General features: G+C 42.1%; 1 protein-coding gene and 1 long non-coding RNA gene across 30 annotated transcripts; both read left to right on the forward strand.

The window, feature by feature from the left end:
- The first annotated feature begins 92,977 nt into the window (after positions 1-92,977).
- LRRTM4 (leucine rich repeat transmembrane neuronal 4) lies at positions 92,978-819,960 on the forward strand. 29 transcript variants are annotated; one of them, XM_039527426.1, is made up of 13 exons: positions 92,999-93,194; positions 116,154-116,267; positions 154,075-154,127; positions 157,007-157,146; positions 157,846-157,960; positions 158,273-158,428; positions 198,248-198,307; positions 205,451-205,517; positions 409,348-409,631; positions 409,877-410,080; positions 412,183-413,729; positions 765,383-765,442; positions 818,653-819,960. In XM_039527426.1, the coding sequence occupies exons 10-13, from the start codon at positions 410,077-410,079 to the stop codon at positions 818,875-818,877; spliced, it is 1,836 nt and encodes a 611-aa protein (XP_039383360.1). In that variant the 5' UTR covers positions 92,999-93,194; positions 116,154-116,267; positions 154,075-154,127; positions 157,007-157,146; positions 157,846-157,960; positions 158,273-158,428; positions 198,248-198,307; positions 205,451-205,517; positions 409,348-409,631; positions 409,877-410,076; the 3' UTR covers positions 818,878-819,960. The 29 variants fall into 29 exon arrangements, 27 of the variants coding, with proteins under 27 accessions (XP_039383360.1, XP_039383359.1, XP_039383362.1 ...); XM_039527425.1 differs by lacking the exon at positions 158,273-158,428; XM_039527428.1 differs by lacking the exons at positions 158,273-158,428; positions 205,451-205,517.
- LOC120399300 lies at positions 604,888-606,839 on the forward strand. Its single transcript, XR_005595076.1, has 3 exons — positions 604,888-605,162; positions 605,678-605,792; positions 606,749-606,839. It is a non-coding gene; the product is annotated as an uncharacterized LOC120399300 (long non-coding RNA).
- Positions 819,961-823,794: the final 3,834 nt, after the last annotated feature.

The raw sequence follows: 823,794 nt of genomic DNA on the forward strand, positions 1-823,794 counted from the left end.
TTTTATCAATAAAAACTCATTAAAACACAAGATCACATTACATTAATTAGCTTTTTGTAACCTTAAATTGAGTTGCATTGACTCAGCCTAATGAGTGCAATTTAGGTATGCCAAGGCTTTTAAATTTTTTTTATTACACTGGATCGCAGATCATTTTACAGAAGAGCAATAATTCCTTAGGATGCTTAGATAGGAATCCATTCCTATGATTTATTCATAGAGGGAAGATGTGGGACAAAATCCTGCTTTACTACAGAAGCCAGACCTGAAGGGAAGTGATTTCAGAGCCACAATGCAAAGAAAGCAAAAGAATAACAATGCCAAGAAGGCTGTAAGACTTCCATTCCACACTCCTATATTAACACACACAAACTATGTTAAAAGAACATTATGAAGGTTGCAAAGTTGGGCATTCAAAAGTTAGGAAATACCAGAATGAAGGTTGCCTATGCAAACTAAATTCCGACCCCTTTGTATATATGCATAAAGATAGGATAGTCTGCGAAACAGACTTGTCAGATGTCACACAGCATGTCTCCTGAGTCCTATTCTGGTTCTCCCTCTGTTAGATCAGACTGTCTCTCAGTTGCCTCCCATAGTTGTATGCAGTTCTGATTCTATGCTATAGAAAGCAGAGGTACACATGAGCACTTGCTGATTCATTAGCGTGTATTACAAAGCTGTACTCAGACCCCTCTACCCTACCTGGCTGATCTTGAATGCACACCATACAACATAAACACTAACCCAGGAACCTATCCTTGCAACAAAGCCCGATGCCAGCTCTTTCCACATATCCATTCAAGTGACACCATCATAGGACCTAATCACATCAGACACGCCATCAGGGGCTCGTACACCTGCACATCTACCAACGTGATATATGCCATCATGTGCCAGCAATGCCCCTCTGCCATGTACATTGGCCAAACCGGACAGTCTCTATGCAAAAGAATAAATGGACACAAATCTGACATCAGGAATCATAACATTCAAAAACCAGTGGGAGAACACTTCAACCTCTCTAACCACTCAGTGACAGACTTGAAGGTGGCAATTTTGCAACAAAAAAACTTCAAAAACAGACTCCAAAGAGAAACTGCTGAACTCGAATTAATATGCAAATTAGATACAATTAACTCTGGCCTAAACAAAGACTGGGAATGGTTGGGTCATTACACTAATTGAATCTATTTCCCTATGTTAAGTTCTCCTCACACCTTCTATTGGCCATCTTATTTATCACTTCAAAAAGTTTTTTTTCCTCCTGCTGATAAGAGCTCATCTCAATTGATTAGACTTTTCCTGTTGTTATGCATACTTCCACCTTTTCATGTTCTCTGTATGTATAAATATCTCCTGTCTGTGTGTTCCATTCTATGCATCCGAAGAAGTGAGCTGTAGCTCACGAAAGCTCATGCTACAATAAATTTGTTAGTCTTTAAGGTGCCACAAGTACTCCTGATCATTATCCACATCAACTTTCTAGATCTGGCAGTTTCCTTCTGTAGCCGCAAGGGGGAAAATATGTCAGGTTTTCTGTTTGCTGGTAGCTGCCTGTTCTCATCTTTGTTTGCAAAGAAAACAGGTGGCTTGACTGTGGCCAGTAAAAGAATTGGTTGTGTTTACCAGTTTGCTAACCACTGTGGTCACCAGCAGTCCCAATAGGGAACAGCTCAGCTTGGAACATGGAGGAATTGCAACAGACATGCTGCAGCGACAAACCATGAGCTGCATGGCCTGTGAATAGTTTTTATTATTATTATTATTCCTTTTTAGTACTTTAGGGGACTTCTGAAACAAATCCTGTGTGTGTATGTTTCCCTTTGGCTAGCAGCATGCTGTCAACCTTGGTTTTGCTCCATAGAAGCAAGATTAATATTTGTTCCCTGGATTTAAATCTCCCCCCCACACCTCCCCAAAGCCAAAAAAGGCTTTGGTCTAATTTGTAGAAAGTCTAGCATTGCAGCTGATTTTATTTTACCCTTCATGAGGTGAAATGGTAGTCTTTGGTATTCATAGTTTAATGCTACTATATTTTTTATAAGGTAGATAAAACACATGTAAAATGTATTCACTTGATGATGAAATCAATCTTAATACCTCCCCACCCCCCAAAAGGAAACCTAAGATTTGCCATACTGGGTCAAACCAGTGGTTCATCTTGTAGTCCCCAGCTCTTTTTGTCAATAGATCTCAAAGCAGGTTAGCATCATTATATACATTTTTTTTTTTACAAATAGGGATACTGAGGCACAGGGATGGGGAACGACTTACCTAATATCACCCAGTAAATTGGTGTAGAGCCAGAACTAGAACCCTGAACACCTGACCCCAGTACTCTATTCACTAGGGAACACTGCCCACATTTCATCCAGTATTTTATCTCCAACAGTGGAGCGATAGGCACGTGTGATATAATCAGTCCTCAGGGGAAGTTTCTCTCTACCTTCCATTTATTAGATGTTTGCTTATGTCCTGAAGCAAGACACGTCTCTTCCAAACATCTTGATGATAACAGGTTATGAGTGTTTGCCTGAAACAACACACACCAATTAGCAAATTGTGGGAGTGGTTCTCTAGGATGTGGGCTGAGATGTGTTGAGGGAGGAATGACTCAGAGAGCCAAGCCTAGGAACAAGATTTGAGCTGAACTTAGTTTTCTGACTGTCAATTTCTTTATTGTTTGGGGGCTTTGCTTTCAGGCGGTGAGCTTGGGCTTCTCATAGCTGTGTAGACTGTATTTATAGAACAGTTTGGGAAAGGCATGGGCTCACACCCATATTAAGTGTCTCTCTCTTGGACTCAATTCTGTTCTCTAAATACTAGAGAGATTTCATGCAAGGCAAAGTAGTCCTGTTTATGAGGTAGTGAGTATGGTGAAATAGTAGTAAATACTCACAGTTTATGACTGTAATTTCAATTCAAATTCCAGGTATGTTACTCATGCCAAAAATGTACATAAAATCACTATTACAATCAAAATTTGAATCAAGGCTCATAAAGCCAACTTGAATCTTTAATGAAGACTTCTTCAAGGGTTTGATGTCAGTGTAACAAATCAGCATAGGCTGCTTTTCTGCATTCTAGTGAACAGCCTGCAGTTATAAAGAATGCTTGCCAGTCTCTGTTCTCGAAAGGGTTCACTGTAACACAGATATTGTTTCTGCTGTGTTGCTTACTGCAGGTTTTGGATAGTGATGGACAGTTCAGAGTAAAAATCTGGTCTAGGCGCTTATGTAATGACCAGAGCTCCCCCACAGGCCACTGCTTGTAAAGATGCCCCTGACTGAGCTATGTGGGGAAACTGAACTCAGGACCTCAGGTTCTATGCACGTGAGCCTCTATGGCTTGAGCTAAAAAAATTAGCCTTAAAGGTAATAGCAAACTTGATGTGGGTCAGTCACTAGGGGGAGACAAAGAGAGACACTTTTAGTATTGGGTTCCATTATCCAGGCTATTCAGTCCTATCGATTATGTAAAATGTCAGTGGAGTTCTTAGGATAATAGATTTTTTAATAAGCTTTCTGGTATTTCCTGTATTTAGAAAAGTTGGAAGCTAGCACCAGAACTCAGTGCTTTCTGTGAGTGGTATTCTGGCAGGACCAGCCCCTGCAAGAATTCAAAGATGCAGAAGGGCAAGTGAAAATGACAATAAATGAAACCCATGTTGTTAACTTCAGGACAGTTCAGTCACATTCTGGAAACAAACATAGCAACATGGATTCTCCAGACCAAAGTCCAGATTTTTTTGAATGAAGTGAGTCCTGGGTCCCTGATTTTTGCATCCACTGTGTCTGAGTGAATTAATGAGAACACTGCTAGGGTCTTGGGTAGAGCTAGCAAAGCACAAAAACAAAACAAAACTGTGGCCCCCACTGGTAAAAGGGCCTACCAGGAGGTCTTCCAGAGTGCTGCGAAAGCAGAATCATGACCTTACCCCCAATACATACACCAGATTTCACAGGAGGAAAATAGAGGAAAAGACTTGGAGGTTGGAAAAGGAAGAAAAAGAAATACCAATTATTTGTGGGGAAAGAAGGGGAGAGATTAAAGGATTGGTGGGTAGAAGAGAGTTGGTAAAATATAATAATAATCATTAAGCTTTTGCACTGTTCTGGGTGCTGTTAAAGAGTCAGAAGAAGACAGGATCAGACTCCTCAGTTGTAAGTCAGAGTACTTCCACTGAGTTCAGTGAAACTACGCCTATTTACAGCTGCTGAAGACCATTCCCAGTGTCCCTGCTCCAAGGAACTGATTGTCTCAGTAATCTTTTGCAAAACTTCCATACAAACTCTTTGAAAAATATCCTGCCGCTTGAAAAGCACCCTTACAAGTTCTACTCTAGAGCTCTACAATCAAATAGGCAAACCATGTTCCATTGAAATGCCTGTTTAATATCTTTGAACGGAACAGAGATTCCAGTAAAAGCAGCAAAGAATCCTGTGGCACCTTATAGACTAACAGACGTTTAGCAGCATGAGCTTTCGTGGGTGAATACCCACTTCTTCGGATGCAAGTAGTGGAAATTTCCAGGGGCAGGTATATATATGCAAGCAAGAAGCAAGCTAGAGATAATGAGGTTAGTTCAATCAGGGAGGATGAGGCCTTGTTCTAGCAGTTGAGGTGTGAAAACCAAGGGAGGAGAAACTGGTTCTGTAGTTGGCAAGCCATTCACAGTCTTTGTTTAATCCTGAGCTGATAGTGTCAAATTTGCAGATGAACTGGAGCTCAGCAGTTTCTCTTTGAAGTTTGGTCCTGAAGTTTTTTTGCTGCAGGATGGCCACCTTAAGATCTGCTATTGTGTGGCCAGGGAGGTTGAAGTGTTCTCCTACAGGTTTTTGTATATTGCCATTCCTAATATCTGATTTGTGTCCATTTATCCTTTTCCTTAGAGACTGTCCAGTTTGGCCGATGTACATAGCAGAGGGGCATTGCTGGCATATGATGGCGTATATTACATTGGTGGACGTGCAGGTGAATGAACCGGTGATGGTGTGGCTGATCTGGTTAGGTCCTGTGATGGTGTCGCTGGTATATCTCACTTCTAATAGGAAGCCAAGGCAGGAAAAATAGTTAAATTTCTTCATTGAAAGTAAATACTTTCCTTTAAATACCTTGCAGGGCAATAGCATGAGTCATCTAAGGCTGAAAATATTATTCTTGGTGAAAAAGTTCTGCGGACATTCAATCCAACACTAATATCCCCTGTTCAGGCCCAGTGATGTTGTCACTGTTGTTGGCAAACAGAACAGTCGTTGTTTTCTGTGAAGATCATGTAAAAATCTATTAAATGGCTTGACAGCTGGAACAGAAAATTGCCTGATTTGCATTTTAAGGGAGCAGAAGATGTGCCGATCTGCATGTGCTTCCTCTGCTATATTCTTGATAGATGAATAAACGCTAGATGTGACTGGGAGCATCCAGACTTTATTTGTGCACAGTTAGCTCTTCTGAAGAAAATTCAGATACATCTCAGTGTTTAGCAATCCTTTCTCATCTCCTGCACTTGTCTTCCCTGCTCCTGTCTGACAGATTTCTTTAGGTGCTTATTTCCAACCCCTCTCACCCCCAATTTGGTTATGGCCTAAGCTCCAAGACTTTCAAAATGGAAATCGAGCTAACAATTGTTCTTGAATAATGCTTTTTTCACAGACTAAGGCAGTTACCTTGTTGTTTTTAGGAATAATAGATGTTTGAAACAGGAGGACAATTAATCTGGGATGGAGAGGATGAAAAGAAGACTCTTTAGGTCAGCAGTGAATATGGGTTTTTACTGAGTTAAATGGTGGATCCTGCATCTGTTTGGTCATTCAGGGTTTATGACTGAAGCATTTAATTATTTTTAATATTCAGTGAATAAAGGTGTGTGGGCGGGGAGGAGAACACTCTGTTATAACTTTAGAAATGCTCTTTTCTGGGAATAAAGAAAAATCAAATGAGACCAGGATGAGACAATAAATTGTCTTCCCTTAGATATTACTTACTTGCAGTTATTTTCATTAAATGTTCACAGGCACAATTTCAGTTATTTAAATCAACATCATGACCTAGTTTAAAAAATCAGTTTGGTGGTAATGTAGTTTATCTTTAGTGATTGCTTTATAAACCTTACAAAATACATACATGTAATTTAACATTAATGTAAGGCTGCCGTGTCAGCAAAACAAACAGAATGTCATCTTCTTTTATTTAAACCAAACACACCTAACTTTTACTGAATGGAGAGAGAGAATTCTGTGTGTGATTAATGTTACTTTATACACTGAAGGCCCTTTAGAAATGGGAACATGACAGACTTTTAGCCTTCTATAAATTTTCTACAGTTTTTTTCCAAATAATGTATATAACTCATATGATGGTAGACATTAACAACTTCCAGCAGGAGACTACATATATAATATTGTTATGCTGGAAACTGTTAATGGTTAAATGGGTCTGTGATCCAAAGAGAGTCACAACTCTGAGAAAGGTGAGGGGTGTGCAAGCACTTTTCTTTCAGGTTAAATGAAGGAGCAATTAAGCACCTTTTATGTAATAAAACAGAAGGGAACAACAGAAGCCACTGACCAAGACAGGGTACGTCTACACTACGGGACTATTCTGAATTTGCATAAACCGGTTTTGTAAAACAGATTTTATAAAATCGAGTGCGCGCGGCCACACTAAGCACATTAATTCGGTGGTGTGCGTCCGCGGTCCGAGGCTAGCGTCGATTTCTGGAGCGTTGCACTGTGGGTAGCTATTCCCTAGCTATCCCACAGTTCCCGCAGCCTTATTTCCGGGTTGAGATTCCAGTGCCTGATGGGGCAAAAATCATTGTCGCGGGTGGTTCTGGGTTAATGTCGTCAGTCACTCCTTCCTCCGGGAAAGCAACGGCAGACAAGCATTTTGTGGCTTTTTTCCCTGGATTGCCCTGGCAGATGCCATAGCATGGCAATCATGGAGCCTGTTTTGCCTTTTGTGACTGTCATCATATGTGTGCTAGATGCCGCTGACAGAGGCGATTCAGCAGCGCTACACAGCAGCATGCTTTTGCTTTTGCATGACAGCAGAGATGGTTACCAACCATACTGTACCATCTACCAATCCATAAATTGGTAAAAAGATGAGCATGGTTACCAGTCCTTTTGCACTGCGCCATCTGTTGCTGTCATAAGTGCCCCTGGCTGCTCTTAGCCAGGGGCGCAAAAGCCAAAATTGGGAATGACTCCCTGAGTCAATCCCTCCTTTATGGTATCAAAAAACAGAATCAGTGCTGCCTAGAATACGGGCAAGTGTACTAGAGAACCACTGTATTATAGAACCAGAGAGCACAGCTGCTCTGTGTCAGATCCTGCAGGAATGATGAGCTGTATGCTATTCACAGGGGGTGCTCCTGCAACAACCCCACCTGTTGATTCCGTTCTTCCCACAGCCTTCCTGGGCTACCATAGCAGTGTCCCCCCACTTGTGTGATGAAGTAATAAAGAATGCAGGAATAAGACACAGTGACTTGTTAGTGATAAATGAGTGGAAGGCAGCCTCCAGCTGCTATGATAGTCCAGACAGGACATTAAGGAGTGTGGAGGAGAGGAGCCCAGCATCCTGCTGCTAGTCCAGGGGCAATTGAATCTTTTCTTTACACATGAAGGGTGGGGGCTGATGAAGCTCAGCCCCCTGTTGCTATGATGAAGACGGTTATCAACCATACTGCACCATCTACCATGAAAAATTAGGTGCACATGACATTGGGGGACCTGACAGATGCTAGTCGGCATGGTTACCAGTCCTTTTGCACTGCACCACGTGCCAAAAAGCTCATGATGATGAGGATGGATACCAGTCATATTGCACCATCAGCCACCCATAGCGGGGGAGGTGGGAGCAAGGATGTTGGTGTTGACTGCTGCAGCATTGCGTCTATCTGCAGCATTCAGTAAAGATAGAGTGACATGTTAAATAGTCACGAGAGGATTTTTTCCCTTTTACTTCTGGGGTGGGTGGGGGGGGTGTACATTGCCGAGCTATGCCCTGAACCACCATGGACACTGTTTGTTTGACCCTAGAGGCACTTGGAGCTCAGCCAAGAATGCAAATGCTTTTCGGAGACTGCAGGAACTGTGGGATAGCTTGAGTCCTCCAGTCCATGAGCGTCCATTTGATTCTTTGGCTTTCCGTTACGCTTGTCACGCTGCAGTGCGCTGAGTCCCTGCTATGGCATCTGTCTGGAGAATTTTTAAAAATGATTCTGAATTTTGTCTTCTATAACGGAGCACTGATAGAACGGATTTGCCTGCCCTTACTGTGATCACATCCGCATGGTCCATGCTGGAGCTCTTTTTTTATTTTGATTTCGGACTGCATCGCCACCCGTGCTGATCGGAGCTCCACGCTGGGCAAACAGGAAATATTCAAAAGTTCGCGGGGCTTTTCCTGTCTACCTGACCACTGCATCCAAGTTCAGATTGCGGTCCAGAGCGGTCAGTGGTGCACTGTGGGATAGCTCCCGGAGGCCAATACCCTCGATTTGCGGCCACACTAACCCTAATCCGATATGGCAATTCCGATACTAGCGCTACTCCTCTTGTTAGGGAGGAGTACAGAAACCGCTTTAAAGAGCCCTTTATATCGATATAAAGGGCCTCTTGGTGTGGACGGGTGCAGCGTTAAATCGGTTTTATGCTCCTAAAACCGGTTTAAACGCGTAGTGTAGACCAGGCCACAGTCAGCCACATGGTAAGTCCTGAGCAAATACAAAACCAGATGATTTAACAGGGTTTTCCCTTAGATTTATTGAAAACACAGGGGCTACAATTTTGGTTTTGTGTGTGTTAGAGATAAAAAGCCAGCAGAAGGTAACAGATGCAGGTATGAGCATGACCATGAGGAGAAGGAGAGAGAGTCTACTGCAGTTTTACCAGAAAGCTGGTGCCTAATACCCTAGAAAGCGAAGTAAACAGTTATTAAATAAGAAGATATACATATGAAATTTCCAAAGCCTTTTTGTAAATAATCAGGGCTGTTTCAATAACTCTGGGCATGTCAATGATAACTACTATTTTACTACTTTGTAACAAGAAGACTACTCTAGTTGTAGCTTGGGACAGACTTAACTGGTTCTGAGTATGAATGTTTATGACTTTCAAAGTTCTCAGGTAAAGCCTGTTGCTTGATTGCATACATTACTAATTTTATTTGGTTCATTAATTGTCTGCCAATGTATTGCACATTTCTCATAGAGATTCATGATTAGATGATATTGGCCAGACTTTTTCTATTAATAATTCTTGGGTGAGCAATTTGTTGCATGTATTTTAAATTTGAGATGCTTTAACAGGACATGGTCATATGGTATTTTTCTGTTTCTTAACTGATTCAGTAATCCATCTTAAGGACTTGCTCTTCAAAGATTTACATGCATGCTTAACTTCGCACACTGTAAGAAGTTACACTGAGGTCCATGGGACTACTCATGGGATATGTCTATGCTGTCAGAAAATAGCATTATAGACATTCCTGCTTGGGCTAGAGTTTGAACTCCGAGACCCACCCCGCTCTAACCACTCACCCCGCTCATCAGGTTTGAGTCTGAGTCCAACCAAGGTTGTCTATAGTGCTATATTGAGCACTGCAGCGCAAGCCTGTGTCTGTAGACCCGACTCTTGGACTTCCTGCTGCAGGTGGTTTTTTGCCCCATAGACATACCCACAGTGCTTAAGTGAAATCCTTGCCCCCTCCCCCGGCCTATTCTGGCCCTGTTGTGCTTGGCAAGAGGGGTGGAATGATGTAAAGGGACCCTAAAAGGCTTGGTTTTGGCAGGGGGGAATATTTGTGGGGCAGGAACTATGGAGGACAACCGTAAAGCTGCCTTAAGAGTATCCGCTCACCAGCCAGGATGGAATTCAAGAATGCAGTTCTTGTAACCCTGGGAGGCTGCTGTATCTTAGACAGGTCCCCAGGGCAGTTACACTGGGGCAGCCCAGGTTTGGGAGGGCACTAAGATGACTTCAGGCAACCTCTCTGCCCTCTTCCTGGGCTGCAGGTTCTAAAGTGCACATCTTAGAGGCTCAGCACAGTATCTCACCTAATGTGTATAAGTCTTTGAGAGATTGAAACCTTTTTCAGTAAGACACTTGAGCACATACTAAATCCCATTGACTTTAAGAGTTAGGCACATGTTTAAGTGTTTAGCTAAATATGGATGGATTTAAATCCATGCTTGAATACTTGGCTGAGTTTGAACATGGATGAACTTAACTTTTAAATGAGATTTTTAGTGTGAATACTTACAAAAAGGACTTTGAAACTTGCTTTCCATCAATATTTTAATTTAAAATTTCTAGTACTGGCAAATAGACATTGCATCTAATACAATTATCTGCTAGCATATTCATGGAAAATGAACACAGGAAGGACACAAAACACAGCAAACACAAATTTATTTAAAATGTCAAATAGATTCTTGGCTAACCTTTTGTATTGTTATCCTGGCTTGTTTTGTGTATGTGTGTGAGAGATTATGTATTCCATTGAAGTTTGACTTTAGAAGGGAAAATATTGTAGCCAATTGTGTCCACCTGTAGCTGTTGTTCACAAGATATTGTTTTTCTGAGCTGTAACCTGGCTGCAAGTAATTGCTGCCGAGTTGGAACTAACGAAGTTGTAGTTTTGGTCTGGAAGTAAAGTTTTCTATATTCAGATGGGAAAAATATGTGGAGCCATTTTTTAAGTCAAGAAAACCCAAACAAAACAAACACACAAATTTAAAAAAAATAAATAAAAAACCACTTAAATAATAGAGGTTTTACAAATCATGGATGGAATTTTCAAAAGTGCTCAGCTGTAGTTTAGATCCACTACCATGAAAATCATTGAGAGTTTTACCATTGACTCCAGTGGGTGCATAGTTTGGTCAAAAATGAGCACTAATGACATTTGTAAGGATTCAGGTGTGACGGTGAGATGGGGTTGCATAAGAATAATGTAGGGTTTCTCAGGGTTCAAAGTGAAACCAGATGAAATTCTAACCTTGAGGGGGGTGTAAATCCTTTCCCCACAATAGACTGACACTAATGAAATGCCTTTATGGATTTCTGCAAAGAGAACCTTGAAAAAGCTGCACAACCGTGGTGACTAAAATGTCCAGCAAGAAAAGAGAGGTGGAAACTCCCCTGATAATGTCTATGGTCTTCACACTGAACCATACAAGAGGTTTTCTGTTGAAGGAGAGTGCAGTCATTGGTGGACTTCTTTTTTTTTTAATGTTTTCACTGTCACTGTATTGCTCCCAAAATATCCAATCTTGCTGAACGCCATAAAATGAAAATACTATCCCTGAGCCTCAGTTGGCATAGCTCCATTGCTGTCAGTCAAGTTATGCTGATTTACATGGAGAATCTGTGTCTCAGAGTGTTGAATTATGTCTCTAGAGTTAAGGATCTCTCATCAAGCACTAGTTAACCCAGCCCACACCAGATTCATTCCCAGCAGGTTATAGCTGACTGCTCATTGGTTAGTCCATTAGAATGTGTACATAGAAGGGCCATGAAGTGACAGCACTCAGAAGAGGGCGATGCTGTTGCAAAATGCCATTGATAAGGTGGAGTTACTGAGGGATGTCCTCAAGAGAATTGGTTCAGGATCCAGATTAATGTATTTTTCAAGACCCTGAATGTCAAACTGTAGCCCCAGATGTTCATGAAAAGCTCCTATTGCCTTCAACTGAGTCATGCCCGTGCTTCTCTGGAGACCATCCTAACCTACACTCCACACGAACTATGGGGAGAACGGAATGAGATGACCTTCTCACCTTTTTCAAATAAGATTGTGCTCCTACAAAGATTTACACACATCCTTAACTTTATCCATTAGAGTAGTCCTATGGAGGCCAAGATCCACTCGTGTGTTTAACATTAAACACATGCTTAACTCTTTGGCAGGATTAGGGCTTGAGGCTCCAGGGCCCCCTGGTAATAGAGCACGTACACACATGCTTAACTTTATGGTCATGGCCAGTCCTGTTCACTTCTGCTTCTAGCTGCACTCTGGGTTTCATTATACAGGCAGATCCAACAGTCATGAATTATTATTAGCATTTATTATTTGTATTGTGGTAGTACCCCAAAGCCCCAGCCACAGACCAGGACCCAATTGTGCTAGATACTCAGCAAACACAGAACAAAATGACAATCCCTTCCGCAAAGAGCTTACAATCTAAGTATAAGACAAGAGACAACAAATAGATGCATATATACAGAAATGACGAGACAGAGTTAGACAGTATGGCTGAATAGACGTTCAACGGTTTAAAAAGAAAGAGTTCTGCCATGTGGAGGAAATAATGACTGCAGAGTATCCATTTACCACAAACACTTATTTTTAAATAGATATTAGTAACTCAATTTCTCCCTACAATTGAAGTAATCAAAGCCGTCTGTAAGATTTCTAATGAGACAACAAGAATTGGCAAGTCACAGGTCATGTTTCTTAATAACAAAATTGAAAACACACAATTAGATCTCTTCTTTAAAAGCATTTGGAAAGGCAATGCTACCTAGGAATTAAGACTCTAGATAATTTATTTAAATTAAATTGTATTTCATTAATGCATGCAAAAGAGAAAGATGATAACAGATGGATGGCTATCCTGCTGTCACTGGATGGGCAGATTAAGTTGGTAAAGATTAATATCTTGCCAAGGCTATTGTATCTGTGTCCTACGAATCTTTTTTTTAAATGTATTTGGCTTTCATTTTAAAACATATTTGCCCCCAAATTATATATAATTCTTTAAAAAAAGGAATGCCCTTATCATTGTGATACAGAATTCACAGTGTGTTAGGCACTGAACAGAAATAAGTGAAGACATGGGTGAAATCCTGATTCCATTGAAGCTGATGGCAAAACTCTCATTAATTTCAATGAGGTCAGGATTTCAAACATGTTCCTTGCTCTTGAAGAATGTGTATTATAAAACTCCTGATCCTGCAGGGTCTTCTGAGGTTATCAGGATGATATACACATGGAACTTGCCCTTGCAAGTTGCTGAATGCTCTAACCCCAACCTGGCACAACATTTAAGTTTATATTTAACTTTAATCGGGAGTAGTCTAATTGACTGAAGTTCTTTACTAGATCAGGGCCTGAGAAGTCCCCATGGGTTCTCCTTAGCACTGCTTGAACTCCCTCCTTGATGATGGAAGATAGGAAAGTGTCTGCCTATCATGTCTCAAAAAGTCATGCTATCTACTTCAGTGAAGATGGAGAAAAACTCAATATTTTGGGGGTGAGGTGTTAAGAGGGAGGTGTGAACAATATAAGCCAGTGTTTGTCACGGTTTCATGTATCTGGATTAATGTTCAGGGGTCCAGATAGAAACCAAACTCACCCTTATTGTGGGTGGGTTCTGGCTTCCAGCTGAGATGATCTTCCTAACTAATATCACCCAAACGTTTCAAACAATCCTGTTTTACATTGCACCAACTTTCTCCCTTTCCCGCCCCACCCCTTCCATTGACCCGGTAACAAAACATCATACTAACAGTTTGTGACCGTTCTGCTTTCAGCACTCAGTGACTCACATCCCAGCAATAAGGCATTCAATGAACCGTCCTTCCATTTCTAATGTAGTGTGAGGATGGGGTATTTATTTCCTGTGTATCATAGAATCTGGCAGAAGCAACCATGGGATTATTGCATGCAAGTGTTCTTTGCTTAGGTTTGCTTAGATTCTTGGCAAACACTAAATCTTGGTTTCCTAATGCCCAATCATATCCTGCTGTAATAAATGTTAAAACAAATGAAAAATAAAGATTAAAGTATACTATAGTTGAATTCCTCAGATGTATTGCAACAGCATTTTAGCTTACACTTCAATTTCCACAAATAGCTTTCTGTCTTAGGTGCCATGCATTGGGGGGGGGGGAATAATAAAATAAAATAAATAGTTCCACTTAGATTGAAGATTCAAGAGTAGCAATATGCAGCTAAATTACTTACTGTCATCTATTTTTTATATTGCAAGCTCTGTTGTTGGTAATCCATGTCAGTTACAAATGAAGTTGCATGGAGGTATAGTCCTCGATAGAAATCAATTTTCAGCACAAAATGCCTTATTTGCAGTTTTATGGCTGAAAACTACTGAAAAGAAATGATTTACTGTTTGCATGGTGAAAAAAGGTATTAAGGGGGTTACTGTTTGAGTTTGACTTTTTCAGTCTTTATTGGCAGTCTTTGCCTCCAAATTCTTAATGTACAGTAATAGGCCGTTTAATTTAAAATCACTCTCTGTCAATAAAGTGTGCATATTGTCATAGAGGAATCTGTGTAATATGCAGGATTTTGTCCATTGAAGGGCATGATCTTTCCCAAATTATGCCAGCAATATTTCAGACTGCCAAAACTAGGAGAGGTAAAGAGCAGAAGTAATTGGGGTAACTCAGTGCGAAACTTCATAACTGTATTTATTTTAACATGGTGATGGATATTTATGTCTGCTAGACTCTCATAAAATGGTTTCAGGAGAGCGACATCATTTGGCTTCAGTGGACTTCACTGGAGCTGTGTCAATTTATAGCACCCAAGGATCTGTCCCATAAAGTGTGTCTACAGTCAGAAGTTGAATTTGATAAAGATAATGTCCCAGATATATTGTATTTTAACATGATGTTTTTTTGTTGTTAATCCAAATTTCATTTTGCAGAGTAAGAGCTAGGTAGCTCTTTGGTGTTGTTTAATATAGAAAGACCCATGAACAGTTATAAATTCAGTTCTTTTATAGCACTAATTTCTCCACAAATTCATAAATGTCATCATGTATACTAAACAATTCCAGGGCTGGTTTTCCACTCATTCCCCTCAGTATAAATCTGGAGTAAAGTCTTTGAAATTACATATACTAGTGTGAAAAAAGGACAAGGCACAGTATCACAGATCTGTATTTGTATCTAATAGGAATGATAGGAACTGGGGGATGGATTAGAGCTAGGACATTGATGTACATTTGTGTTGTTTTTGTAGCATTATACATGCACTCGTTTGGCAAGTGGTTATGCCATTTTGCCTGCGTTGACCAGAATTTGATCCTCTCACTGACAATACCACTGTTCTGCTGCGGGGTTTTGGCTTAAAGGAGGCTTTTGCATTTAATGCTTGGCTTCTCAGCAATTTTCTAATCTGTTATTTCCTATCTTAGAGTTTGTACGACAATGTCTAGTTGCATTATACCTTGTCAGAATATGAGATGTGGCAAAAGCAATGTGTAGCAGAATATAATGGGGAACAATGTACTGGATGAAATATTTGTTAGTCTACCATGATTGCTTATTCTCATACAATGTAGCACACTGAGGGAAAAGTAACAGCTGCCCATAGCCTTGCAGGTCTCACAATTTCACAACGCTGTATTTGGAGTGTTCAGAACTTCCTTCTGTTCCACAATCTAATACTATATAATATCCAGCTTTTAAAAAAAAAAGACTCTTCTGTTCTCATCATAACTGATACGCAATACACCACCGATGCAACAGAAAAAACTTTCTACCTTTAACATTTCTACTTTTAACAGTCTAATTCAACGGCTATTCCTCTGTGTCTTCTAACACTGGGTCCTATCCTTCCATCTATCTATCCCCCACATATCAGAGTGATATTCTTGAAAGACAGAGATGGGTTTGACTTGCTTCATCCACCCCTGCGCATTTTCTCTCAGATCCACTGAATCGCACTGCATCACACTGAGGTCCTATAGTAGAGATCTTTTGTGCAGGACAGAAGAAACGTTAATGCTTTATGGGCCAGATCCTCAGCTGGTGCAAATTGTCATAGGTTCAATTCAAGCCAATGGGAACTGTGCTGTTTTACACCAGATCAGGGGCTGGCCCCATATCTGTAGTTATGTATGACCCAACTGTAGTTCCCGGTTTCACACAATGCACATTACATGGTGACTGAACTTTTAGAAATTCTTAAAAAAAAATAAAAAAAAATAAAAAAAAGTTTACCCAACAAGATGCTATAGTGTCAGCCTCATGGGAGGTCTGTCTGGGAAGGGAACAAAGTGGGAAGGAGAGATTTAAGAGCATTCTACGACAAGTGCAATCAGATGCTTCCTCTGTCACTTTACAGGGTCTCTCTCTCTCTCTCCTATACTTTATGGTGGAGCATGGGAATGACTGTATTGAGGAGTGAGTGCTGAGCCCCCATGGCGCCATACAAAACTGGCAGGCACTCAACTTTTTTTTTCTACTTTGGTTACATTTGTCAGCCTCTGAGATTTGCTTTCTGTTGTTTACAGGATCTGTCTTTTCCTCGTTCTTTACTTACATTTTATTGTCTGCAAAGATAGCGTGTTTCAAAGCCAAACACAAAAGGAAGCTGGTGACAGACAAGCTGGTTTTTATCATCCTTGGGGAATAACTGTCCTTTGCTAAATACGTTGCCCTCTTTCTTGTGTTCTCTTTGCATCTTTGAGATGAACTCGGACTGCAACTGGGGAACTGAAATAGTTGCCCCACAAAAAGGAAGCTGCTGCAGTGGCCCCAACTCTGATTGTCCAACTTCTCCCCCCTCAAAACAATCACTGTTCCTGCCTTTATGGATCATGCATTATGTGGCTAGTGCATTTGATGTAGCAGCAGATCTTCAATTAGTATATTTGTTCTGGACTTCAGTGGAGTTATGCCGATTTACACCACCTGAGGCTCTATCGCTTAGTTTGTCTTTTCCACACCCTTATCCCTGGAGTATTAGAAATAATTTCATGAAGGAAGCACGAGCCCCAGCTTACAAAACATCTGCAGGCAAAAATCTCACAGCATTCCAATGGGAGGTCTCACTACAGAGGACTTGCAAAATGGGTGGTTAGAATCGTAATATTCACTCTATATAAAAGGTGAATCAGTTTGTTCCTGTTCATAGGTGAGCAGGAACAATAATCCTTATAACAGCTTGAATCAATGGATTACAAACAAAAAACAAGAAAAAAAAAAGCCAGACAAATGGAACATGCAATGTACCAAACAGTATGACCCTCTCAATATATATACTAAGACTAGTCAACAGGTAACAAAAGGCCTGGGACAGATGTACAAGGTACCTAAATTATTGTTATGAATTATTTTGTATTGCTGTAGTGCCTAAGAGTGCCATGGACTAGGACCCCATTGTGTGAGGTGCTGTACAAAAAGATGATCTTTACGCCGAAGAATTTACAGACTATGAAACAGGAGACAGCAGAGGAACACAGAGAGAGAGATAGAGTACATGGAATCAGTAAGATCACATTGGTCAGCATGGTAGACAATGGTCTCAGTACATGAGCAGCCTAGCCATTGTCAAGTGTTTTGTAGGCACTGTGGGAAAGAGTTTTGAGGAAGGTTTAGAAGGTTCACAATTAGGTGGCTTTGCCAATGTTTACTGGGGACTCCTCCCAAGTATGAAGATGCTTCTTTGGAAATGGAACAAGTGGGCAATATAGGCTGGCAATGACCTCTCAGTAGAGAATAAGAGATTATAGGTAGCATGGGGACAGGCTGTGAAGGTCCTTGAAAGTTAAAATAAAGTAGGCTCCAACATGGATTTACAGAAGCACCCAAACAAGTTAGTCACCTAACTCCCATTAAAAGTCAATGGGCGTTTGGCATCAAGCATGCTTAGCAGCTTTTCTAAATCTCACTAGGTGCATATCTGCATCTTTAGGAGTCACAATCCCTTTGTAAATTTGGCCTTTGATTTTGAAAACCCTTCCTCTATCACACTGAAGTTGATAGGAGAAGTCGTGTGATTAAGGGTTTCCAGAATCAAACCCCATTTCTATCTAATATTCCCAAATTAGGGCTCTACAAAACCTTTACACATTCTGATCATAATCAGGGGTAGAATGGCTAGGCAGGACCTGAACATGGCATATAAAATAGACCAAAGTACTAAACTGGTAGAGTAGAAGGGACAATGGAGAAGTTGGTGGGGGAAAGAGGAAGACTTAAAGGAGAACTAATGGAGACACATTCATTCTCACTGTGTTTCCACTATGTCTTGCTGTGTGCCCATTGGCAAGTTGCCTAACCTCACTTTGTCCTTCTGTAAAATGGGAATAGTGGTACTTGCCACCTCCCTTACTTAACCCCTTTAGACTCTCTTGAAAATCCAAGTCTTAAGGTTTAATGTCAGAAATATGCATGGATTGTGCTTATCTATGCCACTCCTGTATAATCTGTGGATAATCCTTATACTTTTGCTAGAATGATTCAAAGGGGACCTGAAAGATTAATTTTTTTGGATGAAAAGCCCCATCATGGGTAATATGAATAGTTGTAATAATAAAGAAATAGAGTGCATATGTCAGAGTGAGAAGAAAGGGCAGTTGAAGCCACTGTTATATTGCCAAACTATAATCAGTTGCTACAAATTGATGCTGAACGAGCCCCAGAAACAATGCCAGGCAGTAACAGAGAACTATTCAGTGTCACTCTCCACAAGCATTGCCTGATGCCACCAACCATGTCCCAGTGAGACTCCACAGTCACTGTGAAGAAAGTTTTGACATTAACTACAATGGCACCTGCTCTTTGACTTGGACTTTCTGTCGCTGGAGTTTTAGCTGACAGAAGGAACTGAGAGGTTTTCTTTTTAAACTGCTTAAACAAAAAGCCCTGATCATCCCATGTAGCATTTATCCAGAGTGGAAGAAAAGGCAACCAAGGTAAAGATAGTGGGTGGTCCCCAGGAGATGCCAGGAGGAATTTAGTGTGACTCATTTAGGTTGCCAACAGCTGCAGCCAATCCAGCTCCCCTCAGGGCATCCAGGTCCATAATTCCTCCCCCACTTTTTGCTTTTAGTTCAATATATCACATGCTCAGTCAGGTCTGTTGCCTGTTAAACTGGATCCTGTTTTGCTACATTCTCAAAAACTTCCCTGCTCTGCAAACCTGATGGCAGAGCATGAGCTGAATTCAAAGTCAACATGCTGTAAGGAGATTACTGCATTAGGAGATGGAATGCAGTTGCTGCTATGCAATCTACCCATGGATTTTGCTGTTCACACTTGCCTTCAGTTTAAATCACAATGACTTAGTTATGCCAGGTCCTGAGCGTTCCTGAGAACCCTCAACTCCTGTTGAAACTCATGCTCAGCTATATTCTCAGCTATGTGCAGGACTCAGCCCCAAGTCGCTTGTGCTAGAAGCAATGCTAATCAGGTCAGTAACCAATTGATAATGTTTCTGACATTGAACATGCATCTCCGCATGGAAAAATATAATCACAGTTTCTATTAATGCCACAACAGTGCCTACATGGCCTGGAAATGAGATGAGTGTGGATTTCACTAGGTGCTGAGCACACACTTAGTGAGAGACAGCCCCTCCCCAATCAAAAGATGAGACAAACAATGGAATTATTATTATTATTATCCCCATTTTACAGGTGAGGCATTAGCACAGAGAGATCCAGTGGCTTTTCCAAAGTTACACAGGAAGTCTGTGGCAAAGCAAGGAATGGAATCCAGTTCTCTTGAATCCAAGTTCCATGCCATAGACACAAGACCATGTTTCCTTTCTATTATATCAGTTCCTCTTAATAACCCTAACACCTTCAGTATTACACTGGATGAACATCTCAAGCTGGCCCTGTCAAAAGGAGGATATGTTTTTGCCCCTTCCATCTCATTGTATACTCAGACATACTTACGTGGGTTAAGTTTGTTGTTGTCTGTTCTGATAAATGACTCTGTCCCTTGAATTGGCAGACTGCAAAGCCCATTGAAAAGTGAATGGAACACAAGGGTATCCAATTATATTTTCCTCTAAACTTGCCCTTTAAAATCTATTTACATTTGATATTTTTGTGGCTCACTTTTGGGAATTTAGGAGGTCGTCAGTGACAGAAGGTGTAAGGAAAAACTAAAATAATCTTGTGCTCCGGCGGGAATTCCTCTGGACTTTGAAGCTCAGGAACTTTGGACCCTGTGACTTTAACAAACGAGTGAATTTAAGATGCTTTATCCATAAGCTTGCCCCCTTACTAACTCAATGCACTTCTTGATGTACGGTACAAAAGAGAACACCAGTTGTACCCTGGCTTTGAAATGTGTTTCCACTTTACCTCTTTAATAATTTTCAGACCTAGTATTTATTAGCAGCTGTTACTGTCTTCTAACATCACAGACTGTTTTAGGTTTTTGACTTTTTACTTCTATTTAGTGGTCTTGAAGTTGAGTTTGATGCTGGGTAAGAGCCATGTCTCTTGTGGAAGTTCCCTGTATTTCCACCTCCTCTGCTTATTAACTTGGATACACATCAGAAAATGCAGTTTGTTCTTCTGACAGTCCAAAGGAAGAAGAAAAGATATATTGACCATTTCACTTTTGGAGATGCAATCCGCTTTTGCACAGCTCATGCTAACATTCTTCTCCTGCAGACCTCTAACCAATAGAACTGCTATTTTTTTTCTTTTTTTAAACCCACAACCTCCTTTGGTAAAGTAGCAAAGGGATTAGATTCTTTTGGCCTGATTGTCTTTTACATGGTTGTCCCTTTACATCACTCTAGAAGTATAAAGGGGTCACTTACAGTGGATATACATTACGTTTACATTGACTTAATTCCCCTTTATACTGCCAGAGTGGTGTTAGTCTTAGTGTAAATGAGAATCGGGCCTTCTGTGGAACAGCATTGGTCTTACTATGGTTTCTGTGGTAAAGCTAATTCATGCAACCTGTCCTAGCAATAGGTCACTAATATGGATAAGTTCATGGAGGATAGATCCATCAATGGCTATTAGCCAGGATGGTCAGCGATGGTGTCCCTAGCCTCTGTTTGCCAGAAGCTGTGAATGGGCAACAGGGGATGGATCACTTGATGATGACCTGTTCTGTTCATTCCCTCTGGGGCACCAGGCACTGCCACTGTCGGAAGACAGGACATTGGGCTAGATGGACCTTTGGTCTGACCCAGTGTGGCCATTCTTATGTTCTTATATTACTTGCCCAATTTACGTACTACCTGAAACAATGGTTTTTCACACTAAATGCAGCATTCTGATACAAGAAAGGGCAACCCCAAAGGCGTTCAGTTGAGATACATTCATTCATTCATTCATTCATGCCCGTCACCCCAACCGGGGTATGGGCCGCCAACCACAGATCTCCATAGTCTTCTATCCTGGGCCATTCGCTCTAGCTGGTTCCAGGTATAGCCAATTTTTTTGCTATCAACCTGAAGGTCGCGTCGCCAGGTATTTCTTGGACGGCCTCTTTTCCGCTTGCCTTGGGGGTTCCACTGCAGTGCCTGTCTGGTGATGTTGGTTGGCTGCTTGCGTAGTGTATGTCCTATCCAGCCCCACCTTCTCCTTCTAATTTCTTCCTCTGCTGGGAGTTGATGGGTCCTCTCCAAGAGGTGGATGTTACTGATGGTGTCTGGCCAGCGGATCTGGAGAATCCTTCTGAGGCAGCTATTAATGAAGGTCTGGATCTTCCTGGTGGTTGTTTTGGTTGTCCTCCAGGTTTCAGCTCCATACAGTAAGACTGATTTCACGTTGGAGTTGAACAGTCGAATCTTTATTGCCAAAGACAGCTCTCTGGAGCTCCAGATGTTCTTGAGCTGTAAGAAGGCTGCTCTTGCCTTACCAATCCTTACTTTGATGTCTGCGTCTGTGCCACCCTGCTGGTCGATGATGCTACCTAGGTAGGTGAAGGACTGCACTTCTTCCAGGGGGCTTCCATTCAGTGTGACTGGGTCGTTGCTGATGGAATTGATCCTAAGGATCTTGGTCTTGTCCTTGTGGATGTTGAGGCCAACCTGTGATGACGTGGCTGCCACTACGTTGGTCTTCTCTTGCATCTGCTGTTTACTGTGCGAAAGGAGTGCAAGGTCGTCGGCAAAGTCCAGGTCATCAAGCTGGGTCCACAATGACCATTGGATTCCATTCCTATGCTTGTAAGTGGATGTCTTCATAATCCAATCGATGACGAGAAGAAGAAAGAGAAGTGGTGACAACAAGCATCCTTGTCTGACTCGGTTCGCACCTGGAAGCTGTTTGTGAGCTGCCCTCCATGGATCACTCTACAGTGTATGCCGTCGTATGAATTCTTGATCAGGTTGACCACCTTTGCTGGGATGCCATAGTGCCGAAGGAGCTTCCAGAGGGTCTCTCAATCCACGCTATCGAATGCTTTCTCATAGTCAACAAAGTTGATGTACAACGAGGAGTTCCACTCCATAGACTGCTCGACTATGATGCGGAGCGTTGCTATCTGGTCCGTGCATGATCTGTTCTGCCGGAAACCTGCCTGTTCATCTCGTAGCTGTGGATCGACGGCATCCTTCATTCTCTCTAAGAGGACTCGGTTGAAGACCTTCCCTGGCACCGACAGGAGTGTGATTCCTCTATAGTTGGCACAGTTACTGAGGTCTCCTTTCTTGGGGATTTTGATGAGATATCCCTCTTTCCAGTCAGCTGGAATCACTTCTTCTTCCCATATTTTCTCAAAGAGGGGGTACAGCATTTCCACTGAAGCATTCAGGTCTGCTTTCAGGGCCTCTGCTGGGATATCGTCAGGTCCAGCCACCTTTCTGTTCTTCATCATGGTGATGGCTTTTCTGATCTCGTCTCTGGTTGGTTTATCGCAATTGATTGGGAGGTCCTCGTTGGCTGGGTCGATGTCTGGTGGATTTGGTGGTGCTGGTCTGTTCAGGAGTTCCTCAAAGTGCTCCGCCCCTCTGTTCATCTGTAGTTCTATTCCTGTTATAGACTTTCCCTGCTTGTCTTTAACGGGACGTTCTGGCTTGCTGAACTTTCCAGACAGTCGCTTGGTAGTATCGTACAGCTGTTTCATGTTACCGCTGTATGCTGCCTGCTCTGCTTCTGCTGCCAGTCCATCCACATAATCTCTCTTGTCCTTCCTAATATTCCTCTTCACTGCTCTGTGGGCTTCAGCATACTCTTTTTGAGCTTTGGCCTTTGCTGCTCTAGTCCTGCTGTTGTTGACTGCTGCCTTCTTCTTCTTTCTGTCTTCTATCTTTGTCAAGGACTCTGCTGTGATCCACTCTTTCTGCTGGTGTTTCTTAATTCCAAGCACTTCCTGGCATGCTGACCTAAGTGTGTCTCTCACTTTCTGCCATCTGTTGAGTACACTGTCTTCCTCTTCTTCAGACCGATCCTGTAGTACTGAAAACTTATTCTTCAGCGTCAATCCAAAATCTTCCTTGGTCTTATGGTCCTTCAGAAGGTTGACGTTGTACTTCGCTCTTCTGTCTGACGCGTCTATCCAGTTCTTCTTCAGCTTCAGCTTCAATCTGGCCACCACTAAGTGATGGTCAGACGCCACGTCTGCTCCTCTTCTAACTCTAACGTCCTGCAAGGATCTTCTGAACTTCTTGCTAATGCAGACATGGTCGATCTGGTTTTCTGTCATGCCTGCTGGCGATACCCAGGTACTCTTGTGGATCCGCTTGTGAGGAAAGATGCTGCCTCCTATGACCAGGTTGTTAAGTGCACACAGATCCACAAATCTCTCTCCATTCTCACTCATCTCTCCCAGAGCATGGGTCCCCATGACTTGTTCGTATCCTGTGTTATCAGGTCCAATTTTGGCATTAAAGTCTCCCATAAGGATGGTAATGTCTTTGTCTGGGAGAGTCTCTAATATTTTCTGGAGTCTGTTGTAAAAGTAGTCTTTGTCCTCCTCTTCACTGTCATTGGTTGGAGCGTAGCACTGAACAACATTCATCTTAATCCTCTTCATTTTAGTTCTGAAGGATGCTGTGATGATCCTGGGACCATGTGCCTCCCAACCAATCAGTGCTCTCTGTGCCTGCTTGGACAACATGAAGCCTACTCCCTGTGTGTGGTGTGCGTCGCTCTCTTCATGTCCTGAGTACAGCAACAGCTCTCCTGTCAACAGTCGTCTCTGTCCAGCTTGCGTCCATCTTGTCTCGCTAATGCCTAGTAGGGTCAGGTTGTTGCTCCTCATCTCTGCTGCAACCTGCGCCGTCTTTCCTGACTTGTACATGGTCCTCACGTTCCATGTGCCGATGGTAATCCTCCTGGCTGCAAGAAGGGTGATCGGCTTAGTGGCTTCCTCGCGGCTTTCACCACCCAGCGTCATGCATCTTCGAGTTGAAGACCCTTCTTTTTCTAGGCTAAAAGTCTCTGTTAACTCTATTGTTGGCGTTTCTGTAGCAAGCTGATTTTTACAGGGTGGAGTTGCTAGCCCCACGCCCAACCCTCCTCCTTTACCCTGACTTGGGACAGGCAGATGGCCCCAAAGGACCTCTCTGGTGGAGTTAGGTGAGATACAATCTATACAAATCTGTGTACTTGACATACATAAAAACCTTATTCAAGGCTTAATCCAAATTCCCATAGACTTAGATGGGGCAGATTCAGGCCCTCTCACGTTAACAATATATTCTTGAAGTACTTGAGTAAGCTACTACCTATTTCCCCTGGGGAAATCCACTCCTGTGCAGAAAGCCCACATAGTATCCGTTCAACACTTGCATCCCATTTCATCCTGATGAAGTGGTGCCTAGACTTTTCACTAGGTTGACCGTATTTCCCAAACGGAAAATGGGACACCCCAAGCCACTCGGCCAAGCCCTCCACCCTCATGTGGTTGTTGCCAGGTGGTGGAACCCTTCTGACCCTCTGTATGCTGGAATGATGCCTCCCCCCTCCCCCCGCAGCCATGCCTCCCCCCACGTGGGTCTGGCATCTGCCCCATGTTCCTCCACACCGCACCCCACTTTTTTAAAAAAAAGTAAGCAGGGGGTGGTGGTGGGATAGCTGGGACAGGGCTTAAAAAAGGGACTGTTCCAACCAAAATGGGACGTATGGTCACCCTACTTTGCATGTACTCTTTGTAAAGGGGAGAAATCCACCCCTAATAATTTGCCTAAGAGTGCTGGTTTGTCTCTGTTGTCTGTCTCAAAGCTTTGGCTGTACTGATCCATTAACAGAACCACTAACCCCGTGGAGTAGGGTCAAGAGGGAAAGCTTACGAATAAGTGGAGTGGTGATTTTTATGATAAGGATGCCTGCCCACAGGGAACTGGGGTGAGACCATCAACCCTCTTTGCCTAAGCCACTGAACACAACTATTTAAAGCCTGAAGTCTTTAATTGGCCAAAGTCCTCACTGGAAAAAAATATGCCTCACTTTATCTGAGGACAAACTGAATAAAACTTTAGGATTTGTCCAAACTATCTCCTGCAAAGTGAACAGGAGTCAGTTAGAGGCTAGTGCTGTGGTGTAATACTATGCCTACGTCTACTCTTGGACCTGTGATTCCCAGCTTGCATAAGCATACTCATACTAGCAATCACTGAGCTAGTGTGCTAAAAATAGCAGTGTAGCAATGGTGGCTCAGACAGTAGCAAGTGTCGGCATGGGCTAGCCACCCCGACTATGTAACCATGGGCTAATGGCAGGTTTGTATTCGGGGTTGGTAGTTGTGTATACTTTTTAGTCATTTTTGAAAATCCCACTAGGTGCCTATAAACATTTTTAGATGCCTAAAAAAATCTTTGAAAATCTGGGCCTAAGTATCATGTTATATATTTGGAGACAAAATAGATACATTAGTAATGTCATCCTATCTTAGAGAACCTAAATTACTCCACTATATAGACACATAGAATTGCCATCAAACTACATCTGAATGTAAGTACACAAAGGACAAGATAGAAGAAAAGAAACAGAAAAGAAAAGAGGTGTTGTTGCTGATCATGTGGTTTGCACATTGGATCCTTTTATACATATTAATTCTTAAAAAGTAAGGGATCATTAACTACCTTTTTCTCCCCACACCTTGTACTGTTTGTAATGCTATTAATAATATGCACAGTCCTATTAAGCAAACTATCCAATTAATAATCCATTAGCAATTATAATACACAAAATTCATTTGTGATGTCTCGTCGATAGGCACGTACTTGACAGACTGTTTTTTATTGTCTAATTATGATTTAAAAGGTCATCTTCCCAAACTTAATGAGGAATTAATGAATTGTATTATCCCATAGTTTGCTAGGAGAACCTGCTCACAAATGAACTGTAATTCCTGTTCTCTGCTTTGAAAACTCATCATAGCCTGTTTAAGTTTACTAGGTGTTGCTGCCCTTTTTTTGAGAGGAGCTGGAAGGTTATGTAATAAATGGCAGCAATTATGTTATTACCATAAAGAGAACAATTAGCACAGCGAAACCCAAGTTGTAGTTGAGATGCACTCAGATGTCATTTGAGAAGGTCTTTGTGGCATCTTGCATTTACCTTCTGATTGTTTTAATATTCTCCTTTCTGCTAGTGGAGGTGTGTACTATCTGACAGCATTCAGCCATGAAAGTTTCTAAAGTGACTGTGTGGAAAAATAGCTTTGTGGTTAAGGCACCTGAGTAGCACTCAGGAATAGGGTTAGGAATAGTCAAACATTTTCCATCGAAACTTGGTTCAGATGGAAAATTGGGGTTGGATTAAACAAAAATCTTCATAGAAAGTATATGCTCTCTTCAAAAACTTTTCATTATTTAATTGGAAAAATCCAAAAACCTGAAAAAGTTTGGCTTAAAAAGAAAATGTCAAAAACTTCTGAAAATTCATTTTTAGTTTACAGTTTTTTGATAAAAAGTTGAAAATTACAGTGTTGAGGGCATGGGGAAAAATACATTTTCTGTCTAGCTTCATTGAGATTCTGGATTCAGTCCCCAATTCTACCACTTACTTTCTGTGTGACCTTGGACAAGACAGAAAATTTTGTCGTCTCCCAGTTTCCAGTCTGAAAACGGGGATCATAATACTTCCTTCCTCAACAGGGTGTTGTGAGGATAAATTACTTGTCAGGTGCTCAGGTAGTCTGGTGATGGGGGTCATATAAGGTTTGAATCCAACAGAGGATTGACGTGAAGTGCTTTGCTAGGTAGATGAGGCAATGGAGAATGCTTTCAAAGAAAACCTCTATTTTTTTGATGCTCCATCCCCTTTCTTTCCTGGAAAGAAGTCCTCGTAAATGCTTATTACATTTTCCTTTTCCCCGCATTCCGTGTAGTTATCAATCCCTTCATGAATGCTTAATCGCAGGCCAAGATACAGGGAGAACCTTTGTATGTGGTGACACTAAGCAACGGGCTTTTTTATGGCTACATGGAATGGTGTGGGGGGAAGGGTCAGTGTCCAAAACTTTGTCTTATTGCAACACAGGGTCACACTATGGGAAAGATTGAGAACCTATGGTGCAATGGCCCAGGAGTATTAATTCTTATGGGGGACTGTGTTGTCTAGTGGCCTTAGAAATAAGAAGACCCAGGCTCTATTCTTGGGTCTGCTGTTTGACCTTGGGCAAGTCTATTTTTCTTATGGGTTCTGTTTCTGCCCCAGACTCATTCTGTGGAACTTGGGTTTGTTATACTTCACAAGGGTGGTGTGAGGCTTCAGCCATGTTTAAGGTGCTTTGAAATCCTTGAATGAAAGTGTAGAGCAGGGGTAGGCAGCCTATGGCATGCGTGCCGAAGGCGGCACACCAGCTGATTTTCAGTGGCAGTTATGCTGCCCAGGTCCTGGCCGCCCATCCGGGGGGCTCTGCATTTTAATTTAATTTTAAATGAAGTTTCTTAAACATTTTAAAAATCTTATTTACTTTACATACAACAATAGTTTAGTTATATATTATAGAGTTATAGAAAGAGATTTTCTAAAAAGGTTAAAATGTATTACTGGCACGCGGAACCTTAAATTAGAGTGAATAAATGAAGACTCAGCACCCCACTTCTGAAAGGTTACCGACCCCTGGTGTAGAGTGTATTCATTATTTGGATTTTTCACTATCAGAGCTTAAGCACTTAAGGCGATGCCGGCAATGTTTTACTTGAAATAACTTACACCCAGACTGAGTGGCATGCATTTCATATACAGCTTCAGATGGTGATTAACCATTCGGACTTTGAGGATTTTATGTTTTACTGTTTCACTGTCTGAGTTGCTAAGATTAATAGATTGTTCTCCACTTTAAATGACATTCTATAACTCACTTAGGATATTAAAGGCACTGTGTTATGTCTTCTGCTTTACCGTCTGAAGCGTTTTGTTAAGGAGACCTAATGGTTTGCTAGGAATTTCATTTTCTAGTCTTATTAGTCACAGGTAAATGGAAAGAATACCCATGTCATTTTTAACAGTGTATTCTCATCACTACTATCCCGCAAACACTCCAGTTTGTAGTGCTGCCCATTTACAGTGTTATATTTGGTCCCAGCAGAGGAGGAGATGGACACAGGAGTAGCTCATAGAAACCCAGCTGTTTGTTGCTGTGTCTTTATAGAAACAGGATACAAAACCAAAGCCAGGTTTTCACTAAGGAGGGGGGCTACAGAGCAACCAAACATTTAAAGGGACGGGACATCACAAAAAGTTGTTCCTTTTCAAATATGTGCTGCTTGTGCAATTAAAATCTTCCAAGTACAAATGGTCACACTCAGAGAAACCAAGAATTAATATTTCATCTGATAGCAGTCACTAAACTTATTGGCAGCTTCTTATTGGAAAAGAGTTTTGTTTTGTTTTTTTAAATCCCCCCTAACTGGAGGAATGGTTCATAAGATATGGGGAGATAATTGTTATGGGAAAATTAACACATCCAGTTCATGGCAAAGGAAATAGAGGAGAATTAAATACCTAGATATCTCTACTATGTGTCAATACTCATTGTATACACTCATTGAAAAGAAACCATCACGTGAAAATGTTTGAATATTAATCACTATGGTAGGGTTAAGTGAGTAAAGACAGAATTGTTTTTCACTTAAAGAAAATCCCCAGGTCAGAACATCATGGCTGGTGTAAGGAAGTTCCTCCTCTGACATGGCAATACCCTGCCCAATTCTTCTTAGTGTAAACACAACGTGCTTCTGGTGGCATGTGACCAGGATTCATCACTGAATTTGGTCCGCTGATTGGATCATTAGCTTCCCCAGCTTGGTCCAGGTACTGATGGGGAGTGCGACATGAACACTGATCCGTGCCCTCCACTCTGTCCAATAGATAAACATGGCTGTATCACTGCATAATAGAGAGACAAAGTAATATTTTTAATTGGACCATGAGACCTGAAGAAGAGCTCTGTGTGACTTGAAAGCTTGTCTCTCACCAACAGAGGTTGGTCCAGTAACAGATATTACCTCATCCACTTTGTATCTCTAATATCCTGGGACCGACATGGCTACAACTATACTCCATCACTGCATAATGTCACTCTTAAAAAACAATCAGTCGATTGTTATATTTGTTACTATTACATTGTTGGTAGAGGTATGGATGATGATTTGTAGCACTGCATATTCTTTCCTAAACACTCAATAAAATTAACCTTCAACCCCTCTGTAGATGTAGAAAACAATTCATTTGAGGTTGGATCATGCCCTAAAGCCAGGCTGGGCACTATTGGAGGAGGAAGGGAAGTAGGAAGGGGGACATTTGCCCCAAAATGATCTTCAAGGTCCCCACATTATTGTCAGGCGAAAATATGTACAAAGTTGTCAAGTTAAGCAGTGTAATAGCAACAAATCAGAGAGTCCTCATCACTTATATAAAATATCAATCAGCAAAATATTGACACAGTAGCCAATTTTTACTCTTTTAAACTCTAAATATCCAAGATTTTCCAGGGGTCTAACTAACCTTGGAAGGTTATTTGTTTTAAAATAGCAACACTAGGGCTCTAAAAATAACTACTTGCCCTCCCCATAATGGGACTCTAGAGCCAGCCCTGCTCAATGCATTAAGGTTTCCTAGCCTTTCCAAAACTTGGCACTTTTGAAAATCCTGCTAGGGGTCAATCTGCATCTTTAGGAAGCTAAATACATTTAAAAATTGGGACCTTTGCAATTTCCTGTGACAATGAGTTCCACAGGCTAATTATAAGATGTGTGTGGGGAGGAGAGTATTTTCTGAAAAAAAAATTGAATTTGACACCTTTTGGTCTTGCAGAATTCCAGTTGTGTCTGGGATGCCATGAGGTGGGCTTTATTGTGAACTGGTAGGTTTAATTGATCATTCACTGCATTTTGCACCTACGTCATTATGTAAACAAATGGTCACGCTAATGCAAATATGAATGCTGGCATATTTGTCTCCTAGAATTTTAAAGATCTAATCTTGTGTACCAGAGTTAGAAACTGATGCCAGTTGCCAGAAATATGATTCATCAGCTGCCATCTCCAAACATTTAATTAGAAGTCGAGGCATACCAGTAATAATTTATCAGCATTATAGGGTAATTTGTCATATATTTACAAGCACCTGGGGGCAGGAATGGGAGGGGTCATAGAACTTCACCTTGCTGAACAAAAAAAGGTTTGGTTTAGTGATCACTGATTCAACGTTATTTAAATGTTCAGCTGGAAAAAATAATGGAATGTAACGGTACATAAATTCTCCAAGGAGAAAATAAAGTGTATATATACGTCTATATTTTATGTCCTGAATGTTCTGCACTTTGACAAGGACATGGATGAAGTTATCTTATGCCAATGGCAGTGGAACATTGATTAAGAGAGTAGTAGCAATTGTGAATTGGCTGTTGCCAGCAAACTATTATAGTTTACCCGTGTCATGTGGATGTGTTATCTACATCTGAAAATAACCAATTTGCAGCAGAAAATGATTTCCCTCCCTTCAGTCCAGCATTGTAGCTCTTTTTTTTTAATTGCTTTTTGAGGGTGTGTTTTCCTTTTTTATATCACAGAATTTTATATTCAATATATTTTCTTAAGTTTCCTGGTGTTTTGATCATCTCCTAGATAAAGAAGCAATTACTCATAACTAGAGAGAGAGCTCCTGGGTTCCAGTCCTGGTTCTGCCAAGAATTTACTGTGGACCTTGGGCAAGTCACTTACGCTACCTCACCTCAGTTTATCCATTGCCAGCTCTGCTATTTTGTCATGAGTCAAATAATATTTGATGTAATCAGGTGACTCCTGGACAAAAAGCCAAAATCTCAGCATTTTCTCAAAATGAAATATTCTGAAAATCATTCTAACCTTACTATAAGGTTATATTTTATAGTCAAATGCTAAAGTTGAAATGAAACATTCTGATAGATAATTGCCTGCAAAAGTTTCAATTAATAGAATCATAGAGACTTAGGGTTAGAAGGGACCGCAGGGGTCATCTAGTCTATCCCCTTGCCAAGAATCAGGATTTGCTGTGTCTAAAAATCAATATGTTAAATCAATAGGTACCAAAAACTGTTTCAATTTTGTAAAATCTGGATCCAGTTCTGTTCAATATCTTCATCAATGATTTAGATAATGGCATAGAGAGTACACTTATAAAGTTTGAGGACAATACCAAGCTGGGAGCGGTTACAAGTGCTTTGGAAGATAGAATTAAAATTAAAAATGATCTGGACAAACTGGAGAAATGATCTGAAGTAAATAGGGTGAAATTCAATAACAACAAATGCAAAGTACTCCACTTAGGAAGGAACAATCAGTTGCACACATAGAAAATGGGAAATGACCGCCTAGGAAGGAGTACTGTGGAAAGGAATCTGGGTGTCATAGTGAATCACAAGCTAAATATGAGTCAACAGTGTAACGCTGTTGCAAAAAAAGCAAACATCATTCTGGGATGTATTAGCAGGAGTATTATAAGCAAGAGAGAAGCAGGAGAAGAAATTGAAGAAGTGGAACAGTATGTATATTTGGGCCAAGAAGTTAATATGCGCCCAGACATGAACAGCGAACTCTCACGAAGGATTCGGGCAGGATGGTGTGCGTTTAATTCCATCAAGGACGACCTCAAAGGAAAAATCGACAAGACCACACGTACAAATATCTTCAATTCAACAGTGCTGCCAGCCATGCTGTATGGCAGTGAAACCTGGGCAGTGACGAAGAGAGAACAGTGGCTGTTGGTAGCTGAAAGGGCAATGGAACGAGCTATGTTGGGAATTTCCCTTCTGGATCGTATCCCAAATGAAATTATTAGAGAACGCAGTGGTGTGAAAGATATTGTCATGGAAAGCAGATATAATAAGATACAATGGGTGGGCCACATAGCACAGTTCATGGACAATAGGTGGTACCTGCGAGAACAGAAAAGACAACCTGGGTGGCCTCCAAGAAGATGGGAAGATGACATTGTTAAACGTTTCGGACAAACATGGAGAAGAAAGGCAAGAATGGCCAATGTGTTGTGACTGGCGCAGTCTTAACGACAGCTGAAGACCAATCGATCCAGGTGATTATAAGCAAGACACAAGAAGTAATTCTTCCACTCTACGCGCTGATTAGGCCTCAACTGGAGCATTGTGTCCAGTTCTGGGTGCTACATTTCAGGAAAGATGTGGACAAATTGGAGAAAGCCCAGAGAAGAGCAACAAAAATGATTAAAGGTCTAGAAAACGTAACCTATGAAGGAAGATAGAAAAAATTGGGCTTGTTAATCTGGAGAAGAGAAGACTGAGAGGGGGCATGATAACAGTTTTCAAGTACATAAAAGGTTGTTACAAGGAGGAGGGAGAAAAATTGTTCTTCTTAACCTCTGAGGATAAGACAAGCAGCAATGGGCTTATATTGCAGCAAGGGCGGTTTAGGCTGGACATTAGGAAAAGCTTTCTAACTGTCAGAGTGGTTAAGCACTGGAATAAATTGCCTACGGAGGTGGTGGAATCTCCATCATTGGGGATTTTTAAGAGCAGGTTGGACAAACACCTGTCAGGGATGGTCTAGATAATACTTAATCCTGCCTTGAGTGCAGGGGACTGGACTAGATGACCTCTCGAGGTCCCTTCCAGTTCTATGATTCTATGAAATCAGCATTTTTCTACAGCACACTGTTCTGTCAGAAAGTTTTTGCCCAGCTCTAATGATAATGCTTGTCTACCTCGCAGATACAGCGTGAGTTAGGTGACCAGCATGCACATCAAGCAGAGAGTGCTCAAAGTAATACAGGCAGCAGATCGGTTGTGAGCAATCCATAGGTTGAGGTATGTTCATATCAAATACGTTGTAACAGGGTGGGCTGCCCCTTTGGGGGCAAGAGGCTCAGGGTCAGCTAGCCCTATCAGTGATCAGATATAACTGAGGAGGGGGGCTTTTGTCAGTAAGGAAGGGGGAACAGGAGCAGCAGGGAATTGCCTGAGAGGGGCTACCAGAATTGCCATTGAAGGGTAGGCAGTGGGAACCTGCTGGGGAAAACAGGATCTCCCAGTAGAAAGCCAAAAAGCTTTCCAAAAGAGCAAAGAAAAATTCTGCAGAGCCAGGGCATAGCAGCAAAGCGCTCACATAAGGGGTACTCAGAAAAGGGGCAAATGTATGTTTTCTTATGTTTAGTAAGGACACGTTGGGACCATTGCTGAAGGTCATAACTGAAGAGGATCCTTGATGGGGCAGACAATCCTCTGTTTATGATTTTTAGTCCATTGGGAATTGTCAAATTTGGACTCTGAGGACTTCATCAGAGATTCTAAGGCCAGAAGGGACCATTGTGATAATCTTCTCTGACCTACTGTATATCACAGGCCATAGAACTTCCCCAAAATAAATCCCAGCGCATTTTGTTTAGAAAAACATCCAATGTTGATTTTAAAATGGTCAGTGGTGGAGAGTCCACCATGACCCTTGGAAAATTGTTCCAGTGGTTGGTTACTCTCATCGTTAAAAAATATTCCTTATTTCCAGTCTGAATTTGTCTAGCTTCATCTTTCAGGCATAGGATCTCTACTAGGTTGAATTGTCCATTATTAAATATTTATTCCTCATGTAGGTACTTATAGACTATAATCCAGTCACCTCTTAACCTTCTCTTTCACCTCAAATAAAGTAAGTCTATCCATATAAGGCATGCTTTCTAATCCTTTAATCATTCCCATAGCTCTTCTTGGAACCCTCTCCAGTTTACCAATATCCTTCTTGAATTATGGGCACCAGAACTAGACACAGTGTTCCAGCAGTGGTCACACCAGCGACAAATACAGAGATAAAATAACTCGAGATTCCCCTTTTTATGCATCCCACAATCACATTAATTCTTTTGCTCACAGCATCACACTGGGAGATCATGTTCAGCTGATTATCCACCGCAACCCCCAAATCTTTTTCAGAGTCACTGCTTCCCACGATAGAGTACCCCATTCTGTAAGTATGGCCGACATTCTTTGTTTCTAGATGTACACATTTACATTTAGCCATATTAAAATGCATATTATTTTCTGTGCCCAGTTTACCAATTTGCTTGGAATCAGTAACCGGACATCTCCATTATTATTACTCCTGTAATTTTTGTGTCCTCTGCAAACTTCATCAGTGATAATTTTGTCTTCTTCTAGGTCATTGATAAAAAGTTTTAATAGCATAGGATCAAGAGCTGATCCCTTTCAGGACTCCACCGGAAACAGACTCTTATCAAAATGAGGAGTTTGTGAGGTCCCTGTTCAAGAGTCTAAAGGGGGAAACTGAGGTAGAGCACCGCAATGTTGGGTCTTGCTACCAGGTGGTGCCATGGGATGAGGCATTGTGTGACATGTCTAATTGTTTGGAATCAGGAAAAAATTCTTCAAAAAAATAAACCTGTAGGCAAATAACTTGTTAAAAGAGAAAGAACTCAATTTGTAAAAGAAGGCTCAGATTTACAAAGGAGCCTAAGTTAGGCACTCAAACCCGGCTGAAATTCAGTGTGAGTTGAGCATTTTACTCCCTTAGGGTTTACTGAAAATCTCAATCTAGATGATTTCCTGTTCATGGTCTCTTTCTACTCTCAAACAATCTATGGGCTGAAATATGTTTTTCAAAAAAAGAAAAAGGATTAAATACATCTGCACAAAACATAAATCAAGTGTTTCACCAGATTCATGGAAATAGTGGTCAGTTTTCAAATGGAATTTGCCCAATGAATTGTTCACTACGGTCACCCAGCTCTGCTCACAGGGGAATTGTAAAGCTTAATGATGTATGTATCTTAAAGCACATTGAGATCTGCAGGAGAAAGATCCTTTAATGTAAGAGCAAACCACTATTTTTAATTTCAGGGATATCTCTGTTACTTAAGTATTAAGTCTGCCTGCAGGCACCCCATGCCAATTAGAAGTGTTCTTTCCTTTAGTTACTGCATTTAGTTGAGTTCATGCCATCTGTTCCCGTGGTCAATAGTCTTTTATTGATCCTTCTTCAGTATGAGAAATTCACAGGCTGAGCCGTAAAACAACTCTCAGACTGCTCTTAGAATCTTTCCTCACTGTAACTCAGCTCACAACACTTGGCACTGGTAAAGTGCTGCAGAAAACTTTTCGTTGGTGGGAGTTTTGCCATTCACTCCAATGGGAGCAGGATTTGGGCCTGGGGCTGCTTGAGTTCTTGAAGTTAAGCGTGTGCTTAAATGCTTTGTTGGATCAGTGCCTGAATCTATTGCCTGGTGTCAGTGTAGTTTGCAAGAAAACTTCCTTCCTACACCTTCAGTGGGCATATCTATAATGCAGTCTAGCTATCTCGCGTCCCAGAGCAGTGAAACTGTGGCAGAGAGTACTTCGGCTTGGGCTGGCTGCAGGATTCCAGGCAGGCTTGTCCACCCTGAGCTGAAGCCCATGTGGCTGCAGTTTAACTCCTCCAGAACCCAAGCAAACTAGGTTAAATCTAGCTTTGGTATGTCTACTTGAGCTATAATTACATTACAGACCTACCCTGGGTCACCACAGCATTACGTTTTCATGGACTAGCCTCCTATCTTTGAGTTGGTGCATCATCGTTGCCTTTCTAAATGTTCTGTGTCTTGAAGCTTATCTCAGGTCAAGGGCATGTCTGGTGTGAGGAGGAATCAAACATCTTGGGAAAGTTGTCTGTGATTGGTAATAACTCATAAGAACGGCCATAATGGGACAGACCAATGGTCCATCTAGCCCAGTATTCTGTCTTCCAACAGAGACAATGGTAGGTCCTTCAGAGGGAACAAACAGAACGAACAGGTAATCATCAAGTGTTCCATCCCCTGTCACCCATTCCCAGCTTCTGGCAAACAGTGGCTAGGGAATGGGTAACTCAGGTAGCAAAGAAAAAAGGAAGATAGGGTGTCTTTCTTATAACATCCATCCTTCTCCCCCATATCATCTCTTGCATGAATCAGAGCATGGCCTTTTATCAGGAAGCTACAGAGAACACAGCCAGATGGTAATTAAGCTAAGTTCCGTCAGCTTGATTTCTCAAAGGGTTGCGGTGTTTTGTTTTTTAATTTAACTTCATTTCACACTGGTTATAAATAGGAAAGACATTCAGAGAAACCTGTTGCAAGAGGACAGCATCGGTGATGAATCACTCCAAACTGCCTGGTGGGGTCTTTGGTCTGACAGCAACAATGATATTGGTGTGAATCTAGTCCAGGATGTGGGATTCCCTAAATTACTCACTAGGGTAGTCATGTAATTAACTATGATTGAGTTCTCTTGCCAATACAGTAAACTCAGTCCATCTCCTCAAGCCCCAGGAATGCTGTCAGAACTTCCTACACAGATGAATTTTTCATAGATAGTCTGAGATTTTGTTGCTGCTCCACTTTAAGGAGACACAAAATTCAGTGCACAATTCACTGTTGCGCCACACTTTGTGCAGACGTGACACTAGTAGGTTACACACTTCCGCTGCTCAAAGGAAGCTCATCTCAACCATTGGAGACTCTCAGTGGTTCAAATGCTGGATGAGCTGCTCTTTTGACCAACACAGCAGGGATTGAACCAGGGATCTCCAGAGCTAAAAGCATGAGTTGCTATAGCTTGAGCTGCAATAACAAGGCTTTGTAGCTGGGGACTGTAATAGCTCAAATCCTCTGTGGATCAATGCAGTGAGGGACTTGTAACACTAAGTGAGTTACATGGTCACTTACAACAGTGCAAAAAGGGTATAAAGTCTGTAATTCTTACTTTGCACTAGTGCAAATCACTGCACGTGTACATCTGCTCTAATGTACATCAGGGCTGCGCAGGCCTCTGCCCAGCCCTAGAACATAGGGGCCCCTGAAAGTCAATGGCAAAACTCCCCGAGTGCAATAGGCCCAAGGTTGCACCCAGGGAGTGCAATAGTGGTTTAAATCTCAGGGCAGGAGCAGAGTAACTGAGAGTCTGGTGCACAGTTCCAATTAAGTGGAGAAGAATTAATCTTTGACTCAAAAATATAAATAAATCAGTCATGTCTACATTTTCCCTCTGGCCTTTTAACTTCTGTGTCTCTCAACACTGCACTAGAGAGAGACTTTACTAACCCACAGTACACAGACACTGGACTAAGTAAATGAACACAGAAATGATGTCTTGTTGGCAGATAAATAATACATCAACCAAAAATTGTTAGTATTTTATGACGAGGGCTTACTGAATTTATGAACAGTTGCAAGGCTATTAGAGAATGTTGTATTATAGATTAAACAGATGTTAGGCACCACTCTGTTCTGTTTTCTCTGTATTCAGAAATCAGTCTTTTAGAGGGGAAAATGTACCTCTTCTCAGCAAAAACTTAATTATTAGAAGCATTCGCATTACTAAATAAAAGTGTAATCAATTATCCCGGCAGAGTGGTATTTTCAGGTAGCACAACAGCTAGAAGAGAGGAAAGAAGTTCTGTTCTATTCTATTCTATTCTATTCTATTCAAGTTTTATACCAAGCTCATAACTGTAGTATCTGAGCGCCTTCCAGTAACGCATTAAGCAATGTGACTGTCACTGTCACATGTGGATTGTTCTTTCATCCTTTCCCCAAGGGCATTGTGCATGCAGTGGAGGGCTTTGTTTTGGTAGGGGTTATTTTGTTGTTTTTATCTACATGTGTTTATGTTACAGAAGGGGTTCAGAGAAGTGAGCCTTGCACTTGAAGCAGAAGGGATGAACTCTGTGATGGTCCTTAGTTCCCCTGGGAGTTCGTTCCACAGGCACAAACTGGCCCCAGGGAAAGCTCTGTCTCCCGCACAGATGAGCCGTAAACCATAGTTGAGAGACAGGTGCAGAGAGATCTTGAGCTTAAAACAAGATACGGCCCAGCTTGAATGCAAACGGTGAATGTATGATGGATATTCATGTCTTCTCCCCTCCCCTGCACAGAGATTTCTTGCACTAAATGACACCAATCACAGCTATGAAGGAGGAAGGGGACAAAAATAATCTGCTGTTCATAAACATGTAACTTCTGAATATAGCAATTTAATAGCAGAGTGATTAAAACTTTGTGTTTCATACAGATGTACTGCAGTGTGGGGCTTAATTTCAGGACTCACTGTGCTTTTTGAATATCAAACATATTTCACAGTGGTACCTGCCAAGAAAGGATTGGAAAATGATATCTATGCAAACAAAAGCAAGTCTCCTAAAAGTAAAATTGGGGAATGAAATGGAGTGGGCTTTAGGTTTCCTGGAATGAAAAGAAAATGCTGCTGGATGAAGCAATTTTAGCTTTGGTTTAGAGATTAAGGAACCTATATGAGTAACCCATTACCTTCTACTGCCACTGCTGTGTCAGCCAATCTTCTGCTTGCTGTGCTTGAGTATAGGTTTCTCATTCAAACAAATAAAACTTGGAAGTGGAAATATACTCCCAACCTTGACGGGCTGTTTCTTGAAATTAATAATCAACTTAGTAAAGCTATGGTGAGGGGCACAGTTTGTGCAGGCCAGTTTAAGATAGACCATTATTGGGTCTTTTTTAATGGAAACAACACAGGTCTCCGTTTAAAAAGGACCTCATCCTGACCTGATTTTGTAGGCTCAATTTCATGCTTGAAGTCTTGAACCCACAATTAATTGTGGACTTGTTGTGTGGCATGTTGGACTGAACCCACTGATCAGGTAGAAAATCATGTAAATGGAGCAAGTATATCGCTAGGAGTCATAGATTCATAGACTTAAGGTCAGAAGGGACCATTATGATCATCTAGTCTGACCTCCTACACAACAGAGGCCACAGAATCTCACCCACCCACTCCTGTAACAAACCCCTAACCTATGTCTGAGTTATTGAAGCCCTCAAATCATGGTTTAAAGACCTCAAGGTGCAGAGAATCCTCCGGCAAGTGACCCGTGCCCCATGCTGCGGAGGAAGGCGAAAAACCTCCAGGGCCTCTGCCAATCTGCCCGGAAGGAAAATTCCCTCCCGACCCCAAATATGGCGATCAGTTAAACCCTGAGCTTGTGGGCAAGACTCACCAGGCAGCACCCAGGAAACAATTCTCTGTAGTAACTCAGATCCCACCCCATCTAACATCCCATCACAGACCATTGGACATATTTCCCTGCTAATAATCAAAGATCAATTAATTGCCAAAATTAGGCTATCCCATCATACCATCCCCTCCATAAACTTATCAAGCTTAGTCTTGAAGCCAGATATGTCTTTTGCCCCCACTACTCCCCTTGGAAGGCTGTTCCAGAACTTCACTCCTCTAATGGTTAGAAACCTTCGTCTAAAACTTCCTAGTGTCCAGTTTATATCCATTTGTTCTTGTGTCCACATTGGTACTAAGCTTAAATAATTCCTCTCCCTCCCTGATATTTATCCCTCTAATATATTTATAAAAAGCAATCATATCTCCCCTTTGCCTTATTTTGGTTAGGCTAAACAAGCCAAGCTTTCATAAGACAGGTTTTCCATTCCTTGAATCATCCTAATAGTCCTTCTCTGTACCTGTTCCGGTTTGAATTCATCCTTCTGAAAGATGGGAGACCAGAACCTCATTCCAGATGAGATCTCACCAGTGCCTTGTATAACAGTACTAACACCTCCTTATCTTTACTGGAAATATCTCGCCTGATGCATCCTAAAACCACATTAGCTTTTTTAATGGGCATATCACATTGGTGGCTCATAGTCATCTGTGATCAACCAATACTCCGAGGTCCTTCTCCTCCTCTGTTACTTCTAACTGATTTGTCCCCAATTTATAACCAAAATTCTTGTTATTAATCCCTAAATGCATGACCTTGCACTTTTCATTATTAAATTTCATCCTATTACTATTACTCCAGTTTACAAGGTCATCCAGATCTTCCTGTATGATATCCTGGTCCTTCTCTGTGTTAGCAATACCTCCCAGCTTTGTGTCATCTGCAAACTTTATTAGCACATTCCTGCTTTTTGTGCCAAGGTCAGTAATAAAAAGATTAAATAAGATTGGTCCCAAAACCAATCCCTGAGGAACTCCACTAGTAACCTTCTTCCAGCCTGACAGTTCACCTTTCAGTATGACCCATTGTAGTCTCCCCTTTAACCAGTTCCTTATCCACCTTTCAATTTTCATATTGATCCCCATCTTTTCCAATTTAACTAATAATTCCCCATGTGGAACCGTATCAAATGCATAGATCAAGTATTTAGACATGTAAATGGATCTCGTACTAGACTAGAAGTCAGGGGCCTGGGTTCTATTCACTGCTCTACCAGTGACTTATTGTATGGCCTTGAGTAACGGCTGGTCATCACTTAAAGTGACTGAGCTACATTGCTCAGAGGTGTGAAAAATTCACAACCGTCAGAGACTTAGCCCTGATCTGCACTATAACCTATGCCAGTGTAACGGTGTTACTCCGAGGTGTGGAAAATCCCCAGCCCTGTGTGACGCAGTTCTACTAACCTAGCTCCTGGTGTGGAGAGTGCTATGTTGACAGGAGGGCTTTTCCCATCCTCGAGGAGGAGGAGTACCTACGCGAACAGGAGACTCTCTCCCGTTGGTACAGATAGCATCTTCACTAAGCACTACAGTAGTGCCACTGGAGCACTCTCAGTGTAGACAAGCCCATAGTTAAACCAACCTAAGCCCCAGTTTAGACAGCATTAGGTCAATGGAAGAATTCTTCTGTCACCCTAGATACTGCCTCACGGAAGATCCCCTTCCATTGCTTTAGTGCGTGTCTGTGCTCCAGCCATGCAGCTGTACTGCTGTAGAGTTTGTAGTGTAGACGTACCCTAAGTCACTCCACCTCCCTAAGTCTCAGTTGCCAGTTATATGCAGCCTTATACTTTGTCTATATAAAGTGTGGGGGTATGGACTATCTGTGACTGTGTGCACACAGTGACTAGCACAATGGGGCCCTGATATTGAGTGGGATCTCTCAGAGCTACCGTAGTGCTAGTAATAATTTCCAACAATAATATAAGTGCTGTGAATTGTGCCTATTATTACCTGCAGGTGGAAAATGTGCTCTGGAAAATCAGATTCTGCCTCTTACACTCAGGCCAAAAGAGGTCATGTTTGTCCTTTAAACATTATGGGACAGATTCTCATTTGATATAAACTGGTGCGGCTCCATTGAAATAAATTGATGGATGCCAATTTACACCAGCAGAAGATCTTTTCCTATATAATGAATCAGGGGTACTTGAACAATTTGCATAGTGGGGGTGCTGAGAGCCATTGAACCAAACTGTAAACCCTGTATATGATGGAATCCACTTCAAGCCAGGGGAGAGTGGCACCCCTACTTCCAGCACTTAGGTAATGAATCCTGACAATGTAATAATCTCCTGCCAGGGTCAGCAGCAGGGTTTGAATGCCATACCTTAGCACAGAATGCTATCATTTGAGTTAAAGGTGTAGCTACATTATCTGACAGCAAGAGTAGGCTAGTATCAGAGGGGTAGCCATGTTAGTCTGGTTCTGTAAAAGCAGCAAAGAATCCTGTGGCACCTTATAGACTAACAGACGTTTTGTAGCATGAACTTTCATGGGTGAATACCCACTTCTTCGGATGCAAGTAGTGGAAATTTCCAGGGGCAGGTATATATAAGCAAGCAAGAAGCAAGCTAGAGATAACGAGGTTAGATCAATCAGGGAGGATGAGGCCCTGTTCTAGCAGTTGAGGTGTGAAAACCAAGGGAGGAGAAACTGGTTCTGTAATTGGCAAGCCATTCACAGTCTTTGTTTAGTCCTGAGCTGATGGTGTCAAATTTGCAGATGAACTGGAGCTCAGCAGTTTCTCTTTGAAGTCTGGTTCTAAAGTTTTTTTGCTGCAGGATGGCCACCTTAAGATCTGCTATTGTGTGGCCAGGGAGGTTGAAGTGTTCTCCTACAGGTTTTTGTATATTGCCATTCCTAATGTCTGATTTGTGTCCATTTATCCTTTTCCTTAGAGACTGTCCAGTTTGGCCGATGTACATAGCAGAGGGGCATTGCTGGCATATGATGGCATATATTACATTGGTGGACGTGCAGGTGAATTAACCGGTGATGGTGTGGCTGGTGTAGATATGTGGGCAGAGTTGGCATCGAGGTTTGTTGCATGGATTGGTTCCTGAGCTAGAGTTACTATGGTGCAGTGTGCAGTTGCTGGTGAGAATATGCTTCAGGTTGGCAGGTTGTCTGTTGGCGAGGACTGGCCTGCCACCCAAGGCCTGTGAAAGTGAAGGATCATTGTCCAGGATGGGTTGTAGATCCCTGATGATGCGTTGGAGGGGTTTTAGCTGGGGACTGTATGTGATGGCCAGTGGAGTCCTGTTGGTTTCTTTCTTGGGTTTGTCTTGCAGTAGGAGGCTTCTGGGTACACGTCTGGCTCTGCTGATCTGTTTCCTTATTTCCTCGTCTGGGTACTGTAGTCTTGAGAATGCTTGGTGGAGATTTTCTAGGTGTTGGTCTCTGTCTGCGGGGTTAGAGCAGATACGGTTGTACCTCAGTGCTTGGCTGTAGACAATGGATCTTGTGGTGTGTCCAGGATGAAAGCTGGAGGCATGAAGGTAGGCATAGCGGTTGGTAGGTTTTCGGTATAGGGTGGTGTTAATGTGACCATCACTTATTTGCACCGTGGTGTCTAGGCTGTTATCTTGGAGTGGACCAGGCACAAGGCACGTACTTTTTTTCCAATAAGGGGTAAGAGGAGGAAAGATGGGCCAGAGGATTCTTTGTGACATGGATCCTCCCTTCCCCTCAGGGGTGCACCATTAGTGGCCATGGAGTGGTTCTGGAGCTGCTCTTGACCCCACAGAGAGTATTTCTCCTCCATGCATCTATCCACCTTAGCTTCCCTGTCTGAGTGTTAGATTCAGAGGGCCAGATTCTCCGTTGGTATACATTGGTGTGTCACCCTGCTAAAGTCAATGGAGCTACGTCAATCTATGCCAGCTACAGATCTGGCCCAGAACTTGGCCTTCACTGACTGGGAAGCTGAAAATGTCCAGTATGGCATTTGACAGGTTTTCTTAATATCCCCATTTCCCAACTTCTTGTCTCTTATTTCTGTCTCCTTCAACTGCCAATACTTTAGGAAGTGTTCTTTCTGGCTAAGATGTCAGGGCAATCCCGCTGTGCAGTATTTCTGTCACACGACTTATTGTGAGACTATACTTATTGTAGGACAGTGGGCAGCTAAACAGATGGGCCCATTAAGTTAATTTAACCCCCACCCTCTTTGAAAAGGGAGGGGATGTTCCAGTCCCTGCCGTGGTTGAGTTTCCCCTGAAAATAAGGGTAATATTTTGTTCACCTTCCTTTGCTCTAAGCTTTGATTTCTCTCTCTCTCTTAGGCACTTATGGTTCCCGTTACCAAAATATTTGTACACCTAACAATTTCTAATGTATTTATCCTCACAAACACCCCTGTGAGGTAGGAAAATGCTATTATTTTCACTGTACAGATGGAGATATGACACAAAAAGACTAAGTGACTTGGCCAAGGTAACAAAGGGAGTATGTAGGGAATTGAATCGAGATCTCCTGAGTTGTAGGCTAAAGCTGTAACCAAAGCCATCCCTTGGGTACAGCGAATCAGGGCGACGGCTCCAGGCCCCGCACTCTGGGGGACCCCACGGGCCGCTAGTGCAGTTGGTCAGCGCCGGTCCTGGGCATGACAGATACGTCACTTTTGCTCTGGGCCCCGCTGTCACGGAGTCCCTGGGCGATGCTCTGGAACTGCTCCCCACAAAGCCAGTCAGGACTTTGGGGAGCCTCCTCTCCCTGGAGTAGACTTTTTCAGGGCAAGAAGCTCACACGTCTTCACTTCCTGGGTCTCTCCTTGGAGCATTCAGCATCCTCTGCCCCTCTGTGCGCTTCTCACAGCGAGCCTGCCCAGGCGGGGTCCTGGGGAAGCCACAGGGTCCTGAACCCCCACTTTGCAGTCTCTCAGCCAGCCAGTAAAACAGAGGTTTATTTGATGACAGGAACATGGTCTAAAACAGAACTTGTAGGTACAGCGAACCGGATCCCTCAGCCGGGTCCATTCTGGGGGGCAGTGAGCCAGACCCCCACGTCTGCACTTCACTCCTCGTCCCCAGCCAGCTCCAGACTGAAAACCCCTCCAGCCCCTCCTCTTCTGCTCAGCTCCTTTCCCGGGCCAGGAGGTCACCTGACCTCTTTGTCTCCAACACCTTCAGTTGGCACCTTGCAGGGGAGGGGCCCAGGCCATCAGTTGCTAGGAGACAGAGTGCCAGGCATTTAGGTGCACTGGCCCTTTGCTCTGCTAGATACTTAAGAACTGCATAGGGGATACTGAGGCACCAACACAGTATTCAGAGAAAACATTAAGAACATTCCCAGTTCATCACACCCACATCCCCTTAGGGACGGCCCTGGCTGTAACCATTGGACCAACCTAACATTTTGGATGGGTTCATACATGGGGTGCTAGCCTCTCCTGCTGCTCTTGCTGCCCAGGCTTCTCTCACCGTTTAGCGTGCAATCTCATTCACAGCTGGCTTGGGTATGTCTCCTCAAGCTGTGAGTCAGACCTACAGCTTGAAGTGCAGATGTGCCCGCAAAGAAATGCTTGTGTTTGACCACACATTGTTGAGTAGCGACACGAATCACTGGGTGAAATCCTATGGCCTGCATTATGCAGCAGGAAGTCAGACCAGATGCTCATATGGTCTCCAAAAATGTATGAATCTAAATGGAGAAAAAAAATCTGTCTCGACCCTGTGCTCGCCAGTTTATGCCTCGCTGAATGTGATTTGATCATTCCATATTTAGAATCTATTAACACAAATATTATTTCTGGTTGTAGTAGGAGATGTCTGTGTTGTAAGTGTATCTTCAAGCAACCCTGCAATTCCTGCAGGATGCAGTAGGTACTCAGCTAGTGTACATTGGTGTAGCTCCGTTGACTTCAATGCTGAAAATCCTGGACCTAGGAAACAACTAGGCAGAAGTACATTTTTTTACAGCTCATAAACGGAAGGGATTGCATGGCTCCAAGGACTGATAATGGGCTATGGCCCTGATCATGCTCAGTTCACCGGTTGGAATGAAACCCAGCCATGGATGAGGTAGAGTACACTGGTGGGGACAGTGTGAGGGACTTGGGCACTGCTGCCACCCATGCTGTACTTGCTCTGAAAAGAAACAACTAATTTATTTCCCATGGCTGCCAGTTCAACACCTTTCAGAGCATCATAAGGGATAATAATAAACTGGAAATTCCCTTTTATGTTATTTGAGTGTAAAAGCTGCAGAAATGAGGGAAGGGGCTGAGCCCTATCGTTCAGACCCCAATCCAGATTTTGAACAATCCAAAATTCAATAAGGGCGAAATTGCGACCTGCTTTAAGAACATAAGAACATAAGAACGGCCGTACCAGGTCAGACCAAAGGTCCATCTAGCCCAGTATCTGTCTACCGACAGTGGCCAATGCCAAGTGCCCCAGAGGGAGTGAACCTAACAGGCAATGATCAAGTGATCTCTCTCCTGCCATCCATCTCCATCCTCTGACGAACAGAGGCTAGGGACACCATTCTTACCCATCCTGGCTAATAGCCATTTATGGACTTAGCCACCATGAATTTATCCAGTTCCATACATGCTCCATATTCCCCTGCTTGGGCTGCATGCATTGTGGGTTACAGCACAGGCTGGGAAAGGAAAGAAGTCTCCATGGGGTCTACTGCTCCCTCTTGCATAAATATGGGAGGGGAGCAGGTAAAATCCAGACTCCCCATTGCACCTGCCAGCACAGCTGAGCTGAAGTTGAAGGGGGAATAATCTCTACAGGTTATTTCTCCCTGGAGAAAGGACAGAACCAGTGACCAGCCTGTGACTTGGAGTCACCATTCTGCCCCTGCCCTACTCCTGGAGCAGCCCAGCTTCCCCTTACTTAGGGTTTATGGTAACTATGCAGTTGAGCCCTAAGGGCAGGGGTGACAGTGGGCCGGTACGGTTCCCTGCCCCTTTTGCCTCCCTCGTCGGTGGCCCTGCCGGTAGGGTCTGTACTGGCAGGGCTGCCGACGGGGGGAGGGGAAGAGGCAACAATGTTAAAGGGCTGCCAAGGCAAAGGACCCTGCTTAAATCGTTGCTTTGGTGGCACTTTAATGCAGTTGTCCCTTTTGCCCCTCCGGCTGCTGACGGGGGTGGGGGTGGGAGGGGAGGCAAAGGGAGTGGCTGCCCTGGGGCCGGACATTTAAAAGGGCCTGGGGCTCCAGCCGCTGCTGCCGCAGTAGCCCCGGGCCCTTTAAATCACTGCTGGAGCCCCAGGTGGCATGGAAGAGCTGGCTGGGGGACACGCACCTCCATCTTCATCCATTCTGCCCAGGGCCCCACTCCTTCCAGGGGCCAGAGCTGGACCCCATACTGGTAAGTCTTCGGAGTTACTTTCACCCCTGCCTAAGGGCTCAGTTCTGCAAGGTGTAGAGTGCTTCTTACAAGGGGATGAGCAACACGTAACTTCCCTGAAGTCAAAAGGAGTTAAAGGCATTCAGCCCATGACAAGATAAAATCCTGAGGATCCTGTTCTGCCTTGCCCTACACCTCGTGGAGCACAAAACGGGTATGAAGCACTACCAAGCACTGACTTTGGTGCAAATGACTCCTTGTTGTACAAGGCAAGGGTGAATCAGAACCTTGTTGGCCAGTACGTTTCTCCTGTGTCTTGCTGAAAACCAAGGTGGCAGTAGCAGCTAAACACTCGTTCTCTAGCTGATAAAGTTTGGGATTTTTTTTTCCCCTGCAAAACTTCCAACCAACCATAAAACATTCAGGGGTGTCAGTAAAAAGATCAATGTCCTAATGAAGAGGGATATCTCCTCCGCTCCGAGCTCTATTGGTTGCCAAGTAACTACTTTTGCAAGTGTGGAAATCTCCATCCACTCCTAAAATAATTGACTGGATGGACACTGGGTGACCTAGCTGCTCTCCAACTGATTTCCTGGAACAGGCGCGCAGGCACCAGGGTAATGCATGCAATGTAACTGCCTAGAGAGAGAGAGACTGCCAGCAAAATGGATGCCTTTAACTAAACGGATTCAAATCCAGTTTGTGCTGGAGAAGTGACATAGTTTAGTGGATAGCATGCTGGACTGGAGACCTACCTGCTTACACTGGCTCTGCCATCTTGGGCAAGCCTACTTCACCGTTCATTCCCCTCTCACCCTGTGACACTCTCTCTAAGCTGTACATTCTTCAAGGGATTGTCTCTGACTAGGCGTACATCTGCACCAGTGGTTCTCAAACATATTTGTGGCTCCCTTCTTTGTGTCTGAAGTAGTTTTAGCCCCCCCCCCCCCGCAAGTACATATACCAATTTTTAAAAAATGAACATGTGACTCTCACTAAATATTAAAAACAGCAAGCCATTGATTCAAATAGAGGCAACAATCCATTGTAATAAGAGCAAAAGCAAAACTGCAGTTGGGGTCAATGCTGACAATTAAATATGCACACCATACTGTAGCAAACAGATTCATGTACAGATGGTGACGACTTTGTATAACGCTATGCAAGCTTAGCAGAAATCCATCAAAAAGCACAGCGCCGTTTGAGGACCTGATATATCTGGAGGAATCAGCTTTGCTAGTGAGTCATTGCTGAGGGGTAAAATGTATTCAGTTGACCCCTAATGCTTTTCACCCCCCTACCCCGAATATATTCCATGCCTCCCAGGAGGACCCCCTCCCAGTTTGAGAACCTCTGGTCTACACTACATCTACAGTGCTGCAGCTATTTCACGGTTGTGCTGCATGGCAGGAATTAGGGCCTGCAGTAGTGCTGGTTCTGGGCAACCTGACAAGCACAGCTGGCCTGTAGCAGGCTGCCTGAGTAGCTACCATCCCTGTTCAGTTGGAAGAGTCAGGAGACTGGCCCTTAAGCCTATGGCTGTGATAGGACCTGATTGTATCCCGCCCTGCTCCTGTCTTGGCCCCAACCTCACTCCTGCCTTACTCCAGGTAATTCAGTTCTGACCCTCAGCTCTGGCACTGGGGCCTGACTCCAGCTCTGCCCCTGGGCTCCAATTCCTGGCTACCAACTCCTGGTCCTAACCACTAGGCCTGACTTCTGCTATGATCATTGAGCCTGAGTCCTGCTCCAGGCCCCAGTCATGTGACACAGTAGCATAGAAGCTTTCTTCATCGACGGAAGGGGTTTTCCTTTCACATAGTTGATCCACCTCTCCAAGAGGTAGAAGTGTAAGATTTTTTGTAAGATTTATTGTTGGACCAGACAATCCATTTCACCAGCTAACAGCTAATTTACATGGGTCTACACAGCTCATACAAAGGTTTTGTTTACTTCTAAACCACTCTTGGCCAGTGGTTCTATACGGTTCTTTCCACTGATCCTCATAAAACTAAATTTGTGAACTGTCTCTCTTAAAAGCTCTCCTGGTTTCTCATACATAGCTTAATTTTTTCTTCTGTATTTACAGAACACAGTTGCCAAATTTCAAGCAGTAAATAAGCACCCTGACTTCCACAATAAGACAAAAATCAAGCTAATCCCATTTCAAAACAAGTCCAAAACAAGCCAGTCCCTAAGAACCCCTACACTTTATGTGACTAGATCTCCTCGTTGTGCAGTCCGGGACTGTGGTGGACCCGCTGTGCTCCCCTGACTCTCTTCCCTCCATTGCCCCTGCTTGTCCCTTGCCCCCACTTGCCGGAAGCTGAAGAAAAAAAAAGTTACAACAAGCTACTAGCCAAACAAGCTACAAGCCAAAAACTAGCCAACAAGCAACTCACAACCAATTAAGCCAAAAACAAGCCCAATGTCTGTGTTTTTTTTGTGTGGCTTTGGCATGTCTATTACAGAAGATTAAAATCCAATGGAATGGCTATTTAACAAATCAGAAAACCAGATCAAGGCATATTTTTGCAGTCCTTTCTTTTCAAGCCTCTGATATTCAGGAATCAGGAGTTTGGAGGGTTAACAGATTTCATGGTCTCCATAGTCTAGTGAAGTCATTTTGCAAGCACTGCTGCTGCTGTGTTGATCCCCTGCCCTCAACTCTGTGGTGTACGAGGCTCCATTTTTTTTAGAAAGCAAAAGCAATTTTACTGTAGTCTTTGTGATTTAAAGCTTTGTTCCCCGGTAAAACGCAAAAAAAAAAAACCTCTGAAGATTTAAAAGCTGTACCACCAGGTTTTACAACACCCTGAGCTCCAGCTTGTAGTTGTACTACACTTTTGTTGTTGTTGGCCAAAGTTGTGTAAGAGGTATTCTTAGTTGAGGAAAGGTTCTTGGCTGAGCATGGGTAAGAGGAGTTCTACCCAGACCTGACAGCAGTGGAACTATTCACAGGGCGTAAAGTTAAGCACATGCATAAGTCTTTGCAGGATGGGGGTCAAAATAGGTAAGAGACTAAGGAGGAGGAGGCTTATTCAAGGTCACGTAGCTGGTTAGTTAAAGAGCTGGGAATAAATGCAGGTCACTTGGATCCAAGTCTGCGTACTAGCCACTGGACCAGACTGCTTTTTGTATCAAATCTGTGACCGTGATGTAACTCAGTGTCACAATACTAATTATTCAAGACTGTAGCATTTCAAATCTCAACACAAATAACCTGACTCGACTGTTCTAAGTTTTTTGTGATAATAAAAATTAGCTTAATGAGTATCATAAAGTAGCTGTTGTGAATAAAAACTGTCGTTACTGCTCTGCTTCGGCCCAGTTTCTGCAGGAATGAGTTATCGGCATTAGTTATCACTCTCTTTTATAGTTATTGCCTGTAATTTCAGACTTTAAATACTCTAAAGCATAAACAATGCTAATTTAATTATGATGCTAGAGTTGCTGGAATTTGCATGCAGAGGAAGAAATAATTAATAAAGTTTATACACAGAGAAACTTATAACAACAATTAACATTTTCTGCATTCCTAGTATAGTGGAGTTAACGGTCTCTTCTTAGCCAAGGCCAGGACTTAAAAAGATGCCAGGCAGATCAAGCTGTGTTAATCGTTCTGAGCTACATCAAGCCAGAGAGAACCACAGAATCTGTCCACACCAGCCGTTAAAGAATCTCCTTTTTGTATTCATTACAGCCAAGTCCTGTCTCCTCTTTACCTTGAGGGACTTTACACATGAAAGTGTAGAGATGGATTTGAACATCTCCAAGCTTTGGAGAAGTCTAGCTCTTGAGCCTATCCCTGTGGCACATATAAAACTGCCCTCAACAACACATAAAACCTGTCCCCAAATACACCCTCCCAGCTAAATCTTCACATCTCCCTCTTCGTTCTTCATACCATTGTTTTACTTTAATCTTGTACATTTCACCCACTGTGGGGTCTTTTAGATAAGTCTTGCACTAAAGGCTTATTTCCTTCCTTGAACTGTGGCCTTTTCTATGGAGGAGTAAATCAATTTTGGCAACAACAGGCTGAGGAATTGTTTGGTTTTGTTCATTTTTGCTTGGAACTTGCCCAAACCAGAAACTTCCCAGTACAAGCTACTTGGTACCATAGATTTAAGCATATGCTTCCATCCCTGTTCAGCAAAGCAATTAGGTACGTGCTTTGTTCTAAACATGTACTTAAGATCCGTATTCAGCAAAAGCACTTCAGCACATGCTTAATTTTAAGCATGTGTTTAAGTCCCATTGAAGTCAAAATGTCAAAACCAGAAACACCCAGTGCTGGCTACTTGACCTCTTGACACTGAGGCCGCAATTCAGCAAAAACACTTAAACATGTATTAAGTTTAAGCACATGCTTAAATCTTGTTGGAATCTTTGGACAGGGACTCTTATTATGTGTCTGTTCAGTACTTTAGCACAGGGGGCCTGATCTTGGTTGGCAGGGGGCCTCTATGCACTGTTGTAATAAAACTAATAGTAACAATAAGAGTAAATGTCTTGGAAGTGATTGAGGATGTTGAATTGTGATAAGAGGCACATTAATATACCCCATGCCTCACTTCTCCATCTGTAAAATGGAGATAATGCTTCCCTACCTCACCAGGTGTTGTACTACAGCTTGTGAGGCGATGGGATTCTTTGGTGATTAGAGCCATGTAAGCAGATGGATAGATAAATAGATTGCTGGCCAATATTGTCTTTGGGCTCCTCACACCTGTCTGAGGGTACGTCTTCACTACCCGCCGTATCGGCGGGTAGCAATCAATTTCTCGGGGATCGATATATCGCATCTCATCTAGACGCGATATATCGATCCCCGAATGAGCTCCTGTCGACTCCGGAACTCCACCAACCCGAACGGCGGTAGCGGAGTCGACATGGGGAGCCGCGGACGTCGATCCCGCGCCATGAGGACGGTAGGTCATTCGATCTAAGATACTTCGACTTCAGTTACGTTATTCATGTAGCTGAAGTTGCATATCTTAGATCGATTTCCCCCCGTAGTGTAGACCAGCCCTGAATCAGCCAGTTGTATACACTTAGATTGTATATGGGGAGGGACCATCTTTTGGTTTTGTGTTTTGTACAGTGTATTGCACAGCAAAGTTCTGGTCCTTGACTAGGGCTCCTAAGCACTATGATAATATACATTTTATTATATTGTTATTTGCAGCACCTCCCTCTCCTTCAAGATATTCAGTATGTATCTAAGTAGCACAGAAAGATCTCCTCACTAAGAGAACAGATGAAACTAAACTCCTTCCCTAACTCAGCTGGTTTCTCTAATGCACCAACCTTTTGGGAATACAGAAGGACATTGATGATTTGCTGCTAAATGCTCTCTCCAATTCACTTATTTATTTTTTATTTATTTTGGCTTATCCCAGGCAGATCCTAAAATGGGTTAAGGCATCCCCATAAACCATTCACGCTCTCCCAGAATGAAACGAAGGAGTTCACTTCAATGTTATGATAATTCAATTTTCCAGGGATTAGCTGTTCTTTAATACATAAATCTCTTTATAAATACAGTTGTTTCTGACACAATAAAATGCTTTTATGAATCTGAGAGGAGGCAGAGCGCTAGCTGCAGCCATACAGCCAGCTGAATAAACCTAGCACGGGCAAGACCGCTCCCAGCTTCCCTCCATGCAGTGCTGGGAAAGTGCCATATAGACCTAGCTATAGCACTTCTCTGCTGTAGATCTCAAAGCACTTTACAAAGGATGTCAGAAACCTGATCCCCATTTTACAGATGGAGAAAGTGAGGCACAGAGAGTTGAAGTGACTTGCCCAAGGTCACCCAGCAGGCCAGTGGCAATGCCAGGAATAGAATCCAGGGTTCCTGAGTCCAAGGCCAGCGCTCCATCTGCTAGGCCATATTACTTTCCCATGAGTATTTACAATCACAAACATTCAAAAATCCCCAAATCGTGAGCTTGGCTTTAAAATGATGAGATTATTTTTTCAATAACGTGTCAATTTTTATTTGCCCTTCTGGCGTTTGAGACTTTAGGGTTCAATTTCAAGCTTTTCTCTTCAAGGATGAAAGCTAGAAACTTTTTTTTAATGAAAGTGTAAATACTTACCTAATCAGAGGACTCCAGGAGCTGGGGCTTTAAGAAAAACACTGAATATCACAAGAACGTTCAATGCTTCATCACACAGCAAGGCCAAATGGAACTCTCCCCATCTGGGGAGTGACCAGAAGATGAGTGTCCAACCCAGGTGCTCCATTTGTCTTCCTTGCTTGACCTACCTTTTCCCGCCCCCCTTGTCACTAACCAAATGCATTAAAAACAATACAATATGCTGCATCCAGCTATGCTACTACTCAAAGATGAGATGGGTTTGAGATCACTGGTCTCATCTTCCCTTCAGCCCTTTTGTGCCAGCTAGGCTGGTACAAAGAATCCTTCGGGTAGGCGCCAGGAAAGAGCATCAGCAAAGTGGGGCACAGAGTGGGCTCTGCCACTTTTGCAAGTGCTGCCACTATCTCCCAGCATGAGGGTAATTTGTGGATGGGTTGGAGACAGGGCAAGACAGAAGGACAGTCAGTCAGGGGCTCAGCTAGGATGAATCTTCACCCTGGTGATTCTGCACCACTCCAGCAGCTCATAGGAATTAACTGGAAAAGGCTACATCTCAGGGCAGGGAGTAGGAATGATGCAAGCCACTTTCTCTGTCTCTGCACGGGTGGATCTGGCCCTGAGATTACAATGTGGTGAGGGTAAGTGCTGAGGCCCTGATCCAGCAGAGCACTGGGGACTGCTCTGTCACAGGTTTAAGCATTTTGCTGCGCTGGGGCCTGAATAATTATATTGCCGGTGGGATAGCCCAGGCCCGAATGTCTACACAGCTATTTTCAGTGCTGTAGTGTGAGCCCTGCAAGCCCGAGTCTGTAGACCCAGGCTCTGAGACTTGCTGCCATTTGTCATATAGCTGTACCCTAAAAGTCTCAGCACTGGGTTATCAAGAAGAGGCAGGCAAACATGTAGGTAGGGTGACCAGACAGCAAGTGTGAAAAATCAGGACAGGGGGTGGGGAGTAATAGGAGCCTATATAAGAAAAAGCCCCAAATATCAGGACTGTCCCTATACAATTGGGACATCTGGTCACCCTACATGTAGGAGACAGTGTTCCTACCCATTTTTAAATATGTGTAGTTTTTTATTTTTTTTTTTAAAGAAACCCAACAAATTATAATCTGAGGTTTCTCTAACAAGTATGGATCCTGGAAATTATCAGTGACTCAGCCCTGTCTTCAGCACTTCTTGGCTTCTCCAGAGTGGAGAATTTCTGTCATGCCAATTTTTTGCAGTGGTTTTAGTAGGATGGAAAGATAAATTATGAAATATGTATCAGGATTGCCCCATACTGTAAACAGGTCCCTCTCTAAGCAGATCACAGCATAAATTTTGGATTAGACGTCGTGTCAGTTTTAGCTATGCTTCAATTGGGAAGAAGTAGATGCTGCTCTTGAATGTTTTCAGACAGACTTTCACCTCTAATATGTTTCGCTTTTGCAGATATTTCATGTAAGCATGAGACGACATCTTCCACTCAATTTCAAAACCCATTGGTATTGCCAGAAGAGACAGGCACATTAATGCCTGCTTGATACAGTTTAATGATGATCTAGTAAATAAATAATAATGCTTAGCACTTAGAATAATCCTTAGCATCCCCAGAGCATTTTCCATCTTCCAAAGATTAGCTAATCATAATACTTTATAGAGAACCCTTTATCTAGAAGATTATAACTAGTATTTGTATTATAGGAGAGCCCTACAGGCCCGCACAAAGATTGGGACCCCATTGTGTTAGGTGTGGTACAAACAGTCCCTCCCCTGAAAAGTTTACAGTCTAAACAAACAAGGCAGACAAAGATTGTGGGGGTGGGGAGAGAAGCACAGGGTGACTTGCTCAAGGTCAGCTGTTGAGCAGTAGAGCTGGGAATAGAATCTAGATCTTTGAGGTACCAGTGCAGTGCTATAACCATTGGACAGACTGCTTATTGCCAAAGGGTTTGTGAAAGGCTGCTCTTGAATGTGACAGGCAATTTTTTTTCACTTGAAAATGAGAGAAACATGACCAAAGTCATACAGCGAGTCTGTCGGAGAGCCAGGAAGAGAATCCAAGAATACCCCATCTCTTGATCATTGTATTTGTATGGGAGTAATAACTAGGAGCGCCAATGATCGACCAGCACTCCATTGTGCTCAGCACTGTACAAACACAGAACAAAAAGCCTGTCATCTATTGTCTGTGGGAATACTTAAAATTTGATCTTGTATTGCAGGAACTTTCCCATTCTTGTCCTTCCCCTTCCCCCTCCAAATTTCAAGAATATTAGTATATAACACTTTTCATTATTATGGTTTAATATGAACATGAGCATAGTTCCCAGAGGCCACCCACGCACCCAGTGTGCTGGGTGCTGCACATCCACATATTAAGAAACTGTCAGAATTTGGAGGCAGGGACTCTTTGGGAGACAGTGTTATCATTTGCCCTCATTTACAAATAGAGAACTAAGGCACAGAGAGATTAAATGACCTTTGTAAGGTCCCACAAAGTCTGTGGCAGAGCTGCAGTTTGGTTTCAGATCTCCCAACTCAGCACATTAACCACAAACCCATCCTTTTTCTTTTCTCTGCACCCATTCATTTCTTGGGAGCGGGGATCTATCTCAACTGTATGATAAAAACCAAAGTGCTTCTGACCTATTATATTTTCCAAAGTTTTTTGACGTGATGGATAGTTTGAAAACATCTTGAGTGGATTAAAGGGGAAAGTTTTTATCCCTGAGTGATTGGGGAGATGCTATTATTGATGGCAGTTGAACAGCCTGTGACTTGGGTATATGTTTCTTGTGGAAGACATGTGCACGTTCCTAAAGTGGGCAACAGGCACATTTTATATCTCCAGTAATATAAACCAATCTTGAGATGGCCACACTAGAAATGCAGAAGCATCACCAGATTGAATTTCTGTCAGCCTCTCTGGTGCCTCATCCTGTGAGATGCAGAGTGCTCCCTATTCTGGTTAGCTTCAGTGAGTTGGGAGGAGTAGACCTGGACCCCTGGTGGATATTGGACTTGCAGTATAAAAACATCTCAATGCTGATGCGGATTTTGAGGTGATGTTAGTTGTTACCTTTTCTTTGTTTTTTCTCTTAGTAGCTTCTCTGTGAGTTCAAACCAAACCAAACCAAAAGCAGAATTTCATGCTGGGCACAGGAATCAGCTTTACAGATCTCCACTCTCATAGCTGACATCTTGCCACAGAAAAGATGCAGGTAGTGTAAGAAGTGGCAGAACCCCAGCAGTGTGTGATGATACCGCCAGGGCTACTAGTTTCTTCATGTCTAATTTGGGCCTGATGCAGCTTCCAGCAAAGTCAATGAGAATCTTTTTATTGAATCCAGTAGAGGAATTGGATTGGCTTCTTATTACTGGGCCCCTCAGTCCGCATGATTGGTGTTTGCATTACAGTAGTAGCTGGAGATGACATCCGAGATTAGGGCCCAATAGAACTAGGCACTGGTACAAACAGGTAATAAGAGACAGTCCCTGCCCCCAAGAGCTTACAATGTAAATACAGAAGATGCACAAAGGATGGTAGTGGAAACAGAAGCATGGACAGGGAAACTGAATTGCTCAAGGTCACACATAGATGGTCAATGGAATACATCTCACGTCCCCTGAGTTCCAGTCCATTACTTTAACCAGGGGCCCATGCTACATCTTGGATTATATGCTAATGTATAATTTAGAGTCAATTCTGTTTATCTTCAGTATTTCCAAGGTGCCTCTCACCTTAGTGTCTAATTTTGATGTGGAAACCTGTCCACACTCAGGATGCGTAACCACTGTAAGATAGTAATGACTTCCAGCTGCTATCGACATGTGCTGGCTTTGAAATGGCAGCCCACAGATGAAAGGCCTCCTTTGCTGTCTGGGCCCTGAATGCATATCCCTTGGCTCTGAATACAGAGATAGGAAGAAATGTACTTTTGAGGGGGGAATCCACTGGGACTCTTTCTTGTTTATCCTTATTTATTCCTCCTGTCTCCAAAGTCCCTGCAATGGACTGAGCTGTCTTGTACATCAAAGGATGGCTGGTGTGAATCCATTCAGCAGCGCTGACAGGCCACAGGCCATCAGGTCCTCACTTTAATTTTCAGCTGCAGCAATGCAGTACATATGATAGGTCAGATTTTTCCATGGAGGGGCAAGCTTAACCCCTTTGGGACCATGAGTACCTAAGGGCATAATCTGAATCAGTGGTCCAAAGTTTGTATTGGAGCTTCCACTAACTGGACACTGGATGGTGCTCCAGAGTTCAGTGAGGTTTGTGAGGCTGATTTTCATCCCTGTGCATTGTGCAAGGCCTATGAATCCCCTGGCTTATTTTGAGAAATCGGGCAGTGCTTGGACTTGGCCTGACTGTCTGCACTGGGGTGAACTTCAGCCAGGGACAGTAGGCTGCAGCATTATAACCATCTCCTACTGGAGAACACTGGAGTGGGAGGAAAATGCATATCCGCATACGGTCCCCCATTTGTCTGTTGAGCATTTCCATACTGGGACAGCCTTAACTTGGGCCTGTGTATGCCACCTTGAGAATGGCAATTAAAGGCTTGATGCTGCCCAGTGCTGAGAACTCCAGCCTGATCCAGCAAAGCACATTCCCAGCTTTAAGGAACGTTGAGTTATGTATCTTCTAAAGCATAAACACTTGCAAGAGTGCTGAGCACATGGCAGGATGGAGTCCAGGGATCGTGTTTCCACTGAAGCCAATGGCAAAACTACATGAAGTGTCCCTAGCATCTGTTTGCCAGATGCTGGGAATGGGCAACGGGATGGATTACTCAATAATTACCTGTTCTGTTCATTTTCTCTGAAACACCTGGCATTGGCCACTGTTGGAAGACAGGATCCTGGGCTAGATGGACCTTTGGTCTGACCCAGTATGGCTGTTCTTATGTTCCCATTGACTTCAATGGTGCAGGATCAGACTCTATAGGTGAAATTCACCCCATACAAAGGGTCAATATAAAGCCCATCCACTACAGTGGCCTCGTGGATAGAGTACTATACTGATACACAAAAGACCTGGCTTCTAGTCCTGGCTCTACCCATGGCCTGTTAGGTGACAAGTCACTTCACTGCTCAATGCCTCTATTTTCCCATCTGTAAAATGGGTATAATGATGCTGACCTCCTTTGTAAAGCACTTTTTGCTCTACAGATGAAAAGTGCTGTATAAAAAAACCAAGTGTTATGATTCAGTCCTAATTTGACAGAGAACTGGCACATAAGCCTATGAACCAGGCCTTTTGCACAGGGTGGGAATTTGATGCTGTGTCAATGGATTAATTCCTAAAAATATATATATCAAGCATCTGTTTATAAATATGCCACAAGGCTGAATTTGAAAACAAAAGGGCATCTGGGTGCTTGTAAGCTTTTGGCAGACACACTTAACTGGCTATGAGAATGCCAGGACTGCGAGACAGGGAATGCAGCTGCAAAGCTTGCTGTTCCCTGAGCTTATTGAGACAGGCAATCAGGTCTGGTTATGAAGCACAAGCTCAAATTCTTCTTTTTTTACACAGAGCTTTCTGTCTTATTCCTCTGTGAAAAATGCTTAGCTCCTTAATTCCACTTGGCTGAAAGGGGACCTGTAGGTGGCTTCCTTTATAAAGCAAGGGTAATATTGATCTCCACTAATCACATGTTGCTACATCATCTTTCTGTTTGCTACAGCAGAGAAACAGGAATTGCTGACACACGTTTCTTGCTGAGCAGCAGGGTTGACAAATGAAGGAAGGTGGCTGGTGTCACGCCAGCTGACAAGATCAAGCATTGTTCTGTTGCTGAGGTGTTTTTTTGAGGGAGGCAGAATGATCACAGCAAGAGATACAGGAGCTGCTGGTTATTATTGATATTCAGCTGCAATGAAAATTGAGCCGCAGGGTTCAAGCAGGGACAAGAATTGCCACCACAAATGAACCCAGGAATTGCCAGACTGGATCAGACCAAGGCTCTGTCTAGTCCACAGTCCTATTTCCATTACTGGTCAGAATCAGATGCTTCAGAGAAAGCCACAAGAAACACGGACATGGGGAATTATGGAATAACTTGCCCCCAAGGAAAACATAGACAGGGATCCGCAACCTTTGGCACGTGGCTCACCAGGGTAAGCCCCCCGGCGGGCCGGGCCGGTTTGTTTACCTGCCGCGTCCACAGGTTCGGCCGATTGCAGCTCCCACTGGCCGTGGTTCACAGTTCCAGGCCAATGGGGGCAGCGGGAAGCGGCACTGGCCAAAGGATGTGCTGGCCACCGCTTTCCGCTACCCCCATTGGCCTGGAACGTTGAACCGCAGCCAGTGGGAGCTGCCATCGGCCTAACCTGTCGACGCGGTGGATAAACAAACCAGTCCGCCAGGGGGCTTACCCTGGAGAGCCGCATGCCAAAGGTTGCCGATCCCTGACGTAGACCCTCATTTTATTATTAATTTGTATTCTGATGATATGAGGCGCACCAGTCATGGACGAGGATCCCATTGTGCTAGGTGCTGTACTCATAGACTCATAGACTTTAAGGTCAGAAGGGACCATTATGATCATCTAGTCTGACCTCCTACACAATGCAGGCCACAGAATCTCACCCATCCACTTCTATAAAACCGCTAACCTCTGTCTGAGTTATTGAAGTCCTCAAATCGTGGCTTGAAGACCTCAAGCTGCAGAGAATCCTCCAGCAAGTGACCCGTGCCCCATGCTGCAGAGGAAGGTGAAAAACCTCCAAAAATCTGCCCTGGAGGAAAATTCCTCCCCGACCCCAAATATGGCGATCAGTTAATCCCTGAGCATGTGGGCAAAACTCATCAGCCAGCACCCAGGAAAGAATTCTCTGTAGTAACTCAGATCCCAACCCATCTAACATCCCATCACAGACCACTGGGCATACTTATCTACTGATAATCAAAAATCAATTGCCAAAATTAATTGCCAAAATTAGGCTATCCCATCATACCATCCCCTCCATAAACTTATCAAGCTTAGTCTTGAAGCCAGATATGTCTTTTGCCCCTACTACTCCCCTTGGAAGGCTGTTCCAGAACTTCACTCCTCTAATAGTTAGAAACCTTTGTCTAATTTCAAGTCTAAACTTCCTAGTGTCCAGTTTATATCCATTTGTTCTTGTGTCCACATTGGTACTAAGCTTAAATAATTCCTCTCCCTCCCTAATATTAATCCCTCTGATATATTTATAAAGAGCAATCATATCCCCCCTCAACCTTCTTTTGGTTAGGCTAAACAAGCCAAGCTCTTTGAGGGTATGTCTACACTACGGTATTATTCCGATTTTACAGAAACCAGTTTTTTTAAAACAGATTGTATAAAGTTGAATGCACGCGGCCACACTAAGCACATTAATACCGAGGCTAGCGTCGATTTCTGGAGTGTTGCACTGTGGGTAGCTATCCCGTAGCTATACCATAGTTCCCGCAGTCTCTCCCACCCATTGGAATTCTGGGTTGAGATCCCAATGCAAAAACAGTGTTGCGGGTGATTCTGGGTAAATGTCGTCACTCAATCCTTCCTCCGTGAAAGCAACGGCAGACAAGCATTTCACGCCCTTTTTCACCTGGATTGCCCTGGCAGATGCCATAGCATGGCAACCATGGAGCCTGTTTTGCCTTTTGTCACTGTCACCGTATGTGTACTGGATGCTGCTGACAGAGGCGGTACTGCAGTGCTACACAGCAGCATTCATTTGCCTTTGCAAGGTAGCAGAGATGATTACCATCCCTATTGCACCATCTGCCATTGTAAATTGGCGATGAGATCATGGTTATCAGTCATTTTGCACCGTTTGCATTTGGAAATTGGTGATGACGGTTATCAATCCTTTTGTACCGTCTGCTGCTGTCATGGGTGCTCCTGGCTTGCCTCGCTGAGGTTGGCCGGGGGCGCATGGACAAAAATGGGAATGACTCCCTTCTTTCTGTTTTGTCTAAAAATAGAGTCAGTCCTGCCTAGAATATGGGGCAAGTATACTAGAGAACCAGAGAGCACAGCCGCTTCGTGTCAGAGCCCCAGAGATCCCACAGAAATGATGAGCTGCATGCCATTCTAGGGGGTGCCCCTGCAACAACCCCACCCGTTGCTTCCCTCCTCCCCCAACCCTCCTGGGCTACCGTGGCAGTGTCCCCCCATTTGTGTGATGAAGTAATAAAGAATGCAGAAATAAGAAACACTGACTTTTAGTGAGATAAAATGAGGGGGAGGCAGCCTCCAGCTGCTATGATAGTCCAGGCAGGACATTAAAGGGGGGGGGGCTGGTGGAGCTCAGCCCCCAATTGCTATGATGAGGATGGTTACCAAGCCTTCTGTACCGTCTGCTGGGAATGACCAGGAGTCATTCCTATTTTTACTCAGGCGCCCCCAGCCGACCTCACCGAGGCCGGCCAGGAGCACTCACGGGCTGATGATGACGATGGATAGCAGTCATATTGTACCGTCTGCCACCGGGAGGGGGATGCTGGTGTTCAGCGCTGCAGCACCCTGTCTACCAGCAGCATGCAGTAGACATAGGGTGACATTGAAAAAAGTTGAGAGACGATTTTTTTCCCTTTTCTTTCGGGGGCGGGGGAAGGGTGTAAATTGACGACATACACCCTGAAACACCCGGGAAAATGTTTTTGATCCTTCAGGCATTTGGAGCTCAGCCAAGAATGCAAATGCTTTTCGGAGACTGCGGGGACTGTGGGATAGCTGGAGTCCTCAGTACCCCCTCCCTCCCTCCATGAACGTCAATTTGATTCTTTGGCTTTCCGTTATGCTTCTCATGCAGCACTGTGCTGAGTCCCTGCTGTGGCCTCTGTCTATCATAGGCTGGAGATTTTTTCAAATGCTTTGTCATTTCATCTTCTGTAATGGAGCTCTGATAGAACAGATTTGTCTCCCCATACAGCGATCAGATCTACTGTCTCTCGTACAGTCCATGCTGGAGCTCTTTTTGGATTTGAGACTGCATCGCCACCCGTGCTGATCAGAGCTCCACGCTGGGCAAACAGGAAATGAAATTCAAAAGTTCGCGGGGCTTTTCCTGTCTACCTGGCCAGTGCATCCGAGTTCAGATTGTTTTCCAGAGCGGTCACAATGGTGCACTGTGGGATACCGCCCGGAGGCCGAGACCGTCGATTTGCGGCCACACTAACCCTAATCCGACATGGCAATACCGATTTCAGCACTACTCCTCTCGTCGAGGAGGAGTACAGAAATCGGTTTAAAGAGCCCTTTATATCGATATAAAGGGCCTCATTGTGTGGACGGGTGCAGGGTTAAATCGGTTTAATGCTGCTAAATTTGGTTTAAACGCGTAGTGTAGACCAGGCCTGAGTCTCCTTTCATAAGACAGGTTTTCCATTCCTTAGATCATCCTAGTAGCCCACATGTACACACACAGTCCGTCCCTGTCCCAAAGAGCTCACACTGTATTAATATTACAGGAGCACCTACAGACCCCATTGTGCTGTACAAACAGTCCCTGCCTCAAAGAGTTGACAATCTAAATAGACAGAGGGACCGGTAGACCTGTAAATAAGCTGCCTCTCTGGTAGAATTGAATTAGAGGAAGTGATTCTCGCTTTCCCTACACCAGTGTCAAATGTGGGAGTAGATTACTACCCACTTTGTACTGGAGTAAACAACTACGCAGGATGCAGGGCAATGCTGAATTGGGTCTTTGGGCCCTCATATAGCCAAGAAGTCTATGGGGGCTAGAGTTGAGTGGAAATTTTCCAGTGGAACATTTTTCCATCAGAAAATGCTGATACCAGAAGCTAAATGTTGCATGAGAACAGACTGCTTTTGACAAAATGTTGTTTAGGGAAAATATATGGAATGGAGCATTCCAATATGGTTGAAACATTCCATTTTGACCTTTTTGGAAAGGAACACAGCACTTTTTCATTTTAAACTGATTTTTCATTTCAATTTTTAACATTTTACATTATACACTATAATATATACATTTTTTAAAAAGTCAAAATCAGAAAAAAACCTATTAATTTTGTTTAAACTAACTCTTCTAATCAACCTGAAATATTGTTTATCCCTTCCTCAAAGTTTTATTTTGCAGAAAGTGTTAATGTTTTTTGTTTGTTAGGTTTCAGAATGGGGGAAATCATCATACTTGTGGAAATTCCCTTGAAACTGAAATTCTGGTACCACCCAGCTCTAATGGACTTTGAATAGACTTCTCCATTTGAACACTTATGGCCCTATTTTGGTCAGTGCTGTAGAGCAGTGGTTTATTTTTCATTTGTGTACCCCTAAAATATTTTGAATGGAGGTGCTGGATCCCTTTGGGAATCTTAGCATAGCCTGTGAACCCCCAGGGGTCCGTGGACTTCAGGTTGAAAACCACTGCTATAGATTCTGTAGCCTGCCACAGATTGGTGGCTATTAATAATACATTTGATTATTTTTTCTTGTTCAGTGCAGTTATGGAATATGTTTTAGGAATAAATCCATACACATTCTTTCACCATCTACGTGTGTCTTGGACTCTTTTGGATTCAGAGTAGGTACTTTGTTTTTATCTGACATCCTTTTATTGCAAGGGAAAATACTACCTTCTTTGTGACCCAATGGCCTCCAATGCTGTTGTGAGTTTTTCTCTACCGTGTACTCAGATCAGATCAAGAGTAGTTGAGGCTATTAACGCCCTGTCAGATATTGCTGATATGGCATAAATGAGATTTATTTAGTCTATTATTTTTAGAAGTACCTGGGTCAAATAATATTAGGTCTCGCATGAGAAAATAGTGTACAATCCATTAATACTTCACCGTGTGTGTGTGTGTGTGTGTGTGTGTGTGTGTGTGTGTGTATATAAGCCTCAGATAGCATTATCAATAGTCATTTACACGCTCAGGGGAAGCGCCATACGATTAAATTGCTCAAGAGTGCAGACGGATTCTCTGGGATGCGAATTCCTGAATTGGCATTGCTTTCTTGAATATCCTTTGTGCTTTTATTTCCCAGAAGATTTCCGCTGTTAAGGCCCAATCCTGAAAGTTGCTGAGCACCCTCAGCTCTCATTAGTCCGTAGGAGAAGACTGCAGATAGAACCTCCTAGGATGCATTTAGGAACACCGAAATTGCCAGGAATGAAAATTGCCAGGTGTCCTGATAGAGTTTAATGCCTTATTCACTAGACCTTTATGAGAAAAGGCATTATTTATGCTACCATAGCACATCCGAGACTTAATCATGGACCCAGACCCCATTGTAGTAGACACTGTCCCATGCTCAACTGCTATTTTTACCCTGATCCTGCAAGCACTTATGTGCATGCATCACTTTTAGCACACATGTAAGTGTTTGCGGGATTAGGGCCTAGGTTATTAGCAACCCAGGGCAGACTCTGATTAGATTTGCTGGATCTGTGACCAAGCACAGCTATCCTCTGTAATAGGTAACCAGCCAAGAAAGAGCAAAATCAGATCCTGAGAGTAGATAGGGCAACCTCCAAAGAGGGAAGGCACACAAGTATTCTCCAGAGGGAGGTGAGATTTTCTTTTCAGTTCTAGGTTCTATACCTCTCCTTTCCCCTCCCCAGTAGCATCAGATCAAAATACTCTCTGGCGGAGATTTTCAAAGCCACCTAAGGAATCTGGATGATTTGGTGGCAAATTCCATAGGCAGCTTGCCTCTTCGCTTCCAGAAAGACTTTCCATGTCAATAGTTACATGGGAAACATTTAGAAAACATTGTTTTTAATGTTTTGGGTTTTTTTGGTGGGGGGGGGGGCGGAGGAGGAGGGCTGTCAGACACCAAACTAAGCAACCCCTCCCAGCTCTGGTTTTGATGGGATTAAAGGAATTCCATTTTACGATCAGAGGATAGTGCTGTAATCTGTCTTTCTTCCCATGCCTAGCCTTCCTTTAAAAATATTGTCTGTTCTATTAATGTTCTTAGTGGAGCAAAAGTATCTTGATAAACAAACAAGTTTGACTCCCAATTGCTAGATTGTGCCTATCTGATAGGGTGGTATGTATATAGACTGCACTTTAGGGAGGGATTCATCTTGAGTGGGAAATAAGTGGTGCAGAGGTCTCACACTGCCCCTCCACAGTTGTGAATTTCAGCCTCACAGAGCAAAATTATCTTCTCCAGTCATCACAGCAGCAGCTCCCTGTTGCTCTATCTTCAGTGAAATGTCACCGAGGATAGGATTTGGCCTCTAGAGTAATTACACTGACACTATCAATGTGATTCACTTATAAGTTATTCATGTGCCTTTCTCACACGTGATTAAAACTGTGGAACGCGTGACCATGGGAAGTTGAGCCCAAGAACTTAACAAGATTTTAAAAGGGATGGCATAGTTAGATGTATATCAAGAACATCCAGAGCTGTTATTAAAAATAACAACAAATAATGACAACAAACTGGAATGGATGTTAAATCTCAGGCTTCTGGGCCTTTCAGGTTTTAATCTGGTCTCTAACTCTTAAGACGCCACTTCACTACAGTGTTGGCTTGAGCTAAAACTTGAGTTTTCACCCTTACTTGACTCCTGTCCACACACAAAAATCTCTCTTTTAGGTTAACAAGTGCTTTAAGCTCAAGCTAGCTGGTTTGAAGCTCGAGTGCTGCTGATGCTGGAGATGGTAATGCAGTGGGTATGCTGCTGCTGAGTTACCAAAAAATCAACGGCTAATGCAACCACTTTGTGCTGCTAATGAAATCACTTTGCATAGCTTCAGTGTTGTTTCCCAGTTTGATCACTCTTACTGGCGCCAGGCTAGAACAAATGGAGTAACTTCTGTACTTATCTGATCTAACAGTTGCAGTGAAGACAAACTCCCAGAGATCAGGATGATACCCATGTTGTTGAATTATCCCACATCTGCCTACTGTGGGGTTCTGACCCCTTCTTCTGAAGCACCTGCTACTGGCTACTGTCAGACACAGGATTCTGGACTAGATGGACTAGGGGTCTGATCCAATCAGGCAATTCCTATCTTCCTGTGTGAAGCTATACTTAACTGTACCCTACTTTGCTGATCTCTGAACAATGGGTGATGTTACGGTTTATTCAGATGGCATAATCTAGATGCAATGAAGTGCTTTAAATATAGGTCTTTGATTCTTTTAAATCTGTTCAGGCCAATCAGCTATTTATAAAGAAAAACACTAGACACAATTAATGCACAAACATGGTGAAATCAGTGGGATTTTATGTATTGTTTGTGCAGGATATTTGCATTACAGCAACCTCTAGAGCTGTAATTGGGGTCCCATTGAGCTAGGTACTCTCCAGGTACTTCTTAAGAGACAAGTTCCTGCCGTGAAGAGTTTATAGTATAAGAGCTTGCTCCAAAGCTGTAGTCAGTGGGAGTTTTTTTCATTGTTTGGATCATCCCCCTAAAACAGATACAACAGGTGGAAGAATGGAAGGATGATTATTCCTAGTTTACAGATGGGGAACTGAGTCACAGAGACTGAGTAATTTGGCCAGTCTGTAGCAGAGGTAAGAATGAAATCTTTGTCTCAGTTTCACATTTCCATCCAGTGCCTTAACCGTAAGACCCCATCATTTCTCTCCAAGTATAGTGCATACAATCAACCAAATTCTGTTCTTTGTTATTCTAGGATAAATACCAACTAAGCCAATGTCACTGCTGTTCTTTCAGAGTGACACCGATGTACCAGAAAGCAAGGTTTTGGGCTGGTACAGACAGAACCATGGGAATAGCTCACTATCATAATACTTCTCTTATCATTTTATGGGGTCCTTCACACCCAATACAATGTCAATAGAACCATTACACTGCAAATGTAACTATGCAAGCTCCCAAGATCCCCATGATAAAATTCATTAGACTTGTCCAGCTTCAATATGGATGATCTTGCTTGAACTTCAGCTAATCCTATACATTTATGTAACTTGTTCCACTGTAAAACCATTGCAAAAATTCATGCATGTCCTCCAAATTTGACCTCTTTTCATTTCCTATATCTGCTTACAGAGCCTATGTGGTATTTTATTCTTTCTCTGTGAAGAGAAGCTTCCGTGTGGTTTTTATTCTTTAAAAATAAATAAATAAATGAAGAAAAAAATCAATGCCAGACGCCACAGTACACATGAATAAACTGCTGGTAATGAAGAAGAGAATCTGCACCATGGAGGGGGGGGGAAAGTCAATAAGGGAATTGATTTTGCTTTCAAAGGGTTGTAATATTTTTTGTTTACAATATTATGAACAATATGTTTACTGTCTTTTTTAATTATTTTTTCCTTCTTTGCAAAATACAATTTAAAAAAAGAAGAAATAATATGCATGCCAAAATATCAGAGAATTCCTACTAAGAGCTGATTGGATTCCCCTCTTCCCCGTCTCACCCAGAAAATTTTGACTTTTTGTCAAAAATCTCTGAATGTTGGTGAAATTCCTGTTAAATGTTCCATTTAATCAAAATCCCAGTTATCTCTTGAGAAAAATTTAGATGGAAACATTTCTACTGGCCCTGTTCCCAAGACAAAACTCAAAGATCTTCTCATTGGTTGAGTCCACAAACCAAGGGGATAAGAATGGAGATGGACAACCATTCATCTAGACCTGATCCAGCATAGTCAACTTTGAACACATGAAGAGTCCTACTAAAGTTTGTTTGGCAATGAGTCACTATCAGATGGTCATTCAATGCAAAATGTTAATATTAAATATTCTGATATAGAGTACCCCTCTTAATATTGCCTTTAACCTGTAAGTCCGTCCTTGCATTGAAATATTAAATCCATTGAGTTTTTACTTAATTAAAAGAGTAACAACAAAACAAGACCATTCTTTGCTGAAGGAAAGATTGGATTGGAGGATTGATATATGAACTGAATGATGATCTCTGAAAATCTTCCAACTTTAGTTTAAACTTTATAATTAGCATTGCAACAGCAGAATTGCCAAACTCGCATGATGTATTGTGAGTCTTGTGATATTTGATTTTTTTTTTTTGTATTTTTAAAGTCACAAAACCCAGAAGGCCAATTAAAAGAGCAATTATTTCTTTGGCTTAAAAATCATGAGGTTTTTTTTTTTTTTTTAATGTCATAAGTTGTAGGGGGCAGACTTGTGATTTTTGAATGTTTGGGCATTCCAAGATGGTGGTCCCATTATTCCAGATACTATTCAGTCACATAGTGAGAGACACTCCATAACCTAAAGAACCTATAATTAAATAGACAAGACAGACAAACAGGGGGGTCAGCTGATGTGCCCAAAGTTACCCAGCAGGGCAAAGGTAGAGATTGGAATAGAACCCAAGGGCCCTGACTCTCAGTCATGTGGTCTATGCACCTTTTGGGGGGATGAAGTTTCAAAATGGAAGAGTGATTACTTATTTTATCTAAACAAGTTTGATCAGGCTTGCTTATCAAGAACCAATTTCAATTTTTTTCCATAGAAATATCCATCCCAATTCATTGCTCGTGTAGGTCTGTCAAAGTCAACACAGTTATATCAGCAAAGAACCTGGACCACCTAATATAAGATTTTTAAGGAACTTTGTGGAAATCTAGTCACCCCTTTCCTCTAAGAGATGGAAGTGTTTTGTTCTACTTTGCTGTGCACCTGAGTATTTTCTTACAACATAAGGACTTGCCAGTGATATTCCCCAGTTGTGTTTGTTGTTTTTCCATTTCTGCTTTTCACACCATGAAGTTGTTAACCTTGCAGCTCTCAGAATCTCTCTGCATTTGTGGGGTCATGAAGAAAGAAAAGTGGAGAGTTAATGACTGATGCAGTTGATGCTGGAGGGTGTTATAGTTTTTAGTCTGAATATTCACAAAGGAAAATGAAGGTTGCATGGGAACATTTTCATGAGTGGATGGGCAGGGGGTACTATTAAAAAGAAAAAGAGCTTTCTGATTATGATTTGTGGCAGATTGTAGGCAGTTAGGAATCAGGTCAAAGCAAAACATCAGACCCTCAGAAATGACATCTGATAAATTTTCATGAAAAGCAGCAAAAACAAGTTGATTTATTTATTTAATTTGTGTTGGTAGTTGGGAAAGAAATGGAGGCTAGATATTCTCGTTCTGATCTTGGTGCACAACCCAGAGAATATCAAATAGCCTTACAGAATCACAGGCTAACTTTATTCAGGGCTGGAGCAAGGTAATGACCCCACCCATGCACAGGACCCCAAGCCAGGGGCTCAGTTGTAGTGTGCGTCTCCCTACCACGGAGCAGCACCTGGGACCTCTTTTCTGCTGGTGATGGTTATGAGGCCAGGTGGCTGCTTCTTCCCTGGTTATAGCAACTGCTGCGCCTCCCTTTGCTCAAGTAGAAGTCACTGCCTTGTTAACATTCTATAATTTCAAGCTCTTCTAGAAACACACCCATGTATATAAAATGTGAAAGTTGATATTCTGACTCCATCATGTACTTCTGGGAGCAGGGGCTCATTGTGCCCAGTCACTACTCCAGTCCTCTCTTTATGCGTTATTATTATAAGATGATAAATTAGGGCTAGAATGAGCCTTAGAGGAAGTTATTTTTCCTTCCTTGGTATCCTGCTGTTAATTTATTTATCTCATTAGACTGACCTAACACTTGGTAAAACACCCCCATCCTTTCATGTATTTATACCTATTCCTGTATTTTTTACTTCATACATCCAATGAAGTGGGTTCTAGCCCACGAAAGCTTATGCCCAAATAAATTTGTTAGTCTCTAAGGTGCCACAAGGACTCTTTTTTTTTTTCCTGGGAAGAACTGTGTCTCAGAGACTCACAATTTCCCCCCTGCTCTCCTCTTGCTATTGTGCCCAGGGACGGGGGGGGAAGAGAGAATTACCTCACCCATTTCTGATTGTTTTTATGCTAATTTTAAAACTATGTGATACTAGCTCTGCTGAAATGCCAATAAAGTGCAACAATCAAAGGATACAGTTCTACTGGAAGCTTAAGGTTTGATCGTGTGAGTATCTGAGCATCCACGCAACTCACTGATTTCAACTGGAGTTGAGCATCTCTCAAGGATCAATGTCTTAAACTGCAAAAGGAAAGAATTCTTATAATTAATTCAGTATTTCTCTTCCATTAGCACCTAAAAAGATCCCAATTGAGATCCAGACCCCATTTTGCTAGGCAATGTACAGAAACATAATGAGAGAGACAGTCCCTGCCCTGAAAAGTTGTACTATAAATGAAGATGACAGAAGAAGAATTAATATCTTTAGATTACACATAGAGCACTGATGCAGAGATGGAGAGTGATTTATGCAAGGTCATCCAGAAAGTCTGTAGTAAAATTAGCATTTGAACCCATGACTCCTGTATCCCCATTCACTGTTTTTTAACTCATCCTTCTGTTGCATGGTAACAGGGCATGATCACTCATTTCCTACTTCTTTTCTCAGCAATTTTATTTCCAGTTGGGCAAAACGCTACTTCCACACTGGTTATATTTATGCTAACTATGTGATTCAGTGGTTCGATCACTGGATTTAGAGACAGGCGGTCTGGGTTGTACCCTCAAATTTGCATTACTGTGAACAAAGTACTTAACCTTTCTGTGCTTAAGTTGTAATCATTATCAAATAGGCACGCAGGGAATGTAAAACCATGGTGGTGGTTCTTCCTTTAAGGTTTTTATTCATGCTGATACAGAGAGATGCATCAGAGGTATATTATGGAGGCAGTGCAGTCTAGTGGCTAGAACTCTGGAAAACAAGGGTTTGTTCCTGGTTCTCCTACTGATCTGACCGGTGACAGTGGGCAAATTGCTTCTCCTCTCTGTGCCTCATTTTCTCCATTTATAAACTGAGGATGACGCTACTGACCTCCTTTGTAAAGTGCTTTGAGACCTATGGATGAAAAGTTCTGTATAAGAGATAGGTGCAATTTGCACCTAGTGTCTGCTGTTGCCCAGGCAGCATTTGCCTCCAGAGGAGAGCAGGTTGTTTCCATCACCACTGGCAATGGAACAACTCTCTTTAACTTCAGTGGATGATGTAACACTGGGAGGAGTGGTAGATACGCTGGAGGGTAGGGATAGGATACAGAGGGACCTAGACAAATTAGAGGATTGGGCCAAAAGAAATCTGATGAGGTTCAGCAAGGACAAGTGCAGAGTCCTGCACTTAGGATGAAAGAATCCCATGCACTGCTACAGACTAGGGACCGAGTGGCTAGGCAGTTGTTCTGCAGAAAAGGACCTAGGGGTTACAGTGGACGAGAAGCTGGATATGAGTCAACAGTGTGTCCTTGTTGCCAAGAAGGCTAATGGCATTTTGGGCTGTATAAGTAGGAGCATTGCCAGCAGATCGAGGGACATGATCATTCCCCTCTATTCAGCATTGGTGAGGCCTCATCTGGAATACTGTGTCCAGTTTTGGGCCCCACACTACAAGAAGGATGTGGAAAAATTGGAAAGAGTCCAGCGGAGAGCAACAAAAATGATTAGGGGGCTGGAGCACATGACTTATGAGGAGACACTGAGGGAACTGGGCTTGTTTAGTCTGCAGAAGAGAAGAATGGAGGGGGGATTTAATAACTGCTTTCGGCTACCTGAAAGGGGGTTCCAAAGAGGATGGAGGTCGGCTGTTCTCAGTGGTACCAGATGACAGAACAAGGAGCAATGGTCTCAAGTTGCAATGGGGGAGGTTTAGGTTGGATATTAGGAAAAACTTTTTCACTGGGAGGGTGGTGAAGCACTGGAATGGGTTACCTAGGGAAGTGGTGGAATCTCCTTCCTTAGAGGTTTTTAAGGTCAGGCTTGACAAAGCCCTGGCTGGGATGATTTAGTTGGGGATTGGTCCTGCTTTGAGCAGAGGGTTGGACTAGATGACCTCCTGAGGTCCCTTCCAACCCTGATATTCTATGACTCTATGATCAGTCAGGCCCTCAGGTTTCAGCCGGAGATTCCACTGATAGAAGCTGCTCAGGGAATGCAGCGAACCAACATATCTTCTACATGTGCCAGCCATGGCCCCTCCCAAGTCAAATTGTGGCAGCACTGGCAGCTTACCTTTGGACATCCTGATGGAAGAGAGGCTGCTTTCCATTAGCGGGTTCCTTCTGCCAGGTTTTGCCTTAACTTCCTTTGGTACCTGGAGTGAGCCAGGCTTGTAAATTTCATTGCTGTTATAATTCTTTATCTTGTTAAGCATAAGAGAAGTAAAACAAGGGCAGAATAAGAGGCGCAGACTCCTAGGGAGAAATTAGCATGTAGTTTGTTCCCCATGAAAATAAAAAAAAACTAACTCATTTGCTTGCTTCACCTAGAGGAACAATTAGCTGCTAGGCACACAAAACAACTGACAAATAGTTTTTGTTAGTAGCAGCTGCTTGTTTCTAAAGGAAACAATCAAAATTTGTTAGGTGCGGGAGACCGTTGTTTTCTAGCATTGCCATTTCAAGGTGTGCAAGGCCATTTAAAGAAAAGAGCAGGGTGGCTTCAGAAGGGCAGGATGGTCCAGTGGTGAGGGCATCAGTCTAAGCTGTGGGAGACCTCAGTTCAATTCTTTGCTCTGCCATGCACTTCCTGTGTGACTTTGGGCAAGTCACTTCTCCTTTCTTTGTGTCTCAGTTACCCCTCTGTAAAATGGGGATAATAATACTGCCCTGTCTCACAGAGGTGTTTGTAGAGATACTATGGTGCAGACTGGTGTAGCTCCATGAGTCCAGGGGCACTATTCCTGATTTCCATCGGTTTCACTTAGAGAAGAGCCTCTGCCACATGACAAGCTGCTTTACTCAGTCTGTCATCCACTTAACAGCAATAGGGCTGTCACACACGTGTAAATCCTGAAGCACTCCTTCCGAGTCTGTCTATATTTGCAGAGGTTTTGCGCTGTAAGTTTCACCAGTGATAGGGAACTGGTGAGAGTAAAGTGCTGGTTTGTGTACTCACTTAATTCCTCAGGCATCAGAGTGTGTTTACACTAGCAGTACATCCATCGGGGATGACAGCAGCACTCTAGGGCAGCTATCCCACAGTGCAGCACTCTCCATTTTGACGATGGGTCTTGTAGGAAGAGGGCAGTGCTGTTCGTGGGGCATCCTGGGTCCCTGCACAGCCTCCTCTCTCCCAAACACTGATAAACTTCAGTAGCTCAGCATTGCTCCAAGCAGGGAATCCTTTGCTCCATGGAGCAGGCATTGTCACCTGGCCAGATGATACGTGAGCACTTGCCAAGAAAACAGGAAGGGCTGCTGGGCAGAGTGGTCACCTAGGCACTGTGGGATTCCTCTGGAGGCTAAAAGCTGTGTAAGCAGGAAGAAAGTGTCTTCACTTGCACATCACTGCAAAAGCATCACCGGTAAGAGCTGTATGCCTTTCGTGGAGGTGGTTTTCCTTTTGCAGTGAAACGTCCGCGTTTCACTGCAAAAAGTCATTGGCAAGGGTAGACGGTCCCATGGGTTTTGCACAAAAAAGGGACTTTTTCCGCTTTAAATGGCAAGTGAAGACATGGCCAAAGTCAATTCAGCTATATCTGTGTTAAACTGCTATCACTGCAAGGAGTATCAGCCCTAGGAGGAGTGAAGTAAGACTGATTTCAGCCTAGAGAAAGTGTCTGGGGTGAGATGGGACGTAAGGAGTGGGGAGACAGTTGGTTTTGTGTGGTGTTGTTGGTAACTAGGGCCTCAGTTCAGCAAAGTGCCTAAGCACATGCTTTATTTAAAGCACATGAGTAATCTCATCCATGTTTACCAAACCATTTAAGGCCAGAATGTTAAAGGATTTAAACTGTCTAAAAGCATAGAAGTTAGGCATCTAAATACCTTTAAAATATGGTCCTTAACACATACATTTTCCTCAGGGAAAAGTGCTCTTTAATAAAGAACAAAATCCTTTGTGTATGATTTTCAAATTTATAGAACTAAACGAAGAATCATCTCCCTGCCATAGGATTCAATAGGATGGTTCCAAACACCTCTAGAAAGTCTCTCTTTTTTGCTACAAGACTTTAGAGCCATTACTTTAGAGTCCTATTAAAGTTGTATAGAACCCTGTTGGCTTCATCCCTATTAAATTCTGCAGGACGCTTCCTTCTGGGATGGAACAATAACAGGTCAAGAGAAGAACTGAATTTGTGATGCCTCCGTGTAGAGCAAACCAAAAGTGACGTGGTGAGAGAGGAGCTCTGCTCCTAATATTAATCCCCCGATCAATAAAGACAATAAAAGCAAGAAAGAGAGGGAGTTAATATCCTCCATTTCCTTTTTATTATTTTTTTCCAATTGCAACAAGCCTGGGCACTTGAAATGTAAGTACCTGGCTCTTTGTTTTTAGGAGACAGTTTAAGCCTGGGTAGCAAATCATTTTACCTGACTGAAAACTATAACAGCAACATGAAGTCCCTGTGGGTGCCACAGTTTAGAGAGCCTGCTTTAACACTGAGAAATTTTGAAGTGAAGCATTGGAGAACAGCTTGGTTTTTACAATATTTCTTCCCCGGCAGCAGAATTTTGTTTCCAGGCTTTCAGAAGGAATAATCTTTTTTTCTATGCCGTGTTTCTGAATAGCAGAAAGCCCTTTCCTTAAAGTCATTTTTTATTTACAGGACTCCCTTACACTAGGTGTTGTGCAAGCACATTAAAATACACAATCCCTGCCCCATAGAGTGTACAGTCCAACATGATTGATATTAGGGTTATTTTGCAGCTGAGTGCAAGGCCCCCATCTCTTAGGGTTTATCGTTCCCTTCTGGAGAGGAAGGATAGTTTTGTGACTAAGGTACATGACTAGAGAGACCCGAGTTCAATTCCCTATTCTGCCACACAATCCCCTGTGTGACCTTGAGCAAGTCACTTAGGTCTGGATTCTCAAATTTAGGATTTGGGCAGGGGTGCTGGAATAATTTTTATGACGGGGGTGCTGAAAGTCATCAAATCAAACTGTAAACCTTGTATATAATGGAAACCACTTCAAGCCAGGGATGCAGCAGCACCCTTAGTTCCAGCACCAATGCCTTTGAGATTCTCGGCCTTAATCTTTCTGTGCCTGAGGTCCCCATCTGGAAAGTGGGAAATGGGGAACCATCTAACGGAATGACACACTCTGCTTCCCCTTCCAAGCCATGGTTGGTGTGGAGGTTATGGCTTTGCTTCTTGCTTAGTCCATTTGGAGTGGTTTGCTCCCACAAGGTTGCATGCAGAGAGTAGTTCTTGAGCAAAAGGAGTATGATTGTCCTCAACCCGCGCAAGGAGGGACATTGAGCAGGGGCAACCCAGGGTTCTTGAAATGTAAGTACCTGGCTGCATGGGCAGTGGGTATGAGAGGCCACGGAAGGCTCTAGCCTGGATGGCGTGGCTGGGGTTGCTTGGGTTGGTCGGCCAGCTGGGGCTGGCGTGGGGCTTCTCTGGTGGTGGGGGAGCTCAGGGTTCCGGCTTGCCCACGGCTTCTCCAGCCACGGGGGAGCGAGGGGGGGGAGAGGCTCATGTCTCCAGCCATGGGGGGAGGAGGGGCTTCTGCAGAAGGGGTGGGGCTTCAGGGCTAGCCTCCCTGAAGGGGGGTCTACCCACCGCCCATGCCTGGCTGACCAGAATGCAAAACTGCTTGAGTCTTCCCCCACCACCACACACACGCACACACATCTGTGCACTGGAACAAGGGCCAGGCTCATTCTGGCTGTGTACAATGACCAGTTAAAAATGGGGAATTTAATGAAGGAATAAGATGTAAGTTTTCTACCCTGTGTTCACTTATAAGACAAGCCACAAGTCAAACAAACCATTTCTCTACATCATGGGGCTGATTTTGGCCCCGCTCGATCCTGCAATTGCAGACTCTTGTGGCTGCAGCGACTGGAAAGCAGGATCAATTTGTTTGTTCTTTGTTTGGAACTCCCTCCCACCCCCCGCAACACTATAACTAACCTCGCCTGTACGTAACCTATTTTACTCAACACAGCACTGGGCTATAATGGAAAAGATGCTTCTGCAGTACATAGCTTTCAAGTTGTAACAGGGCTTTAGAAGCTACAATCATCTTTTATCAGAGGAATCTATAAAATAGAAGCCAGCTGAACATACCAAATATTAGTTTAACTGCCTGTTTACAGTTTCACCATAAAAAGAAAAAATAGTCTATAAAAAGATCTCCTGAAGCAACACTTAGAATAATGGAGGAAGGGACCTATTGTTTAACCAGACACCATAAAGTTAATACAGTTACGTTATTGCCACCCAGGATTTTATTGATTATATTTTTTTCAAGTTACTTATCTAGAAATTTATTGTGTCAGTTCCCAATTTTAGTTTTTTAAACTGTGATTTCCAGGAAGAAACTATTAATGAGCTATTATCTGAGAAGTGAAGGGGGAAAGGAAAGTGATTTAAATAAACGGGAGCTTCAGCTGAACACATATCAGGATGAGTTATTGTTTTTGAATGCCCTAATGAAGAAAAATCTATTGAGAACCAGCAACAGTGGCATGACTGCACCATTTCCACATATTTCCAGATTACTTCTGCTAGAAGCTAAGTCCCTTTCAGTTCACCCACCTTCTGTTAATGAATCCCTGGCTAGGAAGAAAAATTCAACATTTATAAGAAGTCTGAGTTCTGACTGGACTACCCTAGAACAGTTAAATTGAATAAAGACCCTAGAACAGTTGTAGAGCACTGTGGGCTACATTGTTAATTAAAGCTCAGCCCTCTGCAAGGCGTAGCATGTAAACTGTCCTGTCCCCAAGAGTACTCCTGGGAGGCATTCTCATTCAGACATCCCTCAACCAATTCCTTTCCTGCATCCACTTTGCTCATGGAGGCTGGTGATTTACTGCTGGCCTGTGGTGACACAGACATGCTCAGAAGTGTCTAGGCAGGTATATTACATCTATGTCCAATCATCTCCTTGATATTTTACCAAAGGAGGTTGTGTGTGGTCTAAATACTAAATACCATCTGGTTATCATGGTTATTGCGGGATATTTGAATGGGAAACATTTTTAGAGTTAATGTAACATGTAGAACATTTATTTCCAAAACTGGTGGAAGTGAGACTTGTCCCCTGAGGCAGGTGGTTCTCGGAGCTGACTCAATCAACATTGGGAACATCCACCAATCCAATGGAGCCCTGTGTTTACAGATTGGGGAAGATGTTAGGACAGACCACCTCTCAGCTGGTTTAATAGCCAGTTAAAGCTTAAGCAGCTGAGTCTAAAATGGTTACATTGATTCTCTCAATTCAGTCCCACAGCCACTCGTAGAGGCTGATTCTTCAAGCCCTTTGCTGCTGAGCGCAGAGCTTACTCTGAATTGTCCTCTTGAAGTCCTGGGCAGAGTTAGGCAAAAAAAATTGGACAAAACTTTTTTTCAGTGGAAAAAAATGCAGATTTCGCGACACTGAAATGTTTCATGAATTTGTGTCAATTTCACCAAATGGTTTTGAAAAAAAAACAAAAACAAAATTTCTAAAACAACTCAAAACATTTTGTTTAAAAAATTTTTTGGGGAAAAAGTTGTGAGTTTTTGTTTGTTTATTTGGAATGTTTTTTCATGTCAAAACTTTCTTAAAATGTATTTTTAAACATTTCAAAAATGGTCAAAATCAAAAAAAATTTCAACTTTGTCAAAATGAAACATTTCACTTGCCCTAGAAATATTAATATTATCGTTATTATTTTATTTTACTGGAAATTTCCAAAAATGTCACTTGGAAATTTGGGTTTGACTTTTTGAAATTGCCAGTGAGCCAAAACCAACAACAACGTTATTTGCCCAAGTCAAGTCATGAATCATATTCAAACCCAAGGGAATTCTCACAGTAGTAATCCTTGGGCCCAATAGTGTGTGGATCAATCCCTTAATGGTGAGAATTAAGTGTTCCAAACATTGCAACAGTATTGTCTGCTCTTCAGAGGGCGGTGGAAATGTTAATTTTCTTTAGTTGCCCGCTTAATAAATCACTGATTGTGTGTTCCACTCCCGTGACCACGATAAAGCAATGAGAGAGGAAATTGCCCAGAAACTCCTGTGGATATTTCTGTTCTTGGCAGTCAGTGAGAACACATGGCATCTTGACAGAGATCCAGGAAGGAGAAGGAAAAAACAAACAAAGACAGCACCTTAATCCAGATGTGAGAATATAAGGTCAGCCTTGCTGGATCGGGTCAATGATCCATTTATCTACTCCAGTATCCTGAACTAGGTGCTTCAGAGGAAGGTGCAAGAAAACCCTGTAATGGACAATTAGGAAATAACCTTTGACCTCTCTGTTGTGACAGCCAACAAGGATGCATCTTGACCGGAATTTGTAAAGGGGACATTAGTCTGCACTGACAGATACCACCCTACTTCTTTGATTAAGCCACTTAACATGAGCCAGATTCTCAGCTGGTGTAAATGAGAGTAGCTCCATGGAAGTCAATGTTGCTGCACCCATTTACATCAGCTAAGGATCTCTTGGTCCAATAATTTTAGGTCACTTTGGCTGACCTAATCCATATTAGAATGAATAGTCTAGGGATAAATTACTGACCCCATGGCCCTCCGGTACTCACTACTGTCAATCTTTTCTGGATAATGGAGTAGAAGAATAGGCTCTTCAGAGAGATTTTACTGTTTTAAATGCAAATGAATAGGTTGGTGATATTGTAGTCATTGGATTTGGATGCTGAGAATTCAGCATCAATTCAGAAACAGAAAAGTAGGTATGTTTTGCCAGCCTAAGAAATAGGGCACAAGAGAGCCATAAAACATATGCCTCTAGTTCCTATTTCATAGTCACTTTAGTAATGATTTTCTCAGAGCTATGTCAAGACATCCAAATATCATTAGCATCTGTGTTGCCTAGTAATTGTCCTATCCGGTGTCCTGTATGATGACAGGATTATCCATCATTAGGTTTGGGTTTTTTTGTTTTGTTTTTCAATATAGTCAGTGGGGTCTGTGCCTCTCAAGAGAAGCATCTTTTCAGTTGCTCAAACATTAAACAAGTGTCTTGTTAGGCTCACAAATGCTGCATTTTCCTAATCCACATTTCCCAAGAGGAAAGAAAATTGCTATGCTCAAAAATACAAAGGGGGCTTGTAATTGCGTGTCTCTGAAATAGGGACAGAGTTAGCCATGATTGTGGATACACCTCTGTATGTTCCACCATATACATGTCCAGTAGTTCAACATTATCAAAAATCAATGATATAAATAAGGGTCAGGGAATCATAGGACACAGAATCTTTCATTGCTAGATTCTATCACTGCCAACCTGGGTTGGATTTGAACTGGTGGCAAATTTCTTCCAGTGTGAGGGCTATTTTGTGTTCTGTGGGAAGTGAGCCAGTGTTTTCAGTACATTTCCCAATGGTCAGGTATCTATATCTTTACAGCTGTTGGAAACTAAGGGCCTGAGCCAGCTCCTAGAGGAGTCATTTTGCATACACTTTCATGGAAGTTGGATCAGGTCCTATATTGGGGTGGAGACGTGACTCTTCTCTCTCACCCCTAAAAGTTGTATTTTCAGGCCAAGTTGGAGGCATAATGGGAACACTTGCCCTGCAGCTGGCTGGGTCGACACTTGCACCACTATAGCACTTCAGCGTAGACACTACGTGTGCCGATGGTAATCCAACTCCTCAAGAGTCAGTAACTAGGACAGTCGACCTAGCTATCTCCTCTCAAGGCATTACCCATTAGTATAGGTAACGCGATAGGCATAGAGAGATTGCAGTTTGCCCAAGGTAGTCTGCACCAGAGACAAGAGCTGACCTCATATCCCATGAGCCCCAGCCTACTGCCTAAACCACAAGACCATATATCCTCTCAATCCAAGCATCCCTTCTAAACCAACCAATGTGGTTCACATATTAAATATTTACAATGAACCACTCTCACATTTGTGATCTTCAAAGAATTATTCACGAAGTAGTCAGTGAATCATTTTTAATAGCGAGTAATTTCTAGAAAATTGTAAATGGCTCATAGAAAATGCAACTAAATCTGCTGAGTAATTTTTTCCCTTTGAATTATTCACCCATTTCCACCATCAACATTCATTAACAGAAAACTGACTTACAGTAGAAATCTTTCCAATGTGGAGAGCTCTCACAAGATTCTATGCATTTCTTAAACCTTCAGTTTAGGCTGGGATTTTCAAAGGAGCCTAACAGAGTTAGACACTCAACTCCCATTGTATTTGAGTACCTCACTCCTTGGACACATTTGAAAATTCCAGCCTTAATGGTTTTTTAAAATTAAATATTCTAAATTGGAGCAAGACTTTGACATATACACTAATGTATGATCATTTGCAAGTTACTCATAGTCCAAATGAGATGTCAGGTACAGTGCCTATTGCTTTTCCAGCCCAGATTGGTATAACGTTTTCGTTATCTAGTATATTTCAGCACTGGGTGAGTTAATATGAGAGCTTGCAGGCTGCTGGCTTTATCTGAGGTGTGCTCCTGCTCTGTTTCCTTGTTCAATTTTGCTGATGTAATATCTCCCATAAATCGAGAGATAAGAGCTTGGGTACGGTGTGTCCTTTTGATAAATTTATTGTGATTCCTTGGAGAACAAGCTAGTATTGTACTTCAGCATAGTTACAACATTTGTGGCCTGCTCTCTAAATAAGAGGGACAAAGTGCCTCAGTTGTATGGTTAGGTACGTGACTAGATGTTTATTTTCTATAGTAGGTGATGCTTATCTTGGAACTCAGCAAATATCAAATAGGTGAACTAAATATTTAGGGTCAGAGTCTCAGCTTGCATAAATCCACGTGGCTCCACTGAGATCAATGCAGCTGTGGCAATTTACACCTGCTGAGGATCTGGTCTGCAACGCTGGAATCTTCGCTATCTTAACATCAGGATTTAGCCCATGGGCACATCTTAGGAAGTACATATTGGGTTCCCAATAAGAATTTACCTAAGGGTGTTTTTAATCTTTTCCATCATGGTGCTTTAAAGTTTGTCTGAAAAACAGCTCTATAAAATTGTCAGCAGGGTGAGAGGGGTGTACGTGTGTACATTATAGGTATCTCCTGTTATTGAAGATATTCATTATTGCTTGAGTTCTTCAGTTTCAAATCTGGTCTCCATTGTGCTAGGTCCTGTACAAACATATAGTGGGCCTGTGGACCCTCAGCAATTTAGGTCTCTCCTGAAACCTGACTGTTTTTCTTCAGTTCCACTCACCAGACTCTACTGGCAATGATTTGTACAGCTTAATAGAGAAGTTGATGGTGGTGTTGGATTGACTCTGCCAGATGGCTACTTATGACTTCAGTGGAGTTACTGCTGATTTATACTGGTGTCACTGAGAACAGAATCTGATCCTAAATAAATAATGGGATTCTCTCTTTCAAATAATTGTGTGAGGTGGGAACCCAAGGGAACTTAGTCCCATTTTGTGAAGGTTTTTTTTTTAAATATATACTTCAAATGAATTCCATCTCTTCCAAAATGTGTGTCATATTTTGTGTCTTAGCAGGAATGATTATTCCTATGGTAACATCTCCTCCTCTCTAGTGTGATTTTATTTTGAACCCATAAGTGAGCAAATATTGTAGCATTTACTATGGTATTGATTAGTTTCTTTGAAGCAAGTAAATGGAATTGGAAAGTTATTTCACTGACAACATAAATATTCACACGAACAGAAGACAGATATTAAGCGGAGTGTACACATTCCCTAGACGTACATCACAATATGAGCTTCTGTTCTGCTATTATTATACAAGGACACATTTGGGGGGATAAGCAGACCTTCAAAGTTCAGAAGCCTGCCTTGCATGAGGATGGAACAGTCTAATGGCCTGATTCATCATCATGTCACTCCAGTGGAATGACAGGATGTGATTCCAATAGAGTTGGAACTCTACACCATTATAAAATACAAGTGCAATGCAGTGGCGAATCAGGCAGAGATGTTTCACCCCTCCTTGGTGATCTGCATGTCCATTTACCATCAATTTCCTGTTGACAGTTTTAAAAAGTTCAGCCTGTATATTTAGCTGAAGTTAATTCAAATTATCCAAGATTCCATGTAAAGTTAGGCCAAGAATTTCAGAAGTGACTAGTGATTTTTTTGGAGGGGGAGCTTTAGGTTTTTCTGTTTGTTTTTTGGGGGGGTCACTTGAAACCTCAAAGGGGCTTGATTTTCAGTGGGTGGGTGCTCAGTTCTGTCTGAAAATCAGGCTCCTCTAATGCGACAAGTTGGGTCACCCCCCCCTCCAAAAAATGGCATCCCACTCTTTTCCCTCCCCTCAATCGCTCTGGTGACTGTTAAAAAACTTGGCTTTAGGTTAGAAATCTGGTAAGAACAGACCCAAACCCAGTGCTGAACATAACAGCTTCAAACTTTGGGCAAGTCTGAATACCTAATAAACTTAAATTGCAGCTAAGGATGCCTCTGCTTTCCTATGCATTAGAGAAACAGACATATTCCTACACCGGGGGTGACTGTTGGACGAAAATCAATGTCGTGTTTCTATAGTTTGCATAAGGTTTTTCAGATCCTCACTCTCAAACATACAGTTGCTATGCTTTATTTATTTCCCATGCTTGGCATTAAACAGTCCCTGGATGTTCATTACACCACTATGAAAAATGAATTTAATTGATTAATGAAGTCCTGGTTTGCCACTACTACCTATCCATCTATCAGCTCTCAGTCTGTACATAGCCAAAGGACGAATTTTTCCATTATTCACCAGTTCCCTTGAAGCCTGATAACTGTCCCTTGCCATGTAGTTAAGACTCAGAGTTTATATCATTGCTGACCTTATAAATAATGGGTAAGGTTGTAAAGCAAAGTCTGTGTCTACTGTATTTTTCAGTTATACTCCTATAATATCAGGACAGCTAAAACATGGTGTAACCCCATACCTCCTGGGTGTGGTGTTATGTCCCCCTCTAGTGGCACCAAGACCACTTAGATATTAATGAGTCTGCTACAGCCTTAGCTAAGAGGCATCTCGTTTTTAGCTCATGCAATAAAGGCTCATGCATTTAGCTCCACAGGTCCCAGGTTTGATCCAGCTCTAGTTACTAATCTAATCAAGCATGAGAGCTCAATTGACCTTGCAGTCCAAGTTCTGGATGTCTGTCCTTGGGTGTAGAATGCAACATATACTCAAGTCGCTTGCCAGATGTGGTCACAGATGTTTTTTTACAGACAAAGCAAGTTCTGCCAGAGGATACACATCAAAACATAAGAACAGCCACACTGGGTCAAACCAGTGATCCATCTAGTCCCATATCCTGTCTTCTGACAGTGGCCAATGCCAGGTGTTTCGGAGAGAATGAACATGTCCTTCAGTAAAAATATATGTGCTAAATTCCTGCTGAAAGCCAGTCGCTTCCCCTCTGTCCCCAACAAACTCCTCTAGTTCCAGTCTGGGAAATGAACATTTTTGTTTTAAAAAGGGTGACTTCTCTTACGCACAGGCAGACGCAGATGGAGAGACCAAATCTCATTAATCTAAAATCCGCTGGAAACATGTCCCTGTTTCATATTACAGAGGCATAGTGATAAGCGAGGTTCATATAAGCAATCTTCGACTGAATCTTCCTCCTAAATGAAGGGATGATGGTCCAGCAGTTAGAGACTAGGACTCATAAGACCTGGGTTCAGTTCCCTGCTGTACCACAGACTTCCTTTGTGACTTTGGTCAAGTGACTTACCAGGTTTGCCTAGTGTGCTTTATAAAAAGACCAAAGCAGGATAGGTGCTTACGTCCAATTGAAGAGGCACATCAGAGAAATGGAAAGCTTTTGTTGTTGACTCATACCAGGTAGGCATTGCCGAAGAAATGAGTCTTTAGGAAGATTTTAAAGAGGAGAAAGTGGTTTGGCATATAGCCCATTGGATAGAGTCCTAGATTGGGTGTCCTGACTTTGCCACAGACCTGCTGTGTTGCCCTGGGCAAGTCACTTAACCTCTCTGGGCCTCATTTTCCGCATCTGTAAACCAGGGGCAATGATAATGACCTTCCTTGATAATGCACTGTAGATCTCTGTAAGAGCCAAGCACCCACAATCATTCCATGGTTAGGAATTATCTTCCAGCAGGCCACCAGAGCACACGAACCTGTAGCTGAACCAGAAGTAATTGGATATTTATCTAATAGCATTGTGAGTGCAGTTTGGTCATCTAACCCACACCCACTCAGTGTGGTGCCCTTTCCTCTAGTGGTGTCTGGGCCACATTCCGAGGTTGATGAGCTGGCTGCATGCTTGGCTAAGAGAGCTCAGTCTTTCAGCTCAGCTGTGTTTTGATCCAGAGGTCCCAGGATCAGTCTCCATTGCCGACGACACACCCAAGGATGTGACGCTACATTGGCATGATTCAATATATAGTGGATCCCTTCCAAAGGAAAGTCGCATTTTTCACAGAATGTCTGCTCCATGAAGACGGACACTACAGCTGGCACATTGTGATGGCTTGAAACAATCCGAGGCTACATCTCCACTGCAACCAGGAGTGTAATTTGCAGCTTGTGTAAACATACTAGGCTGTCTCTAAACTATTCTAGTTCACTAGAAATAGCAATTTTTAGCAGGGCCTGGCAGCGTGGGCCAGGGCTGCCCGAGGGGGAGGGGAGGGAAGTGGGGCAATTTGCCCCAGGCCCTGTAGGGGTCCCCGTGAGAATACAGTATTCTATAGTATTGCAACTTTTTTTATGGAAGGGGCCCCCAAAATTGCTTTGCCCCAGGCCCCCTGAATCCTCTGGGCAGCCCTGGCATGGGCTAGCAATGCCCGGGAGGACCGGGTGGGCTTGTACAGCCAGTGCCACCCTATCTTCCCCGCTACGTTTATTGAGCTAGCTAGATCAAAGCTAATGCAGGTACATCTACGTGAGCTACAAATTATGCCACCACTTGCACTGTATGCATACCCTGAGATTTTCATTCTGCTTCAGTATAAGGGGAGTGCTACTGTGTTTTTTGTTTTTACTACATTTCAGCTGCTTTGTGGGTGTACCCAGCTATTGTGGAATCCCACAGCCTTCGTCCATTTTGTTACACGAGTGTAACTCCATTGATATTATTCTGGATTTACACCCATGTGAGTGAAAGCAGACAGAGGCCTTTAATCTTTCCACGAAAGCTGCTTACATAGGGTTTTGTGTTGCAGCAGATGATTGAAATCTCCATTGCAAGAATCTGGCTTTGCTGTCTGAACTGCAGCCCATTTAAGCAGCTTTAATGGTACCTGCTTTTGAAGTAAGGGTCAAGTCAAGGTCTTGGGAAAACTCTCATTTAAACAGAAAACTTCAGACTGGATTATTCCAGTGCACTGTACCCTTGCAGAACACACAAAGCCTTGTTCCAGCTTGCTCAGCAGAATCAGTCAGAGGTCTGTTAAGGCCCGATCCAAAGCCCATTTCAGTCAATGCAAAGGCTGCTATTGACTGAGGAGGCAGCATAGTCTGGATATTGGCTTGGAAATCAGGAGAGCTGGGTTCTGTTCCAAGATCTGCCACTGACCCGTTGTGAGACCTTGGGCAAGTCACTTCACCTTTTTGTGCTTCTGTTTCCTCCTCCCACCCTTTGTCTGTTTTGTCTATTTAAATTGTAAGGCCTTCAGAGCAAGGCCTCTCTCTACTTGTGTTTGTACAGAGCCAACGCCATTCTAGTTGGGGCCTTTTACTCGCTATAGTAATATAAATAATACGACTGGGCTTTGGCTCATGCTCATATACATCATTGCCCCAAAGAGTGCAAATCAAGGTGTTCATATTGCTCTTAACAGCCCCCTCCAGCTCCCATTCCAGTGGTGCAGGATCAAGCCCTTATGCCCTGTGTGGTTTAAATTCTGATTGTGAAGCTCTTTCTCGTGCTCTGTGCATGCTGTCCCAACAGTTGTGATGAGCTCGTATGCTTTCACTTACAGCCCCTAATTCTGAAGATCTGGGATCTGAGGCAGGATGCACTCAATGAAGGACATTCAATGGTGAAATTTGCTTTGTGGCTCCTCTTGTCCCAAAAGGGCCTGATCAAAAGCCCATATGATGTCAATGGAAGTCCTTTTGTTAACGTCAATGGCCTTAAATCATGCCCCAGGTTCTGCAGGCCATTCGTACCATACCTCATGCCTTTTGGTCACAGAAGGCCTTTATTTCTTTGCACATTTAACTCATGGTGGATACGGACAACTCATCCTCTTAGAACAGTGGTTCCCCAACTGGGGTTCGCAAAATGTTACAGGGGGTTCTCAAGAAAAAGTTCCCTAATGGTGGACAGAGATGTCCCTAGGGATCCCAGGCAGCACGGGGCCAGCAGCTTGGAGCCCCTTGACTTCCAAGAGCTAAGCAGATCAAAGCAAGCATATCTATCACACTGATGAGATTTAAACTTCAACTCCTTATAAGAAATGGAAAGGGAGCCTGACATTTTTTGCTGTTTTAAAAATTAAATAGGCAGCTAGTATTGTTTTTAAGCTTTGTTGTAATGTGTGTTGTTTTCCTGCGTTGTAGGAGGAACTCTTTGAGTTGGCTTCTTAAATACCTTCATGCTGTTTCACATCTGATACTCCTTGATGAAACATAAGCCTGGTCTACACTGCGGGGGGATCGATCTAAGGTACGCAACTTCAGCTACATGAATAACATAGCTGAAGTCGACGTACTTAGATCGACTTACCATGATGTCTTCACTGCGGTGAGTCAACTGCTGCCACTCCCCCATCGACTCTGCTTGCGCCTCTCACAGCGGTGGAGTACAGGAGTTGACGGGAGAGTGCTCGGGGGTGATTTATTGCATCTAGACTAGACGTGATAAATCAATTGCTGCCCGCTGATTTGGCGGGTAGTGTAGACATACCCATAGGAGCCTTGTCTTATAACAGGTTTATTTAAAGTGATACAATCTACGAAAGTGAGATCTTGGAAGAGTATTGCCATTTTCATAATGTAATAAAAATATTGTAATGATAAATAGTGTGTAATAAGCATGTCATAAAAACAAATTTTACATTTCCAAGATCACTGCTTTTATAATTTATACTCAGGTAAAGGAGAAAATCCCTGGAAATATTCATTTTTAGAAGGGAGTTCACAAGACTTGACATTTTAGTGAAAGGGGTTCACAGGTTAAAGTTTGACAACCACTGTCCTAGAAGATCTTAAAATGTGTAGATCAGACTGTACCTTTTTCTTCTTTCTTTACAGTCTTTGACACTTGAATGGATTAATGTTCCATCCTTTGCTCTTTTTATTCTCTCTCTCTTTTCAGAAGTGTAAGATATCAAAATTTTAATACATAATATATTCTAGGAGCTCAGGTACTGTGCTGTATTATGTTGACCTTTTTAGTGTTCTGTATTTTGATTATCTGGTCATCCTTCCCCTCCTTGCAGGTTAGTGAGCTTGCGAGCAGGAGAGGGATGCAATGAACAGGCAGAATAAAAACAACATCATAAATGGGTCAGAGTAATACAACAAAACTACTGTTGTAATTTACAAAATATATGATACATCCCAATGTTTGATATATCACTTCTGTTACCAATGAGAGTGTTGGCAATGTGACTAGAATAGATGGCAATGCCAGAAGGACCACATTGCTAGAGGGAACTCGGGGAAGGGTAGTGAAGATGATTCAGGGGATGGAGAGCTTGATTTACAAGAGCTGAGATTAGAAGAACTCAATATGTATAGCTTGGTTAAATGATGACTAAACTGGGGGATATCATAACCGTCATTGTGTACTTGAAAAGTGGAAGCATCACGGAGGGAAAAGGATTATTTAGTGTGCTCCAAGGGAAGGTAACTAGGAGTAATGAAATGAAACAGAGCAAAGGAAAAATCAAGAGCAATATCCATGCAGAGTGCTGTGGTTTAGATTGTGATGTGATCTATGCAACTGAGTAACAAAGGAGTAAGAACTCCCCTACACCTCTGTATGGGATACTGCACCTTGGAGTCCTGATGTGCAGGAGAAAATGGAAGTGAGTGGGGACTGGGAGAAAACTTTTCTCAGTCCACACTTATTTGATGGCCAGCACAGTATAGCATGGTAAAGGCTAGCCATAAATTACTACCCCTCTCTAGAGCAAGAAATAATTTTATCTCTGGAGGGAGGAAAAGTAGCATAGGAAATATTACTGGTCTGTGCCACTGAAGATTGTCTCTGTGCTGGGCTGATCTAGACCAGCTAAGCCAGCATCTTCACCTCTGGCTGTGGCTTAGGCCAATAATATAGTCTTGTTCTTCCTAGATGTTTTGATGCCTTCCTCAAAGTAAGCTTCTGCTCTGACAACTGCCCTCAATTTCCCTTCCATTAATGTAATATTACATTTTTCCCATTTGGCCTACCACATTTCTTCCTGGCTAACAGTTGTGTTCATTCACAGATAGGGTTTTAGACTAATGTTTCTGCCTGATGGAACTTGAATCTTATCTGTCAGGTGTTTTGGAATCTTCTTGAAAGATCAATTCTTCTGCATTAACCAGAGTCCAGAACAACTGCTAAATAACAAGTTGGGTAAGGATTATCTTGAGTGTTACAGAGTGCAATTCAGCAATTGCCTTTATAAACCATGTATCTGGGGGACGTTTTTGTGATAAACACACACACAACTGTTGTAAAATACCACCGTGTGATCTGTAAATAAAATGTTATTGTCCAGAGAGTAAACGGCATTTGATTTGTTGTTGGTGTATGATATTTCATTGAAATATTGGTGGAAGGAAATACAATAAAATCTCTCAATGAATGCTCCACTCCACCTCTGTGCATTTCAATTTACTGGGCCTTATTTTGAACAGGAACTAATTTTACCCTACTATAACTCCACTGACTCATTACCACCTGATTTACATTGGTGTAAGGGAGAGCAGAATCTAGCCAACAGAGTCAAAAGCTAATTCAACTGGTGTTGACCTTTGGCTCTGAAGATACTGTCCCATGGGGTGAAATTGTGGCTCCCATTGATTTTACTGGGGCTAGGATTTTACCTATACAACAGATGATGGCCTCCCGCTGATTATTCAAGCCACTGCATCCAGGTCTGTCTCCTGATGTTCCCAGATCATGTGTCAAAACTTCTTCAACTTCAGTCTTTGAAACTAATGCTAAATAGTTTATATGAGCTTGAAGATACTCTGGGCCAGATCCCCAGGTGGCATAAACTGGCATAGCTCCATTGACTCAGTAGAGTTTTGCCAATTTATACCCACTGAGGATATGGTCTTTTTTCTTGGTGGATAGTGGATTGATATATGATCATGGCTATAGCCAGGTCCTTCCTCACCCATTGATAGTTTTGAAAAACAACTCCCAGACCTTGAACTGGCAAGAGATGGGGACCTGGCAGCCAGTGGATGTTAAACAGAAGAACACAATTTCATTACAGTACACCTGCCACGCAAAGAAACAAAACCACTTTTTAAACCTTACTATGGACTAGATTGAGACTGTAGGCACTAGCCTGAGCAGAGGGTCATGTAAGATATTTCACTTCAGGAGTAGCCCCTAGAGGCACTGTATCTCAGAAACATCCCTGCTTCCTTGTTCTGAGTGGGAGGAGGAGAGTCATTTTTTTGGGGCCTATATTGGCTCCACTGTGCCGGCTTACGAGTCAATGGTATTGAGCCAAGATACCACCGACTTCCTACCCACTTCCCATCCATCTGGTCTGGGGAAGTAGTAAGCAAATGGATAGCTTCACTTGCTTTTGCCTGTCTGGTACTAAGATCCAGGCAGTTTAAGTACAGTTATAAAGCTGGCTTTTGTTTCCTTGCACACATGTATAGTCAAAGTCACACTCTAATCCTGCATCCAGTGACATTCTTCCCTACCCATCAGAACATTATTTTTAAAGACATGCACAGAATTGCATGTCTGTTTTGCTTTTGTCTGTAGTTGGAGCGCACTCTGTTCAGTACACGCTTTGTGGTGCAAAATGTTATTGGAACCACTGGAGTGACTCATGACTTACACAGGTGTGCATGAGAGGGAGATTCAAGCCCTAAGGGTATATCTACACTGCCCGCCAGTTCGGCGGTCAGCAATCGATCTAGTGGGGATTGATTTATTGTGTCTAGCCTAGATGCAATAAATCGACCCCCGAGCGCTCTCCTGTCGACTCCTGTACTCCACGGCCGTGAGAGGCTCAGGCACAGTCGATGGGGGAGTGGCAGCTGTCAGCTCACCGTGGTGAAGACCCCACGGTAAGTTGATCTAAGTATGTCGACTTCAGCTATGTTATTCACGTAGCTGAAGTTGCATAACTTAGATCGATTCTCCCCCACCCTTGTAGACCAGGGCTCAGAGTGCATCAGCACAGTCTGCTTAGCTGGCAACTCTGCAAATGCCTCCACTTGAAGGAAATGTTTAAAAAGGAGACGTGAGCCAGGCTTTCCAGTTTTCATCCAGTTTGGTGTCTGCTAATTAGCTGCTCTTCTTATAGAGAAAGAGGACTGGAAAGCAACAATACAAAACAGCCTACTGTATAATGTGAGATATTGAAGTGAATGATTTAGGCTATGATAGAACACACACAGGATGAGCCAGAAGCTCAGTGGATGTAAATCAGAAGAGCTCCAAGGTAGTCAATGGAGAACTGCCAATTTGCACCCGAAGAGGAGCTGTCCCCATTTTTCTTTAATAGGTTTTCTTACACTGTACTGGTAAAAAATAATCTGGTGCCACAAAAAAGCTCAAAGGCACTTTCCGCACATTCCTCCTTTAAAGATCATCTTTATCTTTCCCTTTGCCTCTAGTTAATTCTTGGCTGTCTTTCACAAAAGGAAGGATGTTTACCGGCAGCATAATATTTGCAAACACCAAAACATCAACAGCTCTTTTAGTTGTAATTATTTTGTTTGTTTGCTTGCATTATACATGATTTGTTTTTGCTTTTTTCTGGCAGCAAGTAAAAAAAAAAAAAAACTCACCACTAATTCAGGCCAGTATATTTGTGCCAAAATATTTTTTTGACCTGGTAAAAACTTAATAAGGGAGCAACTTGGCGTGGAGCTGCGTGGATGGTGCTATAGTTATCCATGGAAGAACAGCACAGGGCTTGCAAGGAAAATGATCTGCTTTGTAAAATATACTTCATCTGATAACTATCTAAGGGCTTTTGCTTGCTTAGAGCTTTCACTCTGTATGTCCCTGTGGGACTACAGGGTCGAATGAGGGGGGGGAGCTATGCATGACTGAGGCCAAAATAAGACTCTGTGGCTCAAAATTAACATGGTGAGAATTTAGCTTGTATGGGTACCACCGAGACAATTATCTTCCTAGGTTTTACCAAAAAAAAGTTGGACCTGGTCATTACTCTCCTGGAAGACATCTAAGAAAAAGTCAGCGTGCTATAGGAAGTGGTGTTTTTCAGGATCCCAGCTGTGGGGTATGGGTCAAGGCCAGAAGCCACAGTCAGTACTGGCATCGTACCAAAGGGTCAGGCTGGAGCCCATGAGCTGTGCCAAGTCAAAAAGCCCCATAGATCTGCCAAGGTGTGGGTAGTGGAGCAGAGACAGGGTAAGGGCCCCAGAGCTAGACAGGGGAACCCACTGCAAGGCCAGATATCAAGAAACATGGCAGGGTCTGCCTGCAGTAATAAGCCAGCCACTATCTATTTAGTTGCACTGACAGCCTCAAGTTGTTTCCTCCAGCTGTTAAATAGCTTCCCTGAGCCAATGAGGGGTCTCAGTATCACTGCCAATCAGGGCCTCTGTGGGTGGGGCAGCCTATGAAGCCTGAGTCTGCAGGGTTCTAGGCTGCTGTTCACTGCTCTATCCTGGTTCCCTAATGGAGGTGTGGACCCAACAGCCTCCCATGAGTCAGTAGATGTGGGTTTTAGACTCATGGCTTGCAAGTGTTGGTAATTCATCTTAGAATGAGTGCTAAACCCGTATGCTGGTAGGGTGCTGTAGATGGCCTCTTCCTTTGGATGATACATGAAATTCTTGTCCTGACCACATATGGATAGTCAATCAAGTTTCGCATTTTGCAAGAGTTCACAGTAGGGGTGTTAGCACTAGGGCTCTGGGCACATTCCATCTATGCCAAAGTAATTTCCCGCTCACCTGCACCAGATTAATTTATCTTCCTTTTCTAATCTGTTTAACTCCTCGAACAATGTATAGCACCATGCAAATGAACATCCTCCAGTGTTGCATTAAACTATGTGATTAGCATCCATCCTGAGTTACTATGATGTGAATGGTTAAATACCTGACTAGCTTAACCCCAAAACGAGCTGGTAAAAGTGATTTCAAGGGCTTTGGTATCCCTTGTGTACCTTTTGGCTAAGATCTGCAGTAGAATTAGTATGATATTCGGGGAATGCAAATTGTGCTTGCCGAGGATGAAATGGATGATCTAACATTTCTCCCTGTCTCTCTCTTTCCTTATCATAGTATAGCTCCCAGATTTGCACACACTTTCTCTCAGGTGTAGTGATTACTACCATGAAATAATTTAGACTACTTTTGCTAGTAAGTGCTATGCCTGTTAAGAGCTTGCAATATTGGTCCTATAACTTATCCCAAAATGGTCAATTTGTTCCATAAACTTGTGTTGGGAATAAATATTAACAATCATGTTCCCTGAATACGGAGTCTCTTGTTCCTTTCTCTGTTACTGCTGTGGCCTAAAGGAACTTGGGCTCAAGAAATTAAGCTCAAACACAAGGAAGTTTCTGTTTAAATACATGACATGCCCACCACAAATGTTTTTTGCTATTTGTCTTCACCAGGAAAATATGCTGTTGTGTTTGCATTAGATACATACTGGTGTATTAATTTGGAGTGATGCATGTCTTGAAACAAATAATGAATCACAGCCGATTGAGAGCATTACCCATTCAGTTTCCAAAGGAACAGGTTTATCAGCATTTTTGCAAGAACACTGCATTTCCATTAAAGGGTACTTTCACTGTAATTTATCAGCTTACTCAACAGCATAGTGTATATAAAACGATAAAAAGAAGAGTATGTGCTTTCTCTTCCCCAGCAAGAGAGATTTGCTGCAGAATAAAGACAATCTGAGTTTTCTTTCATTGCCTTCATTTATGACAACTTCTCCTGTTCCTTTAAAGTGTAACCTAGTGGCAGTTATGTACAATAAGGTATATTATATAGTTACCGTGTGCAATTTGAACTAAAAATTAACTTTGCAAAGCCTCTGAATTGAGCTGCCATTTGCCTCTTTCAGTAATGTCTTTGATATTTGCAATTTATTTCTCTATCTCCCTTTCCACTTTAATTTTCACTCTGCAAAGAAATGATTGTCCCCCTCTTAGGTGCACTGAACTGATTGTTTAGAAGAGCTGCTGGCACCAAGTCCCAGGTGCTGTGATTATGCAAAATGAAATGGGGAATAAGAGAATTGAAGCAACTGGTACTTTTACCTATTAAGCTCTTGGTCTGTTCACCAGGTACAGTCTTTACCCTCTAATGAATGGCTGACAATAGCCACCTTCATGCCACTTTTATTCCTTTTTCTTTTGGTTCTTTTTCCCCCCTTGGGATCTCAGAAACTGGCAGGGAAGGGATTAAACCTCCTCCTTGGGTGACAGTAATGGCCACAGCTGTGCTCCCTGTAGCTAGGTTGAGCCAGCTGTGGAGAATTAATTAATTAAGAGGGAGGCTGTGTTTGGAGTTGGGGTTTGAAGCTGACATTTGGTGGTCACTGAAGAAAGATATATGGGAATAAACCCAGAGCAAAGAGAACTAATCAGGCTTTGTTTTCTTCTGAGAATGTTTTGCCAAGGTGAGGCACAATTTATATCTTTGTTTTTGGGAGTCTGGCTGAAGAAAGCCTGGTTATATTTATGTTTGGACCTTAAAAGGCAGCCCCCTTTTTTGCTGTGGGAAGGTAAATCACACCACCCCAACATCCAAACTCTGGTGTACAGATTCACTGCTGACCTGAGTGACTTGTCACACACTTATTCTGGGCCTTAACCTTAGTATTTCATCTGCTCACCTCGCATTCTTCACTCTGACTCTCTCATCTGTTCATCCATTTTGTTCTCCAGTGCACTGAATGTCAGCTTGCAGTAACTGGGGTCTTGTCTCTGTGTTCAAAGCTCATCCACTTTTCTGGGTGGTTGAAGTGTGCCTGTAGTTCTCATGGTGTTAGAACAAAAAATAAACCAGCAAAAAATGAAGGGGAGAATGAAGGATCATCTGAAATACAATGAAGCAGTGAATGGGATGAATGTGTCCTTGAACCCTATCTTATAAGACATTTATCTCTGGCTATAATCTTCTCTACCATTTTTGTGCTTAACCTTGATGTTTAAAGAAAAAGTGCTACCTTTTTATAGTGGTTGCTTTTGTTTATGTTCCTCAAATGCTGGGGTTTTCTTGTTACGTATTGATTTTGAGATTTCATTTTTTTAAGCTCCTGTCCACATGGTCTTAGCTAGATTGCCTAGCTGAAAGCTGCAAAGTTTCACACTGTTAGGGCCTGATTTTCATTATTGATTTATTTTATTTTATTTTATCATCAATTCAGTGCACCTAAGGGGGGACAATCACATTTATTTGCAGTGTACAAGGTGCTTTCTGGACATAAAAGAAGGTACAGAGAAAGGCCAAGAAAGGGGCATGCACAAAGGGATTGATTTATACAAATCATCAGGATTCACTGTAGCAGTATGAGTGATTTTTCAGAGGTGCTGAACTTCAGAGTGCCAATTGGTATGTGTGTGGTCTGGTGTAACCTGGGTAACATCCTACAAAAAATGTTCAGAAACACCCCCTGAACATATCAGGGTTTGTTTCTTGAGTAGGTATACTTTTAAAGATTTTTTTTAAAGCATGTTCATTTCAAGCTAAAGTAGTTGAAATATGCTATATTAAGAGAAACTAGTCAATAGTGAGATGTCTTCTTTTAGCTCTACACCTGCAAGAGCAGGCCATGCATGAAATCTGAACATAGTAATAGTCTATCAGCTCACTGAGAGCTAAATGCTTTGCCCTTGGTTCTGTTTGTACTGCATTTCAAAATGGAGGGAGGGGTGGAAATTGAAGACAGGTATGTATTAAAGGTTTTAATGCTGCAATTAATATCTACCTGATTCAAATTGTCTTGTGTGTGCTGTATGCAAAACTTAGGAACTGTACCCTTCACTAGCATTACTGAGCAGTTAGACAAATTTAGGGTGTTATGAGTTTTTCTAGTTACAAGGAGAAATTGACAATAGAGCCAGGAATTTTCTTTGTGTATAATCTTTGTAAACTACATCAAAGTCCTGTTTCCCCTGTACATAGTAGGAATCAAACAGCAGGAGGGAATTTTTTTGCTTGCTGTTCCAAACCTGCCTTTCCAGCCAGCACCCTGTGCCCTAAAGCACCCTGCTAGTTTTCTCTCAGGGCTATCTGCTTGGCTTTTTGTTTTTGTCTCTCTGTCCAAGCCTCTGTTCACATAGTTCATATTCCTGAGTGGCCTGCAATGTGCCTGTCTTTGGCTAGAGACATAAGCCTGTGTTTCAGGTGGAGGCCACTTAATTGTTTCAAGCTGTCTGAGCACAATGGCTTTATTATGTTGATCCTGAATGTCAGGTTATGCCTGACCTGTTTATAGCAAGATTTAACATGATCTGTAACAATATCCTCATCCCCACAGTGTGTACTGTTGGGGTTTTCTAAAGAGGCCTGTGGGGATTGGATGCCCAACTCCCATTGACATGTCACGGGTACAGTCAGATCCTTCCATGAAGTGCAAATTTTTAGTGAACATAATGAGCAGAACTTTAAGAGGTGCTTAAGTCAGTTTGACTTTCAGTGGAACTTAGACTCCCCCATCACGTAGGCACTTCTGAAAATGTTAGCCAATATCCAAGCTGTAAATAGCAATGCAATTTAATAAGAGATGGCGTCGTCTATGCATGTAAACATTGAGATTTTCCCTGCTTGGGTTCAGCTAACTGCCATTCTCTGTTTCATTTCTTACGTGCACTGTTTCTCTGAGGCTTCGTATAACTTTTTTTTCTTTCTAATAGCTAGACTGAAACAGATGATTATCTATTTGTGTTTTGATTATATTTATTTGATTTCCGTATTGCAGTAGTGCTCAAAATATGCTGGGTGCAGTACAAACATTTAGGAAGACATGGTCCATAGTAGATTCAAATCTGGAATGGTTATAAATAGAGCTGGTTGAAAAGTTTTCAAATGAACAGCTCCAAATCTCTCCTTTCAGTGCAATAAAAATGTTTTAGCTTTGACTTCATTTCAATTCATTTTGGGGTTTCATATTATATTAAGATATTTTTATTATAGCATATTCAATAGAATATATATTACGTATTTAAAATATGTGTGTGTATTAAACTTAACATTTTGTATTATATTTTAACAATTCAACATTATCAAAACAAAATATTTTGATGGTCCAGAATCAAAATCTTTCAGAATTTTTGTTCCTTGGGAAATTTTTAATTTTTTTTATTCTGATCGCAACAAAAGTAAATTTTGAAATGTCAGAATTTTCCCACTGAATAGTTGGTATGGCAACACCCATTTTTTCATGTTCTGTGTGTGTGCGCGTGTGTGTGTATGTATGTATGTATGTATATATGCATCCGATGAAGTGGGTTTTAGCCCACAAAAGCTTATGCCCAAATAAATTTATTAGTCTCTAAGGTGCCACAAGTACTCCTGTTCTTTTTGCTTATACAGACTAACACGGCTACCACTCTGAAACAGTGTCTGCATTTTCTGAGCACTTCTAACTGTAAACTATGTGAGGAAACTTAAGAGTAATGTTTTTGTTTTATAGTGAGTCTTTTTTAGTGTTCAGATATTCTTTTTGCTACTGTGGATCTGCTATCAAAACTATCCAGGGTGTGATTCCCCTCCCTCTTCCATCTCTACACTCTTCCCCCCCCCCCCCCACACACACAATATAAGCTTCCAATTTGGGGCTTATATATTTCATAAGCCTGCCAGTGCCAGCTTAAATTAATGTCTCCGAAACCTTATCCGAACTTGGAGAAAGTCTAGGTTTCTCTGTCAATCTATATATGTAACTGCAGAGGCTAGCTCCCTGTGTCTAGATTATATATAGATCCAATATAAACTCCTGGATCCTGCATGTATCTAGGCCCAAACTTTGCAGCTGTCTTTTATCTTAAAGGCACTAAACAAAAACTCAGGATCTGACTAAGGGGATCCAGATCTGAATTTTTTGCAACTTTAACTGCTCTCTGTAGTTCTCTATGGTATGGCTTTGATTACATTGCACATGCTCTTACATAGGAGTGATCCTAGAAATCTCAAGATAGTCACCAAAAGGCCTCTTGTACCTTGTTCTCCTTACAGACTATTGAAACCACTTATTTTAATATTCATCAAGGGCTTATTACCAAGAAAATGGTACTTATGGGAACATCTTTATCCAAGGATCTCAAAGTGCTTTACAAATATTCAGCTTCCCAGAATGAGTGCTCCGAATGAATAACAGAGAGGTTAGGTGATTTGTCCAGCTGTGTTAGTGGCACAGTCCTGGAGTCCTGGATTTCAGTCTCTTGTTCTCATTGGCTGACCATATGGGTATATCTACACCACTACAGATGCCACAGAAGCACAGCTGTAGTGCTGCAGCTGTGACACTACAGTGTAAATGTGCTACAGCGACGGAAGGCGTTTTTCTGTTGATGTAGTTAATCCACTCCCTCAACAGGTGGTAGAATTTGTCCATCGACTTAACGGTGTCTATACCGGGGCTTAGGTTGGCTTAACAATGTCTCTCAGGGGTTTGAATTTTTCATACTCTTGAGCAATGTAGCTATGTTGACCTGTATTTTAGGTGACAGGCATGGTCACAAACTAAACAAACATGCTTTCCAGTGACTAAAACTTTGTGCAAGTTACAATATTTGCCTAACCAGTTTTTCCTCTCATCAAAGTACCAGCATCTTGAGGCCAGATGATCCAACATTCCCAGAATCAAAGGATGCTATTCCCTAAGTGATGGGTAACTAAAATGCCTTTTTGCTCCCCTTCTGTTACCCTAAGTCCATTGTCTCTGCCTCAAGAGCCAGGAAGGATTCCTGAAGTGCAGACTCTGTCCCCTGGTGTGCTCTCTAAGATACTGCTTGATAGATAGCTTTGTGTGCCATATACATAAATGTACTTTTTGTCCTTCGCTACCAATCAAGCTGGTCGGACAGGTAAATACAAATTCCTTTGTCTAGTGCAGGCTGGGTTCATGCACAGCCCCAAACACATGTTAAGAATATGTTTCCAGCACGTGTGACTCTTTGTACACAATCCATATATACATAACACAATGATTTTTAGGATCAATTTGTCACCGGTTTACATAGAATACTCTACATGACACCTTTTAGTTACCTGTTAGGCAATAGTGTGTTCAGGGTAATGAGTGTGTTGGCTCTGATATCAGTTACAGTATGGTGGGCCCTCTTTCAGTTTGCACTGAGGGGTTTCCAGCTTCACACCATCCAACACTAAAGTGTTAAACAAGATTTGGTATACAGAGCCCTCAGCCTGCCTAGTAGCATGAAAAACACCATTAAAAGTCATTTTAACATTCTATTAAAGATACAGGAAAACAAGGGAAAAACAGTTAGTGTTAAGTAAGGCTTTAATTTTAAAGACATCCCTTGTTCCCTTTCCTTTTAGCTGGAGAGAGTCTTGTGAGAGGGCAAATACGTTTGAAGAGACTGTCAACAAGGGTATTGATGATAGCAACTGTCTTTCGGGGGAAAAGAGAAGAAGTTACTTGAGATGGGCTGGGGCTATTGTTAAAATCTGATCCCATTTCCTAAGACGACAAAAGGAGACAAGCACACACACAGAGATATCTCCCTGTGGTCCCTGGTTATGGTTCGTTACCAACAAGTGCTGTGCCAGGCAGAACTGTAGGAAAGATCTTTATTGAGTGGTGGGTGTTAGATGGTGAGCCTCTAGCTGTATATCTGCCTCCCCAAACAATGCCTCTTTGCAGTGCTTTTCCTTTCTATTTAAAGGCTTCCATCTTATTATTTTGTGAGTTTCCCATTTTGACGTATGTCAAGTGGCCTTGTATTTGCACTCATCATTAAAGTACATTTAGCCCCTATCGTGCTGTAGCCCTGGCTTGTATAGACAGACACACTCAGGACTGCCCTTTGAGGAATGGTAATTAGTAATATTATCCTCATTTTACAAATGAGAATTGTGGTAGAGAAGCAAAATGACTTGCCCCAGGCAGGGCCGGTGCAAGGATGTTTCGTGCCTTAGGCGAAACTTCCACCTTGCGTCCTCCCCCCCCACCGCCCCTGCCCTGAGGCGCCCCCCGCCTGCTGCAGCTCCCCCCCTCTGCCCTGAGGCGCCCCCCCCACAGCAGCTCCCCACCCTCCACCCTGAGGCACCCCCCCACCCCAGCTCACCCCTGCTCCGAACACGAGCACCCCGAGCATGCCGTCGCTGCTTCACTTCTCCCGCCTCCCAGGCTTGCGGTGCCTAAGCTGATTGGCGCCGCTAGCCTGGGAGGCAGGAGAAGTGAAGCGGCCACGGTGTGCTCGGGGTGGAGGCGGGGCAGGGGTGAGCTGGGGCAGGGAGTTCCCCTGCGTGCCGCCTCCTTCCCCTTACTTGCTGCAGGCGGCCCTCCGTGCACTCCCCTGCCCCAGCTCCCTCCGCCTAAATGCCGGCGGTGACCAGGGTGGCCAAAGAAAATGGCGCCTCCCCCAAATGCCAGCACCCTAGGCAACCGCCTGAGTTGCCAAATGGTTGCACTGGCCCTGGCCCCAGGTCACAAAATGAATCCATGCTTTAAGCAGAGATCAGAACAGACTTTCTGGCCTGTGCTACTACCTCTACTCCAGGCTGCCCCACACAATCCAGGTGACTCAGAAATGTAGGTATCTCTAAGCAGGAGATTTCTCTCTGAGGAGCTGAAGATAGAAACATCTTGAGTGCCACCACAACAGTTATATGTAGTGTCAATCTTGAGCCATGATTTTCTTCTGGTAAGAAAGAATTACTATTTATAATTGATAGAGAGAAATCTCACAGTACCATTGTGCTGTGCATTCTAATCATTAGTCTATCAATATTTCATATACATAGCACAGGCACAGGATTCAGTTCTGAAAAGTAGCATCTGACTTTGCATGCTCAGCACTAAATGTCCAGATTGCTTCGGGCAAGATGTCCATAGATTCTATGTGACCACAAGGGAATAAAAGGGGCATAAGATGTTCCCTACATGCTTTCATAGGCTGCACACATTGCTGGACTGAGTGTGGAGGGGAGAAAAAGCAGGAGAAAGTAGTAATCTGCTGATGGTGTGGACCAGTAGCAGTTTACTCCCCAGCTGAGCCAGGGGAACCAGCGAAGGGTATATGATCCTCAAAGGCACTCGGATACCACAGTGATGGGCTGTGTTATTAAATTGTTGATAGATGGAGTCACAGCTGCTTCGTTAGTCTGGCCTGGGGCAGCACAGCTACTTGTCATCTCTTAATCTTACTTATGGGTGAAGTCATCATCTAGCCCTTGGTTGGGCACAGAAGATATCTAATTCTGTGTCAATTTGGCTGGATTCAGGCAATGTTAGAAATCAAGTCCCTTTTATGTATATATCTCACAATAAATCTGTGACTGTTGATTTGTAGATTCCTACATCTGGAAAAAGCTATAGGGCCAGTTTCTCAGCTGGTGCCAAGTGGCAAAGGTGCACTGCACTGGTTTGCACTAACAGAGGGTCTGACTGATAGATGCTATGTCTTAGAAATAAGCCAGTGTGTTCCAAAGGGAATAGGAAAACTTCCTCTTTCCTTGTGGTCTCTTGTTCTGAAACAATCTTATCTAAGTGTATATATTTTTAAACATGTCTTTAAGAATATAATACGATTTTCAGAATGAATTTAGAGGAGTTGCCCCTGAGGGGACAAAGCCTTTCTAATCCTGTCAGGATATCCCTGCCCTCCACTTTTGCCTCTTGTAGGTTCTGTGTTCTATTTTATGTGCATGACTGCTCAACCATGCCCCCAGCATGTGTCTCCAATAATTCATTATTGTCTAAATATAAAACTGAGCAGGGGAAAGGGAGGCGGAGAGGGAGGTCTCGTGGTGTTCAAGGCATACAGTGTTCCTAGCAATATGCCTGTTTTAGAAGCAGTGGCTTGCTGAAGAGATTTCTACTGTGTAATGGCTGTTGGGTAGCCTATGTGAAATGGGGCTGTGACCTCAGGGCAGTTCCTTGGTGGACAGTTGTGTCTACATAACATTTGTCAGCAGTCATTGCTGAGTGGCCAAATGAATGGGGATTGAGAATGAAGGATGTTGCTGTGCCATAGGGTGAGAAAACACTACCTGTTGCATTTATTTAACAATTATTTTTTTAGAGAATTACAGGTCTCCAGGTCTATCCCTGCAGCTCTTACAGTGAAATCAACAGTGTTTCACCAGGGATGGATTTGGGTAATGACATCTGCAAATGTTTGTTTACTTACGATCAGCTGAGGAGTTTACCACATTTGTGCTCCAATTCTCCAACTGGGATCTACTTTTTGTTTCTTGTACTTAGCAACAGTTTATATTCAGGATAATTTGTGGAATGAATCATTACAATCCAGCAGTGTGTTTCTTTGTGGCTTTAATGTGGCTCTCTTCCATTATGCTTTTGAACAAACAAAGCAATAAGTTATTACAGTTCTCACACAACTACACTTAAATGGCAGCTCGATGAGTAATATTTGCAAGGATCATGGGTAATGGTATGCCAAGCCCCATAAAGGCAAATGGCAATGCAAGCAGCCAGACAAGGCAACAAGTGACAGTTAAGGTCCTCCTCAGCTGATTTGTCAAGTCTGAATCAGCAGACCCCGACACACATCTAGCCCCTCTACGGGCTCATTGGAGTTCTGCAGCTGTTTCCTCCATCAAAGAAAGTGTCTCTTGGAATTACTTAAGCTGGCAACTGTTGGCACCGCTTCAGTGTAGGATGGAAGCCTGTTTTATTGCCTGCTTTGTTAATGGCACTTTGCATAATATTACTGAGAGGTTCTAGAGATTTCACTTATAGCTCTCGATTTTCAGAAGTGGCTCCAGTTTGTCCTTCCACCTGCAAACAACAGCCTATGTGGTTCTGTGCTCATGTTTCTTGACAGCCTACTTTTCTTTAGTGCCTCTAATGTGTAACCTGTAGCGTCAGATATGCAAAAGAGCTCAGGTCTCCCTTCCAAATACTATACCAGTCTGACTCTTCTTAACTTACATGACTGGATTGCATTCCAGAGCTGTAATGTTCACATCACTTGAAATGGGTACAAGTATCAGAGGGGTAGCCGTGTTAGTCTGGTTCTGTAGAAGCAGCAAAGAATCCTGTGGCACCTTATAGACTAACAGATGTTTTGTAGCATGAGCTTTCGTGGGTGAACACCCACTTCTTGCATCCGAAGAAGTGGGTGTTCACTCACGAAAGCTCATGCTACAAAACATCTGTTAGTCTATAAGGTGCCACAGGATTCTTTGCTGCTTGAAATGGGTAGATTCAATGCCCATTTAAGTCAATTGGAGAAGCTTGTCTGCTGATTTCTGCAGCCTTTAGATCTTTGCATTTAGCATTTGTTGAGGTTCAAGGAATGTGTAATGGGATCACTAACTGTTTGCTTTGGTCTCATCTTTTACAAATGGTGGGCAAAATCTTAAAGCCAAGAGGAAGGAGAGTCCTATTCTTTCTACCTTGGATCATCCAGTGCCCCGGGGGAAATCACATGCAGTGTGGCTAATAAGAATGCATTCAAAAGGCTATTACTTGCAAAGGACTGGCTGTAACATGGACTATTATTTTCAGTGTTGTTGCTTCAAGGATGCACACCAGACCTCAAGGTAAGAAGCAAAGCACATAAAGTGTATGTCACGTATCCATCTATGGATGTTTTAAAAGATTGTGAGAATATGACTCAAGCAAAAATTATTTCAGCAAGAGGAAAAGTTTCCTCTGAGCTTAGAAAAATGCATTAATGAAATGTACACAATTGTTTTAGATACCCAACATACTGGGATTTTGCAAGTAGTATCACAAACTGAAACCCAGATCATCTTGAGCTTGTGGGTATGTTGCTCAAAGATTTATAGATGCATATAAGAATAACATTTACAATTCTATTCAAAGCATTCATTTCAAGAGTGTTTCACAGATATAACTGCTATCATTAGTGTCACCACTTGAAATAATGAGACCACCCATTGAAAACTCTATCTCATGATGTCCATTAATTCAAAACATTCCGTTCAATTTTTTTTTCAGCACAAGAGAAATATGAAATATCTTACTATTTTCTGCTTTTCTGTAAGGATTTTTTTGACCACAACCTGATATCCTGAAATGATGTCAATTCATAGCTTGCGGCAAAGAGGTTTCATTTCTAAATATGTGCAAGACCTGCAAGTTTGTCATAAGTACAGTATATCAGCAGTATCAACTGCCCTCTCTGTTACATTCTATTCTTCAGTTCTGGATTTATTTACTTTAAACCCTAATTTCTCAAACTCTATGAAGTAATTATCTTTCCCTCTATCCTAAATCATGTGATTAATTGCATTGTATAAGAATAACTCTTCATGTTATATTAGTGTTTCCTCTTTTTTGACCTGAGCAGCTAGTGAAAGTTCAGGGCCCGGGAGATTTTCTTGTTGGGAGTAGAAATGGATGAAGTTTGGTATCTTCTTTGACGCAATCTTGTGTGTTTACAGGAAATGTACAAAGTCCTGTGTGTCTCAGCGTAGAAGTAATCAAGAATAAAAGAAGCAGGAAACAATGTGTGTGGTGGTTATTAAGTAGAAAAGTTGATGATGATAAAGTAAAATCTATCTTCAGTGACCATCAAAGGAACCATCACAATTTGGTTTTCTGTGTTAGATATTTTTAAAAGGTCAAGCAACATTGCACTAATTTATTGATTATTCCAACTGCATGTGTCTTAAGTGTCTGTGAATTTCTGATTCGGCCCTGAAAGAAACATATTAAGAACATAAGAATAGCTATACTGGATCAGATCAGTGGTCCAATTAGTCCAGCATCTTGGCTGCTGATAGTGGCTGGTGCCAGATGTGTCAGAGGAAATGAATGGAACAGGGTAATTGTCAAGTGATCCATCCCCTGTTGTCCAGTCCCAGCTTCTGGCAGACCGGGGTCTTTCGGTATAGTTTCCCTTTTTGAAGTTAAATGCTGCTGTGATGGGTTTCTTTGGTATTCCCCCTCCCCAAAGAGGTTAAATTTAATTATATTATGGTTGCTATTACTGAGTAGTTCAGTTATTCTCTTGGACTAGATGCTGTGGACTGCTTAGAACTAGATCAATTATTGCCTTGCCCCTTGTGTGTTCCAGGACTAGCCATTCTAAGAAGCAGTTATCAATAGTGTCTAGAAATTTTACCTCTGCATCCTGTCCTGAGGTGACATGTACCTAGTCAATATTGGGATCATAGAAGTTGTCCATTATTATTGAGTTTTTTTGGTTTTGTAGCATCTCTAATCTCCCTGAGCATTTCACAGTCTCCATCACTATCCTGTTCAGGAGGTCAATAAAATATTCCTACTTCTATATTCTTCTTATGTAAGGATGCAGTTTCTATCCATAGAGATTCTATGACACGGGTTGACTCATTTAAGATTTTTCATTTCTGTTTCTCTTCAGTTCCTATCTGTACTTTATCGACTTCTATCCTCTCCTCTTTACTAGGATATAGAGTATCCTCCCCTAAGGGATGTCTCTGTCCAAACCGTGTGCTCCTCCACACTTCTTGGCTTTACCCCAGCCTTATTTTAAAAACTTCTCTATGACCTTTTCAATTTTATATGCCAGCACTTTGGTTCCCTTTTGGTTTAGATGGACTCCATCCTTCCTAAATAGGCTCCTCCTTTTCCCAAAGGCTCTCTACTTCCTAATAAACCTAAATTCCTCCCCCAAACACCATCAATCTCATCTGTGCATTGAGAGCCTGCTTGCAGTGAATGCACACACATGTCGCCTGCTTACAATGCAGGTAATCGTACATGCTGCATTCAGAACAATAAACTGGATAGCTCCCATTCCGCTCATGGACTCAACCCACATTTTTATTTATTTATACTCTTGCTGGGATGGTTTTGTTCTTTGTTTTTTGGGTAGGGGTCTATTGACCTAAATTTAGAGATGGTTTGTTAGGTGTATCTGGCTCTCTCACTCCTGCTCTAAACTCCTTTCCAAAACTCCCCTGCTAGCTATTCTGATGGTCTCTTAGGAGCTGGTTTTTAAACTCCTGTTCTCCCTGAGTTAGCGCTGTTCCATTATCAAGGGATCCTAAAGGGAATAGAGATCAGAGGATGGCAGGCTCGAGTCTCTCCTTAGGAAGTTCTCAGCCTTCCCAAGCAGGTTGCTAGGCTCAGCACACAGGCCCCTCCTCCCCTAACAGACCACACTATCAACTTCAGTCAAGCAGGCAAATGGCAAGCACACAATGCCAGACAAACCAACAGACAATAAACTCACCCTAAGGGTCATGTAGTTGCTCCTCCTTCACCTGGAAAACTCGCTTGCAAAAGTCCCGTTTGTTGTTATGATCCAGTAAAACATGATCATTTTTTGTATGCATGGATGGTGGGTAATGAAGGCTGGAGGAGGCTAACCTCCCCAAACCTATGCTAATGCTCCCTGTCGCAGCCCTGGGGCCGGGCTGTGGTGGGACTCACAACTCCTTTGGGTGGCCCAGGTTCAGGGCTCAGCCCTGGGGCTCGGGACTGCTGCAGGCGCTGGCAGGCTGGCCCAGGCTCGTGCCGGCCGGGGTTCATGGCTGCATTGGTGGTCCAGATGGTGAGAGTAGTGGGGGTGTGGCTTTGGGTGGAAGGGGCGGGGTGTGGTGGGGTCTCGGGTGGATGGCTAACCTCCCCGAATGGGGGGGGCGGGTGCATGTTCTGCCCATATTTGTATGGGTTTTAGAGCCATCCTATGCAATTTGATGAACAATGCTGTCTCTGCTACAGAATCCTATAGGATACTTCAACCGAACTTTTAGAAAAGATCTCATTCTCTGTTCAGTTCTATGGGTGAGATTCTGTACTGAGTGTCTTAGCTAGTGCAGTATGTAGGAAGGCCAAATCTGGCTTCACTTTAGTCTCACAAGTAGCACTATCAACTTATGTAGGATTTCCTTCATGAGTAAGATGGACTAGAATCTTTCATTCAAACTTTAGAAAATGTTTCATTGAAGAAATGGTTAACCACACTAGTTTTTTTTTTTATTTTCACTTCGAATAATACAACCCGTATGTGTATCTTCTTAAAATTTCAAAACGGTATTATTTTTATAGGTTAATAGCATGTCTTGCTCTGTGTATATATTTTAAAAGTTGGATGATAAAACAGGTTCCATCAACTGAAAGTGACAATAGATCTTGTTGGAGACAAATTTATAGCTATTACATTTTTGTGCTTGTGTCAGCTAACCTTGGCAGGAAAAAATCCTATTTGCTATTGGGATGAAACTTGTTAATCTTTTTTTTTTTTCTTCCTTTCATTCCTCCTTTCTCTGCATTCCCCTCCCATCCTGCTGTTGAAACCTTGTCTTAGACCTTGTCTCTGCATTTATTCATGGCAGCAAGAGTATCCTATGGGTTGAAATTTCCTCAAGGACCAAGGTGTAATATTTCACCCATTCTTTTTGTCTTTTTAGGTTTCAGAAAGTAAAGCCTTTATACACAGAGAAGCTTATTAAGACAGCTGTGTGTTACACTTTCCCTTGGTGAAACAGCACACTTTCTAACAACACAAATAAAGTCAAGTGTGCTGCATATAAATATGAACTCTTCCACTTAGGGAACTTTTCAGACGTTCTATAAAATAATTTGCTCCTTCTTCATTTTCGTTCAAGAATATCCAAGTCTTGAAAGCCTTAGAATCTTAAAATATCTTAAATGTATTAAGTAAGTTATCCATCATCACATATGAAGCAGGGTAATTAGTAGAGTTGGTCAAAAATGTACTGATGGACACTTCGCCATTAGAAAATGTTGTTTTGTTAAACTCAAAACTTTTGCATGCGGATGTTAATTTTGATGAAATTTCATTAAAAACATCAAAATGAAGCATTTTCAAGGTGTTTAGACATTGTTTTCACATCTTCAGAACCAATCATTGATTTTTCATTTTGAAATTTTATATTGTTATGATGTCAAATTCATTTTGTTTCTGATCATTTAAAACATTTTGATTTTTATCAAAACCAAACTTCAATTGATGTGAAACAATTTTTTCTTGAAAATTTCATTCCACATGAAATTTCTGAATTCTTTAGAATGAAAACTAATTTTGAAATCATGGTATTTTCCACCAAATGGGAACTGATTCTTCTTTGAGTGCTTGCATATTCCCATTATGCTGTTGGTGTGTGGGTATCTCTTGCCAATTCTGGACAATATCTTGCACCTTCAGGAATCAGGTGTAACCATCAGTTCCATTAAGGGACATGTGGTGGCCATTTCACTGTTCCACCCTGGCATAGATGGTAAGACTGTTTGTTTTAGCTCATTTTATTGTGACCACGTATGTGAAGGGTCTGGATAGATTGTTCATGACTGTCAGTGACCAGCTCCTTCTTGGGATTTGAATTTAGCGTTGTCTGCTATGATCAACCCTCCTTTCAAGCCTTTAGCACCATGCTTGCTTCTATGTTTGTTGGCAATGTAGCTTTCTTTGTGGCCCTCACCTCTGCTAGGAGGGTGGGAGAACTGCACTGGTCACTGATGTGCCACACACAGTTTTATACAAGGATAAAGTTCAGCTTAGACTACACCCTAAGTTCCTCTCAAAAGTGCTCTCTGATTTCCATCTGAATCCGTCTCTGTATGTGCCAGTTTCCTTCCAAAAGCCACATACTCACAGGGATGAGGGAAGGCTCCATACCCAGGACGTTTTTCAAGCTCCTGCTTTTTACCCCAATAGGACAAAACATTTTTCAAGTTTCTTCCCAGCTCTGTTTCTCTTGTGCTGAGCATATGTGCGGTCAACCAGTTACAACTCAGACTCTCAAAACGGATTGCCATCTGCATCACAATGTGTTATGCTGTCAGATAGGGAACGCCTCCTGACAAGCTGACAGGGCACACAACCACACTGCATTCCCCCTCAGCAGCATGTGTGTAGCACACATCCCGATTATGGACATCTGCAAGGTGGTGATGTAGTCTTTCATTCATGCTTGCACTAAACATTATGTACTGTCTCCTACGTTCCTCTTCAGATGAGACTCCAAGTGGGATAAGCACTTGGGAGTCACCTATGGTTTGTTGAAATTCATTCCTGCTCCCTTGAAGCCCACTTCTTCAGCAATGAACTCATCATTTTGAATTTGTAACACAGTCTCAGAACCTCACAGGTTTATAGAATTAGGAGATTTAGCTCTCTTGGCCGGTGCTGGCCAAGACCTTCATTTTGGGTAGCACCATAGTAAAATGTGGTAACCTCAGGTACTTAGTGTCACCTTTCATTCAAAGAGACCATCTCCCACAGTGCAATTTTCCACAAATGCTGGGTTGGGAGTGATTCAGAGGAAGAGCCTTGTCTATTGAACCTCCTCCTGCCCCATTTCCAAGAACTCATCAGGCATGACTTTGCTTAGCTTATGAGAAGAGACAGTATCACAGCCTGAGGTATGTGGCCACAGGCCCCATTCATTTCTGATAACTCCTTCTAGTTAAAAGCAGACAGCCTCCAACAGATCGATTCTCCCCTCCCCCACCCCCACCCCTTCACTAATATCCCTGAACAAGATCATTGGATAATTCTAGTTTCCTGCTTCCAGTCTTGGCAAATCCTCTTTCTACACAGGCAGACCAGCCCTTCATGTCAGGACCCCCAATCTATTTTCAAGTCAGAGAAGTCCTTTGTATTTATTGGAATACATAATAAATTCAGAATCCATGACCCCAGGAATCATCTCTTAATGAATGTCAAGATAACTGAGGCCTTTCAGGCACACAGAGGAGTTTAACAAGTCTATGGGATCTCTGAAGGACAATTCCCTTCATTTTTCCTGGGTATAAATGCATTTTAAAGACTGAGGTGTTTGCTTCAAAGGCATTTCGCTTCAGGTGAGAGAGTGTCAGGCAAACATCCTATTCTATATGAATCATTTGGGGTTACTACTAATCATTTTCGCAGTCAAACAGCGTATCCATGTCTCCTTCAGTCTGCTCACATTTAGGTACCTGTTCATCCAAAACTGCCCTGCACTGTTGAGTCATTAATTCCACCATTTTTACACAAAAGCCGGGCTGCTTGCACTACAACTCATGAGATTCATAAAGCCAAATGGCAGATTTACACAAGCAGGCAACTGTCTATGTGCAGAATTATAAGCCATGGAAGAAATATGCAGATGTCAAATACAACCATGCAGTTTTCTCTTTGCAAGTCTACCCTAGGAATTTACATATAATAATGATCAGTGGGGGGAACTGAAGCAAAATACTGTTCAGAGAAGGCACAGATTCCATACAGCCCTTCATATTTCTTCCTGTCTGGCAAGAAGAGTGTTTCTTATAAGATAATCAGTGTTTGTTCAATGCAATTCCATAGAATCATGGAATACAGAGTTGGAAGGAACCTCAAGAGGTCATCTAGTCCAACCCCCTGCTCAAAGCAGGACCAATCACCAGCTAAATCATCCCAGCAAGGGCTTTGTCAAGCCTGACCTTAAAAACCTCTAAGGAAGGAGATTCCTCCACCTCCCTAGGTAACCTCCATCCTTCACCCTACAGGATAAGAGGAGTTTTAAAGGAATAGGACTATTAATCTTTCCCCAAAATTTTTGGGGATGAGAATGTAGAAACCAGTTCTTTCCTTCAGTCCTTTTGAGAAGCAAGTTCTTGATGAACTATGCTAGATACCCAAGTGAAAGAATATTTGAAAAGCATGCAGGTATGTCTACATGTATACATAGTACGTAGATGTTCATTTTTATAACAAAGATCTCAGATCAGACAGTTAAATACCAAGGATTGAACTTTCAAAACTGTGCAAGTGAGCTGAATGCACGACATGCACAACCACTTTTACAAACTAGGTCAGTGAGCATATAGCTCGGAATAGTTGACATTTTCAATGATTAACATGTAGGTGTGCAGACTCAACAGGCCTTGTGTTACTGGATTCAGAGCCCCTTGACTGACTATGGGGATGAATTTGTCCCGAATTAGAGAGTATAAATAAGTGGGAAGCGCTGGGGGTTTACTAAGTGTTTTAAGTGCACCAGTGCTTTCTTTACCCTCAACACAATCAAGCAGATTTTAAACCTAAATGTACTGTAATTATATTTCTACACTTTAAAGAATGTGTCTACCGGGGCATGCACACGTCTGTGTGTGCAAAATCTTAGATGTATTTAGATTTTGTTCTAGGCACTTGCTCTCTTTTAAGTGTTGGGGTGTACAGTTCTGTGCAAGAAGATTGCAAACTGCTTGTTTACTGCACACCCTTCACCACTGATGTTTCCACTGTCACCTTAGGTCAGTATAGATCATAACCTTAATTTCTCAAGAATCTGATGGTTTGTACTGCAGTTCATATCCTTCGGTTGGAGCGCTGTCTTACTGAGACTTTGTGTCTGTGCTGTCTCTTGATTGCCCCAGCTTTTGTGTCTGGTTGGTTTTACCATTGTAGGGTTGTTGTTTTTTGTTTGTTTTGTTTGTTTTAATTGCTCCAGTGGCTGGAGATACGTTTTGGTTTCCTCTCTTGGGATAATGCTGTTCCAAAGATCTCAGCATGCCTGTTTGATACAGATGTTTGTGTACAGCTCTTACTGTCCCTCAAGTGAAGTGAGAAAAAGGAAAAACATATTTGTTTTCCACCTACTGAAAATGCAAAGGAGAAGCACTGCGCCCTTGTGTTCTCATATGCTGAAAGACGCACACAGTGAATTCCATGTATTCAGTGTATTCTGAGACCAGCATTCTGTGCCTTCCAGATAATTTCTGCGTCTGGCAACAGCAAATGGTGATTTCCTGTCTTGCTTTTTTCTTGACATTTTGTTCCTGAAATCATAATTACTACAATCTTCAGCAAATTTGTGCATTAAATGAAATGTTCAGTGCCTTTATAAACTCATAAGGAAAATGTTTCCAAGTTCATAAATAGTGCTGTCTACATCTCTAGGCACTTTGCATTCTAAGTAGAATAGGATGTGGCTTATGGAAATAGGCTCTGTGTTTTGCATCAACATTAGCACAATTTGAGTATCTTTCACCATTTCTAAAAAATTATACCCACCTGTATCCAAGCATCCATGTCCTGGAAGGCATGTTTGAATGTGCATGTTAGATGATCTGTCATATTGGCATGGTAATTTATGTACTGTTAGCAGGTGGCATTTTGACTCTGGTCCTAATATTACATACACAGTGACTATGCTCCAAATTTACCTCCCTCCAGGAATTTTCTTTATGGTTCGTTTGGATTACAAAAAACACAAAGCTCAGCCTGATCTTCCTCCTAAACAACTACCTCAGCCTCTACCCTTAATTCCATCTGCCTTAGAGCTTTTGCCTCTCAACCTTTTGCTAGTAAGGACACCTGATCTGGCTACCAGTGTGAGTCAGAAGAATGTCTCTACCTCGTAGTGTAGAGTATGGAACCTGACATGTCAAATCAACAACAAATAAGAAATGTGTAGAGAGTGGGTATATCCATCTTTTTATTGAACCAACAAACCTCTTGAGACTCAAAGAGGTTCCTCCTTTTAGTGTTGCTGAAGAAGAGAGAAACAATAAAAGATGAGGGCATACATTAGTTAGTGATGGGAAAAACCTCAAAAGATCATAGTCTCTGAGGTAGGGAAATGCTATTATTTGCATTTGACAGATGGGGAACTGAAGCACAGAGAGGCTAAGTGACTTGCCCAAGGTCACACAGGAAGTCTGTAGCAGAGCAGGAAATTAAATAATGGTCTCCTGACTCCTAGGCTGGCACTTTAGCCCATGGGATGCTCATTCTTTGTTGGCATTAAATTCATGCTAAGAAAGAATTTAGAAGGAAACAATAGGCAGCTTGCTGCACTGATTCACAAGGGGGCTGTTTGTTTGCAATACGTCCTGAAAATAGGTCCATTGCTGTCCTGGCATAACGAATAAAAAGCCAGTTGATGAATTGCACTGATGGAAAAACATATTAAAAGTTCTCTGTTACACCACTGTTGCTGGAAATACACTAGCTCCTCTGGGAATTGAATACTATGCAGCTAGGTTATCAAATTATTTCCATATATTATCCTGGAACCTCCAGAGGCTTTGTATGAGAGGCAAGCAGGCAAACGCCAATTGCAGAACGGGGATAAAAAAAACCAACCAGACATTAATGCTTCCACTAGATTTTTAAGATTGCCACTCTATTTATTAAATGCTTTAAAATAATGTTGCAGGAACCAGGTATTGAATTAAACTGACAGCAGCAACAAAATTTCCAAATCTGTCTGTTAACTCCCCAGTTGTATTTCATCCATTTGTGCCTAGATAATAAATTTCCTCTAGCCGCAAAGTGTAGACACCCCTGTGACCTCTTACCCACTACATATATTTTAATTCTATTAGCAAGTGACACATAATCTTCTGCTTTATCATTGAGATGTAGTAGTTATTTGGATGAGGAATAATAATAATGCCATCTCCAGAGAATCAGGGCACTGAGAGTGGAGTAGATAGAGTTTTGTATTTGCTTGTACATATTTATGAGAGCTAGCCTTTCTTTTTTTTTCTTTTTTTTTTTTTATTAAATCGGTGATGGACTCCTAACTAGATTAAATGCAATACTGTGGATATTCTGCATGGATGCATTGTATAGTCTGGTAGATGGTTAGCAGGCTGAAACATAGGGTAATAAACTCCTGTACAACACAGTTTGGCTTGTTAGTGTCCGACTCCACTCCAGCCATGGCAATGAGAAGATAACAAATAAACGCTGAAAGGTGTGTAATAAAAGTACTGCAGTATGGTTTTGATTCTTCACTCACTCCTGGGGAAGTTTTGCAAGACTGACGATCTCCAGATATTTTGAACAAGGGCAAACAGTGTTAAAGTTAAAAGTGGATTGAAGAAGATTAGGTGAAAGGTGGTATAGGTGTGATGCTAGATTTCATATTTTGGATTTCCTCTCCCCTGGCATGAAAGAGGATACAATCCTGTACTCCTGAATCCCTCCTGTGTTTTCGGAGGAGTCCGAGGGACTACCTGATTTTTTTTAAAGTAATATTATTTGAATTATAGTAGTTCTTAGAGGCTCCAACAAACATCTGGGTCCCCCTGTGCTAGGCACTGTACATGCACTTGTGATTTGTCTACACTGTATTTGGGGTGTGTGATTGCAGCAGTTCATGTAGACGTACCCAATCTAGCTTTGGTCTAGCTAGGGTGGGTACTGAAACAGTGAAGCTGCAGCAGCATGGGCTTCATCATCGGCTTCTCTCCTGAGTAATTACCCTAGCTTTAATCTGGGTATGTCTACAGATGCTGCAATCACACCTGTAATTGCAGAGTAGACATACCCTACGTAGGAGACCATTCCTGAAAGGAATAACTCATAACTGAAGAGACAAAAAGGTGGGAGAAAGGGAAGTGTCATTTAGTGGACTGAGCACTGCACTGGAGATCAGGAGATATGGTTACTATTCCTGATTCTCCCACTGACATTGGGTTAGTCTCGCTGCACTTCTGTTTCTTCTCCCAGCCATTGCTTCTCTTTGCTATTTAGACCGTGTGGTCTTCGGAGCAGGGACACTCTCATTATGTGTGTGCACGTGCATTGACTAGCACAGTGGGACTGTAATCTTGGCTGGGGAATAGAATTACTACTGCAATAGGACTAATAAACAACGTGTTATAATTGTATAATACTGTTAAAAGCACACAGTAGGAACAGTCTCTGCTCCACAGAGATTAAATGTAAATAGACTAGACAAACGGTGGGAGAAAGGAAACATCATTTTTCAGTACTTTATCTCTTCCTTGTTTGTTTTTATTTTAAAATAATTGTTTGGTACCCTGAGTTGATGGGCAGGGTCACCTAATGGAATTATTCTTCTGTCAGTCTCCTCATTCTGGGGCAACATACGCTAGCAAGACACAGCCCAACACTTGCCTCGTTATGCAAAACAGAACTCCAGGCATCATTATTTCACTACAGAGAATTAATGTTACTCTGTTTTACAACCTGGATTTTAATGCAGTCTGGCATATTGTGCTTGTATTTCTCTGCTAAATGCACATCCCGTTATGGCTGTCCTACTGCTGATGTAATGATAGTCTAGGAAAGAGTGTTCCTTAGGATGCTGATGTGAGAGATGGGCTACATCATTTAAAGTGGATATACATGGATCATAATGGTGTACCCTACTTAGCTGCTCTTTCCCTAAATATGTCCCCCAGTCAGAGGTTTACCATTTTTCTCTCACTGCTACTGAGAGCGAAAAATTCAAAATTACTCTCTGTCCAGAGGTTTTGAAGATGTTTTTTTCTCTTTATTCAAAAGGATTTGGTTTCCCCTCACTTGCCCTTTTTAAAACATTTTTGTCCCTGGAAAACAGACGAGGGTGCAATAAGCAAAAGAAGAGAAAACACAAACAGAAAACATGAAAAATGAAACCTGTGAATTTTTTGTACATTTTTTTACTATTTTTTCCCTTCAATCTAGTGTATTTCCTCTTTCTTTTGATCTTTACCAGCTGTAAGTAGAGCTGGCCTGAGGACAGCAATTCAATTTTGCAACAACTTTGGGGGTCTTAAAATTTTGTTGAAATGCCCATTTTTGGATTGAAAAAGTCAAGTTTTTAATCCAAGTGTCTGTCTGTCTGTCTGTCTCTCTCTGGTCATAAGTGACCATCCTCGAAACCCCTGGCTCTACTTCCTGACCAAGTCTCTGGCTCACCCGTTGGCTCTGGAATTCGACTTCTGATCACTGGCTCTGACCCTCAGCTCTGTTCCCAACTACGTTCCCGGGTGTCCCTTGGCCTTGATCCTAGACTCTAGCTCGGCTCTCTAATCTCCAGGTCTGCCTACCCGAAGAGCTCTGACCATTAAGTCTGACTGCTCATGTTCCGGTCATGTCCCTGAGAGAAATAGAGTTCCAAGGGAGGTTGTAGAATCTCCATCATTGGAGGCTTTTGAGAATAGATTGGGCAGACAGCTGCCAGGGATGATGTAGGTTTACTTGATCCTGCCACAGTGCTGGGAGCTAGACTTGATGACTTCTTGAGGTCCCTTCCAGCCCTACGTTTTTATGATTTTTTATGAAAATCTTGAGGCATTTCAGAGCCTATGGTTGGGGCTTTCAAAGGAGCCTAAGAAAATTAGGGCTTGCCTACACTACAGAGCCTTTGCTGTCATAGCTATCCCGGCAAAGCCCCCTGGTAGAGGCGCAATGTATGCCGGCAAGAGGAGTTCTGTTGAGATAACTATACCACCTCCCTATACAACATTAGCTATGCTGGCAAAAGCACTTTGCACAGGATAGTTGTCCACACTGAGTGTTTTGATGGCATAACTATGTTGGCTAATGGGTGTGAGGATTTCAGATTATTTTTTGTCACGCTCCTAGCCAACACAATGATGCCAGTAAAACTGTGAAATGTAGACCAAGCCTGGCATACTTAGAGTCCTTTGCAAATCCCAGCAGACGTCTCGCTGAAAGTCAATGGGACTTAAGCACTTCTGGAAAATGTCTTGCCTTTTGTGCGGGCTTTCAAAGACTCAAAGTGAGGTGTCAGGCACCAGATGCCCTTTAACTTTCATTGGGAATCAGGTACCAAAATTGCCCTTTGTGCCTTCAGTAACTTCCCCCTTTATGTTGAGCAGCCTGGCTGTGCTTACTAAATCTAATTATAATTTTTACGTGAGTATTCGTGAATTATTCCAACCCTCTATTAGTGTAAGAAAGGTCTCTCAACTTTTCAGCCTTGTAAGAGGCTGGCTGAGTCCTACTTTGTACCTGGTACAAGGAGGTTGTGAGATTTCTGCCAAAACCCTGTTTTAGGCCACTGGGAACCACCTCTTTGCTGCTGGGAGAGACTGCACAGGAGAGTCATCACCAGAGACTCTGTGGCTCAGCAATCAAGTAGTTTAATCCCAATTGACAACCAGAAACTGGTTCCTGTGAAGGTGCTGAATACATAAACCAGCAGTAGGGAGAGGGCAGGATGAGCGAGATGGACTTTGGCTAAGAGAAGCCGTTTTTTCATTATGAACGCTCGTTAAGGTTAGGATAGAAACTCTCTTTTGCTGCCTGAGCCTATCCCTTGTTTTTATGTGGCTCCATAGCAGAAAACAGGCTTCATATTTTCTTCCCTTTGTTAAAACACATGTCATTTAAAAAAAATGTTATAAGGAGAACTTGTATAAGAAAAAACTTTGATGTCCTAGTGTTTGGAGAGTAGTTGGAGATGGGATTATTTTTTATTTCCAACATGACTGAGATAAAAGAGCACCAAGTCTCAGCAGGTCAAGTGGAAAAAAGGAATACCAGCAACAAACTCTACCAAGATCTTAATTTGTTTGCTTAAAGATTAAACCAAGGCATTGGGTTTGTGGATGTGAATGTATTTGGGTATGTACATATATAATATATATGAAAATCTTTTTTTTTTTTATTGGACTTTATTCTCCTCTCTCCTCACTGGAGTAAAACACGAATAATCAGTGGATTTACACCAGTGTAAAATTTGAATCAGACCTTCTGTTTTCTTTCAGGCGAAGGAAAATGGATCTTCTTTCTCTTTTGATGCTTCAGCCTACCTACGGAAGAAGGGGCAGCTGCAGTGAAGAAAATGATACAAAGAGAAAGTAGAGGTTGAAGGTTTCAAGGTACTAACTGTTTCTTTGTTAGTCTAGCACACAGCACATATCACAGCATAATAAATTATAGGGCACTGTCTGTATTCTCTCTGTGCAACGGGCAAGGATTTTTCATTTCATGCTTCATTCACAACCTGCTAAGTGATTTCACAGAGCTGGCACCTATGCTTAGCACAAAGGGAAGAACAACAATATATATATTGCTGTTAAGCAGATTTGTCACAAATTCTATTTCCACTACAACATCAAGACACCGAGAACAGTCTCTTTTCCTTGAAAGAAAAGGGAGATGGGGAGAAATGCCATGTGTTGAAAGGGTCTACCTAGGCACATTTGTGTCTTATTTATGGCACTGCATTTCCCATTGTAGACTCTCACTTAACCAGTGCTAATGGTTTCTGCTGTTTGTGCTTCAATATGGACTGGAATAGCAATGTTTGGAGGCAGATTCAGAGCTTGCTTTTAAGTAACAGGATTTTGGAGGTAGAGGGAAGAGCCAATTTGTAAGTTCAGAACTTCCTCTGCATACACCAGAAGAAGAATTACATGTGGTTGAGTCACCAGACTGGAACTCAGGTGACCTGGGCTCAGTTCCTGACTCGGTGTGGTGCTCAGATACTAGTTATGGGGACCACATAAGAACCGAAGTAGAAAGAGTTGGGGATTGGGCTCATTTCTAGTTCTGCTTGTAACACTAGTGGGAACCACCAATGGTGCTGTTCCAGATGTTCTTGCTAGTTATGTTTATCTCAATGCATATCAATTAGATCTTGGGGAAAACATTATTATCAACTGTGATGACCTTAGATTCTAAACATATTAGCCAGTAAAGCCTGTTCCTCTTCAGTATCTCTCCAGGAAATGTACCCTGAAGTTCTGTGTGCCACTCTCTGCCTTAATTCTCCAGTCCATGCCTATGGTCTGTTGATACTCAATATATTAATAAGATTAGCTAGTATGTATCTGCCTTGTTCGCCTGCCACATGCTGTAGGATGCAAATTCCCCTGGAGACTGAGAAAACTAATGGTGAATAGAATGTCTGATTTTTATGACTGATAGTACCATAAGGAATATGCCTTTGACTTCTTATGTAATCTTTGGTTGCAATGTGGAATTGCATTCCTGGGGCTGAACACAATTGTTTTTAGATATGAAATGATCAGTCAACAATTAAAAACAATCAACCATCAGGTAGAAAAATGGTATTGTACACGCAGCTTCTCCAACAGATAAACTGGTGAGTCACAGAGTGCATATCTACACTACAGTAATTGCTGCAACGGGTAAAAATGCTCTAAGCTGACGGGAGAGAGCTCTCCCATCAGCTTAATAATTCCACCTCACACGAGAGGTGATAACTATGTCGGTGGGAGACCGGCACTTAGGTCACTGGATTATTCACACCTTGAGCGATGTAAGTCATACCGAAGTAAATTGTAGTGTAGACATAGCCAGAGAAGTTAAGGCCCCAACCTTGCCAAGATTTAAGCACATGTTCCACTTTACCCACTCTTTATTAATGGACCTACTCAGATTGTCTAAAGTTAAGCACATGCCTAAGTCTTTGTAGAGATGAAGATCTAAGTGGGCAAAGAGCCAGTTAGTGGTAGAGCAGAGGGTAAGACCCCCAGGAGTCCTGGCTTGTTGCTAGACATTATCTCTAATTCTGATATGCACACATGCAAACCAACTATTAGCTTGCAATGATTTATGATGCTCTTGAACTAGAAGAGATAGTTCAGGAGATTTGATATTGACTGCCTTTGTTACCACAGAGATGCAAGCAGCTGTAAATAGAGAGTTCAGAATACCTGAGAATGTGCACGCTTCATGGATTTGATTTTCATTTACACTGAAGGCCCTTTACACCAGTCTGGCACTGCAAAGGGGCCATAAAGTAGCTGTGGAGAACACACAAAGGGGACAGATTTGAAAGGATTTATCATACCAAACAAACAAACTTGGAGAACCTCAAATAGATCAATAAAACATTAGGATTTAAGAGGCATCTTTGTAATCTCTTGCTACGGACCCTGTCCCTTTGTATTACTCCTGATGCTTTGTTTCGTGATAATGGGATCTTTGCAAATAGGCAAAGACATTGTTTCACTAAAAGCAAAGAAGGAAACAAAACTGGTTGTGTGTCATTTTGTTTGACTAGAATGGCTAATATACTTTCCTGACAGAATGAAGTTTTCCAGTTGCATTAGGCTGCCTATGATGGGCACTGTGTCCAAGAGGGAGGACTTATTGGTCCTTAACTTCCTCCACTTTGGAGTTTGTCCTGTTAAAGGGACTCTTTCCCAGTAGCTTGGTGCCCCTTTAATCTGACAGAACCAAGCAGCTATCACCGAATCCATTTTGAACTGGCTGCTGTGTCTCTCTTCTTGCTGGTAAGTGCCTGCAAGGGGGGAGGGATAGCTCAGTGGTTTGAGCATTGGCCCACTAATCCCAGGGTTATGAGTTCAATCCTTGAGGGGTCGTCATTTGGGGATTTAGTTGGGGATTGGTCCTGCTTTGAGAAAGGGGTTGGACTAGATAACTTCCTGAGGTCCCTAATAATCTATGATTTGGGAGGAGGGATAGCTCAGTGGTTTGAGCATTGGTCTGCTAAACCCAGGGTTGTGAGTTCAATCCTTGAGGGGGCCATTTAGGGATCTGGGCAAAAATCTGTCTGGGGATTGGGCCTGCTTTGAGCAGGGGGGTTGGACTAGATGACCTCCTGAGGTCTCTTCCAACCCTGATAGTCTGAGTCTTTCCTTTCTTATTGCTGAGGAGATGGCTATCACACAAGTGTTTGATATCTTTGTGTGTGTAAATAGGCTAAATGCCAGAAGATGGCATTTAATATATAGTATAGTTCTTGGTAGGCCTGCAGAGAAAATAACACTGCTGCCTTGTCTTGTCTTGTCTGGTTCACTAATTTTTTTTCTGAATTGTTGGGCTGGGTTGGATTGGCTCCAAACCATGGTGGTTTTATTTTTTGTTTTGTTTTTCCCCCGATTTCCCAGAGCTGTCAGTGAACTGAAAAATCAGGTATTTATCCAGCTCTAGTTGGCAATACTGGAATCTAGCTCTGAGACTTCTGCTTCTCAGTCCTTGTTCGCATTCCCTCCGCAGTTGTATCCATTGTCCCATTCCCTACTTTAGCTCAAAAGAGTGAATTTAAGATGGTCTTAAAGACTACAATGCCCTTGTGAAGTTCAATTTCTACCTTTTTATTTTTTTATTTTTCTCCTGGCAGATATTTTCTATTCATACACCTCCACTGCCCTGTTCCTCTTTCTTTCTTATAACCTGCAAGTATTCAGAATCTAACCTCTATTTGGGAAGAACAACTGGGTTACTTTGGTGTACAACATCAATGCTATTTTTTTTTAAAAAATGCTCTCTGAATGTGTCACTCAGAACCCGTTTCAAAGACCGAACTTTGATGTCTGTCTTATCTGCTCAATCCACCCTCCACTTAGCTCAAGGAGCCAAAAGTTCAAATCCATTCTTGAAATAACTTTTTCTCCCCCTACTGCTAGAGCTATTTTTTTATTTTTTATTTTGAGGGGTGAGGGGGGGGGGAAGGGAGGGAGAGAGTTGTTTTTTTTTCCTCCTGGATTCTGAAAGGTTTTTCTCTGGCATGTAAACAATTATCTAGAGAAATGTGGCAGAGTGTTCTCATAGGAAAGGCAAAGAATTGAGTATTTTCAGCCCTAGTATAAATAAATGAGTTGCATATGAAGTTTTGAGCAATCAGATTTGCATAATGAACATTTTATGCCACATTATAGGCACCTGGTTTACAAATTCACTGAGCATTTCACCACTGTTATCAGCCATTATAGGAGAAAGTTAAGCATTCAGAAGAGAATATTTTGTGAAGCAATATAAATGGGATTTATTTATTGTATTTTTAACAGATTTTCATGAAGCATCTCTTCCTTCACTGAGGGTTCTCTCTATGGACCGATCTCCAGTTTTCTTAGGATTTGTATCCGAGCCTTTTCTAAGGTTACTGTACCTCAGGCAGTATGAAAGGCAGTTTGGCTTTACGGATTGGATATCTGATTGGATATCAGGATATGCGACATCTGTGCCTGGCTCTGTCACTTGCCTCTGTTTCCCCTCCCACTCGTTGTCTATTTACATTGTAAGTTCTTCAGTTTTGAGATGGGTTCTTATGTGTAGTATGGCATGTAGCAAAAAAGGGTTTTGATCTCGGTGCCACAGGGCACTATATGTGGGAGATTTTCTAAGGCAGAAATGGGAGGTAGGTGCCTTTACTCTCATGGACTTCAAGTGAGGGCTGGGCACCTTGCTGTCCGCTGACAGTCTCTCCAATAATATACTATTTAGTCACCCAATCAAAATATCAGGTTTTATTAAATACAAGGTAGTTGTCCATTCCCAGAGGGGCCAATTAACTTGTATCTGACCTGAGTCCCAGTACCTTAACTACATAAACATCCTCCTTTCCAAAGTCTCTTCACTTAACATGTAGCAAATTTCACTGTTGTCTCTCTCTCCTCCTTATGCTTCACTCAGTAAATCAATAGCTGCTGCAGAGATGCATTCCATTATCTCTGCAGTTCCATTCTATGGCTTTTGATATATGGTGTTTGCTACTGTGATTCATGTTGTCATAATGTCTGTTCATGAAGCTTTTAAATTTGAGGCCTTTGCAGAATAGGCATTTACAAATTACAATGCAGGATGATGCGTAGTGGATACTTGGATTTTCAAATAAATGTGGTCACTTTACTAGAGAGATCTTTGAAGACTAGTAGCCTCCTGCCCATGAATGCACTCATTTCAAAACAATTAAAGGCCAAGGTTTTCAGAAATGTGTAGTTGCATTGGATGTCTCTTGTCTAGATAGACAGACAGACACCTTTAAAGAGGCCTAATTGTCAGAAAGCGCTGAGCCTGCCCTCTGAAAATCGGGTCCGTTTAAGGCATTTCAAGCTCAGCATCCAAAATCACTAGTCATCTTTGGAAAACCTTGGCTGTAGCAGCAACACCTGTTTAATTGTCGGAATTGATCTGCACTGCATTGTTTGCATTCACCAGATCTGATCTCATGGTTTTGTATTCGGTCTCATTCCTTATATTCAGAAGCACGGTGCAATAAATTTTAGAGCACCAGATCTGTATGCTGACCCGTGATACTCCATCTCCTGGGAATAGTAGCATTTTAATTATACATTAGGACCATTCTAGGACATTCCTCCTCCTCCTCTACAGGCAACCTCCTTTTCATCTCCTGGAAAACTGTACATCACACACACAACTCCTTGTGAGAAAGCTGCTACAAAGAGCTATGCCAGTAGCAGCAGAGGGTGTGACAAGCCTTCCCGATGGGTATAAATACAGAGCAACCCACTATGGTGCTGTGTGCCAGCATTCACAATTCTGATGTTTCATGCTTTCCTTACTAAGGACCATATAAAATTGATTGTTTTAATCTTTTGTAGAGTGGTCTTCATGATATAGAAGAGATTTGAACTTTTCATGTAGTGAATACAAAGGGACTTTTTAAATTAAGTTTGCTGGACGACGACACACCTTGTGCCTCTCTAGCTCCTAGACTTTAAACACACACTGTCTTGTTTGTTGTCTCCTAAAATCCTGACCTATATTACACAGTCATGGAAGAGGTTACTGACTTAGTATTAGCAGGCAGTATGGTCTAATGGTTAAATGGGCCCCGGTTTTGCAATAGAATGCAGGTGGGCTTTTACATCAGCAAAGGATTCCACTGAAGTTGGTGGATCTCTGTGATAGTTTAAGGGCCTGCACATATAGGTCCTGTTGTAGGACTGGAGCCAAGACTGGAACCTGGGAGCTGCCTTCTGGCAGCGGGTAGTTGTGTGGATTTAGACAAATCCCTTAATCTTGTGGTGACTAACTTCATTTGTCTATAAACTGGGTATGACAATTTCTATCTACTGTAATGTTCTGTTGAGGGAGTATACGTACCCTTGGTTTCTACCCTATGATAGGTCAGCCATAGTTAAGTGTGTGAGATATTGGCTGTAATGAATGGCCCACAGAAGCCAATAAATCATATTGTTACAACAACCAAATGAGATCTGGCACCCACCTGACCTTTATTTGACATAGCATCTGCCTGCCTCTTTGGAAGAGGAGGTTCCAGTTTTATTCCTGGTGATGACATGAAATCTTTTGCCATGGAATCACTACACTATCCAGTACGGGTGATGAAAGGCTCCGTTAATTAATGTTTCTCAACCAATTGGGCTCCTCGGTCAAGAGAGCTGAGCTATTCAAAACCACTAGTTCCCATTCTCTTGAATTCCTTTTTTAGCTTTGAAAATGTAGTTGCTCTAAACCACAAAGTCACATAGGTTATTTTAAAACTTGACCCATTCTGCTACTATTTTTAGCAAAGTGATGCAACTTGCTCCAGTCCCAGTTTGCACGTGTGATTCTCAGCACTTTTTAGATGACCTAGATTGCATGTTTCATTATCAAGAAAATGAGTAATCATGTGGAAGTTAGAAACTAAAAGGCTACTTAAGTGAATAATTCAAAACCTTGCTGTGAATTTGTACAGCGAATAACTACTTGAACAGTTGAAATGCTATAGGCCGGATCCTCAGCTGATGTCAGTCAGCTTAGCATTGTTGCGTAAAGCTGGTTGGAAAAATTTCATCAAAACAGTTTTCCGTTGGAAAATGCTATTTTGGTGAAACCAAATTGGTTTGCCAAATTGTTACAATTTCAATGAAATGTTAGTCCTAAAAAAGACTGGAACTTGTTAATGTCAAAACATCCCATTTTGACATTTTCAGAAAGAATAATTTTGATTTTATTCAAAACAACTTCACTTCAACGTTTTATATAAAAAAAAAGTTGGAGTCAAAATCAAAATGAAATTTTTGGATTGACCTCAAACTAATCTTTTGGGGTTTTTTTTGTTTAATTTATGAAAAAAAAATCAGAAGTTTGGCTTTTCATCTCAATTCAGGGTGAATGTTAGAAAATGTCCATTTTTCATCAGTTGGAAAATCTGTTCTCTGATCAGCTCTACAACTGAGTTCAACAAAGCTATGCTGGTTGATGCCATCTAAGGATCTTTTCTTATGTTCTTTCATTGCCATCAAATGGTGGAACAGAAATTTGACATTCCTTACAGCATTTTGATGTTGTGAACAGGCAACATTTCAATCAGTCTGGCAATGTTCTAGGTGTTGGGGATTAAGTTACAATGAAGGTCGCCTGGTGGGGAGAGTGTGTGACTTCAAGAAGCATGTGTTTGCTGTGGGCATAGTAAGATGATGATGGGTGTGGCATGAGTAGCTGGAAAGAGATGACTCTGGCTGAAGCCTCTAGAAGAGATGGTGACCTTTGTATGGTACAATGAAGCTTTTTATTGTTGTGTTCCCTGTAACTTGAATGTGATACTGTCGTATAGGGCTGGTGCTCAGCACCTTTGCACTGGAATATTGCAGCTGTCACTATACTAAGTCTAGGTCCCTCTAAATCCGATAGATTTCTGAATGGGAAAATACATTTATGAATTAGTTTCCCTAATGCTTTCTGAATTTTGAGAAGGGGTCGGGTGAAAATGGCAAGCCAAAGGCAACATGCTTTATGAAATGTGCATCTGTGCTTACTTTATTTCAATAAGTGTATCTCAACAAAGGGATGTGGGACAAGCAGAACAAATTGGAGTATCTAGACATTTCTGTGAATCTGGCAAACGGTTGAAGCACTTCAATTAAACCAGTGCAACTTTGTGCATGGACACTCACATGAGTTTAAACTTGGTTTATATCACTTTAGCTTTCATTGGTAAATTTACAGTAAGAAGCTTAACTATAATATATTAGTTTAAAACTAGCATAGAGAGTCTACATACAACTTGTACCACTTTATCTAAACTGATTTAAATTAAGCCAAGGCAACTTCTGTGGGTAGACAAGCTCTTAGAGACTATAAACTATGCTTAATTATTCAATCAGGTGAATTTAAACATATTGTATGCACCTCTCATATAGATAGAATCTGAAAGCTTTTAACACCAGAGATTGACAGCCGAGGTTTAAGAACACGTATGTGTCAGGTAATATTGAAAAAACACTGTTGACTATACACAAACCTTCACAATTAATGACTGACTGGAGTATTATTTGTTTAAATTTGATCTTTATTTGAGATCAGACAAGTTTCTTTGTCTCACTACCAGTCCCAACATAACATGGCATCCTTTTATCTCCCAGCCCCCAAACAGTTATCTCAGAAGAATTTGTTAACCAGCATTACCAAAAAAGAGTAAGTTTGTCTTGATTTTAGTCTAAAAAATTAATTGGATAAAAAGGCATACAGTAGATTTCTTGAGCCTGAGCCTTAAAGCTTTTTCTAGATGGTTGCTTCCATTTACAGTCTCTTGAAGAAGTTGCTTACCTACATTTTAATGCTCCTCTAGCCTGGTTGTAGCAAAGAACGTGATTGCAAACTTCTTCCTATATCCTATCAGCAACCTCAAACATTGCAGGCAAAGGCTAAACGTCTTAAGAGGGACAAAGTGGGCAGTCTCTAATCAGCACACACATGGGATTTGATGGCCATAACCTTCTCTTATAATTCAAACCAAAATTGGCTTTTTAGTTTAAGAAAAAATCAGTGATTTTTAGTGGTGCTGGGCACCCTTTATCTTTGAAATTAATGGAACAGCAGATGCCAAGTACCTGAGAGTCAGTCCTTCAGCTTTCATATGCCTTTCACTGCACTGACTAGAAGCAGAAATGCAAGTACAGAAGCCAGTCATGCCAATATTTCTGAGTTATTTATCTAACCTGGGGCAATTCTGCAGCCCTCACACACACAACCTGTTCTCACAAGATTCCCGGTATAATTCTCAGACTAAATGACTTAAGTATTCAAACTTCCTGGTATCTAATCACATAGTCTGTAGTTTAGAAGGTTAATATCTGCAGTGTAGTGGGCTAAAGTCAGTGCAGGTACTCCAGAACTACACTGATATGAGTTTTGAATCAGATTTAAGATCAATCTTAGAAAAAGGAGCGAGGATGCCATCTTCTTCTTCTGCAGTTAGACAATGGCAGACTGTATACAGTATAATTTTATTCACACATTACAATGGACACAAGATGATTTGTCATATGGTGAATTTTTTACGGATTTATTTTATTCTATTTTTTTTACCTTATTCATTTTTTGCTATGGAGTTAATTCTCATTAAAACACATTTTTTCATGTATATTTGTTTTTAAGAACCACAAAATGCATTGACAAATAAGAATAATTTCCCTTCCTATATGGTGCTTGGATTGGTGTACTTTAGTCTTCTGGTTGACAATAGCTTTCTACTATAAGCTTCAATTCCTCTTTTTCTTGTGCGCACAAATAAGAATTATTGAAAAGACAAGCTATACATACATTGCCAAAGTATAAAAAAGAGTCTGGTCCCTCAGAGATTTCCCAGAAACAGGTATGATATGCCTAGGAGTAGTATTATTGTGTATTCCTTATCCAGAGGAAGAATGCTATATAGTGCAATACTGATCCTGGATGATGATAATACCTAACTCTTGTATTAAACTTTTCATCAATGGATTCCCAAGTGCTTTACAAAAAAGGTCAGTATCATTTCAACATTTTACAGATGAGAAAACTGAGGCACAGAAAGAAACGTTCAAGGTCTCCTAGCAGGCCTGTGGCAGAGCTGGGAATAGAACTAAGATCTTCAGAGTCTCAGTTCCGTGCACTATCTGTCAGGCTACGCTGCCCCTCTATTTTAGCCCACATTACTGTAAAACATCCCCAAATGTATGGAGCAGTGTTCTTTTACCTCTGGTAGAATACGATCTCCTTCATGCAAATTAATTTTATAGCTCCCTTATGTGATTGCTGCAGAAAAAGGGTTAGTGTGTGTTTGTATCTGTCTGTCTATCTAAAGAGGTCGAAAAAGGTAGTAAGTGCATACAAGTGTGGGAGGAAAATAATCTTTCTGAATTCACTCCTCATCCACTTTAAATCTACCCAATTACATATGCAATCAATAATGCCATACAGAAAATAGGCTCAAGTGGCTGAATTATAGTTTAATGTTCTGTTACCTGTCTGACAGCAAAGGGAAGGCTAAATCAATGAAGTAGTCAATCCAGCAACAGTATTTATATTTCACTAGCCCAAAGAAACAACATTTACTAACTAGTCATGCAGCCTCTATTGTGAGAACCCCTGCAGCCACTTCAGCAATCAAGTGATGTATTGCTGTTAGATAGTGAGGCTCAGATTCTGCTCTGAGCTACAAAAGAGTAAATCTGCAGGATGCTATCTCCACTGAAACTATTCTGCATGTGGATGGTGCCAGCTCAAAAAGAACCAGTCTCTGCCTTGAGGGGCTTTTAGTATAAATAGACAAGACAGACAAAGTGGAAAAGGGGAAGGAGAGACTAAGGTTTACTCTTCCGTTCAAATCTCCTAACTTAAGTTTTTGGGGGAAGAGGCCATATCGATCTGTGTTTTTGTACAATGACCCTGATTCATGTCTCCAAGTGCCTCCACATTATAGCTATTGAATAATATGCCAACCACACATGTACCCTCCTTCACCTAACTGGTGATGGTTCTAAGAATTTTCTCAAGGTTCCTGAGATAATGAAATAGCCTCTTCTACCTACTTAGTGAGTCCTATGCTATTCTGTCCTATCCCTTTGCCTCTTCCTGAGCCTTCCTAGACATCCCTAGAGAATCTCTTTGTAGTTTTATTTTTGTAAATGTCAGAGGCATACACACCCTTGAATCAACTCCTGCACTTCCTGTTGAAGCCAGTGGGGAACTTAACCTGTGTGTTGGAGGTCACAGCCAGAGCTGAGGTTAGCAGTCCTTACTTTAAAGTTTTTGAGGATAAAACTCAAGGAAGCTAGCGTAGACCTGACTTAGAGCCAAAAAGCTTCAAAGTGAAGGAGGAGGATGTTTTCAACCTTTCAAATCCCAAATGGTCGGCTGCAGTTCTAATTACAGTCTCCCATCAAAATAACCTCCCATAGAGAACATGTTGAATTGTGTGGGGGGGTATTTCACTGTACAAAGATGAGACAATTGATTGTGGTCTATAAAGCCACCATTTATAGATGATTTGCTGCTGTGTTTTTTGCATATTGGGCCAATGAAACATTCTGCCCCCTTCCTTCCCCACTCACAAATGCTAACGGTAGGGACCATATAAATCAGTGACTCTCAGTTGCTGGGTCTTGATCCCTGCCAGAGGTCATGAAAGGCAACGAGTGGGGTTGTGAAAATGTTGTTACACTGTAAAGCAAAGAAAATCTCATTCCCTCCATTCCTTGTGCAGCTTAATCTTTTGTGGTCAAGTATTCTGTCAGCCCCTTGAAACACACACGTGCACATACATACATGCTCTGTAGGCTTATCATGGCTATATTATTTACTCTTCTAACCAGAGGCCGTGAACATATTTCCTTATGGATAAGGGGTCACCAATCTGAAAATGTTGAAAAACATTAATAGAAATCCTTAATGCATCATTCTTGGGGTCCCTGTATATCTTTATTGTTTTGTCCTCTCAATTTTTTAACGTTAGCTGGGGAAAGGTCCTATTGAAATTAATAGTTCTACCCACCCTAAAAAAATGATTTATTCCCCACTATGTTGCCTTCACTTCCTCACAAGTATTGCAATTTAAAAAGTCAATTATGCCTCCCCTGTGTTTCATCTGCCCATTAGATGCAGGACTAGAGTGGCTGACCTTCTAAATCAGCTGGTACAAGTAACAAGGCAACAGTGGGAGAAAACAAACTGGCATATTTTAACCTGCCTACAAATTGTCAGGATGCTGGGGTGTTTCACTAAGAAATCAGACTCTCTTGTAATGAAGTCTCCAAGGGTCAGAGCGCAGATTGATAACTTCGCCCCTCCTGCTGTGTGGATTGACAGGTGTTCTCACATTATGAGATTACAGGGTGTTTTGTTGTTCAAGTCAACATTACGCTTCCCCACCCTAACCCCCTCTAACATTTTATTCTTTCCACTGGAGTTTTCAGCTCTCTTTTTCCTTTAGGATTCATATCACATGCTGTTTAAAACTATAGAGGCTAATTTAATCAGGTAGTCTCTGGAATAATAGGAGAGTTATGCTAATTTTTAGATACTAAAGTGTATCTGAGTGATTTTTTTTCTTTTTTTTTGTTGGCTGGTGAAATAATGTGCTTTTATTTTATGAGTAACTTGCTCTTTTTAATGGGGTTGAAATGGTTTCATTAATACATTACAAGCTCATCAAAAAAGGATCAGACAGAATCAATCCTGTGAGCAAAGGTAATTGACACTATTGCAGCCAACTTTCATGCATTTCAGGAAAAGCCATGTACGAGAACCTATTTATGTAGAGGGGTCGGGGCAACTGGACAGGGAACAGAATGAAACATTACTGAGGACACTTAAAAGAAATGTACAATATGATAATTTTCTATATTGATGGTTGCGGCTGAGGGTTGACTCTTCTTTGCTGAAGCCACAAATGTGTACAGGGGCTCACCCTTACATGGTTGACAGCCATGTAACCTTATTCCTGCATTATTACTCTGAGCCATTGCAAATCTGCCCCAATGTGTTGCAGTATTTTTTTTAATTTACAAAAAACGGCTGTAAATTACATGTTAGGTATCCATTCTTTGTTGCTGAGCTATAGAAGGTAATCTTTACCTGGATGCAGTAGCAGACAGCTAAGGGTAAAATTTTCAAAAGCACCTAAGAAACTTAGTGTATGTTTACAATATAAAATATATATATTTAAAAAAAACCCCAAAACACAGCAAAGAGTCTGAGCCTGGGATTATGGACTTGGGCTCATGGGGCCTTCTCTATTGGCACTAAAAATAGCAGTGTAGACATTCCCTCTCGGGCTCTGAAACCCAGCCAGTGGGGTGGGTCTCAGAGCCTCAGAAGGAACACCTACACTGCTATTTTTAGCGCTGTAGCATGAGTCTGAGTCTGTACACTCAGGCTCTGAGGCTTGCTGTTGCGGGGTTTTTGTGTGTATTTGTATTATAGATGCCCCCCGCCCCCAAGGATCCTAAATCCCACTGCAAGTCAAATGCAGAATGCTGCCATGCCAGATCAGCTGTACTGCATGCTTATTTGACACTGGTTGAAATGACTGCACAAAGGGCAGGACTATTATTTTTTTATTTGTATTGTCCTAGAACCTAGGACTTCTAGTGGCGCTAGGTGCTGTACAAACACAGAACAAAAAGAGAGTCCCTGCCTCAAAGAGCTCCCAGTTTAAGTATAATGCCCATCAGCAGAAACAAAATAGACATCCCACTCTTGAGCCTTTAAGCTATTGTGTTTAAGTCCTCCTTTCTATGTGACGTTAAAACCGCATCATTAATTTCGAACCATGTACACCATGGCTTCCTATCAACAAAGGTAAGTCTCACCAGTCTCTCTTGGCCTCCCAAGTATTTATTCCTTAAGTACATAGAGGGAGCTTGTCACTGTGATGCTTGTAGGACACCGGTAACACTTGTATCTTTTAATAAACAAACATTCATGTGTGTGTTCAAAAAACATCGAGTTAGATTCCAATGATAAACGGTACTGAGCGGCTCTTAATACTTGCCTTCAACAGAGTTGGTTGTAAAGCCAAGTGATTTACCTTGCCTGAGGTGAAACAGAGAGAGAAAATTATGGAAACAAGGATAGGAATATTCATGGGCTTCCGTTGAGCATCGTGCTGTGCAATGTTTCGTACTAGAATTAGATCTTTTAGAAAGATTGAAATTAAATGCCAGTCCAGCATAGAACTTCAGATCAACTGAATATGCCTGGGCTTGGAAGGGAATGTTTTGGAGTCTGAATCTGTACTGAAGTGATCCAAAGCTGCATCTGCTGGATAGGGCACTGGATTGGGACTCAGGAGACCTGAGTTCTAGTCCTAGTTCTGCCACTGAACTGCTGTGTAACTTTGGACGTATTACCTCACCTCTCTCTGCTTGTGTTTCTCCTTATGTCTTTTTTTATTTACCCTGTCTATTTATTCTGGAAATTCATTGGAGCCTAATGGAAAGAGTGCTAGCCTAGGACTCAGGAGACCTGGCCCTGCCACTGGCCTGCTAGGTCATCTTGGGCAAGTCACTTCTCTGTGTCTGTTTCCCCAGCTGTCAAATGCAGATAAAGATACTGACCTGCTTTGTAAAGTACTTTGAAATCTACTGATGAAAAAGAGCTAGGTAATATTGGTCAGAGACTGTGGCTGTGGTCTGCACAGTGCCTAATACAATCAGGTCCTGATAATCTCAGATTAGCATAATTCAAATAATAATAATAATCACTTCTAGACTCAAACCAACCCTGCCAGGTGAGGTGGGAAATCAGATGTGGATATAAACCTAGATCCAGACTTTACATCTCATCTCTAATGAAAACTAAAATCTGTATATTTCTGTGAAGAATTATTTGGGCTCTATGGTGGAAAATCAGCTCCTCACAAAACGTCACCTCTGCTAATCATCCTCTGGCTCTGCTTTCTGTCAGCAGGCGATAGTGCCTTCAAGCAGTCCTTCCCACATCTGTTGTGTTGTCTGTCCAGGGTCACATTAGTTGTAGCCATTCTCTCATCACCACCCCCCTTCTGGAATTGAACTAGTTCAGCATGGCTCAAGGAAACAAGGACTATACACCAGAACGAGTATGTTGAGATGGCCAGTATTACTGCTGCTGTTTAGCCATCTCTCCCTTTTACACAAGTGAGCGGGTATAATCTTCTATACCACACCAATCCAATTTAATATTCAACAACACAGAAGGCTCTTACTGCGATCTGGAGCTTTTCACCTTTAGGTCACTGTGTGGCTTCCTTGGGTACCCAGGGTTATGAGACACCTTGCGAACACCTGCCCTCAGTGTGAGGAAATCTTGTCTGTGCATGCTGTAGGCCAAGCTCCACTGGCCATGGGCAATGCAAGCACTCCTCTCTAGGCATTGCTCTTACTGTACAAATTAGCTATAGGCACATCTGAGCCTTCCAAGCATCTCCCTGGAGTGTCAGTCCCTGGTCCAGTGGACACTCAGTATTCACAGATTCGCTGCTTCTAAAGAAACAGTACAGCCCAGTTTACCAAGTCCATCTCAGATCAGCTTCACTTTACACACAGCAGTTTAGATATGTTTATAGTGAAATAATGTATACAGTTTTCTAACAAAGCATAGAGATTCAAGAAATATCAAGTCGAATATGGAAAACAGTTACCTAGCAAATAAAATTGTACCACAGTTCTAGAATGTAGACTTAATTAACAAGATACTCTCATGTCTTGCAGAGTATTGCTCACCCAAAATCCTTTTAGTGTTTAACAGACATGAGAATAGCAGACTGCCAGTTGCCTCCTATGTAAAGGATTCCATGTGTTTCCTTTCACCCCAAAATATACCATAACAATAGTTGCTTTGTTCATGAACAGGACACCCCCATGTTGTGTGTTTCATCATGTAGATTTCCTTTCTTGTAGATCTTGAAATCTCTTATTTAGCCCCTGCTTCAGCATGCAAATAGCCATACATTGTGAAGCATGCAGTACACCATACGCACATGGTCAGATAGATAAGTATTTGTTACCTCCCGCCTGAAAGGAACATCTGAGGGGTGTTGTCATCTGGTGACCTGCCTTAACTCCAAGACCTTAAGAACATAATTTTTAGTATAGATACTTTTAAATTATTATCTGTACATACATTTCACAATGACTGATGACCACTGACTCTCAATAGAGATATAAGAAAGTAAGAATGTCCATACTAGTCCATCTAGCCTGGTATTCTGTCTTTCAACAGTGGCCAGTGCCAGATGCTTCAAAGGGAATGAACAGAACACAGCAGTTATCAAGTGATCCATCCCCTGTTGTCCAGTCCCAGTTTCTTGCAGTCAGAGATTAAGGGACAACCAGAGCATGAGGTTGTGTCCCTGACAATCTTGGCTAATAGCCATTGATGAACCTGTCATCTATGAACTTACCTAATTCCTTTTTTGAACCCAGTTATACTTTTGGCCTTTACGGCATCCCCTGGCAATGAGTTCCACAGGTTCACTGTGCGTTGTGTGAAGAAGTACCTCCTTATGTTTGTTTTAAACCTGCTACCTATTAATTTCATTGGGTTGACCCCTGGTTCTTGTGTTATGTGAAGGGGTAAATAACACATCCCTATTCACTTGCTCCACACAATTCATAGATGTCTGCCATATCCCCTCCTTAGTCATCTCTCTTTCTGTCCTATTATCTGTGCCTTTCCTAATGATTAACAACAGTGTTAACTTTTTATGTCTTCTACTGCACATTGAGTGGCTGTTTTCAGAGAACTGTCCACAACGACTCCAGGACTACTTTCTTGAGTGGTAAGAGCTAATTTAGGCTCCCATCAGTTTTTGTGCTTAGTTGGAAAAATGTTTTCCAATGTGCATTACTTTGCACTTATCAGCATTGAATTATATTTGCCATTTTGTTACCCAGTCCTCCAGTTTTGTGAGATCTCTTTGTAACTGTTTGCAGTCTGCTTTGGACTTAATTATCTTGAGTAATTATGTATCATCTGCAAACTTTGCCACCTCACTGTTCACCCCTTTTTCCTGATCATTTATTAATGTGTTGAACAGTACCATCCCAGTATAAACCCTTGGGGACTCCACTATTCACGTCTCTTCAATGTTAAAACTCACTGTTTATTCCTACCCTTTGTCTTCTATCTTTTAACCAGTTTCTGATCCATGAGAAGATCTTCCTTCTTATCCCATGACTGCTTACTTTGGTGAAGTACTGTTACTGTTTGCCAGAAGCTGGGAATGGGTGGCAGGGGATGGATCACTTGATGATTACCTGTTCTCTTCATTTCCTCTGGCGCACCTGGCATTGCCACTGTCAGAAGACAGGATACTGGGCTAGATGGACCTTTGGTCTGACCCAGTATCTTCTTTCTTGTGTTCTGATGAAGGACCTTGTGAAAGGCTTTCTGAAAGTCCAAGTACATTATATCAACTGGATCACCCTTTTCCACCTGTTTCTTGACACCCTCAAAGCATTCTAATAGATTGCTGAGGCATGATTTCCCTGGACAAAAGCCATATTGAGTCTGCTCCAACATATCATGTTCATCAATGTCTGTTAATTCTCAGAGGGGTAGCCATGTTACCCTGGATCTTTAAAAGGTGACAGAGTCCTGTGGCATCTTATAGATTAATAGACGTATTGGAGCATAAGCTTTCATGGGTGAATACCCACTTCGTCAGACGCATGTGGTGGAAATTTCCAGAGGCAGGTATAAATATGCAGGCAAGAATCAGTCTAGAGATAACAAGGTTAGTTCCATTAGGGTGAGGCCCTCTTCTAGCAGTTGAGGTGTGAACACCAAGGGAGGAGAAACTGCTTTTGTGGTTGGCTAGCCATTCAGAGTCTTTGTTTAATCCTGAGCTGATGGTGTCAAATTTGGAGATGAACTGAAGTTCAGCAGCTTCTTTTTGAAGTCTGGTCCTGAAGTTTTTTTGCTGCAGGATGACTACCTTTAAATCTGCTATTGTGTGTCCAGGGAGGTTGAAGTGTTCTCCTACAGGTTTTTGTATATTGCCATCCCTAATGTCTGACTTGTGTCCATTTATCCTTTTACGTAGGGATTGTCCAGCTTGGCCGATGTACGTAGCAGAGGGGCATTGCTGGCACATGATGGCATATATAACATTGGTGGACATGCACGTGAATGAACTGGTGAAGTTGTGGCTGATCTGGTTAGGTCCTGTGATGGTGTTGCTGGTGTAAATATGTGGGCTGAGTTGGCATCGAGGTTTGTTGCATGGATTGGTTCCTGAATTGGAGTTACTATGGTGTGGTGTGAGATTGCTGGTGAGAATATGCTTAAGGTTAATTCTGTTTCTTACTATAGTTTCAAGCAATTTGCCTAGTACTGAAGTTTTTGTGTGTCCTTGCATGCAACCCTTTGGTGAACTATTATGAATATATATGACCTGGGGGTGTCTCTGTAAAACTCTGTACACCTCCTCGGTCGTCTGCCAGTTGGCAATGAGGTGTCTGTGACTCTGTCACCAGTTCAGATCGATCCCATATTGGTAGCAATCAAAAGTTGTTACCAGTTAATTGCTCCTTGTTGCCTATGGGAAATGAATTGATTGGATTTAGACCAGTTCTAGTCCTGTCCTGTGGATAAACATGGGATCTCAATCTCAGGGGGCCTGCTCCTCTCCTCCTAACACCGTTGGGAGCAGGATGGGATTTAAGGTTTGTCAGTTCTGTACCTTTCATGAATGCTGAAGTAACATTAGGAGCTGAGCAAATGAGGGCCTATTTAAGTCATGGATTGGGATGCTCAATGCCTTTGAAAATCCAGGCCAATATATATTTATGGCAATATGCCTTTATAAAACATAGTTGGGCCAGTTCTTATTTTCCAAAGAGATCTTAAATGAATTGTAAAAGAATTTTAAAATGGGTGTAAATTCATGCTCACTTTAAGTGCTCTTTTTACTTGCATAGTGATGTAGTGGACATTAGTGTAAATGAGAATTTGGCCCATTTATTTATTTATATAATTTTTTAAAAGTGTTTTCTAACTTGTATAAGTTTGTCTGACCTGATCAAGTAATTCTAGAACATAAAACGCCCATCTAGATTACTCACTTTGAAACTATAAACGTTGTGGTTTGCTTTTTGTCCTTAATTAGTAGAGTTGACCTGCTCCAGGCAAAACATCTTTAAACCTTGAGAAATGGGTTAAGAAAGTTTGACATAGCAAGTTGCAGCAGATTTGCCTCTGCATGTGTATAATTGTATAATAAAGATATGGAAACAAATGAGCCATCTTTACCAAAGGTTGTCTAATACAATACATGCCCTCGAGTATTCGTCATCACTGAAGATGGCTCAAGAAATAATCACAGTATTGTCAGGTCTCCCTTCCCGTGTTTTACCTTCCAAATTTAGCACAACTAGAATCCTTCTAACTGTGTGTTTAAGGATGAGGATTTGTTGGTATATACTTACAAATCTACTTTTCAGTTACAAATGAATGTTAAACTGTTTGATAACATTTTATTTTTAAAGAAAAATTGGGGGATTTCAGCCTTATTTAAATAAGTAAAATCTCATTTCAAATCCTTTGAAATGAAACCTTTTTTTTTTTTTTAAATAGAGGATTTGGGTTGTTGACCAGCAATATTTTCCATCCATTTGAAGGCTCCCCCACACTGGTAGGGCTGTCTAAAAGGGCATAGAGTAAATGATGATCAGGCCCCTGCTGTTGGGAATTCAAATGAATGGTGAAATCCAGAGTCTACTGAAGTTGATGGATGTTCCCATTGATTTCTATAGGGGAGAGATTTTACTCACAGTCTGTATCTGGGCGAAATCAAAATCCTGATTCCAAGCATTCTCAGTGTTAGGAGCCAAGCTAGAATTGCTAAATAAATAAATACATTCAAAATGCTGCTGGTGGGGCATTTCTGCTGACAATTTTATGAAAAAAATTGTTTAAATCTATATTATCTGTGGAAAACTGAGTTTCAATAAAAAAAACTGGATATCAAAAAAATTTAGTTTTCAACTGACACATTTTGAGATTTGGGTGCTTGATTTTTTTTTTAAAAAATAAAAAATACCCAGAGTTTTCCAGGGAAAACAATCAGTCGTCCTTCTCCTCTCTCCTCCCCCCCCCCCCGCCCCCCCAAAAAATTTGCTTGGTCAAACTCACTTGTCTGTTGTAAAATAGTTTTGACAGAAAAATGTTTGGCCCAGCTCTAATCCCAATTTTGCACCTCAGACCCATATTGAACTCTCAAAAGATGCACCTAGAGGCTAGATGACACAATTAAGTAATGCTAAACTCCGACTTTGGCATACACTATATATTATGCCTTTATCTTTTTATCCACTTGATTCCTTGCTGTGGAAGGTCTGTCTCTATTTTTTCCATCAAGTTGCACATGAATAAATAATACAACATGTACTGTCTCCTCAACAGCTGCTTTTCTTCCCCTCACTCTGCCAGTAATGAAGAAAGTCACCATACATTTACATATGAAACACCAATTCCAAAACACATTTGTTCATCCTGAACCAATACACAGGAGAATAATGAAACGCCAAGCAGTGTTTTTAGATCTATCTGGGCAATATAACTTATTTAAATGTGGTGCAGGTGGTGGCCTATGAAAATAGCTTCTTTTATTCAGACCTAGTTTAATTTTAAGCAGCCGGCACATCCTGCCCTTCGGAACTATCCACAGAGCATCACAAGCATTTTTTGTAAGTGCTTTCCTTTGCTAATGGAAAGGGTTTGGATCTAAACCACAGCAAGTTCCTCATGCTTTAAACTGAGAGGCTTGTGAATTGGAGCCATTTTACAGAGTAAAGAGAGTAAAGCAATATATTGGTATATTGTAATTGCTGGTTTGTATTATGGAAGAGTGGAAATATCTGAAACTGAAGTTTAGCATAAACAATGTGCATTGGGCGCTTTTTGAAAAAACAGGATCAGATTTTCCCAGCTGCTCAGCACATTGGGTGCACTTTGAGTGCTGAATGCTCTTGAAAATCTGGCCATAAGGGTGACAGTGGGAACTGCTGGGTGCTAAAGGCTTAGGAAAATCTGGCCCTGATCTCTTTGGAAAGTATTCCTGAATTAGAAGAATTTATAATGCATGATAATCAAACTGAGTTTAGCAAAAGGGACGATATTAAAAAGAAATGTCCCAGTAAGACTTTTCATTCTAGGATAGACCATCTTACAAGCCTGGATCTTTCAGTCTACATTATGTCAGCTAACTCCTGCACCCATGGTCTATCAGAACATGAAGGTGGTACATCCATTTAAATTCATCTGGCAGATGCTGTTAAAAAGAAACACACTAACATTTTTGCCTCTGTAATATTCAATGGCAACAAATGTCAGTGTCACTATTGTTTGTATTATCTTTATTTTGTTTTAATTTTCTTGTATGAAATGGTAAATAGCAAGATCCAAAAATAACTTGCACAGCTTTAAGAGGCACTTTCATGGCAACTTTCAAATGTGCATGTTTATGCTGTGCAATGTATGTAGAGTAGAGGTTTAAAAAGTAAAGATTAGAAGTCTTAGAATTCCCTTTGTACTGCAGGAAAGGAGTGACATGTTCGGTTTCTTTCGATATTACTTGTTGTCCTCTTATCCCTTATCACAGGGACTTAATTTTGTTCAAGGGAAATACAGCCTTGATTTTTAACAAAGCTGATCTAGGTTATGTGTCTAGCTCCCAAACTGTCAGGCTCATGTGGCTATAGGTTTGGTTGTGAGAAGTTCTATCAGGAAATCTCAAAATGCTCTGCAAACGGCAATGAAGTAAGCCTTACAGTAGTTCTGTGAGGCAGATAATTATCCCCTTTCTATTCAGTGGGGAAACTGAGGCATATTAACTGCAAAAAGGCAAGTCATGTACATTACATCTAGGCAGTGGGGATAGCACACGGCTTCTACTCTTGCATTTTAAATGGACCATTCTTTCCTTCTGATCAGCTAAAGTGTGGTAAAGTTAAGAGTTAGGCCATTGCAAATGCCTATCTTCAATAAATTTCTTCCCATGTCTATATAATACAAAAAGCATTTTACCTGGTTACTTTATATCCAGCAAATGGCCAATTGAAAACCAACATGTTTCTGCTTAAATAATGCCTATTTCATCCATTGCTATGTGTAGGAAGCACAGACCAAATACCCAACTTGTTGATATTCCCTAAACACAGTACTTTACTCGTCTTATTGAACGTGATGAAACTTTTATTGCAATAAAATGTTTTCCCCAGTATTTATGCAGAGGGCTCGTATACAAATACCATGTTTACTGTAAGTGCATCCAAATGATTCTAACCCAGACTGTAAAGCACATCCAGTTGGCTTTATCTCAGCCAACAAACATGGTACTTTAATTAAAAGTCTACATGGAAGATTTATAGCAGAGGAGGAGAATGTTTTCCCAACAGCATGTCTGCCAAAGACAATGAGCACAACGTTGAAGCCTTCAAAGTGAATCAAAAACTTGTACTTAATGCTCATCTGCTTCTTCCAAACTCAAAGGCCCTGAATGGCTGTCTTGGTAAATATGTTTGCTGTAGTTGAACCACAAGTTGTTGGGTTGAATGCAGGAATTACTAGATGAGATTCTGTGGCTGTTATGCAGGCGGTCAGACTCAATGATCATAACGGTCTTTTCTGGCCTTAAAATCTATGTTCCGTATCTAGCGTAAATCGGTGTAGCTCCATTCAGTGCAGCTATGGCAATTGACTCCACTTGAAGATCTGACCCAAAATCTGTCTCTAATTGTTGGGGTCTCTTGCATTAAAGTAATTTGCCAGCAGTCTTAGTAATCCAAAATAGAACAACACCTTGCTTTTATCTGCAGATCTCAAAGCACATTACAAAGGAGGTCGGCATCATTATCTCCATTTTGCAGATGGGGAAACTAGCACAGAGAGATGAAGTGGTGTCAGGACTGGGGCATGGGCGGTCATGCCTATTGGCTGGAACCAGGAACCCAAGTCAAGGGTCAGAACCAGAGTCAGAGATTCAGCGTCAAGCTGAGCCAGGAACGAGCAGGAAAGCAGGGCTAGAGCACACAGGGATAAGGCTGAAGTAAGGAAGGCACAGGAGTGATTACTGCTCCAGACATAAGCATTGGGTAGCCAGTTACCTGTTGCTGCTGCTGAGCTTAAAAAGCAGTCCTGCTCCTCCCTTCAGTCAAATAGGAGGTCCTCCCAAAACCCATCTGACCCCATTAATTTGTCTGGAGGATGAAGTGGCTAATCTTCAGGATCAGCTGAAGGAGCTTGCTCCTGATAACAGGGAATAGAGTGGAAGTTTTCTGAATGGTAGTCCTGTACTCTATCCACTAGGCCACAGTTTGTCTATACTATATCCAGAGTGTCTGATGCATCATGCATTGTGGGCATCTATGGATATGCTCGATAATGCCCTGTTCACATGAGTTACTGTGTGCTCTCATCACCCATTGACCCCACTGGCAGTTGAGGGTGGTAAGCAGCTTGTAAGAAGAGGCAATAAGAACCTCCTCCAAGGGAAGCCAAGCCTGAAGCTTGGACCGTGTGTTGGCCCTGTGCTCTGGGAAAACTAGCATGGTGCACATCTTGTGAGTGAACTCTGTGGGGTGTTTCATATATTTTTCACTGGAGAGAAATTCAGAGCAGAGGGGGAAATTCGGCTATTAGGTTCACACCACTATGAGTGAATATCGCCTACGAAATCATCTGTGCACTTGGCCTTTCTCTAATTCCATTGTTTGAAGCAGCACCTCCAGAAACTGCTATTTAGAGCATGGAATATGGGGTCGTTCAATTCTCTATGGGCAGCATTCAATTCACAGTTCAAGTGCTACTTCAGGGTGGTTGGGTGAGGTGTATCAAAGGCTTTTACAAGGTTCTCCAGCCAATGGGAACCTTTCTATAGGATTTTTAAACCAACATAGAGAATTCCAGCTAGAATTCACAAAGGGGGGCCTAAGAGATTTAGACATCTCACTTAGGTTCCTTTGTAAATCCTAGCCTAAATCCCTGATATAGTATTCTGTAGCAAGGATCCTATATAATTCTAAGCCTATAGAATTCTGTAGCAAGGATTTCATTAGTTATGAAACTCTGTAGGAAAGGCTTTTATGTTTTGAATAATAAAATCCACAAGATTTAGGGTATAGAATGCTATTAAGCTTCTCCAGAATCCTTAAAAGGCTTCATCTCCATTAAATTCTATAGGAACTGTCTGTGAGAACTAATTCGAGTGGATTTAAAAATATTTGTGTGACTTTTGCTTTAAACGAAAGTTAGAGCCAGTTGTCAGAGGCAAACCATAAAAGTTCCCACTTCATGAAACAAAATGTACCAGAATTAATATTTTAAAAAAAACTAAGCTGCTCAGCAACACCTACAGCAGTATACTGCATTGCACAATTCTCTTGCAATGAGTATATCCTGCTTCCCATATTTTTAGCAGGGAATACATCGACTCTGATAATACATCGACTCTGCTGCCTTCCAGTATAATTACAGCAGTTAGCATCTTGGTTCCAAGAGAAGTGAAATAACCAAGTTAACTTTCCTTATTTGTAAGGAGTTCTTGAGTTGTCTCTTTGGGAGTTTGTTTTGGCTTGTTTGAGGAGTGTGGGGGGGGGGAGGGGAGAACTACATAGTGACTATGGAAAGCATTAAGGGGGCTGATCCAAAGCTAAATGAAGTTAATGGGAGTCTTCCTGTTTTCTCCAGTGGGCTTGGAATTAGGCCCTATTTGCTCAGTCAAACTCCCACTTAAATCAAGAGACTGCCACTGATTTCAGTGGGGATGAAATGAGGTCTTAACCAAAGCACTTGCTTTTAAGAATCCTAGCAGCACTCCTCAGCTTTTTACAAGCCTGGCAGTTTGAGGTTTTGGCTAGACCCCTACTTCTGCGTCTGCTGGTAGGACAGTGGAGATAGCACCCTCTGCTTCTCTTGTGAACAGCAATGAGTTCAGCTGACCGTGCTGCCTCCAAATGCCCCCCCAGCTGAGTCAATCTCCCTGCATCTGCCTTGTTATCAGGAATTGTCTGCAACCCAACAGTGCAGGATACGGAGGAAAAGGAACCCTTTGTATGAATATTTGTGTTTACACAGGTTGAAAGAACAGCAACATTAGTATGGACGGGGAAGGGGTTTCACTCTGTCTTCATGATTCCAGAATTTTCTTGGCATCTGCAATATGCACCTTTTAATGTGTAGCCCCCCAATAAATTCAGAATGGTTGGTTTATTTTGTGTGAAATACCAGAACCTTCCTTCCTCTGTCTTCATGGTCTATGAGATCTGAATTTCCTCTCGCATCTACTTCATGGCATCCTCTCTTATGAGGTTACACTTGCAATGGCAATCAGTGAAGACTGAAATGAGAACGCATGGGGGTGCATATCTGATGTGTATTCAGACTAATCCAGATTGTGGTGCACAGTCAGCACCCAGTACTTAAGGTGCTTGCAAGAGATCAGTTTTATTCTGTGGCCCAAAGGGTCTGTCTCACCATGTTCCAGCCAAACTGTCTGAGAATCTCAACTCTTAAATGCACAATTGCCAAGACCACACAGATATTCCCTGTGTGCTGCACAGCTGGATCACTTCTCTTCCTAGTGCTAAACACAGCCTTTTTCCTGAGCCCAAGAGTTCTCTATCTCCTGCCTGAAACCGACAGCAGAGAAATGCAGAAAAGCATTTCCTCTTAACACAGGCTTTTTTGGGAAAAGAGGAGAGACAATTTGTTCTTGGATTCAAAGACTCAGTGCCCATTAGTCAGGATGGGCAGGGATGGCATCCCTATGTGCTTCACTTACTCTTTCTTTTAAAAAAAGTTTCAATGATCTTTTACTCCTAAATATACGCCATTGCTAGCTGCCCCTGCATTCAAAGTCATGATATGATAAAGGGCCATTGTTCACAGCACTCACAGGCATCTACAGAACAGTAAAGCCTCTGTTTGCCAGAAGTCAGGAATGGGTGACGGGACGGAACACTTGATGATTACCTGTTCTGTTCATTCCCTCTAGAGCACATGGCATTGGCCACTGTCGGAAGACAGGATACTGGGCTAGATGGACCTTTGGTCTGACCCAGTATGGCCGTTCTTGTGACTGTTTTTGGTGCCAAAAAAGGTAGTTACACTTAAAACGCCCTCCATTCTTCTCCCATGAGAAATCTAGGAACTGAAGCACCTTAAGGACATGTTAAGTCTTTAAACTGCTATCTGGATACATGCTGTGAAATACACTGAAATGAAAGGAAATATACAAATGGGAAAACTCCTCCGCAGCTAATGCCATTTTACCATAGAACTAAATCTACACTTCCTTGTGTTCCCCACACTGAGGCTAGCTCATTATCTGCCCCAGTGGATCAATTAAACTTTTCTCCACCATCTGCCTGGATGGCTTTTACTTCCCTCAATGCCGCACCTCTTTGATGGCCTTTGACAACAAAAGGGCATTAGAAAGCTGGAGAGGCAGCAGGTGAGAGGATGCTAAGTGTCAGTGGTGTCCTGGCATGCATCTACTGTGCCTGGTTTCAACAGGCTGTAAAACCTGAGAGAAAACTTCTTCTCAGATGACAACCTTGCTGGTAGTGAACAGAATACCCGGTCACAGAATCATATGCTCTTGTAACAGAAGAACAGTATCATTTTGGAGGGTTATGTGCTTCACTTATTCTTTCTTTAAAAAAAAAAAAAAAAAGTTTCAGTGATCTTTTTACTTCTAACTATACGCCATTGTTAGCTGCCCTGGCATTCAAAGTCATGATATGATAACAGGCCATCGTTCACAGCACTCACGGGTATCTATACAATAGTAAAGCAGTGCTAGCGCCAAAAAGAGAAGAAAAACTTGAGTAACAAAACTGATTTACACTTTACAGTGATAATCCCCTCAAAGTTTAAAGAAAGGGGAAAGGAAGAATTAAATCATGAAAAAGATGTCAGTATTCTTTTAAACATAGATTCATAGCTATAACACTTTATGCCATGCTAAATAATTGAACTTCTACCTTGATTCATTCCTCAAATATTTGTCAATGTCCATTGTCATTTCCTGAAAAGAAAACCTTAATTAGAAGAAGCATACAGGTTGCAAATTTAAGCACTCAAAAGTTATGCAATGCCAGCATTAAGGCTGCATGCACAACCTTAATCTGATCCCCTTGTGCATCGGTGTTATGGTACAGTCTTTAAATACATGATCCAAACTCCTCCGCAGCTAATGCCATTTTACCATAGAACTAAATCTACACTTCCTTGTGATCCCCACACTGAGGCTAGCTCATTATCTGCCCCAGTGGATCAATTAAACTTTTCTCCACCATCTGCCTGGATGGCTTTTACTTCCCTCAATGCCGCACCTCTTTGATGGCCTTTGACAACAAAAGGGCATTAGAAAGCTGGAGAGGCAGCAGGTGAGAGGATGCTAAGTGTCAGTGGTGTCCTGGCATGCATCTACTGTGCCTGGTTTCAACAGGCTGTAAAACCTGAGAGAAAACTTCTTCCCAGATGACAACCTTGCTGGTAGTGAACAGAATACCCGGTCACAGAATCATATGCTCTTGTAACAGAAGAACAGTATCATTTTGGAGGGTTATGTGCTTCACTTATTCTTTCTTTTTAAAAAAAAAGAAAACTTTCAATGATCTTTTTACTTCTAACTATACGCCATTGTTAGCTGCCCTGGCATTCAAAGTCATGATATGATAACAGGCCATCGTTCACAGCACTCACGGGTATCTATACAATAGTAAAGCAGTGCTAGCGCCAAAAAGAGAAGAAAAACTTGAGTAACAAAACTGATTTACACTTTACAGTGATAATCCCCTCAAAGTTTAAAGAAAGGGGAAAGGAAGAATTAAATCATGAAAAAGATGTCAGTATTCTTTTAAACATAGATTCATAGCTATAACACTTTATGCCATGCTAAATAATTGAACTTCTACCTTGATTCATTCCTCAAATATTTGTCAATGTCCATTGTCATTTCCTGAAAAGAAAACCTTAATTAGAAGAAGCATACAGGTTGCAAATTTAAGCACTCAAAAGTTATGCAATGCCAGCATTAAGGCTGCATGCACAACCTTAATCTGACCCCCTTGTGCATCGGTGTTATGGTACAGTCTTTAAATACATGATCCAAGCAATTTTTATTCCACTGTGCTCCTGCCTCAGTCTGTGCGGAGGGTGGACCTGCTTTGGGGATGAATCAGGGGTTTGCAGTGAAGAAGGCAGTTGTGTAGAATTCCCGCCTCATTTCTTGCAAAAGTCTGGAAGGTTTGTAATATTTACAGGGACCTGCAGGAAGAGAACGGATGGTCTCATGGTTAAGGCAACTAATGCCTCTGGAGTACTGGATTCTGTTCCTGCCTCTGCCACTAAGTTCCTGTGTGATGCTAGGCAATTTATCTAAACCAAAACTTGCACAGATGACCACTACATGTTCCTCGTTTTCTGGGTATCCAACTTGAGATCCAGAAATTCATCAGTTACAGGAGGTTATGTAGTCCTGTATGTTGCAGGCCATAGAACTTCCCGGAAATAATTCTTGTTTGAACTTGAGTGTATGTTTTAGAAAAAAGTCCAATCTTGATTTAAAAATACCTGGGGTTTGATTTTTCTGACCACTTGCAACTGAACTCACTGGGAGTCTGCTCTGAACATATGAAATATGATACAATGCAGTAAGTACTTCTGAAAAATCAGGCCCTAATCTTCTTGAATTGGACACCCAAAATTAGTTGGCATTTTTGGGCCTTAATCTTTCTGTGCCTCAGTTCCCCATGTGTAAAATGGGGATTATATCACCTCATCTCACAGGGATGTTGCATAGATAAATTCATAAACACATGTAAAGCACTTGGAAACTATGATGACAACACCATAGAAAAGCCCATTTAATGATGAGGATAACAAGAAATATTGAAGAGCCACCCATTCAGTGAGCATTACCCATCCTGTGTACTTAATGAGGTAGGGCTCCTATGCAAAAATGATAAGATCATGCAGTTAGTATTTCAGCGTATGTATTATTTACTGCACAACGTTCAGACCTTGCACTGAATTCAGAAAGCTTTTTCATAAAATATAGAGCTAGATCTGTCTTGCTATTTAGATATTTTAAAAAACAGCCTTTCCTGAGCAGACTTCAATGATATATTATGCCAATTTTTTTGTCCCGCAATCTAAGAATTCTGGTGAATTTTTTTTTAAGAAGGAAAATCTGAGTATATGCACAGTAAATGACTAAAAGAAAGAACTTGGGTTCTCTATTTTTTCCCCACAATAACAAAGTTGACATTCTACATTAAGTACTAAATCACCTATACAATTGTAGTTGAGATAAAATAAACCTATTTTTATCAAGGAAACACAAATCTGAGCTATAGCTTTAAAAACATTTCTTCTTAGTCTGCTATTGAGACTTCAAAATTGAATATTGTCTTCCTCAAATACCATTCTTCGTTTTGTTTTTAAGAAAACTTATGGACTCTGAGAAGAAACATAATATGACAGGTTTCATTGGGATGTTTCCATCTTCAAGGTATACCTTCTTGAAAAATGTTGTTTCTCAGATGCTTGCTTTAAAAATCATTTCAACTGAGAATCAAAAGAAATTATAAACAGAAAAAGACCTCTAAGTACCTGGCCTTTTACTTCCATCCTCATGCTGATAGAAGATGGTTCACTATGATTTTTTTTTTAAATGTTCATGCAATACCAAAGGTTAGTCTTTGGAGATGCTGAATAGCATTCAGAACCCATCGATTTTTAGATGGAGTTGAGTGCCAAGTTTCTCAAAGCAAGAGATCAGTGTTTTGCAGCAATGGGGTCTGTCTTGGTTTTCTTTTATTATTTGTATGATAACTAGGCCTGGGCCTTATTGTGCTGGGTGCTGTACATGCACTTAGTAAGAGACCTCTAAGTAAACAAGACAGACAAAGGCTGAGACAACTGAAATATTAATATCCCCATTTTATGGATGGGAGACTGAGGCACAGAGAAATGGACTTGCTTAAGATCACACAAGAAGTCTGTTACATAGCTGGAAATCAAAGCCAGATCTGCTGATTTACATGTTAGTTCTTTCTGCCTCCTTAAACAACCAAGCATACAAAATAAGGCCTGCCCTTGGCAAGTGTTGGGCACCTGGGCCTGTTCCTCTTTGACGTCAGTGGCAGTGGATGTTCTTCATTTCACAAAGGCACAAGCCCGTAACGAAGATGAAAATTTCCATTTATCCCCATAAGCATGTTTAATTTCAGAGAGACCACTTTTAATTAGTTACCTATCCATTAGCTGCAGGTGCTCTATGTAGATCAGACACTTCTCTGTGATACTGTGGCAACCCAACCTGCAATAATACACAAACTAAGGCTAAATTTATTTTAATAAATGAAGATTCTTCTGTGAATTTAGCATAGGTAACAGGCACTTGCTTTGATAGTCTGGGAGTCTGAAATCTTTCGTTCTTCTCACATGGTGCTGTGTGGAGCTGTGATGCTCTTCACAATGGGAATAAGAACGAGGAGCCCTTGTGGCACCTTAGAGACTAACAAATTTATTTGGGCATAAGCTTTCGTGGGCTAAAACCTACTTCATCAGATGCATGGAGTGGAAGACACACACACACACACATATATGAAATACAATACAAATCAATTAAAGTGGGCTATTATCAGCAGGAGGAAAAATTACTTTTGTAGTGGTAATCAGGATGGCCCATTTCAAACAGTTGACAAGAAGGTGTGAGTAACAGTAGGGGGAAATTAGCATGATAATAGCCCATTTTAATTGATTTCTCTCGTTAGAGTTGGTAAGGTAACCCCCATCTTTTCGTGTTCTCTGTATGTGCGTATCTTCCTACTGTATTTTCCACTCCATGCATCAGATGAAGTGGGTTGTAGCCCATGAAAGCTTATGCCCAATAAATTAGTTAATCTCTAAGGTGCCACAAGGATTCCTCGTTCTTTCTGCTGATACAGACTAACACGGCTACCACTCTGAAACCTGTCACAATGGGAATAGTTACGTTCTCAGCAGTATTCTTTGGTCCCGGTAACCGCAAGCAAATATCATCCCTGATTCTGAAATAAGCTCTATGCAGTAAATACCTCCACAGAGCCCCATTGACTTCAGTGAGGATCCATACAGACAGACAGATATGCAGAATTTGAGCTCGTTGTTGGATTGGGGCCTTATGTAGTATAGATATCCAATAATGCACATCTACGATGTATTACCCCTTCTTGAAAATCCTGTATATTTGAAAATTATTTAGTGTACCATCAATCATATTCATCTGCTTTGTATGTTATCATTTGTTTTTCTGTCATGTTTAATATTTACATAGGAAAATAATACCAGAAAGCTTTTCATTTATTCTGAATCTCTTTTTAAAAGCTCCTTTTGATCCAAGCCCCACAGAGTCTAAATCTTCCCAACCCCCTTAGCCCATATGAGGAATAATGCCGGTTCATGACTGAGCAAAGGTCACTGCACAAATGCTGTGATCTCTGGGTACGTTTTCATGTGCTGAGAGATAAGTGAAGTGTTTATCTGTGAAGAAAGCCCAAGAGTTCAGTTTACTAATATCCAAAGCCTCATAATGCGTCTTTCATAATGCCATTAATAACACAAAATAAAAAAAAAGAAGCCCAGAACAAAGCTCCTCTTCTTGGAACAAGAACCTGATAAACAAATACAATAACAGAAGGGCACACTGATTTATTCCCTCCACCCCCAATGTTACATAACTATATTTCTCAACAGGCACTACAGACAGTAAAGCAAACCTAATGCTTCTGGGTGTCTGCTTTTCTTTTTCAGGAATGAATTGATATTAATCACATTATGCTTTTAAGTAGTAATGATGCTTTACTGAGTTGCTGTTTCCCTTTAAAACGGAGATAACTCACCACCACAAAGATCTACTTGGAACCTCTTTGACAGGCCATTTTGCACAATGCACCTGGATACTTCAGTAAATCCTAGATTATATCAGATTTTAGCCAGTCTGCAAATATTACAGCCATGCATTTGTGTCACTACAGTTAATGTCCTGTCAATGCTTCCCTTAGAAATTCCTATTTTCTGGGGACTATAAATTAGCCATAAAAACTCATTGTTGGCTGAAATTTGGCATACTTGGGCCATAGTCAGAAATAAAACTGTCTTTAAAGCTATGTAAACTGTGTGACAGACTCCTAAGGGAAAAAGCAGGAGCCCCATTGCTTGAAATGTTTAAAACTAGTTTGGAAGGAATGCTGTATAATGCCCTATAGGGAACAATCCTCCACTGGCAGGAGACTGCAGTGTATTTTATTTTTATAGTAACAGGAGTGTGCAGCAAGAAAACAATAAATGGCACAAAGTCACAAGTAAGCAACTAGTAAACAGCATGCATGTAAAGCAAATGTTTGTTTTAAGAAGAGAGATTAAATTATTAACAAGGATGGAACTAGGTGATCTATTAAGAGTTTGCCATTACAAACTTCTACGATATGATGCCAGAAGCTAGCCACTTAGTGCAGATGAATAAAATATAATCGGGGAGCAAATATTCCAGCATTTGTTTTTGTTTTGTCAAGGAAGTGTCACAGAAGATGCTTGGGTATAAATACTAACCCACTTATGATTCCAGGCAAGGATCACTTCATGTTTCAAATATGGCTTCCATGCTCACTCCTTCCTGTTTCAAAAATGAATGTAGTCTCATGGACTAACAGTAAAAAGAGCCCAAACTGTATCATTAGTCTTTTGCTGTAGTGCTTGGAGGCTAGAATCAGGGAATAGGGTCCCATAGTGATAGGATGTTTCTGTACTGTCTTTCTCTCTGTCTCTGTCTCTCTGATGGTGTTACAGCATCCAGGTTTAAATTCATTGCATGAGGATTTTGAGTAAGCATTTTTAAAACCAAAAACACCTTGGAGCTCTCTATTTTCAGAACAGCTGTACAAGCACCGTCTAATTATCCCCACGCCCCTGTGAGGTGGCTGTTACCGTGCAACTGGTATAATTCAGCACCTGCTTATCGTAGTATAAAGGGTGTTGGCTCCACGTTTATTTGTATTTAAATTATTTTCATATTCACCCATCCTCAGCCTTTCTCTAAAATGATATTTTCTATATGAAAATATTTCTATTTTTCTGCAGAAAACTGCTCCCACCCCCACCTGCCAAGGATAGGACAACAAAACCATTAGGAAATTAAATACATGTGCTGCTGCTTAGAAACTATTGCATTGTGAGCTCTTTGAGGCAAGGATTGTCACTTACTATATGTCCGTTCAGCACCTTCCACAAAGGGTCTTAAGCCAGTTGGCAGCAAAATAAAGTGATGATCCTGCAAATACTTGAGTACATGCTTAACTGTATGAACATGAATAACATCTTTGCAGCCAATGAGAGACACTGAAGGCTGGTGGATAGAAACTGGACTGAGACATAGGAGACCTGAAATCTCTTCCTGGCTCTGCCACTATGCCCTGTTCCTCTGTTTTCCTAGCTGTAAAATGGTGGTAATTATACTGATTTCTTTTCTAAAGCACTTTGAGATCTACTGATGAAAAGCACTAGGTAAGAGCTTGGTGGTATTGTTGTTATGGATTAATTATTAGACAAACCATGAAAGCCATTTAGCACGTTTAACTTATGTTGTTGAAATTAGTAGTAAGAGAGGGCTGTCGGTATTTCTCGGGATTGGACCTTGGTTTGTCAGCTTTTCTTATTTGACTACAACACAAGAATAGAATTGAAGGGTCCCAACAGAAAAATAGGTTTTTGCTTCTGTTTTAAAAGTAATTAACATTGAAAAGAGATTTGTGATTCTAATTCCCTCAGTTTGATCAGGGGAATGAATAGATTATTAAAACTCAATATGCTTATCATCTCCTGCCATCAGTGAAGGGGTGCAAAGTGAAGTATACAAATCACTAAATTGCTTCATAGCTATTTGACAGCTGCAAATTACAAAATTGATCATCAGACTAATTTATATTTCTCAAAGAAGAGAAGAAGGAAAAAACATTTGGGATTATCAAAAGAAATAAATCCTTTCGCAAGCTACATTTTAAAAGCCTCTAGGCTCCATCAGAAAACCTGTGAAATCAAAGCCATTCCAATATAAGAAGCCACTTCTCTTCGTTTAGCTTTGTCCTCGTCATCTCATATCAACCCTGCCACATGAGTTTAGGATAAAGTATGAATGTAATCTGAGTTCTGCTGGCTTCATCTGTAGCCAATCAGATTGTCTGGGGCTCTGATTTATGAGAGATTGTTTCCCATGGGAAGTAAAGGGGTATATCTTTTCCCCAGCTGCAGCAACCTACATGGAGCTTGAAGGGAGGAGCATGGGTTGCAGGAGGGAAGAGTTTGGAGGAAGCATCAGGAAGCCAGTCTGTATACACATGGCTAGAATGCTAGCTCCAGTTGTCACTTCCCTGAAAATAGTTTTTAATGAAAAGCCAGTTTAATTTTAGGAACATGGAGCCCTCTTATGTTGTTACCCATCATGTGATACAGTACATGCAAGACCAGCTTGTGACCTAAGTCAAGACCTGATCCAACACCTACTGAAGTGACGGGAAAGACTCCCATTGACTACAATGGGCTTTGGCTCAGACAGTGTATGAGCTGGGGAGGTCTGAAGGGATTGTAGAGGAAGGTTCCTCCTGGAAGCCACTACCATAGTGAGACTTATTACAGCCTCACATGTGCTCCTGTATCCCTTACAGAGTGAGAATGTCTGGTAGATCTGCAACTAAACCCCTCTCTACCAAATATTCTTATATGCTAACAGAGTTCTGCTTGGTGATGGATAGCTCTGGGGTGTGCTCTCCACTCCCTTTTCAGTATTGAGGCTTCTTGATCTTTCCATACACAAAACAACTGAACTGCTTTCAGGGAAGTCAGCGACCCTGTGCCTCTTTTTGAAGCTGAGATTATCTGAGTTGTTATGGAACTGGATTGTGGACCAGAGTGCACTTGCTTGAGTAATAATTTACTCTGCAACATAACCCTGTGTACTTGAGGGCAGGGGAGGCTCCAGGCCCCAGCATGCCAAGCGCTTCTTGGGGCGGCAAGTCACGGGGGGCGCTCTGCTGGCGCCGTGAGGACTACAGGTAGGCTGCCTTGGGCAGCTTGCCTGCGGAGGGTCCGCTGGTCCTGCGGCTTCGGCGGACCTTCCACAGGCACGCCTGTGGGAGGTCCGCCGAAGCCGCGGAACCAGCGGACCCTCCGTAGGCAAGCTGCCCAAGGCAGCCTGCCTGCCGTGCTTGGGGCGGCAAAATGTCTAGAGCCGCCCCTGCTTGAGGGGAATTGCAGGGTGGTGAGCAAAGGCATTGCAATCTAGCCCGATGGGCCTTCACTATGCAGTGCAAAATCAACAGAGATTATTCCATCTTTTGCCCTGATTCAATAGGTTAACTGTGTGTGCACATTAGTATTTTTATAAATGTGGATTTTATGCCCACTGAAGTCAATCGCCAAGCTCCCTCTGATTATCATGGGTCAGATCCTGCCCCATTAGGGTTCTGATGATTTTGTCCTTTACTCACTTGAAATTGTATTCTCCTATTGAAGACAATGGGAGCTGGATTTAGCCCTGATGCCCTTACCAAAAGCTTCACTTTAAGGAGGGTTGGTATTTACACAGCTAGAATACAATGAGTGTCGCATTTGAACTAGTAGATGAGCATGCCCTCTAGTCAGATATCTAAATACCAAATTCTTCTAGGTGGCAGCATTTTATTGAACGCTTTTTAGCTCATTTGTACTTCTTGGCATATTCTGAATAGTAACTTGGCTTATTTCTCCCCATTAATTAATTTTTAATGGGGAGCATTTGTAGTACGAGTCTAATATAGGGATCTATAAAATAATCCTCTAATTCTTGTGTCCAAAACTCTCTATTTTCTCTGTCACCCAAAATGTCAAGTGAGTTTCAGTGTGTTAACCAATGCCATATTATCACCATTAGAGGAACTGCACTTACAGTTCTTGTAATTCCCAGAGATGGCCCCATCTCTACAGTTATCACATGCTTTTCTTTCCCCTCTCTCTTTGACTCGGTGATAATTATCCATGACTCAAGTTTCCAAAGAGGCACACCTTTCCCTAGCCACGCACAGTCCACAACGTGCATACACAAGTAAAGCATAATTAATATACACCTATGCCTTTGTGCACTGAATGTTTTATCCACATGCAAATCCATGATTGTGTTTGTGCAACTCTGCCCTGCCTGCAGACATTGGATCTCTGTGTGCACATTAAGATTAGGTTTAAGCTAATGCAGCTCTGCCTTGCAGGCATATAACAAGGGTTGTGTTCTTATGACTGGGCATACGTAAAAGCAGGCACGTGTTCCTTACTTTTTGTCTGTTTTTTCCATTGTTCTCTTTAGCATTTTTCACTTTGTGAAGAGGGTGCCTTCTACACTGAATCATCCTTAGTGCTTGGTACATTAACTATGTTTTAAGATTTATACTTAATACAAAATGTTGGCCTTTTAAATTCTGGAAGCTTTTTTAATTATGATAAAACTTAAACTGCGTGAGCGGCAGTGGCCGAGTGATTAAGGCGCTTGACTACAGTCCTGAAGGTTGTGCATATCACTTGATCCCATACTAAAAAGCCACCTCCAGTTCACCCAACTGCAAAATGGGTACCTGATTTACTGGGTTTGGGCAGTCAAAGATAGCTGAACATGACGCTGACCACATCACTCTCTTGCATACCATTGGCTATGAAACTGATGTGCCTTAACCTTGTCAGCCCAATGAGCCATTGGCACAGTGGGTCTCTGACTTGCATAGTGCTTTACATCGTTAATGTGCTATAGAAATAAGAACTGATGCTTTATTAAGGCCCAGTCTCCTTACTGGTAGGGGATGGGAAACCAAGAGGAGCTGAGGTTGCTTTGCATCTCCTTGGGTCAGGCATCAAGACTTTGGCTAAGACGTCTGGTTTGTATTTTTTAAAAGTTGAAAATTCAGTGGAAAACTTTTCTGAAAATTTAATTAAAATCAAATTTCAGAAAGTTTTGATTGCTTCTAGCTACCATTATATATGGTCGCTGTAGGTTTTTTCCCATATTGTTCTCTGTGTGAAGTACATATCTAGTGGTCAGAGTTTCAGAAGGGCTAGTTGAAAACTTTAAGTTGAAACTTTTTTGGAAGTAAATTGGATGTTTGATTAATGTGTGTGTTTGCTTTCCAAGGGAAATTTAATTTAAAAAAAAATGAGAAAATTCTCTCTCAAAATATTTTAATTGAGTGTAGTATGGTGCCTCATGGGAGTTGTAATTTGTTTTCCTCATGTCCCCATTTTCTTCCATGGGTCTGGTTCCCCAGCAGGATTACATCTCCTATGATGCACCATGCTCATCAACTCCTACACTGCAACCAACTCCCCTTACCAGGAAGGGAGATGTAGTCCAGCCAGGAAGCCCTTAGAAAGGACAATGGGAGCAATAAGGCATTTGAATTAGAACTCCCATGAGACATGGCAGCATTTCTGAATGGAAAAATTTCAGTTTTTGGTTGTTCACAGAAATGGTGACATTTTCCGTGGTGCAGTATTCTTGGATTCTATTGCCAATTCTGTCACTCACTTGCTTTATTTCATTTAAGGTGGTGTTCTCAGTCTAGTTCCTGGCTATTCTTTTCATTGTCTGCCTCTAGAACACCTCAGTTTTCTCAGCAGCCATCTCTCTGTCTGCAGTCATTTTGCCGTCCTCACTAGTTACATTTTTCTTTCAGACTTAAAAATTTGTTACTGTGTACGCTTCTTTCATTTTAGGATTGGCTCTAATATGTCTCTTTTTGGAAGCTTCGAGTTATGATGCTTCAGTGCACTTCAATTCCCATCTAAGCGTCTTCTCACTGGGTATCCAAATCAAGGTAATGGTCCATTGCCAGACTCCCATGAGTGCATCTGCACCGGGCCCTTGCAAAAAAACAAGAAAACACGTAGGCACGTGTACTAGTTGATGACTCCGCTTTCATAGAGCAATTCCTTTTTAGCTCTTATAAGTATGGGCTTATGATTTCATAAAAAGAAGTTGTCTTTGTTTATGAAGAAATAAAGAGTTCCTGTGTTAGGATGAACATAGATATCTTATAGGGTATTGGAGAATTCCTCATGTAGGAAGCTCAATGGCAGCATGTGTGGAAATACTTTACAAAAATACTTTTCTTTTTTTTTTTTTTTTAACGGTAGTGGCAAATGTTGATTGATGACTACACTGACTAGGCTGGTGTCCCATGCTGAAGGTAATATTATTTCTTAAGTGGTTTATTTCACTTTCCTATATCACTTAGTGCCAGTGCTTTATGCTATTTGGGTATTTATTATTTTTAGATGTATGGTAACATGCCACTATTCTAAAATCTTATTACTATTTCAATTGATCATGAGGATAAATTAGTTCAAATAGCAGACCTTGAGATCGATTGGTATATTAATCTTAAAATAAATAATCTGTTTTGTTTGATGGTTGAGCTTATCCATATGTTTGGATGTATGGATGTGTTACATATATGAAAAATAAAATGTCTGTGTAAGTACACGGCATACACCCATTTATCTGAAACCCTACTATCTGAACCTGTTCATGATCCAATTCCGTTCCATGTCCCCCAGCATGAGATACATGTCCTCTGCAGCATATATCTCATACTGGGAGTCAAGGAGGGGAGTTGGATAATGTGGAGGTTTGGATAATAGAGCAGATGCTCCCGGCCAAGACTGAGGAGGAGCTCCTCCTGGGTGCTAGGGAGGCGGCCATCCTACTGCTGAATGACGGCTGTGGCAGTGCAGGGAACTCTCTGTGGCCCTACTGTCGGGAGTGAGGGAGCAGAGATGCAAAAGGCTCCCTGTGCTGCTGCAGGACTGTTGACACCAGATCCCTGCAGGTGTGGGGTCCCTGCAGTCCTCGTGGGGCAGGGCAGAGTCCTGCCAGGGAATCTCTGCTTTGCCCTGCACCTTACGCCTGCAGAGATTGGATGTCATTGGCCCTGCAGCAGTGCAGGAAGCCTTATGGAGTCCCTTTGCAGCCCAACAGAGACCCCTGGCCGGGGCAGAGGAGGATGCACACCCATCTGCCGGGAAGCCCACTTCACTGCTGAATGGCTTCTATTCCTCTCAATTATTCAAACTCCTGTTGTATCCAAATAAAATCTGTCTTCCATGCTATTCAGATAATTGGGAGTATGCCACATATTTCTCTGTGTGTGTGTGTGTGTGTGTGTACATACATTATAAAAATGTGTGTTGCAGCCAATATTTATCTTATGTAGCATCCAAAGACCCCAGTCAGGATTAGCCCCCTTGCGCTAGGTGCTGTACAAACACAGAGATGAAACAATCTCTGTGTTTATCAGTGTGTGTTTAAAATAAGAGCTAGTATGATACATACATACATCAGGCTACATTGCTTTTGGAATGAAGGGTAAGAGGGTGCTGAATTAATTCAGGAAGGGAGGAAAGATGAAGAAAAGGAGCCAAAGGTGAAATGACACAGGACAGAGCTAGGAAAAAATACAAGTTGAACTGACTGGAGTTATGTGGAGGTTTTTTTTGGGTGTAAAATAGGAATGAAGCACTGGTCAATCCAGGCCATTATGATGATTATTTTTTTATTATCATCATAACATGTAGGAGGCCTAGTCATGAACCAGACCCCACTAGGCTAGACACTGTACATAGAAGATGCTTTTTCTATTTTTTAAGTAATATTATTTGGCCATGGGTGTAGTTTGGAGTGGTCTGGGAGGGGCGCCCCCTCCCAAACTGCAAGGCTCAGACAGGCATGGGATTTGGCATCTGCGTGGCCCCGTTGGCCTGACTGAAGCTCCTCCCCACCCCCTGCCCACCGAGCAAATATACAAGTCAAACTACACCTACACATTTGACTAATTCTGTGTGCTGTTTTGTAGATCTGGTTGGAAACTTTCTGAGGGAACATTTTTGCCATTTGAAAATACTGATTCAATTCTATCAAAATGTTTTGACCACAGATGTTTTGGGGAGATGGAAGAGATTTCCTTTCATGGGAAACTTTGAAATGTCAATGTTTTGTTCCGGGTAGGAATGAATTTTTTTTATTTATTTTTTTCTCTGTTCTTCAGGAAATTCTACATTTCAGTCAGCTCTACTATTTTTGTTTTGAAAACAATCAATTTTTAAAGGAGGCTGAGAAATATGATTGTAAACTATAATTCATGCATCAAAACTGCATTTAAGATAGAGAGACTTAGAATGTGATGCTGTCTATATTTACAAATGCAGCTTTTCAGACAAGCAGTGGCACAACCAAGAGGTCCCTCCCCGTCCTCCCCCGATTTCTTCCTCTTCATTTTTCTTTTCCCACAAGGTCTGTCTAGGAACAAATAATTTTTATTTTCTGCATCCCTCCCCCACATCAGCCAGTTATCTTTGCAATCAGAGCCTCAGGCTGACATAACTCCCCGTTATGTGATTTTGTTTGTACAGGTTACTTCTTCATTAGGAAGTGTTAACTATTGAGAGGGACTCCAGTGTCATTACATAGGGCTACTGAAGTCTGCAAAATTAAATTGAACCACACTTCGCTGTGCTAGAGATGTTCTAAATACTGGGCCATATTGTCTTGTGTCCATGGGGAGGTGCGTGTAGGGAGCCCTTATCCTTCCCACCCCACCCCAGGAGGCAGAGAATGCTTCCCCTGCTTCTTCCCTGAGCCTAGGTTTGAAGGTGAGTAACATTTAAAGCCAGATCCCTGTGTTCCCTTCCCGCCTGCCACTACCTAAGGCAGGTATAGAGGAAGAACATTTTTTTATTAGAGATGGTTGGAAAATTGATTTTCTGTCCTGTGAAAAAGTTGGAGATTTAAATTTCTTGAATTGGGATGGAAAGTGAAAATTTTAAAATTATTTCCAAGGTGATAGCAAGCAGAATCACCTGGGTGCTGTTTTCCCCCAGCAGTTGCCTGCCTTCAGAAGTCAGTTAAGCCTGCTGTATCTGCAGACCAATTTTTTTGACTCAGCAGGCAAGCACTTTATATGGGCATTTTGGGATTATGCAAAATAAACCATTTTTTTGCAAGCACTTAGCTCGTCATTGTTGGTTTTTTTTCACCATTCTTCTTTGTTGACTAAATTTTTTTTTCCAGTTGTGAATAAGGAATAATGGAACAAACAAAGCATTGTACGATCAGTAAATATTGTACTACATGGAAGAGAGAGCAAATAGAAAAGAAAATGGAATTACATAGCTTTACAAAATGCAGATATGCCAGCAGTGGTGTCAGGCGTAAGTGGCAATATTTTCTGTCATTTGTGTTTGGTTTCTAGGGTGGACTGATGTCTTTTGCTTTAATTCCCTAATAACTTGTTATTGAACTTGCCGTCAGTCATGGAATCCATTGCTGTACATCTTTGCTAAGAGCCTCTGAGTCATTACAAGAAGTTCTTAATGCAAACACTGTATTTATGCACACAGTACAAGAGGTGGCAAGATACAGCCCTCTTGGATCAGAAACACAGTAAAGGTGCACAACTTGTGCATCTCAAAGGTAACTTTAACCCCGTGCTAAATTCCAGCTCATTTTGCAGGATATTTGAGGTGCAGCAGAGAAAGTAGAGTCTCTCTGCATCTGTCATCTAGGTATTTAAATAGCCTCTCTGCCTTTGTCTGGAAGGAGGGGTTTAATGTGGGCCTGTGGACACAATTGACTCTGTCCCACTGCACCTGAAGCAGATACCGTGTGTGGAGAGGGGTGTTAAAAGGAGAGGGCCCAGCTCAATTTGGAGCTGATCAGGAGGTAGACCAGAACTCAGCTTCTTCCTTGCTGAGGGAATCCTGGTTTCAAGCAAGAGTTTTAGAAAGCTTGTTGCCCGGAAGAGAGTCCTGGCGGATGGGACGACGGGGCACAAAGAGGCGGACTGAAGGCATGTTTGCTTGAAGACAGATGGCTCTGTTTTTGAGTTCTTATTGTTCCTTTATTTTTAGAATTTAATACCCCAGAAGGGGTGGGTCTCAAGCATGCCTTAGCCAGAGAACTAGCGCATCACTGCATTGCACCCCATTTGAGGCAGCAACCAACCACCAGAGATGCTGCCACACAGTGAGTAGTACCCTGTCGGTCCACAAGGGGGCACCGTGGATGTGGGCCCAGTAACAGCCTTCATCACCATAGTAACTAAGCCCTTCTTATCAATTTTGCCCTTAAAATAGTAGTAGTGTCCCCATTTTGTAGAGCTAGGTAACCGAGACACGCTGAGATGCAGTGACTTGCCCAAGGAAGTTTATTTCAGAGCCGGAAATTGAATCCAGACTCTTTAGGTCCCAGCCTCCGCCGGCCGTAACCTTAAGACTCTGCTTGCTATTCTTTCCCTCCTGTCCTGTGACATTGCTCCCATTTCTGCACCTGCGCCAGGTTCCGACTGCTAGTGTAACATGCTTTGTACAGCGTGAGTCGCGTCCTCCTCTAGTGGTCCTGCTCCTGCTGCCAGCTAGTTGAGTTCTGCCGCTTCAACAGAAGGAATAAGTCTGTACTACGTGGTGCTGAAGATCCCAGGTTTGCCCCCTGCAGGTGACCAGTGGCAGGATTCATTTGACTAGTGTTTCTAGAGCTCTGAAAGTTAATATGCCCACCAAGTGAGTCTGGCAATCCCTAGCCCTCCAGCACAATTCAGCTGGCATTTGGCAGTAGCAGCAGGGGAGTGAATAACATTCAGCCACTTGGGAATGACTGAATGTACTGTATCAACTGGCCTCTCTTCTCATTATGTCTGTGCAACATGCTGGCTAACTGGGTGGTTGGTTCACTGTCCACACTGGAAAAAAGAAAATAAAGCTTCCCCTCTCCCTCCTCTTATTTTAACATGGATTAGCTCACCTGTGATACGATATGACATGGCAACTCTGGTTTTAACCTGGGTTAGCAACTCCAGTGTAGGGAGACCTGGGATTGAACAGGAGCTGCTAACACAAGTTAAAAGCAGAGTTGCCGTATTGTCATTATTTTAACATGAGTTAACTGGCTGAATGCACCTTTTTTTCCCCCTTCAGTGTAGGTACATAAAATCATGAGTGATGTGGAGAAAGTGGATAAGGAAAAGTTATTTACTTATTCCCATAATACAAGAACTAGGGGTCACCAAATGAAATTAATAGGCAGCAGGTTTAAAACAAATAAAAGGAAGTTCTTCTTCACGCAGCGCACAGTCAACTTGTGGAACTCCTTACCTGAGGAGGTTGTGAAGGCTAGGACTATAACAATGTTTAAAAGGGGACTGGATAAATTCATGGTGGCTAAGTCCATAAATGGCTATTAGCCAGAATGGGTAAGGAATGGTGTCCCTAGCCTCTGTTTGTCAGAGGATGGAGATGGATGGCAGGAGAGAGATCACTTGATCATTGCCTGTTAGGTTCACTCCCTCTGGGGCACCTGGCATGGCCACTGTTGGTAGACAGATACTGGGCTAGATGGACCTTTGGTCTGACCTGGTACGGCCGTTCTTATGTTCTTATGACATACCCTTAGGAGGCAGGGTCCTTTGCAACTACTACCCAGTTAAGAGTTACTCCTATAGCTCACTTGCTGTGCTGAAGGTCCCGGGTCTTCTATCTACTCATAATGGAGATAGTTACATATGTCCTGTGCAGATATGACTTAGAAAAGCTACTATAAGCTTGGTCCCACTCATCCCTCCCAGCACTGCTCTGGTGGGGAGAAGGGCTAGAAATTGGCCCATATTGAGTGTATTTTATTTAATAGTTTGGTGGTGGTGTTTATATTCTCTCAATAGTAGCTCAGAACAGATGTATTGCCACAGAAGTGGAATCTGCTTTGGACTTGTACGTTGATTCTGGAATACAGGGATTCTGTCAGGTAAACATTTGTGAATTCGCACAGCTCTCAAGATTGCTGCTATCATCTTGATGAAATAAATACAGGACTTTGATTGGTGCCTCCTGGGAGTCAGGAGGCTGGGGAAATGACTTGAAAACTCTCTCTCCATTTTCCATGAGTGCCTCCATGAGGTGAGAAGACACAGAAGCAGCTGTCCCACAAACACTGAGCAGCAAATTTCCCTGACAAATTTCCCATCCCTCCCATCCATGTTCCAATGACCAGAAAATTGGAAGGCTGTACTAGCTGAAGAGGGAGGAAAAGAAAAAAAATGACTGGCTTGAACCATAGAGCCTGTACAGTCTTGGACTTTTAAAATTCCACCTATTGCAGGAAAGGAGTGAAATATATGTGGCAGTATCATCCAGTGGATAGGGCACTGGACTGGGATTCAGTTGGTCTTTAATTTCCAGCTTTGTTACTGACCCCTTGGGTGACCATGTGCTCCTAACCCCCTTAGGCACTTTCAGAAAATTGTCCTTATATGGACTGCATTTCCAAATGTTTAGTGACTTTGGGTGCTTCCATGTTTGGGAGCCCAGCTTGAGACACTTACAAGGAGTCTGATTTTTCAGAAGGTGAGAGCTCGGTATTTATTAAAAATTAGGCCACTTCAAGGTGTCTCCTGTTGAGCACTGAAAATCACTAATCGTTCAAGACCTCTGCTTTTTCTCCTATGCTGTGTATCTATATTCCTGGTCCCAGGAAGCTGATGGTGGGTCCAGCCCACAGATAAGAGTGAGTGTGTGTGCTATGTGTATATAGATATGGGTGTATATAATACACACAAACATACACATACATGCACAACATTTGCATTTTTTCCTGATATAAAAATCTGTGATAAGCTCTTGTGTTATTTTTTACATACTTTCAAGTTATCAAATATATCTGTAGAGAATTTGCAATCTGGATGTTTTTTAAATCTGTGGAGGTTAAGGTTTTTTGTTTGGTGTTTTAATATGGCTCAGTCATAATAAGCAAATGAAAATCTAACTAATTCTCTCTTTGCTATCAATGTTTGTCACTAGTTGGCAGTGAGATTTCACTTACGTTGTCCACTTAGTGAGTGGCAGTAGGAAGCGCTAAGACCTGGCAAATATCACATTGGCAAAATAATGCCTGACTCCTTTTTAATGCAAATTAATGATGCACAACAGCAGTGAGAAACTTGTAAATCTGGAAACAAGGAATGCAGCACATGAGCAATTAATGGATATGCTTCTTTTATTCTCAAACACACGTGTGTTATTCCATGTAGCACATTAGTCAGAGAGAGGGAGGCTGGTTAGCAGTTGAAGTATCCCACTTGGAGAGTGTGGGATGAGTTAATGCCCTAAGGTCATTCAAATTCAGAGAACCATTATCCTTTCTACTGCCTCTTAGCTACTTTAAAAGCAAAAGAACAAGTTGTCTTTTATTTATATATAGCATTGAATTAAGGAGTGTCAAAAAATACCAATAAGTGAGCCCAGAGCGACGAAATACAACCTGTATTCCATACACCTTTAGAGGAGGAATTCTGATGAGAGATCGTCAGTTGTACCTTACATTTTTCTTGCATAGTTTGCACAATTGCTACAGTATAGATGAGCAGGTGTATTTTAGCCTCTGTACTGCTGTTGTCCATAGGAAATACAGAACTGGACAAAATCTGTCTATTTGTTGTTGTTTCTGTGCTCTAGACTTCTAATGTCAGACCCTGTTGTGCCTCTGTAAACTGCCATAGTCCCAGTGACCCAGAGTCCCAGTCCATGAGAAATGCCAATTTTTGAAGATTTGTTTCTGTTTTTTTCTTGAGGCAGGAGGACAAAACAAAGAACCACACAATTAACAAAGTTTATTTGGTTTAGTTGCTGCAAACTGGAAACAAGAACTTTTCAATTTTTTTATTAAAACTAAAAAAAAAAGAGTAGAAAATTTTCAATAAAAGAGTATTCATTTTGTTTACATTTTTCATGGAGGGGGGGAAATCATGACAAGTGGTAGTTGCAATTGTTTCTCTTGATAACTAGCACTTGTTAAGTACACTCTAGCAGTTAACTGGTTGGCCAGATATTACCTTTCTCCAACTCATTTGGACTTCTACCCTTTGACTTTCCTCTGTGCAGTGTCTTCCTGTCTCTTTTTTCATTCCTTATTAAAAACCTGAAATAAAGTCAATTGAAATCAATGGGAACATTCTGGCTGTAAGGGATCATTTCTGTGAATCTTTCATGTGTGAAACTTCCACTGACCTCACTGGGCATATTGCTGCCAGGGAGTTTGCAGGATGGGACCCCACAAGCATGTCACATGTTCATCTTATAAAAATCTCAACTGCTGGTGTGCCTCAGTTTACCCAAATGCATAGGAGGGGACAATGATTCTTATGTTCCTCATGTTGGCGTGTGACAGATATACCAGTTTCCTGCAGTATCCTTGGGAGACTTTACTGAATTAAGTTTGAGTATTTTGGGGATCATTGTATTAAATGAATATGTAACCTTTCAAGGTGGGAAGTATGATAGATCTAGGGGTTCAAAGGACTATACTGAACAATATGCCAGACAAGAATGGACTTTTGGGACTGTGGATAAGTGATTTTCCTGGGGATACTTAGGAGAGGGTAATGCAAATTCCTCACCTCTGGTTATGCAAAAAACAACCTTTTGAGGCTTTGCCCTGAGGGGAGAGTGATTGCCGATTACCTGTTCCTGAATGTTGGAGAACATAGGCCCGAGCTGTCTAAATAAACAGGTTGTTTTGCCCGGTCTGTGTTCTAGCTCTGAATCTGAGACGGCCATGAACTTGTAACAACAAGGAAAACGCAGTTGTGGGTTTTGAAGGACTAACACCTACCGGAACCTGAGGTTGAAGTTGAGGGTTGATGTTCATTAAGCTTTGTAGTTTTTTCTTTGTTTTTAAGATGTTTTCTCCGTAATTCTTTTGCTGTAAGAATAAACATGCTTGCTCCTAAGGATCTGTGTGGTAACTTGTTACTCCTGGCAATTGCTCTGTTCATAGCCTTTAGAGAAACAGCAAAGTGCAGGTGATAGCCTGTTCAGGAAGTCTGGCATGCTGGGGATGTCACAGTGTAGGCAGGGAACTTGTGCTGCCTGTTAAAAACCCTGGTCAGAAGGGAGTGAGACATGGTCTTTGCCCAAGAGAGGTGACCGATGAGGAGCCGGGAGCCTAAAGTGGGTGCCTGGGGTGGATACATGTGCAGTTGCCGTGAAACTGTGACAAGGTGATGTGAGACTTCGTTATTCTTGGTAAAGTGCTTTGGGAACTTTAACTACGTGATGCTATAGGAGTGGAAAATATGCAATTCAAACATGGGACACCCCCTCCCGCCCCGATTAGGACGGAAGGGAGTTGGGAACATCTGTGTGTGTAATACTGGACAGTCGCCACCCACTTTTTTCATTCGGTAAGAGGTGTTCTGCAAGCTCTTTTAGTCCCTCGAGAGCCCCTACTATTGCAGCAACAACCACCTGGCCCTTGGACTGTGCAGAAAACCTTTCGGTAACTCCTGCTGTATTAAAAATAACAGAGGTCACCAAGTCAAGGGTTTCACTAGGTTAAACACTAGGTTTAAACACTAACTACCCTTCCTGCAAGGAATGAAGCTCTGCTTTCCAAAACCAGTCCCTGCTGAATCCTTTAAAATACCTTCACTCGGGTTTTTCTCCAGCTAATGTCAGACTGAGAGCTCTGCAGTTCACCACTGTAACACAACAGACTTTCTCTCTTCATTAATTGGCCTAGGCAACTCCCTAGTTTCCTGAAATATGGAAAGATACAAAAATTCCTTGTATTCATAAAGTTCCTCTTCTCCTAATGGACCCCACGTCAGTTTACAACCATCTATCTATCTAGATTTTTATTCGCTTACCCATCCCCTTGGTATGTGAGCTCCTTCCATCAAAAGTAAACACAAACATCTCTCCCCTTTCAGCTCTGAGAGCACAAACAGGCCTATGTTGTTGTTGTGTGACTGTTTTTAATATTTAAAGGCTGAGGATGCTGACGTGTTTGGGATGCTTATTGCTTATAATCTAAGTAAAAAAGATGGGCTTTAGGTTCTGGTTCTAGTTGGTGGGTTTCATAGATTCAGGCAGGAAGAGACCATTAGACCACCCAGTTTGATCTACTGTGTAACACAGAGCACCAAATTTCACTCAGCTGCCTCTGTATTAAGACAAAAAACTTGTATTTGACAAGTTCTATAGTCCTGGTTCAGATCCTGTCAAAATTCTTTTGTCCTGCAGATATGAGGGTTTCCCCCCCTGTTTATTGATGGCTTTTCTTCTTCCAGTGAAGCAAAGCTGTTATGGGAGGGCCTCATCAAGGGATCGGTGATTGCTAAGGTAACTGGAACCAGTATTAGGCAGCAATTTGAATATCAGTGCTGTGCCCTGGACCTGGGCTATGAAAGACATCAGTTGTCTTCAGTGGGCTTTGGGTCAGGTCAGGTCCTTTATGCTTGCATAACCAGTGAAGTGCAGAGCGCTCAGAGAGAGCTTCAGGATGCCATTCTGAAGATGTGATGAGCTCCTATCCATCTTTTTTATTTATGGACCCTCTAATAGAGCAGATAACAGTTGTCCCATCAAGAAAGGGTTAAATAACTCCCATGGTCACAATCAGCCCTAACCTGCAGCACCTGTGTGACTTGTCAGGCCGTGGGGTGGGCCCTTAAAAAGGAGACACTCAGGTCAGATAGTATGGTGCTCTGAGACATGCTGAGCTAGAGCCAGGGTGCTGGGTTATTTGCTGAAGAACAGCTTGAGAGTACCGCCAGCCTGAACCCCCTGAGGAAAGAGGATTTGTGTCTTTTTTTTGTTGAAATCCCCAGGGCTAACTTTTGGGCTTTTCCCAAGCAGAAGGGAGGGGAAAGAAAAGACTGAGAGACTCCTTCCCCGTCCTTTGCATGAGGGAGGGAGACTGTCCACTCGCAGGCTGTGACACTATTGTCCTCTTTGTTTTGACTGGCTTATATATCCACACGTACCCAGAAAGGGGTAGACTTGGTAGGAGGTACAGCTAGAGGGCTACACCTCATGACTGGACCAGGGTCGACTCTAAGGAATGACATACGAGGTAAGTGAGCTGCCTGCCTTCACCCCCAGGGGGCAGCCTTGAGACATAAGCCTTGACAGGCCCAATGACCATAGTCGCTGAGCACTTCACGGTAATGCATGTGTTTATCCTCACAAAACTCTTTTGTGTGGTAGGGCAGTGCTGTCATCCCCATTTTACAGCTGAGGAACTGAGGCAGAGAGAGAGAGAGAGACTGAGACTCATCTACATTGTGATAAAAGAGCAGTGGCACTGCTGCAACTGGTCCATATCAGCTGACTTGGGACCAAGGGGCTAAAAATTGCAGTGTAGACCTTTAGGCTTGAGCTGGAGCCTGGGTTCAGAAACCCCTTGAGAGGGCTGGGTCTCAGAGCCCAGGCTCCAGCCTGAGCCCGAAACTGAACATCTCCACGGCAACATCTACATCAACCCTGCAGCCCACACCCCAGTCAGTTGACCCAGACTCTGAGATTCAGTGCCACAGGTTTTTTTATTGCAATGTAGACTTACTCATGGAGCGTTTGTGGTGGAGCTGGGAACTGGACTCAGGTCTTCTGTTGCCTGGCCCAGTGACGTATCCACAAGACCTTCCTTCTTTTTAAACCAAACCTCGACTGACCTTTATAGAAGCTCTCAAAAGTTCTTACCCTGAGGGTGTTGCAAAACTTAGTTTGTAAAGCGTCTTGAGTTCCTTGGGCAGAAGTGCAAGGATGATTATTATTATTACTAATAACAGATGAGCCCCTGAAACAATCTAATACAGTAGAATGAATTAGCATGAAGGAAGCAATCAACAACAACAAACCAAACCAGCAAAGCCGTTGTTGCCTTGGGCAACATATACAGCTGGTGGTCTGACAGATGTGACAGATGAATCCACTGATATTCCTCTGTCATTTCCATTGCAAATTAAACTGTCTCCCATGTCCTCATAACAGCCATCTCTCTGCCAGAAATCACCTGCAGCATTAACTTGCCTGTCCCGGTTGAACTGTCTTTTCCCACTTCTACAGGCCAAGTCCACGCTTGATGTAAACAGGTGCAATTCCCACTGAAGATTTGGATTCTCTTCAAGGATTTATCTGTGGAGTAGCAGATTAAGCACCTGTCCCATTATTGCACTATCACACACAAGTAGAGCTGAGCGAAACTTTTTGACCAAAATGTTTTTCACAGAAAAAAGTAGATTAAGTGACATTGAAACTTTTCAGGATTTTTTTTCAAAATTGCCAAATTGTTCTTGTAGTAATAATAATTAATAAATAATTAAAAAAAAACAAAAGTAAATGTTTTGTTTCAACGTTTTAAAAAAAATAAATGTTTCGTTTTTTTCAATTTGAAATAACTGTTAATTTTATTTTTTTTAATTTAAAATGTTAAAAAATGCTGAAAATCAAAATGATATATGTTGGGATTTTTTGACCCCAAATGAATTGTTTTTCAACATTTGCATTCACTGAAGCTTTAGAAAAATCTCATTGTGGTTTGACCCCCAATTTTTTTTTTCAAGTCATTAGTTATTTCCAGGGAACTGAAAAATCTGTTCACCCAGTGCTACATGAAATCCCAAGTGAGATCATGGCCCCATTGTACTAGGTGATGTAAATAAACATGATGAGACAGTCCTTGCTCCATGGAGTTTACAGTCTAAGTTAGCAAGACAAATGATGCGAGTAAAACAAAGGCACAAAAAGATTAAGTGAATGTCAATGTCACTGAACAGCTCAGAGCAAGAACTGGGAATTGAACTTCTGATTTCTAGTCCAGTGCCCTATATACTGAAACACGTTACCTCTCAGTAGCTAACTGCCTCCCGTTGATCTGAGTTCTGTCAGGAGGAGCTTGCTGCCAACAGAATTTCATATACACAGTAATCTGGGGAGTGAGGCACCTCTGGAGAAGTGTTGTAACAAGTCACAGGAACTGGGAGATCAGATGGGGCCAAGGTTGATCCCCACCTAGCCTCTAAGGTTGCTTGTATTTTTAATTTACATTCAGTGGGGTTTCACATGCTTTCCACCAGGTCTGAAATTGGTTCGTAGCCTGTAAATGGTTTGTGGGATGGTGCTAATCTGATGCAGAGTTTGAACTAATTTTCTCTTGCTTAGCAATGCTTGACCACTGAGTTACCGTTGCAGATGTTTAATAACACTGTGACCAAACTGAATCTAGAACCTTTCCATTTGAGGATGCAGGGATTAGAGACATTAATTCAGCCTTGTGATAACCCATTTGCAGGAAAGGGTTAAGACATCCTTTTCAGAGAAGGGATAATCATGTCACAGAGACTTGAAATGATTTGCTTATGATCACACAGCAAGCCAATGCTGCTGTTAGAAATAGAACCCAGAGGTCTTGACTCCAAGTGGCCTGTTCCAACCACTATTCCCCATGTTCTTACAAACAGAGACCCCAGTTCCTCAGTTACTCCATCCTTGTGCACGAGGAAGGAACAGAGAAGTAGGGGAGCAAGGTGCCTTTCCACTATCATAGTGCTCACCCGTATGCTGAGGCAGCCTTAGGGCTGTTGCAAGTTAAGCTCTGCTTCCCAAGTCTCCTTATGGGTTCTAAAAGGCAGAGAACAGCTGTAGTGTAGTGCGTTCTGCTCATGCCCTTTACTCCCTCACTTATGTCCCTCACTCCAAGGGCTGAGGTGGAAACCTGCTGCAGACTGGATGGAGCATTCTAGGGCGCATTCCCCCATCATTATTTTTGGCCCTTTTTCCTGCAGGGTGGCATAAAAGGACTTTAGTAATTGATAATTGGATCCAAAGTGTCCAATGTATATGAGCAGCAAAGAATCCTGTGGCACCTTATAGACTAACTGACGTTTTGCAGCATGAGCTTTCGTGGGTGAATACCCACTTCTTCGGATGCAAGTAGTGGAAATTTCCAGGAGTGGATGCTGCTTTGCAGCAGCAAATAGCTGTTTGAGACATCCACATTATTTATTTTGTTTAAATCTTTCTCTTAATTATCGCTCCTGCTAATAGACAAGTTATTTAATCCAAATTCAATAAAGATGGAAGACTAGATAGGTTCCTCTAGCTAAGTAGATTCTAGCTTGAAAATCTACAAGCTGTGGTGCTCTGAGTGGGCCATAACAACACACCTATTACAGAGGAAGCTAGTGATGAACAAACCTCAGAGAGGTTTTCTTCAAGTGACCTTCACCATTGTGACAGAGTTGTGAAACTTCCACTCTCCTTTGGTTAGAAGTCCATCTGGCAATGTTTCTGACATGGCTGGGTCTCCCTCTTCCTGGTTTGCCTACTAATATGAGTACTGGAACCTCGTCGCTCTGAGATCAACAACATCTTTCTTGATGCTGCATACTGCCTGCGTTTGACGAAATGGGTATTCACCCACGAAAGCTCATGCTTCAATACGTCTGTTAGTCTATAACGTGCCACAGGACTCTTTGTTGCTTTTTACAGATCCAGACTAACACGGCTACCCCTCTGATACTTCATACTCAGTTCAAGCGTTTGTTCAAATTGCTGCTTTCTACCCCTCCCCTTTCAATACAGGCTTTTTGTTTATTGTAGGTCTTGGAAGTCAATACTAGTTTCTTCAAGAATATGCATCATCTTGTCATTTTGGGTTTAGTAAGGTTTAGTTCAGATAAACACATAACATGATTGGATCCAAGATCAATTGGCCAGGAGACTTAATGACAATAGGCAGATTTCGGGCACTTGATAAGCTACAAAGGAATGGAATCTGAGCATTTTCTTGGATATGGCTTGGTTCTAAAGTTGTTGAACATTCAGGAGAAGGGGTTTGTTAATCTTGCGTGTAATCTCATTGGAGACAAGGTCTGTCTTTATAATAGCAGCAAATGTCTTTATAATACATTTTATGTACAGTGTCTAGCATTTTGGGGTCTTGGTCCTTGAGGGGCTCTGAGTGCTACCATAATATATATATAATCAAATTCCTTGTTATCCCAGTGAGTTTCTAGCCTTCAGAAAGACCACTTCTGTTGAGTGTTAATATGTAAGACTCAGGCTGAGGTTTAAAAAAGGAACCTTGGGAACTTAGATGCCCCACCTTTAACTCATCAAGGATGTGATCCCATACTTTGCTGAACAGCTTCAGTGCTTTACATGACTATCAGGAATATCCAGAGTTATAAATGACAACATACGTTTGAGAAGCAATATTAAACCTACTGCTTCAGGGCTTAAGCCAATCTCTGACTATCAGAGACCAGATGAGACGTAATCTGGGCCCAGATTCTTTCGTATCCCCTGCTGTGGGCCTCTTGCACCTTCTTCTGAAGCATCTGGTGCTGGGCGCTGCTGGAGAGAGGAGACTAGATAGACTGTGGCTGTGACCCATTGCAACAATTCCTGTGTTCCAGTGCTGAGCACCTTGCAGGATCTGAACCCGGGTTATGGGATTTATTTAAGATAACATGCATGTAGGTGAAGTGACTGGATGCAAATCAAATATTGGATGGAAAAACTTGTTTTAACCTTCTTGCCTCCTGCCTTCTCAACCGTATGCTCCCCAGATACCATGAATATTCATTCTTCAGCATGGCATGAACACTGCCTTTGTCTTTTTAAATGCTGACTGGTTGTCCTGGTTTTATGCATTTTCAGTTATTCATGAAAAGCAAATACTAGATACCTTCCCCCACCTGCATATCATTTAAGATCATCTCAACGCACACCCTTTCCTCATATTCTGGGGGTGGAATATCAATATTTGGCTAATTTTATTAAATATATTGAAAGCTTAGTGCAAAAGCTGGGCCTAGCAGGTAATATGTAGAGGAGGCTGGAGTGAATGGAATGTGCTCCTTGAGTTTAATTGACTCTGATTCTGGAGATTGAAGGCCAGGTTATGGGCTGCATATCTCCACAGATGCAGCTGAGAGGGCACAGCCTTGAGCTGGATGGCAAGGAAGGAGTTAAAAGTGACTTCATGCCACATTTGCATCTCCTTAGTTCTAGCTCCCCAGGAATTGCTCTAATTTATGGCTTACTGTGGGCTGCCCCTCACCCCACAATAGTTGGATTGCAAAGCACACCGGCCACTCCCTCTCCCACCCAATTTGAGCTGTCCCCTCCTGGCTCTCACCCACGCCAACAACTACTCTGCAGGATAGAGTAACATTGTCTACCCTGCCCCGTGTGCTTTGAAAAATCCTTATTCCAGCCCCTCTGCACTGCTCTCGAGGCCAATATCCAGACCTCAAAATTTTAATCCTTCCTCCCAGTGTTTTCTGGTGTGAATTAATCTCCTTATGGACATGTGTGGTTGCTTATTTAGTGAGACGGGGCAAGCCCTCTCTTGGTACATTTCACAAACCGTCTGAGTGGAAATAATAAAGTCACTAAAGAAGAGTGGCAAGCCAATAAACCAGCCATTATGATAATGCTGAGTTTCTATAGACACCAGTACTGGCAAGTGTTTGAACTTCTCTGTTCAATATGATTTCCAATTCCTTCTGAACTCCAGCTCTATCATAATGCACTGTTGAGGGTTATTTCCATAGACTGCTTTGATCTCATCTTTAGGTGCACAGTGCATTTTTTTCCTTCTTAATTAAAGCAGTGCACTGCAAGCATCCTAGCTATTTTTTTATTTGCTCTAATTTCCACTGATTACATCATAAACTCTCAAGATTTTTTATTGTTGCAAACAAAGCTGACAATGGTGAAAGAACTTTTCTTCCCAAAGCTTTTCTGTTACTACCAGTGCTGTCCTTCCAGCACCTAGCTGTCCAGAAAGAGGAGCCTTAATAAGGAAATTAAGAATCGGTGCTGATTAGCTGTGATAGTTTTGATTCAATCAGAAAGGTTCACTCATGCTACTTCCTTGACTTTGGCGCACACAAAGAAATATGCTTCTGAATTTTAATTTAATCAAACACATAGCTGGTACTTAAATTGTAATTATGTGACAACTCTTCTTGGGCACTGCAATATCACACTTCTTGCTTTAGCATCTCAAGTGGTTTGATGCCCAAAAGTATTGCTACCCTGTTCTACAAATGCAGAAAGTGATCCACAGAGAGGCTATTTGGGTTGCCAAAGGTCACATGGTGTGTATATAGTGGATTGGGATGAACTCCAGAGTCCAAAATTTGAGAGACTAGATTCAGCCTAGGTGTAACTCAACTAAAGTATGTGGAGTTATACTGGGGATGAATATGGCCCTAGAAGTTTATCAACCTGCAGTAGTTCAGATACATCTGATCTTCATCCCCTGACATATTCCATCTCTCCTTCCTATCCATCAAGTCTGTTCCCTGGAGTCATCTAATCCTATTTCTCGTCAGACCGTTCCTACTAGTGCTCAACGTTTCTCATAATCACACACATCTGTTACCCCACGTCACAGTCCCCCTTATCTGGATAGTCTAGTCCAAAAGTGTCATAAGGTTTCCAAATCTCTCAGCTGGCTTGACCCAGCATTGAACAACCATAGAAGATTAGGGTTGGAAGAGACCTCAGGAGGTCATCTAGTCTAGCTCCCTGCTCAAAGCAGGACCAATGCCAACTAAAGCATCCTAGCCAGGGCTTTGTCAAGCCGGGACTTGAAAACCTTTAAGGATGGAGACTCCACCACCTTCTTAGGGTACCCATTCCAGTGCTTCACCACCCTCCTAGTGAAATAGTTTTTCCTAATATCCAACCTAGACCACCTCCACTGCAGCTTGAGTCCATGTTCTGTTTTACACTACCATTTTTTCTTGCTTTCTTTTAGTTGATGCATAGCAACCATTAGCTTTTGTCTTTTCATTTTATTCCTGTAAGAGTCACCAAATTGTAGTGACTTAGGTTCCCTGTAGAACTTTATATCTATATTGTGTGGTGGTGGTTTTTTCATCTGCTTTATGCAAATTAGTTCTATTTCCTTTGAGGTCTTGCCTTATTCAAGGGGAGAAAAAATAATTCAACGTGTTTTGTTTCTTGTCTTGCAAAGTTACCAGTCATCATCAAACTTGAGTTCAACTAGATGTACAGCACTTTGCAAATTCAGTTCAGATCTTCAAAGACTTGATAAAATCTCTGGAGTCTATTAATTTTTTTCTTTGAAACAATCCTTTTTATATTATGTTTTGGCTAAAATTATAAATAAAGTGAACAGAATGATAGAGCAAAGTTTTAAAAAGTCACTTGCATTGATGAGAGAGCTGCTTTTTTAAACTTAGGAGCCAAGATTTTTTTTAAGTGACTTTGGGTGATTGAGGATTTGAGCTTCCAGCCTGAGACAATTTATAAGAAGGCTCACTTTTCCAGAGTGTGGAAGATCAGCAATTTTTTTTTTTAATGCTGAGCTCCCACACTCAGAAAAACTCAGCCTTATAAATTGTCTGAAGTGGCGCACACAATTTAAGGCACCCAAAATCAGTATTGCATTTGACACTCTAAAAATTAACGTTTAAAACAAAACTCTGCAAGCTGTAGATTTGGTCCTGTGCTTTAATTATGCTCCAGACATAGGAAATTATTAGATCAGTGACCAAAACTTTGTACTGGAACTTTAAATAACTTCCCTTTCAGCAAAGGAGCTTCACTCATATTCTAGGTAAAATGTTTGTTTCTTCCTCTGTTAATATTTGGAATGCGGCAGCAAAATAAAGTAGGCTTGGAAGTGTCTGATGTCAGAAACGTATCCCAGACCTTCAATTTTGTGGCAAATAATTGGGCCCTGAAGGAATTGGCTATGAAAGTTGTTCTCCTACTTGTGGTATGTGTATGTTGGCACTATTTCTCTTAGTTGCCTCACAGCAATACATTTTGACAGAAGCCCCAAGGACTCCCACCTCAAAGGGGTAGTGGGGGTACGGCTATAAGTTAAAGGGATCAAGTTAAAATGATCCAAAGCTTCATTCAGCTAAGATATCCACAAGGGGATAAACTCTAAACAGCTTAGAAAATTCCCTTGCACTTTTAAGAAGGCAAATTCACTGGTAAGCTTTCATCATTCATCCTGTACATTGTCTGAGACATCTCACTTTTAGTAGGCTTTAAACCATACAGAGAGGTTGTCATTTAACTACACCTATCCAGGTATGTGGTGTTATAATGTATATTTGGTTAAGCAGTATGTATTTGGTCTGCAGCAGTATTTGGTCTGTTGCAGCATATGCCATATACCGCTTCCTTTGTATTTCTGAAGTCTGTGATCCTTTAATGCCACTGAATAATGGAGCGTTCCTGTTAAAATGCATTTCCTGCAGGACAAATAGAATTGAAAGATATAACGGAATTATTGGTAAAATTTACAGGTGTACCCAAGTGATTTAGGAGCCTAAATCCCATTTTCAAATGTGACGTAGGGATCTAAGAATCTTGGAGAGGAAGGATGGTCCAGTGGTTAGGGCACTAGCCTTGGACTTGTGAGACTTGGATTCAAATTTCTCCTGCACTACAGACTTCCTGAGTGACTTTGGGCAAGTCACTTAGCCTCTGTGTGCCTCAGTTCTCTATCTGTAATATGGAGAGAATAGCACTGTCCTACCTCACAGGGGCATTGTGTGAGTAAATATATTCAGCGATTGGAAACATGCAATAATCAAAGATCACTAGGTTACTCCTGCTTGCTTTCAGTGGGACCTAGTTTTCCAAGTACCTAAGTCACATTTGGAAATTGGACTTGGACTCCTAAGTCACCTAGGCATTTTAAAAATTTTGCACTCTGTATGTCTATAGTATAGCTCAGATCCACGTAGGCAAATCCTTGAGCCGATGCATTGTCCCCTTGACTTTAACGTGACTTACAGTAGCCTAAGGGTCCAACCGCATGGATTCGAATTCAGGATTGAAGTGTGTGTTTAGAGCTATTCCAAATGATGGTGCCCATCATTGTACAAACTAATCTTCAATGCACAAATTGGGCAAATATCCCCAAATGGTCACACCCGCTACCCAACCCACCCAGCCCAAGGCTCTGATTCAGGAAATCATCCCTGTTTGGACAAGCATGTGCTGATGTCACATTGAAGTCAATGCACTTGATGCAATTGAAGTTCTATTGACTGTAATATACTTAAGGTGAAGCACATCCTTAAGTTCTGACATGGAAAGATGGAATACGCATATGTTAATATGTTTTGCTGAATAAAGGCTTCCCTGCCTTCCCTCCCCTTCACCTTTCTAGAAACATCCTGGTGAATGAGGTGAACTTTGGGACCTCTGCTTCAGGCTCTAAGGAAACAGAAAACTTACAAGTCATGATGAATCAGTGGGATCCAATCAAGTGTGAGTCTGGGACATGATAAAACTTTAAATGAGCATGTCAGCATAATAAATGGCAAAATATATCATTCTCTTTCCCAAATAGATACATACAAATGTTGTATGGAATAAACCTATCCTTCCAGGAGGGCATTCTGTGGCACTTAACTAATGGCTTTACTACAGTAATTCTGAGTGCTCACAAAATGCACACATGGCCTGCACATAAAAAGACTAGGACACAAAGAGATTGCTAAATCAATTACAAATGTTATAGATCAAAACCTTTACCAGGTGCCCAAATAGAAATTTACACAAAATAACATTAGCATGAATTGGATTAGCAACTTAATGGACTAAGGCTTTCATGTTGAACAGCTTGCTGGGTTCAGAAATCTTACTGTCAATTGCGGACGGCTTCAATCAGTAGCAACTGGCTCTTGCTACAGAGCAAAAGAAATAAAATACTGTCAAATTTTCCATTCTGTTCACTTAGCTAAAGAAGCATGCAATGGTTTCAACCCCTGTAAATTTGTGGATTGTCATAATTATGGCCTGGGGAACAAGGCCATAGTCTTCTAGGGCTCAGTCCTGCCAAGTGTTGAGCGCCCCATCTCCAGTCCAGCAAAGTCCTTACGGACAGATTTACAAAGATATTTAGGGGCCTAAACATGCAGATAGGTGACTAATGGGATTTTCAAAATTATCTAAGTCCCATTGACTTTCATCCTATGTGTTGTTGTAAATCCTACTATGCACCTATCTGCATCTTTTGGTGCCTAAATGACTTTGTAATTCTGGCCCTTAAGCACATACTTAAGTTTCATTTTCAATCAATGAGACTTAAGCACATACTTAAGTGTTTTACTGAATGCAGGCTATGCAAACGAAGGCAGAAGAACCATATAAAGGGTCTGATCTTCTAAGGTATTGAGTGCCTGCAGTAGCCATGGATTTTAGTGGAACATGCAGGTCCTCTTCACTTGACAGGATCACAACCAAAATGAGTAACTATTGTATCATATGAAACTCTTATTGTGGATGTTACTGAGGTAATCAAAGAAAGGGTTTCAAGATCAAGCCCCAAAGGTGTGAAGTGCTAAACACTTCCTGTGAGATGGTAATCTAATATTGACTGTGTCCAATTCATATAAATTGAAATGTGCATCAGAAAATGTGGTTGCATCAAAATCAAAAGATTTTGTGGGAACATATTCATTTCAGTTAATTTTTGATAGTCAAAATTGTTTTGATGTTTTCCGTTTTCATTTCAATAATGTCAAGGGTGGTTTTTTTAATTTAGTGTCTATTTTGTATTAGTCAAATATTCTAATGTTATGTAAATTGTATTTAACATTTCATATTATTTTTAACTTATTAAATCTAAACATGTTGATGGTTCTGAATCTAATTTTGGGATATTTTTAGTTCCATGGGAAACTTTGGCTTTTCTTTCTGAGGTGGAATGAAAACTAATTTCAAAACATTGGAATTTCCCAGGGAAGAGAGAGTGCATTTTTTTGACCAGCTCTAATCAGCTGCCAGTGATGTCTATAGGGAGCTGAGGCTATTGCTAAAGACACAAAGCAGCTCATATAAATGGGACCTTACTTTTCTGTCTCTGTGCTGGGACAGCCAACAAGGGGACTGGTTATGATGATTAATAGCACCTCTTAATATTTACTGGGACCCCCAGCTCATTTAATTTAGAGCACTGATCCCCATGAGATTGGATGCATCTTTTGGTCACTGATTTTATGGACTGAATTTGAAACATTGACTTATATATAAAAGCCTCAGTTGCCAGTTGTCTGGGCCTATCCAGTCCCTCTACTTACTTATATATTTCAACATCTTGTATATTAAACCTTTCAAATACTTTGGTTTTACACTCCCTGTTCCCAGAGCTTCTTGGAATTTCAGTGTGTTGCATTAGTGTCCATTTGCAGTAGCACTTACTGTGTACCCTGCTACTCAATTGTCAGAATGAGCTAAATATTTCTTTCTCTAGGAAGATCATAAAGAAGTATGAGCTATGTGGCTCTGATCAGGGCTTCTAGAAAGGGGAAAGATTTATCCTTAAGAAAGTAATACATTGTGAAGTCTTATGAAAAGCAAAACGAGGGGTGGGAGATAAAACGAGGTCCTGTCAAAGGTTGGTGCTGTCATTGCCCTGTGAAAAATCCATCTGCTAAGTACAGGGCCACATGGCCTCTAAAACTGAGTTCAGGTGTTTACAGGTTCAGCAGCCGCTTGAGCAGGGGGTTTGTGAATCCCCGTGGCACCTGATTCTGGCATTTAGGCACCTTAAAGCAGCAGTTAGTCATCAGGTTGCCAATTTTGGTTAGCTGTATTCCTGGAGGTTTCATCAAATGACAGAATCTTTAATTAAAGATTAATCTTTGATTCCTGGAGACTCCAGGACAATCCTGGAGGGTTGGCAAGCCTAGTTAGTCACCTAAATCCTTTTGCAAATCTATCCCTTGATGTCTAAGTCACTTCTGAAAATGGGCATTTAATCTAAATCATTTAGGCCTCGCAATGCTGAACAGAGTAATGTCTAAATACCTTTTAAAAAAAAATCTGAGTCAAGGTGAGTGAGGTAATACTTCTGTAAGGGAGAGAGACAAGCTTTTGAGCTTACACAGAGGTTTTCTTCAGGTGGAGCTCCATGTAATCTTGAAAGCTTGTCTCTCTCACTGACAGAAATTGGTCCAATGAAAGATATCACCCCCACCTTGTCTCGCTATCGCCCTGGAATCAACATGGCTATAAGAACAGTGCATTTAAAAAATCTGGACCTTACTTACCACAGTGCTGAGGCATGGCTACTCATAATAAATATGAAATACCTATTATTACTTTTAGTGCCTGACATTCAGCCCTGAGTCCTAAAACTTTATGGTTTGCTTTTAAAATCTTGAAATCTCTATAACCATACAATATTCAATAATAATTTCAAAATGATTTATTATGATTTAAATACATGGCGCCTCAGCGGTTAAAGATGAAGAGCGCATTAACAGAGCATTCCATCTTGCCCCATCATTATTATATTTAAAGCACACAATCTAGAATGCTGTTGATGAAAAGTTCCTTGCTTAAAAGGTTATTTTCCTAAAAATAAAAAGGACTCGGGTATTGCTCTTTTGTGACAAGGCTCATTTCTCCTGCCTACAAGGGACAATAACATGAAATTTGAAAGGTCGTTGGTCCTTTTGTATGTTAATAAACAATTAATGTGGCCGAAGGGAAGATGTGGCATCCAGTTCTCCAGTATAAATTTTGGAGAAAATTAATCATTCATGACAAGGGAAGAATACTTAAACCAACATGTCCTGGCTCATTTCTCAGCCATCATTTCAGTCTCTTTTATATTTATTTATTTATTTACTTTACAATTTGATATATTGTTTAATCAACTCCAGGTAATAATTATTTTTCATTAACAAGCACCCTCTGGGTCTTCTGTTCACCCCTGAGATTATTTCTTGTATTGCAGCATTTCATAAGTGATAAGGCAAAGGGGACTAGAAAAAGAGTGACTGAGTGAAAATTCCTTCCAGGCAGTTATATTTCATATGCATACACTGTCCTATGTGCATGGAATCTAAATATGCTGCTACTTCAGTCATTTTATAGCAGTTGTAGCAGCAGAATTTCACACACTCTCGTAATTACAATCCTTTTTTCCCCCCCATCTTATTGCTACTGCGCAGCAACTGACCATCTGGTCAACATTTTAAAAGTAAAGTTGCCAGCCTAGCAAATGCAAGCACCTTGTCTGCTTAATGGTAAATTTTGCAGTCTACGTGCTACACACAAAAAGGTTTGCTCTTAGTGTTTCACAATAGCCCACCAGCATCTGCAGGCGAGCAATCACTTTTCTAATAATTAGGAAACACATTTTATATTTATAGAATGATTTCTACCTTGTCTATCACTTTACTTGGCTGTCACAATATTTCCCATTGCCTCTAATGAAATCTGAAGTATTATTTATTTGGGATGGCAAGGGGCACTGTTTATTAACCTTCCACCGCAAAGAGGCTTTTGGGCCAGATTTTGAAAGGTAGGTGCTTTTGAAAATCCCACTAGGTGCCTATCTGCATCTTTAGAAGCCTAAATAGCTTTAAAAACCTGCCTCTTCCAGATTAAGGACTGGACTGACCGTATCAAAATACACTAAGATTTTAAAACATAGGAGCAGTAAAGTTAAGCTCCTAAATAGGGATGTATAGTAGGATCTTCAAAAGTACCTAAGTTGTTATTTATTTAATTATTTATCAGTACCCAGGCACCCCAGCCATGGACCATTGTGTTAGGGGTTGTAGAGACCCACAACAAAAAGACACTCCTTGCCTCCAAGACCTTACAACCTAAATAAGTGCTTTAGGAATACAGTTCCTGTTGAAAGTCTCATTGAATTTCAATGGGCCTTGTACTCCTAAAACACACAGATGCTTTTGAATTTCCCATCCTCAACTCTTGCCTGATATTTTTCCAGCATGCTGAGCACCCACCAGCCTCTGTTGAACTTTGATGATATGTTGGTCATTGGGTGCTGCTTGGTGCTCAGCACTTCTGAAAATCAGGCAAATGTTCCAATATGGCCTTAGGAATCTAGTGTTTAAATGTGGACTTGGGATCCTAACTTTAGGCTCCTGTCCTTGAAAATCTTGGGCAACCGGGTGGTTGGTGACAGACAGCATGCAGAGTACTGAAGGAGCAATACATTTGTTCCAGAAGGTTTAAAATAGAGGTTTGTAATTGTATCTATTATACAGGCTCCTTGTAAACTCGGAATGCACTCTCTATCACAGCATCCTCGTGTTGTTGTTTGATGATCATCCTAAGCAGGTGGTATTCTGTGCTGTAGACATATTGTGGTGCTCCCAGATACTATAGCAGTTCACCTATAGAAAAGAAGGTAGTCCAGTGGACAGCATGCTCGATTGGAAATTGGGAAAACTGAGTTCTGTTCCCAGCTCAGCCATTGTCCTGCAGGCAACTTTGGTCAGGTCACTTGTTCTCTATGTGCCTCATTTTCCCTACCCACCCCGCGTCTCTCTAGACAAAATTATTTGGGATGGAGACACTCTTACCATGTGTTTGTAAACATGTATCAAAACTGGACCCTGATCTTTGTTGGGAGCCTCTAATACTATAAACAAATGCTGTATGATGAACTAGGAGCAGATTGTACCAAGTGACTACCACATAGGCTTAGGCAATAGAACTCAGGGGCCAGATCCTCAGCTGGGGTAAATAGTCATAGATTCATTGACTTCAGTGGAGCTACAGCAATTTACACAATCTGTGGATCTGTCCCTTCGGTCGCTGTCTAGTGCCTTGTCCCCTGGACCATGCTTCTTCAGCAATGTGGGATAGAATGGATGTTGTCATCGGTGATGTTTCACGTGTGGTCTCTTTGTGGTGCTAGTTTGTTGAGGAAATGAGAAATTTCAGTGGGTGCTTGGATTAGTATTAAGTTGAATGTCATATCTTTTATTTAAGTTTTTGTCTTGTGGGAACTCTGTGTCTGACACCTGGACAGCCTTTGAAGTGCCTGTAGCCACTTTCATTGTGTTGGACCTTTTTGGTTTATAATTACATGTTGGTAGCGTTTTAGCTTTGTTCCATTTTTAATTAACGTTTTAATGTTTTTTGACATACAAAGATAATCAAACTGCAGCAGTTACAGACCATTAGTGAGGGGGGATACAACCTTCTGTAAGCAGTAAACAATGGATCACCGCTTAGACAAGGCTTCCATCACTTGAACTATGATACGTGAGAACATTATGCTGCACTTAGGACGTGATTGATGGCAAATAAGGTACACAAAAAAGATCAGCTAATGGCAGGGAGAAAAATGAGTCTTTTTCAATAAACAGCATAGCATAAATCAGCTGAGCTTGCAAAATGTGATGAGCATGAAAAGCAAAGGATTTGTTTAAAACTTCATGACATGCTTTTTTTTTTAACTATATGGTTTGCTTTAATACTGAAGTTCCATTTATAAATAGTTGATAAAGGATGAATACACAATTACTAGATACCTTAATAAATTCTTAATTATATATTTGTAGACTGTAAGGCCAGAAGGGACCTCTGTGGATCATCTAGTCTGATGTCTTGTGTAACACAGGCCAGAGAATTTCACCCTGCTACCCCTATATTATAGAGTCCAGCAGGCCAACAGGTTTCTTATAAGCATGTTATAATACCCATAACACCTTTTATCAATGCACTTATATTCATCACTAACATGTCTGTAACATGCTTTCAACATTTACTGATCATTAGCCTTTTATAAACCATTTATAAACCTTTTTTTTTAAAGTGAATTTAGTGCTGCTAAAAGGTGTTGGATTGAACCTCAGACACCAAGATTATGTCTACACTGCAATAGGGATTGCAGCCCTGCTTGCCCAGGATCCTGGGTACATACTCAAGCAGCCACTGTGGTATGATTGCAGCACATGTAGACACCCAAGCTAGCTTTGATCTAGTTAGAACAAAGTTAGCTCAAGTAGCAGTGAAGTTATCACCACAGACTAGCCCCACCTACACAGGAATCTGGGTATATATCTGAGTAAAACAAAATAATCAGAAATGTTTTATTTCTACCTTATAAGAATTGTTTTGTAATACAAAAGTTAAAATGTTTCAATTTTGACCTTTATAAAAATAAAATGTTTAGATAATTTCCAGTTGAACATTTTGACAAAATCAGTATGTTTCTGTGAAACTTGAATCAGCACTTCCCATCAAAAAAACATCAAAAAAATTTGACCAGCTCTAACTAGAGGTCAAAAATGCCTCTGAATTGCTTTCTGGAGGACCAATAATCACCAGGCCGGCTTCTTTACGCTGTCCTGGCCAGCTCATCTCTACCTTGCTATTGGGAGGAACACTTGCAAGGTTGAGAGGTTAGTTCAGCCTCTACGCTCACTTCAATTCTTGGCCTATCTGATGAGAGTGCTAACCATGGGTGCCTGGACTGGCCAGCTGGAGTAGTGGCTGTATGGATGTTAACACTGGGATGTATGTCCACTCAGAACTTGACAGAGACCAATGAACTTATTTAATATGGGACACTTACAAGCCATCAGATGATGGTGTCTTCTGCTCATCTTCCTACCCGAGCTCAATTTGATCTGGCCAGTTAGTGTTTAAAAGCTGTGTAGTCATCACCAACCTCTAAATCATCCATGAAAAACAATCTAAAAGCAACTATTTGGGTCACTCCCCTATGGCCTTTTTCTTTCCTTAATGAGATATTTTGTGTTGTGCTGATCACATGGGCTATCAGATTCAGGTGGAGCTCAAATGCCATGGAAAAACCTATATTATACCCTTTGGTTTCATTGAGCAGGGAGCAGTTTTCAATTCCAGTGCATGCTGCAAAACTTAAACATGGCAAAGAAATTATTATTTTAATGATGATAATTTACACTTGCATAGCAGCTTTCATCCAAGAAAATTCCATATTAGAATTTTCCATTTATAGTCTCTTCAAGATGGGTAATTTCACCTTGGTAAGTATTTATATTATATTCTCCTTTGCTGTGTGGGAAGGAAAAAAATGTTATGGTTTGTACCTTTGCATATTTATTATAACAATATTTTGCATTTATATAGCCTTTTTTCCCCCAAGGATCTGAATGTGCTTTAGAAATATTAGCTTAAACCTCACAATACCCACATATGACGTATTATTATTCTACCACTTCACACATGGGTAAACTGAGGCACAGAAATGTTAATAGGCTTGTTTTTCAGAAGGGTTGTGGACCTACAACTCCAGTTGAAGAAAATGGGATCTGTAAGTGCTTGGCACCACTGAAAATCAGGCCCTCAGTGTCTAGGACAAGTTCACATCCCGGTGGTTTAGTTCAGCAGTCCATTTTAAAGCCCCAAACTGTAAACCCCATTCACTTCAATGGCTTCAAGTTAATCATGTGCTTAAACGCCATGCTGAACTGGGGCACAAGTTTGTCACAGAGCTGGGGATGGGACCTTAGAGTCCTTATTTTTGGCGTCTGATCCAAAGCCGCTTGAAGTCAATGTGAGCTTTTCCACTGAGTTCAATGGGATTTGGAGCTGACTTTTAGTACCACCTCCTGCAAGCAACACTGCATAACTTTTCACTCTTATATACCTGGCAAATAAAGCCAATTTTACCTTTTTAGATGTGCAATGAATTCCCCACATAGCAACTCTGTTCTCTGTCAGGTATTGTATTTTTGGGGGAAAGGCTAAACGTTAATATAGAAAAGCCTATTTAAAATCCTAATTTTTCCTATAATTTTCTATGTGCTATTTACTTGTTTAAGAAATGAAATTGCATTCTCCCTCCCCCAACACACACTCCCTGAAAAGCTGTAGGGACCCCTTCATTTAAATAAGTGCAAGTAGCATAAGGCAGACTGATAACACAAAGTCAAAGTCATTTAATAGAAAGTGTTTCATAAATGCTAATTGAGCTAAAGGAGGTTAGCAAGCATTTTATAGAAAAAGTATCCAAAATACAGGATGAATAGCAAGATTCATTCCTTTAATAACATATTACTGCAGTGTTCTGCTGCTAGATTTATAGATCAGTTTTAACTACTACTCTTGATTATGTCATAAAGAGCTCAGGTTATTTTGGGGGGAGGAGGTAGTTCTGATGGTAATCTACTTTATTAATATTAACTGGCGGCTGACAGTGACAAATTTTGATTAAGCTTAAACTTTTAATGTATTCCAATTAGCAGATGGCTGTGACATTATGATGTCCACGTCAATCATTGTCCCAAGTGTTTCGCTGCTTTTTTTTTTTTAAACCATTTTGGCTCTGCAGAGTATAGAAAACACTGTGCAGCTTTCATTAAAGACAAAACTGTAAAGATGATTGATTATTTCAGTCACATTCCATTTTGCTGCATTCTTTGAAATACATTTTTTAATATTTATTATTTCAGAGGCACTTAGTGAATAGATGCATAAAAATGCATGCCAAAATGTTCCTTTGTGTATGTGCAAGGATTCTTTTATGGCACTCATCCCCATACTATGTTAACGAGAGCTGGGCAATTTTTTTCATACAAATAGTTTTTGACAAAAAATGAACTTTCAGTTGACTTGAAACTATTCCCAAGTTTGACATGAATTCACCAGATAGTTTTGGGTTGGATTCCACAAATGGCCAGTGGTGCTGATTCCCTGATAACCTTTAGCCCAGTGGTTAAGGCACTAAACTGGGAGGTGGGAGACCTGGCTTTGATTCCTTCCTCTGCCTGATGTGGAATAGGAACTGGAATGCAGGGGTCGCCTCCTCCCAGAAACTGAATGTTTTGTTTTTGGGTTAGCTTTTTCCCTTTGATTAACCACTAGGCAATAAAGTTCTCTCTCAGCCAATGACTATGCAAGATTATATATGAAGTGGAACAGCTGTAATGGGAAATAAAATAAGGTTTTGTTTGATCCAAGACAAAAATCTGTCTGCTTTTAGATTCACCAATATTTTTTGTTGGAATTTTCACTTTGTTCGGATCAAAATAATTTTTCCCCCCTCAGTACTGATGATGAACTGAAAAACTAGTGATTTGTGCAGCTCTCATGTTAATATCTCAAACTAAGGAATGTGCTTTTGCAATGATCCAGTGAGGCAGGGAAGAATTATCTCCATTTTACAGGTCACCTCAATGAGCACCTCAAAGGTTTGGATGTTCATCTATACTACTTGAGCCTGATGCGCCGCACTAGAACTCATGCGAGAACCAACTTTCTCCCTCATTTAGTCTGGTCCTGGTCCCGGGGCTAAAGCAGCAGGAATGAATGGATTTGTGGGGGCTCTACATTGTGGGGGAGAAGAGGGACAAGCGCCAAAGAGACCACGGGTCAACATCATGTTACAGGGCATTTTTTCCAGAAGATCTTTCCAGTGGCTATGGGAAATTGAAACAGCAGGGGGAGCTTGCAACACCGCTGAGCGGGGCGGGGTGGAGCACTGCTTACTCAGACCAGGCACAAGAAGGAGAACCATTTTTCTGATCACTTTTACTTTAAGTCTCTCATTCCCTGCTTCTCTCCATGGCAGAAATGAGGGCATGATGGGAACTGGTCTGGAGCAGGGAAGAAGAATGGCTGGTAGGTTTACTACAAAGGGAACCTACTGGTTTATCCATCCTGTGCTGGAGATGTGTAAAGGTCTCCTTTGTAGCTGCTGTGTTTGGGGTGTGATAGGATTCCAAGGAGGGGAGTGAGTTCAGGAGTTCAGAGGGGGAAGGATGTTTACTCTGTGCTGTTTATCCCTGCTCCCATCATGCTCTCATCTCTGCCATGGAGAGAAGCATATCTGTTGGGTTCCAGTGAATCACCTCAGTGATTTCATCCCCGGGACGAAGGGTCAACAGGGGCCTGTAACAGAGCCACGGACATAACCTTAACTACAGCTTTATGGTTCCCACAACAGTTCTGTAATGAAGCTTGCTTCCTCAATCCATCTCTTTCTTTACACCAGTGCCCTTATTAATGAACTGTGAAAGCTGACATTTCCAATAAGGAACAATTAAATCTGAAACCAAATTTTAATGAACTCATTCATTTACAAAATAATAGCTAACTAGCATAAGGATGGCGAAAAATGATTGCAAGCATGGGTAAAAAGAGTAAATTAAGTCTGACTCTATTAATGTTCTTTAAATACTTTCATTGCTTTGAAAATTACAACAGGAAACATCTTATTAACTATTGTACATATAGGGTAGTAAGGTATATATTCTAAATAGCAAACACTGAGGGCCAGAAACTCTTCAGAGGTCCCAAAATGGACAAGGTATTAATCAAGTATCTAATTTTAAAATTGGAAGTAGTCCCTTTAATTGCAATGGGACTATTCTTGTGCTTGCATTTAGACAAGTGCTTTAGGTGCTTTTCTAAATCAAAGGTCTGAGTTATGACCCCTTTTATACTTCTCCTGAGGTATAAGGAGGCCACAAAGTCAGTGGACCTGCTACTGTGGGAATAGGAGGAATACCTGGATGGCACAGAGTAAACATAGGCCCAGATCCACAAAGGTCATTAGGCTCCTAACGTCCATTGAGTTTAATTTCAGTTGACCTCAAACTGCATTTTATGGTGAAGAAACCATTTGCTATTCCCCCCCGATCCTCCAGCTCTAGTTATAAGTACACTCCCTGAGGTATGCTAGATGGTTATAAGTAACCTAACAATTGATTAATCATATATTAACCCTTTATGTGCTATGTGTAAAGGTACCCTTAATATAAAGTGTTGTACTCATGAGAAACTGTGTAGCAATAAATGAAGCCAAGTCCGTCAGTCTGTTCCAGTGGAGCGCCCCGAACGGGGGTTTTCCACGTCCTTTTATTATAATTGATTACATAAATCATCCTATCATGCGCATGTACTAACTCAGTCCAACTTCTCGCCCCTTCTCCTGATTGGTGCTTTATGCACTGCGTGTTCCAGTGGTAAACACCTGGTCGGCGCTTAATCAGTGTGTCTCCTGACCGAGTGTGTGTGTGTGGGGGGGAACCACTTCAGCCGCTCTAAATTCGGGGGCGGTCTTCCTACCCCCTTAGTGCTTAAGAAGTGTAAAGTTCCTACAAACTGAAATAACATTGCTGTTCTGTGAAGATAATGGCTATAAAGTCCTATTTTAAATTATCTTGAGATAATTCTGTGGGGGGAAAAAAGAGGATGCTTAATCAAAAGCGGCCCCACTGTGAAGCCCTTAATCACAGTTGTCAGGACATACTCATATGAGTAGCCCCATTGTGCAGTCTAATGAGAGTAATGACTTCCCCATCTGTTCCGTAGCTGTTACTTGGACATGGAGGGGAAGGAAGGTTTAGTGGATAGGTCTGGGACTTGGGAGACCAGGGTTCAGTTCTCTGCTATGCAAATTCTCTGCTATAGGACCCTGGGCAACTCAATTCCCCATTGGTAATAGGCAGATAATAGCATTTCCCTACCTCAGACAGTGTTGGGAGGATAAATATATTAAAGATATAAAGAGACTCAAATACAGTGGCAATGGGGGGGCATATAAATGACATAGATGTAGGATTGTGTGCCACAGGATCATGATCCCTTGATACAGTTAAATATCTTGTATATTATATCCTGTATTGACAGGTCTATTGTGTTGTCATATGTCCCTCCTTGCCTTGCTCTGGAGGTTTCTGCCTTGCAATTGTGAGAGCAATTATTTCTGCCGATTGGGCTCCATGGTACCATCAGCTTCTGTGGGCAAACAGTGACAGAACCCAGTACCTCAGATCTGTGAGTTCACGTAAGCACTGGCTATGCATGTTGTTCTCCACTTCCTCCTTCAGACAACAATTCAGATTTTTCAGGAGCGTTCCTTGGAGTTTAGCCTCCATGGTGCTGAAAGTGAGGATAGTCCAGAGTTGTGGGAGGTGGATAGGAATTCTCGTGGGATAACTCCTTTGCTAAATGCTGCAGCGAATAGAACATCCTACGGTCATTGGATATTTTCAGGTAATGTCTGCAATATCTCTCCATAGGGGTGGAATTCATCCCATGCCAAGTACCATGTATAGTTTATGTACATTGGAAGTCCCTTTTAAGCCTCATTAAAATTGGGTTTAATTGGGATTTTAGTGGTTGCAAAGACTTGTACTTTTCTTCTACGCAGGTGTAAATTTCACCCCATGGCGAAATATCCAAAAGAGCTCAGTTTTCACTTAAGCAGTAGATTTACAAAAGTGTTTAGGACCCAGCAGATCCCATTGTGACCCTGTGCCAGATTTTCAAAAGAGCTCAGCATCTAAAATGCACTGAACATGCTGAGCTCTTTAAATCTGCAATGAAAATAAATGTGCAATCAAGCACTCCTGGAATGTCATGAAATATAATGCATGTTGCTTGCTGTTCAGGGAATTCTTGTTGATTTGCTATGGCTGATGTCAGCTTTAGGTTTGCCGTGGCACTTCATAAAGTTCCGTTTTATTTAAAAATGTGCTGTTTTTTTTAATGTATCTGAGTCTCAACAGGCCAAAGTTAATTTTACAATCAATTGTTCTTCAGAATTGTGGAATTCACAGCATCACCATAAGGATTTGAGTTGTGTCTGAATTAATCTAGAAGCTACCTACTCGTATGTACTCACACAACCTCCATGTCTTTCCCCCATGCTCCCACCCTCCAAGGACTAAGGAATATTTGAAAAGGGGAATTAGAAAGAGATTTGGACCCAGGTCGAAAGAAGCCTTGATTTCCTCATTTATACTTAGGGCATTTTCTTTTTGTAAAACAAATAACCTGAATAAACATGCCAAGAGAGATTAAAACCTCATTCAAAAGTGTAAACAGAATTAAAATAAAAAAAAATCCCCCCACACTTGCCTGAATTGAATAATAAATACTACTAATAAATTCACTAAACAACACTAGTGGTAGTTAAAAGTCCTGTTAAAGTGAATGTTCCATTCAGAGGGGAAGCAGAGCTGCTGTTATCTAAGTCTCAGGATGGAGATTTCTTTTCAATAACTCAATAATGTTTTAATGAATAAATTAATAACATTATCTGGGAAATGAGGTCCATACATAATGTTGACTCCTTGCAAGTTTCCAAATATAATCAGAAAAGTTTGGCTCTCGGAAGGTCAGCAATGACATATGTGCTCAGCAAAATTTTTCCTTGCCCACCTCCAAGTAGATTTGAGTGCTGAAGCTATCCTCATGGCACTGCATGACTAATAGGGTTATTTCACCAAATAATGCAAACAGCGGTTTAAAGTCATTAACAGCTGGGGGTACTCATTTTGTTGATCTTAGTGGGATTGTTGCATCTACTTGTTTAAAGACAAAGAACCAAAACAAGTCTCTGACATCATGAATAAAACCTTTTTTTTTTTTTAAAGACAGGTAAAGATGGGGAATATTACTTATATTACATGACCCAGCTGAGAGCAGGTCCCATTCTGCTATGTGCTGTGCAAACCCATGGAGACAATCCCTGCCCCAAAAAAGCTTGCCATGTAAATACAGTTGTTACTGGACATTTTCTTCCCTGGGCTCATTGGCTGTTTGTTCCAACCGTCCTCGTTTCTCTCAGTCCCTCACCTCACCTCACCTTCATTTCACTCCTGCCCCCTCTTATGCTCTTCTGCCCTGACATATCCTCCTCACACCTCCTTTTCAATGTCCCCTCCCTCTTCTTGTCTTTCCATTTAGCTTATTTCCTCGGAACTAAACCCTCTTAAAAATAATTTTAAAAAATGTGGAACTAGTATGCCATTTGCTGCCTGATCTGTATCCTTCACCCTGTATCCTGTGCTTGCAGTGAGACACACTTGTTTGATCTAATAGGACTTTCCAGGCCAAATTCAAGGAGGACAGTGTGGTATGCAATGGTATCAATTACTTATTAGTACAGCAAGGGCTTTTCTAGATGAAGGAGATCTGCAGCGGGGTAACTATATCGATACAGCTGCAAAGAAACAAAACAAAGCAAAACACTCAATATAAATAGGGCCTAAGTGAGTGCAAGATAAAGCATCCCTACTTCACACTTTAAATTTTTCTGTTCTTGGTTGCTTTCCCTGCTGCAACACTTCCAAGCCCTTGGCACATAATAGTGGTAGTCATTCTTAGGCCTGGACTGCACTACAGAGTTAGGTCAACATAAGGCAATGGCTGCACTAAAATATAGCTCCAACTGATGTCACTCACTCACTGCTCAGAATTAATAACTCCACCTCTGCAAGAGACGTAGTGCTTAGGTCGATGTAGTTAGGTCAATGCAGGGTCAGTGTAGACACTGCGTTGCTTCTGTCTACTGTTGCTGTCTTTCAGAGGCCATCCCACAATGCTCCACACTGACAGTTAAATCCATGCAAGTGCTCCAGGTGAGGACATGGACCGCCAATACAAGGAACGTAGTGCAGATGTGCAAAAGTTATTTAATTACTGCAGTGGCTGTATGTGGACATAACTTAGATTGACTTAATTTTGTAGTATAGACTTGCCCTTAGCATTGTAATGGTAATTGCTACCACCTCTAAGGTTGAAATTTCTTTAGTGGTTTTAGGCCCAGATTCGGCAAGGCAATTTGAATAACTTTCAACATGTGAGTAATTGCACTGAAGTTAATGTGATTCCTTGTGTGCTGCTTGTCAGAGAGATGCTTAAATATATAGTGTGGTCCCTTTTCAATTGTAGCAGCTTCTCCAAGTTTGGGGCCCCGTGGCCCTTCATTGAAAGCAGAAATTGGGGATAGGTATTTTTGATGTAGTTTTGTTTGATTACAAAGAATATACAAAGTCCCATTTATCTGAACGCAGAGGGAATCAAAAAGCAGGAAAGAGCTTCTTTTGCTCACAGCATCAAAAGCAGTATTATCAGCCTGTACCCCAGACCCAATATACTTCTCCCCAGGTTCAGGGTCACCCACACACTTGCAGCTGCTCCATAATTCTGTCTCCTACTCAGTCTTTTCTCAGTTTCTGTGGCTTCACTCCCCACCCAACTTGGTTACAATGCCCGGTTGAACCCGTCTCCCACATGGGCAGATTCTATTAGGCTTTGTGTTAGGTGTGGCCCATTAACTGTCTTTCCTTCAGTTGATTTAAAGCAGACTTGAAGAAGAGCTCTTTAAAGCTTGAAATTTTGTCCCTTCCACCAATGGAATTTGGTCTCATAAAAGATATCACCTCCCCTGCCTTAGGAATCGTAGGACTGGAAGGGAGCTCGAGAGCTCATCTAGTTCAGACCCCTTGACTTGTGGCAGGAATAAGTATAATTTAGAACATGCTTGACAGGTGTCCAACCTGATCTTAAAAATCTCCGATGATGGAGATTGCTCAGTCTCTATAGGCCATTTATTACAGTGCTTAACCACCCTGACATTAAGTTTTCCCTAATGTCCACCTTAAACTGCCCTTCCTGCAATTTAAGCCCATTGCTTCTCATCCTATCCTCAGAGGTTAAGAAGAACAATTTTTCTCCCTCCTCCTTGTAACAATCTTTTATGTACTTGAAAATTGTTAGCATGTGTCATAAACATAGAGCTAAGGGTAACATAAAATCCCTCCTTTACCTGTAAGGGGTTAAGAAGCTCAAGTAACCTAGCTGGCACCTGACCAAAAGGACCAATAAGGGAAGAAGGTCCTTTCAAATCAGGGGGGGGAGGGGGGGTTGTTGGGCTGTCTTTATGTTCTCTCTCGGACAGAGAGGGACCAGGACAGGAAAAAAACATCTCCTAAAACCCTACCTGAAATAAACATCTAAGATTACAAAAATTGTAAGTAATAGCAAAGAAATGCGTTAGATTATCTTTTGTTTTAGCTTGTGAATTTTCCCTATGCTAAGAGGTAATTTTATTCCTGTTTTGTAACTGGGAAGCAGAATCAGAGGGGAATCTTCTGGGTTTTCATTCTTTTTATTTACCTTGTAAAGTTATCTTCCATCCTGATTTTGCAGGTGTGATTCTTTTACTTTTTTTTTAATAACATTCTTTTAAGAACCTGATTGATTTTCAGTGTCCTCAAAAATAGGGATTTGGTCTGTGCTCACTTTGTTAACCTAACGGTTGGTAGGAAAGGGAGTGAAGGGGCTTGGGGGATATTTTTGGAAGGATAGGGCTCCAAGTGGCCCCTCCCTGAATGTTTGTTTAAATCACTTGGTGGTGGCAGCAATACCATCTAAGTACAAGGAAATGAATTTGTGCCTTGGGCAAGTTTTAACTTAAGCTGATGGAATACAAGTTTGGGGGTCTTTCATGAGGGTCCCCACATCTGTATCCCAGAGTTCAGAGTGGGGAGGGAACCCTGAAAGCATGTCCCCTCTGTCTTCTGTTCTCTTCAGTCTACACAAACCCAATTTTTCAATCTTCCCTCATAGGTCATGTTTTCTAGACCTTTAATCATTTTGTTGCTCTTCTCTGGACTTTCTCCAATTTGTCCACATCTTTCCTGAAATGTGGTACCTACAGTCCCATTTTTCTCTCTCTCTTTTAACTTTTGCTTTAATCTAACTCTTGGTTTTATCTTGCCCAAGCCAGCATTCTCGCCTATCTATTGGCTCAGCCCTCCTTGGCTCTTGCCTCCCCTCCCCCCCTGGCTCCCCCCCTCTCTCCCCGCCCCCGCCCCCCCCGCCCCCCCCTCTCCCCGCTCCCCCCGTCCGCCCCCTCCCCCCCCGCCGCCGCCCCCCCTGCCCCCCCCCCCCCGCCCCCCCGCCCCCCCCCCGCCCCCCCCCCCGCCGCCCCCCCCCCCCCCCCCCCCCCCCGCCCCCCCCCCCCCCCCCCCCCCGCCCCCCGCCCCCCCCCCCCCCCCCCCCCCCCCCCGCCCCCCCCCCCCCGCCCCCCCCCCCGGCCCGCCCCCGCCCCCGCCCCCCCCCCGCCCTGCCGCGCCCGCCCGGCTCGCGCGCCGCCTCCGCCGCCCGCCCCCCCCCCGCCCCCCGCCCGCCCCCCCGCCCCCCCGCGCCGCATACCCCCCCCTGCCCGTCCCGCCCGCCCGCCCGCCCGCCCGTCCCGCCCGTCCCGCCCCGCCCCGCCGCCCCCCGCCGCCGCTCGCGCCCCGCCCGCTCGCCGCCTGCGCGCCGCCGCGCCCCCCTGCCCCCGCCCCGCCCCCCCCCCCCCCCCCCCACCGGCCCCCCCCCGCCCCCTCCCCCCCCCCACCCCTCCGGCCGCCCGGTCCCCCCCGGCGGTCGCCCCCCGGCCCGCCCGCCCCTGGCCCCGCTGCGCCGCGCCCTGCCGCGCCCCCCCGCGCCCGCCCGCCGCCGCGCCCCGCGCGCGCCCCGTCCGCCCCCCCCCCCGCCCCCCGCCCTCCCCGCCCCCCCCCCCCGGCCCCTCCCCCCCCCCCCCACCCCCCGGCCCCCGGCCCCCCGCCCCTCCCGCTTTGCTGCCCGCCTGCGCCGCCCCGCTCCGCTCCGCCCGTCCCCTCCGCGCCGCGCCCCCCCCCCCCCGCCCCGCCCCCGCCCCCCGCCGCCCCCCCCCCCCCCGCCCCGCCCCCCCCCCGCCCCCCCCCCCCCCCCCCCGCCGCGCCCGCCCCCCCCCCCGCCCCCCCCCCCCCCGGGGCCCCCGCCCCCCCCCCCCGCCCCGCCGCCGCCCCCCCCCCGCCCCGCGCGCGCCGCCCGCGCGCCCTGCTTCCCGCGCCTGCGCCGCCCGCCCGCCGCCGCCAGGTCCTGCTTCTTTGGCTGCCCGGTCCGGTCCCGTCCACGGGGCGCCGCTTCCCCCCCCCCCCCGCGCCGCCGATCCAGCGCAGGCACCGCGTAAGGGGGGGGGAGGGGAGGGAGAGAGAGGCAGGGGAGTTCAGGGGGGGGGGGATAGGGGTTTATCTCGATCATCGGTTATCTGGACTATTTTTGGCAAACCCCTGGGCCGGCGACATAACAAGGTTCAACTGTATAAATGGACAAAATACTCTCTGGGAATGGTTTTTCAACTAGTTATGCACCTGCCTTATAGTATCTCCATCTAGATTGTATTTCCCAGTTTGTTTATGAAAAGGTCATGTCAGACGGTATCAAAAGTCTACTAAAGTCACGATATACCACATCTACCACTTCCCCCCCATCCATAAGGCTTCTTACCTTGTCAAAGAAAGCTATTAGGTTGGTTTGACACAATTTGTTCTTGACAAATCCATGCTGACTGTTACTTATCTTATTATCTTCTAGATGTTTGCAAATTGATTGCTTGCTTAATTGCGCCATTATCTTTCTGGGTACTGAAGTTAAGCTAACTGGTCTGTAATTCCCCAGGTTGTCCTTATTTCTCTTTTTATAGATTAGCACTATGGTTGCCCTTTTTCAATCCTCCAGAATCTCGCCTGTGTTCCATGACTTGTCACAGATAATTGCTAATGGCTCAGATATCTCCTCAGTCAGCTCCTTGAGTATTCTTTGATATATTTGGTGACTCTAAGGCATCTAAGTTGTCTAAGTAATTTTTAACTTGTTCTTTCCCTATTTTAGTCTCTGATCCTACCTCATTTTCACCGGCGTTCACTATGTTAGATGTCCAATCATTGCTAATCTTTCTAGTGAAAACTGAAACAAAAAAATCATTTAGCACTTCTGCCATTTCCACATTTTCTGTTATTTTTTGCCCCTCATTGAGTAACAGATCTACCCTATCCTTGGTCTTCTCTTGCTTCTAGTGTATTTGTAGAATGTTTTCTTGTTACCCTTTATGTCTCTAGCTAGTTTAATCTGATTTTGTGCCTTGGTCTTTCTAATTTCATCCCTAGATACATTTATCCTTTGTCATTTGACTAGTTTCCACTTTTTGTAGTACTCTCTTCTGAGTTTCAGATTATTGAAGATCTCCTGGTTAAGACAGGGTGGTCTCTTGCCATACTTTGTTATTTTCCCAACAGATATCTGAGTAGTTGAAGTCTCCATCACCACCAAGTCCTGTGCTTTGGATGATTTTGTTAGTTGTTTAAAAAAAGCCTCATCCACCTCTTCTTCCTAGCTAGGTGATCTGTAGTAGATCCCTACCATGACATCACCCTTGTTTTTAACCCTTTTATCTTTACCCAGAGACTTTCAGCAAGTCTGTCTCCTATTTTATCTCAACCTCAGTCCAAGTGTATACATTTTTAATATATAAGGCAACACCTTCTCCCTTTTTCCCCTGCCAGTCCTTCCTGAGCAAACTGTACCCTTCTATACCAATATTTCAGTCATGTGTATTATCCCACCAAGTCTCTATGATGCCAACTGTGTCATAGTGGTGTTTATTAGCTAGCATTTGAAGTTCTTCTTGCTTGTTCCCCATACTTCTCGCATTAGTATACAGACATCTGAGATACAGATTTGATTTCCATCTTATGCTCTCTCTTGTCTCTCCCTTATCCTTTCTATAAGGCCCATGGTTTCCTGAGATTATGACCCTTCTCCCAGGTCTCCATGCTTTTGACTTACCTGTGGGCTTTGGTCACTTACACCTGTTGAACCTAGTTTAAAGCCCTCCTCACTAGGTTAGCCAGTCTGAATCCAAATATGTTCTTCCCCTTCCTTGATAGGTGGACCCCATCTCTGCTTAGCAGTCCTTCTTCCTGGAACAGCATCCCATGGTCAAGGAAGGTGAAGCCGTCCTGCTGACACCATCTTTTCAACCAGGCATTTATCTCCAGGATGTATCTGTCTCTGCTGGGGCCCCTATTCTTGACCAGAAGGATCGAAGAGAACACCACCTGCACCCCCAAATCCTTCACCCTTATTCCCAAAGCCCTGTAATCACTTCTGATCTGCTCAGGGTCATACCCTGAAGTATCATTAATGCCCACATGGATGAGTAGCATGGGGTAGTAATCAGAGGGCTGGATGGTCCTCGACAATCCCTCCATAATATCTCGGATACGGGTCCCTGGCAGGCAGCATACCTCCCGGGATTCCATGTCAGGTTGACAGATGGGTGTCTCCGTCCCCCTCAAAAGAGAGTCACCAACCACAACTACCCTACATTTCCTTGCCTTTCTTAAGTAGGGCATTTATTCACACCAGTTCAAAGAGCTTTTAACTCAACCCATAACAAGGTTTCACCCACCTCATAACAATGCTGTGCTGAACTGGAGCTTCAATCAATAGTTCTGAAAGCACTTCACACAAGCAGGTAAATGGAGGAGAACTATTGAGGCACAGGCTGGCTAAGGGATTTCCCCCAAGTCTCACAGATAATCAGTGCTAGACCTGGAAATCAAACCCAATCTAATGATTCTTCGTCCAGTGCCTTATTCTCTTGATCACACTTCCCAGCTCCCTTAAATTATGCCAGCCTGCACTCATGCTGATGCACATCTCCATTTCTAACTGCCATCTCCTATATGACATGACATATAATTCTCCATAAGAATAATCATATTTCCAGTCCAGAGCATTCAAGCTTGCATTTTACTCCTTTAAATGAACTCAGTGTGGAAGGACATTCAGAATATTTCTCTTCCCAGGCATAGAGAAGTGCACTTGCCTAATCATATTATCAAAGCATAGTCTAATTCCCCATCTGAGGGTGTCTATTTATAAATAAAAGACATTTTCTAGCCTCCAGTGGTGTAAATTAATGTAAATACTATTGTTATGCTTATGCCTTATAGTGATGACTACAGTATATTCAGAATGTTCTCTTTGTGCATGTGAGAGAGATGGTTCTAATCTTGCCAATGACAGAATTAGATTCCTAGCCTTGCAGAATCTGCCTTTGAAAAGTGTCCTCTAGAGATTCTTGAGAGCACTGTTGTTTCCTGCTGAAAGGCCACTATCCTTAACACATGGTTCAGAAGTTTTATATGGATCTAAAGCTGCCAAATCAGAGTTGATTTGCAAGTATTTTGAGGGGGTCTGATCTCACCATGGGAATAGGGAGCTGCCAGTATCTAACTTGCAGGACAAGTCCAAATGATTTTGTCATGTCCATTAAAAAATGAAATAAAAATAATAGCCCCATGATGAAACTGTTAGGGCAAAAGTCCAAAGTCCAGTCTGTATGTCAGGTGACTCAGAAGGGAGGTGCAAAAGCAGCTGAAGGCTCAACTTCACATTCTTTTTTCCTGAAATGCCTGGTTGCCAGACTTGTCCCTGACAGTTGAGCTAATGTAGGCAGCTGCCAGTGGCCCCAGGCGGCTGTTACTACTGCCAGGGATTGTTGGGTTACAGGATTATGTTAACTCAAAGACTTTCTCTCCTTTTCTATGCCAGAAGCCAAAGTAACTCAACAGTGAGTGTGTCTTAAAAGTCCAGTGCTGTTCTGGTCTGCAGAGGACGTGTGTTGTTACAACCCCCAAGTCTGGCTTTCTAATGCAAGCTGTAGCAGCTCATACTTTTAGTTCCCTGTTCAATCTCTGGTCCGTTGGCCAAGACATCTGCCATTACACCTGAATTTTGGAGTGGAGGTTCTTAGGTGTGTTAGTTCTCTCTGGGGATTTTGTGCATGTGTGTGCCTGCAGCCTCGTAGTGATTGGCCTTCAAAAGACTACTGCAGTGGAATTTCTCTAGATTGAGTGGATCTGAGAGAAAAATGTGGCCTGGTATTACAAGCAGCTGGGCAATATAGCCTCTATTCCAGCTTCTTCCTCTGACTATACGGTGACTGTTCTGTGTATGAAGTGGTATCTGTCGACGCCTTAGGAACAAAATAAAATTAAAATAAATAATAAATAAAATAAAACATTATTTTATCAGCTTTTTGGTATTGTAGAATAGAGCAGCAAAAGGGGTGGGGAAGAAGGGTGTCCCAACGTGAGCTGGTCCTTTAAAAGGTTTTCTGCAGTTGTAGCTTGCCTTCCTAGGTGAAAAGAATGTATAGTGCGGGGGTGGGTCCCATGATGGGACCATGTGACTCAGAACCTGGCTGCCTGGGAGATGATAAGGCATGGAGAAAATTTATTTGCAATTCTTAAACAAGGGAGTGTAGTTTACAGGAGCTAGTGAGAAAGGGTGGAGTTCAGGGAGGAAGACTACTAAAAGAGGGCAGGTGATATTCTCCAGAACTAATGGATGAAAGATCTTGGAGAGGAGGGCCTTGCAGGAAACAGGAGCATGCTAGGTGAGAAATCCCAGCTGGGAGTACTGTAAAGGACTGTGATCCTGGAAAGAGAGTTAGCAGGAAGGGGAAGCTGGGCTGGAAAGACTTTTGAGTCAAGAGATATATGAATGATTAAAGTACTAAGCAAGCCAGAGAAAGAGGCCTGGCAGGCTTTGAGTGTTAGTTTCTGCTAATAAACCACATGCAGAAGGGCAGTATGGTGAAAACACAAGTTGGTGGTGGTTGGTTTGATGTGAGATAGAAGGTGAACTGAGACAGCAGATAAGCCCTGGTGCTGAAGTCCAGTTCATTGCTGGTGTAACTCTACTGAAGGCAAAGGAGCTAAACCAGGGATGAGTTGTGCCACATATTATGGAAGCAGAGGCAACCTGCATGTAATCTGTAGTCTTTTAAAAGCCAGTAGAGATTGAAATGGTGAGACACATCAAGATAATGGCTTCCATACTCAAGTCCTCAAATGCAGATCAATAACTTAATAAAACTGATCTGTTGCACTGGCATCTATTGCTTATCCAGAAATTCTTTTGGATCTGACCTAAATATACAACTGATGGTAATTCACAACATTCTTCTGACGCTGTCAGCTTGGACACTTTGGAATTGTGTTAGCAATGGCCTTGGTAGGATCTCTCTTTAAAACAACCTTTACTTCCTTGTTGGTGGGGATGCTCTAGATTTGTGATACCTAACAACCTCAGCCACCATTTATTAGGTTGTGTTAGGCAACGTGTCTGATACTCGGAAATGCAGAGTAGTAGTTTTGTGTTTAGCAGCAGAAGTAACACTGCTGGAGTCAGCAAGCCAACTTGCCCTCTCTAGTAAGAATTGCCCCCCCCATTCTGATTAAACATCAAACTTTTCCTGTGGGGGTGAGGGAGTGGTGGGGTGGGGGACTCCAACTATCTCCAATTCTACAGCAAGCAGTAAAACAGGCTAAAGTTCGGATCCTAAAAATGAGTTCCATGCTGATGCTGAGGCAGTTTTGCAAATTCTGATGATTTTATCACAAGTCTTATGAGAGAGTTTTTCTTTCTTGTTCTTAATATCTGAGCTCCTGTTGTCATGTGAATGAGAAACCAAGTTTTCAGGTTTAAATAACATGTTTCTAGCCTTCGTAGTTGACAGGAGAAGCTTGAAAATGTGTCCCAGGTGCACCCCTCAAGGCTTAAAAATCAGAAGACAAAAATAAGACCTGATATATTGAATATTTTATCGTTTTTATGCAAATCTCATGATTTTCGAATGCTTCAAATTGGCAGTACTGCAGAGGTCTGTCTGAATGGAATTGAGTTCAGCCTAACATCGATAAGGGGACATGAGACAGGGTAGCACCAACCATTTTGGGGAAGCAATTCTATGTCCTAGTACCATGGTCTTAATCAGCAACTAAAGAAATGTAATTCATGTCTGGAAGCATCAGATCCTGGAGTCAGAAACCTGACTATGGGATATTTGGAGAAAGGCAAATCTATCAGCTGTAATATATGGTTATGTGAAAAAGCAGGTGACAAGTAAATAGAGGAACTGTGCTAGGAAAAGATGATAGCAACAAACTGGGAGAGCCAGACTACCATACATAACGTAGCGCAGAACCATGGGACGCTCCACTTTGCATTGGAGCTCTGCAACCTTGTTGGAGCTGGGACTGGAAAATCTGCAATGGTTGGCAAAACGTCACTGACGTTAAGCTTTGTTTTGCAGCTCCTCCTTGCAAAGAACTTGTGATACAGAGAGGAAGTGGAAATGATACTCCTAGATCAGGTAGGATGGCTCTGACACAGAAGGAAGGGGAGGGGGAATTGTGGGACACTTATTCCATTATAAACTCCCAGAGTTGAAATACTTGGAAGCGAGTGAAACTTGATGTTCCTGATCTAAAATAAGTGTGATTTGCAACAGGGTGGAGAAATCCTTTGCTTTAGGTTGATGATGAATACTCATATTTTAGATAGAAATGAGGTGTGAGGCTTTGTAGATATGTGGTTTGTTTGTTTGCATGATGATTCCTATATGTTTGTGCTTCACTGGGCTTTTGTGAACATGGTCTTCATTGGAGGAAGGCTGAGTGGTGTCTCGGGGCCAGATTCAGCTCTATTTTATCACTATAAACCTGGAGTAACTCAACTTGAGAGCAGTTCATTGGGGTTTCTCTAGATTTACACAGAAGCAGGAAGGATTTGGCCTTGAATCTTGATAGTTTGTGTTGATAAGAATACCAAACCATCAGTGCCACCTTTTACTTTTTTTTTTTATCCCTGTGTTTCACCTTAACAAAGATTTATTTTGCCATCTTTAAGATTAGTGATTAAACTTGAGCTGGCGTAGTACTTATCAGCATATCAATGCGTCTAGTTGTGCTAAAAGAAAGAATACAGGTTGATAAGCCAAACCAAAAGAGCCAAGTGTTTTTTGTTTGTGTGGCTGTCTAAAATACATGCATTTTATTAATGTTGAGGGTTAAATAAGTGGGACAGCTTTTGACTTGGAGGAGATGCAAACTATCGGTCAAAAAAGCCACTTCTTAAGTGGAAAGTAGGGAGCTTTCAGGAAACTTCCCCAAAGGTACCTAAAGAAGAGAGCAGCATTGAAAGAACCTTTATATAAATCCAGTTCATAAAATACATAAATTGAGTTCAAGCTTGGATATTAGTATTGTATGTGAACTACTACATTTGATCTAACATTGGCATGGAATTGCTCTTGAAACTGTGTGTGTATCAGAGATTCAAATTGATAATCTTCATATTGGTTCTTAGAAATTTGGTTGTACTGAGAGATTAGTTGGGGAAGCCAAATTACTTGCTGGGTGAGCAAGTTGGGAGTGGTTCTCTGAAAATATGCAGCATGCAAAATAATTAACATATTTATCTCACAATTTGAGCCATGCATTTCAGATGTTTCCTATTCAGCAGTCCCAGATTTTTGCTCATTTGTACTTCTCTGGAAAATTTGTATGTGAGGATTTCACGTAGTATCAGAAATGTTAATTAAGCCTTACAACACTCCTGTGAGTTAGGTGCTGGACATGGTGTTATACCTATTTTATCTTCTGAAGTAACTCCCACTGAAGTTTTTCTATTGACTTCAGTGGGAGTTAGATTGGGCCCACATAGGATTAGAAATTTGAGGCACAGAAAAGTTGTTTTGCCCAAGGACTCGCAATGAATCAGTGGCAGAATTGAGAACTGACTTGAACCCAGGAGCCCTGATCCAGAGATGATATGTGGCTTATTTAATGTTAGTAGAAAGTTCTTAGATGAAAGGTGCTTTAAAAATGCAAAAGCAGCTGCTGTTGGTTATATCAGTCTCACTGCTGTAAATTCTTGGTGCTTTTTTCCCTTAGTAGAAGATAGGGGAGATAAAGTAATGCATTAAAAAACAACAACAAAAAAACCCCTGCATTTCAGTCATGATTAGAGGTTTGCCTTAAACCAAACATTGCAAACTTCTAGGAAGTTTGAATCCATATCCAAATGGTGTGGCTTAACCCCTCTCTCTAGCCTTTTATTGACCAGATTTTTAAGTGTCCAGCATCCACAATTGGGAACAGATTTTTCACCTAAATGAGGCCCAGATTTCCAAAAGCAATAAGCACTTAAGTCCCACTGTTACATTTATAGCCAGATTTTCAGCACCCTACATGTTGAGATCTCTCTTGAAAATCTAGCCATATGAGACTTGATCTCATTCCTGCTGATGTCAAGAAGGAAACTCTAACTTCACTGGCTTCAATGAAGCAGGATCAAGCCTTTGTTGAGGCTTCTCTACAGGAGTTTGAAAAATCTGGTTGGACATGCATATACATTTCTGTACATTAAGATGAGGCTCCAGTGTGAGCACAAATATTTCTTGCATAAAATATTCACCATTCTCTGTATTAAATATTTCAGAACAATCATACATTTCTATCAGTCATTTTAATTGACACAAGCTCCTTCAGGTCTTTTTTTGTTTTTAATAATTAAATCTTTCCATCTTCATAAAGGGCAAGAGGCGGGGGGAGACAAAACGTGATTCTGTTTTGCAACGTTCAGTCCCTCGGCAATTGCTTCTCCTTGGAGTTTCTCTTTGCTTTATGGCCCAGAGTGAAAATTCCAATGACTACTTTCCAGAAGTTGACAGTTCTCGCATAACTTTTATCCTCCAGCAGTCTCTTTCCAATGGTAATTCATACTTTGAACCAATAAGACAAGAACACTCTTACTTTAGCATTAAACTTAGATCTTCTCACAGTACACAATTTCTGTGACAACAATAATTAGCAGTAACCTTTAGAGCCACATGAATCCTGCACAACATGCAAGGAATTGGTAAAGAATCAGATCCACATGATTTATGTAGTGCTGGAGGGTCTATAAAGCCTTAATAAGGCTGTCGTTCTGCAATTGGATCTATGAGCATAGGACCTTGGGCCTCGAGGGGGCCCATAAACTTCATTGGGGTCTCTGCTAGTGGATCTAATTGCAGAATCAGAGGCTTGGTGTGTAATTTATTAGTTGAGATGAGGACAAGTAAATTTCTGATACAGGCTACAAATCTATTGCTTATTTGCCTGCTTTTTGTGGCAAGGTCTGTATTTGTGTTGTGTGTTTGTACAGCACTGAGCACCACAAGACCTTCCGCAATACAAATAATAAAGAATATATGTGAAGGCCTGGAAACTACCTGGTCCCAGTGAACAGGAGTTTCCACTCAGTTCAGCTTTTCCCCTCCACCTGGAGCGATGCTCAGGGGAAAGACTACATAGTGATGGCTTTAATACTTGTGGGATATTAAGGTTTTATACACGGGCGATTGGTCTGGGTTGAGATTCAAGCAGGGGAGTTATTTTTCTGCTCATGTTAACCTATTTTGCTTTCTCATTCTGAACATATTCCCTGGAGGAAAATACTTTCTCGCCTTTTAATTGTATTTATCTTTTCATCACCTGATATAGTGTAAACCAAAGCCCAAGGTTTGCGGAAGTCTTATTTTTGGCTCCAGATCAGACCCTTGGTTATAGGGGTTACCCATTGTAGGTAACCAGGAATCCTGTTCTCAATAAACCTGAATTAATGAACCTAAAGTTTGGGTTCAGAATCGGACCAGAACTTTATAGCTAGAGCCCATCTCTTTATCAACAGAGAGGTCATAAAGTGACTTTGAAGATCTGTGAGATGTTAAAAGAAGATTCTGCTTTGTGAGGAGCAATAATTTTTGGTCCCCATACATATCAGGAGTGCCGTGCTGTAAATAGTTACTGGGTAGTAGGTACTTTCCTAAAAAAGAAATATGGAGAGAATTCAAAGAAAGTATTTTAAAAAATGATATAATTGGAAGGCAGACTAAAAATAATGGGAGGAAAAAAAAAAAAAAGCCCAGCAGGAACAACCACTAGCACTAGGTAATAAATACACTGTGCTATGAACACATGCCCTATCACAATGTCAGAGGTGCTGGGGGTGCGGCAGCATCCTCTGGCTTGAAGTAGTTTCCCTCATATACAGAATTTACAGTTTTGTTCAATGGCTTTCAGCACCTCCACTATAATGATTGTTCCAGTGCCCCTGCATGCGCCCTGTTTATGTACTTGTAGGTTGTAGCCCTTCATCTACTGTCTAATCTTGTTTATACTCGGGAATCACCCACATTCAACAGTTGATGGCCACCAATCAGAGTAACTGCATTGAAGTGAAGACAAGGCTCAAACGGGGTGTGCAGAGATTGAGCTAATCGGGATTTACCTCAGTTTGGAGCATGGTAAAACTCAGTTAGCTCAATAGGAGCAAAATATCTCAGTTGTCTGCATTTGGGGGTCAGTGACATTAGTTACTCACTAGGGAGCTATTTGCAAATCTAGACAAGGCCTGAGTTTCTGAGGCCTAAAAAATTAGTAAAAGCAGCAAAGAATCCTGTGGCACCTTATAGACTAACAGACGTATTGGAGCATGAGCTTTCGTGGGTGAATACCCACTTCATTGGAAATTTCCAGGGGCAGGTGTGTGTGTGTGTGTGTGTGTATATATGTATATGTGTGTGTGTATATATATATATATATAATATGCAAGAAACAAGCTAGAGATAATGAGGTTAGTTCAATCAGGGAGGATGAGGCCCTGTTCTAGCAGTTGAGGTGTGAACACCAAGGGAGGCGAAACTGGTTTTGTAGTTGGCTAGCCATTCACAGTCTTTGTTTAATCCTGAGCTGATGGTGTCAAATTTGCAGATGAACTCAAAGGATTAAACAAAGACTGTGAATGGCTAGCCAACTACAAAACCAGTTTCTCCTCCCTTGGTTTTCACACCTCAACTGCTAGAACAAGGCCTCATCCTCCCTGATTTAACTAACCTCGTTATCTCTAGCTTGCTTCTTGCTTGCATATATATACCTGCCCCTAGAAATTTCCACTACTTGCATCCGACGAAGTGGGTATTCACCCACGAAAGCTCATGCTCCAAAACGTCTGTTAGTCTATAAGGTGCCACAGGACTCTTTGCTGCTTTTACAGATCCAGACTAACACGGCTACCCCTCTGATACTAAAAAATTAGATTGACTTAGCTATGTTGCTCAGGGCTGTGAAAAATTTCACACACTGTGCAATGTGAATAGGTCGACCTAACCCCTTCTGTAGATGCAGCTAGGTCAAGAGTTCTTCCCTTGCCTAGTTACTGCCTCTTGGAGAGGTGGATTAACTACATCAATGGAGAAATCTCTTCTGCCGGTGTAGGAAGCATTTATGCTAGGGTGCTACAGCGGCACAGCTGCAGTGCCATAACTCCAGGGGGGCAGAGCAGACAGCGGCAGGCTGCAGTTTACAGCAAGCTCCAGTTTCTGTGATTTGTAATACTTGGACGAAAACAATACAGTTAAATAATAATTCACAGCTCTCCTATGGCATCATCATCATCCCCATTTTACAGATGGGGACACTGAGGCACAGAGAGGCGGCATGACTTGCCCAAAGTCACACAGCAGGTCAGTGGCAGACTGAAATAGAAGGCTGAACTCTCATGTCCCAGCCAAGTGGTCTATCCTTTAGGCCATGCTACTTCTATAGAGTAGAAGCTCTCATTGGTGCCATGCATACAACATCACACCTTGCATGTTGTGGATGCAACTGGAAATAAGGAATATCACACTTACTTCAGTGAATCCGGTATTCTGCATAGAAGTCTTCAGACTTACTCCTCTTCCCTAAAGCCATGAGATGTGCTGGCTGCTGAAATGTCCATTTGCACCCTGCTCTCCACAGGTTATGGGACAAAACCAGCCCTTCATAAATAATTAGCAAGCCACTCATATTAATGAGTAGGTGACGACTTTGCACTCTTTGGCTCCATTTATCTTAGTCTGTGTATACTACAGTACTCTGCTAAATGTTTTGCCATGCATAAAGTAAGCACAAATAGTCCTTGAGTGCAATATTAAACATTCCCTATATTCAGTATTTCAGACTTGCCTTAAATTACATCAGAGATTTCAGTCATGGGGAGGCCCTTTTGGTTCTTTTTGTTTGGAATCATAAAAATGTTTTCCATCTGATACAGTCTAAGAGTTCTTTGTTGGTCATTGTTTTACTTTGGTCATGTGATGCTGCCCTACCTATCCATCCTTACATACAACCACACTGTCATGCATTTCCCAAGTCCGGCACATCCCGTTATGATTTTTTTTCTATTGGTGCTGTCTCTCCAGCCTAGTGAAACAATGGGTCATCATTATTTTTTCAATGTTCAGCTCCAGTTAGACCTGGGGGATACAGGAGGCAGGGAACATATTCTCAAAGAAAGCAATGTGTTTAACAAACATATAGTTCATCCAATTTCTTCAGCCAACATTATAGGACCACCTCTGACTCAGACGCTGTGGAGATAGGGTGCCTTAGAAATACCTGGATTGATGAATGTATAGTAAAGAACAAGGCTCTGGGGACTCTAGCTCTTGAAAATTTTCCAGCGGAACGCTTTTCCATCAGAAAGTGTTTCCTCAGAATCAAAACTTTCTGTGGGAATGTTGATTTTAACAAAAATTGATTTGCGGGGAGGCGGGGGGAAACATTTGAAACCAAGTGTTTCCATGAGGACCTTATCCAAATGGAACATTTTGATTTTTGCATTCAAAATGACTTTTCCACCCAACTTTATTTTATTTTTTATCATAAAGTATAATGTAAAATAAATTCTAAATCAAAATGGAACATGAACTGGAATCTTTTAATTGGAAACTAATTTTTTCAACAATTTCATTTCCTGGGCAGTTTTGAACTTTCGATTGGGAACAAAAACAAATTTTAAAATGTCAGAATTTTGCATGAAGCAGAAACTCCACATTTCAAACAGCTCTGGTTAGAACCTGACATTTATTACTCAAACAACTTTTCAATTTCTGGCTTATTTTTCAGAAGCATTCGGTACCTCATTTAAACTCCAAATGAAGTTAATTTAAATCAACACAATTCAGTCTAAGCCTCATGTAAAGGGCCCAGTCTTGAACTCCTTACTCAGGCAAAAACCTCAGTAGCGTCAATGGGAGTCTTGCCTGAGCAAAAACTTCAATACTTTACTCTTGTACTGCTCCCATTGCAGTGGTATCTGAATGCACATGGGATGAATTCCTGGCCTGGTTGTAGCCAATAGTTTTGCTATTCACTTTAATAATCATCATGGATGAAATCCTGGTCTCACTAAAGTACCAGACTAGTTCATGTTGAGAAATGCACTTACTATCCCTATTCATTCCTGTGTTACCAATATTCCACTCCCCAACCCCCCCCCAAAAAAAAACAAAGCCCCCCCCCACCACCAAACAAACAAAAAAAAAACTATCATCCACAAAAATAAACAAACACGCACATTGGCTTTGGGAAGCTGGGAAACAAACATATTCTCTGCTGGATCCAAAGTGCTTCTCTTTCCTTATCAGGCCTGTAATGACAGTGCAGTGATATCAGCTTAATGATAGCAGCCCGGATGACACCATTCAGAACCAAGTAAGTGAAGATTACACATTTATTTTGGAAAATAATCATGCAGTTAATTATAGCACTTGACTTTTGTCCTTCCTTTGCCTGGATTCTTGGGGAGGTTGGTTCGCTCAGCTCATAAAATACTGCACCAGTTAGTCTAAAGGTCAAAAGACTCTTGTATTATGATTTGTAATTGCTGGTAATATTGAATACAATAATTGCAGCATCATTTTAGGTTTTTTTAACTCATTGCTTTAGTTTTCCTATTAGCATTGTAAATTCTATTCTATTGTGGGCCTACAAGTGCCTCCTTCCTATTCTATTGGTAGGGAGAGACATGAACCAAGAGCCAAGACTCAAAAACCTTCTCAAGCTATTCAGATTTTGATCCAAATTTTCTCAGAAATTTGAGGCTCAGGTTCATCATTATGAAGTAGTCTCTGCCTGTGTTGTGTGGATTGGGAAATGTTCCCTCACTCCTAGCCCAGTACGGGATCAAGTGCAATACCCTTCTAAACTGCCCCCATTTCGGTGTCTTGGCAGAATTTCAATCCAGGACTTCAAATGCTAAAATCCAAACCAAACCTTTGAACCTACCGAGGTTCTCTTTCACGGCTACCAATTAGAGAACCACAAAATTTAGAGCTGAGTCTCGAAATGCCCAATAGTTCAGGGGTGTTTGAATCTGACATTTTTGTTCATGCCCATATCTGTTTCTCTGATGGCCTTTTTCTATCCATCTATGTACCTTATGGTTTTGTACTTTCAAATATCACTGTAGTACCTGAGCACCTGTGATATAAAATCGATTGGCAATAGTGCGGTCCCTAATGAACTTTAACAGTCTTTGGTTACAGAAAGCTCTGCTTGGGGAAGTATTTTGTAATATTGTTAAGGTGCGCCCCTGTATGAGTTGCACACTGACCCTTATGCTATCTTGCCTGCTACCACATATACACTGGCAGCCTTTTTTCAGACAGGAGGTGTTTATTAAAGGAAAGAGTTACAACTGCAGACACGCTTCTACCCACCTTGAGTTCTAGCATTCTTTCTGTTTACCAGGCATCACCTTCTATTTGGAGCTATCTCTAAAAGCACACAGAGATATCTAGTGGCTAAATAGTATACTCCAATTAAGTATACATTATACTGCTCTGTACAAGCAGGATAGTTGAGGAGTTCTTCACATGAGCTCTAACTTTCTCCTCTCCTCAGTCAAGTCCATCATGCAGTTGTAAAGGGAGAATTTTTCCCTTTGTCTGCATATGTATTCACTTTTTTTCTCCTGTGAATGACTATCTGTACAAAATGCTTCAAAAGGATTCTTTCAATTCCAGTGTTCCCAGTTCTTATTTTGTACTCATCTACAGTAATCCAACCTACAGAGAATGAAACCTAAACTGAATGTATGCGATATCTTGGAAAAAAATGTGCAATAAGAAATTACTTTTCATGCAAACAAGTCTCTTTGCTACAAAGATGAGCTAATCACAAAGCAAAATTGTTGTTCTAGTCTGTGAATGCAACATGACCGTCATAAAATGAATGACATGTTTCTTAAAAAATAATCCCTAGAGTTTCTGATGAGATGCATTTAAGATTGCTCTATTGTCATGTTATATACCATTACATAGTTTTGTCTCATACATATTACCTGTAATTTTTTTAATCGAACATTATTTGTTACAAGTGGCAGGAGAGGGAAGAATGACAAGGCCAAAACAACTGAGGATTTAAATGGCTCACAAGAAGAAAACTAAAAGGAATCAAATCGCCAAGTAACAAAGAAAGATTAAAAAAATGGAATTTTTGTTCTATAGGAGATTTTTAAGTTATTTGCTTTCCAAATAGGAACAAAAAACTAAAATTTTGTAACTTCCTGCAGAATGAAAAATTCTTGAGGGGGGGTGGAACTCTTCAATTTGAGGCAATTAAATCATTTAATTTCAGTAACTTTGAATCATTTGGTTTTGACTTTTTGTTTACATTATATAAATATAGTATACTAAATTCAGTATTTTAATATGTCTACATGAAATATTTCAACATTACCAAAATGAAACATTTAAACTTTTCCTGTTGAAAATATTGTCAAAATCTACCTGTGAAATGTTTCAGGTTTGACAAAACTGCACTATTCAATGGAAAATGGTTCCATCAATTTTTTTTCAATCAGATCTAGAAATAAACCCCTCAGACATGGCTGTTCTTGACCAGTCCTTTCTGGGCTCCATGCAGTTGCACCCTTCCTAAGGACATGGACTACAATGATCAGATTAATCTGTATTGTTGCATTATGCCCATTCAGCTCCCTGCAGCAAGTAAATCCCACTTGCCTAACATAGCAAGCTAGCCTCCATTGTGAAATGCCTCACACTATATAGTCCTTTGTGCCTCGCGAGTGAGATGTTTAATTCCCCCTCTGGCCACTGGTTTGTCTCGGGCTTAACATTTAGGGATAGAAATCTGTCCAGACACTTGCAGTGCACGCATGCTATGTCTCTCCATTCCTACCAATTAACTAGTCCAGGGGTAGGCAACCTATGGCACGGGTGCCGAAGGCAGCACGCGAGCTGATTTTCAGTGGCATTCACACTGCCTGGGTCCTGGTCACCATTTCGGGGGGCTATTCATTTTAATTTAATTTTAAATGAAGCTTCTTAAACACTTTTAAAGCCTTATTTACTTTACATACAACAATAGTTTAGTTATATATTATAGACTTATAGAAAGAGACCTTCTGAAAACATTAAAATGTATGACTGGCACGCGAAACCTTAAATTTGAGTGAATAAATGAAGACTCGGCACACCACTTCTGAAAGGTTGCCGACCCCTGAACTAGTCAGACATACGGTAAAAAATCTAGTTTTTAATTTGTCTTCTCATTTGTCTTTCATTCTTCCCTCTTTTTGCATTGCTGACTATGGAGATGGTGGCGTAAGAATTGAGTGTTGCAACAGGAGGGTGGTTGTGAGCACATAAAAAAATAGTTACCAACTGAGAAAAGGGCTGTTATGTATCTCAGTGCCTCTAGTGCTTCCGTGATCCTAAATTCTCATGACACGACCCTCAGGGAGCTGTATATGTTAAAGCACTCAGAAGGCAGGTTGGTTGGAGAAAAAGCATATTTATTAGCTGCATGAGCATTCAGCTCAAACCAGAACTGCTCAGGTCTTTGGAAACGTCTGTGTGGAGTAACTTGTATTGTTGTGTAAGCATATGGGATATGACTACACAGGCCAAGAAGAATACTTTCTCTATTGGTAGGTGGAGCTCTGGAGTGCAGGGCAGGACGGGGCTGCAACTAACAGGTTCCAATTTCTGTAATGTTAGGGTTAAAAATAACATTTTAAAAATAGTTTAAATACAAGCTCTCCTTCATACATTAAGAACACAATAGGCATACTCAAAGGCCTAACACTATTAGCTCCTTTAAGGATAAATAATTAATTAGCATGGGAGAAATTATGCTATCATGGTACAATCACCACTGTTGCAATTTAACCCTCATGTAAGCAGCTTCAGCTCTCCTGGTTTCAGTAAATCTGCACATGTTTACTCATGAGCTGGATATTAAAGGTATCATATTCTCTTTAAATTGTTATACATTGTAAGTGACTTGAGGCAGGGGCCTTTGTATTTCTTTGCTCCATGCAGTGGTCAAAGCACGGTCAAAGCCATCAGAGATTAACTAATATTAGGAAATGATCATTCTGGCATATTAAATACACCTGGGAAACCAGTGAAAACTTGGCTACTACATACTTGAGATCTATTTCCTTTGGAAGAGAATTAGCCAATGCAAGAGGCTGTTATGGCTGAGTTACCACTTCTGCAAAATGTCTTTTGTGTCTCAGCAGCTGAGTCCTTTGAGTAGGAGTTTAGTTTTATATATAAACAGAGGAGCATAGGACATACTACATCAGAGAAGAGATCCATCTAGTCTGGAGTGACTAAATAGCAAGTGTGAAAAATCTGGATGGGAGAGGGAGGGTAATAGCTAATAGGCACTGTAACGGGGTGCGTCCGGGGCTCAACCCTCTGAGGGGAGGAGGGGAGCCACACCGGCCCGCTGGTCTCACGTAGGCTCTGCCCTGTCCCTTTAAGGCTAGACAACAGAGTTAGAGTCTACTGGGGCTCCGGCCTTTGGCTGCAAGGCGGAGCAGGAAACAGTACAGGGGAGCTCAGGCCTCTTGGAGCAGGGCTGAGCAATAAACAGTACAAGAGGGGAGCTCAGGCCTCTTGCAGCAGGGCTGAGCAGTAAGGTGAGGGGGATAACTGCCACCCGTGAATGGGGTGGCAGGGGGGGACACAGGCCCACCCACTCCACTGTGTCCCGGCCCAGGGCCCTAGGCAGCGGTCGTTACCGCTGACGGTCAGTGGGGATCCTGATCGCAACACACTGACATGGGTATTGTCTGGTCAGCAGCCTGACTGAGGTCGGCTGCCCCCGGGGCCACTTTTGTCCTAAACCTCATTGGTTACTGGTTGATTTAATGCTTTGAAGTATCATGGTTTATATCTCCGATGCACCTTTATCATGTCTACGGATGTTCACTTTAACCATATACACGTCTATTGCTTTATTTTTAATTCTATTCAGATTTTTGTCCTCAATAATAGCTTATAGTTCATTACAAAATATTATTTGCATATCAAATTATATTACCCACTTTATTCTGTTGTGTGTACACCTGTGTAATTTTTCAATGCAAGTATTGTACCTCATTAAAAATATATATATATATATATATATATATTCACCTACTATGGAAGGCTTTGAGTATCAAAATACTTCAGATACTATATTTCCCTGCACTAATTAAAACAAGGGTCCACTGCAGTAATAAACATCTCATACCAAATGCGGTGGGACAATTTATAAATGCCTTTATTCTATTAAGTGTTTGTCTTCATAAATGTGATCCATAGTAACAATAATGTTTTAAGACTTCACTATAGCTAATATTTTTCTGCCACTGTAGAAGTTAGCTTGTTGATAGCTGATGCACTGCTGTTACTATTTAATAGTGTTATGAAATATTTACATTAAGATAATTGTATGGCCTAGAGGCCCCAGTTGAGATCGGGGACCATTTCCTTAGCATTATAAAAACACAAAAGGAGACACAGTTTTACTTACTCTCTCTCTCTCTCTCTCTCTCTCTCTCTCTCGTGTGTCAGGAAAGTAGTTAAGCACAAGCTTAAATTTGTCCCTGGTCAGGAAAGTGCTTAAACATGTATTTAACTTCCGCTGAAGTCACTGGGACTTAAACACATTGTTAGAGTAGTAGAGCATGCACTTAAATGCTCTCTTGAATTGTGTATTTTTTGAATCTTGCAAATATTCATGCATATGAGTCATCCCTTTGAATTCACATGTGTAAGTGCTTGCAGGATTGTGGCGCAAGATGTTAAAATGTATGTTCCTACCTAATGTTTCAGTGAGGAAACCTTTGTTGGACTGCAAAGTCTTGCTTTATTGTAGTAATATGCTCAATGTGGCTTTGGATACTGGTAGTGTAGATTGCTAATGTAATCGTAAATGTACCAAGATCAATGCTGGAAAATTTGTGATACCTATATCAAGACTGAAAATTACATCCTCCTTATTATGTAGTACTGAAAGGTCCCTGTCAGGAAGATCAGGGACCAATTTGCTAGGGATAGTAAAACATGTAGAGAGACCGTCCCTGTCCTAAGTATCTTTTATAATGTAAATAGGCAAGACAGACAATGGAGGGTGGGACACACAGAGCATGGCAAAGAGACTTGCCTAAGGTCACATAGAAAGTCAGTAGCAGAGCTGGGAACAGACTAAAGGTCTTCTTACTCCCAGTCCAATGCCCTATTCACTGATTAATGTTGGGTCATTTAAGTTTTTTCTGTTTGTCTAGGTAGCTTTTGAAACACATCCAGCCTTGGCGGCTTTTGGGGACAGGATTTTAGAGGAGGTGGGCCATTGCCCTTTTCTTTTATGGGAATAGGTTTTGTCCTTATCACGTCTTCCTGCCTACTACTGGTGTTCAATTTCAAGATACTGGACTGGCTGTTTTGAAGGTTACCGTTCTAAAAGAGCTTTTATTTAATTGGCCACCTCATTTTTGTAATTTCAGTCAAATTTCTCCCAGCTAGGAAGATCAGTACATGGTCTGAACTGCGTGCATGTAATGAAGCTCAGTAAATGCTAGAACTTTCAAAGGAATCAATGGAACTTCAAACCCTTTTTAAAAGATGGCTTCCTAATTTGCACACTTTTAATATAAGTAGCTCTCTTAAAAAGGCCTATCTCATAATATCATCTCACGGATACCTCGTGCTTCTATCTATTCAATCAGCATGTTTCCTCTCATTTTGTACTTGGGTTATAAGATCAGTGTCTACCACAATAGGGCCCTGATCCCAGTAGATCTCAAAGCATGTTACAAGGTAGGTCAGTATCATTATCCCCATTTTACTGATCGGGACATGGACGCACAGAGAGCGGAGAAGCATTTTGCTAAAGGTCAGTAGCAGAACTGGAAATACAACACAGATCTCCTGAGTCCCAGTCTAGTGTGCTCTCCACTAGGTCACACGGATATTTTGGATTTGCTAGAATAGTCCTTTTTGAGTCAATGTTCAGAGGCACAATATTTAACATAGCAAATAAAATAGAGATGACGCTTCAAAATCTGTAGCAGCACCTACAGGTCCCAATGATGCTATGTTAGATATTCTATAGACATCTAGTGAGAGACGGTGTCTGCCCTAAAGATATTATTAACTATATAGACAAGACACGGGGTAAGAGGGGGGAACAGACAGAGCAGTTCAGTGAATTGTACAAGATCACAAAGAAGGTCAATGGCAGAGTTAGAAATAGAACTGTCTCCTAATCCTGCCTCCGCTGGACCCTATTTTCTCCAAAATGTTTGGCTCTAGCTTTGGCAAAGCGTCTTAGAGAGAGTGTTTGAATAAGAATATTGTTGTGTATTTGGTTGTCATGGGTTTTGTTACTATGGCAACTGAGTTAGACTATTAAGGGATAGCTCAGCCGGTTTCAACCGGCTGAGTGAGCTCTCTGTCTCTGTAAATAAAATTGAGGTTTTGGTTAGCTGTCTGCTCTCTGGCCTCAAGTGATTGCTTCCTACACCGGCTGCCCCAAGGATACAACAAATATCTTGATCAGAGTTTAGACCAGGGGTAGACAACCTATGGCACGCGTACCGAAAGCGGCACGCAAGCTGATTTTTCAGTGGCACACTCACTACATGGGTCCTGGCCACCAGTCCGGGGGGGGGGCTCTGCATTTTAATTTAATTTTAAAATGAAGCATCTTAAACATTTTAAAAACCTTATTTACTTTACATACAACAATAGTTGAGTTATATATTATAGACTTACAGAAAGAGACGGTCTAAAAATGTTAAAATGTATTACTGGCACGCAAAACCTTAAATTAGAGTGAATAAATGAAGACTCGGCACAGCACTTCTGAAAGGTTGCCGACCCCTGGTTTAGACTGTCCAAATCTGCAGTGGGGGGCAGTGTTCAGAGGGCTTGGTTTGGGACTCCCCATTCTTTATGCTATGTGAACTAAGTGTGGGCCAGATGGAGTTGGCCTAGGCTGTATATCTCTGAGCCAGTATGGGCCATATTGTGATTGGCCCTTGCATGGTCCTCAGAGCAAATCCCTTGGAAAATGGCATAGGAACCAGCACACAGTGATCTAGTGGATGATAGTGTGTTCAACCCTCCCTTTCCCGCCACTTAGCTGCACAAAGCCAGCCCTAAGAGAGACTGCTTCCTGAGGAATAGTGCGGCCCTGCACCATCCCTGTACAGAGCCTTGTGCAGACTGATCCGATACACAGTTGCCCTGTGTGACTGCCAACAACAGGGACTGAACTGGGGATCTCCGGTGATAAAAGCATGAGTCTCTAGTGTTTAAGACAAATTGGCAGCCTTTTCAATGGAGAGCTGTATAGATCCATATAATCTGTGAATTGGGCCTAGAAGGAGACATATAAATATTTATAACCATTGGTTATACCTGCACCTTGTGTTGTCAAATTCACATGGGTGTAAATGACATCTGGTATCAAATCAGAATGGTATCATTTAACATCCATTTGCACTGGTTTAAATACCTACACAAGGTGCACAACAGAAGTCAATCTATCCGTCTGTTAAGTTCCCAGATACCTTGATGATGTCTGTAATATGAAAACTTAGATCTAAGTTGCCCATGAAATACATGGGTGCATTTTGTGCTGGAAAACTCCTGTTTAAAATCTCCAAGTAATGCAATGAAACAATACCGGAACCCTTAATATTTAGTACAACCCAGCATGGGGAACAATGCAATTTCCCTGTAAAGTTCAGTTTTTTAAAGTCGTCTTATCTTCCCGCACTGACGTCAGTTGTGAACAATAATAAGAATTCCCTTCCTAGCTCTACGTAGTGATATGAAATGTCAGATTTTATTATGTACATCTGTTTGAGTGGTTTTAAAATGACAGCTTTAAAAATGAAAAAGGGGATCTGGCCACAGCTTTCAGTAGCACTAGGCAGGCATTAGTCTTGACTGAATATGTACTTTTTATAATGTGCTAAACTGGGAGTGTTAATGGCTCTTGATTTGGTTTTATTTTAAAGAGTAATTGAAGGTTAAAATTCAGTGCAGCGGTAGATAAGTGATTCCAGTACTAATCCTGAGCAGTACCTATATTCAGTGGAAGTGGTGGACACTTAGTGTCTTTTAGCATCACTTTCATCAGGAGTTGTGGCCAAGTAGCTATTACTGTGAGAGTAGAGGAAATATGGTCTGGTGGATAAGGTGCTGGATTATGACTCTGGGTTCAATTCCCTCCTCTCTGATACCTTGTCTGACCTTGAGTTAAAAGCTTTTATCTTCCTGTTCCTGAGGACCCCACCTGTAAAACAGGGATGATAAATCTTCCCTTTGTCTGTCTTGTCGATTTAGATTGTAAGGGCAGGAGTACACTGTGTGTTTTGTATAGTGCTGATCTTGGCCTCTACTACAAGTAATAAATAGTGAGGGAGGGCACTACTGACAAAGAAGAGAGTATTGTATATTGTGCCCTAGGTGTTCTTTGTATTAAGTATGGGATAACATTCAAACAGTTATAGCATTCAAAAATATTAAAACATTGAAAAATCAGTCGGAGAACACATCAGCCTCCCTGGTCACTCAATTAAAGACCTCAAAGTCACAATACTCCAACAAAAAACTTCAAAAACAGACTTCAATGAGTAACTGCAGAATTAGGATTCATTTGAAAACTGGACACCATTAAATTAGGCTTGAATAAAGACTGGGAGTGGATGGGTCATTACACAAAGTAAAACCTATTTCCCCATGCTATTTTTCCCCTACAGTTACTCACACCTTCTTGTCAACTGTTGGAAATGGGCCATCCTGATTATCAGTAGAAAAGTTTTTTCTCTCCTGCTGATAATTGCCCACCTTAACTGATTACTCTCATTATAGTTAGTATGGCAACATGCATTTTTTCATGTCCTCTGTGTGTGTATATATATCTTCCTACTGTATTTTTCCACTGCATGCATCTGATGAAGTGGGTTCTAGCCCATGAAAGCTTATGCTCAAATAAATTTGTTAATCTCTATGGTGCCACAAGTACTTCTCGTTCTCTTTGTTCTATGTCTTGTTCGGATGCTCACGTTCAGTGACTACTAATGAGGGTGAGGTGAGGTAACGATACCAAGGGAAATTAGAATTAATTAGGTTGATGCTCTTTGGGGCTCTTTCTGTCCTATTTGTACAGCACCTAGCGCAGTGGGGTCCTGTGCATGAGTGGAACGATATTCCCACATCTGCTTGCTGTTGAGTTTCTTGCCCCTTCCTCTGAAGCAGCTGCTGCTGGCTGCTGTTGGAGTTGAGATACTGGACTAGATGGATCTTAGGTCTGATGCAGTCTGGCAAATCTTATCTTGATTAAAGGTTCTACAAAAGGGGGAAAAATCACAGCATCCCCTCCCCCCAAATCAAGCAAGTATAGAGCTGATTGAATATTTCAATTTTTGAAATTAAAAGAGAGCGAGAATCCTAGGTATATTTCTCTTTTTATAATCAGCTTTGATAGCTGTACCATATTAGTCTCCCATAGCTTCATAGAGTTTGAAGCCAGAGGGGACCATTACGATCACATAATATGACGTCTAGCATAACACATGCCATAGATTTGACGCAGTGATTCAAGTTTCCAGCAGCTAACGTTAAATCATTTTCTTCCTCCTCCTAGTGCTTAGGAAAATTGATCTCAGCTGTGCCTATTACAAAGACTTCCTCCAAAAGAAACCTTCATACAAGGAGGTGTGTTAATTTAGATGGAATAAATGGGCCAAAGGTGTTAACATAACCCAATCACTGGCCAACATTAAACAGTGTCAAACAAGGTTTGGGGTTCGGTATACAGAGACCTCATCCTGTTTTCTGCTGTGACAAAGCACCAGTAAAAAATCATGTTAACCTTCTTTTAAAGAGAAATAAGAGAAGGAAAAACAGTTAAAGCATTTGAAATGTAAAGCCTTAATAAGGCTTTCATTTTAACAACATGTCTTATCCTCTTTCCCTTTAGCTGTAGAGAGATTTGAGAAATAAAAAAACTCCTCGATGGACAGTTTCTTTGATGGTATCAAAGACGATGATAACTCTCCTTTTGCAGAAGAGAGAAGAAGTTAGTTGAGATGATCTGGAGCTGTTGCAGCTGCCATTAAAGTCCAAACCTGTTTTATCTCAGGTGGTGGTTGGGATTCAGCTGGAGTTGATAGGGGTGGCTGTGTCATCTGGATCCCTCTTTGGCCTGGTCTGATCAGAATGAAGATGGTCTGGGGTCTCAGGAGATGGTGGCCAAAGAAGATATCAAGAAAGATAATGTCACCGAGTTAGAGGAGGGTGGTGGGTGTACATTTAGTACTTCATAGATTCCAGGGCCAGATGGGACCATTGTGATCATCTAGTCTGACCTCCTCTTTAACAGGCCATAGAATTCCCCCTAAATAATTCGTACAGCATAGTAAATTGCCCACCACGTGTCAGAGGTGCTAATGAGGGAACTGCCTTCCAATTTCAGATGAAGTTCCTTGAAATCAGTTGTGCAATGTACGTGGAGTGAACTTATTAAATAACACTTAGGAGGGCTATGTTAAATGTAATTGGAATCCTATCTAGGTTTTTGTGTTGGGCTCCGATCCCCATAGTATCTGAGTGCAGGATTCTCCATTGTTTTGCAACTCATACTGTCATTTACTGGAGTGTAAAGTGGATGTAAAATGCTATCAAATGAGAGGGTGTTAGTCACTTTGCACCAGTGTGAATGTCTCCGTAAGTTGTAGGGCAATTGAAATATTAAAATATACTGTAAAGACCAGTCCTGCATTTGCAGGGAGAAGATTTGGTTGATCTAATAAGTCTTTTCAGTCCAGTGGGAATCTTACTCAAGTAGTCTTCAGATTTGCTTCCCGGCATATAAGCTATACTGTAGAGTAACTATTGGAAAATAGAAGTTGCAACACTGCTTGCAATGATTCAAGATCGTGAGTACCAGCCTCATGGCAGTCCGTTAGGAGCCAGGGCACACACCCCAAATTGGTTGTGAGTTCTGTACTTAAATTTCACCAACCAGTTATCAAGTGGAAACTCCTCAAGCACTGTAACAGCCTTAATGTGGAGTCCCACACTGTACTTTTGGGTACTCCAATATTTCTTGCCACCCTTGTGATAGAGGGTCTCTTATATTAAGAATCACAGCAATATTCAGGTTACTCCCAGTCCCAAAGGACCAGTCACTTTCCCAAGGTCACCTGCACCTTAGATCTCCTACTAAAGGCAACGCTTGTTGCCAATCCTAAAACTAACTATGTAAATATTTATTAAATATGAAAATTAAATTAGAGAGTTATTTACAAGGTTAAAGCAAGTAAACGTAACTTGTGTATTAATCTTAAGTGTCAAAAGGTAAAAGAAGCTTCTATAATCAGCAAGTTCTATCTGTCCTTTAGGGCTAACCCAGGCTAAGCACTGGGGATCTTAAGCTTCTGCCTAGAAACACCTTCCCCTCAGAGTCCAAGCATCAAGCAATAATCAGTTCCTTCTTGTCAAAGGTTTTATTCTCTTCTTCCCACATGCTTTTGGCTGCAAAGCTCAGCTGATGGCAGGAGTCCTTTGCGTGACTCATCTTCACAGAGAGGAGGCAGAACACCAACAGAAGTCTTTTGTCCTCTTGTTGATGTACATACGGAAATTCCAGTTGCAATGTCCCACAACAATCTGGTAATGATGGACCTCTCCTTTTGGAAAGGGTGTCACACCTTTTTGTTGAAGATGAGCTCTTCACACTTGTTAATGTCTCTCTCCTGTCTGGTGACTTACACACAGAGGCTAACAATACAACTGCTCAAATATTAGCTTACACCAAGGGATACAGATATTGTAAGTGAGATTAATGCATGCAGCAACTCACAAGCATTCAATAGTCTTATCATTCTAACACCTATTTTAACAATACTAACACACAGGTGAGCCAGACTGGTTCCAGCTGTGTATTTGCCAGTGTTCAATTGAGACAGGGGGACCTTGGCATGAGCTGGCACCTGGTCTGCCAGCATCACAGAAGTATTATTAGATGTAGCTATTGAAGTCCTCCTGGCATGTAGAGGCAATAGCAGTGTTGATAAGTACCCTCTGTGGCTTTGGTCTAATGCGTCCGAAAGATAGAATAATGATGGAGTTAAAACGGTATAGAAAAGTGACACTGAATCTCTGCAATTGTCCGGGGAGGTCACTCATGCCACAAGTGAAAGGATCTATTTGAAAATGAGAGAGAAACCAAATGCACAGATTAAAGTAAGAACTGTTTAGACAGACTTAATGCTGAGAATGGAGGAAGAAAGGGGATGGGAATAGACTGAAATGCCTGGTCACTGCAGGACTTTTTGACCACTAAGGATAGTTGAGAGACGGGTAAGAAAATAAGGACACAGTCCTGCATTTCCCTAAATTTCCAGACAGCAAATGTGAAAAATTGGGACAGGAGGTAGGGGGTAATAGGAGCCTATATAAGAAAAAGACCAACAATCAGGAATGTCCCTATAAAATTGGAATATCTGGTCACCTTACCTGCATTGAGCCCTGTTGACTTTGGTGAGATTTTATGTACACACAGGGTTTCAACAGCATGGGGGTCACTGAAGGATTGGGACCTAAGAAATGATACTGACAGAAAATCTGGGAGAACTCCACATATAGTATTTGAATACCTCACAATACCCCTGTGAGGCAGGGCAGTGCTATTATCTAATTTTTACAGATGGGGAACTGAGGCACAGAGACATTAAGTGGCTTGCCCAAGATCACACAGGAAGTCTGTGGTCGAGCACAGAATTGAACCTAGATCTCCAAAGACCCAGGTTAGTACTGTAACACGTGGTCAATCCTTCCTCTCCAAATAGGCCTATTAGCACTTATCTCACAGGAATGCTGTGACTGCGGAACTCAACTCTTCAAAGTTGGCTGAACTGCTTGGAGATCTCTGAATGGAAGGCATTAGAGAAGTGGAAAATGCTATTAATTAAGAGGAACATTGCTGTAGCTGTGTATTAGAATTCTCAGGCGTGCAGTTCTATGGTATGAAGTTAAGAAAGATGTCTTATTTACAGTATAAATAATCTTCTAATTGCTAATTGCTCCAGCTCTAGAATACTGTACGTTCCCTCACTCTGTAGGTCAGGCTTTGAGACAGATTCATTTCAATTTGCATAATCTTTTCAGCCCACTATATCTCACTTAGACACCAAAGATTTAGCTTGGCTCTAGTTGTGTGTCATTTATCATTCACTTGTCTTCTCTTGGAGTTTGATTTAATCCCCTTGGTTTACTTCAAAAGGGTAATTTCTCATCCACACAGTAGTCTCTTTGAGAAATTTGTTCCACTGTAATTTTTTGGCATTTGTATATCCTGGGTCTTTTTTAATTGTGATATTTATGTTATGCCTTCATCTATGATCTGGTAAATCTCCTCAATTAAAAAAAAGTACCATCCAGGCCGGAACCTAGATGGGGCATCTTCATGTACTGCAGGCATCTGTGCTGGTGCTCCTGTCTCTATCCTACTTCATTGTCACAGGATAGCTGGGCCCTGTGCATACACCAGATATGCGCCCAGTTGAGCTAATTAAAAGGGGGTAGGGCTACAACTGGAGATATAAATGCTTCTCAGAGGACATGAAGAAGAGGAATTATTGGCACGGGCTGTGCCTGGGGAGAGAAACTACATAGGAGTAGAGCCAACTCCCATGGTGGGTCCCTGGAGCAAGGGCCTAGGTGTTCAGGAAGATTTCCCTGCAGCTGCTGTTTCAGAAGAGGAGCAGAGCTGGCTGAAAATAAGGACTGGCTTAGAAGGGAGATGGCTGGGGCTGGGAAACTGAACAAAACAAGATTAACAGAGAACCCCTAGGAGGGGAGGCAGTGAAACCCTGGGACAAATAATGAGCTGTTTGTTTTATTAGCTTATGTTTGGACAAATAAACTTACTTAAATGAGACTGGGTGAGGCAGTGTGCAGTTGTGTAGCAACATTTTCAAGTTAACAGAGAGGTCTGAAATCCATTTGAGGGCTTCAGGAGCTGTAGCATGTATCTGTGCTGGATCTCCTGGAAGTAAAAAGATGGGGCACTTGTTCGCAATATGCTTGCTGGCAAATCCTTGGTTCTCCATTCATGCATCAGGGGTGCTTATCTTCCATGTAACATCCTAATACAGTTGTTGGTCGTCCCCTGTCTTTGGCAGAGCAGGACGCCGGGCAGTTCAATGGCGGGATCATCTGTGAGGTGCTTGGTTAGGTCAGAGCTTGCCCATTGCATCTGCCACATATCGTCTGGGTTGAAGTTGGATGAAGGAAGAGCTTGTCCAACTCCCAGGATAATCAGCAGGACTTAAGGCGGGTGCAGGGCAGGTGAACAAGATTGTCAGGGAGCGAGAGCTTTTGGTCAGTGAGAGTTTTCTTGTACTCACGCAATGTAGCCATCTCTTGCTGGATGGTTGGAGGAAGGATGTTTGCAAGGACTGGAAGCCAAGGCAGCAGAATGGACTTAAGGGTCATAACCCATGATCCCTTCTGTCTAATGTCAGTCAAGTTGGAAACCTATCACCCTGGGTTCTTTTTGCCAACATATTCCATCTCACTTTAAAATCCAGTAAAATCTGATTCCTTATAGTCAAGAATGAATGTGAGCTAAGTACTGAATAACTGATCTGTTTGTCTATACTGTCCTGGCATGACCAGTATCTTCATTACAGTGAAAAGTGCTTTGTGGCATCTGCAGTATTGGAGGCTCCATCTGAAATCGCGTGTGTGTGTGTGTGTGTGTGTGTGTGTGTAAATTAAAAAAAAAAAAAAAAAGGTACTGCAACTTTGAAAAGTTTTTGGTTGATGCTCACAAATTGAAATATTTCTCAATAGCCCTAAGATAGCAAACTGTATTTGTTCTGGCAAAGCCATAAACATATTGATGTATAACCCCTATTCTTAACAGGAAAATGAAGGATTACTCCAAGATGACTTGCAGTCTACTTTATAGACAGGGGAAAAGCCTCTAGATGACTGCCTTATGGAAAACCACACAGAGCCCCAATTCATAAATGTTTTATGATGCACTTTAAAAAAAAAAAGATTCCTTTGTATTCCAAAGAGAGAAAGGAGCCTTCATTGCTTTTGTAAGTTAACTATATGGCCTTGGTGTTCAGTGAGGTCTTCTAATGCCTTTTCCCATGCAAACGCCACAGTGACAGGTATCACTCAAAAATATAGGAACATTGGAAACTCAGGCCAGAGCAGAGGTCCACTTAGTCCAGTGTCCTGTCTGGCTAGTACCAGATCTTTCAGAGCAGAGTGCAGAAAACCCTGTAATGAGCAATGATGCGCCTTGCTCTTAAACATCTGGTACTGGCCAGACAAGACACTGGACTAAGTGGACCCTTACTCTGATCTGTGTGCCTGTGTTTTGTCCTATCTCCATCAACTGGAGGTTGGCTTATGCCCTGAAATATTAAGGTTTATATTCTTTCTAAATTAAATATGTATATATATATATTTCCTATCTGATGTAACTGGATAGTCTCATTGGGTGAAACTGACATTCTTGCAGAGGGCCAACATAAGGGCTATGCACCACTTAATCAAACTAAAGCTTAAGCGGTGCATGAGCCTTGCACTGGTCCTCTGCCTGTGGGATGAATATCACCCTTGATCTACTGAACAAGAATAGCAGGGACAGTGCGGTTCCCCACACTGCTTGTTTGCTTATGACTATGCTCCATTCCTGCAGTGAGAGAGAAACTCTGTCTCCATGCTTGGACTTTGATGATCGCAGCAACTGGTTAATTGTAGCAATGTTTTCTTCTTAAAGATCAGGAAGTGATTTGTCTGGCCCTCATCTGAAATATCCATTATAAAGGTTGATAAGGTCTTAACTGGTTTTATGGGCCAAATGGACCATGGGTGTAAATTGGAATATCTTTACTGATGTCTATCCTTGTATGCTTAATACTGTATCAAATCCATAGCCACCTAGACCTTCCCAATTATCAGTATTCAGTAGCCACTCAGAATTTATATCCTCCTGCTTGACAACACAGCAACCTGCTTTTAGCAGCACAGGGCCTATGATATACAGTTGGACAATTCTCTTCTCCTCCAGTAAATGGCAGTGGTGCACAAACACAATAGCCAATTTATTACAGCATGTGACAGCTGGCCTTAAATATTTGATAATGTTAAAATATATGCATCCCAAAGAGTTGACTTTGAGTATTTACACAAGATATTGACCAAGTACATTTTTTGGATCTGACTAGCTACCGAGGAAGTCACTAATCAATAAAAATAAAAAAAAATGGAATACTTATTGTATATAATTCTCTTTGTAATTGGAAAATACGCTTATAATATCAAGTTGTCAAATGTATATGTTAATCATCTGGACATTCCACCCCACCACTCCAGTTTGGGTGAGCCGATATCTATTAATTGTACTAATTTTCTAACTCTAGTGAATCCATGGTAATATAAGCAACATTAAGAAACAGTTGCCCTATTTTAATTCACATCTCAGATGGACATTATGATCAATACATAATGTTTAGGACTAAAAAAATTGTGAATACAATTCTATGTCTTTCTGAAGCTCATGATCAGCTAAGGTGGCTGTGAGGACTGCATTATGGTAAGGCTCACATAAAAATGACACTAATAAAGAGGAATTATATTATATTCCTCCTACATTATATTTCTCTCTGTTAGTGGTACTGTGAACAATGACTAGTGCTTTCTGTGCAGGCAGCTGAGAGTGATTAAGGACAGGCTATGTATGCCTTTGAGAATTTTGTCTTCCTGGGCCAGATGTAAATCACCAAAGCTCCCACTGAGTTCCATGGAGCTATGCCAGTTTATACCAGTTGAGGACCTGATCCAATATGGTCGTGTGTGGCTGTTGATTATAAATGTGTTAGTATAAATGTACATATAAATGTTTGTACGCAAGTCAAGCTCTGAGAGTAATGGGGTGTGTGTGTGTGTGTGTGTGTGTGGTTAAAAAGAGAACACCTTTTAAAAGGGTACATGTGAAAAGAAAAAAAAAATAGGAAAAAAATATAACCTGAAACCAAGTCTACTTAACTTGGATTTAAAGGGCACACATTGAGGTCAAGTCAAACTTATATTGATCGCTCAATTTCAGAAACACAGCATCATATTCACTAATGGCATAAGCTGAAACAACTCAGTTGCAGTCCGTGGGTCACATACTTGGCTAGTGTAAATCATTTCACACCAGCTGAAGATTTGCACTGGTTTTAGACCAACGGTGAACCTGGTTTGTGCAGTGAAGATGACATCACTATGCATCAAAAACATAAAATGGAATGATAAAATTGTAATTCTCCCCCCCCCCCCACACACACACACACTCAGTGAGGTGCTGTGTTCCCTTTTAACTACACCGCATGCTTCTTAGGGTGGCATGCAAAGTACATACACTACATGCTCACCTAGCATGGGTCTAAATAGCCGTGTAGTTGCTGAGGCCCTGCTTAGGTGAGTAAAGATACTCCTGTGGCCTGTACCCTACATGGCTCTCTACCTACATAAGGTTGATAAAGAGCCTGCTACAGTCTTGGCTAAAGGAATGGCGTCTCTTGGATGAGTCAGTACAGGCGTATGCATTTAGATCCAAAGGTCACTTATTCGGACCCACCTGGGGCCGAAGTTAAGAAACTGAAGGGGCTGGTATTGCTGTATATGGAAACAACTCGCTCTGCTTGTTGTATACCGTATACTTCTAAATAGTGTTCAGGATATTTCTTGCATCTTGAGAACACTGATTAATTTCCTAAGTCTCCAAAAATTGCTTCGCCTTGGTCCCCATTCCAAACTGTCTGTGAATCAAGCGTGTTTGTGTAATAGTGAATAAGACATCTCTGCTTCAACTCACGTTTTGCCAAGAAACATGGTTCTTATGCAATTATTAGAGCTGATCAGATTGTTTGTGCAAATGTCATTTCCAATTATTTTAGCCCCTTTTCCCCCCACCCTGTTTGCACCCAATGTGGAATGGACTCTGGTCTCTTTGAATGTATTCAGTATTTAGAATCACATCTTCTGTTTATGGGTGAAAGTTAGCTCTGAGCTGAGGGGCCAGTATCACCTCAGTGCATCACTTAAGCATTGTTTTGTAGCTGACGTGGGACTTGAGTAGTGTCACTCTGTCTCCATAAATGTCAGACTATTGGTTGGTATCAGATTGTTCCCTGCCATGGCCAGGGCCTCAGACATTCGTGTACCTTGGTCCCACCAGTTCTCTTCTTGTGGTAAACACTGAGTCGCTGTAATACTTTGGTCTCATTCTGGTGGTTGGGCTGTTCTACATGAGGTTGAGCTGGTGGTTTCTCTGGCTTTAAACTCAATGACTTTGTTTTGCTTTGACTAGCAATAACAATGTGGCATGTAAGTCACATGGCATTGCTTTTACTCCCTAACTGAATGATTTTCTCAATAGTACGATGAAGATGTAGTTCCCCACAAATACTCTTACCTGCATGCACTATGGCCTTTCCCCACAGGGTATTACGCATCCCTGTGCAAAGAGTTGCACAAGAATTATTCTGAGGACTTAAGTGGTACCTCAGCCCACGCTGGCTTCTTGTACAGCGATGAATTTTGAACACAAAAGGACTTGCATTCCCTAAGCAGGCAAACAAAAACTCCCATGTATGACTGTTCGAAAATAGCAAATAAAAGGGCATGAACATAATTGGAGTGAACGGTTTTCATAATTCAAATGAATGCCCACCGGCACTTTCCAGAACCAACTCGTTAATTATATATTTTTTTTGTTCTTTAGCGGTAAATGTTAGTGGGGTCATGAAAACTTAAATCATAATGGCTTAGACCATCTCTTCATTTCCATTGTTCATTGAGCATCTAGTCAAACTTTGTAGTGTTTTTCCTCAGTACAAAAGCCCTCCACACACACCCCCACACGTTGCTCTTTGACTAATTTATGGTGGCACCTGTGAAGTAGAGTGTGTTTCTATCTTTCTTACTGTCACTCAAATATGATATAGTGGGTTTGCATTTCTTTTCTTTTCTTTTGGATCTGGTATATAGCCAACATCATGTATTAAAAAATCAGTCCAGTCCCCCAAAATCATGAGATTATCTTAAAAATGTTGAGACATCAAAATAATAATTTGTGGGTTTTTGTATTTGCCTTTTGGTTTCTGAACCTTTCAGGTTCACATTCTTTGGCTTTGCTTTGCTACCAGGAGGGAGACTTACCTTAAACAAAAACAAAAATAAAGCTGAGATACTCACCTATTCACATGATTCCAGGAGTCAGGGCTTCATTAAAAAAAACCAAAATTGTGAGTCTACTGATAAAATCATAAGAGTTGTTAACAGCGGATTAGTATGTAACAGTGAAAAGGGACACCTTTCCAATGCTTTAAATGCTTCTGCTGTGAATGAAAAAAAGGACAATAAACTCAAACAAGCAGCATACACAGCTCCTTTCCCCGCCATGGATCAGATTCTGCAGCAGCTCACACAGAGGGGGGTGAATCAGTGACCCCTGAAAGTACAAAATCCATGGGTCATTTGTTTCAGAGCTGAAGTCACTCTTGGAGAATTCTTTTCTGCTATCCCCCTCTCTTTTAAATTGAGTGGAAATCTTGCTTGAGCCTATCACAACTATACATTCTCTCTCTCTCTCTCTGTCTTCTACTGTAAACTGGGTTGTGTCCTTGTTGTATCAACCAGGCAAGTTACTAACAACTTCAACAGGACTTTATTTTTACAGTGGAAATCTCTGTACCAAGCTGCTGCTACACCCTCTGTAACTCTCACTCTGCCTCCTCAACTCCTCCCCTCTCCTTCCTGTTTCCTGTCCTTTCAGACTCCCAACAGCCAGTGCTCCCAGTTCTAATTACAAGCAATATCTAAACACTACAGTCCTAGAAAGAAAAAGAAAGGTGTGTTCTCTTTGAGATCAGTGCCCAAGAAAATATGCCCATAGCATCCTGTCTATAATAATTCAATCTCTCCTAGTCTAGATCATTCCTCCTTTTTAACACTGAGGTGTATACGAGGCCTGGATGCTTTTCATTCTGAACTGACAAAGCAATGTGTTGTGCAGAATGGCTTATTCCAGTGAGCATTTGTAAATGGGAACATTTCAAAAGCAGACTCCTGCTTTGTCACTGTCAGAGTATACAAGTTCCCCGTAATAAGCTGACAGTGTGGTTACAATTTCTTTGGGATAATTGGTATGGTGTGCTTAGTCTGTCGAATACCAGCCTCCTTTATCTTTGACAGTGTTTTTCTGTTTCTGTTGTTAACAAATCAGTCACATGTCTTGATAGGGATGGATTGGACAATTTTGCAGGTATAGGATGCTCTTGTATCCTGTGCTGGAAGATAGGTATAAGCTTTGCTGCTTTGTTTCCAAGCTGTCTCAACTCATTCTGTGTGATATAGATGGGAGGTTGTTGGTCACAAATCAATTTATAGTGCTAGTATGTAAACAAATAATGGCACTGTGCTTGTACATTGTTAAATGGAACTAAACAGGGGACAGTCGTTCTTGGAACGGGGCTTTATTAATCATTGAACCACAGGACTTTTATCCATGGTACTTACATTTCAGAGGTGAATGAAATTCTTCCCTACGTGGAGGGCCAATACAAGGCCTGGTATAGCACTGCACTCCCACTTAAACATGAATTTTGATCCCAGAGTTGAAGCTTAATTGCATTTCATTTTTAGTGTGGAATGAAACGGAGGTCGGATAAAAACTTTGTTCCTGTATTGTACAAACATGATTTCTCATGACTACCTATATCCTGGCCATGTTCTTCTAACATATGGTTTGGTTGGGTTTGTATAGATTTGAAATAGGATGCCAGACTTCTGCACCTCTTGCAGTGCCTTATAAGAGGTTTTCAACACATCAGTATTTATCATCCTCCTGTTAGAGATGGTAAACTGAGGTATAGCGGGTGAAGTCCAAAGATTTCCAATTGGGATGGCTTAAGTTGATCAGCTAAATAATAGGGGCTTGAATTTGAGGTGCCCAACTTCAATTACCCAAATTTGACTTAGTGTTACAGAGCGTGAAATTCACCCTGGGCAGAGGGCCAACACAATACCTGTGCACAACTTAAGTCCTGAGTAAGCTCTCTTTTGAAGGCTGATACCAAAAATAACCTTCTGTAACTGCCCTGTGACTCAATCCTCAGCTGGAGCTATAAATAATTGCCAGAGGAAGCCATTTGTAACATGCAATGATAAGTTTTATTGGTCCAACAAAACCCAGGAATTATGCTATGTATTGTTGAGTGCCATCTACTGGCACCTGATTCATTAATGATCTATCTATCTATCTATATAGCTCTGCAGCACATTTGTAATAGCACTGAGCTCATGCTTCATGTAGCTGAATGGAAGGGAGGCAAAGGTTGTCACATTACTCTTACCTGTTCAACCCCAAGGATCAGAGAAAGAGTAAATGACTGGCTTCTTTTACTTGCATCAGCTAGAACAGTCCCTTAGGCAGCATTCTGCTAGCAAAACATCTCTACAGTCCTGCTGTCTCCCTGCCAAAGCTTCCCCTGAGTTCCAGGATCTGCCCCCCAATACATACATTTTTATTTATATTACAGTGGTACTTATAATCTCCAGCTGAGGCCAAGCCCTCATGGTGCAAGGCACTGTCCAAACTCACAGTAAGAGACAGTCCCTGCCCCACAGAGCTCACAATTTAAATAGATTAAGAGTCAAGAGGGAAAATGACTTGGACAGGTCATATAGCAGGTTAATGGGAAAACCGGCAATAGAACCTATGTCTTATTCTTCATCCTACCTGCTGCCTCAGGCATAGCAAATAATGTTTTTTCCTTTACTATACCATCATTTCTGAGCCCAAAACATTCCCGTACATCACGATTCAAGAAAACAAAGAGCATAAATGGGGGAAAAAAACCCACGATAGGTCATTTCTGAACGCCTACAGATAAAATAAAGGAAACAAAGAAAGTTACTATGTTGCCTAAATGCATCATGTTTGGTGGATGAAAACTACTGTTAACAATTTCATCCAAGCTCTTTGGCAAGACAAAGTTTGTCTGAATCAAACCTTTTTGATTACAAGCATCTGGTGGATGTGTATGCTAGCTTTCCAGCCAGGTTCCCTTAAATATGCACCAGAATTATTGTATTTGATATATATCAACTTTTAAATCTGTTTCAACACAACCTTGAATGCCTTTCTGGCAGTATATCACTTCATCAGTCTAGCTTAACTAGAGCTGCTTTTTCATTTTTTATTGCCCTCATAAAATCTGGGAATGGAACACTTCGATTTTTCTAGCAGTAATTTTTATTACTTTTAGCCTTTTTTAAGTACTTGTCAGTGAGATACAGTACTTTGTATAGAGTATATTTTTCAGCCCTGTATTATATTTTTATTTCAATTTATTTTAGACAGATTGTGTAAAATACAGCTAAATAATACCTATGCTATATCAAATGAGTTCATTATGAATATAATTAGAATGGATATAAACCCACTTCGTCCGCCAGGATATGTATATTTCAGTTGCCCACATCTAGTCATATAGCACTTTGAAAGTAAGGAGATAAATGATAACTCACGTTGTGACTTTAATGTTACACATAAAATCATATTGCAACACAGGTAGGGAAAAATGAGTTTATTGTAATTTTTATGTTTTTATTTTATTTTTTAGGGCCATCTAGATCTTTCCCTAGAGTGTGTTCTCACAGAACGTGTACATCTTATACAGTCAAATTATTTTAAATGGGTGCTCTTTTTATTCCCCCTACTAAAAACATAGGAATTGCCATTCTCCATCATACCAGTGGTCTTTCTAGTCTGATATCCTGTCTGTAACAGAGACCAGTACTAGACACTTAGGAATGCAGCAGTAGGCAGTTATGGAAAAATCTGCTCATTGACAACATTTTCTCCTAATACCCACTAGTTAGAGATGGGTCTATGTCCTGAAGCATGAGACTTCATATCCCTTCCAAAACAAAATGTGTATGTCTGCCTATTTCTCCTCTTCACACCCCTGCCCTTCTCCCCCCCCCCCCACCTCCCACTCACTATGGCCCAGTGGATTAGAACTCTGGAAATCTGGGTTCTGGCCCTGCCACTGACCTGCTGAGGAACCTGGGGCAAGTCACTTCATCTTTCTGTGCCTCAGTTTCTTTATATGTAAAATGCAGTTAAGGAGCCTGACCTCCTTCTGTAAAATGTTTTGAGACCTATACATGAAAAATACTATATAAGGTCAAGGAGGTGATGGAAGATTTTTTTTTTAAATTAATCCTTACTGTTGTAATGCTAGATATTCTGACTATCTATATACATGTCCAGTTTTGGGGGGAAATCTTGCTAAGTTCTTGCTGATGCCATGTGGAAATGAGTTCCACAGGCTAATTGTGCATACTGTGGAAAAAACAATGTCCTTGTTAGTGGAAGTTATCTGGTACTTCTCAAAAAGCTTAGGGAAGAAGGAAAAAGGTTTTGTTTTTCAATTTTGGGGTGACGTATATTTAGCAGCTACCCTTCAAATTAGAACACCCAGTTAGCTCTTTAGCTTTTCCCATTAATCATGATAAATATAAACCTGTATACATAAGCTTAATGTTTCTGTAAGTAGAAAAGAAACTGTGACCAGAAATGTATAAACAGAACTCTTTAACTATATCATAAATACTCCCTAGTTATTCTGCTTCCACTAAATGAATATTAATAATACATTTTAATAATATCTATAATAATACAGAGTGAGTGGAGAACAGGAACACCTCTCTACCTAATTAGAGCTGTTGAATGACATTGGGGAAACGGTTTGAGGTTAAATCATTTTTCCTCACACTGTGTTGAATTAGCATAGATTTAATGTCAGTGATAATTTTATGCAATTGTGAGAACAGTAGTTTAATGCATCTGGCAGAGAGACAGGGATTTTCTTTCTCTGACAGCACTGAATAAACCCCTATAATCCTTTTCCTTTAGCACTTGCATCCATCTAGGCTTCAGTTTAATAATAGGCCAAAGAAATCAGGATTCTTCTGAGATTCCATGGCTCAAGCAAAAGAAGAATGAGATGTTACCTCAGGGTGGTTGTGGTCAGAATCATTAAAAAGACTAATGGTTGGATTGGAGGGCTAAGTTTACATTTCCACTTGCTTGTCTATTTCTGAAGACTCCATTTTTTAGTCGAAAAGTGTACATAGTGACTTCAATCTAGCAACTGGTTGCAAAAATTAAAAAGAAACTAGAGAGAACCTGGGATCATCATGACTTTGGGGGTTTAATTGTCTGGCATTTGAGTATGTTTGTATCATGCTATAGCTGGACCAATCCCATAAACTGCAATCCAAATCCCTTTCAGTTTTAGGGTGTTAAAGGTTTGGGGTATGCTGGGTGAAGAGTTGTCTGAGGAAGCTGTAGTGGACTCCAGTACAGCAAGTTTCAGGGAGTTTTGTTATATGAACAAAGTTAAGCAGATGCATATATGTTTGCAGGATTGTGTTAGCCTATCTTGTGAAGCAAAATTCTGAATAGCTGCATGTTGGTTTGCTTAATTTCAGTGAGATCTGTGCACAAGAATTAGAGCCTTAATATAATTTTTTGTTAGGGCTCTAATGTTGTATTTGTGTTGGGTGTGCAAACTTAATGCAACTATCTTGATCTTTTAACAGTCAATTAATTGGGTTTCCCTGCATTGCTCGTAAATTGTAACCTAATGATAATGCTGACCCAAAACAGAAGAGAGCAAGTCATAAATGTGTTGGGTTAATTGAAATTCATTTTAGAACTATTGTTTTATGGTCTCGGCTGGCTGAAATTTGAATTCAGAGTGATTTTTTTAAGTTAAATAGGATGATGGCAATGAAGATCTGCATGTAAATTGAGGTGTATTATTTATCTTCTGTTCATCCCATAGTACATGTGCTGTGGTGCATATCAGGAATAAATTGCTGCTCCTGAAAGTTTTCATAAGCCGAATCTGACACATCGCAGGCAGTAAGAAATGTGCTGAGGGGAGCGGGGGGAAACATAGCAAGGTGTAAGTAAAGATTCAGGTAAAAAATTTTAAACGAGTTTTTAAGGAAATGAGTCCTAGGTACCTAAAGATGCACATAGGTGCTTAGTGGCTTTTACAAAAGTGCCTAAGGAGGTTAGGTGCCTGCCTGTCAATTGGGCTGTTGGTGCCTAAATCCCTTTGGAAGTAAGTCAGGGTAGGGGGTCTAACTTCCTTTGGCTCCTTTGAAAAATCTCAGTCTTTGTGCTATAGATACTGAATAACAAGTTCAGAGGAGATGTGCAGAAGAATGAAAGTTAGACATTAGTGACTCTAAGGGCATGTAAACTGGTGGTATGTGCACCTAGAGTAGGGTTGAATGAGGTTTTAAATCAAACCAGTTTAGACTTCCTTAGACTTAGAGCTGGTTGAAAAATGAAAACACTTCTTTCTGTGAAAAATATGTCCTGCTCCCTCCCTCCCTCTCTCTCATTGAAATTGTTTTTTACCAGCTCTATTTAGAGCTGGCTACCTGGTGTGGCAATGCATAGCAGAGGAGCGTGAATTGCAGAGCACTTTCAGGTGTTATACTCTGCCCTGTGTATATCCTGCTGACACAATCTAAAAAGTTCCTTGTGCGTGTTAACGCAGTCCTGTTTGAAAAGGAACTACGTCAATATGCACTACATACCCTTTAGAGCATGTTAGCAGGGTCTACCTAGGGGAAGTTGGAGCACTCTACAATTTAAACCCTTCTGGGGTGCATTCCATACTGTGAATGTGTCCCTGTGTATCAAAAGCTAGAAGGGCCTGTTTTTTCAGGGTTGATCTCTGACTGTAAGAGTTTTAAAGTGTAGCAGTGAGGGACGTGGCTTCAGCTCAGGTGCTGCTGGTGTGGCAGAGGGTCATGAGCAGAGAGGAAGCCCCCTAACTGTGTAGTTGTAGCATGTCAAAATCATTCCATTGCTATCTCTCTTCATTTTTGCTAAGTTAGTTGACCAAACAAGAATTCTCCCCCTTGCCCACAGCTCCTTTCCAATAGCCATTGCAATCATCAAACAGCAATATTTCTTTCCAGATAATTTTCTCCTTTTTCCCTCGTACAGTATGTAGTCAACCAACATGAGGATGAAATTAACATTAATCATTAGCGCCTTCGATCTAAACTGTGAAATGTCTTAAGGCAGAAGCTGTTGGGCTCCTTTCCACCTCTGTGAGCTTGAATGTCTAGCAACAACCAGGCACAAAAATGGACAAAAGTTAGTGAAGGCTCCTCTAGAGAAGGGCTCTGCAGATAACTGATTTTTTAGTTCGCTGACTAATCAAAAAATTGTTTTAGGTTGACTCAACCCACAAATTTTTGGTGAAACAATAAGCCTTTTTTTTCATTTTGAGCTATTAAAACATTATTTGATTGAAATAAAATTGAAGTACTTTTTGAAACTAGAAGTAATTTCAAACAGAAAATGTTTGTCAAATGAAATGTTTTGATATTTGTGAATTTTTTTTCCCCCAACCAGGGCAATTTGGTGAACTCAACACTTCATTAAGTGTTTCAGTCAATCCAAATCTGCACTTTTAGTGGAAAATTGTGCCCAGCTTTACTCATGAGCTGAGTCGTTAGCCAGAGGTTTGAAGTTGATAACTCAAAGACCCTTGGAGCTCTTGAGAAATGTAAATGGCGTCTCTCAGGTTAAGCCATTAGATTCTGGATAGAGCACAAGCTGCATTTTTAGCCATTTTGACTGAGATTTTCACAGCTGTCTCGATTTAGAGACACTGAAATGAATGGTAGATTTGACTAAATGTTCTTCATGGATCTGCAAATCTCTACCAGTATCTGAGAGATCACACCTTTCAACTTGCTCCACTGAGGGAATGAAATGCAAAGCCTGTCCGATTTTGTTAAAGTACTGGATTGGGGTTCAGGAGAGAGAGGTTCATTTCTTGACTGTGGCATAAACTCCCTGTTGTAGCCCTGAGGATTAATCTGTTGGTCTGTTTAAAATGTTTTTTGATAAATTTAAGTATGTAATAGGCTTATAGATTTGCAATAGCTGAAATGCAAGATACCTACAGATCAACATCCTGTATGACGCTAAAGGCAATCTTTGGGACCCTTACTCAGAAAAGTAATAATAAGACAAAATACCTATGCAGATATCTGGAGACCTTTAACTGAACCAATAACAGTAAAGGGTGGAAAAAAGGGATTTTTGCCCACAAATCTAACAAGGACACCACAAATGCGTACATAACTGTCACTCATAGGCACACACGTTAGCCTATGAGGCAGGTGTACCCTAACATTTCCGTGGGGGAAAGATGAAATTTGGGCATAGGAGGAAGGATTTCCGAATAATGCTCTATAAAAGGTGAAACAAATCACCATTAGGGAGGTGATACACCCATCTATCTGTTCCTGTCTACACTCCATAGCCTCCACCCCATCTACGTATCGATGCTACCCATCTACGAAGACTATTAACTATTAATAGGCCGTAGTATTATTTCTTTTCAAAACTGTAAGTAAAAAGGAATCTAATTTCCCTTCTGCTTTACCTTCTAAAGCACCTAGTTTATGTAGGGTTAAAACCAAAACGCAATCTTAAAATAGCTTCCTCTATCAGAGGTGTGAAAAACACCCAAAGTGCTGCTGCACTACAGAGCTTATAACAGTGTATTATTATAAATATATCTCTTAAAGAACTGTGATATTTTGTAACTTTGTAATCTTGAACTGTTTTAACATTTACTTATTATTTCATTGATTTTAATAAAAGGTCTTTATGACTATATCTGTCTCAGTGTAAGTTCCTGTCATATACCCCGAAGTTCCTTTTATAAACTCTGTGAAGCCTGATTCAGGACGGACTTTATCTTCTGATCATACACATTGGCGAGCCAAACCCATACTATTAACATCCAATAATTATTATTAATATTACTAATTAATCAGAAAATTAATCAAATACAATTAAATTAAGTGGATAAATTCCACCAACCCTACTAACCCACCCCAAATCAGGCTACACTGTGCAGCGCTGACCAAGTCACTTCAACTCAGTGCTCCAGTTCTCCATCAGTAAAATGGGGATGTATTACTTATTTAGACTGTAAGCACTTCAAGACAGGGATTGTCTCCTGTTATCTGGAGGGATAGCTCAGTGGTTTGAGCATTGGCCTGTTAAACCCAGCTTTGTGAGGTCAGTCCTTAAGGGGGCCATTTAGGGAACTGGGGTAAAAAATCTGTCTGGGGATTGGTCCTGCTTTGAGCAGGGGTTTGGACTAGATGACCTCCTGAGGTCCCTTCCAACCCTGACATTCTATGATTCTACAACGTATGGGTCAAAAAGCCATTAGACAGAAGATGACATGGTAGCAATGAGGCAGCATGCCTTTTTCCCCTCCATCCCTCACTCTACCATCTCTGAGCAAATGGGGGCCTATGGTTGTGGAAACGAGGCTGGATGGGATGGAGGTTGATGGGAAAGGGCTACTCTATGGGGTATATTTGTGGGGAAGTGCCTGTGGGAATGAATTCAGATGCTGTTCCAGTTTAGTCCCTTGAATCCTTTCCCTCTGGAGGAGGAGTGAGGGTTGTGATCCAGGCATAAGCAAGTAGCATGCGGGACAGTAACTCCTGAGAGGCATCCCTGAGATCTAGCCCTCCACAAAATTAGCACTTACAATGTCTCTGAAATTTGACCACCCCTGGGTTCATCATCCCTGCATAGCATATATCCTATTCAATCCAAATGAGTTGATTTCAGTGATATCTAATCCTTTTTTTTAATCAATAGATCTCAAAATACTTTGTTTAGATAAGTGGTCCCCAACCTTTTCGTCTGGCTGGCGCCAGACAAAGGACCATGGTGGCGGTGGACCATCGGACGAATTTCTGTGGTGTTTTGGCAGCAACTCCTCTCGATGATGTCACTTGCCACCAACAAGTGACATCATCGAGAGGTGTCGCCGCCGAAACGCCGCAGAAATTTGGCGGCATTTCGCCGGATGCTCCACCGCCGGCCAGGACGTGGGCGCATTTAGATGATGCCCCTGCGAGCGCCATGGCAACCCCTGGTCTAGCTGATGAGTTAGATTTATACCTCAGCGTTTACATATACTATCTCATCCTGCCATGCCACACACTAACAGACCATGTGAACCCTACTGCCACACATTAAAATTCCTCCAGCATGCTTGGATCTACTCCCAGTTAGCGTGTAGTACACTAGCATGCTATACATTTACACCCCAGCTTGCTGTGTACTAACTCACCAAAGAATCTCAGGGTTGGAAGAGACCTCAGGAGGTCATCTAGTCCCACCCCCTGCTCAAAGCAGGACCAATCACCTAGAAAAGCACTGTGGCTTAAGACAGGGTTGTAGGATACTTCGTGGTGAAGAAGGGGTAATGAAGACTTGAGACCTTAAACAGAATAAAGCTTGAAATCTCCCCCTTGTTCCTCAGTGTTCAAATAATATCATGTATTTTATTAAAGGACTCAAGAATAAAGACAATTTTGCAGACACAATTGAAGCTATTGTTAGCTGCCAGTACAGAAGCAGCGTTTTGATGATTATATTAGACTTCGATGTTTCACGTTGCTTGTTTAGCCTCATTCTTAAGGATAAAAGAAGCTTGCTCATGCTGAGGTTTATTTATTTACAAGGATTATACTTGTTAACTTGCAGTTGAATAGGAATTAAAATGTAGTTAAATTGGACTCCAACATTGATACTTTAGCATTATGTAGATTATTAAATATTGACCTTGGATTAAATTAATAGAATATCAGGATTGGAAGGGACCTCAGGAGATCATCTAGTCCAACACCCCTGCTCAAAGCAGGACCAATCCCCAGACAGATTTTTGCTCCAGATCCCTAAATAGCCCCCTGAAGGATTGAACTCACAACCCTGGGTTTAGCAGGCCAATGCTCAAACCACTGAGCTATCCCTCAGAAAGCACTTCTTCCTATCCATTGATCTAGAGGACATTGGGAAGTTTAAACACCCTAGTATAAGTGAGCCAGAGACTGCCTTCACTGTGTGCTCAGAACTCCCATTGAAATAAATACACCTGTGAGGCCATACAAATTGTTTGGGGGCTGATCCTGCACTATTGGGACAATGGGACTTTCGCCATTGATGTTAATGCAAGCAGGACCAAGGCCTTTGTGAACAAAGAACACAGGATTGATTGCTTCCAGTATTTTGCATTCTGCTTCCATCAACAGTCAAGAGATATTCTGCCATTAACTTAAATGGAATTAGGATGGTCTCTAGTGTTATATACAACCATGCTCCTAGGATGCAAGATTTGGTATGTAAGACAATGGCTGGGTCTCAGGAGTCCACCAAGGGATTTAAACATTGGTTATTTTAAAGCAGGGGTGGGCAAACTTTTTGGCCCGAGGGCCACATCTGGGAATAAAAATTGTATGGCAGGCCATGAATGCTCATGAGAGGGGTGAGGGCTCTGGGGTGGCACCAGAAATGAGGAGTTCAGGGTGCAGGAGGGGGCTCTGGGCTGGGGCAGGGGATAGGAGGTGAGGGCTCCAGCTGAGGGTGCAGGCCCTGGGGTGGGGTTGGGGATGAGGGGTTTAGGGCATGGGAGGGTGCTCTGGGCTGGGATCAAGGGGTTCAGAGTGCCGGAGAGGGATCAGGGCTGGGGCAGGGGGTTGGGGCATGGGGAAAGACTCGGGGGTGCAGGCTCCTGGCAGCAATTACCTCAAGCAGCTTCCAAAAGCAGCAGCATGTCCCTTCTCCGGCTCCTACATGGAGGCGTAGCCAGGTGGCTCTGCACGCTGCCCTGTCTGCAGGCACCACCCCTGCAGCTCCCACTGGCTGCGGTTCCCAGCCAATGGGAGCTGCAGGGACGGTGCTTTGGGCGGGGGCAGCATGCGGAGCCAAGCCCCCTGACTGCCTCATGCATAGGAGCCAGAGAGGGGCCCATGCTGTTGCTTCTGGCAGCAGCATGGCACAGCCCCCAACCCTGCTCTCTGGCTGGAGTGCCAGAGCAGGGCAAGCTTCAGACCCCACTCCTCAGCGGGAGCTCGAGGGCTGGATTCAAATGGCTGGCGGATTGGATCTGGCCCACAGGCCATAGTTTGCCCATCCCTGTTTTAAAAGCAGTCTCATTATTTTTGTGGGACTTGACTTTATTTCAATGCTTGGGGTTGGCTGAGTATTTCTGATCAAAATATAAATATACAGTGTGGCCTAGTGCATAGAGGGCTGGGACTTAGGTGATCTGGGTTCTGTTTTCTGGATTTTGCCACTGGACTTCCGGGCAAGTTGAGCTGTGCCTCATCTTTGCCATCTGTAAAATTGGGATTGTGATACTTAGCTCCTTGGCAAAGCTCTCTGAGATGTACTTATCAAGAGGTATTATTAGTTTTAGCATGGCATTAAGCAGAAAGATTCAAGCAAATCTAAATCTAAAGGTGGAGGTGACAAACTATGCCAGATGAGAACCAAGTACTACAAGTTTGTCATAAATAGTAAGAATAAGTCAGTCCTGCGGTTTTCACTGCAGCATAACAACTGCCAGCTGGGATTAGTGAGCAAAAATGGCTTTGGAATGGTTCCAAGATAGGCTGTGATATTGAATCCTGCATTTAAAGAACTATTACGATGTTAGACAGATGATAATGGAGTCTCTTGCCACTGGTATGCCTTGAAGTCTGTCTCCTGTCTGTCATTCTTGTGCATAGTGTCTATCAGAAATAGTTGTAAGAGATTAGGCAGCTTGGGCCGTTTTATTCAAGCAGGGCTTTTCTTGGCATATAGCGAAAGAAAGCTACCTAATGCTCTTAATCCTTTGAAAATACATTCCTGAAGGGAGAAAAAATATATATAATTTCCGTGCTTGTCTAGAGACCTTTAAGGGAAAAGTTTCTATAAAGGAACAAGCAATTCAGATAATGCAGCACGATCTAATTATTTTTAAGTTGACAAGACTGACCTTTCTCACTTTAAAAATGTCACTTTCTTGAGACCTAATATAAGCCACAAATGAAAAATGCAATCTGCCTTATTCAGGGCGGGGGTAAGAAATGCACCTTTTTAATCCTTACACTTTTCTAAATCCTTGACACCAGATAAAGCACAGAATTAGGGGAAGGAAGGGAGAGGGAGCCATTCCAGGAGACTGTGACCATTCCAGGAGGGGAACCATTCCACAAGACTTATTGCATATAAATATAGTTTAGTTTTCAGCTGATCAAATATAATTCTGTGTATAAATTATATGATGAATTTACCTGAAAGAAATATTTGACAAGTATATTTTTTTTATGAATTACTCACCCAGCGTGGAAAGAAGTTCTGCACAGACGGAGCAGGACAAGACAGAGAGAGGAAGGGTTGTGTAGAGTGGTTAGGGCACTAGCATAGGTTTGGGGAGGCAGAGTTTTGTTTCCTTCCTTGGGCAAGATATATACAGAAGGGAAACAGAGGTATAGAGAGACTAAAATTAGGATAATAGCATTCACCTATCTCACAGGGGTGTTGTAAGGACAATACGATAGGGATGAATTTCATGGAAGAGGTACATCACATATCACAGAATAGCAACCCTGCCCCCCCGCCACACACACATTCCCAATATGCTTAAACTAGAGGAGGGACGCACCTTTAAGAATCAGAGAAGGAATCATTCTCTTTGAACTGAACCAAAATTCAGGGTTGGAATCGGCTCATTGTTTCCCTTCTACATTCTTTGTTCAAGTGAATTTAATGTTGATGAAGGGTGATAACTTCGCCACACATGGTGCTTAGTCTAACACCTGTGCAGAGGGATAGCACAAGGGCAATATACCACTTAAGCCCTCATTTGAGCACTTTTGTGGGACTTAATAGTGCCCGGTGCTTTGTGTTGGTCCTCTGAGGAAGAATGGTCCAGTGCTAGTCTAGGACTCAGGAAATCAACATTGAATTCCCTGCTCTGCCACAGACTTCCTGTGTGACCCTGGGCAAGTCACTTAGCCCTTATGTGCCTCAGTTTCTCTTCTATAAAATGGGGGTGGTAACACTTTCCTACATCACTGAAGTTGAGAAAAAGACTGTGAGGGATTTGGACACTAAGGTGGGGGCTGCAGATAAATAACATAGGCCTGGTCTACACTATGCGTTTAAACCGGTTTTAGGAGCGTTAAACCGATTTAACGCCACACCCGTCCACACTAAGAGGCCCTTTATATCGATATAAAGGGCTCTTTAAACTGGTTTCTGTACTCCTCCCCAACGAGAGGAGTAGCGCTAATATCAATATTACCATATTGGATTAGGGTTAGTGTGGCCGCAAATCGACGGTATTGGCCTCCGGGCGGTATCCCACAGTGCACCACTGACCGCTCTGGACAGCAATCTGAACTCGGATGCAGTGGCCAGGTAGACAGGAAAAGCCCCGCGAACTTTTGAATATCATTTCCTGTTTGCCCAGCATGGAGCTCCGATCAGCATGGGTGGCGATGCAGTCCGAAATCAAAATCCAAAAAGAGCTCCAGCATGGACCATACGGATGTGATCGCTGTATGGGCAGACAAATCTGTTCTATCAGAGCTCCGTTACAGAAGACGAAATTCCAAAGCATTTTAAAAAAATCTCCAGACAGAGGGCACAGCAGGGACTCAGCACGCTGCTGCGTGACAAACGTAATGGAAAGCCAAAGAATCAAATGGACGCTCATGGAGGGAGGGAGGGGGGACTGAGGACTCAAGCTATCCCACAGTTCCTGCAGTCTCCGAAAAGTATTTGCATTCTTGGCTGAGCTCCCAATGCCTGTAGTGTCAAACACATTGTCTGCGGTGGTTCAGGGCATAGCTCGTCAATTTACCCCCCTCACCCACCCCCAGAAGTAAAAGGGAAAAAAATCCTCTCTTGACTCTTTTAAATGTCACCCTATGTTTACTGAATGCTGCTGATAGACGCGATGCTGCAGCAGTCGTCAGCAGCATCCTTGCCCCCCCTCATGGGTGGCTGATGGTACAATATGGCTGATATCCATCATCATCATCATCATCATCAGCCTTGTGGCAGATGGTGCAGTGGAAAAGGACTGGTATCCGTTCTCATCATCAGCCCGTGAGTGCTCCTGGCTGGCCTCCGGTGAGGTCGGCTGGGAGCGCCTGGGTAAAAAACTCCTGATCATTCCCAGTAGATGGTACAGAATGGCTGGTAACCATCTTCATCATAGCAACAGGGGGCTGAGCTCCATCAGCCCCCGCCTTTCATGTGTAAAGAAAAGATTCTGTACTGCCTGGACTATCATAGCAGCTGGAGGCTGCCTTACCCTCATTTTATCTCACTAACAAGTCACTGTTTCTTATTCCTGCATTCTTTATTACTTCATCACACAAATGGGGGACACTGCAACGGTAGCCCAGGAAGGCTGGGGGAGGAGGGAATCAACAGGTGGGGTTGTTGCAGGGGCACCCCCTGTGAATGGCATACAGCTCATTATTTCTGCGGGATCTGACACAGAGCGGCTGTGCTCTCTGGTTCTCTGATACACTGGTTCTCTAGTACACTTGCCCCATATTCTAGGCAGGACTGATTTTATTTTTAGATACCATAAAGGAGGGATTGACTCAGGGAGTCATTCCCATTTTTGTCTTTTGCGCCCCTGGCCGATCTCAGCCAGGGGCACCTATGACAGCAGCAGATCATCTTCTTCCTCTTATTCACTCCCAGTGGAGCATAAGGCGTCAACCATTCTCCTCCATTCATTTTGTTCTTGAGCGAGGCAGCAAATTTCATCCCCATTCATTCCCATGCCTTTCATTTCCTCTTCAATGGTCCTTCGCCACGTCCCCAATGGTCTACCTCTCCTCCTTCTTCCTTGTGGTATCCATCGTAGGGCAATATGAGGGTGTCTGTCAGCACCCATTCTCAACTCATGCCCCAACCATCTCCATCTTCGTTGTTTGGCTTCATCCACTATGTTGTTAATGCCCGTTAATCGGCTCACTTCAACATTGGTGATACGCTGCGGCCAGTGTATGTTAAGAATTCGCCTAAGACACCTTCCTTCAAAACCCCGAAGCCTACTTTCTATCTTCTTGTTGGTCCTCCATGTTTCCGCCGCATAAAGCAACACAGAGCAGACGTTCGACCTGTAGATCTCTACCTTGGTTTTCATTTGCAAGATGGCCGACCTCCAAATGTTCTGAAGTCTATAGAATGCAGTTGCTGCAAGACCGATTCTGGTAGATATCTCCTTCTGAATATTACCATCAGCCGATATGTAACTACCAAGATATTTAAAATTGTTCACCTCCTCCAATTCTACGTCACATACTACTGTCGTCGTCGTCGAGCTGGCTGTTTTTACTTTCATTGTTTTGCTCTTACCGGCGTGGATATTAAGATCTCTGATTCAATCCCATGTCGTCACCAACAGGTCCGGCTCTACCATTTTTGCCGCCCCAAGCAAAAGGAAAAAAAAAAGCCGCACGGACTGTGCCACTCCAAGAATGGACGGAATGCCGCCCCTTAGCATGTGCCACCCCAGACCCGTGCTTCCTCCGCTGGTGCCTGGAGCCGGCCCTGGTCACCAAGGAGGTAGTTGCCGTACAAACACTGTAGTTTCAGATTATTCTTATAAGCACCTGAGTTTTGAGGTGCTTCTTTGAACCAAGCAAACAATCAAACTATTTGAAGTTCACTATATCCTTGAGTCCTGAATGTGCACCGATGCTTATTGAGAAGTGGTTTGGCATCTAGTCATTTGTTTCATCTACATTTTAAAGTTCTTTTGACTACATAGCCTTGGTGCTGAAACCGCAATAAATAAATCCCAACAGAGACTGTTCCATTGGAACTCTGCTGCTCACATTTGGTAAATGGAAGATGGTAGCTTCAGCAAATCCTCATCCTGGATGGTTTAGGTTTTTTAGACAAGTGTCATTTGATTGAAACATTTCCCAATCTCCCTAATTTACTTGAAATCCTATAATTTATCTTGACTATCCCTTCTCTACTAACGCTGCATTGCCAAAGTAGCAAAAAAAGAACTTCTATTCATAAGCAGTTTCATTTATTTGCAAGGGGGAAAGTTAGTTGCAAAGGGACATGTTCTACTACTTTGAGGTAATTGTTAATTTAATGGTGATATTTTTAGTCATTTTTTATCGATTCCAAGACTAGAAGGGACCACTGTTATCATCCAGTCTGACTTCCTGTATAACACAGTCCATACAACATCCTCAAAACAATTCCTAGAATATATCTTTTATAAAAACATCCAGTCTTGATTTAAAAATGGTCAGTGATGAAGAATCCACCATCATCCTTGATAAAGTGTTCCAATGATTAATTACTCTCACCATTAAAAATTTACACCTTGATATTCAGTCTGAATTTGGTTAGCTTCAATTTCCAGCCATTGGATGGTGTTATACCTTTCTCTCTTAAGCCTGGTCTACACTACGCGTTTAAACCGGTTTTAGGAGTGTAAAACCGATTTAACACCACATCCGTCCACACTAAGAGGCCCTTTATATCGGTATAAAGGGCTCTTTAAACCGGTTTCTGTACTCCTCCCTAACGAGAGGAGTAGCGCTAATATCAGTATTAACATATCGGATTGGGGTTAGTGTGGCCGCAGATTGACGGTATTGGCCTCCGGGCGGTATCCCACAGTGCACCACTGACCGCTCTGGACAGCAATCTGAACTCGGATGCAGTGGCCAGGTAGACAGGAAAAGCCCCGCGAACTTTTGAATATCATTTCCTGTTTGCCCAGCATGGAGCTCCGATCAGCATGGGTGGCGATGCAGTCCGAAATCAAAATCCAAAAAGAGCTCCAGCATGGACCGTACGGATGTGATCGCTGTATGGGCAGACAAATCTGTTCTATCAGCGCTCCGTTACAGAAGACGAAATTCAAAATCATTTTTTAAATATCTCCAGACAGACGCCATAGCAGGGACTCAGTGCACTGCTGACCGCTCTGGACAGCAATCTGAACTCGGATGCAGTGGCCAGGTAGACAGGAAAAGCCCCGCGAACTTTTGAATATTTCCTGTTTGCCCAGCGTGGAGCTCCGATCAGCACGGGTGGTGATGCAGTTAAAAATGAAAATAAAGAAAGAGCTCCCGCTTGGACGATGCGGACGTGATCGCTGTAAGGGCAGGCAAATCTGTTCTATCAGCGCTCCGTTACAGAAGACGAAATTCAAAATCATTTTTTAAATATCTCCAGACAGACGCCATAGCAGGGACTCAGCGCACTGCTGCGTGACAAGCGTAACGGAAAGCCAAAGAATCAAATGGACGCTCATGGACTGGAGGACTCAAGCTATCCCACAGTTCCTGCAGTCTCTGAAAAGCATTTGCATTCTTGGCTGAGCTCCAAATGCTTCTAGGGTCAAAAACAGTGTCCGCGGTGGGTCAGGGCATAGCTCGGCAATTTACGCACCCCCCCACCCACCCCCAGAAGTGAAAGGGAAAACAATCCTCTCTTGACTCTTTTACATGTCACCCTATCTTTACTGAATGCTGCAGATAGACGCGATGGTGCAGCACTCAACACCAACATCCTTGCTCCCCCCATGCTATGGCTGGCTGATGGTACAATATGACTGGTACCCGTCCTCGTCATCAGCCTATTGGCACATGGGGCAGTGCAAAAGGACTGGTAACCATGCTGACTAGCATCTGTCAGGTCGATCAAGGGTGCCTGGTCCTAATTTTTCCTGGTAGATGGTACAGTATGGCTGATATCCATCGTCGTCATAGCAACAGGGGGCTGAGCTCCATCAGCCCCCACTCTTCATGTGTAAAGAAAAGATTCAAGTGCCCCTGAACTAGCAGAGGGATGCTGGGCTCCTCTCCTACACACTCCTTACTGTCCTGTCTGGACTATCATAGCAGCTGGAGGCTGCCTTCCACTCATATCTCACTAACCAGTCACTGTGTCTTATTCCTGCATTCTTTATTACTTCATCACACAAGTGTGGGGACAATGCTATGGTAGCCCAGGAAGGCTGGGGGAAGAATGGAATGAACAGGTGGGGTTGTTGCAGGAGCACCCCCTGTGAATAGCATACAGCTCATAATTTCTGCAGGATCTGACACAGAGCAGCTGTGCTCTCTGGTTCTCTGATACAGTGGTTCTCTAGTACACTTGCCCATATTCTAGGCAGGACTGATTCTATTTTTAGATACCAAAAAGGAGGGATTGACTCAGGGTATCATTCCCAATTTTGGCTTTTGCGCCCCTGGCTAAGAGCAGCCAGGGGCACTTATGACAGCAGCAAATGGAACAGTGCAAAAGGACTGGTAGCCACGATCATCTTATTACCAATTTATGGATTGGTAGATGGTACAGTATGGCTGATAACCATCTCTGCTGTCATGCAAAAGCAAAAGCATGCTGCTGTGTAGCGCTGCTGAATCGCCTCTGTCAGCGGCATCTAGTACACATACGGTGACAGTCACAAAAGGCAAAACAGGCTCCATGATTGCCATGCTATGGCATCTGCCAGGGCAATCCAGGGAAAAAAGCCGCGAAATGCTTGTCTGCCGTTGCTTTCCCAGAGGAAGGAGTGACTGACGACATTTACCCAGAACCACCCGCGACAATGATTATTGCCCCATCAGGCACTGGGATCTCAACCCGGAAATTCCAAGGGGCGGGGGAGGCTGCGGGAACTATGGGATAGCTACGGAATAGCTACCCACAGTGCAATGCTCCAGAAGTCAATGCTAGCCTCGGACCGTGGACGCACACCACCGATTTAATGTGTTTAGTGTGGCCGCGCGCACTCGATTTTATACAATCTGTTTTACAAAACCGGTTTATGCAAATTCGGATTAGTCCCATAGTGTAGACGTACCCTGAGTCCTGATGATGGGGGAAGGTAACAGAGCCAGCCCAAGTCTGAATGCCTCCACTGCAGGTTTTATCCCCTGGGCCCGAGTCAGTTGACCTGGTTTCTGAGACTTTGTGCCACCGGCTTTTTTATCTCAGTGTAGACATCCCCTGAATGATTTTTTGCTGCTTTTTTCAAACTTTATCAAAAACACTATTTCAGATTTTAGAAAAAATGGCTACTGGAATATTTTTCGATCAATAAAAAGCCCAGTTTAATAACATTTCAACATTTTTATATTGAAAGGGGCATTTAGAAAATGCAAGAATTTGAGTGTGGTGGTAATTCGGTGAAATGTTTGTTTTTGAAAAAAAACCACTGCTTTTCAATTAAAGAAAAAAAGTGTGTTGAAAAGTTTCAGCCTGCACTTGGAGGAAAGGAGGTCTGAGTTCAATTGTCACAGCAAGGCTCTTTGACCCTGGCACTAAATACCCAAAAAATGTAGGCCTGCAAAATATTTTAAAACACAAAGCTAGTTTTAATGGACGAAAACATAAGCAAACCCAAGTCTGCCATTATTTTGAAATGCCCGTGGATACAAATGTATATATCATCATAATAATAATAATAATAAATTTCAAATTGATAGAAATGTATATGTCAACCTAATAGCTTTCAAATGGAGACCTTGTATCCTGTTTTGGAGTATGACATGGATATGTATCACTGGACTGTTGAAGCCATTCAGAATAAGGGTTTGTAAAGGAAAAGTTGGCAGTTTATATAATCAGATTTACATAAATGGGGCATTGATCTATAACTACAGGTTTTGAGTTATTGATGCACCAATATGGCAAATATTTAATCTGAATATGGGTGGTGAAACCCGTAATAAAAACTGCTGCTGCTGGAATGGTACATTTAAAAATACTTGGTCATGTCTAATGCTTTTGACTTATGTGTATACTAAGAAAGTCTCGCATTAAAATATTAATATTAAGTAGCATGTTATTGAGTGTGTGACAAATGTGATATTGAAATTAATGGGAGTACTCTCTCAGTGAGGAAAGCTGCATTGATAACTTAGGGCTTGATATAAAGACCATCAATGGGGGAGTCTTTTAATTGATTTCAGCATACTTTGGATCAGGTCCATAGTCGCATTAACCAACTAGACCTCACCAGGTACCTTACAAGATGCTCTAAATTCTCAGAATGTTAGTGCACAGTTGGAAATGGTTAACCTGAATACTGCAGCGTCTTATGGGTAATCAGTAGGAGATGGGGGAATTAGTCTTTGAGCCAGACGGTAAACTGTCCGGCTGATCTATCATGACTGGGCCAGTTGTCCTGAATCAGAAATTTGTAAGAACATCCTGTAATAAATAGCAGGAAGCAGATTTTTCCCCAGGCAGCAATTCCTGGAGCACATACGATGTGTGCATTGGCTTTAAAAATAACATGCCATGTTGTGCAAATTAATCTAAAAATAACACTAAGGTCACAAAGTCAGCGTACTTCGTGTGTATTAGAACTTGGCCAGGATCTTTGAAGTTGCAACCTCTGAAGAAACCATACCTTTTCCCACTGTTTATAATATTGTCTAGCTCTTCTTTAGCAATTTTTATCCATAGACCTCAAAGTGCTTTGGAAATGAGAACAGTATTTTCATCACCATTCTACAGAAAGAGGCACTAAGGCACTGGGAGGTGAAATGATTTGCCCAAGGTCACCCAGAAAGCCAGTGCCAGAGACAGGACTAGAACCCATTACTTCAGTGCCAATCCAGTGCCCTACCCATTGGACAACACTGCGTAGTGATGAGAGAATTTGAATATTTAAGGGTTAACTTGGATGTGATCAGATTAACATTATGTTAATATGAAGCTATTTTGTAGACTGGGGGATGGAGAAGAGAATGTGGTGGGAAAAGGATCAGTGAAAAAGCAGGATGGATAAGAGAGCATGGAGCACATGGAAATAAATAAAGGGAAAAGTTTGGAAAAATAAAGAAGCAATAGTCAATGTACAGAAAGTTTTATAAAAGGTTTGCAAATCTCAAAAATTAGTAGGAAAAGTTTGCCCATTATTATTAGGAAATGCTATTTCACTAAAAGGGTGGTGAAGCACTGGAATGGGTTACCTAGGAGGTGGTGGAATCTCCGTTCTTAGAGGTTTTTAAGGCCCGGCTTGACAAAGCTCTGGCTGAGATGATTTAGTTGGTGTTGGTCCTATTCTGAGCAGGGGATTGGACTAGATGATCTCCTGAGGTCTCTTCCAACCCTGGTATTCTATGATTCCCAATCCACTACTCTGTTACGGTTTCATCCTGAGCTATCCACCCATCGAGATAGTATGGGCAGGGGAGGAAAAGAGAAGACATACTCTCGGATTATTAATAGTGAAGAACACAATCATAATGGCTTTTCACCGCACTCTGGGAGGGATCTCCCAGTGCAAGAAATGTTTACAGCCTATGGACATCTTACTAACTAAATCACACACCCCAATGGGGATGTGGGATGAGATAACACTGGTCTTTCTGCCGCTTGAGGTAAGGAGAACTCCTTTAGTATTAGTGGGTCCTTTATCATCGCCATGGACCAGACACTACATGGCAACATCATTTGTTAACTCATATACACATAACCAGTGAATAAAATTTGGGCTGACCATATGTCCCATTTTGGTTGGGACAGTTCCTTTTTTAAGCCCTGTCCCAGCCGTCCCACCTTTTTTGACAAAAGTGGGCATTTGTCCTGTATGCTCTTGTCGACTCGATTGATTGGCAAGAGCAAAGTGGACAAATGCCCACTTTTGTCAAAAAAAAAAAAAAAAAAGGGGGTGTGGTGAAGAGGAACATGTGGGGGGAGTGGCAATGCCAGTCCTGCGTGAAGGGGATGCAGGGTTTGCACGGGGGGCAGGCGGGGTGCGGATGGCAGGTGGGGCTTGGGCGAGCAGCTAATTAAACTATCCCGGCAAGAATTTGGCGACTGTGACAATGCTAATCAGGAGAGTAAGTTAGGATGAAAAGGGTTAAACCTTATAGTTTATATAAGTATCTAGAAACTATATAGTATTTATATACTGTATAGATACTATATAGTATCAAGAAAAATGGCTATTTTCCTTTACACACTAAATGCTTAGTTTTTATTTATCATATCTCTAAATACTTTCCTGGTGGGCAGAGGTGGAGAAATGATCTGTGAGATTCTGTTACTTTTAAAGTATAAACTGCAATCTTAGCCACAGTGATCTTATCAACCTGATGAAATCTAGTGCTGTATCTTCTTTCAGTGGTCTCCATTTAAATGCAAATTTAGGCCGTTTCCGACATAAAATGAACTTCTCAAGGAAAACATGATTTTTTTTAATGCAAATGTGGTTGTTTATTCCCAAACACATTTTTTGCATTCTTTTCATAGCACTGGGGGTTTTATCTTTCAAAAGGGATAAAAGGAACAGATGTTTCTCTGGAACATCCATATAACTTTCCATAAGGGGACATTTAACTAAGAGAGAACATAAATAATAATAATAATAATAAAAACTTTTAATAGAGGAATGTTGCAAACTTTAGCTCCCAAGGACCACATTTCCTCTTCCATTGCTAAATTTAAATAGGTAGCAGTGACTGTATTAACAATCCCAAATGCTGTTCATACCGGATTTGAGTCCCAGACCTTGAGCCCTAAAGCACACACCTCAGTCACATAAGGAATAACCCCATTGGCTGGCAGCAATACTCAGTTGTTATCCTTGTGTGGTTTAACATCTCAAGAGGGACACAGCAGATACTTTACAAGAATGCCACAACTGCATTGTGCTTTGGCGTGAGTGGAAATATTCACCAGGCCAAAGGGAGTTAGGTGCACAAATTCCCGTCAGAATTCCTTAGGATTTCAGCATCTAACCCCCTAAGGCTCATTTGACAATACGCGCCTACACATTTTTTTCATACATTTTAGAGACAGAGTCCCCAGTTCATGAGCTTGGATCAAGTACCCAGTGTAAGTATCTAAATGACTCGGGGGGGTGGGGGGGTGTATACGTATCTTTGAAAACAGAGATCATACTTTAGATTAATTTTTCTTTAAAGTCAATATTTCAGTACCTTCAGCCTTGTATTTTGTGAACGCTTGTTCTATATCAAACTAGTGTGTGCTAGTGTTTTTAAAAATTCAAATGTGGCGGTACCTCTTCAGTAAAGCAGGTAAAAAACAAACGTGGAATTGTTGAGGAAAGCTTTGAATGAAAATGCAGTTTTGAACAAAACTGCCATCCAAAAATACTGACAGATTTATGATAGGAGTTTTCAGAGTTTATTGGTTTTGTTTTTTTTGACCAACCATAGAACTAGTTGAAATTTTGCAACTGAAAAAATTACATACTTTTCTGAATTTCAAAATTTTGGAAAATGAGTGACTTCCTGTCAATTTTTTAAACTTTTATACTTTTTTAATCCAGCTCTGTTTTTCAGTCCCTGTCCTGAAAAGATTCATACACATGCTCAACTTTGAGCGTGTCAGTAGTTTCACTTAGCCCGGTCTATACTGGGGGGTGGGGAGGATTGATCTAAGTTGTGCAACTTCAGCTACGTGAATAACGTAGCTGAAGTCGATATACTTAGATTGACTTACCATGATGTCTTCATCATAGGGAGTCGACTGTTGCCGCTCCCAGGTTGACTCTGCTTGTGCCTCTCACAGCGCTGGAGTACAGGAGTCGATGGGAGAGGGCTCGGGGATCGATTTATCATGTCTAGACTAGATGCGATAAATCGATCCCCACTGGATCGATCTCAGCCCGCCGATCCGGCGAGTAGTGTAGACATACCCTTAGTTTAGGGTGGGCAGCAGTGGTAAATATACTATTGAGTTTAATAAGACTACGCACATACTTAAAGTTAATCATGTGTGAGAGTCTCTTCAGCACTCAGGTCCTAGAATATATGTATTTCAGGGCAGGTGGACTTTCTTTTTCTTTGTATTTTGTAAAACACCAGGAATATTGATGGCACTAAACTGCAATAGTGCACCACAGGTGTTCAGCTAGTATGTTGATGGGGCCATATCCTTACATGGATGGAAGAAATAATATTATTTTGCTCCTTGTAGAGAAGACTGAGGACATAACAGTCTGCAAGTACGTAAAATATTGTTTATAAACAGCAGGGTGATGAATTTTTCTCCTTATCCACTGAGGACAGGACAAGAAGTAATGGGATTAAGTTGCAGCAAGGGAGATTTGGGTTAGACAGTGGGAAAACCTTTTTATCTGTCAGGATAGCTAACCACTAGAACAAATCACCAGGGGAGGTTGTGGACTCTTAGTCACTGGAGGTTTTTAACAACTGGCTAGAGAAACACCTCTCAGGGCTGGTCTACATAATACTCAGTCCTGTCTCAGTGTAGGGGACTGGACTAGATGACCCCTTCCAGTCCTACATATCTATGAGTCTATGATAAAAGAAAACTTCTCTTATTTCCTTTAATAATTTTAGTTAATGCCTAGAAGCCCCATAGTACGAGGTGCTGTACATAAGCATAGAAAGAGTTAATAGCTTGTCTACTTGGTGGGTAATGAGCTTGGCGAGAGGGATTTCTAAAGTGCACTAATGTGTTGCACATTAATTGGTCCATGCAAATCCTGCTGGTGTGTTGTAACATAGTGTTCTTTGAAACAATGCACCAGAAGTGTCCACATGGATCAGTTAATGTGCAAGATGTTAGTGATGGTTAGAAATCACATCTCTGCACAGTGCATTAAGGGCTTGTCTACATGGTGGAGGTAATCTCTGTTCCAAACATCTGACAGTCTATATACAGAACAGAGACAAAGGAATTGTTGTTCATCTTTTACAGACAGGACCTTCAGGTTCTGCAAGCCCTCCTGGAAATCTGTGGTGGAACTGGGAATTGAACTTAGGTCTACCAAGGTCCCAATCTAGCTCTCTAACCATTCGGAAATCCTTCCCCCATTCCTTTGTTGTTGTTGTTGCCCCATCCAATGGGTGAAACACAAGATCTTGTAAATCAATATTATTTCAGTTGTTGAACTCTGTTTTGTAACTTCAGTGCCAGCACAAATGTGATAATCACTTGGACAGTTCCTCCCTTTGGTGCCCACATGACTTCAGTGCCAGCACAAATGTGATAATCACTTGGACAGTTCCTCCCTTTGGTGCCCACATGGATTTTTTGTTTTTGGATTATCAAGAGATCCCGAGGATGTAGCAGCAGTGTGAAAAGGATGTGAAGTGGCAGAATCGAAGCTATGCACTCTTTTCTGCTATGCCACAAATCCAACTTGTGTCTGGTTTTCATGCACAGTGGAACGTGCAGAGACAGTTCCTGAGTTGGTCAGTACAGCATATGTTGTCCATTTGCATAAATCAGTCACACGTTATATTAAGGTTCCATTTATAAGGTGTTATTAAAACCTCTATAAATGGTTAATCTGATGTTGTAGATTGTTAAAGATGAAAGGTCAATAAGTTGATTATAGCCATAGCTTATAACCATCTATAGCACCTTCTACTGCTGTGTTTATAACCATCTATAACACATGCAACTTATGGCTGTAACATCTATTGATCTCTTATTAACAAATCTTAAAGCATTTATAAAGTGAACCCAATGCAGTAAATCTGGAATAGCACCGACGTCAGAATTGCTTCTATTTTACTAAGGTACTTACAAAAATATATTATGACAGTATCTGAGTACCTCACAATCTTGAGAGAGTTCAAAAGCCAGAAGGTAATTAATAAAATAGGTTTTGGATTCTTTTTTGGTTTAATTTTACGAGTTTTAACCCAATCTCATGGATTTTTTTTTTTTTAGGCTTGACTCATAAGTTTTGAATGCTTGTAGTTGGCTATATTGAAAATCTGGCCTCAATCTGAAAATATTGTCCAGATAGTATGTTTTCAAGTGAGAATTGTGGCAGGGATAAGACACCGAGATACAAATGTATGGCTTTGCGCTGTGGTCAAAAAATATTGGGTTTGTGTCCCTTTTAAGAGTAAGAATTGTTCTGTATCTTTCATACCGGTTGTCCTTCATGTCCTTGAAGTGTTGATAAGTCTAGCTGAACATCTCAATCTAGCATCAGTTAGGAGCTTTGCCTGAGAAAGGCATGAAGGATTTGGCCTATGTGCCCTCTTGAAATCAAAGCTAAACTTTCTGCTGTTGCGTCATTGTAGGCTCTAGTAGAACCAAACCCTGGGCATCAGAAAGGAATATGCTACCAAGTTAATTCCTGTTGAAGGTGGGGAGGTGAATTCTGTTCATGAACAGATCTGAGGACACCAAACCCTTGAAAATGCAGAGCTGCTTTGATTGTTGTATTGATTAAAATTCCCTTAGAACTAGAGTATATTACTGGACCACTTGTAAAGCAGAATTTAATTTTGAAAGATAAGACAATAGGCTCACTTCAGAGTTGGCTTAAGGGGGTGAAACTGCACATACTTTAACCAGTTATGAATTTGGCCCTGTAACTGTAAATGTTGGACCTGATCCAATGTCCGCTGATATCAATAGTAGTCTTTTCATTGAATTCAGTAGGCTTTATCCCAGGCTTCATGTGAACAGCTTGGATGCTATCATGAATGTGGCCACAATGGCCTCTAGTTTTGCAACTGCAATGTGGTGGATGCTGTAAGTTGTGGGTAGAAAGTTATGGGCGTGAGCATTAGTGTTTAGACGCGGATGTGATTTGTTCAAACAAAGACCGTGTCAGCTCATGCAAATCAGATGTCTTTGTTCTACTTGTGCCAACTATTCAGATGTGTTAGAGGTCTTTGTTCTACATGGCACAACATTTAGAGACCCTACTGGTCTTTAGAGATGTTGGCCTGATGTGCAAAATTAATATCCCTGATACTGTATATTAATATAATAGTCCTCTGTGCTGCACAGAGAAAAGGTCAAGCAGTCTCCACTAAGCATAAAGATGAATATGAAAATAAGAGAATGAACAAAACACCCTAAATTATCATGTATGTCAAGTTAATGCAAGTTAGGTTGGTACAATGGCTAAGTAAGAGTCTCTAACAACTCTATCAAGGAAAATAATCTTCTCAGAGTCTTTTTTCCTGATTCCTAAATTGAAAAGTGTCATTAAAATAAAAGCAAGACCAGATCTTTTTCTTAAGCACTGAAATAACATAATCAATATGTTCCTTTAAATTGTAATAAAGGGTCTAAGAAAACCTCAATCTGTAACACTTGTTCCATTTTGCAATGTTCTTTTATCCGCTGTCTATAACTGTTAGACAGCAAATGCAATTTTTGTCAGAGAATTGCATTTACTCAATGGGGTGTTAATAGTGAGCTGCCTTTTCCCTCCCTCCCTCCCCATCCCCACCCCTGGCAAACCAGAAATACACACAACTCTCTTTCTGAGAACTGTGCATTTGATGTGCAATTGTCTAAACTGATCCATTGTGGAGGAAGATCTTAATGTTTTACTGTGGTGGGGAAGGCAGGGACTATATATGATCAAACAGACTCTGTAAGAGGGGAGAAAATAAGCTAAATACTCTTGTAACTGCATAACGTAATGGCATACTTACTTTGCTGAAATGCCATAAATGGAGGAAGTGATGCTGTCAATCATTTTAAGATTGAAAACGAGAAAAGTGGGAAATAAAAAGCCCCATGCATTAATGTCCCTTGAGTTTCCCTATTGCAGAGGTGTTCAGGCATAATTAAAAGTACCTTTCTTTATGAGTAGTTCCATAAATATTGATGGTGTAATTTACTCCTTGGTTTCCCAGATTCTCATTTACACTTAGGTGACTTTACTGAGCTCTGGCAATTACATTTACACCTGATTCAATGCCCCTTGACACCGCTGAAGTGGTTTAAAAACAATAAATGAAGAAACGGGTTGATGTTTTGTGTATTAAAGGTTGGATCCTAAGTATAATGAAACTAATGGCATAATATGGTGAGCTGAGGCTTCTGGTTTCCTGCTAATGCTTGTTCAGTTTCTTATCTCATCTTTCCCTACCCCTCTTTGTCTATTGCATCCACCTATTACGTCCTGTCTACAACCAGATCTGTAAGCTCTCTAGGTCATCTTTATGTCTGTACAGTGCCTAGCACAATGGGATCTTGATCTTTGTCTGAGGTTTCTAGGTACTACCATGGTACAAGTAAGTAATAAAACTCCTATTGATTTTAACAGGAGGAGGATTGGCCCCTAATTTTCAGTTTAGGGTGGCATTGAAATGGCTTTGGCTGACCTACTAAATCCTGAAAATTGACATTGATAATGGGGGGGGTGGGGAAATCTAACTTGACCTTAATTATAATTCTGCTACAATGTGCCACAAACCCATTCCTGATATGCTATAGCGGCTCAGGCTGGAAGCATTAGAGATGCACTTCTGTGGAGCCTAGTCATTTTCACCCAGTGTTTGAACTGACAGAAATCTTTTTTTTCCGCATACCGTACAAAGAATTTACCAGTTTTGCTGTGCTGCCTCTGTATTACAAAAAGAATGCAAGCAATGTGATTTCCAGGAAGTGTAATTACATTTATAACTGAAGGTAGGCTTTCTTATAACATTTGACCTTTCTAATAGGCTAGGCAGGACATGTAATGCATGCTTATGTTTTAATCATCTTAGAGAAATGAGCAAAAGCTGACCTTTAAATAGGGATCCTACTTAGTGATTGCACCAAGAATGTATTTGGCGTAGGAGAATTTTATAATAGGGATCCAGCATTTCCCTCCCCCCTCATTAAAGATGTGTAATAGGAGCACTAAAATACCCAATGAGAGACACGTTGGCTGTTTGCCATCTGGCAGCCTGGGGAAACCCAGGCATAGGGGAATAAGTACCCAGCGCTTGAAATGAATCCAGTTGTATCAAGTCCCCAGAGTACAAACTTTGTGACATCCTCATGGCTTGCCTGTATGGAAGTTCTGGCCCTGAGCCCAAAGACCCCATTTCAGACAAGGAATTCCAGTGCAAAATCTGGGCCTGAGTCAAAGTTCTTGTCCAGTCTGGGATATTCCAAGCCGGGAATTTTAGTTACGGTGAAACATTTTGCAAAGACGTGCAGTTGGAAGCAATATATATGTTCATGCATAATGAAATGTTGCTTCTGATTTGTTCATCATGAGTGTACAAAGCACTGTAAGGACAGTGAACAGTGCTAAATGGACAGGAAGTCCTTGCCCAGACAAACTTACAGTCTAAACAAGGCCAAATTCTGTGCTGATATACACACTATTAATCTCAGTAGAGTTGTGGATTCAGCACTGAGTTTTGCCCACAGCCTACACAAAGCAGATACAGTTCTATTTAGTTTATGTAGGATCATTATAGTTGCAATCTTGGCTTCTGAGTTTCTTGAGCTGTTGGGTGGACTTTCCTATTTTGGGAAGGTTTGTCCACAGGCACAGTCTAAGTAGGCTTATAGTAGGCAGAGATGGTAAAGATGCATTAGAAGAATGAATCCATCCTTTAGAACTGTCGGTTATATGTCCCACATAAAAGATGGCTCAATTACTAAACTATCTTAGCCTACATATAGCTTTTACCATCTTTGCTGTAGGACAGAAGGGATGGTCAAAGTGGCTAGTGGTTAAAGCACTAGCATTAGAGAGCTGGAGATGTGGGTTTGAGTCCCAGTTTTGCCACAGACTTTGTGAGCATGTTCAATTCATTTAATCATTCTCTGTGCTTCAGTCTCCCATCTGTGAGACAGGGTTAATAAGTTGCTCACGCCTTTTGTCTGTCCTTCTCTTTGTAGAGACTTACCATTAGACCATTGCCCTAGGATATTGGAGATCTGGGTTCAAATCCCTGTTCTGCCATAGACTTCCTATGTGACTCAGGGCAAGTCACCTAGCCTCACTCTCTGCCTCATTACCCCCATTTTTATAGGTGGGAAACTAGCACTGCCTAGGGTGACCAGATGTCCCAATTTTATATGGACAGTACCGATTTTGGGGTCTTTTTCTTACATAGGCTCCGATTACCCCCCACCCCTGTCCTGATTTTTCACACTTGCTGTCTGTTCACTCTAGCACTGCCCTACCTCACAAAAGATGATGTAATTATGAATATGTGAAAAAGTGTGAGGTACTCAGATGCTGTGGTAACAGGTGCCATAGTTAGTATGTACAGCACCTAACACATTAAGTACTCTGAGAACTACTCTAATATCAATAATAACTCTTAAAAATGGAATGAATCAGTGTTCGTTTTCATTGCCAGTACTGCCAAAGCAACAACTGCTAATAAATAAATAACAGAATAAACAAACAACTCCTTCTCTGAAATATTAAGTCAGTGACATTCCAAGGCTTCAGTTTTACTAATATCAGCAAGCCTCACACATATGGAAGGTACAAGCGCTCAGAGACCTGTCGTATGCCACACGACAGGGAGATTACTTGACACACATTTTATTTTAGAAAATGTCACCAGCTGAAAATTAATCAGACCCATAATGTGTATTTGAATTCATTTATATCGCTGTTGGAAGCAATATCTCAAGAGCCTCAGACAGATGTGTGAAATTTGTTAGCAGGCAGAGCACTCTCAATGGATTAGAAAACGCATTCCTCCTCTCCTCCTCTTTCCACTCCCCCACAGCCAACTCCTTCCGGCTTTTGCCTCCCTGGTCTTTCTGCATATGCTGAACATTTCAATATGCAAAAATTTACAGAGTCAGCCACCTCTGGACCTTAGCTAGATTATCCATATTTGGGTCCATATTTGCTTCCGGCCTACATGCACTGATGCAGCTTGTGTGATCTCTGGTCACTGTTGCTCCCTCCTCAGTAGAGCTGGAGTGTAATTGAGTTTTCTGCCTGGTGAAATCCGGAGATGGCCCCATATGTTGATAGAACATAATACTAGGAATTGCCATTTGTAGAAGCACCGGAGTTCACCCTTGTTAGAAACGTGAGCACAGTAGATGGTTATGATAGTGTGCAATGCTAGATTGCAGAAAATCAATTATTTGGACGCATTCCAGCGTTGCAATCTTGTCAAGGTCAGTCCACATGCAATTTCCTTGGTGTTTCCCTTCGGGGGGGGGGGAGGAAATAGGTACTCTCCTTTTTGTTCATTTTTTGTTTAAATCATCAGCAAGTCATACATGTGTGCTTTAATTTGTAGCCTTGCTTAAATTATCCAGAGTCCTTCAAAAGAGAGAGAATCAATTTGACTTTGGCAGCTTTCTCTACAACACCTGCCAATCACCATAGTATCTTGGCTATTTTTAAGTCTCCTGAAATCAGTCTGCATTAAGGCAATAGCTGTGCTTGGATTTAAGCCCAGGACTCTATCAATATAAAATGATTTGTTGCAAGTTTGAAGTTGCTTCATCCCTATTCTCTCTTTTCATTTACATTTTAAGCCTTCATCAAAATGTGGATCAGCAGTACTAGCTAATAAAGCTTTTTGTTTTTTCCTCTGTTCTTTTATAAGGAATGCATAACACTTCACATGCTCAAATTCGTTCTCGTTGTAGTATGAGTGCCTTCATTCAGGGATCCTGAATGAAAATATCCTCCCCAGCCTTGTCTGTCTTACACAATTGAAATACATGGTTGCCTGTGTATGGGGAATACTCTGTGTCACCCATATTCTAAATGGCATTACTCTTCCATAGCTGAATTACAGCTCACCACCACAGGGCTGCATCCTGAGGGCCTTACTCTGTTGTTGATCAGTCCTTACTCCAATAAAATGCCATTGAAGCCAATGGAAATGAGCAAGAGTAAGAAAACCAGGATTCGATCCCTACAAACAGCTGTCGTATATGTGCATCAATTGTCTAGCTCAAGTTTTATCTAGCTGCATCAGTTAGACTCAAAGTGCGAATTCAACCCCATTAGTAAAATTGGTGCAAACCACTGTCTGGATGCTCTGATTTCAGTGTACGAGTGACTTATTTTGGCTTCATTTAAATCAGCTGCGAATCAGGCCTGGGCTACATTTAAAATTTAGGTCAACATAGCTACTCCACGCAGGGTTGTGAAATATCTACACCCCTGAGCATTGTAGATTTGCTGACCTGCCTCCTGGTATAGACACAGCTGGGTCGATAGAAGAATACTTGCGTCGCCCTAGCTACTGTTGCTTGGGAGATGGTGTTCCTACAGTTATGGAAAAATTCTTTCCATCAGCATGGGCTACGTCTACGTTATGGGGTTATACTGGCATAATTATTGCTCTGTAGTTTTGCCGCTGTAGTCCCCATGGTGTAGACATGACCTCAGTTAAGCTAAGCTGAAATAATTTCCTCTTGAAATGAAGAAAGAGTATCTATCTGTATGAGTTTACACCACTTTAATCAAATCTGTTTAAAATCTGGTTGAAGTTGAACAGCTGCAAATTTTTCATGCAAACGAGGCCTGAGTTACATTACAGAACAATTCTGCATGCAGTGTTGTAACTGTATCAGTCCCAGATGATTAGAGAGACAAGGTGGCTGCGGTCATATCTTTTAGAAGTTGGTCCAATAAAAGATATCACCTCACCCACCCTGTCTCTTGAACACTTCTGGTTTATCTTTCTTATCTTGCCTTCAGTGAAGCTGCACCAGTTTTACACCAGCTGATGATCTGCTTGTTGATACTGTTGGAAAATGAGGGTGCTTGGCAGCTCACGGAATCGGGTTTCCTAAATGGTGGTTGAGTGTTGCTGTTAAACAGAAGCTACACATCACGATACCTGTGTCTCTATGTCAAGAATGGCTTAAGAGGGGAAATGTCTTGCCCACAGTCACCACCTAGGCCATGGTGTTGGAACAATTTGTGTAGTGGGGGTGCTGAGAGCCATTGAACCAAACTGTAAACCCTGCATACGATGGAAACCACTTCAAGCCAGGGGGGCTGCCACACCCCTAATTCTAGCACCTATGTCCCTAGGCCATTGGCAGTGGGAACAGACACCAAGCCTCCTGAGTCAGTTCACCGTTCTATCCACTAGGTTACCCTGCCTCCCCATATATGTGTTTAGATACCGTTCAGCCTTTTAGAGTCACAGTGTGTGACAGACATGCTGGTGATTTTATTTCACTGTAAGTATCTATCTCTTTGCAATGTATGCTCAGAGCTTTTGTGTCAATCACACTGCATGCTTACCGTGAATTTTCAATGCAAATAGTCATGCAAAAAAAGTGTGTGTGAGAGAGAGAGAGATGGGAAGCAGATAAGATTCTCTAGTGGCGTATAACATAGCCTACCCCATGAATTTTATGTAGTATACTTGGCATATGACATGATTTGGTACATTCCAAAGGCCAACTTTTATTTGCATGTTTTGCAGAGGTGAAAGTAAGTGGGTACAGGCCAGTATGGAGGACCGGTAAGAAAAAGTGCAGTAGCTACCAGCAAGAAAATGGAGCATTCTCTCCCTCTCTGACTCCACCTCTGGGATCCAGCAAAATTGAGGGTCTGGGAGCCCGGCTCCACGAATGTTCGGGGCTGGGTCTCCCCCCTGCTGCCCCCTCACGCCTTCCCTGAGTGTGCCACAGCCCCCCTTTGCTGCCCCCATGCACCTCCCTGGGCCCCGGGGCAGAGCGTTTGTCTCTCCCGTCCCCTGCAGCTCCATGCTGCCTGCCTGCACTAACTGCCGCCACAGGGTCCTAGTGCCCCCCCCCATTTTTGCCAGAGCAGGCTGCCCTTCCCTCTCGGACCCTTTTATTTTCCAGTGGGACCCTCCACCGGTACAGCTGCCCCCCTGCCCGCAGTCACTGCTCTTGCCCCATGCTGGGCAAGGGGCAGCCCCAGTGAGGCTACAGTGAGGGGCAGCAGCAGGGGAGGAGGCGCACATGTGATGGCAGACCCCCCCCACCTCCAACATGGCACCCACCACAGGGGAGGCGAGGGGGATTCCTGGACCTGAGAGGGGCCCTAGGAGCACGTGCAGTGACCGTGGGGGAGTGAGTGTGCTGCTGGGGCAGGGGGAGAAGGGGGTCCCTACCCCAGAGCTCGCTGCTGCCAACAGGGAGAGGGCTGGGGGGAGTCCTTCTCTCTGGCTCCAGTCCCAGGGGAGCCTGCCTGTACCCCAAACTCATCCCCAGCCCTGCCCCACCCCAGAGCCCACACCCCAGCCAGAGCCCTCATCCCACCCCGTACCTCAACCCTCTGTCCTAGCCCTGAGCCTCTCCAACACCCCAAACCCCTCATCTCCAGCCCCAGCCAGAGCCCTCATCCCCCTGCACCCTAACCCTCTGCCTCAGCCCTGAGTCCCCTCCCACACCCCAAACCCCTCATCCCCAGCCTCACCCCACAGCCCTCACCCCTGCACCTCCTCCCTCCACACTCCCTCTTATCCCCAAACTCCCTCCCAGAACTTGCTCCCCCTCCCTGCACACTCCCTCCCATCCCCAAACTTCCTCCCAGAGCCTGCACCCTGCACCCCTCCTGCACCCCTGCCCCAGCCCAGGGCCTGCACCCCAGACCTCCTCTCCCACCCAAACTCCCTCCCAGAGTCTTGGGCAGGTGGGGGTGGAGTTTAGGGGGGCAGAGTTTAGGCAGGGGCAGGTTCTGGGCACCACCAAAATTTCCTCAAACCTGCCACCCCTGCCGGCAAGAGCTGGTGTGCCATACCGGGGTGGACCGGCTTCCTAAGGCAGCAATTTAAAGGGCTGGAGCCCAGGGCCCTTTAAATTGCTGCCAGAGCCCTGGGGTAGTGGCTGTGGGGCTTGGGTGGCGATTTAAAGGTGCCCAGGGCTCCTGCTGCTGCTACCGCCCCGGGTCCTTTAAATCACTGCTGGAGCCCCACTGCCGCTATCCCAGGGCTCCGGGGACAATTTAAAGGGCCAGAGCCCTTTAAATAGCCCCCGGAGCCTGCCGGAGCCCTGGGGTAGCGGTGGCAGGGCTCTGGCGGCTGTTGAAAGGGTTCGGGGCTCCCGCTGCCTTCTACCACCCTGGGCCTGCCGCCGTTACCCCAGGTCTCTGGCAGCAGGGCTCTGGAGACGATTTAAAGGGAACTGGAGGGTAGCGGCAGCCGGAGCTCCTGGCCCTGCTGCTGGAGCCCTGGGGCTCCGTCGGCAATTTAAAGGGCCTGGGGCTCTGCTGCGGTAGCAGCAGCTAGAGCACGGGCCCTTTAAATCCCCCCATTTAAATTGCTCCTGAACCCCAGGGCTCCCAGCCACCTCTGCAGCTGGGAGCTCGGGGTGATTTAAAGGGCTTGAGGCTCCCAGCTGCTGCTACCACAGCCCTAGCCCCGGGCCCTGTAAATCCTGATTTAAAGGGTCTGGGGATTTAAAGGGTCCGCCTCTTCCGGTGGAGGCCGCGCCCCTCCTCAGGCTTCCAGAGTACCAGCAAGTCCTTTAAGTTACTTTCACCGCTGATGTTTTGTGGCAACTGTTCTGCTACTGTGAAGCATCAGAGGTCAATAGTAGTTTGGAGAACAATGCAGGTCCAAGTCCTTGATCTCCAGAAGTGTTTCTGAGCTAGAGATAACGGACTCTTGGTGTGATGGTTTAACAGAAACCAAAGAGAGATAACAGAGCTGCACAAAAGGCAAGACAATAAGAGCTGGTCATTATTATTATTTTTTTCACTGAAACATTTTTTTAATATGATAATAGCTTTCTTTTAAAAAGCTTGACAGTTTTTGGTTTATCTTTTTTTTATTTTTTTTTATAGAAGACCTGAAGCTGATAACATTTTAGTAAATGTTTTGAGGGTTTGGTTAATATTTTAATTTGTTGATGAAAACTTTTAGAAATTGGAAAGGTTTACCAAAAATGATTTTCAAAAATAATCAAACAAACCAGTTTCTGTTTTCAGTCCAGAACTTGGGGTTTGTTTTGTTTTAAATTCCTACAAAAGCAATTTTTTTTCCTAAACTTTCTGCAAAAAACATTTTTATTTTTCAGCCATCTCTCTAGAAAATATCCTTCTTCATCTCTTTTCAGTTCATGCACTAGGTATCGGGATGCTGTACTCCTCTGGACTGATTTTCAGAGGTGCTGAGCACCCGGGAATTCACTATGAGCTGCAACTGCCCAGTGCTTCTGAAAATGTATGATGTATCATTCCTATGTATGATGTGCAATCCCTGTCTGCAGCATTTGATTCAAAGATCCCTGTTGTCAGTATCTGAAGTCTAGGCTCTGTCTTCATGTTACCTTTAGTTCCCCAGTTTACCAGCACTATAAACAAAATCTTCCTGGAGACTTTCCATCAAGTCCATTTGTTGATGAAGAAGGGAACGGCTTCTCCAACACTTTAAAACATGTCCTGATGTTTGCTGTGAGCAGATAGTGCTCCTGCTAATCAAAGTGTCATTATTTTAGCATAGCCAGAACCTTAGTGGAGTGGAGGGAAGATGTGATGGAAACACACTGTGAATGGACACCTCACACAAAATTGAAGGATTATCATACAAGGAATGTCACTTCTACAGGATGATCCATGCACTGATCACTACAGCTATGGAATGGAGAGACTCATTTAGCTGGCATACTTACTCTTGAATTGAAGCTACTATAGCTCAGGGTTGCTTTTCTCTTCCTCCTTCTCCAAAAAAAGGCCAATTGATAGTCTTAGTAGCAGTCTGATGCTGCCACACAGGGACAGGAGTATGAATTTGTGTTTTGCTGCTTGGGCTAAAGAGGAGGAAAGTGCGTCAGCTGCCATCTCTGCCCCACTTTTGTTCCACAGAGCCATATCACCCCCATCTAGCACAGAATTTTCATGCCCAAATGGCCTGAATCTTGATCCCAAACCAGCACATTTTATTGGAAGTCAGTCTCCTCCGTGGAAAACAGTGCAACACACTCTACTCAAGAGGCACCACTAAGTAGGTAGGACAACACATTCTCTGCTGGGTGGAGTATGAATGATAGCTTCACATAGGACCAGATTAACATAGCTCCACTGAAGCCCATACAACTATGCTGATTTACATCAGCTGAGGATCTGGTCCAGATAATGAATTGCAATGATACAACTGGGAAGTGAATGAGACTGGGATAGCTGTGGGTGGCAAGGTATTTTGTAGGGTAGAAAAAAAGTTCTGCTACTGTGAAGTTTCCTGGGAAATGGCTCTGATCTGAAAACACTATTATTCTGCACCATTCTGCCTTGACCTTTTAAAAACAGCCTTGAATTAATGAGACGCAAAGGAAAAGGGAAGGAAAAAATAATAATTTGATGGCACCCTAGAGGCAGGTGCCCACCAATTGTCGCCATAAAAATAACCATAAGAATCTGTTTGATCATAAAAGGTTCAATTATGATGTTGTGTTGCAGAACTAATAAAAAGGTATAAACAGAATATAACCTTGAGATGAAATAAATACCACCCAATCATCAGAACACAGCATTGAGAAGGATAGTCACTTGGGATTGGCACCAGGCAATTAAATGTCAGGTTCTAATTGATAGGGATATATATATATACTGAACCAAGTATCCAATTCCAGCTGTTCTTCTAACCTCATAATGTTCCTGCTGACAGTTGGCAGGTGTCTTTTCATTTATCATTATAATTATTTACTAACAATAAAATATCTTACATATATAGGCTCCTTTTCATGCCAAAGGATCTCCAAGTGCCTTCTGGAAAAACTTTATCCTATCACTGAAATGCACTTGGCTCTGGTGTGGAACGTGGCAGCTGTTTAACAGTGCACAGCAATGCCACATAAATTGTCAATGAATTGAACTGACCAAACTTGGATTTGGTCAGGGCAGTGGAATTAACAGCTCTAGTGTTGTGAAAAGCACCTTTTAATAACCATATTTTTGAGGAAATGTTAGCTTTTTCTTGTTTTTTCTAACAGTATAAAGGTCCAAACATCAATGAGTGCATATCTGAGTCAAACATAAGTCCCAAATCTTTTCAGCAGAGAGAAGCCGCAATCTCAATTTTACCTGTTCTACCACCACCACGTCTAAAGTTCATAGGGTTCAGATTGGAATCTCTGAATCTTTTCTCACCACTATCAACGTGGTCGCAGGTTGAATCAGAAACCGCAGAAGTCCTATGTTGATAAATCTGATGTGTAAATGCCATAATGTGGCAGAGTTCTCACGAACACAGCCATTTGTATAAGACTTTGCTTCAAACACTGTAAGCATATGAAATGGTAGTAACGGGCTCATCAGTTTAGCAGATAAAGGTATAATAAGGTTAATAGATGCAAATTGAAGCTTGAGAAATTCAGACTGGAAAAAAGATACAAATTTTTAACAGTCAGGGTAATTAAATGCTGGAACAACTTACCAAGGGCTGTGATGAATTCTCCATCGTTAGAAATTTTTAAATCACGATTGTATTTTTTTTTTAAAGATCTGCTCTAGTTTAAACAGGAATTACTTCTGGGAGGTTCTATGTCCATCCTATACAGAAGGTCAGACTAGAAGATTACAGGGGTTACTTCTGGCTTTACAGTCTTTGAATACGTGGGATTTAAATGGCATGAAATACAAACGTTTGTGCGGCCCTTTACAGAATTTTTTTAAAGACATTTACAATTTAAATGGGACCAACGTAGGAAAGGATTATGCTGAATGGATGGAAAGGGAAAGGAAGAATGAGGATTAAGACAAAGCCAATGGCTGAGATTTGAAAACCCCAGCTGATGTGAATTGTATTATGTTGAATATGGAGTATGCAAGTTGTTGGTTTTATTAATAAACTGAGACTGAGGTAGAACTGTGAGTGGGGGTATATGCAATATAGTTGGCAAAAAAGTGCATTTAGGGAGTAAAAGTGAGGGTGTGTGAATGGATGGGGGTCAGATTCTACATGGAAATCAATGGGAGACTTTCTAGTAATTTTAATGGGAGTCAGATCAGTCCCTTGAAGAGAGAGGGTCTTCCAAGTGTTGTGCAGTGGTGTGAAAAAAGTCATAAGTGGAGGGAAGAGACAGAAAGAGCTAGGAGATGAGAATGGTCAGAACATAGGATAGAAGATGGGGGATCATGTGGAGAACAGTTTGTTTTTTCAGAGCCATTGAATTCTAAATATTAGCCTTGCTTTGGCTTTGAAACCTGTATTCCATGCCTGAGCTAAAACCTAAATACAGCGTGAAGAATGGAACCACCATCTCCTTGACCCATTTCTGCTTATGACGTTCAACTATCACTAGAACACAATTGAGAAGCCTAGGAGGGAGATGCGCTGAATTGACCAGGACAATGAAATTAATTACATTAAATGCTTGCAGGCTGACAATGCAGTTTTCACTCTATGCTGCTCCATGAGATGCCATTAAAGACCTAAGCCATGCTGATTGCTGGGCGCATACTTAACTCTTGTAGTAAATTGTTCTAGTTGCACTAATGCAGACATAGTTGAGCCCCTACATATTTTGCTGACCACACTGCTGACTTTTAATGTCTCAATGCTTTTACATTTAGTTAAGCTGCACAATTTTCAGATGCAATTGCATCTGACTTTATACATTAGGCTTTTACTGATCAAGCTGCATTACAGTATTCCACTAACCAACAATTACAGTACATATTATTGAATGACATACATAATTTACTCTGAGATGTTACATGTGCCAAAAGACCTATGTTTATTTTGACTCAATCTCCTATTCTGATGGTCTGCCAGGATTACTATAATAGATTAATTTTTGATGCATTGTCAATTAAACCATCCATACCTCTGTTATGGATGCAAAAACATATTTGCACTGTGACAAAGTTCAGGATCTATCAAATGTGTGTGCTACCTGTATTGCTATATGGGTCAGAAACTTGGACCTTTCTACAGGCAGAGATGGAGCAGCTGGAGGCGTGCTATATGCCTGTCAAAGCCACTTCCTGAGCATAATGTGGTTTGACTTTGTGCAAAATGTCATCATTTCACAGAGGACTGGCCTTCCTTCAATCGCTCAATATATTCAAAAGTGGCATTGCATGCTTTCAACCATGTCACCAGCATGGACAAAAACACCCCGGCACACAATGCTCTCAAACTCTTCATTGATGCAGAAAGCCGTGCATGCCCTGAGCTTAACCGGTGCCACCTGGGGGACTTGTAGATTCACAAGATTGAGCCAGAGCTGGGAATTTGGCCACACAGTGCCTGGTGCAATGCTAGCAACCATGGTCAATCCAGCTGGCACAACAGTCCTCGGTAGAGTGTGTTTGTTGTCAGCTAAACATCAAACTTGACTGACTGGGCTAAATAGTTGCCAAATGCAACTGCAGAACAGAGGCTAAAAAGTTATACAGAACTGTTATAACTATGATCCTCTGAACACAGAAGGGAACACAGCATGCACAGACCTGGGTTCTCTTCCTGGTTTGGCCACTGACTTAGTGTAGTTTGGGTTGTTGCTTGTTGTACTTAAACAACCTTCATTGTTAGACATAGCAGAGTGATTTTTAGTTTGTTCATTTGCTGTGCCAAATTAGCATTACTATTTCTTAGATTGCAAGCTCTTCTGGGCAGGAGCGGTCTTTGTTTGCAATTTCACAGTGCCTAGTATTGTGGGGCTCTGCTTCTGACTGGGGCCTTTGGGCTCACCTGTAACATAAATATTTAATAACAGCATTAAATGAACTGTGCAGGGGTGAGTGAATGTATATGTGCTTTGGAAAGCTGAAGAGGAAAGTCAGTGTGAAGATGAAGGTGAAAAAGCTCTTAATTTTCAATAATCATAATTAGAAAAATAAGTCTAATCTCTACTGCCCACTATGCTCTCTTTAGCCAAAACACATCAACTTTCCAAATCCAAACGCATGCTGCACTTAGGATCCAGTTACACATGGCAGCTCAGGTTTTATCAGCTTTTGCTAGCTTGGATGCTCAGCTCAGTGTACAAAATAAACATGATGAGGATTAGAAATTCTACTGCCTTCTCTGTATCTAGAATGGCAATAGCAGGAGGACTGGTCTTCCCTTGGAAATCAGAGAGAGGTTATGGAGCCGGATCCCTGTAGGTTATCAGATTTGGTGACTGAAAGTCATCTGACACCTGGTCATTGAGGCTGAGATTTTCAAATGAATCTAAATGAGTTAGACACCCAATTCCCATTGACTTCTGAGTCACTGAGGCACAAAGGGCTGGGGTTTTCAAAATTGCCTTAGCTCCCTTTAGGGGCCTTTGAAAATGCTAGCCTGCAAGTTTTTCACATTTTAAAATTAATTGACTTTGGTCCTTTTATGTACACTTTTAGTTTGCTTGCTGTGCACATTGAGTGATGCGGTTCACAGGCACAAGTGTCCTCAGAAAGCCAGTCTAGAAAAGTGTTCAGAAGTGCTTGTGCTACCATCCAATTAGGGAACCGAGCCAGTGACATATGACTCATTAAGACTGAGCAACACAGCTTGGTTGCAGAATATTCCTGATAAACCCACAATATAGAGTAAAACAAATACATAAACATATATTTGACTGAGTCACTGTGAGGAAATGGTAACATTTAATTTGATGGTCAGTCAAACTGACTAAAAAATGTTTCAAAACAATTTTGATGACTTGATACGCTGCCTGAAAAAAAAAAACAAAGCATGACTTTTCTTTCAAACTTGTATGATGATTCAAATTTTTTTTGCCAGTAATAATGGTAAGCTCCTTGGGTCCATGAGTGTGTTTGTGTTTTTTGCCTTGCATAATACAATGAAGCCCCGTTTTCGTAAGGGTCCAAGTACTGCCATAATACAAACAACAATGATAATGATATGTTTATAATCAGAAAAAGAGGCTTAATGAACACACTGCCAGCTGTTAATTATTTTCTTCACCATACTAAATATTATCACCCCCATTTTACAGATTGGAATCTGATCTCTAGAGAGGCTAACTGACTTGCTGAAGGAAAACACTTAAGTTCTCTCTGTTCTGACATAAAGCAGTGACCACTGCAGGGAAGCAGTGTGACCTAGCACTGGACTGGCACTCAGGAGTTTTGGGTTCAATTGCCAGCTCTGCCATTTGGCTGCTGGATGACCTTGGACAAGTCACTGCATTTCCTTGTGTCTCAATTTCTCCATCAGTATACTTTGTAAATCCGTTGTAAAGAGCTTTGTGATCTACTAATGAAAAGCACTACGTAAGACCTATGTATTATTTCCCTAACCATAATTCACTGTTACATAGACACGGTTGAAACGGGTCTTTATTTTTTCTTCCCATGAGAAAAAACAAACAATTTCCATTCCAGATATATTTGGGTGTTTTTGGAGAAAATTTCAAAATGAAGGGTGAAAAAACACCTTCTCTCATGTCTTAAATATTTTGAAAACTGGCAAAAAAAAAAAAGTCTGTTATTTCATGTAAATTTGTCTCCCATATATAAAAAGAGAGTTGAAAAGTGAGTTTCCCCCTTTCCGCTTTCTCTTTACAAAAAGTGCTGAAGGGGACGTATTAAAAAATGAGAGGGTGAGCAGTTTCCCACAGTTTAGAAACACAAATATAATGTCAAAATGCATGGAAAAAATTGTTCTTCTGACATTTTTTTTCAAAACATGAAAGATTTAGTTAAACATATTTTGAAAAAATTTCTATTTTTGACCAAAAAATATTTTTCACTGGAAAAAAATCGACCATTCTGCTGTTACCTTGTGTTCCGTTCTCCCTTTTTGTTATATGCACGTTGCATCTTACACTTACGTTGTAAGAGCTTTGGGGCGTGTACTTCATTTTCATTGTGTGTGTATGGTGTCTAGATCAATGGGTCTCCAATCCCTGATTGGGGCCTCTATGCACCACCACAATACAAATAAGTAATAATAATGCAAGAGAAGTCTGTTCTAATATTGATTCTAAACCTGGCAGGGTACAATTGTATAACAACTGGTGAGTCAGGGGCAGTAAAAGAAAACATAATAATATTCATCCCAGACTTAATTTTGCAAATATGCACAGCTCTAATGAATGCTCAACAACTGGAATATTTTGCTTGATTAGTAAAGAATGTAAAATCCCTTCTACAGTGCAGATGATTAAACTGAATCAGCAGGTGATGGTGCTGGGTCTGGGAAAGAAGGGAGGGAAATAAATAAAAAACAATGAAACTAGATCAGTGCATCTTAATTAAAGCTATATGCTAAGACAAGGTGAGTAAATCATGCATCTGTGTAACTCTGCAACGATATCCGCCAATTATGCCACTAGACTTACTTGAGGAGTGTGTCATTAAATCAATGAAATTTGCAACTCAATCAGCAAATAATGCAACTTGATCATTATGTTATGCAACTTGATCACCGGATTCAGTAGATGAAAAATTACCAACTCAGTTTGGTAGATTGAGGGGAGGGTGTAGGTATGTGTTTAAGTATATATTTCCCCCTCAAAGTAGTGGGGGATTGGGAGTGGATGTACACCTGGGAATGAGATTTGTCTTGATTTTAATATTGCAACAGATTGGCAGTGTGCGTCTGACACCAATCTCTTGCTAATAGGTTTTGATCCTGACGAGAACGGGATAGCTGGGTTCTTCCTACTCACTGAGGTGATTCATTATGCTAACCTGACAGAAAGGAGATGGGAGTGGCTCTCGGGAAGAGGGGTGTGTGTGTGTGTGTGTGTGAGAGAGAGAGAGAGTGTAAAAGGAACTCTCTCTCCACATACACACACCCACCCACCCACACACACACACACAGAGTTGTAAGTAGAGAGTTACCCTGGGACCTTTAAGACCAAAACCATAAGCCTCTACCACTTAAGCTAAAAGACATCTGGTTCTGCTATGATATAGTAACACTGTTTTATCATCTATGCTGGCCAGAGTTTGAGGAGACATGAAAATAGATACTTAGCCAGTGTATTACATATGAAGAATACTTCTCATTAATATTGATGAGGAGAGCAAGAATATTTCTCTGTCTATTGAGAATCCTTGGAAGCAAGAAAATTAAAAATGGACTCCACCTACAAAATTGAGATTTGATTTCAAATACCCCAAAGGTCTAATTTGATTTCAGCCCATTGTATAAAGATATGTGCCATTTGCAAATTATGGATCTGGATTTATATCGCAAACCCTTCAGAGCTTGAAGATGTTTGGGTCTGAGGGAAGAGGTGGGTCTCGATTTGTGCTTATCTTTAAATAAAATTGATAGCTCATTAGTAAGGAGTCCATTCTTAACTGCCTCCTAGGGTAACTAAGAGAAGGATCACAGTTCAGCAAGGATACTTCTATATGTTGTAGTCTTGCTCTCATTCTGCCACTCTATAACAATCAGTCTCATTAGTATTTAAATCAGTTCATAAGTATTTTGGCTTAAATAAGCTTTATTTCTGATCAATGTAATGCCATGTTTTTATGTCTCTTTTAAGTCTTTTTAGCATAAAGCAGATAGGCTTATGCTAAATACTGTAGATGTGGTCAGAAGTTGATTAAATTAGTTGTAGAAAAGTACGGTAGGCAAATATGGCGGGGGGTGGGGAATGAAGGAGCAAAATGAAGAACAGAGTCTGAAAAATCCCAAGTCACCCTATTAATGGATTCAATCTGCTGCCAAAAAGAGATGGAAGTCTTAAAATACTTTTTTTTAAGAAACTCTGGATTAGCAGAGAAAAGAGATTTTTTTTCTTCCTCTCCCCCAAAGTCTGAGAGCCACAAATATGCTGTGAGTGATTTCTCGCTTATCTGCTGATGTGATTTTATTTTTGGAGTTGGAATAGCAAAACAAAGCAGGAGAATTCAACAACAACAAAAAAGCCTTTTAAAACTATTTTATTTCTTATTAAGAACATACTTAGAAAATATGTGTTCAGAATATTTTAGCACAGGGTGAGATGAAAGTTATGATTTAAGGATGCACAAAGGGATTTGAATGAAAAACATAAATTTTCACTTGAAATCTGAAAGCAAACCATATGGGTTATTTTGTTTTCTTTTTGTTTTAAATTCAAAATAAATGTGTGTTCTTTCCACTATCCCATCTCCATGCTTCAGGGTTCTGAGTATTGAAGTACAACCAAGTACCTAGTGATGGTTATATCCAGTTCCCACCCAGATGTAGGAAGCTTTTTCTTGCACAATGTCCAATCTACGGCTAAATTCTGGCTGCCCCTAAGTTGGTACGATAAAGCAAATGAGTGTGCAGGTGAAACTGATTCCATATGGTCTAACGGTGAGATTTGAACTCAGGGCCAAAACAGTAGCTGAGCTAAAGAATTGACAGGTAGTAACAACAGGCTGATATCATCTTATGTTGCTTTTTCACCAGATGGGGAAAAGACCCACATTGTCTCTTACTATGGGTTGTGTAGAAAATTTCTTCTTGACCCCCTGCAACCACCAAACCAAATACAAGTTCAGATGTGCAACCTCCTTCCACAACATGTGCAGAATTGTTCCAATCCAAGGGTTTGGTGCAGTCCTATCTTTCGTATCAAAACTGGAAGCTGGGAGTGTTTTAATCTAGTTTCACTTTAAGTCCTACATTTTCGTATAGAAGTTAATAGGCAGGGATATGATTTTATGGTCTGGCACATACAAAGCTAATGACCCGGGAGATGGGTTGTGGTGTCTCAGAAGAGTTACTGCTGAGAAGTACAAATTAGTGGTCAAGCAATGTGGGGATAAGTAAGACCCTAGCCAACTAGGCAACAAGATGGTTGTGAGGTGTAGCAAAAGCAAAATGGTGGCATAAGAAAGCCTGGTTGTTGAAATAGAGTAGAGACCTTAAGTGTTTGGGCCAAATTCTGCTCTTGCACCAGTTTAAATCGAGAGTAACTCCATTAACTTGATGAATTAAATATGTTCAGCCAGTTATACACGAGAGCAGAATTTGACCCCCTCTAGTCTCATTTTGTCTCTATTGTGATATTTTCCTGGAAAGGCCTGAGGACAATTTCTCTCCCTTCTGACTGCTTCCAGAGCAACCCAGTGACTAATCAAAGACAAAAGCCAATGCACCCGCGTGAACATGCACACCCTAATATAGTTGCCCTCAGGTTGTTGTGTTTTTTTTTCCTTGTTGTGTCTCTCTTGCTTGTTACATTTCTCTTGCATCCCAGTGGATACACCTCAGCCCTATACTGGCATCCTAGTCCTGGGCCACTCTTGAGCAGAGATCGACAGTTGTGAAAATGCTTTAGTAGATTTTGTGCTGTGAATAAATTGCCATCAGAGTCTAAACACTAGGAGACCCTGGAAATAAGCCTTGGTCATCAGATAAGCCAGTCTTAAACACGAACCTCCAGCAGAAAGCCCGCTGAGTCAATTAGGCCCTTGGTATATCTCCATTCATCTTTGATGTATCTTACCTGAGTTACATCTGGTGTTCATTTGGTCCCTGATGTTAACACTCTGATACTGCCTAAGCACTGAACATTGAAGTTTACTTTTACAAATTGAATTCCATTGGGCCAGATTTTTAGCTGGCATAAATTGGTTTAAACTTCAGTGGACCTAGGCAAATTTATAATACCCGAGGATCAGGGCCTATGGATCTATCAGATGTTTGATGAGTTTACACCAGCTGAGGATTTCAATCAATTGAAGATCCAAGCTGTTATTTTGTAATGGAGGCAATCACCTTTTTTGACACTGAAATAACATCACAACCCAAGCAGTTCCAGGATTCTACACACTTACAAATCTGTTCTTCCTCCATCTTAACTGTAGATCACAAAGGGCCAGATTCGCTTACCATTTCTCACTTTGAACAAAACCTCACTCCACAATAAATCCCACTAAAATTATGGAGCTACTGGAGGATTATTGTGTGACATGATGATAGAATCTGACCCCAAATCTGAATGGAACAATATGATTGTGTTACATATGGAAGTGTTGGTAGGGGTCATTATTAATTTCCCCTCGTTACAAAAGTACTCTAGATCCGTCTGTATGTAAACAGTTAATAGATAAGGTGTAAGTAGAGCACACTCAAAAATATTCAGCGTAGTTTCTGGATATTTTAGGACCAATATAATTAGTTGCTGTTAGGAATTGTGAATGATTTCTTCTGTGCAGCTCTTTACATCAGCTCTTAACTAGAGCTGGTCGGGAATCATTTGAGGAAATGTTTTGTTTTTTTTTTAATCAGAAAAAGCAAATAAATCAAACTGAAGCTTTCTGTGGGAAAGGGTCAGTTTCAGCGCATTACCTGTTCTGTAAGATTTTAAAAAATAAAAAGCTTTGAAATTGTCAAAACATCCCATTTAGACAGTTTCAAAACCAGAAGTTCTATTTTTGTTCCAAAATCACTTTCTGCTTTGAAATTTAACCTTTTTATGGGGAAAAAAGTAAATACAATTAAAAGATCAATCTAAACAAAAATTTTAAAATTAGCAAAATGTTGAAATTTACCTTATCCAACTTCCTTTCCCACAAAAAAATTCAAGATTCCAACTCTTCGTCCTGATTTGGGATGCAAAAAATGTCCAAAATGTCAAAAAAACTTACATTTCTCTCCCAGCTCTGTTCTTAATATCTCCCCTCCCATGCTGCCATTTATAGATAACTCAGTATCTTTCACAATACAGCAAACATGAAGCACTTGGACTGATCAGGTTTCAGAGTAGCAGTCGTGTTAGTCTGTAGCCACAAAAAGAACAGGAGTACTTGTGGCTGAAGTGAAAAAACAAATTGACAGAGCCAGAAGAGTATCCAGAAGTCACCTACTACAGGACTGACCCAACAAAGAAAGTAACAGAAAGCTACTAGCCGCCACCTTCAGCCCCATGTATTGTGACTTTTAGGTCTGTAATCGAGTGACCAGGGAGATTGAAGTGTTCTCCAACTGGTTTTTGAATGTTATAATTCTTGACGTCTGATTTGTGTCCATTTATTCTTTTACATAGAGACTGTCCGGTTTGGCCAATGTACATGGCAGGGGGGACATTGCTGGCACATGATGGCATATATCACAGTGGTAGATGTGCAGGTGAACGAGCCTCTGATAGTGTGGCTGATGTGATTAGGGCCTGTGATGGTGTCCCCTGAATAGATATGTGGAAAGAGTTGGCAACGGGCTTTGTTGCAAGGATAGGTTCCTAGGTTAGTGGTTTGATGTGTGGTCTGTGGTTGCTGGTGAGTATTTGCTTCAGGTTGGGGGGCGTTCTGTAAGCAAGGACTGGGCTGTCTCCCAAGATCTGTGAGAGTGAAGGATCGTCCTTCAGGATAGGTTGTAGATCCTTGATGATGCGCTGGAGAGGTTTTAGTTGGGGGCTGAAGGTGATAGCTAGTGGTGTTCTGTTACTTTCTTTGTTGGGTCTGTCCTGTAGTAGGTGACTTCTGGGTACTCTTCTGGCTCTGTCAATCTGTTTCTTCACTTCAGCAGGTGGGTATTGTAGTTGTAAGAACGCTTGATAGACCTAAAAGTCACAATATTACAACAAAAAAAACTTCAAAAACAGACTCCAACGAGAGACTGATGAATTGGAATTAATTTACAAAGTGGACACCATTAAATTAGGTTTGAATAAAGACTGGGAGTGGATGGGTCATTACACAAAGTAAAACTATTTCCCAGTGTTTATTCCCCCCCCCCACACACACACACTGTTCCTCACACCTTCTTGTCAACTGCTGCAAATGGACCATTTTGATTACCACTACAAAAAGTTTTTTTCTCTCCTGCTGATAACTCTCCTTAGAGTGTGTATGGTAACACCCATTGTTTCATCTTCTCGGTGTGAGTGTGTGTGTGTGTGTGTGTATATATATATATAGATATATAGATATATATAATCTTCCTACTGTATTTCCCACTGCATGCATCTGATGAAGTGGGCTGTAGCCCACGAAAGCTTATGCTCAAATAAATTTGTTAGTCTCTAAGGTGCCACAAGTACTCCTGTTCTTTTGGACTGATCAGAAGCCCAAAAGCCTAGTCACAAGGCCTTCACAGACCAAACATCCCAAACACGTAATTTCCCATATTTCTTATCTCCAGGTGTATCCACAGCTGCTACACAGATGCTTTTTCTAATTTTTCCTCAGTATCTGAGCAGATGTAACATTTCATTTATGAATGAGTCCTCCAGAAATTATTTCCTTCTCCCTTTTGAGTACCCCCCCCCCAAAAAAGGAAAAAAGCGAACTAAAGGCTAGATTCTACCACCCTGACTTTTGCTGAGAAACACTTTTCAAGTTATGAGATGTCATGATTTGATTTCAGTGGGATGTCTCAGGGTAACCTACTTCTCAACATAAATGAATGTGTCCAATTCTGGCCCTAAATAATATTTGCCTACAATTTCCTTTATTTTTAATTAAACTAAATCACTTTTATATTGTGTAGATGGGCATACAATACTTCCTGTGTCAATCTCCACATTAAACCATATTGTAAAGCAAGAATAACATATGAACTATTACACAAACTATAGGTAATATGTGTGGCTGAAATTGATACAGTAATAGGAGTGAATCAATCAGTGGATAGGTCAAAATCTGCCAGGGCTTGCTCTAGGTCTTCATCATTTTCTGGATGTATGCTAAGCAAAACGGTTCCAGAAAGGCAACTGTAAGTCAAGTTCTTGCTTAGCTAAATCTTTCCCTTTGTCAATAGTAGTAGGTCATAGATAAATTCATTCCAGTGGGGTTCTATTTATCACAATATTTTTCTGATGAATGTGTATTATGCTCATATATTACATTATACACTCTCTCTCTCTCTCTCTCTCTCTCTCATCTTTGTGGTTAGATGGTGGTTCAGGATCCCATGCTGCATTAAAATCTATGAGAGGGTATTCTGAGGACTCAAACCAATGGGGATCAGAACAGGATACTGATACCAATAATGATTATTGGGTATATTTCCAAAGGTATAAATGGCCATTAGGTGCCTAATTCTCAAAGATTAACAATAAGAGTGATGTGCCCTTATGCTTCTGAAAATCTCCCCCAATGCCCATACATCTCCATTAGTGCCACTTATCCAGAAGGATACCAATGTGCTTTAAAAAAAAAAATTATCAACAGATTTTCAAGGGCTGAGATGTTTCAAAAGCGACTAAAGATTTTGGGGTGTGCCCCTATTTGGTGTCCAAGCTGAGCACCCAAAAAGGGTGAGGCATTGAATATCACTTAGTTACCTTTGAATATCATAGTTCTGGGGTAGAACACAACAGACTTTGTTTAATGGAGCAAAGTGATACACATTAGTTTGAGACTGGAAGCAGAGAAGAATCATATATAAGAATTGTGTATCCAGTTGAAACTACAAGAAGAATTTTAAGTAAGCAGGATATATCTACCAATATTTGGCCTAGGGATCCAGGCTAATACCCTGTACAAAAAGTCCAATGGATTTTTAATGGACTCAAGTGGTCATATCTCCACAGCACATCTTCTCCATAAGCTGGCTTTATTTTTTGTTCATATTTTTATTCTGCCTGCTACTTTACCATGAGACTGTCAGAAGGCACGATTATGGCTAATAGACTGGTAACATTATTAAGTACAAAAAAGAAACTTCATCATAATGAGAGTGTTGCTCTAGTTAGCTGGGGAAGGTTTTTATAAGCATAGCTCATCTGATGCATAAGTGCTTTCTGCTCACACCTATAACTCAAAGTAAAACTCAGAGGTGTGTAAACCCCCACAAAACAGAGCCCCGCTAAGTTTTTCAGCGATCTAGTAATGAGGAGACATGTTCTGTGCCCTTCCTCATTATTTATCTCATTATTTACTGACTTTCCCTTAAGTTCTATAATTATTCAATCTTGAAAGAAAATGGTAATGAAAAAATAAATTCCTCTTTCAGTTCTTCTGTGGTTGGAAGGTAATAATGTTCCTTTCAAGGTCTCTCTTCTTTTTTAAAATTTTTCCCGTACATGCTCTGGGGAAAGAAATGACACATCTAAGCTCTCAGTACCTGAAAGAGGAAAAAAACAAAACCTTTTTTTCAAAATTTAGAGATGTGCCTGAGTGGATTGATGGATCCAACCCACCCTGATTTCTGAGCAAGTTCTGCTTCTGATCTGAACTTCCTGGATTTGGCCTCTCTCTCTCAAGAATATTATATTGCAGACTACCACAGAAGCAACATGATCAAAAGAAAGTTCATGTGATCCAATAGATAAAGCACTGATTTGGGAATTGGAAGACACAGGTTATATTCCCAGCTCTGCCACTGATCTGCTGTGTGATGTTGGGCAAGCCACTTGTATATTTTTTAGAATTTAAATTTCTTAATGCTCAGGATACAGGTTCAATGTTTTGTTTTTGACCTTAGCAGATCAGTGGGTAAATCTTTGCAAATATTGTGAGACTGACTTTTCCATTGCCCTGTAAGTTGCCATCACTTAAACCAGTCCAAAGTGAGTGTAAAATGGTACCCTTCTGCTTTTGGTGGCACCTTACAACAACTTTGGATGGATGTAGATGGCTTCACAAGGTACAGAGGAGACTCAGGACTATTCAGATAATTATGTCCCTGGTGCAACTTCATGGATTGAGCAGTTACACAATGGTCAGATTTGTCTTATGTTTCCACCCACTGTGTTTTATAGTGCAGTTGAGTAAAACACATCTCTGTCTTCACACACACTCCTCCCAATTCACAATGAACGGTGCTCTTAATGGACTTCATCATTATAAGGGTTTTCCTTTGCTGCTTATAATATCTTACCTTTTGGCTATTTGGCAAGATTTTCAAAAGTAATTACTAACTTTGTGTACCATTATTTTGGTGAGTCCTACTTCAGATACTGAAAATTAGGCCCCTTTAAAGGTAAGTGCTTGTGACAGTCATGCAGCTGCTATATATTAATCAGTAGGTGGGAGGGATAGCTCAGTGGTTTGAGCATTGGCCTGCTAAGCCCAGGGTTGTGAGTTCCATCCTTGAGGGGGTCACTTAAGGATCTGTGGCAAAAATCAGTGCTTGCTCCTGCTAGTGAAGGTAGGGGGCTGGACTTAATGACCTTTCAAGGTCCCTTCCAGTTCTAGGAGATAGGTATATCTCCAATTATTTATTTATTTTTTATTTTTTTTAGTATGTAATAATTGAATTAATATTGTAAGTGACTTGGTCAGTAAGGTAAAATTGCTGTATAATTATGAAGGCTTATTATAATGTCCTGTATGGATATGTTCATCTAACTTAAAAGGAGGCTGTGGGAAGAGCAAACAGGATAGCCACAGAATAAGGACACTAAAGAATTTAAAAGCCTTTCTGCAGGAGAGAAGGAGTCACTTCTCAGCAGCTGCTGAGAGAGACAGACACACAGGGAGTCTAAGCAATAGCTCCTTCCCAGATCCAGGAAATGATAATCTTCAGGGGAAAAGTAAGCGTTGTGTCCAGTGTATTCTATTGTTTATAAAATCTGTTTTCTTTTTGAGTACTTTGGCTCTAAATAAATAATACTTTGCTTTAAGGAGTCTCTTTGGTCACTGGTTTCCACTGTCATTGTCCAGGAAGGAACAGAATTTTCAGGGGCTTGAGGTAAAACACAGTTCACGCACCAAGGACTGCAATCCAAAGCCTCGTCTGAGAGCAGGAGTCTCACATGATTCCACTCTTAGAAACAAGTAACTGCTTGAGGTCTGGGACCTACAGAGCATGCACTTATTCAGACCCAGAGGGATCAGAGGTGCAGGGCTCATCTGGTTGCTGTGATGACGCTGAACTCTCCTTCTGAAAATCACTCCCCTTTTAAGGTATGCCAAAGTGCACACTCAAAACCTGAGGCACCTAGAGTCAGTAGTCACTTGGCTGCAATGAAGTACTGTGCACATGAATGATTTAAACTGCATCTACCAGTGCTGCATTATATTTAGTAACTTAGTGTCATTCTACTCTGAAAAATGACTGTAAAAATGGCACCTTCTTACTCAACAGATCTGCTCAGTAGGTCAGATCCTCAGCTGCTGTAAGACAGCCTAGGTCTATTGATTCAGTGTAGCTAGCCTCATATCTTCCACATGAGGATGCAGTACCTTATGTTTATTCAGAATCTTATCTGCTTTCTTTTACAAGAAAAATGTTTTTAATTCATTTCACTTTAGTTAAACCTTAAGACTCTACACACCTAGGAGAGAGATGGATTCTGTTCCATCTTGTGCATCATAAACAGGATTCTAACTATCTTAACTATTTCTATGGGCTCCATTACAGTAGCATCTGAGCTCCTTGCAATCTAGAATGTATTTATCCCCACAACAGCCCTGTGAGGTACGGAAATGCTATTATCCCTATTTTAAAAACAAGGAAGGTAAGTCACAGAGATGTTGTATAACTTGCCCAAATTCACTCAGGAAGTCCGTGACAGAGCAGTTCCAAGTCCTAGGCCAGGGGTCGGCAACCTTTCAGAAGTGCTGTGCTGAGTCTTCATTTATTCCCTCGAATTTAAGGATTTGCGTGCCAGTAATACATTTGAATGTTTTTAGAAGGTCTCTTTCTATAAGTCTATAATATATAACTAAACTATTGTTGTATGTAAAGTAAATAAGCTTTTTAAAATGTTTAAGAAGCTTCATTTAAAATTAAATTACAATGCAGAGCCCCCTGGACTGGTGTCCAGGACCTGGGCAGTGTGAGTGCTGCTGAAAATCAGCTCGTGTGCCACCTTTGGCACGTGTGCCATAGGTTGCCTACCCCTGTCCTAGGCCAATGCCCTAACAACTGAGCTATCCTTCTCTTTTTAACTCACTTATACATATGCAATCCCAATGAAGACAATGGGATTTCAGAGATGTAGTTGAGAGCATAATTTTGCTTTTGTAACCGTTTGTTACTGGTGGTAATGTGTGTGAAAGAAAGAACCCATGGTTGGGCTATTATAGCCCCGGTTGAGTTTATAGGGTTGACATGCTGGAAAGATCTCTTTACCTATGTAAAATTGTATGCATTCAGGAGAGAAATTGTAGAAACATGCTATGTAAGGAACTCTGTAATGTTATTTTACATATGCTACTCTATATGGAAGCCTACTCTGTGTGTGTGTGTGTGTGTGTGTGTGTGTGTGTGTGTGTGTAGTTAGTATATTAACAGAATATATAAGGTATATAATATATCTGTAAACACACACACACACACTGTAGGATACATATATACTACAATATGTATTTATAGATATAATACACACACACACACCATTTCTAGGGAATCATTCTACAGCGTAGTACTGTCTTTTTAGAAATGAAATGCATTAGGGTTTGGTGTTTAAAGAGGACTGGCTGTCACTTTAATTGCTGAGAGCCCACAACCTGCAGATAAACCGTATTCAGGTTAAACAATTGTTACCGCTTTAGAAGAACTGTGGTATCTTTATGCTGGCACTTCCTTCAGCTTACAATAAAATGTTCCCGAAGGTTAGGTCCACTGATGACTTCTGCAACTAAGTTAAAGGCATCCCATACCCAACAGGAAATGTATAAAGGACTCAATCATATTCACTGTCATAACGCCACATGAGGGATTTGGAAATCTTATTTACAGCATCTATTCAGCAAAGCCGAAGTACTAAAGCACAGCCCAAAAATAGCACAGCATCTCTGCTGCATGTTGCATTTTATTGTAATGTAAATTTCAGGTGTGATAGAATATTAGGGCTCGGCAATAGGATGTGAAAACCAATCGGAATAATTTTGACCAGTGTCGTACAGAGAGAAGATAGTAAAGGACATGGATGTAAAGCAACAATACAGCTGAAAAATATTTTCCACATTAATGTTCACTGTCCCGTAATTGAGTGAACTTCTTAAGGAAAAAAAATAACCTCTCTCGCGCCGCCTCCTGTTTTCACCGGTTCTGCACTCTACAGATAAAATTGTTTTTGTTCATACTCAGTACTGGAAGCAGAAATGCCAAAAAGACTGCAAGGTAGGCTTTCCCAGTGCCACTCCTGAGATATTCAGTCCAATTATAGAGATTCAAGAGGTTCAAATTAGGTATGGAACAGCATCTGAAACAAACCTGTACTCAAAACCTTTTGAGATTCATACATTAGTGTTTAGCCACCTGAATGTCAGGAGTTACTCTGGGTATGTGCGCTTAATACGTTACAGTCAAAATCCAAATGGACTGGGTTCATAAGGTCTGACCCCTCACCATTCTCCCGCTACCAGTGACTCTACATTCGAAGCACATACTCTGGCCAGGAATAGTGGACCAAGACTGACTTAGGAAATTCCTAAAGTCATAAACCCGAATGTATCATCACTCATGCATGAGCAGAGAAGTTTTTCTGTTGTCATTTGGAGCTGGATTAAACAAAGCAATGTATGCTACCCAGACCATCCTATATGGATGAGGAATGTTTGATGTTCTAATAGGTCTTGCTCATTTCTTATCTCTTCTGTGATTCATTGATCCTACGGCGATGAACATTTGCAAGATGAGAGAATCTTGCTTGTTGGGATGTCTAGGGTTGCTTCTGCTATCACCCATAGCCTCAGTACTGGTCTGATTCACCCATAGCCTTAATGCAGGTAAAACTCCCTATTTACAGTGATTAAAAATAACAAAAAGGGCACCTGTCCACATAATCTAGGTGCCCTTGGCAAATCTTAAAATGTATCACAAAGAATGCCAAAGTCCAGCAGCACAATTTAATATTACTCATCACTCATGAGTAAGCCAGGCATTGAACCTAGTTCTTCAGTCTCAGTCTGATTCTGCAGCCTTATCTGCTAGATCAGCCTTCTTCACTTTGGATCAAGTTAGGATGCCATGGGGCCCTTCCAGGGAATGCCCAGGACTGCAGGATGATTTACTACAGAGTGTACCATTTTACCTCTGGCTAAGCAATCTTAATGGTCTGTCTACAGACATTGGTTCTATTGGCATAGGATGGGAAGGGAATGACTTGGGAACTAAATTCTTCGAAGTGCTGAGTTCACTTCATCAGCTAATGGAAGTAAATGAGAATTGAAGGAAATCAACTCTTTTGCGGGATCAGGATGATCACTTTGAGATGCTGGGTTATTTAGTGGAGTGAAGGCTGTAAATTTTTCCATAGCAAGGAAACAAATTTAATTTTAAGCAGGGGACTAGAGCTCAGAAGTGTTTATGCCAATAACATTCAAGAATTGTTACAAATTTCCTAGAGAGGACCTTTTCCCCCCTCTATTGAACATTGATTAGACTCTTTCATGTTACTGCCTCTGACGACTATAAACAATTTAAGTTATAAGGGTGGGGAGGTCATAAAAGATTATTCTTCTTTTATATTTGCATTTATGGTGGTCGAACAACTGGAATAACTTACATTTTAGATGTTCAGCAAATAATGGTTTAAAACTTTCATTTCAATGTCTCTGGATGTTCACAGTTTAGAATAAAATTGCAATAGGAGAAATAGCTTCTTAAATACAGATTGCTGTGAGTTTTTGTGAGAAACAGTCAGATTTAAGTGACTAGAAGGAGTGCAAGGAATACATATGTTGTGGATAAGGCCACCCTTTACCAAAAAGCTTGAACTCAGCTATATTATATGAAGCTTCGTATAACTAAACAATTAAATAGTGATAACAATAGCAAAGCTATTGATTGTACAAAACTTTCTAGCTAGTCTAGTGGATACTCTACAGGATATGTCATTAGTCCTGGTTGGTACTTATTAATGAATGGGTAAATCTCAAAAGATGCCCATAATTCTCAGTATGCTATTATTATTATTATTATTATTCTATTTATTTGTGCTAGGTGCAGTACAAACAGGACAATCTAAGTATAAGACATTAAAAAACTGATGGACACAGACAGTAGGGAGACCACAAGAAAAAATTGCGTGAAGAGATTGGACGGAGTTCTGTATATAATTCCTTTATGTAGTCATGCCACCAGCGGTGGTGGAGAATGGATATGGAGAATCTGGCCCTGGGAATGTATGGGGCATGTGCAAGGGGGGACAGCATCCCCAGTCAGTGGGGGCACAGAACTTCTCTGGGGTGGGGCAGGAGATGACAGCTCCTCTGGCCCTGGGGCTGCCAGGAGAGCTCTGCCTCCTCCGGCTGCTGGAGAAGAGTGAGCTCCACTGGCTGAGGTCGGGGGAGAGCCAGCTCCGCAGGCCTCAAGGGAGAACCAAGTCCTCCGGCCACAGTGGGCGGAGGGAGCCAGCTCCTCCCATCGCAGGGGGGCACGGAAAGTGCCCCTCCCGAAGGAGCTAAGTTTTTATTCCTGTGTATGCCCCTGTATGAGAAATGGAAGACAAGTCCCTAAAAGGGATTCTTCAGCTAAATGCGAGAGGATAGAATTGGAAAATAGTGTCTGAATTTAAATGTGTGGTGTGTATGTCAGGCCGGTTACAGTGTCAGTGTTGAAACTCAATGCTGTCAGCCTGCATTAGTTCCTTGGGTATGTGATGATAATGGGGGGAACTAAACCCAGTGCTACTAAGCAAAACAAGAGATTGGGAATTAAACTCTTCTAAACTCCTTTTTTTTTTAAAAGAGAGAGAGAGAGAAAAGGTTATTTAAAGAACTCCATGCACAGCAACTTGTGTCCTCTGAGTGTCCTGTTGGAATGTTAGAACCAAATGAAGGATCTGATTCAGAGCTGTGCTCATCTGAAGTCAGTGGAGTTACTCTGCTGTAAAATCAGGAAAAGTGACATTAGACTCCATCCCAAGCTAGTAAAATTCTTCCACATTGTATAAGTAGAAGTTTCAATGTGGATAGGATTTTCTCCCTGTGGGATTTTTGCCATTTACCTCAGTGAGACCAAGACTTCATCCTTGCTATCTTGAATAGCTTGATTTGACTTTCAATATGACAGTAATTTGCAAAGATAGTATGTGTCTTCAGATGTTCGGCTGTGTGTGTGTGTGTGTTCTCCCTGTGTGTGTCCCAGCTCTGCGCAGACAGCTGGCACAGCAGATCTCAGGCGAACCACCTGATCCGGTGAACCACAAAATCCATTAAGGTGCTTGGTTAGGTTTATTGTTAGCAAAGCACAGTCCTAGCTCCCCTGATCAATGTCTACAGTTACATAGCAGCTCAGTCTGTGGCGAGACTTTCCACTGCCCCCTCTGCTGGACAAAGACACTGTCTCTGACATACCTCTATATACACCAATAAAAACGGGTTACGTATCACCCTTGACATATTAGGGCATCACCCTCTGATGTGTTAGGGCACCACCCATTGCCTTGTACCTGTAGATTCGATCAAAACATCTCTATTCATCATGCTGTCATCCTGACCCTGTCCTTAAGTTGGGTCAGCATGTTCCTGTTACCTTTGGGGAATGTGTTTATTGGGGTGTTCTGGTACCACCCTTCTGGAATGTGCTTGTGTGAGTGTTTTGTGCCTAGCACCTCTTAGGGGTATGTGTTTTTTGTTCTTTTTTGCAATATCAGCCCTATGCTTGCCAGGGCCTGCCTCTTGCTTGCCAGGGCCTGCCTCTTGCTCACAGCTTAACTTTGCTTTATATCAGCAAGGTTTTAACTTTAGCTCAGGCATCACACCAGGCCTCTGATACATGGGTTTATGTTTCAGGCCCTCTTCCCACTCTACCATGGGCATCTTTCAGGAGTTTCCAACCCAAAATCTGTGGAATTTCTATGATGTTCGGATGGAAGATGTATAAATGAATAATTAGAATTTTTGGATGAATAGGGGATTGAGGCAAGGGGAAAATCATGACAAAATTATGATTTCCCACATGCTTTATTTGGATAAAATTCAAAATCCATAGACAGTTTTTGGTTTTGGGAGTGTTTGGTTGCCAAAATCTATTTTCTTTTCCTCATGTTTTTGATGAAAACATGAAAAATTTAGATAGAAATTTAAAATTGTTTTTGTCAAAAATTTTCACAGAAGGAAGAAAATAATGTAACAACCAGTTTTGTTTTTGCGGATTGTTCATTCATTGTTCTATTATCCTTCTGGACCAAACTCTAGATTAGTGACAGGAAGCGTCATTAAAATCCATGTTGCTGTTCATGAAAAGTGAAATTCATCCATGATGTGGAAGGGCAGCACAAGAATAACTTCCTGTTCACACATCCCTTAGAGTAATGCACACTCTCCAACTCACAGGTGAAAATAGTTTAAACAGTAATTCATCTGAGAATATAATGTGTTAAGAAAGCTACACAGAGTTAATTAAGCCTTGGAAGCTTTCAGGACAAATCCTTAACAGGTATAAATTGACATAGCTCCATTGACTTCAAAGGAGCTGTGCTGGTTTACACCAGATGAAGATCAAGCCTTTCCTTTCTAAGTTGGAGGTTTTAGACTTGTAATGCCTTAAAGTAACATGTACAAATTCTTTATTTAAAAAGATTATTAATTATTCAGTATGTTGTTATGAGACATGTTCCAGCATGTAAAGAGGTGTCTTAATAAGTCTGAAGACCTAATAGATGGTACAGCAACCAGTTACAAAGCATTTGTAAACTTAAATACGTAGACCTCTCCATTCTTCATTGTATCTGGAGCAAAATCCTCCAACCAAGCCACATGAATAGGTTGGATGGGTATTATAATGTTCCCCTGGGTACATCAGTGGCAGTGGGGATTGACTTGGGACTTCTGAATCTTAACCTGTCAATGACCCACCCGGGGGCATAGTATTGCTGGTGTGTCTCTGATGTGCAGAGACTAGGTAGAACTTGATGTAAATGAACATTGTGGGTTATCTATTGAGGCCTTTACATACAGACAGGTTTCTGTTGTTTTCTCTAGCTCTAACTCTAGCTCTTACTTAACACATCCTGTTCTGCAGCATGTCACTGCAGAGCATCTTCTTGAGTCATGACCTGGAAAAACAATCATGAAAGGCATCAGCTGCAACATTCAGATTTGCACCTGGGGCTTGTTTCAGGCCCATTTCTGGTGTTTATATTGAGGAGGGTGTAAACTGTATTTGTCTTGTCTCTCTCTGGGTTTCCTTTTAAAAACAAAAACAAAAAAAAACCAACAGGATATACTAAGAGATTCTGGTTATTGATTCCTTTGAAATAGGCCTAGACAGTACCAGCTTTATCCCTCACCTTCATTTTTATGGGTAATGAAAAACAGTTTAATACTATTATGTTGATCAGATAATGTTTAAAAACTCACTAGGGTCTGAAAGAAAGGCCTGAATAAATTGTGAGACTTAGCTGTGTGGATGGCTCTGTCCCAGGAGGCTTTGTAATTCCATACTTTAAATCACAAATGGTGCTTTAGAAGGTTTAATGTTATACATAATTCTGAGCCAGAGCCTCTCCTGTGCCAAGATCTGTTTCATCAGAAGAATATGGGGGCACATTAGAGAGCCAGCTGCAGAACCCCAATTTTCACCTCTGTGCAGCTCCAGCCCCAGCCTCAGCGTTTAGGTTAGACCATCCTATTGAGGAATTCAACAGTGATTTGGCCATGCCTCCTTCCCACCACTCTTGCTCCCTGCACTGGGCCTGGAAAGTAGAGTTAGCTATGCCAGCTTTATAGAAGATTAATTTACTTCCCTATTGTGTGTAGGGAGATGGGACGAATTTTTCACTGGCCAGCTGTGGCGAGATTCCAGTTGCTTTGTGAAGAAACCACACTGAGGGAGAACATCCATCTCTCTCTCTCTCTCTCTCTCTGAAAATCCCTGTTACCCACCTATAGATGTACAAAATACCAAATCTACCTAGCACATGGACACTTCTAATTGTCAAGTATCAGAGGGGTAGCCGTGTTAGTCTGGATCTGTAAAAGCAACAAAGAATCCTGTGGCACCTTATAGACTAACAGACGTTTTGCAGCATGAGCTTTCGTGGGTGAATACCCACTTCTTCAGATGCAAGTGATCCAAAGAAGTGGGTATTCACCCACGAAAGCTCATGCTGCAAAACGTCTGTTAGTCTATAAGGTACCACAGGATTCTTTGTTACTTCTAATTGTGTTATGAGTGGTACCTGTTGCTGATGTGACTCAGTGGTGGTATTTATTTTAATAGGTTATATAAACTAGTCCTAATTACTCCTCAGATTTTTCCTTACTAGTCAGCTCATTTCCTTTAGGCAACATGGCAGAAGTGGGTCTTCAGGAGGGGATTGGATGCAAAGTAACCTGTTTGTCTAGGTTCTTAGATGGCAGGTTCTAGGGGCCAAATATCAAAGGTATTAAGGCACTTAAAGATGCAGAAGGTGCCGAATAGATTTTTGGAATACCTAACAAGTTAGATGCTTAAATCCCAGGAGTCTCTGGTACCTAACCTACTTAAGTGCCTTTGGAAATCCCACTGAGTGAGTATCTTAAATATCTGCATAATTAGCTCGGAGTGCCTATGTTAACTGAGGCTATTGGGTATTAATGGTGTGCCTAAGTCTTTGACACTGTAGAAGCCAGTAGAAGTTGCATGTGTTCATGCCAGGGCTGAATTTGGCACAGGACATTTTAGAAATATCCCCACAGCTGTAATTAAAACTCATTCATTACCAATATCATTTGCAGTTTCAGAATTGGTAGGTTTGTTGCTTTCCCTTTGAAATCCTTAAATAAAGTAGGAAAGGGAGACTTACCCTTCCTATTACAGTGCCTTGTGATTTAGAATTTCATGCTATAATATGAATAATTTATTTTTATGACAGCTTTAGCTAAAAATGCAAGTGCAAATGCCAACATTTTAATAAACCTTTATGGCACAACACCTAGGAAATGGAAAACAGTATCACAGAGACTTCTGAAAACTTTATTACATAATTAAAGAATACGAATCAAATGGCAATGGAATTAAAATGTACCATTTTATAGCAACACCATTACAAGTGTATGTTACTATAATTAAAGAAAACCTAGCGTGCTCCTTCATAGTTCATATTTTTAATAGGACTTAGGGAAAGACGCCAGATTGCCACTGAGGACTGAAGTACTTTACTCACACAAGTCCTCTATATACAGCATGGGAAGTGGCGATGCAACTTTTCCTGCCAAAGTGTGTTCTCCCTTACTTTAAGGGACCACTTCCAGGGTAAGAGGATAGATCATTCTTGGATCATAATGAGGTCATGATCTTCCATAAGGAGGTTATGCAGACCAGATGATGATAATGGCCCCTTCTGGCCATAAAACCTCTTCATATATGAAGGGTGTCTTTTTGTGATGGTGGCTTTTTGAGAAATGGAAAACTGTCTGCTGGAGACTGGAAAGACCACCACCTCCTTTTTTTATATGGGTTGCTGAAAAACCATTAGATAGACAAGAACTTGTGGTTAATATGGGCTGGGTTTGACCTGCAGATGAATGACAATGAAATTCTCAGCCGTGGAGTCCCCCGTTAGCGATGGCTAATATTTTTTAAAATGCTTAGGAAAAATGGATTTTTGCATTTATTCAGTAAAGAGGGAGTCTATGAGAAATATGTAGCTGCACAGTTTTCACTAAATCTGGAAGGCTATCACAGGTTAAATCTACAGCATATGCTCTCCAGGGGTAAAATCCTATCCTTAGGTACACCTGTGCCACCACATGGAAGTCATCGTAAGCAACCACTTTGAAATCATTGAGCCTACTTGGCCCTTGGTTACACAGATGTCACTCCCACTGAAAACAGGGGTTGCATCCATCTGTCAGGACACTTGACCTTCATTCAAGTAGTCCTTTCTCTCATGAGGCCAGATTCCTATCCCATCTCTCATGCCAGTTAGCAGCTGACTCTGTAATTAGTTGTACTGATTTCATTGGGACTGTGTGCGGAGTTAGGTGCTAGTCAATGTGAGTAAAGGGAGCAGAATCTAGTTGAAGCCACTGATTTCAGTGGGACTACTCATATAAGTAAAGGTGTATTCGGCCAAGTAAGAGTTCCAGAACTAGGTCTCTTAATTTATTTGTATTTGTAAAGAAACAATTTTTGCCTTACATGCAAAAGCTAAGTCCCCTGAATCGCTAGTTGACGACAAGTTTTGCAAACTTAAGTGAAACATATTCCAGGATGTGATTTAGGGCAGATTTTAGTGATAGATTTCAAAACAGAAGTTTGTTAGAAAAACTCTTTCAGTCTCTTTATAAATCTTTCATGAGTTAGCTCCCGTCTAATTTATTTGGCATGTATTAGCATACAATTAACCCAAGTAACTTCAAGTATGGCACAAAAATAATAATAAAACATAGAATGAATACTGATTCAAACAACATTCTCATCATGGATAGTTGCAATAGTTACCACATTTATTTCATTACAGTATGTCCAAAAATACAAATTAATGGTGCTTGTCTTGAGCGGTATACAGAACTCTGTACTGTTTGCACTTAGTCAGTAGCACACCATTGCATTGTAACACATATGTGGCTCCTTAATGTGACCTTAAGAGCCACTCAGTGCCAACTGGCAAGAGGATCACAAAAATATCCTGATCCTCAGTATGTACTTTCTGGTTCAATAGAGAATATCATATGAAGTCTTAAATAAAAGTAGGTTCACACTAGTAATTAATATCATTGTAAAATGTATGTACAGATACAATGTTAGGAGTTAAGTATGTATACTGCAAATATGTTCCTAAAGTCTCTATCAAGGCAGAGCTGACAAAAAAGTTTTCTGTCAGACAAAAGATCTTTAATCACCTGTCTTTCTGGCATGTAAATTAGACCCTGTACATTAGCACACAGGAGAGTCATTTACATACAAAGCCAATGCGGGGAAGTGGAATCAACAGGGAGGCAGTACACCGGAGAATAAGCCATAGGTCATCCTGACCCTGAGGTACAGACAATGAACTTGGAGGAATATCAGTAGAAGGCAAGAAAGACCCCCCCCCCTTTATCCTTCATCTAGGAAGTAATTGGGCAGTGCATTATATTCATGAAAACATGATTACAACCAACCTTGGTTGAGAAGCTGCAAGGGACATTTGGGTGAGATAGACTTCTTTAAGCAGAAGGTTAGCCTATTAAATTTAATCTCTAAAAATCATGGTAAGATTTTGTTTTATATGTAACCTTTTTGTTTCCATTATCCTTTCTCACTGTTTCTTAAATCTTGAACCTTTGGTAATAAGCTTATTGTTGTTTTCGCTATAAATATATCTCTGTTCTGCGGGATTATAATAGGAGCTGACCCTGAGTTGAATCATTCAAACTAGTGTGTCTACTATTCTCTTGGGGACAGCAGACCTGGTATTAGTGTGAGTGTTCAGTGGATAAGGGACTGGACTCTACAGGAAATGCTTCAAGGGGGCCTGGGGAGGGAGAGCGCACCTATTTTTAACCTGCAGGGCAAAGGAAGGGCTGACATAGCCCAGAGGAGAGGGTTTGGTTGGCTAACAGGCTGGAGTTAAGCACAAACATATATCTCTCACTGGAGTCAGGAGGAGAACAAGGTGATTCTCAGTCTTGGGTACCCCAAGAACGCTCACATTTTGATCTTCAAAGTTGTGTCACTGCTGCACTATCTAGGCTACTTGGAATCTTGAAAGGGGGCTAAAATTTGTATCCTTTTGTCCAAAACCCACCTATTCAGCTAAAGGAGACTATCCATTAGTGGGCAGCAATATGAGGCTTAAGACACAACTGAACAGGACTGATTATATCGTGTAGAGAGCAATGCTACATACTCTGGTTAGCTCACTAGTTTCCATGTAAAAGATGACTGAAGAGTTTGTGTTATTTTTTTCAAGTTTGTCAAAAATGTTGTGTGGAGGGTTATAAAGTAGAATAATAGTTTGATCTTGTGAATATATGATTTGGATAAAATTCCTGGTGTTGGTGAGGATTAGTTATTTAGGTAGTCGAAACTAGAGATGATGAGGTTTGGATCCAGGTCTTGTTTTGGTTAGGCTGAGCTTTGGAGTCTGGATTTGAAAATGAACCAGTGTCAAGATTTGGTTTTGATGGCACCTGAATCTCGTGAGATTTCAATTCCAAGTGGCACATATATCACAGGATGAGCTATATATACGAGAAGTCCACTCTTTTGAAGTAAACAAGTTCCAGTGGCACTTTTTTTGAAAAAGAAGGGAGGTTAGCCTGCTCTTACAGCCAAATTCCTACTTAAGAAACTTCATTCTGCCTAACATAATTCCCCACTCCAGTTTCCACTAAGTGTAGTTGCCACTAAAAAGTCAACATTTGCCTACAAGATATGAGATCTATGTTTTCTTTTTCTAAGGCGTGGAACACAAATACCACAGTGAGCAAATGTTAAGTTTCCAGTGGTGGCTGTAGTTTAGTTTAGCACAAAAATGGAAGAAAACCAGACTTCAATGCAGGGCAGAAAAGTCAAATAAAATGGGGCCATTTAAGATCCAGGTACTTACTTTGGAAAACAAAATAAATCAGTCTTGCAGGTTATTTCGTCAGCTTTATGTAAACTGGTATGTTTTGAAAAAGGAGAAGTTGTCATGACTAGATCAATCATTCTCAGGCAGGCAGTCACCATTTGATGAATATTTAAGAATGACAGTCACAATGGAAATGCTTGTGAATTTACAGTGTGATGGATATGGAATTTTAAAACACACATGTCAAAATGTTAAAAAATCAATACCAGGGCTTTTATTGATCTGAATGAAACAGCCCATAGGTGATGAGCTTAAAATGCAACTCAACTGTAAAAATGGGTAGGAATTCACCATTGTTTCTCTACTCCCCTCCTTTGAGCAAAACATGAAACTTGAGGACATAAGCACATGTGGTGAGAGGACTTTTAGCAATGGCCACGCATGAGTTCTCATGCCAGTTTTCGAAGCGAAGGTGCATTAGCTCAGACATTCTGCAACAAATGTTGATGTGTAAAAATAGTTTCTGGCAACCTAAAATTCTCCCTGTGCTGTCAATTCCATGATGGAGGTAGCTGCATTTAAATTACCGTAATAGTTGAAACAATTCTGATTCCTATAAAACCTTACATGATTGATCGATATCTATATATATACTGAAATTCAGTGTTTCTGAATGAAAGGTGACCGATAAGCCAAATGTTGTTGTTGCTGGTTTGGTGTTTTTTTTTCTATTGATTCAGATGCCATGGAAAGGGATTAGGGAAACAGGGTGGACCCAACTTCTTGAGGGACCCACATGGCTACAACATAATTGCAAAGAATATGTAAAGTGATTTGTTACCAAAACCATTAAACCCCTGATTCACCCTTGTTACTTAAGCACATGCCTAACTTTAAGCATTTGTATGGTCCTATTCAAATTTATTTAGTGAGTAAGGCCTTGACTTCAGTGGGGCTACTTGCATTCTTTAAAGTAGCCATGTACATAAGTACCTTGATGAATTGGAGCCTACCATATGAACCACCTGCTAGAAGATATTCGTGAACTCAGACTTCTCTAAAGTATACACTACAATGGATGTGCATAAGTGCATTTAAGGGAAAGCAGAGCCTATGGTTTACCCCAGAATAATTCATAAGTGTGATATGTACAGTATGTATATCCTATTTCTGGTCTGACTGTGCATGACCACTTCCCAGTTTGTCAGAGCGGTAGCTGCATACTGGAGTCTCAAAGTGCAGAGTCATTGTTACAGCCATTGTGTAATTTATCTAACAATTTAATTTTTTTTTTGTTACTGAAGTAATTAGACAAATCAGTGAGAATTGTTAACAGCAAATTTCACAGTGAAATATACAGTCTGAATTTAATTCTCAATGCCATGTTCAAACATCTGAGCTAAAAGTTTGATTTATGGGGTGAAATTCACCCCTATACAGCGAGCGAACAGAAAGCGTATGCACCATTTATGTCCTTAAAGCAGGGTTTAAATGAGAGTTAAGTGGTGCATGTGTACCCCTCTTGTTTTGTGTGTTGTTTGTATTGCTGATTGAGGTGCTCCAGAAAGGACAAAAATCATGCCTTCTAGCTAATGGAGTTACTCCTTTAGCTTAAGTGGTAGAGTGATTCTTCACTGTCCTAGCAGTGTAAAAGGGCCCAGAGTGGGTGTAAATATAATTTTCTCCTGATTTAACTGCCAAGGTCATGTAACGTGGCCATAGTGTAAATGAGAAGCAGCATTGGAGATTTCCAGGTTCAACTGCTGCTGAAGACACATGGGAGGCTGCTATTATATATCGTTAAGACAGCTTAAATGAATTTGCCTTGCTGTGGTGGCTTCAGCACACCCAATGCGTTGCAATAGAGATTGCAGTGCTCTATGTCTCAGTGATGGCATCAAAGCAACTCTTATGCTGCCTTCATGGTAGGCCTTATTTCACCCTCTGTGAGTATTCATGCTAATCAAACTTTAGTGCTTGAATGTTGATAGATAACACAAGTGAAAGGGTTGAAAACACAGTCAAATAAGAATTCTCTGTTGAATGCAAAGCAAAATTCACAGTGCTTTTTACACTGTTTTCTCAGCTCTGCTTCCTTTAAAGGGATATTGCCCCTGTGGTACTGGAATATGTCCCATTTAAGAAACAGGGTACGCTGACAAACACAGATTTACAATTTGCTTCTACTGGCGGATTCCTTTTTAATCAGAGGTTTTATAAACCTTTGATTGCACAGCTGTATAAGTATTTTTGACATGATGTCCTCCTGAGGTCTCTGTTACTGGGGCTCATATTTAGAATTTCAGAACATAAGTACACAGTAAAACAGATTACCATCTAATCTCGCCTCCGAATACTATTAGAATAAAGTATCATTCTAGATATATGTAAGAAATACAGACATGCACTTATGCTAAAAGGAGAATTTCTTTTGTACAGTCTTTGAGACACATGCATTCCCAATGTAACTCTGATGACAACAATAATTCTAGGAATGTATTTGGCACAATAATTTTTACTGTTGAGAATTTGGAGTAAAATGTAAAAACACTCTTAGGCAGAAGCTAGTGAAGCCTTAGGCTCTGGTATAGAAAAGCAGACTTGTTTGAGACAGTGTGGACTAGTGGATATGACACGTGACAGGATCTTAGAAGAATTTAGATTCTGTTTCTGGATTTGATATATATTTGCTGCGTGACATTGGGTAAGTCACGTTCCCTCCCTGTGCCTCAGTTTCTCCATTTTTAAAATAGGGATAATGATACTGACCTCCTTTGTAAAGTGTTTGAAATCTATGGATGAAAAGTTCTGTATAAGAACTAGATGTTGTTATTTCTTCTTATTTGTAAAATGGAATTTTTATCGCATAGGAAATTTCAACATTGCAATATCCAAATTGGAATGAAAAGTCAAAATATTAAAACATTTGGCAGAAAAAAAAAGCCAAGAAGTGTTGCATCAAAAAATGCTAACATGAAAATTGTCATTGTGAATTGACTGACTGACATTAAATGTTCAAGCTATGTCAGATAGGGTTGCCTACCTTCCCGGTTTCATTGGGAGTCTCCCAAAATCGGGTTCTATCTCCCAGAGGCTACTGAAGACAAACTGGAAGATTTTTAGGCCACTAAAAGTCCCTTGGTGCAGTGAGGCTAAGCCTGCCCTGGCTCCGCGCCACTCCCAGAAACAGCTGTTATGGCCCTGCGGGCCGGGGGGGGGTTGGGGGCAGGGGTCTTCGCGTGCTGCCCATGCCCCAAGTGCCGACTCCACAGCTCCTGCTGTCCGGGAACTGCAGCCAATGGGAGCTGCAGGGGTGGTGCCTGCAGGCAGGAGCGTGGAGTCCCCTGCCCCCCACAGGGACTTGCTGGCCTCTTCTGGGAGCAGCTCGTGGAGCCCCTTGGCCACTCTTACCTCGGGTGGCTCCCGATCAGTGGCACTGTGGGGCTAAGGCAGATTCCGCCTCCGGAGCTCCCATTGGCCACAGTTCCCGGCCAATGGGAGCTGTGGAGTTAGTGCTCGGGGTGCAGGGAGCGCACAGAGACCTTTGCCCCTCCCAGGGGCCTCAGAGACATGCTGGCTGCTTCTGGGAGTGGCGCAGGGTCAGGGTAGGCAGGGAGGTAAGCACCGCCTGGCCGGAGCCTGCACCTGTCACACCCTCCTGCACCTCAAACTCTGTCCCAGACCCCGTACCCCAACCCCCTGCCCAGTGGAAGTGAGTGAGGGTGGGGGAGAGCGAGCGATGGAGGGAGGGGGAATGGAGTGAGTGGAGCAGGGCCTGGGAGAAGGGGTGGGGCAGGGCAAATATGTTTGGGTTTGTGTGTTAGACAGTTGGTAACCCTGCTATCAGACCAAGAGGAGAAGTTTATCCAATTAACTCTTCTGAAACCAAGTATAGGACAATTTCTGTCTTCAATCCATTTTTCAAATGTGATGAGTTGGTTGTGCAGTATTAGATCAGTAAAGGTCTGGTGGTGTTTATGCAATCAGTGATTCTGCCACTCTTTTTTTCCTTTCTGCCAGGGACTGGTTGCCAGCAGGGGAAGACTCCATAAAAAGTTAGGAGCACTATTGAGGGGAGTAGCTCACAGGGGCCTGGGTATCTGAGTCCCTGAGAGGAGCATGTTGTGGAGGTAACTTGAAGTAGTGTGTAATGATGCACACCATGCATTAGAGCCTTAACTGAAATTCTTACAGCACTTGCCTCAGCAGTGATACATCAAGCAGGCTACCAGGCAAAGTTTAAAGACAAAGGCAGGTATCACAGAACTCTAGGGTCTCAGCTGAGGATGGATATTATTAAAGAAATCTACAGCTATGGGAAAATAGTGTATCCCTACCCTGTCCCCCCCCCACCCCACTACACTCTCCTCCATGGACATATTTATAACCCAAAAATAAGAAGCCAAATTTTCTCTACCTTCTGATCAGCACAAACTTCCTTTCATATTTTCAGTAAACATGTGACCAAGTGCAGAAGACAGGTTAAAAAAGAGTCCTAAAGTTGTGTTCACAAGAAACACTTGGTGGCGATTATATGTTTAAATACTCCCCCGCTGAAACCAGTGATGGTCATCTGTTGAGAACCATTAACCTTTTCATCCATATTTCAAATGGAACAATTACCAGCAGTGATTCAATGAAAACTATTCTAAATTTATGGGTTGATCTTGCAGGCTGACTGTTGGATGCCTTACAACATTTTGCCCATTAGCAGAACAAATGACACTAGAAACTGCATGGACAAGACATTCAGAAAGTATGGGCTAAACATCTTTAAAATGTTGGATAGAGAAGTGTAACATTACCTGAGAAATTATCACACAGTCACATATATTTTTTTTGACCTTCAGATTGGAAGATTGATTCACACTCCAGTTAGCTCTCTTATTATTTTTGATAGCTCCCAGCCAAGGTCTGGGACACGTTGCTATCTGTACAATACAAACACCAAGTAAGAGAGAGTCTCTGTCTTGAGGAGCTTACAATCTATGGTAAAAAGGTAATTTAAAAAGGTAATAATAATTGGAGATATACCAATCTCCTAGAACTGGAAGGGACCTTGAAAGGTCATCAAGTCCAGCCCCCTGCCTTCACTAGCAGGACCAATTTTTGCCCCCGATCCCTAAGTGGTCTCCTCAAGGATTGAACTCACAACTCTGGGTTTAGCAGGCCAATGCTCAAACCACTGAGCTATCCCTCCCCGCAAAAAGTGTGTGTGTGAGAGTGTGTGTGAGAGAGAGAGAGCGCTATTATCCCTATTTTCCACATGTGAAATGAGCTTACGTGATTTATCTAAGATCACTCCACAGCCAGGAACTGAATTAAGCTCTCCTGAGCCCTATTCCTGTTTCTTAATCACAAGAATATCCTTCCTGTCAAAGAATGATATTCATGGTTCTGACTCAGAAGTCCATCGTAATTCAGCAAAGCACGTAAACAAGCGGTTATAGTGAAATATGTGCTCCAAGAGCAATGTGGGGGAGAGGGCTTAACTTGTGCGTACATACTTTGCTGACTGGGGCCCATATAAACTGAGCCTGAAACTGACATCCGTAGGATTTGTGCTAGAAAAGCACTGGTGGAAAGCTGGTATAAAGTGAGGTGCCTTTCCTTTTGAAGTTAAGGTTTTAGATGGGCATAGATCTTTTATAAAGCATTGCATTGCTGACAAAAATTCTCTGAAGAATAATTTAAAAAAAAATACCCGGAGCTGCTGCTATTGTCATGGATCATGGCAGCACTAATTAAAACAAAGATAGGTTGAATACCACGGATAAATCTGAGAAGCACAGGCTTCTTTATGATAAAGTGAGAAGCAGTATTTCTCTTCTCTGAAAATGCTATGTAGGTTAAGATAGGTCAGCCTCTGTAGAGCAGTACGGGAGGAATGAAGATAGAGAATGACCATAGAAACAAATTTTGTAACAGCAAAAGGAATTAGAAATTAAATCAGTTCTCAATACTTCAGATGAATGAGAGATACAATTGCTTTGTCTGAGAGTGAGGGAGCTGCTTTATTAATAGTGAAAGAACGTATATTAGTGCCAACAGCCAAGAGTTATTGACCGTGTTGTAAAGAAAATAGTTGAAGCAGGACAAATTACATGGAACCAAAGTGCCACTGCTTTCAGTGGATGTATCACAAAATGACAAGCATGTGATGGGTGAATGTTAAAGGATAGAGATACAGGCAAAAATAAGTTCAAGTGACATAATTTAGATCCAGTTCTGGATTTTGAACATCCCAAAATTCAGATTTGTTTCAAATCTACTGTTTTGATTCAACCCCATCTTTAGCTATAGCAGCTGGTTCATTTCAGCTCTAAAAGTTCAGATGCATAGTTGAACCTCTTCCAACCACTGAAGACTCTTGAGCATACAAAATTGGGCCCTAAATCTTGAGTTCTCCGTCTCTCCCAGTTCTTGGTTAGAAATACACCAAAACCAAGATGTGAATGCAAAAAGAAGGGAGGGAGGAATATATCTCATCAGCTTCAAATGTCAAAAAGAAAGGTTTGGTTTTGTGTTAGGGTCTGTCTACACCACAGTCACAGGGATTGCTAGCATCCCGAGTAATGTCCCCGGGTTCCGGGCAGACTTGGACAGCATGTGCTGGAGCCTGTGCTGCTGCAGCTCTGCTACTCCAGCACCTGAGCGAGCGAGATTAAAGCTAGTGCTGGCATGTCTACACGAGCTGCTCTCATGCCCTGTGGGTGTAGTGGAGACATAGCCCAAGTTGGGCACAGGATCATGGAGGATACAGTTTTTTATTTAAACCATTTCACCCATTCCTAGTTGTTACCAACCAATTTTTCTCCATCAACCCAGTAACTCATAACCTTGTAAGCTGTTGTTTTACTGAATGTGTAACCTTAATATTTATTTCACATTATTATTATTACTATATTGAGTCACACATAACTGTTTTTCCAGATGGTCACAACTAAATCGAACAATAATTTCATGATAACATGAGGAGCATTAAAGCAGTTCTTGTGCTGCTTTAGAAAGATTGGGGAGGGGTGGGAGGAAGCCTGTGTGTTTATCTAGATGAAATTTTGCTGATCAAGCCCCTATTTTTCATGTTTTCTTCTATTGTTGTTAAACTATGAAAAGGATATTTAAAGAAAACTGTCTATATTTCTTCAGAGGTAATCTGCACCTGAGGCTTCTTTCTGTTAGAATGCAAGCTGTTTGGGTCAGCAACAGTGATTTACGCATCTCAGCACTTAACACTGAGATGTGGACAAAATGCTGAACTCAAACTCACAACACTAGAATTCCATTCCTGACTCTTGTCACTGACCTGCTATGTGACTTGGGACAAGTAACTTCACTTCTCTGTGCTTCTGTTTCACCTCCTGCCACTTGTCTATTTAGACTGTAAGCTCTCTAGGGCAGGGATTGTCTCTTACTATATACTTGTACAGTGCTTAGCACAATGGGGCCCTGATCTCAGTTGGAATTGGCTTCTATGTGCTACCATAATAAAATTTAAAACACCAGTGTGGCCTAATGCTGGCTTATAATTTCTCCCCTGGTATTGCAGCTCTGCATTATAAATTCTCCCCAAGCTGTTGCAAGGAGATTTATAATGTTACGAAATTTCTGATGAGACCATTTTTTTCTCTTAGTTGCATTGCTGTAAATTGGGAAGACTTTAAAAGAAGCCAATGGGCCTGCATATAGGTGTGTGTTAGTGATAGCAAAATTTGGGACCCTAAAGCCCAATTGCAGTTGATCTTTTTTTCTCCAGGGTAATGAAAAAATAAGTCAGACCTTTTTATTTGTCCCCTCTCCATTATTCTTACCATCAAATATAAGGGCAGCAAGAATATTCTAAACAGCCTGTATATCACACACTGGATTGTGTTCCACAGCACAATGGAAACTGGCTTTAATCTATTGAGTATGCAAACATTAAGGATGAGATTTTGTGCTGACAGTGAGGTACCTGCCACTTCTGTTTATGGATAGGAACAGCAGCTGTTGTCCCACACTTCTCTTTATTTTTTTATTTATTTGATCACAAGCAGAAACTGGAAATATTTTTCCCCCTAATTTTGGTTCAAGTTCAGTTCTAGAAATTGTGAAGTTTTACTGTGTGAGTTAGAGAATTAGCTAGAGAACTTGTCACTTTTTTTCTGAACAAGACTGAACTGGAGTAGTGCATATTTATATCACAAAAACTTAAAAAATAGTCATATTGGGCCAGACCAAAGATCCATCTAGCCCAGTATCCTGTTTTCTGACAGTGACCAATGCCAGGTGCTTCAGAGGGAGTGATCAGAACAGGGGAATTATTGAGTGATCCATCCTCTGTGATCCAGTCTCAGCATTTGGCAGTCAGAATCTTAGGGACAACCCCGAGCATGGTCCCTGACCATCTTGGCTAATAGCCATTGATGGACCTATCCTCCAGGAACTTGTATATCTCAAAGACAGTTGATCACCTCAAATGCAGTCCATTGGGTTCCGTGTGTATTTGAACAATGATCTTGCTGGATGACTCTTTGTATTCCTATGTGCAATATCCAGAAAGGCAGGGAATTTCTGCTTCTGTATTATCACCCTTTCAGCAATCAGTGCTGCTCTCAGGAGGAGCATTTTTATATGTGTGCATCTGTATGCACTTGATAGTCCTTGTGAATGTTAAACCAGTCTTAATATGAAAATCAATGGGTCCCAGGGTAGATATGTCTTCAGTACTAGATCTGTTCCATCTGTAACCTCCAGGCAAAATGCCTTAACATATGAGCAATCTTGAGGCATACAGAGCAGCATTTACTCAGTAATATTGTGTTTGCAGCAGCAGAACTGTTGTTTCATTTTATTCCATCTCTCTCTGCATTCAAATTGTTAATTAATTTTGTTTAAAAGTATTGAAAATTACAATAATAGCCTGACAGCAAAATACAAACAATGGGTTGCCCCAGAGAATCGCTCCTGTGGGGATATTCCTGTTGAATAGAGGCAAATTCTGCTCTCTCATTAATACCTACACAAGGGAGATGAGAGGTTAGAAAATAGTCTGAATCCTCCTGGCATCACAGGGCGGGATGTGGGACCCTGAAGCTGGTCCCTTATGGAAGAGACTTAAAAAAAAATAGAAAATGAGAAACTTTTCTTTGAAATTATCCTATAGAATGTAATATAATTTAATTCCTATACAATCCTACACAACAGTTGAAAAAACCTATAGAAAAGATTTCATTCCCTATTCAGTTCTGTAGGTGATGGGCAATTGCTATAGTATCTTATTTTGACAGGGATTTTCAAAGGAGCTTAAGGGAATTAAGCACTCGGCTCCCACTGAATTTCAATAGAATTTGGGTGCTTAATTCCCATGGGCAATTTTGAAAAACCCACCCCTAATGTCTATAGAATGCTACTGGCTCCACTACTATTAAACTCAGTGGCTATTTACCACATGAAGTTTTAGGAAGGGAGTGTGCAGTGCTGAAGTCGGGGGGGGGGGACCCGGGGGGATCTATACACTTTGGCTCAGGCCCTAAATAGATAGTAACTCCTTTGGATTTATACTGGTGTAACTGAGAGCAGAACTTGGCTCCTTTGCTTGAATACAACTGGGAAGCCCCTTTAGGATTGTTTTTAGTGGTTACTACGCTAAATCTGAGCATACTCTATATGACAGGACTGCGCTTAAATGGAACATTGCCCAAGGATTGTATATGAAAGTAGAAACTGGCCCATTAAATATGTTGAGTAATTTTGAAAACGGTCCAGATGACTTAGAAGCACAAGTGCCGTTGACTTTCAATGGTACTTGGACTCCTAAGACCTGATCTACCCACAGTTTGTTGCCAATGTAACACTGGTTATGGATGTCATTTTTTACTGATTCGAGTTACACCAGTAACTTCTAGAGTGGGTGGAGTTATACCTATATAAAAGGTATTATATACCAATATAGCTTATTTTCCTTTCCAGGAAATAGCTATACTAGTATAATTGCATCCATACTAAGGTCTGTACCATTTTAACTATACCAATTGTGAGTACAACTCTCTAGTGTAGAAATGGTCTAAGAAACTTAAATGCTGTGAAAATTCCTCTAGCATTCTTTGTCCTCAGTCTTAAAGGCTGCATGATTCTACGAATTGTTTCTCCAAATTAAATAAAAACTTAACAATCATCTAATAATGCTCAGAAAATGCAGCTTTGACATTGGTTTTATGTATGGCTTTTCCCATGTTGTCATCCTAGACAGTTCAGTACTTTCCTTTATTCTTAAACCTTTTTTATGTTTGTTTAATATTAGCCCTCAGATAATTACACAAAACATGGTGGGGGGGGGAAGGGGGAGAGGAGAGCGAGAGAGATTCATACCTTGAGTCACCACTATTTATGGAAGAATCCAGGCCCCAGAGCAATAATTGTGTATTTGTGTCCACATAATGGCTCATAAAATAGGAGAGGTTTATAAATGTGAGGCATATTGATAAACTTCATCATGCTGTGTGAGATTGGGGATTTTTTTTTATCAGAAGTTCTAATGAAGCTACTCTGGCTGGGAACTAGGTTTTTTTTTTAACTTTACTAAAGATATTACAGGCCTTGTGGCCTTAGTAGAAGTGCTCTATAGACCTTCTGTAGAAGGGCAATCTAAATTCAGGAAGAAGTCTTCACAAACAGTCCCTCACATAGCATCATGAAAAGTCTTCTAATGTTATGGCTCTCTAAACTATATATCTGTAACAGCCTCATTTTCCACGGAGTTATAACTCAGATATAAGATTTCACTCTGGTCTGGAAAGTTGCATCTAAGTTCACAACCTGGAGGTAGGTGACGCTAAAAACAAAACCAAAGTTTTCTAATTCCCAGGATTTTTTTATTAAATTACACTTATTTTGAAGACTGGCCTATGCATAGAATTGATTTTCAACCACTATTCTCTATAATAAGCCCTACAAAATCCCTTATCCAGTTACCTCCAAAAATTGCCGCTTCTGAATTTTCTGACACAACTTCTTTTGTTGGAAAAATACCTATTTGGTAAAATGTAAACCCTTTTGTGGGAAAGTTTCAGTGAATGTCCTTATTGGAAAAATGTTTGGGGATAGGGGGAATGAAATTGTCTAAACAGCTGGCTTCGACTTTTTTAAATGAAAAGTTTTTTGTTTTTTGGTTCAAAATGAATTTTCTTTTTGAAAGTTTGGTTAATTTATACTTAAAAAGAGGTTTAGAAGGTCAAAATTGAAATAAAACATGTTGACTGAGTGGATCAGAGGGTTCTTTTTTCCTGGATTACCAGTTCACAAAATGTTTTTATATTTTCACTTTTCATCCCAGTGTGGGACAGGACAACCATTTCCTGCCAAATTTTATTCCCAATCTTTGATGAAGCAAGGATTTAGTGGGTTACGGTCACAGCATAGTTTGTATCACATTTTGTGTATAAATGTATGTATTTTGTATCCCCCGTTCTTAACTGCCCCCCCTTGTTTTTCACAGTAATAAAACATACAACTGTATTCAATAAATAATGGCTACTTAGAATCATAAAGATTAGGGTCGGAAGAAACCTCAGGAGGTCATCTCGTCCCAACCCCCTGCTCAAAGCAGGATCAATGCCAACTAAATCATCCTGGCCAGGGCTTTGTCAAGCCGGTTCTTAAAAACCTCTAAGGAAGGAGATTCCACCACCTCCCTAGGTAACCCATTCCAGCGCTTCATTGCCCTCCTAGTGAAATAGTTTTCCCTAATATCCAACCTAGACTTCCCCCACTGCAACTTGAGATCATTGTTCCTTGTTCTGTCATCTGCCACCACTGAGAATAGCCGAGCTCCATCCTCTTGGAACCCCCATCAAATAGTTGAAAGCAGCTATCAAATCCTCCCTCACTCTTCTCTTCTGCAGACTAAATAAGCCCAGTTTTTGGCTAGGGGACTTACTTACCCTTCTGTTCAGATTTTTATACTCTGACCATCACTATGGTAACTGGGTGCCTTCTCCTCCTCAAGGTAAATCAGTTGGAGGAAAGATCCGAAATAATGTTCACACTTAGTTTGGGAGTGTGGGCGTTGACACATTATTATTATTATTTTATTAAGTGTATTTGTATTGTATTAGCACTACAGGACCCAACCTAGATAAAATACTAGTTCATAAACATAGTAAGAGTCAGTCCCTGCCCTGAAAAGCTCACAGTCTCAATACACAATGCAGAGTGGAAGGAATACAGATGGAAAACTTTGACACAGAGAGATTGACTTGCGCTAGGTCACATAGGAGGACAGGGACAGAACCAGGAAATGAACGTGATCTCCTTACTTGTAGTCTAGTGCTTTCATCATGACACCATCTTTCCACTCAACTGGAATGTGCTATTGTTTTCAGTGCTATTAGCTAATCCGTTTAATGTCATAAACCTTGTCTTAAGGAACATTAAGTTAAAAACATTGCATTATGATTTTCTTGTTTTGTTTTGATATATCTAAAATAGGATAGTATATTTATATATAATATATTTAATATTCTGTTTTGACATTATTGAAATGAAACAATTAGATGTCTCCAAGGCAAAATTGTTCAGAATTTAAAAAAATAAAAGTTTAGATTTTGAACTTCCATTCCAATTCAGAACAAAAACAAACTTTGAAATATCAGAATTTCCCACAGAACAAAAAATCCATTTTCCAAGCAGTTCTTCTAGCCTGTGGACTGTATCATGCCTTCTCAGGCATTGGTGTATTTCTTGTTAGAAATGTTGGGGACATTGGCTGGTTGTAACTGGAAATGTAAATAGGAATTAGAGTACAAGATATTCATTTGTATATGAGTGATGCTATTCTTCAGGCCATACCCTGTGAATAAGTACACATCAGTAAATACTACTTTTTTAAAAAAATGATGCTTTTCCCTTTGTCAGCAGCTTTCATCTGAGGATTGCAAAGCATTTCACACAGATAATTGAGCCCTATAGTACCCCAGTTAAATAGGCAACAATTATTACACTCCTGTTATGGCTGAATGCCACAGGATTGCTGGCTCCTTTGGGTTTGTCTACACAGCCTATGGCAGTGGTGAACACACTAGGGCTAGCAGAGCTCAAGCTAGCGCTTTAGAAGTAGCTGTATAGACAACACTTTGGAGTTGCAGCTTGGGCTGAAGCCTGGCGGATGGGGACCGCCGTGTTTAAGCTCAGACCTGAGCAGCAGTTTCAAAGCACTGTCCCTACACAGCTGTTTGCTGCCACTGGCTGAGTAGATATGCCCGTTAGAGGAGGCTTGGGCCCAGACTACCTGTGAGCAGCAAATTTACAGCACCCATCTAGACAATTGATTGGATAATGAGTGCTTGGGCCTGATAAAAGACGAATAGGGCTCAGTCACAGGGAGGTGCTCATAGAGAGACACAGGCTTTCCTAAAGGACAGGCGCTCCCAGGATTGAGAACCGCAGGTCTGAGGCGGAGAACCGCATAGCCAGTGAGCCAAAGAGGAGAGACTGTAGTTCAAGTTGGATTTAATAAAGTAGAACCCCAGCAGGGGAATTTTTCCTTATTCGTGGTTGGACCGAGTAGAGTTCCTACAGGGCCCCGAGAGAAGGGAAACTGAGGCAGTGAGTGTCTGCAGTGCCAGACTAGTTCTGCAGAGGGTGCTACAAGGCAGGCACACCCTACGACAATGGGTAAATGAAAGCATACAGAGGTCAAGTGACTTGCTCAAGGTCACGCAGGGCCGGTGCAAAGATGTTTCGCACCCTAGGCGAAACTACCACCTTGCGCCCTCCCCCCCCCGTGCCCCTGCCCTGAGGAGCCCCCCTTGCGGCAGCTCCCCCCCGCCACCCTGCGGCACCCCCCCACACCCCAGCTCACCCCTGCTCTCAGCACAAGCACCCTGAGCATGCCGTGGCTGCTTCATTTCTCCCGCCTCCCAGGCTTGCGGCGTCAGTCAGCTTAGGCGCCACAAGTCTGGGAGGCAGGAGAAGTGAAGCAGCCACGGCATGCTCAGGGAAGAGGAGGAGCAGGGGTGAGCTGGGGTGGGGAGTTACCCTGCATGCCGCCCCCCGCCCCCTTACTTGCTGCAGGCGGCCCTCCCCGCGCTCCCCTGCCCCAGCTCCCTCCGCCTAAATGCCGGCAGCGACCGGGGCAGCCAAAGATCCGTCCGCCGCGGTCACTGCCGAAGAAAATGGCGCTCCCCAAATCCTAGTGCCCTAGGCGACTACCTAGGTCGCCTAAATGGTTGCACCGGCCCTGAGGTCATGCCAAGTCAGTGAAACAGTTAAGCATTCATATACCCCAGTGTTGGGTATGGTGTAAGAACCTGAATGGAATAGCTAGCTAGGAATTGAACCGAGTAATCCTAACTTTGGGTACGTCTACACTACAGGATTATTCCGATTTTACATAAACCGGTTTAGTAAAACAGATTGTATAAAATCGAGTGCACGCGGCCACACTAAGCACATTACATCGGTGGTGTGCGTCCACGGTCCGAGGCTAGCATCGATTTCTGGAGCGTTGCACTGTGGGTAGCTGTTCCATAGCTATCCCATAGTTCCCGCAGCCTCCCCTGCCCCTTGGAATTCTGGGCTGAGATCCCAGTGCCTGATGGGGCAAAAATCATTGTCGCGGGTGGAACTGGGTAAATATCGTCAGTCCCTCCTTCCTCTGGGAAAGCAACAGCAGAGAATCATTTCGCGCCCTTTTTCCCTGGATTGCCCTGGCAGATGCCATTAGCATGGCAACCACGGAGCCTGTTTTGCCTTTTGTCACTGTCACCGTATGTGTACTAGATGCCGCTGACAGAGGCGATTCAGCAGCGCTACACAGCAGCATTCATTTGCTTTTGCATGATAGCAGAGATGGTTATCAGCCGTTCTGTACCATCTACCATGCCATTGTAAATTGGCAATGAGATGACGGTTACCAGTCCTTTTGTGCTGTACCATCTGCTGCTGTCAAGGTGCCCCTGGCTGAGATCGGCCGGGGGCGCAAAAGACAAAAATGGGAATGACTCCCTGAGTCAATCCCTCCTTTATGGTATCTAAAAATAGAATCAGTCCTGCCTAGAATATGGGGCAAGTGTACTAGAGAACCAGTGTATCAGAGAACCAGAGAGCACAACCGCTCCATGTCAGATCCTGCAGAAATGATGAGCTGCATGCCATTCACAGGGGGTGCCCCTGCAACAACCCCACCTGTTGATTCCCTCCTCCCCCAGCCTTCCTGGGCTACCGTTGCAGTGTCCCCCCATTTGTGTGATGAAGTAATAAAGAATGCAGGAATAAGAAACAGTGACTTGTTAGTGAGATAAAATGAGGGGAAGGCAGCCTCCAGCTGCTATGATAGTCCAGACAGGACATTAAGCAGTGTGGGGGAGAGGAGCCCAGCATCCTGCTGCTATGATAGTCCAGGCAGAACAGAATCTTTTCTTTACACATGAAGGGTGGGGGCTGATAGAGCTCAGCCCCCTGTTGCTATGATGAAGACAGTTACCAGCCATTCTGTACCATCTACTGGGAAGTAGTAGCACTCATGGGCTGATGATGAGGATGGATACCAGTCCTTCTGTACTATACCATCTGCCACAAGGAGGGCGGGCGAGGATGCTACAGTTCAGTGCCGCAGCATCGCGTCTACCAGCAGCATTCAGTACACATAGGGTGACATTTAAAAGAGTCAAGAGATGATTTTTTTCCCTTTTCCTTCTGGGGGTGGGTGGGGGAGTAAATTGACGAGCTTTGCCCTGTACCACCGCGGACAATGTGTTTGACCCTACAGGCATTGGGAGCTCAGCCAAGAATGCAAATGCTTTTCGGAGACTGCAGGAACTGTGGGATAGCTTGAGTCCTCAGTCCCCCCTCCCTTCCTCCATGAGCGTCCATTTGATTCTTTGGCTTTCCGTTACGCTTATCACGCAGCAGTGTGCTGAGTCCCTGCTGTGCCCTCTGTCTGGAGATTTTTTTAAAATGCTTTGGAATTTCGTCATCTGTAACGGAGCTCTGATAGAACAGATTTGTCTGCCCATACAGCTATCACATCCGTACGGTCCATGCTGGAGCTCTTTTTGGATTTGGGACTGCATCGCCACCCGTGCAGATCAGAGCTCCACGCTGGGCAAGCAGGAAATGATATTCAAAAGTTCGCGGGGCTTTTCCTGTCTACCTGGCCACTGCATCCGAGTTCTGATTGCTGTCCAGAGCGGTCAGTGGTGCACTGTGGGATACCGCCCGGAGGCCAATACCGTCGATTTGCGGCCACACTAACCCTAATCCGATATGGCAATACCGATATTAGCGCTACTCCTCTCATTGGGGAGGAGTACAGAAACCGGTTTAAAGAGCCCTTTATATCGATATAAAGGGCCTCTTAGTGTGGACGGGTGTGGCGTTAAATCGGTTTAACGCTCCTAAAACCGGTTTAAACGCGTAGTGTAGACCAGGCCTCAGTCTCTTGCTCTAGCTATCAGACCACATTCTCTCCCAGAGCCAGGAGTAAAATCCAAGTATTCTGAGTCCCAGATCCCTGCTACGACCTTTAGAAAATGTTCCCTCAAATAGGTGTGGGAAAATTAACCAAGAATCCAGAATCTTAGGCATGTCTACACTGTCCTGTAGTTTGGACTAAAGGGCAATTATGACGTGCCCTTAGTTTTATAGTCTAACCACTCGATTGCACTGGTTCCCTGCTATCAGCCCATTAAATGAAAGTGGGGTTTCATTAGTGGCAGCTAGTTCTTGCACTACAAAAAATAAATGGTGTTTCTAGCAAGGGCAAGACTCACTGGTAATGTCAGGTACATTATTAGTTTCTGTTGAAATATTTTAAATAATTGAATAAGATTTTTTTTAAATGTACCTTCAGTAGCTTCTTAAAACCAAAAATACTTTATCCATGTTTTAGTATCTCTAATTGAACTGCATGTAAAATAGTAAGAAGGCTATAACTTCGTTGTAATTGTTTGTGGGGTTTTTTTTCCCAAATCTGCCCATTATGGAATTGATATTTGCTCTCTTTGTCTTTATACTAGAAGTATGGGCCTGTGCTTCTCCATAATCAGCATTTATTCTAATCCTTTACCCTCTAATGCCTGAAAATCCAGATGTGATCTGAAAGTGTGCAAAAATAAATCTGACTGGGAAGATGGAAAAGGTCACATGTGAAATGAGTTTGAACAGTGTGAGCCAATTTTAACTTTCTGAACACAGTTTCAATGTGATAAATTAGAGAGGTGTGTTCAGGTTAGTGACATTACCCTGTGAGGATTCATTCTTTGTATTTTCCATCTCGGTTTGATTTTGAATACGCTTTTATTTTTCTCTCATTAATTCAATGTGAAATATCGTGTCCAAGAGGCCACCTTTACTAGGCAACATGCTGTTTTAAGTGACCACCCTGACGTATAAGTAGAAGCAATGAGTAAATTTTTTTAATCCTTTATTACAAGAATACTTCCATTAAGAACCAAAAACAGTTGCTTCAAGTGGTTGCTTAAGAAAGCTCCCGAGAAAAGTTATCAATCCTAATTGAGCCTAATCTATTTCACACATTTGGCCTTCCCTTTGTTTTGATCAAATGTATCCTTGCTGAAATCCATGATTGATATTAGTCAATAATGTTGTGTTTTAATAAATGTATTAAGAACATAAGTGTAGATTTTGATTCCAGGCACAGCCCTGAGCAAGGCATGGTGCGTAAAACTGGTTGAAAATTTTCTGATGGGACACTGAAATCCTTGGTTGAAATCACAGTGTTCCACGAGAACATATCAGTTTCAACAAAACTTCAATTTGAAAAAAAAAAAAGAATCTTGCAAAGGTCAAAATGTTCTGTTTTGACCTTATTGGAAGGATTTTTAGAGCATTTTTTTTGTTTCTGAACTGTTTCAAAAATAGTTATTTATTTTAGTACATTTTTCTTTTGGGTTTTGTATTTATATTATATCACAATGCTAAAGTTATTAATCAGTTTTAAAATACAATAAATATTAACTATAAGTATAACTAACTAACTAACTATATATATATATATATATATATATATATATATTTAGTTAGTTAGTTATACTCTCTCTCTCGCTCGCTCTCTCTCTCTCTCTATATATATATAACTCTATATAAAACTAAATCAAAACACAGGTTTTATCAAAACAGAATATTTTATTTGACCTGATTTTTTTCAGAAACTTAGTTTTTGTCAGAAATTTTCAAAATTTTGATTATTGAAAGGAAGAAATGAACAAAATTCAAAAAGTCAGAATTTCCTGCAGAACAGAAATTTTGAGTTTTGACCAGTTTCACCAAGATGCACCATCCCAGGAATAGCCCTGGGAGGTAGTGTGCCTCAAGAGACACCCTTCTTGAGGCCTTGTCTACACTAGGGGGATTGTACTGGTATAGTTTACCATTTTAGCTATAACCATAAAATCCTCTATTGTGGACACAGTTATGTAGGTATGAAAGTGCTTATACTGGTACAATTTATGCTGGTTCCCCCGACTGGCATAAGCTGTAACTGCATAAATTCAGTTATACCGGTATATCTGCGTCTATGCTAGGGATTTTATTGGCAAAGCTATGTCGGAGAAAAATCATATTCCTAGCTGATGCAGCTTTGCCTGTTAAATTCTTAAGTGTAGACCGGTCTTCGTCATAATGCCTTCCCTTGAGCAGCGTAAGGGGGGTAATTTGCTGCTGACCTGTACTATCAGCAAATTATAATACTCCACAAATGCTTAGTCAGTTCCACCAGCCAGCAAATGATAAGGAGAGGAAAGTCACGGTTCTCTCTCTTTTATACACTCTGGCGGCATCAAGGGTCCCTAAGTGGTTAGCTTCATTTATGCCCACTTTAAGTCCCTATGCACTACCAGGACTTTGATGCGGTCCTCATATAAATCAGGCTCCATAATGTTAAATTGAAGTGAACTACTTCATTGTCATACGAGTGTGGTCTCCCTTGGGCTTTATTTCTGGATATATTTCTTAATTAAATGTCAGCTTCAAAAGACACCAATTGAATTATCTAATAATCTTAGTGGTGACGCTGATAAAATCAAATTAAATTAAGGTTTAAAGCCTCATGTCCAAATGTAAATGTAGATGGTGGTGTGTATAGGAATGGGGTAGTATCCCTTTAAATAGGTTGGGTGTCCTCCCTGTCAACTACTGATGAAGCCATGAGAACCATGCCAAAGCAGCAGTTAGAGAGCAAAGATATGACAGCTTTAAGCAATGCTTCATTTCCCCACACAACCACCACTTTCCTCTAAATCATAAGATATTGGCCCATAGAACCTGACTCAATCAGTCAGTGGTCAGATCAATATCCTGCATTATTGGCATAAGTAAAGGTCATAACCAGACACCTCTGTTTCATCTTGCCGTGCCCGACATCCCCATACTTTAAAATGATTGTTTTGCAGATTTGATGATACAAATGAGTTTCCAGCTAAAATTTTGCATCTCGAGATTTTGAGCCCAGATTGAATTTTCATGACCACATAATAATAAACCTATTGTCGTGGTTAGAATGCAAACACTGACAGGATTTAGTGGTAAAAACCAGGCCCTGTATGATTTTTTCAGCAGGTTTTTTTTAAAGCTGCTCTGACAAATGGCTTTTGAGTGGAACAAATTTCTTAATCAAATAAGATCTTAATTTTGCAATTAAGAAATTGACTAATTAACCAGATTTTTCTTTGTCAAAAAGAAAATAGATTGTTAAAAATCTACCCCACATGCTGTCATTTAAAAAACAGATTAACAGAAAAGTTAAGGGACAAGGGAAGGCTGTATAGTCAATCAATGGTAACCCTTGTCAATGCAGGAAATGTAACCTAGTATCAACCCATAGTTGATTATCTTAACCTCAGAAAGACTAGATTATAAGGCCAGAAGGAACCACTGTGATGATCGAGTCTGACCTCCTGTGTAACATAAGGCCATAGGACTTCCCTGAATTAATTCCGGTTTGAACTAGAGCATACATTTTAGAAAAACATCCAATCTTGATTTAGAAATTTCCAGTCATGGAGAATCCATTACAACCCATAGTGATATTCTGTCCCCTTCCAATTCTCCCCAAATGGTATATGGTTCTTGGACAGATTAATTTTGCATATAAAGTACAGTATTTGTAGTGCTGACTTTGATGCTATGTATGTCTCATAGACTTTAAGATCAGAAGGGACCATTATGATCATCTAGTCTGACCTCCTGCACAATGCAGGCCATAGAATCTCACCCATCCACTTCTATAACAAATCCCTAACCTATGTCTGAGTTATTGAAGTCCTCAAATTGTGGTTTGAAGACCTCAAGCTGCACAGAATCCTCCAGCAAGTGACCCATGCCCCATGCTGCAGAGGAAGGCGAAAAACCTCCGGTGCCTCTGCCAATCTGCCCCGGAGGAAAATTCCTTCCCGACCCCAAATATGGCGATCAGTTAAACCCTGAGCATGTGGGCAAGACTCACCAGCCAGCACCCAGGAAAGAATTCTCTGTAGTAACTCAGATCCCAACCCATCTAACATCCCATCACAGACCACTGGGCATACTTACCTGCTGATAATCAAAGATCAATTGCTAAATTAATTGCCAAAATTAGACTCTCTCATCATACCATCCCCTCTATAAACTTATCAAGCTTAGTCTTAAAGCCAGATATGTCTTTTGCCCCCACTACTCCCCTTGGAACGCTGTTCCAGAACTTCACTCCTCTAATGGTTAGAAACCTTCGTCTAATTTCAAGTCTAAACTTCCTAGTGTCCAGTTTATATCCATTTGTTCTTGTGTCCACATTGGTACTAAGCTTAAATAGTTCCTCTCCCTCCCTAATATTTATCCCTCTGATATATCTATAAAGAGCAATCATATCCCCCCCTCAACCTTCTTTTGGTTAGGCTAAACAAGCCAAGCTCTTTGAGTCTCCTTTCATAAAAACTTTTCCATTCCTCGGATCATCCTAGTAGCCCGTCTCTGAACTGTTCCAGTTTGAATTCATCCTTCTTAAACATGGGAGACCAGAACTGCACAAAGTATTCCAGATGAGGTCTCACCAGTGCCGTATATAACGGTACTAACACCTCCTTCTCTTTGCTGGAAATACCTTGCCTGATGCATCCTAAAACTGCATTAGGTTTTTTAACGGCCATATCACATTGGCGGCTCATAGTCATCCTGTGATCAACCAATACTCCGAGGTCCTTCTCCTCCTCTGTTACTTCCAACTGATGTGTCCCCAATTTATAACTAAAATTCTTGTTATTAATTCCTAAATGCATGACCTTGCATTTTTCACTATTAAATTTCATCCTATTACTATTACTCCAGTTTACAAGCTCATCCAGATCTTCCTGTATGATATCCCGGTCCTTCTCTGTGTTAGCAATACCTCCCAGCTTTGTGTCATCCGCAAACTTTATTAGCACATTCCCGCTTTTTGTGCCAAGGTCGGTAATAAAAAGGTTAAATAAGATTGGTCCCAAAACTGATCCCTGAGGAACTCCACTAGTAACCTCCTTCCAGCCTGACAGTACGCCTTTCAGTACGACCCGTTGTAGTCTCCCCTTAAACCAGTTCCTTATCCACCTTTCAATTTTCATATTGATCCCCATCTTTTCCAATTTAACTAATAATTCCCCATGTGGAATCGTGTCAAATGCCTTACTGAAATCGAGGTAAATTAGATCCACTGCGTTTCCTTTGTAACAGATTTTTTAGACCTTCTCAAAGAAGGAGATCAGGTTGGTTTAGCATGATCTGCCTTTTGTAAAACCATGTTGTATTATGTCCCAATTACCACTGACCTCAATGTCCTTAACTACTTTCTCCTTCAAAATTTTTTCCAAGACCTTACATACTCCAGATGTCAAACTAACAGGCCTATAGTTACTCGGATCACCTTTTTTTCCCTTTCTTAAAAATAGGAACTACATTAGCAATTCTCCAGTCGTATGGTACAACCCCTGAGTTTACCGATTCATTAAAAATTCTTGCTAATGGGCTTGCAATTTCATGTGCCAGTTCTTTTAATATTCTTGGATGAAGATTATCTGGGCCCTCCGATTTTGTCCCATTAAGCTGTTCGAGTTTGGCTTCTACTTCGGATGTGGTAATATCTACCTCCATGTCCTCATTCCCATTTGTCATCCTTCCATTATCCTTATGCTCCTCAATAGCCTTATTAAAGACTGAGGCAAAGTATTTGTTTAGATATTGGGCCATGCCTAGATTATCCTTAACCTCCACTCCTTCGTCAGTGTTTAGCGGTCCCACTTCTTCTTTCTTTGTTTTCTTCTTATTTATATGGCTATAGAACCTTTTACTATTGGTTTTAATTCCCTTTGCAAGGTCCAACTCTACATGGCTGTTGGCCTTTCTCACTTTATCCCTACATGTTCTGACCTCAATAAGGTAGCTTTCCTTGCTAATCCCTCCCATCTTCCACTCCTTGTAGGCTTTCTGCTTATTCTTAATCACCTCTCTGAGATGCTTGCTCATCCAGCTTGGTCTACAACTCCTGCCTATGATTTTTTTCCCCTTTCTTGGGATGCAGGCTTCTGATAGTTTCTGCAGCTTTGACTTGAAGTAATTCCAGGCCTCCTCCGCCTTTAGATCCACAAGTTCTTCAGTCCAATCCACTTCCCTAACTAGTTTAGTTAATTCTTTAAAGTTAGCCCTTTTGAAATCAGAAACCCTAGTCCCAGATCTATTTTTGTTTAGCCTTCCATCTAGTTTGAACTGAATTAGCTCATGATCACTCGAACCAAGGTTGTCCCCTACAACCATTTCTTCTATGATGTCCTCACTACTCACCAAAACCAAATCTAAAATGGCATCCCCTCGTGTTGGTTCTTCAATTACTTGGTGAAGAAATCCATCAGCTATCACATCCAGAAAAATCTGAGCCCTATTATTATTACTAGCACTTGTCCTCCAGTCTATATCTGGGAAGTTAAAGTCTCCTATGATCACACAATTCCCATTAGTGTTTACTTCATTAAAAACATTAAAGAGGTCTCTATCCATATCCAAATCAGATCCTGGCGGTCTGTAGTACACCCCAAGCACTATCTCAGGGGGAGGCTCTAGTAGCTTTCTTTCCCAGTGTGATTTTTGCCCAGAAAGACTGTTTTATCCATTCCATCACTTCTTATTTCTTGACAGTTAACCTCATTATTGATATACAGTGCTACTCCACCAACTTTGCCTTTATTTCTGTCTTTCCTAAACAGCACATAGCCTTCAATACCTGTACTCCAGTCATGACTACTATTCCACCATGTTTCTGTTATCCCTATAATATCGGGTTTCACTTCCTGCACCAGTAGCTCTAGTTCCTCCATTTTGTTACCTAGGCTCCTCGCATTAGTGTACCAATGTCTTAATTTTTGCCGTTTGGTTTCACTGACATTCTTTACCTGGTTAGGCACAGACATGCTACCACCAGTATCACCAATTAGACTGGTTTCTATACTACCATTCCTGCTTATGTCCATTCTCCTGCCCATGGCTGCATCCTCTCTTACTTTGTTTTCTTCCTTCTCAATGTTAAATTCCAGCGTGGCGTTTACCTGGACATCTCCCAACCATCTCCCCCAAATTCCTAGTTTAAAGCTCTCTTAATCAGTTGTGCCAGCCTCCATCCTAGAAGTCTATTTCCCTCCTTACTCAGGTGAAGTCCATCCTGAGAGAACAGTCCTCTGTCCATGAATGCTTCCCAGTGGCCATTCATCCCAAAGCCCTCCTTATAGCACCACTGCCTGAGCCATCTGTTGATCGCCATAATCTTGTCACACTTTTGGTGCCCTTCTCTAGGAACAGGCAGAATCCCACTGAAGATCAACTGAACCTCGATTTCCTTAAGCGTCTTCCCCAGTCTAGCATAGTCTCCCTTGATACGTTCCAGCGAGAATCTAGCCGTTATCATTTGTTCCCACATGAAGGACAATCAGCGGATTCTTTCCCGCTCCCGTTAGGATCCTTTTCAGCCTCAAATCCACATCCCATATCTTAGCACCCAGCAGACAGCACACCCTTCTGTTCTCCGGATCAGCTCTAGTTACAGGCCTTTCTATTCTTCTCACTAAGGAGTCCCCAATCACAGAGACCTGCCTTTTCCTGGTGACAGTGTCATTCTCTGATCTATCCCCTGTTCCCACTGGGTGCAAGTCCTCTGGATTCCTATTCACCTTTGCAATCCTCCGCAACCCATCCTGTATCCTCCTGGGGCTCGTATTTGGTGTTGTCTCCATTGACTCTTCCCCTCTTCCTGTAGGACTAGCTGCCCTTCTCTTTTTCCTTGCCCTCTCACCTTCAGCAACCACCTGCTGTGCCCCTTCTTCATTTTCCAACTCTGCAAACCTGTTCCTGAGCTCTATTTCTCCTTCACTGGCCCGTCTTTACTTCTGCCTGGTTCTCTTAGTCACATGCTTCCACCGTTCACTTTCCTCACCCAGCAGTCTCCTCTCAGAATTCTTTGGTCCTGTTTCCATCTGCAAGTCTGAGCTTATCCCTTCGGCCTCCTCATGTCTTTGCTCCACCATCTGCTCGAACCCCCTTCTAAACTCAGAGTTTCCACCTGCATCTCCAGTCCTCGGATCTTTTCTTCCGTCAGCTCTATCAGACGGCACTTCATGCAGACAAAACTCTTTTCAGGTACCCCCTCCAGGATCAGGTACATGCCGCAGCTTCCACATCCAGTCATCCTCATTGTGTCTTTCACTGCTGCCTCTGTATCGGTCATAGCCTTCCCACCTAAAACCTATGTTGGGGATGTCGCTGAAGTACAGAATGGATGTGGAAGTGGTGCTGTTTTATTATAGTCTAGCTCAAAGTATTAGGCCTAGAGATTAGGGCAGGGAACTAGCAGCTCGGGTTATTGGTACTGTTCCTTGTTCATTGACATAGTGTGTGACCTTTAAGAAAGTCTCATTACCAATATGTCTCTCCATCAATAAAATAGGTATAAACAAAATCACGTCTGTAATACCTCCCAGGGTTGTTTTGAACCTTAATTAAGAGCCCTTGGGCAAAAGACATTACACTCTTCTCTCTGGCAACAGAAGTCAGGGATGCTCTGTGCTTCCACATTATGGACTTGCATGGACTGTCACATTAAGCTACGAAATGGAGAACTGTCACTGGATGCACTGAATTGGGGTGTTGATTATTATGCATTTTTATTGTGGATGAGATGACTGTTTAGGAAAGAGGAGCTGTCCATTTACATTATGTATTGTTATACATATATGTATTGAGTGTGCTTCTCAGCCCCGGTTTTCCAATAGTCAGTCTGGAGCCACTTAATCCTCTCCCTGCTCTGGTTGCTGGTCTGGTTATTCCCAATGCTGCCAGCTTCTTTGCTATTTCCTGGTACCTGTGGTCATTCCTGGAACTCTTGCTAAAATAGAACTTTTTCCTTGCCTCACCCCAGAGATTCACCAAAATCTGGCTGTGCTCCTGTGACCACCAGACAGCACATCTGGCGTCAGATTTTTTTCTGATCAGTGCCATTGCAAACACAGGAGACGTTTCAATGTGTTTGCAGCTAACCAGTCAGAACCAAATGGAAGGGTTAGACACTGAGCAGCTGTGCTTGAAAAAGGAGGGTTGTTTCCATTTCTTGGGAGTCAATTGAGGACTCCTCGGATAGGGAAGGCAAAGAACACTGTCCTGTGGGATTGTGGGATAGCATTGGCAGACTCTCAAGGCCCAAGTTTGGGGGGCCCACTCCTGAGCTTTCTCCAGACTGCAAAATGATGGAATTTGTGTCCAAGCCCCTATGGGACCCCAGCTCAACTTCTTCATCCCTGCAGCCCAGGCCTGAGTCGGACAGATTAGTATGTAGATGGAAGTGGGGTTTGGGCTTGAGCCTGAGCTTACATTGTCATGAAAACATACTCAATGCCTACACAAGATGCAAAGCAAGGGGGAATCAGGCCACATTCATTCCTTTACTTTTAAGGACCGGCCCTGTTAGTTGCATTTCAAGAGATCTAAAAATCCCAATGTTCCCATTAGCTTCAGCTTGTTTGGTTGCACTCTGCATTGAACTTCCAACTGCTGTCAATTTTAAACCATTTACTGGGCGGAGATTTCAGAAGCAAATAATAAACACCTGAGACCATTAAAAGATACTTTCCGTACCATTCAAAAATATACTGCCTCCTAGACAGAGCTGTCTCTTTATTTAGCAGCAAAGACAAAAACGCAGATAATTTGGCTACTCTTTTGTTAGCAAGCTACAAGATGAGATGCTTTTAAGAGCTCTACCAAGGAGGCTACTTATGTTTCATGTGGTTTTTAAAAGTTGGATGCAAAATGCAAACTTGACCTGATCTGTTGCTTAGAATTCGAGTGGAAGAAAGAGGACCATACCTGGTCACAAAACAGAACACAGGTATTACAGGTTAAATCTTCATGCCAGGGCATGAATGGAGCAAATAAACAGCCTATGCATGGAGCAAATAAACGGCCTATGGGCATGAATAGGTTGGGTGGGCTTATGGAGAGCATCAAGGTTGCATTAATTGTTGGGGCTTCTGCATCCCGCGGGGCTGTTTGATGAATCTGGATATTCAGAGCTGCCATCTTTCAATCAACCATCCCTTGTTCCTTATCTCCCCTGGTGCATTTGTACAGTGATATTGTGTCAATTTTCCAAATCTGGGTGAGCCCTAAAACCAAGAGAAATGGGTACGGTAGTTGATTTGCAAATTCACTATTTACTGTGGCCCTTGATTACACCTTCCTTAGTCTGATTAACTTCAGGCACAACATGTGCATGCACAGGGTGAACCAGATCCAACCTTGCTTTTATCCTTGGCAGTTCAGGCTGATGAGCCTTAAGCTTCACAGGGTAGTAGCCCAGCAGGGATCTGCTCTGTTTAGCAGCAGGATTTCCAACTGTTTCACAACACTTCTTGATTTCTTCCCATAAAGAGGAGTGTAAGAGAAATGTAGAATTGCCTTTTAAATCTCTCTCAGCCATTTGGCAGAAGCAGGTAAAGATCTTATTCAAATCAGGGCAGGATGTGTGCTGCCTCCCTCCCCTCAACGATATTTCCCTTGCCCTATTTTTTTTTTCATTTACACCACATTTTCTTCTAATTAACAGACATGCACATTCACTGTTGAAATAACCCTTATACCTGCCCTTGGTCAAATTAAATAAGTGCTACAGGCCTGAGTGCATCACCTTTGCTATATATCAAGCCTGAATTTCACACTGCTCTTAAATGTTTATGGAGATCTTTGTCATCAGATATACTGGCAGCTGAGTGTGGTCTGTGGTGGTCATTCAGTGACTGATCTTTCCTTTTCTATCAGATTGCAGTTTCTTTTTGGAAGAAAGAAATAAGTGAGCAGTGTGAGAAATATTTTAACCCTTGCAATACTAACAGGGCCCTTTGGGCTTCAATACAATTCTTTTTTCCTTCCAGTCTCCTGAATATCTAGACTAGTTTTAATTTGGAAGGGGTGAAATTTAGTGTGAACCAAATTCACAACAGAAGGTTGTGTCTCATAAGGCACTTGGAATCAGTAGCTCCCTTTGCAGGTGTGTAGGGTTTCCTAAGTATTTTGTGTGGAGGTCTACACTGAAATATTTCCCCCCTCAATATATGAAGATAAAAATTAGTGACTGAACCAAGCAAAGAAGGTGAGGAGTGGGAGCTTCATCTTATAGTTCAGGACAAGCTGCTGGGAGTCAGGCCTCCTAGATCCTATTCTTGGTGCTACCCCTGACTTACTGTGTGACCTTTGGGGAAGTCACATAGCGTAAAATTTGTAAAGGGTGCCAGACTGTTAAATGTATTTAGGCATCTGAAAATGCAGATAGGCACCTAATGGGATTTTCAGAAGTGCCTAAGTACCTAACTCCCAGTTCTGAAAATTCCTGTTGGGTGCCTATCTGCACCTTTGGGTCATTGGGAGCCTAAACACCTTTAATAATCTGGCTTAAGTACCATTTTCAAAAGGCACTGAGGCACTTGTTGACTTTTGCTGGGACTTAGGTGCCTAAATCACCTCTGAAAATGGGACTTTGGCTCCTTAGGCACTTTTGAAAATGTTACCTTTCATCTCTTTGTTACTCAATTTCCCCCTCTTTAAAATGGCTGTAATAGGACCTGCCTCATATAGGTTTTGTGAGACTTAATGGATGTGTGTGTGTTAATCCCTTTTGGGTATGTCTACACTGTGATAAAATACCCCCAGTAGTGAATCTCAGAGTTCAGATGAGTTGATTTGGGCTTGCAGGGCTTGGGCTGTGGGATTAAAATAGCAATGGACATGATTGGGCCTGGGATCTGAGACCCTTCTCCCACCTTGCAGGGTCTCAGAGACCAGGATCCAGCCTAAGCCCAAATGTCTATACTGCAATTTTATAACCCGCAAGCCTGAGTCAGCTGACCCAGGCCAGCTTTGGTCATGCCCTGGGTCTTTTGTTGCAATTTAGACGTACCCGTTGAGTCTCAGATGGTAGGCAAGATATGTGGAGCATATTATTTATTATCAAAAGGAGACGGTAGTTCCAAAATGTGAATAAACAGGGCTATTTAGATAGTAGATACGCTGACACTTAGCAAGTTGGATAATGGGGTGCCTCTAATCGACAGTAGTTCCTTGTGTGTTCATACCCAACAGTGTAGCTTGTTTCTCTCATCTAGTTGTGGACTCTTGCGAAGGCTTGTGATCTAAGGAGACAGCAAAATATCTTGGGCTCCCGAAGCATGTAGATATCAGATACTCGTTTGAGTAATTGAAAGGGGATATTATCGAGGTTAACTTGCCTAAACTTTGGAGAGATGCTGGCACAAATCCAGTGGGCACCAGACACTCCCCAGTACTGAAGTGTTCCGGTTCAGTACTTGGAACTCTCTGGTCTTTCATGCGAGCCTATCTGCAAACTACTCGGAGCGGAAGGGTTGGGCACACATTCTGAGCATTTTTCACAGGATTTTTATTGCCAAGGAAACCAGATTCCTTTGTCTCTTGTTTTTAGAGCCACAGTGATAGCAGGAACCTGATTCTCTCAAATGGTACTGCCAACCTTACTATGACTTCAGAGATTGAAAAAAAAGAAACAGCGATGAAATATTGCTTCTGAGCCACTCGGGAATGGCAACCCAAGGGGTAGACTCCACATTCTTTGCTCATGAGGGGAAAGTTTGGGAGCCAAAAGGAGGTGAGGGGGGGCAGCCTGAAAAGCCTTCTGGGAAATCCAGGCCCATTCCTTCTGGGATTTCAGGGCATATGTGCAGACAGATGCCACATATGGTGCCCTTTCTTCATCACAGGACGCTGTGCTATCAGCATCCTTCACTTCCCAGCTCCTTGCTGCCCATCCCCACAGCCAGACTAGACTCTGGGGAGGCATTCCTTTCAGAAATCCCCTGGCTTTCCAGGGGAGGGTGCTGCATACAATATGAGGGATTTGGGATTTTATTCCGAATATCAGACATCTATGGGATGACTTCCCTCGGGTCTTTTGGGTGGGAGAGTGGGGTAAGGTGGTTGCTCTCCAATTGTTGTTGCTTCGAGGAGCATTTCAAGGCTCTGACCCCTCCCCAAATCCATAAGCATTGTCCACTGGCTTTGGAGAGAATGTGGACACCCTGCACCTTCCAGACAACAGGAGAGGGCAAATGCACTCTGCCACTGCTGGATTGACCACATGAGCATGGGTATAAATGGGTTTCAAGCAACCATGTACGAACTGGGACACCTAGTGTGTGCAGTTGATAGGTGTTTGCTAGCTATTGCAGGCTGAGGTTTATGTCAGTGCCCCTGGAGTCATCAGCTAATGCGTCTGTCTCCCCTTCAGCTCAATCTGTGGGGAGAAAGGATGGCCTTTCAGTTAAGGTACTGGACTAGTATTGAGAATACCTGGGACAGTTCTTGGTTCTACTGTCTACTTCAGTGACCACTTTGGGCAAGTCATTTAATCTCTTCATCCCTTAGTGCCCCATCTGTTTTAAACACACACACACACACACACACACACACACACACACACACACACACACACACACACACACACACACACACACACACACACACACACACACACACACACACACACTTTACTGTCCAGCAGTGTTATGAGATAATGTGGTGATGGGAGCCGTACAAGAACACACTGTCACTCACAAAGCAAGCCCCTCAGAGTTCCTTCACTGCTAGTTGGCTACCTTCCGATACCTATAGATGATTATCATGTTCCTCCTCTTAATCATCTGTTAAATTTAAACAACAAAAAAATTTTACTCTGGGAAAGTCCAATGCAATACCAGTTTGTTTTTTATTTTTTTTGGGGGGGAGGTTTTGTTTTTGTTTTTAGTAATTCTGTTAAGAAGTCCCCAGTGAAATGCAAGACACCTTATCACAAATCTGTGGTCACCTTGGACTAGACAGATGTCCCTCTTTGCTGCAGGTCACAACTACACAGAACTCCTGCTCCAAGAAAGCAGATCCCTGTCCCTGAGCTACAAGAGAATCTCCAATAGTTTTTGGCAATATAGGCCAATTTTGATTCCATCCAATAGAGGACAGTGGTGCACAGATGCAATAACCAACTGATTATACACTAGGGCAGCAGTTCTCAAACTGGGGGCTGGGACCCCAAAGTGGGTCGCGACCCCATTTTAACGGGGTTGCCAGGGCTGGCATTAGACATGCTGGGGTGGAAGATGAAGCCTGAGCCCCAAGGCCGAAGCCAAAGCCCAATGGCTTTAGCCCTGTGTGGTGTGGTTCAGATTACAGAGCACCCTTCCCCACCTTGGGCTGAAGCCCTTGGGCTTTGGCTTTGTACCCCGCTGCCCGAGGTGGTGGGGCTTTGGCTTTGACAGGGCTCTGGCGGGCTCCTGCTTTGGTCCCCCCTCCTGGGGTCGTGTACTAATTTTTGTTGTCAGAAGGGGGTCATGGAGCAATGAAGTTTGAGAGCCCCGGCACTAGGGATATAATGGTTGGTCACTTCTCTTCCTTGGGGCAAGAACCAAAGGGGGTACTATAGCCTTACTCTTTCCTGTATCAAAATATTCCAAAAGCTTAAGGCTCCCTCTTCATACAAGACAAATATGGTCTGCTTTTGACAGGGGCTTTGGGACCACAGCTCCTCTGAAGGCCAGGCCAATCCCAGGTATAGTACTTAAATAATAAGTTTATGAAAGAATGTACAAAGTATTTCAATGAGTGCAAATTGGTTTGAATTTCCAACCTGGCAAATAATATATATATATATAATATATTTTTAATATAATATATTAAAAATCAAACTAAGTATCTCTTTATACCTGTCTTTTCCCTATCTGTTTAATTTTTCTCTTCAGCCAGTATGGCAAGTAACTATGGCAACCATGTCTCCGTGTCTGTCGTCTCCCCCCCCCCCCCCCGCCACCCCCAATCCTTCTACTTCCTGAACTGGCTTAGTGGAATGATGGGGAAGCAGCAGACTATTATATCTTGATTTTAGTAAATGTTTTGACATTGTCCCACATGGCCATTCTCATAAGCAAACTAAGGAAATGCAGTCTAGATGAAATTACTAGCAGGTGGGTGCACAACTGGTTGGAAGACCATATTCAGAGAGTAGTTATCAATGGTTCACTGTCAGACTGGGAGGGTGTATCTAGAGGGGTCCTGCAGGCGTCAGTTCTGGGACCAGCACTATTCAATATTTTTATTAGTGAATCAACTCATTCACCTTGAATTAATCGTTAATCTTGTGGCTAAGACAGTACCTTATGATTGCACGAGGCAATGGAAGTACAAAGGAAAAATTCCCTTCTGAGACTGCTGAAGCCAATATACATCCCCGATCCAAAGTTCTGGTTGAATATGTGCTTAACTTGTGCTTTGTGCTTTGATTTCAATCATGTTGCATCAGCACAATTGATGCAGTCATATACAGTTGCTATATGTATGTTTGGTAAGTGGTTTAAGCTTGTTTATCACTGATTTCAAGGGTGACATCTGAGACATTAAAAAAAAATTGGAGGCAAAATAGATTATAAGCTAAGGCCACTTCAGCCATCTTGTAGCAGCTGAAGGAAATAACAGCCAAGCCCAGGAAGTATTAACCTAAGCACCACAGTATTAACCTAAGAAAGAAGTTCCAAATATCCTACTCCCTGGCCACCCATGACCAGGGGCAGCTCCAGGCACCAGTGCAGCAAGCGTGTGCCTGGGGCAGCAAGCTGTGGGGGACGGCCTGCCAGTTGCTGGGAGGGCGGCAGTCAGACAGCCTTCGGCAGCACACCTGAAGGAGGTCCGCTGGTCCTGCGGCTGCGGTGGCAATTCAGCAGCGGGTACGCCAAAGTTTGGGACCGGCAGATCACCCGCAGAAACGCTGCTGAATCCGCGTGACCAGCAGACCGCTCACAGGCGTGCCGCTGAAGGCTGCCTGACTGCCGTGCTTGGGGTGGCAAAAACATAGAGCTGCCCCTGCCCATGACAGACTCCATTAAGGCTGTTGAAAAGCAAGGCATGCATTTGTGTGCCTATACTTTATAAAGGAATTAAGTGAGCAGCTCTGTACTTGCAGCCATGCTGATGGAGAGCATGTAACAGACTCGCTATCTAAGAGGCCTGTATCTCTGATGGTAACTCTCACAGAGGATGTCAGATAAAGCCAGAGCAGTATGTTTACTCAAGCCAGATAGTGAAATGGCGTGTGCAGTTCTTATTAGGCTGATCTTGCCGGAATTTCAGCAAATGTTGCTAGCTGGAGGGATGAAAGAGCTTGCTAACTCACCGCTATACATTTAGGGCCTGGTTCTCTGTTACCTTGCATATTCTTGGGCTCTTTACATCAGTGCAAAGTGAATTCAAAATGATACCAGATCAAAATGGCAACTATTTACATGCACTTTGCATTGATGTAAATGACTTCACAAGACACAGAGCAATGGAGAATCAGGACGTTACTATTGATTTGGGATGGGAGATGCCATTTATTCTGGCTCAGGCAATTCTCCAAACTAAACTCCTGGAGGAGTGGGGATGTTTTGGTCTCCCTGCCCTTGACGAGATGGAGATGCTTTTGACTTGAGTGAAATTAAAGGTCAAATTCTCTGGCTTAAAGTTCATAGTTATGCTACTTTTGGCTGTGATCTCTTCAACTCCATAAAGCTAATCAGGTTTAGATCAGAACAGGGGTTAAATGGGCGACACTCCAGTGATGATTCTGTATGTAAGCAGAGTCAGGATGAGCTCTACCCTGACATCTGGTGGTAAATTATGGAAAGTGCAGAAAGAAGTTTCGAGTATTCGCATTAGCATTTCAATTATTTGCATTGGCACTCCCCCCCACTTAGCATACTGCACAGCAGCCTGGGATGGTTATTTTCACAGCTGTGGGAGCCCCAATTTCGTTGTTATTGGGGCAGGAGCAATAAAATGTTGTCACCCCGATTAAGTAAACGAGGAACTACAAAACTGTCTTATGATAGAAGGTTTCATTGTCAGCTGGATAGCGCTTGCTAGACGGGGGACATGGGTTCCAAAACCCATTGAAAAGAGAGAGGCTTTTCAGATATCTGTACTTGGTGGTGCAGGCTCCTTGTGTGAGCCAGAAGCACCAGTTCCACCTGTGCCTCTCTCCACTGTGGAATGTCAGAGTTAATGTTTGATTCCCTTAAGAATCTAGATACAGGTTACTGAGCTGAACTCACTGGCGCTGGGGCTCCCCCACTATGAGCTGGAATCACTAAGAGCTGAAATCACTGAAGAGCTGGACTTGCTGAGCTGAGAGCACTGAGTACTGTGCTAATGAGTGGGGGAGCCTGAAGCAATACCGCAGAGCAGCTGGCAGAGCGGAGCGGAGCAGTTTGTGCAGCCACTGGGTGAGTGGAGCCAAGCAGCTCGCGAGGATGGCTGGAGCGGCTCGCAGGACAGCTGGTGGACCAGAGCAGCTGGCAGAGCGGAGCAGCCCACAGAGCGAGCGGAGCGGAGCTGTTTGCGGGGACGACTAGTGGAAGCAGAACCCCACGAAGAGCCAGGGCAGTTGGGCCCGAAACCACGTAAGGTGCCCCTTTCTACCCAGGCTGGGGAGGGGGCCTCTGTAGAGAGACTCTTGAACTCTGGGGCTGCACTGACCCGGGACAGAGACTTTTGGATTGTGGGACTTTTGGGACTGTGGGTGATTTGGGGGTTGCTGGACTCAAGGGCCCCGAGAGAAGGACACAGCCCAATTTGCTGGGGTGGGTCTTTGCTCATGGTTTGACCTATGAACTCTAACTGAGGTATTTTCCCAATTTAATGCTTGTTGTTTATCATGTAATTAAACCTTTTCTGCTACACCAAGACTCTGTGCTTGCGAGAGGGGAAGTATTGCCTCCTCGAGGTGCCCAGGGGTGTGTGTAAGATTTTCCCAGGTCACTGGGTGGGGGCTCGAGCTGGTTTTGCATTATGTTTTGAACCCGGCCCTTGCTGCTATCGTTTCGGCCCGGCAGAAGGGTTACATGTAAGTAGCATTCTTTCCTCTTAGCTAGCAGTGAACCAGTTCCCCTAGGCCCCAGGGGTCACCATCTTGTTAGATGTGCTGCTTTTCTGATCATCTGGATTGTATGATGTTTGTTTTAAAAGTTAATGATACACTCAGACAGAATATTTGACTTGATGTTAAGAATCCTTGTTGGAATATAGCAATCTTTGATTAAGAATGTAAGAAACTATGGAGATGATTACATTTCCCAGGTTGCACTTTATTGTAAGCTCTTTCCTGCAGGGAACATCTTTTTTTTCTGTTTGTACAGCACCTAGCACAATGGGATCTATGACTAGGGTTCCTAGATTACTGCAATATAAATAAGAATTCATTCAGGGTTTTCAAAGCACTCAATGTTTTCATACCTCTGCTCTTATGGAAAGTCAATCATAAAACTCCCATTTGACTTCCATGGCTACAGAGTTAGACCAACACCGAGTGTCCTTGAAAATCCCATTTACATTATTAAAATATTGTATTCATTTTCTCTTAAACTCTCTCTAGTGCACTTAATGTTCAGAATTGTTGCATGCCACTTAAGTTTGTATCACTGTAAAATATTGTACTTGTCATTTGCCAGTCTTTTCTACTAGTTAGACATTATTGCTATACCAGAATATGAAGAAATAAAGGGATTCTTTATCCTTTTACTAAGGATGACTCAGGATCATTCTGAAAGATGACTAACTGTAATAGATTGGGTTTCATATTAGTTATGTCTAAATGATTTCCTGATCAAATTTGCTCAACTTGTATGTCTAAAGATTGATTTTTTTTCCTAACCGAGCCCTGCAGACTCTCACGTAGGGCTCTGAGAGTCAAGCTGGGTTGTTTCTCATTCATGCCTCAGCACTGGTAATAAATCCTGCAGTTCCAATTCTGCCCTCGTGTACATGCCTGTGATGTATCTGTCTTCTACATCTTTCTTGCATTACATTTGTGCAACACAGGGAAGTCAATGGGGTTGCACAAGTGTAAGTGGAGGGAAATTGTGGGTTCTGCAGTTGAAACTTTGCTGCCAAATCTTTAGCAGAGTTCATCTTTCTGCAGCTGTTTTGATTTTGTGCAGCACACAGTGCACTAAGATTAAAGGCACACAAGGATCCAGTGTTAAAAGTAAGACACCATTTTTACATAGTAATTTTTCTAAGTAGATCCACTTTATGCAACATGCAATACAATGGCTAAGCATGCTATGTCCCCCTCTAATGGCTGATCCAGATGAAAGATAAGAAGCTACTACCACCACCAGTTGCTCCTTTAACTCAGGAGGTAGCTCAGCTTTGAAGCTGAAAATCCAGAGTTGTCTCTGCTAAAAACTGTGATGGAGGGTAAGCTGGCTGCATTTTTGTTAGTCGTTGCATTTTTATTATTTTAACAACAACAAAAAAGGAAAATTTCATGAAATGTATCTGATTTTTTTCACCATTTTGGTAACTTTATGGTAAGCATTTTTCATTTTTTTTCAATTTTTATTATTTGAATTTTTGGACTTTCGTGAGGAAAAAACATGAAAAAATTATACCGTTTCCTCACCCTGTTTTGATCAATTCCAGGCATTACACAGACTTGATCCTCTTAAAAGATGGTGTCGATACAGTAGTCTAGAGGCTTTATACTGTACTGACAAAAAGTTAACATAGATCATGCTTCTAACAGGTACAGACATTGACTGCAAAACAGAGTGGATTTGGAACAACAAATAAAACATCATCTCCTCTTTCCTGAACAGGTTAGTTAGGGTAACAAGCATGTTCTTGAATTTGTAATTCATCATTTTCTTTTTAACCTCTTCCTAATCTGGGTATATTTACTGAAACTCATGAGACTTAAAACCAATCAATCAGACCAAATGTGAAACATGAAAGGATTGTCAACTGGAGATTTAAAATTCAATGCAGTCTGCATTACCTCTTCATTTTGCATTCACCTTCAACTGCCACATAAATTGTACAGCCTGCTCCAGAGTTAGAGCAACATAATGACAGGAGAAAGTAGAGGCAAGAGAACTTGAGGCCTGATCCTGCAGAGGCTTAAACATGTTTTCACATGTACCTTTGCAGGACCAGGAAATTAGGAATTGCATGCAAGAAGAGATGGGAAAATCCAAGAGCACTGGGCATGACAGCAGAAGCTGCAGAGGTTAAGGCTCTTGAGCCAATAGTATGTGTTAATGGGCGTGTTCAAGGAGCAATGATTGACAGAGGATGGGGAGAAGGTGTGGGAGTGTGGGGGTGAATTCAGCGGATGACCAGATATTTTATACCTCAACTTGTTTGAATAATTTTTTTGCACCAGTAGTCTCAAAATAGTTAGAAATGTTGAAATGGGCAATGTCTGAATAGTTCTGTCTCTTTCTTTTAAAACAAACCAATTATCTACCATAACGAGAATAGAAACAGAAGGTGGTAATTTTTTTACACTGCTTAATTGCCTCCCAAAGAGGGTAAAGCGGTTACTTAAAAAGACTATATCTTCATCTGCAATGTTGAAATAAAGCCTTTTGAGGATAACTTAAAAGGACAAGTGAAGATCCTTGGTTTATTAAGGAAAGCTGAGTCTAAATTAGCTACTAGCTTCAACAAAACTTGCCCATCATTATGCATTCCTTCTGTGACAAAAATATTGGGGAGCTGGCCTTTCAAAAGCAGTAGGGAACTTTTCCAGGGGCAAAAGGATGTTTCTGTGATTAAGGCACTAGCCTAAAACTCTGGAGACCTGAGTTGTCTTCTCTGCTCCTCCATAGAATTTCTGTGTGACCTTAGCCTCTCTGGGACTCAGTTTCCCATCGGTAAAATGAGGATGATAGAACAGTGTTTCTCAAACTGGGGCCGCCACTTGTGTAGGGGAATCCCGTCTGCAGGTCCGGCCAATCGTAGCTCCCACTGGCCGCTCCAGGCCAATGGGGGCTGCTGGAAGTGGCAGCCAGTACATCCCTTGGCCTGCGCCACTTCCAGCAGCTCCCATTGGTCCGGAGCAGTGAACCGCGACCAGTGGGAGCCACGATCAGCCAGACCTGCAGACGAGGCAGGTAAACAAACCTGCCCAGCCCGCCAGGGGCTTTCCCAACACAAGCGGCAGCCCCAGTTTGAGAAACACTGTGATAGAACTTCCCTATCACATAGTTGTGTTATGTACATTAAAGATTTTGAGGCACTAAGGTATTTGGGTATAGAAGTACCTATGGTCTTCTAACTGTAGCTTGCTTGCACGCTCGCTCTCTCAAGCACTGGTTTCAGAATAGAGTTCTATGTTCAGCAACACAGGGCATTTCAAAGCTCAGACTCCAAAGGGTATATTTTGACTCTCTTCTTTGCTGTGAGTGAGATGAAGGGACTAATTCTCTGGAAAAAGTCAAAAGAACTGTTTCTGTTTACATCAGCAGATAATTTTGGGCTGGAATGTTAGAATTAAAACATCAGTTCCCATTTATATGAATAGGCGGTGAAGGTTACCCAGGAATCTCCTGGTGCCTAGTATTTGCAATTTGAAATCCCTTTGTTTCCTTCTTTTGAATGAGCGTTTTAGGACTCTAAGCCTATTTGTGGACAGTGGGGCAAGCGCAAAACGATATGCAATTGGGCTGATTTGGAGTAACTAAAAGTGGGGCATCTGAACACAATTCATTTTGATTTAAAAAGCTATATCAATGGTCATGGAGAGTGATATATTGAGAACTCTATAGGCAGGACAATGTATATACAGGAAAGATACAGCATGGGCACCAAAACTGCTTGATCCCTCTGTACAACTGTATGTATGTGACTCAGTCCTGACCAAGATCCTGGTCCAGTAACTGCTGGATGTAATTTTGGGGAAATTTCCATTGACTGGAAGGGTCTTGGGATCAGAACTAGGGCTGGTCAAAAACGGGAAGTAAAAATAAACAAACAAATGCAACCAGCTCTAATTAAATCTTAAAATGATTCCCTCTAGGAACTGTCTCTATTCCCTAATTCAACTCTGGTCTGCTTCACTAAAGCATATTCTACCCTAGAAAAAGTTTGCCAGCACAGCTATACCAGCAAACCATTCTAATGTAGATACAGCTTGTATCTGCAAAAGAGTTCAGGGACCTAGTATAAGACCACGTCTACACTGGGAACACTTTGCCAGTGTAGGAATACCGGTCTAGTATACGGGCAAAGCGTTCCCAGTGTGATGCATCTTATATTGGCATAGCTGAGATTGTATAACTGCATTTAAAGAAGGGGCGTTTAGCAGCTGCAGCTTTGTTGGTCAGGAATCACACTTTAGCCATGGCCTAAGCTATACTGGGAAAAGCAATCTGTTGCCACTATAGTTTATACTGATTCCTAGAACAAAATAATCTGCACCAGCAAAAGGACTTTTTTTTTTTGCTAGTATAACTACATCTATATAGGGGCTTTTGCTGGTATAAAAATGTTATAAGAAAATCACACCCCTAATTGACATTCCTGTACCACCGTTGCTAGATCTGTCCTAAGGCTGCCAATGCTGCTGGTGGGTCTTTGTATGAAGTAGACATCTGCTCACTAGGAATTGAGCTGGTACCACTTCACATAAGCTGCCCAATAATACATACACACCCACACCCACCCACTCATATTGCCTTTTCCCAGCACAGCGTGCCCCCTCCCACTCAACCCATCCCATTTCTTGAGCTGCTGGGCTTATCGTACTTATCACCTGGTGTGATGGACTCAATTTTCCATCCTTTGTTGAACAAGTTATGCCCTGTCAATTTATGAAGCAGGACCAACAAAGACCAAACTACTGAGAAATGCTGACTGGCCAACAGGGCTGGGCTGGGGAGAGGGGGGACAATTAGTTGTAGTAAACAGAGTGGTTCCTAATGCACTTTTCAGTTTTATATTCCTTACTGCCAAGACGCTCTGAGTAGGACCTTTATGCTTTCGTTCTCTGTCTCCTGATACAGCTGATTGACATGTGAACTGTGAGGCAGCAGCAGAGTTTGGAGGATATGTGAACATAAAAAAATTAAAGGAATACTTTCCACCTTATGCGTTCAAATACAAATATTGCCACTTAATCATTTTTTTTTAAATTCTAGTTATGTGTAACATTTAATCAGAGTAGGATGTAGAGAAGGTATTTATTTTGGGGGGCTAAGTTAGGTTATCCTTTGTTTTATATATTCTAACTCTGTTGCATAAAATAATGTTCAGTATTTCTAGGTAGTGCAGGGAATCATGCATGATTATTGTCAGAATAAAACAATTTTGTCATTTCTAGCAAGGCACAGTAATGAGTATATTTTGTGATCTAACTTTTCCTAAGTGGCTAGTGATTTAGGATTTTCAGTGTGAGTCTATCTCCCTTAGACCTATTTGGAAATTGCAACCTAAATGGGCTCCAGTTTTGGGGTGCCCAACTTAAGGCACCTCAGAAAGGTTCTGATTTTCATAACTGTGGAGTGCACAATGAAAATGAAGCTCTTTAAGTGTGACAAGTAGGGTACCTTCAAATCACCTATTCTATTCTGTATGGGTTCTTATATTGCCCTCATCATTAGAAGCTGAGCGTCTTCTAGTAGTGAGATGAGTGATGTGACTAACATGGTTTAAGCACCGGTCCTCTCTGGGGGGAGGGTTATGTGTTCAGTGTAGTGTTTTGTTTTGGTTATAGCAGAGACTGCAAGAAGTGCACCTTGTACATGGAGTGGAAGGTGGTGATGTTTGGGATGGTGTTTAGTCTCTGTAAGAGTTCATCTCACAGTCTGGGGTTGACCCCCAAGAGTGTTCTGTCTCCTGCACCAACAAGCTTTACCCTTGTGGTAGAAAGTTCCATTGTGCCTGAGAACAGGAGTTTATGATTAGGGTCTTCATTCAGGAGCTTTAGGTGAGATCGTAGATATCCTGGGCCGAAACTATCAAGTACCTTGAGGGTAAGGACAGAGAGCTTGAACTTGATTAGCCACGTTTGAAAAATTAGGCCAATGAGTATGGTGGGTCTCAGTACAGTTTTTAGGTACAAGAATCCACAGCAGTAGTTATGCTAAGAGTGAAGAATCGTTCATACATAAGATCCAAGGTGAATGCACATAATAGGTCCTTACCTAGAAATCATATTTGTATATTCTTTGCATTAAACCTTGAGTTATACTTGTATTTTTTTGCTGGCATGGGAGACTCTATAAACATATATTTTGGGTTGTCTTTTAGCTTATTGAATTGCCACCTGATTAATTCTCCTCACGAAATATAAAGTGAATTTGATAGATATTTTATATTTACCTCATCTATTCTTTGAAGGGACTACAAGCCCCCACCTAAGTCGCACATTCGTTAACGCACATAAGCATGTGCATTGTTTTCAATGGGGCTACCAACATGCTGAAAACTAAGCAAGTGCCAGTGCATTCAGCATTCTGTAGTGTCAAATTCACTAAGAGTACAGGGAATGTAGGACTTGGGTTTTTCATTGGGTTTTGTCATTGAATTGCTATATGACTTTGGGAAAGCTACTCAATGTCTCTTCCTCTATTTAGCCATCTGTAAAATGGGGATGATAATATGTATTAGACCTGGTTGGGACTCAGAATTTCCATTCCATAGGAAATTCTGACCATTTGAAATGTCCTTTCATCCCAAATCAGAGTGTATAGTCAAAATTTCCCACAGACTTAACCTTCAAAAAATTTTATTTGAGAAATATCAAAACATTTCATTTTGATAAGTTTGAAGTGTTGTGTTCTCACTTTTATATAATGTAACAAGTCAAAACATTAGTCAAAATGAAGTGGAATGGCATCAAAATAAAGAGCTTGAATAATTTTTTGGCAAATTTCAACAACATTGATACATTCCCATCAAACATTTTGATTTCTTCAAACCATCGTTTTCCAACAGAATCATGTTTCATTGGACATTTTTTGACCTGCTCTAATATTAATCTACCTTGTAAGGATGTTATGAGATGTAGTTAATGAAGGTATTTGAAGTGCTTTGAGATCCTTGGAATGAGTGATGCAATACAAGTGCAATGTGCTTTTCTTTATCATTAGATTTTATATTCTGCATCTCTATTGCAAATACCCAGGATATGTTTTCCAGTCTTAGGTTTGTATGATAATTATATGCCATATCAAGATGGGGTGACTATTATTTTAGATAGTGTAAGTCTATTGAGTGCCTCCTATATAAGTAAATGCTTTCTGAGGGAGTGAATATCTCTGGTTGCCAATACATGGGACAACTTTGTTTTTTCTATGATATCGACATTGCCAAATGGGAACTGGACTGTGTCATTTATTTAACATCAGCCACAAAACCACCAGATAACTTACAACCAGAATAGTTAGAAACAGAAGGGGGCGCTCTCACTGCACCATTTGAGAAGGGGAGCTGGAGGACCATTGATTTATCCAAGTTGGTTAGCGAATGAAGAACTCCACTTTGCTTTTTAGCATAGGAGGGGAGCTGTATTTCCATTCCTCCTTTCCCCTTAGTGCTTAAAGCTACTAATGACCTGGATTTGAACTGGAATCCTAGAGGGCGAAAGGCTCTATATCTCATTACCAATCTCCTGAAGCACGCAGTTGCTTCCAAGGCAGATTTAAAACAAATCCTGACCCGGAGTCATCAGCCTTAGATTTAAGTTACTCTGCTGATAGATGCAATTTAAAGATTTTGCCCCACTCCACCCCATCTCATTCTTCCTTCAGTTATATAAATTCCAGCTAAATCTTCTGAAAGAAGATTACGAAATGGTAGATTCTAAATGATGTGGATTCAAAAGAAAAGAAAAGGTAGATATTCCTATCCAAAGCTCTCCCACTCCCCACCCTCCCCGTCCCTATGTCACAAAAGACAGTAACATCCAGAGATTAATCTGCTTCTTCAAAGGAAGCTTCAAAACATAGTCCATCTTGCACTGGATAATATTTCCTTCTCCTTGGTACTAGTTATATCAGATGTCTAAAGCTGCTGTTGTATCAGGTGTTTATTGCTATATTCTACCCTGAATTGCTTTCAAAATTATCATTGACTTAAGTGGGCTTTGAATCGAGTAAGATATGAACTGCAATTTTTTCTACCTTGAATGATCAGTGACACTGGATTTACCCCCACTTTGCACTCCCCAAGTAAAGAAGACTCAATAATCTAACTAAGAATCAGGATTTCACCCTCCATGCAGAATTCTTGTCCCCGTCTTTTGACTTTGGAGCAGGCTGTATGGCATTTATTGTTAGTTTCTCCTGCACAGTTTCTGCTCAAAACTCCCAGTGACCTCAGTGGGAGTAGTGCATGATGAATGAGAGCAGAATATAGCCACCTTGCTTACAGATCACTGCCATCTGGCACTGGATAGGCTGATGACTGCCTAGGGCTGCCGAGATCACTGAGACTAATCACTTACTCAAATACACCTGTCTCTATGGAACCTTGTCTTCCCAACCCCACTTCACTGGGTTTTGGTTTATACACTCTTTGCATATTGTCTAAATCCTAGATTGTGAACTCTCTGGAGTGGGGGGATTGTCTTCTGCCATGTCTACTTTACAGGTGCTATGGTGCTGTAGCTATGCTGGTATAGCCCCTTAGTGTAGACAGAGACTACAGTGACAAAAGGAGTTTTTTGGTTGCTGTAGGAACTCCACCTCCCTGAATCCAAGCATTCTTCTATCAACTTAACTGTGTCTACAACGAGGGTTCGGCTGGCATAGCTATGGTGCTCGGAGTGTGGATTTTTCATACCCCTAAGCGCCATAATTATGTCAACTTATGTTTTAAGTGTACACCAGGCCTTTGTGTTGTTTACTTGGACAGTATCTAGAACAGGGGTCGGCAACCTTTCAGCAGTGATGTGCCGAGTCTTCATTTATTCACTCTAATTTAAGGTTTTGCGTGCCAGTAATACATTTTAACGTTTTTAGAAGGTCTCTAAGTCTGTAATATATAACTAAACTATTGTTATATGTAAAGTAAACAAGGTTTTTTAAATGTTTAAGAAGCTTCATTTAAAATTAAATTAAAATGCAGATCTTATCAGTTTAGTGCAGTGGCCGGTGCAAGGATATTTTGCACCTTAGGCAAAACTTCCATCTTATGCCTCTCTCCTCCCCGCCCCCTGCACATCGGTTCATTGAGGGGCAAATCCCAACGAGCCTTTATATGCCCCAGAGGTCAGCCTGCCCAGGGGCCAGCTGTGTCCAGGGGCTACTCCCCAGACCAGGTTCCCCCCTCCCTGAGCCCTCCCCTCCCCACCCCCACCCCAGTGGCCCCCACTCCTCCAGGGGGGCTCCTGCAGCGGATGCATGCGGGCGGCGGTCCCCATGCACCCCCCCAGCTCCTCCCTCGCCGTGCTCGGGCTCTGAGGCTCCCAGGAGTGTGAGCTGCTGCCGCTGCCCCTCCCACAGCAGGCTTAGGGCCCCGAGCCCCAGCGGCTCTCACTCCCAGGAGCCGCAGAACCCGAGTGTGGTGAGCGGGGGGCGCACCTGCTGCCAGTCTGGGGTCCCAGCCGCCGGATGAGTGATCAGAACCCCCGGCCAGTAGGACGCTGAGCGGGGCCGGCGGCCAGGACCCCGGCCGGCAACAGCGTGCCAGGCAAAATCTGCTCGTGTGCCAAAGGTGGCACGCGTGCCATAGGTTGCCGACCCCGGATCTAGAACAATGGGGCCCCAATTCCTGTTTTGTCTCTCTAGAAATGACACCAACCTTTATGGGCCAAATTAGAGGATTCCCTGGGATTTTTTCCAGTCTCCAAACCAGGAGGGAGGCCACTGAATGTGCAAGGGTTACTTTTCCCCCAACATTGAGTTATAGCCAAATTGTGTGGCATGTTCAGTGAAGTTCTATCAGACTTATAGACCAATATTTTCAGAAGGCAGTAGTGATTTGATGTGACTTAGTTTTTGGATGGCCTAGCTTGAGACACCTTAAAGGAGCTTGATTTTCAGAGGATGGGTGCTCAGTGGACTCTTTCAAGATGTCTCAAGTTGTTCATAAAAAAAAATAGAAAACAATAAAAAAGTAGGCTCCCCAAATCACTGGTAATTTTTGAAAATCTATGTAGTGTGTCTTCATTAATAGATTTTAAAGCCAGGAGGGACCATTATAGATCTTCTCATCTGATAACGTGTATAATATAGGCCACAGACTTTCACCCAGGTATCCCTGTACTTAGCCCTATAACTTGTGTTTGATTTAAATCATCTCTTCCAGAAAGGCCATCCAGTCTGGATTTGAAGACTTCAAGAGATGCAAAATCCACTTTCCTGAGTAGTTTGTTCCAATGGCTAATATTGTCAGTATTAAAAATGTGTGCCTTATTTTTAATGTGAATTTATCTGGCTTTAACTCCCGGCCATTGGTTCTTTGTATGCCTTTTTCTGCTAGACTAAAAACCCGTTCAGGACTCAGTATGTTCTCCCCCTGGAGGTACTTATTCACCATAATCAAGGAAGCTCTTGATATTATTTTGGATAAGCTAAACAAATGGAGTTCCTTAATTTTCTCACTGTAAGGCGTATTTTCCAGGCCTCCAATCATTTTTACGGCTCTTCTCTGCACTCTCTCAAATTGAATCATGTCCTCAGCAAAACATCGCTTTTCTGTTGGCAAAAGGAAGGAGGACATGAGTAACATCACTAAGGTTACCCAGTGAAGATCAGCACACAGCATGGCAGAGAGGATTTTTTGTAAAAACATGGCTATGACCCCAATTCTAATAGGAAACCATGTGGGTGGACCTTGGTGCCTTCATTGACTCCCCTAAAGCTCCACACCAGCCCATCCAGGTATTTCTCCTTGCCAGGAGCTAGGGTGACCAGATGTCCCGATTTTTATAGGGACAGTCCCAGTTTTCAGGTCTTTGTCTTATATAGTTGCCTATTACCCCTCCACCCTTGTCCCGATTTTTCACACTTGATATCTGGTCACCCTACCTGGTGTAAAGTCTGAATTGTCTAAATTCTCACAAGTCTTGTGATGGAAGTGCATCTTGAGGAGCTATTTGGAATGCTTAATCCAACTCGCGTTGAAATCCAGGGGTGTCTTTCCAATGACTTGAGCTGAATTGGGGATCGAGGCCCCGATTCAGCAAAGTACATAAGCACGTTTTAAGCACATGCTTTAATTTGAATGAGACTCAAGCACATTTGCTTAAGTATTTTGCTGAATAGGGGTGTACATAGTCACATACTTAAATTCATGCATGGGGCCCGAATGAGGAGAGGTTAGTGGCCTTATGTATTTATTTTTAATATGTTAGAAATAATATCAAACTACAGAGCAATGAAAGTGCACCTCTGTCTTTTGTGACTGGCTAATTTGTTTCTGTTAGTAAACTAAATTTTCTCAAAATAAACCCTGTCTGGAAGATAAAAGCACTATCAAGAAGAAACATTACCTGTGTCAAAAAATACTAAATAATCCAAACCAGGAAGACAAAACTCCCAATAAGTTTGTTTTTTAAATTCTTGCTTGGGCAATGCTGGATTGAAAACTCTTGTGACTCTGGGTATGGTTTCTCTCTCATTTGCACCAATTTTACATCAATATAATGCCTTTGTCTTCAACAGAGTTATTCTCAATTTACAGTAGTGTAAATCAGAGCAGAATCAGGTCTATAATATAGTACTTGATTTATACACAGCATAAGCACTGGGCACTGCCAACTGCATTCTCCCCTAGCCCCCTGTGAATCCCTGGCCTATAGGGATTACTTTAAGAGGTACATTAGCCTCCGTTCAGTCCTCGGCCCATCTGCAGAGGCTAGGAACAAGGGGCCTAATTAGTGCTTGTGGCATTTTTGGTATGGATGCTGCTCCAACAGAAGTTGGACTGAGACCATCAGACTCATTTCACTTAGGCCCCAGAACCATGTGTGTTAATATTGATTTGTAATTAAATAAATGAATAAATAAAAAGCCCAGCAAACTGCAAAGGCCAACTGAGTGCAAAATGAAATCCTCATTAGGATAATTAGCGTAAATCATTAATTTCTAGGTACCCCAGTTGGACATATTTATTTTAAACAGATGCCACTGGTATGAGTGAGAATAGCCATAACATCTGCCATTGGGGTAGTGGGAGGGACAGGGTGATGGAAGGAGGACAGAGTGCTGTTTGCTACCCAGGGCTGTTTATATGTTCTGGCTCATGCGACGTGAAATCCCATTAAAATCAGCATAACTAATTCTCTTTTATGGCAATAACAGTTATCTTTATTTGTTTGATAACTCCACTGCAGTAAGGTTACATGAATCGCTTGAAATGTCACTGGCATATCGTACCAGAATGTTCTGTGGGGATCACTAGAAGTTTTGATGGGGAAAATGTCCCCTAGTAATATCGTAGCTTGTTCATAGCCTCCTCAGTGACTGAAGGACCTCTTGTATTTTTTTTCCACAAATGGTTTCCACCACCACCCGGCTTCTTATATTTATCACAGTTGTTGTAGGCCTCAGCTGAGCCTGGGGGACACATTGTGCTAGGCACATATTAAAAGGCTGGTGTTAGGTCTTGCACCAAAGAGTTTTCAGCCAAAATAGATAAGGTGGAAGGAGTAACAGAGAAGTGACGTGACTTGCCCAAAGTCACACAGCAGGTCAGAGTGGGACTAGAACCTTGGTGTTTTGATTCCTAGAGTAGTTCCCTATGCAGTAGACCACACTATCTCTCATACTTGGACTTTTCTCCATCTTCTGGATTGCTGTTCCCCCACCCCCTGGTCAATATTGTCTTTTATCTGCTTTTGTACAGCACTCAGTGCAATGGGGCACTGGGCCTGATTGGGGCCTTTGGTGGTTGTTATAAACAAATTATTATTAATGACAGCACCCCTCACCATGGTTGGTTTATGGATCCCAAACTAATGCTACTTCCATCAATAGGTGGGGATCATGATCATGATCATGCTCTGTGAACCCAAGTTTTGTAATAAGTGTGGGGGAGGGGAAGCGGCATAGCCAGGCACAAGTGGTGGGAAGTGGCTATGAAATTCTACAGATTTGGTATAGACTGCAATCCTTTCTAGAGATCTTTTAATCATCCTACAGAATTCTAAAGTAGGGGTATTATTCTAAATTAAATTCTATAGGACTATTGACCAAGCAAAGTATATAAGTTAGCTCTCCTGTATTTACTATTATTTGTATTCCTGTAGAACTGAGAGGCCCCAATCAAGATCAGAGCCCTATTCTTCTCTGTGTTGCACAGGGTAAGAGACAACCCCTGCCCTGAGTAGCTTACAATCTAAACAAGACAAAGTGTAAATGAAAAAAGGCATATTCTCCAGATTTTAAAGAGGGAGGACTTAGACACAGAGAAATTAAATTTCTCGTCCAAAGTCATGCAAGAACTCAGTAATTGAACCCAGATCGTTTGAGTCCCAACTGAACGCCTTACTCATCCTTGCATAAACCTCTGGTCAATGTGTTATGAACCACTCAGGGTTGCTTCCATCCTAACCGGTATTGTTCCCTTAGCATTCATTTGTTGAACTGAAGGAAAAATGCAGGACTCTCTTGTTCCTTTTCTAGAACTAGCTCTGGCCTGTGAATAATTTATCTTGCTGCAAGGGAGGAGGCATCAATAGGTCCCATTGGTCCAAAGTGTTTAAGCAAGGTGTACAAAGTTAAACTGTGCGGAAGATGAAATAGAATGCTTGGAAGGTTACAAAAATATATGGATGCTGGGAAGTTATTTATTGTATTATTTATGTTGAATACACTCCATTCTTTGTAGCAAACAAAAGTGATATTTCTTAAGGCTATCATGCTGTCTTAAACTCTTAAAAGACAAATAATCTTTGTTCTTTTACTTAGAATAATAAAGAAATGTTTTATTTAAAAGATTTAATACTTTGGCTTTTCATCCAGCCAGAGAAAATCATTCTCTCGAAGATTAAAAATACGTAAATTACTTCCTTTCCCCATTCCTTGACTGCTTATTATGGATTGGCTGCCTCTTTCCCTTTCGTAATAGAAGTTACAGTCCTGAAGCCAGAAACTTTTTGGCAAGACAAAGGCAGAGCTATCACAGCAAGGAGAGAGGCAAATGTGAATGTCTTTAATTGGATGAGATCTTTTTTTTTCCCGTGGGGAAATAGACGATTTGCAATGTATCCTTCCCCCTGGATTTCATAGAAGACGACTACAGTAGCAGATAGTCTTTAAAGTAATGTCTTGAAGTGTTTCTATCTATGACAGAGTTTCATACAAAAGACAAAACTATGTTTTATTTACTTCCATTTTTTTCTTGTATGAGAGATGGAAGGATGGTCTGGTGGTTAAAGCACTTTTGGATTCAGTCCCTGGCTTTGCCATAGACTCCCTGTGATACATTATCCCTGTTCTATAGATTGGGGCAAGGAGCATCTTTTTGTTTTGTTCTGTTTTGTTCTGTGCATGTAGTAAAGTGGGGCCTTGGTTCATGACTAAGGCTCCTAGGAGCTGTTATTACAAATGATGATAGAGCTGGCATTTCTGTGGGAAATGTATGTTTTTGATTAATTTTTTCAGGGTTTTGTTTAAAAAAGGAAAATTTGAAAACTAAAAATGTCTGTTTTGGGCTGGATTTTTTTTTCAGTTTTTGAAAACTGGAGGTTGGGGGGAACAGTTACTGACCCCCCCCCCCAAAAAAACGCAAAAAATTGATGAAAATTTAAATTGTTTTGTTTTCATCATTTTTTTCTGAGCAGTTCTACCTTACTCAAGTTGTCATCCTTCTGTGCCTCACTTTTCCAACTGTATAATGAGGAGATATTTTCTTTCCCATATATTGTATCTACTTTGTCTATTTAGATTGATAGTTCTTTGGGGCAGAGGCCATCTCTTATTATACGTCTGCAGAGTGCCTAGCACAATGGGACTGCAGGTGCTACTGTAATACAGATAATTAACAACAGTGGAGACAGAGAGAAACCAAATGGCTTAAGTAGCGGTAAGAATAACTATAGTTTTTAGAGCTAATTGACCAGGTTTTATTTTCTGTTTGGTGCTGCTTTTAAAATCTTTGATTGTTATACAAGAAAAGAGGAATTGTAAATTTAATATGATCACGTTCAGGAAAGAAGGTCTAAGTACTCTGTGTTGACCTGGAGATAAAATGTGTCAAACGGGACCTTTCAGCATCTGGATGTGATAAAAAAGAGACCACACGATGTAAATGAAATCTGTCTGCTCTAGATGAATAGTTAATGTGACCTTCTTTATTCACCGCTTATGAAAAGAGATGTGAAATGTAGTCACAATTAAGTCTTCGTACTGTTGTATTTGTACGAATCCCAGTGCTTTCAATGTACCTAAATGGAGGTATTACGGTAAATGATCTGTTGAAGAAGGTTAGCGGCGCTTCCCAGCAGGAGCACATGTAACTGATGTTTTGTGATCTGTATTGGCTACCTATTCGTTTCTAGGTGGAGTGTAAGATTATCTTTAATTCCTAGAGCCCAAAGAGACAGATTTTCCAAATAGCTTGTGTCATGCTTACCACTGACTACAACTCACATAGGTGTTTGGGCCTTGACTTTTTCCTGAGGTGGAATTCTGCTATTTGCCTAGCTGGGTTACAGTCCCCTATGAACCAACTTTGATTAGCTCAGTGGATCCAACTGACCTTGCAAAGGTTACTCTTTGGGAGCCTTTGACAGCAGTTGATTAAAGTGACTTAAACAAAGCGTTATTCATCCATCAATACACAAAGCCTTTGGCAAAAAGGGCACCCACAGTAAAAGGACTATACTGATGTGTATTGTACCATCAGTAAAAGGCATGGATATTCCTTACACCTTTGTAAGTTCTCCTCAACCCACCTAACTCCATCTCTATCAGTGTGTAGCAGCTGCTCCTGCTCACAGCATCTGTGTGTCTCAGTCAGACTGTTTTTTTTTTTCTTTCTTGTTCTGGCTAGCTAGTCTGATCACTTCTCCCTCCCTTTCTGCCAGGGGCACCTTTTTAATGAGTCAAGGTCTTTTGATTTCTAGCTTAATTTAGCTCTGGGAAGAGTAACATATCCCAGCTTGAATGGTGCCAGTGAGATGAAATTCTCTCACCAACTGACCGTCCAGCCATTGTTGTCTTAACTCCTTGTTTTATCTTCCCTGCTTGGTTTTATCACAAGGCCATTACAGCCTCCTTTGATTTAACTCTGTGTGTTCAGTCAGGCAACAATATTGTACTAGGAAAGTGAGGAACACAAAATATTCATAATAGATAATAGATGTTTCCCCATTCATCACAGCTCAGCTCCTATTTTAGGCATTTAAATGAAGTGACCCGATTTTCAAAAGAGCTCAGCTTCCAATGGGGATTGGCCCTAAATGACTTGAGATCAGCCTTAGTCTCCTGGTGCCAAACTTCACAACCTTGAAGAGCAAAGATTCAAAAGAGGTGCAGCTGAATCAGAGCATTATCCTTACCCTTTCGAACCAGCTTCCCCAACTTTGTCTGTGCAATGATATATGTTAACTTGCAGTATATTGAGCTGTCAGGTATCTCTGTGTGAGCAATAGATTTCCACACAAGATGTGGTCCCTGGTAAACAATATGAGACAAAGCTGTGACTCGAGATGTGTGGATACTGATTTGCTTTTATACTCTTCTTTAAGAAGGATTGTAATTCCATGTATCTTGACAGTCCGCAACATTCTAGATTTCTCGACCTGCCTGGTATGTTGCCAAGTGTATATATTTACTGTGGTTTTTGAAGAGAATGAGGGTTGAAACTTGTCTGAGGATGGGAAATTTTGTGGCTGTGTCAAAGGTGCATAGAGTCTCAAGAAAAATGCCTTTTTGTTTAATATTTTATAAACTGATATAAATAAATATACAATCTCTCACTTCTGAAGTTATGAAATGCTTTTACATAATCAGCCCTATGACCACAGTGACAACAGTTGCATTCTCAATTCAGATAAATTGCTGACATCAATGGAGTTATGCTGATTTAGGCCAGCCCTCAATGTGAAATGGATAGCTGTTCTGTGACTGTCAGAAATTAATCCGCTCCTAGTGGATAGCTGTTTACATAGAAAACTCCTATCAATGGCAAAGAGTTCAAGGACTAAAAAGACTGAATAATATGATATCAGATTGTTGACTCCTTCCTTTGTTACAAGAGAGTCCTTTTGTATTCAAGTAACAACACAGATCCCTCATTCCTCCTCTCCATAAGCTTATGCACCATGAGGCATTAATCAGAACCTAAGAAGGCAAAGTACTTGTGGGAGGACCTTGTTAAAATGCTGGTAGATCGCTGCATCTTTGGTGAATAACTTGGTAACTCTCTGACATGTGTCTGACGAAGTGGGTATTCACCCACGAAAGCCTATGCTCCAATACTTCTATTAGTCTATAAGGTGCCACAGGTCTTTGTCGCCTTTTACGGATCCAGACTAACACAGCTACCCCTGTGATACTCTCTAGAATTGTTAACTTGGTACCTTTCTTGAGCACTAAGAATGTGGCCCAGCAAAGCACTTAACTCTGAGCATGTGTGTAGTCCCATTGCCTTTATGTGCTTAGAGTTGAGAATATGTATGAACGCTTTGTCGGACAGGAGTCTATATGCACTTTAGGGGACTGATCCAAAGCCCATTAAAGTCCATGGAAAAACTCCCACTGGCTTTGGAACAGGCCCTAAAAGAATGTTTAGAGGCGTTGACTTCGCTATCGTTTGTTCCTGCAGTCACAGTCCAGACAGCTTCATGTCAAAGCATTCCATTAGCCAAACCATGTACCTACAAGGATTCAAAACAAACAAACAAAAAAAAATCGTTCCTTCACACAAGAGCCCTTTCCTGCTCCGGATCAAGATCCTTCTAGCATTGGCAAAGCAATCAGTGTAATTCTTCTGCAGCATAGATTATGACATAAAAGCAAGAAAACAAGCAGCATTGATTGGTTTTGTAATAAGATGACAAGTTTGCTTTGATCACCGCTTTCAGAGGTGATGAAAATGCCCTTTCCACTTTTTTTTTTCATTTGATGGTACATCAATATATGTCTCTAACTCTTTTGAACACACTGCAGGTTTTTCTCTATTTTGACCTCTAGGAAGGCAAGTAGGTGGGTGGGGAAAATATGTCTGCCATCCAAAACCAGTGCTACTCCTACTTGTGCCCCAAACCCTCCCCTATTCAGTTGCATGTATTTTAATTGTGTATACATTCTGTTAAAATGCAGCTGGACCAGGGGAATTGGTGCAAGGATGTCAGTTCCTGGTGCTGTAGTCATCTGTATGTATGATTATTTCTCCATGGTCAGACAATGGTTCTATCTACTTTGGGTAATGTACTATCTGAGCACTTGGCCATCTTTTATGTATTTATCCTCGTAACACCCTTAGGGGGTAGGGGAATTCTATTATTTACAGATAAGGAACTGAGCAACGGCAAGGCTAAGCGACTTGCCCAAAGTCGCACTGGAAATCTGTGGCAGAGCAGGTACGTTAACTCAGGTCTTCCATGTCCTAGGCTAATTGCACTAGTTACTACTTCGCAGAAAAAATGGCAACTCAGTAGGCATTGCTCCAACAGTGATTTCCACCTGAAGCCAAGATGTGAACAACTCCTTCCAGCTGTAGTCCGCATGCTGAAACTTCACCGAAGGTGTAATGAGGGGAAGATCAGAGGTGCCTTGAACCACTGAAGTTGCCCACCCACAGATAAACCTTTATAACTGTTCACTTTGAGAAGCCTGCATTTCGGAGGCAAGTCTGAGTGGGAACATACCTCTTAGTAGGCTGAAAGTGAATCCTAGCCTGAAGTAAAGGTTAAAATATTTCAAAGCTCCAAGGTTTCTGACCATTGGTTCCAGCAGAGCTGCTGAAAGAAAATGTCATGTTCAAGAAGACCAGGGTGCCGTAAGCACATACTGAATGTTGTATATTTGTGTATGTGTATATGAAGTCAGGACAAGGTGATCCAGAGGCCAGACTAGTGACATCAGTAGAAAGACAACTAAGAGGAGAAGGAAGGAGCAGGCAATTTTAACTCAGCTCAGGAAAATTTCCCTTCTGCCTTCCTTTAGAAGACAAAGGGATAGAGCAGAATGGGTGCTAATTTCTTTCAGCACTTTCAGTTTGTTCCTAATGTGTTGGGGGTGATTATTAGATGTAGTGACAAAATAACTCCCCCTAATACTGTGAGGATATATAAGAAAAGAAGGGATGGGAAAGGCAAAATAGGTATGTCTAGTGATTTTCCCTTTTCTCAGTTGACTTTCACAGACACTTAATTTTTGCATCACTGTTGGCCATTGCAAAGGGCTCGTACATTGGCTCCGTGGAGGTTGGGATTGCATGCCATGCAAATAGAAAGGAAGTCTATGGTCTCTAGCTTTGGGTTAATCTGCATTGGTCTTAATCATTTGTAATCACTGCTGTATCCCAAACTCTTGTTTGTGCAGATCGTAAAACCACCATACAGTTTGTGAAACTGATACTTAAGGGATTTGCCAACCTGTTTGGATGAAGAAGGAACAGGCTTGAACTCTCACTGAAAATTCTTACTTATATCCAGAGTGGTCTTTTTGTTAATGTTAAAAATAATAGGATAACTCCCCCCCCCACCATTATGTTTCAGTTTCATGCAACAGGATTGTTGCTTCCTATTATCTTACTGTGACCAAATAAAGAAGCCCCAAAATACCATACAAAAGACTTCACATGAAGCCCAGCTCTTCAGACTCGAGTTCAAATAAGCGTCCAGATCTTTGGATGTGTATCCACACTGAAGCTCCATCCAGACTTTCTGTAGTTAACCCATCAAGTGGCATTTTCAAAGATGGTTGAACTTCTCTCCTGTTGAAATCAGTGAGAGATCTACCATTAACTTCAGTGGGATCAGTGTTAAGATAATATAGACTGCTTTTGAAAATCTAGTGCTGCCAGTTTTCATGATTTTATTGCTTGTCTTGCATATTGTGTGTATGTATGTATTGGTTTTTTTAAAACCCCAGCTCCTGGAGTCATGTGATTATATGAGAATCTCAACTTTCATTTTTTAAGCAAGTTTCTAGTCCATATAGTTGCAGAGAGAAAAGCCTAAAAATGTGATACCTAAAGGCTCACAGAACACAAGGCAAATTAAAAAAAACCCCAAGTTTATTATCCTTTAAAATATAAATTGGGGGAGGGGGGTTGATTCATGATTTTTGCACACTTGGGGTTGGCAAGATTGAAAATTCCACCCATAAATATAACACATTGGCCAGGGAAGCTGAGTTGCATTAACAGGCCTGTGTGAAGGAAGTCTGGCTAACACTAGTGCGGAAAGCTCACTTTCGTGAACAGTACGCTCACTCTGATGGATGTATCTTTTGAAGAAACGAAACAACAAGGAAGCTGAAGTTGTTGGAGAACATATTCATTTTTAACAGAATGAAAGCAGCAGCCTCTTCCACAAGGCAATTTTTTCCCCACGGTTTATTGACAAGAATTTCAAAAAGTAACTTGTGAAACTTTAAAAACTGAGCAAAAATGCAGCTTGTTGTATATCCGTTGCTCTACAAAACTTTGTCTGCTGCAGGGATGTTGAGATGAGAAAGGTTAGCAACTGATGTAGCTGAACAGTGTTACAAGAAAAATAACCCAGTTATGTCTAGAGTATTCAGATCATTAACAAGTTCTAAATTGGTAAGAGATAGCAGTGTGGTCTAGTGGATAATGTAAGGGACTGGGTTAAATTGTGTTCATAGAATCATTCCTGACTCCATTACTGTGACTTTTAACATGTCCCTTAATCTCTTGAGTTTCCCCCTCTACAAAATGAGGTTAATATTTGGGCCCTCTATAGACTAGGAAAATGAGGTGTGATGGGTAAAGTGCCAATTAACAAGTTTTAAAATTCAATTTAGCACCTAGTGTAGACAAAAGTGGTGGAGTTGAAAATGTGTAAGATGGCCATAGTTAATGCTTGGTGTTTAATTATGCATTAATGAAGATGTATTGTTCAACATTTGCTGAATAAATATCCTTCATTCTCCTAGTCTAGACAGTGCCTTGCAGTGTGTGTTGGATGGAATTCATTAAAGGCCAAATTCTGCTACCGTTACTGTCATTGAATAGTATTTTGCCCTGGAATTCAAATCCTGTTGGATCTAATTGGCCTTCATCTTAACCATACTTTGCCAAGAAAATGATGAATTCAAGTGTCTCAGGTGAGACAGCTTCCCCGTCTCAGGGCTGCTTGCTCTGAAAATTCTAACCATCTCTAGCTGCGTTTTCATGGTCGTTCAGTGCTGACGCAGAAGTTGAGGGTGCCATTTGTTGAACACATTCATTGTGCCACCACTACTTGCATCGCTGAGAGATTTGCCAAGCCAAGCCTGAGCCAGCCTAGTGCCACTTAGCTTGTGAAATCTGACAGGAAGGCAGCAGGTAACAAAATTGCTATGCTCTAACAGAGCAGCTTTCACAATAGGATCTCCATGAGTTTTACAAACACTGATTGACCTAGTGGTTTTAACTAAAAATGCTTGCAGACCACAAACGTTCTGAAAGTTTGTTAGCTTGAAATTGTGCTTACAGGGTCAGAGCCTCAGCTAGTGTAAATCAGCATAGTTCCACTGAAGTCCAAGAAGCTCTGAGGCTCTCTCTCAAAAAGATGTGAAGGAGCTTGATGCCATGCCAAAGAGTGGCAGGTCTTTGAAAGATGCTACATGCTCTTTCCAAATTTATTTGACTCTAGGGCATAATAGATCTGAGATCATTGGTGGAGTTGCTGTTTCTGGGATTGCTTCGAAATCTAAATTTTGGCTTGGATTTTGCAAGATTTCCAAGATTTATGATGGGGATTCCACAACGTCCCTTGGTAACTTTCAGCACAGGACTAGATGGCCTACTGAGGTCCCTTCCAGCCCTACCTTTCTATGAGTCTGTGGTGCTGAGGTGGGAGGAGAGTAGGTGAGCATAGTGCTGGCACAGTCCCCAGACACTACTCGGAAACACTCACTTTTACAGGGTTTGGCACTGTGTGGTCTCCATATATTCCTGTTGGGCTGTTGAGGTGGACCACAGCAATTGCCTGTTTGGAAGATTATGGTCTTCCACTCGTATGAGGACAAGGACTGGGACTGTGCTTGTCCCCTGTACAAAGGACCAAGGGGGCGAGAAGAGACTGCTTATGTTCTCCCTCCCCAGTCGTCATGTGCTGGGAAGTCAAGAACTAGGAGTCTGCAGCAGGGCAAAAAGTGAGGGAGAAAAGGCTCCTTCTGGCCGGCATCACCCACTACATACACCTGTGCACAGCAAGGCACATTCTACCCATTAGAATGAAACTAAGTGCAGGGAGTCCAAGCCATTTCCTCTCTGTTAGGTCTGAGCTGAGAGAAAGGACTGTCTCAAGTTCAGCAGATCTGCAACAATTCAGGTCAAACTTTGTGACGCTTCGGGCAAGACACGTAATCTCTCTGTGCCTCAGTTTCCCATCTGTTAAAAAAGGGGGGGATATAACTTATTTTCCTTTGTGTTGTGTACTTAGACTGTGAACTTCTCATGGCAGGGACTCGCTCTTACTATGTGCTTATTACTATGAGGCCCTGATCTCAGTTGTAGTCTCTAGGTGCTACAGCAAAACAAATAATAATAATAGGTAATTACTTATAAAGAACTGATTTCCCATCCCTGTTCTTTTTCACATGCCCTGTATGCAAGCCTTAGATATTCAGTAGTGCCACCGTGCTTGTTCATATTTCTTTGGGTCCTGTTTCTGAACTCTCACCAACTTTTCCCCATGTAACTCTTTACTTCAGTGAATTTTCTCCAGTTTTACACTGGTGCAAGTGGAATCAGAATCAGGCACCCAGCCACCAGCTTTTGTAATTACCACAACTGATCTGTTGGTCTCTTTTACTTTAAACACAGAGGAGCAAACTCTTTTTTTAAAATTTATTTTAAATCTTTAATGAAGATTTCAGAAAGAAATAAAAAGGTGGTGGCTTCACAAGTGAGCCAGATCTCAAATTCTTCCCGAAGGGTTGAGCTTTTCTTTTGAAACCATGCAAAATTCCTCTCTTACGCTCACACCTCCTGCCGACACTGCACTACGCTAGGTACTTTAGGGTGGCCGTTTGTTGTGCCTGACCATTGACTAGATGATTTACAGCACTTCCTTTGACAGCCATTTTTGATTTAATTGACCGTTAACTATTTTTCATGTTGTACAAGGCTACTGCCAGAGGAGAGGAAAAAGGGACCGGCATTGAGGATCCTTTAGCAGTTAAGAGTGAAGGGAGAAGAGACTGTGCTGTGAATTTGATTCTGAGGTGGTGGTGGTGGTGGGGAATTCTAGTTGAAATTCAGGCATTTGTTTTGTGTTCATGTCACATGTTGTTTCTGCCACAGTTGCTCTCCTTCCCCCCACTGAGCAGCAAACTAAATAAAAGGAGCTTGTGTAAGATTCGGCTCCGTTGGCCAAGTTCTGTTCCAGTGCCAAATGTCTTAAAGGTGCAGCAGCTTTTTGGTGAAATCCTATAAGCACTAGCTGTACTACTCCCAGTGCTCAGATGTACCATCTCTTTCTATCCCTGGCATTTTTATCTGTCAGCAAGCATTTGACTGAGACTGAAATGCACAATGACTGCTTAGAGATTGCTGTAATTTCACTGAATGCGCAAACAAGGATTAGCCAGTGTTGAAGCGATCAGACTGGGGAGGCACAATGGTTGGGCGAGGTAAGACCACAGTAGAATAGAAACTCTTTATCAGCATTCAGCCTGAACTCCGAGAGCCTATGCTGCTGAAGAGCCAAGTGCAGAATGCTTTGCGTGAAATGATGTAAGAATGAGCCACTTGCAATCTTCCTCCAGTCCCTCTCCCGGGGGTGCACTCTGATAAATCCTGAACGCTCTTTCAGCAGGGGCTGAATTTTATGCTGTGTCTTTTGCAGCAGTGAGTACATTGTTGGACATCTCCACAACATGATAACAAAATGTAATGTTTTCCGATGTGCCCAAGTTCCATTTTCAAAAGTGACTGACATGTCTACCACTGAAAGACATTGGGCTCCAGTCCCTAAGTCACTTAGGCTCTTCTGAAAAGTTTACTTGGTATCTTTGATCCCCGTCCATTGCTCCAGTTATATTGTCTAGTGGTTAGAGCCATGGAATTAGTCACATTCCCTGAGTTCTGTTCCTGACGGTACCAGTGAGTTAGACAGCCTTGGGCAAGTGATTTGACTTCTCTGTGCCTCATCCGTAAAACAGGCTTCATATAGGTATTACACCTAACTAGCAGGTACGTGGAGGACAAGGATTACCTCCATCAAAATCAACAGCTCTCACCACTGGAACAAATTACTTGTTATTCTTCAAAGGACAAAGTTACATTTGTAAATAAAGGGACCCACATTTTAAAGGTTCTCAAGTTCAACTCAGTACTATTCCTGTCTTCAGTAGAACACCCTCTGACCAACTGTTTCAGTTGCATTGCTGTCTGGTCAGAGAACTTATCAATACGAGGTATTTTTCTGTAATAAGGTTATCATTTCTCCTGCAGTCTTTTTCTTACATAAAAAGTCTTCTCTTTCTCTTCTGTTGAATAAAAAAAATTGACTTAATGAGAAGGATGGCTTTGCGGTTAAGACACTGGAGTGGGACAGAGGAAATCTCACTGTAAAGCCTGGTGCGCTCTCAGACTTCGTGACCTTCAGGAAGTCAGTTAGGAGCAGGTTGTTCCTATTGTTCAACAGCTACAAGTGGGATCAGATTTTGGCACCAAATAGTGGCCAGATTTTCATAACTGCTCAGTACACAGCAGACAGAATATATTTTGGAGACCACTTCTGAAAGATCACCATACGCAGCAAACAGCACAGAGCTTTTTCAACTAGGGATGATGAGAGCTAAGTTCACCCTACTGGGACCTGAAGCTGTGGTTCTAGAGAATCGAAGCATTTCAGAACCAATGCTTTATACCCGCTTTGGCCTTATGATGTTGCTTTACAGCTAACTTATGCTTAGTGTCAGTAATGACTATGGTGTTTTCACCTTGGGTTAGGAATGAAATATTTTTATTGAATATGGATCTCATTTGCTCATGAGTTTTCTCAAATTTTCAATTAGTGTTAAAAAGTTAAAACACATTCACCAAAGTGTATTTTTGCGGCAACATTTGCTAAGTGTAATCACTCTCTCCCATGTCCCTGATGTCTAGTACTATCAAAAACCATGTGTACAGCAACGTCTGATTCTATCAGCTCACCTCACTATTTGCCTGCTGCAATGACAATGGAGCAGAATTGCACTTAAATACAATAATGCCACGTGGGGGGGAAAAACACTATATTCTGACTGAATAAAAGAACAAGATTAAAAGGAGAGCAGCTATTGCTAATAGGGAAAAAATAAACATGGCATTTGGAGGTAAGACATCATATTTCATATATTTTTATAGAATATAATGAAGTGTTTAGTAATAGCAGCACTGACAAAATTCTTACCCCCTGGCAGGGTTTTGAGGGGATGCCACTTCAAATTCATCTTCCTTGTATACCAACTGCATTAGTATTCTTTACCCACATCAACCCAGCCATCATCAGCTTGGCATGCTAATTAGTATTGTCCCTCTCCTTCTTTTTCTTCTTTTTTCTTTCTTCTCATTTGCTTTCTAACACTGCCATCCACTACTGTATGGTTTATATCTTCTTAGCCATTATGCTGACAAGCCAGGGCAGCACCTGCCACTTTTGATAAACTGTGAGATTATTTTTGGAAAGTCCACATATGCTTTTCTGGAGCTACAATTTAGCACTATGATAATCTACTAAATTGTTTTCTGTGCTATGCCAGCTCTTTAGTTGGGCTGCTCTTTTTAAGGCATTAAATCCCCAGATTAAAATTGTGTCCAGCAAATCTTAGGCAACACTCCACTCTACAATGAGACGGGGATTTATTTTAGAGCTGACTGTTTATGAACTGTAGGATGAAACAGTGCCTCAGATTACATCTATCTATGGTGCGTGCGAGCATGCATATGGCTTGGAAAATATAACCTGTTTTACATCCACAGGCACATTTTTATATTTAAACAATAGTAAAAATAAAACACCTGTATAATAAGCTCTAGGCAATTAATTAATCTTACAACAACATAATTATTAACTGACAATCTTACAACATAGTAATGACTACCAAGCATAGTTTTTACGAGAATACCTCATAAACTCACATATCTACAATATTAAATTTAAAAAATGTGGATAGACAATGGATATCTATAGATAGAAATGCAGATCTATTTTGTACTGTGTAAAGAGGTATCTACTCCCAGCAGGCATGTTATTAGGTTTGGCAGAATTCAGTTTTTATTTTCATAATTTTGGTGGATAATACTGTCGAAGAAAAACTTAGTTCTCGCTTTTTGTTTGGGTGCAGCAAAATTAAATACTTTATTATTTCTCCAGTAATTACCATGGAGGGAGAGAGTGCCATAGGACACAGGGTCACCCCAGTCCTGGACAGGTCTCTCAACTGGTAAACAATCACAGCAAGCCTTTATACCTTTTACAGACAATTTCTAACAATAATACAGACAGTAAAAAGCAACAACTACATTTTGTTTATACATAGCAAAAAGGCTTATCTTATTTGTCTCAATCCTAAAAAAAGCAAGCCTGCATTTTGGTTAGTGATTGCAAGGTCATAATAACTTTGTACACAGTTCCTGTCCTGTCGCCTCGCACTATCTTTGCTCCTACAAGTCTTTCGTCATTAAGGTTACAGTATGGCCTGACTCTTGCTAACTAACATTCATTAAGATCTCTTCAAATCCTTGTTAATTATTTACTGGCTTCCACAATACTGAGGGTTTGGTAGTATTTTTTAAGGTTTTTATGTATTTAAATTTTACAATTGTGGGAAAGCTCGGGGGGAATCAGACAGTAGCAAGGTTAGCCAATAATTAATGACAATAGACACTGAGATACAAAATTTAAAGCTGAATAATGATTAGCACATTGTGAATGTCACATCCTATCTATCTATCTATCTATCTATCTATCTATCTATCTATCTATCTATCTATCTATCTATCTATCTATCCCCTAAATCAAACTCTAATTCTAAAACAACAATTTTTAAAAACTAACACTCTGTAAATTTTGAATATTATCAGTGGAAATGTTTTTTTCATTGGTTTGTGTGTTTATGGTGAAACTACAGTTACCAACATTTACTGATACAAAATCTAGTCCTTCCAAGTCTACATATTATACACTATATTTTATAGGTGAGTTGGCCCTAAATTTCCCCAGGTTTTATGCTATAAGACTTAAAAAACCAAATGCACACACACCTTTGGAATATTCAGAGATTGGGAGACATGAGGAACTGGGCAGCAGATTTTAAAGAATCTTCATTCTGGTTAGTCTAAGAGCGTAGTAAAGTAATGCCAGCTGGCTTCAAAATGTTTGTGCACCAAGTGCTCAATCCTACAAGCATTCTGGCCCTGATCCTGCAAAATGCTTCAGCACTTGAATGTTTCAGTGTCCTTAAAGTTCAGTACGTGGTAAAATGTTTTGCAGGATTGGGGCCAGAGTGCTCAACTTTTCAAGACTGAGCCCCAGATTTCACACTAAGGGGCCAACTCTGCTCCCTTCTAAATCATTGGTGGCAAGATCCAGCCCTGTTTCTGCCGAACAGGCAGTTTTAAAGGAATTCCACAAGCTGAAGTTGAACTGAATTTTAGTTGATAACTTTTGCTTAACTGAAATTTGGTGGTTTTGTGTGTACAATTGTGTAAAAAGCCAATGGTGTTTGACCAAACTCCCCACCTCTTAGTAGGTGTTGGCTCCAATGGGAAAGGGTTCTGCTGCTCATTACCCCATGTGGCTATAAGAGAACAGGCAGTGACTCTTTGGAAAGAGAGGATCTAGTGTGTGGGCTGAGCAGAGCTGAGAGGGGAAACTCTGGAGCAGCCAAACTTAAGATTCTTATATTTGTCAACAAAGAGCTGAGTCTAGATTTTGCACAGTGTGTGGATTGTGTTGTTAGAGCAGATTCATCAAGATAGTACAATAGAGATCAGAACTCTGACCCCCATGTAAAATCACAGAGGTTGGGATCTGAAGTTTTTGGATGGCTCTGACTTTATCAAATTGTGTAACAATTTTTCATCTATTGTACATTTCTGTCTAATAATTTAGTGCTACAGAACATCCAAATATCTTGAAAGACTTGGGTTTTTTTTTAATAGCATTAGGCACAAGCTTTCATTTGGTTCATTTCATGGAGGGAAGGGAAATGGCTGACCTAAATAGAAAGACTAACTTTGATCTTTCAAAGATTGAGCTGTTAGCAAAAATTAATAAAAAAAAAAATTTACACGTGCAGCATCCTTCCAGAGATTAAACTATATCTTTTAATCAAAGAATCTCAGTGCAGAAGAAAATAGAAAGCTAATTTCCTAAACGGTTGTGCTTTTATGAAAAGAGGTAGACCATTTTAAAATTAAGTAGGTAGGAGTTTAATTAGGTCATTAGAGTCTTTAGAACTGAAGCTGTTCTACCCTGTATGGTCATGGAGTCTAATTTCACAAGCTAAGTAGCGTTGGAGTGGTCACTACTTGGCTAGTGACTCTCCCAAGGAGAAGTTATATGAGACGGAAAGAATTGTGGGAGATTCAGTAGATGACGTTCTTCCTTTCCAGTCAGTATTCAAGATGATGGATGGTCTTGTAGTTAAGGCATTTACTGTAACTCAGGAGATCTGAATTCAGTTCCAAGCTTTGTGATAGGCTACCTGCATTACATTGGGCAGGTCACTCATGAGATTTTGAAAAAAACAGGGTCCTAAATGTAGGACCCAAAATTCATATTTAGGTTCCTAAATCCATGGCCAAATTTTCAAAAGTGCTGAGTACGCAGCAGCTCCCATTGAAATGAGTGAATGCTCAGCACTTTTGAAAATCAGGCCACTTATGAGCCTAAATATTAATTTAGGAGCCTGCTATTTCCCCCTGAAAAAAAAGTTGGCTTTATTCTCTCTTTGCCTCAGTTCTCCATCTGTAAATTGGGTAGTATCATTTCTTTTCTCCCATCCTTTATCATATCTATTTAAATTGTAAGGTATTTGGGGCAGGGACTGTCAATTACTACTTATATGCAGCACCTAGCACCATTGGCCTCAGCTTCAACTGGGGCCTTTAGAAGGTCTTGTAATACAATTAATAATAATTAACCTGAAAGTTAATAGTTATAAAATGGTTGTAATACACTGGTAGCAGAAGGCTTAAATAGTTGAAGTTAGTTTAGTGCACTGAGGTCCTTGGATGAAGGGCATGATAGAAATACAAAGTATTATTTATTATTCTTGTTATTACTTATTTAGCCAACAGATAGATGATAATTTCAGATTGTGGCTCCAATTTACATGATTCATACATAAAATGGAATTCCCTAAGAAATAATTTGACCTCAATTTCCATTTATTGACAGCGTGGCTGGCTGACTTACTCTGTTTTGGCATTCTGGTGTGAAATGGGAGATTAAATTAAAGAAGCAATCAATTTGATTCCTTCTGCACACTGTACCTGGTTTACTATGAAACAGCAAAGATATTTTACAGTGTATTAAGACGTGACTCATCAACAGGCAATTCCTCATATACTCTAGCACTGTGCTACTTCCTTTTGTTTTTTTATTTCACAAGGATACACACAGGGCATTAAAATGAACTCTATTTAATTTCCCTAACGTTTGGATTAAAAACATTAATATAAAACTCAAGAAACTAAACTAGGCAGTGATGTTAGGTCCTGGTCCTGAAAACAATTGTTAGATTTGTACAAACTAAAATAAAAGAACCATCCAGTGATCTGGGTGCCCTTGTCAATCTTTTAAGAAATGCACACCAAAATTAAAAGACCTAGCAACTCATTCCCAATCAAATTAAATAACTCACCAACAAAATGAGCATAAGAGAAATTAATCGACCCCCCCCTTTATACACACACACAATCCCACACTACTGCCACCAGCCCTACCCAACATCCATCTATCCACAGGTGAGGGAGAAAAGGTACAGCACATCCTAAATGCTAATAAAGAGCCTGAGTTTATGGACCTGGGTTGGAAATGAGCACCAAGGATCCAGCATGTGGATAACATATGTTTTGACAGGAGCTATTTTAGGTACAAAAAGTTAAATGTGTATATTTGTTGCCAACTCCCTCGATATCTAGGATGGAATCTTGGTGGATGTTTTGCCATTGACTTCTGTGGAGGCAGGATTTCACCTTGAATGTTTTTTTCTTAGAGACCCACTGCTGGGATTCAGGGTGGTTATATGAGAACATCAGTTTTATTTAAGTAAGGTTTTAGTCTGGAAAGTTTCACAGAAAAGCTTGAAAACATGAATCCTAAAGCTCAAATGGAAAATAAAGTGTGTGTGTGTGTGTGTGTGTTTGGAAAATTTCATCAATTTTCTAGTCAGTCTCCTGTCTTAAGGGGCTTGGGTCATGATTTTTAAACACTTGGTTGTTGGCAATACTGGGTCTGGTCCAGGTTTTTTTTTTTTTTTTTTTTTTTTTTTTTTTTCAAGTGTGTAGGATCAAGGAAAATTTTGGGTTAGTCTAAACTCTGTAAACTGCATTTGTGAGGCTTGATTTTCTCCACCAATTTAAATCTAGAAATATATTTGAGACTTAATAAAGCTACAGAAGTCTGAGGTCAGCCAAGAGTAGAATTAAGTCCCTGGTTTCTCACTATGCTAGATGGGAGGAGAAATGAAGATTTGGTTTAGTGGTAAATAGATATGCTGCTTGATACCATTGAGGAGAACAGGCTCTAGAAAGTCCATGCATTGGAGTCCCACCAGAATCTTATTAAGAACTTCTGTCAGGTGTCCATTTCCAGCAAAGCAGAAGCAAAGCTCCCCATGGCTTTCAGATCAAAGTTTGAATCTGGTTCCTGTTTTAGCACTGTCATGTTTCATAACTGAATAAATGATTTCGTTTTGCTGCAGTTGAGCAGCACAGCTATCCTCACAGTGTGAAAATAATTGAACTGCAATTTAAATCAATAGAATGCTCATATGAGTAATTTAATTTGTGTTCTCAATCTACTCTTAAAAAAAAGAAAAAAAGTTGAAATTTGAACAATTTAAGGTATTATTTACACATTAGGCTAAAACGGCCTATACAATTTCAGTCTTTTATGGTTTCAATGACTTGGGGAATAAGTTAATAGTTGTCTATTTTTTAAACAATTTCTCAAAAACTGTGATCTTTAATTCTTCTCGATCTATAGGACGAATTAGAACCAATTGACACCTATAGAAATTACTCTAAACAGCTGTAGAATTTAATAGAGAGTGGTCTCCTTTCCAGATTTTTTTTTAAATGATCCTGAAGAAAATCAATAGCAGGGGTGTTATTAAATTCTGTGGGATGGTCCAAAATATTATAAGAAAATGACGCATTTTCTATGAGTTCCCATGGGAAAAGAAAAGGCATAAGAATATAATTTTAGGCTGCTTCTACCTGCCATAGTAGTCTGAGAATGACTGCATCTAGCTGGTTCCCATGCTATCATTATGTGGCATGTAAATGTATCCAGAATAGCATGTCCATTCAGAAGATAAACACATGCCCGCATTGTGTTTGAGAACTACAGGCATTAACTTGTCTTTACCATTGTGGGTATAACTGTACAGCATAGATTTGTTTGGAAAAAATGTAGTATGAATTACTCTGCATCTGCTCATGATGCTAATCCTATTAACAGCTCCAGAATTAGCTTATAAACAAAAGGGCCATCACAGTCCGTTCTACAGATTATTACTAAAATCCAGTGGGGTTTAAATACAGTCATTTCCCCCTCTTTTATACTTATCACCATTCCCTACATAACAGGTGCTGATACTGATAGCTGTTCATCTGAGAATCTACTACCGCTAAGCTAGAATCATGCTGTTATGAGATGCTGATTCTAAATATAGAGTTATAGATTTTGTAGACAGAAGGGACCACCAAATCATCTAAACTGACCTCCTGTGTATCACAGGCCACCAACACCACTCAGCATGTGCACACTAAACCCAACATTAGATCAAAGTACCATAGCCCACAGGAGACTGGACTGTTACCTGCCACGTGCTGCAGAGAAAGGCAAAAAAAAATCTGACTTGGGGGAAATTTTTTTCCAATCCCACGCAATCAGTTAGACCCTGACTATGTGAGAGAGAACTAAATATATATATATATATATATATAGGCTTAGTGTTGGCTCTTCAAGTGATTGCACATGTCCTTTTCACTGTCAATGTGTACACACTTGTCAGCGATTTATCTCTCAGCGGTAAAGCTATTGGGGCAGTGCAAGGGCCCTCTGGTGCCTTGTGCCACTGTATGCTGGGATAAAGGGCAGCGCTGCCCCTATCCTCACTCAGTTGCTTCCGAGGACCAGCGACGGTTGTTGGAGCTGAGATTCTTGTATTTGCAACTCTTCCCCCTTTTAGTGTATACAGTACCTACAGCATTACTTTTTAGTTTAGTGTAGTGTTTTGTACATAGGTAGATATAAGAGTAAGTTTAAAGTAGGTATTTTTCTGGAGTTGGGTCACCAGTTCCCTTGTGGGTACAAGACTCGATACCGAACTAATGCCTTGTTCTCCTGGCTTCAAAGCCTATTGCTCATGTAGCAAGTCTATGCTACTGAGCGACCCACACCTAGAGTGACCAGATGTCCCGATTTTTACATGGACAGTCCCAATTTTTGGGTCTTTTTCGTATATGGGCTCCTATTACCCTCCCACCCCCTGTCCCAGTTTTTCACACTTGCTGTCTGGTCACCTTACCCACACCCCCGCTGCCTCAAGTCTCTGGGAGAGGTGCATGTGAGTGACAAATGTCACATTTGTAGAGGGTTCAAATCCTGATCAAAAAAGGACAGGGCTCCGGACTCAAGTACCTTCTTATGGAGTCTGCATTTTGCCAACCCCTGGAGCCTTTCTGTGCGGAATGGATACTGAGTACATGCAAATCGGTTAGGAGTGCTCCCCCAATCTGACTGAGTCAAGAGGCTGCCCTTGTTGCCGGTACCTAAGAAATAACATAAGTCGCCCGAAGACTCAGTACCGTGGCCTTTGAAATCTCTAGCAAAGGCACCGAGAAGAGGCATGCTCAGAGGAGATGCACCCCCAGACACAGTCTGTAAGCCAGGAGGGATTCCTTACTCCAGAGACCAGGAAGGGTCCATTAAGACTAAGCCCTGAAGTGCTGGTGCAACTTTTGGCACTGCAGGATCGTGAATCCTTTCCAGGTCCGTCTACACCTGAGGAGGCTTTTGAGGCATCCCAAGAGTTGCTGAACCTGTCACTGTCAGCTTTACCTGCTGTACAGGACTCCCTCTTGGTACCGGGATTGAAAGTGATCATATAGTCCTGACTCCAGCCCCGACCGTCGTACAGTACTGGTGACTGTTACTGCTGCTGCACCTCTCTGTCTGGTTCTGTCCAGGGAGAAGCCAGCGACGATTTTGCCAGTATCCCTTTCTCTGGATTCAGAGCTGGTCTCCTCAGTACCAATGGGGTGAGCTCCCCCATGGTCTGAGGAAGCAGACTCCTTATCAGACTCTGAGGTCAGGTCATATGTGTCTTGACCCAAGCGTGCTCAGCAGCCCCAGTGGGGTGCCTGCTCACTGTGGTATTGGTCACAACGTCAGCAGTCGAAGGATCAATAGCCTGCACATAGCTGAGTCCCGCCTCCATATCAATGGCCCACATTCTGGAATCTCTCTGCTCCCTTTCCACATTAGCTAGGCTCTGGGAGCATCTGCAGCAGGGTCACCCTCTTCCCTCCCCCAGCCTGGGATGGGGTCCTTATGGTTATCTTCCACAGCGCCTGGAAGGGGCTTATGGGGCCCCTTTATGCTACTTTGGCCCCTTTATCTATCATAAAGAGGTCCAAGCAGGGTGAAGACCTTTACCCAGATCTGTACATTATCAATTTCAGTGAGAATTGGAATCTTCATAAATTCTGTAGTCATAGAATATCAGGGTTGGAAGGGACCTCAGGAGGTATCTAGTCCAACCCCCTGCTCAAAGCAGGACCAATTCCTAACTAAATCGTCCCAGCCAGGTCTTTGTCAGGCCTGACCTTAAAAACCTCTAAGGAAGGAGATTCCACCACCTCCCTTGGTACCCCATTCCAGTGCTTCACCACCCTCCTGATGAAGGCATTTGAAAATTAAATCTCAGACTAGATCAAATTCAATCCTGCCCAATGCTAGCACAGCTCCCTTCGAAGTCAATAGGCGATGTGCCAACTCATCACAGCTGAATTTGGCTCCAAGTGTATTGATATGTGACTTTGTGTCAATTGGGTCATTTTCCTGAAAAATATCTTTGTTTAAAATGGATAGAGAGCAGCATGTTTTGACTAGCATACTTGGTTAGGTTTTGAGGGTCATACATGTTATGGATCTAAAGTGCTGTCGTTAATTCCAAAATATAGTACATAAATCAGGTTTCATGAGTAATTAAACATCATATCTAAGTTGTAGCCAAGACTGCTGAATTTAAAGTAACATTTGCTGGTATGCACTTATGTAACATGCATTTTCAGCACTCTATCTTACCTGTGTAAACAGCAGCCCTCCCACACTGTGAACATTGCCAAAGCACATTCTGGCTGAAGGATTCTGACAAATAATGCAGGCATCCCATTGGTTTTGAGAAATTCTATGCAATGACAAATCACTGCAAGGCTTGAACAATTGTTCAGAAGGCTGAGGTGTAGCATTACTCTCTTATTCTCCTGGGAAGAGGTGAAAATATCCTTCTACCAGTGACGACACGAGCCTAATGTGAGAGAAAGCAGCCTCAGTGGATGTTGGACCAAGGAATATTAGCAGATGGCCTAAACTATGTTGCTATTTCAAGCCAAAGGGTATGCCCCCTTTGGTAGCAGCCAGTAGGGCATTTTACAGGTGTCTGTTGTTGCTCTCTTCCCAGTCTGAGTTTTGCATATATTTAAATTGGCATAAGAATCAATTGAGTTCCGGGAATAATGTTGGAGATGCACTAAATCTTCCAGTGTTCTAATAAGAGAGTTCTATTTCAATCTCTGCTACTGACTTGCAGTGTGAATTTGGGATTAACTTCTTTGTGCCTTCATTTAGTCAATTTATAAATGGGGATAATGATATTGAGCCACCTTTGAAGTGACCTCAAACTCAGTGCTAAATATTACTGTTAACATTAGTTTGGGGTTAGGTGCAAGGGGGGAAAAAAGTATGAAAACTGAATTTCCTTTGGTTTGTTCACTTTGATTCATAGTATTTGTTCTTATTTTTCCTGAATGGGGATGCGGGGGAAGAGGAGGGAGGTAGTGGATTACAGAGGCTGGGTCCATAAGTAAAAGGAAACCAAAACATTCAAGCTATTTAAGTTCAGGTGTAAGTGGGTGGTGTGGAAACCTTTAATAGACTCATCTGGATTATACATGATCCGTGTCGGTATCCAAAGGAACTGTTTGATACAAACTGAAGTTTAAAAATATGCTGACCTTTGGAAAGACGAAATACTTGCTCGAGGAATTCTAATGCAGAAGTCACTTGACCTTCTTCTCAGCTTTTGGATTTTCAATGGATTTGACTTGGCCAGACAGGTCTGGGAAAAAACTGAATTTAGGAGCAGATGGGATTATGAAACAAGCTCAGTAGCAGATGGTGGTTACAGACATTTATTGGCATGTCACGCATTGTAGAAGGGTTTGGTTTTTTTTAGGGGTACATGGACATTCTTTTTTACAATTATCAACTCTGAAAGACCTAAGCTAAAAACTGAAATTAACCCAGTTATTTTTGAGTTCAGCTTGATTTAGTACCTGATCCAATGCCCGCTCAAGTCAGAGTTTCTCCATTTACTGCAGTGGGCTTTTGATCAATTCCCTAAGTTCCCAAATCACGAGATTTTTCCAAATGAAGATTCACTTCCATATGTGGGATTGATGTGCTTAGATAGCCACTCTGGTTTGTGCTGTCAAAGTAAGCTCAAAGGCCCACAGCATCTGCTGAAGAAGGTGCAGGCATAGCTGCGTGGAAAATTTTCAGGAAAACAAACCTTAACAAGTAATTAAAATACATTTCGTGCTTTCTGATGCATGTCAGTATATGAAGATGTACCGGTTCAGTGCTTGAATAGGCCCCAATCCAGCAACGCACAGAAGCATTTATTGAACTTTAAGCACATAAGGAGTTTCAGACAAGAGAATTGGGCTATTCACTTACAGATAAGCACCTGCTTAATTCCTTTGCTGGATCTGGTCACACAGTAACTGTCAACCAAAAAATGAATAGCATTTGCTATTAAGAACCTGCAATGTAGTTAGCAAACTAATATGGAAATTACAGTCCAGTATCTCCAGATAGTGCTGGAACCTTTCTGAGCTTCCATCAAATTGTAGCCATCGGCTGACTCCCCACAACTGAAAGCCCCATTCTTTCCCTACTTGCTTAGCTGGGGTTTGGTTCAGGAGAGGGGGACTGAACCAGTTCATCCATTCCAATATCCCTACTGGGAAAATCTTCTCCCTGTGTAGGACAGACACAGCCCAGGATATATGCTAGAACCTGCTGGTGTGTGCCTTGCCATAGGCCCTTGGCATGAAGTCCACCAGGAAGGTTGTGGCAGCAACCTCTCCACCACTGGGGAGCCATAGTAGCTCAAATAGTGCACAGAACTGACCCGTGAAGTGGATGTGGCCACAGTGGCTGGACCTTCACTTTTTCAATACATCTGCCTCAGCAATTTCTATCATCAAGACCTTCTATGAAACATTGACTGCAATTTAAAGCAGCTCTCCCCCAGTAGAAAAGACTGAAAGAAAGTAGTGGAGGAAAAACCACAGTGAGTTCCCATTGAGATATGTGGCACAGTGAGATGTGTTGTGTACTTCCCTGACTCAGCCTAGATGGATCTGTCCCAGCAATATAATCAATGCTTGCTTAAATCCTTATTTTGATTCATCATTCTTTATTAAGTTTCTTCCAACCTCTCTCTTCCACGTCTTGTGATTTTTCATCCGCAGTAAGGAAGGAAGTTCTCCTGGAATAGTAGGAGGAAGATAAATTAAAATTGAAGAGCCAGTGAAGTAGGCTATAATACGGCAAGTTAGTGCTTAGGATTTTTTCTCTTTAGAAATACAAATGGTTTTAAAATATAAACAAGGATATGTCTGCTTGAGACAGGACTGAATAAAAACCACCAATCTAAAGACCTCCAGACACTGGTGAAGTGCAAGTTGGTCCCTGTTTCAAGAGGTCAATGCCTCTGGGGTGAAATCTTGATCACATTGAAATCAATGGCAAAACTCCCATTGGCTTTGATGGGACAGATTTTCACTCTTGGATCCTAACATTTCTGAACTTTTGGGAAGGTTCTAAACAATGCACAGACACTCCCCAGGTTACACAAACCCGATTTATGGAAATCTGGACTTAGGGAAAAAGTTCGGTAAGCTTTCTCCCGCCCCCCCCCTCGTAATTGTCGGAGATACATTCCCGACTTAAGCAAGGCATTCCGGAATGGAAGGTGTTCTGGAAGGAAGAGGGAGAAAAATTGTTCTCATTCACCTCTGAGAATAGGACAAGAAGCAACAGGCTTAAATTGCAGCAAGGGTGGTTTAGGTTGGACATTAGGAAAAACTTCCCAACTGTCAGGGTGGTTAAGTACTGGAATAAATTGCCCAGGGAAGTTGCAGAATCTCTGTCACTGGAGATTTTTAAAAGCAGGCTAGACAAACACCTGTCATGGATAGTCTAGATAATACTTAGTCCTGTGCTGAGTGCAGGGGACTGGACTAGAAGACTTTTCAAGATACCTTCCAGTCCTACACTTCTATGATGCTACTTCTTTAAATTCCCCCTGTAGTTTTAGCCTAGTGAGAAGTACTTGCACTTTCCGTCCTGTACTGTTGCTGTATGCTGCTAAATTAAATAGCCACCATGCTCCCCCACAAAGATGGCTGCATTACAGAACTTTGTGACTCATAACTTTCTCTCATTGACTGTGTGACTAAATGTTGTGACTCAGCCATTTTCACTAATATAAGGCCGTTGGCCTGATCATGCGGTTGATGGGAGTTTTTCATTAGAACAGTTAGATCAGGTACCAGTTTTTCATAAGCCTCTGGATGGAATGAAAAAAACAAACAAAAAACCTCCACACATTTGTAGGAAGAATCTGAAGCATTTTTAGAAAACCGGTGTAGCATTTTCTCTGTAGTATCATGGCACTGTCTTCCTTAAGTCCCAGTGATGAGAACTTTAACTCCATCAGTGTCTAATAAAACTGGAATGAAATGGTGAATTACAAGATTTTGATCCTAGAGGGTTATCATTCTAGGAATAAATAACCTTATAGGATTTAGACTCCTGAACAGTTCATTCTTTTATTGAAGTAATCTCCCCAGATTGCAAAGTCCAAACAGATTTAGAGGATGGAAGCTTTTCAGCTTGAAGGTATATATTATTGGACAAGTTTTCAGAGAACCTGGTGGGAGTTTGACGTGTGAATGAGAGAGGTGGGTTTTTTTCTTCTTTTTATTTTAAGGGGGAGGTGTGAGTTTACTTTGTGACTAAAATTGCATCGAAATAGAAAAAGGAACAAGCAGTATATTTAGAGTGTTGTTATGTGTAACACAGATTTTAAAGTAAGGCCATTCAATGCTGTTGAAAGCCAAATGGAATTAAAGTCAGTTGGCCTGATTATGATCTCACTTACATCGCTTGTAAATCTGGAGGCACTCAGTGGAAGTCAATGAAGTTACATCATGCAAAAGTGGTGTGAGACCAGAATCAGGCAGTGTTACCTAGTGATTAAAGCATTGAGTTGGGACTCAGGAGACTTGGGTTCTATTCTTGGCTCTGCCACTGGGCTGCTGGCTGATGTTTAGTCCTCTGTGTGTCAGTTTCTCCAGTGTAATATGGGGACAATGATACCTTCTATCTTTGAGATCTACCTACGGAAATTGCTATATAAAAGCTTGGTTTATATATTGTTTTCCTTCCACTGTTTCATGTGACATTCTGCCACAGAGCTAATATCATTTTGCAAATAATTTATTTGACACTTTCCCCCCATCCATCCTCAAATAATTGATACTTTTTTAAATTGTTCAGTCAGCTCTAGATTATACAATGTTGTTACTTTTAAGCGTATCATTGGGCTTGTTCCAAATCCATTAAGGTCAATTGAAAAGACTTCCACTCACTCCTACTGGCCTTAGATTAGGCCCTAATCATTATTCCAAACAGTCCCTAAGTAAGATAGCAGCGTGACTAGTGAAAGGTTGGGGTGGGGGGAACCTGGATTGGGTTGTTTCTGGCTGTTTTGCCCCTTTGAGTGGATGATCTGCATAGACTATAAGAGTCAGCTATTGCTTACTTGCTACCAACTAACAAGTATGGTAAAGGCCTGAGTTTTGGGGATAGGGGGAGCTGATTACTGTCCCCAGAAAAATCAATAGAAGCTTTACCAATGGGAGTAGGTTTCGGGTTTTAATGCTAAAGATCACAGGTTCAGTCTCCACTGATGGAGTGTTTAGCCTCTTTCATGAGTTCATTGAAAATTTCGTGGTATTTGGTGACTTTCTTAAAGCTCCATCTACCAGATATATAGGAGAATCCTATCTTTTATTTTTATTTTCATTAAGTTACTAGCCTTTATGGCAGCGGAGAAAAATCTTGAAAGTGTGACCCAAATGAACCTAAAGGATCAAAAACCAGAATACAGATAAAAATCAGCACCCAACATTGATTATTTAAAAGAAAAGAAGGAACTCATCTTTTAAAAACTCTTGGAGTTAGCAATACTGCTGATAAGCCATCATATGTGGGGAGGTAGGATTGTGACATGGATGTGTAGGGTTGTGATATGGATGTTTCAGAGCTGGGTACAATTTTATCCAATCCTTCTTAAATTTAAAGCAGGTAATTTTAGTTAAATGATCTTAAATCTGCTCTCTTTTTTAATTAATTATGATTACAGTGGTATCGACTGAGTCCTCCAAGGTATTTTCTTATGTATTTCCTCAGTCACTACTAGTTTTTTGGCTATTGTTTCAGGTTAACTTTTTCCTCTTCACTATTCCAACTTGACCTCTTACACTGTCAGTGTCATACCTAGTGAAAGTAGCAGCTTGCTTTTCCCTGTTCCTCCTGCATTATTGCATCAGTACACACTGCAAAGACAGTGCCTTCTGCATTCTAAGCTAATAAAAGGAGCAACATTAATTCCACTACAGCTGCTGCAGATATGAACCTTTCATCTGTCTTGTGAAATAGCTGTGAGCCTTGCATGTAACTAGAGGCTAAGATGCATAAACAGGCAGGGAGGTCCTTTAGGTGAGGGTCAGAGAAGAAGGCGTGCTAGACAAGTGGATAAAAATGGCTGGAATTTGGATGATTAAAATGTGCTGAATTAATATTTTACTGCTAGAATCAACCCTGTTAGGACACCCACTGCATTTGTAACAAGGACATTTCCCCTTGTTTGTCTCTAATATAGAACTAGTTGGGACAGAGTAACCATTATTCTATTATAGTGTGTTAGAAAGAACAATTAACCTACACATGGAATACATATTCAAAAGCCTGTGTTTTCCTAACCGTGTTCGCTTTATACTCTGTTGGAAGACATGCCTTAGAAAATCGAATTAAGGGTTTCCCATGTATTATGGAGTGATCAAGTATAGTCTAGTAGCGAGAGCAGGAAATTGCAGAACTGGCTTCTCATCCAGAAAAAAATGTCAAGAGTTGAATTTTTTTTCTGTCCTGAATCAGGATGCAAAGTTGAAATAATGGAAATGTTTGAAAACCAAGAACCTGGAAAAAAAAATCAGTTTGGGTCAATCAAAATCTGTCATTTTGATTTTGACTCTTTCTTTTTTCACCTTTTTGGTCTCATTAGCTTAAATTTCTAAATAAAAAGTCCTTTCAATCTAGAAAAGACCATTTTTTGTTTTAAAAAAATCTAAATTAAATTAAAACTTGTTTTCTTCACATTTTTGCTTTAATTGGGAGGTTTGTTGAAGCAGACCATGTTTTACAAGCAGTTTCAATTAATGGGAATTCTTTTTGTATTTGAAAAAAGGTGGTTTTGAAAAATTTCGGATCAGGAGTGAGTGGGTGGGTGGCTAAGGAGAGCCAGATCCAATCCAGACATATCTAATGAGACCTCAACATTTAAAGTATGCTTAAGTCCATCACTTTTCAGCAAAGCATTCAAACATGCATGCTTCAATCTCAGCGGTTTCCTTGGGATTTAAAATTAAGCTTGTTCTTAATGTTTTGATGAGTCAGGCCTAAATGAAAGCGTTGACAAATCTCTGATCTTCCTGGGCACAACTGCTCCATTTTTAGAAATGAGAAACAGGAAACAGAGGAAGGGGTAAGTGTGATAGTGCAGTGTGAGATTTCTCAGACCTGCACATGCAGGATGTCACTTTCAACAAATGTCATTTGGTGCTAGTGGGAGCAGCAAGAAGCTGAACTTTGGTTTCTCCTTGTCAAGAGTTTTTTTAAAGGAAAAACACATCATTATACATGTGTATTTGTAAACAGCTGAGCTGGATATGAACCAGATTTTGAATTTTTTCAAATGCTTCCAGTCTCTGGCAGTTAGAATCCACATCTCAACCAACCATGTCCATCTCTAGGACATGTAAGGATGATAAAACTTTTGGATTAGGGTTTACCAGTTGCATTAATGTAATAAGATTAGTTTATAGTAGAAAAGCAGAAGGCATGAAAGTAGTAGCCTTGGAGATTATGAGGATCAGTCTAAAATTGTTTTCAGTCCAAATCTTAACAAAACCAAATATAGAAATCCTCTGCACAATGGAATTACACAGTAGAACCAGGCAGAAAAAATACACAATTATATTGTATATTATGCACTTTATAATTACATACTATTTTATATAGTATATGAATTAGCACTTAGATCGTACAATGATAGATTTATTTTAAATACCATTGATAAATGGTTAAAATAATACAGGAGTGTGATTAGGTATATAAACATCACAGAGGTTAACCATGGGTTATCAGGAGCTGGAACCCGATTAGGCAGTGAGTGGCACCTAGAGGGGTGTCCGGTATAATTGATGACCAAGTGCAGCTGGGAAGGAGCTTGGTCTTCATAAAAGATGGAGTCCAGGGTAATGGGAGGCCTGCTTGAGAGGGCAAGGGAGGAGACCCAGGTGAGAGGTAACTAGGTACTTCCTCTCTTGAGCTAAAGTCTGAGAGGCTGGAAGGCAGAGGATCTGGAGCTGAGGGAGAGCCTGGGAGATGAAGGGCAGTGAAACCTAGGGCCAGAGGCAAGTTGTCCTGAGCCAGGGGAATATTGCAGGAAGTAAAGTCTAAGCAGCAGTGACGTAAAGACTAAGGTGCATTTGAACTGGAGTTGCAGGGAGAGGGAAGAGTTCTGCAGTCACTCGCTGAGCAGTAGAAAGTAATGATGCATGGAGAAAACAGGATTGGAGCAAGCTCCTGTGGCTGTCCCTAATGCAACGAAAGGAAGCAGATCTCTGGGGAGAAGTCTTGAGAATTGCTCATTACAAATCACTCAGAGGGGAAAGGCTAATTGTGGGAAGGAGTCCAGGGGAGGCAGTAGCAAGATGACCGATGGAACAGACCTTGGCTGTTTGTTCTAGGGTCCCACAACCAGAGCTCAGTGTAAGGAGTGGGCCTGGATTCTCCTACCAGCCACTGGGAAGGTGCCATGAAACCCCCCCAGTGTAAAGGGAAAAGGACAGATCAAAGCCCGGGAGAGAGGTATAAGAACCACTAGGCCCAGGGTCAAGTCTGGGAATTATTTGTTAGACTTGTTTTTTGTTGGATTTTGTTACCCCAGAAGGGGTGGGACTAAATGTGACCTGGCCAGAGTCACAAGAAAAGGCAGGAGGATTGTAGTATCTGTTGGCAAGTGCAAGTGCTGTTGGAGAGGAGAGAGCCTGCTACACCATGCACAGCAATGAGGAGGTGCCCCAAGAGAGAGTCCACCTGTTTACACGGGAATATGTTATTCTATAGAATAGTATTTGTGAGAGTTGACTGTATATCTTGGAAGGTGTTAACTAGTTGGTTTTCTTTCCCAGGATTTATGTGCATCATTTATGGGCCCATTTATGGGGATGGGGTTTTTGTTTTGTTTTGTTTTGTTTTTGGTGTACAGGGCATGTAAAATGTCTGTCCAAAATATAACCAGAAATTATATTTAGAAATAGCAAGCATGTGTGTGTCTGCGGTTTAAGTTTCCTGGTCCAGTTCATTAGCAGAGTATATGTGTGTCACACCCGTTTCTACCTACTCAATTGAAACTGCTACCTTGGAATGATACACAATTACAGATACAAAATGTCTGGGTATGCCCTGTCTCTGGCCATGGATAGGGAACAGTAAGAGAGCTTGCCCTTCAGGTGTTACTCGGGGCTCACTGCTCTTTACTCAGGCAAAACTGCAAGGATGGAGTCAATGTGAGTTTTGCTGGAATAAGGACAGAATCAGGCACAAGTGCCATGTGATAGATGGGTTAACTATTCTTAGCTCTTCCAATCCCTTCCACTGCTGATGATCGCTAGCTGCCATATAGCACTTTGATTTATAGCTTCCCAAACACTTTGTGCAGGAGGAAGGTGTCATGGTCCTTATTTTTTCAGATGGGGAAACTTACACACAGCAATACCAAGTGACTGTCATGGGAAGTTTAACAGTAGAGCTAATAGGACCTAATGGGAGCCAATGGGAATAGAACCTATGACTCCCCTCTAAACTAAACCATACATAATATTTGTGGCAGGGGAGAGTTATTGGATATTAGACCATATAATAAATGCCATATCCCTGATATATTTAGTTATGCTTCTGTGCATCCTCAGCTCAGCTGGTGGTCAGCGTTTGCCGTATTGGATATAAATAGCTCCTTTCACACTATAGCAAGTGGAGGGAAAGTGGGACCCTAGAGTGGCTAATACTGTAATACATACTCTCTGCACAAGACAGACCAAAGCCGTTCTGGGAAGCCATTTGAGTTTGCTTGTTAAATTATGATTATAAAGGCGAGATTTAGTTATTTGTTCTTAACAAATATGTATATATAATACACATCACAACCTTTTGGGGCTTTTCCAGTCTCCTAGGTAAATAAAATATGTTCACAAAGGGTGTTTTCTTATGCGTTACGATTTTGTGTTTGTAATGTGTGTTTAGCTAATAGACCAAAACAGCCTTTTTGGAGTTATTCCACTCTGGTGGGTAAATATGTATTTATAAATGCTTGTAAAAAATGTATTGCTTACCCAATAGACTGTCCTTGCTCCGAAAGAGCCTTTATGGTTTCTCATATGATTCTGTGTTCAGCTCCCTAATAAACATCTTCTCTTACGGTTACTGAGCACGCACTGTACCACAGAGATGTGCAAAACAGTTCTAATAAAATAAAAGCAGACAAAACCTTTGCCACAAATTCAAAGTGGTTATTGTTATTATGCGAGCACCGAAAGAAGGCTGCATTGTGCCAGGCCCTGCACAAACACTTTGGCTCCTGTCCCAAAAAGCTTACTTCTTTTTTTGTTGTTCTGTATACAGGGTCCTGGTCTATGATTTGGGTTATTAGGTGCTACTGTGACAGTCGACCTTTTGGCTAACAGCACCTAGGATTGAACTGAGACCTCCAGAGCTAAAAGCATGAGCTGCTACAGCTTGAGCTAAAGAGCAAGCTGGCAGTTATGACAACTCATAGCCTCTGCAGATCAACACAGAGATGGGTCACACTATCATAATAGAAATAAATAATAACCATAATAGTAAGAGACAGTCCCTCTCCCAATTAGATGAGAGAGAAAAAGGGTAAGTGCCCCAGAGCGAGGGGAAGTAACGTGCCCAAGCTCACATAGCAGGTCACTGAGAGAGCTAGGAATAGAATCCAGGTCTCCTGGTTCCTCCCATTTTTAGACACTGTCCACTCTACCATATTGTTGCTATAATGTTTTTTTCCGCCTTTGATTCCAGTTCACTCCCCTGCATTTTATACGTGCTGCTTTGATTCCTGTTTTCCACCTACCCTAGGGTAGGTATTTCTGGGGCACTCATTGATTATAGTAAGCAAGGGTTAGATAAGCTCCATCTATGTGTAGCTGCGATAGAATAGGCAGGCTCAAGTGGTGGCATGGGCTAGCCACCTTGGGTACAAATCCTCCTGGACCTCGTGGGTATGTAATCGGGGTGCCTAGCCTGTGTCACTGCTTGCCACTACCATTGCTACACTACTATTTTTAGTTGCTATTATTTATATGATGATTTTACAAGTTACATATCTGATTACTCATCACTAAAATCCAACTCATCAGTTTGTCCTGGTTCCCTAATTTGTTCTGTTCTTTCCTGATCTTTGTTTTGGATGCTAACATTCCAGGTTCTGGTCCATGAAGGGACTTACCTAGCTTGTACTGAGACGCAGAATGAATGTTTCTTGATTTTGGCAAGTTTCCCATATGCTTATGTCTTCAGCAAATGCAAAGAGTGATGGGATACTTAGCATGATTGAACAGGCTTATGGTATAGGCTAGTTTAGTCTATCCCACTATTACAATATTTGTGCTTAATGGTATTGCTGCTTATACACATATATATGTATGGTGTGATAAAAGATTATTAATAGAATATTATGTTAGTCAACCTATATCATTCACCATCGATGAGAGTTAGAACATGTATGTCTATGTGAGCAGGGAATCACACCCCTAACGCCAAGTGTGGACATACCCATTGAGTTGCCCAAAGTAGGATCAGCTTTTTTTTTACCTCAAGCACTACTTCCTGAGCATAGTCTTCAATCATTGTAATCATATTATGGAACAGATTTATCCCAAATGATAGCACTGTTGCTTGACTAAAATCTGAACGTGTATGTACTGCTTCCAGAGTACAAGTAAACTGGGATTTTCAAGGAGCCCAAAGAGAATTAGGCACCCAACTGTTATAATGGGAGTTGAGTACCTAAATCCCTTAGGGCTCTTTGGAAAATCCCAGAGTGAATTCTGAGTCTTTCGAGTGAATGCACCAAAATGAGCAGTGGTGGTCACCTTCCAGGAGTAAGGACCTGCAGCTAGCCTGCTTACCGGCTAGCTTAATGCCAGCCAATCTAAGAAGTGCAGCCAGGTCCCAGCTGAGATGCCTGATGGGTCAAACTGCCTGATTGGCTGAAGAGGCTAAGCAGACCCAGTCTTAAGGCCAGCAGCTGCCACAGCGCTTGTACCTGCTTGTTCCCCATGTCCAGGTCACTGATATCATCAGAGAACATAGGCAACATTCCTCTCTGCATGGCCTTCTCCTCCTAGGGGAATGGTCTTAAATTTTGTCACTTCATAATTCAAATGCAGGCTTTGTCATGAGAGGATGCCTAGAAAACCAGCACTGCGGGGAATAGGTGAAACAAGCTCAGCATCACTGTGTCACATTCAAAGGACAAAGAGCAGCTGCAGCAGTTCAGCATGAAGCCTGTCAATTCCAGCATGCTTGTTAAAGGGAAAGAATATCAAAGGCAGAAGAAGGGAAGATCAGATGCTGCAAGTTTTCTGTGGAAGCACTTCATGTGGACAGCACCCTGTCAACCAGCTTCCTGATTAATACTGCACAGTGTCAAATAACAGGACACCCCAGTGAGGTCTCTTCTCTGGTTTTTCGAAAGGCTTTAACCCAAGCGTATCTCTTTCCTTTGCTGAATCTCTCCTCATCGGCCAGGATCCAAGCCTAAGATGCAGTTGGCATACAGCAAATCAGATCGATAGTTGCACTTCCCCACACCTCTTCTGAGAACGGTACTCCAGGGGAGGTTCCCCAGAGAGGGCAAAATAAAAAAATGCTGGCAAGCAAAACAAACATGTTGCTTTCCTCAACACAAGGCCACTGCCAGAGTCCAATTCCTCTACCACAGGCATCACACGGAGACTCATCAAGAGGAGACCGCAGCCAACAAATCAAAAAACAGAGTGGAGCCTTTAGACTGAAAGAACTGTTTTTAAAAGGTTCTGTTCCTGTGATAAATGTGTCCAGCTAAATGGGGTACTGTAGCAGTTAGAGTTGCCTACTTCCATAAACTAATTAGAAAAAGGATACAAAAATATTTAGTGTGCAGTAGCAGGGTCCACATGCACAATTTAGTGTTCATATGCCAGTGAGCTATAGATTTTTACACCCCAGCCTGCAGTGCATTAACTGTTCATCTAGACAGCCTTTAGGTAAGTCACTTAGCATCCCTGAGCCTCGGGAAAACAGACATGGGTAGATCCGGTCAAAAAATTGTTGACAAAAGAGTTTTCTGTCTGAAAATGCAGTTTTGTCGAAATGAAATGTTTCATGGGAAGTGTCAATTTCAACCATTTTCAACAGGAAAATGTTTGAAACGATTGATTTCAACCTTCTAATTTTGATGTCAACATATTTATTTTCTTTTAAACTTTTATATATTGTAAATATAACAAAAACATATGATCATATTTAATATTTGAGATGTGCGTGTGCATAGTTTTTTGAGATCAAAACAAAATGTTTTGTTGTTTCCTAACTGAAGATTTGGGGAATTTTCAGTTCCCTGGAAAATGTAAACCTTTCAGCCCAATTCAGGATCCTCCCTCCCCCACCCCCCAAATGTCAAGTTATCAGAATTTCCCATGGCATGGAAATTACATTTTCTGACTGGCTCTAGACTATAGCATCTCCTACCTTGTAGAGGTATGGTGAGGATGAATACATTAAAAATGGATGGATACTATGGCAGTGCGGGCCTGGTAACTACCAAAAATAGACAGATATACTAGGCTATAAAAATGGTTGTTTTCAGACATTGCGCGCATAAGATATTTTTAAACAATCTGACATAGTGTCCCCATATGTCAAACCTCGATGCACTTTCCTCTAAAGCTATCTGCAGAGTAGAGATATAAGCTAGTGGTTTATTTTATGATAACATCCCCCAGTCCAATAAAACAGAATCCAGGATAAAAATTACTAAAGAAACAATAATTGGCCCCTTGAGTGTAAAGATTCTGTCTGGTTTTTTTTAGAGAACACTTATGTGTGTTACAAGCAACCTATTTCCTCAGCTTAAAAAAAATATATTCTCTATGCCACCGAAAATGGAATAATTGCCAAAGTTATCTGTGTCACAATAACTTATTACTCTAGAAAGATGAAGCCACTACCCAGAGGTCATGCATGACCCAGTAATGAGCGCATCAAACATTACTATAAATAATTAAACCAGATACATTACTAGGCTCCTGATCGTTCTTTTCTCATGGAGACAGAAGTCCCTTCATTATGTACAATTTGTATTACTGGTGAGTGCCAATCACAAAAACTGAAGAGTGCCATGGGCTATGATTTATAAAGGGATTGAAATTAATGAAGGATAAATTAGTAGGGGTGAAATGGGTGGGAGAACCAACCAACTAACCCTCTGCCCATTTTTAGAAGCAAGCTTCAAACCAAACCTTTCAAGCTTCTTGTTAGGCCTGATTTTGTTTCTTTCTGGTTTTAGGCCAGGATCAAAGATTGGAATTAAGTGCCTCTTCCCCAAGAGTTTGGACTAAAATCTTCTGTGTTGCTGTGGTGTGAATGCTTCTGATTTCCTATTAACAGAGCAGCCCTACCCTTTCAGCTGTAGTAATGGGATGGGGGTGGGGAGGAATCTACACAGAACATCAATGAATTCTCCAATAGAGCGAGTCTAGGGGGTGAGTCTCCTCTGTACCAGCTCTGAGAACAAAATGCCCATTATCTCTGCCCACAGGAAGATCCTTTTATGTTCTGTCTGTGTCTGCCTTTAAATGTCTGAAGTGCATCATCATAGCAGCACATGTAACCCACTGGTGAGTAGATTCTACAGGTCCTCTTCCATGATCTACAGAAGATGAGACTCTATTACAGTTCCATTCAGGGAGACTGGGTTCTTTAGCTTAACCTGTAGCAACTCATGCTTTTAGCTCTGAAGGTCCCCAGTTCAGTCTCCAGTGTGCCAACCAAACATGGCAGCCATCACACAGAGATTAAAGGAATAATTGCTCTGAAGTTAAATTACTTGTGCTTTACCCTGTTGTAATTGAGACTAAATTGGTCCTGTTGCCTGAACCTGTTACATGTTCTTCCAGCATTCTATCCTTTTCACCAGGAATACATTTTATATGATATATACATATAGGTGGTGAGAATTTTTTTATCCCATCCACAACTGATACAGATGATTCTTTTCATTTATAATGTATGCATTGGGAAATTGCAAACTCCAGCAAAGGACATTAGTCAGTCAAGCCCTTATCAGAGCTGGGGAAAAAAACTGTTTTGTAAAAGTCCAACAAATATCCTTTCACCACCATTTAATGCCATTTGTCCCTTAACAACAGTGATTGATTTTGTTTGGTCTTGCAAACACAAATTATCCCATAATCATCTTCGCCTGCCAGGCATTCTTACATTGACTTGTTTGTATTTTAATGGGGGAAATGCAGTGATTGCCATGAAAAATGGAAGAGGTTAGAGACAAGCACATTTTTTCTTTTTTCCTTGGCTAAGGGAATGCACCCATTTTCATTAATTTTCACCCTGGTGGTGGTTTTAGTTCAATGGAAAAAGTGACATAAATTCAACAATTAAATAAATTACAAATTTTTGTTTGTTCCTGATTTCTGCTAAATAGTTGCTTCAGGATTCATTAGTGACAATATCCTAGATTGTCTGATTGTTCTCACACCAAACAAGAATACACAGCAGGACACTAAAAAAACAATATTTTCTAACTACGTATAGTTCTGCACAACTGATCATTTGGTTATTTAGTATCAGCCTCAGTCCTGCAGGGTGGAATTGCATGGGCAATTTCACACTGTTTTTGAATAACGGAGTATTTCCTCTAGCAACCTCATTTCGTTTTCCTAATATGTCTTAGTAGTGATATTTTTAATGGCTCCATCCCCTTTCTTTTCCTCCATACTCTTGTCTGGAGCCCTAATTTCCTCTGTGTGTCATGAGTATAAAGAGCAGCCTTTCCTTAAAGTACTGTACTGATTGAAAATATATGTCTGTGACCCAAGATCCTCTTGATGCCAAGTTGCAGTGGTCTCAGAAATGCATAAAAATTACAGGGATCCCCCAGGCCTCTATATACATTCTAGTTCACTACAAAATGTGTCATGTCAGGTGTCTATTAAAAGCCTGTCTCTCACAGGTCAGTGTAATCTTTGTGAAATGTATATGTGGATAATATTTAAGAATTGTATTCTTAAGGCCTTGCAGTTAATGACAGGTTACCCAGAGGTAGAGATTCCACTGCGACAGCAGGTGGGAAATACTTGTATTCCTAGCTGACTGTTGTGTGTCTTACAATAGAAGTCTATTTGCGCATTGAGTCTAACACTAATGAAGAGATTGTGGGGACTTCAGAAGGAAAACTACAGTAATAGGAAGAGGTTAAACAGCAGGAGGGAGGGAGCTTGTTTTAGTGCTGGGTGTCAAGCGGAGCTGTGATTTAAGATGAAACTAGCAAGCTGTGGTGTACTGTTCTGGTGGAAACTGAGGATCTGGTCATTCTGAGTGTGTGTCCAGTGGGTAAGGGGCTGGACATGCCATGGGGATGCTCAGAGTTCTCGGGGGTTGGCGTGTGCCTGTATTTAGCCTACATGCAGGACGTGCTTGGTGTGCCTGTGGCTGGGAGAGTTGTGGAGTTGACCCCTTGAAGGGACTTAAGTCTTCCACATGCTAAGGACATAGCAAGGTGCCTCCCAACCCTGAGCACTCCCGGGAAGTGTCACAATATACTCAGCATAAGAGTGTAATGATGATGACACTCCCGGATGGGACATCTGAAATGTCTGAGACGACAGCATCTAAAAGCATGAGACTGTACTGCTTACAGCTCCTGTAGCTTTGTGGGCCGTAGAAGACGCAAACCTGTTACGTGGATTAGTTGGGGACAAAGAGCCCCATTACATTAGTATGTGTTTCAGGATGATGGTTGGGTAGACGGCGATATAGTTCCATAAACCCCAGGGGGGTTAATCCAAAAGTGCCCTGTTATGAGGGAACAGGAGGACTTAAGTGGTCCATAGACTTTTCCCCAATTCTCTCTACAGGGGGTGAATTTCATCCAAGGTGCGTTCGCCTAATGCCTTTCTCTGTATTTAGGTAGCTATGAGTATGATATTAAATTTATAACAGTTTTCTTTCATTCCAAAGGGTTGTAAAACAAAACACGAGCTGATGTAAAAAAGGGGGAAAAAAGTAAAATATAGACACTGATCCTTCCATCTATCAATGAAACGCAGCTCCCTCTGGAGTGAAACCCAGCAGCTGTACAGCAAAGCCATGAAACAATTTCTGGCATGAAGCATAGAATAAGAAACAATTAAAACTGCAGAAGGAATGTACATAGAGCACTTGACTAGGAGTTAGGGGAAAGGATTTCTATTCCTGGTTCTGCAACGGACCTACACTGTGACCTTGGGCAAGTCACTTCACCCATTTGTCTTTGTTTCCCCTCCTACCCTTTCTCTATTTAAATGGTAAGGTATTTGGGGCAGGGACTGTCCCTTACTATATGTATATACAGTGCCTAGCACAATGGGCTAGCCCTCCACTTGCTATTTTAATGCACAAAATAAACAATTAGTTAGCTAGGCAAAATTACCTCATTTGGATATTTACAGTAACTGTTACTACAGTCTCATAATGTGTAATCAGGATAGTTAATGATCACATGCAATAAAGTCTTTGTGCTGGGATGGCTGCCCTCTTGGCCGACACAGCAGGGATTGAATTGGGGCCTCCTGGGCTAAAAGCATGAGCTGCCAACCCAAGTCTCTGTAGCTCGGGGCTATAACAATTCGTATCCTCGGTGGATCTGCGTAGATTGGGACCTGTAACACACACTCACCAGTGGGTTATTACATCTCATACAAGAGGCAATGTACCTCTGGTGTAACTCTGTTGCTAGTAGTAGAGTTCCACCAACACTGAACCTGCCCCAGCAACACAGTGCCATATAACATGAAGCTGGGGCATTGGGTCATTACTGACTATGAGCAGCCTCTTATAATGGGGAGGAGTTATTCACCTGAGTAGTCCCATTGGCTTCAGTGAGGATCCTCGGATATGTATCCTCCTCACAAGTGTGAGTAAAGGGGTTACAATCTAGCCCTCAGAAGAGTGCCAGCAACCATCTGTTTGAGAAGTCTCTCATTCAAATAACTGACCTATTCCAACCCTGTTTAGCTTATGACAGGTGATAGGATCAAATCAACAGGTGGTTTTGCTGTAAGCCCCAAATGAATACATGTAATATATAAAGCATTATGTGTTTCATACAATTATAGATATTTAAGAAGGCTTCATTCTGAAACGTCCGTACAAGAGAAATGAGGAAATACAAGCCTGGAGGAAGGGCTAATCCCCTGTCTGTAACATAACTGGCTGCTGCTGCAGCAATAATTATGATGTCACAGCCAGAGAATTATGACTCCAGGAGGGGAATGAGCAGATATACTCTAAAGAGCTTGTTTCCATGCCAGTGTCATTAGTAATGAGACTGCAAAATGGAGAAAAAAATCATGCTTAAGTGGGAGGAGTTGTTCCTAAACAGGTGGTTTTCTTGTTTCACAGCTCTTTAAAAATGCAGGGCCAAATTTATTACATGCCTTTACACTGGCAAAAGTCTTGAGTCACTGCAGTGGAGTCCCTTTGGATTTACCCCAGTGTAACTCACAGATGATCATTTGGTCTGCATTGCCTGGCAGTGGCAATTCCATTTGCAAAGATAGTAAGTGGTGATGCACATCAAGCAATACGCCATTATATGGGTTTAATTTTCATTTCTGCTCTGAGAACATAAAGGGGCTTTAAAGTGAGTGTAATGTAAGGCCCCTTTGAACTGATGTAGCCATGTAAATCGGAGATGGTGTAAATGAGAATTGGAATCTATGAATTTTAAAACATTTCTATAAAGAATCTTCCCCATGTAATGTGTTAGCTTGTTTAAGTACAACTTGTGCTGACATAAGAGGCCTCATTAGTGCTCAGTTACTGGAAGTGCTGGAAGGGAGTGCTCAGTTACTGAGGTGCTGAGTGCCCTTAACTGCCATTAATTACAATCAGAGTTGAAAGCACGCAGCACCTTGTGGGAGTGCTGAAGATCCGGTAGCATATAGCCCCTAACCTCTCTCTTGATCGGCAGAATAGCTCAAGCAATGGGAAGAAGCAGTGCAACCTTCCCTTATTATTGCATTCTTTATTTATTTTGCATTTGACAGCCATTGCCACAGGGTTTCTCACTTTACAGGTTGTGATGACTTAGGGATTCAAGCAAAGCGTTGGAGAGGAATTTACGAAATTAGCCCCAACTCTTGGGTCCTGGCTATTGGCGAATCAGACTCTCCACCAGGAAGTGCCATGGCAGTTAAGGCCTACAAGGTAACTGAGCCTAGATTTAGCCAGCTGGTTACAGGGCATTCTCAGTGGAAGGTTCTTGACTGGAATTCACTGACTCCACTGATACAAAAAAAGCTATGCAATAGGAATTATCATAATGGATCAGATCAATGGTCCAGCTACTTTAGTATCTTCTCTCCATCAGTGGCTACTAGCAGCTGTCTTACAGGAAGAAATCCTGCAATGGACAGATAAGGGATAATCTCCCTACTAGGAAGCTTTCTACCCAACTCCCATTAATTAGAGGCTTGCTTATATCCTGAAGCAGAAGAATTTCAATCCCTTCCAGAACTCTTGGTTATTTTTTATTCCTTACTAATTTTGGATATTGTCCCCATAAATGTCTAGCTATTTTTTAATCCTCCTGCTAAGCTCTTGGGCACTACGATATCCTGAGGTAATGAGTTCCACAGGTTAATTGTGCATTTTGTGTGTTGAGGAGGAAAGTATTTCCTTAAAATTATCCTTTGGGGCATGGTCAGAACATATCTCTTATCCCAGGCCAACACCTTAAGTGAGGGAGAATGAGCTAATGTCAGTTTATTTGAAGGAGCAATTCTTTCCTTTCTAGTGCTGATAGCATGTGTGTCTTTTTTTTTTTAAAGAACACACACCCAGCCCATGATGTATAACTTGGTACATTTTCAGATTAAAGAATGAGAACCCTGCCTTTCAAGCTGACCAATATTGTTTCATTGTTTCCTTGCAGACCCCACTCCATCTGTCTGTCTCCTCCTGTTACCTCTTGTTTTATACTTTGATTGCAAGCTTTTTGAAGCAGGGACTGTCTTCTCGTTCCATGTTTGTACAGTACCTAGCATAATGGGCCCTTGATCTTAGAGTCTCTTGGCACTACGATAGTACACATATTAAACAAATAGCAACATTCTGCCAGTGCCAAGAAAATTTCCGATGGGACATTCCTAATTGCTCTGCCTGAGAGGAAATGAGTGAGAGTAGGGGTTAACTTTAATCTGCATGTGCACTACAGAGGTCAGAAACAGGAAGCTTTCACACTGCAGAATTCTTCAGTATTGTTCCACTATTGTATAACCAGGGAAGGGAAGTTAATGATGCAGGTAAAAGACCAGCTGCTGCTGCTTGATCCTGCTACTAAGCCAGTGGCTTCTGCTAATGTCTTCAGCTGGGGAATAGCTTTTGCCTCCTCTCTATCAATCCCCCCCTCCCCTGGCCAAAAACAAGAGATGGGGGTGGGGTTAGGAAATAGCTTGCACTTGGACTTGAAATGCTGAAGGTAGAAGAATTTATATAAAGGTAGATTTCACTTTATTGTCCCCTTTGGGGGCTGATCCTGGGAGAACTCCAGGTGTGGAGATCCCACCGAAGTCAATCATTGCAATGGAAATTCAGTGTATGGAGGGCTTACAGAATTGGACCTGTCTTCTGCAAATTTTTCTAAGCCCGCTGTACATTTCTCTCTCTCCTTCTACCACCACAGAGCTCCAAAAGTTTGGATGTTGATCTGAGACTCGTCTACACCCACAGCATGTGACTTACTCTGGGGCCAAGCACACTCCACTCCCATTGACCTCAATGAGAAATAAAACTGACACTGACATCAGCAGAGATTGTGGTTGCTCAGCACCCCAATAGGAGGCATTTATCTCCCTGATCTGTCTATTTCTGGATCTGCAAAACTGGGTTGGCAACATCACAAGAGCAGCCTTTGATGTAGTATTTTGGCTTCCAGTCAAGTTGGAACCAGGAAGGTCTGAGGGGCATGAGAAGTAACAAGGGGAAGGGAAACTTAGAAAGACTTTGAAGTCCAAAGAATACATTTATTTCAGGAATGGTTGGGATTTTTTTGTGTGACACTCCTGGACAGGTTAGTTGCCTGAGATACAATAAATCTTGTGAGATTATCAGAATCTCGTCTCATGATAACAGGTTAAGTATGGATCTAAGCAATGATCAATCTCCCACTGAAGTCAATGGGAACCTTTCAATAGGCTTTGGATCAGGAACTTGGACTTTTAGGTAGATGTTAAACCAGACTGAACCCTGAACCTAATGCATGTTGCCCACCACTGTCTCCTGGATTAATTTGTCATTTCTAATCAGTTAAACAGACACTTCTAAGTGACATCACCATCATTTGGGATGTCACTAGGTCTACGCTAGAATTTTTCAGAAGGGCTTCTGACACGCAGTAGGGGACAGATTTTTCAAAAGAGCTCAGTTCCTGTTTTAGGTACCTAAATAATTGGTCAGATTTTCAGAAGAGCTCAAGATAGAGACCTAACTCCCACTGGAAGTCAGTGGGACTTACTTAGGTACTTTTGAAAATCCCACTAGGTACTTCTTTGCATCTTTAGGTAGCCAAATACCTTTGTAGCTCTGACTTTTAAGCTACAACATTCAGTCTGACCCAGAGTTTGGGTGAGCGGAGTTTTGGTTCAGTCCAGTATAAAGAAAGGGGCACTTTGCCAAATCTGGGTCCTGATCTGAATTTGGATTTCAAATGTTCCCCACATTTTGGAATGTTGGTGTAAGGGAAGAAGGCTGGTTGTAGTTAAGCCACTGAATTGGGTCTCAGGAGATCTAGGATCAAGTCCAAGTCATACACCAGATTTCCTGTGTGACCTCAGGCAATCATTTATTTTTCCTTTGCCTCAATTTACCCATTGGAAAAATGGAGATAATACTCCCTTTCTCCCCACCTTCGTCTGTTTAGATTGTAAGCTCTTGTCCATTGCTATCTGTTTATTTAGAGACTAACACAATGGAGTCTCGATCTTTCATAGTCTGTATAAGCTGCTTTGATATGTATAGTAAATAACAATGGCCTGAATCAAAATCCCAGCCTTACGTACTCAGACACACACACACATTCAGGAACCCCCAAAAGATTCTGCAGCAAACTATTCCCACCATTAGTAATGCAATAGGTCGAAGGCAGGTGGCCAAGAAGTGATGAGGATTTAAATAATTTGGGTCTGTGGAGTTTAGATTTGTGCTAGATCTATAGATTCCCATCAACTATAGAAAGTACATTAAAACCTCAATGTTAAAAGCTCCTCCTCCTCCGCACAAGCTGACAATATATTAATGAAATGACTCCAGCCATTTCACTCCAATTGCTAATTTATTCATAGTTTACTAGAAAAGCAAAAATAAATAAATTAAAACCCAAGGTCTGTGTTAAATAGTCCTTTCAACTCCCCTATGCAATTCTGATGCCTACCGGTTTTATTTGCAACCTTTTGGATATATATCATGTTGTCTCTCTCAGCTTTGGTGAGAGTCCAAATTGACTCAAGAGGAACACTGTACTAAATCATTCCAGCAGAGCTACTTCTTAACATAAGTCCTGTGTCCAACATGACATGGTAAATCCCGATTTCTCCCCATTCCTCCAAAAGGTTCGTAGCGTTTAATCCAGTATATATGTCCCTCGCCTCCACAGAAGCGAAGTACCTGCCATGAGTTATAAGATGACAACATTATTATTATTCACATTTATTGTGGTAGTTTTTAAGGATCAACGAAGAACAGGCCCTATTATTCTAGGCACAGCACAAACACAGAATAGCAGACAGTTCCTTCCCCTTCTTTCTATGCCACTGAGGCCTGGTCTGCACTAGAAAAGTTTGTCCAGTATAAATGTGTAGGTTAGGGGTGTGATTTTTTTTTAATATAATTATACTAGTACAACCCCTAATGTGGACATAGATATATCATTATAAAGGTGCATTATACCATTATTCCACTTTCCAAAGTGGAATAAGCTATACTGGTATAAATACATTTATACTGGCATACATGGGTCCATGCTAGGATGGGAGTTCCTGCTTTAACTGTGTCACTACCTCTTCAAGAGAATCAATGACGACGACGACGAAACAGATATGGGAGTGAAGAGGAAGAAATGACAAGCAAGAATGGGATGCACAAAAAAAGTCTAGGAGGTTCCCAGGGTGGAACAGTATGAATTTGTGTATGCAGTAGATGCTGGTTTTCCAGGATGCCCTGGTGGATAACTATTTATTCCATTTTAAGTAGCAGTTCTAGTTAACAGAAGAGCCCCATTTCCACAGCAATGCTGATGCTCAGGGAAATATGATGAGTCTCTCAGATGCCCATGAAGCTGAGTGAGGGCAATGTAGGACAAATTCACTGCTGGTGTGAATGGGCACAATTCCTTAGAGGGCACAAGCTAGTGGTGGATTAACCACCCATTAACCATGGAATAGGATTTGAACTTGCCCAGTGCTGGTAGCAGGGTCAGCTGCAAGCGGTTTACTGGACTGCTCCTTCCATGCAGGGCTAGTCAGCAGCAGGTGCTAAGGGAGCAGTTCATACACATGTCAAGCAGTTAAAGAGGGACTGAAACCTGCTGATGGATGTATGAATCGAAGGAACTCTGAACTTCATGGTGCAGCACAGTACTGTGTAGATTTGGTCCAAGGTATAGGTAGGAAGGGGTGATGTAGAAGTAAAGGAAGAAACATGAGCATCAATATTAGCATGCTCAAGTGCTAATCAAGACACACTAGAGCATGGTTAGAGAGCATCAAGGATGGCAAGCCCTGTTGTGATGCTGCACTGGAGAATTAGTTAGTCAGTTCCTCCAAGATTGTTGTAGAGCACTGCACCAGGACTCGGGAGTTTTGGGTCCTGTTCCCAGCTCTGCTGCTGAGTGAGCTTGGGCAAGTCACTTCACCTCTCTGCTCCAGCTTCCCCACCTGTCAAATGGGGATAATGATACTGCCCTCCTTTGTAAAGTGCTGCGAGATCTATTGATGAAAATACCCTAAGGCCTGGTCTACACTAGGAGGTTATGTCGAATTTAGCAGCGTTAAATCAAATTAACCCTGCACCCGTCCACACAACAAAGCTATTTAGTTCGACATACAGGTCTCTTTAGTTCGATTTCTGTACTCCTCCCCGACGAGGGGAGTAGCGCTAAATTCGACATGGCCATGTCGAATTAGGGTAGGTGTGGATGGAATTCGACGCTAATAGCTCCGGGAGCTATCCCACAGTGCACCACTCTGTTGACGCTCTGGACAGCAGTCCGAGCTCAGATGCTCTGACCAGCCACACAGGAAAAGCCCCGGGAAAATTTGAATTCCTTTTTTTGTCTGGCCAGTTTGAATCTCATTTCCTGTTTGGACATCGTGGTGAGCTCAGCAGCACTGGCAACGATGCAGAGCTCTCCAGCAGAGGTGTCCATGCAATCTCAGAATAGAGATTTGGGAATCCCATCGCGGCGAAGTCATCTATGATGACCTGAACGTTTCCCAGGGTCACTACCTTTGAGAGCAGTAGCTCAACGATTGCGCTGGCTACTTGCATCACAGCAACCCCCACGGTAGATTTGCCCACGCCAAAGTGGTTTGCTACTGACCGGTAGCTGTCTGGCGTTGCAAGTTTCCAGAGGGCTATGGCCACTCGCTTCTGCACAGTCAGGGCTGCTCGCATCCGGGTGTCCGGGCAGGGGACAGCAAGTCACACAGTTCAAGGAAAGTTCCCTTATGCATCCTAAAGTTTCGCAGCCACTGTGATTCATAGAATCACAGGGTTGGAAGGGACCTCGGGAGGTCATCTAGTCCAACCCCCTGCTCAAAGCAGGACCAAACCCAACTAAATCATTCATCCCAGACCTGCAGCACTATGTGGTCCCACCAGTCCGTGCTTGTTTCCCGGGCTCAGAATCGCCGTTCCACAGCATGAACATGACCCATTGCCACCATGATGTCCACGGCGCGGGGTCCCGTGCTTTGTGAGAGGTCTGTGCCACTCTCAGACTTCATGTCCTCACCGCGCTGCCGTAGCATCCTCACCCGATTTCTCAGCATCTGACTGTGAAAAAGGTGGACGATAAGGTGCGAGGAGTTGACAACGGCCATAACTGCAGTGATGATCGCAGCGGGCTCCATGCTCACAGTGCTGTAGCGTCCACGCTGTCACTCACCAGAAAAGTGCGCGAACTGATTGCCCGCCAGCGCTTTCAGGGAGGGAGGGCGGGAGTGATGATTGAATGAGGACAGTTACCCAAACCACCCTCGACACATTTTTACCCCCAGCAGGCATTGGGGGCTCGACCGAGAATTTGGGCAGTGGGGACTGCGGGAACTGTGGGATAGCTGCCCACAGTGCACCGCTTCCAATGTTGACGCTTGCCCCGTTAGTGTGGACTCACAAAGTCGAATTACTGTCCTTAGTTTGGATACACACGTTCGACTTTGTAATATCGGTTCCACAAATTCGATTTCAGTAGAATCGAACTACTCTGGTAGTGTAGACATACCCTAAGAGAGTGAGGTGGTATTATTATTATTGCTGGTTCAGGTCAGTCCCCCTGTCCTTTTTAAGGTAGGAGGTTGGGTTTTTATGTTGAGGTTTTTGTTTTTGTTTTTATAATTAGTAAATCTTGCCACCAGTTCCCGGACTATAATGCAACCTCCTTTGACGTTTCAAAGCTTTCCTTTTGAATCAAGAGTGATGCTGGATAGCTTAGGAAGCCATTCCAGGTGCCACCCAGTTCAGGATTCAGTAGCAAAACTTTGCTTAAAAACTACAGAGCATTTCTAAAGCCTCTATCATGTCTTGAGATTGGGTAGAAATCCGAATATTGAAAGTAGAAGAGCAGTTGGCTGTTCACCTCAAGCTACAATCCATTCTGCGTGTTGGCTCCACTTGTTTCAATAGAGACAAATTCTGGATGTGACAGACACTTATGATAAATTATAGTCCATTGTACTGCTTTTTAAATCTAAAGGTGTTACTTATTAAAAATAAGGACAGAGATTATGGAGTGAGACTCCAATCCAGCAAAGAACATTTAAGCATATGTTTAACTTTCAGCCAATATTCCAGTCTCATGATTTACATCTACTTTCTGTGTACCACACTAGATTTATGTGCTGCAGGCAATAAACACCATTACTAAATAAATAACACACACCTGGAGGACTAGGATGGGAACCCTGACCCCGCCATTTCTAAAACCAGTCATTAAGCACTTGAATGAAAGGAGATTTTACTTATTTGATATTAGTCCCTTAATTTCCGTGGGAACCAGCCACTAGAGAGTGTTATTGGATAGGCCAGCACATAAAGCCAATGTATTAGTGTGCATGTATGCATATAGAGTGAAACAGGAGTTAAATGAGCTGGCCCTCTGCAGAAGGGTGAATTTCACCTGTTAAAGCTTCCTGATCCTGGAGGCCACTCTATGCTGGCCCTGGCATGAGTTAGAGCAGCCTAGAGTTTGCTCTTACTTGCCCCATTGGCCTTGGGTCCCCATCACTGCAGCGTAACTCTGCCATGTCTTGTTTCCACCTTTGACACTTCTCGTCAGTGAGTATGGGAGGGGTGGCAGTTGGTATTGGAAACAGTCCTTCCAACATCTCACCAGTCCCCCTGCCACCACGGGAATTTTCTGGCTATTTGAAGCGAAAATCTGGCCCCTTTGTGCTGATTGAGTGAGGGAAGGAGGTGGATCCTAAGTGAGAATGTGGCTGTGAATTTAGCATAAACCTGTATAAAATGCATCTCTGAACTATATGGCCATGATCTATACTAAAATAACCTCATTACAAAAGATGCAATTAAAATAGCTTAGCCACGCAGAAACCATCCATTCAGACTAAAGCCAGAAGCTTTGTGTTCATGCTCGTGTGTGTACGCGCGTGGATTTGGCCTGCGAAACGCTAGCAAGTGTTTCATTGCACACCTGATAAATGCAATGCCAAGAATATTGCTTTTGATTTCTGTAATTACGAAAGCTAATATGAATTTAAAAGGTTTAACCTTCATTATTTTCTTTGTTTTCAAATGACAATATTGATATTAATTGAGATTAGGAAGCTATATTTAGGTTTGTAAAAAAAAATCATTACTTATTGGCACTGAATTCAATTGCCTCTTTGAAAAGCTTTTATTTTTTACTTACAACCCATTATACATTCATATACTTCTTGCCCCTAATAAACAATTAGCCTGTTCTTTGCTAGGATTTCTCCCACACCATTTGGCGCAGGCTATACTTACTCATAAATGTATGAAGATATAATAGATGAGATAACAAAACCCAGTGATTAAAATAAAAAATAAAAATAAAAAAAAATCCAAGCAAGCGGAAGTCAGTTGTGGAATACTCACAATGGCAGTGTTAGAGAATCTGAAAGACAGTAAAGATGGAATAATGAAGATCCTTGCAAACAGAAAGCCCACAAAGCACTTCAGACTCTGTTTAAAAAAAAATCATCAGCATACTTTGCTCTTTGGGTGAAATTCACCCCCATGCAGAGGCACAAAGCAAGGACTATGCAGCACTTGCATTCTATTTGGTGGGTGCACAGGGGTGAATTTCACTTGCATACCATATTCCATCCAAGGATCTTGAAGCACTTGGCAAGTGTTAATTAATTAAGTCTTGCAATGTGCCTGTGAATCGTTATCCCAAATTGCCCCTTCTGCTCAACTAGCAATTCCAGCCTCTGGGCCCTATTCAAAGCCTTCTCCCAACGTGCCTCCCCCGTTTCCTCTGCCATGTTCGAAACTCCCCCCTCCCCCTGCTCTTTTTCTTTATAATCTGTTTTCTACTGCTGCCCATCACTGTATGAACATGTCCCACGTAAAATCAATAGCAATAGTGATAACTCTGGTCCTTTTCCTTTCCGGGGTCAAATCTCTGCATGGGTAGGGCTTTGGAGTGTCTTTTGGGTTAGCTGTAAGGGTTTGGGGAGCGGGTGTTGGTATTGTGAATTTCACTTGTGGTGAGAAGGCTGTCTGAAAGAGGATGGTCAGACACTGGATTGGCCTGATCTCCTCTGGAAGATGTATCCATAGCTGGATCCCCTCACTCGGGAATGCTTTGTCCTCAGCTCCCACCCTCTTCATCCTGAGCTATATCCGGGCTTGTTTCCATAAAATCATCACTAATGAAGTCTGCTGATAGTACTATGATTGGGGGAGTAGTAAGTAATTTAAAGGACAGGTCATTGATAGCAATTGGATCCCTTGGTGAGCTGGGCACAAAAAAAAAGATGTGCTTTAATATAGATGAATGTATACAAAGAATACAAAGAAGATAGAGTCGTCCTCTCAGTAGGGCCTATCCTGGGAAGCAGTGACTCTGAAAAACATTTGGGGGCCGTGGTGGATAACCAGCCACTTCCCCACTCAACACTGGGGGGACCCGGGCCCGCCCACTACTCTGAGTTGCAGCCCAGGCACCCTGTAGATAGGCGGCTCCTGCTGCTTCTCCTTTACTTGTCCGCCTATGCTGCTTCAATTCCCTGGGCCACTTCCCAGTGGCCCCAGCACCTTCTTCACCCTCTTCTTGGGGCTTCCAGATAGCATGTCCCAGCAGCCAGCCAGGAGCTCCTCTTGCTCCCCAGTCCCTGCTAGCAACTGCCCTGTCCAAGGTGCTACCTTCAGACAAGCTGCTAGGTACTCCTTGGGCTCCTTGCAGCAACTGACTCTGCTCTGCCCTGCAGCTCTTCTTATATGGCCCTGTTGGGCCCGGACTGGCTGCTCCTCATAGCACCTCTCCTGCTGGCTGCTTCCCATGCAGGCTCCCTAGGGCTCTATTAACCACTTCCATGCCAATGTAGGGCAGATGCCCTATCACACTCCTATCATCAAAAAGCTGACGGAGTATCAGTTGAGATAGCTGGGTCATGTGAGACAACAAGATGTGGGATATGGTGGCCAGAGGGTACGACAACTAGTAGTTATGGGACAAAGACCACAAGGAAGACCTAGAAAAATGTGGTTTGAGATTTGAAGAAGGTTGATGTTGGCTTGAAAGAGGCACTTGACAAGAACACTTGGGGATGAAGAACAAGAGTTGCCAACCCCAATTTATGGGACAAGACAAAGACACAGTAGTAGTAGCCAGTTCCACCAGTTAGAAATCCTACAACCTTGATTCTAGCTTTTATCATGTAAACCAGAAGTGATTCCAATGCGGTCAGTTACCCTGGTTGTAAAACCGGCATGGAAATAGAATCAGATTGCAAGAGTCAGGGCTTGTCTGCATAAGAAAGGTAATTCAGGTTAACTAAGGGTGAGATTTTAAACCTGTTTTCAGTCAAACCGGTGCAAAAGGCTGTTTGAACATTCTTACTGAACCTTAATGCAGACTCATGTTGGTTTAGTTTAAATGGATTAGGAACAGATTTAAGTTAACCCAAGTAAGTCATTCTTAAACCATGTCCACACAGAGAACTTGCACCAGTTTAACTACATTGTTTTTCAAGTTTATGTGTAGACAAGGTGTTAGGGGCAGGTTTAAGCTAAAACAAAATAAGGCCTGGCCTACACTTAAAACTTAGTCAATGAAGCTGTGACATTCAGGGATGTGAAAAATCACATCCGAGCGCTGTAGCTATGCCAGCCTAGCCTCTGATGTACACGTGGCTAGGAAGAAAGCTTCCCTTGAGCTAGCTGCCGTCACTCGGAGAAGTAGTGTTCCTACTGCAACAGAAAAACCCGTCTACGCTATGGCTGCATCTATAACATGGGGTTATGCTGGTATAGCTTTAGTCCCCAGAGTGTAGACATGGACAATTCCACTCTTAAATTGAAATAGGAGTGTCTAGATTAAGGTTTTTACTTACTGAAATAAACTTATTTGACTAAATCCGTGCAAATCAGTGTCATAGACAAGCCCTTAGTGACATTTGTGAATCTGTTCCATCACCAGTGGAAATCACATCATACAGATGGTAAATCTAGACTATAAGCTCTTTGGGGTTGGGATTGTCTTTGTGTTCAGTATTTGTACAGAGTTTAGCACGATGGGGTCCTGGTCTGTGACTCAGACCCTTAGGCACTACCGCAATATAAATGATAAATTATAATAATAAATATATCCTCGCATGATGTAATTTATTTAAAATGTCTCAGGAAATGTTATCTCACCGGTTAGAGCGTTTGCAAAAAATGTTCTTGGTTTTGGTTTGTCTCCACAAAATGTTCAAACCCATCTCTCTTATGGAGATTGCTTTTTGAACAATTATAATCTCGTATGTATGAAAACTTGCACTCATGTTACATTTGTCAAAATCTAGTTCCTTGGGGCCTGGCCCATCTTTTTGTTCTGTGTTTGCAAAACATCTAGCGCAATGGGGTCCTACTCTATGAGTGGGGCTGCTAGGTGCTACCATAATACACCTAATGAATAATGTTCAGACATAAAACCTTGGGGGTTCTGGTCTGGGACTATGGCTCCTAGGCACACAGCCACAGTACAAATAATAAAGTATAACAGTAAAATAAGATCACTTTCCAAAATGTAGAGTGAAATTCACTCCTATATAGAGGGTCCCAGGCCTATAGACCACAGAAGTTCTGAAAATAGAACTCAAGTGGTAAATCACCATTTAATTGACCCTCTGCATAGGAGTGAATTTCATCCTACCTCTTAAAAATGAAGCAGTTTTAATATAGAAATATGTGTTTCATTTTGGTAATTCAGCTGTAAATAGGAAAATTTCCATCTCTTTTTTCAGTTTAATTAGCTGGTTATTTCTCTTGATCTTTGTTACATAGTTTGAAAAATTAGTGATGCAATAAATAGGTTTTAATCTTTGATTTGGTACTGATGATTTCATTCTATGCAAAAATCTGTGCTAATGCAGCATTAAGGCTGAGAGTTCAGTTAATTGCACAACAGTCTTGAAATGCAGAATTAATGTAACGCCAGTCATCCTAACTTTGACCCCAGTTTAGTAAAGCATTATGCACTATCCCTGTTCAGTAAAGTATTTAAGCATATGTTTAACATTAAGCACATGCTTAAGTGTTTTGCTGAATAGATATGGACTGCTGAGTCAGAGACTTGGGCAGATGAGAGTCTTTCATTATGTGGTACCACAACACTAGTCAATGTGACTTCATGTTGAAGTTCCAAAAAATGAAGAAAGCTGCTGCTATTTTTGAGCTATTTACAGCTATCTCTGTCCTCATCAGCATACCCTGTCACCAAAGGGATCGTGTGTCATGCATAGGATAGTGACAGGCCTGTATTGCAGCAAAACCGTGAAGGTCTATGGAGCTTTTGTGGGTCAGCAGCTATGTAAACAAATTTTGACTGGCTCGGGCCCTTGCTGTCATTCAAGCACAAGGAGAGTTGTTTATGTTTGAACAGAAATATGTGAACTCTTTTGTCTCTTTGTGTGTTTGTTTTGCTCTGTCTATTGCTCAGTTTGCTGGGAAACTCTCATACATTAATTTAGACAGACGGGGACTGATTTCCAGCCTGTTCTTAGCCAGGTCTCCTTTGCAGGTGCAATCAGCTACTTAGTGTAGACAGAAAACTGACCTCTAAATTGTGCCCCCAGTTAAGATTTGTGCCAGTATGTTCCAGGTGCATTGAGGGAGGATTTGCAGAGACTACTGCAACTTGGCTAATTTCAATGGGGGCATACATCAGGGCAGAACTTTGTTTATAATCTGGTTTTGTGTGTGTGTTTATGATCTATGTATACATCAATAGAGTTAACCCATATTTGTAAAATAAATAGGGGTCTAATAGTATTTCTCACTGTTTAGTGTCATGAACGATTCAAGGTCAAATTCTCCCTGTCACTCCAATGTAAAACCAGAGCGATTCCACTGGCTTCTGCTCCAAACTAACACCAGTACAACTGAGGGTTGAATCAGGGCCAGATTTAGGAGCAGACGACCCAGGCAATCGCTGGGGGTGCCGAATTCGGAGTGCTGTAAGGTATTCAAAAGTTTAACAAATGGGGGGGTCAAATGGGCAGCTGAAGATGCTCCTCTCCTGAGGTGCCATTTGATCTAGGGCTGGCCCTGGTTAGAATGTGGCTTCCTACATCGTAATGCAATAGATGTACACGCGGGCAAGATTCTAGAGAGCGGTAGAATGCCTGCATAAGTAGGCTTTATGCAGGTGTAACACTGACAGACCCTGGTCGTCGGTGGGTGGGATCGAACCAGGGACTTCTAGAACTTGGGGCTTGAGCATCTACTGCATGAGCTAAAAGCCAACTGCCTGTTAGCTAACACTGTAGAGCAGACTCATTAATCTCTTTCTCTCTCTCTCACTGTAAGTGGTCTCGGTGTCACTAGAGGGGGCAGAACACCACACCCTGGAGGTGTGTGGGTTATACAGGTGTGCTCCATACTGGAGGAAGGGAGGCAAAATCCACCCCACAGGCCAACCTTGAGGGGTGCTGCAACTCTGAACGGGGTTAATGACCGCTGTCTGTCTGTGCTTCTCCCTGCGGCTCTCTGGAGGATCCGGTGATCCTACCTCAGCTCCATGTTCATGTCCACACTTGCCTACACAGAGCACAATGGAACTCAGTTGCCCAGCTTAACAAGCCTGAGGGGGCTCATATGGGAAGTCAGCCTGCCATACAGGGCTATGATGATCCATCCAGTGCTGCAAGGCTTCATGCAGGACTGCTGCAAAGAGTCAAAGGTCACGCGAGGTGACTTGTGATTGTAATACTATCTCTTAATGAACTGCAGTTGTATGGCACTGAATTGGATAACTGTCCAGTTGGAATTCTCCCTGGATCCTTGTTATTTTGATTAAATATCTATCTGCCTAGATAACAACAAGGAAATGCATCGACACAGCCTGTCTCCCCCAGGTCATTGGTTTGAATCCAGCCTGCTGTGAACCCAGCCAAGGCTGGCTAGTGGCTCTTTTATGCTCTGTGTAACAATTAGTTGGTGGTCCCAGTCCAGATCCTAGGAAACTGATGCACACACCACAAAACCACCACCATGACTGGCACCACTAAGCCACCTCATTGACCAGCTTAGCAGAGGTGCCAAGAGTTTGAGATGCACTATGGACACTGAATTGTCTTCCCACTTGTACCCACTCCACACCAGGAATAAAGCACATGGGCGGAACAGCATGGAAGAAGCTTGCATTATTTCTGGCCATGCCGTACCTAGTATCTGGATAAATAGACAGGACCATTCTCCAAGTTGATCAATCTGGCACCTTTAGTTAACACTAAGTATTGGAGACAAAAAAAAATGCATGCACACAATATTGTGCTGTGAATGCTGCTGATGCATTAGGAAATCGGGAGGCAGATTTTCAAGAGTGCTCAGCTCCCATTGAAGCATCAACATCTGAGGTGAGATATTCAGAATTGCTTAGGATGTTGCATACATATAGGGGGCTGAGCCCTTTTGCAAATCTGTCACTACTTGTGGGTGATGAATACAGCCGGATGAAAATTTTCCATCTAAGCTTTTGCTGCCTCCCCCTCATTGAAAAATTATTTTTTTTCCTAAATGAAAATGTTCAGAATTTTTTTCATTTCAAATGTTTCATTTTTTTAAATAAAAAATCTTTTGTATATTCGTTTATTTTACCAAAAACATTTGTTTTTCAATGTAAAACTGAACGTTTTTCGTAGGAAATTTTGAAGGAAAAATAGATTATTTTTTTTCTGAATCTCCCAGGAAAAGCCATTGGCATTTTTTTGACCGACTGTAGTACTGAACACTTGAAAATGGGCCCTTATAAAAGCTGACCCTTTAAAAATAGATATTTTGAGAGTCAAGCCCCATTTCTTCTTTTTAGCCTGCTCGCTCTCTCTGATCTGGCCTTGTACTCAAGCTGTGGCCCAGGAATTGAGCTGCTGCAGAGGTCGGTAATGCAAATTTCACCCCCCTGCTTTTCATAGGCTTTGATGGACTTGAACATTGGTGAATATTGTGTGTGGAGGTAGAAGATTGTAATGCAAATAACAGAGCTAACCTATTGCGTGAAGTTGGTTGCATTTCATATTAAAGGTATGATACTGTAGTTATAGTTGATACTGGGTTAATAAGTGATTAATACATATGACAAGCATGAGTTGTATATGTTATATGGGGTAATAATCATGTCAGATGCAGGTGTTCTAAATGGTTGCAAACTCATTACAACCAATCTGTTGAACTCTGTAGCAATTGAATAACTGTGCATTGAATAACAATAATACTTGGCTTTTATACAGCATTTTCGTCAGCAGATCTCAAAGTGCTTCATAATCTTTAATGTATTTAGCCCACCTGGAAGAGGGAAGTGCCATTTTACAGATGCAGAATCGAGGCACAGAGAGGTTAAGTGACTTGCCCAAGGTCACACAGGAAGTGTGTGGTGCAGGAGGAAATTGAATCCAAGTCTCACAAGTTCAAGGCTAGTGTCCTAACCACTGGGCCATCATTCCTATTAATCAGTTATTAACCTTTTATAAACAATTTACAAATGTGCCCTTCATAAAAAGGGAAACCAGTTAGTTAGCCAGAGCTTAGGTGAAACTGTACGAGAATAGAGAACATGTTCTTGGAGCTGCAGTGAGAGTACCAGTAAAACGCAGGAAAAAGGAGTGACTGTTACACTCAGTCAATCAAACACAGGTAAGGAGTATTATGTTGTCATGATCAAAACCTCATCGGCTTCCCAAAGGATGAAGGCAGGACCCTGTCACCTTGCTACTGCTGGATGAAATTGTCTCCTGTGCAGAGGTCCAGAGCAAGGCTTTTTTATACCACATAAGCCCAGTTTTGAGGGGTTAAGTGCTTCAGTGGCCTTGTACTGGCCCTCTGCACAGAGGGTGGATTCTCATCCACTCTTACAAATTAACCCTTTCACATTAACCCGTGGTGATGTATTTACCAAGCCTCTGGCTAGCAAGTTGCTGCGGTGGTAATTCTTATGCCACCATTCCCCATTACCTAAAATAATATAAAAATGGTTCCTGTCCTCGGAGAAATCGGCCAAAAAAGGAGTGTGAAACTGCTCCCTCTGTGGCTTGTAAAATGGCCTGTGTTACGACATTATAAACATGTTTAGTAAATCTTGTCTTGATTTAAAAATTGACATGGCTGGCATTCCCAAATGCCAGCACTCACATTTTCTACTTGGGAACATAAATGACCATACATTAATGCGCTAACCTAATATTGCCGGCTTAGACATTTCCTTCTTTAATAACATTAGGAATAAAGACAAGTGACTTTTTAGCCTGTTGAATTGTTCCAAGGATGAAACGAATTGTAGGGCTTTAAATTTATTAACAATTGCCAGGTTTGAATTATTTTTATAGAGCTTGAGGCCCAATTAACTAACTCAAGGATGATCTTCAATATAAATGCTAACCTCCAACACAATTACTGTGCCAGGGAGGAATGGAAAGTGGGCAAATGGCATATTATGTCTCAGCATCATTTTGAACTTAAAGGGTGAGATTTAATTTAAAAGAGGGAGGAGGAGTGTTTCATTAGCAGAAATTGTTTTTTCTTAATACTTTTTCAAATTGAATGCTGGTCGTCTCCCCTCCCCCTTTAAAAATACACTGTGATAAACAACAGGTGGCTTCCACAATAGTTTGTAACCAAACTGAGTTTTAACATATTTTGGTGATTTTGAGGGCCAGATCCACAGCTGGTGTAAACTGGAAAGCTCCTCTGAAGCGCAATCTTTTAAGTTTGCTTAGAAGCCTGGACCTCAGAAGATGAGGTTTCAATTCCCTGCTCTGCCACAGACTTCCTGTGTGACCTTGATCAAGTCACTAAGGGCTTGTCTATATGAACATTTAGTTGTGGTGTGAATCTAGTACTCTGCATGATAACTGTCTATGTGGCCCTTGCTGATGTGCATTAATAGTTCCTTAGAGATCTTTGAAACTGGATTAGATCAAATCACATTAACAACTTGTTAATGTGAATCAGCAGGGTCCACAAAGACCAGTGGAATGTGGCAGGGTAGTGCAGAGCAGGCACACACCTCAGCTCAAGTGAGCTAACTCTTTGTGCTTCAGTCCCCTGTGTGAACAATGGCTCTTTCCTGCCTAAAAGGGGTCACTCCATACATCCAAGATTGTGAGGGTCTCATGTCATGGGGGTAAATAAGTGCCTAAGATTATACACTGCTCTACAGCCAAAATGCTTCTGAAATAAATGTAGTCAAACTTTACTAATTCTGGGTCACTGAGAACGAAAATGATGCTTAAAATTGTTGATTGGCTCTAGTTTTCAAGTTATGCTATTGGGTCAGTATATACGACCCTTGACTTGGGAATGGCGGAGGATAAGTGAGTTACAAAGGGAAGGGATCTCAATTTAAACCAGAAATGACTAAAATACATCTTTGACTGGATCTATGAATAAATCTATGACTGGGTTTGGACAGTACTTGCTTTTTAGGCAAAACAATGAATGATGCAATTTGAAGCTGGTATTGCATCATACATGATATGAATTGCATCATGTTATTCCTAGAAATCATGGATGATGCAATCCTAACGAAGCTTACATCACTCTGCTGAACAAATTGCCCTATATCAGCTCTAGAAATCATACAGTGTCGTGCTCTCTTATTTGTCAGTGTTTGATTTTGCAAAGGGACACATTTCTGTTTAGCCAAAGTGAGCAGAGATGCTTCGTACTTGTGTGAACAGTGCAGATAACTTCTGCTATGTTTGTGGTGAAGTGACTTTTGCATCACAAAAGCCCAGTATAACCACTATGGTTAAGAAAGCCTATCACCTTTATTTTGGCTGCAAAATTGGAGATCAGGACAAGAGGTGGGCCCCACACATATGCTGCAACACTTGTGCAACAAATCTTCGCCAGTGGTTGAACAGGAAAAGGAAATCTCTGCCTTTTGCAGTGCCAATGATTTGGAGAGAGCCAACAGATCATACCAGCAATTGTTACTTCTGCATGGTGCCTCCAGTTGGGAAAGGTGTGTCAAAGAAGAAAAAGTGGACTGTGCATTATCCAAACATTCCATCAGCTATACGCCCAGTACCCCACGGAGAAGGACTGCCGGTTCCTGATGCACCAGAATCATTCTCACTTGAGTCAGACGAGGAAGAGGATGAAACTTCTGGTCCTGAACCATCAATGTCACAGGACCCACATTTTCTCCCATCCTCCTCCTCTGAACCACACCTCATAACACAAGGTGAACTGAATGACCTTGTCAGGGATTTGGAACGACCCAAGAGTAAGGCAGAGCTGTTGGGCTCCAGACTACAGTAGTGGAATCTCCTGGCAGGTGATGTTAGGGTTTCCATGTTCCGTGACCGTCAAAAGGATCTTGTCCCATTCTTCTTCACAGAAGGTGATCTTGTAGCCTGCAACAACATAGATGGTGTGATGTCAGCCCTCAACATCGTTCACGATCCAGATGAGTGGAGACTGTTCATTGATTCATCGAAGACGAGTCTTAAAGCTGTTTTACTGCATAATGGCAATGTTTTGCCATCAATTCAAGTTGGTCATGCAGTCCATATGAAGGAAACCTATGACAACATGAAACAACTTTTGAGGTGCATAAACGATGACCAACATCAGTGGCAGCTTTGTGGCGATTTGAAGGTTGTTGCTCTCTTGCTTGGTCTGCTGACTGGATACACAAAATACTGCTGTTTTCTCTGCGAATGGGATAGTCGTGCAAGAGATTCCCACTACATCAAGAAAGATTGGCCACTCCGACAGTCATTGGAGCCTGGGAGGAAAAGTGTTCAGCATCCACCACTTGTTGAATCAAGGAAGATTTTGTTACCACCCTTACACATCAAGCTGGGTCTGATGAAGAACTTTGTCAAGGCCATTGACAAAACACAAGCAGCTTTCAAGTACCTCCGTGGAAAATTTCCAAGATTAAGTGAAGCTAAGATAAAGGAAGGTGTCATTGTTGGTCCTCAGATTCGTGAATTTCTTCGAGATGATGTATTTGACCATGCACTGCGTGGCAAGGAAAAGACGGCATGGAAAGCCTTCCAGTTAGTGGCAATAAATTTTCTCAGAAACAACAAGGCAGACAACTACAGGTTGTTGGTGGAAAACCTCCTCAAGGCATACAAAAGCCATGGTTGCATCATGTCACTAAAGATACATTTTTTGCACTCTTATCTAGATTTTTTTCCACTGAACTGCGGAGCAGTGAGCGACGAGCACGGCGAGCGATTTCACCAGGACATTGCAACAATGGAGAAACGCTATCAGGGCAAATGGAGCCCATCAATGCTTGCAGACTATAGATGGACAGTGACAAGAGATGCTCCATTTAATGAATACAAGAGACAAGCCAAGAAGTGCCGAGTAGACACTGAATAGGACTAAACTATGTACATAATAGTTTTTTGCCTTTTGTTTCATAATAAATTTTATTTATATAACCCTTTTGCTGATTTTTAAAGTGTTAAATAAACAGGACAGGTGAAATATTATCATGTAAAGCAACCATAAACACATGAAAAGACCTAGGTTTACAATTTATGATTAAAACTCTACTATCTACACAATATACATAGACATAAAATGTAAAAACTTAAATAACTTAGAAACAGTAGCCAATCAGTTGTTTTAATTGTCATATTTGAATTCAGCACATCAAAATACATAATAAATAGCACATTTTATCTCTGAAGCAGACGACTTCTCAAAAATTGTAGACCAGTGTTATCTATTTGTTAGACGAAGCCTCAGGATTTAGCCAAAGAAAAATATACCCTGGTACATAACATGTGCCCAAATGACCCTGTGGAGGAATTCATTCATTTAAATCCAGGCTGTTTTAATTTTTTTGCAGCTACCGTGAAACCTGTCTTATATACCCACTCAAGTGATAGCCAAAAAACAGCTGCCTGACAGAGGTGGTCTAACATAGATACTTCAGAATTTGATACTTTGGAATAGTTTTAGGAGACTGGAGCTAATTTAACAAGAGTGGTTTCTTGTGCAGGTTTCAGCGTAATTCCGTGGGCTTCTGAATATTTGAGCTGCCTGTTTCCAGGCATAGTTTGGGTTTACCTGATTGGCTGAAGTTTTTAGAGAGGCATCAGAAGCATCTGTACTTATGTGGGTTGCAGTTTTCCAAACCCATCCATCTCACATTTCTGCTGACTTCATCAAGTCAATCTCAAGCCAGCGACACTCTCCGGGTTGACACTTCTGAGTGGATGACATTCCTCAGATATTTTACAGGGGAAAGGAGTGGGAAGGAGTAGGGAATAGAGCCCAGATCACCTCATAAACAAGATGAGTATCAGTCTAAAAATAAGTCTGATGCCTAAATATCAATTGATGGGCACATTCTAAATCCTGGCCAAGTTTTCTTTTCTTTTCTTTTTTCAAATCGGAGCCTGAAGCTAGGCTCCTCCGTCCACAGGTCAAAGAGAGCCATTTTAAAATCAGGCAAGTGCCTACTTAAAATTTTGGCTGCAGTATCTAAATGGAGGAAAGAAGCAGAGGTGGTTATTTGAAGGGACATCCATTCTTTTAGCCCCTTCTGTATTCTTAATAGCATTGTAATGCTTTAAGAAGGAATATATATAATGGGTAACAATGGTTCAGTTTCACAGTGACTTCTGTTCAAGTCAGAACTTTATATCATAGAATATCAGGGTTGGAAGGGACCTCAGGGGGTCATCTAGTCCAACCCCCTGCTCAAAGCAGGACCAATCCCCAGGCAGATTTTTACCCCAGTTCCCTAAATGGCTCCCTCAAGGATTGAACTCACAACCCTGGGTTTAGCAGACCTGCTTTGCACTGTGATGTCTGATACCCACAAAGGCAAGAATGCAACAGGAGCTCAGTAGAGCAGGTTGGCAAATGTTTTTGTTTAATAATTTTTACAGGAAAAGAAACAAACAAAACCAGATTTTTCATTTTTGTCAAACATTTTCTGTGAAAATTTTGGGGTTTTGTTGAAAAAATGAAACCTCCAAATTGAAATTTGTTTTTTGGCTAACAAAATGTTTTCCTTTGAAAACTGGAAATAAATCATGGTTTGTTTTTGTGTGTGTATAGGGTGTTTTACAAACACCTGAATATTTTTGTCCAAAGCTTTTTATTTTTGGTGAAAAAAATTTGTTCTAAAAAAAATCTGTCAATGAAAAACTTGTGTTAGGCAAAAAAATGACCATCTCTGGTGCTGATTCATAGTTAACTAAAGGCTGATGGGTGCCTTTAGACCTTCCTTTCTAAATGATGAATGTGCATTTTTTCAGCACCACCACAGCAGATATAAAGTCTCTAGCCCAAAGGGCTGATAAACTGATTCAGATTATCTGAACTGGGTTCACATGATTGTCTCTTAGATTTGACTCAGATGAGTTCTAGTGGCACAAACTAAATGCATGAAGGTGATGCAGTGTCTGAAGAACTTGGATTTCCATGTGTTAGGAAGAGAAATAGTGAGAAATTGAGGTACTTATAACGAGATTCCAGAGAGTTCTGGCAAATGCAACTGAAAAAGAGGCTTTGTATCTTGGGTATATTTTGAGGATATTCTTTCAAGCAATACAGTATTTTTAGAAGCTGTGGGTGTATTCCAAGAAGGCGGCATTGACTCATAATCAAATTGATATTGTTGGGGGGGAGGGTGAGTTGGTTAATTTCCCCTCTCTTGATTCACTAAAGAAAAAGTGCCTCTTCATCCCCCATTATATAGTTTTCAATCAGAAAGATAGAGGAGACATTGAGGGTCATATTTTCAAGTGGTCAAGTTTTTTTTGTTTTTTTTTTAATTGAATGTTTTGTGTGTCTAAAAATACTGGTTCATCTAAACCGAAACAGGTTCAGATTTGATAGATTTCCTGACACAAAAAGGTCGGGGGGGGGGAGTTCAAAATTGTGAAAACATTTAATTTTGACTTTTTAAAATGAATAATTCATTTTTTTCTGATTTGAAGTAACTTTTTGATTCAAAATTTTAAGCTAGTTAGACTGGGAGGTTGAAATCAAAATAATTTGACCCAAACCAAAAAATCTTTTTTTGGTTTGTGGATATTTTTGAGATTTTGATTTTTCTTCCTAATTGGCGATGGGGGAAAAATGGACTTTTGAAAATATTCAAGGGTTGAGAAAACCATTTCCCACCTTACTCTTCCCAGCTGTGTCCACCATAAGGACTGGAATTTCAGAAGAGTTCAGTTCCATTGAGGCATCTAAGTAACGTCCAGATTGTGAAACATGCTCAGAACCCAGATGGTCGGAAAATGTTGCCACTCATTTGATGTCTAAATGGTTGATTAGCCCTTTTGAAAATACACCCCCAAGTGGGGGGCATCTGAATGTTTGAAAACAAGACCCTGAGGCCTGAGCACTTTTGAAAATCTGGTTCCAAGGGTTCAGTTAAGCTCTCTCGCGCGTGCTCTCTCTCACTTTCATACTGCCCCAGCCGACAGTATCCTGTTACATTTTGGATACAGTCAGACCTTCAGAAGCATGACCATATATTTTTGTTTGTACCTAGGCAGTATTTTTCACTGCCCTTGAGGTGGAGAGGAATATACAGAAATATTAATAAAAGAAAAAGACCTTGTCTAGCTTCTGGGGCACAGATGCCATCAAACAAACTTATTCAATATCCAGAGAAGGAGGGAGAGGCGGTCTGAAAAACCTTTTTATAAAAGAGAAAATCATAGTTCCAAAATGAGTCTTTAGTTCGGTGTTCTCAGACGGTAGATACTAAACTACAGAGAAATCCAAGAACTGCTCATTGCAGCTTTTTATACACTGGAAAAATGTGGCATACTAGCAAATGTGCTGGCTGAAATGTTTTAACTAACACAATTTTAAAATACAATTATGCCCTTAGTGTGGACAAGGAGAGTAATGTTAGCTGGTCATGGTTAACCCAAGGAAAAGCTGTTTATGTTTTCAGCGTGACCACCTGTTGCTGTCTACACTAGGTGCTAATATTTTTAACATTTGTTTTATTTGTAATGTGTCATTTAATATATTTTTATTATGACTTGTTTTCCCATTGAAGATATGGCCAATAAGGATGGCACCCAACAAAAGGTCAACAGGGTGTCAGAGCAATTGTATCACCCAGTGGTTCATAATGTCTGAATCTGCTGACCCTTATGGCATGTTTCTAAGACGAGCTATAGTCACATGCTTTTACAGCCTGATCTGAAGTCAGTGGGAGTATTTCCATGGATATCACTGACTTCTGGATCAGACCGTTTGTGCTCAGGGGTTGATGTGAGGATGGAAAAGTGTGTGTGTGTGTGGTGAAATTTGGTTAAGGGGTAAGGATAGGCTGCTAGAGTTGTGTCATGATGGACTATATTTTTGTAGCTACACTTGGGCTTCTTCAGTTTTGTGTTAAAAGCAGGCAGAGCTGAGGTTAGGCATTTATAATTAATCAAATGAATTTATAAATAAAAAGCAACTGCCTAAATAGATAAGCAAAGTTTAAATTAAAAGCTGCAAATAAAAATTGAAATAATAATACAAATGAATATTGGTGAATGTGACATAACAGTGAAAGTTTTGGTTTGAAATAGGCTCAGAAGCAACTAGAAACAATGCCCTTCCTTAGTGGTTTGACCAAAGGTGGAGCATTCAGGCACTACAGGCTTAAGTGTTGCATTCCTCTCCTAATCCAAACTTCAATTTTAAGACAGCTTCCTCCATGCCACACCTGGCTGGTACTAGTATGATGACCGCCATCTTATCCAGCACATGTGGGACTGAACTAGAGACCTCCAGAGATATAAGTGTAACACCAACAGACCAGCTTGTTGGTGGGCAGGAGTGAACCTGGGACCTCTCTGGAGCTTAGTGCATGAGCTTCTACTGTATGAGCTAAAAGCCAGCTGCCTGTTAGCTAAGGCTGTAGAGCAGACTCATTAATCTCTCTCTAAGTGGTCTCGGTACCACTAAATGGGACACAACACCACACCCAGGAGGTGTGTAGGTTACACAAGCACAAGCTGCTACATGAGCTAAAGAGCCAAGACTCAGTAGCTGGGGGCTGTATCAGATTCAAATCCTCTGAATGGGCATATTGTGGGGGGAGCTGTAACTCACCCTCACCGGTGGGTTACACTAACTCCAGACAATAAAGCAGTCATGTGAAATGTGTGTGTGTGTGTGTGACTCTGATCCTGTGCCCCTTGAAGACAATGGCATAGCTCCTATTGACTTGAATCAAGCAGGATTAGGTGCTTAGGTCATACCTGTGTGTGTGGTCATTTCTGAGTTATTCAGATTATACCACACCATGAAAATATCTACTCATGGGCTTGAGCCACAAAGTTCTAATCTAAAACAAACTTTTCCAAAGTCTGAAGCGTGGTAATATTTGGTGTTCGAGGGCATTCTATTATAGAAATAGGGTGCATGGTGCACATGACGGTCGTAAATAACTGCTCATTAAGAAGTGTAGTGAATGGATGGGGTAATGGTGGCTCATGATGGAGACAAGTGAATTCCACCCATGCACTTGGAAAATAGATGAAATAGTATTTGTTTGAATATGTGGGCTGAAAGAATAAACACTAGCTTCCGAAGTCCTCTTAGCCAGAGCTCTGACTCTCAAGCTTTTAAACACTGAAGGAAATGAACCATTGGAACAATTTACCTAAGGATGTGGTGGATTCGCCATCATTTGCCATCTTTAAATCAAGACTGGATGTCTTTCTTAAAGACACCCAATAACTCAAATGGAAGTTATGGGCTCAGTACAGAGATTTCTGGGTGAGGTGCTTTGGCATCTGTAATGCATGAGGTCAGAGAAGAGGATCGTCATGACCCTTTACGGGCTTAAAATCTATTAAATGAATCAGACAAGGATCTGGCCAAGGCCTTCACAATTAGGCTATATATGTTCTGTTTCTGCACATTAAATTACTTATGTGAATGTAAAGACTGGTATACAGCCAGGTAATCTGGATATTTATTTGAGCTGGTTGAATTTTTTTGAATTTTGAATTTTGATGAGATATGAAAATGAACAGGGAAGAACTCCGCAAAGTTTTCTGTGATTTTTTTTCCCCTCCACTGGTCAACCAATACATGGTTGGGATTTTCAAAAGCATGGAAGAGAGTGAGCTTTCCAACTCCTATGTCTCTGGAAATTGGATGCCCAACTGTGCTTAAGTCCTTTAGAAAAACCTCACCTGATGGAGGTATTTGAAATGTTTTGAATTTCCAAAAATCAGAACAAAAAAATCCAAACCATTTTGATGCAGACAGTTTTCCAACCAACTGTTTCTCCCTTGTCCAGGTATTTTTAAAATCTGAATTCCATGCATTTTGCCAAATATAAACAATGTTGCCAGAACTCAAGATTTAATTTGGAGTCTGAACATATTTGGGGTGAAATCCTGGCCTCACTGAAGTCAATGAGAATTTTTCCATTAAATGATCATGATTTCGCCCTTTGTATTTTCCTTAGAGCCTCAGCTGGTGGTGTCTATGTGGCAATCTCAGCTTTATTATTATTTAAAAAAAAAAATTTGTAGCTTTGTGGGTGTGGAAAAAAGCTTGGAGAGTTGACTCAAGTGAACCTCAAAGGCTCAGAACCAGAAGGCAAATACAAAGAACCGAAAATGTATTATTTGTCTTTTCATTCTGGTGATTCTGAAACCAGCCTCATGCTATTTATTTATTTATTTATTTATTTATTTATTTATTTTGTGGCCTGACTTGTGAATTTTGAACACTGGGTGCAATCCTGTGTAAATGTTCTGTCTTTTGTAAAGGAGGCCACGAAGAGATAGAAGGCCCAGATACTCCGCAGGCTGATTTATCTTTTCCTATTCATAATGTTGTTGTAGCTGTGTTGGTCCCAAGATATGAGAGTCACAAGATGGACCGTCTTCAAAAATGCTCTGTGTAGCTCGAAAGCTTGCCTATTTCACTGGTCCAATAAGAAATATTACCTTACCCACTTTGTCACTCTCATGTCTCTTGCTATCTCAGTGGGAGTCCCTTCCCTCTTTGAGAATTCCAAGGCCCCTATTATTTTCATCAGGCTGCATAAAAGCCCAGCAGGGAAGGACAGAATGGTGAAGGGGTTGAAGCTGACTGAGTAAAAGAAAAAGACAGTTGAGGAATATGGAGGTGTGTGGAGATGACATGATCAGAAAGATGAGCAGAGATCATGTGTTCATCAGCTGTGTTCTGAATGGACAGGGCAGGGATGGTAAGAGTGCCAGAGAAGAAGAGCTCACAATAGTCAGATCAGAAGGTTCTGACTAAGGCTATGTCTATACTACAGCTGGGATCGACGCTCTGAGATCGATCTACAGCGGGTCTAGTGATGACCCACCAAATTGACAGCAGATCTCTCTCCATTCGATCCCTGTACTCTTCCTGCAACGAGAAGAGTAAGGTAAGTAAATGGGAAAGTTTCTCCCATCGATCCCCTGTGGTGTAGAGCCCGTGGTAACTTGACCTAAGGTATGTTGACTCCAGCTACATTATTCACGTAGCTGGAGTTGCGTAGCATAGGTCGACTTAGCGCGGTAGTGTAGACATAGCCTTAGTCCTGGTCTGCACTAAAAAATAAGGTTGACCCAACTATGTTGCTCAGAGATGTGAAAAATCCACTTCAGGGCATGTCTACACTGAAGCACTGTGGTGCTTCTGTAGTGGTTTAAGTGTAGACATAATCAAAGAGTGTGAGTTGACACTTTTGGGGCAGTGTGATTGGAGGTGTACCTAGAAGAAGTCAGGAATTTTTTGCCCAAACTGGTTTTTGGGGTTTTTTTTGACTGACTCGAAAAAGTGTTGGCACAAGGGGGAAAGGCTTTGAAATTGTCAAATTGTGCTGTTTCAACATTTTCTAAAGGAAAAGTTCTCTTTCTGGTCCAGAATGACTTTTTGTTTTGAAATATAACTTAATTTATGCAAAAAAGAAATTAAAAACATACCAAAAGGTCAAAAGCTAAATGAAACGTTTCAATCAACCCAAATGGAATTGTTTTTCAGTTCGTTAGTTTGCAAAAAAAATTTAGATTTTAGCTTTTTGTTTCAATTAATGATGGCAAATGTATTCAGAAATCTCAAAAATTCTTGTGGGACAGGAAAACCGTTTTCCTGTCCAGTCCTAGTTTTATCCTTGATGTCACTGCGAAGTTCCAAGTTGCTGAAAGTTGCAGCATAGTGATAGGTGTGGTGGTGTTGGTGGCCATAGATTTGTGATGAAATTTCCCTCCCCTCATAGGCATGTTGTAAGGGTTATTAGTGTCTGTACAGCACTTTGAAGATGTAATGTGCCATGTAAGTGCAACATATTGTTTATTCTCTATTTATTATTATCATTTCTTTATGAAATGAGATACAAACCATTAAGTTTAAAGGCTCAAGGCCAAACCTCCATGCGCCCTGACAGAATGACAAAAAACCCTAATCACAGCTATTATATTGATCAAAAGCTTAACTAAACAAATACAGAGTCATCAGTCTGGATGATAAAGAGTAGATCTCAGTGTAAACAGGCTCATTGCTTATTAGTATTGATAATTTCTGCAGATTTCTGATAGCAGCAGGCAAGAAATCTTGCCATTTGGATTGGGATCAGCTGAGTCCCTGAAACTTTGTGTAAACTTTCTATTTCTTGGGTAGAGAATGGGAACACATAGAATGGGACTAAAAACAGGCATTTTCAACTTTTTCATACAACTTGCTTCCTTTTGGGCTAGCTTTTAGGTCTGGTCAAAAATTGGGGTTTTGACACAATTAAAATTGTTATGGGAAGTGTCAGCTTTCCTTGACATTTTTGGATTTGATTTTTTGGCGGGGGAGAGGGGCGGAGAACTGAAACATTTTAGTGCAGGCCAAAAACATTTTGTTTGCAACTGAAAACTGTTTTGGTTTTGGCTGAATTCCCAAAGTTTTCAAGTGGGGTTTTTTCAAAGGAAATCTAAAACGGAAACAAAATTATTTTCATTTTTGTGGAAGTTTTCAGCGGAAAACAAAAAAACATTTTCCAACCACCTCTACTGCGGTATAGAATGTGGGACAGCTTCTGGCAGTTGGGCTTCTGGTCTCATATAAAAGTGAGAAATACAGACATCAAGGAAAAAGAAAACTATGGGGAAAGTTTTGTAGGTATTTTAGATTTCTCCCTCTATTCCCCTCTCCTCCTCCCCCCCCCCAAAATAGATTGAGTTTTTGGCAAAGTGTTCGATAGGTTTTTCTTAGAGAATTGTCTCTACCCAGCCCCAGGGCCCGAGACTTTGGCCTTGTCTATATTAGACATTTTTATCATGCTTAAAAATTACCTTTAACAATCAAGTTTGCTAACACGATGCGGACCATGACCTTGTTGTGTGTGTAGACATGGACAAATTGTCTTTAGCATCATGTCACCTCTTACAGCTAAACCATGAATCCAGTAGGGTGGGTCCCAGCATCAGATTAGCTTACTTGATTGTTAGAAATCAAACATGGTAACATTTGCTAATGCAGATTCATCTAAGGTCAGAGCCTGAAAGGAGATTTGTAAATCGCCTCATATCCTTTATTCCAGGCCAGAACTAAAACCTGGATCAAAACTCCCCTGAACTTTGAGAAGTTGGACCTGGATCAGAAACTTATTTGAGCCCATCTCTAGTCCTTACTGGAGCTGTTTCCCCATCCCTAGTTACTGAGGGCCAAATCTTGATATCTTTAATCAGGCCTAGATCGTGCACTTGACTCTGTGTGAAGTGGGGGAGAGGATAGTAGGAGGGGGGCAGCCCCTTGACTTCATCTGGAGTTGATTGCAGGATCGGAGCCTCAGTTTTTACTCAGGCAAAATTGCCATTGGAGCCTGTAGTCAAACTGGAATAAAGAGCTAGGGGTTTGAATGATACCTGAATTTTATTATTGTTAATAGTAGTGGAATTGCTAATAGCAGCATCCAGAGTCTCCAGGGAAGATCAGGGCTCCATTGTGCTAGGTGCTGTACAGACACATAGGCCAGTATTTTGAGAAGACTTCAGCTTCTACAACTGAGGACAGATTTCTATCAAAGAGCTTGCTCCCCATTCAAGTTCATATATAAGTGGCCAGATTTTTCAGAAAGGTATGCAGGTTAGGTAATAAGCTCTTTTGAAAATCTGTCTGAAAGTGGTCACAACGGGGGATACCGGGTGCTGGGCACTTGTGATAATCTGGGTTTTACAGGGGTTTCTAAATGGGAGCTGAGCGCCTTTGAAAATCTGGCCCATAGCACGAGATTGTCTGTCTGTTACAGGGTGACGTTGGTCCTTAAGAGGGTAGAGGCCAGCACATCTGCGATTGTTCAGTTGACCTCCAGTTAGGCTTAAGTGAAGGCACTTGGGGGACCTGAGAAGGAGGAGAGCCTGATGACAGAGTGGGTCAGTCCAGGAGATTGGCAGATGAGAGATGCAGGAGATTGGAGGAGGTCTCTGGGGAAAGCTGCAGAGAGCAGGAAGAAAGAGGAATTATGAGGAAGCCAGTGGAGGGCTAGGCTGCTGACCTGCCTCAGCTCGAGAGCCAGTGCCAGGAGGTTGGGAAGATCTGGGGGCTAGGAGGCCAGAGGATGGCCAGCCTGCTGACCTTCCTGAGCCAAAGAACCCAAAACAAGAGGGTTGGTGCTGGAGGGTGGATCCCAGGAGCAAGGCTAGGACTCCCAGGCAGGGAGTAACACTTTAGGAACAGGGCCGGTACAAGGATGTTTCGCGGCCTAGGCGAAACATCCACCTTGTGCCCTATTCCCCCACCCCCCGCGGCCCCGCTCTGAGGCACCCCACGGCAGCTCCCCCCTCCACCCTGAGGCACCCCCCTTGCGGCAGCTTCCCACCCCCCCACCCCAGCTCACCCCTGCTCCATGCACGAGCACGAGCACCCCGAGCACGTGTCGCTGCTTCACTTCTCCCACCTCCCAGGCTTGCGGCACCTATGCTGATTGGCCCCGCAAGCCTGGGACGCGGGAAAAGTGAAGCAGCCACGGCATGCTCGGGGACAAGGCAGGGCAGGGGTGAGCTGGGGCGGGGAGTTCCCCTGCGTGCCACCCCTCCTCCCCCTTACTTGCTGCAGGCGGCCCTGCCCCAGCTCCCTCTGCCTAAGTGCTGGTGGTGACCGGGGTGGCCGAAGATCTGGCCACTGCGGTCGCTGCCAAAGAAAATGGTGGCCCCCAAATCCTAGCACCCTAGGCGACTGCTGCACCACACTGCTTTTGAATCTGAAAAAGATATGGGGATGGGGGATAAAGTATCAATAACTATGCATCTCCATCCCTGCACTGGATAGTGAACTTTATATTTTTCTGACAAAAAGCAATTAACCTAGTTAAGGAAAGAAAAAAATTCAATATATTTACATTGTAATGTGGCACTTTTAATTAAATTCCCTTTATGTGGATGATTGATTTGTATATTTCACAGCCCCTGCCTGGCCCCTTTAAAATAACTTTCATTTTAAATCTGCAAGTATCCCCTCCCCTTCCCCGCCCCCCCTCCACCTCTTCCCTTGCTGAATAAAGAAAATAAAACAATTTATAATTCGCACAAGAAAAAGATTCAGGTTAGAAGGATTTTTTTTTAGAGCATGCAGCTTGCTAAATATGCAGGAAACAGGTGTTTTATTTAGTCTTTTACAGTCACTGCAAGAAAACCATGGCATCAACATTTAATAATCTAGGCAGGGAGATGAGGTGGGGGGCGAGAGGAGGGGAGAAGCAATCTGTGTCTTTAATTTTCTTTTCTGAAAGGGGAAAGTCTGCATAGCAATGACAGGATCACTTGTTCATGCCTTTAATGTGCGATCTGTTTTCTCCAGTGGAGGGCACTCAGTGTATCGCAAACTAGAACATTATCACCAACAAGCTCTAGAGCATCATCACTTGCTGGAAAGCCTTCTGAATTAGACAAGAGCTGCCTCTCAGCCCAGCTACAAAACACTTTAAACCTGACCAGCTAAATGGATAAACCTATCCTGCATAGCTTTTAAATTGGGCTCGGCTTATACAGCGCAGGAGGCCTGTCTGCTTCAAGAACTGGAGAGCTGGAAGATGGATTGCTGTGTCTGGGAATGGCAAAAGGCAGCAGAATAAGGGATGCTAGGTACCGGGGAAGATTTTCTTCTTCCTCCCAGAGAAGTTGGCTTACCTTCATGGTGTGCTATCGCTTTTACATGCAGATTGCCAGTTAATGCTGTTGGTTCTCTAAAGACTTATACAATGGCTCTGAGAGCTTAGGGTCCCCCCGTCTCCTCTGTACCCCCATCCCTGGTCCTGTCTTCCCCACCCCCATCCCCTTCCTCATCCCTTCCTTCCCTCATCCCCAAAATTCTTGCTTGTCCTCTCTAGGGAACTTTGTGTGGGTTACTGGCATGCACGCCGGATGGTGGTGATGTGACTGGCAGCTGTGCTGTGACATGAAGCTTGCAATGGTTTAAAGAAATGAGACCAATTTAAAAAACAAAACAAAACACAAAAGCAAGAGTGAGACAGAGAGGAGAAAACAGCTGGAGGAAGAAAAAGGGGATACATTTGTGGATGACAAAAGGATGGGTAAGTGAACTTTTGTTGAATCCTTCTTAGCACAGTTGTAACTGTACAGTATATTTTTCAGTCAGATTATTAGCTGTTATGAGAGGGAGAACAATCTAAACAGCAGCAGTGCATTTCTTTGCCAGGTGACTCACTGTACTTGCTATTATATTTTTAGATCATGTTTCCCCCTTCTTTCCTCCTGCAGTGTTTTTATATGTAATTAATTAAATGCATGCACTGAGTTAAGGACTGTGCAAAGTACATTCACAATCTATACAACCCACCCACACACCTCTACATACATAGATATGTACATATATATATATCCATGAGAGAGTCACATAGGATTTCTTCTGGGTTTATATTCATATTAAATAAGCCTGTAGATCTCTTACGCAGGCTGTCAGGAAGGATGTTTAACACTTTGCAGCTTGTGAGGAGCGTGTGTGGGGGGGAGGGGTAATGGATTTTGTTGTTTAGGTGGTTTTGAAACGGCTCACTGAATATCTGAAAAGATATCCCTAACGTAGCTGCTAGATTTCCAGCAGTCATTTGCCAGTCTTATTTTTTCAAGTGTGACAGGTTTATCACCCCACCCTCACTCTCCAGTCTATAATAGCTCAAACATATTTCTGTGCTGCTGTTGGCACATAAGCAATAGTGAAAGATCAGGATTTAAATTAAAAACCTAGCCATTAAAGTGAAAGGCAGAGACACATAGTCAGGGGCTTTTTGGATTAAAAATTCTTGCTCTGATTGCCTCTTGGTTTAAAATTGGACCATAAAAGCAAATAAGTGCAGCACTGTGTGTGTGTGTGTGTGTGTGTGAGAGAGAGAGAGAGAGAGAGAGAGACGTGCACACAAATAATAAAGCCACTATTTATAGAGGAGATAAATTCTCCTGATGGAAGAAAGCAGCCTAATTGTGAGTAAGATTACAACTCTGGAGAGAGCTGGTGGTCCCAAAATTATTACAGTCTTTGAGAAAGTGTGCGCGCCTATGTGTGTGTGTGTGTGTGTTGGATTTTCTGAGACCTCTTCTCATGATTATTCAGACAATGTAGAAAATGTGACTGTGCTCACATAACAGCATTAATACCAAATAACCAATCTGACATCTGAAGTGCAAAGGATTAAAATCAGCAGCAGTGAGGAGGGGGATTCAGATTCAAGTTTCACTCTTTAAACTTCATAGTTTTTGCTGCTCTTAAGGCAACATTCCAACATAAGTGTATATATATTTACATACAGTGTATACAATCTACACATATATAGTGTTATCTATTTATATATAGATGTTAGCTATGCGTGGATAAATATGTACATATATTTTAATCATGATAATTTTATCATGACATATGAATGTTAATGAAACTATCAGCATGATATCTTGGTCCAGTACAGACATTATATGATATAGATACACATATATGTTTGTGTTATATGTGCATGTATGGAAATGAGAAGTCACTGAAATGCAGTCTCAGAAGTATTATTCAGAATGCTGTTCGGTAATGCTTACATCTAATGTTCCATTATGCAATAAAGACACATTTTAAAGGCAGGGGACAAACTTTATTATATATTGGCCTGTTTGCTATAGCTCTTATTGTATATTAATTGTTTGGGATTGGACTATGAAAGATTTACATGCAGTTGGGTTTATTAAGGAACATTTTACTTGTTGAACTACCAGAAGCTCTCTCTCATTTCCTTTTCCAATAGTACAGTGAATTCAGCACAGTGACTTGACAAATATGTGTTTTGCTAAATCCTCAAATTCTAATGATAAGGCTATACCAGCTACGAAGAGTGCTGATGTATAGGAGAACAAGTGACTAGCAAATGGGTTCCCAGTCATCCGAAGGGGTCATAAATCACACAAATGTAATTGAATAACAAGAGTGGTGGGGGTGTGAGGAAAGGTAGAATAGGAACTCAACCCCCCCCCCCCCCCGACATTTATACAAGGAACATTGCAAGAAAGGAGCCAAACAGGTTGTCTTCAAATCAACTATACCACTAATGCCTTAGCAGAAACCCCATTGACGTTAGTAATCTGATGATGATTTATTTTAATAGCTTTACAATGGACATGTGTCTTCTTTTTAATATTGTAGGTTTCCATTTAATTAAGCAGCTGAGAGGCATGAGTGTGGTGTTAGTGCTACTGCCTACAGTGCTGTTTCTTATGCTCGCAGGGGCTCAGCGAGCTTGCCCCAAGAACTGCAGATGTGATGGCAAAATTGTGTACTGTGAATCACATGCATTCAGAGATATCCCTCAGAATATTTCTGGAGGTTCTCAAGGCTTATCGCTACGGTACAACAGCATCCAGAAGCTTAAATCAAATCAGTTTGCAGGCCTGAATCAGCTCATATGGCTTTATCTTGACCATAATTACATCAGCTCCGTAGACGAGGATGCGTTTCAGGGGATCCGTCGGCTGAAGGAATTAATTCTGAGCTCCAACAAAATTACCCATCTGCACAACAAAACATTTCACCCGGTCCCCAATCTCCGCAATCTGGACCTTTCTTACAACAAGTTACAGGTGTTGCAATCTGAGCAATTTAAGGGCCTTCGCAAACTCTTGATCTTGCACTTGCGGTCGAACTCATTGAAAACTGTGCCAATCAGAGTTTTTCAAGATTGCCGAAATCTCGATTTTCTGGATTTGGGCTACAACCGTCTGCGGAGTTTATCCCGTAATGCTTTTGCTGGCCTCTTGAAGCTAACAGAGCTCCACTTGGAGCACAATCAGTTTTCGAAGATCAACTTCGCCCACTTTCCACGCCTCTTCAACCTCCGCTCTATTTATTTGCAATGGAATAGGATCCGGTCTATTAACCAAGGGCTAACATGGACTTGGAGTTCCTTGCACAACTTGGATTTATCGGGGAATGACATCACTGGGATAGAACCTGGGACCTTCAAATGCCTGCCCAACCTGCAAAAGCTGAACTTGGATTCCAACAAACTCACCAACATCTCTCAGGAGACTGTCAATGCGTGGATCTCGCTAATATCCATCACTCTGTCCGGAAATATGTGGGAATGTACTCGAAGCATTTGCCCTCTTGTTACTTGGCTTAAGAATTTCAAGGGAAATAAAGAAAGCACTATGATATGCGCGGGCCCTAAGCAAATCCAGGGCGAAAAGGTGAGCGATGCTGTGGAAACATATAATATCTGTGCCGAAATCCAGGTTGTGGTCACTGAAAGATCATACCAGCCACCTAAAACTCCCCAGAGACCTCTCTTTATCCCCAAACCTACCATTTCCAAACTGGAAAACAATCAAATGACCTCTGTGATGCCCACTCCTTCTCCAGACTTACCAACACCTGGAGCAGAACCAGAGTATGAGCATGTTTCCTTTCATAAAATCATTGCTGGGAGTGTCGCTCTCTTTCTTTCAGTGGCTATGATTTTGTTGGTTATCTACGTGTCTTGGAAGCGGTACCCAGCCAGCATGAAACAACTGCAGCAACACTCTCTCATGAAGAGGCGCAGGAAAAAGGCCAGAGAGTCCGAAAGGCAAATGAACTCCCCTTTACAGGAGTATTACGTGGACTACAAGCCGACAAACTCTGAGACCATGGATGTATCAGTTAATGGATCTGGGCCCTGCACATATACCATCTCTGGCTCCAGGGAATGTGAGGTATGAACCATGATCCTCCTAAAACCATTTCAGCTGCTGAGAAGGAGAGGTAAATGTTTGAAGCTCTTGAGGTGTTTCTAATCACTAGAAAGATTAATGAGCCTTTTTGTTTTTGGGTTTGCTCAGTGTGAAAGGTTATTTAATTAAATTACAACAATCTCGGAAGTGACGGTGGCTATTTTCAATAGTTGAAACTTGAAAGAAGTTCATTCAAGGGTGAGATTAAGTTGGAATAAACAGCCATGTTAAAGGCATCTGAGGCCCGATTCTCCTCTTGCATGTACCCCTTTTACACTGGTGTAACTCTATTGGCTTTACGGGAGTCACTCCCTAATTTGGAGGGGATTAGGGCCCCTGCTATTTAAGAGAGGGCAGATAGACTAGCACTATTAAAAAAGTGTTTATATCCGAGTTTATGCCAGATCACATCACAAATATGGACTCATAAAGATGATGCTGTTTAAACTTGTTACTAACATTTACACATTTGGTCCCTAATGCAGCAAACCACATAAGCACAATGGCACCATTATAGTTAAGCACTGCTTAACTGCTTTGCTGAATAGTGATGGATTTAAGCACTTGCTTATGTGCTTTGCTGAACTGGGGTCATGAAAAAGACCCAAGTCAAAAGATACATTTGCAAGAGCCTGCTATTTTTGCTGTAAACTTTCAGTGGATACACCTCAATTGTGGTCAAGAGAGTTCTATCCTCTTACGCCAGGTGTCACTTTGCTTCTGAGTGTTTGGTAGATACAGGCAGAATAGCCATCATTGTCTGTGTCCCATGTTCTTAAACTTTGTCAGCTTAAAGTTGAGATGTCATAGACATTTTCTGTAATTATTTGAACGTGGATAAATAAAAATTTGATCACCACTGCTCATTTATACTTGGTAAAAAGGATTTAGGCAATTACAGTGTGTCCTATTAGCAACTAATACTTGGTAACTTAATGTTGTGTGAACTCTACTGGTATTAAAACAATGGTGGACCACTGTTGTTGTGTAGACCTGAACAGGAAATGTTAAGTGTGTATTGTGCCTGATTCGCATCCCTCATATTTCCACTGATGTCAGTGGGTCAGGTTGAAATCAGAATAGAGTTTGGCCAGTCTCTTTGGCAACCAGACATGTTTAAAGATTAAGGCCAAGTATTTCTAAAAGTCGATAGTGATTTTGGTGACCAACTAGAGACACTTTCCAAAGCCTGATTTTTAGAGGCTAGTTATTCTGCACTTTCTGAAAATAGCACCCCTTTATGATGTCAAGTTGGGCATCCAGAATCACCACTTGCTTTTGGAACATGTTGGCCTAAAAGAGGCTGATGAGAAAAAGTGAAAGGCTGTGATTCATGGTGGTTTTTCTTAGGGCAACATCCCAGTTGAAAATGAACGACCTGTTATATCTATCATTGCCATCAAAATTAATTGAGAAAGCAAGTGCAAATTCTGCTATCAGCAACACCAGTGGAAAACGACTGAAGTCAGTGGAATTACTCTGGGTTTGCACTGGGATTACTGGGAGTGCAATTTGACTCACAAGGTCTAATTCTGTTCTCACACAAGTTTTATAGCAGTGTAGTTCCATTATAATAAAATAAGTAATAAAAATAATAATTGGAGATATACCAATCTCCTAGAACTGGAAGGGACCTTGAAAGGTCATGGAGTCCAGCCCCCTGCCTTCACTAGCAGGACCAATTTTTGCCCCAGATCCCTAAGTGGCCTCCTCAAGGATTGAACTCACAACCCTGGGTTTAGCAGGCCAATGCTCAAACCACTGAACTATCCCTCCCCCCATTAACTTCAGTGACGTTCATTTTTATTTACACCAGAGTAACTCAGAGGAGAATTAGGTTCCTTTAAGGCATGATTCAAAGCCTATTGAAATCAAAGGAATTACTATAATGGCATTAGTGCATAGCAGATGCTATAAGTCTGAAGTCATTTTAGGTTTGAAAATAAATTATACTGGTGTGAAATCATGGCATACAAATTGAAAGGTGTGGGTCTTCTCTGGCAATTAACACAGGGTTTATATGGCATAATTTCTTCATGCTGAAGTTGATCTTAATGCAAAATTAAAGGCTGAGAGAATGTCAGGCCATGGTGAGGCTGCTATAAACCAAACAGAGGTCACCTGCTTGCAATACATTGTTTTAGTATCTGGTTGATACAACTGATTGCTTTGCTAAGAAAAATAATTTAAGCAAGATTTTAAAACCATTTGCCTTTCCAGTGTTTGTTATAAAAGATGGCAAATGCAACATATTGACATTTTGACAACACATTTTCAAAACTTATCCTGCATTTAGAAGGCTTTGATAACTGATAATCAAACTATAGACATTCAGATGCATATAAGCAGTGATGACATTTAATACAAATGCATTTAACTGCAACATTTGCACTCTCTTTAAATGCAGTCTCACATAGTGAGCTAGATTTTCAGCTCCTGTAAGTCAATGCAGCTCTACTGCCTACAGTAGAACTACATGCATTTCCATCAGCTGAGGATCTGGCGCTGTAATTCCTGGAAACCACTTTTGTGTTTTAGGTACTAGAGAATGTTCTGAGTCCTAAATGTGTGCACTGGAAAAGTGTAGATTTATTGGATCAGTTTCTGGATCTGACCTATAGTTTTCCCTTTAGATATAAGATAGGGTAGGACCTTTATGACTATTATGCTCTTCGGGCTGAATTCTGTTCTGTTACACCATTGCAAATCTGGAATAACCAGTTAGTTCTGATTTGAACGTATGTAAGTGGGAGCAGAATTTGGCCCTATATATTGAGGACCATTTAAATGGAAGTCAGGGCTTACGAGGCCAAGAGGGAAAATGTTAGCCAGCGTTTCCTGCTTAGCTGCATGAGTGATATTTTTTTTACCACTAAATAACAATCCAGTCTTGAAGAATATTAAAGAGGACAATGTCAGAGGAGAATCCACGGTCAATTTGGTAGAGGAACTATCAACAGGCCAGACTCTAGCTGATGTAAATTGGTGTGGTTCCATTAACTTCAGTGAAGCTAGGCTGAAAATCTTGCCCTACATTCATGATGAGACTTGTTATTTCAGCCATCCAAAGGGTTGACCGCAGTTAATCACATGGGTCATGCTCTTCCAAAGACATTAATAACCTTTGTTCATGTGAACAGTTCTAATCTCAATCTCTCCTTAAAGCTCACTTGTGTTGTGATGCCAATAACACACCAGACAATGGCTGGGCAACCGGTGTGTAGCAGCCGCTGCTTTTCCTGCTAATCGCTAATGTCTTGCTGTTTTCATGGGCTCTAGCTCTCTGTTTCTTACATCTCTTCTTGTAGCTATCGTCTCTCGTCTTATACTTGGATTGTAAATTGTTTGGGGTAGGGACTGCCTTTTTGTTATTGCCTATGTAGCACCTAGTGCCAGGGAGCGCTACTCTCTGACTTCAGGTGAATTTGCTTTGGTGCTTCTGCTCATGTGAGTAAAGCATGTGAATGTTTGCAAGATAGACTGTGTAGTCTATGGGCCTGATAATCAGCTGGTGTTAATCAGTGAAGCTACACTGAAATCCATAGAGCTACTTCAGTTTACCGTTGCTGGGAATCTGGCCCTGTATTTGCGCAACAACTTACTGAACATTAGTTGTTTTAGTACAGAAGACTCAGGGAGACATTAAAGCACCTGATCATTGAAGACACATGTAGCATCCATAAGTCCCTGCTGAAATACTGTCCTCAGCTTGGATTGAACATTCTTTGTCTCCATAGCTACCAGGTTCCACTTGTAAAAGGGTGGATATGCACCATGCAGTACTTATAAATTGGAAATAAAAATCATAGTATCTTAAGCAATAAAATGTTTCATAATTGGGGGGAAATGGGAATGGAATATATTATTAATAATTAAATACTCAGGCAGATATACTTCTGAAAGGACTCATATTTTGTAAGGGGGAGAGAGTCATAATTCAGGGCTATCATTTCCCACAGGTCTGACTGGCTCATTCCTTGTGCTCAAGCTCAGCTTTCACAAAGAAGAAAGATTTAGAGGAAAAAGAAGGTCAAGTTCTCATAATAAAGTGCTAGTATTTTTAAGGACACATTGAAGTTGCTCAACTTTTTATATTGATTTTACTATTTTTTTTCTTTAAATCTTTGTCTGCCTCCAAAAACCCTCAGAAGCAAAAGCAACCATCTCCGCACTGGGAAAAAATGTGTGCGTTGCGGGAAGGAAATGCTGAATTAACTACCTCATTGCATTATAACTTGAGGAATGTGCTGGCATGTTCTAACACTGGGTGGGAGTCAGTAGATGATTTCCAAGCCTGGGCTAGGGCTGTATAGGCTCTGCAGGGTCACCTGTTGCTTTTGCTGTATGGAGCCCATAATTAGACATATCCATCCAATCTACGGATACAGATTCCATATTTGCTCATACATAGCTGGCACTGACACATGGCACCTGGATACTCCTTTAGGCCCTAATGTAGCAGAGCAATTAAGCAAATCAGGAGATGCATTGACTTCAGCAGGACTATTCATATGCTTAAAGCTGTTAGGTTGACCAAATGTCCCAATTTTATAGAGCCAGTCCCGATTTTTGGGTCGTCTTCTTATATAGACTCCTATTACCTCCCACCCCCTGTCCTGAATTTTCACAGTTGCTTTCTGGTCACCCTAAAAGCAATGCATGTTCTTAAGTGCTCTACGGAATCAGAAACATATCTTGCAAATAGGGGAGTAAATTGCACAGCCACATTTTCAAAATGGTCTTTGTTTGTTTGTTTTAAGTGAAACAAGGAGAATTACCTCTAGTTTTACAAATATAGAGTCAAATTCAAAACTGTTATAAATGGGTGCAACTCCACTGGGATCAATGGCATATAATTGGTTACACCTGGCCCAAAGTGTTCCATGTAGCTGTCTGCCAAGGCTTATAATTTTGGCTCATACCACTCTGTTAGCAGGCTGCAGCTAGCTTCCTTTGGCATTTGCAGTGCGCACCTGTGTGTGCACATACTTCATCTCTCTCATTTGTACGCTACTGTTCACACCTCTACAGTGAAAAGGCAATTTGATCAGCCACACTGTATTATGATGCACGTAACGTGTCCCATGCAAATATATTTTGAGATGGAACCCTGCTACAAAAAACAAAACTAAACAAAAAACCCACTTCTAGCAGACGTTTCTTCACCTACTGCGCCTCATGCCCTGTGCAGGTACTTAACACAAGGCCTGTGTACTAGTTAAGTTGCATTTTAGCCCTGGAAATAGGCCATCTATTGGGACATAACATAAGTGATGTATGCAGGCCTAGTGCAGGATTTCTATGCAGGAATAAGTTCATGGAGGGATAGGTTCATCATCTGCTGTTAGCAGGGATGATGCCCCAGCCTTTGTTTGCCAGAAGCTGTGAATGAGCTACAAGGGATGGATCACGTGATGATGACCTGTTCTGTTCATTCTCTCTGGGGCACCTGGCACTGGCCACTGTCGGAAGACAGGACACTGGGCTAGATGGACCTTTGGTCTGACCCAGTATGGCTGTTCCTATGTTCGTATGAATGAATTTAACCTTTAATAACCAACTTAATTCTGGCTAGCAAAAACCTCTGTAAAGAGTAAAGAACCTTATTTTTAAAGATAAGTTTAAGTTCTTATGTAAAAATAGCCGCCTCAGGTCTGCCTCCCCATGTGAGAGACCTATCTGCTTGCTTTGGTGACAAAACCAAGACTTTACTGCTTTTTACTCTTGTTAGCCATGCAATGGTAATGCAGCTATCACTGAGTGAACTTGAGTCTATTCATTCTTGTGCATCTTCAAGAAAGATGTTCCTGGAGTTCCAGTGAGGTAGATGATCTTATCCCATTCTTCTTCTTAGCATGTGCACAATGTGCCTCAGGCGGCACGTGACCAGGATTCCTCACCAAACTTGGTCCATTGGTTGGAGCATTAGCTTGACCGGGCTGGGTGGTGATAGAGGGAGTGCAACGTGAACTCTGATCCATGTCCCTCCTTAGACCATTGAATGCACACAGGACTGCTTAAGTGTCACAAGGGGAATACTTTAAAGATCCTGGGGTCACATGGTAGTAAATAAAGGCTTCATTTGGCCTGCACAACATATGGTGATGTCTGAGAAGGGAAGAACCCAACTTGACTTATGAATTTCAGGGCAAGTTTGGGAGGTGGCAGTTTTATATATATTTTCATTTTAAACTGAGCACAGCTGATGTGGAAAACGTTGAGACATAATTGACTTAGAACCCCACAGTGCCACTTTTACACATTCTCTTTGGAGTCTAACCACATTTCATCAGTTGACAAACAAGCCCACCTGTTCAGATAGAAGATCATCATCTGCATTATGCTCCTGTGCCTTTCACTGTGGTGAAAGCCCAAGGCATTTGTCATTTTCAATTATACATACTAAACTATTCACATTAAATAATACCCATCCAGAATTTCACCTCCTCCTCCTCTCTTGCCATTGGAAAAGGATAGATTCACTAAAAGAATCCTAATGTATGTGCACAAGTTGAGACACTATGGGCCTGTGCCTTTTAAGCCTAATTCAGAAGGAAACTTTGACATTTACTATCTATTTATTTAAGCACCAACAGTGTTTTATATAAAACACAAATATTAAGGTCCTATTACAGTCTGAGGTCGTAATTCTGCAGAGATTTTAATGTGTGCTTAACTTGGCATCAGTGAGATTCCTCACATATATCATGGGAAAGATGTGCCTTTGTAGGATCATGGCATAAAACAGAAAATGGAACACGATGGAAAACCCCAAGAAGGGAATAACTTGTAGAGCTTTAAACAATTGTTGCTCTTAATTCGTGTTTGTTTGCTTCTTGTGGAGGGAAACTTTAGCAAGGGCTTGACTGCAGAGAGAATAGTGGCTTGGGGAAATGGGACAAGAAGGGTATTGCATACCTAGAGAACGGCATAGAAATGAGAGGGGCAAGAGATGACTGGGGCAAAGATTTGCATAAGGAAATCAAATGAGGAGAAAAATAATGTGGTTTTCTTTAATGAAATATTTCCTGTGGAAAATGTTTCAATGTATAAGTGCTGGATTATATGAAAGAGGTGAGAATTCTTAATTTCGTATGCAGGCAGATGACCTCAAGCTCAAACTGATTGGAAGTTCATCTGGGTGAGGCTAGGGTAAGCCTTGGGAAAGTCCTCAGGATTTGGCCTAGTTGTAGGAATTAGTGCTTTGAGGTTGGAAGTTTATGCATTAGAATGTCAACAACACACTAGGGAGGGATCTGTAGTTATACATGCTCTGGGCCAGATAGTCAAGTGCTCTGTGTTTACAAATGAGGCCATGTTTTTAAATGAGCTCAGCTCCTGCTTAAGCATCATAGTAAGTGGCCAGATTTTCAAAAGTGCTCAGCATGCTACTGACCATCTGGCCATATGTCCCACATTGGCAGCTCCTGGGTGTAGAACTCTTTTGAGAATCTTATTAGGCCCTTGTTGAGCAATTTAAGTGGGAGCTGAACCTTCTAAAAATCTGGCCCAAACTGTGTGCACTGCTGAGCCCCTGGAAATCCCACTCTGTCGTTTTACCTTTTGTATAAAGCTGAATGAAAAATGCGAGTCTGAAATAATGGGGCCTTCAATTGCAAGAGTTTCTTGGGTTTTTTTAAAGCATAAATGCATGAGGAGAAGTTGCTCAAGATGGTGTCCTATGGCAGACACCTCTCTGCCTCTTCCCACAGGAAAAGGCCTGATACTACAGATATCATCCAGTAGAGAGACCATCTCTTAGTGCTCTGGAGAGAAGACCACGGCACTTTACATGGGCCCCATTAGCGAGGTATATGAGCACCTCATGATATTTAATCTCACAACACCCCTTTGAGGGAGGCTAGTGCTATTCTCCTCATTTTACAGATGGGGAATTGAGGCACACAGTGACTTGCCCAAGATACTCCAAGAAGTCTGTGGTGGAGCAAGGAATTTGAACCCAGGTGTCCCAAGTCCATGGTGGTACCCTGATCACTGGGCAACCCTTCCTGTCTAACAATGTTGCATCTGATAAGCTCTTGCCAATATTTATCAATCAGAGGTTGACAATTAAATAACATGCAGCTCTCAAAGTGTGCCAAATCCTACGCTACTTATCAAACATTCCTGCAGTGGTCAGAGGAAAATCACTGGTGCGGTTTCTCTTCCTATAATCATCTACCCTCTTAGTACTAGAAATGCCACATGTGTTTTATACATGGTAAGGACTGATGAAACAGATAGGACACTGTATTGGAAAAGCTTTGTCCAAGAACAAAAATACTTGCACTCCTATTATAATCACTGCATGGGACCCATGAAAAATCCCTGTGTTGGTGGAATTGTGCAGCTTGCCCTCTTCATTTCTCACATCCTTTTCTCTCTTGCCCCTTCTTCCTCTCCCTCTGCTGCGGCCTGTGATGTGCTGCCAGTATTTTAAGTCATTTTTTTTCCATTTTAAGCCCATGATGCAGCTCAGGCTAGAGGGAAAATGTTCACAGAAGAAGGGTGACATTTGTGGAATCTGTTTGTTTGTTTGTTTTTCCCTTTAAAAATAAAAGTGCTTTCTGTAAAGAATGCACACAAGCTCATTAGCACGTGTCCTGTGGCTGGAAGTACTGTTCAGATGTAGTTCTTGAATAACATACAGGGCCTGATGCTTGCTGATACTATGTCCCATTTGCTCCGCATCGCTCCTGCCAGTGTGAGGTGAATTTAAATGTAATTTACACCCATTGTATGGCTTCTGTATGTTGCTAGTGAGGTGTAAAGGGGGCTCGGTGTCAGTGAGAATGAGGCCTATTGAAAAAAGCGACAAAGAGTCCTGTGACACCTTATAGACTAACAGAAGTATTGGAGCATAAGCTTGCATCTGACAAAGTGGGTATTCACCCACGAAAGCTTATGCTCCAATACTTCTGTTAGTCTATAAGGTGCCACAGGACTCTTTGTCGCTTTTTACAGATCCCGACTAACACAGCTACCCCTCTGATACCTGAAGGCCTATTGAGTATAGCTCAGAGTTTGACTTCTGGAGTGAGGAGATGTGGCTTACAGACCTTGTAGGAGGATCAGGAGAGTTGTCCTTCCCAGGAATGTTTTTGAGAACTCTCTACAGCCTGTACCATGCCAAAGGCTAACATTTGCTTCTCATAGCATGGCAAGGATGATTGTGTATAACAGACTAGACATCCTTCCTTTTTTTGGTTGGTCCACTGGAAGAGAAGTCTACTACGGTTTCTGATTGAGAGAGTTAGTTCTGTAGCTCAAGTGGTAAAGATCTGTGCTACGTTGCTGAAGGTTCAGGTTTCAGACCTTTCTCATGATCCATGTAGGGTGGGTCATTAGTATCCAAACTGAGGCTGCGCTCCACCAGCGATAAAGAAAGTGCCCAACCTTGCCTTCAAACTAGTGGTGAAATTTTAACAGGGGCACATTTCTGATGATGCCCTTAACATCAAGGACTGGAACATGGACAGTAATGTCCTGCTGTTGGCATTACTGGGGCCTTGCCTTTCTCAGGAAAATGAGAAAAACAAACCCAGCTGAAGTTTGCTTCATGTTATTCCCATGTACCATTCCCACCTGATGATTGCAGAGTAGTTCTTCCAAATGAGGGATGCAGCAATGGTGTCCCAGATACATGCACATTCCAGCAGAGGTCTCCAGAACAGCAGGCCACTTGGAAACGAGCTGTTAACAGGTTAGTATTTCTGACTGAGACAATTTTGAGATCCCCATCTAAAACTCTGATTCTGAGCTACTGTTGTGCAATGTGCTGTCTTTCTGTACATGAATGAGTGATGTTGTCCTAGTAGATGGGTCCCTTATCCTCTTTGTGGATCAACAGCTGTGCCCAGCTAAAAAACCTTTCTTCTAACTCAAGTAGTAGTCATGTGACTTTTGAAGCTGAGACCCCAGGGTTCAAAACTCAGCTCTGCACATGTAATAATTATCTATTGATAGATATCTGTAGATCATAACCTGTATGACTTACAGGCAAGAGTTACGTAATATAAATATGTGATCAGTTCTCCGTATTATAGATAAACATTTTGACATGAAAAATTCCTGTATCCTTTGTTTATAGCACCATTGACTTCCTGGTACTTGGTCATTTCAAGCCAGGTATTTTAGGACTGAACACAGATGGGTTGCAGTGGTAAACATTTTAGACACTAATCAGCTTTTATCACATCTGTCTGTGCTGCAGCCAAATAAGCTAGATTGCTTGTAGCCCTCTCTGTGTATACAAAAAAGCAAAATGGATCAATTCCCAGTGAATTCCTAGGAGCTCCTGCCACTTTACCTAGCAGCGAGTTTACAGCTATCATTGGGAAAGGAAGACCTGAAGTGGGGGGCTGGGGAGTACTAGCCTATGTGGGAGGACTCTGTAATGAATTAGTTTTGCCTTGTTACCACGAAGCTGCATGGGGAGAATGCAGGGAAGTGAAAAGCTCTAACTGGTGAAGCTCTCAGCAGTATTCTTGCCAGGCTGTCTTTGAAAAGAATGCACTGTGTATGAATATCCAAGATGAGGGGGAGGATGGAAAGGCCAGGGGATGATGATCTATAATCAGCTACCATGCCTGTGGTGTAGGGCCCTGGGCAATTGCCCTGCTTCCTAATGCCAGCCCTGGCTTCTGATCTTCTGAATGTGCAGAAAAACTGTTGTTGTGGCACAGGTGGGCCATGGCATTTTTATAGTATGTTGGGATTGGGGGAGGGGAGAGGTCAGAAATAAAAAGGTTGAAAACCTCTGATGTAGCCCATCTGGTAAGCTGAAATGTCATTAGGTAGGGCACTGGAAGTTCATAGTGATTAAAAATGCACTAAATCCTCTCTAAAAGCTTTGTGATTTAAGTCAGTATCTCTGATGTCAAGATTACTTCACCTAAACAACGGTTCCTAATAGCATCATCTGAACTTGTTGGAAAGTCCCCTATAGTTTAAAGGGAAAAAAAACCACTTAAAACTGGATTAGAGAGATGGTTTCTAAGCATTGCGTTAAAGTGGTTTCATTAGAACAAGGTACATTAAAAGAAAAAATACCTCAGTCTTAAAAGTATGACAGCTACAAATATTCAAGTCCCTGGGAATAATGAGGACTAAATATATATTTGCCATGTAGACCAGTGGTTCTCAAACAGGGATCCGGGGTCCCCTGGGGTGCTGCAAGCTGGTTTCAGGGGGTCTGCCAAGCATGGCTGGTGTTAGACTCGCTAGGGCCCAGAGCAGAAAGCTGAAGCCCCACCATGCAGGACTGCAGCCCAGGGCCTGAGGCTAAAGCTGAAACCTGAGCAACTTAGTTTCACAGTGCCCTTTGTGGTGTGGGCTCCCAGACAATTGCTCTGCTTGCTACCCCCAAATGCCAGCCATATCTTTTATACGGAGAAAAACAATTGTTGTGGTATAGGTGGGCCATGGAGTTTTTATAGCATGTTGGTGAGGCGGGGTGGCTCAGAAAGAAGAAGGTTGATAGCTCCTGATATAGACAGTCTCAGCACAGAGATCAAGGACCCTGTGGCCATGAAGTCTGAACTGCCTGTGGCAGGTGACCCTTTTGAGTCAGGCAAAGCACATGGTTGGCAAGACTTTTGTGTGGATTCTTGAACTAGTTGTTGCCCATTTTGTATCTGTTCTATAGCTATAAAATACCTACTTTTTATACAGTACTTCCTATTTGTAGCTTTCAAAGCACTTTACTTTACGTAAGTAGCATTATCCCCATTTTATAGAAAGGAAAACTGGGGTGCAGAAGTGATACCGCTTGCCTACTCTTACGGAGCAGGCTACTGGCAGAACTGGAAATAGAGCTCAGTGCTCTTCGGTCATAGACCAGAGCCCTATCTACCACCCCATACCACCTCCTTAGTCTCAATGCCTGTCTACTTGGCTCCTTTCACTAATTCTGTATTCAATTAAAAATAAAGAAACAAAGAAAGGTATTTCTAAATTATTTCTTTTATCAGTGATGTACAAAACAAATTCCTTTTCAGTTCAATAACACTGGCATATATTACATCTTCCTAATAGAAGTGGTTCTAGGCCAAATCCCTACATTCAAGTGTTCCCAAACTATGGGCAGTCTATCAGGAAGAATCAAGAGTTCAGGTCATGGGCATTTTACACTTGGATCTGCCATTGACCTGCACCATAAGCCACGTCTTGTCCATGCTTCTGTTTCTCCTCCCACCCTTTGTCTTATCTATGAAGACTGTACGCTTTTTGCAGCAGGGACTCTCTCATTGTGTGTTTCTACAGCACCTACAACAATGGGGATCCAATCTTGGTTGGAGCCTCTAGGCACTACTGTAATACAGATAATAATAATCATCCAGACCTGACCATGTCAGACTACTGACTCCTTGTTCTTCATCCAAGGGCGTGCCTGCATTACGGTTAGACATCTGCGGCTGGCCTGTGAAAGCTGACTCGGGCTTCTGAGGCTCAGGCTGCGAAGCTGTTGAGTTGTAGATGTTCGGGCTCAGATTGCAGCCTGAACTCTGGGACCTTCCCATCTCGCAGGGTCCTGCAGCCCAAGCCTGAATGTCTATGCTGAGATTAAACAGTCCCTTAGTCTGAGCCCGAGCCAGCCGCAGGTTTTTAATTGCAGTGTAGACACATCCTAAAATTCTTGTCTTCACCTACAAAGCCCTGTGCAGCTCTGCTATTCCTGTATCTTTGATCCGGCCTTTCATAGCGTCAGCCTCCACCCCTATACGCTTTCAGTTATGACACAGTCAATGCTGCATTCATCTGCTTCTGCCACAATTGTCTGTCTTTGAATCAGTTTATCACCTCCCTCACCCTTCTGTAGGGTGACCAGATGTCCTGATTTTATAGGTACAGTCCCAATTTTTGTGTCTTTTTCTTATATAGGCTCCTATTACCCCCCAACCCCTGTCCTGATTTTTCACACTCGCTGTCTGGCCACCCTACCATTCAACTGCCCTAGCTGTGTCTGCTCCTGAACCAGTGCCACATGAATGTTAACCTGCACTGATCCCCTGTGAGCTATTGAGGAGGGATTAGGGCCCTTTGCTTCACTATAACCTCCATTCATTTCCAACACCTGGGTCTGCATTTGTGGACAGCTGCACAGAACCTGGACTGAATTTTGCTCTCGGTACAGTAAGCTATTAGGCAAACAAATACCCAAGCAGCTGAAATTAAGCAAGAAAGCTTTGAAAAGCCGACCTGTCTCATATTTATCTCATTGCTTCTCCTTCGATCAAAGCATATGGGTAGGAACAACCTGCTCATTTTGATTCAACAGCCTGCTTTTACTTTACACTACCATCTGCTGTAAAGAGATAATGACTAGTTTTAAGTCAAGCTTGAAGGCAAAAGGCTCCTGGGGGGTGGGGGGAAGTTAACTGTTACATTCCATCCTCTAGTCCCCTCTGCTGAAAAAAGGCAAGGAATTGGCAAGATGCTTCCTGATGTTCATTCATTCAGTATGGTGTAGCTGCACCATCTCCAGGTACAGCATCTCTGAATGCTGATCTCCAGTGGGACCCTACTAGTCCAACTACTCTCCAACTGCTAACTTTGCTTACTTAAATCATGGCTAACTGATATGAGATTTTTTCCCCTATCCACTCTAAGCCCCTTATTTATCTGAGTGCTTTTGACATGAAGTATAGGGTTGAACTTTGAGAATATGTGTATTGACTGTGGTCATCCTTAAAATAAACAAAACAAATCTTTACAGTTGCTCGATAGATGGATCGAGCCTTCATTACAAAGGTTTGCTGGGTAATATTCTATGGCCTGTGTTATGCAAGAAATTAAATTAGATTATCCTAGTACCCTTAAAAATCTTTCTTTTTCTTTCTTTAACTAGGTGAAATGAAGTGCACAGAGCATAGCCATGTAATCCTTTTTTTTCTTTCTTTCTCTTATTTAAATGTCTCCCTTCTCTATAGTATCTGAGTGTTTCCTAAGGATTTAAAAGTGGAAATTAAAATAACTATCTTCCTTCTTTGTCAGCCTGTGGGAGAAAGAGCTTCATTTGTCTGTAGGGAATTTTATTGTTTGTCATGTGTGTGTGCATGAAAATAAGTGTTCTCTGTGTGAGAAGAATTAAATGAGGGAAAGGTAAACTGAACAACTGAGTTTTGATTTTGATTCCAGAATTGTCGAGTTCTATTGTCATTACAGTAATAGTTAAAATTTTCTCTATCCAAGTTTAAACAACACTACAGAATGTTGTTAGACTCGTAGACTTTAAGGTCAGAAGGGACCATCTAGTTTGACCACATGCACATTGCAGGCTAGAGAACCTCATCCACTTCTAACCTCTGGCTGAGTTACTGAAGTCCTCAAATCATGGCTTAAAGATTTCAAGTTATAGAGAATTCACCATTTAAACTAGTTTAAACCTGCAAGTAACCCATGCTATAGAGGAAGGCAGAAAAAAACCCAGGGTCTCAGCCAATCTGACCTGTGGGGGAAATTCCTTCCCATCCCCAAATATCAATTAAACTCTGAGCATGTGGGCAAGACCCACCAGCCAGACACTTGGAAAAGAATTCTCTGTAGTAACTCAGAGCCCTCCCAATCTAGTGTCCCATCTCTAGCAGTTGGGGATTTCTGCTACTGGCAGTTGTCAGTGGGCTACATGCCATTGTAGGCAATCTCATCATACCATCCCCTCTACAAACGTATCAAGCTCAGTCCTGAAGCCAGTTAGGTTTTTTTTGTCTCCACTGCTCCCCTTGGAAGGCTGTTCCAGAGCTTCACTGCTCGGATGGTTAGAAACCTTCGCCTGATTTGCAAGTTTTTAAGTGTCCGTGCTGAATATTACATTTATTGTGGGTGTGTTGTGTGTCCTTGACTTCACTGCAACAGGCAAAACACAGAAATTATCCAGCGTGCAAAAATGTTCAAGTACGATCAATAGATTTAACACAGTGGTTTTCAACCTTTTTTTTTCATGTATGGACCCCTAAAACATTTTGAACGGAGGTGTGGACAACTTTTGGAAATCTTAGACATAGTCTGCAGACCCCCATGTTGAAAATCACTGATTTAAGATATTGTCAGAAAAGCACATTGTATGATCTTATATAAAAGAAAGGCCTTCATCCTGAGTTTATGCAAAAGATAATGAGACAAAAAATAATGAAATTTCTGCCCTAAGCCTGGTTATATCTGACATAAACTCTAGCCATTTCAGTAAACAAGCCACTGATGGATTGAGATTCTTTAGTTCAGAAGACAGAGACACTTCAGATGCTATTTAACAAGCCTGCAATAGAAAGTTAATAAAAGAAGTTAGTAATGAGTTTAAGCACTGGACAAAAACTCAGCTTAATTATACTATTATTATTTATTTATTTATTATTAAGGTACTGACTAAAAGCTCCAACTGAAATCATTAAACTAGGCACTGTACAAACATATAATAAACCATCCCTGCAATGGAGCACTTACAATCTACATACACAAGAATGACACAGGATGGGAAGGGAAACAGACACACGAGGTAACATGATTTGCCCAATGTGACACAACAGCTCAGTGGCAGAACCAAGAATAGAACACAACTTTTTAGAGACCCTTTGCAGTGTCCTAGCCCAGGGGCCACGCTGTTCTTCCCACTTGTATGTCCATTTAACATGTTTAGCTGAAGATCCATCCCACAATTGCAGAGAGCCAGCACAAGGGCTATTATCACTGGAGTGGTGCCTGTGAAGCTCTCTTCACAAAGTGGAATTTCACTCACAACACCTTGCTCCCCACTTTACCTTAATCCTGATTTTTCCAAATATTACAGCTACGTACAGCACCTTTGCTGGATTTGAGTGGTGGTTTCCCTATTTTTCAAACTTGGTTCTCATTTTTTAAAAATAGCTCTCCCTTATACTCAATGACCTTCAAAATCCCAAATGCTTGTTCATAGCTCTGATTCGTTACTACCCATCCATCTAATTATCATTGTGCCTTGATGGATGATTTAAAAGAAATCAGGGCCAGCAAATTCCTGCTCTGATTCTACTAGCATTTGTTAATGTTTTAAATTATCATGAATCTGAAATGTGCTACTTTTAAAATGTAGAGTGATGTGATTGCCTGAAGCCTCTCCATGTGTTAATTAAATCATCATAATTGTAGTTTCTAGAGACTGACAGGTTATAAATAGTATATACCCCCCTCCCCAAAGCAATTTGGTATGAATGACAAGCAAAACTACTATTGTTTAAACTGTACATCTGACACGAGTCCTTCCTATTTCAGACTCTATATCTTGACTGTTATTTCATTGTCCTGAAATAATCAACAGTGCCTTTCTTAAAAGCTGGGCAATTATATTGTTCTTTATGGACACTATGCAAAATGAGGCAACTTGTGTTCAGGGTCAGCGTCATCCATTTAATTTGACAGGTTGCATGATGAGAAGAACTGAGGATCAGGATTTCACAGGTAGGTTCCTCTACCCAAGGAGGGACCTAATCCACCCTGTTGTAAATGGCAAAGAAGGAACCAGCATTCTAACCATATTAGTAGAGAGAAAGGAAACAAGTAGGAGCTGCTAGCATCCTCATCCTCTTTTCCAGCGAAGACAAAATGGTAGAGTTACATGAAACCCAAGCAGCTTTGGTTGGCCTGGGATCTGTGCAAAGTTTTTTCCTTCACTTCTGATCAATATTGGTTTTCACCATATCATTCTATCTAGACTAGAGAAGAAAGCATTGGAAAGTATACTTGCTTGGAACTTGAGCTTTCAGCACATGTTCTATGCCTTGCCATCCACAGACATTTTACAAATGCCAGTTAGAAACTCTTGGTATTAACACCTCCTCATCAATTATTGGGAGTGTACCACATCCACCCTGACTAATGGGGCCTTCAACACTGGTTCTCCACTTGTAAGGTAACTCCCTTCTTTTCATGTGCCAATATATATTTATGCCTGTATCTGTAATTTTCACTCCATGCATCTGAAGAAGTGAGGTTTTTTACCCACAAAAGCTTATGCCCTAATAAATCTGTTAGTCTTTAAGCTGCCACCAAACTCCTCATTGTTTTAGTTAGAATCATAGAATCATAAGACTGGAAGGGACCTTAAGCGGTCGTCATTTGCGCCATTTGGTTGTAATGTGTGAGGTGAGTCTTTAACTGAGCATGGTGTAGGCTGCCATGGTTTTCTTCCGCTGGCATGGGAAGCCAGAGTTTTGCAGCTGCACCAGTTCGGCTGTTCCACCTAAATCCAGCCCACAGTGGGGTATTTTTCAAAATGTGTGAAACAGTAAAGCCCCTGCTTCCAGCCACAGTGCTAAGCGCTATGGATTAGGTGGGTGATGGCAAAACTGTTTTGCTGACATGACTGCTGAACAGTATTGTACAGATACTCATACCCCATAGGGCTAGCTTGCCTTCATTATAATCTGCCTTTATTATATTCAGCAATCATGGAAGGAACCTAAAGGCCTGTATCCTGTAAGACATTGGCCTCAGCACTTGGCATAAGGCTTGAGGCCTATGGGGTTTGGCATAGATAAATGACTCAACGGTAACCCCTAAGTTTTGGAAAACTGGAAATAGAGTGTAAGGGAAATTTTGTGCATAATGACATCATCCAACTACAGAAATGTGAGTGAACACCAGCTTTTGGAAAGTTTGGGAAAGAACATCCAACCGCAAGCATGCCATGGCAATGAATTGATATATATGATAAGAAGTTCAGATAATTAATATACTAGCCTATCATATACAAGTTGCATCCCAGCCTGTGGGCAGTAGGGGAGAGAAATGTAGCCTGTGGGAGGTGCTAGAATGACGGCCGATGGTGGTGAGGGGGAAGGTGATGGGGATGAGGAAGATGATGGCTGACATTTCAGTTTGTGCTGCAAGGGATGGTGTGAGGATATGGAGGTGCAGATGTACATTCTGTATCTTTACCTACCTTCCTGAGTCGGCGTGTTTGTGACTATGCTAAATGTATTAATCAACTATTTGTAAATATAGAAGAGTACCTATAGTGTGAGTGTTGCAAGTGTGCACATTGGGGTTCCCAACTATATAATAATTTTAATAATACTGGGCCTGATCTTGAGCTGTGAATCTGTCAAGAATCAAAGTGATAACTGGGGATTCTTAAGTAAGCAATACAATTAATACATAATCTGTAGATCAGGCTACAGTGGACAGATAAAAAATTGCAAAGAAAAACAAGGCAACTTGCCACGTGCCTCTGAAATACATTCTGAGCTCTAGGTTTGAATTCATGGAAGAACTTAGGGTCAGATTTTAGCGCCCTGATATGGCCCTTTTTGCCATTCCAATGATGCAAAGTAACCATAAAACTGGCTTAATTTGCCATTTCAGAGTTTACCCACTCAGGGGCATGACCAGACCATCTTGCCTGTATAAAGGACCATCCAGGGACATTACCAGCCAGCATAACTTAGAACAGCAAGGTAGGAGGAGGAGGATGGAGGGATGAAAATAGCACATGCATCTCCAGCTCTGTAAGGGTTAAAGCCCTCCATTCAGTTACCTGTGCATCTCTCATAATGTTCAGAGTATTATAAGTTTCCACAGCTTTACCTCCAAACCAGGCACAGGGTTAGCTGTAGGGAGGGAGCAGCGATTACCAACAAAGGAGAAGTGATATGATGGAAGGCACATGCAGTGAGGCTTTTGGTCTGCTGACTATTGTGATATTGAAAATACTGGGAGCAGATACGAAAATAAACCGTAGTGTAGCTCCCCTTCATTTTATCAAGATAAAAATTAGTGAAGGTCTGTCGGAGATCTCTAAGCTGTCGTGTTCTATGCACTCTCATTCTGGAAGAGAGGCCATTGAAAGGATCTTCTGACTGACTGAGCCTTGCTTATTACAGCTCTGACTAGGCCAGTGAACCTTTCCCATCCCCTTGGTCACTTCACTCGTAGAATTGTGCATACGTTTTGCTAGGAATTCTGGAACTTTTACTTGAGTATTATATTCTTCTGCCAAACTGGAAGCCCATCCCTGTGCTGAGTGAACTCAACCTTGGTAATATGTCTCGGCTTCCAGGGAAAGCAGGCACGACATTGCAGTTTCAGCTATTTACACTATGGGGCTGAACCATAGATGGTTCAGATTAGGAGATGATGGGGATAAAGGTGCACAGGGGTGTGTTATCTTCTTTGGGGAAACTTTGTGCAAAGCTGGAGTGGGATGGTGTATGTTCACCATAGCCCCACACCCGTCCCACTAACTCCTCCCCCAGAGCTGCCCAGTCTCTACCCCCTCCCTCAGCATTGATTGTAGATCCTGTGGTGTGGGATCACTGATGGTGCCCTGAGGCAGCATGACTTTTCTGTCCTTGTCCAGAGGATACCCTCTGTTTGTGGATCTGGAAGGCAGCATGGTCTAGTGACTAGAACATTGGCTGAGACCTGAGGTTTATTCCAACTTCTGCCATCAGCCTGCAGTGTGAGTTTGGCCAACTCATGTCAGGGTAAACTATCGAAGGCACAAATGGGAGTTAGGTGCCCAACTCCCATGGTCTTTCAATGGGACTTGGGCACCTAAACTGCCCTTTGTGCCTTTGAATATCAATCCCTTCCCCTCTGAGATTTTTTTCCTCTCCCACCCTTTCTGGGTCTTGTCTATTTAGCCTGCAAGTTCTTTGAGGGAGAGATTATCTTGCTTTGTGCACAAACAGCACCTCACACAATGGGACCCTGATTTTGATTGGGGATCTGTCTCTAGGGTTTAATATAATATAATCTGGACCTTGGATAGATGCTACCAAATTGTTTTTTTGTTCTTGTGGTCAAAGTCTGCCTGATGTGGGCTGCTTTGTCTATGTCTGTTGTTATGGTGCCTATTCAGTTCTTTTTAAAATGTCTACATTGCATTCAGATGTAACCGAGACTGGCTTGCAGCAATTCATTTGCCTTCTCCAGTGACTTTCTGCAGTGCAGTAAAATTGCATGATTTTAATGACTTTCTAATCCATTCCTTTCCCCAACATTATCATTTTCTTTCCCAGAACCTCTAAATCATATGTTAGGCTTTTGATTTAAAAAAGCCTTGTCAATGTCACATGCAAAGTGAAATGGGGAAATAAAGGTAGCTCTTGTGTTTCCCCATTTGGAACATGAACTGTACAAATCAGACCAGGGGTCAAGTTACTGGCATTTCACATCAGCACAAGTTTGCCTCTGTAAACAAACTCTACAGTGCTGTGTTTTTTCCTTCATATTTTGTCTTTATTTGTTCAATATACTGAGAGTCCTAAAGTGCAAAAAACATTTTGCACCCTGCCAGATTCATCTTGTGCTGTTTATTATTGATCCCCATGCATTTATTATATTCATTAGCCTTCAAGAGGTAAGTCCGCTCTTTCTTTTATTTTTTTACTATTATAGATCAGCGATTAGACGTCTCATTGTTGATCCAGATAAGAACTTTTTATATAGACAATAGGAACCAAGAGACATGAATAAGAGAATGTCTTCCATTATCTATTCTATTACAGCTAATGAAGACCAAAAGAGGGGACAATTCACTCTGATAAAGATAAGAGATTCATAGATGGATAGCTCAGTGGTTTGAGCATTGGCTTGCTAAACCCAGGATTATGAGTTCAATCCTTGAGGGGGCCATTTAGGGAAGTGGAGTAAAAATCTGTCTGGGGATTGGTCCTGCTTTGAGCAGGGGGTTGGACTAGATGACCTCCTGAGGTCCCTTCCAGCCCTGATATTCTATGATTTTAAGGCCAAAAGGGACAATTAGATCTGGTCTGACCACCTGTGCGCACAGGCCCTTAGAACTTCACCTAGTTACACCTATATTGAACCCAATGGCTTATATGTGACTAGAGCATATCTTCCCAGAAAGGCATCCAGTTTTGATTTGAAGGAGAATTCACCACTCCCCTTGGTCGTTTGTTCAAATGGTTAATCACTCTCACTGTTAAAAATGGTTTAAACTGTCCATCCTCTTGCTTTTTGTTATGTTGCCACACACCCCCTCCCCCTCAAGGCTGCTTGGGTAGGGGTCCTGTCTTCCTGTTTATACTGGTCTGTAAAGTGCCTAGAGTGCTGTTTGCCCTTTAGCAAAAAGTCCCTCTTTCTAACCTGGATCCCCGCGTTGTACCCCAGCACACAGAGGCAGATTAAAATCTAAACTGATCTGATGTCAGAAATAGGATTTAAATAGTATTTGGTAGCCCAACAATATACAGGAAGCAGGTCATAGGGATACCAGTGTAGAACATTGCTCTTGTAATGCCAGAACTGTAAAGCATTAAATTTCCATGGGCGGGAAGTTGAAGAAAGTCAGAGTTTATGAAGACGATAATTGGAAACGGACTTAGTACACAACTTACTTTCAAGGTTTGGAATGTTTTTAAGAAATAATTGCAGATCTTATAGCATGCATCTACAGGAGAGACTACAAATGTATTTAATATTTTTTCTTTGTTTAAAAAAATGTAGCCTGTCAGGATCTGTGAATGTTCGTGGATTTGGGATTATTATTATACATAATGTATTAGTTTCATAAGAGCACTCAGGACCCAGTTAGGATCCAGGCACCCTTGTTATTTGTATTGCAAGAATATCTAGAGGCCGTAACCAAAATCAGGGCGCTATTGTGCTAGGTGTTGTGTACACACACACACACACGCAATAAGAGACAGTCCCTGCTTCAAAGAGTTTACATCTAAATAACCGACAATACAAAGGGTGAGAGAGGGCACAGAAGTGAAATTACTCCTCCAAGGGCACATAGCAGGTGAGTAGCTGAGCCAGATTAGAACACAGACTTCTTGACTCTCAAGAAAGTGCCTTATCCACTTGGATGCACTGCCACATTGAACATGACACTGTCCAAACAGAACACAGTCCGTGCTACAAAGAGTTTATAATCAAAATGGGAAATTCTTGGCTGGGGGAGGGGAAGAAACAGCCTGTTCCCAGCCTCATTTCATGAGGATTCTGGATTCTAAATGTCTCCTGCATATAGACCTGCTCTAATGACAGTTATTTTTATGTATACTTCTTGATGAAGCCTGCTACATCAAGAAACTAGGATTCAGGATGTTAAGTCACTTCATTACTTCTGAAAAATTTCCCATATATAACATTTACATGATGATGGTGCAGAAACCTTGTTACCTTTATAACTTCAGATACCAAGACACAAGTACAATTTTGGGGCCGGATCCTGTCAGCTGTGGAGCTCCACTGATTCTCAGAGGGAATCAAAGAGGTTCTCATTACAGGATTGGGCCTTTTTCCCATTCATACTTTTATAAGATGTTTTTTGCTCTCTGTTCTTGTTTTTTTTTTTTTTTTTTGCAGATCCACAAACACAGAAAGCAAATGATGCATCAGATATTTGCATATACTTTTCTGGGATTATATCCAACCAAATGTATATATTACATTGTTTTATGGCTTTATTTTTATGGCTTTATTTTTTTTTTTACGCCCACCATGTTTCCTACATAGCTGAGCATAATCATAGTATCACCTGCAACAAGGCGGGCAGGCATTTTTCATCCTCCGAAAACCTATACCAGGGATGATGGAGTTTTCAGTTGTCTCTGTCAATCAGCTGAGTGCTTGTGTGTGTATTCCAGGAAAGCTGAGTTTGGTACCTCTTCTCTGTCACACGTGTACATACCATCACTTGCTTATTTAAGGACAATGGGTAGGTATGTGGGAATGCATTCTGTCTTCTAGCATATCCTCGTCCAAATGGAATTCCCTGGGATGCGTGCAATTAAATGGATCCCCAGAGTGAAATCATACTGATAGGTAAACTGTACTCAGCAAAGTGTGTCCTCAAACCAATAGGTCTTCCTGGAAGCAGAACTCAATGGGATGGATTTGAAGGGCCTGTAAAAGGGGTTTGTAACAAGTGAGCAGCTCTGAAGTGACTGGGGGTGGGACAGGGGTCAATTGGAACATCTGCTTGTGCATAAAATTTCCCATCTTCTCTCTCCCACCTCCTTGCTGTGGAAAGAGTTTTGAGAGCTTTGGAACTTGAGGCTCTTCCGTGGCCTCAAGCAGGGGCAGCAGCATCTTCTAATGGATAAAACTCTAGACTTGGAACTGGCAGACTTAGATTCTATTCCCATCTCTGCCACTGACCAGCTGTGTGAGCTCGGGCAAGTCACTTCCCCTCTCTCTGTCTGTTTCCCCATCTGTAAAAAATGGGAATAATGAGAAATGAGACTTACTCATGGTTCTAAAGCACTTTCAGATCTGCATATAAATTATTATATGTATTATAATTATAATTTTATTATAATTTATGGTTGCTTTCCCTTCAGAGCCCTCTTGAGTATATGTGGAGGCTGTGTGCTGGATAGCAGAGCTGGTCAGAAAATATTTGTTGTTCCCATAAAATTTTCAACAAAAATGAAAAGGTTTTCAACAATTTATTTTCTTCAAAAGTTGTAGATTTTTCTTCAAAGAAAAGGAAACCCCAAAATAAAATATGATTTGGTTTTTAGGAATTGAAAACTGAAAACCCATTTTTTTTCAGTTTCTGTTCTCTAAACAATAATCCATTTTTGTTGTAAAGAAATGAACCTTTTTCTTGGAAATTTCCATTCTGTAGAAAAATCAATCTTCATTTACAAATATATTAATTAAACAATAAATCCTATCAGTTCAGTAGTATTAGTTGGAATTTAAGCCTTGAAAAGGTAACTACCTTTATTTATTTTCATTATTATTTGTAGTGTGGTTGTGCCTCAAAGCCCCAGTCGTAGATGAAGGCTCAATTGTGCAAGGCTTTGTACAAACAAGAACAAACTGGTGGTCCCAGCCCCAGAGAGCTTCCAATCTTAAGTTTTACATTTCTGCTTTAAGAAGCAGCATATTAGTTCATAGCTAAAGAGTAATAGTTAATTGATTCCCCTAAAATGTGTGTCACAGAGACAATACACATGACACAAATGACTCTCCCTCCCCAAGAAGCATTATCTTTTCCTCCTCTGACCTCGTCTCACCCCCCAAAACCAGGGACATATAAGAAGAGCTGTGATCCTTTCTGATACACAAACCATTAGCACAATCGCTTTATATCTCATCCCCTCTGCTATCTTAAATAATTATTAAATATCTATAAAAACTAGTAGGACAATTGAATTCGGCTCAAGGGAAATAAGGAAGCCCCTTGCTGCTGCATCTTTCTTTTTGATAATAGCAATATTTTGATTTATAACCCAGCACGGTACTATTTCCCATCTATGCAATGATAGTACCTTTACAGTGAGCAGCAAGCTTATTATTTCAGGTATAAAGGTTTTTGGTTATTTAATTCCACCTTAGATGTGGTGTAGGATGTTTCTTCCCCTTCTTTCCCATCTACACCCACGATCCTGTCTAAAGCAAGCTTTTATTTTTACCATTGTGTAACTGCAGCTTTCGTCTCCTAGCCCTATGAAAGAAAGCATCTGTGAGGCTTGCAGTTTTGTCCACCGTCCATGCCTTTATGTGGAAGTTTTCCCTCTGCTGAACCATGCCCTCTGCAGTCTCTTCACAGAATGCTGCTACAATTGCAGCAGTACATTTCCTCCAGCACTAATGCCTCAGCAGCAACTTTGACTCCAGGCCAACATTTAAAATATGAAAAGGAAAGAAAGAAAGAAGGATGTTAAAAGCAGCCTGAGTCAAATAATGTTCCATGCTGTGTTAGAGCACCTTTCTCAAGCACAGAGGGCTCTTATGATGGCCTATTAATCAAGGAACAAATACAAGCTTCTGAATGAGCCCCTGATAAACACATCTGAACGCTGTGGGTAAAAGAGTGAGTCCAAAACACTGGGAGTTATTTCACAATGAGTGTGTGTGCGTATTTTTTTTACCAAAAAGCAGCAGAATAGAAATGGGAGGTGAATTTGTGATTTACACCTGCCACTTACATTCAAAAAGTCTAATTTGAAATCAGCAATGTGTTGACTTAAGTGAAAACAATTATTTAAGGCAAACAATGTGTCACCCTGACACATTTGGCACCTGGATTTAATATGTTGCATATAAGGCACAGCATTTGCGAGGAGGAGGAGGGTTGGATATTTTTTTATGACCTTACAAATATTGCTATGGCCATAGAGGCAATCAGATGATACAATAATATAAAGAAGCTACACAGATAGTCATAAGTGCTGGAACTAAGGGGCGGGGAGCTGCCGCACCCCCGGTTTCAAGTGGTTTCCATTATACATAGGGTTTATGGTTTGATTCAATGGCTCACAGCACCCCCACTATACAAATTGTTCCAGCGCCCCTGCAGACAGTCAGGTGCATGGATGGAGAATTTAAATTACTGGTGTAGAGTAAAACAGAATTGAGATTCAATATAATTTATAGAGGGCTAATCCCAAACCCATCAAAATCCAAGGAGAGAGATCCAGTGACTTTATTAGGTTTTGTATTAGGGCCTGAAACCACTGAGTGTTATGTTTACTCTTAGTAAGAGGGTGACCAGATGTCCTGATTTTATAGGGACAGTCCTGATATTTGGGGCTTTTTCTTATATAGGCATCTATTACCCCCCACATCCGTCCCGATTTTTCACATTTGCTATTGGTCACCCTACCTCTTACATGGTTCGAAGCAACAGTATTGCACTGTAACTAGGCATTCCTGCAGGGAAGGTGTGACACTCCATGGTTGCCGAGAACAAGGCTCTTGCACCAAGAGTGGCAATACTGTACAAAAGGAAAGGGAGGAGGCCGGATGTGGATTTGCTGAAGGAGCAGGCAAAGGAGTCAAGAGGTACAATGTCCATGAGACTGGTTAGAGGAGGCCCACAGTGGGTTTTAAAAATGAGGGCAAGTTTGATTTGGATGTGGAAATGAACCGAGAACCACTGGAGTGCTGAGAGACTGGTGGTGTCGTCATATGGACAGAGATTCCTGTCAAAGCTGTTAGCCTTTAACAGCATAGTTGTTCATTTAGACATTACCACAGAGAGATTTCTTGGGGCGGGGGGCGAGACTGGGATTGACCTTTGTTCTACCTATAAAAATTGCAATGGCAAGGCTTCCCAGAGCCCTCTTGAATCTTGATGGTTTCTCCTTGACTGTAGGCAGAGTAATACAAGCAGTAGTGTCTGCACTTTACTAGTACCATGTCATGGAAATAATTCATGGATTAGGTACGGTATGCATTTGCTATTTCCTACTCAAATGAGCACACCACATATTTTTGCTTCTGGATTTCTTGGCCCAAATTTTCCAAACTTGTCAATTAGCTTGTAGGCAGGTCACACCTTTAGGTCTGCATTTGTGTAAAGCATGTCATTGCCTACATATTTGCATGTGCACGTGCCAGGCTTGCAGATGCTGCAAATTTTGCAGGCCAGAATGGATTACTTTTTTCAAAATGAGTTCCATCATGTTTCCAGGCCTGTATTTGCATATCTAATACTCATGTGGAAAACTGTGATCCAAATGAATTATAGGTAGGGTTGTAAAAGCAGCTGGCACTGGTCTAACTCTGCTCCCATTGACATTAATAATAAAGCTTCCATAGACTTCAATGGGAGCAGAGTTAAGCCAACCATGAGCCCTTTTGAAAATCCCACTCTGTGGGATAGGTTCTTTCATTCCTTTAACAATGTATAATATGTTCAGATAATAAAAATTTAAGTGTTCTTGAACAGACGATACTAGAGAAATTGAAAGAATTGTACAAACAAGAATTAATTTAGTTTTTTGGCCAATTTTTTTTTCTGAAAATGGAATTTGGATTGAAAAAAAATTTTAAAAAATGGTTTAAAATTTTTCATGTTTTCAGCATTTGTTTAATTGTTTTTCTTTTTTCCTTTCTTTTGTTTCTCAGTAGAAAAATAGAGAGAAATGATGGTCAGGAACTAAATCCTTTCTTTAATAAAAAAAAAAACAAAAAAAAACCCAGAACAAAACTTTCCATTTTGTTTAATTTTTTTTTCCATTAAAAATGATTTTGAGGCAAAATTATTTTTTAATTTCACCCAGCCCTAGCACAATCATGAATTAAATAGTTCTTGGAACGCCCCTATGATGATGATGGGTAATTTTATCCCCATTATCAGAGGAATCTGAAGTACAGAGAGGCTAATTAGACCAGGTCCTCAAAAGTATGTAGGTGCCTAACTCCTGTTGTGTAAAATGGAAGTAAGGAGCCTGAATATCTTTGAGGATGTGGTCCTCAGTGATTTGCTGAAGGCTGCCAGGGAATATGTAGCAAATCCAGGAACGGAAAACAGCTTACAAGATTCCCAGTCCAGTGTTTTAATTGCTGGAGCATGATTGCTCCTTAGTATAACAGTGTTAACTTTTAAGTTTTAAGTGTGCTTATTATGAGGGAATTGAATTAATAAATGAATGTTCTTCTAGTGGCATCCTAAATTACATTGCTAAATTTCTGCTCAGTTATATCTAGGGTTCCTTGCCAACAGAGACTCTAAACCTTACCTATAAGATGATACAGCCTGGAATGTACAGTTTGCTGCCAAATATCTTCTAAGATACTTGGAAGCTTAATGGTAACAAAGGAGAATTTGATTCCGACTCCCCTGAACTAATTAATTTAAGTTTTTTTAAATTAGAGTTCTGCAGAAGCCGGGTTATTTTCACTTGCATCCAATTAAATTCTCAAGCTTTTGCTTTATCCATATGCTACTGTCTGATAAGCTTTGTTCAGGACTGCAACTCTGTTGAGAGTGATCCTGGGTTTAATTCTTTTGTTTATGCGTAATGTATCCCTTAGTTAAAGTCTTGTTGTCTTCCCACAATGAAGGTTTTTCTGTCATATGAAAAGTGCTTCATAGCAGGTTAGGGCCATATTTAAAGTTTTTACTCTCTGTTTATGAAATTCGTTGTGCTTACAAAAACAAAGAATTCGTATGTCAAAAAATGAAATATACATTGACTGAGAAAATCGCTTTTTTATTCTTATGATCTCCTATGTACAATATTTTGCAAGTTCACCACCACCTGATAAGCACAGAAGCCAGTGTATCATTAACCAAAAGGATGCTTTACTCATACTATATAGCAATTAGCCCCAATATACATTAAGCATTAATAAATGATTTATAGATTTCCTAATATACATGAATAGTATATATTAAAGATGGTAATAAGTACATCAAGAGGAAGATGCTATAGCTGGCTCTAATCCATATAGAATTGGATTCTATTAGAATCTGTAACAATTGATTATCTATTTCTTAAAATATCTATTAATCATTAACCCGGTATAAGGTATTTATAAATGCACCCTCAGTTTATAAAGTATGCCAAAATAATCTATAGTCATAAACAATTGAATGAGCTCACAGAAGTAATGTCTGCTACTGGTTTAGCCAAACTAGGCTGCACCGGCTACAAATTATGCTATATTTCTTAGAGATGTAGGTTTGGATTGTCATTGAAATAGACACAATATAAGCCAAAAGGTTGAAACTTGGGACATAGATTTTCAAGAGAGACTTGCATTTTGGACCCTTCAGTTTTTAGGTTACTAACTTGTAACAACTTAAAGGGAAGCCTGAATTTCAAAGGTAACAATACTATTATTACTCATAAAAATAATAAAAAATATTGAGTATACCGGAAATCAACCCCATTTCATCTTGAGCACCCTACATCATTTAGAATGGAAACTGGGAAGGAATCAGTTTTCCCATCCCAAATTGGGAATTTGAGATTTTGAAATAATTTCCCATCCCAAATTGGGGTGAAAAGTCAAAATCTCAAAAAAATTACACAAAATATTAATCTGGAAAAATGTGTATTGGGACAATTTGAAATGTTTCATTTTGATAATTTTGAAATATTTTCTTTCAATTTTGACCCTTTCTAATTTTGTATTACTTTTAAAATAAAATAACTAAAATTTCAAAACAAAAAGTCATTTTGAACCAAAACTTTTTGTTGAAAAATGTTGAAACAGCATAGTGCCTTAACCACAAGACCATTCATTCTCCCTAATATTAAAGAGAGAGAGAGAGAGAGAGAGAGAGAGAGCACTTTACATGGTATATGTCCTATGATATCAAAGATTCAAGTGAAGTAGTAATAGCCATGAATAAGACCAAAGTGAGAGTTACTGTGTTTAGTCAAAGCAGCAAAGAGTCCCGTGGCACCTTAAAGACTAACAGACATATTGGAGCATGAGCTTTCATGGGTGAATACCCACTTTGTCGGATGCATGTGTGTTGAGTCGGTATGTAGAGATATAAAGCCCACAGAAATAAATCTGTAACCTTTGTAATTTAGATTCAATAGAGCAGTTTAAATTTGGGGGATGGGAAGAGATTTTTTTTTTTTGGTTTCTTATGTTTACTGAGTCAATATTTATACACCCCGTCTCATTGGACACGGATGGCTTAGAGTTTTCCCTGTACATCAGGCTATAGCTTTGTTTCAGTAAGTGGCTATAGTATTCATTTCTGTTCAGGTAAGCACTTAGATTTTTTTCCTTCTCTCCTTCTGTTGATTGCTAATTAGGTGGATGCCAGGTCTGCTTTGTTTCCTTTTTAAAGCATTTACTTGGGACTATTTCATCACCGTCTCTGAATCAAGCAACAGCGTGAATATCAAAGAGAGAGCTGTTAGAAGCTTTGCTTGCCACCTGTCTTCTTTCCAGTGAGTCAGTTTGGATTTTTCATTTCTACTGCTGCATCCTTTTGATGTTTTAGCATCTGAAACATGTCTCTCTCCCTCCTCCCCTGCTCTTTTTGGCCTCTCTGGTTGGTTACGTATGAGACTCAGCTGATTACTTCAGGGAAGGTCCTTGAACCTGCCAGGTTTCTTTATGAGAACGATCCTTAGAAAAGGCAGTTGCTTTGGTGCTGTGTATTTTAAGAGTGCTTGATATGATACCACCCCCCATCTTTTACAAGGCTATATTAAATGTTGCAGCAAAAGATTTCCTACACTTCAAAAGCTTCATCATGTTTTGTATCCAGCTCTTGCTTTGAATAATCATAATGATCATTTTTATTTGCATTACAGTACCACCATGAGGGCCCAACTGAAACTGGGGCCCCCCTTGCACTAGATGTTGTACATACAAATAGTGAGAGACAATCCCTGTCTCCTAAGATCTTACAACCTGAAGAGACAAGACATACAAAAGGTGCAACTGGCGCTTCCTGCTAGCTGTTTTGGGAATTAGCGCTGCATGGAAGTGCGCCCTCTTCAGGTAGTGCCTCGCCACCATCACTCCTGCTTTGAGAGAGACATCTCTCCAAGGACTGCAGCATCCTCTTCAGCGACACAGCCCTCTGGCCGTGTCACAGCCTGTGCTCCCCCCTTCTGGGGGACCTGCAGTCGGCTGTTCAGCCACTTAGAATCATAGAATATCAGGATTGGAAAGGACCTCAGGAGGTCATCTAGTCCAACCCCCACTCAAAGCAGGACCTAATCCCCAACTAATTCATCCCAGCCACTGCTTTGTCAAGCCTGATCTTAAAAACTTCTAAGGAAGGAGATTCCACCACCTCCATAGGTAACTCATTTCAGTGCTTCACCACTCTCCTAGTGAAATGTTTTTTCCTAATATCCAACCTAAACCTCTCGCACTGCAACTTGAGACCATTACTCCTTGTTCTGTCAAAAGGTACCACGGAGAACAGTCTAGATCCATCCTCTTTGGAACCCTCTTTCAGGTAATTGAAAGCAGCTGTCAAATCCCCCCTCATTCTTCTCTTCTGCAGACTAAACAATCCCAGTCCCCTCAGCCTCTCCTCATAAGTCATGTGCTCCAGTCCTCTAATCATTTTTGTTGCCCTCCAATGAGCTCTCTCCAATTTTTCCACATCCTTCTTGTAGTGTGGGGCCCAAAACTGGACACGGTACTCCAGATGAGGCCTCACCAATGTTGAATAGAGGGGAATGGTCACGTCCCTCGATCTGCTGGCAATGCCCCTACTTATACAGTCCAAAATGCTGTTAGCCTTCTTGGCAATAAGGGCACACTGTTGACTCATATCCAGCTTCTCATCCACTGTAACCCCTAAGTCCTTTTCTGCAGAACTGCTGCCTAGCCACTCGGTCCCTAGTCTGTAGCAGTGCAGGGGATTCTTCCGTCCTTGTTGAACCTCATCAGATTTCTTTTGGCCAAATCCTCTAATTTGTCTAGGTCCCTCTGTATCCTATCCCTACCCTCCAGCGTATCTACCACTCCTCCCAGTTTAGTGTCATCTGCAAACTTGCTGAGGGTGCAGTCCACGCCATCATCTAGATCATTAATGAAGATATTGAACAAAACCGGCCCCAAGACTGACCCTTGGGGCACTTCGCATGATACTGGCTGCCAACTAGACATGATCCATTGATCACTACCCGTTGATCCCGATGATCTAGCCAGCTTTCTATCCACCTTATAGTCCATTCTTCCAGCCCATGCTTCTTTAACTTGCCAGCAAGAATACTGTGGGACACCATATCAAAAGCTTTTCTAAAGTTAAGGAATAAAACGTCCACTGCTTTCCCCTCCTCCACAGAGCCAGTTGTCATCATAGAAGGCAATTAGGTTAGTCAGGCATGACTTGCCCTTGGTGAATCCATGCTGACTGTTCCTGATCACTTTCCTCTCCTCTAAGTGCTTCAGAATTAATTCCTTGAGGACCTGCTCTATGATTTTTTCCAGGGGCTGAGGTGAGCTGACTGGCCTGTAGTTCCCCGGATCCTCCTCCTACCCTTTTTTAAAGATGGGCACTACATTAGCCTTTTTCCAGTCATCTGGGACCTCCCAGGGGATCCTGCCCATCAGTTCCCTGAGGGAGTCACAGTCTGCTTTTCTGAAGTCTAGGGTCAATATTCTGCTGCTCTCCTTTCTTCCTTGAGTCAGGATCCTGAACTCAACTATCTCATGGTCACTGCCTCCCAGGTTCCCATCCACTTTTCTTCCCCTACTAATTCTTCCCGGTTTGTGAGCAGCAGGTCTAAAAGAGCTCTGCCCCTAGTTGGTTCCTCCAGCACTTGCACCAGGAAATTGTCCCCTACACTTTCCAGGAACTTCCTGGATTGTCTGTGCACTGCTGTATTTCTCTCACAGCAGATATCAGGGTGATTGAAGTCTCCCATGAGAACCAGGGCCTGTGATCTAGTAATTTCTGTTAGTTGCCGGAAGAAAGCCTCAGCCCCCTGGTCTGGTGGTCTATAGCAGACTCCCAGCATGATGTCACCTGTGTTGCTCACACTTCTAAACTTTATCCAGAGACTCTCAGGTTTTTCTGTGGAGCTCTGAGCAGTCATACTGCTCTATTACATACAATGCAACTCCCCCACCTTTTCTGCCCTGCTTGTCCTTCCTGAACAGTTTATATCCATCCATCCATGTCAGTACTCCAGTTATGTGAGTTATCCCGCCAAGTCTCTGTTATTCCAATCACATCATAATTCCTTGATTTTTGCCAAGACTTCCAGTTCTCCCTGCTTGTTTCCCAGGATTCTTGCATTTGTGTATAGGCACTTAGGATAACTCACTGATCATCCTGCTTTCTCAGTATCAGGCAGCAGTCCTCCCCTCTTGTGCTCTCCTGCTCATGCTTCCTCCCAGTATCCCACTTACCACAGCGCTTTGGTCTCCTTCCCCTGGTGAACCTAGTTTAAAACCTTCCTCACTAGGTTAGCCAGCCTGCTTGTGAAGATGCTCTTCCCTCTCTTTGTTAGGTGGAGCCTGTCTCTGCCTAGCACTTCTCCTTCTTGGAACACCATCCCATGGTCAAATAATCCAAAGCCTTCTCTCCGACACCACCTGTGTAGCCATTGGTTGACTTCCACGATTCGACGGTCTCTACTTGGGCCTTTTCCTTCCACAGGGAGGATGGATGAGGACACCACTTGCACCTCAAACTCCTTTATCCTTCTTCCCAGAGCACGTAGTCTGCAGTGATCCGCTCAAGGTCATTCTTGACAGTATCACTGGTGCCCATGTGGAGAAGCAGGAAAGGGTAGCGATCCAAGGGCTTGATGAGTCTCGGCAGTCTCTCTGTCACATCATGAATCCTAGCTCCTGACAAGCAGCACACTTTTCGGTTTTCCCAGTTGGGACAGCAGATAGATGACTCAATCCCACTGAGGAGGGAATTCCCGACCACCACCACCCGCCTCCTTCTCTTGGGAGCAGTGGTTGTGGAAGCCCCATCCCTAGGACAGTGCATCTCATGCCTTCCAGTCAATGGAGTCTCCTTTTGCTCCTTTCCCTCAGATTTATCATCTAGTCCACTCTCTGCATTAGTACCTGTGGAGAGAACATGAAAATGGTTGCTCACCTGTATCTGCATTGCTGGTACATGGATGCTCCTCTTGCTTCTTCTGGAGGTCACATGCTGCCAATTTTCTTCACCGTCCTTCTGTCTCCACTGTGCAGCCGGGGGACAGACCCTTAGTGGCTACTGCAGCGATTGTCTGGCAACTTTCTTGTGCTTGCCTCTTGCCCTCAGCCTGCAAACCCCAGCAGCAAGCGAGGAGTTGTCTCTCACTCCCCAAGACCCTGCTAGCAGCTCTTCTCTGTCCAGGGTGCTGGCTTTTCTCTCAGCTCTCCAGAGAGACAATCCTTTCTCCCTGGGCTCCTAGCAAAGAACTGCCCTCCTCTGCACTGCAGCTCCCTTTTTATATGGGCCTGCTTGTCCCTGATTGGCTGCTCCCTTCAGCCCTTCTCTGATTGGCTGCCTCCAGCGCAGCCTCCCTAGGGCTGCCTTTAACCCCTTTTCTTCCCGTGGGGGGCAGCTGCCCCATCACAGCAAGAAAAGAAGGATTATTGTCCTCATTTTACAGATGGGGAACCAAGGCATAGAGAGATTAAATGATTCACCTTAGGTTACACAAGTAGTCTGTGGCATAGCCAGACATTGAATCTTCATCTCCTGAATTCCTGTGCAGGGCCTTGTTGCAGTCTAATACTTAACCACAACCACAACCACTTAACCTCAGCCATGTTCTTCCCTGTTTTATTACTACAGAATAAAGGCCCTGATCCTACAACTCTGACAGACGTGCACAGCCCTTCTGAAAAGGACTCCAAACTAGAGCCGGGGTCTACCTATTTATCTAAGACTGCAGGATTGGGCCTAGTAACTGGAATTTAGGTGGGCTCTTTACTCAACCTAATTCACTAATGTCCAAATTTCCCATACTGCCCTTTATGGCCCCATCCTTAACCTCCTCCCATACGCAAAAGTCGCCTAGAATTTAATAGAAAGTAGTTTTGTTTTTGTTTTATATATATATATATATATATATATATATATATACACACACACACACACACACAACTTTGTTTTATATATATATATATAAAAATAAAGTTGCGTGTGTGTGTGTATATAGAGAGAGAGAGACAGAGAGGTGTCTCTGTGTGTACACACACACACACACAATTTGGACTACCGTATTGAATACAATCTCTTCCCCCATGTTTATAGGACAAGCTCCCTCCTGTCTGACATATTGGAATTAAATTGGGCTGATCAGTTGATCAATGTACAGGATCTGAAAAGCATATGCTGTTATCGCTTGGGATAAAGTTCTCTAGCTGGGTGCAGTAGCAACTCATATCCTCTGTGGACCAGCACAGAGAGGAAAACACGGGAAGGGATTCTGCCCTAGAGGCACTGGGGACTATGTCCCACTTCAGAAAGAATGTGGGAAATTCAATGCAATTTATGTTCCGTTCAGTTCAGTGTGCTATTCGTGCTTATTATTTTAGCTGCACTATGTTTCCATCTCTGCTGTGGGGGATGCGCTGCCATGAGGAAGCAGCTGATTTAGTGCCTTGGAGTCTTTCCAACACATATTCCAGTAGGCGTCTCTGCAGCAGCCACAGGACTTCAGTCTTGGTGTCCATTCTTCTTTTAATATCCCATTAGCCCAGTATCCTAGGACAACTTAGGGCTTAGACCTCTCCCTGTCTCCCTTTAATTAATAAGCACAAGCGTATCTTTAACTGGATCTCCACTGGTCACTGCCAGCCTTTGGCATAAAGCCAGGTCTCTCCCTGCTCAGGCTGCACAGCCATTTCTTCAAATACCCAGACAGCAGGCGGTTTGGTAGAATCCTCTTAATTAGCACACCCTGGTGGGAAGTGAAACATGCCAATTAAGAGATTTTCCTGATCCTCTGATGCTCATAGGGATGTGTTGTGCCAGAGAGAGAGGCTTCCTTTTTTTGACTTGTTTTTGTTTTTTAAAAGAAAGAAATAGGGACAAGGCAAAGTATTATTTTTAAAACAGATATATATGGTAAGATTGACTCATTTAGCAGCTATTACAGAACAGAAAAATAGCCTAGGGAGAACAAAGGTCCAGGCACAGTGAGAGGTTTATGTGCCCAATTCTGGAAGTTATTGACAACCTCCTGCAATGCACTGAGTCCCCCATCAACTCCTATTAAAGTCAAGAGGTGTTGGGAGAACTCAGAGGCTGGCAGGGGGCACTCAGCACCTTTTGAAATGGGGCCAGATGTCAGCAAAACACAATTTGTGCTTACGAATTGGCTTGTAGACACAACCACATATTGCACTGAAGCGTAGCAAGGTAGAAGGAAGGATTCTGATCTTACTTTCACCAGTGTAACAGTGGCTGTGGGTCTGGAGAGCTCACATGAAAAGTAATCCAATCCTGATCACTGTATATCTAGTCTGTCAGTGTGAATCCAGCCCTAGTGGCTAGTGACTGATAATTCCAGCACTATGTGCTGATAGAGTTTGCTGTTCTCGGTTTGCTTCTCTATGGACCATCTCTACCTTGTTCTGTGTTTGTACAGTGCCTAGCACAATTGGGTCTTGGTCCGTGACTGGGGCTCCGAGGCACTACTCCAGTACAGGTAAAGAATAGTTTCAGAAACCACTCAGGAAAACAGGTTGGTGCTTCAGCAGAGACACCAGGAATTATAGATAGAGTTTTCCCCTCCCTCTCAGGATTGAACTGCTCTGTGGAGAGGCTGGCACAGCTTTTGCAGCTGGTTGGTGGCTGCAAAGGGGACACCAAGTCCACAGGGCTGTCAGTCTGATAAACTTTCACTAAATCTTCCGCCCCCCACACACACACAAACCACCTGCTGTAGTCAATGCACATTCTGACTTTCTATGCAGTTTATTTAGCTCTGAACTCAATAAAAGAAATAGAGCCCCAAGCTCTTAATACTCTTGATAATGTACAGTAGAATGCACACTCTCCAGCTGTTTGCTCTCAAATATCCTGATAGCAACAAAATAGTTAAAACTTGCCCCCTCAGAATTCTTCAGCCCAGACCCTCTCATATCTCTCCCACCCTGGAAATGAAGGACAAGGATGGGTGTCTTACAGCATCAAAGGGCTTGTCTACATATAGAGTTAATCTGAAATAACTATTTCACTTTAAGTTCACACCCTGCCTTATTCTGGAAAAACTTTCAGATGTAGACAAACCCTTACTAACTTGTGTTGCCAGCTCTTCAGATTTTAAGATCAGTCTTATGATATGTGGTGTGTTTTGTAAAGTCCCAGTTCCTTGAATCAGGTGAATATTTGAGTATCTAACCTTTTTTTTTAAAGCAAGTTTCTAGTCCTCATGGTTGTGAAGAAAAGCTGATAAAAGTGGAAAGGTTTAAAAATGAGAATCCAAAAAACCAGGCCCACAAATGTATATTTTTGAAACTATCTCATCAGGGCTGGTGCAACCACTTAGGCAAACTAGGCGGCTGCCTAGGGCGCCTAGTGGTTGAGGGCGCCTAAAAGCCCGCTCAGGGGAGGAGGTGAAGTGGAGGTGAGCTGGGGTGTGGGGGGCGCGGGGAGGGCCACCCGCAGTAACGGGAGTGGGGGGCGCACAGGGTAACCGCTCCCCGCCCCAGCTCACCTCCACTCTGCCTCCTCCGCTAAGCACACAGCCCCCGCTCTAAGTCTCCTCCAATCGGCGCCGCAAGCCTGGGAGGGGAGGAGAATTAGAGCGACGCTGGTGTGCTCAGCGGAGGAGGTGGAGCCGACCTGAGCTGGGGCGGGCTCCCCAGGCGGGGTTAGCTGCTGCAGGGCCGGGAGTCTCCCCAGGCAGGGTTAGCTGCCATGAGGGGGCTCCCCGGGTGGGGTTAGCTGCCGTGGAGGGGGGGCTCCCCGGGTGGGGTTAGCTGCAGAGGGGGTAGCTGCTGGGGGCAGCGGGCTCCTGGGTGGAGGGCTGGGCTAGCTGCCGTGGGGGCTTCCTCTGGTGGGGAGGGGCGGGTGGGCATGGTTAACTGCCACGGGGCAGGGGGGGTTAGCGGGGGGGGGTTCAAGGTGGAAGTTTCACCTAGGGCACAAAACTTCCTTGCACCGGCCCTGTATCTCATTATTTTTTGAGACAATCTTATGATTCCTTGAGGGTGTGACTCATGATTTTTTAATGTTTGAAGTTGGCAATGGGGTAGAACCTAATTTAAGGGACCACTATTTTTCTTGTTCGTTGGTCTTCCTCTGATTGAATATGTCACACTTACAGAATACTAAGAACTAGTGGTATTTTCAAAATAGCTCACTCTTTGGATTTCAATAGGAACAGTGTATCAGAGGGGTAGCCGTGTTAGTCTGGATCTGTAAAAGCAGAAAAGAGTCCTGTGGCACCTTATAGACTAACAGATGTATAGGAGCATGAGCTTTCGTGGGTGAATACCCACTTCGTCGGATGCATGGGACGAAGTGGGTATTCACCCACGAAAGCTCATGCTCCAATACGTCTGTTAGTCTATAAGATGCCACAGAACTCTTTTCTGCTTTTAATAGGAACAGAGTTAGGCCAACCCTGAGCACCTTAGAAAACCCCACCCATAGTATCTAAGAGTACATCTACATTATTGGGGATTGATTTTATCGCGTCTACGGGGATCGATTTATTGCGTCTAGTGTAGATGCAATAAAATCAATTCCTGATCACTTTGCTATTGACTCTGGAACTCCACCGCGGCCAGAGGCGGAAGCGGAGTCAATGGGGCAGATACACTATTCACATAGCTGAAGTTGTTTATCTTTGGGTATGTCTACACTACAGGATTATTCCGATTTTACATAAACCGGTTTTGTAAAACAGATTGTATAAAGTCGAGTGCACGCGGCCACACTAAGCACATTAATTTGGCGGTGTGCGTCCATGTACTGAGGCTAGCGTAGATTTCTGGAGCGTTGCACTGTGGGTAGCTATCCTGTAGCTATCCCATAGTTCCCACAGTTTCCCCTGCCCATTGGAATTCTGGGTTGAGATCCCAATGCAAAAATAGTGTCGCGGGTGATTCTGGGTAAATGCCGTCACTTAATCCTTCCTCCGGGAAAGCAACGGCAGACAATCATTTTGCGCCCTTTTTCCTGGATTGCCCTGGCAGATGCCATAGCATGGCAATCATGGTGCCCGTTTTGCCTTTTGTCACTCTCACCGTATGTGTACTGGATGCTGCTGACAGACACGGTACCGCACTGCTACACAGCAGCATTCATTTGCCTTTGCAACATAGCAGAGATGCTTACCAGTCATATTGCACCGTCTGCCATTGTAAATTGGCGATGAGATGACGGTTATCAGTCGTTCTGTACCGTCTGCTGCTATCATGGGTGCTCCTGGCTGGCCTCGCTGAGGTTGGCCGGTGGCACATAGGCAAAAATGGGAATGACTCCCTGGGTCATTCCCTTCCTATGTTTTGTCTAAAAATAGTCAGTCCTGCCTAGAATATGGGGCAAGTGTACTAGAGAACCAGAGAGCACAGCTGCTCCATGTCAGAGCCCCAGAGATCCCGCAGAAATGATGAGCTGTATGCCATTCTAGGGGGTGCCCCTGCAACAACCCTATACATTGCTTCCCTCCTCCCCCAACCCTCCTGGGCTACCGTGGCAGTGTCCCCCCATTTGTGCGATGAAGTAATAAAGAATGCAGGAATAAGAAACACAGACTTTTTAGTGAGATAAAATGAGGGGGAGGAAGCCTCCAGCAGCTATGATAGTCCAGGTAGGACATTAAAGGGTGCGGGGGGAGAGGAGCCCAGCATCCTGCTGCTATGATAGTCCAGACAGTACAGAATCTTTTCTTTAGACATGACGAGGTGGGGGGCTGATGGAGCTCAGCCCCCAGTTGCTATGATGAGGACGGTTACCAGCCGTTCTGCACCATCTGCTGGGAATAACCAGGAGTCATTCCTATTTTTACCCAGGCGCCCCCGGCCAATCTCACCAAGGCCAGCCAGGAGCACTCACAGGATGACAATGAGGACGGATACCAGTCCTTTTGTACTGTACCGTCTGCCACCGGGCAGGGGAGGGGAGAGGATGCTGCTGTTTAGCGCTGCAGCACCCCGTCTACCAGCAGCATGCAGTAGACATAGGGTGACATTGAAAAAAGGTGAGAAACGAATTTTTTCCCTTTTCTTTCGTGGGGGGGAAGGGTGTAAATTGACGACAGACACCCTGAAACACCCGGGAAAATGTTTTTGACCCATCAGGCATTTGGAGCCCAGCCAAGAATGCAAATGCTTTTCGGAGACTGCGGGGACTGTGGGATAGCTGGAGTCCTCAGTACCCCCTCCCTCCCTCCATGAGCGTCCATTTGATTCTTTGGCTTTCCGTTACGCTTCTCACGCAGCACTGTGCTGAGTCCCTGCTGTGGCCTCTGTCTATCATAGCCTGGAGATTTTTTCAAATGCTTTGGCATTTCGTCTTCTGTAACGGAGCTCTGATACAACAGATATGTCTCCCCATACAGAGATCAGATCCAGTATCTCCCATACGGTTCATGCTGGAGCTCTTTTTGGATTTGGGACTGCATCGCCACCCGTGCTGATCAGAGAGCTCCACGCTGGGCAAACAGGAAATGAAATTCAAAAGTTCGCAGGGCTTTTCCTGTCTACCTGGCCAGTGCATCCGAGTTCAGATTTCTTTCCAGAGCGGTCACAATGGTGCACTGTGGGATACCACCCGGAGGCCAATACCGTCGATTTGCGGCCACACTAACCCTAATCCGACATGACAATACCGATTTCAGCGCTACTCCTCTCGTCGGGGAGGAGTACAGAAACTGATTTAAAGAGCCCTTTATATCGATATAAAGGACCTCATTGTGTGGATGGGTGCAGGGTTAAATCGGTTTAATGCTGCTAAATTCGGTTTAAACGCGTAGTGTAGACCAGGCCTTAGGTTGACACCGCCCCCCCCATCCCCCTCCCAGTGTAGACCAGGCCTAAGGCTTTGTCTACACCGGCAAGTGAAAGACACAACTTTTGTCATTCATAGGTGCTTAAAAAAAACAACAACAACAAAAAAACGAAACACACAAAAGTTTTGCCCATGACAGGCACCAGTGTGAACAGCGCTTTGTCATCAGGAGCACTTTCCTGCTTACACAGCTAACACCACTCATTGAGGATGGAAGTTTTTTGTCAGCAGGAGAGAGCTCTCGACATGACTGTATTGCTAAAAGCTGCATAATGTAGACATAGCCTAAGCTAGGGTTTCTCAAACTTGGGTCACCGCTTGTGTAGGAAAAGCCCCTGGTGGGCCGGTCCAGTTTGTTTACCTGCCCCGTCTGCAGGTCCGGCCAATCGCGGCTCCCACTGGCAGCAGTTTGCTGCTCCAGGCCAATGAGGGCTGCTGGAAGCATCAGCCAGTACATCCCTCGGCCCGCACTGCTTCCAGCAGCTCCCATTGGCCCGGAGCAGTGATCTGCAGCCAGTGGGAGCCACGATTGGCCGGACCTGCAGACGGGGCAGGTAAACAAACCGGCCTGGCCCCCCAGGGGCTTTCCCTACATAAGCAGCGACCCCTGTTTGAGAAACGCTGGCCTAAGCATTGATATAGAATAAAATAAGAGAAGCCTAGATCCCACAGACAGTGACCTCTGCTCTTCCTCTCCTAGTGTTTTCTATAGTATGTCCTATAGGTAGACTCAGGCTACAACACTTGAATCTGGATCAGGAACCTACCCTCGTTCTCTGTTTGTTTGGTTTTTTTGTTTTTGTTTTTGTTTTTTCCCCCTCTACAACAATATGAGCCACTGGCAGAATTTTGATTTAGCTTTGAGTTCTGTACAGCCCCAAAGTGTGTGTATGTGTGTGGAGGGGGTGTGTGACATGTTTGGATTTCAGGTTTTGGTTTGTCCCCCGGTCTCATGATTGCTTACATAACTTGTCATCTGAATAATTAGGTGTCATTTATTCTGATAGAGAGGAAAGATTGTTCAATGGTTAGGGTGCTAGAGAAAGGAAGGATTGTCCAATGGTTATGGTGCTGGCTTAAGTCTTAGGAGACCCTGATTCAATAGCCAGCTCCACCACAGACTTATTGTGTCACCTTGGGCAAGTCACTTAGCCTCTCCGTGCCTCAGTTTCCCATCTTCAAAATGGCATAATAGCACCGTCCTGCCTTACAGGGATGTTGAGGATAAATACGTTAATGATTGGAGACACTCTGGTATTATGGTGATGTGGGTTACATAAATACCTAAGAAAGAAAGGTAACTTCCAGATACTACAGTATAAAGCATACAGGGTTGTTTTTTTAAAGATATTTCTAAGTAGGAATGTCCTGTATTGGTGACTCATGTTTTTAAACACAAAAGGTTATTAATTTCCATGTAAACCCAGGAGGCAGTATGGTTCCTTGATAGGTCACTGGGTCGGGAATCAGGAGATCTGGGTTCTATTCTCAGCTCTGATACTACCTGTTGTGTCACCCTTGACAAGTCACTTCCTTTCTCTTTGCCTCAGTTTCCATTCCCACCCTCTGTCTATTTGGGCTTTAATTTTTTTTGAGCAGGTTTCAGAGTAGCAGCCGTGTTAGTCTGTATCTGCAAAAAGAAAGGAGTCCTTGTAGCACCTTAGAGACTGCTGAAATAAATTTGTTAGTCTCTAAGGTGCCACAAGTACTCCTGTTCTTTTTTGAGAAGTGATTGTTAGTTGGAGCTTGTCTGGTGTTTAGCACAAAGGAGCCTCAATCTCCATTGGGTCCATTAGATGCTACTGAAATACAACTAATAATAAATCTTCCCCTTTCAAATCAAGCGTCTCTCTCTCTCTCTCCCTGCTGCTACAACTGAGAAGAGAAAAGAATACAAAAGCATGTGAAAAAGTTAGCTCCAAACATCTGCCTTTTCAGTGTTCAATGTGGTCTGATGGGTCGTTGTCCAGAAGCCTATTACTAAGTAATGAGAACCATTTAGCTCTTTCATATGGTCTGATTGCCTGAATCTGCGTAGAGTTAGAGATGGGAGCACAGATCAAATAAACTATACTGATCATTCTCTCAGACAGGGAGGCCATCTAAGTTGTTTTAATTCAAAGGGAAGTAATCGTACAGGGAAAAAAAGATTGTTCTTTAAAAAGATATTCTCCTCTTACTCTGACCATCCACAGCTTTTATGGACCTGAGCAGGCTGGTTTTAAAAATTATTATTATTATTTATTATTTATTTTACTTTATTAGGACTTTGGCCTTTCTTGTAAGTAGTGGCCAATATATTTTAAATAGCCAGTTCTCATTTTCCATACTGCTTAATAAAATGATTCAAAAGCTATCTAAACATAAAATCAGGGGCGTATGCCACTGTTACAGGAATGTTTTTGTCAATTATTTATTTGAGTGTCTTAGACCTTATAGTGCATACCTAGCGGGGCGACCATCATAGGAGTTTAGTTGAGCATGCTTTGGGAAATAATGGACTTTCCAGGACATTCACTGAATCCTGAGTGTTTGTAAGAAAGTACTTTGAGATCCTTGGATGACCAGTGCTCTATCATTAAGCCCCAGTTACCAAGTTGTTTTGGATAAACCAGACTAGTTTCCATGTGAATTGGGGACAGAGGGACCTATATGCTGTTTGGATAACATGAAGTTTAGATAGTTGGGATTTGGTTAATGAGAGTTTGGCTGTGCTAGGGCCTACTCTTGTAAGGCCTGGTCTACACTAGGCTTTTTGTTCGGTTACGAAACTAAAAACCGATAACACACCACAAAACCACACTATTCCCCATTATAATTCATTTAATGGCTTTTTATGGCTTTTAATAACTCCTTAACATTAGATGGATTAACGAGTACAGAGTAGTAATTTATCGTATTAATCGGATGTGGAGGCGTTGATCGACTGACGCTTTGGGCTCTCTATCCTGAGCTATCCCACAGTGAGCACCAGATGGCGCACAAGGGACAGGAAAGCCACAGGGCCACAGGAGGAGGCGAACTTTTGAATATTTCCTTTTCGCCCTTGCGTGGCAGCAGCGTGAATGAGCGGTTGGCGCAAAAAAAAAAAAAAAAAAAAAAAAAGAAAAGAAACCATGCGGATGGATGATGGACGCTGTAAGGGCAGGCAAATTCTATCTATCAAATCAGCACACAGAAAAAAAAAAAAAAGACAAAAAAAAAAAAAATCTCAAGACAGACGCCATAGCAGGGGCTCAGCGACTGGCGCGAAGCAAACGAACGGAAAGCAAGAATCAGGATGGACGATGAGGGCTCATGGACAAGTTTCTCCACAGTCCCTGCAGTCTCTGAAAATTGGCTGAGCTCTTCCTGAGCTCCAAGTCACAAATGTCACACAGTGGTCGGGGTGGTCAGGGGGCTCGCATTCGGCAACCCCCGCACCCCCTACCCCACCCCAAAGTGAAAAAAAAACTTGAACTCTCTCTTTTTAACATCTATCTTTACTATTACTGAATGCAGATAGAGAGCATGCTGCAGCACTGAAGCCCAACATCCCTAACATCGCGTGGGGTGTGGCTGATGGGTGATCGACTGGTACCCTACCCCTCATCATTCATCTATTGGCAAAGGGGGCAAAAAAAGGAACAAAAAAATGATGATGACATGATCTGTTAGGTCATCAAAAGGGTGCCTGGTCTAATTTTTTCATGGTATGGATGATATGCTGATATATAATCATCGTCATAGAAACAGGGGCTGAGCTCCATCAGCCCCCCCACACCCATGTAAGAAAAAGAAAAAGTGCCCTGAACTAGCAGAGAGGGGGAGGGCTCTCTCCTACTCACACCTTACTGTCCTGTCTGTCCTATCTCATCAGCAGAGCTGGAGGCTTCCACTCATATCTCACTAACAAATCACACTGTTATATTCCCATTCTTCTTATTACTTCATCACACAAGTGGGGGGGAATGCTACGGTAGCCCCAGAAAGGCTGAGGAAAACGGAATCAACAGGTGGGTTTTTGAGGAGCACCCTGTGAATAGAATACAGCTCATAATTTCTGCAGATCTGGACACAGAGACAGCTGTGTGCTCTTTGGTTCTATACACAGGGTTCTCTAGTACACTTGCCCATATTCTAGGCAGGACTAGGGGACTTGCCCATATTTTTTTATACCAAAAGGGAGGGGAGGGGATTGATTCAGGAGTCATTCCCTTTTTTGCCCTGGCTGCTAGCAGCAGCAGCCAGCATGACACAAAGCAATGCAGCAAATGCAAAAGGGACAAAAACCAATTTATGTATTTTTAATTATATTTTATGGTATGGTAGATGATGGCCTGCATATGATAAAAATGCAATCATGCAAAAGCAAAATGCTGCGCTGCTGCTGCTGCTGCGCTGCTGAATCGCTCTGTGACCCACATCTAGTCCACACACACAGGCACACACACAGGCCATGATTGCCATGCATGGCAGCATCTGCTAGGCAATCCAAAAAAAAGGCATGAAAAAAAAAGGAATGGCTTGCTTTGAACTGGAAGGAGTGACTGACGGACATTTACCCAGAACCACCGAAACAAAAACCCGGAAACCGGAAATCGGGGGGGGGAGGGGGCGGAGGGAGGAGAGCGGAACTATGGGATAGCTACGGAGTAGGTAGCCAGCCACAGTGCCAGAAAAAGAAAAGAAATAGACGCCTCGACGACACACCACACACCACTTTTAATTGTTTAGTGTGGCACGCACACACATTTTTAAAAAATCTTTTTTAAAACCGTTTTATGCAAAATTCGAATAGTCCGTGAGTGTAGACGCATTCCTAAACCTTGTACTGTAGCCAGTAGGAGTGAGTTCTGCCCTTGGGGTGAAATTTACCACTTTGCAGAGGGCCGGCACAAAGCTTTGCAATAGTGTTTACTTGCAGTATACCCTTTAGCCACTAAATGTGTCTGTGTGCTTTATAGACTTCCCAACAGGTTGTGACCCCTGATAAAAAGCAGAGACAAAGCTGGAACTTAAGCTCTGTGGAAGCATGTCTGTAGTTGCAGTTTTCTTTAGTAAACACTCTTGTTTAGGGCATGTCATTAACACCTCCTATCAAAACCTATACCATTTAAGGCCTGGATCCTATCATCTCTCTGTGACATAATGGTGTCTGAGCTAAAACCCCTTCCATTTAACAGAGAAAGGATAGCTGGTAGAGCATTCTCGGTCAGGGCTATGGGCACCCCCTCTCCAGGTCTATAACAACTCAAGTTTGTCAGTCTTCAAGGCGCTGTGTGAGGCTAATTCCCCTCCCTCCCCGCCCCCGGCACATGAAGAAATAAGTGTTGGATAGGTTTGGCTGTGGGAGCATGGGGATGATGATTATTATTTATTGTTTATATTGCAGTAGTGCAATGGAGCCCCTATGCATAGTCAGGACCACATTATGCTACTTGTTCTACAAACACAGAACAAAAAGACAGTCCCTGGCCCAAAATTGCTTACAGTCAATGCATAAGAGGAGACTACAGGTGGAGACTGACAGGGGAGCACAAGGAAACAATGAGACAATATTGGTCGCCATGATCAGCAGGAGTGTGTCAGTGTAACAGCTACCTAACTGTTGTCAAGTTCTTGTAGGCGTCACCAGTTGTATGTGGGGGAGGGCTGATTAATTTCAACGCCTTTTTTTTTTTTTTTTAATTTGCAGCTTTTCACAGCAGCTGCACTGGGAGGATTGATGGTTCAGCGTATTTCATTGTACTTTAAAAAAAAATAGGGTTAAGGGTGCCCAGAGGACTAGATGGGTGCTGTTTTATTACATATATTATAAATGTAAATAAATCTCTCTCTGTCCTCATTACAAATGGCCAGCAGAGGTGCCTGAGCTGAAATCCCTTTGACGTAAGAGAGGGAGAGATCCTAAGTCCCACTTAAAACACATTGAGCTGGTAAAGTTGTGGCACAAGCAGCATTTAGACCTTGCACTATTCCTGGGAGGAATTTCACCCTCTGCGAGGTTGGTGTAGTAACTGCCCAGTTCTGGATTGTAGGCCCAGTATGACAAACAGCTAATGAAAAGTCTCCATTCACTTAGGCGGTAGGGTCGTTCGCTTTTAGAACAAGCATTCCATCGCCACTGGCTCTGCCTGATCACAATGTGCAACATGGTAACATCTGTGTATTTTCTACTTGGCAACAGATTTGTTGCAGCATTATTTACTATTTGTTTTATTATTGTGGTATTAGGTGGCATGAGAGGGTATGATTAGTTATATTACATGCATTTTGTTTATTCTCATTATTATTATTTCATAAAATACTTAAACTCAATTACAGATAGAATAAGCCATCTGGTCCCTGTCACAGCTACGGTATATCATATACATACAGGGAGATTGCTTATTGATTTAGCCAAGTGTGAACAAGTGTTACTAGGAAACCACGAAAGTATTCATAATACTAGTACATACTATCACAGATCACATGGTCCTCTCAATTCTTGGCTGGGGAGCATTAACTTTTAACCAAGGATCCTATCATTAAAGAAAAATTGAGTTACTTTTTTATAGCAGACTATATCATTAGAGCTTCCTGAAGACAGGAGTATAATACATTTAGAGACAATGTGGTGTGTTTGTTTTACAAATCTAACAGTACTTGATATTCCAGATTTAGGTCCAGATTCTTGAAAAGACTTGAGGACGTGCATGTGAGTAATCGTACTGTAAGCAATGTGACTGCATAAAGCTTTATATAAATCTTTGGAGGATTTGCACTTTACCTGATCAGGTTTGAGCATGGGAGAATTGGGGAAAACTACAAGCAATATACAAGGATCAGAAACATCACAAATGCCTTGAATGATCAAAACAGCCCAGCTTTTGAACATTCACCCAAGTTGCTCTCATGAAGTTGACAGACCAAGAATCAGTCACAATATTTATTTGGGAAATAAATTGGAATAAGAAATAAATTCCAGAAAGTCATGATCTGCTCTTAAAACAAGTTTTTCAGTCAGAAACCAAGACAAAGAGCATGTCTACACTGCCCCACCCTGCAAACTCAAGACCTTTATGTTCACTCTTGGAGCCTTCACATGAGGGAGGTATTGTGCAGTACTTTGCACACTGCTATTCACACCCTTTAATCCAAACTGTGGGGCAGCATAGACATGCTCAAAGGCTCAGATCCTGCAAACACAACCATATGTCCATACAGAGCCCCACAGAAGTGCCTCTTCATGGACATAATTTGCTGAAGAAATCATTAATTAAGAATTAATGGACTCTGATCCACTCAGAGTCAAGACTGGAACTGGGGACTTCAGCTTCCAATCCTGTGCTCAGCCTATCCCCCTTTCACAGGTGTTTCTGTGTACTGGATCCTTCCAGTCTCGGCATTCTAAACACCATCACCCCATCTTGAATTGAGGTCCAGATGTGTTGACATTAAAGCTGGGAGGGAAGTAGGGCCTGATCCTGAATAATGATGGATGTTTGATGGAACATTATTGGTAGAATTAGTGTTAATCCATTTCTATGTTTAAATATTTTAATAAAAAACTTGACAATAAAAATGCACAAAAAATTCAGAAAATACCAATTTTCTAGGATTCCAAGATGTGAATTCAGAGGTTCCAAGGCCAGAAGGGATTTCTGATTGTCTAATTTGTCTTTCCGTATAACACAGACCATAGAACTTCTGTGAAATAATTCCTGTTTGAACTAGAGCATATCTTTTGGGGGGAGGAGAGGTGAACCCTAATTTTGATTTAAAAATTGCCAGAGATGGATCTTTTCTTTTGGTTCAGAGAGGAGGAATTGTTTAAATTGAAAGCAGTGATAGCAATAGTTAATCGTGCCAATTATATACCTCCCTCTTCCTTTTAGAAAACACATATATACTTAGCTGTGACCTGTCCTTTTTCTCGTATTTCATCAGCTTTCTTTGCAATGTCCTGTGGTTGCATTAGAATTTCCTCCAAGCTTGTCATTAATAGCATCTAATCAGATGCTGTTTTCCTCTGAGTCATGTTTAATGTTGGGTATTTGTGACTAAGATATTACAAGCCTCATCTAATGGAAAATAGGTAAACTACCCTGGATCTTATTTTTAATTTAGGAACCAGAGAACAGTGGCTCTTACTCTGAGTGTTTTCTAATCCGTGCCCTCGACAGAATATGATCTGTGTTCCTGCAGGATTTCAGAGGGATTTTACTCCTAATAAATACAAATGTTTAAATAAATGATTCTCTTGGCAGTGGCTAATGAATGTGAATATTGGCCATAAGGTGTGGCTCTTTAAGGAGTGGTGTTAGAGTGGGAGCACAGCTATAGAGAGGAAGGATGGGCCAGAGATTAGGGTAGTCATTTAATACTTGGGAGACCTGGGTTCCACTCTCTGCTTCGCCACAGGCCTGCTGTGTGACCTTGAGCAAACCCCTTAGCCTCTCTGTGCCTCAGTTCCTCATCCGTAAATGTGGATAATAGCACTTCCCTACCTGCCAGGGTGTTGTGAGGATAAATAAATGAAAGATTGTGAGGCACTCTGGTAATGAGGGCCATGTAAGTACCTAAGATCCAAATGTAGGAGTTTATTAAGAAAGCAACTAATCCATGCAGGGGTTGAACTGGGGAAGCAAGGAGGGAAGGTAGTGTTATACTTCTAAGCTCTGGCTACTTAAGATAATGTAATTAGTCCTACCCACTTGACATGCCAGAAAAGGTACTACTCACAATATATTGTGCACTTCAAATTAAGATCACATACACCTCTGGTTTCCATACAGTGGGGGACTGCTGCACACGTGGGTTCTGCTGTGCTCCTTGGGCTTGGTTCGTTCTTGACTGGGCGTGGGTGGAAGTGATGGAACTCTCCAAAGTGCCGCCCACTCGTGGAGCCAAAATAAGGCATCACTCACAGTAGAGGAACAATTTTGACATTTAAATTACCATCTTTGGCCATCTAACTTAATATTGGGAATGAACAGGGGTGCTTCTCGGCTCACAGAACTATTGATCCAGCCTCTTGGTTAATGTACAGATCTCAGTGCATCAGCTGTGCTTGATTCATATTTTGAATGGTTTCTTCCCAACCATAAGGGCTTGAGGTTTTTTATTTTAAGTGAAAGCTTCAATTCTGGAACTCTGAAAGACTGGTAGTGTGCCGTAGTGTTTTGTACCCCCTACCCCAAATTTGGTTCTTGGTTTGGGGAGCGTTCTATTGGCAGAGTGGTAGTCCTGAGGAAACAACTCTCAAGAAGCAACTTGTGAGACAGCTCAGACCCAAAACCAATGAGGCTGTGCCAGGACCAGGAGCATATACACCCTTGCTGCTACAACAGGGAGCTAATGAACAGGGGTCATCCTACCTGCAATGCATCATGCAGTAAAGAGGAAACAAGTGTAGCCAGGGGAAACCACCAAGTTGGTCTGTGTGTAGCAGCCTCAGTATATAATTTTCCCTTTCTTCCCTGCAGCTGAGACACAAGAAACATGCCATTACCCTCCCCTTCCTTTCTGGGAACTGAAGGGGAGTAGCAGTGGCAAGCCCTCTGACAAAGCCTCCTCACAACTGGAGTCACCTGGGGCCCCTACCTGCTGGTGAATTAGAAGGAGCCATCTAAGCACAGCAAATATCACATAGGAGGGATGGGGATGAGGATGGTTGCAAGCCAAGAAACTAAGATCAATAATGGGGGCCTATTGAGATGGAGGATATTGCTTTATGATGATATCCCGGTGAGAATGTGATGGAGGTTGAATTTGTAAAATGCTGTATTATGCTCATCAATATAATTAACTCAATCAAGGTGCTATGCCACTGTATTAAAGGGCTGTGATGTTATTAAATAGAAGCTACATCAATGGCTATAACATATTAATGAGAAATCTGGAGGAAAAATGAATGCAGAGCTGCAGACAGACTCAAGCACAATTCTCTCTTTTTTTTTAATTTGGCCTTGACAATGCTCTATCTCATCTGGTTCTTCTAGTGAGCTCTCCATAGCCGTTACTCATTGTCTATATAGTTTAAACTCCATGTTAGCCATGTGCTGGACGAAACTTATGTGTCTTTGGTAACTATATTTGAACACACAGAGTGACATGAAAATGGAATTACTTCTACTCGTATTGCTTCCCTCTGTAAAATTGAAGAAAGAAAGCCCTGGACTATCTAGCATCATTAGCTGGAGTATATCAATCTGTGATATTTTCCAGTAAGTAACTTTTGTCTTAAATGCAGTGGGCATTTTATTAAATAAATGCCTTTTCCTATGATAATGCTGCACTTTCTAATGTCATTTGGAATCCAGAAGCAGATATTACAGCTTTTTATATTAAATAGCTGCTGCTGCTGCTTTTTATTTTGTGATGGTTGAGCACTAAATTTAGTAGGGGGTAGAATGCTTGTTCCTTCTCAAGGATGCTAGAAGATTAATAAAGCATGAGAGGAGGCAGAAGCAAACTGAAACTTAGATATACCTGGGGTTGTGGCTTTGCCTTTCCTAATAAAAGTAATATCTTACCTATCTCAGGTACTTATCTGCCCCTACTTACCATAGTATTGTGATGTATTTATCCTTGCAAAACATCTCTAGTAGGTCTAAGGCACAGAGAGGCTAAGTGACTTGCCTAAGGCCTGGGCTACACTAGCTGGGGGGTTCGAACTAAGATACGCAACTTCAGCTATGTTATTCGCGTAGTTGAAGTCAAAGAATCTTCGTTCGACTTACCTGGCCAACCCCCCGGCAGCAAGTCGACTGGCGCGGCTCCCCCATTGATGCCGCTTACTCCTCCTCTGAGGTGGAGTACAGGCGTCGATTAGCGGATCGATTTATCACGTCCAGACGAGATGCGATAAATCAATTCCCGATACGTCGAATGCCACCCACCGATCCGGCGGGTAGTATAGACGTACCCCTAAGAGAAAGTCACAGGAACTCTGTGGTGGAGTATGACTTGAAACATGTCTCAGAAATTCTAGTTTAGTGTCCTAAGCACTGGATCGTCCTCCTCCTCTAATATGTCCTGATTTTCTTCAATAGTGTTCTGGTAAGAAGTGTGCACTGATTATAATCTGCTAGATAATCAAAAGTTGATATCCATCCCTTTAGTATTCAACAGTAGGGACCCATCTACAGTAGGAGAAAGATGTGTTTTTAACATGTTTTAACATCCTAATATAGACAAAGCATGTTGAAGTTTTATCACATAGTTGGCCAAGATAAGCCACACCTTGTCTACTCAAGGGGTGAAATCCTATTTGCTCTGTTGAAGCCTATGGCAAAACTCCCATTGACTTCAGTGGACCCAGGATTTCACCCTAGGATTTTAATACATTGTTGGATGACACTGGAACTCAGTGGGTTCAAGTCTTTCTGTCCTGGAACAAACTCCTCAGGAGTTTCTACGTTAATGTGAGCAGTCATGTTAATTATCTCAAGTTCATTCTTGAGTTATTACAGGACCAAAATAGACTGGCAAGGCAATAAAGTGGGAAATTGAGGAATTGAAGGAGACTGAGACAGGATCAATCAATCAGCACAATGTGAAAACCCCAGAGGCAGCTTTAGTCTCTCATTCATACTGTCAGTTGTTATTTGTACTGTGGTAGTGTCTACAAGCTCCAGTGAAAGACCAGGCTCTATTGTGCTAGGTGCTGGCCAACGCCAGAAGAAAGAGACGGACCCTGTCCCACAGATCTTACAACCTAAGTAGAAGACAAGAGACAGCAGGTGGATCCGGATAAACTGACAGGGGAGCACAATGAGACAAAACTGGTCAGCATGATAGGCATTTTGAGTGTCTTGAAAACCTTTAATACTCCCTTTTGTGTTGTGACAGGCAGGGGCGGCTCTATGTATTTTGCCGCCCCAAGCACTGCAGGCAGGCTGCCTTCGGCGGCTTGCCTGTTGGAGGTCCCTGGGCCCTGCGGATTCGGCGGCTTGCCTGCGGGAGGTCCGCCAAAGCCGCGGGACCAGCAGACCCTCCGCAGGCATACCGCCGAAGGCAACCTGCCTGCCGCCCTCGCGGCGACTGGCAGAGAGCCCCCCGCGGCTTACCGCCCCAGGCACGTGCTTGGCGTGCTGGTGCCTGGAGCCGCCCCTAGTGACAAGGAGGTTTTGTGTCCTCCTTGTGTTTTTTTTGCTCTGCTCCCATTTGCAGGTTTAATCTGTTGGTAGTAATATCACTGCAACTGTAATGCAGGAATCCAGTTTGCTCTCAATGCAGTTGCTATTTTGCACAAACACTTCAAAATGATAGCAGTCAGATGAGAATAATTGTAGGGTGCCAGTTGCTTTTTTTGGGTGGTAGAAGAATCCCTGTGTCTTGAATCTGAGGCATAAGGGGTTGAGCCACAAAGATTCAGAGGAGGGTGATTGTGGGAAGTACAGAGCATCTGCAAATCCAGTCTGAAGTCAAAGGAAACTGCTGATGCTCAGCACTTGGTGAAATCAGCCCCCATCTGATCCCGCCTGATTAGCTTGAGCTGGTAAAATCTGGTGGGTATCAGATAAAGGCTACAGCTCTGTATCAAAGAGGGATTTCCTTTAGAGTGACAATAAATCATCTCATTCCTGATCTGCTCAAAAGCAAGGGAGCTGTTAATGCTATTTCCTAGTACCAAATTTACGGTGCAAGTCTTATTTCATGACATAGGATCAGCTGATCATGCCTCTTAGAGAAAGTGTAGGTGATATTGCTCTGAGTTATGTTTAAAAAAATGTAAAACTGAATGCACTCTTCAGTTAATAATAATACTTAAGCACGTTACATTTTACATGCTGTACAAACATTAACTAATTAGTACCCACAACGCTCTGTATGGTATGTAATTATGTATTATTATTACAGCTGGTGGAATTATTCGTTGCAAATAAATTATCCGGCAAATTTAGCTCTTTTTTCCCCCATAGTTAATGAATTTGTTCACAAACTGATCCTGATTTCTATGGAGTTATTTGATGTTTTTGCCCAATAGTTAATAACAGTAACTTGTATGTTCTTTGTAAACTGTTCACTTCAATATTTTGTACTGTGCTGTTACTGTTGCTTGTATTACAGAAGCCCCAGTTGAGATCAAAATCTCATTGTGTTGTATGCTGAACTCTTAAGCCTGACCTACACACGGGTCTTGTCTGCACGAACTATTATATCGGGTGTGAATCTATCCTGAACTAGTCTGCTGCGGAGTAACGTTCCATGTGCACCTTGCTGATGCATGTTAAGACTTGCTTAATGCACAAACTCTAATGCACAAAGTTGTTTCAAAGAGGACTAGATCAGAGCACAATAACTAACTGTTAACACTAGTCAGCAGGGTCCACATGGACAGTTAGCCCGTGGAAGGGTAGTGCAGGGTAGCTTCATGCCCAAACTTACTGTGGTCTGATTGTTCATATAGACAACCCAAAGATTTTGTACTGTTTAAACTCTCAGTCAGGGGCCTGATTTTGTTTTCTGATCATACCTAGCTCTTATACAATGCTTTTCATCAGTAGATTTCCAAAGGTGGACAGTATTGTTATCCCCATTTTATAGATGGGGAAACTGAGGCACACAGAGCTAAAGTGTCTTGCCCCAGGTCACCTAGTAGGCTATTGGCTTAACCAGGAATAGATTCCTAGTTTCCTGAGTCCCAGCCCATTGATCAATCCACTAGGTAATGCTGCCTCCCTACTATACTGGATACTAGCTTTATATCCTCAAAGTTACACTGGTGTAAAGGTACCTTATACTGGTGTAGCTTATTTCCCTTCCTGCATGGGTCTAAGATCTACTGATATAAGCACATGTATACCATATAACGACATCCACAGTAAGGGACTTGTACTTATTTAACCATATCGGTGTAGCAATGCAACTTTTGTGTGTAGGGAAGGTCATAGTGAGAGATAGTATCTTCCTAGAGATTTCAATATAAATAGACTAGACAGGTAAATGGCGGAAGGGGAAATAGAGGCTCGGAGAAGAGAAGAAAGTGTGACAGAGTTAGGAATAGAATTTAAGTCTCTGGACTCCCAGTCCACTAGAGCATGCTCCTTCCCATAATTGTGTCATGAGTAATTTGTCACCTGTGTAAGAGTAGTCACTGGAGTCCTGAAAACCTCAGTTTGGGGGTTGATAATTCTTCCCATCCTGACAGAGGCAAGGCTCAAATTCACTACCATTTGCAAAGCACTGAGGTGGAAGGCAGTATGCGTACTGAACAGAGGAGCTGTGGGTGATATGCCTCTGAGCCCTCCAGTCCCTGAGCTGCTATTTTGGGTTGAGATATTGAGATTGTTTGCCACTTGCTTTACAAACTATTGGTAGATAGCCTATGCTGCTGTCTGAATGGGCATTCCAAAGTGGCGCTGCTCATAGACTTTTGAAGCACTTGCTGCAGAAGGCCTGACATTTTGAATTATGAGATGATATCAATTTCTCATATCAGCACTGGACGATTAGCACAGCAAAATCCCTCTGTTCTTCAGTTGCAAATGCCTATTAATTTCATATCAGCTGCTTATTTTTCTGTTGCTTTACCGGCATTCAGCAGCACTGGATCCCTGCTCCCTAATGCTTTGTCTGTGTGTGTCATTCCCCTGCTCATATACACATGCTTGCACTAGCTCTCCTCAAGCTACCAGGAGTACAAATAGCAGGGTAGCTGCAGTAGCATGGGTAGCAGAAGTGGAGGCACATTTGAGATGTACCGAGTGCATATCTACCTGAAACCAGTGGGTATGTACTCTTGGCTGTGCCTTCACTGCCAGTGTTGCTATGGCAACACTGCTATTTATACTTGGGCTAGCTCAGTGACAGCTGGCGTGAATATGTGTACACAAGCAAGGGAATCACACCCCTGCCTTGGTGTAGACGTAGCATAAGGGTAGGTCTACCCAACAAAATCTGGGCATGATCTGGCCTACCTGTGCCAGCTTGAATCCAGCCAGTGTGGGTGTATCAAAGCAGTGAAGACAGTGCAGTGTGCGCTATTGAGCTGGGGACAGATCTAGGGTCTGTGCTGGGCTTTTACAACCCATGCTCAAGTCAGCACTATGTGGTCTTCACTTCTGTGTTACCCATGCTAGCTAAATTCAGGCTAGCCCGGGGACAGCTTTTGCTGTGTAGACATACCTTTGGAGGGAGAGAGTAAAAAGACTGGGATTGTTTATTTTGGAAAGGAGATTAAGTACAGGAAATGTAATTAAAAATAATGAATGGTCTGGAGAAGGTAGGATTGGGGTCTTCTGTTCTCCCAATGTCATAATATGTGAAGAGCAGAACATTAGATGAACCTGAATGATGGCAAATTCAAAACTAATAGAAGAAAACATTTTTTTTCATACAGACCATGATTAGGCTGTGGAACTCATTGCCACAGTATCTCAATTAGACCAAAATTACCATTAGATTCAAAGAACAGCTGGAAATTTTCATGGATAACAAAAGTTATAATAGATTAATGAAAAAAAATTGGAAAGGGATATAAATCCTCATGTTTCATGCTTAACCCTATCTTTAGTCATAGGGGTTAGGATGAGACATTCACGGGGCAGATTATTGCACATCTGCCAGATGCAGGATTTCTTCCTCCTTTCTCTGAAACAGCTAGTGCTGGTCACTGTTGGAAACAAGATGCAGAAGTAGATGGACCATCAGTCTGAGACAGTATGGCAATTCATATGTACCAACTAAGCAAATTTATCCCTTTGAGCTTTATTTATGGTTTCCCTATCTCAGCCTTCCCTATAGGACTCACTCCCTTCCCTACCACACATTCCCACTTTGCCCTGAACTGGAGGTGTTCAAAGCTGTGTGTTAAAAATCACTATTTTAATTTGTCTGTTGAATGAGGAGGGAACGGAACAACAGTGATAATTACTATATCTGCAAGAAAGTTGTTTCTTTTATTCTCTCCCCTTCATTTAAAAGAAAGGAAGCAAAACAGAAATGTGACCCAAATGCAGCATTTGTGTGGCTGTGAAAGTTCCAGAGATCATTACAGTGAGCACAGGATCATTAGGGTAACCACAGCAACTGGAATCTCTTTTTTTTTTTTTGCACACTTTGCTGTGAATATTTCAGAATCTGTCGTTTTCTTGTCAAATGTGATGAAATTGTAAATATCCGCCTGGAACATACTTTTCAGAATTGTTCCTAGTAGTTTGATGATGATTGATTTTAATGGTGTTCCATTTTAAAATATACACACACATAATTTTATGGAGAAAAAGGGAGGGGGGGAAGAGATGACTGTGATGGTGGAATCCATTCTCTCACTGGATAAATGTATTTAGAAGTCAGATTTTCTAGGAACTTTTCTTAACATTAATTAATCCTGGCTAATGCACTGGGAAGTATTATTCCTCGTCACTGGGTTCATTGGCCCTTTAAGAGGGATGGGGCTGAACCTCACCTGTGCCAGGGTTAGACTCCCTCCTCACATGAAGGGAAATGACAGCAAGGGTCATGAGATGGGAGCATGTAAGTGGAAATTAAGCCTATTTGGAAAAAACAGGCTGGTTATTGGGTTGGTGGAGGTGTGTTGGTCCAAGGATACGAGACCGTCAATGTGGGTGAGATAGTCAAATCAAAGATACTAACTTCTGTGTGTGAAAGAGAAGAGTTTTTGAGCTCCATATTCAGGTCTGCAAAAGGTGATCAGAGAAGGAATATAAGAGCTGCCTGATGTTGAGAAAGAGAGAGTTTGAGAGAGATCTGCAAGGAGCTGGAGACTAGTGTGGGATACGCATCAGTTGAGAGCTTGGAGAAGAGGTGCAATAAATGGGACCCCTTTGGCTCTTGACCAGAGTCAGGTAGCATAATGGCGGAGGCCCCTTCTTGCTGGCATGATGGGGCTGGTAGGCCAAATCTGAGTGGTGCTGCGACCCCATGCACCGGCTTGCTTCCCTCCCTTTTTGTAACATTTCTGGTGTCCAGGGGCACCGGGCACGACCAACCCCTGAAGAGAAGTGGAGCACGGTGCACCAGTAACTCAGCATCCCCAAGGGGTGGGAGGGCTGGATCCAGGCTTTTGGCACTACCTGGAGAAGCTGAGATGCAGGAGGAGGATGAGACCTGGGGCTCCCAAAACTGCCTGCCCCAGGCAGGGATGGTGCTCTTCATCCTGACCACCTCTCTGGGTAAGACTATGGGGTAGGATGAGTTCTGGGCTGTATGTGGGGCAGCCGGAGGGGACTGTGTGTGGATTGGGTGCAGGGGGAGAGTGAAGATCTGAGTGCAGAGCTGGCATGAGACTGCACGGGACTGGGCATGGGGGAGCAACAGGGAGAGAGACCTTAGGTCTGGGTATATGGCAGTGGAGGAAGAGCTCTGGGTCCCCTCCTTAAGAAAAATTTGGTTGTGCCCCTGGCCTGGAGGAAGTGCTTAATGCAAGGCGAAGCCCTGGTAAAGGCTCTTGAACTTCTAAGGCAGAGCCTATAGCCAGTCACTGTTACATCCCCAATTTACAGCCAAGGGAGAAAGGTGAAGGGCTTGATTTTCTGTGATACTGACCCCTACAGCATTCCTTGGCTTCCTAGAATAATTTGTGCTCTAGATCTCTGAAAATCAGACTCTATGGCCAGAATTTTTCCGAAGAGCTCAGCGACTAGCTGGGGCGAGACTTCCAAAAGCGCTTATGTGTCGTGTTGGGTGCTGAGTTCATTTGCAAGTTGAGCCGTTGAGGGTCACAATGAGAGCTTCTGGGTGCTGAGCTCCGCTCCCATTTGTAGGTCCTCGGCAATTAAAAATCTGAGCTCTTCTGAAAGTGACTGTTCTAAGAACCCCTAAGGAAACTGGCAACAGATCTGCAATTAGAATCTAGGGGGAGTTCCTGCCTTCCCATCCAACAATACAGACCACTTTACCACACACCCATCTCTCACTACTTTGAGGAGTACTCCATGTGCTGAATGCCCTCCATTTCTGAGCATTACTGGTAACAATGGGAAATTGTGGAGATCCAGGATTTTGTGGGTACCCCATAGGACTCTGAGCCCTGGATGTGTGAAGAAGGTTCATTGGTGTATGGTAGGATGGCCAATTAATGGGTCAAATATCATGTATTTTTGCCTCATGTTAAGGTGTGATGCTAAGGCCAATGGAATCGACAGGAAGGCTCCTTTTGACTACAATGGGTAAGAGAGATGACAGGGATTTTCAAAGCAGCCTAAAGGAGATGGGCACATCAATTCCATTGCAATTCAATAGGAGTAGGTCACCCACATCCTTTTAGGCACCTTTGTAAATCCCAGCCTATGTCATTTTCTGTGTAACATACAGCACTGAGTCCATTGTTCATGCTTAACTAATAATAGTGTAACCAGTGTGTGTGTGTGTGTTTTGCAGGTCCCCCTCCACTGAGGATATGAGTCACAGCCATTGTTGGAGAGCTGTGGTTTAGCAGCTCATGCTCTTAGCTCTGGAGGTCCCAGGTTTAATCCCTCGTATGCGTCAGCCAAAATGCCAGCCATCACATCAGTACTGAACAGGGTATCTCAACTCTTAATGGCTAACATGAAGACAATCGCTTCATCACCAGGGTCTTGTGCTGCTTTGCATTCCCAGCTAGCAGCGAAAAGCAATAAAGCCAGCAGCGAAACAAACTAAATTAGATTTTGTCATAGTTCATCTAAATAAGATATTCTTCTTAACTGCAATATTTGCCTATTTTCTGGACCATTAAATAATATCCAGTCATATTAAAATATGAACTTAGAGTGGTCAATTGATAAGTGTTTCCTTTCCGAGATGCAATTTGCACCACACATGTCTGAATGGTCCAATGGACAAGGCACTGATTAGAAGATCTGAAGTCAATTCCCACCTTTTAAATAGACTCACTATGACCTTGTTCAAGTCACTTAACTGAGTTATCTAAATTCTGTACTTTTTATGTCCCTTATCATCAGTGAGTGCCTTTCAATGTAATAGCAAGAACAATCAGCCAACAAAACTCCCTCTCTTTTCCACCTGCAGGAGTACTTAAAAGGTGGAATGTGCAGATTGCATGAAAGGTTTATTCTGGAAAAGTTAAGTCACAGAAATGGATGTGCCTGAGTTTCCCTAGCTATAGGACTGGGCTTAACTGTGCATAACTTCTTTTGTACCTATGGAAGAGAAGCCTCAGTATGGTTATTATTTATCACTATCACTTAATAGCTGCTAAATAGAGCTAATCAAAATATTGCAATTTTTTACTTTTGATGAAAATTGTAGGGGGTTTTTTTGTATTTTTTTCTCTTCTCACTGACTATACCGCTAAATAAAAATAACGAAATCTCTAAAATAAATAGACCAAAATCCTAGATCTCCACACTTTCTGAATTAGGAGGTACTTTAGAGTTGGTTCTTCTGTATGGCAAAGATCTATGGCACTCAATAAGGATGAAATACACAGGACAGTACTGACCTCTCTGTCTTTATTTTTCTTTTCACTGCTCCTCTGTCTTGTTTATTTAGATTGCAAGTTCTTTGGAGCACGGGATGTCTCTTACTATGTAGCAGGTGCTGTATGTTTACATTGGGGCCCTGATGGGGGCTCTTAAATACGTGGCTCCTATTACCATAAATATATGAGCACCTCAGTCTTTCAATGTATTTATTCTCATGGCAGCCATGTGAGGTAGGGCAGTGCATTTGTCTCCATTTTACAGATGAGGAACTGAGACAGAGAGGCTAAAGCCCCAAGCGGCAAAGAAGGGGGGTGGGGAAAGGAAAACCCTATTGAGTGGCCACCGAAGTGCTGCCAAAGAGGAAGAGGGAGTGAAGGACCCGCCGCTGAAGTGCCGCTGCAGACCCGGACGTGCCGCCCCAAGAACGGACGGACGTGCTGCCCCTTTCTATTGGTCGCCCCAGCCACCTGCTTCCTTCGCTGGTGCCTGGAGCCGGCCCTGCCCAAGGTCATACAGCAAGTCTGTGGAAGTGCAGAGATTCAACCCCGGATCTGAAAATGCATAAGCTAATGCCCTAACTACTGGACCATTCTTTTTCATCATGCTACCATTTTACCAAATAAAAATAACCATAAAAATGAAATGGGGAAAAAAATAAGGGAAAGAGAACTAAGAAGAGAGGAAAGAGACAAATGTGTAATTCTACATTATTTTTAATGGATATACCAATTTTACTAACAAATCCTTCACTCACACATCCACCCAGGCACAAGGATTATACCCTTTTCCCTAGGAGCACAGAGTTATGTATATTTCTGTTCCATTTTGAATATTGGGTCAAACAGCTTTAACACTCCAGCTTAAAATGCATCATAGTGGAGAGAAGACAATTATCTTGTTTTCTTGCATGAGTCAACAAATAGATTTTATTAAGGGGGCTGGAGCAATTCATAATGTCATGCTACTGCAAAAGGCAAAGCATAAATTCTCCAGTCTCTGTGCTTCGAAGGGCATATTTAATAAAGTCGCCTGTTTCAGTGTTTAAATTTCTATTTGATGTTTTTTGATTTCTTTAACTCTCCTAAAGACCTTTGTTGATCAAAAATTCATAAAAGCGACAAGTGTTGGCCAAGTGGAAATGTAACTGAACAGCACCATTGAAAGGTCACATTAATTAAGAGAAGCAACTCAGCAAAGTTATTTTACACCCTATTCATGCTAATAGAGTCAATGTCATAACAGATAAAGTCATGGCTTTGTTTTTGGTCCGAAGATGTCATATATAGAGAGTTTGGTGTTAGCATGGATTTTTTTCTGCTGTGGAGGGATGGGAAAGTTTCTTAAGGCCAGACCTTAGCACGTCAGGTGCTGAGCATTTTTTAAAAATCTGATCCCAGCTGTGGGTGCTGAGCACTTGAAAATCCGGCCCAGAGAGTGCAACCTTGTGATTAGAGCAGAGCTTTTTCAGCCAACCCTTTTTTTCCCCCAGCAAAAAAGCAGATTTGGTCATTCTGAAACATTTTGTGAATTTGTATTGATTGTGCCAAATTGTTTGGGTAAAGAAACAACCCCTAAAAACATTCAAAGATTTAATTTGAACCCCAAACATTGTTTAAGCCAAAAATTTCAAAACATTCAAACCTAAATTATTCTTGCTCTCATTCCCCAGTTTTCCAGAATAGCCAGTGAACCAGCAAAATCACTTATTTACCCAGCACTACTTGTGATCTGCTGTTGGGGTAGTTTAATTTGTGAATCTATTTTTTCCTCTAGTGGCACCTTAGAGACTAACAAATTTATTTGAGCATAAGCTTTCGTGGGCTACAGCCCACTTCACTATGCATCCTATGAAGTGGGCTGTAGCCCACGAAAGCTTATGCTCAAATAAATTTGTTAGTCTCTAAGGTGCCACAAGTACTCCTGTTCTTTTTGCTGATACAGACTAACACGGCTGCTACTCTGAAACCTATTTTTTCCTCTGAAATTTAATGTACTTTCTTAAAAGCAAAGACGGTTAGAATTGTTTAAGTACAAGAAGAAGCTGGTGCTATGGACTGGGGCTGGAATAACACCCCCTAGCTAAGCTAAAGCTTACCCTATTCATAGTATGTAGATTGTGGCTTTGATTCTCCCTTGAGTTAGGGCTGGTTTTTACCATGCTGGTAGTGCAAAGCAGCCATAAAGGTGATGTAACCAGCAATGAAAGGATAAACTCACCACACAGGGAGGCTCTGCTGATGCAGTACCAGCTCCTTCAATCACTAGACCATGTTTCATTTCACCAAAGGTGTAGTTGCCCACTTCCATTAAAGCAGGAGGTGAGCAAACCAAAGACCTAATGTTTCAAATAAAGTCCCGGACTTGCCTTTTTCTATGAGTGGTTCCTAAAATCATCAGCTGCAGGATTTCCTAGCTAGTCAATCCAAATGTGAAGTCTCTCTATCAATGAAGGTACAAGTACAGGCACATATCAAGGTTGTGTGCATTCTGTTTTGTCTTTTAAATTATGTAAATATGCAAATTATATGAATCCTTCTGGTTCACGAGGAGTTTACAAGGTAGCTCAAAGTGTGGAAGACCTTACACACCAATGTTCTAAGGCTATTGGACTGAGATTTTCAAAACAGCTCATGTGATTTAGGAGCACAAATCCATCAGAATCTCATTTTGTACCTCTTCAGATCTTGTATGCTTGAATTTGGCGTATAAGGCGCTTAGTCTCTGGTTCAGCAAAGTGCTTAAGTGCAGGCTTAACATTAAGCATGGAGTAGCCCTATTGACCTTAAATTTGAGCATGTGCTGAAGTACTTTAATGAATTGAGACTTTAGTCCTGCAGCACGTGAGCCTTTGAAGGTGAAAGATCAGTTGTGTCTTTTTTCCTTCAGTTTCTGCCTGTTCTCTCTGCTTCTCATCAACAGTATCTTTGATAGTGGTTTTGCTCCCCTTTCCCTGTTTGAATGGGCCGGATAATAAAATGCAAAGGCACAAACATGTACACAGTGACAGGTAGGCCTCAGCTGGAATATTGCATCCAGTTCTGGGCACCACATTTCAGGAAGGATGTGGACAAATTGGAGAAAGTCCAGAGAAGAGCAACAAAAATGATTAAAGGTCTAGAAAACATGACCTATGAGGGAAGATGGAAAAAACTGGGTATGTTTAATCTGGAAAAGAGAAGACTGAGAGGGGACATGATAACAGTTTTCAAGTACATAAAAGATTGTTACAAGGAGGAGGGAGAAAAAATTGTTCTCGTTAATCTCTGAAGACAGGACAAGAAGCAGTGGGCTTAAATTGGAGCAAGAGAGGTTTACGTTGGACATTAGGAAAAACTTCCTAACTGTCAGGGTGGTTAAGCACTGGAATAAATTGCCTAGGGAGGCTGTGGAATCTCCATCGTTGGAGATTTTTAAGAGCAGGTTAGACAAACACCTGTCAGGGATGGTCTAGATAATACTTAGTCCTGCCATGAGTGCAGGGGACTGGAATAGATGACCTCTTGAGGTCCTTTCCAGTTCTGTGATTCTAAGTAAGAGAGAAAGCGGTCTTGGAAGAGCGTCATACACAGCAGCTCTGTAGGGGAGTGCTAATCCACGCTACCACACAGAAATGAGAAATTTTGAGGGTTATTAAACACTGAATCCTCACAGTGCCTGAGCACCAAGTTATTTAGCCCAGGTCTTTCTGTAATTGGGATACATTTGAAATAAGCCTGGTGTTCAATGACCCTCAAGCTCTGGCTTCTATCTGTTCTGAGGTCTTTTTGTAGCACAATTAGTTGGCAGTATTAAACAGATTGGCAGGGGGGATATAGGATGGCTAAAGATTGAAAAACGAGTCCATCTGTGCTCTTCTTTGTATTGTATTATATATAAAAATAAGGAACCGTTTCTAAAATGAGTCATAATAAGGGCTGGTCAAAAAATGAGAAGGGGTAGAGAGCAAGTTCTTTGTGAGGGGCACACATTTGAACTCTGCTGCACCTCGGTTTGAAATAGCTCGAATTTGTTGAGCATCTCCATTTATTCATTTCAATCAATTGCTAATTGATTAATCAAATCAACACAGCAGCATAATCAGCTCAGTATCTCACATTCTAATCCCACAGTTGAGCAGCGGAACATGCTAAAAGGCCCATGTATTTTACTTTGAGGTACCTATGGATAGGATCAGTGTTGGTATTCTTGGTAAGGATGTATTTCTGGCATTGATTTCGGCATTGATTAATTATTTTCTGGATTTAGGATGAAGAGCAGGTTTTTTTCCTTGTGTCTCGCTGACACAGTACAGCTGTAGCCTTAGATTGGAACACTTTTATGTGGGAGGGTGCTACTGAAGAAAAAATGTTATTGTTACCATCTTAAAGCATTTTCACATGCTAGGATATTTTCTTCCACTAATTTCCCTTTTCTCTTGTAACAGCTAAAGCTAGCCAGTTTCACTCAGCTGATAGTGTCAGTATTGTACTGTAGTAATACTAGCCTTCTTACACAAAGGATAGGCCCTCATGTGGACAAAACCTACCATGAGGTAGCTATCAGCTTGTGAGCACCTAAACATCTTGTCTACCCTTATGGTCTCTTCTTTTGTTGTGCCTCATTTTGTGAACCACCTGGTGCTATTCTTCTTTGCTTGTCTACCTCCCAGTTTGTGTTTCCCACCTGGTCTTATGCCAGAAGGCCTAACAGAGTCTGCTTTCCCTTTGAGGGGATTATTGTTGTGGGTTTCCAATGTATGGTGAACTCAAGACTACACATAGAAATCCTATTCACACAGAAGTAAACTGGAGTTTTATTCTTGATTTAATTGGGGCCAGGATTTCAACCTAAGTGAGTAGATAGGCAATACTAGTCTAGAAATGAGCTTCCTGCAGAGTCTTATTGTTACAACAAATTGGAAATTACATCTAAAAGGACACAATTATCTGCATGGATACTCTGGAGGATGCTGACTATGACATAACTAATCAGTGAGGCTGTATTATTACATGTTCTACATGGACGATGTGAAATCAATAGTTTGCTGTGGAAAAAAAACATGAAATCTCAGTGAAAAAGAAACTGTACGCCATTTTGGGTTTGTGAAAGACAATGCTGCGTGTATGACCACATACTAGGATCCTGATTCTCATTTATACTAAGGCCCCCTTCCAACAAACATTCCGGCAGTGTAAAATGGCCCTTCCCTGGGTGTCAATATAATTTGCACCTTTGCACTTAGTAATCAAGCCCAAGGGAAAAACATATGGGGTCAGATTCTCAAGTGGTCAGTGCTCACGGATGGAGCCAGATGCTCAAAATAGCTCAGCTTCCATTTAAGCACCTAAATGAGGGCCAGATCTTCCAAAGCACTCAATACCCAGCAGCTCCCCTTCGGATACCTGTAGCCAGGTTTTCAGTTTTTAAACTCTGCCCCCTGCTGATTACTACAGTTTGTGATTTATGTAACCCACCTGCTGAATTTGGGACATATTGCTGGATACTAATAAAGAAGAGCTGCCCACAATCCTTTATTCAGGTTTCAAGGCATAGCCTCAGTATCTAATGCCAATAATCCCAAAGCGAAATATTTAATTTCTTGCTGTTCTCACACATCCAGAACACTTAGATAACACTGCATCTCCTCTGTCATGAAGCTTTCTCCAAGTGACAGTGTTGTTCGTGACATTAAGAAGGTAGCACAGCCTGCAATAGTATTTCTGCAAATGCTTAAAGTATGAAGTGGATCAAATGAGAGCTCACCTTATATTTGACAAGATACTGGATTTGGCTATGAGTAACAGGAGAAGCTTCTCAGCACAGAGCGACAAAAAAACATCATGATAGGTTGCACCCTAGAGCTGTGTGCAGTCACCGTTATCAGCCAGCTACAGAGTTCTTAGAAGCAGAGTCTGCTAGGAATTGGCCTGGGTCTGTGCCGTAAGAGTAGGGAGCAAACTGGTGTATGGTCTTCTAAGACAGATGACCACACCCTAGTAGGCTATATGGTGTGTTCATGTGGGGATTGGTCAGAGAGTCCTTGAGTCTCCTGATTACCAGTCATAAGTAGAGGTGGTCAATGGCCCAGATATTGTCTGCATCTGCCCTTTGATGCATGAGCTACTCTTTCTCCCTTCCATCCCGCTATTAAGGAATAAAATTGTGGCATATGTGCCCTTGTGTTCATTTATGCTTTGTCTTTGTGGTGTCATTAGCAAAGAAATTGCTGCCCTGTGAAACTTGATATTTTTGTTCCATGAAATGGCACACCCCCCCGCCCCATGGAAAGAATAGTTTTACTACTCATTCAGGGTCTGAGTTAGCCCCTTGCTCACATACAATGAGCAGTCCCTTACGCATTGCAATCATTAGGCCTGTTTTCAGAATAAGGTCCTACTTGGCAAGAGTGGCATGGAACTGGTCCCTAAACTCCAAAGAACACAGAGATGCTACTGAAAGAGTTGTGGGTCATTCGATAGATGGTAGAGATCTCTGTCTACCTGATAGACTAGACCATCTCCATCCCAGTGTGTTTCCATAGAGCTTTGTGATATTGGAAAGAATTAGCTTAAAGTGAGACATAAAACCCATGGCGCTGATAATCTATAATCATTAAAGCCTTGATTCAGTTTGACTTCAGTGTGAATGAAGTACATACTCAGAGTCAGAGGCTGCTTGGCTGGCTACAGCAGGCAGCAGCAGCAGCAGGCACACACACACACACACCTCTGCTGCGCTAAAGCGGGCGCGCGAAAGCAGCAGTGTCAGCCAGCCCAGAGGCCCAGCGCTGCAGCGCAGCCCGTCCCATCCCCACAGGAAGGGGAGTGGACATGGAGAGTTTGGAGTTTTCCAGCGCTGGGGCTGAGCACACGCTAGCGCGCAGCGCCGCGCGCGCTGCGCCGCGCAGCGCTTGAAGCGCTAATGTAGCCATAGCCAGAAACTTCAGTTTTAACTATGCAAGCATACAGCACTTCTAAGATTTGTCTATGCGGGTTTCAGTGGTAGCCATGTTAGTCTGTATTTATACCTGATTCAGTATCTTTTTCTTCATACATCTGATGAAGTGGGTTCTAGCCCACGAAAGCTTATGCCCACATAAATTTGTTAGTCTCTAAGGTGCCACAAGGACTCCTCGTTTGTTTGTTTGTTTTTGTCTGTGCAGGGACACTAAGGAAAATTAATCTGAAGTAACTAAAGGTGCAAATTTAAAGTGGATTAGTCACACTGAATTAAACACCTGTGTGGACACACTTATTCAGAATTAAAGTGGACTTCATTTGATTTAGATTAATTTACTCTGGAAGTGGATTAAGATAAACTGAACTAAGGCCACTTTAATTCTGAATAAGAGTGGCCCATGCAGGCCTTTAATACAGTGTGACTAATCCACTTTAAAAAAGTTCATTGGAATTAATTTTCCAGAGGGCTGGTTTACAGTAGAAAATTAGACTGACCCAGCTACATCGCTCAGGGATGTGAAAAATTCATACTCCTGAGCTATGTAGTTAATCCAACCTAAGTCTCTGTGTAGACAGCACTAGGTCAAAGGAAGAATTCTTGCCCACTTAGACAAAAAAAATGACCATTTTAGACACTTCCCTAACAGGAAAGGATTCATTTTTGCCAAATATAAATCATGATTTGCAGTGTCCCAGGCACAAGCATGTGAAAACTTTTACGCTGTTAAAATGATAAACAAGTTACATTTCACAAGCTATGGGAACCAGCTAACATATCTTTCAGCTAAAAACACATTACAACATCATCTTTCACTGCTGACTGTGAATATTGGTTAGTCTATCATTCTCCACCCAAATGTGTGTCTCATATCTCATCCCCTATTAATTTCAATGTGCATTCTTTTTGTTTTGTCATTTTCTTATCGGAAAAAATACCAATAAAAGGGTGAATATTAGAAAACCACAAAATAGAGCAGGATGAAATCTCCTTAGCTTCAGTAGGAAAATAAATATCCCAATAAGAAAGAATTAGATTTGTCCTTTCCAAAACTTGGATTGATTCTGGTTGCTTGGTAGCGTGAATGTAAAGATACTGCTTGTTTTATGTTAGTGCCGAGAGGTTCCATCTGAAATCCAGGCAGCTTTGTGGCTGTTACCACAGTCCTTGCCCCAAAGAGCTCACGATATAAATAGACAAGGAGTGGGAAAGGGAGAGCATTATTGTTTCCATTTTACAAATATGAAACTGAGTCACAGAGAGAAGATGTGACTTGCCCAAGTTTACACAGGAAGCCTGTGGATGATCCAGAAACTGAACCCAGATCTCAGTCCCAATCCAGTGCTTTATCCATGAGACCATCCTTCCTCTACGGATATCTGGAGCCAAACATAACAGGGCTAGACTCCCTTTAGCATTGCTTTTTGTGCACTTGCATAGGCTAGTGTAAAATGCGACTAAATCAAAATGGTAATGATTTACATACAACTTGCACTGACATAAAAGAGAGCCCAACGTGAAAGGCAGTGGAGAATCTGACCCTACAAAAAATATGAATAAATAAAAACCATCTGTGGTTGTTCTGTGTCACAAGTGACAACAGACAAAATACTTTGCATTACCATTGGGCTTGACAGAATTCAGGCTTTTTAAAAAATATCGTTGATGGATAATATTGGTGCCTATTTTTAAGCTTTTTTCGATCTTTATCAATTTAAATGATCACAGTTGCACAAAATTATTGGGGGGAGTGTCAGGTAGTAATTATTTAATGACAGTAGACATTGAAATTCAAATAGGTAAACCTTTATGACTGTTAAAACATCAGTTGTCACCATCCCATGTCAAAATATACAAAGGAAATATCCTTAAAACAAACTTGATGTGCTCAAGCAGCATTTTTCTTGCTTTACCTATCTGTAAATTTCACCAATTATTGATGGAAATTGTTTTTGACTTTGTGTGTATTTATGGTGAAATCAACATTTACCGACACTTACTGATTTATAAATCAAATCCTTCCTAGCCTAATTATCTTCCAATAAATACAGAGGATCCTTGCTGCCTTCTCTGTCGTCCAGAGATAAAATTGAGTCCCTGTATTTTGTTTTATGCTAAGTCTGTAATCAGGCCTGATTATTTTAATCCTGACAGACAGATAGTTTGGGCTTTCGGTAAGAAACGGGCTGTGTTGTGTTATGATACAGATTCGCTGATGCTTAAATATCTATAGCTACAGTTGGAATAGGAAATTGTAAACATGGAGCTGGTGTATAATTGCAGCTTTGAATGATTATGGTTCTGTTAGGTTTTTTACAGTCTCATTTCTTTTTCTTGGTGGAATATCGTATATGTTTACAGGTGTTGGAAATAATTTGGTTATTTATAGGCTTGGAGATAGTTTGGTTCAAAGTTAAATATGCAGGTACCAGTCCTTTTTTAAAAGGGGATAATTTGTATAACAGCCCAGGCAAAGAAACAGATTTAGTTGGACAAAGGCATTCACAGTGATTCTTGAGTTATTTGTTTCTTCATTTAATCTGTTTATTACAATAATTTTGTTTATAAGCTGCAATCCAGTAGTCAAAATACAGTACTCAATTAAGAAGGAGCAGAGGCAGCTGGCGGCGAAAGAAAATTGTAAAGTGGTACAAAGAACAAACATTGAAACAAAGTCTGTCTTTTGTAGACTTACATTTTGATTCTTTTAAAAAGCGGGCAGAGAAAATAAAGCAAGAATAAGGTAATCAATGTAACAGGCAATAATACACCCTTAAAACTGATGGTACTTTGTAGGACTAATTTCTCCAGTTGTTGAGCTGTAAGTGCTTATGAAGTCTGAAAACCTAGGTGGGGGTGTTGGGGAGGGAGGCTGAGAGAGAGAGAGAATGACACAAACGCGCACACAGTCTCTGTTGCTTTGATCCTGCACACATTTTCTCATGTGCTTAACTTTACTCACATGAGCAGTCCCACTGTCATTGAGTTAAGCGTGAACATAAGTATTTGCAAGATTGAGGCCTAATGTTCTGATCCAGAGCCCACTGATATCAGTGGGAGTATTTCCATTGATTTTTGGATGGGCTTTGGCTCAGTCCCTTAGTTAGTTCAGGACTGTGCAAAACTATAAAACAGAAGCCTACAGAGTGAGTGTGTGTGTGTGTGTATAATAGTAATTTCCAGTGTTCTAGCAAAATACAAAGAGAAGGGCATACTTTTAAAGCCATGGCATGACTTAAGCAGTCAATATTCCATTTATCTGTTTATTTCAAAGCCTCTTGTAGTAGCTCTGCATCAAATCAAGGTGTCAGTGGAAGGCTGTTGAACTTTAAATGTAGCATCTCTGGTAGCAGGGGGATTTGCTAGGCGTTGCAGTTGACATCACATTCAGGGAACACGCATTTCTTGGAAGTGTCAGAACTCAGAAAGATGCAGATTTTTGTTTTGATTTTGCCAAGATTATTTAAAAAAAAAAGAAATCTTTTAGAACTTGGCTCTGGTGAGCAGAATATAAACTGCTGCTGGTGGTTGGTGTTTGTATGTAAGGTCTGACCCATGCAGACAGTGGTGCCTCCTGTAAGTGGCTCAGGGCTTTGGGTGGTCTGCCTATGAAGCAGGTGCAGTTCAGAAAGGCTTTGGGGTGCTACATGGTATGATGTATTATAATATACTAGCATATAATTAATACAGGGGTGCCCAAACCATGGCTTGTGAGCTGCATGCATGCTTGCGGAGTCCCCCACACTACCCCTCCCATTCTCCACCTACCAGACTGGGGTGGGGGGAGCTCAGTGGTTCTACCCTGCAGCCGGGTGGTGGGGCTAGTGGCTTCAGCCATGCAGAAGGTGCCTGATGAGGCTTGGGGCTTCAGCAGGAGCGGAGCTGAAGCTGCAAGCCCTGGCAGGTGTGCCTGGCTCTCAAACTTCAGACGATTATTGCATGCGGCTCAGAGGGTCAGTCAGTTTGGCCACCCCAATATGATATGATATAATATAATATTTTATATTTTATTATATAATATAATACAAGAAGGATATCATTTACAAGCTGGACTCTGTAACAAGGACATGACTCAGAAGAGAGATGGAAGGACAGACTGGGTCCTTTGGGCTGCTCACATGGTACAAAGGGCTTGGATATTGGCCAGCTAAGAGTTCCCTGGTTGGAGAGAGCTCTCAGCTGACCTCAAGTTGGCTGAGCCAGCTCCTACATGATTCCTCACCCCAGACTTGGTGTAAGGGATGTGTTGAGGTTGGAAGTGAGCCAAGGAAGGGAGAGGTCATGGCAGATGCTGCTGCATGTTGGCAGTTCTTAGCTGGCATATGTGCCCTTGGAGGCAGTTGCCAGTTCCTGTAGGTTCTTGGAGGAGAGGAAGGTGATCAGGAACAGTCAACATGGATTCACCAAGGGCAAGTCATGCCTGTCCAACCTGATTGCCTTCTATGATGAGGTAACTGTCTCTGTGGATATGGGGAAAGCATGGACATGATTATCTTGACTTTAGCAAAGCTCTTGATACAGTCTCCCTCAGTATTCTTGCCAGCAAGTTAAAGTAGTATGGATTGAATGAGTGGATAGAAAGCTGGCTAGATTGTCGGTCTCAACAGGTAGTGATCAACGGCTCGATGTCTAGTTGGCAGCCGGTATCAAGTGGAGTGCCTCAGGAGTTGGTCCTGGGGCCAGTTTTGTTCAACATCTTTATTAATGATCTGCATGAAGGGATGGGATCCACCCTCAGCAAGTTCACAGATGGCACTAAGCTGGGGGGAGAGGTAGATACACTGGAAGGTAGGGATAGGGTCCAGAGTGACCTAGACACATTGGAGGATTGGGCCAAAATAAATCTGATGAGGTTGAACAAGGACAAGTGCAGAGTCCTGCACTTAGGATGGAAGAATCCCATGCACTGCTACAGGCTGGGGACTGACTGGCTAAGCAGCAGTTCTGCAGAATAGGACCTGGGGATTACAGTGGACGAGAAGCTGGATATGAGTCAGCAGTGTGGCCTTGTTGCCAAGAAGGCTAACGACATATTGGACTGCATTAGTAAGAGTATTGTCAGCAGATCAAGGGAAGAGATTATTCACCTCTGTTCGGTACTGGTGAGGCCACATCTGGAGTATTGCATCCAGTTTTGGCCCCTCCCCCACTACAGAAAGAATGTGGACAAATCGGAGAGAGTCCAGCGGAGGGCAACGGAAATGATCGGGGGCTGGGGCACATGACTTATGAGGAGAGGCTGAGGGAACTGTGATTGTTTAGTCTGCAGAAGAGAAGAATGAGAGGGGATTTGATAGCTTCTTTCAACACCTGAAAGGGGGTGCCAAAGAGGATGAATCTAGACTGTTCTTAGTGGTACCAGATGAAAGAACAAAGAGTAATGGTCTCAAGTTGCAGTGGGGGAGGTTTAGGTTGGATGTTAGGAAAAACTTTTTCAGTAGGAGGGTGGTGAAGCGCTGGAATGGGTTACCTAGAGAGGTGGTGGAATCTCCTTCCTTAGAGATTTTTAAGGCACGGCTTGCCAAAGCCCTGGCTGGGATGATTTAGTTGGGGTTGGTCCTGCTTTGAGCAGGGGGTTGGACTAGATGATCTCCTGAGGTCTCTTCCAACCCTAATCTTCTATGATTCTGATTGTTGTAACCTATTTCAACATTGGTGCTGAAGATACATAGGGCACAGAATCAGGAAGCTGTAGCCACTTCCCAGAGAACCCAAACCATTGCTTGTTTCAAGCAAATCTTGGCTTGAAAGAATCCAGTCAGGAAACTTAATTTCCTGGCCCCAGTCATATTTTGTGAGGCTTAATATCCCTGACACATGACAGGGATGGTTTCTATTGACTTCAGTGGCTGCCACTGCAGATTCAACCTAGTTATTAAACATGTGTGCCCTAAATTACTCAGGTAGACCAGAAAAAGGAAAGAGAGAGAAAATGGACATTGCACAACTTAATATATGGACTGAATTTTCAAAGTCAAAGCTGCTTTTGAAAATTCAAGAGGGTCAGAGAGAAAGGATGGGCCCATGGTTAGGGTAATAGCCTGGGATTTAGAACCTGCCTCCTCTCCCCAGATTCCTTCTGTAAAATAGGAAGAATAGTACTGCCCTACTTCAGATTGAAATTGTGAAGGTAAAATCCATGAAAGATTGTGAGGTGCTCAGGTATCATGGTGATGGAGAGCTATGCAAGTATCTAAGATAGTCTGTAGAGCGTAGTCAGGCATGTTGGAGTGAATCTAAAATAGGAAAGAGAGCTTGAAAATCCTCCTGGATTTAATTAATTTTTCAGGGATGGGATGATATTATTCATGCAAATTTAAATTAATTATTTAAAAATTAAAATCCTGGTGTTTTTCAGAAAAGAGGGGATAAGTTCTGTATAAATCTAGTTTCAAGGGGCAAAATCTACTCCAGGACATGCAGATGTAATATTTCGTGCCTGAGGATGCTACTGGAAACACTGTATATCATTACCGCTGTTTTATGTAATATTACCTACTTTTTCTACCATTATAATAGAGGGGGTAAATATGACAATCCTTAGACAGACTTTTTGCAGAAATCTACTAAATACCAGCCTCCAGTTAGCCGGGATGGACTTTCCATATGTTCTGACTGAGGCAGGCTTTATCATAGAGACTGTGGTGTGTTAACTATGAATACCAAAAGGTATTTGAATACAGCGGTGTCAAACACAACAGTTTCATTTCACAGGGGTTCCTGTGAACACTTCCTTTGGCTGTAATTTATGTGGTATAATGTAGGGTAAGTGAAAGCAACTGCCCCCTAGGGCTTGAGTCACAGAAGATAAAACTCAAAGCCATCATTTTCGTAGTTAGATGCCTAAAGTTAGTCACCTAAATGAATGTCTGATTTTTCAAATGTGTTGAGTATCTGCCACTTCCTCTAATGCAGTGGATGTTCAACACCTCTGAAAACCAGAGTACTTGTTTAGGTGCTTAAATAGGGAATCAGGACATATTTTTAGCAGGGCCGCCCAGAGGATTCAGGGGGCCTGGGGCAAAGCAATTTCGGGGGCCCCTTCCATAAAAAAAATTGCAATACTATACAATACTATATTCTCGTGGGGGCCCCTGTGGGGCCTGGCACAAGTTGCCCCACTTGCTCCGCACCCATGGGTGGCCCTGGGAAAAATAAACCTCTGCATCTCGGCACAAACCCAGTTTTGAGAAAACTTCTTTACAAGGTATCACTGGTTCTCAGCATCAGCTAGTGCTAAAAGGCACTAAAGCTCATTAAAAGGGTTAGACAAATATTTTCCGTCAAAACTTTTTTTGGATCGAAAACTAGGGGTTTTTAAAAAGCAGAAAAAAGTCACGGACAGTGTCTGCTTTCCTTCAAAATTTGTTGTGTTTTTTTTAATTGAAAAGCTGAAATTAGTCTTCCAAAACCTGAACATGGTTTGGGGTTTCAGAAGTGTGCGGGCAAATATTTGCTGCTTGCTGTGTATGATTGTTTAAAGAAACAATAAAAAACTTCTGCTTAAAAAAAATCTAAAACTTTTGAACCACCTCAGCTTGTGACCAAACGCCTGAGCCCATCCAGTCAGAGATTTTTCCAGGTTTCTGATACTTTGCTGGCTTCCTTGACTCATATCTGTCTCCATAACTTTGGGTTCATTTAGGTTAGAACATAAGAACAGCCATACTGGGTCAAACCAATGGTCCATCCAGTCCAGTATCCTGTCTACCAACAATGGCCAATGCCAAGTGCCCCAGAGGGAGTAAACCTAACAGGTAATGATCAAATGATCTCTCTCCTGCCATCCATCTCCACCCTTCAACAAACAGAGGCTAGGGACACCACTCCTTACCCATCCTGGCTAATAGCCATTAACGGACTTAACCTCCATGCATTTATCTGTTTCCTAGAGACTGGCTCCATGGGGTCCCTCACAAACTGGAGACTCTTACTGTGGGTTTGTCATTAGTATAGCTTATGTACATACTCCACAAACTGAGCATTTGAGCTTGTTCCAGAATCTGGGATGAGCCTATGTTGTGAAAACTGAAATGTTCAAAATAGCACATGCATGTGAATGGATACAGGGTGCTAAAATTAAATTAACCCAGAGGTTCTCAAACTGGGGGTCAGGACCCTCACGAGGTTATTACTCAGGGGGTCACGAGGTCATTACTGGGGGTTGCAAGCTGTCAGCCTCCTCCTCAAATCCCGCTTTGCCTCCAGCATTTATAATAGTGTTAAATATATAAAAAAGTGTTTTTAATTTATAAAGTGGGGGTTGTACTCAGAGGTTTGCTATGTGAAAGGGGTTACCAGTATAAAAGTTTGAGAACCACTGAATTAACCCCTCTGGAACCTCAGGAAATATAGGGGGGGGTCTCCCTTGGTAGGGTTGGGAAGGAGGTAGGTGGTGTAAGATATTGCTCTTCTCATGTGATCCCTCCCCCAGTGGCTAATTTTAAATGAAGCTACCCTCCCCTGACATGAATCTCCCTATGGCACTGAAATTAAATATAGACTATAATAGGACATTTGAGAAGTGAAAGGGATGGTAGCCCTAATGGAAAAGCTAACAGCTTGGCTCTTCTGCAAGCCTCAAACTGCTGAATGAGCTTTAGGGTAGGGAAGGCTGTGCCTCCCAAACAGCGTGGCCCTGCCCCTTATCCAACCCCCACCCACTTCTTGGTCCTCGACTACCCGCCCCCCTCAGAATCCCCGACCCATCCTGCTCCTTTTCCCTTCTGGGTGGCCCTGATTTTAAGATGTATTTATATGCCTAAAGATGCAAGTAGGACCCTGTTGGGATTTTGCCATGGATGTTAGGTGCCTAGCTGCTTTTGAAAATCTCACTAGCTAGGCAACTGTCTGCATGTCTGCACCTAAATATCTTTAAAATTCTTGCCCTAAGGAGTCAAATTACTTTGAAAAACTTAATTGCAACTTCTTATCTTCTAATGTAGATTCTCACCAATAACCTAGTGAGGTAGGTATGTATAATAGCGCCGGTTGAACAGATGATCTACAGGTTTGCTCAGCCCTGTGCTGATTGGCTGCAACAACTTCCTGACTCCTGTCTGTCTTGTCTACCTAGACTATAAAAAGGGGGAAAGGGGCAACAGAGACACAGCAGCGAGCATCCCAGCCTGCGTTGACAGACTTGGGCTAGTAGGTCTCGTGCTAGTGCTCTGAAGACAACACTTTGAAGTTGCAGCTCAGCCTGGGCTTCAGAGCCTGACCTGCAAATTCAAAGTGCTTTCTACACAGCTATTTTTAGAGTGCTAGCATCAATACTCGTAACCCAAGTCTGCCAACCGAGGTTGGGAGGCACGTTGTTGCAGGTTAGGAGGCATAAACAGACAGATTGAATGACTTGCTTTGGATTCGGCGGTAGAGTCAAAATTAGGACCTAAAATTCCTGATTCCCATATGTATTCTCTGAACCCCAAAGCAAGGCTGCTATACTTTAAAATCTATGTGAAATCAGTGTCCGCTTCTCTTACTTGCTGCATGTTAAGTTAGTTATAACCCAGACTGATTGCTCAGATAGCATTGTATTTCCCCATTCTGAAGTTGGGAAGGAAGAGCTCAGTGGTTTGAGCATTGGCTTACAAAACCCAGGGTTGTGAGTTCAATCCTTGAGGGGACCACTTAGGGTTCTGGGGCAAAAATTGGTCCTGCTAGTGAAGGCAGGGGGCTGGACTTGATGACCTTTCAGGGTCCCTTCTAATTCTCTGAGATAGATATATCTCCATATATTATTAAGCCTGAAGCCACAAAACATTGTCTCTTTCTATCTTCAAAACACTGTGAGAATTCAGGGTATTGCTACAGCAGCTCCTTTGGGTTTAATATATTTTTTTAGCCAGCTGCTTCCGCCATGTCACCAAATGCTCTGAAGAGACAAGGGTAATTGATATAACGATATTTGAGTTAGGAGTTTTTGAAGAAGTTCTGTGTTTCACTGGATCCTTAGGTCTTACTGAAATATTAAGATATTTTGCTCAAACATTTTAGAAAGGTTTTGAACACATTTTTTCCCTTTGCCCCCAGGGGAAATTAATTTGAATGCCAGAAGAACAGGTTTATCTTCTATATATGTTTTTTTTTCCCCCATGACAGAATACAATCTGATTTTTCAGGCTAGCTCTTCAGAGAGGTCTGCCAAGACTTTGTTTTCTTTCATGGTGCATTGAAAGTGAAAATGAGCCAGGAACATGTCCTCTAGGGAGGCCATAATCATACTATACAGATCAAGATTTTAAGCACTTCTAAATTCAAGGATTAATTGGTACACAGAGTCATAGACCTACTTAAATTGGCAACATTTATTGAAGAAAACTGTCAGACTTCCACAGAGCTTGAGTTCCAGGTCTGCCTTTTGTTTACCAGGGATCACACTTTTTTCTGGAATAGTTGCAGAGCGGGATTTTTTTTTTTAGTGAAATCTTGATGTACCTTCTAATCAAAAATTTGAAAATAAAATTTTTCAACAAGCTCAATGAGTGGTCAAAAAACAGGATATATTTTAATGAAAACATCACTTTATTTTATCAAAATTCAACAAAAAGTTTGTTGAAAAATCGAAATTCAGAAAATTTTAACCAGTGGTAGCCTGGAACTCTTTACAGTGCGCGGAGACATCTAGTGGATGCAGAATAAAATGCAAGTATACTCCTGCCTCAGAGAGGATATCTGTTAATAAACTATGTAAAAGTCTGACTTCTAGCATGTATAGTGAATGGTTACACCTACTGCACAACTGAGACAGAGCTGCTTGGTTTTTGATGTGTTTAAAAGCTTAACAGATGTCTAGTGAAACTTTTGCTTAAGCTTTGCAAACATTTCGAGGAAACTTGTACCCAATTAAACCATCCTGCCTTAGGATGTTTGGGTATTAGTTGGACATTCTAAGATGCCAAGAGTTATTTTTGAGAAGTAATGGGTTAATTTTTTTTCAAAACGGATTGGGGGGATTTTTTGTTTAGGGCCTGGAACTAGGAGTCATGTAGGGAGGACAGGGTTCTGCTTTCTCAGCCAATCAAGACAAATTCTAGGAAGGAGGGCAGGGCATCATATAATCTCTCTTCCCTCATTGTAATGGGGAGAGACACTAACAGGAGGAGGATACCCGCTAACCTCTCTTAGGTCAGGGAGAATGAGGCTGGGATATTTTGACTCTGCCTTCGAACTGTGGAGGAACATCTGGAAACCCAAACCCACCAGAGATGCCTGGGGAGAAAAAGGACATTGGGCGGTTGTGATTGGAGATTTTTGCCCAATTTTTGTTTGTTTGAGAGGCATCACAGCCAGCTAGTCAGGATGTTCTTCTTCAGCTAGTCAGGAAGTTCTTCTTCAGCTAGTCAGGAAGTTCTTCTTCACGCAGCGCACAGTCAACTTGTGGAACTCCTTACCTGAGGAGGTTGTGAAGGCTAGGACTATAACAATGTTTAAAAGGGGACTGGATAAATTCATGGTGGCTAAGTCCATAAATGGCTATTAGCCAGGATGGGTAAGAATGGTGTCCCTAGCCTCTGTTCATCAGAGGATGGAGATGGATGGCAGGAGAGAGATCACTTGATCATTGCCTGTTAGGTTCACTCCCTCAGGGGCACCTGGCATTGGCCACTGTCGGTAGACAGATACTGGGCTAGATGGACCTTTGGTCTGACCCGGTACGGCCTTTCTTATGTTCTTATGATGGAGCTTCATGGATCTAATTTAAAGAGCCACAGCCATAGCCTGCTACTGTGGGTAATGTAACAAACCAGCAGAGCAACAATTGCAAATATTGTGAGCGGTACAAACAAATAAGCAATCTGTATTTCACTTTGGACAGAATATCCTGAAGTTAAGATTCACTTTTTTTCATGAGTATTTGTGCTATTAAAGCACAAGTGTGCAAATATAGGTGGCAAATGATTGTGAACCATGACTGAATCAAAATTTGCTTTTGAATTTGTATGGGAAAAAATGGTGCCCACCCTTCATCTCTCCTTATGACTGCATCTCAATGGAGAATGTTGTACAAAAGGATAGAGGATATTTATTGCCTGCGATAATCAGTATTTTTTAAATATATGACAATATATTGGTTCATATATTCACAATTATTTGAGCTTTGGGCACTTGGTGTGACAGATGTATTGACAAGTGACCACATAATGCAGCAGTTAATAAAGGTCTACATGTTCAATGACATCAGACTTGCTAATTTGGGAGTCCCTCATGGAAATGAATATTTATTAGGCACTGGCTGTTGATCATTCATTTTTCAGACATGATTTGCAGACAAGCTCACCAGATTTAGAGGGCAAGATGAAGGCAATATTATTCTGCACAAATAAACAAGTGGGGTGGGAAGGTTTGGTATCACTGAGTGAGGAATGGATATAAATTCTAACACCACAGTATAGGATATGAAGGAAGCCCCTTTCCTCGGGGCGGGAAGTGGGAGACAGAAAAAGTGCTGAGAATAAAAGTATTAAATAAAGAGACAGCAAACTCAGCCATATACATTCAAACTTAACCATAGGGATTGCAGATTATTTCCTGCTGTTCAGGCTACTTTGTGCCACCCACCGAAACGGGCCATGATTATCCAGCTAAGAATTCTGCCAACACGGAGGAGCTACCTGCTGGAGCAGAGTCATTGCTGGCTCCTATAACAGCTGCACTTTCCTCACACACTGGTGTAGGTGGGAGGAGTATATCTGTGATACAGCAATTCACAACTGGCATGTAGTCTCACAGAGAATATAGCCTGTTCAGTTAGAGCAGTCTCTAAAGTGCTCTGAATTTCCCCGGTGGTCAGATATAAATTCAGCCTGGGAATCAGAGAGGCCTCATTTGCCTCTCCTGGACTCTTGTATTAAGCTTCTCATCTTATCTGGCCCAGTGATGTCTCTAAATGGAGGGGAAAGAGGGAGAAATCAGTGCAAGCACCCCTAAATTTTGAGGGGTTCAGAATACAGAATCAGATTATCTAGCTCTACAATGAGTCAAACTAAAACAATAGATTGGAACATGCCTGAATTTCACTGGAGAGTTTCAGTATCTCGGTCCCCATCCAATCTAGGTATTTATACTACGCTCATCACCTTGATATCTGAAATGCCTTAGGCCCCTCTTTAATTAAGACTGTGTACTGAAAGTGAACTTCCCCAGTGTTCAACCATATCAATGTTAATTTAGCTTGAGACTGGGAATACGATTAGCGCTATGTCCATGATGAACCTCAAAAGAGACTGGATTTTTGAATATTGTTGCCATGGTTTTTTGCATAGTTGCATAGTTCTTTGGCAACAAATCTCAAAAATCCAGTCTCTTTTGAGGTTCATCATGGACCTAAATTCTATCAGGGTTATAGAGGGTGGACAATTTATTAATTTACCCTGTATATGCTTTATAGAGAGTGAAACAGATTTATTTGGGGTTTGGATCCCATTGAGAACTGGGTGTCTGGGTCCTGGAGATAGGTAAGCTGCTGAGTGGTTTTCAGTTAAAGCCTGCAGCTTTGGGGATGTGGTTCAGACCCTGGGTCTGTGTTGCAGCAGGCTAGCATGTCTGGCTCAACAAGGCAGGGTTCTGGAGTCCCAAACTAGCAGGGAAAATGGGCTCAGAGGTAATTTCAGCACCTCAGCTGACAGTCCCAAGGGAGTCTCTGTGACCAAACCCATCGCTGTAGCCTCTTCTGAAAATCAGGCCCACGGTGTGTCAGATTGGGGATCTGAAAATTAACAAACCCAAAATCAGCTTTTGAAAACCTGTACCTAGTTTTGTAACCATTTCTATTTATTTTCCCAACCAATCATCGTGTACATCAGCTTTCTGACCCTCTCCTCTAGTTATTCTCTGACAGTGCTTAAGGAAGAGTCAGCCCTGAGTAATATGGGTCTTCATGGAGAAATAGGGCTAACTTTTTTGAAGAAAAGGAGCCCTGTTTCCATATGAACCTGTGTGCAATCGCTCACCTACATTTGTGCACGTGGTTACTACAAAGTGCATTCATTTGGGTGTTTGCATGTAGAAAGGGACATGTAGATGCCCACCTCAGTTACTTGCATATGCAAATACCAGGTTTAGGTGTGAAATCATATTAAGGCCCAAAATCCTGCACTTAGATTTTTATGTTTGCATTGAGCCTTTTGAAATCAATGAGGCTCTGTGAGGATGCGAATAAAGATACAATTGCAAGATCTGGGCCTAACTATGCACACAAATGACATACAGAATGGTAAATAGCCTTAGGCTTCTGGACTCTTTGAAAATCTGCCCCTTAATGTAGTATTCAGGGTCTTCACTCAAAAAGAATGTTGGGACCATTTAAAAATAAAAGAAGAAAGATCGCTTCTAAGGTGAATCTGCCACTTACTGTAGCCATGTTACTGCAATATACAGAATGCTGTGTGAAAGAAAAGTGCTCACAAATGTTCCATTTAATATGTTCTATTTCATAACTGCTTTCACATTCCTGATTTAAAAAACAACAACAACCCTTTGCTGACTGCAAAGAGAAGCATGGAGTGGGAGAGAGAATGAAAGCAAAGTGGCTTGGTAGAGATAGAATTAGCATAATCAGGCAAAGCACAATAAAACACTTTGCAGTGACAGCTCTTCTGCATAATACTGTCTCACTGAGGTGTTACTTAATACATATTACAATGGGGGGGGGGGCAGGGAGGCAGGGGCCCCATTAAAATGGGGGAGTTTGTGCTGCTGTAATTAAGATTCTGTTGGCATTCCATTATCAACCCTATTTTAGGAGTATAACATGTTGGAAAACTTTAATGGTGAGAAGAATTTTAAAGTGAAATGCCTTGATATTGTAACAAAGTTTTTTTTGTTTTGTTTTGTGTATTTTGGTGTGTGAAAATCTGCTTTTCAAGGCAACAGCCTAAAAAGAAATAAATACAATTAGCTCTTCCACATACTTCATAAGTGGAAATGCATGTCATTATTCAAATAATATGGACTGTGCTTTCAGGAATTTTTTTTTAATAGTTAGATATAAAGCATTTGAGGCCTCAATCCAGCAAGGTATTTAAACACTTCAGTGGGCCTTAAATTTAAGGACTGGTTTAAGGACTCAATTCAGCAAGTTGTTTAAGCATGTGCCTACTCTAAGGCAGTCTTTGGTGAAGTCAGTGAGGCTACTCGTATGCTTAAAGTTAGGCATGTGTTTAAGTGCCTTCTATTCAGTATAGGTTCTTATACCACGCTCATCACTGTAGTATCTGAGCATCTTCCAGTCATGCATTAAGCAACATAGACTCATAGACTTTAAGGTCAGAAGGGACCATTATGATCATCTAGTCTGACCTCCTGCACAAAGCAGGCCACAGAATCTTACCCATCCACTTCTATAACAAACCCCTAACCTATGTCTGAGTTACTGAAGTCTTCAAATTGAGGTTTGAAGACCTCAAGCTGCAGAGAATCCTCCAGCAAGTGACCCATGCCCCATGCTGCAGACGAAGGCGAAAAACCTCCAGGGCCTCTGCCAATTTGCCCTGGAGGAAAATTCCTTCCCGACCCCAAATATGGCGATCAGTTAAACCCTGAGCATGTGGGCAAGACTCACCCGCCAGCACCCAGGAAAGAATTCTCTGCAGTAACTCAGATCCCATCCCATCTAACATCCCATCACAGACCACTGGGCATACTTACCTGCTGATAATCAAAGATCAATTGCCAAAATTAGGCTATCCCATCATACCATCCCTTCCATAAACTTATCAAGCTTAGTCTTAAAGCCAGATATGTCTTTTGCCCCCACTACTCCCCTTGGAACGCTGTTCCAGAACTTCACTTCTCTAATGGTTAGAAACCTTCATCTAATTTCAAGTCTAAACTTCCTAGTGTCCAGTTTATACCCATTTGTTCTTGTGACCACATTGGTACTAAGCTTAAATAATTCCTCTCCCTCCCTAATATTAATCCTTCTGATATATTTATAAAGAGCAAGCATATCCCCCCTCAACCTTCTTATGGTTAGGCTAAACGAGCCAAGCAATTTGAGTCTCCTTTCATAAGAGAACTTTTCCATTCCTTGGATCATCCTAGTAGCCCGTCTCTGAACCTGTTCCAGTTTGAATTCATCCTTCTTAAACATGGGAGACCAGAACTGCACACAGTATTCCAGATGAGGTCTCACCAGTGCCTTATATAATGGTACTAACACCTCCTTCTCTTTGCTGGAAATACCTCACCTGATGCATCCTAAAACTGCATTAGCTTTTTTAACGGCCATATCACATTGGTGGCTCATAGTCATCCTGTGATCAACCAATACTCCGAGGTCCTTCTCCTCCTCTGTTACTTCCAACTGATGTGTCCCCAATTTATAACTAAAATTCTTATTATTAATTCCTAAATGCATGACCTTGCACTTTTCACTATTGAATTTCATCCTATTACTATTACTCCAGTTTACAAGGTCATCCAGATCTTCCTGTATGATATCCCGGTTCTTCTCTGTGTTAGCAATATCTCCCAGCTTTGTGTCATCCACAAACTTTATTAGCACATTCCCGCTTTTTGTGCCAAGGTCAGTAATAAAAAGGTTAAATAAGATTGGTCCCAAAACTGATCCCTGAGGAACTCCACTAGTAACCTCCTTCCAGCCTGACAGTATGCCTTTCAGTATGACCCGTTGTAGTCTCCCCTTAAACCAGTTCCTTATCCACCTTTCAATTTTCATATTGATCCCCATCTTTTCCAATTTAACTAATAATTCCCCATGCAGAACCGTGTCAAATGCCTTACTGAAATCGAGGTAAATTAGATCTACTGCATTTCCTTTGTCTAAATAATCTGTTACCTTCTCAAAGAAGGAGATCAGGTTGGTTTGGCACGATCTACCTTTTGTAAAACCATGTTGTAATTTGTCCCAATTACCATTGACCTCAATGTCCTTAACTACTTTCTCCTTCAAATTTTTTCCCAAGACCTTACATGCTACAGATGTCAAACTAACAGGCCTATAGTTACTCAGATCACTTTTTTCCCCTCTCTTAAAAATAGGAACTATGTTAGCAATTCTCCAGTCGTACGGTACAACCCCTGAGTTTACTGATTCATTAAAAATTCTTGCTAATGGGCTTGCAATTTCATGTGCCAGTTCCTTTAATATTCTTGGATGAAGATTATCTGGGCCCTCCGATTTTGTCCCATTAAGCTGTTCGAGTTTGGCTTCTTCCTCGGATGTGGTAATATCTACCTCCATGTCCTCATTCCCATTTGTCATCCGTCCATTATCCCTAAGCTCCTCATTAGCCTTATTAAAGACTGAGGCAAAGTATTTATTTAGATATTGGGTCATGCCTAGGATATCTTTAACCTCCATTCCATCCTCAGTGTTTAGCGGTCCCACTTCTTCTTTCTTTGTTTTCTTCTTATTTATATGGCTATAGAACCTTTTACTATTGGTTTTAATTCCCTTTGCAAGGTCCAACTCTACATGGCTTTTAGCCTTTCTCACTTCATCCCTACATGTTCTGACCTCAATAAGGTAGCTTTCCTTGCTAATCCCACCCATCTTCCACTCCTTGTAGGCTTTCTGCTTTTTCTTAATCACCTCTCTGAGATGCTTGCTCATCCAGCTTGGTCTTGGTTTTTTTCCCCTTTCTTGGGATGCAGGCTTCTGATAGTTTCTGCAGCTTCGACTTAAAGTAATACCAGGCCTCCTCCGCCTTTAGATCCACAAGTTCTTCAGTCCAATCCACTTCCCTAACTAATTTCCTTAATTCTTTAAAGTTAGCCCTTTTGAAGTAAAAAACCCTAGTCCCAGATCTATTTTTCTTTATCCTTCCATCTAGTTTGAACTGAATTAGCTCATGATCACTCGAACCAAGGTTGTCCCCTACAACCATTTCTTCTATGATGTCCTCACTACTCACCAAAACCAAATCTAAAATGGCATCCCCTCTTGTTGGTTCTTCAACTACTTGGTGAAGAAATCCATCAGCTATCACATCCAGAAAAATCTGAGCCCTATTATTGTTACTAGCACTTGTCCTCTTGTCCTCTGTCTTTCCTAAACAGCACATAGCCTTCAATACCTGTACTCCAGTCATGACTACTATTCCACCATGTTTCTGTTATCCCTATAATATCCGGTTTCACTTCCTGCACCAGTAGCTCTAGTTCCTCCATTTTGTTACCTAGGCTCCTCGCATTAGCGTACCAATGTCTTAATTTTTGCCGTTTGGCTTCACTGACATTCTTTACCCGTAAAAACAACAAAGAATCCTGTGGCACCTTATAGACTAACAGACGTTTTGCAGCATGAGCTTTCGTGGGTGAATACCCACTTCTTCGGATGCAACTTGCATCCGAAGAAGTGGGTATTCACCCACGAAAGCTCATGCTGCAAAACGTCTGTTAGTCTATAAGGTGCCACAGGATTCTTTGTTGCTTTTACAGATCCAGACTAACACGGCTACCCCTCTGATACTATTCTTTACCCGGTTAGGCACAGACATTCTACCACCAACATCACCTATTAGACTGGTATCTACACTACCCTTCCTCCTTATGTCAATTCTTCTGCCCACGGCTGTATCCTCTCTTACTTTGTTTTCTTCCCTCTCAAGGTTAAATTCCGGCGTGGAGATTACCTGGACATCTCCCAACCATCTCCCCCAAATTCCTAGTTTAAAGCTCTCTTAATCAGTTGGGCGAGCCTCCATCCTAGAAGTCTATTTCACTCCTTACTCAGATGAAGTCCATCCCGAGAGAACAGTCTTCTGTCCATAAATGCTTCCCAGTGGCCGTACATCCTAAAGCCCTGCTTATAGCACCACTGCCTGAGCCATCTGTTGATCGCCATAATCTTGTCACACCTTTGTTGCCCTTCTCTAGGAACCGGCAGGAACTGGCAGAATCCCACTGAAGATCACCTGAGCCTCGATTTCCTTAAGCATCTTCCCTAGTCTGGCATAGCCTCCCTTGATACGTTCCAGCGAGAATCTAGCCGTATCGTTCGTTCCCACATGAAGGACAATCAACGGATTCTTTCCCGCTCCCATTAAGATCCTTTTCGGTCTCAGGTCCACATCCCGTATCTTAGCACCCGGCAGACAGCACACCCTTCTGTTCTCCGGATCAGCTCTAGTTACAGGCCTGTGTATTCTTCTCACTAAGGAGTCTCCAATCATGTAGACCTGCCTTTTCCTGGTGACAGTGTGATTCTCCGGTCTATCCCCTGCACCCACTGGCTGCAAGTCCTCTCGATTCCTATTCACCCTTGCAATCCTCTGCAACCCTTCCCGTATCCTCCTGGGGCTCATATTTGGTGTTGTCTCCATTGACTCTTTCCCTCTTCCTGTAGGACTAGCAGCTCTTCTCTTTTTCCTTGCCCTCTCACCTTCAGCGACCACCTGCTGTGCCCCTTCTTCATTTTCCAACTCTGCAAACCTGTTCCTGAGTTCTATTTCTCCTTCACTGGCCCATCTTTTCCTCCGCCTGGTTCTCTTAGTCACATGCTTCCACCGTCCACTTTCCTCACCCAGCAGTCTCTCCTCAGAATTCTTTGGTCCTGCTGCCATCTGCAAGTCTGAGCTTATCCCTTCAGACTCCTCATGTCTTTGCTCCATCATCTGCTCGAACCCCTTTCTAAACTTGACCAGAGTTTCCACCTGCATCTCCAGTCCTCGGATCTTTTCTTCCATCATCTCTATCAGGCGGCACTTCATGCAGACAAAAGTCTTTTCAGGTACCCCCTCCAGGATCATGTACATGCCGCAGCTTCCACATCCAGTCATCATCATTGTGTCTTTCACTGCTGCCTCTGTATCGTCATAGCCTTCCCACCTAAAACCTGTTAGTCCAAGAAACACAAAACAAAACAAATCCCCGAACATGATTATCTTCTATCCCACATTTGTTCTCTCAACCTTTCCCCAGGGGAGAAATATGGACAGTGGAGTCCTATTTTTTTTTAAAAATAGACACACACACACATGTTGTTATATGCTTATGTTAGAGAAGGCAAGGTCAAAGCAATGTCCCTGCCATTTGTAGCAGAAGGTGGTGAGGTTCATGCTGGTCCTTAGTTCCTGGGGGAGTTTGTTCCATAGTCTCAAGCCAGTCCCCTGCTGAATCAGGACCTAAATGTTTTGCTAGATCAGAGAGCAAAGTAACCAAGCTACTAAACTCTTTAAAGACAGGTTAGCTTTCTCTCTTGGTCTATCCCAGCTGCTTACAGAGGAAAATTATGCCATCTCTTGCATGACTACTTCTCTTTGAATGGTCACAGTGGGTACTGGACAGCATTCCTGATGCAAGTCCCCCGTGTGCAACTGTGCAGAGATGTCTTGAGGACAGGATGGAGAGAAAAGGGTACACAGGCTGTTTCACCTCTATAAATTGGCAAAGTGATGCAGGGACGTGTTCCATCCTTGAGGCTAGAGAAGCAGCTGCAGAGGGCCTGATGCAAAGCCCATTGATATCAGTGAAGACCCCGTTGACACCATTAGTCTTTGAACCAGGTCTATAGTGAGCAACTGCACCACAGTTCCATGGTCTCTCTGGGAGAATTTGTTTTCCTCAAGAGTTTCAGAAGAACTGCTCAGAGCACAAAATGGTTTCTAAGGTTGTGCAATTGTTGGTGGCTGCTCATATTACATTGTGTGGTGGATTTGCAGTGTGGGCTGTGCTCCACTAGGGACATAGGTTGAGCCGACTAAACTCATTGTCATTTGGGACTTAAACTAGGACTTGAACCCAAGTTGTCAGAAGGGAATTGTCACTGCTCTCACCATAGAGTTGGGGCTTGAGCGCTTCATGTCCTTGTGGTGCATACAAATTTCTTCCCCCTCTTCTGATTATTTTTCTGTATATGTAGTTTTGCACCATTTGAGTTGCCCTGTGTATCTTGAGTAGCTGCATCCACCATTATCCCTAGAGCCTGGCCCAGGTAAACACATAAACCACCATTGAGTTGTGCATAGTTTCCTGATGAAGCCATAACTCACTTCGGAATTGGACTCTGACTTGCCAGAAAATCTAGGAAACCTACAGTGAACTTCACCTAAGTTTGGAGGTTTTTGTAAAACTTAAAACTTGTTGCTGGACATATATAACCAAAAGTAAACGGTGAGTTTACATGACTCAAAATGGGATTTTTTTAACACTTTAAAATTAAACAATTTTTCTTTTCAAATGAAATTTTTAAAAAATCCAATTTTTAAACATTTCTACATAAAACCAGGAACTTTAGTGTGAGTTCAGGAGTTATAACCAAGTCTTTTTTGTAATTGGCAACCCCCGAAAAGCAGGTCTTTACCCATGCCCTGTTATGTATGATCACAGGGTGTAAAGATTGTTACAAAGAAGACACATCAGTTATCCTATTGGAATAAGAACACCATTCAACGTTAAACAAGAAGGAATCCATTCCCACTTCTTGAACTGGCAGAGTCCAAGCTTGTTGCAGGAGTGATGCACCAGGCCAGTTCCTTCAAAGTCAATGGGAAAACTCCCAGTGGAACTCAATAAATTCTTGGCCCTTAGTTTCTAGGAACCAGATCCACAAAAGTGTTTAGGCTACTAACTTGCAGTGAAATGAATGGAAGTTAGGAACTTAAATACTTTTTGGATTTGTATCTTGGTGCACTATACCAGTGAAATCACTGTGGGTTGAGAGTGCTCAGCGCTTACCAGGATCAAGCCCTAGGTTAGAAGAAACAGCAGAGCTCCTGTCCAAATGAATATTGCTACACTCTTAGAGGATGCTGATCACCCTCTTATGAATGTAACTGCCATGAACAGAAAAGCAAAGGAAGGGGTTAAAGGGATTACATAAACAGCAGTTGAATTTTTACATCTTCTGCAGTATGTTCAAATGTTCTGATTAAAGATCCATTTGCAAGTGGTGATTTATGGTTCATCCACAGAGATTTCATTTCCCTCGGGCAGCCCATGGACAGAACATGTTCATCTGCTTATCCACGGTAGTGTATACGATTACAGGGCCTCGGTGTGAGATGCTTGAATCAAATTTGTTCCATGCATATTACCATAATAGGCCAGATGGGATGCATGGTCAGAACACAGCTGTTTTACGAATTAATCATGGCGAGAAAGACCTTTTCATGGGGAAAAGAATGTGCGTTGTATTTTTAATAGCTTTTTAAAAAAATCCTGGGATCATCTCAAGTGTGCCTTTGTAGGACATAGTCCAACTGATAAGACTCACAACTGGTACAGTCAGCCATCTTTGGATGGAATGAGACTGCCATTTTGACCAAGCCCAGGTCATGACAGGTTCAAATTCTGGGTGAATTTCTGGGCAAAGTCAGCTTCAGGGAAGATGGGCTCTGGTGCATTGTGACAGCATATATCAGGTTTGTACACAGTCGTCCAGTTGATAATCACTGAGGGAAAATGTGTTAGCAGCTTATAAGCCTCTGAGGTGTGGAAATGCCATGAAAGGAAAAGAATTGTTGAGGCTATTTCACTGGGAAGGCAGCTAAGAGTAATAGGATGAGATTAATCCAAAATAAATTTAGTATGAATCGCCTGAAAACATTTCTGAAAATTCTACCCTGCACCACTGAGAAGTGACTTAACGGACTTAAGAGCCTAAGCCCCAGACAAAGTCAATGGGATAATTCTTATACTCTATTTTCAAAAGTGATGTTGTCACTTTTGAAAAGTTTACTTGAGATTTATTAGACTGAATTCATTCACAAAATGAAGTGGTAGAAGCCACTTTGCTTAAGTCAATTAAAGCTGTTCTGGAGACTGGCTGGTTTCCATAAAGCTTATTTTCTCTCAGTGTATTTTATCATCCTTTTTTTCTTAAATATATCAAATAAAAAGGACTATTAATATAGTAGAAACACTAGAATTAATCTAATTTAAATCCCAATTTATAGGTTTCAATTGTGTAGCAGATTCATATTACAATAGAAATTAGCACTGGATTCCCTCCTCATCTGTTCAGAAGAGGATTATTCCCCACAATATTATTATATAACAAACTTTTATTTTTGAAACATATTCTCTCTCTCTCTCTCTCTCTCTCTCTTTCAAGAAGGAGTGTTTGTGGAATTATATGGGGCATAATTCTGAACTCCCTGACTTTAATGGAGTTGTTGTTTATATTGTGTGCATGGCAACCAGGAGCGGCTCTAGGCTTTTTGCCACCCCAAGCACGGCAGGCAGGCCGCCAAAGGCAGCCTGCCTGCCGCCCTCGCGGCAACCGGCAGAGTGCCCCCAGTTGCTTGCCGCCCCAAGCATGCGCCTGGCGTGCTGGTGCCTGGAGCCGCCCCTGATGGCAACCTGGGTTGTAATACCACAGCGCTCAGGCAGGCTGTGCACTAACTGTCCATGTGCACCAAGTACTTGCTTACTAAAAGTTCCCTATTGATTTCAGTGGGTGCAGAGTTAGGCCAGTTCTAGATGCTTTCTACATCCTTGGTGGTCTAACAATAATTATATTTTCAAAAGGCAGTTTGGGGTGTGGATTTGGGCACCTCAGTCTCTTAGGTTAAATCTACATAATGAGCAAGGGGTGTGATTTTCCCCACTTGTTTAGGCATACTCACTAGCTCAGTGAGAATTAGTGCAATGTAAATAGCCCATTTCATGACTTCAATGCACAATTTGCATGATTTATTCCTGTCATATAAGATGATAAATTTGCACACTAAGAACTGTATTTATTCATGCCATATGGAAGCAAATAAAAAATCATTCCCTCTAAGCTTATTCTTAAAATTAAAAAGTTTCTATAGCTGAAATGTACTAAGAACAAGAAATTGAACTGTGCACCAACGTTGGGTGGACCAGTATTAAATAGTGCGACAGTAGGTGACTGCCTTAGGGCAGGTCTACACTATGGGGCTAAGTTGACCTAAGTTACGCAACTCCAGCTACGTGAATAATGTCGCTGGAGTTGACATACCTTAGGTTGACTTATTGCGGTATCAACACCACACTGGATTGATGGAAGAAACTCTCCCATAAACTGCACGTCAATCCCCCGGTAAGTGGAGACAAGCCCTTAGAATATTAACCCTAGTCCTTTAGTTCAAAAGATTCCTTTTCTTGCCTTTGCCCTCGCGAACTGAAGCACAATGTCACAGATCCAGAGATTGGCCAATGGCATTTTCAAGTGATAAAATAGCCAGCAATGTCAGTCTTTCATCGACCATTGTTGATCGAAGACATGTTTTAATGAGCCTGAGCTTCAGAAGTCTTAGAAAGTCATCAAACATTACATGTTAAGCATGGCAAAAGAAGTATTACCTTTGTAGTCTTGCATAGATAGGGGTTTGATAGATATCTCTGGCATTTCGTTAAATATGTTCATTATTTGTTGCTGTTTACTCTCTTCAGGTCTTAAAACACAAGTACATTTTCACAATTACACCATGAAACAAGGTTCACAATATTGCAGCTGGGCTCTCTCTTAAATCTCACTGACTGACTAGTGACGCCCTGCCCCTCTATACCGCGGGGGCATGGCCAGGCCCACCCAGAGGATTCAGGGGGCAAAGCAATTTCGAGGGCCCCTTCCATAAAGAAAATTGCAATATTATACAATACTATATTCTCGTGGGCGCCCCTGCGGGGCCTGGGGCAAATTGCCCCACTTGCTCTCCCCCCGCCCCACATGGGCAGCCCTGGGAAAAATAAACCTTCTGCATCTCAGCACAAACCCAGTTTTGAGAAAACTTCTTTACAAGGTATCACTGGTTCTCAGCATCAGCTAGTACTAAAAGACACTAAAGCTCATTAAATGGGTTGGACAAATATTTTCCTTCAAAACTTTTTTTGGATCGAAAACTAGGGGTTTTTAAAAATTAGAAAAAAATCACGGACAGTGTCTGCTTTCCTTCAAAATTTGTTGTTTTTTTTTTAATTGAAAAGCTGAAATTAGTCTGCCAAAACCTGAACATGGTTTGGGGTTTCAGAAGTGTGTGGGCAAATATTTGCTGCTTGCTGTGTTTGATTGTTTAAAGAAACAATAAAAAACTTCTGCTTAAAAAAAATCCAAAACTTTTGAACCACCTCAGCTTGTGACCAAACACCTGAGCCCATCCAGTCAGAGATTTTTCCAGGTTTCTGATACTCTGCTGGCTTCCTTGACTCATATCTGTCTCCATAACTTTGGGTTCATTTAGGTTAAAACGTAAGTACAGCCATACTGGGTCAAACCAAAGGTCCATCCAGCCCAGTATCCTGTCTACTGACAATGGCTAACACCAAGTGCCCCAGAGAGAATGAACCTAACAGGTAATGATCAAGTGATTTCTCTCTTGCCATCCATCTCCACCCTCTGACAAACAGAGGCTAGGGACACCATTCCTTACCCATCCTGGCTAATAGCTATTAATGGACTTAACCTCCAAGCATTTAGCTGTTTCCTAGAGACTGGCTCCAGGGGGTCCCTCACAAACTGGAGACGGTTACTGTGGGTTTGTCTATAGTATAGCTTATGTACATACTCCACGAACTGAGCATTCGAGCTTGTTCCAGAATCTGGGATGAGCCTATGTTGTGAAAACTGAAATGCTCAAAATAGCACATGCATGTGAATGGACACAGGGTGCTAAAATTAAATTAACCCAGGGATTCTCAAACCCAGGGTCAGGACCCCTCAGGGGGTCACAAGGTTATTACTGGGGGTCGCAAGCTGTCAGCCTCCTCCTCAAACCCCACTTTGCCTCCAGCATTTATAATAGTGTTAAATATATAAAAAAGTGTTTTTAATTTATAAGGGAGGGGGGTTGCACTCAGAGGTTTGCTATGTGAAAGGAGTCACCAGTAAAAAAGTTTGAGAACCACTGAATTAACCCCTCTGAAGCCTCAGGGAATGCAAGGGGGGGGGTCTCCCTTGATAGGGTTGGGAAGGAGGTAAGTGGAGTAGGATATTGCTCTTCTCATGTGATCCCTCCCACAGTGACTAATTTTAAATGAAGCTACTCTCCCTTTGCATGAATCTCCCTACGGCACTGAAATTAAATATAGACTATAATTTGGCATTTGAGAAGTGAAAGGGATGGTAGCCCTAATGGAAAAGCTAACAGCTTGGCTCTTCTGCAAGCCTCAATCTGCTGAATGAGCTTTAGGGTAGGAAGGCTGTGCCTCCCAAACAGCCTGGCCCTGCCCCTTATCCGACCCCCACCCACTGACTGCCCACCCCCCTCAGAATCCCCGACCCATCCTGCTCCTTGTCCCCTCACCGTCCCCCAGAGACCCCCACCCCCCACCCTGGGACCCCACCCCTGCTCCCTGTCCCCTGACTGCCCCAACTCCTATCCACCCCCAATGAGTCCTGACAGACCCCCGGAACTATGTCCCCTGACCGCCCCCCAACCTCTGCCCCCTCCCTGTCCCCTGACTGTCCCCGGGACTCCCTGCCCCTTATCCAACTTCCTCAGCGTGCTGCATCCAGAAGCGTCCCTGAACAGCATTGCAGCGTGGCTCCGTCGGGGCCTGAGCTCCTCCCCGCTCAGAGCCATGTGGTAAGGGGGCAGGGCTGCGAGCTACGGAATTCGTAGAGCCGCCCCTGGCCGCAAGCCTGGGAGGTGGGAGAAGTGAAGCAGCTCACCTCTGCCCCATCTCCTCCCCGAGCACGCCGTGGCTTCTTCACTTCTCCTGCCTTCCAGGCTTGCAGCGCCAATGGGCTTAGGCGCCGCGAGCTTGGGAGACAGGAGAAGTGAAGCAGCCACGGCGTGCTTGGGGAGGAGGCGGGGCAGGGAGGAGGCGGGGCAGGGGTGAGCTGGAGCAGGGAGTTCCCCTGCATGCCGCCCCCCCTCCTTTACATGCTGCAGGCGGCCCTCCCCTTGCTCCCCTGCCCCAGCTCCCTCCGCCTAAATGCTGGCGGCGGCCAAAGATCCGGCCGCCGCGGTCACTGCCGAAGAAAATGGCGCCCCCCCCAAATCCTAGCACCCTAGGCGACCGCCTAGGTTGCCTAAATGGTTGCACTGGCCCTGCCTGGGGCAAATTGCCCCTCTTGCCTCACCCCACCCCCGGGCGGCCCTGGGCATGGCTAGGAGGTTCAAGGAAAATGTGGTTATCAGAAAGTGTGGAAGATTCCACGAGATTCTACAAAGGTCCAGAACATTCTAGGTTAGTGAAAAATATATCCACATATGGAATACCTGAAATATTTTACTTCAAACATTCTATTTCCCCTGTTGTCGCTAACAACAAAAACAGCACCACAAGCCCAGCACCTTAGGTGGTTTCCTGGTTTGTCTGCCCCTAAATTCAGCCCTGAATGTTTCTCTTCCTGTAATACCGTCACTGTGCATTACTCCAGCTCTGCATTTCCAACCTGAATGGAAATAAGCTGTGCATGCCAAATTCCATGACTGTGAGCAGCTCATCAGTGTTGAAATGTCAGATGGCGTATACAAATAAGACGGGCCGTCAGGGCTAATGGAGCAGGTGACTTCAAGGTTGAAAATGAATGCCAATAACTTCTTATGTCTGTCTCATTCTGTTGTGTTTAAAAAAAATAGTCAACAATTTTATATATATATATAAATGGCAGCTTACAAACTGCTTATGGAATTAGTAAACTTGCTCACATGTCAAACAATGTAGTAGCTGCCATTTGTCAGTGGTATAAGATCTAGGGCAATTCTTGGTACTTGTATCTGTTAGCCTTGCAGAATAAGGAAGGAGAACTACCAAGATAGCATGCAGCCTACCCAACAGTGAAGTTATGGTGCTTTACTGAAGGTTAAATACCAAGGGGCCTGTTTCTCCTTTCCAATAAGTCCTATTTAATCACACTGGCAGTGTAAAAGGGCCTGAAAGTGTGTACTGTAACACTGATTTTAAGGCCCATTGACACCTCCTGAATGGTACAAAGGAGAGTCATGCCATTTTATTCACCAGAAATAAAAGATGTCTTCTTACTACACATTAGCTAACATGTGGTAACTAACACAAGGAAAAGCAGCAAAGAGTCCTGTGGCACCTTATAGACTAACAGATGTATTGGAGCATGAGCATTCGTGGGTGAATACCCACTTCGTTGGATGCATTTCCAGAGGCAGGTATATATATGCAAGCAAGAATCAGGCTGGAGATAACAAGGTTAGTTCAATCAGGGAGGATGAGGCCCTCTTCTAGCAGTTGAGGTGTGAACACCAAGGGAGGAGAAATTTTTTTTGTAGCTGGCTAGCCATTCACAGTCTTTGTTTAATCCTGAGCTGATGGTGTCAAATTTGGAGATGAACTGAAGCTCAGCAGTTTCTCTTTGAAGTCTGGTCCTGAAGTTTTTTTTGCTGCAGGATGGCTACCTTTAAATCTGCTATTGTGTGTCCAGGGAGATTGAAGTGTTCTCCTACAGGTTTTTGTATATTGCCATTCCTAATATCTGATTTGCGTCCATTTATCCTTTTACATAGGGGCTATCCAGTTTGGCTGATGTACATAGCAGAGGGGCATTGCTGGCATATGATGGTGTATAATATTACATTGGTGGATGTGCAGGTGAATGAACCGGTGATGGTGTGGCTGATCTGGTTAGGTCCTGTGATGGTGTCACTGGTGTAGATATGTGGGCAGAGTTGGCATCGAGGTTTGTTGCATGGATTGGTTCCTGAGCGGAGTAGTCCAGTCCCGTCCATGCGAGCCTCGCCCGAAGTGTGCATGCCATTGACACCAGAGGCAGCTCAGGTCGCGCGCGATATCTTGGTGCTTCCAGTGCCGGGTGTGCCGCCTCAGTCGGGCCCCTGGTCCCATGGAAAGCCGCCCTTGGGCGCCCATCAGCCCTTCCCGGAGGTGTCAGAGGTCGAGGCAACTTCCCGGGTCAAGGTGCCCAGTAGAGCCCCACGACGCATGTCCACTCTGGTTCACCCAGCTCTTCAGTGAGCAGATCTCACTCCTCCGGTCTTGGACGCCGTCGAGGAGGTGACAAGAGACGACTCCGTTCCTCCTCCGGCCAGTCCGAGAGGAACAGGTCTCGATGCCGTCGGCACCGACGGTCGTACTCAAGCGCCAGCCATTACAGAGGCCATGCTCAGAGTGCGTCCCGAGAGTCCCCAGCACTGAGGCGCCATGGTCGCAGGCGCCGCAGGGAGTCCAGAGATACTTCGTTGGAAATCTACCTTTCGACTTGCTCCAGGTCGAAGTCTCGTGGCAGGAGCCGTCATGACAGAGGCCGCTCCAGTCGTTCCTACGACACTGTGCGTTCCTCCAGGACTTCGGTGTCGGCATGCAGCCGTCTCTCCCCAAGCCGCACCACACCGCATGACCAACCAGCCCTGCCGGCGCCGAGGCGACTCATTTCCAAGCCGTTCCCTGGCAAGGACAATGGTGCCACTGGGCACCATGGCCTCAGGTTCCTGTGCAGCCGAGACCTCGCTCCGTGGCGGGAGCCTCTCAAGGCTGCCCTGCGTCACCTCCCCGGCACCGGGATCAGACCATGGGCGCCGAATCCCTGGCACCAACTCCGGCACCGGACCAGGACTTCGAGCCCATGATGCTGTTGGTGGCTGAAGGCACCGCACCATCCACCTCTTCGGCACCGGGGGATTCAGTTGCGGTACCACCTTCCTCTTCCCAAGAGGATTTCAAGGCACATCAGGCACTGCTTAGGAGGGTGGCAGCAAATCTCGAGCTCTGGGCCGAGGAGATGGAGGAGCCCTCCAATAACCTCTTCAATGTCCTCACCTCCTCGGTTCTGGGGTGTGTGGCACTCCCATTCCATCAGGGAGTAGCCAACATCACCACTGGCCTCTGGCACACCCCAGCCTCCCTTGCGTCAATTTCCAAAAAGGCCGAGAGGAAGTACTTCGTCCCCACAAAGGGTCACGAGTACCTATACACCCACCCAGCTCCTAACTCCTTGGTGGTAGAGTTGGTCCACCACCCATGAGCGGAATGGCCAGCCCGCGCCCACACCAAAAGACAAGGACGCTCGTAGACTGAACACCTTTGGAAAAAAGGTTTATTCATCCGCGAGTTTCCAGCTCAGAGTGGCCAACCACCAGGCACTGCTGAGCCGGTATCAGACATTAGGAATGGCAATATACAAAAACCTGTAGGAGAACACTTCAACCTCCCTGGCCACACAATAGCAGATTTTAAGGTGGCCATCCTCCAGCAAAAAAACTTTAGGACCAGACTCCAGAGAGAAACTGCTGAGCTCCAGTTCATCTGCAAATTTAACACCATCAGTTTAGGACTAAACAAAGACTGTGAATGGCTTGCCAATTACAGAACCAGTTTCTCCTCCCTTGGTTTTCACACCTCAGCTGCTGGAACAGGGCCCCATCCTCCCTGATTGATCTAACCTCATTATCTCTAGCTTGCTTCTTGCTTGCTTATATATACACACCTGCCCCTGGAAATTTCCACTGCTTGCATCCGAAGAAGTGGGTATTCACCCACGAAAGCTCATGCTGCAAAACATCTGTTAGTCTATAAGGTGCCACAGGATTCTTTGCTGCTTCTACAGAACCAGACTAACACGGCTACCCCTCTGGTATAAGTTTAATCTCTGGGGTTCCCTCTCTAAGTTTGAGCCCTTCTCCGGGACAGGGACGGAAAGGAGTATCAGGCTTTGATCGACGAGGGTGCGGCCACGGCCAAAGCAGCTCTCCAGGCAGCTTCAGATGCAGCGGACACAGCTGCTCGTACGATGGCTTCCGCAGTCTCCATGCGACAGGCATCATGGCTCTCGCTCTCAGGGTTGTCAGTGGAATCCCAATCTATAATGCAGGACCTGCCGTTTGATGGCAAGGCCTTGTTTGCAGAACAGACAGATACCCATCTGTACGGGATGAAGGACTCCCACACCACCCTTCAGATGCTAGGCCTGTACGTCCCTCCCTCTAAGGACAAGCCCTGGCCTCAAACCTCTGCTCCTCTCATTCGGGGCAGATACGAGCCCCCACCTAAGCGACAGAGGGAACAAATGCATTGGTCCCAACGCCAATCCCGTTTGGCCCCATGGCCTGCGACCTCTAAGGCCAGGCGGCCGGGGAAGTGGCGTTTTTGACTCGTTGAGGGGGGTCACCAAGCCTGTTGCCAGTGTTACCCCCACCCAGTTAATAAAGTTGCCTTTTATGAACCGTTTATCGGCCTTCCGACTGCAATGGGCCCGTATAACATTGGACCAATGGGTCCTCAGCACCATTTTCCAAGGGTACAGGCTGCAGTTTGTTTCCACCCCTCGCAATTGTCCCCCATCCGGGCAGTCGGCCAGGGTCCCGGAGCATGCCCTCCTCCTCCGCCAGGAGGTGGAGCGCCTCCTCTCCCTGGGAGCGGTGGAAAGGGTACCTCAGGAATACCAGGGCAGGGGTTTTTACTCCAGGTATTTCCTCATCCCGAAAGCAAAGGGCGGGCTCCGGCGCATCCTCAACCTGCGGAATCTCAACCAGTTCCTCGTTCGTTGCAAATTCCGCATGGTGTCCCTGGCCTCTATTATTCCATCCCTAGACCAGGGCGATTGGTTTACGGCACTGGACCTCCAGGATGCGTACTTTCACATCCACATATTCAAGGGCCACAGGCGTTTCCTCCGTTTCATGGTGGGTCAGGACCATTTTCAGTTTACGGTCCTCCCCTTTGGCCTCTCTACTGCCCCCAGAATATTTACAAAGTGTATGGTGGTGGTGGCTGCCCACCTCAGGAAAAAAGGGCTGCAAATCTTTCCCTATCACAACGACTGGCTGCTCGAGGGCCGGTCTCGGTCTCTGGTGCAGCAGCACATGAGCATCCTGCTAAGCACCTTTGCAGCTCTGGGCCTACTGGTAAACGAGGAGAAATCCACGTTAACCCTGGTTCAGCACATAAGCTTTATAGGGGCGCTGCTGGATTCCCGGGTGGCCGTAGCCTCCCTTCCAGAGGACAGATTCAAGACGCTCAAAGCTCTCATCGCCTCGGTCACGGCCTTTCCGGTGACCACGGCACGGGTGTGCCCGCAAATCCTTGGCCACATGGCAGCATGCACCTATGTGGTGCAACATGCCAGGCTTCGGATGAGGCCCCTTCAGCTCTGGTTGGCCTCCCGGTACTCCCACGTCAGAGACAGCCTGGACAAGGTGGTCACGCTGCCACCCAGGGTGGTGGCAGATCTCCAATGGTGGTCCCTCCCGAGCAACATGCTCTGAGGTATCCCCTTCCGAGAGTCCCCTCCATCACTAGACCTAGTGTCGGATGCCTCGGACCTGGACTGGGGAGCCCACATGGGCGATATCAGGACCCAGGGCATGTGGTCATCGGAGGAACTGACCCTGCACATAAATGTCAGGGAGCTCAGGGCCGTACGCCTGGCGTGCATGGCCTTTTGCCAGCACATACAAGGGAAGGTGGTCAGAGTCCTTACGGACAACACGACTGCCATGCATTACAACAACAAATGGGGGCACGCGTTCCCGGGCCTTATGCCAGGAAGTCCAACTCCTGTGGGAGTTTTGTATAGCCCACAATGTACTTCTTCGGGCTTTGTACCTGCCGGGCAAGAGCAACATGCTCACAGACCGCCTGAGCAGGGTGTTCTCCCAGCAGCACAAGTGGTCCCTGCACAGGGAGGTAGCCAGGTGGATCTTCCTACAGTGGAGTGCTCCCCAGGTAGACCTGTTTGGCACCGCCCAGAATTGGCAGCGTCCTCGATTCTGCTCCAGAGTGGGACGGGGCAAGGGGGCAATATCGGACGCATTCCTGCTCCCCTGGTTGGGGCCCCTGTTGTATGTCTTTCCGCCCTTCCCCTTAATAGGCAGGGTCCTACAGAAGGTGAAGTCAGACAGGGCGAGGGTCATTCTCATAGCCCTGGATTGAGCTCGTCAGCATTGGTACGGGTCCCTACTGCAACTCTTAGCGGCCTCTCCATGCAGGCTGCCGCTCTGCCCAGACCTCCTCTCCCAGGAGGAAGGTCATCTCCTCCATCCCAACCTAGCCGCACTCCACCTGACAGCGTGGCTGCTCCATGGTTAAATGAGGAGGAAGGGAGGCGTTCTGAGGATGTGAGGAAGGTCCTCCTGGAAAGTAGGAAACCCTCCACATGTCGAACCTGCCTGGCTACATGGTATAGGTTCTCTAGGTGGGCGAGGGATAGAGGTTCCTCTCCCTCCTCTGCGTCTATCCAGCTTGTCCTGGACTACCTCCTCTCCCTTAGGACCCAAGGGCTGGCGCCCTCTTCAGTCAGGGTGCACCTGGTGGCCATTTCGGCCTTCCATCCCCCAGTGCAGGGCCTGTCTGTGTTCTCGCATCACATGACAGTCTGGTTTCTGAAAGGGTTAGATCGGACATTCCCATATGCCAGACCCCCAGTTCCGCTCTGGGACCTGAATCTGGTGCTCTCCCGCCTCACAAGGTCTCCCTTTGAGCCGTTAGCTACGTGCTCGTGGTCTCACCTGTCATAGAAGGTGGCATTCCTAGTTGCCATCACCTCAGCCCGCTGCGTCTCGGAGCTCAGGGCCCTGACTTCTGAACCGCCGTATATGGTATTCCATAAGGACAAGGTTCAGCTTCGCCCTCACCCCGCGTTTTTGCCGAAGGTAGTCTCAGCTTTTCACAAGGATCAGGATATTTTTCTCCTGTCCATGGATGAGGATATTTTTCTGTCCTAAACCCCATCCCTTTACAAAAAGGCCTATTCAGGAGGTTAATGGAGTTTGGAAGGAAAAGGACAGTTACCTGTTTCCGTAACTGGCGTTCTTCGAGATGTGTTGCTCAGGTGTATTCCACTATAGGTGTGCGAGCTCACCACGTGCACCAGTGCCGGAAGTTTTTCCTGAGCAGTATACATAGTGGGGGAGCACAGCTGTGACCCCTGAAATGGTGCCGACATATCGCACCATAAAGGGGGCTGCGCGCTCCCTCCACCCTCAGTTCCCCTGTAAAAAGTCAGGGGAAAATGGATTCATTGCTGTTGTGTTCACAGATTACACTTCTCTACAGCCAAAATGCTTCTGAAATAAATGTAGTCAAACTTTACTAATTCTGGGTCACTGAGAACGAAAATGATTCTTAAAATTGTTGATTGGCTCTAGTTTTCAAGTTATGCTATTGGGTCAGTATATACGACCCTTGACTTGGGAATAGCGGAGGATAAGTGAGTTATAAAGGGAAGGGATCTCAATTTAAACCAGAAATGACTGAAATACATCTATGAATAAATCTATGACTGGGTTTGGACAGTACTTGCTTTTTAGGCAAAACAATGAATGATGCAATCTGAAGCTGGTATTGCGTCATACATGATATGAATTGCATCATGTTATTCCTAGAAGTCATGGATGATGCAATCCTAACGAAGCTTACATCACTCTGCTGAACAAATTGCCCTATATCAGCTCTAGAAATCATACAGTGTCGTGCTCTCTTATTTGTCAGTGTTTGATTTTGCAAAGGGACACATTTCTGTTTAGCCAAAGTGAGCAGAGATGCCTCGTACTTGTGTGAACAGTGCAGATAACTTCTGCTATGTTTGTGGTGAAGTTACTTTTGCATCACAAAAGCCCAGTATAACCACTATGGTTAAGAAAGCCTATCACCTTTATTTTGGCTGCAAAATTGGAGATCAGGACAAGAGGTGGGCCCCACACATATGCTGCAACACTTGTGCAACAAATCTTCGCCAGTGGTTGAACAGGAAAAGGAAATCTCTGCCTTTTGCAGTGCCAATGATTTGGAGAGAGCCAACAGATCATACCAGCAATTGTTACTTCTGCATGGTGCCTCCAGTTGGGAAAGGTGTGTCAAAGAAGAAAAAGTGGACTGTGCATTATCCAAACATTCCATCAGCTATACGCCCGGTACCCCACGGAGAAGGACTGCCGGTTCCTGATGCACCAGAATCATTCTCACTTGAGTCAGACGAGGAAGAGGAAGAGTATGAAACTTCTGGTCCTGAACCATCAATGTCACAGGACCCACATTTTCTCCCATCCTCCTCCTCTGAACCACACCTCATAACACAAGGTGAACTGAATGACCTTGTCAGGGATTTGGAACTACCCAAGAGTAAGGCAGAGCTGTTGGGCTCCAGACTACAGCAGTGGAATCTCCTGGCAGGTGATGTTAGGGTTTCCATGTTCCGTAACCGTCAAAAGGATCTTGTCCCATTCTTCTTCACAGAAGGTGATCTTGTAGCCTGCAACAACATCGATGGTGTGAATGCAGCCCTCAACTTTGTTCACGATCCAGATGAGTGGAGACTGTTCATTGATTCATCGAAGACGAGTCTTAAAGCTGTTTTACTGCATAATGGCAATGTTTTGCCATCAATTCCAGTTGGTCATGCAGTCCATATGAAGGAAACCTATAATAACATGAAACAACTTTTGAGGTGCATAAACTATGACTAGCATCAGTGGCAGCTTTGTGGCGATTTGAAGGTTGTTGCTCTCTTGCTTGGTCTGCAGACTGGATACACAAAGTACTGCTGTTTTCTCTGCGAATGGGATAGTCGTGCAAGAGATTCCCACTACATCAAGAAAGATTGGCCACTCTGACAGTCATTGGAGCCTGGGAGGAAAAGTGTTCAGCATCCACCACTTGTTGAATCAAGGAAGATTTTGTTACCACCCTTACACATCAAGCTGGGTCTGATGAAGAACTTTGTCAAGGCCATTGACAAAACACAAGCAGCTTCAAGTACCTCCATGGAAAATGTCCAAGGTTAAGTGAAGCTAAGATAAAGGAAGGTGTCCTTGTTGGTCCTCAGATTCGTGAACTTCTTCGAGATGATGCATTTGACCATAAACTGCGTGGCAAGGAAAAGACAGCATGGAAAGCCTTCCAGTTAGTGGCAATAAATTTTCTCGGAAACAACAAGGCAGACACAGGGGCGGCTCTAGGAATTTGGCCGCCCCAAGCACGGCGGCACGCCGTGGGGGGCGCGCTGGCGGTCGCCAGTCCCGCGGCTCCGGGGGACCTCTTGCAGACGTGCCTGCGAAGGGTCCGCTGGTCCCGCGGCTCCGGTGGAGCATCCGCAGGCGTGCCTGCGGGAGGTCCACCGGAGCCGCGGGACCAGCGGACCCTCCGCAGTCATGCCTGTGGGAGGTCCACTGGAGCCGGTCATCCCGCGGCTCCAGTGGACCTCCTGCAGGCATGACTGCGGAAGGTCCACCGGAGCCGCCTGCCACCCTCCCGGCAAAATACCGCCCCAAGTGCGCGCTTGGCGCGCTGGGGTCTGGAGCCGGCCCTGGGCAGACAACTACAGGCTGTTGGTGGAAAACCTCCTCAAGGCATACAAAAGCCTTGGTTGCAACATGTCACTAAAGATACATTTTTTGCATTCTCATCTAGATTTTTTTTCCACCGAACTGCGGAGCAGTGAGCGACAAGCAGGGCGAGCGATTTCACCAGGACATTGCAACAATGGAGAAACGCTATCAGGGCAAATGGAGCCCATCAATGCTTGCAGACTATTGCTGGACAGTGACAAGAGATGCTCCATTTAATGAATACAAGAGACAAGCCAAGAAGCGCCGAGTAGACATTGAATAGGACTAAACTATGTACATAATATTTTTTGCCTTTTGTTTCATAATAAATTTTAGTTATATAACCCTTTTGCTGATTTTTAAAGTGTTACATAAACAGGACAGGTGAAATATTATCATGTAAAGCAACCATAAACACATGAAAAGACCTAGGTTTACAATTTATGATTAAAACTCTACTATCTACACAATATACATAGACATAAAATGTAAAAACTTAAATATCTTAGAAACAGAAGCCAATCAGTTGTTTTAATTGACATATTTGAATTCAGCACATCAAAATACATAATAAAAAGGACATTTTATCACTGAAGCAGACGACTTCTCAAAAATTGTAGACCAGTGTTATCTTATCCAAAACTACTACTACTAAATCACTGACAATAATTAATTCAGTATATCCCACAGGACATCCATTCATGAAGGGGCCTGGTCTGGGGAAGGTCCTCAGCTGATGTATTGGTTTCAGTGGAACGATGACAGTTTATACAGCCAAGGTTCTGTCCCATTGATGCTACCCCCTTTACAATCATTCATAAAATCTTGTTAAATAAAAAGCCAGGTTGTGAATCCTTTATTACCAGTGGTGAACAATTATTCACCCGAGTAGTCCTATTGAAGTCAATGAGACTTCTCATGTGAGGAACTACTCCCTAAAGAGAGTAAATGATTCATAATCTGACCTACATTTAACAGGTTTTTTTTAATAGCACGAGTTTGTTGCCAAACATTTCCAACCTTTTGAAATTGCAGATTTCCAGGCTGAGCAAAAATGGCTGCAATTTTCTTTAAGGTGATAATGTCATCACAGCTTTTGAATTAAACTGATTAAGCAAAACTGGAATAAGCCTCACTCAAATAGCAGGTGTAAACTCCTATTTGAATTATTCTCATAATGAATTTTAAAAGCTCCATTACAAACACTCTGGTTCCACACATGGTAGCGTTGAAAGCTTCTACTTATCCACCTTAGTTTAATTACAAGCAAATTAATACAATTTACTTCATTATATGGGATGAGGGGAATGCTAATTTGAAAGAAGGCAGCATCAATGGCAATTACACCCCAGGCTTGATCAATCGGGAGTGGCCAGTGGTATAATGCTATTGCTAGAAATATGATGGAAGCCATTAAAAAGGCTATATTTGCCAGCCGATATCTCTCTCACACACACCACATTAAAGGTCTAATCTTACAATCTCTCTGTTGACTTCCATGAGAGTTGGATCAAGCCTTAAATTCGGATTTTAGGTACAAGGAAAAAGTTTGGTGTTCCCAGTGCCACTGGTTGGTAAATACTGATTTTGTACTGGCGGCCACTCTTGTACTTTTTTTTTTTTTTTTAAGATGAGACCAACAACTCCTCTCTTTCAGATGGTGGTTTTTATATGCAATAATACTTACTTGTTGCCAACTCCCACATTGAAGTCAATAGCCCTTGATTCTCAGGGAGGAGGAAAATGTTCTGATGTACCTATTTTGACACCTCGCTCTCCATGCCTCATCTAGGTCTTTAAGCAACAAAGAAATAAAAGTAAGTTTATGACCAGGAAGACCCCTCTGTTCTAGCTATGAAAGGTGAAACTGAAATTAATGGGAATTTCACCATTGACTTCAACAGAGCTAGGATTTCAGCCTGTAAGTATAGATAGAGCAGTAGGAGGCAGATATGACTGGCAGTAGAGAATCCTGGAGTATGGCATACTGTAAAAGGAACCTCATTTGAAACATGCCATTTAAAGTGCTTTTAAGATGGCTTTGCATAATTTAGGTTCATAGAAATAATTTAAACTCGTAAAGATATTCATATACATATTGGAAAACCAGTTTCCAACCCTTGTCTAATCCAATGTAATATAAATAATCTTGTATAAAACAATATGGTGAAAAAGATTGTTCCCCCTGATTTGCCTAGGCTAAGATCATTTTGTAATGTCAGCTATTGGTTTCTAAGGCTAAATAGGTTGTCATTACATGAAGAGCAAGTAATATTTTTTTTAAAAAAGAGTGATCAATCTGTTTTCAAATGTTCTGCACCAGATTGTGAGGCATGGGGCCCAATACTGCCATCAGGTAGCTCCCAACAACTCATCATTTTGCAAGATTAATACTACAATATTGTAACTTAAAAAAACCAAAAATCACTGTATTTCTTGGCATGTGACTAAGTATGGACTAAAGCAGATCTGATTGCATAGTAAACTGTAAGGATGGCACTTGGTGGTCTGTTTCCATCACCTCCATGCTAAGTATTGACAGCTGAAACTCAAAAGGCTTCGAGCTTAAGGTCAGTTCACATTCTTATATGAAGCTTAGTCAAACCTCCTCTTGAGTCAACACGCTAGGCTGGAAAGTTTCCGAGAACAGGGTTTCTTGTGGGATTTCTGCTTCCTCCTACTTCTGATTCCAGGAAGAGCCTTCCTTGTGGCACTTCGTCTTTAGCTTCTAGTCCCAGCTGGAAGAGAGCTGATCTCTGGGAACTGAAAAACATCCTATCTAACCCTCAGGAGAAGGCTTGGTTCGAGCTGGGATCTGAAAGTGAAAAGGAGGTTCATGATGTTTATTTTACTTGAACAGCTACACCAATCTTTAATAATGGATTCTACAGTCCTTACTTAGGCAAAATACCTACTGAAGTTATTAGGAATTTTGCCTTTCTGGAACAGTGCACTGGGATCAATATAAAATGAAAGGGCTTTTATTATGTCCTGTTTTGCATTTAACAGTGATTGCAATAATAACTCAGTAATGAACTGGCACATATGTGTGTACAGCAGTGCCTCTCTTTAATGGATGGAATCAAGAGTGTGTGTCATAGTCTCTATACTCACAACAACTAATAGAGATTCTCCTTGCATTTAAGGGCTGAGGTGAGGGTGGGAATGAGGAGGAGTGGCACTGTACACATAGAACTCAGATCTGCTGTTTATGAAGTTTTCATTGGCTATGGTGTTCACCGTAATGATGATGGTGAAATCCCTAGGTAGCTATGGATTTGTTTCAATATCTTAAAAGTTGAAGTCTTCAAAGGACCCAACTCCCCTTGGAAATCAATGGGATTTGAGTTCCTAACTCTCTCAGGCTCTTTTGAAAATCCCCACCCAAGTTATACTATATTTTTATATACCTTCAAGTACAACTATTAACTGCCTTTTCAGGTAGCACAATTCTTGGACATGTTACCATTGAAGGTTTGTTTGTTTTGTTTTAAAAAGGAAGACTCCTCTGTATACCTGAGGCTAAATAATCTGATTGTAAAACTCCACTTTTTCTACTCCATTGATCCAATTTATTTTCATTTTTATCTATGCTGAGTGGACTGAACCCATTAGTCATTTCAGAGAAGGGTGCAAATGATCTTTTATCATATCCGCAAAGCTGCTGGGATGCATATTGTGCCCAAAACTCAGAAAGCGAGGAATAGAAAATATCTGTAGGTAAAATAGCAGCCATTGCTTCTTAGAAAATGGAAACTACTCTGAGACTTGAGTTCAGAGGTGTATTTGAAATCACCTAATTTGATCATTCACAGTTCAGCACACAAATTTACTCCTATTCAGGGATAAATAAAATATGAGCTTCCATTATGCCTAAATCTGTCACTTCTGCTTACTATGTCTGGAAGGATTTTACTTTACTCCCATGCATGTGATTTAGCAAGTCCTGTATGTTAATTACAACATGTGGCTTATGGAATAAAGTTGAAAGAATGTGAAATAATGATGGACTATTTAAGTTTTCTCATGACCTAGTTTGCCCAAAGGGCATTAACATATTGAGCCAGATGTACAACGGGTGAAAAATGTACATCAGCTGAGGATCTGGTCCATCATTTTCAGTGTTCTCAATTACGGATAACTCTCTGGATCAGGAGGACAGTACACTAGTAATTCACCACTTAGGCCTCACTTAAGACCCAAGAACAAGGGAACAGTCAATGAAATAAAAAAGCTGCAGATTTTAAAAATGAGAAACAGGAAAGCTTTATTTTTATTTAGCTTTTGGAACTCATTGAGACAGGAGAGTTTAGTGGGTGCAAATAAAAATGACTGGGTATTTATATGGGTAATGAGAACATCCCAGAGTTAAAATAATAAGGATTGAACAGCATGTTAAGTTTCTTGGGAGGGAAATAAATCCTCATGCGTCAGGGCCAAAATCAATGTCTAACTAATAATAGGGATTTGGGAACACACTTTCCCTGTGGATAGGATATTCTGTACCAGCCTAATGCAGAACACCTTCCTGTGAAGCAGCTGCTATTGGCCACTGTCAATGACAGAGCTGAATTAAATTGAAAAGTGATTGGACCCAGTAGACAGTCCCTGTGTTATGTGTAGAGGTGAATTTCACCCCGAGCTAAAAACACTGGGCTAGATTCTGATCTGAGTCCCTCTGTCGTAAATCCAGACCTACCTTTTATCATTATTACTTATTCTTTGTAAAGGGAGAGCCTAGAGGTCCTGTTCAGGGATCAGAGCACTATATATGTATGTGTTTATGCTAGACACTGCATAAACACATACATAACTAAAAGAGGGTCCCTGCCCCAAAGGTCTTGCCATCTCAATAAACCTGTGTGGATGAGATTAAATCAGTTCCCGCCCCTCATCTGGCTCCATTTTATGCAATTTAGCAATGAATCGGTTCAGCAGTCACATGTCTAGTGCAGAGGGAACTTGATTATCTGCTCATGTTCCTCTTTTTAACATTTTTAATATACAATTTTTTCCCCTAAAAAAACAACAAGGAGTCCGGTGGCACCTTAAAGACTAACAGATTTATTTGGGCATAAGCTTTTGTGGGTAAAAAATACGCTCACTTCTTCAGATGCATGAGTGAAAATTACAGATGCAGACATTATATGACGACACATGAAGAGAAGGGAGTTACTTCACAAGTGGAGAACCGGTGTTGACAGGGCCAATTCGATCAGGGTGGATGTGGTCGACTCTCAATAATAGATGAGGAGGTGTCAGTTCCAGGAGAGGCAGAGCTGCTTTTGTAATGAGCCAGCCACTCCCACTCCCTATTTAAGCCCAAATTATTGGTGTTAAATTTGCCAATGAATTTTAGTTCTGCTGTTTCTCTTTGAAGTCTGTTTCTGAAGTTTTTTTGTTCAAGAACAGTTACTTTTAAATCTGTTACCGAATGTCCAGGGAGGCATTTTTTTCTAACTTCCTGAAGGAATTCCTTGAATGGTGATGACTTCATTAAGCCCTGTGAATCTGCCTCAGGAGCACAGGTAGTAATTTGTGCACATACACATCAGTCTATGTGTTAGTAGCCCCCTAAACAGCATCTGTCTCTTCTCCTGCTATTCCGTGAGACAGATTCTGATTTCCTTGATAACTGGAGTAAAAGGGAAGCCCTCCATATTCACATCTGTTATAGCTGAGATCTGAATCTGGCCCGGTGTGATTGACTGATACAGCAGAGGATGAGGCATCAAGGCAGAGACAGCTAGCAGCATATTTTTATAGGAGATGATATATCAGATCCCCAACCGCTTTTCTTCCCCCTCTCCCAAATAAAAGAGAAAGAAAGGGAAGGAAAGAAGAGGGGGGAACCATTCTCTGTTAGAAATGTTCCCCTGGGAAACAACTGTGTGTCATGAAATACATGGAATGGTTCTGAGTGTACTGCTTATACTGGGAGGAGGGGGCAGGGATGAATTTATGGTTAAGGAATTGAACTGGAATTGAGGAGGTTTAGGTTCAATTCCCCAGCTATGCCACAGACTCCCTGTGCCAACTTGGGTAAATCACTTAATTTCTGTGTGCCTCTGATAATATGCTTCTTTTCTCCCACCTTTTGTCTGTGTTTATATATATGAGAGAGAGAGAGAGAGTGAATTCTTCAGGGTAGAGATGGGCTCTTTGTGTATATACAATGCCTGGCATGATGACACCCTGATTTTAGGGTCTCCAGATACCCACAATCGCTGAGTTTCAGGCTAACTGTACCTGTACTCTCCCTCTGTGGTCCACTCCAGGGGTGTCCAGTCACTTGTGAGGCTTTCACCTGTCTCTGGACAGGGACCTGTTTCCCTTTCCCTTTTTGACCTGTGGTTTTAAGACTACACAGCCCCCTACTATGCACTATGATATCCCCAATAAGCCAGTCTGCCTAAAGGCCAGCACCTGCGCTTTGCTTCCTCTCCAAAGACCAAGATATGCCAGCAATTATAAATTACCATACAGCTCTTTAAAAGCAAGCAAGTTTATTTTATAGACAAAAGCACACAGAGAAAACGTATAAAACAAAAAGGGGACTTAAAACACACTAAATGTACCATAAATCACCCATCAGACCTATGGGGCCATGGTAAGTCAAATGCTTTCCAACCCTTCAGCAAAGGTTGGCATCCCCAAAGGATCAAAAGTCCTGTCCATTTGCTGAATCGAAAGGAAGGCCACAGATCAGTTCAAGCTCAGCTTTTTATACCAAAAGCCTTTTCTTTGTTTGGTTCAAACTGAGTTTTCCAAAGGCTTAATCTCTATAACCCAAGGGCATGGTACCTCTCCGGAGTTTTCTGTAGTCTGAGACCCGCCTTAATCACCCCCTGTTGTTTTTAGTCCCTGGAGGAGCCGTGGTAACCTTCCCCCATGGTTGCAATATCAGTCATAGCTTCCATCACTGATTGGTCCTTGTTTAGAACCTTTCATCGAAGGATCTCACAGCCCTTTATATTTAAGGGACCATATTTAAGGTTAAGGGACCATATTGTGCCAGTTTGCAAAGGGTGACATGAGGCCACGTTGCCCAAGGGGGAGGCCCAGGAGGCACTGTGTGCTGGGCTGCTGCTTATTTCCCTCCCATGCAACCTGCTGGTTCCTGACACTCAGCCATGACCTACCACCTGCCTGCCCGTCGCACCAGGGCACCAGAAAAATACCAACCCCAGCAATTCTGCATGCCCCCCTCAGGTGGGCTCCTTGTATGTACAAAGGCCCTGGTAGCTCCCTGTGAGAAAGGTAAAGATTATTCTCATTTTAAACACAGACATAGAGAGTTGAAGTGACCTGTCCAAGGCCCTCATGTTAGCATATGTTCTGTGCAAGCTGACTGTATCTCTAATTCTAAACTGCTTCCAGATGATAACCAAAAGCTAGGGCTACGTCTAAATTGCAATCCAGAGGTGTGATATGTAGAAATCTCTGATCTAGCTTTAACCTGTCTAACACAGGTACCAACAGAAACGAAGCCACAGCAACTCGGGTGTCAGCTCAGACTGTACAAGCCAACTGGGACCTAGGGTACTTTCTTGGGCAGGTAGCCAGCACTGAAGTCTGTGCCACCACAGACTCACTGCTATTGATACTCTGTTTTCACCTCTCACCTTTTGTCTTGTCTCTTTAGACTGGTAGCTCTTCAGGAAAGGGAATGTCTCTGACTGTGTATTTGGCAAACTCACCAGTGCCTGTATTTTATTTACCAAGGTAAATAGCCTCCTTGCTTTCCCATCTAAGAGATCATGAAAAAAGAGATTTAATGGAGCTATGAAATACTGAATGTTCCTGGTGTTCCAAAAACCAAATGAATATAGAGTGAAAGAATAGGAGGAGGTCCCCTGCTGCATCCTGATCTCATTTATTGCTGAATTCTGCATGGATAAGAGGAGTATTTCCAGTCTTTTAAAGACATTTTCTGTTGTTTCTCCATGAACTCAGAGATGTCAGGCCCTGTGGCAGAGAGAACCTAAAATGAGGGATTTGTTTGTGAGCATAATAAGACTATTTATTTTTCTACTTTTCAAAATATGTCTCTGAGGCAAACACTTAAAGCAAATAAGTACCTCACAGATCCACTGATAGAAGGAAACTGTTGTTTAATTCTTGCATGTTTAAGAGAGAACTGTCAAAAATTGTGCCGGTTGATATTTGCAGAGCAAATTACTAAAATCACTGGAGAAGCAAGAGGCATGAATCCTGTCCGGTCAGATGATACAAATAATAATAGGAACACTGTTTTTCATCTGCCTTCAGGGGATCAAACATTACTTGATTCTGGTGCCATTCCTATGAAGTAGGTATAATTATTCATGGTTTTCCAGATTGAGGAAGAGGGTGGGTGTGTAGCAGAGGGATTAAGTGATTTGCCATTGGTTATATAGTGAGTTCAGTAGCAGAGCTAGAAATAGTATTAGCAGCAAATATGCCCAATGGCCTGTGATGGGATGTTAGATGGGATGGGATCTGAGTCACTACAGAGAATTCTTTCCTGGGTATCTGGCTGGTGAGTCTTGCCCACAGGCTCAGGGTTTAGCTGATCGCCATATTTGGGGTCGGGAAGGAATTTTCCTCTAGGGCAGACTGGCAGAGGCCCTGGAGGTTTTTCACCTTCATCTGCAGCATGGGGCACGGGTCACTTGCTGGAGGATTCTCTGCACCTTGAGGTCTTTAAACCACGATTTGAGGACTTCAGTAACTCGGACATAGGTTAGGAGTTTGTTACAGGAGTGGGTGGGTGAAATTCTGTGGCCTGCATTGTGCAGGAGGTCAGACTAGATGATCATAATGGTCCCTTCTGACCTTAAAATCTATGAGAACACATGATTACTGACTTCTGATCCGACCTGCTCTAATCACTACACATCTTTCCCAAAGCCAGGAACAGACCTCGGGAGTCCTGTCTTGTGCTCTGAACACAAGACCATGGTTCTTCCCAAACAGCTGCAAGTAGCCTAATGGGAATAGAACTTAATCCTTGTTCTCCAACCACAAAACGCACTCTTACTGAATCCAGGGGCTTGTCTCCCAGTCACTCCAGCTCTAATCATTAATCACATTCATCTCCAGAGCACCAGTAAAAGCACCCAGGATTCCTGTTTCTGAGTCACTCCTGCTCTGACTACAAGACAAGCCTTCCACTCAGAGCCTAAAAATAGACCTGAGTTCTATTTCCCTGTGCTACCCACTAGTTCCCACTTCCGATACCATGTTTGGAATCCAGTCCCTTCCTACCTGATCTTACCTGTCTGTATTGTGTTTCCCCATGTAAAAAGCTTGCCTTAAAATAATGAGCTAGATTAAAATAAAAATAAACATATCTCTGTCCTTGCAGATACTTATGCTGTTTAATAGGTGCTTGTAGCTAGCTAGCAGGCAGGTAATCTGTCAAACATTTCAGCTGTCTGCACTGCTGCTGCTCTGTTCATTGCCAACCAGCATACTGCATGTTGTTAAACCGGGCCAAAAAACCTCACAGTGAAGCTGATGAATTAGGGAAATGGCAAGGAGCCAGTTTGACTGTCCTTCATCCAAACCATTTCCCATACCTCTTCTTTCGAAGCAGCTGGCGCTGAGTGCAGACAGAGACAGAATACTGGATTGGATGGGCCGTGGGTCTGGTTCAGAACAGCAATTCTGATGGTCTCATTTTTCAGGCCCAATGTAATGTGAAAGCAAGGTCCTGACCAGACAATGGCCAAGGATGGAAGTTTTGATTGAGACCGGACAGCAGGCTACTTGATAGCTACTCAAAGACAAAACCAGGATTTTAACTTGGATCTGTATTTCAGCCCATTTTCAACATGTCTTTCTTCTTGACATGGGGTGTTGAGAGCTTGGATGCAGAGAAAATTAACAGGCAAGGGCTAAGCATTGATCTAATTTGCTTTAGTTTAATATTCCAGCGATAATGCTGTTGCTTTGCTTTCAGGACTCAGGTAAGGCAGTGGATTTACAGCCCTGTGGATGTGCCTCATTTTGCCCTGTCCGGCTAGCTTCAGCAATGAATTGAGTTCCCTCCTTCTCTTTCCATTGGTCTTGCTACTGAGGTGGCCAACAAGAATGCCAATTAGTGCTATTTGTCCCTTAGGATCAGGAGAAAGACCCCCTACCTCTGATTTTGCAGTGGACTGTTTGGATGACAGCACTTTTCAGTCATTACTAGACATTATCTGTGGTTTCAAATTTAATCCGGTAATTTACAGCTGAATGACTTTGTATCCATTTGCTAATTCCCTGAACCAGCCAGCCTCCCATTGTTTTCCACTGGCTTTTGAAGGCATTTCACATCTCTTGCAACACACTAATGAGCACCTGTGCATTAACTTGGCTTCCCTGTGCTCTGTAATTCATTTTCATTGTCGGCGTCTTGACGCGTTATATAATGTCCAATTTGGGGTGGTATATGTAGCATGTTGCTACTCACTTAGATCTTTATATTTGTGTCATTTCAATGCCTTGTTTAATTTCTCCAAGGTATGTGAGATACTCTAAAGTGCAGTATTTTTTCTGTGAACTAGTGAAAATGCAAACATTGCAGAATTCCAGAGGCTGTCAGAACTGCAAGTGCAAATATCCCATAGGGCTGGATTTTGAAACACTATGTTAATGTTGAGCATGTTGGTTTCCATTGGAACTGCCTAAGGAGTATGGGCTTGATCCTTCAAGGTGTAAGTACTCTGGGTCTGATTCTGCAAAGCTGTGTTGTATTATGTAGATAAAGCCATCTGTTCAGGAGGCCACTTTCTCAGGGGCTGGTCCATGGTTGTGCAACAGACTCCCACAGGAGCTAATGACCAGTAGAAACTTCACCACCGTCTGCTCCAGGCGCGTTTCTTTGGTCTGCCTGCTTTAACATTATTATTTTTAGTGTATTAGTTTATTCATATTGTGGTAGTGTCTAGGAGCCCCAGTCAGGACCAGGACCCCTGGATTGAGCTAGGTGCTGTACAAATGGAAGAAAAATCTGGCACCTGCCCCCCAAAATGGACTATCTAAGTATAAATACAACACAAACACAGAACAATGTGTGCATTTAAAAAAAACCTTCCAAAACAAAATACTACACTATCCAACTCTCCCCCTGGGGAGAGGAAGAAAGAGAGAAAGAACCACGATGACAGATGCTAGTCATGTTGCTTAATGCACTGCCAGAAGGTTCTCAGATACTGTGGTGATGAGGGTGGTACAAAAACCCGTACAGTGTAAAATAGAAGCACTGAAGTACATGCTTATCAGTAAGCACATTAGTAGTGCCATTGACTTCAGAGCATGATTATCAGTATTGTTACACTACAGTTGTGGTGAGAGCACTAGTTAGAAATAGCCCATAAAATCAATCAGTGGGGCTACCACTACTTATGCCATACTAATTTTGCTCCATTGTATATTTGTGTGTGTGTGTACACTGCAGTGGGATTTGGATCAGACCCTGCCTGGGGAAATGTGAGTCAGATGAGGTTAGCTAATAGGAAATCATAGAATCATAGAATATCAGGGTTGGAAGGGACCTCAGGAGGTCATCTAGTCCAACCCCCTGCTCAAAGCAGGAACAATCCCCAACTAAATCATCCCAGCCAGGGCTTTGTCAAGCCTGACCTTAAAAACCTCTAAGGAAGGAGAGTCCACCACCTCCCTAGGTAAACCATTCCAGTGCTTCACCACCCTCCCAATGAATTTTTTTTCCCTAATATCCAACCTAAACCTCCCCCACTGCAACTTGAGACCATTACTCCTTGTTCTGTCATCTGGTATCACTGAGAACAGCAGAGCTCCATCCTCTTTGGAACCCCCTTTCAGGTAGTTGAAAGCAGCTATCAAATCCCCCCTCATTCTTCTCTTCTGCAGACTAAACAATACCAGTTCCCTCAGCCTCTCCTCATAGGTCATGTGCTCCAGCCCCCTAATCATTTCTGTTGCCCTCCACTGGACTCTCTCCAATTTTTCCACATCCTTCTTGTAGTGTGGGGCCCAAAACTGGACACAGTACTCCAGATGAGGCCTCACCAATGTCAAATAGAGGGGAATAATCACGTCCCTCGATCTTCTGGCAATGCCCCTACTTATACAGCCCAAATTGCTTCTAGGCAACAAGGGCACACTGTCGACTCATATCTAGCTTCTCGTTGGTTGTACAAGTAGATATAAGTGTTGTTAGCACACATCCCCAACCACAAATATCTGCCTATTGCAGTTCATAACCAGCACTACCCTAGCACTGCTGAATCCCCACATCTTCTATATTCACCACCCTTGCTTTTAGGACCTGAATTCAATGGAAAACCTTTCATAAGAACCTAACAGCAGCCATAGTGGGTCAGCCCACTGGTCCAGCTAGCCCAGTATCCTGTCTTCCCTACAGTGGCTAATACCAGGTGCTTCAGAGGGAATGAACAAAACAGGGTAATTTATCAAGTGATCCATTCCCTGTTGTCCACTCCCAGCTTCTGGCAAACAAAGCTAGGAACACTCAGAGCATGGTGTTGCATCCCTGCCAGTCCTGGCTAATAGCCATTGATGGATCTATCCTCCATGAATTTATCTTGTTCTTTTTTGGAACCTTGTTACCATTTCCCCTGGCAAAGAGTTCCACAGGTTGACTGTGTGCTGTGTGAAGAAGTATTTCTCTTTGTTTTAAACTTGCTGCTTATTAATTTCATTGGGTGACCCCTAGTTTTTGTCTTATGTAAAGGAGTAAATACCATTTCCCTATTCAGTTGCTCCACACTAGTGAAGATTTTATAGACGTCTTCCATATTCCCCCTTAGTTGTCTCTTTTCCAAGGTGAAAAGTCCCAGTCTTTTTAATCTCTTTTCATGTGGAAGCTGTACCATACCCTAATCATTTTTGTTGTCATTCCATGTACCTCTTCCAATTCCAATATATCTTTTTTGCAATGGGGCAACCAGATCTGTATGCCATATTCAAATTGTGGGCATACCATGGATTTATACAGAGGAATTATGAAATTTTCTGCCTTATCTATCCCTTTCCTAATGGTTCCTAATATTCCATTAGCTTTTTCAACTGCTGCTACACACTGAGTGGATATGTTCAGAGAACTATCCACAATAACTCCAAGATCTCTTTCTTGAGTGGTAACAGCTCATTTAGACCCCATCGTTTCGTGTGTATAGTTGGGATTATGTTTTCCAGTGTGCATTACATTCATGGTTTAATTGGATTTAGATTGGGCTCTGTGAGCCAGCTCCAAACCCCACTGAAGACATCTTTACATTGACTTATATGGCTTTAGATCAGGTCCCCTTTAATAGGGATGTGAGAGAATAATTTGTACTGTCAATGATTCTGTTTGCCGGTGATTTAAAAAAAAACAAACCAGCAACTGAAAGGCATAAAGCAAAACAGACCCTTGAGAGGCGACAGATTACTGAGCATCGTCCTGTCAAATCTAAAGCAACGTTAGTTACATAAACCCACTAACAATTTAGCAGTCATCTAGATGAAGAAACCAGGCAATAAGCTGCTTGCTTAAATTTAGAACCATTAGTCATCTCATCACACTTCCAACTTTTCTTTTTTGTTCTTTTAATCTCTTCTGCAAATATTTATTTTTAGAGGAACTTGCTGCACTTAGGTTCATGCACAGCAACATGGCCTAAAATACCATCTCTCAGAATTAATTCTAGGGTGTTTATTTATTTATTTATTCATTCCTTTTTACAGCAAAACAACTAAAATTATACTGCTTGCTGTGTTCCAAGCATCCTCTCCCCTTTTCTGCCCCTATTTATATTTGAAAAATATATGCAGCCAATGTGCAGTGGCTTGACTGGGCTAATTCTAGTTAATGGTGTTGAAAAGCACTTTGTGGCTTTCATTTACCCTGCACTTCCAAGTTTTGAAATAATTCTCTGGATTAACTATAGCAGACGGGAGGTTGATCTGAAGTGGTTTCAGTTCTCTGAAAAAAATGGAGCCTTCAGTTCTAATACCAGCAGTGATCACGTCTAATTGCTCAACTGCATGGCATGTGGACTGTTTAGGGGACTTTGTGCAGACCTTTGCATACAAACATTTCTGTAACTCAGAAGAGCTAAGAGGATTTTGTGCCTGTGAATCTGTTTAAAAAATCTCTTTTGCTCTTTAGAGCTATTAATGTTGAAATATTTTCTTACATATGCCGCTTACTAACTATTAACCCCTGATACTTTAAGATCTTAAACAATTATGATCTTAAACAAGGTTAGCATATCATTTACTGTACTTTTATTATTAGAGCTGATATTGTTGTTATTAACAATCATTTATATGGTGGTAGCATCCAAAGGCCCCATCCAGGCTTAGGGCCCCTGTGTACAAATGTATACAAGACAGTCTAATTCTTTTATTGAAGAAAGAATCCTGTGGCAACAGATGTTTAGATGATGTTTTTTTTGCGTGTGTGTGTGTGAATGATACCTACTTCTTCGATGCAGCAGGAAATTTTCAGCAGGTGTGTATATAAGCAAGCAAAAAAAAAGAGCTAGAGATAACGAGGTTAGATCAATCAGGAGGATGGGGCCCTGTTCCAGCAGCTGAGGTGTGAAACCAGGGGAGGAGAAACTGGTTCTTCACAGTCTTTTTTTGTTTAGTCCTAAATGGATTTAAATTGCAGATGAATTGGATTGGAGCAGTTTCTCTCTCTCGTCTGGTCCTAAGTTTTTTTTGGGAGGATGATGGCTTAAAAAATCTGCTATTGTGTGGCCAGGAGGTTGAAGTGTTCCCTTTCCTTTTGAGAGAGACTGTCCAGTTTGGTACATAGCAGAGGCAGGGCATATATATGCATATATATACATATATATGATTGTGGTGGTGGAGGTGTGTGAACTGGTGATGGTGTGGCTGATCTGGTTAGGTCCTGTGATGGTGTTGTTGTGTGTAGATATGCAGTGGTTGACGAAGTTTGTTGTGTTGGGTGTGGGTTGGTCCTGAGCTAGGTAGTTGGTGTGTGTGTGTGTGTGAGAAGAGAATATGCTTCAGGTTGGCAGGTTGTCTGTGGGCGAGGACTGGCCTGCCACCCAAGGCCTGTGAAAGTATACAAGACAGTCTAATTCTTTTATTGAAGTTTTTGGTGAAAATGTTCTCTCTCTCACTCATACCCATACACATTAGTAACAGTGAAACAAGGTAGTTATCCCAAAACGCATCTTAAAAAGTTTTTTTAGAAGAGATATTATTTGTCTTGAGACTTTTTTTACGTAGATATATCATCTTAGTGTTATACTTAAATATGCAACCATGGAAAATAACCCCATTGTTAGATGTTGCCTCTAACAGTGGATGTAAAATAAGCATGTTGTCAAATATGCCACATAGTCACATCTGGTTATTTACAGCATTCTCAGTTCTCAAAAAGCGCCTAAAGATTGGCCAGGCTTGGAATCCTGGCTATCGACCATTTTTCAGTCCACCTAAATTCTCCTAGCCTGTCACCTGTGTCTCCTGATAACTCAAAAGTAGGCCACATTCCTGTAGAGCTCCTGGCTTACTTTTAGAAATGGTCCCAGTGCACTTAGGGCCTGATCTTGGGAAAAGCTGAGTGCTTCATTCGACACTTCTACACATTAATGAGTATAAAGCATCACCCCTGACATGTCATATGTCCACTTAGTTAATTTTTTCTTATTATCTGAAGTGCAGGTACCAATTTTCACCTGTAGATTAGTTTGAATGGGCACTTTGGTAATAGTGTAGAGAACTCTTCCTTTATTTAAGAGGATTTTGGACAGACTGAAATAACAGGAAGGTACCTGACAAAAATAAATGTCTTTTAATTTGACAGCAAAGTCTATGGGTTAGAACAGGAATCAGGTTTCAAGTTTTTGGTTTCACAGTTCTGCAAAGCCCATCTTTTTTCCTTGAGATTTGGAGAGGAGATGAACTGGTGGGATGTCTACACAGTAAAGTGAATGGGGAGTTGTTATTATGGAGCTGTTCTATTATTCCTGAAGTAATGCCATTAATGTATTGGCTTCTGACTAGTTGTGTGACACTGGGCAAATCATTGAACACTCCCTGTGCCTCAGTTTATACATCTCAAAACAAGTGGGGTTAACTCAGTTAATGCTTAGAAAACTTTGAGATACCAAAATGGATGATTCTGTGGAAGTGTAAGGTTTCTTTCTCTCTTTCTCTCTCTCTCTCTCTCTCTCCAATCCTGCAAGGTTCTCCATGTAGGTGGACCTCTGAACAGGAAGGAAATCAACTGGAGTATTTCCATATGTTTCTACAGTCACTGGCTTGAGCCTTTAGTTGTCATATCCAAATAAGCACATGCCTTGGATAAAATAAAGTGATGGGACTGATTTCTAGACGAGCCAGACTCTTCTTGTAGTCAGTGAGAGCTGCATGTGCTCAGCATCTCTGTAAATCAGGACCCATTAACTGAATCTCACATACACCTCTCTTAGTGAATTACTTATCTCCTACTTCGTAGAGCATGACCATGCATTTCTCATTGATCAGCTGAAGACGCACCTCTGCAGAAATCCCTGCTACTAAAAATGGCTGAGAAGTATCCATTAATCACAAGTTGCACTAACAGTTTCTTTATGCTCTCTGCTGAACAGAGTCAGAAGCTCTACGTTCCATTACACATTTTACTTGTCAACATGAAATGCATGCAGCACATCAGAACTCTGTCTGCTAGTCTGTAGGGAGAGACAGCTTTTCTAAACCTCATTATTTTTTTCCTGAAGAGTTGTCTCAAGAGTTTGTTCATGGATGGACTACTCCTTTCTTCCATGTCTAGAATAAAACTTCTTGCTATCGCAGTTCAGGGCAACTGCAGCTCTCTTCCCCCTCCATGGCCCAAGAAGGACACCCACTCTCAGGCTTCTGGCTCCCCAGCCATCACTTTTCTTGAGTGGAGATGTATCTCTCTCCCTCTTGATCGGGATTTTTCTAGGGTGCACAAGTTCCCTCCTTACATTGTGATATCCCCAGCAAGACAGAGCACCTAAACAGGCCAGTGTCTTCTGTTTGAAGGCTAGGAACAGGGTAACTGCCCACAGTTAAGTTACTGCAATGTTCTTTCTAAGCAAGCACATTTATTCTTAAGGTAAAAGCATTACAGAGAAAACATGTTACAATCAATAAAGGAACATAAATGCCTGCAAATATGCTTACCAAAGATCTTACCAGCTCCAACAATGGGATTGCTCAGTGTTAGTCCTTCCAACCCTTCCCTAAAGATGGGGCCCCTCTTGGATAGAAGGTCCTATCCATTTGCTGGATCAGAAAGAAGGCCCCAAATCAGTTTAAACTCAGGCTATTTACCCAAAAGACGTTTCTTTGTCTGTTGGTCTTTGGAGAATCCAGTGTGAACGTATATGTGAATCTCCACATGCGGTGGTACCCCTCTGGGGGTGTTAGAACCTGGCTGATTTGCCTTAATCACTACCCATTGTTCTTAGTTCCTGGGGAACTATGGTAGCCCTCCCCCATAGAGTAGAATTCAATCCTATATTCATTTAAAACAATGGAACAAATATATTGTATGGGGTTGCAATATTTATCTCAAGTCCTCCATAGAGAAGTTAGTTGCAATCCTGGCCCACAGTAATACACACATTTGATATCATACAGTCTTTCAAGAGTATTGTGGGAAATTGCCTTATCTGTCACTCTTGCATGATTATTGTTCCAGCGGAGCAATTCATCTGAGCTGGTCTTCAATACAATCAGCAACATGAGTCTGCAGAATCTGATTCTATAATGTTTATGTGGTCATGGTCTGTGTTATTTTACCTGGAAGCGGTGTAGTATGATGATTAGAACTGAATATTATGAGTCAGGACTTATGGATCCCAGCACCGGCCCTGTCGCTAACTTGCCTTCATTACAAGATGAGTCAGGCTATGTGCCCATGTGAGGGAATAGGCCTTCTTTTAAACCCCTACATGGGATACCTGGTTCTTGGGTCTGTGTGTGGCAGGGAGGAGTAGCTGGGGATCTTTACCTGCTTACTCCCTTTCTGGGGCAACTGAGGCAGGGATTGGGCCGATCCTTTGCCCCCACTCCTTATTTGCCAGAGTAGCAGAGCCAGTGCTTGTGGGGAGCAATTTACTGCAGGCATACATGGGCAGAGAGGTATCCGAGGCAGTTGTGATTCACAGGAGTGTCTCTGGGTCCCACAATGGAAGTCCTTGCACTGACTTCAACAGACTTTGGGTCGGGCTTTAGGAGTGTTGGGTTTAGCGGATTGTGCTCTTATGTCTTGACTGTTAATGCCATGGGTACTGAATACAGTTCTGATGACAAGGGAGTGTGATGGGGGGGCGAGGATTATGGTGCTTCAGTCTGTGTGGCATTCTGATACCTGCCCCCTATATGCATTCGCCATTTTAACTCATGCTGAGCAATCCGACACAATACAAAGCGGGTATATCAAAGACACTAAAGTAAAAGGAGTTTTGCAGAATCAGGCCCTTTGTAAGGCCATGCGTGCTATTCAACTCAGCGTCACCACAGGTAATCACAGAACGTCAGTCAAATCCTCCATTTGTCGTATAGCATTCACATAGGCCATAAGGGCCAAATTCTGCTCTCTCGTCCCGTAATGTAAATCAGGATGGAATATCACTAGCTTTAGGGAGACCTAGTGGATAGAGCTCTGGACTAGAATTTAGGAGACCTGGGTTCTATTCCTGTTTCTGTCACTGTCCTACCAGGTGACTTTAGGCAAGTTACTTCACAGCTCTGTACCTCAGTTTTCCCATCTGTGAAATACATTTGTGCCCATCTGATTGAGGGCAGAGTCATGCTCACTCTGCTGCAGCAGCCAAAGCTCAACCATAGCAGCACCTGACTTTTGAAAGGGAAGACATGTCATGGCCACGTAGGTCAGGTGCAAGTGATCAGTTAGCACCCAGGGATCAGGAAATCAGACAGTTGTGGGGACATGGGAAGATATAATTGTGGTGCAAAGGGAAAAGAGCAGGCACTTAAAAGTGTAGCACTGGATTCTCAAATTAAAGCACAGCGTGAGGCATGAGATCCTGCTCATGTTCCAAAAGCAGATCACGTGCCAGGGGGCTACAGCATTGGATTTTTTTTTCTTCCCTTAATCTCTGCTGCTTGGTAACTGCAGTATTTTTGGGACTGATTCTTTTGCTAATTGCTACCCAGAAATAGCGCCTAAGTTTGGCAGGGCTTTCAGGAGAAGAATGAAGGATTTTTTTTTGGAAAAAATAGATACATATAAAAGTTGTATAAAAAAAAAAACCCCACCCTGCTTTATTCCTCTCTCTTTGAAAATTCATCATTCAGGCACATTCAGGACGAGCTGGATTGTGACAAGGACTAGGAGAAGGGGAGTCCAAAAGAGAATGGGCTGCTTTAAACGAGCTAATCCTAGCTATTGTCAGTGTAGGCCCTGAGAGCCCCCAGGGGAAAATAGGCACAGGAGCACTTATCTTTCCTACTGGGCCTGATCAGGTAGGTGTGCTCTGAGCATGCCTAACTCCGCACAAAACTGCTGGGTGTGGGGAGAGGCGTTCCTTATAACATAGAGCCCGGTTGTTAGGTTAATCACCTGGGACACAGGAGGCTCGGGTTCAATTATCCTCTCTGTCTGATGAGAAGAGAGAATTTGAACAGGGATCTGCCACCTCTCAGGTGAGCATCCTAACCAGTGGATGATAGAGGCATACTTACTCTACCTCTGGCCCAATTAATATTTAAATAAAGTGGAATTCAACAGGTGAGATGGAGAGAGACGCACATCGGAATATACCATAATCCAGTAATTAGGGTATTCATCTGAGAGGTGGCAAATCCCTGCTCAAACAGTGAGGCACCCAAGATTGTAGGCTACTTTGAAAAGCACTGTCCTTTGTCTCTGTCCCTCAGTTTACCCAGGGCCCAATTGTTAGACACTTTAATGACAGTGGTGAATATTTGTTCTCACGAGGACCCGAATGGACTTCAGTGGTTAGCAAGAGTTGCACAGTTGAGCCTTAAAGATCGTATACTACTCTGATGATATTTCATGCAAATTAAGAGTAACCTTCCAGAATGGGAGTGAAAATGTGGCATGCTGGGTCCACAATCCACCCAACCCAAGCATCTGTTGCTCCAAAGCTATTAGAAATATGTATTAAATACATAGGCTGAAAGGATTTTATCTGAACCTGTCACTCAGTAGGTAATGCTGTAATTATTTTGTACCAAAAGGTGATATAATACTTATCCATTTTTATTTATCTGAGTCACGTTTTTCTGATGGGATTCTGCAGAAAGAGAAACCAGAGGGAACTGAAAATGCAGGCAACTGTAAGCCACATCTGAAGCTGTATATTTTAAGTGGAAAGCAAGGTGGGGGAGAAAAATCAATGGAGTGGTTTCTGTGTAACATTATAATTGAGAAAAAAAATCAAAGGGCTAGAGAACTTTCTGGTGCAAGGGCCTCTTAATCAATGCAAGATCAGGTGGCACCATTGATTTCTGCAGACATTGCTCATATTGGACATTTTTTAGAATTTGTTGTCACTCCTGGGTATATTGTTGTAAGAAAACTACCACTACGCTGAGTATGCTGCTAATTTTTACATACTTAGTGACAGCCATAACAGTGGAGCTAATCCACCTCAACAGATGCACTGTTTCTCAAGGCTGTTTCGCTGCTAAAGGCTCTCTTGTACTTCTTACTATTGCCAGAGCATTTTGAGACCCCAGTCTGGATTGGGATCTCTTTGTGCTAGGGGCTGTAGTACACTGGATATACCCAGCCCCAAAGAGCTTGCAGTTAAAGCTGCTCAGGAAATGGTTTTTGTTCCTGCAAAAAATGCTGATGAAAACAAAGAAGTTGTAGCTGGAATACCATGGAGATATTCCAGAAGGGACAGTCCCTCGTAGTATAAGGACAGTAGCTGGACATTTGGTAGTATAGATGCATCCTTTTTGCCTGTTATATCTTTGTTATCTTGAGCATAGTTTGGTTGGCAGACTAGTATGGTGATAGAAAGTTTAGCAGTAGATTAAATTGACAGACATCTCTCTGTTTACACTGGTCAGGCAAACTATGCTAGAACCCTGTTAACAATAACATTTAAACAGAGTTGTAGCTAGCATGGTCCTGATCCCAGTGCACATATGATCTTATAACACCCAGCGTTTATCAGTCACACCAGCAGAGATAGCCGAAGCTGTGGAATTTGTAATGTTTTAATTAATCTCACAACTCATGTTGATGATAATGTTATTTATTTGTCTTGCTGTAGCAAGTAGGAAGCTGTCATGGACCAGGACTCAATTGTGTTAGGTGGTGTACACAATGAAAAGACAGTCCCTGCCTCAAAGAACTAACAACTCAATCACAAGTCCACGCAATCACTGTTGTCTGCGATAATCTCCCATGGACCCTGGAATACGGGCATGTGCACAGACAAAACACGGGCCCTTCAAATGTAAGGATGGATGTGGGGAAATGTGATGCACAATGATTTTAATTTTCCAATACATTAATCTTTAACCTATGCCATTAGAAAGAGGTGAGCTGTAATGGTGTCAGAACAGAACTGGGAGCCAGGAAGTCCTGGTTTTTAATTCTGGCTGACACTCTGTGTGAAACTTCATCTTTTTACCTCAGTTTCCCAATCTATAAAATGCAGACATCTTAATGTTTATGTACTTCATAGCTGGGGGGCACGGAGACAATTATTATTTGCACTGTATGGCACTATTAATGAACATAGAGCTGCTTTCTAGCAAAATAAGAAGTCAGATGTACTTTCATTAAAGTACTTTCAAGAGAAAGTGTTTTCATCATTACATAGCTAGGTAATTTAAAAACCAAAACAATAACTGAGCTAGCATCTGTAGCTTAAAAGGAGGCAAATTAACAGGGGTCTATTAGGAACATAACGAGGAGATCATTACTAAAGTGATGAACAGTATAGGGTGTACTTAAAGAGCTGACACCTTCTGAAAATGTTCTGTCGCTCTTTTGTTTTTTTCCTTTAGTGCAAGTTGCTTGCTTTACACTATCAAAGCATTGTGTGAATAGGCAAAATTTACCCCCAAAACACTGAGTTATTTGTTTTTTTGGTTATTGAATTTCATGAAGCAAAAGGAAAGGCTTTGCTGGCATGAATTTCTCCTTCTGTGATATAAACTAACTGAGAGAAATGAACATTTTTTGGAGACCGGGACCAAAGAGCCACATAATCATTTAGGCTGTGATCCTGAAAGCTGCTCCGCGTGGACTGACCCCTGCAGCAATACTTCAATAGAGCCTCATATAGGGTTCTGTCCACTCTGTGCAGCTTGTGGGACTAGGGCTTTAGAAAGTCCATGGCTAACGATGGTGTCCTGAGCTGGTCAACCAATGTGTCAGGAGATGTTATGACACTGGAGTAAAACACCTGCAGCTGGCCCATGTCAGCTGACTCGGACTTGTGGCACTCGGGCTGTGGTGCTATAAAATTGCAATGTAGACATTTGGGCTCAAGCTGGAGCCTGAGATCTGACACCCTCCTCCATTCACAGTTGTACATATCCTTAATGACCTGCTCACATCTGAAGGTACAGGACAAGTGCTCTTCCTCTTTCCTGCCATGTGGATAAAAACCAGTCTGTCAGCTCCTTCTCCACCATCCACCAACCCATATCCCATTCTCACTACTGCCACCCCTCCATACCACCTATAGGCTTGCTAATATCTGTAAAGGGGCTGCCATTTTTACCATCCTTCTTCAAAAACGATAGTGAGAGATAAAAAAATATATACAATTATATAATGGGGTTATCAATTGTATGATGGCATTAGACTTAGTATGGAAGAATTCCATGCACCGCTACAGGCCGGGGACCGAGTGGCTAAGCAGTTCTGCAGAAAAGGACCTGGGGATTACAGTGGATGAGAAGTTGGATATGAGTCAACAGTGTGCCCTCGTTACCAAGAAGGCTAACGGCATATTGGGTTGCATTAGTAGGAGCTTTGCCAGCAGATCGAGGGAAGTGATTATTCCCGCATGTAGAGTATTGCATCCAGTTTTGCGCCCCCCACTACAGAAATGATGTGAACAAATTGGAGAGAGTCTAGCACCGGGCAGTGCAAATGATCAGGGGGTGGGGCACATGACTTATGAGGAGACGCTGAGGGAACTGGGATTGTTTAGTCTGCAGAAGAGAAGAGTGAGGGAGGATTTGATAGCAGCCTTCAACTACCTGAAGGGGGGTTCCAAAGAGGATGGAGCTCGGCTGTTCTCAGTGGTGGCAGATGACAGAACAAGGAGCAATGGTCTCAAGTTGCAGTCGGGGAGGTCAAGTTTGGATATTAGGAAACACTATTTCACTAGGAGGGTGGTGAAGCACTGGAATGGGTTACCTGGGGAGGTGATGGAATCTTCTTCCTTAGAGGGTTTTAAGGCCCGGCTTGACAAAGCCCTGGCTGGGATGATTTAGTTGGTGCTGGTCCTGCTTTGAGCAGGGGGTTGGACTAGATGACCTCCTGAAGTCTCTTCCAACCCTAATCTTCTATGATTCTATGATTTCCTGTGATAGCACTGGACATGATCAGGAGATCCTACATTCCCTTATGGCATTGGGGAACTGCCTGGATCTTTTATCTGTTCATTTCTAGATTTTTGCATCCAGGTTTTATTTTCTTATTGTTTTTTGGAGTGTTAATTGGACTTCACTTAAACATACTTTCAGCCTTTGCTCCTTTCTAATAAAGTTTTGCATTTACTTACTACAATTAATCTGACCTGGAAAAATTTGTAAATTCATGGTTGGCCTGGCACTACTCATATTCTTTGTATCTGAGCAGTGCCTAAAGGTCTCAGCTGAGCTCAGCACCTCACAATGCTAGGTACAGTGTACGCATATAGTGAGACAGGGCAGGGACTGTGAGCAGCTAGCATTGTGGATTCCTTTCACCTCTTGAAGCACTACTATGATTTATTTATAGTGCTGATGTGCCTCAAGGTTCCAATGAAATAGCAGAGCCGCATTGTGCAAGGCACTGTACGCATACAGAAACATGCATTAGGTCCTATCGCATCTTTTACTCACCCTGTGTATGTACGGGCCTGTTGTTACAACATATCCCAATGCACTCTAACACTGAGGCATAATGGGATGAGTTAATGTCAAACCGGCAATTCCAGCTTAACTCTGAACTGTGACAAGAATAGCAAATGACTAATGAAGCTCTTCTCCAAAACACTGTCTCATTAACAACCTGTCCTCATTACAGTGAGCAGTTCCATCCTTTATGCATGCACCTCCGCAGCAACGAGCATGACATACAAGGTTTACCTCCTGCTATCTCTCAGGATATTAGGACTGACTGCTTTTCAATATTAACTAAACTTACCATGAGGCCATCTGACCTCCCAAATTCAACCAAAGCCTCAAAGAAGGAATTTCAAACATCTGTGGCTTTAGCACACTTCTCTTTATCTTTCCTTTGATTTGAATGCCACACACTTCACATGTGCCTTGCCTGATACAAATCAATCCCTTCCAGACCAAAAACGTAATGTGCAAATGTTCCCAAACATGGTGGTGTAAAATTTAGAACACATCCAGCGTTTGGGGTGGTGGTGGATTTTGCGTTCAGATTGGCCCAGTAGGGATCTAGAGTTTAGGTCCATTCCCGTCTCTATCGGAAATACAGACTATGGGTACAATTTTCAAAAGCATTTAAGGACCAGATTTGTAAAAATATTTTGGAACCTAAAGATGACGAGGTGGCTTTTCAAAAGCCCCTAAGTGCTTAACTCCCATGAAAGTTAGGTGTGCAGTTGCTTTTGAAAATCCCACTAGGCACTTATCTGCATTGTTAGGGAACTAAATGCCTTTAAAAATCTCTGTCTTAAGACTCCTAAGATCCTAAGTCTTTTTTTAATGGGACTTAGGAGCTTTTGAAAATTTTACCCCCTGCCTGAATGCACTAGATTATGTATGAAAAGGTCCTGCACTTTTTAAGGATGCAGCAATTTCACATCAAGGTTAATAGAATAAGTCAATCTTTCAAATCAAGTGCCTATATAAAAATAACACTATCTTGAGAATTGTTCCATGTTGGAACAATTTAACTTATTTTACATAAATATAACTATAACATTGCAGGCTTTCAATTATATCTAACCCTCAAAGAAAACTGTGATTCATCATTTCAGTTTAATCATATCATTGGTTGAAAAACCAATACAAGAGTGTATCCTGGTTCCAACTCACAAGCTTGATATTCACTTGGGCTTGTCTACATGGGGAAATTAACCAGAATAGCAGTGTAGTAGGAAGAGAGCCTGAGACATGAGCCCTTGGATCTGAGGCCTAGGCTAAAGTAGTAGTCAGACCTTTACTGATATAAAACAAGGACAAGCTGTGGGCAAGAGGCAGGACCTGCTCACAGAATCTGGCAAGAACAGGGCTGATATTGCAGAAATACACGTTCCTAAGTGCTAGGCACAGAGTACTCATGCAAACACATCCAGATATCAAGTGGTACCAGAACAAGGATGGTACAAAAACCTTTCCCAAGGATAATAGGAACACACTGACCCCTCCTAAAAGGTAAGGTCAGGATGATAGTACATGATAGAGCTGTTTTGATTGAACCAACATGGACAAGGTGATGGGTGATAGTTACTGCCCCCGATGTGGCTAGTTATGTCAGAGGGGCAGTACGTAACTTGTTTATATCAGGGTATAAAGATGCATCTCAGAGGGAATGTCTTTGTCTAGCTTAGGGAGGAACAGAAAGTCCTGCCATTCAGTAAGGTGGTCCATTGTTACAGGCATACATGTATTATTTCACTAGGAGGGTGGTGAAGCACTGGAATAGGTTACCTAGGGAGGTGGTGGAATCTCCATCCTTAGAAATTTTTAAGGCCTGGCTTGACGAAGACCTGGCTGGGATGATTTAGTTGGGGTTGGTCCTGCTTTGAGCAGGGGGTTGGACTAGATGACCTCCTGAGGTCTCTTCCAACCCTAATATTCTATGATTCTGTGATTAGTGGTCCGGTAGAGTCTGCGGGATATTAGTACCATGCTTCATCAACAATAAACCTGACTGGGTGTCTAAGTATCTTAACGGATCTGGTGGTCATTGAGCAGTTCGCTTGAAGTCTACCGTGCCAACTGTCTGAGCAGAGCTGGGACAGCACACAGGGAGAACACACACCCACAGCCGAACATCTGTCAACAAGCTATTCTAGAAAATCTCGCTGTGCAGATGCTTTTATTTCAGAATAGCTATTTTGGTTAATTTCCCTGCATAGACAAGCCATTACACTAAGATCCTGACCACTTCAAGGCCCCTTTACACTGCCAGAGTAGTGTAAAAAGGCTTTGGTATAAAAAAGAATCATGCCTAATGGAATTCTCCCAAAGTGTTATATACAATTTGCAAATAACTAATTTACTGGACAATGATGTTATAATCAGAACATTACAAACGCTTGATGGGACAAGCTTTGTCATGCCCTAGATCTGCTGAAAAGCCAGGGAAGTCTTGATGGCTAATCTAGAGCGTAATGTTTTAAATCAAACTAATAACATCCAGCCAGCTTTGCAGAGGGCTGTGCCTGCATTTAGAAGAAAATGTTGTAATTATCATCAGTAAAGATGATGTGGATGTGGATGATGTAAAGATGATTATCCCATGTAGTTATTCAACTCAGTTACTAGTTTTCTGGGTAATGAACTAGATGACCTATCACCTGTTTCCCATTTCTAACTTCTCTGATTCAACAGCATTTCAGCAAGCTGGGAAGGGCTCCCTTGCTTGCGTGTATTTCCAAAGAAGCAATACGGAACAAAACCAGTTCGCACTTCTACAGAGGCCTCTACCCAAAGGATTCAAAAGCAGCTTGGACAGTCTTGTGGTTAAGGTCCCGGGTACATAGGAAATCTGTTTTCAGTTTCTGGTTTTGCCAGAGACTCCCTCTGTGACCATGGGCAAGTTACTTAGCCCATGTCTACACTACAGGCACTAAAGAGGCACAGCCACGGCACCATAACTATGCCATTGTAGTGCTGTAGTATAGATACTTCCTACAATAATGGAGGGGTGGTTGCTGTTACTATGGGAATTCCTCCTCCCTGAGCAGCGATAGCTAGGTCAACAAAAGCATTCTTCCATTGACCTAGCCAAGTCTACACCAGGGATTAAAGGGGCATAACTACCAGGTTCCGGGGTATGCATTTTCACATCTCCTGAGCACTGTAGCTATGTCAACTTAACTTTTAAGTGTAAACCGGTCTTTAATCTCTATGTGCCTCAGTTCTCCATCTGTAAAACAGAGAGAATAACACTTCCTTTCTCCCACTGTGTCTGTCTATTTAGATTGTAAGTTCTTTGGGAACGGTTCTGTTTCTCACTATGTACAAATCCTAACACAATGGGGCCCTAATTTCATTTGACAGTGCTACTAGACTAAGAACAATAACAACTTTGCTCACAGAAGATAATTATTAGCGCTTCCTGCGTGACAAAGACACTCATGGTGTCCTATTCAGTGCACCTTATGTCTTTCATAAAGAACAAAATAAGCTGGACTTGTAGGAAACAAATTGTGTATTATTAAACCAAGAGATACAGGGCTTAATTTTCAAAAAAAACAGCACCTGTTCTTTCTCTCTCATACACTTGTGAGCATCTGGAGCAACTGTCCTGAAGTCACCAGAGATACTCCAGCTTAATGTTGGTCTAAGTGAAATCAGAAGCAGGTCCCTAGAGCCAGTTATCGCTTTCTCTGTTGCAGTGTTGCCAACTCTCAGGATTTTATTACCCTACCTCCTGGAGCCCTGATTACAAGAGACTGTAAGCTTTCATTTAGGGGGAAAAAATGGTTCCTAGCCCTGGTGGTTGCAGAAAAAAGCTTAACAATGTGAACCCTAAAGTCTCAAAAACCTGAAGACAAGAGAAACTCCAACGTATTATTTTTCAAAATATCATGATTTTAAAGCCAATCTCATGACTTTTTTGCATATGACATGATTTTTTTGTTAACAGTTCATGTTGGCAATGCTAGAATGCAAGGCTGGAGAAAGGGGGAAGTTAAGGAGGTTTTGAACAATCTTTATGCTCATTGTATTCTGGGTTAGCCAGGGTCCCATTGAGCCTCAACCTCAACCTTATAGTCTGCTTCCCCTGGGCCCAAGAACTCAGACAATAACAGGAACGCAGTGTGCTCTGACTGCACCTCCTCTCCTCCTCCATCCCAGTATTCTAGGTGCAGAGCTGGTGCAGTGCCCTTACCCCAGTTCTGTGCTGGCTGGGATAGGCCCTCTGCATGGGTATCTTCTCAAAGGACCATTCACGCCCACTTTAAAGTCCTTTTACACTGCCGGAATGGCATAAAGGGGTCAGGATGTAACTGAGAATATAAAGTTTCAACTGAGCAATATGCTTTTCCCTTCTAAACTGCTTTCCTGTGTGCTGTTAAACAGCTGTCTCATTCTGGCAGTCTGTCATGCCCTTGGGAGACTTTGTGAGGAAAGGTGTTGCTAATTATATACACACATATATGTTCACACACATACGTGCATGCATGGGTGCACTCAGAGTACACTGACCTGCATTTTCTCTGTCAAATAATGGATGTAGCTTCAACCTCCACTCCCTTCCACCCACCCACAGACCACCTCTCCATCCCCCACCCCCCCTTTGCAGGAAAAATGTCAATTTATATAAACCTTAAAAGCCTTTAATTAAAAATCATAAATCGCCCAACCATTTCAATCTAACTGGCTGAATGGGCTGCTCCCTCTCCCTCCCTCTTACACTCCTATTCACCTGGAAGGCAAGGGAAACAAAGGTCAGAAGGACATTCAAACCTCTTAATTGGTTCCATTAACCATCCTTTTCTTCACTGTACAGAACAGGCAAAGCATAGTGCTGCAGTCTTGGCTAGAGCTCCACTTGCTTCGTCATAAGCCAAGTGCTTAAAGCATGTTATACTAAATGAATGAGTGCACTTGTCCTTTTGGGCTGATGATACATGGCCTACCTCTGCCTGGCTTGGCCCAAAATGGTTGCTTTGTGTGTCTCCTTCCTTGCATTCTCTGTGCAGCTCTCTCTTTCTCCAGCTCTGATTCCCCTTGATATGTAGGGCCAGATTGTTTCTGGAAGACACACAGGTGGGTGCACAAGCAAAGAAAACCTCCACTTGGCCTTTGAACTCCTGCACATTCAGTTCGCAGTGCCTGCATTCCCTTGAGCTTCTGCATCTTCCTTGGGATCTCACAGACACATAGCAGAGAGAGGAGGTGAGGGCATAGAGGCAGAACTATGAACTTCCCATTCACGCCATTCAGCAGAGCTATCCAATCACAGCAAGGGAAGCACACTGAAGCACCTAAGGATTGTGCTCTCGGGTACAGAAACAAACCCCCACCCAGAATGATTAACCCTTTGGGACAGTCTACACTAGAAAATTAGTTGCTCAGAGGTGTGAAAAATCCCGACTGAGTGACATAGTTAAGCCAGCCTACGTCACTGTGTAGACAGTGCTAGGTTGACATAAGCATTCTTACATTAACCTAACTGCTACCTCTTGCGGAGATGGATTTACTACAGCAATGGGAGGGTTCCCCCCCCACTGCCCCCATCAGCCCTGCACACAAGTAGACTTTCATGGGACAACACTCTTGTTTAAAGTTAAGCAAGAGTGTAAGTGCAGGAAGGAACGTGAGCTTGTATAGTAAGTGGATCTGGTTGAAAAAATTCCTTCAAAATGCTTCCCTCTTCCTTTCCCCCACCCCCATCATTTTTTTCCCCCATCAAACTGGAAATTTCTGTAGGGAATGCCCATTTCCAATATTTTTGGGGATTTCATAGCAAATCAAAAATGTTGGTTTTCAGCCCAAATCTATCTTTTTATTTATTTATTTATTTATTCATTTCCAGTGACAGCTTTTGAAAAAGGAAAGAAAAAACTTGGAATACCATGGGCATAGACACAAAGAAAGAAAAGAGTTTTTGTTGTTGTTGTTGGAAGTTTTGATTTTTGATGAAGTGAAAATTTTCACACACGGTGTCTGCTTTCTTGGATAAAAATGATTTTTCAAGCAGAAAATCGAAAACCCCCAAATGGTCTGCTTTTTGGCAATTCTGGCCATATTTGTGGGTTTTTGTTAAATGAGTTTTTGTCCAAACAAAAATTGATTTTCAGGGGTAGGGTTTTGCCAGGGTTTTCTATGAAAAGTCACAATTTTTCATGGGGAGGAAAAAAACAACAACACTCTGACCAGGTTTAAAGCTGGTCGACCTAGCTATATTGCTCAGGGGTGTGAAAAAGCCAACCTAAGCCCTGGTATGGACACCACTAGGTTGACAGAAGAATTCTTCTGTCAGCCTAGCTACCACCTCTTGAGGAGATGGGTTTACTACAAGGGATGGGGAAAATCCCTTCCATCACTGGAGCCTGCGTCCATACTACAATGCCGCAGTGGTGTATCTGTGCCATTGTAGTGTTTGTAGTGTATGGTGGGTAAATAATTATAGTTACATCAGAGTCCCTAGTTCCTGTTGTCGTCCTCCTTATTGTTCTCACACCATTGGTAGAGCTTATCCTGGAAGAGAACAATTAAGTGTTTAATGATGCCAGTTAAGAATGGAGAATATAATTCAGGCCTCTTTATCTTGCCCGAAGGTCAGTAAAAAGTTGGGCTTAAAACTGCTAATGCAGCCGCCCCAGAATAAACTAGATGAAGTATGACTGAGAAATGTGTCGTCTTAATAAATGAACGGCTTTAAAATGTTTAATTCAAAGGTCATATGTTGTTTTTATTGCTGTAGGATGTTTTGCAGTTGTGTCGATTGGGTAACGCAGAGCCCACATTATGTGCACTGAAATTAGAGCACTGACGTGCCTGATGAAATGCAGAAGACATTAAATAGAAACAGGCGTCAACTGAAATACAGACTGTGTCCCACTTATTTGTAATACAGTAGCTTCTAGAGGCTCCTGTCCAGATCAAGGCCCAGGTGCTGTGCACTATACAAATACATAATGAGAAACATCCCCTTCCCTAAGGAGCTTACACATCTGAATAGCCAAGGCAGTCTTTAAGGAATGAAGGAGAAACACAGAGGTGTAGCATGCATGATCAGTACTACAGCTAGGCACCCGGAGTTCCAGTCCGTTGACCTATACACTAGGTCACACTGCCTCTTAAATGCAAGGTGGTTTGCAAAACACATGAAAGACAAGATTGTTGCCACCCAAGTGTTTCCAGTCTTTCAGATAAAGACAACCAATGAGGGAATAAATCTGGCACAAGCAGGCACTAAGGTATCATTGTGAGTGTATCTGACTATGTTAATGGGTGAAATAGAAAAAACTTAATGTATGGATGGATGTGGCCTGGTATACACTAGATTTCCAGGGTCATTACCATGGTGGACCAGCAGCCATGGTATTAGGACAAGTGAGAGGTTTCCCAAAAATGTCTAGTGGAACAGGTTTGTGTGTCTATATGTGACTAGGATGTGCATATAGCTATGCATATATGTATGTGCACACCTGCCTAGAGAATACATGTGTGAATCGATGTAACGGTTTCATTGCCATGAATTTGGGATCACCTGCCTAACTCAGGTGTGGTCATGACAGGAGTGGCCTATGCAGGTCAAGGACAGTGTCTCAACATTTAACTTTCCCATTTAGCTCCTCAGTTCGGACTGCAGCTGACATCCCTTTTTGACTGCTGTGTATTTCTCCCTAATATCCAGACATGGGTATTTAATAAGGGATGAGTGCACAGGGTTATCCCATCCTTTTGAATCCATTTAGATATAGCATGCCCAAAGTGGGCTGCAGCTCACCTTTTCCTGATTATGAGATGGGGCTTGCGATGGTATCCACAGAAAGTGCTGCAGTTTAGAACAGTTGTTTGTCTCCATGCAAGAAAAAGGGGATTTGCTCTTGACCTAACTGCTCCATGCCACTCGGGTAGACTTTTTTGAAGCCATGACCCATGGCATAAACCTGCCATAAACTTACTTGTATATAAATACCTGGCACTTTAATCACCCTCAACATCACTGCTCTATGCCAAATAATTTAATGAAATAACACACATTCTAAATAAGATGGGTCATGCACAAAAAGTAATTGCAGTGCCAGTAGCTTTACAAAGTGTTGTAGGAAGCAATGGAGATCATGCAGTAATTGCCACAGTAATCTCTGTCCTCTGATAGGTCATTGAGGGAAGTCTTCAATTTACTCTTCATTGCAGTCAAATGGAATCTAGAAGATATCCTAGCCATCTGGTGTACTGTAAATATGCCAATAACATGGCTCCCCTCACAAAACTTTAATTATTATTCAAACATCCACGACGAGAGCGAAACAAATAGCTCCACACAAGTACCTGTCCCAAAGGAAGGTCAGTTACAGTATCAAGAGGATACTGGGAGCAATCTTCTGAAAGATAAACAGAACAAAGATATGTTACCCTGCAGTGATTTAATCTCCCCTGATGGCTGATTGACATTTGAAGGATGTCACTACAAATATGGCATGTTCATGGCATCTCTGACCTCTCATCAGTCATTTTAATTTATGCTCTCGTATATTTCAAATATGTTCTCAAGGTGACTGGAAAGTGGAAAGCTGTTCAGATTGGGATTTTTTTGTTTGTTTTTTTAAAAATCACAGTAGGGAAATGTTACTGAATGTAAAGGTTTAAATTTGAATTAGTTTTTCTTTTTCTCTCTCATCGAGGGGAAAGAAAAAGCTTTTATGTCAGTGAAATCTTTACAAGGGAGTAGTGTATTATAGTCATCTTCCCTTTCAAAAAGAGAGGCCCATAGCACCTTTCATCCAAGGAGTTCAAAGTGCTTTCTAAACATCCCAGTTTTTCAAAGACTAATTAAATAGGGACTGAACCAATGCCTATTGAAATCCTTGGATCAGTCCCTTTGGCCACAATTCAAGCAAGCCTCCCCATTCAAGAGAGAACTTAACCACATGCTTAATATTGAGCACATACTTAAGCACATTTTTATCGTCAAGCACGTGTGCTTTCCTGAATTGGGGACTTAGTGAAATAAAAAGAAATTTATCTGTTTTACAAATGGGCAAATGGAGGCACAGAGAGGTTAAGGGTAGGTCTACAGAGCAATCTGAAGTGTGATTGCAGTGTGGGTAGATATCCTGTACTAGCCTTTTGTGTGCTAAAAATAGCAGTATAAATGTGGCAGTATGGGCTTCAGACCATGCTGTACAAACACGCTGGGAATGCTGGGTTCCTACTTTCATTGCTGAAGTCTTCACTGCTGCATCTACGCTGTTATTTTTAGCCATAGTAGTATGGGTGTGTCCACTGGAGCTGCAAACAAACCTCCAGTTGCAGTGTAGACATATTCTAAGTGAATTCTCTGAAAGCACCAAAGAAACCAGTGACTAAGGGGGAATATATAATTGGTCTGTCTGTCTTTGTCTTCTTATATCCTGTCTATTCAACATGTAAACTAGAACACAATATGTTTGAATACCAGCCCAGTGCTCTGACCATTATTTCTAGTAGCAAAATTGGGTCTGTTTCTGAATAACAAGAAGCACCATTTTTTTTTGAGTCAAGATGCACAAATTTAAACAAGTGACCATATGTTTCCTGTGCTAAAATAGACATTTTGTCAACATTGCAAATCAAGCCAAGTCTATGGATTGCTAAATGATACAAAGCAGAAGAAATTAAAAAAAATTATAGGAAATTTGCTGAAGCCAACGTTCTGTGATTCAACCACTCAGGAGGAAGGAACTGTTGCAGGAGTGCTCTATTTTTGTATATTCTTAAATAATTAATAGTTAAGGTATCAGCAGATGGTGCTGAAAATCATGTGGGTTTTGTAGAACCAGTAAAACTTAAGTATCAGAGGGGTTGCCGTGTTAGTCTGTATCCACAAAAACAACAAGGAGCCAACAAGGTGGCATTTTAAAGACTAACAGATTTATTTGGGCATAAGCTTTCGTGGGTAAAAAAAACCCCTCACTTCTTCAGATGCATGGAGTAAAAGTTACAGATGCAGGCATTATATAGTGACACATGAAGAGAAGGATCTGTAATTTTCATTCCGTGCATCTGAAGAAGTGAGGTTTCTTACCCACGAAAGCTTATGCCCAAATAAATCTGTTAGTCTTTAAAGTAAAACTTAAGTATTGCAGATTGTTTCCTCTGGTTGTTCTCTACATCAGCTCTTCACTGGAATGTCGGGGCATGGGGAGGGTGGAAAGGATAGCTTGCAAAGTCACTTCCATTACTCCATGAATGATATTTTAGTGCCAGATATTATAGATATCCAGTTCCAGGATGATATGGTGGTTGGAAGCCCCCCGCCCAGTGCTATTAATATCCAGTTCAGATATTTATATTGAACCCAGTACCTCATAAACATTACTTTATCTTCACAACACTGCAGCAGCGTAAGAAAGTGTTATCTCCATTTTAAAGAGAGATTAGGTGATTTGATCTCACAGGAAGTCTGTGGCAGCACAGGAATTGAATCTATATCTCCGATAGGTTTCTGAGTGGTAGCCATGTTAGTCTGTATCAGCAAAAAGAACGATGAGTCCTTGTAGCACCTTAGAGACTAACAAATTTATCTGAGCATAAACTTTCATAGCTATATCTCCTGAGTCGCAATCCAGTGCCATGATTACAGGGCTACCATCTTTTGCCAGGTAATTTTCCAGAGAGCTATCTCCATTTCTAATGAGCGAGTGATTTGTAATGTAGATACCAAAGGGGCCTTACTTTCCCAATTTTACTTCAGGGTGATCTAAAAAACTGAGATGTCATTGTGAAGGCTTGTCACTGAAATGTGCTCCTTTCATCACCTTCTTTATATGTACTGAAGCTTCATTAGGCAATAAGAGGATCATTTATTGTGCCAAGAACAAGACCATTGAAGTGTAACGGTGTGGAGGGCAGCTCATAAAATGTCTGGCTCACTCAATGCTTTCAGTCGCTTCCTTGGGATCACCAAGCTCTGTCTGTCTTTCTCTCTCAACCTTGGCTCTTTTTAAAGCTGTGAATTTCTGAGCTCTGGCTGGTGTGGGCCAGCCTCTCAGCTGATGTAAATTAGTGAAAGCCCTGTTGAAATCCCCCGATGTGCACTGGTTCATACCTGCAGAGAATCTGGCCCAATATGGATTTGTGCTTGAGAGCAGACATATTGTTGTTTGAAGTACTAAAATACAATACAGTTTATTTTTCCCTCTCTGGCCCTTTGACGATGACAACAAACAATCATGCCGAGGCTAGGGTGACCAGATAGCAACTGTGAAAAAATGGGACGGGGGTGGAGAGTAATAGGCACCTATATAAGAAAAAGTCCCAAAAAACGGGACTGTCCCTTTAAAAAAGGGACAGCTGGTCACACTAGCCAAGGCTGTCTGGGGTGGACATAGGAGATGCTTACACAATAGGCATATACATTTGCAAGTATAGGTGCGGGGGTGTCCAGGATTAAACTGAAGTCTGGTTAATTTTCTCCTTATACACTTCACAAGCCCTACCTTGATCAGCAACATGGAAGTCTTTTGTGCATATGTGCCAGATCAAAGGATGATTAAAGAGGAAAAAGGAACTCCAGGATCAGATTCAATGAAAGCTCTGCCAGCCTGTCACACTTCAAACCTGCCCCCGGCCCTCCCTGAAAATCAATTTGGAGGATTTGTATGGATTTGAGTGGTTTTCCACTACAAAAGTTAGACACAGAGGGGCTGATTCTGCTGTCACTTAATACTAGTTTAACTACACTGACTTCAGTGGAATTACTTGTGATTTCACTATGTATGTGAAGGGAGATACAGGCCTACCTGTTTCATCTGGCCCTATATAATGCAAGTGCTGTTTTTCCTTAGAGATGCCCTGGAGCCCCGGATTAGCAAATAAGAGCATTTCCAGACTAAATATCATCCTGTATCAGAAGCGGCATTTCTGCTCTGTAGGAATGTGAACTGAGGAAGATAAGGAAATCTGCACTGGATAATTAAAATCAAAGTGTAGTATTCTCCGTGCAATCTTCACCCAAGCCTCAAACCAAAGCAGACTTGGCATTTTTAAAAATTTTCTCAAAGGTTTGTTAATTCTTCCCCCCGCCCCACTCCATCCTTTTCTCTCTCTCTCTCTCTCTCACCCAGTCAGCAATTTCTGCTTCTACCCAAGACATAAAGTGGCAAAATACAGTAAGTCTGGCTGTTTCTCCTGGTATTTCAGCCAATCTACTATCAGGAAATGTCACAATAAAACCTGCTCACAGGAGTTTTCTAGCCCACAGGCCAAACTGGATAGTGCAGAATAAATAGCAAAAATAGCAAAGGGAATGCATTTCACCCTCAATTCCCCTGTCCCAGCCACTCCCCAATGCAATCTCTTCTTATTAGGGATGGGCCCAAGCCAGACCAACAGATCCAAACACCTACAATCTATCTACCTAAGGTACTTCTATGCCCCCCCATCACAATATTATCTGAGAACCTCATAATCTTTCATGTATTTATCCTCACAAAACTCTGTAAGGTAGGGAAGTGCTGTTATCCTTACTGTACAGAAGGGGAACTGAGTCACAACAAAACTAAGTGACTTTCCCAAGGTCACACAAGAAGTCTGGGGCAAGATCAGGAGACTGAACCCTTTTCTCTCAAGTCCTAAACTAGTGCCCTAACCACAAATTGTGGGTAACTTCATTCCCAAGCTGAACATCACTTCTCAGGCTTGTCTGTGATGAGTGAGACTGGAATGAGAAATCAGAGCACTCATGAACCATAGGTTAGTTAGGATGCTGGATCCTGGTCTGAATTTAGCAGCTTGTGACCATCTGTCATTCCCACTAAGACCCTACTTAGTGAGATAAATGGCAAATGAGGTCACTTGACTATCTGCAGGATCGAACCATGGATGTGAAATTATGGGTGCTAACAAAAAAAATCCTTGCAATCTTTGGACCCATTTCAGGAAAACACTTAAGCATGTGCTTATCTGTAAGCATCATTTCAATGGCTGTTTGTCTGAATTGCAGCCCATACGACTAGCAAACAAATCTGGGGCTATAATCCTGGTCTTGTTAAAGTCAGTGGATGTTTTGAACCAGAATTTTATTCCAGGTGACAAGAAATTTCACAAGATTTCAAACCAGGTAAGGCTTAGAAATTCCATACTGAACTATTGAAGAATGCTCAGGTTGTACAAAAATAAGCAGTTATTCTGAATCACCAATATTGCAGTTCTGTCACATTTTGATCTCCTATACACCCAAATCAACAAGAAACTCCAGCTTCAAAATGCATACTATTTCGACTCCAAGTAAGGGTCTGTCAGAGATCAAGAGAGTCAGAGAGATACTTCTCTAACCCACTTCATTTCCTAGGTAGAAGAGAAAGTGGATAGTGTCAGTGTCAACTCTTGCCCTCTCTACCCATGGAACTGTTTCTTAAAAATAAATAATAATAATAATAGGAGATATACCTATCTCCTAGAACTGGAAGGGACCTCGAAATGTCATTGAGTCCAGCTCCCTGCCTTCACTAGCAGGACCAAGTACTGACTTTTGCTTAGATCCCTCAAGGATTGAATTCACAACCCTGGGTTTAGCAGGCCAATGTTCAAACCACTGAGCTATCCCTCCCCCTTAACAGTGTCTCAAGCCTGTTCTCATTGCCTAAAGGAAAATCATAGACTCAGAGAACTGGAAGGGACCTCGAGAGGTCATCTAGTCTTGTGCCCTGCACTCGTGGCAGGACTAAGTATTTTCTAAATAGTGTGATGTTAGGTGGCAGAGAGAGAGAGAAAGCAAGGAAGAGAAGGGGTGAAGGGTTGGAAGAAGACATTTGAGAGAGAATTGTAATAAAATAAAATAGAAAAAAACAACTGACAAAATAATTGACAGCATCAGGACTCGAATTCTGTACCCCTTATCAGATTCTATTGCAAACCCTTTCTTAAGAGAGGAGGGAATGTGGTGTTTAGATGTTGCTTGTGATTATTAGAACTGGGAGCACTGGCTGTTGGGAGTCTGAAAGGGCAGGAAGGAAGGGGGAGGAGTTGAGGAGGCAGAGTGAGAGTTACAGAGGGTGCAGCAGCAGCTTGGTACAGAAGTTTCCAGTGTAAAAATAAAGTCCTGTTGAAGTTGTTAGTAACTTGCCTGGGTGATACAACACTGTGCCATACTGATGTCTTCATGACAAACAAAGTTTACATGTGGATTGTATATTAAAACTCTTTTAAGCTACAGGACAAATTCTTCTCCAGCTTAAATCACAACAAAATTTTTTAGTAATTTCAGTGTGAGAGAGATTTTTGTTACTGGATCCTGCTCCTGTTAAAGTCAATGCATTGACTTAAATAGGACCAGGATTTGGGCTTTGTGATGTGGTCCTACTTCAATGAAGTCACTAGGACCAACATTGGACCTTAGAGCAACTTGAAATTTTCAGAAAAAGGCTATTAGGAAGTTAGTAAATATTGGTTCCCTTTAATCAATCCAGGCCTGTTTCAAAGCCCACATATATTTTTGTAGTGTGGGTATTCAGGGGTACGGAATTACATCAGCTATCAGGGTCGGCTCCAGGGTTTTTGCCGCCCCAAGCAGCCCCCCCCCCCAAAAGCTGCAATCACGATCAGCTCTACCGCTGCCGCTCCAGTCTTCAGCAACAATTTGGTGGCTGGTCCTTCCCTCCAACAGGGAGAGAGGGACCCGCCGCTGAAGAGCCGGATGTGCTGCCCCTCTCCGTTGGCCACCTGAAGCACCTGGTTGCTGGGCTGGTGCCTGGAGCTGGCCCTGTCAGCTATATAAAGCATTAAGGCAAGAGGGAAGTTGATAGAGAGACAGAAGGAGGAGGAAGATGAGGCTTCAAAAAGCAGAGGAGGATGGCTATTAGACACTCTAGCCCAGGTCTTCCAAAGAGCTCAGTGGGACTTGCACTCCTGAATCCTGTAGGTGCTTTTGATAATTGCAACCCAGATTTTTTAAAACAGTTCAGCCTGCTGGATGCTGTATTTTTGGTACTGTGTTTCTGAATGAGCTGCAAGGAGAATCAGGGAGGCCAGAAAGGAGCAGATTGTAATAGTCAAGGAGATAACCAAGAAACTGGCAAGCATACAAGCTGGCAGACAGAAGAAGGGTTGGATTTTTGAGATGCAAAGAGAAGCAGTTATTACAAACCTAGTTCACAGTATAATTTTTTTGTGGGAAGCCAGATGTAACACGGCACATTTTGTTCAGCTGTAAAGCACCTTAGAAGCTGTGCAGCAACACAAAGTGGTGCAATGAAATTTTTAGATTTGCACTTACCTTTTAGGTAGATATCCGCTAAATATTTAACACCTGAAATTTCCAGTGCCTAGATTGAGCATTTTATGTGCTATACTATCCCTGCATTTTTAATAATCCAAAAGTTAGGCTTTGAGAGACCATTAAATTATAATTTGGTCTCTGTACGACCCTGGAGCCATTGTGCCAGCAGCCAGCAGGGAGTGCCAGACAATTCTGGAATTAGTTCAGGGCCTAGTCCTTCAGAGCCAGTGAGATTTAGGGACAGATCCCCATGCCCAAACACACACACCCCGAGACCGAGGGTTGTGGAAGACCATTCCTTTACTCTCTTAACAAGACAATTCAGAGAAATCTACAAGAAGAGAAGCTAGTGGTTTTCCTTTGTCCTTCTCTCATTTTCCTATAGAAAGAGGTGATGGGGACTTTAGTGGAGAATTGCGACATATATTGTGACTTCTAAACTCTTTCCTTTCAGACAATTAGATTCACCCCAATATAGTGTTGCCGTCTAACAGGCACTGTCCCCTGCATGGCTCTTGGGCATCGGACATTTAAATTTGGTGGAGCCAAATAGCTACAATCCTAAAAGTGGCCACTCTGTAACTGGCTGCTGCTTGCTGTATGCCTCTCCTCGGCAGCTGGTTAGTACTAATTCCTTTTGTTTTCCTTTCTTTCTTATTGTAGAGGAGAAAGGCCCGTTCTTTCAAGTATCATACTGTTTTTATGGATCAAACTCTGTATTACCTGCCTTTCACCTTCCAGCTGTTATATTCCTTTTGACTCAGATCCTTTGTCTCATGTTCATTTGCCAATGCTGTGCAGTAACTTAGGTTCTCAGAATAATGACTTCACCATCATCAAATGCATCAGGCTGTTACCTGTCCTGCTGGTCTCCTTCCCTTCCCTGATTCGTTTAGCATGGCTACCGCTGATTTGGAAACCTGCCATTTCTTACCTCTTTTGTTCGCCTGGAATGGCTTTCCCAGAACATCTGACTTGGATTAATGACAAATTCCAAGTGCCAGCAAAGAGAGTTCCTAGCAAGAGCTTACCTGTGATCAAATGAATGCAGCCGTCTTGCGAGCGTCTGAGCATATAATTATTGCCAAAACATAAAACAAATATATGGGCATGAAATCCAAAGCGTTAATATCTGCATGGAATTTCCAGCTCCATATAAACTGCTGTGAGGGCAGCCGAATCAATGGATGTGTGGCTTGCAGGTTAGTATACCAGCTGTGTGTTGGCAGGCAGACAGAGCCAATTCTTATCAATTCCGCCACCCCTCCCGTAACATTTTCAGAGTGTTATTTAAATGCTCCTGAGGAAGTGAAATCTTAATTATGTACTGTTTTTAATAAGCAAATTCTACAGGATGCTGAAGTTCTCTGTTTAGCCACCACAGAAAAATGACCACAAGGGGCAGTGCAAGTATAACAATCTTCAGTAGGAATTGACCCCAAAACCTTCAACACCAGTGCCCAGACTTTTACCATTAGAGCTGAAGGAGTAAGTCCATTTACTAGCAGCAGTACTAGACTCTTCTCCACTATGTGGATGAACCGGGAGCGGGAATGTGCACACAGTTTACGAGCATGTTACATAAGCTATGCTTGTATTTGTCTACTTATTTAATTTATTTCCATGATGGCCTAGAAAGACTAGCATGAGTGGGGAATTCAGTCTTTATCGGTCCTTCTATCCTTGGTGTTTCTACACTTATAGTAATAGTGGTCTGTGAGGTGGGCTCATGGGCCAGCTGGGAAGGGCACCACGTCATTTTGTATAAGCCCCCCAATAGGTTGTGACTGCTTCTGCTCACTACGAGTAAAATTTTCAAAAATGCCCAAGTCCCATTTTCAAAATGAATTAGACACTAAGGAGCCTAAGTCGTACTGAAAATCATGAAACTTGAATCCCGAAGTGAGGTAGGAGCTTTTGAAAAGGTTCCCTTATGTATCTGTAAAAGTCTCTATAAAGGTGAAATATCTCTTTAGCCCATTAAGCAGTCACTGAGCCATTCAGTCATCTTGTACAAGCTAGTATGGTCCTTTGGTCATTGCTCTTGGTTTTTTTATGTTTTGCTATTGCCATTAGGCAAGCTAGTAGAAATAAAACTTGTCCTCTTTGCCCTCTGTTTAGCATCCTGCCTTGAGCACAAGAGTCATTGAGCTTAATATTCATCCAGTAAATACAAGTGAAAAGGATACTATTCATTTGCAGTTCTATTAGTGGAAGCTACGGTTAACAATTCAAATCTAGGAGAGAGATAATTGCTGGAGCTGATTGCCAGCCATCCTCCTACATTGACTCACAGGGCAAGAGAGAGAGAGTGAGAAAGGAAGGCTAAAATTATAGCACAACTCTCCAAGGAATATTAATGTAATAATTTTAACACAATTCTTCTCACTTTTTATCAAGTAAAGTTAATAAAAAGGATGGCTCTGGTAATTTTTGCAATATTACATTTTCCTTGCAATAATTGTGACTCGCTGTTCACTTTGTGAACTAATGAAACTTTTCCTTTTTTTTTTTTAACTTAGGAGCACATTATCCCTTTGGGCTGGGAAAGCTCATTCTGGAATTTTAATCTTGTTTGCTAAAAATGTATATGCAATCTTCTGGGGATATTGCTGCAATGGAGGACCTCTTGTTGTGACGGCATACTGGTGTGAATGCTCTGGGAGCTTGGTTTTGAATGTAATACCACACATGGTCATTAGGCAGCTCTGTGGAGTAGATTTGGTTGGATTAGGAAAAGATTAATCATGTATATCATCAGTGTTATTTATTTGTATTATGGTAGCCCCTAGGAGTCACAGGTTAGGGGCCCACTATGCTTGGCACTGCACAGGTGTGTAACAAAGACAACAGTCGCTGACCTAGAGGGCTCATAATCTGCACATCAGTCAGGATGCAACAGACAAGAGAAACACACAGATGGCTTTGGGTGGATGAGGCAACAATAAAAACAGTAAAACCAATGGACAGTGTTTTCCCCAGGAATTGAAATTAGGGGGGCATTCAAATTTACAGGGTGTGTGTGTCAGGGCCAATGAGGAGTGAGACTGTGAGGGTAAAGGTGAGCTGTATGGCACCATACTAAAAACTGAAAAATGTTTCATGACCATTTTATTAGATTTAATTCATGTTTTAAAATCATCACTCAAGCATTCTATGAAGCACTACATCTACATCCTTCTTGGTTTCTTGTTATAATTTTGCACAACTCTGTTAATGAACTTCTTGACTGCAATGCGTTCATCTTTGGTGGCTTCTTATGTGTCCAGTACTTCCATTCCTTCAATTGATATGCTCATTGGTTCATTCACATGATCAGGCAGAAGGTGACTTCTTTCAGAACACAAAATTATATTCAGTGATGAAAAACAATGCTCAACTGTAGCTGTTGTTATTGGGAATAGCAAGAGATGAATTCTTACTTCTTTCATTTCAGGAAACATAGCATAAAGATTGGTTCAAGCCATTAGTGATGATAAAAAAGAAGGTGAAGTCAAATCTTCATTCATTTGTCATATGATATTCCACTCTGTGTTCAAATTGTCTATTCTGTCCTGAGTGTGTGGCATCCCCATTGCTGGTAGTGCCTCACTTCACTCAACTATTGGTGTTTTATAGGACAGGGATCTGTAAAAGCTACTTATAGGTTGAGCAGAATTTAGAAGTCGCTGTTGTAGATTTTTAAGGATCAAGTCTGTGTACTTTTTCAGTTTTCATAGATTCATAGACTCTAGGACTGGAAGGGGCCTCAAGAGGTCATCGAGTCCAGTCCCCTGCCCTCATGACAGGACCAAATACTGTCTAGACCATCCCTGATAGACATTTATCTAACCTACTCTTAAATATCTCCAGAGATGGAGATTCCACAACCTCCCTAGGCAATTTATTGTCTTAACAAACACTTCTTGTCCTCTTCACTTAAGGATTCAATATAAATGCCTTCATTAGTCAACTTCTTGACTGAAGTCTTAGCTTCTTCCAGTACTTTTTCAATGGATAGCACTCTGATTGATCCAAATGTAGCTTTTATTGCTGGACAAAGATCTACTACTGTTGTAGCAGATGCCTGGATGGCATTGTGTAATGACCCAAGTGGTTTCAACAGTAGACTTACAAGAGAGAGAATGGCAATAGTCTTCTCTGAACATAGTAGCAAAAGTAATCCACCAGCCTCACTACTTAGATCCATCTCATCTTGATAGATACTTACCAAAGCCAGAAATAACGGCTGGAGTAATTTTAAAACAGCGAAGGATCACTCACGAGAAAGCCAGAGGGTTTTCCCAGGTTGGACTAATTTGAACTTCAGTCCCAGTGTATCTTCTGTATTTTCCAATATATTCAGTCTTTTTGGACTTTTGCTGAAAAAAATAATATAATGGAAACATTAAATTTATAGCTTTTTTTAATGTCTTTTGAAGAGTCTGCAGCTTGTACTAGTGCTAGTTGGAGTAGATGACCTCTGCAGTGTGTACAGGAGAAATTAGGGTTACACTTTTCTCTGAGCAAAGCTTGTACTTCACTGTGTCTTCCAGAGAAGTTTACAGCTCCATCAGATGCACAAGCAGCCATCTGTTTGGGGTCCAATTGATAAACATATAACTCTTCTAAGATGTGGGTTGTCACAGATGCAGCCAATGTGTCTTCTATAACTTGAATATCTAGAAATGCATGTACTAGCCTACAACTGACATCAGGATAATGTATACAATGACTTAATACTTGATACCCATTTGCATCAGTGCATTCATCAGTCATGTATGCACTTTTTTTTTGGAATGTTGTGAGAGAATTCTTCACTTTTTCAACTTCTGAGTCTTTCACAGTTGCACCACATGCTTCTAGCCAGTCAGTTGAGTTTCTTGCAAAAAGAGAGCATTTGCTGATCTTGTTTGGAACCAGTGTTCAACTTCAGGATGAACAAGTGACAATGCACTTAACATTGGCCTCCAGTTTGTAGTGTGTGGGATCTCTGGCTTAAATAGAAAGGATGATGCCACAGCCATGTTTGTCCGCATGAACTGTATTGTGTCTCCAGCATTCTTAGCAGCCTCATTAACACTCACCGGTGTTGTCTTTGGTCAGTGGAGACTCAGAGTTCAGAGGCGCTTTCACATGAGTTCACCTCCCAGGTTGGGGGCAAGAAAGCACCTTGCTCATTCCTCCAGCTGCTCCCTGTTCGCTCTGCCTGCCGTTGTTCGTTGTGCCACCATTCACTCCATCGTTCTGTTGCCAATGGCCCTGTGCCGTCACCTTCTGCTGCCACCTGCCACTGTGACCTCTGTGAGTTCCACCCAGCTCTCAGTGATTTCAGCTGAGCTCTCAGTGGGGGAGCCGCGCTGCTAGGGCAGTCTGGACCATCTCTTCCACCGAAACTGTCCCACAGCAGGTCTAAGCCCTTAGACCTGATTATCAGTGATTTCAGCTGTAGTGGTCACTTAACAAAACAAAAGACTATCTATGGAGCCTAATCAGCTCTGTCTTTAAACAGTGGAGAGGGGCAGGTCAAATAGTACTTGTGACTCAGGCAGAGCATCAAGCAAAACACCTGTCCCCACCCTCTCTCTTGATGCCCTCAATCAGCACAGGCTAAGTACAGTTCTACTGCCCTTTACTCATACAATAAGAACAACAACATTTTTACCCATCTCACCACCCCCTCCCACCCCCACACTCCTGCATTCAAGTGATTTGTAACCCAACCCCAGCCAAAATCTACCACTTGGGCAACACAGCTCTGTTTGCTGGATACTTAGGTAGATTAGGTGTGAATGTAAATACAATCCGGTCCTGAAGCCTTTCCCCCCAGCCCCTAGCTCATCACTAGCTGTCAGCGAGAGCTCATTTAGACTTTGCTTACAAATCATCATTTGAAATTATTAGGTTGGCCAACATCACCGAAATGAATGCCCTGACATTGTCATAAAAAACAACAGCTGTATAAGGAAGCTAGTCTATGTTCATACTTTTCAAATCTATTATACTTATTCAGATACACGTATTTTATCATACACTGTATATGCTTTTAAAGTGTGTGTTAATGTTTCCATTTCAATTCAAATTTCCAAACAATCACTAAATTGGCAACACTGCATGTAACTAGTTAACAAAACTGGGGAGGGGAGGTGAGAAAATTTGGGGGGGGGGTAGGGAAATCCCTGCCAATAGACCTTATCTGAAAAGCAGAAATCTCAGCTTGCCCCTTAGCTAAGCAATGCCAGAGTGATTTGTAGGCATTGTGATGCAGGTAACCTTCTGTTAAAGGCTTTGTGCTTAAGGCAGTTATCTGGGATACAAGTTGTATAAGGTTATTTTACTTCACTTGCGCCAAGACAGAGTCTGTGTGTCCTGTGAAGGGTCAAAATTTTATTTGTGGTGGAACAGAGAGAATAGAGACAGACCCATGTGTTTCAGCAGAGAACCCCCACCGATCAAGAACTCTGGGACAACCCTTTCCTGGCAAGAAAACAAGCAAACAACAAAAGACAACAGAAAGTCCAGTACAAGCATTCTCGCCAGACTTGATTTTTCCCAGCATGGTTCTGCTCAGACCATGCTCTAGGTCGTTGCTGACTCAGGCCCAATAAACTGTGTCATGTCAGGTCATCTTCTTACCCTTTTTATTACCTAACCTGGAGGGCTTTCCTTATCAGACAGACCTCACCTCTATCACTTGAGCTAAAGGAGTAACTCTGCATAGCTGCCAGAAGTAATAGGCTCTTATCCGCTCTGTTGATTAACCACTGTACAGAGATTTCAGCCCTTGCTTCTAGGATAGCCATTAACCCCTTCCTGCCCTGGTGCAAAGTGGGTTTTTGTCCATCCCATCACAATTATATCAACCAAAATATTTTTCCCAATTTCCAATACATTTTTGGGTCCATTCATATTTTAAATGCACTGCATTGCCCACCCTTTATCTTTAAAGCCAACATTTTTCGGGGTACCATTTGCTAGTGGTTCCCCACCACCACCAAGCATTAATTAATTTCAGTTTGGTGTTGTGTATTCTGGGTACACACAAAACCAAACTCAACATTTCCTATTCAACTTACTTTTTCCTTCTATACCAGGCTGCTTAATGAGCCCACTCTAGGATAAAAATATCAGCACCTGCTGTATGCAGCAGCACAGACAGCTAATGCAATGTATTCAGGTTGGTCTTATGTTTTCTGACAAAAGAAAGTACCTCCTGGGTGTTCATTCCTGCAAATGAGATATAAAATAGTTTCACATTTCCCTGGGGTATCAGCACTGCTCACTCCATCAGACTGCAGTGGACTGAGATCTATTAAAAGTTTTAAAACTAATCATCTGCTCGGTTACAATATCCTTACCCCGCTTGGGAAGGCATTGTCAGACTTCCATCACTCTGTCAACACTCCTGGTTGGAGATGGTTAAAAGTGTTGCTATTTTTGCAGCTATGAACAATCTAATTCCTCTAGACTTGGTTCCTACCTGCCACTTCCTGAATGTGTGTTACATATGAATTTGTAAAATGTACAGTCCCCAGATTTTATAATAAATGTGTACTATACATATATAAAATAAACACATCCTTCTTTATCTGGCATAGCAGAAAATGTGCTTCTTGGAAAGCTGGCATGGCAATACATACTCTTTTGTAATTACAACACAGCTGATTGGACAATCCAAAAGCCATTCCAGAGAGGTTCTTAGCTCCTTTTGCATGCCCTCAACTCCAACTGAAGTCACTGTGAGTGGCATTTCACAGGTGCACCCAGGGGTCCGAGTCATGGACCAGGATCCATAGTTTTAGGTGCTGTACAAACACAGGACAAATTTTCAACCCCAAGCATTCAAAAATAACAAGAGGCTTCAAAAACTCATGAAACTGGCTTAAAAATTTACATTTTAAAAACAGTAAATCTTAGGGTCTTTTGATTCTCCTTCTGTTTTAGTCTTTAGAGTTCAGTTTTTCTCCACATCTGTGAGGGCTAGACACTTACTGTTTTTCTCTTAATGAAAGCTAAGAGTCTCATGTGATAACAGGACTCCAGGAGTTGGGACTTCAAGAAAAGAAATATTGCAAGATTTGTGATAAAATTGTTTGGTAACACTGAGATCGGGTCTATATTTGGAATGGCTATGTGGTTTGTGTTGACTTGACAGATTCCTTTGAAAGCTGAAGGATACTTATAAAGAGATAATATTATAAGCCAAGTTCTGCTGTCTTTAGTTATACAAAACTTCCACTGAAGTTGGTCAGTGGATTTGGCCCCACCAGAAGTCTGAATGGCACTTGACATCCTTTTTTGTACCTTCCAGGCCTTTATTCAGGCTACTGCTTCCTCTTCTCATGAGATTGTGTCCTAGTTCTAAAAATCTAGTCACTTTGACCTCAGGGCTGTACATAACACAAGGGACGACAGAGTCCCTGTCCCTGAGGGGTTCACAACACCCACTGAGCCTTATTTCTTCGTGGTTGCTTAAAATAGCCTCTCATTAAAGCAAATAAAATTGGTATGAGACTCCAGTTAGACATAAATTTCACATGCTGCTCCCTACGTTAGCAATCTTAGAAGTAAATGTACTGTGATTCCACTGAGGACAGCAAAACGTCTTGAAAAGAGGAGTGCAACAATTATGGGACCTGGTATTTATAGCCTTTAGGGAAATGATAATTTTTTGGGTGGTGGGAGGAGGTGGAGATTCATTCAGAAGAGGGAAAGTAATCTGTATTTTTGTGGTTCGCTATTATTAATCCAAGCAATCTTGAATCATTCTCAGAGTGGACAGGGGGAACAAGCCCTGGGCTGGGTGTGTGAGAGGCAGCACATGTCCGCATCCTGGAAAATATGTTTTAAAATAACAGGCAGTGGGTGCATTGCAAAGGCATGATGTTTTGAGATCTACTGATGAAAAGAGCTATGTAAGAGCTAGCCATTATTATCATGTAGAAATATCATAAACCAGAAATATATATATATATATATATATATATATATACACACACACACCTCTATCTTGATATAACGCTGTCCTTGGGAGCCAAAAAATCTTACCGCGTTATAGGTGAAACCATATTATATCGAACTTGCTTTGATCCACCCGAGTGCACAGCCCCGCCCCTCCGGAGCGCTGCTTTACCACGTTGTATCCGAATTTGTATTATATCAGGTCATGTTATATTGGGGAAGCAGTATATATTTTTATGATCCAACTTGTAAGGGCATCAAGCTTTTTAGATGTGATATATATTCAGGGATTTGGTGAGCTGAAATAAATGGAAAGTGGTGATTAAAATGAACAGGGAAAGAGGAGAGGAAAAGCAGATTGAGCTATTTAAGGCTCTCATTGTCAGGCATTTTCTCTAACCCTCCGGTTATTTTCATGGCTCTTCTTGGCACCCTCTCTAATTTTTAAAAAAAATTGGATGCAGTATTTCACTATTGGTCTCTCCTGTGCTGTATATGGAAGTAAAACCACCTCACCTCTCAATTCGCGTTCATTACTCTCCTGATCAAACATCCAAGGATCCTACCATGACCAGCTATGGAGGGCTGTGTGTTCAAACACAAGATAGAGTAATGAGCTGGATGGAGTGTGCAGATGAATATGGTTGTGCCTTATTATTTATGCCTAGCCAGAAAGGCCAGAATTTTCAAAATACCTGGGCACCCACAATTGGGGTTATATTTCCAAAGGTGCTCCACATTTTGGGTGCTGAATTCTTTTGAAAATCCAGCCATAAGTATCAGACCAGGAGCTGCCGGCTGCAGAGTACTTTTAAAAATCTGGGTTTTATTTAGGAGCCCAAATAGAAGATAAATTACTTTTATAAACTGGGTGAAATCGTGAGTGCTGACTTTGCATTTGAAAATCTTGTCCAAGGCTCATTTGAAAATGTGGGCTTATGTTACTCCTGCCTAATAGCAGCCATGAAACCAAAGAGAGAAACATTTAGTTAAGCGCTTAATTAGCACAATGGTGATCTCGCTTCAGATCAAATTGGTTCTGTTTACACACTCACCCTTTCTTGTCCTGCTCTCTTTTAAATAATGAAGCTGGCATCAGAGGTATTGGCTTGAGAGTTGCTGCTGCTCAGTACAGTGAACTAGCACTAATGTTAACCGTATTTGCTTATGTATAACATGCACTGATATTTGCAAAGGAGTGCTTCCTGCTCTGAATCACCCAAGGACTAACTGATCTGTGTTCCCCATGGACCCAATCCAGCTCCCATTGGAGTCAGTAGCATTTTTGCCTTTGACTTCAGTTGACACCCAGTATGAGTCCACCAGTGAGCCAGACTATGCAGGAAAGAGAGAGCTTAGATTCCAGCTATGTTCTTGACACCCAAGAATGTTCTAAAAATAAACATGAGTCAAGTCAAATCATCTGATGTGTGGTAGTAACAAAAACCACCACCACTGGGTTGGGCAAGTGTCTGTGTCTGGATAATTAACTTTTCTGGTTGAGCAAATAATTGTCTTCATCCAGCCCTGACCCATTCATTCTCAGCAGTGAATGGTAAAAGGGCCATCGCTAAATGAAGCTGACGATATCGGTTCCAAAACCTAGCAGTTCTGAGTCTGCACCACACAAGTCCGTTTCTGGGCATCAGTCCAAGCCTTTCCCAGACAGGATTTTAGGCCTTGAAATTAGCATGAAGACTTAATGAAACCACTTAACCTTCTGTTTTCCTGACCTCTGCCAACACTGGAATTCCATCCTCCAGCTGAAGCCCTGCACACCCAATTTGCTTAGAAATGGAGAATTGCATTATGGTTAGAATGATTGTCACTGACTGAGCAAGGTATTTAAACCCATACTTTACACTGAGCACATGAATAATCTTATGTGCTTAAATATCTTGCTGAATCAGGAGCATAGTTCTGGAGTCTGCAGGAAGGGGGGGAGCCCATTTTATATAGGAATTCAGTGTGGTTGAATGGAATACACCATCCAGAGTAGGAAATTGCTTTGCAGGACTAGTGTGTTTATTAAGGCTCTATGATTCTAACAAACATATTGGAGAATGAAGGATTCCCATGAGTGTTCACCCAAATGTCAATGTGCCTTTTAAAATATTTATTTTCATGGTTCAAAAGGTTTTGTAAACTTTTATTATTTTTTTTAAAGGCCGTTTCATTTTCCATTCTGTCCTTTTGTGCTGCTTGTTTCTACCTGGAAAAGGAAGCAAAAGAGGAGGAAAAATATCTCATGAGAGGAGATTTTTCGGAGACTTTTCGGAGACTTCCAGCCTAAGCATTTGATATCATGAGTGGAACTGGAGAGAAGATCAGGTTTCAGTAGGGACATACTTTGTTGAGAGGCTAGAGACCGAGGAATGTGATGCCTGGTCTCCGCCTAAAACCTTGGTTGGATGAGCTACATTACTCAGGGATTTGAGAAATTCACACTGCTGAGGGATGTAGTTACGCTGACCTAAACCCCAGTGTAGATATTGCTAGGTTGACGGAGGAATTCTTCCATTGACCTAGCTACCACCTCTCAGGAAGTGGATTTACTAAAGTGACAGAAAAGCCCTGTCTCTGTAGTGCCTACACTGAAGTACTGCAGTTCTACCACTGTAGAACCTGTAATACAGACATATCCCGAGTCTGGAGGTTGCTTCTGGATGTGGCGTAGTGACAAACAGCAGAATCCTGAACATGTAATATTGGCTCTCAGTATCAGGGGCGGCTCCAGGCATCAGCATGCCAAGCGCGTGCCTGGGACGGCAAGCCATGGGGGATGCTCTGCCGGTCACCGCGAGGGCGGCATGCAGGTTGCCTTCGGCGGTATGCCTGTGGAGGGTCCGCTGGTCCCGCGACTTCGGCGGACCTCCCACAGGTATGCCGCCGAATCCGCAGGACTGGGGAGCTCCCGCAGGCAAGCTGCCAAAGGCAGCCTGCCTGCCGTGCTTGGGGCGGCAAAATACCTAGAGCTGCCCCTCCTCAGTATATAAAACACTGCTTCTTACCACTCAGCCTACTTTGCTGTATAACCCCAATATTTAAAAAAAAACAAAAAAACACAACCATCAGGATTTCCTTCATGTATGAACCCCTCACTGCAGGAACAATACCCTCTTTTATGTTCGTACAGTGCCTAGCTCAGTGGAACTAAACAAGCCAAGGTTTTCACATGTAATTTTGGGTCCCTGATTTCAGGTACCTTGGTACTAACTTCTGGGTGTGAGGAGCACATGTATCTCTTATTGACCTCAGTTGAAGTTGAGTGCTCTGCTTTTTGGAAGATTAAGCCCAAGTGGTCTCGAGTTGGACACCCAAAATCACTGGCGACTGTTCAGATGGTTTCAATCATTAGGAAAACGACTTGAGAAGAAATGTCATAAACTGCCTCAAAGTCAGAGGTTCATTTCACGCAGTAAAACATTACCTTGTTTTGATCCACTTTCAGTTTTGAAGGCTGTGTAGTTATTTAAAATAAAACAACCCTAACAAAGAATAACATCTATCTCGGATTGTAAAGACTGAGAACAAAAGAAGAAAAAGGGAGGGAGAAGATATGTCTTCAGAAAACATTTTAGACAAACAAATTCAGCTATAAGGGGATTATAAAGGGTCGGGGAGGATAAAAGCACCCACAAGAGTGAGCTATTTTATGTATTGAAAGGAGAGAAAAACTCTCTTTGCTCAAGAGCATAGACTAAGAAGAGCTTAATCAAAGTCAAAGGACAATTATAATGTCAGAACAAATTATGATAAAATATTAGATCTAGAAACTGGCACAAGAGAAGACAGAGGGGCCTAATGTCTGGCATAATTGATTTCAGGGCTTGGATGGGGAATGCTGCGCATTGTAGAAACATCAGTTGTTCTGTTTTCTTAATCATTTAGCCTGGCTGTTCAGTTGGTAATGATGTTCTGGGCAGCTGTGAAAATAACATTCTGGGTAAACACTGGGGCAAGGCAAATGTAAATACTTGATATCAGTTACAGTTAAAAAAGATTGTACTTTCTGTCAGCCTTGTAAGGGGTAAATAAAAGAATATGCAAGTGCTTGGAGTCCGTTGTTTGGTAATTCTTATATAACCAGGTTCTCAGTTGTTACGTGATTCTGTCTGTCTATTAGCTGAACTGGAGATTTCAGGTGAGATCTGTAAAGCAGCCGTAATAATGCAGAACCCTTTTCATCATAGATTTCATGATGTTTACAAAGGAGGTCAGTGTCGTCATAGCCATTTTACAGCTGGGGAAACTGAGGCACAGAGCAGTGAGGTGACTTGCCCGAGGACACTCAGTAGGTCAGAGACAGAAACCAGGTTTCCTGAGCCATGGTCCATTGCCCCATCCCCTGGACCATACCGTTTTAAAGGACTGCACCTGTGTCATTTTTATTCAAAAATATTTTATGCAATTGTGTCATGCTTGTAAAGTGCTTTGTGTACTCTCCTCCTGTGGCTGATCCCCAGCGCTTAGTCATCTGCTGCTGCTCCCAGGTATGATTTTTAAGATATTTAGGTGCCTAACCCATTGATTTCAGTGTTAGGTGCTGTGACGAGAGCTCCGCATACAACCTAGAACTTCGGGTCTGCTGTGCCCCCTTAAGTCTCCAGCCTGGGCTGTCTCTCATGCTGTTTTCCTAGTGACAAGCAACAAACCTCTCCTGGTGCTGTGGTCACTCAGTCAACAGCGTGCAGGGACACACCCAGCTAAGTTGCATAAATGCTCTCTAAGCCACCCATTAACCATACACAAAAAAACACCAGCAAATCCCCTCAGCCTTGCACCCTTGAAATGTACTGCCTTACACTGCTCCAGATCATCTCTTGAACAATGCAGGCTCATTCATTAGGTCGCCACTTCATCAAAGGATAGTGGACATGCACCAGCCTTTGTAATCTGAGCAAATTCCCCAAGCGCTTTAGAAAAACTCGCTGGTAAGGCTAAAACATTAAAATAAGTTTATTAACTACAGAAAGATTTTAAGTGATTCTAAGTGGTAGGCATAAAAGTCAGAGATAGTTACCTAAGAAAATAAAAAGTAAACATGCATTCTAAATACTAAATTTTCAGATTAGGCAAGATTTTAATCAAACAGCTTTTCTCACATCCCACTGGATGTTCCAGGAAGGTTACAGTTCTTAATATACAGGCTGAATTTCCTTCTCAGCGTGGGACCAATCTCCTGAGTTCAAAGTCTTTGTCTTCTCAGTATTCTTGTTGCCTCCAGCATAGGTTGGAGGAGGAGAGAGGTGGTCTCCTGATGCCACTGTCCCTTACTTTGTACTCTCAGTTCATGTCCCAGGGAAGATACTGGCCCAGGCATATCCTGGTGGGCCTTGTTGAGTCACAGAGTTGAGTAATCTCCCACTGTGTGGTGCTTGTGCAACGGAGTCATAGCATTGAGCAATCCTCCTTGTGTGGTGCTTGCCCAACTGTCTGTAACAGAACTGTAAATCTCTTGTTTACAATTCCCCTGCTGGTCAATGGCTCGTGATAGTCGCTTAATGCCCGTTTGGGTGTGGGTCACCACCTTTGTTGTCACTGGAGAGCGAGCAGTGGGTGTCTCCCAAACTTGCAACATATTTCAATAACAACCATATAACAAAATCTAATCACTTCATACACACTAATGATATACATATTTTGACAGAACAATGAGTTTCAACAGATTGTGACCTTTCATGTGGCACCTTACAAGGCATGCCTTGTATGACCCATCACAACCATATACAAATGACGAATATAGGGGTTAAAGGGTGCTATGTTAAGGTACAGTGTGTCACAGGTGCCGAAAGATTGTGCTTTGGTGCAGAAGGTCCCCGATTCAGACCCTGCTGGTGTGCCAAAATGGAGGTCATTACACAAAGTTGGCTCGTTCCATGCTCATAGTGTTTTTCATGTCTTGTAAGGTTCCTTCTATGTAGACAATGTTCAATAGCTGGTGCATTTTGGAGGCATTTTGAATGAAAGGTGCTATTCGCTATTACTCAGCTCTGGGCCACAGTTTAACCATTGTTCTTCTCAGTAAGGCATGGAGAACTTGTGTGGTCTTGGGAAGAAGGTGAGGGAGTAGCGTTGCAGAGACAGCACTCAGTTTCCTTTGGGGCATGATCCAACCCTAAGTTAAGTGGAGCTGGTGAACAGAAAAGTAGTAATGGAGAGAGAGAGGACCTGTGGAAGAGACAGAAAGAGAGAAGGTACACATATGGCGAAAGAATAAAGAGAGGAGTGAACGTCTGGCAAGAGAGGTGATGCATCTAAGTCTTGTTAGGTGGTATTTACAGGCTACATGTTACTTTGTAGAAACTCCCAGGAGAAAAAGAATTTGTCCAGGATATTGTTTCTTGATCCGCTGATCTTCTCTGTGAAAGATATCCATTGGTTTAAAAGAAGGTCTTGGATCTTTGGAAAGAACTTCACGTACCAGAAGCCTCTAAAGTTTGCTTTTTGGATTGTGTGATATGTAGAGATGTGCTTGAACTGCAGATTGAGATCCAGAGTTGCTGACTGTTTGGAGTTGTTTGAGTATGATGTTTAGGTTTGGATCCATCAGTTTTTATGGGCCAGATTTTACTCAGACTCATGAACGTGTGAAGTCAGTGGAAGTACATGTCAGATAAGGTTCTGCCCAAGAAAAGAAAGGGTGTTAGATTCTGGCTCTATGTAATTTGTTGTCCATGAGACATGGGAATGTCACCACAAATTAATGGCTGCTAATAATAATTCAGGGAGGTTACTTTATTTCCTTTCTCAAATGTTCTGATAAGAATCATTCTTTTCTTTTCTCCTATAAAGTGATCATTTTGAATGACACTACCCTAAACATGTGCAAGCAGATGACACCAACAGCACAATTAATGAAACATATTGGTGCCAGAAGTTCAACATTTCAAGTATTTAGTGTAAAAAAAAAAAAAACCCAGACATATGTTGAGCTATATTTATTAGTGACGCAGACATACAGCCTGAGTCTTTCCCCCACCTGTGATGGTGTAAATCAGGTTTAACTGTATCAAAGTCATGGCATTGCACAGGGGTTGAAGTGGAGTAAGTGAAAGCAAAATGGGGTCCCTGGATATCTGAAAGGAAATCAACTTTCTGTGATGGAGTTTAACCTGCAATGTTCAAATTCAGAATCAAATGCACCTAAAGTTTAGGAATGTTGATGACTTAATTAGGCTCATTTGTATTAATGGGGTTTGGGTGTGAACTTTAAATATGACTTCTGTCCTGGAGTGGATCCTCACCAAAGTTTGGAGAGGTTTGGATTCAGGGTTTCTTTTCAGGCTCTTCTCCATTATTAACTAAAAACAAAACAACCCAACAACAAAAACCCTACGTTCCCATTAGGTAACATTCCAGTGTATGAAACCCACCCTTACTGAATAAATGTGTAGAAAGCATTCTAATTGTCCCAGATTTTTCCAATAAACTGGCTCAGAAGGTAGAGAAATAAAAACCCGTTGGTATATTACACCATGCAACTCTGCTCAATATTGGGTTGCCTGTTGCCATAGCTGCAGCTAGGAAAATGCATTTTTCTCAAAGATTTATAAATGTTAGTAATGTTTTTAGCTCTTTGTGGCGAGACATAATATCCAGTGCTCCCAAGTAGAATATAAATTCAAACACTTGGGAATCATTCAGATCACATTTGAGCCTTGTTATGTGTAGGACAAGAATAGTATCTCACTAGTGTCCATTTTATCCTGCCCGCTCAGAAGATAACTTTCATGTACATAAATACTGGAGACATAGAAAACAGTTTCCTCAAGCTTCCTCTCTGATCCTTCGGATTCAAACCACTTTGCCCAGTGGTAGTCATGTTGGTGCATAGAACTGGGCATCTGGTCTTTGCTGTCTTTGTTGTTAAGAATCCCATGTACATTAGTAATGATCACTACTTTGTAAGATTGGATTCATTAATGAGTCTAAAGTGCTTTGAGATTCAGGGAGGGAAAAAGCCCGAAGGTCCAGGTATTATTTTAATTATTTATTTGTTGCTTTCTTGTTGTTTACTTTTGCCTGAACTGCTACAATGCCTTGTGGGCTTAGGGTGCATGTGAAGGCACATTTGCATGCTGTTGAAAAATCGTCTTCTAATGAACCATGTCTGCTCACATTCAGGACCCACGGGGACCTTCTATCTCTACCACCTGAGTTAAAGAAATAATTCCATTAAGTAGCTAATGTTGTGGTTGCTGGGGCTGGACAGGGAGACATGGTCACATTAAATGAGCAAATTATATTATGGACGAGATTTTCAAAAGTGCTCAGGGACAGATTTACAAGTGCTCCGCAACCAGCAGCTACCACCATGACTCTTATGGTTAGATTTTCAGAAGCTCAGGGTGCACTCAATGTGCAGCTGAACATGCTGAGCTCTTTTGGAAATCTGTCTACTTGGACTGGGATTTTCAGAAGCGTTCAGCATTGAATTATCTTTGCTTCAGTTGAAGCCAATGGTAAAATTAAAAAAACAAAAAAACAAAAAAAAACCAGTAGAAGCAGATTTACGCTATTGATGAGCACTTTTGAAAATCTGTACCAGGTGATCTTTCTGGAGCAGAAGACAGGAGAACATAGCCTTGAATTTTCAAAGGAGTCTTAAGGGAGTTAAGCACCTTGATCCCATTGAAAGTTGTGTCCTAAATTCCATTTGTGCCTTTGCAAACTTCCCTCCCTTTAAAAAAAACCGCTTTATTCCAATATCCTTTGCCAACACAAAGTTCATATACATATATAAAATTAGATTATTTCATTTAAAGCAAAATAAAAAGCCTCATTGTACCTATTCTCAAATCCTTCTGTGAAACAATAAACTTGGACCAAGGGGGAAGAGAAGGTATCCAACAGTATCAGAGGGTAGTGTTAGTCTCTGTCTGTTCTAAAAAAAAAAAAGAGTCCTACCCTAGGCAGAACAGATGTTTATGAGCATGATGTTTGTGGGGTGAATACCCACCACTTCTTGCAAAGAAGTGGTATTCACCACCGAAAGCATGCGCAGCTCATGCAAAAAAACTGTTAGTCTATCTATGTTACAGGATTCTTTGTTGCTTATCCAACAGTAGAATCCGCTGTCTGCTATAAGATAGCATACCTCAAGCCCCACTGATGTTTGTTAGTGTTTTCCTTGGTTCCCTCTCCCTTTAAAGAAAAGTTAATGAACCATAAGGAAAGGCTGAATTATAATGAGATGTTTATTGTCAGGATCATGACTTAGGGGTACAGTGTGCTGGTAACTTGGGGGAGAGAAACATTTTTTGTTCCAGAATATTGTAACATCTTTTTTCAAACACCATCTTTTATATCACTGGAGATGGATTTATTAATGGGCTGTACCTTTAGACCTTCTATATATCTTATTAACAATAGTTTGACTTATGTGTGCTCTGAATGTGTACATTTTAACAATGTGACTTTTTGCTTTATTTCTGGGAAACCTTAAAAAAATGTATTTCTCCTAGGAATTAAAACGTTGCTTGTCTAACTCTTAACTTAGTTCTGAATAGCTTCACCTACTCAGAATTATTTTACTTTTAATAAAAACTAGATCATCAGGGAAGAGGATCATATTGGTCCCAACTGACAATAAAACCTAAGTATCTAAGGGGAAAAATGTAACACCAATATACATGTGACAAATTAAGACCCCGTGGAAATGAGTGAAACTCCATTAACTTCAATATAGTAGCACTTGCTTAAATTCTGGTCTGAATTTGATATTACTTTTACTTTTATTGCGTTTACTTTTAGAGCTGATATGGAAGGTGATATAACTAACATAACAGTAATTGGGCTTCAGTGTAAGATAGTGAAACCTACCTACCAATGGCTAAATTCTGCTTTTAGTTAGTCTGGTGTAAATCTGGAGAAACTGCCAGAGTTTTAAAGGTTCTTAGGTGCTTACCTCCCATTGATTTCAATGGTAGTTAGGTGCCTAAAAACCTTTAAAATATGGCCCTTAATCCACTAAGTGAAAAGAACTGATTTGAGTTGACACAGATGTCACTGATATTAAAATTATCACTTAGAGAAATGTAAGAATGGGAAACTCAGTGTGTGGGCTGGCCAAAATCCCTGATTCCTTAAACCACACTTCTCATTCACTCTCACATAATTAGTTCCCTTCTTTCTAAGGTACTTATATGGCACCATCACTGTAGCATCTGGGCCCACAACAGTTGTGAATGTATTTATCTTTACGGCAACCCAGAACTTTTGTGCCCATTTTACAGATAGATAATAGAGGCACAATGAGACTCAGTGACTTGTTTCAGGTCACACAGGAAGCTTGTGGTAGAGTAGGGAATTGAATATGGGTCTCTTGAGCCCCAGGCTGATGCCTTAGCCTCTGGACTATCCCCTAACCTTTTATTTGTGTCTCACTCGTGTTAATATACCCATTCTCTTCACTCAGGCTACTTGCGTAAGTACCATTCAGTGGGCCTGATTCTTCTGTATCTTGGTGTCATAGAGTTTAAGGCCAGAAGAGACCACCAGATCTTATAGTCTGACCTGCTGGCTAACATCGGCCACCACCACCACCCCACAACCTGCACACTAAATACAACAACCAGAATTAGACCCAAGTATCACAGCCCACAGGAGACTAGACTATTATGTGCCACAGACAGAGAATAGGAGGGACTGAGGTGCACCAAAGCCTGAGGCTCCTGCAGTGGCAGGAAAACGATTAAGTGAGATATACAAGATGTCTTAGAGTTTGATCCAAAGTCACTTGTAGTCTGTGGGAGTCTTTCCATTGACTTCAGGGGGCTTTGAATCAGGCCTTTACATAGTGTAAACCGGGAGAAATCAATAGCTGCATATAAGTGGCATGAGAACTGGGACCAGTGCAAATGAGGGACAAAGAACAATAATAATTAACTTACACTGACTTATAACTTCTTTCTAGTTACTTTTCTTGCTACTTCTCCATCCTCCAGCACCTTGGTGCATGAGTGACACACACTTACTAATTTGTAAGTTGCAACTCCTCTGCATGCCACCTTTGAATGTAGGCCAAGGAGTTTAAAAGTTAAAGTCCTCCTGCTTGCACAAACATGAAAAGTTTGGGAGATTTAAATAATAGACTATTTCAAGGCAAGGGGGGGCAGCATAACAGATGCTTGCATGAGGCTCTCAGGCAGCCATAATTGCAGAACTTAAAAACAATTTTCCCAGAGGGCATTGGGACAAAATAATAATATGCAAGTTATGATGTATATTAATATACAGCTAGTCCTTGTCATTTCTCCTCCTTTGCCTTTTATGTGAGGGCTGGCTGCTTGTATTATCTGGTGGATGCTTGTAATGGCTGTAGAAATGAAGGTGTAATGCAGCAGTCTGTAATATAAATGTCAGTGCCTAGATGCAAGGATAAAGCCTCATTTGGTAGAAATTAGACACACTATCCACTGCCTGTTGTGCTTTTATGGACAAAATATTGGTGATTCATTGAAGTGAAGTGAAGTTCCTCTTTTGGACTCTTACATGAGACTGAGGAGACAGAGAGGGTCTGATTCTGAGCTAATGAAATGTAGGCCAGCTTTGAGATGAGCTTATGCCACCTTTACACTTCCAAGAAATCCATGGCTGTTGCGGCCAATTCAGCCCACGGCATAAATTAGAGCAGCCCTGGGGGCTCCTCTAATTTGGCTAGCATCAGTCACAGAGCACCCAAAGTACAGAGCACTCTAGCCGTAGACTCTCTCACCTTTCCATCACTCCACACTATTCTTTTCCTGGTTTCCTCTTATTCCAGAGAGGAAGTAATTTACTGCTGGGTCACACTGGAAGCAGATTGCCTTCTCTTCCATGTCTGAATGGCTGAGCGCCATCAGGCCCAATGCTCCCAAATCTGCCATGTGCCTTTCACAATGCTGCTTTTACTGTCACTGTACAAATCCTCTACAGCTTTATTTGCCATTCTTTGAGCACCAGTGACAGAGCAGAGGTGGAAGATACCAAGTGGGACAGATGATAACAAATAATCTCATCAGGAGTTTTGCACGTCATTATTATCCCCTTTCCATGAGCCATGTCAGCGCAGGAAGCACTAATGACTCGTCCAAACTGTCTGGGCAGCCCAGCTCTAAGGAAGTTGCAATATTTAGTCTGTACTTTAGGAATGGGGAACAGGCCTCATTTGATCAAGGATGATAGTAGCATGACTATACCATGTGTGGGGGGTCTCTCTCACTCACACGTGCACCCCTACACACCCTTCCATCCTTCTCTATCCATCCTAGAAATAGGAAGTTGTCCCTCTTCAAATTCTGTGTGAAATGGGAACTTGACTGTTATGATTATATGAAACATATATAGCAAGTACAGGACTGAGTTCATAAGGAATCCCTTGTAAATGGAACTACTATTATAGGCATGGTTCTGAGCCATCTAGGGCACAGTCAAAGGTCGCTGTTTAAAAATCTATGATGTGGATACACGTAAACATATATGATTATTCATGTCTAATCATTTTTGTATAATAAAACTGGAAAACTGATGTCTATTGAATATTGCGCCTTTGGGTTTTCCCTGCCCAGTGCTTGCTAAGTACCAGTGATGTTTCTTTATTATTATTTAGTTATCTGTTTTTATAATATCTCAGGGTGCAGTGGTCCAGTGGGAATCTACTCTTGACTCTGCCACTTAACTGCTGTGTGACCTTGGGCAAGTCACTTTAATGGCTCTGTGCCTCAGTTTCCCCTTAACACCCTTTCTCTCGTGTCTATTTGGATAGTAATCTCCTCTGGTCATGGCCAACTTCTTGATATTTGCTTGTACAGTATCTAATACAATGTTTTGACTTCAGCCAGATGCTACAGTAATAGAAGTTTTTGCCAAAGAGCTAGACTGAAGCATTCAGTAACCTGAATTTGTTGCATCTTTAGACTCATTGTGGTGAAATTGTACAAGAAAAATGACAAACTCTTTTGGGAGTGATCAGGTGTTTCCCATATGGTATTTGCATTCAAGTGATATACATAGAATTGCAGCAAAGTGATACAAATGGGTTGCAGTGCAGAGAATAATTATGTATCTTACTAAACGTGTGCATTAGTCTGCTTGGGTTTGGAAGAAGAAGCCAAAATATTTGCTTAACTGCCAAGTGGAGTTAAAGAATTCAGGAAAGAAACTGGTTTACAATAATTTTGGTTCACAGATTTTTCTTGATGTGAAGTTATTCATCATTCCAGCTGTCCTAGGTTAATTAAGCTAGGGGGAAAACGGCTGAGTTTGCACTATGGGGAGTATCCAATGTCTTATAAGTTGAGGATTTACTGTATGGGAACTTATGATTAATGAAATGATATTTCTGAGGGGGTTTTGTACTTTTTTTTATTATTATTATTAAAGGTAGCTCTTTCCTCCTGCTACGTATAATTGGCCAGGGCTGACCTTTGGGAATCACAAAATTGAAATAGCCATGGAAGGAAGTGCCAATTTGCGGGACATCACCAAATTGAATATGGGACTCTAAGATAGAGAAATAGACACTTTTGAGAGATGGGGGTTCCAATTCTCCATTGTTCTGTTCAGCACAGAAATCAGCATATTGCAAAAGGTGGTTCTGCATTCCCCAATTTCTGAACTATCTTGTATTCTCATGGCAACATCCCCCGTGGGCCATTCATCATCCTAGAATAGGTGGACAACCCCATGTTCTGGTCCAGAATCCTTACACCAGGAGGTGCAGTGCAGAATAATTGTGGCAGTTCTAGACAATCAGGGATATATACCCCAGGTGCCATTTTTACCCACTTTATGCCTCTGGAGTAATAAGACCGAGGTAGAATGAAGAATCACCTCCCAGATACTTATATAATAATGTGCATGAATCACCATATATATATATAGAAAGAAAATAAAAGCACAAACCCAGAGAGAGAGAGAGAGAGATGTTGCTGTCACATGCAGGCCTATCACTATCGTATAGACAGGCAATGAACATTTCCCCCCCTTTTTTATTTCCATTACTGCAGCCAAATATATTTTTTAAATGCCATTTCTTTAGCAAAGTTAGCCTTTGTAAAAAGGAGACAAAAAATAAGTAATTGGTGAGGTAAGCCACTGTATCCTTAGAGCTTATTGTGTGGGATTTTGAAAAGCACTCAGCAATGGTCTAACTCTGCTTCCCTTAAAAGTCCAAGCTAAAACTCCCAGTGGAAGGAGAGTTAGGTCAATTTTCCACTCTCTTGAAAATTTCATCCATTATTATTAACTACATCTTTACTTTTTCCTGCTTTTTGTTGAGTGGAGAGCTCCTCCTCCCTGATTGGTCATGTCTAAATGACACAGACCCAAACCAAAATCCCAAGTCTCAGTGCATCCAAGCTCAAATCCTAAACCAGAAACAGAGTTGGACCTATCTTCACTGTCTACAAGAATAAAGAAAATAAGCCTAGGTTAACTATTAGTGCTAACATCATTCCCTACCTGCTAGTGTAGACAGAGTCAACACCTGCTACAGACAGTGATGCTGAGAAAGTGGATAAGGAAAAGTTATTTACTTATTCCCATAATACAAGAACTAGGGGTCACCAAATGCAATTAATAGGCAGTAGGTTTAAAACAAATAAAAGGAAGTTCTTCTTCACGCAGCACACAGTCAACTTGTGGAACTCCTTACCTGAGGAAGTTGTGAAGGCTAGGACTATAACAATGTTTAAAAGGGAACTGGATAAATTCATGGTGGCTAAGTCCATAAATGGCTATTAGCTAGGATGGGTAAGAATGGTGTCCCTAGCCTCTGTTCGTCAGAGGATGGAGATGGATGGCAGGAGAGAGATCACTTGATCATTGCCTGTTAGGTTCACTCCCTCTGGGGCACCTGGCATTGGCCACTGTCGGTAGACAGATACTGGGCTAGATGGACCTTTGGTCTGACCCAGTACGGCAGTTCTTATGTTCTTCTTAACAGAGTTTGAGATATTCAGAGAAGACTAGGAAATTTAGAGAGATTCGGGGGCAGGTTCTCTCTTGCTATGATCCTGCGCTTGGCACAGAAACAGTGGTGCAGGCAAAGGGAACTCAGAGCTGCCTTGCAGCTGATAAACATGATTCTCTGGGTGTAAGAGCTCCTTTTTCTGATCTCTCCTAGAGAAGGAGACTGAACTATCCAAAGCATTGTAGGGAATTTAGATATGTTTTCACTAATTTTGATTAAATATTTATATACAAGTCCCGTAACCTGCTTTGAGAATCTCCCCCACAGTCTTAGATCTCCATTTCTCACCAGGTATCTGCCATGCTGTCTCTAGCAGCTGTAAAACAGTTTGGCTCTGCTACACCAGCAGCAAAACCATCCTCATCCACATGCACAGAGATTCAGGGGTGGCTGACACCTGTTGTAGATCACAGGTGGGTAAAACCCATTTCTGCAGGAGTCAGAGCTTTCTCAGTGCCTGGTCTGAGGCTGTGGAACTAACTCCCACAGGAGCTAAGGACTATAACAAACCTCCCCACCTTCCATTGCAAGTGCAAGGGAAACTTCTTCAACCTGCCTTCCCTAATGTAAACACGTGCGTATTTAGAAAACCGAAACAAATCCCTACCAAAACAAACCCCTGCTCTTCACGTATAATTATCCTGCAGGGGAGAAGGTGAGAAAGAGGGCATGTAACAGATATTAGTCATGTCACTTAATGTGTAACTGGAAGACACTCAGATACAATGGTGATGAGGGTGGTATAAGAACCTATATAGACTATAATAGGTCATTTGCCTACTGTAGACAGGGCTTAAAAGGACTAACTCACTGGTGAAGTTGCCTTAGGCAGTAATGCTTCTACATCTCAGCTCCTTCTTGAAACAGCACTATACAAGGAAAGTATTACAAATTTAATAGCAATGAGGAAAAAGCCACATATCACCCCTCAGAAAAACCAGATTCCATCACCTTCTAAAGAGTTTACGGACATCAGGTTTACACCTTAAAAATCCATTGTGAGATGTATCTTATCTGCTAATAACCCTTTAAGATCTCTACTTGCTTCTGAATGGAGAAATCATTAAACTACATGTAGCCTGTCTGGCTCCAATAGATTTAATGATCACGGGGGTGGTGACCTTTCCAACTTATGGAATTTTTGCCATTTGCCTCTGAAGAAGAAGAAACAGATGGCTATGAAAAGGCATTATTCGCATGTGCTTTGGAAGGTCCGTACGCTTCAAGCAACAGCGTGTGTTTCACAAAATAGCATTATTACTTAAGATGCTGGAGGCTACAGACTCAAACCATAATGGCTGGGCAAGGAAAGGCCAAAGTTGCCTTCCCTGAACGTAGTGTAGCTGAGGATGAGTCAGCTGTGTAGAATTAATTCTTCCCAACAGAGACTGGCCCCAATCCAACAGCCATTTAAACATTCCCATTGACTTCAGGAGAACTTGGGCTGGACTCTGAAAGGAGAATGCCCCCCATACAGTCAAGTCATCCGTGTAGGTATTTACACAGTCTTCATCACCATAGTGTCTGATTTTCCTCAAATTATTAATGGACTTGATCCTCAAAGCACCACTATAATATAAGGAAGTGTTATCCTGAGACACATAGTAGACTGAGTGACTTGCCCAAGGTGATGTAGAAAGTCAGTAACAGAGCCAGGTATTAGGTCTCCTAAGTCTGAATCCACTGCCCTAGCCTCTAGTCCATCCTCCCCCTCTTACCACAGTTACATCTTTTGCTCTGTTTTCCTCATATTGATGGAGTGAGTTCTTTAGTTGTCAGGTACCATAGACCTTGAGAGTTTTTGCTGTTGTGATCATTCTGAATTAAAATATCCTTTGTTAGAGATAGCGTCATAGACGTTGAAAAAGAATTAGCAAAGATCTTAATATTAGTAGGATAGACAAACTGAACGAAAATTGGAAGTGTATTATTTAAATTACCATTTGCAGACTGGTTGATAATAATTAGCACTTCTTTAGTGACTATTTCAGTGCACTTTGGATATGTTAATAAGTTAATTACGCTCAAGCACCACACAAGCATCTTGTAAGGCTTTCATATTCTCATAGTTATATTGTAAGCTCTTTGGGGGCAGGGACCATCTTTTTGTTCGGTGTTTGTATAGTCCCGTGGTCCATGACTGGGGCACCTAGGTGCTATGCCAATACTAATAAAGAAAAGAAGAATAATCTGTATTAGGAAAACTGAGGCACTGGGAGGTTAAGAGACTTGCACTAAATCACACAGCAATGAGTCATTGGCAGAAAAGGAAACGGAACCCCGAAGTTCTGAAGAGCAAGTGTTCTCTCACCACTAGACCACACTCCCCAACATAATTTCAGAGCAAGAAGTATGAATGAGAAAGCATCAGCATAAAAAGTCTATAATCTCTTTAATTCATACCTAGAAACCTTTATTTGACTTTAAATAGCCAAAGCAGTATAATATGTTTTAATATCAGGATTTCTTCCTCATTATTGCTTAATCCTGTCCTCTTGCCATCCTTTCTAATATCTTTTAAAGTGCTATTTTGTACTGTTATTGTAACAAAGACAAATCCTATAACACAAGTAAACACCTGTGCCCATATGTAGTATTAATCTCCTCTGGCATCAACATTAATTCACTCTTTTCTTAACCCTCTTGTGCCCTCAGATACATAGGACATCTGCCAGTTTTCACCTTTTATTTCAATCTTGTTCTGGTCTGTTCAGGCTTCTGAGTGTCATGTTGATGGACTTGGCTTCTCTGTTGTTCTCCTTAATGTTTCTCTAGGTTGCCCTCTTTTCCTCTTTCTAGGTGGTGTCTGTATTATTTTTGCTGTGGAAATTGTATTCATGGCATCCTTAAAACTTATCCTCAATATGTCTATCATGGTCATCTTACCATATTTGATGCTTTAGATTCATTTGCTCTACTTAGAATGCCTGATGTTGAAATGGACTCTTTCCAATAGACTCTGAATATCATCTGTAGGAATTTCCTTTGGCATGAGTTGATCATCTTATCCATTTCTGTGGTAGATTTCCATGACTCTGTTTCCTAAAGGAAGACAGATATGATGATAGAGTTAAAAATTCATATGTTTGTGTCCTTGTCAATCATGCTACATTTCCAGATCTTTTCCACTTTCAACATTCATTAGGGGACAGTAAAGCAAAGCTGTTTGTACAGATGCTGTAGAAGAAGAGTCACTGAAGTTATTTCCCCCCATATTCATGGTTTTTTTTAAAATCTGCAAAAAAAATTATACATATTATTTTGAACAGCCGTGCTCCTGATGAACTCAACAGGGATGAAACCAGTAGGCTTCTATAGAAATAGTCCTTGAATGTTCAGATTTTAATAGAGAGACCAGGTGGCTGAGGGGAATATCTTTTATTAGACCAACTTCTGTTGGTGAGAGAGACAAGCTTTCGAGTTTACGCAGAGTTCTTCAGATTTCAGTAGTGAATGATCTCATTTCTATAGCTGTATTGAACCATGCTGTAGAATTCTGTACCAGGGATACAATTCTTTATTAAATTATACAGCATAGGAGGGTTTGAACAACGTATAGAAAATGTTATCATCTGTTATTAAATCTTGCAGGACTTTTGAGGAGAGATTAATAAGACTGGGATTTTTCAGCTTGGAAAAGAGATGACTAAGGGGAGATATGATAGTGATCTATAAAATCATGACTGCTGTGGATAAGTAAAGTAAATAAGGAAGTGTTATTTACTCCTTCTCATAACACAGGAATTAAGGGTCACCAACTTAAATTAATAGGCAGCAGGTTTAAAACAAACAAAAGGAAGTATTTCCTTACACAACACACAGTCAACCTGTGGAAGTCTTTGCCAGAGGATGTTGTGAAGGCCACAGGGTTCAAGACAGAACTAGATAAATTCATGGAGGATAGGCCCATTTTAATGGCTATTAGCGAGGATGGGCAGGGATGGTGTTCCCAGTCTCTGTTGGCCAGAAGCTGGGAATAGGCAACAGGGGATAGATCACTTGATGATTACCTGTTCTGTTCATTCCCTCTGGGGCATCTGGTATTGGCCATTGTTGGTAGACAGGATACTGGGCTAGATGGACTTCGGTCTGAGCCAGTATGGCCGTTCTTATGTGTTTCCCACTATTAACTTGCCTCAAGCCTGAAAATATTTCAAGTGAATTTTCAGCGAGACTGTTTCACACTCAAGTAAAGAGATCTATAGCAATGACCATGGAGTAAACTTGTTGATATGGTCTCTTAGTAGCTACACTGATGACCCTTTAAAACTTGCCAGTTGCCTTAGATAGTAAATAAGATATTACTCCGTAGACTGGAAAATTGCAGACATAGAGGTAGCTTTATCTATTTGTCTTAAGTAAAACTAAGGCCAATGCTGAAGTAGTTGTCAAATCTTCTTTGTGCAAATGGAGGGGGGAACCCACTATGGAAAAATCCTATAGAATTAAATAGGATTTTGTAAACATGTCTTAGTGTCCAATATAAGTCACTTTAAACATCTATACAGAAAGAGATCTTTTCCACAGGTTTCTTGAACCTTTCTATAGAATTGTATAGCAGGAATGTAACTGTCCATTACATAGGATGGTTCCCAACACTTACGACTGGGATTTTCAAAGGTGTTTAAGAGATAGGGACCCAATCTCTCATTAACTTTCAGTGGGATTTGGGCACCTAGCTCCATTAAGATCCTCTGGAAATCCCAGCCTATAGAGAGATGAACTTATTATATTTTTCCATAAGGATATCTACAGTAGAGGGATTCCTTTAAAAATGCTCTTGGTGGATTTTCCATTCTAATCTGGATCATCTCTCTGCAGGTGCATACACACCTTTTCTTTGCAAGTGTAAGTCATTGACCTTCACTGTTTCTTTCTTTCTTTATTTATTTATTTACCAAGCAAGCACTATGAAGAGTTCATAATGGCTGTATCTTGGATATCGACTTAATCCCAGATACAAGACAAGATCCGACACATAATCTATCCATTATTAATTATTCTCTTATATGTAGGTTCAATTCCATATCTGCTGTCTCTCATGGTAGCCCTTTTTTATTCTTTATCCTCAGCTGCTTGGATTTACAGGGACACCCGTGGTATTCTTTCCCCCTTCTTGCATTATGCTGCTAAAAGGTTTCATTTTAGCTAGTCTAAAATTAATGTCCCATTGAAAGGAAATTGTCGTCCTCTCTGGCTGATTAAGGTGACAGCTCTCATTGTATAATTGCCACTGCTATTCAGCTATTTAAAGCTGGAATAATGACCATTGACCAGTCATAGAGGTGAGAATTATAATTGTTAGATGAGGCTTGCCATAGCAGTATTACATGGGCTTTAACTGCTAGGGGTGGGGATACCATAAACAAGGAGGGGAGGTCATGTTTGATTCAATATGTCCTGTGGGCTAGGGTTTGCAAGAGAATTTGGCATGTCTAATGCACCCATCACTGTGGTATCCATGAGCTGCCCTACTAAAGGTTATGGGAAGGTTTTGCCAACTCAAAGATAAGTCAAGATGAGGGCATTCTGACTGGCATGTGTTAGGGCTTCTCTAGGCTAGGGAAATTGGCGCTCATGTCACTACATTGATGTGGTTATGCCAGTGCAGACCTCTAATGTAATTGCATTGCACCAGTGCAAAGTGGGCCTTGCACTGATCCAACACCCCTTTTCTTACACCAGCACGTTGTCTCTCCAACAGGGGATTGCACTGATGTAGCTACACCGATGTGGAAAAGCCCCAGTAGACAGGTCCTTAAAGTTTGGCAGTTTGGAGAAATTGTCACTGAGCTGTAGGAGGAGCTGGCTCATTTGCTAGAGTGGCTCTCTTTTCTCTCCGTCAGCAGTCTTTCGAAGCAGTACCCCAGCAAGGTTTTCAGGGGCACAGATAAAAATTTAATGGCCCTGACCACTTGTCCTTCTTACGATCTTATGGTAATTTTCACCACAATACGGTGCTAAATGCAAAATCACAGTCAGATTCCAACATGAGCCATTTATATTCTTCCTGACTGAAGTCCCCCTTGTATTTTAAGTTGGATGCAGTGCTTTTCACTTCCTGTCTTAAACCATTGGACTGTGTTGCTGTGCTCTGTTGAACTATTGCCACCTTCCATCCCAGAAGTAATGTTCACTGGAGCCCATTCTACATCTACTTTGCTGAGTGCTGTGTGATCTTTGGATGAAAGGTGCTCGACATGTCAATCACTGCTGTTTAAGATTTCAGTGTTTCTTCTTGCTATGCACTCCCTTTTAAGTCAACTAGCAGTTTAAAGGGTATTCACGGCAATATCCAAGGTGATTTGAATCCTAATGTCACTGTAGCGTAATGGTATACCAAAGAATAGTCTTATAAAATCATGTATTTTATATAATGGAGATAATAGTTTCCTGTCAAAACCCATTGACACATGCTAATTTTGACTTGTTAGAGTCACTCTTGATTGACTATTTTGTTTTCAGTCATTGAACCTCCTGGAAAAGAAGCCACAAAGTCAGAACAGATGTTCTAACACCTAATGAGAAACATTTTGCTCATTGGGAAATGCTTCCATGTAATTATTGACATTATATAGATGCCCAGAAGACGGGAGTGGTTAAGAGTTGTTTCTTTATCCTTAGGTCTATTTTGGTTAGGCTATTGTTACTAGAATTTAGTGGGAAAATTCATAGCCAATTATATATTTAGCTTCCCTTTTTCTGTTTACATATTGTCTGTGACTTTCTCAAATGTATACAGTCCCCCCCATTAGCTCCAGTCTGTAGTTTGTTCACAAACAGTTTATGTGTAACCAAAATTGCCATGAAGGTCACTTAGCCCTGGTCCACACTGGGGTGGGGGGCGGGATTGATCTAAGTTACGCAACTTCAGCAGTGAGTCGACTGCTGCCGCTCCCCTGTCGACTCTGCCTGGCCTCTCGTGGCGCTGGAGTACAGGAGTCGATGGGAGAGTGCTCAGGGGTCAATTTATCACGTCTAGATTAGACACAATAAATTGATCCCCGCTGGATTGATCGCTGCCTAGTGATCTGGCGGGTAGTGAAGACATACCCTTAGTATTGATTCTGTTCACTATTTGAACAAATGTGGCTCTTTGGGTACATCTACACTGCAGTTGTGGCATGTGACTGGAGCTCATGTAGACATACCGAAGCTAGTTTTCATCTAGCTAGCTTGGGGACTAATAGCAGGAAAGCTACAATAGCACTGGCTTCAGTGCAGGCTGCATGGAACCCCGAGTAATGACTCAGGTGGCTAGCCTGCACTGAAGCAGGTGGTGTTGCCATGCCCGAGCTAGCAAGATTAAAGCTAGGTCAGGCATGTCTATATTAGCTGTAGACACACCCCGTGAGTGCAGTGTAGACATACTCTTGAGCTACATCTACTCAAGGAGCTAACGGTGTGATTCCCAGCTTGCATACACATACTTGCACTAGCTTTCACTGAGCTAGGGTGAGTATAAATTAGCAGTGTAGCTGTGATAGTCTGGGCAGCACCACCATGGCTTAGCCTTGCCAAGCAGTTATCCTCAGGGTTTGTACTCGCCATGGCTAAGCTATGCCACAACTGCCCCCACCGATGTTCCCACAGCTGCGCTACCATTTATAGTCGTGCTGTGTCACATCAAGCTAGAATGAGTATGTGTACACAAGCTGGGAATCAAACCCCTAGCTCATTGTGTAGACTGAGCCTTAGAATCAGGTTTCCACTGCTAATGCTTGCATTTGTGAGTTCAGCATTTTTCTTTCTGTATATATTATCATTAAACATTGTTGATTCAATGAAAATTGCAGCTGGTGAAATCTATTGCTATGATTTTTGCAGGTGGTGAAACAAAAAGGTCATGTGTACACACGCACACAGAGACCAAATGTTTTTGGATTACACCAGTGCCCAGTGGGCCCAGCTGAGACAAGGGCCCCGTTGTGCAAGGAGTACAAACTGTGATAAAGTTCTTCCTCTACCTTGGTGGGTCCTGTGCTTATTGGTGGATTTTGCTAGCCTCAGAGACTTTCCTGTGTTGGATCAGGAGTTGGGAAGTTTTGGTGGGAACTCAGGCCCACCCTCTACCCCAGGTTCCAGCCCAGGGCCCTGTGGACTGCAGCTGTCTAGAGTGCCTTCTGGACCTTCCTCCTGATGGCTGTTAATGCTTGTACTCCTCAGTCCTCCAGCAGCACATCCTCTCACTCCCAGCTCCTTATGCACACCTCACTAACTGGAGTGAGAGCCTTTTTATAACAGGTGTCCTGTTTAGCCTTAATTCAATCTAGTAACTTCCCAATTGGCTACAGGTGTCCTAATTAGCCCGCCTGCCTTAATTAGTTCTAGAAAGTTCCTGAGTGTTCTGGAATAGTCCCTGTTATCTTACCCAGGGAAAAGGCACCTACTTAACCTGGAGCTAATGTATCTACCTTCCACCACTCTCGTAGCCATCTGGCCTGACCCTGTCACAAAACACACAGTCCCTTTCCTAAAGGGCTTTCAGTCAAAGGGCCTGACGAGGCCAAGATAAAAAGGTTCACCTGCTAATACATTTTAAAAATACAAATTTTCATCCTAATACAAACAGGGTTTTGGGGTGATTTTCAAAGGCATCACTGGCATTTAGGTGCCCAACTCTCAGCACAAGGCAAGATTTAGCACTTGGTATTACTTAAGACCTGACTTTGGAGCAGAAAACAGAAGAGATTGTGAATTAATTGGGTGACTAGATAGCAACTGTGAAAAAACGGGACAAGGGATGGGAGGTAATAGGCGCCTATATAAGAAAAAGTCCCCCAAAACAGGATTGTCCCTATAAAAATGGGACATTTGGTCACCCTATGAATTAAGCTCATGGTGCTGTATGGAAAAATCTAATTGTCAAGAACCACTTGAATGAAAGATACCCCTCATATATGTTAACCAACTGCTGAGGATTAGTTTTATTGGTATTATAATATAACTTTCCCCTTCACCTCTTCCATGTGAGTGAAAATAACTGATTTGTGACAGTGATTGATTGGTTTCTGTCCAAAGCCAAAATACCATAATTCTGTAATGCAAATGCACACACAGGCAGGAATTAACTTCCATGTAGCCATCTCCCTCTACCAGTGAACCAAGTCAGCAATTCAACACTAAGATAAAGAAACAGCACCTTCTCATGGTGGAGGTTCTCTCTGCACTTGTCTTTACAAATCACTTGCATCTTACCTGGAGCATGGAGGAAAATGTGGACCAGATTGCTTCTTATTGAGTCACATTCTGTTTCCCATTTTGCTCCTGGAGCAGCACAGTTACATGCTGCCCTTTGCTCAGAGATTATGGCAAAGCTATAAATTAGCCCTTGAAGAACAGGCATGGTAATAGAATGAGTTGTGTCAGTGTAAAATCAGAATCAGGACCATTGTTTTTAATAGCAACATTTAAGGCCCTGATTCAGGAAAACATGTAATCTCATACTGAAGTCCATCCTTATCCAGGACAGCACTTCATTAAGTATATGACTTCAGTGGAATTTAAAAGCTTTGCTTAAGGTTAAGCATATGTTTAAATGATTTCCTGGGTATGGGTACTTTCCTGAAACAGAGTCTAAATTTGTAACTGAGAACACAGGGGGAAGGATGCAGACATACTCAGGAGATTAGTAATACTTATCTAAGCTGTCTAACTCTATGTTGCCATTTGAAACTGGCCAGAAGTTGTTACTGTTTGTTGAGTCTCAGATTAAAGTCTCCTGATTGTCTGTGAAATTTGAACTGTAGATATTCCCTGGTTTTGTAGCTCAGTGGTTGTATAGACTGAATGTAGTACTGTAATAAATTAAACCTTTAGTTCTGCATGGTGCTACATAAAACATAAGAGATGTGCTTTCTAATTTGAGTATGTTCCTTTGTTAATTGCAATATCTATTTAGGACATGCATTAATGTCAATATCCTTAATTTAATGGAATAGTTCCTACCCAAGTTCTGATCCCCCCCATGTAAATTAGCACTGTGCATACATAATAGATATGTTAACCAGATAATGTTTTAATGTTAAAACTGCGCAACATAAACTCAAGATTTCTAAGAATCTTGTTTATTTCTATTGATTTATTTCTCAGAGGAAATTAACAAACTAAATTTCTAAGGTGTGTTGCCTCTCTTACCAGTTCACACTATTAAGCCTCCATCAACTCATGATGTGCTGTGAGGAATGAAAAGTTCAGAAAAGTGATAATGAACTATGAATCCTTTAACCTGTAGGCTACACATTTGAATCTAGGGGCCCAATTGCAAACACTTGCCACTGGATGTAGCACCTACCACCATGAGTAGTTCTACTGGTGCCATTCAGTAGTTTTTGCAAAAATGGGATCTATTGGTAGTTACTAAAATTGATTAGGTAACCTCGGTGACATTAGCTGGCCATCTTAGTTCAGTTCCACATTGAAACTAAGTGGTGCTTTCAGAGTAGCCAAAGAATGAATGTGTATGGAGAATGACCTCACAGTCTGTCAAGGAAATCTGGTACTTTCTGCAAAATTAGACTAACAACCCCTCTATGTTGTAACAAGTCTCTGTCCACCTAGAAGCCCATAGCTGTCCCCACATTGCATGCTACTTCATGGTGACAGCAGAGATGGACCCCAAAGCCTCCAGCTCCAGCAACATAAAATCCTATCCCTCAAGTAAAGGCAAATCGTTTACACTATGGGCAATCAAGGTCAAAGGGATTTTTGGTACTAGTTGCACAAAGTATTTCACACCAATATGGTGCAATATGATGCCTTTGATGTTCATTCCATGACTCTGTTAGATTAACTTAGTGAACAGGGGATCTGGCTGTTGAACCTCCAGATTTGTCCGATTTCTTCTAGACTCTGACCCTTAACCCAGGCAGATCTTTCTGCAGCTCAACAAGGAAAAAAAGCCAAGAGACACTATGATTGAGGCCACGAATGATCTCACTATTGCCAATCTATTTTACGTGGGAAGTCTTCAGATACTATGGTAATGGGTGTCAGTACAAAACCCTAAGTTAGTTAGTTAGAATAGCCAAAACACTTAGGAACATATAGCATAGAACAAACTTGCATTGACTGGAAAATAGACCAAATGATCTACTGAATCTTTTACATCTTTGATTTCTCAGAGTCTCTGGAAGCTAATAATGCTGCAGAAAGGGATAGATTACTGAAAGTACTAAAGGACGAAAAGGGGTTTGGTGAAAGCATGTGCTTCTTTCTAGCCTATTCTTGCTGTCTCTCATCTGTGCCTGGAGGCATAAAGGAATGATGCATACTCTGCAATAAAAGTAGCATATGTGCTTCGTACTTACTTATTCTGGGCCAAATTTTGCCTGCATGCCGCACAGTCCTATTAATTTCACTGGGATTGTATGGAACATAAGCATGAGCGGCACTTGATCCGTTGTCTCCAGTGCACTAAATTTTAAGTGTAGCCAAGATCTGGAATGAAAGTGGTTGGCATTACATGCCTTGGTTAGCAGTAAATGTGCATTCAAAAGACTATCTCTGTGAGCAGAGCATAAGAGATTTGTTTAAAATTCCGAGTCTTAAAATTAACAGTCACATAATTAAGTCAAATGTCCTGATGTCTATCTTCAAGTTTTATGTTTGGAATCAGGATTTAACCATGGAGTTTAGTGCACCTTTCACACATACAGCAACTTTTCTTTTTTATGTCTATAGAACCTTGAGACCACAACAGGATTGGTGTTTAGTACAATGGGAACCCATAGAAAGAGACGGTGCTTGGTCCCAAAGAGTTTATAATCTAGATAGACAAGAGAGATGAATAATGGAAGGAAGGGGAAGTAGTATTGTGCTAATTTTATGAATGGAGGACTGAGAAAGAGAGTGATGACTTGCCCAAGGTCACATGGGAAGTCTATGGCAAAGCTTGAAATTGAGTCGAGTTCTCCAGTCACGTCTTTGATCTCAAGATCATCCTTCTTCTTCATTGTAGTCAAAGATGCTGATCACTCATTGCTCACATTGACTTCACTTTGAGTTGTGGGTGCTCAGCACTTTTGAAAAACAGACCATTAAACTTTTGTTAGTAAATAACAATTGAATTTTAGAAAGTACACTGTAGGGAGAACAGTCTTATGTGGGAAGAGAGGCTGCGTTACTCTGCTATTCCAACAGTGTAATTCTATTGAAATCAATGTGATTACATCAACATAAAATTAAAGTTATGCAGTGGTGGGTCAGATTCATGGATTAGATATGTGCCCTAATAGGTCTCTTCCTATTTCTCTCTTTATTTTAGGGTACATAGCTATATTTCTTATATGGCCCTCATGTAGTATCTGAGTGCCTCACAATCTTTGAATGTCTTTTCTCTCACAACACTGCTGTGAGGTATGGACTGTAACTTCTAGTATTAAGTGAAATGAATGTACTCTATGTAACAAACACATTTTTAGCTCCATAGTAAAACCGGCAACTGAATTTTATATATTTGTGTGCTTGTTTTTTCCATGATATTGCACTCTGTGTTCAACAAAACCACCCATTGGTCTCTTCTAGCAACCTTTTCCCATTTTACCACAGAGATAACCCTGCCCTTCCTCAGAATGGACTATGTGGACCCACATCTGCATCTTTACAAAATATAAGTTATGTTTTCTTTCCCTCTATCTGTACAGTAGTATCTAAGTATCTTTCTCTTCACTGGCCTCAAAAAGTCGTGGTGTTTTTTTTGCTATAGGATATCTAATATATGCCAGCTATCCTGCTGTAAAATCCTAGTGAAGACAAGGCTCTGTAGGGTTTACCATGAGGTAGCTAGGCAAGGTCAACATTGTACCACTCCCCTTGTTTGACCTTACCTATTTTCCTCACAGTACAAACTAGTGCCTTGTCTTCCCCTAGGATATTACAGTGGGATAGCTAAGGTATGTTACTTATCCCTCAGTAACACACTTCCTGTGCAAAAGTGCACACACATTTTTTGCAGTGAAGACAACGTAAGCATTGACACATACTTAAAATATCTTTCTCTCGCCTCCTTCCTCACCTTTGGCTTGCTCAGTTCACAAACTGTGTGTGTACATATGGGAGTGACTGAGTATGGTGTATGTTGTGGTCTCACTGAAAGAAAACTGAGTATTTTAGAAAACAATCTCTCTGTTTCAAATTTTAGTAGCCATCTATCATTAAAAAAAAAATCTCAGTGAGTAACTGATTATATTTCCCATAAGTCCGGTGGTTCAAGACCTGTTTGTGCAAATAAAAATGACATTCCTAAACATCCCAATAAAACAAATTAGATTTATTCAGAAGCGTTCAATGAACAGCATTTGAATGGGATCTATAATAGGCTTTTTAATTAAATGAATATAGTCATTTCATAGAGACAGTTCTCATTAGTACAGCAATACTGAGGTGACAATTTCTCTCTAATTGCATTGTATATTTATGTAAGGGGCTCTATTTTAGGGTTGGTTTGAACAGATTTACGTGTGATCATGTCTTGACACCTAATGTGCATTCAAAAGGTAAAATATCCCTGCTTTGCAATTGAGGATGTTAAATATTCAGCAATATAAATTATTGTTTACCATTGCTTGCCTTGAGTGTTATATGTACACACTGCAGTATAAATTACTGTGGCTATTTAAAGGGATTATTTTTGTCCAACAGATTGAATTCTATTGAATTACATTGATTTCCTGTCTTTTAGGAGACAAGACACTTTTATTATCTGCTGCATATTTTAAATTTTAAAGGGACAAGAATATAAATTCCAGTAAGGCTGAGAAAACACCATCTTTGTATCTCTCCACTTCTCTTCCGCTGTGTTTGATGCACAACACAAAACAGTCCTTATATGATTTTATTGATATTTTAACAGCAGTCTTTTCTTCAGTTAAAGGCCCTGTGTTGTATTCTCCATCACTTCTAGTATGTTTAAAAGAAAACAACAGCAAATGATTAGAAGGAAACATATGAGCCCATGAGATCTCTGGCTCTGTAAAGGCCTTGATTTAAGTGGATTAATACACTACTCGCTCCTCTGGAACTGATTGGGAATGTCCTGCAGGATAAGCCGAAGTAGTGGATGCTGAGAATCCATGAGAAACTCCAATCACTATCCTACAAATCCCCAGGTAATTTCAGCTGTGTCTGTCTCACCACAGCAGCCAAGCTGGCCCAGTTGCCACTGAAATCAATGGGAACTCTGAATGCTCAGCATCTTTGAAATTCAGGTCACTTAGGTGTCTGAATATGGATTTAGGTTCCTAACTTTAGATGCCCACATATGAAAATTGTGGGCTTTGGACCAGATCCACTGCTGCTATAAATTGTCATTGACTTCAATAGAGTGGCTTCAATTTACTCCACTGGAGGATTTGGCCACATTACAGAGTGCTAGATACGTAGACCTGACCCAGCACTCTGGTCACGAAGGTACTATTTCCTCTGGAGTGGATTTAATTGGGAGATGGGTGCTCAATGGCTAATTAAGCAGAGGGTTGATGAGATGAGCTGGAAACGGATAAAAGACAGGAGGGACATGCAAGGGGAAGACTAGCAGGGGCCAGGGATACAAGATCTCAGAATGAGACAATCTTTCCCTCCCCCTCTCCAGAGAGTTGGCTAAGGGGGAAGTTTATGTCCATGTTGCTACACAAGGCTGCCTTAATGAACTGATGGAGGGAACCTACTAAATAACACACTGGTGCTTATAAACCTGGAAAGCATCCAGCCTGTTCGTGGTTGTCTGAAGGGCGGAGAAGAGAATCCTATCACAGGCCATTGTACAGAGATTTGAAATTGTAGGGTGGGATTTTCAAAAGCATTTACCATTGACATAATGCTGCTCTCAGTGAAGTCAACTGGAGTTTTACCATTGACTTCAGTGAGAACAGAGCTAAGCCAATGCTGAGCACTTCTGAAAATCCCAACTCTGGTGTTTAATGAAGGCTGTTTTAATTACAGTATTTACACATGCTACTAAATTGATAACTTGTGAATCATTTGCATGTGTCTAGCAGGAAGAGACTGAGCTTACAATATTTCAGTGTTAAAAATGAATTGTTCTTAGCCTTTCATGACATGGAAAATAATATCATAGTGATTGCACTTAAAAAGTTAATTCCACTCCTAATCACTGACTGGATCCTGCAGTGTTTCCCATTTTATGTCTAGGGCAGGGGTAGGCAACCTATGGCGTGGGTGCCGAAGGCGGCACGCGAGGTGATTTTCAGTGGCATTCATACTGCCCAGGACCTGGCCACTGGTCCGGGGGGCTCTGCATTTTAATTTAGTTTTAAATGAAGCTTCTTAAATATTTTTAAAACCTTATCTACTTTACATACAACAATAGTTTAGTTATATATAATAGACTTATAGAAAGAGACCTTCTAAAAATGTTAAAATGTATTAGTGGCACGTGAAACCTTAAATTAGAGTGAATAAATGAAGACTCAGCACACCACTTCTGAAAGGTTGCTGACCCCTGGTCTAGGGAATATCAATGGACCTAAAATAGCTGTAAAGCTAGACTGAACTTTTCAAGTGCACCCATTGTACCTTTGCAACAGGTTCATAGGTACAGGATTATGGAAATTAAAAGGCTGCAATGAAATGAAATCGTTTGCAAACACACCAACTTTCTGTAGTCATTACATTCCTTTCAAGTATCAGGATGTCTTCCCTCCGCCGCCCCCACATACACACAACAGAAGTTGGTCTTTTGATTAGAGCAAATACTTGGAATCAGGATTTCTAGCTTCTATACTGAGAAGAGCTGGTTGGAAAATATGATTTTGTTTCCAGGGGAAATTTTGACAAAAGAAAACTTTTTTCCATTGGCATTTTCTGCAGAAAATTCTGACTTTTAATTTAAATACACTACTACCCTGATATAACGCGACCCAATATAACATGAATTTGGATATAACGTGGTAAAGCAGCGCTCTGGGGGGAAAGGGCTGCGCACTCCGGCAGATCAAAGCAAGTTCAATATAATGCGGTTTCACCTATAACGCGGTAAGATTTTTTTGGCTCCCGAGGACAGTGTTATATCGGGGTAGAGGTGTATTGAAAACTGAAATATTTTGCCCAAGCCCTCCAAATGCTGTTTTTCTGGATGTTTTAAGAAATCAGGTGTTTAAGAAGTATTGAAATTTTCCACAGAAAGTGGTCACTTTTCACACAAAGGACAAACAAAAAAAATCCATCAAATAATCAGTTAAGACAGAATTTTTTTTGAACAACTTTAATACTGAGCTCTGCCACTGATTTGTGTTACCTTGGGCAAAACCTTTCATGTCCTCAGTTGGACCGTAAGAGAAACGGATGTACTAAAATGCACCTAATTCTGCATCTATTGAATTCAATTGTCCTTTATTTGAACCTGGATTGGGTCCTAACAGGGATGTTTTGAGAAGTAATGAGGGCTAGATGTTAAAGTTGTGGGGCTCCACAATCTCTGGGAAGAGGCACCATTTCCAGATTCATATTTCTTGGATTAGATTCAGGTTGCTCCCTCTGATTCATGGGCTCAGTGCCCCCATATTGTATAATATACTCAATAGTGCACGGTGGAGTTAAACAACTACTGATCCCAGGGACTTCTCGTATGATCATATCTTGCACAGCTGTGCAAGGAGAGGGAACATTTGCCCATTTAAGGAAAAAAAGGCACAGCAGAGTGTTTTGACTCAGTTTTATATGGTTAACTTCTGCAGCATCTTCCTCAAAGCCTTTTGCTAACAGTAGTTAGTTAAATAAGAACATAAGAATGCCATACTGGGTCAGACCAAAGGTCTATCTAGCCCAGTATCCTGTTTTCCAACAGTGGTCAATGCCAGGTGCCCCAGAGGGAATGAACAGTGAATCATCGAGTGATCCATCCCCTGTTGTCCCATTTCCAGCTACTGGCAAACAGAGGCTAGGGCCACAATCCCTGCCCATCCTGGCAAATAGCCATGGATGGACCTATCCTCCATGAACTTATCTTGTTCATTTTTTAACCCTGTTATAGTCTTGACCTTCACAATTTCATTTGGTGACCCCTAGTTCTTGTGTTATGAGAAGGAGAAAATAACACTTCCTTATTTACTTTCTCCACACCAGTCATGATGTTATAGACCTCTATCATATCCCCTCTTAGTCATCTCTTTTCCAAGCTGAAAAGTCCCAGTTTTATTAATCTGTCCTCAGATGGAAGCCATTCCATACCCCTAATCATTTTGTTGCCCTTTTCTGAACCCTTTACAGTTCCGATATATATAGGCTTCCCATCTGAACCCAGGGCTATGCTTTAGGTATTAGTATCTGAATTTTAGAATGGGAAATGGAGGCACAGAGGTCCCGGCTCATGAAAGCATCCCTGTTCAAGGAGAACACCTAAGCAGTGCTTAAAGTTGAGTGTGCTTTTCTGAATCAGGAGCAGAGCAGTGAAGTTACTTGTCAAAAGTTACATAAACTGTAATTATCTTAGGCACTGAGCACCCATAGCTCCCTTGCAGATTAATTGGAGGTGGACAGCATCTTTGAAAAACAGAACTATAATGAGTCAGTGACAGAATCAGGACTAAAACCCAGGAATCCTGGTTACCAATCCTCTTTGCTAAACGCTAGCCTCACATTTCTTCTTTCTGGCCAAATTGTCTCAGTGGAACATTTGCCTGAGTTAAGACCTGCAGGATTTGACTCTCGGTGAAATGGCAAAAATCCCATTGCTACCTAATCAACACCCTGCCTCGTAATCCACAACTATTATGCCGCCTGAGGGTTGCATTTTGTAGCTCTGACCTAATAGATGGGAAATGTACAGAGTTTTTATTACGTGCAAGAAGAAACATCAAATTATTTTTATAACCTCTTTGTAGTTCCAATGGCATTGCAAACTATTTAATCTTCAATTCATAATGTTGTCTGAAACCCTTGCTGTGTATGTATATGTAACCTTTATAGCTTTCACCCTCTAGATCATAAATGTGAACAAGTGTAAGTGTACACACACACACACACACACCCATGCACCCATCCTGGATCCAGACATCAGTTCTAGGTGGAAACTCTAGGGCTTGGACCCATCTGTAATAAATATTTGAGAGATAGTCCAACTGGTATTATATTCTCAGTGGACATAGAGAATGCCTGTGGTATAATAATAAAAAAAAGACATTGTTTCTCGGTTATTGTTTAAGATATTGATTCATTAGTGCATTTACACAATATTCATAGTTATTAATAGTAAAATAGGACAAATAAACCTCTGCTAATGGGAATCATTAGTGTTATCATTATACAAATAATTTTAATGCCACTTAATGCCTTTGTTAACAACTGTGAAGGTCAGGAGAATGTTTTCTTTCTTTGTTTCTGCATTCCAAGAGCAATACCCAAGGAAACAAAATGCCAATCTTGTTAGCTGGAGCTGGCTTAAAACAAGTGATTGGGCTACATCTGATAGTATTAGACCCTTTGCTGCCATCTGGAAAGCATTTGAGGGAAACAATCTAATTAGAAACAATTGTCCTCTTTCATCATGTGGTTTCTGTATTACCATCATCACTCTCTTTTTAATTTTAGTTTTAATAAAACTCTGTATTATTACTGAGGCCAGTTGCATTAATAATAATGATGATTGTTAACATCATTCTTTTCTTCCATAGATCTCAGGGCACTTTACAAAGGAAAGTCAGTATCATTCTCTGTGTTTTACAGGTAGGGAAACTGAGGCATAAGGCCATAGAGTGACTTTACCCAAGATTAGCCAGCAGATCAGTGGCAGAGCCAGAAATAAACCCCACATCTCCTGATGACCTTTCCCTTAATAACACTGCCTCCCTGAGATATTGGTTTGTAAAAAATTAATCTGCTTCTTATTTCAGCATAATCTCCCTTGAAATCATAATTATTGGTGACATTGCAACACTTTCCAATGTATCTTTGTTCCAAATACTCTATGGATTTTTAGCACAAAATGTGATGCACGTGCCCTAATAACACCTTGGACAGTAAACTAGAGAGTGAGTGAGTATGTTTTCAGGCTTTCCCCCAGAATTCCAGACTTTTATGATCTATAACTGTGTCCCATTTTAGATATAGGACAAATTGCAAATTTGAGTTCCCAGTTCAGGAGTGTGTGAATGTAGAGATTTTGTTTTGGACACATCTTTCACTTTGATGCCATTCCCAAAGAGACTATTGTGTGAAGTCAGGGGATGAATAAGAACCAGGAGGAGATATATAAACTCTGAGGGCTGAATTGTAACCTAAAAGATAATTGGAGCACTTCACACTCATCTGAAATTAAAGTTTGTCATTTGGAGACAAAAAAATGTCTGTTCTCATGGTGAAAAAATGAAGGAAATAAAAATCAGTCCAGCCCTGCACCACCCCCAAAATAATAAAAGGCATTTCATTCAAAATGTTTGCATTCAAGTCCCCTTAAAATTCTAATATTGAGAATAATACAAGTTAGAGTTGTAAAAGCATTTGGATCATCCAACACATTCCCATAGGGGTAAAGGGATGTTCCCAAAAAGTATATCTTCAAGCGTCTTATCCCAGATTGTAGCCATCGTCAGAATATCCCTGAGGACATGAGATGAGAAAGTGTCTCATGACTGGGAGGGGACAAACTCTTTTAAAATTTTCTCATGTATAAATCTCTCCAGCCGCCATCAGTTATTGCCCTTTGTTGAGCTCCATCTGATTTGCCCGTGTTTCTCCTGGCATTAAGAATGCAGCATCAAAGAGTACGTCTACACTGCAATCTGGGCGTCTGACTGCAGCTCTTATAGACATATCCAAACTAGTTTTAATCTAGCTAACTTGGGTACCGGTGGCAATGAAGCCATGGCAGCATTGGTTATCCAATCCTGCCCAGAACCCTGGGGAATTACTTTGCGGGGGGAGGGGGACGCTAACCTTTGCTTCACTGTGCTAGCATAAACTAGCTAGATTACAGTTAGCTCAGGTAGGTCTATCGAGCTGCAGCCGCATCCCAATGATTGCAATGTAGACTTACCCACGGACCGTCAGATCCCTGTTCTATCACCTGATGACTGTGCCTGACCTTACTATCCTGTGTTAAAATCACTTGAATCTCAAAATCAAATCTGATGTGTGAGAGTATGTGTTTTAGGCCACTGGCCTTGATAATGAGCATTCTGCGGTGTTGAGAATTCTTTAGGTACTTTGAATATATTTCACTTAAGTCATTATATCCCCTCAGTGTGCTCGGAGCTGGGGCTGAATGAGCTTATTGACATATACAGTAGCTTACTCACACATCCACTCAGTTTTACTCACAGCAATAGTACTTTCTAATGTTCCCCCCCTTTCATTATTTCCATTACTTTGAGCTAATGTACATTATTTCTCTCAGCTGTCAAGCCCTTGCAAAGGGTTTCATCCCACTGAGTGTAATAACATTGGGTTTTTTTTAAACTAAGTTGCAGCTTGATATTGGGCTTGCTTTGTTCTTACCGAAGGAAGGGAAAGTACTAGCTAGACTTGCAGTGTGCACATATGTCTCTTAACTGCACTTTGCATGCATGCTTTCAAGCTGTCAAAAGGATTATCAGAAGCAATTTTGGGGAAAAATGTAGTGTGTAAAAATGCATGGTCTCTAGCAAGCCCTGTGCCTTGTTTAATTGTCTAATCATAAAAATCTTTGAAATGGTGCCAAAGAGAGAGAATTAGGCTTTTTACACCATTATTTCGATCATTTTAATAACAATCTTGACTGTTTTGATATGACTTGGGCTATTTTCAAATACACATCAGACCTCAGTTCATTTATATATTTTTAAAAAACTGTCTGCAGCACAGCATTTAGCTATTAATTTCAAGACCTTTACTTCAGTACTTGGTAGGGTAATTACCTTTATTCTTTATGCTCTAGCAGTCCTGCCTTTTACATAAAAGTGTCTCCTTCTCCAAAGGGTTATACCCTTCGCTCTAAAAATAAATTTGTGTAGGAGGGAGAACAGGGGAGGAAATCAGATGAGAATTGTGATGTACAGCAATTTCTTACAGTTTCTGTCGAGCACCTAAGGCCACCAGTTCAGAAAAGCATGAGGGGCTTTCAGTCATATTGAGGGGCAAGAGGAGTGGATAGTGGGCGGTGGGGTGTGTATGTGTGTGTGTAAAATAAAATGTATGTATATTACGGACACACACAGTGGCACCATGGTCATTCCTATGCCATCTCTGTGGTCCTAAAATGTGGCATAGGACCCACTCTTTCTGTAACCTCAATAGTTGTTCCACAGTACACCTATCTGTCCTAGATTTTTTTAGTATGGCAGCCATCACTGAATTCTGTAAGATGTTCAGTTATTATAGTGTCAAGTATCAGGGGGTAGCCATGTTAGTCTGTATCCACAAAAACAACAAGGAATCCGGTGGCACCTTAAAGACTAACAGATTTATTTGGGCATAAGCTTTTGTGGGTAAAAAACCTCACTTCTTCAGACGCATGGATTGAAAGTTACAGATGCAGGCATTGTATAGTGACACATGAAGAGAAGGGAGTTACCTCACAAGTGGAGAGCCAGTGCTGACGGGGCCAATTCGATCAGGGTGGATGTAGTCCACTATATAATAATATTGGGAGTGGACTACATCCACCCTGATCGAATTGGCCCTGCCAACACTGGTTCTCCACTTGTGAGGTAACTCCCTTCTCTTCATGTGTCAGTATATAATGCCTGCATCTGTAACTTTCACTCCATGCATCTGAAGAAGTGTGTTACTATAGTGTGAGGGCCATATAGATATTTTGGAAGATAGGCCCTCGGTCTGCAGCCCTCTGAGCATGTGCATAGGTTTGCTCAACAGATCAGAGTTACATGCATGCTTAACTGTTTTGCAGGACTGGGCCAAAGGTAATATCAACTGCAGGTTTTCATTGCTGATGGACTCAAGCTGTTTTTATCCTTCTCTCCAGAGAGATACAAAAGTGAGCAAATGTGATAGTTTTGGGGCATTTACTGCAGATTAAAAACTTCTGGGGATAAACCCTGCCCTGCAAGTAGAAGTGATTCCACTTCCACAAGATCTGAGGAGTCTTTATCTCTTATACAGCGCATAGCCCAGATGTGCAGAAGCTGCCATCACTTCCAAGGTTGGTGGAGTTTAGATAGGGTGATAGGACAGCAAATGTGAAAAATTGGGACAGGGGTTGGGGGTAATAGGAGCCTATATAAGAAAAAGACCCCAAAATTGGGACTGTCCCTATAAAATCAGGACATCTGGTCACCCTAAGTTTAGAGCTGGGCTTTGGAGAAAGACATAGGGTGGATCAGAGGACAGAGGATCCACCTCTGTCTGGATCTACTGACCATGGAACAGAAATGCATCAGACTCATGGGATGCTGCAGTAGCAGCTTTATAGCAGCCCTGCAGCTACTCATTGGTATGGAGGGCAGATTTCCTATTAGAGCTGGACAGGAATGTTTTTCCTATCCTGGCATTTTGAGATTTCTGAAATGCCTATCTGAAATCAGGATAAAAAGTCAAAATATTTGAAATCTGATAATCTGGGAGGGGTGGGAGTTCAGTTCAATCAAAATGTTTGATTTCAACATTTTTGGAAAATTTTTATTTGAATTTTAACCGTGTTAATTATTTTTTTAAACAAAAAGTCATTTATTTTGAATTGGAAAAACAGACATTTTTTATTTAAAAATATCAACATGGGATGCCTCAACAGTTGTGAAACTTTTTTCCAAGTTGTTTGCATCAAAATAGATGTTTTCCCACAGTTTTGGTTTTGGCAAATTGGTATTTTCCTTCCAAAACGGGAAAAAAAAAACCTGGTATAGAAACATTCCCATTCCCAATTCCTATCCTTAGTCCCCCAGAAAAATTCCCCATCACAAAGCCTCCTTCTCAGTCTGATGGTGGGAGGATTCACCCTTTTGAAAACATATGGGGCCCCTGATTATGCAGCATTCCAGTGCCCTGATATAGTAAACTGGGGTTACAACATATCAAGAAGTTATTTTGTACGGTGGGTTGAAATTATTCCCTGAAAATATTTTCCTGATGAAAAATGGGGTTTCATTGAAAATTATTATTTCATTTGTTTTGTGAGGAAAGGTTGTTTTCAATTAATGCCATTGTTTTAGAATGGGAAATTTTGAATTTGAAATGTTTTTCTCCTCTGGTTTTGAAAAACAGGGTTTGGGTTTGTTTGTTTTTTTCATTTTTTTGGATTTTTCCACACTCTCCCTTTCCCCCCACTTTTTAAAAACTTTCTTTATCTACTCTAACTTTTCAAAACTGCCTCAGCTCTTGCAAAATTTCAAAGTGGCACACTCTTAATTTTTCAGTAATGAAGGGAGAAGATTTTTGGTTTCATACAACTTTTAAGTGACTTAAATCATAAGTGGTGCCTTGAAGCATTTCGTTCTATAATTTATTTATGACAACACAACTATCCCAATTTCATACCATAGTGAATCTAGAGGATTGGCAATCAAAAGATTGTTTTGATGTGATGATTTTCAGTCCTTTCCAAAGGATTCATTCCACTGTCATTGCCTTTTGAGTCAATTAACTAGATGGCTTTTTTCCTCTATAGGGAGTTAGTGTTTTCTAGTGAGTGGGACGCAGGACACCTGGGATCTACCCTCAACTGTGCCATCAGCCATCGACTTACTTTGTAACCTGGGGCCCAAATTTTCTAAAGTGACCCCTAAATTTGAATGCTGCCATCTTTGGGAACCCAGCTTCAGGTACTCAAGTGTGTAAAGCTGAGCACCCAAAAACAGAACTACCCAAAATTGGTGGATAGCTTAGAAAGCTTACTTTCAACCGCTGTGTGCCTCAGTTTACCCAACTAATATACAGGTATAACACCACCTATGTCACAAGAGATAGTAAAAGCAGCAAAGAGTCCTGTGGCACCTTATAGACTAACAGACGTATAGGAGCATGAGCATCCGACGAAGTGGGTATTCACCCACGAAAGCTCATGCTCCAATACGTCTGTTAGTCTATAAGGTGCCACAGGACTCTTTGCTGCTTTTACAGATCCAGACTAACATGGCTACCCCTCTGATACTTGACAAGAGATAGTGTCCACATCAATTGGTGTGTCCAATCCTCCAGTTGCACTGCATGTTTCGCACCCAGAGATACTGTAGGATCGGGTCCAAGGTAGATACACTCAGAGAGTCTCAGAGGAAAGGTACTATGTAAGTAGAAACATACTATTATGAATGACATTGTGGAGTATGGGCATGAGTGACATTATCTCCTGTAAGTCTTTTTTTCCATCATCCCCTTACAAGTAGTAGGCTTGTTTCTTTACCAACTTGCACCTCATTTAGTCACATATGCCAGTACAAAGGGAAGGTAAAACGTTCCCAGAATGGGGATACCTTGCCCTCACTTTGCACGTTGTACAAGGTGCAAGGCAGTGGGGAATCAGACCCTTGCTTTAGAGTGATATACAGATGTCACTAGCTATCCTGTGCAGAGTTCCCAAGCCACGTATCTCTTTCAGCATCATCCACACATCTCTTTTAGACCCTCTTCACATCACTTACCACAGGAGATGATCATAATGCTGCCCGTGTACTAGAAACCACATCCAGATTGCTGCCAGAGGTTTTTCAAGATTATCCAGTTACCTGGCTGTCTGAGCTAAGGGGAAGGGTGTAGTCTTTGTTCTAAAAAGTTAAAATCTCTCACCCCTGGCTACCTCCTAGCTCCCAGATGTGGGCTTTCGACTGCTTGTTCCTTGTATGAGCTACACCTATTACAGAAAAGGGTGAGTGAGGAAAAGGAAAGAGGAGGTGTTATTAATCATTGGTGTCTGTTACGGCTGTGGCAATATAACAATCTGCCTTACAGCACGATGCAACGTACTTGACCAATGTCATAAAACTCAGGTCATAGCTGCCTGCCATTAAAAAGATTTCTCCTCCAAAGGTACTTGCTACTTTCACAGTCGTGTTGAAAACTGTTAACCTTCTGTTCATGTTTATTCACTTTGGTTAACAACATCACCCACTTCTTCCTTTCCTCTATGCTTGCTGAGAAAACAATAGCAGGTATGCTGAACTGGCATTCAGGGAGGAAAAACTGCTGCAAATCTTATTCACAAAAATGGGATATCGTTGACAGGCTTAGATTGTAAAATCTTCTGGGCAGGAACCATCTTTTGGTTATGAACTTATAATTATGCATTAAAATTATACGGTAAAATGCATATTAACGTAGATATTCCACGATGGGCCTAGCACAGTGGGGCCCCAAGCACTATTGGAGCACTATGGCAGTACAGATATTATCACAGTGAAGACAAGGATGAATGTAACTGGGTGGCTTGCTTTATAGGCTGGAGAATCTAGGACTAAGCCAACCCTGATTACAGGATGAGCCCCACCTGTGAGTAATCAGGTGATTCTAGTACACAAGGAACAGGAAGCTGCACTGAAAGGGGGAAACCCAGGAAACTGTAGCCATGTTTGTAGAGACTGCAGCGAGGGAGTAAGAGGGCTCCTGTGGGGTAGGAGCTAACAGGGGAAAAGCTTAAAAAGCAGGAGAGAGTGAGGAAAACTCCCCAGGCAGGGAAGCCTGGGAAAGACTCTGTCCAAACAAGGGGCAGACTGCAAAGGACCATCTGGAAAGTGTGGTGGAATGGGACAAACTCTAGGCAGGTGGTTCTGGGAAGCAGAAATACAGCCCCCAGGGAGGTGGGGCTCTGTCCCTCTGAAGGTGGGATGAAGACTGTGAGTTTGTGTTCTGTTTTTGAAAGACATTATGTTGTTTTGGACTTCTGTGAGAGAGCCTGAATTAGGGTTTGGGGCCTGGAGGGCCAGTATTCACCTGAGGACTGAATAAATGGGACCTCTTGTGGGGAGGGATAGCTCAGTGGTTTGAGCATTGGCCTGCTAAACCCAGGGTTGTGAGTTCAATCCTTGAGAGGGCCACTTAGGGATCTGGGGCAAAAATTGGTCCTGCTAGTGAAGGCAGGGGGCTGGACTTGATGACCTTTCAAGGCCCCTTCCAGCTCTAGGAGATTGGTATATCTCCAGTTATTGAGTGTTTATTGAATTGTTTGAATTATCTTTGAATTGTGAGTTCTTCAAGGGCCCTGAGGAAGGAGGGAGAGATGGGTGGGGAGGGTGCTGCCTGTGAGAGAGGGAGTTTATGGGTAGAGGACAGAACTGGGTGCCATACTTGTCTGTGCCACAGAGTGCCTGTGTGACCTTGGGCAAATTACTTCATCTCTCTTGCATTTCAGTTTTCCCATCTGTAAAATCAGGAAGATGATACCTACCTCAAAGGGACACTGTGAGGCTTAATTCATTAGCATTTGTAAAAAGTGTGGAAGTAGAGCTGCTCAAAAAATGGTAAAGGTGAGAAATGTTTGCAACATTTTAGTAAAGTCTGACTTTTTGTTTAACTGTAGCAAAGTATTTCCAACACGGAAAAAATCTGACCAGCTCAAAAGTGCCCCTGCCAATAAAAAAAATTGCAAAATTTCCTCAAAATTATATTTTTGAAATTAGATATTTTGACCCAAAAATTGTCAAAAAATTGATATTTGGAAAAAATCAACTAGCTCTATGAGGAAGGTTACTTTAATGTTTGTAAAGGTCCTTGGAAGATGATATTGAGAAGTGGGTAGTATTGAAAAGGGACAAACTTTTGATAATGGGCTTACATTTAGGACTGACCAAAGCAGGAAAAATTCTGAAATATCAGAAAAACTTAAGATTGGTTTTAAAAAAAATCCTATTCTTGTATGTTCTTTTTTTCACATTTATATAAATGTGCCTGTCAATCTAAGGGTACTTAAAATAAACAATACATTGGTCAGCAATGAACAGTTGCTAATCCTGTGTTAGCAACCATAACAATTACTCCATCCATCCACACTCTTGAACACTGCTTTTGAGTAAACAGACAAGATTTGCAACATTCTGAGAAGGTGAACAAGTCAGGGGGGATTGTCAGATCAAAGAGTGGAGGAGAAAATAAATTCTGGAGCTCAGAAGCCTAAGTTAATAAAACTTTTCCTCAATCTAGTTCCTTTCACAACTGGGGAGTAATTAAGCCTCTCAACACAAGATGTAGAAAAGCATGACTATAAACATATTGGTTGTGGCATTTTCAAAGCCATTCACCCATTGGCTGCAGCGAGGATAGGTACAACCCAGAGCTGCTGAATGCATTTGAAAATCTCACCTTAAGTGACATCCCAAAGTCACAAGATGAGTAGGTGGCAGAGTTGGGAATGGAATCCAGGCATGCTGGCTCTGTTGGTTGTACTCTAACCACTGAACACACATTCCTTTCTCTATTGCTGCAGATGACCTGCAGTGGAACTCAGCAGTTAAGGGGGGGAAAAACAAGCTACAGATCCACTGAGAGCAATTTGGAGTTTTCCCCTGAAAAGTAGCATTAAGAAAATATAAATATATTACTGAAAAATTCCTCAGTTGGAAGCCAGGGTTTTCATGGAAATGTTTGAGAGATTTTCAGTGTTTGAGTGGAACATGGCAGCTTCAGTTTAGCGAACTGTTTCCTTGGAGAGACCAGAGCTTGCAAAGGAGTCCTATTCAAGCAATTCCTGTCTGCAAAGTGTGTGCAGCCGCTGAGATAATCCTGCCAGCAGGCTTCGCTTTAAATGAGTGGACTTCTGGCAATTTTTTAAAACGTTCTCATGTGTGGATATTTCCAAATTTTGCTTCTGAGTTGAAATCATCTTGTAAGCTTTGATTTACCTTGATCCCCCCAGGTGTCTAGCTAATGCTGGAACAGTTATGGATTATGGATGTTGAGTTTGGTGAGTGGGAAAGCCTTTTTACTGTAGCTCAAAAGTACATATGGCAAGGTTTCCAAGGATGATAAAGGTATGGGGGAAAGTACAAAATTACACCTTAATTATACTAAGCTTTTAAAACACCATCTTCTCTATTTATACTGCATTCACCAGTGTGTGTGTATCTGTGTTTTATACATATATATGCATAACATTTTAAAATACCTAGAGCAATTATATGTTCTCTATAAATAGAATGGAAAGGGAAGATAAAGATACAATATAAGTTGAAAGACAAACTGTGGTATGAAAAATATGAAATTCTAAGGTCAAGACTTGCACGCAGAAATATTTCTACTTTGATTAAGAATGGGCAGGTGGCAAATTATGTGGGAATTGCTATCACATAATTATAGACTCGATTTGATATCTAACAGGATTGTGCATTTTTTTCTCCTCTCCCCATTCATTTGCAATAAAATAAGTGTGTTTTCATTTTTCAACTATGGTAGAAAGGTTTAGTTACTTGTAACAGGCTGGCAGAGTTTGCCTGACACACCAATCCCTCTTAGCAGATGCTGATCCTGCTAAAAAAGGGATAAGTGGTTTTTGCTGAGTCATTGACAGGTGGCTTAACAACAGTTATGGATATAAAAGAGGTGGGAAAGACTGTCTGGGGAGGGAGGATTCAGTGTGTGAGTGGAGCAATACTGAGGGAGGAACCCTAAGGTGGTTGAAATAGTCTTTGTGTGCCTCAGTTTTCTCATCTGTAAAATGGGGGTTTTCTGTTCTTTATACAATAAGAGAAACGACACACCCACATGGGCACAGTTGGGTAATACCTTTTACTACCTACACATAAACATGCCAGATCTCCCTACATACATACTGCTATTCTGCTTTTGTTTCTGGAGGTTTTTACAACATAGAACATGAGGACTACTAGAAGGCTCACAAACTATTTCAAAAATATTATTCCTCTAGTATATAGCATGTGTTGTTGATATCACTTGCCTCTCTGAAAGGGATGTTGAGTGGCTTAATTGATTAATTATTTGTTGAAGTTGTTATGGAAGGTGCTTTAGAAGGGCAAAGCAGATCTTTAGGGTAGGGACTTTCTTTTTGTTATGTTTGTACAGTGCCTAGCATGGTGGCTCCTAGATTCTACTTCAGTGTGAATAATGAAATGTTGTTTTTCCCCTTGGCCAGTGTTTTTTTCTTTATATTTGTGTAAGTTTTGTACTGAAGGAATCTTAAACACTGTTCAGTGATCTAATTTTTAACACCTTGTAGGATATTAAATCTTCACCTTAGTTTGAATTAGTCCTTTAGGGTGAAATTCAGTCCTGTGGGACCAGTACAAGGCCCGTGCACAACTTAAGTCCCATTTAAGCCCTCAAAATAGGGTTTAAGTGACACATTGTGACTTTGTGCTGGCTTTCTATACAAAGGTGAGATTCACCCTGGAAAATTGCAAAAAATCTCTAGGGAAGGCCCATTATAGAATGACCATATTTTATTTTAACTGTGTATCTGGTCTCATTCATTACAATTTTCTGTGTGTCCATTCAGCAATAACCTTCCATGTGGATGTACATGCAAACAGCAAAAAAAAAACTGGCTGGGAAATGGAATTTGTAGGCTCAAGCATTGGGGTCGGTGCAGCAGTGCTGTTCCTTGACTCTAATCCAGGGCTAATATTTGTCCAAAGCCATTGGAGAAAAGAAGTTGGAACAAGACTAGTGCATGTTGGCTGGATGTAAATTCAACCTTTGCCGCTTTTTTTTTATAAAAGGGAGGCAATCTGTTTACTCATGTTTCCATTCAACTCAATGATTTCAGAAATCCCTCCATTCCCTTCACTTTGATGTAGGTTTGACTGTCTACCTGAATGGCTTATTAAATTATACTTGTAAACTTTCAAAGCACTCACAGTAGTGCTAAGTCTGTTTTGCCCCCAAAGAACCTAGTGGCAATATTTTTTTTGAGGAAATGGAGTAGCTCTTTGAGTATGAGCTTAAGCAATTCTGTGCTTAAATAGGCAGTTTTACACCTGATTTTCTCTAAGGATGGAAGTTAAATTCCCTCTTCTAGGGCACAGCCTATTTTAAGCACTTCTAAATATCCAAACACATAGTAAGAGTTAATTTGGTTTGTGGGAAGGAGATGGGGGTTTAGTCCATCACAAACCAGGCAGTCAGGTGCCAGGCAGTCAAAATGGATAGGAAGGACTGCTTCCTCCATGCCAGCTATAAATCTATGTCCAACAAAGAGAGCTGCTTATTTAAACTTCCCTATGTCCTGCTGATTCTGAGCATGGGATGGTGCAGTGAAAATTAGCTGAGAGAGAAGGCTGCACTGTATGTGGTGGTTACAGCTCCTGAGATGTGAAAGGTTCCCACTGACTTCAATGTGCTTTGGTTCAGACCCATAGCTGATGTGAGCTTTTAACAGCTGGACTCTTGAAACTCACTGCTCACCAGAGAGCAGATCCTCAGCTGGTGTAAATGGTCAAAGCTTAGCTGAAGTTAATGAAGCTGTGAAAACTGGCATCTGCCTTCAGATGTCTCAGGAGGTGTGGGGCGGCCTCTGTCCAAGGTGCTGATTGTGCACGTGTAGGATATACTGAAACTTACCATCTCACATAAAGGGTATGAATAAATGTTTGTATATATTCATATATTCATTCAAACATTATACATGTCATATATACACACACACCAGCCTGCAATGATCATGGAGAATACTTGCTGTCCCACATGTAACCTTGCTTATGGTTCTCACATTGATCTGACCTTGCACATATATGTTCACTATAGTGTTTGCTGAATCCTCGTACACACGCATCAATGTGAAACTCTAACACCACTAGTTAACAGCAAGGTCTTTAGGTGGAGCTATGCTGATTTATACCATCTGTGGATTTATCACCAAATTTAATCAAATTATACATAAGCATATGTGTGTATACCTTTTATATATAGGTGTATATATATAAAAGGTATACACACATATGCTTATGTATAATTTGAATTTATCACCAAATTTAATCAAATTATACATAAGCATATGTGTGTATACCTTTTATATATATCGTCGTCTGTTGTCATTTTCTGTAAATAGCTGCTCGCCCGTAGCAGCCGGATCCCCTGGGCCCCGTGCGTCAGCGTGGCCAGGGCTTTCAATTGGTTCACTACCTCATTCAGGGTGGCTCGATCTTGGGCCACCTGGCTCATCAGCAGCTGATTTGTCTCCTGTTGGACACGTACTGAGTCTTGCTGGGCCGCCACCTGTACTCTGGTAGCCTCTTGCTGAGCCGCAGTGGCTTGTATCAACGCCTTCACTACGTCCTCCATTTTTTTTTTTTTGGTGTATGTGTGTGTGATTTTACCTTGCCCTGAGATGGCTTGCCACAGAGCCTCACTCACTATGACATCCCACTTTTGACACCACGTGTGGCAAAGTAGCTGCTTCTCCTCAGCTGACTCAGTCCCTTTTTGCCTTGGAGACACAGGCTTAGGCAAAGCAAAGTCCTTCCCGGTCACGCAGGGTCTGACTGATCCTTTTCTCAGTCAGTCCCTTGCTGTTTTTCTCCCCTCCTGGGGACAGAGCGCAGTCTTCCTTGCTGGAAGGGAGTAGAGTCTTGCTGCACCTACTCACTGGCAGCTGCTCTGCTTCTCTCACTCCCATCCTGCTTCCCAGCCAGGGAGGGTTTAAAAAGGTCTCCAGCAATTGGGGCCAGCTGAACCTAATTAGTTCCCTGGTAACCCCTGTTCCAGCTGAACCTAATTTCTCCTTGGCTATCTCTCCCCACTGGATAGGGAGCGGCCTTTTAACCCCTCTGGGACTAATTACTACCCCTCCCTTGGTAGCTATTTGTCCTGGATTTGCCACAATAGATATGCACGTCCCCCATTACAGGTTAGACCAGCACTTCAGTTTTCTTTAAGGTAGTTCTGAAACCAAAACTATAGACCACATAAGGGAAGTGATCAATTGTAAATTGAATGTCATCAGTCAAGTGAGCAACTAGTGCCCAGTCATCAGCAAACAAAAACTTAATAAGTAAATCTGCCACTTTTTTGTCATGAGTATGGGAACACTGCAGATTACATCACTTTCCATCATTGCGGAACTGGATAAATACTCCTCTGTTAATGTCATGATGTGCCATCCATAAGAATAGCCCAAAAAAAAGGATGTGAAAAAGTGTGAACCAGCATGCAACATTGCTGGTTTAATTTCATCAGTCACTCAGAGGGAGTCAACTATCTTTTGGTTTTCACTACTCTGGCCATCATCCCATCATGAAAGGACTGATTGGCAGAAATTTTGCAGGGCATCCAAAGATGAATGAAAGTTTCCAGAGTCATGGAGTCAAATGCTTCATCTAAGTTAACTAACATCATATAAACACCACAGCTTTGCTCTTGGTACTTTTCCTGAAGCTGATGTACTGTGAAGATGATGCTGTAGTGCCCCATCCAGACCAAAATCCACACTGAGACTCAGGGGACGATGGTTTCCACAAGAGAGGTATGTTAAGTCTATTTAGTATGATCCATGCAAAAAATTCCATGGCAACAGAAAGACGGAAAATGCCACAGTAACTGTCACAGCTTGTCCCATCAACCTTATGGTCTATAGAATGTTGAAATCCTGTGGCACTGACTCTTGCTCCCGGATAATGCAGAAGAGCCACGTGAGATGCCTTGTAACATGATTGCCACCGTGCTTATAGATCACTGCTGGAATGCCATCCAGTCCAGGAGCTTTTGCTTATGACATCGGCTCGTTTGATGTTTATATACAGTGCTTTAAATCTTCAGCACACTTTCAGGCAATAAGGGCCTGATTCACCTATCACTTTGATTATCAACCAGTGTAATTTAATAGGCATCAGTGAAATTACTCCTTATTGACATGCAGCATGGGAGAAAGGAGAATCAGCCCTAATTATATAATCATGGCAATGCTGCCATGAGATAGATGTTAATATTTACCTTTCTTCCTTGATTTAACAAATTCCAGTTTTGTTAAATGTCCAGTCATGCTACAAATCTCACCTATTTTGCTGGGCATTTGGGAAAAGACATGCTGAATTGGTGGGGCACAAAGTATGGATTCAGAGATGATCTTGCTATAGTGTGATGGGTGGTTACACTGTTGAGAAATAAACATTTGGAGTTAAATGTTAGATGCTGAAACTTAACTGGAGTCTGAGAAACTGAGACTAATCCTGTGTCTACTCTGCAACGGAAAGTGTGATTGCATGTCAGCTACTCATACCTGTGCCAGCTTTAATTTAGTTAGTATACTAAAATATAAGATGCAGTGGTTTAGGCTTCAGTGTGAATTATACAAGCATGACAGGAACCTGGGTGTGTATTCACATTGCTAGTCAGTGCTGAAGCCCGTGTTATATTTTCACTGCTTTGTCTTGCTTGTTGGCTAGATGAAAGCTAGGGCAGGTATGCCTACCTGAGCTGCAAATTGTACCTTTGATTGTAGTGTAGAAATACCTAAAGAATCTAAAATTGCTTGCTGGAGTCCACCCACATAACCAGTGTCAGCCAAGATTAAAACTACTGGCATCGAGTCCTATGGTCAGATCAGTAGACTACAGGATAGACTTTCAGAGATGCTGAGTATCTGTACTTTGGTGGGAGCTGTGGGTGCTGCTTGGCACCACTGAGAGTCAGGCCCCAAAGCAATCTCTAGAAACATTTGCAATCACTGGAGTAATTCTGTAGTTATATTCCTGTGCAATCGGTGACACAAAATCATTGGAATGTAGGGCTGGAAGGAACCGTGAAGTCATCAAGTCCCGTCTTCTGCACTGTGGCAGGGCCAAGTAAACTTATTCTATCCCTGACAGGTGTTTGTCCAATCTGTTCTTAAAAATCTCCAGTTATATATTCCACAACCTCCCATGGAAGCCTATTTCAGAGCTTAACTACCCTTAGGGTATGTCTACACTATGGGATTATTCCGATTTTACATAAACCGGTTTTGTAAAACAGATTGTATAAAGTCGAGTGCACGCAGCCACACTAAGCACATTAATGTGGCGGTGTGCATTCATGTACTGAGGCTAGCGTCGATTTCTGGAGCGTTGCACTGTGGGTAGCTATCCCGTAGCTATCCCATAGTTCCTGCAGTCTCCCCTGCCCATTGGAATTCTGGGTTGAGATCCCAATGCAAAAACAGTGTCGCGGGTGATTCTGGGTAAATGTCGTCACTCAATCCTTCCTCCGGGAAAGCAACGGCAGACAATCATTTTGCGCCCTTTTTCCCTGGATTGCCCTGGCAGACACCATAGCATGGCAATCATGGAGCCCGTTTTGCCTTTTGTCACTGTCACCGTATATATACTGAATGCTGCTGACAGACGCGGTACTGCACTGCTACACAGCAGCATTCATTTGCCTTTGCAAGATAGCAGAGATGGTTACCATCCCTATTGCACCATCTGCCATTGTAAATTGGTGATGAGATGACGGTTATCAGTCGTTCTGTACCGTCTGCTGCTATCATGGGTGCTCCTGGCTGGCCTCGCTGAGATCGGCCGGGGGCGCATAGGCAAAAATGGGAATGACTCCCCTGGTCATTCCCTTCCTTTGTTTTGTCTAAAAATAGAGTCAGTCCTGCCTAGAATATGGGGCAAGTGTCCCATAAAGAACCAGAGAGCACAGCTGCTCCGTGTCAGCCCCAGAGATCCCACAGAAATGATGAGCTGTATGCCATTCTAGGGGGTGCCCCTGCAACAACCCCACCCGTTGCTTCCCTCCTCCCCCAACCCTCCTGGGCTACCGTGGCAGTGTCCCCCCATTTTTGTGATGAAGTAATAAAGAATGCAGGAATAAGAAACACAGACTTTTTAGTGAGATAAAATGAGGGGGAGGAAGCCTCCAGCTGCTATGATAGTCCAGGCAGTACAGAATCTTTTCTTTAGACATGACGAGGGGGGGGGCTGATGGAGCTCAGCCCCCAGTTGCTATGATGAGGACAGTTACCAGCCGTTCTGCACCATCTGCTGGGAATGACCAGGAGTCATTCCTATTTTTACCCAGGTGCCCCCGGCCGACCTCACCAAGGCCAGCCAGGAGCACTCACAGGATGATGACGAGGACAGATACCAGTCCTTTTGTACCGTACTGTCTGCCACTGGGGAGGGGAGAGGATGCTGCTGTTTAGCGCTGCAGCACCCCGTCTACCAGCAGCATGCAGTAGACATAGGGTGACATTGAAAAAAGGTGAGAAACGATTTTTCCCCTTTTCTTTCGGGGGGGGGAAGGGTGTAAATTGACGACATACACCCTGAAACACCCGGGAAAATGTTTTTGACCCTTCAGGCATTTGGAGCCCAGCCAAGAATGCAAATGCTTTTCAGAGACTGTGGGGACTGTGGGATAGCTGGAGTCCTCAGTACCCCTTCCCTCCCTCCATGAGCGTCCATTAGATTCTTTGGCTTTCCGTTACACTTGTCACGCAGCACTGTGCTGAGTCCCTGCTGTGGCCTCTGTCTATCATAGCCTGGAGATTTTTTCAAATGCTTTGGCATTTCGTCTTCTGTAACGGAGCTCTGATACAACAGATTTGTCTCCCCATACAGCGATCAGATCCAGTATCTCCCGTACGGTCCATGCTGGAGCTCTTTTTGGATTTGGGACTGCATCGCCACCCGTGCTGATCAGAGCTCCACGCTGGGCAAACAGGAAATGAAATTCAAAAGTTTGCGGGGCTTTTCCTGTCTACCTGGCCAGTGCATCCGAGTTCAGATTGCTTTCCAGAGCGGTCACAATGGTGCACTGTGGGATACCGCCTGGAGGCCAATACTATCGATTTGCGGCCACACTAACCCTAATCCGACATGGCAATACCGATTTCAGTGCTACTCCTCTCGTCGGGGAGGAGTACAGAAACCGGTTAAAGAGCCCTTTATATCGATATAAAGGGCCTCATTGTGTGGACGGGTGCAGGGTTAAATCGGTTTAACACTGCTAAATTCAGTTTAAACATGTAGTGTAGACCAGGCCTTAGAGTTAGAAAGATTTTCCTACTATCTAACCTAAATCTCTCTTGCTGCTGATTTAAGTTCATTACTTCTTGTCCTACTTTCAGAGGATATGGAGAACAGTTTGTCACCATCTTCTTTATAATAGCTGTCAACATATTTGAAGATTGCTTTCTAATCTCCCCTCAGTTGTATTTTCTCAAGAGGAAACATGCCCAGTTGTTGTTGTTGTTGTTGTTTTTTTAACCTTTACACATAGGCCAGGTTTTCTAAACCTTTTATTATTTTTGTTGCTCTCCTCTGGACTCTCTCCAATTAGTTCGAAAGTGTAGTGCCCAGAACTGGACACATTACTCCAGCTGAAGCATCACTAATGATAAGTAGAGTGGGACAATTACCTCCCTTATCTTATATATGGCACTCCTGTTAATACATCCCAGAATAATGATAGCCATTTTCATAGCTACATTTCATTGTTGAATCGTGTTCATTCATGATCCACTGTAACCCCAGATCTTTCTCAGCAGTCCTACCAACTAACCAGTTAGTTCTCATTTTATAGTTGTGCATTTGATTTTTTTTTTCCTGCAGTAAGTGAAGTACTTTGCACTTGTCTTTATTGAATTTCATCTCGCTGAACTCAGACCAGTTCTCCAATTTGTCAAGGTCATTTTGAATTCTAATCTTGTCCTCAAAAGTGCTAACAACCCCTCCCAACTTGGTGTCATCTTCAGATTTTATAAGCATACTCTCTACTTCATTATTGAACTCGTTAATGAAAATATTGACTAGTTGCCAGACCCTGGACTGACCCCCTACTGGACTCACTAGATATGCCTTTCCAGTTTGACAGTGAACCATTGATGATTACTCTTTCAATACAGTCTTTCAACCAGTTTTGGACCCACCTTATAGTAATTTTCACTTAGAACACATTTCCCTTTTCTTTTATGGAAATATCATGTGGGACTATGTCAAAAGCCTTATTAAAATCAAGATATATCATCTCTTCTGCTTTCTCCCCATCCACTAAGCTGGTAACCCTGTCAAAGAAAGAAATTAGGCTGGTTTGGCATGATTTGGTCTTAACAAATCCATGCTGGCTCTTCTTTATAATCCTATCATCATCCAGATGTTTAGAAATTTATTATTTAAAATTTGTTCCATTTTCTTTCCAGCTATTGAAGTTAGACTGACTGCTCTATTATTCCCTCAATCCTCTTTGTTAGCCTTTTTAAAGATAGGTGGTATGTTTTCCCCTCTCCTGTCTTCTGGGACCTCACCCATCCTCCAGGAGTTCTCAAAGATATCGCTAATGGTTCTGAGATAGTTCCAGTTAGTTCCTTAAGTACCCTAGAATGAATTTAATCAGGCCCTGTTGACTTGAATAGATCTAAATATTCTATATAATGAGACTGACGACAGACATACACACGTACAAAATCACATTTAGATGAAGTTATTTGCTATGAAACGCTGCAGTTATGATGGGTGAAATGCTAAATGTTTTGTCACGGTGCTTAAGAGCAATAAAAGAAACCAAACCAAAATAAAATTGAGAGGCTAAAGCATCAAATATGTACTGGAGGAGAAAATGGATTCTAACACTGTATGCAGGACTATTGCATAAGGCCATATTTGGAGTGCTATGTGAAAGCCAGACTACCTTATTATCAAGAGGATATTACAGAAGTAGAAATGGCAGTGCAGATAGAGGGCAATTCAAATGATACAGGCAACTTGCTTATCTGATTTAGTCACAAATGATTAGAGTAGCCAGCTCTGTATTTGGGAAAGATTAAAAGAGGATCTAATGGAGGTATAAGCAGTTCTGAGTAGAACATAGAGGTGAGATGCTTTCTGCTGAAGCTAGTGTCAAATACAGGAGCTGGGGACATTATAGTAGAAGCAAGTGCTGTGTGCTAACTGTGCAGTTCCTCCTCCATCTGGCAAGATGCAAGGTTCTTTTGTGCCAATGAATCCTTGCAATAACCCTGCATGCGGTTGTTAGTGGAACGGCTGGGAGTACGATCTATGCTCCATGGAGATGTGTTTACATTGGCTCGGAATACAGTGGCCTGGTGTAGAGTATTGGAGACAGGAGCAAGGGAAAAGGAAAGCAGCCTCTAGGAATCAGTTGTATAATCCACGATGAGCCAACAAGCATGGGTCACGGATGGAGCTCACATACTCTGTGGCTCTTGCGCAGGAGAAGATTTCAGGAGATTTTCTAAGATCAGGAAATCTTTTATCAATGTATTATTTTTCTTGTCTTAGGTCTTAGGTTGAAATTGCAGAGTTTTCCTCCCTCGGGATTCTGTCTGTTCTTAGCAACTGCATTATTCTCAAATAAATTTAGGGCAATAAAGCCAACTTGCCAGTGATCTCATGAGCATAGCTTTATTTAGAACATGTTAATGTTAGCATTCTCCAACTCCATCTGCAATTTAAAAGGATCTGCTGGTGTTACAGTACATGCACTCCCAGAGTACTGACAACATTATAGAAGAAATGTTGCTCTATTCTCCGTTAACATAGAACTTTCTAAACTGTGGCTTGTGGATCACTGGTGGTCTATGGAGGGCTGGCTGCTCATTTCATACCAACTCCTCTTCCTTATTTTCAGCAGCTAAACTTCATTACAAGGGAGCTAACCATATGTTAGGTACTTTCCTTATGTTACTCTTCCACATAAGCAATTGTTTTAGTTACCATGGGGATGTTGCTTGATCACCAATGAAAGCAGTTTGAAAGATTGTGAAGGGGAGAGGACAGAACAGGGGGATGAGGAATGACATGAGCAAGGCATCCTGGAGCTCAAGCTCTCTAAAATGGGGTCCAGGCTATGGAAAAGACCAAAAGCCCAGGCTCAAAATAAGGACAAAGCTTTTAAGCTACCATAAAATGGGAATGGACCCACCAGCCAAGTAAAAATGAGACTCCACTGAACAAAATTTAAATGGAACTTTTTATCAAGTTCTGAGTTATTCAGAACCCCCTCTCCAGACAGCCCCCAACTTTCCTTTCTCCCTATTTCCTATCCCTTCTGTAGAACTAGAAGTGAAAGCACCATGGCAAATGTCTGTTCTGGCGTAGACCAGAGGCAAAGAACTGGAAAATTCCTGTGGAGATCTCTTTTTTTCTTGCAAGATTTCTATCCTAGTTTTGGAAACCAAAAGCTACTAATATTGTCAGTCATGGACCTTAGGCTAGCCAGCTCTGCTCTGACCTGTTCCAGCTTCCTGCTATATTTGGGGAAAATATATCCTTCGGGGGTTAAATTTTTGAAAAATCCACTATTTGGCGGCAGATCTGTGGACTGAAATGCTGTTGTTTTTATTATTCTTCTGTTAATCTGTAATACCAGACATGTCAGTACTCCAGCCACAATTTGGGCCCCATTGTGCTCAGCATTGTACAAACATAGTTATTATTTAACATTTATATTGTGGTAGCACCTAGAGGCCAACAGGTCAGGGCCCCAGAGTTCTAGAAAATAATAATCTCTGCTTTATAATCTAAATAAAGTAGCCCTGCTGGAGATGAATTTGAAAGGTATTGGGTATAGTGCAGGTAAGAATACAAGGCAATCATGTACATGGCTCTGCCGTCTATTTCTTGGATTCAGAAATAAAATAATGGGTTTCATAAATATGGCATATTGGTTGCCAGAAGTAGCAAAGATCTGAAATTGGAGGATTTATTTGTTCTATTTAAGCTTGGAAGGATTACATTTTTATTGGTAAATGTCAGTTTCCCTGCACACACCTACACACTCCCCTAAAAAAAATATTTCCATTGAAGATCAGTAAAATAAGTAAAATGCTGATTGATTATTTATTAGGCTTTGATTTAAGGGTGTTTGCACATTTTGCCATCTGCTGGTGGCCATTTGGGTGCTAACAGTTTTAAGCTTTAACTTTTTGAATCTCGACATCTACTGTCATTAAAGAGTTAACTACCACCACACCTCCACCCCACAATTGTCCAGTCCTCCATATTTTTTTTCCCTATTTCTCAAACCAATGCCCTGGGTGGGGGTGTCAGCTAGACAAAGATGGTACTTTACAGAAAAATGAGAAGGAAGCATGATTGACTTGGCTATAAATGATGCCATTGATGAATGTACATTTTTGCCATTTTATTTATAAGCAGATGGTCTTAAAAGGGAATCCAGGGACCTTGTAAAATCTGAGCATCATCAGTGATTGTGCAGCTATTTAAAATTAATAGCACAATTAGGCAGCAAGAGGAATTGATTTCAGTGTTTGGTATGAACAGGAAGCAAATGGGTGGGCACTGTTGAGCTTAAGGCAGTGCTGGGCAATACTTCATGGACAGGCTAATAATCAGAGTAAATTATGGCCCCACTCAGTCCTAGCTAAAGGGAGAAAGAGAAATTAAAATCCAAGCGTGTTCTAGAAGTTTCTCCTCATGAGTTTAGCATCATTTTCGGAAGATTTATGAGATTCTTAGACTCGGCAGCGGAATGTACTGCAGGCGTCTTAAGGGGATGGCTAACAGCTTGTAACAAATCTCCCTGCAGAGTGAGTGCTGGTTTGACCCAGGCACTAGAGAATGGCTATGAACAAATTTAAAATGTTCATTAAACTGCCATAGACTCAGAGATGCATTTCTATTGCATTAGAAGCCACATGGTCCTTGGGGCCATCTAGACTCAAAGCTCAGGCATTTTCTCCCCCACTTCCCATTATGGTGTGGCAGCATAAGAGAGATTCTTAACCTGTTGTCCCTTGCCACCACAAAAGCCTGTAAATGCTAGACCTACCCCAGTCCCAGGAACTCATGAGCTTCCTTACCCTGATTAACCTCATGTGCTTTCCATGCCATTAGGAGATGAGTATATCCTGGGTTTACTAGTGTATGCTGTATATTAAACTTGCACACTTGTAAAGGCTGAAAGTCCTCCAAATAGAATGGCTCTGAATCATCAAGGCACAGTTTGATCAGGGCCGGCTCCAGCTTTTTTGCCATCCCAAGCGGCAAAGCGGGACGGGGAGATAAAGCTGATCAGCGGCACTTCGCCAGCAGCTCAATCATGCCGCTTCATTCTTCTGTGGCAAGTTGGCAGTGGGTCCTTCACTCCTCTCTTCCTCTTCAGCGGAACTTCACCGGCATCTCAAAGAGGAAGAGAGGGACTAAGGGACTTGCTGCCAAAGACCCATTGGCCGCCCAAGCACCTGCTTCCTTCGCTGGTGCCTGGAGCCAGCCCTGAGTTTGATAGTGGTGCATGGAATTAGAACATAAGGGAGAAGAGATGCTATCAACTTGCATGTAATTCCAGCCAGCAAAACTTGACTTTTTACTTTAGTGAGTAAAAGGATGATGACTTTTACTCAGGGCAATTATATCTTTTTATAGTTACTTTAGTGTCTGTCATAGCTAATGTATAACTTAGTCACCATCATTTCTAGAGGTGAATACCTGACCATGTGTGCTTTGTCCTATAGCCTATCATCCTATCTGTGATTTTTGAGTAGTTCCAGCTATTCTGATGTGATTTTTGGGAGGTAGTCTTGCTTGTGTAATGATCATGCAGTCGGTAACAGAATAGATTTACTGACTTAACTGTGAGTTTGTTGTATACACTACTACAATATTTTTGTTCTTGCTGTTTTGTAATTGCTAGTAATTTGGTGGAAAATGCCTCTGTACACACAATTATCAACAAATCCAGTTTAATTTAAACAGCTTTAGTGATACAAGTGTCTTAATGAGATGTCCAGTTTGGCATTTAGGCATATACATTTGGCATATGCTAGATCAGTGCAAATCCTTCCAAGCTAGGGCTGAAAAAGGTTCGCAGTTTTTATTTATTTTTCATCGGAATGGCAAATGGCAGCAAATGGCAGCAAAATGTAGTGCTGGAATTGGAGCAGCCCAAAGTTCAGGATGTTCTGACTCACTGGTTAAGTTTGGCCAGTTGCAGGGATAGGAGACAGCAGTAAAATTCAGCCTGGGATCCAGCTTTGAATTCCAAACTGCCCTAGAGTTCAGAAGTGCTGGGATCCAGACCTATCTCTAGTCAAAACCATTTCTCAGTAGTCTGTGGACGTTGACTGCAATGTCCCTTGTGGTACAGAATAGACAGCACCTGATGTAATGGGTTTAAAGAAGATTCTTTAATGAGGCTTCAGGACACAGACTGACCCTATGTAGCTTGTTTTGACTCTCTCTAGCTCCCACGACTAAACATGAACTCTGCAGCCTAGGGTCATCATTACACTGTACCTCCCAATGTCTGAGCAGTCATGCTATGGGTTGATGACTACATTACACTGAAGTTCAGCTTTGAATGGAACCCAGTTTTTCACAGGGTGGAATCTCATTATGAAGCAGTAAGTGTGGTGTGTTCATGTTTGCTTAGATTAGCTGGAGCCAGAAGCAGACTAGTGATATGTTATATTTCCCCAGTATATCTTGAACCTTATATATGCCAGGGTTGACATACTCTGGCAAGCTGACACCTTAGACTATTTCCATATCTCCAGGTGGAACAAAAAGAACCACTGCAGATTGACACATTTCAAAAAGAAATTCATAAGACACTAAGGCCTGGTCTACACGGGGCGGGGGGGACATCGATCTAAGTAACACAACTTCAGCTATGTGAATAACGTAGCTGAAGTCGACATACTTAGATTGACTTACCGTGGTGTCTTCACTGCAGTGAGTCAACTGCTGCTGCTCCCCCATTGACTCCGCCTGTGCCTCTCGTGGCGGTGGAGTACAGGAGTCAACGGGAGAACGCTCAGGGATCGATTTATCATGTCTAGACTAGACGCGATAAATCGACCCCCGCTGGATCGATCGCTGCCCTCTGATCTGGTGGGTAGTGTGGACATACCCCAATTCTCTGTTGCCCTGCTATGTGTGTATATACTTTACCTGTGTAAAGTGAGCACGTGGGTGTCAAATGCTGTCAGATGAGAATATTAGGAATTTGTACATATGTAAATGACTACACAAATAGCCGGGCAAGACAGAATATGGTCCTAGAGTAGCTACTGCTTTTCCATTCTCTTTCATTTTAATAATAATAATAGGTAGCACTTATAGTGACACTTCCAATAATAGATCTCAAAGCACTTTGCAAAGATGGATAAAGTATTATTACCCCAGTTTTGCAGAACAGGTAACTGACACACAGACATTTAGGTGACTCACTCAGTGTTACACAGGTGAGTCCAAGGCACAGTAGGGACCAAGGGACAGATTAAGGAAGATATTTAGATGCCTAAAGATGCAGATAAGCACCTACTAGAATTTACAAAAGCACATAAGTAGGTTAGGCTCCTAACTGCCATTTGAAGTTAATAGGAGTTGGGCATTTATGCATTTGCATGTGAGCTCCCAGTGGCATGCTGTGGTCAAAAGGGTTAATATGATCCTTGGACGCATAAACAGGGATATTGAGTAGGAGCAGAGAGCTTATATTTCCTCTGCATTTGTTACTGGTGTGACTACTGCAGGAATAGTCTATCCAGTTCTGGTGTCCACATTTCAGGAAGGATGTTGAGAAAAATTGGAGCTCAGTCTGTTTAGCTTAACAAAGAGAAGTTTAAAGAGTGACTTGACCACAATTTATCAGTACCTACATGGGGAACAGAAGTTTGATAATAGATGGCTCTTCAGTGTAGGGTGACCAGACAGCAAGTGTGAAAAAATCGGGATGGGGTTGGGAGGTAATAGGAGCCTATATAGAAAAAGACCCAAAAATCGGGGCTGTCCCTATAAAGTCGGGACATCTGGTCACCCTACTTCGATGTAGCAGTCAAAGGAATAATGAGAACCAATGGCTAGAAGTTGAAGCTAGACCCATTCTGATTAGGAACCATTCAGATTAGGAATGAAGTGCAAATGTTTAACAGTGAGGGTAATTAAATCATGGGAACAATTGACACAGGGTTGTGGTGGATTCTCCATCACTGGAAATCTTGAAATTAAGATTAGATGTTTTTTCTAAAGGATATGGTCTAGGGAGTATTTGGGGAAAGTCCTATGGCCTATGTTATCCAGGAGGTCAGATGAAACAATCAGTGTTTCTTTCTGACCATAATATCTATGAATCTTGGTAAATCTGGCCATAAATCTCTGGTATAGAATCTTCCCTTCCAGTGTTAGTCTGATTAAATTCTGCAATACCCTTTCCGGATAAAGATAAAATAATTACCCACGTTTTTGGAGTATAACTGGGAAAATTCGTTCAGCTGAGTATTCACAAGGAGGCTTAGCAAATTCACTACATCTTCTTTCCACAGTACCTGGAACCTTTCCCCCCCCCCCCCCTTGCTAAGGCCTTTTTTTACAGTTACTGTCAACATTCCCAGTTGAACTGAATAATTTACCCTTTTAAACTGACAGCAGCTGTCATTATAAAAATTGCAGGGCCAAGTTTGACAGTATTCACACAATAGGGGGAACTTAAACTTTTAACAGGCTTTGAGAAAGCCCAGACTTTTCAGCACATCTTGTCAGTCTGTACATGAGCTCATCTCTGCCTTGTGAAAACTTGGCAGATTAGAAGATTATATCTGACAGATCCGAAACAGCATTGATGACATTCTCCAACAATAATATCTCTGTGAAAGGATGGCGAGGGAGGCAGAATGAAAAATCATCTTTTGGAAATTTGGTAAGCACTTTACAAATTGAAGGATGCTCCATGGTCATGAGAACAGCCATATTAGGTCAGACCAAAGATCCATCCAGGGTAGTATCCTGTCTTCCGACAGTGGTCAATGCTAAAAGCCCCAGGGGGAATGAACAGAACAGGTCATCATCAAGTGATCCATCCCCTGTCCTCATTCCTGACTTCTTAAATAGAGGCTAGGGGCACCATCCCGGCTAATAGCCATTGATGGACCTATTCTCCATGAACTTATCTAGTTCTTTTTTGAACCCTGTTATAGTCTTGGCTTTGGTTATAGCTAACTATTTATAATTCATTCTGCTCAGGGAGGGTGTATATCCAAGGTTGTTAATTAGGCAGAGACTTCTTATTTCCTCACTGGAAACCAAACATTTCTCAGGTTTTAAGACTTCCTGCATAACAGGAACCTGTGTGGCCTTCATACTCATTAGTAGCTATGATTTGAAAGTAAGGATTAGCAGTGGCACACGTCTATGGCAAGTATAATATGGTATTAAGGTATATCTGGCAGTCTGACACAGTAAACAGTCAAATAGAAACTGCAGAGTGTGTGTGACTGCCGTGCCTAGCCATCATTGTGGATTTGTTTTTACTTTTGTCAAGGTTAGTGTCATAACTACTGTTGTCTGCTACACTGTATTGATTTATTTTTCAGAATGTTATGGAGCTGTCCATCTATCTGAGCTGGCTGAATAATGGCGACAAAAACAAATATACTTTCAAATAAACAGCTTTAATTTTGATTCACATCTTGTTCAAGGCGGGGAGGGGGGTTACTTATTTGTGGCTATCAATATGGGTTGTACACATGAATATAAAGTTACTGGGAGTAGCTGATTAATGCAAAGGGCAGCAGTTGGCCTGGTGAAAGCAATGCATCCATTGGAACTGCTGGAAAAAACCTCAGTATTTTAAAAATGTATTACCTTTTTTATTTTTTTTAATTTCACTGGGTTTTTTTTGTTTTGTTTTCAAAAATTGAAACATTTTGACCATCTGGTCAAAAACAGTGTATCTGTAGTGTGGTCAAGGTGACTGGCCAATCCTATGAAATGTACTCAAGCTCAGTTTGAGATTCTCCAATCCAAGTACGGTGCTTATTAAACCCATTGGGCTATATTGTTCCCTGAGACATAGCCCTGATCAGGGCATCAGCTGCACCTCCTCAAGAGTAACCTCCAACGGCATGGTGATGCAGGGTATGTCTACATTGCAATTGAAGGTAGAATTGCAGGTTATGTGGGTATACCTGTCCTAGCTTGAATCTAGCTAGCATGGCTAAAAATAGCAGCAGAGTTGTAACAGTCTGGATCCTGGTGCAGGCTAGCAAGGCAAGTAATACTCAGGGTTCTGGATAGGCTTGCACAGCTTGTATTGCCTGGGCCGCCCACAGGATTCAGGGGGCCTGGGGTCTTCGGCGGCGGGTCCCGGGCGGTAGGACCCCCGCCGCCGAATTGCTGCTGAAGACCCGGAGTGGAAGAAGCTCCAGGGGCTCAGGCCCAGCGAAAGTTTTCTGGGTCCCTGGAGTGAGTGAAGGACCCCGCTTCCTGGTCCCCGAAAAACTCTCGTGGGGGCCCCTGCGGGGCCCGGGGCAAGTTGCCCCACTTGCCCCCCCCCGGGCGGCCCTGTGTGCTGCTTCAGTTTCTCTGCTATTGTTAGCTGTGCTGGCTAGATTAAAGTTTGCCTGGGTATGCTTATTTGAGCTGCAGTCACACCTCTGATTACAATGCAGGCATACCCTCAGAGGCACACCCGATTCCGAATTCCTCCCCTGCTTCCATATACCAGCAGCAAACTAGTTGCTCTCCATGTCATTTGAACTACACTAGCCTGCAAGTGTCAGGTTGGAGACAAGGCTCTGCCCAATGCCTGCCGCCTCCTCCAAGGAGGGAATAAGTAGGCACTAAGCCCTTCTTAATCCTGCTTGTGTGATCCACTGGTGAGTGTGCTGCAGATCCTCCTCTGGCCTTGCCACATCAGGGATTGAACGGAGCACTTCCAAAGCTAAAAGCATGAGTTGCTACAGTTTGAGCTAAAACTCCCTAGTTAGGATTGTTACAGACTCCGTTCCTCTGCAGATTATGCACACAGGGAAAGACCTGTAACACACACTCACCAAAAAAACTAGTCCGAAAACAGAATTTGGTTCTAAAGGAAATCCTAAAATTTTAGGGGGAAATCCAAATCAGAACCAGAAACCAAAACTTTGCACTCTACCACGTAATGAAAATTCTGATTCAGAATCATTTTGTTTATAATTTTATATTACATACTATCAATATTGTATACAATATATTAACATGTTACTTTTAATATTACTATATGAAAGTGCAAATGAACTGAAACATCATTTTCTTATCAAAATGAAAATTCTCAGCATTACTTAAATGAGATGATTGAAATGTTTTCAATCTTTTCCAGTCCAAAATTTTCTCAATTTACACATTCCCATGAAATTTCTTTTGTGTTTGTTGACTAAACAGTGTTTTCCAATGGAAAAAAAATGTTCCATCTAAAGTTCTTTCAACTGGCTTTACTTACCAATGAGTTGCACTTGCCCTGACCCAAGCTTAGAGGAGTAAGAGGGGAGGAATTCTTACTCCTTCCTCATCTCTTATGTGGGCTCATAGTCTAAATCACTATCGCATTGAGAACAGAAAGTTCTCAACTCCAGCTCTTCCTAAGTATTAAAGAGGACATTGCTTTATCTGGACGGAAAAGTTTTTTTGTGTAATTGCCTATAAGCCCCTGAACTGTATGCCCTGTAGCAGACAGTAATGAAGCTAGTTATTGCCAAGGATCCTGACTGCTGTTTCCATCGTATCTCTCTTCTGTGCTGCAGATCAAAGCTCCCCCCCAGAACCAGACCAGCCTTCATTCAGGCTGATGAATGCAAACGAAATGGCTCTCATTCCCCCAAATGTTGTTCACGTACAAGGTGTTTGCTTTTGTTTTTAAAGACCCTGCATTTGATGCAAAATGATCGTTTGAAGTGCAAAATCCATCAATTATTCAGGCCAGGATGCTGGCTGATGGATCCATTTGCAGTAATTATAAAATCTGAGATATTATTTAGTTCTCCTTTCAACTTTTCCTAAAGAAAATAGAAGTATGAAGGGCACAGCATCCTACCAAGCATGCTGTAGTTTAAGCTGACTGACTTTGCCTACAGATGGTAAAATGGAGTGGCTCATTCATTGTAGCTCACATTTTAAGAGAACTGAAAGCAGTGGAAGTTGGAGGTGCTCACTGCCTCTGAAGTCCATAGGGCATTGGACTGGGTTTTATCCTCAGGTCAGCTACAAGTTCCTTTGGGCAACTCACTTAATCTACCCTTTGCCATAAGTGTCATGCGTAAAACGCCCTTTACTCACAAGTGTGTTATGGGGATAATATCCACTGAAGATGAGGCACTTGGATACTACCTTGATGAGCGTCATATTGGTCCCTAGTTAGGTATGGACATGATTCTCCAAGTTGCACGCTTGTGTAGCTCTATTTGTCCCAAGTCCTCAGCCCCTGCTCATGTCCCTGTGATTGGGTGTCTACACTGCACACATCCAAGCAAGGGTTTAGGTTGGAGACTAAGGGCTTGGCTACACTTACAATTTGCAGCGCTGGGAGTTACAGCGCTGGTCATGCAGCTGTGTAGGGCCAGCGCTGGAGTGTGGCCACACTGACAGCTACCAGCGCTGCAGTGTGGCTACACTTGCAGCACTTTCCAGCGCTGTATTGAGAGGTGCATTGTGGGCAGCTATCCCACAGAGCACCTCGTCCCATTTTGGCGCTGAGTATTGTGGGAAGGGGAAGGAAGTGTGCGGGTCATTCCGCTTCCTGTTTGCCAGCGCCCCGTGGTGCATCGCTTCACATCCCAGCATTCACTCTTTCCGGCAGCGTTTGGCGCCATTGTGAGTGTCTTTCTGTTACTCTCTGTGTGAATCGCGATTTCTGTGGCAAATGGAGCCCGATCTGCTGAGGACTCTGCTGATGAGTGTCACCAGCACAACACGTTTGGCAGTCGAGCTATTCCTTCAGCTCCAAAGTGACAGTGAGGAGTCCGACGATGATATCAATATGGATTTGCCTGCCGCGTGTGACACTACAGTGCTTGTGGCATTCACGGAAATGCTCAGCACTGTTGAACGCCGCTTTTGGGCTCGGGAAACAAGCACTGAGTGGTGGGATCACATCGTCATGGAAGTCTGGGATGACGAGCAGTGGCTGCAGAACTTTCGTATGAGAAAAGCCACTTTCATGGGACTGTGTGCTGAGCTCGCCCCCACTCTGCGGCGCAAGGACACAAGATTGAGAGCTGCCCTGACGGTGGAAAAGCGGGTGGCTATTGCAATCTGGAAGCTGGCAACTCCAGACAGCTACCGGTCGGTCGGGAACCAGTTTGGTGTGGGAAAGTCGACCGTGGGAATCGTTTTGATGCAAGTTTGCAAGGCAATTAATCGCATCCTGCTAAGAAAGACCATGACTCTGGGGAGCGTGCAGGACATTGTGGATGGCTTTGCACAAATGGGTTTCCCTAACTGTGGAGGCGATAGATGGACGCATATTCCTATTCTGCCCCACCTGGCATCAGAGGACGTTAATCGTAAGGGGTATTTCTCTATGGTTCGCCAGGCGCGGGTGGATCACCGCGGGCGTTTCATTGACATGTACACAGGCTGGCCTGGAAAGGTGCATGATGCACGCATCTTCGGAACCGTGGCCTGTTCAGGAAGATGCAGTCAGGACTTTTTTCCCAGACAGGAAGATCACAGTAGGGGATGTCGAAATGCCCACTGTGATCCTTGGAGACCGTTACTGCCTTGGCTCATGAAACCCTATACAGGGAAGCTTGACAGGAGCAAGGACCGGTTCAACTACAGGCTGAGCCGGTGCAGAATGACTGTGGAGTGTGCTTTTGGGCGTTTAAAAGCTCGCTGGAGATGTTTGTATGGGAAGCTAGACTTGGGGGAAAGCAGCATCCTCGCGGTTATAAGCGCTTGCTGTACCCTCCATAATATTTGTGAAGGGAAGGGTGAAACATTCAGTGAGGCATGGACCACCGAGGTTCAAGTCCTGGAGGCTGAATATGCACAGCCAGAGAGCAGGGCTAATAGAGAGGCCCAGCACAGGGCTACAAGGATTAGGGATGCCTTGAGGGAAGAATTTGAGGCTGAAAGCCAACAGTAATGTTTGCTGCCTTGCATGGGAGTGAATTGCACTGCTTACACTGTTATTCTATTATCCATAATAATAATATGATTTGCAGTGCCTCTTTCTTTACTAGGCTAAGGTATCTTTCACTATCTGCTATAATAAAGACTGTTTTCAAAGCCAAGAATTGTTTTATTGAAAAGAAAAAAACTTCCTTGACAGACAGACAGACACACAACATTTCATGAACACAAGAGGGCAGGGGTGTGGGTTGGTGAACTGTACAGTCACAAGTTTGCATATGCCCTGTCTGGATTGCTGTTTAATGAATCCTGCACTTCAGGGTTCATATACTGCATGGTGATGGGGGTTGAATGCAGAGGGTAAGGGTGGTGGTAGGTATCAGGGCTGGTTGGGGAACGTACAGGTGTTGGAGGCAGCTGGTGGTGGTAAGAACCTGGATGCTGGGGAAAGGTGGTTTGAGCTGACATTGGGGCACAAGGCACAAAGGACGGGGTGGGTGGGGGAGTAGCACGGTAGTGCTCTGCTTGCATGGAAACGAGTGACTCTATAGACTCCGCTTGGCGCTCCAGGATGCTTAGCAGCCACTCCGTGCTTTTCCTCTTGGCCACTGCATTTCTCTTGCGGGTCCTGCTTTCTTTCTCTCGCCACTCCTTCAAGTCTTTACTCTCTTGAGCAGACTGATTAAGAACAGTTTTCAGCATGTCCTCTTTGCTCTTTCGGGGATTTTTTCTCAAATTTTGAAGCCTCTGTGATGTTGAACATCTGGGCAGTCCAGTAGTCAAGGTCACTGTAGAAACAGAAATGACAACATTTAACACGGGCAGCATTGTATCCACTATCTCCAGACATGAATTGTTACACTGAGGCAGTTCTCACTTTAGCATTCTTTTCCCCACACGCATAACACAACAGAAGCCACGAAATGGTGAGTGAGGAGTGCTTACTTATATAGGGAGAAGTGGGGCTTGAGTGATAGAGGGGAGCTGGTTGCTTCGGGTAATCTGGAGTGCTAGAGGGGTTGAGTGAAGATGCAGATGCAGGGGTGATCTTATCTCCCTATCTCTTCACTAAAGAGTCTCCCAACATTTTCACAGGACTTAATCCTGGAAGATGTTTCCCTACTGCAGTCACTAGGGAACAGCGGGGCTCTTTTAGAGCAATGTGGATTCCGCCCAGGACCCTATGCGGCGTGCCTGTGTTCAGAAATGGTCCCCCCACCACTGGCAGAAGAGTGGCGCGGACGCGTCACCGTCACTGGGACAAGGGACACAGTGGCTCTGCCTATAAACCTGCGCAGGCATATTGCCCACGCTCTGGATGAAGCTATTGCTGAGATAACTGAAGCAGATTACCGCGACGTGATAGACCACATCAACGGGCTATTCCACATCTAGAGGCTGGCATGCATGCATCCATAACCCCCCTTCCTCTCCAGAAACATTTCACCCAGAAAATAAAAGGCGCTTACCGGTAACCCGCTCCTCTGCTTGTCCTTCTGCAACTGCTGGCTGCTGCGATTGGGTACTTTCCTCCTGGCTTGAGAAGAGCTCCTGGCTGCATGCCTCCAGGAATCTGCGGTTTCTTCCCCATCCCAGGAGCTTCACTCGCGGTTTCTCTCCCCGCAGCCTCCTCCTCCTCCTGTCCCCCAGCCTGCTCAGAAGTGTCCATCATTATCCTGGGATTGGCAGTGGGGTCACCCCCAAGTATCTCGTCCATCTCCCTGTAAAAACGGCAGGTCGTGGGAGCAGCTCCGGATCGTCGATTCCCCTCTCGGGCTTTGTAATAGGCACTCCGCAGCTCTTTAACTTTCACCCTGCATTGTAGTGCGTCCCGATCATGGCCCCGATCCAGCATGGCCCTTGATATCTGCTCAAAGATATCGTAATTCCTACGGCCGGAGCGCAGCTGTGCCTGAACAGATGCCTCACCCCAAACACTGATGAGGTCCTGCAATTCACCAGTGCTCCATGCTGGGGCTCGTTTGCCGCGTGGAGGCATGGTTACCTGTAACCTGTAACTGATTAACTGATTGCACTCCACACCTGGCTGCAGCAAACAGGAAGGAGATTTTTAAATTTCCCGGGGCATTTAAAGGGCGGGTCACCTGAGGCAAGAGCAGTAGAGTGCAAACTGATGTGCAGAGTGGCTGAACAGGAATTCTGGGATAACTCCTTATTCCCTGGAGGACAGGTAAAGCGCTGGTGAGTGTCCACACCTGCTGAGCAGCGCTGGATCACCAGCGCTGCACTCCTTATACCCCTGCCGGGATGGGTTTTCAGCCAGCGCTGCAACCAGGGGGTTGCAGCGCTGGTTGTGCCCTGCAAGTATGGACGGGGTGTTGTTGCAGCGCTGGAAAGCCTCCACCAGCGCTGCAACTTGTAAGTGTAGCCAAGCCCTAAGAAGCCAGAAATTGTGTAGCTGAAACAGGTTAGAGCTCTTATACAAGCAAGTTGGGGAAAACAAAGTTCTCCTGGAGATCCAAGAGGAAGTCTTTCTAATAAGGCCAGCCAGCTGAGGTACTACACCTGTTTGGGAATCTTTTCTCTTGCCTGGGGAGGAGGCGTTTAGGTTAGTATGGGAACAGACTGGCCCAGGAACTGATGGGACCTTTAAGTGGAATTGGAGGAAGCCTGTTTGTTATACATTTTCTTGGCCTGGACAAAATCAAAAATAGCTAACTCTTAAAGGGGTCAGAAGCCAGCTTGTGGGAACCTGGAGATACAATTCCCGCTGACTTCCCCAGGAGTTGAGGGTCCTCAGTATGTTGCAAGAGGAACTCAATATCCTATACAATCAGACTCTAAGTAAAGTACCACATGACTTGGCCTATGTACTCTAGACATGTATCAAGTGACCTGCAAATTTCCCTTTCCAGGGTTGAGACTGGAGAGGGTCCTAATAACAACCCTAATTACCTCCATCACTTAAAGGTAAGAGAGAGAGAGCTCTGCCTGCCAGCTCTGCTTAGGCCCTAGCCTGAAATCCATATGCCTGGAGTTAAGGAATTAAACTTCTGCCCTGTATTGAGTTAAGATCTGAACTAGAATCTTGAGTCATAAGAGCATCACACTAATAAAGTGCTTCAATTTATTTGGACTTTCAGTCTTTTTTAGTGGGCCTGTCACCCTTTCTCACCCCACCCCCCCGGCATAAAATAAAGAAACCGTCAGCAGCTTTAGCTGAACTAATGCTGTAGATCACGATAACTGATCTCCATAGGATGAAGCACATTGTCAGTGCTAAACCAATAATATAATAGAGATACTAGCTTTCTGGTGTATTTCTTTTTCTTCTCCCTTCTCTTCCAGTTTAGCCTGCAAGAATCCTAACCAAACCCACCATCCCATTCCCAAAATTTAGGGGGTGGAGGGTGCTTATTCTTCTTGCGGTCTAAGCTGTGGGCTACAATTGTGAGCCTCTACAAAATCTCTGTGTGATTCAGTATCTGAGGCTTTTTCTGTCACTTTAGGTAAGGATGTATCCAAAGTTTATGGTCATGCCAGTGATTTTCTGAGAAATTCGGGCTCTTTCTGACTTGAAGTAAAAGAGAACTCGTTTCTAGTGTTCAGATCTTAATGGGAGGGATTTTAGTGTTGACCAAACTCTGCTCCTGTTGAAACCATCCCAACCAGAGAGTATTCAGTTAATTCTTCTGATTCACACCCAGGTGTCAGAACAGAGAAGCTGTTAATGACTGATGTAGCTTCCATGTCTTAACTTTCCAATGGGCTGTGAGCTAGTAGTGGGTCTCAGTCTGTTTCTTATAGAGCTCACCAGGAATATCATTGCAGTTCACACTAGCTGAACTACAATCGTTAGTTGCTATGATACTAACTTTTCTACACATTTTATCTGGGCTGGATTGGTACCACTTATCCGGACTGGAAGGGCTTATGTCCCCTGACTGTCTCCTGAGCTATCCAGTGCTGTTTGTTTTCCCTGAAATCTTTTTTTGAAGCATTCCACGTTTTATTTATTTATTTATTTAAATAAGTCATTGGTTCTCCAATAAAACTTTGTATTATTGCCACAATAATGTACCCGTGAGTTTGCCACCAATGAATGTGGTAGTCCAATGAAAGCAATGAAAACTGAACATAGGTATGGCAGCGTGGGCCCCTCGAATTGTAAAAACAAGTCAAAGGCCATTAAACATCTAAAGTCTGGTCTGCAGGCAGGTTTTTGTATCAGCATAACTATGCCAGGCATAGACCAGGATGTCATTATACCAGTATAAAGCAGCTAATACCAATGTGACTTTCTCCTGTATGAGAAGGAGAATAAGCTCCCCTCGTGAAAAGCCCCTTTATAATGGTACTGTGCCCGTATACAGTAGTATCACTTTACCTACACCATTACAGCAATACAACTTTTATATGTAGATGAGGCTTAATCCATTCATAGCTCTTCATTCCCTCATGTAATGAAAGCTCAAAACTCAGATAGCAGTATAGTTAAAGCAGTGCAATTCTACTGTATAGACAAGGCTTCATTCACTCATGATGATGAACAGTAGCTCTGTTAAATTCCCCCCAAAAACCACTTTCAGACATTTGATTCCTCCAGAGCTTCGGGTTAAAAATATCTTGCAAAATAAGTATGTGTGGAGCGGGGGAGAGGTGAGGTGAGACCTGGACTACTTTAATAAATCTCCTAAAAACTTTGCCAAAAAAAGTGGCAGTTAGGCTATTACACACAAGGCAGGGTGGTAAGAAGACATGTAAGTGCTATTTATTTATGTAATTATATTTTTGGACTGCCAAAGGGCTTATGCATTCAGCAATGATTAATCCTACAAGTGGGGGAGGAGGAATTTTTTAACATTGAGGAAGGGAGTGAATCAGTGAAGCAACAACCACCTTAGTTCAAAGGAGTGATTCTCTTCCTTTTAAAAGCAACTTGCTGCTTAAAATTTGGGCCCTGATCCAGCAAACCACTTTGGCGTGTGCTCCAAATTAAGCAGACACTGTTCCACTGAAGTAAATGTAACTACTTATGTGCTTAAAGTTAAGCGTATGTTGAAATCCTTTGCTGGATCCAGGGCCTTGAAGCCTTCACCTTACTTTTCCTCATCTTGCAATAATACATCTCCTTGATAACCCTCCGGATGCCCTTGGAAACTCATTAACATCACTGAGCATTTTTTGTTTGGCAGCAAAGTAAGGATTTTTTCCTACACTGGATTAAACATGTCGCTTTCATTCCTGGAGTGCAGCTCTCCTTTATGTTGTTTTAAGTGAAACTCAACCCTGTCCGGAGAGCCAGCTTAAAGCCTCTGAACAACCTACCCCCTATTTCAAGCCCTGTATTTCTGCCTACCCAATCTAGTACTCTTCACTCCCTTATGGAAAAGTCCTATAAAATTGAATAGAAAACCTTTTAATTGGGTGTTTTGAACCATCCAGTAGAACTTGATAGAGAATGATATCTCTGCAATATAATGTAATATAGGATGATCAATTATGGAGACAACAGTAGCAACTCCATAATTTAATTTGCATTGACAGATATGTATGTATGCATGTGTGTAGCTATAGCCTCTGTTTCCCCTTTCTCTGCTTCAAACACACATTACTTGTCTTTGATTGGAAGGTCCTTTGTGGCCTGTCCATACCCGACTCATCTTTCATAGGTTGTTGAGATGTCTGCTCCTGACTCTACTCCACCAAGGATACCATCTTCCATCACCCACTTTCAAAGAAGCACCTTTGTGCCTTCTCCTATCCTGTCCCTCTGGCTTTGGAGCAGATTCCTGTAGACTTCTTCAAAGCCACCTCATTGTCCACCTTCAAATCCCTCCCAAAATCATCTCTGCCCTGGTGTCTACAGAGAGGATGATAATAGTTAGGCAGCTGGTGAGCTGAGCCCACTGCTTTCCGTGGTGATCAGTTTGGTCTAATTGTTTCTTGTGCTTCCACCATCTTGTTGTCACTATTGTGTCCTGTCTTCTAGTTAGATTGTTCCTGCCCACAAAGATCTTAGTCTTTTTGTGTTTGGACATTATGTATTGGGATGGGGCCATGTGTGTATTTGTAGAAATAAACATGAAAAGGTCATTCTCTATTGAATTCTGTTCGCAGAATTCACAGAACCTCCTATTAACTCTAACCAGTGTCCCATGTTCTCCCTTGTCCATCCTGAGTTCAAAAGGAAAATGTTACCTTCAGAATGCTACTGGAGTGTGACACTGTATGTCAGTCCCTCTGGCCCTCTAAGGGTACTTATACACAGCCCATAGCAGTGAGCATCCGAGCCTAGGCTGTCAGACTACGGCTCGTACTACTGCACTAAAAGTAGCTGTATAGAAGTTGCGGTTGGGCTGAGGCTCAAACACTAAAGCTCATCTCCCACCCTAAGCCACAGAACCTGAGCTCCAGCCCAAGCCATAGTGACTACACAGCTATTTTTAGTATGGTACATGAGCCTGTGTCTGTTGACCCAGGCTCAGAGGCTCACTGCCACGGGTGGTCTCTTGTTGTGTTGATGTACCCTAGTGGTAGTTCTTAGCTAGTATTTGGCTTCATTTCAGTGGACACACATGATTGAATCTATTCTGTGCTGCCAAATCCCACCTGCATGCAGGGTTGCTCTGAATTCCATTTTCTGCGAGATGGTAGTTGCCTTCCTTCCATTTGTTTATTTGTTGTAGCATTAGACGGGGGACGTGTGTTGGGGTGGCAAGGTTGTGTGAGTGTGTGTTATTGAACTGACAGTGTGGGCACACGTTTGCAAAAGAGGATAGGGTCAGAGTTACAAGTGCTCAACACCTGTAATGTGAGGCCAGATTTGCAAAAAGAGGTTCATACCCAGGGGCGGCTCTAGGCACCAGCGGGCCAAGCGCCCGCTTGGGGCGGCATCCTGGGGAGGGCGGGTCCCGTCTTCCCGCGGCTCCGGTTGAGCTCCCGCAGGCATGACTGCGGCAGGTCCGCTCGTCCCGGGCTCGGCGGGAGCTCCACCGGAGCCAAATGACGCCCTCCCCAGGATGCCGGAGCCGCGGGAAGAGGGGACCCGCCGCGGGACTGGGGAAGGGCGGCGCAGCGCTCCGCGCTGCTTGGGGCAGCCTACTTTGTAGAGCCGCCCCTGTTCATACCCAATATTACAACATGCTGAGCTCATGGAAAAGCTGTCCCCTTTTTCTGGATCTCTTAAAACTGACTGCAATTTTGGGTGCTGAGTAGAGCTGGCTGGGGATTTTGCAATGAACTATTTGTTAATCAAAAATATATTTTTGTGAATCCCCAAGCTGTTAGTGAAACAGGGCTGGTTTTGACAAATCTCCCAACTCATTTTTTTGGGGGGGGGGGAGGGGGGGAAGGGTAGATTTGATATAATCAAAATGTCTGATTTTGACAGTTTGTAAATGAAATGCCTTTGGGGGTGAGTCAAAATGTTAGTAAATTTGGACTAAATTGGCGGGGTCGGGGAGGGAGTCAATATCAAAATAAAGCATTTTGACGTTATTGAAAAGTTTCATCTGACCCAATTCTTTTTTAAACATGAAAATTGTTGAGATTTCTACTTTTTGTCCCATTTTTGAGTTGGAGAAAAATTCTCTCAGGATGGGAAATCCGGTTCCTGGCCAGACCTGGAGGTGAGCTCTTCTTACAAATTTGGCTCTTTGTGTTGTGTAGAAGGCCTTTCAGTATATTAAGGTTTGGGAGTGTCATCCTATTCGCAGGTAACATTGTTATGATGCTTTCTCCACCAAGTGCAGGAATATGTTGTTTTGTGAATACATATGAGGGGAAGGAAATACCAGTAACTTTCCCCTCTCTTTGCCCTGACTCCCCTAGATCTTTGAGGGGGTGCTGTTAAGACTATTTGTCTCCATTTGTGATCACCAGGCGAGTAGCCAGTCAGAGCCAATGCTCTCAAATCTCAAAAGGTCATTGTGGAGAGGCAGGAGTAGCTTGAGAAATCCTCATGCTTCAGGGCAACTGCTAAACAAGGGTAAGGAAGAATCTTTCCCCACGTGCAAGTTATCCCATCACTGCCTATTGAGGGTTTCCTGAACCCTCCTGTGAAGTAGCTGATCCTGGCCACTGCCAGAGATAGGACAGTGTATTAGATGAAACAGTGCTCTCAGGGGCGGCTCCAGGCACCAGCACGCCAAGCGCATGCCTTGGGCGGCAAGCCACAGGGGGCGCTCTGCCGGTCGCTGCGAGGGTGGCAGGCAGGTTGCCTTCGGCGGGATGCCTGCGGAGGGTCCGCTGGTCCCGCGGCTTCGGCGGACCTCCCGCAGGCTGCCGCTGAATCCGCGGGACCGGGGACCTCCCGCAGGCAAGCCACCGAAGGCAGCCTGCCTGCCGTGCTTGGGGGCGGCAAAATACCTAGAGCCGCCCCTGAGTGCTCTGACCTGATATGGCAGTCCTATGTTCCTAAAGCCTTACATACCATTATTTCAAAGGAACCAGTTTTTCTTTCCTCTGAGCTTCTGGGTCAAGCCAAGAAAGAAGCGGTTTCCATGTCTAAGGCTAGCCCACTGACAAGAAATCCGTCTTGTCTAGGTAATATAATGAGCTCCATCATATACTCATTGTTTTGCACAACCCAAGCCCATATCATCTACATTAGGCCAGTTTTATGGCCTGATTTTTTTAATAGAGTGTAAACCAGCATAAATCACAAGGGGAAAAAATCGAACATAAAACCCCTAAAACTCAAATGACTTCCTCGAAACCTAACCACACGGGCATTGTGAAATGCTGATGAATGACAAGTAATTACTTACTAGATGTAATACTTGTCAGTCAGCTCAAAGAACAATTACTAAACCTCACCTTGCATTATTCAGCAAAAGAACCACAAAGGGAGAACAAAGTTAAATACCTGAAAGTCTGTTGGCTCAATTCACCAGTAAGTACATTTGTTCTGCTATATTCATTGACTTCCCTTGGGCACGTTGCCAAATTATATCTCCTAGAAGAATATGATGGGAGAAAATTATTTTTATTTTTAACAAAATGTTCTTTGCTGGCCTGGTATAATAGAGTTGTTGCTGCACAGGTGTCACTTTATTCTCATCAGAGGGTCTGATGCTGAGCTGGCTGCACCATTGGGAGTTGTACCTGGGCGGATGAGGGCAGACTGATGGCCCATCAGTTAGGGTATTAGCCTGGAACTCCAGAGACTTGGATTCAGGCACCTCCTCTGCCACAGATTTGCTGCATGAGTTTGAGTAGGTCACTTAATGTCTCTGTGCCTCAGGGTACGTCTACACAACAGGATTATTCCGATTTTACATAAACCGGTTTTGTAAAACAGATTGTATAAAGTCGAGTGCACGCGGCCACACTAAGCACATAAATTCAGCGCTGTGCATCCATGTACCTGCAAAGCCAGGTGAGGAGGCGGCGGCTACGGCAGCGCGGCGATGAGAGTGATGAGGACATGGACACAGAATTCTGTCAAACTGCGGGCCCCTGCGCTTTGGAGATCCTTCTGGTAATGGGGCAGGTTCTAGCCATTGAACGCCGATTTTGGGCCCGGGAAACAAGCACAGACTGGTGGGACCGCATAGTTTTGCAGGTGTGGGACAATTCACAGTGGCTGTGAAACTTTCGCATGCGGAAGGGCACTTTCATGGAACTTTGTGACTTGCTTTCCCCTGCCCTGAAGCGACAGAATACAAAGATGAGAGCAGCCCTCACAGTTGAGAAGCGAGTGGCAATAGCCCTCTGGAAGCTTGCAATGCCAGACAGCTACCAGTCAGTCGGGAATCAATTTGGAGTGGGCAAATCTACTGTGGGGGCTGCTGTGATGCAAGTAGCAAAAGCAATCACAAAGCTGCTGCTACGAAAGGTAGTGACTCTGGGAAATGTGCAGGTCATAGTGGATGGCATTGCTGCAATGGGATTCCCTAACTGTGGTGGGGTGATAGATGGAACCCATATCCCTATCTTGGCACCGGAGCACCAGGCCACCCAGTACGTAAACCGCAAGGGGTACTTTTCAATGGTGCTGCAAGCACTGGTGGATCACAAGGGACATTTCATCAACATCCACGTGGGATGGCCAGGAAGGGTTCATGACACTCGCATCTTCAGAAGCAGTACTCTGTTTAAACGGCTGCAGCAAGGGAATTACTTCCCAGACCAGAAAATAACAGTTGGGGATGTTGAAATGCCTGTAGTTATCTGGGGGACCCAGCCTACCCCTTGATGCCATGGCTCATGAAGCCATACACAGGCAACCTGGACAGTAGTCAGGAGCTGTTCAACTACAGGCTGAGCAAGTGCAGAATGGTGGTAGAATGTGCCTTTGGCCGTTTCAAGGCGCGCTGGTGCACATTACTGACTCGCTCAGACCTCAGCCAAACCAATGTCCCCATTGTTATTGCTGCTTGCTGTGTGCTCCACAATCTCTGTGAGAGTAAGGGGGAGACCTTTATGGTGGGGTGGGAGGTTGAGGCAAATCACCTGGCCGCTGATTATCCAGACACCAGGGCAATTAGAAGAGTACACCAGGAAGCGGTGCAAATTAGAGAAGCTTTGAAAACCAGTTTCATCACTGGCCAGGGTACAGTCTGACTGTTGTGTTTCTTTCTCCTTGATGAAACCCTCCCCCCCCCTTGATTGACTCATTCACTGTAAGCCTCCCACCCCCCCTTCGATCACAGCTTGCTTTCTAAGGAAATAAAGTCACTCTCATTTAAAAATCATGTATTCTTTATTACTTAATTATAAAAAGAGGGAGAGAACTGACAAGGTAGCCTGGGTGGGGTTTCGGAGGAGAATAGTAGGGAAGTAAAAGGCCACTATAAAAAATTCATAATTTCATAATAATGAGAGCCTTTTGGTTGGGCTGTCCACTGGGGTGGAGTGGGCGGGTGCACGGAGCCTACCCCCATGAGTTCTTACTCGTCTGGCGGGTGAGGAGGCTAAGGAACATGGTGAGGGGGGAGGGTGGTTATACAGGGGCTGCAGCGGCACTCTGTGATCCTGCTGCCATTCCTGAAGCTCCACCAGACGCCGGAGCATGTCAGTTTGATCACGCAGCAGCCCCAGAGTTGCATCCCGCCACCGATGATCTTTGTGCCGCCACCTCTCATCTCGAGCATCTCTCCTGTCCTCACGTTCGTCCCGCCTATCCTCACGTTGGTCCCTCCTGTCCTCACGGTCACTGGCATCTTTTCTGTACTTTGCTACCACGTCCCTCCACTCATTCAGATGAGCTCTTTCATTGCGGATCACTTCCATGATTTCTGAAAACATTTCTTCTCGCATCTTTTTTTCCACCGCCTTATCTGAGTTAGCCTTCGGGACGGAGTAGGGATGCTTGAAAAATTTGTAGCTGCATGAGGGAGGGGAAAAAAGGGAGAGAAGTATTTAAAAAGATACATTTTAGAGAACAATAGTCATACTCTTTCACAGTGAACGACACTATTCACCTTACATAGCACATGTGCTTTCACTACAAGGTTGCATTTTGCTTCTTAATATTGAGTGCCTGTGGCTTTGGTGTTACAGATCACAGACGCAGGTCCGGGCATCAGAATTGTGCTTGCATGCGGCCATAGTAAGCCATTGTCTTTCATCTTCTGCAGCCTTCATCTATCCAGCGCACTCCTTTCCCAAATAGCAAGCAAAGCCCATTGAGTGCTGCTTCTTTCCTGTTAACGTGCAGCAGCAGAAACCACCCCGTGGCTGGTATCATGGAAGAGCACTGCTAAACACCCCCCTTTCCACCCCCCCCCCCGAACTGCATGGATGGTAGCAGGAAAGATCCCTGCTAGCCAAATGCGGAAAAGCGCAGCGGCAATCGCGCCCCCGCCCCCTTCCCCCCACTTGGCTACCTGCAGGGAAGGATTTCTTTTAAGCAACAGGCAAACAGCCCAGTAGGAATGGCCATCTCTGTCCCCTTACTTAAATTCCTGAATTTCAACCAGGTTACCATGAACGATATCACTCTCCTAAGGATAACACAGCGAGATAGATAAAGAACGGATGTTGCTTGAATGCCAGGAATCACCGGGACCATACGCAGCTATGCTTTGTCATGCAATGATACCAGATTACTTGCTACATGCATGGCGTGGTCAAGTGTCCTACCATGGAGGACGGAATAAAGCAGCGCTGCCCAGAAACCTTCTGCAAAGGCTTTTGGAGTACCTCCAGGAGAGCTTCATGGAGATGTCCCTGGAGGATTTCCGCTCCATCCCCAGACATTTAACAGACTTTTCCAGTAACTGTACTGGCCACGAATGCATCCCAAGTCCTCAGGCCAAATTAATCATTAAAAAATGCTTGCTTTTAAACCATGTCTTACATTTACAAGGTACAATCACCAGAGGTCCCTTCCATGGCTTCATTGTCTGGGATAGTGGCTTGGGAGGGCTGGGAGGGTAATTCCGTCAGGGTGAGGAAAAAGCTCCTGGCTGTTGGGGAGAATGGACTGCTGTGTGCTCTCTGCAAGCTCGTCCTCCTCTTCCTCCTACTCATCCGCAGAATCCTCAGCCATGGCTGCGATTACCACTCCCACCTCGGAATCCACGGACAGGGGTGGGGTAGTGGTGGCGGACCCCCCTAGAATTGCATGCAGCTCAGCGTAGAAGCAGCATGTTTTCTGCCCTGCCCCGGACCTTCCGTTTGCTGGTAGGCTTGTCTGAGCTCTTTAACTTTCACACGGCACTTTACTGAGTCCCTAGTGTGGCCTCTCTGCATCATGGCCTTGGAAATTTTTTCAAATGTTTTTTCATTTCGTCTTTTGGAACGGAGTTCCGTTAGCACGGAATCCTCTCCCCATACAGCGATCAGATCCAGTCCATGCTGGAGCTCTTTTTCGATTCTCAGGCGACTGCATTGTTACCTGTGCTGATGAGCTCTGCGTGGTCACCTGTGCTGATGAGCTCTCCACGCTGGCCAAACAGGAAATGAAATTCAAAAGTTTGCGGGGCTTTTCCTGTCTACCTGGCCAGTGCATCTAAGTTCAGATGGCTTTCCAGAGCGGTCACAATGGTGCACTGTGGGATAGCTCCCGGAGGCCAATACTGTCGATTTGCGGCCACACTAACCCTAATCTGACATGGCAATACCGATTTGAGCGCTACTCTCCTCGTCAGGGAGGAGTACGGATATCGGTATTAAGAGCCCTTTATATCGATATAAAGGGCTTCATTGTGTGGACGGGTGCAGCGTAAAATCGGTTTAACGCTGCTAAATTCGGTATAAACGCGTAGTGTAGACCAGGCCTCAGTTCTAACTCTGTAAAACTCAGGCAATAGCATTTCTTACCTCACAGGGGAGGGAGGGGAAGGATAAAAACATTAAAGATTGTGAGATGCTCATATACTACAATAATAGGTACCTGAGAGAGATGTGCAGCTTAAAGAGAGTTTAGATAGTGAGAGAGGTTACTAAAAACGGAAAGAGAGAAGAAGAAAATAGGAATCAAGTCTTTTACGTGACTTTTGTTCAGTACCATGCATTAAAGAGTTTGTGCTTACCTGGCTCTCGGTATCCATTGAGGATCTTGGGCTAGCTTTTTCAAAAGTGCTCAGCAACCAGAATTAGCCATATATATATATATGGCCTTTTTAGAAAAGCTGGCCACTTTAGGCCAAGCTTGTCATCATCTTTTAAAATATATATTTTAAAAGATGATGACAAGCTTGGCCTAAAGTGGCCAGCTTTTCTAAAGTATCTCTATAGGGTGAGGATCTCACAGAGGTCAATGAGAGCAGAGTTAGGCCAATGTAGAGCATTTTTTGAAAATCCCAAGCATCAGGGGAAACTGAGAACAAGGGTAGCTGTTGAATTCTGAACTCTTTTGTAAATCTGGCTCCTTTGCTCTTGAGAAAGTCAATGGCAAAAGTTCCCTTGACTTCAGAGGGAGCAGAGTCTAAGCCCTGAATATTCAGTCTGGAGAGCAGCATTGCTGGATGAGATGTAATGGAAATACATGTATGTTCCACTATGATTGCAGAGTGAGAAAAATAATTAGTTAATGGGCCAATCCTGCTCCCATTGAAGGCCCTGGCAATGCTCCATTGATGGAATGTGAGTACGATTAGGTCCAGTGTTTCTATTACTGTGATTTATTGGCTAAGGCAGGCACCTTGAAGTCCCAGCTCTGCCACTGACTCATCTTGTGACCTTGAGCAAGTCACTTCATCCATATTAAATGAGGATAATAATTCTGGACCTACCTCCAAAAGAGTATCATGAAGCTTGATTCAGCCATGGCTATGAAGTGCTCTGCACTCCTCTGGTGAGCTGTGCTGTGTAATTGCAAAGAAAAGGAAAGATAATCCCCTCTGTCTCTTCTGACTGCCACTGTGCATTGTGGGATTTTAAAGCGAGAAATAGTGTTTTGTGGGGGCTCTTTTACGTGCTCTTGCTCTGTCCTCTCCTCCTATCACACTCACAACATGCATGCATTTGAAACCTGTTTTCTTTACACATTTTTTTCCTCCTTCCAGCACGTATGGCTCAAGACTTGCCTTGGTTCTCTCTCTCCAAAAAAAAAAAAATCATACTCCCACCTTGATTATGGATCAATTGATCTCATTACAAAAACCAATTTAATTCCAGGAGCTCTGCTGGGTCGCAATGCCCATTTTCACAGTCTCCTGTTAGACCATATTATTTTTCGAGCTCCTTTTTCATGGAGAGCTTAATGGGCCCAAGTGAATAGCCTGACACCCAGGGAGCCTTGATTTGCCTCTTTGTCAGAGTTCACCAGTGGGGCAGACAATTAATTTCTGAGTCAGGGGAAGTGTGTGCGCAGGCACGTGTCACTTGGTTGATGGACTTTTCCAGTAATCATTACAAAAGCTAAATACGGACCAAGGAGAAGGGATACCTTTATCTAAAAATTGGGTGCCTGTAAAATTTTAAAGTCCATTCTGAATACGCTATGTTATACCCTACCCTATGTTATGAATTGAATTAGATGGTGGGTGTCGACCACTAGAAGCTTTTAATAGTTAAATGCTGCTGTAGTCGCTGGGGACAAAAATGCACTCTTTAAATCAAGTGGGTAATTAAATTTCATGACAAGCTTTCAAAGTGCTCGATTGAGATTTTAGGCCTTACGTATATGATTTGACAGTTTTGAGTTTGCCTCCCCCTTCTGTAGGTGAAAACTGAAAGCCTTGCTGAGTCTCATCGCTAATGTGTACAGAGCTTCATAAACCCAAGAAATGGGCTTATTGCTTAAAACGAAGTATCCACTTTGCAGGGGCGGCTCTAGCCATTTCGCCGCCCCAAGCACGGCGGCACGCCGCGGGGGGCGCTTTGCCGGTCGCCGGTCCTGCAGCTCTGGTGGACCTCCTGTAGACGTGCCTGCGGACGGTCCGCTGGTCCCGCAGCTCCGGTGGACCTCCCGCAGGCGTGCCTGCAGATGCTCCACCGAAGCTGCGGGACCAGCGGACCCTCCGCAGGGACACCTGCGGGAGGTCCACCAGAGCGGCCTGCCGCCCTCCCGGCGACTGGCAGAGCGCCCCCCGCAGCATGCCGCCCCAAGCACGCGCTTGGCGTGCTGGGGCCTGGAGCCGCCCTTGCCACTTTGGCATCTGCTCCTCAACGTGTGTTTTTCAGCCCGTTGTGAATGCATCCGTATTTATCTGTTTCATTCTTTAAAACCTGCTGGAAAAGGCCTTTTATTCAAAAAGAGCTGCTGGTAAAGTCTGAAGCAGAGGAAAGCAAATGGGCTTGCTGATGGGAGAAAAAAGGATATTATAGGGCCAATGACTGCAGGGTCCTTGGTTTAGGATGCCTTAGTAATTCTCCCAGCCCTTGACTGCCCTAGGCTGAGGGGGGACTGTGCTCATCTCAAGAGCTTGGGTCTAGAACTTGATCCCATGTGCGGCTGAATGTTTTCGGGCCAAATTACCTGCTGGTGTAAACTGGCACAGCATCAGTGGAGCTGCACATGCTTATATGAGCTGAAAATTTAGCCCTTCATGCTTTTTGATGGATTTTGTTTTTAAAACTGATTTTAAAAACAAAGGGTCAGATTTGTTCCTTGATTTCACGTGTGATACCACAAATGAACTTGGATCAGTTATTTCTATTGAGAAATGCACATGACTCCTGAGGTCTCTTCCTGTTTCTGCCACTGAGTTACTGAGCTAACCATGAGAAAGTCACTTATCTTCTCTGGGTGAAATCCATCCCTTTGCAAAGGGCCAATAAAAGGCTTTTGGCTCACCCTCTAGGCCTGTGTTTACTCACTTAAGTGGTTGCAGATTTGGGTTTTTTAGCCTTGTAGTAATCTCAGATCCAGTATTGCCAGTCAAACATCAGCCATCAACTCCTATCTTGGCTAATTACAGAGCTACCCTTAGGATCCTAAAGTTTTTTAAGTGGTGTAGTGTCCAGTGGATGTCATAAAGGTGGCACTGTTTTCATAACCGAGTTCAGTATCATTGGGAGCCAAAGTAATTGGCTATATTGTAAAATGGCTTAATAAAAAGTGACATATTTTAATGAGGGTAGAGAGTAATTAGTTGTGTAATTTGAGGGGAAGGGAGGGGAAAATCTCACGGTAAAATAAATTGCTGTTTTTATGTTCATTAAACAGATTACAACCATTTTTCATGTTAAAAAATGACAAATATGTGCTCTGCTGAAGTAAAGGACATAAATGCTTAGGAAAATAAAGCAAAAATGTGCCTTCTGCAAAGTAACAGCTTTTTGAATCAAAAAAATTCTGTGCTGTTTCCTATTAAAAGAAATTGGTTCTTACGGGAATCTGACTCTGGCTATCTCCATTCCTCATGATATATCCAGCTACACTTTAAGACTGTATTTTTGAGTTTTGAATACAACTAGGTGAGTGTTTTAATTACAGATATGAAACATGGCTGATATCAATTGTAGATAGCATGTGCCTTCCCATGACACATAATACATCTTTCGGGCTGCGTCAGCAAGAGAGGCTTACAAAGCAGGTATGGTGGGAAAGGGAGATTGAGTAAGTGAGACTAGATCTGCAATTAAAGAGAAATGCATTGCAGAAGTAGTTGTTAGGTGAAAGCACCCAGATCCAGGTATTTAGGCTCCTAATTTCCATTGAAATAAATGGGAGTTAGGTGCTTAAATGCCTTTGAGGATCTGGGCCTAGATGACAATGGAGACACAGTGTATTGCATTATACAGGTGCTCTTGGGGTGAAATGCCTTTGATTCTTTTTTTTTCTTTTGTATTAGAGAAATGACCAAGAGGTTGGCAGATGCTGTAGCTATTGGTTCATAAATGCCCTTTAGAGTGTATTTGTTGTAAAATGGAACCCTTGCTATATGTAAATCATACTATATCAGGGTTGGAAGGGATCTCTGGAGGTCATCTAGTCCAACCCCCTGCTCAAAGCTGGACCAATCCCCAGACAGATTTTTGCCCCAGATCCCTAAATGGCCCACTCAAGGATTGAACTCTCAACCCTCGGTTTAGCAGGCAAATGCTCAAACCACTGAGCTATCCCTCCCCCTTTAAAGCAATTCTGAAATAACTCCCTGTGTAGACAAGCCATTAAACCACAAGGTTTTTCAAAAGAGCCTGGCGGAAGCTTTATTTATTTGCCAGAGATGAAATCACTCAGCAGAGCTCGTCATTTATCAATCGGTAGGTCTGTGAATTAGATTCTTTGACGATTTGTGACGGATCACTTGTAGCAAAGGTACATCTGTTTTGAACCCACAGGATTTGAAAGTGCAGCAAATAGCTAAATTATAGCAGTACTGTATATTGTCTCTATGATGTTATCTTCATAACCACTGAAAGACGTTTCCTTTTGGGAAAGGATTTGCATGGATTTGCTTGTGGTGAATGAGATAAGAATTTATTATAGCCAGGCATTATTATTATTATTATTATTTATTATTATTTTACTGTACACCAGTGTGCTCGCCGTGAAGGGCAGCTAAGGATCACGCTTGGACTGACCTTGCATAATTTACCTGGAGGGTTTTAATAGCCTTTCTATTAATAAATGTCACTAATATAGATCAAAACCATGATTATCGTAACATAAATATGGAAGGGAAATGTACAACTTCTCCCATTCACTTCCACTAGCTACCCAAGAGAATTATCTATGCCTTTATTGTCAATTTCTAGAACCATTTTCATGAGTTTGTTCCAGATGCTGATAAGAAATAACATAATCATAGCCAAATGATTCAGAATGATTCCATATAAATATTGCTTCTTTACTGCAGGGGAACTTATCCACATGTAAATTATATCCCTGCGCTTATTCATTATTCCCTCTCCTCAACCCTGCATGTAGACCCCTCTTGATGAGGCAGAATGAAATTGTACCACTGAACACAGGCTAACTCTGTTAGCCACAAAATAAATCCCCAGGTCAAATAGAAGGGAAAGCACTGGACTAGGAATCTGGAGATCTGGGTTCTTTTCTAGTCTTATTCTCTTACCTGATTGGTTACCCCAGGCAAGTCACTTTCCTTCTGCACACTTCTGTTTCCTTTCCCACCCTTTGTCTGCCTTGTCCATTTAGACTGTAAGCTCTTCAGAGAAAGGGACTGTGTCTTATTATGTACTATGCCTACTATGATGGGGGCATAGTCTTGGTTCTATTGTAGTAGTAGTGATAATAACAAAAGGAATATATTAGAAAAAGAAGGAAAGTCAATACACGTATTGAAACAGGAGCATTTCAGGCACCTTAGTGGCACTTTTTTAGAGGCACTTTTTTAGGAGAAGTCATATTTCATTGCCTTAGACTGAAGAGTGTGCTGGATTTAGGCAACCCAAGGTTGAATTATGTCTTTGGTTATTCCTGTGCAGCTCCCACTGCCAAGTCAATAGGGATTGTGCGGGTTTAATGAAAGAGAAAATGTGGACCCATTGGATTCTCTATGTGTAATGCTCTAGAATATATGATTTTTAATCAGCCGTGCAATCTGGACCCCTGCTTGACGGTAGAGAACTTTAAGAGCAGCATGCGTTTTTATCAGGATCTGTTTATGCAGCCTACAAATGGATGTGGCTGAGTCACTTACATTTCAGCACTATAATTTTTTTGTATGATGAGTTAACGTCAAGGCTTCATATGCATCAAAGATAAAATCTAGTTCATTCTTTATTTAATGTGAGAGAGTCTTAATACACAAATATATCTCAAATGTACTATTGCCCCAAACTCCAGGAAACACTATTTGCAAAGAGACTAAAATACACATGGGGTAAAGATGAAATTCTACTTCTCAGTATGTGCACTGTAACTAATAGGTAGGGGTTGGCCTTGATCCATAGAAATGCTTAAGAGGTAGCCATCCATATGCCTTAGGAACCTTTGACATAACTTAAAATACATAATTAATTATACTCTAAGTGCAGCAGTACAATTCAGTATAACCCACCACCAATAAGCCTAGTAACTTAAAAGTCAACTATCCCCTGCTTCCTCCAACAATTCTTCACCCTATCATCCACCTTTATTTTCAAGTGTCTGGATAAAAATCCTTGCCACGTGCCCGAGTGGCATCAGCTCGGGACTGTTACAGAACAGGGTGCGGGAGAAAATTCCAAACAGTTGTCCCTCCACAGAAGGCATGGTCCACAGCCCGCTGAAATAAATCCAAGTCCTTCTATGGGCTTCGATGAGGTTCAGATCAAGCCAATGGAGTGCCCAGCCAGCAGCCCTGATCTCCGTTTAGAGCACCCCTGCTGTGGCAGCGTGGCATCACTTATTTACTTACCGACTGTGAATTTGGGTGTCTAACTTTTGTTACCTGACTTAGAAAATCATTGCTGTGTGCTAGTAACACTTTTTCTTAAAATGTTCTCTTTCAACTTTCTCAAATATGCCAGTGAAAGTTATTTTTATTTTTAATTCTCCTGCGACAGATATCAATGTTTCAGATGATCATAGATTTTCAATTCCATCTTTGTGATCTTGTTGACATTTGCTATCTGTCATCTCCAAGCTTTGCATCAGCGTCAGACGTGAGAATTAAATGAGACTCCTTCCCCCATACATCAACCCATAAGCTTGGGAGCAGATGACCCCCAAGAGACTTTACCTTGTTAACTTTAATAAAAATGAGTAGAGGGATAACATTTATTATGTGTGAAATGTTTTATTATCAACTTACAAAATACCACTGATGCCTCTTTTTCTTTCCATACAGATATTAGCATTTTAAGACTTTTTTGTTGTTGTTGTTACTGCATAAAAAAGTTTTCCTCTGCATTTGAACTCCTAAGACACACTGGGTTTTTTCTTCAGTAATTCATCAGTTTTTGGGTGCTCAAAATGACTTGACACAGAAGGCAGATTACATTTAAATAATTCCTCTCTAGGCAGTCTCGAAAGTAGCATTTCTATGTCCACTATATCGAAATTCTTGGCCACGCTTGATATTAAGTGTACATTTATAAAGGAATAATAAATGGTTGTTATGATCATGTTAGATATGAATACTGTTATAGATGACTATAAGTGTCACCAACTGGTTAATTTATGTCCCTCTCTGTGCCAGAGCCACATAGGAATTACAGCTCAAGCTATAGACACTCATGCTATTAGTTATTGAGGTCCTTGGTTTAAGCTCCAGTGTCAGCCAAGATGGTAGCCATCATGTAAGTACATCAGTAAAAAGTGTTATCAATGATTTTAAGCGACTGTCGACCTTTATAACCATTGACTCATTTAGTAACCTTGTACAAACTATTTAGAAATGCACCTTAAATTTAAAGCGTGACCAAACATTTCATGAGGAATATGCAAAAATCCACTATTCCTGAGCTAAGTTCCACTCAAGCCCTAACTTGTAGTTGCAAATGAAAAGGTGGTGCTCAAAGCCCCATCAAAGGTGAGTAAGCAGCATTATTCCTATTTTACAGATGGGGAAAATAAGGCAGAGATAAGTGAAATGATTTTTAGAAGCTTCTATACTGAGTTAGTGGAATAGCTGTGAATAGAACTCTGGTCATGTGACTCCTATTCCTGCAGGCCTGCCTCTGTGGAACAGTGTGGACCCTTGTGGTTGTGGTACGGACCAGACCCTGTGGATCCAGGACAGTTGTATAGCAAGCTAAATGGCAAACAGGACTAGTCACTAGATAACCAGTAAGCTTATGGATGTCAACCACTTTATTTCTGAATTCGAAGCAGTCTGTAATCATTTTCAGACAGTGCTGATATATCATGTTTGATATAAATCTCAAGCGGCAGGGTATTTTTTGTGTTTTATCATCTGTATGAGTTTGACAATTGTTTTTCTGTGCCTGTAAAAGTTAGTGGCTGAGTCCAAACTGAGGTCTGGCAGCTGCTGGACAAGCTTTTCTGCACACCTCTCCTGGGGCAACATATCTGTCTATGCTGATTCATATCCTGCAATCATCACCAGGGTGTCTATGCATCTTTTAATAAAACACCCTGCAAAATCCTTATTCAAGTGAATAGTCCCACTGGATCCAATGAAACTATATCCCCTGTGAAAGGCCAGCACATGGATTCATTAAAACCCCTAATTTCCATGCACAGAGTATTCTGAAGTTCATATTCCTGCATCAGTATCTTCTGCAACTGGACATGCTGCAGTCTTCCTATTTTTCATGCCAGTTAGCCATATTATTGTTACAGGCTGAAGCTCTGCGATAATACTATGATTTTGATTCTTTGTTCAGACATAGTGGAGAGTGACATCTGCAGGGAGCTGATTGCAGTTCCTGGGTCATTGGCTGTCCAGCACTGGTAAAGGTTCGAACACCAGGAGACCTGCTCTTATTTTCACAATTGGTGCAAGGTCCTTAAGAATCTAGTGTAGTGGAGCTCTGCTTTACCGTGCCTCTTTCCCCTTACAGTCAGAGTGAGAGGTAGCTGACTCAAGGTGGAGCCTCCTCTGCCAGCTTTTCTTCAGCAATTATCTCCAGCTGTTTAGTGGTGGGTTCCAGTGTTGTATCTGGAATTATGGTCCATTTTCAACAGGAGGTATTTATTAAGGAAAACAGCTACTGTCTAACAGGTTTCCACACAGCTTGAGTTCCAACTTTGTTTCCCTTATTTACCAGGGACCACATCGTGTCTGAAACTCAGTGGACAGTTAATATAATTGAACAGGTAGAGACCAGCAATTCCTAGCAGACTTCCCCATTCCATTTCCCTTGAGATTAATCTACTAGGCTTTCATCTCGGCCTGCAGAAGTGGAGAGTATACCTGGACCTTAATTTGCAAACCTCACTTCTGGAGTCAAGTAGCTGTGTGCTTAATAAATCAACATATGGCCTTGCCCTGACTGCTCTCCTGTTTGTGATTCCTCTGCCACTTCTGATGTTTCTCCACCCACAACTCTTTATCATCCTCTCCTATCATGTCTTCATTTCTTTTCAATAAACATCCACAAAATATTTAATCTTCAGCTGATTGTTGTTATTCCCCAATGGCAAACTCCTTCTGCACAACTTCATAATGTAAAAAAGTGGGTGCTTAATATTTCAGTGGGGAAGTGGATTCACTATTGAAATAATAAATGGCATTATCTGTTGGGGTTATTTTTTGTCACTTTTATAGAAGAACAACACTTTTTGGGGTGTGTGGGAAAGGAAGGTTGCATTTATGCTGCACTCAAACAAGTGAGCGCTTGTTTCTTTTCAATGAGATGCTCAGATAATTTCGACAACAGTTGTTAACTTGTCAAATGAAAAAAACAGATGGTTAATAAAAAGATTATTTTTTCAGTCTCACTATTTAAAATTCAAGTTTTCTCATTGAACAAATTTGAATTTGAAGTGTGATTAGAGCCAGAAGAATGTCTTTTTAAAAAGACATTGTGAAGTTCCTTAGTTTCTTCCTCTCTGACTTCTAGAATAAATTTGTTCATTTTAGACTCAAATGATTCCACTAACTTTCTCCTGTCCTGTTTCTCCAGTGTTGCAAATTTAACCTGAGCTCTGAAAAGGAAACTGTTCATTCTTCAGTCATCTGCCGGTAGGGTGACCAGATGTCCCAATATTGCAGGGACAGTCCTGATTTTAGGGCCTTTTTCTTATTTAGATACATATTACCCCCCGACCCACGGTCCTGGTTTTTTATGCTTGCTATCTGGTCACCATATCTGCCAGAAAGAGAGTCTCCATTTAGAACATAACTGGCAATTTTGTTCATTGTATTCTATTCATTCTTATGCTTCTCCAATCACTGTGGTATCTGAATACCTGTTGCATGCGCCAGAATAGAGTCTATCTCTTCCATTGCTGTACTAGCTCTGCAGAACTGTATTAGGCCATGACTACACTTGCAAATTTGCAGCGCTGCAGCAGGGTGTGAAAACACACCCTCTCCAGCGCTGCAAATTGCAGCGCTGCAAAGCACCAGTGTGGTCAAAGCCCTGTACGTTATTCCCCACAGGGAGGTGGAGTACGGACAGCGCTGGGAGAGCTCTCTCCCAGCGCTGGCGCTTTGACTACACTTAGCGCTTCAAAGCGCTGCCGCGGCAGCGCTTTGAAGTGCAAGTGTAGCCATAGCCTTAGTTAAGTGAGCATCTGTGAGTCAGACACACACAGCAGATATGTTCTGAGTAAGAAGGGGCTACTTGTGAATAGACTACCCCGCTGCTTTCCCTCCCCGGGATCCAATTCACCATTGGCCTGCACGTTGTGTCGTCATTTACACCAGAGCAACATGCATGTGAAACACTATCATTATGATTTGGAAATGTTTCATACACCTTTATGTTAGAGTAGATGACACCACCATGTGCAGGGTTATGGTGAGTCAGGAACCGGGGTGCTATTTCTGACTCTGCCATGGACTCCCTCTGTGATTTGGAGAAATTCATGTCTATTTCCCCATCTGTACAACTGCACTGTGGGGGCTTACAAGGGGGCTAAACTCAGTACTGTGTATGAAGTGGTTAGAGATTTTTGGGCCTAGTCTAAGTGCAAATTATTAACGTGTATTGGTTACTTTTACTTAAATGGATTGAGGGTCAGGGTAGGGTGACCAGACAGCAAATGTGAAAAATCGGGACGGAGTGGGGGAGGGGGGCAATAGGAGCCTATATAAGAAGAAGACCCAAAAATCAGGACTGTCCCTATAAAATCGGGACATCTGGTCACCTAGGTCAGGGTTACTGCCTGTACTCCATCTCAGCTGAGGAAAAAATTCAGATGTGAAGAGCAAATCTGGATAAACTTCTAACTAGTAAATCTTGTGTACATAAAGTCTTAAGGGTCTGACCTCTCATTCACATGCATGCCAGCTCCTAAACATTAGTGGGGTATGTGCACAGGAAACAGACTGGTAAGATAGTTGTTGCTTTCAGTTGCTCTGAACCCCTTCAGCGTAACCCAAGTTTTCAGATGTTGAGCTCCCACTTGGCGATAAGGAAACCAATCATGAGCCCCTCTGCCATGTACATTGGCCAAACCGGACAGTCTCTACGCAAACTTGGCGATAAGGAAACCAATCATGAGCCCTGCGATTCTGCCATTGGGTGTTAAAAATGAAAGCTTTTAGTGTTTACACCTTTAATATTCTCACCACCCCCGGCTACCTCTCCATCTCTTCCCACTTTGAGGAAACAACTGGGGTGTTTATGGTAATATGTAATATGATCCTTCCTCTCCTTTCTTCCATGCTTTGGTAAGCTATGAAATATTCTATGTACCAATATTGGTAATTATCATCAGTGGTATCTGAGTTAGCATCCATTGACATGAATGAGCCAGTTCAGAGCTATTGTCTTTGCCTGTCTTCTAAATGTTCTATTCAAGAGCTACTCCTTGAATCTCCATCTGTTTGAAGTTTTATGCTCACATGGTAGCTGGTGCGTAGGGGTTCTGCCATTGTGTCCGACGTTGGTAGATGATCAAACTCTTGCTGTGATACACCCAAGGGTATGAAACTCTCTCTGTCTCTCCTGAAATCTGGCTCATTTCATCTCTTCCCCACTAAATCTAAACTTCTTTTTTCTCAGGTGGTTTTTCAATTGCTATTGCTGTTGCTGGTTGTTTTGTACTTGCTGTTTTTGTTTACCTACCTTGACTATAATTTTGTTGAGATTGGGATGTTTGAGAAATTATTTTTAGGATTGTTGTTCAGTGTCCTGAGTGCCTTTGCAGGGTAATGCTTGAGAAAATCATTATTAAATAATTATTACTATTATCTGCATCGGTTACATATAATCTCATTTTGCAGGTTTTCACTGTAAACATAACAGTTAAAGCTGCCTCTTTTTAGAATGAAAGCTGAAATTCTGGAAAATAACAGAGGTCTCTCTGCACCCCCAGAATATTGCACACACTGCAAAATATTGCTATAATGTATCAGTTCATGGAGTAAAACGCATCTCTGGTGCTGTAACAAATTCCTGGTGCTTTACTGATGTGCTGATTTTTACAACGGAAAACACACATTTAGAGAAAATGGGTTAACAGTTGGAAACCCAGCAATGAGGTTGTTGTGTTCACCAGAAAGTTTTTATTACAACAAAAAAGGGACAGTCGAAGCTTCTTATCCTGGGTTGAGATAAAGCAAAACTCAGTTGTTAATGAAGTTTAAAATGACTACTGTAGCATTCCTCTGTATGTGAGTATGTCTCAACTCTCCATTTTGGATCCTTCTCTGTAGGATCTGAGCACCTCACACTCTTTACTGTATTTACCTCAAAACTCCTGTGTAAGGAAGGGAAATACTAAGTGACTTGGCCAAGGAAACACAGGAAGTCTGCAGGGGAGCAGAGAATTGAACCGACGTGTCTCAAGTTAGCGCTGTCATCGTTGGGTCATCCTTTCTGTCAAACAAAGGGATCTGAGTCATCAGTTTGACAGATGCACAAGAAACTAGGCTAGCTGACAATGGCCCAGCAAGCTCTTCCTTGGAATCTCCATTACTCCCTGTGGATGGTGTCAGTTGTGTCCTCCTTTTTTTTTTAATGGATCTTTTTTGCTGCACATATATCCTGTTGTCTTATGTGTGCTATCATCATTTTATCTAGATGATGATGTGCTACTAACATCACTGGGAGACCGTGTAAATATTAGGTCTTCCTATGCATCCATGTTATGTGTAGACTAATCACTGGGCTAGACAAGTAGATTGCTTAAAAACTGACCACCCTTGGAAATTATCCCAAGATTTGCTGAAGTCTGAGTGTGGAACCTCCATTCAAGCAGTATTGCTGCTGCTCTCTGCATTATGAAGTTCCTCTGCAGGAGGAACTATGGCTATCTGGCACACAGTGATCTCAGGAATAGGAAAGCATGCTTTGTAGCAGATCAGTTGTATTCCTTCCTGCTGCATGGGCCTCATCTGTTCCCTCTTAAATGGGAAAAAAAAACTCTTACAGCTGAGGGATGGGGATGGGGCTATAACATTAGATGATAGCAAGCAGAGTGAGATGAGGCTGGAAAGCTCATCAAGGTCTTGATCCCGCAAGGCTAATCATCTCTCTGTGCAGGCATCTGCCCTTATGGAACAACTTACAGATGTCAATTATCAGAGGGGTAGCCGTGTTAGTCTGGATCTGTAAAAAGCAACAGAGTCCTGTTGCACCTTATAGACTAACAGAAGTATTGGAGCATAAGCTTTCGTGGGTGAATATCCACTTCGTCAGATGCATCAACTTACAGATGGAGACTCAAATGTAGTGATCCAAGAGTCTATATGACATAAATTTGCATTGACACCACTGGTATTCCCATCACCATGGCTGCAACAAGTACACTTAAAAAAACCTCCAAAGCTGTCAAATCAACTCTCCAAATGTTGTAGTTTTGGCCATAATCAGGAGATGTTGTCTCCAGCAAAACTTTTTTTGTTGCTTGTGTACACAACTCACATAATCATCCCCCATGTGCTAAACCAGTCCCCAGTTGTGAGCCTGATTCTCATGCCAGGGAGAATCGGGAGTAACTTCAATCATGTTGCTTGGGTTAGATTGGAATTATCTTGATCAGGATACGTTTATGCAGCAACAAAAGACCCATGGCATGACTACTGCTGGCCCAAATGCTGGGGAGATGCTGGGCTAAAAATTACAGTGTAGATATTTGAGTTCAGGCTCGAGCCTGGACTCTGAAACATCATGAGGGGTCTACACTGAAATATTTAGCCCCGCAGCCCAAGACCCATGAACTGAGTCCATTGCAATGTAGATGTACCCTACGGGTCAGATTTTCAAAGGAGCTCAGCTGTCAATTAAGCAGAAAAATAATGGGACATATTTTTAGAAGCAATTATTTAAATCTGGCCACCAGTGAGAAGCTGCTTTTTGCTGAGCAGAACTGGTTGGGAATATTTTTTTTTAATGTTTGTTCATCAGAAAATGCTCATTTGTGTTAACCAAAAACTGGGTGTAGGAAAGAGTCAGTTTTGATTAATTTCCCATTTTTTTTCAGGGGCAGTGGCAAGGGGGGTAGCTTAATTGTTTCAACTATTTTGAAATTCTTTAAAAAAAAACTTTTCATATTGAAATGTAAGCTAATTAAAGGTTTTAAAATCAAAATTAAATGTTTAAACTGACCCAATCTGGAAAAAAATTCAGATTTTGAAAAAAATTGCAAAAATTTTCAAGATTTCAAATATCTAGCCTGATTTGGGATGGGGGGAAATATTTGAAATCTCAAAGTTTCACAGAATGGGAACACTATTTCCCTCCCAGTTCTAGTGTTGTCTACTTATGATTAAGGAAGATGACCCTAAGCCAATGTCACTTGATCCTTTTTTTTTTGTATCTATCATCATCATCATCATCATCTGCAATTGGGGAAGGATGGTTCAGATGATCTAATTCTTTAACCTTTCCAGGCATGTATTGGATCTAAAACACTTCAGCATGACTGTCTCCCTCATGGTAGAGGAAAGACAGGACTCAATTGTTGTCATGAAGAGGATTCTTGTAATCAAACTGCTGGACACTGAAGGTTCTGTAGCTCTCCGGATGGTTAAACACAACATGTGCTGCCTAGTTTCCTGATCAAGAATATCCCTAAGTTTTAGTCTGCAGGAGATGCCTGACTATACCGCAGCTCCTTATGTTATGGCTGCCATTTTGGTCAACACACCAGGGACTGAATCATAGAATATCAGGGTTGGAAGGGACCTCAGGAGATCATCTAGTCCAACCCCCTGCTCAAAGCAGGACCAAACCCAACTAAATCATCCCACCCAGGGCTTTGTCAAGCCTGACCTTAAAAACCTCTAAGGAAGGAGATTCCACCACCTCCCTAGATAACCCATTCCAGTCTTTCACCATCCTGTTAGTGAAAAAGTTTTTCCTAATGTCCAACCTAAATCTCCCCCCAGGGCAACTTGAGACTGTTACTCCATGCTCTGTCATCTGGTACCACTGAGAACCGTCTAGATCCATCCTCTTTGGAACCCCTCCTTTCAGGTAGTTGAAAGCAGCTATCAAATCCCCCCTCATTCTTCTCTTCTGCAGACTAAACAAGCCCAGTTCCCTCAGCCTCTCCTCGTAAGTCATGTGCTCCAGCCCCCTAATCATTTTTGTTGCCCTCTGCTGGACTCTTTCCAATTTTTCCACATCCTTCTTGTAGTGTGGGGCCCAAAACTGGACACAGTACTCCAGATGAGGCCTCACCAATGCCGAATAGAGGGGAATGACCACTTCCCTCAATCTGCTGGCAATGTCCCTACTTATACAGCCCAAAATGCTGTTAGCCTATTGGCAACAAGGGCACACTGTCGACTCATATCCAGCTTCTCATCTACTGTAACCCATAGGTCCTTTTCTACAGAACTGCTACCTAGCCTCTCAGTCCCTAGTCTGTAACAGTGAATGGGATTCTTCCATCCTAAGTGCAGGACTCTGCACTTGTCCGTGCTGAACTTCATCAGGTTTCTTTTGGGCCCAATCCTCTAAATTGTCAGGTCCCTCTGTATCCTATCCCTACCCTCCAACATATCTACCACTCCTCCCAGTTTAGTGTCATCTACAAACTTGCTGAGGGTGCAGTCCACACCATCCTCCAGATCATTAATCTGATTGAACCAGAACTACAGCTTGAGCTAAAGAGCGACACTCTCTAGCTGGGGGTAGTTACAGCCTGAGATCCTCTGTGGATCAGGCACAGAGGAGGAACATATAACACATACTGTTACTCTTGTCCATGCCTTCTCCTTTCCAGGTGCTTCTGTGTGCTTCTTCCAACTGGGGGGCAGCTCTCTTCTTGCATCTGCATTTGGGGAAAGGGCTCAGGGCAGGGGACAGCATGCAGAAGGTAGCGCTGTGGCTATTACTCCATTATAGTGTGGTCACTAAAACCTGTCCCCAACCCTCTGAAGAAACCAGTGAACAGCAGTGATGCTGCTGACAACTAGATCAGTTACACTCGCCTGTGGAATAATTCACACTGGCGGTAACTTAGTATTTATGAATCAGGTCTTTATGAAGCACGAAGAATAAGTGTCCTTTGCTTTGTTCCTTTCCCCTCTACTATCCCCTAGCTCTTGAACCTCTCATTCCTTTCCAGCTGCCACAGGTTCATGTTGTGCCACACACTCAGCTGAGTCATGTTGTCGAATGCTGATATCAGGTAATTTGCTCAGGGAAGGCCTGCTTATACATCTCACGAGTAAGTGCCATAAAAATAAGATCCCTCTGTAAATCTCAGATGAGTCAAGTCATTCTTGAACACAGCTCTTAAAGTGAAATAGCCTGTGTTCTGCAAACTGCTGCATATTCATTATTCACCTCCACTGTATAAAAAGGAGAGAATCTTATCAGTTTTACAGCTAGGATATGTTTGATTTGAATTGCATTTTAAAATATGCTTTTATGTTTCTCTGTATATCAGACTGACTTTTTGGGTTTTTTTTTTTTAAATGAAAATATTCACGGTTTTGTCAAAAAACTGAAAGTTGATTTTTATTTTTTCACGTTCAGCAACTGAAAGCTTTTCAGTTAAAGCCAAAGTGTTTTAGCTGCTAAAAACTGACATTTTTAGTTTTCTGGGTTTTCAAGGATAACACGATTTCCCCTCCTCCCCCAACAGGAAGAAATTATTTCCCATCTAGCTTTAGTGCATATCCATTTTAAATGGTAAAATGATTTAAAGACAGGCCCAAAAGTTTAATCAGCAACCCCTTGTGACGGGTTGGATCACAGAAACCCCACTGGGAGCTGCCAACCAATGTGCCAAGACTACCTTTGCTCCTGTTTTCCCTGCCAGCTCAGAACTCCAGCACCGTGTCTTGCTGAGCCAGACACTCCCGTCTGCTCCAACAAAGACCCAGGGTCTGAATTACTTGCCCCAAAGCTGCAGGTTTAACTGAAAACAGCTCACAAAAGTGTGCTTGCCTTTAGCACCCAGATGCCCAACTCCCAATGGGGTCTAAACCCAAATAAATCTGTTTTATCTTGTATAAAGCTTATACAGAGTAAACTCATAAATTGTTCACCCTCTATAACACTGATAGAGAGAGAGGCACGGTTGTTTGCTCCCCCAGATATTAATACATACTCTGAGTTAATTAATAAATAAAAAGTGATTTTATTAAATACAGAAAGTAGGATTTAAGTGGTTCCAAGTAGTAACAGACAGAACAAAGTAAGTTACCAAGCAAAATAAAATAAAATGCACAAATCTATGTCTAATCAAACTGAATACAGATAATCTCACCCTTAGAGATGCTTTAGTAAGTTTTTTCCTTGGACTGGACACCTTCCAGGACTGGGCACAATTCTTTCCCCTGGTACAGCTCTTGTTCCAGCTCAGGTGGTAGCTAGGGGATTATTCATGATGGATCTCTCTTTGTTCTGTTCCACCCCTTTATATATCTTTTGCATAAGGCAGGAATCCTTTGTCCCTCTCTGGGTTTCTACCCCCACCCCCCCTCACTGGAAAAGCACCAGGTAAAGGAGGATTCCAGTTCACGTGACATGATCACATATCACTGTAAGACCCCAAGCCTTCATTCCTTCCAGCCTGGCTCACAGGAAGGCCTGCAAGCAAACAGAGCCCCAGTCAATTGTCCTGGTTGATGGAATCCATGAAGATTGCAAACCACCATTAATGGTCCACACTTTGCATAATTACAATAGGCCCTCAGAGTTATATTCATATTTCTAGTCCCAGATACAAGAGTGGTACATTTATACAAATACAATGATCACACTCAGTAGATTATAAACTTTGTAATGATACCTTACAAGAGACCTTTTGCATGAAGCATATTCCAGTTATATTATATTCACTCATTACGATATTTTTATAAAACCATATAGACTGCACAACGTCACACCCCTGTCCACCACTGCTAATTTCCAGGGTCAAATATTAGGGGACAATGTTCAGTGGCACTAGCCAGCACAGGTTGCCCAGGAAGTGAAGGGAGATAGAGAGCCAGTGAGAAGCACAGGTTTTTGTCTTTGTCCAGAAACCTCAATGAAGGATACCTTTCATTTTTTTTTTTGTTACAGCACTAGATACCTGATCTATATAGCTTGGATCCAGATCTAGAGTTTTCCAAACTTGAGGGTTGTGTGGCTGTGGAATTTTGGTTTGGTTCATTATAAAGAGAAGATAGGTAACCTTGCAAAGGCAGGGTCTGAATTTCCCTAAAGTCTGGAGGCAGTTGAATCTATGGTTTTGTTTGAGACTATCTCTAATTGTGGTAAGGGACAATACTATGTCATCTCAATAGAAGTGATTTAGGAGCTCTGGTGGAATATAGAGGCCTTTATTTTTGTTTTCCCCTGGCTATTAGAGATAAAATGAGACACTTAGTAGCTGTGAGAATTGTCATTGACTAACGCAAGCAAGAACAGGCTCTGTTATGGAAGAAAGACCAAAATATTATAATAATTGAGGTGCATTAATAAGTATAGGCCTAAATTTTCACAAATTGCTAATTTGTGGTGCCTCAACTCTTGGGTATTGAACTTTAAATATCTGAGAGGGGACTGATAATCAGAATTTGCTGAGCTCCCCCTCCTCTGAAATTTGGGCCCCAATTGGGTACCCTAAAAATGGAGGCACGCAAAAGCACAAGTTACTTGTGAAAATTAGGGCCATTGTGTAACAACCGTCATCTTGATCGTGGCTAGAGATTGAACCCAGGACATCCAGTAACTCTTACGCTTGGGGAGGGCGTGGGGTAACAATTAAGTCCTATGAAAGCACTGAGATCCTTTACAGTGTTGTTCATCACTGATGTAAGAGTGACAAAAGAGAAGTACAAAAATGTTTTGTGTTAAGGAAATGTGGGTCCAGCCATGCAACCTTTAGCCAGGTGAGCAGTCCCGTTGAAACCAATGAAGCGACTCACCCAAGTAGGGTTTGAGGCGCTCTTTTTTTTTTTTTTTTTCCCCGGAGAGAGATTAGTTGTTTTTCAGAAGAAACTTGTTCAAAAGCCATTATCATGTGATAGTTGTTCAGTGAAATGAGTAGGTGGATTCAGCCTGGTAGACGCATCCACCCCACAGATGCCACCCCTGGCATCAGAGGGCATCAGAACTGACACCCTCATTACATGGATGTAACTAGGCAAGGAGACAAAACCATTATCTCATCCATGGAGGCAAGTCCCCTTCGGGACAGATTTAAAGTACGTTGTCAGGACAGGATGGTAATGCTTATGCTTCATCTGATTTAATTGTTTGCTTCTGCCTTTACAATGGATTATTCATTTCAAAATGCACTAGCAGTAGCACAAACAAGAATCTGTCCCTACTGGATCTGCATTATCCTAATCAGCTTCATAGGGAGAGTAATATTCACAATAGCAGGAAATCTTTCAGTGATTTAGGAACTCGGCACGTTCTGGAACTAGTTCTGTCATGTATATGACACATTAGCTAATCAGTTTGGTACGGGGAAGTAATATTTAAACTAGCAGAAAATCATTAGATAACTTACAAAATGCTGAAGACATACAATGAGAATATGAGGCTTCTTTTGCAATGGAAAATGATTTAATTATTCTCTGCTGTTCAAAACATTCGTCTTGGTAAAAATTAAAGCAATTTGTGTTAGGCAGAAAATTGTGTTCTGCATTAATATTTGCTGAAAATGAATAAATGGCAGATTGTCAATTGGCTTCTTTTCCAAACTGAAAAGAGGAGGACAAAGTATTCTTTTTAATATACAATCGTTTTTCAATGCTAATAAGGAAATTCTATAAATCTGCTCATGCTTTATAGCAGTGGTTCTCAAACTTTTTTTTTCACGGACTACTTGAAAATTGCGGAGGGTCTCGGCAGACCACTTAATGATCTTTCCAAATGTTGTTTGTACCATTAGCTAATTATCATAAAGCACTTTGGATAAAAGCGCTATATTAAAAAAAACCAACACCTTGATAATTAACGTTTTTTGTTCTACAAATAAAAACTCACAACACCTATTTTAATATCAGTAGTCTTACCTTTCTAATGCAATGGATGTGCCCTCTCTCCCCCACCACGGCAGCACCTGAGCTGGGGCTGGGAAGGAGTGGGGGTCTCTCCTCCACCACAGAGCTGAGGCTGGGAAGGAGGGCCATTTCTCCCTGGCAGCTGCAGCCCTGGAGCTGGGGAAAGTCGCCTTTTTCTGGCCATCGCAGCCCTTCATGTCCCGAATTCCCCCCACCCGCTTCTCCCCCCACTGCCCCTACTCCCTATTCCCCCAAGGCCACCACCTCCCTTACATGTGCATCTTCGCCAGGGTCCAGGCACCTAATTAGTGGAGCCACGCCTGTTTGGCTCCACTAATTAGGAGGGTGGCCCTTTATTCTCTCTTGTGCAACCGCCCAGGTGCACACCTTAGCAGGAACTATCCGCAGACCATCTGAATGGAGCTCGGTCCTTGGACCACAGTTTGAGAATCTCTGTTTTATAGTTTAATTTAAGAAAGTCTATATCTCTGTCTAGTAGGATTATTCTCAGACAAACCTCCAGAAACTTACAAGCCACCTCTTTCTCTCAGTGCTGAGATGGTCTGATAGCTAGAAACTTCTTGCTTCTAACCCATTCCCAAATATTGAGGATATTTATCACCGTTAAACAATACCTCTTTATGCTATATAGTTTATCTGTTTTCTGTAGAGAGAAGGGATTATCTAGCTTCTGCTCTTAGACATTGTCCCTCCTTTACCATGTGTGTCCGTTTACCTTAATGCAACGAGCGTGTGAAGTGCAGTCGCCCACTTTGCACGGTCATAAATGACGACACAAAATAATGGAGAGAAGAGTCCCTGGAGTCTTAAAATTCCACCTATCCTGTGTAGATAAGGAGTGTCTTTGTTTTACAGGAGCTCAGTGATAGTCCCTGGAATTTACTGTGCAGGACAGACGTGATTAGAAACCTCCAGGACTATACTTCATACATAGCACACCACTGACACATTATTGAAAGGCACTGGGCTCAGTTCTGCTCCCAGATAAATGGGCATAACATCCAAATCAATGAGCTATAGGCCCATGTGCAGCATGTCTAAAACCAGATTTTGCCTCACGGTGGTAAAAATCTTATTTACTCTGATTCCAGATCTTTATTTTTAAGCTGCCTTGTGAATTTTCTTGGCCTGGTATTTATATGCAGGGTGTTGGACCAGATCTTCTTCTTGTGTTTCTTGATTATAAAGGTATAGAAGGGACTATTAGATGATCTAGTCTGATGTCCTATATATAATACGGGCCCTGGAACTTCACCCTGTTACCCCCGTATCGACAGGGCCGGCTCCAGAGCCCAGCTGGGCAAGCACCCGCCTGGGGCGGCCCTTTCCCGGGGGGGCGGCAGGCTGGGCCGGCGGACCTGCCGCAGTCATGCCTGCGGGAGGTCCACCGGAGCCCCGGGAGCAGCGGACCTGCCGCAGGCATGACTGTGGACGGTTCGCTGGTTCCGCGGCTCGGCTGGACCTCCCGCAGTCATGACTGCGGCAGCTCAACCGGAGCCGCCGGACCAGCGAACCGCCCGCAGCTGCGGGAGGTCCAGCCGAGCCGCGCGACCAGCGGACCCTCCGCAGTCATGCCCGCGGGAGGTCCGCTGCTCCCGCGGCTCGGGGGCGCCTCCCGGGCATGACTGCTTGGGGCGGCCGAATTTGTAGAGCCGCCCCTGCGTATCGAGCCCAGAAACTTGTGTTATGTTAATGCTGATTTACACCAGATGAGGATTTGGCCCATTATCACCTGGCTCAGAACTATGTAATGCAGCAAGCAAAAGTTACAAATGCAGAAAATTATGACCCTTCTCCCTCCCCGCCTCTTCTCCCTCCCCACCCACGCATTGCTTGCTTATGTGTGTGATTTTTGAGCTATTTGAAATGTCAGTAATGCTCTAATCTTCCCATTTGGAATAAACCATGAAAATGCTACGTGAATGAAGGAAACCGGGGTTGCATTCTGTTTATTTGTTGACCTAAGGTCGCAATCATTTTAGAACAGCAAGAGATGAAGTCCTATTGTGTGGGTGCATGCAATCAGAGGGGAAGAAGGACGTGATGAAGGCCTACAAGGCAACCTGGATTAGTGGTTGTTCTGTCCCTCGTGGCCTTCAAACCTCTGTTCAGATCTTCTTAAGGTGATCAGATCCTCCTCTGACATAAAAAAGATGAAGATTAAAATGATTTCTCGTGGGTTTGACCTTGTTCCTTAAAACAATAATCTGTTAAACCCTGGCTTCCAGGCTCAGACCGCTGATGATAAAGACCTTTCCTGAGGGACTGAGAGAGAAACTTTAACCCCTTCAGTGCTTCAAAATACATAATGCTGTCTCTCTTGCTGCTCCTTATGTGTGGGAGGAGCTCCCGGTAAACCTGGGCATAGCTACCTCATTGTCCACTTTCAAATCCCTCCTTAAAACTCTACTATGCCACGATGCCTACAAAAAAACTTGACCGTGGTTAGGGCAGCTGGTGCCCTGAGATTGCTGCCTATCATGCAGACCAATATTGCCTCATTATTTCCTTGCGCTCCCCCATCAGTCTGTCTCTGTCCATTTGTTGTATTCTGTCTTATACCAGCTGCACAAGCCTGACTGACCTCCCCTCTCCCCCTGTCCCTTGGGTACATACTTGCTTCCACAGCCTGTGCTGTAGCTTGCACTGACATATCCTCACTGTTGTTTTAGCAAGCTAGCTTGGTTAAAGCTAGAGCAGGGATATCTACGTAAGCTGTAAATAACATACCCAGCTGCAGTGTAGATATACCCTTACATTGCAGGCGCTTTGGTCCATATCTTTGTTCAGTGTTTGTACACTGCCTAGCACAATGGGACTTGACTGGGGCTCCTAGTCACTACAGTAATATAAATAATAATAATAAACAGAAATAGCCAGTGTCCTGACCCTATAATCTGACCACTGCAGGTGAATCCCTTACACATGTATGGAGTCTCCCCATGCAGATTGCAGAGGTGGAATGCACATCTAAGCTATAAAATGGGGAATAATTAACTCAAACCTTGAACTCCCACTCTCCCCTCACCACTAGATATACCTATTATGCTTACCAGGGTATGTGTGTTTGTTTGTAAAAAGATTGTCTGCAGTTTGAGTGGAACATTCTATACTTCACTAAGATGCCAGTGTGACAACTTTAAATGAGGGTAGTATGTCTGTTTCATCAAACAAAATTACATTTTAGAGACAACGTTTTAAGAGATTTCAGCACCGCTTGATATAGAGTTTACGGTCGATCACATTGAACTGTTTCCTTTATTTTAAGCATCACTCAACTTTCTTTGAAAATAATAATAATAAAAAATAGCTTAGTGGGGAGTCAGCTGCTGAAATGATCAACTACCAGCAGAAAGTTAAAGCGAAGCTGTAATAGCAGAGGTTTTCATTTCTGGCACATCGCAGCATATCTCAGAAAATCAGCATATGGGGATGGATATTTCAGAGAGATGCAGCTATAAATGCCACACATCTGAGCTGACAATCAGATGCTTAAGTGGAGAGACAGAAAAGAATCTGAATTAAATCCTAATTCTGGTGGGGTCATGGCGCTCCTCCTCCAAAATGTATTTAAACTTGTGCTTTTGGTTGGCTTTGTGGCTGTCAATTTAAGTAAGAACCCCAAGGAATATAATAAAAGAAGTTTGTGTGTGTGTTTTGGGCCTGATTCTCCTTTACACTGGTAAACCTACCAGAGTTGTATAAGCATAAAGCTGGTATTAAGTGAAAAGAATCAGGCCCAGTTTGCCTATATATGGGCCCAATCCTGCGAATCCTTTGTCTGCATGGGCCTGACCCAAAATCCTTAGACATTGATAGATTGTGGAGCAGTTTAATCTTCCATTAAAGTCAATGGGACTACTCAGGAAAGTAAGATTTTGCAGGGTTGGCTTTACCCTTTGTAGAAAGATCTTGAGGAAGGATGAGTATTGCCAAACCCCTCCTCCCCACCGCCCCCCGAATCAACAGGGATGGTAAAGTCAATATCCTTCTCTCAAGTGTGTGTATGTGTGTGTGTGTGTAAGAGAGAGAGAGACCCAAAGAATAATGGTTTGCAGGATTGGGTGCATAGAAGTATTTTATATATATATAGTGTGTGTGTGCGTACACCTATGTAAAAATAGATACACATTTTAATTAATTTTTTTCTAGATAAACAGAAAGATGCTTAATTATATCATAGTCAAGCTTCATAAACCAGCGAGGCTATCACTGTTTTCAAGCATTAAGCCTTTAGCCTGTACACAGAAAAAGAGATGCTCGATAATGGTGTAATCTGAATCCATTACTGTTAAACAGAGACAATATCCCTCCTGGCAGATTTTTTTAACTGATAATACATTAAGAGCTTTTATATAATGAGAGGGAGTTTATCACAAAGCTTTTACGTATATTCTCTACAAAGTGTTTTACTTGTCATATAAGTTCTATAAACGGTGCTGTATTTGCAATGGATGATCAAGTTTTACCAAAGTCTCTTCTGATAAGTAGAGCCATAAAATTAAAGCTATTGTTCTCCTGTGAATCATGGGAGCTCATCCGTATCAAAGACTTTGAGTTGCGAAATTAATAAAATATTGATTAGGGAAAACATTTTACAATATATGAATACATGTACAATATAGGCAAAAGTTAGTTCTCACGACCTTCTTATTGGTAGTTCTCTGTTAAATTCATAACCATGGGAAGGTACATGTCATGTTTCCCGCTCAGAAAGATCTCTAACCCTTAACCCATTCTGGGCAGTGGAACAGAAACTGAGATAGGGACATAAATGAACTATTCTGATTCTGTTACAACAATCCCAGCTGTATTAGTTTGCAGCAGATAGAGACGTAAGAGGATGAAACTACTGGAGTGGATTCCTCGTACCCACAGGAAAAAAAACCATATCAGACATGTCTTTATGACTTTTAAAGAAGACCTGTGAAGATACAATAAGCCCACTTCAGGGACCATATTCTGTATTAGCATAACTCTCTTGTGGAGTGCACCAAAGGATTGAAGGCAAAAATGTCTTCAGATCAAGACTTGATGCCTTTCTGGAAGATATGCTTTAGCCAAATAAATGTTGATGAGGTCGGTGCAGGGGTAACTAGGTGAAATGTAATGGACTATGCTTGACAGATCAGACAACGTGATCTAATGGTCCCCTCTTTCCTTAAGATCTATCAGCCTATGACATCTGACTTGTCTGTGTCCTACAAATAGAGCTGTGCAAATAATTCATTTTTTTTTCCGGTTTGGTTGCCAAATCAAAAATTCATTTTTAAAAAATTGTTCTGGGTTGTTCCAAAGTGATTTTGTTTGGCCAGGAAAAAAAAAAGTTTTAGGATTGAATAAAAGGTTTCATGTTTGAGGGTTTCTTTTACCTCTTTTAAAAGAAAATGGAAGTAAAATTAGCAACAAAAAGTAATTTTGAATTTGAAAAATGAAAATGGTCCATTTACCAAAATGTCAAAAACAAAATATTTCGACTTGTGGCAGCTTTTTCTTTCAGCCAAATTAACTTGGTGAATTTTATATGAATTCAGGAAGTATTTCAGTTATCCCAAATATGCGTTTTTCAGAGCAAAATAAGATTTTCATCGAATTTTTTTTGACCTGTTCTACCTATATATTTCAATAGAATAATGGCACCACTAGAGACCAGCAAAACTCAGACCTTGAGTTGAGATCTTCAGTTTCAGGACCCAGTACATTATTTAAAACAATAAATAAAAAGGCCTGACCTCATGAATTTCGGTAATAGCTAGAACCTTCCACCAGGATTGAGGCCCCATAGTTCTAGGTGCTGTACAAATGTAAAATGAAAGACAGTCTCTGCCCTAAAAGGTACCCAGTCTAAACAGAAAAGATACCCAAAGGGTAAAAGGCAGAGAGAGGGGAATTGGGAGACAGAAGGAGGGGAAGAGTCATCCAGTGGGACAGTAATGGGATCAGGGTTAGAACCCAGATTTCCTGAAACAGTCTAGTGCCTACCCACTAGGTTATACAGCCTCTCTTGAATTTTGTTAGCTTTTTTTGGGTAGGGACTCTTTCCTACTATGTGTCTGCGTAGCACAATGGCACCCCTATCCTCTTTCAGGCCTGTAGGTATGACTCTGATTTAATACAATTGTTTCAGTTTTGAGGATTATAAACATATTTTTTTCCACATTTTGAAAGATTTTGCCTTTTCTGGATTGAGGCATTTGTTTTTGAAGTTAAGTATGTGCATTGCTGAGCTGAATAACATAATATATCTAGAAATTAATATTGATCACCATGGTATCAAAGCAGAACCTTTTAAGGTTCATCCATCACCAATTTATCACCAAACACTTATATTGAAACTGGAGAGAGATTTCAGTCACTTGAATAACAATGTCCCAGTTTTACTGGGGAAAAAATTCCTTCCAGTTTTCTGATATAACTATGGTAACCTGCATACTGTATTGGTTTTCCAAGAGGTATGCCAAAAGCACTCATTTACTAGAGGAGAGCCAGTAATTTACAAATATGCAAAGCTGTATAATTAGTACATATTACTGTGTTCTTTTACAATGAGGTTAACAAAGGTCATTAATTTTCCATCCAATTTTTGTTTATGGGGGCTGGAAATTGTTCTTAATGTTTGGATTTTTAATTATGATAACTTAAGAGGATTACTAGGTTCATTTTTTTTACTTCTCGGCATAGATCATTAAGGTATTTCCTTTTGTTATCTGTGCTTACATATCTTTAACTCCTGTGGTAAAGTATATAATCAGAGCTGCAAAGTTTGGATCTGAATGGGTGCTGTTCAGGGCAATTCCCACTGCATTCAGTCCAGTGTGTTTTTGTAAACAACAGGGTTTCTAATAGAGGTGCCAATTCAACATTAACTACAGCAGCACATCCTGATCTAATGAACTAAGATTGTGTAGGATGCAAATGGTGTGATTAAAGTTAATTTCACAAATGCAGTTCAGAGAATTTCTATATAAGCCATTTTAAGAAAGAAACTTGTATTTTGTTGCTGTAAGTCTAACTCCCATGGGTCAGTGCATATTGTGTTTTAAAGGGAGAGTTAATAAGAGTGAGATAATACTGATAGTGAATTTTGGGTTGGGTTCTTTGGCTCTTGGTATGTCATGTCCACATCTGGGTATCGGTTGTTTGGTGGTTGTTTTTTTTTTTGGGGGGGGGTTGTTTTGTATTGTGTTTTGTTTTAGTTTTTTTATATACTGATTAATTCAGGGCTTGAACTGTCTCATTTGTGGGTTCATCCTACAATTCGATCCATTCAAATGGAGTCTTATGCCTGTACACAACCCCATCAAAGTCAAGCAGGTCAAGATCTCTGATTACGTTAATGGGGAAAATGTGTTAGCAAAGTCCTAGCCTTTGCATTTGAACTGGCTGTTGTGCAGATCTATGCTTTTTGTTTGTTTCAGTTTTCTACTAACAATAATTCCTCATTTCCTAGACTAGGGTGTAGAATTGCCTCAGCAATCTCATGCCTCTGTGAATGTGAAAGCCTGTGGAGACATTACATTATCAAGATGAGCTGGTTTGAAAAAGAGATAATAGAAGTCTATGGAGAGCTTGCTGTGCTGTCAAAACAAGTCTCAGCGATGGCAGGTTCTATCACCACTGGAGGAACAAAGCAAACTAAATCTGCACAATAATTAATGTACTTGGATGGGGCGGGGGATGTCAGCTGGACACTTTTGCTGAGAGAGCCTCAATTCTGGATCTTGCTTCCTCTTTGGTCTCAACAAAGCCCCCATGTATTGACGTACGAGACCTATCTGTAATCCTAGGCTCTAAACAGCGGTTATGGTGAGTTAATTGAGTGAAGGACGAAAGGAAGGTGTATCCTACACACTGCTCCTGTCCAACAGGGAGTCTGGGGAGGAATTGTGCCTCCGAATTCTCCCTAAAATTGTGAGGTTCTGCAATGCTCCCTATTCAGGGTAGTAAGTAAATGCCACAGTCTAGCTCTATATATTGCATATCCATCCATCCCTCCATCCAATCTAATCTAATAATCCCAGGCAGAAAATACAGTAAAATGGGGGTAGAGAGTGTGTCCCAGGAATTGAGAATAAAGACACATTACAGGGATGTATCCCCAAACCACAGGATAATTATAAACACAGGAAATTCAGAGTTAAGATTAAATGTAAAAGAAATCTAATCGCATTCAGGTATGGAAAACAGCACCTTTTAGGGGACATTTCCCCCCCCCTCATTGCCTGTTGAATCTCTTGTGCTGTGAAGGCCAAGGCAGCAGTGCCACAGACAGCCTTTCAAGCATTGATACCCATGCTAGCATACAGCTATGGGACCTTTAAGGCAATTGCAATTGGACCAAATAAACTACTAATGAGAACTCAGTCTTGTTGCATGCCAAGTAGTTGTATACGAAATCTGGTGCTGGGTTGTTACCGTTGGTGTGGCAAACCCATTTAAGAGTTACCCGAGCTGTTGATCTGAACCTCACTGTAGCCTATGCGACCATAAGGATCAGACACAAAAATCATTAATAACTAAGCTTAATTCCAATCTAATTTCTTCAAATATTGCCTGTGCACAAGATTGCAATTATTCCTAACTATATGGAAAGTGGGAAGATCTTTCAGGATGAAAAAAGGCTGTCGGAGATGCTATATTTCTTAAGTGATCCAATTAATAATTAAGTTGAACTCCAACTAATAAACAGATTTATTTGTAAATTTTCAGAAAAATTCATTCTATACTCAGTAAGTACTGCTTGGGGAGGGGAAAAACTGTTTTTTTTCCCCCTACATAGCCAAGAGGTTGAATCTCTGCTTTCAATGCAAAACTGAGCTCAACCTTAACAGTGGAGTTGTGACTGGTGCTTCCGTAACAGCCCTGTCTGAAGTACACGGCACCTGATCCAAAGCCAGCTGAAGTCTGTGGAAGACTCCCAGTGACTTTGATATGCTTTGGATCAAGTCTACAACCCTTGACTGTAAGGAAACAAGAATAACATTATTATTCCTAATATAGGACATAATTCAAAAACCCACTGAAGTCAATAGGATTCTTTCCATTGTCTTCAGTGGGCTTTGGATCCAGGTCCCTATTTACTAATGTAAAACATATATAACACTGAGAGACCCCGGTCACCAGGGGGCAGGATCAAACCCAGGACCTCGGAAGCTTAGTGCACAAGCCTCTACAGTATGAGCTAAAAGCCAATTGGCTGTTAGCAGACTAATTTTATCTCTCTAAGTGGTCTCGGTGCCACTAGATGGGCCAGAACACTAGACCCAGAAGGTGTGTGGGTTACACATGCCCAGGCAATTCCCTTTTAAAATAACTTATTAGCTACTTATTTTATGTGGTAACTATTGCTTCTCTCTTATGCCTTCACCAGTGACCCTGCTTTCTCATTCATTCTTATCCTTATGTATAAGTTAAGCTGTCAATTCAAACACATGACAACTCAGAGGGTTTTTATTATTTGTTGTTATTACTATTTATTTCAAGGGGGAACAGTGTACTCAATCTATATCCGCTTTGGGTGTATCTGTGCTAGAGAAGAAAAAACAATCTGTGTTGAGAGAAACTCTTGTGAAACATAATTATACCATGTTTTGACATCTGCTTTTATTTTGTTGTGACCAGAAAGAAAAATGGTGTAAAAAATTGAGCTTTTTGTCAACAGGCAAATGCTCTATTTTCTCTGTCATCCTCTCCAGGCTCTGTAGAGCAATCGAGCTCAATCAAAAACTTACAGAGTTTTGGTGTAGAATATGTAGAGTTTTCTGTGGAAATGTCTCAGCTGCAGGATGACAAATGATCCTCAGGGAGCCGTGTTATCTAGTTGTTAGTGCAGGGGATAGGAGTTGGGAGATTGGCATTCTGTTCCAGATTACTTCTCACTTCTTGTGTGACCTTGGGCAAATCAGTGTGCAACATTATAGTAATACTCGTTTTTGAGATCCTTTGATTAAGGGTGCTGCTGTGATGACCCCCCCCAGAATGAGCCAACAGCAGGACCTTCAGAACAGAACACAGAGATGGAGTAGCTCCTCCTTAGCTGATAACATTAGTAGGTTGTTATCCTCTGGTGGCGGATAGAGTGGAGTGTAAACTACTTTTCCAGTGTATGCATGCAAAATTTTATTAATTCAACTATTTATGAATAGATACTTTAAGAAGCTGATTTAAAAACCCACTTGCAGTTTGTGCTAAACTCAAAAGTTCAGCTATAGCTAAGATAATCCTCTGAAGTTTTGGATTCTTATCCAAAGCCCAGCTCCACTTTATGAACCTTTTGAGTCTCCAGAATGACTAAAAATGTCATTGTAATGGGGTCTCTTGTGAAGTGCCTGGCATATCCATTTCAGTTCCCAACTATAGACATATCTACCCTGAGAGCAGTCTTCCCATAACAATTATATTCTTCAGCCTCTCCTCTTTGCTGGACATGGAGGCTAGAAGGGAGGCAGTCTCTTAATATTTCAGAACCTTAAGTAAGGTGTCTGTCTCAAAGGGGTTCTATGTCCAAACCAATTTGCCCATCTGATTTTAGCCCATGTTTTCAAAATTCCCACTGGGAAAATTCTCATATTACTAAACTAGGTCCTGGCTTCCTAGAATACTTACCCCTTTACTGACTAATAATTGAAATTAGCCCAGTCACCCTGGTCTAAATATTAGGGGTTTAGAATCCCAACCTAAATTTGAATACTGTTGAATGGTCTGAGACAAATTTCCCCATCTCAAGCACCCAAGAGCTTTGGAAAGTTGAAAAATCCAGATCTGGGTCTGAACTTGGTGGCTTGAGATCATTTCTAGTTCATGATAATATTGTTTCATATAGCAGGAAATAGCTGGGTTTCCAAAATTGCATGTGTTGCTGATTTTACTTTCCTATCACTCATTGCATATGGTATGAGCTCTTGCTCTGGGTTAAATCTGTTTGTACTGAGCATGTAGATGACCTTTTCAAAATTGCTGGGTTTTTGTTTTTCCCCTTGATAGAATGATCACAGATAGTGTATCCATTTGAGTTATAACCATAAGGATTAGAATTGATAACAGCCCATTTTAAGGCACTCTTGCCAGCACCTTGTGGATTTGGAAGTTCGGATGAAAGATATCAATAGAGGTTTTTGGAACTGCAGTTTGAATTACTAAATAATGTGCCAGTGCAATATGGCAAATAAAAATCCATTGCAAAAAGGTATTCCATGTTGTTTAGCAGTGATTTTGAACACGTCTAACAAATGATTTCTGGATAAACACAATATCTTCCTTTGTTTGTGCAGTGAAATGGATAGTCCCCCACAAACCGAATTGTCACTGATTTAATCATAGATTCCAAAGCAGGAAGGAATCACTGTGATCTTCTGGTCCTTAATTAAAGGGGCCCAGTGCTATAGCCCTTACTCAGCTGATTAGTCTAATTGGTTTCAATGAGAATTAGACCCTAAATAGGTTCAGACCGTAAAACCAGATACATCTATTTACATATCCTGTTAAAATCAAGTATCAGAGGGGTAGCCGTGTTAGTCTGGATCTGTTAAAATCAACAGAGCTAAAGGAGCACTAATCAGCTCCAGGCATGGGCAAATGAATATTCATCGTGCCAATATTTTTGGACTGGTGTTGGGAAATAGACATCTGGCAGAACAATGCTGATTTCAACACTGTAGCGTTTGGCAAACATGTCATTTGTTTTGCCCATTCCTAGTAATAAGCCAGGGTGGTATTTAGCCCAGTACATTACTTCGTTTATATCTTTTTTTTTTAAAGCCTTGGCGTGTTCAAAATCAATGCAGCAAAAGTCATATATCATAGTGGGCGGAGCATAGGTGACCTTTTGCCACCATATATATATATGTGTGAGTGTGTGTGTGTGTGTGTGTGTATATATATATATATATATGTATGTATGTGTATACACACACACACACACAGAGAGAGCCAACCAGTTAGGGTGTGGGGAGAAGCTTTGTGTGACAAATCAGCAGCTTGATACCAGTTGGAGCAGTTTCAGGGCTGCTCTAATGTGTGCTGGCAGATAGCTGGCTCCCAAGGAGCTGGGGACCACCAGCCAAGATTGCCAGTGCACATCATGTTTCAGCTCAGAACATGCAGTATGTTTGTGAGGTTGAGATGGATGATGGAAGGCTGGCTAGGACTGCATTTAGGTCTGTGCCAAGGGGCCCAGAACCTGGAGTTGGGATTATTGCCCTAGAGTCTGTGTTCATTTTTAAGAAAAAGTAAGTTTCTAGCCCCCATGGTTGTGGAGAAAAGATTGAAAATAAGACATGAGAGTAACTGAATGTGACATCTGCCTGAGTCTGCAGTGTGAAGCTATGGCTCTGAGAGGCAGGGACCTCTCCACGCATCTGTTAGCTATCAGATCCATTGCTCAGTGGGACCCCACCTGAAAAACCTGGGTATGGCAGAAGAAGAGTGCAGCGGCCTTCGGCCAGCCTCTTAACCCAAGCAAATTCTGGATGTAAACTTTTGTGAGGAGGCCCTACTTTCACCCTGCCTCTCCAAGAATAGAAGACACCCCTATTGCTGAAGGAAGGGTGAGAAGGCCATCCTTTACCATTACCTCTCTGGGTGGGAAGAGGACAGCTCCTGCCCCCTATGCTCCAAGGGTAGGGTAGGGTAGGGTAGGGTGGGGGGGGGGAGAGTTTGGCATGGGGTGGAGCCAAAAGGGACCTGTGCTGTGTTGTGCTTAGAGTCCTAGATTGCCTCTTTTGGGGCCCTGGGCTAGGAAAGGGCAATCCTCAGCTACTGTTTTAGGCAGTTTTAAACCCTCCTTTGTGCAGATGGAGGAGTACAAAGGGGGGGCTTATCTGAGGCCAAGGGTATGACCCTGTGCTCTGATAATGCATGCATGTCATCCACGCTGGGGATGATGGTATAGAGACAGCATATCAAAGCTGGCAATCAAAGGGCTTTTATCAGGCATGCTCACCCCTATTATGCTGATCAATTTTTCATAGGAAATCATTAGTATCTTTTAAACGGGGAGGGTAGATTGTGCATCAGAGGTGGCAGGCATGTCGGCATGCAGCTATTTCACTTGCGGTATTTTTAACTGTAACAACAGGATGTTGGGAATGTTTGTCATAAATTCTCTGGAGATGATGGATTTGAAGGGAGAGAGATTAATTACTGTACAATTAGCATAGCATTACCTGCAGCGTGGAGAGGTTACAGTGAGGAGGGGACACAGAGGCAGATTTGTTGAAATGCAAAGGTAGAGGCCAGTGCTCCATCTTAGTCATTGTTCATTCTTATTGTAGCACTTACAGTAGGAGAGACAACATAATTCACTGATCTGAAGCTTTATGCATTGTTTCAGACCAGTGGGATGAATTAAAGATGGACTGGCTGCCTTTTACTTTGAATTTTCTTGCTTGGAGAAGGTTCTGCCACTCCTTTCTTTAGCATGATGACTTGAAATCTATTTTTGAACTTCAGCATTAGTCTGTTCTTTGTTTGTACAGCACCTAGCACAGTAGGGTCCTGGTCCATGTCTGGGGTTCCTGGTGCTACTGAAATGCAAATAATAAATAACAGAGGTGAGATTTTTTTATGTTCATTTCTGCTTAAAGCAAAATTAAATTAAATTAAATCAAATCAACCCATAGAGTTTTGAAAAAAAACAAGAGAGCAGCCATGTCAATGGGAGGGAACTTCATGGGTTACTTGGCAGCTGTAACAAGGTGGCTTGCCCCGTAAGGGCCGGGGAGGCTGGGGCTAGCCAACCCTGATTACTAAAGTCACACACCTGGGTTGGATCAGTGGCTGCAGTGAAGGAGCAAGCTTAGGATACTGAAGGGTCTGAAAGCCAGAGCCAGAAACTTGAGGCTCCAGACGGGTAGGATCTGGGAGTGGCCTGGCAAAGCAGAGGAAGGTCTGGGAGTAGGGTAAATTGAAGACTGCTGGGAGTGAGCAGGCTCCAGCAGAAAGACCTGGGATGTGGAGTTTCCCTGCTGAAACTGAGTGTAACCCTACAAGAGGGTAAACCACAGGGACTGTGTTTTGACTTAGAGTTTCATCTTGGAGCTGTATTTATGCAAATAAACTCAGAGCCCTGAGAAAGGGTGGGGAAGGCCAAGAAAAGCCTGTGTTGAGTTTCAGAAGCCCTTTGTGGGAGAACTACTACTCCGTTAGCAGGGCAGTGCAGAGGCATCCCTTGCCCTGGGGGGGTGCACTGGATGCAGCTGACCCCACACTGTATTATTATTTTATAAAGGATGTAAATTTGGGGTTGTATTCAGGGCCCTTCAGAAAAAAAATGATTAAATCAGTGATGTTTTTTAATCCACCATCTGTGGGGAATGAAGATATTTAAGCAGTTTGCAAAAGGCATAATCCTAATGGGTGAAATTCACTTCTGTGTGGAGGACCAGTGTGTTGCCTAAGCATCACTTTAACTGTCAAAACTTGGAAGAACTTCCAGACTTAGAGAGCACTTTCCGCCTTTTGGTTTTGGGTGGTGGCAGCTGGTGGTATTTTGATTTATTTCATATTTGGTCACTGAAAAGAGTGCAAGGTGATTTACAGAACCCTGTGGACATATAGGGTAAAATTTTCAAAAATGAGTTTGGGCGAGACTTACAAAGGTATTCAGGTGTCTAAAGTTGCAGCTGCCATTTTTAATTGACTAGATTTCAAGTTCACTGTGGGCCAGATTTTTCAAGACAGATCAAGGCCAGATTCTCTGAAGTGCTCAGCTGCCAGCCATTCCAGTTGTGATGCTAATGGCGGCATTCTCAGTACTCTTGAAAGTCTGCCCGTCTCTCTAATATGCCAACTAAAGATGCTGCATTACTGATTCAAGTGTGAGTGAATACTGTAGAAGCCTGAAAGTTGTTGCTTCCTTCAGATAATCTGATATCTGGAACATTCATGTTAACATAGCTGGAATGTTCCTCAGTATTTATATTCCTTTCTATTCCTGATATACATTACATAATCTAACGAAACCTCTTTATTTTGTATATATGAGTAAAACAAGTGACACCATCACCGAAAGCATAGCTTAAAATAAATTATGGATAGACAAGGATGAAAAATAGAATACCCTGAACAGCATGTATGCACAATGTTTCTCTGTGCTTGCAGCTGTATTTTCAACAATGGGCTCTCATTTTTGGGTGTCCAATTTGAGACATGAAAGGCCTGATTTTTTTTCAGAGGCACTCAGTGTGAGAAGCTTTCATTGGTTTCAGATAGAGAACAGGGTGCTCAGAATCTCTAAAAATCTGGCCCCGATTTTCCAATGACTTAAACACAGAGAATAGGGACCGGACATTTATATGGTGTGATGGGGTGAAGCCATTGTAGGAATGGGAGTAGGGGACAGAGCTGATTAGCTAGCCACACTGTCAATCATCCAGAAAGACAGGGGAAGGCTTTCCCTTCTTGCAAAGGGTTTTGAATAGGGAAGCCCTGTATAAAACTGCCAACTCCCTCCCTGCAGCTTGGAATCTGTAGCTGGGTTGGTGAGGAAGGGTCACTTGGAGGAACCTGGGTCTGTTAGATTATATGGAGCACTTTGGATGGGTCAAAAGACTGATGTCATGTTATAGAAAGATATCCGTTGGTGTTTGCGGTTTTTTTGTTTGTTTTTTGCTAAACCCCTCTGAATTGGGTCCTGCTGATTTGTTTGGACCACCCTACTGTCTCATTCCATTACGTATGGATACTGAAAACATGCAGTGTTACATTAGGACAGATTTATTTTAAAAGACAGGATGAGATATAAACTTCCATGGTATATTCCAACTTTAAATGGAGAAGGTTAGGAAGGAATGGAAAAGATTAGGGATAAACTTTTCAGATGGACAGACTAGACTTGAGGGCTTCTCAGACATTCCTTGGAAGCAGCTTGTAGAGGCCGCTGTCACCCATAGTATATGAAACTAGGTGACCCACCGCTCTGATGCAGTTATGCAGTTTCTATGTTCAAACCTCAGAATCCCTCTGGATGCTGGTGGCCTGGCTTTCACAGATGCTGAGCATCCGCAGCTCCCCTTGAATCCATGGAAGTCAGGCTGTGGGTTCTGTAGTGAAGATAGAACCATCCAGAATGGTACTTATCTTCATAAATAAGCAGGTCAAAATACTAACGTAGCTTTTTTCTTCCTGATTTTGAAACATTAATGAGAGGAAAGAAGTGAATCCATAAATAAGTGGGCAGTGTATCCATAGCAAATGGATGAGTATACACCGGCACCCCATCACAGGAGTCTGGCACATTCTGAATCAGTCCATGGTAGCATTGATGCCAAATTGGTTGGCTTCCATAGGGTCTCCTGCATTAAAGAAACAGATGAGCACTGGGTAATGCAAAGAATCCAGCAGCCTGGTCAGACACAGTCCACTGCTCATCGGGTGCTTGGATCCTGCTTCAGGTTTTGAGCTGCATGAGGAAAAGTTGCTATTTTGGTGTTGGAAATTAGTAGCTTGATTTGCCCACTGAGTGCTCAGTCTTGCAAGGTGCTGAGCACACTCTGATCTTAATTTTTGCAAAGCACCTGAGCACATGCTTAACTTTAAGCCTGTGAGGTTTTTTCCCCCATTGGAGTCACTTAAGTTAAGCATGCATTTCAGTGCTTTGCAGGATCAGGACTAGTGTGCTGAGCATCTTCAAGGATCTGTCCCTGACTGAGAATGAGTCTGTGGTGTTGTAGCAAATTCTACTCTGCTGCACGGGTCTTTAATGCTACTTAAATTAGCAGAGCCTTCCTTATTACACTAGTTGCAACTGAGAGCAGCACTGAGAATAGACAGTTTTGGCTATCTGACGGAATTAGAGCATATATCTATCAACCTAAAATGGACCAAACTATACTAGGAGCACAGACTGAACATAGTGTGTTTACCATCTGAGGTAACATAGATTTCACTAACTTTGCACTCACTGGCCTCAGTGCACTGTTTGTGAACAACTGCCTGACTGTAAATGATAAAAGCCTACAACTACTAGGTTCTCAGTGGAGGTGGAACCTCATGCTCTTGAAACTGAAGGTCATGGATATTTCCCTAATGCTGCTTGCGTGTGATTCAGCTAGTGATGACTCAGTCTTCCGTGCATACAGTCATGGATTTTTATTACAACAGGCCTGATGTAATGAACCTCGGCATAATGGAGAAAAGTGCTTTTGACATGACAGGGTTTTGTATTCCTGAAGGAAGTATTTGTTGGAAAATGTAAAGAGCTCTTTTTTGGGGGGTAACAGTCTTATACCGTGAACGCCAACCTACCTGGTTACAATGAATTAAATCAATGTGCGTACGCCACTCAAATGCTTTACAGTAAAGTAATTGTCATTGGCAACACAATGCTCGTTTTCAGTTATGTAGGCACAATCCCATAAATCATGCAAGACTGATATGCTGCATTAGGTATACTGCCCTCAAATTAACTTGGGGTAATATATTTCTCTTATTACAAAACAGCCAGTCTGTGGATGCCATAAAAAAATGTGTCTTGCCAATTCTCTTTTTATTTAAAAGAGGAGGATTTGCAAAATCTGAACTCAGATCCGAGTTAGAACAAATACCTGCCATTTAATTATTAGACATACCCAGGACATACCAACTAGAGGGTAGAAATTCACTAAAGGGAATAGGGAAAGAGGCTGGATTTCTCCATGCTATTAATGGATATGCACTGAGTGAGCTGCAGGAACAAATTAATTAGCTCAGGCCTGATCTTGTGATAGTTTGCATACTATATTGTCGTCTATGCCTGGTTTTCGCATAGGCTTAAATCCATCATATAAACAGGTTCAGGAGAGCCTACTAAAATCAATAATGATTTATTGTCAGCCGTGTGCTGTTTCATTATATTCATCTCTTTGTGTCTGTGTATTTTCTATTTTACTATCATAAATATTCAAAATAGAGGTTCTGGTGTTGGGGCTTCACCCAAAGCCATTGAAGTCAAAACAAACTTGAGTGTGTTTCGAATCGGTCCCTTGTATATGGAGTATTGCTTGGGTTTATTATTAATCAGAATAACTAATAGCAGAATTAAAACTCTAAGCCATACCTACAAAGTTGTCATGGTTTCTGTGAACTGGGGAAGAAATTCTGATGGCTCTACCTGTGTGTATGTGTAGACACGTGCTCCTGAGACTTGCCAAAATGCATAAAAGTTTCAGAATTGACTTTGGGGTGTTCTTTTGCATTGCTTCATCAAGTTCAACAAAGTGCCATTGGAATGGATGGAATCAGTGCCATTACCATTTCAGGCACAACCTTCCACCTTTACTTTTCTCCAAAGAGAGTATTGTGCCAGCCTAGATGCTTCCTGCAGCCCAAGCACTCCCAATTATCTTTATTGGACATAAATCATTTAGAGATCCATTTACAATGAGGCACTTTTTCCTATAAGGAAGATTGGCTGCAAGAGCTTTAGCTTGGAGCACAGTCCAAAAGAGTGAGATCGTTTACAAGCCTCACGTGGCCCTCTTTCATTAACTACACTCATTTATAGTCAGGCGTTTTATGTGTTTCTTCTCAGTGATAATACTGGAAATGATGGAGTAAAATAGAGTCCTGTGTTTAATCAAGAGAGCAACTCATTCCAACTCTCACTAAAAGATTTAAGGCTAAGAAAGATGGCTGGGGAAAGATTTAGCCTTTTCCCAGTAAAAAACAATGAAAACTGCAGGTTGTGAATACTGAATAGGTATGGCTCAGAAGAGCACGCATTAATCAGTGTTTTGCTGCTATGGTGGTGCTCTGGGAGGGGAGGAGAGAGGGAGATGCCAAGTTTGATGTCCATCCATTGCAAAAGCATTAACCTGATTTTATGTATACATTTTCTAATGGGGTTCCTTTCATTCTCATGCCCCATCGTTGACATGGACAAGCTCGTGTTGATGGCTGTTGCTGGCTGCGCTGGAGGAACACCAGAGTTGATTGTCTTCTGCACTGAAAGCCAGGTTCTGATCCTTGGTTCTGTTCTCCTTGCCCTGCTGTAGGTGGACAAAGGCAACATAAAGGTTCCGTAACTGGACACTTCCATGATATCCCCTGGCACATAAAGCAGACAGTCCTGGCTCTTTGTCCTCCCCCATCCTGCCCCCCCTTTGGGCATCCGGCAATGTTCCTGAACAGAAAGGGGTGCAGCCAGACCTTGCTGTACTCCGGCAATACCTAGACAGTGGAATAACTCCATGGCAATTATTGGGTTAGGCATAAGATATGCACTTTACACATGTAAATGTCTGCCCAATATGCAACGCTGCACAGAATTAGGCCTTCCCTAACTAATTCCTCCTCTCATTCCCCCTAGGAGATAAGTGTGGTATAGTTAGCTCCATGTTACAGACCGTGAGATGAAAGCAGAGAAGTTAAGTGACTTGTCCAGGGCCACATATTGGGATTCATTATCAGAGCCAGGGTTAGAACTTGGAAGTTCCTGGCTCCCAGTCCTCTCTACAGTCCATTCCTCCCTCAAAAAAGACTGTTTAAATCCCAAATTGAAAAATCCGTCTATGGGATCAATTCTCATCATCAGCCATGACATTTTACTACCTTTCTGCATAATAACAAATACTGTTGGTCAAAACAATCTGTAACTCCCACTGTCTTCAACAGGAATTCAGGCTCTGATGACTTGCAAGATGAGACTCAATATTATTGATTTAGCTGCAGAAAAGTTTAGCTCTGCTAAATTTGCTTGAGTATAGCTATTTTTTAAAAGAGTAAACAATCTTGGTGCTTGCTTGTACCTTATGGTGCCTATGAATATGCGCCAACCTGCAAGATGTTGGACCATAAGAATCTATGATGTAATTTCCAGAATGGAAGAATTTTATCTAAATTGACTGGTTTTGTGCCATTTTGAGTTGGCTGCTGTGCAGTTCCCACTTCCTCATGTCATTGCGAAGGTGATGATGTTTCCTGACAGACAGAACACAACATTCTTTCTATATGCGTTGCTCATCTCAGATATGTAAATGAAACAATGTGTCTGACATAGAGCAGAATATGGCCCTATGCACTATAGCTTTTCATGGTAAATGAATGTTGCTTAACTCATTAGTATTTTAATATATAGAATTTTCTTTTCGTTGTGCTCAGCTTTCTTAGAAAGCTGTTCATTTGGACTTTATTGAAGGAGTTATATACAAAGTTTGGAGGGTTTTTTTTAACAGTATAAAGCAATTAAGGTCTAATTTTAAGAGATGTTGACACCCTCTGCTCCAGTAATAATTCTTAGATGTTATATAGCACTTTTCATCCATATATCTCCAAGCACACTCCATTATCCCTATGTTGCCTATGGAGAACCTGAGGTAGAGAGAGGGGAAGTGCCTTGCCCAAGATCACCCAGCGCATCAGTAGCAGAGCTAGGAATAGCACCTATGTCTATGCAGTACCAGTCCAGTATCTTATGCATTAGGTCAGACTGCCTCTTTGCAGTACACGTGGGTGTCCAGCACCTCTGAAAATCAAGACCTTAATTTTTAGGTATGTAATGAAATGCTGTCTTCAGCTTCTTATACCATGCCCATCACTGGTGGCGTCTTACCGCCTACGGTGGAAAAGTTCCCCAAATAAATGCTCCTGTGTTTTAGGGCCTATAAAAGCACTGGTATCTAGGATAGATCAAAACGCCTGCCTCTCCTAAACCTGGCAAGATTAAATTTAAAACCACAGCATAACAGTTGGCCTGCCTGATGTCCAGTCCACTGCAGAAAAATAGTTGGTTATAGCAGTGAATACCTTGGAAGATCTGTTTGCTCCCTCATATGCAGGTATATTATTTCCCCCAGATGATATTGTTGTGCTTTGTAACATTTGACTGGGTTTATGTTTCAAAACAAATGCCAAAGTTTGTGTTTGACATGAACTGTGATGGAAAGACCTTGTCCAACTGTCTGCCCCTAGCTAGCTTACACTCAGTGTGGTCTAGCAGTGAAATGTTATCACTGGAAATGCTGCTTTGGAAGTGAATGAATATTCCTGTATAACACAATAAAGAACATACAGATTTGTTATATTGGATGAGACTAATTAGGCCAATGTCCTACCTCTGAAAGTGACATGCACCAGATGTTTCAGAGGAAGGTAGCCTGATTTGGATAATTATGGCATAACCCTACTGTAGAAGATACTTCTTCTTAACCCTCATCAGTCAGCTGTTGACCTATACCTGGAAGCATGAGAATTTAATGTACTCAAACTTGGTAGCCTCTAGGTGTCTGAGCCATAGCCCAATTTTGCTAAGAGTTGTGCTCCCACATAGGCACCAATAATGACATAACTACCGAGCAAGATGAACAAAGAACCAATTGACTCAACAGTGAAAGGCTGATGTGGACATCCAGGAGCACCTGAGGATCCTCCATAACCCCTAGGATTATGCATCTTGCTCACGAAACTTGGCAAATCTCCTCTAGAAAGAGGGCAGCTGTCAGCTTGATCATTTCCTCTGCATTGCCCTCTAACCAATGTTACATCCATCATGCCTGGATTGAGTGCCAGACAGCTTGCCCTCATTCAGGCACCAAAGCTTAGCTAGACATTGAGAAACGTGAGACCACAGTGAAAAGGTGACCCAGGCCTGAGCGTCTTCAGCATCTTGATATCCCTACAGTCCAATGTGTATTGTCTCTTCCACTGGCTTCATGCTGAACAGGAGGGGTGACAGAATAGAACTTGATGAAGAGATGATATATAGCCCATTAATGAGTGGGTTACACTTCCCCTCCATGTCCGATCCGCAGAGGTCATGGGCCTGTTGCAGCTCCTCCTATACAGCCTTCGCTCTTTAGCTCAAGCTATTAACTCTGGATGTCCCTGGTGTACTAGCTAAAATGGTGGTTGCCCCAGTTGCATCTCCAGTACAGGCTAGAGGCATTGGACTGGGAGTCAACAGACCTGGGTTCTGTCCCTTGACTTGCCAGTCACATACAATGTGACTTTGGGCAACTCACTTCCTTTTGGGGAAAATTATACTTATCCACCTTTTGTAAAACGCATTCAGATCTGCTGGTGAAAAGTGCTATACTAGAGCTAAAGTATTATAATTGTCTCTCTCTTTGTCCTTCTTTCAAACCTTTGAAATGATTGATTTTTAATAGTTACAGTGCAAGCTCTAAACTTGATATCAAGTAAAAGGCTTCATTTATTGCATTTCACTTACATCTCACTACCTTGACTATAGATACAGGATTTAAACATCCCCCAAATCACTATTTTTTCAGAACTTTCTATTGAAAGGTAAATGTACTGTAAATTGGTGTAAAGCTTTCAGTTTTGTCTTATTTCAAGTCAAGACAGTAGTTAAACTGTAGCCTTTCATTCCTGCTAGATTTAGGAGAGAAGGCCATTCATTCTATCACTTGGGCCATGGAAAAAAGGAAATCTTGGAGTCACTAGTAGTTAAAGATCAATGTTAATTCAATAAAGATGATTGTGCAAATCACCAGCATGTTATTACTTTAAATCACAAGCTCGCAGCTGTAAACAAAATTGAAATGAGATTTTGGATTGCTTGTTTACAAAGAAAGGGAAGCCAGAGTTGAGAATATTATCACTATTGAGAATTATACTTCAATTAGCACTATGTTGTTTACTCATATTACCCCACTCAAATGTTTTTTATTGGTTATTACCAGAACTGCTGGGGGGGGGAGGGATTTCCAGCAGAAAATTTTGACAGAAATAAATAAAAAACAAAATTCTGGTGAAAACTTGAAATCTAAAATATTTTGACTGGAAACCATCTCCCATGATGCACCCTGATGTTCCCTCTTGGGTGGGAAGGTGATGCATCATGGCAGTCACATGGCTGCAGTGCATCATGGGAAATGAAGCCTGACTGGGGAGTCCAGCCGATGGTACCATGAGCCACTGTGGTAGCATTTCAGAATTGATTTGTTGTTTTGGGGCCTTCATGTTTTACAAGTTAAGATCAATCTTTTTCTGGGAAAAATAGATTCTTTATTGCAAAACAACTTTGTCAAACTAACATTGATGGACATTTTTTGACCAGCTATAGTTATTACCACTAAGTTTTAAGCACTAGTTCTCTTCTTTTAGGTGCTTAACTAGGATGCTGAATATAAGTTTAATGCCCATGTTTCATCTCACACATGTATGGTCACACTGAAGTCAGTTAAACTATTAACATTGGTACAGCTAAGGGTGAATGGATTTGTTTGCAGTTTGGGGGCCTGAATCTGGGGGTGGGGGAGATGGATGGGAGGGAAAATTGATGATAAGTTTTGCAATTATTTCTTCTTCTTTTTTTTTTCAGCAAATACTTTCACTAGCTGTAAAGCTGGTTGAAAATTGGGAGAGTGGGGAATTTTTTTTGTGTTTGAAATTTTGAAATGTTAGAATTTTTCCAACCCATTCTGTTAATAACCATGACAGATCCTAAACAAAAGTCCCAAATCTGAACGTCCCTAGCATTTAGAGAATGTTCGGAACCTGAATGGTGAGCCAGATGAATGAGAACTTTGGAAAACCTCTTGTATAGTAGCATAATTCTGCAATTTTAAGGTTACAAATCTGACAAGGAAATTATTATTTACTGCATGGCACTGGAACTCAGGAGACCTGAGCTCTGTTCCTGGCTCTGCCACTGGCCTGCAGGATGACCTTGGACAAGTCACATCACCTCTCTGTACCTCAGTTTCCCCATTTGTAAAATGGGAATAATAATACTGCCCTCCTCTGTAAAGAAATTTAAGATTTACTGATGAGAAGCACTATATAAGAGCGAGGTGATATCACTATTAGTGCCAATAATCTAATGCCTCTCTATTGCTTGCAGTGGAGGGGGGGAGAGAGTGAAACAACAGAATGCCTTTCTTAAATATGGAAGGACTTAAGCCTGTGCTTAAAGTTAAGAGGATACAGGGAAATTGCAAGGAGGAGTCCCATTCATGTCCTCAGCATAGAATATAAGTGAAACTTCAGTGATTCATAGCCCTTCTGTACAGGAATGAATTTCACCCTTTGTCAATGTTTCCTGGTGTGTGAAATGGGTATAAAGTTTACCTACATAAAAGAGGTGTCATGAAGCTTAATTTATGTGCCACTGAGATTTAGCCTTGCTTTTTTTGCCACTGAGATCTAGCCCTGCTTTGAGATCTTTATGTGAAAGTTGCCATATATTCAGCATTGTATTAGTTGTTAAGTATTCATAGTGGCCACTAGGGGATGTAAAGTGAGTAGGTAAGCGTCTGGACTGGTGACTGCAGCACCTGTACATGTACTCAAGTTAGTTTTGATCTACACAACAGTGAACCACAGGTTAGCCTGACCTACCCGGGTGAGGAGTGCATACACGAATCGCCAGCACCCATGCTGCCACATCTTCACTGCTATTGTTACTCAAGCTAGCTATGATCTACAGGTGCAGTCACACTCCTAATTGCAGTGTAGACATACCCAGTGAAACAGGAAATAAAGACCGTCAAGAAGTATTTATCCCAACCAGGGAGTCCTTGGTCTCTGTAATCTCTATGTTCAGCGTTAACCACCATGTAATACTGATGATTGTTTTTAAATATTTGCTTTGTGATTTGAAAATGGCCTTGAGACCTCAGAATCCATTATCTTGCTGTTCAGTGTGGCATGGACCAATGAGATATAGCAATGAAATTGTGGTTCATTATCTGTATTATTGTGGCACCTACGGACCCTGATCTCAAAGGTGTTGCACAGATAGTGCCTGCCTCCATAGAGTTTACAACTTCAGTCCCATCACTGATTTTCAGTTAATTCTTCATTTCTGGGTTTACAGTTTGAACTCAGATGACAAGTTCATGGAAGCTTTGGGGGGAAGGGGCAGGCAGGGGAGTAGATTGCAAATTGCTCTTTTGGGAAGTTTAGAAATGAGCTTTTAAAGAGGAAGAGAGAGAGAAAGTAGAATAAGAATTTCCCTCTGTGATTTTTCCATCTGTCTGGGAAAAGATTGAAAGTAGTCTCAAGGCATGACGTTGCATCTATTAATTCTGGGAGCAACACTCCCACACATGGCTAATGATCCACTGTATAGATTCATTTCCTTTGGTTTCAACAGCTTAGTTTTGGGCATTAGGATAATGGATTTTTCCTGATCCTGAAGGGTTCACTTTGAAAGTCAAATCTCTTGCCCCTGTGTGGAAGAATGCTTAACCCCTTCAGCACCCTGGATGAGCTTACTGTTCCTCAGCAGGGGAACTGAAGATGAATTTCTTTGTTTGTCAGACCTCCTTCTCCCAGCCCCTTTCCATAGCACTATTAACCCTAGCCCACCTCTGCAGTCTTCCCTCTCCTTTCCCCTAACACTTTCTGGCCATTTCCCTAAACCTTGATTCTTCTCAAAGATCCCCAAGCAAACCTACTGAGGGACAATTCCTTTGTTGCCTCACCTCTACCACTTGCTGTTCCTTCGCACTAATCCCCACCTCATCTCCATCCCCAGTCTCCCCAAATGTGCACTTCTGAATCAGGGCCCTAGGCGAAACTTCCACCTTGCGCCACCCCTGCACCCAGTTAAACCCGCCCCTCCCACGGCAGCTAACCACGCCAACCCAGCCCCCCACCTGGGGAGCCCCCCTGTGGCAGCTAACCCAGCCCCCCACCTGGGGAGCCCACCGCCATCCCCTCACAGCAGCTACATCCCCCCCGTGCGGCAGTTAACTCCGCCCGGGGAGACACCCCCCCCCACCACGGAAGCTGAGCCTCCCTCTGCGGCAGCTAACCCCGCCCGGGGAGCCCGCCCCAGCTCACCTTGGCTCCGCCTCCTCCCCTGAGTATGCCGGCATCGCTCTAATTCTCCTCCCCTCCCAGGCTTGCGGCGCCGATTGGAGGAGACTTAGAGCGAGGGCTGTGTGCTCAGTGGAGGAGGGAGAGTGCAGGTGATCTGGGGCGGGCTTTTAGGCGCCCTCAACCACTAGGTGCCCTAGGCGGCCGCCTAGCGGTGGCACCGGCCCTGCTCCTGATGGGCCAACTTTCTCCTTGGTGGTTCCCTGGTTGAGAATGGGTTGTAAAGAGGCAGGTCCCATTGGCTGGCTGGGCAGAGGATGCAGGACACCTACAAGGCAAAAGTCCTCTTCTATCCCATTTCCCACACTAATTGATCTCCCCTGTGCAAACTAGAAGATCCAAGAAAACAGCCAGTTCCTACAAGGAGGTGTTATCCACATGAGAGCTTGATAGGAAGTAGGGAGGATGAAGTGGTGAAGGTACTAGCCTGAGACTCAGGAGAGCTGGTCTTTATTCCTAGCAGGATGTGTTTACACTGCAATTAGATACCTGCCGCTGGCCCGTGCCAGCTGTCTCAGACTCTCAAGGCTTGGGTGAACGGGGCTGTTTAACTGCGGTGTAGACATTTGGGCTCGGGCTGCAGCCTGAGCACTGGAACCATTCCACCTCACAAAGTCCTAGACCTTGAATATTTACACCACAGTTAAACAGCCCCTTAGCGTGAGTCACCTGGCATGGACCAGCCACGGGTTTTTAATTGCAGTATAGACATACCCAGACTTTCCTGTATTTCTGTGGGCACATCACATCTTTGCCTCTGTTTCCCCATAAGTAAACTGAGGTATTCCAAGTTCTCTATCTCACATACATATTGGGGAGGATTCCTTAAGGTTTGTGAGGTACTCTGATACTAATTCAAAGAAGACTAAACAGGTCCTTAAGAGTAACTAAACAAAAGGAATAAAAAATCAATTGTTTGGTTTAAGTCACAAACAGTAGAGCTGGACTGAAAATGGATTGGGGGAGGAGGGGAAAAAATTTCATTGGATCTTGTTTATTTTCTACCTGTCATCTCTGCTAGGCAGTAAAAAAAAAGGAATATACCAATAGGAAAGTAATAAAGTAACACTCATACAATTATATTCTTCACTACAGAATAACTTTGTTCAAGGCCAGGTACCAATCTTTAAGTATTGCACTAAACCAGCATTATCTGTGTGAACTTCCTGGGTTTGGATTGTTTAGAGTAAATATATTCAATTGGGTTTTTTCCCCTCTACTTAGTCTTTTTCAGTGATGCATATACACAGAGATGACACTTGTATTAGTTAAATATGAAGTATCTGCTACATTTTCTCATAACAAATTATGGGATTGCTGAGAGCCCTGGACCAGTTTATAGATTTAAGATGATTGTTCTCATTACCTATTCTTGTATACCTTCCGAAGGGAAAGCACTTCTAATGATTTACCAGTCTAAAGAAAAGCACAGACAACTTAATAGGAAAGGACTGAGCTACACCCTTGAAATATTATCATTCCATGGGAAGTGTGGACTAGTGCTTAGGAATAAGACTTGAGAGGCAGAAATCCTAGATTGTGTTCTAGGCTCTGCCATCAACTTTTGTGAGTGACCTTGGGCAAATAACTTAGGCCTGGTCTGCATGCAGTTTTTGTATTGGTATAACTGTCAATTAGAGATTAAGGGTTTTTTACCAAAGTAGTTACACTGGTACAGCCCCTAATGTGGACACAATTATACTGGTATCTTACACCCATATGGCTTATTCCCCTTCCTCTAAGGGGTTACGCTATACTGCTATGAGCACATGTATAGTGGTGTAACTGCATCTACATTAGGGTATGGTACTACTTTAATTAGACTAATATAGTTTAAGGGGTATAATTTCTGGGTGCAGACAAGGCATTAATCTCTCTGTATCTATTTACCTTTCTTTAAAATGAGTAACAAAATTTTAGAAATTTTTTTTATATTATAAGGGCCAGATGCTAAGCTGGTGTAAATCCAGCATAACAGCCTTATTTCAGTTGAGCTAAACTGATTTAACCAGCTGAAGATTCGGCTCTGCATTAGAAACTACCTTTGCAATCCTATTGTCCATGTAACTATGTCTAATGTAGCATATTAACTTTGAGGAAAATAATTATAATTGAAAGGTTTGGGAGCCAGGACTCCCTTTATTGACTAATTTTGTGAGCTTGGGCAAGTCACAACCTGCGTGTGTCTCGTTTATCCATCTGTAATATGAGGATAATAATATCTACCTCCAAAAGGAAGCTGTACGATTTAATAAAAATGTTTGTAAACTGTTTGGGGACCTTCAAGTGCTAGAGAGAGAAATGAGCCCTCTTACTCACAGACTTCTTTCCCAGTAGCCTAGAGCTTATGTAGGCCCTAATTCTGGAAACGCTTATGCACATGCTTAACTTTTGCACACATGTGAAGTCCTGTTAAAGTCAATAGGCCAGATCCTTAGCTGGGGGAAGTTGGTAGAGCTCTGTTGACTTGTATGGAGATTTGCTGGGCCTACAGCAGCAGCTGAGGATGTTGCCATTTAGAACTAGTTATATGTGAAAAGTGAAGTACATGCATAAGTGTTTGTAGGATTGAAGCCTTAGGTATTTAGGAAACTTAGCTGTGTACAGACTGACTTCTTATCAGAGGGATCTTCCTTTGCCATCTCCTAGCAATGGCCTATAGCTTTGCATAGATGAGAGGTTCCATCAAAATGACCCTGCCATGACTTAGTGCCGCACCCACTCTCAGTCTAGAGGACACTGCTAGTGTGTGTGTTATTATTTTGCAGAGTGAGTGGAGCAGCGGCCATCACGCTGGGAAGAAAATTGATAACTCCACACTGTCACCAGCAGGGTGCTTGTATCAGTCTCATTGATTTTCTTCCCTACTAGGCAATGGCTGCTCCGTTCTCTCTGCAGAATGCATCCTTTATGGACTTTGTGATCATGGCAGTCATGCGGAAGACTCTTCTAGTAGAACAGAATGATGTTATTAGCGAGAAGGTTGTTTGATGGAGCCACTTGGTATCCAAACCATGAAGCCCACTTCTGCTTTTCCTTGAAATGATAGCACTTGACTGAGACCAGAAGCAATTTCACTGAAGTGAAGGTTTCCCCATTTTCAAAATCCAGTGTGTTGCTCTAGCACAACTCCTTTTTAGTGAGGACAGTGACTGGGAATGGGGTGGGTGTGGGGGGATATTTCCTCATGTCTTTTTGTAATAAGATCTGGAAACTTGCCATAGCTCTGACTGTAGGAACTGAGCCACAGAACTTGGGCTCAGGAAGAGATGGATTTCAAAAAGCCAGTTTTTGCTTTGCAAATAAGGGAGCAGATCTTGAGATGCTGAGCCCCTTACTGACGCAAATGCAATCTTGCCAATTCCGAGCATTCAGAAATCACGTTGGCGCCCAGAAAGGTAAAAGCTGAGATTCTCATCTAATTACAGGCTTTAAGAAAAATACTAAAAATTATGAGACTTAAGAGAAAACCACAAGAATTGGCAACTCTGAAGGCCACAGCTATATTGTGGACCCTGACCCTGCCAACACTTGTGCATAAAATTTCTTAGATGCCTATGAGTAGTCCCATTGAACTCAGGAGGTCTGGGGTAGAGGACCTTTATGTTCTCTTTACTGATTTAATGTGGGATATTGGCAAGTTGCTTATCCTCTCTGCTGCTCCATTTACCCAGCTATTAAATGATGTCTACTTTATTGGGAAACTGATTTTCTCAATAGGATTAGTCCTTTTCATAAAACTATTCATGATGTGCCTACCAACTGGTGCACTGGTATCTTCCACCGTACATCTTGGAGTATAGAAAGGGTTAATTGGGATTGTTGCAAAAAGAAGCTGTTGCAAAAACTTTTCTCCCATTAAAAGAGCAGAAAGAAGCAGTAGAAAGAAATATTTCTAGGAGAATTGAGAGCAGGAGCTAGTCTCCTTGGACACAGTTCACCCCTAGAGCCATTGTACCACTTAAGCCTTCAAAACATGGCATAAGTGGTGCATTAGACCATCTTCTGGCTCTGTGCACAGGAGCACATTTTGTCCCTTAGCAGCAGCCTGTACAAAGTTTAACACCAATGATGTGCTTCAGCTGAACGCAGCAGAGATGTGTTCAGTCCTTGCAGTTACAAAGCTTAGCTCATTCTGTAGTAAAACTCCTAGAGTACCTTCCTCATTATTCTAGCTTGTTGTAGGAGGGATTGTCACTTTCTACTGAAAGTTTCTGTTTATTCTGTTGAAGCAGTAATAATACTTTGTGCATCAGTTGTGCCTTTTCCTCCAAGAATCTTAACTTACTTCACAAACTTTACGGGCTGCGTTTTCCAGTGAAGTCCAGACAGGCCTCCCTGTGTGTGTGTGCATTACGAGATTTGCATAGATAAACCTCATCGCCTGAAGACACAGTTGACACATGTCCAGATTTACAAAGCTGTATAGGCATCGTGGTGGGGCAGGTAACCCCACCACCAGTTGAGAAAGGGTTAAAGAAACCCCTGTGGTCACACTCAGCCCCATCCTGCCGCACCTGTGTGGCTTGCTAGGCCTAGGGTGAGGGCCCTTGGAAGGACGAACTCAGCAGAGATGGGATGGTGCTCTGAGGTGAGCTGAGCTACAGAGCCCAGACCCAGGGCACTGGTTTAGCTGCTGAGGAGCCTCTTGAGAGCACCGCCAGCCTGAGCCCTGTGAGAAAAGGTGTCTGGCTGGCTTGTTTCTTTCACTGAAATCCCCAAGTTGAATTCTTGGCCTTTGGCCATGCGGGAGGGCAGGAGCTGAGATTTCCTGTGGAGCTGGAAAGACTGCTTCCGCTTCTAGGCGTGGGGAGGGGTAGCCTCTTGTGGGCCTTTTTGTTTGCATTGTTTTATCTTCTCCTTTTCTAGAAGGGGTGGACTCTGAGATACAGCCAGAGGCGCTTACCCTGGGACTGCCCAGGGAATGATGTGTGAGGTAAGCGAGGTTTTCACCTTCACCCAAGGGGGCGACCTTTGACAGGCATTTCCAGATGCAAATAGGTGCCTTGTGGTATGCACTAAATTTACCTAAGTGAGTTTGATACCTAGCTCCCATTGAGCGGTCTAACCTGTTTAGTCACTTCATAAATCCCACTAGGTGTATATCTGCATTTGTAAGCATCTAAATACTTTTGTAATGTGAGCCATAATTTATTACCTATGCTGCTGCTCAAAAATGGGGCATATATATATAACATGATGGCTAAGGATGAATAAGCCTCAAGTAGCTGGCTCACATAGAGCCTAGCTTTGCTATTTCTGCCAGTGAATGGAGTTACTCCTATAAGCTCAAGTGCCCCAAGTGTCTGCTCTGGTGTTGACAATCCTAGGTTTATTCTCCCTTCCTGTTAGAGCTGGTCAAAATTTGGAATTCTCATTCGCTAGGAAATTTTGAAATCTTGATGTTTCAGGATGAAACCAAATTTTCTAGATCTTTGAATGTTTTTGCAAAATGAAATATTCCAAAAAGGTTGTGTTTTGACCTTATCCAAAATTTTGTTTTGACCTGTGAAAAATTTGATTAAATCAGTATGTTCCTGTGAAATGTTTCAATGTCACTAAATCAGCATTTTCCAAGGGAAAACTCTTCTGCTACACAATTTTTGACCCGCTCTACTGCTGACCTGACCCTTGGTTGGGATTATTATATGGGCAAATGTTTGCATGAGGCTCTCTCTTTTTGAAAAATTGTCCCTACATAACTAACCTCACAGCACCACTGAAGAACAGGTAAAATCTACGTACAACTATTAGCTGTGTTCCTTAAAAAAAAAAATGCATAGGGAGGGGAAGAATGAAAGGGGCTAGATTTTGTGAGTTACACTTAAGGACTTTTGTTTCACAGGAAAGGTTCCCCTCCCCCCCAGCGTGTTAATGGGAATTAGATGCCTAACCCCAATTTATGCCTTAGAAAATCTCCCAGTGTTCTTAAGAAATTAATTGTCTGAAGACCAGAAGGAGTCATCAAATGCATTGTTTTATGGAAAATGTCAACATTAATTAACAAATAGTATTTGCCTAGAAATTGTAATTCCAGTTGAAGGTTGTTGGGTGTTTTTTTTTTTAAATACTCTCTGTGAATCAGTTAAATTAAAAACCATCCAAAATAACACTCTTATTAACTTTTAGCTATTGGCAACTGAGAATGTGGCTGGTGGTTTTTATATTTTATGTTCCTTGAGAATACGATAGGCATGGCTGCTTGTCTAGACACCTTCATTTTTTATTCTGTACCAAACTTGTCTTCAGTGCAGTTCTTAGAATCCACTTTACAGTGGGAGAAGTGGCATGAAATGAAATAAAAAAGGAATGGAAAGATATCTGTAAAAATTTCCTCACAGGAGAATGTGCTTAGATTGTCAAATGCAGTTGTGGAGGTTTTTTTAAAATGTAATGTAGTGTTATATGTATGTTTATGATTAAAAAGCTACAGTGTGCCTAACACTGGGGTGATTATGAGCACTGCGAAGCAAACCAGTTGTATCCCAGGCTGAGAATCCTTAGATTCTTAAGTAATTACTTAAAGCCAAGCTTAGAGAATCTCTCGGTTCTTATATGGTAACTTCATCACTATAACGTTCATGGATTTTATCCTCACAACACTCTGTATGGTAGGTGCACCTAAATCTAACTGTAATCTTTTCTCCACAGAAATGCAGATTTGGGTCAACTGAAGCATTTTGTGAATTTGTGTTAAATGTACTGAACTGTTCTGGTTGAAACCATTCTCCCTCCCCCAAATTCAAAATAATTGCAACATGTTGTTTAAACTTTTTTTTTTAAAACAAAACACTTCATTTTTTTCCCCAAAATGACTTTGTTTAAGACTTATTTAAATTTAATTGAGGGAAACATTAAAAAGTTAAATTTTGAAAGCAAACCCTTTTTGTTTTGTGGCATGTTAATGACTGACAGATTTATTTGGGCATAAGCTTTCATGGGTAAAAAAGCTCACTTCTTCAGATGCTTATGCCCAAATAAATCTATTAGTCTTTAAGGTGCCACCGGACTCCTTGTTGTTTTTGTGGATACAGACTAACACGGTTACCCCCTGATACTTTTTGTTTTGGGTTATTTCACTTCATCCTAAATTATTTTCAGGTTTTTTTTAATTGAAAAATCCCATGTTTGTACAGCTTTAGTGCCCAGTATTACCCCCATTTTTCAGATGAGGAAGTGAGGGACAAGGCAGGTCAATTGAGTGGCCTGTGATCACATAGCAAGTTTGTGGCAGCCGGGATTTTAACCCATGTTTCCAAAGTTACAGGGCAATGCTCTAACCACTAGACATGCTTCCTAAACCATATTAACAGCAATTTGCAATATATTTGAGGACTTCTTCAGCACTTCAGGGAGGTCCAATGGATGGCGCATCTCAGACCCAGCTGGATTTTTGCAGGTGCCCACCCTATTCCGAGGCAAAAAAAAAGGCCAACTTTCAGTTCCTGTAAAAATAAAATAAATTTTAAAAAATCCATGCTCTACACAAACTCAAGAGCTGATCAGAATTTAACTGTCTCTTTAATCAAACAAACACGCAAACAAGTAGACCCCAGTTTCAGGTAGATTTAACATACTTATGCACAAGTGCATTTTTAATAGCTAATCTAAGCCTGACAGCATATGGGAAATATCAGTCTATACGGTAAGCTTCCAGTGTTGAAGTGTTAATACACTTTTAAAGAGTAAAATGTAATTTTCCTCCACTGCTTAAAAGAGATCACGGAGGCTGTAAAGAACAACGTAAAGTCGTAACAACAATATAGAATTAATAATTGTTATCAACCACATTTCTTTATACTTGGAAGGGTTGTGTAGATTTATATGGGAATATTGTGTAGCACAGAAAAGAAACTGATTTGAAGAGAGATGAGTCTGCTATTCAAAAGGTGACTAGTAAGATTTACAGGCTAAGGGCCAGGCCATCAGCTGGTGTAAATCAATATAATTCTATTTATTCAGCTGAGGATTTGGTTCTAAAACTCATATAATTAGTCATGTAGGGTAAAATCCTGAGCCCACTGAAGTCAAAAAGAGTACTACCACTGACCTCAATGGAGCCAGGATTTCATCCTGGAAATGTGGGCCTTGAAGCCTTAAGGTTTCTGTAGGAGAGGTGTGTGTGCGTGTGTGTGTGAGAGAGAGAGGGGCAGGGGGGTTCAGTGATGTTAACCATGTTGCCAACTCTCATCAATAATATGAGACTTGCAAAATTTAGGCTCCCTCTCCTCTCCCCCCCCCCCCCCCCGTAAAAAGAAAGCCCTGGGTTTTGAATGCAAGTTCTGGCCCTCATGATTGCAAAGACTAAAGTGCTTCCTAAAGACTAAATGGGTAGCCTGTGATTCAAGAGACCGGCTTTCAGTTCCCTGCTTTGCCCTAAACTTCCTGTGTCCCATCTATAAAATGGGGATAACAGCACTGTTCTACCTTACAAGGGTGTTGTGAGGGATGTGTATTGATTGGAAAGTGCTCAGATGTTGCAGGGATCATATATATGAGAACGGTAGGTAGATTGTTGGTGGTGTTAACCACAAATATTAAAAAATCCTGAGTTAGGACCCTTAGAATCATGAGGGTTGTTTGTTTTTTAAGAATATATTTTGGTTTCACTTTCTTTGCCTTCCAGTTTCTAAACTTTTAGGGTGCACCCACTTCACATTTTCAAGCTTTTTATTGGCAACCATCATGGGTAGAAATGTACTTTTAAAAAAATTCCAATGAAAGCTGAGGTTCTCTTGCAATTTCATGCTAGCAGCAGCTATGGATTTAAGAAAACACCAAGTATTGTGGGCTTCATAATAAAATCCCAAGAGCTAGCAACAGTGGATCACAACCCAGGCTTTGCACTGAGCAGTTCTGCAGCCTGGATAGTGGAGAATTCGTCCCCTTGGCACCTCTCGATGGCTAATCTGGACTGGGCAATTGTGTATTAATTTTCTTACTCCAACAGGAATATAAAGTAGCATTCAGTGTGTATTAAGCCTTGATAAGATACTCGCCTACATTATTTAGCTTCATGGCAAACAAATAATAGAATGGTCTATACAATATTAATCTATTAAGAGTAAGAATCTAATTACACCTTTATTGCTTACATAATTTTGAACTAATTACCCTGCAAGGAGCTCAGTATCTGACACAGCTCTTACATCTTCTATAAATATGGGTGTTTTTTCTATTTTTTTTAATCTACGTTTGGCATTTAATGCACAATAAGTGCTTTAGCGCTATAAATCTAAATTAAATGTTTATTGGAGATAGCTCATTTAAAATGTTAAATTACATATAATCATGTTTTAATAAAAGAGGACCGTGCAGATGTTTTTTTCAGGCAGCATTTTAAAACAAATGTGATGCAGAGGACTCTTGATACCACAGTGCGGTATTAAATGCCTGGATAGATTAGATAAGATTACAATGTGAACTCATTCCCTGGAGTGGTAAGCCGTCAATGTTTGGTTTCCAGTAATTCCAGGATATAGTGAACTATTTCAGAAAGAGTAAATATTTTAGAAACATGCTTGGTTAATGACCAAGAGAAATCAACTACACATAAAATCTCAGCCTTGTTTCAAGAAAGCAAATGGGACTGTAAACTTGTGCTTAAAGCCCAGAGGCTCCCTGGCTTGGGCCCTTGGACGCTTCAATTCCACCTGGACCCTGCCATTGAGTTCCCCTTTATGATATGTTCTTGGACTCTTATGCTTGTAGGAATGTATTTGGAACCTTTGCTTCTGTGGTCTCAAAGGTTTAGCTGGCTAGGCAAAATTTCTCTCACCTAAAGTCAGGTATGTTCATTTGCTGGTAGGGTAGAGTTGTGCCTTTCTGTAGGTTAGCTGGGAGGTTTGTGGTGGAAGCATAGTCTTGTGGATACAACACAGGACTGGCAGGAAGAAGCTCTCTTTTCTTCTGATTCAGTGTCTGTCTTGCTGCATGATGCTATTTAATAAATCTTTTAGCCTATCTGCTCCTTTCAGAATGTAAAGTGGGACGGTAATTCACCTCTAGGGCTGTGGGGAGGCTTAATTTATTAATGTGCCTAAAGCATGTTGTGACTCCCAGATACGAGTGGTTGTATTACCGCAAATAATATTATGCCCCTCTGGATTTTTTTTGAGTTATTGTCCAAAAAATGCATATGGTTTCCATGCCCACAGTGTGCAGTTACATATACAAAAATGGCAGCTGTGCATGCTATTCCATGTTCAATATGGGCATGATCCAATTCCCGTGGAAGTCAGAGAGAGTCCTTCACGGAGTTTTGGAATGGGCACTAGTTGAGGCTGCTCCGTAACTGCTCTCTGCATGTGGACTTGGAATTGCACAGAAATCTAACCACAACCTTTGGGCATTGAGCTGCTGAAAGTTTGATGCTTTGCTAGGTGGGCTTGTGTGAAGGCAGCTGCACTTCTCTATGTGGTCCTGGGATAAAATGAGTTGTACCACAGAGTAAAACCCTCAAGCCACTAGGAGATTGCTTGGTGGCACTAGCAGCTGAGTTAGCTAGTCAGTCTCCGCCATCCATTAAAATGTAAGGATATGATTTTCAAAAGCGCCCAAGTGATTTTGGAGCACAAGTCTGAAAGTCATTGAGATTGAGGCTCCTAAGTCACTTGGGCATCTTTGAATAGGGGATTGATACTTCTGACAATCTCACCCTAGAGGTAGCTATAATCCATAGTGCACACAGTACACTCTATAGTACTAATTTAAGATACTGTAATAGCTCTTTTGTTGTTGATCAGTTGAATGACCCTAGAAGAGCACTCCATATTTTTTTTAAAAAGCTTGATCTCAGACATGACTACACATTGCTAGGGCATTTTTTCATAGTGCTATTGCATGTGGTCTTTTAACCCCCACTGGCTGGAATATCTGGAGTAATTAATGATTAAATTTAATTGTGAAAAACATTCTAGGATTTATGGTGTTGTGCGTTATATAGAACTGACTTCTTATCAATCATCTGGAGACTCCAGCAATCAGAGGTGTGGACTGAGAATGAGCCAACTTGAGTTGTTTGCCTGGATCTCTCAGTGACTTGTTGCAGGCACTTTGGCAATTCAACCTTCATGTTCCTTGTGTTAAAATGGAAGTAACAATAAATGTCAGAGACGTTAATCAAGTGCTTTAGTCATAATTATGTGCTTGTGTAACATACTAGTGATGCATGTACTTTGTTCCTCCTCCAGTGGCTAGTCTACTAGAGGATAATAGCCTACTACTGCTGCTAACTAATGGAGCTGCTCTCGTGGTAGAGGTATGTGCTGCTTTGTTGAAGATCCTGCATTCAAACTTCCTCAATATACTTGTGGATAGTCTTTTAAGTTAATAAGAATCTCAAACTACTTAATGAACTAAGCGGTGCCTAGAAAAAAAATATTCATTGATTCTATTGGCTTCCTCATTAATAACAAAATAATTAGATAAGTATTCAGGGCAGTGTATTCTAAAGCACAAACTGTCTCCTTCCTCCATCTGCTTCATTTCAATATATGTAATGAAACACAGGACTCCAGCCTGAATTGTCAAACATTTTAACCGACAGACGTTGTTATATGACCCACTTTCCACTCCAGCTCTTCAGCGAAGCCTTTATCTCTCTGTGCCTTTGAGTCACACTTCTACCTGATCAACTGGAATAATCTGATCTGATCCAGCTAGAGTTCACTGGGAGAACTGATGATATTTTTTAATCAATGACATAATTTTATCAAATGAATCAAGGGGAGTCTAGCCCTCATTTAGGACCCGAGCCAAAAACCCATTGATGTTAGTGGGAGGCTTTTTGTTGATTTTCTCCGGGCACTGGACTAGCCCTCAAGTTTGATCCATTCAGAATGTGTTGTTTCCCGCACCCCCCTACCCCAAACATGCACACACAGAGCTCCCCTCTCCTTGAAATGTTACTTTGTAATTACTACAAGTGAAAAATATTCTGCTTACACTTCTAGGGAAGGTACACTTTTGAAGAGTTAGACCCAGGATCTAGGGCAGGGGTTCTCAAACTGGGGGCCGGGACCTCGAAGGGGGTCATGAGATTATTCCATAGAGGGTCACGAGCTCTTGACCCCCACCCCAAAGCCCGCTTTGCCTCCAGCATTTATAATGGTGTTAAATATATTAAAAAGTGTTTTTAATTTATTGGGGGGGGTCACACTCAGAGGCTTGCTATGTGAAAAGGGTCACCAGTAAAAAAAAATTGAGAACCCCTGATCTAGGGAGTCAGACTCCAGGATCTATTCTGGCTCTGCCATTGACTCACCCTATAACCTTAGATAAAATCCAAAGAGCTTAACAGTCCAGTGATTAAAATTGGACTAAGAGGGAGAAACAAAGAAGAGGAGGCAGAAAAAAGGGAAAGGGACGAGGGTTACAAAATTAAGATGACATCTTTAGTTAGGTTAAGAGAGACCTGTAGCAGGGTGGCTTCCCTGGGGGCTGAAGAGCCCGAGGCTAAGCCAGCCCTACCAACAAGATGAGCCCCACCTGAAACGGAGCAGGTAATTTCTCCCTATAAAGAGCAGCTGGAAGATGCAGCGAGGGGGGGTGGGGGGTGGGAAATTAGAAACTTGTAGGAGACAGCATGCTCCAGCAGAGACTTGTAGGACTGAGACTCCAGCCAGCGAGGCCATGGGGAGTGTCCTGCTAAAACTGAAAAGGCCCCAGGCAGGAAGATCTGGGAGTAGGATGATCAAAGACTGGAAGGAGTGAGGAAGCTACAGCAGGGGTTCCTGGGATGTAGAGACTGAGATTATAGGCAGGAAAATCCTGGGAGTGACCTGACAAGAGGGTAAACAAATGGATTTGGTTTTCGGACATTGAGTTTATTTTATCTGAATAAACCCTGACCCCCAAGAAGGGATATTGTGAATGGCCAAAAAAGGGGTATGGAGTTTAAGAAGCCCCTACTGGGCAAAACTGAAGGAGGCTGCCTGTAGCATGACCCCAGGTCAGAAAGGGGGTACTCAGGAGACAGCCAACCTGGTAACTGTACCAATTCTCCCACACACGGTGTTAGTTTATTTTGAACCATATCCTGTACAGTGAAAGAACACCTCTCCAAAGCTTTGGATACCGTTGGTCTGATACCTAGGCTGTAAGCTGTCTGGGGCGCAGACTGCCTCTTACTGTGCGTTTCTATAATGTCGATCACACTGGGCCGCCAATCTCAGCTGGGGCCTTGCGGTGTTACTGTAATACAAACAAATATTAATAATCTACTCACAGATCCAAATACACTGAGAGTTAGTGTGTGTGTGGTGGAGGGAGAGTTGGAACCATCTAGTACATGTGATGATGGCAATACTATTTAGTTTTTGTCAAGCTCTTTATTTACTCTAACTCTTACCTTCATTATTTTTCCCCATTTCTTCTCATCTACTTTACCTGTCTTTGCCTAGTAAATATTGTTTTGTACAGCACCTAGCACAATGGGGTCTAGGCCCATGACTGGGGCTCCTAGGTGCTGCCACAGTACAAATGTATGTTCATTGTTATTAAAAGGGTCTCAGGAATAGATCAAAACCCCATTGTTCTAAATCCCATACAGACGTTATTGAACAAAACAGTCCTTTCCCCAATAAGTTTACACTCTAGGGGCTTGTCTTCACTACTGCACTAAATAGAGGCCACTGCGTTCGATGCAGTCACATCGATTTAGTGGGTGCAGACTCTCCCGTCGATGTCATTACTTCACCTCAAGGACAGGCAGAAGCTATGTTGGCAGGAAAGCGTCTCCCGCCAGCATAGCACGGTGTAGACACTGCGGTAAGTCAATGTAAGCTATGTTACTCGGGGAGTGGCTTTTTCACACCCTTGAGCGATGTAACTTATATTGACTTAAGTAGTAGTGTAGACAAGGCCTAGGTTCTGAGCTAATAGCTATTTATTTATTCAGTCTAATTGGTGGAGGGGTTTCTAAGGCACAAATTAACACCCAACTCCCATTGCCTTTTTTTGATGGGACTTTGGTAACTTATTGCCATCTGTGCATTTGCAAGTCTCCCTCTTTTTTAATGGATATATAATATTTCTTTCCTTTCAGTGCAGTCTTATGCTATTTTCATCATTGGCAGCAGGGGAACATGGTGACAAGCTAGATATGGGCAACTTAACAGGGTTTTCCAAAGTAGCTGTAATATATTGGATCACTTCAAAGCTGTTCATAAGCGGGGTTAGGAGGCCTGGTTTTCTGACTTCCAGACAGCCTAACTACTCCCCCTCATGACCCCAGTGGCAATGGAATTGAAGGTTTTGGCTGGTGTCTCTTTGTGCATGATGATGCAGGTGTTTCAATTGTCTATAGGTTTATCTTTCAAGTGGCTTTTCATGTGGAAATGGCTGTGTACATGGGCAACAGAAGATGGGTCCCCTACTGTGAGTGATTGTTGCTTGTCTGATTTCATACACACACAGGAAATTTTGCTCGATGGTGGGATCACTCATATAGTTCAGTGCCCTTCAGAAAAGAATGTTCCTTACTGGCTGACTGAATTGTCACAGAACACTGTTCATTTTCCTAAAGTGACTACTGTAATAAAAAAATACTTCACTAGTGATGGGAAGGAAGAAGGGAAGCCAGCACTGATCAGAGGAAGAGCACAAAGGACCAGATACCACAAGCCAAACTACATGGGGGTCAATGGGAGTTCTCTGTTACTCTAAGAAGGTTGCACTGGTGCCTCAGGCCCTGAGCTGGAATTCTGCAGATATAGGGTCTGTTCCAGGCTCTGCTGAAGACATTCTGTGCCACCTTCGGCAAGTCACTCTTATGATGCAATACATTTGTTAATATAAATCCATTGTTGTTCACCGAAGCCCACGCTTAAGTTCCAAATCAGTGGGACATAAGCGTTCTGTTGAATAGCAATGAACTGCTGACTAGGGGCCAGGAACTCTCTCTTCCAATCTGCAAAATGGACTTAATACTTCCTGTTTCTTACCATATAAGTGTCTTATCTATTTCTGCTGTAAATTCTTCTCTGCAGACATTTTATTCCCTATTTTCCTTTCCTGTCGCAGTGGGGTCTCAATCTAAGCTGCTCTGTGTTTGTACAGCATGTAGAACAGTGGGGTGTTGGCCTATGACTGGGGCTCCTGGACAGTACCACAATACAAGTACTAAAGAATAATAAGCTGCTAGGAGCTCCTGGAATACTACTGATAATAAATCAGTTGCAGTTCTCAAATGTCTTATACATACTTCATTATTTCTATGAAGCCTGACAGAGTCTTTGCAGGTTTCTATTAGTAATTATATTACTCTGAATCCTTCCTGCTCAGATGTTGCTTAGGGCACAGACACGGCTCTGCTGTCCCTGTCAGCGCGCCAGAATGGCTCTCTCATTGTGTCTCTAGATAGTTTGTTGGCCTTTCTCCTAACCCTCAACTTGGAGGACCGGTGATCTGCCTTTTGTCTCATCTTTGACCTGACTGCTAGCGTAGCTCTCGTGGTCATTGGAGATCACAAGCTTTCTCACTGCATCAAGGTGCAGTCCCCCGGGAAGGAACCTACATGACCCAGCCAAGAGCCCGTTGTGCTCTACACTGCAAAGGCACACGTAGTAAGAGACAATTGCTATCTTGAAGAGCTTACTGGCGAAGTACACAGGACAAAGGGTGGGAGAGAAAACAGGCAGAGAGAAGGGGAAGCGACTTGCCCAAGGACATATAGCAGATCAGTGGAAGAGCTGGGGATAGAGCCCACGTTGCCCAGCTCTAATCCAGTGCCCTACCCACTGGAAATAAAATTCTTTCCTAATCTGGGGATCCTCACTGCTCCCATTGACTGCGAAAGAATTAGTGGTTTTGCACAGACTGGTGTAAATGGGTTTCTGCATTGACAGGACAGCAATTAATGTTTCAGGTGCCAATGCCTTATGGCCCTGATCTTTTTAATATCAACAGCCTACGCCATGTTTCACATGTGGGGAAGAGATGAAGTCGGTTCTCCTAATTTCTCACATGCTAGAGGAACCTGCTGGGAGCCTGATTGTATTCAGAGGAGTCAGAGCTTGTGTTCCAAGCAGGTCAAAATAATGATGTGCAAATTGGAGGGGAAGGGGAAGAAGAAATGACTCAATATTGTCGAGAGCAATATTGTTGAGTCAAAGCAATAATTCAATGTTATTATATATATCCAATTAAAATATACTCATACTCTCATAGACTTTAAGGCCCAGAGGGACTATTATGATGATCTACTCTGACCTCTTCCATGGCACATGCCACAGAACCATACCCAGCCACCCCTACAATAGGCCCAAACTCTGACTGAGTCACTGAAGTCCTCAAATCAAGTTACAGAGAATCTTCCATTTACCCTCATTCAAACCAGCAAGTGGCCTGTGCCCCATGCTGCAGAGGAAATTGAAAAGCCCCAGAGTCTCTGCCAATCTGACCTAGGGGAAAATTCATTCCCAATCCCGGTGATCAGTTAGACACTGAACATCTGGGCATGGCCCACCAGCCAGATCTCTGGGAAAGAATTTTCTTGTGTGACCTTCAGCATGTGCCTATAAATCCACCAAGGGTCTGATCCTGCATGGTGCTTAGCCCAGATCCTTAGCTGGCGTGGGTTGGTATCGCTCCATTGAAGTGAGTGCTGCGATGCTGATACGTACCAGCTGTTGATGCTAACAATTTTTGGTAGCAAATAAGTGTCTTCAATGAGATTTCTTTTAACTCTTCCTGTCTCTCCTATATGTATGGTACTTAGCAATTTATTAAAGGGAGCACACTATAATCTCAGTTTCTCTGTCTCTTGATCCTAGGGTGACCAGATGTCCCGATTTTATCGGGACTGTCCCGATATTTGCTTGTTTGTCCCGCGTCCCGACCGATGTTCGGTCGGGACACGGGACAAACAAGCAATTTTGCCCTCCGCTCCGGTGCATAGACGGAGCCCGGAGGGGCTTTCACCCCACTTCCCCGACCATCCCCTTCTTCCCCATTGGACCCCTCCCCAAATCCCGGCCCTGGACCCGCCCCAACCCTGCCCCTCACTGCCCCATTGGATCCCTCCCCAACTCCCCGCCCTGGCCCCGCCTCTTCCCCAAGCACGCGGCATTCCTCCTCCCTCCCAGGTTTGCACACGGGCCATGGCCGGGGCTGGGAGCGCAGCACGGAGGCTGCTCCAGCCCTGCAGCCTGCAGGGCAGCGCGGAGCAGGCAGGGGGCAGAGACACGTGTGGGGAAGACACGCTCCTGCCAGGAGGGGCCGGGCCCAGCTGCCTGGTTCGCCCCCTGCCCGGGGGGGGGGGTGTCCCCAAGTTCCCTGCAGCTGGAGCGGGGCTGCCCGGGGCGAGTGTGCCAGGGGGGGCAGAGTGGAGCAGCCTCTGCTGTGGGGCTGGTACAATGAAGCCCGGGAGCGGCTGGGCCGGGAGCTGCAAGAGGGGTCCGGAGCGTGGCTCGGCTGCACAGCTCGGGGCCCAGGAGCGAGGGGATGGGGGAGCTTGGAGTGTATTGGGGGTCAGAGCTGAGAGTTGGGTGGAGACGGGGCTGTGCCACTGCCGCCTGGTGGCGGGGGGCGCTCTGGCTTTTTTTTTTTTTGCTCCGCCCCCCCTCCCCCGCGTCCCGATATTTCATGTTTGTCATCTGGTCACCCTACTTGATCCATCCAGTCAGCAGGAATTCTTCACTTACTTTGTCTGTATTGCCTTTCTGTTTTTTGTGTTGTTGTGATGGTAGTGCAGGAAGGCCCAGCTGAAAGGAGAGGTGTTGCATTAATCTCTAAAGATACTAGGGGTTGGAGGTCTTTCTGACCTCTTCCTGAGGTGAATCCTGCAAATGAAGGCCAGTTTCTAGGAAATTTCTGCCTCCCGCACACAGGAGTTGCACTTCTCAGGCTGTTCCATTGTCCCAGTGGAACCATAATGTTGTGGCCGAAGAGTGTGATGTGGTTCCTCAGAAAACCTGGACAAGCTTCACTGAAGACTTTGGAGGTGGGGTCTAGAGCAACACATCTGACATGGTATTCCTTCCTTCCTTGAATCATCAGGTTAATTCTACAGCTGGCATAAATTGCTATAGCTGCATTGAAACCAACAAAACTAGGTCAGCTTACATGTGGCTCCAAAGTTTGTCCCTCTCACCAACAGATATGGTCCAATAAAAGGTATTACCTTACCCACTTTGTTCCGTTAATAGCCTGGGATGGAACAGCTACAACTACACTGCATACAACTTACACCATCTTCAGATCTGATCATCCTATCTTTTTTCAGTCAAACTTTGATCAGAGGTTTAATACTGGCTTCCTTGCACAGGTGAAAATCCTAAAATAGGCAGGCCAGCTCCTCAGCTGGTGTATGTTGCATAAGCTCCATTGATTTTTTTTTTCACCAGCTGGCTGTGTAGCCTGACATATTTAGCAAATGATGCAAACTACAGAAAATATGTTGGGGTGGGGGGAATTCAGAGCTAGGTAATACATGGGTATATGGAAGAATATTTCTTTCCTATGAATTATTTTGCATCACTTATCAGAAAGATAACCTTAAATTCCTGGTCCAGTGAGGTGCTAAGTCAAAAGTAGGTAAGATGAGGAGCTTCAGACCACCTTGCAGGACTGGACCTATTTATTTTTTTCTGTCAGTCTGTCACTTCTCTCGTGCCCTGGAAGTAAACTTGGCTCTGGCCTGCATTGTGTAAAGACTCCATTAGCATATTCAAAGGCCAGGAAGTAGAGCGAGTCTTTACCTGTAGCCTCAAAGGCTTCCATTGCCTATCAGTGTCTTAAAATAAATGGATACAAAGCAAGAGCCCTCAAGTCAGAATATTTCTCCAGCTTCCCTCCACGCTGCCACCAAGTTCCAGCATGCTATTAATTATGCAGCCACGCTGGGCAAAGAGCCTCTTCCAGGGTCAGCCGAAACTGCAAATTGACCAACAGCTTCATATTCAAACAGGGAGCGTGACTTAATCTGTATGGAGGGGGCTCGTTGTAAGAGTTGCAGATAGTGGGAGGCTGAGGTGCTCAGACGTGCGCCTGGCCTCTGATGAGAATGAGATAAGTTCTGTTGAGGCTGTGCCAGGTAGGCGGGGAAGCTTTGCAGGACATAATAAATGCTGCGCCCCTCGTTGAGTTCTCTTGCTTGTCTTCTGCCGTGGACACACAAGTGCATCCAGAAATGTCTGTTTATCTCGGGAGCGTCTTTGGCCCTCATCACCATAGTAGCTGAGCATCTCACACTTTTCAATGTGTTTATCCTCATGTGTCTGTGAGGTACAGAAGGCCTATTACTTACGCTTGTACAGATGAGGAACTGAGGCCCATGGAGCCTAATAGGGCCAGATTTTCAAATATGTTTAGGCACCTAAAGATAGAGATAAGTGCTGTAGCAGTGTGCAGCAGGGCCCCCTGGACTCCTGCCTCTGTTGCAGTTTATTCACAGGCTTGTTCCCACCACCGTTTCACCATGTACAATTGGCCCTTCACTGTCTGCAGGCTGACAAAAGCTGAGATTCTCAGATATTCATGTGACTCCAGGAGCCGGGGCTTTAAGGTAATATGCCACATATTGCAAGACGCAAGATAAAATTGCTAGAGTTGGCAACAATGTCTCTGCCCCTTTGTATTGTATCCTGCTTTCTTAAAATAAAAGAGAGTGAATATAGGTCCTGTGCAGAAAAATGTAGTAAATACTTGTACAATGCAAAATATTGACCTCCATGCTGTATAGTACACTACAGGGTTATTATTTATCATTTAGATTGGTACCTCCTTGTGCCAAGGATCATGCTGTGTTGGCATTTCTAGGAAACAAAGCTGCCTTCCCCAAAAGTGACTGTTTACAGATCTGGAAGTTAGTACAACAGAAGGCAGGCAGCCCAGATGGCACAGTTATGAATGGAGTTGGAGATCTTTCATATCTCAAGAAAGACCATGTTTGCATGCTCCATCCTGACATTTAGAAACTAAGGCCATTGTCAGCACTTGTTCCAAGTTGAAATTTGATGGATCTATGTGATTCTGCAGTCCTGACTCCTGTTTAAGGTGCTGATTGGAGTGGATTGTACTTATAAGAATACACACCAGGAGCTGAGTTGAGTGACGCCTACTGGGGTGCAGGCAAAGTGATTTCTGAGGGACTGTCATAAAAGTCTGTATCTCTGTGCAAGCTGTCTCTGTGTCTGATACCAAATCAAGGACCATTACGCTGATCCTGCAATGAGATTCATATGGGTACAGGGCTATGCTCTAAATTACGGGATAGGGGTCTGCATGAATAGGAGATTTGGGTTGCTTGAGTACTCCAGAATTGGGGCCAATGCACAACTATTTTCAGTATGCATTTTCCAGCACAATTGTCCATCACTTCAATATTACCATCTTTTGGTCTCTAGCACTTCAAATATGAACCGATTTTTAGCTGGCTGCATGGAAAACTAGGAGAAAAAGCATGTGAGAAGATGGTGTACAAAACAATCGTACTTGCCTGTATTTTCTTCCCTCTTGCTGTCATCTTCAAGACTGTTCAAAGAAGCATGTGTATGCATGTGAGTTTTATATATAAAGAGTAGAATTAGTGTCTGTACTAAGATTGAAGAGTGTATAAAGATGATTTTGTGACACTGCTTGAGCAACTCGTAACAAAAATTGTAACATTTTCCAAAAACACTCAAAACCTGAGTAATTTAGGAGACTAAGAAACTTTGGCTCTGAGGACTAGACTTTCAATGAGGCTTAAGTCTATTTTGAAAATAGGACTATTCTTAAATCTCTTAGGTGTTTTGTTTTTTGAAAATTTTACCATCTGCCTGGAATGTGTAGCTGATTCATTTTGCTTGGAGTTTTTATAAAGCCCTGTGTTTTAGAAGAAAAACAGAAAATTCATCATCCGTTTTTAATCTCATCATTTCTATCTCTATCATGCCCACTCAATCCTATCCTTCTCCAGCAATAATTCTAGGTGTCTCCTGATTTCATTTATGCCATCTGCTTTTTAATAACCTTTGATGCTATTCCATATGTTTGTTACACTTTGCATCATATGGCTGTGTCTGTTGTGGAAAAGCAAGTGGATGCACTGAAATCAGTTGTCTTTGGTATGAATAATAGATTTCTTCCTAGAAGTAGCTGGGTTAGCAAATCAAGTTGCTCCTTCAGCATTTTGGAGAGTCAAAAAAAGAAGCATCCATTCACAGTACTGCCAGTCTCAAGTGTTTGAAAATCATGAGTCAAGCCTCAAATCATGAGATTCTCTCTTTTCTTTTTTAAAATTCTGTGCTTTTTATTTTGCCTTCTCATTTTTGAGCCTTCAGAGTGCATTTGAGTCATGTTTTCAAGCTTTTCTCTACAACCATGGGGGCTAGAAATTTTGTTGTTGTTTTAAATGAAAGTTGAGATTCCCATCCACATGCCTTGAGTAGCTGGAGCTTTTAGAGAGACACCAAATTTCACAAGAGTTACAGTCAGATTGCTGGAGTTGCCAACATTGTATTCAACTAACTGAATCCAGAACATAGAACCAAAAGCTCTGTCCATATATATACATTCTTAGAGCCTTTAATAAACACCCCCTGACCTCAGCAGAGGTAATCTTTTAACAAATAAATTATAATTTTCTATTTTATTATTATTATTATTTTATTTATTTTATTATAGTTTAAATATATTCTTACAGGAACTTGGTGGTAGTCAATGGGAAGCAGATGCAGCCAGTGGAGTTTTCGGGTTTCCAACATGTATTATGTGTCTATAATAACTAGAGCTGGCTGAAAATTTTCCATTGGAACCATTTTCTGCTAGAAAATGCTGACTTGACAAGCATATTAATTTTGTCAATGTTGTGTTAAAAAAAATATTGACATGTTTAATTTTGATAAATTCAAAGCACTTTGTTTAGACTTTTACATTTTCCAATGCTAGTCCACTTGCCTTATACATTGGACCATGCAAATCTGTCTGTCCCTCTCCTTTCTGATACCATGCCCATCACCTTGATATCTGAGTTTGGCCTTGGTATGCGAACCCTGTTCTTTTTTTGATGAAAAGTCATATTTTTCCTGATGAGTTGAGGCTAATAAATATCATGCTGCTGATGACACACATCCTGCTGCAGAGATGATCCCTAGCAAACATGACAGCAATCTTCAGAATGACAGTTACTGGCATTTATCTTTAAAGAGCCCAGAGATCTAATGGTTTTGCTGAACCAAGTAAAACATGAATTCTATAGAGTCAATTTTTTTATTCTGTTTCCAAAGGCTTCAGACGAGAAACCCTGTATGGAACCTGAAATAATTGTTTTTGATTTATGCCTAATCACTCAGTGGTTCAAATAAGCAGCAGTCAGAGCAAGGCACTTTTTGTCTGTAAATAGCACGTTTAAAATGGGAAGAATAGCATGAAAGGTTATCTTTTGCTAGCTTAATATAATTGGTGAGATCAAAGAATTACAAAAATGATTTATGAATCTACAGCAAATTAAAAAGGCTTTCACATTTGATATTGACATCTCTAGCTCGGAGGCTCTCATAAGACTGTTACATTGTTCACAGTGTATTTTGACACCCTTTTGCTTTTCAAAGGCATTAAAGGTCTGCAGGAACCCATTGTTTGGAATCCCTTTACTTTTCCATGCTCACTACTATATTAACTTGTTTATGCTGCCGTAGAACTTGACATTTTTGTGGCATTTTACCCATGGTGTCATTAGGATTTAGCAGGATGAAGGAGCATGCATCTCTGCACTCAATGAAATTTTTACACTGAAATGGCGGGGGAGGAGGATGCATGAAAAGATTGTGACACCGATCCTCAGCTGGTGTAAATGGACATAACTCCACTGGCTTTAACAGAGCTACACTGGTTTACACCAGCTGATTATCTGGACTGATGGTCTTGTATTTTCGTACACAGTCTCATAAGGAAGTCGCATAAACGAAGGCAAATAGAAATGTCAAATCCTTTAAAGTATACATATGTGTGAATAACTAAGATCAGAGCATTGCGGGTGGATTAGTTGTCTAAATCATCCCATTTAAGCCAAGTGGTCTATTAGTGTAACTGTATAGGGGTAATAGAGTAGAAGGTTGTAAAGCTCATGAGATATCTGCCTTTAGTGTACGGTCCTGGTGGGTATATACTCTAAGATCTGGTCTACCTTTAAAACTTCTTGGCAGTTAGGGATCTGATTTTTTTTAAAACTGATATAGCTATATTAGTAAAAGACTTAGCATACATACTTATAACAGAATAAGCACTTTTATACCAATATAACTGTGCACACACTAGAGGGTTTTGCCAGAACAGGTATATTGTAAAGGAGCCATTCTTTAGCTCAAGTTGTAGTAGAAGCCTGTGCTTCAGTCCTCACTCAACCCTGACATCTGTCTGTTACAGTACCATAAGAAAGGTTGCAAGAAGCTATTATTTTCTGTTGCTTGTTGCATTTGGTTTTAATATTTGCCTCCATTCACCCTCATAGCAATATACACCCACTCATCATCACAATGATCTTAAGGAGCGGTGCGCTCGCTCGTAGATGCCTCATTCCAGTTTTATTTACCAATTTTAGGGAGGCTTTGGTTCAATTGAGGTAACAGGTTTGAATGAGAAAGTGATTTAGATGGAACTGTTGAAAGAAAAGGAAGCTGAGAGCTGTGCTGATTGCTGGAAGAATATAATTTGCACGTGAAGAGCTAGATAACCTACTCACCTTTTCCCACAGAGTTGTAATCCACGGGTTTGACCACATGGAAGCTGGCATTCACACAGAGTGAATGTAAATAAAGCTTTTAAATGGCTTTGATATCAAAGCAATTTAGGCTTCTCTCTCAGCAAGTGTTTCCATGCTTTCCCAGACACAGTGAGCATAAATGAGCATTCTCCTGTTTAGATTGCATTTGGACTGGGGGCGGGGGAGGTTAAAACCCCAAATCCTGATTACTTTTTTTATTGCTTTTTTGGATTTTGGAAGAAAAAGTGCATGGCCAGATTTTTCCAAAACATCTTGCAGTCACATTTTCAAAAAGATTTCTGGAAGCTCCTTTTGAACATCTGGCTACTCCATACAGGTGCCTAAAGTGCTCAGCATTCAGCAGGCCTAAAATGTTCTCGGTGGGAGCTGTTGGTTTCGGAGTGCTTTTGAAAAGCAGACTGCCTCTTCGGATAACTAAAGAGGAGAGCCGATGGATGCTGAGCTCTTCTTAAAACCTGGCTTGTAATGAGTATGTCACTTACTCTGTTGCTTCATTTCTGTTAATCGGAAAAGTAGATGTTCCTAATGATGGTCCTTCAGTATCAGTGTGTCTTGTTATTCTTTCTAGCACTCTCTAGAGTGGAAAGTAGCAGTTGAGCCAAGGGGGAGGGCACCATTATGAGCACTAACTTTTATTTTTGCCAATAGTAATCTAATGGACGGCAGAAAGGGCCTATAATTGGGTTTTGCTTAAGACGGTGAATAGGAAGAATGCTGCACAAAATGTACACAAACTGCCCACCTGAGTTATACACATTCTTCTGTATTAAGAATGAGAGGGAAGGAATAAAACAGAGCTGTGGTTATCATGGAATTTTAGCAATTAAGGGCAAAAGTGAGGCGGACATGGCCTCACTCTATTATCAAGGGCAAGGAGATGAATGACGTTTCCTCATTTAAAAAAACCCAAAAACCTATTGAGCAAATCAATTAACCCAGATTCCATGTGTGTGCTCTTAAATTGGCACTATGATCATTGTTTTTGATTAAGATAAGGATAATGAAGGTATGTTTACTGGAGAGGAACTGCTGACTCTCTGTAATGTTAATTTGACCCTTGTTTCAAGAGGACATTTCATAGGCATTGCTCTGATTTATTTTTTTCCCCATGGGAAATGGCACTTAACTGACTTCTTTTTGTGCCTTTGTAAACCTCCCTTTTAATATAGTATTAGAGCTGTGTGAATAACAGATTTATTAGTTTGGCAGCAATTGCAAAAAATCGGGGGGGGAGGGAATAATGTTAATACAAAAAATGACATTTTGAGAAATTTTGGATGAACCAAAAAGTGTGAACTAAATGTTTGTTAGATTTTGTCTCTATTTGCACGTTCTTTGATCTTTTAAAAATAAAATTCAAATCAAAACGTTTCATTTCAAACATGTCCAAATGAACCTGATACAAATTGAAACATTTCAGTGTTGCCAAATCTGCTTTTCACCAAAATGTTTCAGCTGAAAAACTCTGCCTAGTTGTATATATCATACTGTAGTTTTAGAGCATCCACTGCCTTACACTGCATATCCTTGAAGAGTGAGCACAGCATGCAAATATCCAATCTGGCCGGTCTTGTGGTTAAGACACTGAGTCATTGACCCCCGCAAGAGACATGACAGAATTCCAAAGCTCTTGAACTTTGGGCCCATCTGTAATCTCTTCCCCAGGGCCCAGTAAAGTTTAGCTTGTACCTCTTCAAACTACAGTGGATTCTTTGAAGGTTGTAAGAAATAAATCAATCAAGGAATCTGACTAATCATGGCTCAGGGGCATACAGAAAAATGTCAATATATGTCTGATAATTTTGCAAGATAAAGTATTGCTACTTTTATAGCAGTGCCTCAATACGCTTTGGAGAGCAAGCTCCTTAAATAGACTCCTTTGAGTCATTTCTGTATGCTACATAAATAGCGTAGCATGGTAGGGACACAGGACTAGCAAATTCATAAAGTGGGTTTGTGATTATATTGGGGAGATTTTTTTAAAGCGAAAGTAGGGGGAATCTTCCCTAATGTAACTCAGATTAAGCTAAATTCACACTCTTATGCTGATTTAGCATTATTGTGCTTGATTAATCTCTCACGCTAGTGTAAATCAGGAGAACTCCACTGAAATCAGTAGCATTTTGCCATGTAAGAGAAAGTAGAATCAGGAACAAAGGAATTAAACCAGGATCTAGGCCTTAAAAATGAGGATCTAGGCCTTAAAAATCTAATAAGAGCATCTTTCCTTTCTAGTATCCATCCCAATGGAATTAAACCGGTTTATCACTGGTGTGACAGCAGGTTTAGCCATATTGACTTCTATAGAGTTATATCAGGATTGAACTTGGCTCACTGCCTTTATCATGCAAACTTTGGAAGAATAAAAATAGATATTGAGTCATTTTTTTAAAACAGCCTCAGTAAAGACAAAATAAGAAATGTAAGGGAAGGTTTTTGAGGTAGCTAAAGCCAGTGCACTGCCTTAAGACATCTTATTCAGTAATGTTCTGGGCTGTGGACATCATGTAGAGATACTTATGGCCAAAAGGAGATAAATAGGGGTGATGGGGAAGAAGTATCACTGGTGCCATTCCACTGTTTCTATAACGTGATAGGAGGCTGCACCGATATCATTCCAGTCCACTCAGCGTCATACAGAATTCAATTAACTTCAAAAGGCAAAGTGCATGGCTAACCCTGCTTCAATGTGACCTTGAGTATGGGGGGTGGGGGGTCTTTACATATTGTTTCTCTGGCATACAGAAGAAGAGAAATGAAAAATTCATGGAACAGTTTTTTAGTAATATTTGACTTCAGAGTATTCCTTCTCCCCCAACTAGACTCCCAATCAAATTTTCTCTTTCATTTGCCTTAAATTAAAGCAGGGTTTCTATGGAAGTGATGGATATTGTCTGACTGTTAATACTTAATGAGATGCCCCATAGCACAACAGCATCAATGACTGTAGTTATTTGTCACAACACTAAATCATTTTTTTATATACTAAATCTTGAAAGGGACATATCCTTATTTATAACTTTCTTAGGTGGAAAATTATGAATAGGATTCCTTTGTGGTTCAAATTAATGGATTGTAATAAAATATAATTGTCAAAAGTGTTGATGGACTAAAGATTTGGATCTGTGACTTGCTTTCAACTGAATATGTTGAGATTCAGTAATTACTCTTGAGTATTCTGCATTGTTGGAATGGGCTAGTCCAACTTTAAAAGATCCCAGGGAGACAAGAAGGTTAGCAGTTCAAGAATAATAAAGTAGTGCTGATGAAAATATTGCTATGCTCATCTGAAACAACAATGATTTTAACTACTTGTTTTAATATAGGGCCTGCTTCCATTGAACGCAAGAGGACAAAATTCTGGCCCCATTGCTGCAAACCTCACATTGAGTTCAGCTGGGTCTAGATTTTACCCACAGCATCAATTATCTGAGGCTATATCGACACTGCCCCACAGTTCGGTGTGCACAGTTATTCATACCCCCCATACTCTGAAGTGTTGTAATATAATTCCCCTATGTACATGGAGCTCTTTTTGGATTTGGGACTGCATGGCCACCCGTGCTGATCAGCGCTCCATGCTGGGCAAACAGGAAATGAAATTCAAAAGTTCGCGGGGCTATTCCTGTCTACCTGGCCAGCGCATCCGAGTTCAGTTTGCTTTCCAGAGCGGTCACAATGGTGCACTGTGGGATACTGCCCGGAGGCCAATACCGTTGAATTGCGGCCACACTAACCCTAATCCGACATGGCAATACCGATTTCAGCGCTACTCCCCTCGTTGGGGAGGAGTACAGAAATCGGTTTTAAGAGCCCTTTATATCGATATAAAGGGCTTCGTTGTGTGAATGGGTGCAGGGTTAAATCGGTTTAACGCTGCTAAATTTGGTATAAACGTGTAGTGTAGACCAGGCCTAAGAAGTTCCTAGTGTGCAGTAACATAATCCTCTTCAAACAGGATTACATTTGTTCGAAACAGGAACTTTTTAGTTCATGCTGAGAGCATCCACACAGGGCAGTTACACTGAAGCACTTTCATGCACACTGCTTTTTACACCCCTATAGCCCTAACTGGGTGGGGGAGGGGGTAGTGTAGACAAGCTGACAAATATCCTTTGTTTTTCAAATTGTTAATTAAAGCCCATTATTGCTACTTTGTAAATTAAGCATTATATCTACTTTATGCATCATACAAAGAAGCAGTATTGTCTAATCTCCTAGTGTATGCGAGGTTTAGTTAGACCTTGAAATATTATGTACTTTACACCTTTACGTGAAGCAACTAATACCCGTCTCTATTGGAACAGGCTACCAGCCTAGGTGTATTATTGTTGTGATTTAATATGACTGTCACTTGGTACACAGCACGATTGTCGGGGTTAAATATACCATTTCAAGTTACCACCCTTCTAATTTTATCATATTGATGCTCTTCGTAAAATATTGCATGGTGCTTAGGAGGCATTGGCCGCAGTTCGGATAATGCATCTGCCTACTTCAAACCCTCCTCTGTAATTTCAGTTGGATATGGTACTCTTCACTTTTTCTCCTGTAGTGTAGCTATGTGCTGTTAAGCAGCTGCCAGCTTCCATCCCAGAGGCACCACACTGCCTCCCTAGGTGATATTAGGAACTAAACACTTATGTATGCATGTTTGTCTCAGGCTTTCTCTGGGTACAATTACAGGTAAATGCCCTGTCACTACTGTGGCTTTTATTCCTCCTACGTAGATGCACATTACTTTTACATGCATAAACTTGCATACTTATCTCTTATTAGAATTTGACCCAAAAATATCATCCTTATCATTTAATTCATATTCTTTTATATCTAATTTGCTTTCAAGGATAGGATATTCGTGATTAGGTAAAATGTAAGGCACACAAATCTTTTTATTTATGGAAGGCATATTCACCTGCTGCACTGGGGATTTCCAATTACATTAACCAAAGATTTATTTCTAGCTGGCGCCTTGAAAACTTGAATAATTGTGAATGGCAATAAATTGTGTGATACACTAAGGGGCAAAAAAAAAATCCACAGTTGTACCTCTTCACCTGCCTGCATAAATAAGACAGAAGGGAATTGATGGGCTAGGTTACCAAAGTGGCCAGTGTTTGAAGGTCTCTTCTTAAGACCTAAATAGCAGTGAAGGTCAGAAGAACCTTTGCCTGCCTGTCTAGTATCTATAGTGAGTAAAATTCAAGTCCTGCATGAGCATCACCATAATTTCTGATGAGATATATAATTCACAGAGCTGTGTGTGTAGAACAGCGGATTCTATTTCTGTCTCTGCCACTGGCCAGTTGAGTGACTTTGGACATGTCATGTCAAAACATTGTGCCTCCATTTCCCCAATCTGTAAAATGGGGGATCATTTTGCCCAGCTCTCTTTGCAAAGTTCTTTGAGAGCTATAGATTAAAAAGTGCTAATAAGAGCCAAGTAGTATTGCTGATACTGCTTACTCATCTCACCCATCTTTCCCATTGCCTTGTCTGCCGTCTCACCCCATTGGTTGGTTCATCCATCACTTGATTATGTCATAATCCTTGTCTGAGTTCTGTCTTTGGTCTGCCTCTTTGCACAGTGCCTGGTGCAATAGAACTCTGATCCCCGAGTGGGGTTACTAGGCTTACTATGATAAAAATAATATTATGCTTGACTATAATGAGCGCCAACTCTCTCTCACTTTCATAGGGACATATCCTTTGAAGTGCATATTTATCACCTGTTGAGTTCAATCCAAACTCTCACAGCATTAACTTCATCTGAACAAAATGTTAACACGGATAAATATTGTTTGCAGAGGTGCTGTAGCAGTGTTGGTCCCAGAATATTAGGGAGTTGTGATGGGTGAGATAATATCTTGTATTGGACCAACTTCTGTTTCGAGCTTACTCAGAGTCCTTCTCCAGGTCTGGGAAAGGTACTCAAAGTGTCACAGCTCAATATAAGGTGGAACAGATAAGGAGTTAGCACATCAGTCCAGCTAACATCACAAAAAGCCACCACCACAGGTGGCACTGATTGGTAGTCCAAGTAGAGTGGTCAAGGAAATTTGAATTCCCCTTTCATTCTGGAAGTGGTATCAAGTTGAGTCACGTAGGCTTTGATCTGACCAGGAAGAAGTGGCCAGGGGCAGCTCCAGGCACCAGCACGCCAAGCGCGTGCTTGGGGCGGCAAGCCACTGGGGGTGCTCTGTTGGTTGCTGCGAGAGCGGTAGGCGGGCTGCCTTCGACGGCTTGCCTGCGGAGGGTCCGCTAGTCCCGCGGCTTTGGCGGAGGTCCCGCGGCTTCAGCAGACCTCCTGCACACCTGCGGGAGGTCCGCTGAAGCCGCGGGACCAGCGGACCTTCCGCAGGCAAGCCGCCGAAGGCAGCCTGCCTGCCATGCTTGGGGCGCCAAAATGCCTAGAGCCACCCCTGGAAGTGCCAGAGATTCCATGAAATCCTCCAGGGCCTTCACTGTTGTGATTCAGTTTATGTGGAAGGCGCTCAGAGACTGCACTTTTGAGCAGCGGTATAAAAATCCAAGAGAGAGTGATCCTACGCCTATTGAAGCCAATAGTAAAAGTCCCAGTGACTGCAGTGGCACAGAATCAGGCCTATGGGGAAAGGAAAAAAACTTTGCTCATGCCACAAAGGTTCTAAACAGAGGCTTGTTGTATCCACAGCTGCTAGACCTGCAGCTTTCATCAGCATTATGACTGGGATTTTCAAAGGGAGTCCTTTATCCCTGTCAGGTTATTGCCATAATATCTGAGCAGCTCACAATCTTTTTAATGTATTTTAGCTTCTCAACACGCCAATAGTGTGAAGTGTTGTTGTCTCCATTTTACTGATGGAGAACCAAGGCAGAGAGAGACTAAGTGACTTGCCCAAGATTAAAAAAAATAAAAAAAGTCTTAGAGAGAGAATAGGAAACTGAATCCAGGTCTTCAGAGTCCCAGTCTGGTGTCCTACCTACTGGACCATCATTCTTATTAAAGTTCCATCGAAATTAGGCACCTAACTCCCTTATATTGGGTGCCTAGCTCCCTTGGCCAATCCCAGACTATACAGATTTAAAACCCTGAAGGTGTTAGGGGTGGGGTGGGGTGTTCATGTGCAGTGCACAAGTTCACAGAGTGTATGTGAGGGGAAGTAGGTTAACATTTGAAACTGGAAAAGTTATTTAGTAACCTTTCTCAGGGCTTTTCTACACTTAAAATGCTGCAGTGGCACTTCACTGAATACACTGCCTCTACTGAAAGGGGGTTATGTCAATATAATTGCATTCGAGGGCGTGGATTTTTCACACCTCTGAGCCACATAGTTATATTGACTTAATTTCCTAGTGTAGAGCAGGCCTCGGTAATGCTAAACATAGTGGTAAGCGCTGCCTGAATTCAAGCAAGGGCTTTTAAATAGAATAAGTGGGTATGGAAAATAAATCCAAGATTTCCATAGGGACAATGTTCAGATTAGCCTTAATCTTTCAAAGGGGAAAGGGAAAAAAAAAAGAATTCTTTCTGTACCTTAAAATAAATGTATCCAAAGGAGCATGCTACACTGAACTGTTCCTTACAGCATGAATGCATAACTCTGCTCTTTCAGATAATGGATCTGTGCTGCAGAGTTAAAACCCCTCCTGGAGTAAGAGACTGAAAAATCGTCGCAAGGAAATGTGCACTCTGAGAACGGCTGATTTGTGTGCGCCACAGCATGCCATTGCATAGGTGCTTCTGAGGATTCACAGGATAACGAGCACTTTTATTTTTAAACACTTCAGTGCAACAGAGCTCTTCCAAATTGTATGCATATTGATTAATGATGTTGCATAATTTATGCTTCCACTTATTTCATCACTCTGAAGTTTTCGGTTTTCCCAGGCAGTTGCTAGATTGCTTTTTAAATTTAGTCTGAGTTGAGAGAAATTTATTTTTGTGTGTTCCTCCTTCATAATTTTTTCTTAAAAATTGTTTTGTAAATTATTGTGTTATCGACTCATCTGCATACTGAGCCTCCCTGTCTAGTTCCTGTGCCAGACTCCTTTAAATCATGTATGACATCCTTATTATATCTTATTTCATACTATCTCCCTGATGATCCATTTACTTTCTTTGTATTCCTTTCTTTTAAATCAAATGAATGGATACAAACTTGAAAGCAGTGGAATTGAATAGATTAGATTGTGTCTCTTTGCTTATAGATACATAGACGTTTGAGAGGGAAAAGACCGGTTAGATCATCGTATGAGTGATTTTTCCCTCGGCCCTAGAAGAGTTATAGGTGCTGCTTCAGGGAAGAGGGGTTCTGCACTTCACAGCTACCTTCTTTTTAGAGTAAAGAACAAGTGCTTAGGCACTACCATGAGACTTAGGAAACCCGGATTCAAATCTTTGCTATGCCCCAGACTTGTTATGTGACCATGGGCAAGTCACTTAGGCTCTGTCTATGTTTATGGTGGTGTGTAGAGCAAAGATACTGCATGACCCCTTAACCATGGGTATCAATAGTCCTATAACCACCGTGGCACTGCTTAGGCAAGTAAAGTAAAGACACACTAGAGTCTTCTGGTATGTACCACACACCTCTCTCTACACATCCATGCAGCACCTCCCGTGCCAACACTGCTATTTTTAGCAGTGTCCCTCTGCCAGAGACTTTCCCCATCACAGTGAAAGACTTTGACTGCAAGGAAAGGTTCTGGCTGGGAGAGGATGCAGGGAAAGACTCCAGCAGGCCTCCTCGCTGCCAGAGCCTTTCTCTGCTGCATGCAGCTACACACTGTCATGTGGACACAGCCTGCTTTTCACTGTGACATGTATGCAAGGCCTTAACTTTAGCTCCCCATCTGTAAAATGGGGATAACACACTCCAACCTCATGAGGGTGTTGTGAGAATAAATATATTAGAGAGTGTATGGGGGCCATGTAAGTACCTAAGAGAGAATAACCAGGGGCCTTGGCTAAAACCTAATTGTATCCCCTAGTCTCTGAAAGCCCACAGCTCCCTGCAGCCATGAGCTACACCTCATGATGTAGATTTTTGTCTGAAAAGCTCCTACTGACCCTGGTGGTATTTTTTTAAAATAAAGTCTATACTATATATATTTTAAATACAAATTAGAAAATGTAATAACAGTAGGAACTTAGCAGAATTGGAAAAGAAAAGATTTGACATGTATGAGGAAGACAAAAATATCCTGAGTGGTTATAGCACGTATTAACAACAACAAAAAACCCATTAGGAGTGTGAGAAGAGTTTATTGCTTGAGGGTATAAACCAGCTTCTAATTAATGGAAGTTAGGAAGTAACTTCCCTAGAGGCATGTTATTCCATTACTGCCTACTGCAGGTTTTTGTCTTCTTTACACCTGGCTGTAACTAGCTGGTGTTCAAGACAGGATACTGGGCAGGATAGGCCCCTGGCAATTCCTGTGTTCCTAACCTATTTGATTTATACAATAGTTTCCTTTCTGAGACTGCTGCCTCTCATGCTGACCAGCATTGTCTGATTGTTTCCTTATGCTCCCCTCTCCCCCACGTCTGTATCCACTTTTCTCTTGTCTTAGATTGCCAGTAGTTTGAAACAATTGCTGTATTTTTGATGCTTAACTGTACAGTAACTTGCACAGTGGAGGCCTGGTCCTGATCAGGGCTCTTAAGTGTTACTGCAATACATGTAATAATAATCTTTCATCCAAAACCAAATACTGAATCCAATTAAACATCACTCCCTTACATGCATTAGTGTCGCCTGTTTTGCAGATAAGAAAATAGAGGCAATGTAAAAGTAAGAACATAAGAATGGCCATACCGAGTCAGACCAAAGGTCCATCTAGCCCAGTATCTGTCTACCGACAGTGGCCAATGCCAGGTGCCCCAGAGGGAGTGAACCTAACAGGCAATGATCAAGTGATCTCTCTCCTGCCATCCATCTCCATCCTCTGATGAACAGAGGCTAGGGACACCATTCTTACCCATCCTAGCTAATAGCCATTTATGGACTTAGCCACCATGAATTTATCCAGTCCCCTTTTAAACATTGTTACAGTCCTAGCCTTCACAACCTCCTCAGGTAAGGAGTTCCACAAGTTGACTGTGCGCTGCGTGAAGAAGAACTTCCTTTTATTTGTTTTAAACCTGCTGCCTATTAATTTCATTTGGTGACCCCTAGTTCTTGTATTATGGGAATAAGTAAATAACTTTTCCTTATCCACTTTCTCAACATCACTCATGATTTTATATACCTCTAACATATCCCCCCTTAGTCTTCTCTTTTCCAAGCTGAAGAGTCCTAGCCTCTTTAATCTTTCCTCGTATGGGACCCTCTCCAAACCCCTAATCATTTTAGTTGCCCTTTTCTGAACCTTTTCTAGTGCTAGAATATCTTTTTTGAGGTGAGGAGACAACATCTGTACACAGTATTCGAGATGTGGGCATACCATGGATTTATATAAGGGCAATAATATATTCTCAGTCTTATTTTCTATCCCCTTTTTAATGATTCCTAACATCCTGTTTGCTTTTTTGACCGCCTCTGCACACTGCGTGGACATCTTCAGAGAACTATCCATGATGACTCCAAGATCTTTTTCCTGACTCGTTGTAGCTAAATTAGCCCCCATCATGTTGTATGTATAGTTGGGTTTATTTTTTCCAATGTGCATTACTTTACATTTATCCACATTAAATTTCATTTGCCATTTTGTTGCCCAATCACTTAGTTTTGTGAGATCTTTTTGAAGTTCTTCACAATCTGCTTTGGTCTTAACTATCTTGAGTAGTTTAGTATCATCTGCAAACTTTGCCACCTCACTGTTTACCCCTTTTTCCAGATCATTTATGAATAAATTGAATAGGATTGGTCCTAGGACTGACCCTTGGGGAACACCACTAGTTACCCCTCTCCATTCTGAGAATTTACCATTAATTCCTACCCTTTGTTCCTTGTCCTTTAACCAGTTCTCAATCCATGAAAGGACCTTCCCTTTTATCCCATGACAGCTTAATTTACGTAAGAGCCTTTGGTGAGGGACCTTGTCAAAGGCTTTCTGGAAATCTAAGTACACTATGTCCACCGGATCCCCCTTGTCCTTGATTCTGTGATGCGTATGGCTTGATTCTGTGATGCGTATGCTTAACTTTAAGCATTAGTCTAACTCCCAATGAAGTCAATGGGATTTAGGCATGGTATGAAGTGCTTTGCTAAATTTGGGGCTAAGAAACCTGCCTAAATTTAATACAGCAAATAAGATGTAAGATGTCCCTATCTGACCAAACTGCTTATCCTGTTGATTCCATATATTTTTCTACAACAAAGGTTGTGCATGTGCAAGGCAGACAAATGCAAGGGAGTACTTAGGTACTGACAGCTGTCTTTATTCTGTTTCATCCACATGAATATAAAAGTGATTAATCAATGGGATTAAAAAGAGTACCAAAATAATGAAATATTTCCCACTTATTGTAGAGTGTTGTCAAACTTCCTTTCAAGGCAACTTATTCTTATGTTATTCTTGAAACTATCCAGCAGCACTTCATGTGTAGCAAATCATTACTTCCTTTATTCTCCAATTGTAAAGCCATTGATCATGATTAATACAATGATAGTGTATATGCAATATATTATTCTATGTAAATTCTAATATAATTTAGCTCTTGTGTCTTAGTGTCCATTATCTATTACCTATAGAAATGCATGTGACAGAAATGAATGCCAAATGAAATTGTTACGATCAGGTGTATTACAAATGAAAATCAGATAAATTCATAATGATGTTTCAATATTTCAAATACTATGAAATTGAGCAATTTCCTTTTCAAATAGATCAGTGATAGAGAAGGCTTTTGTGAGCTTTTATTTTATTGTGTTCTGTTTAGCTCAGCTAACTAGAGAACAGGGACGCCCCGGGGGGGGCAGCAAGTGGGGCAATTTGCCCCAGGCTCCCTCCCCGGCCCCGGCCCGCCCCTGCCTCCGCCCCTCTCCCGGAGCCTCAGCGCATCCAGGAGCATCCCTGGACAGTGCTGCAGCATGGCTCGGGCAGGGCCTGAGCTCCTCCCCTCTCAGAGCTGCGTGGTAAGGGGGTGGGGCTGCAAGCTCCAGGCCGAGCGGAGGGAGCTCAGGCCCTGCTGGAGCTCGCAGCCCCGCCCCCTTACCACACGGCTCTGAGCGGGGAGGAGCTCAGGCCCCGCCGCAGTCACACTGCACAGCTGTCCAGGGACACTCTTGGATGCAGCGCGCTAAGGCTCCGGGTGAGGGGGAAGCCGGGGGTAAGGGTCCGGGGGAATTGGATAAGGGGCAGGGAGTCCCGGGGACAGTCAGGGGACAGGGAGGAGGCAGAGGTTGGGGGGGCAGTCAGGGGACAGGGAATGTGGGGGGTTGGATTGTGGGCATTCTGTGGGTCTGTCAGGACTCATTGGGGCAGGGGGGGAGAGGGGTCGGGGCAGTCAGGGGACAGGGAGCAGGAGTGGGGTCCTGGGGTGGTGGTTGGGGAGGGTGTCTCTAGGGGACGGTGAGGGGACAAGGAGCAGGATGGGTCGGGGATTCTGAGGGGGGCGGGCAGTCGGGGGGCAGGAAGTGGGTGGGGGTCAGATAGGGGGTAGGGCCAGGCTGTTTGGGAGGCAGAGCCTTCCCTACCCTAAAGCTCATTCAGCAGATTGAGGCTTGCAGAAGAGCCAAGCTGTTAGCTTTTCCATTAGGGCTACCATCCCTTTCACTTCTCAAATGCCAAATTATAGTCTATATTTAATTTCAGTGCCATAGGGAGATTCATGTCAGGGGAGGGTAGTAGCTTCATTTAAAATTAGCCACTGGGGGAGGGATCACATGAGAAGAGCAATATCCTACACCACCTACCTCCTTCCCAACCCTACCACGGGAGACCCCCTCTCCCCTGCATTCCCTGAGGCTTCAGAGGGGTTAATTCAGTGGTTCTCAAACTTTTGTACTGGTGACCACTTTCACGTAGCAAACCTCTGAGTGCAACCCCCCCTTATAAATTAAAAACACTTTTTTATATAGTAACACTATTATAAATGCTGGAGGCAAAGTGGGGTTTGAGGTGGAGGCTGATAGCTTGCGACCCCCAGTAATAACCTCGTGACCCCCTGAGTGGTCCCGACCCCCCGTTTGAGAACCCCTGGGTTAATTTAATTTTAGCACCCTGTGTCCATTCACATGCATGAGCTATTTTGAGCATTTCAGTTTTCACAGCATAGGCTCATCCCAGATTCAGGAACAAGCTCAAATACTCAGTTCATGGAGTATGTACATAAGCTACACTAAAGACAAACCCACGGTAACCGTCTCCAGTTTGTGAGGGACCCCATGGAGCCAGTCTCTAGGAAACAGATAAATGCATGGAGGTTAAGTCCATTAATGGCTATTAGCCAGGATGGGTAAGGAACGGTATCCCTAGCCTCTGTTTGTCAGAGGGTGGAGATGGATGGCAGGAGAGAGATCACTTGATCATTACCTGTTAGGTTCACTCCCTCTGGGGCACTTGGCGTTGTCCATTGTTCGTAGACAGGATACTGGGCTGGATGGACCTTTGGTTTGACCCAGTATGGATGTTCTAACCTAAATGAACCCAAAGTTATGGAGACAGATATGAGTCAAGGAAGCCAGCAGAGGATCAGAAACTTGGAAAAATCTCTGACTGGATGGGCTCAGGTGTTTGGTCACAAGTTGAGGTGGTTCAAATGTTTTGGATTTTTTTTTAACAGAATTTTTTTATTGTTTCTTTAAACAATCAAACACAGCAAGCAGCAAATATTTGGCCACACACTTCTGGAACCCCAGACCATGTTCAGGTTTGGCAGACTAATTTCAGCTTTTCAATTTAAAAAAAACACAACACATTTTGAAGCAAAGCAGACATTGTCTGTGATTTTTTTCTGCTTTTAAAAAACCCCTAGTTTTCGACCCAAAAAAAGTTTTGACAGAAAATATTTGTCCAACCCTTTTAATGAGCTTTAGTGCCTTTTAGCACTAGCTGATGCTGAGAACCAGTGATACCTTGTAAAGAAGTTTTCTCAAAACTGGGTTTGTGCCGAGATGTGGAAGGTTTATTTTTCCCAGGGCTGCCCATGAGAGGGGAGCAAGTGGGGCAATTTGCCCCAAGCCCCGCAGGGGCCCCCATGAGAATATAGTATTGTATAGTATTGCCATTTTTTTATAAAAGGAGCCCCCAAAATTGCTTTGCCCCAGGCCCCCTGAATCCTCTGGGTGGCCCTGCTAGAGAAGGCAAATTTTGGCAGAATTTGGGCCAAGTTTTGCTATGTTATATTTGTATAACTCTATTTACTTGGATTTAGTCTCTACCATTGATTTAATTGGGTGATGTTACTGATCATCTTTGCTCATAAGCATCTGTGAGCGGGTATATTACACATGCATATTAGAGCTGGTCAAATAATTTCTGTCACTATCTTGTTTTTTGCTTAAAATGTTTTTTTTTTACAAAAAAATAAAAATTCTCTAGAAATTTAGTTTAATGAAAACCAAACTGTGACAAGTTTCCCCTGGAGTGCCACTTGGAACTGGGATACCACTGAGCCTGCCTGTCTACCAGCCTGGGTTTTCCTTGCTCTGTGTTGCCATGACAGGCTCTCAAGTCCCCTTCCAGCATACACACAGGTGGAAACACACCCAGCTGCAGCTATATTCACACAGATGCTGAGATCAGCTCTGCATGGGAGATCTCAGCTAAGGTATTGCCCAACATGCAAATGCACACCCCGTCTGGAGTGTAAACCCAAAATTGTATTGTCTTGCACTGCACAGAGAACTATGCAGCGTAAGCTCATAAAATTCACCCTCTCCCTCAATGTGGAGAAAGAGATGCAAAAGCTTTCTGCCCCAAGTATGAGTTCCACACTGGTTTTAAAGACCAAAAAAAAAACAAGTTTATTGATGATAAAAGATAGATTTTGAGTGATTATAAGTGATAGCAAACAGATCAAAGCAGATTACCTTAATAAACAAACAGAAAACACAGATTGAGTTTAACACACTAGATAGGTCGGATATAAATTAGCAAATTCTCACCCTGAGTGATAAACAGGATGGCAGATTCTTAAGGCACAAGTTGCCTTGGCTTTCCCAGGTTTTCATACACAAGATAAAACTCCTTCTAGCCTGGGACCATCACTTCCCACACTTCAGTTTTGTTCCTAAGGTGTTTCCAGGTGTGTTGTAGGGAGAGTGAGGTCCCCCCCATGATGTCATTTCCCCCCTTTTATATCTTCTCCCCACTTGCTGGAAAGCTCTTTTGCTGTGACTTGGGTCAAACAGTTCCCATTGTGTAGTGCTATCTCTGAGAGGTAACATTGTTTGGCTTTTTACTGCCATACCTGAAAGGCTATTTGTGGGTGTTTTCAACCTCATGACATGTTTCAGTAACACATACATAGCTAAACTTCATATCTTCACATATGACAGTAGCACATACAATCCAACGAGATATAACTGTCTAGCAGATCAAGACGTTTAGAATGACATCTCACAAGGCATACTTTGTATAAGGCATATCCTAATCACAAGATAGTGGTGAATATTGGGGTGTCACACAAACATTTTTAGTTTCCAGATTGTTTTTAAGGACACCCTCCCCCGAAAAAGAGTTTATTAAAAATGGAAAGAAAAAAGAAGCTTTTCCTTAGAAGCTTGTGTGCCAACACAAATTCCTGACCAGCTGTAATACATATACACATTTCTGTGAGCAAGGTTTATCACTGATATAGCTCATATATTGTATAGTGTATGTGTGAGCGTCCATGCCCATATTTTTGTGACATTAAGGCTGATTAAAAAATGTCCTTCAAAACATTTTTGCTAGAAAATTTGGTTTGAGATTAAATGATTTAGCCAAAAAAAAGGTGTCTATTTTCAGTGGAAAATTTGAAATTTCATTTTCAGTTTTTCTATGAAAAGTCAACATTTTTCATGGCAAAAACTGTTTTCCCACCAGTGGGTGTGTGTCATTTTCTGTACAGGGAGAGTTGCCTGTTGGAAACTTGATTTTTAAATGAAAAATTACATTTTAACAGTTTAATATGGATTTTGACGGTTTCCCTTTATTTCAGGAGCAAATCAAACACAGAGGCCACATTTAAGCTTTTTAAAATTTTTCGTTTTCATTTAAAAACACGTATTTCGGCATAACCATAGTATGCTAACCATGCTAAACTGATGGGCTTGTGATATGCAACAATACTCATTTGAAATCTTTTGCTAAGAGATTCTACTTGTCAGCAAAAAAAAAATGTATTGAATGTCAGGATATTACTTTACATATAAATAATAAAGGAAAATGTATTTACCTTCTTTATCTTCTTCATTTCTATTTCAGCCTCCTACACACTAATTTGAGAAAACTCTGTAATGTATTGAACATTGAAGTCCCACAGGAGACTGTGTTCCATCTGATTATAATTCACCGTAAAATATATGCTGTTAAAAAGAGCCAGATCCTCAGGTGGCGTAAACTGATATAGTTTCATTTACCTCTGGGGGGTGGGGGTATAGATTGAGATCTTTACCTCTGCTTCAGCCTCTTTACACTAGGTAAAGAAGCAGAGTGATGTAAAGGAGCTCTAAAAGCCTTGGATCCAGCCAGGGGATCATGCCTCTCATGCAAAAACTGCACAGGACAGCCATAAAGACCCTCTCATAAGCCCTGGATAGTATATACTGGAGGTGAGATTGGGGCAGGAGTAGCATGTTGGGGACAGGGTCGCTGCACTCAGCACTACAGGTATTCTGAGAAGCACCATGTGTGGTCCATTGAGATGCTCAGGGAGGCTGCCATAACCTAGACAGACCTAGGGAGCTATATAATTACTCTGGGAGCCACTCCAGCCCCAAATTCAGAGGGCAGAGAGGTGGCTTAAAGGCACCTAACCCCCATTGCCTGGGCTGCAGATTCTCTTAGGGGCTCAGCACAGAATCCCACCAAAGTGACTTACTCAAGTTGAGGATTTCTCCCGCCCCCGCCATCTTTAACCATCCATTCATCATTTCGTTTTTATTAAGTAACCCATTTCCTCTGCATCCTCTTTCTGCATGCTGTACACCCCCATCCATAGCCCATGATTTGTCCACTCTTTCTTCCTTCACATCCACTTCAGCCAAAATTCCTATATGCTTTCCTACTTCCCTCTAATAAATATTAACAAAATGCTTTGTCTATTGAGAATTTAGTCTCTTTGTTGTGGACAATGGGGCAGATGCTCCTTTCGTTATCTCTGTTTTAAATTTGGATTGACTCCTTTGTCTTCATAGAGATACTCTGGATATAGACTAGCATGAATAAGAGCTTAGAATTTGGCACTATAGAAATAAATAATATAATGATCCCATGGGCTTATTCCTTGTTTGTTGGTAGTGGAGATAGCCTGAGCCATAACGCTTGTATTTACATCTGAAGATAACTTCTCCATAGTTTGGGGAGTGATATTGGGATCTGCTTTTCCAGTACAGTCATATACCATGCGGTCCATTCATTGCTAGGGCTGAATTCTGCTTTCTTTTACACCCATGTAAACCTGGAGTTGTTCCATTGACCTCAGTGGAAATATTTCAGTTTACACTTGTCTGATAGTAGAATTTGGCCTTTACATAGTAATCTTTGTGTAGCCAATGACACGTGTTAGATATTAAGGATGGGTTCAACCTACAAAATTCATATCTAGATCAAGATTTCAAACATTTCATAATATATCTGGAATTTTTGGTCCAGCCCATTATAGATAGATACTCACCAACATCTGGCTGGGTGTCATCGGTCAGGGAAGGCTGGATCTAGGATTTTGGTTTGGGACACTGTGGTATGTAAAGAGAAAGGGACATATCCTGCACTGTTGAAGTCAATGGGAGATTTGCCACTGATTTCAAGAGAATCAAGATTTAACCCATATTTGACAAACTCCCAGAACTTTGGGATCTAGTTTCAGCATAGGTAGCCAGAAGAAGAACATAAGAACGGCCGTACTGGGTCAGACCAAAGGTCCATCTAGCCCAGTATCCTATCTTCCAACAGTGGCCAATCTGAGGTGCCCCAGAGGGAATGAACTGAACACGTCGTCATCAAATGATCCATCCCTTGTCACCCATTCCCAGCTTCTGGCAAACAGAAGCTACGGACACTATCGCTGCCCATCCTGGCTAATTGATGGACCTATTCTCCATGACTCTTTCTATTTATTTCCCAAAATCTGGAGCCAGCTTCTTCCTCAGTGTAATTTCATTGTCATTAAGTGAAGCCAATGGAGTTGGACCATGCTGTAACTAGTTATCTGAGGTATCTATCTATAAGGAGCCTATCCCTGATGTGTTCTGGAACTACTCTGAAATACTTTCTGTTCAGTGAAACTGTCAGTATAAACTCTCAGTGAAACTCTCAGTGTAATCCTTATTTATTTCAAAATACATTTGTACTTAGCTTTCCAAGTATCTTTCCTTCCCACGTAGAAGTAGGTTGCTTAGAAGTTCTTATAATACATTCAGGCAAAGTATTGATTTATGGTCATAGATTTTATTTTTTTGGAGGGGGAAGTCATCTTCAGATAGTTATTGAGAAAACTACTTTCCTTGTAGAATTGGTTACAAGACTTTACAGAAAGTAGTTTTTGTTTGATCTTTTTGTTTCATCAGGCAGAGAGACTGCAACTGGATCAAATATTGACTTATTAGGCATGAAAAAGTTTCTTGTCCAAATGCAGAAAAATATGTACATGCCTTTATTTCACAATATGGAAAAATTGTTGTACTTAGTGCTTCTCTGAGCTTGTCTGTGTCTTCTGCTGGTTAGCTTGAGGGACTGAAAGTCAGGACATCTAGATTCTGTTCCTGGGTTTGAGAGGATGTGTGGTGGGACACTGGGAATCAGGATTTCTGTGTTATATCACCTGCTCTGGGAGGAGAACTTAGTCTATTGATCCAAGCAGGGGAGCCACTTGGGAGTCCTGAGTTCTGTGTCCCGCTGTACCATTGAGTGAATGTGTAAACTTAGATTAACACACAAACATTTGTTTTATCTATCCGGGAAATAGGTGTAATAACACTTATCTCTCATACCTTCAGAAGATAATTTAACTAAATAACATGTAATGACAATATTTTTTTAAGAATTCTGAGATCTTGGGATACAAGGTGCTAAAGCACTATAAGGAATTATTACTGGGTTAAATCCTAGAGACTTTGGCTAACATTTTCTAAAGTGGCTAGTATTTTTGGGCACCCAACTTGAGAGCGCCTTAAAGTGGCCTGATTCTCAGAGGTGAAAAGGCACTTTATGAAAATCCAAACCCCTTTAAGGCATCTCAAATTGGACACCCAAAATTATTAGTCTTTTGAAAACCTTGGCCTTTAACCTTTACTAAGAGCAAACAATGACTTCTGTTCACAAGCTACAGTGGAAGCTTTGCGTGAATGAACGGATGTGTAAGGACTTATTGTTAGTTTATTATTCTTCACATAAAGGGCTCTAAGAATTAAGTGATCTCTGTGCAGTGTGTTTGAGGAAAGTGATCCAACTGCTATCAGCTAGACCCCAATCTGGAATTTATTGAGTGCAGCTTTCTCAGTGCACTTTCCACAAAGCAGAGCTAAGTAGCTAGCTATTGGGGGCCTGATCCATAGCCTGTTGAAGAAAATGGGTGTCTTTCCATTGACTTGGATTGGGGTGTGATTGCACAAACAAATCTAAAAGCAAAGTTGTTTGCCACTCTGTCTTCTCTGCTGGAATTGCAAAGCTGTTGTATTCTGGCAGCGTAGTGAGTGTTTAACCGCTTTCTCCCTATGGTACCTGCTCTTGATCAAAAACTTGAAACCCAACCTTTCTGCATACGTATCTGACAATTTTCCTTCCAAATTACAGCAGTGGTGTCATGGAAAATTTCATTTCTGAATTGCACTAATACAGATAGGAACAAAAAGTGTCAGATAGCATTACACTCCTATAATGCACCTTTCTGCAGTCAACGTGCTGTCTGCAGTGAACATGCTTTAGCTCACAAAATGCTAAGAGTGACAGTTACACTATGATACTGTAATACTGCATTATAAATCACTGTCAGCTGTACCCCATCACAGCACGCACTTGTTTCAGCAGATTTCCTCCTTTTCCCCTGCCACCCTCCTCTTCCCCACCAAAAACCTTTCTTTCTCTCTCTCTCTCTCTCTCTCTCTCTGATATTGCCTATGTCTTATAGGACCATTTACTGAGGCTAAGCCTGATAAATATTCAGTGGGGTAATATCATCACAACAAATACTCCCTGTACAAAACACAAGCTGGGTCTCCCAATACTAATAAATATACTTTAGGGTGGATTTGCCTATCTATCTAAGGTAGGGTGGAAAATTGGAAGATGTCATGTAGGTAAAAAACTGTCTAATACTGAAAATTTCTATATGATAAGGGGCTCTGCATTTAGAACCTGATCTGGTGGGGGTGCTGAGCCCCCCTCAACTCCCACTGATGGCATTCCACTGAGCTCAAAGGGAGGTCGCTCAGCACTTTGCAAGATTGGACCCTGCGAGAGGCTGTAGCCTGGTAGCAAAGGGAGGAGAGCAAAGGATGTGTTTGCAGTGCTCTGTGCTGAGCTACCAGCAGCTTTACAATGAAATATGACCCAGTGTGGAAGCCTTGGTTTACAGCTGCAGGGTGGAATTCTCCTGTGTGTGGCAGAGTTTGCCTGCATAGCTACCCAGGTGACAAGAGCTACACTTGGAGGCATGACTGCTTGGGAAGCACGCTAATCTAGTGTCCACTGTGCACTGGGCGAGGACTCGGAGAGTGAGGTTCTGTTGCCACTGACTTGCTATGTGACCTTGTGCAAGTCATTTTGCTGCTTCTCTCTTTTGCCACCTGGGCTAGTGATACCTACTGTGTAAAGCATTGTGAGATCTAACAACGACCTACACTATGTGCAAGAACAAGGTGGTATTATTTGTATTACAATAGCTTCTAGAGCCCCAATTGAGATTGGTACCCCATTCTTTTAGATGCTATCCAAACCCATAGTAGGAGATGGTCCCTGAGCTTAAGAGCTTACTGCCTAAATAGACAGGACCAGAAAAGGGTGGGAGAAAGTATACTATCTCCATTTAAAAAATGAGGAACTGGGGTACAGAGAGATTAAATGTCCCTTTATTGTTGAACTGGGAATTTAGCCCAGACAGTCTGGGTCCCAATCCAGTGCCTTACCCATAAAATCATCCTTCCTCTCCAACTCAGTTAATATAGTCCTACATGTCCTTGTTTTCATTGGTTGAAAACCAGACTTATAATATTTCTTTGACAGGGTCTTTGTTAATTAATTTCCCTTTAAAAAATAACTCTGGACATGCATTGTAAGAGGCCTCTGTATAGCTATGCTTTTAGTTATGGTCTACTCCATCAAAATGTAACATGAGGGACTCTTAATCCATGGATTACTGAGTGGATAGATGATTTCTCTAAAGGAGCTCTTAGCATCTATTAAGTCAATGCAGACTTAGGTAGCTTTGATCTATGCATTAAGTACTAACCCTACAAATTTGTATGATGTAGATATAGTGCTTGTACTACAGCTGCTTTAAAAAAAAACTGACTATGACCAGTTTTTCTGAACCACACAGAACAAGTCCATGCTATAAGTGCAAAGCATGCCAAATCAAAGCCATTTCTATCTTTTTTGGTCCACGTTATCACAGTATCTGAATCACCTCACCATTTCTATTGTATTTATACTCTCACCACCCTTGTGAGGAAGGACATGCTATTATACCCATTTTGAAGATGGGAGCAGTGAGGCGCATACAGGCTAAATGACTTGCCCAAGGTCACACAGGAAGTATGTGGTAGAGCAGTAACTTGAACCCAGGTCTCCCAAAGTCTCTAGGTTAATGCCCACTGAAACATCCTTCCTTTCCAAGGTGTCAGAATGCCCCTTCCGAGAAAAGCATCTGGTTTTATTTTTCATTCTTGCTATCGTTTTTAAAAGGCTGTAGTTAAAATGGTTACATTTATTTTAATGGGGTAGATATTGTAATTATATTAAGCAATGATAATTCAAAATGGTTACTGAAATTCAACAACTCAAGTCTATAACAAATAAGTATATACTTACATGGCTGTTAATCCCAAATAAATATATCGTTACCGATCAGTTGTTGCGGCACTTGCATTTACTATAACAGCTGTTCTAAATTGAATTAGAGCAAGGGAGTGAGTATCAGGTCTAACGAATTCTGATCGCAGTTCTGCCACTGCCATTTTAGTGACAAGACAATGAGGCCCCAGTTCAGCAAGGTGGTTAAGAGTATGCCTTATGTTAAGCACATGAGTTCTACCACTGAAATCAATAGCACTATTCATGTGGTTAAAGTTAGGTATGTATTTAGGGTAGGGTGACTAGACAGCAAGTGTGAAAAATCGGGACAGGGGGTGGAGGTAATAGGCTTCTGTATAAGAAAAAGCCTCAAATATTGGGACTGTCCCTATAAGTTCTAGTCACCTTAATTTAGGGACCTGACTAAGTGCCAAGTGCCAGATTTAAAAAAACACAAATATCCTCAGTAGATTGGGTTTTGAGCACTTTTAAAAATCTCAGACGAATATGTAAAGATTTGGTCTAACTTTTTAGAAACCTTTCTGTAATTCCTAGTGGATGGAAACTGAGTTGTCACTCTCCTTTCTCTTTCCTGCATGTCTGCCTTTCTTTATTTTTCCCTCCCTTCCCATTTCTTTATTTTTTTTTTTTCATTTTTTTTTCTGATTGAGGGTGGGAGATTTATATTAGAAAATATAAATCTGAAAATCTGGTCACTTATGTAAGCCCCTTAAAAACCAAGGGGCAGATCCTCAGCTAATGTAATAGCTGTAGCTCTGTTAAAGTCAGTAGATTTACACTGACTTATGCTAGTTGAGGATCTGGCCCCCAACATCTGTCATCAGATTTTTTTGGCTGAGTAGTTAACCTCTGGAAAGAGAAGTTTTATCATGGAACTGCTGACAGATCTGTAGCTGTAGTGGCTCCGCAGGCCAGGGTTCTAATAATGGTTCAGGGGTGTTAAAGGTACTACGGAGCAAGCCAGTGTAGGTCAGTAAATACTAATGCTTCTATTTCTCCTCATCCCAGATGGGGGCTCAGTTGTCAAGGGCCCGGTGGGGGTGGGGGCAGATTTTTAAGAGCTTAGTTCACATTCAGGCACCTAAATAATTTTCCAATAGTGCTCAAGACCTAGCCACTCCCATTTTGATACGGAAATCCCATTGCAATCAATGTGGTCACTTATTTAAATGCTTAAACAGGAGGTGAACTCTCAGTCCTAGGTTACAGCTGCAGAGCTCTTCTGAACCTAGAGCTTGGCTATCTAAGTAAACTTGCACTGGAAAGTTAGTGCATTAACCTCCATCAGTTTAAGTGTGGTTGAAACCGGTGCCTCTATATTAGAGTTTAGCATTAAATTAAATCAATTTAGATGAACCTCTGAGTTTTGTAATAAGGTCTTAGGATTCCATGAGGAAACAGAAAGGATTCCTTGCATTTGTGATCATTAAAGAGGCAAAGCAATGCAGTTTGCCATTTCTTTTGTATTTGTTCTTTAAGGACCTTTTTAGCATCTTCATGGACAAGTGGTCAAATCCTGCTCCCCCTGGAAGCCGTTGGGGTACTTGCATGGGTAAAGTGATCAGGATTTATCCTTATGTCATACTTTGAGATGACAGGACCAGGGGTGACTCCTGGTTTTGAGTGAGGGAGAATGCTTATTAGTGAGTCTTCTGAGTTTCCCTTGTTTTTGGTACTCCCAAGTGAATGGGTAACATGGCTGGGGTCGGAGGGGAGGGGAGCATCCTGCTAAAATCTTTTTCATCTCCTCTTGGGTCCAGGTTTCTCTGCAGATTCATTTCCCCTGTGTACCCTTCTTGCAGCTGCAAGGGAGCCTGAATAAATAAATGAGAGCTTGACCTTGGGTGCAATATTATTGCAACCATGAATAAAGAATGCATTAATATTAGGTGGATACTGTTAGCACTTCAGGGAGCTAGTGTCCTAGTGCACAGGGCACTTGACTGGGAGGCATGAAACATGGATTCAATCCCTTGCCTCTGGCAAAGATGTGATATAGGGCAACTCACTCCCTCAATTTGTGCTGGTTTTCTCAGTCATGTATTTAGGTTGCAAGCAGGGGCAGCTCTAGACATTTCGCCGCCCCAAGCAGGCGGCACGCCGCGGGGGGCGCTCTGCCGGTCGCCGGTCCCGCGGCGCCGGTGGACCTCCTGCAGGCGTGCCTGCAGAGGGTCCGCTGGTCCCGCGGCTCCACCGGACCCTCCACAGGCACTCCTGCGGGAGGTCCACCGGAGCCGCCTGCCGCCCTCCTGGCGACCGGCAGAGCGCCCCCTGCGACATGCCGCCCCAAGCACGCGCTTGGCATGCTGGGATCTGGAGCCGCCCCTGGTTGCAAGTTCTTTGGGCATGGATTGTCTCTCACGATATGTGTTAACTGCCCAGCAGCACGAGGCCCCAGTCTCAGTTGGCATTTCCGATGCGTAATAGAGCTACTACTACTAACTTCTGTTAGTTTCCCTATAATCAGTATGGCCTCAAATAACTGGAAAGTTGTGGTAAAGTGGGACTAGTAATTCCCCATGCAAATATCCATCTGCAACATTTGGTTGTTTCAACCTACCCAGGATGAAAGGATAGTGTCTGAATTTCATAGATTTGATTGTTTCAATTCCCCCACCCACACACACACTCAGGATGAAAGGATAGTGTCTGAATTTCATAGAAGGGATGGTTAGATCATCTAGTCTGATCTCCTGCCAAACACAGACCAGAGCATTTCACCCAGTTACCCCTGCACTGAGTCCTATAACTCACTTTTAGCAACCTATTCACTACCTTAATTTGCTTCTAAACAGCACTGAGACATTTAGCAACAAAGTTCAGTGCTCACATTTGAAAAGTTTTATTGCTATTGCCAAAGTGAGGTATATTCCAAGCAGCCATGAGTTTCCTCACATTATCCTCACTCCCCAGGAGGGTAGACATTAATATTGCATTGGTGTACATTCTCAACAACCTTATGGTGTCTTCCATGTATGGCACAGGGCACCCGTAGGCTTTGATCTCTGTGAAAATGCAGCACAGCTGCTAATTGAAAATGTGAGCTTGAAATAACACAAGTTAACCACCAACTGAGACCAATACCATTGGTTTTACAGTACATATCATGTAGGGTGAAGCTGGAGAAGCCATTTTCTCAGATCTCTCTATCTATATTTTTTTCCAGATACTATTTTATTTGTCTACTTGCAAAATATTCTTTAATGGCAAATGACTTCCTGTGCAATGTTATGTGCATGTCAGTTACTAACAAGGAAACTTTTTTATTTCTTTAAATAACAAGACCTTGACTGTTTAGCTTAAATGACAACACGACAACAGAGCTGAGAGAAGCTAATTGTTGGACATTTAAAATATCAGGAGAAGGGAGATGCTGGAAAGGTTTACAGGCACAAATTAGTGAAGCATAATGAATTAATTAGGCTAAAGTTGTAAATTAAATGAAAATAGCAAGGGAGGCAATGATAATGGGTCTGATTCTCAGATGGTGTAAATCAGTGTCATTTCACTGATTTTAAGCTTGAGGATCTAGTGCAATCGGTTGCTTACCTTGTGAGAGGCTGTAGGCATGGGGTGTCCCGCAAATGAGCTTTCTGATGCTTCATCAGAACATGAGGGTGTGAGCTGAAGATTAAAGAGTTAACTCCTCTTAGCCGCTGAATGGGGTGTTTTTTAGAATTGAGTCTTCTTGATATGCAGAGCAGTGTTCCAAGTTACAATGGGATGGAGATGCAGTGATATCATGTGGGTTTCAAAGGCTACCTATGTGGCAGGATGCCTTTCTCTAACTCTGCCCACATTTTTTGCCCCCTAGTGAAACAGACATCACTGGAACAGGGCAGCATTTGGGGGAGTGAGACAACAGTTGCTATATGTGGGGAGATTAAGATGACAATATGCAGACTGCCAAGTAGTTTGGGCTTGAGATGCTGTTAAGGGCGAGGAAATAATTATATTGTCCATAAAATCTACTCATCGATGCCTGTACTACAGATTGTGCAGTCACTGCCTTTTGCCTTCTGTGATCAAAATGTTTTTTTATACTTCTGTTGTTGAGATGACTCAAACATTTTTTTAAAAAGCAATTTCCGTCATCTCAGCCTTTTGGCTTAGTTCAGATCTGGTATCAGTTAAACATCTGATATGTTCCTTATCAGAAGGTTATACCTGCCCTTGGAAGGAGGTGATTTCAAGAGTGTAATGTCTCTTCCATCTCTGACAAATGGAATACTATCAATCAGTCTTTGACAAATCCCTCTTAGAGCCAGTGGGAGTGCAAAGACTGCCATTGACTTCTTCAGTCAGATTTGGATCAGGCCCTCAATGAAGAGAACACTTTTGAAGGTGAGGAGAGCAAAATTAACTGAACAGAAGGAGAGTACTATGTGGAAAGAGGGAGAAATAGGAAGAAAAGTAACATGAGTGAAAGCAAAAAGGAGAAATGCTTGTTAGGAGAAAAGAATTTGATGTGAGAAAAAAAAGAGAGAGAGAGAGAAAAATTACTGATGGGGAATTAAAAAAACAACCCAACTAAGAAAGTTAGAATGACAAAATGAAGGTCATGTCTGAGAGGGGTGAAATATTATTTAAGAAAAATAGCAACAAGACAGAAGAAAGGACACACATGGGGATGTACAGTAGAGGGAAAGAAAATGGAAGTGAAGGAAGGGGAAATAAGAGGGAAGTAAACCAAAGGAGTCATGGCAGCATCCAGACACTATTGAAGTCAAAGGGTGTATTTCCATAAATTTAAGTGGGCTTTGGATCAGACTGGTGGGGGGCCTGAATTGATTCTCACATATGATTTATTTGACATTTTGATTTTTATATAATATTTGAAGCCAGAATGCTGAAGTAAACCCCAGTTTTTTCTGCTACGTGTCTGTATTTTACACATATAAGCACTGATTTTACTCATGTTGGAATCGCTCAGATGAAATCAAAGGAGTCATACAAGTGTGAATGAGAGGTGAATCAAGCCTTAGTATATAGCTTTATGGGTCACACTTTATATTAAGGGTGTGTTTATAGATAGTGTATAATGAATTAAGAAATGACTCATGTTTGCAATTGCTATAAATTGTTATAAAATCCAACAGATCAATAATCATAATGGTCTGATTTTTATATTAATGTTCTGCCTGTAAATGAGTTATACATGTTTAACCCTTTAGTAAGATATCTACTAATAATTTGTAAATCAGTTATAGATTGTGAGAGTCCAACCGGCCCATCGATGGTTTAATCCATAGATGAGCTTATAAATGTTCAGTACATTATTAACAGGTGTTTTAATAAATGATTGATTGTTAATTGGCTACTAGACTCTAACATTAGGAAAGGGATAGATAATAAAACAGCAAATATTACAATGCCACTGTATGAATCCATGGTACACCCATACCTTGAATATTGTGTGCAGTTCTGGTCTCATCTCAAAAAAGATACCTTGGAACTGGAAAAAGTACAAAGAAAAACAACAGAAATTATTAGGGTTTGGAACAGCTTCCAGATGAGTAGAGATTAAAAAGACTGGGAATGTTCAGCTTTGACAAAGAGATGACTAAGGTGGGATATGGTAGAGGGCTATAGAATCATGAATGGTGTGGAGAAAGTGAATAAGGAAGTGGTGTTGTTTTACCCCTTCACATAACATAAGAGCTATTGTTCACCTGGCAAAATTAACAGGTAGCAGGTTTAAAACAAACATAAGTAAGTACTACTTCATTCAATATGCTGTCAACCTGTGGAACTCTTTGCTGGGGGATGTTGTGAAGAATAACAGGGTTCAAAAAAGAACTAGATAAGCTCATGGAGGATAGGTCCATCAATGGCTATTAGCCAAGATGGTCAGGGATGCAATCCTATGTTCTGGGTGTCCCTAAACCTACAACTGCTAGAAGCTGGGACTGGATGACTGGTTGAACCACTATAAATTGTCCTGTTCTGTTAATTAGCTCTGAAGCATTTGGCATTGGCCACTGTCAGAAGACAGGATACTGACCTAGACGGCTCATTGGTTTGACCCAGTATGGATGTTCTTATCTAAATCATGCATAGAATCACTTATTAACCCTTTTTAAATATACCCCTTGTTATTATTATTATTTGTATTATACATGTCAGTTCACCCTTTCACAATCCCCACTGAGCACCCCTTGCAGAGACTCTTTGGGGATATCTTTTAGCCCTTGCATCATGTAGCTGTCTTACCTCTCTTGTATTCTCTGCTAACCTGGCCTCAGAATTTGGGCCATTGTTCTCAGAACAGCTGCTGTTCATATCTGTTCATGGGGGGGAGGGATAGCTCAGTGGTTTGAGCATTGGCCTGCTAAACCCAGGATTGTGAGTTTAATCCTTGAGGGGGCCATTTAGGGATCTGGGGCAAAAATTGGTCCTGCTAGTGAAGGCAGGGGGCTGGACTCAATGACCTTTCAAGGTCCCTTCCAGTTCTAGGAGATTGGTATATCTCCAATTATTATTATTATTATCATCATCTTTGGAAAACAGCCATGTTTGTTCACATTGAGCAACACCCTATACCCAGCAAGGGATTTAGCTGGATCCAAAGCACACATGGTGCCTGATTCTCCATGCATTGTGATAAATTCAGTTCACGGAGTATGACATTATGTGTGCTGTTGTATAATAAGAGGAGTCTGTGTGTTTAAGTATCACTTCTAAAATGCAATCATCCCAAAGTGCTTTACTAAGTCAAATTACTTATTGATGGACTTTTGTAAAATAATTTCCATGTACAGTACTATCCATGTAACTTTCATCAGTGTAACTGCTTTAGCATATCTGTTAAATCCTTACAAGTGTGGTATCTCCTTTGCTGCTTTCAGCTTGCTTGGCGTTTTGGGGCAGTAAGTTCACTAGGATTTAATTTCTTTGAGTTGTTGCTGAACAAGTTTCCCCTGGGCAATTATTTCCGACCTGTTCTCCAGGCCATGGTCTATCTTGAGTAGAAATTTCTAATTGTACCACATTGCGTCATGATTTAGTAATGGTTTGGCTAAGAATATAAAGCATTGGCAAAGGTGAGAATTTTGTCACGAGAGGCTTTGTTCCAACAGATTTTCCTTACTTCTGCTCTTCAGGTGTCCCCATTGACATTGGTTCTCTTCGAATCAGGTTCTTTAAGCCACTCCACATCCCTCTATTAGATGGAACAAGGTAGATCAACTTATGTATTGAGGCAACATAAATTCCATCAGTTGGTTATCTTACCTCTCTAGTCGATCATATTTCTGCTGCACAAATCTCCGCAGTGACTAGCTGAGTTAATGAGTTAGCCGCTTCAGTTCACTATATGTTATCCTGGGTATTTTCATGACAGAAAATCATGGCTGGAATTTTCAGGGAATTAGATGCCTACCTCCCACTGAAAATCAAATGCCCCTTAATTTCTCTTTCTGTGATTACCTCACAGACCTTGATTTCCCATATTGATGAGAATGAGGCTTTGTCTACACTGGGGATTTGTCTCAGTTCATGCAATCTATAGCCAGCTATTGATATAGCGGCACCAATTCAGTGGAGCTAATGTCTGACTGATGTTGGGATAAGCACCGCCAGTGCAAATCATGCCTTTCCACTCCTGCATTTCAAGTCAGATCTTTAGCTGCTGTAAATCAGCATAGCTCCATTGGCTTCAATGGAGCTGCAGGGATATACAGCTTGAGGATCTGGCGATTGGGGGTTTATACTTACAGCTCACCAACAACTGGTGGAATTGGGACAAATTCCCAAAGGGGGGGATAAGGCATAAGGCAACTATAGAGTAATTGCTTTCTATGACATACTGCAGGAGTTGATCTTTGGCACTGAAAGTCAAGTTTACCCTGTCAGCATGGACTGTATTGAATGACCTGGTGGGTTGTTTTTTTTTTTTCTTTTCTGAGTGATGTTACAGGTATCTCATTAAAACTAGTAAAACTTGTGTTGCAGTGTTTTTCATCTTCAAAGCTGATGTTACTACATTTTCATTATTCAACCCATCAGGCAGTAACATTTTCATAAAGGAATAAGATTGCCTGCCAGGGTGGTAAGCATTGCTGAGTAAACTGGATTTTCATCCAACCATGACTGTTTGGATTATAACATTTAGAATCTGTTGCTTCAATAACTTTTCTTAAACAAAGATCATAGCACAACTTGAGCCTTTAAAACCACAGGAAGCATTTTTAAAGGGCTTCAAGTTTCATGTACAGATTAAGGGAAATCCATGTGGGAGAGGTTAATAGAGTAATGCTTTTATTAGTGATGATGGTGGCATAGGAAAACAATCCTTTGTGTGTCTTAGCGCCATCCTGTTAACCCAAAGCTCTAATACGTGATTGCTTCTCAGTGCCACTAACAGGTGAACCTTAAGGGATTCAGATTTCTGATCAGATAAGTGTCCAGACTTTTGAGCTCAAACCACAATCTCAAAACTGAACAATTTCACCCTGGGATTATTAAAAATCTGTTTCTTCACAGCAACTACCTTTTCTACTGGGTTGTCTTGCCTAAAATCACTCTAAGTGATATTAGCAAGTCCTTGACTCTCTCTGTTCCTCCCTTCCCAACCTGTAAAATGGGCCCTTCATCGTTGATAGTGGGGGTATTGATGCTTGTTCTCCCACCCTTTGTCTTGTTTATTTGTATCATGGGATCTTCAGGGCAGGGATTGTCTCTTATTGTGTGCACAGTGTCTGGCATGACATTGCTGCGGCCTCTAAGATGTTCCATGATATAAATAATTACACCTCTACCCTGATATAACACAACCCAATATAACACAAATTCATATATAACGCGGTAAAGCAGTGCTCCGGGGGGAGAGAGGCTGTGCACTCCGGCGGATCAAAGCAAGTTCGATATAACGCGGTTTCACTTATAATGCGGTAAGATTTTTGGGCTCCCGAGGACAGTGTTATATCAGGGTAGAGGTGTATGTAGAAATTTCAATGCCATTGGAGAGTGGTTCCCATCCTTGCTTGGTACTTATTCAGCCATAAATTCTTTATCCCAGTAGGTGTAGTTGCAGTTCTGGCCTGTCTTATTGCTCTGTTGTGCTGAATTAAGGAGTTAAAGGGTCACACAATGAGGTAGACAAGAATGCAAAGGCATTATGCCAGCTGCCTCTAACCTTGAACCACTGGTGAATCCCATAAATTTTAAATATTGGATTTAAGGTTTCCAAGACTCTTGATAGAAATACTACCAAATGAGAAATACCAGTAGGATTTACACCATACTTTGATTTAATTATTTCTTGGGAAGCACTATGTCCTGTCAAGGCATTTGTCCTTTGCTGTCAAATCAGCAAGCACCAATTTCCTTTTTCCAAACAGTCCCTGTAATGCAATGATAATAAATAAGAATGATAAATTGTGCATATGATTGTTGTAATTTTCGGTGTCATGATAAAATAATAATCATTTTACCCATGCTGCCTATGCTGTATGTTCATCTACAGTCTCCCACACTTGGACTTTCTTATGCAGTTTCTTATAGCTCTAGAGTATTTGATTTGCCCTTAATGTATTCACAAGCACAAAAAAGATAAGTCTTCATAAAGATCTCCACGTTGTTTGTTAGGCTGACTGAAAAAAGAGCGAAATGTTAAGAAGTTCTTCACTTGTCCACTGGCCAGGGAAAATTTATTTTGATATCCCGAAATAGGAGTGGGTTTAGGCATGTGCTTTAAATGATGATTTATTATTTGTATTGCTGTAGCAGCTAAGAGCTGCAGTCAGCAATTGGGACCCCATAATGCTACGCACCATACAGACATTTACTAAATGGATGGTGCCTCCCCCAAAGTGCTTGTTCTTGAAGGTTAAATCAGATGAAGTGTGAAAGCTGAACTCCTGACACCTTGTGGCCTTAAAATGTTACATGGCCTTTTTTGTGCAAGAGTAGAGCTATTAACTCTGGTGCCCTGGCTAATTCAAACCTAGGTAACTACCTCTCCCCCACTAATTTTTCATGCACTTTTAATTGGCTATGGCATTGTTTTAGATTCATAGAGTTTAAAGCTAGAAAGGACCATTTGATCATTTCGTCAGACCGCTTTTATAACAGGGGACAGAGAATTTCACCCAATTAGCCGTGGCAGGTTTTCACATTCAGTCCTAAATGTTTATGTAGTGGTCCTGTGCACTGTCACCAGCTGCTACGTTTCATTACAGAGGTAGCCATATTTTAGTGGGGGAGGAATGTACTCAATATACAATTTGTTATGCTTGTAAAGTACATTAGGCTCCTTCAGGTTGAAGGGTGCCATATACATTTGGGCTGTGATTTTTCAAAGTTGCTTGGGGAATTAGAATGCTCAATTCCAATGAATTTTAAGTAGCTTTGAAAAAAATCTTTAAATGATTACTCCAGGGAGAATTCTGTGCCAAAAAATTTAAAATTCTGCACACAATATCTTCAAATTCTGCATATTTTATTTGTAAAAATAACACAATATAATCACACCAGTTTCAATTATTTTTGGTCATTTTATTTCAAAATACCTGTCAGCAAATATGTCTGTAATAATACAGACAACAACAAAAATTCAGAAAATGTTTCTTGACAAATAGATTCCTCACTAGGCATATTAATACAGAACTCTGACTGATAATTCATTTAAACAACAATACAGAACCATATTTCCTGCACCCCCCCAGAAGCAGTGCAAAGGTTGGGGTGAGTCGGGGTAACGGAGGAACTGAGGGCAAGGGAAATAATTGCTGGGAAGGATCCTAGGTGTGAACTTGGAGGGTTGTCGCATATGGGTGGGAAAAGTATAGAACACATTTTATTTGGGGGCGGGGGAGAGGAGGGAGAGATTATTAGGGAGCTTCCCCCATGCAGACCCTGGCTGACCCCTAGCCTCTCCCATTCAGTGAAGCACACGTGTCTCTCCACCTCCACTCAAACACCCATTCCCCCATTGCAATGTAGCCTTCCACCCCTCTCCTCATGTGTCTCTATGCCCCCACTCAGCCACTCCCCCGTCCCTCTGTGTGGCCCTGCACCCTCTCCCGCATCACCATGTGCCCTGTGCCTCCGCTCCTATTCAGCCCCTGCCCCAGCCTGTCCTCCCCCATTAGCCTTTATGAGCCCCTGTCTGACCCCCCAAGCACCCACGCTGTCCGTCTCCCATAGCCCCTATCTCCTGACCTGGCCCTATAGGTGCTGTGAAGAAGGCTCTTCAGGCTCTTTCTCTTCCCTACCTGGCTAGGAACAGCAGATGTGTTCTATTGCCAGACTGCCCTCTGGTGGGAAAAAGGTGGAACTGCATCAACTTTTCAGCAGAAGTTTTTTTCTGCACAAAAAAATAAAAATATGTGTGGCTCAGTAATTATGCGCATGGTGCAGAATTCCCCCAGGAATAAATTATAGGGACCTAAGAACAGGAATTCAGAATTAGATAAATGATTCATGTAGTTCAGAATCTCCAATATCAGATGCTTCAGAAGAAGGGGCAAAAAAAAAAGGCCCTATGATGGATAATTACGTAATAATCTGCCCCTGGGGAAAGTTTCTTTCACACCTACCATACTTAATTGTTGACCTGAGGCATGAGAGTTTATAGTCCTGATAACATTTTTAGCCTTTCTGATGTAACTGTGAATGTTTCTCAATAGCCTAAAAACATCTACTGATATTTTGGATCCTACTGCTTTATCCTTATTGTTTATTACAAAATACAAAAGTCAAAAATGTTTCATTACACCACAACCTGTAAACAGCAGCTCCAGTTAGCACCAACTTTTATTGATTAATGAAAGTCTTTAAAACAAAGTAATACATTTCCTGCAAGCTATATCCACTGTAAGTAGATGTCTTGTTAATTATTATTATTCTCTTTGTAAGGGTTAATACAGCATGAGGACTTCAGGGGACTTCATTGACTGACATAGTGCCTAATGCACAGATTTCTCTTTGGAAGCCCAAAGCCTTTTTTTTAGCAGCGATAATGATTCCTGTTCTAATTAATCAATTGTACAGTATGAATGTGTTGCCAGCCTTTAAAAATGTAGGTAGTGGCTTCCAGAGGCCTCGGCGTGGCCTCTAAGCATTACAACATCTTAATGCAATACATTTAATCAAAGAAAGAAGAAGACTAACAAGAAGATATTTGGTACAGAATAATTTTGGGGTTTTTTTAGACCACTTCCCATTCTTCATATACTACCTACTCAACAGGGATGTTCAGAGGGTATATTTCATTAATTTCTGTTAGGTGTTCATTACCAGAATGGAGGAGGGACTGTGTAAGTATTATACAGATATTTATTTATTTTTACCAGTATAACTGTTTCACTTAAGGATGTGATTTTTTTTTTACTGACATAGTTATACCAGTACAAAATCTGCATGTAGACTAATCATAAAGCTCCTTTACGCTGCTCTGGCGGGGGATGGAAATCTTTAAAGTGGGGACTGAATTCCATTTGGGGCCTTAGTGTAAATGAGAAACAGGCGCATTGGTTTTAATAAGGAAGGATTGCCTTTTATACAGAATTTTTCAACAATCCAATCAATGTCTATAGGAAGGACATAGGTGGAGATTTTCAAAGGAGCAAATGTGAGTTAATTGCCCAACTCCTTTGATTTTTCTGTGGGAGTTGGGTGCCTAATTGCCCTTCGTGTCTTTTGAAACTCTCCCCCCTAATTATCTATTTAATGCCATAGGGCTTTTCTATAAGAATTAGATTAGCAGCATTGTTTCAAGTGATGGAGCTTCCTCCTTCACTTCCAGTCTGTTAGTTCTCATTGGCAAAGATATTCTTTTCCTGCTATTCAACCTCATTTTTTTTCTTAGTTTCTTCCCATTGGTCTTACTCATACCCACCATAAATAATTATTCTCCAACCTCTGCGTTTCCCCCTTCAGGTATTTACGGCAGATATGGCTCACCATAGTGCTCCCTTAGCCAAGAAGGTGCTAACATGAAGACATCTGCTGGTAGAAATATTCTAGTAGGTATCTGAGTACAACCTGCCTGCCTAATTATTACATGTCAAGTTTAATTGTACAACTGAAAATATCAAATCAGACTACCTTTTATGACATGTTGTGACTGAAACAGCCCACAGTCATTCACAATGGGACATGTTGCCCAGAAATTGAAATATTTGTTCTTATTTGACACAAATTGTAATTATTTCCCTGAAGAACCTGAACCAATCACACTTTTCTTTCTAATTATTATCGTGGTTTCCGCTGAAAATGGTTGGTATGGTGTTCATTATTCGGATCGGTTTTGTAGCAATTGTCAGGTATTTCAGGCAACCAAGCAGAAGAAAATCCCATTGTGCAAACTGTAGCTTGTAACCTTAGAAATTTTCCAAACGTGGTCCAAATTCTCTGTTGATGTAAATGGGAGAAACTTGATTTAAGTTTATGGAGATGCCCTCGCTTACATCGAGAGAGAATTTAGCCCTCGCATATTTTAAATTGAGGCTGCACATTTCATTTATTAAATTTAAAGCTGCATATAAAGCCAGACTTCAGCTGGAGTAAAGCTGCGCGACACCATTAACTTCCATGGAGAGAGCTGGATTTACATTAACTGACTATCTGGATGGATCGGTTATTGTAACCTTTTGATTTTTTTTTAAAGGTCCAGTATTACCAACCCCAGGTGTTCAAAAACCATGAGTCAGGCCCCCCAAAATCATGAGATTTTTAAAAATAATAAGCTTTGGGTTCTTTTTATTTGGTTTCTAGTTTTTGAACCCTTTAGGGTCAGGCTTTTCTCTGAAGGCAGGAGGGCTAAAAACTTACTCTTTTTTTTTATGAAAGCTGAGATTTTTCATGTAATTACATGGTTCCAGGAGCTGGAACATGAAAAACAGCACCAAATATGGCATTTGGTGATAGAATGGTGAGAATTGGCAACACAGAACTTCATAAAATTTTTGGATGTAGCCACTCCCATGTACGGTTGAATCCAGATGCTTTTACTCAGTTTTACCTGACTCTGACAAATTTCTCAAGATGAAATTGGCCCTTTTCCAGACAGCTGGCACAAGGCCTGTGCATCTGAAGGCTTAAGAGAATCATGAAAAACAGCACCAAATATGGCATTTGGTGATAGAATGGTGAGAATTGGCAACACAGAACTTCATAAAATTTTTGGATGTAGCCACTCCCATGTACGGTTGAACCCAGATGCTTTTACTCAGTTTTACCTGACTCTGACAAATTTCTCAAGATGAAATTGGCCCTTTTCCAGACAGCTGGCACAAGGCCTGTGCATCTGAAGGCTTAAGAGAATCTTATGTGATGGATAGCTATTGTGCTGGACTTTTGCACGACAAATTTTGCCCTAAATCAAGTCCGGGATTTTGCTCAAATAAGGACTAAGTGTCTCAGGATTTGCCCCTTTGGTTTTAACAAGGGTTTTCAGAAGTAAGAGCTTCCAGATTTGAGGCCTGATATTTAGTTGTGCTAAACACCTGCAGCTCCCAACAGGAACCATGGGTGATGGACACCTCTGAGAATCAGAAGAAAAGGCAGTTTGGGATTAAGTCACTGTCTTGGGACTCAGGAGACCATGGTTTAATTCCCAGCTCAGTCACACAGTTTTCCTGTGTGACCTTGGACAAGTCACATGGGCTTTCCATGACTTATGGTAGTTCCTATGTGTAATGCTACTTTCCAGAGGTGTAGCAAGGACAAATGCATCTGGTTTACCCGGTGCACCCAGATATTATGGTAGTGCCTACGTATCTGGTACATAGCTACATAGATTGACCAATAGTACATATATATGTGCAGATCACTAGATATGCACATAGCTATATAAACGCACAAAAGCAAACATACCGTTTTCTTTTATTCACACTACAGTCCTGACAGATGTGTTCTCAGGAAGGTTCTGCCATATTCCACAGCTGAACAGAGACTGTATGTTATTGAAACAAAAGAAGATTAATTAGGCTGTCATTGTGTGAAATTGGGTTTGTGGGTGGCAGGCACGCTCAGAAGCCTGCATGGAGGTTGGCCATTTTTTTAATTATAGGAAAAAGAAGAGGGGTGGCGGGGGGGGAAGAGAGAGAGAGAAACATTGGCACACAACTGCCAGCAAACATGTGACAGGATGTTTACCCCAGTGGCAGTGCGCTATTCATTCAGGAGGAGTGATGCAGAAGTAGATTTTGCCTTGAGATAGCTGGCAAGATTCATGAAGAGGTTGTGTGTAGGGGAGTATGGGGGGGGTAGTAAATGCATCTGTATGTGGTTATTCAAATGACAGTCATCTCTGGGTTTGTTTATTTGTTTAAAAACTAGTATGTCCCGGATGCTGAACCATCCCAACATCACATGTTCTGGTGTTTCTGTGGATACAGAAAGCTTGATCCATCCCACTGCAAGGAGAAGCCTGTGCTTGCATCTGCAAGTGGTACTGGTTGGCTTTGCAGCAAGGGGAACTGAGTTCCAAAAAATAGACACGCCTAGGGAAGGAGAGGTGGTATTTGCACTACTGCTCTCCTTTGGGGCAGAGAGCTTTAAGTTTCAGCCGAGGCTAGATTGGCACACACCATCAGCATCTGTCTGGAGGGAATGAGCTGAATTAGCATCTCTCTAAGGTGCCCTGGGCACGTGTTGACACCCTGGCCACCAATGCCTGCTTTTGGTTGGTTCCATGCCCCTAGTGGAGCATGGGTTGTGAGAGACACAGGTTTTGTCTACGACTAACACTTTTGTTGGTAAAACTTTTGTTGGTGAGGGGTGTGAAAAAACACCCCCTGACAGCCATAAGTTTCACCAAAAAAAAGTGCTGCTGTGGGCAGTGTTAGGTTGGCAGGAGAGGCTCTCCTGCTAACATTGCTCTTTGGGGGTGGTTTAATTATGCCAGCCAGAGAGCTCTCTCCTGTCGGCAAAGAGTGGCTACACAGGGAATCTTACAGCAGCCCAGCTGGACCATGGTGTAGATATATCCTTATGGTGCCATAACCACTTTCTGTTGCTGAGAGCTCTCAGCCCTGAGCTGTGTTTAGAATTACAGCAGGGCTGAGTCTGGCTTAGAGAACGAGGAATTTTCAGTATCAAGTCATTAAAATTCAACAGCATTTATGAAGCAGATCAGAATGCAACTGATCTGTTAGAAACAATCTGCAATTGGAAAATATTTGTCTGTCCATGCTTTGAAAGATCTGGTTTGGATATATCTTTTCAAAGAAATGGGAATTGAACACTGGGTTCAAATTCTTTTAATGTAGTTTTGTCGAACCATGTGCAACTCAAAAAAAAAAAAAAAGCACCTGTTATATCCTTTTCTTCTACTGTTAGCTATATTCAAACTTTGCTACAATATTCTGCTTCCCTGCATTCTGCATGTGGTTTCAACTGGATATGATAATCTTAATGCCAGTCTTTAGCTGTTGTGGATTCAAAATGCAAATAGCTGCTACATTTTACACCAGAGGTGGCTGCATTCTGATTGTGGGTGATCTGCATATAGGGGACCATATTGCCCCCTTCTGTGTGGGGGGAGGGGAGGGAGAAAATACTACAAAAAAACCCACGGTGAACACAGCACATGCTATGCTTGTCGTGGGGAAGGATTAGTGGAAGCAGGCTACCTTGCAACTGCAAAGAGCTTGAGGTTCTTGGAACCAGCCCTGCAAATATTGTGGAGTGCTGCTCCTCCTTGTGCTGTCCTGGGTTACCCCTCTTATTAACAGCAGAGCCAACCATTGCCCTCCATTATGGTAGCTGTGCATTGTCCTTACCAAAGAGGTGTAAAAGCAACAGACCAGTAGTCAGTGCTTCAAGGAGAAGCCTTAGCTTCAGCAGGGTATTCCATCCCCATGAAACACATGGAGATGTTGCTGAGGGGATGCTGCTGACTTGGGGGAAGAAGGGAATCAAGGTATGTACATTGCACTTTCCTTCTGTGTGCTAGCCACAGTTGCCAGGGGTTGATTTGATTACAGTCTTTAAGTAGCTACACAGGAAACATAAATTTGATAATAGAGAGCTCTGCAATCTGGAAGACAAAGGTCTAACAAGGTCCAATGGCTAGAAATCTAATCTAGAAAAATTCAGACTAGAAATATGGTGCAATTTTTTCTCAGTGAGAGTAATTAACCATTGGAACAACTTACCAAGGGTTGTGGTGGGTCCTCCATGACGGGAAATTTTAATATCAAGATTGGATTTTTTTTTTCTTCTTAAAGATCTTCTCTAGTTCAAACAGAAAAAAAAATCAGGAAAGTCTTATGGCCTGTGTTATACTAGAGGTCAGACTAGGTGATTGCAGGTTATAGAGCCAAAAGGGGCCACTGTAACATGTTTGGACTCTGTAAATTTGATCCTGTTGGTGCCATGCAGTGCAGGGGATCGTAGGGCTTAGTTCTGCTTTTCCATCGTGGCATACCCAAGTCGGTGTGATTGCACTAGCATCCCCAAGAACAGGCTGTGTCTCATGGGTGCTGACCACCTGCAGCTCCTGCTGAATCCCCCTTGTCTGCCACTCAGGATCACTCTGTGAACCCAATCCTATAAAAAGCTTGAGAACCTTTTGAGAATTGCTAAGCTCCCTCAACTATTCTTGTAGTCAGCATGAGCAGAGGGCACTGTCTCTGCAAAGGATCAGCCCTCAAGTTGTATATCAGTTTAAGGGCCTGATCCTACACAATTATAGTCGATGGAGTTGGCTTGAGCTTGCTTCCAGAGTGCTTTGGGATCATTGGAGATGTAAGGTGCTATACATGTGCTATCAATTACTATTCACCAGGGCAACATTCCATTGTAATAAAGCAAATTGTTGGCTCTGAGTTAGTGCAATTAAATGTTTAACCTCTGTCACAAGGTGTTTTGAAGATGAAAGCACAAAATATATAAATATATATTTTGTAACTTTTTATTGAACATGACAGAACAAATGAACGGTACCTGTCGAAGGTCGCTGATCTTGGCTCTGTGGTTTGCTTATCCAGCAGAAACTCTCCTGACCTGGAGTATACTCTTTTCCAAAGATATGCAACCTCCATCTGTTTATATTACAAGATCCATGATACACAGCCAACTTTTTTTTTTACTTGATCATTTTTTCAGACTTCCAAACCTTTCATGTTTTCTCCCATGGGTGCATGACCCTGCTGCGTCTGTAGATTCTATCTGAGAGACTGGTGCAGACATTTGACTTTTGTGTTAAATGCTCATGCAAATCAATTGAAGAGACTAGACATAGTCCTTGAAAGAAATAAATAAGAAAGCAAAAAAAAAAAAAAGAATGGTTGGATATTTTACTTGTAATTCAGAACATGTTGATGAATAAGCCTATGGAACTCATTGCCAGTAGATATTATTAAGGCCAAGAACAAATCAGGATTCAGGAAGGGGTAGGATTAGAAATTGATATGGAGAACAAGAATATCCAGATGTATGACTTAAATTGTGAAATCTCTGGGGCAAGTATCCTCTTTTTGTTCTGTGTTTGTACAGCACCTAGCACAATGGGGTCCTGATCCATGACATGGGCTTCCAGGCACTATGGCAGTGGTTCTCAACCTAGTTACCATTGTGGGAGGCATATGTGGCCCACAATGTGTTATGTGGGCCTCATCCAATACTATCTCTGTGGCCCTGAGGATGTCACATGGGCCACAGCTCCATGCTGATTGGGCTGCAGGTTGAGAAACACTGCACTGTGGTAGTACAAATATGACTGACAATGATTATTATAGTAAATATACAAATAAGAGTGTTGAAAGGGATATAGACCCTCATGCTTCACAGCTTAAGCCAATGTCTAACTAGTGGACGTCAGGAGGAGACATTCCCTGAAGGTTGACTATCCCGTAGGTTTCTTGCTCCATCTGCTGAAGCATTAGGTGCTGGCCACAGTTGGAGATAGGATACTGGACTAGATGGATTCGAGGTCTGATCCAGTCTGGCGATTGCTATGTTCCTATGAAGGTTTGTGACAGAGGGAGAAAATGGTTAGGCTTGTAAAGCGTACATCTCTTAGCTGTCCAGTTGTTCTGGTGGTTTTGTTTAATGTCTGTCAATGGGATTCATCGGGGACTTTAGAGGAATGAAACTGAGGCTGTGGATCTCCTAGTCTGTATGTTGACCTCTGCTAATCTGGTTGAGCCTGGATTGACATTCCCCCACACGTTCTCTGAATGCAGTGCCTTCTCTTAAACTTTCTCCTTTAACTATGATAGTGTTGGTGAGGGTGTTGCTGTTCCCTTGGGGTGTGACATGTGTAGTCATGAATGAGGCCTTATCTTCAGTGCTAAAAAGGTGCATTTTTTACCTCGAGGTAACTAATCATGTGAACTATCCTGTGAAAACCTAGTAAACACAAGGCATTTTACTTTTGCCACACGGTAATCTAAGTGAGGTCAGCCCCAGGCAAAAGGATAGGGCTGACCTCACAGCAAAACTAAAGTGTCTAGTCTTCACTAAATTTGTTATCCATGTTAGTTACTCTGAGGTTAAAAATGTACCTTTTTAGCAGAAAAGACAAGGCCTGAGTTTGATGGCAGGCATCTGGGAGAAAAGAAACCATCTGAAAGTTGGCTTAGAAAAGTAAGAGCTGTGATTGGTGGAGAAAGTTGTGGGAAGAGCCAGGGCAAATTGAAAAGTTGGCTTTTCTTCCAGCTCACTCATATGTGGCCAAATACTTCTCTCAGTTGCAGCAGAGTAAATAGGTAGCAATGCCAGTGAAGTCAGCAGACTCAAGGTTTACAGTGGAATATCCAAGAGCCAAATTTGTCCTAGTGTGAAAAGTCTGGCTGTGATGCTGAAACAGATTAATAGAAGAAGGTGGGGAGTGGGAGGGATGGAGTTTTTCTCCTAGTATTAGAGGGGGAAGTGTTATGGCCTGGAATGCTGGTCTAGATTCATTTGTTGTTTTGGAGGGTTGTATTTCATGACAGGTGGATGGGTGGGTTTGAGTACTGGCCTATGCTTTCTTTTTTTAAGATTAGCATATGCTCCCCTACTCTCTCTGCAGCCTCTACTGAAGCACTGGATCTTACAGTTTGCTCTGTCTAACCAGGAGCTGGGATTGCTTGCCTATCCTCTAACCTCCTAAAATGGTCAGAATCTGCTTTCCTCCATAGGGGTTACATGCTAGTAAATGCATCTCCTCATTACTTACTTAGAAGCAGTGTATTCTTTGTTATCCCACTGAAGATCCTCTCATGAATACTGCAGGCGACATTCATAAATAGACCCTTAATTATTTAAAACCATTTTCCCCATTAACTAACTTAAGGATGTTGCCTTTCATCTACCCACGTTTAATTTATTGCAATGAATTATAAATTTCATTTCAATTAAGTTTTGTACGTACACATCTCGAGATCTTGTATCCATCTGTTTGCCATCTGTTGACTGGTTTGCTGTTTCTGCAGAGCACATCTTTCTTTTACATTTAGATGGTCAGATATGCACTGCTGGTTTATCATTCATCTCATCTTCACGACAAAACACAACTGCATCCGTCTTCATAGGCTCCTTAGATTTCTGAGACAACTAAAATAATCATTAATGGGTTATTTTGATTGGCCTTGTTTTCCAAGTGCACTTAATTTGAGTGGAAATTTCTGTATTTCTTGACAGAGAAGCAGATTTTAGAAACGATCTAGAGACTCAACATTAGATTGAGAGTTTAGTCCCAGTCTGTAAACTCTTTGGGGCTGGGATCATGTTTTTGTTCTGTTGTAGAGTACCTAGCACAATGGAGCCCTGGTCCATGCTTAGGACTTGTAGACATTGCCGCAATACAAATAATAATAAATGTATTTATATATTTGTACTGCAGTAGCACCTATGCGCCACAATCATGAACCAGGACCCCGGTGTGCTAGGTACTGTACAAACACAGAACAAAAAGACGGCCTTGGCTCCAAATTGGTTACAGTCTAAATACAAACAAAAGATGATAAGTAGATACAGACAGACAGGGGAGCACAAGGTTAGTTAACCCTAGTTAGTGAACTGCAAAAATAATTGGGGGTATACATAACTGTGCTGTCTCAGGAGCATATCTGGGAGAGAATTATTAATAAGTCAAAATTCTGTCCCCAGCTCCTCCCTTTTCTAGGGGGAAATAGTCTGCTACTGGCATAGACCAAGAGCAGATTACATTATCCACTACATGGGCTCAACTGTGCTGGACGGAGCATTGGGATGGGCAGAGCCAAGGCTCCTCCAATTAAATAACCCTCTCCTCCCACTTGCATGGGAGGTGAAAGCGTGAGCCCTATCAGCATTGCTCTTCTTTCTCAACTCCTGCACTGTTACTGATGTGGGTAGCCCACACGGAGGAGTTAAGGAGACAATTTACACAGAATGAGCCGTAATGTTGCCATCAAATAGAAGTAAATCCCTTGCAGGATCTTTTGCTGGTCAGTAATATTCAGTACTGCTCTAGTGGTTCAAAGGGGCTGAGAAGTTGGTGTAACCCACCAGCTGGGGATTCTCTGACACAGGGGTGTTCCTAGGTGATGTAGCGATAGCACCTTGCCACTACCAGTTTTTGACCCGTGCTTAATAGTCCTGCTCTGAGACTTTCCATTGACTTCAGTGTCAGCTGGAGCTGGCTCTACTGGGTGCAGCCAAGGATGGAAATGGAAGCCTTGGCCATGTTGGTAGTGAACAAAAGTTGAGCCCATTCGGTGGCTGTTTGGTGGCCACATGTGAAGTGGGTTGTTGGTCTCACCTGTTCATTAGGAACTGGGCTGTGCATGCAAACCCCACTGTGTAACTAACACTACAATAAGTCATCGTAAGCAAAGTATTGAGGTTTCAGCTTCTAATGCAGTGCAGGTAATATCTGTCGAGGAGTAGGATAAAGTTGAGGATCAGTGTAATGGGCCATTGGTAGCATTGCCAACTTTCTAATTGCACAAAACCAAATACCCTAGCCAAACCTCTTCCCTGCGTCCACACCCCCTTTCTCTGCCCTGCCCCCATGGACCCACCCCTGCTCACTCTTCCACACCCTCACTCACTTTCACTGGGCTGGGGCAGTGGACTGGGGTGCAGACAGGGATGAGGGCTCTAACTGGGTGTGTGGGCTCTGGCTCGGGCCAGAAATGAGGGTTTCAGGGTGTGGAATGGGGCTCTAGGCTGGTGAAGGGCTGTGTGAGGGCTCTGGCTGGGGCTGCAGGCTCTGGGGTGGGGCCAGAGATGAGGGGTTTGAGATGCAGGAGAAGGCTCTGAGTTTGGAGGGGTTCAGGGTTCGGGGTTGAGGCATGGACTTACCTCATGCAGCTCCCAGTCAGCAGCGCAGTGGAGCTAAGGCAGGTTCCCTGCCTGTCCTGGCTCCGTGCTGCATTGCGCCCTGGAAGTGGCCAGCAGGTCCAGCTCCTGGGGTGGGGCAGGAGGCACCACGAGCTTCTCTTGCCCACGGCACCACCCCTGCAGCTCCCATTGTCCATGGTTCCCAGCCAATGGGAGTGCGGAGCTGGTGCTCGGGGCAGGGGCAGTGCGCTGAGCCGCCTAGCCTCCCCGTCTAGGAGCCGGACCTGCTGGCTGCTTCTGGGGCACTGCACGGAGCCAGGACAGGTAGGGACTAGCCTGCCTTAGCCCCGCACCACTGTCGACCGGACTTTTAATCGCCCGGTTGGCAGTGCTGACTGGAGCTGCCAGGGTTCCTTTTCAGCCGGGCATTCCAGTCGAAAATGAGATACTTGGCAACCCTAGTCATCGCTTACTCCAAAATTGGATACAAGCAATCTGATGGAATTTTTTCATAGCTTTTGCAAGGCTGGCTTTCCTGGAATGTCACTCTATTTTACAACCACTTACAGCAGCAGAACTGACTTGTGCAACTATCACATTTTTCGGGGTTTACCGTACATATACTTTCCAAGGTGGCTGCAAGTTCTGTATAGTTCTGGTAACAAACAAACAAACAAACAAACTGCTATGGCACATCAAGATCCTAGTTGTGAGTGATGGAAAAGGCCTAGTGAAATGAGTCCATTCCCTTGCAAAGGGAGAGTCTAATTCTCTAACAGAGGGACTTCTCTACTATTAAAATGATTCCTCTTGATTCCCACTATAATTCTCTGAAATTGAAGCAATTTTCAAGCTTATCTCAATTCCTCTTGGAATAACCTGTTTGCAAATGTTCCTTAAAAATAATAATAATACTGACTAATATGTGAATAGTGAAGCAGGAAAGATGAAGGCCCTGATTTTCCATTAAATACATTGGTGTAGCTCCACTAACTAGAGGAAAGTTAGTCCTGAATTACAGCAGTAGAAGGGAAAGGGAAGGGATCCTAGCAATGCAGGAACATCACCATTTCACTAAGGGCTATTCTCTAGCATTTCTAGAGTCTATTTAGGGATAGAATTGAACAGAGGAACTTCTATGCCATTCTTCCGGTGTTTCTCACCTTCCAGCTACTGTAATAAATATGACATAAAAATCTTATGGCCTTTGATGTGCATAGCAAAAGTTTTTTGGAAGAAATGGGAAATTCTATAGAACAGTTCCATACTTGACTGACCTCTCAAAGAGGTTATGTTTCATCTAAACTTAGTGAAATTCTCAGTGACCATCTCAATACTAGAAAGATATAGATTAACTGAAGGGAGATATGATAACTGTGTGAACACAAAATAAGAAATGGAATGATTTAGGATAGTCCACGTATAATTTTGGGGGTAGGAGTGTGTCCTGGTCTGTGATTGGGGCTGCTAGGTGCTACAGCAGTACAAATAATAATGGGATGAATTTGTTATTTGTATTATTTTTATGCCTAAGAGCCCCAACTGAGCTAAATTGTTGTGTATATACACATAGGAAAAATGTACAGTCTTAAGTAGACCAGACAGACAAAGGGTGGGAAACAGACACACTGATTTCCTCAGTGTCACACACAAAGAACTGAATTCAGACTTCCTGAGTCCTACTCCAGTGCTTGAAACTGCATCTCTCAGGGGCCACATGTTAATGGTGAGACCTGCTAGCCTTTGGATTAGTCTCCCCATAGTGTTGCTGAAAGCCCCGTTGCATTGTGATATTTTAAAATTTGACTGGGCCATTTAAAACTTTGGCAGCTGGAGATAATCCTGTCCTGGCAGAGGGATAAATTAGATGATCTAAAATGTCTTTTCCATTTTACACACAAAATACTTAGTTTACAGTTAGGAAATGCCCATGAGCAACCTTATCAACACAATTACTAAAAATCAAGCGGGTCACTAGTGAAGGCAGCCGTGAAATCCAGTCCAACCTCATTTCACATGCTTCCCATCTAAATATCTGCTGACTCCTTGTGTCCACGCTTTTGTTTCCACCATGCAGATACCCACAATGCACCAGTGGGAGCACTACTGTAGGCAGGATTCCAGGCATGCTGCTTTGTGTTTTGAGTGACTTTCATGTCAGAGTGCTCCGAACAATGGCACTCCCCCCAGTGCTACACTAGCACTCTCCCCATTGCTGTCACCTGTCAGAGCAACGGCCTATAAGTGCTCTTGATATACAGAACAATTTGCTCATAACGCTTTCTCTTCAGCATTACAGCAAATGCATGAGAAAAGCATACTCAAATACCAGATACACCACTGTCAGTGTTTCAAACTCTGGATCCACATGCATGATCCAGATTTACACTGGCATAACTGAGAGAAGAATCTTGCCCAAGGCATTTAGCATGAATGTCACTGGAACAGAATTTACTTGTTGAGTTGAATATAATTTTTGCCAGGCACAACAACTTCTGATAGAGATGGGATACTATGGGCAGGATTTAGTGCATCTTCTCTTTGTATTCACCTCACTCAATAAAGCAGAACATTTATTTAGTATTCAAAGGCGGTTAACTGTCTTTCTATTGCATTGTTTCAGCAATAGTGAACGGCAGTACATGTATATATCTATTTGTAAATGTATGACTTTCAAGAAGAGAAAAGATAATGAGAAACCCTATTTACTGGAATATTGACAGAGAAATGAATTTCTCTGTGAAGTTGAAGGCCTTTTCTTAGAAGTATATTTGATTATTATTTTTCTTATGGAAGATTTCCACTGTGATTATCAAGACTCCACTGCTCATCTTAGGAGAATCAATTTGCAAGAATTATACGTTCCATGTTCCCTTTTTTAGCATTATAATGGCATGGGGCCAATCTCTATATGTCTCTTAATAGCCATGGATATAACTGCCACTTCAGGGAAAATATTGTTCTCATGTGGAAGATTTGAGGTTCTGAAGGGGAAATCTGTTTTATTGGAAAGGATGGGAGAGGGTGGGCAGTTAAAATATTACCAAATGGGATAATCTTTCTTGCTAGGCAGGGGGAGTAGGGAGCTTTTCTGTTTACTAGCACAATGCGTTTTTTTGTTTTGTTTTATTTTTTGCTGTACTGCTGCCTTTGCAGTCTTGCAGACCTGACTGAATGGCAGTCTTGCTCCAGTATCTGTCATCTTATATTCTTGTCACTTTCTTTAGCATCATCGGTGATGTGAGCTGAGGTATAGTGTCCTGTTACTGTCTAGCCTTTGCCAGATGTTTTCATCCCTTAAAAGATCTGCCCCTTTGAAAATGTTTTCTTTGTTTGGCTCATCCTAATTAACTCCAGACCCAATTCAGCTCCCATAATTTTATGGTTAAGGCACAGGACGGGGGCTCAGGAGATCTGGGTTCAATTCCTGGCTCTGCCGCAGACTCCTTGTGTGACCTTAGAACTGGTCACTTAATCTCTCCAAATCTATACAATTTGGATGGTAAACTTTCCTTTCTTACCCTACATTTGTCTCATATTTAGGCTGTAAACTCTCCAAGGAAGGGGCAGTCTTACTATGTGTCTGCATGGCACCTGGCACAGTGGGTTTTAATCTTAGTTGAGAATCTGTAGGCCCTACCCTAACACAAGTAATGCATAATAATATATTAAGGAGATAGGAAACACCTCAGTAGGAACTGAATCAGGCCCACTAAAATGGAAAAAAACTTAACATTGAAAACATAGTTTAGAACTCTAGTGGTGTATTAAGTACCAGTTGAGCTGCCCCGGGGGTCTGAATACTGTTTATGGTCTGCAGAAAATTAATACCATTTCTTACTGTAACCAGTCTATGATACTGATTGTTCACTTTGATTTTGGACAAATGACATAAAAGGATAAAGCCATGATACCCGCAAAATACATCTTTCCTTTTTTTCCTTTTCTTAAGATCATGTCTGTGCATTGCACAATAAGGACAGTCAGATACATTAGCCATGCAAATTTACTCCTTGCTGGATGGACCTTCATTGTCCCAAATTAATGACAGTAAGATCAAACCCTTCCCTTTATCATTGTGTATAAATCTGTCCTTTAAGTAACTGACTAGTGTTCAATGTAAACTCAATTGTTAAGACATGAATAGATACCCAGGCTAGAAAACACACACACACCCCAAACTGCATTTGCAGCAGAGCCCTGGCCACTTCTGTGCATTAGCTACAGATTCAATAAAGGCAAAGTGGCTGTTAAGCTTTTCAGCTTGAGTGACTTTTTTTTTATTGCACTTGGAAGGGAAATGTTGGTGGCACGTGCCCAAAATCATAATAAATAAATAAGAGTGGCAGACAAAAGAAGATGAGGTTTGGGGCTGGTTTGTAATTTGAGATTGATGTTTTTTCAGAGATGCATGGCTGAGTTGAGCAAGAGTATTCAAGATAGCCAGAGAGCATCTTAGCTGCCACTTACTATGTGGGTGCTCATTATGCATCGGAGACTACACTCAGGCCCTTGATGAAGGCTGGGCCAGTTGTTGGAGTTGGGGATGAAAACACTCTCAAATGCTCTTCAATTCTTTTTGACATGCAATTAGGATTAGAGCTTTGAGGAAGCTCACCTGTTTCACCCTGAATCTCTTTAGGTTTCTTTCTTCTGCAGTCCTATTTAGTGTCTCGTTCAAAGCCAAATCAACACAGGTTGGTCTGGTTGATTGTCTACACTGCCCCAAACCATAACTCAACCTAGGGCATCCCCCAATGGTAGAGTTGGTTGGGAACCAGAATTTCTGTTCCGTGGGAAATTCTGATATTGGGAGGGGAGGGGAAGAGAGGGTGGGGATAGGTCAGATTCAGACCAAAAAGCTGCAGTTTTGAAATTTCTTGTCAAATGAAAATTCCAGGAAATTTCTGTTTGGGATCATTGAAACTTTTTGTTTTAGTGGCATTCTTTTGACTCTCATCATTTTGACTTTCTATATTATATTAAATCTAATGTGTTATATATTCAGAATAGTGTATGTATATGTCTGTCTGTCTGTCTGTCTCTCTCTATCTATCTATCTATCTATCTATATATATCTATCTATCTATCTATATATCTATATCTATATCTATATCTATATCTATATCTATATCTATATATATATATATATATAAAAGTCCAGATGAAGTGAGTCAAAAAGATACTATCAAAACATTTTGACTTTTTCCCTTTGATAATTTCCATCAAACACTTTTCTGCAAAAAAAGTTTAGATTTCACCGTAACTGCATTTTTTTTATTTTTATTTTTTGGACAGGAAACTTTCATTGAAAAAGTTTCAACCAATACTACTCAGCTCTGTTTCCAGATTTGCTTTAAACAGTCTATAGATAGTCATATCGAATAATGACATCAGTAGTGGTCTCTGTCTATTCCACTCATTGCAGTAGACCCAGATGACTACGGTGCACTTACAGGTAGTGATAGATTGGAGGATCTCAAACTCTAGAATTAAGATTTGGTTCCTAGTAACCAGGACTGGAAGCAGGAACTGAAAAACTCAATCCTTTACCAATCTGACATGAAAACAAATCCCTTAGTATAGGATGTAGTTCATTATTTCAGTGAAAATTAGCTGTCATAGACCACTCCCCGTTGCCCATTAGATTGAAGAACCATATTTGATAAAAGCATAATTAGCGATACATTTATTTTCTGAAACATCTTTACAAATCATTATCCTCAGAAGTGAGTATAGGTAATTTTGCACAGTTTGTTCCATTTGACTGTACTTTTATGTATGATTTATCTGTGTTAAACTGGGAAATTTTCCAGTTCTATTCTCTTGGCTCCAGTGCAACTTTAACCTCCTTGCCTTCCCTTCATTTGCACAAATAGATTGTATTCTGTCAGGAAAGACCTTTTCACTTACAAATAAGGATGCGAGATTGCAATGTCCCGAAGGGATTGTGCAGGCGGGGGGAGCAAGAGAAAAACTGATAACGTATAATTCCACTAATGCTTTAAAAGGAAATTTCGGAACAAATTATTAAAACTACAATGCTGAAAGGAAACTCTTCCTTGCATGAAGAATAGGTTTTTGATAGCAAGGACACAACCACCTCCCCGCCCTGCAACTCCGAACTGTCCCCCACCTGGGGTGGGAAATGACATGCAAAATCCATCTCCTGGTGTTCCTCCAGTGAGGTCGGTGCTGTAAATCTGGATTTGCACAGATGTGTAAATTACAGATTAGATTCTGGCCCAGTGGCATTGCACCAGGGATGAGTTTGGTCCCATATCTTTAGCATCTTATTTTACACCAGGATGACTTTATATCGATGAGAGCGAGAACAAGCAAAAGCAGCCCAAGCAGAAAACTAATCTCAGTACATCACAGCCATAATTCTTACAGGATGTAGTGGTTAGTCATTGTTAGCAAGAGAATAGCTGGCTGCCAGTCAGAGGAATGACAGGTGTAGCTGTGTGTAGGAGATGGCTTAGCAACCTATGCATCAGATTTGCAACACCTAGTCTCTCAGGAAACCTGGCAGAGATGACTCAGCCTGTTTATTTAAGGTTAGAGAAACTGAGTTTAGCTCTGTCCAATATACTAATTTGGGTCTTTTGGACACAAATATACCAACAAGACCCTGTCTGCACATCCCAGAGCAGTTTCTGTAGGGATAGATTTTTTTCCCCAGTCTCCTTGGTGAGCTGTCCCCTTCTCTCCATTGTTATGTGCTGTTTTTCTAGCCCCCTCTTCATCCCAGAGGTGTCTGAGTGTGAGGAGTATCTGAAATGATTCTGGGTCTGTGCAGGAAGTGCTTTGGGATCCATGACTCTATGTAAGTATAAGCTGTTATTCATGGAAGCTTCATTCATCATAATTAATCAGATGGGGCTGGACTGGGCCGCATGCCATATAGGAGAGTAACTCGCACTCAGACCTGGGCTAGCCAGATCTTGCCCACTCTCTCGCTTACTCCCTGGAACAGACAGACAGAGAGAGGCACGAGGCGTGGCTCCATCACTCCTTATCTACTGAGCCACAGGATATTGGGTAGACCAGCAAGAAACAACTCTTTTGCCTGGAACACAGGGTAAACTGGAAGGTAATTGTGCCTCAGAAGCCTCCTGGGGCTATGCCTTGATTGGCCAGGGAAAGAATCCTGAATCTCATCTGGTGTAAATCCGCATAACCCCGTAGACTTCAATGGAGTGGTGCCAGTTTAAATCAGCTGAGAATCTGGCCCAATGTTCTCTTCTTTTACAATAATTCATTCTGCGTGATGAACAGTTTTAAAGGCTGCATTTCAGTCTATATTGATTCCCACATTTGAAGTCAGATGAGTTTAATTCCTGATCCCACTAACTACCCCCCTGCTGGTAGACTTAATCTTGCACCATGGCGAATGCAACTGCATAGCAGCAGTGGCTATCTAAACCATGGAAAGAATAACTAATATATTGAGCACATCACCAAAGCGAAATATAAACCCTCCAGCACTTTCTGGCAATCAGGCTTCCTGGATCTATGCAGAATTATTTCCATATCATCTATCAGTGATGGGGTAGCAGGGCCTGGAAAAACTTGCCACTCCAAAGAAAAACTGATTCCTTCTCTGATTCTGAAGTTTGTAAGACTTTTTTTTTCTTCTTTCCTTTGTTTAAAAAAAATCATGTTCAAAATTAATTGGAAATGACAAGAGGAAAATGATCCAGCTGAATGCTTTGATAAGCAATCAAGACTTAATAGATTAGAAAATGTAATTAATTACTTAATTATACTGGAAGTGGTTGTTGTTGGTAGATTGTTCATTGAAAAGCCATTGTTGTCCAGAAAGATACAACCATTGCATGAATATCAGTCATTCATAATCTATTGCTGCTGAGCTTGGAATCTTAGCGAAAGACATAGATAGTCTAGACAGATACAAGATACTGAGCGCTTAGATTATACTGTCTATCTTCCAAGTGCCTTATAAGCATTAACTAATCAATCCGTACTCCTGACAGGACTCATATGAGGCTGGTAGGTAAGTGCTATCTCCACTTTAAGGATGGGGAAACTAAGAGAAAGGGCCCAAGGTCACAGGGAGGCTTCAGAGCGGGAAGTATGATACAGATTCTCTAAAGTCACCTTGCATTTAAGAAACTCCAAATGCTTGAAACAGACGGGGTTCCTATTATCCTATTTTACTGATCTTTCTCTCTAGAGTTTTTTGTGCTGTCCTTACCACAGCGGAGGCACTTGGCAATGGCATTGAAAACGAGATCAATAAGTAGTCTCCAATTGGGGAGTTTCAGGCACAGAGAGGTAAAGTGCTTTTGTCAAGACCATACAGCAAGTCAGGTGGTAGAAGCAGGACTTACTAAGGTGTTCTGACACCCACCAACCCCAAGCTGCTTGACACTTCCGCTGCTGCTACTACTATTATTAATAATAATAATATTACTTGTATTTATTTGTATTACCATAACATTTAAGTGCCCTACTCATGGACTAGGATCTCATTGCCCTAGGTGCTGTCCAAAAAGATGGCTACTGCCCCAAGGAATTTACAATCTTAACTGTCTCGTCAATACTCACAGCAAATCTTTTGAAAAAATGGCTATGTAGTGTGATAAATGGAACTGGAGAGAGAGGGTCTGATTTCAGGAGGGATCTAATTTGGTGCAGCATCAGGGATTCATGAATGCAAACCTGGATCTGACTCCTAACAGACGGCCATTAAAGCTTTATGTAACACTGGCCTCTCAGCATGTATAATGAAGATCTCTGTCCTACAGCGCTGTGTGCCTGCCACATCACTTACTGCTAATGACAGTGGCTGTCCCATGATTACTCAGATCCCCATGCCTTTATTACTAGATCTATGCAAGGCAGTAATAGCAGCAGGTTCAAAGTATTAACAAACCTTTGTACTCTTGCAGACCTGTCACTGAATGGAACCCAGGTGGATCGTCTACTAAATGGATCTCACTATTACTAAACTGTCATCCCTGTGGGTGGAGGAGTTAGAATAACAAATCAAGAGAGAAATTCACCCCTGTGTAGACCCGGTACTGGTCGTTGCATGACTTGGAGAGGAAAGATGCCCCAGTGGTTAAGGCATTAGCCTAGACCACAAGGGACTGGGGTTTCAGTTCTCTGCTACAGTCTCCCTCTGTGATCCTGGGCAAGACATTTAGGCTCTGTCTAAACATAGCACGTCTGTGGGATGATAACACTTCTTTATCTTGCAGGGGTGGTGTGAGGAGAAATCTATTAAAGATTGTGAAGCACTTAAGGCCCAATTTTTAAAGGTATGTAGGCACCTAAAGATGCAGATAGACAGACAGCTAGTGCGATTTTCAAAAGCAAGGGGATTCTAATGGGAAACCTGCGTGCTTTTGAAAATTTCACTAGGTGTCTGTCTGCATCTCTAGACACCTAAATAAAAAACTTAGTTACTATGGTAATGGGGGCCATATAAGTAGTTACTTATGCTTATACTCACCCACTTAAGAGGTATTGTGTTGGCCCTCTGCACTGGGGTAAATTTCACCCTAAAAATAGTTTCTATGTTGTTTGCAATGTTGTGGTAGCCCTTACCTTGAAAGCGTGTCTCTTTCACCAACACAAGTTGGTCCAATGAAAGGTATTATCTCACCCACCTTCTATCCCTGAGTTATTTTTATAGCAGTTCAAAACAGAAGAGAAGGGAATAGAAATGTGAAAGCAAACTCATTTTTTCATATGTAATGATTACTTTTATTTTTTCTGGGTGAGATATTTAATCCAGCACTCTCTGAAGGAGTCCTCCGTATGTAAACCAATTAACAGCCTCTGCAATATGAAAGAGGTGCAACCCTTGTAGTGAGGAATAAACAATGTGAGAACATATTCTTGTAAAACTCTGCTAGAGTAGCATTTTTAATAAGAAACACAAATTGAACAATAGTGTCTAAATGTGATTAATGCAAAAAGAAGAACCTAATTAGTTGATTTTTACCACACATTTGGGAGTGTTCGTTTAAGCGGTGTTATTAATAGTTGGGTTTTTTCCATGGTTTTTATTTCTTTATTTTAAATTCTTCCTAGTGCTGTGTTTCTTAGAAGTTAACTAGGTTTTGACTGGATCAGTTCGTTTATGGGAGAACATTGCAGAAAACCCAGGTTGCAGCAAGTATGTGGTGTCTGAATTTTATTGGCAACACTGTTTTCCCTGATTCAATCCTGAATGAGTGCTGGAGTATAATGGTAATGGCTACGATGCTGCCGGAGTTGCTATCATTCAGACAGGATGTAAAACAGAGGTATCTTATCTCTGAAAATATGAAATATCCTGTGTCCCTTTTTGCAAGGGTAGAAGTAGCAATTCTGGCAAAATACATATGCCCTGACAAAACCGGGTAGTTAAATTCTGCCCACTTTAAAGGGACAACTCTTGTGATAAGTAGTATTTTTCTTAAGGCCCTAGCCAGGGCCGGCTCTAGACCCCAGCGCGCCAAGCGCGCGCTTGGGGCGGCATTTTGCCGGCAGGGCGGCAGGCAGCTCCGGCGGACCTTCCACAGTCATGCCTGCGGGAGGTCCACTGGAGCCGCGGGACCAGCGGACCCTCCGCAGCACGTCTGCAAGAGGTCCCCTGGAGCCGCGGGACCGGTGTGCTTGGGGCGGCCAAATTCCTAGAGCCGCCCCTGGCCCTAGCTGATTCTTACAATGATTCCTCATTATGAAGGTTGTACCTCTTCCATACTTCAAAGACTATTAATTGGTTTACATATGGAAGAGACTTTCAGAGAGTGCTGAACTAAATCCCTAAGTCAGAAAAGAACAAAAGTAATCACATGACTATGGGAGAACCTTAGCTTTCATTTTTTAAACAAAGTTTCTAGATGTTATGGTTGCAGAGAAAATCTGAAAATATGACCCAACTGTATCCCACAGTTCAAAAACCAGAAAGCAAATTAAAAAAAAAAATCCAATATGTATTCTTCTAATTATTATTTTTTTTTAAATCCAATGTCATGATTTCAGAGGGCCTATTTCTTAACCTTGGGTTTTGGCAACACTGGGACATTACTGTCAACTTGAAAAATCATATTTCCATCTGCAAATATTGTACCTACTACCGTTGCAAGTGACCATATGGTCAGTTTCACTGAGGCTCTATGGGGTGGGGCGCTCCCATGCAAGCTTCTCTCTGCTTTCTAAGAAGATATTTACTAATAGCAGCAAATCTGAAACTGAAGAAGCTTCATCAAGCATGTGCACAGAGAGAAAAGAGAGGAAGGACAATGGGTCTGGGCAGATGTAGTGTTTTCTTCGAGCTGGCCCAAAATAATAATAATACTTATGTCTCCTATTGCACTGTTCATCACTAGAGCTCAAAGTGCGTTACAAAAGATTACCCTTTTTTAGGATGCAGAAGCTGCGGCACAGAGAGGGAAAGTGATTTGCCCAAGGTCACCCAGCAGGCCTGTGGCAGAACTAGGAATAGAATCTAGGTCTCCTGAGTCCTAGTCCAATGCTTTGCCTACTAGACGACACTGCTTAGGAAAGTTGGACATTCAGAGCCACGCTACCTCCTTTTGGAAATCTTGGCCCTTGTGTGCAATTTTCTATTATCTCTTTTTGCTAGGCTTGTTAAAAGCACGTTGAGATGAAGAGTATTAGAGAGCAGACAAATGCAAGATTGTTCACTTAGTCATAAAGGAGCTGCAAGTTCTTCCTTTTAATTGATATTTAGTTAGATGCAGCAGTAGCACATGTTGAGGGGATGAGACAAATGGAACCATCTGTAGAGCTGAAGTCCATTGGGGAAACCCCTAGTGCTTCAGCATTCTGCAGCATTATCAACAGGAGAGTGCAGAGCTGATTGCACTGAATTGGTGTAGCAGAGAGTGGCAGCCACCTGCAACAGCAGGAGTAAACTTGTCCCCATGGTCTCCCTTTTTACATCTTTAGCTCCAATAGTGCTGGGGAGTGGAATGGATTTGTATCTCCCTGGAGTCACCCACGCATGCCTCACAGGGCATGAGGCTTGTGTTCTCAGTGTCATTTTGCCTTTCTGTGAACAGAATGACATTAGTTAGCTAACAGATTGTCCGGTGCTTCTAGCTGTACTGTACGCCATGTATCTCTTTGGCTGCCGCTGTTTCATTTAGAAATGTTTTCCATAAGTTGAGGTTGCCTGCTGTTTCCTTTAATTGTACTTGAGTTTTGTTCTCCTTGAATGGTCTCTGCCTCATCTCTGAAAATGTTATTGGGTTCCATCAGTTCTAACCCGAACCCAAAGGTGTTCCATCTTTACATTGCCAGAGCATCCCAAGACCTGAATATCTTTCTCAATGAACATGCTTGAAGCACAAATCCTTCCCTTGGAGTAACCACCTGAGGAAAATTGCAGCTAAGGTGAGGTTGTAGAACAACCTCCTAAGGAAATTAGCTGGCACTTCATGGGGAGTGTAGCGGTGCTTTCTCCCAGCCCCTCCACAAACACAGTCAGAGACCAACTGAAGTGCAGCACCCGTGTCCTTTTATTGTTTGTGTCCGTTCCCACCACCACTTATTTACAGAGACCAACACTCTGGGAGACTGCTAACTTCCCAGCCAGCTAGGATCTAGAGCCCACACTCCTCCCTTTCCTGTCTCCCCCTGCTTCCTGTCTCTTAGCCAGCTTTATAGGGCAGGCTGGCTACCCAGGCCTGCAGGTGGATCCAGTCTGATAATTAGGGTGTGGCCCCTCAGCCAGCCCAACTGCTACCCTTCTTCCCCTGGAACAGGGCTAATGGGGGCCTGGCTTGTTTCTCCTAGCCAGCACCCTGTTACAGGGAGCAAATGCTCAAACTCTCTTCTCGTCTGGTTGAGCCCTCTGGGTTACTGTGCAGCAGAATACTGTGTTCCTGTCTGGCTTCATTCATCTCACATCAAATTGGCTCACACACATCTACACTCAACCATGCACATCATAACTGGAATGATTCAACCCTCAGCAGTACTGTGGCTTCCTATGTTAAGCAATATCACGCCTTCACACATTCATCATGAGGATGCTACAGACAGAATGGTTGAGAAGATCAGGGCAAACCCAAGCCTACCACTATACACAGACCCCTTCAACCAAGAACACGCTTGTTGTTAAGGCAACCGTTGTGGAGCCACGTGTCCTGCCCAGATTTCTCTGTGATGTCAATGTGGCATGAAGAATGGTTATAAAACTGATCTGACCATGCGTGTACATGACTTTGATATGCCATGTCTTTCATGGGCCCTTTGGAATGAATTTCTAATGGGCCAGGGTCAACATGCCGCCAGTGTTCACATCTGGGGCCGACGAGAGGATCCCACACGCAGCTGGGGACAAAGACAGATAATGTCATGTATCACTGACCAGAGTGGATGGTGGTCTGAGGCACTCTGCTGATGAATGCCACAAATTGCCTTGGCAAGCTCCTCCTTTGATAAGAAGAAGAAGAACCTGAATCCAGAAACATTGTCTATAGAGAGGTGCTGAGGAAAGCAGCAAACTATTCCCAGCATATACTCATTAGTGCAACATCTAAATTCTGGCACTTTGATTAGCTGGAAGGTTGCAAAGGTTTGATAGATCCTTGGTAGGAATGTTTTGTTCCACTCTTAGCTACTGAAAAATTCCAGTGAATCAGTTTAATGCTCACTGAAGTCAATGGTACTCTTTCCAGTGAGTGTTGGATTACACCCCAGGAGGAGATCAGATAAATAAGAGAGTTCTCATTTGCAGACAGCAGTAATTGACATACATTTCATCTTTGTTTTTAATATACTCTAGAGAGCAGTACTTCACTAGCAGAAGATAGGTGCATCTCATCTCTGAATTCTGTGATTCTGTTACATGATTTGCCATCTTGTTCCATTAATCTCCTCTGGTCCTTTTATTTCATAGATTATAGATTATTAGGGTTGGAAGGGACCCCAGTAGATCATCTAGTCCAACCCCCTGCTCAAAGCAGGACTAATCAAAACTCTATGTATTGCTATCAGGACTGGTGATGGGTGAGCCTGACAGTGCCCAGCAGTTGGGTTCATTAGACACCCATAGGTAGGATTTTGCAAAGTGCATTAGCGTACGTCTACCATGTGAAGAAAAACCCATGGCACCAAGTGTCAGAGTCCAGGTCAATTGACGTGGGCTCGCAAGGTTGAGAACAGCAGTATAGACATTCCCGCTTGGGCTGGAGCCCGGGCTCTGAAACCCATTGAGTGGGAAGGATCTTGAACTTAAGCTGGAATGTCTACACCTCTATTTTTAGCCCCTCAACCCAAGCCCTAGTCAACTGACCTGGGTGCTGAGACTTGGTGCCACAGATTTTCCTTTGCATAGTAGACACACCCACAGTGACATAGAAGCATAAGCCCTATAGATTTTCAATGAGACTTGGGTTCTTAAGTCACTTATGTGCTTTAGAAAATCAAACACACGTTTAAAATCTTGTTTGAACCTGTCGGTAATTGAGCAGGTTGAAAAATGGAATTTTCATCCCATAATGAATTCCACTTCAAAATTTTGTTTTCATCCTGAATCAATATGAAAAGTAAAATCTTGCAAATCTTCGCAGAAAGGAAATTCTGAATACCTTCAGTATGGAAACATTAAAATAACCGAGCTGAAACGTTTGGTTTTGATAATGTCAAAACATTAAATATTAAATAAAATTTATACATATTAAATATTCATTTTATTATTTTATATTATATAAAAGTCAGAACAAACTGAAACAGGAAAGTCAGAATGAAACAATGAGAAATTTTGATTCTGAAACTTTTCAATGTTTTTTCCATTGAAAATGTTGTTGAAATGGACACGTTCATGTGAATCATTTCCGTTTCAATGAAAGCACATTTTCTGATGGGAAATGGTTCTGTCTGTAACAGTGTCTTGTGTAATACAACTTCCTGCTTCATGATGATGTCTTCAAATTAAGTGGTGATAGACTCAAACAAAATGTCAGACCCAAAGGCCTCCAAGCTTTGGGGTTAGTCTCATTGCAGCTCCAGGTTTTGCAACTGACAATCCATGCCTGTATTAAACCTCAGGTTGACTGAAGTGAAAGGAACTTCAGTATGCTGCAAAATATTCTGAGCGGTAGCATTAAAACCAGTGGCAACTATAATGTCTAGCTCTGGGGGAGAGGGAACCCCCCCCCACACTCCAAACACAGACACACGTGGAGCCTTCCTGAAGTTGTGATTCAATGCCAGGACACAGCTGGTGCTAATGTTTCTGCTGATTATATTGGGACATTACTGAATGCTGAATACTACCTCACTCTGCAAATAGCTGTGATGGCATCGGTTGCTGCACAATGTGACTAACCATATCTGAGAATCTGGTCTATTGGATGTGTTTTATTTGTGAAAAGCAAAGCAATGACCACTTGCATATTAAAAATCAAGTGCAGACGTAACTCAGGAACCATCTGCCCTCTTGTTATAGCTATGAGAGAGAGAGAGAGTGGCTGAAAATATAAACTAAGCTATCCATAACCAAGTAACGGGTAGTTTTTTGCTTGAATTGCTTTACATAATTGATCTCTCAGCCAGCACTCCTTGCAGAGCAAGCTTTCTTAGTCTGACTAGGGAATCCCAGTGCTCACAGTGAAATCTGCATAGGTCTAAGTGGTTGGATAAGCCAGTCTGTCCCCCTACAAAATACCAACAGAATATTAAAGAGTTTCTTTTCTCTGAATGCAGCTCGGTCTAGGAACTGGTCATATCGGAGATCCTGTAGAAAGCTGAAAAACAAAATGACCAACATATGTTTAGATTTAGTTTGTGTTGGTCCTGCTTTGAGCAGGGGATTGGTCTAGATGACCTCCTGAGGTCTCATCCAACCCTAATCATCTATGATTCTATGTAGTTGAAGGAAGGCGAAGGGGAGGAGAATCAAAATAAGAGCCCTGCAGCCAAAATACTGCATCAGCATAAATGGTTTTTAACAGAGGACCCTGGTAATCATTGAACTTTTGGACCTTTCCCTATGTGTCCTGTCTTGCGCTTTGGCTACATCTCAGTGAATAAGCAGGTTATTATGGCTGTATTCCAGTTTTACAGTCTGCTTGAGTTATTCCTCAGTGGGCTTGACAGGGACTTCTAGCTTCTACTGGGCTGTGTTTAGCCCCAAGGAATAGCATGTCTTCCTCTGCTTCTGACTGGATTTCCACTCAGTGTGCCTGTCGCACATGCTGCTTGCTTGCTCTCGCTCTGAGCTCATGGCCAGATGTCTATAACTCAAGGACACTATTACAGTTTATATCACTAGATCAAAGTTTTGTGGGGATTTTTGCTCCTTCCTTCCTTCCCCTTCACTTAATATGATCCCTCTCTGGCTTAGGTCTTCCTAATGTGCCAGTCACCATGGAATATAAGATGACCTTTTATTGACTTTGGTCTGATCAATAGCACACCCACTCTGAGCTGAGAGACTACGTTCTATTCCTGGCTCAGCCATTGATCCAGTGTGGACCATGGGCAAGTCTGCTCTCCTTTCTTTTTGCCTGTCTTGTCTATTTAGATTGTAAGCCCTATGGGGGCAGGGTCTGTCTCTGATTTGTATGCACAGCACCTCATGCAGTGTGACCCCAGTTCCGGTTGGGGCTTCCAGGTGCTACTGTAATACATAATGGTGATGACAGTGATGGGCAATTATTGTTTCTCTTCTATGACTTGGCTAAAATCTGGTTTTGTTCTGAAAATTGTTCCCTTATGGAAAAGGTGTCCATCTTTAATAAGGATGAAATCAATTGGATTCTATAGAAATTTCTTTAAAAACCTATACAATTTAATAGAAAATGAGATCCTTTCTGTAGACTTTTTTAAAGCCATCTGATAGAATTCCATAGCAGGGATAACATTCACTATTAAACTGTATAGAATTATTATTATTATTATTATTTTTAAAAGCATCAGAGTTTATTGATCTTTTTTTGTTTAATTTTATAGGAACCACATAGAAGGGTAAAATAAAGAACATCCTGAAGCATGTTAAGCATAACTCATAAAATCCTCTTTCCCTTCTGCCTCCTCTGTTGAATGAATTGTGGAAAGATACAGACTTATTAGTGATCATGGTCCTGACCCAAAGCCCCTTTAAGTCAATGGAAAGATTTCAATAGATCAGTCCTTGTAAGAATTAATAAATGGAGCCTCCTATTTTATTTTATTTTTTTACCAAAAATAAGGGACACTTATTTTTTCCCCCAAATTTTCCTATTTTCCAACAAGAACTATTAAAAGGCTTCCATCTTAAATGTGGGTTGCCTGGAGGACATATTGTGAACTTGTTCAGAACAGTGGCAGAAATCTGGTTGATTTAAATAGCACTAAAGATTTAATTTTCTGGGACGATCTGTGTCCATTAAATTCAGAGTGAAACCATCCTCTGCTTTTCTGATATGGGCACTAGATGGTGACTCCATCAGAAGATGCTGACCAGGTGGGTAGTCTAGCATGTTGGGGTCAATGCTGCCCTCAGCTTCCACTGACTCCTGGGTCAAAGGCAGTTTGGCCAGCTTTCTAACTTGCCACAGAGGAAATGGCACAAAAATCCTAGCTCTTGCTGGCTAGAAGCTAGCAAATATGCAGTGGGTCACGTGTATGCTAGAGGTGCACTTCTGTTTGGCACTCTTGTTCTCTCTGAAGAACCATAATGTTCTGGGTAGTAAGCTATGACTTCAGATAGGATCAGAGGAGCATTCTTGAGAGAGGAAGAAAAACCACATTGAAAAGGGAATACATGTTTTTCTTCTTCCTGTCCAATTAACAAGGTCTCCCATGGTTCACCTGGCTGTGTATTTCTGTTGGACTGTGAACTGATTTCTGCAAATACCCTTTCTTTTCCCTCTAGGCCAGTAAAGGTAGCTTCCAGCTCAAATTTGCAGTTTGATGTAGCTTGGCTCTCTAAAAGCCTCTGGGAGTGGAACACAGGTATAGATCACACAATGTTTTCAACTGTAATTCTAGCCATCTGTTGAAATATAATTTCAAATTGGCATCGTTATTCTGGACAGTATTGGATGATTTCTTGTCGCTGCCCAATAAGGGGTGTGTATGTGTGTGTGTTTACCCTTTTCAATTTGCACATCATTGTTTGGCCTGTTTGGAACATGAGAGCTCTGACTCCTGTAAATGCAATCACTCTCTCAGCAGGATTCTCAGTCTAGCCTGTGAAGAATGAGAAACAGTTTCCACTCTCCCACCAGGTGAGGGATTGCAGCGGAGGATGGTAAAAATTCAGGGTCAGAAGGGACTAACACGTGAAATGACATTGATTGCAGTTCTACCATCTCATGAGTACCAGTGCATTAGTCTGATCACATAGCGATTGCCCTTGATTGATGATTTTCAGTAACCATGGCCCCTATTCAGTGAAGCACTTAAGCACAGGTGTAGTCCCATGGTCAAAGTCAAGCACTTGCCTTAGTGGTTTGCTGAATCAGGGACTGTGTCAGAAAACTGACTGGTGGGGTAAATCTTGTACTGATTTTGATAGAATTCTGTTCTCTATCCGTTCTTCACCGAGGTCTCTGAGCGCCTTCCAGTAGTGGTGTGACTAACATCTGTCATGGGTGGTTCTTTCTTTCATAGTCTCCCCAGGGGGAGCATTGGGTGTGCGGTGTATTGTTTTACTTTGTTAGAGTTTTGCTTTGTTTAAATGTACACACTGCTATGAGTTTGTTAGGGAAAGCAGGTCAAAGAAGTGTGCTTTGCACTCAGAGCAGAAGATGGCGAGGTTACTTCCTTTGGGGGTTGGTGCCACCAGCTTGAACTCAAGTATCAGAGGGGTAGCCATGTTAGTCTGGATCTGTAAAAATCAACAAAGAGTCCTGTGGCACCTTATAGACTAACAGATGTATTGGAGCATAAGCTTTTGTGGCTGATGAAGTGGGTATTCACCCACGAAAGCTTATGCTCCAATACATCTGTTAGTCTGTAAGGTGGCACAGAACTCTGTTGCTTTTTACAGCTTGGACTGGCTCCCAAGCAAACTGTCTCCTGCAGACTCAAGCTTTACCCTGAATTATATCAATTATTTTTTACCTCATTTGGGGAAGATTAATTATAACACTTGCATGAAAGAAATTAGAGTGGAGTCTGCTTATTAGCAACCTCTTGGTTCTCAGCAAAAAGTTGCTATTATCCGAAGGCTGACGAGAATCAGAAGGCAGATTTGAGGGGCCAACCAGCCAGGGGAAGAAGTGCTGGGACATACACAGTACCTCTCCCTGCAGCCCCATAAACCTGCCTCCAGATGGAAGGGGGGGCTGAAGGTAGGGCAGCAGCAGGGTGTTTTGCAGGGCTGCAGGGAAGGAAGCTCTGGGATGTGCTGCAGAGGAGAAAGGTACCAAGCTGGCCCCCAAGCTTCCAGCACCCCCATTCCCTTCAGAAAGTCCTAGCATCCAGGTTACAGCCCCTTCCCCACTGCTGCCTTGGCCACAGCCTCTCTTCCCAGATGCAAGCATATCTGTGTGACTGCAGCCAGACACAACACAAGAATAAGTTGTCAATAAGCTGCATGCCTGTTTCCAGTATTCAAATCCCATAAACATTAAAGCCAGTGGGATGAGATTGGTTCCTGGCAAAATGTTGCTATTAACCAGAAGTTGTTAATATCAGGGTTGCTATTACAAAATATCCACTATACATGTTTTGCAAGTACCTCAGAGCAACTTAAACAAATGTTGAAGCACATCCCATGTACTCAAAAGGAGGCATGAAAAGTTAAGTGACTTGCCCAAGGACACAACGTGAATCGGTGGCAGAACAGAGAATGGAGTTCTGACTCTGAATCCCATGCTATAGGAATCAAAGCCATGATACCCCTCTTGAGGACCTAGCCCTGGTTTCACTATAAAGATACAAAGAGTGATATTTTTAACACAGGTTAGAGATGAGGCCTGTGAAACTCTGCATATCTCCAAACAAGTGAACATACTTTCAGAAAGGTAAGTGCTAACTGAGGAAAGCTGTGTATTTTGTTATTTTCAGGCCTTGTCCCCAGAGTATTTTGAAGATACCCATAAGGATCTGAGGAAACAGTCTGTAGGAGTAAGGCTCCTCTTCCATACTGTAAAGCTGGCTTGGTTAGGGCTTTCTCAAGTGATTAATTAGGGCACTAGCCTGGGACGTAAAAGACCAGCATTCAATTTCCTGCTGCGATAGACTTCCTGTGTGACCTTGGGCAAGTCACTTAGCTCCTCTGTGCCTCAGTTCCCCTTCTGTACAGTGCGGGTAATAGCACTGCCCTGCCTCACAGGGGTGTTGTGAGGATAAACACAATAAGTATTGTGAGATACTTGGGTACTATGGTAAGGGGACCATAAAACTACATTAGATAGAGTCTAATAGTAATTATTGTGGTTGTTATATCACACAGACATCCTTGGTCCCTTGCAATCCCTGCATTAATGTAATGCTTATGAAAGGTACCAGAGTGACACCTTTAGTATTGATCTATCCAGGATAAAACAAGCAGCATCAATACAAAGTTATTGGACCCCACCTAACCTACACAACAATGAATAGTCCCTTAAAATGACACATGCTAAGTAAGGGCTAAGAGGAGTGGATAGAAGGCCAGGTTTTCCAAAGAGCTCAGCACCCATAGCTGGGACTGGGATTTTCCAGAGACCTCCTGTCCCATTGAGGCACCTGAATGAAGTGACCGGATTTTCAAAACAGCTGAGCTTCCACTGAGAACAGGTGCTGCTGGTGGCTGAAAATCTGGGCCTGAATGATGATAAATCTTCCGACTCTGGGGTCCGTTTGGTTGTAGATCTTCCTGCTTAGCCTGCCAACATAAGAAGGGAGAGGAGCTAGTAGTGATTTGGTTATACGGACACGTCTGGCAAGGAGCTGGACAGACACCACCAAACTCACTTCATATAAGCCACTGCAGAGCTATCCCATTGCAACAGCTGTTGCTAACTGCCAGCGTGGGCTGTAGCTTAACGTGACCCAGGACCAATCCTCAACTCGGTCATCAGGGGGAAAAAAAGCGACACTCACAACCATTGTATCTGTTTATCTGTTTCGCTGTGTCCAATATATTGTTTCTTTAAAGAAAAGGTCCTTTTTTTTTTTTTTTTTTTTTTACATATGCAACCCTGCAGCAAACTTTTATTGTAAATTCGCCCTTCTCCCATATGCTGTAGTACACTTGTCCAGATGGGACGATGAATTTAGCTGCTGTCAACATGTTTCATGGTTATATTTCCAAGACAAACCCTTGAACAACATGCCCAGTTTTCACTTGGGATGAACGTGATTACTGATGTGGGTTTTTCCCCTCTCCTTGGGAATTCCTCTTGTAAGATTCAGAAGGCAAATCTAGCCACAAACTGAGTGCAGTCTTTGTTGTATTTAGCAGCCTGCCTCTAAGCTGTCTTCTTCAGATACCGCATGTGGCAGATACTTTTGGCAAGCATCTAGGAGAGCACAGGTGCAAGGAGGAAGGATTGTCTTTGTTCACGGCATTGATCTGTGACTTCATTCTGAAATTGAGATTCAATAACTGTTGCTCACTCCTTGTGTGACCTTAGAGTCTGAGACAAGTCATTCAGGGCCAGATTTTCAAAGATTTTGGGCACTTTTGAAAAATCTCAACCAGTGTCTATCTGCATTTTTAGGTGTGTAACACCTTTGGAAATCTGGCCTTGAATGATTTGTCTAATTCAGGGGTCGGCAACCTTTCAGAAGTGGTGTGCCACGTCTTCATTTATTCACTCAAATTTAAGGTTTTGCGTGCCAGTAATATATTTTAACATTTTTAGAAGGTCTCTTTCTATAAGTCTATAATATATAACTAAACTATTGTTGTATGTAAAGTAAACAAGGTTTTTGAAATGTTTAAGAAGCTTCATTTAAAATTAAATTAAAATGCAGAGCCCCCCAGACCGGTGGCCAGGACCCGGGCAGTGTGAGTGCCACTGAAAATCAGTTCACGTGCCGCCTTTGGCATGCGTGTCATAGGTTGCCTACCCCTGGTCTAATTCCTAATGAAATCAAATGGGAGTTGGGCACCTAACCTGCTTCGGCATATTTGAAAAATTGCACTAGGTGACCAAATACCTTTGAACATCTGGCCCTAAATCTCTGTGTCTCAGCTGATCATCTGTAAAATGGGGATAATTATACTTGCCCCATCCTCAAAGGGATATTATGTGGATAAATAATTGAGAGGTTCCTCATATATGATAGTTCACATATCAGTACCAAGCAGAGATAATCAGAAATTGGGATGAATGTTTTTGAAAGAATTTTGTGAAATTTTTTGGTCCCCAAATTACTGTTTTCTTTTTAGAGTGCTTGAGATTTTTAAAAGATTCAAAATTTCAATAAAGAATTTTCATAAAAAGATATAAAAAATCTCCAGTTTTTTCCCTACACTCCTCCCACCTGCTCAAGTACTTAGAGAATCTTATTAAAGTAGCTCCTGGATTGATTTATTTTCCCATTGTTAACGAGTGCTGACCAATAGCCCCTGCAATTATATTGGTTTGAAGGAAAGCACAAAGGAATGAGATGGAAACTTGGACCTCTGACTGTTCTCACTTTGACTTGTTTTCTAGTCTCCAGGCAATGTTTACTACCATGCCAGCTTTCCATATTATTTTGGTCGGTGTGACCTCTCTCTCTGTAAGATCAGCGCTCCATTAGAAGATGAAATCAGAATCCTTTTTTAAAATCTCCAGACAGATGCCATAGCAGAAATCCATCCTCATCATCAGCCTCAGCTGATGGTAAACCATCTCTGCTGTCATGCACAAGCTCCATGATTGCCATGCTATGGCATCTGCCAGGGCCAGGGATTTTTGCCCATCAGGCACTGGGATCTCAACCCAAGAGCTAACATCAGCTTTCTAAATCTACTTACCTATTTTATGGTTTTATACTGCCACCCATCAGTGTAATATTTGCATACCTTTTTGCATGTAAAATCAATAGCAATAGTGACTTCTCTAGTGGATTTTATGATGAGGCCTTGTCTTGAAATGCTTAGGCTCAAATTTTTAAAGGTATTTAGGCTTTGCTGCACTGAGCATCACAAGGCCAAACTCATTTAGGAGCCAGAATTTTATTTTCAGAAGGCATTCTGAAGAATTCTAAATCCCATTGACTGCTAATGAAATTTAGACTGAGTACAGCAATGCCTAAATACCATTTAAAATGTGAGCCATGCTGACCAGTAGCATAGCTGAAGTCCATAGAACCATTAACTGTTAACTGTGGGCAAAGATGGTAGAATCCTGTTCCTAGAATTTGGTGGTTTGATTTAATCCTTTTGTTAATATATTTTTATAGATGTTATTAGTCCAATATTAGTGTTCACGGAAAGTATGATAGACACGACTGACAGCCTTGTAGTCTGTCGTCTTCTGTTCACCTACCATAAAGGTACAGCATGAGCATTAGCAGTGCAGGTTTTTCCCCTACATTGCCTCCCCCAGGGAGCCTCATCTCTGATACGCAATGAACATTTTTTAGGAGTGATACAACCACTCATTTTTCATGCCCAGCTGATCCCTGGGCGCTCTGCTGAGATTGCCAGCAAGGGTGCCGGTGTGAGGGTGTTTTTGGTGACATAAGATTTGTTCCATTTTTCTGTTCTGAGTCATTGTCTAATGACTTCTTTACTCTTAACTGATAAAAACCCATTTCCCTGGCTAAAACTATCAGTGACTTACACTTACATACAGTTGAGAAAATCAATAGTGGTTGATAGAGCAGATGCCTGAGCTGACATAGTAGTGCTATGTGTGTAAGAAAGTAACTACGCAGTTCAGAGTAAGCCAGATATGTTAGGCCAATTTTGAGAATATGGGTGTACTTGTGATACAGACTCTGGGAAGCAGGAGATCTGGGTTTAAATGATGGCTCTGCCACAAGCACCTTGTGTGACATTGGGCAAGTCACTTAATCTCGCTGTGTACGAGTTCCACATCTGTAAAATGGAGAAGATAACCCACCACATATTTGGAGAGGCAGAGTCTTAGTGGATAGAACTCTGGGGTCAGGAGATCTAAGTTCTGTTTCCAGCTCTGACCTTCACCTACTCTCTGACCTGGAGTAAATCACCCTCCGCTCCCACCATTTGTCTAATTAGATTGCAAGCTCTTTCTGTGTACAGTGTCTCACATTCTGTGTTTGCACAGTGCCTGGCATGCTGGATCCCTGATGCCTGTAGGTGCTACTTAATACAAATAATTGTGCTATGTGTAATGCACATGCTCTTGTAACAGGGCAGAATTAGATTGAATACCCCTTCTTCCTGTGTTAACTATTCATTGTTTCATCTAACTGAGAATGTTGCACATTCTCAGTGTCATTGGGTTGACATATACTATGGAGAGATGCATATCTCTCATTCCTGCAATATACCTGTCTGTCTGGCATTACTATAGCAAAGAGAAGAGCTCTGTGTAAGCTTATTTCTCTCACCCACAGAAGCTAGTCCAATAAAAGATATTACCTCTCCCACCTTGTCTTTCTATAGCAAGGAGAGGCTTTCTGAAGGTACTCGCATAGTCCCTGCCCAGCACTGTCAGAAAGACAGTTGATTCTTCCTTATTCTCAGTTATAAGTATCACCAGATGTATCATATTGAAAAGTGCAGGGCATATTAACATCAAGCTTCCAAAAGCCTTCAGAATCATTTTGTTCCACTTGCATAAAACTGCCAGTCTAACTGAATTAATGTCCTGAATTCAAAAGCTGTGTCACTGAGTCCAGTTTATGACCTGGACTAAGGATAGGGCACAGGGTGGCACGCAGTGCTGTATCGAGGCTTTCCAGTTTTGGAACTTGGTGGGGTGGGGCAGGCCTCTGGGACAGGCTGGAATGGGAGGAGGGCTTGAAGTACGCTGCAGGGAACTGAAGGTATAAAGAAAGAGCACAGAAGGGGACACGGGACTGGAGGCACAGAAGTAGGGTGACCAGGTGTCCTGTTTTTGAAAGGGACCCTGGCGGCTCCGGTCAGTACTACCGACTGGGCCATTAAAAGTCTTGTCAGCGGTGCTGCGGAACCAAGGCAGGCTAGTCCCTACCTGTCCTCGGGCCCCGTAATGCACCCAGGAAGCGGCCAGCAGGTCTGGCTTCTGGGAGGGTGAGGGTTGGGGGGGCAGAAGGCTCCACAGCATGCGCTGCCCCTACCCTGAGCACCCACTCCCTGTGGGCGAGAGCAGTCCGTGCCATGGAGCCTCCTGGCCTTCCCCCCGCGCCTAGGAGCCGGACCTGCTGGCCACTTCCAGGGCACAGCACAGTGCCCTAGGACAGGCCAGCAGCCTGCCTTAGCCTCCGAGTGCGCCATTGACCGGGAGCCACCAGAGGTTAGCCCACACCCCGATCCCTAACCCCCTGTCCCATCCCTGAGCCCCCTCTTGAACCCCAGCCCTGAGCCCCCTCAAACCCAGAGCCGCCTCCTGCACCCCAGAGCCCTCACTCCCCAGCACCTCAACCCTCTGCCCCAGCACAGAGCCCCCTCCCACCCCCTGAACCCTCACCCCCTTCTGCACCGCAACCCAGTGCCTCAACCTGCAACCCCCTCCTGCACTCCGAATCCTTCGGCCTCAGTCTGGAGCCCCCTCCTACACCCCAAACTCCTCATCCCCAACTCCACCCCAGAGCCAGCACCCCCAGCTGGAGCTCTCACCCCCTCCTGCACCCCAACTCCCTGCCCCAGCCTGGAGCTCCCTCCCACACTCTGAACTCCTCATTTCTGGCCCCACCCTGGAGCTCGTACTCCCATTTAGGGCCCTCACCCTCTCCTGCACCCCAACGCTGTGCCCCAGCCCAGGGAAAGTGAGTGAGGGTGGGGGAGAGCGAGCCACCGAGGGAGGAGGAATGTAGTGAGCGGGGACGGGGCCTTGGGGTAAGGTGCGGTGCTAATGTGTTCCGTTTTGTGCTAACAGAAAGTTGGCAACCCTAAGAAGTGGTCATGGAGAGGGTCAGGGTGTCCGGGATATGAGAGGAATAGGCAAAAGGAGTATGGGAAAAGAGGAGCCGGTAGAGGAGTGGGACAAGGAAAGGCAGAATCGTTTATCCATGTTACAAATTTAGATATAAAACTTTAAGTGATTATAAAGTGTACGGTATTAGCTCAGCTTTGCTTCCTCTGAATTCAGTGGGAGATCTTCAATAAGAGTGGTGTTAGCTGAGGCTGGGTGCTGTTGAAAACTACACACTAAGTGTTTAAAGTTTTTTATTATAAATAAAAGACTCTCCTCTTCTCCCCCATCTATCCCTTGCAGGTATAACTCACACAAATGAGATCTCCTGGAAAATGTGTATACAAAAACCAAAAGAACATTGTTAAAAAGAGCTAAGGTTGAAAATGTGACTGTTTCAGTGGAGTCCAGTTACCACCGAAAAACAATATCACAGTTTACAAAATTCTGCACCTTTAAAAAGAAATAATCCAACAAACAAAAAACAAACAAAATATCTGGCATAGAATAATTTTGGAGCCCACTGCAATGTAATTTTCCATCCATACTCACTGTTATCCCATCTGATTTACATCACCCACCTAGCTTTAAATTTGCCCCTAAAATATGCAACTGATTACTAGGAGAAAATAAAATCTCATGGCCTACAAGGGATTCATTTCCAATACTTTGTAGCCTAAAGTATCACAGCATGGCTCAGTCCACAGAATGACATAGGTTAGATTATATACAACACAGTCAATATAGTTAAAATACAAATTTACAAGGCATGCATTTACTTATCTAATCCTAGAGCACAATGTAATCAACATTTTTTCAAAACACCAAACCAATCAATCATTGCAATTCTATACATTAAATATTCTCCTACTGCTCCAACACATCACACTGAGAAGATCCATAAGACTTTGGCATAATTAAATGTACTTTGGAATTATCATCCTTTCAGAATCTTTATTACACTGTTAATAAATAATAATTAAAATCAGTGGTATGTATTCAGTATCACACTTCTATTATAGAACAGAATAAGCAGGCAAAGTTAAGGAGGGGTGAATGCTGGTGAGTGACAAAGGATTATATGACATTGGGGAACTGGCTGGGCCTTTTATCTGATTATTACCATCATTGGTGGGTTTGGTTTTTGGTTTTTTAAATCTTTAAGATGTGTAGATTTTCATGAAGGAAGTGTAATATTTTAGGCAGTTGTTACCTGAACTCCACTAATACTAAGGTCATGATTTTCTTCTTAGTTACATTGGTGTAAATAGGGAGTTACTCCATTCACCTCCATAGAGTCAAGTGGTGTAAGAGGAGAATCTGGCGTGTGCACACACACATTCTTAAATGGTCACATACCTAGTTATTTGTATTCATCACAGACATTTTAATAACATGCCTTAGATTTTTATTCAATAAGAATCTCAGGCTGCATGGCCCTCTGTGTTGTGTCCAATATAATTAAGTCTTGACAAGTTATGATATGATCCATACTAAATAGAGCAGACTTTTTTAGCAGAGGGTGGGGAGAGACACCAAAAACCAGATCTTTTGTAATACAGCTCAAAACCAGGCATTTCTGATGCTAGAATAAATGACTATACATACCAAATCTGTTAATACAAATCTGATAGAATGATAAAAAATGCTGCTGCTTCAAAGAATTTCCTGTTAAGCAAACACCTCTGGGGAAACATACATGAGTTGCAGTTAATTTCAAACTAATATTTAAGGAGGGTTTGGAGTACAGTTGCAAGTGATTGAGCTTATATATACAAATGCAGGCCTCACCCTATTGGAGCTGGTCTTTTACAGTAGATGGTTGCTTTCCCTCCTAAAGAGCCTGCTTCCCATTAATGTTGTTTGCCAATTTTGTCTTATCAGAAACAATGCAGACTTTTTGTATAGCTAATCTACCAGAGATCACTCTTCTCCTTGCTGTGCAGTGCTTCAGTGGACTGTTTGCTACAGATTTGAAGAAGCAATGGGTGAATCTGGTTCTAATTAAAAAAAACAACAACAAAAAACCTCATGACAACCATGTCATAGAATATTAGGGTTGAAAGAGACCTCAGGAGGTCATCTAGTCCAATCCCCTGCTCAGAGATGTCCCAGCTTTCTAACCTGGCATGAAGTTGGGGCCAATCTTTCAAAGGCATTTAGCTGTCTAAAGATGCTGATAGGCGTCCAGTGTGATTTTCAAAAGTGCTGCAAGAAGGTTAGGCACCTAACTCGTATTGGTTTCAGTAAGCTCCCCCGGCCTGTTTGAGGCACTTTTGAAAATTGCCTAAACACCTCTGAAAATATGTCCCTGAAAATATGACCCTTTGTTGTGGCTGAAGATAGCTCAATGAAATTTAAAAATCAAACCAAAATCCAATCCGTGACCCTGTTTCCTACACATGGTTAGTGAGCTGAGCAGGCCCCTCTGGAAACAGGTTGTAAGTGGCTTGGGTTGTATAAAAAGGCTTTTCAATGGATCTTAACATCCATGCTACAATCCCTTAAAATTCATCAGCACTGACTCTTGTGTACATGAGCTACAACCCAGCAAATCACTAAAACACAAGTTTAACCTTAAGCCTGTGTCTAGTCCCACTGACATCAATGGAACTCGACACAAGTGGCTCATGCTATTTTGATTTGGAATACAACCCTGAATCAGTAGATGGCAATAATATAATTTTCCTGTACATCTGACCTGCCTGAAACCTTGATCTACTGGAAATATTGTGTGTGGGAGGGAGCCTAATCTACAGCCTGATTACTGGACCAAAGCAGTTCCAATAAAATGGATAATCATCCCAGTGACCAGTCCTCAGAAGTTTTCTATGATTAATTGTTTTGCATTAAAAATGGGGGTGGGGAGTAGAAAAATCTTTTTTTTTTTTAACTTCTTTGCTGAAATTTCAAAATTGTTCTAAACTTTCAAAGCTGGTAGGGAAAAATCTTGATGATTTGGGGGGTGTCAATTTTTTGTGGAAAATTTCCATGAAAAAATCCAAATTTGAATCATTTCACACAGCTCTACTTATTTTGCACCCTATTGTGAAAGTCCTTTTATTTTTAGGGAAAGGAGGCGCAACTAAGCAAAACTTCAAGATGGCCTGAGCATGCTTAATTTGGTTGCTCCCAACAGATTCTGATGCCCTTTAGTCACATTGGGTAGAGCCCTAGTCTTCAAAACTGAAAGTCAATGGGATTTCTTGAGGACATAATGAAGTGGATAGGTTTTCTGGTGTGCTTTCTGTTCTGTTCGGAGAAAAGCTTGAAAACGTGAGTCCTACAGGTGCGATTTAAGATCTCATGAGTTCCAAGCCAGTCTCATGATTTCTGAACACTTTAGTTTGGCCACACTGAGAATGCATTTCAGGAGCTAGATGGCAGACTGCAAACACAATAATTTCCTATTTTATAGATTCTTGGCGTGTCAGGGGGATTTATTCCCCTCCCCCATACCTGTAGTGCTTTGAATGTAATGCTAAACAATTTGTGTGTGGCATGTCCTTTTATTTTATTTTTTTCTTTTACTGGAATGGCAAATTAATCTTCTAAGTATTAGTGCACAGACCAAATAAAGAGACCCCACCAAGTTTTGGGAATAGTGCCTCACATCATAGTACTCATCTTTGGTATTTGAAGTCTAGTGAAATTGCAAGTAGCCATAGCATAGTGATTAGCAGAATTTCTTGTTGTTCACTGCGGTGTGACACAGAGCATGCAAAAAGCCCCCAAGTGATTAAGCACGCAGCAGATGAAAAATGTCTTCAGTTTGAAGATCCCAAGCATTTGTTTCCGTCGTGTGGACTGGATTAATGAGACAGTTTGTCCATGTAGTACTGGGTGAGGGAACCTACTTTCTGTGGATTGTGAAGACCTTGTCCAAGTTAGCAATTAACTTTAATCATGGAAGTAGTCCCACTGACATCAATGAATTACACTGTCATTTTTACTTCAATGGCACGGCTGATGTGCTTGAATTTTAATTATCTTCAAAGGGAGTAGGCATGCTTAAAGTTAAGCATATGCTGACATGCACTGTTGGATCAGGGCCCAAGTTAGCTGAAAATTTGAAGACTATATTTTGTGAAGATAGCCAGTGAGAATCCTGAACTTGCACCCACTGAAACAATTGGAAAATTTCCCATTGATTCCACTGGATGTAGGACTGAGCCATAAAGTTAGTTTCTTTATACTAAGGATATTTTCTAAGCAGTTTTGAAACGAGTTAGAATTGTACTGTAGTCCCCGCATAAGGTGACTCACCCCATGAGGTGGCCTTGAAGGCAGTTCAGTAAAAACAGGTCAGGCCACCTTAAATCGTGTCTACATTCTGGTTTTAACTGGTTTTAAAATTGGCTTTGCTGAATAAATTCGAAGATTGCCCCGGGGTACTCAGCATTGAGCAAGCCACTCTGAAAACAGATTGCAAGTGACTACTGTTGTATAAGAACAGAGGATTTTCAATGGATCCTGACACACCGGCAACAATCCCTTAGAAAGCTACAGATCTCATGCAAGTGAACCAAATATGATTTGGTCCATTGTGTGCACTGGTGTGACATGAAATGGGGAGAGGGATTTTTTTTCCCAGACATTATAACCTCATATTGAGGTAATGCAGTGTTGCTATCTGGGACACAGGAGACCTAGATTTTATTCCTGGCTCTGTCGGCACTGTCTAGATGACCTTGAACAAGTCACATCACCGCTCTGTGCCTCAGTTTCCCCCACTTGTAAAGTGGTAATTATGCTTGCCTCCTTTGTAATGCGCTTTGCGATCTACTAATGAAAAGCATACATAAGAACTGAGTATTATTATTTGGAAGGTTAGTTGAGAGCATAACCAGAGAGGAAGGATGGTGTTTTGGTTAAGGCGCACTGGGTTTGGGTTCAGATTCCCAGATTTGATTCCCAGCTCTTCCACAGATTTCCTTGGACAAGTCACTGTGTCTGTAAAACCAGAGTAAGCATCCCATTTTGTCTCTTTAGACTGTAAGCTTTTCAGGACAATTAGTGTCTCATAGTTTGTCTTTTCTACAATACTTAAGACAATGGGGTCCTGATCTTTGTTAGGGCCTGTAGATTCTACTATAAGTAATAAGGATTATCTACATTTTGGTCCCCATAACCCAAATTGGCCTAACAATTGCTACAGTGTTTGTGCAGTATCCCCAAAATGTTACCTCTGTAACTATACTAGTTATGTTAGCATATTTGAGCTCTGTGACTTAAGGAGAAACACTAATAAAATGGAAGGGTTAGGTATACTCCAGGGATGAGTAACACAATTTCACAATAGAAAGTCCCGTGGTACAAGGCTTCAGTTCTTTTGTTTTTAAACAAACTTTGTAAAAAATGCATACTTGCTGCTAAAAGCAAGGAAGAGTTGTTGTTTTTTTCTTTTTCTCCCACCACTGGGGCATTTTTTCAATGCATATTCATGTTTGGGGAGGTCAAGAAAGTGGCAGCACTGCAGTCAGAAGTCCTTGTCTCATCTCTAGGTTAGCCAAAGTATAGACAGCCAGAATGGAAGAGATACTGTGGCTTGGTAATTACAGTTATCATCACTTGAAGTGTCTGACTTCTATATAGAGGAAAGGAAAAAGTAATTCAGGCTTCTGTCTTGCCTTAGACCTTTTGGACCAGATCCTGCTGCCAGGTAAATCAATTGCAAAACTCCCTTTTGTCTTTGACGTGAGCGGAATTAATTATTTTGTATTATGTTAGTCCCTAGAGGACTCAGTCAAGATCAGAGCTCCATTAGGGTAGATAACTGTAAAAACTTATAATGAGAGAAAGTCCCTGGCCTGAATACTTTATAATATAAATAGATGATAAAGGGGAAATGTGGCTTATTTTCCCCATTTTACAAATTGGAAATGGAGACAGAGAACGGTTGTTTTGTGCAAGTCCTTGCATAAAATTTGGCACAGAGTTGGGAATTGAACCAAGATTTCATGAATACTAATGAAATAATAGAAAAATAGAAATGCAGGGCTGGAAGGGACCTCAAGAGGCAGGGCCAGATATGCCTAAACCATCCAGTTATTTGTCTAACCTGTTTTTAAAATTCTCCAAGGACTGGGATTCCACAACCTCCCTTGGAAGCCTGTTCCACTGCTTAATCCTTGTTATAATAAGAAAGTTTTTTCCTAATATCTAACCTAAATCTCCCTTGCTGTTAACTAGGTGGACTACTACTTATCCTACCTTCAGTGGAAATGGAGAACAATTGATAACAATCCTCTGTATAACAACCCTTACCATATTTGAAGACTGTTATAAAATAATCCAACCTCTTTTCTGAAGACTAAACATGTCCAGTTTTTTTAAATGTTTGCTCATAAATCAGGTTTTCTAAAACTTTTATCATTTTTGTTGTACTTTCTCCAATTTGTCCACAGCTTTCTGAAAATGTGGCACCCAAAACTGGACACACTACTCTCAGCTAAGGCCTCACTAAGGCTTTGTAGGGTGGGACAGTTATCACCCATGTCTTACATACGACATTCCTGTTAATATATCCCAGAATGATATTAGCCTTTTTTCTGACTGCATCATATTGCTGGTTCATATTCAATTTGTGATCCACCCTAACCCCCAGTTCCTTCACAAGTAATGGAGAATCTTTACTCTCTTAGCCCTTATAACTTGTTCCACAGATCACTGAAGTCAATGGAGAATTCACATTAACTTCAAGCACTTTGTCTTTTAAGAATACAAACCTGAACTAAGTGAAGCATGACACACTACCAAATATTGTCAGGATTATAGAGCTGATTGAAATTTTTTGGGCAGAATTTTTTGTGATAGAAAAATATGCTTTTGTCAAAACTGACACTTTTCATGGGAAAATGCCAACATTTCATAGAAAATGTCTACTAATCCCATCACAAATTTTAGGTTTTGTTTTGCAATAAAATCTTTTCTTCTTCTTCCGATTTTCAGTTTCAAAAAACCAAAAGGACATTTTAAGTCAGTTCAATCTGAAATACTGATTTGTAATGAAATGTTTTTTGTTTTTTTGGTTTTTGACTGCTCTGCATGACTGCACTGAAACCATCAAATCTTATACCACTTTGTAGGAGAGTTCCAAGTTCAGTTTGAGCTATGGCTCAGACCATGGCAAACATGTTCCAGATGGAGTTTGCAATTCACCAAAAATATGTACTGCATAGAAGAATTGGTTAATTACTGGCCTTTCCCAGCATTGGGATGCAGCCAATAAAGCACCAAGTAACATTTTCCTTCTTTCTGTCCTTCCGTAGCTTGCACAATATACATACTATAATTGAATGTCAAAGAAGTTTATGTGGTATTTAGACTGCTATAAGAAATGCTAGGTCTGAAAATTGGTCTGAATAGATGGTCACCGTTCTACGTGAGTAGGTTCTTCAATTCTCCTCTACAGTAATGCTGTGTCCACCTCTGGTGTTTATTATTCTGTTGTATTGTAAAAAATTTTCCTGGCACTTTATGAAGTTCAAGCAACTACATTTATTACAAAGGGAACATAAATTATTACTATTTTATTGTGACTGAGAAAATAGGTTCACGCTGTGGTGCCGTTATTTTTAATATTGTTTTTTCAAAATGTTTTTAGGGTGATGCATATAAAGAACATCATAAAACTGCCTGCACAGACCATATGAATGTGAGTGCGCTTCTAGGAGAAACAGTTGTGTTGGTCAGAAAATTGAAGTCTTTGACCTAACACCTGCTACCCATGAAAAGAAGAGAGAAAAAAAACTGCATTAAAAAAAAGCTTTAGGGATAACGGGATGGTTGAGGAGACTGGGTCTGAACCCTCTCATCTCTGGAGCAAAGGTTCACTTCTTGTGTAGGTTGCTACTGCTGCTCATACTTAGCTATTTTACAGACTGCTTTCCAACCCTATACTTTTGAGTGCTTTGCAAAGGATGGTCAACATCTTTAGCCCCATTTAAAATATGAAGAAACTGAGGCTCAGAGAGGTTAATAGAGCAGGTCACATAGGTCAGTGTTAGAGCCATGGACAAAACTCAGGTCTCCTGAGTCCTGTTTCCTCTGACAAAAAGTGGGCATGTGTGAACTGCTGGATGAAATTGCTAAGGTTAGACCTGATGGCAGAAAACTTTTGTGTCACGGGGTGACATTGGCCCTCTAAGAGAAAGCAGGGTCAGTACACCTGCAGTGACTGGTCAGCGCCCAGTTGAGCTTTAAAGGAGGGTACCTGGACTGAGAGTGAGACCCGATGAGGGGGAGTCTTGCCACGTCAGACTGACAGCCGGTCAGAAACGGGGCAGAGTGAGTGGCCATGGGGCTCTAACTGCCCACTCTCTGGGAATAGCGAGCCTTGGAGAGAACTAGGACTATGGGGGGAAGCAGGAGTAGCAGGACTGCCACACTCCCTGGGGAGGGGAGGCGGAAGGAACCTGCAAACTAATGAGGGCAGTTGTAGCCCAGGGTGAGTTGAGGAACTATGTTTTGGTTGATTTGACCTAAGTTTGGACAATAAAACTGCACAGAAGAGACTGTGGGTGTGGCAGTGAGTCCTTAGCAAGGTGGGGAGGAGCCCTGCCTTGTCACAGGACACTGTGAGTCGACCACCTATCTGGATTTACATGGCACACTAATGCTTATTAGCCACTGACTCGCAGTCCGGAATGCTATCCCCTGAGCCATAGTGAAATCCTTTACTAACTGTAAAAAGCTGTTTGGTAGCCCCTGTGAAATGAGTTAGTGGTCTTGGTCTAGCTTCTAGTGGACAGGTGTCTATATGATAGTTATGAGGACCACTACAGTTGTCACTGATCATCCCCTTCTAGGATATTTTATACAGAGGCCAAGGAATGAATGGGCAATGAAGACTGAATTATATCATCACCGCTAAAGGTTGATCCCTACAGCTGAGTCCTATCAGTGAAAAATTTGGAGGTCTGAACTGTCACTGTACTTACTTTGTACATACAGAGAATATCAATTACTAAAGCTATCAATCAAGCATGTTTCTCACATGAGCACTAAAATAACATTTGTGAAAATTATTTCCGAGTTTGAGGCTATAACCCTTTTTTCAGAGGAAAAAATCTTTAGCAAGCTGCATCGTTTCAAAATTCATGCGTTAGAGATATCTCAAAACAGTGCAACATCTTAAACCAGCATGGCATGGTATTGATCGTATTGTTCCAGTATTGTATGTAAGAAAACAAATGAAATATCATTTTATTTAAAAAAAGTCAACAAATAGCTTTTTAATTTAAATTTACTTGTAAAATAAATAGAAAAGGAGTCAGTGAATCCAGAACCATGACAAAGAGCCTCTTAAGTTGTGGGTGATACTGTGGAATATGCTAGAATCCTGGAAAATTGATATTCCACACCAGGCTACTCAATTTTGTGTCACATTTTCTACAGTAATCCCTATTAATGAGATGACATTTACCCAAAGAGGCATCTGGGTAGACTGTAATCTCTTTGGGGCAGAGACTGTCTCTCATTTGTGTGTACACAGTGCCTGGCACAATGAGTCCCTTTCTCCTGCCCTTTGTCTGATACTTCCCTGTTTTGCGGGGGTGAGGGAGGATAAATTCATTCATGCTTGTAAGATGATCAGATACTGCAGCAATGGGAACTCTGGAAGTACCTAGATAGATTATTACTTACTTGTATTACCATAGTGTTTACAGGCCCCAAGGGATAGTTGGGCCCCATTGTGTTAGCTGCTGTATATAGGATTAGATGGTTTCTGCACTGAAGCTATTACAATCTCAATAGACTAGACAGGCAAATGCAAGGAGCAAGTCTCATTTTCCAGATGGAGGTAGAATGAAGCATGAAGTTAAGGTGGGAGTTTCAAATGAACCTAAGAGAATTAGGCACCCAAATCCCTTAAAATCCCTTTGAAATCCTGTCCTAAGTGACTTGACCAAAATCACATGAGAATTAGATGGCAGAGTCCCCTATTGAACCAAGATCTCCCAATCACAGTCTAGTGCCATACCACCTTTCCTCTTGATAGATAATTAAATAGTGAATTCTGTCTAACTTTGCCAATTTTCAATGATTAATTCCTTTGACACATCTATTTTGTCCAGTTTCAATAAACATCTTTAAGGGCGACTGCTTTAAATGCTTATTAAGATTTGATTTCCTCCAGCAAAGGTTGGAAACCTGCACTATATTAGCAGTGCTTACTACAGGTCTCTTCATTTTTTTGAAGCCGCGGGGTTTTTTTTGTTTTTTTTTTTTAACCCTTGCAATTTTATAAGCATGTTCTGCTCCTGATCCCCCAACAGTGAAACCAGAATGTATAAATATTTCAGACACGTTACATGAGCTTTGTTGTCCCAACCAGCAGACCCTTTCTGCTAAAGAGGCACTGGGATCCATCAATGGTATGAACTTTTCTTCCAGTGTGATAGGAAGAGATTGCATTGCATTGTGTTACACTGTAGTAACATTTTCCAGCTGAATGCTCTCCACACCTGTACCGTAGAAAAGTATAAAGGTAACTATGTCAACCATTGTCTGGTTGGCAACCAGCTCTTTGAATGACAGACATGCACCTGACCTCCTGTTACCTAGCTAGTTTGTTTATAACTGGTTTCTGAAGGTTATGTCACACTTATTATAGCTAAAAGTATCATGTTTCCATTGGAGCCAATGCACAAGTTTTAAGGCTCTAGTGGTTTGTAACTTTCTGGTCTCTTTTCCTGTTTTGCTGTAAGTTTATTTACTTTATCCCGGGGTAAGTAAGAGGGAAGGGAAAAGAGGTAGTTACCAGGGAAATTAATGGACACTTAAATAATTCTCTCATGTTTCCATTTACATTAGAAGGAGCAGACAGAGGCCAAAAAATTAGTAAGTATTATTTGAATTGCAGTGCCCCGTAGGAACTCCAGTCATGGACCGGGACCCCATTGTGTTAGGTGCCGTACGAACACAGAACTAAAAGAAAGTCTCTGCCCCAAAGATGATGATATCATTAGCATTGAATTACAGTTGCTCCTTGAAGCCACCTCTGAAATCAAAGCTCTGTTTTGCTAGGCAATGTCGTACACGTTGTTAGAGACGGTCTCTGTCCAAACCATGTACAATGCCCTATAGAAAGTCCTATTGAATTCCGTTAGTTCAACAATTCAATTAATTCTTCTCTATGCATGGGATGGGGAAACAAGAGCCCTGGATTCTAGTCTTAGCTCTGCTGTAAGGTCATTAGCCAATGTTTGGCAAATCGCTTCATTTTTTGTGCCTTAGCCTCACCCTGTGTAAAGTGTGGATGAAGCACTTTGTGAAGCATTTTGATGGGTTTGTAGGTGTTTATGAACTCACCAAGTCATTTTGGGCAAATCCTTTGACCTAAGTTGATCCGTCTGCAAATTGAGGATGAAGATATTTAATTATCTTACAGGGGTGGGTTTGTGAGGCTTAACTGATGAATGATTGCAAAAACACTTAAGCTCCTTGGATAAAAGGTGTTGCACAAGGGCAAAGTATTGTCATTTATTTAGTCTTGTTGGAAATAGACCATTGTTTAACTCCGTAGGCACTCTAGTACAACCTATAGAGAGAGTTCATGCTTTATAGAATTTTGCAAAATCCTAGCACAATGTTTTGAGTGGGAATTTGACTAGAGTATTCCCTACATATATCCTGGATATTAGCTACTACCACACTTGAACTTTAGGAAACTGTTTGATATTTGTTACCTTTGTGCTTTTATTTATATTTTTATACACTGGAATCCACTTGGCACAGCAAAAAGATGACAGAGCTGGGTGGGTTTTTTTTTCTGATTCTCTGCTCAGCACTGCAATGCTGTGATTATTTTTTGCTGTTGTTGAAGTAGCACCTAGAGACCTCATTGTGCTTGACACTGTACAATCCAAAAAGACAAGACAAAGTATGTACAGTGAAACAGAGAAGTGAAATGAGTTTCCAAAGACCTAACAGCAGGTCAGTGGCAGAAGTAAGAACAGAATCTAGGTTTCCTAGATTCCAGTCCCATGCCCTATCCATGGGATCATACTACTCCTCACACTGCACTGGTTCTGGTATGAGTTAAAGCAAATCGGAGACTGCCCTAAATTACGTGGCTGATAATGGTCCTCTAGGGAGGAAATTGCCAAATCACACTCTAGTAATGGCTGCCCCTAATATGCCACCTCATACTGGGCCTGCAAGAGATGGTGGCATAGAAGTTATCTCCATGTCCACAGAGGATTCTGCTCTGCCAGGGAAATCCACAACGGGTTAGATGTAAGTAGCTTCTGCTTGCTTTGTAGGGCAGCGAATCTGCCCCCTAATTATGTTTTCATCTTTACCTCTCTATCCTTTCACATTTACCATAATCCAACACTGTTTTTAGGATTTACCCCATTGGCTGCAGCGGAAGGAGGGTAGCTACAATTTGCCTAATCTTCCCCTAAAAAGGACTCAGATGAGGCAAGCTGAACGCATTGTTCTCCTATATAAGAAGACCAATTTAGCCGCCTATTCTATGAGCCTGGTACATGTTCATTTTACCCGACACTTCCCCTTCCTCTGTATTACTGCACAGAAGACATATTAAGCGTAATTTGTAGCTATACAGGTAACAAAGTAATTCTGAATTGTTTCATGCATCAATTCACCCATGTGCCGAGCTTGGTTTATCATTTAGCTATTGCAATGCACAATAATCCCGTGAACCAATTTTGCTACTAATTAGACCAAGCTATTATATACAATTCAGAAGGATGTTCAGAAACAGCCTGTGCCTCACACTCTTCACTTTGTACACAGTGCAAATCATTAAGATAAATTGGCTCCTTTGGATTCACTATTTGTCATTTGTGAACTCCTCACGTCACCCATTTACTGATCCATACCATTAAATCTCTTGTTTTCTCCTACGTAGAGAAATTCCAGGCCTGGTTCTAACTTACCTCCCCCCACAAACAGGAACTGAGTATCTTTTAACCACCTTTGCATCTCTGTATTCTGGGGTCTTGCAGGGTTCCACCCGGTACCTGTTATAAGTTTGAGCAGCCTCAGTGCTGCTGTGACTTTGCTTTGCTCCTCATGCAGCCCCTTGGGAAACAAAGGAAAGCCATAGTGCAGGGCACTCTAAGCACACTCCTGATCTTCCCCCCTCTACCCTGGGCGGGGAGCAGAAATGGTGTAGCGCCCTTACACCAACTCAGCATTGACTGGAAAGACCCTCTATGCAGGGGGTATTCTCAACAGGCTATTTATGACCATTTTATGCTCCCAAAGTAGGAGATGGGGGTCTTACTGTAACTGAGCATCAGGCCTACTGTTTTCTCATATTCCTCTAGCTGTACTACATTGCTGTTATTGTAGGGTTGTTCTCTACACCTTGCTCCATTCTCAGGTTCATCATTGGCTTTGAGTCATGTTCCAATTTTTTTGCATTCCTTCTAGCATTCAGCAGCAGGATAGTCAGTGTTAAGGGGTTCACTGCATCTTCAGAGCTACCGAAGCAGCCACTTTATGACCTGGGGAGAGGAAAGGATTCTTTACCCCAGCATTCCACAGATATCACCAGCACATAGCCGATCGTCTGGGCTGTACACCAATTCCTAGGATTCGTGCCAGAGAGCCATTCTTTGGCAGGTTTCCTCCTCTTTTTTTATCCATCAGTGGAATGTGATCATTGCCTTGCACCTGCCTTGCATGAAGCACCATCTGATTTATTAAATGGACATCCTTCCTTCATGCTCTGCTTCAAGCCTCAGAATCTTGAAGATGCAGAGAGAAAATTCAAAAACAACAAGGAATCCTTGTGGCACCTTAGAGACTAACAAATTTATTTGGGCATAAGCTTCCGTGGGCTAAAACACAAAATACAGATACTTGCTTAGCATACATCGTAATACGCAGCAACTAGCAACAGGCAAACCTCTGGTTCAAAAGTTCAGAGAGTCAGCTTGAATGTTTTTTGTCAAGGGCAAAAAAATGCATCAGAACCAGGAGAAAGGATGGTCTTGTGGTTAAGGTATTGATTGGAACTCGGGCAATCTGGGTTTAGTACCTGGTTCTGCCAGCGAATTCATGTGTGAACTTGGGGATGTCATTTAGAGCCAGATTTTTAACAGGGCTCAGTCCCCACTGTGCTCAGCTCTTTGGAAAATCTAGCCCTCAGTCTGTGCATCAGTTCCTAGATTTCCTGCTTGTTTGCTGTATTCCTTTCTCCCACCTGTGCTTTCTAGTTAGCTCGTCAGCACTTCTGGGCAAGGACTGTCTCCTACTAAACACGTGAACATTGCCTAGCACAACAGAGCCTCCCTTTTGTTTAGGGTCTTCAGGCCCTACAGTAAGAACAATAGATTTGGGTTGAGAGGGATTATTTATTTTCAATTTTTTTCCAGTCTGTTACACCTTCCTAGTTAGAGACCTGGTTGTGATATTGCCTTGATCTTACAGATGAACTAGACAAACTGAGCATTTGTTCTAGGTGGCTGGAACTTGTATAAACCTGTCAAAGGGAGAGACCCCTTGCAGAAGGTTATTAACAGTTATGGCCTCCTGTTCCACCACTCCAGTGATGCACCAAACTAATACAACACACACACAGAAAGTTGAATTGCTTAGCCTCCTTGCTGATCCCTTTTGAGGGTTACCTTTCCCAAACAGAACAAGTTTGAAAAATAGCCGAGTAGCTGGAGACGATTTGGTTCATGCCTGACTAGTTTAGAGGCTGGTCAAGCATACTGTCCCTTGTCGGAGTGTGCTGCAGACATTTCCAACAGCAGCTCCTGCAGGGCTTACAGGACAGGTTTTATTTCTTCTGCAGTATCCTTTCAGCCTAGTCCTTTTCATGTACTATCCATCACCGCTGCTGAGCTCAAGCACAATAATGGTCTAAGCACGCAGCAGCTGCTTTGCATATACATTTATTAATGTTGATTATGTTAAAAGAGCTGTGAGGGTTTTTTTTGGTAGGTTTAAATAAAATCTCATCATCCACATAGTGTAATGAGCCAGCATGCTATGTACCACTTCCCCCTGCTGGATAGGATCAGAACTGCTGAACTTCATGTCCAAGGTCCTATACTTTAGGGTGACCAGATGTCCCTGAAAATTTCCTGATTTTCAGAGCAGGTCTTGGGCTCCCAGGCAGGTTTACACAATATAGTCAATTTCCCATTTTTTATGAGTAAAACAGAGGGAGCATTCATTAAAATTCCTTTATTACTATGAAAAAGATCTGGGAGCAGGAGACCATAAGTTAAAGACTCACCTCTTTGACAGACCATCGTCAAATTCTTCCTGTACTCTTTATTACTGAAGGACACGTATCCCTGCCCTGGATGGCAAGCAATTAGTGATCTCCTCATTTTATAGTAAGGTCTTAACATGGTCGCTTCTGGCAGAGTTGAGAATAGAACACAAGTCTTTGCTTTCACAGATCCAAGTCTCCCATCGTTAACCACACCACCTTTCAGAATGAATGGGTCAAATATATATTCTATACAGGTAACTTCCTACTGGGCATTATTCTTTAGCTCCGGTGGTAGGGGATCATGTGTGTTTAGTGTAAGATGTGAGTTATGTCCCTGACGTCTGCTTTAAGTTCTGAGTGGCTGTGGTGTGCAGCATAGTCCGAGAGTGCTGTGTATTTGTTACAGTAGGGAAAGAAGGTAATAAGGTTGTTATGGTTCATAGCCAGTAAGTGGATAGTCTGACTCTGATCCTCATGATGATGATACTGATTTCTTTTGTGATCTTTTTCTTACTTTTCAGTAATCACAATTCACAGAGGCTAAAACTCACCCCTTTTGCAGAAGGCCAGTGCCACAATTAAGACCTTGAATGGTTCATGAGCTTCTGTTTGCTCTCTGCTCATGGGTGCTGTCCCCTGCCCTAAGTGTGGCCAGCAGGTCAGTAACCAAGCCAGGAATAGAACCTAGAAGGTTTTATTCAAAATCTCCCATTCAAAGCACCAGACTGCATTCCCTGTGACGTGTCTCTTTAGATATGTTGCAAGCCACCTGCATGTATATCTACAATATTGAAAGGAAAATAAGTTATCCTTCAAGGGACATTGTCGGGCTTGCACCATCCCTACCAGGAGAAGGTGAGGAGGAGCATAAAACATATCAGAAGAAAAAGAACCTAATCATCTGGTACATCTAGTATACAATTGGCCAGATTCTCTGGTCCACTCTGCTGAGGTAGAGAAAAGGGACTGGAGATGACCCATAAACTCCCCTGGTCGGGAGGTGTCCCAGGTGGTGTAGAGTCAACATAGCCAGCTCCCACACTCCATCCCAGCAATGCTGAGCATAGGTGATGGGGAAGTCTGGGGAAGAGGAGTGGCTAGAAGCCCATGTGCTCTGGCTATCCCTACCTGGCAGATGGTCACTAGGGGAGTATTTTCAAATGGCACTAGTTAGAGCAACCTCCAGGCTGCTCTAAATTGCATTAGGGCTGGGGCAGAGAATCAGGGAGCCCTAGGCAGCTCCCTTACAGCCCTCGGCCATCTCTGCTAAGCTGAATGAGCTCAAAAAAATCTATATCTATATGTCTGACCTATATTGGCTGTGTAGTTTAGGCCCTGATCCTACACAGTGCAGTGACAAGGTTGACTGCTGAACTTGCCCAGAACCCTATTGGCTTCAAAGGGGGTCTGCACAGGTGCAGTAGTTGGCTCCCATGCTACACAATGCACTACCAGGGCTTTAGACTGTATCTCAGTGGAGCAGGATCTAAATCTGTTTAAAATGCCACATAAACTGCTGTTGCCCAATAATTATTTTGATTCCTTTTGCTTTCATAGAGTAACTTAATGGGTATGCGCAAGGTTCTTCTGTTTCAAAGATAACTAAGCTGAGAATATTTCCTGACTGATCTTTCTTCCAATTTTCTTGCAGATTTTAAAGGTCTTTCCTGTTGATTTCCCTACATATTGTAAAATTTGCCCCGAGGAACGAAAAAGTCATTTGTTTTCTGACGAGTATTAAAAAAACAAACAATGCTATCATTGTGAAATATCCCTGCCTACAATGCTGGACAATCTTGCATTAATTTTCCGCTTGCTTGATCTCTGATATCCAGTGTCTATAGAACATGAGTAAGGCATGATCCAAAGTTTTTTTTATTAATTTTCTAATATTGTTTCCTATATGATTTTTTCCCCTTTGTTTTGCTTGACTGCCATTTTAGTAATCTGTTCAAATGCAATAAGAAGCCACTATTACAGACATCCATTTCAAGGGGGATGCTCAGTTTGGGAGAAAATCCTCGTCCCATTAAAGTCAAGGAGAGTTTTCCTAATACTTTGTATTTCTAAAGCACTTTATGAAGCTTAATTAAAACTCACAGCACTCCTAGATAGTGCCTAATTACCACACTAATGGGCTCATTAAAATACATAGGTAGGTTAGTAGTGGTATCTATTCATTGCTGTATAAATAGAGACAAAGACTGATGAAGTAATTTCCAAAGTTCAGACATACTGTCTGTACAGAAGATGAGAATAGAACTTAGGCATATTGATTTCCCATTGCCTATTCTAACCTCTAGACTATACTATCTTCCAGAGCCAAGAACAGAACTCTGGAGTTCTGATTCTGAGCTCTTTGTTGTCTCTAATAGACCATGCTCCCCTGTAAAGTGAGCAACAGACTGCAGGAGTCCTGATTTGCAGCCTCCAGCTCTAACAATTCAACAATACTCCCCCACCAGAGCGAGGAATAGAATCTAGGAGTCCTGATTCCCTGCTCTCTCCAATAGACCACACTCCCACTCACAGCCAGAAATTGTGATTCCCACTCCCTAGCTTTAGACACTAAAACCACACTCCCTCCTGGAGCCAGGAATAGAAGCCAGGAGTCCTGTCTCCCAGTGATCTATTCTAACCTCTAGACCCCACACTCTCTTCTCTGTTGTTTGCCTCTGCAATTTCCCATCCTTTTCAGTGAAACTGGTGATTATATAAAACCTCGCCGCCAACGTGAGTCATATAGATTGGTACTTTTTTGGAAACCGCGGGGTTGCAGTCTCCTCTCAGCGTGGGCAAATAGCTCCCGTTCGTGCTAATGAGAGTGACATATGAACGTCAAGAGGAAAAGCTATCCCTTATGGTGTCGGATTAATGTGCTTTTCAGTATGTTTGTGCGCCCGTGCACGCTGATTTCACTGCTAGGAGCAAGCGGAGGCAATTAAACTCTTGTAATTTCTCTTGAACAGAGTCCTGCTGAGGCATGAAGGCCTAGCAGAGGTCCCTCCTGCATGCAGGAAGGAGGAGAACATGATTTGTAATGCCTGTAGTTTCTTTATTCTCCCTCATCAGAGAGAGCCCATCCTAGAGGAAATTGGCATATAAAACAATCTCTCCAAGAAAAAAAACAACAAACCCTTGAACTCTTGCTTAGTTTACAGTGTCATTTCCTCCTCCTTTAACTTATGAATTTCCTGACTGGCAGCTTCAGAGACTAAACCCTTATGTTGATTCACAGACCATGTGAAGCAGCATAAGGAGACAGTTGAGTTTGCATAGCTTGGTCTGTACGAAGAAGGTTAGCAGTGGTGCCACTTAGCAGTGAATGTGATGGTGAGGATGGGCTTTGTGATGTGCATACCATTCCTGTAGGGACTGGATGGAGAGCCATTAACCTCTTTTTCCATATAGAATTCCAAAGCTGCATCAGGTTGGGATGTCCAACTTGAGACACGTTAAAGGAGTCTAATTTATTTTTGAAGTCCTCAGCACCCACTCTCTAAAATCAGGAGTCTCAAGTTGAGCACCCAAAACTTAAACCTTGCATCCCAAGTCACAACCAAAAATCTTGGGCATTGGAGCTTCTTTTGCTCACTGCTGACCTGGGACTAGATTGCTGAGGTGAAAGGCTCTGTGTCTGGTTATCTGTCGTGATGCTGCTTCTTTATTTCAAAAAATGTGTTAGATTCATTAGCACATTTAGATTAATTAATGCTAGTTGTTGGGGCAGTTTTATGGTCAACTATTTACTCAAATCATCTGAGACCCATCAACTCATTTCACAAAAGCCACAGAGCAGCCCTAACTGTTTGATCAGCCTATGCTTAGGTTAGATTGAAACCAATAACGTGTAGAAGGAAAATCTTACATCTTTTGTTAACAACTCCTCTAAGTCACCCAGTCCTCCCTTTCCTGTAACATTTTGAATCTCTAGGCAAAAGTTGTCATGGTCTCTGAGTTATACCTATCCTGATCTTAGGGACAAAATGTTGTGCATTCGGCATCACGTTTGCAACTTTAAGAATACATTTTTTTTGTCTCTCCATGTGCAGATTTCTTGTCCAACTTTAAAAGAGTATTTAAAACTCTTTAAGGAAACCATCAATTTCCGGGTAGTTCTCCAGCATGCTATAAATTCTGAGCATATCTAATGGAAAGCCAATATTTAATACTAGACAAAGACTTATTTCACTCATTCTCCAATGCCTTCATTTGTCACTCTGGCAGCAACATTATCAAATGTTCATATTAAAGACTGTACATATTTATTGTGAGTAATGGATGGAACAGGTTGCCATCTTTATGATCACTGCACGGAAAAACAACTCTACCTTTTCCCTTATTGTCATAATTCTTCCTCGACAGAAGCTATGTGCTTGGTTTTTTAAATGCTATAAGGAACCTTTCACAGAGGCTCCACTTCAGCTACCAGTCTCTGCTTAATGTCATTTCCAGTATGAAAATTATAGGGCTAGCATCACTCTTGTGCTGAAATCTGGGGAGAGCCAGTTAAAGCTACCTGATTCTCAAACTGTTCCAGCCGTGGCATAAATTAGAGCAGCATAGGGGCTGCTTTAATTTATGAGAATTGGCTATGGACCATATACCAGCTGAGAGCTGGCAGAAAGCAGTTGCAATCCTTCCCATTCTAAACAACTCTCTCCCTGTTCTTGACACCTCTTGCTCTCCTGGCAGGCTCTCTATGTCAGGGTCTTGAGGGGTAGTTGGCATAGGAACTCTCCGCCCCCAACCCTTACCCATTGGGAAATGCCATCCAGTGGTGGTCGGGGAAGGATTTTAATCCAGCCAGTAGTGGGCAGATCCCAGCTTTTTTGCACCAGAACCAGGTGTGACATTTCCCAGGGTGTAACCTGAACTGCTTGTCCCTTTAACTCTCCAATCTTGGATGCAAACCTCTTCAGGCTCTGATTTCTCACCGCCACTAGCATGCAAAGTCACTCCCAGCTGAGTACATGAATGCTATGCATAGCCATCTATGAATAGATACAGGGTGACACCCTGCTTTGCCCTCCAGAAAGGCACATCTTGTGCTGTTCAGTAGCCCACTGGACTATACGGGCTCATAATTAGTTCATCATTCCAACAAAGGGTAATGAATATGCATCAAACTTGTCTCAAGTGGAAGTTTCCCAAACACCTCAACTAAACACATTGGTTTAGACAAAACAATAAACAAGTTTATTATTAAGGTAATAGTTAAGTTTATTAACCAGAGAAAGATTTTAAGTGATAGGGCATATAAGTCAGAGATGGTCATGAAAGAAATAAAAAGATAAATTTACAAGCTAATTCATAAATGTTACCAAGGCTAATAAGCAAAAAGGTTTCTCTCACCCAAAAGTTTTCTATAGTCTGTACTGGCTGGAAAACCTCCAAGCCAGGACTCCCCCCAGTTCAGTGATGTCCCTATGTCTTTCAAGCGATCTTGCTGCCGTGAGTACAGATGGGGTAGGAGAGGTGATGGGAAGGCCACTGTCTCTCTCCTTTTTCTTCTCTGACCCTTTGTACTGGAAAAGTATTTGCTGGGTCATGAGGTCAGGCAGTGCCATGGCATATGTGAGCTGTGAACTGTCCTTCAGGTGTATTGTAAATTTCTTGTTTACAACTCCCCTGCTGGTGAACCTCTGATTAAGCAGGTAATGGCCTTTTAGCACCTAGCTGGCATGCCAGTGTGCCTTTGTCTTTGAGAAAATTGTCTATTATGCAGAACTACAGAACATTTCAGTAACAATCATAGTAAAATCTCATAGCTCCATATAAAATGTTGATACACACGTTTTAACAGGACAATGATGTTCGGCAGATTGAGTTTTCAAATGATACCTCACAAGGCATACTTTGTACAAAATACACCTCTACCCCGATATAATGCGACCTGATATGACACGAATTCGGATATAACGCAGTAAAGCAGCGCTCTAGGGGGGCAGGGCTGCGCACTCCAGCAGATCAAAGCAAGTTCGCTATAACGTGGTTTCACCTCTAATGCGGTAAGATTTTTTGGCTCCCGAGGACAGCGTTATATCAGGGTAGAGGTGTATATTGTAACCATATAAAAGAGGTGAACATAGGGTCCAGGGTGTCATATGGGGTACAGGGTATCACACCAGGTCAGAGATGCTGGCCCATATTCTATTTAGCAGACCAAAGTTCATATAAAGGATCTCCCTGTTCCCTGAGTAGCCCCAATGTAGATCATGTTCCCTCTCTCCCATATATGTTGGGGCAATATGGGGGCACGTTTGACTCTGGGAGTAACCAAGAGATGGGAGGGGAAAGGTTTTGACTTTCCATATGTTTTTTGCTGAAATGGTGAGGGAGGTCGGATGCACATAGTCTGATGCAACTTGCATCCCTAACTACTAGCAGTGCTGGGATTTTCTGGTTCAACCACAACAGTACTCTTTATAGACACACCATTGTAGTTTATTCAGTCTCTCCACAGACAAGCTGGGAGGAATCTACCTCCCATTGGGACCTCTGGGCATGCTCAGTGCCACACCTGAGACTCTCCACAAAAGAATGATAGCCCTATAGGGCAGTGTAGCTGGACAGAGTAAAGATCATATCTCTGCCAATGAGAGTTGGGTGGCCCATATGGTTCTCTCTCAGGGATAGTCATTACCCTTGACATTATGGGGTGCATCCCCCAGGATGTTCAGTACCTTCTGCAGCTGTAAAGCTGAGATGGACTGTGAAGACTGAATTTTGTTTTGGGCGCTGTTGGCAGTCCTTTGGGGCAAAACTCTATAATATTTGATGGAGAAGGTGAACCTTTCTAAAGAATTTTAAATCAACCCATGGAATTATATAGCAGGGAACGTAGTTTTCTTTTAAATTCTATGGGACTTATTCTTCTCTTACACCAATTTTACACCAGTGCAATTCCTTTGAATTTGGTGGAGCTACTGTTGATACACAACACTGCAAGGGAGAGTCCCGGTACCTCATGTTCACCACTTTTTATATGGTTGTTATATTTTGTACAAAGTGTGCCCTGTGAGGTATCATGTGAAAACTCATAATCAGCTGAATGTTCTCATTCTCCTGAAATGTGTGTAACATCACTGCAGGTCAAATTATGAGATTTTGCTATATGACTCTTCCTGAAATATTTTGTAAGTCTGGTTAACGCCCACAAACCAATTTTTCAGATACAAAGACACACTGGCAACCCCAGACTGGTATTAACAAAGTCAAGTGGGCTATCACTTATTTAAGCAACCATTCTTCAGCAATGGGGAGGTGTAGACAAAGAATTTACATTTCCTCTCAGAAATGCTTGTGACCTCATGTACACAGGAGATTTTGTCGTACCCTGGTGGGAGGTAATCCTCAAAGAGAGGAGGAGGGTATAAAAAATAAGAGACAGTGACCTTCACCTCACCTTTCTCTTCCTCCTATCTCTCTGCTCACGACCATGACTGTGACTCTCAAAGAACTGAACAAAAGCGGGGAGTGGTCCGAGGCTGGGAAAAGATGCAGCCTGTGAAATATATTGCAGTTGTTGGTGAGAAAAACTCCTTTCTCGCTTTTAAACCCATTAGCTTTGGTTAGTTTAGGAACTAGCTTGCATGTTTATCCTTTTATTTCTTTTGTAACCTGTCCTGATTTGCATCTATATTTGTAATCACTTAAAATCTATGTTTCTTTAGTTAATAAATTTGTTTTATTGTTTTATCTAAGCCGGTGTGTTTTGGTTGAAGAGCTTGGGAATCCCTACTGAGGTCAACAAGCCTGCTGCGTAATCATTACCCATTGTTGGAAAGATGAACTATCTATGAGCCTGTATTGTCCAATGGTCTACTGAGCAGTACAAGATGCACATTTCTGGGAAGCAAGGCTGGGGCTGAGGGATATGCAGTTGTCTCCCTGTATATAATTCATGGATTCAGCTGGGAGTAACTTTGCATGCTGGTGTCTGTGAGTGAGCAGAGCCTGGAGGGGCTGCTGCTCCTCAGCAAAGGACTATAAAAAGCATCTCAGGTTGGAGCGCTAAGGGGACACAGCAGTCCAACAGGTGGGGTTTTGAAAAAGTGCTTGAAGAGAAGATTTTCAAAGGTATTTAGCTACCTAAAGATGCAGATAGGTGCCTAGGGGATATTCAGAAATGCCTAAGCAAGTTAAGCACATAAATACCATTGACATAAATGTGAGTTAGGAACCTGACCTGCTTAGGAGCTTTTTGAAAATCCCATTAGGTGCCTAAGTATCTACATCTTTAGGAGCCTAAATACCTTTGAATATCTGGTCTTTAGACACTTAAGAGCTCAACGGACAGATTTTCAAAACACCTCAGGCTCAGTTTAGGCCCCAGAATAAGAGCCCGATGTGTACAAGTGCTCAGCATCCCACTGCTCCTATTGCAGCATCTGTGGCCAGATTTTCAAAGAGCTTAGCAACCAACAAGCTGAGCTCTTGACAGTCTATCACATATTTAGGTGTATGAATAGAAACAGAAAATGAGGTACTTTGAAAATTTGGCCTAGAAGTCGTTTGGGATTTGTGCACCAGATTTTGAAAGGGGTGTGTGTGTGTATGGGCCTAAAGATGCAGATAGCTTCTTAGTGGGATTTTCAAAAGTTCTAGGTACTTAACTCACATTAGGTGCCCAGGCCAGATCCTCAAAGGTATTTAGGAACTTAACCTAACTTGAAATCAATGGGAGTTAGACACATACGAGGAAATGGGGCCTGTGCAGTTTTGAAAATTGTACTAGGAGCCAATCTGCATCTTTAGATGCCTTAATATCATTGAAAATCTAGCCTTGTGGCTCTAAGTGACTTAGATGCCTTTGAAAACATCACCTTTTCATCCCTTCAACATTTTATAGGACTCTTTCACAAGGGAAATTATACTAATAGTGATAGCAGTATCAATGACTTTCAGAATAAAATAAATAATCTGGTTATTCTATCAGCTCCTCCACAGTGGAACATGAAAAATTGCCATGTCTTTTCTCATCATACTTCCCAGAAAAAGGCCCTTTTCTTCTAGAAACAGTTACTCCATAAAATAAATATAAAGCAATTTAAAAGAAATACCTTACCCAAGGAACAATAACAGTGTTTAAAAGATTTTCTCTTCTCCAGTAGTTTTCTATAGGGAAACCATTTCACTTACTGATTGAAAGATAAAATCTGCCCACAGACAGAAGAGTGGGATATTCCTGGCTTTCCCTCTCATAATTGGGAGTAGTGTGTCCAGTTAAATAATCCAGTGAAAGGTTTGCATTTAAAGGGGAATTATGTTATGGTCTGGTACGACAGATGCTCCCTTAGTTATCTTCAGAAATGACTCAGTGTAAGAAATAATAAAATTCCAGTTTGCATATTGTATCCATTAAACTGACAGGCGTGCTAACAAGATGACATTATCTGGGGGCTTGTAACCTGTAATATACCTTTGCAAGGAAGCCTGGACAACAATAATCATAATGGTCTCATTTTTATATTATATTATAAATAGTTTATGAAAGTGTATTGCATTATTATTATTTTAATAAATGGTTCCTCAATTGTTATAGACTATTGTTCAGCAAGCCCATAAGTAGCCTTATAAACATGGCTTTTAATAATCTATTACACTAATGGGCTTATAAGCCCCTCTAATACATACCACTCATGTCTTTACCATGCTTATAGTTATTACCTATTACTATATCTATTAGCCATTTATTAACCCTTTATAAAATATAAATAGAAACTTAACATGAAGCATGTCCATGATAATTGATATTATAGTATGTTTTATCCTGAATTACTCTCTAGGCTGTCAGTTCTCAACATTTTCCATACTAAGACATTCTCTCCAACTGGCTGGGATCCCTCTCTTCCATTTAAAAATATGGGAAGTGAAGGATTTTTGTGACCCTGACTCTCATTTGCAGCCCCTACTTTGAACACTTCTTCTCTAGTGGTTTACTGATGAGATGCAATCCAATAAATAGATACAAATATTAATTGTGATTTAAAGCACATGGGAGCTGGTCCTGTAAAATATGTAATCAGTATCACAGTTGCATGTGGAAAGCACTGGTCAGTGTGCATTGTTTTTCCAATCCACAGAGAATGTGTCTGATGCAGTTACACAACCTGTCTCCTTAGCTGAGGCTGTAGATATTTCTGCATTTGGCCTGAGAGGTCCTTGTTCAGTCCTCAGTGTTGGCCGAGATGGCAGCCGTAGCACATACTGTTCACTGCCCTTGTCAGCTCATTTGCATTTGAAAGGTGAAACCTGAAAATTCACTCTGACACTTGCTTATGCGCCAACTTCCTCTCAGCAACCATATGTGGAAGGTTGCAAGATCTGTGCTCTGGGCCCATCCAAAGAGGACTGGGGAGCTAGGATGACCCTGATTTTGCTTCTTGATCCATTAGGACAGATATTTCCATAAATGTTGCTGCATCAAACAAGAAACCACATGGGCACAGGGCACCACACGTACACATCAGCTCGTAGGATTTTGACTTATGTGGGGAGAAATGAAGGTGGGGAAAGTAAGTAGAGAGCTGGGGACAAAGCAGTAAAGCAAAAGTAAGCAGAGTAGATCGGAAAAAGAAAAATAATTTAAAGAAATAGAAGGGAGTAGGTTTGGAGAAAAGGGTGGACAAATTAGCCAACAGGGAAAAGATGGAAAATGAACATTGATATTGATAAATAAAAGACACATCAGGATCCAGAAGGAAAAGTGGAAAACAGGAAGAGAAAAGGGGGAAAGTCAAGGGAGATAAAGTACTTTATTTAGCAGAAAGTTGGCTTTGTACAGCATTTTAAAGCTGTAGGATATTAGTAAACAGATCAGGGAAGTCACAACCCCCTCCCCACCTCATTTTATCAGATGAACTCTGCTCAGTGCTCCAGGCCTAATCCAGCCTTGTTCTAGACTCAGAGAAAGTTCTCTGTCCGATTTTTGAACCTTGGCATACCTAGGGGGACTGTCAGGATTGGTGGCAAAGATTCTGCAGAACAGCAGTTCAGATAAGACTCCAGGCTGAAGTTGAGCTGTTTACCTGAGGCTTATTCCAAATTCATGCACATCCCTTTGGCTGAGATATTTTCCATGAACAGGGTTTCTCATGAGACTTCTAGGACTTCCTCATAGAGCTAGTCAGAATTTTTCATTTGATTTTTAAAATAAAATGTAGATTTTTAAAACATCCAAATAGGTATTTCTGCAGAAAATGTCAGTGAAATTTGGGAGGGAGGGAAGGGGGTTGAAAACTATTTTTGTTGTTTTGTTTACAGTAACTGAAAATGGGATCCGTGTGTGTATGTGAACATGGGTTTATATACTTTAAAATACCATATGTGTAATGTGTAGCTCTGATTTTTTGTGTACATTTGCAAAGGCACAGTTGAAATGTGCCTTACACTTGGAATGTAAGGTGGTTAGAGATCTGATAGTTCTTAGCAGGTGGCAGACTCAGCAGAAAGTCCAAGGGCTGAAGTCTGGAGACAAAGGGCCTGTTTCAGAGCCCACTGAAATCAGTGGAAATATTTCCATTGACTTCATTGGGTCAAGTCCTAAATTACTCTTTCACCTGTGCTGGACCCCTGGGTCACAATTGGCGCACACTGGCGGTGCTGTGGAAGCTTGCACCTGTTCTGTGGGTAAAGGGCCTGACTCCGGAAAACATTAATTCTATTAAGAATGCTCTAAGGGCTTCTCTACATGAACAATCAGACCGCAGTAAACTGGGAAGTGAACCTACCCTTCACTAGCCTGCTGTGCTCTAACTGCCTATATGCCGACTGCTGATGCACATTGACAGTTTGTTGGAGTGCTTTGAGTTAGTGCTCTTTGAAATGGGACTGATTGTTCATGTCAATGCCCTAGGTATACTTCATGTAAGCGGGGGAATGGTCCCACTATTGTGGGGAACTTTCCTGGCTTCTGCGTGTCCCTGCTGTGACTTCCTCCGCTCCCCCTCCCCCTGCCTCCCCTCCTCCCTTCCCCTCTCCCTCCTGCTCCCACCTCCTCTCCCCTCTGTCCTGTCTGCCCCCTTCCAACCCCAACAAGACCTAGGGCAGGGCTCCTAGGGTAGGACCTCCCCCCTAGGGGTGTCCTAGACAGGGGCTAGGTGTCCTCTCTCTGTACTCTCTCCTCTGCCACTCATCCACCACTACAATCTAACCACAATACAATTAATTTAATTAATTTAAAATAAAAAAAGAAAAAAAAAAAAAAAAAAAGGAAAATGGGAAAAAACACAAAAAACACATCACCAGTACACACACCAAACAACACACACACACCTGGTCCTCCAGGTTCACAGCCTGCTCACAGCTCTCTCCAGTCCCTCCTCTCCCCTCAGGCTGTCCTGCAGCTGGCTGCAGGCTGGACACTCACACGGGCGTGGCGGTGCCACACACACTCTGGCTGGCAGGCTCCTCACCCTCCACCCCCACCCCCCCCCCGCCCCCCCCACCCTCCCCCCCTCCCCCCTCCCTCTCTGGCCTCTGGGCTGAGGTATCTCTCTGCTGCGCTGGGGCCCTGCCCCCCCCCCCCTCCCCTGCCCCTGCTCAGCTCGCTCTCAGCCAGACTGCCCCTGCTCTCCTCTCCCTCTCCTCCTCCTCTCAGCACGGCGCTGCTGCTGCTCTGACTGCCTGCCTGGACTGACTCTCTCTCTGGCTCTCTGGCTCAGCTGCCACTCTGCTGCCCCAGGGCAGGCTGGCTCTGCAGCTCTGCTCTGTGACTCTGCTCTGAGCTCTCATGCTGCCTCCTGCTGCTGTCTGGCCCCTCTCTGGCTCTGCTGGCCAGCTCTGCTCCCAGGGCAGGGCTGCTCTCTCTGGCCGTGGCTGGCTTTTTTGGGCCAGGCTCCCTCCTCCCATCCAGCTAGGCCCCCGCTCTCTCTCTCCTCGGCCCCCCCCCATCTGACTCCAGCACACATTCTGCTCACACGGGAGGAGGGACCCACCCCGGCCTCCTGACTCTTGATTAGCTGCCCGTCCTGTCAAGCCTCTTCTCCATTGTTCTGACAGTCTCAGGCTCCTCTCCTGATTCATCCCGACGCCCTTTTAGTGCTGTGGCTGCTAGCACCAAACACCCCCACTGAATATTAGTAAGGGGGCAACAGTCCCCTTACATTCATACTGCCTCAGCGCAGGAGAATGGACTAGCTGACCTTATGGGGTCCTGCCAGCCTACATTTGTATAACTCATTATTCTATATAGTCCCATTTACTTTAATGGGTCTTTAGTACATGCTTAAAATTAAGCACATGCCTAAGTGCGTCCCTCAATCAGTTTCAAAGCGAGTTTCCAGGTCTTTCAACTCATCATCTTTCAACAGCATGAAATTCATTAAAATTTCCTATATCAATTATATCTGGCTAATGTACCTAGTCAATTTATCTTTTAGGTGAAGCTGTGTATTTGACTAATCCTAAAACTATGACTTCATATCTTGCTTATTATTTTTTATGTTAAATCTAATTCAGAGTACATTTTATATTGTATATTATTTAACAGCAGACATAATAATTCAGTAAGAAAACCACTGTGCTGAGACACTAAATATTAGTGCAAATGATTACCTGCATAATTCCAACGTCTGTGCATTCTGGAACTATGGATACACTTAACTTTAAAAGTTAACTTAATGTGGTTTGTTCAATAAGTACCATTACATAAATACCTGTTTAGGAAATAAATTACTGTATATACTTGTTCATAAGCCAAATATTTTTGGTAAAAAAGTGACGCATCAAAGAGCGGGGGTTGGCTTATAAACGGGTCTACACCAAAATTTGATGATTTTAAACTCTATGGAATCATTTAATTTAATATCTAATATAGGGATCAGCAACCTTTGGCACGCAGCGCGCCAGGGTAAGCACCCCGGTGGGCCGGGCCGGTTTGTTTACCTGCCGCGTCTGCAGGTTCGGCCAATCGCGGCTCCCACTGGCCACGGTTCGCCGCTCCAGGCCAATGGGGATGGCAGGAAGCAGCAGCCAACACATCCCTCGGCCCGCACTGCTTCCCACCACCCCCATTGGCCTGGAGCTGCAAACCACGGCCAGTGGGAGCCACAATTGGCCAAACCTGCGGACGCGGCAGGTAAACAAACCGGCCCTGTGGCCGCAGTTTGCCATTCTTAGCCTATTGGAGCTGCGGGAAGTGGCACATTGGCTGGGAACGGCGAACTGCGGCCACAGGGAGCTGAGGGGCTCCATGCCTGCAGATGCTCCAAGTAAACAAAATGTCCCGACCTGCCAGTGGCTTACCCTGACGGGCTGGGACCCAAAGTTTTCAACCCCTGAAATATAGGTTTGGCTTATGAAAGAGTCATATAGTTTTTGCTATTTTTACCTATCCATTTTGGGAAGTTATCTTATAAATGAACAGGCTAATGAATGAGTATATACGGTAAGTGTAAATTGGGTTTATCTTAATTGCAAAGCACTATGGTGCAGGCAACCACAGCACTCACCTGACTGAGAATTTTCATGCTTTATTTTTGTTTTCTAGAGAAGAAAACTCAGCTAATTCAATGGGATGGTTATTGAACTATTCCACCTGAGTGAGAGGACCAGCTCTGTGAATATTTTTTTAAAAGTATTTATTTTCTAATTTAGGCACATGAGCCAACAGTATTGGAAATTAGTAAATTATAATGGTGCCCATATAATTAACTACAAGACCCAAATTTTCTAAAGTAACTAGTGATTTGGGGTGTCTTGATTTTTGGATGTCCAAATTGAGACACCTTAGAGAGACTGATTTTCAGAAAGGGCATAACTTCCTGTCTGTTATAAGTAACCTATCTGATTCCCTGCAATGTAATATATGCTTGTCTCACAGTCTTCAGTATATGTATCTACACAACACCCCTGTGAGGTAGGAAAGTGCTATTATCCCTGTTTCACAGATGGGGGAACTGATGCACAGAGAGATTAGGTGGCCTGTGTAAGGAAGTCTGTGGCATGGAGGGGACTTGAAAGTGGGTCTCCCAAGTCCCAGGCTAGCACCCTAACCACTTTGCAGAATCAAGTGTGGGTAATATACTAAAAGAGGAAAGGAAAGTGCCCGGATTACAATAATAAGATCATGTGGATATTCAACAAGGTTCCAATCCAAAGCCCACTAAAGCCAATGAAAACACTCTCATTGAGTTTGGTGGGCACCAGATCAGGCCCTAAAACATGTTCAAGTGATATAGTTGATGAAGGTGAAGATATAATTTTTTTTATTTTTGTGGGCTATGTGAAAAAAACAAACTTTTTGCTTTTACTGCAGTACCTCCTCTAGCAGCTCTTTACATAATCTCTTAGCAATGGCATCTCCTTATCTAAACATCATTGGGAATGCCTGGTTATTAATTATGTTAATTAACGGCACCCTGCTGTAAAATGAGTAAGCCCCAAGTTGAATTCTAGCCATTGAAAGAATTCTTAAATAAGTCTTTTCTCATTAAACCAGTAGCACTAGCGTTATACACTTTTTATCACAGCACTTTACACTATTTCACTCTCTTGGCAGCTCTCTGAGGTAGGTAAGCAAAACTATTGGCCTGGATTTTACATTCTGTGTTAGCTGTTCTTTGCCATGGGTAACTCCAGTTCAACAGCATTATGCCACCATAAAATCTGTGCAGCTTCCGAATTCTGCAGTCCATTCCTATTCATCAAAGCTCTTGTCTACATGCTTAAGTGCTTAGCTGAACAGGGGTGAACTTAAATATGTGCTTATATGCTCTGATGAACTAGGGCCCAACTGAGTGAAGAATCAGGCTCACCACTATTGAGCATTCAAGAGAAAACTGAACAAGCATGCAGCCCTGAGAAACATGTGTTTAATTCTGCTCCAGAATTTCATTTGGTGTCAGGTACACTCAGCTTTGTTCTCCTTGTTTTAGTGCAGTTGTTATTCAGCCATGAGGATGTCGAGCCATTAACCTCTCCAATGTTAATTTCACTTTGAAAGGGAAGATTTGCATTCCTAAATTTCACCCACTGAATCTTTTATGTTAATCCCTCAGATACAGGTTTATGTAAATTTTGCTTGTAATGGAATGTTTGTTTCAAGTGGGCGGCGGTTAAGACTGCAATGTTTAGACCATTTAGTGGGAAGATCTACAGAGGTGAAGACTTCAGAAGTTAATACCAGCTAATTAATACAGCCCATTAGCTCAAAACCTTACTGAACACTTAGTGTTTCTAACATAATAAGTTTTTTTGGCTGACAGAGTCAAAGCTTACTTCAAAGAACAGATAGCACCTCATTCATTTACTTAATCAACTATTTGCAACACTTCAGAGACTGTATATGTCCTTGTATAAAAACATTTAAAATGAAGTTAGATTATCCCTCCTGAGTACAAAGATTTACTAAAAAAAAAAAAAAGTTGTCACCTATAAATCTGTGACATCGGAGTATGTTTCATTTTAAGGTATATTTATTTCCCTATCTAAATTATTAAACCTAAATAAGTATTATTAGACAATACAACTTTCAGAAAAGGAAATATTTCATTTAGAAATGATTGCTAACAGATATGTACTGGTGCATGGTCTTGTGGTAAATATCTTGTTATCCTTCATTCTATGTCTCTGCCTTACTCATTCTCCTGGACTGTGCTGTCCTGGAATGTAATAATGAACGAGTACACTTAGCCAAAGACTGAATGGATATTATGATTGATCATAAAAGAAAGAAGCGCATTCTGTATCGGTTGTACGCCTTCCTAAGCAACTGTTTGTCTTCATTACAATTTACTATGTTCCAAAGCCAAATTTAGAATTTTTTGTAGCCTAAATTGCAGCTATTACTGGTGGCAGAGTGGTACAACAAATAGAACATAGGCCTAGCGGCAAGGATATAAGAATTTTGTTCTTGCCTTTGTCATGGATTTACTCTCAAGTATCAGCTCTGTGCCTCAGTTTACTCACCTGCACAGTGAGACTAACATCATATTTGTCTTCCTTTGTAAAGAGTGCTGAAATCCTCAGATGCAAAGGGTTGTAGAAATGTTAGGTACTATTTTGTTTATTACAGTATTTATAGTAACCTGTTTTTGTGCTTTGAATGTTTAAATTGTAGTTTATTATTTGTGTTGCAGAAGCAATTGAGAGGTCTGTAACCAAGGTGCTGAGTCAGAAGCTGACTCAGCACTGTCACTCAAATCCCCAGCAATATAGGTTAATTGAGGCCTAATTAGAGAATCAATTAACAAGTGGAGCTACAGCTGAAGTGCTAATTAGAGGGGGAGGCAACCCCAGGAGCTGGGAACAGATGAATGGAGAGGAAGGAAGCCCTGGAAAGGGGGAAGCAGAGGGCTGTAAGACAGACAGTAATGGCTGCTGGTACTGCTCCTTCCTTGAGAAGCAAGTGGGGGATATGGCTGGGACTTGTAAATATGTAAACAGCACTACAGGATGCTGGCCAGCTGGAACAGTATAATAAAGCACGGTGGTAGAAGGAGACATAGAGTGTATGTGGTCTGTACTTAAGGTGAGAAAGGCCCCAGTTGAGATAGGTGTTCCATTGAACTAGGCACTGTACAGACATCTCGGCCCCAAAAAGTTTACAGACTAAGAGAGGAGGTAGGAAATAGCATTTTCCCCATTTTACAGTGGGGGAACTGTTGTGTAAGGTAACTTAAGTTACTTGTAGAAGGCTATGGCAGATGCCAGGAATTGAACCTAATTCTCCTGTGTCCCAGTCCACTGCCTTAACCATAAATCCTTCCTTACTCTTTAATGAAGCAAGATATTCATTATTCTGGAGACTGGATTTACTATGTTTATAAATTCCCTGTGTGGGAATTTATATCAAGTTCCCATATGGTGCTTCAATAGAAAATCTAATCGCTTCAGCTTGTTTTAGAATGACCAATTTCCTCAACACTGTTCAGCATTACTCACAACAGGGTCTGATCCTGCCAACTTGTACATGAATAGTCCTACAACTAGTCACCTCAATAGGAACTGCCCATATGACTGACAGTTTACACAATCAGGCCCATACTCTGAAAAGTACATATGGGCCTTATTCTCATTTGCACTAAGGTCTCTTCATGCCACTTGGTCAGTATAAAGAAACCTTGGAATGGGAATAAATGTAAGCTAATGGAGCAGTGTAAAGGGATCCTAGTGCAAATGAAAATCAGCCCCTGATGTCTTCGTGGAAATACAACACAGAGATCATATCTTTCATGAAATGAAGGGCCATTCCCGTTTGTGGCAGACCATCCTCTGAAGGCTTGAAGGTTGACTTTGATTTGGAAAAGCACTCAGACGTTCAGCTGCTCCTCCAAACTCTTCGTATGGACTGCAAAACTCCCAAAAGTGAACTTTCCTGGGAGACCTTTGGCACTTCTGTATTCAGTCTGGCAGGAGATACCTTAAGAATAGCTTTTCTTGCAGTATCCTGACACATTTGCTTCCCGGGCTAGTTCCACTGGTTGGTGTTTTGGATCCTGTCTAATAAAAGCAGATACGTTAACAGTCCTGCTACAAAGGGATGGGTTTGCAGTCAGACAGGGCATGGCAAGATAGTGCCACAGGTAAGGGAAAAGACTAACCATTGCAAGAGATCATTGCTCTCTCCTTCAAGAAATAATTCTTTATGCTGGAGATATTTGAACCAATGAAGCACAGCACATCTACACTGTTGTACCACTGCAGCTAAGTCAGTGTAACTACAAAATTGCAAAAATCCTCAGTCTAGACAAGCTCTCAGTGGGATCTCAGGAATGAGGAGAGAAAACACCTTGAATTGATCAAGGGATGGTTTGGAAAAGTACTGAGAACTGGTTGATAAGGAAAACACCATTTAAATGCCTTTTAGGGATATTGTTGTGATTCTAATTTTTTTAACTCCTGTTTGGAGAGGAGGGAATAAACAATGATGTACACAGGGGGACCCGGGTGGTTAATGTACTGTATATTATTACTGTAAAGCACAGGACCTCAATCACAAAGATCTACAGAAAACAAACAGTCTTTGGCTTTTACTGTATCATAAAGACCTGCCTTAAAGGCTACGGACAAATTCAAATACTGTTGTAAAAGGGTGCAAATTCCAGTTCAAATGAGAATTGTATCTGCTGACCCCAGGGCTGAATTTGGTACATAAGTGATCTTAGCTGTGACTTGAAAGTCTTCTGAGTGGTTTGACTTTTGCATTGGTGCATTTAAGATGAAAAAGTTCTTAGTTGAACTGCAACAACTGGGAGTGTCTTGGAGTCCCTCCAGCATTCTGTAGAGAAAAAGGACAAAACTACTACCTATTAGATTGGAATGCAGGAGGAACTCGTTGTGATGGGATCCCCAGGGTGCAACCTGGAATTGGGGTACCACTGTGCCCCCTGAACTCTCCAGCTGGGACTGTCTCTCACAATGCTTTGCTAGTGACAAGCAGCTGTGACCACAATGCTTTGCTAGTGACCAGGCCCTGTTATCACTCAGCACAACAGCACGTGGAGCTCCACACCCAGCTAGATTGCATATATGCCCCCAGAGCCACCCATGAATCACACAGAGAAAGGCACCAGCCAGTTCCCCCCAGCTCTGCAGCCTTGCACCCCAGAGCTGTCCCATCTTGCCCTGGTCAGAAGCCTGACCACTGTGCATTTATTACCCAGTCCTCCCCTCTCTCAATGTGGAGAGGACATGCACCAGCCTTTTAAAACTGAGATTTCTCAAGCAATTCAAGCAAAATACACTGTTTTAGGTAAAGTATAAAACAAATGTATTAACTAGAGAAAGATAGATTTTAAGTGATTATAAGTGGTAGGCATAAAAGGTCAGAGATAGTTACCAAAGAAAATAAAAGATAAGGCACAATATAAATCTTAAACCTTATTATACTAGGTAGTATTTAGATCAAGCAATTTTCTCCCCCACTGGATGTTACAATTCTCAATACACAGGCCTGGACCAGACTGCTGAGTTGAAGTTTTCATCTTCTCAGTGTTCTTGTTGCTTCTAGCATAGGTGAGGGAGGAGAAAGGCCAAGACATGCTGCCACTGTTCCCCATTTTATATCCTTAGTCCATGTGCCTAGAAGACAGTTGCCCAGACATGTCCTGGTGGGCTTTGTTGAGTCACTGGGTTGAGCAGTTCCCCTGGTGTGTTGTCTTGAGCAACTGAGTCATAGAAGTGAGCAGGTCCCATTGTGTAGTGTTTGGGCAGCCCTCACTGAATTGTAAATCCCTTGATTACAACTCTTCTGCTGATTAATGGTAATTGAACACCCACCTGGGTGGGAGTCCTTTGTATGTCCCTAGCAAATTTTCAGCATATTTCAGTAATAGCCATACAGAAAAATCTCATAACGTCATACACCATAATGATATTCATATTTTGACAGAACATGCAGTTTCAGCAGATCATGACCTTTGATATGATATCTTACATGGCCTATTTGTATGAAATATCACAATTATATATGAATGATGAATGGGGGGGTACAGGGTGCTATTTTGAGGGTCAATATGTCTCATTCATTGTACAATAAAAGTTACAATTAACATTAATATCTCTGAGATGCACTGCTTTTTCATATCTGCCTGGACGAAGTATACCATGCAATGAAAACTCATGATGAACTAGATCTGTGCTCTTCGTTTAAAGTTTGGAAGGGAATATAAAGAAGTATTTGTTACAAGATAGAATTACAGATAGCATATCTCCAGCTGTGATGAGTTTAGCTTTTCTACCACTACTGGAATAAACTGTAACTTGTATTTCCTGTAGATTCTCACCAACCCCCACGGAGCAGGCTTTTTTCAATTTGATCAGCTCATCTCCTGCAGATTATTAAATTACTTGCAAAGTTAGATAGGAAAAGATTTGTGTCTAATGTTTTGCTATTAATTATATTTAGTTTTTAGGATTAACAATTAAAAGTATGGGGTATTTTTAAAAATCTTTGTTTTTTATGCCAGTGTATGGTAAGATGCTTACCAATGAATTCCAATAAAAGGGAGAGATGGGATCTAAAATAGGCCTTGGAATCTAGAGATCCAGGATAGGATAGGTCTATGCAGCACTTGAGCCCTTTGCACAGTTTTGCATTCCATCCACAAATAGTCCCATTGACTACAATGGAACTCAAATAGTCTTGTTTATTCTAGTGAGAATTAAGCATAAGTGATTCCCACTAACTGTAAGGGCTGCAGAATTAGACCTATATGAAAGGGACTCAGAGAGACTCTGAAAAGTGTTTAAACGTTTTTATTTTTTAACATATTGTGATACTGCCAAGAGGTTGATCTATCCAAGGGCCCATTGTGCTTGGTGCTGTACAAACACCTAGTTAAGCATATCATTCACATGTTTCTCTCTTTTTGTCTCTGTTTTTCTGATGCAGGTCCCTCACCCCATGAAGACCTTGCCCTATTACAGCTATGACCAACCAGTGATCGGATACTGCCAGGCCCACAAGCCTCTCCATGTAAATAAGGCGTACGACACCATCTCCCGGGCGGAGCAGGTTGAGACCACCAACCTGGAACTCAGTCGAGACCACAGCTTCATAGCAACAATTGCGCGCTCAGCCGCTCCAGCCATTTACATCGAGAGAATACCAAACTAATCATGGAGACCGCTTCTTCGGGAATGGGTGGGAGTAGGGAATTCTTTTGAGGAACTTTCATCTCAGAAGAGAACAGGACAAGAAAAACAAAAATCTACCATTCCAGTTGCAAATGTTCCAACACACACAAAAGGAAAAGAGATAAAGAAAAGTGTGGAAATTCTGTCTTGCAATTCAGCGCTGAGAACTTGAAGATTTTCTTTTGCTTTAAAACTTTCAAACAAACTCCTTGGTGTAAATATTAAAGAGAGATTGTCAAGTTCTTATTAAAAATAGATTCACTCTAGCTACATAAAGGGATGGATTAAGAGTTCTGTTTGTATATTTGATTTTTCTACGTTGCACGGTTCTTGAGAAGGAGAACCACAGGTAAAAGCGAGGTGGGAGGTTCCAAGGTGGGTCAGTCAGAGCTTCTTTATTAAGTGTTTATTACTCTTAAAGCTTTGTTTAAATTGATTTTTCTTTTCTTTTTTAAATCAAACAAAATGATGGCTATTTTATTTTACTTTTGGGGGGAGGGGTCAAGTGCTAATATTTTGAACTCCAAACATGGGCATTACAGCTTGTGTTGAACCAAAAGGACGTTGGCAATTGATGCAGCAGAACAAAGAAAGAAAAAGAAAGAAACAAAAACCTTGGGTGCATGTACATTTTAAGACACATGCTGTGCACCATGGAGGGTACTTTGGATTTTTTACTATCTTCATCGTGCTTCATTGTCGACACTATAATTACCATTTGGGCTCTAAAAATGGGGAAACATGATGGAATATCAGTTCACACATTTACAATCTATAGATGGCATAGGCAAAAAATAATGGACTTTTGGGTACCCAAATGGATGCAATGTGCCCAAAATGGATTGGAAGGAAATGCATAAAGCAGGAGCATTTCAATGAAACTCAATGGCTGACACAATTTCTAAAACACAGGAGAATGTGTAGCATTGGTTTTGTTTTGTTTTTTTAATTAATTATTATGATGAGTTAGCTTTTGTGTAGATTTTATCAATAAAAGAACAAAAAAAGTGGTGGAAAAAAATAAACATATTATTTTGTGGTTGGGACACCACAGCCAAACTAATGTTTGAATGGTTTTTCTAGATGTGTTATGTGGTAACTCGACTGATTTTAAGGGAAGAATCACCAAAGCCTCCTATCACCTTTTGGAAAAGAGCTACAAGAATGATTTGAGGTGTGGAAAACCTGAGGCTAAAGAAACTCAGTCTATTTAGTTTATCTAAGACGCAGGTAAAAGGTGATTTTTTTATCACAGTCTAGAAACGTCTACATGGGGAGCAGGCGTCTGATAGTCAAGGTCTCTTTAATCTGTCAGGCAAGATCCAATAGCTGCAAGGAGAAGCTAAACAGATTCATACTAGAAATGAGATGCACATTTTTACCAGTAAGGATGATTAACCCTGGGAACAACTGACCTACGGCTGGGGTGGATTCTCCATCACTAGAAGTCTTGATATGAAGATTGGGTGTCATTCTAAAAGGAGATGTGCTAGTCCAACCTTAAATTATGGGTTTGATGCAGGAGGCACTTGCTGAAATGCCGAGGCCCCACGTCAAGCCAGACTAGAGGACCCTAATGGTCCCTTCTGGCCTTACAGCCAACTCATTGTTCTGGAGTGGAATGAGGAGTCTGTGCTATCATTAATTGTTGTTTATGCTTTCAATGTGCTAGGCGGCTTCCAGACATTCAAGAAAGGATGACTCCCTGCTCTGAAGAGCTTGCAATCTTGGGACAGACAGACAGACACAGAGGTTAGTGGAAAGTGAACAGGGAAATGTACAAGTCAGCTCATTTCACTGTAAGAAGCATGCCAGAAGTGGGTGTCTAAGAGGGACATAAAGGAGGACAGAATAAGGGGCTTGAAGAGGTTGCAGCATGCATAGGGGACAGCATAGTAAAAGGTATATTGTTCATGCTGATAACCCGCAGGCTACAATAATCAGAGTGAAATTCAGTCCCATGTAGAGGGACAGCACTAGGGTGGTGCACCATTTAAGCCTTTAAAATCAGGTTTAAAGCCCTGGTCCAAAGTCTACTGAAGTCATTGGAAAGACTGGGAATGAATGACAGAGGATGGATCACTTGATGTTTACCTGTTCTCTTCATTCCCTCTGGGACACCTGGCACTGGCCACTACCGGAAGACACGATAATACGCTAGATGGACCTTTGGTCTGACCCAGTATGGCCATTCTTATGTTCTTATGTTCTCCCATTGACTTCAGTGGACTTCGGATCTGGCCCTAAGAGGGATTCAAGTAGCAAATTGGCTGCATATTGGCTTTTTTGCACAAGAGTAAATTTCAGTGAGCTGCAAAACAGAAGTCCCATAGACTTCAGTGGGAATAAAATCAGACCCATTACTGACAAATCGATCGTAAGAAATCCATGGCTGCTAACTATGACTTTCTGGTTGTCACTGTTCTTATTACTGTGGTACTTGGAACTTTGTGGCAACAGTTGAAATAGAGCTCTCTTCCCGCCACTCCTAAAACTAAAGGAAAATCTCTCTGGGCCTATGCCACACAGTTGTGTAATTCTGCTTCAGTCCAGTACAGAGCAATGGTGTATCTGCCAACCTGCTCCTAGCAATACCACAGACAGAATAACGTGTGTTTTTCTTTATTCAATAAGTAATGAATCCAGTTTTGCCAACTCCCAGCATATGTGATGTTTTCTTCAAGCCCCAGCTCCAGGAGTCATGTGTATACCAGAGAATCTCTGCTTACTTTTTTTTTTTTAATTAAAGTTTCTACCCTTCATGGTCACAAAGAAAAGCTTGAACATGTGACTCAGGTGAACACAACAGGTTGAAAAAAAGAGAAAGTAAATAAAAATAATGCCAAAGTACTATTAGCGTGGTTTGTTTTGTTTGGTTTCGTTTGGTTTAAAATTAAAAGTTTTAACAATCAAATAATTTGGAGGTGAGGGAGGGGGACTCATAATTTTTGAATGCCTGAGTTGGCAATACTGTGGCATCTTGTGAATTTTGCCATATTTCATACTCTAGCCACATGGAAAGCTGCTCACAACTGATGTGAATTCCTGCTGCTCCAGGACGAGCAGCTAACACCTGCCTATGCAGCCTGCAGTCACCATGCGAGCAGATACTGACTGAATGTTTTGTTACCTAGAGCATTTTACTTCTGCCTCTTCTACATGTGTGCTGGAGTCCTGCTGACTTGCTTTGTACTTTCTTTCTTTCTGGGCATATCCTGAAGATTAATTGGTTAATATCTGTAGAGAATCTTGTGGACATATAGTTCTATTACATTTTAAATGCTGAGTGTAACAGAGCTAAAATAAGTGTTGCCAACTCTTTTGCTCTGATCATTAATTTCATGACCTTTTATATTTTCCTTAAAGCCTCATTTCCTGGAGTCATGTGAATACAGTAGAATGACAGCTTTCATCCTAAAAATATATAAGTTTCTAACATTCATGGTTGCAGGGAAGATCTTGAAAATGTGATCTAAGTACATTCTCAAGACTCAAAAACCCAATAAAAAGACCCCTCATTTTTAAATTAAACCATCTGATTTTTTTTCCAGCCACTTTCATGATTTTTTTTTGGCATCTGACATGTGAGTTTGGGGTGCTTGTGCTTGGCAATACAGCAGACTCTCTCTGGGTGAAATCCTGTTCTTACTCAGTCAAAACTGTAATGCTGCTTTCAGTGATTCAAGAGCGTGAGTACCAACCTCAGGGTAGATTGTTAAGAACTAGAACACAATCCCCAAATTGGTTGAGAGTTCTATACTTAGATTTCACCAACCTATTATCAAATGTAAACTCCCTCAGGCGCTATAACAGCCTGAACACAGAGTCACAGACAGTCCCCTTGGGTACTCTGATCTATCTCAACACCTAGGTGTTCATACCTTTGTTATAGATGGCTCCTTACACCAAGAATCACAGCAGTATTCAGGTTACTTCCAAAGGACCAGTCATTTACACTAGGTCAATTGCATCTTAGAATTTACACCAAAGACAGGACTTGTAGCCAATCCTAGAATAAACGATACAAAAGTTTCTTAAGTAGGAACAGGAAATGAGTTATTTAGAAGGTTAAACCTGGTAAACATATATGCACAAATGAGTTACAATCTTAAGTTTCAGAAAATAATAAAAGCTTCTATAATAACCAAGATCTATATCAGAGGGGTAGCCGTGTTAATCTGGATCTGTAAAAAGTGACAGAGTCCTGTGGCACCCTATTGACTAACAGAGGTATTGGAGCATGAGCTTTTGTGGGTGAATACCCACTTCATCAGACGCAAAAAAAGCTTATGCACCCACGAAAGCTCATGCTCCAATACGTCTGTTAGTCAATACGGTGCCACAGGACTCTTTGCTGCTTTTACAAGATCTATATGTCCTTTAGGGCTAACCCAGGCTAAACACTGGGGATCTCTTGTGTATGCCTAGTAAACCTTGTCCCCCAGAGTCCCATCAGTACAGAGATATGTTCCTTCTTGTTGGGGGTTTTTATCCCCCTCTTCCCTTGTGCTTTGAGCTGTAATCCAGCTGATTGGAGGAATCCACTTGCATGATTTGTCTTCACAGGGGGAGGGGGTCAAAACAACCAATGTCTTTAGTCCTCTTTAACATCTCATAGTAGTGCATCTGGTGTCAATGGAACTTTTCTGTTGGGCAGGATGTGACAACACCTGTTGCAGTTCAGCATTTAACACTAGTGAATGTCTGTCTTCTATCTGGTAGTTTACACAGTGACAGAGCTCACAACACAACTGCTTAAATATTACCTTACAGTAAGGGATACAGATATTATAAGTGAGATTAACAAGCATTCAATTAAATCTAAAAACATTCTGATAATTGTAATCCTATTTTAGCAGTGCTGACACACAAGTGAGCCAGACTGATTCTAGCTGTA

This window comes from Mauremys reevesii, linkage group 2 (genome assembly GCF_016161935.1).
Source record: "Mauremys reevesii isolate NIE-2019 linkage group 2, ASM1616193v1, whole genome shotgun sequence".
Classification (NCBI taxonomy): domain Eukaryota; kingdom Metazoa; phylum Chordata; order Testudines; family Geoemydidae; genus Mauremys; species Mauremys reevesii.

What these genes read in the sequence shown, in the direction of transcription:
- LRRTM4 (XM_039527427.1), top strand. An exon ending in CTGGCTCCAGGGAATGTGAG is followed by an intron (nt 413,730 to 765,382) that starts GTATGAACCATG and finishes TTTATCTTGCAG; the next exon opens with GGGTGGTGTGAGGAGAAATC. An exon ending in TTAAGGCCCAATTTTTAAAG is followed by an intron (nt 765,443 to 818,652) that starts GTATGTAGGCAC and finishes TTTCTGATGCAG; the next exon opens with GTCCCTCACCCCATGAAGAC.